A 1053998-nucleotide genomic window follows, 5' to 3' on the forward strand; every position below is an offset into this window, starting at 1 on the left:
CACCACTGCAGTCTCCGAAGAAGCTGTTAAGATCGGATTACCATAACATACCTATAGCTGACATACCAACTTACCGATCAAAATCAAGTAATTTAAGGAATCTTGTATTTGTGAAGGGTATTATAGCTTCTTTGCAAACGAAGTAAACTTTTTTTTTTGAGTAGTTTTCTTCCTTCCGCTCTCATAACGGAACATGCTTCACATACTTATCGTACGCTTGCAAACTCGTTAGCAGCGTCCGTATTGTTGTTGTGACATTTGCATGCCCGGCAATGACAATAATTGTAGAACAACAGAACACAACAATAATAATAGCAACAAAAGGCGATAAAAACAGTTTCACGCTAAACACATTTGAATACATAAATAATATTTTTTTGGAATATGTGGCAAGCAAGGCGTGCTAGTTGCAAACGGCAGCAAATATTTAAGGGTTGGAGGCAGTGCTAAAAAGGCACAAAGCAATATATGAACAGAGACATATATATATCCGCTACTATATACACACATATACACTTACTGCCTTCGAAAATTTTCGAAAGCCAAGCAAGCGAGGCGGCAATCTCCCCACATCAACGCCAGCGCGCACTTTTTAGCAGTTTTCTACACTAATTTATTTGCTTACGTACAAAAATATATTACCCGCGCACACATGCACACATTGTGTTGTATGTTGCCGCACGGCGGCATGTTCCGTAACGCCGCCCCTTTTATGATGCGTGCAAGAATGAATTTATTTTATTATTGCCACGAATAAAATTTAAATTAAAATTTACGTTTACTCGCGAACTTGGCCGCCGACAACACCTTGCAACACTGCCGTCGCCACCACACCCTGCCACACTGCTACTCACGGCTTCTTCCTTGCTGCCACTAAGTAACACCACAAACGCCCGACAGCCTGCCTTGCAACCCACTTTGCCGCGCCGCTTAGTTGGCGCAGAGCAAATGAAAAGAAATAAATTATCCATGTGTGTGCGCACCGCAATGCATTTAATTTTTGTCGAGTGTGAGGCCGCGGTGGCAACGCTTATTCGACAGCCGGCAGTCGGCAGTTGGTAGTCGGCTCAGTCCTCCAGGTGGGTAAATTTAAATGCGATTTGTTACGGTTAGCAGGCTCGCAACGACGCTTTGCCATCAATGGCGCAATGAATGAGCGCCAACAACAATTGCAACTGCTTTAAAATACACAACAACAAAGAAGTTGTATAAAGCGAAAATTAGTTTTTCACCGCTTACAATGACGCCGTGTCTGTTATTATGTTGGCTGTGCGCTTTTCTTTCCTTAATTGTCTATAAATTCGTGTTGTTATTTGGTTTTCATTAGCGCGGAAGACGCTTGCTTGCGTAGACACCTCTGACACAGGCAGCAGCAGCAGTTGAATGGTTGAAATTTGCCATTTTCGTCTAATTTATATGATTGTTAGTGAGTTGTTTTATTGTTGTGCGCTGGCAGGCAGTGGCTGGTTAGAGTTTCATAGAAGAAGAGAGATGTTTCTAAGCTCATATTTGTTTAGCGTAGAGCTTAGTCAGCTTTAGCAGGTATTTTAGGTTAAATGTTAGGTTAAAATAGTTTGATTTTTCAAGACAGCGAAGGTGAGAAAGGCACTCACAGGATTATGAACTGATTCTAGCTTTAACAAAAATGCTTTAAATCCTACAATACACCTTCTGAGCTCTGAAAAAAGAGCATATTTTTCGACTACGCTGCCTCAAATTAATTTGTTTGCAATCGGTATGTTTTCCTCACAGCTTAACCTTGAAAGTCTCTGAACTTCGTACAGTCGCTAGTCACTAGCGGTTTCCTTTGGACAACATTTTTCAACCACTATTGCATACTTTCGAAAACTATATCTTTCTGTTTACTTATTTTCTTTCTTCGTTCTTATTGAAACAGGCTAGAAAGCGAATTGCTAATGCAATCTAAGCTTTTCAGAGGGCTTTGAAAAAGGAAGCCAATTAATAGTCTCCATATTTTCCCTCTGTTTCTATTTTTTCCCATAAAATTCTTCTAAATGAAGTATGTCAAAGCTAAACTTATAGTTAATAGTTGTATGTTAGGTTAGGTTAGCCTGGTAGGCTAATGAGCCCAGCATCGACTAGCTTTGGTCCTTTGAGATACCAGATGGAGCGCCCTTACAAAATCCATGAGAGGCAGTCATTCATAGCATTTGTACAGATTCTATGGTCTCACTAGCAATACCTCTTGTACTATATCATATCGTAGAGCCTCCAAAACCTTGATGCGTTAGCTTGCCAATTCGAGACAAGTGCACAGGAGTTGCTCTTTTGCTTCACTGGCTCCTTGATCTTGACATTTCCTGCAATCTTCTCGATCTGTCAGCCCCATTCGGCCATCCAAATTTACGACTTGTCCATTAATTTAAATCTCTTATAAGTCTGGCCGTCCCTCTGTCACGACTCACGTTCTCCCATCTTCGTTGTCATGCGAGTACCGTGTCTTTCGCTGCCTTTCTTGCGGAGTGCTCGATATGTACCTAGAAGATTAATCTGGGGTCCAGTCTTACGCCTAGGTAATTCACAGTTTTTCGAGCCCTTAGAATATCCTTAGTCTTTTACATGCTTATTACAAGAAGTATGTGCTTGTTTCAGCTTTCTTCGCCCTTCCTCTGTATTTCGGGCTGTGATTACTGCTGCCATGTCTAATAATAACCTTGACAGCCGAAGTGCATACTGCCTTTTTAAGCACGGAAATAAAAAAGTCCGGGGGTCCACATCTGGGCTGAAGGGTGGGTGCTGAAGCGTTGAGATGCCGGCATTGGTTAGGTGGCTGTTCAAGGCGGTGTGAGCCGGTGCGTTGACCCTTCGTTTGAGCCTCTTGAGGACTTTCACGTAAAACTTGGCGTTAGCGGTTTGTCCAGAAGGAACAAATTCATGGTGGATGATGCCTTTGATGTCAAGAACGACAAGTGCTATTACTTTCTGGACAAACCCTATATAGTCCTGGCTGTATTTTCTATATTTTCGAGCTTTTCTTGACATTCCTGTATGAGAACCTGTAATAACCTGTTACTCAACATCAATTTGCCATAATTAGCTTACACTCTGATAGTTTTTTAAGAAGAACGAAACGTGAAGGTGCCGCTCAATAACCGATAATCTTTAACTGAAATATACTCCACAATCCTCCATGAAACCAATTAAGTTTTTATGACTTGCAGTCACACCTAAAGATTTCGCCTTTGCAATTTGTAGAAAATTAAACCTTTCAAGTAATTGACAATTTTACCCTAGATGCTTATCAGTCGGAAATACTTGAAGTGCAACTAGCAGCAGCAGCAAAGCCAAACTGCAATAACCAGCAATGTCTGTCCGTCCATGCACTGCACTACACAACACTAGATGAGGCAAGCTTTTTCAGCCAAGCGCAGCCAAGCCAAACGCCGGCCACACGCTGCTGCTGCCTTGCCAGCCATGTAGGGCTGCCAAAAATTTCATGACGCATAATATCCCCCAGAAAATCCCACTGACAATTTTAAATTAAAATGACCAAAAATTGACCAAAAATTGCCAAAAACAAGTGACGTGGCTTATGGCCAAAGTGAAGCAGCAAAAAACCAGCAAAATTGAGGCACTCTTCACTGACAGCACAGCACAGCACAGCATGGCATGGCAGCAAAGTGCCCGAGGGGCACAGCAATGGCCGTTGCAACGGGGGAATGCGTATGAAAAGCTTGTACGGCATGTAGCTGTCAACGGACAAATGCATGTTAATATAGCCGCATATGTATGTGTGCACCGGTGTGTGTGTGTGGCATGCGTGCAATTTGCCACTGCCACGACGTCTGTGTGTGTGTACTTGCAACTGCACTGGACACCGACAAGCAAAATACAAATCTGCCAATACATTTGCTGCAATTGCTGCCTTTACTGCCACTTGTCATTGCTGCAACGTCAGCAATTGGCAACAAAATCTAAATAAACATTGTCAAAAACGCCCACACACACACACACGCACACACGCAGCTAAACATTGCATACGCTTAGGCGCATAGTGACTGCCACACACATGCATAGACTGGGAGAGCACGAACAAGTGGCAATTTGGTGGCAGCAACTTATGCATGTGTGCTGTGCTTGCATTGCTGCCGTCGCAGACGCCCATTTTGCACGACGCATCGGGAATTGAATGTCAATGCAACTGCAGTTATGCAAGAAAAACAGCACAACGACAATACAAAGTACAGTAAGGAAACAATAACAACAACACTGCTCGTTTGATATACACGTAGTATGGCATCAGCGGCAGCGGCAATGGTGGGGCAGCCATGAAACTTGACAACTTTGCAGCTAACAGTAAAATTTGCGTTGAGGTGAAGGGTAAATTAAGTCAGCGGTGAAATGGGTACGCATATGTGTATGTATGTGTGTGTGCAGTACAGTTAAGTGGTTTAGTTGCACGGAGAAAAACGATGCTTGAATAATATCAAGAAAAATTTCGAGTATCCACAATCAAAACTCCGGCAAAGCGTTGCGAGAGCACTCAGGTCCGTATACAGAACCGAACTAATGCTCCAAGTCTAGAGAATCTTTACTGTTCTTACGCGCTTGTTCTTAGACTTAGATCTTTTTGTTTTTATTGTGATGACAAACCCTTGTTACCTTGATAAACCATCAAAGGGTTAAGAAGAAAAAATTGTGTGACTTCCATCTTCGGCCGGAAGATGTGAGACCCCGAAAGTTGCTATCAGCCTCAGGGAATCTGGTTTCTAAATGAAACCAAACTCCAGCGGGTTCCTCTCTGCACTCATACTTGTGAGAGATCTGAAAATCTGAGTTTCTAAATAAATATGCGTTTGAACATATGTAAATCCACGCACTTAGACTTCATACCGCATCTTGTGAGATGCGGGAGAAGTGAGAGTATGGGCATATTGTCAATGACTCGCTACCAACTTCAGTTTCAGTCTTTTCAACTATTCTAGTGTTTTTCAAGCCGTGGTTGCTGTCATAAAAGTAGCGGTAAATTTACTACTCCGGAGTGCAACCTCCTTCAGAGAAGTGAGAATCCACACTGCTACCACTAACTGCCCGTTGAAGGACGGTTGAGGAATACCTAACGTCGTTATCGACGACATCGAGTCCCTTGTATGTGACTGTATATGCTCTACAACGGTGTGAATACATTCGCATGAAAAGTAATGCTTCTGCAGAAAGTTCCTTCGATTCGAGATCAATGTGTGGAAAACCGATGAAAGGATGTTAACGCATCCAACGGAAGGAACAAGCGTATAGCGATCTGTCTGCACTTGATATGTATATGTCCAACTGGCGTGACCTCGCAATGCATCGAGACAGCTGGTGAAGTTTTGTTTTCACGGTTCAAACGGAATCACAGTTGATGCTCGGTTTGCACTGAGTTAATATTGGTTCATGTCTGACGTTGTTGCTAAAACCCTATGGCCCAAGATCGATCGTAAGGGATCCAATGAGCTCTTTTCCTTCAGTAATGCAGTCGCTCTCTTTTGGTGAGGGTTCCAACAGGTTATTGCAATATCGGCGTCCACGCTGTAAGGTTGAGAATCTTATCGGATGTAAGCTGTAGAAGCTGTATGGAAAAGACGAAGTGAAGACATCCCAACACTTCCTTCTTGATTGCCTTACATTTGCGAGATAAAGGCCTAACACTTGTGAGCCCACACTTTCACATATTCCACCGAGTTTGTGGGAATAGAAATGCCTAAGCACGAGAAAATTTGCACTTACCATAACCGCTTTGCTAACTTATAAAACCGGCTGCACCAAGAACTGCATATCGTAATCCAAGTGCGCCCCTTGGATCAGCCATCGAAGCTAACCTAACCTAACCTTCGTTATATAGGGAATGGCGATAATAGAGCGCTGTTCGACCTGACCTATCCTTACCTTGTGTAAGTATTGAAAGGACAAGAAATTTCATTTCGGCTCAAAGCTCAGAAAGCTCATAGTTAGGAACGGATAAATATAAAGTCGACCGATATACTAGTATGACCTTCTTCTGTCAACCTTTAAACCAACAATTTCTCAGTGTATTATCATGAAATACCAATCTACCTTATTCCAGTCATTCCCTTAGGCAAATCACACTTGCCTTATACACCTCAGCTACAGCCACAACTCGGCATACAGCTTCACAGCTCCACAGCTTCACAGCTCCACAGCTCCACAGCTCCTTCATCCAACATCGATTCGTTGTCATCGTCGACAACGACGCTGGGGACTTTTGTCATTTACTTCATGAATATATGCATGCACTTACAAATCATGCCACTATATATACATATGTATATGCATGTTTATCCATGTGTGTGTGTGTTGAAAAGCATAACAAGCCAAGCGTTGTTCACCTTTACTGATTTTAGTTCAAGAGCGCCTAGGAGCCATTTGTGGCTGGTGTTTTGCGGGCGCGCAACTATGCCAGCTTAGTTTTATGAAAAATACAAAAATACATACGCACACGCATGCATATATGCAACAACAATAACAACAATATGTAATGCTGGCAGTAAAAAGTGGCAGTTCGGTTGGACAATTTAGTATGACATTTTGTTATGAAAATAAAGGACGAAGGATCAGCGCTGCCACACACACGTAGAGCCACATATGTACTTGTATACTGGCATTTGCGTGTGTGTAAGCTCACTGGCTTAATGGAAGCTTCATCCTTTGCGAGCTTCACTTTATACTTTTTTTTTTGTTTTCTACACTCTTGCAATGCTGAGGATGTGCTTGAAAATGTCTGCAGGACATAATTTTAATACACTTACATGATGTCGGTTTGTCGTTTGCCGTTTCATCTCTCAAGCCAAGTCACTGCATATACAGACATGCTCACTAGTTGGCAACACACTCGGCTTCGGCTAAGGCTACGGTTTTATTGCAAATTAGTATGAAAGCAAAATAGTTTATTAAATGCTGCAATTTTCCTCTGTTAAAACTGTGCTTAGCTTGGTTTTGTTGACAGTTTTTGTTGTTTTCTTTTTGCGCAGGATATTTAAAAACTTGAAATTATACCGCTTGAAATTAGTATGCTGTAGTTAAGAGTGAATGTTTTGAACTTAAAATTGAAGGTTTTCATTAAAATGGGTTGATTGAGTTTGTTAGATGCTTCTTAAAGCTTTTTAAGTTGCAATGATCGTTTAAGCAGTACATGGAGCAAGCATTATAGGTCAATTGAAAAGTCACCGGTCTAAAGTATTAAAACATTTTTTAGCACAACTTGGGGTTCTTTTTTTGTTCACCTTGTTCCCTTTAAGGGTGATACACTAATTACAGCAACCTTCCCACTTTTCGATATCATTTTTGGTGTACGATTTGTCCCTTCTTTCCAGATGGAACTCAGTTTCGGTGACCACGTCTTCATATGACTAAAATTTCTTTTCAGTGAGCTTTATTTTGAAATTTAAGAACAGCAAATAGTCAGTGCGGCCAGATCGTGGGAAAATGTTGGATGCGGAAGCAATTCAAAGCCCAATACATCGGTTTTGGCCATCGTATTCACTGACTTGTTACACCTTATCATGGTGCTTGGTGGAAAAGCACTTACTTTTTTCTTCAAATGCGTCCATTTTTCGGCGATTTCGTTCGTCGAACGGTCCACTAGCGCTATGTAATAGTCTCCATTGCTGGCCTGTCCTTTTTTATGGTATTCAACAAAACTTTTTCGATATGCATTCCAAAATCCAGATGTTATAACTTTGCCAGCGGACTGTTGCGCTTTTTCATACCTTGGAATGGGTTCATCATGTGCAGTCCATTCGGATGACTGTCGATAATACTTCGAAATGAAGTGAAATGTTCCATGCTTTGTCACATATCGACGCAAAAGCTCGGGTTTATTACGCTGGAACATCTCCAAACCCCGCGGAAGAAATTCGAAATGCACCACAACTTACTAATCGAAGAAAACTGTCAACTGATTTTTGACTTACTTTGAGGTAGTTTTTCGGCTTCGGCTCATCTTTGCCACGATATTCGACCGATTGATCGTCTGTTTCCGGATCGTAAGCATAGATCCAAGACTCACCGCAAGTAATAATACATTTCGTGATATCCTGCTAGTCGGAGAGCATTATTTACTAGTTATTTGTAACCAATCGTGATTTCACTTTTCTTTGGTCCAAGTGATCTTTCAAAATCGTTTTCAATGATCCTTCCTATATTCCAACGATGACAGTAAGATCTCTGATTGATTTTAATCGTTCAGTTTGTTAGGCAGCTATATGCTATATCGGCATCGGTCGTTCCGACATTTGAGCAGCTTTTTAGGTAGAAAAGAACGGTTACAAAATTTCAAATCGATATCATGAAAATTGAGTTACATCTTCTTCTTTATTGACGTAGATACCACTTATGTGGTTATAGTCGAGTTTTCAACTGCGCGCCAGTCGTTCCTCTTTTTCGCTTCTTTGCGCCAATTGGAGATTCCAAAACTAGCCAGGTATTCTCCACCTGGTCTTTCCAACAGAGTGAAGGTCTTCTGCTACCTCTACTTCCCCAGATGGGTACTGTGACGAATACTCTCAGAGCCGCAGTGTTTTCATACATTTTGACGGCATGACCTAGCCAGCGTAGCCGATATCTTTTAATTCGCTGAACTATGTCAATGTTGTCGTATATCTGGTAGAGCTCATCGTTCCACCGAATGCGATATTCGCAAAAGATCAAAAATCTTACGCAGAACCGTTCTCTCCTAAACTCGAAAACTCGATATGGAGATATTTCGTTTTGTCCTCGTCCATTCTGAAGAAAACAGATCTAACAACGCTGGTGTTTAAGCCAATGATATAATATAATACCATCGGCGTACGCCAACAGCTGTACACTCTTATAGAAGATGGTACCTTCTTTATTTAGCTCTGCAGCTCGAATTATTTTCCCCAGCAGTAGATTGAAGAAGTCGCACGAAAACGAGTCGCCTTGTCTGAAACCTCGTTTGGTATCGAACAGCTCGGAGAGGTTCTTTCTGATCCTGACAGAGCTTTTGGTATTGCTCAAGGTCAGTTTACGTAGTCGACAGACACTAGTTACGATGATAACTTTTAAAAGCCTTCCACCTTTGTAAAAAAGTGCAAAGATATTGTTCTCTTTCCTTACAAAGCTCTATATATATCTAAAAATCGCACGAATTTTTCGACCAAGCGTGCTTCCTTACATCTCGCGGCGAAAAGTAAAAGCGTGACAATAAAAAAAAAAAAAACAAAAAAACAAATTAAAATAATTTTTAGTAATCTAAAAAGAACAAAGCGCTTAAAGACAAACTGTTAAAGGTTTTCGCGCATTGAGAATGACGCTGACAACAGCTGGCTGCTGCCAAGCGTTGCTCACCTTCCGGCCTGCTGCTGCTTCTCTTCCTTCCTTTCTTCTTTATATCCACCACGCTGCTCTTCTGTCAGTGCATTTAGCACCGCGTGAGTGTGTGTGCGCTCGTATTTAAATGCAAAATTGGATTTTTATTATTTGTTTGCTGAAAATATTTACTTTCCTCTCTGGCGTTGCACTCGACGACGAGGCCTGCAAACTCGTTGCTTGAAAACAAAAGCATTTATTTTCGAGAGAAGGGTGCAACTGCTTTCGCTTTGCTTTTAAATTAATGTTTTTTGCCTATTCGTCAACAGTTTTTTTCGCAATATGGCACTTCACCTTTTTAATTCCAATCTTGGCTGCGTCAGCTGCATGCACTTCATCAAGGTTCCCATACTTTTGTCATATTCAAAGTCTACACTTAAATTGTAACAGAGGTTGCAACATGTGGCATTTTGGGTTGCACTATACCCACTCGCAGACCCAACTGTGCTGAAAACTCATCAGCTTCTGTAATAAAAAAATAATTTTTTTTTAGGGGTTGCAAAAGTGCACTCTTCTGGGTGAGATAATTTTTTAGTGCAAGCTGTTACCTTGAGTTGTTCACGTCGGAGATTATTTTTTGTTTTGTTGATGGTCAGGAACTCAATTGCGCTGGGGTCCGGGAATCCGATGCTGCAACGGAAGATCGTGGCTTCGAACGAGTTTTTTATACTGTAGGGGAAATCTTCAAAAAGATAGCCTAACCGAACTCGTATGATGCGCCTACCGACTAAAACCTTTCCGCACCGGTTACCAACAATATGGCAATAGAGGGGAATAACCACCAAGGGATGCTGAAAAGTAAAAAGCTGATATTTTGAGATGGAGTGAAGGGTTTGTTAGAATACATCTGATTTAAGAATATTCAAGCCACCTTGAAGAGGGCGGACAGTATCCGAAAAACTACTGAATCTGTGGAGCGATGCTCGGGTGTACCGAATTGGTCTACGGTTTTCGTTCCTACAACAATCCGGTCAACGTAACCGAAACGGACGTAGATTTTTCATACGTACAAGGACCGTCAAATCACCAGATTTCTGCCGCTACAATGACAACACTTACTGTTTTTTTCCGGCAAACTCGGCGTGAATACGAGGCATACTTTTGGAACGTCCTTGGCTTGGTAGGAGTTGTAGAGATCCGGGGGGTCGAACAATATTGGAGGGTCTGTGCTATGTTTTTGACGGATTTAGGGCAGTCGCGGTAGGTGGCGTGATCAGGATCCTTGAAATGGGAACGCGCATCTTTTTGGCGGTTTTGGGGATGGACTCCAGAGGGACAGTACTTTGCCGTATATAGGTAGCGGAGAAATTGTGGTGTAAGAGAGGCTTTTCTTTTAGCCTCCACCTTGATGTTGAGTCCCGCAAGCGTCTTCAAGGCGAAAATGCATTTTGCTGAAGAGTTTGAACTGTCGAGGTACCCAGAGATCAGAGGTCAGATTTATATACCCTCTTCATCGCAGGAATTTTGAGCTGAAGCTCGTATAGAAGGATCTTGTCAGCAAGGCGCTCTAGGGCGCTCCTGATTACGATGTACAGGTCCTTGTCTTGGTGGAGTTGTAGAAAATGTTGAGCTCGACAAGTGCAGAGGTGATTGAGTGGAACGCGTTGGCGGTTTTGGGGATGGACTAGAACGGTATATAGGTATAAAGTATTCTAATAGGCGATCGCCTTCGGTTCTTCGGGGCGAGATCCTATCTTTCCTCGAGGTTGACAAGAGGAAGTCGTCAGCATTGTGGGAAACTTAGGGCTTGAAGTAGGGCGGCATTGACTTTTTCCCCGTTACGAAGTTGCGAAAACAGAAGATCAACGTGGTGGTCAATGAACATCTGAGCTTTGTCTGGAGGGCGGTCACTGAGGAGAGTTTGGTGACGGGTTCTAAAGTTTCTTCCAAGGCTCGAAGGTAGCCACGGAGAGGCTAGTTGGGAGTGATACGATCGGATTTGTTGGGGCAATTCGCGTCCGAGGGTGATTGATTTGCATATAGCGTGTATAACTTTGTTGTGGTGTCGGCGTGGTGGCGTCACAATTCGCCTTGTGCCTATAACTTCCTGAGAATCTTTTAACATTGTACAACAGATTTGTAGTTTAAATCTAATAAATCGGTTAAAAATTACAAAGAAATTATATTGCTGAGTGAAAAGTCATTCAAGACACTATTTTCTATTTAAACATTTAAGCTTTGAAAGCGGTACTCTTACATCTTTACTGAGCAATGCTGTTTGCTGGGTTGGGGCACCTCGTAAGTTTAATGGGATGTTACAACAGATGATTCTGGACATCAGAAATACACTCAAGGTACGCTTAGGTCAGATTATCGGACATTTTTCTGCCGATTGCATAGCTTCAACGATCAATATACATGATTTCTTTTTCAAGGATCTCTATCTTCTTTTCGAAGTCCCGGTTAGATGAGTAGCATACTATAATGACTTGCTTTCACCTCTATTTTATGGATCTCTACATATAAGTAAAATTAGCGGAGTGAAATTTCAAAAATTCAGGATAAAACTCGACAAAGCCCAGCTAATTTCCAAACCGCAGCTCTCTAACTCATACACTTCATGGCTGTGGCAACATGCAGCAGCCACTTCACTGTCTATATGTGCCCCAAATGGCTAAATGACGGCGTATGCCATTTCAAAACTCATAATGAATAGAAAATTTAATTTTGTTGCATGAATGTGGGCTGTGTGGCAGCACATATATATCGCCTGCAACAGCAAGGACTTCATGTATACTTTATGCAACACAACCTGCTTGTGCAGGTTGCAACCAAAAAAAAAAAAGCGCAGAAAAAAACAAAAGTTGCAGCAATGGCTGCATAGAGGCCGCAGCAAATATAATGGCTAGAAAATGGCGAAAGGTCGTACGGCAACAGCCGCATGCAACATTTGTATTTGCTGCCTTTATTTTAGTTTTTTTCTACTTTCCAGCGATAGCGTTTGTTTTTGTAGCGCTGTTGCTGTGCTGATTGCATTTATAGTATATTGCATGCGGCAAGTGTGGCAAAGCGTATTTATTTGTGCAACAAACCGACACAACACAAATACAAAGCGCAGTTAGTGCAACACCTGGCGCCAGCGTAAGCAACCAGACCAAACCTTTCGTTTGCAGGCTCATCTGTTGTTGCGAAATATACAAACACACACACACACACAGAGTTTAACCCTTTGCTTTTTTGCTTTCTTTCTCACTTTCATGCTTGCGCCAAATGTTGCAAGTTTCTGGCGCTTGCTTTTTATTGCCAACACCTCGTAAAAATGCAGTCAGCTGCAGCAGTGGCGCGGACAGCAACTATCTCTTAAATATGATACACACACACAACACTTGTATGTGCATACTGTTTCATCCTTGCTGCTTTCTAAGTATGGCTTTCGGGTTTCTGCTGTTTGCTCACACACACACGAACATAACGTTATTATTCTCTTATTTTCCTTAATCATACATATTCTTTTATTGTTTTTGTTGTTGTTGCTTAGCCGTATCTTCAGCTGTTGCTACTGCATTTTTTATTTGTGTTAATAACTGTGAGCGTTTTCGAACGAGAGCGCTTGGCCCGTCCACACACAAATCTTGGAAGTTATTGCCGATTTCCAGGCAGCTGTGTGGCTTTGGGCGGCGGGCCGATGTTTATAATTTCATGTTTCCACATTAAAGGGAAATAGTTAGTTACTGTGTCGAAGTTAGAGAGTTAAAAACTGCTGCTTCCAAATTATACTTGGAGGTTAGAACCTCCTTGGTGGACTACAGAGTTACTAGACTGAAGACTGTTCAATAAGGCCCGTAAAAGGGAACTGCAGATTGGACATTATACAAACCTGTCTTGAAATATATAAGACCGAGATTAAGAAGTCCACAAATACCTCCAACCTACTGCGAAGACATGGAAGACTGTTAAGCATCCACTAGGCTTAGGCGTATTCTCGCAAAGAATCCTACCGCACTAGGTGATCTGAGAGATGGTTCTGGAAACTGGTCTGTGAGAAGTGAGGAGCCACTGCAGCTACTCCTGGACACCAACTTTCCGCTAAACAGTAGTCCTTCGAGAGCTTCAAGTAGGCTATACAGCCTTCTCAGACCTTCTAGATGAGCATCATCTCATGTGGGCTATGAACTCTTTTAAACGGTCTACGGACCGCGGTGGCAATATATTTGCGCAGCTTGAGCGTGTAAGAACTGGTATCATGCAGATGGTTGACCCCTGTTCACACACCTCAACAGAGCAGGTCACATGCCGGCGGCTTTAAGGCATGTAAGTGTGGCGTTCGTTCTGTAGGCCGGTAGAGGCTCTCATGTCACTGCCAAGCACTTTTGGTCTATCAGTCTTTCCTCGTTTCTATTGAAAACTCTAGAAAGGCTTATGGACCTACACATCAGGGGTCGAATTCAAAGGAACGGACTATTAAGTGCTACAGCGAAAGCAGCTTTGGCAACATTGTCTTGCATTCGGCTGTATCATGACTCGAGGAAGCCGTTTTATATAAAGACTGTATGATCTTCAACGAGGTACAGCCGGAGGCGATTATTGGAGCTCTTGATAAGTTTGAAGCTTAGTTCGGGCTAATTGTCTACTCGTATAGTCTCCTTTGCGGCAGAACTTTTCTAGCGGAGTGAAGTGTGGAAGTGCACGGCACATTAAAGTACGTAGGGAAACCCCGAAAGGGAATTTAAAGAGTGTAACTGCCAGTTTGCCTATGCAGACGATGTAGCTCTTTTGATAAAAGTAGAATTCTTGAACACCATTTACGATCTAATATAACTAGATGTGGTTACCAAGTGGGTACAGAGTAATAGAGCCATGAGCCATAAAAGCAAATAAAACTTAATTTTATTTACAAGGACATACAAAATGCCCGATGTTTTTCCCCCCTCGTTGGAAACTCTATCCTTCAACCAGTAGACCGGGTGAAGTCCTTGTCCTTCGTTATACTGTTTTAGAGGAGTTATTGTAAAGAGGAGGAACCGATCAGCAATCGTGATCCTTTGGCTTGATGAAACCACAGTTAGGCCAATAATGTTTTATCTGATCGTTGACCGGTGGAGAGCCCTTGAAAAAACCAAAATAAACTGCTGAAGTATGTTCATAGACCGGCCTCTGTAGTGTCCTAAGCACTTCCCCAAAAAAGCTCCTAATGTCATTCTACACGTTGCCTCTGTATACAGAACTGACAGGGGCTTGGCGGCGAAGGCTGCTATTAGACTTGGCAAAGAGTGATATGTGAGAGGTCCCGGACAGGAACAAACAGAAATTTTCGACTGCGTCGATTGCATTCCTTTCAACATTCGGTTCATTCTCGGCTCACACACCTGGTAGGGTTTGTAGTATATAGATCGAGGTTAATAGTGAGTTTAGATTGTGGAATCTTTTGAAGGAAGCTCTCTATCAAATCCAAATATAAACTCAAAGACACATCCAAATGTCTAACGAACGTTATGAGATGATTTTCACAACAGAGGTGGCATCTGGAACTATTGCTCGGGCAGCAAAACCGTACTTCTCGACTTCTATCGATCTTTAAATGTTTAGGAAGTACCGTAAATTATTACTAAAATTTCCTAAAAAGGCTCACGAGGATCATAGTTTTTATTTCTTCGAAAACTCACGTCGCACCGCAATTGCATTTTGAGTTAACAATAAGCAATTATAGGGCACTCATTAAACACCAAAAGAACTTAGCTCGCCGCTAACAACAAATTAGCTTCGATAACTAAGGCTTCTCCAAGCACCGCTTGCTACATCCGCTTTCGTTGACTTCCTTTGACATTCCAATACTTTCTTCTGTGTGTGCCTCTTCTCTACCGTTGTCCAGTTGTAGAGCGTTTAATTAATTTCCATCTTTACATCCGTTTTGGGCCAAGCAACGTGTAATGAAATTGAAATTTTCTGCTGGAATTCGCTGTCTCTGCTGAGCTATGCAGTTCCCACACTACACAAAAACACGCTCATTGCATATCCTCGTGAACTCCAACTACTAGCGCGCAATTTTTTTACGCTTTCCAACTATTACGCTTTGATTATTTACAACCGTTCTGCAAATGAGAAGCAACCAAATCGAGAAGGTTGAAAAAAAATTAGAATATTTTTAAAAAGTTTAAGCAAAATGGTAAGGTATAGGGCGTAGGTGTGGCGGAATTTTTTTATCCTTTCGCAGCCTGTCGTCACGTTTCCGCGCCGCCCTACAACATAGTTGCATGCCACGGCAGTTTGAAATGATTTTTTCGCCCCGTTTTTTCTTGGCATTGCTGTGCCGCAGGCCATGCATTTCTTAAAGGATAGCTCAGTCAGCCTTAATGGCGGCGCTGCTTGACAGGCGTTAGCGCAGGGGCGGCGTAGTGAAAATCTGCTTTACTTTCCTTTCAATTACTACGTGAGAATTTTCTCATTAGCGAAATTTAATGAAATGTTTGTTTGTCGCCAGCGACGCTTCGCCTCTTTCAAATGACATGTCCTGCTTGCTTACGACAGCGCTTGCTCGAGTCTTTCTTGCGAAATTTTTCGTTGTTTCTTTACCTTCCTTACCAATGAATTAGCGTGAAATAATGGAAAGTGAAAGAATAGCAATTGGAAAAAAGGAAATCACGAGGTTGTCTGCATAATGAGCAGTAGGATTGCAATGCTGTCGTGTAAGGATATGCAGAAGAGCACTTGAGAATAATGCAGACACAAATTTGAAAGTCTGTTTTTTGCATTAAGTTTTTGAAAGCGTGTGCTGATTGCTAGCTATTATTATTATATTAATACGTGATCATTTTCTGCCGATCATGAGAATCTGGTAGAAGATATTCTAGGCGTTACAACTTCGGGGCAAACTTAAGATTAAGATTACTGATTAAGGTATAAATAATCAAAATGTTTTAGCAATCATCCCTAGTCGTCCAGTTATCTCTTTCTCTTTCTAAAGTTTAGGGTTATATAACAACCGAAAACATATTTTTAAAACTCTGTTTTTCTCTTCCTTCAACTGCATCCCTTCTTCTCTCTCCCGGAGATTTGAGGTTAAAAAACATCCGAGAAATTATCTTAAAACCTTTCTTTTTGATAAATTTCCAAACCGCTTTTGACTCTCTTATTTCAATTAAATCTCTCTCTCCTTCTCTCGGAAATATAAAGTTAAATAATAAGAGAGAAAATTTTTTCCAAAGTTATATTGTCTCTATTCCTTCATCTATAGTTTTTCTCTCTCTCTCTCTCACGGAAATTTGAAGTTAATTAACAACCGATCAAATACTTAGTTTCCCAAAAATATTATTTTGGCTATTCCAAAACTCATTTTATCTCTCTTTCTTCAGCTACATCTCTATCTCTTTCTCTGTTATAAATAGATAATTTACAAAATTATTTTTGCCTGTCTTCATTAATTTACATCTTTCTCTTTCCCTCTCTCTCTCTCTCTCTCGGAGATTAAGGCTGGAAAACATCCGAGAAAATATTTCACAAAACTTTTTTGGTAATTTTCTAAAACTCTCAGGAATTAAGCTTAAATAACAACCCAGAAAATATTTTTCAAAACTCCTTAATTCTCCTGGAATCTCTTTCTTCACTTGCATCTCCCGCTTTCTCTTTCTCTTTTTCTCTTTTTTCTCTCTTTCTCTCTCTCGAAGTTTTGAAGTTAAGTTGCAACCATGAAATTATTTCACAAAAACTACAAAACCATTTTTTGACTTTTTTCCTAAACATATTTTCGCTCTTTTCCTTCAACTAAGTCACTCTCTCTCTCGGAAATTTAAGATAAACTTACGACCGGGAAAATATTTTATAAAACTATTTTTTGGCAAATTTCCAAAGCTATTTTCGTGACTCTTCCATCAACAGGATCTATCTATCTCTCTTTCTTTCTCTCTCTCTCTCTCTCTCTCTCTCTCTCTCTCTGAAATTTATGGGAACGTTAAAATCGAAAAAATATTTTACAAAACTATTTTTAACTATATTTCAAAATCATTTTTGAACTCTCTTTCTTGAACCACATTTGTGCCTCTCTCTCTGTCTCTTTATCTCCCACCATTTAAAGTTAAATAACAACCTAGCAAATAACTATTTTTGTCTCTTTCTTTTTTTCTCGTTATAAAATTAAAGTTAAGTTACAACCGAGCGAAAATTTTACAAAAAAAATATTTTCACTTCCGGTCAATATGAAGAACAACGCAATGCAACCCTGTGTGCTCTCATCTTTCGCACGAACCGCCGCACACAATTTCTTTGATTTTGTCATGTCGCACTGCTTCTGCCCCACTTACCCCCACTCATACAATCCACCAGCTGCTTGCAGCATACACTTGAGTGAGCACTAAACTAACGGTACGGCGGCCGGAAGGACATTATTGAAATTCATGCACGTTTTGCAAATGAAATTAAAATCAGTACCGAGCAAAAGTGCGGTGCAATCGACAATGCGCGACAACTAGCGCCAGCATATAAATGCTAAATAGGCAGACAATGAGTGCGAATGCCAACCAGGAGGTGTGAGCAACATGCGACGGAGACTCTAAGTTTCTACAATATGCGATTGGTTTTGGATGGAATTTACTGCCTTTTTTGGGTGTAAAATTCGACTTAAGGCCACAGCGAGCCACAGCGCCGCAGCTTGTGCCGCCCGGCCAACTGTCCTCAACCATAATAAATACGCATGAACAGTCATTTGCGTGCGCTCTGCTTGCCAAGCGATATGCACAAATACTGTCAAATATACCCTAAAAGTATAAATCATTTGCAGATGGCGTTGTATTATGATTTCTAAGCGGGTAACCTTTAACCTGAAACACACGCACATACACTACTTTGCGCTTACCAAATCTCTTGCTCTCTCTCTCACACAACCTTGGCAAGTGTCAACGCTGCTACTGCGGCGCTTAAGTGAGAGTGTCTTGCGCTTGAATATACGCCAAAAAAAGAAGGGAAAAACGTCGAGTGTTTGTAATAAATATTTAGCAACTCACACTATTCAAATATGCTATGCCATTCGCGCTCACACCAATTTTCATATTAATATTTATATGCATATGCGCTTAGTTGTTGTTATTTTTATTGCATATGTCACCAGGCTGGTTACTACTTCTATTGTCGCCCCTTTGCTGTACTGCCGCAACATTGTTGTTGTATTTTTTTTTCTGTTGCCAACATGTGATCCCCTCAGCTACACACTACAACTGGGTACACGAGGGCGTATACGTAACACAGCGATTTTTTCCTGTTTTTTTTTTTGCCTCTTCAGCTGTTACACAGTTGACAGCTCACAATTCGCTTGACGTGCCACATACGCTTGTGGCATGCCCCCAAATTCTAACTATGCGCCTTTGTTGCACGATTTGTTGTCGCCGGTTCGCCCAACCCGCTTGCTTTGCTTACATTGCAGAAATGCTAGACTTCTTGTAAAGTGGATCGCCAGCCTGTCAACATTGGCGTTTGCTTGTCAGCGCACCGTAGCTGACGTGGTTGGTCGCGCTAACAGCAGCACAAGCAACAACAACAACAGCAAGTAGCGTGATCCACCCATCAGCGCTCGGTGTAAGGCATCGCCTAGACTTTCCGCTTGCTGCACACTTTCTACTACAGAATTGTATGTATGTATGGCTATGTTGACGTGAGTATCCAGTATCCTCACTGTGTTTACCTTTTATGTGTCCTCTCTCACATATGGAATATGTAGGTAGCGCATTGTACCCATATCTCGCCGCCCACGCGTTTTTACGCTTCAAACATTTCAAACTAAATCTCCTGTATGCTCCGAAATGCATTGTTGCGCAATGTTCAGCGTGTGGAAATTTAAAAAAGCACTTTGGATTAGCGTGTATATTTCTTTTTACTATTAGGTACAAATTATGGTGATTTACAAGCTTCTTCTTTATTCGCTAGTATGTTATGTAAGCGTTTCTTTTCCCAGCTAATGTGAGTGCCCCATCTTTTTTCAACAAAATCTGTTTATCTGGTGGCTCGTAAGAGCAGAGTCTAGAAAAAATCATATTTTTATAACTTTGTCGCGATATTTGTTTATCTGAATTTGAATCTCTGCTGGGTTCTAGGAGCTGAGTCTCAAAAGAATTAGATTTTCAGAATTTTGCCTGTATATTTTTTCATCGAAATGTGAATCTCTGGTGGGCTTTAGGAGCTAAGTCTCGAAAAAACCAGACCTTTCTAACTTGTCTCAAAAATTCGTGATTATTTTGAAGAAACTATAGATTTCGAGGAACCAGAGCGTAGGCCCTCATGATACAAGGTATAATTAAGAAAAAATTTTAAACTTAGTATACGAGTAGCTCATAATTTCAAAAATCAACGAAAAATAAAAATACAGTAGTTTTTTGGGTAACCTGGGTATTCTCGAAATTTTCGAAAATTTATATAATCACACATATTGTACTTCTATCTGAGCGGTCATTAGGGAGCGTTGTGATCTTTTCTATTTATACATATATCTATGGTACACTGTAGTCTCAAATTCAGTTAGGTAGGTTGCATTTTATATTTCAAGTTTTGACAACCCAATCTTTGCAATCTGGCAACTCACAACTTCAATGTAAAATTTGACGTTTTTGATGTTGTACCTACTCAGAACATTTTGACATACGAGCGCTATCTAAGTTCCTTACAGTAACTTAAAATATTCACCTCATCCAAAAAATTAAACTAAAGTAACTTAAAATATTCATCTCGGCATAAAACTAGAATTAAAGTAACTTAAATATTCATTTCGGCCTAAAAATGAAATTAAAGTAACTTAAAATATTCAGCTCTCCCAAAAATTGGAATTAAGGTAACTTTAAATATTCATCTCGACCTTAAAATGAAATTAAAGTAACTTAAAATATTCAGCTCTGCCAAAAATTGGAATTAAAGTAACTTTAAATATTCATTTCGAGCTTAAAATGAAATTAAAGTAACTTAAAATATTCATCTCGGCCTAAAAACGGATTTAAAGTAACATAGAATAATCATCCCGGCAAAAAATGGAATTAAAGTAACGTAAAATATGCATCTCGAACAAGAAATGTAATTACAGTAACTTAGAATATTCATCTTGGCCTAAAAATGAAATTAAAGTAATTTAAAATATTCATCTCGACCAAAAATTGGAATTAAAGTAACTTAAATATTCATCTCGTCCAAAAAATGCAATTAAAGTAACTTAAAATATTCATCTCGTCCAAAAAATGGAATTAAATCTAGTAAATTTTCGAAGGCAATATACTTAAAGAATTATGAAATCGCATTTAATACAATAAAAAATACACCTAATGTTTCTTTTATAAATTTTGTAAAAAAATATTTTGAAAAATAATGTTTTGCCATCGCTTTTTAATACTTTAACTAAAGCCACACCCTGCCTTAGTAGATACAAGACCTAAATTAAACAAAACGTTCACCTTGCAGCGCATATGCGATTTGTACGCATACAAATGGCACGCAGTGTGAGTGATGGCATGAAATATTGAATGTAAAGGACAAATTTACAAGCTTAACAAGAAATATATTTATAGCTCATATAGAAATCACAAAGAAAAAACAACACAATATGTTGCAAACACATAAGCAAATGCGGGGAGCATAGAAGCAGAAATAAAAATCATCACGTCAAACAAAAAAAAAATAAATAACGGTACATCACAAAAAAATATGCCAAATTGACAAATGTGTAAAGATATTTAGCCGCAGCTTCGCTTTGCATGCCGCGCGCCTTACAGCAGTGTTCCCCACGGTGATGGCACATATCTATTGCACCCCTGCCACAATTACAACAAACACAAACACATACACGCATTTGCATGCATCCCTGCGCGCCCACTTAGTGGCTTTTACTGAATTCAAATGTATTTTGTATGCTGCTTTTTTCGTCTTTTTTTGTGTCAATTGTCATAGCGATTTTGTTGTTGTTGGCATTGCGCTTATGTGGCAACGTTGTTCATAAATAATTCATTTGTTAATCTCTGATAAAGTGCCAAGGCATGTACGTGACGCTAAAATGCGCTCAAACAGACACACAAACCTACATACATATATTTGTGTGTGTTAGTGTGTGTATTAGTGGCGGTTTAAAGGTGTGTGTGTGTGCGGCTAATATGCAAAAACAGCGAATAAGCAGGAAGTCCCTGAAGCGAGCAGTCGAATTGTATACATCTAACATATTTTTTTTTGATGTTTTCACACATACATAGTATATTTATCATTAGTGTGAGGAGAAAGCAGTTCAAGGTAGCTAAGTATTCCTTTCTTAGCTGACATTGCTTGTATGTGGCGGTATATATTTCAGGAAAATTTAGAGGATTGTTCTGGCATCTTTTCCGATAGTCAAACTTATGCATGTATAAAATATTCTTAACAAAAACAGAGGTTTCCACACAATCGCTTAACGTTGAATGGTTCGATTTGTATGACAGCTATATGCTATAGTGCCGCGATCTGAAAAATTTCTTAGGAGATTATAGAGCTGCCTTAGATAATAATCTTTGCCAAATTATGTGAAGAAACCTTTGCAAATAAAAAAGTTTTCCATACAAGTACTTAATTTTGATCGTTCAGTTTGTATGACAGCTATATGATATAGTGGTCGGATCTGAAAAAAAATCTTCAGATATTATAGCGTTGCCTTAGACAATACATATTTCATTTCAAATTTTGTGAAGATATCTCATCAAATGAAAAAGTTTTCTATACAAGCATTTGATACCGATCATTCAGTTTGTATGGCAGCTGTATGCTATAATCATCCGATCTTAAAGATTTCTTCAGATACTATAGCTTTGTCTTGAACAATAATCTGTGCCAAATTTGGTGAAGATATCTTATCAAATTAAAAGGCTTTCTGTATAACTATTTGATTCCGGTCGGTCAGTTTGTCTGGCAGCCCTATGATGTAGTAGTCCGATTTCAAAAATTTCTTTAGATATTATAGCAAAGTTTTGGAAAATAACCCCTGCCAAATTTAGTGAAGATATCTTATCAAAGGAAAAAGCTTTCCATATAAGCACTTGATATTGATCGTTCAGTTTGTATGGCAGCTATATGCTACAGTGGTCCGATATCAGCAGTTCCAACAAATAAGTAGCTTCTTGTGGAGAAAAGGAAGTATACCAAATTTCAGATGGATACCTCGAAATATGAGAGACAAGTTCGGGTATATATAGACAGATAGAAGAGACCAAATCAACTCAGCTCCTCAAGTGATCATATATAATTATATACAAATATAATTAATCATATCCGTTCATCTGGTTGTTACAAACTTCGTATTGAACTTAACATACCCCGTTCAGCCTATAAAAATAGTTTTTTATCCAACCTTCGCTCAACCAACAATAATAAGCGGTCTGAAGACTTTTCTGTACCGACTTAAAGCACAAATCCTGCTTGACCTCCATCTTTCAAGCAAAAAAAATTTATACTAAACTTTGCTTTACATACTTCATTAGTGAAGCTCTTCGTCTTTGCTTTTATTTTAATCCGCTTTTTTGTTGTATGCTAAAGCCTTATCCCGGCGGGGACAATTTGCAGACTTTATCATAGGGCTTAAGTGGACATCAACGCTGTCATCAAAACGAAAGGACACTTGACAAATCATAACGACAACAAAAACAGCGGCTGCAAACTCAGCGAACTGCGGCAGCTGATCGAAGCTGCAACTGGCAATCATATCATCAACATTTATGACGGACCTAGAAAAAACAGAAATATCTATATAGCGCCTGAGATAAAAGGCACAGCGCTGCAGTAACGCGTTATTATCGAAAGTAAGAACAAATTTTGCTGCCGCGTTTGGGTGCGTGTGTTGAAAAAAGGCTGACGGAAATCTGTCGCGTAATTTTATTTAAGCATTCGTCGTATTAAAACCCTTTCAACAACACTAATCCATTTGGGGGTGACCCAGCCAACGGCAATGGTTTGTTGCATGCACCGCATATTTTGCACAAATCCAATTTAGCAGCTAAGCCTTCATTTTAGGTTTATTGATTTCACTCTTACGCCTAAATAGGCAAAAGCCGGTCTGGGTATCTGTGGCGTGCTGAAGTAAGCTGGCTTGGTCTGTGGCGCGCTGAAGTACGCGCAGTTCGTCGGTTGGGCGTCTAAGCTGCGGGGCATGCCTTTGGGAATTCCAAGCGGTCGCCGACGTTGAGCAACAATATACTCTGCTGAGTATATGTGCCGTTCAAACCTTTGACAATTTCTTTGTGTACTTTTTTGGTCTCTGCATGCTTAGCTGCTGTCGCAGGGCTGCCCCGTAATGGCAACAAATGCTGAAATTCGTTTGTGGCAAGTCGTTTACTGGCTCGGCTAGTTCGTGCGCCATGCAATGCTATGGATTCATAATATGAAAATTTAATAATCATTTTTGCAAAGCCTTACTTACGCTTATGCACAGCAACAACACATGCGAGTGTAAGCAGAAAACGGCGAGTGGTGCAGAGTGAAAGTGAAACGAGTGACATTGTGGAACTTCCTTTACACACACATATATTTTTCCGAGTCTCTGCAGGGACTAGCTGCCGTGTTGCTTCACTTTCTGTGCGAGCTTTACATGTGTATGTGTTTGTAAATGTATGCGTGCTCATGTCATCATTGCTGTCGGATTTATTTTGAATATTTAGTAAAAAGAATTTAAGCGGCTTCATAGTCATGGGAATGACTGACTCGCTGCGCTTGCAATAAATATAAATTGGCAATAAGGTGGGCGCTTGTAGCTTCTAAAAAGACCACACACACGCAAATCTATACAGAAGAGAATTAAAATCCACCCCGTCCACTTGTCGTAGGCAATACGATTTGTGGTTGTGCGTGAACGCCTTTTGTACATTCCAAGTCATCGTTAATACTATCATTTATATGATCATAAAATAGTAACTACACACACGCACAGTGGTAGAAATATATGCTCTCCACTTCATCTATAACTTACCTTTTTTTGCTTTAAGTCGCTTTATGTCTGCTTTCAGCCTCTCGCTTGCCTCCCTCACCTCCGAAACGCACACATACACCGGCGCTAAGCGCCCTTGCAAGTTTTTTGCATTAAGAAAGGCCCTTAATCGCCTCTTAGTGCAATATTATTACTGCGAATTTTTTGCTTTCATTCTTCTAGGTTGCTTTGCATGCATTGGCAGCAAAAGTTGTATGCCGGAAATATTTTAGGGATTAAAACTTAATTAAAATCGAGCGCTTGTTGGCTGTGGAGCGGCAAGAAAATTGCCAACAGTGACATTTAAGAATTCTGCTGGCCTCTACGGCTTTTCTATGCTATTTGCTAAGTCTGTGTATAGTCAACTCTTGCATCTCTAGGAATTTGGATAAAGTATAAAACTTTTTTTCAAGCAAATTTAAAAGCGATATTTTTTTAACTTAAGTATCTAAAATTGGTGAAAAGGAACGAAGGAAGAAGAAAAAGTTTGACAATGAAAGTTGCAGGAGATTGTGTGGGCATTTTTTGACGTCGGATGCATCTCCTCCATAACTATTAAAATATTGGATCATTTGTATAGCATAGCTTAAGGAGCTTAAGCTAGCGCCAAGCAAGCACTAAAATGACAGAAATTGATTTTATTATCAGTAGAAAGCTTGCAAAAGATCTCCCGACTTATAATTGACTCATGCTTAATTAAAAAAAAAGTGTTAGCATACTTTCGGGGAAAGAAAGCTTCGTTACGCTTACTTTAAGCGAGCATTACACTATCAGAATTTGATTTGATCATCGAGATAAAGCTTTCCGATTCCGAATTTATTTATATTTGATGAAAAAACTATGTTAGCATACTTTCGGGCGCAGGAAAACTTTGATTTCAGAATTTGATTTGATCACTGAGAGATTTTGATTTACCTTAAGTTAGTTATAAACGAGTACTACAATTTCAGAATTTCGCTTGATCATCTAGATAAAGCTTCCCGATTCTGTATTTTTTCATTCTTTATAAAAATATAGTGCTAGCATACTTTCGGGCGAACGCAAACTTTGATTAAGCTAAATCTAAGCGAGCATCACAATTTCAGAATTTCGCCTGATCATAGCGATAAAGCTTCCCGATTCTACATTAATTACGTTTGAGGAAAAAAATAGTGTGAGCATACTTTTAGGCGAAATATAGAAAAATTTGATTAAGCTAGTTCAATTAACACAATTTCAGAATTTGATTTGCTAATCGAGATAAAGCGGGTAAGCTTCTGAAGTTGATTTTCCTTTGACAAAAAGTAATGTTAGCATACTTTCAGGCGCATATTTCCGTTTTCTTTTTGCATTCGTGTGCTTATCTTAGCGATATTTTTATACATGTTAGCTATAGCATCAACTTGTGTCATCACACTCTTTATCTAATAGAACCAATTCAAATGCGTTTCCTTTTTAAAATTTATGATACTTTTCCTTGGAGAAATATTTACAGCACAACATCTTTTGGTCTTTGAATTTGATAAGATCAGTTTTTCGGCTCTATTCAAGGTATATGCCATCTGATCAAATGTGAGTCGGACTAGTCTATATAAGCTGTCCATCACCCGCCCATCTCTGTTAATGGCGATAATATCGAAAGGAATATAGCATCAGCTCTTGCAAATTGTTGTGTTAGCATCAGAGAGATACCAAGGTATCTCAACATGCAGCGCTAGTGTGACTCTCATTACGCATTATAATTTGATTTTAAAGTCACAAGGTGACTTCACGGTAAGCTGACTGCCAGCTGACGCTATAAAAAAACCCAGCAACCGTGCCTGGCCATTGCTTAAGTCACAATCAAGTCGTGATTGATGTGATGTGAATTAAAAGTCATGACATGACCTCATGGAAGGCGGCGACCAACTGGCTCTATAAAAGAAATGAAGACACCGCACTTGGCCAGTGCTTAGGTGAGCTTTGTGCCGCGATGCGATTTGACTTAAAAGTCATGAGGTGACTTCAGAGGAAGCTGGCTGTATAAAAGAAAAACAGGCACCTTGCCTGGCTTAGTGCTTAAGTGATTCTCAATTGAAGATGTAATATATGTAATTTAAAAGTCATGACGTGCAACAAGGAAAGCTCTCAGTCATGTGCGTAATCAAAAGAGTCAGTAACCCCGAATGTAAACAAAGGTTGTGGTTAAATGGAAATAAATAGTTCATTGACCTAAAATGTAAACAAAAGGGTCATTGACTCCATAAACCCTAAACAAAATCAGTGACCCCAAATCTTAACCCTAATCTTGTCTTGACTAAATGTAAACAAAGGTTTTAGACTTGGCTAAATGTAAACAAAAAGTTTATTGATCTCAAATGCAAACGAAGGTTGTTGACTTGGCTGTAAACACATTTTTCAATGACCTAACAAAATGTAAACAAATGAATATATGTAATTTAGTGTGATACTGGTGTAAAAAATTAGAACCCATAAGAAACCGTCGTAGACCTTTTCAAGTATATATATAATCAGCATGATGAGCTGAACCCATCTAGACATATCCATTTGTCTGCCAATCTTTCTATTTAAGCGAACTAATTCCAAAGTTTTTGTGATATCTATCGGATATGTAGACCAAGTTATCTACTCACCAAGAAACTGCTCTTTTGAATAATTATAGCTTCCATACAAGCTGAATGATCACATTCAAGTTAAAGATCTTTGTATGCTATAAAAAATGCATCTGTGAAAGGTACTATAGCTTCGTTATAGCCGAAGTTAACATTTTTCTTGTTCGGTTTTTTTTTTGTTGGCTTGCAACTACAACTTCATTTCCACTCGCTTTGCGTTCACTCGCCCATTTTAATTGGACAGCTACTTGCCTCAATTTAAAATTATTCGAGGATCTCTGCATGTCACTATATGCATGTGTACTATATGTTTGCATGTATATATGTATGACATGTTTCAGCGTGGTATTGGTTTTTTCCGCCTCGGCTGACTTTTACATTCACTTTGCGGTGGCGAGTTTATTTTTGTGCGCAATTTGCATTGAAAAGTTCGCGTACATTTATTTAATTTACTTTGCTTTAAACTTTACGAAAGCCGGAAAAACAAGCAAAAACAATAAATAAATAAATGCTTGCAAAATAATGCCACACACAAACAACAATGCCGCACACACAACGTGCTCAAGCGCTGGCTCGGCGGCCATACGCCTGAAGGGGCTGTCAAGTGCGGCGCGTTGTGTGTCCATTCATGCGCCATTCAGTAGTACAGCTAGCTTTTATGCCGGCCGCCATTTTTACGCCACATTCACCGCAAAATTCACAATATCAACAGCAACGCGCCTAAAAGCAGCCATTGGCGCTATGCTCCCGTTGTGCACTGTACGATGCTCACATATGTATGTGTGCGTGTGTGCATGCGTTAATTTGATTCTCCGTGGAGTGGCCAGCGCTTTGTGCTTGCTTGGGCCGCACAGTGGCGGCATTTTCGAGCGCATACGCCACATACTCAACTCGTAGCGGCTTTTTGAACACGTCTCAGTATGCGCAGCTCAGCGCGGCTAAGAGTAACGCAATAATAAATGTTTGCATCCGCAAAATGCATGCATCCACCAGTTTAATTGGCCATCAATGTGACGCGCTTTAGCGCATTTTACTACAAAAAAGGGAAATATTTTTGCGGAATTTTATTTTCTTGGCCGTTAAACTTTGCATTTTGCATTGCTTTGAGTATGCCAAACTTTTCTTTTGTTGTTGTAGTGGCATATTTGTATATATGTTAATATATGTGTGCTCTCTTAGCCGCCAATTTATTCAATTATTTGTCATAATGGATCAATCAGCTCGCAGAGTGGACTTTATTAAAATACACCTGCTTCTGGCTGAGTCCGATGCAGAAAGCATACTTATACAAGAGCAGCTACAAAGATTATAGTTAATTTGAAAATATATTGAATAATTCAATTTGCAGCCCGTATCAGAAGTTTTTAGTCGCTAAGTGTGGTGTTGGGTTAAAAGAAAGACAAAATTATTATTTACTGTGTACATGAAGTGATTGAATTGTATGGGAGCTGTATGCTACAGTTAACCGATCTGAATAATTTTTTCGTATATTGTACCGTTGCTTTAGGAAATAGCACATGCCAAATTTTGTAAAGATACCTCATCTAATAAAAAAGTTTTCCTAACAAAAACTTGATTTTAGTCGATCAGTTTGTATGGCAGCTATATGCTATAGTAATCCGATATCAATAATTTCTTGGCAGATTATACCGTTGCTTTAGGAAATAAGACACGCCAAATTTCGTAAAGATACCTCATCCATTAAAAAAGTTTTCCTAACAAAAACTTGATTTTAGTCGATCAGTTTGTATGGCAGCTGTATGCAATAGTAATCCGATCACAATAATTTCTTTGCAGATTGTACCGTTGTTTTTGAAATTAAGGCACACCAAATTTCGTGAAGATAACTCTGCAAATAAAAAAGTTTTCCTAACAAAAACTTGATTTTAATGGTTCAGTTTCTATGACAGCTATATGCTATAGTAATCCGATTTGAATAAACTCTTCGTAAATTATACCGTTGCTTCAGATAATAATACGTGCCAAATTTCGTGAAGATAGTTCGTCAAATAAGAAAGTTTTTCTAACAAAAACTTGTTTTTAATCGATCAGTCTTTATATACTATGCAATCAGGAGCTATATGCTATAGTGGTCCGATTTTAAATATTTTTTCGGAGATCGTACTGCTGTTTAGAGTAATAACCCATACCAAGTTGTGTTAAAAAATCTCGTCGAGGAGACAGTTAATGGCCTTAGTCCACCTTTATCAATTAAAATTTTCACTCATTAGAAGTATTTCCTATTTACCCAGTTCTAATTAATCCAATTGGGATTAGTCAACCTGAATGTTGCCAACGAATAGTCACTGGAAAGGACTCCTCTAGTTGCATACACGAACAGGTTTTTTAACGAAAATACCTTAAGATCAAGATTCGCCGTGTCTCTGTAACCTCTTTTCATTTAAGTGTATTCAGATTCCATGTTTCGAATACCAAATAGTTTTGGATATGAGAATACGGCTCTGAAAGCTGTGTAACTTACGTTCAATATTGTTTTCGACTCGAGTCGAGCAGGGATGATAGGAGTAGATATTCAGTTCAACCTGTACCAGCTCTATTTTCTACTATTCTTCTCAATAATAATAAGGTAATAAAAGGGGTAATTGGTATAACCTTCCACTACAGTTTTTCAAAATTTCGTTCAATCTTATACTGATCTCATGTTGCCGAGGATACGGTTCTCTCTCGAAGAGTTTGAATCATTCATTCAACGTTATGCTGCATTTAAACCACTAAAGACACTTTCTGCAACAGTTTTCGAAAATTTCGTTAAATGGGTTTCAACTTTTCTCGCTCAGAAATTGAGGACCATACGAATAAGGTACGTTTTTGTTCTAAAGCTGCAGAGTATACGGCCCCCTCTAGAAGCTGCGTAACTTTCTTTCAAAGATGTTTTGGAATCGAGTCCCATAGTGAATACTTTTCACTACAGTTTCGAAAGTTTCGCCCAAACTTTTTCTGCTCTGAAGCTGCAAGGAATACGGGTCTCTTCCGTTCAACATAGTTCTGCTTTTAAGTCTCCGAAGATTTTATTTACTACATTTTTCGAAAATTTCTCTCAACCGTTTTGACTTTGTCTGCTCTAAAGTTGACGAGAATATGACTACTATAAGGTAAAATTTCATCGCTCAACATTTTTGTTCAACCTTTTTCGGAGCTAAAACTCCAGAGCATACGACTCTCTTTGGAAGCTGATAACTTTCACTCAACATTGTTTTGGACTCGAGTTCTAAAGTACATGCCTTTCACTAGAGTTTTCGAAAAATTTACTCAAACTTTGCCTGCTCTGAAGAGAGTTCGAAACATCCATGTAATCTTATTCTGTTATTAGGGTAGGGTAGTTGCAGTTTAAGGTTCCAGTTAAGATATAAATATTTCGTTATTTTTATAATTTTTTTTTAACATCATGGGAAGAGTAAAGAGAGTTGAAAATTTAATGTGTTGGGCTTTAGAAAGCAATTATTTATTTTCTCTAGTGATTTTTCCGCTCTTCAAACACTATAAATTTTAAACAATATTAACTACATAATCCACTATTTAGACATCTAAAACCAGATACTCCCTTGTGCAGTACGAAATTTCTTCCACGCATCTTCCTAACTGTCATCTTAAACAATTTAGCGCACTCAGCAAAATTGTCAACTGTCCTGTTGCATACGCATCTCTTTCATTCTGTATTTTTTCGCCTGATTTGCTGTCGACTTGACCCGTCTGGCTTGTGCCCTTTTGACTTTCGGCCGCCTAATGAGCTGCTGACGTGTGCAAAGCGCCGCATACGCGTCGCTGACTGCCGCAGACCCGACTGGCTTATTTCGTTTAAATTTATTTCGCTCGTTTTTTGGCTTTATGTGCATGAAGTCGTTTAATTTTTGAGCTTCAAAATTTTCCCATGAATGCCTAAAGTCTTACTTTGCTGCATATCCTTAATTATTTTACCCTTTTCAGCGCTCATCTTCTTTTTTTGCGTATTCGGTTCGGCTTTCAGCTACTCTTTATTGCCTCGTACTTGATTTTATTTGAAATTTGACATTCGCATGCGCGCACTTAATTAATTAACCTAATGGACCGATATGCAACTTGTTGTAGGACTTTAAAGCGAAATTATTTTGTAGTACATTTGGGTAATACATTTGGTTAGTGCGACCTTAAAAATATAACTTTTGCTGCTAGGGTTTTGTTTAAACGTCATTTTTCAGTAGCTTCAAGTTTGAGTTTTCGTAAAGTTTTTGTTGCATGAAGTTCAAAAAATCTAAGTACTAGTTTATAATTTAGACATATGAAAGATCTGATTGCAAAAGATCGAGAAAAAAAGAGAGAAAGTGTGGAAAAGAGTGATGAAATAAAAATAGAGCAGAATATAGTCAATGTTCTGGAATAATTTCAAGGAAGACAGTTAGAAATTGTAAATTAAATGGTATAGTTTGAGAAATGGAGACGGAGTTGAGAGAGAGGGTAGATGAATAGAGAGGGATATAGCTAGATAAAAATAAATAGAGAATAGAGTAGAGAAATAGGTAGGGACAGAAGTTCAGATGAAGATTGCAGTAGAAATGGAGATAGAAGCAGATTTGAAGAGAAAGATAGAAGTAGAAGTTCAAGTATAGAAAAGGTGGAGCTACAGTAGATATTAAAACATAGGATAGATAGAGATAGAGATAGATATAGAGACAGAGATTGAGACTGAAACAAGAATAGAGGTAAAGATTGAGATAGAGATAGAGACAAAGATAGAGACGGACGTTGATGTAGAGGAAGAGGTAGAGATAGAGATAGTATTTGAAATAGTGATAAAGATAGACATAAAGATAGGTATAGAGATTAAGATTGAGATTGAGATTAAGAGTCAGCTTGAGATTGAAATCGAGATATAGCGATAGACAGCGATAGCTATCGATATAGATGTATATCTAGAAACAGAAATGAAATAAATACAGAGCTGGAGGAAGTACATAAACAGTGCTAGAAATAGAGATAGGATGAGACATAGAGATAGAGATAGAGAGAGAATTGAGCGACAGAAATAATTATGTAAAAGTGGATTGGGGGAGATATGAAGACAGGTATTAAGGGCGAGTTGTAAATAGCGAGATAGATGAGGGAGAAGTAGAAATAGAAATCAAAGTAGGGATAGAGGGAGAGATAGATTGCAATATAAATCCAGATGGGGTAAAAGATAAGACTCCGATCCCACGGCAGTCTTGTTCAAGCAACGGAATGGACCTGAACGTTTAACCGACCATGGACTGAAAACTTGGCACCATTCTTCGAAACAATTTCGGAATGTACTCGAGATAGACGTGGAGTAAGAAATAATATACCGTTCCCACGACAGTCAGGTCCAACCAACAAGACGGATCCGGCTGTTTACCCGTCTAGAACTGTCAAATCCGCACTATTCCTCGGAAATACTGTTTTCGGACGCAACACAACAACAAATAAAATACCAACCTAGTGCTAGAAATAAGAGAGAGAGAGAAAAAAGATAGAATTGCGATACGATTAATGTTTAGGAAGTAGAGGCATGGAGGGCTGTCAGAAGAAAAGACTCGTTTTCGCCTAAATCTACTCAAAAATTAAATGAATACCAAAGCAAGACACTTAATCAACGAAGATCGTCCATGACATAAGAAAAAATCGCTTGAATTGTCGAAAAAATGTCAAAAAGCACGCCGCCTATGGGAGAAGGTAGGGAAAAAAATATATGTAGCCCAACAGTGAAAGTCAAATTCGCCGACTGGCGAAAGACATAACGCATAATCATCATTTTTAACGATGTTGTCCTTCAGGACATGCACGTTTCGCACAGCCGAACGAGCCGTGAAAAGGACGTTAACGAACAATGCGAAACGATAAAAATGCAACAACAAATACAAATACCAAGAGCAATGAAAGCAGCGACCAAAACAACAGCGCGTCGTGTAATCAACAAACACTTGTTGTTTTAGTTGTTGTACGGCATATTATTTTGTTGTTAAGCGAATGTGAGCGGAGAAGGTGGCTCATCTCTATTTAGCTACGGAGCAACAAACGGCAGTCAAGTGTGGCAAATGTGTGTGCGTGGAGGCTGTTGATGCTGTCGTATGCTGCTGTGCGGCTGTATGTGTTGCAGTTGTTGTAGTTTTTGCTGTCATTTTGGCTTTGGCGTTGGCTTTATCGTCATTGTCATTTGTGCGAATGAATGAATGACTGAATGACAGCAATTATCGTAGCCAACGGAGCTGAAAACGTTGCAACCAGCAGACGGAGCAGTGGCCAACTGCTACCACCAACAACAACAGCAGCAAGCAAAGCGACAGCAAACAAAAATAGATGGAGCGGAAGATGCGTCGAAGGCAAAGCGCAAGCATTTGAAGGGCCAGGGAGGGCATAAGTCGCACAGCGCAGCGCCATTAACGCACAGAAATTTACACCGATAACTGCCATTACACACACACATACTGATGCCCGCGCACACACGCACACGCCACACATTCCCATATGCACTGCTGCACACTAAAACACACCGGCGCGCCAGTAAAGCCCATGAACAATGGCCGGCCCCATTCATGACTGGCAACGACTGGCCGCTTGGCGCACTGATAACTCGTCATTTTTCGACGTTCGCCATAGCCAGCAAGGGCTGTCGTAACGGTCTGTTGGGAGGCAGGATATTAAACGCAGATGCGTATGCGGATTTGCATGCCGAAAAAGTGGGAAAGAACATATCGAGCATTTAAGCGAAAAGGACTCAAAAATGGCGACAACAAAAACAATGAGTGGCGTTTAAACCGGCTGAGGGCAGCACTGACCGCCATGCGCGGTCACAGCGCCGCTAAGCACACATTGTCTGGCCACTCGTGCAGTTCCGATAGTTCGAAAAGTGCTCGGAAAAAAAATGTGGAATTAGTAAAGTGGCATCACTGAACCCTTGTATGCCTTAAATCGGTGCATGATTGTGCGTCTAAGCCCGCAATTGGCGGGGTCATAATGATTAGAGCTACCACACATAGTTATAGAAGTTTCAAAAGTTTGGAATTCGGAGGCAGTGGTGACTTCCGGAGTAAGCAATAGTCTGTGAAAAAAGTTTGGGGTTCCGTGGACCGAATTTTAATTTTTTTAATTAAAGTACTAAAGAGAGTGGAACTAACCAAATAAGACCATCGCAGCTCATAATCTTAGTTTAAGAATCTAAATACCAGTGCTATAAACCTTTGTTACCGAATGGATTAGAGCTTAGAGAACTTAGACTTCGAGGTTCTTATCCAGTAAGACATAACTCTCGTTAATGTTTTTGGAGGTCATAGTCCCTCACTTTGGTGTTCCTTTTATAAGAATTCCATTCTTGGCGGCTCCCAAACCCAGTGGCACATACCTTTCATTGACGACGTTTATGTATCGAGCTGCTTGCTTTAATAGAGACGCCCGCTTCAAGCATCACCTCTTGGTAGACAGCCACTGCCCATGAGGCCATAAAGCGATTACTTGGTTACCACTCTCTTAGCTGTAAACCTGAGTTCCACACGGGTTGATTACCACGTCTCACGCAAAGTCGCTCCACTTGCTAGTTAGGACACATCGTTGGCAGTAATGGTGTTGCTGCAGCGAAAAGCTCTTTAGATTCGAGTGGACTATGAAAGCGAGAGTTCTCAAGCATTCAACAGAAAAACCACGTGCTTACCGACCAGCCTATATTTGGAAAAACTTCGCAATCTCCTCCGATGCGAGACCCATGGGTGGACCATGAAAGCAAGGGTGCCCCAGTATTCATTGGAAGAACGAAGTCTACATTTGAATAGACCCAGCACCTTCGATTCGATGGACCATAAATTTGGAAAAACTTCGCAATCTCCTCCGATGCGAGACCCATGGGTGGACCATGAAAGCAAGGGTGCGCCAGTATTCAATGGAAGGACGAAGTGCTTACCGACCAGTCAACATTTGGATAGACCTCGCAAAGGATAGCGACAACAGGCGAAGTTTTGTGTTCTCGGTTCAGACCGACCTACAGTTGTAGTGCCAAAACCGAAAGAGCCATAACTTGAACCCTCCCACGAACTGTCAATGACATGTCTGTGGCATGGAAATCCAGCGAAATGCTGCTTCGATGCGAAACTCATGGTTGGACCATGGAAGCAGGGGTTCCCACGCACTCAACGGAAGAACCAAGTGCTTATCGACCAGTTTACGTTTGGATAGACCTCGCAACGGATAGCGCCAACTAGCGAAGTTTTGTGTTCTCGGTTCAGACCGACCTACAGTTGTAGTGCCAAAACCGAAAGAGCCATAACTTGAACCCTCCCACCAACCATCAACGGCGCTTACTCACCACTAAATAAATTTCCTTGCTTTTATTGCTGCTTGCTATTTCACTTTTATTTGGCTATCTGCTCGGTTGATAGCCACTCCATATCAATCAAAATGCTATCACAGCCACATAACGATGGCGATTCCGCACAGCAACGGCGGCAATATATTCCTACCAATTTCCAATGAGATTTCCCCACACGGCAAAGCAATAATTCAGCAGCTAAAAAGTGCTATGAAAATCTAGAACTCGGCGCCAAACATATTGCGTTGAGTGGGCAAAGTGCACAAATGCGCAAAAGAGAGGAAGCAGCAGCATATTGGCAAGTGCTAAAAGCTGAAAAATCGCCCGCTGTACAAGCAACGAACTTAAGTGAAAATGCAAAAAAAAAAAAGAAATAAAACATTATTTGCAAAATCCAAACGAAGGTTCACAGTCATCATCTAACCGCAATTAACAATCAAAAGCAAACAGGCAAACATTTAGCGCAAATCCCCAAATGTATGCTACAGTTTTATGCGTTTTTGATACGAGTGTATATAGCCGGCATCAGTTGGATTGGTTGGCGCTAAAACACACAAGCTAACCTTAGGCACAGTAGCGTGTGCGGAGTGAGTGAGCGGAAAGCAAATGGAAAGTTGAAGTGGCGCTGCGCTAAAATGGAAGAAAGTGCAGTCTCTGTGGGCAACTCCCAAGTGTATGCTGAACTCTGTTATGAATGATTGAATGGCAGCCATCGAATATTTGGTTAAGCGATCTGTGCGTGGTTGTGGCATTCGAAACAGAAAGTCATTCGCATGCAGTACGAGTTTGAGTATTATATAATTTCTCTTGATGGGCGTAACTCGATGAAGCTACGAGTAAAAGTTTAGTTGTATTAAATTATATGAAATGGAAATCAGTTAAGTGATAGATTTTTATTTAAAAGGAACTGGATAGAATAGGAATAGTGCAAAATTATGTTTAGAATACTGATGCTGTGGTTTTTATTTTCTTCTTCGCTTGCATGGAAGCTAGAATTACAGTCACAAAAGAATTATTTTATATACAAAAACTTGATGTTGGTCATTCAGTTCGCAGGGCAGCTCAATGACATAGCGGTCCGATCTGCACTATTCTTTCAAATATAGTAGAGTTGCTATGGACAATAACGCTTGCCACTTTTCATGAAGAAACCGTGTCACAATAAAAATTTTTCCGTACAAGTACGTGATTTTACCTATCAGTTTGTACGGCAGCTATATGCTATAGTAGCTCGATCTGAATGGTTTCTTTGGAGATTGTAACCCTGTCTTAGGTTATAATACATGCACAATTTCGTGACGATATTTTGTCAAATAAGAAAGTTTCCCATACAAGAACGTGATTTTGGTCGTTCCTTTTGTATGGCAGCTACACGTTATAGTGGTCCGATCTGTACATTTCGTTCGTGGATTGCACAATTTCCTTGCATAATAATTCATACTAAATTTCATGTCGATATCTCGTCAACTATAAAAGTTTCTTATAGAAGAACTTGATTTTCATCTGTCGCTTTGTATGGCAGCTACACGTTACAGTTATCCGATCTGTACATTTCGTTTTCAGATTGCACAATTTCCTTGGACAATAATCCAGACCAAATTTCATGACGATGTCTCGTCAACTTAAAAAGTTTGCCATACAGGAACGTGATTCTGACCATTCATTTTGTATGGCAGCTATATGCTATATTGGCCTGATATCAGCGAATTCGACAAATGAACAGCTTCTGAGATAGAAAATGACGTGTGAAAAATTTCAGAGCGATATCTCAAAAAGGAAGAGACGTTGCGCTGTTTTTCTTACAGATATTGTAATATCTCAGCGCGGCCAATCTGCGGTCCGCCAGCTTTCGGCTCTCAAGTATTTAATATTGTCATTTTCATAGTCTCTACTAACTCTTTTTCCAGTTCATTTCGATAAGTTGTGACTCTAGTAAAGAATAAGGTTTGGTCAAACATAAAAATTCTTGTTGGTGATGCCACATGGATGATATTACCGACTCTCCTCTTATATGCGTTTGGCACTCAGTTTGATTATTTACAATGTCATGTTTGCGCTAATGTTTGGCGTTTGTTACTTAAAGTCGACACTATATATTTTAGCTTTGTAAGACCTTGCGCTGCGTTCTGAGGGAAAAGAAGAGTAAATATGGAAAAATAAGAAAATACATCATTAGATATTTAAATAAATACCACATAGGCCAACATATACATAAGTACCCGAGGCACACATACACAAAAAAGTCAGATAAAAGCAACGTAAACACACATACTATTTACCCCATTTAATATAAAATAAAGGCTAAACGCGCCGCGTATACAATTTTTATACGTAAATACAGTCCATTCGACAAAAACATACAAATTTCGAGGAAATATATGCTTGAATGTGTGTTTTTTGATTATGCGTGTTTGTGTGTATGTCATTGAATTGGGGGGACACGCAGCCATGCTGAAATTCAAAATGACATTTCAAAGGCAAACCAAAAATATTTCGTTCATGTATTTTAATGAGCGCAGTCAGCCGACCATATTACAGCGGTGGGCAGCGCCAGCAACAACCACAAGCGAAAAACAACAACAAAAATACAGCTGTAGCGCCCAGAAAAAAACACATATTAACGCGTGCAACGTGGGGTCAGTAGCGCGGTCTGGTAACCGCAAAATAGCGCAGCCAACGGCACATTTGCATGTGTGAACGGTGCATATTTTCAGGCGCTGCAATGCGCGCGACATCTCATTAACAATTAGCGCGACGATCCCCGCGCGGCAGCGAGTGTGGCGCGGGTGCATTGCCATATGTAAGCGGCGGCAGCGGTGGCGGTGGCGACGGCCATTCGAAGTGAAAAAAAACGAAATGCTGACCGACAAATACGCTGGCGCGCACACTCACACACAAATATATAGGCGCTAGCGCGCGTTTAGTGGTGCAGCTTCCGCAGCTGTAGCCGTGATGTCAAAGGACATGAAGTCAAATCGCCGGGTCATTTTGAATGAAGTTGATGACCGACTGCTGCACGTTATTACCACATGTTGCACACAAGCGCACACACCCACACAAAGGCGCACATGCACGCTCGCTCGTTTGTGCAGTGGCGGCGGCGGCTGCAGTCGATGCAGCGACGCGTTAACAACGCAATAATGATGAAGTGTGGCCACTTTAATAGGCAACCAACGAAGCGTTGCATGTTGCGCGACTGCACACAAACGGTTGCACATGCGAACGTATACAATTGGAAGTACAAGTATATATGTATATATTTTAGTATATTTTTAGGCGCTTGGACACTGTGTGCCAGTTGAATTTAAACTAGCTGTGAATTTGGAAAGCGACTGCAACAATTTAATGCAGCATATTTTCCACTTTAATAGTTGAAACGGAAAACTAAAGTCAGCGGCAGTACTTTTGTGATTTCAGTCAACTCGAAAATTTGTCTGCAATTCTCAGTTGGTTTATAAAAAAAGTTTAATATATGCCACTGATAAAAAGAGCTCTTTTTGGTATTATCGATTAAGGTGCTAAAGGAAGCGTTTCTGTGTAGATGGATACAATCGATTCTTACATATGAACAGAAATCGTATAGCTTTCATGGCTCAGCGACGCAAACAAGTTATGAGCAGCAAATAACGGACTAGGGGTTTACCCTGATACGACGTAACAAATGCAATTCACGAATAAAACCAAACTAACACATAATAAAATTTCTTCACTCTTTGGTACTGCAGTTTCTGTTTCCCTTAGAGCAAAATTGTGGGCCTGTGGCCTTCAAGATCAAGGGTTTACCACCGCTGTTCTATTTTTTGCGCGGTTATGTGAAGTCGCTTATCTACATAGATGATCCCGAGACGATTGAAGAGTTGAAAGAGAATATAAGATCCCAATTGCTGTAAAAACTGGTCAAAAATTGTGATTCTCAGCTTGAATTTATTAGAGCCAGCCGTGACGATCATGTCAGAATGTATGTATTTATATTCAAATTTCCACAACAATTCTCTATGCCATGAAAGACACTTTAGCACTGAAGACAGAAGAAGTATCTCCACATGTTAATATACTTAAAATATATACCACTAATAACTACGTGACTTACACATACATACATCTATTAATATCTCAAAAGGCACTCACTCAAACAAGCAAAACACAGAAAGTAGTTTTCCAGTCCATAGGGAACCAAGTTGCCAAGTTTCTATAACTCGGCATACACTATTCACACAGCAGTCGTTTATTCACTTTACAATCAACTCACAAATCTTACCCCCTATGGCACTGCACCTCAGCTCCTGCATGCAAATCAGCACAATAAGAGCACGGCTAGTTCCCTAATCGTTAACTAACCACCAGCCGCCTTTTATTTGACTTAATGGCTTGAAGGAGAGAAATCAACTAGGAAAAAGCAAGAATCAAGAGGCGTGTAGGAAATAACGACTTGCAACCACAACAACGATGGTAATAAAGCAAAATAACGGTTCAACCGACCATCAACATGCAGTGCCACAAATAAAATCGAAACGGAATGTGTGTGGCATTTTGCATGAAAGCAGATCTATCTCTTAACAAATTGAGCGAAAGCTTAGCTGTGAAAGTAGTGAATTGGCTGAGAGTTCAATTGGCGAAGCATAGAGGTGTGCGGACAAGTGAAGTCTAGGCTAGCGACTGGTCAAGCGCACTTTTTGTTTTCGTCATACATAGGGCATATATCGCACCAAAAATTTTAGGATGTATGTATGTGGGCATCAAAATATATCAAAAATAAAGTAGGATTGAGGAAATAGCGTAGAGAATGAAGATAGCTTTAAATCCCGATCAGTTTTAATGTAATTAGTCTGTAATAGGGATGTATAGTAATACATCAATGTTTGCTCCAGTTTTGGTAATATCAGTGAAGCTTTTTTTACTTTTAGTAAGGTCGACAACCCTGGTGTCAATGAGTTTTTTCTGGTCAATAACCCTTTTAATTATATTTAGCGAGAAAAAAACCCTATAGCGAAGACAAACCCCCTAACTGAGGTTAACGACCTTCTTGTTTAGCTTTAGCAAGAACTCAATGACTTTTGGTGAGGTCGATGACCCTTTCATTTATCTGTAGCCAGGACAAAAAACCAATAGTTACTGACCTTCTTCTTTACTTATACAGGGACAACAATCCTGGCCTCAATGACTTTTGGTAAGGTCAGTGACTCTTTTGTTTATCAGTAGGAGGACAAATACCCATTGATCTTTTTGTTTACCTTTAGCAGAGACAGCAAACTTGATCACAAAATCTTTTGCTAAAGTCTGTGACCCTTTTGTTTACTCTTAGCGTGGACAATACCCTAACTGAGATCAATGAACTTTTTGCTTACTTTCAGCAGGGACAGTAAGCCTGAAATCAATGACCTTTGATGTGGTCAATGTTCACTTTCTTTAGTTTTCGCAGGAACAGCAATTACGAGATCAATGATCTTTGGTGAGGTCAATGAGGTGAAGTTATTTGAGATAAAATCTTTGACAAAAAGCGTGAGTAGTAGTAGTAGTCCAATCAACCATAGGGTTCTGAACTTTACTAAGAATGGAAATATTTTAGATTTGAAACTTCCGACAAAATATTAAAGTCTAACTGTAGCCTTACTATTCGAGAGAAGACCTAAGGAGACACATGAGGATCTTTTAAAAAAATTGCATTTACTGTATGGCTCGATGAAAGAAAATCTACCGGAATAATCCTGTGTTTCCGTGCACATTCTCGATCATTTTCGCTCGAATTCAGTAACTAAAATTAAAAAATTATTTTTTAATAAATTTTTAATTTTTTGTTTACTAAGCCATGTAGAACTTAATCCAAACTGAAACAACAAATAGCATATCCGTTCTCGAGCATTTTCGTTCGCTTTCAGTAAATAGTTATGTAATTCTCAACTGGTTTTTCACTTCTTGCTTACTAAGCCATTCAGAACTCAATTCAAGTTGAAACAAAAAAATAGGCTTAAGTGAGTTAGAATTATTCAAGCTCTAAATGCTATTACAGTTATATGCATTTTCTAGCATTTGCAATTTTCATTTGCCTGTGAATCAAGTAATTTTTCGTACATTTGCCACGAAATAACTTCATTAGCGCATTTTGGTATGCTTCAAAGGACACAACCATAAATCCATAATCTCCATACGTGTATGTATATCATAACAAATCCCATTAGTACATTTCTATGCATGAATGTGTACATGTATGTGGGCGCAACACACTCAACCACTCAATGCCAATGTTAATGCTACTCGCCACTTATGAATTTTTAAGTATGTAAATGGCGCTGCGCTCGGCATACAAGCCAATCTACGAATGTATATAATAGACGCTGCTGGAAAAAGCGCCGAAGCGCATGGAGCGAATGAAGTGAGTGGAAAAAGTGAAATGCCATAAATTTGAAGTGAATGCAAAATTTACGTTTTGCCAATTTCCAGCTGTCTGTGTGGGCGGCTACGGCCAATGGCGGCCTGTAGTGGCTGTTGGGACTTCCGTCTGCCATAATAGAGGCTAATAACTCACACAAGTGCACGCCAAACGAGCGACTGTAAAACATATGCTCTAAATACACAGACACGAAGTTGCAGCTCGCAAAAAATACAACAACAATAGCACACAAGTAGCAGCGCCAAATGCAATTTCCTAATTTCTCGCTCGGGATGTAGCGCCTGCAACAATACTGCACGCTGATCCGCCACCACCCAGCGCCTGTTAAACACCAACAACTAGCGCCTACTAAACACCACACGCTCCGACCGTTGCGCCGCCAGTGCGCTCGACCATAGACAGCTGCGAGCAGCGCTGCTGTGTGGCCGCGAGTGTTGCAATTTGCCACATTGCCGCATTGCTGCTAGGCACCTTCCAGTACGCCCCCCGCTCCCCACCTCATTGCTTGTTGCGATAAAAACGGCCAGCAAGTTGACCAAAAATCATTGCCAACAGCGAGTCGTTTGTTTAGGCGCCCCCAAACACACAGCCGCTTGCCATGCTTGCACTCCAACTGATTGCGCAGACGATTTGCAACAACAACAACACTTGCAACACCAAACGATACAGATTGCAACAAAATGTGCCAAAAGTGGCCGCACCGGAACCGCAGCAACATGCTGCTATATGTTGGCCGGCAGCGACTAACGAGTAGCGCGAGTAGCAGCAACAACGAAAAGCAACAACAAATGGTATGATAGCAAGAAGCCGCCGACTTTTCAATATTAATGACCAGCATTTGGCAACAACGCTAGCAACAACAGTCAGCGTAACGGCGCTCGCGCCAGCAATACGAAAGTGTATTAGAATCCGAAATGGAACGGAGTCATGGTCAAAACGTTAACGGCCACTAGTCGCTAGTACTGTAGCAATTACATATATTTGCACCATATATCTGTAGCTATATTCTGCAGTGCAGCTAACGGTACAGCAGCGCGGGTGTGCAATGCGGCAATTGCTGAATTTATGTGCGGTAATAGCGTCTACTTCCTGGGCCTGCAGCGCCATTGCACTGCCAGCGCGTTGCCCGTTTCCACTCGTTGCCATTCACGCCAACTGGAGCTTCCTCAAGAGCTCACTTCCGCGCTACTATGCCGGCAGCTAACAAATTTGCAGAGCCGCCTACTATTCCGTGCGCCGAAGAGTGGAAATTTTTAAGCGTACAGTGTTTGGATTTTGGCAATCACTCTTTGTAAATACATGCCTCGCAAAGGTTAAGGAATCGAAAGTCTTTCAGGAAAGTTTGTTTCGAAGGCAAGTGAAGATTTGTGACCTGGCTTGGGAACCTTGAATGAAGTCGTGCTTGCATGAAAACTGCTGAAACAGGACTCATCTTAGGAACCTTTAAGTCATGCAGAAAATCTCTTACAAAACCAAACATTTAGTCCTGAATTTATGAACTCAAAGGGCGTTCTATATTCAGGAATCGAAAGCCTTCAAAATAAAATTAGTTCAAAGACAAGTCAAGAGCTCTAACCTAAACAAGGAACCTTGAGTAAAGTCATGCCTGCATTGAAAATGCTAAAGAAGAACTCACCAGAGAACCTATTATCAACCGTAGCATTTAGTATACGACTCATGAGCTTAAAGGCCGATCTGCATGCAGGAATCGGAAAGTCTTCGAAATAAATATATTTAGTTCGGAACCTCGAGTACAGTCATGTCTCCATTAAACCTGCTAAAAAAGGCTCTGCAGAAAATCTATTACCCAGCAAAACATTTACTTCTGAATTTATAAACTTAAAGCGCGAATACTATAGTGAGTCGCCTTGTCTGAAATCTCGCTTGGTATTGAACGGCTGGAAGAGGTTCTTCCCGATCCTGACGAAGTTTACACAGCCGTATTAGTCTTGCGGGAATACCACAATCAAACATAGCGGCATAAAGGAAGCTCCTTTTCGTGAAATCGATTTTTGCAGATTGTGGGGTCTCTCTTTTTGCATATTGGGTGGAGCACACTTAAATTCCAATCATCGGGCATGCTTTCGTCCGACCATATTCTACAAAGAAGCTGATGCATGCTCTTTATCAGTTCTTCGCCGCCGCATTTGAATAGCTAGGTTCGCAATCCATCCGCCCCGCCGCTTTGTTGTTCCTCAGACGTGTAATTACTATACGAACTTCGTCATCGTCGAGCAATGGAATGTTCGCTCTATCGTGATCTATCGGAGAGGAGGATGCAGTTTCACGACTTTCGGTGTTAGACCAAGTATCCTCTGGGTAGCCAAAAACCACCCATTTAAAGGCGAGCTCTCCAGGGTTGTGCTCTGGGTTTGAAACCCGCCCCACAAAAAAGAGAAATCAGAAATGTATCACGCCAGCATCCAAAATCAAAATTATCACGTATCACCTAAAAGTATACTTTACCTTAAACCGGTTGAGAATTAAAAACACAAGCGAAAAGAAACAAAGAAATATCAAACGAGCTTATTTCTACTAACTCACTGAAGCTTTCTCGTCTTCTTTTCAATTTAACCCAAAATTATTGCAACGCAACACACTGTCTCACGGACAACGAGTTTCGGCGCAACTCTCAAATTTTCATTGCGCTTCACACCGTAGACAATGGGGCGTGGTAGGATAGAAAACCGCGCATGGCGCAGTCGGCCGGTGCAGGAAGAACCTACTGGCACTTATTGGTCATGGTCATATTTAAAGTGTTTCGCCGAAAATATTGCAGCTAACGTGCCAGCGCCTAAAACTAGACAACCAATTGGCGTAGTTTGTTGAAGTGTGGCAGTGGCCGGTTCCTACAGCACAACTGACGTGCAACGCAAGCAAAGCAAAGACGTGCAATGTATTTGTATGCGTTGCGCGCGGCATTTTTGTTAGATACCGCACGTCGAATCGGCACACGGGCGCTATGCTTGCATGTGTGTGTGTGTTGCTGTTGCACTTCCGTTTCGCGCGCTCAGTCATGCCAGCTGTCTGCGCCAGCGCTGCGCCGAATTGCAAAATCTATGATTGCGTGCAATTCACTGCTGGAAGTTAGTCATATTTTTGACCATTCGACCAGCGTGGCCTCAAAGTCATTTCAAGGATTTATTTTTTTTTGTTTTCATGTGGTTTTTCGCTTGTTTTTCGTTGCAGTAGTTTGAATGGAGTTGCGCTGGTTTGCTGTGACTGTGCTGTTGATTTCGCCCTGCAACCAGGAAGCGCATTTTTCACGCGTCACACCACCTTCGCCTGTCATACCCCGCTAGCCAAAGCAGTAGGCTGTTGTTGCAACTCAAATTTGTAGTCTCATTTTGAAGTTGTTGCTGAAGTAGCAATTGAAGTTGAAATTGAACTCTGACTGCATTGGCGGAATTGTGGGCTTTCTCGCTATGCTAGCGTACGCGCATTGAAGTTTTGCGTTCAGTCCGGCAAGTGTTTCGTGATGCTGCTAAGTACGGCGCTTTTGTGGTTTGGGCTATTTCCAGCAGTTGGCGTTAGTATGCTGACGCCAAGTGTGTGTGGTTAGGTAATCAGCTGATCGGTGGTGTGTTCTAAATATAGGCGCATTTCCGCACGCTGTCCAAAATTTATATTTTATGCAATCTATTTATAAGCAAATACGATTTTAGGAGTTTCCCATTGAAGCTTAACAATGAAGTAATACCAGCTATAAGGCTGAAGGGGCCGATGACGCATTACTTTTGGTATAATGAAGCCGTAGACGTCAACTTATTTCGAGGAACCAAAAGAAAGCGTTTACACCGATGAAGTCACGTCGGCATATGTCTACAGACTTCAGTAGTCTGCAGTGGCGGTCACCTGCGGAGTGATGCGGAAATGACTAAGGAGCTATCATGGATCTGACTTTGGACTGAGTAGGCATTTGAGAAGTCCTCTTCTGGCGAACAAAGATCAAACTCTACAAGTCACTGATCATACCCGTTCTCCTATGTGGTACATAGACATGGATGATGACAACTTCGTCGATGATGACTCTGATGAGTCGGCCTTCCGAGTTTTCGAGAGGATGGTTTTACGGGAGATTTATGGTTTTTTGCGCTTTGGCAACGATGAGTACCGCAGATGATGGAACGATGAGCTATTTAAGAGATGCTACGACATTGACATAGTTCAGCGTATTAAGAGATCGCGGTTACGTTGGCTAGGTCATGTCGTCCGAATGGATAAAAACAGTCCAGCTCTGATAGTGTTCGACGCAGTACCGACGGGGGAAGAATAGGAAGAGGAAGACCGCTGTTCCGTCGAAAAGACCAGTTGGGGAAGAACCTGATTATACTTGGAATCTCCAATTGGCGCCGCCTTGCGAAAAGATAGAACGACTTGCGCAGTATTGCAAACTCGGTTATAATCGCGTAAGCGGTTTCTACGCCAGTTAAAGAGAAGACGAAGGAGTGTACGAGATATGCGATGACATTGACATAGTTCAGCGAAATAAGAGGCCGCTGTACGCTGACTAGGACATGTCATCCGAATGAATGAAAACACTGCAGCTCTGGGAGTACTTGATGCCGTACCAGCAGGAGGAAGCAGGGACAGAGGAAGACCTCTCTGCTCCTTTGGAAAGTGGTTTGAGAAAGAACTGGCTACACTTGGAATCTCCAATTGTCGCCAACCAGCGAAAAGGAAGAACGTCTGGCGTGCTGTTGTAAACTCGATTTTAACGACGTAAGCGGTGTCTACGCCAACGAAGAAGAAGAAGAATAGACCCCCCAGTTGGTTTTTCTAGAGCGGAATAGAACATTCTAGTCGGCATGAATGGTTAAAAATGGTTCACTGCTGCTCGCTCCATTTGTGGTTCACATATTTGATCTCAATATGTCGAATAATCTACATGAAAAATACTTTACTGAGGTTTTAAATGGGTCTCTGTGGATTTCTTTTCAGTAAAAAGCTCTTCTTACATTTTTATCCTTAGATTTATTACAATTATTATTTAATGTAGACGACTTTAATTCAATGAAAACACTGGTTTCTAGAGGGATTCAATATGTCGAATAATCTATGAAAAATACTTTACTGAGGCGGTCTCTGTGGATTTCTTTTCAGTAGCTCTTCTTACATTTTTATCCTTATTTATTAAATTATTATTCGCGACTTTAATTCAATCACGTCAGCTTGGAAACTCTTTACGCGCTTCAGTCCTTTAATAATTTCCTTTTCTGCCCATCACACAACCTCTTAAAAGGCTGCTAAAGCTTAGCTCGAAATCAATTTCAGAAGTTGTCATCTGCAAGTTTTTTCCAAATGATTTAATAAATAAATCGGTTACTCGCTTAAGGCATACCTAAAACGGTGTCAGCAAATTTCCACAACTTTACCGTTAATGGTCGAACAGGCCGTCTTCAATTAAGGCGCACTTCAACACGCTCAGCACGCAGCTGCCACTCAGCGTCAAGGTGAAAGAGCGCTTAAATTAGACCAAATGGTTAAGCGCCACACTTTCACCTGCCACAACACATACACACACCCCTACAAATTTGCTCATTTTCTCGTTACACTTTTTTATTGTTACACATTTTCACTTTATTTTTTGCATCCTCGTTGCCGTTGTTGCCAATTAATTAACGCGTCTTAGACGCAGCTGACATTTACTACCATCATTTAGTATATTGTGCACTAATTTATCACACATCTGACCCAAAGCGCCGCAGCGCCACTGGAAGCACAACACTTCAGCACAATACGCGCCACCAATAAGGCGCGCGCACTGCGTGTTTGTCTGTGCGTGTGCCGAAGACCATGGCCGACCGCAATTTGACTGCCACAGCCAACGCCACAGAAGCAAAAGCAGAAGGTGTAAAGGCAAATTAATCATAATAACTGGAAAACCGAAAAAAGGAAGTACCGCAAGCAAAGGCGCCCCAAAGTCAAAGCGAGAGTGCGCCTCAAGTGGTAGGAACGACGTCGACAGACATGCGAAGCAGCAGGTGTAAAGGCGGACGCGGACGAGCGCTCATGTTGGATTTATATAGCGACAATGAAACGAATGCAGCGTGCGGCTGTGTGGTCCTGCGGGGGTGCGAGTAAGACCTTACACAGCGAAGAAAATGATCCAATTAAGGTAAAGCAAATAAACACAAAGCTGACGCTGCAGCAGAGCATAGAGCACTCAGAGGATGCAGCGCATAGCAGCAGCGCGCGACAAGTAGCTCCTTGAAGACTTTCAGCCAGCCAGTCAGCGCCAGCGAGATGTTGATAAGGGTGTCACCGGTGCGTTGCTGCCAAACAAGGTAAACAAAAATATGTGTAAAGTAAAGCAAATCGAAAGCTACGTACAACGTACACAGTGTGGCGTAGGTAGGCGCAGAAACTGACAGCATCAGGTGTGCCAGGTTAACGAACAGTAAATTGTTGTCAGTCGCCAGTGGGACAGGTAGGGGTCGCTCTGTGACGCATTTGTTGCGAAATTAGGCCAAAATTAAATGCGAAAGTGTGAAAATAAGTTGATGTTGGCCGCAAGTGGGTGCCGAAAAGTGGTGTGAATTGATTAGTCAAGGTGGCGGTGTGAGAAAGAATGTAGGGTTAATGAGTTTAGAAATTAATCGAAATGTTTTTCGTTTGAAGAAAATATAACTTTTGCTTTGGCAGAGTACTAAAGCTGGATTTTTTCTTTGTTAACTTAAAGACTAAGCGATTCTCCGGAAAATAATTTAAAGGACTTTTGAAAGAAGTGCAAGCAAAAGCAGACCCCACTTTCGTATACCTTCTGCTTAAGACCGAAAAGTGGAGAATACTAATACCTCTCTACTAATGTAGAAATGTTTGAACCACGCAAACTAGCACTCATTCCTACACTAAATGACCCAACACCTACCTCGGCCACCAGCTGCGTCATAAATGCAGAATAAAAGCAGCAGAAACACAATCAAAAGACTGGCTTGCAACACGAACTTCCGACATGCTTACCGCTATCCACGCAGCAAACGTGGCAGGAGCACGCGTCGTCGTAATCGTTTCTTTATATAGGAAGGTCTTAGTACATTGTTGCCGGTCTTCAGTCGCCATACATATGCACATCTTGTCTTGTCATGGTACTGCGCAATTATTTTTGACACTGTCCGGCGCCATGTAACTTCGTGTGGCAGCATCTGAAACAGTTTCTTCATCACTCGTGGACTGTGACAGCTTTTTGACTTACAAGCATGGCTTCGGTGTAGTTGTCGTTGGTGGTGGTGTTGCGTGCAACAGTGCAATTTATGGCTTTTTGCCAAGCCAGGTTGTTGGTCGTTGCTACACTGTCGGAGCTATAAAAATGCAATCAACAATCATTTAGCAACATCATTTGTCAGAATTTAACGCTTGTAAGTGGTGAGTACTGCTGACAGGGTATGGAGGTGTGCGGCTGACGTTGCATTTCAAATCATATGTATATATAACGGTAATTGATGCTCACACCTTTGTAAGTTAGCCGTTCGTTGGTTTTCTCTTTTCTTTAATGAATATTGGCCTTCTGATTTGGTTCGGCAAATTGAAGTACTATAAGTCTCCAGCTGTCCAGATGTGCCAGTGCTGCAAGCAATAGAATTTAGAGGTTATACCTCTAGAATCAAAACAGCTTGCAGCACTAACTTTCCTAGGCAGCTGGAGATTTATAATGCTTTCGAAGAACTTTTCTGAATTCATTACTTTTGTTTGGGCTTTAAGGTTATTTATTAGCTCTTCACTTTTATTCAGTCTTTAAAAAAACTCTCAATGAAAATTTTAAGAAAAATGTTGACAAATTTTATGGTTTAACAAAAAAATGAGAATTCGACTTGCCAAAGTGATCAAATCTCCTTGGAAATAATCACTCGATCGGCAGTTTTCAAAGCGCCAATTGAGTGCAGTAAGCCGTCCAAAAAAATGTTTATCTGTCAACTTTTCGCCTCTGCGCCAAGGCTCTATCATAGCTTATAGGTAGGCCTATATTTAGGCGCTAGCGTTTTCATTCATTTGGGTGCGCAACTGCAATTCTCAGACGGTTTTTAAGTCGCATTATGGAAAATTTAAATGAGTTTCCGCCTTTGAAAGCATCCAAAAATAAATAAAAGGAGATTATGTAAAGTTTTGGGTGTCTCAAAATAATTCCTAGTTATTTAGTATACCGAAAACACTACTTACTGACTTCTCTCTTTAAAATTTCGCACAAAAGTATGCTTCAAATAAGCGAGTTCTCATATTTTTTATACTCTGCTGCTAGCTTCTACTAGTATTTAACTCCGTCAACACCTTGACAGTCTACAGCATGCATTTATTGCTGCAACAATTTGTTGCATCATTATTCAAAGCATTTATTTATTGCTGAAAAATTTCAAAGCATTTATTTATTGCTAAACAAATTTCGGCGCAATTTTTCTCAGCTTCTTGACAATTTTGCGCATTAAATGAATCTCACCTTAAGCGAATGCTTTACAGCGCGAGAGACAGAGAAAGGGAGGCCGCGTAAAAGGAAGCTGCCACATTTCATTTTATCCAGCGCTGCAAACTAGTGCTTAATCCTATTGCTGTTTATGTTGAAGTGATGAAATAAGAATGGCTCATTGCCTTAAATTGCATTTCCGCGCATTTTGTCGTCTCATTTTCTGCGCCAACAAGCCACACGCTATCGGTCCAACGTCACTCACACATACACGCCAGCCACTTGCTGGCCACTCCGGCGCGTCATATATTTGCTATTTTTATACCCTGCACATGGTATAGTAAGTTGGACACGCAGTTATACAGTAGAAAACGTAGGGGACCCTTTAAAATATATAGCAGTTATGGAATAATGGAGCTCAACTTTTGAGATATCGAGCTGAAATTTTGCAACAGTCCATTTCTTTACAAGAAACTGCTCATATGTTGGAATTGATGAAATCATACTAATATATCATATAGCTGCCATACAAACTGAATGGTCAAAATCAGGTTCTTGTGAGGAAAACTTTTTTATTGTACGAGATGTCGTCACAAATATTGGTTAGGATTGTTCGCTGAAGAAGCGCTACAATCCCTGAAAGAAATGTTAAGATGAAATTACTATAGCGTTTAGCTGTCATACAAACTGAACGATCAAAATCAGGTCCTTGTAAGGAAAACTTTCTTATTTGGCGTGATATCTTCACGAAATTTGACATGGATTACTGGATACGGCCATGTTAAAATCTTCTTCGAAATTGTTCAGATCGGACCTCTGTATCATATAGCTCCCATACAAACTGAACGATCGAAATCAGGTCCTTGTAAGGAAAACTTTTTTAATTGACGAGTTATCGTCACAAAATTTTTCATGCATAATTTTCTGAAGAAACGGCACATCCTCTGCAGAAATTATTGAGATCGGATCACTATAGCATATAGCTGCCATGCAAATTGACCCATCAGATTGAAGTTTTTTTGTAAGGAGGCTTTTATATTTGTGAAGGGTATTATAGTTTCGGTGCAACCGTAGTTATCCTTTTTTGCTTTTTTTTTACTTTTCGTTATTTCGTACACCTTAACTAATATCTGTTTCATGTCTTGCGACGTGATTTCGCTTACTTTTTTCGTTCTCAGCCATTTCTCCTCAGCCACTTCAATCCACTGTCAATTCAACGGCAATGCATTTTGTACATTTTCTGCTGGCAATCTGCGTGCCGCGCTCCCGTCGTCGAGCTATTATGGTCCTGTACATAAATCAATTTGTCTTTGGAAATTGGCAGTTGCAGCGTGCAACTTGCAACTTGCAACTTTTCATCGACACGACGCTGCTGCTCATTTTTGCGCTTTTCATCTTTCATTTATTTCAATCCTGAATGCCAATTTTTTTTTCGTTGCTGCCTTTTTATTGATTTGGTGTCGTAGCCTTCCTGGCAGTTGGGTCTCTTCACCTTATTTTTGTTGTTGCTGCTACTTTATGCCGTCGCACGTTGCAGTCGAAACATCGCATTCTACTTAGCGCTTCAACAAATGTAAATGATGTTGCAAATGATGTTGCAACAGAAGAATTGTCGCCACTATGCCGTGTTGCATGTTGTGTTTGTTGCAATGAATGCGACAACAACATTATCTGCGCCAGCTAATTGAATTGATGATGTGCAAAATTTGTTTGAAAAGAATAAGGAAAATATATATTTTATCGCTGCGTGAGGTGAATTTAAATTAGCCGTTATTGTTAGATAAAGCGGCAGCTAAATAATGGAAATAAATGACGTGAAGCAGCGGCTTATTCAACTTGCAAATATTAAGTAGAGAGGACGTCGGTGCCGGACAGCTAGTTAAAGTAGATGCTTATATAAAATTTTGTAAAGAAATGTTTATATTGTGAGTAGCTTGGAAAATGTTTTAGAGACCGTCTAAGTGTTCTAAGCCCTAAACTGTCGCTAAGGATTTTTGAAGCGTTCGAAAGAGCCGGGAGTGGCGACGCATGAAAACCTGTGACCAAAAAAGAGACCAGAATTCTTAGTTTGGCAAAGTGAAAATCTCAGATTTGTTGTTCTCTTGAGACGATTTGATATTCGTCAAGCTATATTATTGAACGCTATGAATTGAATGGAAATCCTCCAAAAGCCCATCTCGAGGAACTGCTAAATAGTTTCCGTTTCTTTTTCTCTCGCTCTCATCTCTAATAGCTTATACTCTTCAAAGTGAAGGTTATCTAGCTGGTGATACCAGCCAACCAAAGTTAGCATTAGCAATATTCAGCAAGATTACGCTGAATCTTTCGGTAACAGCAGAGCTTCTGTAAATTTGTAAATAAAATCTATAACATACCTACAATCCATATGAAACACACAACATAACTTTTCACACTAAAAGAGAATGGCTGCGCAAGAGCTTGCGACTCGCCAGTAGAACTTACAACATCTATACAGACCGATCAAAAATGGCTAGAGGAGTGGAGCTATTGCTCGAAGCTGGATCTCAGGCGACCCTTCAAGCTTCCAGAATATTGTAGTTTCTTTCAGACGAATGTCTTTGCGGTCGGGAAAGCTGCTTAGATAGCTACTTAGATAGCTGCTAACGTAGGAAGCAACATAAAGATGATTACTATACAATATAGTATATGTCGACAGCCAGGCGGTAATTACGGCAATAATCTCACTATGCATTACCTGATGTGAGAACTTCCTTAAAGTAAAGAGACAGTAGATGTAGCGACAGCATATAAACTTGTTTCCAGTTCACAAAGAAGTTCTGGGAAACACAATAGCTGCTGAGATTGCCAAAAGTGTTATCCGTCTGGTTACTCAACCAATACAGAAATTACCGAAATCAGTAACAACTATGTATATACAATGAAATTTCCAAAAGGCTGAAAGACAGATCAGAGCAGGATAAAACGCCTTGAAGGCATGCTTATCCGCCATGATCAAGTGTAAGAACCATGAAGTAAAAGAGGCATACTTTTCATTCACACGGTCTCGAAAGGACTGCAAGATGGCTGTTGGCTTAATGACTAGTCCCAACTTACAAGTATTCCTTGGGAGCTACAAGTAGATGGGCATTAGTAACGACAGTACATGCAGAAAGTAGGGAAGTAGGCATGAGAGAGAAGACCGAACATCTGCTATGCTTATTTAAAATATCATCTACAACTAGTCTGATATGTAGGAGCTTCGCGGTTTAGCTGAATAGACAAAGCATCCAATTTAGATAATAAATCGTTCTTAAAGTTCACAAAAAACGTTGACATCCGGTATGATGAATACTTCACCTCAACTTAAACGGAACCTACAACTGGCATTATTAAGGACAAGTAGGTCTATAAAAGCCGTAACAGCTAACTAGTGTAATCCAATCTTACACTATACCTTTCGTTTAAGTTTCCTAGAAGAAAAAACAGGAACTCGTTTAATATCTTTATATATAAGGAATCATTGTGCTGAGCTCGGGACGTTTTAGCAATGTATGTATGTCTGCCTGGCCGCTATATAAGCCAACTGATCTCACAATTTTTGGAGATATCGATCTGAAATTTTTCACACGCTCTTTTCTTTCCAAGAAGCTGCTGAGTTATCGAAATCGCTGATATCGAACCACTATAGCATATAGCTGCCCTATAAACTGATTGATCCAAATCCGGTCCTTGTATGGAAAACTATTTATTTTACAAGATATCTTTACGAAATTTGGCATGGATTATTCCACAAGCCAATGGTTTAATCTCCGAGTTAGTTGTTCAGATCGAATCCCTATAGCATATAGCTGTCACACAAACTAACCGTTCCATATAAGATCCTTGTGTGGAAAACTTGTTTATTTGACAAGGTATCTTTACGAATTTCGACATTGATTATTTTTGAAGGCAACGCTACAATATCTGAAAAAATTGTACAGATCGAACTACTATAACATATAGCTGCCATAGAAACTGACCGTTCAAAGTCAAATTCTTGCATGCGAATTTTTCTATTTGTGGACGCTATTGCTTCGATACATAAGAAGTTAAAGATTTTGCTTTTATTTATTATCTAATGCAAACTATTTAAAAAAAAAAAATATGTTTAAATTTTTTAAAAAAATATTTTTATTTTTTATGTTTGAAAATGTCTTTATTATATTTTTTCTTTTTGTCTATTTACAGGTACTTGCAATACGTATATACAAAATAAATTGGTAAGCGATTTCTTGTCTATATGAATTGATGTAATTGTACAAACCTTTCCTCGCTCAGGCTGAATCAGCGTTTCTAACCGAAATTTGTATGTATGTATGCCAACATACATTAACTTCCTGTGTGAGGTTACTGTTTCAATACTATACTTAGATTTATGGTTAATGCTCAGTCATGCTACGTCTTTATTTTTAATAAGAAATATATGCGATATAATAATAATAATAATAATAAGATTAGTAAGAAATACTTATTTAGAAATAGAAATAAAAAAAATTAGCTCATAAAAAATATTTTTTTGGAAGCAGAAATTAATATTAATATTAATTTTAAAATAATTTTTTTTTAAATTAATATTTTTTATCTAAACTTCGCATATTTTAGAACCACTAATCTTTAATTCGAATTTCGTGACTCATAATCTGATATCGATCATATCAAAATTCGTGCTTTGGGAGTTACTTGCAAAGATTTCCCCTTGGAATTAAATACCCACACATACTCGTACAGCCATATTATTGGAGCTAAGAACATATCTGATATATACGTATATGTATATGTGGATATATTATATATGTGAATATATAGGCGCATGTGTATATATGTACATATACATATGTATATGTGAATATGTGCTTAGCTTAAAGCTATCTTCTGCGTCATAAATGCACAATAATCAAAAAGCAGATTAGTCTACCTAAATTCGACAAGCCCAGGTGTGCGCTCATAATTTATGAATGCTAATGTCTGGGTTGAGCTTAGTTGCGAAACATATTTAAATACATTTATAATTTGTGCAAAATTTTAAATAACATTTAAATGGAAACGCCCATTTTTTTAATTGCGTACTTAAATATTTATTTATATTAGGGTGGTATAAAAATTACGAAATATTTTTCCATTGTTTATAAGAAGGGTTTATTAACATGAAATGCTAAACACATGACAGCTCCAACGAATATTTTTAATATTCATGTATATTAGGGTGGTTTAAAAATAACGAAATATTTTTCCACTGTTTATAAGAAGGGTTTATGAACATGCAAAGCTAAAACCATAACAACTCGATCGAATATTTTTAATATTTATGTATATTAGGGTGGTTTAAAAATATCGAAATATTTTTCCATTGTTTATAAGAAGGGTTTATGAACATGCAAAGCAAAAACATAACAACTCGAACGAATATTTTTAATATTCGTGTATATTAGGGTGGTTGAAAAATAACGAAATATGTTTCCATTGTTTATAAGAAGGGTTTATTAACATGCAAAGCTGCAAACATAACAACTCCAACACATACATACATATGTACATATATAAAATACATATATGTAAAATATGTATGGGTAAAAAAAAATATTTTTTTTTCGCTTGGTACTCTGAAAAACATGTTCTACTACATCTCTAAGAAAGTCTCCCCAAATGTGAGTAATAAATTTACTACGAAACTGTAAGTTTTGCAGTCTAAAATGATTTTTTTGTTGATCGGGTTATAGTAAATATTCTTAAGAAAAAAATGTGCCTTAATATAATCAATTTTCAACCATTAATATCTTTAAAGGTATTAGATTTACGTAAAAATTGTACGAGACTTTTATGTAAAGCATTAAATTTCCTACAAAATCTATGGAAGGCAGCGAGATATGAATTTTTTTTAACCGATAATAAGGAAAATTTAGAAAGCTGTGAAGCGGTGGACCTTCCGAATAATTTTCGTAGAGGTATCTAAGCACCCATTTTGCAGACTATCAATTTTTTCTTTTTTTGTTTTGAAACCACCCTAATATACAATATTTAGTTGTATATGTATAACTTTGGTTAGAGTTGTTATGTTTTTAGTTTTATGTTTGATTTAAATACTGCCTCCTCATAAACAATGAAGAAATATTAATTTTTTTAGAACCACCCTAATATATTTGCATATGTATATATGTAAAACAATTTTTGGAGGACCTTCCGGGCGATTTTCGTAAAGGTGTTTAAGCACCTATTTTTCAGACTATCAAGGAAAAAAAATTTGGACCCACCCTAACATATGGAGTTGTATTTTTATGACATTTGTTGAATGTGTTATGTTTTTATCATTTCATGCTACTAATTCGCTCTTATGAACAATGGAAAAAGATTTAATATTTTTAGAACCACCCTAATATATGGAATTTTTTGGAAGCGTTATGTTTTTAGCGTTTCATGTTAGTAACCTCCTCATATAAACAACGCCAAAGAATTGCCAAAAGTTCGCATTATTTCTTAGGTATCATTAATTAGCAACAACAACTCGCAAATAAATCAGAATGGCCCGCAAAAACATACCTGCCATGACACGAAAAATTGTAAAACTGCTTTTTAAAATATTTGCGATTGTGCCTTGGCTATAAAGTTTTACAAACCAACCAAACAATTCATTTATTTACAGAGTTCCACATTTTTATCACTTTTTTAAACAGCAAACATATAAATTTTTATTATTCGTATGTTTATATTTTCGGCTATAATCGCGTAAGAGGTGTCTACGCCAATGAAGAAAAAGAATATGTTTGTATTTTTGCAAAATCGTGGAGATTAACTCAGACAAACAAGCTTTTCTACAAACATACACAACTTGGCTAAGATTTATGGCTTTATAAATGGGCTTACTAAAGTCGCAGGCCAACATATGAGCCGATAAAGAGGCGCTGTAGACGCTATGACTCATGCGCGAGAAATATGCCACGCTGTGATAAAAAGCGCTTTGCAAGGAATTCTAGCGTCTCTGAAACGCTCTTCAAAATATTTACTCTACGAAGCGCTTAAATTAATTTATAACACTGCGCCATATTTGTGAAAAAAGTAAACTCTTTTAAATACAAATTTTTTTATGGCGACTTCTTTACTAAATTATGGTAATACGAGTAATTTGTAGTCAAAAATTCCATGCCGTTTCTCAGAACTAAATTCATATTTGTTTGATAACGTATATACCAAGAAAATTTTAACTATAGGAGAATAAATATATTGGAGAATGTGTTGGAGTTTAGAGGCAGAAATTGCGGTTAACAGCTAAACACAAGTTTAGATAAAGTAGCTTAGGATATAAAAATATCGCAGCGTGTATATGGTATGACTCAATACTTACCTGTGGCAAGGTTTCCTTTTCGTTAAAGTGATCTCAGCACTTCGCATCCCCTAAAGAATGAGCTGCCTGCGCCGGCCGGTGGTCTTAAGTGATCTCAGCTCTTCGCATCCACCTAAAATGTGCTTCCTGCGCCAGCCGGTATTCGAAAGTCATCTCTCATTCTCTAAAGACGTGCGAGCAGACCGCTCTCATTCTCTTAAAAATCTGCTGCCTATGCTGGCTAATGCTCTAAAGTGACCTCAATAGCTCTCATCCCCTAAAAATGTGCTACCTTAGCCGGCTGGTGGTCTAAAGTGATCTCAGTAGCGCTCATCCCCTAAAGATATGCCGGCAGACCGCTCTCTCAACTCATGAATCTGGTTGTGAGTGCTAAATTTACCTGCTCTTTCATACTTTTTGCAATCCTGACACGAGAAATCTTTTAACTATAATCTTTGTGTGATCCCTTTTTTCAAATATTTAATTACAGTTCAAGAATTCTCAACCACTTCATATCTTTCTTTATACAAATGCTTTGCATTGCAAATTTACCTTGTCTTCTTTTTTAATTGACGAATTAATCTTTCGCCTTTTACCAAAGATTTCCGTTGTCAGTTGTGTTTAAGGGTTTTATCTGGTTTTGTCCAAATTTTTGTAAAAGGCTCGACTTTTCTTCGTGGTTATGTTAGCCCACTTATGAATACATTGCAAAATAGAAACTAGTATAGAAGTTGTTTTCTTTGAGTTGGTTATTTAGATTCGCTTACTCTGCTCATAATGGGTCCCTCACTAAGATTATCACTGTCGACAAATGCAGATAATTTTTGTGTAAACGATTTCGTTCCGACAATTTCGATCTTGAGGATGCCTCAAGTGCTGGAAGGAACGTGAAACTTGAAGCCGATAGATAAAATAAATTTCCTCGAATAACAACTCGAGAGATTGCTGAAAGTTTAAATTTCTTTTAAGCTGTTTTTCTGAATCACATGAGACGTCTACGATTAATTTCGAAGGGTCACAAATGGATTTCTCATGTTCTCAGAAAAAAATTTGCTTACGCGCAATAACGACTATGTTTTGTATATCAAACTTCTAAGTAATAATACATTTTTGAAGCGCATTCCGGCTGGCGTCGAAAGGATTTCGATATTAACGATCGGTCGCTTAAAGGAAAGCAAAAAACGTGCAAAGACGGTGAATTGGAGACGTTGCTCGATGAGGATTCTTGGCAAACGCGGGAAGTGTTCACCCGTCAAGACCGTCAGGCCATTTCAAAGCGACTACATCTTCTGGGAATGGTGCAAAAGCAAGGAACTTGCGGTTACCTATGAACTCAATACCTGGTACGGCACGATAATGTGATTCTGTTGCCTGACAACATGTGCCTCATGTTTACAAACCCTACATCTTCTAGAAATGGTTCAAAAACAATGAACTTGGGGTTCCTCATGTCCATAAACTCGTTTAAACCTGCCCGGAAACGCTTTATTCCCAGATATTGCAGCGTCTTTTATTATTTGTTAAACTCGATGGCCTATTCGCTGGCTCAGAAGCAGTTCCACTCACAAGACGACAACGAAAAATTGCTAGATTCTGGAATAGCATTACAAGATTAATGGTTTTACCATAAAAGCATTGGAGTGCTACTAGAAAGATGGGAAAAAGGTTCCAACTAGCGACGAGCAATACTTTGTGACCATTTCCTTACAAAAAAATTAATTTTCATTAAAAAAAAAGCGAAAACTTTGTTGCGCCTTGTGAACGACTCAATACTTGTAAAATTAGCTGATTACTTGTCAAGATGCAGTTCGCCTCTTGTAGAATTGTAATTAATTATGCTATGAATGCATTTTCGACAGCCACAACATATGTATGTATTTCTCTTTTACTAACCGAAAACTAACAATTAATTAGCCACCAACCACTTTTGTGGCGCTTTAAAATGAAATTTACTACAAATGTGGCAACAATAAATTTTACACATTTTTCTTATCAAATTAGTCAGTAGTCAGTATCTTGACCACCCGCTGAATGCAATAGGGATTATCTGCTGCACTACATCTCTACTGCCGAACGCTTTGCTCAGTGAATGCATGCGCATGCGCAAAGTCATATCTCTACAGGTTGGCGCTTCATTGCTGCTATTTACCTGCTAACCATACTAATGTCTTACTTGAGACAATCAAATGCAAGGGTTTTTGTTTTTGTGCACAAACCAGCCACCAACCCGGCTGGTGGTTGTCCGCAATAATAAATCAATTTGGAATTGAATTGAATACGAAATTCAATTGAAATACCGACGCTCGACAGACAAGACCAACTGCAATGATACTGATGGGAGTCAAGCATACAACATGTACATATTTGTGCCGCTCTACATATAGTCGTGGTATGAAATGTGTGTTGGTGAGTGTGGTTTACACCGCAGGGGTCTATTGATGTACTCCAACTGACTTTATTATGCCAGCTTGGCAGTGGAGTGACAATGAGCGGAGACAACTGAAGATGAATAATTGCATGCGGAGCTGTCAAATGTTTTGTGTGGAAGGGTGGTTATGAACAAGAGGGCTGGGAGCGACGTTGCGATATGCATACACGGACAAATATATAATTGTGATAGCTTAGAATTGAGCCATAAAGTCAGAGATATTATCAAAAAACAAAAATAAAATGTTAGAGAAATAATTGAGTTACAAATAATAAATTTTAATTAAACTAGAAAATGTAATTTACTCAAAAAAGACAGTCTTGCAGTTTATTGCTTAAAATTAAACACGATTCGCTCTTCTACAATACATTTTTGAAAATTTCGGTGCCTTAACTCAGTTTAAAAACCTCATATTTTTCCTTCGCTGTTTTATAAGTTGTATGCATTCATTAACGGCCCAACAATGCCTCGCAAGAAAAGTTGAGCCTTTGACAAAAATTGTTACAGACCTATTAGTTACTCCTCTCCACGGAAATCTTTAGTAAAAGGCGAAAGATTTATTCGACAACTGAAGAGAAGTGAAGGTAATTTTGCAACAGAAACAGCAAAGCATATGAGTGTAGAAATATATAAAATGGTTGAGAATTTTTAAACTGCAAAGAAAAAATTAAACATACCCTTACGCAGGCTACAAACGAAATGTGGTACTTGAGTGATCTTTATGCCATAACTCAAGGATCATACATTCAAGACAACCTTACACAAACAACATACGAAATGTGATCTCAGAGTGATCCTTATGGAGTAACTGAAGTACTACATTTAGAATGTTCAGTTAATCTGTAAAGATCACTCAGGGATGAAGTATCACATTTAAAATGTTAAGCTACTCCATAAGGTTCACTCAGGTATCACATTCGTGCGTTGTTTCTGTAAGGCTGGCAAAATATATAAGAATCCAGGTAAAGAAGCGCACACAACGAGCAACTTGAGCTGACACTCAGTTCTCTGCCAATTATTTAGGGGATGATAGCTGTTGAGTTCACTTTAAAGCACCAACAAGGTGCGTAGGTAAAAATAAAAATTTTGAAGAGTATATTCCACAAAGGCACCACTTCCGTGTTGATAATTGAATCGTAATGTGATTTTGTTTGCAGAAGGACGCATAATATGATTTATTTAGATAAGTTCGTGCCGTGTTTTTCCCTTTACCATAAATCCACTTTCTTGGTCCTTTCACTGTTATGCTCTAGGCTGCAGTGAAGCGTTAATACCCTTTACAGTTGTATTTCTTATAACATAAAAGGGTATAAAAGGATCTCTATTTTGATTTTGATCAATCAGCTTATGAATCAGTGTGGTAGCTATATGCTATAGTGGTCCGATTTGAACAATTTCTACTGTGGTTATACATTTGACTTAGTAAATAATATGTGCGCAATTTCGATAAGATATCTGGACAGATAACGAATTTGTTCATACAAGAACTTGAGTTCGATCGATCAGTTTGTATGGCAGCTATAAGCAATAATCAACCGATCTGAACAATTTCCTCGGAGATTACATCGTGGAGTTGGAAACTAATTCGTTCCAAATTTCATAAGGATATACCGTTAAATAAAAAAGTTTTCCATACAAGGACTTGAGTTTAATCGATCAGTTTGTATGGCAGCTATATGCTATATGCAACCGATCTGAACAATTTCTTCAGAAATTATACCATTGACTTGGAAAATAATTCACGCCAAATTTTAAGAAGGTATCTCTACAAATAAAAAAGTTTTCCATACAAAGACTGGATTTTGATCGCTCAGTTTGTATGGCAGCTATAAGCTACAGTGGTCCAATGTCGACAAATGAGCTGTTACTTTGGAAGAAAAGAAGGTATACGAAATTTCAGATCGATATCTCAAAAATTGAATGACTAATCCCCCTGTATGCCGATAGAATAGAAGACAGACGAACCCGACTAAATCGACTCAGCTCATCATGCTGCTCATTTGTACATAGTTTTATAGGGTTTCCAACGCTTCCTGCTGTATGTTCCAGATGTGGTGGGATACTAAATAATAGACTTTTTCAGTTTATATAAATGCTGGCTGAAAAGTTTCTGAAATATCCGAATTAGTTTCGCTAGCTTTACGAGCGTCACAGATTTTGTTCAGCCAACCTTTTTCACCAGTCGAGAAAATTATATATTTACGTAGATAAATAATACAGTTCTCAAGGCTGTTACCTTTTCGCATTAAACAAATAATATAATATGTATATATAATACAGCGAAAACTCATTAATGTTCAAATGGGAACAAAACAGGAAGTTAAAAGCGCAATAAAAGCATATTGTTTTTGTACGCCAGTGGACATATGTTTATACTTAATTGTGTGATATATATGTAACTTACACACACAGTGCACTATAAATGTATGTATTGGTATAAACATATATATTCGTATGTTGAAACTTCTTTGTTGAAGTTGACAGGTAGACGAGCTGTGAGAATCACCCTGGAATGTATAGGTAAGCATGTACTGCCATATATACTTGTGACATGCTCACATACAAATCTCCTTGTAGACACGCTGAGCAGCTTCAAATATGCAGAAACAAACTACGTCACCACATGTCATCGACTATGAACTAGTTCCGAACGAACTAGTTGTCAACTAGGCGGCATGAAACCAATTTTTAGACAAAATTTTTTTTTGTTAAAAATGCAGCATACGTCTGCTGATAGCTTTTTCAATTGAACTCACCTAAAACAAACTAGTTAGTAGCTAGTTGTTTTCTGTACAGTGTTAGTAGTAAGCTACTAAAGCGAGAACATTTGCCTGTTGATTATTTTTTTCCACTAGTGCTAACACACGCCTGCTGATAGCATTTTTAAACTGAACTCACCTCAATGAAACTAGTTTGTAACTAGTTGTTTTCTATATAGTGTTGGTACTAATGCACTAAAGCGAGAACTTTTGCCTGCTGATAATGTTTTTCAACTTAACTCACCTCGATCAAACTAGTAAGTAACTAGTTGTTTTTTAAACAGTCATGGTACTAGTTCACTAAATCGAAAAAATTTATTTTAACATCCATACAGAAGAGATACCTGCTAAACGGCGCTAGGTGCGTCGCGCATTGGAATGTAACATTTTTTAATCAGTGTGATTCACCTCATTGCCATCTGAAGTACGAGTATGAGGCATCGTAATGTGGTTGCTAAGCACAGCCAAACAATGCTGGAATGTTAATTGTTGTTGATTTGTTAATTTTTTTTTGTATTTGTAAATCATTATTTACACGCTTTGAGTAATACCGGTGGAGTTTCTAGTGTATGGTTTATTTTTAAAATTTCGCTTTCATGAATGGAATTTATATGTGGAATTTTGATTCGTTATAGGCAAACCGCAAACCAAAAATTTTTCACTGCTGACTGGTTTAAGTGTTTAATAGGTTACAGGGAATACTCTATGCAACTTCTGCGGAATTATTTCTCACTTTAGTCGGGTCCAAAATACCCAACATACCCTGTTCCTAATCGAACTTTTCATAGTAATCGTTGTTCTCTATTCAAAAACTTCAAGAACGAGTTCAAAAATATTCTTTAAATATACATACTAAGATGAGAAAACTTCCATTTGACTAAAAAAACAAGTTTCAACATCAATTGTTTTTGCTTTATTATTAAATAATTACTTAAACGTAATTTTATAAATAACGACAAAACTGCTGATTTAAACTGAACTGCAATTTACTTTAATAAGTTATCAAATTAAAGCTATGGCTCATATAAACGTGCGCACATATACACGCAAATTTATGTGGAACTTATACTGAGACGGCGGAAATTAGGTATACGTTTTTAAATACATTGTAACTTAATAATAAAACTGAGAAATCGATGGTTTTGTGTATAAGTATAATAAATGACAATAAAATCTGCTTTGTTTTGCGTTTTGCAATAAACATTTATTTTGGTACTATACTTTTTCTTAAGCGCTGTGATAGAATTTAGTAAAGTTTTGTAAAAACAATTACTTTTGCAGTAATATTTAAGTTTTTTTCTTAAAAGTTAAAAGATCTTTGGTTTTAGTATCTATTATTTTGTATTTTTTACTTAGCTTATGGTTGGTTATCAAATTTTAACTGTTCTCAGTGCTAATGAAACTGTGCTCAGTTTACTTAATTCAGCTTTCTTTCATGTTATTGTATATTAACTCGAAGAGTTTTTAATTTGACTGATTTTCAGTTACTTTAAACTGTTCCCAGTTTGGTTAGTACGGATATTGTAAAAATTATACTAATTAGTGCTTCGATTAATGGTGCTTTTGAAATTTTAACTGTCTTCAGCAAAAAATTTAACTGTTCCCAGTTTTCTTATTTCCTTCTAATTAAAAAAATTTTCATACTAACCCGACAAAACTCAATTTGAGTGCTAAACATTTATTTTAAACTGTTCCCAGTTTGCTTAATGCAACTTTTTTGGAAATTATTCTTAATTAATGCACCGTACTTTTAATTTGGCTGATTTAGATTGATTTTAAATAGTTACCACTTTTATTTGCCTTTGTTACAATCATGTTCTCTGGCGCTTTCTTACAATATGACATTTAAATACTCTTAACTTTATTAAAATACTGAAAGAAGTCAATAAATCCACTTAATACGTAGTATAGTTACGTTTCACAATAGCTAACATTTAAAGCTTTCCAGCTACAATTGTTTGCTGGCAAGTGTGGGTTGCATAACATGTTCAAAACTGTTCTCACTTTTACATACTTTTAATCAACTTGCATATGCTATAATCTAAGCATGACTTGCAACACATTAAACGCTTATATTACAACTTAATTTTAAAAACTGTTCCCACTCACACTTCATTCGGTTTCAGTTTTTCAAGTAGTTGTTATTCATTGTTTGCTGATTAAATCGCACTTTACGTTATCAGCACTTAACAATATTTCAACCACTTAGTTAATAACTATCACAAGTATAAAATTACTCCGCTTCCCCAACTGCCTCCACCAAAAATCACACTTTCGAGCAATACTGCTCATTACTGAAGCTCTGCGTGTTGCTGCCATTGCTCGCCCGTTGCAGCGACGGCATGCTGCCATCGACGTCATGTCCCAACGTATACGGTGGCGGCGTCGGCACGATCTCGTTCAATGTCGTGCACGTATCCTGTCGCGGCAGCTCCACGCGCAAGCACGCTTGCGGTGTCTTAAATTCCTTTGTTATATAACGCGCGGTAATCAAGGCCATTGCAAGACCCAAGAGACCGCCGCACAGCACATCCGACCAGTGATGCCAATTGTCCATAATGCGCGACAGCGCCGTGAACCAAGCCAACATTACGAGTGTGAACTGCAGAAAATGCCGCGTCAATTTCGAACCGCGCCAGGTGATCTTGTATTGCAGATATATGGCGACATAAGTGAGCGCAAAGAAGCACAAGCTCGAGTGACCGCTGGGGAAGGAGAGACGCGCCTGCCACACGTCTTCCGACGTATAGCCGCTGCCCACACAAATATAATTCTCAATGTAGCGATGCAGATTCTGTGGCGACTCGCAATTGCTGCCGTCGCTCAACTGTGGCTGACACACGCTAATGAAATGTGGACGCAGCCGTCCAATTGTGAACTTGCCGATCTCCGTCGCCTCCAACGTGAGTAAGCCACCAAAGGTAAAGTAAAGCGCATGCTGCGCGAATTCCGCCAGCCACGCGGGCACTTTGTAGCCGAGCAGCAGCACCGTTTCACGTATGCGATCGCAACGATAGAAGAGTGTTAATTCGACTAGAAGCATTATCAACGCCGGCACAGCCAAAACAATTACACCGAGCATGACAGTGGTTATCGTATTTGGACGAAAAGGATAACGTATCGACTCGTCGTCGCAGAAGAAGCCGCGACGAAACGGTTCAAGCACAAACTCGCATATAAGGATCGGTATGCCGAGCACTATGAAGATGATTAGATCGGTCAGCAAGCTGCGCAGGAACCGGCGATCGGCGGTGGTGAGTCTATTGTCTTTCATGGCGGTCATGTATTGTAGCTCCGCTAGTTTGATTTTTAAGCTTTTTTTCCGCGACTTTTAGTGAACACTGTAGCGCGTAGCTTTTTGGCAAGCTTTAATTGTTATTGTATTTTATTCTGCGAATTGCTGCAATTTGTTGCCAAAATATATTTTTTATATTCTTTTTCTTTTGTATTTCGTTTCGTTCGTGCACTGCGCGCAAGCTTTCCGCGTTCAGCGATGCGCGTCGTAGGATCGTTTGTGACTGAGCGCGCTTGCCTTCTTTTCAACTAATTTATTTCAGAAACATAACCACTATATCGCGACGCTCCCAGTAGTAATAAAACACAACAACAAATGCGTTAATAACTGAGCAAACTTTGACTGTTGACAGTTAATGCTTAGCTGTATGCATACGCTACGCTCTTTGGCTCTCCACGCGGCGCTAGTGTGTGTAGAACTTTTTCCAATAATATGCGCGCGCTTCGCGCTGATCGTTAAGTTAATTTAACTGTTGCTTGATTAACCCGGATTCGTTGCTTACAACCACCCGCTAAAGTTTCATTGTCTACATAAAAATTTCTGATTGTTCTCTTTATGAGCGCGCACAAGCGAGCGCTGCGACCTTAATGTACAAGTGTACTACTGATACATATATTGTGAATTTGCGCGTTCGTCACGCTAATCCTCAACCGTAAACGAGTGGGTGACTTTAATTTTTGACTTTAGGAACCGTGATCTTTCGCTTTCGCGTCAAGCGCCTTCGTCTACAAATGTAGTTTGCTTGATAAGATAATTGAGAGACAACGCCAGTGGCGAAAATATACCAACGTAATGCAAATATCGTAAAATATGATTACCCGTCGTTGTAAACAAAAGCGAAGCGCTAAACAAGTGCTGCATACGCTAGTATAAAAATGTGTTAGTAGTAACAAAAATTGATAAAGCGAAAAACGATAAAGTCAAAACAAAAGTCATGCAATGTACTTACGTGTCTAAAATAATAAAATGATAGACACAGATAACTTATTTGTATAAGCGTAATGAGTAATCATAACGCAGTTAATAGAACTAAACTGGCAAACATGACTAATAACCGGCTATAAATATCCACTATTGTAGGAAAGCCTTAACCGAAGCGAAAAGCAAAACAGCAATGAAACTGAAAGCAAATGCCAAAGTCACGGCTTAACAGTAGCCGTCCAATTTTCGCACCAGCAAGCGCCAAATAGACGCGCCACCAGCCTATAGCGCTAATAACAGACACCTGCCGCCAGCCGCACTTGACAAACGCACCACTTTCTGTCACCCGCCCCCCTCCCGCGCTGCACACCCACACCTTGTCACCCGTTTGATCATTGCAAGTAATGCGTTCTCATGCCCTTGTTGGCCTCACATACTCGCATTTACTTGCGCTACCGCTCTCTCCTCCCGTAAATGGCGCTCTTTCACCGTTCGTTTGTTCACGTGTGCTTTGTTTTTGACGCATGTTTGTTTTGATACGAAAATTTATGACAACTGATCGCCCTGATCTTCAAGGGTAGCTTAAAATAATAAGTAATTTACACCTACTTGTCTTTTATGGTAATTATAATAAGTAGTTCACACCTACTTGTCGTTTATGGTCATTGTTTTATCATTGCGTGATTATTTTTAAGCGCCCTCCACGGTTTTATTGATCGCTAGCGTGATCTTCGCTAACGCTGTTAATGAAAAGGTATTTTTGAAATAACACTTAGTTTTTTTTTTTTAAGTTAAAATATATTGGTTTTAGTATCTATTCTTCTCTATTTTGTGTTAAGCTTGTGGTTGCTTTTGAAATTTAATGAAACGTTAGTTTTGAAATAGCATTATCTTTATTCTCTTAAAAGTTGAAAACACTCTGATTTTATACGTAGCACCTATTATTCTATATTTGGCCTTTAGCTTATGGTTGTTTTTGATATTTTTAATAATCCCATTACTTGTTTTGTGGTTGTTTTTGTAATTTTAACTGTTCTCAGTACTAAAATAACTGTTCCCAGTTTTATGGATTACAGGCTTCTTGCAAATTATTGCACACTAACGCAACTAGTTTTTCAATTTACTGATTTTCATTGATTTTAAACTGTTCCCACTCTTAAAGTGACTTTAAAACCAAGTTCGCACACCTACATATTTGTTTCTTATGGTCATATTTTTATGGTCTCGTAATAGTATTTAAGCCTCGTATTCGGGTTTACTGAGCTTTGAAGTGATCTTCGCGGACGTTAAAGAAATTTTTATATGAAATATTATAGTAGTTTTTTTCTTATCTATGTTAAAAGTGTTTTGGTTTTAGTATCTAGTCTTTTGTATTTTGTGCTTAGGTTATGTCTGCATCAGAAATTTCAACTGTTCACAGCTCTTTAATAACTGTTCCCAGTTTCCTATGTTAACTTTTCAAAGAATTTGTTAAATTAATTTGACGCGTTTTTAATCCAAGTCATTTCTATACATTTTAAACTGTTCCCAGTTTTATTTGTATACCTTTCTAGCAAACATTTGCAAATTAATTCGCTGAGTGTTTAAGCCAACTGATTTATAGTGATTTTAAACTGTTCCCACTTTGCAAATTACCTACTTCTAACCAAGTTTTCTACCTACAGGTTTTTTTATACTCTACAAACAAATTCTCTCACCTTCTTGTTGTTTTTAGTCACTGTTTTTTGATGGCGAAATAAAGTTCTTGCGTTTTCCTTCGTTTTATTGGTCTGTAGAGTGACCTTAGCGAACGCTGACGAGCTTTTAAATAATACCAGTTAATTGATTATCTATCGATCTGACATGATCGGCATCAATTAAAAAAATTTCGGAGATTTTCGAACGTTCCGCAGATTGTAGATCATCTATCGAGCAGGCACGATCGGCATCAATTACAATAAGATTTAGATTTATAATTAGATTATAAATCTGCAGTTTATAGTGTCATACGAGTATTATATCGTATATTCTCAACAAAGATCGTGTTTCAATCAGACACAACCGCCACTAAATACATTAAAATCGCAGTTAGTCGGCCGCTCCGCAGAGTATAGTGCTATAATATTGTACATATCACTATAAAGATCGTCTGTCGATCAGACCTGTTAGGTTTCAATTACAAAAATTTCACTTATTCTCGTTTGAACGTCAGACTATAAGTACCGTTGTATACTATAGATATATCTGTATCTTAATGTCTAAAAGGAATATATTAAGCTTTGAAAGAATATACAGCCCAGAGTGATTTGTCTTCTACTCTCTTATTCCCTCTGCAATAACGAGAAGGAGACAGAATTCCATTCAGTTTTCCACAATGACTTTCAAAAGCTTTTTGATTTTTATATTTTAAAATATTTTTGAATTTGAGCTGATCATAGAACGTATTTTGTGAAATTTTACGGGCTTCCGAACCTCCGAAGTCATTTGAAGCGCATAAGTTCTCAAAGCTGATTTCCGACACACAACTTTAAGTGCCGCTCTCAGTGCCAAACTAGTAAACAAATAACTGCGTGAAGATCTAACTGTAATGTGAGTAAATGAGCGTACATATGTATCCGCCAATGTCAATGGGTGACTAGGCTAGAGCGCACAAACGAACATAACATATACGCCGATATACATACATATGTATATACATATAAATGTACACATGTTGGTGTGTAAAAATATACGTTTATCATTGGCAATCTAACTTTGTTTCGCTTCTGTCTTCTTGGCTAGCGCTGGCAGACTGAGTGTGTCTTCTACAGAAAAAATGGGCGTTTGGGTGCGAACAGCAGTATTGTTTAACTACGAGTGCAAGCTGTGTTCATTCATAGCTAAAGGCAAATGGGGAGCGTGAGCCGTTTGGTTAATTAGATTAAAAAACTGAACTCGACCTCAAATTGAATGAATAAGTGTAGCTTTATTGAATTAATATATGCTGTTACAATTGTACATAAGTATATATGTATGTTAGCTATGACGATGGCTTTGCTGGTAGCTGCTTTTGTGGTTGTTGCTGCGAAGATGACGTCGTAAAAAATAAATTATTTAATAGAAGTATTTCAAAATTAAAAATAGCATCTGTGACACTCGGATATTACTTAAAAAACTCCACTGTAATTCTAATGATGTCGTATTGAGAAGTGCGAAAGGCGTGACAAATGCGATGCGTTGCAGATTGACGTTAATTTTTGAAAGAAATTATCATGCACTTATAAATTGCTTAAACTATAATAATATCAGTGCTGATAACGGGGATTTTTGTTGTACTGTATACTTAACCTACGGGGGTTTACTTTGGTGGAAGAAAAATACTAGTATAGAGATCAAGTTAGAGATATGTTTCACTATTATTTGTGGGAAAAGAGAGGCGATTCAAGCTCATAGAACAGCAATGAATCACAAATATTTTGCTGCTAAATCAAAGTGTAGAGTAATAAGGTTGCTAAAACTCCATATTTACAGAAATGTGGCTCTCAAGCTATTTGTCAATGTGTAAGAAGAGTGTGGAACCAATTTTAAGGTTTGATTTTATATAGACTTATATTCAAGTTTTAACAAAAGAAGTAGCTACAACGATCACCGTTTTTGCTACAGTACATTAAAACTTAAATAAATACATTATATCAGTTCTCAAGGATTTTTTTTTTGCCAAAATTCGTTTTTTTTTAATTTAATAATTAAGTGAGACACTGACCATGGCGTCCCTCCAACTTTTCGATACCATTTTTGGAGTACAATTTGTACTTTGAGTCAAAATAGCTTTCAGTTACGGCGATCACCTCTTCATTTGACGAACATTTTTTTCCATCAAGTATTCTTTTGAGATCTGAGAACAAAAAATAGTTGCTGCGGGTTAGATCTGGAGCATACGGTGGAAGCCGAAGCAATTCGAAGCCCAATTCATGGATTTTCGCCATTATTTTCACTGATTAGTGACCCGGTACATTGGCTTGATGAAACAGCACTTTCTTTTTCTTCAAATGCGGCCATTTTTAGGCTATTTCGTCCTTCAAACGGTACACTAATGCTATGTTATAGTCGCTGTTGGTGATTCTTCCTTTCTCAAGGTAGTCACTAAAAAAATATTCCATGCGCTTCCCAAAATACTGACGCCATAACCTTGCTAGCTGACTGTTGCCTTTTTTTGCGCTTCGAGCGGCTTCATAATGTGGAGTCTACTCGGATGACTGTCGATTGGACTTCGGAGAGAAATGATTGAGCCATGTTCCATCCATTGTCACATATTGAATTTTTGGCATTTTTTCCCATTAAAAAGTAATATTTTACGAACACAGAAATTACTTGTATCCATTTTTGTTAATAATAAAAGATGCTTCACTCAAAATGATATAATTCCTAAACCAATGATTCGACAGCTACCAAATTATACAGGTGCCTGTTACAGGTTAGGACTACCATAACTAAAAATCACATGGTTGTTATTCTAGTAGCGCTATCTACATGTCAGTCCGGAGACTTTTCAATTGGCCTGTAATATTTGATTAGCTAATTTTTATATTTGGTCACCCTTTTCTCAAACTTGTCTATTACAATATGGAACATACATATTTACGTTTTACGTTCAAAAAAATATACAAAAAAATTAAAATTTCCGAATATAATGTTGTAAATATTCATATAAAATCGAGCATTATCCTTTATTTCAAAACGAAAAAGAAAGCCGAATTGCTTAGCTCCGAACTCTTACGTAGGAGAATTCACCGAGCGCAAGCATCAAGGTCCCTTCGTCTTTTCACATCTTGGCTCGCCTACAAAGAAACAGTAAGGGTGACAAACGAGTCCTACTGTATACATAGTTCAAGCATATTTTCACATGTGTCTTATATCTTTACAATTCTCACCCTTTTTAAGTTATTCCTAGCTTATAAACTTCAGTATTCGCTTTGTACAGTTACCTTGACTTCTCTTCAGTTGTCGAATAAATCTTTCACCTTTTACTAAAGATTTCCGTGGAGAGGAGTAATTAATGGGTCTATAAAAATTTTTGTCAAAGGCTCAACTTTCCTTGCGAGGTATTGTTGGGCCGTTAATAAATGCATACAAATATTAGAAATTTTAATTTTAAATAAAATTTAATTAATTAAAGTAATACGTTTTTGCAAATAATAGTTTTAAACTATATAAAATCAATAAACTTTAGTTTAGATAGATTTGTGTAAACTTAACCTATGAAGCGTATTTTTATTTGCTAAAACTTGAATAGGGTATATTAAGTTTGTCTATAACATATACGCGAACTAGTCCCTCAGTTATTGAGATGTCGGTCCGAAATTTTGTTTTTTTTTTTAAATACAATTTCAAAAGAAAATTTAAATTTTTTCGACAATCAAATTTTTTTATCCGAAAAAGTTGTTTTTTATTTTTCAGTCATATTTTCGGCGAAATTTTACCATTTTGTTCACAATTTTCATCGAGTTTCTCAGAAATTTATTTTTACCTTTATTTTGAAATACAAATTTTTGCTTTGAAGAATTTTTTTTTTTCAAGTTTTGTTAGATTTTTGAAAATCTTTTATTCGAGTATTTTTTTAATTTTAATTTTCATTGTGTTTTTCTGTAATTTTTTTATTATTTTTGTTTTAAATACATTTTTTTTTAAATACTTTTTCTCCAAATTTTCAAAGAGTTTTCCGTCAAAATTTTTTTCCAAATATTTTTCGAATAAATTTTTTTAGAATTCTCAATAATTAATTAATAATAATAATTTTTAGTCAAATTTTTTTTCCAACTATTTTTCGAATAAAATTTTTTCAGAATTCTCAATGTTTTTTCGCGGAAAATTCTTTTATTTCAAGTTCTTTTTCAAAAATTTTCCAAATATTTTTCGAATAAGATTTTTTCAAATTTCAATGTTTTTTCCGAGTTTTTTCAAAAAATTCTTTCCGAATTTTTTTGGAATAAAATATTTTCAAAACTATCCTAGATTGTTTCAAAGAATTTTTTTTATTTATTTGTTATGTTCAAAATATTTTTTTTTTTCGTATAAATTTTTAAATATTTTCCGAATAATTTTTTTTCCAATTTTCATAGGATTTTTTCAAGAATTTTTTTTTAATTATTATTATTTTTGATTTTGTTTTTCGAATTTGTTTCGAATGCAAAATTTTTTATAATATTAAAATTTTTTTAATTTTTTCGATAAAACATTTTTTTTATTCGAATAAGTTTTCTTTTTTATTTTCAGTCATTTTTTCACCGAAATTTTAAATTTTTTGTTACAATTTTCATCGTGCTTTTTTGATTTTTTTTTTCAAAAATACGATTTTCCTTGTTTTTTTATAATAAACTATTTTTATTTTTAATTTTCATAGACTTTTGCTCAAATATTTTTCGAATAACGTTTTATTACAATTTTCAATGATTTTTTAATTTAACATTTTTTAATTCTAGTTAAATAATTCTTTGCGTAATTTTTTTTCGAATAAATTTTTAAATCTTTTTTCGAATTTTCATAGAATTTTTCAATATTTTTTTTGCTCTTATTTTCAAATTTTTTTCGAATGCAATATTTTTTGCAATTTTCAAAGATTTGTTCAACAAAATATGTTTTTATTTCTTTTTTTCAAAATTCGATTTTTGTTTTATTTTTAATATTTTCTTTAAATCTGTTTTAAGCATATTTACCTTAATTTTTTTTAATTATATTTTTCTTTTTTTGATTTTCTTAGTTTTATACATAGTAATTACACGCACTTTTCACTTTCTCACATTTCGATTAAATTAAACATGCACGAGCGCTTGAAGCGAAGGCGCTTACTCACACATACATACACAGAAAATAATTAACAGCGTAGAAATAATAAAAAAGTTATAATAAAAAAATAAACAGAATTTACTTAAGCTGTAGGAAATTGATACAAATATGAAAAATGAATGAAGTTGCACTTGCACACACACGCCAGGTACCTGCCTGCTTGCGCGCGCTCATTGCAAGCTGAGCTCCGGCGCTTTTGCTGATCTTATTTTTCGCGCTCGACTGCCTCGTATCGGTTTACGACTCTCGCCAATGCTATTTTATTTATATTGTATATGTATATATATATTTTTGGTAGTCTGCTTTTATTGGCGTTGTTGTTGTTGTTATTTGTACCTCGGCTCTTATTGCCACGCTCAAGTGCACAAAGCGGTTGGCGGCTGTAAGTACACAGCAGCTCGCCAATAAGCATTTTATTGGCCAATAATTTGCTGGAAAATCGCAAAAATTTTATTGCTTTCATTGTACACGTTGTTGTTGTTACGCTTAACTGTTTTTTTCTGCTTCGTGCTTTCCTTGACTGGCAATTGATGCCACCCGGCGTTTTTCCTTAGTCTTGCGGTGTGTCTGTTGTTCAATTAGTACTGTGGTGGCTAGTTTGCAGTTTTATTTTATTTAATCGTCAGGCTATTATTTAGCGCTGAATTGTGATTATGGTTAATTATTTTATTTTTAGGTTTTAAGTGTCCATATTTTTAGGTTTGCTTGGCTTTGTATATAAATTAGGCAGGAAAGCGCGAAGCATGATTTCCGCAATTAAAGCACGAAAAAATATTGCTGAAAATTTTATAATTGAATGGCTGTAAAAAATTTTCCTTTTCCTGTTGCAAATCATTACATTCAAGAGGGAAGTGCTGAGATGATTTTTTCTCATCTTCCTCCAAATAGCTGAAGCAGCCGGTATGCGGAAAGATGTTCATTCTTACTGCACGAATCCCGATCGGAGTGTATCCAGTTAGAATTCCGATGAGGATTAAGAGATGGTCCTTGATGAGATCGAAAAGTTAACTAGGCCATTTACTATTTACCTTCTGCCAGGAGGACCTTGCGACGGTACAGCTGGTGTTAGTTGTCCAGCGTCTGCTGAGCAGGTCTGAGGCTCAACAGTCCAGTGGTGAACCATAAGAATCCAACGCAGCTCGCTATTGAAACAGCGGTGTAATCCACTCTAAAACTTGCATCGCACTTTTCTCGAAACTTATTTTAATAGTCGGTAATTTATGCGAAAGCTGAACCGTTCGATCTTCTCAAATATATTTGTCAGGTACTGACTGAAAAAAAAAATGAATAATAATAATAATTTCGACTTTTTACACTACTCTGAACTATAAATTTATAAATACGATTTTTTTCGAAAAGCTGCAAGTTTGTCAAAAATAACAATTTTGAAAGTTTTCGAAATTTTAATTTGGATCTTTACTTGTACGGAGCTGTTTTAGTAATAAATTAATTTTTTTTCGGAAAATCTCCAGAAGATCACCTATGTCTTCAAGCGAATCTAAAACTTTTTCGAAAATTTTAATTTCGATTTTTCGAAGATAATACTTTTGTTACAATTTCCGTAAATTTTTGCACCGAAAAAAGTTGATTTTTAATTGTTCGATTTTCTCGATTTCTTTTTTCGAATAACATATTGTTTTGCAATTTTCGTAGATTTTGGAGAAAATTGTTTCATTTTTTTAGATACGATTTTCTCTATTTTTCGAATAAAATATTATTTTGTACAATTTTAAAATGGTTTTGTGGTATAGAGCCTTTTTATTTTCAAAAACTGGATTTTCGGTTTTCTTTCAAATAAAATATTTTTTACAATTTGATTTTTTTCGAAAGTTCGATATTAAAATTTTTTCGAAAGTACGATTTTCAATTTTTTTTCGGTACAATGTTATTTTAACAATTTTCGTCCATTTTTTCGCCAAAAATTTCTTATATTTTTCGAACTTTCGATTAATATTTTATTACAATTGTAATCGATTTTTTTGTCAAAACACTTTTTATTTTTATTTTCAAAAATTCAGTTTTGCTATTGTTTCCAATTAAATATTTTTTTTGCAATTTGCAACGATTTTTTACTGAAAAATATATATATATGTGCGAAAACTAGTTTTCTGGGAAACAGCAGTTAAAATCTCATCTTCCATATATATAATTTTTTGACACCTAAATTTTTTCGTTGAAGGTTGTTTTAATTTTATTTTATTTTGCCAAAAATTCGGTTATCGATTTTTTTTTCGAATAAAATATTTTTTAAAATTTTCAATATTTTTCACCGATATATTTTTTTATTTGGTTTTCGAACTTTTTTTCGAATTCAATGTTCTTTAAAACTTACAATATTTTTCTTTATTTTTTCAAAAATTCGGTTTTCGAATGTTTTTCGAAATTTCACTGGAATTTTTTTTAAATTGTTTCTTTTCAAAATCCAATTTTTTTTAAGTTGCAAGATTTTTTCATCGCAATGTTTTAATATTTTTTTAAATCGCTTTTCGAATTTTATTTCGAAAATTCCATTTTCGATTTTTTTGTAATAAAATATTGTTTTTTACTTACTTTTTTTCACCGAAAATTGTGTTATTTAAAAGAATCGACTTTCGTTTTTCTTTCGAATTAATATTTACTTTTTTTAAAAATAAATAATTTAAATAATTTGTATTTTAACTTCTCGGTAAAATAGCAGAGAATATACTTTACGCTTATATACTATATGCACTTAACTACCCATTTACGTTTGATATCCAACTTGCATATTTTTTATTGTACCCAATCAGACGCCTAAACTGTCGAGATTTCAATTGACTTCGAGATCTATTCATTAAGACCATGCTACAAACCGCTTGTGCCCAGCGAAAGAGACATTCAGACTATTACTATGCCAAAGCAAAAACACACGCAACGACTAAACCGGTAAACCGCGTCACTGGTTGCATGTAACGCAATGATCAGTGAGTCGCTCGCCGGTGCAAGGCAATTACATGCGCTTTGCTGAAGCGCGCCAAAATGAGTTGTGCGCAACGCTTGTAAGTGAGCTGTCTTCACTGCCATAAAGTCGGAATAAAATAATGCATTGAGAATATTAATTTTGCAATGGCGCCAAATCGCTTGCAATGAAGTGTACATACAAGTATATGTGTATGCATGCAAGTGGAATTGCTTACCGACTTCCGCAGCGCAACTTGAATAATAATAAAAATGAGAAATAATAAAAAGTTAAGTTACACCCTCATAACTCCGCAATTTCGCAGTTGCTGACATTGTACTTCCTTTTATCTGGCGTTGATTGGCGCTGTCGCTGCGATGAGTGATGCGCCGGCGCTGTACACAAGTGCGCTTGTGTGTTTATTATGTGTGGCCGACGGCGGGTCATTCAAAAGATCAGCAACAAGTGCTTACAAGCCTCCACTTATGCATACAAGCAATTTACAGAAGCTGCCCAGCCGCAGTTGTGCATGCCTCGACCCCGAAAGGCGTGCGAACGCTTGTCAACACCCAGCCAGTGAGGGTCCATTAACAACCTACGCGTCGACTAACAATTTTTTGTGTTTTTTGTTGTTGTTGTTGCAAATAGTTGTGACTTCTTGTTGCAAAGCTGCTGGTTAACTGCTTTTTTAATGCATTCGTAGTTCCTGCTGCTTAACCGGTTTTACTCACGACACACTCGGACATAAGCAGTCATACTTACCGATATTGTTCGGAGGGAAGAGCGGTGGACACATATGAAATACATATGTATATGTGCTTAATTGCTTACGTAACGCTCATTTGCTTTGGTACTGCTTAATTTAATTCTTTTGAATTTCTTGAGTACTTCAACTGATCGTCCGGAAGCTTGTGGAACGTAAGCTTAAGGTTCTTATTCTATAGAAGCAATTGCTCTTACTAACAGACGTTGCTAACTACAAAGTGGAAAGCTTTTACGTCAGACACTTGTTGATTAAGCTTTCAACTATTTGTTTGCGGTTTTCTTTGCTTACAAACACACATATCTATTTATAAGCAGCTCTGAGACGAAACGGTGGGCTTGTAGAATATATGACTGTGCATAAAATATATTAAATCTAGCCACTGCAAGTCTCTAAACAAAAATTACCCCAAAATAGAGGTAAAAAAGTCACAAAATATTTTATGTAAATAAAAGTTTAAGACATATAATTTTTTTCAGTTAGGGAAATTTTTAAAATTGAGCAAAAAAAAATATTTTGTCCCACTGTGCTTTTATTTATTATCTCACAATATTTTTAATTATTATTTTTTGAATAAATAACTTCACCATATTTTCAAAAAGAATTTTTAAAAATCATAAAGTATTTTATATTTGGTCCCATTCTTAATTTAATTATTATTGTTGTAATTTTTTAATTCAATTTATATTTAAATTTTTATTTATTATATATTTTATAAAAAACAAATTTAAATTTAATAAAAAATTTGATATTTTGTCCCACTGTGCTTTTATTTATTATCTCACAATATTTTTAATTATTACTTTTTCATTAATAACTTCAACATATTTTCAAAAATAATTTTTAAAAATCATAAATTATTTTCTATTTTGTCCCATTCTTTATTTAATTATTATTGTTGTAATTTTTTAATTATTATTTTCTGAATAAATAACTTCACCATATTTTCAAAAAGAATTTAAAAAAATCATAAAATATTTTATATTTTGTCCCACTGTGCTTTTATTTATTATCTCTCAATATTTTCAATTATTTTTTTTTCATTAATATCTTCAACATATTTTCAAAAATAATTTTTAAATTTCATTAAAAATATATTTACATATAATACAGTGGGCTCTTTTATTTATTACCTCGCTATAATTTCAATTATTATTTTTTCATTAATATGGTTAACATTTTCATACAGAAATTTTAGATTAATAAAAAATTGTTTATTTTGTCCCATTGTGCATTTATTTATGTACTTCTAATAATTCTATTTTGTTTCAGTGTGCAAAAATTTTTTATCTTTCTATATTTGTAATCATTACTTCCTCAAGAATAATTTTACCATGTATTGAACAAACTTTTTAATTTCACAAAAACTGTTGTACTGTGTCCCACTGTGGAATTATTTATCATTTATCCTCTTAAAATATTTTTAGCTACATATTAAAAAAAAAACTTTACCATGTCTTCAAAACAATTTTACATATCACAAATAATTTCATATTTTGTCCCACTGTATTTTTATTTATTATTGCGCAATTTTTGAATTGTTTTAATCTTGGAAATAATTATATCATGTGTTTAAACTTTTTTTAATTAAAAAAAAATTATATACTTATGTATATTCCCACTGTGCATTCATTCATTATATTTCCATATTTGCAGTACTTATTATGTCTTAAAATAATCTTTACATATCTTCAAAAAAAAAATTTAAATTTCACAAAAATATTTATATTTTGTTCCACTGTATATTCCTTTATTATTTTCAATATTTCCAACTTCCAATCATAGAATATATATTAGTCATGCCTCCAAAAAAGAAATTCCAAGGTTTTTTGCTTATAAAATGTAATAATTTGTCCCACTGTGCATTTTGTATCTCCCCAAATTATTAATTATCGGGTTTCTAAAAATAATGAAACTTAATTTTTTTGTTAAAAATTCACGCATTATTAAAAATGGAACTTTAAAAATTGTTTACAAAAAATTTATATTTTTTCCACTCTTCGTTTATTTTTTTTATCTTTCAACATTTTCATTAATTTAAAAGCTTGTCCCACTGTGCGTGTATAAATTTCAACATTATTCAGTACCTATTTTTTCTTTCCTCTATCTTAAAAACACAAAATATTTTTGGTCATAAAAATTAACAACTTGTCCCACTGTGCATGTATGTATCAATTTCAATAATTTTCTCGTCCTTTGTCTTTTCATCATATTTTTAAAAAAATACTTGAAATTTGTTTGGTAAAAAATATTTCGTCCCACTGTGCATTCAGCATTTTTCACTATATTCCATTATCGGTTGTGTGAAATAGTTTTAGCCTATCTTAAAATAAAGAAACTTAATTTTTTTTTGTACAAAAATTTTACATTTCGTCCCACTACAATTTTATTATTTCTCACGAGTTTTCATTCTTGATGTTATAAAAAATTTAAATTTTGTTAAATGGAAAAATAAATAAAAATAATTTTTTTTTTCGTCATACGTCATTTTTGCCTAGTTTCCGAAATAGTTCTACGGTAGTAAAGAAACTGAAGAGCCCAATTGTTCGTAGTTTTCATATTTTGTCCTACTGTGCGTTTGTAGCCATAATGTTTTGTTTGTATTTCAATTGATATTTTTGAAAATTAAATTTCTCAATACATTTTTTTGGAGCTTAATTTAAAGCCATATAATTTTCCTTAATACTACAAAATAAATAAATAAAAGTGTTTACATTTTTCAATATTTTTATTGACTGCAAAAATATAAACTTCTTATAACATAAGTTAAATATTTTACAATAATTTTCATAGCCAACTTAAATTAACAAAGCATTAATAAACCTAAATTCATCAATAATATTTCGCAATGCGATTAACACCATAGTATCCATAAATGCGCGTAGCATCGTCGCGTGGCTTGCGTTTTTTCACAGGCAAACTCTTGAAGACATCTGCCACGGCCACTGTGTTAAAGGCTGCCACAAAAAAGCCCAAGCCCGCACCCGCCAATAAGTCGGTCGCATGATTCTGGTGCGTATAGAAACGCTCAATTGCGACCAGCGCGGCCAAAATCAGCAAACCGAATTGCAACAAAGTTCTCAACACCAGTAGCGCGCGCGCAGCCAAACGCGCTTGCAGATAAAACACAATAAAGCACATGGCATAAAAGACCGTAGCTGTGTAGCTGCTGGGGAAGGATTGCCGCGCCATAGCCAACAACTCCGCCGAGGCGGCCAACTCATAACACTCATAGTCCTCAATATAACCCCTGGTGACGTTTTGCGCATACGGCGCTTCAAGCCGCTCACAAGCCAAACCACCGCCCAGCGTCTCCAGCAACTGCGGCTGGCAGACGTCAAAGAAATAAGGGCGCAAGCGACCGACAAAGTTTTTCGTAGCGCGCGCAGCTATCAGCACGAGCGCCAAACCAAAGAAATAGATGCCAACAATCTTGTAGCACTCGCTCACGAAGGTCGGTATGTTGACGCCAACGAATACAAATTGCTGCACGCCAGCGCGCTTCGTGCGCGCGCTCGTCTCGGATTTGCCTGAAGCGCGCACGGCCGCCCACAACATCTCCACCACCAACATAATGGCAGCGGGTAAGGCGATCACCGCAATGGTAATGTGTACGCGACTAAGCAGCGAAGCGGTGTAAGGGTAGCGCAGCGTTGCGTCGCTGCAGAAGAAGCCGCGGCGTGTGGTGGGCAATAGTTTGGGCAGCGCAATGAGCGCGACGCAGCAGAGCGCAATTAAAATCACAACATCGGTTATGAGCCGCAACAGCAGACGTGAACTGGGCGTTTTGCACATTTTTTTATTGAGAATATTAGCGCGCGTGGCGCAGCGGTTAACGCGGAGTGGTAGAGAATTTAATGCGTTGTAAGACGCGGCGCGGTGAGGCGACGCGTTCGTTCTTGTTTAGTTTAATGCGCAATGTCTGCTTTGCTGATTGGATTATTTGACTTAATTAGTTGTCGCTTTTGTTGTATGTTCGCTGCTACGCTGTTGTTTGTCTACTCTTTGAAGAATAGCTGCTGTTAGTACACTTAATGTCGTTCCCGTATTTTCTTTTTTTTTTTTTGTTTTGCGTTGCGGCGTTCTAAGCTGTTTATTTCCGGTCGCTTACTTGCTTTCAATTATAATTGAACTATTTGCTTGTCAAAATGTGTTTCTACGCTTTTAAGTTAATTCAGCAAATGAGCGTCATTAAACGCCTGCCAGACGCGTCGAAGCGGCACCGAAGACTGAAGCAACGAACTTGTCGAAATTTGTGAGAACGCGCCGCGCGGCGATGCTGCTGGCGGTCGGAGCATTTTCGAAAACCAAATTTACATATGAATATTGCATTTGAATTTGAACACTGTTCGGCTCATCCTCTTTACTTTTAGTTTTGTAAGCGTTGTTGACAACCATTGGCAATCAAATGTATAAAAATTTCGTAAAAAGCGCCTAACAATAAAAACAAACAATACAATATTTAATAAATTCACTAAACACTACAAAAACAAAATCAATAGCAGCAAGCTAATATACTGCTCAAGCGTAAATATATATCAGCTACAACAACACGCAAATAATAACAACAAACGCGCGTTAAACAGCTATTACAAATACAAAGTAGTGAACCGGCTCACAACAACACATTGTAGGTGCAATAATAAATAAGTTCAAACAAACAAATGACAACAACAACAATGCACATAATAACGCTACAACAAGCGTCATTTGAAATAATCACCTACCTACAATAACAACAGCAACAACATGTAAGCTTGCGACAACACCGACTGTATCGAACACCCAAATTCAGTCATACGCTGCCAACAATAACAACACATAAGTTTCACAACAATTGTATTGCCTCCAATACAAACAACAATAGCAAAGCATTAGATTTAAATGTCACAAGCACAATAGCAAAAACAACACTGATGTAGCAAGAAAAAACGCTCCCATGAAAGTAATATTCCCAGGCATAAACAAACTTGTTCTGCTAATCGGCGATCGCCGCGATCGATGCTCAAGAAATTGAATCAAAGCAGCTTACCTGCAAGTGAGCCGGTAGGAAAAGCAAGATGTGTGAGTTGGGAGGCAGCTGCCGACACTTGGTGTTGTTAGGGAGGCGCTAGCTTCATTATAAAAACCCAAAGCACGCATTGATGTATCAAAATGCGCTCGAAAACAACGCGACAAGAAAATTTTTGAAAATATGAACCCATTAGCAGTTTTTTTATAGTAGGAGGAAGCATCGAAACCGTAGTGCGGGACTTTAATCCGCTAAACCTAACCTACTCCCATCTCATGTCTCTCCCAAGGGACTACTGGATTAAGCATTACTTCATTAGCACCTTATAGCTTCGGGTTTGCAAGCAGAGCGACAGATCTTCAAAAATGTTGTATACACAGTAATCATTATGCAGCCTTTTCACAATTGGATCGAAGTTAAGAAGGTGTGTAAAAGTTAGAGTCTTCTATCGGGAGGTCTTCATCAGCTCTGGTTTTAAGCTACCAGTTCACTGTGACGACTCTCAAGCGGTGGTGGCTGAAATCGGCGTATTCTGTCGGGAGCTCTTCAGCAACCTAGTTTTAAACTAAAACACCACTGTAACGACTCCCAAGCGGAGGTGGCTGCCATCAAGGTAGTTTTAGATATATACTGCTCCAAAGTGTAGTCTAATTCATAGAAGTGTTCATTCATTCCGCTAGTCGTGCGTCTATTGGATTTCTGCTCGCTGACTGTCCACATGATTAGTCAAGGAGTGCATGACCTCATTCGCAACATCCTCAAGTTTTTCCATATTACACTTGTCCGTAAACACAGTCAGCGCAGAATCGCCGGAAACTGCAAAGTGGTTGAGTTTGTTAGGGAACGCATCCTTACCCCAATCTCATCCGATTGCAAGAGAGTCGGTTTTCAGATGTGCTCTTGCTGGATCTATGGACCTATAATGAACTTGCCAAGCGATGGATAAAACCAGAATTTATGCGACTGCGAGTTCCAGCTAGCCAAAAGTGAACCGTAAGCGGTTCTCCGAACTACTTGGACTTGACAAAGTCAAACTCGCCGCTATTTTAAGGTATTCTAATTGCACACTCTTCGATAAATATAAAATCATCACTGGTCATATATGTAAGAGTAGAATTCATAGTTTAGTTTTGGGATCCATCTGAGTTAAAAAAGGGTGATCCGTTTCGAGGTTCCCTACTTAAAAAACACAGAAACATCAAATTCAATGGAGAATGTTTATTATCAATCGAAAGAATATTCTTTAACATATATTTTTTGAAGATTATCTTTACCAACTGTTGGCGGCGGCTACGTCTTCGGATGGTCCATCCGTTGAGTCCAATTTTCGCTGACTGATTAGGATGTGTCGATTAGTAACTGGCAATTGGCACGGTTGATGTTTTGCTCGAAGGCCTGAATCGAAGCGGGATTATACGCATAGGCTTAAGACTCTACATACTTTCACAAGAAAAATTCAAAATATGTGATAACATATATTTTGGTGGACAATCCACCGGCTCAAAACATGAAATTACCTGCTCACGGAAGTGTTCTCTCAATAAATCCATTGATTGATGCGATATGTGAGAAATGGCGCCGACTTATTGAAAACAAATGTCGCCGAGATCACGAGCTTCAATTCCAAGCATAAAATAGTCGGTTATCATGGCGCGATAACGGTCGCCATTGACGATTTCGTTTTCACCAGCATCATTTCTGAAGAAATATGGACCGATGATTCCACCAGGCCACAAACCACATCAAACCGTAGTTTTTCTGGATGAAATAACAGCTCTTGAATTTCTTAGGATTGTTCTTCGTCCCGAATGCGGCATTGTGCTTGTTTACATACCCATTGATCCAAAAATAGACCTCATCGCTGAACAAAATTTGGCTAGAAAACTTCGTTGAAATTTTCAAGAGCCCATAGAGCGAAGCGATGTCGCTATGGAAGGTCGAATGGTTTCAGTTCTTGCTGTATTTTGTACGCTTACAATTTAAGATCTCTATGTAAAATACCCCAAGTCGCCCATACGTCAGTCCGAGTTGTTGGGAACAGCTGTAAATTGACTCGTGTACGCTATCAGCTACGGCGGCTACATTTTCTTTACAGCGTTCTGGACCTGATAATATTCGGTCGAATATTATTTAGTAATTAATGATGGGTCTCAAGATGGCTGATGGTGTTGCGAATAGTACGCGCAGTAGGCCGATTATATTGACCTTAAGTTGAGCGAAGTGCGTGAAATATGTTCTTTACAGAAAGTGAATTTTCGTAATAAAGTTGAACTATTAAGCGTGGTCTTGATCTTCCATGGATCACCACTTCCAGCTTCTCTAAAGGCATATAATGGCTCCTATAGGGTCTGCAACTAGTTACCATACGACTTTCAAGCGCGACATATGCAGATCAGCGTATAAATATATATGCTAATTAATAACTTATTTAAAATGCGCACAAAAAATTCTTCGGCGACAACAATACAGAAAGGTTCAAGCGAAACACAAGAAACTAAATTTCAAATTCAATGCATAGTCCAACTAACCAACGAAGGTAAATACAAGCGCGTCTATAAATACACACGCCCATAAATAAGCTGGGCGAAGAATGTGGTTTGGAAAGCGCGCCGTCCAGCGAGCGGTTGCACCACGTGCTGGCCAAACAACAAACCAGCGCCAAAGACGCCAAGCAAACGCGCCGAGATCAATGCTTATATGGGAGGCGGCCGGCAGGCAAGCGTGTGGCTGTGCGCAGCTGAGTGCAGGCGCTCAAAATGTTGAAGCTGATTGAGTAAACAGCGCATGGAAAACGGCGTGCGGCGTGTGTGTTGACTGTAGCTGTAAATAATTTACTTTTGCAATTCTACAATAACGCTGACGTTACTTTTTTGGAATTTTCGCAGCTTGTATAAAAAAGCGCCAATTTCGGCAGCTGTTCTTCGTAGAATTTTTCAGTTATTTTAATTTAATGGCTCATAATTCTCAGCTTTGTTATGCTAACTAACTGTATGCGTCTCATTAAATCAGCTATAGCGGTACAGCAATTTTCTGAAGCTTTGCACAGCGCGCAATGACCTTTACATTGTTTGTCGTATTCAAATAAATTAAACAATGCATAAAGAAGAAGTGTAAAATAATTCTTTAAAATTGTTTAAAATTTGTTTTTTTTTTTAATATTTTTTGCCAACAAAAATTCTTTTCTGTCATAATTTATGCGTTCGGCTTTCGTAAGCGCTATTAGCCTGCGCGCTGCGCAGTCGCCTCTGGCCAATAATTAACAGTGATTTGACACTCAGTTTTGGCTACTGATGTGCGCTTCGGTAGACTTTGCTTGCGCAAATAAGAATATGCCGCAACTCATTGTTAATATTTTCCCTAAAAGCTTTCGTCATCATCTTCACGCTGATGATGAGCAAAATTTTGTAATTTTTAATTTCCCAAACCACAGCATCAGCGCCAATTCAGCTGAAAATATTGCTGATGCACAGACACCTAAGCCGGTAGTGTGGTGAAAGTCAAGCGGCTGTGATGGCTGTGATCGGTTTCCGAAAACATGAGTCAGCATTAAGCGCCACACATACATGCAGATATATATGTATGCATATATGCATATGCACATATATGTATATATTTTAAAAAGCAAATTTCGATATAAGTACTCACATACATATATTAAGCGTCTGTAGATAGAGAGTCTCCTGTATTATATGGTAATAGCTGCGGTGAGATTTGTTGAATTTTAAGCAGAGAAAACAGAAGAGTTAACGGTAACGAAACATATGTAGCTAATGCCATCAATTTTACAAAAATTCGATTGACAAGAAGAACTGAAGAATTTTAAAGACCCGTTAGCGTCAAGCAGAAATCGCGAATATCATCAGAAATCGATTGTGTTGACCTCGCTAATGTCACCACAATTCTATTGTATTGACTTTTAAAAATCAATAAAAAAATTTTCTATTATGTTTCTGCAAAAATTACGTACAAAAAGATAAAAAACAAAAATCCAAAAACCATTCTCTGCAGGTTTACCATAGGAAAGCAAGAGCGCTAAAGAAAACTTTTCAAAATGGGTTACTATAGGTTCTTCGCATATATACAAAATAATATTTGAAAAACAAAATTTTTTGGCGTTGCCACATGTTTAAAGTTTAATACAAAAAAAAAATGTTTCAATTCATTTGAAATGAAAATGAAGCTATTCAAAATACAATATATCATGCCATCAAAAAAATTGTAGTTGCCACGTGTTTAAAATTTAATAATATACTAAACATATATTTTTTTTATTTATTTAATCTTTCAAAGTCGGTTACTACAGGTTTCCCGCACATATACAAAATAATGTTTAGGAACAAAAGTTTCTGGAGTTGCCACATGTTTAAAATTTAATTAAAAAAATTTACTTAATTTTTAATGAAAATGAAGCAATTCAAAATATTTCTTGTTTAAAAAAATAGAGTTGCCACGATTTTCAAAATAAAAAAAATTTAATTTTTTTTAAATTATATACATATGTACATACTATGTATATCATAAGATTTACAAACAAATTTTTTAGAGTTGCCACATGTTTCAAACTTACTATAATCTATTTTCTTTCACTTTAAAAATGAAAATAAAGCAGTTCATTATACAAATTATTATGTGAATTAAAAAATCAAAAAAAAAAACTTGTGTTGCCACATGTTTCAAATTTAACAAAAATAATAATTTTTTCGCTTCATTGAAATAAAAATTAACCAATTCATTATACAATTTAAAAGTTTTAGAAGTTTCGTATATTTATGTACTTATATAAAATAATAAATACCAAAACATATTTGGAGTGGCCACATGTTTCAAATTTAAAATAATATATTTGCTTTCCTTTTAAAAATGAAATTAAAGTAATTTAATATACAAAATATTATGTCATAAAAAAATATTGAGTTGCCACCTGTTCCAAATTTGACAAATTAATACTTTTTCGCCTCATTCAAATGGTAATTAAGCCATTAAATTGTACGATATAGGAGTCTTCAAAGTGTCCATTATTTGTATAAAAGAGTAAATGAAAATTAAACAGTGAAAAATACAAAATAATACGTAATTTAAGAAAAAATTGGCGTTGCCACATGTTTCAAATTTAACAAAATAAAATTTTTTTAATTTAATTAAAATTTAAAAACGAAAATAGAGGAATTCAATATAGAGCATATTATGCCATTAAAAAAAAAAACAAAAGTTGCCACATATTCTAAATTTAACAAAATAATAGCTTTTTCGCTTCATTCAAATGAAAATTCAACAATCCAATTATGCAATTTAGAATTTTTCGTAGTTTCGTTTATTTGTAGAAAAAAACCCAAAAATATTTGGAGTTGCCACATGTTACAAATTTAACAAAATAATAATTATTTTGCTTTATTCAAATGAAAATTCAGCAATCCAATTATACAATTTAGAAGCTTTCGTAGTTTTGTTTATTTGTAGAAAAGAAAAAATGCGAAAAAATATTTGGAGTTGCCACATCTTTCAAGATTTACAAAATAATAATTCAACTCTACAATTTAGTAGTCTTCGCAGTTTCATTTATAAAATAAATTTAAATAAACAGAAATTTCTGAGTTGCCACATGTTTCAAATTTAACAAAAAAACAAAAAATTCAAAACGTTTGAATTTTTTTATTGACATCACAGAGTTGCCATATCTCCATAACTAAAATAAAAAAACAATGTTTTATTTGCATATTTCACAGTATAGATTCCTTTTTTTATACCATAAATAATTATATAAACATTTAGTATTATTCATAAGGTTGCCATGTATTTAAAATATACTTTTATTATACGGTAACCAATATTTATTACGAAATATGGTTAGTTCGACACACTTTTTTAGTCGGCCACAGACCTCCATTTCCCTGCCGATATTGTCAATTCAAGCGCCTGCATTTATAGAACGCTTTCGAAAATGCTTAATCTTAAACCCTGGTAGTTAAATTTACCGTTAGGATAAGCTCAATGCCTTATACATAGGAAAGCTCAATACCTTTTAGGATAAGCTTAATGCCATTAAGTATAAGTTAAAGTGCCAATGAAATGCAGTTTGAGATTTCTAAACTGAGAATTATTTCCGGCAAAGTAATATTTGCAGACATTTATGGACTGATATTCTTATAATCAACAATTTTTATCGAAGAAATATACATACATGCTCTCATATAAATACATACATATTTATAAATGAGAAATATATGTTATATTCACAGTTATTTTTTACTAAAATTACAATCACACAGTGGAAATTCCCACACGCATGGTCATAACTGATTAAAATGCTGAGGCAGCAAATTTAGGAAGCCATGAGTTCCCATGAGTATGAATTTTAGTGCTCGAATATCAGCTGTTGAAACTGACCTGTCCCAATAAGAAGGCTTTAAAATGTACGGCGATAACTTTTCTTATTCTCAAATGCATATATATACATATATGTATATTAAGAGGACCATATAAAATCTTCTCGCCTTTACCGCGCTGAGCCACTTGAGTGCTTTTGATATCGCCTACATAAAATTCACATCACTGCGTACTGGTGACGCGTTGGATAAATGGTTTCTTATAAACCAAAACAATGAATCATAATTATGATGGTCTCAAATGTAAGCTGCGAGACACTTTATATCTATGCGGCTTACTCTTTAGCTACATATTTATATATATTAACTTCATGCTATTACTTTAGAAGTTTATATTTTTCATTTTCCTCACCTATGTGCCTTTGCCCAAGCCTCTGACTGCTGCTCATCATCTTTTTACTGCACTGTCTGCTTTGTTAATTTATTCTAGGAATAAGCCCACTCACTGTCTACTAATGCTTATAGTCTTACATATATAGATATGAATACAGATCTTATGTATATATAATATATATTTCTCTTCCTTGTCTCGTCACAAAAAAACTAATTTTAATTGAAAATAATTAAAGAATTCGTACTAAAAAATGTGTTTGAAAATTTTCATATGAAATCAGTATATACGCTCCTTGATTAACTTTGATTAAGCGCAATCAGCTTGTTTAGGTTATTATGTTGAAAAATTAAAAAGCGTAAATCAGGCACTCTCAGATTTTTCACGAATTACATATTTCGAAAATATTATCTCTGAACGTCTGCAAACCTGGTTCGGGTAAGCTGCGAACCTAATACATGTATCACTAATATTACATTAGGCTTAAGTATACTCGTTCGTACTTACTTTATTTCATAATAGTTATCTTACATCCACCTATATAAATATTTGGTATAAAAGCAACGCTAGTGGACCCTTATCTGGAAGATATTGTATCCTGCACAGGGTATATATGGTACTTGCGTACTAGTCCCGCAGTTTTTGAGAATTCGATCTGAAATTTGGCACACGCAATTTTAACATCAAAAGACTGCTTATATGTCCGAACTGTCGTTATCGGAACACTATAAAATATATCCGACATATAAACTGAACTATCGGAAACATGTTCTTGTATGGAAAACTTTTACATTTGACGAGATATCTACACGAAATTCGGTACGGATTATTTCTTGAGGTAGTTGCGCAATCTCCGTAGAAATTACTTAGATTGGGTAACTATAGCATATAGCTGCCATACAAACTGAACGATTGAAATCAAGTCCTTCTGTGGAAAACTTTTACATTTGACGAGATATCTACACGAAATTCGGTACGGATTATTTCTTGAGGCAGTTGAGCAATCTCCGTAGAAATTACTTAGATCGGGTAACTATAGCACATAGCTGCCATACAAACTGGACGATTGGAATCAAGTCCTGCTGTGGAAAATTTTCCATTTGACGAGATATCGGCACGAAATTTGGCAACATTTGTTGTTTAAGCCAGCGGCGTAATTTCCTAAGAAATTCTCCAGATCGGACCACTATAGCGTATAGCTGCCATACAAACCAATCAGTCGTATTCAAGCCCTTGTATGGAAAACTTTTCAATTTGACGAGTTATCTTCATCAAGTGTGGCATGGATTATTGTTCAAAGCAGGACTTTGATCTGCAAAGAAATTTCTTAGTTCAGATCTTTACAGCACAAAGCTGCCATACAAACTGATCGTTCAAAGTTCATGTGAGAACCTTTTGTATTTGTGAAGTGTCATTTAGCTTCGGTGCGACGGAAGTTAACGTTCTACCTTTTATTATACCACGCCCACATTTTATTATTATCTTAATTAACTGAAGTCGTTACATTTCTTTTCTAAATAATTTTTTTTCAATTTTCGAAAACTTATTGCTCGTAAACTCATTTGCTAATTAACTTTTCTTTTAAGAAATGTATGCCCTTCATCGTTATATCAGTTACAAAACCCTAACTTTGCTTATACCATACGTTTAGTTAATACTGCCATTGTGAAACTAATTAGAAAATTTCATTTGCAAATATTTAAATTTTCCTTTTTCAAAAAAAATCCACTTACAATTATTTTTTTCATATTCCGCGCTACTTTCATGGCACCTTTCAGTTTCGTAATATTTATTTCGCCCGCTCACATCATGCGCCGCGTGACACGTGCCTTTTGCAAGCGGTTTTTCGTTACTTACTTATTTATAGTCGTTCCAATGAATATGACAAAGTCAACTAAATACATATGTGTGATAATATACATGTATGTGTGTGTTTGTAGATATTGAAATGTAAAACTGCGCGCCGTTCTTAGTCAAGCGTGAGGCAATAAAAAACGCAAATAATCAAAGCAATCATGTTTAGTTAAGCTGTGTGTGCCCACGGCGGGTACAGCAGCGTTTAAACGGCAATGAGGCTTACTTAACCATACCTGTTACATACCCTAAACTTTCATATGTATATATGCACGCGCAGATGTATTGCTTTTTCCTGCTGCTTTTGTGAGTTAATTCAATATTAATCAAGCTCCGTAGTTGGCACTTTTTTCTCTTTCATTTCTATTTATTCAATTGGTTTGCACGGGCAAAATAAAATAATTAAGTAATACAATTTAACGGTGTTCTTTTTTTTTGCTCTCTCCCAGTATAATTTCCATTTATGAATGCAAAGTGCTGAATGCGCAAATTGATTGAGTAATAACTCAAAAACACTTGTGCTGTGGGAATAGTTGCAGCAAAAAGCAGACAAATGTGAAAATACATATTTGCGCAGTGCTTCAAAATAGAGCGAAGTGCCGATATCACATGGTTCATTTTTGTCAAGAATTTTTATTTTTTTATGCAAAACAGAGTTCTTTTCCGTTAAATAAACAAGAGACTACGCCATGTGCCATGAAAAGCATACATACGTTTTTGTAATTTTAGAGAAGTTGGAGTCAAAGTATCAAGTACTTGCGAAGTACCGAAATTACATACCCAAAATTTCATTTTCATTTGTTTACTTGACCCGCAGCTATATATTATTGTAGTCCGATTCGAAAACTTTAAAGGGAGATTGTAGACTTATCTTGGGAAAATATTCTTGCTAAATTTTATGAAAATTTCTCGTGAAATAAAAAAATTTCATACAAGGACATGTTTTTCATCGATCAGTTTGTATGGCAGCTATATGCTATAGTAGTCCGATCTGACCAATTTCTTTTGAGATTGTACCGTTGTTTAGGAGAATAATTCGTGTCACATTTCGTCAAGATATCTCGTCAAATAACAAAATTTTCCTCACAAGGAAAGTTTTCCGATCGTTTAGATTGTATGGCATCTATTTGTTATAGTGGTCCGATCTCAACAATTTCTTCAGGGGTTATACAGTTGTTTAAAGCAATTATTGTAACCAAATTCTGTGACGATATCTTGTCAAATGAAAATGTTTCCCATACAAGATCTTGAGCGTGATCGGTCAGTTTGTATGGCAGCTATCTGCTATATTGGTCCGACATCGGCAGTTCCCATAAATGAGCATGTCCTTAGGGAGGAAAAAACGTATGAGGAATTTCAGATCAATAACTCAAAAGTTTAGAGACTAGTTCGTGTATATACATACAGACAAACGCTTAGCGGACATGGCTAATCGACTCTGATAGTCACGTTAATTTAGAAATATGCTTTATAGATTCCTCCACATTTCTTTCTAGCTGTTTCCGATTAGTTCCGATTTCCGATAGTTCGAACTATCCCATCGAGCTTTGTTTACTCTTTAATCACTTTCTGATTTAGCAGCTCTTCTCTCATTGCTCAAAAATAAATGAGCATTTTTAATCAACAATACTCAACCAGAACTTTCTCAAATCCACATAAGTTCAAATAATTCTTCGGGTGCGAACTAATGAGGTACTATACCTCCTCTTCATCAAATGATGGATCTGCCAGCTGGCATCAGCCTTGCCATAGTTCATTTGTACCTCAAAAATGTACCATAATTTTAGCATACGTTTTGTATAGGAAGAGTCACGCCACAAAAAAAAAAAAATCAACTAATGCTAATCAGAAAATAATCTATGATAGAATCCATAATGTAGGTCAGGTTCGATGGTTGATTCAGTGATCAGCCTTAAAATTTATACAGACCGCAAATTTGTTTTATGGCCTCACAAAGTTACAGTTCACAAAGCAGTCCAAGTGTGATGTCTGAATATGCCACCAAACCTAACCTAACCAGAAAATTTAGTCCAGCTGAAACCTCTGAAGGTTACCTTAGTTTCATACTTGCAAAAGAGTTTATAACTTTTTTAATTATATAACATAAAGTTTATACTCTACGCCAATGAAGAAGAAGAAGCTTACACCTATTAGACAATCGCAGAAATGCGTTGCACCTCCCCAGTTTTCAAGGTATGTTACGTTTGATTTGATACATAAATCAAAAGTACCTTCTAAAAGGTTTCAGTGGAAATTTGGAAGTATACTTGAATTTGTTGCACATTTCTTAGTCGATTTCTTGAGACTTTCATGTCTTAATGCCAGGTTCTCATGAGCTATGAATGCTTTAAGTCGCTATTGATTGCCATCAAATTCAATTGAACGTTTGTTCAAGGTTCTCATATGAGAATCCTTAGTGATGATATATTATATTTCTCATTTCGGATCTACAGCTTGTGATTTCTCTTTTATGGAATAAAAATGGTTAGTAGTTATTTCTTGTCATCTGATTAAATTGAAGGTTGTTCTAGGTACTCATATGAGAATCCTTAGCCACTATCAGGTTCAATTGGACGTTTGTTCAAGATTCTCATATGGGAATCCTTAGCGTTGATATACTATCTTTCTCATTTCGAATCCATAGCTCATGATTTGTCTTCTTGTAGATTGTAAATGGTCAGTAGTACTCAAAGTTATGATGGTGCTGTATACCTGCTGAAGATATTTGGAAAACAGGCTACTGTTCTTCTGGCGTTCGTTTTTTAGTTACCTTTTTTTACACTATGAGGTTAGCTGCAGGGATTTCCCCAAATAGATAGTATATTTTCCCAGTTACTTGCACGCCATGCTAAAGTATGAAGTCTACAGTGAATTTGAAATACAACTACAGTATAAAGTGATGAATAAACATAGCCCTAACGAATACCAAACAATAGTTGAAGCTGCACGTCCAGAACGAATCGTGTTTGTATCGGCTAGAATCGGCCAAGGACCTTCACATCATGCAGTGTTTCATGCTATGTCAAGATAAACAAAAACCTGTCGAAAAACGCTGTTCACTATCAACAGTGACCAATTAGGTATTGTACTTTCTCATAGTAGCAATTTGATACACTGTAAATTGAGATTATGTGACTTGAAAAGAAATTGTAAACGTTTTGGTATGAGAACCCAAAAAATTTGTGGAAATTTTTCCAACAAAACTCTCCATTCTTATGCAGTTTCTAACTATGTAACACATTATTTTTGAAAGGGAAAAAAACTACTATTATTTAAATTTAATAATTTTCAATAATTGAATAAATTTTTGCTGAATATAATATATGTATATATTTTTTCTAATTAAAAAAATTGTCTAAAATTGCCAACAATTTCACTTGTTCCAATTAAAATTATGTCAAATTGGTTTTCTACAAATTAAATAGCAATTTGATAGACTAAAATTTTGAAAAAAAGTGCCCAACTAGTCACAAGTGTAGACATTGTGTTGGAATAAATAAAAAACAGCATATTTTGTGATGATATAACAATAATTGTACTTTTTATTAAAAACAAATAAAATTCTTGAAGTTCTTCAAGCTGCGTTTGACGAATTTCGCCACAAACCAGTTTGTAAATATATACTATACTTATAGATACGAATACATAGATTCATAGATATAGTTACATAAATAATAATAAACAACAGTTTTTGTTTAAAAATATAAATACGTGTAGAATGAATAGTTGTTAATGGAAAGATAAATTAAAACAAGAAAAATAAACTTTGATATAATTTTAAAAATTTATAGCTGTAAATTTGTGAAAATAACTAATACACCATAGCTCAATAGATATTTGTATATATTATTTTTTTATAGTATATAAAGTTTACATACATAAGTATAACAATTGCAATTTAACTACTTTTTTCGTATGTATGTATGTACATACATATACTTATGTACTATAACACTGTTATGTCTATAATTGCAATTTAATTAGTTTTTTTTTTGTTAATATTCAAGTTTTCAAAAATATTCATATTAAATATTTAATAACAAGTATATTAGCTGCGCACTTTTGCACTACTTTCGTTTTTGGAGACTTACTATTTTACTGTTTTCTGTGCTTTTTATGACTTGCTACATTATGCTTGAATTAAATTGCAATGATTGGAGGTGTTGTAGACTTTGGAGAGTTTTTTGGAGACCTTGAAAATGCTATTTCTAAACTCAATGTATAAGCAATAAAACACGTAATATAACTTATTTATCAAGAATTAAATTTTGGAGACTTTTTCGGATACCTTAAAAATGCTATTTGTGAACTTCTATACAGCGCATATGCAATAAAACACGCGATATAACTTATTTATAAAGAAGTAAGTTTTGGAGACTTTGTGTAGAGTTTTTAAAATTTCTATAATTAAGCTACTAAACTTATTGTACAACAAATTTCACTTGAAATCAAAATCAAGTGTTTAGTAGTGTTGTAACAATTGTAGACTTGTAACAAAAGGCCTTTTGAGATTTTAATTAAACTTTAATTAGAACGTAAATACATACAATTAAGTAGCGGCGAATTTAGACAAATTTACAGTTATTTTTTAAAACTATTTTGTAGAGCGTACATTCGCATATGCTCCACTTAAGACAAGTATGTAAGTGATTAGTGCCAATGTTGGCAATTAGCAACAATTAGCGTTTGACTAAGCAGTTGCAGACCTCAACAAAATCATTCAACTGTGAAATACTGCAATGCATGCAGACATGTATGCAGATACACATATATACAAATACTTGCTTGCAAAATTTCACTTTGCTACACGAATTCCAATGCCACATGCGTGCATTGCAAACTTAAAATTAAACAAAAAACTAAAAGCAAACAAAAAAAAAACAATAAATATAATAACAAAATTGCAATGGCTTTCACTGCAGCTCAACTGCATTTCCAGACATCGCTTCAGTTTGTTGTTTTTTGAAGCACTGCCACTGCTGCTGCCACTTATGTATGTGTATGCGCGTGCGTTTCATTACATGTTGCCATTTCTCCGCCTGCTCCCGCAATGCCCACTTTACGGCACGTAACCATAGTTGTGGTATGTCTGACCGTAGGCGGCATGATTCGGTCCGTGGTGCTGCAGATACGGCACACTGCCAAATGTGTACGCGGGCAAGACCGGCGTCGCCGATTGCGCCGACGCAGCTGCCAAACCGGAGTGCACCAAGATTTTCGATGCCGCCGCCGAAGACGTTGAGCAACGGCCCTCGAAAAACTTGGCCACATAACGTGCCACCAGCCAAGCAAATAAAGCGCCCATCAATATACCCACCAGCACATCGGACCAGTGGTGCCAGTGATCGTTGATGCGTGTCAGCGCCACATACCAAGCCAACATTATGGCGCTGAATTGCAGTAAATGCTTCAGTAACTTGGAGCCGCGTGTGCTCAGCGCCACTTGTAAGTAGAGCGCTATATAGACCATGGCATAGAAGACAGTCGACGAGTGTCCGCTGGGGAAGGACATTGCCATTTCGGCCATCATCCTGTGACTAACATCGCTTTCGCACTTGTAGTCGGTAAAGTAGTGACCTTGATTCTGTTCGAATTCGCAGTTGGTGCCGTCACTCAAACGCGGCTTGCAGATGCTGAAGAAGTACGGACGCAAACGGCCGATCGAACGCTTCCCTATCTCGGTAGCGACTAGTGTCATCAGTAAGCCGAGCAAATAATAGCCTATTTGTGCGTAAATGTTCTTCCAACGACGCCCACAGTAGCACGACTCGTTTGCGGCATCTTGTGTTGTATGTTGTTTCTTGCCGCGACTATGTGATAATTGGCGAAAAAGTTCGACAACAAATATGACGATGAATGGTATGCCGAAGACTATAATGCATAGCACCGCAAACCCTATAGTTTGTGTGCCGGTGTAGGGATATTGTAGCGATTCGTCGCCGCAAAAGAAACCGCGCTTTTGTGGCGGCATCCATTGGCGCAAGGCCACTTCGACGGCAACCAGTAAGACAAAGAGTAGTAGATCGATGAAGCGTCGCAAAGCTACCATTGCAGACATGTTGTACTGATTTTCTGTTTATAATATGTTGTACACGAGTAATAAACTTAAATTTTTAGGCTTATGTGACTGTTTTATAAGATATTGGTGTTCAAAAGTTTGAACTACGTTGCTGGTTAAGTTTTCTTTTTGTGGCAATCAGTTTTTTTTTATTTCAAAGGCTACTTTCTTGTCTTTGCTTAACGTTTTTGTAATTTTCTTTGAAAATTCACTTGTTAGGTGCGTTATCTTATTTTAAAATTTGTTATATGTCGTTTTAGTGACTTTGTAGACTTTTGTGTAGAGTTCTCAAGTTACTGTTTTCGCTTTGTTTAACTTGCTAAAGCAGCTTTTACAATACTTGGCTCGATTTTTTAGACTTTCCTGTGTTTTGTAGACTTTGTAGACTTTTTTATTTTCTATATTTTGCTTATTTTAAACTACTTTTGCGCAGCACAAAGCATAAAAAATACGAAAATTTCTAATATACACTTTTCTAAGCGCTTTCAAAATTCTAACCACCGTTTACTATATGCACAACCTTGCGCCTGACACCTTTTTGTCGCTACTTTTTATCGTTTTCTTATTGCTTGCTGTTATTGCTGTTGTGTACATCACCGCATCAAGTTACTTTATACACAAATTGCCACTGTACATATTTGTTTCAATTATTCTATTTACTGGTTTTTTCTATAAATCACACAAATAATTTGTTAATTAACCGGAATTTAAAACTAACACCGAGAAACTTATTGTTCAGCAGCTACTTATTTCGTTCGTAAATTAGTTTTTTCGCAATGCAACTATTCAAATTATATGCATTTGTCGCTATAACGGTTGTTTTAAGTGCGCGCAAAAAATTAATATGCCACAATCGCCAACAGTTGCATTCAACTGTCGTTCGCCAACTGCACAAAGCGTTCAGCTTATTGGCACTGTTATTGCTTTTGCTACTGCTGCTGTTATTCGCTCACGAATTTTGCCGCGCCGCACAACACGCTCAGACCGCACTTGAAAACTGACTAACCTATCGGCATGAATGTAAATACAAATTGAATCTGGTGCCGCGAAACACCGGTTGGTGCGCAAAGCCAGCCAGCCAGCCAGCCAAGCAGCAGGTTTCAACCTACGATGCTTCATTGTTATGTTACATTATGGTTTTTGTTAACGTACGTGTGTTATTGGTGTTGTTATTGTAGTTGTTGTTATTGTCTTTGTTGGCAGCGCCTTTACTGCTGCAGTTGGCATGCCAGCAAAGCATTAGTGTGCAACAATACAAACAAAAACTCACGGCAAAAACAAAAAATCTCCACAAAAACAAACAACAAGACACAAAAACAACAAAAAATTAAAATTAATTTTTGTTGTTGTTACATTTCTGTGTTCACACTTGTCAGCTTCGGCATGCTGCGCTCCGTGGTCTCAGCAACACCAAACGCGACTCAACTCAGCTGTTCTTGCGCAGCTCTAGAGGCACCTTCGCGCAGCTTCTTCACCTGCCGCCGCGCGCTGTCAATTTGCGTACACAAGCTGTTAACCAAAAATCAAGCAACTCACACACATGCACACATCCATTTACATACGTGCTCTCAACAATTGCCAGCCAACGCGTTTGTAAAACTCATTGGGTGCCACATTTTTATGCAAAAAAGCTTGAAATGACAATAAGCAGTAAGATGTTTTGTTGTTTTCGACTGCTTGATCGCTCGTACGTTTGGCTCGATCAGCCAGCGAGTTAACAGCTCGCTCGCTACTCCAGTCGTCGCTGTTTACCTGTTGCCAACTGTTTACACAATTTCTCTGTCAATCACCTGCCAAGTGTTGTTGTTGGTATATGTGTTTGTGTTGGACCTTCACGGCACATCGACTTTCGCACAGACAGAGCGGCTTCGCAAACAAATGCAAGAATTTTCAGAATTTCTACGATATATGTATGTCAATGGTGCGCAAACATTTGGCAGGTACTTTAATTTTTGTACACTGAGAGAAATTTTTTGCACGCTGCACAGTGAATGTTTGTTGTGCCAGGAATTCGTGAATTGTTGTCAGTAATGGTTAGTGTCAGTTATCAAGGAAAAATTCTCAACTTAATACTAAGAGCTCGACTTGTCCTAAGCGAAGCTCCGTTTTGTAGGTTAGTTGCGACCTGAGGTCAGATCGGAAGAATACGCTGTCTTTGATCCGTCCGTGAATATGTAGAGCGTTGGTACTGTCAATTCAATCAGTCCACGTTCTCCAATTACGATGTGTTTAATTGTTTTTGGTCGAGTTCATAACAAGATTTTAACATGCCCTGTAACTTGTGACATGATGCACTGTCTTGCTGAAACAGTATTTTCTTCAAACGGCTCCCTCCGTTTTCAAGATAGCCGATTAAAATTATTTCATGCATCCCAAAATACAGAAGGTCAAGGCTTTGCCATCCGAATGTTGCGCCTTTCCACGCTATGGAGCGGGTTCATCGTGTGTTGTCCCCTTGGATGACTGTGGATTGGACTTTGGTATGAAATGATGGAGCCATGTTTCATCTGTCTCATATCGACACAAAAACTGGTGTTTATTACACTTGAACATCTACGAATCCTGCTCCGCATCATCAACACTTTGGCTCATACCCAAATATTCGTGAATGATATGATTAACTCGTTCAGTTGATATCTTTAGATCGTCTGCAGTCTCGAACAACTTCACTTTAAGGTCTTCCAAGATATTTTGTGGACTTTTTTGATGGTTTGTTGCTAACAATTTCTTATGGACGTCCACTGTGTTTGCTGACTTCGGTGCTCATTTCACCACGTCTTATTTTATCTTAGCATACCAGTCCTTGTTTGTTTTTTTCCAGGGCAATGTACGGAAACTCGTTATCAAGCTAAATATATGCTTCAACTGTAAGGATTTATTTCTGGTAGCGCCATCTATGTGTGAGACGGGGACTTTTCAATTGACCTGTTATACTTTCACAAATTCGTTAGAAAGTTTATTCGTTAAGATAACCAAATGAGAAAAATTAACTGAGTAACCTGGAACTTTTGTCCAAAGTTTAGAACTCTCCTCTCTAACGAATAGAATGAGTTATTACTTGTAAGAGAAGGTCCGCTAGTTTAAGAAAAGTGGGTTTTCATAAAAAATTTAGTTTGCACAAGCCTCTAATAATAATTTTCCAATCTTCGAACTCTTTAGTTGTAAGCCAACATTAAAATACAGCTCATTAACTCAAAACTGAACAAGCGGAACACCTCTACAAAACACTGATGGGCTGGCATATTAAAAAAAAATTCAAAATTGAGTACTCCTCTGCATATCCCATGCCATATTTATACATTTGAAAGATCGGAAGAAAAATTACCATATAAATATCCGCAGATAATACAAATATTAAATTCGCTATAAAAAAAAACCAAATACACTCATAAAAAAAAATTTGCATTTTCAGCTTAAAAATCAATTAATTTGGTTCCAAGTACCCCACCTTACAAATAATTCTGTTTTTATTATTTACCTCTTTGTTGCACGTTTTACGTTTTGCAATGCCGCTTTTATCAGCTAATTTATAAATAAAGCGAACTTTACGAATTCTGGCATGTCGTCTGGTCTGAGCATTTGCACACACGCACAGGCGCAGCTATAATATTCGTGCAACAATTGAAAAGCTTCCCCAAAGTGGGGGATATCCCGTAGATCGCCAAGTTTTGCCTGCACAATGATAACTTTCATTGCTATGTGAGTCAAACAAATTCGTTGGCGCATAATTTACCAAAACCCAGTGGAGAATTATTTGCGAGCAGTGGGGAGGAAATTGGCTGCACTGTCAATGTGTGGTGGTACCGTAGAGCATAGCTGGATTTAAAAGGAAAGTAAAGGTAAAAATTAGGGTTTGGAGTGCGCTAAAAATTTGTCAACATCAAATATTTATGCGTTGTGTTGAAAATAAATTAAATTTTAGTTACAATTTGATTTACTTCATCTTAAAATTTATTATTTGCCGTTTTTGTGAGTTTGTAGACTTTTGTGTAGAGTTTTTAAAGTTACTGTTTTCACCCTCTAAAGCATTTTTTACATTGTTTGCACAATTTGTTATCCTTTTGCGGGTTTTTAAGACTTTGGAGACTTTGTAGACTTTTTAATTTTTTCCTTTTGTGGTTATTTACAGCATATTTTGCGTAAGAAAACAAGGTTTTTATATATAAATTTATGATACATATTTATTTATAATATATATTATACATATTTTGGTATTTGCCAACATTAATTATTCAATAGTTGTGTCAAAAATAAACATATTAATTAACTTTAAATAGTTATTGCTCGTATGATTAAAATATGCTACAATATTTCAAATAAAAATCATGTAAGAAAAGTACATGTTACAAAGAGTTCAATGTATGTATTTATCGCCCAGTAGTCGTAGTACTGAATAAATGCCGAGGGTGCTGATTAATTAATGCTTAAGAGTATGAGCCAACCCACATGTGTTCACACTTTGCGATGTGGAATTTCCATATTCTCAATCAAACGCGGATATTTTTAGATAAGTTTCCTAGTTAGAAATTAAGAATTATGTGATTTTATTTATAAAAAGTGTAGAAAGTTTCCAATTAAGAATTATGCAATTTTATTCATAATAAGAGTAATCTCTACAATATTAATTTCACCACTGTTTTTTTTTTTTGTGAAATATGAGTTGATACACCTCTTTGTCATACTAAAGAATTTAATTGTGTAATTTTTTATAACTGCGAATCGAAGCTTTATTAAAGAGCTAGTTGTCAGTGGCAATATATTACTTAGCGTTACTTGAGCTTTCATAAGAAAATACTAAAGCTTTTATTTAATATAATAAACTAGCAAGCTTTAATTTGAATATTTTTATTTAAAAGCTTTTCGTGATGTACACACAGCTCAGCTTTCTAACGGTTTTTGTTGTATGAACTATCAGTGGATTATTTACATTTGTAAAGAATTGTAATTAGAATAGAATGCTGCTAAATTTAATTTAAAACAAATGACTTAAAGATAGTATACCATATGTATGTACGAGTATATGTTATGAAAAGCTTGAGTACTGTTGTATTCTTATAAAAAAATTTGAGTCACTGACTTCGAAAATTATAATTTTGCTGTATTCTGTGGAGACTTGAGATTTCATATAAACTATCAAATAACTTTGTAACTTCAACAAAATTTAGATAAAATAATATACAAATGATTAAATTATATACAAAAGTATTAACAATTAAAAAAAAATAATTTTTTACCAAAGTATGGAAAAAAATGTTACAAAGTCTCCAACAACTTCAAAATTCTAACAAATTTTGTAAATATTATCGGAAATGCTTAAGCGCGTTAACCAAAATAGCAACTTGCAAGACTCTACACAAATGTCTACAAACTCACAAAAACGGCAAATAATAAATTTAAAAATTAAATAACTATCTATTAACATATACATACATAAGTGAATATTGCAAGTTTACGTATAAAACCTTTGCTTTGCTGGCAAGATTACAGAAAATAAAAAGTCTACAAAGAATCCAAACAACTTAAAAAGTCCAACAAATTGTGTTAATATTGTCAGATATGCTTAAGAGTGTTAACCAAAGTAAAAACAGTAAGTTACAAAACTCTTCACAAAAGTATACAAACTTACAAAAACGGCAAATAACAAATTTTAAAATTAAATTACTCAAATTACTACAAAAAATTAATTTATTTTCGACACAACGTGTGAATATTTGATATTGGCAATTATTTAAGGCAGTCCAAACGAAATATTTTTAGTTGTTTACTTTCTTGCAAAATCAATCTAAGCTCTTCTTTGCACTATTTAAGCAAATATTGAGATAATTAGAATTCGCAAATTTGTTGTTAAAAAAACTTGATTTGCGGTGCAAAATATGCTGAAAATAACCAAATGACAGAAAATCAAAAAGTCTACAAAGTCTCCAATAATCTCAAAGGTCTAAAAATTTGTGTAAAAAAGTCAGAAATGCTTTAACGTGTTTACCAAAGTAGAAGCAGAAACTTGAAAAACTCTACACAAAAGTCTACAAACTCAAAAAAGGCAAATAATAAATTTTAAAATTACAGAACTCAAATTACTACTAAAGTTTAATTTATTTTTGACACAATGAGTGAATATGTGATGTTCCCAAATCTTTATCGTTCTCAAAAAAAAAGTTATTTAGTTTTTATATCTTGTCTAAATCAACAAATTCTCTATCTCACCTTATTAAAAACATGTGTAAAACCTGTGCCTTGTACCATGGTAAAAGAACAAATATTTTTTTGCCTGAAATATCAAAAAATTTGAAAATCTTGCCTTACAACTTCAAATCTTTTTTGTAGTAGCGCTTTCCCAAACAGAATTTTTGCATTTAGAAACTAATTATGAAACGTTGATAAATTTGAAACTGATAAATTTTCGGTTATTTATTTTTGTTTTATATATTTTAATGGTCACAAAGAAAATTACTAAAAATAGAATGTAAACAAATAGTGACTAATATTAATTGGATAATAATTATATGAGCAATTATATTGTTGCCGCCGGGCGGACAAACTAAAAATAAAAAAGAGTTTTTATATTAAAGTTACATATACCACAAGCATATATAAACGAATGTGTTTAATTAAAAACTAAAAATTAAAAAAAAAAATTGTGTTTTCCATTTTTTTACTCTTGAGTTTTGTAAAATAGTTAATAATACTCTCGCAACATGTTACACAAAGAAACATTTTTTTTTTTATATTTTTTGTAAGTCTGAAATTTTTTGTCAACAAATAAGTAATATTAATTACATGTGTCTATATAAGACAATCAATAAAAATATTTGAAAAAATTACAAAAAAAAATATTTAAAAAAATTATTAAAAAAACAAAATTATAAAACAAAATATTAAAAAAACTTATGAAAACAAAGTTATAAAAAAAATATAAAAATCAATTATAAAAAAATTACAAAAATAATAATAATAAAAAATTATTCCAAAAAATTACTAAAAAATGTAGCAATAAAAATTAAAACAAAAAATTATAAAAAAATTATAAAAAAATTAAAAAAAAATATGATATTTAGAAGTCGCTTTAATTTCTTTAAATATTACCATAAACTTTTCTTAAACAAACTTTGAAAAATATAAATCAATTATAGCAATAACTTAAAAGATCTCTCTTACTGCCTGACCTTTAAATATTTAGACATTACTTACTTGACTGCTTCGTTTTACCAGTTGACGCAATTTTACTTCCATATTCAAGTTACAAAAACTCCAATCTGTAATTAAATATTAACAAAAATGTGTTCAAGTGTTTGCAGATCACTCGTAAACCACTTGAAAATTAACGAAATATTTAATTGAAATTTTTCGTAAATGGTCTCGCAGTTACACAAGCATATTATGGGGAAAATAGGTCAATGGGCAGCACTAACATGTTATACTTATGCATGATTTCATGATATTGATATTTGTATATTTCACATATATACATATGTATGTGCTTGCTAAAAAATGCATGAAAACGAGCAGATCGTTAAAAAGATAAAGCTATTTTATGCAATAACATTTTCTCCCGAAGATTGGCTATGAAAATATATGGGCAAAAAATAGTAAAACTTTAATTTAGAAATTATAATTTTCAAATCAAAATCTATGATTAATTTGATGTTTTATTTGGCACAGCTGACATCAACAGTCATACTAAGCTAGAAAAAAAAATATAAAAGAAATATTTCGACGAATGGATTTTCGCGCGAAATTTAAATTAAAAAGTCTTACTATTATACTCATAGTCTTACTATTTTTTGCCCAAAAAAAATAAAATATTTTTATAGCGAATTCGCGGGAGAAAATGTTAGTGCATAAAATTCATACCTTGTATAGTATACTGCTCGTTTTTATGCATTTTTCTATCTTGTTATGAGCACATACATACTTATGTATGTACATATATATAATATATGCCTGCTTGCTCCATTAAATCAAGTAAATGATACAAAATGCATAGATTTCATTACAACAACCACAGTTGTATCACATGCATAGTCACATACCCATTTACATTTGTTGCAAATGCATTTGTATGCGTGTATGTATGTGTAAGTATGTATGTGTTATTATAAGCATTTTCACACAAGTAGCTCATCAGCAAAACAAAAAATAAAATAAAATTACGAGTATCATGTTTATCTCATAACATTGACATTAAGAGTAAGAAAAATTAAATTAGGCCACCCTAATGGAAATTTTCGACTTAAATTTAGTTTCAAAATTATATTAAATTGTATGAAAATATTATTTATTTCGCAAGAAAACTTCACAAAATTTTGTAGCGATAATTATCTAAGGCAACACTAAGATGACTGAAGAAATTTTCGAAATTAGATCACTATAGCATATAGCTGTCATATAAACTGAACAAGCGGAGTCAAGTCCTTATATATAGAACTACTTTATTTGACGAGATATCTTCATTAAATTTGGCAGGGATTATTACACAAGGCAAGGCCATAATATTCCAACAAATTTTTGATATCGGACTACTATATCATATAGCTGTCATACAAACTGGTCGATCAAAATTTAGTTCTTGTATGAAAAACTTTTTTACTTGACAATATATCTTCACAAAATTTAGTATAAATAACTGGTCAAAACAAAGCTATATTATCTGAAAATTTTTTTCAGATCGGTTAACTATAGCATATAGCTGCCATACAAACTGGTCGATCGAAATTAAGTTCTTATATGAGAAACTTTCGTTTGACAAGCTAGCTTCACGAAATTTGGTAGAAATGATTTTCTGAGGCAATGCCATATTATCTGAAGAAAATTTTCTAGATCGGACTACTATATCATATAGCTGCCATACAAGTTGGTCGATCAAAATACAGTCCTTGTATGAACAACTTTTTTCATTTGCCTTTATGAGAGATTCACTGCTCTCAGAAATATCTTTCTAAAGTTGAGTTGTTCTAAAAAATATTTATCTCTACGGAAAAACTACTCAAAGTGTACTCTCCTTTGCTTTTCTTTCTCTTATGATGATTGCCTATACTTCAGTGTACCTCAAACTATTTAAACCTTCACCCATCTAGCAAATGTTGAACTACCACTGCTAGTTTTCGTAATTAATTGATTATAATATAAACTAAATACCCCTTATAAAAATATATTTTTACTGCAACTGCACCCAAAGCACGCAAATTTCCTACTGGGTCACTTGAGCGCAAATAAAATACCACAATGTCGTGTCGCTTGTGAGAAAAAAGCTCTTCACATTCGATATCAGAAGTTTCGCAAAGCGATTGACAGTTGCAATAGCCACTCAAGCGTCACGAATGAATCGAAAAAAAATAATGCCGAAGAAAAGAAAACAAGCAGACAAGCGGGGCACAAGCAGTCACCCGCTTGTTTATTGCCACTTTTGTTTATGCTTTTCATACAAACAGTTATCTGACAATGGCGGCGAGATCGCTTTTATGCTACAAGCGCAACAAAGTGTTGAGCGCTGAGTGGTCAGTGGCCGCGCGCCGGTGCTGCGCATGTATATATGTATGTATGTGTGCGTGAGCATGCTAAGCAGAATTTATTTGCGGCTATCTGCATACATATCTGCATGGAACTTAAAGTAATTTGCCGCAAATTGAGTGGCCTACTTTTTGTTCCACTTTTGTATGCCAACCACATACAAGTGTGAGTGTGTGTGTGTGTGCCTGCCTATTGACTCAAGCTCATTAGCCGCCGGCGTAGAATTATCGACAGCGTCTTACGAAATATTGTGCACTTGAATGCTCACTTATTATCATCTGCGCACTTATCTTCACCAACACACGCAAGCATGCACACATACTACATATGTGGTTCCCACTGCGCGTTCATTCGTTCCTTCGATTTTTCGATTTCTCGATTTTTCACCCGCTCGTATCAAATGTCAGCGATTGCCAATGGCACTGTCAGCGCTTAATGAATTGGCCGCTCGGCATTATCTACGCTGGCAAACAATATAAATTAGTAGCTGCAACTTAAAGTGCCGGCTACCTTGAGAAATTCGTAAATGCAGCAACAAGTAAACACTTCGACCTAAATTGGGCGCTGACTTAGATAGCCAAAACTGCATTTGAGGGGTTGTACTCACTTGCAAGTCAGAAAACAGGAAATTTTCTTGTTAATTTCTTTGAAAAAGAGGAATTTTATTTAATTAAAAGTAAATATAAAAAAATATATATTCACGGAATTTAATATATATCTATGTATATATTTACAATCGTTAATGGAATTTCCAAAATTTTTGCGTTCCTTTGGTAACGCAGCTGATTCCTGGTAGAACCGCCGAAAAAAGTTGTCTGGCGCTGAGTTAAATGTTTCTGCTTAAAAAAATATTATTACTCCTTAAAAAAGTAATCATAGAAGGTCTCGTCAAAATTTTGATTTTTGGCTAAAATTTTTGATTTTTGTAATTTTCCAACAAAAAAACCTTTTTTTCTGAATTCCGGTTTTCAAAATTCTTATCAATTTTTCGAATTCCCAAAAAAAAGTATTTTTTTCTGAAAAAATTTTCATTTCAGAGAAGCTTTCGTTTTTCAAAATTATATAAATTTTTCGATTTCCAAAAAAATTTTAATATCAGAGAGACTTTCGATTTTCAAAATTCTTATCCAATTTTATGACTCCCAAAAAATTATTTTTTTTCTTATTTTCGATTTTTAAAATTCTTATAAATTTTTCGAATTCCAAAAAAAAAATTTCTTCCGAAAATTAATTTCAGAAAGACTTTCGATTTTCAAAATTCTTATCCATTTTTATGAATTCCCAAAAAATATATTTTTTCTGATTTTCGATTTTTAAAATTCTTATAAATTTTTCGAATTTCCAAAAAAAAAATTTTTTTCTTGAAAATTTATTCTCAAAAGAGAAATTTTTCGATATTCCCAAAAAAAAATTTCTCCTGAAAATTAATTTCAGAAAAACTTTCGATATTCAAAATTCTTATCCATTTTTATGAATTCCCAAAAAATTATTTTTTTTTTTTTGATTTTATAAATTTTTATCCATTTTTTGACTTCCCAAAAAAATATCGTTTTTCTTGAATTTCCATTTTCAAAATTTTATCAATTTTTCGAATTCCAAAAAAAAAAATAATTTTTCCCAAAAAAATTTAATTTCAGTGAGACTTTCGATTTTCAAAACTCCTATCCATTAAAATATCTTTTAGCTGAATTTAGTTATCAAAATTCTTAGGAATTTTTCGAATTCCAAAAAAAAAAATAATTTTTTCTGAAAAAAAAAAATTCATTTCAGAGAGGTTTTAGATTTTCAAAACTCTTATCAAAAATCTTATTCGTTCGTTCACTTCCTGAAAAATCCAGGAAAGTCATCTGAAAATTTCAAGCCAAAATTTCATTTCAGAGAGGTTTTCGATTTTAAAAATTCTTATCAAAAATCTTATTCATTCGTTCACTTCCTGAAAAATCCGGGAAAGTCATCGGTGTAGCCCTTTCGAAGAAATTTCTTTCAACGTCTCTTAAAACACCGTTTCGAGCAAAAATGTTTGGAAATTTTGGCAGCCGATTACACTAAGTTGAAAAAATCTTGAAGGACGCACATATCTTCGAAACTATTTGCCGGTACAATTTAAAATTTTAGAAGAATATTCTTCAATGTTGCAAAAATTAAAAGGCGATAACGGTCGCCATTGACGTTTACGTTCTCTCAGGCATCATTTTTGAAGAAATGAGAACCGTTGATTCCTCCGGACTACAAACTGCACCAAACCGTTATTTTTCTGGACGAAATGGCAGCTCTTGAATCACTTCAGGTTGCTCTTCGTCCCAAATGTGGCAATTTTGCATGTTTGTGTACCCATTGAACCATAAATGAGCCTCTTCGCTGAACAAAATTTGGCTCTTCGGATTTTCTTGGAACTTTTGAAGAGCCCAGTTCCTCAGTTTTTGAGATATTAATCTGAAATTTTGCGGACTCTCTTTTTTCGCCCAAGAAGATGCCCATTCATCGGAACCGCCGATATCGGATCACTATAGCATTTGGCTGCCCTATAGACTGAACTATTGAAATCAAGTGCTTGTATGGAAACTTTTTCATCTGTGAAGGGTATTGACGAAGTTAACGTTCTTTTATTAGTTTTATTTACTCTAGTAACTGCTCGATTATTTATTTATGTCGCCACCATCGCAGGTGCAGTATTTCCACTAATCCCTTTGGCACGACGCTTACAAAAGAACTAGCACTTTGAAGTTCATAAACACACACAAACACACACACACATACATAAGCATACTCTTCTAGCACAATTGAGCGGCTTATCACAAAAACAACAACTAGAAAGTGCTTTGCTAGACATTAAGCAACAACACTTGTCACACTGCTAATACCAAAGCGTAGGCAGCAGAAGTGAACAAGAAGAGCAGCCGCTCATCTAAGCAGCCGGCAGCTACGTTAACGTCAGCATCTGAGTTGTGAAAATTATTTAATTACATTTGATAATTGAATAGAATTTTAACACAATGAACTTTCATGCTGATGACTGGATGTGGATGAGCGTTTGGGTATGCGCCGACAGAGGATGAGATTGCCAGCGAGCATTTTAGCGCAATTGATGGGCATACGAACAGACAGACAGACAGACAGACCCACATATACATCGACACAATTACTGCAAAAACGCAATTACAATTGCCACCGACAGACATTCCTCACTTAAGCTAAAATGATAGTCACTGCAACAACAACAATGACAAAACAATGTGCTTATATTGCAGCAACAACAAATATACATTTCGCTAAATTTCGTCGACGCTGACACAATGACAAAGACAACTCAATTGTGCGAAATGGCGAATGATTTTGAGCATAAATTATATCGCAAAAATGCCAGCAATTCCTGTGCCTCAGTGCCTCGTTGCCTGGTGGCCGGTGAGTAGGTACACACTCTTTGCTTTATGTGTAAATTGCAGGAAACAAGTGTTAAATCAAAAAAATTAACTCATACTTTGTTTGAGTTTTCTTTGTGCATAATTGCTGTGAACTCATAATTCTCAACAGGTTCATGAACTCTCCATGTCGATAATGACTAATTTTCAGTCTCTCATGGCATCAATGCCAAGCGCTAGCAGTAAGCGAAGTAGCAAGCTGTATGGGAGATAATAAAAAGATCTATTTATTATTACGCTGATCCAACAATGTTTACTCTTAACAAAAAGGGAACATCAAAATCGCCCAAAAATGTTGAAACCCATTTCTATTGTAAGTCTAACTCTGAGCACCGACAAATTTTCTAAAAGTTCCGGTTTGGATTTTAACTTAAACAATATACATATGTATCTGTATTTTGGGAAGATCATGCTAAGTACTCTTATATATACTTATTTATTGATTGTATGTGTAGCTGCTCGAAGCATGTGTATCTCTATTTGCTACTAACACTTTTTCTCGATGCCCGAACTTTCCATATTCTCCTATTTATGACAGTCTATTGTTTTTCTCCCTCAAACTGACGGTCTGACCAATACAATGCTGTAATGGAATTGAGAAAAGTTTATTTTATTTTTGACACAATGATGTGATGTTGGAAAATATTTAGCACTCTCCAAACGAATTATTTCCTTTATACTTTCTTTCTAATTCAATTTATATTTTTGGTTACCTCATTTATGTACAAAAACTGTGCTTTGTAACCAACGTATGGAAAATAAAAAAGTCTACAAAGTCTCCAACAACTCCAAAAGACTAAAAATTTGTGTAAATATTGTCGAAAGTGCTTTAAAAGGTTCCCCAAAGTACAAACAGTAATTTGGAGAACTCTACACAAAAGTCTCCAAACTCACAAAAACGGTAAATAATAAATTTTAAAATTAAATAACTCAAATTGCTACTAAAGTTGAATTTATTTTTGACACAAAGAGTGAATATGAGATGTTGGAAAATATTTAGCGCTCCGTAAACAGAAGTTCTTTCGTCTTTACTTTCTGTCTAAACCAATATATTCTTTACCTTACCTTATTTAACATATGTGTAAAAACCGTGCTTTGTAGGCTGATCTTTTTTTATTGGCACAGAGATAATTACAGTCATAAATCTAGTGTTGCCTGTCGAGACTCGAACACTATTACAAATAACTTTTATTGAAGAGTAGCTGAGTAGCATAACACAGGAAGCTCAGAACCTTAACATTTACTTTGAGTAGACTTTACGAAACTTTTTTACATATTTTTTTTTGCCCACGATACTGTCATATTCATCCTGATACTCTTTAGTTGGTCCAAACACCGATATTATATTTAATGCTTTTCTTACTGTTTTATGATATTGATAATGAAAAATATGTCAGAGATATGAGGTTGGCTTGAATATTGGATCATTAGTTTTTAGCAACTTTTCTATTTTTACTTTTGTAAACCGTTAGCATGACTATACTACGTAGGCTGTCTTTTATATTTCGATATTTGGCAACCCTAGTGTTGCAATACGGCAACTCGTAAGGTTTGTCATTTTTGATGTTATACTTACCCAGAACGTTTTGACATACGATCGCTCTTTGTGTTATTTACAGTAACTTCAAATGTTCAACTCGGCCTAAAAATGGTATAAAATCGCGAATATTTTCGGGCGATCATTTTTACAACTTTCGACGTGGATCTCCTCAGCAACAGTGCATCGATGATATATGTATATACATGACCAGCGCGGGTTACCACCACCATGCCTGTCTCTCTGCCCTTCTAAGTATATGCGAACTAGTTCCTCAGTTATTGAGATATCAGTCTGAAATTGAGCACACGTCGTTTCCCCAACAAGAAGCTGCTCACTTGTCAGAACCGCTGATATTTTATATCTAAAGCGTATAGCTGTCATACAAGTTGACCGACCCAACCCAAGTCCTTGTAAGGAAAACTTTTTTGGTTGACAAGATATCGCCACAAAATTTGGCACAGATAATTACTTAAGGCAATATTATAATTTCCGATCATATAGTTCAGATAGGGATACTATAGCATATAGCTGCCATACAAACTGATTGAGCAACTTCAAGTCCTTGTATGGAAAACTTTTTTATTTGATGAGATACTCTCGCGAAATTTGGCACGGATAGTTTTTGAAGACATTTTTATAATCTCTGAAGAAACCGTTTTGATCGAACGACTATAGCATATAGCGGCCATACAAACTGATTGAGCAACCGCAAGTCCTTGTATGGAAAACTTTTTTATTTGATGAGATACTTTCGAGAAAATTTGGCATGGATAAGTTTTGAAGATATTTTTATAATCTCCGAAGAAATCGTTTTGATCGAACGACTATAGCATATAGCGGCCATACAAACTGACCATTGAAACTCCACTATGTGCTCAGCCTGAGGAGTTTCCCTCAATGCTTGCTGAAAGTTGGTTTGTGTGGGTGATTTTAATGCCGCAAAGCGATAATATTTATAATTTTATGATGTGACAAATCAATCAATCAACGCTTAGCTACCGAAAGTAGTAAACAGTTAGATAACTTTGTATAATAACAAATATTTTACATCCAACTAAGCACAATAGCCTAGACCCTGAAAAGTGGAAATGCCAATAAAAAGGCAATGATTTAGTAATATTTGTGTTTGTGTATTTCTGCTGCTCATTTACTCATTTGATTGATTGTAAATTGACAATTGCCAAGACACAAACACACACACCTACACGTGCAACCACACACACTTAGATGTGTGTCTCCAAGCGATAAGTCAATATAGTGGACTATGCCTATACTTTCTAATAGCTAGCTAAGTACTTAAGCACACACACTTTGTACGGTATGCCATGCAACAACAACAACAATAATTCTACAAATACAATATTTGTGCAGCATACGGTAAGTGCATTAGCAAATTTCTCGCGTATCTGCAACGAGAGATGGCGAAGTCAAAGTGTCACTGCACTAACGGATATGGAAGTAAGCTAACTGTACACACGAAAAATGTGAAAAAGTTGTAATAAAGTATCTGCTTATGCGCGCACTTGCCACTCTTCCCACGTTTGTGTGTGTGCGTGTGTGCGCTTACATGTGTCGCTGAGTGTTAACATAATAGTCAGGCGTTGCTGCGGCTGTTGTCAGTGACTGCGCTGCTAACGTAGGCGCTCACAGCGGCTGCGCGCTGTCAGCTTAATGCACAAAGCGTGATTGGTTTGGTGTGTGCGGCGACGCCGCTGAGTGGTTTTGAAGTGAAAAGGTCAATATTGACAGACCGACTCACACTTGGCGATGCAAGCAAGCGTACAAATGGACATGCAACGGCGTATTTGCATAAGTGTGCGTACAAAATTTATGTAAATACATTTATGGAAATGTTGCTTTTCCTCACTTCGTGCATACATGTCGGTGTATGGGTGTCTGCGCAAACGCGGAACGCCAAATGCCAAACGCAATAGTTCACAAAACAACAACAACCATAAATAATGAGCCAAAAACCACTAGCTACAACAACAACAACCACAACTGATGCGTTATGTGTGTAAGTGGCAATAACATTTTATTTATGTGCTGGCTTTCTCATGTTGTTGTTGGCTTTTATTGCACGCGCACTTTACATCGTTGTTGTTCTTGTGTCAATTTTTTATGCTGCAAGATTATACTGTGACACCCAATAATTGATGTACGCGAGAATGACGCTTAAATTGAATTAGAGCTTGGAATTGCTTATATATTTCTTACACAAAACTTTAAATTACGATGTAAATTCAAAATGTGGTAACTCTAGATGAAAGTATTACAAAAACAAAACAACAACATCGGTTGTACAGCAGTTATATAAAGTATGCTTCACAGTTGCATTTCTTATAGCATAAAAGTGTGTATAAAAGATCTTTATCTGCAATTTTGAACGATAGGTTTGTATGGCAGCCATATGCTATAGTAGTCCGATCTGAACCATTTCCACGTGGTTTGTAGAGTTGTCTTTGAAAATAATTTGTGCCAAATTTTGTTAAAATAACTTAAAAAACTAAAAAGTTTTTCATACAAGGACTTGATTTTGAACGTTTCTATCAGCTATATGCTATGTAATTCGACACCAATATATTTTTTATGACGGACAGACAATAAGCTGATGCCAAAGTTTGTGTAGATATCTCTTCAAATAAAAAAATTTGATTTCACATTTGATATTATAGCGCAGGCTTTAGGATGATATCTACGCCAAATTTCGTACAGGTATCTCTGCAAATAATAAAGTTTTTCATACAAGGACTTGATTTTGATCGATCAGTTTCTATGACAGCTATATGCTATATTGGTCCGATCGGAAAAGTTTATTGAGATGTTATAGCGTAGACTTCCATAAAAAAATTGTGAGAAGTTTCATGAAAATATTTTGAAAAATCAAAAAGTTTTTCATACAATTATTTGATTTTGACCGATCACTTTGTATGGCAGCTATATGCTATAATCCACCGATACCACCGATTCCAACAAATGACAAGCATTTTGTAGAGGAAAATGTGTGTGTAAAATGTCAGATCGATAGCTCGTAAACTGAGCGGTTATTTCTCTGATATAAGGACAGAAATGACTAAATTGATTCAGCTGATCATTTGTCTATATCGTCACCTAAAATGCAAAACAACCTATCAGCAAAAAAATCGGAATTGAGTTTTTTATTGCTTACGATGCAATACATCATATTACATATATGTAGCATTAAATTTTAAGCTTCCGCTCTCAAATATAACCAATATGTAACAAATATATAACCATTATATGTGTAATATATAACCAATATATAACCATTTTATAACCAAACTCAAATTTTGTTTTAATGTGAGTGGTTTCTATTATTTTATTATTGTTTCGCCTGTCAATTTATGAAAAGTGATGTTCCGCTAGTCTGCATTTTAGGTGATGATATGTATGTAAATTATGGGGTCTTCTGCTTTTGGTGGCTATAAACTTCGTTGTTTAGTTGTACAGTGCATAAAAAATCTACATGGCAACCCTGTGCATATGAAATCACCCATATTTTATATAAAACTTAAGTTTCTCAAACTGAGTTTGGGTCGCTGCCGCATATTGCGGTTGACACTTGCTACTTGACTAGTCATTGACACTCATTATTTATTTCAATGAAGCGTGCGTACAGCTACGCACATACATGCACACACACATGATATATAAACATATATATATATAATATTTCGTATATAAAACTGATCTTTGCGGCCGCCATGTCAGCGCTTGTGTGGCTATGTTTCACTTGCAACGCCGCCCTTTCGTCTAATATAAACTGATTATAAAAGCGTAGAACAGCATCAAGCTTAACAACAAACACAATTAAATGTGAATAACAACAAAAAACAAACTACCAGCTGTCAAAAAATGCCATAAAGTGCTTGACAAAATAATTTTCTTGCACGTAACCTCAAATAAAACTAACTTATATATGGAGAGCATGGCTGTTGGTTGCTGTTGTTGCTTTACTAAATGTATGTTTGTGTGTGTGTGCGTAGTTTTAAACATACAGGCATGATTTGCTGGATGCCCGATTGACATCAAGCACGCTGTTTTTTGTAATATTAGCTTGTACTTGAAAATTAAGTGATCCCTAGCGATCGCGTACCACAAGAGACCTAGTCAGCCCCTCAGCCGCTTGGCAAGCAAATACAATTTAGAACTTTGTTTATATGTTTACATGTGTTTTTGTATTATGTTACCCATTAGGCGCACATATTTTGTATCGCAAAACCAGAAACCTTAGCAATGATGCCTTCGAACCACACGCCACCGCCCGTTTTGCATTTAATGGCGCGTGCTGCGGTTTGCTGCTCAAGCAACGGTAATGTTAGAGCTAAATATTTAATGCTTTGTTAGAATTTGTGAATAAAAGCACATGCTACACTTTGCGATAAACGTATTCGTCAGTCGTTTTCATAAAATGTTTTATTGTGTTCTTTTGTCAGCAAAGAATTTCCTTAGTAATTGCATGTGCCACTGCAGCGCGTCTTGAACTTGAAATAGTTCAGTGCTTCTTCGCGTTCATTGACGTATTACTCCACACGAAATGTCGACGAATGCGCGCTATCGGCACGTACCGTTGTTGTAGAACACATGTAAATTTATTGTCAGCTGCTTCGCTGTCGATAAAACGGCTGATTGACTTGGGTAGCTATGTAACTTATAGCTACCCAAAAGTAACTGCAGTTAAGGCAAATAAGTAAAAAAATGTTAATATTTGTGCACTGTGCAACACAAAATAGCAGCTGCGATCGCGAAGCGTCTTGTGTCTACAGCTGGACATGCTGATAATCATGCTACCTGGGCACAGTCGTTAATATATATCCTCTATATAGCATATATCCTTATACTGTCTATGATATATATCCTTGAAACATGTGTGCGGAAGTCCAAGGCTCTTCATAGCAATAGTGTGTTCAAATAATATCGCACACTGTAGTTATATCAATATTTGCTCAGATAACTAGGCGCCAATCAGCCTTCGCTGTCAGTTAAAGTCTAAAGGGGCTAGAAATTGGATGTCTGTGTTACTTTTGCGTGATATTTGTTGAGATATATTTGGTTTACCAGCAAGTACAGGATACTGATACGTAAAAAGTTCTGATATGGTATATTTTAAACTCAACTCACTTTACAAATGTTGTTTGGTTGGACTTTCCGATATTACATAGTAGTATACTTTTAGACAAATATGGATTGAGGGTACTCATGCAGCTTATATAAAACCAATTCTATTATAGTTCTATCAATAACTTTTAATTTTTTCCCGAATGAAGCAAACCGTAGTACTCAAGAGAACCAATTATTTGGAGTCTTATTTTGAATAGAAGGGTTAGTCTTTAGCAAGATTTCATGATCAAATCACTAGAAAGGTTGGATTAGGTTAAGAGGTTGATTCGAATGAGGATCTCACTTGGACATCTTATAGAACGAAAGTCGGTTGTGGCACCTTAAACTCTTGTATGAAAACTCAATAGACCCTACAAAATTGACAAAGCGCTTTGAGTCTCTTACAAATTTCTTCACACGTCTATGTCTTCTGCCTTGCCTTAGTTGAGACTGCCGAGTTGTTTTAACCTCAGTCTTGCAAAAGCTGAATAATGGAGGTGAAGTGTGCGGCTGGATCGCTAGCAAACTCGTCTTAAACTTTCCGTGTTTCTGTCCTTTTTTCAGGTTTTGATTAAAGACCTTTGATGAAAACTAAATGGAAAATATCATAAATGTATCTTGTATCAGTGTGTGTAGTTTCGAAAAAAACTGTTTTTGTACTTCCTTACTTACGGAAGATCTTTTAGTATTTTTCGAAACGGTAGGAAGAGATCTAGAGCCTATAAACTATATATTTTTTATATATATATACCATAATTGATCAGCGTAACGAGCTACATGCGAACTAGTCTAACAGTTTTTGGGATATCGATCTTAAATATGTCCTTTCCTTATCACCGAACCTGCTCAAGTTCTTGTATCGAGAACTTTTTTATTTGTCAAAGTATCTTCACGAAATGTGGCATAATATGTCCATTATCCTAGAAGGAAGGAGCTCTCCGAGTCGTTCAATACCAGACGAGATCTTAAACAGCGTGATTGTCTCTCGTCCGTCTTTTTCAAAACAATCTTGGTAAAAGTGTTAAGAGCCGCTAAACTGAACCGCAGTACTACTCTGAAAGTACAAAGCTACTGGACTGCGCAGATGTTTCTGAGATCGTAGGTCTTAACAACAGAGCCGCTAGTGCAGCCTTTTCCACCCTAGAAAAAGAAGCGAAAGAGGTTGGTCTTGTGATCCTGTGAACAAAGAAGCTGTAACCCACACACAAGCTTACTAACGGCTTGGGAATTACGACTCTGTAGGCAGATATATATTTAAGGAAGTTAAGAACTTTGTCCATTTCGGAATCAGCATACATACCAATACCAAAGTATAACAAGAGAAAGAATATTACCCAAACTCCAAACAAATTGCTCAGCTCGCACAAATACGATCAAAATCAATATTAAGGGTTTTTATACTTTTCGTTCCTATAAAAATTGCAACCGTGAAGGGTTTCGTTGCAGCCAAAGTTCACCTTTTTTTGCCTATATCTAAGAAAACCTTATCCATAATACAATTAATCGCGATCGGTAGTAAAGTTGCACTTTTTCCGAGTCACAAAGTCGACTAGTATACAAAGAGTCACAGAGTTCGGTGGGTTTACGTAAGCTTATCGGCGCAATAAATCTGTTTTACAAACGTTCTAATTAAATATTTAGTCACAAAGTATTATTTACTTAAGTCTTTACGCTTTTTAGTTTATGGAATTCAAGATTTAATAACTGGAAATGTAGAAATTGAATATTCAGAGTAATAAATGCGAAATTAAATCAGCATATTTGTTAACTTTAATGAAATGGTAAAAAGCGGCAATTGTTTATTTATTATTTAATGTAACTTAATTACACTTTATATATCCATTACATCATTAGTGATGATTAAAGTACGAATTTTACTACGAACTCGGACTGTTTTTTGTAAAAAGTAATGTACATCAATGGATTTACAGCTTTGTTATTGCATATACAGGGTTTTCCAATAGAGATGATGTGATTTCAAAGTGGCGTTTCGGCCAGTTTTAATATGTCATGATCTGCAATTTTTTTCTTTGTATGCAAAAATCTTTATAATGTCCTCGTGGAAAGATATACCCAAGAACAAGGTCGTAATAAACATCCACCTGTGCTCGCTATTCGTCGAATTGTTGAACATTTTGAGCTTAGATTTTCTTCACATAATGTTCGTGAACCAACAAGACAAAGAGCCGCTCGAAGTAATAAAAATATTGCTGCCGTTCAGGCAAGTGTTGCTGAAGACCGCAAATTGTCGATTCCAATACATTTTCAAGAATTGGGACTGTCTCAAACCACAACTTGGCGGATTTTGAGAATGAATTTGAGCTTACATCCCTATGAAATTTTTCTCACTTAAGAACTGAAGTCATTGAGCCACCGTAAGCATGATGAGTTTGCTGATTTTGTCTTAGAAACTTGAAAGCCATAGCGATTTTTCTAAGAATATCACCTTCTCCGATGAGGCTCCGTTTTATCTGAGTGGTGCGACAAATAAACAGAACTGTCGATGCTGTTGCGAAGGGAATCCACAAATTATTCTTTAAGAATCATTATATTCATTTAAATTGACCGTGTGGTGTGGTTTTTGGTCTGGTGGAAACATCATTCCTTACTGCTTTTGAAATGAAGCTGAAGACATCGTTGCTGGCAAGGGAGAGCGGTATAGATAGATAACCAACTTTTATGGCCGCAATTGAAAGAAGTTAATCGTGACGACATTTGGATACCACAAGACTGGACTACGGGCCACACAGCACGTACAACAACCAAATTATTTCGAGAAAGGTGTGGAGATTCGATAATTTCAAGAAATTGTGGCTTTCACTACAAGAAGTTGTGATTTAACATCAGTAGGGTTTATTTTAAGTTAATGGTCTTTAGCAATAAATCAGACTCTAGTCAAACATTAGAAGTCAATACTGAATGTGATACCCATACGCATACGACTTGATTTAGTGGAAAAGGTACTCGAAAATTGGAATCATCGATCAAAGAAGTTGCGGAGACCATTTGAATGTTGTCATATTCAGAACTTAATAGTATCGATTGTACTCAAAATTAAGTAAAAAGCATTAGAATTTCTTTAACATTAATGTTTTAAGGAAACTATATCATCCCTATTGGAAACCCCTTATATAGATATATTAAATATTTAACTCTGTGTGTTATTACTTTTATTTGCCAAAACATAATTACTTCTCGTTTATCACACAGTCATTTATTCTATTAACATTACAACTGTAAATAATAACCGAGCGCATCACGCATGCAACACACTCAATTATAGTATATAGCTTGCCACAAAGCCAACACAACTGATAGTTTGCATTATCATATTATTATATTAGCATATATATGCCGATTGAAATTAAAACAATCAAATTGTGCGGTAATCCATTAATTGCCATGCAAAGTCATGTGGGTCAGATTGGAGTATGACACACACACACTTACACGAGCTTACACTTGCACTGTGGCATTGTGCTACTATGTATGTATGTTTGTCTGTCCATTATGGCACGAGCGCTAGTGAGCCGCTATAAATTTTATAGATTCGTAAAAATTCGTATTGTTTCCGCACCTGTTCACATATCCACCCATACACACACATGCAAACACGCATACAGGAATTTATGATTTTTGACGCGTAAATGTGTTAATCGTAAAAATCACACATAAAAGTCGCATTGAAATGCATGTGAATTGATAAAACGTTTATTAAAAATGACAATAATTAAAAAAAAACTAAAAAAGCTTTTTTTATCGTATGAAATATGTCAAGGCAAGCGTTACATGCCACGAATTTATTAAAACGTGCTGTCTTGGTAATTCTAATTATTATTTTTAAGAAATCACGCCAACAGCAACGCTTAAATCGTCATGGAAATCTCTTTGAAATTTTCAATAATTTTTTTAACGTCAATTAAGACAATAAATTCACATCGCATTATGTCAGAGCCAATTTAAGCCATATCTTATTCTTTTCTATCCTACCTAACCAACGTTTCTTAAGTTGAGGTATTGGGAGGCATGGAAATGTTCCTTCTTGACCGGCTGAAGGCTGGCCATTCGTATAATAATGTTCGAGCGTCTGCATTCCGCGTAACCACTTTTCACATTTTCTGAAGGTGGGATCTTAAGGATAGCTGCCCTGTGATGATCTCTACAATGTTTCTAAGCACCCTGTTGCCTAGAATTAAGAGCCTTTTGGTCTGTCCACCATTAACACTATCCCAAAGTAACTTTTTGGTACTTCTCTAGTGTCCATTGCTTCAAACAACTCTTAAAGTGCTGAATGGTCTTGAACAGCTTAAGGGGAACTATGCCTCCATCTGCCACCAAGCGGGCCAGCTCGTCTGTCTTTTCATTTCCTTTTATTCCTAAATGCCCGGGTACCCAAATGATAATAAATGAGTTGTCTGGTGAAGGTTTAGTAATAATCTTAATATTGGCGCCAAGGAGAGCCTTAATTACCGTTAAAATGTCTATGGACTTGGTGGTTAAAGCACAATCCCACTTAGATCTTTCTGTTATGCCCTGTTGTAGGGATTTAATATGGCTCTTCTTCGATAATGCCATCCACCACACCACTTCACCATACGTTAATGAGGGGCGGATGACTTTTATAGGCCAATACACGATTTAGGATCGTAAACCCCACTTTGAGGCAATGGCTCTTCTGGAGGAATTCCATTTGCATTCTCTCCAGCTTAATTTTTATATAGAATAACTTTGAGATATTTGGCAGAGCTCGAAAGTGCAATAGTTCTACCCCTTGAGGCGATTGAATTGCGAAGCCCAGTAGGCGGAGATCCCAAGTGCGCTTTTTATGCGCCGGGATAGGTGATTGCTATTCAATCCTGAACAGGGTGCGGTAGGTTCGTACGCGTAGCATCTAAAATTATTTCATCTGTTAAGTCTCTTCTCAAAAAGCACCTGTTTGCAACCGATTTAGGTTTTTAGGGGCGGAGACTCACTATCCAAAGATCAAAATTTATGTATGACTTGACTTTCCCTTCTATGTATTTCATATATAAACCATCTGTCTAATATAAACTGGTCAAATATTCACAAAGCCTTCACAGTATATATAATTTTAATATAGAGAGTATATTTTTCAATAGTCATACCTTGGAATATGATTCCAACACCGTTTAAACTTTACAAATACTTCCACGAAACTTGCTTTGACTTTCTTAGTTTGTAGAAGGTTTGTGTCTGAGATAAATATAATTTTTGGAATATCAATCATTTGATTAATTGAAATAAATCTGTTAGATAAAATTATTTTCCAATAGTTCAGTCTTAGTAATTCGATTCCAATAACTTTTGAAGCATACAAACGATTCTACGAACCTTGCTATGGCTGTCTTAGGTTATAGAAGGTTTGTGTCTGAGATAAATTTATGGTTGGGCGATTTTTTCAACATCAATCGGCGGAATTATTGTCAGCGAATATTTTTTCGTTCAAAAAATTATAAATTAAGACCACTTCTTAGGTTTTGAGGTCTGAAACAGAATATATCTTTTTTGATACATACATTTATACAAATCCTGGATATCACAAGGATATGATCAAAGAATTATGAATACAGGCTTTGCATAACTCGTTTTGAAGTCGGAAACCGATCATAGTTTTTTATAGACACAAACCATAGACATTCCAAGATCACACATAAAAAACCTTGATTTAAATGCCATACATCTTTATAGTTATATCTTATTTTTACTATAAACTGGTTGAAAATTACAAATAAAGTATCGAAATGAAAGAAAAAATTTAAAAATATGCTAAGAAGTATTTTGAAAGGTCTCTGCTATAACCGCGTAAGTGGTGCTTACGCCAATAAAGATGAAGAAGTTTAAGAAATTTCACCTAAACTGAACTTGACTTTCTTTCCGGCTCTCAGTCAGACTGTCAACTATATATAAGCGCAGACATTTACAACTTCCTCGTACTGATTAAGCAGGAAAAAGGTGCGCTTGTGGCCCACCCACTTATTAACGCAACGCAGTTCTCACGACTTATCGAACGTGTGGTGCGCGTCACTAGCTGCGCGTGCGAGCGCAAACGCTTAAATATGAGCGCAATTTACGTTATCTAAGCGCAACAAACAAACGCACATGAATATCAATAAAAAACATACCCACAGTTACATATGTACATATGTACGAGCATATGTATGCACACATTCGAAACATTTATTTGAAAGTCGTGCAGAAGCGCCAGCCATCAGCAACATCTTCAAGCGCTTTAGTAAGCGTCGACATGGCGGCAGCGCAGCGCAATAGACGTCGCTTTTGCAGTCGTCGCCTGCGTCAGCTTCGATTGCAGCGCGCGCTGTGCTTGATAAGAATTATTCCATACATAGCAGTCAGCGATTGGAAACTTAATAACATTAATGTGAGTGCGCAAGCTGTGCGCCACGCAAAAAAAAATTATACAAACAAAGCAGAAGTGTCAAAGAAAAGTGAAGTGATTGTTTGAAAAAGAAGAAGAACAAACGACTACAGCGCCGTTAAGTGTTCGATACTTACAAAGTGTTTGATTTGTTGCTGCTTTTGTTTTTATAAAAACACAATTCTATTTTACACCAAACAGTGTGCGCTTTGTTACCGTGTCGCGATTGTGTTAGGTGTGTGCAACGACCGCAGCGTCAATGGCGGTGGCGGCGTCGTCTTACATGTGGTTAGTCGCGGCGCTGTCAGCTACTGTGACGTAGTAGCCGCGAGCGCGCGTCGTCACGGCGCTGATATGCCGCGGCGCGCGGCTGCCTGCTGTGTCAGTTACTAGTCCACGGCTAGATCGCTAGTAAAATGCTTTGACAATCAGCAGTCAGTTGCTGAGCGTGAGCACGCGAGTGCGATGATCATTTGGCGTGCGAAAAAACTTTGAAAATTGAAAATAAAAAGAACGTTGTAAGGCGTACGGACGTACAAACGAACTTTGCTTTTAGCGCGCGCCGGTGAAAAAAATCTACAATAAGCAGTATTATTGTTAAGGAAGTGCACTGTACGGATAATGGTGGGAAATGTGTGGTGGAATATCGTAGAAGGAATTGCAAACAAAATAATAATAAAAATAACAACAAAATGATATTAAAGAAAGGACAAAAATTAGCAATAAAACTGTCTTTAAAAGAAATATAATACAAGTTGGGCTTGGGTCTGATATTTAAAAGTGCAAAAGTTCAGAAATAAGACAATAACAGAAACAAAAAATAATATATTCACAATAAACTAAAAATATGTTCAGTCGTCGTATAAATTATAATTTTGTGATTTTGTTTTTGTTTTGGAAGAAAAATAATTTATAGCAAAATATTTTTTTTTTAATTTATATGTATAAAATATATAATCTTTTAAGAAAGTTTATTACAAAAATTTTAATAAATAATATTTATAAATTTAAAATGAATTAATAATACTAAAATGTTAGTACCTTTAAAATGTTTACACTATAAATTATAAAAATGCTTATAAGTTAAAAAAAATAATAATAAAAATTTATAAAAAAATTGATATAAGTTAAAAAAATCATAAAAAATTTATTGAAATTCAAAAAACAGATATTAAAACATATTTCTAAATATGAAATTTTGATTAAAAAAAGTTATAAATTAAAAAAGTCCTTAAACGATTTATATACATTCAAAAAAAATTAATAAAAATTTATTTTTGAATATGAAATTTGAATAAAAAATAATTAAATTAATTACTAAAAAATAACATTTACTACCAAAATAAATAAAAAATTTATTTAATTATTATAATTTATAAAATTAATTTAATTTAATTTAATTTAATTTTTTTGGAACTCTTCAATTAAATACATTTGATTATAAAACATTAAAAAAAAATTAGTTTAATTAGATAATTAATCACATCAGGAGCGATTTAGAAAATGACGTTAATTAAATAAGTTAAATTAAATGCTCTTAAGTAAGATGATTTAAACTAAATTAACTAACTCTTCTTTAAATTTTGCAAAAAAAATTTAGAAAACATTTTTATTTAATTAAAAATAAAAATTTTATTAAAATAATTAATTAAACGAACTAAATTTTAATTACTAACTAATTACTATTTGTAATCTTTTAAATACATACAAAAATTACATAAAGTAAAGATTATTTCGAATTAATTTAATTTTTTTTTTTCAATAATAATTTTAAAAGGTATTTCAATTCAATTAAAAAAATATAAATTTTTTAATGTAATTAATTAAATAATTTTAATTTAACAACAAAATTTTTAAAAATGTATCTTTATTGAATTAAAAGAAGTAAACTTTTTAGTAAAAACATTATATCAAAGTAAATTAATTAATTTTTTTAAGTATAACTTTTGAAAATATTTCTATTTAATTAAAAAAATATAAATTTTTAAATTTAATTATTTAAATACATAACTATCCCTTTTTTAACAATTTGTTTTTAAATATTTCATTTGTTTAATTAAAAGGGGTAAACTTTTCAGTAAAAAAATAGCAAAACTAACTATATTATTTTAAAATTTATTAAATTAATTTAATTTAAAAATTTTAATGTAAAAATTTTAAATTTTATGAAAACTTTGCTTTTAATTTTTTTTCATTAAATACGTATGAAAAACTTGAAGTCATTGAATTATTTTAAATTAAATTATTTAATTTTTTAACAAAAAAAATTGTAGAAAATATTTTTTTTTTAATTTTATTTAATTTTTTTTTAAACTAATTAATTAGTTTTTTTTAATTAAATTTAAAAATATATTTTTTTTTAAATTTATTTTTAAATAAAATATTTTTAGTTTCACTAAAAAAGTTTTTTAAAATGTTAATAAAAAAATCAAAAATTTAAATAATTATAAATTTTGTTTTTTAATTAAAATTAATAAAATATTTTTTTATTTGCAATGATTTTAGAAATTTATATTTATTGAATTTAAAAAAGTAAAAATTTAAATAAAGAATAGTTTAACTAACTTTATTTATTTGTATAAAGTAAATTATATTGCAGTCAAAAAAAAAAATTTCAGGAAATCAAATACTTTAATTTAAACCGACATTTTTTAAATTAAATAAATTTAAAAAATATTTTAAATTAATTAGAGACTGTAACTAACAATATTTTCTTAAAATTATGTCTTTTTATTAAATTAATTTTTTTCTTAATTTTTTTAATAAATTCTGAAAATATTTTTATTTATTAAAAAAATTAATATTTTCTTACAAATTCTTAATAAACTTTAATGCTTTTGCGAAAAAATTCTAAATAAAATAGAAATTTACATTAATGATAACCCAAAGACCCACGACCATGACAGTATAAAAATTAAAACACAAGCTTTACTAAAAAGTATTAATTCGTATAACTAGTAAATTGCATAATTTCTTATATATAAATTGTATATTTACATGTGCGATTGCAGAAATTGACAAAAAACGCAAATACAAAACAAAACATTCCAAATGAACTCTAACAAGACGTAACAAATATAATTAATAAGCGCTTACAATTTTCAAAGAAAAATATTATGAACTGTGTGACAAAGTTCAGAAAAAGTGAACAATCGAATGAGCTTAGGTTATATAATCATTAAGTGCCGAACTAAAATAAACAAAGTATATATACACGTGTGCACAGAAATACTTTTCAATTCTAAACAAGTCAGCAAAAAAAAGCAATACAACACAAGTCGCTAATCTGCAGCTAAGATCTGTCAAGCGAATGCAAAGTCGCTGAAAAAACTGCCAATTCAACGCAAACAAAAAAGGCAAAAGGTGATAGCAAAGTCGCACCACGCAGATAGACTTCAGAGCCGGAAGAAAAAACCAAACAAAAAAAAAACAAAACACAAAAAATAAAAAACATAAACACAAATAAAAATTGCAAATCGCTTCGTAAATCAACGCAGTCAGCTGTCTACGTAAGGCTATGTGCAGCAGCTGAATATAACTGTAAACAATTTCCGAAGTTACATATAACAAATCGAAATTGAAGCGCTTTCCTCAACGCTTCGTACATTCAGCTAACAAACCGAGTTCAACATGCGCGCCTTCCAACGCGGCTTCTTCTGCTCGGATCTCACGCTGCGCTATCCGTACCGCGAGTGCACGATCACCATACCGATGTTACTGATCTACACACTGCTGCTGCCGATGCTCTTCATCAGCGTTGTGGAGATAATGCGCATCTGCAAGTGCTTTCGACTGCGCAAATACGTAACGAATTTGGCGCGCAGCTTATCTATCTTTAGTTTCGGTTTCATCGCCACCTATCTGACCACGGAGCTGGCGAAGAATGTGGTGGGGCGCCTGCGTCCGCACTTCTACACCGCGTGTCAACCGCGCCTGCCGGATGGCAGCTCCTGCGAGAGCGCCTATCAGCAGCTGGTCGGCGGCGGCGTCTATGTGGAGCATTACTACTGCGCGAATCGCAATTTGAGCGCGCGACAGTTGCGCGAACTGCACGTATCCTTTCCGAGCGCGCACTCATCGCTCTCATTCTACGCCATGCTGCTGCTGTGCTTCTACTTGCATGCGGTGTGGCGCGGACGCGGCACTACACGCGTGTTACGTCATATACTACAGTTCCTGTTGTTGTTGGTCGCCTGTTACATAGCGCTGAGTCGCGTGCGTGACTATTGGCATCACTGGTCTGATGTGTTGGCCGGCGCGCTGCTCGGTGCTATGTACGCCATATTGACGGCGGTGTATGTGGGGCGCATGCTGCGGCAGGGCTTCGCAGATGCGGCATCAACACATAAGCATAAGAAGCATCAGTACAAGTTGGGTGGTAAACAGCAGGTGAAGCAGCTGGCGCATACACATCATCATCACCAACATCAGCTGACATCGTCGCAGCATAGACTGGCGCCGCATGACGCGCGCAGCGGACGCATGTTGCTGGTGGCAGCCAGCGGTAGTGTCAGCAATTTGCAGCAGCAGCAGCTGTTGTCAACAGCGCACGAGGATCTGGAGAAGCAGCAGTTGCACGAGCAAGTGGTTAAAGAGCATGTAATTGAGCGCGGCAGTATTGGTGGTGTTGGCGGCGGCGGTGGTGATTGTGAGTGGAAGCTGCAGGCGGTTGTGTTGCCAACGTAAATTGCAAGCAAAGCGTCATAGGATCGGGCGCGCAAGCACGCGCTGGAATGAGGAAGGCATGCTATGGTGCAGTTGACGGCGGAACAAATCTGTAAACACAACACATAACGGCACAGATGGTGATAAGACGCGAGAGGAATGTCAATGAAGAGAGTGCGCGGTGCGCTGTGGAAGGAGCGGGGCAGAAAAGCGAAGCGATGGTAAACTGATTCGACGCGCTGGAAATGCACAATGCGCATACAAGTGTGAACAAATTGGAGAGGGTTCGCGCTGGAGTTGCTTAATATAGTAGAAGTGGTGAAGGGGTTTTGTTACCCCCTCAACAAATGGCATTACTAATTCATCAACTTGCTTGATTCTAACGCGCGGATGCCCATTAAGCCCATTAGACTTAAACAACAACTTTTTCTTTATAAAATCATACCTGCGTCGCCTCATCTCCCTTTACGCGCCACCACTGCGCTTCGCAGCACAAAAGCGCGCATAACATGTGCCATACCAGCACCACAACAACAATCGACAGCAACAATAGCCTTGCACTGCCTGCACGTAATTATTGGCCATGCAACTAACTAACCGAACAACAACAAAAAAGTAAATAATTTTTCACCAAAAGGCAAAAATGCGCTATTGTGCAACAAAAAGTGGCAAAAGTCGCACAGCAACCAAATGGTAATGCAACAATTGGCTAAGTGAGCAAAGCTAAAATTTCGTCTGAGTATGGCAACATTGGTAAGCGTGACAGCGCTGGCGTGTTGGCAGCGGCCGCATGCCTTTCTGGTGGTATGCCGCAACCGCGCTTAGCTGCTAGTGAGTCACCAACGCTACAAGCGTATATGCACGACTCATATATAGTCATATCTCTACATGTATATGTGTGTGTGTGTATGTGTATGCACTTTCATATGCTTAGCGCTCGCTATTGGAGTTTGTTCCCCTTTGGCTGTGTGGCGGCAACAATACATTATGAAAAAAGTAGCAGCAAACGCTGGAGCAATAGCAACAGCAATAACAAGAGACACTGAAATAATAACAAAAACAATAACAGCAACAAAAACAAAAACAACAGCAACAAAAACGCAGGCAATAAGGAACAAAAGTAAGGCGCGCTTACAAGTGTGAATAACAACAACGATAACAGTTAAGGCAAGCAATCCGGCGGCGTCACAGCGTGCGGCGACGGCGCAAATAAGCAAAAGACAAGCGCAGTTTTGTAATAGTTAATATGTATGCGCGTGTATGTTTGTAGAAAATATTGCAATAATGAGGCAGCTGCCAAAGCGCAGCTTTTTAGTATAAATGTATATATATAAACACATATATACGCACATATACACACACTTATATATACATATACATATCTATACTCATATATACATATATGTATGTATATATATGCCTAGCTTAAGTAGCTGCATTCGCATGCACCTAGCTCTATCTTTAAGCAGCTCATTTTGCACCCACACACACCCACACATATCTTCATCAATATGTATATGTATGCATGCACACCCGCACAGCCATCAATCAATCGCTCAATCAACGCGAACATATAAATTTTAATGAATTATATCCTCATAACTTATTTGCTAAACTACTTAAGTACCTTTGACTTCCTTAAGCGCTGACTAACTATATGCACATACATATGCTTGTGTGTCTGTATGTATGTATTTTTAAGCGGCTAAGCATAAATTTAGCGTGTGAGCACATTGTGCAATAAATAAGCATGCAAGTCAGGAAAAAACCTTTCTTCGGCTGCATAAATTAAAAAGTGTAGTAAAAATTGTACTTATCTTGATTTGAAAAAAAAAAATAAGAAAATAAAAAATAATATAAAAATGAAAAGAAATGTGAAAATAATAAAATTTTATGTATTTTTTTTAATTTTTTCTTGGAGCAATAGACTTTATGGTTTGTATGCTGAAATATTGTGGTATGGAAACTTAACTAGGTGCGTCATGAGACATTCACCTAACCAACACAGCTAAAAATATATTTCTATACATGGTTTATTCTTCGATCACCGAAATTCTAAAATTATTATTTTTTTTTAATTTTTTTTTTTAACTTAAAACTTAAAACGTTTTTATGGCAAAAATGACATGAGTTCAGTTTTGTAAATTAGAAAAAAAAAATTAAATATTTATCAGTTATAGAAAATTATATTTCTTCAATTGTAAAATCATACTACAGTGGGCCAAAAATAGTAAGACTTTTTAATTAAAATTTCGCGAAAAAATCCATTCGTCGCAATCACTTGTTTCTAGGTTGTTACGACTGACAGTGAGACCTGTGCCAAATGTCACAACAAAATAATCATTAGTGTTTAGTAAACGTTTGTCTTTTTGAAGTACATGAGGTCCATTCGGCGATTTTTACCATAACTGAAATTATTCAACAAAGAAATTCCATTAAATTATGTGTGCGGAATCAATTTTCTTGTGCCAAATCGTTTAGAATGTTGGCAAAGGACTTCGGATATGATTATTTGTCGCAAGCAATTGCGTTTGTTTAGTACAAATTATTTAAAGAAGGTCGAGAACGCATTGACGACGAATCACGTCCAAACCGGCCATCAACATCAACTAATGATCAACAAGTCAATAAAATAAAGCAATTCTTGCTTGAGTATCAACGATTAACCGTCAGAGATCTTACTGGTATCGTTGGAATAACATAAAGATCATTGAAAATCATTTTGAAAGATCATTTGGGTCTAAGAAAATTTATTGAACGATTGCTTCCAAAATCACTAAATTTTTTCGAAAAACAGCATCGCGTTAACGTGTATTTTTTTACTTTCCAACTACCAGGATGTCACGAAACGTATTGTTACTGACGATGAGTATTGCATCTATGCTTACGATCCGGACACAGGCGATCAATTAACCGAATATCGTGGCAACACATCAAATGCATTCAACGTATTCCCTCCCCCCACCAACGTCTATTTCCAGTTCGCAGATGTCAAAAACATGATCGCTGGGAAGAAATGTTTTAATTTTATCGAAAAATTTGTTTTACCATGGTAGTACGGGTAGAGTAAGGAATCCAACAGTTGCCTTATATCGATGTAGAGGAGCTATAGAGAAAAGGTCGGGACTCTCATTAAAGATCATGTTTTGTCTCTACGTAACCGTAGACAAGCTAATAATGTTCTGGCATCTGCAAAGCCGACGAGCTAGCTAGAGCACAAACCATTGTCCAACTCACATTGGAATGGAATTGAGTTGGATCTGTAAAAGTTATACATTATTTCCCTCATAAGTGGCACTGCGCGAAGAAAAGGACTTTGAGTTCCAAGTACAAAATTATATAGTTACCCCCACAAATTCTACTCTGGATGCGCTCCTGGGTACAATGAACCTAGCACGCGGTGGTCGACGACTCATTCCTGTGCGACCACCAACTCTTTTTGGTCTAAAGTGGAATGCAGGAGATCTTCTAACTTTTGTACTACTTGTACTTTCAACTTGCCGCAATCGTAGGGGTTTTTATTGGACATTGTTCAGTAGGCATTTAGCGGTAAGGCTAAAAATTTTGTCAGGCGCTAGTTGTCAAAGGAGGAGAAGGATGGGGTGGAAACATCAAGGCGCTGTCTCCTCCTGAATCCCCTCCGACGGTGTGGACTGGTAATAGTACCTTCTCGGTGTAGTTGGGAGGTATCTAACCGAGGTCTGACTTTTTATTTGGGTGTTCGTTGCTCCTCAATAGCACAGAACTCAGATAGATCGGAAGTCTTACTATGGATAGGGGTACAAAAAATGCTGGACTTATATTCCAACAACTTAAATTTTTGACTGCTTTAAAGTTATTTAATGAAAAACTTAACCAAGGTTTCCTAACAGCATTTTTTATTTTTTTGTCAAAAAGTCTTGACGTCCGGTTAGAGACAATAATAATGGTCGAATTTTCGTAGTAAGCATTTTCCAATTTTTTAAAAATGTCGAGTCCATCGATTTTGCAGAAGTTTTATGAACTTTTGGAACGTCGGAGAAATCCTAAAAATTTAGCCAACTAGATTTTATGAACTTTTGGAACAATAACTTATTTTTATGAACTATTGGAACAGTGAATATCTTTTTATGAACTTTTGAAACAGTTTACAGAAATAAATTATAGAATAATGAGCTACATGAGCTGCATACGGTTTATGATGTTGAATGGGACACCAGAGGAAAAAAAAATGGTTGCTGACGATAGTAGCAACAAAAATATTAAGTTAAATATCAGGATTTTCTTATTATACGAGACCTTTTCATTACATGCAAGAAATAATAATAATGTCAGTCGAAATAGTCTTAAAATTTTCAAACGGGTGATTCAGCAGCAGTTTTCTGAACTTGTGGAACAGTGATTTCTGTAAATAACAATATGAGAAGCGTCATGAGCTTTATGTTGGTTTTCAGTGCATAAACTGAATTTTCTCATTATGAGGAACATTTTCATTATATATAAAAGATTTTGAACGAGCGAATCAGCTGCTTTTATGAACTTTTGAAACAGTTTATAGGAGTAAGAACAGAAAGAGTAGTTACAAGAGCTTTATGCTTTTCGTGAGGCTTTCCAGTGCAGAGACTGAACTTACTGACACTGGTAGAATTTTAAAATGTTATCTTCCGATAGTTGCATGGTGGAGATTAAATTAATAGGTTTACTTTCAAAAATTTTGCTTCAAAAATATAGCAAAAATTCATTTGACTGACCACTAATGGTTCATCGCTCCCAAAAGCTATATAATAAAATAATTTAAATAAATTAAGAGATGATCATAAAGAACTGTAAGCATAGCTCGTATTATACAGAACTCATTTTTGGAAATCTAGGCTTATCATATGTACATTTAATCCTGAAATTTCTGGATTGCTGAAACCAATAAAATAGTTTAACCCTTCATACCAACCGGAGTTAAAGGAAATATTTACTATTGTAGTTATTAATCTTGATGTGGATCTCCTTCTTTAAACAAACACTGTAATGAAGAATACCCGTGGTTACCGGGTAACCTAATTGCTTTTCTACAGCACCTATAAGTCCAAGTAGCTGCAGCTTCATCTAGTCTCACTCTACTCTCTCTACTCACTACCGTAACGAATAATTTCGTATTTTTTAAGGAAATGTTATATGTACATATGTGTATGTAGAGCTCTAAAAATGCATGTTTGCACTCGTGTGTATAGTAGTGGTGTAACCGCTTGATTTGTCATGGTCTCTATGCCAACAAGAAATCAGTGAATTGTCTATGTTGAAGGCGAAATCTCATATGTATAGATATCTATGAAGCATTGTAACGACATAAAGCTATTGTAAAAGCACACATACATGTCTGTGTGTATATCTAGGTATACTATGTGTAGATTTACCCATGCTCCTTATTTTGTGCAAAGAAAACCTTTTGGCCAAAAGGAGGCGTCCTACTTCGCTTAGACACGTATGGAGCAACGTCTGCCATTGTATTTGATTTGCCTAAATGCATTTGTATTTGTAGCTGTATGTGTCTACACTACACATACGCAAATATGTGTGTGTGCGTGTGTGTGGGTACGCGCTATTTTGAAGAATGTGAATTTAACGAATCATGAAATACGATAATTGAAGCATGCAGAGTGTACCATTGTTGAATGGAATAATAAAATCACCCGGCCAACAACAGCAATAATGCTGCATGCCACACACGAATAGCTGGAGAATAAATTCAAGTTAGTATTGTTGGGAAAGTTAGGACAACAACCAAGGGCACACTAACTGACTTAGCTTGCCGACAACTACAAAACTACACAAATATGAGCGAATTGCTGCTGTATGCGTGAGCACGTGCGTCAGCTTAAGGTGCGGTGAGGTGAGTGAGTGCCTAGGAATTGCTGAGAAGATTTTCGGTTATAGAATTTGTGTTCTTCACGCTGGCATCGGAAAAGTTTCGGCCCAACAAACGCATTGTTCGGCGGCGCTGTTTAGCTAGCAAAGATGCCGAAGTGAAAAAAGAAGGTGGCGGTGATGAAAAGAAGCGACTGTGTATGTGCGGCAGGTTGTCCGGAAGTGTCGACACAGCTAGTGTTGCGCTATTGAATTAGTTGTAGGTGGCAAATGTAAAATGAATGCGGAGCTTTTTTTGGCTAGTCACTCCTTGAATCGGTCGCAATGTTTAGCAATTTGTGCAGCACAAAGGGCACAAGTCGCGAGGGTAACGAGTTCGAAAAGTTGCGAAACTAGTTTGCAAAGTCACTTGCGAAAATTCACTTTTATGCCTAAGTTTGTTGCAAAGTGAGATTGCATAAATTAAAAAGGTGTGCAAATTGTTTGTCGGAATAGTGCGAGTATGGGGTATATGCTCGATTTTATGGATTGTTTTGAATATCCTTTGTTCTTGTGTATTTTTGTTGCTAACAGCTCTTTCGAAGTCGCAGTTTTGACTTTCAGTTTTGGTTATTACTCGCCGGTGATTTTGAAATGATTTGAGTGGCAAAACTTTTCTATGCGGAAGGTCTAATTTACAGTTGGCAACTCTTTTCGAGCATAGCTGTATATATTCGTGAAATTGCTTCACTTAGAAATATATAATTGTGTGCAGATAAAATTTCTCGAAAAATTTAATTCAAAAAGGACTAAAATATTAAAAAAAATATTCTGAGTTAATTTCTCTTTTTAATGTTTTTTTTAAGTTTTTTCGGCGTGCAAAAAATATTTCTTATGAGTTTTGTATATTTATATTTAATTATTTGGCGACAATGCGGTATTGTCATGTTATTAATGTGTCATTTAATGTATAAAAAAATATATAAAAAAAAATTCTAAAAAAGTCTTGTAAAAATACAAAATTTTTTTATATAAAATATTTTTTATAAATATATATAATTTATATGTTTAGCAAAACAAAAATATATTTCAAAAATTCTCAGAAATTTTATATTTTTGTATCGAAAAAAATTATTTCCAAAATTTTCTGAAATTTTAAATTTTTTTACCAAAAATAAAAACAAAATTATTACAAAAATTCTCTGAAATTTTAAATTTTTGTATCAAAAAAAAAAAACAAAATTATTACAAAAATTTAACATTTTTGTATAAAAAAAAACAAAATTATTACAAAAATTCTCCGAAATTTTACATTTTTGTATCAAAAAAAATATTAAAAAAATTCTCTGAAATTTTATATTTTTGCATCGAAAAAAAACAAAATTATTACAAAAATTCTCTGAAATTTTACAATTTGGTATGGAGAAAAAATTATTTTAAAAATTTCTGATATTTTACATTTTTGTATCAAAAAAAAAACAAAATTATTACAAAAATTCTCTAAAATTTTACATTTTTGTATCGAAAATTTTTTTTCAAAATTCTCTGAAATTTAACATTTTTTTTTAACAAAAAAAAAACAAAATTATTACAAAAATTCTCCGAAATTTTACATTTTTGTATCAAAAAAAAAAACCGAAGTTATTACAAAAATTCTCTGAAATTTTACATTTTTGTATCAAAAAAAAAAAACAAAATTATTAAAAAAATTCTCTGAAATATTACATTTTTGTATCGAAATAAGTTATTTCAAAAATTTTCCGAAATTTTTCATTTTTATATCGAAATTTTTTTTCAAAAACTCTCTGGAATTTTTAAATTTTTGTATCGAAAAAAAATCATTTCAAAAATTTTCCGAAATTTTTAAATTTTTGTGTCGAAAAAAAAATTTTTAAAAATTTGAAAAAAACAAATTTAATTATTTTTGGTGTTTTAATTATTTTGTCTTTAAAAATACCTCGAATAAGTTCTGTTAACAGCATATGTCAAATCATTTTATATTATAATTAAAGGTTATTATTTCAAAAGCTTTCCGAAATTTTTTATTTTTACATCGAAAAGTTTTTTTTCAAAAATTCTCTGAAATTTTATATTTTTGTATCGAAAAAAAATTTTCTTTAAAAATTTGAAATTTTGAAAAAACATATTTAATTGCTTTTGGTAGCATCGCTGTCTTTAAAAATACCTTGAATAAGTTGTGTTAACATCATATGTCAATTTTTTTTCATTTTGTATTATTAATTTCTTTAGAATTTAAATTTCCTGCAGCTATATGCCTTTCGGGAAACAATTATTTTAATACTAATTGTTTCCAAAGCTTCTCAAACTTTTCCAGCTTTATGAAAGCTTGTGCGTATTGCAGGCTTATAAATATATGGAACATAACTATTGCGTTTCATAATTATTAGTTGGACAGCCCTGGATTTATCTAATAATTAGCTGGAAAGCCCTGGATTTGTTTAATTCTTAGCCGGAAATCCCTGAATTTCACTAATAGTTGGTCATAAAGCCCTGGCTGCTAAATACGAAGAAATGGCAGTGAAATGCAAAGCAATGAGTTTATTTCGCAGAATGAAAGTCTGCGTCATAATTTTATGAGAGAGTATGTATGGTGAATGCAATTTGTAATTTTTAACTAAAATCGCGTTTGGTATACATACATATATGACAGGTGCTAAGGGTACTTTAAAGTGGTACTCATAAGTGTTCGGCGAAGAAAAAATTCTTAAATTTTTTTAAAATAATTTAATGGAATTTTAATCATAGATAAATATGGTATAATACGCTAAAATTCGCTTTAAAAATATTTTGTCGATTTATAAGCTGCTATATAGTATGTACATATGTATATACCATATTAAGGTGTTGGCATACCTTATACATATATATTCCTACCTTTACTCATATATCAAGCCAATAAAGCCTATTGCCAGATTGCGCGTGTAGAAGCTATCAAAACAAAGAAATTAACTTCGATTTGATAAGCGTTTCGTCGAAATGGAATTTCATTAGATAACGCAAATATTTAAAAACAAGCAAAAAACTAACGCCTTTGCATATTACGTTTCACTTTTTTTGCCATTATTTGTTGTTCTTTTTGCCTTAATTGCTATCTTTGTTCAATAAAAAACTAATTCGCACGCTAACCAATAAAATACGAGCAGTTAAAAGCGACGCCAACGAAATTTAATTTATTTCGCGCTTATCAGTCAAGTGCTAAGAAGCTAACGGTGCTAAGATTTTTAAATAGCAGTAAACACAATACAAACCTAGCATAGCAGAAATGACACTAAACAGTGTGAGTAAGCATGCTGAGCTTCAAGTTTCAGCTTTCAAGCGCTGAGAATAAACTGTAAAGCTACAGCGCGCCTGAAAGTATGCTACCAAAAAGGTATTCAGAGCTGGTATAGCAAGTTTGCACGCTTAGTACTATTTAAATTCGATGACTTTAAGTGGCTGCCAACCAAAACTTGATCTATGCTCAAATAATATGTATACCAGGGAATATATATATATATATATTATATATGCATATATATATATGAATTCCTAACGAAAATATATATACAAAGAATATGCATATATTTGATGGATGAATGGACATTTGGGGCGCTGAAGCCAAAAATCAACACAGAAGAGCGCTTACGCAAAGTCAAACAAGTTGGGTAGCTATGCTTTATGATATACATATGTATATGTATGTATAAATAAATACATATAAATCTGTATATATGTATGTATATGTGTATGTGCTTAATAATATGCGCACGTGAAAGACCCACATGTGTCGATGTGTGCAAGCTTTATTTTCAGCTTACGCTCTAACCTAAATTCTTAGCTATGAATTTTGAGGTGTTTCCGCTGGTCTGCCACAGTCCAGCTTGTGGCATTCAACCAAAAACGACGTGGGGCACAAATTAAGAAAACCATTTTGTCAACGTGTGTACGTGTACAAGTGATGAAGTTGAATTTTTGCCAACCTAACTGTGTGTAATCAGTAGTAGTAGCAGTAGAAATATATGTCAGGGCAAATTTGCAGACATACAACTGACATAGATATATACATATATATGTACGTACATATATAGAAAGTATGTGTGGTAGTATGTGTTTAGCAGTTCACACGCTCATTAGTGTGTGTGCGGGCTAATGAAGCTGTTAGCAAAAATGTATAAGTGTATGTTAAAACAGCGTTTAGATAGACTTTGTACACAGAATGGTTCATTTTTGAGCGCAATACAACTAGTTACAGTTTTGAACTGGAAATAACTACTTTCAGCTGAATGAAAAAAAAAACATTCCCCACCTTCCCCCTTAAATACTACTAAATGAAATATATATGCTAAAAAACAAACTGGTCCGTTTTTGGTCATATTATTACTAGTTACAGTTTTGTATCGAAAATTATAACTTTTGATTGAGTTTGAAAAACAAGAGGAATTAAAGTTAAATAAAATATGTGCATTAAAAATGTTAAGTTTAGTAAAAAAATGTGTAGGCCAAAAATTTTAACATTTAAGCCACATTTTTAACGGGATAGTTTGTTTAATGCTTTCCAGTTAAATTCTTTACTGCATGTGTAGATAAACTTTGAATTTAACTAAATTTAAATTTAGCTACATGTCTAGATAGACTTTGTACACTGACTGGACGGTTTTTAGTCCCAATATAACTAGTTACAATTTGGACCGAAAATAATAACTTTCAGGAGAGTTAGAGAAACGAAAAAATTGAAATTATAAAAGGTATGTGTGTGCTAAAAAAATTTTTGTGAAAAATTTTTAACATATAAAATTTTTACAGACTACTGCCGGGTTGTTACACCCTCTACTGTGTATGTGTTTATATTTACAATTTCAACACTGTTGTCTATACATATCCTCAGGAAACTACTCACACTTCGCACCGAAGCATGCAACGCGCACATCCAAACAAGCAGCAGCCACTCTTTAAATATATGTATATACATGGCTGGTTGTGTGTGTTCATAACGTGTCTAAGTGTGCGTGCCAGCGCTAGCATACTACAATCGGCACTCATACGCCATGCTGCCGCACGCATGCACTCTCCACATACTGCTCTTGACTGCTAATAATGAAGTGACCACATTTTGGCAAATGTGCCAAACAGTGCGGAAGCGAGCATAATTGCAGGCGACTCTCATTGCTTGTGTGTGTGTGTGACTTTTTATGTACGTGTGTTTGTGCTGGAGGCTATGTGACTTTTAATGTACGTGCATAAATGGCAGTATACAACTTTTATAAAGTCATATAAATACATATACACACACACATAAATACATATTCACATATACATATATAGGTTTCTATAGGTATACTCAATTATATAGACACATAAATTTTCCCATAGTTTGTCTACGTATGTATATAGACTATTTATATTATACTTATGTCAAATATGCTTTGCTTCAATGCATTTTATTCGTTTTGCAGCTAAATAGCAGGCACACACACACACACATGCCTGCCGGGTCTTTAAAGCCGTAAGCTGTCAAATTTCATTTGGTAAATTTCCAAGAATCGCATATAGCAGCATCGTTTTTTTGTTGTTGGTCAGCTGCTGGTTGTAATTTTATTTGGTCGTGACGCATTTTTGGCAAATGGAAATATATTATAATTATTAGAGAGTGAAAAATACCACAACTTAATAAGCGAAATGTGGAAGCTGTTGGCGTGTGTGCAAATAATTCCATGCACAAATGCATAATATTGAGCGCTTTTAACAACATTCTATTTTTACATAAATAATTAAATCTGGGGCGTGTTTTTTGTGGCTAATAAATTTTATTTGAAATCACAGAGAAAGCGATGAAATTCAAAGTTTTTGGCTTTATTAGTGTGAATTAAAGTCCGACAGCATTTCAGATATCTGTCCAAAATTATTCGACCAACTCAGAAACCTTCCTTGGCTCCAACACAACAACTTTTCTAAAGATCGTCACATGATCAAGCACATAGTTTACGTTTCCATATAGCACTTAGGTTAGGTTAGGTTAATCTGGTAGGTCAATGAGCCACGCATAGACCAGTTTTGAGCCTTTGCGATACCAGATGGAGTTCAGTTGCTAGGTCCAAAACGATTAGTTATACAAAAACAAACATTCATTTTTATATGCTTTGCCAAATATTATATATAAACATAATTATTTTATCAAATATATTAATCTATCCAAATCTCTTCTTTTATTTTCAGGTAAGTGACGCTACCCATAATTTTCTATTTAACTGATGAAGTGGTTCTTTCTAAGACAACTGCGGGTGAATTGTCTAATTAAAAGTTTTCTCAATGAGGCAGTTGGTAATATATGCGCTTTCAGGTAATTTATGACAGAATATCTTGCAATTAGTGAGATTCAATTTTTTAAGTTTTGGGCCTATTAAATGAATCAAGGGAAAAGATTTGTATAATTTCACGCCAAGTTAAGGGAGGGGTAGGGTTTTCAAAGTAAAAAAAATACTTTTTTTGTGAATTTATTTCTCAAATCTGGATTGAGTAATTTTATTCGGACCTTTGTACATTATTTAGCACACTTTTGACAATATATTGTAATTTTTTCATGCAGAAATATTGAAGCATAAGCCGGTAACAGATATTCTCCCAGAAACACTTGAGAAAAAAGGCCTTTGCGGTGTTCACCTAACTCGGCTGGAAATTATACGAAAATAAAAAAATAAAGAAAAATTAGTTTAATTATAATCAAATCATCCCCCCAACGTTCTCTGAAAATTTTTTTTTGCATTCAAAAATTGAAGTGCAAGCATTAGTCTAAAATAATACGCGAAGTACAGTGAAAGATTTAATAATTACATGAAAAAATTTAAATTTAAAACATAGCATACATTTGGGGTTGCCAAAATAATTAAAATCTTTGTATACTTTTAGGTGATTTAAAAATAAGTTTTTAACTAAGCATAGATAAATAGATCAGGACTACACCGCGAACTTAGGCCTATTCTCGTCTAAAAAAAAATAATTTTTGCCTACTTTTAGGCGAATTAACAAAGTTTTGAACTAAAAATAAAAGAACAACTGCATCGCAACCTTAGGTCTAATTTGGCCTCTAAGAATATAAAAATATTAATTTTTTTTATATTTGAAATTTATTACTTGGAAAGTGTAGCATACATTTAGGTGTGGCAAAATATGACTTTGCTTTGTTCTGCCCTCTAAAATAAAATAATATTAATTTTTTTGTACTTGAAATTTATTACTTGGAAAGTTTAGCATACATTTGGGCGTAGCAACAGTAGCAATATATTTTAAACTTTCATCATACATTTGTGCGTAGAATTATTTAAAGTTTTGCAGCCTTTTAGGCGTTTAAACTGATACATTTTTAATTAAGTATAAATAATTATTTAGCTTGGTTAAGTTTAATATATGATTTTATAGAAAGTATAGCATACATTTTTAAAAATTTTGCCTACTTCTAAGCGATTTAGCAAAGAAGTTTTTGAGTTAATTACTTTTGTTAAAGTCGAAAGCATTTATATGGAAAGTGTGGCATATATTTGAGCGTACAAACATGTTTTAAAATATAGCCTGCTTTTAGGCGTTTTCACAAATAAGTATCTTACTAAAAATATAAAATTTCTTATGTTTGTTTAATCTGAAAGTTATTATATTGGATATGTGGCATACATTTGGGCGTGACGACATATCTCAAACTTTAGCCTACTTTCAGGCGAATTAACGTATGGCTTTTTTGCCAATAATATTGCAATATTCATTCAGGAATATTGTCTCTTTCGAAATAATATAAAATTTTTGAATGAGACGTCGTTTCATATACATACAAGTAATATACACCATATTTACTCCAGCTAGTGCTTCTAGCACCTTGCTTTTTGCCTATACCCTTCTAGCTGCCCTTATAAGATTTTCAACCTAACATTTTATATCATAATTACTACAACGGATACCATCGCTGCATATAATCTTATGCATCTTAAAGACTTCAAGCCACTTGTTTGCAAATGAACATTGCGTACATTCAAAAGCAACTTAACCATTTTCCAAGCAGTTATGCCAACAAGCCGTAAATGGCTACACATTCAAAACAGTCCACACATGGCCACATCTAAGCATACATGCAGGCGCATTTATTTCAAAAATGATGCCATCAATTTCATATGGGATTGTTGGGACGCATATAATAATTCACTTTAAAACTAATGGTCAGCCGTAGATTTAAATTGCGCACAAGATTCAACCTTTTTATGATTAATCAGGCGTCGTGAACACACAAAACTTAAAGAAATAGGCCACAGCGTGTAGGCGAGCCATATAATGATTTAAATGCGAGAGCGCACAACAGCAACATAAAAGGATTTATATGGCCAGGGATTAAAGCAGCATACATGCGCTCTACTCGCACACACACACACATATATGCATAAATATTTATTAAGTAGAGAGACATAAAGACGCAAAATGTGGGCCACAAGATTTGATGTGTTCACAAGTGGTGGTAGAAGCCGAGAACAGCAGCTGGGGGGTTTGTTAAAAATTATTGGAAAAACAGGCTTGAATAATTTTATAAAATATATGCCTTTATTTATGTATATACATATAGTTAGGCATGTGAGCACGTCGCTTAGGTATGCGCGCGTGTGTGCCAAACCAATTGGAAAACAACATAATTCATTGGCAGATAAATTTAATTTGCAATAAACATAAATAACTCGATTGACCGCAAGCATAAGTGAACGTAAGACATATACGTGGAACGTAAAGTATAAGCGGCTGTTGGCATGCCTGTGTTTTCTGCAGGAGATGTCGAGCCATTTATTTTGGGGTTGATGTTTTTCTATGTCATACTTTGCATGCTAGGCTTGTTATCACAAATATTCGTACGCAAGTGGGCATATGTGGCAGCCGAAGTATGCCACAGAGACAGCTACTAAAAATTGGTTTACAATTTTTGTTGCCTACATTTAGGAGCGCAGTGAAATGGATTTGCATAAAAATGCAGAAAACAAAAGCTGGATATGTATGGAAGAACAGCATAATATGAGCATAATAATAATGATTGATAGCAAATCGATTTTTTTTAATAGAAATATATTTTCTCATAGAAATATTTTTACAGAAGTAAATTAAAAAAGGAAAGATGAAAGGTAATATGTCGAATAAGGGCGAATTCGTTAAAAAACAAAGAAGAATCTCAATTTCGATTGCACAAACATTATTGCGCTGGCTTCTAAAATATTCAATTTCAAGATATCTAGTCAAATGCGAAAGATTTTCATAGAAGCAATTTATTCCGAACGTTCAATTTGTATGACAGCTATATGCTTTAGTGAACCGATCTGAATAATTTCTTCGGAGATTAAATCCTTGTCATAGAAAATAATTCGCGCTAAATTCTATGGAGATGTCTCGTCAAATAAGAAAGTTGTTCATACAAGCACTTGATTCTGAACGTTCAGTTTGTATGGCAGCTATATGCTATAGTAAGCCGATCTGAACAATTTCTTCGGGGATTGCATTTTAATCTAAGGCAATAATCTTTACTAAATTTCATGAAGATATCTCGTCAAATAAGAAAGTTGTTCATACAAACACTTGAATCCGAATGTTCAGTTTGTATGACAGCCATATGCTAGAGTGATCCGATAACGGCAGTTTCAACAAATGAGCAGTTCCTTTGAGGATAAAAAGACGTGTGCCAATTTTCAGATCGATATCTCAAAAACTGTGCGACTTCCCCAAACGACTACAAAAATATTTTTTCGAAGATATATTTATCAAATCTTATCCACACTTGCGCAAATAACCACAAAAAAATTTACATATTTTTTCAAAAATATTAGAAATAAGCTGCAGTCTTCGTAGCAGACAGCAAGTAGTGTAAAAAACCGCCAAGCACACGCTGTATCAGCTTGAGTTGCTCATACGCCCTGTAAGCCATCAACGTTGCACTACAAGATGTACTAACGCGTTAAGCATATGCATATTTTTGATTACATAATTTACATACAGAAATAAAAAGATAGCTTCAAATATAATCTTCAGCCACATTCACGCATTACCATACGCTGACAGCTTCGTATTGCTGCTGTTTCTTCGCAAGCCTTTCGCCGCTGACTTGACAGCAGCGCTGCCAAGGAAATCCTGTCAGACGCGCTTAGAGCTTGTCAACATTTCTGGCGTTTCTGAGCACATAGTATAGAGCGCATGTACGGCAACGTCATACGCCGCTCCACATGCCATTATAGCCACGCAGCACGTATAAGTCATACATAGAATGGTACTTACGACGCATTGAGTTTAGTTTGGCGCGCTAAAACGGTCTGTATAGTTTTTGCTTACAATTCTGCTGCTTCACACATACCATATGCATATACAGTTATATGCGAGCGTACTACACACGACTTTGCCTTGCCGCGCTATTGGCATATGACAGTCGGTCCGTGTCGTTGCCGCTCCGCTTCTGCTGTGGAGCGTCGTTTTCGCGTTGTTTCCTGTCACTTCAGCCGAAAGCGCCTCCTGATTGCCTACCAACAGTTGTATACAAATACAGTTATGTGGATATTTCTCGTACTGTCTTTCAGCGTTCTTGAGTGTCTATGCTGCGTTTCTGCCTGACAGCTGTCATGGACACCCGATCGGTTAGTTACTTACACATACATATATGCGAGTTCGTTGCGCTGTGTACACACAATTGCCAATTCATTTCCGTTACTTTGCCATTTGGGAATGACTTTTGCGTTATGCACTTGACAGCATTTTGGTAAATCGCATAAGTCCGAATATGTTTGTTGTTGTGCTTAAGTATGGCTATGAAGTCGTTTGCTCACTTACTTGCTATTAAGCAACAATGAAGTGTAGAAAAGACTCGTTTTGGAAAGTAGATGCAAAACAAATAGTTTGATGAGTCTAGAAATAGACTTAGTTTTGAGCAAATAGCTTTAAAAATGTCGTTTTTTGAAAGAGATTTAATTTCACATATAATAATTTAGTAAGAATACAATTTCATGAGTCTAAAAAAGTTCAGTGTCGAAAAAAGTTTGCTTTTTTGGGCTAATTGTAGGCAATGTTTTAAGAAAAAAACATTGCCGACATTTAGGCGCATATTGATTCTGTTAATCTTACTAAAATGTATAGCCCTGAAGTTTGTAAGCAGTTTTAAAGAAAAAAGTTATAAACTCAATGCTTTTACTTACCAAAACATAAAAATTGAAAAGACACACCACTGAAAAATATGTAAATTGAATGTAAAAATTATTTTATTAGTGCCAAAAAATCAGCAATACTATTACTATAAGGATTAGAAGACACTGAAGTCGTTGCCTACATTTAGGCGTACATTAATTCTAGGTAACATAATTAAAATGGGTTTTCTTAAAATTTATGTACAATTTGAAAAAAAAAAAGTTACGAGTTCAATACTTCTACTTAAAAAGTTAAAGTTGAGACAACAAACCATTGAAAAAATATTTGGCTTCAAGTAAAAGTGAAACTCTTAGTGCCAAATAGTTGGCAATACTATTTCGATTTGAATTAGAAATCAGTGAAAAAAATATTGCCGACATTTAGGTATCTAGGTATCTAGGTAATACTACAAAAATAGATTTAGCTGAAACTAATAAACAATTTGAAGTAAAAAAATTATAAAATCAAGGCTTTTACTTACGAAAATCTCAAAGTTGAAAATATACCCTACTGAATAATAATATTACAGTTTAAAAAAAGTAAAATTCTCAATGCCAAATTGTATGCAATATATTTTCTATAAAATTTAGAAACTACATGACAAAACTTTACCGATATTTAGGCTAGTACTGTCTATAAAAAACAAACTAACAAGGTCTTTATGGCATTTAAGGAACCATTTAAGATATAAAGTAAAAAAAGCAAGTTTTTTTCTTTCTCAAAACGTTAAACGATAGATACAGCCTCACTTCTGATATCAAAATAAATAAAATCAAACCCAAACTGTTATCTTTGCGCCACCTATTGGACACAATTTCTTTTTATGTATAGAGCAATTGCGCGAAAACGAAAATATAAATAATGAAACTGATTAAAATATTTAAAAGTGGCTAAAAACTATTATTAAAATTATTTCTGATAAGACTTCAACTATTTAGTTACTTTATTGCTTTTTTTTATAATAAAAAGTTATTTTCGAAAAGTTAACAAAATATTTAAAAAAAAAAAGCTAAAAAAAATGTTAGAAAAACGATTTCTGATAAAATTTCAACTATCTAGTTATTCCATGTTTTTTTCTAATATCATAAGTTATTTTAGAAAATTTTCGAAAATTTTAAAAAATATTTAAAAAATGCTAAAAAAATATGAAAATGATTTCTTATAAGATTTCAACCATTTAGTTACTTTATTGTTTTTTTATAATATCATAAGTTATTTTCGAAAATTTTATAAATTATTTAAAAAATGCTAAAAAAATATTATAAAAATTATTTCTGATAAGATTTCAACTATTAGGTACTTTATTGTTTTTTTTTTTATAATAAAAAGTTATTTTCGAAAATTTGAAAAATGTTTAAAAAATGCTAAAAAAAATGTTAGAAAACGATTTCTGATAAAATTTCAACTATTTAGTTATTTTATGTTTTTTTTATATCATAAGTTATTTTCGAAAATTTTAAAAAATGCTAAAAAAATATAAATATGATTTCTTATAAGATTTCAACTATTTAGTTACTTTATTGTTTTTTATAATATCATAAGTTATTTTCGAAAATTCGAAAAAAAAATACTTAAAAAATATTATAAAAATGATTTCTGATAAAATTTAAACAATTTTGGCTCCTACATAATTTTTTTAAGATAATAAGTTATTTTCGAAAATTTTAAAAATATTTTAAAAATTGCCAAAAACTATTATAAACGCGATTTTTGATAAAATTTCTACTTTACTTTACTTTATTTTACTTAGTTACTTAGTTACTTTATTTTTTTTTATAATATCATAAGTTATTTTCGAAATCTTAAAAAATATTAAAAAAATGCTAAACAATATTATAAAAGTAATTTGTGATAAAATTTCAAGTAATTAGCTACTTTATAGTTTTTTTTCTAATATCAGTACTAACTGTCGTAAATAAATAAGCGTCTGCTTCTATTTCCAACACACTTATCGTTACCTACATGCAAGTGCTTCAACGCAAATGTAATTCAGCAGCATTCTTTATGCATTTACTCATTCAGAAAACAAAAGAAAAAATCCCCAATAAATTCCTACGTTTTGCAATTGATTTCCGTTAGCGCCTATCATTTTCATAATATAAAAAAAATTATTACAACATCCACTGCCGACTAGCACAATATCTATGTATGTATTGTGTATAAATACAATATATGTATGTATGTAAGCACCGCCACTTATTTTAAAATGCCAGCGATAAACAGTTAAAGATAAACAAGTTCAATGCTTCATGACTTCACAAACCTAAGTCAATTATACACACACTTGTATGTGTGTGTGAGTGCATGTAATCACTAATGTTCGATTTCCATCCAAAAGAAATATGCTCTTACCTGCAGTCATACATAGGTACGTTACCTACAAAAGCTCGCGCATTTTTGTACTTTTCTTTGCTTACGCACTGAGCAGCCTAAAAGTATGCAAATAAAGTAGCAAGGTCGAGTGAAGTTATAAATAACAGCTGCCAGCTGCTGTAGAATGATAGTTAGCGATCGCTACCTGCTTGCGATCGCACGCCGCAGTGATTGACCGAGTGCGGTTACTCGCTATTGTTGACGCGCTGTTAAGTTGTCTGTTAGTGGCGTGACGCTGTAAACGGCAGTGAATAAAATTAAAGTTTTTGAAATTGTAATGTTTTGAGTGACTTAGGATTAAAATAAAAATTAAAAAAAAAAAATATTATTTTCTAATATACATTTAGAAACAGAATTAGATTAGAATCATAACCCATCACTTCTCATCACATTATATGATATCATAAGGTGATGGAAAAGCAAATGTCATCATATCACGCTGAATTTCTTTATAATCACATCATTTTGTCTTATCTAATATTGCATATTGGATATGATAACTTGTCATAACATATGTCAGACTATATCACAGCATTTACAGATCATGTCACTACAAATCAGATTAGTTCACATTACATCTTTTCTAACTTAATCAGTTTTTACTCTTATAAATCACAAATTTATTCACATTATACAAATTTAAATGACATCACTTAAATTTTTAGCTCATCATACTTAATAACATCATATAACTTCCAATTTAATCACATCATAACCACATTACTACAAATCTAATCATATCACACCAATTTAGATCATATCTCATACCCATTTACATCACATCATAGAATTTAAAATCACTTCAATTTTATTCGCATCATACCTATTGACATCAATATGACATCATATCCATTATGAGTAAAATCACTTGTAGTTTAATCACATATCATTACATTTAATCATATTATACTAATTTACATCATAATACAATTCACCTTAATCACCTTAATTTACATCGTAGCCATAAACAACTTGACAAAAAATATTCATTTTACATCAATTACGTCATACAATTCACGTCCTTCAATTCAATATTCAATTTAATTACATCATACTTATTTACATCATATCACTTTAATTTAATGAAATCATATGCATTTATATTATTTAAAATTTTATCACATCAAGTCGGATCATATCATCACTTTCAATTTAATCACAACATACTCATCATATCAAATCATATCACTTTTAGTTTAATTACATCATTTGATCATATCACTTTTATCGTTTGTTATTAATTACATCATTTCACAAATTTAATCAAATATGTACATCACCCATCATTCCAAGTCGGATGATATGATATCACACAGCTTTTCACTATTTTACCCAACACTCTATCACATGTCGTAATTTTGACGTAGATCTTGTCATATATGTTTCATATTTTATCACTTCACATCATATGCATTAACATCACATGATTCGAAATTGTATCACATCATTACCTTCAGTTCAGCTCATATGTTATCATCGTATCCTACATCAATCAGGGAATTTGTGATATTTTATCTCTTCGACTCAATATTGATCACCTTTATAAAACTTATTGCCAACAATTTAATACACTTGCCAACAATTTTTCCATCGGCACTTTTTTCACTTTTTGGGATTTGGATTTTGTTTTAATCGATTGAAAAGGATCGGCACTTTCAGTTTGGAGAACAAGGAAAACTCACACGGAGCCAAATCTGGTGAATACGTTGGTTGATGGATGGTATTCATTGCGATTTTGGCTTTAAATTCGGTCACAATGGTGGCTCGATGCCATGCTGCATTAGCGTTGCGTAAAATCCATGAATTTTTCTTCCACAATTGAGGCCATTTTCGACGGATGTTCTCACTGGAACTCCTCAATACGGCTAAACAGAACTCCTTATTTACCGTCTGTCCCACCGCAACAAATTCTTGATGCACCAAACCACAGACATCGAAAAAACAATGAACATCACCTTGAGTTTTCAGCGGTTTGACATGGTTTTTTTGGTTTCGGCTAATTTTTTTCCACCAAAATCATTCGAACGGACTCGCGAGAGATGTGGAGCACTCTTGTCATCTATCTAACACTTGTCTAATGATTTTCAAGCACCATATTTATTCACTTTTTTAATGTTTTCATCTGTTGAAGAGATCCAAAGTCATTCAGAACAAGGCATGTCTTTGAAGACTTTGTACACACGTGTGCTTGTGTGCTTATGTGCCTTCACAGCAACTTCCCTGCTATTTTTTGCAAATTTTCGTTCTCCGTTCGCTTCCTCATACAATTTATCGCCAACTTCGGAAACGCTTCCTTTTATTGGACGTCGTTATATTTTCGCTAATTTGCAAAGCACACACGTAGCCAATATTTATAAATTAGACTGCCGCAACGGAAATACGCCGGTGGTCGTGTTGCGAATATGGTGGCCACCTTTATGTTGGCTTTTGGTTTATTTATAAACGACGTTGTGGCAAACGGTCGACTTTCTATGCACCTGAGGCGCTAATTTACACCAACATAACTTCCTTACTTATGGATATGTGTGCCATTTATCTACCATCTGTTCATACTACTATAAAGTAAGCTTATTGGAGGCGGCTAAAACGTCTTTTAAGGTACAAATAATGACTGAGACCTCAGTGGTATAATATGTGGTTTGAAGGAGTGAGGTTTAGGTTGACAAAGCTTAATTTTTTTTTTTGAAGAATTGCTTTTTTACTTAGCTGCTGTATTGTCTTCCCTACTTCTTTCGATTTTTGCCACATATTCCTTACCATTTCACACCGGCAGTCTTATCTGCGCCGGTATAAATTATCAGCTACTCCTTTCAGCACACTCGTAAGCTTAGCGACACATTGTCAGTTCGTTCTTAACAGTGGCGTTTCTTTGAAAAATTCGCAAATGCACATTACAACGCATGACTCATTTCGTAGATACCGTAAAGCAGCGCAAAGCTTATGATTGCAGAGCAATAACTCATGTGGAGGATCAAAACAAGTTATCAAGCAAGCAATAAATATTCGAAGGAGAGCGTGAAGGTGTGCATAATACAGTTAAGCAAGTTTTTTGTTTATGTTTTTCTCATTATACATATTTTCTCATTATGCATATAATGCGGCAACGCTAAAATTTGCGACGACGAAATATGTTTTAAATTTTTTTCTCAAATTTTTGTGTTTCTATACATAATGCAACTATTTTTTTAAAGTCTCCAAATTTGCTCTCACCAAAATTTCTTTAGTTTTTATTAACTACTGTGAGTGGTAACACAATGGGCCTGCTAAAGGCCTACTTACCTACCTGCCGTCTGCTAATCCTCTGCTAATTGCTTGCAACTGCAATTCTTTTTCTACCTTCGTGCCAAGAATGCATAAGAAATTAAGCAATGAGTGCCTGCAAACCTTTTCGTGCTCAGAAACAACAACAATGATAACATGATGTTTCAATCAATGGGCGTTGCTTGTCATTTGTAAATTGGCATATGACACATTATCGCTTGTAAGTTTTTACTGTGGAGCAAAACAGGTGCAACAATAAAAACAAAAACAACAAAAAAAATATAAGAATTAAATATTTCTTACAGCCAAATCATTTTCTAATATTATTATTTTTTTTGTTTGTTTTCAGTCGTCTGTTGACATTGTTTTGCAATTCTCAAAGGGTTTAAAAAATATAAATAATTTTATGATGGCATTTTTTTAATTAAAATTATAAAAAACATTACTTTGGCTACACGTAAGCTCTAATATTTGTGCATTTCATACTATATAAAAGGTATGAAAAGGCCTTGATGCTGATTCGGATAGTACAGTTTGTATGACAACTATAGCATATAGTGTACCGATCTCAATGATTTCCACGGACATTATAGTTTATGGCTTAGAGAATAATATCTGCGAAATTTCTTTAAGATAGCTCTTAAAATGAGAAAGTTTTCCTTACAAGGACTTGCTTCTGATCGCACAGTTTGTATGACAGCTATAGCATATAGTCAACCGATCTGAATAATTTCTTTGAAAATTATAGCGCTGTCTTGGATAATAATTTGTGCGAAATTTCGTGAATACACATCTTAAAATTAAAAAGTTTTCTATACAAGGACTTGATCTCGAACATTCAGTTTGTATGGTAGCTATATGCTAAAGTGGTCCGATCTGAAAAATTTCTTAGGAAATTATAGGAACGGCTTATATAATAATCCTTGCGAAATTTCTTGAAGATACCTCTTGAAATAAAAAAGTTTTCTTTACAAGGACTTGATACCAATCGTTCTCTTCGTATGGCAGGTCTGAAAAATTTTTTCAAAAATTATACGAATGCTCGTTGCAAAGTTTCTTGAAGATATCTCTTAAAATAAAAAAAAAAACTTAACAAGTTTTCCATACAAGTTTTAAATTTTTTTTCTCTTTGGTTCTCTTAAAAAAAAAAATCCAAATCCATCAATCTCAAACAGAAAAAAAATTTTTAAATACATTCGCCTAGTTAAAACTTAATTTAAAGTAATATTCTTTAATCAATTTTTCTGTATTTCTCAAAAATTTATTTTATCAAACTTCAACTATTTATTCAACAAAAATTCCAAGAACAAATATACGCTTTCATTGCAATTCACCAAAGAGATTTGCAAAATTTTAAAAACTCTCCGCTAATTGCTCTGATTTGTTTTTTTTTTTTGTTGTTTCAGTGCGACATTTTCAAATCGCAATTTTTTCCAATTAAACATTTATGGGCGCAAAGGCGCGTTCGCATTGGTTGCCATGGATAAAACATATTTCAGTCGAACTGCGCCATTTGTATGCGTGCAACGAAAGAAAAAAGCGTTGGAAAAGCAGTGAAAAATACTTATGTATGCAGAAAAGCCAGCAACAACAAATTTAGCTAAGCGCCAGCAAGCAAATCAGCTTAGTTGACCCATTAAACCACTCCAAACCAATTTGCATAGCCGGTAAACCAATTTGTTGTGACATCTCATTGGTCTGCGCGACGGTCGAATGCGAATTTTATTAGCGTTAATTTGCCGGCAGCGACTCCATGAAGAGTGCGAATCTAGATTTGTGAATATATATATTTATATAACATATAGAGAACGGTACCGTAAAATTACGTGTTCTTAGATTTTAAATTAAAAGCCTTATAGGAGAAAATAAAAATTCCTGAATAATCGTTTGCAAAAGAGATATGTCATATAGTTGTCCGATTTGGCCGACAAATCATCAATAGTATATCAAAATTCATTCGGATGTCTCAAAACTGACGAAGAAATTTTGATAATTTCTAAAAGATAAACTTCGCCTTAAAAATCGCTTGCTTCAAAATGGTCTTAGACCTGTTTCGACTCGTTCTAATGTCTCATAACAAAAACCAGCCGTTGGGAGCCGAAGAAAGCTCGATTAGCATCCCGAAAATATTAATTTGAAGGCGAGCGCAAATTTATTCTAATTTTTCTAAGTCAGAACTTTCGGCTAATTGCCGGCTAGTACATAAATGGAGAGTATCGGCCAGAAGACATCCAGTAAGCTGTTGGTACTCAGCAAAAGTAGCCTCTCTCTAGCTGTGAGGGGTTTAACAGGTCATTGGCATATTGACGTCTACGGTATAAAGTTGAGAATCTTACCGGATGCCCGCCGAAGTAGCTGTATGGGAGATAAAGAGGTGAAAGTTCTTGGTTGTCCAACGTTTGCGAAATCAAGGCACGTGGAAGCTCCAATTTTCAGATATACCACTGAATTTATGGGAATAGAAATTAAACGGACAAACAAATTTGACCGGGATGACGCGGGCTATCAAGTTCTAGTACCGCCTAGATAGTCCAATCGCCCAAAACACACATAACAGGGCAAACGTGTCAGCATTTGGCGGCCATTAGCGCCAAACCTGGTGACCGGAATGACGCGGGCTATCGTGTACCAGTAACCGTGAAAGTGCATGTTATTCGGAGACATAAAATGTCTATATAGTCCCATTAGCGGCATGGCATACGCCCACAAGCCGCTTTGCAAGGCAAAAGTGTCACCATTTGGGTTATACTTGTATGTATAAGCGCCTGACCAGATAACAAGGATTACGCGTTCTATCAAGCTCGGGTAGCCGCGGAAGTGCACGTTATTTGGAAATGTAAACCCCATGGGAGCATAGAAATCGCCTAATAACCGCTTTTAAGATACAATACAAAAGTTTTATTTTTATGGCTTTACAAAGGACTGCAAATAATAGTCCAAGTCCGCCATCGAACTTAACTTATGTATTTGAAAGTAGACGGATGAGCGATAGAATCAGTAATCCTGAAGCCGCCTATATCTATCAGACGTCATAGGTTCGGTAAATAGGCTGTTATTCAAGAGACCACGAATAATACCACTGGGACTGCTAGAGATGCTTTTCCATTTCCAAATCTTTAGATTCACCGCGTAAGTGCCAATGAAGCAGCGATTACTGAGTTCGTACGAGCCCCATAGGTTAGGCATCTAATGATATTAAACTGAAATAATTTATATATTCTACCATCTACTTAAAACACTCATCTCATTTAGAGCTCTTAGTCTATAATGAAATTTTTGTATCAAATTCTTCAAACCAAACCTTATTAGTTTTTAGCTCCACTGCAGCAGAAAATTTTAATATTACCAGTGCTATTTACCAGCCAACTTCTCATACTTTCGTTAAAACTCTACCGTTGTCAGTTAAAATTACTTATTTTAAAGCAATTAATTTTCGTAAATGCCCAAACCAAACTGTCACGAGGGTCAGTTAGTTTTGTGCTCACTCTGCGCTTGTCAAGCGTTTTTGGCAGTGTTGGAGAGAGAGCAGGGATACAGATACCCGCAAATCAACTGATGCCAAGTCACCGGCCAGGACATTTACATTGCGTTTCGGAGCATGAGTCTAAGGCTGTGGGTTAGAGGCATTTTTCGTGCGCCATAAAACATGGATACCAATAAACTAAACTGTAACGCACGACTGCGTAAGCCGATGAGGCGGAGAACGAGCATGAGACCGCCTAAACCGAAACCGAAACCGAGACAGGCTGACTGGCAGTGATATACGTTTTTCGCAGCTAACAAGACAAGCTTTAAAAGAGACAATGCAAGCATTTCACATGTAAGTAAATGTGCGTAGCTTTGTGTGTGGTTGCAAGTAACGGCATCTCGTAATTGCACGACCTTTCAAAATTTTCGGACAGCCAAAAGAGGGGTACAAAAATTAACCATACGCAACTATGCCACCACACCACTCATAGCAACGCACAAAAAGATTTTGTGAACCATTGAATGGCACCTAAATATCTACTACACATGCTTAGACACGACAACCCGCACTCCGTATCTTCGCCAGCAAGCCTAAAGTGGAGCGTAGTTGAACTGCCTTTTGCCGCCACCCCGCAGCCGGTTGCGTGTTGTTATTTTTGGCGTTGACCGCAATTTTTGGCCGCAGTCGCTCCGACACCAGCTGCTGCAAGCCTAATCGGATATCGTAGTGTCGCATGCTGCAAGGGTGTTGCAATAGCGCATCTCTGCGGTACTGAAACCATTCCACAGTCTCGAGATGGGTACGTTTAGTGGACACCAAGCGTATGCGGTTGAACAGAGTTCATGACCCTCTCGCTTTGGACCATCACTTAGCGTCGGGTGGCGGAGTGGAAGCGGTGGATAGTTTTGCGCTGCCAACAGTAGTGGCAGCAAGAGAGAATTGCTTTAACCAAAGTGATAGTCAGTTGATTGGTACGGACAAAGGAATGTATGAATTTGGAGGCTATCATTGAATTGCATGCGTGAAGCCTTTGTACTTTGTTTTTGTGTCCTACAGTTTGGCTATTTGAACTCGGCTTTAAAGTGCTCGTATTGCTACAGATACTTTGGTATTTCAGTTATCTTCTAGATATGACTTCGATAGGAACAAAGCTCCCAGATGATTCGGTATTCAAATACCTTCTAGATATGGCTTCGAGAGGAACAAATTTCCCGGATACTTTGGTTGTTCAGATGGCTTCTGGATATGGCTACGGTGGGAACAAAGTTCCATTGAGAGCTGGGCCGATCCTAAGCTCCTGTCCAGATACTTATTTTCGCTCCCGTATGATTTTTAATGACATATTTCTGCAAATTTGTTCCAAGCATTGCCTCTTTGATTTCATACCACACCATTTGAAACTAGTCCACAATGACATGGCAGCTATTTTCCATTCTGACTTCAGAAAGCCGGTTAATTTTGGGTCCTTTTTCTGTTTTTACCGTTGTAGTTTATGTAGGGCTGCTTTTTCAGCGTAGTTTTCTGCATTAGAGGGTCCTTCAAACTCCTTTGCGTTTCGGTTAAATCTAGCAGAATAACGAAAAGAGTAGTTTAGTAGTGATTTCCGGGAAGATACTTCTTTAAAATATCCCTTTACTTCATTTTAAACCCTGTTGTCATTATCCTTACGCTTATCCATTTAATAAGCAAAGCTCATGTCCTCATACGAGTGGGTTGCGCTCCTCCATAAGGCAAAGGGACTTTCGCTCTCCTGTCATTGCGACCTATCAAAGTAGCCATAATGTCACCCAGCGGCTCTCCAACCAATTGCCTGTGACGCGTCTATTTTATTGCTCCAGGTCAAAGTGGCACGCACATAGCTGCCACTGTCGGGCTCTGACGGAAGTTGCGGTTTTTGCCGGCCAGCCAGCCATCATTGTTGCGCGCATTTTGACGTGTGTGTTGGCCGAAATGTAATGGCGTGAAGAGCCACCAGGCAGACGGGCAGCTGAACCACCGAACCGACAACCAAGTAGACGTGCAGCCGAACAGTGAACCAAGCAGACAGACAGCCGAACAGTCAACCAACCGGGCGGACTGCTTGGCAGCTAGACAGGCTTGCAGCTTCAGGCCAAAAGTATCACTTGTCAGATTAATTTACGTGTTTGTTGAGGCGGCCGCAACAACAGTGTGGGTGTAGTGTAAAAGCAAAACAAACAATAACAACAACACGCGCGCTTAACAAAGAAATTTTGCGACCACAGTCCGCACCCACGCACAACAGCACTCAAACACACACAGAGAAAGAGTGTGTCATGTGTCATCCATGACCCAAAGGCGAAAGGCATCACTAGGACTCCAGTTGAGTTGACGGCGCTCGGCAAAGAGTTGCGTGTATGTTTGTGTGTGTGAGGTTGGTCTCAGTGCATGGCAGGCAGCGTAGCTGATTTGAGGTGCTTGGTCAGGCTGCATAATGACAGTTGCTGCGTATGTGAGCAGCAGGTCCTTGCACTTTTGCTTACTTGCCACGCTGTTGCATTGCTGTTTGCAAGTTGCAGCTGTACTGGTAGCTGCTGTTTATTTACTTTTAGTGCGGCGGCTTGTTGGTTTTCCTCTTCACTGCGGTTCTTGCTGTTGCTGTTGTCTCTGTTTGGTTCGCTTCTTTTGTGTATGCAAAGAGGAAGCCAAGAGCTGCGTTGGAAGCCTGTAAAAGGATGTGTTGCACGGCTTGTAAAAGTTTTGATTTTCCTGCGGAATACCTACATGTAGTACGAGTACTCAAATTCTTTACCTTTTGTAACCTGCATGCTAGTATGTGATAAATTATAGTATGAAGAGGCTATTTAATGTTATTATTTATAAATGAAGTTGAAACGTATAAATTATGTAGACATTCTGGAGCTTCAAAACAGAATATCTCGGGTATTTTGCTTTTATATCACTGGAAACTGTTCTCACAAAGATTTGAAATCTATTCTTTGGATGTAGCGATAATTGAATCTTTTTCAAGGCAACGCTGTCTTACAAACTGATCGACCCAACTCAGGACCTTGTATGGAAAACTATTTTATTTGACATGATATCTTCACGAAATTTGGCAAGTATAATTTTTCGAGGCTATGCTATAATATCTGAAGAAATTGTGTAGATCAGATAAAGCTAGCGTATAGCTGTCATACAAACTGACCGATCCAACTCAAGTCCTTGTATGGAAAACTCTGTAATTTGAGAAGTAATCTCTACGAAATTTGGCATGAATAATTTCTCAAGGCAAAGCTATAATATCTGAAGACACTGAGCAGATCGGATAACTATAGCATATATCTGTCATACAAGCTGACCGATCCAACTTAAGTCTTTGTATGGAAAACTCTTTTATTTGATAAAGTATCTTCACGAAATTTGGCACAGAGTATTTCCTTGTACATTGCTATAATCTCCGAAGAAATTGTGTAGATCGGATAACTATAACATATAGCTGTCATACAAACTAACCAATGAAAATCAAGATAAGAACTTTTTATACCCTTTTATGCTATAAAAAATGCCACGGTGCAGGGTATTAGTAGTTCAGTATAAGCACCGTTAAGACTTCAACTTTTTTCGCATTACTTTTGCATATTTTGTTTCAATATGTTCCCAGCCTTAGTGTGCCAGTATTAAAAAGTGCAAAGTATGAATCACTCTGTGGTTCTAAAGCTACACTAGGAAACCATACATTTACGTATGTATTTATATTATTTAAACATTAAATTCTGTGGTTTTCATTAAAAATGCAGATTCTTGTTGGCAACTGCAATAATGTTGCCGAAAAATCAGACTTCACCATTCTTCTTTATTGCCGTAGACACCGCTTACGCGGTTATAGCCGAGTTTACAGTGGCGTACCAGTCTTACTTCCTTTTCGGAAAGACCAACCGTAACCATTATCATGCAATATGCAATTATTTTTAAGTCACTCAAAATACTCGCCACATATGCATATGTATTTATGTAATGAGTATCGTTAATGCAATCTGTGTTCTTGGATATTTTAAAGTGCACTTTAAAAAGAAGAAAAATTCCAAAAAAAAATATGGAAGGAGAAAGGCCTTAAGGTTGCTTAAATAAGGATACGCATACTTGTGTGGTATATGAAAAAAAAAAAAATTTACATTTTATAAAGGGTATTTTTTAGAGGCGTATAACTTTTTTTTTTAATAGAAATCACTGAAAATTTACTATCGTTTGAAAACTTCAAATTTTATGACAATTATTGTCAGTTTTTTCGAGTTAATCGTCGCTAAAAAACACCCTTTATTTATTATGGAGCAAAATGTACAAACATGTGTTTACTTTGACGGTTAATATGACAGCTAATGTGACACCTGTCAGTTTTTTTTTGTTTAATGTCACTAAAAAAACACTCTATAGTTATGATACATGAACCATTTGTTTACTTTGACAGTTAATATGAACAACTAACAGTTTTTTCAAGTAAAAAGTCTCTAAAACAAACACCTTATATTTATTATAGAGCAAAATATCGAAAGTATATGTTTTTTGACAGTTAATATGACAGCTATAAGGTTGTTTTTCAACTTTAATATCACTAAAAATCACCCTATATTTATTATAAATCAAAATAACGAAACATGTGTTTACTTTGACAGTTAATATGACAGCTGTCAGTTTTTTTTTGAAGTTTAATAACACTACAAGAACACAACACGGATAGTTAATATGACAGCTAACAGTTTTTTTCAAGTTTAATATAACTAAAAAACACCCTATTTATTATAGAGCAAAATTTCGAAAAATTTATTTACTTTGACAGTAAATATGACAGCTATTATTTTTTTAATTTAATATCACTAAAAATCACCCTTAATTTGTTATTGAGCTTTATTATAGAGAAAAATGTGGAATCAAGTGTCAGCTTTGACAGTCAATATGACAGCTACCAGTTTTTTGAAGTTAAAATATTTCTAAAAAAATAACCTATATTTATGCTAGAGCAAAAAAAAAAATTACCTTGACAGTTAATATGTCAGCTATGAGTATTTTTTTTTTCAAGTTGAATATCACTAAAAAATGCACCCTATACTTATTATAAAGAAAAATGTCGACACATTTTACTTTGACAGTTATTATAATAGATTAAACTTTTTTCAAGTTCAATATCACTAAAAAACAGCCTTCAATTTTTTGAAGTTTAATGTTACTAAAAAACACCCTTTATTTATTATAGTTTCTTTTTAAGTTTAATGTCTCCAAAAAAACACCTTATATTTATTATACTTTTTTTAACTTTAATATCACTAAAAAAGCACCCTATATTTATAAAGAGCTCGTAAGCACAGCAACCGCTCCTCCGCTTGTGGTTGCATTTTTCTTTTGGCGCTCATTTACTGCGCTTAAATCCTTTTTGTATCCCTGCCAAGTCCTCTGGCACAACGCCACATATGTATGTATGTATGTACCTACACTTATGTCAAACACACATACATACATACATACATATGTGTGCATGTGTACAATTGCAAATATGTGTTTTTCTTCATGCGCCACTGTGTTTATTTTGTCAATTTGGCTGGCATGCGTATGTTTTACTCCGCTGTAGTTGTGTGCTTGTGTTTGTGTGTGTGTGTGTGTGCTTAAAAGATTTTTCAATTTGTAACCAGCTTCGCCGCCTCCGTCACCTTGCCAGCCAACCAACACCACCCTCGCTGTACATTAACCAACGCTGGCTGGCTGTACTTCAACATTTACTTTGTCCACTCGACACACTATCACTGCACTCTCGGCCGCGCTTATCTCGTGCGCTTATCTGCTGCCGCTGACCGCCGCCCCCTTCCCAGCCCAGCCAAGTCTGCATTTTCAACTCATCAACGAGTTTGCTTCCACGCGTCGCATTAAACTTTAAATATATGCAAATTTTTGTTGTTACCGTTATGCGCGTATGTGTGTGCGCGTGTGTGTGAGTAATTGCATGAGGCACTCTGCCTTGTATGTGCGCGCGTAGTTGCTGTGTAGTGGTTTTGCTGTCATCCACCTCCACTATTAATGTTTCCTGTTTGTTGTTGTTGTTTGGTTTTTTGTGTTAACTCTGTCTTTGTTGTTATTTACTTGCATGTGCTAATATTTATTTAAGTCCGCATTTACATATTTCTTCCGCCCACCGCAACTCCACTTGTTGTTGTTGTTGTTGCTGCTCTTTGCCTTCGTGTTTAATTTTTTTAATTGCGTCTGATTGCTGATTGCAAAGGTCTTCGCAGCGTCGTCGGTCTCTGGCTCTGGCTCCGGCTCCGGCTCTGACTCTGTGTAGCATAGGTTTCTCCCTGCTCCGCCTTGTGTCGGGGTAATAGCATTTACTCATAGCGCCACATGATGCTTCAGCTTCGATAAGGATAATGGAAAATTTATTAGTTTAATTGAATTATGCAGCTCGTGGAGTTATTTGACCGTTGCGGTGGTGCGAAAGGGTCGCTCCTTAATGTGCGTGCATTGAATTTGCTGCGGCTCACGTTTGAAGCTTTGAAACTGGGAATATTTGTTACAATTTTGATTTGATAAAAATTTAAATTACTGAAGTGGAAATGGGAGAGAAGAGTGACATGACTTCACGTGTCCATTTATAAATTTTCAAATTGTGGTGGTTATTTTTGTCTTTTAAAGCCTTTCATCTTTAGCAAAGCATCAAATTACTAGAAACCATATGAAACTTCCGAGACAACTTTACCACAGCGGTAAACTACTAGAAACCACATAAAATGTTCGAGATATCTCTACCACAGCAGAAACCTACAAGAAACCATATCAGATTTCCGAGTCAGTAGTCAGGAAACGCTGATCTTATGTTACCAAGCGCCATTGGAGTTGATATCTCGGCCACAAATGGCCTGTGAGAACTCTTACCACAGTTATAATTCCGTTGTTTCTAAGTTGAGTTGGGTATGTCCATCTTAGATAACACGCTTAAAGAATGTCTCTTAAGATTGTGATGTTTCAATCCAAAGTTTCCAAAGTGACTTGTAAGAGGTCCCACACACTACTTGCTCTTAGCAAAGTCAAGCTAGACCAATTGGTATTATTCTGACTGCACATTGTCTAATAGATTCATTAGAGATGCGGACGAATATTTTGGCAGGTGCTCTTTGCCAAAGCCATATAAAGGAGGGCGAGCTAAAATAATCTTGGCACTTTCTCCTCTATTACCCGGCTGAGATTGAAATATTTCTATGGCCACACCTTTGGCAAACCTAACGAAGTAGCCAGTGAAGGGATTGATATTAAACGCCTGAATAAATTTTTGGTAAATTCAAAGCGTTTTGTCGATATATGAGAATCTGGTGATACAGTTTTAGGAGTTTATGGGTAATAAACAACTAAGAAAGCGCGAATATCTGTCTAAGTTGGATCCATAGATTTGTATAAACCTAACAAGCGTAAGCGTGCTGCTACTTTGAAACAGGATTTCACCTAACCTGGTACTATTTCAGGTCTTTAGGTGTGTTTTTAATTTGTTGGAGGACCTAGCCTAACCTAACATAGTGCTGGTTCAGGTCTTTATGCATTCTTCTACTTTGCTAGAGAACCTACCTAACCGAACATAGTGGTGCTTCAAGACCTTAAGCCTGCTCCTACTTTGCAAGGGGACCTAATGAAATTGAAATCCTTTCTAAAATATGAGTAAGTACGAGCATCCAAGATATTTGCTATTTTCAAAAAAAAGGGGCTAAGGATAGCAGCGATGAATTATGAATTTTGAGTGACGCTGCAGAGTTGCCAATCCTTTCCGCATAAAATCTGCAACTGCAACCAACCATCGTATGGTCCTCATAGTCGGTTTGACTTTATACAAAATTTCTCACATATACCAAGGTTATGGATTTTCAAATAACCAATTGACCTTATATCGTACATAACGGTCAATCTATAAGGTATATATTTTCAAACGTCAGGCTGACTTTACACCATATTTATCTATCAATTTGTAGGTTATGTCAGTGAAGATAAATAAATGAGCATTGCACCACGACCTAAGGTCTCAGTAAAACTCAGAGACCACCGGGAAAAACCCGAATAACGACCAGTCAATACTTTCATAACTCCCTTATACCTAAAGTAAAGATTTTCAAATGTTCTATGTAGCTTATGATTTACGTATATCAGTCAATCGAATGAAAAACGACCATACTTTTCTGGTTCGCACTTCTAAAATGTGCAGATCCTGCAGTGAATGATATTAGCTTTATTGGGATTATAATTGTTGTAGAGATATTTAACCAAGTAATCTTGAAAGCCTAGTAATTTTTTTCGAATTTATACTTATAATTCAGCATATTGGAACCTTGAAGTAGCAGTATCGGTGCATATCTTCAGGAACCTGCTTGAAGTCATCTAAAAACTAACAGAGAGAGCTGATGAGCAGTTTTCTATAGATGTTGAGACTCTCTCGCTCTCAAAACTCTTTTCGAAAGGATTAGGTTAGTCTCATAGTCCAGTTTTGGTCCTTTGCCATACCCGATGTAGTTCAGTTACTAGGTCCATGAGGAGTAGCCATACTTTAGAATGTCTGCCCTTGATGCGAATTTCAGCAGAATCTTTGGCCTTACTATCGATACCTCTTCCAGTGTATCATATCCCAGACCCCAGATGCTCACAGCGTAGTCTTGCCAATACGAGATAACAGATGCTCCATTGTTTTCCTGATGCCTTGCTCTTGAAATATCCTGCAGTCTTCTCGATCTGTCAGCCCAATTCTGCGGGCGTGTGTAGTCAACAGACAGTGGCTTGGTTAACATTCCGATCAGTCTCTGATATTGAGTACCAATAGGAACTTTGTGTACTACCGATCTACCGTTTTACACATGACGCATGTTGGCAGAGAGACCTTGTAGCCAATTTCTCATAATTTTTCAGACTATCTCTTTCTCTCTCTCTGAACTAACTTAAAGATTTCTCTGAATCCATCCGCCAATCATTTTGAAACTTGATTTCACTATAAACATATTTTATAGGACGATAGCTTCCGATCGCTCAATGAAACAGACGGACACGGACCTCTCAAATAGAATTTTCAAGGCCTTGTTAAGTTTTCACCGTTGTGAACTTGTAGAGTGCTTGGTACGCGAGAATGAGATTTATTTCAAGCAAAGTAAATTAATTTTAAAACCTTTCGCTGGGGACTCATTTTAGTAGCGTCTGAGCAGAAAACAAATGATACACAGGCACACACTGCCTAAAAAGGGGTGCATAAACAACAGCACTGCCTAAAATACAACATGGAAATTTAATTTGCCTACCTCCTTGGCAAAAGCTAATTTTCCATACCACGCGCCATAAAAGTTCGAAGTCAATTTCAAGCTATCAAAGATACACTGGCCGGCCAGTTGAAGCGCCTGGGTGTTTATTGGGTGCAAAATGCAAGCCTGCGTGGCGGGGTGACCAGCAGGCAGGAGCTGCTTAGCAGCTAAAGCACATCAAATACAATTTATAACCTGTAAATACAAAATAAATTAACGCATTTGGCAGCGTTCGAACAGCTTGGGGTTTACCGGCGGTCAACGGCAGGCGCTCGTGGTTAGACGTTGACCAGCGCTAGCGCGAGGGTTGCACATTAGCATACGGTTGGGGTGCAAACGTGTGCTAAAATGGCGTGCCAAAATGCAGCCGGTCAGCGGCACTCAACTACTCATGTGAGGTGTGTCTGTGTGCAGCGTTGCTTTGCCTATTAACGGTTAGTGATAATTTATTTATATTTGCACGGCGCTTAGAAATGGACACTGCAATATACAATTCAATACTCTGCATGCGCTCAAATCATGCAATTGCAGTTCATAGCAGCAACTTTGCATATCGCATTGCATACAAACAGGCACTTCACGGTGGTGCAAGTATTTACTCATACAAATGCATTGATTAATTGCAGCACGAAATGTGTGTTTCAATTGGTGAATAACCGAGAGCGCTGCGGTAGTGAATTTAGAGCATGGAAGTTGAGTGGAAAGAGCAGAGAGTAGTGAAAGGAGGAGTGGAGTTGGAGGAGTAAGAGTAGACAGAGTGGTGAGTAAGGAGTAAGGATTCACATATGGCAAATAAAGCGAGTTATATGAGCGAAACACTTTATTAAATTTTGTGCTTAATGCATAAGCTGGCACACACGCATACGTATATTTATGCAGAAACACAACAATAAATATAGCTGGTTGAAAAGATGGAACCCCCAACCGAGCTCACACACCTTTGTTGCGAGTGCAAGGCATAGACACACTCACTTGCTCTGCTTACAACCCAGCGTTGCTACTCTTTCCACAACCTGTGCCACACACCGGCAGACCCACGCACAATCAACCGACCGAAGTGGTCAGCTGGCGCACCCGCTTTCTGCACCACTTGCCCCCTGCAGCAGACGGCCGGTTCGCCTTTGATGTTGCTTGAACGCAGCAATTTGGCTTTTGCCATTTTCCATTTGCGAGCGAACAGCAGACCCCTTTCATCGTCGTTCTCTTCAATTCACTTTTCGTCCTTCGAAGCTGAGGCAGCAATTGTTGGGCTTCGAAGTCCTCTCACGCCTCGTTTCCTGCATTATGCGCATTGAACACCGGAGCCCAACACCTGTAGCGCGTTTTGAGTGTATGTGTGTCCATGTCGGAAGTGGCAACGGCGGCACTGTTCATTTGGACGCACCACAGGTGACTTTTGATGATGCCACACAGCTGGTGTATATTCGTTTTATTCGCATGTATGTGTATGTGCGCAAAAGCTGGCAATAACAGCAGATAGCAGCAGCAATTGACATTTCCAGACAGAGAGTAAATGTCCAGCAAGATATATTTTTAAGCGCAAATTTACATTTTGAAGGGGTAGCATTAGGGTGCTTAACTCTACATGAGAATAATTTCAAATAAATATAAGATTCTAGGTTATGTTAGGTTCTGCATATTGGCCAACTGCCACACCATACAGGGAGCTACAGGTCCATGATAATATTAGATGAAGAATCAGTTTAGTTTGAGGTGAAGAAAGAAATTCCATATTACCTCTCAGCCCTTTCGAAAATTTTGTTGAAACTGTATCGTTTCTGTAGACTTACTTATTTCGTTTCCTGGAACTCTTTTGTGTTCTGGAACCCTATATACATATATGCAGACGTTTTCCGGTGTCCACTTTATCCGTCATTTTGATCCTCCTCTGTGGATATGACTTGAAACATTCTCTCCCAACCTGCTCCAATATGCGTGAAACATTGGTCTCCCAATTTATGCAGCAACCCTCTGCTTATTAAGCTATATCCGATGGTCGTTGTGGGAAATTCACCTAACACCGCCAATCTTCTAGCTGATTTTGCTGCAGAGCTTTCCACTGAAACATGAATTGCTGGTAGGTTTCGTAATCCACTGTACTAGCAGTTGTATCAGCTCCAATGGTTTTTGAATGAGATTTTGCTGTTAGCGGTCCATCACACCAAAACACTCTCAAGCAAGATTAATTTGACTACCGCTGTGTAACACTAATGCATGAGGCCCATAAAAAAAAAGCTCCGTAAAATGGAAAGAATGAGAGTGTTCTGGCCAGTTCCAGTCAATTGAGAAGAATCACTGCGGACTGCATACTTTTTTCGTTAGCAAAGCGAAATTTTTATTTGGAGTTGACGGTCTCAATACGTTCAGAAATATTAACAACCTGTATAGCTATAAAATACAATAAGATCTGTTTTTGCGCTGCACAAAGCTCACTATTTATCAGTAATCACGAAATGTAAACAAAGGTTGTGCACTTGTCTAAATGTAAAAAAAAAATTGTGGACTTGTATAAATTTAAACAAAAAGTTCATCGATCTCAAATGTAAACAAGGCGGTCATTGACCTCATAAAATGTAAAAAAATGGGTAAGTGACCCAAAATATAAACAAAGGTTGTTGATTTGGCTAAGTGTAAACGAAGGTTGTAAACTTGGCTAAATGTAAAGAAAAAACCTCAGATGTAAACAAAGCGGTCATTGATATCGGCCAAATATAACTAAAAAGTTCATTAGCCGCAAATGTAAACAAATAAAAGAAGCATTGACCTCATAAAATGTAAAGAAATGGGTCAGTGATCTCAATTGTAAACAACAGATGTTGATTTGGCTAAATTTAAACAAAGGTTGTTGCCTTAGCTAAATGTGAGCAGAAAGCTCATTAACTTCAAATGTAAACAAAGGGGTTGTTGAGCTCCGCCATATGTAAACAAATGTGTCATTGACCTCTGAAATGTAAACAAAAGTGCTATTGACCCCATAATTATAAACAAGGGTTGTTGACTTGGCTAAGGTTATTTAAACAAGCTTTCTTAAGAACCAGTTAATTAGCTTTCATAAGAACTAGTGCCTCATTTTTGATTTCTGAATTTTTGCATACGTCCTTTTCTTTCCAAGCAGTTCTCTATTGTTGGCACCTTCAATATGGGACCAATGGAGCATATAGCTGTAATGCAAACTGAACGATCAAAGGGATGTTCTTACATAGAAAACTTTTTTTATTTCACAAGATATCTTCACGAAATTTTGTGTGCGGTATTTTTTAAGTCTTACATCATTGGCTAATGAAGAAATTGTTTGTTAAAAATCAATTTCATGTATGGAGAGCCCTTTCATTTGACAAGTTATCTTAATGAAAATTTTAATGAATTATTGTTTGTAGTATAGCTATAATCTCAGAAGAAATGGTTTAGATCGGATCACTATAGCATATAGCTGTCATACAAACTGAACGATCGGAGTCAGGGGCTTTTATGGAAAACTTGTTTATTTGAAGCGATATCTTCACAAAATTTGGTACAAGTCATTGCCTAAGTCAATGCTACAATCTCCGAAGAAATTATTTAGTTCGGACTATTGTAGCATATAGGTGTCGTACATACTTGTACAAACTGATCGATCAAAATGAAATTCTCGTATGGAAAACTTTTTTATTTGAGAAGGTATCAACACGAAATTTCGCAGAGATTATCGCTCATGATTTCTGTGCATACTCAGTAGAAATTGTTCAGATCAAAGCGCTATAACATATAGCTGCCATACAAACCGACCAAACAAAATCAAGTTCTTATATGGAACCTTTTTTATTTAAAGGATGGTATATCGAACTTAAACTTTTCCTAATTTTTATTTCATATTTTTTGTCACTAATTCATATTGCTAGGCTCTTACACGAAATAAAATTTTTATGCTGTTAATTGAAGCAAATCGCCTTACAATGAATTCTGCTTAATAAATCAAAGCAAAATCATCAAATGTAAATAAACTGAAATTGGCTAAATCAATTGTTGGTAATAAACTCACGTAAAAGCGATTCCGCATAAAAATGACTCACACAAAGCCAACGCATCTTGCTATAAATCGCGCACAACAATTCAGCAAAAACAAAAAAAGTGCGCCAATGACCACGAATACCAATATTAATTGCCAATTTCACATAAATCGACTTTGTCGGGCATAAAACAAGTCACAAAACGCCCATAAAGTAGACAACAATGCCAAGCGGACATACGTGCACCATTTTAATTTACTGCCATATGGAAATTAGCGAAATAAAAATCGTCTGTGTGCAGTTTATATAAAAGAGAGATCGTATAAACGTTGAGCGCAACGCAATGAAATAAATTGAAAATAAAGAATTCATAAAATTTATTCATAAATTCGCAAGCAAAGTAAAATAAAATTCTATGCAGCGCGATTTCTTAGAAGACGCGCCAAAACGCCACAGACGCAACGCGGCATGAGCATGAAACATTTGGAGCCAACAGCTGTCAAACAGTGAGGAGGAGTGTACGAGAGTGTAAAGGGTCAGAGGCAATGAAACGCGCTCGAAAGGTATAACTGAGCGCTGGTTAAAGACAGCCATAACAATAAAAGCAGCTAACACAACAGTAAGCGAATTAATTGCTTTTTAAGCCCAACGCCGCCGTCGCCGACGATGATGCGTTGAACAGCGACGAACTGGTCTCTCTCTATGGCTTCACAAATACCTATCGGCTTTTGCTTTCCAGCCGCAAGTGGAATGCAGTACGACACGTAAAAATTTAGTGTCAAAATTGTTAAGCTTGACTTTGAGAATTTATTTGTTGAGGGGCAAGAATTAAATTTTTTTCGGCTGTACAAGTAAAGAAATTCCTCAAAAGCTACATTTTGAAACGAAAAAATGTTCAAAACAACTTGATGTGGGTACAAAAGTTTTATTTACATTTTTTTTTGCTTCAGAATTAATTCTTTTTTGCTGTTGTAGTTTTTCACCGCCAAATCCCGCATACACGGCGCATGCGTAGGCTCGTAGGCAGGAAATTAAAAATGTGATAATCGAAAATCCGCCGGCAACTTTAATAAACTGCAAAAGTGCAGAAATTGCAAATAACACACACAGAACAATAACAATAACCACACACGAAATGCATTAGCCGTCGTGCAGCCCATTTACGCATGCGCAGTAAATGCGCCCTTGTCTCCCTCGCATGCTGTGCTACCACCGCCAGTTAAGCTCACTTTTATTAACTGCAAATCTCACTCTACCATGTACTGTTTTTGTTTTTGCAATACTCTTATCCATTCGTTATTGCGTCGGTTTTATGCGCGAAATGAGTTATGATCGCTTGCCATGCTAAAAATCGTAAAAAGGTTCATTAATAATGCGAGACAACGGCTGGAATAATGCAACTCACCAACAAGTTGAACCGTTTTTTAATAATTACAAATACATATATGTACAACAACAAAAATCGAATACGTCAAAATTGTGTGTAGTCGTAAATTGTGACTTCATCAACAACAAAATTAACACTAAGCGGCTTTAGAGCCTGCGGCATTAAGTACCTTCACGCATTGTGATATATGGGTTACTGAGAACGCTGAGCACATATTCGTATATTTGCAGGGGCGCATCCTTCAATAGAAAAAGTTTACAAGAATATTAATAAAAATTAGTATTTTGTAATATCTTTTTATGTGCTTGAGGTGAACACTTAAGAAGAAACAAAAGCATGACTAAGGCTACGAAGAACATAAGGAACAAGACTGTGAAAAAAGTGATCATTAGTAAGATCATATTTAGGTACTAAAACCGAACTAAGCTTAAAATAGACTTTAAAATATCCTAGAATAAGCTACTGAGTGGCTGAGAAGAAACTAAGTACTTAGGTCATGGTCAAAACGAAACAAAGTGAGGTATGGAAAGCAGAAACACCGACCACGAAACTGAAATTAAATGAAAGAAAAGGTTCTGTCACGATCTAGAATGATTCCAGAACATTATATAAAAGATATCAAAGATCTCAACTATGCATCCCCTTGATGTATGTCCCCACAGTGTGATAAAGTCAAAACTAAAAGAAATAAGTCAAGGATAGTAAGATACAAATCGAGTGCTAGATAGGATTATCATATATAAGGCCAAACTAACTCTCAGTTCAAGAACAGGAATAAAAAAGGAAAATGCAAAGCAACAAAAACTTAAACTAAAATAAACTCAAATTCAATATAGGATTCAAAACTTAAACTCAAACCAAAACAAACTCAACATCTCGAGAAACCAAAACAAGCTGATGATCATGATTGGATCTGAAACTGAATCAAAACAAACTTATATCATGATACGTCAAAACTGAAACCAAATCAAATTAAGACAAGAAAGATACCAGAATCATAATATGGACCCAAACTAAACCGTAAACCAAAATAAACTCAAAATCAGGATTAGCACCAAACCAAAAATTTAAACCAAAATAAATTCAGGATCAAGATTAGACCAAACTAAAAAATGTAAACCAAAATAAACTCAAGATCAGGATTAGAACCAAACCAAAAATATAAACCAAAATAAATTCAGGATCAAAGATTGGGTCCTAAATTCAATTGTAGCTAAGACAAGCTCAAGATCATGATTAAGTCAATACTGAAGCCAAAATAATAACCAAGATTAAGATAGATACTGAACGAGATCAAGATCAAAGTAGGAACCCAAACTAAACCTTAACAAACCCAAGATCATGATGGTACACCAAATTAAACCGTAAACCAAAAAAACTTCAAGGTCAAGATTGGAATCAAACCAAAAATTTAAACCAAAATAAACACAAGATCAAGATTGAATACAAAACTAAAACTCAAACTCAAAGTAAACTGAAACCGAGAAATCATGATTGGATCCCAAACTGAAACGTAAACTAAAACAAATTCAAGATCATGATTAAGCGAAAACTGAAACCTAAATCTAAACCAAGATCAGGATAGATAACACTGGACGAGATCCAAACTAAACCGTAAAAAGAGGTTCAGAACCTTATAAAATTGGAATATTTTTCAAATACGTCTGGAACTAGACCAACTTTTCGGAAAAAAATTCAAAGCTATAGCAAAAATCAAAACCAAGATCAGGAAAGACCGAAATCAAGATAGGGACCCATATCGAAATCGAAACGATATAGAGATTCAAACCGGTAACAAGCACACACTTAAGACTTCAAGCTTAAGACCAAAGGAAAGCAACTAACTTAACTTAGGACTAACACCTTAAAAGCGTACTGATTCCAAAATATTACCTTGGAAAAAATGAGGTTCCGAATTTTATTAAAATAAAAGAATTTTTGATAAAAATCCAGAACTTGAAAAACCTTTCGGGAAAAATTCGAAACTGAAACCAAAATTAAAACTAAGATCAAGAAATGTACTGAACGAAACCAGAATCAAGGTGGCGACCCAAATCAAAATCGAATCAAAACCGATATCAAGCGTTCACTTTAGATTCCATTGAAGTTTAAGACCAACGAAGAGTAATTAACTCCAAAATATTAGCTTGGAAGAAATGAAGTTACGAATCTTATCAAAATGACACTATTTTTCATACAAAGTCCGGCAAAAAAGTTGCTGAACATAACATGGATCATTTTGATGTTCGCCGACGAATTACGCCTTGGTCTATATCAATGGCTAGCTATTGTTTTCTAATGTAGCTTATATAATGACTCAACAAAGATTTTTTGATATTACCTTATCGACTAAAGAAGCCGCGAGGCAGCAGTACAAAAACTCCAAAAAAAAATTATATTTTTCAATAAATTTTTATCCTCTAACACGTTACTCATCTCAAGCAACACACAACACGTAAAGGTCAGCAGATTAACAGACAGCTAACAAACAGCGCAGCGGCTAGACAGTCAATGGAATCAGCAGACCGAAGTGTTGACTTTTTGCTTAAAGAAAAACGGTGTGGGAAGTGCGCATTATCCAACGGTAAGAAAGTCGCGGCGGTTCAGCAAACGCAAATACGGCGTGTAAACACACATGTGGCATAAAGGTGTGTCCACACCACAAGCATATAGTATATATGATTGTATGTCCATAACAAACAGCCTCACATTCCCACCAGCTAAGCAATCAGCTAACCGTCCGAGCCGGCGTGTGCTATGTTCTGCGATTTGTTTCTCATAATTTATTGACACAAGTTGTCAGATTTCTGCTGTTCCTACAACTTCATACACACATATACATATGTACAAACTTTTTTTTTGGGAAGACGCCTGCAAAACTTTTTCTTAGCATTTTTTCAGCTTCTCTGCGACTTTTTTAAGTTTTTCTGCCCTTCATATACCCATGCCTTGTACGTATGCATTTTGGAAGTTTTACAAACTTTGTGCGTCTTCTGCAGCTTCATTTTATTATATAGTAAATATATTTGCCTGAGTTGCCTGTGCTGCCAGCGCCTTCGTGCGTTTGCTGTGGCTGTCGCTGCTGTCTGGCTCTCGCAAGGTGTTCCCTTAGTGGCAACAAACAAGTTGTTTTGTTGTTTTTCTTCGTGCATTGTTTTGAAGTTTTGCATCCCACTATTCATTTTTCTTTTTCCCTTATTATCCACTACATTTTCATTTCATTTATTTTATGTCCACAACTACTTTCCCGTATTTTTATGATTACTGTTTGCCTGTTTTTGTTTTACTCGTGCTTCTCGCTTGTTTTTTTTTTTGTTATTTCTTTGTTTTTACAGTTGTTTTATAAATTATTATGTTCCAGAAGTTTGTTGGCGTTTTACTTATCACAAGACATGTTTCGGTGCAAATCTATGGATTTTGTGTAAGAGTGTTGCCACCATCAACGGCGACAATGTAATTCGCTTGTACTTTTTGTGTTTCCTAGTTTCTTCTCGGTATTTTGTTTTTTGTTTGCTGTCCTCTTCTTAATAATATTGAATTTGATGTTTTATTGGATTTGTTTCTTTTTGTCCTTTTTATTTTGGTTTGACGTGAAAACTTTGGTTATTGAATTGAATACGCAATCACATTGTTTTATTATGGGATTGCGTTTCGAAGGTGGGGCTATAGAAGGTGCTTCTACATTGATTTCTAGTATTGGGAATGAGTTTTCTTATGCGTGGAAGCATTAAAACCATTAAAGAAGATTTTAGGAAAGTACTAGGTAGTAAGAAATACACTTAAGGCTCATAGGTTTGAGAATTGTCAAAGCTGATGAATCCAGAATTAACGAAACGTTATATCAAATCATTTGTGTTCTACAACCATTTCGACATCTCGAAATTAAGAAGACGCTTAGATTATCAGTTGAAATAATAAAATTGAATAATCGGTACAAGTTAAGACATTATAGACCTAAGTTAGCGATGCAATCCTCGTCTATCTATCTATTGGTATAAATACTGTTAAACTTTATATAAGCTTTGAGAGCTTTCATCTTGACTTATGTGTGACTTATATATATGACTATCAGTATCTGGTTAGAAATTCGGGTTTAAAATATTTCATTCTAGATTATTTGTACGAAAGGTTCAAGAAACTTGTCCATAGAAGAGGGTTAGACCAGTTTTGGGGATATAAATTTTTACCCAAAATAGCATCATAAATTGAAATCGTCAATGCTTTTGAGATTTCAGAAAGAATATGGTAAATGCCCCAGTACATATAAGTTATTTTATTCCTGCATCGAACTTAACCTCGAATTCTATATAAAGCTCAAGACAAGGGACTGATTATTGCGACTACGGTCACAAGAACCCCACTTAGACCGTTGAAACACTCCTTTGCGATGCCATTGCAGTATCCCAGATCCCAGTATGGATTAAGAGACCCTCATGTATTGAAGGAGGACTTTGAGTTCTTTACAGTATGGATCAAGTGACCTTCGTGTATCGAAGGTAGCCTTTGAGCTCTCTACAAAGTAGTTTACGTGGCCTTCAAAAAAAAAATATATAAATTGAGCTGCTTTATACTGGTCCAGAGGATGTTCAAATTTACCCGAAACATAACCAGAGGTTCATATTGTCAAGTGCGTTAGAGTCTTCGCTAAGAATAGACACCCTAGTTAACACAAGACCTCTTATTCTTGCTTCTACCTTAACTTTGGAAATAGCGACGACTTTTGTTCAGCACATATTCTATATATAGCTCTGGACATGGGGCTAAACTCGCGGTGGTCGTTGCGAGGACTTCACTTAGACCGTCAAAACAGTGGTTCGTCGCGGTGGCAAAAACCTCTAAGTATGAATCAAATGACGATCAGGTATCGAATAAGCCATCTAAGCATTTTACAAAGCAGTTGAGGCAGGCTTTCCAAAAATAAGCACTCAAGGAAATATCGAGTTATTTCTACTTCATTTGCTTCCAGACCACTTCGACAATTTGAGTCCTATTGGAACTTATACCATATAATAAATTTGAATTGGGTAGTACTACGTATGGCGACTTCTAGACGAGAGTTCCGCGTTTGCCATTGCTGAGCTCACTATTGGTCAAGGAGTGTCTTCCCTCTTTATAAAGAGCATCAATTAGACTAGTTTGGGGCGCCTGGTCATTGTGGAGTCTCTATCAACTGCAAAGCCAATGAGCAAGCTAGAGGAAGCACTCTTTCCAGGCATACATCGGAATGGAAAATAATTGGATTTTCATCGAAGTCTTGAGGTCTAGCACTGGATCAAAAGAACAATCGCATACTGGTCGCTTAGCACTCGCTGGGCGACGACCCGCTCTGGTGCGACTGCTTTTGGCTCACAGTAGAACGCAGGAGATCTTCTAAACTGCCCTTAGAAAAGCTCATCTGGCCGTATGTGTAGTAGATGCTCTTAATACATAACGTTCAATAGGCATTCATGCGTTAAGGCTAGAAATCTTCATGGACGCAAGACTTCAAAGTTGTTTGGGGGAGTGTGAGGTTGCAATATCCACTCAGTTCCTCTTCCATTATCCAGTTTTTGCAGTGCTGAGGACGCAACATCTCGTAATACTTAACTTCGGCGAACCAGGAGACATGGCCGAAATTGATATGAGCGGTCTCAACAAATTTTTGATAGACTCAAAGTAACCTTGTCAACTTCTTAGGGTCTTATATATTAAATGGGAGTTTTAGGTAACCAAGATTTCCAAGAGAGATCCTTGTTAAGATCGACAACTTAACACAACCTAATCTAGTATCAGTGCTCTAACTCAAACTTCATACTGTAGTCGAACAAAAAGGGTGTATTTTTCTGGCTACCACAGCTCGCTGTTATGATTTCCAACATTTTTCTTTTCCGTGGTTATACTAAGGCTGAGTACACATCGTACAATCTGTTTCTACTCGAATGTAGCCAAAGAGCGAGGTTCACAAATAACTCGTTTGGATGTTCACTAATTGCTGATTTGCTCTTCTTTCCATTTCACTATGTACTCAGTTTAAACAGTAATCTTAGCATCTTCGTAGTTTGCCACACTTGAGGCTTTAATTGATCACCGCTTGAATCATAAACTAATATTTTGTATATCCACGACGCCTAATAATCACGCCGCTCTTCCGCTAGCGCCATATTTGTTTACCAAGCACGAGTGGTTAGAAAATTTGGTAGACTATGGTATATTATATATCAATTTATATATGCATCACTTTATTTCGCGCCAGTAGACTGTCATGCTTGAGTACCTCAACCTTCTACGGCATGACCTTTGAGAACCGCGTGCCCCAAGCCTCAGCAATCTCCCTGCAATTTGGCTTAAATGCAGTTCAATAAAATCCGCTTTGTCTATCAATATACCGTGTCAATTATATCCTTCACTTGAACCTTGTCAGAGCGCCGCGCCGCTCACATGTCGTTGCTGTGCCGCCAGTTAAAAATACTTTCGCTCCTTTGTGCGCATCTTCATTTAATGATTGCATTTTCCATTGAAAATTTACACAGAATTTTCCATTGAATTTTCATCAGCGCGTGGCGTAGAGTATGGTAGAAGAGAGTACAACAACACACACTCACACATCTATGCTTATATGTGGCATATACATCAACAACATCAATTTACAAATAGATTATGTTGGGCAAGAAACGCAAAAAGCGGCAAAAACAACAGCAAGTGCAAAAGTCAATGCTGCCATGCAATGCCAATGTGCCGCGCGCACAGGTTCAAGTGCCTTTACATACATACATACATATATACATAGAGTCGTGTGGCGGCCTTCCTTATAAGCGCTTTGTCCCACTGGATTGGTACGCATGTACAGTTATGCGAGCGCTCATAATGCTTTGTGCCAGCGGAACAATGTGTGCGCGCGTAAGCACTTGTGGCGGCGTTTGCATGGCTGTGGCGCAATCGAGTGTCACACACGCACACACAAGCGCGCGCACGTATGTGTAGAATATATATATCATTTCACCGCTTTGCCATTGAAATCAAGAATTTTTAATATGAATAATTTCAGAACGACAGCGGAATTCACGTAAATCATTCGTAGGGCGCGTCGACAAATCCCCATCATGCGCGCCATGCACACATATATTACTCACATGTATATATGTATATGTATGTCGAGTGGGAGAAGCAGGCTTTCGATAGTCATGAGAGATTCCCTACGCGCCCTTTTCATATCTTTAGCAAGCGTTTCGCGTAGTTTAATATTTGCGTAAATGCACCTACTGGCCTACGCCGTACATACATACATAGCTCGCTGTGAGTCAGCGGCGACATGCTCCTGCCACCACCAGTAGGCGGCATTTCGTTGACATTATGCTACCGCGCCAGCACTGCTTTAAGCATTTGGCTTTATTGTTGTTGCTTTTTTCTGCTTTTGCGTTGGCATTCGCAGGTCGTAGGTTGTGGCCACGTGCACGAGGCCGCGCCGTAATACGCGTGAGTGTACCCCGTCTGAGCTTGCGCTGCCTCCTTCGGCAGTCTCCGCCGTACTTGCTGCATGCGTGCAACCGGCGGAATTCATGCGCTGCTTGACTGCGTTTTTTGCCGCCCCCTAACCGAAATATACATACATACTTATATGTATAGACGCGTTGCTGTGCTGCTAAATATTTTTTTAGGCGCAACCAAGCGCGCCGCTCAGCCAAGTCTTTATGCCATTTCTCATTGCTTGCGTCTTCGCTGTGTGTCTTTTGTGCCTGCCCCCAGCCGCCTTACACATGTGCTGCCTGCTGCTCTCACTGGGGTGGGGGTAACGCGTTTTATTGTGGCTCACGCGTCGAGACATTTCAAGTATATGAAAAATTAATTCATCTTTCTTGCGAATTGTTGTTGTTTTTGCTTTGCATACTTCATTTTGCTCCCCATTCAAAGGCGCGCTGTTTTTTTTTCGCGGTGCGTAAGGAGTACGCGCATTTGTATGTTCTGGCTCAGCGCTTTTGCGAAATTATTTCGCTTCCTGCTGCCAGTCTCCAGCGCTTCTGGCAGCTGTATTGCGCCTCTGCCGCTGCCAGTCTGTGATGGGTGAGTTCGGCGTTGGAGTTCTGGTAATCGATTTGTCTTTCTTCAGTCATAGCACAGCTTCAATGCTGGGGTCTGGGATTAGTACTAAAATATTTATATATTTAATTAATGAGCTTATATGCTAGATGCGAGGCAGCTTATGCTTTAAGTTTTCTGAAAATTTACAAAAAAAGAAGCGCATATTGTCTCCAGAAAACACAAATTGGTGCAAGTGTTTTTAAATTTGTTTATCGACCATAAAAATGCTGTCATACCTTTAGAGATTCTTTTTTCGCATCTTCGGATGTTTCTAGTTAAGAATGAATATTCAAAAATAGATATTTTGAGAGCTCAAGTGAACTTAATTTGTTTATGGACAGTTATAGAAGTTTTGAGCTGTCAATGCATAGCTGACCCAGCAATTTCTTCAGAGTTTTCAAGGTAGAAATATTTCAAAATCGTTAACTTTGCTTATTTAGGGCGCTAACTTTTAGAAAAATAAAAAAACGTATAAAAACTGAAATTTTCTGAACATGTCTTACTTTTGAAAACTATGAAGCCCTAAATCTTCATCAAAAATTTAACCAACCAAGCTTAAGCCCTGAGAGTTCATAAACCTACATGTACTAATTCTGCAAAAAAATCTGATTGCTTCATGATAACTATTAACTAATACCCTTGGTTCCATTTTAGGGCCTGTGAGTCAACTCAATTTATTAGAAAGATATAGATATGTGTAGATAGAATCACAGGTTACGATACAAATAATGTTTTATATCAAACAAAAAAGAAAAACACAAAGTAAAAGGCATCATTTTCATGTGGTTCTATGATCCATAGATAATGTCCTTAGAAGCAGGGAGGCAGTAGATATAGTGGCTTCCGAAAAGCGGCTGTATTTATACTAACTTCCAGACCATAAGGGCGTAGCTGATGAGATTGCCAAATGAGCCATCTGATTCAGTACAGAACCAGCTAAGGGAATACGCAAGCAATCCGTTTGGCTACCGAACCAGTTCAGCGAATACGAAAGTCGCAAAGAAAGGAAAATACGCAAGTTTTCTACTCACACGGTATCGAAAAGACTGCAGGAACGTTGTTAGCCCAGTCACAGGTCACAACTTGTTGGCATCGTAAGCGAATCGGGCATTAGTAAAGACGATGCATGTGAAAAGTGCAAGGAAGTAGGCATAAGAGCGGCGCTGGAACACCACTTATGCTTTTGTCCAGTATTATCTGGAACTTGACTTAGTTAACTCGGAGCTTTGCCGTTCAAGGGACTGAATGAAGTATCAAAATTAGATATTAAGTCGCTCTTAAAATTCGTAAAGAGTTTTGACATCACTGCATGACATAAACTTCAGCTCGCATTAATAATGAACCTCCATCTGGCGGCACAAAAACTCTGTAGGTCTCTTTATGGTGTGACTGCCAGCCAGTGTAACCTAACCTTCGATGCATAGTATAAAAACTTGTAGCTCTGAAGTCACGTTACTATAAATACAGAATCTCGAAAATGAAGTATAACTAGTCCTGTAACGTTTTATTTTAATTAATTTTCATAGATTGGATCAAATAAGAAGCATTGTTATTCAAATAGAGTATTGGAAATATTCGGGATACCGAGATCCACATTTTTGAAACCCGAAATTTAGAAATTGTTGTTGGAAAATTTGTTACTAAAAATAGCGTATTGAAATTTTTCGGGATCCAGAGCTGTAAATTTTTGCATCCCGAAAGCTGCAAATTTTTGCCGATATTTTCAAATTAAAATCAATTCATAATCAAATCCAACTTTGAATTCGAGCCCGAAATAGTAAGTTTTAAGTCCCGAAATTTCGGGATTATGTTAAGCATCTACAAGTTAATGTTAAAGTCGAATAAAACTCGGAGAAAACAGAAATCAACATTTACATGTGCATTCAATGAACCACAGCAAGAGAATAATTACACTTTGATGGCACGATATTAGAACTACAGAATCCCCAAATTGAAACAATAATACCCTTTTAATTTTACATATGTACTTATTGAACATGTTCATACATACATAGTATGTACATATATTGCTTCAAATTAGAAGCAAAGTTATTCGAGATAGTGTGTTGGAAATTTTCGGGATCCCGGGATGTAAATTTTTTAATCCCGAAAATTCGGACTTACAAATATGAAGCATTCAAAAGTTAATGGTAGAAACTAATATATCGCGGACTAGTGAGAAATCATAATTTGCTTGTTTGTTTGTTTTGTGAGAAAATATTTATGCTTTGAAGTGAAGATACTGGATTTAGAGAATCCCGAAATTGAAACTTTAATTTTCTTAAACTTTAAATTTTGATGATTTCAGTGTATAATTTCAAATTAGAGGCAATTTTATTTAAAATAATGTGTTGGAAATTTTCGGGATCCGGGGATGAAAATTTTTTAGTCCCGAAAAGTGGAAATTATTGTTGGAATTTTCAAATTAATATTAATTTGGCATTAAATAAAACCGAAGTCTGTCGGGATCCCGAAATTTTAAATACCGAAAATTCGGTATTGTAGCAAGTTAACATTAGATACTAATAAAACTTGTCTTATTATGCATTATTGCTAAATTTTTGCAATGAATTTGACTCTAATCAGGTTCCCTGACTCAATATAGTCATTAAGCACTCGAATACTCCTTAAAGAAACCCCCGTACTACATCGCAAGCCAAACTACTTGCGCTGCGGTTAATGACGCTAAAATCAGCGATGAATCAGCGCACGCTAATGGCAAAGAATATTAAAATTTTTATACTGCATATTATTATAACGCTCACAGTAATCAAATATTCAAATCCAGCGTAAGCATCGATCATTTAAGTTGGAGCAATGAGCGGAGAATAAAATCAACTCATTAAGCACTGGAGCAATGTAAAATCAGCAAATAATGATTTGTATTCGAGGAAAATTACATAAAAATATGAAAGCTTGTCACACTGGAAATTATTGACCACAAAACGTTTATGGCTTTTCATATTAAATGAACGTAAACGCTCATGGATACGAGCGCAGGCAATGAGCAGTACGAAAGAAGATACCAAAATGTTTTACAAAAAATATGAAAAAATAAATATTAATAACTTTATTGAAATGTGAGTGGCTGGGTGTGTGTGTGTGCAATAGAACGCTCACGAAAGACAAATCACCGAAAGCCAATCGCTTCATTAACCGAAATGTGCGGGAATAAGAATTGGTTGTAATAGAAGGTACAACAACAAAAATGTCATAAAACACGCGCACAGAAAATAAAGAAAAAAATGCGCGATCAGATTTATTTATATGCAAGAAGAGACCGTTTACAGCGCAAGCACCCGTGCGGCATATTAATGCTGATAAGAGCAAGAGCGTGCGTTTGTATGTGTGTGTACACAAAGAAAAGTACCGGATAAAATAAATTTGTGTGGAATATAAGCTATACAAAACTATTTGTGATGAAAAAAACGTTTTTGATGAAAAAAGCCTGGACTAAGCCTAAATGACACATAACTTTAATGGTGTGAACAAAGCGTGGCGGGGGAGTGCAAGGCGGACGCTGAAAAAAACCACAGGAAAGGCATAAAAGTTTAGAGCAAATAAAAACAACAACAACATGTGTAAAATACTGTTGATGACTCGTCGCGCCAGTGAAGGCGGCAGGCATTTCCGCTTGCAACCTTGACAGCGTAGAGAGCGCGTGCGACATGAGTGGCCAGTATGCGCTGGAGACAGAAGATTTGAGAGCAAACAAAATCTACGAAGTTTTTGAAATTTTTATAGTTTATATAAGCATGCTAATATGGCATAAACTTCAAGAGGCGCATATGACCATTCTTCCGTATCGCAAATGCAAAAAAATTTCTTGTAAGAACTTTGAGCGGTCAGTTCGTATAGCAGCTATATGCTATTGTGAACCGATCACAATATAAATTCATACAAAAATCAAAGCGCTGACTATTGCCGCCTAGGACGCCTTGTGGAACTCGCCTACCGAGAGTGGTTGCAACGCAGCGCGCAAGCAGACGCAAACAGACGCCAGCGCCAAATAGTGTTCCTGAGACTGCGCTATCGCCCATAAAAATGCATTGTGGTTAAGAATTTTTATTAACCCAACAAAGCGCATTTAATGTACGGCAAAGGCGCTTAAAACCAAGTACTTAGTAGTAATGAAAGAACGCTAGCCAAGCGCGGCGCTGACGTACCAACAAACTCCAAGCAACTGCTTGCCTTGCTTCGTGTCTGCCTAAGCGGAGGTGAGAAACTTTATGTTCGGATTAAAATTGGATTTAAATGCCATTGACAAGAGCTACAAAAATAATACTTAATCACAATAATCATCAAACCAAGCAAGCGCAACAACAAACACAGCAAGCATATAAAACGCAACAAAAGCGACGCCATAAAAGTGAATAAAGTGTTGGAAATCCTTGGCAATGAACATTAAACTCCACTCATAAGCCTTTGACGGCCGCTGGCTGTGTGGCAAATGCCAAAGGAAAGTGTTAAACGACAGCCGTGCAGCTGACTGGCTGTAGCGTGCATGCATGTGGGCCTTTGGCAGGCGGCGGTGCGCGAGGCGAGTGGATTACGTGTGAAGGCAAGCGGCTTAAGCGCCATTTTATTGCTTTTTGGAGACAATATTCAAGGCTTTGATGCGTCTTTTTTCGTATACGTCTCTACTACATATCAGCTGCTTCATTTTTTGTTGCTTTGGGTTTATTATGCTTTCAACGCCTTTGATTCGTTAGCTTTTTTAAGGTGCTAACGGCTTAAGCTCAAAAACAATAGGCAGATGTGCACATAAAGCACAAATATAGATGAAAAACAAACAAATTTAAGCTGCTCTAAGTCGCATGGGACAGACTGGGAGCAGGAGAGTAAAGCGCGGGAAAATAAATGCTCCCAAAAGTATTTATTCACTGAGCCGATTTGTTGGGCTCAAAGTTGCTTGGGAGTGACCTTTGCTTACTGGCGAGGAAAAGCTACTTAAATCTGTTTTCTTGCAGTCGGAGGAAGTAGAAGTAGAAAAGGTTGAGTCACTAGAATTTTGGACGCGCTATTCTTAAACCTGACATTTATTTGGTTATCTCTTCTTAGTGTCTTAATTACGTTTAATGTAGTTTTCTCTCCAACCGAAAGTATAGCATCTAGGTGTTATTTGTTATCGTTACTACGTATATCTTTATAGTAACCACAGAGTCGTTAATACGACTGGTACTAATTTCGTAAGCGTTCTTTATCCATCGAAATACTTTCTTAAAGGGACTTCCTTGCGTCTTGTTTGTTCGGGACCTCCCCATTTGAGGCTATTTATTCATGGAAGGATCCACCCTATGAGACTTCTAAGCTCGGCCCAAGACACCCAAAATTACGGAGTTCGTCATTTAAAATAAAAAAGATAAGACCAACCAATTTGAAAAGGCACCCATTGTGTTTTTCATGAAGCTATATCCTGATGTTTGAAAACTTCTAAGCTCGAGCCAAACTCCCAAAACGACAGAGTTCGTCATTTAATTAAAAAAGATAAGACGTTAAAACAATGAATTTACCCATCTAAGATTGTTTCAGTAGTCAAACCGACAGAATATATGAAACAAAAACAAAAAAAAACAATGAGCTGTCCTCATCTGAATCGGTCTTTTCAGGAAAAGATCCAACAAATGCAGGCTTTATCTACATACCCTGACTGATATATTTTTATAACAATCCCACACTTCTTAGCTCGGACCAAGATATCCAAAACGTTCATTATTCCAAGTAAAAACGATGAGCCGTCCTCATCTGAAGCTGTTTGTTCAGGGAAGGATCCAATGCTTGCGGACTTTATCTACTTTCCCTCACTAATATAACTTGCTCACGCTCGTAGACTTCTAAACTCGGTCCCAGATATCCAAAGCAATAGAGTTTATTACTCCAAGTTAAAACGATGAGACATCCTTATCTGATGTCTGCGGTCCGAGGCTGTTTTTTGACTATTATATCTCGCTCAAATTGCAATGCTTAGGGAATTACTGAACCAAAATTTCGCACTACTTTCGCTACAAATATTTCTTTTAGCAGACGACTAGTATTAGATCCAGTCTCGCTAAATAAGAACCTGTAATATTAAAAAATAAAATATTTGACAAGTTTTGCGGCCTAAGCATTTAAAACTTCTCCCAGACACGTAAATTTGTGGTAATTGAAACAAATAAATACGCAGAAATTAATGAGAATGCTGTGAGACTCCTAAGAAAATACCGCCAAATACTTTATGCTTCTACTTCAACGATCTTGCTTTCCTCCACGACGTCTGTCGTACAATAAATCTACTTGGCTTTCACAAAACTAATAACTTAAACACCAGCAGGCGGTTACTGCAAGTGTTCTAGACGCGCTGGCAGTCGAAGAAACGAGCTTCAAACTCGCTAAGAACCACGTGGATCTCTTGAGAACAGTGGCAACGTGCAGCATAAGATCGATCCACCGCATGTTCTCCTCCACACGATCAGCCGAACGATCTTACTACCGCGCCCTTCACTGAGACGCCAATAATGTTGCAAGAAATATGCGCAGTGCTGCTTTAATGCGTTCCTTCAAAGTTGCGTGTGTTGCGTGAGCGTAAAGTCTTGCATGATTTATTGCTTGCTGAGTTATGTGTGGGCATTGTAAATTAAAAAAATATTGACTTTGAAAATAGCAAGTTTTACTCTCAGCGAGTTGCGTTGGCGTCTTCTGTAGCAAGTTGTAGACTAACATAAACGCACCTAGAAGTATTTACTGTTGCTGTTATTAGAGTTAAGAGTTCGCGCTATGCTGCTGGTTATAAATTTTAAGTTTCCACTGGTCGTTATTAAAAAGGTTGCCACAAGACCTACAATGGTTTCCAAAAAGTTTTTAGAATCAAGAAAAAATCAATTACAATGTCAGAAATGGCTACCAATCCAAACGGAAACGTACGATATAGTGCTGTTGTTATCCGAAAGAGCAGCTGAAAGATCTTAGCGATCAGTTAGTCTCATTTAAGATTCACTAAGATATTTGAAGAAGTAGATGACAATATTATTCTGAAAAGAAGCTGAAAGTTCGTTGTGTTCAGTTGGTATTCTTGTGTCCCAAACCCAGCGCACAGCTCTTGGAGGTATGATGCGCCTCTCACTTTAGCTCGCCTTCAAACGGATGTTTTTTGGCTACCCAGTGGATATATGGTATAAGACCTTAAGACCTCAAAGCACTCTCCTCACTTGCATGAACTTCTTCACATGGCTTCATCCTCATCAGTTGTAGTATCATGATCCATATAGATCTGAAGCGTCTCTATTTATGTAAACAGCTTTATGTTTTTGTTTAGCTAACCATCTGCCAAAAGTATACTTGTATATTTCATATGATTTCGTTCGTTCAATTAAGTTCAACTGTAATTCTCAACCGGCTTATAAAGTTTTGTATTTATAGATGGCGATTTTTTTTTAAGAAATGCTGTTGAAATACGTCTCAATAGGCTAAGCTAAGGAAGTTTCTCTTCTAAAAGCCTATAATCGTAACCACTTGCATAATCTCTAACAGTTCCCAAAAGACTTTCAATGTACTTTATGCTTTTAAAGCGCTAAAGTATTCATATAGTTATATTTTCTTTTTTTCGGCCTTGTCTCTCATTTTTTGTATTTCTTGGCGCGTTTACTCTTCAGTCAGCAAATTTAAGTTGACGTTGAAATTTCCAAATTGCACGACAGACACAAATTGACAATCTGTACGTTGGATGCGAATGCTGTTTGTTGCAGCCGCTGTTTAAGATGCTGCAACTGTTATCAAAATGGGGTGCCGCATTTGCAAAAACAAAAGAAATCGACTGCCACAGCATGAAGACTGCAAAACTTGGCTGAAAATTTTACTTTAGCTTTTTTTCAATATTTCTTTCGCCTGCTTTACAGCTTTCTCACAGATTTGATTTAAATTGAGTTTGTAGTGGACCAAAGGCAGCAAGAAGCAGCACCATATAGTTATGTACTGAGAACTATTGAAGTATGTACAAAGTTGCAACAAGCAAAATGCAGCATGGGAGACGATTTGACAAAAAGAAAATCGTGTTTTGCTATTATTTCAATATTTGCTCTATACATACATAAGAGGTCAATTGAAAAGTTCCCGTCTCGGCAAATATGGGTTTTAGTAAGCTAGAACCTTTAACAGAAAAATTTGACAGTTGTCTGATCATTAGTTTGTGAGTTTTAACATTTTGTGTGAAGACACTTTTGTTGTTGTGGAAATTTTATAAAAAGGAATCTCGCTTTTTGAAGTGAAAAAAATACAGCTGTAGCCAAAACTAGGTTTGCCGCAGAGTTTCCGAACACTGTGCCAAGAGAGTCAACCATCAAGGATTGGTATGCTAAGATAAGATGTTCTAAAATGAGCACCGAAGACGGTGAAGGCAGTAGACGCCCAAGAGATTGTTTGTTTCAGAGTTTCTTGTAGAAGAAAACTTCAAAAAAGTCCACAAAATAATGTTTGGATGACCATAAAGTGAAGTAGTTCGAGATTGCTGGCACTCTAAATGAACGTGTACATCATATCACTCTTGAATATTTGGGTATGATAAATGTCTGTGCAAGGTAGGTACCACGCGAGCTCTTTTTTGACCATAAACAACGAAGAATTGATGATTTTGAGCTGTTTTTGGAGATGTTCGAGTGTAATAAATCCGAGTTTTTGCGTCGATATGAGACGATAGATGAAACAGACCTCCATCATTTCAACTCGAAGTCCAATCGGCAGTCATCCGAGTGCAAAATTGATAAAACGCTCTCGAAAGCGTGTAAAGAAAAAAACAGTCTTCTGGCAAGGTTATCGTGTCTCCATTTTGGGATGCTTATAGAATAATTTCTATTGACTACCATATAAAAGAAAGGGCAATCAACAACGACTATTACCCACCGTTTGAAGAACGAAATCGCAAAAAACCCGACGGATTTGAAGAAAAAGAAAGTGCTGTTTCTCCAAGCCAATGCATCTTGTCAAAAGCCGTTGAAGACGTTGGCAAAAAGCCATGAATTGGGTTTCGAGTTGCTGCATGATCCACCGTATCTTCCAGATCTGGCCCCTAGCGACAATTTCCTGTTCTCAAATCTCAAAGAATGCTCGCTGGGAAGAAATTTTCGTCGAATTATAATGTGATCACAGAAACTGAGGCCTACATATATTGAGGCAAAGCACAAATCGTGCTACAAAAACTGTATCGAAAAGTTGGAGGATTGTCGTCGTTGTTGTAATGGTTATCTAGGAACCGTTAGAATGGTAAGGATGAGATAAGTTGTCATCGAGGTCATTCAACCTGGCCTAGGAAACGTGCTCTTTCGACGGGTCGGACCATAGGGAGAGGGAAGTCAAATGTAAAGGGTTTACAGGGAATGCAAAGTGGTGGTTAGTGTTATGCGGGGGCTCGTTGCATGCTGGACATATATTTAACATGTCAGGGTCGATTCTGGAGTTTAGCTTGTTGTAGTATAAAGAACGAATTACGTATGGTCTCTCTCGAGCTCGTCGTCTGCAATGGGTTAAATGAGTTGGAGGCTCGCTATAGTCAGTGTATAACCCTTGAAACGAACTACGTAGAATAAAAACAAAACGAGTTTGTCAAAAAAAAAAAATATTTTACTATGGTAGCCCGGGGACTTTTAAATTGAATTCACTTCCACGCACATTTCTTCGTGAAAATTCACAAAAATTCTATAGACTTGCAATGAGCCAAAAGTGAATAGATAAATGCAACAACAACTAGGGCAGAACAATAACAATAACCAATCGGCATTTTCCGCTTATGCAATTCTGCTTTCTCAGCATTTTCCGCCAGCTGCCACTGCTACTGCGGACCGTTTCGGCTGACCGCAAAAACAACAGCAATAACCACACCAAAAGAGCTTAACATCAGTAGTTGTAACAAAAACACATAAGCAATTTGTAGAACATCCCAACAACAACTATAACATTAGCAAAATGCTCAATGCAAACCTTCAAGGCAGCAATTGTTGTACTCATTTTTATTGCTGCCACTCTTGCGGTCAACTGCAGTTGGCGCCTGTGCTTATGGCGCCAGCAGAGAGCAGCCGAAGACCATAAAGCAGCAGCAGAGCCACTCCAGTTGGCATATATTGCAACAATAATAGCAAGCGGCACTACATAAAATGCTTTGAGCCAACAACAATAAAAGCGCTGAAGCGTAATAAACACAGCAGCAGCAACAACAATAACATGCGTAATATGGATGCAGGCAACGACGGAAAATACAAATGTCCTTTGCGAAAATATCCGAATGACAATAATCAGCAGCAAAAACAACAAGATTGCGTAATTTGAGAAAAAGTGGCAGCAACAATTTGGCGCGTTCAAACTAAATGGCATTTTAAGCGGATTTCAATTCGAGATTTTTTTCGGAACTGCGAAATGGAAGGCAGCTTTTTTATGGTTATATACATATGTATATATATATTTTTTTACTATTGAAATCAAATTTCGGCAGTGAACAAAAAGAAAACATATTTTAAAGTTGCTCTTATGTCGGTAAAGATAAAGAAGAGTCTTTGGCTTCTTGATCTTAAGGCTTGACGGTTTTTATAGCTTACAAATCTGCATCATCTAAATACCATATCAAAGTCTGTTCTATCAAAGGTATTGCAGACCAAGCCAATGTCAATTTTCCGTAATCTTTTCCGTGTCTTTTCCACCCTTGCCTCCCAAATACCCAAATATCCAACGAACGAAGTCCGGGTCATAATCCGATGTTGTTGTGTACCTTTTCAGCGCTTTTTAAACACAGGAATGCAGATGAACTAGTCGAATAGAGTCGAAACCTCATTACCGTCTTCTGAAATAGTAGGGGAGTTAGTACTCAATCTATACCGACCCAAAATTATTTGCGGAGTAGGAACGAGAGGATCGAGGATCTTGATGTATCTCTCTCCTTCCGCCTATCAAACTCAGGTAGGAGCTTTCAAGTGGAAGCACAAGGCATAGAGAAGGCTTGTGGGGTTTATTGGATAACTACCGGAAGATACAGAGAGCTACCACATACGCAGATAGCAAGACGACATTGTTAACATTTTCGTCGCCAAAAATAAACATCAGCGTGCTCCACAAATGTAGGTGATAAGAATATTTTCGGCAACGAAAAAGCAGACGAGTCAGGAGCTTCTCTAGACGAATCTGAGGCTTGGAAACTTGGACCAGTATGCCGCTGAATAAACTCTTTGCGAAAATATCTGGGTAGGGCGGAATTGCTTGCGAGGAGACGCAGTGACCTTTTTCACGGATGGATCGAAGTTTAAGGGGAAGGTTGGAGGGGAGTCTTCTGTCGGAAGCTCTCAATCAACTTTTATTTCAGACTGCCAGATTATTGCAGGGCTTTTCAAGCAGAAGTGGCAGTATATGTACTTCCTCGAAGTCCGGTTTCGTTTAGGAAGGTATGCAACCACGCCGATAGCTGAGCTGCTTTAAAGACCCTCAGCTCGCTCTCTTCGTACACTCGGGAGCTGTGCTCAGTAGGCTACGTTTCAGCTCAGCAAGCGGCGATTGTGGAATTGCCTTCTGGCCTCCAGAGGAACGTAAACGGTTTATTGAATTTCCAGCTCCTAGTTTGTGGAACGTGAAGAGTTTATTGAAATGCTAGCTCTTAGTAAGGCTTACATCATCGCAATGATAAGAAACCTAACTGGACATTGTTCCATTGGCACTCACGCTGTGATGCTAGAGATTTTGGTGGACGCCACTTTGCAAAGTAGCAACGAGGAAGATGATTTGGACACATTCAAACACTATCTCTTCTAGCGTCCAGCTTTCGCCAGTCATTGATATTAGTCGCCTCAATAAATTTTTGGTAAGCTCTAGACCTTTTGTCGATGGTATTTTTGATCCTTACTTGGGAGTTTTGGCAGTACGGCGGACTAGTATCTCTAACAGTTCATGTGAGATGATTCAGGAGAAATCAGCCTATTTCCCTAACCAAAGGTTAACTTAACCCCCACAAATTTCTAAATAATGATTAACATCGGTCTCCAAGACCAAGATTGTTGTTTGAGACCGGTTTCACATCGTTTTCGAGCCACTTATTTGCCACTCATCGAAGAGACTATCTGCTTTCAAGCCTAATCTTTCTTGCAGACGCCTCTTTCGTTCCTAATTAAGCCTTTGCATCATTTGTTACCGCTTAAAGTCAAAGCTTTTCTGTTCAGCTTCTTCCCAACAATTTAACTACGCTTTCGCATGAGCCGGTAATAAAGATATACACAGATTGCAACTTGCCACAACCACTCTTTAAGTGGCACATATGCTTCGCGTACTCATATATTTACATAAATATTTACCAGTTGGCATAATAACCTTTGCCACAAATTCATATGCGCCTACAATGGCGCAACAGAGCTTGCAACATATGGGCACAACAACAAGTATAAGTTCCACACACACTCGTACACATGCATACACACACGTACGAACCGCTAACGAAAGTTTTTCAACATTCTCATCAGGTGCATGCAACAGAACGTAACTAAAACGCTATTTACCTACTTACCAGCAAGCATGCAACAGCAGACAACAACAAGCGAAATAACTAAGAAAAATAAATTCGTTTATATGCAACAAATGCCGCTCGCGCAACGGCGACCCAGCAGCTAGTTGCAACTAAGCAAGTTTACAATGCCACGGATAGTGCAACTTAAGCGTTATGCCGTTGCTGCTGCTGCTGCCGCTGTTGCACAGCATGTGGGTTGCGCCGTATTGACACGCCACGCCGCCACGACCGCAACGAAGAAGACAACATTGCAGATGCTCACGTTTTTAGCGAAAATTAAATTCAATAAAAATTTCTTAACTGCAACAGCCTGTTGGCGCAACCATTTAGCTGCCACATGCACCCACACGCCGTTGAAATATTAATATTAATGTTGTTTTTGTTGTTTGTTGTTGACAGCAACTTTCTAAAGCATGCTTTCAATGGGCTATCCCGACGGCAACAATTGTTGTTGTTGTTGTTGTTGTTATTATTATTATTTTATTGCATTAATGAAAGAGTGTTGCAGGCAGGTGCAATGCATTTGCCACATTTGACACCGACTTTGACACTCAAATGTGGCAGCATAAAGCAGCAACAAGAACAACAATGGGCAATTCAGAAGTTGCCAACAAGTAGCACAAACAATTGCAATTACAACAATAATAAATGTCTAGCAATAAGTCGTACGCGAATCTGGCATTCTACGCCTGCGCAATGTCATGCGCCTTCGCAGCGAGCTTTACAATCACCGCTTCAGCCACGTTTTTGCTTGACGATTACAATAATCATGGACATCAGCGCATCACCAGCAACACGATGCGATGCCACATTCACCATTTTAGCGATGGCTCAGCGGTTTATGGAGGTCACCGAGTTGCTTGCTTGTATGTGTGAGTGTGTGCACTTCACGGTTAACGTGGTTGAATGGAAAGAACAGTGTTAGAACAAACAAAAACAAAAAAAAAAAACGTTAACCTAACGGATTACCCTTCAAAAATACAAAAGATTTTATATAAGAACTTTATTTTGATCGTTCAGTTTGTATGGCAGCTATATGCTGTACTCATCCGATCTAAACAATTTCTTCAGAGATTATACAGTTGCTTTGAGTAATCATCCATGCTCAGTTTCGTGAAGGGATCTCATCAAATAAAAAAGTTTTCCGTACAAGGACTTAATTTTGATCGATCAGTTTGCATGAGAGCTATATGCTATAGTGGTCCGATCTGAACAATTTCCTCAGAGTTTGTACAATTGTCATAAACAAACGTCTATGCTTAATTTGGTGAAGATATCTAGTCAAATGAAAAAGCTTTCCATACAAGAACTTGCTTCCTATCAGTCAGTTTGTATGACAGCTATATGCTATAGGCGTTCGATTTGAAAAATTTTTTCGGAGATTATACCGTGACCTTAAACAATAGTTCGAGGCAAATTCGATTTCGGATCGATCAGTATTTTTACAATTTTTTCCTTTAAAAAAGATGTGTCACAGAGCTTTAAGCTATCATCCTTAAATTTCACATTTATGCTACTTCTAAAGCTTTATGTGGTTGTGCAGTAACACACAACACTTATATTAAAATATACGGTATTTCAAAGAGCTTTAAGCTTTTGTATGAAAATTTTATTTTTACGATTTTCGAAAATCAGATATGGTTGCGTAGGAACACAATTTCAAAAATTACAAATTCAAAATTTGTTTTTACTAAAAATAAAACTAAAATGTAGAGCTTTAAGCTCTCATCCGAAAACTTTATTTGCTATTTTCAGATATTATATATATATTTTGTGTAGAAAGACGGTTTCTAATTTTCAACACTTTTTTTTGTAAAGTTATACTTAGAGCTTTAAGCTTTCAATCGTCAATTTTTTATTTACGATTTTCAAAAATGTGATGTAGTTGTGTAGGAACACAGTTTCTAAATTTACAAACTCAAAAAATTTTTTATTAAAAGTAAAGATATGTACATATATCATAGAGCTTTAAGCTTTCATGCGAACATTTTGTAGTTGTAATTTTTGAAAATTAGATACTGATTGGTACGAAAGCAGTTTCAAAAATTATAAATTAAAATTTGCTTACCAAAAATAAGATTATAACATAGAGCTTTAAGCTTTCATGCGAAAACTTTTTATTTGCGATTTTCGAAAATTATATGTGTTTCGTAGAAAGACAGTTTCTAAATTTCAAGACTTTTTTATTAGAAATAAAGTTATAACTTAGAGCTTTAAGCTTTCATTCGTCAATTTTCTATTTACGACTTTCGAGAATAAGATATAGTTGTGTAGGAACACAGTTTCTTAAATAAGGAACTAATTTTTTTAATTAAAAATAGAAGTATGTATGTCATAGAGCTTAAAGCTTTCAGCTAAAAATTTTCTCATTATAATATGTATAGTTCTGTAGAAACACAGTTTCTAAATTAGAAAATTTGGTTATTTAAACTTAAAGTATAACATAGAGCTTTAAGCTGTCAACATAAAATATTTTAATAGATTCTTATGACTAGTTTCTTAGAATCAATGCGAAAGCTTTTTAGGTGACGAGTTTAAGCTTTAATTTAATAAAACAAAAACTTAAAAACTAAAAAAAAAAATAAAAAGTAATAAAGAAAAATAAATTTTTAGCTGAAATTTATAATTTTGAAATCAAACCATCTACCAAATAACTAAAGCTTTCATTTTTTATCTGTGTGCTCATTAATTTTCACATCAAAATTATGCAAATCACTTAGCTTATCTCCACAAAATAAAGCTTTAAATAACTTTTCATAGCTTACGCGACAAAAATTCTCTTTATCGCTCAGAGTGATCATGCAGCGCATGCGCCAACACTTTTTACGAGCCCAAGCATAATTAGGAACGGCAACAAACCATACTTGTAACTTTTCACTTAGCAACTTCTAAGCGCTTGTTGTGCCCTTTTTCACAAAATCATAAACAGTCATTTCCGTCATTCGCAACATCGTGTTGTCATTGACACATTTACATGCTAAGTAACTAAGAGCTTAGATTTTTATATAACTAAATGTCTGCTTCGGTTCTGTATAAATATGATTACTGATTACTCAGCTGTTGCATGTTGCTTGTCGCACGTTGCCACATTATGCATACCACTCATAAACATTAATATGCCCCGACGTTTGCAACAACGAATGAGCACTGCATATCAAATGACCATTGCCAACATGATTTGAAAAGAGATATCTATGCATAACCTATTAATAGCCATTCGTATATGTGTAAGTGTGTCGCGAAAAGCCAGTTGCAATGATTTCGCTAGTCATGACCTTTACATTGAGCCAAGAATACATTGCGCGCGATCGTCAGCCACTTCTTTCACCCAAATACAACTTGGCGCTGCAGTCTTCGAAGCCGTTGTCATTTCGCAGCCATCCTCGCCTGCCTTACCGTTGCCGTTGCTCATCTGCCGCGCGCATCTAATTTACTTAACCGAACCGTTGGTGGCAACGAAATATTATTGGCCTATAACCAAGGCTATCGCCTTCATGCCTCCAACTTAGTCACGGTCTTTGCCTCCAACTCCCGCAAGCCGCCGCTAGCACGCACAATCAACCAGCTTATTTCGGCGGCGAAGTCAACAAAAAAGCAGGTCAAATTGCCTCGTCGTGTTTTGGTGGCAACGTTCACTGCGTGAATATGAAAATATTTTGCGGAAATTTGAATAATGATCAGCGCTGATAATCGTCGCCCATCGTCAACATCAGCGTCCTCACCACTTTTCAGGTTGTTTGCTTTGCGATTTTGTCTGAGTTCTTTTGCGCTTTTTACACTTTTCTGGCAATGTGAATTTTGCGCTGGAAAAATCAGGTCATCAATGTCAGGTTCGTGGTGACTGAGAAAACGGATATTAATGTTGAATGAAAAAATTGTGAATTATTGGAAAACTGTTAGTTGCAAAGTAACCAAAATCCAGGCACGAAAAATAGTTTCAATTTGCTTTGGGAAAATTGAGACAGCTTGAAGTTATTGGAGCGACCAATAGCTTTCAATAACAGTATTTGTAAAAAATCAATGCGCTAAGAAATGCTTTTAAATTAATAATATTTTTTCTTTTACTTTCAGGTAAGACTCAAATAAAATGCAACAAACTGCAACAAACCTATTTTTGTAAGTACAAAAGTATTATATCTTATAATTTTTTAGTCAAATATTGAATAAATATAATGAAGTATTCAAGTATTTGGCGTTGTGGAAAATATTGTAAATAATATTCGGTGATATATCAAATAACAATACCATTACAATTAATATTGTGATTACTGCTTTCACTACAACTCTTTAAACTTCTTTAGTTACCATACTATGCCATTACTATAGTTTACAAACCAGTATATTACCACACCATTACCATTACTAATAAAACAATACATTACCACACCATTACCATAGTTAATAAACCATTACATTACCATATCATTACCATAGTTTACAAATCATTACATTACCATAACATTAACAAAGTCAATACACCATTACATTACCACAGTTTACAAAACCATTACCATTATATTACCACACCATTACCATAGTTAATAAACCATTACATTACCAAAGTTAATACACCATTACATTACCACAATTTAAAAACCAATACACTACCACACCATTACCATAGTTTACAAGCCATTACATTACCATATCATTACCATAGTTTACAAATCATTACATTACCATACCATTACCAAAGTCAATACACCATTACATTACCACAATTTACAAACCAATACACTACCACACCATTACCATAGTTTACAAGCCATTACATTACCACACCATTAACAAAATTAATAAACCATTACCACAGTTTATAAACATTACATCACCATACCATTACTAAATTTTATAAAATAACATTGTTAGTACACTCGTATTATGACTAACGTACTATTGCATAGCTGATTACCATTACCACTACCAATATCATAAAAGTTTCAATAGTACGCCTTTTAGGTTAAATTAAACTTAAGTTGTTAAATTACTATAATAATAATTACCGTAAACCGCACTATAATTACTTAGAATAACATACGCATAACATATGTGGTAACTATAAACATTACCATTACATTATAGGAAAGGTAATAATGTTAGAGGCAAGGGAACTGACCAAGTAATCATCAAAGTATTGGTATTAATAATTGTACTTCACTTGCAATGGTTATGGTAATTGTGATTATAATGGTATTAAAATATAATATATAGAATTGACAAATTTGTAAAGTGTTAGGGAAGTACAATAATCAATACCATTACCGTGATGATTACATTGTCAATACCATCACCCTTAACATCTAATTTATTTCTAGAGCCTGTGATTTCCTAATTTGTACAAAACTAATAACCTCGAAAATGTCTTTACTTATATAAATGCAGTGTAATTAGCATTAAAATCGTACTTATCATTACAATCATAATTACTATTACTAATACATTACCATTATAAATATAATTATCATTAGCATTACAACCGCAATTGTACTTACAAAAATTAATCAGCCCAACTATCATTAAAAATATAATTACGATTACAATCTTAATTACCAATACAAGTACATTACTAACACCAGCATGATTTTACCATTACAATCATAATTACCATTGTAATCACTATTTCCATTACCAATACATTACCCTTATAACCACAATTACCTTTAAAATTATTTTTTATTATTGCCATTACCATTGCAAGCATAATTACCATTACAATAGTAATTATTATTACCAGTTCATTATCATTCCAAGCATAGTATTACCACTAAATTAGTTATTTCCATTACGAGCCCTTTACTATTACAATTATAATTTACCAGTCCATTATCTTTGCTACCATAATTACCATTACCATTATCAGTCCATTACCATTACCAGTGCATAAGCATTACTAGAACTTTTGAGATTAGAAAATAATTTACAACTTTTAGTTCTACAGAACAAGTTCTTACAAAATTGCTTCCCTCCTTGTTCCTCTCTACACATTATTTTCATCTTCCCCAAAAAGTACTGCTGTCAATGTTTCCCATAAGTTTTCTTAAAATAGGAAATCCATTAAGTTATCAGTCAACAAAAGTGCCTCATAAAGCAATTAAAGGCAATAAAAATCTATAGAAAATATTTTGTTTTCAAGTCAAGTGGCAATGAGAAAGGTGAAGTGCTCACTTTCGTGAAGATAAAAGAGACAAGAATTTGGTAATGATTACCACGAAAGAAATGTTGGTATTTAGAATAGTGTAGAGTATTTACGAGTGCGAAAGAGCGCTGCCAATAAATTTTGTACAATGAAACATGTTGTGCAACAGTAAATCTCATGCGCTCACCTGGCAGTGAAGAAAGCAAAAAAGTACAGAAGAAACCACTCAATTAAATCATAAAAATGTACCGTAAAAAATACAAAGACTCTCACTCATAAAAATACCACATTTGAAGGTGAGCGTGCAACTAGTAATATTAATTTATGATTTCCATGCGAACATGTGTCTTATGTACGTGCCACAACAACTACAAAAACGTGCACAAAAAGCAGCCGAAGCATTAGCAGACACCAGGCAAGTGTCTGATGCACTTTGCATTGAGTGCGCTGGCAGCGGCAAATCTGTGGCACGTAGCGTTACCGCCAACCACAAGTGTTGTTGTCGTTATGTGTGTGTTTCCATGCATATGAGCGTTTGTATGCGAGCGTTTTTCTCCATTTATGTGAGCGTTTTTCTGTATCTGTGCGCGCTTTTTGCTGTATTTGTGCGTTGCATGGCAGCTGTCTGCTCTTTGCATTTAATTGCGTTAAGACAAATCATTGAGTAATGGCCGTGAAGCAAAAACTTCACATTCCAACAGCAATTTAGCTATTTCTATTTACATTTAGTAAAACAAATAACATCAATGCCACGCTCCAACCACATAATGATTTTCTTTTACATACCTGGTATATATTGTATATGGTATGGCTGGGTTGATTTAACCAAATGCGTCAGTCTGTCCGTTAGTATATACATACCCCCAACTGCAAATCCCTCAGTTTATGGTATATTGATCTGAAACTCTGTACACACCTGCTTCTCTCAAAGCAACAGCTCATTTGTCGGAACTGCCGATATCAAACAACTATAGCATAAAGCTGTCATACAAAGTGACCAATCGAGCTCAAGTGCTTGTATGGAAAACTTTTTTAGTTGACATGATATCTTCACGAAATTTGGCACAGTTTATTACTTCAAATATCGCTATAATATTCGAAGAAATTATTCAGATCGGACAACTATAGCATAAAGCTGTCATACAAACTGACCAATCGAACTCAAGGCCTTGTATGGAAAATTTATTTAGTTGACAAGTTATCCTCACTAAATTTGGCACAAATTACTATTACAAGCATTACTATAATTTTTGAAGGAATTGTTCAGATCAGACAGTTATAACATATTGCTGCCATACAAACTGACCAATCGAACTCTAGTCTTTGTTTGAAAACCCTTTTTATTTGACAAGATATCCTTACTAAATTCGGCACAGATTATTACCTTAAGCAAAGCTATAATTTTCCAAGAAATGATTTAGATTGAACAACTATAACATATAGCTGCTATACAAACTAACCAGTGAAAATCAATATAAATAATTTTTTATACCCTTTTATGCTATAAAAAATGCAGCTGTGAAGGGTATTTTAGTATTGTTTCTTCGTTTGCAGCTGAAATTAACATTTTTTCTGTCTTTTTATTATATTTTTATAAGTTCATTTGATCTACTCTGCTTTCTTTCACCCATTCTTAATATTTCCCGCCAACCGCAAGTGTTTCCTGCCCAACCAAGTGCTCCATACACTCCACTTTTAAGCTATCTGAAACATTTGAAATTGTCGCTGATTTTCCTACTCCTCCATATATGTACTTGCCACATCACTTTTTGGCTATTGCATTTATCAAAATTTTTATTGCACACTACAATTTTTATGGCTTCATGGCGGATGTGTAGTTTGGCAATTTTCACATAATATTCTATTGCTTTTTGAAGCGTTTTCATTGTTGTTGTGCTGTTAAAACCGCGTTGTTTATTTTGTTATTTTTATGTTATTTGCTGTTGAGGGCGTTTTATGTTTTGTCTGTTGGCAAAGGATGTGGTTGCGCCTAATTGATTCACTTCTTTCGTGATTTTCTTTTAGCAGGAAGCAGAAAGTCTTATCAAATTGAAAATGAACACACACATACGGGCATATATAATTTTTTAGATGTTTGAAATACCATAAGCAATAGTGTCGACATTTCGACTCCATTCACTGAACTCACTTCATTTTCATACCTTCAGATTGCCGTAATTGAACTCGGTTTGGTTAGGTTAGATGGCTGATCCCACAGCATTGCGGGCAAATCACACTTAGACAATTATGTACAGTCCTTTGTGAAGTCAAACGGAAAACTTCGGTCGTTAGATCCGATAACTGATCGACAAAAAAGTTGGGGGTTCCGAACAAACAAACCTTGCTGAGAGCGAAGAGCTTCCTACCTACCGCTTCTGATTTATACCGGGTTAGAAGAACATTACTACTGCACAGCTGCTGGTAGTTGACCAACGCTTGCTGAGCTGGTCTGAGATCCAACAGTCTAGTAGTAAATAACCACAAGAGGCAAACGGAGCTCTTACCCGTTTTTATTCCCCAGTTATTGAGACTGAACAACCTGACCTAGCAAGCTCATTAATTTTGCAGTTTCCTGCAATACCGCTGTGACCAGGCACCCAAAACAGCATAATCATAAAATAGCTCGTTGTGAGATATAAGAAGTCTACACATCCTTTCACTAGTTTTCAGCGCACAGTCAGCGAACTCATGGCTAAAACCGCGGCTCTACTATCGGAGTGGGCAGTCACCACCCTGAAAAGGGCCACGCTTTGGAGTAATGACTCTACAACTGCCTTTATGATAGTCACCTCTGCTTGGAAGACGCTGCAGTTGTTAGAAAGCCTAAAATTGGAGTTGATGAAAAGCTCACAGCGCTTTTTCAACGGGTCATTCTTCTTGAACCAACGACAGCCAGGGCTATTCCGACCTAATAATCTAAGTATTTTGGAATGAATTCAAAGTGCGCGAGGACTCCCAAAGTTCCTAGGCTCGCAGTCACCTAAGTACTCAGATTCTCTGACTCTTGCGTCAGCTTTTACGGCCATACACATCGCCACTATATCCGGCGCGCCGGTATCCGTAAGAGATTTAGTGCTAAAGTTGGTCACGAGTGTAGTCTTTCCAGCACCTTCCACCGAACAAAAATTCCGTAGAACATAATAGGCTTAACTATGGTCTCATAGAGCCAAAGAAATACCTTCGGTGAGAGTAAACACTTTTTGCCAATGACGTTCCCGCAATAGCACAAAGCAATCGATGTCTTCCTTGCTTTTTCCTCGATGCTACATTCAGATTCAGAGAGATTCCTCACTGGAATAAGCTCTTTAGTAGATACTGAAATCTGCCAGTTGGCCAAAGTCGTATTCCTTCCAATAATGATAGGTACGCCTCCGGTATTTTGACCTTCTTTGTGACTAAAACCAGTTCGGTGTTGCTAGGATTTATGGAGAGCACGTTTTCAGCAGCCCAGTTGCTTTCGATACCAATATACCCCTGAGTTAGCTTGTACACGGTATTTAGAAACTTTCCTTCAATCATGAGAGCTAAATCGTCTATGTAGGCAATCATCCAGAGGGATGAATGAAGTGAAACTGGTTTTAAATTTGAGAATTCTACTTCTAGAATTATATTTTCTACTCGTCGTAATCGTCCGGTATGGATTCTTGATAGTTTTATAGTGTTGTTAACGGTTTAGAGAAATGTTAGTATATAGGAAGGAATCCCTTACTTTGGAGAGCAAGAACGACCCTAATATTGTTTATGCATCATTATCTCTTCCACTCAGTGCCACAACTGCACTTTTCAGTGCTGCCACTTGAGAAATGATTAATGTTGATTTGCTTAGACCAGACAAATTCCCGTTCAAATTCGGCAGATCTCAAATAAAACAAAATACATACCTATCTTTAATCACATATACATATGAACATTTTTGTTACACATTTATAATATACAACAACACATAAAACGAAGTTTGGTAAAGCAATTATAAATAAAATTCTATTATTTCAATTACTCATTCCCCTAATTTCAAAATTCCCAGCTTGAAATTGTTACATGATATTACCATTACAATAAGAAGAGCAGAAACACCACAGACCCTCGTTCACACATCAAGTGCCGCGCTCTGCTTTTATTGGTTTGTTATATAAATGTCTTTAATGGTTTTTCACTTTTCCGAAATTTTCAAGACCATTGCATTTCCGTGTTTTCAATTGTTCTTTTTTCCTCATCTGCCACCAGCTGTTTGTTGTTCAATAGTTGCATTAACGATTTGTGTTGACTGATTGGCAGCTTGACACGACGCTGCTGCGTCAGCGCCCCTTGCAACGCGGACCGCAATTACCCTCTGACAGCGTTGCATTTTGTTTATAGTTTTTGTGGTGTCGATTGATGCACTTTGGTGACACTGTATTATTAGCCTGTTTTATTGTTTTCTTTTTCCATTTGATCACTGCTTACTTTCGTCATTCTGTTTTCGTTTAAGTCTTCTTTCGAGTGTTGTCTTTATTTGCAAATGTTTTTTTTTCCGCTGTCATTTTGATGATCAGCTACTTCTCTGGATCATGATTGTTAATGGTTTTGCTCGAAATGCTTGAGGGTGTCGAATGTCGGGTGATCGCCTACGACGTAGCCCTCATGATAACCAATACCATTTATGAGCTAACTCCGTGGTACCTTGGCATCGTAAGGAACTGGGCTGATATCAAAACGACCTGTCCATAAATCCTAGTAAGACCATATGCTCATCTACCACTAATGGAGAGAATGCATCTGCGGTCTAATGACAGAGTTAAGTACCTAGAGCTGGACCAAAACATGAAGCTCTCGTGGAAACCCAACATTGAGGAAAGCGTAAACAAGGCAATGGTTGTCCTGTACTGCTACAGGGGAGCCATTAGAAAAAGGTAGGAACTCTCAACGAAGGTATCTCTATGAAACCATACATATGTAAATCCATAATGTTCTACGGAATTCTTATATGGTGAAAGGCGATACACTTGCAAATAAATTGGTGAGTGTTTCACTGGCCACTCTCATCAGTATATGTACCAGGAACCAACTATGGCGCTCGCTGTATATAGCACCGGTAGACACAGTCGCAAGTTGGATGATTGATGTACTAAGACACTCAGAATGAAAACCTCGCACATTTTTCATTCAAAATAGTTAACAGCTCGCCAAGTCTAGCCTTGCCCCTCCTTTCTCTGCACACATGCCTACGAGGAAGGCATGTGAGGGGAGAACTCATTAGAGGAGAGGGACGATGACCTTTTTTACGGATATTAAAACTTGCGGGAAAGCAGCAAAAGTTTTGCAATGTCGAGGTTCTCTGGTCTGGGGTGAATCAAAAGAGATCTAGGGAGCACTTCGCTTTCAACAAGGTTCACCTTTCCATGGTTGTAGAAGTTCTAATTGGACAATGTCCGATCGGGAATTATGCAGATTGAAAGAAGATGAGATAGAATCATCTGAACTCCTCATCCTCGATTGTCCCATTTTTGTTACATAAAGACAAAATCATCTCAGATGACATACATCTAGGCATCCAGGTGCAATATCGAAAATAGAAATAACACATCTTAGCAGGTTTGTGATAAGTTCAGGGCGCTTCGCCGATAGCTAATATACAACTTCATGAGTTATTTCGTTTAACTTTCTTCACAAATAACTAAACATATCAGTCTAAGTGTATGCTCTCCGCTATTCTAAGGGATCAGCCATCCAACCTAATCTAACTCTACCAGCGTTTGAGAAGATAACGCGTTATGAAAGGGAGAATATTTTCTGAATTTCTACTCATATTAGCGTAGATTTCGAAACGTTGTCTCAATCTTAGGCAAATGCTCAGGTATAGAACGTATTCAGCAGAAATAAAGAAGGAGAGATAGACAAGGAGTTAGTGATCTGGGCTACTTCTCTAAGGATAAATTTTGTAAGTAAGATCGATGTTCGATATGGACGAACCACATACAAGTATTTAGAATATTTTTTTTCGATTTTTTGAAACCCGTAAACCCTTGTAATCCTTTAATATGTACGCAGTTATAGAAAATTTTTACTCTTAACTTTGCTAACGCTCAGAAGCCTCCTTATACAATTTATTTTCAATACATTCTTAATATAATTTTTGTTTATGTGTTCTCTCAGTATGTAAGTAAGTAAGTTTCATTATGTATACACTATGCTCTCCTACTTTATAAACAATTGAACAATTAAATTCATTTTCCTTTCATATAATTATATTTTACAACAAATAATATTAAAATAATTGAGCTCTAATTTCCAGTTCTTATGCATATGCTTATCATTCGTGTAAATTTGCCACATCACTCTTAACTTCGCTTCAATTTTGATCACTTAACACTTCTCACCAAAAGCTTCCAGCATTTTTGCATTTACATACATATGTAACTTCATTTTCGCTTTCAAAGAAGTGGTTATGAGTGACGATGTGTTTCTTTGCATTGTTGTTGCAAATTTAATGTTCGAAGCTGACCTTCAAAACATGCATATAATAATAGTTCATCATGAGTTGTTGTTCTACTGTAATAGAAAATTGACAATGAATACACTTTGTATACTCTTAACAACTCTGCAATTTTGATCTCTTAACACTTATTTCCAACAATCATTCCAAATCCGCCCTCTCACCAAGAACTTCCAGCATCCTTGCATTTACATATGATTATTTTCGCTTTCAGCTCACCTAACTTCATTTTCTCTTCATCAGCTATGCGCTCTTACTTCGAACAGTGATACACCTGCATACTCGTATCAATGTTGCGCAAGGCGCTCGCATGCACACACTCATGCGTTCATATATGCGTGACTAAGCTGTGTGCTCAGCAGAGGTATTAGATGCGTGCTCATCATTGAGAAATGTGTGATTGAGAAATGACAATGAGTGAGGCTATGATTGTTGGTATTGTTGTTGCAAATTTTTTAATGTTCGCGCTTGACCTTCAACATAATCTGCATATAATAATAAGTAATGAAGAGTTGTGACAGATTTTCGAAGAGTTTCGAATTTTCTAGAATCGTGGAATGCGATATTAAGGGGAATGCAGCTGAATTATTCCAATTGAGGAATGCAATGTAACAGTAAAAATATTAGTTACAGGTGGAAATGAAAGTGAACACACGTAATTTTTGGTGGATGTTGCGAATATTTGTTGAACTTAGTGAAAAGTATTTTTTAAAGTTATTAAATTGTGTTTTTATTTAATTCAAAGTTAAAATCGTTAATAAATGCAAAAACTAGTGTCGTAAAAGTCGCAATGGTTAAATTCCTCGTAAGTGCAAGTTCTTTAAGTGCGTGTTCTAGTTTGATCGTGGGTGTGTATATGCGTGTAGTTATGAATGTAGCAAGTGCGTGGTTATTTCATGCGGTTCTCGGTTTGCTTACGTCGCGTGTGTCGGAAATTATGTGCAATAGTGTTCTTATAAAAAATGGCGCTAGGTTTAATATAGCCAAGGCATGTTTAAAAAAGGTGAGTTTGTAATCAAATTATTTTAATATATATGTATGTATATATACATTTTATGTTTGTTTAGAGCGGGTCGACTATTTTACTAAAATTAGGGTATGTAGGAAATTTTCTGTATCGGAATGTACAGCGTTTTTTTACATTAGTTTAGCGGGTCGATTTTTAATGTTGGGTTTCGAACGATTTTTTTTTTTTATATATTTCTGTCTGTAACAAGAGCTGGTCGTATATATTTTTTTTTACTAAGAAAATCGCGTATGTAGGAAATTTGCACTAGAGGATCTTTCTGAACAACTTCGCCTAAGAGACTATGGATTCGAGCCAGCGTTTTTTAAGGTGAATTTTTTTTAAATTTATATATTTTATATTATAATAAAAACTCGATTTTTTTTCTAAGAAATCCAGATTGTAAGGATACATTTCTGTCTGTATGTACATTATACTCTTTTTTATGTAAGAAATTTTTTAATGATTTTTCTGAACAACTTCGCTTAAGAGACTAAGGATTCGAGCCGACGATTTTTAAGGTTATCGACAGTGTGAAAATGGATGAAATCGGAAGACAAGCCCGCTATTTTAAGCTCGGCCATTGCGACGCTTTGCCGGTGGCCCCTCGGAAAGAAAGATGCATTCGCTTGGGCAGGATAACTCCTTACAGGATCAACCAAAGTGAAAAAAAAAATGATTTTTTCAAACCCGTAAACCCATGTAACCGCTTAAGGGTAACCTCATAGTAAAAATAAGATGGGTGGGTGATATGGACGAGACTACCTTATAGATATTAAGAAGTTTGATCAGGCTTAAAGTCAATTCCGAATATGGGAAATTTATTATTGCTTGTTCTCACCACGCTGTACTCAGTTTTAGCTTTTCAGATCACAATTTATAAAAAAGAATGTCGCACATTTTTTGAGGTTAATTGTTGAGTTTTGGAATTATTTTCGGAGTATATTATTATAGTGTATAAAAAGACCGTGCTTAGTCCGATATCCTACTTTAAGCAGAAAATTTTTCAAAAATATTGGAAATTATGATGAATATGTATGTAAAAAGGCTTTCGATTACAATCAGTAGATGAAATATTTCAAATTGTTTGAGCTTAATTAAAGAGTTTTGGAATTAGGTTTGTAAAATAATACATAAAAATACCCTTATGTTTGCGAGATTCCATTTTAACTGCAATAATTCTAAAATAATATGGAAAATTATAAAAAAGTTGCATACTAGAATTTTTAACGGCATTTAATTTGTGAATCCTTCCCGCCATGTAGTCTAATAGAAAGATACAAGCCTCTGCTACGTACCAGCGCCATAAATTCCAGTTGAAATGCGACAATTTCGGAAACAAAATAAATAAGGCAAAGCAGCTTTGCTGGCGAGGCGCGCGTGCAACGCCGACAAGCATACCTGTTGTGCGGCACAAATGTGGCTGCAACACCCCATTAAATACCCGTAATCACGATAATTGCACGGAATTTGTGCGACGATGATGAAGAGGCAAGACGCCTGACGCCGCGCCATTGTTGTTGCATATGCGTGTGTGAGCAGCAGCGGCATTAAAAGCAACTTACGAGCGGCGCAGGCATTTGTGTGTGCGAGTGTGCGCTGCGCACGTACACAACGGTTCATTTGCTCATTTGTACGTTTGCTTGGCTGCTTTTGCCGGTTGCTGCGCCTTAATTTATGTGTCTTTTCGCTTTCATTGCATCCTTTTTGGCAACCAAAAAGTGTGGTATGAAGAGGAATGCGCCGCATGTGTGTGTCTAGTGCTATTGTGTATGTGCTGTTAAATTACACATGTTTGTTGCAATGAAATTAAGCACAAAAACGACAACAGCAAGCGTACAAAGCAAATTTTGATAAACGCGCGTACGTGCCACAGCAGGTGTAGACGCAGCCAATGAATGCGGAATTGCTAGGGAAGCATGAAAAATAAAGATGTGTGTGTATAAGTTACTAACATAGCTGTAGCGGATACTAACACACCCATATGCCTGTGTGTGCGTGCGCGCCTGAAAGGACACTGCATAATTGCGCATAATTCTGCACCCAGCGCATACATAAAAGCACCGAAACATATAAACTCCGTAAATTTATGACGCTTGGCGCTATTTACTTTTTATATTTTTAGCGCTTTTCAAGCTTTTTCTGCTGCTAACCGATACCCCTTGCCTAAAAGGTGCTTTGGCGCGCTCTTCAAATTGGCGCTTAATGGGTTAAATATGTGAGTTGTGCGCAATTATCAAAAATTTCGCATGCTTAATTTGAAATCAGCACGAGTGAGAGCAAATAAATGCATGAAAAGAAAGGAAAGGGTTGGGGCAGATATTTTGGTATGCGCCAGAATTCATTATTTGTGCTCCATACTGTAAATTTTGCACATAAAATTTTACGTACTACACTTTCATGTTTGAAAATTAAATTTTATGTTATGAGAGTTGTTTAAAAATTTGTTTTTTTTTTAATCTTTTAGAAGCACTTAAAAATATTGAGCTGCCTAAAAGGTCTTAATAACCAAATAAATACATATTTTTGCGCAGTACTGTGCATTTTATGCTTTAATTACAAAAACAGTATTTTGAGGACTAAAATCACCGCCAACGCATTTCATTAGCGCTATAAAGTGTTTAAGCGCCTAAAAGCATGCATATGCATACATATGTAACTTACTGCCATTTCAAGCACAACAAGCTACTTTAGTACTCCACTTTATCATTTTTATAAAATTTTTCATTATTCTTCATATTTCGTGATTGTTTTTCCTCAGCATAGAATATTTAGATATTTTCCCCATATATTTCCCATCTTACATTTTCATTGATTCCATTTGAAAAATCCGTGCAGTGTTACGCTTCATTTGCAACCCCAATTAAATGCACTCTCCCATATGCACACACACGCATATATACTTGTACCTACACAAACCGCTCTGTTCCCCACTTCAGTTGCTTTAAGCCGTCAAGCTGACTTCGCAGTCATTTTCACTTCTAATCATGCAGACAATGGAAATTTATATCGCGCAAAAAAGTGAGTGGGAAATCATGAGAAAATGTTTATGAAGCATATAAAAGCATAAATAGAAATATGCCTAATAGATTCTAGCATTACACGGACTCGATTGTCCGACGCATCGCTCCGCATGCCGCCTCACTGTTGCAAGCTATCTTGAGGTATACAGTTACAGCGCCTCGCTATAAAAATTGACAGCGCCAATGTCCAGACAAGGATGCAACAATGCGGAAAACTGTGTATAATACCTATTGACTAATTGTTGGTGCAAGCAAGCGGCAAAACTGCGTGAAAGTTATACCTAGTACTCGAGGGTTGTGGTCACTGAATACATAAACGGCTTGGTATCATATTTCACAAACATATTTTCTGAATGAGAGAATATTGTATTTTAATTTATTTATTGCTGTTATTGATTTCTTAATTTTATATAAAAATTTTCATGAGCGTCCCTTTACTGCAAAATATCATACCAGTGACGGTCCAAGAGGGTGTAGGATCTTTTTCTTCCAAGATATTTTTAATATTGCTGCTACTACTCCTTTTCAGTTTTTCGCTGCAATATTTGAATAGCTCGGCCGGCAATCCATCGGCCCCGCCGCTTTGTGGTTCGTTAGACAGATAATAGCTATTCGAACTTCCTTATGATCGGCCAATGGAACGTCCACTCCATAAGCTTTCACTGCCAATCAGCAGGTTGGAGAAGAGGAACCCATAATTTTTTTATGCTCTTGGCATCAGTCACTAGATCACTTCTGAGGGTTCCACAAGAGTATGCTCTGGACTTGAAATCTTCTGTTAGACGCCGCATTTTTTGGTAGAATGTTCCAGCATGACTCCTGTTGGTCAACTTGTTAAGCTCTTTATATTTACACATTTCTCTGTTTTGTCTGCAAATTCGTCTCGCTTCCCTCTTCAACTCTCGGTATCTATTCCATCCCGAACGTGTGGTGGTCGATTGCAACGTTGCGAGGTGGACAGTCTGCTTCTCTCAATTACGACACGGAATTCCTCATCGTACGTAAGTAGCTTGAAATGCCGTCCCACAGTTCCCTCATACCAAGTTGCTGATGAGTGTTCTCAAAGAGCAGATTTGCAAGTCGAGTAGAAAGTCTGTCTGTTGTGATTGCAGCTTTTCGACGTCGAACTTTCCTTGATCCCTTTCACTACCTACAACACATTGAACTCACTAAAATTCCCGTCATTATGGCTTGCGATGCTGTAACCAGTGAAATCTTGCAATCGTAGAGATATTCGTTGAAAACAAGCTCACTAAAAGATCCAATTTCTAAAAATACCTTGCAATCTTCTTCGACAACATACCCACACCTTCTGGAACCCACAAAAGTTCTTGTGAACGACACTTGTGAATCTGTGACCACTAAAATCAGCCGATCTTAAAGGTACTCGCTGTAGCCAAGCTCGTTAAAAGTTCACATATCTAAAGTTATCTCAAAACTTCCTTCGAATGTGTTCCTACAACTTCTTGAACTCACAAAAGTTCCCGTTAACGTTTCTTGCGAAGCTGTGACTTAGAGATATTCGCTGTGGAAAGCTCGTTAAAAGTCCAGATTTTTAAAGGTGCCTTGATAGCCCAGAGTGCTCGCTATCCTACTTCTAGACAACAATTTCGTACCTACACAGAATTAAATATACAAGAAAATGGCACTGGCTTCGATATTACCACAGTACAGTGCTGAGTTTTCGGAAAATCAAGCTTAAAGGTCTCTAAAAGCTTTCGGCCCCTCAAGGCATTTGAAATTTGTAAGGAACAGGTTTTTTATTTCAAAAAGCTTTCATAAGCCTTATCCGGTTATTGATGTCCACTATTAGGAATGACTTTGGTAGATATCTGATGGAGTAAGCCGTCAATTGGGTGCTGAAATTGGAATCCAGCGTTGATTAAGACTCACCTTAGCATTCGAAGAGAAGCATAATGATGAAAGTAAGATTAGAGAGAAATATAAATATAAAGATAAAGATGAAAATAAAAAAAATTTAAAGACACTAAAGCCAAACGCCCACATTGCCTTGTCCCACTAGTCCTTCTGACTATATATACGATAATATATTACCATATTTTGCAACTTTTAGTCAGCCCACGCACAAAATAAATCTTATTTATGCAAAGTTTTGCATATCGCGCTTTGAAACTTTTCCTTTTTCGGTAATACCAAACCACACGTTATCTGTGATCTATTATTCTAAGTGGCAACCAGGATATAAATTGTCCGCATGACTCACAAAAGAAGCACAGAACTATTAGCTGACGTATGCATACACATATAGAGGCATATATTGGAGCAACTCTTCACAGTATTGACAGCGCGGCGGTGTGTACTGCGCGGCAAATGTCAATTGTCACGTCAAATGTCAGTGGCAGCCCATAACTTGTTGCAATTGCAGTTGTTATTGCTATTATTGTTGTTGCTCCGTTTGTGTGTGCAACTATGCGCTACAACTACGTTTCGCAAAATAAATAAAACAATAAAAACAACCGCGCAGAAATTTGCATGCAACGCGGGCGTTCGACACGAGTGAAAACTCAAAGCAAAACAAAGGCAGGCAAATGAAAGCAAAACACAAACAAAACAAAGCAAAACAATTCGCCACTAAACAAGGCTGACGACACAGCAGCAGTGGCAGTGGCAGCCAAAAGCAATGCAATTCCCTGACAACAATAACAAAGGCAAAACATCCAAATGAGTGCGCGGCGGCTGCGTTAATGGTGAAAGCAACGACGCGGCAATGGCGACTGGAGCTGTATTGCCGATTGGTGACAAAACAATTGCACAGACGTATTTGCAACGCGAACGGAAAAAAAATTGCAGCAAAGCGGCCAAATAAGAGAAAAGCAACAACCGAAATCGTAACAACTGCGAATTGTCAGCCGCGCGCTAACAACAAAAGTAAAATTATGCAGCGCTTGCAGCTGCGCGTGTCCTGCGAAGCGCGCATCACACGCCCACGCCGCCTGCCGCCGCCATCTAACGCACGTACGCGCGCATAGACAAAGTTGTCGTTTAGTTGCGCGCGCGTTGGCGTCACATTGGCGCGTCCATTGTTGCATGAGTGATGTGAATAGGTAAAAGCGCGACCCGCCTCACGCTTCAACCGCAGCGCTGGTGTACCGCGCGGCTGACGCACATCTTGTCGCATCGATAAATCAGTCAAAACTGTCAAAATGTAAATTATATAGTGCAGCGACAATGGCAATGTCGGCGGCGGCAACGACGAGTTGCGCCTATGACCACTCGTGCGTATGCGCCATTGTGTAGCATGCGTAGGCAAAACGGCGCGCTTGCAAATAAATAAATAAGCGAATTTTTGTGCATAGTTGTGAATTCCTAACAATGGCAATGATTCAGCGGCGTTTAGGGTGTAAAATAATAATGTTTTAAGTTACGGAAAATTTACGCTAACTTCGCGTCCATATCGGGCTTGAAGTGCGTCGAAATCAAACGTGCCACGCGAGACATTAATTCTTGCCAGCGTTTGTGGTTGGCAAAAATACTTTTACAATATACAAGATGGTATACAGCTTTTCTCTGTTGCTATGGGTTTAGAGGTCTTACCAAATATAAGCTAAAAAGTTCAATCTTATGAGAAAAGTTCAACATGCAGTCAATAATAAATCCCGAAGATATTAGGTTTTCTACTTTCTAAGCTCTTGAAAGTCTTACTCTAGCGACTACTGCTATGCTTTTCTTTTTCGCACCAACACTTTTATGTCGAGCATAGTTTGTCATTTCAAGGTCCTAAAATAACCTCAGAGAGCACCCAAAACGATCTTTTGACTTGTCTTGCCATAATTCTGAAAATATTCAGACTGAAAAAGCTAAAATAAAATCTTGCGGGGAAAAATGGTGCTCTACAGAGATTTTTTCACCAAACCTCAGAGTCCACTAGGTCTTAAACATCTCTGATTTCGAAAAAAACGAAAACTCAAACGGTTTGCTTCGTAAATTTGATTTTCATTTCCCCAAAAATTTTACTTTTGTCGAATTTCGTTTAAAATTGATGTCAAATAATGACCTTCAGACTTAATTAGTAGCATGCTCACGGTCTCTCTCACTCTCTCACGTTCGCTTGCTGTCTTATGCCCTATATTTCTCTCTCTCATAGAACCTTCTTGCAATAGCGTGCTTGCTCTCTTGCTTCCTCTCTCTCTTACAACCTTCAGGCAATAGCTATACGATACCGAAAAACAAATCCCTAGTCGAAGCTAGGCCGTCCATCGTAGTTATACTCATCCATGAACAATTTTTCGAATGCTAGGCTAGTCATAAAATTATTTGTGATTGCGTTCATAATTTTATATTTGTATATCCAGAAGGAAGCGTCAAAGACCTCTTAAAAAATATACGTGTATACATATAAGTGATCAATAGTGATTCAGAAATCGAACTGAAATTTTAATCCAGAAATATGTTTCAAATAGGATTGCGTATTGAAGTCCTTGCATGGAAAACTTGTTTAGTTGATAAGCTATCTTTATGAATCTAGACACAGATGTTTGCCTAAAATAACTCCATGATCTCCAAAGATATTGTCCAGATCGGACCACCATAGCATATATATATAGCTACCATGAACGATCAAACAAGTTTTCGTATGGACTTGTTTATATGACTAGTTATCTTCAGAAATTTGGTCTAATTATAACAAAAAATAAAGTAATGTCAAAAGAAAAACTGTTATTTAGAACCGAGACCAGAATTAAGTCTTTCATCTGTTTTATTTGAAGAGAAATTTGACTGAGATCATTATTTACGGCAAACCTACAATCTTCGAGGAAATTTTCTAGATCGGAGCACTATAACATATAGCTGCCATACAAACTGACCAAACAAAATCCGAATAAAGAACTTTTTATACTCTGTTTTGACACTTTTTAACTTTTTTGTTATAAAAATGGACACGTGTAGAGTCGTTTAGCCTCGGCAGCCGCAGCTAACGCTTTTTCCTCCACTTTTTAGTATGATTTTTTTTCGACTCTTACATTTTTCTCAGTACTCCCTTACCATGTGTGGTATGCTGCCTTAACAATCCCCCTATTTGACATTCGTCACTTTGAACAAACGTTGGAAATCTAAATATTCTAATTGAAATGCGGCAGTAAAGCGCAAAGCATATTTTTTCTCGACTGCCACACACCAAGCAATATTTTCCTTATGCATTTGTAACAATCTTTCCACAAGAAAAATATGGAATGCCTACCAGAGTATGTAGAACGAAATTTATGCGTTTCATTGTTGTTGCTGCTGCACTTTTGACTGCTGTATACATCAGATTTGGTCACGATTCTTCCACTGACGCGCCTTACGAACACACAACCAACTACTGCGCAGGCGCAAACGCTGCACTGAAACATATTTTTATGCGCACTGTAAGCAAACGGCGCAGCATTTAAATTAGTTTGGCTGTATGTATGCGTGCTTCGCGTTGTGTGCGCTTTATAGTTTCAGGTACGACAGCGCGCGGCTATTCATGCTGCTACTATTCATATTCGTTTTGTGCGCTTGTAGCGTTTCCCAGTGGAGTTTGAATAAGCGTCTCGATTGATTTGTGCCCCCGAATTCTTCGAAATTGAAAGCACCGTTAAAGTAAACCACCACTGCTGACAAATAACTTAATGCAGTAGCCAAGCAGATGCATATCTGGTTGTGCAGTTAGAATTTTTTCGGAAAAAAATCATATATTTGTGTATGTAAATAATTGCTCAAATGGTGCATATATGAACATATGTATGTATATTAGGGCACATAAGTATGTGAAGCACTGCATGAGTGATCGTTTACCCACAGCAACAACCATGCCATCGATCACAGCCTATTTAAGATCGTTTTTCCAAGATGCGCTCCATTACAGTTGGGTCAAGTCAGCTGCGCAGCTGTTGAGTACACAATTTTTTGTGCGGTGTATGTACGTACATATATATATATTTACGAATATATGTATTTTCTTTGTAGCCTGCCAATAACGCCTTTCAACGCAGTTACCATGCATATAACCGAATATACTAACTGCTTGCCCACAGCGCTGGCTTCTTCAGCAATATTCAATCATATGTACTACTTTATTCAGAGTTTGTTTTGAGTTCTTTTTTTATATTTTTTTTCTCGTTTTTTTTCTCATCTTTATCAACTATTTGACATCTCAAGTGTTCAGTAATTTGCATTTTTCTGCTTGCTCGCTTGGCTTATTTGTTTGTTTTTTCACCTCATTCAACTTTCAGGTAGTCAATGCTGCCATTCAATTCCAATTCGCCGTATCCAGCTGCGTTTGTTGGTTTTGTTTTGTTTATTTTCTTATTGAAATGGGTTGTTAAATTATGTGTGATTTACTTGAAATTGCGTAACACAAATGTGAGAATTCGTATGTTTCTGGTAAACACGCTATCCGAATTTGTATCTCATTAACATAAATATTGGTAATTTTGGGCGTTTATGTAGATGATTCTGTTAAGATTATTAAATGACTGCCTAAATTGTCCATAACTTATTAATTGCTTTGTGGAAGTATAAGAAAAGAAATAATTGATATTTGATTTTATAATAGTCTTGAGAAATTGATAATTTATAGAGCTGTGGGAACGTGTAGGTAGGTCACAAAGTGTTTTGTAAACATTTCTTTTGTTATGAATAAATTTTTCAGCCCGACTTCTGTCAGATAACATCTTGAACTTGTATCTGCATTATTCCAATAACTCTTTCCGTCGATCGAAGCATACGCTTTTTCCAGTTTCCGATTTTATAACAAAAAAATCCAGGTTTACCTGTATATGAAACTTCAACGGGTCCTACAGTTTCCGTTTAAGGACCCGTCCTTCCTCCATAGAATTATCATACATTTTTAAATGATTAATATAAAAGTAATTTTATGGCCATAGTTTTCATTTCGTGGTCCCACTCTTTCACGAGGTTCTACAGGGCTTTTCGCGCGTCGTTTCGAGGTTATTGACGTCTGGGGTCGTGAAGCGTTTGCTTAGATGTTCACGTCTTTTCTCATTTTCAGTTTCTGCGGTTACTCTTGATTACGTCGAAAAGTTCATCAGCTGTCCATTCTTCTTTTGTTTTGCCACCGCCGTCTTCATAATTTGCACGATACCCTTGCATTTTTATAAGGATCCCCCTTCTGCCCGTTTCCTTCTGTGATGGCCACTGGGGTGCTTTTCCTTTCTCTTTGTTTTTCTTCTGGTGCTTTTGTGGCCGGAGTTACTTTTGAGGGTATCTTTTCTTCAGGTTTGTCGGGTTGTTGAGGAGTGATTGTGAATGAAGGGTACATAAGTATCCTACTACATCTACGGAAGACGGTATGCGTATTCCTCGTCGTGGCCATCTTTATTTTCTTGTTCTTTCTGTTGGCCCTTTGCCAAAGCAATGCATTCCGGGCTTCCAGTACTCCATAATCAGCATCTTAATTGCCTCGATTCTGATGGGCGCTTGCCCATTATTTTCGAAAACGTCTGCGTCTGCTTTAAAGCTGCTCGCTGTATTGTTCCCTCGTCTCTTTGTTGTTGTTTGTTAAGCTTAGTTGTGCCTTACCACCTTAGTCTTACCTATATATAATTTTAATAACAGAGCTTTATCAGTGGAGAGTAATTCGAAATAGACGTATTCCATTCATAAAACTTAGGAGGGTAGCGAATATAACATGCTGTACCAGCTGTTGGTATGAAAAGTTTTAAGTAATTCTTTGTTCATCTCACGATTTCAGAAGCAGGCTCCTTAAACTAGTTCAAAACTGTAAAAAAAGACCTCTTTAATGGAGTCCAACCCTCAAGATCATCGGAAATAGTATTAAAAAGCAAAGATTCGGAACCCGATATTCAACTGAGATCTCTTAATGTAAAGCTGAAGCTTAAGAAATAGTCTAAAACTGTAGAAAAGATTTCAAGGTTGGAATCCAACTGCCAAGATCATCGGAAGTAGTATTCAATTAGATCAGCATTCACTAAGATATCTTAATATAAAGCTGAGCTTTTAGCGAAAGGCTCCTTAAACTAGTTCAAAACTGTAAGAAAAGACCTGTAGAGAGGAATTCAACAAACAAGATTGAAGGAAGGATTCATCGATAGAGTAGTTTATGAACCCGAAATGATATACGATTAAGATCTCTAAAACCAAGATTGGATGATGATCTCTAAACATCAAGTTAACGCTGGCTTCTTAAAGTAGGGAGGACTTTGCCTTAAGAAATCAGTGTAAGCAGTATTCAATCGAAAGGGACATAAACTCGAAATAATATTCGATGAATATATGTACTTAATATCAATCAATGTTTTCAATCTTCTTCAGTATATTCAAAGCTTTTGAGCACGCTTTTGGTAAGTACTTGTAGAAGCAAGAAAGTACTCGCCGCAGTTTAGTGCATTTCAATGTCTGCTCAGCTTTTACTAACAACAAACTACACACCCCCGCACACACATTTTTTGTAGAAAGCGCATATGGAGATTTCACTTTGTGTGCCAATAATATTGATGGAAAATGTGGAAAGCCATGTTGCATGTCACTCAATGGAAACTGAGCATGACTTGAGACAAGGCAGAGAGAGCTATGTGCCGGCTGGACAAGTTCAAGTTGCATGGGAAGTTTACATATGTGGGTTCAAAGAGCGGAAAATCGGCACAACAACAAGCAAATAAATAAAATCGAAAACTATAAAACAACAAATACACAATTCTTTGTGACAGAACATAATGTTGATAACTCTAACAACAATGACAACAACATGCACACATAAGACGCGTAACAACAACAACAACAGCAGCAATAACAATAACTCTGAATGCATGTATATATATGTATGTATATTTTTCTATAAGCACATGCAACAAGGCGGCTAGTATGTAGAACATGCTACAACGCTTGACTTACGTTATGCGGTCGCAGCCGGCGTAGCAGGGCAGGCAAATTTGTTCTTGTAATAAAATTTTACTCCGGCCGATCTTTGAGGACGCGTAGCGCTCGATACCTATTGTCTGTAGGCTGTGTACGTGTTGTATCGCCAATGAATGTCAAAGTCAATGGCAATGATGACAGCGACACAAGCGATGCACAAAAGTACAATAAAAGCGGCAGTGACATACAAAAGCTGCTTAGCGTTGGGGCATACAAAGCAGCAGTTTATGTAACATGTAGCTCAGGCCAAAGCTAGGCTTATAAAAAAAATATTTATTAAAATGTTTTATATGTTTTAGTGGTAGCTATTTTGTTGTATTACATTTCATCTTATTTTTCTGTAATTGCTTTTTCTTGTTCTTGCAACTCCTACGCTTGGTCTCCTCTCTCGGATCGTTTAGTTTGTATGGCAGCTATATGCTATAGAAGTCCGATCTGAACAATATGTGCAGAGATTATAGTGATCCTTTGGTTAATAATCTGTACCAAATTTCGTGAGGATACCTTTAAAAATAAAAGAGCTTTCCATACAAGGACTTGATTTTAATCGCTCTGTTTGTATGGCAGCTATATGTTATAGTGATCCGATCTGAATATTATAATCGGTTATTGTAGTTATACCTTAGTTAAAAATCTATGCCGAATTTCGTGAGGATATCTTGTAAACTGATGCAGTTTTCCATAGAAGGACTTGAGTTTGATTGCACAATTTGTATGGCAGCTATATGCTATAGTAGTTCGATCTGAACTATTTCTTCAGATATTGTAGAGTTTCTTTGTTTAAGGATCTTTGATGAATTTCAAGAAGGTATCTCATCAAATAAAAAAGTTTTCCATACAAAGACTTAATTTTTATCGTCATTGTTGTATGGCAGCTATGTATGTACATATATGCTATAGTTGTCCGATATTAGCGATTCCCACATATAAGTAGCCTCTTAGCAAGAAAATGTTGTGTGCCAATTCCCAGATCGATATCTTAAAAACTAAACTAACTACTGTTCGAGTACATACCAACAGAAGGACAAGCGAATATAATTAGCTCGACTCAGCTGATCACTTATACTATATAATATTCATACGAAGTTCATCATCAGCACTGGCTTGTTGGCATAGACCATAGACTTGACGTAGCTCCACAAAAAATAGTCTTAACGGCGTCAAATCGCACGACCGAGGCGGACAATTGACGTGAGATAACATGTTCACCAAACTTGGTTTTCAATAAATCGATTGTGACATTCGTTGGGTGGCTTGCGGTGCCGGACTGTTGGAACCACATATTGTCCAAGTCCATATCACCCAATTCGGACCGCAAATATTCGGCTATCATTGAGCGTTAGCAATTCCCATTCACAATAACGTGCCGTTATTGATCATAACGGAAGAAGTACGCCCCAATGACGCCGTCAGCCCATAAACCTCAGCGTAATTTTGTCGGTATGCAATCGTGATTCTTCAAAAACGTGTGGATTGCTGCCTGACCTATAACGCACATTTGCCTTAATGACGAAGCCATTCAACCAGAAATGAGCCTTTACGCTGAAGATGATTTTTCGATGAAAATCCGGATCATTTTCAAGTTCTTGCTCTGCCCAATTCACATACGACGATTCTAGCTGTTAAGCGGCTTCAGTCCTTGCGGCAATTTGATATTGTAAAAATGTAGGCCAAGATCTTTTCGCAAAATTCGTCACAATGACGTCACAGGGATGCCCAACGCTTGAGAAAGACGTTTAAGGGACTGATTTGGGTCTTCCTCCATTGATGTGTTAACGGCAGCTTTAAACTCGACACTCCAGGCACTTTTTTGTCCGCTCACTCCGTCATGTTGCACATATCCAGCTTTAGAAATGGAGTTTTCGAGCACTGCAACGGCATATCTTGAGGTTACTCCGGGAGCTTTGACTTTTTTCTTTACTTTTCAGCTATTAAAAATGCAATGAGTCGTTAAGTGGCGGCGTGTGATGGCAACGCTTTTGGCCTTCAACCGCACTTCGCTTAAGTTCACGTGCATATTTCATATACATATAAGTATGTATATGTATGTATATACAAATGTATGTGTGTATATTTTATGCCCGCTTTAAATGCCAGCTTAGATTTACTTCAACTGCCTGCGTTTGCCTTGCAAGCGACAAGCGCTGGCTCAACATAAACTCCGGCTGACATATCAACGCACATACATACATACATTTATACAAACATTTAAAGCTACGCCACGCACATATTAACTATTTATGCTTGAAACGTGCGGCAGATGTACATATTAGTAGCTGTAAATGTCATTTCGGGACTTAAATGGATTTATGTGTTTTCATATGAAACAACAGCTCACTACTACACTGGTACATGTGCATACATACAAACACGCTTATATACATACATAGCTGCATAACTGAAATGCATTTCGCTATTAAATTTTAGTAATTAATACTTTATGAAGTCATAAATCATACTTATATGGCATAGTCAATACTAAAAGTGCGAACGAGGCAGCTTTAGGTGTGAAGTTTCAGGTATATGTACCTAGAAAAATCTGCAATAAAAACGCAGAAAAGAGCTTTGCACGAAACTTTATTATAAGCAGCTGGGAAAATCCTCAGGAAAGAAGCTTATAGTTGACCTTCTCGATATTGCGTAAAGTCTTGCTGCTGTTTGAAGGTATGCGTTCCCAAGTGTTTAAGTTTTGACCTCCAAAACGCGAGACAGTCAAGAAGAAAGTGTTGAGTTGGTTCCATCTCATCTTCTTTCAACCTTACAACATGGACCTCAATAAGGCAATGGCCTGTTAATAGCCGCACAATGAGGGAGAGGCTAGCCTTACTGATGGCAAAAAGATCACTTGATCTCTTGCGATCGATGTTGGACCAAAAGGCTTTTGCGACAGCGCATATAACGATGATAGCTCAACGCTGGCAAAGCTTCTGCGAAGCCCAGCTATCTAATTGTAGAACATAAGAGAATAGGGGAGTACCGACCCGTTCCCATTCTACCAATAGCAGTTCTAGGGTACTTGCCAGCTCATCAACTTTGCAATTTCCTGTCATTCCGCTATGGCCTGGCACCCACACCAATCTTATCACAAAGACACTCGAAGCTATTGATAGCGAGCCTAGGCACTCCTCGACCAACCCTGAACGCAGTGTTAATGAGTTCAACGCTAGTACCGCCGTTTTGCTATCTGAGTGCATGGTCAGTTCTCTGAAGAAGGCTGCAGTCCAGAGTAGTAGATCTCCTGCTACCTTAATGACTGCAACCTCGGCTTGGAAGACACTGCAATAGTCAGGAAGTCTGAAACTGGAGTTTTTAGAGAGCTTCTGACAATTAACTCCTCCACCAAAATTCCTCCCAAGCTTTGAACCATAGATAAAGAAGCTCACTGTCCTCTCCTTAGCCTTTCCCCAACCACAACTTCCTCGCCGGTATATGGGTAGAGCATGAGCCGCCAGTATTCGATTAGCCGACTTAATGATCCAAGTGATACGGTATGAAGTCAGAGTGTGTGACGATATCCGAGTGTTTAGATTCGTATTCTTTTAAGAAACCAATTTCTCTGAGTTTGATCGCAATTTCCACAGTCATACACCTTCCGACGATGTCTGCGGGCTCCGTTCGTTGAACCCTCTTGAATTGCATGTAAGGTCTTTTCTAGAGCGCTCCACTACATAAGAACCCCAAAAAACATAAATGGCTTGACTATGGTGTCATAGAGCCCATCGACCACTTTCGGTGAGAGACCTCACCTTTTGCTAATGGTTTCTCTAGCATGGCAATAAAATAATCTTTCAAGAACATTTTTCTGGCCTTCATCTTTTGAACCGAAAATTCCAATATGCTATGAGTTGCCATAGTCTAATGCATTTCAAAGCCATCTATACTTGCCAGAGAGATTATCAGTAAAATTTCCAAAATTCTATTCAGTCTGAAAGCATAACCACATTAAGATAAAGTAAAAAAGTCAATTACATTCGAATATCAACACGATTGGCGTGGCAAATTCTCAAAGACAAATTTTGACATTTAACATTAAAAATAAGAAACGAATAAATATGAAAATCACTCACGACTTCGTGGTCGTCAAAATAGACGTAATGGAAAAATCATAACGGAAACACAAATGACGACGAATAATGATGAGCACGAAAGAGCAAAAGCAAGAACCAAAGCAATGGAGAATGCATAAAAATGCTACACATGGACGTGCCATGACGTGCGTTTGACAGGCGACATGACGCATACAACATCAATGTCATTGGCGGATGCATCAGCTATGCAACCATGCGCTAGTTTCAGACACAAGCTAACATACATACATGTACATATGAACATATACGTGAGTTTGGGGGCAACTCAAGCACTTCTGCGCCGTCATCGACGTTAATGTCACCACAAACGTCCACAAGCATTGAAAGCAATGCAGCCAGCGCACTTCAAAACGCTTTTCGGTACAATTTGCTGTCACAAAGCAAGGGCTTGTTGTCTAAAGTGTATTTGTATGAACGCACAATTGCATTAGCTATACACACACATACATATGTCTGTGTATGTGGAGCGGCATAAGTATTTTCTTATCGCTTGTGCAGCCATGCCACTTACTGGCTGCCAGCGTTTTGCCGTCTCTGTGATTAGCTGTCAGCGCGACATGGAAATAGTCGAAAATCTCACTGTAAGAATTTCGAAAATTCTCAGCGCTTGTTCACAAGTTCAAGCAGTCAATATTCATATCGCACAGCAGAATTTCTTTTATCAGCTTTTGTTGCTGGGGAGCAGGAAAAAAGTCGTTCGGTGACAGCTAGAAAAATGGTGAACTTTGTGCTTCATTAGCATACAGAAATGCGGTAATGACAATGCTATTACAATTACAATGACTTACTTAGACATATGTACAAACATATAAATATGTATAAGTAAATGTATATATTTATAGTATAAACATGGTATATTGAGCTTGCCAAGATGTTTTTTATGCCCAGAAGAAAACATCGCTGTTAGCATAAAATATATATTTTCGAGATTCCCTTCTTTTTTTTAAGAAAAAACACAGAAACTTGAAATTTAATAGAGAATGTTTACTATCATTCGAAAGAACAGTTTTTGGCATTGATTTTTGAGGATTATTTCTTTCACGTGTTGGCCGTCACTACGTCTCAGATAGTCCATACGTTGACTGCAATTTTCGCTGACTCGTTCGAGCTTTTCGACTGGTAACTAGCGAATGACACACGTGCCATTTGACACCAAGACCTGAATCGAAGTGAAATTGTCCGCATAGACTTTAGACTTTACACATCCCCACAGGAAATAGTCTAACGGTGTGATATCACACGGTCTTGGTGTCCAAACGACCGACCCAAATGGTGAAATTATCTGCTCATCGAAGTGTGCTCTCAATAAATCCATTGATTGAAGTGATGTATGTGAAGTCTTGTTAAAACTAAATGTCGCCGAGATCATGAGCTTCAATTCCAGGTCTAAAATAGTCGGTTATCATGGCGCGTTAACGGTCGCCTTTGACGGTTACCTTCTCACTGACACAATTTTTGAAAAAATATGGACCGAAGGTGGCACTGGCCTACAAACCACACCAAATCGTTGATTTTTCTAGATGAAACAATAAAAAAAAAATTAAATTGCAGCTCTTGATTCTCTTAAGGTTGCTTTTTGTCCCAAATGCAATAATTTTGCTTGTTTACATATTCATTGAGCCAGAAAGGGACCTCATCGCTGAACAAAATATAACTCGAAAACGTCGGATCTTTTTGGAACTTTTCAAGAATCCAAAGAGCGAAGAAATGTCATTTGGGCAGGTCGAGCGGTTTCAGTTCTTGCACGAGCTGTATTTTGTATGCTTTCGGTTTAAGATTTCGACGTAAAATCGTTCCATACATCAGTCCGAGTTGCTGCAAACGGCGCCGAATCGATTCTCCACGGTCTTCGTGTACATTCTCAGCTACGGCTGCTATATTTTCTTCACTGCGTGCTGGACGTGATGTGTTCGGTCTAATAAAATCACATGGTGAATGCTGGGTCTCAAAATGGTTGCTGGTAGTTACGAATAGTACGCTCAGTAGGCCAATTATGTTGACCTTAAGTTGAGCGAAATGCACGAAACGCTTTCTTTATAGATTGTGGATTTTTGTAATGAAGTTGAGCGATTTGTAAACGTTGTTCAGACGGAAAAGACACACAGAAAAAATAATTCACGGGTGATTTGATATCGGGAAAAGCAAGAAGAGGAGCGTGTTTGAATTTTTAAGGGTTAAGAATGGTTTAACTCGTTTTACAGCAAGACTATAACACTTGTGGAAAAATGTTATATGACAATGTTTAAGTAATTAAACCTACTGTTTTGTACAGACTTTTTTCACATAACCTCAAAATTTATGTGAAAAATGTTTGTAACACCCAGAAGGAAGCGTTGGAGACCCTATAAAGTATGTACATATATAAATGATCAGTATGTTGAGCTGAGTCGATTTAACCATGTCCGTCTGTCTGTCTGTCCGTCCGTCCGTCCGTCCGTCCGTCTGTATATATACGAACTAGTCCCTCAGTTTTTAATATATCATTTTGAAATTTTGCAAACGTCATTTTCTCTTCAAGAAGCTGCTCATTTGTCGGAACTGCCGATATCGGACCACCATAACATATAGCTGCCATATAAACTGAACGATCGGAATCAAGTTCTTGTATGGAAAACTTTCACATTTGACAATGTATCTTCCCCAAATTTGGTATAGATTATTTCCTAAGGCAACAATGTAATCTCCGAAAAAATTGTTCAGATCGGATTACTATAGCATATAGCTTACATACAAACTGAACACATAGTTGCTAAAAGAAATGCACCTTTGAAGGGGATATTAGCTTCGGTGCAGCCGAAGTTAACGTTTTTTGTTTGTTTGTATCTTGTAAAAACTTGCCTTCTTAAGTCTGAAATTTTCTGTATTTTTCTTTTACTATATCGTCACCTAAAACGCAAAACAAAGTGTCATCAAAGAAAAATGTAAATCGTTGTCAGATATATAGTATGAGTGTATAATAACCTATTTATAACCAATATATAACCATTTTATAACCAAAACTCAAATTTTATTTCAATACTAATGGTTTCTGTTATATCGTTTTCCTTTCGCCTGTACACTAATCAAAACTGATGGTACGTTATTTTGCATTTTTGGTGACAAGTATATTTTCTTTTGTTAACGCAATATCGAAAAACATCTGATTTTGAAACAAAAAATATCAAGTCAGAATTTTCGAATTTTTAAAAAGGTAAGGAGGTTTTATATTTCTTAAAATCACTAGGTTCTGGTAGTACAAAAATACATACAAACGCAATTGTTAAGTTTGCTCAGAAAATGGAAAAAAGATTACCAAGTCACCCTCCTTGCTTCGCCTCAATGTGTCATCAATTTTATATGTCAATCGTCGTTCGTCAACGTTAGTCCAATTGATGACCAACAAAGCATAGTTTTGTACATCCACACACACACACTTACATACAAAGTTGATTTGTGCTATCAAAAACCGTTAACTTCGCTATATAACTACATATGTCTGTAAGTACGCCCTCTAAAATCGCCCCCGCAAGCACTCCTTTTATCTCCTTTTATTTGTTGATACATACTCGTACACCCATTAACTGCTGCTCTTGCCATGCGTATCTTCCCCGTTTATGTATTCGCCACGACAGCCTCTTAGCCGCTTATCTGATGTGTCCGTTAGCTCAGCTGCAATACGAAACCAATACTTTTGGGGGCGTCTTCCAGCCATTAATTAACCGCAATATTATCTTTATTCGATTTCTAATACGTTTGGATTTTATTACATTTTTTTCTCAATGATTTCGTTGAAAAATTATGCTGACCTCGTCAAAGTTCAATTGCTATTGTTTTAATTTTCAGCAGCGCGCTATCGGTTAGTGGCGAGTCTCTTATGCTGATAAGCAAATTTCACTCAATTCAATTGTGGTTTAATTCCTACAAATAAATGAATTGTATTTTTTTTTTTTCATTTATGCCGAGTTGGGATATATTGTGTTTAATTTATAAACACATAACCTCACACTCGTGCTGTATAGTATATAGTCCGTGCATTTGTATGCATGCCTCATATTTCGTATCGGAAATTGGGCGCTTTCAGCAGGCAATCTCGAAATGTGTTGCTGTGGAAAAATGCGATGCTTAATTAATTTTGATTTAATTAGGTCATTAATTTGATTTAGTGAAGCGTTCCTATCACTCGATTCGGGCTAACTCGATTGTATACGCGATGAGAGTTTGGTGGCTGTTGTAAATGTCGATAAGAATTTTTATTTTTGTTTGTATAAATTGGGATTCCTATTCATTTCAATGACTGTTTTCTCCACGGTTAAATTATCACAGAATTAATCAAAATTTGTATCGAATGCGTTAATAAAACTGTATTCTATAATAAAAGGTTTTTCAATAACGCCCTACAAAAGAAATCCGATAGGGACAGCAAACGACATTTTGATATTTCTCTACAACAAGGTTTTCATCATGGAAAGATATACGATCCAACAACGAGTCGAAATTATTACCGTTAGTTACATAAGTAGGTAGAGTGGATGTCTGACGACGTTCCTAGACCTGTAGGAAGCCCATTTCGAAACCACCGGTACTATGGTATAGGTATACTATGTTTCCGCTCTGCACCTCACCGTGCTTCCGCTGAAGTTAATCAGTACAAAATGTTTAAATGTGTTACCCCCGAAACTTCATCAAGAAACCCTCGATCGATTGTTGCGATTATTTTCCTATACAAAAGGTTTTTTCTTCTGCTACATGAATACTGCTTTATAGTCTCCTATACTTCTACCTTTTGACTGCTTTTACAGCAGTTATTATATGGTGTTCCTAGTCTGCCGGCATATTCTAATTACAGAGAAGATGACCTGCTAATTTGATAACACCCCTACCTGAGTTCTTGTGTCATTCCTAATGAATTTTAATAGTCGGCTATACTCCATTCATGCCACGTTTGCCTGCTTGTTGAGCAAGTTGGAGATTGATTCCACCGAAGTATTTTTGTCGATTAAATATCTACTAGTAGCCATATAAATATAAATTCCTCTTCCGTGGTCTAGTTGTATGTGGTGCTTGTTCTGACTAGTTCATCTGCTTCACAGTTACCGAGAATAGCACTGTGTCCTAAAACTCATGAATAAGAGATAACGTCATTTTTTCACTATCTTTAACGAAACCCACCAAAACTTTATTGATCTCAAAGTCACCTGGCATTGTGTAGATATATTCCTTGTTGTGTGCACTTTTTAAAAACAAGTTGGCTTCTTTTAATTTCGGTGAATCATTTTGCTGAAAACATAGGAACTTACACTAGATTATCTAGTTTGGATGCATCTGTATGGAAATTCTGAAGTAAATCAAAAGGGAGTAAAACAAGAGAAGAGTGTACAGGTTCCCATCTGTTACCTTGAGAAATCCAAAAAAACCGACTGCTCTCTTTTGGACAGATATTTGCCCTTTGTGTTACCAAAAACCATTTTTGAGTGTATGCTCTCATAGAACGACGAAACGTTTTGAGCTCACCACATATTTATCAATGCTGGCAATACAAAACCCAACCATTTCGATAGATTCACCAAAGGTTTATCCACCGAGATATTTCAATTGAGGTTTGACAAGAGCCTGGCAAGTAGAGTAGAAAGTGAGGAGATGATTTCATCCCGCTTTGCTTTATAAAACTTTTACAAAGATCATCCGTCAAAATATTTAGCCGCATTGCGTACGTGCATTTTGGACAGTGTCCAGTCAGAACCCTTACAATTTGGCGAGTTTGACTTTGATAAGTGCATGTACTTCGGTATTCCCCTTACGGTTCACTTTGTGCCAGAAGTAACTCGTAGTCGCACAGGTTCTGGTTGTTGAGCTGCGCTTACCAAGCTTACCAAGCTCACCGAAGAACCATGCGTCCAATGCTAGAACGGCAGAAGACATCGGTATCTCGATTCGATTCCCTTCGGATGAAATTGGAGTAAGGATGCTTTCCCTAGCAAGCTCAACGGCTTTGCAGTTTCCAGCGATTCCGCTGCGACTGCGCACCCATACAAGTCTGATATGTAAAAAGCTTGAAGCTCTTGCCAGTGAAGTCCTGCGCTACTTGACTAGTTTTTGCCGCTTCTATTGTGATATAATGGAACTTTCAATGCATTGCGACTACTCGTAGGTTCATGACTTGACTAAAACTTCGATTATTCATTGGGTCATGACTTGACTAAAACTTCGATAACTCGACCGCGATTACAATGTGGTAAAGGTTGATTAGATCAAGATAGAATCACTTCACAAGACTTCTGAGCTCAGCCAAAGGAAGGTGGGTAAGATCAAGCGCTGAAGTGGAAGAATTGATGAAGTTTTCCTCTACTTTATTGACGTGGACACCGCTTATGCGTTTATAGCCGCGTTTACAACAGCGCGCCAATGTTTCTTCCTTTTCGCTGTTTGGCGCTAATTGGAGATTCCAAGTGTAGCCAGGCCCTTCTACACCTGGTTTTTTCAACGGAGTGGAGGTCTTCCTCTTCGCCTGCTTTCCATGGCGGATACTGCGTGAAATACACTCAGAGCTGAACTTCAATGCGGTGACAATAATTATTAACAATTCACGACAAATAAGTCGATGACCTCATGCGCTGCAATAGAAAAAACGAAAAGTTTTTATTCGTTAGAGATAACATGCAAGATGAGATGACAAAAATCGGTACTAAATATTTCAAATTCGCTAATAAAAATAAATAGCAGCTTCTTAGCAAGCCTTTCGTATTCAACATCCTATAATTCCGCGACCATCAAACTTGAATGGCAGCATTTTAGCGGCAACATTTCTATTCAAATAACTCGGCGAATAGTTGCAGTCAAAAATCAATTTTCCAATTTATCGCGCAATAAAAGCATAACACTCACAATAAACCATAAGAAACGCGAAGAAGACTAAACTCCAGCTGATGGAGAAATGAAGGCAGTCATTTACGCTGCCAAAACTGTAAAATATTACCGCGTGAATAGCGGCAGATAATCCAATAGTGCGCGCCATTGCAATCGCAGTGATGAGCGCGCCGAAACGAAACGAATCAACTTTGCCATTTCACTGTATTTTGCGGATTTCGCAGTCATAAATCACTTTCGCTAAAACTTTTCGGCGCATAAATTTCTCAATGGTTTCGCCGACAGACTGCGACTATGCAGAGCGCTTGGCTGATTGAATGAGCCAAATGGCTGAATGAATGAGTGTATGAAGGAAGTATTTCTCTATGTGTAAGTGTGATTACACTTGAGAGCGCCCGCGTGTGTGCAACGCATCCCGATGTATTTATATGTATGAGCTCTCCAGTTTCCTTTTCCTTGGGAATGCATTTATAGCACTGCCATGGCGTTGAGGATCTTTCATGCCGCCACAGGGCGCGCAAAACTTCTTAAGAGCAATTCAACGCCGCATACGGGCATCCTCGCCTTGAGTGGCTGTTTGACGCACACACGCGCACTCGAAGCGACCACCTACAACGAAGAGGTGCCGAGGTGCTGCGGCAGCAAGGACATTATCATAAAGTGGTTGTGCTTTGTGTTGAGTTGTGCGGATGAGCGTTGGCATTACACCCACACACACACGCATGCATACGCGTTATGCACTTGTGTGAAATTTTGGTTTTGGAAGTGGTTTCCGTTGTTGTGTGTACAAAACCCAATAACGACTCTCTTGTCTTGTATTTCGGTCTCCGTTTTGGGAGCTATCATTGCTAATGCATTTGAGTAACGACTGTTGGCATAGAAACTATAGAAATTGATGATCTTGATGTGTGTAGATAATAATGAGTGCCATATTGTGCATGTTAATGACTTTAGTGGCGGCAGTTGAGTTGCTGCAATTATCCTTCAGCAGATTGAAGGCAGGTTTTTGAAAAAGTGCGTGAGAAGAGAGCTATAAAAATGGTTGTTCAAAACCCTATATTTCGAAGTAAGGAAACTTAGAACAGTTTATTACGAAACTCCTTTGGTCATGACTATCATTTGCGATGGCCAAAAGAATATACACTTCATCCACCTAACGTTCCAACTGCCCAAGTAATATCATAAGGACAAAGTGGTTTCCAAATGGTGTAAAAATTTAGAGCATCTGCCAAACTATCGGCAGAAGCCTTCAAAGATGGCCGAGAGTTCACACGCCTCATTCTGAACTACGCTCGACATCTCTCGCGAGTCCGTTCGAATGATTTTGGTGGGTATTAAGGGTATGAAACGTGTTCTTTCTGGGCTAGTCCCGATAAAGCTGAATCTTCTTCAAAAAGAGTCTCTTTGGACATGCCTTATCGTACTGATCCCACATTCTTGAATAGCATTATAACTGCCGACAAGACATGGGTTTATGAGTTTGACATACAAGAAGTCAACAATTTTCGGAATGGAGGAGGAAAAACGAGCAGAAACACAAAATTCTACACCAAAACCGCTCAAAAATCAAATCGATACTCAGTTTTTTTTCGATATTCGTGGTTTTGGTGCATAAATTTCCGTTTTCAGTCGATCAAAGAGATAAAAAAAAATTCGCTGAAGGAACTGAAGGTCATCCCAAAAAAATGCTTCTTCGAAGTTCATCTCTTTTACAGCTATTGCCAGCAGTGGCGTAGCTAGAGGGGCGAATGGGGCCGTCGCCCCGGGCGGAACGTCTTGGGGGCGGCAAACGATCTTCGCTGTTTTTTAAAACTCCAATTCGGGCAAAAATTCCTGCAAATTGTGTCAAAAGTGTACAAGATATAGGGCGAAAATGGGTTTTTCCTATAGCTTTTAATAAGATGTGTCGTAAATTTACTATCAATTTCCTCAAAAACCGTATTGTGAGAATTTTGGAACCACCTCATGAAAATTGTAGGTAGGTAGATAAAGGGGTGCGGCAGAACATCCCTGGCCCCGGGCGCCCAAAGTTGTAGCTACGCCACTGATTGCCAGGTTTAAACTCAGTTTGGTTTGCCATTTCAAAACGCATAGACTTACTTCGGCATAAGGTTTGCAAATCGTGCTAATTTCTTATCAAATTATTCGGTTCGCATGTTCGCGCGCTTTGTCCAACGCCTGATCGACATGATCGCACAGCAGAGTCGGTAATTCGAGCAACCATGCATCAGTTTCGCACCACGTCTACACTAGTGGACAATCCTTAGAGATGCCGTACAGTCCGCACTGAAGACGCATATTGCTGCTGCTGGTGCAGCCCGTATGAGTTCGGCCGCAATTGTGCGGAACAATTGGAGTTCCTGTTTATGGAAGATTTTGTGGCAGGATTTTGGTTAATGGACTTACAAAGTCGCAATCGTACGAGCCCGATTTTCACAAGGAAATCCTATTCAGTCTAAAGCACACTTTTGGTTGAATGGCATTAATAAACAAAATTGTCGCATTAGGTGTGAAGATGGCCACGAGCCATTATTGAAGCGCCGTTCTGTCGCTTGTCTGCGCAACTGCTGCAAAAAGTGGACCTCTCTCTGGAATTTATTCGGTCATCCAGTTTTGGGCTAGCGAATTCCAGACAAATCTTCTTTTTTTTATTGGCTAGACACGGTTTACGGGGTTATAGCCGAGTTTACAACAGCGTCCTAGTCCTTCTTCTTTTTCGTTGTTTGGCGCCAATTTGACATTCCAAGTGTAGCCATATCCTTCTCCACCTGGTCTTTTCAACGGAGTGGATGTCTTTCTCTTCCTCTGCTTCCTCTGTCGGGTACTGTTTCGAAAACTCTGAGAGCTGGAGTGTTTACATCCATTCGGATGCCATTTCCCAGCCAGCGTAACCGCTGTCTCTTAACTCGCTGAACTATGTCAATGTCGTGCGTCTAATCGATCTATCTAACACGATATTCGCTGTTGCCAATGCGCAAAGGACCATAAATCTACCCAGAACCTCTCGAAAACTCGTAACGCTGGCTCATCAGATGCTGCCATCGTCTATGCCTCTGCACCAGAATTGAATTGTAGAATTCTTTCTTTATTCGTCGAGAGAGAACTTTACTTCTTAGTTGCCTACAATGAAGACGTGTCATGCAGTGGTTGTAGATTTTGAGAATATTGCCAGAGCCTTAGTACTTGGACTTTTATAAAGTCGCTCTAGAAAGCTCATTCTTCCGATATTGCGTATATCCGCTTATGGCCGATTTGTCAAAGTGTTTATTGTGCGTCTGATTTTCTAAGATTTTTCAGATTCGTATTAACCCTCTATCACTTACTATTCCACACAAAATTACTAAATTGTTTTCAAATAAAACGAAATAAATATTGCCGAGATTCCAAACTATAAACAGCATATCTATAAAAAAGCAAAAAAAAATATCTTTACTGCCAATAAAACTTCACTGTCCCGTCTGCATTTTTTATCGTCCTGAGCCTTCGGCCGCAATGATGAATTATATTGCTTCTTGTGTCTCGTAAACACATTTGTCGAACGCTATAAATTAAAATACATAAGTAAGCCCACAACCACAGCAATTTCAAGTACTTTGCCAAACAATAAAACAACAGCAACGGAAGCCAGTGCAAAGTGCAGTAGGATGATAATAAATGAAGTGAGGCAAGCAAGCAACTGGAGCACATCCTCACTGATATGCAAACCAGCAAAGGATGAGAAGAAATGTAATACAATAGCAGCCGAAAAAATCCACTTGAACTTGAGCTGCTACGGAATGCTTACGCCGTCTCGTCGGCACTGCTTTCTCGCACCGTCTCCTCGCTGCCAAGGCCGAGACAGCGCTGCGTGGCGCGCAAAAAGTAAACAAAATAAACATTTCGGTTTGTGGCAAGGGAGCGTGCTGCGCTGGCAGGCTGGCAGGCCGACAGGCGGCAGTCGATAGTAAAATGTCGAGTGGATTTTCGCTTGTATTGTTGTTGCACCCGCAGTTCGGTGTAATATTACACCGATTGTCGCAAGCACTGCAAGTGCTAAACTGATACGACGACGGCGCTGCCACAGCATTGCTAGTGTTGGAAAGCGACGTTTTCATATGTATATGGGTTTATTTTTCGACTGCCCTTTTTTTGCGCATATTTAAAATAATTTCACTTGCATTCATCACTGTCAAATAAATTTGGTGATTTTGTGGCAGCAACAAAAGTGGCAACAACCGCAAAACTAAGTAGACAAGTGTTTCCATTAATATGAAATTAATTGCAGCCACAAATTTTGTGCATTTTAAATGACTGGCATATATATATACTAGGTACGAGTATATGTGTACATTTATATAATATATAGAGATACATATCAACAACAGCCTTCATGAAATCATTTAGTTTTCACTGTAATTTGCTGTGATTGCAGTTGCGAAATTGAAATCTCAAAATTTTCAAACAAAGTGTACAAAACGTATGCGAAAAATAAAGGGAAAAACATTAACATTGCTTGCAGCAAAGCTAGTATACCCTTCACATAAAAAGAAATTACCATGCAACAACTTGCTTTGAACGTTCAGTTTGTATGGCAGCTATATGCTATAGTGGTTCGATCTAAAAAATTTTTTGAGAGACTTTATAGTTGCTTCAAAGAATACTCCTTGTCGAATTTCGTGAAGATATCTGGCCAACTGAAAAAGTTTTCCACACAAAGATTTGATTTTGATCGTTCGGTTTGTATGGCAGCTATATGCTATAGTGGTTCGATCTAAACTATTTTCGGGGAGATTATACAGTTGATTTGGAGAATAATATACTCCAAATTTCTTGAAGATATTTCGCCAAATGAAAAAGGTTTTCATACAAGGACTAAATGTAGGTCATTCAGTTTGTATGACAACTATATGCTATAGTAGTCTGATCTGAGAAATTTCTTCAAATATTATTGCGATGCCTTAAGTTATATTCCATGCAAAATTTCGGGTTGATATCTCATCAACTGAAAAAAGAACTTAATTTTTATGGTTCAGTTTGTATGGCTGCTATATGTTTTAGCGGCGCGATCTTAACAATTTCTTCGGAGGTATAAATTTATTTTTACGTGACTTTGTGTGTATATATTTTTGTACTTATACACAAATGATTTTGCAGCTGCTTAGTGCTCACCAACTAATTTATTTAGTTGCGACAAGTCGCCAGAACCAGAAATTTTTGGCATTCTCAGTTAAAATGATATTTTGGATCTTAAATATGTGTAAAAAAAAACATTCCCTCAATAAAAACAATTGGTTATAGACTACTTTACTTTTAACTAATGACAAATCAACTAGTTATAGACTAATTTACTTTTAACTGGTCGGAAATCAACTAGTTACCGACTACTATTTTTCTTAACTAGCTGACAAACTGTGTTTTTGCAGACAACTGTCAATTTTTATGGTCTACTTTACATTTAACTAGTCGCAAATCAACTAGTTGTAGACTACTTTACTTTTAACTGGTCGCACTTCAACTAGTTATAGAATAATATACTGTTAATGAACCGAAAAACTGTCTTTTTGCAAGACTACTTTACTTATAACTAGTCGAAAATCAAGTAGTTATAGACTGTTTTACTTTAAACTAGTCGCAAATAAACTAGTTATAGACTACTTTACCTTTAACTAGCCGAAAGCTGTGTTTTTGCAGACAACTGTGATTTTTTACGAGTTGATATGGCTGGATATGTGTCTTCAGCTGTTAATTGTCAGATTTCAGTCGGAAGTGTACTTTTCGCATACCAGTTCCAAACATAACAAAAATGTTCAGTTCGATTTGGTTACTCACCACTATTTTTAGTTTGGATTTTGACTAGATGCTTCAACTTTTTATTGAAAGTGTGCTCACTTTTAAAACAAATTTCCAAAAATGTGCTATAATTTCGTAGTTCTTATGATTAGATCAGGTTCCACCGGCCTTCAAATGGATTTTTTTTGGCTACCCAGAGTATACTTGGCGTAAGACCGGAATTCGACAGTGAGTTGTTTGTTCCGTATGTAAAAGTATCGTTTCTGGCCACTTCCAAGTGAATGGCGTTCAGAGAACATTCCTCATTTGGGGGAACTTCTACACATGTCTCGATCCTCCGATTAGATCAGGTTATTCACGAAACTATAACTGCAAACCGTTATACGAGTATTTGCTTACCACTTTGTTGGCTTACTGTGAAGAATGTACACTATTCTTTCCTTTCAAATACTTCTATCGGTTTTTTACCAACTTGCCACGATAATTACTCTCCACGTTTTTGTTTTTGCTTTCTATTACTATTTTATATAAAATTTATTTATTTATTTTTTACTTTTCCCTTTCCTTGTTTTACTCAAAGCGCATATAAATGCAGGAATGCATGAAAAAGTTGCATGAATTATACACTTTTTGACTGTTGCATGCCGCAGCAATAAACTTTGTCCTTGTTGCTGCTTGTCAACGTTAAAATTGCAGTACAGTGCTTACATAATACAATAATTAAGCATGTTTTGTGTGTATGTGTGTGTGTGTGAGTGCAAATTGGAGTTGCGTTTTTTATTAATGAAAGAGAGCAGCGCGAAAATACTCTATATAAAATATAAACTGTTGAAGCTGCGGCAAAGTTGCTTAATTAATGCAAACATTTTATGGGGATTTTTGGTTTTTAGTACGCAGTAAAAAGTATAATAAATACTACCTTGTTTTCGTTTCAAAATTTCAAAACGTTTTTAATATAAATAAAATTTGCAACAAAAAATCTGTCAAAAATGTGTTGCTCCGGGTTTCAAAAAACTAAACCAAATCACCGAAAATCTCAAAAGCAAACTCCAAAAAGTTTTTAATATAAATCAATATCTAATAAAATATTTGTTGGAACTTTGGGCTTCCCGAACCTCAATTAGATCTCAGAAAATCTCAAAACCACTGCGTTTTCAACTTTAACTGACGACTCCTTCATATAAAAAGTACTTCTACTTGGATTAGCCGTAAGTTCATACAAGCACCCAACCGATTTTCACTTTTCGTTGAGTTTAGCCTCTGCTTTTCCAAATGCAATAGCAACTTAAGGTCCTGTATGCATTTGTATCCCAATTCTAGACACATCCTTGATATTTTAATACATTTTATCCGCTTAAAAATAGCTTGTACGGGCAACGATTCTAAATATCTCAATATCTTCAGTAACCGAATACTTTTCCAGAAGTGTAATAGGTCAGATATTATAACTATGAATCTAAATGTTATAAGAGAGTATTTTAGTGTTTTCTCGACTGTATTAGTTATTGGAAAAGCTCGAGTTTAAGATTTTTGCTTAAGAAGCTCCCAAAATACCAGATACACGAGTTTAAGATTTTTTCTTATTATAACTCATAACGATAAACCCTTTGCTTTATTCAATTCACTTAATACAACACAAACTCGAGTTTGCTATGCTTTCTTATAATAATCGATAAAGGAAATCCCATACTAGTTTTCAAGAAACTCTGTAAGCGTCACAAACTCGAGTTTGAGATATTTTCTTATATTAACTCGTAAAGGAAAAACCATTGTAGGGTTGAAAAAAACTCTGAAAGTACCAAACGAATTTAATATGCTTTCATATAATAACCCGTAGAAACTCCTAAAGTACCACAAACTCGAGTTAAATAAACCCCATTGTAGTATTCAAGAAACTTCTAAAGTAGTAGAAACTCGAGTTTAATAAACCCCATTGTAGTATTCAAGAAACTTCTAAAGTAGTAGAAACTCGAGTTTAATAAACCCCATTGTAGTATTCAAGAAACTTTTAAAGTAGCAAAAACTCGAGTTTAAGTTTTTATGATAATAACATGAAAAGCAAACCCCATAGTAGGGTTAAATAAACTCTTAAAGCAACACAAACTCGAGTTACAGAAACCCAATTGCAGTGTTTATAAACTATCAAAGCACCACAAACTCCAGTATAAGATTTTTTTGTTCAAGAAACTCTCAAAGCAGCACAAACTCGAGTTTAATAAACCCTATAGTTTAAGTTTTTATGATGATAACACGCAAAGGAAACCCCAAAGTAGTGTTCAAGAAACTCTTAATAGCTCTACAAACACGAGTTTTAGATTTCTTTGTATAATAAGCCGTTGAGGAGAACACAATGTGGTGTTTAAAGTTTTTTCTTATAATAACTCGAGTTTAAAATTATTTCTTATAATAACCCGTAAAGGTGACCCTATTGTGGTGTTAAAGATTACGCTATTGTGGTGTTAAAGGGACTCTACTGTGAAAGGTCTACAAACACGAGTTTACGATCTTTTTCTTATAATAACCCGTTGTGGTGTTCAAGAAACTCGAGTTTAAGATTTTTTGCTCAGAAACCACTTAAAACGGTATATTTTCTGACAAATCAGTCAACATTGTGCCCTAACTTCTCATACATGAGAGCAAATTTTGCACAAATGGGGTTATATCGCCGCAAGCACCTCAAAAACAGGTGTTTATGGCGAATGAAGAGAATTTGCCCTTAATTAACTTGGCAATCAACTAGTATTGCACAATTTGCCTTAAAAGCGGGTTTGTGCCGTAATATAGATCGTTTCTATTACTCGTGTTTTCAATCTAACTTAGTCGCATATATAGTAGAATTCATCAGGAATAAGTACTTTCAGCTGTCAGACCACAGCCCATATATTTGCTCACATATCTAGTATAACTCTAAGTATACCCGTGAGTCTAAAGTCAATGCGGATAATCCCGCTTCGATTCGAGCCTTGCAGAAAACATCACTCGTGTCATTCCAGTTAGCAGTCGAAATGCTCGAACGAGTCAACGAAAATTGGACTCAACGGAAGGACCAACTGGTACGTAGCCGCGGCCAACATTTGAATGAGATAATTTGCAAGGTTCTTTCGAATGATAACAAACATTCCATATTAAATTTGAATTTTCTGTGTTTTTTCTTCAAAAATTCCCTGCTTTTTTTTTACTTTTACTGGAAATGGATCACCCTTTATAATCGTCAGTATACCCTTTGCCTCCGCGTTGACAGCATTGTTAGCCGAAATATTTCACAACTTTTTGTCGCTTTAATTCTCTCGACAAACGCCAACACGACTGCTGTCAATTGTCGCATATGCTTAGTGCCGTTAGACGTGCTTTATTTGTGTAGCGCGCATATTTGGCAACTCTAATTCTGTGTGTTGTGTACTTTTTACGTGTAACATATTATTGTTGTTGTTGCTTTTATTTTGCTGCTCGGCTGTTGACAGTTTTGCAACAATTGTTGAGTCATTTAGGTTGAATTGTGTGACTCATAAATGTTTTTCCGTGATCCCCGAAAAGCTGCGACACCGCAGCGGGGTGCCCACCAGCTTGCGTACATATGTACATATATGTTGTAAGCACATAATCTGCGCACAAATGTGTGCGTTTCTGTTGTTTTTGTACATACATATTTTGACAGGAATGCGCTGGCGAACTTTTCGTGCGCGCTTTGGCGCCCTACGACCTGCCACCCTTCATTCCTTCATTCGCTGCCACTAAAGCAGTAGAGGAGCTTTTCAAAATATGCACACACTCACACATATATATGAGTATAGAAATATAAATATAAGTGTTTTTTTGTTGTTTTTGTATTTTTTGTTTTTGTTGTTGTTTTATGACGCAACTTTTTACCACTTTTTAACGGTCGCAATGCTAAAATGAGTTTGCAATCGCATTTTCCGGCAACCGGCAACATAGCTGTTTGTGTTGTTGCAACATCATGTGTGCCAGCAATGTTGTGCGGCTGCTTGTTTTGCTGTAGTGGCGGTTGTCAAATAATTATTTAGCTTTAATTTGCGGCACTTTTGATTATTTCGATTATTATTGCGCTGTTATTGCCATTTTATGGCGGACCTAACGGCCAATGGGCACTTCTTTATTTGTTTATGATGTGTGGCATAAACACAGGCATTCACACACACAGAAATCTCTAATAAACGTTTTTCAGATTCTCTAAATATGGCTTGCAGCTATTTATAGTTTTATTTTGTATTTTAATTTTTTATGTTTTATGTTTGAATTTACAATGATTTGTTGCTGGCAATTATTTGTACGCATATTTATGGTTATGACTGTGTTCACGTGCGCATATTTTGAATAATGAGTTTTTGGTTGCTAAAATATTTATTAATATGCGGTTGCCATTAAAAATAGTAATTTCCAAATTGCTCCACTCATTTGACTGAATATATTAAATTTTTTTCTGTAAAACAAACATAAATATGGCAGCTTTTGGTTTTCCAATTGTTCGGGGTTCATTTTAAACCTATTAGCGACGACTTATTTAAATGTTGGATGGTAGTGATTTGTGGCAATGTGTTGGACTGGCAAATTTGTTGCTTTCATTTAGTATTTTTAAATAACAACTTACGGAAATTGCTTAATAATACAGTTGAAAGAAAATCGGGAACATTTTTTCGCTTTGTATGGAAGCTATATGCTATAGTGATCCGATCTGAGCAATATCTTCAGAGATGATAGTGTTGCTTAAGGCAATAATAGGTGCCAAATTTCGTTGAGATATCGCAGCAACTAAAAAAGTTTTCCATACAAGGACTTGAGTTGGATCGGTCAGTTTGTATGGCAGCTATATGCGCTAGTGGGCCGATATGAACAATATCTACTCAGATGTAAGAGTTGCCTAAGGCAATAATCTGTAACAAATTTCGTAAAAATATCTTGACAACTAAAATGATTTGCGGAATAAAATATTTTACAGACAAGGACTTGAGCTTTATCAGCGGTTTGTATGTCCATGCATCTACACTTTATAGCAGTACGGGAATGATGAATTTGGTCTTTGTTCGTCGAGAGAGCATTTTACTTTTCAATTGACTACTCAGTCCACCTGTTGGCAAAAGTGGTTCTGCGTTGGATTTCGAGGCTCATATTGTTGTTGGTGTTAATGCTGGCTGCGAAGTTATGACAGTCACCATTGACGTACGAGTCAAGTCGCGAAAACGATGAGTGTTCGTTTGATGACAGGAGATATTTCGTGTCTGGAAAAACGGAGCTAGGAGTGTGGTTGTAGTGGCCAATGCCACGCCAGCAGCTGTACACTCTTATAGAAGTTTGTGCATTCTCTATTTCGTTCTCCAGTTTCTACCATTTTCTTCGGGAAAAGATTGAAGAAGTCAGACAAAACGGAGTCGCCTTGTCTGAAACCTTCTTTTGCATCGAACGGCTCAGAGAGGTCCTTCTCGATCTTGACTAAGCTAATACTTTTGGACAACTTGCATATATTTTTTTTTATTTAACAAAAATGTTCTCCAGAAAATAGTTTCACGATATATCCAGTATATGGTCATTTGAAGTAACGGAAATTATCAATTCGGTTAGGGGGAGTATCCGAAATATTTTTTAATTTTTAACAACGGGTTCCATTATTACTTTAATCAGGCTTATTTCACCTTTTAGTATAAGGTCAACTTCTCATATGTCGGTGTGCGGCTATGGTTCACACATCTCGAATATAAAATGTATAGTTGAAATCCCCTTGATTGAGAAGAGAGTTGCCCCAAACAAGTATTGACAGTGCATTTCTGCTGATTCCGATATATGTACATATTGCTTGTTTTTTCAATTAGGTTTTCGGATGTGGGCATGGCTTTACTCCGATTTCGCCAGGCTTCACCTCGCATGACCCTTTGCTTGACCAACTTTGACCGCTGGCATGAACTGGCGCAGTTCCTAGCTTTTTCTTGCTAGCTTCAACTAAGAGAACCATTATATAAGCTCTTTTATGAAGTGAGACCGGTTACTATAACCTATATGACAACTAACCTAACATTTTATGATATATTTTGCTAATTTCTACTACTTCTACTTTTTTCTAAGAAAAATCGCAAAATACGTAAAAAAAAATCTATTTCAAAAAAGCATCCGTAATAGATTTCTAGACTTTAACAAAAAATAATGAATAAACCGTAATAAAGAGCTGGATATAAAATAAACTATCTTGGTTTTTGCTTCCTTCCGTATCCATTTTTAGGATCAACTATTGCTAATGAACTCCGCTTTACCTTCATAAACGTCTTATTTTTCTCATAAATAACTATAGAAATAGTCTTCAACTTACACTCACGAGCCTTCTTTAAACAAACCCTCCACAACTGACGGCACCAAAAGCCATTAAACAAACACATTATAACATTTTTTGCACGCATCTGTATATGCATACACGTATGTGTGCGTGTACGTGTATTTGCACAACTTCAATAACATTTAAATTTACTGCCGAAATGCAGTCATACGCAACGCCAATGTTATTACGTCACCCACTCCATGCACCAACGGCTACAGTGGCTGACATATACGTGCCCAGCGCCTAACGTTATGCTTCATTTCGTTTACGTTGCCATTGTTGTTCTTGTTTTCTTAATTTTTGCGCAATTTACATTTTATATGTGTCCATGCGACATTTGGTCGTCGCACTATTTACCAAGCAATGCAACAACAACAAATGCAAAGCTGCACCTTTTGTCAAGTGCATGAGTGACCAAATGTGTGTGTGTGTTGGTAGTATGTGTTTGTATGCCACTGCGCGGCAATAAAGTCATCATACGACAAGCAGGCCGGGCGCTCAGCCATTGCCAACTGTCGGCCAAAAGTGTCTTTTAATAGTAACGACAGTTCGACTTTTTATTTTCCTGCACTTTTTATACCCTGAACAGAGTATAGTATAAGAGGAGCTTGCCACGAAGTTTGTATCACCCTAATAGTCCGTCAGTTTTTGATATAACGACTTGAGTTTCTGCATACATTTTTTTCTCTTCAAGAGCCTCTTTATTTGTCGGAATCGCTGATATCGGACCACTATAGCATATAGCTGCCATACAAACTGACCGATCAAAGTCAATACCTTGTATGGAAAAGTGTTTTATTTGTCGAGATATCATTACGAAATTTTGTATGGATTATTTTCAAAGATAACGGTACAAATGTCGAAATAATTGTTGCGATGGATCATTATCCAAAACTGAACGGTAGTCTTTGTATGAAAACTTTTTTATTTGTCGAGATATCTTCACGACATTCGGCATGGATCATTATCCAAAATAACGGTACAAATTTTGAAAAAAATTTTGCGATCGGACCACTATAGCATATAGCTGCCATACAAACTGAACAATGAAAATCAACTACTCGTACGGAAACTTTTAATTTGTTAAGGTTATCACAGCTTCGGCGCAACCGAAGTTGACATTTTTTCTTGTTTTTGGTTAAAGTTTACATGTTTGGGTATATGTGTGTGTGTGCACGCGCTTTTGTATCTTGTGCCGTCTGCTCGGCTGTCGCTTGGCTGTCGGATGTTGTAGGCGCTGCAGGCGACGTCCACACCAACACCAGCAAAATTTCTTTCTGTATGTTTGCATGTGTTAGCGCACGTCTGGTGTTGCAACTTCAAGCTTACTCTGCGCTTGTTACTGCAGCCATACTGTAACTTCCTGCTGGCTGCTGCTACCGCAACACCTCCTTTAAGCTCAAACATGCTGAGCTCACTCCTTCTGCCACTTCCTGTTGGTTGTTGCTGATTTTTCCACTTTTTTGTGCTGTGTGTTGCTGCAGCATCTGCCCTTCACTGTTGCACGTCATTTGCGTTGTCGCCGCCATTGGCATGCAGTCACTACTGTCTCGGCAGCCGTTTGTGGCTGCGCGCCTTTGGGCGTCCGTTTGTCAGCCAGCAGCCGCTAACCAGTGCTCCCTTTCTGTTTTTGTTGTTGCATTTCTCTTTCGCTGCGCCTACAGTGAGTTGTGTCCTTTCATTTCGTTTCCTTTGTTTGTTATTCGACTTCACTCGCATGCAAGGCAAACAGTTTCCACTTCATCGCTTTGTTTTTTCGTTCTCATTTTGTCATTTTCACTATGCACTCACACACTCAACTCACAGATATCAACTTATGTATAGTTTTCGGTCGCATCCTCGACTTTTTTCCAGACTCTTACTTCACTGCTGCATTTTTCTGGTTTATCTTGCTACTCTTTTTCTACCAACATTTTGTTGTTATTGTTGTTGTTGCTTTGCTCGATTTCCATTTCGCTTTCATTTCGTTCGCTATGCGATTTTATTTTCTTAAAAAAATGGCAAACAGCAGACAAAAGTGAAGTGTAATGGCGAAGAAAGCTTGGCCGGCAGCGCACTTTTGTCATGAGTGACTGGAGAACCCAAAAAAAAAAACAAAAAATCCTTCATGATGCATCAGTGAAGTGCCGCCGAAATTGCAGAAAAGACAATAAAGTGCCAAAAGTATGGACGAAAAAAATATCATAAAGTAAAATTGCATTTTTCATTTGTTGGTCAATTGAGTTTCGAGTGCAGCGAAATGGCAATAAAATAGAGTATCCGAAAGCCAATTGAACTTTGGGAGAAGGCGAGAGCGAAGCGGTGTCTGGGATTACTAATGCAATAAGCGAGAAGATTTACTCTCTAATGGATTTAACAGTCATGAAAAAGGTTTTAATTGACTCTCATGTTATCGATATTTCATAAATTAATCGATATTTCGGAAATCTCACAACTCATTTGGGCGAGCCCTTTATACAAATTATTTTATAAATTTATTGAGAATTTCAAATTAAAGTTACGAACGAGCGAAATGGAAGTTAATACATTGTTTGCAGGAAATGCTTTGTGCAATAGGTCAGAAAACAATATATATTTCGCTAATTTGACGAATTTTAATAAATGAATCGATATTTGTGAAATGTATCGAAATTAAATTTAATTAAAAATTTTAAGTTTGCAAAAACATTCACAAAAAATACATTTAAAAAAATTATCGATATATCGAAATAATTTAGAAAATGTATAGATATACATATATCGAAAAAAATTATTTACTTATTTCATTTAAATAGTTCAGATAAACTGTAAGCATGCAAAAAAACATTCCATTTTACTGAAAATGACACATGTTGAAAAGGTTTTAGAAAAAAAACTATCGATATATCGAAAGTAAATTTAGGAAAATAATCGATATTTAAGCAATTAATCGAAAAAAAACACTCAATAACTTCATTAAATTGTTAAAGCAAGCTAAAAGCTTGCAAGAGCATCCCTTTTTATGTACAAATAACATATTTGGACGAGCCCTTTATAAAAGTTAATTTATAAATTGATGGAGAATTTCAAGTTTGACTCACGAGCTAGCGAAATTAACGTTAATATAATTATACGCTGGATTTGGTTTGTACAAACGGTCAAAAAACGAAAGCATAATCTTCTTTCTGAATATAATAACGAAACTCTGATGTCTAAGTGAGAAAAAAGTCATGCTTAATTCGCATATCTTTCAGAATTAGTAAGTGTTCTGTTGAATAATACCAACAACTAACGTATTTCGTTTTATGTACAGTATGAATGTATTTTCCGATCTAGTGTGCTTAGAATCGCCAAAGCTTGGGCAGCTGGCTAATTTTGAAAGAAGAAAAAGGTGAAAAGGCTTCGAAAAATACCAGAGAGAGCAGAAAAAGCTCTTAGACTTAATTAACTTAGAAAAAAGCTTTTTTAGCACAATGGGAGGGAAACTTTCTCTACACTAGATTTGCAGCCCAGGCTGGTTAATATATTTGAGGATCCCTTACACTTAGTATCGAAGCTAAGATCAAGTTTTTGCTGATTTTGGGAGCTTTTATAAGCTTAATCAGTAAAGTGTTTGGATAGAAAAAGCGATTTACGAAGCGAAAAGTTTAAGCTAAGCTTTCACCTGTTCTTGAACGCTTAAAAAGCTTAATCGATAAACAGTTTGAACCAAAAAAGCTATTTCCGAAACAAAGTGTTTCGAAGCTAACATCTCAGACGATTTTGAGAGCTTAAAAAGCTTAAACAGTAAAAAAGTTTCAACAAAAAAACAGACTCAAATTAAAATTCCGCCATTTAATGCTAAAGCGCCCAAAAGTTGACAACAAAACGGAGCTAAGGTCGAGCTTTGGCTGATTTTGAGAGCTTTATAAGCTTAATCCGAAAAAACAATTTTCTAAACGAAAATTTCTGAAGCTAAAATCTCCGCCACTTTTGAGAGCTTAAAAAGCTCAATCGGTAGTAAACTTTTAAAAAAAAGCTCAATAAGCTTAATCGGTAAAAAAAATTCAACCATAAAACTTACTCAAATTAAAAATCCGCCATTAAGTGCTAAAGCGCCTAAAAGTTGACAACACAAATAATTATTTGTTCAAAGTAAATCGATATTGTAAAGGCTTAAGTCACTGAAAGTCGCTGAAATTGCAGCATAAATTACAAATTATCAGCGGACGAAAACGAAATGACCGCGAAAGCGTGGCAGAAAAACCGTGCACAAAAAAGCTTTAACTAAACGGAAACAGAAAAAGTTAAATAAAAGTAGCGTTGTTTAAAACAACATACTCAGCTCATAAAGAAAGTGAGACTTGAAAGCACACAAAAGTCGTTTATATAATTGAGAGGCTTATGCGCAGTCAGGCAGCTTTGGACAAATAAGTTCAAGCTGATTTATGCGCTCAAAAAAGAGTTGCGCTGCTGGAATTTCAAAGGCTAATAATGAATGGAGGCAGTCACGGGCAGTGAGGGACTTAAGGGCTCAAAAGCAGACCTGCGCTAGCAGCTTGCGGCAGTGCGGTGATGCTTTTGTCGACTATATATATTGTCACGTTAATTCTTTATCCTTGAACTCGCTTCAGCTACAGCTCAAAACGCAGAAAGCGAAATTTGATGCAAAGCACAGCAATGAAAAGAAAGCGAATTAAACGAATTAAACTATACACGAAAATATTGGCAAAAGAGGCAGACAAAAGCGGTATATAGAGAGTGAAAGAAGGAAAGTGCGAGCTTTCAATAAGCTGGTAATAGTAAGCCCAAAGAGTAAACTATGTGGAAGAATAAAGCAAATGAGAGGCAACGACTAAAATTTTATTTTTTATTTTTAATTTTTTAATAAATTTAAGCTGGAAATTAAATTCGCTTTCATTTTTCAAGCCATCTAATTAATGCCAAGCAAAACCAGCAATCCTTTCCTTCCACTCCAAGCCCCCCAAAAGTTGGAGCTTCCGAACTTTCATACGTACTTTGTGTACGAACTTTCACTTTTATTCAAATAACAACGATATTCGATTAACTCAACAAGCAAATATGTAAAAGGCAATGCTTGAGTAGCTGTTTTTCTAGAGCTCAACAGCACCTTTAACGCCACCTTTACCCATCCACAAACTATTGTGTGCGACTAACCGTGCTTAAAGGTTGTGGTACCATGCAAAATAAAAAACAAAATAAATAAAATAGAAAGTAAGAAATACAAAATATCAAAAAAATATAAAAAAAGTTGAAATAAATAAAAAAAATATATTAAGAAAATAAAAAGGAAGAAATATAAAACAAAAAAAAAATAAATAAATAAAATAAAAAGTAAAAAATAAAAAGAAATCAACTTGTATTTAAGACTCTTATCAACCTTTGATGAACTGCTTGCTCCTTGCCACTCAACCCTTTGCTCGGTTAAACCCGTAATACAGCGCAACCTTTTTGAATTTCTACACTTAAACTGGCAAAGTCGTGGTGGAAAAGGCCCGCGGTGTACGCTTTTTCCATTCGATTAAAATTCTTTTTTTAGTTTCGTCTTTATTGTGTACGGTATATTTTATTTCGTATCAAACAAATTTAGTTTCGAGCAGCGCAACTTCTTCATTATGCAGGATAAGCATCCCTTCCGCTTTCGCTTTGTAGCCATGGCGCTTATCACCCTTTCACTCTTCAATGCGCCTCCCCACACACACTCTCACCAGCTTCCGGCCGGCTTATTACTTATTTATTTGGCCTTTTGTTATTTGTTTTTAAATTTTTATTTTGACTTGATTCGATTTAGCTTTGTTTTTTTGGTTTACTCTTTTCTTTCTTCGGCTTGTTTTGAGATTTTCACTGCTGCTAATCCATTTAAGGCATACGCGATTGAATGCTTAAGGATTTTTGAAGGACCCAATTCGAAAGGATAAAAGTGACTGCGAAACTATGAGGGCAGTTCAGTGCTCTCATTGCCGTATGAAGTTCAGTGGAGAATAAAAAATGCGTGATTGAAGAATATGTAAGTTGAGGGGGCTGATAGAAAGCGTTGCTAATGCGTGATTGAAGTGGAAAGGTATAAGAGTTTGGAGGTTGGAGTAAAAAGTAAAACATGCGTGTAGAAATGGAAGAAAATATGTGAGACCTGGCTTTGAGTCATCTTAGCGATGAACGCTATCGAAACTGATAATAAAGGGTACTTAGTTACCTTTGTGTTTGGCATAAGAACTAGTTGTCAATTTGTTTTTTAAAGCTTAAAACAAACCCGCCTAAAACCATATTTTGCCATAAGTGGTGTGTGCCTTCGCTAATAGAGTAAAAGTGCGCCTAATTGTAGGCAACGGTTTACTAATTATCTTGCTAACTTCCAGCAAAATATAAATTGTTGCCTACACTTAGGCTGTATTATGAGTTAAAATTTGAGGCAGGCTGCCATAAACTTGGTTTTTCAGTCAACATACTCTTCTAAATTAATTTATGGTATTGCGCTTTTCTCCTATACAGTTGAGATTCTTTTCCTATACGGAGTTTCACATTTGCATATAATATATTTCATGGTCTCCTCCTCTTCCACTTCCTGACAGCTTCTTTAATATTTTTTATAAGGTAGGGACGCCCAGCATCTACTGGCTGCTTGCCAATTAGACAGTGACCTGTTAGTGCTCCTACTGGATTTCGTGTGTTATTTTTTTAGAGTTTTAATAGTCGGCATATGCGGCGCATATTCCATTCAAGCCAATAAGTTAGATATTAACTATACCGAGATTCAGCTATATCTATAACATGTTTGTCGATTAAATATTTGCAAGTAGTCAGAGGTCTTGAAAGCCTGGCAGCACGGGAACAATCCTCCAAACATTATTATTTTAACCCAGTGTATAGACTGAGGAGTTTCGAACTATTTACCTTTGAATAGCGGACTTTTTCGAAAGGAAGAGGGTTACACTCTCGAAAACTGATTTGGACTTTAACAAACATCTGTTAAAAATAACATAGCTGAACTTGGAAGTAACTCAATTTATATTTAGAGCCATCTTCTGGTATTATCAGCTAGGCTTCTCGATCCAAAGGCCGAATTAGAGGCTCTTGCACCAACTTTGTATGAAGTGTAGCATCTACTTGAACAGAAGTGCAAGCAGAGACTTTGGTTTTCTGATACTGGTCTGATCAGGTACAAAGAAGACGCCGAAAATGATGACAGAGCAAAGACTCTAAGTTTTTCAAATCAGATTTGGTTACGATTGCTGTTGGGCGGGCTTGATAGGTAGACTAAAAACTAGAGCTAAAGTCTTAATTTTTCGCTGCCAGCATATTCCAAAAGTTCAGTGAAAAGAGGACTGAAGTGTTAATACGGCATGAACATTTTTATTTGACTGCTTAGTGCACTAAAACCTTTCATGTCCAAGCCAAAAAAATTTCAATATAATAGAGCTGTCATGCAATTATCGCATCCTTTAATGTAATATGATTTAATAACACTCAAGTGTTAATCAAATGAATTTCGAAAATTTCCATAAAAAATTTACACCGAAACCACTTAAAAAAGGGTTAATTAAATAAGCGCTTAAAATTGCCGCAAAACTTTCTTGCGCCAGCTTTTAGGCGTGCTTTCGAAGCATGACATTTCAAATTCAATAAAAATTCTATGCAATTGAATTCATTACAAATTCATTGTCTGCGCCTCTAATCCTTTTCAACGACTACACAATTCAATTGTATGCGAGGACATGCGCTGATAACTGCCTGTGTAAGTGTGTGTATGGTTATGCAGGGGAAGCAAAAAAACCGAAATAAATAAATTGAATTGCGTAAAATGCCATTAATGAATATTTTCAATCAAAAATTTGTGGAATATTAAAATGAAAAATGGCATGGGGCAGAAAAGAAAAAAAGTTTCTTTGCGAATTGAAAAGAAAATTTGATGAAATTTTCGAATTTTGGGTGATGGAAATTAAATTAGAGTGCGCGCACAGTGATGAAATAAATTAAACCAGTGCAGAGCGAAACATAAATTTGGTTTCAATAAACAGTATTTAAGGCTTCGGCGCACCAAATCAGATTTATTATTTAATTTGTAGAGTAATGTTGACCGCAAAAGCTTTTTTATGGAAGCCTGTCTAGAATTTTAACTCGTAATTCAACTTAAATATTAAAAATTTGCTTAAAGTTAGAAATATTATTAATGAATTGTGATACACCCTAAATATGTATAAACAACATTTTATATTTTGTTTAAAGTTGGCAAGATAATTAATAAATCCTTGCCTACAATTAGGGGCATTTGTAAACATTTAAGCAAAGACACACACCACATATATAAATAGATGGGAATAATAGGTTTACTGGGTATGAAGCATAAAATTCAGGAAAAACTTTGATCTGTAGTTTTTATGCCAAACTCAGAGATGACTAGACACCAGTTATTATTAGTTTAACTAGCGTTTATTTGCATACCGCTTCACAGCTCCTTTGGTCGCATTACAATTTAATTTAAATAGGAATGTTGACTACAAAAGCATTATCTTTGAAGCCTGTCTAAAATTTTAACTTTTGTTTCAACGCCAAATGTATGCAACATTTTATATTTTGTTTAAAGCTGGCAAGATAATTAATAAATCGTTGCCTACAATTGGGCGGATTTTAACTCTTTAAGCAAAGACACAAACCAACAATAGTAGAAGATGACTAGAAGAGGGTTTTCTGGGTGTGTAGCATAAAATTAAAAAAAATACTTTCAAAGCTAACCAGCAGGTAACTAAAGCTCGGTTATTATTATTTACATAAAATTTTCTTTCGCCACTACACGCACGGCTTCACAGCACCACTGCATAACTTAATTTAGAAGAGCATGTTGACTGAAAAATCAAGTTTATGGCAGCCTACCTCAAATTTTTTGACGATATTTCGGAGATTGCGTAGATGAAACCTTTTGCACTGATCAAATTCATTTGGAGCTCGAGGTGTTTCAGAGAGGAGCCAATAGAATGAGGAGATCTGACTCCATGTGGTATCACAATGGGTCTTTTTGAGGTCTAGGTGAGTCGTCAGACAGCTACTCTACCTACCTACCAACTTAGTTAACGAAAAATATTTTCATTCTGGCACGCTCCTGGTGAACATACGCGAGACAATTATAATACATTTATAATGCTCTCTCAGCCAACTTACTATATAACTCCAAATTTTGGAGGTGTCTAAGCTTTCACTTCAAATTTGTCAATTTTTCTGCATTTTTGTATTAGAAATAATTTTTTTAAGAAAGAATTTCAATCTTTTCATTCTGTTAAGTTTAAGTTCCTCTCACACTTTGATTTGTAGACTGTTCCTCCAAGCGCCGTACCAATAACGGCACTGCCTAACTGTCAAATCAAAACACCTGCTGACCATTTAACCGTACAATCCGTCTATCGAACCGTCACTTAGTGAAGTTTATCTGCAATCTGAACAAGTTAAATCAATCGGAAAGTGTACATGGCAACATATCACTTCAGCATGAAACGAATTGTATTAAAACGAAATGAAACGTAGTCGAGAAAAAGCAAAAAAAATACAGAAAACAGTAAGCAGCGTGAGCGGGAGCATGAGTTCTCAAAGGCTAGCTAGCTGTGGCATGCAATGGCTAGTGGCGCCGACACATACATACATGCATACACACGGAGCGCTCGGAGTTTTTGCGCGCCGCTGAATGTCTCTGTTAGCCCACACCCCTTACAGCGAAGAAGAAGAAACTACTCGCCGCCTTTGCGCGCGACTTGCCGCTTGATTTCCTTCACTTGAACATTTTCGCTTTGCAGCGCTTTAAAGTGCAAATGTATGCTAGTATGTGTATGTTTCTCTTCAGAAAGATACATGTTTTCCGTGCCTGCAATGCGTTGACTGCTGCTCCACAGTCACTTCTTGGCGCTAGTAAAAGCGTTTGTGCGCTTGTTGGCGAAACTTTAGACACTTAGCAGCGCTTTTCTCAAGCAACTACAAATATATATAATATAAATATACTCGTGTGTATGTATATGTATGTATGTGTGCAAAAGATTTTCTTCGCGCTTTTTGCAACTCCGCAAGCACTTCATGCTGCAAGTCTAACGGTTTTTGCTAACAAATTCGGCTTTTCTCGCCGCTGCATTTGTCTGCCTGTCCATTCATGTCTATTTTGGCATCACTTTTTGTGCGCATTGTCTGCTCATTTCGCATTTGTTTGCTTGCCACTTGCCCAGCACGCCACAAACGCGCACTCACACGAAGTTCTTGAAAGATGTAGTATGTATGTATGTGCGCGTGTATGCAATTTTCTATTGAAAATATTGCAGCAAAGTGGCCACGATTCATCACATACTTCGTGGCGCACTGAAGCTCGTCAATGGCGCACATTTCTTAGTTTTTTTTTAATTTTTTGAATAATATATTTGTGTTTGTTTGTTTGCATGTGTGTGTGCTCTTTTGCATAAATGTTTTTTCAACACTTTCGGCTATATACTTATACATGCGTTGCGGTAAGCATTTTACAATACTTGCTGCTACTAAAGTGCAAACTGTTGTAAGTTAAATGAAACTAAGCGAGAGCTCAGTCGCGACATGCACCGACTAACCTATGAATGCTCACATACACACATCTAGCATGCTTCCAAAAAACTCGAACTGTGCCTAGTGCTTCTATTTTCCAAAATTTTTAATAATAGAAAGTGGAATCTTTGTAAAAGTGATCCACTTGGTTCGAAACTCTGCTAGGTAAGCGAGAGTAAACTCGAGGCGCATACCGACCAACTTATGAGTACACACATATATCTACCTAGCATACTACTAAAATACTCGGACTGTGGCAACAGTTTCCAAAAATTTTAAGAAGGGAAAGTGTAATCTGTATATTTAATGACTCACTTGGTTCGAAACTCCGCTAAATCATATAAAGTAACTAAAAGAACCTGCTAGCTATTTCTTCCAAATACTAAAATGTAACAGAAAAAAATAAAGGTTTTTACATGTGATTTTCTAGGAGGAGTAAAATGCATATTATATAATGTTACAGCCAAGAATTTGGTTTTGTGATAAAGATATGAGTTCAGCATTATGGTTCATAAATGATTTCTGGTAGCTGGCTTGAAATTTTTCAACCAAGATACGCAATTTTCGATTTGTTTGCAATATTGGGGCCTTATGTCATCAATAACGAAAATATTCTCCGAATAGCATAGAATGTTCTCTTTTAAGGCGTCGATCGTCTCGGGCTTATCTGTGTAGACAAGCCACTGCACATTACTTCACAAAAATAATCTAAAACGACGTTAAATCGCACGATTTGGCGGCCACGCCAGTGGCCCACGACGCGAGATAATACACTCACCAAAACCTCCCTTCAATAAACTGATTTTTCGTTAACTATATGGTCCTTCAAATCAACATTTTCCATTTGAGGAACAGGAAAATCCATTAATCATGCCTTAATAGTGTTCCACATTGTCAAGAAATGTTGTTCAACTATTCTCTCTGTCCACAAAGCATACAAACAGTGACCTTTTAAGAATGTAACGTCTCTGCAATGGCTTGTTGGTTATCATCCTCTTCATAATTCTGTTCAACAACATACACATACAACCAAAGTTGAGCTTCATCGTTCAACAAAAATTTCTTGGAAACATTGGGTTAAAGTCTCATTCATCTCATTTTGGGACTAATCGCCGAACATATTACTTATCGATTGAAACTGTGTGAGATTCTCGAAATAACAGCCCTTGGCCGGATAAAAACCGAGTTAATTATGGTATCGTAGAATTTGCTGTTGTGAGAAAGGATCCATTAACCGAACGTGCGACGCGTTTGATGGTCCTTCGACTTCATTTCGTGCAGGAATTGTATTTCGCAAGCCCGCAAACCAATATTCTTCCACAAAACCTTCAATTAAGTGAATGTGCACAGCTCCAATTGTTGTGCGCGATGGCGGATGGAGTCATGCTGGTCTTCTTGGATACTCTGCTCCACAGTAGCAATAGTGTCTTCTGTGCGAACTTTACGGCGTCTCTAAGGATGATGATAATATATATAACTAGAAACCGATTCTTAGCTGCTCGATTTACGGACTCTGCTGGGCCATTACGTCGACCGAATATTGGACGCAGTTTCAATTATTTTAGAAACCATATTACACATGTACCATAAGTTTGTTTTGAATACAAAGATGGGAAATTGAAAATAAATTGCTTTTGACTTACTCAAAAAGTGATGCGAAAAAGGTGCTTTCCAAAGGCTTGAGTTAATTCACCAGAATTGAAAATACCAGTTGGAAGTAGATGAAACCTGATGAAACATGAAAATAGTACATAAAAAGCCAAAGAGTACGCTACTTGGGCCATGTCGTTCGGATGGAAGATGATGCTCCAGCGAAAAGCTCAACCAATGGAACGATCAAGTGCATAGTGAACTGTCAGCACTTGGCACAAACAAATGGCGTCACATGGCAAAGTGTAGCTGCAACTGGCGAGGTTTTGTGTTCTCGGCCCAGACCGAACACACAGTTGTAGGGCCAAAGAAGAAAAAGAAGAATTTATTTGAGCCAGTTTTTAATGATTTCAATAATTGAATGTAATAGTTATGTTTGGAAAGCTTCAAGTGATATTTTCAGCGGACTCAACAATTATTCTGCTCCCTATATACTTATTGCTTTGAAAACTTTTTGGCTTTATGACTAAGCTTTCCACGCCCTTTCAATATCCCCTTTATAGTGCTCGACATATTATGTTTACTTTACGACTAAGCTTTCCACGCGCTTTGAGCATTTTATTCAGCGCTTCAAACAGTTATGGTTCTCTTCCGCTGAATAAGGGCTGAATGTGATTATCTTGAGCTGAATAAGCGCTCTAATATGCTTGTTGAGGGAAACACGATCACTACTTTTAATTAGTAAATAGCTGGCCCTCTTCTAGTCACTGCTAATTTTCCGCTCTATTTTGTTAAGTATTTTGTATATGTTGCTCTTAAAAAAAAGTTTTAATTACAGCAAGCACTATATTAAATCTAATTTCATTTTTTTTTCTCTCTTTTTAGGTAAGTCCCTTGGAATTTTGTACATGGAAATGCTATTTACGTGAGTAGAAAATATATTCTCGTCTAAAACCCTATATTTTAAAGCGAAATATTGAAATATATTTTTAAATACATGAAAACTATGGGAGTGTCCCACTCCGCGTAAGTCGCAAATCGCACCGTGTGCGAGTAAGACGACATAATTCCTGCTCTTAATTTCTCCTAAAGAAGTGTCTCCAATAATTTTCATTATTACGTGTAAACGATGCGCAGACACTTAACTTTCCATTGAGCTTAAATCCTCAAGTACTCCGAGTTCGCTACATATTCCTGCTTAGTGTAGTGAGGTCCGCCTGCAGCGTTGTGTGAACTCCAAACACCAGCGCCCTCAGCATTTGAGCGACACAAACTAGCTTAACACGGCTTCAGCAAACGGAGTTTGTCTCACATGGACGCAGCCTTTGCCGTTAACTAACTGAGCAGATATGTATGTGAAAAGGATATCTTGTATGCCAGTAAGTTGCAGAGCTTTGATATATCACTAGCGCCTAAGCCGCCCAACAAAAATCCCACTAATAATTTTGTAACCTTATCTGTGTGGCATATAACCGACGATAATGAAAATGTCACACGAGCCTCGCATTTTCTCATCAAAACCCAGCACACGCACACAAATACACAAACACTTGTTCTCTGTGGGTGTGTGTGTGTAACTAGTTGAGGACACACGGATAATTCTGGCGTTGCAGCTGTTGTAGCTGCTTCGGAAAAAGAATCTCATTCATATTGCTTGTGTGTGTGTGTGTCGCAAGGCAGTCTAAGACCTTGTTGGCCTGCTGGCTGAGCTGTTGAGCTCAAGGTGGCCATAGTGGAAAGCCCACAAGGACAACATAAAATTAAATCCTAAATGATGTGCTCGCCCAACCCAATCCAACGCAGCCAAACTAGGCGAAGTCAAGCCAAGCGAAGGCTCTTGTTATTGCTGTTAGATTTGATGGCTTGAGACCCATGCAGCGCCTTCATGGTGTTAGCGGTGAGGGCGTTGTTGAAATGGTAAATCTCGAGCAAAACTACTTTTGCAAAATTATTATATTGCAGCGGCGCGGCGCAGGCGGTCGCATGTTGGGAAAACTTTTCCGGTTAACGGAAAAGCGGCATAAGAATGAGACGTTGTACGTTGTCTTTCTCAAGTTAACAGAGACAAGTGTGTCACATTGGAATGTGTTGAGACCAAAACTGGTTATGATTGTTGCTGTAGGGGCATAACTTCCTATTATTTATGAACTTTAGGCGACGGATTGGTTCGGAAAGTTGAGATAAACAGAGTTATGGATCGGTCCATACACTTCCGGCCGAAATTTAAAGATTTATAATAGAATTTTTAAAACAATTTCTTGAAAATTCCTAGTCCATACTTTTCTCGTTGGTACTTGTTCATACTGACGTTTGGGTCAAGATAATTGGGTGCACCTAAATAACTTTTGCAGCTTGCTTCCCGAAGAATAATACACGAAGTATAACTGTGGTTAAATATTTTTTGATATGTCAATTAACTCCTGGTTCCTTATTTTCAAAGGCTTCAAGTTTCATTTAAGTCTAAAATGTATCGAAAACTTGAAAAAATCCCACTTTTTTAAGCGTTCCGTTGGAATTTTTTCAAAAACCAAGAGAAAACTCCGAACAAGATTGATTTTAATGAGTTTCGATATGGTTTCTTTAAGTTCCGGCGGAATCCTTCCCTGGTGCGTGAGAGTATATGTATTCAGGAGGAGCGACTTATTATCTGAGAACGAAAAGGAGTTTAAAAGGTTTTGTAATCCAGTGCTTTAAAGAAAAAGCTAACTATAACTTGAAGTTTTTAAGAGCTTTTGAGCTTTTTAAGATAAGGGCTGTATACATAAGATAAATGATATAAAATAAAAAAGTAGAAATTATTTGTGGCCACAAAAGGGAATAGAGTAACTTTTTGCGAGCTTTTGAGCTTTTTAAAGAAGCGTCAAAGTTCACTGAAAAAACTAAACTAATAACCAAAGTTTATGAAACTACTATATCCCAATGCCCCAAAAGAGGACAAATGGTTTAAAGAGAGATTTAGAGCTTTTCAAGGTAGCGCACGCAAGCTTCGGAGCTTTATCAAACATAAATAAATTAAAATTATCAGAGCTTTAAAAAATTATATCCCTGTGATTTAGAGGCGGATAGCGGCTTTGTGAGGACTTTTTAATGACGTTGAGCTTTAAAGCGCTTCGAAGCACTTTCAAGTATAAGCAAATTAAAATTGAAAAAATCATATCCTAGGGATAAAAAAGCAAAATAGCGGCCTTTCTACTGCCTTTTAATGAAATTGCTTCAGGCAAGCTTTAGAGCTTTTCTAGCATTACTTTCTTAAACTTAAAAAAACTATATCTAAGTAATTTAAAAGCAGAATAACGGCTTTATTTCAGCTTTTTAATGAAATTTCTTCAGGCAAGCTTTGAAGCTTTTTCAAACATAAGTAAATTACAATTGAAGAAACTTTAACCTTGAGCTCCCAAAGGAGACAAGCGGCTTTATGAGAGCCTTATGTATGATTCATAAAATTACTTCAGCTTTTTAATGAAGTTTCTTCAGGCAAGCTTTGGAGCTTTTTCAAACATAAGTAAATTACAATTGAAGAAACTTTAACCTTGAGCTTCCAAAGAAGACAAGCGGCTTTATGAGAGCCTTATGTATGATTCATAAAATTTCAGGCAAGCTTAAATCGTATTTACTACGGCTTTTTAATGAAGTTGCTTCAGGCAATCTTTGGAGCTTTTTCAAGCACAAGTAAATTTAATTTGAAAAACTATATCCTAGTGATTTAAAGGCGGAATGCAGCTTTAGTACAGCTTTTTAATGAAATTGCTTCAGGCAAGCTTTGAAGCTTTTTCAAGCATACTTGTCTTAAACTTAAAGAAACTATAGACTAGTGATTTCAAGTCGGTAAATCGGCTTTATGATAACTTTTGAATTAAGTTGTGTAAAGCAAGCTTTGGAGCTTTTTAAAATTTGCTTTATATTCAAAAATCTTTAAGTCATAATATAAATTTCCCGCGTTTCTTCATTTAAAGCACAAAATTTTATATTTCCAGCTTAATTCCACTCATATCTGCAAACAAACGCAAATATCTCATATTTATTTAATTTTTTTCTTCTGCTCTTCAAGTATGCCTTCTGAGAAGAAATAAAATTTCGCATTTCACTTCCACAATAATTCCAATTTAAGGCGTTTGTATGGCGTGGCAGAAATTCTTACGGTTACAGGTATTTTACCGGATATGTTTGTAATAGTAGTAGTGTGCCTTTGCAACATGCGGCAAATTGCGGTTGAGTGTTGTAAATATGAAAGTTCGCAGAGAAGCCACAATGAGATTTTCGAGCAAGTGCAAGTAGAAAAAAAATTATTCATGGAAGAAAAGCAATCTTACTGTATAGATATAGGAGTGAAATGCGTATGCATGAATACATACATATATGTATGTACATACGTTGTGAAGGGGGCAACAAGGCGTTGCAAGTCTGCATACGAGCAGCTAGTGCTGGTGGCAAGCAACTGAAGGCCAGGGAAGTATCAGCTTTATCATTTCTTGCGTGTGTGTGGGTGCATATTTTCATATGTGTGTGTATTTATATATGCGTTTGTTAGTGTATGTGTGTTTGCCTGACAAGTGCTTTGTCGCTTCATCGAGCGTGCAACACCTGGTTGAGCTTTCCTTGCCACAATTGCACTCAAACATTCATATTTGCGCATGTAGCCATTACAACATTACAAATACAAATAAAAAACATTATTTTCTTTTACATTTTTCCTCTCATTGCCATGCAGCGCTGCCACATTTGCCGTTTGCATATTTTCTCTTAATATTTTTGCATTTTTCGCACTTCTTTTGTGCGCACCTAGGAAAATATGCCCCATAAATACAATAAAAAATTGCATTATTTGCCACAACAACAGCAAAAACAACCGCAACAAGACCAGTTGTAATCTTAATATGCTGCCACAGGACGACGCAAACCAGCTGCTTGAGATGCTGCAAGTGGCCAGCGTGAGTACTGCGAAGATTTTACTCCTTTCTGCACACACAAGTGCATACTCACACATACATATACGCAATATATATGTGTTTGTGTAGAATCCACATATGCTCTGCATGCTCATTGTTGTCATAACGACCGCTGTTGCCCAGTGCTTTACTGACTTTTCATTGTGCATAATTCGCGTATGCTCATAGTCGCCTCGGCAGGTCAGCGCTTTCATCGGGGTTCTGGCTATTTTGCTACTTTACTCTTTCCATATCTTTCGTTCGTGGTAGCAGTTACAGTCATTGTCATGTGACTGCCACTTATTACTATTGTGTATGTGTGGCAATATACGCTGATATAACGGTTTGTATGTGGTGCAAGTATGAATCCATAGTTTATAAAGGAGTCGTGTAAAAAATAACGGTATTTTGAAATTTTTACTATTTTTCGACTCCAACAGTCAACTGCATTCGTTATACTCTAATAGATACCAAATACTTTAAAGTCAAGCAGTTATTCTAAGATCGCTGTATTATATTTGTGGCAGCTAAGGCAGGATATAGGTGAATTTCAGCAATTTTGGCAGACTTTTGCCACATATCAAGGAGTGTTGCCACCTAAATACGCCGAAATAGTTTTTTCCATATTCCTACTAGTTCTTTAGTGTTCTAAAGTCAAGCTGCTGCTATACTATAAGGCGTTATGTGGCAAGTGTTCGTGGTTCCAATACAAGTTATATGCAATTACGTCTTACCAACCCTATAGTAGACATGATCGCTCCCTTCTTTAAACTTTATTCACCACACAGTCACTTTTGACCTTCAATTAAACTGCTTATGTTTTCGTTAAATGCCTCAAACTTAGTTAAACTTCATTTTCTCTACATTTTCCACGAAATATTGCCACTGTGCGAATGCCAGAAATCGCTTCAAGCGCGCGCCATGCTGTTTGTTGGCTGCGCCACTGACTGACTTCCGTTGCCACCTTGACATCCGGCACTGAGCGTACAGCGTTCAGCATTTTTCCCAACAGCGCCTTTCTCGCCCCTACCGTTCGTGCCACATCATCATTGCTTTGTCATTCGCTTGAGGTTGCACTCACATCCCGAATGAACGTTTTTACACCGTGAACAGGGTATATGTATAAAGTTTGCCACGATGTTTGTAATGCACAGAAGTAGACCACTGTAGCATATAGCTGCCATACAAACTGAACGATCGGAAACAAGTGCTTGTAAGGAAATTTTTTTTATTTGTGGAGATATCTTCACGAAAATCGACAGAGATAATTACTTAAAGAGTTGTTATAAACTCTAAAGAAATTATTAATATCGGACAACTATAGCATATAGCTGCCATACAAACTGATCTAACAAAATACAGTCGTTGTGTGAAAAACTTTTTGGTTTGGCAAGATATCTTCTCAAAATTTTACAAGTGTTAGTGCCTAAAGCAAGGGTATAATCTTCCAAGAAATTATTCATATCGGACCACTATAGCATATAGCTGCCATACAAACTGATCTAACACAATACAGTCGTTGTGTGAAAAACTTTTTGGTTTGGCAAGATATCTTTTCAAAATTTTACAAGTGTTAGTGCCTAAAGCAAGGGTATAATCTCCCAAGAAATTATTCATATCGGACCACTATAGCATATAGCTGTCATACAAACTGATCTAACAAAATACAGTCGTTGTATGAAAAACTTTTTTGTTTGGCAAGATATCTTTTCTAAATTTCACACGAGTTATGGCCTAAGGCAACGGTATAGTCTCTAAAGAAATTATTGAGATCGGACTACTATAGCATATAGTTGCCATATAAACTTGACGTTCAAAATCAAGTTGTTATAAGTAAAATATTTTATTTGTGCAGGGTATTACAGCTTCGCTGTCACCGAAGTTAACGTTTTTTTCCTGTTTTTAATTTCCATTGTTGTTGCTGCTTCTGCTGCTACTGTTGGCTTTGTTAATCTGACTGCACCGCCGGCTTTTGTTGCGCGTCCTCACGGTACTTTTTTTATTCTGCCACTTCGTATTTTTTGCCAACGCTCTTGCTCTTTTGTGAATTTTTGTCCTTGAGGCGTCAGCTCTACAGCTCTTTGGCTGCCTACCGCCACACACATACATATACATATGTGGCACACCTGTTAACTGTCGCCTGCTTTCCCATGCGTTGCACTTACACTCCCACCATTCTTACTTTTACCATTCTTTACTTTATTTTTTGCTTTACTTTTGTATTGATGTGTGTGTGCGCACTTCCTTTGTGCACTTTTCATCCTCATTCTCACATGTATGTGCGTGTGTTTGTGCCTGTGCTCTCACGCATAAATTCTCGCCTTGAGCAAACGCTTTAACGCCTTCTCACCTTCTGTCCATATGCTTATATACTTTTTGCTGTTGTTGCGTTCTTTTCAACTCTTTCGCTGCTGCAAGCTTCATTTGCCGACTGCAATCCGTTTGCTTGCTTTAATATTTCGCTGTCATTTTCGCTTTGCAAATATTCGCACTTCGATTTTTTTCATCACCAGCTTTGTGAGGTTTGTGTTTGTTATTTCAGCTTATTGTATTTATTAAAATTTGTTTGATGTTTCTACTATTAGCGGTTTAGTAAGGTCAGTTAACTAGTACTGAGCTTTTGTTTTGATCTTGAGCACTTCAAATTTGGTTCTACTCTAACGTTTTTGGAGTATAATTGAACCTTCGAGACCACATGCTTGAGATTTAGACATGCGATCTCTAACTAAATATCTCTTCAGCGAAATAGTCAGAATTTCGCTTCTGAAAGTCGCTGAGAGTAAGTTTTGCTTCATTGCTGCTTCATATGGACCGTATTTGAGGCATGTAGGTTGTTTGAATCTAGACTCTCGAAAGTTTCAAAAGGAATTTCTATGAAAAATTAAATATTTTGTTGTTATGGTTTATACTATTTCTTCAAATCTGGTGATAATAAGTATCAAAAACCATGCTTGAAACTCTTTCCAAAACGTCAGATCCTTATATGGAGTGAACGAGATCTGTATAACAGCAACTAATATTCGAAGACCTTAGATTCTTAAATGGAGTGTATGAAATCTGTATAATTCTAGTTCGTACCACCAAAGAGCTGTGTTTAACGTGGGTAACTGCTGACGGCAAACTTACCCAGCGGCGCTCAAAAGCACAACGGATGAAATCAATGCGTTGATCAGCGTCCGGAAAATGTCAACAGGTGCCAATTGGCAGTGTGAAATGGACACACTAACCACCTTGGTAGGATTAGCCCCGTATTTTGGGTCCGGTACCCGGTTGCATTGCAACTCCACATTCCACTGACAAAGTGTCAGTACTTCCCGCATTCGGGTTTTAACCACAACCACCACGATACTTCCTGAGAAGTCAGTCCACATGAGCAGATTCGAGCGAACTCCAGGGGCTCCTACTTCCCGTGGTACCAAAATTAAGTCTCCGATCAGACCTCGTAGCCGTAACTACTAGCATTTGAGCTTCCACACTGCTCTGGGCTGGTGACCAGGGGTTGGACATTACACGTACGCCGCCTAATAACTCACGCGCAAACGACGCTAATTATTCGGCATTCCGATTAGCGGAGATCACATCTAATCCCCATACGACCCAGATCCCTGATGTCAGAAGAAAGCCCAGGCTCAGAAAAAATCTGAAGTCTAGGTTGCCCTCAACAAACCCAACGACCCTAATGTAGTCTTAAGGCAATCAACTGTTAGGGCTATGAACCCATCTATATCTGACCCTGTCAACTGGAACCCTCCTGCTCCCTAGATACCTTGGAGTAAAGTTCAACAATCAGTGAATACCACTCACGCTGTAGCTTAAAGTGCTCGTAAAGCAATTTTTATTATAATTTAGCCTTTTTATGTCTTTGTCTTCAGTGACAAATACAAGCATTTCCCTTAGCTGCAATACCGAATAATGAGAGACTTCATTCTGATCTGGCACATCCCCAAAAAGAATCTTGGAAGAAACCGAAACCAATTTATCACACTTAACCTCACAAACTTAAGCCTTTATTTGTCGTACCAGAGATCCTTCTACCAACTTCCTTGAGATCTCTGAAATCTCAAGTATAAACCGAATTCTAAATTTTTTTTGTGCTGTCAAACCTTTCACAGAAAAATCTCGCTTTTGCTGCTCTCATGTACCAAGCAAAGCAAGTTTATTTCTTTGCGCTTGCGATTTTGTAAGCCAATTGTTGTCGTTAAAGCCTCGTGCAACACATATATTTATACAACTCCACCTAACCACACGCACATATGATTTGCCACATGCTGCCCGTTTTGCTTATTTGCGCTTGTCTTGTGTGCGCGGAATTTCGATATTTCTCTCTCTGGCTTGAAATTGCGTTTTTACTTAAGCTACGAGTTTGTTCTTTTTCTTCTTCACCGCTCAGCGCCTGCCCTTATGCACTACTCAACAACAAAAGCTGTCTATTTTAGCACTTCCCCTTGCCGTATTTTTTTGTGGCTTGCTTTTCGCCGCACTTTACACTGTTGAGTCCTTATCTCTCATACTCTCTTTCTTTCCCTCTGTTTCTCTACAACTCAGCCTTTTGTAAGCCGTTCGCTGGCCTTCAACCTGCCTTGCGGCACCTTTTGCCACCTCAAGGCGCTCTTTTATATTCGTAAGTTTATTGAATCCTTCAGCGAACACATGCATTTGTATGGGTGTGTGTTATAGCCTGCGTACATGCGCAAATAAAAATCGATCGAGAAAAATGAGTTTTGTGGCTTTTCGTAATTTTCATTGCACGCGTAATTGAAATTTTCAAATTCCTTTTGAGTTGAATGCATTGCAAGTCGACAGCGGCTGCGGCAGCAAATAAAGGGAGCGCACAAGTTTAAAAATAAAATGTGAAAAAGCGAACATAACTCACCGCAGTTAAAGCGGCAGCAGAGAAATTGCAAGAAAATGCGCTGAGCACCTTGGTCTGCAATTTCACAATACCGTTGCACATACACACCCATCGCAGGCCGTGGGGCGCATCATTGAAACGATTGTAATAATATTAAGTCAGGTTAAGCATACTCACACATATACATATGTATATACATGTATGTATTGGTTTAGTTAGCTGCCTAGCATGTGAAGCATGTTTTAATATGCGCCTATTTGTAATTCCATTGCTCTTTTGACTGTTGCTCAATTTGGCCTTTGATATACATAACCTCAAAGTTATCGCCTGCTGATCCTTTAACAAAAGCTAAATTTTTCTTTATACATATTATTATTAAATTTTCATATGAATTGTAATTTTGATAGAGGCTTAAGTGCCTCAAAGTTCTTGGAATTGCCTTGCAAAAGCATGAGAATATTTTGACTAAAAAAATTTGTTCTCACATTTTATATGAGAAACTTGAATACTTGAACACTTGAGTGCAGTATTTTCTAAACAGAAGTTTTTAAGCTTAGGAAAGCTGCTGAGATAGGTAGCTACACAGGAAACAAAATAATAAAGATCAATATACTTATACATTGATAGCCACCAAACAAAGACAATAATCTCACATCGCATTAGAATGTCCTTGGAAACAGGAAGGCAGTAGATATAATAGCTGCCTGAAAATACTGGACTCCAGGTCACATTCCAGGATACTAAATAGCTGATGAGATTGCCAAAAGTACCATTCGTCCAGCTAACAAACCAGGACAGGAAATATTACAGTCGCTGAAAGGAAATATAATGAAATTTCTTAAAAGGCTGACAGACGCATCAGGGTGAAATGGACGTATTCTAGAACATGCAGGACCGTCAATTTAATGTCCAGGGCTGCGAGGGCAAACAGGCATGCCTTCTATTCGCACTGTTTCGAAAAGACTGCAAAATGGATGTTATCCAAGTGATAGATCACATACGAGCCGGTTTGGCACTAGTAACGGCGACACATGCAGGAAAAGCAGAGATGTGGGCATGAGAGAGGCGCTGGAACAACTCATTTGCTTCTGTCTGACCATGTCTAGAACTCGTGATAATTACCGAGGAGTTCGAGGGACTAAATGAAGCATCGAAATTAGATATCAAGTCTCTCTTAAGCTGCATAAAAAGCATTGACGTTGTGTGATCCAAAGAGCTCGAAGTAAACTGAACCTTTACATGACATTACGAAGGATCAGTAGGTCTAGAAGGCCAGTATAAACTAACTTCATCTATAAATCAAAAGAAGAGATAAAGATAAAGATGAGTCCATTTTTTAAAGATTAAGATAAAGACAAATATAAGGATAAAAATAAAGATAAATATAAAAATAAAGATAGAGATAAAGAAAAAGATAAGGATAAAGATAAAGATAAAGACAGAAATAAAGATAAAGTTAAGATAAAGAAAAAAATAAAGATAAAGTTAAGGTAAAGATAAAGACAAAGTTAAGATAGAGATAAAGATGAAGTTAAGATAAAGACAAAGACAAAAATAAAAATGAAAATAAAAATAAAAATAAAGATAAAGGTAAAGGTAAAGATGAAGATAAAGATAAAGATGATTCCATTTTTTAAAGATAAAGATAACGACAAAGATAAGGATAAAAATAAAGATATAGATACAAATAAAGATAAAAATAAAGATACAGATAAAGATATAAAATAAAGATAAATTTAAGATAAAGATAAAGATAAAGATAAAAATAAAGATAAAGATAAAGATAAAGATAAAGATAAAGATAAAGATAAAGATAAAGATAAAGATAAAGATAAAGATAAAGATTAAGATAAAGATAAAGATAAAGATAAAGATAAAGATAAGATAAAGATAAAGATAAAGATAGAGATAGAGATAGAGATAAAGATAAAGATAAAGATAAAGACAGAGATAGATAAAGATAAAGATAGAGATAGAGATAGAGATAGAGATAAAGATAAAGATAGAGACAGAGATAGAGATAGAGATAGAGATAGAGATAGAGATAGAGATAGAGATAGAGATAGAGATAGAGAAAAGAAAAAGATAAAGATAAAGGTATAACAACTGAGAAAAATATCGAAAATGAGAAGCATACAGATATTGGAAAAAATGAGAAAAGAGGAGATCAAATAACGCATTATTTCAGATTATATTCTGTCACAGGGTTAATGGTCAGTAAGTAATGCTGAGAAATATGTCAGTTTGTTGGTTTCATCACACTAGTTTACAATCATTTTGCGATTGTGATGTTAGAGGCTGTTTCTTGCTAATTTTCGCTTGCTTAAACCGCAAATGATACCAAAATTTCCTAACACGTAGGATTTTTGCACTCTAGTCAAGGGGTGTAGCGGTCAAATCAGCAGTATTTACTAGAGACCTCGATAAAAAACGTTTTTGAAACTGACTGATGAAAATAATATAGAGGAGGAGGTGATGCAAATACACACTACTTAAAGCAATAGCTCGTAAATGAGCGATAAGTGCATTGTTGATACCAAAGAACAATAGCACAAAACTATGTAAGAATAGATTAATCAATACCAGTGGGCTTAAAAGCCGCTTTTCCCACCTATTCCCGCATTGTACACTTAAGCATATGCAAATTTGCACAACTCAAGCCAATGGCTGCTCGTCGAACAAACAACAGATGTTTCAATTTAATTTGACAACAGCAGCGTTGCACTTAAGTATATGTTAAGTATACTTGAAATGAGCTTTGTCGGCTAACCATAACCAATAATTTGGCTAAATGAAGTAGCAGACAGCTCAGACAGCAGTGGATGCACAAGTGCAGATAATACAAAAGCATAACATGGACAGAGCTGCCTTGCCTATGCTTAACAAAACTTGCTGCATTTGTGACTTTAAATGTACTTGTGTTTACATGGACTTCTTGTTGGTGTATTTATTTTTATAGCCACTCAAGTAGCAAACACAGAGAGAGCAAACTCTGCAATGCTTTGCTTAAGCACAAGTGCTTGTTTATTTTCGAGTTGATTTTCTAGCTATTGTATGCTGCGCAAGCTTCAAAGGTTTACTTAATGCATTTGCATAATGCAAATCACTCATACGCACCGGCGGCTGTCGGACGCACACGCCACGCACGGAGTTGTGAGTGAGTGCGCAAAGCAAATCAGGCGCTGCTTCGGGTTGGCAAACAAATACAAGGCACTCATGCTAGTGATTTGCTATTTAAGCGTATTTAAGCAAATACATTAAAATGCAATAACAATAACAACAGCAGTAGCGAGTGTATTGCAAGCAAGAGTGGTAATGCTTAAAATTTATAGCTCTAAGGAGCTTTTATAACTGACCGCTGCTGAAAGCATACATACATCTATAGTACACTAGAGTATTGCACGCGCTAAGCAGTTCTGTGCACTCCAGCATGGTTTGGCGCCTAAATTCAATTGACAGCACTTCGAGCTTGAACTTAAATGCAGTTCCGATACTTAAACTTATACTATAAATACTTACATTAGTATATCGTCAGCTAAAATGCAAAATAACGTAACATCACTTTCATAAGTTTACAAGCGAAGGAAAATCTTTATAATAAAAACCACTCATATGAAACAAAATTTGGGTTTTGGTTATAAATTGGTTATATATTGGTTATGTATTGGTTATATCTGAAAGCAAAAGCTGAACATAACATCACTTTTCATAAGTTTACAGGCGAAGGAAAAACGTTATAAAAGTTTTGGTTATAAAATGGTTATATATTGGTTACGTATAGGTTATATATTGGTTATATCTGACAGCGGTAGCTGCAAATTTGATGCTACTCATATCTAATGTGATGTAGTAAAGCGTAAGCAATAAAAACTCAATTTCGATTGTTTGATTCGTTGTTTTGCATTTTAGGTGACAATATGTAGTATATACATATGTGTATTAGGGTGGATCAGCAAAAACGAATATTTTTTTTGGCTTGATAGTAGTAAAAATTGGTTGATAGCAGCTTTCAGAAAGCCTATTCAAGTATGAGATCCTAAGTGTGACGAAAAGGTGCTCCGCCTAATGGTTTCCTCTTATAAAATTCATAAGAAAAGAAAGTTTTTTTTTCGAAATCAGCAAATTTTAACTGTTATTAGCTTTTAAAGAAAAAGTTTTTGCAATTTTTTTGAAGTGCATTCAATTTCCTACAAAATCCACAAAACCAAATATTTTTCCATGTTGTTAGAAACGAGATATGAATTTTTCTCTCTGATGATAAGAAAACAATAGAAAACCGTTATGCGGAGAAATAATTAAGAACTCATAGTTGAAGAGGCTTTCTGAGAGGTGTCTACCAAACAATTTTTGCGAGTAGCAAAGCCCAAAAAATTATTCGAATTTTTTGACACACCCTAATATACATACATATATACTAAAAATACAAATCTATTTTTACTTAGTGGCGTCTAGCAACCAATTTTTCAGAGCACCAAACGAAAAAAAGCATTCGTTGTTTTCGACCCACCCTAATAGTGTATATATGTATATACACATATACATACATATGCATGTGTATGTTTGTTTATATACCACTGCCAGCACATATTTGTGTTAGTGTTTAAGTGCTGTGGCAGCAGTTACTCCTCCAACGCGCTGGCAGGAGCGCCACTTCAAATTGTCCACACACACACACGCACACGCTCATATTAACAAGTCTCAATGACCAATAGATATATAGTATAAGCATACCAGCAAACGCAAACTTTGTCACGTCACCTCCCCTCACCCACATGCACTTAGGCACTCATCATTATCACATGCACACACACACACGCTCACTCTGCTGCTCACTCACACACAACGGCGCTCACTCACATTGCACTTCGATTTTGACTTCGTACTTCGGCAACCAAATGCAATTAATTAATTTAAGCAAATTGTTTACTTCGAATTAATTGCATTTGCTTTTAATTTACGTAAATTCCCAGCTATCAGCGTCCACTGTGCAGCAAATAGCGCACGCACTTAAGCACGCTCAACGCTGGCGCACAAATACAACTGCGGTGAATTATTATTGCGTATGTGTGTGTATGTTGAATTTTCATAAGCATATGTATTTCTGTATATATATATATATATTTATATATATTTACATTTGTATATATGTATTTGTGCTCCTGTTTGTTCACTTTAATAAATTTCTATTTCCATAGGCGTCATGTTGCAACACTGCAGCGCTTTAATCAACACAATTCGTAAACAAATTTACATTACAACTCCACATAACTGTAATTCGTAGAAAACATTATATAATAAACACACACACACAGGCGAACATAATCATAACACATTTTCATTAAATAATTAAGCATAAATTAATTTTTGAAGTGTTTGCGTGCTGAGACGTGGTTTGGACTCATCCAATTTTAGGTTATGACAGAATTTATAATGACAGCAGCTTCTGCAATGATAGAAAATGTGTAAAAGCTGTTAATGCTTATAATAATTCCTACGACTATTGTGTAAAGTTTGTAATGTTTACTTAATTTCTGTGAGTTTAGTAGCAAGACTTAGGTACTTCATGGCGCTTTCGTCGATATAGTATTTACGAAGTACTCCACTTGGTAGCGCAATAAACAAGTAAAAGAATGTTTAAATCTTTTGCACCCGAGAGCCTTCATGTGAATACTCTTCACAGGTTATTTTTTTATAACAAAAAGGTGTACAAAAGATCTGTATATTGATTTTGCTCGGTCAGTTTGTATGGCAGCTATATGTTTCAGTGGTCCGATCTGAACCAATTTTACGCAGATCATAGCGATGATTGGTATAATAATCTGTGCGAAATTTCATGGGGATACCTTGTAAAATAGAAAACGTTTCCATACAAGCACTGGATTTTGATAAATCAGTTTGTATGGCAGCTATATGTTTCAGTGGTCCGACCTGAACCAATTCTACGCAGATCATAGCGATGATTAGTATAATAATCTGTGTGAAATTTCATGGAGATATCTTGTAAAATAGAAAACGTTTCCATACAAGCACTGGATTTTGATAAATCAGTTTGTATGGCAGCTATATGCTATAGTAGTTCGATCTGAACAATTTCTTGGAAAATTGTACCGTTGCCTCAGATAACATTCCATACCAAATTTCATGAAGATATCTCATCAAATAAAAAAGTTTTTCATACAAGGACTGAACGGGCCTGCTTTTGCTGGTGATTACGCTCACTATGACTCTGTAGTTTATCCCTGACATTCGGCCAATACATACACAAGTGAAGTATGAGGCGTGCTGGCTCGTGATTTTAGGACATTGGAGCCAGGCTCGGCTTTCTTAATGCTCTACCTTGTTAATGAGCTCGAGTAAAGCTGACACTGCGAACTAGTAAAAGAGATCCAGGAAAAAGTAAACACTTTTTTATTCATTCCTCAATAGAGAGGAATGGACCAGTGTTTCTGTGAACGACAGTTCCAACGCCGAAGTCCATATATTCACTGACGAATGATAGAGTGAAACAGGAACAGGGGCATTCTTCTTCTGTAGTATTTCATACACAAAAAGCAGCCTTAAACTAAATGACTGCAGTTCAGTCTTTCAGGCCGAGATTGTGGGCATAAATACAAGTTCCAAGTGGGTATCTGCTTTAACCAGCAAGTCCATAAAGATTTTTAGCGGCAATAAAGTTATTACTGGACCTTCAGCAAACAACTCAGTTATTATCATCTGGTACGCGGTCACATAGGAATAAAAGGAAATGGAAAGTTAGACGAGCCGCTCGGTGGCAGCTGGAGGCATAATTCCCCTAAGTTGCTCAAGGCCATTCAGCTCCTTCAAAAGCTCTTTGAAACAATGAACCTTAGAGGAACACCCAAGGTCTTGGTGCACAAGCTACAAGCATAGAATTACTTGGGGGTGGTGTTTGTGGTGGACAGTCCAAAAAGCCTTACCGCTAGCCAAAAGGAAACTTATTAACATTGTAGGGACCATCAAAGGACTCTTAAGGTTTTACTTCAGAGAATAGGAAAAGTAGAGCGGTGGAATGACCAAGCCGGCGAATGATCTTCTCGACATTATCTAAGTGAATGACCAAGCAGAAGAGACATCAACAAGAGGCATTGGACATTATCTCAGCGAATTCTCAGCCTTCAACCGGATGGGAAGGGACATATTCCACGCCTTACAATACTTCAAGTTAAGAGGCATTGGATAGTTGGGGTGGAAAAAGGTCAAAATTTGTTACCAAATACACTGAATTGCTGGATAACCCTTAAATTGGTTACCACAGGGAGCACAGTTGGCGCTCATGCGTCTCTCTTTTCAACCAACCAATCCGCTTAAAAAACATAAAAATATTAATTCAAATTATCATCCACTAACTTATTTTCTACAGTCCAGCAACTGCCTGCATATTGCACAATATTTGCCAAAATCAATTTATTATTCCACATTAAGTCAATTACCATTTTAAAGAATCTTTGCCTCGTGAAAAATCACGTTGAGTTCAATTCCATTTGAAATTGAGATCTCCAAAAACAAATGCAAAGTGCTGCGCTATTCATAACTCAACTGGCGTGGACCAGATCGTGCGCATATACATACGCGCAGCTGAACAATAAGGCACAAAGCGCGCTGCCGGCAACTGAGTCCTAAACACTTTGGAGTCAAACCCAGCGGAGCTGTTGAAACCGATGCCATAATGAACATAATAAATACCTGCCATGCTTAATAAAACCGTTTTGACCACAACAAAAACAATTTGCATTGCAAATGCCACAACTAGCTGCAATAGTTAGACGAAATGGTAAGGAAATATTTGCAGCCGAAAACTGTGACTAGACGCCTGCGCACAGCTGCACAAGAAAAACTATGCGCCGAAAACCAGAATTGGGTGTGCAAACGCAAAAACCGAATGACAAAATGGTTTCTACACACAAATAGCTGCGATATATAGTTGGTCAACAGACAATATTTTCCAATATACATACACATGAACACACATATATGTATACGCATTTGTATTTATGTGCCCATAAGCTTTTCGAGATAAACCAATTACCCATGTGGTGCGGCTGCGCATGCTACCTACCGAAGCAGCTAACTGCCAGCAACTACCCAACTGCCCACCTCAATGACTGACGCGCCGAAAGTTGAGTGGCGAGTGGCGAGCCGTGGGAGGCGTACGATCCGCACAGTTGTGGCAAGCGGCTTGAATTTCGCAGCATATGCGGCAAGAAAAGCGTGCGGCAAGCAACCAACCGGCTTAAGTGGTCGCCTAAATGAGGCTTTAAGTCAATAATAAAAACAACAGTGAGTAATAGCAGCAACAACAAGAACTGCTGCTGCAAGCAGACAGTCATTGCTGCGCGATCAAGCGATCATCGATGTCTAATCTCTGTGGCCAGTCCATTGACCATATTTGTGCGACAGCGATGGACTTGCGCGCCAAAGCGCCCAGCGGCATGCATTGCTGCCACACTGCAACGCGGCATTGGCGGCTGTAATGTATAGGCGCACATACATTTCGTGCGACGACTTCATATGTAGGCGTTTGAACGAATGATCGCCTGATTGCTCTGAATGGCGGATTAAACGCTTGGCTTGGCTGGCTGACGTTTGGCGTAGTGAAATGTGCTTGGCATGTACGGTGCGACCGAAGTCAAGAGACAAAGGATGTTGTAAATTGAGTGAGGGTACAGTGGGTATGGAAAAGCTGTGGACTGGTATTACAAGCACTTAGAGTAATTACTAAAAGATGGATAAAATAATCACTTATGGAATTCCTTTGAACTAGGCAAGTAATAAGAAGTTTCCGCATACTCACATGGATGATGATATATTTATTTTTCCGCTAGATCCGAACGTCAAAACACTCTAATGGAACATACTTCTCGATCTGCTATAAGAAATAATTAAGCGTAAGAAAAACACTAACGTCTTAAGGCGACTAAGGACAACATTTCCCCAGCTGATCAATACTTCTCTACAACTTTTTTGGTTTCCAAGTCACATTTTAAACTTTTAAGTAATTTATTTCGTACTTTTCAACCTTCTGTTGCCATCGTACAACTGCCACAACGCTACCAAGCACCAAGGGTCAAGTCAAACAGCATTGAAATACTAAACCAGCAGAAAGTATAGTGGCAAAGAGCGCGAAGCAAAGGCGACACAGGAGCAAAAAGCAGCGAAGATTGTTTGATCACGCATTTGAGCAAAAATTGGCGCGACTGCCAAGTTTCAGTTTACAAAAATAATATAAAAACAAAAGCAAGTAAAAACGTTAACTTCGTTTAAATCAAAACTATTATACCCTTCAAAATTTAGAGTTTTCTGACATGAACTTGATTTTGAACGTTCAGTTTGTATGACAGTTATATGCTATAGTGGTCTGATCAGAAATATTTCTTTAGATATTATAACGTTGCTTAAGATAATATTTCATGTTAAGTTTCGTAAAGATATCTGCTCAAATGAAAAAGTTTTCCATACAAGCACTTGGCTCCGACCGTTCAAATTTTACGGCAGCTATAAACTATAGTAGTCCGATCCAAAAGATTTTTTCGTAAATTTTATGGCAGCTCAATAAAACTGAAATTTAGTAGATATATCTTCTAAAAGATTTTTTACAAGAAATTGTATTATTGTTCAATTTGTATGGCAGCTATATGCTATAAAGTCCGATGTGAAATGGTATTTCGGGAAGATATCTCTTCAAATAAAAGTTTTCTATACAAGCACTTGGCTCCGCTTGTTCAGTTTGTATGGCAGCTATATGATATAGTGTTCCGATTTGAACAATTTCTTCGAGGCTTACATTATTGCTTGAGATAATAGGCTATACCAAATTTCGTGAAGATATCTCGTCAAATGAAAAAGTTTTACGTACAAGCACTTGACTCCGCTTGTTCAATTTGTATGGCAACTAAATGCTATAGTTGTCCGATATCGACCATTTCGACGTATAAGCAGGTTCTTGAGGAAAAAAGAGCGTGAACAAAATTTTAGATCGATATTTCGAAAACTAGTACGTAAACGGTCGGGCAGACGCACATTGCCATATCGATACAGCTCGTCCTGCTGATCATTTCTACTTGTATATGTATGTATATATTTTAAAGGCTCTCCGAATTTTCCTTATGGATATTACACACGTCATAGCAAACTTAATATCACCTGTTTAGGGTATAACAACAACAACAAAAATGAGTAAGAAGATAGTAGTAACCAAAGCGGTGGAGGTATGGCTCCTACGAAATGCGAATGCGTTGCAAAACGACGGGAGCCTAGACCAATGCAGTCTAAGTACTTATGGCTGAGCATATACAGGCAACTAGGGACTAGGTTCTAAGCTTCTTCTTTCTTCTTTACTTGGTCCTAAGCTAGAAAAGCAAAGCGGCCACGACGTGTGAGTGCTCCAGCCGCTAGCGCGCATCATATAGACATATTTATTTACGTACAGTTAGTACAGTGAGTACTTTCTCAGCAATTTCCGCGAAAAAGTTTCGCAGACACTTTACGTACAAAAATTGATAGTTTAAACAACAACAACAATAGCGTTTATCAGCCAAACGCATCACAGTTTGCTTCTAAGCTTATTTGCCTTACGCTCATTGCTGCTGCTGTAGTTGTTGTGTTTTTTATGAGCTTCTCCTTCGCCAGTCAGCTATTTGAGATTTTATTTGGCCGATAGTGTTGGCTTATAATGAGCAATTTAAGTTGCAATTATCTTGCAACTCAACTCAGCGCGCCGATTGCTGTTATTACTGGCCATTTTAGGCCATTTTGGCCATATTAGCGCAGCGCATAGCGGCTGGTGGATTGTTCCATATGAGTCTCTGAAATGTTTCTCGTAGCTTCGTGAATGGAATTTGTGTGATGCGTGAGAAAAGTGTGTGTTAAGAAGTTGCTCTGCAAAATATTTTACTTATGTTGTGAGCTTTGTATGGTTTCGGTTTTAACCTCACTAATGGAAATGAAGAAAATTATAGCAAAGCTTAGTTTGCCCTTGCTAAATGGGAATCAAGTCTACGAAAGTCCATTTTAATGACAATTCCCCCGCAAAGTGCCTGCAATATCCATAAAATAGTCAGTTATCAAGGTAATTTTTAGTTGTTAGTGTCCGAAAAATTAAATTGTGGGACTATTCGACCCACCCACCCATCAAATATAAATTAGGGTCCAGTGAGTCTTCCGAGAATAAATCGGTTCGGTGTTTGAAAAATATTTATATGAAAAAATTGTTTTATGGACATAGGCTCGAGTCTCTTGCTAGTGAATTTGAGATACGCCAAGGAGCATACGGAACAGTAGATTAGTTTAGGTTAGGAAAGTATTCGTAAGACCATGAATAATTCCTCTTGGACTGCTAGAAACGCTTGTCTATAGCTACCTACAACTCCTAAGTACGGATCAAAAAGACCATCGTATCTCTACAAAGTGAGCCATTCGTGAGCCATTGGTTCCGTATTCGAAAAATATAGTTACCTAGTTCCATGGACTGAGATACGCCAAAGGCTTTTAGAAACGCTTGTCGGTTGTAATGCCTTGAATGGATGGATAACTCCCTAAAAAAGCCGCATTTCGTTGAAACATCTGCTGATACCTTAATAGCTGCCACTTCTGCTTAAAAGACAGCAGAGATCCCGACAGAAAACTCACCTCCATTCGTAAAAAAGCTCACTCTGCCTCTTCTCTAGCGTCTGCGCTACACCCACATATCCCTCGGAAGAATTTGTGCGCAGAAAATGTCGCTAGGAGTGGGCTCTCTGATGCGAGAGGATATTGGAATATCCCACTGACCCTTAATGTGTTGGCTTCCCGGAGTCTGAAAACAACCTTCGCAGCAATGCATTTGCCGGCTATGTGGACAGGTGCTATGTGTAGATTGGCATTAAGTGCCATCGCTGGTATTGTACGTAGTTCCCCACTGATGCCGCTGATGAGAGACTCTCCTTGAACACGTTCCAGCTGTTTAGCAAGTGTGACTTTATCGAGCGTCCTTAACCAGACAAATACGCCACAAAAGAGAATTGGATTAACCACGGTATCGCAAAGTCGAAGCACAACTCTTGCTGAGAGTCCCTACCGCTTCCTCATAACTCACTTGCAATATATATAAGGCAACCAATGCTTTCTTTACCCCCTTACCTTGGACTTCCATGATAGCTTTCTATCAAGGATAACTACTTCACTTTTTCGACAGGTTGTAGCCGAGATGCCGCCAAGAAAGGAGGCATCCGGGATTTTACACCTCCTGAGTAAATAGATCAGTTTTATTTGAATTGAAAGCTACTTCGCTTCTTTCCGCCCAGCTAGGAACCAGATTGAGGTACCAGTGTGTTAGCTCGTTAACGGTATTTAGGCATTTTCCTCTAATCATGAAAGGAACATCATCTGCATAGACTATCACCAGACAGCCTCGTTCCTGGAGTTATTTTAATGGGTCATTCAATGTTAAGATCCAAAGTGAAAGAGATAGAACTCCACCTTGCGGGGTGCCTCTATTGACGTTTTGTAGTGCACGCTCACTGTCCGACTGCGTCACTACATTTCGGTCGCAGAGTAGAAAATATATTATGAGATGCTTGAGGTTCGATTCGACCTAAAAGCAGATCAGAGCTTGGGCACAATCCTTATGTATGAGGGCTTCCCTCTGTCATGACACAACGGAATGTTCATTTACCGAACTTTTTGAAGACTCTATGTACATATATCCAAATATGTGCTAATTTGTCGTAATTCACTCGTGTTTACGAAATCGAAATTCAATTGACCGTAAACCAGCTATAAATTAAGTCTAGATTCAAGCAGCTGAGTCGTTGACTTCCGTGCTTCGGCTGACCTGACTCTTTTCCATACTTTTACCGTTATTACGCGCATTATTTCAACAGCTGGTTGTTATTGTTGTAATGTAAATGTTGCCACATGCTTTTGGATATTTATGTTGCCGCTTGTTGAGTGTCACACACCTACAACATTTACAACAAACAACTTTGCTTGTCATTTTGATGTGTGTGTGTATGTTTAGGCGTTGTTTTCGTAGTTGTTGTTGTTTCTTGCTTTTGGTTTTATTGCTGTTGTATTGTTGTTTTGCTTACGAAATGTTTTCGAAAATTGTTGCATGCCACGGCAGCGTTGACAGCTAACGAAGGTAATAAAAATGCACAACAAACAAATGCAGGCGCGACACACATATAACTGTATTTCAGCGTTTGTGTGTGTGTTTGTATGTGTTTTTGTGACAAAAGTGTGGCTGGCAAGACGCCTGCGCGCCTTCAAGCAGCGCTTAGTCATACACAGAAGGAGTGTAGCCGCGCAGTAAAACTGGTTTGCGGGGGACAAATATATGTGCCATAGAACTAGACACACACATACACATATGCTTGGCTGTTTTTATTGAACTTTCGTGCTTACAATTCTCGATTAGTCGATTTTATTTTATAATTCTCGTTTTCGTTTACCGCCACTTCTGCTTTTGCTGTGTATTTCTTTAACTTGCGTCGTGCGTTGCCACCGAAAAGCGAGTTTACTGCTGCCGCTGCGCCAGCGAACGCATCTCAACCGCTAAACGCACTGACCCTCGGAGCCATAAAACCGATAACCTTCGTTTAGGCGCGCTTCTAGGCGGCGGCGGTGGCTTGCTGCAGGCGACCAAAGTGATCGGCGCGCATTTACGCGCGAGATAAGCGCGTCAAGCAGCACGAAAGTAAACAAAAAATGACAACAAAAACAACAATGACAACAACAAAAGAAGCTGTAATAAAACAGACAATCGAAAAGACCGGACGGCGCAACTAAAATTATATTTCGTATTGTCGCCGGCCGCCGCCAATGGCTTGAGGAAGCAATGAAGAAATGTTGCAACCACAGTTTATAAATAATAAAATAATAATAATAAAATACGAAACGTAAGCAAAGGCGTGCACAAAAACGCTATTGAATGAAAGCAGATAAAACATAAATGTTGCGATAAAAACAAAAAGCCAAAAAAAACAGAAATATTCGGTAAAGAACTTTCAGCGCTGACGACACTTCGATAACCTTCAATGGCTTATACGTGCGCATGTGTGTGTGTTGATTTTACGGCATTTAGTGCGCTTCAAGATGCAGCTCGTAAAAACCACATAACGAGACTTCATTGGCGTTCCACCCAACTCAAAATCCCGTTGCTGCCGCCAAACAACGCAGCGCAAGCGACCAAAACACAAGCGAGCTCAAGCGTCTAGTGGAGTAAGGGGATCAATGAAAATGCGTCAGTGCCATCAAAAGTCAGTATTGAATTTGAAAATGAGTATGGACGCATTTTATGGACTGATTAGGATGAACGGCATTCCTATGACGGCAAATGGTGCGCTCTGTGGTAACTCTAAGCACAGAGCACTCATCGATAACTGCTGTTAGTTGGCTATGAGTCAGTGTCAGCTTTTAAATTTGATATTTTTACAGACGCATTTAGCTTAATTGGGTGAAGTAGTGAGCTTAGATGGTCCACCGTCAAATGTGTGGTTCAAATCATAGATTTTTAATAAACATTATCGGTTTAGAAGCTTTGGAAACCCAGGAAGGAAGATTTAGTTGGAGTAATTAAATAGTTGAGGAAGAAAATCTATAAGGGTTGGATCTAAGGAAACAAATTCCCAACTGGTCAACTTAGTACAACGGTTATAGTATGGTCCGAGAGTGACTGCTTGATCAAGTGCTCCCATTCCAAAGCATAGTTTCTGTCAACGGTGACCTTAGACTATAATTGATGTCATCAACAGACCTTATGTGACATGATGTATATACGGCAATCTCACATCGCTTCTATAAGGAATCTTTTCTGTTTATCAAACTGATCTGAAAGGACCTTCTGATTACTAATGAGAACATTTTTGAACCCAGTAGCAGACATTTTGAGATGGTAAAAAACTGAAAACTAAAAAATCCGTTTGTAGATAGAAATAGTGGGTATTCCAAATCTATGATATACGAGTAAAAATTGCTAGATCTGTATATTATAGTGGGTTAATTTTGTTCTATGAAAACGCGTATGTGGAAAACGTTCTACTGATTATTACTAAGGGTCTAAGAGCCTAAAACCATTTTCGAACCTTAAAAATCGCTGGCTAATCATTCTGAATAATTTCGTCTAATAGACTATGAGTCCAAAACCAGCGAATTTTAAGAGAAAGTTGTTCAAAACGAGTAGAATATTTCGGGACTAACCCGCGGTTTTTTCGATTTTTGGCTCCCTGTAAATCAACCGACCCTTAATAAAATACCAATAAAAATTAAAGTAACAAATTTATTTTTCGATCAGCTGCAAATAAATCAGTAATCCCGACATTTGTATGATAAATCCCGAAATTTGTATCGCCAAATACCGCAATTATTATGATAAAATCCCACAAAAAATGCCACTTAATTTATATGCATTTCGAACAGCCGCAAATAAATCAATAAAATACCGAAAAATAACGCTTTGATTTTATTTTGAGGTGTATAAATAGAAATTACAGAGATCTTTAAGACGAATCCCGAAATTTGTGTGACCAAATCCCGAAAAATCGGTACTGAATTATATTTCGAGAAGTCGCGTATAATTCAAAATTACCGAGACTTTTATCACGAACCCCGAAATTTGTGGACCGAAATCCCGAAAAGTCGGGACTTTATATTTCGATCAGTCGAGTATAGTTCACAATTTCCGATCATTTAATGATAATCCCGAATTTTTTTTGAACAAATCCCGAAAAATCTTGATTTAAAAGTTGTTTGTTTATCCAACCTAAAAGCTATATTTTAGTTAATTATTGTTATGTTCCAGAAACCCTTTTAATGCCAACCAGGTATTAATCGGTCACCGCCGCCTTGCAAATTGCGTAGGTCATTTTACTCCTGTCCTTCTGCTTCCTTATGCGCCACTCGGTGTCAATCAAGTCATTAATAAATTGCAATTTTTATGTCATTGAAAATCATTTAGAGTGATAGACGTAAATCGTCGGCGCTGTAATTATATACAGCACTTAAAATGTCGTTTGTAACTGTGTGTATGCAACACACCAGCAAGCAGAACTGTGGCAGCCACACTCGATCATCATCTTCATTTTTATTGCTGAGAAGCAATTGTCAGCATTTCATTAGCAACAAAATGGTCAAAGTTATGCCAGCAATGTTGACAGTTGCCAACACCAATCAACGTTGACAACAACAGCAGCAGCAACAACAACACTGTGAAACAAACTAACAACAACCACAGACTATATTCAGTAACGGCGACAAGGTGTTACCGCTGGCTGATTGAGAATTCACTTGAATTCATGCTTGTTATTGCTGTTGTTGTAGTTTGTTGTCAGTGCTGGCGCAGTTGTTGCATGTTGCTCGTCAACTATTGTATCAGCAAGTTTAAATTGCCCACCCACTAACTGGTTGAACGCAACCAAAATGCCATATTACACTTGCAACAGTGTGTGTGTGTGCTGTGTTAGTGGCAATATTTCGCTCATGAGTGTGCGTGTATGTGTGCCTTCGTTAACGTGCGTCGCGTTTTGCATATGCACCTTTGGACGACTGGCAAGTTTACAACCAGAGGAAATCGCCAGCAGCCTTGCCACAACAATGCGCCACACTCCAAGTACAACTTTGGTGACAACAACAAGGCCTTGATGCCTTATTACTACATGCCAACTACCATAGCGGCGCGCTCATATACATAAATTCTCGAATGTATGTGTGTGTTGATTTGTACTTGCGCAGCCAGCCGCCGCCTGGTGGTCGCACTGTGCGGTCGCTCGATTGTCACTTTGCCACATTTCGCCTGTGTCGCGTCGCCTTGCCTGCCGCACATGCACATCGAGCGCAACAGCGCCTAACCGACCGATCAGCACGCTGCTTGACTACAGCTGCAGCCGTCGCTATGCGGCAATTGATGATGGTTGAATGCGTTGACATGCAAATGAAGCGTAAGCACTCGTTGAAGGTGTTGAAAATGGCAACCAAATGTGGCAAACGAGACAAAGCTTCAATGTGCCACAACGCAACGGAACAAACACACACGCGCGCCTGCAAAATAAAAGGCGCCTAAAGGCCACAACTGTGCTGTTGTGTATGTGTGTGTTGTTGTTGTTGTTGTCTTCGTTGTTGCATCTGCATAATTTTATTCCTATTTGGGTGGCAAAATTGACAGCGAGTGACAATGGTGACAACAGCAATGCGCACAACAACAACAACCACGGCTGCAGCAGCAGCAACAACGCCAGCAAAAGTAAGCAACAGCAACAACAACTGCAATAAAAATGCGCACATCACTATCACTTTGCTTCGCCGTTGACTTGTCACTTGCGTTGCACACACACACACATACACCTATGCTTGTATTTATGTATGTACGTGTGTGGCATGCCATTTCTGCTTGTTGTTTCCTTGCCACACAGTGTCAAAAATACATAAATGGCACTTTCGTCGTTACTTGCCACCGGCGTATGACACCTACATATTGCTGACACGCTTGTACTCGCTCGCCGAGAGTTTTATTGGACCTATTGCCCCCCAAAATGCGAGGGTGCGCGCGCATATTTAAGAGTTGTTGCATACATGGTTGTGTGTTTGCTTTCTCAGCGCTGTTCGCAGCTGCTAAAATCATCTAAATGGCTTCTGTAACCGTGGCAGCAAGCTTATGTATACACATGCAACTATGTAATTGTACCGTTGTCGAAAATTGCCTCCTAATTGCCCTATTGACAAGTCTCTGCCAATCTCACAAGATGTCCCTCTGCAATGTCTCTTCTAATTGCAATCGATTGCATATTTGAAAAGAGGAATTTTGATTGCACTCGAACTTCTAGTTTCTAGATTCGTCGGTATTGTAAGGAATTTAATGCTTATTTAGGGTTTAAAATTTTAAGTGATATCTGTTGTCCTCATTGTGTTAATCTATCGGTTATTATATCGGTTATTACATCGGCTATTCTATCGCTATGATTCCTTCAAGTAAATCCAGTGGCTTCCTTCAAGTAAGTCCAGTGGCATATTAAGCTAGTCTGTGATTAATTTGTGAAATAGTCGGTCTCTGCTTTCACCGTATCCGACCATTATTAAACTCTACGTGCCTTTGATGAATAGTTCGGATTAAGTCTATATTTTCTGCTCTGAAGCTGAATGTGGTTCAGGTTGGGAAATGTGCTATGGAAAGGGGCGGAATGTGGTTTCCGATTTTACTATCAATTTTTGTTCATTCGCTAAAATATAAACAATCTGAAGATATATAAACTTTTTCGTTAAACTCTTGATCTTTCTATAATTCACAACAGGTTTATGCTTACAATCTAATATCTAGCGATTGGCCCATTCATTAATACCCAGATTTTGCGCTTTTTTGTTAATGCTTTCACACTTTTTGTGGAGCTTTCATAATTCAAAACGAAAGTTCAATTTTTGTCCATTATAATTTCAAGTTCCTGTCTGTAAGTAAATGCACGTACCTCCAACGTTCGACTGAATGATGTTTACTTGATCACTTAGCTGTACGGCAATGATATGTTGAAGTGAAGCTTTCATATCTTTATTAATTAAAACCTTACTTCTTCTGTAAAGCATAACACTTTTAAGCTAATAAATCAATCTAGCGATTGTCTCATTCATGAATTCCAAATTATACCATTTTGTTCTTTTTTATTTTTGTTAAAGCTTTCATACTATCTGTGGAGCTTTCATAACTGAAATTTACGTTTAATCCATATTTTTTCTTTTCTCAGTCTAGTCTAGTCTAGTCTTTTCATTCAAGTCGGCTTTTCTTTGCTTTTTATGAAAGCTTTCATTTTTTTTACACAGCTTTCATAATTCAAACTAATCGTCAATTTTTGTCCAATACTTAATGCAAATCCAGGTTAGGTTAAATGGTCGATCCTAAAAAATTGAGATCTCGGTACAGTCCGTTGTGATAACTGGAACTTCTATAAAAAATTTTCAAAACACCCCTTAAAGTCCAATGTCAGATTCTGCCATGTCTTTTGGTTTATCTAAGGTATCACTGCCGAGAGGTTTCAGCTTCAGGCTTCTAAAAGCTGGACAATGGTCTGGATGTTTCCACCTCATCTTCTTCCGCACAACTTTAATATGTCCAGTAAGAACACATACGATTGCTGCCAGATGAAATTTGATAACGGTAAGGAGCTCAGTAGATCTCTTATGTTCTACTTTAGACAAAAAACCACTTACGTTCTACTCTAGGCTAAACCAAAGCGAGGTCCGCAGGTCCATTACTAGTAGAATGCAAGAGCACAACGGAGATCCCACTCGATCCTACTCCGATTAGAGCGCGGTACGGGTGATCCGCCTTGCCAGCTAATTGGCTTTGCAGTTTCCAGCAATTCCGCTATTACCAAGAACCCAAACAAGTCTGATGTTGAAGTGGCTTGCTGCTATTTCTAGTGAGGTCATATACTTATTAAGTAACTTTGAGCGCGGAGTTTTGTAGGTCCGCGAGCATAACAATAAAGACCAGCGACCCACTTTAAAACCCATAATCATGCTTAACGCTTGGACGAAATGTTAACTGGAGTCATAAGTACACACACACTTCAACTTACCAACAAATATCCTGCCAAACTGAATGCTCCAATTGTTGAGTGACAGTTACATAGTTGTTCAATGGAACCGAGTGCGCTGCTTGCGGCGATTTATTAGCATTTCCGGTGCAACCAGCAAATCACCGACACAACCAACTGACTGACACACAGCCAAAACAAACCGTGAACGGTTGCGCCGCTACCAAAGTGGATGTATGAAGTGGCGTTGCACTTCTAACGGTGTGTTTGTGTGTGTACGTGTGGCAGCGTAGCGTAGCTTTTGATAAGCCTCGCAGCAGCGACAAAGTTGCTCAGGCATACAACATTCAAGGACTTTATTTTGGCACATTTAACTTGTGAGCACTTGCGAGTGAGTAGTCGCAGTTCGCTCTCCGCTCCGCACCGCTTCGGTTTGGCCTAATTAACTAATGTAATTTATTGCGAAAAACTTTTGCTTAGTTCACCGCTTGATGAGCGCATTTAAGAGCGAGATAGAGCGTAAGTACTTACTAAAAGTGGCCAAAAACAAAGTTGACGATAATTTAGTAGTTACGTTGCACAAGCGGCAGATTACGGCACTCCTATCTAAAGGAAGTTTGGAAATTGGAAATGAAACCTAAATTAGAGCGAGAGATTTTATGGAGTTGCGTTTATTTATATAGTGACTTGGATTAAGTGCACAAAAGGATATATAAAGGGTGCTTATTTTTGGACATGTGGATTTCAAGTAGAAATAAAACACGGATAATATAATGTTAAATGTAGCCTTGTTATAAAGATAAGGGTTTGATATTAGTTTTTTACATGATTCCGGACAAGGACTGCCGCAGCTGGCTCGAAAAAATTCCAGCAGAGAGACTTTAGTTTCGATATTTTGTAGCAATTCGGGCCCTATGTCAGCAATAACGCGCGGCATATTATCCCCCAAGGCGCCAGTCATCTCGGGCTTATCTTTGTAGACAAGCGAATTCATATAACTTCACAAAATAGTCCAGCGGTGTTAAATCGCACGATCTTGAAAGTCCGTTTCTACGACAGCCGGGTCTAAGTAACCGGAACGAATCCGGATTTTTATCCGACCAAGGACTGTCAAGTCGAAATGAAATATATGGCATGTAGCGCCGTCTTGTTGAAACCGAAGGTTGTCCACAACAACATTCTCTAATTCAGGCAGTAAAAAGCTAGTAATTATGGCTCTAAAACGTTCCCTGTTGACTGTAATATTCCATTTTTGAAAAAGAATGGATCAGTGAATCGCTCTGCACATAGCATGGCATGTGTGTATCATCGGTCCAGAAGCGTCCATTTGGTGTCTTAATGTATCTATTCCACCAAAACTGAGCTTTAATAGTTAGAAAAAATGTACTTGTGAAAATTGAGATCGTTAAATATCACGTGTTGGCCAGATTCAACGAACGTGCGTCGCGCTTGATGGTCATTCGGCTTTAGTTCCTTCGCGGGTTGGATTTTGTTTGCCCGGCAAGCAAGATTCTTCCGCAAAATCTTCCATAAAGTGTACACGTACAGCTCCAAATGTTGCGCGCGCTGAAGCATAGACTCATTCGGATCTTCTTCGATACTTTGCTTCACAGCAGCAATAGCGTCTTTGTTGCGCATTATACAGCGTTTCTGAAGATGCGCATTATGCACCAGAGTAAACGTGTAGCGAAACCGACCCATGGTAGCTAGGCTTACCGAAACCGCTGGACGATTATACATATTGACCGAATATTGGACTTACCTAGTCGAAGACAATGCCGCCTTATTTCAGGGTAGGACTACAGTTGATGTGGAACTTACTTATATAGATTTTTGGCGGCCTTCTTGCGTAGTTCATAAAACGGGAGACGTACAGAAAAGCGACATCAACCGCGTATTGAGACTTTTTCGTCGACTGGGATGTCGTAACAATAAATGTTTACCAGTACTGAAAAGAGTTTGGAACACTGCCACTGTGATCGGTTGATCTACTCAAACGAGCAGTGTTTTTCGGATCAGACAGAAAGATTACACTAAGCCGTTTAGGTATTACGGGATGCTTAAGTTTATAAATTTATAAATGAGCGCATCATGTCCAAACACGATCAAATGCTTGCAGTCAAGCAGAAGCATAGAGATGTGCCGTCATTTGTTGAAGTTTTCAGAAATGAATACGGCGAACCTCAATAGTTGGTGCGCTGAACCGTGTTTTTTGTGGGATCATTTTGGGAAGTCGGTGAGAACTTTCTCTTCCGTCACGAACTTCTTCAACCGGAGCAGAATTAGGCTTTCAGCTACTTTGATAAGGGTGCAAAGTAGGCTGATGGAGCGCTGATTTGCCGGGACGCTTAGGGCTCTACTCGGTTTGGGAAAAAACTGGTTACGGTGGCTGTTCAGACGAAAGGAAAGTACTGGAAAAGTTGCATAGGGCGACTAGGTGTTTGCGATGGATGATTTTTAAGACGACGTTAGCTATGCCATCATGGCCCGGGACATAGCTTACGAATTTTGCTTAGTATTATCTATGTCATTTATTTTATTGACTAGCTGAGAATTAAAAAATGTTTTGCTAAACGAACGAAATGTGATAAATTCAAGATAATTTGAGGTTTGCATAGGGTGACTAGGTGTTTGCGTGAGATAATTTTTAGGACAACGTTAGCGATACATTATGGCCTGGGGTATAACTCACGAGTTAAGCTTGGTATTACTCATGTTAATTATTTTATTAACCAGTGGAGAACTACAAATTGTTTTGCCAAACCAACGAAATGCGTTAAATTCAAAGTATTTTAAGGTAATTTGAGGTAATTTGAGGTTTCCACTGAAGAAAGTACTGTATGTAACAAGAAAATACAAGGAAACTGCTCAGTTAAAGCTGATTTTTAACTAAAAATACAACGTTTTCCATAAATATAATTTTTTGTGTAAAATATAAATCAAAAATTTAACAGGCAACGTTTTGAGCTACAGTCACAATACTAGCAATGCTAAAATATCCTTTTTGAAATGCTTAAGCTTCACTAGGTGCTAAATTTTTGCTTGTGGCAAGCACACTTACTCATACTTACAACGAAGGCGTCCACGAAAATGCGCCATTTTATGCAATCCACCAATTCGCTTTGCCTATACGGCACTCGCATGTAATTCCCGCGCACAACCGCAACGCCCACAAAATTGGCAAAACGCTGACACTAACGAGTTTCAATTTACGCCTCATCACATGCATCGCATTTGACGATGTTTGTGCGGTAAGTGATGGTGGCTACCAACGCAGACATGCACACACATGCACTCATACAAAATGCGTCTAGTAAAGCATATGTATGTTGTTGGTGGGGCTGAAGAAATACATACACCAATGCAACATTGGCGCTGCAAGCAATGGGAAGCGAAGCAGCGGGAAGTGAAGGCTGCAAAAGGATATGCATAAATGATTGTCTACGCGCAGAATATGCATATGAATGTGCGCACTCACACTCAAATACTTATATATACGCATATTCCATGCATGATGGCTTCCTGCCACACTACACATATGTGCAACTCGCCTTTTGTGTAGCCTGCGGCGCGCTGCTCCTTACTTTTTCTACCCGCCACACGGTTTCAGAAATAGAAATTACGCACGGCGCGCATGTCTTTGTGCGGGAAATATGGAAATTTTCGACGTCGCTGACGAAAATTGCAGGCGCTTACAATGTGCCTCCTTGCCACAGCCTCTGCGCGGCAAAACTGGCTGCAGCAGTTCCTTGTTGTCGCTACTGTGCGCGCATCGGCCGCGTCACTTGTCAGTTCATTTTTATTTCCGCCTGCCGCTTGCCGCCAGCAGCTGCCTATTTGCCACTTGGCGTATCCGCGCACAGTGAGTGTGAAAATTGTGCATGTATGCACATAAAACTGCATGTGTGTGTTGCATATGTTTGTCTGCTGCACTCATGTCGGGTCATAATTCGATTAACACCTTGACGGGTCGCCCTAAAATGTTGCTGCAACTTCAATACCATTTAATTGGTTATCATTGTGGCTGCAACACTACGCACACTACGATCGCTGCGCTAACTGCCAGGCAGTGTAGCTTGTGTGGGAGTGTGGCGCATGTATAAAGGTAAAGTGTGCGGTAGCATACTCTCTAAAAGTCGCTAACTGCCAGTAAGTGCCAACTGAACGGCAGCGCTAAGCGTTTTTGTGTGCGCGCTGTGTGCATACACATGCTGCATGCTACAAAATCCTATCAAATTTGACGTGCACATAAGTAGACATATAAGCATATCGCCTCAGTAGTCCATACATTTGTCATTGCAAATGAAAATAGCAACGCTGATTGATGTTACATTTTGTCTACATAGACATTTGTTGCGCCACAATTAATGCGCACACACATTTACACATGTGTAGCTGTTATTTATGTACGTCACCAGCACTTTCCACAATTTATTGTCGAATCAATTCACTTTGATTTTTATTATGCCCTAACAACCGCCCGCTCAACACCGCGCCACAACCAATATTTCCTTCAATTAGTCACTCGGAAGTGTCACAGCAGCTGCAGTCGTTGCTTGCAACAACCAAAAACACCTTTCAACAAATGCGCACATTCAAACTCCATTTAATTTACACGCATTGATTGTTTATGCATTTTGTTGCATTGCTGTTGTTGTTGCCACATGCCATGTGCCGCATAGGTGGTAATTTTTATAGCATCATTTTAATGCTGTTCACCGTCATTAACATTTGCTTGCTGCACTTAAAAACCGCTGCTTTGCTCTTGTTGGTTTTGTTGTTGTTGTAGCGGTTCGAAATGTTGCCATGCATCGTTTAACCTGCGCGAGAAATTTTAATCGTTCCCATTATTGCCGGTTATAGGCGTTGTGTCGAGCTCTTTAATTGCTAGGTGATGACGCATTTCCATTGGAGTCGGAACGCATAAGCAAATTGATGCTTTGTTTAATGGGTTGGCTTAGGGAAGCCGTTAAATTTTTGGAGAGCGAATACTGCATAAAAATTCTCAGGTGGTGGCGCTTAGCAGTATTTCAAAGAAGTTTTAATTGAATACCCAAAACTTGAATATCTGAAAATGATAATAAGTCGAAATGAAACAGAGAAATTTCGGTACTTTCACCATATCATATCTCCTACTTCTTCTTAGTTCCTCTGCCTCCTTGAAGAGCCTAGAACTGCCGTTGTTGCGCTTTTCTTTGTAAGTGTCTTACCATCCTTTCCATTTGAACGTGAATCTTGCGTCTTCAAGACCATTGTGAATGTGGCCGTGGTAGCCGAGTTCCGTGAAGAGGTTCGCGAGCCACTAGAAGCGATATTTTCGTTCTTCTCCATTGTGTTTTTATTATTAAGAAAGAATACGAGTATACGGCATTGCCTCGGTCGACAGCGTTTCGTTCGCGCGATACACAGGGGCCACAAATTTTAGTCTAGTGAGGTTGACAGTTGAATAGGAGAGGCTGTATGTATCTCCCGCACACCGAATTTGCGCTCCTTTATAATGCCACAAGGACCTACTCGCCTCAGTCCTTGTCCCGTCCATCGCATTTCTTGGACCGCGGTGGTGTCAGCCCTTACTCTTACGAGTACAAAGACGTCACCACCACGACAATTAACCGACCCTTAAATCGTAATTCTTATTGCGTTTGCAGAGGTTGTCATCAAAAGCGGAGTCTCTCATCCGAAGCTGGTTTCTTCCTTTCATTGGGTGTGTTTTTTTACGTGGCGGATCCCAAACCCAGCGCATTGCCCGGGGGAGGAGTATTTCGCATTCTCATTTTAGCTCGCCTTCAAACGGCTACCCAGAGGATACTTTGCCTAAGACCAGAAGTTATGAACTGCTTGAGCCATTTGTAAAACAATAGTTTCTGGAAACTCCCAAGTGAATGGCATTCAGAGAACTTTCCTCACTTGCGTGAACTTCTACACATGATTCCATCCCCCACATCATCCATCAACATGAGTTATATTGTCGAGCCAAATCTATAAAAATGGAAACAGTGTTTTTAGGCATGAACTCTTAAAATGGAGTAAATAAATTTCAATAAACGCGAGTTATAACGCAACAAGAAAATAGCAGGGTGATAAGTGAAGGAAGATTTTCAAAAAGCTAAACGTAGTATTTTCATAAACTCAGTAAAGTGGTGTTAAAGGTAGAAGTGTTTAGTGATAAATCTCCATAAAATCAGTCGAGTTTTTCTCGCAACGTGAGTTGGTTCCTACTGATACGAATTACTATCCAAGGCAAACCTTAAAAAAGGAATCAAACTCGAGTTTATAAAAAAGTTAAACGTAGTTTTTCTTCATAAACTCCAATAATGGAGTTAAATAAACTCGAGTTTATAAAAAATTTAAATGTAGTTTTTCCTCATAAACTCGGAAAATGTAGTTAAATAAGCTCGAGTTTATAAAAAAGTTAAGCGTAGCTTTTCTTCATAAACTCGGAAAATGTAGTTAAATAAGATCGAGTTTATAAAAAAATTAACCGTAGCTTTTCTTCATAAACTTTCGAGTTAAAAAAATTAAACGTAGTTTTTCTGCATAAACTCGGAAAACGGCGTTAAATAAACTCGAGTTTATAAAAAGTTAAACGATTTTTTATCATAAGCTCCGAAAATGGTGTTAAATGAACTCGAGTTTATAAAAAGTTTAAAGTAGTTTTTTTCATAAACACGGAAAATGGAGTTACATAAACTCGAGTTTGTAAAAAAGTTAAAAGTAATTTTCTTCATAAACTTTCGAGTTAAAAATATTAAACGTATTTTTTTATCATAAACTCGGAAAATGGAGTTAAATAAACTCGAGTTTATTAATAAGTTAAAACTAGTTTTTTTCATAAACTCGGAAAATGAGGTTGAATAAACTCGAGTTTGTAAAAAAGTTAAAACTAGTTTTTTTCATAAACTCGGAAAATGAGGTTGAATAAACTCGAGTTTAGTAATAAGCTCGGAAAATGGAGTTAAGTAAACTCGAGTTTATAAAAAATTTAAACGTAGATATTTTTTGTGAGAAGGGATAAACTGCTGATTTCAGCTAAAAAAATTTTTCTTAAACTCAATACATGTTTGGAACTGTCTAACCTTTCGAAGTGTTAATCTCATTTAAATCTTACTCAAGATTCAACCATTCCACCAGTCGATTGTAAATAAGTCTGTTGGCGAGAGAAAATTACAATTCACAACAAACACACACACATGTGCAATGCATCAAGACAATCACTTAGAAATACGCCGAAGCCAAGCAGAATAGAACACGTACACAATCAAAGCGCATGTGTGCCTGCATGTGTTTGCAAATCTTCAACTCAAATCACTAAAATATTGAACAAAACAACTCAATTTCCCAACGAGTTCAATATCCGAGCAGCACGCAACACCCTCGCTGTTGCAAGTATACACACACATATGCACGTATATGGTTGAGGAGCTGCTCAGCGTATGCAAATATTTACTACGTGTCAGTTGAAAGCATAATATAGCAAGAAAAACGGTCAATCACGAGTTGTCATTCACGCTGACAACATTGCCGCCAACAACAACAACAACAGCAACACAAACACATTAACACGCTAGCAAGCCAGCAAGTTTGCATGCTGCAGCTAAACAAATACGAATTTGTCTTGTCATTCATTCCAATTTGCGCAGCAAACGCTTGTGTGTGTGTGTGTGTATTTTTTGCAAGTTATTTGTATCTACCTAAACTGGCATCATTCATACGAACCCATTTAATCAACACACACAGACTTCCTTATACACTTTGCCGGCTTCATTATCATTTCCAGCGCAGACAAATATTAGTATCTATGAGGCATATATATATGTACATATGCATGTGGCAAGCAGCCATCGTATGCATACAACATTGCTTTGTCAATGCATTTGTACTCGTCATCATCATCTTTATACGGATATGGCTTGTAGCCGGCGCTGTCGCCTGCTAAATCTACGCGCACAAGTCTTCAAAGCCCATTTCGATTATTGCCTTGGCTTCCTACACTTTTTCGTTCAACTGTTTGTCGCACTCAGCCTTGCGCGCTTCCGTCTGCTCCGGTTTTTTTGCCACGGCGCGCAGTCATCACTCAGCCAACGTTAGTAACATTTGCTGCGAGTGTGTGTGTGCATAAGTTGATTTCCTTTTCCTTATCCTGCGCTTCCTACACTGCGTACTCGCTCCTTATCCAGTTCCTACCACTCATTTTACCCCTTTTTCCTTCATCAACGACTATCACTTTACGTATTGCATATTTTTCTGCATTGCCGCGCTTCCGTTGCGCAGCTGACATATTTTTTTGCTTGTTGTTTTTTCGATGCTATATTATTTTTGCATGTTTTTCATGCGCTTTATTTCTCCAGCTCCACCGTCAACGCCCCACACCCGCAACACAATGTTGCAATGACTTTTATATTTGAATGCGACAGCTTCTCAGCTCTTTTCATGCAATTTTGCTACTGTCACACTTGTTGTTGTTTGTTATTGTTGTTGTCATGCATTAAATTCAAACTTTCACACCTGGCATGCTCGGCAACATGCTCATCCTCAAATCGTATCCTCATCCTCAGCACAGTCAACAACCCGCGAGCTCAGCCATGAACCCACGAGCTCAGCATTTCTTGGCATTTCTTGCATTTTACACGCTCGCCACTGTCAACGCTGTCGCCAGTCGCCTGTCTGTCTCTGTTTATCTGTCAGACTGTGAGTCCATTCCTTAGCAATGCAATCCTTTTCAATCCGTGCTCACTTTTCAGCACTCGAACCGCGTTCACCCTTCACCGTTCACTGCTTTGGCAACTCGAACACGTACAAATTCAGTTTTCTCGCACTGTATCGAAATGTAAAATGGATAAATTGCACAAGACAAACGAGCTGCTATGTTAAATGTACAACAAAAAAACATGCCACACGAAGCGGGTGGGCAGGCGGAGCAGGTGCAAGCAGAAGAGTGAGTTGGAAAAATCAAAGCTCATGCCATAGCAAATAGACGAAATGAGAAACGAGTGTCATGCTCGACGAAATGGACATTATTGGGTCAGTGAGATTAGAGATTAAAGATAACAGGTGAATTGTCGGGGCGTTACATTGCTATGATAAATGCACGACAGCGTGCAGCAGAAGCTGTGTACGCCAAAGTGCAGGTAAATTGATACCGGAAGAGAGAGGAAAAAGAAGCGTATCTTAGCATGTTGCGACGTGAAAGATAGTCACTGGGAGTAAGAAACGTCTTTGACAGTGTAAACACTGGGTTAGAAGAAGTATTACTTCGACTTATAGCTGCCAACTAAGCACGGATACTTCTAAGCGTTCTTAGATTTGTTTAGAAAAATGCTATTTTCGAAGCAGGATCGGCCTTATTGTATTTTGTGGAATGTTCGGTTATAATGGCCAACAAGACCTGCTGGTCGCTAGTAATGACAGTACAATTTTAGTTGAAGTTTATCTAGTCTCTTGAGCTGTGAAACTCCCAGAAATCTAAGACGATTTTTAGATTATTATGGGCAAAAGCATAGACGGTGTTCCATTGTCTCTCTCTTGCCTACTTCCAATACCCATGCAGTTACTAATACCCATCCGGCTCGCATGTCATGCCAGTAGGTTATATCTGGTTATACTAGCCTACTAGACCTAATGATCCCTAGTAATGTCAGAGGAAGGTACAGTTTAATTTGAGCTGAAGTTTTCTCATGCAGGACGTCAACGTTTAAAATTCTTACGAATTTTAAGAGCGATCTGATATCTTATTTCCTATATATTTAAGCCGTTTCTAAATAAGGCTGGACAGTAGCTTAGGAGGTATACTAGCATCTCTCTCATGCCAACTTCCCTGCAGTTTCTGCATATATCGTCGTTACTTACGTCCATCCGGCTCACATGTGATGGCAGTAAGTTGTGACCCGTCATTACACCAACTACCGTTCTGCAATCCTCTCGAGACCCTGTGTATAAAAATCATGGCTGTTTTACTTCGTTGCTCTGTTTTGAATCTGCTGCTCTTACACATGATTTTGGCGTTTGTCAGCTTTTTCGGAAATTCCATTGTATATTCGTTTAGTGACTTCTATATTTTCTGTTCGGGTTCCTTAGTCAGACGGATGACACTTTTGGTAACTTCATCCGCTGTTTCGTTTCTCCGAATTCCTTTGCGGCCTGGAACGAAATATATATGCAGCCACTTGTCGGCAGCCACCACATCTCGTTTCTCCCTGCATCCAAAATCATTCATATTTATCCTTTGAATGTTTTTTCCTGCGTTCTTAGTTATATTAGCCGCTTTTCTGATAGTAAAAACTTACACCTAGAAGATACGGCAATATTCAGGAAGGTTGAAAGCTCGCTCCGAGCAATATATCCCGGCCTCCATTTTTTGATCCGTCTGTGTAGATGTTGTAAGTTCCAATGGTTCGAGCGCCAACTACCCCCTGCCGTGACACCTTTTACTCCAAATAAAGCGTGAAGGTATATGGTCTAAATTATTCAACAGTATTGAACAGTGAGCGAAGGTCCTTGTCTAGAATTCACCTCCATCGGTTTTCGGGGTGTAATTTCTCCCCTAATAGTCTCTCATAAATTCCGTCCTACTATACGACGCTGATGACAAATCTTGGTGAGAAAGAACTTGGAGCATTCGAGAAATGTTCTCCGCAGGGTCTTGGGGGCCGTCTTAGAGAGCTGTATATCGAAGATGGTTGAACCACGCATAAAAATCCAACAAATACGCTGGTTAAGTCTTGGCTTACGATGGAAAGCCCCTTCCATTCGAGATGGAGAACGGAAGCAAGCGCGCTCAAGCATACAATGAAAGAACCAAATGGACAGCACTTGGTGTGCATAACTGGCCTAGCACTGGCCGTGACCTCGCAAAGGATAGTAGTCTTGTGTTTACCGACGGACAGTCCCCTGGTCAGAGTGGCAAAGAAACAGAAGATTTTAGCAGCATACTTCTAGACCGATAGCAATTTCCATTCATTCCCACAGTTAATTCATATAATTCTCAAACGATTTTCAACTTATGCATTGAGATTCGAACATCCATGGAACGCTGAGTCCACTTATTATTGTTATTGTCGTGACAATAAACATTTACAAAATAGTTTTGGTAAATATTTCTAATGTGTTCTTGGCTGATTTTGGTTAGATTTATCCGTATGATTCTCGAGTGTTCCATCACGAGGGCCTTGTAAAGTGATATTTCTTTCACCAGAGTGAACTCTACTTCTTAATTGCCTCTCCGTTTGGAAAGATATATTTTTTTGTCAAAGTGAATCTTCCTGCCTCATTGACTATCCGTATCGGTCTCGGATTCTTTAGATTTTTAGTCTCGATCTCGGTTCACTCGGTCCTTTGGTGCTTAAGCTGATTCCAAGCCAAATAAAATTGTGCAGCAATTCAAAATCGCAGCTGTGCCAAGTGAGGGTAGTAATCTTAACTTCATTCAGACAGTTGTAGCAAAAGGTAGCGCTTACTCAACAGGGTCGTATGCAAACCGGATTTCCTCTTCCTGGAAATCGCAAATGACATTATCAATACAAATCCAACAGTACGATTTCTGCCGCCTAAAAGCGCACTGCATTGTACGACATACTACTAAGAGGTCGAGCTCCTCCTTGCCGCCACGGAGCTTAATCCACTTTCGCTCACACTAAAACTACTTTCAACTAATTAATAGCGTGTAGACAAATTAATTGCAACTACTTAATAAGCGTCGATGGAAAATCTGTAGTTTCGTCGCCGAACTACGCCAAAGTGCGCACGGTAAGAAAGTAAAAGCAACAACAACTTGTTTTATATTTATTTCTAGCAAAAATTTCACACACAACAGCAGCCAAATCCATTTGCGCTATAGCTATGCGCCAGTTGGCGACTACACTGAAAGCTAGCTGAAAAAATCGCTGCAATTACGCCCACCCACCACTTGGAGAGACCGAGACTAGCGACTAACGTGCCTCATTGCTGCTTGCAAGTGGCATCAACAGCACGCTTCATTACATTTGAAGCGCGTAAATGAGATTTAGCCATTTTTGCTGTCACTTGCCACTTCCTGGCGCCACTGTGTGCTTCCGGCTCAAGTGGAACTACAAAACGAGGTGGCAGGCAACGCGGCAGTTGGCAACGCTGCAATGTGAGTCTGTGTGTGTGTTGCAGCTTTGTTTTTGGCAGCCGTAATAACAAGCGCAAAGCAATGAGCTTGCTAATGCAGTTGGCTGCGAAGGCCGGCAGCGTCGCGGTGCGCAGAGATACTTGGCGCAAAATATAAAAATAAATAAGCAAACATAATTGAATATTTATTAGCGCGCAGCGCGCTGTTGCCACTTACAGCAGCACAATTTTTATGCGCCGCTACGATTTGCTTCCTTTGCTTCCTTTTCTTCCATTTTTTCTTTTTTCTTTTTTCTGTCATTTTTAGCTGCCGCGCAAAAATCTCGCCAATTCGATTTATTTGTCACAGCAGTCGCGCGCTGCTTCATTAACGGCGCAACAGCAAAGCATTTGCAGCTTCCAGCATTTTTTATACGCTCAATCGCCTGAGCTTGTTGCATGCACCGTCGCATCATTTGTCGCGCTATAAATTTTTTACACGTCCTTGCTTGAAGGACCAACACCAGCAATTCGCCGCGGCACGAATCTGGTATTTTGTGTAGACATTGCTGCCACATCCTTCACAGCGGTGCTATATCGCTTTGTGCCTTCAACCGGCAGCGGCAGTGAAATTGAATTAAAATTTGCATTTTTCAAACGACGCGTCGTTGTGCGCTTCATTCTACTTGTCTACTACTAATTTTGTGCTTCTTATTTTCATTTCCTTCTTTTTTCTGCTCGCGCATAATTTTATCTTCACTCTTCATTTACATTTTGCGCTGCTTTGTCTGCTTGCTGTTCCGCCAAGTATTGCGGCTAGGTGTGCGCTGTGTGTGTGCGCGGCTCTAATTGTCTGGCCGCTGCCGCTGTCGGTCAAGCGCAGGCGCTGACGAGCACGTCAAGTGACAGCGCATGAGAAAGGACATTATTAAAATTATCCTGGTAATTCGTTTAATAAAATGTTCGCATTAAAGCTGTCCACTAATTGACTTCTATACCTATCACATGGCCAACGGCGTGGAAATTCACTTGATAGTCGTGCAAATTAAGTACATTTCATACGAATATAAAAATTATCAGCGCTTTCGTAGTAATTTGGTGACACTTCGCGTAGTATTTGTTATACTTAGCAAAATAGAAATCTCAAAGTAGCCAAAAATGTGGTAAGGGTAACAAGATAAGCTCATTTTGTCTCCGACAGAGTCGGCGGCTACATAGTGGTCAGCTTCGATTCTCATTGGAAGTGTAATGTGCTTTAATACTTTTCACTTCCGCAGTTTTTCGATTTTCATTGGCTGTGTGGCGGGTCCCAAACCCAGCGCAAAACCCTGTGGAGGGGATGATTCGCTTTCACACTTTAGCTCGCCTTGAAACGAATATTCTTCAGCTACCCAGAGAATACTTGGTTTAAGACCGAAAGTTGTGAGCTGCTTGAGCCATATGTAAAATAATCGAATTTAGCCACTTCCAAGTAAATGGTGTTCAGAAAACTTTCCTCACTTGCGTGCACTTCTACACATGACTCAATCCACCCCGGCTATAACCGCATAAGCGATGCCTACGCCAATAAAGAAGAAGTCCTACGATTTTGTAAAGGCGTTTGAAATATTCATGTGGAATGAGTTTTGAGATCACAGAACTTCTCTCTGCCACTTTCTATTTGATTCTCATGCTATGAAAAACTGCTGTGGGACGAGTCCGTTTGAATCGCCTAGTGTTTGCTGAGCTTTCTATTCTCAATAGCTTTAGATATCCTCTACATTCTAGAATAGGTTTAAAAGTCACTTAGGCTTCATAAACGGACGTCCTATGTTCCTACAAGTTTAAAATTTTTCACTTTGAAAATTACCATTTTCTTCACTTTTTCTTCTTGTTTTCAAACAAATCTACGGAATCTCGAAATTACACTATCATGGGATAACGATTGCGCCTGTGAAATAACGTGTTCCATTTCCTACCGTATGACAGGTTAACATAAATTCCTTATCAGTTAACCTACCCATTTTGTACTAGTAATTCATTTAAAAAATACCAGATTGCGGTAGTCGGTATAACAGATTGTCGGATAAACAAATTAAAACAGGCTTATGATCTTTTCGGTATTAGGCTAGGTAGACTGTACCACAGAACGTCCAATAGGTAAATTAAAATAGACTTATAATCTTTTTGATGTAATATATGTTAGATGGTACAACTTAAGCTCTTCGATGTTGGACTAGGTATACGGTACAACAGATCATCGGATTGGTAAACTAAAGCAGGCTCATAATCCCCTCTATGTTAGACTAGGTAGTTGGTACAACAGATCGTCGGACAGATAAATTAAAACAGGTTTATGATCATTTTGGTGTATGATGAGGTTGTCGGTACAACAGTCTTTGGTATTAGACTTGATAGTTAGTAAAACCGTCGCACTAAGCTTGGTCGAAAGTTCAGAACTACTTGTAATTGTTTATGTGGATTTGTTAAAGCTTGTAACCTTCACAGATGAACTAGAACTGGAGGTAGTATACCAACTCTGTCAACGAAGAGATCGCGGCAACCGCAAGAGCCAGGAGTGGACTGATACTCACACACATGTTGAACCCTAGATTGTACTTCGATTACGAAATGAGACTCGGTGACACTAAAAACAACCACACTTGTTAAAGGACTGGTTGTGCTTAGATCATTTAAAGGATATCGTTAACCGCAACAGCCAGGAATGGACTGATTTTCACACACTTGTTACAGCTCAGTTTTTACTGCGTATATAGTATATAAAAATCACGGTAACAAGAGCCACGTATGGATCGATTTTAACATTTGTTAAAGCGCAAGTTGTGCTTCGAATATACAAAAGATCTCGGAAACAGCATGGGATGGAGCCATTTATATGTACATTTTAAAGCTCGGATTATACTGGGAAACCGCAAGAGTTAGGAATGAACAGATTTTCATAAATTTGCTGAAGTCCAGGTCCATCAAAGGTTCGATTAAAGGATCAATGTAACGGCAGGAGTTAGGGATGGGCCGACTTTCACACACAGGCTGAAGACCAAGTTGTACCTCAATCATACAAAGGATCTCGGTAACTACAAGAGCTATGATTGGATCATTTTTCGGACACTTGTTCATGCCAAGGCTATACCTCGATCATGCGGACTAGCTCTGTCACCGAAAAACCTTCAAATGGACCGATTTTCACACACTTATTGAAGCCAAGGTTATACTTCGAAGAAGCAAAGGATCTCGATAACCAAAATATCACGGTAACAGCAAGCGCCAAGAATGGATCGACTTTCAAACGCTTCGAACATACAAAAGATCTTGGAAACAGCAAGGGATGGACCATTTAACCATGAAGCCCAGCATGTACTTCGTGCATAAAAAGAATATAAAAAAAGAATGAAGTCGTCGAGGTTGTACTTCGATCATGCGAAGGATCTCGGTAACCGCACTACTTATGGATGGACCGATTTTTAACGCTTTTTAATGTTAAGGTTGTCTTTGTATTATACAAAGGAACTCGCTAACCGGAGGAGCCAGGAAAGGAGTGAATTTTGCGCACTTTTCTGAAGTCCAGGTTGTCTTTCGATTTTCTGAAGAATTGATGGATGTGAGTGCACTATTTTATGCTAGTCTTCACCGGCTGAAATAATGAGCTCCACACTGTGCTTAGCCTTACAATTACTTCAACTTTTTTAACCAACAAAATTTCAAAAAACCTCTGTTCGGACTCAAAACGATGCTCGAGTAAGCAAACATTTTTAAAACTTTTTATAGAAATGCCAGTAAATTTAGTAAATTTTATGTCATCGCATTATCAGTTAGATTTTGATGCACCAACTTTGTTGTTTTTGTTACGTAGTGAATTTGCAACAGCCAAACTTTGCTTCAATGATATGTTGTTGTTATTGTTTTTGCAAATATTATGCCACTGTTGCCACTGTTTTCATTTGACAAACAACATTTGCGACATTTGCCATTTCACGTTCCACGCACACACACACAAGTATTTGCATATGATTTTAGGTATAGTCACACACATATACACAAATTCATGCAAATATATGTTTGTATGTGTGTACAAGTACTCTTATGACTATAAGCACTCGTAAACAATAACAAAACGCCGATAAATAACAATCAACCGGCCAATGGAGTTAGTGATAACAACAAACAATGCACCGTTATATTACGCTGTGCATAAATTATCGACGAAATGACATGACAAAGTAGCGCTCGGTTAGGAATGACGCGCACACATTTGCATATGCAACATGCATGTGTGTGTGGGTTGTTTTATATACCACTCATATGTAAATGTGTTAGTGTGCCTTTGCTGCCACGATTTATAGACTGAGCAGCGCCTGCGCTCGCGACTCGTGATTCAGCGGTTCAATCGCTCGATTATTATGCACGTCACAATAAAAAATAAAATAACAACAAAATATGTATACAAACAACAATATATAGTGAAAAAACAAAAACAACAAAATATATGCTAACTATATTTAAATGCAGGTTTGCCGCGCGACTACTATTATTATAGTGTTTTTCGTTTTTTGTAATTGTTGGTATATTTATACCCTAAACAAGGTATACTAAGATTGCCACGAAGTTTGTAATAGCCAGAAGGCAATATCAGAACCCTAAAAAGTATACATATATGAATATCAGTATCAGTATCTGAGAGTGTTATCCCCCTGTCCGTCAGTATACATACATATATGCGAATGAACCGCTTAGCTTTAGAGATATTCAGCTGAAATCTTGCACACATTATTTTCTCTTCAAGCAGCTACTTTTTTTTTTGTCGGAATCATCGATATCGTATTACTATAGCATATAGTTGTCATACAAACTGAACGATCGGAATCAAGTGCCTGTATGGAAAACTTTTTTATTTGATGAGTTATCTTCACGAAATCTGGGGAGAATTTTTACTAAAAACAACGCTTCCATAAAAGAAAAAATTGTTCTGATCGGACTGCTATAGCATATAGCTACCATACAAGCTGATCGATCAAAATTAACAGCTTGTATGAAAAATCTTCTATTCTGTAGAGCAATCTTCACGAAATCTGTCGAGGATTACTAGCTAAAACAGCGCCTTAATATCCGAAGAAATTGTTCAGATCGGATTACTGTAGCATATAGCTGCCATACAAACTGAACCATAGGAATCAAGTGCTTGCATGAAAAACTTTCTTATTTGAAAAGTTGTCTTCACGAAATCTGGCATGGCTTATTATTTTAAGTAACGGTATAATCTGCAAAGAAATTGTTCGGATCGGACTACTATAGCATATAGCTGCTATACAAGCTGATCGATCAAAATTGAGTGCTTGTATGAAAAACTTTCTTATCTGAACAGCAATCTTCACGAAATCTTGCAAGAATTATTATATAGAACAACGCTACAATATTCAAAGAAATTGTTCAGATCGGACCACTATAGCATATAGCTGCCATACAAACTGAACGATCGAACTCAAGTGCTTATATGGAAAACTTCTTTATTTGATGAGTTATCTTCATGAAATCTGGCATAACTTATTATTTTAAGTAACGGTATAATCTGCAAAGAAATTGTTCGGATCGGACTAATATAGCATATAGCTGCCATACAAGCTGATTGATGAAAACAAGTGCTTGTATAGAAAAATTTTATTTGTAAAGGGTATAAGAGCTACAATGCAACCAAAATTAACATTGTTTTTCTTTTTTCGTTTTTTTAGTTATTTTTGTTTTCGTTTTTATATAATTTTTTTTTCATTGTGGCATTTTATCGTGCATTTTCGGTATTTTGTGATTTTTATCGGCGATTTTGATAGCTTAAAGTTAACAATTTTTTATTGCCACTCGTCGTCGTGTTAATGACGTTTTTGTTGTTTTTGTTTTTTCTAAAATTTTATTTTTCTTTTTGATTTACGCCGAAATTGATTTTGCTTTGTATAAAGAGCAAAAAAAAACAAAAACTTTGCGCCGACAAATTATCACGTTGAACGCCAATTGCATATAAATCGGCAATATATGCGTGGCGTTGGCTCATAAATCGCCTAAGCGCATTTCAAATTGAATTTAGTTAATAAAATTTTTGTATAAATGCCCGCAGCGTTTTAGCTGAAGTAATAAAAATATTTAGTTTCAGCTTAAATGCAAAAATGCCAGCTCTGTTGGCTCTGCCAAAGCTTTGCAATGCATTTTAGGCTTTAAAAATATTAACTAAAGTTCAAAAAAAAAGAAAATTTAATATTAATAATTAAATTAGCAAATTTGCTGCCTAAACTACAACAATTCAATAACATTTATAAAACGAAATAATGAAGCAGCGGCACAACAAAGACAACATACTGCTGCGATATCCAGAGGCAACCCACAAACGGTCATACTACACACAAGTATATACAGATGTACATATATGTTTGTATATATGCATGTATATCAATATACACATATGTGTATATGTAGCATTATATTATTTTCCGCTGTCTAATAAAATATTTTTTCTTTTTCCGCCTAACGTTCACTTACCTTAATTTTCATTTGAAAATGTGGCTTGCTTCATATGTGCGCCCAATTACTGCTCCAAATTTGTTAATAATAACGCTTTGTTAGCTTTTGTTGGCATTTTTTTGCAAACAAAAGCGCTCTTTCATTGTTAAAAGTGACATTTTTTTATTTCAAAAATATTGCACTAATCGAGAAACTATTAGCGAGTGTGGGTCTTAAGGTGCACAGGCACACATGCGAGTATCTCTACAGTTATAAGGCTATTGTGTTTAAATGCGACTATTACCATTTATCATAGCTTGTCTTGGCTTTGTTCACCTATGTTGCTAAAGATCAAAGTAAATGGTACATATAGCTAGGTATTTTTCAAAAATTTTTATGTGACTCATATGCAACATACGAATCGCATTAAATTATATTTCGGTGATACTATACATACTTATGTACATATGTATGTGTTTCTAAACGCATATAAAATTTACATCATTGCAGGAATAAGGACCTAGTAGTAGTGAAACCTTTTTTTTTATTTTATTGATAAGTCCCGAAATATTTCGGGATCACGATTTTTAAATTTTCCGAGTACCGAAGATACGGAATTCCTGCAATTTAAAGCAAGAGTAAGAAATATTATTGATAAATCCCGAAATGTTACGGGATCCCGATTTTAAAAATAAAGCAACAGTAAGAAATATTATTGATAATCTCCAAAATGTTACCGGATCCCGATTTTAAAATTTTTTGATCTTAAAAGCATGCATTCGAAATATTTTGGGATCCCGATTTTAAAATTGTTTGATGTCGAAAGCATGGGATTCATGCTATTTAAAGCAGTCTAGTTATACAATTTTATTTTAAACATTATTTAGCGTTTTTTTCGGTTCTTTCAAAACATATGCACATACATACATGAGCTGTTCATACATACATACACTTTGCTGGTGTGTTTTGGATCGTTACATATGTACATACATAATATGTGATCCCAACGATCATATGTATTTTATAAGAACCTTTAGATGAATTCGGTACCAAAGTCCATACGACTAACAGTCTGTAATATAGGCCGTGTTAAATTTTTTTGTATATACTGATGCAGCTACACTAATATCTGTTAAATAATATAGCAAAAAAATATTCTTCATAAATCCCGAAATATTTCGGGATCCCGATTTAAAAAAGTTTAGGTATCGAAAGAAACGGATTCATGTTATTTAAAGCAGCCTATGCAATTAAAGAATTTTATGTTAAACATTTTTTTGTTTATCTTTAAACATATTTTATAGCAACTTTTTGATAAAAATCGGTACCACAGTCTGTGCAAGCCGGTAATAAGAGCCGGTAATAAAAACCATGCTTAACTTTTTTCTATATATATATGTACATATATGCAGATACACTTATGTACGTACATACATATATCTTTCAAATAATATAGCAAAAACAATATTATTGATAAATCCCAAACTATTTCGGGATCACGATTTTAAATTTTTTTTTTGGTCCCGAAAGCATGGGATTTACAAATTTCTTTCAGTTATCTTGTCATAATAAATAATATTATTAAATACCGAAATATTTCGGGATCCCGATTTAAAAATTTTTTTGGTCCAGAAAGCACGGCATTCATGCTATTTGAAGTGTTGTAATAAAACAATTTTATTTTAGGACATTGCGCAGGGTTTTCAACTTATTTCAAACAGTATTTTGTGGGAGCCTTTGGATGAAATTGCTACCACGGCCTGTATTGGCTTTAAAAATAAAAACAGAGTTAAACTTTTAATGAAGCATAAATTTCTTTCAGTTATCTTATCATAAAAAATAATAATACTAAATTCCGAAATATTTCGGGATCCCGATTTACATTTTCGGGATCCTGATTTACATTTTCGGAACTCACGCAGAACGTCGATATTAAAGATTTTTCACAACAAATAAAAATTTACCATTTTTTTACAAAATTTGTCCCGGTTACTACCCGTGATCATGATGGTCGCCTGCGTTCCCATGCCCATATGCCTCCCTTTTCAAAAAATCGATGTTATAATTTCTTACTGAACTATTTCTTGACTTTATATATTTTAGCTTTTCCATATTGTAGGAATCTATCAAATACTCGTATGACTCTTGAAGCTCAGAACATATTTTTAAGTCCATAAAACCTGAATTCAAATATGTACATACATATGTATGTACTTGTATGTATGTGTGTCCAAAAACGTGGTCATGCCACCAAAAATAATGCAGTTGTCATACCAGTCAGCTTCCATGTTGGTCACCACACCCTTGGATTAAAAAAGCAAGAACAACAAATAACGACCAGAAAGTGACACCAAATGGTATGACATTTTTATCGTGCAACATTTTGCCGTCACAGCTATTTCCTCTCGAACCCAAAAACAAAAGCAAAAACGCACACGAAACAACATTATCGCTTCGAGATTTGTCAATTTATCTAACAACGCGCCATTGTTTTAGCAGCTAAAAATAATGAATAGGAAGCCGAAAAATCGGCGCTGTATAAAATTTTAGTAGCGCGAGCATGTGGCAAGTATGTGTGTGTGTGTGTATAGTGCAGAACTGCAGCTCAACGAAATTGTAACGCTGACCGCTGTGAACCGAAACAAATTTTGTGGCGCTCAAAAGCACGCGCACACACACTCATCTGTATCTACAAACAATAGCGCAGTGGCATTTGCGGAGCGGGGGAGCTTGTGGCAAGCGCTTTGGCTTGGCTGCATATTTTGTTGTTGCGTGGACAAACGTTGTACAAGAAATGACAAATGATTTCAAATTTATTTGTTTACCATTTTTTCTATAGATTTTTGTTGCACGTTTGTTGTTGTTGTTAGTTTAATTTTTATTTTGTGATTTTTGGCGGCGAGTGCAACTGGAATTGCATGCAATGCGTTGTTGTGCTGTGGTGTGTAGTGGCTGGCAGTTAGCTTTTCCACCCGCTGCTGGCACACACACATGCATTTGCAACACTGCACACATACAGCGACACTTTTCTATGGAAATATTCTGAAATATGCACTTATGTTCGCGCGCATAAAATTCTTGAGCAATACTTGCCCCCTGCATTGTTGTGTTTTTTTAGTCACTTGCTTTGCTTTTTTTTAATTTTATTTACTTTTGTTTTTGTTGTCTTTTATATATTTTTGTATTTTTTTTAATTTTTTTAATTTTTTTTTAATTTTTTTTTTAATTTTTTTTTTTTTTTTAATTTTTTTTAATTTTTTTTTTTTTTTTTTTTTTTTTAATTTTTTTTATTTTTTAAAATATTTTTATATTTTTGTTATATTTTTTTAATAATTTTCTTTTTATTTTTTTCATATTTATCAAATATTTTTTTTTAAATATTTCTTATTTTTTTATATTTTTTTAAATATTTTTTTTTGTATTTTTTTCATATGTTTATTTTTGTTTTTGTTGTTTTTTTATATTTTTTTTCAATCCTGTTGTAATATTTTATTATTATAGTTTCTTCGTATATCTTTTTTTCCCTATATTCTCCAAATATTGTCTGCTTTACGCTATTCGTTGCCTGGCGACTGCATAAAATTGTCGCCGCACAGCTGTTTCGTGTTGCATAGCATTTGCCCTACTCACGCTTTGAAAACACGATATATTGTTGTTGTTTTCTCCAGTTATCTAACTAGCATTATTCTGTCATTGTTGTAGTTTGTTGTTGCTGCCACTACAACTTGGCTTAGCTCCACAAAAAAGCAAAACAACAAGCAATATCGCATTGTTTGGCATCGATTGTTGATAAACCCAAACCAGCTTCCACACAGCACACACATGCATACAGCGCTGCACCCGCCTAGCGTCAGCTGCATTCATTTTCCAAATACAGTTGTCATTTTGAGTGAAAGTATGCGCTTTGTAAGCGCTTTTTCGCTTTAATTTTCACTTGCTTCTTAACAAAAACTTTAATTTTCTCCGACTTATCGGTAACTGAGATTTATTTGTTAGTCAAATTGCTTTGTTATTTCAAGCGTTTTCGTAAGAAAAGTGATTCTTGTATTATACTTTGGCCTTTCAGCGACATTATGAGCGCTCAATTCGTTAGCAGCGCGCATTTCGTTTAAAATAATTGCATTCACAAGCAACGCAATCAATCATTTATGCATATTAATGCGAACCCCCTTCATTTGTAGACTCCAATAAATACCTATACCTATACATCGATATACATACATATGTGTAGATGCGTGTACTTATATGTGTAAGTGGCAGGTGTGGAAGTGTGAAAGAGATTAATTTGCTGTTATTCAGCAGCTTGTACACTGAAATAAATTGTCAACTTCATTTGAATATTACTTGAAATGAAAGTAAACAATTTAATTATTGCATTATTTTTTACATAAGAAAAAAAGCGTTCACTTCGACTACATAATAGCTTTAAAACCTTCCAAAGATTCATCTCTGTGCCATAGAAAAGTATAAAAATAACTTATCTATGATTTTGAACGATTGGTTTATATATCAGCTTTATGCTATAGTTGGCCGATCTAAACGATTTCTTCAGAGATTGTGGCTTCGTCTTATATAATAATCCATGCCAAATTTCGTGAAGATATCTTAACAAATAAAAAAGTTTTTCATAGAAAGACTTGAGCTTGATCGTTCAGTTTATATGGCAGCTATATGTTATAGTATGTAGTTCGATCTGCACAATTTCTTCGGAGATCATAGCGATAGCTTGGGAAATAGTCTGTGGCAAATTTGGTGAAGATACATTTTCAAATAAAGAAGTTCCCCGTACAAGGATTTGAGGTCGATCGACCAATTTGTATGGCAGCTGTATGCTATAGTAATCCGACATCGACGGTTCCAACAATGGAGCAGCTTCTTCGTGAGAAAAGAATGTGTCCAAAATTTCAGAACAGTATCTCAAAAACTGAATGAGAAACTGCGGTATCTTTCATTGAGTTGGTCGACTTGGAAGGAAATACCAGAAAGGTCTGCGAAAATGTAAGTACATACACAGCTTTTTTTCCATTGTGGCATAATTTAATGAATAGCAGAAGAGGTTTCTCAAATAGCCTTCGAAGCGGAAATGTAATATTTGAAATACTTGTGCTCCTTTTACAGTTGTGATATTATCATTCATGAAGCGAAACCGCAGAATAAGAGATGCAGAGAGTGAGTTTTCGGGAGCTCTCCATAAACGCTAGCTTCAGGCCGTTGGAGAAGAGCTACTGTGAATCCTTTTTTGAGAGTTCTCCATAAACGCTAGCTTCAGGCTACCAGACCAATGCAATGTCTTTCAAGCGAATGTGGAGGGTAAAGTAGATGTACTGCGCCTAAATGCAGCTTCCTTTAGAGAGATGTCCATTCAAACTGATAGCACAGCTTTATTGCTGATTTTGAGCTTGTTGGCAATGTACTACAATTTCATCAGCTTAGCAACGAGTCGGCACTTGGCTCTTCTATTGTATTCTAACGTTGGACCTAGGATCTTTTAGAAGCTCTCCTGAGCTTAGAAAGCTTTGTGAGATCCTTCTGACCCAAAGAAGAACACACGAGATCCTTTGAACTAGATACTTGCTCCTTGATCCTTCTGATCCAAAGAGCAACATAAAAGGTGCTTTGAGCTAGACGCTTGCTCATAGCAAAGCTCATCTGGTCTATAATGGTAGGCGCTCTCAACTAAGTACTTGCTCGTAACAAGATTCATATCGTCAAGAGCAATATTAGGGGTTCTAACTGTTCACTATCTAATAAATTCACAAGCTGTAAGGTTACATATCTTGTCGGATCCAAATTCCAAAATCAAAACTCAACTGTCCTGCTTTTGCCACACTGAGGTTGAAACTTCTCAGTAGATATATTTTCGGCGAATCTGTAGAAGTTTCTGAAATTGATATTAGCCGTCTTAACAAATTTGTGGCAGCCTCAAAGCGCTTCGTCGATCTTTAAGTGTCTAGGTGTTTTGGGAATCACAAAGGACCAGCGTTCGCAGCTATCCCAGTGAAATTCTAAATGATCAAAGTCAAGTTCTTGTATGAAAAACTTGTTCAACTGTCAAGATATCTTTCCGAAATTTAACACAGACTATTTTTTCAAGACAAAGCTAGAATTTTAGAAGAAATTATTCAGATCGGATTACTATAGCATATAGCTGTCATACAAACTGAACGATAAAACTCAAGTACCTATATGGAAAAATCTCTTATTTTTCCAGATATCGTCTCAAAATTTAGCACAGATTATTATCTAAGATTGTGGCCTTAATATCTGAATAAATTGTTTAGATCGGATAGCTATAGCATACAGCTGTCATACAAACTGATCAATCTAATTCAAATCCTTGTATGAAAAACTTCTTTATCTGACAAGGTATCTTCACGATATTTAGCATGAGTTATTACCAAAAGCAACGGTATAACCACCGAAGAATTTGTTCAGATCGGACTACTATAGCATATAGTTGCCATATAAACTTACCGATCAAAAGCAGAATAAACTTCTTTTTATACCCTCTCATGCCATAAAAAATGCTGCTGTGAAGGGTATTACAGCTTGACGAAGCAGCCGTAAACATTTTGTTTGCTTTTTGTTAATAAAAAAATACCACTTAAGCTTTTACCTTTAAAGAAAGTTAAAGACTAATTGCATAACCTACAAAGTTGAGTGCTTTCACATGCACGCATACATTCAAAATATATATACATATTTGTACTTATGTCCAAAATTTAATTCACTTTAACCGTACACATGTACAACAACATACTGCATGCAAAATACTTCCACAAACATAATGCAACAGCACAACAACAAAGATAAAGCGCAAAAATTGGTGAACATGGAAACCACAGGATAAGAACGAGAGCCAGAAGAGAGAACGTGTGATGGACAGAGAAACCGAAATTGAGCAGTGGGTGGTACGAAAAATTAATTACAAATTGTCAACAAAATTCACACATACAATGAGTGCATGCAATGCAACACCAACAACAATGGCAGCAACAAAGCATGACGTCAGTGCATAAAATAAACGAAGCGCACACGGAGGACAATGGGCGAGGCGAAAGCGAAATGACCGACGACGAGCACAAACCCTACAAATTAACTTCGATTTAAGTGACAAACAGGAGATGACAAACAAACCAATACAAAGTGCATATAGTGTGTGTGTGTGTGTGTGTGTGTGTGTGTGGCGCTGTGTGAATTCGTACATGCAACAGAACAGAAGCATAGCGCCACAACAAAAGGTAGCGCACGCTGTGTTGCCGCATATGAAGTGGCAGGCAACAGAGGACTCTAACACACACACACACTTGCGCTTGCTTACGCACACATACAAGCAAAGCGAGCCACTTGTGCATGCACTGCAGAAATAAATGTTAAGAAGGAAAAATTAAATTTCATATCGCTACCTTCAAGCCACAGGGACATTTGTACATAACCAAGAACAAACATACACACACACTTATACATACATATGTCTAGCTCTGTGTATGTACATATAGTGGTATGCAAGAAGATGTACGGCTACTTTGCTCGTGTAAAGATCACCGCTGGCGTCCTGCAATGCTCATGCAACTCGACTTGCTGCTGACTTTGTTGCTGCATTTGTTACTGGCATGCAATAATAAATCGTCATGGCAGTGCGACAACAACAACAAACCATTAGAGCGATAACTGTGCTAGGGGTACATGCATGTACATACTTGCAACATTGCGTCTCAGCTGCGGTCGAGCGGAAAGGCAATAAGGCAGACGGCCGGGCAGACAGCAGCTAGAAAACACTTCGCACAGCCGACCAACTATATGTGCCACAATGTGCAACTAGTACGCCAACATAGTACTTCACTTGTCTTTATTTTTTCTTGTTGTTGTTGTTGTAATTCTCACAACTAGCTTATTGCATGCAAAAATGTAAGCACTTTTTTAATTTTTCTTGCCTTAGTTTGCTGTTCATTTTTGTTATTCGCTTGCTGCAACATCCTTTGTCTTGTTGCGTGCCGTCACTGCCGCTGCACTCACTCTCACTTGCTTGCCAATATAAAACACAGTTTTAATTTCGTAATTATTCGGACACGAGCATTCTCTAACGGCATATGTAAGTGTGTGTTTGTGTGTGTGGAGTGGTGTAAAGGGCGTGGCAACCACAAGCGGCATGCAACAGCTACAAATTAAAGTTGTGGCAAATATAAGTGTTGCAAAAAGGCATACTTATTGAAATTACAAATACACAAATGATGTATGTAGGCAAGTTTTCGGTGCAACATTATACTAACAACAGGAAATAAACATATTTTTTGGTTTAAGGCTTATTTATTGCTGGAATTCGACATGTGTGGCACTTCAAGGCAAATAAAATACTTATATTTTGTTGCTTGAAGGGCATATTTTTGTCTGGGGTATGGAAAGAAATCACAAAGCAGTGAATCTGGCAATCAAGGTGTCAGCTATTGGCACAGAAGTCGGCTGCATATATTTTAGCTTACAGTTATCCAAGATGAGCAGACATCGGACCTTACTAAGATGGTCCGCTCTGTACTTTTCTTAGCTTTTTGAAGTTCATAACGATTGTTAACATACAGCAACAACAAAAACTTCAACTTCGGTTGCATCGAAGCTATAATACCCTTCACAAATACAAAAGTTTCCATAGTAGTACTTGATTTTCAGCGGTTAGTTTGTATGGCAGCTATATGGTATAGTTGTCCGATCCAAACAAATTCTTCGGAGATTATACTGTTTGCTTGGCTAATAAGCTGTGCCAAACTTTGTATCGACATCTCTTCCAATTAAAAAGTTTTCCATACAAGGACTTAATTTTAAGTTTTATGAACATATAGTGATCAATATGAACAATTTCTTCGGAGATTATAAGATTGGTTTGGAAATAATATCTCAGAATATCTATATACACACAAGGTCTCTCGTGTGGCTGATAGTGGCTATATGCCATAGTAGTCGATCTTAACAATTTCTGCGGAGATTATATTATTAAGCTAGGTTATCATGCATGCTAAATTTCGTGAAATTACGTCGTTAAATAAAAAAGTTGTCCATACAAGGACTTAATTTTGAACGCTCAGTTTGTATGGGAGCTATATGCTACAATATCGACAATTCCGACTAATGAGCAGCTTCTTTAAGAATAAAGTACGTGTGCAAAAAACGACTCAACTATGAATTGAGAAACTCTTTTTATTCCCAAACTTTCAGCACTCCAGACAATTTTAGCAGATAAACTGAAAATGTTGCTTCCAATAATATAAAAAAAATCACTGCTTGGTCTATCAGGCTTCCCACCTCACTTGTTTCAAACGGGCTTGCACTCACCAAAAACCCCACTGATGTCCATGCGCTTTTTCTCACACCACAAATATGTTTTTCAAACAAATTTTTCCGTCCATCCCTAATCTCATTCGTTTCACCATATTTTCCTGCGATACTTTCACCTGCCGCAACGCTTTCCCATCATATAAATGTCATGAATTGGCTTGCAACTTTTATAAAATCTGTCAACGCATATTTATAAAAAGCTGGCGCACAAGGCAGGGTTGCAATTGCATGACGGCATATGCAGATTTCCCGCACACTGCGACTGAATTTTGTTTTTGCAGCTGCTGTTCTCAAAGAAATAATGCAATAATATCGCGTATGATGTCAGCGACTGCATATAGCACCCTTTACATATTTTCGTTAATTCAAAAACTTTAAAGTTTTTGTATTTTTGACAGTGATTTTCCGCTTTTGCTGTACTGTACGGGACTGTACTGTTGCTATGTCTACCTTTTTGTTGCAGTGCGTTGAGTTACTGTCAGCTGCAGCTTACTTTGGTTACCTTCAAATTCAGCGTCGCGTGTCGTTAACTTTTGCTTGCAACTGTCTTGTGTTGCAAGGAAATTGAGTTGTCATAATTTTTCTGGTGAGCTTCTGGCACCTGCCGGGGTGTGTAGTTGACTTTGAAGCAAACTTACTTCTTTGTGATTTTCAAAGCTTTTTATTTATAATTATATTATAATTTGGAGATTATCATTTAAATGCTGATTAAATTATAAAAATCATGAAAATCTGTGGCGTTGACGATTTTCGAAAAGTTAACACATTAACTCTCAGTTATTATATTTTTTTATAGTAGGGGGAAGCATCGAAAGCCTGAATGCAGAACTTCAAGCGAAGCGAGAGCAATAAAGAGTACATACTTGCTAAAAGCCTTCAAAGCACTCTGAACATGTCGGACAATTATGACCAAAGTCGTGCTGGAATCTGTACAGGTAGCTTCTAAGGCACCCATGTCCACTTAGTATTTGAGTTAGGTGGTACTCTAGGTACCCATGTCGCCAGTCTATCCACCAATGAATGTCCGGCATCAGTCTGTGGGTCCACCTTACTTGAGGTTTGCCTCCGCTGCTTTTACTATCTCTTCACTTTTGACTCCTATAGATGGCTCTGATAACTTGAAACCAGCTCGAATTCATCACCCTGAATGTCAATGGGCATCATAGTGGCTATTACTTCAGCAGCCTCACTTGATATTGTTAGGAAAACAGTAATAACTCTTAATGCTGACAGCCTGTGCATAGTGCTTATTTATTTGGCATTTAGTATGCTTTAATGCCTAGCGCCTGGATCCATATTGGAGCCTCGTATAACACAACCAATCTCATTAACTTTGCGAGTTAAAATCACCGGCTCAAACGCCCGCAAACTTTTGTTTGTCATCATTCTTCATAAGGCGTTTAGGATTTTATTCGATCTACCTGCAGTGCATTCCAGGTAATACTTTAGTTCGAGTCTTCAGTCTATTTTTAATACTCCTAGGTCTTTAGTTGTGGCTGTAAATGAATCTCATACTCCCCTGTGGTGAAAGATATACTTTCCACCACTTTTATAGTACTTATGAGCAAGACTTCTGTCTTTTGCTCAGCCAATTCTAAGCTCCATTTGCTCATACCATTAATGCACTCATGGCATTTGCACCGCAGGTCATCTAGTTTTTTAGTCACTGCTCTATTTAGCATCCCATCATACATTAGGTTCCATAGAAGGGGGCCTAGAACGGAGCCTTGCGGCACGCCACTCGAAATAGAGTAGCTCTTTGGTGCCTTCATCGAATAATAGTCGCCTGTTTTCAAAATAACTCATTGCATTCAGCGTTCGTTGCATTACTCAAGCTTAATTACTCATATTTCATTTAATTGTCATCTGTCATGCTGACTGTCACAGCAAGCGTACTCATTTGACATTTTTAATGTCAAATATATCGGTCAAATGTATATGTCAAGTTATGAATGAGCTTAAAATTTCTTAATATATAAATATTAATATATCTTCCTCTCAGCTTCACTAACTGCTGTTGTCCAAAATTTCCTAGCTGTCATCTGTCACGAAAAAAAGTCTCACAAAAACTATTGTCTACTAAGAAAAATCCATAAACTGCTTATTACCTAAAGGGCATAACTAACTAAACATAACATTTTCACTGCTTCAAGCCTTGCATACAAGATACATAAAATGTTAAGAAAACCTAGGCAAGTCTATTCTTAATTTAGGTAGATAAATCTGCCTATGTTAACTTCTTTCCCCTAATTGCCGCACTAAAAAGTTTACTGCAAACTTCCTTTTCCGCTCCATGTTACCATCAACAGAGCAATGCAAAAACATATAAGTGCCGTTATGCACATTCAATTGCATACCAACTCAACGAAAAACTGTTAAACCTAGCATTTCTCCTGCTGTTAAAATTATTTCTATAACAGTCGCTACTTACATACAGAGCTGGTTGTGTCAACTACAGTGTCCGAAGGTATTTAACCTTTAAAAGTCAACAGGAAATGAGACGTTAACACACGTCAAGTTAAATGTTGCATAAATACATGAACATAACATAAGCAGTGCTGGCGCAACATATCCTTATGCATATATGCACAAAAAAATATAGATAAACTTAACGAAGATTTGCTGCGAGAGAGCGCGCCAATGCTCAGCAGCAAGCGCTCACAGCAAAGCAGCGTTAAACACAGAGCGCCCTGTGAGAGCACTGCACATGAGCGCCACTGTTTATATGCCGAGCGCGAGCATATGTTTTTTTACCGGCACATGCGCGCTGATGTTGACCACCCGCACAAGCTGCTGCGACATTAATATTTCCTAGCAGCAGCGCTAACTGCTGCGTTGACTACTCGCTATTGCCAACTAGTCGCTGTCGCTCCAATTGAGTAATTTGTGTTGCGACGCGCTGCTGAACGTTTGCTATGCAGTTTAGTATGCAGATTAGCTGCACAAGTTTACATTTTTTGAGCGCCAATGAGAGCGTGCGCATACGCACTATTTGCGCTGCAAGCGGCAAGCAATAGCAGAGCATTGAGTTGGAAAACAATGAGCGCGCGTACTACCAGTGCCGCCCTGGGGCCAAAACCGTATTAACGTTAGCTGCTTGTAAGCTTTGCTGCACAAAACATTGAGCGCGCATTTATTACGCGGAGCGCAAGTTTACTAACGAACGCTGCGCTGCGTTACTTTAACGAAGCGCGTATGCCTTGCAGTTGAGCGCTGCTAACAGCGTGCTGCAAAGTGTGGCATGCATACCTTTTAACACTTGCAGTCAACCAGCGCGCTCTCATTAGTGTGCTCGCAGCCGTAATGCGCGTATATATTCGTACATCCTAGTGTATCTTTGCAGCGCTTGCTGACTGCCACTTCCGCTTGGCGAAACTGTCAACCTTTCGTTAAATCTGCACAAATACGCATGCAAACACAGCAACTGCTATTGGCGCTAGTTGCGTGAGCGCGCTTTAATACTCTCGCATACAGCGCTCACTTGAAATCGTAGCGTTGAGAGCGCGCTCGCTCAATTGTGTATAACAGGCTCGTTAGCGCGCTCTGCCGCCGTCGTCGCCGTACGCTTTGACTCGCCTGCCTGCTGCTAGCTGGACTGGTTTGCCACTAGCGATACACACTCAAATTCAGTCTCTAAAGGTCGCTCGCTCTAATGAAATCGCTGGGAAATTACGTGCGGATACCGGACGGAATTAGCGCTTATTGTATATATTCGCCGTGCAATATCGTTAGCTCGTGTGCTGCTGCTGCACACACGACGCAGAAAAAATAGAAATTTTTCATGATTTTCGAGCAAAAGCAGTCGATATATACGCGCGTGTGCTGAAGTGGAAGAAAATAAGAAATTCCAGCTAGAAAATATTTTGTTGAAACGAAGCAACGAAAATTGTGCAAAGAAGCCGAAAATAAAGCAGCAAATTGGCAATAAAATATAGTGTGCGCGTTTAAGAGTTTGTGTGGCAAATCACTGAAATCGAATTTAGCTCTAAAAAAAATCAATGTGCAAACACTTGCAAACATAGTGAGTGCGCTGGTGGAAAATTGGAAAAATTCTGTGTTGTGATTTTGGGAAAAAATTTGTTAGCGAATTCGGTAGCACAAATCGTGGCTGTGAGGCTGTGCAAGCGGCAAGCAGCAGGCACGTCAGCGTTTACTGCCGGCAGCAGAACTCGCCAAAGGATTTAAGAAAATACTCACGCTCGCACCCACACGCACACAAACGAGCGTGTGTGTGTATGCAAACGAACGCGAAACTTTGTGATTTATCCCACCTACGCGCTGAGATTTGCAGATTTGTTTATTTGTTTATCAAATCGTCCAATGGGAGTGTTTAAGGCTCTCCGCTAAAAAGTGCGTTTTCTGCGCGCTGAATGGCAAATGGTTAGTTTTTATTAAATTTTTGGTTAATACAAATTTTTTTAAGTGATTTTGAGGAGGCGTAAATGTAATAAATAAAAAAAAGTATATAAAAAATCAATACTAAAGCATAGCGTAAGCGGATTGTAAATGAACGCCAATTGGCATATAATCGCTCGATTCAATTGCTGTTGAGCGGCTTTGCAAGAAAGTAGACTGAATTGGTTAGGCATAAATGCCTATTAATGCCTTTAAGAGTTGCCAAAAAATAAAAGGATTTATTTTCCGGACTGAAGAAAAACCAAAGTAAATGGAAAGCAAAGAAAAAGGTAGAGTAAATGAAAAGCAAAGAAAAAAAGTAAACCAAATGGCACACAAGAAAATATACATATATATAAATTGGGCAAACCCTGCAACGAAATCAATAACAGCGAAGACCGTAAAAATGAAAAGTCAAATACTTTAACTCAGCGCTTCAGTCGAAAGTAAACGCTTCGCCAGCGCAAAAGTTCTTCGAGCAAAAATTGCAATCGCTGAAGTAGAAATAAAACTTTGAGCCGCACGCAATTCAGACAAGCAAACGCCTAAAAAAAATTTGGCATTAAACGTGGCTAGGAAAAGCCTTTCGGCTGTGTGAAATTTATGAGCGAGGCGGTCAACGGGAAAAACGGATTTAATGCGTAAAGTAGCGAAAAAGACGCCAAAAGGCGGCAATTGCCGCAAAGCTGTTGTAAAAAATAGCTACAACAACATGCAAGCCCACAATATGTATGTGCGGCAACTTGGCTAAAGGCGCTTAAAATAAATTTTATTGCCAGCTTTCGGGTATTCAAGCATTAGACTTGTGGCAGCCAAAAAGCGGAAGACGCAGCTTATATGGAAAATAGAATGTTTAAAGCAGACTGATTTGCGAAATCTGGCCTAATTTGCTGTGAATAAAATAATGCAGGCCGGCAAATTGGAGAATAAAATTAAAATTTTATTAAAAAAAATGGAAAATTTTTATATTTTAACGAGATAAATGTACAATTTACCGTTATAATAAAAACAAGCAAAAGCCAAATACTGTGAAATATTGCAAAATAATTTGAAAATTAAAAAAAAAAAAAAAAAAAAAAAAAATAAAAAAAAAAAAAAAAAATAAAAAAAAAAATAAAAAAAATAATAAAAAAAAAAAATAATAAAAAATAATAAAAAAATAAAAAATAAATAAAAAAAAATATTAAAAAAATTAAAAATTAATGTCGAAAAAGGGCTAAGAGCTTTTTACAGAATAACTAAAAAATAAAATTTTAATGAAGAGGAAAAAAACTGGTCAATAACTTATGATTATATTTTTCTAAAAAAAAAAATAAATATCGTGAAAATTTCATGTAGCTTGGAAAAATTATAAAAAAACTGTGGTAACCTTTTGTTGTTGAAAGTTTGGAAAAATTGCAAATGAAAACGAAATTACACAAGTTTAAAATTTTTATTGGAAATTCTTATAAAAATTAATTTTTTAAAGTAAGAAGAAATCAAATATTTTCGGCTTCCGCTGACAGACATAACCAATATATAACCAAAACTCAAATTTTTTTTCAATATTACGTGTTTCTTTTATATGGTTTGTCTTTCGCCTGTTAACTTATGAAAATTGATGTTCCGTTTTTTTGCATTTTAGGTGACGATATGTATAAATATATATATACATATTAGAGCAGGTCGATTTTTTTTTATAAATTCGCTATACAGAGCATGTTCCTCGATTCATTTTGGACAACTTTGCCTAAGATACTGTGGTCTAAAACTGGTTTCAAGCCAATGATTTTTAAGACGAAATTCAAGAAATCTGAATAATCGGTTGTATGGGTTATACTTGTTCGATCGTGCCGATTCTGACAAATGATCAATATTATATCATAATACAAGTTCGTTTTAAATTTAATTAGGATAACTGAAAACCTGAAGCACAAATTTTAATGATCTCTAAAATAGCTTCTAGATTAATGTTTTCAGTAGCAAAAAGAAAATAAAGTCACTCAAGAAAAGTTATGGAATAAAATATTTAAATTTTTTCACATTGTATGAAACATTGCAAAAACGCTTCACAAGTTTTTATTTTTATTTTGCAACTAATAAATGGAATCTCAAATTTATTTTGAACAGTAAAAAAGATTTTTGAAGCAGAAATGCGTTTCACAAGTTCATTTTCGAAAATGAAAATTTTTTATTCAAAAACTGATATTGAATTGATGATTGAAAAAAAGATTTCCTAAAGCAGTTTTGCGTTTCACAAGTTCATTTTCGAAATTCGAAATTGTATGTTTACTAAAAAATTAACAACTTTTCGTAACTTCAAGCTTTTTTTTTTGACCGAAAACAAGATTTTTTAAAGCACAAATGCGTTTCACAAGTTCATTTTCGTAATTCGAAATTGTATATTTACTTACAAATTGATCACTTTTCGGAGCTTCAAACTTATTATGGGCAAGAAAAAGATTTCTTGAAGTGTCTATACGTTTCACAAGTTCATTTTCGAAAACCAAATTTTATATAGGTTTCACAAGTACATTTTCGAAAATCAAAACTGAATGTTATCTACAAATTAATCACTTTTCGAAACTTCGAAGTTAGTTTTTGACAGCAAACAAGATTGTTTGAAACAGTTCACAAGTTCATTTTCGAAAATCATATTTATATACATATTTACAAATTGATCACTTTTCGGAACTTAAAACTCGTTTTTGACAACAAACAACACTTCTTGAAGCAGCTATACGTTTCACAAGTTAATTTTCGAACATCAACATTTTATATTTAAAAAGTGAGCACTTTTCGGAACTTCAAACTTATTTTGAACAGAAAAGAACATTTTTGAAGCATATATTGGTTTCTCAAGTTCATTTTTGAAAATGAATTTTTTAAAGCAGCTATGCGTTTCACAAGTTCAACTTCGAAAATCTAAATTGTATATTTATTTACAAATCGACCATTTTTCAGAACTACAAACTTATTTTGGATAAGAAAATAGTTTTTTGAACCATATATACGTTTCACAAGTTCATTTTCGAATTAAAATTTTATATTTATTTCCAAAATGCATCACTTTTCGGAACTTCAGACTTATTTTTGATAGCACACAAGACTTCTTGAAGCAATTACAAACTTTTTTGATTTTAAGAAAATTTCAAAATCAACCTAAAGTGCAGCTACTTCATATTTTGAAGCCACATAAAATTTTCAAGCTTGAAAAATTTTGACGATATTCATTTTTTGAACGTGATTTTCGTTTACAGAATAATTATTCAGAGCAATGTATCGAATTTGAAACGAAGTTAAAAATAAAAAAAATTAAACTCGATATACCGTAATACCAGTGAGTGATTTCTAAACTACCACGCTATTGGTCAGCACACAATCAACGAAGAAAAGCAAAAATTTTTTTCAAATTTTCAAGTGCTAAAAATCTCTGAAATACAGTGTTCAAATCAAATGTTGTTATAACAAATAAAATTATAAGTTGAAGAAAAAACAGTGAAAAAGCAACAACGCAACAACGAAATTAAGAAAATAAAATTCCACAATGTGCAACCAAAAAAAATGTTAAAAGTCTGCGTTATTGCGCAAGCAAAAAATTTAACAACAAAACTTTACACCAAAAACTACAAATCAAATCAAACAAATTAAGCCATACCACACACCACATATACACTGACCACCCACCAACTTGCAGCGCGTACACCGTTGAACGGAAGCAACGGTTCCTTCTACTGTTTCTACTTCTTCGTCCCGCTGTTTATATAAAAAGCCATCAAAATTAAGTTCTCAAAGCAAAATCATCACGCATACCGTCACACCGAGAACATCTACGACGGTGGCACCGACACTGACGACGACGAATGCCCGTTGGAGTCCACCACGATGAATCCGTATGAATATGAAACGACACTGGACTGTCGCGATGTGGATACACGCGCCGGCGGTGGTGGCGGCGGCGGCCTCGGTGGCGGTGGTCTAAACGGTGGTACAGCTGTTGGTGGCATGATGAGTTTGCGTCACAATCCAACGTCGACACATTCACATCAAAATACGTTGCAACATCAGAATCAACAGAATTTACAATTGCAACAACAACAGCAACAACATCTGCAACAACAGCAATCACCATACGATTATGAGTATCAGCATTTGCCACATCGTGCTGGTGAATTGGCTGCAGCAGCGGCAGCGAACAACAGCGTTGCAGTGTCAACGGCACAGCGCAACACACACGGCAGACCAGGCAAGTTGATGACATTTTGCTATTTATATATTTTTTTTTTGGAAAGTCGTGTAAAATGTGCAAAGCTAACGGTTCAAGCCTGTAACTGCGCTGTTGGTCGCGGACTTTAGTGTCACTTGTCTACTGTTTTGGCTGTCTAGTTTTTGCTGAGTATATAAAAACTAAAACTTACCGCTCCAAATAGGGTTAGAACGCCGAAATACCAGTTATTGACCGGTTAAAATTCGGGTAAATTTTGGTTAGTAACCGGGTTAATTTCGGTTGACATCTGGGTTAATTCCGGTTAAAAGCTGGGTTAATTGTGGATAAAATCTGTGTGAACTCCGGTTAAAGCCTGGGTATATTTCATTTAAAATATCGGTTAATATCTGGGTTAATTCCGGTTAAAATCCAGGTCAATTCCGGCTGTCGTGAAAATTGTTAGTTTTTTCCTCGACAAAAATTAAGTTCATACTTGCAACACACGCATTAAATTCATACTTTTGCATAGTTTCTTGTTGCTACATATTATTAGTGAAGCATACTTTTAGGCGAAAATTGTATTGTACCCGAATTTCTCTAGTATTCTTAGAAATTTTGGAACTTTAGTGTTTAAATACCTTAAATAACGGCATATACTCTATATTATAGGTGTTTCTGCAAACCTAACTGTTCCAAGAAGACAACCAGTAAAAAACTTTATTTTAATAATATGCTCGTTTTAGCGCTTTAATAACTATTTTGCATCTAATTTTGCAATTATCTACAAAAATTTATTTTTTAAATTTGAAATTTATTTTTTCTCAAAATCTTCTCTTACTTTTCCACACTATATACTTTCCACATTTTTTGTTTTGATTTTTTTTAACACTCGTTGTATGTTCCCATAAAGTCTGCAACTAGCAAGCGTATGTAGCTAAAGTGTCTAATAAAATACGTACTGTCACGTAGACATACACACACACACCGGCAAGAACAGGTAAAAGATGCCTGTCTGCAGTAGATACGCGCTCTAACATGCACCATTCATAAGGCAGCAAGTGCTGCAGTAAGTATATATATATATACATACATACATATATACATAAGTCTTTGTATCTTTATATATACACTACCGTCTATGGTTTTAATCAGCGTTGATGTCGTTGATACCAACAACAACAATAACAATGTTTGGCTTTTACTATCGCCGCTGTTGTTACATAGTGTTGACCTCTTCACTTAATTGGCCTGTTGTGGCGGACACATGATTGCAACCACATAAATATGTACGCACACATACATACACTTAAAACATACGTAGCTACAACACTGTGCTGTTCACTGCACTGTGTCCTGCAATACTCCACTCTATTACCACTACATGCAGCAGCCCGTGTTGTACGTGTCCGCATGCCAACCTGTCTGCTTGTTCGTTCGGCACCTTTGTCGGACCCTCTCCATACTTGCATTGTTGTCCTTTTTTGCGCAGTCTTCAATTCTTCAAGTGGCCTTTGTTGACGCTTTTGTTTCATTTATATTTATTTATTTGCACCTTTTTCGGTGTTTGCTCGTTTGCGCTCGCTTTTGTTTGCCATTTAAGCAGGTATTTGGTTGTGTTGCAGCAACAAATCAAAATTAATAATAGTAATATGTGTTAATAAGGCACACTTGGCTTGGGTAGCGTGGCAGTGAACTTAGCAATGAGTGATGAAGCTTAAACACTTGCAAATTTATGACTCTTAAAGCGTTTAAAAATTGTTAAATTTTTCTTAAATTCGGCAAAGAAATATAAAAAAATTTGAAAAATATAAATGCCTTATATTTGCTTTAAAAAATTACATTTGAGTTCAAAATTTTATATTCTGCGTATTTTTCCATGCAATTTGTTGAATTTTCCTGCCACTTTTACTGTTATTTTAATATATTCAGCTGCCTTGAATTTAAATTTTTTGGCTTTCTGCTTTATTTTAAACTCAAAATAAGCATGCATTTTTAAACATTTGACGAAACATGAAAAATATTTTGAAAATTTATAATAGTTTTCACATATTGTTGTGCTATTTCAATGACATATTCATGCTACATATATTAGCTATGAATGTGAGTTCTTCTACATAAGTATAAATATATACAAATATGAATGTACATATGTATTTGCAAGTCATAAAAATTTTACTTTTAATTTTAATGTGTTTGTGCTAACGAATAACCGCTTTATTAAGGCGTTCAAAAATTTAAAGCCTCATTTTGAATTATAGTGAAACTTTAATTTTGGCTTTTTTGAAGTGATTACATAATTAAAATTAATAATTTTTAACAAGTAAGGAAGAGCTAAGATCGAATATAACCGAACATTTCATACTCTTGCAACTTGCAACTATTAAAGACGGGTTAATACATTCAGCTACATAAGGCTTGTTAGTTATATGGAGTTTAGGATAAGATTTCAACCAATTTTATTCATTCTAGGCACAAAAATGTAACCTTATTTGAAAAACACGCTCTCTCAATGTTATTGTCACTTATTGGCCGATATATGTGGTATAAAGTCACCAAGAAGTTGGAAAATCTTTATATTAGGTATATGGCGACTTAGGCAAGTATTGAGCCGATTCCAACCATTTTTGATACTCAGTGGTGCTATTATCTGGAAAGATTTCTCTCCAATTTTCAATTATATATCTCATACGCTGACCGTTATTTTCGGTCGAAAATCAGCTATTGATACTGGAGTCCCCATATTCGATACCCAGCGGCTTGGACAGTTTTGATTCCAATCATATAACTTCGCACCTTTTCAAACTTTTTTGCCAACAAATACTCTCTTTTAAAATAAAATAAATCTCTTTTGCCAAATTACAGTTATATATCTTTAGACAGAAAATCAAGGAAAAGAAATGAATTTCTGGAGCATTTTTAATATTTATTAAACTACTAGTGGATCCAGTCACGCGTTACTGTGGTATACATTTTAAACTATTATTCATATAATAAACTATTGAATAAAGTGAAAATTTTATTTCCTAATAAAGGCGAAAACGTTTTTGTCGGTATAAGAATCCAAAGGATTATACTTGAGGTTTAATTTTGAATTGGTTCATTCATGGTTCATTGGAAAAAATAACGAATTTAAGGCTGCTTTCTCTCTCTGGTTAGCAGCCTTTCTCTCCAGTTAGTAGAGTTGTTCGCTTAATATAGCGTCCTTATAATAGAGTTTTCAATGCATTTCTTTATTTATGAATTGTTTATACTATCCTATCTTCTAAGTTGGTTCGAACTGAACACGATGTGCTAAATTTTACTAAAATCGGTTCCGTAGTTTAGGAGTCCATCGCGGACAAACAGCGTGACACGTAATTTTTTATATATACAAATTAATATTTTTTGTAAATTTTTTCAAGAAAATAACAATATTTTCAAAATCAATAATATCAAAATAAATTCTTTGTGTATTTTAAACATTTATCACTCTAAACTTTCGAAGAAATTTAAATAATAAATAAGAAATTGAAAACAAAAAATATGTTTTTGTAAACATATGTTAAGGTCCTTCGTCTTTTTTGAAACTATTTTTATTTTTTAATTTATTAATTAAAAATTAAAATATTTCTCCGAAAAAAATTAAAATATTTATCCAAAAGAAATTTTAAATTTTTAAATTTATTTAAATTAAAAAAAAAATTATTTTCAAAAATTATTTTTTTAAATTTTCCGCCTTATAAAAGATCAATATTTCGCTTACTAATTTATACATTCGTGGAAGGAATTCCTGCTTGTTGTTATTATAAAGGCTACAAACATTCCTGAGTTAATTTCGAGGAAAGTTGCCGAGTTGACAGTTCTTGGCCGTATAAAACTCCGGTCCGTTCCGCTTACTTAGACCTGACTGTCCTGGGTACGATAATTTCGTTTGTTTAGGCCAAAAAAATATTCTTTCAAATAATTTTTTTGAACACTTATTTTTATTTTCAAAAAACAACATTAACAAAAATAAATTTAATAATATATATATTTTTTTAATATTTATTTTTATTTTCAAAAAATTTATTTCTTTTCTAATAATGAGTTTAATTTTCGAAAAATTAATTTTTTTTTATAATTATTTTTATTATCAAAAAATATTATTCAAATATTTAGCCTTATAACATTTAATAATTATTTTTTTTCAAAAATAATTTTTTTTAATAAATAATTTTTTCGATATCAAATTTTTTTAATAGTTTTTTTTATTTAAAAATATCTTTTTTTATGTTTATTTTTATTTTCAAATTTCTTTTAATATTTCGCCTTATAACATTTAATAATTAAATTTTTTCCAAACAAATTTTTTTTTGAAGTATTCTTTTATTTTAAAAAACAAATTTTTTTGAAATTTAAATTTTTTAGTTTTTTTGAAATTTTATTTTTATTATCAAAAATTTTTTTTAATATTTAACCTTTTAAAATTTAACAACTATTTTTTTCCAATTTCTTTTGAATAATTATTTTTATATTCAAAAATTATTTTTTATTATTATTTAAAAAATATGTTTTTTTATATTTACTTTTATTTTCAATTTTTTTCTAATATTTAGCCTTATAACATTTAATAATTAAATTTTTTCCAAAAATTTTTTTGTGGTTTTTTTTTATTTTAAAAAATTAATTTATTTTTCAAAAATTAAATTTTTAAATTTTTTTTGGAAATTATATTTTTATTATCAAATTTTTTTAATATTTAACCTTATAAAATTTAATAACTATTTTTTTCAAATTTTTTTTTAATAATTATTTTTATATTCAAACATTATTTTTTAAATATTTGACCTTTTTACAGTTAAGAATTTTTCCCTAAACTTTCAAGGAATTCGAAATCAATTTTTATGAGCCTAAAAAATTTTGTTTTATACAACTATTTTACTTCACTCAATATTGCTCACAAATTTTATCAAAACAATGTTTATTCATTTAATTTTTTTTTTTTTTTTTATCTCCGAAATCTAGCTTCATTCGCGCTCCCCTTCTATTTAATTTTTCCAACGCTTATCGCTATTAAATTTCATATTTCCACCTACAACAGCGCACACCACAACTCTGTGCCACAAACAACTGCCTGTATTTGCCTGCGTTGCATGTTGTCATTTGATACGCGTAGCGGCTGTATGCAATGTTGCATTACAAGCGAATGCATGAAAATATGAAAAAAGCAGCTGAAATAATATTTGCTAGCGCTGGCAGGCAGCGTGGCTCGTATTCAAGCGTAACTCCAAAACAATGTACATACATGAAATTTGAGAAAAATTAGTTGTAATTAGAAAGCCGAAATTTTTTAATGAATTATGGTTTGAAATTTTTTTTGTGAATAAGCAGAAAACTGGGCGTAAAAAAAATGTGTCATAAAGTGAGGAAATTTTATATTATTTAAAATTTTTATTATTAATATTTTTTCATTTTATTTTTTGAATTTTATCTCACAAATCACAATATTCTAGCATAAAAATCAATTGCGAAAAGTTTAGAAATATTTATTTGCATTTAAATTTCTTACAAAAAACCGCACGCTCATGCCTTAAGTACATTAAATTTAAGTGTATAACACACTAAATAATTTATTCATCAATAACTCGCACTACACATATTCAATATTTTATGCCGCAACACCCCACCGTTCGCTGCGCGCACGCAAACAACCCTACAGCCGCAAATCCCAACATTTCACACCCCTCGCACTAACTAATGCCAGCCCAGTACCCGCTTTGCGCTTAATTAAAAAGTCATCAGACCACTGACTCTTTCCTTCAAGAGTTTGACTGCGCTAAAAAGCTGGAAGTAGCGTGTGGAAGACGCGCTGAAAATTAGCCGAAAATCCGAGAATTTATGCTTATCTCACTTTTGTACAAATTTTGCGTTTTGCATAAATTAAAATACACAAAAGTCGATATACATATATAGTATATACAGGGACATAGAATTTAGCTTGCAGCAACCCTATGAATGCTAGAAAATGTATATGTTGCAAGCGCAAAACGCATGCCGCAACTCACCCCTGAGCGCGACTAGAAACAATGAAAGGCTCAAAGCATGATGAGTAGGAATGATGTACTACATGATGATGATGGTGAGGATGAATATGATGAGCTTGTGATGAATATGATGATGAGCTTGAGATGATGATGTTGCAGAGTGCTGCTCATAATGTTACCGAGTTTGATGAGCTTGCTAAGCTCGCAATCAAAAATCGCTTCCAATTCAGTAAATCTCAAATGCACAAAATGCTTTCGCTGCCCTTACGCAGTCAAGCGCCGGCTGGTGGGTGAAAAAATAGCAACTCCAAAAATAAATCCCAAAAAAAAAATTTTTTTTTTCATATTTTGCCTACACAATTAAGCCGCTCAAGGTCCAGCCGCGCTGTCAGGCGCTAAAGCTTGCTGTTTGTAGACTTATACGACCATTTGTGTATGTGTATGTGTGCATGAGTGTCTATTACTGAAAACTTTTGCTCGATTGAAAGAATTAGCCAGCTGAGCGCTTGATGATTGCCACCACGCTGAACTTTATGCACATAACGGTATATATACATACACAAACATAAAATTTTTTGCGCTTGCCTGCCGAAATTTTCGCTTACAGCCGCTTTTTGTGTTGTTGCTGTCATTGTTTTCGTACTTTAAATTGTGATTTTTCCAGTTGGTTGCACCGAGCGCGGCGCGGAATTTTTGAAAAGTAAAAAAAAAAAAAATATTAAATAACAAAAAGGTTCTAAAAAGTGGCAGCAGCCAGCAAACAATACTGGCTTTAGACTACACAACACAACACAGGCGCATTATATGGCAGACACACACATACACCGCGCGTCGCAGCCTGCATGAGCGCGCCACAGCACAATGTGCCTGATGTGAAAGTGTTGCAATGGCAAATGGGGAGAATGCGCCGAAAAGTCAAACATTGTCATTATCTGCTTTATTAATAATGCCGAATAAGAGCGCAGTTGCAGCTGCGGTGGTTGTGCGCAATGTGCAACATGCCGAAAGTAGGCTGTCGCTGTTAGCTGGCGCGGCGTGAATGGCGGTAGCAAGTTAATAGCTGAAAATTAACAGCATTTCTCAGGCGTTGAGCCGCGTAGATAGTGACAAGGTTCCAGACGACGCTGTAAAGTAGTGGTTTTTAATGAGCAATGTTGCATATATAGTTACTTGCCACAATTTACGTTGTCGCCTTACACGCGCAAATCTTTTATGTTTTCTTTTGCATTTTGCGTCTTGTACTTCTTTCATGCTTGCTTTCATACATATATTCATTCATATAGCCTACCTTGTATATACCTTTCAACTTTTCGTCTCACGCCGCCATATTTCAATGTCTGCTGCAGTCGCCGCTACTTCTTCTACAAACCATCGCGTAAGACGCAAAATCCTGTAAGATGTCTGCAATCGCCAGCGGCAAGTCGCTTACAACTCATTCCTTCGCGCGCATTGACAAATTTGTGCAAGCCGCCTCGCCGCGCAGTAGCTATGTGACAGCCACAGCCTCGCGCCACGCACAGCTCAGCTGTCTGACGACGCGCATTTCCATTTGCCATTTCGCCGAAAAATGAATATTCCATTCAACCTTCAGCGCGCTGCATTGAATCGATGTCGCTGATGGAGCTGCTTAACTAAAGACTCTTTCCCTTTATCCTGTGCGCTCGTTTGCTTAAGCCTTAAGGACAAATTTTTCAATTGTAGGAAAAGACACCCATTCATTATACCGGCGCTCTCTCTCTTTTCATACTTTTTATAGAATTTTCGCGCACAAAATGAAATATAAATTCGCTGCGCGGAAATCTGCACAAAAAAGATTGCAATTAACGAATCCACACAAGCTTCGTCTCTTGCACTGCACGCGCACGGCAGTCTTTTGTGATCTCGTTCGAATTGGCGTCTGAGAAAATGGAATTTAACCTGCTGTGCGCCTCAAGTAGTCACAGGACACAGGACGGTTGTGTGTATAAGTAGTGCATGGCTTGAATGATGGGATTTTCCTGCGCAATCAGCAACTCGTTTCCACTTTCCTTCACACATTTTCACTATGTTTTTGACCTTTTTCAATTTTGTTGTATTTGTTTTTTTGCATTTTTTGGATTCCTTATTTTGTGTTTCTTATTATAAACACACTGTTTACATATCAATGCACAGGCAGACACACACCAAGCGCACGTAATGCCTTGCAAGTGAAAGCAATCAGCTTTTTCTTTGACAGCCAAATTTGACAAGTCGGATTTTCGATATATATTGCCAACAAAAAGGACTTATGACAAGCCAACAGGCAACAAAAGCCTTTGGCAGTCTCAGCGTCAATCTGGCTACGAAGAAATGCTCATTGTTACGGCTAAACTGATTAGTTTGAAGTGTGTTCCTTTTCTTACCTTCTTTTGGATTTTCCAGTTTTTTTCTTTTTTTTGTTTGTTTTTTTGGTTTTCTGTGCGTACATCCCTTGCGCTCGGCTGTGCGGCTTCGCTACTGCCTACCTTTCATTTGCAGTTGTTGTTGTTACCCACTGATTGCATTGTTAAAGGAAATTAGGTTAGATTACATGGATTGTGTAGGTACTTTGAAGGTCCAATGCCGCTGTCGCTGCCACTGCTTACCTCTGCTTTTGCTTTTGAGGTTCAAGCACAAGCTGGTCAACACACGAAAAAAGAGTTATTACGCTGATCTCATTGATATGTCAGGGCATTTGAGTGAGTGAATCGACTTAAGAAGAACTTTTGAGCTCAGCTGTCAAAATATGCGCAAACAAATTGGAGTAAGCCGGCAATTCAGGTCAAAAACATTTTAAATTCCTTTAGTTAGCTGGTATTACGTAAACGTTTAGCTTGTATGTGGTTGTTGGGAGGAAATATTTTGAAGAATTGTATTGAGAAAGACATAAGAATTATAATTAAAGCTTTTGATTTTGATTTGATATCGGTCTTGAGCGATTGTTTGAAGAGTTAAAGGATTATCTTAGGAGGTTTATAAAAGTTATAGGATTAGAGGAATATTAACTTTTGTAGTTTTTTCAAATCCAAGCTTCATAATTTAGAGGAGATCTTTTCTCTATAAGTTTCCTAGAAACAAACCTAAAGTATTTGAAATGAGTTTTGACCGCCTTTTTTTTAAATATAGTCAGGCGCTAGAAGAGCACAGAACCAGTATTGCTTTGTGGGAGATTTTTACCTTTAACATGGGCACAATAGACCCGAGGTCGCGGTGCAATTCTCGCCTATTTAACTTATCTTCAACATAACTTTAGTATTGATGTTACTTCGTAAATTCTTCTGAATTTGAGTTAATATCTTTGATTTTGTAGGATTTTGATACACAGAACCAAACCTCCTTAAATCCCCTCACGGATCCGCCTCTGGCACAAACCTAGCCAAAGTGCTTTTATATAGTAAATAAATTTTTCTGTAGTTTTCAACGATTTAACCTCAAATATGGCACTCTGCTGCTTACAGGAGTAAATGCAACACTCATATAAGCTCAAATTTATATTTTGCTGTAGTTTTTCTTTTCTTTCAAAATATTTATTTTTTTTTCTGCTAGTAAAATAAATATTGAGTTAAAAATTATTAAACATGATATTTGATGAATTTTATTTGCAGTTTTCGAAACTAAAAAGTTTTCAAAACTTAAAAATTTTTGAAAATTTAAAAAAAATTTCAAAACTCAAAAAAATATCAAAACTTAATAAATATCAAAATATCAAAACTTTTTTTTTATTTCATTTTTTTAAAATTATTTTAAGTTAAATATTACAAAATATTAAAAATATTTCAAAAATATTTTTGATACTAATTATTAATAATGAGATTTGATTAAATTCATTTTTCGATACTTATAAATATGTTTTTTTATATTTATTGTATACCAAATATCGAAAATCGGTATGTAAAGCTGAAAACGTTTAATAAAAAAATACGCATTTATAATCTTACCTACATTTGCGAATACTAATTAATCTTATATGAATCATTTCTAAAGGAAAGTTTGCAAAATATTTTCAGAAAATTTTTGTTTTGAAATTTTTTTCTTTGAAATATTCTTTTGAAAATTTTATTGTAACTTTTTTTAAATTTCTGTTTTGAATTTTTTTTCGACATGTTTCTTTAAATTTTTTTTTAATTTTGTTTTTGAAAATACTTATTTTGAAATTTTTGTTTGAAAGTTTTATTAAATTTATTGTTTTCGAAACTTACAAAGTTGTTTATAAGTAATTGCAATTCAAATTTCGAAAACCGGAATCTATAGCTGAAATTGTTTATGAAAAAATACGCATTTCTAATCTTACCAACACTTTCGAACAATTTTTAATTAATCTTATATAGAGAATTTCTAAAAAAAAACTATTTTTTTGAAGAAATATTTCAGAAGTTTTTTCTGCTTTTTTGAAATATTTGTTTTAAATATTTTTTTGAAAAATTTTGTTTTAATTTTTTTAAATTTATGTTGAAAATATTTATTTTGAAATTTTTGTTTTAAAATTTTTAGTTTTTAATCTTTTTTTATTTTTTTTTTTTTGAAATTTTTTTCTGAAATTTTTATATTTTTAGTGTTTTGAGTTTTTTTTACATTCTTATTTTGAAAATTTGTAGCTTTAAAATTATTTTGTTTTTGTTTTAAATATTTTTTTGAAATTTTTTGCTTTAATTTGTTTTTAATATTAATTTTGAAATTTTTGTTTGAAAATTTTTATTTCGAATTTTTTTTCTGGAAATTTTTATTTTAAAATTTTACTTGGATTTTTTTCTCGAAATTTTTATTTTGAAATTTTTGGTTTGAAAATTTTTATTTTGAATTTTTTTTTGGAAAATTCGCATTTTAAAATTTTTGTTGCGCATTTTTTTGAACATTTTTATTTTGAAAATTTGTAGCTTGAAATTTGTGTTTGCATTTTTTTATAATTTTCTCTTTTTGTAATTTAATTTTTTTAATAAATTTTTTGAATGTCTTTAATTTCTCCCTCTTGTAAATTTAATTTCAAGTTTTTTTTTAATTTCTTTAAATTTTCTCTTTTATACCATATTTGGACTTGAAGTCAAAATCATGCAACTTAGCTTATATTCGAACCTCCAATACCACTATAAATAGTGAAACAGAACAAAAATTGCAACATTTAAATTTTTTTAAATTTTTTTTTATGATTTTTGAATATATTTTTCTTCTTCTAAATTTAAGTTTTTATTTTTGAAAACAATTTGTTTAATTTTCTTCTGCGCTATATTCGACATTCAAATCAAAAACGAGCAACCGAAAATCCTCAGCTAATAAATTAGCTTAAATTCAAGCCTCCAATACCGCTATAAGAAATGAAACAGATAAAAAAAGACGCTCACTCCCAAAACATGTACCAACTTAAAGCAATTGAAGCGTGAAAAACAACGAAAATAGGCAACTACAACTGGAAATTCGAATTGAAAGTAAGAAACGAAGCGACGCGGCGAACAAAATCGAGCAGCTGAACTTGAAATGCGCACCAAAGACAAAACATAGCTAGCTGACGCTGGAAAAAAGCAATAAATTCACAAACTCAATGCAATAAATTTGGCAAATACGCAACAACAACAAGGCGACGCGTACAGCAAACAGATAGCAATACGCCGAAATAAATGTATAAAGGAAGAGCACAAGTAACACTTAACAAAAGCACGGCACACGATAAAACGAAAGCCAGGGTCGCAATGTGTCAAACCAAAAACGCAAAAAACATTACACAAACAGCAACAAAGCGAAACTTCCTCAATAACCGCCGCTCAAAAGCGTACAAAAGTCGAAATAAAATAATAAAAACAGAAATTAAACACACACACACATATATACCAACAAATTATAAAAACAATAACAAGCTTGCCACTTTACAAAGGCGCAGCAATGAAAATTTGTTGCCAAAAAAGCAAAAACAAAAAATATAAAAATCTGGTTACGCTCGTAAATTTCAGCCAAAAACTCAAAGCATACGAGTGTACAATATAAAAGCACTTTGAAAATAAAATAAGCGCACAAATTTACAACATAAAAAGCGAGGCGCCCCCAACACCGCAGCGCCGCACCTGGAGCGCTGTACACGGCGCAACACTAAAGCCACAAGCCACACATTTGTTTGGCACTTTGGCGGCCAGCTAAATTAGACGGCAGCATGCGATTTTATTGTCGAGAAATGAGCGCAAAAAAACACAAAAACAAAGTAAAACAGGCAGCTTGAAAAAGAAGAAGCAGAGGTGGGGTATAAGCAGAAAAAGAAACAATTTATTGAAAGCAGCGCGCGTCATTATGTGGCGATATGCAAATACAATGCGCATACATACATATGTATATATAAATCTGTATATATGTATGTATGTGCACGCCTGGTTACCATACACTACACTCGCCATACAAAATATTGGCATGTGAGTCCATAAAAGTTTTGCGGTTGGCAGCCAAGCGAATATTACATCAATAAAAGTGAGAACGCAGCTATAAGAAAAAAGCAATTACAACAAAATGTGCGCGCAACATACATAAGTGGCAAGTACAGACATTTGAGTAAGTGCTGAGACTACCACAAAGCGGTGCGAAGAAATACAAGTGGCAAGTATGCGCTGAAGCTGCCACTTAACGGCGCGCACCTTTAAATATTCTGTAAATTTTGTAAAATCGCAAAGCATAATATTAAAAATCTACATGTGTACACTTGCAACACACAATATACACTTAACAACTGCCAACGTACACACCTCAGTCTTGTTGCAGCATGCGCGTTGCCCCAAATGGCTACCGTTTGGTGTGCAATTGGCAAAAATAACGGCAATAAGCACAGCTGCGTCTCGCATTTGGCTAACTTACGCACCAGCTGCCCTTGAGCAATGTGTTCGCGCCACTACAATGGCAGCAAGTAGGAGGTGGGCGCGCTGAAATTTCGTACACTCACAGTGTGTTGTGCGATTTTTAATACGCAACGCCACTTCACACCTCATAAAAGTCAGGCGGAGTGGCAATTGCTTGCGCGCAACGCTGAGCATCCGCTTTGCGCGCATGTTGCCACCTGCGTTGGCCCACCTAGTCGCTTCCTGTGTGCGTGCGTGTGTGTGTGGCAATATTTCGCCGCGCCATTTGCGTCACTTGTATTAGCTGCTTTGTTTAGTTTATATATTTCATTTCGTATTTGTTTATTTTCAGCGCTTTTATTTCAATTTGTATATCATTTTTGCATACCGCGCGTCGCTTGCGGCTGTCTGTACTCGCTTGCTGTAAAATTCATTTCACGGCGCGCATAATTCAGTACAATATAAATTTTACATTTTACTTGCTTGCGTACGAGCGCTTACTGCCAACACACACAATTACATGCAAGTAGACCCACACGCCAAGGTCACCTTCGCGCGCCCCTAAATTTCATGCGAACTCAGCGCCTTCAAACGCCGCCACAGCGCGTTTACCATTCGCAACGCCATTTCGTGGCTGCCACACGCCCCCCCGCAAGCAGTATCCACGCCCTCCATTTTTGGCATTTCGTTGTTTGCATATTGCGCGCGATTAGTTTACAACGCTAACGGCATTTGTTTTGTTATTTCAGCTTAATTTATGACCCATAATGCCAGCAATCGTTGCCACTTTTCGTTGCTGCCAGACCGCACTACTCAAAGCAATCATGCTGCACACACACCCTACACGCCCGCGCGTATAACTAACAACTTGCAACCAGCTGAAACATTCCGCCGCGTTACTGCTGCAATTAAATCATGAAAAGTTTTACAAAAAATTTTCCAATTTCCACGCTTACTTTGCAAATTCATGCGCTTGTTATTGCTTGCCGCGCGTCTTCGTCGGGCCGCCACTAAGTGCGCGCCCGCAAATTTTGTTGACTAACTTGGCTGCGAGCGTTGGCTGACTGACTGCATGATTTTCCGAACAACAACAACAATAATTTCGCTAACAATAACAGGAATTCTCTAAACTTTAATCGAAGCGAAGCGTTCATAAATAATTTCCGCTGCTATTTTTAGCGAATTCAATTGTGTGGGTTCTGTTTATTGCTTTTGCCTTGATTACCTTCTATGCATCAATGAAAGTGAGTCATTCATTACTTGCGCGCGGTGTCTTGTTTTCTTTTTCCAATTTTTATTAAACAATCTTCATTGAATTGCGGCAAGACGCTTCTTGGAAGTGCGCATTACAAGTGGGTGAGCTCATTGTTGTGGCATGCAATGGATTCGATTGATTGCATGATCAATAGTTGTGGCTGGCATTCATCACTTGGCTATTTTAGAGGAGCTTAATTTACGGTTTACTTATAGTATCTAATCTAATCAACTTACAAAAGCACTACTTGTTCCCTTTTTTGTAAGAGTAGCTGTTCAATATCACTTAGTACTTAATTTTTATTGATATTGAGTCCAAATTCTAAACCGAAGTCATGTACCAGTTTATTAATGCGCCAAATTATCTGTATTTCCTCGACAACTTATCTTCATAAATGGAAATATTAGATACTCTTAACTCGCTGTAATGTAGTTCTAACCTTTCGCCACCTATTCCACAAGTTCAGTTCACACACTCCAAAACTCCAAATTCTTAACCGAAGCTACGAACCAGTTCAGCTGGTGCGCCAAATCATATGTATTTCCTCGAAAACTCATCTCGAACACTCTTTATAAATGGTATTATTCGGCACTCTTAACTCGCTACATTATAGCGGTTCTAACCTTTCGCTACCTGTTTCACAAGTTCAGTTTACAGAATATTCGCCATTGAGCAAGTTTGAGCCTCCAAAACTCATTCCTTCGCAGAAGTTATCGCTTTGTGTTACAGAATATTCATCTCAGGGCAAGTTGAAGCCTCTCAAACTCAATACTTTATTTTAGCTAAAACTTTGAGTGAGTTTCCATGTCTAGTTTTACTAATTATGTAGTTATCTGTTTGCATTTTTTACTTTACTAGCGAGGGTTAGTTCTGGGTTTCGACCGGAATAGTTACCAAATGATGTTACTTACCTTATCTTTGATTATAAAATACTTAAAATTCTCCACCAATCGTTACAAATTGACTAAGCTTTGCTTTTCCTTCACATAACTGATATCTAACCTCTTGCTAACCGTTTCACAAGTTCAGTTTACAGAATATTCATCTCTGGACAAATTGGCACCTTCAAAACGGATGCCTTCGTAGAAGTTATAGCTTTGAGTATACTTTCGTGGATATTTTAATCAAATATTATACATTAATTCTAATTTTCCTCAGGAATAGTTGAAAAAGATGTTAGTTACCTTATCTATGATTATAAAATACTCAAACTTCTCCACCAAATATTGCAAATTGACTTAACTTTGCACTTCCCTCACAATAACATACTCAACAGACCTCAGGCTTGATTTTGACAATTGTGTCATTGCTGACAGATTTCAAATATACTCGTATATCAAAACGCTCTGTGGCAGATTGCTTGCAACTTAATTTACATAGTTGAGGCAGTGTGGAAGTATGAAGTATTCGAATATCTATATTAGCAGTTAAAAGGTATACGAATATAAGGCACACATGTGCCGTTGACATTTGTCAAATGCTTGCCATTTTTGGCCATGCCGCAGGTGTAAAAGAGAGAAAGTGTAAGAAGCCTTAAGCGCAAATAACTTAACTTAAAATTTTGCTAAACAATGATTTTTTTGCAAGATTGCGAGCGTCAGGCTTGCTTGTCAACCCATGTCAATTAGTTATGGTAACCACATGGATATATATAGAGTTATGTTTTGGGTATATATAGAGTGTACTACTCATTTGATTTTTTCTTGACAATAGCAAATTTGTTATGCAACAGCTAAAACGATACAACAAAAACATATTTACGCCGCCGGTCAACCGCTTAAGCCTTTGCGCACGTGATTTGCATACGAAACGCGCCATAAAACGAAATTAAAATGCGATAAAGCAAACTAGAAAATTTATGCTTTTGCATAAAATTATTTTTGCCATTGTTTATAGACTTTAAGTCACTTTTTTCGTTTGTTTTTGGCGACCAAGAACTCTTCATTAGATAATCGCTCTAATAAGTGTACACTACAAAAGCAATACGAAAGCAACTCCACGCTTAAATTTTTGTAAATATTTCAAAGCGGACCAAATCGCATCTACTTTGCACTAACGAAAATTCTGCATTTTCTTATTTTAATTGCTTTGAAAGAGCAATAAAATTACTATTTGGCGACAAGCGCCTGCGTCCACAAACTGCTTGAGTCCACACACTGCTTGGCGTTGGCGAGCGCACAATGTGACCATTGATATTTTTAGCTCCACAACGCTGACACTTTTATCGCAACGTTTTCGTTTAAATTTCTGTCATCGCTCTTCCTATCCCTTGGCCACAACTTTCATAGCTCTTTTATTATAACTCGCATGCTTGTCAAATAAAAATAAAGTTTCTTATCAAAAAATTGAAGTGCTCACTGAGGAATGACGGAAGTAGGATAATATATAATACGTAGCACTCGTAAGCGTGTATAAATCTACACATTTGAGTGGTTTTCTAAGAGGGTAAACTCGTAAAACAAAAATCTCTATGCGCGCCATAGAGATAACATCAGTCAGTAGAGTTTAGAGTGCATAGTAAAAATGGCGACTACGAAAGATCAGCAAGTTGTGGCACAAACAAGTGCGGCGTGATGACAAATTTGTGTTTTGATTTTTATTGTTGGTGTTAGTTTACGTAGAATGCACATAAAGCAGTGCAACAAATTGTGAAAGATGTGGTTGAGAGCGTGGTGTGAGCGCAAAGAAGACGTTGGTTTTTGGGTATACAAACCCCAAAGCTTTAGCGCTATTTTACGAGGCGCCCTATTAACTTTTTTTTAGAAATCAGAGAGCGTATGTGGTTTCAACTTTAAGCTCTTACAATTTGAGACAAATTTATTAATATTGCGCAGCAATTTCGATGGTGTAGCTCACAATTGGTTTAAGAAATTTAATTTATATTTCGCAGATTGAGTAGTATTGCCACTATTCGGTACTGAAGACCAAAAATGTTATTAAAATTAAGTTGTAAGTGCTGTTTTGAATATGCTAAGCTAAAAAATTAGGAAATTTTCAAAATTTCGTCTTGCGACTAAAAGAGAAGCTGTCACTTTAATTGCAAAAACATTTAACAAATATTTAAGGTACCAAAATTGTGCGCAATACCTTAAATTATAAGCGTTACAACTTTCCACCCAACTTATGTTCTCTCTACGTGAGCAGAAGTGGGAAAATTGCCAACAGAGCGCATGAAATTTGGTAACATTGTAATGTGCAAATAGTGCCAAAAATGTAAAGCGCTGAATACTTAATACAAATAACATTTAAATACTATTATGAGTATGCTAAACTAAAAAATCCACAAATTTGCAAATTTTTTTCTTACGACTAAAAGAGAGGCTCTCTCTATTTGTATGCAAAAATATTTAGAAATTATTTAAGCTACCAAAATTTTGTATTTTATTTTAAATTATAATCGTTACAACTTTCTTGAGCCACTTTATGCTCACTCTAAGTAAACTGACGCATTAAAATTGTCAACAGCGCGTCTAAAATTTGGCAACATTGCAATTCTCAAGCAGTACCAAATATATAAAACGTTGAAATGCGTCACCGTCTGCAGTTGTCATAAAATAGCTGCGATGCTCTGCAAAGCGACACAAAATCACATTCGCTACTTCACTTTCTATACAAAGAACACGAAATGCGACTTATTGCACAATGACAGCTGTCAAAAACGCACTACGCACACCAAGAAAAAGTGCAAGCTATGCGAAAACGAAAAAAGCAGACTAAATGAAAATCGACAGTAGTAAAAATTTACGCAAATCAAAGCTATGCTTGACATTTACTTTTATTTTCTTTCATTTTTGTGTCAGTTTAGTTCTAAAATTGTCGTAAATGAAAAAAAGGTCACTTGTAATGTACAAAAATTGACAGTTGCGACACCCCAGGGTAGACAAAGTAAAAGACACACACGCAAAAGGGGCGACTGTGCGCTCTTGCGAGACGTTTGCACAGCGGAAGTGCGGCATGTTGCACGTCAGCGCGCGGGAAAATGTCAAAAACACACGATAAACCAAAAATGGCACTCCACGTATGAACGCAACCCAAAGTGTATGTACTTGCAACATAGTTATAAAAATAAAATTTATTATCAACGCCAAGTCCAATCAACCAGCAAATGCCATTAGCATTTGTTGCATAACCTGCCTTTATGTCAGCTGGTGCCAGGAAAGGCAGTCAATGCTTTAGTTCTTCATAAGAAAACATGAAAAGAGCGCTAATCGACTATAAACTATGCGCCATTACAAATGCAATACAAAGTAAAAATTACAATAAATTGTTACTCTTCCCAGTAAAGCGCCTCAATACGCGTAGTAACCCCATAAAATACCTCAAATGCAGTGTATTGACCTGACCTGCTCTAATTCCCTGTTTTCGAACCGCTGCCAACTCACTGCGCGTTTCGAGCAAATATCCATGATTTTTTGTATGTGGTAGTGAAGGCAGAATTCTTGGGAACTGACAAAAACATATTATAAAGAGATTAGGTAATACAGCATTTATCTACACAGTCTCCCCGTGAGCATATTGTAAGCATCCGTAAATGCATCCTCAACCTTTATTGCTTCGCTACACATTTCTCATACTCACAGACAGTTGCGCCGCTTCATGGCATGCTTGTTGTTGTGACATTAAATATGCGTCAGCGCAGCTGATGGTGTCATTAATGTCATTTGTGTGCATTTATTGAGGTTATGTGTATGTGCATATGCCTGTTGTGGCAGTGTTGTTCATTGAGGCCGCTCACAGACGCATTTCCTTTTCACTAAACAGCCTCCACAGCTTGTTAGCTGTTGTTGTTGTTGCTATTCTTCTTCCTATATTATTTAGCGTATTTTGTATACCAAATTATCCATTAAGGCAGCATTACGTTTTGTGCCTTGCGCCTCATTGCCGTTGTCCGCAGCGCGCCTGTATTGTTTCCAGCAAATTATGAAAGGCGCACAAAAAATTGAGAAAAGGAGTTGCCAGCCCACGTACAAAATCACCGTAACCTTTATATTAAATATGTGTGATTTATGGCCACCGATTATGTGTGTGTGTGTGTGTGTTTCTGTAGTGGAATTGGTAATTTCTTTATTATTGCGCCCAAACATACGCTTTTGTGAGGTCCTTGTAGGGTATAATACGGTGTTGGACCCATTTACATTGACCGGCATATTTTAAATTATGTATTTGTGAACATATGTTGAACTTTTAATAAACGCGTTATGTGGCAATTTAGTTTTTAATAGCGTCATTTAATACAAAATGGCAGTCGCACACCTTTTGTGCGCAAGAATCAGTGATAATTTAGGTTAGAAGTTAGAATGGGCTGTATAAGCTCTTTGTTGGCGAAATGTTTTATTGTGAGGATTTTATGTAGAAATTGAAGTTTTTTTAGCTTTAGGAAGTAGTTTGTTTTATAGCTAACTTATGATAAAGTGGCCTAATTGTAGGCTAAAGGTTGAAACACAACTTAGTCTCTACGCCTGTCTGTCTATACGCCAACTAGTCTCTTAGTTCTAGAGAAATCATTCTGAAATTTTGCACACGCCTTTCTCCTTCCAAGAAGCTGCTCATTTGTTGGAATCTCCGATATCGGTCAACTATAGCATATAGCTGCCATACAAACTGAACGAACGGAATCAAGTGCTTGTATGAACAACTTTTTTATTTGTTGAGTTACAGAATCAAAACTTTGCATGGATTATTATCCAAGCCAACAACAAAATTTCCGAAGAAATTACTCAGATCGAACTACTAAAACATATAGTTGCCATACAAACTGAGCGCTCAAAATCCAGTCCTTGTATGAAAAACTTTTTTATTTGATGAGCTATCTTCACGAAATTCAGCACAAATCATTGTTTAAAATATTGACATAATCTCCGAAGAAATGGTTTAGATCGGACTACTATAGCATATAGCTGCCATACAAACTAACCGCTCAAAATCAAACTTTTGTATGGAAACCTTTTTATTTGTGACGACTTCAGTGCAACCGAAGTCAACATTTTTTCTAGTTTTTATATTAATTTTCATTGTTTTCACTTCCAACTGTGTTCTTGTATAAATTTTTCGTTTATTGCCCGCTTTGATCCTTTTCTTCTCGCACCTACTCGTTAATTACTTTACATACCATTTCTTGTTGAACTTGAACTTTGTGCATTTTTTCCCTCACTTGTGCCGTACACATCACATAATTAATGGCTTCTACTTCTGTTAAACAATATGCGCCTTCACTTACTACACCGTTATGCCTTCACAAGCAGTTCATTGCACTAAATGCTCATTAATAAATCAAAACCGAACCGCCACCGTTGAAAATTGCCAAACAAAAACGATTTACAAAAGGAGTATCATACAAAATAACTGTCGTAATTCAACAAGCTCATTAAAATTTTGTTGGAAAAAAATGCAGAGATGAAAAAAATTACAAATTGTACATAAATTGTTAATTAATTTTCAATCAAAAATAATTTTTTTTTTAATTTTACACGCGTGCGCTGCTAATCAACGAGGAAAATTCATTAATTATTGATGAGTCGGATTATAGTGTACACATATGAGTAATAATTTAGAGGAAAATTCCATTGGTGTTAAATGAAAAATTGGAAAATTGATGAATTTAAGTAAAGGAAATTAACGCGTCAGTGTCTTTTGGCTAAAGTAATTTGTAAAAATGTAGAAGAATTGAAGTTGGCACTGTGAGCATTAATTTGTAACTAGTTGCTATCAGAAAAAGTAACGCCGCGAAAATTAGTTTCAGTATGATTTCTAAAAAATTACTCAACTAGTTTTCAAACTAGCCCGAAATATACTAGTTTGTAACTAGTTGCTTTTAAAATTCTTAAAACTATATTTTACCTGTGCTTTAACTTTTAACTGTCTTTTCGCCGAAAACAACACTTTTGTAAATCCTCACTCAACCAGTTTTCAAACTAGCCCGAAATGTACTAGTTCGTAACTAGTTGTTTTGAATATTATTGAAATTATATTTTACCTGTGCTTCAACTTCCAACTAACTTTTCGCCGAAATCATGACTTTTTTATACCCAGTACTCACCTTGAAATTGAAAAATAAATAGAAAATTAGTTTCTTCTTAAGTTTCTCAGAAGCAGCTTAAAAAAGTTCAAAGCCACGCACGCCGCAGCAGCTAATCAAAAGCAATGAGATTAGTTGCACCACATCTCGGCTTATACAAATAGCCGCCCCTATTTTTCAGTTGCCTCGCAGCACTGACTGGTAAGGTAGGTCAAGCAACTGCAGAACATCAAAGCAAAGGTTTACACATGCATACACACTCTACGCATGCTGAACAGCGCTATAAACATAGCAGCAAAGATAATAAAGCAACTTGCTTTCCAAGCAGTCGAGTGAGCGTACGTTGAACCGCTGGTTAGCGGCAACGCCACCGACTACCTGCTGTTTTTTGAGACCAAGCGCTCAATGTGCATTGTGAGGGCGCAACAAGCATACATTTCAAGTGCTGCTTTTTCATTTAGCATGCCGCACACACACACACATATGCACAGATGCCAACTATCTTTAATCCCTGCCACGTCAGTTTCCGCAGTTACCACAAACAACAAGCACCTGCGACATTGCCTTTTGAGCAAAAGTAATAATAAATGAAAAATGCATAAAAAAATACAAGCTACACCAACAACAACAATGGCAACACAAACATTTCCTGCAGTGATTTGAAGTGATAATATAAAGTAAGCAAAAACACGGAAGTACGGTAGCCACTGTGCTGCCTACAAGCAGCACGACAAAGGACATGCCACACACTCACCGGAGGCACACGTTTGTGTGTTGCATGCATGCATTGGTGTTGTACCACGCCTGCGGCTGTGCATACGCTCAGCTCCACTAATACCACAGCAGCGAGTGACTGGCTGCTGCGTTAAAGACAGGCTGCTATTGGAGTTGTGTTTGTACCCTTTCATTAGCAGCAACAGCAGCCGGCGTGGGTGGGCTTTCACACACACACACATGCGAACATTGCGATATTTGTGCATGTTTCGCTCTAAACACACGATATACGATATGTGTTGCGTAAAAAGTATTCACTCAATTTTAAGCTTATGTGACAGTAGTGGTGGTAATATGATGCGCCGCCCAAAAGTGTAACAAAAAAGTGCAAAAGAACTATTAATATAAGCATGTAGGGCCGAAAGTTGGCAAATTTAAGCGATAGTGTAATTTTTTTGCAACTAAAGTGATGTTGAGAATAAAAAAATTAAAAAAAATATTAAAATCTAATTACATAAAAAAAATTTAAATTTAAAAAAAATAATAAAATCTATATAAAAAAATCTAAAATTAAAAAAAATAAAAAAAAATAAAAAAACAAAAATAATAAAAAAAATAATAAAAAAATATTAAAAAATTTATAAAAAAAATATTAAAAAATTTATAAAAAAAATATTAAAAAATTTATAAAAAAAATATTAAAAAATTTATAAGAAAAATTTGAAATTAAAACATTTAAAACAAGTTAAAAAAATCGTTCCACTAGGATACATACATATGTATATTTTTTTGACATTTTTTGAAAGCAAACTGTTACCGTACATTAAAAAAAAAATATGATAAAATATATGTGATAAAAAACGTAGTTCAAGTTAACGAAAAAAATATTTAAAGTAAAGAAATGTTTCTTATTAAAAATATACTCGCTGTAGAATTTTTTTAAAAGCAAACGCAATTAAAAACAAAATATTAAAAAATATTTGAAATAAAAAATTATAAAAAAATTAAAAACAATATGTCAAAGAAAAAAAATATTTTCTATTAAAATAAATTCGCAGTTGAAATTTCTTTGACAGCAAACTGATGTCAAAAATAAAATTAGAAAAATATATACAAAAATATTTGAAAAAAAAAAATTTAAGTAAAAAAAATAATACATACATGTATACTCGCTGTAAACATAAATAAAAAAAAAAACGAGTATATAGAAATATTTGAATTTAAAAAACATTGAAATATATAAAAATTTACCAAAAAAATTAAAATGAAAAAAAAAAATTTCTAATAAAATAGTAGAAATTTTTTTCGGAAGCAAATTAACAATACAATTCCAAAAAAAAATAAAAATAAAAAATATGTATTATAATACTTTAATTAAAAAAAATATATATTTCAAATTAACGAAAAAAATATTTCTCATTAAATTATATATACGCGCTGTTGAAATTTTTTTGAAAGCAAACTGAGTATTAAAAACAAAATTACAAAATTAAAAAGCAACATTTAAAATAAAAAAGTAATTATTTTTTTAAAGTTAAAAACAAAATAATTAAAATAAAAATTAAATATTTAAAATAAAACAAATATTTCGTACAAAAAAAATATTTCAGCTTAACAAAAATGTATAAAATGTTTTGCTTAAATCGCTTTACCGTCGTCTTTACGCTCTGGTTGCCTAATTTTAAATTGTAATTAAAATTATTTCTTATTAGAAACACTATTTCAAGTTAACAAAAAAAATATTAAAACAACAAAATTTAATAAAAAAAATATTTTAAATTAAAAAAAAATATTTCTTATCAGAAACACTATTTCAAGTTAACAAAAAAATATTAAAAAAACAAAATTTAATAAAAAAAAATATTTAAAATTAAAAAAAAAATATTTCGATTATTTCAACTCAACATAAATATATAAGATAGTATGCTGAAAACCCCTTACCGCCCGCTTTACGCTCATATCGCCTTATAAAAGGCCTTGTTTTCAGTTATTTATTATCCTTCGCTTTTTTGATGCCATCAACTGCTGCGCTCACCCCACCCCCGTCACCACCGTCAAGCCTTAGTAAAGCTGCGCACCAGCAAATGCATTAAAAAACACATACTTGCTTTAATGTGCAAAAATTTCATCAAATAATTCGTTTGCCTTCACTTTTTTTGTTGGCGCCTTTACTTACACTCAGCTCTTTACCACTTAGTGCCTTTTTTGTTTGTGTTTGTTCTGGTTATTTTGCGTAAGGCCATCAAAATGAAATGGAATTTATGCACATCGTCTATCATAAAAACTTCCATTAACGCATTTGGCTACATTTGCACTCACACTTAAAAGACTCGACGCATACGTATTTGTTTTTTATATACTATGATTATTCCGATTTTTTGGGTCAACCCACGCCGCCAACGTCCATACTCATACATATGTATGTGTTTATATGAATATCGTAAAATATTTTGTTTGGTTGCCTTGACACCTACACACACATATATGTACACAAAAACACAGAAATAGAAGCACCAAAAGGCGCTTGCAGGCACATCCTTGCCCCACACACATACCCAACTCAGTGTGGCGCTTCCCCTGCTGCCCGACTGCTTTGCTGTTGCTTGGTTTTTTTTTGTGTGTTGCCTGGCTTTTGCTGGCATTCCGTGTATAATACCAATTCTTATGTTATGATTGTTGAGTGTTGGCTCTTAGAAATTTATTCCGTATACCATATGTCCTTTTAACAGTTGGCATTTGATGCTGAAAGTGCCTTTTTAGTATGCACCCCTCAATTGACCAATAAGCTTTTACTTGCCACTACATAGCGGGCTAGGAGAGTTGCAATAGTATATAGATGCATATAGATATGTATGTATATACTATACATATATATACATATATTAGTAAACTGCTTGCTGCCAGTCAACTGTCAACGATTGCAGCTTCCATTTTTGCTTTGCGTTTTCGTATAATTCGGGGCTCACTCCACTTTTGGTGCATACCTTATACGCATACCACTGTTTATATTTGCAACACAAGTTTATTTCGTGCCCCATACCTCGTATACCTACATACCCCATATACATATCTTTTCCTATATTTGCAATTTAGTTTCATGCAACACCAAACTATATTTACGCCAAAAACCAAATTTCTAAAACATCGTATAGATTTCGCAAATCATTTTTCTTATCACATTTTTTCTGTTATTCCTTTTATCTGCCATTTTGTGTCGCCAAATTTACCTCTGCACCACATTTTGCTCCTACATCCTTTAACCGCGTATCCTTGCGCTGACGCTCTCACCCCGCTGCTCCTCTCGCCACATTTCTCTCACTACTCTGCATTGTCGTTTCCGTGCACCTCTCAAGCGCATCATTTTTTCCGCACCACGTTCACATTCTGTGTGCAATGCCGTTAGCTATTTACTGTTTTTGGCGTTGCCAACCAGCTCCACATACCTACATGCATGCATACACGCTGCGTTGCCAGCAGCTCTTGTTATTATCTCGCCGAAATGTTGTTGTGTGTTGTGACGCTTAATGTGGATTTGTTGCATAAACAGTTTTTATTTACTTTTTCAAGCTGTTAATCTGGCATTTGTGTTAATGCTTGTTAAGCGAAAATGTGCTGAAATGTTTGGCGATCAACTCTTGGCATGATGGTTGACGTTGCTGGTTCCGGGGCGCGCAGATTGCGGTGTGTGCGCCAAGTTTTGGGTTTTATAAATATTTTTTTCAGAGATTTTGAAATTATGAAATACACAAATTCTAATTATGGTAGTAAACTCGTAAGAACGTAGTGAGCTCTGAAAAATGAGAGATTTTGGACTCAAAAACTGCTACCTGGAGCGCTGTAAAGCTTTGCTTTCGCTGCTTACTCGATTTGGTCAGTTTTTAGCGACACCGCTTGACCGATTTCGCACGATCCCTGACATTAAAAAGCATAAAGTTTACTTCTATATAGAATTTTCTTCAGTTTCAATTTCAATTGAAGTCGCGTTACTTTTATTGTCGATTGCTTACTTTAAACAGTTTTCAATGACTTCTGAAGTCACTTTTTTCAAAAACTACACATCTGTAAAAGCTTTTAAAAAGCTTAAAGTTTACCTTCATATAAAATTTTCTTCACTTTCAAGCCGTAAAATGAACTCGAGTTATTTCACTGTCAGTTGCTTACTCCAAAAAGCTTTTAATGACTTCTGGCGCTACTTTATTTGAAATCTGCATGTCTTTAAAAGCTTTTAAAAAGCTTAAAGCTTACTTCTATATACAATTTTCTTCAGATTTTCGCAGTAAAATGAACTTGAGTTATTTTCACTGTCAGTTACTTACTCTAAAAATCTTTCAATGACTTCTGGCGCTACTTTATTTGAAATCTGCATGTCTTTAAAAGCTTTTACTTCTATATACAATTTTCTTCAGATTTTCGCAGTAAAATGAACTCGAGTTATTTTCACAGACAATTTCTTACTATAAACAAGTTTTAACGGCAGTATAAAAGTAATTTTCATATCCTTTACATTTTTAACAATTTTTGACATTATTTTATTCAATTGGCTGCAGCAGCTGTAATTCTCAACAAGTTTATGTAATAATTTTATAAAAGTATATATGCTATGTTTTTTTTATTTTGTTCATGTTGTTTCATGTAACAGTTGTTTGAGCATGATTTACATTTTTATTAATTTTTTAAGGCATTTTGTTCATTTCGGTGCAACAGCTGTAATTTTCAACAAATTTATATACTAATTTTATATAAACAATGTCATATGTATCTGATATTTTCTTTAATTTACGGTTGTATAACGGTAATTTGCATACTCTTTCCATTTTTATTAACTTTTAACAATATTTCATTCATTTTGTTGCAACAGCTGTAATTCTCAACAAGTTTATGTAAAAATTTTATATAAGTCTTTGTATAGTTTGAACAGGGAATGTAAAGCGTCATGGTTTTAACAACAAAATTGTATGTTGTTCTTGTAAATACCTGCATAAAAATTGTGTTTCACTATTACATTGCGTAATTTTTGCATTTTTTCGCCATGTTGTTTGGCAAGAATTTCCGTCCAACGCAACTTTTCACACACAACTTTAACTGCCTCTTCCGCCTGTCTGCCACAACGCTTGCAACTAACATTTTCACTACATTTTTACGACGTTCATTTTATCGTTCAATACGTGCTTGTTATATTTGCACATATTTTTTACTGTTGTTGACTAATTTTTACTGAACTTTGACACTGCAGACAATTAATCATTTGTTGCTGCAACATGCAAGCGACACTGACCGAAGTTCCGCTAAAATGAAAGCCAACACACACATACATATATATACATATTGCAGCATGTGCTGGGCATCTATATAAACGCTTTTTCACGCCACACATAATGCAAACGTGTGCGCGCTGCCAAAAACAAAGCCAAAACCGCCTGCGGAGGAACTCACTTTCGGAAAACAAACTATTGAACTGCTGACCTATATACGGCGAGCGGAAGTGAGCAAAAACCATAGCAGCAAATTCACAACAGTCGAAAATGCACACATGCTCGTGGCTGGCTGGCTTGTGTGTGGGTGTGTGTGCCACTAAAGTGGGTGGCAAGCTAGGCAAGACTCGTTGACCTCATAAATTTGTAAACGCGCGCGAAACAAAAGCGCTCATATGCGAGTGAATGGAAAACAAACACGAGCGTATTGTCGAAATATGCTGTACTTAACAATGTTTGCATGTGTGGGTGTGTGTATATGTGAGTGTTGCATACCGGCAGGCGCTGCGGGCTGAACAATAAATAAATATTTTGAAAAAAAAAACCAAACGGAGTGAAAATAAATAAAGGAAAAGCAATCTTGCAAAGTAAAATAACAAAGTGCTTGTTGTAAAATTGCTGTGTTTCACAAAATGTACCGTTGCACAGTTAAAGCGTCGCATAAATGGAGCACAAAAAGTAATATGCATTGTGAATTTATGCTTTTTAAATACATTTTGTGCCATTTTACAACACTTACGCCGCACAATGGCAACACTGCCATGTTGCATGAGCCATATAGCTATATAGCGACTTGCAACGCATTGTTCGCTGGCAGCAAAAGCGAGCGTACAACACTTTTGCTGCTAAAATGAAAGCCAAAACAGAACAAAAACAACACTTTTGCTGCCACAACAAATTGCTGGCGCTATGTTGCAAGCACAACAACAACATTTACATGTTTTTTGTATGTGTAGCATTAAATTTTGGCAAATGCCACATATTCTGTTCACTAAATAGCAATAGATTTGGCATGCCGTTTAATGCGAAAGCGCTTAAAATAACATGCCGCATGCGTCTATGAGTTATGGCCTACAATGCGGCTGCTTTATGTGCCACAAAAAAGCATGCGAACAGCCAATTTTTAGCTGTAGCTACAAAAAGCAGCCAACTTATAGCTGTAGCCACAAGCTGAGCGTCCACAACGCCAACCCATTCATAGCTGTAAATTATATGCATTCATTCGTTGGCGCATTTCCGTTACTGATAAAATTTTAATGCGACATTTTAAAATTCACCACCGCCAACACCACCACACCGCCAGCGTTGCACTGCAAGTCATTGCGCAAACAGTAAGCGCGCATTGTTGCTCGTCCGACATATATACACACGCACATATTTCTTTAAGATTTGCTAAGGCGAAAGCGGCCGCGTGCAATAAAACGTACATTACAGCTGATTACAGCTCAAATTGAAATTGATGTCGTGGCGCTGGTAGTGGTGTAGTTGCATATAAATCTCTTTGTTACATGCAGTTATGAGGTCTCGCGGCTAATGCAGCGCTGCAGTGTGGCACCTACACATAGTTATATGGCTACTGTGAAAGTGTTGGTTGGCGTTGCAAGGGTGTTGGGCGATAGCGCGCTATATTTTTAAACACACTCATTCATATATGTATATACATTTATAAATATACATACATAGGTACGTATACATATATACATTTATACATCATCCACATTTTATAAGCGCTGCCATTTACACAAGTGTATCTGTGTCTGTTTGCGGTTGAATGCGCTGCCTCTCTATCTAACTCTATTGGCGATAAACGGCACTGCGCTGCAACATTCTTTTGTTGCTTCCTTTGCTACTATAATAAATGAGGTCATTCAATTATTCTGTATATATACCGTTTGTCGGGTTATTCAATTCCGTTTAATTGAAGTTGTAGCTGTAGCTGTAGCTGAAGCTGAAGCTTAGCATGGCAATAGTTGATTATGGCACAATCTCTCATGTATAATTAGCTTTTCTATTGCTTGGCGATTAACGCTTCAGCAGTTGTTATGTAAAATTGTGTTATTCAGTGGTAATTTTATATTAATCAATTATTATTTTCTTCTCTTTTCAGGTACGTAAAATGACAACTGTCATTCTCGTATTAAGTACATAATATAAGCTGGTGAGTCTCTTATATTGGCTTGTCGAAAAAGTCTTTTCGTATTTATAATCAAATAGAAAAAATGCCTTGAAAGTAAAATTTTACCATGCTGGCGCTGCAATTTTAAGAAAGTGCAAAGCTAGCTGTTAAGAAACCAGAAATATGACATTCGAAAAGTTAACGTGCGTTTCTCATAGCATTGAAGTGTGTAAAAACATATAATCGTGATTTTAAGTGGTTAGTTTGTAGGGCAGCTATATGCTATAGTGGTTCGATCTAAACAATATTTTTTGAGATGTTAGCACTGCCTTCAATAATACTTCGTGTAAATTTTCGTCAAGATATCTCATAAACTAAAAAAGTTTTTCATATAAGCACTGAATTTTAATCGTTCATTTTTTATGGCAGCTATATGCTATAGTGATCCGATATGAGACAATTTTACGGAGATTGTAGCATAGTCCAGGAAAATAATGCATACCGAATTTCGTAAAGATATCTTGTTAACTAGAAAAGTTTTCCATACAGGGACTTGAGTTTAAACGTTCAGTTTGTGTGGCAGCTATATGCTATAGTGGTCCGATCTCAACAAAATTTTCAGTGGTTATAGCCATGTTTTCTATAATATTCCTCGCCAAATTTCTTGAAGATATTTTGTCAAATAAAAGAGTTTTACATATAAGGTCTCGAGTTTAATCGGTGAGTTTGTATGGCAGCTATATGTTATAGTGAACCAATTTGAACGATTTGTTCGAAAATTGTAGCACTACCATCAGCATTAGTCCATACAAAATTTCATGAAGTTACCTTATCAACTAAAAGAGTTGTCCATACAAGTACTCTATTTTGTTTGAACAGTTTGTACGGCAAGCTATGTATATGTTATAGTGATCCGATATGCAAAATTTGTATAGAGATTGCAGCATAGCCTGAGAAAGAAATCTGTGCCAAATTTTGTAAAGATATCTTGTCAGAGAAAGAAGTTTGTCATACAAGCACTTCACTGCCAACGTTCAGTTTGTATGACAGTTATATGCTATAGCGGTCCGATAAGAATGATTTCTTCGTAGATTGCATAAATATGTTGGAAAACCATCCACGTTAAATTTTGTGAAGATAGCTCGGCAAATGAAAGAGTTTTCCTACAAGCACTTATAGAACAGCTATAGGCTATAGTGTTGCCATATGAGCGGTTCCAACAAGTGAGCAGCTTCTGGGTCATTTATATACTTTACATATTAGTTTATATGTATTTATATTACACTCTTTACATTCTCATATAATATTAGTGTCTTCGATATATTCTTCCGACTGCTACTAACTTTATGGCCAATATAGTCTACCCTCTTCCGGGTATAACAATGAAAATCGCAACCAAATTTCAAAAGATTTTATTTTCATCTAATTCCTTTCTCTAACATTCTTTTTGCGCCACGATTTTGTGAGCAGGAAAAAAATTTGCTCTTGGAAACTATTAATTGTGGCTGGTTTATACCAACTGCCCGAAAACTTTAATTTTTATTGTCGCAAATTGATTGGCTTGGGTTAAAAATGCTAAATATATTTACTTTATTCGTTGCTAATTCGAACCGGTTTAACTCAAGCTTGGAACTTGGCATCCTTATAATAATTCTTAATTTCTTTCTGAAAATAGATCGGCTATAACCACGTAAGCGGTGTCTTCGCCAATAAAAAAGAAATTGAATGGAGTAAGTTGAAATTACTAGAGCTAATTGCTTTACGCGATCCAGCTTAGGTCAAGAATGAAACTAAAATTCTTAGCTGCAATAGTTTTAGCTATATTACTTAGCATTCAAAAATCTGGCAACAATACTTTGCGCTTCGCAGCTCATTTGATTTAAACTGCTGCTTTTCTGACGTCATATTAGTGACTGTTTCACAAGTTCACCAATTTTTTTCTGTTTTGAACTGTTTCACAAGTTCACTATTTTTTAGTTTCGAACTGTTTTACAAGTTCAGTATTTTTTTTTTGTTTCAAATAGGTTGTGCTGCTAACGTCACACTAGTCATTGTTTCACCAGTTCACTATTTTTTTCTTCGAATATTTTTTTCTTACATTTTTTACATTCTATTAACAAACGTAAGGTTAGGTTATATTAGGTCGTAGAGGAGATCTATAATCGTTGAAATTCACTTGGACATATATTCATGCTCTGTGTTACCCCCAAACACCTAAAACGCGGGTCCCTAGGTCCTCATCCATCGGCGCAGCGACACAAACGTTAAACTCTTCGAAATTACTTCACTTCCGCTTTGCTAAAATGACGTCATATTAACTTATTTTCTATATTTAAAGTACCACATACTTCACTCTTACAAATACCAGAAGCTGTAACTGATATATCGGTTACTCCTCTCTGCACTCAACTTGCCCGAAATACTGCAAATTTGTTGCTAAAACTTTTTAGTCCACCACAGTATATATATTTCGCATGTCCTTCCGCACTAAACTAAATCATGGCGGCTAAGCAACCGTAACCGAAAATTTAGTGAGCGAAATGAGCATATATAAGCATCTCGCTACGCCGAAGTGCCACACAACTAATACACTAGAAAAATGTGCGTACGTGTTTCACACTTTAAATATTAAGCCCACGTAGTGCCGCAGTGGCACTGGCTGCCATGAAGGCATAAGACACTTCGCACGCTTTACAAAAAGTAATCTCGCAGCTAACAGTATGCTGTGGCAGGCAAGTGCAGGACGTTGAAACGTAGGATATTCGAACCCAGTGACCAAGGTTTAATAGAAACTACCGCAACAACACAAAAAAAATCAAAAAAAAGTTATAACGGGATATAATAAAGTAGAGTAGTGGAAAAGCAAACGAAAAAAGGACTTGCTGCTGGCGCAAACTTTTCACATTCTTTAACAAAGTGTGTAAATTTGTGAAACCGAACTTTTGCCGTGCGCGCCACAGCAGCAGGCACATGCAACACTACTACATCGAGAGATGGGCGTAAAAGTTTGCGAAAAATCAATACGTTTTCTATAAATTTTTCATAAGAATTGTTATTTATGTTGTAGGCGTTGAAGAAACTTTGGTCTATTTTATGCTACGAGAATTGCTGCTGCAATGTGTGTGTGTGCTTGCAACACTGCTTGGCATTCCCAAATGGTCGGTTGGAGGTTTTTTTGATTAAAACAAGCACGAATAGTGGTAAAAACTTATGTTTTTTGTTGCAAGAAAACTGCAGTAAAACGTTGCTACTCATAATATTGAGTTAGAAATGGTCATACTTTCATTAGGACGTGCCACCAAGTCAGCAGCGCGCTGGCTGGTGTCCACGTCACGTGCTAAAGCCATTGCAAAAGCCATGCGGCAGTGCTCAGTGTCGCCCAAATGGCAGGTCTATAGCGTGTGGCAAGCAGTAGTGCAGCAGTTGTAGTGGCAATAATGTGCCAAGTTGCTGTAACGGCTACTGCTGCTGTCACTATTATGGCGCATATTTGTTATTTTCTTGTTTGCTGGCAATTTTTTGTTTTTGTGGCAAGTTAAGGCGCATATTTGTTGTAATTTTTTGTTAGTTTTTGGCGGTTTTTGTTGTTGTGGCAAGTTAAGGCGCATATTTGTTGATATTGCTCTGCTCTATTCTAGCTTTTTGGCTGTTTTTGTTATTGTGGCAAGTATCGGTATGTATGTGTGCGTGCATGTGTGCTATTAGCAATGTTGCAAGCACAAACACCAAGTAAAATTTCGTTTTTTTTTTTTGAGTTTTTGGCTGATTTTGGTTGTTGTGGCAAGTTTAAGCATGTTGCAAGCACTCAGCGCCAAGTTAATGTTGTGCCACACTGCAATCTTTGGCAACTAAAAGTGCCAAAAGCAAATATAATAAAAAGAAAAAGCAACAAAAACAATAAAAATAAGGAAACATAAAAAAGCAATAAAAATAAAGAAATAAAAAAATAATAAAAAAAGTGAAAATGCAAAAACACAAAAAAATATTTAAGCCAGCAAAACTAAACTAAAGCCAGCATAAAAACTAAATGCCTGCTCACAGTGACACTTTGACGCACGCAGCAAACAACGCCATTATACACGTTTGTGCCACACAGTCCAGCACGCATGTGCTTGCGTCTGGATCATGTTGCAACAATTGCGCGTGCAAATTGCCCAGTTGTGACGCTACTCTGAAAGGCCTGTCCTTTTGTCTGTATGTGAGTATATGTGTCTATGCGCGCTTACGGTAATAAATGGCCGCCGACTGCATTGCGTTGCCAGTGTTTTACTACACTTCTTAGTTTTTATTGCCGCTACACACTACTCGCTGGCAATTACGGTAGTTTGGCGCATACGGCGTGACACACGAGCGTAGATTTATCTCGCAATGCTCTTTTTCTGCCTTTGAAATTTGGCAAATGCGACTTATTGCTGCCAGCGCCTTGCGCTTTCTTCATAAACTTCTTGCCGCGCGCTTGCTTTGACTTTACATGGCGCGCTCCTTGGCATTTCTTTCTATAACAGCGCCAGTTTCTTTTATTACTTCTCGACACATTGCCATATTCATGCAACGTATACCACTTACCCCGCGCTCAGCGTGCGCTTGCAATTTTTGCCATTTGTAAGTTAAGTGTCGCGCTGCTTAGATTTCTCTAATACCTACAGCGCACAATGCCGCGACGTGACTTACATTTGGCAAGCAAACGCGCGCGCTTTTTCACATTTTGACAAATTGCTTAAAAGTGTGCCAGCGCGCCTTGCCACAGCACATTGTTTCGCCATTTGCCAGTCGCCAGTTGCCATTTGCCAGTTGTATGTTGTCGAATGATAAATCGCGCGCTGCTGCCACGTAGCTAACCGTGCTTGGCGTCGCAAATGCACCACTTTCAGCGCTTATTAGAAATGCTCCAAAAATATTAAGTTCAAAAACAGAGTTCGTAAGTAAATTCTACAAAGCGCGGCAGGCATTACTTGAAATCAGCTGCTAACTCACCTGCAACAATGCCAAAAATGCCCTAAAATGCCTACATACAACAGCCATCCATCTTGCTGTCACAAGCAAACTGTTTGCAACTGTTCTCGCATACTTTGCGCCAGACGCTTGGCAGCTCAATCATGCAACGCGTCGTAATGAAATAAACTTATAACATTGATTGCATATTTCCAGCGCGCACATACATCTAGTTGCCTTTAACGTATGCTTAACCCATTTTTGTATGTATTTTGTATGTCTGTCCGAGCGCGCGCCCTACAAGCATTGACCCTGACGTGGCCATGCATAATTTAATAATCCTTCAAATAGCATTAAGTCGTAAGAATATGATAAATCTTGTTGCAAAGTAGCAGCATACTTAACACATCCTTAAAGGGTTGCATGTCCGTCCAGGCTGTGCGCTTTTTCCCCAAGCGCGGGTGGCCATTTTTTCACTTGCTTATTTGTGTTGCAACACCTATCTGTGCGCTCGTTATTTATTATGCACAAGCGACCCGAAATAACTGAAAGTAATAAAATATTAATGAAATTCCAGCAACACCTTTTTCAAAAGAGCACCCAACAACGTGTGTGTGTGTGTGTGTGTGAGTTGCGCGCATTCCTAATGCAAACTTTCATAATTTCCGACAACTTTTCTTCAATTCACTTGTTTTATGGCAGAGCCAAAGTTAACGTGCTTACTTTTGTAGGCGCTCCAAAGACAACGCTACCCAGCACATACCTAAGTGGGTAGGTATGATTCTTTCTTGTTTGCCATTGCGCTTACTTTCCATTTGCCGTTTTCCGCAGCCAACACGTTCACTTTCCCGTCTACGAGCTAGGTGTGCGGCGCCCGTTCTAGGTGTGCTTCAACGACAGGCGTCGGTAGACGAAATTGTCTTCATTGCTTAGCACCTGCAATTGCTTGTTCAGTGGATTTCGTAATTTCAACGTGCCGCTTGCCGCTGACAGCGCGACGCCGCTCGTTTTTCACAAGCATCAAAGGCGCTTGGCTTTCTTGCACGCATTTATGTATATCTAAAATTTACAGCATGCCAATGAAACAAAGTCCTCGAGCGGCTGTCAGCTGGGCGCGCGTTCAAGTGGCATTTCTTACCAGGATTTCGCAGTAAATGCTCGCTTGACAGGCCTGCAGCCATCAGTGGCGTAGCATTCAGCCAACAGCAGCGCAGTTTCGGCTTGTTGGTGTGGCGCGCAGCTTCACCTTGCTTCTCTCTCTCTACCGCCTCTGTTAAATTCCTTATCTCACCTTTATATATTCAGTCATTCATTTGCCGCCTGCTCACCGCCTGCTAGCTTGTCGTCTGCATACTTCGTCATAATTTTGCCTGCAAGTCATCATGCGCCACAGCGTCTCACAGCACAGCGTCCTAACCTTGTGCTCTTACGCAAATACCAACTAATTTTGCGGCATTTTCGGCAGGTGCAAGCATTTAAAGAATTCTCACTTGTGCCTTTAGCTTGCGCGCTCGCTGCTGCTGCAGCTTCCCTGTGCAAATATTTCAAGCTAACACGTGTGAAACAAAATAATTCGCAAATACCGTATGCTTATAGCCCAAAAACTGTGGTTGTGGGTTTTTTTTATGTCCTTGTCTTCTCACTATTTCTTGCCGAAGATTCGTCTTTTTTTTATTCAACATAGTTCTCCTCAAGTGTCATACACTGCTTATGGCGACCCTCCAACTTTTCGTTACCATTTTTGTTGTACGATTTGTTCTTTACTTCCAAATAGGCCACAGTTTCGGCGATCACCTTTTCATTCAAAGAAAATTACTTCCCAAGAACCATTATTTTGAGATTTGAGAACAGAAAATAGTCGTTAGGGGTCTGATCGGAAGAAAACGCTGCATGCGGAAGCAATTCGAAGCTGAATCCATGGATTTTGTCCTTCGTTTTCACTGGCTTGTGAAACAGTGCGTTGACTTGATGAAACAGCACTTTTCTTTTTCTCCAAATGCGGCCGTTTTCTGGGGATTTCGTGATTCAAACGGTCCAATAACGCTATGCAATAGTCACTGTTGATGGCTTTTTCGGCTAGCCAATAAAAATTGTTTCATTCGCAACCCAATATACAGACGCCATAACCTTGCCAGTCGATCGTTGCGTCTTTCCACGCGTTGGAACGGGTTCATCGTGTGCAGTCCCTCGCATGACTTCGTACTGAAATTCTGGAGCCATATTTAATCCATTGTCACATATCGACGTAAAACTCGGGTTTATTACGCTTTAGCAGCTTCGAATCATCAACTCGACGTTGTTTTTGGTCAAACGTGTGCTCGCGCGCCACCCACTTTGCTTAGACCTTTTTCATACCCAAATATTCGTGAATGATCTCAAATAAACACTCAGTTGATATCTTTAAAGCGTCTGCTTTCACAAACAACTTCACTTTGCGGTCATCCAAAATTATTTAGTGGACTTTTTTGAGGTTTTCCTTGGTAACAACCACTTTTGGGCGTCCACTGCGTTCACCGTCTTTGATGGTCATTTCACAACGTCTGAACTTAGCATAGTAATCCTTAATGCTTGATTTTCCGTGAGCAGTGTCCGGCAATTCATTATCTAGCCATTTTTTTTTTGCTTCAGTTTTTTTTCTCTTCAAAACGCAATATTTTATTAAATTATTTTTTATCCATATTTCTCACAATAACAAAAGTTTCTTCACTCAAAATGTTATAATTCACAAACTAATTATACGACAGCTGTCAAGTTTATACACGCGCTTTTTGAAGTTTACGACTAACTAATGAGGTAACCCATATAATTGTAATTCTAGTAGCGCCATCTATATCTCAGTCTGAGTCTTTTCAATTGACCTATTACTTCCACTTTTCAGGATACCAACTCATCTCTGCTTTTGTTCACACTTCTCTTCTCTTGCTTCCAGTAATCCTCAATAACTTGTCAACAGAATTGTCGTCTAACCCCAGTGATCGATACTGATCTCAGCTGGCATTAATAATAGACCTTCCGCATGCCGTCTCAACTCAAGTTTTATTGCGCGCTGTGTCGCTATGCAGCTTCATTGGCTCTCGAAACTTTTCTACTTTACAACTTTTTCTACTTCATTTCGCAATGTACTCGTATATTTTTACAACCATTGCCGCCGGCATTATTTCTATATTTTCTTCTACTTTTTATACAAAAAATTGGCTCGCATACTTCTGCCATTTGTTTAGCTTTACCTTGAAAGCCACAAGTCTACGTCATAACTTCGCGCATAACTCACAGCCTTTTGCCGACTTTACAACTTGTCGAGTCATTTCGAGTGCGTACTTTGTGGTTATGCATATACTAGGTATGTATTTATATACTATATACATACATACCGTAGTGGGTGTCACGAGTTGTGGCGGGGTTAGAGTGTGTGTGTGGCAATGTTTATGTGCAAACTTCCAGACATCTTGACTGCCATAGAATTCATAATTTCTTGGCTGGCATAAAATATATGTTTGTGTGCATGTATATGTCTCCTCTGTGTGTATGTGTGTGCGTTTAGCTTTCTATTTTCTTTATTTTTCTGTCGGCAGACCCCGACGCTGCCGCCGCTGTACATCAATCTACCGGTGCTGTTCTACAATCTGCGTCGTCTATTGCCAGCTGTTAAGTTGGCGCTCATTAAATGTCGAGACAGCCTTGCCACCTAGCATCGATAGCGGCTCAATACTATTTTTTTTAATATTTGTTTTTGTTTTTGCTTTGCTTTGCACTTTCTTACATTGTTTTGTGAACGCCTTGCTTTGAACACCATATTTATGCTGCATTTCATGTACCGTTACCGCCGTTTTGTTGTAATTTAACAGTAGACTTGTCGTTTTGATTGCCTTACACTTTTAACGGCTTGCGCCGTATGAGCCGTGCTGCGACTACATGTTTGACGCGACGAGCTTGCCGCACATGCTTGCTACTATTGCTTGCCACTTTGCCTATCTCTCTATCTTTCTCACTCTCTCTTCCTCTCTCCATCTGTGTGTGTGTGTCTCGTTTATTTTAATACCGCTGCATTATGAAATCCTTGCCTTCAACGCCTCGTGCAAAATGGGTGTGTGAATTTACAGTTATGTTGCAGTCTTAGCTCTATTTTCCTCTTTCCCTTCAGTTCGCTTTTCCAACGCTTTTTTTGCACTCCACTTCTAACCATCATTGCGGTTGTTACTCTGGTAGACTTTTTATTACCTTTGGGGTTATAAAATGAAATGAAATTGAAAGTGTTGTCTTGAATTTTATGGGAAATTTTCTAGTACAGACAACTTCGTGGTTAAGCGTGGCGTTGCTAGCTTGCCGTGAGGCATATACACATACATACATATGTAATATATATGTGTGTGCGTGTTAGCTCCTTTAAATGCCTTCAAAGCTGTATGGAAATGTGGGTTATGTTATGAAATTCAATTTAATATTTAAAAATTATTGAAATTGCTTTGCCGCAGGTCACACTAATGCCTCGGCTTAGGGATGGGTTGATTTATGTTGATATGGAAATTGAAGGCATGTGTGGGTGAGCGCGTGTGGCAGCTGAGGCACTTTGTCAGCACAGTATTCCAGCAAAGAATGCAGCTTAGGTGTGGTTTGCAAAGCTATGGCACCTTAAATACAACTTTAATGCGAGTGTTAAGACGTTTTAGAGTTGATCTATGTCATTGAGCGGGCAAAAAGTGAGGTTAGTTGCATGTATATGGTGCGAAATTGCACAAAATGTTTTACAAAACTAGTTTGACTATAGCAAAAAAAAAAAAAAAATAGGAAAATATGTTATAGTTTAAGTTTGAACTGCATTGGCATTAAGAAAAACTCGAAAATATTATAAATAAAACGCCGAAACTCTACACACATTGAAATATTCTTATGCAAATAACTTTTTAACATTAAAAATCTTCAAATATTATCGCAAAAATACCGTTTTAACAAACAAGACTTGAGTCTCAATCATTCACTATATTTTAAAAAATTATATAAACCATTTGAGAATTACAGATGAGCGAACGAAAAGTGCATGCTTAATGGTTTGAGTGCAGGTACATTTGATAAATGTACTTTTATGTCAATTTCAACAAACAAACTTAATGCAAGGTGATAAAATGTCGTTCAATATATTTAAAAAAATGTATAAACCGTTTGAGAATTACAGCTGAGCGAACGAAAAGTCTTCCATTAATGATTTGATTGCAAGTTTATTGAATGAATAAATTATAATTTTAAACTCACCGAAAAACTTAATGCAAAATAATACAAATTTAGAAATTGCAGTAATTCAGCAAACAAATAACGGTAAAAGTTCGCACAAATACATATTTCGCATACCAAAGATGCATTTCGCAAAACCATAGAATGCCACTCACACAAAAACAAAAAACAACACGCGCTTGCACAATAAAATCCCCAACATGAAATAGAACCAAAACTAACAACAACAACAGAATCGATATTGGTCTCATGCAAGCGAAAAAAAGATTTCAGTTAAAAACGTATGAGCCAGAAAATCATCGCAGAACTTGCCTCACATACACACCTACACACACATATCGCCAGCAAACAGGCGTTTGTTTGTTTGACAAACTTGTGAAATTGGCAATTGGCAACACTCCATGCAGCGCTACGTGTGGCAACGTTTGCAAACGTGTAAACGACATATTTTTGCAATGACGCTATGCAGCATTTTTCACAATTCACAGCTTTTTTCGGCCAGTGACTAGCATTTTTTACTATCTGCCACACATACCAGTTCATATGCATGTGCATGTGTGTGCGTCTGTGTGACACACTCCCTTCTTTGCGGCATTTGACTTGAAGTTGGCACTGCGCTTTGCAATAACAATTGCCGGAGCCAAAAAATAAATTGAAACGGTAAAATAAACACAAAATAGAATTTTAGAATAACAATTGCCGTTGGTACTTGGCATCAAGTGCAAAAACAATAAAAACATAAATGTAATAACAATGCAAGGGCACGTAGACGATTGGAAAAAATCGAAAAAGTATGTATAAATAAAGTTAAAAAATAACAAAAATGTAGAAAAAATATTTAAAAATATATAAAAATAAGAAAAAGTTAGGAAATAACGAATAAAAAAATTAATACAAAACTAAAAAAATATAATAATTTAAATGAAACCCAAAATTTAAAATTTAACAAAAATTTTGTTTTTTCGAATTTTTATATTTGAAAAATTTAAATATATACAATATATAGCAAAAATAAAAATAAACAAAGAAAAATAAATAAATAAATAAATACTTAAAATTAGAAAAAAGTATTTTTTTTGGTTTTAAAAATCCGGATAATGAAAAAATAAATTATATAATAAAACATATACAGAATTACTACAATAAAATATTACACAATATGTAAAAAACAATATAATAAATAGAAAAAATTAAAAAAGTAAAAAAATTACAATTATAAAATATAAGAAAAAACTAAAAATAACAATTTAAAAAGGTTAAGAACATAAAAAAACCCAAAAGAAAGATAAAATAAATATTATTTTTTTAGAATTTATTTCTGGTTTTAGTAAATCGTAAAAAATAAAAAAATTATAATAATTAAAATAAAAAATTTTAAAAATGTTATGAATATAAAAATAAAAAAATGTATTAACAAATACAAAAATAGATATAAAAAATTAAAAAAATATTCATATCCAAAATTGTTAAAATGGAACTAAAATTTTAAAAATAATGAAAATAAAATTTAAAAAAAATTTTCTGGTTCTGGTTTAGGACAAATCTAAAAGAATGTACATATATTCATAAAATATAAAACACATCAAAAAATAGAAAAATAAATAAAAAAATTATTATATAAGTAAATTAATAACATAGTAAATACTTAAAAAGCCTAAATAAAAAAAAATACTTGAATATATAATAAAAAATTAAAATTAAACAAAAAAAATGTAATTTCTTAATTGAAGAAAACAGAAAAACATAAAATATAACAAAACATTTAAAAATATTAAAAAACACATAAAAAATAACAAAATGCAATGTATAAATAAAATAAAAAAAATTACATGTAAAAAATAAGAAGAATATAAAAATCATAAATTAAAGCAAAAATTAAAATATACAAGGAAAAAATAATAGTTTTGAAATAAAAAACTTAAGAAAAATTAAAAATATAAAAGAAAAATGTTTTCTTGCTTAAAAAACTAAAAAAAAATATTTAGAAATACGTAAATAAAATATAGAGCCTTAAAAAATACAAACAAAAATACAAAAAATATAAAAATAAAAAATCAATAAAAAAAGTAAAGAAAATTATAGCAAATATAAAAAATAAGAAAAACAAAAAAAAAATTAAAATAAAATATTTTTAATTAATTCAATATATACAAATGTAAAAACAAACAAATATAAAATATAAGAAAAAAGTAAAAATAAGAACATTAAATTGTTCTCTGGCTTAAAAAAAATATTTAAAAATATACAAATAAAATATAAAACATAAAAAGCAAAAAAAGCAAAAAAAAAAAAATAAATAAATAAAAAATATATAAAATACTATTTAAAAAATGTTAAAAAAAGTTATTTAAAAACGTTAGAAACAAATTTAAAAATATTAAAAAAAAAAATAATTTTTTTAAATAAAGGAAATAGAAATTTAAAATGAAAAAATTAAGAAAAAAATTAAAAATTTAAAATAACATCTTTTCCGGCTTAAAAACATAAAAAAAATAATTGCAACTGTAAAAATAAAATATATAATCTAAAACAACAAAAAAAAATACAAAAAATATAAAAATAAAAAAATAATTAAGAAAGTAAAAAAAAATATAACAAATAGAAAAAATAAGAAAAACAATGTGGCAGCCAAAAAAATAGTTTTAATTAATTCAATATATACAAATGTAAAAAAAAAACAAATATAAAATTTAAGAAAAAAGTAAAAATAAAAACATTAAATTGTTCTCTGGTTAAAAAAAAATATTTAAAAATATGCAAATAAAATATAAAACCTAAAAAAAACAAAATAATATAAAAAATATTTATAAAAAAATATTTTTAAATAAATTTAAAAAAGTTATTTAAAAATGTTAGAAACAAATTTTAAATATCAAAAACTATTAAAAAAATATTTTTTTTTTAAAAAAAGGAAATTAAAAACTTAAAATGTAACAACATATTCAAGTTTGCGTTCACATTACCTCCTGACAATTGTTTCAATTTCCACTCGTAGCTCAAATATTGCCAAATTTGCCAATTTTTATATATTTTTTTTTATTAATATCCTTTAAAATCCAAAAAAATCTTATTTCACTAGTTGCTGTTTGCTTCTTTTAGTCTTCACCTTCACTTCAGAGCCACTAAACCACATTTAGCAAACTCGCCACCTGCATTGCCTTTCGCAACGTTCAGCGTATTGTTAACTGGGTTCTCTCTTTTGGCCGCTCCACTCCGCATTCCACCATTTTTTTGCACTTACTCCCTTTTCGAAAACATCCAGTGCCAATAGTACGTGTGGATATGCACGCACGCCTGTCTAAATAAACACGTTGCGCAAATCAAATAGAAATTGAAAATTTTTCTTTTGCCAGCGGGCAAAAGTGGCCGAGCAAACATAAACAAACCAAGTTTTCGTGCACTTGTCTCGCTGAAGAAGCAAATAAAAGTAAATGAAAACTTTTTGTGCATCACCAGCGCGCCACTCATGTCCTACACACACATACAGCGTTTATGTGGCAGCAAAAAAATCGAGAAAAAATGAAATTCTCATTACGTTTTCGCTTATAACTGACAAATGAAATGAAAACAAACGCAATTGAGAACTGCACAAATGTCAGCAAATCATCTACTAGTTGGCAACCATTTATTTTTGTGTCAACAATTGGCTGCTTCTCCTAAGCTTTTTTCATAAATGCTGAAATACCCAAGTATTTGCCTGCTTTGTGGCAGCTTGCAGTGGCAAATAATAAAATGTCAAATAGTTTGCTCACTACTCAGTTGATTTGGCTTAAATGGACACACATACATATAAGTATTAGCCATGTTGCATGTAGCTATGGTGAAATGCAGCAAGTTTGCACGCGAGCTTGCCACTTTTTATACCCCGAACAGGGTGTATTAAGTTTGCAACAAAGTTTTTAAAACTCCAAAAGAAATATCGGTGCCCTAAAAAGTATATTTATATATGATAGCTGATAGCTGCCATACAAACTGAAAGAACGGAATCAAGTGCTTGTATGCAAAAATCTTTACGTTGTGGAGATACTTCATGAAATCTCCTACAGATTATTGCCTCAGGTATAGGTACAAACTTTGAAGACATTTTTCAGATCGGATCACTATAGCATATAGCTGCCATACAAATTAAACTATCAAAATCATATCTTTATATGGAAAAGTTTTTTATTTTACAAGATATCATTCTAAAATTTGGCATGGCTTATTTTGTAAAGCAACTGTACAATTTCCAAAGAAATTGCTTATATCGAATCACTATAACATATAGTTGCCATACAAACTGACCGCTCCAACGCAAGTCCTTGTATGGAAAACTTTTTTATTTGACTGGACATCTTCACGAAATGTAGCACAAACTATTGGGTCAAGTAACGGTACAATCTCAGAAGAAATTGCTTAGATCGGATCACTATAGCATATAGCTGCCATACAAACTGACCGACTAAAATCAAGACTTTGTGTAGAAAATATTTTATTTCTGAAGGTTATTATAGCTTCCCTGCAACCAAAGTTAACTGATTTTCTTGTATAAATATATATACAATATATAACGTTTTTCGTGCCTTTTCCTCAGCATTCTTTGTTTACGACATTGCTTGCAGCCCTGTGTGCAACGAAAATCAGAAAGAAAAAACACCAGAGTAGGAAAGTATATAATTTCTTGCACAAATAGCGCTGCAATACACTTGAGCAATGTCAACTAGCCACTGTTCCATTGCCACCACTGCATGCACCACGAGTGCCACAATAATTTTCTAATGAGTAGCTGTGGCGTTGCATGCAACTAATACTGCACATTAACTACTTTCTTTTTCAAGTGTAATATAAAACTTTTGTTTTCGTCCATAACTAAAAGTATTTCGCTTATTTGCGCCACAAACACGTTCGTGTTCATTTAGTCTTCAGTTGCAAAGTACACATGCTTACACACACACGCCTTAGCGCCACTACTTTTATGTGCTGCACTTAGTACTCGCACAGCTGCCGGCATTGTGCTTTCGGTTATTACTTGCGTCTTGCGTCGCGCTAAGTTTTATGCGCCGCTGCTTGCGGTACGCAATTTGCGCGCACGTCGCGCCTGCCTGCGCGCTCGTTCCGCCACTTCCGGCCCGCTATTCTAGCTTCGACATAATTTTTACTGAATCAACTTTTTGGTTGCGACCATAAGGCGCGCGTACGCGTATTGGCCGCACTGCAATGTACTGTTATTTTGTGTGTTTCTTTTGGCTTATTTCCACGCTTGTATTTTATTGACTTGCCATAACGCGAAACACGGTAGCAAGGATAAATTGCGCTGCGTCGCGCTAACAATAAAGCTTCCACAACGTTTTGGCCAGCGGCGACGCCAGCTGCTTGTGCGCCGCGCTGTAGTTGGCTGTCCAGCCCAGTTGCGTGTTGTCAGCATAGAAATTAAGTTTAGGTTATTACGTTTCTTGTATATATTTGCGCACGCTGCACCTCCTGCCACAAAACGTTATTTCTTCCTTCTTTTTACTACATTTTATTTCGACGTATATTAATAAATGTGAAAACGCTGTGGCAGCAGGAAACAAATTTGCTATTTGGTGCCGTTTACTGTTTCTTCTTGCTATAAGGCGCCTCGCGCGCCTGTCTCAAGTTTGCGGATTATTGATTTTGCTTAACAATTCAGCATTAATTGAAATTTTTGTGCGGAAAAATTGAGCTTTAAATGCTATTATGCTATATTGTTTCGATCTGAACAATTTCTTGAGAAAATACACCTTTGTCATAGATAATGATCCATGTCAATTTTCTTTAAGATAGCTCTTCAAATGCAAAAATTTTCCATAAAAGCCCTTGATTTCTACCGTTCAGTTTGTGTGGCAGCTATACGTTATAGTGATCCGATCTGAACAATTTCTTCAGAGAATACACCTTTGTTATAGAAATGACTCGTGCTAAATATTGTGAAGAAGTCTCTTTACATCCAAAACTTTTCCATACGAGTACTTGATTCCAATCGTTCAGTTTGTATGGCAGCTATACGCTATGGTGGTCCGATATCGGCGATTCCTACATAGGAACAGCTTCTTGGAGAGAGAAAGATGTTTGCAAAATGATAGCTCAAAAACGGTGGAACAAGTTCTTCGAGTATATACAGATATTCAACCACTCTTGAGGCCGATTGATGACTACTTGCAGCTTTGTTACGTAAAAAGTTGAGGATATTTCTTAAATGATGTTCGCAGAAGTTGCTTTAAATTATTTTTGTTTACTTTTTTTTCAACATACATTTTTGTGTGTCTGTTGTAGTTTTGTTTTGTTATCAATTATTCCTTACCTGCTAATAAAAAACGACTTTTTGGAACATTGAGTCGCGATTTTTTCTCTTTAATTCATTTATTTTTGTTCCTACATTCTTGATAGAGCTTAAGGCTGCTCTTGCTACTACAATCACTTGATGCCTTCATGTAGAACTGCACAAAAACGCTGCATGAATATTAAATAACCACTTAAATACCATAAAATATAACATAAATATTTTCTCGCACTTAGTTTTAATGAAGAAAAAAAAATAAAACCACACTAACCTGCAAAAATTGCACGTGGCTTCACTTTTAACCGCTATTTCTTTATTTTTTGCGTTTTTTGCGTATGTACACGCACTCCCGGCATAACCATAACCTTCAACCACACTCCATTTTATAGTGAGCTAAAATGCAAAATAATGTAACATCACTTTTCATAAGTTTAAAGGAACAGGAAAAACGTTATAATAAAAACCACTAAAATTGAGTATTGGTTATAAAATGGTTATATATTGGTTACGTATTGGTTATATATGCATTATATATATATTATAAATTGGTTATATTTTGTTTATCATTCAATCATATTGAATCACAATTTGAGTATTGGTTATAAAATGGGTATATATTGGTTATACATTGGTTATATCCGACAGCGGAAGCCGCTACATATACATATGTGCTATGATGTAATGAAGCGTAAGCAATAAAAAAGTCAATTTCGATTTTTTTATGACACATTGAATATAGGGTGACGATATTGGCAACTGCACCAGGCCAACCGCTTTGCGTGAGCACCAGTTGCTTGCTGCGCTGCCGGCGTCAGCTGACCATTGCGCTGTCGCATGTTACATAATGACTCAATATAATTACTCAAGAGCAATTTCAGTGCACTCAATCACTCATACCGTTGCTAATAGTACACAAAGAAATCCCATTAACTTCACCAAATACTATTATTTCTTATAACTGCTACTTATTTTTCTCCGCCAAAAACCATAAAAATTAATTTCCAATAAATAATCATAAGTACAGCGAAATGCCAAGCAAAGTTAGCGCCACAAGCGAGCCGCTTAATGGCAAATTGCTTTTTCGCTAGCCACTCCTTTGCTGCCGTACGCGCGCACACAAGCTGACACATGCGCGCTTTCGCTCTTACTCTCACGCTAAAGTTCCACAAAGTATACTATGTGCGACAATTGACAAGCAAATGACATTTATGTCAACGGAAGCGCAATCACAATGCGAATTACAACAATACATTTTTATGAAAATATCCTGAAAATAGCTATGGAGGGCTGCTGTTTGCGCATGTGATTACATGAAAATGCCATACAGTTGAAGCAGCGGCAGAAATGTACTGATGAGTAAGGCGGAAAAATGCGAGGAAACCAAATATACGCAAGAAAGAGTCTAATCCAATTTCAATGGCAAATAAAGACCGTCAGACTGCTTAACAAAATAATAAATGGTACTTTATGAAAATATTATGATTTTGACATGTTAAACAAAACGAATCACAGCAAGCGAACTCAGCAAATACTTACACAAGCGCGCAGTGGAGTGAGCGAAGCAGCTGGTAGGCGCGCAGAGTGATAGGCGACTTGAGGCAAGCAGGCGCCTACACACAAGCAAGCTGTGCAAATAAGCGCCGGTAATGCTGAGCATATAGGCACACGCACACACGTACAGCTAATCCGCAATACACTTAACACATGCGCTGGCGACGCGCTCGTGCGCCTTGACATAGGCAATGGCAAGTCAGTCGGTGAAATTACTTGCTCAAACATTATCCTTTGCTTTTAGCGACGACAGCGTGTAAACAAATATTTTCATTGTCAAGCGCGCGCGCTTTGAAACGTGCATAAGTGGGGCGGCGGCGCAGCCTACGCATGTGTGCGCGCAAGACACTGGAAAATATTTATTCGCAAATGAAAGAAATGTAAATTTATTTGCATTTAGTTACGAAAATGCTACTACTAACATATATATAAATATATGTACCATTTTTTTTATATAACGTAAGGGGGTGTGGCTGTGTATGTGTTGCGCTCAGGCGGCAAAGTTTCTCCAGCAAGTAGAGCGTGGATGTTGAATGTCAACGTGCGTGTAAATTTAGAAAAATATGTGCGACCAGCAAAACAAAGCGGCAAATGTTGTAAAAAATACCGAAACTGTAGCAAAACAATGACGGCAACAAGGCAACAACAAGCCATGGCATACATACAAACGCACGAAAAATTTCTTGCCACACACACGCACATACATATTTTCATACATATACAAACATAAGTGGCATAAAATTAGATTTTTGTACACATAGCGCTGAGGACCTCCCTGAGCGCCAGCGACAAACTCAAGCAAGTCGCAAACAAATACACACACATCTACATTTATATGTATATACAAGGTTATTAATAAACACTTACTTAGCTATATAGCCACATACTCACGCACACTTGAACTTTAAGTCACATAAATAAAATCAAAGTGCGGCCACAACGTTGTCAGCGCCAGTGAGAGCAACACCAACAGCAACAGCAACAATGGCAGCAAAAATTACGACAACATTGTTTTTGAAAGCGCTACGCCGCGCTGTCTGTGGCTGCCTGTGACTAGCGCTTGCTTCCTGTTGTTGCTCTGGCTTTACCTTCAACAATCAGCTGAGCAAAATATGACACCACTGGCCGTTCATGCAACAGCGTTTGGGCGTGTGTGTGCCATTAATTTTCTGTGCAAGCCTATACGAAAAATGCTTACGAAAACGCCTACTTCGGAAAGAAAACTTGTACGAGAGTGTTCTCCCCACCTTTGCTATGAGTTATGGGTCTTGGTTGTGTATGTGTGCGTGCATATGGTGAGCGCGCTACGCCCACGTTGCTGCAATATTGCGCTGTTGCGGCAGTTTACGCTGTGTGAACACAAAATTAGCAGCGTATGGGAATATATTTTGTGGATTTTTGAAAGAGTTGGGTTGTGATTTTTAATAAGAATATTAAATATATTCGGAAACGAAAGGTGGTGCATTTTTTTATTTTCTATAAATAACTCATCAAAGAAAAAAGTTGTCCATACAAGAATTTAATTTAGTCAGTCAGTTTGTATGGCAGCTATATGCTATAGTAGTCCGATCTGAACAATTTCTTTGGAAGTTATACTGTTGTCTAAGGTAATAATGTGTGGCAAATCGCAGAGAGATTTCTCTTAGAATAAACAAGTTTTTCATATAACAACTTGAATTCGATTGGTCGGTTTGTATGGCAGCTATATGCTATAGTAGCCCAATCTCAACAATTTCTTGGGATATTATACTGTTGCTTTCAGTAATAATTCGTGTAAAATTCCATAGAGATATTTCTTTCAACAAACAAGTTTTCCATACAACGACTTGTGTTCGATTGGTCAGTTTGTATGACAGATATATGTTAGAGTTGTCCAATCTAAAAAATTTCTTTAAAGATTATGGCAATGCTTATTACAATAATTCTTGCTAAATTTCGTAAGGATAGCTCGTAAAATAAAAAAGTTTTTTCCTACAAGAACCTTAGTTGGACCGGTCAGTTTGTATGGCAGCTATATGCTATAGGCGTGCGATATCGGCGATTCTGAGAAATAAGCAGCTTCTTTGGAAGTGAAGGACGTGTACAAAATTTCAACTCGACATCTCAAAAACTGTGGGAATTCGTCGTGTATACACCGACTTAGATGGCTCAATAGACTCATGTCGTCTAATTGCTCCATAAATCAATCTTTTCCATACAATAACAAACAATTAAACTCGAAAATGATATATTGTCAATATTGCTACAATATAATCTTAATTACCAAATCAGTGTTTAGTAGTTTAGCCTCCACCACAAAGAACACCTTAACCCCACAAAATGAACAAATATGAAAAAATATAAAAATTTCGTTAGCAAACGCCAACAAAGTGCCGCCATCCCACACAAAAAGCCGACACTAACCTATATTAACATGCGTGTAAACAAATAAATTCAACCGTGGCACGATAATTTGTCAGATAAACAACGCAAATACATACATACAAACATGTACTTGTAGCTACATAACGCTTAATTGAGGCATCAGCGTGGCATAGGCATTCATATAGTTGTGTGTGTGTTTCCCCCTTATTGTCAATTGACATAAAATTCATTAACAATATTGACAATTACAAGCTACAAGTAAACACGCGTGAGCACATATGCAAATAGCGGTCAGTAAATATGTAAATATGTGCGTTGGTAAATAAGTATGCGGCAAATAAGCGTGTGAAGGCGCCTTATCGCAGTTTGTGCTAATAAAGGGTGCCGATTGCTTGGTAAATATGTAAATAAGCAGGTGTTTTTTATATATGAGGGTGCTGCATTAAATATTTGGTGGCTAGATTACTAAATTGAAACTGAAAAATAATTTTTTTAGTATTTTAGCCAGCTTTTAGGCGCTTTATGCTACTAATATCTACGCAACATACACGAACGCACCAAAATAGCGTTAATTTGCGGTACTTTTGTAATGCGTAATAGCATACTATGTATGCATTTTGCGAGCGCTAAGACACCTTGAGCTAAACTGGCGCGCTAAATGAAGTTCTTGTGCCAAAATGGCGGCCTAAGTGAAAGTTCTGATTGACATACTTTCCCTCCAACAACCAGATATTAGCAAATAGTACGACATTAAGCAAAAAGAGTGCACTTAAATATGCTATATACAGACACATAAGTGTACAACTTTTTTTTCAATACCTTCACATACTTGCCACAACACGTTGCGTAGCGCGCACTTACTTGCAACACAGCACAAAAGTAAGCATTTTTTCTGCGGTCGCCACAAACACTGCCACACACATGCCAGCACTTTCCATTAGCCAACACACACTGACATTGCGATAATTTGCAACTTGTGGCAGTGAAGCAGAAAATTTCACTTTGTCACGAGACTGAGGCGCCCATAACGAAGGGACCGAGCAAAAATGGGCACGCAAAGCGACGCTCAAACAGCGACAACATTATTACGAAGCAAGTACAAAAAGTGTATATGTGTATGTGTGAGTGTGTGGAGACCAAGCAGCAGCGCTTGCCGCGCATGGTAGTTAGGCCGCATTCCAGGGTCGTGTGTTGGCGCATTAAATGCCAGCTGCAAGACGCCCATTTCGGCAGCAAACTGTTGCCATTTCCTTAGACGCCATATATTTGTTGTACAAGCTGTTTGTACAAGTGCCACGGTCTGTTTTTTTATAATATTTTTTTGTATTTTTTTGTATTTTTTTGTATTTTTTTTTTGTAATTTTTTTTTATTTACTTTTTGTCCATTTTTTCTTCACTTCTTGCTTGTAGGCTGCAACATACAAGTCTTTTGCGCTTAAGTGTTGCATGTTGCAGCAACAGCGCCCCAGTAAGTCAAGCAATTGGCGTGGCATTCACATGCCACATTCATGTATCTATGTATGTGTGTTGCAAGTACAGCGCGCAAATAACGCCTATTAATAGTGCCTCAGCAGTGAGTGTAATGGCAACACAGTAGCGGTGGCAAGTGCTATTCAAGCGCTAGCAATTTCACTAGCACAAATAGCGCTGTCATGCATTGCTGCAACACAGACACACATATATGTTGCAACACACACAAACAAACACGCCACCAACAACACCGCTGCTGCCGCTGTTGACCACCCACGAAAGGCAACATTTACCGCAATCTTCTACAAGCACTCCATCACACACATACACTTAAATGCTCGCACATACACACAAACCTGTACGTATGTATGTGTATCTATGTGGCAGCCACTCATCTTCACCCAGTTTTCATTTCGTTTACGGTATTTGCCAACTTCTTGACTTCCGTAAGTCTATTGCAATTCTGATTTCTATGCCACAAACTTGACAACAACAACTACAACTGCTAAGTGCCGCTCGTAGCTACTCGACTTATATACGATGTATGTAACTGTTTATATATGTGTGTATGTGTTTCGAATTTCGTATACAGCCGTTTATAGCTAGTTGTGGCAAGTCTAACGTTTCTCCGTAACTTGATGCCTACCATTACCCTGTACTTGTAACGGTACATAGCATGTCATTTCAGTCCGTCGAAAAGTGTCTGTTGGTAAGGCTTTTCTGATTTTTATGCCGTCAACAATTTGCAGACAATTTTCACGAAACAACTGCTTGTTGCAACATGCCACCGTCACCGCCATTACCGCCAACTACTTGTACTATAGGTAAATCGTGGCAAGCTAAGTCAATGTAGTAAGAGTAAGTCGTTGTGGCTGCTTGTTTTGCACTTTTGGCTGTCTTATCTTGTTGTGGCATGCCTCATTTTTTGTTACAAGGCTACTTTTTGGCATGTTGCATGCTGTCTTGTTACAGTTTGCAACGTTTCGACGACTTGTTTGTAGGTGGATTGCTGGGTTGTAAGTTTTTCAGGCTTTGGTGGGTATTTATAGTCAATATTTGCCCTTGAGTCTACTTATTTAATGGTTTCTAAAAATAAATCTATATTTTTTTGTTTATTACTTGTATCTTCGTTATTGACTTGCTTGACGCCCTTGAATTTTCCAAATTACTGCTAAAAAAGTATAGTCGAAAAATCTTTAAAATTCCTTCAAGAAATTCTTCTTCTCAATGCTGAAGCCAATACTGTACCGAAAAATGGTTTCCGTCAATATCGGGTATATTCCTTACCTTATTTTCTAACTTCTACATACACTTGCACAGTTTCCTTTCTTAATTATACTCGGTATATCAAAGGTGTAAACTCTCTTTTACTCTAATCTTTTCACAGGTTACTCCCTGCTACTCGCTACAACTTCTACCGCATACTTCTCCCATATTTTTTGCAGAATTTGAGCCTTCCTTGCTGCCATTACTTCGACTTGTTTCTAGCCACTGACTCTCAGTTTCAACTTTTCAAAATTTGTCGTTAAATAGTAATAATAACTTTCGACTCTAACGGCATTTTTAGTAATCAAACTATGTCACATAAACAAGCCATAAAAATAAGTATAGCGCACGACCTCATAAACTCATGTCTGCTTAAGCTTTCTCTTCGCTCTTCTGCTGTCAACCGTACTCTTTATGCCAGTTGAGTGTCCTAATTCACAATTGTCAAGGCGTTGACTTGCATGTCAATGCAGTGTAATTATTTTATGCCGATTTGTGCTCAATACCGTTTGCGTTTTTCTTGGAAGACCTCGTTGTAATATTTATTATTAAGTTGCAGCAAGAGTTCTTGGAAAGCAACCAGTTAAAGTTTAAGTTATTTTCACAGTAAAAATCATTTTTTTTTTTACTTTCACAAGTTCGGAGAAGCTTTTATGGGGCTGAAAAAAATTGCATTCTAGTTTTGCTGCAGAGAGCTTATTTTGAAACTAAAATTTTAGAAGTTAGTCAAAAATATCGCAAATCATTCAAAATTAAATTGACATGGAACTAGAGACTAAACATGTATGTCTTGTAAGGAACTGCGAGTAATATTAGATGGGAAATGATGTCCTTTCAGTGAAAGCTTACTTAGTTAAGAATGAAAGCTTGTCCACATAATAAAATTATAATGTTAACTAATGTGCTTTCAATGAAAGCTTAAATTAAAAAAATGGACAGTCAAAACTTACCCATATGAGCTAAAGTGAAAGCTTCCCAAATACTGAGTTAAAGTTAAACAAAATGTGATTTCAGTAAGAACTTACTTAAAGTTTAGTTTGGAAGCTCACTCACGCACTAAAATTAGAGTAGCTTTAAACAATGTGCTTACAGTAAAAGCTTAATGAAAAATGTTTGCAGTGAAAACTTACCCAAATACTGAACTAACTTTAAAAAAATGTGCTTTGGGTGAAAGCTAACATAAAGTTAATAGTGAAAGTTTAAATTTTACTTGGCTTAATTGAAATTGATAGTGAAAGCTTACTTAAAGCTTACAATGAAAGCTTAATTACCTGTGCTTTCAAGGAAAGCTTTCATGAAGGTAATTTTAAAGAAAGCTTACATAATGCAAATAGTGAAAGCTTGCCTACATACTGAAATTAGAGTATTTTTAAACTATGCACTTTCAGTAAAAGCTTAATTAAAAAAATTGTCAGTGAAAACTTACCCAAATACTGAAATAATTTAAACAAAAACGTGCTTTGTGTGAAAGCTTACTTATAGCTAAAAGTAAAAGTTTGATTAAAATTAACTGTGAAAGCTTACATAAAGTTTACAGCGAAAGCTTAATTAAAATTGATAGTGAAAGTAGAAAAAATGTGCTTCCATTGAAAGCTTAATGAAAATTGGCAGTGAAAGCTTATCAACATAATATTTAATTTATGTTAATATAACAACTTTTCACTTATTTTAATAAAGCTTCCAACGCCTAGCTCTAGATACCTACACACAAAAGTATTTTAAACTTTACTTGGACTTTTACTAACATATGTACTTTTATTTTATGCGAAGCGCTTTCACTTTTCTCCAACTTCGTTTACTTTGCGTTAAACAAATAAAGCTCTAAAAAAAAATTAAGAAAATATTGCAATGTCATAAATGACATAAGTCAAACACAAATTACACGTCTAATTATGCTCTCCTAAGTGCTAAGCTTGTGTAAACAAACTTTTTGATTGCTTATGTAAAAGCGTTGTCACACAAAAGAAAGGCCGCAGGTGAGCGAAGAATAAATAAAAATATTAAAAGTATAAAAAAAGAATCATTATATTGTCAAAATATTGACATTGCATGGCAGAGATAGAAAAAACAAGCTGCTGCGCGCAACAAAATGAGGAAACTTGTACAAATTCATTAAAGCAAACTGGCAGTGGCTTATGGCTTATGCTTTTAAGATGTTAAGCAAACTTTAGCGGAAACAGTAGCGCGTTGACTGCCTTTATCTCTTTTGCGCACCCACATTTTTCAGCTAACAGTTGCGCGCGCTCTCTCTTGCTCTATCTCTCTCTATTACACGTATTCTAATGCAAGCTGCAAAGTCAAACATTGAAGATTACTTCGATTTGAAAGCCATTGCTGCTGACTTTACATTTGTTAAGCAACGATTTAAGTAGTCAAGCAGCGTATACCTGGCAGGCAGCGTTTTTTACTTGCCGTTTCATTTCCATTTCTGCCGTGCAATGCCAAATTGTCAAAAGGAAATGTTTACACTGGGCGCTGGGTAATAACGCCGCAAGAGCGGTTGAAGCACAGCAGCGGCAGCAGTGGCGGCGACAAATAAATTGACACAATATGAATTGCCAAGCCATTTGATTTGGCTTAAATGCCGACTCCGCAGACTAGCAGACAGACAGCACGGTACCGCATGAAAGCAAGTGAAACCGTTGTTGAGGCGACACGTAGCAGTGTCACAGGCAGGAAGGTAGCCAGAAACAGGGCAGTAACAGGCAAGAAGGTAGCGAGAAGCAAGTCGGTGACAAGAACGCGCGCGCAAGGTGAGCCGAGGCGCTGCGCCTCGTCGTTGGTAAGCGCAAGAAAAACAAACGCAAAGCAAAGTAAAGTGAAGCTTAATAATGTAAATTTTGCTCTAAGCCATTTTCGAAGACTAATGGTGCGTTCTCGAACCGCGCGCTGTGGCGTGGTGGGTGTGGGGAAAGTAAACAATAGCGGCAGAGTATGCTATAAAAACAATCGAAACAAACAATTTTGTAAATATGAATATAACGGCGTGGAGATTGTGTAGACGCTGTACTGCTGACTGGCAATGCTGTGGCAATAAGAAAATGTCTTCACAAGCACACACAATACATACAAACACACAATTGTAAGGCGTTGTCTGTATGCGTACGCGTGAGTGGTATTATTAGTTGGCCGAGCTTAGGCAAAAAGGGCGGCATTAGCGCAAATTGATATTGCGCGAGGGGGTGTGAGAAAAGCGCCTGCAATAAAATACGAAGCACGGCTGCCACAAAAGGTAGCAGGAAGGCTACCAGAAAGATAGCGCGAGTGTGAGCCCCATATAGATATATAAAATAAAAATGTGTGCCTTGAAAAAGGCTGACGAAAAGCGTGTTGAAAGGAAAACAAACAATAGCCAATATGGCGGCATCCGCTCTACTTTTGCGATTTTCGCTTGCCCTGTATGCACACGCAGGCTCCACCAGAGACAAGCAGGCGCGACGCGTTGCTTGGTAAAGGAAGCGCAGGTAAATGTAAAGCGCCTGAGCGCCTCAATGAAAGAAACGGACGTCGCAGAATTGTGGAAGAGGCAGTGATAGCTAAAAATAAAATGCAAATGCAGCGCATGAAATAAGATTGAGGATTGGAAATGTTGCAAATACTAATGTTAAACGCCGACAACAGCTTTACGCAGGCCGCGTTGTGGGCATCCATTTTGCACTTGTGCAAACAACTTGAAATACGCAGAGCCAAGAACAAATATATATGTGGAGATATGCTGACGCGCTGCTCGGCGCTTGGCAGGCAAAGCGCGCCGTTTTATACATTTTTCGCTGGCGGTGGCAAGAACGCGGCAGATATAAGCGCATATACATTTATATATATTAATATCCAACGATATAGTTTTTGTATGCACGCTTTTTATCTCTGCGCTCTACTCATAACTCCAACACTCATTGTACATTTACTACAACAAAAACGTTGCCTGTCTGCCAGTTAACACTTCATTTCCTTCTGTGCCTCATATTATTATTGCTGTTGTTGTTGGCGACACCTCATTTCCCTGTTGAGCTATTTTTATTTGTTGCAATTTACGCTGAAAAATAATAATAATAGCGCTAGAAAAAAATAAAACAATAAAATAAAATAAACAGCCATGGCAGCATAATTTCAGGCGCGCACGCATGAGACCTTTGCCAGTCAGCTAGACGCTGACAATTGCTGCACGTACATAAATATGCGCGTAAAGTGCTCCTGTGGGGCTGACAGCCAGACAGCAGGGTTGCTGTGGACTGTGCGGCAAGGGAGTGGTTAATTTTGAAAACTCAAAAATATAAATATTTGAAAATGAGGTGCGGCTGTGGCAAGGATTGGTTGTTTAAAGGAAAAAAAACGTCCTTTTTATAACCTGAAGAGGGTATATTAGATTTGAGATGAAGTTTGTAATATGCAGAAGGAAACGTCTGAGAACCTATAAGGTAGCTGTATATATAAATGAGCAGCGTGCTGTGTCGATTTAGCGAGCTGAGTGTACTGAGCCGTGTTCGTCTCTTCATCTCCCTGTCAATTTATCCCTCAGTTTTTGAGTTGTCGCTCTGAAACTTCGTACACGTTCTTTTTTCTGCGAAAAGTTGCTCATCTGCTAGAATTACCATTATTGGACCACTATAGCTTATAGTTGCCATACAAACTGAACGATCAGATTCGAGTGCTTGTATGAAATTTTTTTTATTTGAAATAATATAGTTACAAAATTCGACACAGATTATTTTCTGAGGAATTGCTAAAATACCAGAAGAAATTATTCAAATTGGATCACTATAGCAAATAGCTGCCATACAAACTGACCCATCAAAATAAAGTTCTTGTTAGGAAAACTTTTTCATTTGATAAGGTATCACCACGAAATTTGGTACAGATTATTTTCTGAGGAATTGCTAAAATACCAGAAGAAATTATTCAAATTGGATCACTATAGCAAATAGCTGTCATACAAACTGACCCATCAAAATAAAGTTCTTGTTAGGAAAACTTTTTCATTTGATAAGGTATCACCACGAAATTTGGTACAGGTTATTAACTTAGAATTTTCTATAATTTTTGAAGAATTTGATCAGATCGAACAACTATAGCATATAGCTGCCATACAAACTGGCAGACCGAACTCAGATCCTACTATAGAAAACTTGTTTATTTGAAAGTGTATTTTCACGAAACTTGACACAGATAATTATTTAAAGACTCGCTTTAATCCCTGAGCAAATTGTTCAGATCGGATCACTATAGCAAATAGCTGCCATACAAACTGACCCATCAAAACAAAGTTCTTCTGAGGCAAACTTTTTATTTGATAAGGTATAGCCACGAAATTCTGTACATATAATTATAGATGACATGGCTACAATTTCCGAAGAAATTATTCATAACATATAGCTGCCATACAAACTTACCATTAAAAATTAATATAAAGATTTTTTTATATAATTTATGCTGTAATAAAAGCACTTGTGAAGGGTATTATAGCTTCGATGTGAACGAAGTTAACGTTCTTTCTTGTTTTAAGTTCAATTTTTGTATATTTGTGTTTACTTGTTTGACTCAAAAATCTATTGGACTTTATTTTTTGCATAACTTGCGGCGCGAATCCGGCTATGAGAGTCAGTTACTCTCGCAAAACACTTTATAAAGCCTTTTCTTGCAATGTCTTACCTTTTACTCCAGATTTTAATCAGAATATGCGCCAAATTTAAATTAAAAAAGCTATTTTTTAACCCAATTGACGCCAGCGCCATCTTGCGTTTTATTTTTTTTTTAATTTCGTTTAAAACTGTTACAGAAAATCATGCTTAAATATTTATTTTATGTTTTCTTTCCATTTTTATTCGTTTTTATTTATTTTTGACCTAACTTTTCGAAACACCCATTTCATCCCCATTTGGATCTTACTACCACTACCACGCGTTCTTGTTCTCCTCTCGTTCCTGCTCTCTTTCGCTTCACGAAACCGTCATTTACACGAGGTTTGCTGGCATTTGCCTTTGGATTTACATATTTAGGCTGCGTTAAAGTGCCAGCTTTGCATGGTTATGCTTTTATATTTATATATATTTTCTTTTTTGTTGCCACAGCAGAAGATTTCACACCTTGCGCGCCGTTGCAGACAAACAAATCAAGCAAAATCCTACACAATGAGTTTGTCAAGGCATTAACGTGTCTTTACATGAGCTGCCTGCCGTCGTGCCAACAATTGCGCGTTTGCGTGTAGCAACCAAAAGGGGTAGCAGCTACAACCCGCGCTATAATTTTTGCTTGCCTTACAAGCGTGTATATATGCATATGCATGGCTGTGCAGCCACTCCCCCGCTGCCACACGCGCCGATGGGGTTATTTCGTTTGTCAAACACGTTCAATAAAGATTTTCGCTTATAAATTGCTTTGCATTCAAGCGTTTTAAAGCCCCTTCCACACGCAAAAAAGCATATATATATACACAAAAACAATAAAAAACACAACAACAACTGCATGCCGTCTGAGACGTGTGCAAATTTTGTGTTGTGTGTCGTGGATTGCAGTGGTAGCACTTTAGCTGCGGCGCGGTGCGGCGGCAACCGCTCCAACGTCCGTTGACGTGGCAATCAAGAATTCACTGGCTTTTGGGGTTGTTGTGCGTGTAGCCTCTATGACTGCCGCTGCTTGATTCCCCTGATGCTATCGGCAAATAAGTTGTTACCGCTGATGAGACGTTGCCAAACGGAAAGTCGCTTGAAAATGTATGCAAACACGCGCGGGTGGGGGTTCTCGCCGGATAATGATGATGCCACAGAAAGCTGCTGATTTACTCACACCGCCACAACACTTGTGTGTGTGTGCATACATACATATACACGACATCTGTGTATGGCACAAGTGCTGTGCTGGCGTCCCGTCTGCTGTTGTTGGCGCCGCTAATGTGTTTGTTGTGCATATATCCTCACATTTATATATATATGTGTGTGTGTTTGTGAGAGTATCCTGCATGCTCAGCGCTTGTTTGGTAAGAATTTAAATTTTCGGCTCAACTCAAGCGCTCTTCTTGTTGTTGTTTACTTTGCTTTTGCTGCAGCTTCCATTTTTTTATTCATTTTCCTTGCTTTTTGCCAAGTACTTGTGTAAGTCTAAGTGTGGCGGTGTGTATGGGCGCTCTTGTGTGGCAAGCTCTTCAAGTATTGGCATTTTGATGAGCTGCTGCTGCCGCTGCTGCATTTGCCATTCATTTGACTTTTAAGTGTCTCCGTTATTAGACTTTATCTTTATTGCTAAGCTAAGCTGACATGCACGTCGTGTGGTTGTTGCTGTTGCCGCTCGTTTGCTTTTATCAAAACCTTCAAATCTGCGTAACGCAATTTTTACGTGCCCTCCCTCTCCGGGCATCCGGTGGTGTCACTTGCGCGCTTTTACTCCGAACTGAGTGAATTTTAATTTAGTTGCCAAAGTTTGGCATTAAAATACAATTTCCGCGCGGTCGAGGGGGTGACTGCCAATTATGTGAGTGTGTGTGTTTGCATGTGGTACTTACTCAGTGAGGCATATAAAGCCTGTCAAATTGTTGTTTGTCGCGTCAAAGAGTTATTTGATTAATGGCCAGAAATCTGTGTCTTACTTAAGTATGCAAAAGAGTTGGTGTGGCGGAGAGTGGGTAAATATTGGGTTAATAGTGGTGGCTGAGTGTGTTTGTGCTGCGGAAGTGTATCAAGCGGTTGCTGGCGTGGAGCGATAGTATATTTCATTATTGTCAGCAATTGCTTTCTTTTCACACGCAGCAAAAGATAAAAGATATTGTGATTTAGAAGTTTTGGCGCAACTTGATTAGTTCTATGAATCATTCTCGTTATCTCTTTATCTATGAATCTTCCTAGAAGTGCCAAAAAGAAACGAAGAATACTTCATTCCACATTAGTGGCGTAACGGTATAATGCGAAAATAACTGAAATTAAATAGCTTAAATAAGTACTTGCAAATTATTATCTTCTAGAAAGAAGAAATTAAAATAAAATAAATTGTAATTAACTAAAATATAATTAATTTGATTTCAGCTTTGCGACTAAATGACTTAACTAATATTTTGATGTATAGGCCACTGACTTGAAAATCTATATTTGATGTATAAAAAACACTTAATACTCTATTTCTGATACAAAATAATAATTTTCAATTAATCGATAACTCTTATTTAGTTAAGTCGAAGATTAGTCGGATTAAATTTTATACTAATTTCGATTTTATAATTAATGACTTAAAATATAAATAAACACTGTACCTCGATTAGAAAGGGGAAATTTAGCTGCCAAGCAACGCGACTGAATATTTTTTATTTAGTTAAGTCCAATATTAGTCGGAATAGGTTGTACTATGTTCAATTGATAATTAAAGACTTAAAAATTCCCAAAAATATTAGACTTTGATAAAAAGACGGAAATGCAGCTGAAAAACTACACGATTAATCGATAAACTTTATTTAGTTAAGTCAAATATTAGTTGGATTAGTTTATAGTATGTTCAAAACTTCCAAAAAGTACAAGAAATCGATGGAAGACAGTGAATTTCTAAAAATCTTTTCGATTAATCATTTATTTTGATTTAGTTAAGTCGTAGATTAGTCGCATAAGTTAATAATATGCTCAAGCATTCCAAAATAAAAGCTAAAAATCGATTAAAAATAATCATTTAACAGGAAATTTAAACTGTTAATCGATAGTTTTGCATTTAGTTGAAACGAAGATTAGTTAGATTAACTTCAATTTTATAATTAATGACTCAGAAATTCCAATAAACCATGTAATAAAAATGAGAAATTAAGCTAAAAAACTTTCAAATTAATAGAGAGTTTTTTATTTAGTTAAATCGAAGATTAGTCGGATTAGGATATTCTATATTACATTAATTTCGATTAATAGTTAATATTTCTTTATTATATTTAAGATTCGTTGACATAATTTGAGATTAATTTGTCAGTTTTGACCAACAGATTACAGTTTTTATATATCGAGGGAACTTTTTGAAAGATTAAAAAACTTCAAATAACAGAAAAAATTTTTAATTTTAAAAATTTCAAAAAATTAGTTAACACATTTAAAATATTATTATTATAATCAAAAAACGTATTAATTTCCATAATTATAATAAAAAATCGAAATGAAATTTAAAAAATATTGTTACGTATCAGACTAATTTATGTAATAATTTCTATTATTCCCTCATATTTCATTTAAAAATTTAAGATTAGTCACATTTAATTGAGATTAGTTACTCATATTTGATTAATCGATGGATTTTTTTGATATTATATTATTTGATATTATATATTATATTTTGAAAATATATTATTATAACCAAAAAAGCGTAGTCGGATTAAGTCATGGTCGGATTTAATTGATATTAATTACTCAGTTTTGATAATATTTGATAAAGTGATGAATCAATATTTTTTCTTGTGATTAGTTTTGAGATTAGTCGGACTTACGTGTGACTTATTACTAATTTTTTATTAATCCATAAATTTTCATGTGAGTAATTGTAAGATTAGTCGGATGTAAATGTGACTAATTACCAATTTTTGATTAATCGATAATTTTTCATCTGATTAATTTCAAGATTAGTCGGATTTTAATGTGACTAAAAACCAATTTTTGATTATTGATAATTTTTCACGTAGTTAGTTTCAAGATTAGTCGAAATTAAATGCGACGAATTACTAATTTTAAAATAATCGATAATTTTTCATGTGATTAGTTCTAAAATTAGTCGGATATAATTGTGACTAATTATTAAATTTTGATTAATCGCAGATTTTTTTTTTTTTAATTGGGAAACATTTTTTTAATGATTTAAATATTTTTACAATAAAATTGCCGTATGCATTTAAATATTTAAAATTTCGAAAGGTAAAAACATAGCTATTGTGTTTAGAAAATATGATTATAACTAAAAAAGCTTATACTTTTTAATTTAAATTATTTTAGTTTTACAAATTACTTAAACCAGCACTAAAGAAATACAAAATTAAAGAATTTCCCAATGGAATTTTTTTCAAAATTTTTTCAACTAATTTTCTTAACTTTTTCTCTTTGCAGGTATGTGAATTTCTAAATCTATAAACTAAAACATTTCAAGTTAAATTCGTCTTAATTAAATTTTTGAAATGGTAAGTGATTAAAATCGCAATTAGCAATGAAAATAAACCTCCAGCTGAGAATTAAGTAGGAATAAAATCAACTAATTCTCGACTTAAATAAACACTTAAGACAGACGATTAGACAGACCTGAATATATGTATACTCACATATATGGCATACATACATATATACACACACATATTTGGTATACATACATATGCACACAGCGAGCTTTAAGCCGACCAAGCTGACAGCAATGAAGACGCAACGCTTTGTGTCAATGCTGCGCCGGCGAGCATAGGTTTAAAAAATTTCTATGTTTGTCTAATTTAAGAATTAAACTGAGCTGTAACGCTTTAGCAAGCAATAAATCATGGCGTGCTTAAGCGCTGGAAGGAATAAATGCTGTGAATAAAGAGCAGCAGAGTTGGGAAAGAGCTTGAATTGCCAGTAATTGGGGAATATAGGCGGAAATTCCAAATTTATATTTTAGGAAAGACTTTATAACGGAAAAAATAATAAAAATCGTGCTAAAACCCTTAATTCTTTTGGTTATATATTTTTTATTTTCTTCTCATTTTTTTTTAATATTTTTGTTATACTTTTTTTAATAACTTAATTTTTTATCATTATTTTATACATATTTTTTTTTATAATAATTTTTTATTTCTTTTTTATATATTATAATGTTTTTTGTTATTTTTATTTTCTTTATAATTTTTTTATATTTTTTGGTTATTTCTTATTATTATTTTATATATTTTTTCTTTGAACCCTCTTCGTCTAATGCGCTCAATCGTTTATGTTACCTTTTCTTTATTCAAATATATCTACACACCCACTCGACTTAACGTATTCTTGTAGCAACAATCATAAGCTTACTTGCCATAACGTACACGTTTGCTTCCACATGTATATATGTATGTGACCAAAAAGCCTCTTTAGAATGAAGAACGCACAGCTGTTTCGCGCTGCCAAAGATTCCGTAAACGATTTCGCTAGAAAATCCAACATTGCAGCAATCAAAAGCTGCCTCACAGCAAGCATTAGCCGCCACAAATGAAGATGCCTGCTACAACAGCGCGCATCCACACACATCCATACATGTGCACACAACCATTCAAACACGCATACACGCACTCATGCAAAGTCACTTGCCGCCACGCCACATCATATTTGAAGCGTCTGACTGCCGCTGCGGCGGTTGCTGTCACCGCTGATGATGCCCATGATGTGCTGATGAGCGCCGAACCCAACAGCAATGGCTACAATAATAGCAACAACAATGACAGCTATCAACGGCCAGCAATTGTAGTAATCAGCGGCTAAAGTAAATCGCATAAATGCTTAGTATTAAGTGTAGCTGGCAGGGCTATATGTCTTTATTTGCCATATACGCGCGCCAACACACATTGAACGCCAACACACTTGTATGTGTGTTTGTTGCGCGTTGTTAAGTTGATTTCATACTTATAAGTAAGCTGTTTGTAGGCGCGCGCAAATGTCTGAAAATACATATGGACACACAAACAGGCACACATTAACGCACACACATGCGTGCGCTTGGCGCAAACACTCGCAATAATTAATCATTTGGCATCACGCATTTGGCCAGCCGCGCGCTTCGCTGGCGTTCGTTGATATTTGCACGCAATCATGCAGTTCTCTTTTTAATTTGTATAAGCAAATATGTGTAGTTCACATATACACGTATGAGGATGTATGTGTGCAGCATGCGCGCACTTTTTCTTGTATATTTACACGCCGCACTTATTGAAGTGTGAAAACGCCTGTTAAAGTGCCGCAGGCCAGCAACAAAACAAAACTACCAAACCGCAAAATTAACAAAACATCATTTTTGTTCGTCTAAAAAGCAACAACAAAAATGTGTGTATCTGAAAAAAATTAGTAGCGAAAAAGCTTTGTATAAATAAACAAATCTGTGTAAATTGCGGCGGCGAACATGTGTCTTACAATAACAATGCCATACTTGTACAGAAATAACAGGAAATTAAAACCGAAGGCATAAAAATGAGCTTTTTATTTTATTTTGAAATTTATACATATACATACATATACAAGGAGGGAGCCATACATGTGCTCTATTTTTGGAAAGAAAATATTTAAAAGATATTGAAACATTTTCTCAAGTCAAATTTTTTTTTTCATATTTTAATTTCTCAGAAAATTTATTTTTCAGAAAAAAATATTTTTGATTTTGAAATTTGAACTAATAAAACTTTAAAAATTTGGTTTTAGACCAAACCAGAATTTTTTTGAAAACATATAAAGGGCTTCTTTATATAAAAAAGATGTTTTTTACATTTAATAATTTTTCCAAAAAATTAAATTATTTTAGACTAGACTAAAATAGTTAAAAAAAAAAATATTTTTTGCATTAACAATTGTTTTTAAATAATTTATTAAAAAAAAATTTTTATTATAAAAAAAATTTTAATTTTTTATAACGAAAAATTCTGCAAAAAATAATTTAAAAAATTTTTGAAAAAAGAGTAAAAAAAACGCTTTTAAAAGTATAGCAAAAAGTTTTTTCAACCAAAAAGTATAAATAAACTTTTTTGAACAATTTTCATTTGCAAAATTTACTAAAAAGATATTTTTTTTTCTAAGCTTTTTTTTTAATTTATCTGTTAAAAAAAAAATAGTTTGAATTTAAATTTTTTTATAACTATTTTAAATACAGGTCTTAAAAAAACTTTAAAACTTCTGCAAAAAATCTTTATTTTTCAATTAAAAATTTGAAATAGAAATTTGAGATTTTTGAAAAATTTTTAGTAGTAAAATTTAAACATACATTTTTTTAGTGAAACCATAATCAAAAATTTATTAAAAATATGTATGTATATTTTCAATATAAGATTTGCCATAGAAATCGTATAAGAAGTAGCAGAAATTAGTTTAAAAATTATTTACTCAAAATACTATTTTTTTTAAATCGAATATAAAATAAACGCATAAAAATAAAAAAAGAAATTATTTATAAATAAAAAATATTAAAAAATTATTTTTTAAAACTAAAAATTTCGAAATTCGTTATAAGAATTTTTTGTGCGAGGAAACAAACAGTTTTTACAAAACTTCATTTTTTAATTTAATTAAATTTTAATTCTTTAATAAAAACGCACCAAAATATTAAGAAAAAAACATGCCTTCAATAAAAGGTTTAGAATAGAAGTGTAATATTTTTTTAAAATTATTAAAGTTGCAGAAATCAGAATAATAAATGATTGGCTTAAAAAGTAAAACTTTTTAGATGAAAACGCTTTAAAAAAAAACGCTACAAAAATAACAACTTTTTAATTAAAACTTTTTTAAATTGAAAATTTTGAAAATAATTTTTTAAATTGAAAAGTTTGAAAATAATTTTTTAAATTGAAAATTTTGAAAAGTTATTTTTTTAACTAGAAAATTGGAAAAGAAATTTTGCAACCAAAAATTTGTAAAAAATTATATTTTTCTAGAAAGAAGGCATTCTAAATTCTAATGGTTTTTCAAATAAAAATTTGAAAAAATAATATTTCGCTAACTTATATAAAAAGAAATAAAAAAAAACGATTTTAGCAAGAAATAATATTTTTAAATAATTGGTTAACCTGCAAAAATATTACCAGAAAAATTTTTATACACAAGTTTTCAGTCGAGCATGAGCAATAAAACAAACACAATTAACGCTAAAGTACACAAAAGACAAAGAAATCATCAATTTTGCACAATTAAATCATCTTTGCTGAAATGTTCATTGCAAAACCACTCTAAAGACAGCGCGCGGCATACACTGATGACCACCCACTTACGTAAGCGCGCTGACTGTCCGAACGCATCAGTAGCAAAAGTCAATAATTGCTGATCGCATAAATGGCTTTAATTGCTTTTACTGCAATGCTACTGTGAGCGCATACATACATATATGAAGCGATTATGAGCCGTGTTGCACGCGCAACGGCTGCTAATTGCACTCGTTGCCAAGCTTCATAAGCGCTTGTAAATTTTTTTATTGCATCGAAGCGTTTTTCGAAAGCGAAAATGTTCAATGAAAATAAGCAAGCAGCGCGCATATGTTGTTTCACAGGCAAAAATAGCCTCAGCGTTCAGTGTGTCTTCACACTTTACCAATTCGGACGCGCAACAGTTTATTTATTTGACGCCCGCGCGCAATCAACAATTGCCACGCGGTGCTGGGCGCACTTGTTTATGAAATTTTTATGATTTGTATTTCATATGCTTTTTTTAGTTTTATTTCTCTTGCGTTGCCCACCACTTAACCAGCTGTGATTTAATGTAATTTGCTTGCTTGTTTTATGAAATTATGAAAGCGGCTCCTCAAAGTAGCTGCACAATGTTCTCTATATGTACAGATGTACGTCTGTGTAGTTGTGCGTGTAGCATCCGCAATGAAAAGCATCTCAAGACATCTGAAATATATTTTTGTCACCCTCATCGCGGCCACTGTGACGCATAAATACTAAATTCTACGGCAGCTATTACTCCTCTCAATGCCTGCCTGCTCAACACTTTGATTTTTAGCCTTTGATATTTGCCGCTCATAATTCTTTGGATGCTTAAGCGCTTGAGACATTATTATTATTATCTCTTTCGAAATTCTAAGCTCGAAAATGTGTGCGCACATTCATCATTGTTGGGTCTTCATTTAGTTTTCATTTTTTTAATGTTTTTTCTTATAATTTTTTGCCACGATTTTTCAAGACTTTTTCTTATTTTTTTGTACTTTTTGTTTACGTTTTTGCCTCTTTATTATTTATTTCTCCAATTTTGTATCTTAATTTATTTTTTTTTTAATTTTCTGCCACGTTTTTTCAAACTTGTTACATTTGTATATATACATATATTTTTTTTTATAAATTTGTTTGTTTACTTTTTTTAAACCGTTTTATTATTTATTTCTTCATATTTGTATCTTCATTACTTATTTGTAATTTTTTTTTCAGTTCTTTATATTTTTTTTTAACAATTTTTCATTTTTGCTTTCATTTTGTTTATTTCTTATGTTTTTGCCATGATTCTTCCACACATTTTCACGCCTTGTGCGATTTAACACACTTCACGGCGCTTTGCTTAAATTTATTTAACTAATTCTCTGGCGCTTGCCTTCACGTCGTTTTTTATAGTTTTCTTGCTTATGTTTTGTTAATTGGATTTGATTGATCTTTCCATGCTTTCTACACTTCTGACTTGTTTTAATTTCAAATATTCTTTGTTTATATGTTGAAAGGAGTAGTTTTGGCAAATTTTCCGAAAATTGACGTCATGTTTGTTATGTGTCTTATTGTTTTTACTAAGGACTAGAGCTTTTTGTTTATAAAAATGTTAAGGGAAATTTTTAAAAATAAATTGAAATGCAAATTTTGCTTATAGTTAAGTTAGGTTAGGTTATGTTAGTCTGGTAGGCCAATAAGCCACGCATAGACCAGTTTTGGTCCTTTGCGATACCACATAGAGTTCAGTTTCTAAGTCCATATGAAGTAGTCATCCTTTAGCATTCCTTTAACAGACTCTGCGGCCTCACTATCGATACTTCCTACAGTCATACCGTGAGTCATACTTACAGCGTAGCATAGCTTGTCTCAATGCGGTACAAGTGCACAAGAGATGCTCCATTGAGCGATCCAGGAACTTTATGTAGCTCCGATCTACCGTTTTGCACTTGATAGTTACAGTTTTCATTCCATCACGTTTTGATTTTCTTTACCATGCTTCTGTTGAGATCGTCATATAGACAATGCATAGGTTTCCCACTGTTGCTCACGTTTACGGGTGTTCTTGGCAATCTCGTCCACTATTTCATTGTGCTCGATGCCTTTGTGGCCTGGCATCCAGCAGAAGTGTAGTTGCCTGCTTCTGACAACACTTTCTACTGCTGTCCTGCTTTTCAAGACACTTCTGGCCGATATGTGATATGAGATTACTTGATTGCTGCTTGGCTGTCTAAGTAGATGTTGACTCAGGAATTGCCTGCAGGCCTATTAGAAGCCAGCTCCTCGACTTCGTAATAGCAAAGACCTCAGTTTGAAATATACTTCAGTGGTCCGGCAAACTTAAAAGGCTGTCTTACACTTAACTCTGGACATTATATTCCCTCACCAACTTTATTGTCCATTTTCGAGCCATCCGTATAAATGTTTAGAGTGTTGCGCGTGGCTAACATACCTTTACGCCTGCCATCTTTAGTTAGTACATAAAATCCGTTTTCAATTACCGCTAGCTATATTTAAAATTTTTCAATGAACTGTTTGAGAATTAACAGCTGCGAGCGAATGAACTGCTAACATTGCTTGCTAACATACTTCTGATTGCAATGACACACACACATTGAATTTATGCTCACTCTCTGCTGCTCACACACAACTAAAGCGTTGAGTGTTGCAACGAATGTTGAATAGCAACTGTAAGTAGTTATCACAATGAGTGACGCTTATGACTAGAATGATTGAGCGGCTATTTTTTAATGCGCCTTCGCGTAGGAAAAAAAATTGTTAAACTGTTTGAGAAATAAAAAAATATATGTACATACGAAGAAACCTTAATGTTTTCTCACATCTATGTATGTACATATTATTTATGGGTTTCTTACCTTAAAAGAGCGTCAATTAGCACATCAATAAAACATCAATCAACTCCGCATAAGGCGTTTCGATCTTGAATGCCGCAGTTATATAGCGTTAAAAAGCTGATAGCTACTTTTTTACTCTTTGATCAGCGGCAAAATGAATGCAGCGGTCAACAAAGTTTCATTTGTGGCACGAAGTGCTAAAGCAAAGCCGGCAACAATTATTTTTTCTACCACAAAAGTACAATGAAAAGCAAAAGCGATTTTTCGCCAGGCAACTGCAAACAAAAACCAAAAGATTAACGCAAATTAAAAGCTAAAATTAAATTTAAAACAATGCGCAATGACAAAAAGTGGGCATAAATTTTATAAAATACCTACAAATTGCTGGCATAAGTAATTATTTACAGAAATCAATGAACGCCAAAGCGCAAGGCACGCAACCGCGGTGGTAAAGCAGTCAGTCGGCAGTGGCAAGCGACGACGCGTCAACATAATAAAGCATGCTGTTAATAAACCGCAACAGAAAATTAACAACAACACGAATGTTGATTACCAGCAGAAAAACGGAGTAAAAGAAAAACAATATAATTGAAAAGCAGTACAAAGAAGTAACAAAAGATTACTTCATAAGAATCTCCACTGTCAGGCGGCTAACTCGTCTTTGCTCAGCACAATTGCGCAGCGCGCTGCAAGAAAAACAAAAGGAATGCGCTAAAAAGCGCAGAGAATAAAATAGCTGACCAACAACAACGCCAACAACAATGGCGCGGCGCAATCGAAGCGCGATCGGTGTCGTTGGCCGGCGTTCGATCGATGGCTGGCCATTTGAATCGATCGCTCTGGTGATGCCTGCCAATAAGCTGGCAGCAGCAACCAGATACGGCGCTGTGCTTTGTTGCGCCACAACTACAGCCAAGTAGCATTTGCTGTGTGTATTGTTATTGCCATTTCGATTTGTTACCCTTTGCGCTATTGAGTAGCGATTGGCCGGTCCAACGGCTGAGCCGCATTCTCTGCACTTATTATTACTATTATTTTACTTGTTGTTTGCTATTAAATTGTAAAAAGCGGCGCGCTGATGGACAGACCTGTACTTGGTGGCACAGCGCGCAACAACAACAATAATAATAACAATAACAAAAACAAAAGCGCACAATAACAACAGCCGCAGCAAGCTGCTAATATTTCAAAGCGTTCTTTTGCTGTTATTGCCTTGCCCTGCGCTTGCCAATTGCACACAGCGATCGTGCAACAATTTCGCTAACAACGCTTGTGGAGACCTGCACAGCGGTAGGGGCAGAAACTGTGGCCTACGTAATTTTTAAAATTGGAAAAAAAAAATCATTTCATTGGGATTTTGCTGTTGGGCGCGGTGCTTTTTGTTATTATGCCTGCAACATTTTGCAACTGGCTATTTTTTTACACTCCTTTCATTAATTTTCCTTCATTTTATTGTCTTTTATATATAGTCTGCTTGCTTCATTGACCTCAGCGCGGCCGCAATTGTTGGAATCTCCGCTTGCTTCACCGTTTCGATCAGCACGCATTGGTTGTTTGTTGTTACTGTTCGCTTATTGATTTGATTTGTTGTTTTTGCGCGCGGCAATTATTTGTCGTTGCCTTTGTTTGGCTCATTCTTCGCATTGCACTTGCTGTCTGCGCGCTTGCGCGTGTGTGTGCATGCACTTGAACTCTCGCTTATGCTTTGCAATGACTTGTCGATCTCTGCTGGACACGCTTTGTTGCATGCAATCGCTTTCCCAAGCATTTGACAGCCGGTAATGTGTAGGTTTACAACCTTTGCGGTTGCTGCTAATCAATTTTTAATTTTTTTCCAAGTTTTTTTTAATTTTCATTTCCACTCCGGTTCGGTTGCTTATGAAAGATTTGTAAATCGACTTCTGATTTGTTTATGATTATTTTTTTGTTTAATTGAACATAAATGTGTATATAAAAATTTTACGTTTCATTTACAATTTCTGGGTGCTTTTTTGTCACAATGTACATATATTTATTTTTGTCTGCACAGAATGTCTTTGAAATAAACATTTTGTTTCAAATTTGTCCAAAAAATACTTCACGCCTTTTATATCGTCTTCCAAAACCCTGCAATACACTCTTCCGAGCGTGCGAAAGAGAGTCACTAAGAAAGAGTAAAATTTCCTCTCTCTCTTCTATCATCTTTCAAAGAACTATAATATCAAGATTCAAGAAATTGCAATTAATTTCTGCAAAGAAAAGATTCAATAGTTGAATTCAAGCAGTAGAGCGTATTTTTTGCATGTAATGCCAAAGTTCATATTCTTGTAATTTGTTTAAAGAAATATATTCATAATACTACTAATATGTAGCATAAATTTCATATTATCCATTCAAGAATCTCCTAAAAATATTCTCAGCTATCAGCTTGAAAATCATTAAGGTCTTTCTCGCCTAAAAAGATACATCTTTCCTTAAGGTCTCTCTCGCCTAAGAAGTGTCAACAGTAACTTCCTTTCTTTTGAGTAGTTGAGTGTGCTCTCTCGCCTAAAAAGTATTCTCAGCAACTTATTTCTTATGAGTACTTGACAAAACATTAATTTTATTGCGCTTCCTCGCCTCAAAAGTATAATCCGTAACCTCTTTTGTTTTGAGTAGCCTGTAAAGCATTAAGGTTTGTGGGCTCTCTCGCCTAAAAAGCCTCTTATCCTCGGTAAACTCTTTTCTTTAGAGTAGTTGATAAAGCATTAAGGTCTTTCTTGCCTAAAAAGTACCCTCAGTAACTTACTTTCTTATAAATAGCTGATAAAGTATTAAGGTTAACGTGTTCTCTCACCTCAAAAGTATCCTCCGCAAACTCTTTTCTCTTGACAAGTTGATAAATCATTAAATTTAGTATGCTTTCTCGCTTAAAAAGTATGTTCTGTAACCGCTTTTCTTTTGAGTGGTTTGAAAAGATTTAAAGCTAGGTGCTGTCTTTCCTAAAATGCTCTCATATACTCAGTCAACTCTTTTCTTTTGTTTGCTTTGTTGATAAAGCATTAAAATTAGTGTGCTCTCTCTTACACAAACACATTTAAATAGTCATTTTAGGTGACACATGCCATGTGCATGGTCTGAGCGCTGTTACAGCAATAGAAAGAGCGCAAAAGCCGCTGACCAATAGCAATGCAGATGCGCTCTTTTGCTGATAAAAAACGAATTTCTGCAGCTGTTTATAAAAAACATGTGGAATATCGTAGAAATAGCTACACTTTTTCATTTTTAATCAAAAAAAACTTAAGTATAACCAATTGTTATCATATTTTTTTCAAAGATTTCAAAATTTGCAAAAAAAAATTAAAAATATTTTTTTATCAAAAACAATAAGATTTTTAATAGATCCAGCTCATTTAAAGCTTCCAAAATTATTTAAAAACCATCAACATACACTCCAACGTGGGTCATTGCCCCAATTATACCATTATACCACAACGTTGGCCTCAGCGCTCACTCAAATCTAATTTGTTTTATTTGAAAATTTTATGCATCTCTCTTGGCAACCTCATAGCGGCAATATATTACACATCGTAAGCAATTGCTTTTGTTGTTATTGTTTTAGTTTTCTTATGCCCATATGCGGTCAATCTAATGTCAGAGCCGTCCACACGCACGCACACACACACCACCGCACAGTCGCTATTGCCCATTTCCTTTTGCCATTAAATGCAGCGTACAACAACAAAACAACAATAACAGCACAATCAATAGCAATAACAACAATTCGCAACAACTTTTAGCGCATCTCTCAATGCAACGGCTGCCACTTACTACACTCCTTTCTGCCCCTGACACCGCTTGCCACACTGCAGCTTCATTGGCGAAATAGTTGCAGCTGCATATGCGTGCCACGGCGCATTCATTGCTGGTGGAAAACATAACATAAAAGGCCATCAGTGCGATCGCTGTGCATAAATGGATAAGTAGACTCATTACAACAACAATAGCAGCAAAACTAGTCGGCAATGCAACAAACAATATTGGCTGCTTTGTTTATGTGATGACGATTTGTTGTAATTGTTTTGTGGCATTCGTTGCAATTGTTATTATAGCTGCTGTTGTTGCTGTTGCTGATGATGGTGTTGTTGCTGTTGCTGTAAGCCGCATTGCAATTGCCTTCTTGAGCGCCCAATATATTCTCATGTATTTATGTCGCCGCCGCCATATAAGGCGATTGCGCGCCGGATACGCATTCGTGCATTTGATTAGCCTTTGACCAAAAACAACGGCAAACGATGTCGTTACATGCCCAACTGCAGTGATAATAAAATTAAAAGGAAAAATAGACAAATGGACAAACAAAAAAAAAAAATGAAGCTCACAAAATATGCGCATACTCGCACAACAATAACAATGTAAATTGTCTAACGTAGTCATTTAAATCCGAACGTTGCGCACACATAAGCCGAATTCATAGAGAAAATCGTTTGCCATACATACAAGTATATTTGTAAGCCCAGTAACTTACGAAGTGCACCGCAACATTGCCTCATTTGTAGCAATACTCGCACAAAAACATTGGCTCTACGAGCAATCTCCTTTTCTTCCCGAGCTTCATGCTTTTTGTGCTTCTTTTTCCCAAGCTATAAGCCTTTCCTAATTTTTATAGCAAATGGAATTTGTCTCTGCCTTTCGTGTATGATAATGCCTTTGTTTGCTGGCTTTTGTCCAAATACTGCAAATTTTTCTTGCGACAAAAATTTTTTCAGCAACAAGCTAAAATATCTAGCCTAAATTAGCTGAAAGTCTATTCACTTAGTATTTGCTAAATGCAGTCCCGAGTTGCTATGCTTGTTTGGCACTCCTTTTTTGCCACACTGAATGCGGCTTACGAATCAGCTTACATAATTTCGAGTACTTATCAGCGACCTTTTTTGGTAGGTTGGCAAATTTTGTTAACCAAACTGCAATTTTAATGAGAATTCATGTTCAAGCTGTATTTAAAATTCGCTGGATAGAAAAACATTTCATTAACCACATGTTTTCATATGTTTTATATAGGAAGCATTCATATACTTTCAGTGAAAGCTTTCATACTTTTATAGTAAGCTTTCATATACTTTCAAAAAGTTTTCCGTCAGTGAAATTAATACAATAGTATATTACTAAACCCCTCTAAAAATGTAAAATTAAAGCAATGAAAATACGTCAATAAAAAATTAAATGCAAATCGAGCAAAACTGCTTTCAAAAGCTTTCATATTTCTTAAAAAGCTTTCATAGACACAAAAGCTCTGTTTGTGTTTGCATTATTTTATTTTAATTTTAATGAGAGAAACCGTTTTCAGAAGCTTTCATATCGCTTTAGTAGATACTAAAGCTTAGTAAGTGTGACTGTAACTTTTTCTTAATTGAATTTGTGAAACAAAATAATAGTAGTAGCCAATAGCTTGCAGAAAGGGGCAGAAATAGAGCGAAACTATTTTCAGAAGCTTTCATATTTCTTAAATAGCTTTCATAGGCATTAAGTGTTACTATTATTTTCTTATAATGGCGGATCGCAAATAAAAACGAATCGCAGCCATTTATAGTGAATCGAAAACTGACACAAAAAGCTTTTGCAGCAATGAATAATTGTTTTCAAAGAGCTTTCATTGTTAATGAAAGTTCCTTTTAAGCAGATTACAAGAATAACAGTTTATGAGAGTAAGCATTGCTGTATATTTTTTTTAATCTTTCTTAAAAAAAATTAAAGCTTATTAGGCGCCAGTAAATGTAAAAGCTAACTATAAGACAAACTTACGTATACGCAATATACATTTTTTTATTGAAATGTATATAATTATTTCAAATGCACTTTGAACTTAATAGTTTTCAAAAGCTTTCATGCTTCTTAAATAGCTTTCATGTACATATATGAATTTTTTATTGAAATATATATAATTATTTTAAACACACTTTGAGTTAAAAAGTTTTCAGAAGCTTTCATAATCCTTAAAAAATTTTCATAAACATGAATGCTCTGTTAATATCACTATGCTGTTAATATCATCAAGATGCCGACTAAAAACAAATACCGGGAATTCATAGCTAGTCGTAAGCTAGCACAAAGCACTTTCTCATCAATGAATTATTTGTTATCAAATAGCTTTCATCGATGTGACGCAAGCTTTCATACCACTGAGAGCGCCTTTTAAGCAGTACACCGCAGAAATTAAAAAAAAATTTAAATACCGGTACACTTTTCAATACTTAGTAATTACTGTTAAAAAAATGAAAGCTCATCAGCCGCCATTAAATATAAAAGCTAACTATAAATTTGCATATGCGCAATATGCAGTTTTTATACAAAAATATGTAATTATTTTAAAGATTAAAATCGCTGATACGTGAAGCCGACACGCTTCGCTGGCATTTAAAAGTTTGACTTAATAATCTGACATTTTTTCTTCAAAAGCAAAACACATAACTCCATATAAATACATACATATGTGCTCACATTTCTGTGATAAATTTTTGTCAAACTTGATTGCATTTTTTTCCGGGCCTTCGTTAGCGTTGACATATTTTTAATATAAAATTTTATTGATCGATTTATTGCTGTCTTAGTGACTTTAAAATTGATCAAAATAAAATATTGTAAAATAAAAATTATTTGTATTGAACAAATTTAAATAAAGCGCTGCTATTTTATTGGCCGCAAAAAGCAAAGTGCCAGCCGCAGAATTTTTTATTTAGACTTAAATATGAGCGTCAAAGCTTATTTTAATATTTAATTTAATTTAAAAAGTGTGCACACATTTTCCTTAAAAAAATCATAAGCTCAAATTTTAATATATTTCGATATACAAAGTTAATTTTTTCCGGCAGAGTTTGCTTTTACTATTTATTTGTTGATATTTTTTTAGAAATATTTGCGTTCTGTAAATTTTTTATGTGGTAAATTTCTGTTATTTGCTGAATTTCTTATTTGTTAAATTTTTTATTGCCACACGCTGAGCTTTTTATTGCATACAATCATTATGGCAGCCAGCTAGAACGCTACCGGCGCATTTTTTGTGCGTTTGTGTGTTTATAAAAGTGCATTTGCTGCCAGCTCGAGTTGGAAAAAATCGCAGTCGCATTTATATTTATTTATGCAGCTGCACTTTATTCGTATTTGCCTATTGAAAAATTTACATAGCGCTTGTTTTTATTGGAATAGATTCTTTTCACAGCGTGATTTGCAAGTGCATGTTATTATTGCTGTTGTTGTGCTGTTGTAGTGGCATTTTGTGACATTTTTCTATCATTCTATTAAGCATTGTTAATTGGAAAGCATAACTTTATTAAATATAAATTCATTACACTGTTATTTTAAGGTAATCGCATATGTGTATTTGTATGTGTGAGTGTGTAAGCGAATAAACTTGAAGCAGAAAGCAAAGTATTGATAGTTTAAAGAAATATATATTTTTTATATTTTTATTTTTAAAAGACAATTTCTTAAATTTTTTATTTTTATGTTAATAAATATATTTATTGCTTTTATCATTATTTTTTAAGCTAATAAATATTTTTTATGATTTTATTTTTAATGGTAAAATATATATCTTTATTTTTCATATTTATTAATACTAAAATATTTATAATTTTTTTTATATATTTTTTATGCTAAAAAATATTTTTAATTTTTTTTTAAGCCTAAAAATATTATAAATTTTAAGCCTAAAAATATTATAAATAATATTTTTATGTTAATAAATATATATTTACCTCTTTTTATTTTTTTAAGTAAAATGTATATACATATATATTTTTTATTTTTGTGCTAGAAATATATATTTTTAATACTGAAAAATATATTTTTATTTTTTACTGCTAAAAATATATTTTCTATTTTTTCTAAATTTTTTTTATTTTTAATGTAAATTATTTATATTTTTTATTAATTTTCTGTTAAAAAAAATTAATTAATTTATTTTTTATTTGTTAATGCTCAAAATAGTATATATTTTTATTATTTTTTTTTAGTTAAAATATGGATATCTTCTTTATTATTTTTATGTCAAAAACTATATTTTTTTTAATGTAAAATATAGATATATATTTTTTTTATTTTTATGTTAAGAAAAATTTTTTTTTTTATTTTTTTTTAATATAATAAGTATATTTCTCTTTATTATTGTAATGGTAAAAAAAAATTATATAAATATATTTTAATTTTTTATATGTTTTAATACTATTGAAATCTATTTTTTATAATTTTTTTTATACTAAAAAATATATTTTTCCTTTAGCATTTTTAATGCTAAAAAAATTATCTTCAACATTAAAAAATATTGATTGATAAATTGTTGTTTTAAATAATTCAGAAAATATCATTTGACACCCACAAACAACAAAAGTTTGTACCAAAAAGGGGGAAAAAGGTGGTCCAGACCGGGTCATATTTGATCATACAACTATCAACAAATCCCATATAAATATAAAGAACCAAGAAAGAGAGCGCAAATAACTAAGCAAATTTAGTTGCCACGGACTCAAGCTTAGCTTAAAACAAGAAACGAGTTAAGCTCCATATCTCTTCTCTAATACTGGATATAAACGTAAGTTTGTTTAGAAATACGAAAAGACTTTTTCGACTACCAAATATTAGATAAAACTGAAATCCACATTAGTGAAAGAATACAATCCATAAATACATATGTACCATTGTTGAAACCGCCAAAACTCATCACTGATACAATAAAGTGTGCTGAGAGGCAATCCTTAGGATCAAGATTTACATTTATCCCAATGGATCAACTCCCATCACAACATCGCTTTCAAACCAAGCAGATTTAAATTTGAAACCCTTCACATGTGCATTTTTGTCACCTAAAAGGGTATAAGAAGTTCATTACAATGATTTTGATATATCAGTTTCTATGGCAAAAATGCATGATAGAAGGGGGGAGTGTTTTAGTGGGTACACCACTTACGTAGGATGACGATCCTTATACGGTGCGAAGGCCTTTTAAACCCTCCTTACGGCCTTAAACAAAAAAAATGCTATAGCGCTTTGATCTCGACAATATGTTCGAATAAGATATCTTCTCAAATGAAAATGTTTTCTATAAAAGGATCTGATCTGAATAGATCAGTTTGTATGACAGCTATATGCTACAGTTAATCGATCTGAACAATTTCGTGGTGGATTATGCATTCCCCTTAGAAATAAACTCTAGCAAATTTCGTTAAGATATCTTGTCAAATAAAGAAATTTCAGTCATTGTTCATATATCCAGATGAACAGACATAACTAAATTGGCTCAGCTCGTCGCGCTGATCATTTATATATTGTCTGCTGGATATTAAAAACTTCATGGCAAACTAAATACACCCTTTGGAGGGTATAGAAATTCCTGCCTGGTACTCTAGTACACCTCATAACCGGAACCACCTACCACATTTCCAATTATCGCACGATCTTGTGGCGCAGCTCGACTGCGTTGTGTCTCATTAAGCGTAGCTGTGCCAATATTTGCTGTGCTGTCAATATGTAAGAGAGCACAGCAAGACACACACACACACACACAGCGCTGCGGCTCTAACGTCATGTGAAGAAGCCGCTGAGCCACTGACAATTGCTCAAACTGTCAAATGCAAACGCAACTGACAGCTAATCAGCAGTAAACGTCATTTAGCAAATGGTAAATGCACTTAAGCAAATAATATGCGCCAAGCGACCAAGCGACGACAAAGCTCAAAGCACCGAAGCAGCGTTAGCGGTGAGAACGAGCGCCCGGATGAGCGCACTTTTGCCGGAACAAGCAAGTCGGCCAGCAACCAGCAACCAGCAGCAGTGGAAGGAGCAGCACAATGAGCGCAGCAAATAGACGTCTGTCAATGTTTTGACCAAATAAACGAGCCAACAAAAGCAACACACACAAGTGCGCGGAATGCCACAGGAACCCGCACTGAAGTGGCAGTGACAGAAGCGCAAATAGACGGACAGTTTCGTAAGCAAAATACAGCGAGGGTAGAATTAAACAATAACAACAGCAACACAACAAATGTGTGTGAAAAAAGACAAGCAGCTGCAAGCGCACATCGGCGGCAGCGGCGACTAACCGGCATGGCTTACAATATTGATGTTCGCGTGTGTATGTGTTGCATGCGCTGCTGACGCGTGTCCATTGCCGGTCAATAAACATGAAAATGAATGATGGACATTACGAGCAACATCATTAGCCAAAAATAGCGAAGTCAAGCGGCCAGAAAAGTGGCAGGCGCGCAAGCGCTTCGGCCGCAACAATGGCTGTGCGAGTAAGTGGCAGCGCTCTCAAGATACTGGTACTGGCTCGCCGCGCTGAGGCACAGCAATAATGTGGCCTGCTACCATGCCGCATTATTGACGCATTGACAGTGAGTAAGTGGCGGTGTAGCGGTGGCAAGCAACAACCGCAGCGCAAGAAACGGCGAATGGAAGAGCATAAACAGACGTACTTAAATTGTGGATTTTGGGGCAAGTTGGGTGCACAACCACACTGCGCTTACTACTACTATGCTTTCTATACACCTCTATATACATATATAACTTTGCAGCCAAATTATATATGCGCATGATAAGGAGCAACTAGTCAGCAGCCGCTGGCTGGCAGATGAGTTGAAAGTCGAAGGCGAAACGCGCTTGCTTAGCTGCGGCTTATTGTGTGTACGTCGCTTGTTATGCTGGCTAATAGTAGGTTAAAGTCATGCCACAAGCATGTTGCAAGCCACATTTGTACTTTAAAATAGGTACACCGTCTTGCAACCAACCATATAACATGGAATTGGATCGGTTGTACAAGACTACGAAGGATTTATGCTTTCGCTAGCAGTAAATGTTGCATGTTGCAACTTATGCAGTCTGAAATTAATGTGCGCTTAGCCGCAGTGGCTGAAACTTTTGCGTTGCAAACTAATTTGTAGTAGCCTGGCTGTGGTGGCAGTAGTTTTTGCTGTATTTTGGTAAACTTAAGAAAGCGCCTAAGGAGCTTGGAAGTTAAGTTGTGCAGGGAAGTGTCTAGAAATAGCCTAAGGTGGTCTACAAAGTATTTTTTAGAGTAAGATATCGCAAGATGCAAAGAAAGTTGCAGCGCTCTGTCTTTATTAAAGTATGAAGTAGAGATTACGCCAAATTTTTTCTTCAGTTTTCAAGAAATTCAACTTTAGTAAGCTTTCAGTGTCTTTAATCACTATAGAACTATAAATCACTCAAAATATTATATTGTACTCATTCAATTTCTACTTCCAGTTATATCTACAAATATAAATATTTTATATATACAGCTTAGACTTTTCTAAAAGCTTTGACTTAAGCTTTTTAAAGCTTTTTTTAAGCATTCTTAATATTTTACTATAAAAGCTAATAGCTTTTACTCATTTAATTTCCAGTTCCAATTGAATCTTTATATACAGCTAAAATCTTTCTAAAATCTTTCTAAAAGCTTTGACTAAAGCTTTTCTGAACGCTTTGTAATTTTTTATAAGCTTACACTTCCTCAAGAAAGCTTAGTTATTATTAGTAGTTTTCATAAATCTTTGCAGCTTTAACGTGTTCTGTGGAGCTTTCATATATACACTTTTGGATAAAGCTTCAGAAAAAATCCCGTTAAGCTGTCATCGTGCTTTCAAAACGCTTGAAAGCTTTCGTCTTTATCTTTAAAAACCTGAATTCGTTAATAATTTTAAAAGCTTTAAACTTTTTCGTAAACTTGAGATTTTACAATTAACTGCATACTGCTTTATAGCTTTCGACTAAACACTTCCCAGCTTTGAAAGTTCATTTACAAATTTTAAAAGCTTTATACTTTTTTGAAAGCTTATAAGTTCTTTCACGTGTTCTTTGAAGCTTTCATCAATTCTCTTTTGTTTGATAAAGCATGAGTGCTACAAGTATTATTTTTCTACAGTAATGCCGCTAAGCTTTCATCAAAAATCCCTTAAAGCTTTCATCTTAACTTTTGCAAGCCTTGAAAATTCGTTTAAGAATACCACTTTGAACTTTTGCGTTGCATTGCCAGCTAACCATGAACAATTTTACGACCCCGAAATTCGCAAAGTTTCTTAATTAATTTTCAGCACTTAACGGTTATAGAATTTACTGCAAAACCATAACTTTTAAACAGCCAAAAAAGGATTGCAAGTATTTCGCTTATGTTTTTCTGCCATAAATCAGCACTAAAGCTTGAGCCAAAATATAAATATGTCCTTATTTACGAGCATAATAAATACCGTTGCTAACAAAACTGCTAAACATATGCTAACAACTACTTGGCGCATAGCGCAAACAACAACTATGCGCAAGTTTAGCCATAGCGAAAGCATAAGTGCTTGTACCTAAATGGAAAATCGTAAAAAAAAACTTTGCTTTAACTGCAGAAAAATGAAAAATTGCTTGTAGTAAATTTGCAGTGTTTGAGTTAATGGCAAGTGCAGCAGTGAGCGCTAAGCGCGCTGTTGACTAGTGGTGGCGATGGTGATGGTGGTGAGGCTGGCGCTGGTGCTGTTGGCTGGTCCTACCCACAAGCAAATAAAACTAATGTGACTTATGCCGCACGTTGCTGTTGTTTTTATAATTGTAAATGCTGTTGCTTATGCTGTTGATGATGATGATGCTTGACCCTTTGGCATGACCTCTCGTGGCATGTAAGCATACAACATGCTTAACAACAGCAAAAGAACATTAAAGCGTCAGAGGTACTGTGAAATTGTTGTGGCTTAAATATATGTGAACACTCATGAAGCAATATATTTTATTAGGCTTTGTTTACCGCTAGTTTTTATATTTTTTTACCAAAGTTTTTTTTATTATTTTTATTGCTTCCACCTAACAGTATATCAAAATGTTTTCGTGTGCCGCCTCTGCGTCGCTTTCTAAACTGCATGCACTACATATAGCTGCGGTCACAGACGCCAATGTCCAATGTCCAAACATGTGATTAAAGCGCCGCGTTGCGCTATGCGGCCAGCGTTGCATTGGCTCACGGTCAGCTAGCGCGCTGACGAGGCGGCGGCGTTATCGTTGCATATTTCACACACATTTTTAATTTTACCCCAACTGATCCACCAATTTTACGGTCAACTCATATGCATGGTTGTATTTCACAAACTCATTGTTTGGCGTCACTAATGCCCCAGCGCACAGCGCCTACATAGACGAGCGCATCAACAATATTTTCCATAGTAATTGCATTTTGCGTGGCCGCATCTCGATTAGCGGATGAACTTGCTTGCTTGCGTTGCATGCCGCAGCGTGGCGGGCGTGCGTGCAGGCTGAGCGCATCCATTTTTGCCTAACATACACCAAACACAGATACATACATACATATGTGCATATGTATGTAGCTGCGTGTTCGGCCGTGTTGCTGGTAGTAAAATAATAAATTAAACAACACTTGGCGCGGCGAGGCGCGTTGCGTCAAAACGCATTTTTCGTATTAATGAAAATGGCTGCGAGCAAAAGGCTTGCGGGCGTTGCAAGCCAGTCAAGCGTTGTGTGGGAAAATGTTGCGGACACATACGCGCGCGCATAATTTCATGTTGCAATGTTGTGTTTGCTCGTTGCCGGCAGGCTTCTAAGATTTGTGCGCCAAGTTTGTTTAGCGTGTGAAACATTTTTCCAATAATTTGTGCGAAAATAAGGAAAACCTAGCAAATGTTAGCGCATTGCAAATTTTGCACGAAACAAAGCGCAAAGTGTTGAAATTTATGCAGGATGAAAGCTTTTATTTGCTGACTCAAGCTTTTTTAAAGTGGAATTAAATTAATTGCGCGCTTCTTAAGTGTTTATCTTAAATTTGAGCTTTCACAAATTTTTCGAAGCTTTCATATATTTTATAGAGTTTTCATGGTTATGTTTTTTTTTGTTAGACTTTCGAAAGATTTCTGTTGGAAGAAGCACATAAATGGTGAAATGCATGCAAGTTGAAAGCATCAACTTTAATTTAGAGCTTTTATTATACGAATCAGGCTTTCATAACGCTTAAATAAACGCTTTTTTCAATTGTACATTTCTTAAGTACATAATTGTGTTACGAGCTTTCATAAAACCTTTGAAGCTTTCATAAATTTGATAGAGCTTCCATCGCTTTCCATTTCTATACGAACTCATGAATATATAGAGCTTTCACCGCTAGTGTTTTTAAAACTTTCAAATGATGTCTGTTAAAACAAGCACAGAAATAAAGAAATTATGGCAAATTGAAAGCACTCAGTCATGTGCATTCATTACACAACTCAAGCTTTCATAACGCTTAAAGTAAAAATTTGTGTTCAATTGCACGCTTCTTAAGCTTTCATAAAGCTTAAACAATGCTATTGTTTTCAGTTGCACGCTTATTGAGTATATAATTGTATTATGAGCTTTCATTCAACTTTTGTAGTTTTCATAAAATTTATAGAACTTTCATCGGTTTCTATTTCATGTAAACTTTTTCATGTTTTTTGACGGAATAGGCAAAACAGTGTGGGAATTCATGAAAATTCAGAATAATGTATATAATTTGAGCTTTTATCATGCATTCAGGCTTTCATAAAATGTGAAATTAACGATTTTTTCGCAATTGCACTAAAGCTTCTATGAGGTGCGAAATTAACGATTTTTTTCAATTGGACGCTTATCAAGTGGTTGGCTGAAATGTGAGCTTACACAAAGGCTTTAAAGCTTTCATAAATTTGATAGAACATTCATTTTTATTTCTTTTTCTTTGTAAAATTTTGAAGTTAATTTGGAAAATGCAAAGAAGTGATGAAGTTTATGTGAATTTAAGGCACTAAAGTTATTTGTGAGCTTTCACGATGAGAGCCAAGCTTTAATAAAGTTCAAAATTCATAATTTTTTTCAATTATATGTTTCTTAACAATTTTTTTTTAAATAAATTTTTTCTATACACTTCTTAAGTTTTTAATTGAATGATGAGCTTTCACAAAAGCTTTAAAGCTTTCAGAAATTTTACAGAGCTTTAATCATTGAATATAATTCTCATGAAATAGATAGTAGAAATTACATGTTTTTTATGCGAGCAAAAATTTGTTTCTCACATCTACTTTTTCCAAAAAAAACTCTCACTTTCCAGCACATAAGCTTACAAAAATTTGGTCCAGCACACATTTGTATCATTTAAGTGCAAGCCTTGCACATAAGTTATGCAGGAATTTCATATTTTCGCAATACAAAGTGTTCCGTATGCACCGCAACCAAATATGGTCAAGTGGAAAATGAAAGTAGTGCGCCAGAATGAGCTTACACACGCACAGCTCATGGTAAATGCGAGCGCACAACCCATATTTTGCGCTAATATGTGCGCGTATAAGGTAAGCCAGCTGACAGCTGTCAACGTCAAGCATGACAGTTGCATATGTCAACGCCAAAAAAGCCACTTGCCGCGTTACACTTGCAACATAAACGAAAGCAAAAATAAAAATTGCCGCTACGAAGTAACCGCGTGCGCGCGTAACTGTTGCACAAACTGCAAACGGTATTTATGTAAAATTATGCACAGTGCAAGCAATTTTAATGCAGCGGTGAAGCACAGGTGACAGCGCCAATTAGAGTTGTATTTTGGGGGAAATTAAATTGACAGCGCCGTTTTTTGCCATACAATTTATTAATGTTTTGTGGCAAGGTGTGCGCTTCTTTTTGCGAATTTTGCAATTTTCGCTTTGCACTTTTAACCCCAAATATTTGCTTTGCCGCTTGTAGCATTTAGTTTTGCTTTTATCGCGCCAACATATCTACTCAACTGCTACACAAAGGTTAACTACCGCTATGTGGCGCATTGTTTTCTCATTGTTATGCCAATATTTGGTATTTATTACATTTGAGCCATATTTTATTGGCAGCCATGTGAATATATTTGTTCGATTAGCTTTTTTCTCTTCATATTTCTTTCACAAAAGGTGTGTCCAAAGGCAAACACTCCCTCGCGTCAGTGTAGCCGAACGGCATATGAGCATTTATTTATGCGCTCGCTGGGTTAGCATCTGCCATCTGTCATTTTTGACAGTTGACATTTCACCGCGCAATGACAGCGTGTGGCAAATGTGTGGGACTGTTTTTTGTTTTATAAATTTTCGTTTAAACCTTTACGCCCACAATTTGTTAAGCAATTTTGTAGCTGAATTTTATTTTGCACATTTTTTACTAGCAACTATTGCTGGCCTCGCGAAATTCACTACTTTTCCATACTTGCGCGAGCGTTCACCAGCCTTGGCTATGCAAATTTTAAATTTAATTAAAAGCTTGAGTGTGCAAATTGCAGTAAAAAAATATATTTTTTCGCTGAAATTCGAAAGAAAAAAGATTCGTGGTGAAAATAATTAATATTTTTGACCGAAAATGGCAGCAAACAATAAAAAGTTTGCGGCCAACACTTGTGCCGTCGTTAAAAAGGATTGAAAATCGGTAAATCCATTTTCAGCACAAAACTTAAACGCTGCAAAACGAACATATATTCCCGGTTAAAAGTGTCAGAACTGACAGCGCAGCAGTGATTGATCACCGCTTAGCGCAGGCCATTGGCTGTTGGCAGGCAGCATTTGCTGCTAAAAGGAAGCGCACAGAAATGAGCAACAACGATGGATCATCAGCCAGCATGTTTACAAGAAACGAATATTTAAACAGTGGTGAATTATAAAAAAACAAAAAATATAAAAAAGAATTAAATTTTAACACACATACCCTCATGAAAGTATGGTATGTGTGGCAAAGTAATCAATACTTGAGTACAAAGGAAGCTATAGCTCATCACGCCATCGTAATACAACCCTGGTGTTCGATTAAAGCGTGAACAGCTCATCACTGCAGCAGCAATTGAAACACAGATTTACAACAAGAAAAAACGTTAAGTTCGGTTGCAACGTAGCTATAATACCCTACACAAATACTAAATATTTCTTACAAGATCGGTAGATTTGTATGGCAGCTATATGCTATAGTGATCCGATCTGCATAATTTCTTCAGAGATTATGCCGTTGCTTTAGAAAATAACTCACGCCAAATGTGGTGAAGATATCTCTTCAAATGAGAAAGTTTCACATACAAGCACTTAATTCCCGTCGTGCAACTTGTATGGCAGCTTTGTGCTATGGTGATCCCATCTGAACAATTTCTCCGGAGATTGCACCGTTTCTTTAAATAATAATATACGCCAAATTTCTTGAATATATCTCGTCAAGTGTAAAAGTTTTCCATACAAGTTCTTGATTCCGAAGGCTCAGTATGTATGACAGCTATATGCTATAGTGATCCGATATCGGCAATTCCGACAAATAAGCAACTTCTTGCTGAGAAAAGGGCGCGTACATTTCAGTTTGATATTTCCGAAAATAAGGCACTATTTCGCATATTTACTGACAGAAGGTCTCAGTTAGATCGGCTCAGGGTATAAAAACCAAAGCAATATTTGCTTGTGCCAATTCTTGTTTCTTCAATTACTTTAGAAAAGAACATCTACTACGCTTGAATGTAAATGTTGAAGAGATAAAAAGAAATAAACATAAAAAAATGCAGCGCTAAAAATTATTTTTGTATGCAAGTGGTTACCTACTTGAGTCTATATGTATATGCTATGAAAAACCGATGCTTGTTTGTGTGCCACAAATGAAGGGGTAACAAATTTCTCCCCGATACGCGATAGAAATTACACAATGATCGATGACCGTGACGCTGTGAATTAAAACGATAAAGCGAGAGAACAAAAAAACCAGATAAAGAAATTATAATGCCACAAGCTGTAAAGCTGTGAGGCAGCAACATGCATTTTGATGACTTGGCGACTAGCGAATGACGAATTATGCGATAGGTGCTATATACGTAAATGTACATATGTACGTTGGTAAACGGCGAAATTAAAGTTGATTAAAATTAAATGGTGGTAAATGAGCTGGCAATTGTGATAAACGAATGTGTTACGACCAAAGGACAGCAGGTTCAGAGCGAGAAGCGATAAAAGCTGGATATTCACGTCGGGTATGATGGGAGAGCTTACGAAAAAAGTAATTAGAAAAAACTCTAGCGCAAGTTTGGGTTATAATAAACGGAAATATTATCGATAAAGTTATCGATAACACACTTATAATAATCGTTATCGATAAAAATCGATTAAATATCTATAAAGTTATCGATAATACCCTTTAAGTAACTTCAAATAATTTTTATCGTTAAAAATATAATACAGGTCCACAAAATTATCGATAACACATTTAAAATAAATAGTAATAGTAGTATGATGCGAGAAGTTTGCAAGGAAATTGACAGGGAAACCTTTAACTCGGATTTGAGACATTAGAAACTGAAAGATTACACAATAAATTTATCGATAGCATACTTTGATCAATTTTTATCGTTAAAAGTCGATAACAAAACCTGAGCTTAAGGTCTCAAAAGTGGCAAGCGGTGATATTCACGTTTTAAAAACGTCTCAATTTGAAATGGAAAATGGATTAACGGTGTAAAAATGATCGATAATACATTTTAAATAAATAGTAATCGAATTTGATGCAAATGGTTTGGAAGAAAATCGAAAGAAAACCCTCTAACTCGGATTTGAGACATAAGAAACTGAAATATTATCGATTATATTTATCGATAACACACTTTGAATAATTTTTTCCGTTAAAAGTCGATAACAATACCTGAGCTAAAGGTCTCAAAAGTGGCAAGCGGTGATATTCACGTGTTCAAAAATGTCCGAAAACTTATTTATGAGATTTGAAACGGAATTTTATTGTATGATATTATTTTTTTTAAGACGAATGTCGTTAAGAGAAGCTCCAGATCTGATATGTGAAGAACCTGAGAGCTTAGTTTACCAAATTATGTATTAATACTTGTCCACACTTGATATAACACTTGAGATTATTTTCAAATATGAAAGTGGATGAGAGATAGAGCTCTAGTACTGATATGTGAGGAAGATCAGATTGAGGGCAATATTAAGGGATCAGTGTAACAAACTCGTTTCGTTTGTTATTCTAATAGAAAATGTTTCACAAATAAACTTTCGAACAGGAAAGAGAACTCAGATAAGAAAAAATCTCAACTCAGATGCTTCGAAATCGTAGAGAATATACCAGTCAACTTTAAAGAGCGTAGGCATTACTACTAAAGTGCCACAACACTTCTCGATATAAACGAATCAATTTTCAAAGAATTTAAAACTAATTATGTGCACTAAAATATCTTTAGAAATAGGCAAAGGCGGTAGGTGCTTTGTTGAACTTGTGGAACACATCTTAATGAAACTGAATTTTTATGACTGAAAGCAAGCAGAGACAAGTGCAACACTTTGTTGAATTTGTGGCACATGTTTTTAGAAAATCTCGATTCGTAATTGAAAGTAAAGCAATAATTATTGTTTTATATACTGCAAACAAACGGCTTTGAGATAATAATATAAGTAATAGATAACCCGTAATAACTTCAGATGCCAACCCGGTAATAATTTGTGGCAGGCAATATAAAGGAAACGTGCCTGCTGGCAATGACTAAGCAAACAAATCAATTTTATGAGCGACAGCATTCGATCAAGCCGCTGCACCGCTGAAAAACTGAAAAAGCAACCACTTACAACATGACGTTGCAATATGCCACAAAAGCCGAACTATTCATGTGCAACAGCGTGATTATTGAGAAAATACAAAAATGCATAACAGATGTAAATATAAATGACTACAGCTGACTAAGTGTATTGTGTGGGGTACAAATGCACGTTGGTGCCACAGGAGAGTAATAATGATAAAGGTTAATCAAAAACAAAAAAACAAATCGTTAGCATGCGCGAGCGTTCGTGATGAATCACATGCATTTTGTCACGCACCAAAATGCGCCAATGCACACCGTTGCACATATTAAGACAAGTTTCTGTCAGTAGTTTCTATAGTTTGGGGTAACTTGCAACATATGCAAATGTAACAGCAACGCGGCTGTCAGACACAAAAACACACCTTCAACTACGCAAGTTGGCAATATAATGTGTGCCATCTGCGCTTAGCCTTGAAATAAATATGACGCTTATGGGTTTGGTGTTAGCTGCGCTGCACCCTCACATACCGGCGCGCATTGTTGCAAGCACATTTTTTCGTTTAATGCGAATTGTTGATGATGCAGTGCGGCAAGGTGCCACAAAAAGCAAATGAAGAGACAATCAAAACGCGTTAGTTAATCTAAAGCATGCAAAACAACTGACAAACACAATGCTTGCAACATTTTGTTGCATGTCAAATGCAATTGTTTTTTTCGTAAAAAATAAGAAAGGGAAGCTGCTTTTGATTTATGCTACTTACCCGTCCATAGCATATTTGCTTAATCAAATGCAGCCAGACTGTTGTTGCAACACTGCGTTGTATGCTGAAGGCAAGCAGCAGAGCCAGCGTTTACTATGCGTTGGTGGTAGGGTGTTGGCTAATTAAGCGGAAGAGTCATGGCGGTGCCAACTAAAGGCAGAGCACAATCACTCCAGTGCTGTCATGTGTACATACAGACATACATACGTACATATATGTATATGTATATACGTGGTTGCATGCGTGTAAATGTCAAAAGAGACAGATCGTTTTTCAAGCAGCAAGCGCGCTCACCCTTTTAAGTGATCGCCAGCAAACAAATGATGCGCTGTGAATTATGATATTTTCGGAGTTGTTTTTGCAACACGCTCTGACTCATGTGGCACATAGTTTTTTTTAATGAAAACCATATTTAAATTCCATATAAATTGTTAAATATTGCTTGTTGTAAGCAAAAATTATGCGTCTTAACGGCAGTTTTCAAACGCAAAGCTCTCACTTGCCACATTTTTTTAATTTGGAATTTTTGTTTTTTTATTTTAAGGTTTTCTAAATTTTTTTAGCATTTTCAAACTTTTTTTGAACTTCTATTTTATTTTTTTTTAATTAAATTAAATTATTTATTAATTTATTTTAATTTTTGTTTTAAATATTATTTAGATTTTCTGAATTTTTTTGATCGTCTAAAATTTTTTTTTCGTATTTTTATTTTTTTAAATTAAATTAACTTTTTTATTTTTTTAATAATTTAATTTAATTTTTGTTTTAAATATTATTTAGGTTTTCTGAATTTTTTTTAACATTAAAATTTTTTTTAGTAATTTTATTTTTTTTTTAATTAAATTAATTTTAATTTATTTTTTTTAATAATTTAAGGTAATTTTTGTTTTAAGTATTTTTTGGTTTTATTTTTTTTTTGAAAATTTTAAATTATTTTTTTATTTTAATTTTTTTTTAGTTAAACTTATTTTAATTTTTTGTTTTGAAGTTAGTTTTTGATTTTTTTTAAATTTTTTTATAACTATTTATTTTAATTTTTGTTTTAAATATTTTTAAGGTTTTTTGATTTTTTTTTATGTTTTCCTTATTTTAATTATTTTTTAATTAAATTAATTTTAATTTAATTTTTTTAATAGTTTAATGTAATTTTTGTTTTAAATTTTTTTTATGTTTTCTAGCTTTTTTTTTAATTTTTAATTTTTTTATATACACATTTTTTTAAATTAAATTAATTTTTGTTTTTTATTTGGAAGTTAGTTTTTGATTTTTTAGGGGTTTTTTATGTTTTTAAACATTTTTTATAATTATTTAATTTAACTTTTGTTTTAAATATTATTTAACTTTTCTGAGCTTTTTTTAATTTTTATTTTTTTTTTTTTTTTTAATTGTTTTTTTTAAAGTAGATTAATGTAAATATAATATGTTTTATAATTTAATTTGATTTTTGTTTTAAATATTTTTAGATTTTCTGAATTTTTTTGGAAAATGTAAAGAATTTTTTTAATTAAATTAATTTTATTTTAATTGTTTTAATAATTTAATTTAATTTTAATTTAAATGTTTTTTTAGATTTTCTGATTTTTTTAATTTTTTTTTTTGATTTTCTTTTTTTTAGTAAATTATTTTATTAAATTTTTTTTGTATCATTTATTTTAAATATGGTTGTGAGTTCTTTTAAATTTAGTTATTAATTTTTTAAAATTTTTATTTTTTTTTTATTTTTTTTTTGTTTTAAATTTTCTTTTTCTTTTAATTTTTTTTACTTAATTTTTTTCTCTTTAATTTTTTGCTTACATATATTTTCTTATTTTTGCTGTCAAGCTCAGTGCGCAGCTTCAATTCATCACCATACACATGTTGCCACAGTCATCCATCTCACGCTCGATTTTTCATTAGACGCTGTCGGCGTGACACAACCTCAATAACGCTGCGATGGGAAAAACATGACTTGTCAGAATTAAATTTATTTTTTATTTTTTACAAAAAATTGTATGGTAAACTTGTTACATGCTGGCAACAACAAAGCGCGCCCTGCAAGTTACAAATTATTATGGATTACAATAACAAAAATTACAACAATAACTACAGTTATTTGAAGGCTACGCTGCTGCTACATGCGTCTGACAACAAAAGCGCTTTATTTTATGCTATAGAATATTTGTTTGTTGTTGTTGTTGCGTACGCTTTGTAACGCAGCAATGTTTTTAATTAAAAAATTCTTTTACTACGCATAAATTTCACATTTTTATATGACACTGGCGCACGCACACACATACGACGTATAAAATGTGATTGTTGTAGTTGTTGTTGGTGTTGGCTTGTCGCTCCAAATTTCAGCGGCGCTCATTCACTGCCCTTCAACATAACTGGACGATTTCAGGCGATGGAAACCATGCGTCTGTGTGAGTGTATATATGTATGTATGTGTGTGGAAGGCAAGCCAAGTCAAGGCAGCGCCGGAAAAATGCCAAAAAACAATCTTACACCAAATAACCACAACAGCAACAACAAAGCGGCGCAAATCAACTGCAGCAACAAAAGCTTTCTACTTCTACGACAGCAGTTCGTGTAATGAAATTTGACAACAACAAAAGCAAAATGCAAAAAAATTAAATAAAAATGCGAAAAAGTAATGAAAAATGTCGGCACATTTCTCTGCTACATTTTCGCGCTGGCAGAAAATTCATCCACTGCCAACTGCCAACAGCCGACTGGCATTTATGGCGCGCCACTGCTACTGCGCCCTTACTGCCAACTACTAATTTCCCCAGCTACAACACATTTGCTGCAACCGCTGCCTTCAAGATTGCTGTCGCCTGGCGCTGATTGTTGACTGGACATAATGTTCAAATGGAAATCTAATTTGTGCGCAGCAAAAAAAAAAAAAATGGAACTTAAAAGCAAGCCAGCAGAGAGTTCGCCGTTGAGTAAGGTGTAGCAAGGCTGTAGTTAAGTAGTATGGAAAATTGGCGCAAAGTGGAAGAAAAATGCAAAAATTATGGAAGTGGGCCAAATTTAATTGCTTTGCTAATTAAATGAGCACAGCAGGGACACACTTTGGCCGCACCGACCCATCAGCGTGTAAAGAATGTCAGCTACAAATTACAAAATGCTCACTCGTGCCACTTTCAATTTCGCCAAACGCCCCCAAACAGTCAATGGCAGCTCACTTTCCCGCTTGATTCTTCCACAAAATTTGCCTACGTTTATGTGTTCCACAAGTTCAATGACTTATTCTCGGTCACTGGCTACACATTTGAGCCCAGCGCAAAGTGTATGCTCCAACTAAAAGTGTTGGCTGTAAAACTAAGCACTGACCACAGTGATTTGGTAGCGTAAACAAAATGTTACAAACAAAAAACCGAATTATGTTTGTAGTTTGGCAAAAAGTTGGTTAGTCCTTTCGGGCGTACACTACACACTACTTTTGAGAGTGTGTGTGTGTTTGCTTTGACATTATAAAGTATGGCAGCAGTTTGACCAGGTCATGACCTAATTAAGGCGGCAAATATTAGGCAGCCGAACACATATGTTTTCGTGTGTATTTGTAGACAACGAAGCTGGCTTGTGTGCAAAGAAATTGGTTGATACAATATTTGCGTTAATTTCTGTGTTTCATGTCAAGGCAATCATCATATGAATTAGGTCATCACTTAGCAGTGTTGATTTTAAAGAAATAGAATGGTTTGGGGAGCAGACTGTTGAGAAAAAAATTATTGGAGTTTTTTCTGATTTTTTTTTAAATCTTCGCCTTATTTTACATTGGAAATCCAATTAGTGAAATTATTTGGAAAATATTTTTTATGCAATGAGTAGTCTGTATATACGCGCATAAGTTCCACAGTTTTAGAGAAATTGGACTGAAACTTTGCACACGTTCTTTTCTAACTAAGAAATCGATTATTTGTCGAAACCACCGATATCAGAAGACTATAGCATATAGCTGCCATACAAACTGAACGATCAAACTGAGGTCTTTGTATAGACAACTTTTAGAGTTTACGAGATATCGTCACGAAATTTAGCGCGGAATATGATATAAAGCAGCGCTACAATCTGCGAAGAATTTGTTCAGATCGAACAACTATAATATATAGCTGCCATACAAACTGACCAATTAAACTCAAGTCCTTGTATGGAAATTGTTTTTATTTGTCAAGATATCTTCATGAAAATTGGCACAAATTATTATAGAAAGCAACGCTACAATCTACAAAGAATTTGTTTGGATCGAGCAACTATATCATATAGCTGCCATACAAACTGATCGATAAAACTCAAGTCCTTGTATGGAAATTGTTTTTATTTGTCAAGATATCTTCATGAAATTTGGCACAGACTATTACACAAAGCAGTGCTACAATATACGAAGAATTTGTTCGGATCGAGCAACTATAACATATAGCTGCCATACAAAATGAGCGATCCAACTCAAGTACTTCTATGGATTTTAATTTTATTTTAGGAGATATCTGATACTGAAATTTGGCAGAGATTATTCTAGAAAGCATATTTACGAGCTACGAAGAATTCGTTCAGAACGGATCACTATAGCTTATAACTGATCGCTCAAAATCAGAATAAAGATCTTTTTATATAATTTCAAGCTGTAAAAAATACACCTGGGAAGGTTTTTATAACTTTCGGTATGTAAATCTTTATTTAATATAGTATCACGTTTTCATTTTATCATTATTATATAACTTATAAAAAATAAAATTTATTATTTTCGATGTTGAAGATTTAAAATATTTTTTCCCTTTCCCTTTTATGCCATTTTCTCTGCACTATCTTCCATGAAAAAAATAAATAAATTTCATTAAAATTTCTGTTAATATTTTTTTTATCATCACAAGCATTTCAAGCCTAGCTTTCAACAGCATTATTAATATAAATGATTATATCGTTACCATGGCAATGACAATTCGGACAAGTTGAGCTCTTAAAATATTTGCCAAATTCAACGGCGAAATCGTCTTTCCTACAAATGCGGTTTCATTTATTATACACGCACTCACACACATATTTCAGCATAATTTCGGCGTACCACACTAAAACATGCTACAAAGGCAGCCTGTCCGCTCGCCTACACGCCTATACGCCTGTCTGCCACACCGCTGTATGGATAATGAATGATTATGCAGAGCAAATGAATTTTTGAAGCGAGCATTTAGTTGGGTTTTCGGCGAACTTCATGGCTAAGCGAAGAATATCGGCAGTTTGAGCACACAAATGTGCCTGTGTGTATATGTGCGTGTTTGCGGCCTTAGCAAGTTGCTGTCAAATATGACAAACGCAAAATGATTTATGTGCATTGTCATTAACAATAAAGATCCCAAAAAGAGCAGCAGCAGAGAGTACGGGTGAAATATGGCAAGGAAAAAAATTATAATAATAATTCAAATCATAAGTCGCAGTTAGGCATAGATTTCCAATATAATACAATAAATATGGCAGCTCGTAACGATTGAGTGCGGCTTAGTTGGCTGAGGTTAGTTTTGGGCGCCGGCAGCTTGCTGTTGTTGCTGCATGTCATCGATTATGCCGTTGACACTTGGACGCAGTCATGGCTGTTGTGGTGGAGAAGCGATAATTTAGTCGGGTGCCAAATTCAGTGCCGAAACTTTTAATGACATTGCTTGTTAGGTTGTTAGGTTTCTGCGCAAAGTTTGGTGGCGAAGGCAGAGGTTGCATGGTCAGAGCATGTATTTCATATATAAATGTAAATAATGATTTTAGTCATCAGCTGAACAGTGTTTACTGTGGTTTTCACAAAAAAATAGAGCATTTAGTACAGTGTTAAAACATAAGGCTCATTTACCAATACCAAACGAAAAGGTTACCAATATTTCTAGCCAAAATCAAAGCCTTGTATGGGAAATAATTTTATTTGACAAGATATTTTCAAAAAATTTCTCTTAAGCTGTTACCTAAGGTAGCGCTATAATCCCTGAAAAAAATTTTGAGTTTGAACAACTATAGCATATAACTGCCATATAAACTGAACATTCAAAATCAAGTCCTTGTATGGAAAACTTTTTGATTTCACAAGATATATTTATGAAACTTGGCACAGATTTTTCTCTAAAGCAACGGTATAAATTCCGAAGAAATTGTTTACATCGGATCAATAAAGCATATAGCTGCCATATAAACTGACCTTCGAAATCAAGTTTTTGTATAGAAAACTTTTTTATTTGACCAAGTATCTGCATCAAATTTGGCAGAGACTGTTCTCTAAGGCAACAGTAGAATCTCCGTAGAAATTATTCAGATCGGATCACTATAACATATAGCTGTCATATAAAATGAACGTTCGAAATCAAGTTCTTATATGAAAAACTTTTTTATTTGAGAAGATATATACCCGAAATTTGGCTCGGATTATTACCAGAAGCATTGTTAAAATTTCTGAAAAGTATATTCAGATCGGAGTACTATAGCATATAGCTGTCATACAAACTGACCCATCAAATTCGAGTGCTTGTAAGGTAACTTGCTTCTAAAAAAAAATTATAGCTCCTGTTAACGTATTTTTTCATGTTTTTTGCATCTACCATTCCATTTACAGTTATTTTTTTCTGCTTTCTTACTTTCTTTACAACATTTTTTGTCATTTGCTCAAAACAGCTGACAGTTTGAAGCCACTATCGCGTTCCATTTTCTATTACTTTTACTTGATTTTCTCGATTTATCAGCACCGCCGTCCTTCAGCGCTTTGAAATCTCCATTTTATTTCCTTTTTTCTTTTTTTCACTTTTTTCACCCCACTAAATCTAGTCTACTATCTTTCTTCTTTATACTAACTTTTCCTTCCTCACCGCTTCTATACTCGTTTTCATTACAGTTCTTCTTTCCCAGAAATTTCATCAACGATTTTCTAGCAAATCTCCCATTATTATCCTCTTTTTTCTGCTTTTAGCCTTATTCCACTTCATTCCGGCATTTTTTTTTACACTTTTTCTTGCTACGCGTCCTTCTTCTTTACCTATTTCTGCTGCTTGCCAACACAATGCTGAAATATTCATCAGTCAAGTCTGCAGATAAAAGTGAAACTCCTGTTTGATGCGCAGACAACCGTGATTTCATCAACTCAATACCGTTATTGCGTTTTTTGCCACTGTTCGTGCGCCCACTTATCAAGCGCAAATCGCATACTAACAAACAAAATGCTGGCAAAAATGCAGCAGCACTATGGCATTACTTTTTTTGCGAGCCAATTTGTTGCGCCTGTTCTTTTTTTAGGCATAATCAAAGCGAATTATTTTTAATTAGCGGCGACTTTGATTTACCGCTGAGTGGGCAGATTGACTGACTGTCTGGCTGTTGTGGAATTTCAACGGAGGAAAACGAAGAAAAATATTTTTTCTATTAAAGCTGGAGTTTTGTATTATTTTGCTAGAATGTTTTGCTTTTAAAAAGAGTGTTTGGTATTTTTGGTGTTTTAGCATATATTTTATATATCGTCAGCTCAAATGCAAAATAACGTAACATCACTTGTCATAAGTTTACAGGCGAAGGAGACGATATAATAAAAACCATTTATTTTGAAACAAAATTTAAGTTATGGGAAACATTATATTTAAGTTTTTTGATTTTTCAAAGAAAAAGTGATATAATGGAAATCACTCATATTAAATAAAATTTAGTTTTGGTTATAAAATGGTTATATATTGGTTATCATACACTCTTAAAGAAGCAACTTTTTTTTTTTTGGTTATAAAATGGTTATATATAGGTTATTATATCTGACAGCGATTTCCGATTTTTTTAATGATACGTTGCTTTGCATTTTGGGTGACGATATATTTTTGAAAAAATGTTAATACCTTCAACAAAAAAATTTCTTAAAAAAAATTGTAAAAAATAAAAAAAAAATACATATATAAAAATACATAAAATTTCGTGAACACTTTTTCTGTATAATTTTAGCCTAATCTTTGCTTAACCACGCGGAATTTCAATATATATTATATTAAAATATTTTATAATAATTTTGTTTATTAAATGTATATTTTTTTCTCTTGCAGGTAAGCAATTTTCGGCAATATTTTTGTGAAAATGTGACTTAATTTTTTAAAAATTATTTTAGGTAAGTTTTTCTCGATACAAATATGCCTGAAAGTATTAAAAAATATTTGAAAAATGTGTGAATATTGAAGAATTCAATGAAAATATTGGAGAAGCGATTAAGAGCTTTAGTAAAAAATTGTTTTTTGTTCATACAAGTAAGCTTGTTCAAATATTGTAAAATATTAAAAATATTAAAAAAAAATTTAATATTGAAGAATTATATAAAACTATTTCAAAAGAGCTTTAACAGTTTTAGTAAAAGAAGATTTCACACAACAAATATGCTTTAACGTATAAAAAGTATATTTTTGGAGAGCTTGAAATTTTTTCAAATTTTGAAAAATAAACTCACCTCGAAAAAAATTGTTCTTTATACTCCATTTTTCTTTTTTTAATTTGTACCTTGCATTACACTCAAATCAACAGCCAACAGCTGCCATATTTATCAATAAAATTCTACCAACACAGCCTTAAAAAAATTAATTAGCTCACACAATATTAATTTTTTTTTGATATTCCCTTGACCAGAAATAATAAATGATACCATTAAAAAATAATTTTGGAAATTTGTGCAGCTATTACATGACCAATTCCAATTACCAACTAAACATTATATAATGACATGACATTAGAGACATGCAACGCGCTGATCGAACCCTTTTTCGGCCTTCTGCGCCGAAATCAATAACTCACAATATTTTCGGCGCTGCTCGCACACGCCTCATTGGCTGGCGTTGACCTGATGTCGCATTTTTATTAATGACAGGCAATCAATTGACAGTTTTAATGTACTACATATATACATACATAAGTACTCTTTATCCAATACATTAACACTTTCTGCGGCATCAGAACAGCTGGCGCAGTAACGCGCACATATAATGGTCAACTATCACTTTCTATTAAATCGAGCATTTCTCGCCTTATTAAATCACTAAACAATGTCTGGCGTGACAGGAAGCAACCCCACGGCGTTTGCGAACAAAATAACTGTAAAAAATGTACAAAAAATATGAAGCGCAAGCTATTGTCTGCCAGCGCACTTTATACGATTGTCATACTCAACACTACACGCCGCGGCTGTGTGAGCATAGAAAATTATGCGCACATCAAGACCGAACGCGCGCTTGCATTACAGTTCATTAGCCGCAGAAAATGGGCAAAGTAGTAAACAGATTACGGCAGCACAGCACTGATAATGCACAAAATGTGTGTGTATAACAGCGCGCAGCAACAGCGCCACACTACTCATCACCAACACGCTGCAACGAGTGTTTATTGTTAGGTGGCGGCGCTGTGCCGGTGATTGGTTGCGCGTCAATACAACATATATGTAAGCACGCGCAACGCGGGCGCGGTGGCAATAATAAAAATGTGGCATGATTTGTCAACGACACTTGCACAGATTGCCAAGTGCCCCCACTTGCAGCAAGTTAAGTGCTAAAAAGTGTAGAAAAAACGCCAGCTTGCGCTATTTTTCAACGCACTCGCACACATCTACATGCGCGCTTACATAGCGCTTGAGTTTGGCTATGTAGCAGCGCACATTTTCCAACTGTCAGCTGTCAGCTGTAATGTTGTAAGTGTAATTGTTGGCACTCTCGGTTGCGAAATTATGTCAAAAAATGCGCCAAGTGTCAAAAAGAAAAATTATGCTGCGAGTTAATTTTCGTATCGAATTGCCAGCGCGTAGCGTGGTGGCGAGCGCGCTGCACTTAGCTACACACGCGCGCACAAATCTCCTTTCGAAAAAAAATATGCACTTCCAACGCTTGAAAAATCGGCAGCACAGCATTGCATTTGTGCGTGCAACGTTGGGTGTATGCGCGCAATGCGAAAAGCGAAAGTGCAACACGAAAGGGAGAGCGCGGTGTCATTAAAAGCAATAAAAAAGATTGCAATAGCAATAAAAATAACTAGCATAGCTGACGTAGAAGTCGTGTGACAATTGCATTTGACACATTTCGCAATGCGATTACAGTGCGCACAGATTGCAACATATGTGTGATGACCTCACAGGCAGCACACACGCACAGCAACAGAGTTAGTGTTATGTATATATGCCAGCGTAGTACGGCAAGAATGTTGCAAAACAATTAATAAACGTTGCCATTGTACGAAAATTTAAAATGACAAGCGCGCGGTAGTCAATGGTTGAATAGAACGCTCTTGCAAAAATAAATTGACGAGGGCCACACATCCCACACACCTACAGAAGGTTGCCCAAAGGCACACTGAACGAGGGTAAAACTGCAGTTAATGCGTCCAGCTACTAAGGGGGTGACACTGCTGACACAAAGGCATATGTGTATAATACGCAATGACAGCGCGGATGCTGCACTGCAATGGGTGGGGTGAAATGTCATTGCGCTTGTTGCAAGTAGGGGTGAATATGTCTGAAAAGCGGGTGCAGTGATAAGTGAATTTGTAAAATACTTATTAAATTACTTACGTGCACTAATTATGAAGACATGTGGTCAGAAAAGTAATATAATGACAGCTGACAGTTGACAGCAGACAATGCGCGCTAGACGTTATTATAAACATTATTTGCTATTATACTTTTTATTATTATGACAATTTGAGCGGCTTAAAGCCACAAACAAAAATTCAAGGAAGATCAAAAAAATATTAATGTGGCCTGCAGAGGGTTGGTGTGGGTATAATAAAAATTGAGGCGCAGCTTAAGCGTTGACAAATTGAAAGTGCCGCGCCAACACACAATAGACAGCTAGATTTATTTCGGCGCAAAGTGACAGCGCAAGCGATTAGCAACAACTGTGGTTTTGAAATATATAATTTTAAAATACAGTTATGTTGCAGACTACTTTAGATGTGTACGTAGGTAGCGCGCGCTACTTTTGCGTTCATAAATTGTTGAAGTGAGTTTGTTAACGCGCGCCATGTGCGGTATCTGTGCTTAGTTGCAAGCGAGCACGATTTAAAGTGAGATTTTTGTACCATAATTTGGCTAAGTATGCGCTTAAGTGTAGTGGTGAAAAATATATTTGTTTAAAGGCAGCTATATGTATGCTGCTTGCATATCTGGTGGCGCGTTAAAGCGTCAATCAGTTGTCATAAAGTAAACAAAAATGTTACTTGAAGTGATGCGCGCTGCCATTCCTGTCTTTTGTTGCGCTCAACATTATAGAATATAAAGCGAAATAGAACTACAGCTTCCTTAGCACCTAAAGCAGAAAACTCCATGTGCTTAAAGTAGTTCCACAATGTGCGCTTCTCTCTGGCGCACTTTGTGGTCAGCCCTAGTGTTATATTTTTCAAACACACAACTTGCCACATTTACATAAATGCACACACTTTTGATTTGCTTTTACACATTTTTATGGCACGCACTTAAACACTTTAAAAATTATTTTATGCACTCCAGCAAGCAGCGCCACGCCGCATACTCTTAACATACGTTGCGCGGCATACACTCAAGTCGTAAATCCCCTTTCACGCGCGCACAACGCCGCGCCGCGCCTGCTTACTCACTACTTGCATATCGCACAGACTCAATGCAGTCGGTGAACGCGCGAAATTAGGTGGGGAATTTATTTACATTGCCGGCCAACAACAATAACGCGTTAACCAATAAGAAAGCAGAAAAATACTAAGTAGACGCTTAAGTAAGCGCACATTTCACTGCAACTTTTTTATGCGCGTTGTAATGCCACTTGGCGCTTGCAAGCACAACTCATTAGTATATGCCATTACTCAAATTTGTTTTTGTTTGCTACTTTTTTATTATTGCTGCTGTTTTAATATTTTGCTGCGCTTTAGTGGCGAAAAGGAAAAAGTGTACAGCGCGCGCCTCACGGTGGCGTCGGCGTTGCTAAAAATTGCTAAAAATAAGTTCAAGCCAATTACAGTAGCGGTAGTTTGGAAGCGCGGCACTAAACTGCAAACTTTTCTATAGCGCACAGTAAAGTTTCATATAAAAATTAAATCATAAATGAATTTAAAAACCACTCACTAGCTTTAAAGTGGCAAAAAGCGCTTACTTGCGCTCAGCAATGGCAGCGGTTCACAACAGTTCATGCTTACCATACTCTTGTCTCTGCAATTTTTCTCGTTTGCGCCAACGCTTACCCTCTAAGTAGTCTGGCGCGCCACAATTCCCAGCACAAAAAAGGATATGAGTTGTATATGTATGGAGGAAAAAGCAGAAAAGTGGCTGCCGACATGCGAGAAAATCGTTTTCAACTCAAGCGGCGGCGGGCGCTGCTACTGTCAGACGCGCAATTGGCGTACTTTGTAGAAAAACACCAAAAAACATATACTAAAACTATAGCAAAGCAATAATAATATCAGCATGTATATAAATACACACACACACACTTTAGAAAATGCAGCCTTGTATTTCCGTAGGCTGCCGCCTAGAAAATTCTAGTATACTTTAGCGCGCCGCAGTCGCGCTCATGTTAGCCGTCCTTACGTCTTTGCGCGCCGCTATCGCGCTCGTTTTAGCCGTCCTTACGTCTTTGCGCGTCGCACCCATTCTCTGCTGTTAGCCGTCTCCACTCATTGGTCTTCTATGGCCTTGTTGATAACGTTTCGACAGCTTCCAATACCACCAGCGCTCAAGCGTACATATTTTATATTATTATTAACTGGCTCTTACCTCACCACTTACCACAAAAACCTTGCGTCTCGTGCAAACAAAACTTCTGCTTTGTATGTGCTATGCATTTCCTGCTTGTGCTTGTTTTCTTTGCTTCATTCTTACTTTTCAATTGTTGGTTTGCTTGTTTTCTTTTCGCCGTAGTACGTTTTCTTTGCCTTGCGCCTGCGGCAGCGTCAATGTGAAGTTCAGTGCTGAACTCGTTGCGGTTCAGTGCCGGCGGACGACCTCTAATTTTAATCCTTTGCTATGCTTTCTCTGCCTCCACAGCCAGTAGCGTCGCGGCTTTTGCGTTTCTACATTTTTTCGATTTTCTTTTAGTTTCGTTCTTTTTGTGGCTGAAATTTTCGACTTGGGAGCGATATTTATTCAGCGCTTTATTATTTCTGCTTCACTACCGCATTTACTGCTATATATTTGTAAGCGTGTGTGTGTTTGTGTGGCACAGCTGCAGTCTATTCCACTACTGCTATGCCATTTTTCCACGTCTATGCAATGCTTTGTCGTAGACGACTTTGGGGAGCTGCAGCGCCAACACAAAAGAATTGTTAAAAAAAGTAAATGAGAAATATCCAGGAGTCAGGAACGTAGAAAAAATTGCTGAAAAGATTAAAAACCAACGCTGAAATAAAGCTATGAATTTTAAATGATTATTAATAACTCCACCGGATTAAAGCGGCTGTCGTTGTCGGCGCACAATGCTTGCCACATAATACGTATAATGCGTTGAGTATGAGTTAACGCGCCTGAAATGAAGCCTGAATTTAGTCCATAATTTCAAACTGCTGTGTGTGTGGTAGGAGCATCGTTTCTAAATAAAGCGGTGCAGGTTTAGAAAAATATATCTGTACATAGAATTTTGATCGTTTTTTTTTTATTTTTTAATAACACCATGCTGCCATATTTTGATTTAATTTCGGTTTTTATTTACTTAGAAAATTGCATAGTATAATTTTGATTTTTTCCGATTTTTTAAAAGTACCATGTTGCCATATTTTTTTTGAAATTATTATTACCATGATATTAAATTTTATTTTAAATTTCGGTTTTAATTTGGTTTTGTTTAATTTTTTGGGATTTTTAACTAGTACCGTGATGCCATATTTTTTAATTTCGATTTTAATTTATTTTTCGTTTTCTCTGCTACGAATTTGGTAATGCAAGCTTATCATATTTTTAAAACTCATATAAATGCTTTTTTCCAAATATCTGGCAACTCTAAAAATTATTATATTTTTTGATTTTTAGTTTCCTTATATATATTATTTTTTGAACTTCACCTTTGCCCATGCAAGATTGTAAGATTTTTAAAAATTGTATAATAATTTTTTTTCAACAATAACAACAACTAAGAACTGGCAACGCTATAATTTTTTTTAACTTATAGTTTTCATAGTTACTTTATTTTTCTACTTCATCTTTGGCTATGCAAAATTTGTAGTATTTTTGAAATACTAATAATTAATTGTTTCCCGCAAATCTGGCAACTCTAAAAATTATTTTTCACTCTCAGTTTCTATATTTGCTTTATTTTTTTACTTCACCGTTTGCTATGCAAACTATCAATAGTTTTAAAATTTTGTAATATATTTTTTTCAAATATCTGGCAACTTCAAAGACTGTTTTTTATTGTCAGTTTAATTTTTTTACATCACTTTTACATCACTTTTGGCTGTGCAAATTTTTAGAATGTTTAAAAAAAATGTTTCCAAATATCTGGCAACTCTGAGAATTATTTTTTATTTAAGTTTTACTATTTTATTTTTTTTTATTTCACTGTTGACTATGCAACCTTGTAATGTTTTTTTAAAATTTTTAATATTTTTTTTTCAAATATCTGGCAACGATAATTTTTTTATAATTACAGTTTTTTAGTTATTTTATTTTTCTACTTTACGTTTGGCAATGCAACCTGGTAATATGTTGAAAATATTAACAATACATTTTTTCAAACCATCTGGCAACTCTACAAATTACTTTTAACTCTCAGTTTTCATGGTAATTTTGTATTTCTGCTATACTTCTTTGCAACCTAGTAATATTTTTAATTTATTTTGATCTGGCAACTCTAAAAATTATTGTCTGTGCGTCTAGTTTTATCAAGTTTTCAATAAATTGAAAAACAGAGTATATATTTATAATATACATTTTTTGTTGAAAAAATAAAATCACATAGACCTATTGACGCAACATATTGGCTGCCGCTCCCACTCTTTGTTACTTCATAATTTTTTTCATGCATTTTTTCGTCATAAAATAACGCCAGTTGACAGCTGTCAGCCTTAATGCGCCTTTTTATATATTTTATATATTTAAAAATTGCAAATAACGCAGACTCATAAGCTTTAAGTGTGCGCACCCACACACAACTTGAAAAATTAGCACGCTTAATACGCCGCGTTGCCACTTAAGTAAAATTTACACCACCTAAAAGTATCGTAATATTTTTTAGAAGTTTCTTAAGCTACTGTCACTTGTCAGCACACACTTAAACAGCCCATTAAGAATATTTACAGCAACGTCAATCACACGAAAAATATTAGTAGTTTTAATTCTCGTTATGTTGCCACTTCACCGGTTGCGCGTCTTCTCGCTCACACGCCTAGCGCCGCTACTGCAAATATATTGTGGCGACTACAATTGTCAATAGCTGTCAGTTAACCAATTGACATGCACATTAATTGCCGCCGCAATCCGCACACAAAATGCCCGCATAGCGTTTAAATTGAAATACACAACAAAATAGAATAAGAGCGGTTAAACAGCAACCGAAACCGCAGCAACAAATCGCTTACACTTATTTAGGCATGCAAAACGTGTCGCCGCACATTGCAATTGCAAGAATCCGTGCAAAGGAATCACTGCTGTTGGCGGCGTCTAGCTGGGCTAAATTTCGCATTTTCTAATTTTTGTGCGCTTCACTTCATTCCATTATGCGCGCTGCTTCTACTTAATTCAATTTTTGTTTTGTTATATTTTTTTCTGCTTGCTGCTGCCCGCGCGCGCATTTGTGCGCCAGCGTCTGCCTTTTTATACGCGATTATGCATGTTTCTGCGCACTGCGCCTTCATTTGTTGCAACTTTGGCTTGGCATGACACTACTCATCATCATTACCGTTGTCATTAATATGCAGCGTACGCGCCGTATGTCTGCCAAGCGCGCTGCACCCCGCTCCATGTAGCGCGCGTTGTTACGCCGTTGGGCGCTGTGACTTTTTGTCGTCGCCTTGCGCACGGAATGCGCGGCCGGCATGCCGGCGCACATTGCCAATTGTCGACTAGCGGCGGCTAATTTTAAATGCAGCGCACGCATTGACAGTGTGGCGACTGTGTGCATATGTGCCAGCTTGCGCTGCAGCGCGTTTTGCTGGCGCGTCTCAGCATAATTTTTTCGTAGGCGCACACACACAAACAAAAAAATTCCACCAATAATATGTGTGTGTATACTCACTAAGTACACAAGTGAACTGCGCCTATTTTCGCTGTGCCCTTTTGCTGCAACATGTTTTTGACATCTCAGATCCGCAAGCGGCGTGCAGGTATGCCTCGACAGCACCTATGCATACTCAGCACATAAAAAGGCAGTGTGGCAGCACCTAGCAAGCTGCACACTCATGTATGCACATGTTTTCAATGAGCGCTTGCTTCGGGTGGGTGCGTCGCCAACGAGTTAACGCTTGGCTTGTTGCGCCTCCTTTGACTCGCACCAAAAAACAAATCGTCGACATTTGTTACCGGGCGCTTGAGAAATCGTTGCATTAATATAGAAATGGTAATGCATTTAATTTCCCAAAGCCGCAAGCAGTGGTGATTATGTGTTGCCGCTTATGAGTGCCATGCTTGGCGCTGAGAGAGATGCTGTTGTTTGCTGTGGCTTACTGTTTGGCTGCAGTTTAATTAAAAAGTGGGTGTATTGTGCTGTAAATTAACAACGAAAGGTTGAGAAGGTTCAAATAACTCATTTTCTAAAATTGTTGCAATTATTTTGATTTTTATAAGCATTTTATTTATTTTCAGCTAAAATAAAATTCTACTCAAAAATGCCTCTTAAATTCGCCTTTAGAAAAGCTGCTTCTAACAAACTGCCTCCGAAAAGTTGCCTCTAAGTAGAGACCCTTGCACTTTTATTAATTTGCAACTCCGCCAACCGCATTAAATTTACTTAATGACGCTTGTCTGTTGCTGGCCACACCTCACGCACGCGCATTGCCATCTCTGTGCCGCTTGCAACACAGACGATCTGCACGCCAGATCAGTGTACAAATTTTTTCATGCATTCGCATGCGCGTTGCACTAACCAATACGTACATTAGTGCCATGTTGTTTAGTTAATTTGGCTTGTCCTTCGTTTTCATGTTTATTTCGCCGTGGCATGCATTAAAAAATTGTTGCATGTTACAGCGCAACACCTACGCGTAGCTTAAGAGTTAACGACAACGCGCAGGTAAAGTAATGTTGCGTGTTAAGTTCGAAAAGCGAAATTTTTAAGTATGTTGAAAGAGAAATGAGGCGTTTTTAATTGTGAAAATTTATTTTTATGTTCAAAGCGGAGACATTTGGTGTAGAGTCTTTTAAAGCAAAGAACCAAAAGAAAAGAAAGACTTGCCAGTTTCATATTAGATAAGCTTGTTACTCATTATCCTGCTTTTATAGCATAAATTTTTTTTCTAGTTTACATCACACTACCCTCCAATAAGCCTTTCTCTACATTTAACGCTTGTAATTGTTTTTAACCCACGCGCGCGCCCTTTTCCTCAAAGCATTTCTTCACTTTTCAATTAGCAAGCATTTTAAAAATGTTTTTCTCATACGAAAAGGTGTTGCTTTGCATTTTCTTTTTATTTTTCGTTGACTACATGTCATGTCAAATTGCAACATACGACATTTGTGCATGCAACATACACAAAAATACAATACAAGCACGCCCACGCATGCGCGACCACAACGCAATGCCATTATGTGAAGAGCTGTACAGTGAACTTGTGAAACGGCAACGTTGTAGCGTTGCCAACTGCGGCTGTGTCGCTGAAAAGCAGTGCCTGTGAGTTGCTGTGGGAGGCAAACACACAGCAAAAAGATAAAACTATAAACACAGAAAAAAACAAAAAAAATGAAATAAAATTATAAACCAAAATAAATAACAGACATAAGGAAGAATACAAAAATCAGTTTTTCGAAGGATGCTTGCAGCAGTCGAAGCCTGTGTAAGGCCGCTTAAGCATACTAAACTGCTTGAAAACAACGCAGATAACAAGCGAAAACAATGGCAATCACAGCGGCCGCAGACAATCACAGTAAAGCTGGGCGAAAAAAGACTACGCGTGTTGAGCAATAAAATAACAAGTAAAAAGTAAACAACAAAACATATATGGTATAGCAAGCAATGAATGGACCACGAACATGGTCCAAGCAAAGCAGTTTACCAAGATAAACGGCAACATCGCGTGCAGGCCGAACGCGCGAGACCGGCCGTAGGCGCATGTTAATATGTGGCGAGCGAAGAAGACAAAACGAAAAGCACAGCAAAAGATGGGAAACCCTTTGGCATTGCCTTGCCGCGCCCACACGCCTAGCAGCTACATATTTGCTGTGTATATAGCTGTATTTATGTGGCACTCAGCTGCTAACTGCTGTGTGTAGCACTAATTGTCTAGGCGCTTTGTGGCTTGGCTGGCCTCAGCATTTGCAAGTCCGAAAGCATACAAGCACAGATATTCGCAATTTGCCTGCGCACGCGATTATTTTCCATGTTTTAGCTGAAATCTCAGCAACGCATTAAAAGAGCAACGGCATAATTAAATAAAATGGCGGTCAAGCAGGCAACTGCCGCACACTTTAGGCGCATAAAAATCTTGGTTACAGCCGTTCCTCTGTAGTGATGCGCATCTTGTGCGTATGTCAAGCGTTGCCAACAACTCACTTGCAACATGTAGCATTTGTATATATAATTACAAATTTGCTTTGTGACTCTTTGCGCCAAGCGCTTGCAAGCTCAGCGCGCCTCTGGACACCGTCTACCGTTCCACGCCATAAAGCACGCACGCCACAGCAGCCATTCGCATGCTGCTTTATGCCAAACAAAAAAAAACAATATATATGTGTGTGTATTGCCAAAAACACAAGAAAGACGGCAGGCTGTGATTTCGGCTTGCCAAACTACCGCAAGTAGTTGCTTAGCCACAAAAACTGTGCCTACCACTTCCATGCTACGCTTCGGCTGCCACTACTGTCACCGCCTTTCACCACGCTTCACCTGCCACAAAGTCTGTTTACATCTCCAATATAGTATTAATACCGTTTTTATGTCTCTCGACTGCCCTCTGGCATGTTGCACGTTCCCATCGTGCGTGCCACATAACGCTACTTGTGCAAAATTGTGTTGTTGCGCTGCGTAATTTAAATAAATAATTAATTTCCTTCAATTAACCGCAAGGGCAGCAACGATCTATGTGTGTCACACAGCGACTCACAGCAGCCCCAAATTGTGACGCGTCACGACGCAGCCTTCATCAACCGCCTAACAGGCAGGCGGTGCGCCAATATTTAGCGGTTCCTCATTGCCAGCGCTGGCTGCAAAATTCATGTTGCCTGCCACTAGTTGTTAATTTCGTCTTTGCCTCAAACATGTTTGGCTTGTCCGCATGGCTCTTTGCTTAAGTTTTCTTTTTGACAATGTGTCTCCGTGTGTTTTCGACGTCGCTTCGTTGCTTAAGGCAAATATTTTCATTACTCAGCGCGCCTGTCGTTACTGTGTGTTGTAGTTGTTGTTTTATTAAGTGCGCTTTTTGCCTTTACTTTCACGTATGCAAAGTCATGGCCGATTGCCGCAAATAAACTGCAACATATTTACTATTTTATGTCGTTCAAACTAAGCACCGCTTGCTGCGACAGCGAGTCTTTCATTACTCCACTTGCTTTCTTTCATTTAATTTCGATTTATTTGTTTTTTTTTTTTGCATTTCTAGTTGAGTTAACGTATGTGTGGTTATGTTTTTTGTTGTCTTATATTTGTTGTTATCTCATAATTGGCTTTTCAGGCCGGAAGTATAGTCGACTCATGCCATAAAAGTCACGATTTTAGACAGGTCTGTCAGTCTTTTCATCCAAATATAAGCGAGATAGTATCTCAGTTTTTGAGCTATCGCACGAAAATTTAGCATATGTCTTTTATTCTTTAAGGAGCTGCTTATTTGTCGAAACCGACGATATCGGACCAATAAAGCATATAGGTGTCATACAAACTGAACGATCAAAATCCAGTTCTTGTATGGAAAACTTTTTTATTTGAAAAGATATCTGAAAGAAATTTAGGATGGATTATTTTCTAAGAAAATAGTATAATCTCCGAAGGATTTGTTCAAATCGGAGTACTGTAACATATAAGTGTCATACAAACTGAACAGTCGAAATCAAGTTCTTGTATGGAAAACTTTTTTATTTGAAGAGATATCTTCACAAAATTTCACAAAGATCATTTTCTGAAGCAGTTCTATAAGAAACCAAAAAAGATAGATAGATCGGACTACTATAGCATATAGCTACCATACAAACTGACCTATAAAAATCAAGTTTTTGTATAGTAAACGCATTTAGTTGATGAGATATCTTCACGAAATTCGGCACAAATTACAACCTAAGACAACTATATTTTTTCCGAAAAAATTGGGCTACTATAGCATATACATACATATGTAGCTGCCTTATAAACTGACTTATAAAAATCCACTGCTCGCATGGAAACTGTGATTTCTGTATTGTGAAGGATATTTGCCTTTCGTTATAACAATATATTATTAGTTTTTTTCTTTTTATATCCTGAAGAGAGCTTAAAGGCAGAGACGAGCTACCAATAAATTCTACAGCTGAGTGTAACGTCAGTTTTCTCAGTGCACATTTTAAAGCTCGAATTTACTTCGCAAAAATATTAAAAATATGTTTTCCTCATATTTCTGAAATATTTCAAGTGAAATAGCGATAAAACGACACAAAAGCTAATTACAAATACTCACAAAGATGCTACCATAATTTTACTACCGCTCTCTTTTACTCGCAAATCGCTTTCAATTCGCGCCAGTATTGCGAATCTCAAGTATTAATAAAATAAAACAAAAACGAATATCAAATGTATTATTTATAGCAAATTTATTGCATATTACCGTTATAATATTTCTCAAGCAACACATACAACTTTCCTCGTTAATTCCACTTCACAACTTCACACTATAAAAAGTCTAAAAATATAGAAAATCACAACAAATATACTGGCTCACACACGCAGCTGGCAGCGTCTTCGTCTTCGCTCTCGTCAGCGCTATAAAAAGCATCAACTTAAATTGGCATAAAAATCACAAATTGATTTGCGTGTAGCAAAAATCAAAACAGCTATAAAACGTTAGCGGTGCATTGGTATGTGCACAATAAAAATAGCGGTACGAGTTACCAATAAAAATAGGAAACAAGCATTGCGCAAATGCAATGGCAATAAACACGACATTGCAAGTTGAAATGCAACAGTGCCGACAATAGCGCCGTTTGACGTCAACAACCAGCGAAACTCACAAAGACAAACTCAATAAAACGATAGAAGATAGCAGTGCAGTGCTGCCAACAAATAAAGTTTTTGGATTTAATGAAAACCTGAAAAAGTTTGAAGGGAGATTTTATAAAAAAATACTACTAAAGAAATCAAAAAAAGACAGTGCTTAGCTTAAATATGTTTCTACAAAAACTAAAAAATTTATGTATATCGGCCAACCTCCAAACCACACACTTTTTGACTCCAGTCATAGTCTCTATTGTTCCATAGACCCATTAGCGTGTTACTTTATGAAAACATTACAAAATTTCATAAAAATATCATTTTCTTCAGATTTTTTTAAATTCAAACATGTGGCAACTCTTTTCTGACTGGCCATAAAATATTATTAAAATATTTTTTATAGAATTCTTCAATTAACAATTTTTTCACAGCAAAATTTAATATTTTTTAATTCAAAAATCTGGCAACTCGGTTCTAACTCACTATAAAAAATTAAAAAAAAAGGATTTTAATAAAACTCTTTAATGATCAATTTTGAATACATTTAATTTTTTTAACTCGGCAATCTGGCAACTCTACTGCCACAGCAAACAATTTTTAAAACATTTTTTTGATAGAATTCTTCAACTATTAATTTCTTCAAGCTAAATTTTAAGATTTTTAATGCAGTAATCTGGCAACTCTGTTTTACCTTACCATAAAAATTGAAAATAATATATTTTTATAAAACTTTCATATATGTATGTATGTACATACATAATTAAATTTTTCATGCATTTAATTTTTTTAACTCAGCAATATGGCAACTCTACTGCCACAGCAAACAATTTTAAAAACATTTTTTTGAAAATTCTTCAATTATTGAAAATAATATATTTTTATCAGCAAAAACTTTTCATATATAATTAAATATTTTCATGCATTTAATTTTTTTTTTAATCTGGCAGATCTTTACTGACTCGACAAAAAATATTGCAAAAAATATTGCAATTTTTTTCTGCCTCCTCATAAGCTATTGTTAATTTTGTTTTTTTTTTAATTTTTCTGTTTTCAATTTTTTCCAACTAAATTTTTTGGTTTTTAATGCTGTGAGCTGGCAACTCTTTACTGCCTCGTCACAAAAAATTAAAAAGAAAAAGAATTTATAGAATTTTTCAAGTATCAATTTTTTGTGCATTTCATTTTTTTAACTTAGCAATCTGGCAACTCTGTTTCTCCTGACCAAAAAAGATAAAACAAAAAATATTATAGAATTCTTCAATTATAAACTTTTTGTCAAATAAATGTATTTTTTAATACAGCAATCTGGCAACTCTGTACCACCTCACCACAAAATATTGTAAAAATCATTTTTACAAAATTATTCAATTATCAATTTTTTTCCAACTAATTTTTTTATTCTCTAATTCAGCCAAGTGGCAACTCTGCCAACCTCAGCATGCCCATGACATTTCCGCGCACTCAAAATAGCACTAAACTGCCATTAAACTCTTATTGCGCGCCACAAAAGTTCGTAATGTTGCAACGCCGTGACGCGCGTAGGTGTCGCCATCATACACTGCACCAGTAATTCGCGCATTCGCCAGTTCGTTAGTTTGGCTATGGCTATTCGTGGGGCTAAATATAACAGCCATTTCATATGCGCTGACAACTGGCGAATTGATGGCATTCACCAGCCTTGCATTAGAGCTCGTTTCAGTGCTGATGCTAGCGCTGCACTAACGCCTACATGCGCCTCAATTTGTTGCAGTCAAACTTCATGCCGCACATTCATGCCATCGCCACATAAATTAAAGCCACACTCTGCCGCACAATGCCTAAAAGCAGGCTGTACTTAAATATTTCAGGCGTAAAAGGAATTATCGCCTTGCTTGACGGGTGGGCAGTTCAGTTAGTGCGTTGTTGTTGCTATTGCTATGACTGCTGTTGGCGCGGATTGTAGGTGGAGTTTTCGGAAATTTGCAAGCGACCCAAATGCAAATAGCGTCCATCAATAAAAGTGTTACTACAAGTGTGTTTCCGTGTATGTGTGTGTGTCGGCGTGAATGTGCATGTGTGTGTGTTAATTGTATGCATTGCGCGTAATATATTTGCAAATCGCATGCAGGCACTAAAATATGTCGCGACATACACACGCACGCGTATACGCCGTGGCATGTTTGCTGTATTTACGTTTGCATTTGCCTAAGTGGCAAGTTAGATATGGAAGTGCGTCATGTGCGACTGCATAAATTAATTCTAAATTTAACATTTAATTTGTAAACTCGCATACATATGTATTCACCACACCATCGCACGCATGCAGAGTTGCTTGTGAAATGCAAAATTAGTTGGAAATGTTATTTGCTGCACTTACTTGTACCTGCCTCGCCTTGTCGTCCGACATTCGCTGGCATTGTTTGTTGTTGGCATTCGTGGAACTTTGCTGACGTTGAGCTATTACTGCTTTCTAAGTTCTATTTATGGCATTGCACTAATTTTGCATGCATACGTGGATAAAGTCTTCATAGGTGAGAGGTATTGGCAAATAATGAACGCCACTGAGGGAGCAAAGGTCGAACTAAAAGGAAATGACTTTTGAAGGAGAAATCACATTCTCTGCTAAGCAATAAGTTCTGTTTGACTATAATAGTGTTTTATAAGTGGAAGGGTTTAGAAAATTTTAATTTAAAACGGTACCTACCGAGCTTTCATAAATATGATTTTCTTCTAAATGTAACAAACACCAGCAGTTTTTTTGAATTGTAAAAAAACATAGAAAACTTTACTATGCGCTTTACAAATTTATACTAGCTAGTAGTATGAAAGCTTAGTAGCTTAAGAATGTGAAAGCTTTTTCAAGTGAAAGCTCAAAAGCTCTGAACTTTTTATAAGATTTTCTTGATAAGACGCTACAAACTAGAAGTGTAAGAGCTCAGTAGCTTTAGAATGTTAACGATTTTTCAAGTGAAAGCTCTGCACTTTTTATAAGATTTTTTTTGCTAAAATGATGACAATTTTTAAAAATTTATTGTAATTGAAAGTGAAAGCTCGTTAGCTAACGAGGGCTTTTTTTTAAATAAAACATCAACAGATATGAGCTCTTAATACGATATTAGGCTGAAATAAAAATAATCAAAGCTTGAAAGCTTCAAATAATTAAACATTGCAGTTAGCTACCATTTATTAGCCATAACTTGAACAATTTCATAAAGGTAACACTTACAAACGAAAGCTCAGATATATCTTACTTAGCGTATAATAACAAACTCAAAAGTATCTAAATTAACAACAAGTTGATTGATAGCGTATAAGTTCGGGTTATTCTAAACGCAGTTAAGCTCTCCTAGGCTAAAGCGCTTTCAAGTAAAAGCTCAAAAGTCACTAATGCAGCATATAACACCAAATTGAATAATAGCCAATACGTTTTTAGGTTATTCCAAACTCAGTTGAGCTTTCATTGCCCAAAGCGCTATTTAGTGAAAGCTCAAAAGTCACTAACTCTGCATATAACAACATACTCAAGTGTCACTTACTTAGCGCATTGCAAGAAATTGTTCAAACGCCAATAAGTTTTTAAAGTTTTCGAAGCTTTCTGCGAAAGCTTTTTGAAGCTGCTTAAAGTGAAAGCTTGAAAGCCAATAACTCGGCAATAACAACAAATTGAAAGATTCAGATTATTTTAAAATCCGTTAAGCTTTCGTTGACTCAAGCTCTTTTAAGTGAAAGCTCAAAAGTCATTTACTCAACACATAAGAGCAATTTGAATAATAGCCAATAAGTTTTTAGGTTATTCCAAACTCAACTGAGCTTTCGTTGACTATACCGCTTTTTAGTGAAAGCTCAGATAGCCACTAACTCAGCATTTGACAGCGAATTTAATAATTGAAAATACGTTTTTAAGTTATTCTAGACGTCCTTCGTTCTTTTCATGGCTAAAGCTCCTCTACGTGAAAACTTTCATCATGCGGGTTTTGAGCTTTCATCCGATTTTTCACGTTATTTTTTCCTTAATAGTGTAAATAGTTTTTTTTTTGAAAAAAAAAAAGCTTTAACATTTTTCCTATTTTTATAAAACTATACACTATAACACAGTTAAGCGCATCGTTATCATCTAAATCTAAAGCGCGTCTATACATTTCGGTTTAAATTGCAAGACCATATATCTCATATTGCTATTACTATTTTTGTGCCTTAGAATTTAATACCGCTTTGAGCATTCCATAGACATATACATGCATGTATTTATGTATGTGTGCACTTGGGTATTATATATTCCCGCCAATTACCGACCATCAAGTCAATCTGCGTGGCAACTATATATATCTATTACATGTGCGCAACAACCCTCGAGTGGCACAACGAACGCCTGTGCCATTTCTGCCACCTTTCCACCTTTCCGCCTCATTTTCCTAAGCAACATTTAATGGCTACTCACCTGGGTCGCAGATAAATTTCAGCTCTTTAAGGTGATTTTTATCAGTTAACGGATTTGCTCATACCAAATATGCTTTGCGCTATGCGAGAGGGAGACACTTACACACACACACTCATATGCGAGCGCATACTTGAATGTGAAATACGAGTCACAACCGCAGCTCTAAGCAATGACCAAAACGCAAAATGGTTTGGAAAAAGAAGCCAACAAACCGAAAAAAGTGTAGAAAACATATACCGCATGTTGATGGCAATCTCATTTGCTGCGAACTCCGCAATAGCGGTTCGTTCATATGTATGTGGCAGCAGCAACAACATATTTAGTTGAACATACTAAATTGGCGTGGCAACATACTCGCGCGCACAGCCAAAGTTGGCTCTGCTATCTGCACGTATACACCTATTTGGCTTGCAACAAATGCCCGAAGTTGGTGCGCGGCGACTGCCACATTTGGTTGCCGCATATGCGTGCTTGTATGCACAAAGAAGCCGGCTATCGGAGAGTTCGCCAAATGCAGCAAAGCAGCAGATAGGAAGTGAAGGCGCTGCGGTGTTGGCGTTGCCGTGTTGATTGCGGCAAGGCTTGGTTCCCCTATTAGCGCTGCGCCGCGCTGCCGTGTGTTGGGAGTCATCATGTTGCTGGTTGCAAGTTTTAGAGTTTCTGGCTGTTGTTTTGCTGTTGAGTATTTACGTCAATTTGAGTTGTTATTTTTTCAGCCATTTTTTTCTCTTGTCAATCGCCAATGGCAACACGAAAATGTTTAGAATTGGCCGCCTATACACTGTGCACATACTATAGTGTAATTTGATGTGTGTGTGTATTAGTGAGGGCGTATGTGTGTGAGCTTTTTTGTGTCTACAAAGCCAAAACGAAATAAAATTTCGCCAACGCCATGTCCAATTTTTGTTTTCATATTTTTTACGAATTCTGCGCGCTTTATTCCTTCTCTACAATATAACGCTCAGCGCAACAGCGACATGCCTTCAATTCGCTTTAAGAATTGCGCTTTTTCGCATTTTTTATTTGACTACATACATTCATTTTGCTGTTCGTTTATTTTCGACATTTTTATGTTGCCTTGTTTTGCCACAATTGTGCCTCGCAGGTCAAATAGGCCGCAATTTGTAAGCATAATAATGTTGCAACATTAATGTTGTATGCGGCAGACAGCAATGTAGCAATATTTTTCGCATGCAACAAGTGTGCGAGTTATTGTGGGTTATGCCTACACTACTCTTGCAGAAATTTGAAATGCTTTAACTCAATATTGGGATACACATTTGTTGATAAGCCTTGAGTCATATACTTATAATTATACTTATACTTATATACTTATACTTATACTTATACTTATACTTATACTTATACTTATACTTATACTTATACTTATACTTATACTTATACTTATACTTATACTTATACTTATACTTATACTTATACTTATACTTATACTTATACTTATACTTATACTTATACTTATACTTATACTTATACTTATACTTATACTTATACTTATACTTATACTTATACTTATATGTACTTATACTTATACTTATACTTATACTTATACTTATACTTATACTTATACTTATACTTATACTTATACTTATACTTATACTTATACTTATACTTATACTTATACTTATACTTATACTTATAGACTTAGACTTTAACTTAGGATTAGACTTAGGCTTAGACTTAGATTTAGACTTAGACTTTGACTTTGACTTAGACTTAGACTTAGACTTTGTCTTTGACCTTGTCTTACACTTATACTTCCTATAGTTTTTTAAGCCGAAATCTTAACAGCTTCGTGAAAATAAGCTTTCAAAAAACATAAAGTGAAAGCTGCGAAACCGCTCGTATTATCTTAGGATTTAAAAAATGCAAGCTTGATAGCTTTTTTTATGAAAACTTGCTTGAAGAAAATATTAAAAATTTCTTTCACGGAGAAAGCATAATAACCATTGTCAGTGTAAGCTTTCAAAATAAAGTGACAAACTGAAAGCTTCAAAAGGTCTCAAAATATCTTGACATTTAAAAGAGTGAAAACTCGATACCTAACGAAAACTCAAAAGCCTTACTCGCTTAGAGAAAATATTAAAAATTTTATTCGTGAAAAGAAGGCAAAAAGTTTTTCTGCACACACTTTGAGTGAGCTTTGTAAGTTTCTTAAAGAAAATATTCAAACTTTCACTTACCGAAAAAGGGCAAAAAATTTATCAGCTGAAAGCTTAGTAGCTATCAATAAAGTAGGACCTAACGACAGATCAAAAGTTTTTCCATATGAAATTTAAAAATTTTGTTTTCTGTGATAGCTGAAAAAATTTTTTACGTGAAAGCTCAAAGGCTTTTTCATATGAAAGTTGGAAAGCTTTTATTCATGAACATATACAAGCTTTTTCTTTAACCAAACATCTTTTATATGAAAACACAAAAAATACAAATTTTTTAATTGTGAAATATTTTTGAATCTAAAATTTGAAAACATTAAAGCGTTGTTATGCCAAAGCTTTAAAACCACGAAAGCTCAAATGGTTTTGCAGCCAGTTTGATTTGAAAAACTCACTTTTTACAAATAAACTTCTACTATTTTCTTTATTTACTTCTCTTACTCAGCAGCCAGCTCTTAACAGGCATATCAGCGAAGCATTAGTATATTTCTAGGCGTCGTTACAAATCACATAAATTTCCATCTCAGTATGCGCTGCACAGTACTCAGTGCTACTTATCTTCATTTACCGACAGTAAGAATTGCAACAGACAATGTTTGCCATAATAACGGTGATAATGGCGGCTATTATGAAGAAAGCTGGGCGCAGGAGTGGAAAATAAATTAGAAGCTCGTTGAGGATGTTTTGTGTTTTCTGTGTGTGCGGAGGGCATGCCAAGGAGCTAGAAACGTAAAAAAAAACTAGTCAACTAGTCTGTATTTTTTAGTAGGAAAGAAATGTTTAGCAATGGAGGCGTCACACTATTTATTTATCTACAATTGTGGGTCTGATTTTCGAAGGAAATTTTAGCTTTACGCACGATTAATTTTTGTAGGACTGATTTTCGAAGGAAGCCTTGATTGATTTTTATTTCTCAAAAGTCTGTAATAAAATATGGATTTCAATAGAAATTTATAGCAGACATTCGACAATTTATTTCTACCTTGACTCGCACTAACGAAATGTACTCAACAGCCACACGTGGCACGCAGAGTCGTTCAATTAAAATGAATATTGACAAGCCATAAAAGAGAAATGGGGAAACAGCTAAATAAATCAAATAAAAAACACTAACAAATTGCTGTGTAAAATTCATACACAGTTACATTTTTACGCACACAAATACGGCGAGGAATATAAAAATGTATATACAAAGTATTTCACACACTCGTATATTACTTATGAACCGCTATATGCCAATTGGTGCCGCGAAGAAGCGCCAACATGCCATAAAATTGCAAACCAACTGCCATGGATGTCGCTGCCCGCCACATAATGCCCCCTCCTATGTCGAAAGCGCCAGGTGAATAGTCAAAAATCAAGCACCAAACAATGGCAACAACAATTATTGCTTTCGCCTTTGCTGTGCAAACAAATTTTTCGGTTATAAATTCCAAATTGCAATAAAAATACGCCAAACGGAATTTGTTGTGAAATTTGCTGCTCGTTCAATTTACTTTTATTTGTGCGCATCCAGCAACGCCAGCTCCAGCCAGCGCACCCACACAACGGCGCGCTATCACTGCGAATTTATGTGTGCAGCAAAATGGCGTTTGCAATAAGATCATGCGTGTGTGTATGTGTGTGTGTGCAAAGAGGTGAAACGGTAATATTTTCTGTTGAAAAAAAAGAAAACACCGAAAAATATAAAAGCGATTGGAGCCAAGTAAAAGAAAAATTGAAAATGAGAGAAAATTGGTAAAAATTGCCAAAGCGGAAGATCGCAGCGACAGCTGGCAAAAAATGGCGCTCTAGCGCAAAATCTATTACCGCAAGCTGCCAGCGTAAAATGTAGGTGAACACAAGCATATGCATGCAGGCCGGCGCACCACCCACACACACAAGCCAAGCTCTATAAGGCGCTATATAGCAAGTTGATTGTGTACGCGTTTCTGTTGTTGCTGCTGTTGTTGGTGGATTGGAGAAATGCATAAATAACATAAAATAGACAGGTTAAGACGCAACGCAAAAAACATGCAGAAATAAATAACAGCTTTGCCAAATAGCAGCTAGGTAAGCTCAACTTGCTGCGCGCAGTGCAGAGCAGCGGCAACTCAAGAGAGCTTGCGCCAGGCAGCAGCAGCAACAGAGGAAAGCAGCACAGAGATATAAAATTGGCAACAAACAATTGCCGCTGCTGTTGCACACAAAGCCATAAATAAGCTATAGAAAATACTATTTCACTTATATTTTTTATGGCTTTGCGTTCAAATTCATAAAAAGCTACGTACGTAGGTGCAAGAAAATCCCTATAAATAAAGAGCGCAAAATTGTAAAAATCGCTTCTTGTGCGCACACAGGACTGTAGTTACGACGGCGTTGGCAACATTTTGTCTAATAAAAATTATTGCAGCACAAATATGTGCGCTTTGGTGGATGAATTGAATTACATTTGTGCGAAATAACGTTTTTAAGCCAATAGCTGTGGAGGGCGCCTAACAGTAGACTAGGTTTGTGTATAAAAAGAATTAGGAGCTTTTGCAGATTCAGTTTAAAGACTCTTTTCTTACTTTTTATGTTTAGATCAATATTGTTGTAAGAAAAAATCATGCGCCTAAAGGTATGCTACAGTTTTTGTAAACTGTTGTTTTTTGTATTGCAATTTTAAATAAAGTATTTAGTACTTAGTATTTTCTTTTTTTAACTAAGTATTTTGTATATATGTATATCTTTTTTTATATATTGTCCAATATTTCATAATTCAGTAAGACACCTAAAGGTATGCTACATTTTTTGTGAATTATTTTTTATAATATTTCAATTTTATAAAAACTAAAGTATTTTTATTTGTTTTTCTTTATGCTTATTTTATAGCTCAATATATTTTAAAGCTCCATTAAGCCGCCTAACGGTATGCTACATTTTTTGTGAATTATTTTTTATAATATTTCGATTGTAAAAAAAAATTTAAGTACTTCATTGTTTTTACTATATGCTAATTTGTAATTTATAGTTCAATATTTTATAGAGATTCAGTAAGACACCTAAAGGTATACTACATTTTTTTGTAAACTACTTTTTTATAATATTTCGATTTTAAACAAAGAAATTTTTTTTTTGCTTTTACTATATACTTACTTCTGAGTTGGAGTTCAATATATTATAAAGATTTGATCATGCGCCTAAGGATATGCTACATTTTTTATAAATTCATTTTTTTACAATATTTAAATTTTTTGTTTTTTATCATATGCTTATGTTGTATATGTAGTTCAAAATTTTACAAAAAATTTAGTATAGCGCCTAAATGAATGCAAACTTTTTTCGTAAACTATTTTTCCTATCGTTTTCTATTTTGATAGGCGTTAACATGCCAAAGAAACTTGTTTAAAACCAATTTACGGTACAATACTTTTTAAAGATTGCATCACGCGCCTAACGGTATTTTTTTAATTTTTTTTATTTTTTTTATACCCGTTTTTGTTAATTATTTTTTTATAATTTTTCAATATTAAGTAAAGTAAAGTAGTTTTACTGTATTTTATTTAAAAAAACGCTGAACCTTAAAATCATGCCAAGAAGCTTTTTGTTTAATCGTCAAAAGATAAATTGTTTGAACTCTGGTAATAATGTTCTGTTCAATGCCTAAAACTCGTTTGAAATAAGTAATTCTCTGAGTTAAAATAATTTTTTCGAAATCTTTAAGTCCTTTATGCATTTAAAAGCAAGACGTCAAAAATTTTGCATACTTTTAAGAGCATAAAGATGTTATTTAACTTATTCTTTATATTTCAGTTTAAAAATTAAACAAAATAGTTTAATCTTAGTTTCTTATGCATTTAAAGGCAAGATCGTCTTACAAATTGTTGCATACTTTTAGGCGCGTTAAAACATTTATTTGTTTATTTTTATATAATATTTCAATTTGGAATGCACAAAACAATTTTTTTTATAAACAAAATTTTCATAAAAGATGTAAAAGTATGCCAATGGGCTCTTTCATTAGCCGCTACGGCTAATGATTATTAAATTTTGCTTAAGATACTTTAAATGAAGTTACTATTTGTGAAAAGGATAGTGTTTTTAAGCAAGTTATACGTCACTTATGCCACTAAAAGCAAGATTTAAAACTTATTGCATACTTTTAGGCACATTTAGCATATTCAATTGTTTACACTGCTTTAAAGCTTTAGAAACCAGTTGGTTTGTCAACTTTCATAGAAATCTTCTTATATATTTCTTGTTACCATAATGTAATATGATAAATATCTCATAAAATTATTACTTATAGGTCAGATTAGGATTTATATAAATCTACACATAATAAATGGCCTTGCACTTTTATGAATTCCAATGAGCTTAGATTTCAATTATATTTCTATTAAATTTTTGCAAAGAAAATCAATGATCTGCTATGTTATATATAAATGATTATGGACAACTAGGCAGATAATGCAACATTGAAGTTGCAATAAAAACAACAATACATGCACAATGAAGCCATTGAGGATGCACACTACTATTCTTGTTTTCTTTTTATTAGTATTGCAATTTTTTCATGACTTTTAGCATACACTGATTTGCTTGTGGTCGTGAACGCACAATTTCTCTTCGCAATGCACTTTTCCGCACTCTCTTATTGCATCTGTATATGTATATATGTATACGTACATTGTATGTGTGCAGAAAGAAGCAACAATAATAATAAAATATATGTGCTTGTGTGCAGTGGCATTGCAAAGTTGTTTATTTTATGCAATTTTCCATTACTTTTGCAACAATTGGAAGGCCCCACAAGTGAAGTTTTGCCATTGAACGCACACGGACACACAGCTATATGTGTATTTACCTGTATTTGCAGCTGCTGCTTATGCTTTTTATATATAAAAATATATATATATGAGTATTTCACATTTACATTGTCGCAACAAACAAGTCAAAGACGATAAAGCACGCAATTGTTCAGATGAAAAAATGTGCACACATATTTCACGCACTCACACAGCTGTGCGTCTGTGTTGCAACATGCAAATATGCGCTCAGACGAGCAAGTTGTAGGGCAAATGTGGAAAATAAACATATAGTTGAGCAAAAAGAAATTAAAATTGCATGCAAATGCATGAGTGGCAATAAAAGTGCAGAGCAACAGAGAGTTTACTCATATTTAAGTACGGGGGTGATACTCCTAAGTGCATTGGCAGGCTGCTGGCGTGCTCCGTGCAACTATTTTTCTTATTTTCTATGGCTCCTAAAAAATTAGCACCATGCAGGTACGGGGTCGCTTACCATCTTTTAACCAGATGTGCTTTTTGACGCTTATTATATTATTAATACAAATAGTGTACATTTAGGCGCATCAGCAAGCGCACAAATTTTCGATACCAAAATATTGCGTAAAATATTTCAATTGTAATTTTAGGTTACCCGTTTTATGTAACTAATAGAAATAATAGCATACATTTAGGCGCATTTAGCATTTTTTTAAATTTAAAACAGCACGCTATTAGAAACTTTACATAACATTTACTTATTTAAAATAAAGACCATGAAAGTAATTTTCAAATTCAAAAATAGTAGTATGCTTCTAGGCGCATAAGCAAGCTCAAGTATTGCTGTCTCAAATACTTCAAAATATATTTCATAAGTCATTTTAGGTTACCCGTTTTGTGAAACCAATGAAAATATTGGCATACATTTAGGCGCGCTTAACTTTTTATATTAGAACAGCACCCCATTGGAAACCATGATATCAATTATATTTATTTTAAGCGTAATTTGTCCAAAATACTGCGAAAAATAGTATAACTGCTACAGCAGGTTAGTCATTTAGCGTAACTAAATAAAAATAATTGCCTACATTTAGGCGCATTAATTTTTCAAGTGATTTTTACGCTAAAACAACACTCCGCTTTTTATAAAATTATTTTTTACATTAAACTGCTAACTCATTCCACAGCTAAACATCTGTGCGCCTAGCAGCATGCTTCACATTTTTTTTTTGCTTAAAAAAGCATTGCAGCAAGTGTTCGCTAAATTTTATACGCCTTCAACTGCAGTTGCTGGCTTTATACAACTACCAACTAACCTACATTCGAAAACTATACCGCCTTTTATGTGCAACACTGCTATTTATCAAAATCCCTGTACTTTTTGTAGCTTGCAACAAATTTGTTTTTCGCCCATATGCCTGAGCACATTTGCATATTGCCAAGTAGCGTATAAAGCACTGCAGCGGCACGCATGCTTGCACCCACAAACAACAACAACGCGTAAGCTGCACCCACGCACACCACTAACACACACACACATTCACATACACATATGTGTGAATAAATAGCAGTAAAAAAGCGCTTTGCTCCACTTTTCAAAATGTTGACGCACTCAAGTTGCTGCTGTCGCTCACGCTGCCCGCTCGTGCGCTGTGGCACGTTTACTTTTGCGCTAAACTTTTATTAGAACGCAGCAAATCAGTTGTTGTTGTTTTCGTATTCAGTTTGGAATCTGAGTGCGACGTGCGAGTTGGCACGAGCGCGCACTTTTGCTTATTACAATTTGCGTTGTTAGCTTTGGCTAACGCTGCTGGAATTGTTGTGCTTGCCATTGCATTTCATGCACTTCGTCGTTGTTTTTGTTGCAGTTGTAGATTTTAGCGTTCTAACAGCAGTTTGCTTAGTTTATTGCTGTTGCAATGGATGTGTTGTTGTTGTTGCAAGTAGTAGTTTTGTTGTTGTTACAAATAATTTTGTTGTTGGTTTTGCTGTTCTTGTTGCTTTCTTTTTTGCTTTTGCTTTTGTTATTGTTTTTGTTGTTGTTGCAAGTAGTTGTTTTGTTGTTGTTGCAAGTATTTGTTTTGTTGTTGTTTTATTTTTTGTTCTTGCCGCTGCAGCTTACTCCACCTACTTTCGTTTGTTATCCGTGACGCAAACAATCGCACACAAAGCATTACTCTCACACACATACACCAGCACATAGAGCGCAAGGCATGTCATGCCCTATTTCACCGCTATGTCACTTTCACTGCAAATCCCATTTTTCCACAATTTCGCTTTATGCAAATTTTTGTTTTCATTTTTTTTTTGTTTTTGTTTTTTGATTATTTTTTTTTTTTGTGCGAAACTTTTTTGATTATTTTTTTTTTGTGCGAAACTTTTTTATTCTTTAGTGCCACTGAGCTTTTTATATTTTCGCTTATTTTCATTTGTGTAGCCTGTCAAGCAGTCACTCAGCTTTTGACAGTTACAGGCAAAATTTTGAAATATTTCGTTTTGCAAAGTTAATTGGAAGTTATTGTCTTTTCTAGTTTTGTGTAAACTTTTTCTTTGTAATAAAGTTTAGTGCAATCTAACAAGCTTTCAGAAGCTTGAGTTTTGTATGACCTTGTATTACGCTAGCTAACGCAACACGAAGTCATTTGCCTAGAAATGATTATTGTTCTTTGAAATACCTGTTTGTTAAGGCAGATGTATGTAGGGATCCCGAATAATGAGAAAAATATTTCTTTTTAAAAAGTAAGTCGAGCTTTTATACACAAAATATCACTCGCGAGTAAAAATATCATTTGTGGGTTTAAAATATCACTGGCGAGTATAAAATATTGCTTACGAGTGCAAAATAGCAGGTCAATTGAAAAGTCACCTATCTGACACTTATGTTTTGTTAAGTTAGCTGGCTGATCGAAGATCGCACATGAACTGCTATATGTAGTCTTTTGGAAAGCCATAGGAAAGAAGAACCCCTGCGTTCGATAGTAAAAACGCTTAGTAGCCAATACAATGTTGCACAGGTGTCTGAAGGTATGCGCTCCCAAGTGCCCAAGTCTTGATCTACCAAACGCGGGACAGTCGAAAAGGAAGTATTGACTTGTTTCCACCTCATCTTCTTTCGTACGGCTTCTGCAAATGGCGTCTGGTAAGATTCCCAACCTTACAGCATGGACTATGGCCTGTTAAAAGACCCACAACTGGAGAGAGACTAGCCTAACTGAGAACAAAGAGATTATTAGATCTCCTGCGATAGATCTTGAGCCGAAAGGCTTTTGTGATGGTGGCCCAGCGCTGGCCTAGCTTCCGCGTAGCCCAGCTATCTAGTATTAAAGCACAAGAGGATACGAGAACACCGATACGTCGAGTTGATGATTGCGAGCAGTGTTTGGAGTTGTTCAAGCTTAAGAAACCGAAGTTTTTACGTCGATATGAGCCAATGAATGACACATGGCTCCTTCATTTCACTCTGAAGTCCAATCGACAGGCACTGCACACGATGAACCCGCACCAAAGCCTGGAAAAACGCAATAGTCAACAGTCGGCTGACAAGGTTATGGCGTCTGTATTTTGGTATGCGCACGGAATATTTTTTATTGACTGCCTTGAAAACAGAAGGATCACCAACAACAATTATTACATAGCATCAATTGTCCGTTTATGTGACAAAATCGCCGAAAAGCGACCGCAGTTTAAAACACACTCTAAACAATTTGTTTTGTGCAATTATTTTTGCTAAATTTCATGAAGACATCTTATCAAAGAAAAAACTTTTCCATATAAAAAATTAATTTTGCGCTAAAAGCGCTGTTCCATCAAGTCAACGGATCGTGCCACGAGTCAGTGAAAACAATGGCAAAAATCCATTTATTGAGCTACAAATTGCTGCCGTATCCAACGTATTTGACTCTCCAGCTCATATTTCGTGCTCTCAGATCTTAAAAGAATACCCGTTGGGAAGAAATTTTCGCTGAATAAAGAGGTGAACGCCGAAACTGAGACCTCTTTTGAAGCAAAAGACACACTGTACCTCATAAATGGTATCGAAAAGTATGAGGGTCGCTCTAATATCATAATTCAAGGGAACTCTGTTGAATAAAAGAAAATGAAATTTGACAAAAAAATATGATAGGCCGTTGACCCTTCAATTGAATAAGCAAAAACGAATTTTCCGAACAAAAAACTAAGATAGATCGGTGACTTTTCAAATGGCCTGTTGGCATGGACAAGTAAAAAGCATTGTTCTCGAACATTTTGTCGAAAATAGCTTGCAGTGTTCCCATACCTCCCTCCGAAACTCAAATTTCTCCATATGATATGGACAATATTCCTGCCTTCACAGTCATATAAAATCATGACCAATTGAAACCTGTAGAGTTAATTGAAATAAAATTTGACCAATAGCAACAATTTGATGATTTCAACTAACTTATCTTTGCTACCCACAAATTCATGAAATCTGCTCAAAACCAAACAAATTAAAAGTTGATTCAATGCCAATTTTAAACACCTCCAAAACAACGCGAATCACAACAACCCACTGCAACTCCCAACTTTCAAAAGATTCTGTAAAGAAAGCGCTCTCACCAGCAAATGCAAAAATCTAATTTCACAGCTTTTAATAATTCATTTTCGCTTAGCAGCACCGAGCGTTGTTAAACGTTTGGCCCCAACCCCAACCATGCCGATATTGGCCGCACTTGCAACACAGCTTGCGCCGCCTGCACTCCGCAACACTACCACCAGGCCTCAACAGTCAAAATACAGCCAATCAATTGTGCTTGCAACAGCGCATCTGTTTTTGCCAATCTCTTGCCATTTCTCTTGTGCCATTAAGCACTTCCTTGGTCAATCAATTTTCCACAATCCTTTAACTACTATGAGAATGTATTATGCTACGCTGTCGTCATTGTAGTTATTGTTGTTGCAGCAATTTTCATTGGCAGTTGTATGCATTTTGTTGTCAGCAGTTTTTAGCACAACTCGGCATAATCAGTTTCCGTTGATGACCTTTGTGTTGCATGCTAAGCGTTGGAGTCGCCGCAGCCCAACAGGCCGACTCAGCGGCAGAGCCATCAAACCAATCAAGCCAACAAAAACAGTACAGCATAAAAAATGTGCTGTGCAACATCTTCAGCTAGCAATCGGCAGTCAGCAATTGCTGCAATCGTCTTGCTGGCTTGCGACTTTGCTGACTGGCTTGACTGTGCTGCGCTGCGTTGTGCCATGGCGTGGGGGCATGCAAGTACAAAACGTTCAAATAACTTAAGAACCGTCCGATCAATGTCTAATACGTTTATATGGCAGCTTTTTTGTATGCCTGTCTGCCACACACACACACCAAAACTTACATGCGCGCCAATTCTACGGCATGCAACTCCCATTTGGCCTATGGCATGCATACATGCCGCATGTGGCATGTACATGTTATTATTGCCTGTTTTCATTTTTTCTTTGTGCGCTTTTTTCCCTTGCTATTTTATCTTGGCCTTTTCTGTACTTCTGCTCCATTCGTATGTGGCACAGTGTGTGCTTACTTGTGCTTGGGCCGCGCCTGCCTCAGCGCGCCTAGCTTCATCGTAACGCGCACAACTTTTGTGCTTGTGTCTCTATCTGTCCTGACTTCAATCTGCGGTGCTTCAGCTTCCATACGCGCCGCATTGTATATGTTGGCGCTGCGGCTGCACATCCATAAATGTCCAACTGATAATGGCCATGAGGAATGAGTACAGCCATTCTATGTGTGTACACGCATTCGTTGCATGTAGTTATGCGCCAAAAACTTGCAACCATATATGCCACAAAAATACTTTGTATATGCTTTTGCCTAACTGCCATTGTCGCTGTTGCCTTGTAGTTGTTGCTGCCTGCCATGCGGCAATCGTCAATGCCTCAATTGCCAGCAGCGGCTGTCTGTCCGCCTTCAAATTCGATTTTTTTTCTTGTTGTATTTCTTGTATATTACTTTTATTATGCTTGCCATTTAGAGAGTCCAGCAAATAAAAGGCTGCAAATAATAAAGAATACGAATCCATATGTTGCAAGCACTTGGCGCTGCCATATTTGTGTGTGCTTCACTGGCTTCATACGATAGTGCACCAGCGCTGCAGCTATGATTTTCCTCTTGCAACAACAACTTTGCAACTCTTGCCATTGGTCGCCTTTGTTGCACAAGCCAGCAAATAAATATTATTTTCCTTTTCAGCGTTCAAGATTTTTATCAGATGATTTTCTTAAGTGATTGCTCGTTGATCCCTTTGCCGTTTTTATAGTTGGCAACACACACATGCGGAAATACAACTCTGCGTACTCAGCACTGCCTCTTCCGTTGAGACGCAGTTCCTTAAGCGCTCTTTGTTCGTTAAAAGTCGCTATTGCTTTGCCTTTAATGCCGTCAATTATTTTTATTTTCGCTTGCCTCACTTATGCAACAACTTTGACAGCTGCTCACATAAATGATGCCTGACAGCAGTGAGTCTATAAGCGGCGTGGCAATGTCCACGGCATGTAGGGCCCCTACTCTTTGCGATTTATAATAGACTCGCGCGATTGGAGTTTCGCAAGTTGTTGCAAGTTATACAGCCATCTAATGCTGCCTCTTAATTTTATTGGTATTGCTTTTGTAAAAAGTTTGGGCGTATTTTAGATCGTTGGCAACTCTGTACACACCAAAAAGTGCCAAATATAATGCAAAATATATTGGAAATGCCATTTTTAGTAACCCGTCCTGTATAACTAATGCAAATAATGGCATGCTTTTCGGCGCATTTAACTTTTTACACCAAAAACGGCGCTTTTTTGGGAAAAATAATATAAAATTTATATTTTAATACAAAATTTTATACAAAAATCGATTTAAAAATAAAGTAGTATAATTTTAGGCGCATTAGCAAGCTGAACCTTTTTTATAAAATACCACGTATCGCAAATACTACGTCAAGTATTTCAATTGCCATTATAGGTTCTCTGTAACTAATGAAAAAAATGGTATACATATAGGCGCATTTAACTATTTATACTAAAACACCACTTTTAGGAAACGTAATTTAAAAAAAAAATTTTATCGAAAATATCGACTAGAATGCATTGCATTAGCCTAATTTAAAAATTCGTAGTATACATTTAGGCTGCCTGAGCTACATAAGCACAAAATCGCGAATCCAAAAAACAGTGATAAATATATCAATTCTCAATCAATCCAATATTAATAAAGAATATTAGGATTCATATATATATATATATCTTAAGCCATTTTGAGTAACTAAATAAAACTAATTGCTTACAACTAGGCGCAAAAAAAATTATACCTTTAGGCGCATGGGCAAAATCACGAGTTTTCGATTGTAAAATACTGCGAAAATATTTCTATAGCTATTCAAGGTAATCCATTTAATTAATATTGTTGCCTACATTTAGGCATATTTATATTTTAAGGAGAATTTTAAACTAAGTCAACCATTATTCCTCTTAAAAACCCAGTATTTTTGGCCTAGTATATTGATTAGAGAGTATGAATAAATCATGTTGCCTACATTTAGGCGTTTTAATTTAATAAGTGATTTTTGCACTAAAAAGTGCTGAAAAAAATAGTATGTATAGTATTGCTTATAGAATATAGAGTATAAAGACACCACCGCTGATATCCACACTCTCAGAGGTATATAAGTCTGGAAGACAGGGAAGCGTTTTTGAAGTATCTAGTCATTCTATAAGTCGCCACATGCCCAAACAGTGCGGTATGTTACTGCAAATATTTAGTTAGAGTATAAAAAAGCCTAAAAAATGGCTTTTAAGTGGAATCGGAGGCATTTTTTTCAAATTAAATGCCAATCCGGGGCTAATTTTTCAACTTCAAAGAATCCACCAAGCGATTGTATGGTGTTTCGAGTGCAAAACTTTATTAAAATAAAAAAACAAATCCTCCATAATGCAAATCCTCACCCGAAGCGTGATTATCTGCGTAATTGCCGTCTATAACAATTGAACTTACACTTAACTCAGAGTTTTTCAGACACCAAAAGCTTAAGACACTAAGTACCTTTAGTCTTGTAAATCTGCTTAGCGTTAACTTCATTAATAGTATTTCGCAGCTGCTCTCTACTGCTCGCACCTTTCATTACACTGACTTGCCACTTCAGCGCCTTAAAGCGTATATCCTTGTCTTCTAACACTTCGCTTTCTACGTCCACCACTTAAGCTTGAGATTGCAAGGCATACGTGCCACTGCCGCGTTTAACAGCCTATCTATCAGCCACTCAATTTATGACCATCGATTGTACGAACGTCATTATCGACAATCATAATCACAGCCGTCTGTCCGTGTTGCTGCTATATGTGCTGCACGCTGTTCAATGGCATGTACAACAATCAACTTTTGGTGCAACTTTTTTTCCTCGCAAATCTGCCAAGGCTGTCATCAACAATGGCGTGTGATAGAAAACTGACATTGAACATGGGAATTTGAAGTGTTCGACTTCTTTCTAGCTTGTTTTTGTTCTTCTTTCGCTCATCGCATTTTCACTTTTGCGAATTTCTCGTTGATTTCTGCCACTTCAACGTTGCACATACCTTCTTCGTTGGCAGGCGGTTAGCGGCGCTCCATTTTAAAGCAGCAGAATGCTGTTTGTGCTACATATAACAGGCATTGCGAAGGCAACTAGTGTAAAACTGGTGCTTTTCTTCGCATTTTGAACCATTTTTGGCATAAGTTAAGTTAAAAATATATGGAAACAAAAGGTTATAGTTTTAGGTAGGAATGTGCTCTTGTCGAATAATGTCGAGTATTATGAAGAAAAAATGTAGATTAAAGTTATCAGACATCTATATATATAGATCTTAACATGCTACATAGAGTATATGTCCAATATAATTTTGCAAAGATCTTGAAGTACCACCTACATCCCCCTTCATAGATAGATGGCTAGTAAAATTGAGGATTTTCACTGCGAACTCCGGTCTAATGTAACCTCCCCTATATCACATATGGTCACCACGGTCCAGCATCCTGAACAATCCCAGAAACCTGCTGGGTGCAACTGAGGTGAAGATGATCCACCTTCATGCTTCTGTATACTGAACTAGTTCACAATCGTGTATATAGAAGTTTATGGGAAAAAGAAAGGTTATTGTTTCAGTTAGGAACGTGCTTTCGTCGAACATTATCCAGAAATAATGGGCCAAGTAGCTCAGACATCTGTATATACATATTATGATATTACATTTATGTCCACTTTAAGGTTGTAAATAACTAGTAGTAGCGTTGTATCCCTTTTCACACCTATGTATACTGAACTAGTTCTCACTCGCATATATAGAAGTTAAGTTAGTGTCATAGCTTCAAGCTTATCATTCGTCTGCCTAGTTCAGATTTCCCTGTCGTTTCTTCAAATTCTTCACCATTCTCTACAGCTGTACATATTTACCATGCTCTTCTTCCAAACATTACCCTTCAAACTCCATTCCTTGCTCTCATGTCTTCTACATAGCTTTTCCCTTTTCAACTCATACACATGTGTTTCTATATATGGATGTACATACACATGTATGTAGGTACGTATGTATATACATATGAAAGTTCGTATGTCTATCTGTGCACAGCATACTTTAATTTCCATTGCTCAGCCTCACATATTGTCCACCTTAACTGCCACTATGACTTACGTGCTTACCGCTGGAGCTCTTTTATGCCACTTCTTTCACATCTTCAATTTCTACGTTCTTCTTCTTCTTCATCGTATATGTATTGTCTCTTTTTTGCGCTCAGCTCGTTTGCAATTACAATAGCTTTTTGTTTACTTTCATGTTCACAAGTGATATGACATGAGTATCTGTCCTATTACACCAAGCGCTTAGCACCGCCGCCAGCTTCGCCCCCGCTAGCTGCTTACTCTGCTGCTACTCTCTACATTTTACCGCCGTCTACGTTCAAATGCGCTTGCCGCATCCAGCTGTTTCACATGTGTTTTGCGCCACAACGCTTTTTCCCAACAGCGCTTCCTTAAACAGTTGTCCAGTTGTCTCCAGTTAAATGTCGCTGCGTTTTTTTCTCCACTCTGTATCATGCTCTATTTGCCGCGTCCGCGCAGCTGCTGCCAAAGCCAACATATAAAAATTTTTTTTATACAAAACTAAAGCGCTGTATTTTTGCTACAGAAATCAATTATTAGCCTGGTCATTTTGATTTTTATGGCATGTCAATGCTACGCGTTCGCAGCAGCCTTGGCCGCGGCACTTTATATGCGCGCTGTGGCAAACTGTGTCCTCTAGCTCTTTAGGTGTTCGCGCGTTACCCGACATTAATGTCAATAATTTATTTATTTTCTACAGCGCACGTACGCATTGTTGTCTCTATTGTTGTTGTTGCAGTGCGGCGTTGTCGTGAGTGATTATTGTGCATGTACGAGGACAGCAACAACCCTAGCCGCAGCAGCAGCAGTTAGTTATTTGTTGCTTGTGATTTGAGCGGCTCTATCTGTGCGCTGGTGTCCACTATTTGTGGCTTGAATCTCAAAGCGTGCGCGCATTGGTTTTCATGCGGATGCGGTTAGCAGCGCTCGCGATTTGTGGTCATGTCAACAGCACGTCCGTACAACTCAGCGCCTCCGCGCGCCGCCTCAGCTTAGCGGCCCACGGTGTGCGGCGTTCGGCGCGCATGTGACACATGTTCTCGACCAATCGTACATTTGTGGCGTACATAAATTCTCCTGTGTATACATGGTCGCGTAGCGGCGGCAAAACGTTCAATTCTCAGTTCGCATTGCCAACCTTGCCGTTCGTGGCGGTTTGGTTCAATGCACGCTCCGCGTTTGGCGATCGATTGTTGCAGCCGCTTACGAAAATGTTCTTGCTGCCAATTTGTTGTTTGTTTGTTGTTTTTTGTCGTTTATCTATTTCAACTAGCTGTAGTTTTTATAAGCGTTTTTTGCTTTTCTGCTTTGTGTCTGTAACTCTCTCTGTTTGTGGTTGCAACATGCAACATTGTATGCATTTATTTTACCGCTGCAATTCTTTTGTATAATAGAATTGTAAAATAATTGTATAGCATTTAATTCGGGTTTTTTCTGCTGCAACTTCGTTTTCCCATTTGCGAAAGCTTTTGTCTGGCATTGTTGTTGTCATGCATTTAAATTGTTAACCCTTTGGTCCCTGGCGTATTTGGCGTAGTCAGGTTGTTTCGCGGCAATTAATGGTTTGTTTTTGCTTTTCCGCTTTTCCATTTCGTATGCCAATAATTGACCGCGCCGTCAAACATGGCTGCAAGTTGTTAGACGTCAAAAGCTCAGCAAAGTTCATTGATACTTAGGTATGGCGTAGCAAAGACTAGAGCAAGAAAACTATAATTGATATTTACTTGGCATGCCGCATTTGCTTCTAATTGGAATTCTTGGAATCCTCCCAGCTAGCTGGGAATTTCGGAGAGCTTTTGATATTATTTCTATATCGAAGTTAGCGCCTTATCAAGCTGTTTAAGCAAGTCCAACAATTCCAATATCGAAATTACTATACTAACGTAACATCAAAAATACCTAAGAGTTGTTGTAGTAGCGCTGTTGTTGTAAGTTGAGCTTTCGAGCATGAAAGCTCTTTTATATTAGCCTGAACATATGTTTCTCGAACATGAAAGCTCTTTTTATTAGCTTAAAATTTTATATCTTGGAAATATTTATCATATACTTCTTACAGATATGTTTTCATTAACGTGAAATCTTCTGCAAAAGTTTCTCTTTCACTAAAAGTTCCGAAAAATTGTTGGCTTTAAGCAAGAGTATAATATTTTTTAGCTTTTCGTTTTAATTGTCCCAAAAATCACTAAAGCTGAAGCAATCAATGAAAGCGCTACGTCGATCAGTTAAAGCTCTAAACAAGCGTTTATTTCACAGTTTGTCAATAAAAAAATGAAAGCTTCATATTTTATCTCTTGCAAAATATTTCTCGTATATTGCTTATGGCTATATATTCATCAAGTTGAAAGCTTTTAAAAATTTATTTGCCTTAGAAGTAAAATAGCAAGCATGCGTCAAATATTATTATTGAAAAGCTTAATATATACATATGTATATGAAAGTTCCGTAACTCTTTTAATCTTGTACAGGCTTAAAATTGCATGTCTTGGAAATATTTCTTATAAACGAATAATATTTGACGTAATCTACAAAGCAAAAAGTGAAAGCTTCTGAAGAAGTTTCTGAAAAAGCTTCTAAAAATTGTTTTCTGGCTTACAAGTAAAGCATTTTTAACATAATATTGTTATGAATAGCTTTGCAGCAAAAATTTAAAGTTTAATATAAATATGAAAGCTCCGTATAGCTCTTGCTCCTGAAGATGTGATTAAAAGCTTCAAATTGTATTTCTTGGACATAATTCTTATAAACGAATAATATTTGAGGTAATGATCAAAGTGAAATTTGAAAGATACTGAAGCAACTTCTGTATCATCAAAAGCTTCTAAGTTTTTTGTTTATTACAAGTAAATCATGTTTAAACTATTATTGTTATATTTTGATTTTTTGCCAAAAATTAAGTCTTAATTTACATATGAAAGCTCCTGAAAACGTTTGTGTATCACCTAAAGCTTCCAAAATTTTTTACAAGTAAAGCATGTTTAAAATACTATTGTTATAATTACTTTTTTGGTAAAAAACTAAAGCTTCATGTACATGAGAAAGCTTCGGAAATATGTAAGCTATTGTGTATTTATAAAAGCTACATGGTGACAATTTCTGGCACATTTTACTGAAAACAAAAGATGATTTGTAAATATTTTTTGCATAATGGATATCAGAAGTCGAAAAAGTGAGCATTTTTAACAGCTTTCATTTTGTAGAGTGGTACAGTTAAAGCTATAAGGAGGCGCTTACTTCAGAGCTTGCCAATAAAAGCCTCAAATTTTAACAAAATTTATCGCTTGTTAATATTTCTTATTTATTAATATAAGTTATAATGAAAATATATTAAAAATAAGGTGAAAACTTATTCCCTACTTTATGAAAATATAGATGAAGCTTCTGAAAAAGTTTCTGTATCAGCAAAAGCCTCCAAAAATAAATTATTAAAATAAAGCTACAACTAAAATAATAAGCATGTTTAAGTTATTATTGTTATATTTAGTTTTGAGGAAAGAATGAAAGAGCTCCGTAGCTCTCTTGTATGTTGAAAAAAGCTGCTTTGTGACAACAATGCGAACATTTTGGTTAAGCCTATATTGATTTGTAAATATTCTTTTGCATAAAGTGTATCAAAAGTAACCAATTTGTGCGATTTCAAGAGCTTTCATTATGCTGAGATGATTTCTGTAACTGTAACCTTCCAAGTTACGCTACACACAGAAAAACTAGCACATATATAAACTTACACATTTGATCACAAAAACCTCAAAATAATCATGTAAGTACAGTTGCTTATGTAACAATTTAACGGAAAAAACGGTAAAACAATAAAAAATCAATTCATACAAAAATTCATAAAAAAATTAGTTGAAGAAAAGGTGAACAGAAACTGAAATAGAAATATATATTATGCATTGGAAAAAACTTCGACAATAGTTCTAACTGAAACTATAAAAATAGTAAACAACAACAGCAATAAACGATCAACAGCAACGCCCACAACCGCCGGCCGCAAGCGCTATAAACAATCGAAGGTCAAACCTAATTTTGTGGCAACGAAGATACGAGCCATAAATAATAGAACCGAAAGAAATAGAGTTAAGCGCTGGTGTGGGGTGGAGAGGGAGGCACAAATAATGAGAATAGACAAGCAAGTGTCCAAGCCTTGAAAAAATTGTTTAAAAAGCAAAAACAATTAACATAAATCTTTAATAAAGAAACAAACAAAGCGAGCAAAAGTGTACCATTAGTGAGTGAAAGCTTTATACGTGTGTATGTGTGTGTGTGTGTGTGTGTGTGAGTGATAGGGTTTGGATATTTCGGCTAGAAGCAGGCTGGTGTTATTTGTAGTGGAATTAAATTAAATGTCTGAATGGGAATATTCGGGCACAAGAGCAAAAAACTAACAATAACAACAACTACACTAGCTGCCACCAAAACAATAATAACTAAATCTTAAAAAACAAAAAAGAAGAAAAAATAAAATAAAAAAATATATATAAACATTAAAAGTGTGCTGGGTTCGAACGAATGTCGAGCAGCTGGACACGCACGCACACACTCACGCAGGCAGCGTGTAGCGCAAAGTGGATACAAACAAAAAGCTCAAACCAAATAAATTTAATTAAATTTTGGCGTGAGTGCTTTCACTTACTCATCCTCACTCCCACACACACACACACGTATATACATGCATGCATGCCTTCACGTCTGCGTTTGTGTGCGTAAACTCCGAGCGCTGGAAGTGCGGAGTGGACGGGCGTTGAATTGTATGTCAGCTGTTGACCTTTTTTGCAGACCGCAGGGCAGTTGCATGTAATTGTTGCTGCTTTACGCACAGTATTTGCTCACACACATACGCATGTGAGTGTGTGTGTATATGTGTATTTCATGCTTTTATCCCTAATGTGGCACGCTGTGAGTTGATTTAATTTCGTTTTATTTGTGTTGCTTGAAAATCACCTGCAACTTTTGTTTGAGCTTATTTTGTTCATTTTGTTAGTGTGATGTGGCTTTTTAAAAGCTGCTCTATTTACTCAACTTTATTTGTTTATTAACCTCTTTTAATGTTTTTATTTAATTTTTTTCGTTTTCACTCTTTGGCAACATTGCCTTTGTCTTTTTCCTTTCTTTTTTTTGCATTTTTTTTCTTCCAATGTGTATGTGTGTGCCAAACACAAATAAAATCATAAGAAAAAAAATTTTTTTTCTAAGCAAAGTATGTGCACTTAAATTAAATGAAATCCAAAACAATTTCTAATTTTTTTTTGTGAAAGCTTTCGGTATAGTATGAAAGCTTTCTGTTAAAGCTTTTCCGGGCAGTTGCGGTTTTTTATATTCTGTGAAGAAAAAAAATATTTTATGTTGCAAGAGTTATCATGTTTTAGTTTTTTGTGAAAGCTTTTAGTAAAGTACGAAATTTTTCTGTTAAAGCTATTTACTGCTATTTATTCTTTTAACCAAATTGGTATTTTAATATGCCAGAACTATAATTTCGACTTTCACTATAGTAAGAAAGCTTTCTGTTAAAGCTTTTCGCTGCTGTTAGTTTTTTCTCTTCTTTTAAAAAATAAACATTTTAATGTACAAGAACTGTAATTCTGAATATTTTTACGAAAGCTTTCACTATTGTATGTAAGCTCTTCCCAAAAACTTTTGTATGCTCATCAGATTTTTTTGTTGTTAATAAACTAGATATTTTAAAATGACATGTTCTATAGTTTTACTTGTTTTGTGAAAGCTTTCACTAAGGTATGAAAGCTTTTTGTTAAAGCGTTCATATTTCATTAGGTTTTTATATTTTGTTTTAAAATGGGTATATAAAAATTCCGATAACTTTAATTTTTAATTTTTTTTAAGCTTTCACTAAATTCTCAAATATTTCTTTTATGCATTTTCTATTATGTTAAAGCTTTTTATGCTGTTAAGAAAATAGATAGTTAACGACGCTAAAAAATATAAGCTGTTTACTTTACTGTGAAAGCTTTCACTAAAGTATGAAAGAACTTTAATTTTTAATTTTTTTTAAGCTTTCACTAAATTTTCAAATCTTTCTTTTATTAATTTTCTATTCTGTTAAAGCTTTTTAATGATGTTACTAAAACAGATGTTTGAAGACGCCAAGGAAACAAAATTTTTTTAGTTTGCTGTGGACGCTTTCACTTACATACATAAGTATGAAAAATTTCTGCGTTGGTGAAATTTGTTTTTACGTGTGAAATAGGGACATAGATATATGATTGCAAGAGACCTTCTTCACAGACAATATATTATTCCTTATTTATCAGCGTAAGCTCACACTAGAATATGAAAGCTTTTAAAAATATTATTAAAACCTTTTAAATTTGGGCCAACTTTGTGCTTTCCTGGAAACTTTTTTGCATATTGTTACATATAAAAATTCATATCCAACTAATACATAGAGAAAAGCTTTTTTAAAGCTTTCAATTATATTATTAGACTACATAATAATAAATTTGTGCCTTTTTGAGCTTTGTTGTAGCGTTTTAAACATTTTGGGACACATAAAAATTCTGCTTTGGAGTAAAAGCTTTCTTTTAAAGCTTTTAATTTTTTTAATGGATTCCATTATAATAATTTTGTTTCTTTTGCACTTTTCTGTAACGCTTTACACAATTTCTTTCAATTGTTTTTGTTCAATTTAGCGTAATTTGTTGTCCTTCCATAGATAGAAAATGTATTTCTACATTTCGATTAGCTACTAAGACTTTGTGTTTTACACATTTTGGGACATATGAAAGTTGTTCTTTGAAAAAAAAAGCTTTTTTAAAGCTTTAAAGCTTTTTATACCACCAGCCGCATTCTTTACGTGCCTGCCTTAGAAAGAAAATTTGTTTGTATATTTTGATTACCTACTAAGCCTTTGTGTAGTAATTTTAATGCACTTTCTTAGCATCAGCAAAAGCTCAAATTATCTGCAAAAAAGTTGTCAATCATAAGTAAAGCTCCCTTAAACTCATATCTGCATTAAATTAATGTTGAGCCCAACTTTTTAAAATCTATGAAAGTTCATGTGAAAGCTATATGCATGAATTTTAAATTATTATTTTCTTCTATGTAGAGCCCACTTTTTAAAATCTATGAAAGTTCATGTGAAAGCTCTATGCATTAATTTTAAATTATTATTTTCTTTTCAATCTCACTTTAAGCTCTCGACTCACCGTCTCAAATGCATTTGCAACATTCTCGTTATTCACATTCTGTTTATTATCTTCATTTAAGCTGCGCTTTAATTAAATTTCGTTGAAAAACTTCACACACATAAACGCATACGTATAACGGTAAAACTTAATGCGCCACCATGTGTGCTTAAGCTCTTGCACATGTTTGCTGTATTTAAACTAAAAAAAACGCTTGCTTTTTATTCTTGCGCATGTTTTCGCTGCAATTTCTTGTTAAGCAGAAAAATGAAAATAACGGTAAAGAGATGAATTAAGCGGAAAAAACGTTAAACTATAAAAATATATACATACATATATACATATTATATAACATACTTGTATGCACTTAAGCAAGCGCAGGCGAGGGGGCTATGAAAAAAATTATGAATATATATGTACTATATGTGTTGTTGTTTTTTCGTTGCGCTTTTGTGATCATTTACCTAGTTGCATGCAACAACTACATAAATACACGAGACCATATATACATATTTTCATATATTTATATATATACATACTATTTACCACATTCGTAAGCTCAAATGACATTTCTTCTCTTCTTCTCCTTCTACTTGCAGGTATGTAAAGCGCCAACTGTGACTACTTACACACTTGTACATAACGGTTTATACGCGTATGCATGTATTTGTAAGTACTTCAAGTGTAGTTGTGTTTGTGAAGCAACCGGAAAAGCAGCCACAGCCGGAAAAATGAGGTTGAGCTTGAGGTTGAGATTGCTGCTGCTCGGAAAAGTATGAATGGTTTGCGAGTTTCAAGTGTGTGTGGCAAGTAGATGTAAGCAGTATTGCACCAGTGCAGCGCTCATATAGTTATATGCAAAGAGCGCAGCCAGCAGATTACCGTTAGCTGAGTGGCAGGATGCGTCAAAACAGGACGTAGGATAGTTTGGAGTGTAGTGTAGCGCGCCTGACAGCATTTCAATCGAATTATGAGCGAGACAAGTAGGCACACATGCGCGCACATTCAGGCTGCTGCCTGCACACATATGCATACATATGTATGTATATGTGGCTGTAAGATGGTTGTGTTTTGTAAGGAGTAAATAATTTGTTGGTGCAACAAGCAGGTCCACTGAAGCTGGGCTCTAACGTCGTGACTATTACAGCAGTTAGTTGCTGCAAGTTGTTGCATTTGATAGCAAAGACCATTCATTTAAACACACACACTTACTTGTTTATATATAAGTATACAAATGTGCGCTCATACATATATATATATATGTATGTATATATATTATAAATGACGTGCTGCAGTCAAAGGCGCTCGGCAATAGCACCACTTGTGCAAACTTTTCATGCCAACCATGATGGAACTCAAGCTGACATGCAAGTGTACACATACACACACCACTATAAATACACACTTGCAACGTTGCGTTGCAGGCAAATATGTTGTAACCACAAGTACAGCACACTTTCGCATATATAGTATATGTATTTACACCCTAAACGGCGTACATTAAGCTTGTCACGACCTTTGTTCGATACAAAAAAATATGTCGGAGACCCTAAAATGTATAATAAACAGAGATATCGCGCCGAAATTTTGCTCACGCTCTTTTCTTTTCAAGAAGCTGCTTATTTGCCGAAACTGCCGCTTTCGGATCACTACTGCATATAGCGGTCATACAAACTGAACAATCGGAAACAAGTGCTTGCATAGAAAACTTTTTTATTTTACGAGATATCAACATGAAATTTGGTACAGATTGTTATCTAAGAAAATGATGTAATCTCCGGAAAAATATTTGAAATCGGTTAACTCTAGCTTATGGCTGTCATACAAATTTAACGGTCGGCATTAAGTGCTTGTATAGAAAACTTTGTTAGTTGCTGAGATATCAGCACGAAAGTTGGTATGAGTTGTTGCCTAAGAAAATGATGTAATCTCCGGAAAAATATTTGAAATCGGTTCACTCTAGCTTATAGCTGCCATACAAATTTAACGGTCGGCATTATGTGCTTGTATGGAAAACTGTTTTATTTTACGAGATATCATCGTGAAATTTGGCGTGATTTAAAATATAAAGCAACAGTGTAAGCTCCCAAAAACTTTTTCAGATCGAAACACTATAGCATACAGGTGCCATACAAATTGAACGATCAAATCAAGCTTTTATATGGAAACTTCTTTATTTGTGCAGGGTATTAAAGCTACGGTGCAACCGTAGTTAACATATTTTCTTTCTTTATATATTTTCCCCACTTGCATGCATGTATGTACACTCACACCGATACACTAGTTTTCATAATAGCAAACATGCAGCTATGCATATACATACATACATATATGTGCATGTGTGTTTGTGAAAATCCCTTCAGTTCACGTTGTTTGTAACAAAAACAAAGCAGATACGCACACCACACATACACAAACATAGCTGGTAATTACTTACACAGCTGCATTGGCACTTGTAAATATATATTTTTGCAGTTTTTTCTTTGCTTGGAGAGTTCATTCATTCATTTAACGTGAATTTCAGTTTTCAAGCAGCATCTAAAATTCTATAAATGCTTACAGCTGGCATGCGCTACGTAGCAGTGTGGCGCAATGAAAAGGGACGCCAGCTTACTTACAGATTTTTGAGTTTAAATAAAAGCATGCTGCACGACATTTGTGCCATTTCTGGGTGCACATGCACTTTGTGCCACTACTTGCCTGCACTTCAGACGTCCATATTTTGTATAGTGTGTGTCTCTATTTTAATTATTTCCTGTTTGTGCGCTTTTCGGAACACTTTAGCTTAATTATTTACGCCAGTGTTTTGTGCGAATATGGGACAGCAATGCAATTAAATATGTTTTGCAGCAACTTTTTTCACAAATTATTGTTAAAGTCTAACGTGTTTAGCCAAAAAATCATTTTTCGAATTGTATTTAGTCAGTATTTGGTGCTTTTTGCTTAAACAAACAATATTTGCAGCACTTTAATATGACTAACAGTGCGTATGAGTAACCCGAAATCCAATATACCAGAAGTTGTCAAATATTAATTAAAAGTTTTCAATGAAATATATACATATGTATACCAAACAAGCTGCCAATAAACAAATATTGCAAACGCAGCGCCTTCTAGCAATGGCTCTTTAATTTTCTCACCCAACTCAGCTCTACCAACGCCGGCTTTTTGCCTTTTCAACTAACGCCACAAACAACGCGCGCTTATTTATGTCAGCTTTTAGCGCACATAGACTAACTGAAAGTAAACCTCGCGTATACATAAACGCTCACAACATTGGCTTGGCTTGTGGCCGTTGCGCGTTTGTCGCTGCCACTCTGCCTCATTTGCATGCGTCGCGCGGCACATAAATTTCTGCAACACAACGCAGCAGCAGCGCGATAGCCTACTTAACACCTGCTGTGCCACACAACAGCACAAAGCAACGTGCGACTTGTAGTAGCGAAGGTGACGCGTTGTTGCGCCTGTTTGTATGCTTGTCTGTGGCGCTACCTTTGCAGGTCCTTAGCCGCGCGCGTCATTTGCATTGCTGTGCTCCTTTACTTTTTCTAGTTTTCCGCTTTTCCTCTTGTACTTTTTCTAGTTTTTCCTTTTTATTTATTTTTTTGGCGCGCTTGAAAAATGGTGTTGCAACATTAGCGCCAGCAACACCAGTAACTAACTGCCGATAGTGTTGAACTTTTATGGAAAAACAAAAAACAAGTTTGTTGTGTATTATGTAAGTGGAATTTAGACAAACATAGAAAAGGAAGGGTTCCATAATGTAAATTTCATAATTTAAAAAAATAAAAGAAAAAGCCCGGAAGTTTAAACGGTAAAATAGCGCGAGAAATCATCTATAAAAAATATTTGAATATATTGAATATTTCAAATTTAAAATGATTAGTTTGTTGAAAAGTTAAAAAAAAGTCATCAAAATTATTTTAAAAAAATATACAAATGTTACTTTAAAAATTATTTAATAAACAAAACAAAACTTTGAAAAACACTCTGAGTTGGAAACAAATAAAGCTCCGTTAGTTCAAAAAATTCACATATCTCTTTCAAGAAAAATTTTAGATATTTTAATATTTAATTAATTTAAAAACTTAATTAAAATAAAAAAATTTATTAAAAAAAATTTCAAGCAAAATACTCAACTTTTACTTTACAATTAAAATTATTATTTTTTAAATATAATTTTCTTAATTTTACATTTTGATTAATTCAATTTTGTAAACAAAAAATAATGATATTAATTTTAAATTAAAAGTTTAAATTTTTATTGGAATTTTTTTAAAATAATTTTATAAATTAAATTTAATTTTTTTTAATTTAATTTTTAATTTTTTAATTTTTAAATTTTTATATATTAGTATAAAAATATAATTTTCCTACACAAATACTAAAAATTAATAAAAATAACATTAAAAAGTGAAGAATTTTTTTTTTAAATATTATAATTTTTTAAATTAATTTTTAAACTTTTTTTAATTTTGTTTGTTTTTATATATTTTTTTAAATTTATTTCTTAATATTCTTTAATTAATTTTAAGCATATGTATATTAAAATTATTTTTTTTATCTAATATATAAAGTTTTAAAATTCATCAATTTTTTCATTTTTCATTTTCGTCTAATTATTTTTTTTTTAAATAACAGAAACAAGCATTTCTTGTTTTATGTGAAACTTAGTTTTATATATACCTAAAAAATTAACTATAGTAAAATAAACTATTTATTAAAGTTTTTAATTTTTTTGTGTTAGCATGGTATAACATAAATTTTAAAAATAATTTAAGTTTTTTAGAATTTTTTAAAACTTTTTTATTAAAATTAATTTTATGAAATTTTTATTTTTTTTTTTAATCTTAGTCTATAAATTTTTGAAAATTATGTTTTTGGAATTAATTTGTTTTTTTGTTTTTAATTTTTTTAAATTTAGTTATTAAATTATAAAAATTAGTTTTTTTTTAATGTTAGTCTATAATTTTTTGAAAATTAAAAAAAAATTATATTTAAAATTTATTATTTTTTGCTCTTTAGTTTTTATTTTTTTTTTTAATTTTGTAAAATTTTTTTTATTAAATTACTTTTATTAAAATATAAAAATGACGTTTTTTTAATCTTAGTCTATAAAGTTTTTAAATTATAAATTTATCATGTTTCGTTCTTTAATTTTTATTTTAAAATGTTTTAATTTTTTTTTGATGAAGTTATAAAATTTTTTTTTTTCTCCATAAAGGTTAAAAAATTAATTTTGCAGACTTAAGTACAAGAAAATTAAATTCTTTCAATTTTTTTTATTTTTATGAAGATTTTTTTAACAATTTTCAATTTTTGTTACCTCACTAATTTTTCATCAGTTCGTTTGAATTGACCTTACACTTTAATTGCAGGCCCTCCAGCATTCTCACTTTGCATTTCTTGCACCACTTAAACTTGCCAATCAGCCGTTGTTCACGCTCAATCCTTCAATTTTTATTTACACCGCTTTTGCCATTCGCATTGGCTGCGCCACTCATTTCCGCCTTCTGTCACTTGCCACCAGCCAACCGCCACCCGCAGACGTCGAGTACTTGAATAATTTTCAATAATCTAGATATCAACAGAGCTATTTATGCTAGCGCATATAAATTCTCAGCTGTTTTCTGCACTTCGCATCCAACGACGCGGCGCACTATGTTTAGCAGTTGCTTGACCTGCGCCAAGTGGGGGCGGTGGCAGCCATTGGGCCACGGCAGACGACAAAGTGCAGACACACGCTGCGATGGCGGAAGTGAATAGCGCCGGCTGACAGTGACTGAAAATATAAATTCCACGCTGATGTTCACTGCGATAAAATAAGCACACGCCGAAGTGGAGAATGCGAGGAAAAATGCAAATAAGGCAAAAGCAAAAGTTGAATAGTAGAAAAAGTAGAAAAAGTAGTGCAAAACAGCGCAATTTCGCAAACGGACTCTTAGCGTGGACTATATATATACTATGTATATATAAACAGTTAGAGTGCATAAATAAGTTGCCAGCGGTCAATCGCCCAAGAAGTTGATGGAGAAATGCCAGCAGTTGCTTTTTGTGTGGCGCAACACTTAGCGGACAGACTGGTGGACTGAGTGACATACTGGCGTAGTGGCAGCACTGCTAGTTAGGTTGGCTGTCGAGTAGCACTGGTGGCCAATAAAAATATAAACATCCGGCGCAGTGGCCAACATGGCCAAGCGCAAGCCAAAAAGCAACAATAAATATGGCGCGCGATTAAACGAAAGCAACAACAAGCTGCGACAACTAAAATTATGTATGCCACCAAGTGTTGGCGAAAGCGTCGACAACAGCAGCGCGTCGCACAATGAGAGTGGCGCGCAGCGCAACAGCGTCGTGCAAAGCCAATAGAGAAAAAAAGTAGTGTAAAAGTGCGCGGCGCGTAGCACCAAACAATTGCTAGCCGCCGCTGATACACTGCGCTCCCGCACGCATACACGCTGCACTGCCACCATTCATGCTTTGCATTTTTAGCGCAGCTGTTGTTGTTCTTATTGTTTTTTTTTTGTTATTATTTACATTTTCTTCTTTGCATTCTGTTATGCGCTTATTCTGGTCACCTCGTAGCTTTCTTCTGCCGCAGTCTGTTTATACTTGCTGGCGTGCAACTAGCGACAACACAGCAGTTGGCGGCTGCAACACATAAAGAGACGCTGCACTTTGCTCTTGTTATTGCTTGCATAACTTTTGTCTTGCTGTTGGCAACTTGCTGCCGCTGATGGCTTTCATTGAAATATTAATGCGCGCGCTGTTGCATCAAAAGCGCCTGCGCCACTTACAGTGCGCCTCGTCCGCGTTGCTTACGTTGCGCCCTACTGCCTTGTCTACATTGTTTGGCATAGCGCAGCGCGTTGCCCATTTGCTGGCTGTTGAGCGTTTTATTGTCGCTGGGTCAGGCACTTTCGGTGTTGCTGATGCATTTGGCACGCTGCTGTTGCCATTGCCGTTAGCAGTTTCGTTGCCACCGCTACCACGCGCGCACTTGAGGGTTAACTCATCGGGGGCATTTGGCGTAGAATAAAGCGCATAAGTAATAAAAAAGCAAGAAGCAGCAATAGCTATTGTGTTTTTGATATTACTTTGAGTTGTGACCGTAATGGCGCATTTTAAACTGGGTTTTCGGAGCGCCTTTTGAGGTTTTAAGTGGTTTTATGCAATTTTATATACTGAACCTTAATGCACACGCTTGCCTCGAAGTTTGTAACACTCTGAAAGAAACGTCGGAGACCTTATAAAATAGATTTATATAAGATCAGCATGATGAGCTGAGTTGATTTAGCCATCTCCAGCCCTCTAACCGTCTGCCTATCAGTATATAGGTAAACTTGTCCTTTAGTTTTTGAGATATCGATCTGAAATTTTGCATGCATCTTTTTCTTCCAAAGCAGCTGCTTATTTGCTGGAGTCATCGATATCGGTATACTATAGCATATAGCTGCCATACAAACTGCACGAACAAAATCAGGTCCTTGTATGAAAAACTAATTTAGTTGATAAGATATCTTCACGAAATTCAGCATATAATATTGTCTTATACAATGCTATAATATGTGAAGAAATGTTTGAGATCCGATCACTATAGCATATAGCTGCCATACAAACTGATCAATCAAAATAAAGTTATTATAAGAAAAACTTTTTTATTCCACAAGATATCTTTACGAAATTTGGTGTGGACAAACAACACCAAAGCAACACCACAATCTGCAAAGAAATTGTTCAGATCAAGCTACTATAGCATATAGCTGCCATACAAACTGCACGAACAAAATCAAGTCTTTGCATGGAAAACTGTCTTAATTGTCAATATATCTTCACCATATTTGCCATGCATAAATTTTCTAAGCAATGCTATATCATCTGAAGAAATCTTTAAAATCGGATGACTGTGACATATAGCTGCCGTACAAACTGAGTGCTCAAACTCAAGTTCTTGTAAGAAAAACTTGAAGCTATACTATATGGTATTATAGCCACGTTGCAACCAAAGTAATTTTTTTTATTGCCTCTTATAAAAAACACAGTTTTTTTAAAACCAATAATTCTACTTTTAAATTTTTCCTTTCGATTCTTTCTAAGAGATCTTAATTACTTTACGGTTATCCCTTCACCAGCTCTATTTTTTCACGCGCGTAAAGCACTTCCATCAATATAACGCAGCTGGAACTGCTGTGCACCTTTCACTAATGCTTAGTACTTTTATGCGAAAACGTTAATTATAGGTCAATGGTCCAAATTAGATTTTTTCTTATAAAGAAAAACTAATTTTCTTGCAAAATAGTTCAATGCGCTGCTTTCTAATTCTTGTGTTAGCAAAAAAATTAAATCGGTATTTCAAAATTAGTTTGAACCCTGTGAACTTCAACTTGGCGTATGTTTAGTTTGATCGATTACATACATACCTACTTATATGTATGCATACAGTCATTCACGTTGGTTGGGTTGGGCTAAGTTTTGGTTAAAAAACAGCACTGAAATGGCATTGAACTACATTGTCTGCGCATTTGGAAAGCAAAGGCGTGTAATCGAAAAAAAGAGATTGAAAAGTTGCGCAACAAATTTCATAATCAGTGTTTAAGTTACCAAAATTCGCACATTTACTTGGCCAAATGCAACAAAATATTTTCAAATGGCTTTACTACATATTTTTGCCATAAATAAATTATATTGTGGTGCTAATATGCAACTGAGTCACCAGTAATGCCCCCTGTGTGGTTTGCTGTTTTTTTTTATTTAATTGGTATCTTGTCTTTTAATATTTTTTTATTTTTTTAATGATTTTATATTTTTATAATTTTTTTAAGTATTTATTTATTGTTAACTTTTTTGTAATTTATTTATTTCTTTTAATTTTTTTTTTTATTTTTTGATATTGTTTTTAAATATTATTTTTTGTAATATTTTGTTTTAATTAATTTATATATTTTGATCATATTTTTATTTTTAATTTATTTTAAACATTTTTTTTTATTTATTTTAAACAATTTTTTATTTTTTTTAATAATATTTTTTTAATTATTTTATTTATTTTAAAATTTTTTTATTAATAATTTTTTTCTTATTTCTTAATTTTTTTTTGCTGCCAGCTTCAGCTCAAAATTAATATCCGCTTAATGCATATTTGTAGCATGCCACTGAATTTCTGACACCAAAAAACTTTGTAAACCGAATTTCTTCAACGAAAAAACGAGAAGTCAGCAAAAATTTAAATCCCAGCTCAATGGCAAAGCAGCTAACACACAAATAGAAATTCAAATGAACTTGTAAGCTGTACGCCAAATGCCGCACAAATTGTGTCAGAATTGCTTACAAACATATGTATGTACAGATAATATATATACATACACACACATTGAATATTTTTGTGATTTTTGTACGCCTTTTTACTAGTTTTTGGGCTTCAAACGCATAAAAAAAACAATTCGGTACAATTTTTTATTTCTTGTGCTTTTTGTTGCTATTTCTTATGCTTGCCCAATAGTCATTTACTTGTTAATGTTTTTTTCCGTTTTTAGAATGCTTTACATAGCTCATAAATTTTGTATTAAACGCTGAAAATTTGACAGTTGATTAACGCCCTTCATTAGTTCCACTGCCAGTGTGCTGCCGGGCAAGCCCATGCTGCATGTAGTCATATACATATATGCAGATATGTTAGGTTAGTGCAGAAAAACCAAATATTTCTTCTATATTTGGTGCTCTCAAAAATACTTTTTCTTAGAGCTGTCTAAGTATCCAAATGCAAGCTGAAGTGTCTAAGTATCTATTTTTCAGAGATACGAAAAAAAATATGAACCACCCTAATGTATATAAAAATCTTTTAAAGATTCTTTATTCTATACTCTCTATTCTTTCCAACAACTTACTAGGCGCTGTTGTACACACACACACACACACACACACATATTTTCTTCATTTGCCGCTGGTACGTTGCTTCACCATACCGTCAGCGGCCTGGGCGTTTACCCTTTGCTGCTTGCTGGAGCTAGCATAACTATACATATGTAATTTTTTATATGTACATATATCTGCAGCCTGTGTACAAATGTAAATGCATGTAATTAAATAAATGCGTGTTTTGCCCATTTATGGCATGGCTACTTTGCTCCATTTTTCAACGGTTCAGCTTGGTAGCTTAAAGTTTTGTCTTACATTTTTTCTTTATTTTCATAAATTATCTCGTTTTTTACATTCATGCCTCTAAGACATCGCTCATTAACCTTTTTTATGGAACTTAGGTCAATAAGCGGAGCTTTGCATGCAATCAACGGCTTTCGGATTTGTATTTTTCAAAGCTTTTTTGTGCTTTTATAGGCTAATTTTGCAAAACAAGTAATCTTAACAAATTTTTTCAAATGGACAAGTGTGTGGAAAGTATAGCAGATTAAATAAAAAATAAAAATTTTTTTTCTTGACTAAAAATTAAGATATATTTTATTAAAAAAATATTGCAAATTAAATAATGTTTTAATATTTTACTTTTTGTCATCTGAAAAAATAAAAAATTAATTTTTTTTATCTAACAAAATAAAAAAACTTTTTATCGTCTAAAAAAATATTTTATCTACAAAAAAGTGAGAAAATTATAAAATATTACAAATTAAATAATGTTTTAATATTTTTTGTGTAAATAAATAAAAAAATATTTTAATGTTTTAATAAAAAATAAAAAAAATATTACAAATTAAATAATGTTTTAATATTTTTTGTCTAAAAAAATAAAAAAAAATATTTTAATGTTTTTTATATAAAAACGTAAAAGTATTTTATCGTTTTTTATTTACAAAATAAAAAAACCTACAAATAAAATAATATTTTAATAATTTTTATCTAAAAAAATAAAAAAGTATTTTTATGTTTTTTTATATAAAAAAGGGAAAAAAATTATCGTTTTTATCTAGAAAAAAAAATTTTAATGTTTTTATCTAAAAAAATAAAAGAAATATTTTAATGTTTTTTACTCCACGTCCATGTAAATAAATCCCGAAGGGGTTTTTATTGTTACAAAAAAAAATTTTTTTATGAAGAAAAATAATAATTGAAATCAAAGCTGGCTGCTTCCGCTCGACTAGCTGTGACATCAATAAAACTAGTTATGCATACAAATTTGATATTTGATGCAGCTAATTTTTTCATTTTTTTTTTCAACTTTAATTTAATTTAATTTTTTTATGTTAAATATTTTATATTACTTTTTTTATTATTTTTTTCAGTATTATTTTTGTTTATTATTATTTTTATTTCAGTTTATTCGTTTTAATTTTTTTATAGTATTTTTTTAATTTTACACATTTACTAATTTCTGCATTATTGTCAGCACTATTTTTATTGCGTTTCACACGCTCATAAATCTCACTTAACTGTCATTATTTAGCTGTTACGCGAAGCCTTCATAATTATGATTTCTTCCAATACAACATTTTATTAATTAATGCAGCTTTAAAAATTTATTTTAAATTTTAGATTTTTTTCAAATTTTAAAACATTTTTTTCCAATCTTAAAACATTTTTTTTTAACTATTTTTTTTTTACTCTGCATTGCGCGACTCGTCGGTTTCATTTACATTTTTGCGTGGGATATTTTTGCCGTAGCAAAGCACACACCCAAATGCAAACAATCGTACCAACAAATAGACATCTATACTGACATACATATGTATTTATGCAAATGCGCTTGTTTTTTGTGTATTTTATTTGCTTAATTTGCTTTAAATATTAAAAATTGCTAATATATGCGCCTAAGTGCCGCTTTAAATTGACACTGATGGCTTCTTTAAAGGGTTTGCTATTAGCGCGATTTATTTATTTTTCATCGCTCTGCTTCACAAGCAGAGTTTGTTTATGTACATATGTAAGTATGTGTGTTGCATATTTTTGATTAAATTATTAATTTTTCTTTTTCATTTTGCGATTTGTGTTTTCAAGTCGCGTAGGCGCGGCTCAGTGGCATTTAACTGAAAAGCTATTATTTATATTTATTATATTCGCTAGTTTACGCTTGTGTGTATGTATGTGTATGCTGTTGAGTTATTGACAGTTGAAAATTTACGAGTTATAGAGCGGGCAATTTTGTATTTATAATTAAGTGTATTTATAAATAATAATACGGAAAATTATAGCAAATATTTTAAGAGGTTGAGGCAATGAGAGGGCGCTGATATGGCTGTGTGAAATTACGGGTACAATGTTTGATAAAATAATAAAAATCTAAAAATTAAAATAAAAGATATTACAAATTATTAAAAAAAAAAAATATAAATATAAAAATAATCATAAAATTATTTTATGCCGTGTCTAAAGCCGTGTTGTCTAAGGGAGAGTCCTCCATCTCGTTGATAGCCGCTTTGAGTCTGAGGTTAAGTAGCCTTTCATAAAGCTTTCGCGCTGAGTCAAGCCTGCAAAGTGGACGGTATGCTGATGGACAGTTGGGATCTCATTTTCCCTCAGTGATTAGCAGCAGCCGTTGCTTTTTTCAGAGTTCAGCGGCTTCGAGGCAGGCTTTGTACATATTTAGTAGTACTGCCGGTCGCTCTGCAACGTTTATTTTCAGGATTACTGTTGGTATTCCGTGCGGCCCAGGTATTGCAGTTCTTCGAGAGTAAAAAAAAAATATCCATATTTACAATACCATAATTTTCTTACATATTTTATGGCATACTTTCATTAATTTATTAAGAAACAATTTCAAAATCGAGTTTCAAGCAATTTCACTTAAGTTACAATCTTCAATATTTAAAAAATTATGCTAAAGAATTTTTCTGTATTATTAATTTTTCCATTTTTTTTTAATTTTCATATTATCAAACACACTCCCGCACTGCCGCACACACATACAAACATATGTACATACATACATTACCCCACACCATTTCAAAAATATCAAATTACCAGCAAGTGGAATTTAAACGCTTGACTGCAAGTAAAATTAACGAAAGCCAAACAAGCGTATCCCAAAAGGCCGTGGCGGTAATGTGCGCGTATATTTGGATATTTGGAAAAGCGGAACAAAATATAAATTTCGAAAAATTAATCACGCAGCCAGGCTGTAATGTAGACGCGAGCACACACATCTGCACACATATAAATATTTATTTCATTATTGTATATATGTACATAGATATGTATATAAGCATATATAGGCATATATATATACCTTAGATTGCCACTTGCAGCGCCGCATTTCACTAGCCCCTTATTTGCCATGCTTTCTTCCTGCTCAATGCGTTCTTCAATGTTTCTACAAATTTTTTAGAATTTTTTATTACTTATCCCCACATTTTCACTTCATAATTTTGTAATTTGGTTGCCTTTCAAGGCTTGTCACGTAATTTGATACCTCAATTTTTTTTTTTTTGGAATTTTTATTTGCTAGGGTCTTCATTAATTTCAGCTGCTAGACAAAGCAACTATTAATGAAAACATAAACGCACAAGCTTATAATTACTAAGTTTCATATTTTATTTATCGACTGTGTGTTAAGTAGGCATATTCTTGCTAGAAATAATTTAAAAGCACTCACTTAGGCACTCAACGTGTATTTTTATGCGTGACTCTGTATATGTATGTTTGTGTTTGTCACTGCTTTCATAGTAAAAGCTAGTATGTGTCCAATTTTAGATGCGCATTTGCGATAGTTCAGCTCAATTATAGATTTCGGTCGGCAATTATTATTTGAGAGAAAATTGAAGAATTAAGAGAAAATATGAAATTTCCACACTTGGCATGCGTTTATTTATTAGTTTTGGTCTATGTGCGTAAATAATATAAAAGCAAATAATCAAATAATTCATATGAAATTGATTTGACGCAGCGATTTGACTCAGAGAAAGCTGATATGAAGCGCGTATGGCTGGTGATGATGTCATAATTTTCAACACTTTCTAATTATGAGAAAAACTTTTTTCAAAAATTTTAAGATTTTATTTTTATTCAAAATTTTTACATTTTCAATTTTTGCAAAATTAAAATTTCTTTTTTTTTTTTAATTTTAAAAATAAAAATTTTAAAATTGAAATAAAAAATCCACATTTCTATTTTTAAAAACTAAAATGTACCAAAAATTAGTTCCAGAAATTTGTTCTTTTCTTTTGAAAAGGCTGCAAATATATTTTTTAAATTTTTTTGTAATCCAAAAAATTATGTAAAATTTTGTACAACAAAAATATACATATTTTTTCTTTACGAAACTTTTTTCAAACAGTATCAAAAATTTTAAATCATATGCGAAATTTGAAAACTTTTTTCAAAATTTTTAATTTTATCAAAATTTTAATTTTTCTTGTGTAAAAGAGTTAATTTGTTATTAAAAAGCAATTTTAAATGTGAGATAAAAAATCTACATTTCATTTTTCAAAAATTAAATTTTTTGTAATATTAATTTATTTATTAACATATGTATTTATTTATTAACTTACAGGAATTCATATATTGCAAAACACTTAAACTTACATATTTTTTCATTACAAAATTTATTTAAAATAGTTTTAAAATATTAAAAACACACATATTCCAAATTTGAAAACTTTTTTCAACATTTTTGAATTTTTCAAAATTTAAAATTTTTTTTGTGTAAAAAATTTTATTTGTTATTAAAAACTAATTTTAAATGTGAGATGAGAAATCGAGATTTCTATTTTCAAAAATATTTTATTTTAATATTTTTTAATTTATTAACTAACAGAAATTCGTAAAAATACGAAAACACACTTTATTTTCATTACAAAAGATATTTCAAAAATTCCAAAATAAATATTAAAATTTTCGAACATTTTTTAATCGCTGTTTTCGGTTTTTAAACTACTTTTGAGGTTTTACAAATATTTGTTTTACAAAATTTATTTCGAAATATTACTAAAAAAAATATTAAAATTTTTAAAAACTTTTTAGACGCTGTTTTCTGTATTTTAAGTACTTTAGAGGTTTTAAAACTAGTTCTTTAAAAAATCTTAATTTTTCGCACTTAAAAAAATATATTTCTTTTCTAAACCTCTACAAAATCTTTATTTTTAGCACTCAGAAAAATATTTTTTTTTTTTGCAAAACCTTCAACTTAAATATTTTGCCAAACTTCTTCAACTGGCCTAAGAAAGTTCAATAAAAACCATCCAATTTATTCAACAGCTCAACCTTAATCCCCTATCATTATACAGCCGGCGCGCATTGACTTTGTCACAGCAAGTTTATTTCAATTATTCATGAATTTAAGTCTGCCACTTACACAATACACGCATTTAAACATACACAGTTACATATCGACTACTTCTAATTATTCTGGAGGCACCCGCATAACTTGCGCCAACACAACGCGCCATCAGCAGCGCAAAGATGTCGCCTTCCTTTCGGCTACTTAGCAAAATAATCAAAATTGACAGCATAAAACTAAGTATAACAGTCCGTAATAGGCAATACATTATGGCAATAAAGCGCTGCTGCTGATTATTTTTCAACGGCTTTGACAGAAATCGGCTGAAACGCGGCCGTTTTTCCAAATTCGTGCATAAACCAAGCCATTTCAATACTAATTTGTATATGTATGTGTATAAGTCGTTTTATAATAAATGTGCGTATGTATGTGTATAGTGATGAGTAATTATTGTTGTTAGCGCACACAGCACACTAATACATCAACTACAACAAAAACAATAACTGTCAGCAATGCTTCACACAAACGTCAACGTCAGCGATTGATATCGCAAATGGCGTTATTAGTTGTCATATGGTTATGTTAACGGTAGCGCACAAAACAGCTGGCCCCACAAACACATGTGTGTGAGTATATGTGAGTGTGTGTTGTTACGAAATTGCGCTCAATAGTGTTTATATGTGTCAGCAGGAGCCGGCCAACTGGCCGACTGTCAGCGTAATGAATGCGGCTTGTTGCTTGCGGTTTTATTGCTGTTGTTTTTAGTGTAATCAAACCGGCTATGCACACACATGCAAACACATATTAAAGTCACTTTTAATTATCGCAATGAAAAAATTGTGCCGGCAAGTGAAAGTGTTGTGCCCTTCAAAATAGTAATGGCAGGTAGACAGTTCAAGCAAACAATGGCGATATAAATGAGTCTATATAGAATGTGTATATATGTATGTATGTGTTATATTAATAAATTTGTATTGTGCTAACAAATGAGGTGCCTGTGGGCAATTCGCGCTTGTCGCCCCGCTTTCAGCAATTTTTACACACACACATACATACATGTACTTATGCGAAAGACTTTGTTGCCTGGCAAACTGAGACATTACGTCGTCGTTAGCGCCAGCGCCGCCGGCAAGGCAGCCTTGCCATTGCCACCCTCATGAATATTTCATTACGAAATATACTGGTTATTGGTGTTAATCAAATTGAAATCGCGCGGCGCACAAAACAAAATAATAAAATGAGCGTTAATGACACTTTGTTAGTGCCAAAACGAGTAATAAGCAGCGAGAATCAATAGAAATAGAGACACAAAAGTTCTATACTTAGCGCAGTTTTGTATGAAAACTTTTGCTTGTAATCAGTGTTAAGGGTTAAGGCGTACAGACGACGTGAGTTTAGGGTCATCAATCAATTAATCAGCGCTGTGACGGCAAGTCGCACGAAAAGTAGACAATTTAGGCGGTGGAAAAAAATATGCACTTTTGTATTATGAAAGTAATAATAATGATGGAGTGGCTTGGTAGTAGACTAGAAAGCGAAAATGCGGTTACTTGAAGGGTTAGCAAATACATAAAGTGAGGTTATGCGCGCTTAGGGACTTTATAAAGAATTTTATTTTGCGCAAACTGAGGTTATGTGGGCCTTAGAAGATTTTTTTTTTACACAAAGTGAGGTTATGTTGCTTTTATGAAATTTTTTTTTGCCATTATGTGAGGTTATGTAAGCTTTATGAAAATGTTTTTGGCACAGAGTGAGGTTATGTGCGCTTTATGAACATTTTTTTGCCAATACAGCAAGCTGCACAGTGAAAATGAACAAAAAACAATTTTCTCAAAAATCCATACATACGCGCATGCCTAGAAAAATACATGTTATCCAGTCCGAAAAAAGTAGTTCATCATTTTGCTAGTGACACTTCCGCTACAAAAGCGCCCAGACGTGCTCGGAAAAAAATGATAATCTGCTATTTACAAAAATTTTCGACAAAGGAGCCAAACCAAATGGCGTTTAGGGCACAAAATATATGTGGCTGTATGTGAACAAAGGGCATTTTCACATGTGGCACATAGAAATGTAAGTGGCAGACAACGTTAGAAAAATAATATTGTATGCAACCCCGCTCAGAGGGCCTCCTAATGAACAAAGGAAAAAATGATGAATGACATTTTAGTTACATCAAATGGCTGTCATCTGTCTGCCTGTCTGAGACTGCCGTTGACGTTTTACTACAACTGTCACTTTGACATTGTACAGCGTGCATGTTCTCGAATGTGTGTATATATTTATATGTATATTTTTGTATATGTTTATAGTATATATATAGTGCTGCCTAATTTAAAACTCTTGTAGTTTGTTAATGAAATATATAAGTCGCAAAGCTGGTGAGCTGTCTGCCAAGAAAATAGTATCTATAAGTGTATTTTCTAAAATAGAAAAGTGATTTGAAAGGTCTCAAGCAGGCATACAATAACGTGAAGAGCAAGAGGCATGTCAATTTTAGAATTTTTAGCTCTTTTCATATAGAAAAAAGCTTGGATTGAGTTGATAAGGCAACTCAAATACGATTTTTAGTTCAAAAAAGTTTAGTTTTGCGCAAATAATGCCAAGTAAGCTAAGCTGCACCAAATTTAAATAAAAATGTTTACTTCTGCTGCACCGAAGCTGTAATACACTGCACAAATAAAAACCTTTTTTATACAAGCACTTCATTTTGATCGAAGGGTTTGTATGGCAGCTATATGCTATAATCGTCCGATCTAAGCAATTTCTTCGCAGATTATACCGCTACATTGGTTAATAGTTCGTGCAAAATTCCGTGTAGATAGCTCATCAAATAAATGAGTTTTCCATACAAGGATTTGATTTCAGTCGATGAGCTTGTACGGCAGCTATAGGCTACAGTAGTGCAATCTGAACAATTTCTGCGGAGGTTATAGCGATGCCTTTAGAAATAATCCATGGCAAATTTCATAAAGACATCTCATCAAATACAAAAGTTTTCCATACAAGTGCTTGAATTTGGTCGTTGAGCTTGTATGGCAACTATATGCTATAGTTGTCCAATTTTTTCGGAGATCGTACTGTTGGATTAAGGAATAATTCGTACCAAATTTCGTGCAGATACCTAATCGAATAAAAAAGTTTTTCATACAAGGACTTGATGTTGAACGATCAGTTTGATGGCAGCTATATGCTATAGTTAGCCGATGTCAAAAATTTCTTCGACTATCAATATTAAATATTAAAGCGTAGGACTCCCCACACTTAAATCACCAAAAAACTCAAAAACCCTCTATAAAAATCAAACTTCTGCTACTTGCAACGCCACAAGCGCGCACTATAAACACCACATGCCAGCGTTGTCAAGCTAAATGCTTAATGAATAAATAAACAATATAGGTACTTGTATTTATATGTATTTTTATGCAGTCAGTGTGAATTGAGGGGCGCTGTCGTAAAACATTTCGGCTGGGTGCTCTGCTACCCGCCGCGGAACAAGCTGTGGGGAGGCCACTTTTCGGCACCTACATGCGCTTTTGCCACTTGCAACGGGCGTAAAGCGCACATAAAGTATATAAACAGTTGCTTAGTTTTTTTAGTTTTTTTTATTTTTTTCTTTTTTTTAATATTTTTTTCTTTTTTTTAATATTTTTTTCTTTTTTCATATAGACTTGAAGCTAACTTTAAATTCCTCAGCAGCCAAATTGTCTATATATGAATTTTTTTATAATTTCTTGGCATTTGCAGCGTTTGTGCACCTGCTCGAAATTGTTTATGCCACAAGCTGCTGCTTCTACTTCACAAAACGCCAACCAACTCATCAATGTTGCAAGCAACCACTGTCGCCAGCGTCAAGTGCCTGATGGCTACGTACCGCTTGTTGTGTTGTAGCAGCAGCACGGTCAGAGAATTACAAAAAAAAATAAATAAATTTTTTTTTATTTTTATTGCCAGTAATTTAAATTTAAATTTTGTGTCCTTGCTTCAAAGTTTTTTAAACTATTTTGTTTCGCACGGACTTTCTACTGCTCGCTGCTTGCGCGAAGCAACTGCTTTATGTGACTTCTACTTTTTATTGCTTTCTCCACATTCAAAGCTTATTGTCATGCACTTCCTGCCATATTTTTTATTATTCTCCTTTCACATACATTTCACTTAAAAAAATTCTACATAAACAATGCCCGCTATAAAACAATAAAGTTCAAAGCTCTTAGCTGCCACTTCATGCATGCCTGAGACTAGGCCACTAAGTGCAGCATGGCTTTCTTATTTTCTATTGTTTTACATACTATTTTTTGCATTGTTGCAAGGCCTCCCCCCGCTTTTACGTCTCTTACACATACACATTGATCATGCATGTAACGGCACTTTTATTGCACCAACTGTCGTCCCCTAATAGGTGCATAGCGCGCGGGTTGAAGCATCAAATTGGCCAGTTACCCAGTTTCCTTGGTTACTTACTGCTCTAGTGTCTCTCGGCGCAAACACACACACACAGCGAAATGCTTGTGGCAATCAAGTCCAAGTCTTTGCTTGTTTACTTGCTATGCCTACACTGGAGAGAAGACTCTTGATTTTGTCATTTTTGTTGTTTGTTGGCATAAATATTGCATATGTATGTACATTTATATTTCATGTTTTGTTGATTTTGATAGTATGAACCGCTGTTATTGTTGTTGTTGAGGTCATTGCTTGAGTGATGCTGCACGCCCAGCTGTTGAACAGTGCAACAATACAATGAAGCCACAAAAAGGAGGCAGTAAATTGACTTTGGTGTTATATGTAAGAATATATGAGACCAAATAATTAGTTACAGATTATTGTAGGAGTGTGGAAGAAGCAGCAAGGATGCATTTACATCAACTTACTTTGTAAATATATACTACATACTTAAAAGCAAGCATATATACCGTTGCGCTGATCTCTCATTAAATATAGTAAATTATAGTAAGATCTTTTATTAGCTCTGAGTGAATTTTACAAAAAAATTCCATAAAAATAATTTTGAAAAATTAATTTCGAAATTTTCGAAAATACTGATCATTAATTTTCGAACAAAAAATTTTGAAATTAAATTTCGATTCATTTCAAATCTTGAAAGTTTATAGAAAAAATGTAAAAAAAGGTATATCGATTTTAATCAAAAATTACAGCACATTAATTTTCGAACAAAAAAATTTTGAAATTTAATTTCGATTCATTTCTACACTTGAAAAAAATTAATTTTAGAACGAAATATTTATGGAAATGTAATTTGGATTATTTCAAAACTTAAAAAAAAATTGAAAAATAAATTTCGAATCTCTTAAAAACATACAAACAAAATCTATTTAAAAAAAATTGAAAAATTAGTTTTCATCAAAAATTTCTTAAAATACTAATTTCGAATCAATTACTAACAGAAAAAAAAATTGATTTTGATCTATTGCATATATTTTCGAACAAAAATATTTAAAAAATAAATTTCAAATCAAAAAGTACGAAAAACTTATTATCGGACGAAGAAATATTTAAAAAATTAACTTAAATTTTGCAATATTTTTCATTCGATTTGTTTTGGAAATAAACACTTTAAAAAATAATTTCGATCCAATTCAGAAATTACCAAACAAGGGTTTTCAAATGAAAAATTATTTGTTTAGATTCCCTTTAATAAATACAACAAATCTTTTTTCGAAAGAAAAAATATTTGAAAAATTAATTTCGAGCTAAAAACTTGAATTTGAATCAATTCCAAAATAAAACAAGTCAATCGAACGAAAAAATATTTCAAAAATTAATTACGGTCCAATTGAAAATTTTAAAAATTAAATTCGATTCAATTGAAAAATTACATTTTCGAACAAAAAATATGTTTGGAAACTCAAATTCGATTCAGTACTAAAAACTAAAAGTTCAAAAAATCAAGTTTTGAACGAAAAATATATGAATAATAATTTCAATCCTGTTCAAAAATGACAAAAAATCAGTTTAGGAAAGAAAAAAGTGTGGAACATTAATCTCAAATCAAACGAAACAAAAAATTATTGGAAGGTTAATTTAAAAAGTTACAAAATATTAATTTTTGAAAGAAAAAGTTTTTGAAAATCTATTTCGATTGCAGTTAAAATTTCGAAAAATTCCATTTTCGAAAACTACATATAATTGAAAGGGGTAAATTTTTGAACTAAAATGTATTTGAAAAACTCGATTCTTTTAAAAAATTTAAAAAAATTAGTTTTCGTACACGAAAAAACCAGTGCAACTGTTATTTCGAATCTACTCAAGGCTAAAAAAAATAAATTTTCGAAAATAATATCCAAAATTAATTTTGATTAATTTAAAAAATTTCAAGCAAACGATGAAAATATTTTTTCGACCAAGCAAAAATTAATTTCGAATATATTCAAAAATTTACAAAAATTCAAACCAAAAAGTATTTAAAAACTAATTACAACTAAGTGCAAAAATTACAAAAAAGTTATTTTCGTAAGAAAATTAATTCAAGAAATAAATTTATACTAAAATCGTACGAAAAAATATTTAAAATTTAATTTCTATTTAATTCGAGAACTGCAAGCAAACAGTGAAAAACTTTGCAGCTCAAATACTCCAATATAACGAAACCAACTTAAGCCTCTTCGCTTTGTCATTTACCTTCAACAATACAAAAATAATATTTATACTTAATCAACGTAGCAGCGGACCCACTAATGAATTACACAGACCTACTAAATTGCTTTACTAAGAAATGCGAAATTAATTGGCCCAGAACATTGCTGGCCTACTCCACAGACAGTCTGCGGCCACTCCGACTTGTTTTATTGAGCATTTTAGCTGTGCCAGGCGTTTCCTAGACGAGTTCACCACGCACAAACAACTTTCAATCAATGAATTTGTCTGCGAAATAACAAGACAATATAATGCAAGACAATAAGAAGAGAAATAATGAAAAAATAACAAAAAGTTGCATAAAAATGTAATATTGCCTTATTAAATAGGCGGCTTGGCGGAAAATCAATAACATTTCTGAGCATACTGCTGGGTAAGCTACAACAACAAGTTAAACAAACAATAAAGCAATAAATAATAATTGAGCTTAATAAGTCAAAATGAGGCGACTATACGAATGAACTTAAGAAAAATAGATTGGATTGGGCAGACTTGCCCAAAGTAGAAAAGACTTAAAAAGTAAACACAAAAATGCCTAATGAATATGGAATATGAAAAAATAATAATAACATATTAATGTGGCACGTAATAGGACGTTAATGCGAAAATAATGAGGAGACCTTTAAAAGCAACAACATTGCGTTAATTTTTAATTTTACTTCACTAAAAATTTAAAGTCAATTAAATAAAAAAAAATTGGTTCGAAAAGTGATTTTTGCAATTAATGATGGAGCATATTTTATTAGTTTCGAAATGTATCGAAATTAGACTTTCAATATTTCTTCGTTCGAAATTAAATTATTTATAATTTTTAAATTGAATCGAAATTAATTTTTCAAATGTTCGTGGTTCGAAAATAAATTTTGGTTCGTAAATTAATTTTTTCACGTTTTGGATTAATGAAATTAAATTTAAAATTTTTTGTAAATCAAAATTAATTTTTTAAATCAAAATTAATTTTTTTTTATGTTTCGAAATTAACCGAATTTAATTTTTCAAATATCTTTTCGTTTGAAAATGCATTTTTAAAATATTTTTAAAATTTTGGAATATTTCGAAATTAATTTTTCAAATACTTTTTCGCTCAAAAATAAATTCTTTATAATTTTTGATTTAAATGGAAATCAATTTTTTAAAACTTTTTCGTTCAAAAATAATTTTTCAAGTTTTGAAATGAATTTCAAAAAATCGAAATCATTTTTTCAAAACTTTTTTCCGTCGAAATTTGATTTTTTGTAATTTTTAATTATGTAAATGTAAATTAATTTTCAAAAAATTCTCTTTCGAAAATTTTTTTTTTGAATTTTTGAATTGAATCAAAATTGGCAATCCGAATTGGTTGTCGATATCTTTATGCGTTCAAAAATATTTTCTTTAAGTTTTGAAATTAATGTACAAAATAATTTTCGTTTCCAAATAATTCTTTTAAAGTTTTGAATTGAATCGAATTTTTTTTAATATTATTTTAATCGAAAATTAGTTTCTTTAATTTTTAAAAAAAATTTAAAAAAAAGTATGAAAAACAAATTTTGCCTTAAAATTGATTTTTTCTAGTTTTTGGTTTGAATCGAAATTGTTTTTTCATATAGTTTTTTCAAAATTGATTTTCTGAAAATTCCAAAATCGAAAATATTTTTACATTTTTTTTTTATTTTCCTCTTCTACAAGATGTATCTTATATTATACTCCTTGTTGTTTGAAACTTCTTAAAACCACACCCTCACGAATTTCCACTTTACCTTCAAAGACCTGCGCCCTTTCCTTCCCTTCTCGTATTTATGGCTCAAAGTGCAAAAGTGTTGAGCTTGCGACCACAATTTGTACCGAAGTGGAATATTTTCCACGATCACAAGCCCCGATAAATACTCATATGCACATACATACATATATGTATATACATATATGTATGTGTGCACTTGTGGCAGCGCAAGTAACATATGTATGCACTTATGCGGGTGCGCTTGAGAAATTGCAACAAATTACATTGCGAGTTTATCAGACGCCACCGGAAGCAACTTGCTGCAAGCACAACAGCTACTGTGCCGCACATACAGCACTCACACGAGCAAGTATGCGTATGAGTGTGCGCCTCAAAAAGCTACAAGCTTACGTCTACTTGTTGTTGTTGCTGCATTTTATTTTATTTTCGTTTACTTCATTTATTTTAAAACAAAAGTTACCGATAACATGCCACATGTGTTTATTTGTTGCCTTGTGCTGCGCGATATGAAGAAAAAGCTGACGCTTGGCCACACACAACAACGCCACTGGCAGTCATAAGTTTTGCTGTACACTTTTGAAGAAATATTTCGTGCGATAAACGAAACAGCTGTAAAAATATGTAGTTTTAGAAAAGTCTGGCACCGTCAACAAAGTGTATCGCTTATCGCGGCGCAGCGCTGCTTCGTGTGGCCTGCAAATAAAGGAAACAACTTTTTTTATATCAATAGTGGAAAAAAATAATAAAAAATGCTTGCAAGTGTACTGAAAGCTGAGAAAAAATAATGAACTAAATGAAAGTAATGAACTCACCGCTCATTTCGGGAGAGTGCCACTTGTGCAACTGCTGCCAAATGCTGCTGCCTGTTTGGTGCAGGCTGTTTCCTGGAGGTTTTTCAAAATTCGAACACTCTCTGCTTGTTTCTACGTAGATTCTTTTATATATACATATATGACAGGTTTAGAAAAGGTTATATTTCTTAAGGAATAAAAGGATATAAAAAGAGCTTTGTCTTAATTTCGTTGGTTCAGTTTGTATGACAGCTATATGCTATAGTAGTGCGATCTGAACAATTTCTTCGAGATTATAGCGTTGCTTTGAGCAATGATTCGTGCCAAATTTCGTGCAGATATCTCGTCAAATAAACGAGTTTTCCGTACAAAAACTTATTTTTGAACCTTCAGTTTGTATGCAGCTATATGCTATTTGCTTTGAGCAATGATTCAAATTTCTGCAGATATCTCGTCAAACAATTTCTTCGGATATTATCGTTGCGGAAATTATAGCAATATTCGTGCCAAATTTCGTGCAGATATATCGTCAAATAAATGAGTTTTCCGTACAAAAACTTGTTTTTGAACGTTCAGTTCGTATGGCAGCTATTTGTTATAGTGATCCAATATCACCGATTCCGACAGAACAAGCAACTTCTTGATGAGAAGGGAACGTGTGCAAAGTTTCAGATCGATATCTCAAAAATTTATTCACTATTTTAAGTATTTAATGACGTTACTTTTGGGTATAACTAACTTGATATTCCCTGTTCAGACTACAAGAACCTATTAGCTCCAACAATTTTTTTTTTAAATATAAAAATTTATAATTTTATGATTTTGCGATGCATTATGACAAATTCTGAGTCCCCTATATATGTACATATATTGAAATAATATATCATACATATTTTCCAATAATTAAAAAAAAAAACACGAAAAAATTCCAAAATTTCATCTACGCCTCTCTAAAGTAAATCATTTACTAAATGAAGCGCATTAAAATTGAAATAAAATACCTTAATATATGCACAGCCATGGCAGCAGGTGACATTTACTATAATTTTAGAACATTTAAAAAGTCGTGCCATCCAATCAAGCGCGTTTAGCGACACGTTTATGAGCCACAACGTGTAGCCGGGGCAAATCTCTACAAGACACACATACATATATATGTACATATGTATGTATATACAACCAAGCTACTCGATTTCAAATAAATTCATTCAAATTCGATGCTTTACACACACATGCACTTGTATATAAACGCAGCATAGCCCCGAGCGGTGTCAATTTCGAAATAAAAGAAAATGTAGCGGCGCACGCGTAGGTTGCACAGACAGACAGACACAGGTCGCGACACTGTGTTATATGATATTGTCAAATTAGGCAAGAATGAGGCGCGTTTCTGTGCAGCATTAATGCTTTTTTTCTACACTCACAAAATTATGCTGGAAAAGCACAAATTAGGAAATTAATACATACATACGCATTGTATATTCATATATACATAGACATGTAAATACAAACGTATATAGGAAACATAATATTACTGTGTCTGCACCCTTAATATTAAGTGAAAACTGCGTTATTGCGCACCAAGGCAATCAAATGCAACTGAGGGTGCTCAATAAAAATCTATAAAAATCAAAAAAAAAAATTAAATAAAAAAATTCAAAAAAACCTAAAAAACTTTTAAAAATTATGGAAATTATAGAAATAAAAATTCGAAAAATAGCCAAATAAAATAAATCGAAAAAAATTAAGTAATAAAAATTAAAATAAGAGCAATATTCCTTAGCGACTACATAAATAAAAAAAAAAATAAAAAAAAAAATTCATAAAATTAAAAACTGGAAAAAAGTCCAAAAAAAATCAAAAAAAGAATTCGAAAAATTCAAAAAAATTTTCGAAAGTTAGGTATTAAAAACAAAAAAAAACAGCAATACTCCTTGTTGCTTATTAAAAAATCTATAAAAATTAAAAAAATTGTATAAAAAATTAAAAAAAAAATAAAAATAAAAATTCGAAAACTCAAAAAAAATTACACAATTGAAAAAAAGTAATAAAAATAAAAAAATAACATCAATACGCCTCAGCAACAACGCGGTTGTCGCCCATTAAGTTGTTAAGTGGCATGCGTGTGCAGCACAGCAATAAATGAATATGTTTGTATTTATATTAATTTGAATTTTATGCGCCTGTTAAACCCACATGCGTGTGACACACAACACCAAACGACAAAGAAAAGCGCTGATTTTCCACAGCATCTTTCATCACACGCATCTTTGGCGCACCGAGCGCTTGCTACACCGCTCCATTCACACGCTGACTTGCTAAAGAACGCAGCTAAAAATGTTAATTAAAATCTTTCACAAACACTTGCCGCATGCTACACTTTGTATTTGGAGAGATTTTTTATGTCAACGCAATTAACTAGACGAGGCGACGACCCTAGCGACGACTAGAGACGCACTCATTACCGCTGGAGTGTTGAAGGTGGCGGTGATCATGTCGCCAGCATGTTGTGCAATTCAAGTTAATATAATTTTTATTGTTGGCACAGAGTGATGTCGGGTTATTGGTGCTATTGTTGGGCTGATGTCGCATCTTTTTGATTTCGTCAGCACTTCTAGCCAAAAAGGTGAGATTTTGTTCAAAAATTTACAAAATGGCGGCGTTTAAAAAACACCGATCAATATTATCACAACTTTTGTACCTTTTTGAGCATGCCAAAATTCGATTTTATATCAAATCAGGTCAGATCAAAAACCCAATAGGTCTTTGTTATACAGAGCAGACACAGCCCTTAAAAGACTAACCGATTGGGCTAATTGAACTGAGCGGCTAACCTTGTAATGGCTGTAACTCAAAAACTATTGGAGATATCGCTTTAAAATTTTAGTATGTTATTTTTAAAGGTCTAACCTATCGAAATATGAAAATAACAAAAAATTTTTTTTCAAAATTTTACCAGGTGTTCCGCTCGAAATGGAATTTCATAAATTTATAGCAAAAATTTTTCTTAGTTACAGCAAAAAATTGCTTAGCTTTATTTCTAGAACTTTTAAATTTATTATATAAGCATTTTTGAAGTATTGCCAACATAGATATGAAATCTAATAATTTTTCTTTCTTTCATTGCAGGTATGTCTTCCATCTTTAAAACTCAAATTTATGATAAATTTTTATTAAAAATGGTGAAACGGTGAATTTTAATTATTTTATTAAAGGGTAAATAAAGTATTATTATTAGCGCAATTAAAACAAAAAATTTTCCAATAACATTGAGAAAAATATTTTTAAAAAAATTTTGACAATAATTAAAAAAAAAAAATTTGAAAATAATTTTGCACAAAATTTCGACAATAATTAAAAAAAAAAATTGAAAATAATTTTGCACAAAAATTTGAAAATAATTTTTACAAAAATCATTTGCTAAAATTTATAATAATCAAAAACCAAAAAAATAACTATGAAAAAATATTAAAAAATCAAATTATAGAAATTTATCTGATAATTACAACAGCTTATTCTATCTTCGATGCCATTTTCCCAGCAGCTACAAGTGAAGCTTAACTCTAGTCGCCAATCTAAGACTTTATATCAGCCTGCGCCATCAAAGAATTTTTTATTATTATGAAGAATTTGTTTTTAAATTATTTAGTGCTGACCTAGTTTCCTTCAACAGCTATCAGCTTGCGCTCTAAACCCAATTTAGTGAAGCAGAAGCGCGCGTTGTTCGAAAAGTGGCTTGCGAAAGCTTTCCAAATCAAACCTTATACAAATAAATTAAAGGCAGATAAGCAGCAAAGAGTGAAATACAAAGTGGCACAATCACATATACTCAAAACATTTACGAATCACCAATTATTTATAGCGCATGATTATTAATTAGAAAAAATAAGCGACAGTTCAATAAGGTGACCCTACAAGCGCATGTCGTCATGCAACGACTGAAAGCTTATGGAAAATATCTGAATTAAAATTCATAATAATTTTAATGAGCAAGCAAACTTGTGACTTCAAATGACGCTTCCATTGCAGCTTGGGCCGATTTTACTCTATATATCATATGGAAGAATACTATAAAAATAAAAGAATATATAAGAATATATATAAGAACACTCGGTCATACAACTAAAAGCGTGTTAAAGCACTTTTTGCCACTGTATTTCACCACGAACTGCTTTATCTCAAAAAGTTTGTTCTGAAAATCTTCTAATAAAACCACACTGTAGCTGGAAATCGAAGTAACTTTGGCGCTGATTATTTTTCTTCGTAATTATTTATTTATTACAGTCGTTTTTGGCTTGAAAACAAAGAACACAAAACATGCGCTCGTAAATCATTGATTCTTTTTTTCAACAACACTTAGAAATTTATGACAATTCACGCTTTTGACACTTGTTGTAAATTAGCTGTCATGTGTAGAAGGGCGCGTAGCAGCCAAGCTTAGACTTTAGAAAAAAGCTGCAAAAAAGCTGTGCGCATTAAGCGGAAATATGTTGCGTGAAGAGGCACATAACAAAACGGAACTAATTTATTGTTTTTTTTTTACTTTTGTCTACTATTTTTATTATATTTTTTTGTATTTTTTTCTAGTACTTTTTTATTTTTTTTTAATATTTTTTTTTATTTTAGATTTTTTATGTATTTTTTAAATTTTTTTTTTGTTATTTCATGCTTTATTTTTGTGTTTTTGCTCTTTTATTTTTATTTTTCCTTTTTTCTGTTTTAAGCTTTTTTCATTTTAATTGTAACAATTGTAACTTACAGCTTATACAATCTTGCGTAACGCTCGCAAGCAAGCGCAAACTCATTGAGCACAAAAAATTAGATCATCAGTTGATGCGCTGTTGATGGCTTGGCCACACGCTATGCTGTAGTATATAATTATAGCAAATATTTTTGAAGCTTAAGGTCACTGCACAGCGCTGTTGCGTGTGAGGCAAACAAAAAATTATAGTTTTTTGTCCAGCTAATATTAAAAACAATAGCTCCAAATTGAATTAGCTAATTTAGCATACTAAACAAACTATAATAACCACACTAATAGAGAGGATTACAGACAAGAACTTGATTTTGTGCGGTCAGTTTGTATGGCAGCTATATGCTATATTAGTCCGTTATTGATAATTTCTTCGGATATTGTAATGTTTGCTTGGTGAAGAATTCGTGCCAAATTTCGTGAAGATATCTCATCAAATAAATAAGTTTTTAATACAAGAACTTAATTTCGAACGTTCAATTTGTATGGCAGCTATATGCTATCGTAGTCCGATTTTGATAATTTCTTCGGAGATTATAACGTTGCTTTGAACAATAATCCGTGCCAAATTTCATGAAGATATCCCGCCAAACAAACAAGTTTTCCATACAAGAATTTAATTTCGAAAGTTCAGTTTGTATGGCAGCTATATGCTATGGTAATCCGATCTCAAAGTTTTCTTCATTTTTTACAGCTTTGCTAAGGATAATAATCCGTGCCAAATTTCATGAAGATATCTTGACAAATTAATAAGTTTTTAATATAAGAACTTAATTTCGAACATTCAGTTTGTATGGCAGCTATATGCTATAGTTATACGATTTCGAAGATTTCTTCAGATATTATAGCTTTGCTATGCAAAATAATCTGTACCAAATTTCATGAAGATATCTGATCAAATAAAAAAGTTTCCATAGAAGCACTTAATTTTGAACGTTCAAAATATATTGCAGATCGCTAGACTGCCACAAATTATACCGTAAAAAAGAAATTTTTTGCAAACTTGACTTAAACTTGCTTTCAAAGCGTTTATTTTCAAAATTTCTTTTGAAAAATTTAACTTGAAAGCATACCAAAGAACCACTTTCATTCTCAAAAAGTAAAATTCCCTCAACAACTTGCCACAAATAAGCACTATGCACATGTGGCAGCTGATGAAAATCATTTAAATGCAAGGCAAGCAATACATTTTTTCCACTTTCGCTTATTAAACGGCAATTTTTACGCAGCAACAACAGCACAAAAGTCCCTTCATGCCACCACACCACTGCACTTGAGTGCGACACCCGCAATTATTTGTCTGTTATATAAAAAGTTGCCACACACACAAACAGACGACGTGCAACAAACATGCCATGCAATCAGCAACACCATCGGTGCAATAGTGGCGCGCATCAAATAACCGCTTGTCACACTGCCACCGTCACCGCTGTCACCTGACACGGCGTGTCGTGCGCCTAAAAAGCCACTTGACATTTTTAAATTGCAACAAACGTTTGCCTGTAGGCGCACAAGCGTACAAAAACCGTAATGCCACAGCAAATGAGCGCTGGAAAAAAATCCGCTATTTGCATGCAAAATAAAGACAACACGAACTTGCCACATGAATGTGCATGGCATGCAACACACATGCATGCCACCAATAAGCGCTAATAGCAGAACAGGTAGTTGGCGGTTGGGCGTGGTGGCGGGACGATTGGTGCAACAAACTACACGGCGCGGCATATAGCCTACAGTTAGTCAAGCAGCCAGGCAGCCAAGCAGTCAGTGAGGCAGAAAAGCAAATGTAAATTGTGTGCAGCCTATATAAACAAATAATAAACGCTGCATGTGGCATGAAATATGTGTGTCAGTGGGGAATAGCATTTGCTGGGCTGACTGTGTAGCGCAAATGTAAACAATTTGCTGAACGTTGTGTGTGTGTGTGTGTGTGGCAGCATTGAAAATATGAAAATAAATAAATAAATGTGTGTGCGCATTGTTTATTTAAGCATGCACATAGCAATAACAAGTAGGTATATATGCTTTATGGCAACTCAAACTTATCTTGCAACGTCTAAAGTCAATACTGCGATAACTCATTTGCATTGCACTCTGCTTGCCCTGCTTGCGCCACATACTTAGATAACTGACTTGTTACCTTGCGTTTGCTGCGACTGAGCGTTGTTGCAACATACACATAGAGGAAGCAGGAAACTATATGTGCATGTTGCAACAACGCTCACTAAACACTTGCTGCCACTGCCGCGTGCATTTTTCGAGGCCAACCGTAGCAGCAAGCGCTACGAAGTTCACCGAAAATATTTTGATTACATTTTCCAAGCGCTCAGTATAGTTTTTTTGTGTGTGTTGTTGTATTCACTTTGTGATTACCAAATTTATGGCATGCAAATTCTATGAAAAATTTAGCTGTCGCCAAAAATACGCTGAAGGTTAATAGGTCAATGTATGCGCGCTCGATTTTACATGTGGCAGTGAAAGTGCAACTGACACAATTCATTAAAAAAACAATAAAAACATTAACTTCGATTGCAGCGGAGCGCTTATACCCCTCACAAGTAGAAGAACTATATTTTAAGCGCACAATTTGTATGGCAGCTATATGTATTTGTGCTCTGATCTGAATAATTTCTTTGACGATTATAGCTTTGTCTTCAGTAATAATATGTATTTAACTGAATTTTTAGAGGGGAGTTTGGCAGTGCTCTATATGTATTTTTCTGAATAATTTCTTTGACGATTATACTGTTGACTTAGATAATAATCTCTGCGAAAGTTGGTGAAGATATCTCGTAAACTTAAAAAGTTTTCCATATAAGCGATTAATTTCGAAAGTGCAGTTTGTATGGTATAGTTATCCGATCTCAATAAATTGTACGCAAATTACACCATTATCTTAGACAACAATTCGTGTGAAATTTCAGGAAGATATCTCCTCAACTAAAAAAGTTTTCCATACAAGCACTTTCTGCCGATAGTTCAGTTTGTATGGCAGCTATAGGATATAATGGTCTGATTTTAAAAAAAATTTTCGCAGATTATATGATTGCTTTGGTCAACGAAACACGCCAAATTTCGGGAAGATATCTTCTCAACTAAAAAAGTTTTCCATACAAGCACTTTCTGCCGATACGTTCAGTTTGTATGGCAGCTACATATATGCTATAGTGAATCAATATCGCTGATTTCAACAAATTAGCAGCTACTTGGAAAGTAAAGAACAGTTGCAAAATTCCAGATCGTCCTGCTGCTCATTTATACATATTTTTCTTACGACTACAACATTCCCTTCTGGCCATTAAAAACTTCGTGGCAAACTCAGTAAACCCCGTTAAGGGTGTAGAAATAGTTTTGGTAAACTGAAAATTCGTCTATGCAAAGTTTGACAGCGCGTTATGATTTGCCTAGCATTTATTTTTAGGCAACTAAATACGGAGGCATAAATATTTGAAAATGCACAAATGTTTGCAGGCATTGTTGTTTTAGGTTGCAAGTGATATGGAGCAGTCGCCGGTGTAAGCAGACAAGCGCGCATACGCCATATTTACATACGCGCACACATATTTGCGCTGTGTTTCGAACATATTTACCGATTCTAGAGAATTTTTCGCCACAATTTCACCACATTTTTTATTTAAAGGCATATTTGAAATGCGCCTGTGTCAACCAGGAAATTCGTATTTGTATAGGTTATCAAGTAAATTCACATGGAAATAATACTTTGTTGTTTGTTTGGTGCTTTTTCTGCGTTTTTAATCATTTTTATATATATATGTACACATGTGTATTCATACTATGTGTATATACATATGTATATATATGTACTTATATATAATTTATCAGCTTGTGTGTGTAGACAGGATGCATGCGCGTATGAAACAGGTCGCTGAGTAGCCTATGGTGCTCGCTCGCGCGCACATATTCGTTAAATGCTGTAATTTCAACGAAAATGTCGCTGTAAAATTTAATAAAAATATTTATTATAGCACAACGTACTTATGTATATATAGCTATACATATTTATTTATATTATTAACTTCCTCTTAGTGGCAAATAAGTCAACGGCACAGGCATACATTTGCTATTTCTGCTATTTCAACGGATGTGGCGCTCGCATGACAACGATTAGTCAGGGAAGCGGTGATTTTTAAAAGCATATCATATATAAATATCAACATTTCGCTTACATAATGCTGCTAATAAGCAAATAAATGTATAATGCTTATAAGCGCGACGCCATTTTGTAGTAATTACTTCACAGGTCTATTCTACAAGTGAAGAATGGGAACTTTAATTATGAAAAATTATCAATTCAGCAGCAAAAATAATAAACAATATCAACAGCACCATTTAAAAATTGCGTAAATATTCAATTTTTCACACTCACTCATTTTGCCCAACCAACTCACTCAGTTTTTCCAACACCGCTGGCTATACTGCTTACACAATGTTTAAGAATGTACGTTATATTATCATATTAGATTAAATATTTTAACTTTCTTGTAGCGAAAAGCCTTTAAAAATTGTTTACACTCACCTACACACTGGATGATTTGAGTTAAACTCGATAAAAATTCAATGTTAACGGTAAACTATTTTTGAGCATTTTTCTCAATTTTTTATAGATTTGGTATTATGAAATACATACTTTAAAAATTTTTTACACTCACTTATGCACTCAAAAATTTGAGTCAAGCTCAAAAAAATTCTATGTTAACGGTATATTTGCGAGAGGTTTCCTCAAAAGTTTATAGATTGAATATTATAAACAACATACTTTAATAAACCTTTTAAGATCACATACTCACTCAACGGTTTGAGTCAAACTAAAAAAAAATTCGAAGTTACATGCTACTTTCGAAATTTTTTTAAATTTTTTACAGATTTGATATTACGAACAACATACTTCAAAAAACTATTTACTCAACGATTTGATTTAGGCTAAAAAAATTCACTCAACGATTTGAGTTACAAATTCAATATTAGGGTATATTTTGAAAAAAAGGTTTATAGATTTAGTGTTATTTACTGTATATTTCAAAAATATACTATTTATTTAAGTTTGCACCAATAAACTTAAAAAATTCGAATTTAAAGGTATTTTTCCGAAACTTTTACTGAGACAATTTACTAGATGTCTTCACTCAATTTTTTTAAGATCGCTTTCAGTCACAAAATTTCGACATCTATCCGATACTTTACTCAAATATATAAATTGCATATGATCGCTTTCAGTTACAGCATCAACTGTGATATTTCTATGAGTGTTTTAAATACACTCACTTTTATATGAACGCTATAAGTAACCTAATCAGCGCTGCTGAACAAATTTATTTCAAATAAATTTTAATCCTAGCTCTAATAGTTCTAAATAAGGGAATGACAAAATCACTCAAAACTTTCACTCAGTAATTGAGAATTCACTCAAATTTACGTCATCAGCGCCGATGAACAAATTTATATAAAATTAACTATATTCCAGTTTTAGAAGTTCTGAAAAAGCAAATTATAAAAACACTCACACTATTACTCAATAATGGAGAATTCACTCAAACTAACGAAAATTAGCAATTTATGTAAAATTAACTATAGTCCGGTTTTAGAAGTTTTCAAAAAGCAAATTTCAAAATCACTCACAATTTACACTCAAAAATTGAGCTTACACTCATACTTACTAAACATTGATGTTTGACTTTCAAATAATGTTAAAATTTTTTTATGCAAAGCAACAAAAACTGTTAATAAGTATGTATACTTTGAACTTATACTGTTCCCAAAGTGCATATAGACTTCTTCTAAACAGATTTTAACTCAAGAAACATGTTAGTTGTGCAATTTTCTCTACTTCAATTTTGCTGTCACTGCTTTTGTTAACGCTGAGTTGCCGCTATTAATACATTTTTTCTTCATTATGTTTAGTGGCTGTTGTTATTTTTGTTGTTGTTGTTGTTATCGTTGTCAACGCCGCCAACCAAGCAGCGGTGACATGTCATATCAACATCAAATCACAACATAATGAGCTGCCTACCTACGGGCGCATACAGTCTGCTTGCTGTCGTGCTTGTGTTCTATACATTTTGTTGTTGTTGTTAAATATTAGCAGCAACAGACACAAAATAGTTGATGATGATAATCAGTGTGACCGATATCACTCGGTGCTGGGCTCGATTACAGACGTTGCCGTCGAGCTTTAGACGCAGCTGTTGCAAGGTTTTATTATAGCACATTGTTGTTGTTGTTATTATTGTTTCTTATGTATGCTACTACTGCTGGCTATTGTTTAGTTAAAAACACACTTTTCTCCCGTTCTTTTTTTATTATTTTGCCATTTGTTATTATTTTCATTAGCTTATGTTTTGAGTGTTGTTGTTGTCGTTATTGTTGTTGTGGCTTTGTTATCCAACTGACACAATTGCTTACACTTCAGACTCGGGGTAAAGTGATACTGACAGCATGACAGAGCAACGGACAATGGCACACAGTGCAATAACAACAACACGATGTCGCAACAACAACAACAACAATAATATTGTGAACGCAACAAAAAGTGTGATATGTCAGTTGCGATATGCAACAACACGCAGTCTAACATGCCATCCAGCGCATGTGTGTGTGTGTCTGTGCTGGTGTAAGTTGCCACATATGCCGCTGCGCACATAAGTCTGCGCTTTCAAGCACTTTACTTGATATTATTATTTTTTTAGGTTATATTTTTGCTTGCTTTTTCCAAACCCAAACGCTTTACCGCCTTTGTGATCCTTTCTGCTTGCTGTTTATACTTTAACCCACATTTTGAACAGCGCTGCCTTTGCTGTAAGCTGGTTGTTGTTGCCATTGTTGTTTTTGTCTGCACAAAACCCGCTTCGTGTGTGCGTTAATAAATGTGTAATATGATATAATCATATTGTCGCTATAGAAATTGCTTGTGTTCTTGAAGAAATGGCAGAAGAACAAGAAGAAGCACCGAACAAAAAATATGAAATTCATGCGAGGCCTGAAAGTGAAACCGATATGTGACCATTTTTGCCACCATGCACTCCTCGTCTCTTATACCGCCCAGTTGTAGCACTTTTTGTTGTTGTTATCCAGTATGAAATTTTGCGTGCGTGTCACACGTGGTGCTAAAGAGACTACCCGCAGTGTTGCTGTTTCATGCTCTCACTTTTTTTATTACTTAAATAATGCCGTCTACTCCATTTCATCAAATCAAATATGCCACAAGGGTTGCCGCAAATTAATCGTAGTTATGGTTATAAGCGCTAGTGAGCCCGAAAGTATTGTGGTTGCAGCCTTATACCCCTCCTGTATGCGCTGCCGCCAGCTCGTTAGCACACCAAGTCGTCTGTAATTCGATATAGTCCTTTTTTACCGCTAAGTGTCCATGGCAGCGGTTGCACACTTGATTGCGCCGCCAAACTGCCATACATGCTATACATACATACTAGCGTATAACACGATTATCCTTAAACACACACAGACACACATTATGGACAGCAAATGACCACCAGCATTTCTCTTCGCGCTAATTCTTCGTAGCAATCAAGTATTCTAGAATTCTATATGCTAAAGAAATACCAAAAATGCTTTCGCCTTTGTCAAAAGACTTGTCTGTAATCAATATTTTCTGGACAACTATTTTTTAATTGCTGTCTCGCTCCCGCTCTTCCTCTCAACCGCTTTGTCTTTCTTCCTTTCAACTTCTTTACCTTTCTGCTACTCTACTGTCGACTTATTGTGCTCGCATAATAGACGCCTTTTGTTCATTAAATTTTCATTAGCAGTTGTCGCTTGTTAGTTCTTGTTGTTGTCTGCTTTTTTTTTTGTAATTTCATACCACTGGTTGTGGAATGCTTAGCGATATTGATCGGAATAAAATTCCTTCAACACGGAGCATTGTATGTATGATATTTGGCGTGGAGTGGACATTGGGATACAGCTGCTTGCATACAACAAAAAAATTCATTAAAATAAAATTTATATTAAATCATGTAACGCTTTTTAGTGTTACAAACACAGGGTCCAGCTCTTCCTGCCACCTTTGCTAACATTTTTCTAGTATTCCTCTCCCTGAAAATGATGTAGCTTCATCTTATTTCTTTTTATGACATTTTACTACATATTATTCAGATTTATGATATTTTAAGTCTGCCACGTAGTTTGTAGCACCCAGCTGTAAACGTCTGACCCCTTTAAAATATATATACATACATATATTGTATATATGATCAAGGCGGCAAGCTGAGTCGCTTCAACTGTCCTTCTGTCTACATCTACGCTACTTAGTACGTCAGTTTTCGAGATATCGATCTGAAATTTTGCACACGTTTTTCTCTCGCCCCAAAGCTACTCATTTGTTGGAATCATATAGCTGATATCGGAATAAACTTGGAAAACTTTTTATTTGCATATAGAAATTTTGTCATACAAACTATGACTCATCAAAAACAGGACCTTGCATATAGCTGCCATGAAAACCTTTTTTATTTGACGATATATCTTCACAAAATTTTGGCATAAGTAATCGCCAATAGCAACTAAGCAATATTCGAACAAATTGTTCCTATTGAACTACTATTGCATATAGCTGTCATGCAAACTGACCCATCAAAACTAGGTCCTTGTATGAAAAAGTTGTTTATATGACGAGGTATCCTCACGAAATTTAACATGGGGAATTGTTAATAGCAACCCGGTAATAACCGAACGAATTGTCTATATCGGACTACGATAGCGTATGGCTGCCATACAAATTTACAAAAACCATGGCAAAAATATTTTTCTACTCTTTTATGCCATAAGAAATGCACCTGTGAAGTATTTTTTTCTTATTTTCATATTATTTTCATTTATTATTTTTATTCAGCATTAATAAAACCTTCAATCAGCAAACTCAAGCACGCATCCTTCATGCAACTAATTGCCTACTTTCACTACTCACGCCGCCAAACAACGAAACACAAACGTAATTGCATTGCATAAGCCAATAATTGCTTAGATAGACGCGTATCAGTCATGTTCACAAGTTAGTCAAGCCAAATAGACAATTATTAAACACAATAAAAGCAAGCGAAAAAAGTCAACAATTATGTTGCATTTAATGCGGTTGAGTGCCACAGCGCACTTAGCCAAGTCAACGCGCAACTAGACAAATGTATTTATACACACACACACACGCATATCACGTGACATGTTTGTGTGTATGTGTGCAGTGTGTTTACTAGTTATCATATGTGTCGTTGTAGACGCTCACAGCGGTTAACTGAGAATCACACGCCAGTTAGCGGCATATTCTTGTTATTGTCTATTATTTGCTTAATATTGCTGGCAATATATTTGTTAGCACACATACTAACAGTAAGTGTGAGTACTAATAGTAAGTGTGTGTGGCAAAGTTAATCGAATTTGTCTGCTTACGGTTATCTCGTGTCCAGTTTGCGTGCAACAAAGCAGTCGGCTGTTGCAACATTGATAAGTGTGCGATTGTGGCATGTGATATCGATGACGAAAATTGAATAAATAGGTGTGCACGCTTTTTTGTTTAATTTACACAATTTTTTTGTTTTTGTTTTTCCTTGTTTGCTTTCTGCCACATTCACAGTATCGCCGACTCATAAATTTTCCAGTGTTTTTCTAGTCTATTACACGCAAGCGCTTAACGCGTGGCTGCCTTTTATGCCACTTGCACGGCGTGTAGTACGAAATTTCACATGCTTATGTGTGCATAGAGGGTGCCTATTTATGCGTTGCCGCATACCCTAATTTGGCTTAAGTGAAATTAGTTGTAATAAAACGCTTGGAAATAAAACTTAGTTATGCAGATATTTGCTGGCGACAACCCCACGCTGCCGAGCGCACTCACACATGTGGCTGAGTGTTGTTGTATTTGTAGTTTGTTTTGTGTTTGTTTTTTTTTTTTTAGTACCGAGCCACTTATGCCAACCTATAATTAGTTTAGCAAGACAAAGTGACCGCTGATGCTACTGTCAAATTATTAGCTTGCTCACTGGCCAACACTTGATAGAAGTTTATAGAAGTGAGGGTTAGAGACCTGCCAGCATACATATAGAGGTCAAAAGACACAATTTTACCTGCAACATGCATACATGTCACCTATTATGGGGCGTTTGTTTTAGTTTTACTGCCAACTTCTATTTATTTATTTTCAAATTTATTTTTTTTATTTTTTTATTTTTTTTTTTTTATTTTTTTTATTTTTTTTTTTATTTTTTATTTTTTTTTTTAAATTTTTTTTTTTTTTTTTTTTAATTTTTTTTATATTTTTTTTTAATTTTTTTATATTTTATTTTTTTATTTTTTTGCCCGCCTTTGCATTTTTGCTCCTTAGCACTCGTATAACTGTATGATATGTGTATACTCCCGCGTTGAGCGCTCATTCACACGTTGACAGCGTTCAGTTGACCAGCGCATTGACAGTTTTGTCAACTGTCAGTTGCTTGTCAAATAGCTGCTTTGACGTACACGCACATAAACACACACTTGAGTGCCTTTTCTGGGTTACTTGGCGCTGTTTTGGCTTGGTGCGCTTCGTGAGTGTGTTTGTAGCTTCGGCTGGCAGTCATACTGCCTTACTTTTCTTGCTTTGGCAGGTAAATAAACATGCATATCACTGTGTGACACGTGAAGCGTGAAATTTCTTGCGTAAACGAAAACTGTGTGCGTTTGGTATTTTTTTAACAAATTTTAATTATTTTTCTTTTCTTGTTGAGCGGCTTCTTAGCCTAAAAGGCGACTAGCTCATACGTTTACCATAACCATTTTTTATACGCTGATTTCTATCGTATATTTATTACTTTTACTTCACTCGGCAATTGTTTATACTTATTTGGTATTCACTTCTTCCTTTCCTCATAAAACAAAAATAAAAACGAAAGCATAAACGCACAGCGGACATTAGCATTTTACCTTTATATATTTTTTAGATTTTTTATAGGCGTCTTCAGCTTTGACAGTCATCTAGACCGTCCGTCTTAGACTTCGTGCCATTCTAACTGTTTTTCGTGCGTCCGCAAGCGTTGATAATTAAAAAGTAAAATAGCAATAAAACGTAGGCAATTGTATTGTCTGGCAGCAATTTATGTTTGTCATAGCTTGCGGTCAGTCAAGGGCAGCGCATTGCTGTTAAAAGTCGCTGGTTAAGCCTGTGTTTGTTGCTGTGCGCTGTTGTTGCATTTTTTATGGCTTGCGGCAAGGTTGCTGCTTTGCACAGGATGACATTTTTATCGTGACTACTTCCGCATTTGTCGACAGGCATGCATAGTTTCTGTTTTAGGCATTATGCTGGGAATAATATATAATATTCTTAGCACAAACTTTATCTTAAATACTATTTCCTTCAATTTTACTTCTTCTAAACTTTTTTCAGTTAAATTTTTTGAAGATATTTCATCCAACAAAAAAGTTTTCCATACAAAGACTAGATTTTGATCGCTCAGTTTGTATGACAGCTATATGATATAGTGATCCGATCTAAATAATTTTTTCGGAGATTGTACCGTTACCTCCGGCTATTATCTCAGTCGAATTTCGTGAGCATATCTCGTCAAACGAAAAAGTTTTACATAGTATGTCTTGATTTGGAACAATCAGTTTGTATGGCAGCTATATGCTATAATGATCCGTTTTGAGCAATTTCCTCAAAAATTATGCTGTTGCTTTGGACAAAGAAACATGGCGAATTTCGTAAGGTTATCTTGTCAAATAAAAAAGTTTTGCATACAATGACTTTATTTTATATCATTCAGTTTGTATGGCAGCTATATGCTATAGTGACCCGATATAAACAATTCTTTCGGAGAATATACTTTTGTCTTAGACCATAATCTGTACCAAATTTCTTTAAGATATCTCAGCAAATAAAAAAGTTTTCCATACAAGAACTTGATTTCAATCATGCAACTTATATGGCAGCTATATGATATAGTAGACCAATATCGACAATACCGACAGAAGAGTAGCTTCTTGGAAAGAAAAAAGCGTGTGCAAAATTTTAGAGCGATATCTCAAAAACTAAGTACAATACGGGCATGGTTCAATCGATTCAGCTCGTCATGCTGTTCATATATGGATGTATATATGTATATATGTACATATGTATATATCTTACAACTAACTGCTTATAAAATTACCGCTTCAATAACTGTTATTTAGTGACCTATTTACAAAAGCAACAGCTTTAAGTTCCCATGAGAATCCTGCCTCAAATTCACTAAAACTGATATGTGGCATGGCAATTAAGGTGCAACAACTTACAAAAGCAGGCGTTATTTCATAATTACACACATATTTATGCCAGTACAAAAACAAATAAGCAGCAAATAATTATAATCCAACAATAGAATTTCAAATGATTTTGCTTTAAATGCGTTTTATAAAACAACAAATGCAACAAACAGCAAAGCAACTTTATGTTTTTAAAATCCCCAACATTGCTACAACAAAAAGCATGCTTTCTTTACAACATACTAGTATAGTATACAATAGTACTACATGTTTATACATGAAGGAGTACTTTAATGCCACCTCATACAGTTTGTCCGCCCACCATTTACATTTTTCAACTACAACAACAACATACACCACTTAGCAAGCTGCATACCACAGCAATTTGTGTAACATTTAATTTCTAATAATGACAACAATCTGCTATTGAATTTAAAATTTTAATGAACACCTTCGCGCGCTGACGTTTGGCTATGCTGTGGCATGACTGCTGTTGCCACACTTTACAATTACACCACTTTATATAAGTATTTGTGTATATAGACTGCTTTCTATGCTTATTTATGACTGTTGGTATTTTTCTGACAAGTCATTGTCGCTGCCGCAACAGACCAGTCACACACCACAGCAACAACAACAACTAATGGTGTTATTACAAGCCAAATGCGTTGTAGTATGACTGACTGACGTGTTGTAGCAAGCCAGCGCTGCAAAAGTTATACGCACAGTAGAAAATAATAATGAGCAACAAAAACAACAACAAGTTTCGTAACTCTATTTTCAACAAATCAACCGTCACACTCAACACTATGGCCATGCTGATGTTGCAACAATCGCAACACCCACAGGCGCTATGCCGCATAGCTTTGCTGGCTACTGCTTTTGTGACTTTTACAGCTTTCATGCTGTTCGCCTTTTGTTTTTTATGTATGTATTCTGTATAAATTTTCAATTTGGCTCTTTCTACTCACACACACACCCACATGCCGACGAAGTGGCCAGAAATTATTGCTGCATCACGCAATTTAAGCGTGTTGACGTTGAGTACAGCATAATTGAAGGAAAGTCCAAACAAAATTTATGTGCGTTGTTGTTGTAGTGTGGTACAAGGTTGCACTTTTGAGGAAAGCTTAAATAAATATGTCAGAAATCTTCTGTACAATAACAAAGTTTTGTATAAAGAAATAGTTTTATAAATGTTAAATTTATATTTTTTTTTAAATATTAAATATTAAAAAAAAATTTGAAAAAAGTTTTGATATGAAAACAAAAAATTTGTTTGAAAAAAGCTTTGAAATTGAAAAAAAGTTTTTTAAATAAAATTTTGAAATTAAAAAAAAATAATGTTTTAAAAAATATAAAATTTTAAAAAAAAAAATTTAAAAAAGGTTTTGATATGAAAACAAAAAATTTGTTTGGAAAAAGTTTTGAAATTGAAAAAAAGTTTTTTTTTAATAAAGTTTTGAAATTAAAAAAATAATGTTTAAAAAACATTTTAAAGTTTTAAAGTTTTAAAATTTTTTTGTTTTGGTTTTTAATTTTTTTTTGTTTAATTTTTTATATTTAATTTTGCTTTTCAGTTTTTTTGGAAAACTTCTATAATTCACCACATAGTTTTTTGCAAGAATCCGCATATTAAAATTAGTGCCAACCATCACTCATTAAACAATGAATACTGAATTTATACATACATACATATGTACACATATTTATTTAAAAAAGGTTTTTCTTATTTTTATTGGAAAAACTTTTTTCTGAAAAGTAAAAAAAAAAGTTTGAAAAATTACTTTTTCTACCAAAACCTTGAAATGATAAATTGGTACAAAAAATTAGAGCAAACCATCATTCATTAACTACATCTGTACATATTATTTGTTTTAAGTGTTTTGGAATTTTTTTCGAAAATAATTCTTTTGAAACATTTTTGAAATTTGTTTTAATTTTTTCCGTACTTCTCCAATTTTCTTTTACATTAAACTGCCAATTAAAAATTAGTGGCTTTTATTATTAATAAACACCAGATTTATATTTACAAATAATTTTTTATATTTTTTTTCGAAAAAAAATTTCAAAAATAAATCAATTTTATTTTTCGAATAACAAAAATTCCAAATTTTTTCAAACAAAGTGAAAACATATCAAACTTTTTTTTTTTCAAAAACAAAAATTCCAAACTTTTCGAAAAAAATTAAAATAGATCAAAATTTTGATTTATTTTCCAAAAAATTTTGAAGATTTATTTTACTGCTTAAACTTCATTTTATAAATTAGTGCCAACCATTATTCATTAAACTCCTCCAAAAATAGTAATTTTGACTTATTGTTGCCACATTTGTTGCATGTTTTTTCAAAAAAAATTTATGCCAGCAATTTTTCACTTTATTTCCCCACACTACTTTGTGCACTTTTTTGTGCACCACTAAAACGCTTTTAAGCGCCATTAAGGCAGGTGCGTTCATTAACTGTCATTATGAGTGATTTGTTTGCTAATGCCACATCCACCACGCCACGCCACTATACGTTTATTTACCACACAGACTGTTGCTAATGCTATTTTTGTTATTTTTAACCGTTACCATAGCATATAAAAACCTCCAACGCCACAAATGCCACTTTTGAACTCATCATGAAACACGCAAAATTCTAAGCAAATATTAGCGAGCATATGGCAACACGCGAAAAATGAGTTTACCGTTATACGTACTATGAATAGCCGGAAAGGTGTTGATGGCCGCACGCTTAGCGCCGCTCAAACCACCAAACTGCGACAGGAAGTTCGTAAATTTAGCGCCATAAATGCGCTGCCATCACTGCCGGACCCGGACCCGGACTCGGTCCGTAAGGTGTGATCGTGAAAGCAAACGTAACAGAAGTGCCAAAACAAAAGCGAAAAAGGAAAATAAAAATTCCAACTGTATTTTGTGTACTTTTATTTTGTTTCTAATTAAAATTGACAGTTGTATAATGGTAGGTGGAAATTGCAAAAGTCAAACTTAATTGCGGTCTGTTTTCTTTTTCTTTTTTTGGGGCTAAGTAAGCAGTTTCATGCTGAAAAGGTTCTGTGTATGCATAGACATTTCCATATTTAAAAGCTTAGCAGCAATAAATAAATTATATTATGTCTACTACATATGCGAAGCTTGCTAATTGACATTTTCATACATGTCACCTGGCATTTGCCGACCGTCACTCTGCGGCGCTGACAGCCAATGTGGTTGCTAGACGCACGTGTGGCATAAGCTACAGACTTCAAATAATAATTATAAAAGAATCTCCGCTAAACTTAGGTATACCGCGACAGTTTTGCTTGATAGTAGGTATTTTAATTTTTAATTGAATCTTGAGATGACTATGACAGCGCGACAAATGAAAAATTTTGAAGGAAATTGGTTTCCTTATCACAATGTTAAAGAAAATTTTCGTTTTAAGTAAAGTTCAGTGATGAAACTAATAGGAAATTATTTACTTTTGGACTTACCGCGTAAAGTTCCGAGTTCTGACATGAAACTAATTGACGAAGCCGCATCGAAACCCTTCATTCCAAATTTCAGTTATTTTTGGCTTCTGCTAAAATATCAATAAAAAGTATAAATTAATAAATGAGTGATTGAGGTAAAGCGAAAGTGTTAAAAAATATGGCAACCATGCAAGAGTATAAGCTCATTGTAAAGCTTGTAAGCTTTTTATAATGCTTTAGTGTTATAACTTCGTATCACTATGTGTTAAGCTTAAAATAAACTTACTTTCTAAGCCACCTAGAAAAACTAGCTCAGTTTTAGTATGAAATATACATATGTTTACTTGGAGCTGCATGTCAGTTTTGCCGGCTAAAAACTTATAAAACGCTTGCTTTAAGCTCTTAAATGCAGAATGAGCTTTTAGAGCTTTTAACTAAGCTAGAATTATTGAGCAATAAATGTGTAGATCTGTCCCTCAAAATATAAGCAGTCTCACGCTAAAATGGCTTAAAAAGCTTCAGAAGCTTACAGAGCTTAAAAGGCTAGGTATCTATAGATCACATGACTATAATATGAATTCCACTAAGCTGCATTTTAGTGTTGCCACCTAAACAAGCTTATACAACGCGAGATTAATGCTCTGGAAATTCAAAAGGAGCTTTTAATTGAGGCAAAGCTCTAGTTGGCTCGCCTCATCTAACAGAGTCAGAATTATTGAGCAATATATGTGTTGATCTTTCACTCAAAATATAAACAGTCTTACGCAAAAGTGACTTAAAAGCTTTAAAAGCTTAAAAAAGTTTTAAAAGCTTAAAAAGGCCTTAAAGGCTTAAAAAGCTGCTTATCCACAAATCAAACAACTAAAACGGAGATTCTGCTAAATCGAAAAGCTTTAGTAGTATCCCTGCTTTGCTTGCAGAACTTTGAGTTTATCTAATCTCACTGTAATTTAAAGCTTTAAAGGCTCAAAAAGCTACGTATCTACCGATCACGTGACTAAAATGGAGATTCCACTAAATCGAAGAGCTTTTGTAGTATCGCTGCTTTGCTTGAAGAGCTCACAGTTTAGCTAACTGTTATTTGTATATGTGGTAGTACTTGCCATATAACACTCTAAGTTTCTATTACTGACTATCTGCCGCCCAAGAACGACATGTCCCTACAACTAATGAATAATGCCAGTAAAAATTTCAGCAAATCTCCAAACTAATTTCGGTTTATGCAAATTAACTTGAAATCAAACTTCCACAAAATCCGCAACACAATCAAGCACGTCATTCACTCATTCACAACTCAAGGCAAAATCTTTAGAAACGCAAAACAAAAAAAAAAAATAAAAATCGAAAACAAATTTAAGCCACTGCCAGCAACTTGCAATAACAGCAAAAAACAACACATAACAGGACAACTAAAATGGCCGAAAAAGCAAATTCGAACTTTGGACAAGCACTCAAGGCAAACGGCTGAGCACAAAAAAGAGCCAGTGTGTCTCCACAAAGCCCGAAAGCCTGGCAAAGTACCGAGTCGGCTATGTGTTTGCTATATAAATATACGTGCATGTGTGTATGTGTATGTGTGGTAAAGTGATTAATGTTTTGGTTTGAACTGAACTTTTAATGCCGCACAGTTAAGTGAAATATGTGTTAAAGCTGCGAAAAGTAGAGGACACAAAAATTAAAACTAAAATCGGGAGAAAGGCGGAGACGCGCTGGAAAAACGTTTTGGGCAATCGAAGCATGCAACCCAACATGTCAATTGCGAAAGGAAAATGAATTGCGAAGAGCAAAGCTTTTGCCACGAAAAATTTAAATTTTTTGCCAAACATGAAAGGTGCTGCTAATGGGAAAAAGAATTACAAAAAAAAGTGGGACCTTATAAAAACGAGGAGTGATGCATTGGATATAAGTGCAGCAGTGTGGCTAGGGGAAAAAGAGTGAGAGTGCTGAAATGTGTTTTGATTGATGCGAAAATAGACTGAGAGCGCGTTAGCAAGAAATCGAACAGATTTAGAATTGTTAATAGAAAGATTCGAAATAAATGCACTGATAATAAAAACGAAGGTCATATCGCTCCCGAAATAGTATGGCATAAATAGCATAGCACTCAGCGCTTGAGAGCAAGGATTATACTAAAATAAGTCAAGCCAAAAACTACAAAAATATACACCACACCCACACGCTGCTACTTTCATATACTCACTCCGCATGCCGATATGGCAGATTTGCATGCCGCCCACACTGACCGAGAGCGTAAACTTTTTAATACCGTTAATTTGTTGCAGATTAAAGTATTGTTGTCACTTTGACATTGGCGAAAATTGTCATGCCAAAAATATAGTGCACGAAAATAACAAAGTTCGCCAGTTTTTCGTTTTATTTTATTTTTTTTTTTTTGGTCAAACCAAATGACAAACTTTAAAGCGTATCAGAAAGTCGAATGAGTTTTTGTCCACGCCGCGCTGAAATGTATGCCAAAAGCATTTTTCTATGAAGTCGAAAAAAAACTCGAAATTCCGCAGTGTTAGTGGAAAAAGTTATGTTGCGTTAGAACGAGATAGCCATATGAAAAGTTAAAGCGTTAAAGTTCATGCCAACTCTAGTGGCGCTGGCTTGACAAGCCTGACAGGCGACACAGTTTGACAGTTCGTACGATAAGCAATGAGCGGGGGCGGTGTGAGTGCGTAGTATGCGTATGTAAATGTAAAAAGGGCGACTGCAAGCTGCTGTGATAAATGTAAGAAATGGGAATTTAATTAATTTTAATTTGATTATTATTGATTCTAAAATTTAGTTCGTGTATACATTAGGGTGGGTACAAAAAAACTATTAATTTTTTCGCTTAGTACTCTGTAATTTTTCAATTCTTTAAGAAGTTTTTTCAGAGTGAAAAGTGAAACTAAAAATAATTTCATTTTTTACGCACCCTAATATAACTTTTAACTTGTCAGTTAAAATTACATAAGAGTTGATACTTATAGAGGTGTCTAAAAGCCTATTTTTTCAGAGTAAAAAGTAAAAAGAATTTTTTTTTTACCCACCCTAATATAAAGTTTTTATAAAATACAACTATTTTTTACTCTGCCTAAAAGTCTATTTTCGCAGAGTGAAAAGCAAAAAAAAATTTTTTTTAAACCACCCTAATATTAAGTTTTTAAAAAATACAACTATTTTTATCTGTCTAAGAACCTAAATTTTCTAAGTAAAAATTAAAAAAAAAAAAAAAACTGTTGAGCCAACCTAATATAAATTTCTTATAAAATACAACTATTTTTTCCAAATGTATGTACATACATATATAAAGGAAATAAACGATTTTTTTCAACTTTGAAATTTTCTCAAACTTTTTCACTCTTTTACATAAGGTCTCATATTTGGATAGGTGTCTAAGAGCCTATTTTTCAGAGCAAAAAGTGAAAAAAAAATTTTTAACCACCCTAATACAGATTTTATAAATTCCAACTATTTTTTCTCCGTATAAGACCCTATTTTTTCAAAGTAAAAAGTCAAAAAATATCAATATTTTTTTTACCCACCCTAATGTACAGTCTTTATATAATACAACTATTTTTCCAATTTTAACAAATTTATATAAAAAAATTAAATTTTTTCAACTTTCAACTTTTTCTTCCTCCATGCACATATTATACATATAGTACATATAAATTATGTAATCTGTCAGTTCCTAAAATATTAGGCCGCCGAAAAGTTATTGACTGTCGCAACGCCATCAAATGGCATATAATTGACTTAAACAGCTAATTAACAAATTCCTTTTAATTGTCAAATTGTATTAATGTGTCGCCATGAAAATGCTGAGTGCTGTTGCCCACAGTGCAGTGCTGCGTTGCAAGTATTATACATTTTATTTAAGCAGCCAAGTGAGGGGCGCGACGGCACGTAAAGTCAATAAAGTCATTTTATGTGTCAATTCGATGACTTCCATTTGGGCTGTTTGTTGTCTGTTGCTGTGTTGACAACTGTAAAAATAAAAGCTAAAATCTATTAGAGTGGATGTGAGGTGGATGGGTGTGTGCAGTTGGCAGCAGTAGTGTGACTGGAAGGGAGAAGACATTAGCAGGCTTTCAAAACAAAAAAAGCTGATGCGGGCATCAAAGGTGGGGATGTAGATTGTGGGGGTGCAGTAGATGGCACAAGGTAGCTATTTTTTATATTTACTTGTTTCGTTTTTATTCAAAAGCATATTTTTCTAGAAGAGAAACGTTCTTTAAAGTATATGAATATAAAAGATTATGTAGAATTAGACACTCAGTTAAGGAGATATCGAAGTGAAGTTTTGCGCACATACTTTTCTTACTAAAATGCTGCTTACATGTCGGAATCGTCAATATCGGACCACTATAGCATATAGCTGACATACAAATCGATCGATCGAAATCCAATTCTTGTATCGAAAACTCTTTCATTTGATGAGATATCTTTATGAAATTTGGCTTGACTTATTGTTTAGAACAACTATTCAATATCTGAAGAAATCGTTTAGATCGGATGTATATGCCATGAAACTAATCCACCAAAATCAAGTGCTTGTATGGAAAACTTTTTTATTTAACCAGATAAGTATCTTCACGAAATTTGGTTTATAATATTGTCCAAAAGCAACGTTACAATCTCTTTAATATATTTATCTACACATGTATTTATGTTTGTATATATGTATATATATATGTTGTCAGCTACTTTTTACTAAAATCTTACCCCAAAACACCCGAAATTCCACAATGCAAATGAAAAGCAATTGATCACATGCATTTGTATAAATATTTATACACATGTGTGTGTGTGCGTACAGCTTTAAATGCATTTTCGAAAAACAAAAGGAAAACACACACTCACAAACACTTGCAGCCTGGAGACATTTCAATATGTCACACAATAAAAACCTCAATTAATTTTCCACCAAATGTGGCAGCTACTACAATGCAGCGAGCAATGAGGAAGCGCTATAAGTTGACAGTTTCTTGTATATATATTATTCTTGTGATCTTTGTTTTCTATTTGCTTGTGCTGTTTAATGTCTCGGCGCGCTTGTTAATGCCACTGCAATGTTAATGGCTTTTCATGTGGCAGAGAGTGCAGCAATAATTCCCAAAAAAATTAGAATTGAAAGATATTCATACAAAACAAGTATTTTTATTCACAAAATATTTTCCTAAACAAAGTATTTTTCATAAAAAAATATTTAAATAGATATTCATACAAAACAAGTATTTTTATTAAAAAAAAACATTTTTCTAAAAAAATTATTTTTCATAAAAAAGTATTTAAATTAAAAAATATTTTATTAAAAATATTAATAAAAAATTTAAAAAATTAATAAACATTTTTAATAAACAAAGTTTAATAAAATCAAAAATTTAATACAAATAGTATTTTTTTATTAAAAAAATTAAATTAAACTTTAATTAAAAAAAAAATTTATTAAAAAAATTAAATTTCATTTAAAAAAATATTTTTTAAAACTAAAATTTATGACAAAATATTTTTGGTCGGCTGAAAAAATGTTTTTTTAGTTTTCATAAAAAAAATATGCTTATTAAAAAAATATTTTTCAATTCATTTTCTTTACAAAAAAAAAATTATTTTCCATAAAAAAATATTTTATTAAACATATTAATAAAAAATTTAAAAAATTAATAAACATTTAATTTGAACAAATTTTTTTTCTTAATTCAAAATTTAATAAAATCAAAAATTTAATACAAATAATATTTTTTTATTAAAAAAATTAAATTAAACTTTAATTAAAAAAAATTTTATTAAAAAAATTAAATTTCATTTAAAAAAATATTTTTTAAAACTAAAATTTCTGACAAAATATTTTTGGTCGGCTGAAAAAATGTTTTTTTAGTTTTCATAAAAAAAAATATGCTCATTAAAAAAATATTTTTGAATTCATTTTCATTACAAAAAAAAAAATATTTTCACAAAAAAATTATTTGCCGGAACAAAAATATGCTGAGAGCGAAAAGTGAAGATACGTTGGCAAATAAGAAAAGTTTTCCATACGCGGGCTTGATTTTGCTAGGTCAGTTTGTATACAGCTACATATGTATGTATGTATATGCTATACTCAAAATATTTCCTAACCTCAAAAAGCATTTTTACTTTTCAAACCAAATAAGCCGCATTAAGATTATTATCAATTATTACTTTTATTTTTTGAATTCATATGCAGCTTCCCCACTGGCACCTGTGCAAGTGATTGGCCTCAACGCTAACCACAACTTCACTACAAATGACTTTGATAGGTGTTTTTACCGGTTGGTTGTAGAGACTGCAATGCACACAACTGCAGTTATACACGGCAGACGTAACATAAACATATATGCATGTTCTTATGTGTGTGCATACATACATACATATATGCTGCATATGAACATCCGTTTCCGCTTGCGCATGTCCCCTGACATTGTCACTGTACTCTAACTCCAGACAAGCAGTCAACTATCCAGCAGTCACCAAAACCAACAGCGCCGCGCAGCATAACATTACACCCTCATTTTACAACAACACACGCATACACACACATGTATACTTTATAACGCTGGCTGGAAATGTTGGATTACGTTGACTGCAAAAATATATTAAGTTGATAGCGGTCGGAAATGCAAATGATACAAAAAGTAGCTGCATATATTTATATACATTTATGCCTGTGTGTGTGTGTTTGTGTACTGCACTAGCATTGGGTAAACTTTTCTGCACCGCAAAATTATTTCTGACTTATGTTTTAAGTGAGGTCAGCAGCAGCCAACAGCTGGTGTGCTGTGTAGCTGTTGTTGCTGCAGCTCGTAGGGTTACCCGGCAGTCTTGCCAGACCGCAAAGCAGCTATGTAGCTTTTTATTTAATATTTCATAACTTTTTTTTTGTTTTTGCTTTTGCATTTTTGTTTTAGCTTTAGTAATAGTTCGATACTCGAGTGCGGCAAAAACTTTGCATTTTTTGTGCTGCCAGACTGAGCGCAATATGCAAATATTTCAGCATATTTCGGCGCAGTCTGCTCGTGCTCAGCAAAATTATGCAGCGTTTTAATTAATTTTTGGCGGTCTGTTGGCGCTGGCGCTCAAGTTTAGTGAGAGTGAAAATGCAGCTTTGATTACGCTGTGGCGCCAAAATTTATGCAACAGCATGTTGATTATTTCACTTTTTTGTGACTTTTTGTTTAGTTTTACATTGCAGTTTTTAATTCGTTGCATTAATATTCTGTTTTTGTGTGGCGATTAATTGAAAACTGCGTTGCTGGGCAAAGTTTTTGCAGTCACTCGGGGTTGAAATTGAAATTATATATAAATTGTGTAAAAGCGAAATTTAATTGGCTTATGAAAAGTGAAATGAAGCAACAGATTTTAATTAATCGAAATGCGCGCATAAATTTGCTTTATCAACAAATTGTTGCGGTGATTAAAACGAGTTCTATTGTCCTAAAATACAATGGAAATGTGCGCAAGTTAAAAAATTCGCGATTTCCGGAAAAAAATGCTTGAATATGATTTCAACATTGCTGTAAACTACTTTTTGCGATGAGCTTAATTAATTATGAGTAGTTTCTTATGAAAAATATGGGAGCGAGGTAGATGTTTTGTGAAATGAAGAGTGGATATTTTGTAAGCTGCCTTTAATTATATTAAACAATGTAATTTGAAAAGCAAATATCTAAAATTTAAAAAACAAATTTATCAACAAAATTTTTTCCAAAAATGTTTTCAAAATATCAGAAAATTTTTTGTTTGCATAATTAATTGTTTCTCTTAAAATTTCTTGCACCACAACAGTGCTCAATCTCATATTGCTTCAACTTTCACGCTAAATATGTAATTGTTTACCCAGAATAAGATATATTGAGTTTGTTACGAAGCTTGCAATCATCAGAACGAAGTGTCGGAAATCATAAAAAAATATATTTTTACATATATGTACATATGTATATATAAAAGATCACCGTCACGAAGTGAGTCGATTTAGCCACATCAATTTGTCTACCTATATATACCCGAACTAGTCCCTCAATCTTTGATATATCGCTCAGACTTTTTGTAAACTTCCATTTCACTTCAAGACACTGCTCATCGGTCGAAACTGGCGATATCGAATTACTATAGCATTAGCTGCCGTACAAACTGACTGATCAAAATCCAGTCCTTGTATGCAAAACTTCTTTATTTGATGAGATATCCTCACGAAATTTGATGTGAGATATTTATCGATGCAACACTACATTATTCTCCCCAGAAATGGTTCAGTTAGGCCCACTATAGCGTATAGTTGCCATACAAACTGACCAGTTCTGTATCGACAATCTTTTTATTTGGCGAGATATCTTCATTAAGTTTGGTGTGAGTCATAGCCTAAAGCAGCAGTCCAATCAAACTAAAAAATGGTTCAAATCGGACCAATATATCATGTAGTTGTCATACAAACTTACCTGTCAAATAGTATTAAAGATTCAGAATGGAGTTTTAACCTATTTCGGGCTATAAAAAATGCAACTATAAAGGATATTATAGCACGATGCAGCAAAAGTTTATGTTTTTTCTTGCTTATGTTTTCGAAAGCTTTATTTAAAAATTCTAATACTTCTACTTAACAATGTGAATTTCAACACTCTTCAATTATATGAACTTGTGGAACGCTTGATTATATCATTTTATACACATTTCAATATATGAACTTGTGGAACGCTTGAAAAATAAGCATTTAAGACAGAAAATTACAAATCTCTCTTTCACTACGCTCAATTTAAGTCTCAACAGCGATAACTTAATCTCGTCGCGTTTGCTTGGAAACCCGTACGACATAATTGCCCACAATATTAAGCCGTCAAATGCTTTCCATACAATTATACAATCAGGCGTGCAAGCAAGCAAACACTGATATTTCACTTACTTACCACTCGCTATACTTTAATATCTATTTATATATAAAACACATTTTTTGTTGCGTCCGATATTGATCGGCCCAAAAGTGGTATTTTCTTTTCTTCTGTCGCACACCGAAAACCACAAGGAAATGACGCGTTTGTAGCCACAGGCCACAACACGGCAACAACGACAAACAATTACGGCACCAACAGACATTTTTCAAATATTATTTTACAATACAACAACAGCAATGGCCACAAAAAAGCATGTGCAGACTTATCAGCGCGGCAGCAATCTTCTCGTACACCACACCCTGAGCGCTGAGAGGCGAGCAAGTCAAGTAGGCAAGCCGCCGAGCAATTGTAAGGAAACAGAAATAAAAGTACGCACAGGAAATACAATGCCAGTTAAAAAGTATTTCAGTTGAACTGTCTTTCTGTGCAACACACGAAAACTTGGCCTTTTGGCGTTTGCTGCGCGTGTTGCGTTGTCTTCATTTCGTTTGGTGAGTGGTGTGGCACCAACCACTACAGTGGCGTATCAAATTCGCTGCACAATGACATAGAATGCGCAGGCAGCCAACACCGCTGCTATTACAACGTTGTTCTTCAACACTTTTTCTTACAAAGTTCTCGCATTTATTGCTACGCGCTTGCTCCTTTTGTGGTCAGCTTGTTGCAATGGACAGTCTTGAGCGGCCACAACGTGAACCCACGTCTACGGTATACAATATCAAGACGTCGTGTCTTTTCAACGCTGAAAGCGTGTGGGACGCGTGTACACATATGTTTGTATGTATGTATGCTTTTAGCTATTATTTATTTACATTTCATTGTGCATTATTCGTGTAAATTGCATTTGGCATTGCGTTTAAAAAGCGTGAGATAGTAATTTAGAAATCTCAAAATAGCCGCAAGCCAAGACAACGTGGTGCGCGGTGGATGTGTATCTGTGAATGTGTATGTGCGTGTCCAGCGCATTACAGCGGCTAAAATTACAATTGCTGGTATGAGTAGCGCTTAAATTTATTTTAAAATAGAATTTTGAGTACGTAAATTGCTGACTGCTGCGTGGTTAGTGCTGAGGCGAGAAGCAGTTAGCCCGAAATTAGCATTCGAATTTTGACAAAGTTCAATAACGGTACTTATATTTAATAAATATTCTGTATAAATCTAAAGCTTGCTATCCGCTTGATCTATAGATTTTGCTTGTGCTCTTTTATATTATTCGAAGCTGAGTATGTTAACGAATTTCATTCAAAAGCCTGCGGAGCTCATAATTCTTAACCGGTTTATGCAAAAAAGGTAACAATAAAGTTAAAATACCACGCACTAGAGCATTTCTTACAGCATAAAGGAGTATAAAAATAAATTTCTCTTGATTTTGTACGGTTTGTTTGTATGACAGCTATGTGCTATAGTGGTCCGATCTGAAAAATTTGTTCGGAGATTGTGGCGCTATTTTAAATAATAATCTGTGCAAAATTTTGAATAGATAAATAATTAAGAAAATAGTTTTTGCATATAAGGACTTGATTTTGATCGAACAGTTCGTATGACAGCTATGTATATGATATAGTAATTCGATCTTAACCATTTGTGGGGAGAATGTATGGCTGCTTAAAAAAATACCACACACCAAATTTCGTGAGGATATCCCGTAAAATAAAATAGTTTTCCATACAAGAACGGATTTTGATCGGTTATCTTATATGGGAGCTATATGATATAGCAGTCCGATCTGAACCGTTTCTGGGAGAATATATGATTGCATAAAGAAATATCACACACCAAATTTCATAAGAATATCTCGTCAAATGAAAAAGTTTTCAATACAAGGACTGGATTTTGAACGGTTTGTTTGTATGACAGCTGTATGCTATGGTGCTACGATCTGAACAATTTCTTTGGATATTATAGCGTTGCCTAGAACCATAATCTATGCTAAATTTCGTTTATTTAACTCAAGCACATACTTCTATAAGCGCGCTAGTTACTTCCGCTTGCTGAAAAATTTCTCCTCCAGATTTGCACAAAATCATGAAAAGAGCTAACTTAAGTTTTATTAAAGCTGTATAGAGATAATTTATAATTTTCAGCAAAAAATCGCAAAGAAATTAACTTAGAACTTTGCTTTATATTATTCCTTATCAAAGCGCATAAAACTGAAGTCTTTAAAATCGTTTATATAACAGCAAATACACACACGCAAAGCACTATATACACATTTTTTTTTGTAATTTTAAAGCACACCGTAATAAATTTTCCGCTTAACAACTGCTTAGCTAAATTAATTTCAAGTCGACGACCCCAAATCCCTACAGTAAATTACCAACCGAAACCGTAACACTTAACGGTATAGACTGCGCACGTCTTATGGCGCGCAAATAGCAACGACAAAAGTAGTAATAGCAGACTGCCAAGCGGGTGAGCGCAAAAATTTCGCCAAGTAATTAGATTCAGTTAAAAAACGGTAATGTCAACTTGATCGAGATTTACGAGTGCAATATCTACATGGCAGAGCATGCTGCTAGCATACACACATACATGCGCAACGGTAGCAGCTATGAAACAGCCCACACGTTTGCACCATTTAAGCATTTGAGCAGCGTTTTAGCGAGCCACCCAGTTTTTGAGGCTAAACTTGCAGACTATAATGGCCTATAAGCTACTATAGATAAGCGTACGCACGCACATACATATATACACATAGCAAGCACACACACGCATTGTTGCAACATAATAAATTGCCACTAAGTGTCATTTGCTGCTGCTTTCAGGCGCAAAAAACGTCGCCAAGTCCGCCAAATAAGTGACTCGTGCGCACGCTGTTGTTGCTGCGCGCACTTAACGGTTGAAATTAACACCACTTGTGCTTCCTGTCGCACCACCAATGTCAACACAATAAATATAATTTTCCTAACGCTGATTAAACGGCGTTCAAAGCGATTTAAAAACGCGCGCCTGTTCAGCGCATTTTCTTACTGCACGCGCTACAACAACAGCGCGTTGAGTTGTTGTAATACTCTTACTTAAACACAAATATATATTTTTAAGTAGCAGCTTGACGCTCACACAAAATTGCAAGCCCACATGTGATAGCGCCTAGCATTTGTTGCCATTTGTTGCGCGCTGCCGCTCATTTAAGCGTGACTTTGAACGCCGTTGCGGACAGAAGCCAGCAGCGTCGTGCGCGCGTGCAGTTAGGCAATACGATAGCCATTACATACGTCTCTATAATTGTGCACAAGTGTTGATTACTGACTGCTAAGTTGGCTTACACCCATGCGCCATTAAATGCTTACATGCCGCAGCGCTGCAGCCGCCACCTGTGTTGGCTGCATTGCGCGCCGTTTGACTGTGAACAGCCTAGACGCTGAGTGGCGTGTAAATATGGCATTATTTGTGTTATTTATGCTAGTAATTTCAAGGTGTAGCAAAGACACACAGGTTTCCACACATTTTTTTCCAGTAGCTGAGTGGATTCGCAGCTTGTCGCAGCTTCCGCGCTTGAATATTAAACAAAATTATAATGAATTTCGGTGAAAAATGTAAAATTTTTGTGAGCGCTGGCTTAGGCAATGCGCAGAGTGAAGCGTTGAGTCCCATTTCTGCTAGAAAATTGCATATTTGCAATGCGTTGCTGCCAAGCAAGCCTAACTTTCAACATTTGCTGAAACAGCCAATGGCGCTTAAGGCTCCTAGCTTTAGGCTAATCTAATGAGTCCACTAATATTAAATGTATTTATACTCTTGCAACATCATGCAAGTTTGGTTCACCTTACGGTTGTTTGTATTACCTAAAACTAAACAAGACTAAATACGAAAAGACTTTTTCGACTACCCAATATATGATGGTATATATATACATAAATGATTAGTATGAGAGGACAAATTGAATTCCGAGTAGTGACTGTCCGCCGATCCGTCTGTCCCGACATATGTCCGTTCGTGTTGTTGTTGTAGTGGCAGAATTGTGCCCAGTTGACAGTCCTTGGCCGGATAAAAATTCGGGCTCGTTCCGGTTACGTAGATCCGACTGTCATGGGAGCGGCATGTTCGTCCGTCCGTCTATCCGTCTGCCTGCACAAGCTGTAACTTGTGTAAAAATTAAGATAGTGGTACACGTTCTACCTGGCAATAAAATGGAACCTAGTTCGTATATGGGCGTCATCGGACCACTGTCACGCCCACAAAATGCCATTAATCGAAAACTTATAAATCGCCAGCAGGTCTAAAGATAGCCAAAATCGGACCATAACTATTGAAGCCCAGAGATACTGGGAAATGTGAACTACAGAACCTGTGTCTGACTGTATACCGAAAATATCGGTCAATGTATGAGCTATAATATTGAAATTTTGAGAGAATCATTAGTTCGAAGAACCTCTTACAATTCACTCTTCGCCAGCAGGGTATTGTAGTTAAGTTCTCGTTGTTGCCTAGCGCTTGCCGAGCTCAATAGATATCCATACGTTCAGCGCTGGAATGCAAGAGAACATCGAAAATTTACTCGTTCCAATCGGATGAGATTGTGATAAGGTTACACTCCCCAACAAGCTCACCGGCCTTGCAGTTTTTAACGACATGCAAGTGTCAATCTGTCGCTCTACATGTATGCACATGTAACTCAGTTATCAGTTGCATATTTCACCGCTACGGAATCAACGTACCCATTCTGACGCGGCCTTAAGGCGACGCTCGTACCATATAGCGTGCGCCCGCAAAAAGTCACTAAAAATCTCTAAGAATCTCAGTTTTACTACTCCTTTTGGCTGCAATTTTTATCAAGCATTCTCCTTAGATTTTTATGCCTTCATGCTCGTAGAACTTTATATGCATAAGTGACCTTATAAATCCACTCAGAACACACTCAAAACACACTCATATATCAAACTGCGTAAACAATATTCAAAAAACAGAATCAAATACATGCGATTTATACTTTGTTTTTTGCTCGCATAATATTTCTGAGATCCATCAAAATTTTATAACCATAAATCCTTGCAAACAATGACATATAAAATCTCAAGAACAACAACAATGCGCCATGAACATGCAATAACATCGATCAAATGTCAAAGTGACAATTGTGGCAACATCAAATCTGCTAAAAGTTTACACAAGAGAAAGCAAGTGGAGAATATACAGCAAAGCACAAGAAAGCAGCAAAGTTTCACACGTTGCCCTCAGCGTTTGAGGGGCGCACCAAAGCTGGCTGGACGTAGCAAAAAAATCAATAGCTAGCACAACAATGGCAACTGAAGAAGCTGCTGTCAGCTGAAGTTTTAAATTTGAAGTTAGTTGCCTTTGCCGTTGCCGTTGCCGTTGCCGTTGTCGTTGCGGCGAAGTGAAGAGCTGGCAACAACAGCAAGTGCTGTCAAATTTCGTAAATGACAATTAATTGCTGGCCATTATTATGATGGACGGGCATACAATGCGGGAATTTAAAAGAAAGTGTTACAAAGCAGAAATAGAAATGACGAAAAAAAAATATTCTAACAAAAATAATGAATTTATGGGTGGGTGGCGGTTGAGCTCGCTTTTGTTGTTGCTGGTGATTTTTTTCGACTTCTTTATTAAACTCGGTTTTCGTGGATGAGTGCGTGAGGTTTGTAGTAAATTTGTGAACAGCTTGTAGTGTTGTACTATACATGCATTTTGTTCGAGTCGATTGTGGAGTCAGCCGTAGACGCCTAGAACGTTGAACTCGAGCTTTGATAGAGTGTTGCCTTACATGAAGTAAGGTGGGGTTTACACGCTGAATACTGGCTGGCAAACGAATATTTAGAGAATATTTATTGAGTCGCTCAATACTAGCTGAAACCAGAAGCAAAACTTCTTGATGTTCGTTTTTCCCAAAAATGAAGCTTCGTCAACCTTAGCTACCTTTAGTGTGCACCCAGCCTTAGCCGAAACGCTGTTATGCTGTGCGTTAGCGCCATAATGTCATGTTTTATATTCAGCGTGGCAGCGCCAGTACTCAAGCAATGCAACGTTGCTTCGGTAATATAAAATAGCGGTACATGAAAAGGGCTGTTAATTCCAAAACAAAGCAAAAAAAAAACTGGAAAATAACTTCTAGCTGTTAAAGTAATGGCAGAAACTTGCTAGTACCGTTAACGCTTCATTAAATTTTATTGTGAAGCACGTTAGCCGAATTACGTTGAAAGAAAATGAAAATTGAAAAAATAACAAAGCAGCGCATAAAGGAAAATTAAATGAAATTGCGTGCTAAGACAATGGAACAAAAGCGCCAAGACTAGTGAAATGTTGCAGCTATCGAAATTAGTGTTGGATAAAATGGGAAAAATTAATAAAAGTCGTAATAGCGAATTTCATTGAATAAAATTTGATTGGAAATTGCATAAAAATCAACAAAAATCCAAAAAATTTCAGAAAACCTTTTTACTTATTAAATGTACTTGGAAATATTAATATTTTAAAGCGCTTGAGGTTAGTGGCATGTAACTTTTAATACACAAACGTTCGAATTTTCGCAGCACTTTGGTCGCTCTATTTGAGGTATCTCCAAAACATGCGTACTGAATGCATCAACCGCCACTTCAGTTGTCAAAAACTTTGACTTCTTAGTTTATTTTGTAACTACGGGGAAGAAAGCATTCGGCAACCAGGCCATTTTTTGGTCGAGAGGAATATTTTAAGTTACTGTAAGCAACGCGAATAGCTTTCCATTTCACAAGGTATCTAATAAATTTCATTAACGAAATTTGGTACAGATTATTACCCAGGGCAGGGCTACATTCTGCCATGAAACTGTTTAGATGGGACAACCATAATCGAGAGCTGTCCTACAAGCTGACAGATCAAAATTAGGTTTTTCTATAGAAAAGTTAGTTATTTTAAAAGATATCTGCACGAAATTTGGTATGGAATATTATACGCGGTAACGGTTCAGTCTCCATAAATTTTGTTGAGATCGGATTACTACAGCATATAGCTGCCATACAAACTGAACGTTCGGAATTAAGTGCTTGTATGGAAAACTTTTTTGTTTGATAAAATATCTTCACGAAAATTTTGCATGAATAGTTCTCTAAGGTAATGTTGTGAAAACTACAAACTTTCACGAAATTTTGCATGAATAGTTCCTAAGATAATGTTGTGAACTTCGAAGCACTCTAGCCTATAGCTGTCATATTTGTATGAAAATATCTTCACTTGTATGGAAAACTTTTTGTTTGCTAAAATATCTTCACGAAATTTTGCATGAATAGTTCCCTAAGGTAATGTTGTGAACTGCAAAGAAATTATTGAGATCTGATCACTACAGCATATAGCTGTCATACAACGAACCAACTCTTGTATGTAAAGCTTTTTCATATGTGAATTATAGCTTCAGCGCAACTGAAATTAACATCTCTTTTCTTGTTTTAAATTAAAATTAAATAAAAAAATTCAAACCATTTCATGTGTCCACTCGGACTTTTGCTCGCCCAACGCCGATAAATCACAACATTTGTACGCGCTAAATAAACTTTTATGCTCACCAATTGCACATGTATGATGTATTATGATATATGCATGTAAATATATGTATGTTATGACATTTTCAGGCTATTGGCTTTATGCGAACGAATAAACGGACAATAAGCAAGAGCTGCTTACACACACAAACCTCACACACACACTCAAACACGACTTGGCAAGCAATTTTTTCGTGCAATACTTTTGCACACTTACAAATACGAATTTATTTGCTGTACAATTGCCAATAATTTTGCTATCGAAAACAACAACAATCAAGCTATATTTAGCAAGCCAAATTGTTGTATGTGCGAGTGTGTGCGTTCGTGTGAGAGCAAGTGTGGGCGACAGCTGGTGGCATACAGAAATTTAAAGTAAATACATACATATGTATTTTATGCAACAACAAATGGCTTGCATGTATTTATTTAGCATAAATTTTGCATATTTGTGTGCGTGTGTGTGTGCGGAGCGTGTGTGTTTTTGTGGCAATACCGCCAGCTGTTTGCCGATTGTGCGCCATGTTGTTAAAATACAAAAATGCAAAAACACTGTGCGCAATGTGCATACGCCAATGCCAAGGGGAGTAAAACTAAAATAATAACAATAACAAAAACAGCAACAATAACAAAAACAAAAATAACAAAAATAACAACAAAAACAAAAAAAGCAACAACATCGAAAAAAAATAGTGTATAGTGTGCAAAAATGACTAAAAGGTTGAACGCGCTGCTAAAGTAGTGGATTATGTGCGCTATGCATGCATTTGTTAAGCGCTTGTATACATACATTAGAGCGGGTCGATTTACAGTGAGTCAAAAATGGAAAAATCGCGTATGCGGTACATGTTCTAGGGATAATTTTGAAATACTTTGCCTACAAAACTATGCTTCTAAAGCTGTTTTCGAGCCAGCGATTTTTAGGGCGAAATTATTTAAATTTATTTTATTAAAAAATTTAAAAAATCTGATTAATCGGTTGTATGGGAGGTATGTGATATAGTTGTCCGATCTGACCGATTCCGACTTATGATCAATAGAATATCAAAATGCACCTATGTACGTTTAAAATTTCATTAGAATATCTTTAAAACTGACGTAAAATTTTTTTTTAATTTTTAAAAAACTTCACTTCAAAAAGTACTGGCTCAAAACCGCTTTTAGACGCTTAGTCTCTTGGACTATGTTGCTTAGAATGTTGCGTAGATCGTTTTCTGCAAACATGACTTTTCCTGATTTTTTCCGTTTTTGGCTACCTGTAAATCGACCCGCTCTAATATACGCCTTACAAATTGCTGGCTTGAAACCGGTATTAAACTCATAGTCCCTTACGCAAAGTTGTTCGGAACTATGCAGACAGCATTTCCTATATAAGTGATTTTTTCCGCTTTTGGCTGCCTGTAAATCGACTCGCCCTGATATACGATTTCAAAATCGCTGACTTGAAACGGGCCTTAGGACCCACAGTCCCATAGTCAAAGTTGTTCAGAATGATCTATAGAACATTTCCTACATACTTGATATTTCCGTTTTTGACTTCCTGTAAATCGATCCGCTCTAATATACACTCTACGACACATGCACTTTTATACAACGACCAAAGCACTCTCTTCACAATATTTATATAATGCACTTGTATTGCTATTTTATTTGTTTTTCACTTTTTTTCGTTTTGATCTTTGTTGTTGTTTTTGTTTTGCGTTTTGCACAAAAATTTACTCTAAATTGTTCGCCGATATTGATACACTCTGGAGTATAATAAAAATTGATAGATGATGCAGCAAATATGGAGCGAAGCGGCGCACACACACAGGCACACACATGCAAATGCAAGCATTATTGCAAACGGCACTAACACTAACAAGCGCGCACAAGCTCAAAAGCGCACATACGCGCGCCAAAACTAACTGTACAGGGATTTAGGGAGATTTGGCGAGCGAGCGAGCGCACACGCGGCGCCGACAATAAGGGAAATGCAAATGCGCATTGTTGCAGTGAAATGCTCGCAAAAGCGACGCGGCGTGGCGGAGCGCAGCGCCGGATGATCCTACAAAAGCTGAGTGCACTCGCGCAATGCAGTGAAAAATTGTTCTATGAATTTTGTAGAAAATTTTATAAATTTTCAAACAGTTTGATGAGCGTAAAAATATGCACTGCAAATGCGAGCGGCAACAACAACAACAAGCGCAAAAGCACTGGCGCACGAAAGCGTATAAATAAGTTTGGCTGTGTGTTGGGTGTGTGCGTGTGTGTGTGTCTCTTTGCATGTATTTGTAATGAGTGGGGCGGCTGGCGAATCGAATGCGGATTATGCGCGCTAAAGTGGGTTACAGGGCACAAACACGCGCATGGATAAATAAAACAGACGTTCGTGTGGCATAAAGTAGTATACAGTTATATACACATATGTGTATGTGTGACCGTAAAGCTTACTGCAGCAGTACTTGTAGACACAGTGCACAATTACTGCTGAAATTTCAATGCATACATTTGTGTGTGTACCCAAGTGTTGTTGCATTTGCATTCAATACGTCTATAGAAGATATTTAGTGTAGCATACATTTATGCGCAGCAAAATATAAACTAAATCTGTGCGTTATTAATGTGCGTCGCATAATGTGATGCACGAAGTGCACTTCAATGGCTAAGAACGTTGCAGTCAAAGTGTATGAGCTACGAAAATGTAATTAGAAGAAATATGCGCACGAATTTGAAGCAGCTGAACGGCTATTGGAGAGCTTTCGAGCGCAAATAGTTAGTTAGAGTTTAGAGTGTGAGCCTTTTGATGCTGTGTAATGGACTATGTTGGTGATAGCTGCAGCGCTTATGCTTGTTAATGTTCTAACTAAAGGATTTGCCGGATTTTAGGATCTGGTAGTTGAGCGTAAGAGCTGACGGCTTGTGTACTGCAACACTACTCAACTGCTGTAAATAAAAATTTGTTAAATTTGGCGCTAATTATGTGTCACATAACTTTATTTTTTAAATAAAATACGTCTAAATGCAGCTTAAATGGTTATAAAAGTTAAATGTTGCCTAAATTCAGGCGCTGTGCAAAATTAGTAATAATTTTGTGAGTTATCGTGCCAAAATTTTGCACACGTGCTTTTCTCATCAATAAGCTGCTAATTTTTAAGAATTGCCAATATCGGACTACCATAGCATATAGCTGTCATACAACTTGAACGATCGAAAGGAACTGCTTGTATGGAGAACTTTTTCATTTAACAAGATATCTGCATGAAATTCTGTATGGTTTATTATTTGAGATATTGATGCAATCTCGAATGAAAATTTTTCTGTTCCCATCACTATTACATATAGCTGCCTAACAAGCTGATCGGTCAAAATCAAGCACTTGTATGGAACACATTTTAATTTGACAAATTAACTAAACGAAGTTTGGCCCAGTTTATTCCCTAAGGCAGCGTTACAAATTACGGGGAATTTGGTCAGATCGGAGCACTATAGCGTATAGCTGTCAAACAAACTGAACGATCAAAATTAAGTTTTGGAATGAAAAACTTTTTTATTTGACGATATATCTTCAGGAAATTTTATGCAGATTACTATCTGAAATATTGGTAAATGCTGCGAAGAAATTGTTCAGATCGGAGCACTATAGCATATTGCTGCCATACAACTAACCAGACAAACTCAAGTCTTTTTATGGAAAAATTATTTATTTAACAAGGTATCTGCACAAAATTTGGCACAGATTATTATCTAAGGTGGTGCTGAGCGCTCGGAGGAAATTATTTAGATCGGACAACTATAGCATATAGCTGCCATACAAACTGACCATTCAAAATTTTGATTTTTGTCACGACATCGCTACAATATCCGCCGCTACAATATCCGGTGATATTGTTCAAAGCATATAGCTAACATTGAAACTGACCAATCAGAATCAAAATATAGATCTTTTCATATACTTTTTGCTATAAAAATTGCCTCTGTTAGAGCTTTTATGCTATACAGTTTACAACTGTTAAAGCTATTCCACCTTTAGTGCAACCGTATTTAACATTTGTTCTTGTTTATAATTGCACTCAACTTAAAGCTGCGCTCAGCAATAATTATGGAATACCTACAAGTGACTTTGCATGCCATTTCTATTACTTCTTCTCTTCTCAGTTTAAAATAGATAACCCCTAACAACTTTTACATACACTTAACTTATCTATCTACCCACTTCACGCTACACTTTGGCAAGTTGAACTGGCTAACACTTCGCGTTTTGTCTCATTGTCACTGCGCCAAAGATTTGTGATTTGCGGAAATATGCCAAAAATAAAAAAATAACAGTAATAATAATAATAATAGGGGAAATATGTGGCACAAAACTTTGCAAGAGGGTTAAACGAGAGGCAAATGCGGCTCAACTTTGTGCTAAGGGGCAAGCAAAGTAGGAATAAATACACTCAGCATAACGGTAAAAGCGAGCATTTGCAAATGTTGCAGTAAAAATTTGCAAAACTAACACTTGCCACAAGTTTGGCAAAGAAATCAAAAAATAACCAACAAAAATAAGCAAAAAAATAACCAAAAACTACCCAAAGAATACCCAAAAAATAACCAAAAGCAAAAAACAAAGTTTTCGAACTGCTGCAAATTGCTGCCAAGTCTTCGCTGGCGCAGCGCTTAATGGTGCAGCAAGCAATCGATTGCCAAATGGCATAAAACAAATGATTGTCGTAGCCGCTGACGGCGTTATATTTTCAACAATTGTTTGCATAACTGTCACAACTATTGGCAGCGCCTTTAGATTTGTTGGAAGGAGCGCCGTGACAAGCAGTGAAGTGTGTGAAAATGAAAACTTGGGCCGGGGAGTACGATTTCCTTTTTTTCTTATTATTTTTTTTCACAATCTTAGCATTCGTAGTGAAATTTTCTCAAGCGCAAGCCTTTAGTGCCAGTTTGTCACCGGCGCGCCTTCGAAGCAACACTTTTGTGATATCTATTTTAGCACTTTGATTACATACTTTTTTATTATTATTATGCACTTTTTACTCACAGTTTCCTGCTGCCATTATCTCGCGTAATTTGGATTTTAAACGCATCCTTTTAACCACCCGCTAACACACCAGCGGCGCTAAAAGCGTTGCTCGTTGATTTTTGAAAGCGTGTGCGCTTGTCTTCAGCCGTCATCGATTGCCTTGCTTTATGACGGCACTAAAATTTAAATTATACATTTATATCTACGCTTTTGTGGCGCTCAAACGCATTTCGTACTGCAGTCGCCATGCTGTTTTATGACACTTTCTAGCAAATGGTGGCGCCACGCCGCGTTTACTTTCTTCAATGCAGCTAAATTTTGTAATTACCGATTTACTATTTTCTTTGAAATTAGTTTTTAAACTTCTTTATATTTTTACACAATTATTTGTGCCTTTCTTTATATTTATTATACATTCTAAATATATTTATTTGAATTTTTAAACATTCTCCTAACGAGCGCTTAACTATTTAACTACCGCATAAAGCTGTTGAGAATTGCTTGTCAAAAATTGCGCTGAATAAATTCTTTATGCGCCTGATAACTGTAAGCGCGAAAAGGCGGCGTCGGCATCGTTAAAATGCAGCTCGTATATTGTATAAAAGCGATTTTAATGATTTCAGCTAAACTGAAACATAGAAGAATGACAAGCAAGAATTTAAAAAAGGTGGTGTCAAAAGTTTAAATCCTCTCAATGAATAAAAATAGATTAGAAATAATATATATATGTGTACATATAGGTTATGGGAAAAATAGACTGATATTCTTGAGACCATAAATAATCCCACTTGAACTGCTGGCGACTATCGGCCGTTGTGATGGCCAGGCTTCCTCAGAATGGATCAAAAGGACCGATGTATATCTAAAAAGCGGCAGGAGTCAGCCACAAATTTATTGAGACGACTAAGACGGCACCCAGACAAATTTTTATATGGAAATAGCTTGATGCCATAGCTAGTAAAGTCATGCACTCCTTGACTAGCTTTGAGCTCACTGTCAGCGAGTGAATAGCAGCTCTTCTAACGGAGTGGATATATTTATCTTTCGTAGTATTAATGAACATTTTTGGTTTTGAGATTTTAGATAATTTTAAGCGAAAAAATCCTCTTTACCGCCATACGCCATTTTCCAATGGTCCTCCCGGAGATCGGCTACAGATTTAAGAGAATGCAAAATTTTCAAAATTAATCGCCGATTATTAAAGTTCTTTGAGTTCTCAAAATATAAATTTTTACTTCTGTTATAACTTATAACTTCTGTTGGCTCTCAAAGCCAGACACAACATATTTATGCTCGCTAGTATTACGCTCTGAGAGCGTAACTGTCTTTTCCCTGACTTCGATAAGTAATCGTTATCGATTTTGAATATTCAATATGATCAAAAATGATACTTCAACCATATCCATGATTTATTTAAGGTTAGCCGATTGATAAATAGTGAAGATGCCACAAAAGTTTTATAAATTATCAGCACCTTCGCTCTTGAATTGCGTTTTTTTTTTATGAATAAGCACTTTCTTGCTTCTGTTATAACTTCTGTGGGTTCTCAAAGCCAATCACTACATATTCATGCGCGCTTTTTGCACTCTCAGAGAATAGTTGATATATTGATCTTAAAAAGTAGTTCTTATTGGTGGTCGACGCTCCTAGAGCGTAACTCTCTCTCTCTATCCACTGTCCACGTTATTCAGCTCATTATCGATTTTGAACATTCAAAATTATCGTCGATTATTCTTTAAGCATCTCAACGTTCTGTTTAAGGTTAGGCGACCGATAGGTAATATTGATGGAACTCCGTTTTAATAAATTTGAGGCTCTTTTCTCATTTATATCTACTCACTATTGAGTGCATATATCCAATTTGAGCTGGAGAGCTTCATTTATGGTTTAATCTTGATTGACTGTTAGCAGTTATGACAATTTTATACTACGTTTGAATCTATCCGGGTCAAATTTGATCATAATGTACATTTCTCATTTATATCTATTCACTAATGAATGAATATATCCAATTTGACACAGATAGGTCTATATGAAGATTAATCCTGCCAGACCAGTAAGCAGTTATACTTCGTTTGGACCTGTCCGGGTCAAATTTGAGCTTATTCACTACTTCAGCTTAAAGTGTTACTTGACTTTATTTACGTAAGCAAGTACTTGCCACCTTTTAATATGCAAATAAATATTTATTGCACAAGCACTTAGCAATAAAAAACTATCTCAAGCAGCTTTTTGAAGTACTTACAGTTTTTTCGCTCAGCCATAAAAAGCTTTATGCCGCTTTAATTATACAAAAGCACGCTAAAATTGGCTTTAAGCGCATAGTTAGCGACGATTAAACGTCAAGTATAATTTTATGATGGTACACGCTGGTGCAGCTCCCAGCAAAAACATAAAATTTTCTTAATTTAAGGCTACGCTTGATTTTTTGGCACAGATAAAAGCGTTAAAGTGCAGCTAAATAGCTTTTCTTCAGCAACGCAGGGAGAAGAGGCGGTGAGCGCCAAAAAAATGCATAGAAATTTATTTTGGCACTAAAATCAGCGGCAAATTGACTATAAATTATTAAAATGGTTGATTTTGTTAATTTTGTTTGTATAATAATAAAAGCTCAGCGAGTTTTAGTTATATAAATTATTCATTTAAAATTTTTTTTCTACTCTACTTGCAGGTAAGCTGAATTATACCAAAAAGCTTAGTGATTTGAAAGCGGATTTATTGGGTAAGATAGAGCGGCTTTACTTTAAATTTATTTGGGAAGATAGAGTAGCCTAACTTTAGAATAGAAAATTCTATAAAATAACGGTACAAATTAAAGAAGTATATAAAAGAAAGTTGCCACGACGAATGAGCGCCTTAGTTCAAGCCAAAAAATATTTACACTCAACCAGCTTAGCGCGCAGCTAGGTGAGATGCCAAGAGGTTAACGAAACGACAAGCTAAGAAATAAGCTCATATTTATGTATATATATGTATATGGGTATATGAATATGTATGTATACATATGTATGTGCGTATATCTTGTTAAAATTGATGATAGTATAAGCTTAGCTGCTGAAAAACTAACAAAGCCAGCTGAGCCTGTTAATTCTCAAACATTACATGAGCAACCAAACACAAACATACCGACGCTGTCCGGCTAAATGGCAGCGCAACTACGAGTAGGCGGGCAGCGAAGTAGCCAGCAATGATAGCAAGCAAGAAAAATAACAAGAAATACTAAGACAAGCGTCTAAATAACAGCAAGGACTACAGCAAATGGCCACTACAATGGTGCTTTATTATTAAATGTGACTTAAACAATGCCCCTGAGGGCGCTAAAGAGACGCGTACGCGAAAAAGCAAAAAAAAAAAAAACTTTGCTTTATAAGGCTTAAAGATAAAAGCGACAGCTTATCAGCTTGTCGTAGGGGTATGTGACGCAAAGTAAACGGTAGCAAGCAGGCGTTGTATTAACACTTTGCGACAAATAAATAGCAGCGCAGACGTAGAGACAATAAGAAGAAAGACATAATGAGCGGAAAGAGTGAATGTGGGCGCAGATACTTGGCTGTGTATGTTGAGTGTTAGCGCTGGATACTTGACTGTGTATGTGGCAGCGCTCGTTGAAGCTTGTGCTGTGTGTCTCAATAACTAAGTGACACGTTCGTAAACAAAAGCGGTCAGCAGCTTGCGAAGCTGCAGCACGAAGACATGCCGGCACATGTACGAGTCATATTCACATGATTATTGCGCATAATGTGCGCGGGGCAAGCTGGTCAGCGAACGGGCAATTATGCGTACGTGACTTGGCGGGGAGGTGGACTAATGTGGGCGGTTCAATGCGAGCGATGAGTGGAATATACTATATATGTGATAACAGAATGAAGACGAGATAATAGAAAAAGAAAGTATAATACCCTTCATAAAAGCATTTTTATAGCAAGAAAGGGTATACAAATATCTTAACCTTGATTTTTATCCCTCAGTTTAAGTATATGGCAGCTATAAGCTAGAGCTGTTTGGTCTGAATAATTTCTTGATTCTTAACCATAACTTTGTATGGCAGCTATATGCTATAGTTACTCGATCTGAATTTCTTCACAGATGAATGTGATATCTTAGGTAAAATTACTTGCCAAATATTGGTTAGATAACTTTTCAAATACAAATGTTGTCCATATAAGGACTTGAGTTAAGTCAATCAGTTTGTATGGCAGCTGTATGCTATAGTTATTCGATCTGAATTATTTATTCAAATATTGTAGCAATGTCTCGAATAATTATTTGTGCCAAATTTGGAGATGATACCTTGTGAAATAAAATACTTTGCCATTCAAGGACTTTAGTTTGATCACTCAGTTTGTATGACAGCTATATGCTATAGTCTTCCAATCTTAACAATTTCTTTAGAGATTACAGCGGTGGCTTGGGTAATAATCTATGCCAAATTTTGTTTCAATATCTTGTCAAATACAAAAGTTTTTCATACAAGGACTTGAATGTGGTCGATGAGCTTGTATGACAGCTATATGCTATAGTCTTCCAATCTCAACAATTTCTTCAGAGATTGTAGCGCTGCTTTAGGTTATAATCTGTGCTGAATTTCGTGACGATACCTTCGCAATATTAAAAGTTGTTCATACAAAGACTTGAGTTTGATCCATCAGTTTGTATGGCAGCTATATGGTATAGTTGCTCGATCTGAACAATTCATTCCCATATTGTAGCGAGATGTTAAGGAAAGATTTGTGCCAAATTTCGGGAAAATACTTTATCAAACGAAAAAGTTTTTCCCACAAGGACTTGAGGAGGCTGAAATTGATCAGATCAAAGACAAAGGAAAACCGCAGAAAGTGAACTCAAATTAACAGAAATGGTATCAAGAATGATGCAAACTTGAAGCGAGTAGTAAAAGAAAATCTCTAAACTACGATACATCACTAAGAGCTTAGACTTAGTTAGTAAAGTTTTAGAATGCTAAAATGATTAGTTCAGCTAACTAAAGTTGCTAAAAGTAAATGAAGTGTACTTGAGAAGATACAAAAAAATTCCACGAATAATATCCAAAAACTGATACGATAACCTACGTTAGCTGTTTTTTAAGGCTTACAGGCGGAAAAAGTATAAACTTTATACAAAACCGCTGAAATTTGCGATTTCCTTCTAAGCATGAAAGCTAATACTCAGCGGGAGATGTACCTTCACAGAAAGCTAAGGAACTTCGGATGTCCTTCAAGCACGCACACATGCACACACGCACATTTCACAGTACTTCTTATGGCTATATTGTCAACAATCTACAACTATTGAGCGAAAGCGCCTAAAAGCTAGCAACAAAATTCACACAACCAACACAATACACACGCGTAGACGCTTTGGCACGGACAAATGGCAGCATTAAGAGCACATTCAACATACGAAAACCAGCTTAACCAGTGAGCCATGCAGCCATTGAAAGCAGCTGATAATGGACTGGGTGGCGCGCACATAAAAGGAAGGCTTTGACGACATTCTTTTCAATGAAAGACTGATTTTGATTGTATTTATTTACGCACACACACACATGCACGCATGTGAGCGCGTGAGTGCTATTTATTGAGAGTGTAGAGTTGTTGTTTTGCTCTTGTTATTGTCAAGGAAGCAGCTGAAGTGTGCAGCTGCTGCTGCTGCTGCTGTTATAACACTGATTATTATATACTTACATGGTCAATGCTATAAATTGGGTGTGCGGCGCGGGGTGTGGGCCGGTAATTGAATGTCTATTGTTGTGACAATGAAATGTAACCCACACAACAGCCATACGCACGCTGAGCGTACATACGTATATGCAACTTCTTACCGGTCAGTCGCTTGCTTACGGCAGCGTTATACACATATGTATGTATGTATATATGTGTTGACGCTTGGCTGCTTGATTTTCAATGAAATGAACAAATATCAGATTTTCGTTTGAAAGTAAAAAGTATGATGCAGCACCCTTTATGTGTATATGTATGTATGAGCGACAGGGTGACACACAATAAAAATGTTGAAGTGAGCGAATGTCCAGGCCACGAATACATGCGCGTTTGTATGTGTGTGTTTGTGTGCTCACCTGCTGCTTGTGTATTACAGTAAGTGACAGGGTTGTTATGTGCTATGCTATTGTATGCAGCATAAGCATGCCCTGTAGGAAAAATTTGCTGTATGCTTGATAATGCAAAAAAATGTGGAATTTAAAGAAGCAAGTGATAAGACCTAAAAATATACTCTTAAGCCGCTGCATACAAAAATTTTCCTACAGGGCTTGTATGCGCATTACATTAAAAAAATTGGAAATTCTTGCAAAATAAGGAAGCAAGCAACTGCATATGTGTGTCAGGATAAAAATATACACTAAAGCCGTTTCAAACAAAAAATTTCCTACAAGGCTTGTATGCGAATTACATAAAAAAATGCAAATTCTTAACAAAATAAGAAAACAAGCAACTAGCTATGTGGCAAGAATAAAAAGATACACTTCAGCCGTTGCATACAAAAAATTTCCTACAGAGCTTGTATGCGCATTACATTAAAAAAATTGCAAATTCTTGCAAAATAAGGAAGCCAGCAACTGCATATGTGTGTCAGGATAAAAATATACACTTTAGACGCTGCATACAAAAAATTTCCTACAGGGCTTGTATAAGAATTCCATAAAAAATTGCAAATTCTTGAAAAATAAGAAAACAGGCAACTGGATATTTGTGCAAGGCTGCAGTACAAGCTACGAAAGGTACACAAAAATAATGTCAATACTCAATTTTGTAAGACTAGAGCGCACACACTGAAGAGCGGGTTGAATGGTCAAGCATGTTGACGTTGATGGTGATGTGTTGTTTGATGAAAGTACAAATGAATAAGTTTTTTTCTGTGTTAAAAGCAAATGCAGGCTAGCAAAAAAAACCACAAAGCCCTTGCATGCATGTATTTGTGCCTGCTATCGAGACAAAATCGTATAATGCTTGAAAAAAGCTGTTAAAACGAAATTGGTTGGGATGAAAGGCATACACACACATACACATGCATAAACAAAGCGCACGTTTAAGCCAGCGCTTGCACAAAGATCCTTTTGTATTTGTATAAATAAATATATGCACACATGTGTATGCAGATAATGAAGTCAAATGCGGAGCAGTAAATCAAATTTCTTTTTGTAGATTTCATTTTACAAGCGCAAGTAATACTGCCATTGACAGGATATTATTGCAGCATATTATGTATTGATTGGCGTAGTGGTGGGTTGTAGGTATTGTGATTGAATGATTGAATGCATAAGTAATAAAGGTAATTTGCTGTAAATAAGAAACTCATTAGTGTGCTAGATTTGATTAAAGCACACACAGACGGCATTTTGGCATTGAGTGGGCGATGAGTTGATATGATGAAGAGATGAAAAGATTACTAGATGTATATAATAAAGGAGTGTGTTTTAGAATCTTTTTGATGCTTTATATTATGTATTTGAAGCATGGAAAGTTCATTTTTTTAAGTTTTTTTTTTAATAAAAAAAAACAATTTTTTTTTGGACCATAATGATCTAAAATAAAGGAATAAAAATCCTTTTTGTCATAAAAATTACATTTCCGCAAAATTAAAATATTTTGGAATCAAAATTTAATGGAAATTAAAAAAAATAATTTCAATGTGATAATTGTTTTTTTATTGAATATCTAAATTTTTTTAAAAACAACATCAAACAAAATTATTTTATATATATTTAAAATGCGTTTTTTATTGAAATTCTAAATATTTTTGAATCTAAATATGAAAGCAAATATGTTTTTTATATCTTTAATGGGTAAAAATAGTTTCCTTTTATTAAAATTCTGATTTTATTTTAACAAAAATACCACAAAAAATGTTTCTACCACAACGGTCTGATATAATCAAATATTTTTTAATCAATATTTTTTTCCCATATTTATCACTGAAGTTATATCTTTTTAAGTTCAATATGAAAAAAAATAGTTTTATATTTTTTTTAAAAAGGTTTCAAACCCAAAATTCATTCGAAAATATATAATTAATCTCACACAAAATTAAATTTTTTTTACATGTTTTTTTAAAGTAAAAAACAACTATTTTTTGGAAAGAACTATTATATTCCTTTTTGTTTCTTTTCTTTTACTTCATTTTTACTAAAAAAAAACATGGTTCCAGTAAAAACACTAAAACAATTTTCAATCAACTTTATAATTTTTTTAATAAAAATTACAAAAAAATAAAATAAAAATTTATTAAATAATGCAAATTTTAAATTTTGTGAAAATAAATTTTTTTTAATTTTTTTGTTGTTTTTATTTTAAAAAATGTAAAGTTTCACAAAATTTAACATTTTTATTATATTTATTTACACTTTCTTTAGATTTGACAGCTTTTAATTATTTTGAGGCCCTAAATATTATCAAGAAATTTAAATTTACTTTTTTTTTATTTTTTTGTTGTTTTTATTTCAAAAAAAAATGTAAAGTTTCACAAAATTTAACATTTTTATTATATTTATTTTTTTTATTTTATTTTGCTAACTGAAATTACACTTTCTTTAGATTTGACAGCTTTTAATTATTTTGAGTCCCTAAATATTTTCAAGAAATTTAAATTTATTTTTTTTTTCATGAGAGAAAAAAGTTTTTTTGTAACATTTCTTAACCAATAAAAAAGTATATTTACATATATTTATTTTTCAAAAGGCTTAGAAATCAAAAAAAATCTGCAAATATTATTAAAATTTTAAAACTTTTTTTTTCAAAATTTCATAAAATTAAACAAATAATAATATTTAACTGATACTTTTGCAAAGTACACAAAATTTAAACAAAACTTTGTTTTTTACTTTGTTTTAAATAATTTTTAATTTGAAGAAAAAATTAAATTAAATATAAAAAAATATTTAAACAGATTTTTACCAAAGTAATTGCTTATTATTTCATAAAATTAAAAAAAAATGTAATTCATTGAAATTTTTATTTTTTTTCAAGATAAAAAATTGAGATAAAAGTTAGTTTTTTACTTTTTTTAATACTTTTTAATTTGAAAAAAAAAATTTAATTGAATATTTAAAATATTTAAACAGAGTTTTCCAAAATATTTGCTTATAATTTCATAAAATTAAGAAAAAATTTCATTCATTGAAATTTTTATTATTTTTTTTTTTTCAAGATAAAAAATTGAGATAAAAGTTTGTTTTTTTACTTTGTTTTTAATACTTTTTAATTTGAAAAAAAAAATAAATTAATTAATTAAATATAAAAAATAACAATTAAACGGATTTTTTTACAAAATGTATGCTTATAATTTCATAAAACCTAAAAAAAATTAATTCATTGAAATTTTCTGCGAATAAAATAAGTCAAGATAATAACTTAATCAAACCAACGGCAGTTACTTCACTTAATATCTATTAAACGCAACTTTCATATCAATAAATATGTATTTTCTGCAACCTGCTTATGCGCACATATATTTCAATTTAGCATTAAAGTGCTGCAGCTAAGCTCTTCTCCTCACCCAACATAACTCACCAACTTGCCACCCATTTACACACAAACACATGCATGCGCAATAGTATACAACAATATATACCCGCTACAGCGGCATGATGAGAATTCCAGTTACATGCCTCAATTGCTTACTGCCAACCAACGACGGCGCTACAAATTGAAATACAATCATAAAAATCGATTTTCAACCTTGACGCCGCGGCGCGTAAGGAGCGTGTACGCAGCAGCACATCACGACTTAGCAGCAATACAGGCGCGCACACACACACATTTATTATTTACTATGAGCGAGTGTTGTATGTATGGCTTGGAAGATGTATAAATACAACAACAAAGGCGGGTAGCGAAAAAATCTATATAATAAAGGACCAGCAACAACAAAATACGCATAACCAATTTACTGGAAAAGTGAAGCGAAGCAGCTTATTTCTGTGCAAAACAACAACAACTGCAGCGAAAGCATGCTATTAGATAGTATATGCTGTGAGTGGTAACAAAAATTATTGCTATCAATGAATAGCAGTTATTTAGCTGGAATTTTTACTTATTTATTATATGCGAAGCGCTTTCTATATCCTCAACGAGAAGCAGCAACAACAAACAATATCCGCACGCCAATACAATCTACTTATGACTATAATTCTTGCCGGTTCATGGACTACTTGCTCATGCCTTGCGCCAAGTCAACGCTGTGTGGGTACTCATACGCGCTGCTCTCCAAACGCACACTAGTTCAATCTGTTTATGTGCATGTATATGTATATATACATATGTTTAATGGCATCTTCAACTATTCTGCTGTATTTCCGCCAGCTCTACTTGAGTTTCGACATCGTTTAATCTGCCTCAGCTTATATCTTCGCCATTCTATATGTAGTTGTGTATGTGCTTTTTACATATACATGGAAATATTTTCAAATATTTGATTACGCTTTGCGGAGAGCGTCTGTTAAAAGCGCTCATATGTTATCATATATATGTACATACCATACACAGACAGGTGCAGATATTTGTTTTGCTGTTTATGGCGTCGAAATTACTCATATACACCGTAAAAAAATATTTGTGTAAAAAAATTATTTATACTTAAATCAATTTTCACTTTGGAACTCGCATCACAAAGATTATTGCCTAATATGTGGCTTGAGAGAAAGATTTTGATTTTTTTGAAATATTCTAGGAAAATATTGAAAAATATTCTAAGCATATACCGCCACAAAACAACAAATCATCAAAAAATCGATATTGAGTTGTTTATTGCTTACGATTCACTACATCATATTACATATTTGTAGCATAAAATTTGCAACTTTCGCTGTCAGAACCAATACATAACCACTACATAAGCAATACATAACGAATTTATAACCAATAAATAACCATTTTATAACCAAAACTAAAATTTTCTTTCAATATCAGTGGTTTCTGTTATATCGTTTCTCCATCACCTTTAAACTTGTAAAAAGTGATATTACGTCGGTTTGCATTTTAGGTGAAAATATGTATTTATACATACTAAATATGCAAAATATCTTTGTACCATGTTTTTTCAACAAAAATTTTAACTCGCATATGAATTTATCGACTTTTTTTAACTTTTCTAAAACCAGCCTTTCATAAAATACATTTTTTTAATATTTTTTTTTCCAACAAGTAATTTCTCACAGTGCATATTTGCCCTCTAAATGGCATTTATCGTATATTAACCGTTTCGCGAATCGACAGTGGTACGAAGCTTACTCAGCAGGCAAAGATAAATGTGCTCACACGACCAAGCAAATGTACATACGCACCCCATAGGAATGCCTACAAACATATTTGTATAATATTAATAATATTTTGTAGGACACGTTTCAAGATGCCATAGTTTCTATTACTTCTGCTTAAAATCGCAAGAAAACTCCCAAAATGCGCTCAAAAGGCTTATTTATATTAGACAGCCGAAAACTTATCAGACCTCATAGCGCAAACTAAAACTTGATCACATTTCTGTACTACTTTTTAATCACATGAAGCTTCTACATTTACAAAGTACTAGAAATTATAATTCCTTAGCAAAAAATTTTAATTTAAAGCCATTCCAAATAATTCCAACCAAAAAATAGTGAATATATTTCAAAGTCGAACCCTTCCTCTATTTCACGGCTCCTGAATGTATACTTCTACATTTAAAAAGTTCGAGAAATTATAATTTCTAAGCGAAAAATTTGAATTTAGGACCTTTCCAAATAATTCGGACCAAAAAGTTGTCAATCTTTTTCCGAGTCAAGCTCTATCTTAGTTTCACGGCTCCTGTATGTATATTTAGCTTCTGAATGTGTACTAAGCTCTTTACTGAACCGCCAAAACTTCTAACTTAAATCCTCTCCATATAATTCAAACCACAAAACACATCTACTTACTGCTGAGTCGAACTTTTAAATCAGACTTTCATTTGCTAGCGCCACTCGATACTTTAAGATACCACGTATAGCCAACAAATTCGGCTTCCGAAGTGTCACTTCACTAATTCGTCAATTTTACGACGACGGCATGTATGCCTCGCTCCTAAAAGTATGCTACGCATGCCTGCTCAGCTCTCAGCCGCCAAAACTACGCAAGCAATGCCAGTTTCAACTGTCGCCAATGCTTCCGCTGCCAATCAGCATAACCACATCATGCCAGCTATGCTCTGTCCACCGCGCACACCGCCTTCAATTTTGCTACTTATCAACAATTTTGACTTATTCTCATTTTTGCGTACTTATAATAAATTGAATTGTGCGTCTTAGCGTTTTCAATTTGTGCGGCGCTTTAATAATTCAGCTTTCAATAAAGAATGTGAGCGCGTTTGAAAGAGACATGTACGATATATTTATTTATTATGTATTTTGACTACATATGCTGTAGGTGTGTGCGCCTAAATGTATGCTACACATGCGGTAGCTGTCTGCGCGTTTCTGTATGCCACTCGTACGCACGCAAATCTCGTGTCGCGTGTTGAAGATTTTCCGTGCGTGTCATGCGGAGCGCGACGCGTTTTCAGAACATGACCGTACTGCGATTTAATACAACAAAAGCAGCCACAAAAATTCGTAAACAGCAATCTTTGCCAGTCAACCGTTGTCAGCCACAAATATGGTCACGCAGCTGCCACAAAAATACAAACGCAGATATGGGTGGATGTGTGCAACGTGCGTATATCTTCCGTATCTAAGCTTTCAGCTGACAAAAACAATCTGCCTGAAATTAAGTTAAGCGACTTTCGTTGTCAATACACGCAATTATATGTGGCATATGAATTTCTAAATAATCGTTCATATATATTGCTTGCTAATTATGGCTGAAATTGACTCATTTATCAGGTTATGTCTTGAGAATTATCTCTTAATTCTATGCATTTTGCAATTTATTTACTCTTGTAGTTATTTCTTATGTTTTCTTGCAATATTGCTTCCGAGTTATATATCATTGATTTCTAATAAATTGAAGTATACATTCAGGAGCGCTCCATTAGGTAATCTTACCTCAACTACGCAGTATCTAACAATTGGATACTTATGCTCTACTTAGCAACAAATTTTCACGCACAAATGATGGTGAAGCTCTGCATTAGCGTTCATTACTAATTAAGCTTTTGAGTATCCCCAAATTCCATAAATTATACTAAGATCGCACGACATGTTTATAATAAATATTCCATAAATCGTGTTTTCCTATACATATTTTGTTGTTTTTTTTTTAACTCTCTACACTTAAGAGTAAACTTAACGCAGTTGCGATGCAAGCATTTACATTAACTCTTCTCAGTTTTCGAAGCGCTCCTGAATGTATACTTCGACCGAGAAGCAATTTTTGCTGTACTAAGAACATGCTGCAACTTAAGAGCGGCACTTTGTTGACATGCAATATTACAATGCGCTGAACAATAAAAAAAAAATACTTTTAAGTATTTCTATAAAAAAAATTGTTACAATAAAATTCTATAATTTGTATATAGCATACATCTAGGGTCCCATTAAAGATAATAAAGCAAGACCTTTTATAGATTATTTTTATGCTCAAGTTTCAACCACATTCATTACTTGAGCGAAAATGTATTCAGTTTCCGAAATTCATTTACGCGCTCCTTAATGTATGCTTCCATATGTAAGCAATTTTGGTCATACAAAAAGTATTCAGCAATATAAATGTGGAACTTTGTTGTAATGCAACATTAAAATGTTTTTTTGTAATCAAAAGAAAGTGCTCAAGCAGGTAAAGTAAGTAAGAAACAAATTCTAAAGTATTTATACAGCATACTTCTGGGGTTACTAATCGAAAGTAATGAAGTAACAGCATTTATTTATTACACTTCAAGCGAAAATTCTACGCTTCTTGATTATTTGATTTTATTAATATTCCGAGTTTACAAAATTAATTGATGTGCTCCTGAATGTACATACATACCATATTTCAATTATTATGCCGTAAATGTATAACGTGGGGTAACAATGTTTGCTAATTAAAAGTATATGTAAGTACAAGGTCCGGATTTTTTACCCACAAAAAAGAATTTCATATTTTTACAGCAAAATATTGAGCTTTAAAAGACTATCTTGGTAAATTTTAAGTTCAAGTGGACACCAAAAAATTCAAGCTCATTAAAGCAAGTGAAAAAATTATTTCTTAAGGGACTCTTTTGTTACATTTTAGGCTCGAATTAATATAAAAAAAATCAATCCAGTCAAAAATCGTTTCTTAAGAGACTCTTTTGATAAATTCTAAGCTCGAGTGAGTACCAAAAAACTCAATCCCAGTAAAGCAAGTGAAAAAATCAGTCCTTGAGGTACTTTTTCGTAAATTTTAGACTCGAATTAATATAAAAAAATTTAATTCAGTCAAGCCACTTAAAAAAATCGTTTCATAAGAGACTCTTTTGATAAATTCTAAAATCGAATAGGCAGAAGAAGCTCAATCCCAGCAAAGCAATGGAAAAAATCGTTTCTTAAGAAACTCTTTTGGTAAATTTTAAGCTCAATTTGGTACTTTCATTTGCAATCCTAAAATAAAATTAAATACAAAATTGTTCCTGAAGAGGCCCTTTTGATACATTCTAAGCTCGAGTGGGCACCAAACAAAATTAGCTAAAAAGAACGTTCTTTAAAACATTCTTTTGGTTAATTTTAGGCTCGAATGGGAATCCAAAACTCAATTCTATTAAAGCAAGTAAAAAACAACGTTCCATAAAAGACTCTTTTGGTAATTTTTAAGCTTCAATTTGTATAAAAAAATGAAATCCCATCAAAACAGCTGAAAAAATTGTTCCTCAAGAGACACTTTTGGTAAATTCTAGCCTCGAATTTGGATCGAAAAATTCATTCCCACCAAGAAGGTGAAAAGTCATTTCCCAAAGGTCTTCTTTACTAAGCTTTTTATGTTGATTCTGTAAGTATGATAGTCTGAAATACATTTTTCAAACAAGCAACTTTCCAAAACTTGCATATACCCAAAATGTCCAGACACTAACCATTTTGGCTACTTTATAATTATGCAACTTAGCTTTGAGGCATTTCTGAAATCAAAAGGAAATTTAATTTGCCAAATCAAGCAGGCCACCGGCAACAAATATGCAATTGCAATTAAAATTTTGCGCTAGAGTAAAATGCAAAGGCGAAAAATAAAAGTAATCCAGCAAAATGTAGCGTAGCTTTTAGGAAAATCAAATTTCTTGCAAGAAAAAAATGGAAAAAGCATTTAGCAATCATTGCACAATTCAATAACTGCAATAAAGTCTTCAAATGAAAGCAGCAATAACTGCAGGCAGCCACACACACACATGTACATATACATACATATAACCGAAAAATTCCGTTACAAAAGCGTTTTATAAGCAAAAATAAATTAAACACACACACACATGCACATGGAGTTACATAGTTTTGGCGAGTAATGAAGATGCTAACAACAGCTTGGACGCTTGCAGGCCACGAGTCAACGTAGAACATGTGTAGCCATTTATGTATACATTGGTATATGTTACTGTATGTGTGCGTCTGTGTGTTGCTGTGTGACCTTAATTGTTTGCCTGTTATTTCTTACAAAAATTTAACAATTTGCCAAATGCATAGCAAAATGTAAAATATAAAGTGAAAAGTGTACAAAACAACAGCAACCAGCAACCAACAACAGCCCTAAAGCATGCAACACAAGTACATACATATGTATGTAATACAGCTGCCGCAAATTGACTTGTCAGAGTTGCAATCAGACAGCAGTTTATCTCGGTTGCACACGCAAGCGCACACACACACACACATACATGCAATTTCGTCTATTTCAAGTGTGTTGTGTAGGTGGCTGTGTACGCGCATGTAGTTGTAGTGCTTCGCTTAGAAAAAAATATAGAAAAAATTGTAACAAAAGCTGAATTGAAAGCCAAAGCCAACGGGCTGCTTGAACAGTGTACAGACCACAGCTGTCAATTAAAATACCATTTTACGCTAATTGCCGCACAACAACAACGATAGCAATAATGCTTAACATGCCGGCAACAACAATAACAACTATGTTTAACATCAAGGCAACAACAACAAGCACAACAATGTATAAAATGCTTGCAGCGACAACAACAACAACAATGTTTAACATGCTTGCAACAACAACAACAACTATGTATAACAAACCGTCACAACATGCTAGCAACAACAACAATGCTTAACATGCCGGCAACAACAAAAGCAACAATGCTTAACATGGTTGTGACAACAACAGCAATACATTTAATGCAATTTGACGAAACTACAACAATTTGGTTGACCAAAAAAAAAAAAACAACAACAAAAATACGCCGCACCAAAGCTGTTATACCCTTCACGTGTGCAATTCTTATAGCATAAAATGTTATAAAAAGATCTTTAAATTTATTTTAAACGTACAGTTTGTATGGCAGCTATATGTTACTGTCATCCGATCTGAACAATTTCTTCGGAGATTACAGCGTTGGCACGAGCAACAACACATGCTAAATTTCGTGAAAATATTTTGTAAAGTAAAAAAGTTTTCTATACAAGAACTTAATTTTGATCGGGCGCTTTGTATGGCAGCTATATGCTATAGCGGTCTGATTTGAACAATTTCTTCGAAGATTGTAGCATTTTCTTTGATAATTATTCATACCAAATTTTGTTACGATCCCTTGTCAAATGAAAAATTTTTCTATACAACAACCTGAATTTGAAAGGCCAGTTTGTATGGCAGCTATATGCTAGAGTGATGCAATATCGATGATATTAACAAATGTGCAGTGTCTTAAGAAAAAAAGGTCACGTACAAAATTTCAGAGCAATATCTCAAAAACTTCGCGTATATACTGCAACCAGACGGTCAAGCGAAATCGACCTAGCTCGGCACGTTGATCATTTATAAATATACTTTCTAAGACTTTCGACGTCTCTATCTGAGCAAACTTAATATACTCGTGCAAGGTATAAAAAACACTTACGCCAACACAGCCAAAAAAGCAGCTGCAAAGCATATAGTATACGTGGCATGTATGTATGTGTGTACTTGAAGGTAAAATCTGTGGATAATGCCTTTTTAATATGGACCAGAGCTTAACACTTTAACACAACAACAACAAAATATGACGTTAATTACACTACACAAAAAAAGTGGCTATAAGAGCCAAAAAGCAAAAAACAACAACAAAAAGAATTGTAATTAAATTGAAGAAAGAATAACAAATATGAAATGGAGAGAAAAACGCGCACAAAAGCCACAGACAAAAGTGGGTGTAGAACTCAATGGCACTGCCAGCATATGAACAGCATCCAAACACGCATACAAACACATAAACACGTATATTGAACTCAAGTACCTTCTGTCCACAATAAGTAGTAGAAAAAGTAGCACACAAGTACGTACAACAACAGCAAAGCAAAGACAATAGCATTGTAATATTGCGCAGAAGCAAACAAGCAAATAAATAAATAATCATAAATGGCATCAGAGTAATCGAAAAATGTTATTAAAATTAATATTAATGACTTAAATTGCCGCTCAAATGAGTTGAAGTTGGCCGCAGCAGCTGAGCGCTGAAGTGGGTAAGGCGCTTAAGCGCGGCGCTGAGCGTTGCACAAACGCAGCGCTGGTGAGAGGGCAGTGGCAAGCCGCAGAAAACAATATAGATTGATAATACATCGGTTGTAGACTTAGAAGGTGAAAGGTGGTCAACGCAAGTACTGATGAGCAGCAAGCAGAACAAAAGGAGTCGCAAGCAAAAGCAGTAAGCGGATGCTGCAGCTTTTTCCAATTGCTGTTGTTGTATGTATCGTTAACTATGCATAGAATTTTTATGTGCCGCGTGGCTGACTGCTGCATATGTATGTATATATGTCTCATATATGACCTCGCGCTGACCACTACCGGCTACGTTAAGTAGTGAAAATACGATACAATAAAATTGGTTGCTTAAATTCGCCGCTTGCCGTGGAGCTTTGCGGGCGCAGACTGCCCCAAGTTGCTTATTAATAATAAATTAGCAATAAACTTCACTCGTACAAAACAGTGTTCAAAGAAATATATACATACATATATGATATATATGAATGCTGCTACGCAGACGCGCGATTTGCTGCGGTCCGCCTTAGCGGCCGTCAATAAGTGTGTTCGGCAACTGCGTGCGGCATAAGCGTTACAAATCGCATTAGCGCTGCTTAAGTGAGTCGTTCAAAAATATGTGTAATAAATAAATTAATAATAAGAAGCCTTTTTTCCGCCAAGAAATACTAGAGGCTTATGAAAGAATGATTTTGGAAATATGGGCGATCTCAGTCAAAATGGTTTGAAAGCAAGCGCTGAACAATAGTAGTTGAAATTTATTTATTAATTTGAAAGAGTAAGCCCAGAAGACTACTCGTGCCTAGGAAAAAATATTTAAATTTTTTTATAAAACTGTTCCTTCACTGGAATATTATCTCTCACAATAAAGTCACAAGGAGTTCTGAAGAAAGCATGATTCCTGTGAGAATTTTATGGAATATTATAGCCTTTTGCATTGCTTTCAAACCATTAAACTCTTATTCGTTATCTGCTTCACAAAACTCAAAGTTTTTTTTTGGAAAATATAGCAAAGAAAAGTTCGATTCGGTGCTACATCTAGGCGGATATTAAAAGTTTAGCCGAGTCACGCACCATAACTTAATTCAGAAAAACTAATTAATGTCTAAGAGCTAATAAGACATTCTTAACACATATTTTCTTGAAAAAATTCTTGAGAATTTCAAAAGAAAGCAGAATAAATGTTGAGAATTTTGTGTAAAATTAACTTCGTTTGTATTGCTGGTAAACACTTTAACTATTATTCGCTCTTATTCGCTTTCACATTTAGAATAGTCGACGTTTTTGGGAAAAACATAACAAAGAAAACTTCTAACTTTACCTACATCTAGGCGCATTTTAACATTTTAGCCAAGTCATCTACGAAAATATAATTATAAAAAAAATACCAAATGGCGGTATACTAATAAGGCATTCATAATGCACATTTGCTTGAAAAGTTTGCATAAAAGTCTCGAGACGTGCCAACGAAAGCATGACCTCGTTGAGAAATTGATGAATTTCGTTCGGAATTTTCGTTAGGAATTTGAAACTATTATACGTTATCACATTTACAAGAGTCAACGTTTTGTTGTAAATGCAATAAAGTAAAATTTGCATGTTGCCTACAATTAAGCGTATTTGAACATTTTAGCCGAGTCACAAACCATAACATAATTATGAGCTATCTCTTGAAATTATTTTTTGTCATAAAAATTCGTTCAATGCAAACATCGACAAAATTTATTTTAAACAAGTAAGGAAGGGCTAAGTTCGGGTGTCACCGAACGTTTTATACTCTCGCATGATAAAGTGATAATCGAGATTTCATTATCCGTCATTTACATATTTTTCAAATGCCGTATTTTTGTAAAGTTTTATTCCACTATCATCATTGGTTCCTAATGTACTATATATTATACAGAGAAGGCATCAGATGGAATTCAAAATAGCGTTATATTGGAAGAAGGCGTGGTTGTTAACCGATTTCACCTATATTTCGTACATGTCATCAGGGTGTTAAGAAAACATTATATACCGAATTTCATTGAAATCGGTCTAGTAGCTCCTGAGATATGGTTCTTGGTCCATAAGTGGGCGGCGCCACGCCCATTTTCAATTTGGGCCTGGGTGCAGCTTCCTTCTGCCACTTCTTCCGTAAAATTTAGTGTTTCTGAGGTTTTTTGTTAGTCGGTTAACGCACTTTTAGTGATTTTCAACATAACCTTTGTATGGGAGGTGGGCGTGGTTAATATCCGATTTCTTCCATTTTTGAACTGTATATGGAAATGCCTGAAGAAAACGACTCTGTAGAGTTTGGTTGGCATAGCTATAGTAGTTTCCGAGATACGTACAAAAAACTTAGTAGGGGGCGGGGCCACGCCCACTTTTCCAAAAAAATTACGTCCAAATATGCCCCTCCCTAATGCGATCCCTTGTGCTAAATTTCACTTTAATATCTTTATTTATGGCTTAGTTATGACACTTTATAGGTTTTCGGTTTCCGCCATTTTGTGGGCGTGGCAGTTGGCCGATTTTGCCCATCTTCGAACTTAACCTTCTTATGGAGCCAAGGAATACGTGTACCACGTTTCATCATGATCTCTCAATTTTTACTCAAGTTACAGCTTGCACGGACGGACGGACGGACAGACAGACATCCGGATTTCAACTCTACTCGTCACCCTGATCACTTTGGTATGTATAACCCTATATCTGACTCTTTTAGTTTTAAGACTTACAAACAACCGTTATGTGAACAAAACTATAATACTCTCCTTAGCAACTTTGTTGCGAGGGTATAAAAATTAGAGAAGGAGGAGATTCCACAGAGCTTTTATAAAACAAAAAAAATATTTTGTCCTACTTTTTTTTCCAAAAACAGTCCTCCAAATAAAATGTTTCTGTACATATATAAAAATATTAATAAAGGGCACTTTCAAGTGTTGCCTAAATTTAGGCGCATTTTAACCATTTTCACATTTTAACCATCGAAATTGTAAAAAATTATGTAATAAAATAAGAATCATGCAAATTAAATTGTTCTCTCTATATCAAATATGCAAATATATGACACAAAAACTTCAAACTTTGCCTACATTTGGGCGCGTTTTTATCATTTTAGCCAAGACACATACCAAAACGTAAAATTAAGTAACAAACTGTATATAAATAAGACTTGTATTTACTATTTTCGTGAAAATAAAACTTTCATAAAAGAGTATCTCTAAAAATATCAGAACTTTTTTCTCAAAAAAAAATTTGTTATAAAAAAATACTTTTATTTAAAGAATTTAGCAAAAGTAGGAAAAAGTGACAAAAATTATAATTTAGTAAAAGTAGGAAAAAGCGATAAAAATTATAAAAAATAAGTTAATGAAAGAAGTCTCATTCTCTCTACCTCTCTCTCAGAGCTTTATATATAGTGGATTGACACAAGCAGCATTTTGACAAACTCTTTCATCTAATTCCTTCAATTTCATTTTTCATTTTTATATTTTTCTGTATTTCACAAATTTCTAAATTGAAAAAGCGTATTTAACCCAAGCGCCATTTGCCTGCCACACCGCCACTAAACCTGCCGCAGCTACTAACAATTCAATTAGGTAACACTGCGACTCGGTACTAATTGCCGTCGCTTTTTATTGCTCTCTTACTCACAGTCATTTGTCGACTTTTGGCACACTTACTCGTTAATAGATAATGCTTGCTATTTATTTCTCATTATGCCACTGTCATTGCGAGTGCATCATTAAGCCGCTGACTGCGTCTGCGGCAGCCAAAACCTGCAAAGGGTAGACAAGCAGTAAAAATGCAATTAGAAAGAATATTGCAATTAAATGACAAATTACCAAATGAATGCGCCAACTCAAAAATAGTAATTACATTTAAATAAATACTTGCAAAAGATGTGGTTACTGACACAGCACACACCACACACCGTATACCGCTGCCAGCGCACTCAACAGCTTTCCACTCACCTACAGGCTACTGCAGCCAACTTCAACTATAATATCGAAGTAGAGAGAGTGAGATAATGCGCAAAAAATATAATATTAATGAGTTTAGCTTGTCTGCTGTTGCTATTTAGCGCTGCCTGGCGTGTCAATGGCAGCGACTGCCGAAAAAAGGCTGCCAACAACACGCGCACTCGAGGCAGCGCTGTGCTGGCGGGTAATAAACGTCGCAGAGCTAAGCAAAATAGCAAAATGGTAGCAGCGCGATAGCTGAATGTCTATCCAGCAGCGCATTTACCGTATCCTTGTTGATGGCAGGAGCTGTGTGGCTGCGGCTTGCTTAGGCAGTTAGATAAACTTTACTGCCACTTAGTGATGTTTCAATTTCGGCGCATACATTTAGATGCTGTGGTAATTAATCATCATTACTTTACGGAGGATTTTAAGTGGGATTTACTGGCACTACCAACACTGCGCCGGTTAGCCTGCTCAGCACAACAAGCTTGACTATGTGTGGCAAGCAACCCTACTAGCTGTCTTGAGCAGCATTTAAAGCAGCTGCAAGGTTTTGGATTTAAATATTACACTTTGCCACAAAAATATATGCTATATAAAAATATATATGGCACTGAGCGCCACTTTTCCACTAACTTCATGCTTAATGGCGGCTTAGCGCCACACACTTGCATTGCTGCCATTTTTGGTCAGCGCAAACCGGCAGGAAGTGCCTCCACCTATATCTATCCATACATTTATCATTTCATCAATCAACTGTGTAGAAAAAATATAAGCGATAACTGTTAATGGTCTAAATTTGGCAGTCTCATTAGAAGTTGCAAGCGCAAAAATATGAAAATGATTTTTTTAGGCTGCGAAACCAGCTATTTTGCTAGAAATAAGACAGAGCAAATAAAAAATATTGTTTTAAAAAGTTGTCAGAAAGTTGCTGTGTTGTCTGTCTTGTAACCTTATGCTTTCTTACTAACGCTACTTGCAGTCGAAAAAGTTCTCAAAGTCATTCAAAATACCATTAATCGTTTTGACCGCTTGCCGTAGAAGCCATTTATCTTTAAGTGCGGCAAAAATAGACTCAACAAATGCGCAAAACTTTATAAATCGCGGCAGCAACAACAATGCGGTATTATATAAAGCATATGAAGACGGTGCTTACTCTACATATTGCTGGCGCTGGCGCTGTCACTTTAACAGCAGCCAATATGCGCTCATTTACTGCCAATAGCAGTGCCAAGTGGCCAAGCAAAAGAGGATAGTATGAGAGAGAGCGAGAGATAGAAAAAGTGAGCAAGCGAGAGAGCTAGAAAAAGTGAGCGCGCGCCACTCCACATGTCAAATGCCATAAGCAACGCATTCATGAAATATTAGCAAAAGTTTAGTATAACTTGAACAAATCCACTTTTGGGTAATTTAAGGTTAAACAGTGAGGGGTAGAGTTCCTTTATACACAGCTAGCTGGTGCTGGTCCAAAACTAAGTTCTTATCAATTTTATGCGCTTGTCACTTTCTTTCCTTTTCCTTTCTTTTTTTTTTGTATCCTGCCTGCCAAACAGACAGCAAAGTATGAATGTCGAAAACAAACGCAGCTGAACTGCCACCAGCCTACACATAAATCTCATAAATGTCCGTCATATTTAATGTTGAATATTTTTTTCTGGCACTTATGTAAGCTTGTAAGTCAGACACAGCTTGTCTGATTTTCCTATTAGTTGGCGGCAGCGTTAATAGATTCTTTGCTAAGCGCCGGTATTTGCGCTCTCTTGCATTGCTTCCTGCCACAACTAATATATTTTTATTGGCCGCTTGGCATGTTTGATGTGTCAGAAGTAGGTATGTACTATATATTATATAAAAAGAAAAAAATATTTACTTATAAATAGCTTTGGCTGCCATGCGGTCAGCTGACTTGCTGCCGCACAACTTGAGTTATGACCAAAGCTGACATTTCATTAGAAGGTATTATGTGGCATTTGCCAGACGCAAAGCATTTATAGGCATTATACGCCAGCCGACATTTGTTTCACGCCAGCCTCTTCATGAACTTGGCTTTACTATTAGCTGCGCATATTTATTTAGTTTTTTTTTGGCTTGCCGCCCCAAACCTATTGTTAGCGCAAAATTTCATTCATTTGCTGCTGATTTTTTCGAACCACTTGCCACACACTCCATTTCGGTGGCACTCACTCACACTAGCGCTGTCAAAAACAATTTTTGCACACATCCAATACAAGCAGCTTAACTTTTCCCCCCATTATTACATATGTACACCATAAAACTACAACAATAGCAAGCTGCTTTGCTAAATTTACTTTTGCTGACTCAAGCTGCTGCGTCTAATAAGTTTTGCAAGTACTTTTAATAGGATAAGCAAATAATTTACTCGATATAGTAATAGAATAGAACTGTATTCAATTTATCGAAAAATGTAAGCTTTATGGAGTTATTAGAATTATGGCAAATTTTTGGCATACTTTCATAGTTTTGCGCTTCATTGAGCTCATTGGCTTAAAATAATAGATTTTTCTCTAAGGAAAGGTAAGGAAATATGTATCTCATAGCCGTTCAATTATCCAAAGCTCAAATTAAAGATAAAAAGCTTCTTAGACTCAATTTAAAACAAAGAAAAATAATAAAGCTTATTTAATAACGCCTCATAAATATCTGTAGCATCCATATATTATAGTTTAACTAACTCAATAATCCAAAAATATTCGATCATGTGGCCCTTCGAAGTGTTTCGATACCATTATAAGTCTATAATATTAGACCTTTGAGTATCTCAAACTATACTCAGATATTCTCCTATTATAAGAACGGAGAGCAACCAACTGTTATATATTGGCCAAAACGACTTGACTAACTCAATAATCTCATCTAAAGATTTTATAACATACAAGCCTTATCGAAATGGTCCCCCTAAATGCCTAGGTCCGTCGCTATACAGATCACACTACTCTAAACTTAACCCTTATGAATGTGTGGTATCGAAACAACATCAAAGATCTGTATTTTTAGACCTTTGAGTATCTCAAAACACTCTCAGATATACTACTAAGGCAATTAGTTGATCTGATACTGTTCTATATTAAGAAATTAATATACCTTTTTATCAGCTTATTAAAATTACTTATGATAAGGAGTCTCATATGCTCTATAATACCGATTTTTATCAGAATATTAGACGTCTTATGAATTGTCTTTTAAGCTTCTTTCGTATATGAACTATTCGGTCATAATTTGTGTGATTAGTTTACAAAAATTTAATCGCAAGCAAACGGCACATTTTTCTGCTACTAAAAGGAAGCATGAGTAAAGAAACTTGGCTACATAGCTTCTACATTAGCATATTGTGCACTTTTCTGTTACGAGTATAAAGGTATGAGCAGAGAAAACTGACAACAGAGCTTCCACAACAGCATTCACAAAACCTTAACTGTGGAACTAAGCAAATTCTTCTGCTATGAATATAAAATACAACGTTGCTTTTGTAATGGCTTTACTAAACTCTGAGCTGTTTAACACATTGTTTTGCTACGAATATAACAGTAAAATAGCAGAAAAATGGTAACATAGCTGGGATAGCATTGCACAAACTCTCAGCTGTGTAACCATAGCATCTGTTATGAACATTAAAATAAGAACGAAGAAAAATGGCATTAAAGCTTTTACGATAGCATTGCCAAACTCTTGACTATAAAATTAAGAAAGCAGAAAAATTACAACTAAACTTTCACAAAAGCATTGTCAAACTCTTAGCTGTCGAACCATAGCGCATACTTCTGTTATGAGTATAAAAGCAAGAGTGCTGAAAATTGGCAACAGTGATTCTACGACTCTATCTCTATGCAAATTTTTTTTAAGAGGAAAAATTATTATATTTTTATATACGCTAAAGAAAAAAACTTCATATGCAGCTTACTAAAATTAACAAAAATAATATAACAATAGCGCTAAATTATAATAACACCATGTTTACACTGTGATAAATATGACAAAATGTTGAAATATGATTTGTTTGCAGCAAACATGCCATTATATAAACTTTTGACTGACAAACCAGATATTGACAATAGTAAATGCTAGTTTTATAGCGCATTATAAATGCCTGAAATAGCTTTACTAGCATCATTTGCCAACTAATCACCAAATCATAAACGAATCACAAATGGTTTTCCTGTTATGCACTCGCTTCACTCTTCCCAAATATTTTCACTTATTAGCTATGCGTTTTATGCGACCAACAAACAATTCATTAACAACACTTTAAGCTAGTTTACGATGCCTATTACGCAAGCGCAACAACAATAACGAAAATATCGGGCATTAAAGCGCATAAATATGCATTTCTGTATATTTATTTAGCCATAATTGCATATCAAATCACAAGTTAATAATATGCAGCAAGCATGTACCGTTGTTACGTGCTTACAAATGAGCCGCTGCCACACAAAAACAGCCATAAACATATGCATTTTCACACCTCAAACTAATATGCGTTTTGGCACCTGCTAGCGCTGCATGGCGGAGTGAAAGCGTGAGCGTGCGGCGCATCCACAAGCCACATGCTGCCAGCCGCGCCCGTCACTCACACACGCGGCGCCTAAGCTGGCTATTGTTCAGCAAAGCGCTGGCATGCTGCATAAAGCCAAATTAATGACAACAAACCATAAACGTTGTTTTTGTATTTGCTTACATAAAAAAAAAACGACAATGGCGCAGGCGAACAAAGATTTCAAATTACGCCGGCAGTTAGTATGCAGCCGCTGCTGTCATATCAAATAGCAATATTAACTGATTTAAATATTTTGTTTAGCTGATTAGTGAATTTCGCTGACAGGCGCGTTACAAATTGGGGGAAAAAGTATGAAAGTAGTGAAGAGGAGCGGCGGAAATGCCAGCGCATGCAAATGAAATGAAGGGAAATGTGTATGATTGCATTGTTTAGAGTGATGTTTGTTGTTTGTTGTTGTTAGCGTTGAATGCAACAATATTAAAATTTGATCACCTCATTTAAAAGCGATTTGGACAAATATGCGGCAAACAATGCAGTCAGCCAAATTTATGACAATGAAAGTTTACGTGTATTTTTTTTTATGTATAAATGATGGTAATGATACAATATATATATGTATATATAAATCAAAATCTAAACTGTGCGCACAGAACGCCGCAGCCTTGAAGCGCCTGACCGCCGCACCATCAGCAAGCCTTCACCACCAACAACGCCGCAAGTGTTGTCAGCGCACATGACAGCTGACAGCTGACAGTTTACAGTCGTATATTGTTGTACGCCGCGTTATGTTGCATATGCAACGCGCTAATTAAGCTAGATACAATGCAGCGGTGAAAAGCGCAGACACGCGGTAACATGCACCAATCAAGCACACACATTAATAAAATATATATTTCTCTGCATTATAACAAACTAACTATGAAATGTGATCAGCTACGAATTGCTTGCAGCGTCGCTATCACATGTAAGCGTTGCATTTCATTTAAATCAGCTAAAAATCGGAATTATCAAATCTATAGAAATTTAGCTTGACAAGGGCGTATGGGCGCTGGGTCATTAGATAGCTGTGTAACTTTCTCAAACGTGTTGTTGATTTCAATGGCATAACTTAGACATTTATTGCTGAGTGCAACAGCGGTGGGAAAGTAGTTGACAGCATGCAACATATCAAAGCATAATTTATTATGTTTATTAGGCAACAATAGTCTATCTGTAGTTCGCTGACTGCAGTTTCAACTGTCCCTCTGCGATTTTTTCATAAATCTTGCATTGATTATGTTCGCTTTCGTTTTTGTTGCCATAACTTTTGGTGGGTATTGGTTACAAAAATAATTAATAACTTAGAGCAGTAAAGTAATGTTAGCGCTCAGTTATAAATAATAATTTTAAAAGTATGCGAAAATTGTAAATCAAATGCAAAATATTTAATTATTTAAAAATATTTATTTTGTCACCTTCAAAGTAATTCCCAACGGATATACGTATAATACACTTATGACAACGATTTTTTCAGTCCTCAAAACACTTTCCATTTGGACTGTATGGCCTTCAACACTTTCAGTGAATTTGGTTTTATCTCTTTCATCGACTGTAAACGGCTTCCTTGGAGCGGCAATTTCAGTTTGAGGAATAAGGAAAAATCACACGGAGCCACATCTGGTGAATATGGTGATTGAACGATGGTATTCAATGCGTTTTTGGCTTTAAATTCGGTCACAATCGTGGTTCAATGCATTGGTGCATTATCGTGAAGTAAAAACCATGAATTGTTCTTCTACAATTCCGGCTGTTTTCGACGGATGTTCTCACGCAAACACCTTAATACAATCAAATAGAACTTCTTGTTGACCGTCTAGCCCTCCGGAATAATTGCATGATGCACCAAACCACGAATATCGAAAAAAATAATGAGCATCAACTTGATTTTTGAGCGGCTTTGGCGTGGTGTTTTTGGTTTTGGCTCGTTTTTTTGCCACCAATCCGATGCTTGTATACTTGTTTGTCAAAATCATAAACCCATGTCTCATCGGCAGATATAGTGCTCTTCATGAATGTGGAATGGGAATGCGCACGATCAAGCATGTCCAAAACTATCTATTTACGGCATTTTTTTTGGAAGAAATTTAACTTTAACGAAACGAGCAAAAGAACGCGTTTCATACCAAAATTAACCATCAAAAATTTGAACAAACTCGCGAAAGATATCGAGCTCTGTTGCGATCACCCTAGCACTTGCCATAGAACTTTCAAGCATAATATCCTACACTTTTTTTTAATATTTTCGTCAGATGAGGAGGTCGTCCAGAACGCTTTACTGTTACAATTCTTATAGAATATAAGCTTATAAAAAGAATTCTATATAGATTTCTTACGATTAGTTTGTATGGCAGATAGATGTTTTAGCGGTCCGAGCTGAACATTTTCTTCACAGATTATAGCGTTGCTTTGAGAGATAAGCTATGCCAAATTTCGTGAAGATATCTCGTTAAAAAACAAGATTTCTATAGAAGCACCAGATTTTTTTCGTTCATTTGGTATGGCAGTTATATGCTGTAGTGCTGCGATCTGAACAGTTTCTTTTTAGATTGTAGCGTTGCTTCGAGAGATAAGCTATGCCAAATTTCGTGAAGAAATCTCGTCAAATAAAAAGGTTTTCCCTACAAGGATTTCAGTCTGATGGGTCAGTTTGTATGGATGCTATATGCTATAGTAGTGCGGGGGTTTTGACATATGGACAGCTTCTTAAGGAAAAAAATATATGAGCGAAATTTTAGATAGATTTCTCGCAAATTAAGTTGCTAATTAACGTATATACTGACAGATGGACAGGCAGATTTGGCTATATTAACTCAGCTCATTGTCATGTTGATCATTTATATACATATATGATATATATATTTAATAGGGTATTTGAGGTTCTTTGCTGTGTTACAAACTTCGCAGAAAACTTAATATACCCTATTCAAGGCATAAAAATTGTTAAATGCAAATATTTGCACTGAAGAGCCAAAATATTTGGAGCATAAATTAACAAAAAAAATTCAAAAAAATGTATGTTCTAATTTTTATTAAAAAATATGGAATATATCCTCATAAAAATTGTTATACACAACTATTAAACGAATTTGACTTATTAAATATACTAAAAATTGCCCATGTTGCCTTAACTACCTCCCACAAATATAAATATAAAACAAAATCTCATATAAATCATATTTCTCTTCTTTTCCTTTCCAGGTGAGTAATGCCACAGTGCAATTTAAGAAATCCAATTCCATTTGTACAGGTAATTGCAACATATGTAAATGTAAGTCCTTAACTGCCGCCGCACAAAAAGTGCGCGCGCACAATTTTCAACTCACACAAAATAAAGTAAATTGCCAACTTTGTTTAATGAAAGCCAACGCAGCGCACGGACAGGCAGTCAGCCAATTTACATGTCCACCTACGCGGTGACCAAATTAAGCGCGCCACGCCGGTAGCAATGGCAAATGCAAAACTGCAACATCAGTCAAGCAAGCAAACAACAGCAACAACAATATCAATAAGCATAACAGAGTTAAGCGCGCGCTTGTTGCATGCGCGGCTAATGCAACGGCAACTGCAGGCACGTGCGTTTTTTCTTTTTGCCACAGATGTATGCAAACAGATAAAGAATATAATGAGTTGCGGCGGCTTTTGAGGCAGGCGGACAGCACAATGAGCCGGACTTGAATGCGCGCCAGCAGAAATGAGAGTAAGCGAAAAGCAGTTAAATTTCAGCAACGAAAGAATGATTACAATAAAATAAACAAAATTGTTGCATGCAACATGCGTGTTGTTTGTAGGCTGGCTGTGTGCGCAACTTAATGCCGTAATAATAAACAAACTCGCATGGCGGTGTGGCAAGCGCATGTTGTGCTTTAATATTTATTATTTTTGCTTGCAACAACTCACATATATTTTGAGGCAATTTCGCTGCGCGCAAAGTCACGGCCATTCGCTGCTGTTGTGGCATACACTTTGTTGTTGCTGTACTGCCTCGCAATGAACGCGTAATATTTAAAATTCCTTTATATTTTCGTTGATAGTTTATTATTATAGTATTCATGTGTGTGCGTATGTGTGTGTGTATGTAAGCAATCACACGTTGTGTATGTGCAATCGCAGTTATTGTTGCTGCTGTCGCCGCAAGCCGAAGGTGAGCTCAACTTCTCAGCATAAATTGCGCCCACTGCGAACGACATGCCACAAGGACAGGCAAAAAGCGAGCGCGCGTCTCCAGCACATACATACATATGCGCGCCGAGTTAGGCACTTGCAAGTCAGAGCAGACCGCAGCACAAAAACACAGTGCTGCACGTGTGTTGGCGTTTGCTACTTGCGGCAGCGCGTCGGTGGTGGCACGTACCTCAGCAAACAATGTAATCAAAAAATCGGCGACATACGAAGTACGCGCCGCGCACGACTCAACCGCAGCAACTTTCTTTAATGCCGCTTGTTATTGCTTTTTTGTCTTCGCCTTGCAACAGTTTGTTACACTTGCAATCAGCAGCCAAGCAGCGCCAGCATACCCGGCTGCCCCGCGCACAACACACGCTGCCCCAAAAACTGACGTGCGATGTGGCAACACAAGTAAGTTTCAGTGTATGCATGCAAATCGTAGCGTCGCTTCCGCGTGGGGGGCAACTGTGTCTGCAATTTCCTGCCACTTGCCTTCACCTTCGACGGCGTCGTCTTTGCAACTGTGTAGCACTCAGCGCGTCTGCATCAGCGCATGCGGATTGTGCCGCAATCGCATGTTTTGCATGCGGTAAGCGTGTGCCACAATGCCGCGCGCACATTTCGTTGGCTTATCTCAGCGCAGTTATACGCGGCTACATTGCTACACTTTAATTTATTGTTTCTGTCTGCGCGCCGTACGCGCGGCACATTCGCGCCCACCACTCCACCGCTGGCGCGTCGTCGCCATGCTCTGCCTGTCTGCCACACTGTCGCGTCGCATTGAGTCGCGTTTTGTGCGACTTGATTGTCGCGCATTCCTTCTTCCACCACCTACACACACGTAGTGAACTGTCTTTCGCCAGCGCAACTTTGTTATCGTTTTGCTTTGCTGCAATCCTTCTGCGCTGTGGCATTGTGCTTTGCACTCGTTTAACATGCAAATTTTCTGATTTCGTATAATTCCGGGCGTTTTTCGTTCTTTAATGAATGCGCTTACACATTGCGCGGCGGCCAATTGTTGCGCGGCGACTTGCATTGTTGTTTTGCTGTTGCAGTGTCATGCATTATTGCCAGTGATTGTCAGTGTTGCCGCCGGTTATTATTGTTATTAACTTCACTCTACTGTTGCGCGTCGATTATGTGTATATATAGCGCTGTAATTTTTCTGTGTGCGTGTAGTTGTATGTATGTGTGTGTACCGCGCGCTCCAGCTAATTTAGCATACAATGCGCTTCAACTTCGGCGACGCTCACGCCATTTGTATACATATATTAAGATAAAGCATAACCGCCCGCAACTTTGCCAACTCACACTTCGTCTACTAGGCTGCAGTTGTGCTCAGCGCTTGCCTAGAAACTCACGCCACCATTTCTATATTCATATTCTTATAAACACATATACGCGCGCACAGGCTTAACATTGCCTTTGCTGCCTTCAACTTGCTTACGCGCGCATCGCATCCACTGTCGCATTTCAATGGATTAAATGAAGTTGCAGCGATTAAACTCGTTTACTCCGACGCGTATGCAACGTAGCTATGCCCAGCGGCAAGGCGGCAGCTCTGCCTATTACTTACTTATAAGCAATCAAGCACAGCCTTGATGTGGGAGTTGCGATAATGGCGCAGTGCTGCGTGTAAACTGCTTACTTGGCCGCCAGCTGCCATAAGCCGCTGTGTGTTGCACGTTAAACGTTAAGTGTACTAATAAAATAATCGCTTTCATTGCGATAAGTAACTGCACATGCGGCATATATGTGCAAGTGTGGCCAAGTAGATAGCAACGCCTTGTAGCAGCAGCAAATTTATGCTTTATTCATATGGCACACACAAGCGCTTGCCAGCAGCGTCAGTCTGCTGCTTGTAGGTGAAAGCTGTTTAATTTTTATTTTCATAGGATGTAGCGTTCTCTGACATGATTTACGTTTATTGGCAATCAAGGCGCATAACTCAAGTGAATTGTTGCACAAAGGCGGCTATGCGCTGGCAGTGCATGAACTTCAAGTGCCTCTAAATGCACACAATTTGATAGTCAGTCAGCGCGCGCTTTACTGCCTCGGCGGCGCGCACTCATTATGTTGAGATAAAGTTGGAAAATTTAATGGCTTCGTAAAAGCCAAAATCGCCAGCAATAATTTTTTATATTTCTTTTATTTTTTTTATATTTTTTTACTTTTTTTATATTTTTCTATTTTTTATTTTAGTTTTCATTGCACAGCGCTTCAAGCCAGCCCGCTTTCATGGCTGCCACCCACGCATAAACTAACTGTGCTTTGCATAAACTCACATGCCGCGCTGCCCACATATCCTGCGCGCTGCTATTTGCCCGCGCATTTCATGGCATGACTCATGCTTTTGCTGTGTGCAACACCTACAACTATTGCAACACACCAAAATAAAAAAAAATTAAAAAATTAAAAAAGTAAAAAAAAATGCAATGCAATTTTGCTGGCTATGAATTAGTTTGCAGTTTATGTGCCCACAACTGCTACAAATCACTTCAGTGTGGCGGCACTGCTGCAAACGTGCTTGCCAAATACCAAGCCAGCGCTGCTTTCTTGTTGCTGTCGACCAATGCCTTCGCCTTTGCACTATTTCTGATTGCCTGCGCCGCCACTAAATCCTCTAAATGCTTCCTCATTTTATGTGCCACAACTACACTTCAAGCGCATTTCAATAGTTGCTCCTTGCCCAAGCACATGTTTGGCATATGAAAATGGCTATCGTCTGCATTCATCACTCTACGCCATGCACTTAAGCGCTCAGCGCCGTCTGCGCTACGTGTATTTGCCTAGCAGTCTTCGCTGCGAGCTAAAACTCCTTGCCAGTCATTTAATCAATTCAAGCAGTCGTCCGCCCGTCCACCCGTCCGTTTGTCCGTCCGTCCATCCACTCAAGCATTCAGCCCTGCACTCAGCTGCTCCTCGCAATCTTAACTTGCCCACTTACGCCACTCGAGTGCCACTTTATTAAGGTAAAATTTTTAATTTGTCTTAGCTCCACTATGCACCACTTCCTTTACTTACACCACTTGCCGCAAGTCATGCACGCTTGCTGCCGCCATGTGTGTGTGGGCGTACACCGCCACTTCACTGCCATTTTACCTATGCAGCGTGCTGCTACGCTGCCTTATCGCTCGCAATTTGCCTGCTTGCTTTATTTCATCTTCGTTTTTTTTCGTTTCCTTCTTACTTGCCGCTTGCTTATTTACATCCTGCGTGCGCGCTTCGATTCTTTTTTGCATTTACTTTGTTGTTATTTCATTTGTTTGTATTTAACAAATGCGATTTCCTTTAATTGTTCTTAATTAATTGCTTAAGTTTGTATGCGATTAGCGGTTAAGTAGCCGGTTAGTTTGCGGTGCGCGCCCTCGTGCTGCTTGGACCGAGCAGCAGGCCACTCGCGCCACTTAAAAATGCAAATGAATTCCACTTTGTGATTTGCAAATCAGTTAAGCTTTGCTTGCTGCACGCTTATGCGGGTGTGGCAGCTGTGCGGAGCTGAGCTATACTATGTTAGACCATACTTTACTGTACTATACTATACTGAGTTATACTGTTTTGTATGTGTGCGTGTGCTTAAGCGCACTTTAAGTACCTAGTATTGGCCGCAAGCGGTGACCGCGCTCTTAACTACAAGTTTTTCTTTTAATTATTGCGCATTTATGCTTTTCACCTTTTCGCCGTGCGCGCTTGGCGACTGCGCGTCCGGCTACATAACACACACACTAAGGCAGCTTAACGCTCGACAAAGGTATACTATATATACTCAATTTTACATAAAAAGTATATATCTAGCTTGATTTCACATCAGCGCGCAGCTAGCTACATATATCTACTCAGTTATACAAAAAACAAAATATTGCCTAGCGCTTCTTCCCTCTTTGTTCCCGCGTTTAGCTCACGCGTGCGCTCTACTTTTTCCCTTAAATATATTTACTGTTTATTTGCAATTAATATGCGCTCATGCAATTTAATATTATTTCATTTTGACACAGACGCACTGCGCCTAGTCCATTGCATTTGCCGCTCTTGCAATAATTATGCTACATATCACTGTATGTATATTTAAGCAGCGCTGTCGCATATAATTTATATAATCATAACACATTTATGTTATTAATGCATGTAACTGTTTATCGAAATCCAATTATGTTGGCTTATAACACATTTAACGTGTTGATTTTGTTGTCAATATTGTCATTGCTTGCGCACATGAATAAATATTAATTGGAAAATCCATTGAACCCTTCAAAATATAGATGCTCCAATTTTGATAATGTGCACAATTTACTGCCGTACAAATACACATGTGTATTTTAAATTAATAAATTGTGAATTGATTAAAATTTACACATTGACTTATGAACATGTGAAAGCTTGCGTTTGTATGTGGATAAATGCGTTCGAGTTTTTCAGGTAATATTTTGGAATGTGTCAGAAAGAGACTGGCTGGCGAATTTTGAGCCAAAACTTGGCGTTCTAATAGTATATTTGCACAAATTTTACGTAAATAAAATTTTACCTAAAATAGTATAATGAATTTGTAAGGGTACTGCGTTCGTTTTCTCCGGTAAAATATTAATATTTTCAGAACAAAATTTCATTGTCATCACTTACTAATGATTCACTATCCAGAATTATGCCTAAATTTGGTAGATATACTTCAGCAAGGAACTATAAATGGCATGGGGATAATAATGCGTTCGTCTAATGTTGTAATAAAAATAAAGTTAGCTAATGTGTGGACATTTTTTTAAACTTTGCAGCTTACTACAGTTTCTAAGTATACTATTCAGCATTTTTAGTGCTGCGATGGCCATGAAAAAACAAAAGCGCTCAAATGAGGAGAAGCGCGTTCGAGTTTTCGTTGTAATATTCTGTAATGTGTCGTAAAGTAACTGACTGACTGAATCAACTCAAAACTTTGCATTCAAATAGAATATCTACAGTAATTAAAGCAGCAGTTATCATATAAAATGGTATAATGCATTTTTAGGTGTACAGCGCTCGCTTTCAAATGTAATATTTTAACATTTTCACGACAATTTTTAATTTTTAACATTTTGTTATAACTCACTCTCCAGAATAATGCTTAAATTTGAGCCCAGTACTCTAAATTGTACTGAAAATTGCTTTAGCGGCCACAATGCGTTCGTAAAATGATGTAATAAAATAAACGAGGTAACTTTTTTAAAACTGTGTAGCTTAATACAGTTTCTAACCGCAATACTAAGCACTTTTTGTTGGTTATTTCTAATTTATAGGTTACCTAACGCGTTAGTAATTGATTTAGTGACCATAATGCGTTTGAAAATTTTTATAATAAATAAAAAGTCAGGTTAGATTAGTCTGGTAGGCCAATAAGCCACGCATAGACCAGTTTTAGTCCTTTGCGATACCAGATGGAGTTCAGTTGCTAAGTCCGTGAGGAGTAATCATTTAGGATGCCTGCGCTTAATGCGAATTTCAACAGACTCTGCGGCCTCACAATTGATACCTCTCCAGTGTATCATACCGTGCGGACACCAGATGCTTAGAGCATAGTCTTGCCAATGCGGGACAAGTTAGTTAATATGCCCGACTTTTTCCTAACTGTGAAGCGCCATAAACTTTGTAACTGCCATTTCAAGATTTTGGGTGCTCGAAATTTATAGGTGAAATAATGTGATTGGAAAAGTTTTGAAAATTTTTATTAAAAATCTTTTTAGATTTTTTTGATTCCCAAACGCTTTATTTCGCTAAAAAATACTCAACATACGTCTATCATTGCATTTTGTAAAATATTTCACGGACTTTGCAATATTTCAGACAATTTTCAAAAAATAATATAATGATGATGCGTTCGTAAGTTTATGTAATGCAAAAAATACAGCAAAAAATTTGAAAAAAAAATCAATAATCACAACTTATATAATATTTGCAACTTTTGCACTACTAACACACAACTCCAGCTCCAACAATACACTCCGCATCCTGCCTACTCCGACTGCTGCTTTATGTACGTCCAATCCCCCAACTCCTATTCCAATTCTTGCCCCACACATACGCAGATTTTTTGCGCTTCAGCAGCCAGCCAGCAGCTGCTCCCAACAACACATGTATTTGCGCCAGCGACCACGACAGCTGCTGTAGCTTGGTCTCTAGAGCATTTGTCCAACCGCCGGACGATCAATATTTGCCACAAAAAAGTTGCCAAACTGAAAACAAAATTAATTGAACTAACCCAAAAAAAAAAAAAAAATAGTTCCAAAAATAAATCGCCACTACTTTCGGGCTATTGCCAGTCAGCGCCTTTACACAGCGCCCAGCAGCCGTTCGCCTCAGCTGGCTGTGCGCACAATGAGCGCATTCAATGATTTTTCCGGCTTGCGCTTTCGGGTAAATGTTGGCCGCAACAAGCCCTTGGGGACGTGACACAGTAAAGAATTCAATTTCCTGCAAAATAAATTGTGCACAACAAAATAAAAAGATGCGAAGTTTACATTTTGTGCAAAACTAAAAATTATGTTATGCACTGAAGTAAAAAATGAGAAATTTCTATTATTATTAACATTGCGGTCAGCTGCGGCGTTTAGGTTTCGGGGCACACGACAGCACAGTGTTGCTAAGAGATTTCTTGAGAAAAGCAAAGCGGGAGCATGATTGTTGACTTACATTAATTTGAGAAAACTGTGCGACGAAGCTTGTGAGCTTAAAGTCAGCAGGCGGTGAGAGGTGAAAATGCAGTGTTGGCAAAAATCAACTTTGTAGGTGTGCTGGAATACAGAGTGTTGTACGGAAAACACAAATGGCGTTGAAACATAAAGCTTTCAATAGTTAAAGTTACTGAAAATGATAGTGGTGAGTTGTGAAAACTGAAGTTCGCAAAATTGTCAGTATTGGTAAAAGCTATTTTAGACAATATAAGGAAAGGAACTTATTGCTGGAAGGTTTTTAGGCATTCCTTGTGGCATTTATTGAAAATGGAGTCTTTTTAGACATTCCTTGTGGCATGTACTGAGAAAATGATGAGAGATCTATAAAATTAAATCGTTTATCGATTAATTTAATTTTAATTAAATCGTTTATCGATTCTAAAATTTTTCGAATTTTTACTATATGCAGTTATTGAATTTTTACCTCTTTCGGTAAAGTTCAGCGATTTATAACAAATATCGATTAATGTGGCGATCGATTTCAAAAGTTATCGATTTTTTTAAATATTGTTTTTAAATTGTTAACGATTTTCGATAGACAAAATGAAAAAATATCAGTGATGTATAACATTTATCGATTAAAATGTCTAACGATTATAAAATTTATGGATTTAATATTGCCTTCAAATTGTAGTTAACGCGTCTCGGTATATATCGTATATACATATATATTTATATATGTATATTAAGAAATTTTTCAATGATTTAAAAAATATTCGACTAAAACTGATATCGAATAAAAAATTAACGATTTTTTCAATAGTTGTAATCGAGCTTCAGAGTTCTTCACAACAATTTCGCAAATGAAAGCGGAAATTGGTATTCATAAAATTTTCAGCGATCTATAACAATTATCGATTAATGAGGTTATCGCTTTCAAAGGTTATCGATTTTTTTAATATCGCCCATAAAATGCTAATTTATTTCGGTAAATATTGTATGTATGTATGTATGTATAATAATATAGTATAATGGAAAATATCACTGATGTATAACAATTACCGATAAATGTGGTTATCGATTATTTTTAATATTACACACCATTTGGTTACGCGTTTCGGTACATATAGTAAAAAAAATTTTAATAATCTATAAAATTGATCGATTAAAGTGGTTATCGATTATCAAATTTATCGATGTTTTACTATTGTTCTTAAATTTTTCACGGGTATCGGTACATGTAATACGAAAAATTTCTGTGATCTGTAACTGTTATCGATACAAGTGGTTATCGATCATAAAATGTATGGATCTTTTTAAGATCACTTCTGAATTTCAATGAGTTTCAGTATTCATGTACTTTTAGCAGTTATTCACTTGAAAGCTGAAAGCTTGAACTTTCTATGCCTTTCTATGAAATGCTCTCTGCCACAAAGATTTTCAAAAGTTCTCCTACAGTCTCTAAGCGCAAATTCTTTCTCAGTAATCAAGCATTGCAGCAAAGTAGGCGCAGCTACGTGGACTCTCCACAAGGGACATTGCTAACAATGAAATACGCCACTTCAACTAGTGAAACTTTCTTTCGCTACTTCACCTTCTTTCATCTTAGCCACCGGTCATTGCGGTCCGCTCAACAATTACTCTTAACATGTTCTTGTTGCTCATGCATATTTATTGCACTTCTTCAACACATAATGTGTCGGCAATACATATTAATTGCAATTTGCATTTAAAAATTGCGCAAAGTAAATTTTGCCTGCGCGTCAAATGAGCGCTGCTCTCTATGCCGTAACTTGCGCGGCGAAACAATGCTGTGCAAATGCAACCTTGTAACACTTGCCTAACTACAACACTACAACTTAATGGCGTTGCTATAAAAACGCGCATGCATGTTGCGTGCTCATTTTGTGGCAAAGTTGTGTGCGTGTGCGTGTATATGTGCGGCAGAAGTAATATGCGCATTTTATAGGCGTTTTTAGTTGTTTAATCGATGTTTGCGCTGCGCCTTGTATTGTTTTTCACATTTTCCGCTAAAGTGATTACTTTTATGGCGCACTGTACATGCTTTAATGACGTGACCTTGCCAAGTTTCAGCTGCAAATATCTTGCTTGAGGACGCCTTTGCTTGTGTTCGAATGCTCGGTTGTGGGTGCATCATGTAAACTATGTTTTTTTAGCTGCTTTTGTGGCATGCAACACTCAATAAAATAAAAGTTTTTAATTAAACGGCAGCGCTTACGCTTACCAAATGCAACTCGGCGCATATGTTGCTGGAAACAAAGCGCAATGAGCTCAAGGTTGCTGGTGGAAAAGTGAAAAGTTTTCGGGAGCTCAAAGAAAATGAAAATCCGGGCGCTAGTTTTATTACTTTTTTTTGTGTTTTTGAATGGAAAAAGCAGTCTCTTTGTAAATATGGGAAATTTTAATTTTAATAATGTTTTTCAATTAATATGGGGTCTGCTCAGTAAATTTCTTAAACATTCTTCTTACTATATTTCCGGCTTTTTAAATTTAATTTGCATAATTTATGTCCTTATATTTAAAGCAACCATCTTTTGCTGCTCTTGAAACTCAAAAAAAAAAAGTATTATATTTTCTTTATTCTTGAATATTTTTTTGCTCTTCAGTTTAAAAAAAAACTGCATTTCGTCACCTCAAATGCAAAATAATGTAACATCACTTTTCAAAAGTTTACAGGCGAAAGAAAAACGATACAATAGAAACCACTCATATTGAAACAAAATTTTAGTTTTGGTTAGCAAATGGTTATGCAATGGTTATATATTGGTTATATCTGAGAGAGGAAGCTTAAAATTTTAAACATACAAACATATATGTAACATGATGCAGTGAATCTACATAATAAAAGCCACTCATATTGATATAAAATTCCAGTTTTGGTTAAAATGGGTATATATTGGTTATATATTGGTTATATCTGAGAGAGAAAGCTCAAAATTTTAAACATACAAACATATACATACATATGTAATATGATGTAGTGAATCGACATAATAGAAACCACTCATATTGAAATAAAATGTGAGTTTTGGTTATAAAATGGTTATCTATTAGTTATATATTGGTTATATATTAGTTATATAGTGGTTATTTCTAATAGCGGAAGCTTAAATTTGCAGCATACATATACATACATATGTAATACGATGTAGTGATTCGTAAGCAATAAAAAAATCAATTTCGATTTTTTGGTGATTTGTTTTGCAGTTTAGGTGACGAGTTGTAGCACCTGTGCTGCAAAAAAAAATTTTTCTTTGATATTTTCTCATATTTTCTTTGATATTTTTTTTTAATTTTTGAAACTTTTTGCTTCAAAAAACTATTTCCTTTTATATCTTTTTATATTTTTTTTGTATTTTTTTTTAATTTTTTTTTTATATTTTTTATTTAGTTTTTTTATTTTTTTTTTAATTTAAGACAACCTACCTTTTCTTAAATATTTATGTAGCTCAAAGTGTGCAGCAAAAATATATATACTTTTATTTCATTTATTTCGCCCTCAAAATTTCGCTTCAATCGCATACTCACTTATCTTAACCTCAAAATTTTTTTTTAATTTTTTCTTTTATTATTTCAATTACTTTTTCTTTCCCTTTGCTTATGTCTCAAAAACAGTTTTTAGCAGTTGCAAGAAAACTTCTTTAATTTGGGTACATAATTAGCAAGCAAAGAAACCTACATTTCAACTCTACCCCCCTACCGCCCTCACTCTCTTTCTCTTTCACAAATGCAAATATTTTACTGCCAGCTGCCGGCTGGGGAGCGCACCGCCACTAAATAAAAGAAAGTTTCCAGCAAACTGTAAAATAATTCATATGTATGTATGTATATGTGTGTGTATTTGTGTGCATACAAGTAGTAGTGGTAGGTATTTGTTACCAAGGCACTTGTTACCCCAAGGAGTTGTAAGTAGCAACTACATTTCTTTTGCGCTCGAGTGTTGTTATTTGCCTGCGCAAATATAAAGAAATGTGTGGCAGCGCAGCTGTAATACAAAAACTTGTTGGCGCACTACTTGAAGCCACTGACAAGATATGAATGAGTATATACATACATATGTGCCACTGTAAATATGTGAGTGTTTGTTCTCGTATATATATGTGTTTGTGGCGCAACCTGCGTTTGCATTTATGCAAATAACTTTTACTCTCGAAAAAAGCTGCGTTGAAGTGACTCAAACGCACAAACGTATAACCTAACCAATAATAATGACTTGCCACAAGGCTGACAAGGCAGCGAGTGCGGCATGCAGCGGTGTAGGTAGCAAGCAGACAAGGCCTTTGAGGGCCACTGCTGGCAAATAAAAAGTGAAAAAATGAAAGTTTGTGTCGTAATGCGCGCTGTGCTCGAAATCAGCGGCACAATATAGTGGCAAGTGTGTGGCAAGCAACTGTATGCCGGCGCGTTTTAAATGCGTATTCCTATATGCAAACGGAGTTGTCGGCAGAAAAAAGTAAATTTTGCGCTGCTTTTAAGGTATTTTTCCTTTTTATTTTGTCTTTTGAAAACATTTGATTAAGTTTTAAATAAAGTTGCTGGTAGCTGCAGTTACGCACTTGAAAAACTTCTCATAACTTTGCAGCGACTTTTACGACACTCCGTTGGGTAGTAAAGAGGAATTAGGCAATAAGTGAAGAAAACAAAAGAAAAAAATTAAAAAAGGAACAAAAAAAAAAAAAAGATAAAAAAAAACAAAAAAAAAAATTAAAAAAATAACAGAAAATAAATTAAAGAAAAAATAAAACTTACAAAATAAAAAAACAACATGAAACTTATAACAAATAAAAAACTAAAATCAAAAAATAAAAAATACAGCAAAAACTAAAAACTTAATTAAAAAAATAAACAAAAACACAGCAATATATAAAGAATTAAGAAGAGAACCAAAAAAACAGCAATAATAAAAACAATTGTATTAAAAATAACAAAATTAAAATATATGATAAATAAAAAAACTGAAATATATAAGAAAAAAATTGAAGAAACTAATTAAAAACATTAAACAAACAACAAAAATAATATGAATAATGATAAAAAGTAAAAAAATAACATTATAAATGTTGAATAAAAAAATATAAAATTAGAAACATTCAAGCCAATTTCTACCAAAATACCATGATTGAACCCTCCAAAATGCATATTCCAATAGTGAAAAATTAAAAAATTAATTCAGTTAAATAAGAAAAATATGAAATAAAAAGATTCGAGCCATTTCCTTCAAAAAAATATGCCTTAAGACATTGAAATACCAATTTAAGTAGTCTAAAGAAAAAAGCTATTTCCATCAAAGGAAGGCATAGCCACTGAAATAAATATTGTAACAGTCTACAGTTGCAATTAAAAAATCAAAATTACCCATCTAAAAATATTTCCCATCATTATCTTCAACAAAGCCATGAAACAGTTGGTTTTAAAATACGAAATACTAAAAGCGCCTGAATGTATGCTTTAATATTCAAATTTTTACCATTTTTCTTCCATAAATGGCCTTAGCAACTTTGTAGGGTTTCTGCTTGAGGTAATAATTAGGTTTAGCTATTAGTTAGTTCAAAATAATATACAAATAGTCTAAAGTCGCATCTGAAAACATTTTTTTTTTTATCAAAAGACGACATAACCACTGAGATAAATATTCAAACAGCCTACAGTTGCCATGAAATAATCAAATTTATTCATCTAAAAACGTTTCCCATCATTTACTTTCAACAAACCATGCAGCAGTTGGTTTTAAAATATCAAAGAGCCTGAAAGTATGCTTCAATATTAGAAATTTTGCTATTTTTTTCTATAATTAGCATCACCAAACCTATAGAGTCTCGGCCTGAGGTAATAATTAGGTTTAACTATTAGTTAGTTGCAAATAATATAACTCTATATAATAACTTTAAAGTAAACAGACATTTATTTAAGTTAATAGTCCATATATACATCTGAAATGATTAAAACAATCCTGCTAGAAACGTATGCCAGCATCACTATCACCAAGCCATGAAACAGTTGGTTTCAAAATGTGAAACATAAAAAGCGCCTGGAGGTGTGCTACAATTTTAGAAACTATTATTGCTATTCATAAAAACGTATGCCAGCCTCGCTATCACTAACCATAAAACAGTTGTTTCGAAAATATCAAAAAAACTAAAATCGCCTGAAGGTATGCTATAATTTTGGAAGCTTAGCTATTCTGCCTCTATAGCATTACCAACTCTTCTGGTAACTCTCGTTCCGAAGTAAAAACTAAGTTTAGCTATTAGTTAGTTAAAGAAATATTAAGTCTAAACATCAGTGATGCTTTTTTACTTCTTTTATTAAAAAATTTTTACAACCAGCAGACATTTATGTAAGCTAATTGTCCATATATGTATTCGAAATAATTACAAATAGCTTTCTAAAAACATACATCTGCTTTACCTCCAACAATCTAAGAAAAATTTGTTTTTAAAATGAGAAATACTGAAAAAGCCTGGAAGTATGCCTCAATTTTTGAAGTTTGCCTATTCTCTATAGTCTCTATTGTGTCTCGACCGTAACAAACTTTTAACTTTGGCTATTAGTTAGCTAAAAAAATAAATATAAAGTCTAAACTTCAATGATGCATTTAGTCTCCTTTTATGCAACAATTTTTAGCACCAGCAGACATTTATGTAAAGTAAAAGGACATCAACTCTAAGCGCTCAACTGAGCAGCTGCAGACACCAAACATGTCAAACGAAAAAGAACTCCTTACTATTCCAGAAAATAAAACTTACTGCAACAGTGTTGCCAACTCGCTACTAAAAAAACATTCCGCCATATAGCTCAGAACCAGAACCAGAACAAAAACAAAAAAAATAAAAAAATAAAAAAAAAAAAAGTAAGAACAAAACGTTTCTTCCTAAATAAGAAATCCAATTACTACCGAAATGCCTCACTACATTTCTTTAATTTATTTATTTTTTTTTTTTGCTAGAAACTTTTTTAAGATTTTTCCCTACTTACTTGACTATACCTCAGTGCGGCCTTTTGTGCAGTCTCCCTTTTAGCGCTATTTCAAACAAAACTTTTTTGATCGCTGTTTTCATTTGTTTGTGCTTTTGATACAAGCATTTCACTATTATACCTTTGCCCCTGCAGCTGCAGCTGGCTTTAAATTCAGCTCGAGCGCTTGAGACGCGCGTCTTTGTTTTTGCTCTACGTCTTCTCTGTTCTAAGGGGGTAGTTAGTGCAGGCGAAGTTACTGCTTTGAGGTTGCAAGTACGCGGTATGTTTAAGTGCTTTCTTTGTGCAGAGTGCGCTAATGAAATTGAAATTACGGTAGTTTGTTGCAAATAAAAATCACAAAAAAAAAAAAAGTCATAAAATGTTACACTAATGCTTTATTTATGTAAAAAAATATGCTGGAATTTTTTTTACTTAAAGTTTTTTTACTGCCGCAATTTTTCAAATTTTTAAAATAATAACCTGTAAATAAGCTTAGCTCGAAATTGAGAAAATACAAAAATGTTGCCTACATCCATCTCAAATATTAATATTATTAAAATATCTAAAAGTTGGTAGAAATATTCTTAAGTATCGGCTAGATTTACTCTTTATAAATCTAACAAAATAAAAAAAAGTTGCCTGCATCCAGGCGAATAATCTTAAAAATTAACTAAAGGCATTGTTTTGTTAAGTGTATAAATAATTTAAATAAATATGAGTACATATAGCTTTCAAGCAGCTCCAATTTCAAAATTTTATGGAAAGAAATTAAAAATTTAGCATACCTCAAGGCACGTTTTAATATTGTAGCTATAAATATCAAATATTTGGTTGAAATCCTGTTTAATAACGCGAAGATTTACATTGGGACTCCTGTTTTTATTTTTAATAAATTTAAAAAAATAAAAAACGTTGCCTAACTCCAGGCGAACAATCTCAAAACTAATTTAAATCTAAAGTTTTTAAATAAATATTACGAAATTAAGCTTTTAAGCGGTTCAAGTTTCAAAATATTGCGGTAAAAAGCATATAATATAGCATACCTAAAGGCGCATTGTAATATTATAGTTTTAAATATCACAAAGGTGCTTGAAATATTGTTTAATAACGCCTAGATTTACATTGTCGCTCCTTTTTTTTATTTTTAATAGATTTTAGAAAATTAAAAATGTTGCTTACATCCAGCCGAAGCAACTCAAAAATTAGCTAAAGGCATTGTTTCTTAAAGCATTTAACTAATTTAAATAAATATGGCTAAGTTAAGCTTTTAAGCGGTTCACATTTCAAAATATTACAGAAAAAAGGCACAAAATATAGCATACCTAAAGGCGCATTTTAAAATTATAGTATCAATATCAGATAGTTGGTTGACATCTTGTTTAATAGTGCGAAAATTTACGTTGGCACTCTTCTTTTTATTTTTAATGAATTGAAAAAAAATATATGTAGCTTACCTCTAGGCGAAAAATTTTTAAAAATTAACTTAAGCAGGTTTTTCATTAAATATCAGTTAATTAACTAAAATATTTGTTAATTTAAGCTTTTAGGCAGCTCAAAATTTAAACTATTGTAAAAAAATCACAAAATATAGCATACCTAAAGGCGCAATTAAAATTATTTTTACAATTATCTAATATTTGTTTGAAATATCATACAATACCAGGACAAAGATTTATATTACAACACTTTTTCTAATTTTTAATAAGCTTGCGCTTATAAATACAAAAAAATTTACTAGAAAAACTTAGAATTTCGTAATCACAATCCTTAATCGCACAAAATCACTTCACTGAAACTTTTCCTATGCTTCAACTAGCTACCAGCTAGCACTTTTTGCTTTGTACTATTCACGCTGCAGTCTCTCAGACGCGCACTAGTGCACTCGAGCACAACTAAAGCGGCTCAAGTGGCATTTCAAATGCATACATACACAACAACAAAGCCACTTGTAAGCTCAAAGCGTTTAAAAATCATCGATTTGCCTCGTAGGTCGCAGCTTGCCGCAGCAGTCAAAGTGTAAAAATGCACGTAGTGAAAAATGGAATAAGTATTCATATAGTTTAGCTATTTAGTTGTGAGCTGAAAATGCAATCGAGTTTGAAGCAGGCGCACAAAGGGATAAGGCGGAAAATGTTTACAGCCAACGAACACTTTCAAGTGCAGCTGAACAACTTATTTGTAGGTTAGAGTGAATAATAGCCGTAAAGAAGCAAGACACAAAGGCTGAAGGAGAAAGCAAGTGAGAGGCAATGATTTGTTGCAAGCAGGCGGGCTTAAGCATGAATAGAAGCTGAAGCGCGATGTCAGCTTCACATACTAGCAAAGCGAATGTGGCTTAATGAAAAGAAGTAGCAGTAACAGCAACAGCAACAACAAATAATTGCGGCAAAAACAGGATTGCGGCACAATGGCATGATTTTTCTAATTTCCTCTGAAGGCCGCAGACTTAGCACTCTTTTTCATTTACCTAGAAATATAGCATATAGAAAAGTTTTATTTGTGTGTGTGCGCTGCTCTCGTGCAGAGTTCAGCAAAATAGTTGGGGAATGATAGTACTCGTAAGCTTGCACTTGGCCTACGGCTCATTAATAGGCAATGTGCAAACAAAGCGATAAGCAGTGTGTACACACATACATACAAATGCAGCTGGCTATAACTGTGTGTGTTTATGTGTAGTGGCGACGAGTGCTTGACTTTAGCGCGTTTGCACTTGCACTTGCCATTATGCTCATAAATATGGCCGGCAGACGCGTAGCATGGCGATAATGGCGGTGGAAAGAGCGCGCACTAAACTGCTTAACGCCTGGAAGCAGACTAAACATTTTTTCTATTATTGTTAAAGCAGAAAGTGCATAATAGTCGCACCTACAATGGGTGGCTAACGCGCGTTAGTAGTCAGTGAAAGCGTCAAAAGAGTAAAATAGTGAATTAAGCGCAAATAATGGAAATATTTTAGACTAAAACGGGTAGCAAGCCGCTGAATGCGCCGATTGAAGCGCACAAATCACTTTTGCACTTTTATTTATTTATTTTTGGTACTTCTACTGTCAGTTCACTGATATGCTGAAGCAAGAGCTTAGTGGGTATAACAACGGAACGTAAGAAAGGCTTTAAACAAGCATTAAGCTTGACAGCGCTTATGAGCATTGCGCCTTCGAATGTGGAAATATTTGCTTAAGCTGCTGCTGTTGCATGACACGCCACTGACTTTTCCCCGTTTAGAGCAAAAATGTCAAGCAGCTTTACCAACGTACACATATGTACTTACAATGCCAGCGTAGAAACTACAACTGTAAGCTTAATACACACTCACAACTACGCGCTTTGCCCTCTTCACCGGCAAAGAAGGTTAAGTACGCTTGACACTTTGCAGTGCGCGGCGACTGGCAACAGACGATTGCAAACGAGTGTGACTGGTTGAGATTAGTAGTGACGCTGCTCACGTCTCCGCTAGGTGGGTTGTCATAGTTTCAGTCTACGTTGTAACACTTCAAACATAGCCACTGCTTCGCAACACGCCCACCAAACGCTTGAGGCTGCCATATTTTTCGCACAACCACTTGCCATACACATAAATTATGGCTTGCCAAGTGGAGTCTCGTAGCAGCCTTTTAGGCGCGCAACATTTACATTTTCTAGCGCCTGCGTAAGGTGTGAAGGTGTGAAGACGTGAGCGTAGATAGTTACCGTGGCAGTGTGGGCGCGTCAAACACTTGCATAGCTAAGCGTGTGAATTTCAACACATATTTTTAGGCGCGCGCGCACGGTAAACAGTAGTATGCCAGCGCACAGCCTTAAGCCAGATGTGGAAAACAAAAGCAGACACTGGCAAAGGTAAGCAGCGGCATAATGACAGATGAGCAGTACTACAAAAAAGTAGACTAAAAGTCGGAGACGCGCACAATTCGTTGAACTCGCAGCTAACAGTGAGGCAGCCAGCGAAATTTCGCAAAATAATGAGCATAGCAGTTAGCGTGCGCGCACTAATGGAAATAATATCACCGAAAAGCTGCAAAGTTGCATTGCCTACTTTTGCGCGCGCTTATTACACGCGCAATAACAAAGCGCACAAAGCTACTGCTGTGCCTCAAGTGGCAGGCAGGTACTATGTCTGTTGGAAGTGGGACAAAGCGCACAGCGCGCTGAAATGCAATGCGCTCGCCGTATTCGGGAAACAGGCAGTCAAATGTATACGTGTGTGCTTTTTGCCCGTGCGCTCGCTTTTATGTAGTGGCATTAGGAGATGTGCTCAAAATTATACTGACATCATTTTGACACTCAACGTTAGGCAGCAACTTTCTACTTTGCGCAACGAAAGCAACATCAAGTTGGCTGTTTAATAAATTAACCTAATTTAAGTGAAAGCAGACACAGCAAACTTTTAGTTGGTTGGAAAATTTCTACTCAGTTGAGGGCGTAAAAGTTGTGGCGACTAGCAAATTGGCATGAAAATTTGACGAGAGTTGCAATAATGGCAAAAAGGCTTTACAGGTAGCCTATATTTTGAAGTAGTAGCGCTCAATTTAAGCTCAGCTATACTTCTTTATTATTTCTACGATTATTGCACTAAAAATAGTACTTAATGAGCATATAACATGTGAACCTTATAATCATACGTTATATGCTCTTTAAATGCTTTTTCAACTGTTCATTTTTTAAATACTGCTAAACACTTAAAATAACAATAAATTCCATTAAAAACGTCTCAAAAAATTTTGCTGAATATGTTACTGCTGGAAAAAAGTATGTGGGCAACATCAGCTGTTTATTTAATACTTATTTTTTTTAATATTTTGAGAAAAACAAATATCTTTTTAATGACAGAATTTGTGTTTTTATTCGTTATTACAAATTACGAAAACTTATGAAATGTGGCAACAGTGCATTTTTTATAAGAAAATATTGAACTCATGACGTTACCGTTTACATTTCATTCACCATACTAGCCGCAGAGTACGTCATTTCTTAACCAAGATGTTTCTGCTTGTTTTACTGCAGAAACAATATTTGCATAACGTTGCCACCTGACTTTTATAAAGTCTTTTTTGTATTTTGTTAAAGGTGTTACTATAAAACTTTCAAAGTTTAAGTGTTGTACTTTTATACATTATAATAAATTGTGCGAATTTGTGAAATGTAACAACAGCGCATTTTTATAAAGAATATTTAAACTCAAGACATTAATATTTATTTCTAAATATCTTCATACAATTTTCATTTTAGATTGTAATAAGTTATGAAATGCGACAACAGTGCATTTTTTTTATTAAAAAATTTCATTTTTAACCATTTTCATAAACTTTTTATCTACTAGAGTTGTCTCAGAGTAGTTGATTCCTTAAAATCGATGTTTTTATAGTTTTTCTGTAACAAAAGAAATAGTATAGTATAGTGGTCAGGTAGCAACGACTTTTTTTTGTATTTTAAATGCTTTGAAAAGATTACTATAAAACAATGTTTTAAGGTTGAAAGTATAAGCTATTGAATGATTGTAGAAAGTTATGAAATTTGGTAACAGTGCATTTTTTACGAAGAAAATTATTTCATACATATTTTATTATTCATAGTTGCGTTATAGCAGCTCGTTTCGTAAAAAGAATTCTTCTATTTTATAGTAGAAAAAATGCTTGTATGCTGTTGCTACTTAATATTTATTAAATTTTATTAAATTCTTCCAAAATATTGCCACAAAAAACTAAATTTTTAGCTTAAAAATTACATATTAACATTACATATAAAATTTGTTAGATATTGTGAAATGTGGCAACAGTGCATTTTACGTACAGAAATTGGAATTTTTTTTTTATTTATAAATTTTCATATATTTTTTTATTTATAATAGTTGCTTTATGGTGGTAACTCGTTCCTTAAAAAAAGCTCTCTTGGATATTTTACTATAGAAAAAATATTTGTATAGTTTTCCCACCTGAATTTTATTACATATTGTTAAAACAACTTGAAAGTATTACTATAAAAAAATTGTTTAAGATTAAAAGTTGTACTATTGTAAGAATTGTAAAAAGTTAAGGATTGTGAAAAAATATGAAATATGGCAGCAATGCATTTTTTCAAAAGGAAAATTAGAATTCAAGGCATTACCATTTATTTATAAAAGTTTCCATATTTTGTATTCACAATATTTGTTATCGAATGAACTCATTCTTCAAAAAAGGCTTTTCTATATGTTTTACAGTAGAAAAATTCTTTGCATAGTGTTGCTACCTGAGTTTTGATAATTTTACTTTAAAAATCCTTTAATGGTAACCATAATTTTTTTTAAGATTAAAAGTTTTAATATTATAAAAATTGTAAACAGTGAAATTTGGCAACAATGCATCTCTCAAAAAGAAAATTGGTACTCTCGACATTATCAGTTTCATTCATCATAGGTGCTTCATAGTAACACATATATTAAGTTTTGCTACCACAATTATTTCTAACAACATTTTAGCTGTAGTTTCACCTTAAATACCACTCTCCTCTTCTTATCATGTTCTCATCAAAATATAAAGGAAATCTGAAATTCCCACTTATAACCAAAAACCAAAGCTGTGTACCAACACAACCCATCGTTAAGCCTTTTAAGCACAAAATGCAATATTTATCAGCCTCTTATTTAAGAGTACAGTCACCTTTACACACACAGGCACATTCATAACGAACTCAATTCCCTCTTTTGAGCGCTTAATCACCTTCCTCTCACCTTGCTTGTTAGCTGCGGGCTAAACTTTAAATCAACGCGTGTTCAAAGAAACTTAACGCAAAACAAAAAAGCTGAGCACCTTAAGGTGATAATGCGCTGTTTACATGAACACATACAAGCAAGCAAATATACAACGCTTTATACACACACCAACACAGCCAACTATATTTAAACTGTCGTTGTAGCTATAAATAAGTTGTAGCTGTATATAGCGGTATACGCTTACATACATAAGTTAAACACGGAAGCGTCGAGCTTATATCACAAAATGCGCGTTCAACGACCGACTAACCTACACACACACACACACAAGCGCATAAATAAATAATTTAAAATATGTATTTATGTATCAACCGCAAAACTTCTTGTGATTACAAATATCCACAGCTCGCCATGACACTTCAGCGCAACACATGCATGAGCATACATATACTACAAATATGGGTGTGTGTGTGTTTGTATGTCTGCTTGTTTGCCAACGGTGATTAAATCTGTGGCTGTAACTTATGTAAACACACGCTGCGCCGTGTACGTGTCTGCACACCGGTCGCTGCTTGGCGTTTTCTTTCGCCGCTTATTTGCATAGCGCGCCAAAAGCAATAGCAACAATGCCAGGCAGCAAGAAATAAGTTTGTTGCCCTTACTACACCGCCACAGCCAGGCGACGCTTTAAGCGGGTAAAAAGTGGTTTGTGCGCCATCTCCAACCCACACCACCACCACCAGCGTTTTTAGCCTGCCGTTATTCGTCACACTTGAGCTCATTGTTTTGCTAGACGCTGTCTTTCATTAAGCGGTGATATTTTCCTTTGGCGCGATATCATATTGCGTTTCCGCTTAAGATATGCCATAACATAGATACCTATAAGTATAAAAGCAAGTGCGATAAGCATCTAGTGGTGCGAGTTAAGACAAGCATATTGCCACATTTGCTTGTTTATGCCACAAAAAGGGGTGAATAAGCTGCGTTCAACCGAAAAACCGCAAATATTACCAACGCCGGTAAGTAGGCAACCAACTGTGGAACTCTTATATATTATTAAAGCGTATAGCATTCTTGTTGTTGTATCAATGTTACAACAACATGTTGGCTTAAATTTATAGCAATGTTATACCTTAATGTGGCAGTTTATTTGTTCATTAAACTCGTTACTTAGTATTGCTAAGTAGAAATCTCTTTTAATAGGATTATATTTAGACGCCACAAAGTATGCTACGTTAAATTAAACGTAATATCACTAGCAAATAATCAACTGCTGCTTGTCGCATAACTAACAACAGTTAGTAAGCTACGTACTTTTTTTTAGTTTTTGAGCTTAAGTTATTATATAAAGATCGAATCAGTGTATTTTGCATTTTAAAGTATACAGAAAAGATTGCAGTTGCGCTTTTAAAGCGCTATAATACATTAACGTTGTCGATGAAGGTCTGGAATAAGTGTCAATTACTTCATTATGACACTTTTTAGATGTCAGATGCGTAACGTAAAAAAATTTAGTAGCCTACGTTTAGGCTGGAGCGCGGATATTGCAATATTTGCCAGACTTTCCGAAGTCTTTTAAGTCTGAAAGTGTTTAGTAAACAAATGCTTTCATACTTTTAATCGATTTAAATGCTTACCTTAAACTTTGTGAAATTTATAGCATGCTTTTAAGCGCATATACGTAAACTCACTATCGAATTTTAAAACGCTATACTACTTCAACTTTATCGTTGAAGGTCTGTAATAAATGTTAATGACTGCATGTTAAAACTTTCAAGCTGCCACATGCGTAGTTAAAAAAATATATTAGCCTACTTTCAGGCTGGAGTGCATACTGCAATATTTGCAAGAGTTTCAGAAGGATTTTATGTCAGAAAGTTTTAGTAAACAAATAATTTCATATTTTAAATAAACATTTTAATGAATATCTTAAACTAAGAAACTTTTATAGCATGCTTTAAAGCGCATATACATATGTAAACTGACTATCACAGGCGAAAATTTCCACACTGCAACATTCCTTTATGCATAATTTCATAGTTAAAATAAGAACTGAAATGCATATATAAAATCGAATAAAACCCAAACAAATGCATAAATGCAGTAGCATACTTTTAGGCGCATGCATATGAACCCACTGCACCAATTTTATGAACAATTTAAAATATGGGTTTATAACTTCATGTTTGGACTTTAAAGCTGCTGCATTGCTTTAATGTAAAAAAAGAGTAGCATACTTTTGGGGTGTAGCGCAAATTGCAATACTTTGCATCCTTTCGGAAAGATTTTGCTTACCAAAAGCACAATTTCATGCTAAGAAAACAAATTCAAATGCATACATATAAATTAGTAAAAAAAAGTTTAGCATACATTTAGGCGCATACAATAAACTCACTCTAAAATATTCACACCCCGATTTAATTTTATGCCCAGCGCATGATTTCATACTCCAAATAAAATTTCATATACTATGTATGTACAACTTAGTAAAATTAGTAGCATAATTCAAGGCGCATATACATAAACCCACTGCTATCGCAATGCCACAGTTTCCAAAACACTCCAACTTCATTTTATGCCCACTAATTTACTACCAGCATTCCTGTCATCTTTTGGCCCACTTCCGTGCAATCATATTTTAATACATTTCATTGCCACACTCCACTTCCACGGCCACTAATTTGCTGGCGCGCACCATTTGCGTCACATTCGAAAACTTTGGCATCAACTAAATTTGTACAGCTTTTCACACTCGCAAAACTTAACCAATACGAACGTATACGCATTGGCAGTCAAACTTTTACTTATTTGCATAGCAACACTACAAATTCGGTGAGAGTGTCTACATAAGCACCAAACTATTGCGGCGCTCAGAAGAATTTATGCTGCCGCTGCCGCTGCTGCTGCTAGAAACAAAACACATTATTTGCTCGCTTTTATTTGCATCCCCGCTGCCATTTCACAGCGCACTTATGTATATAATTTGCTGGCCACTGCAAGCAAACCGGCGAAATAACGAATGAAATTTCAAAACTCAAATTGTTTGCGCAATTCTCAAGATATTTTGATATGCTTGGAAAATGTGCGGCGCAAATGACATGGAAGGAAAGTTGGCATAAACAAGCGCATTTTGAATGCCGAAAACTGGGTCAATGGGAAAGTTGTGCTTAAGAAGAAATTTGCTGAAATTGTATTTTTTGCTTTTTGTTTTTTTAGTTTCCTTTTTTGGTTTCGCAAGAAAGCAAAGTGAGTGCGTCGCAAATAGTGCTTGAAGAAAGCTTTTTCGAAATTGAGAAATGTTAGTGATTGCATAACGAAATTTAAAATGGCGTTGCGGTGAATTGCATGTGGCGAATTTGATGTGTGTGGGTATCTGAAACGAATACGTTTTACAACTAGCGATAATTTCTTTGTTTGAGCAAAATGGCTGGCAATTCTCAGTGGGTTTACAAAGTAAAACAATATTCTTCAAATATCTATTTTAAAATCCTGGTGTTTTAATATAAAAAAATATGCGTTTATATGTAAATGAACTGTATATTTAGTTTATATGTAAATAAACTGTATATTTTAGTTTAACATACTGTATGAGACATATTCTTGTAATACGTCTTGATACTGAGACTATACTCATATACATAAGCCTGAATTTTCACAGTCCTTGTATGGAAAACTTTCTTATTTAACAAAATATCTTCACATAACTTGGCACGAATTACTATCCAGGTCACTGCTATAATATCTGAGAAAAGTGTCAAGGTATGACCACTAAAGCATGTAGCTGCCATACAAACTGATCGTTGAAAATCAAGTACTTGTATGAAAAAGTTTTTATTTGTCGAGTTATCTGTAGGAAATTTTGCACAATTTATTCACCTGGGCAAACCAAACAATATATATAGAAATTATGTAGATCGGACAAAGCAAGAAATTGTTGAGATCGGACCATTATAGCATATAGCTGCCATACAAACTGGCCAACAAAATCAATACTTTGTATGGAAAACTTTTTTTTTTGACGAGTTATCTTCACGAAATTTAGAACTGATTATTATTCTAGACACGCCTACAAACTCCCAAGAAATTGTTCCGATCGGACTACTATAGCGTATAGCTTCCATACAAACTGGTCAATCAAAATCGCACTCTTGTATGAAAAAGGTTTTTAGTTATTGAGATATCTGCACGAAATTTAGCATAGATAACTCCCCAAAGCAACGTTACCAGCTCAGAAGAAATTATGCAGATCGGATGACTATAACATATAGCTATCATACAAACCGACCGATCAAAATCAAATCCTGGTATAGAAACTTTTTTAGTTGTAGAGATATCTTCACGAAATTTTGCCCAGATTATTGCCCAAAACAATGGCACAATCTCCCAAAAAATTGTTCAGATCGGACTAATATAGCCTACAGCTGTCATACAAACTGAACAATTTTGTATGAAATCTTTTCCTCACAAAGGAATATTATAGCTTTGGGGCAAACGAAATTGTATTTTAAGACAAATATTTAAGCCACACACACATATTTCATTACTTTTAATGTCCTTCACCAACTACACAAAATGTCACACCCGCACGTAGCATATTTTTGTGCGCCAACAAATGCTAACCACAAAATCAATTAAGCGTCTTTCGAACAATCGCCTGTCAGCGCTTTATATCACACACACACACACATACACCTGCATACAAGCAGCTGTGGATTAATTTAAAACTGTTGACTGTTTTGATTTATTTGCTTTCTAATTTGCCCACACCAACACCGATTCGTAATTACTTAGCATACACTTGCGCGCCACACCAGCTGCTTACGCGTGCATTGCTGCCAAGCGCTGACGTAAGGCTTTAACGAGATTTGTCGCGGCGCGGTTGAGGTAAGCGCTTTCCACATATCCGAAATGTGTGCATAAAAGTTTAGTGTGTTTGTGTTTGTGTGTGTGTGAGTGTGTATGTGCTTTGAGCTTAAGCCAAGTTGTGTGAGTGCCATGTCGGATTGCGGTCGCATTAAATTTGATTAGCGCCTAAATGCAGGCCACATTAAAGCGCTGCAAAGCAAATAAACCAGCAAATAAAGCGATGTGTGAGCGTGTGGCATGTGACAAGTGCGATTATTTGCGAAACTTTTGCAGCGCACTAACAAACACACACGTATACAAGGCAAACAAAAGTTCCCTACTGCCTGACTGCTTTATTTAATTCTTTGCAAGTTTCGCTTATTTATGAACTGTTTGACATGCCGCACAGCGCTATTGTTGTACAAGACAGCGCAACATAATGGTGAGAATAACAAAAATAGCAACAAAGAGAAAAACAACAACAACAACAAAAACATGACTTTATATAAACTTATTGCAAGCAAATATGTGTTGTTTTGTGGCAGTTTGACATTTTTTCAATACATGCCACACACATACAAGCGCGCAGTTGCCACATGTCGCTGCACCGTGTAGTTAGCAATTTTTTTTCACTTGGCCAGCTATGCTGTGTACCAACTTTCCAGCGCTCATGTGGCATGTCTAATAGTGTCTGTGCCACAGAGCAGCAGCCGGCAGCGGCAACAAACGCAGAATGAGCTGAGAATCGCACGCGCTTCGTACTTAACAAGCAGCGCAGCAAATTTAACAAGCCATAAGCTAAAACAACAGAAGCATACAAAATCAGCAGCAACAACAATAACAAAAAACGTGGCAAGGTAAAAATAATAATAACTTAAACGTGACATAAATATTAAAGCGGCAGCATAGCTTTAAGCTTTGTTGTTATTTTCATGTTTCTGAGTTATTGCTTTTTTTATTGTTGTTGTTTTGCTTGCTTAAATTCAGCTTTCGCTGCAAGCAACACATAGTTTGACAATTTGCGCTGCTTTATTATGTTGCGGTTATGCGTCGTGTGTTGTTTGCTGTTATTGTTGTTGCTGTTCTTTTTGTTTTTGTTGTTATGGCTGGCAGCAAATTCTAATAAATAATCATAATACACAAACGCGCGCTGACTGCACAGCAAATGCGCGTAAATAATGTTGTTAGCGCTGGCATAACAACTGTCAAATACCGCCAACGCCACAAAGTATGTAATGAAAAAGTTAACTTCTCATGCAGCAACAATAAAGCGCTGCAAATACGCGCACACATGCATTCATATGCCAACATGCTAACAGTTAATGCAAGCTAAGCGCCAGCGGCTGGCGTTAAATAGCTATTGATTGTAAGCGCGTTTGGTGGCTGCTTGCAACATTCAATGTGTGTGTATGTGCGTCGCATTATACTTAGCGCTTTGCTAACTATGCATGCATAAGTTGTCGCAATTACATAGTTTGCGCTCGCTATATTCGTGTTTGTATGTGTGCGCGTGTGCGTAATACAAATGTGCTTCACCGCGCGCGCACGGCCGCAATCCACAACTGCTAACGCACAGTGGCTTTACGTTGCGGCAAATGACAAATGACATTTAGCCTGGCATTCGACACATAATAAATAATGCGGCCGGTATTTGCCGCCTGCTGCGCTGCCGACGCGCTACGCGCTGCTTGTAGTAGGCTTGATGGCGCACTGGTGGTGGCGTTGGTGTCAGCTGGCTGTCAACTGCGGCCATTGATTGTCATAAAATATACAACAAAATGCGATGTGTGTGTGTAGTAATAACAAATACATACAAGCGCTTACAACAAAAGCGCATATACATACTTAGCAATACACACACCTATACATATTTATGTTTGAATAACCATGCTGATATGTTTATGCGTGCGTTTGCCTTGCGAAATTTAATAAACTACACAATGGATGTCAGCGCTGCTTGTTTGCCCAACAAAGCTCTTAGCCCGCCACCGCCATAGCTGCCGAGTAGTTTCCCAAACAACTTGCGAGCCCGCAAAGCCGACAGCCTGTCAACCAACCAAACAACCAACCAACCAATCATACTAGAAACACACACATACACACCAGGTATGCGCTCTTGCAAATACATTTCATACGCACACACTTGGGCGCTTGTACATATGAGCTTGGCGCGCCTGTTGGTAGGCAATTCAATTCATTCCGCTTACGGTTGGCCAGCCAGGCAGCCAGTTGGCCGGACGTCTAAACCAGCAGCGATGCGGTGTTGACTGCATTAGTTGCGGTATTTCGATGTTTCGGTTATTGTGGTGTGAAATTCTGCTGTTAATAATACAAAATATTGTTTACTGCCATTATTGTTGGTACTGTGGGGCACTCACGCTGCCGCTCATACGCTTCCTATCTGCTAAGAGTCGCCTTAAAGTAGGCTTTAGTTTATGTTATGGTTGTTATAGTGTGTGCTGTGTTGGTGTCATATACAGTGTGGTGCGAAATATTTGCAACAATTTATTAAACACATACATACATATAAACAAAATGTGTGCGCTTACAAGTGGGTTGAGGAAATGCCTAAAGTAGAGAGCTGAAAGCTGTATATTAAGGTTGTTTATTTGTTCATGGGTGTTCATAGACGTAAGAACATTGAAGATGCAGCCTCAATTAAGTGGATAGAAACGTTAAAAGTTACTTAAATTTCTCTTTGGGTCAGGCAAAAAGTAAATACAATATCCTCGGCCGCACCGAAGCGGATTTTTACTGTTCAGTTTGTACGACAACTATATGTTATAGTGATACAATGTGAAATTTTTACGGAAATTGTAGCGCTGTGTGAGGCAATAATTTCTGCCAAAATTCGTGCAGATAGCTAGCAAAATAAAAAAGTTTTCCATACAAAGACTTAATTTTGATCGATCAGTTTGTATGGCAACTATATGCTATAGTAATCCGATGGTAAAAATTTTCTCGAATATTGTAATGTTGTATGAGACAATAAACCGTGCAAAATTTCGTGAATATATCTTGACAAATAAAAAAGTTTTTCATATAACAATTAACTTTTGATCAGAGAGTTTGTATGGCAGCTATATACTATAGTAGTTCGATTTTAAAATTTTTTTCGTAAATTAAACTATTGTTTTAGAAAATAATCCACGCCAAATTTTGTGTTGATATCTTTTCAATTAAAAAAGTTTTCTATATAAGAACTTAATTTTTATCGATCAGTTTGTATGACAGCTGTATGCTATAGTGGTGCGATCTGAACTATTTCTTCGGAAATTGTAACGCTCTATGAGGCAATAACCTGTACCGAATTTCGTGACGATTTCTTTTCAAATAAAAAAGGAGTTCATACAAGAACTTATTTCTGATTGTTGGGTTTGTATGGCAGTGATATGCTATAGTGGTCCGATTTTTAATTTTTTTTTTCGAAAATTAAAGCGCTGTTTTAGATAAGAAGCTATACCAGATTTTGATTTGATATCTTTACAAATAAAAAAGTTTTCCATATAAGAAATTATTTTTGATTGTCCAGTTTGTATGGCAGCTATGCGCTTTAATGATTCCATATCGGTGATTCCGACAAATGAGCAACTACTTGATTAGAAAATGATGGGTGCAAAATTTCAGAGCGGTTCTCAAAAACTATGAGACTGCTTCATATAGCTAAATCGTCTCAACTCGTCGGACTGAACATGTGTATACATACATATGCATTTTATAGGTTCTTCAACATTTTCTTCAGGGTCTACAAGTTACAAATATGGATTATCATGTAAATTAATATAAATCTTAAATTTTTTTTTAATTTTTTAAATACTTGCTTCCTTTTCCTAAACTTCTTAACTCTGCGCTGCTCAAGTCACACACAATGCAATGACAAGACGGCAGCAAGTACGCGCTTCAGGCTGTCGTTTTAACAACTTATTTACAATTAAAGCTATGCTCATAAATACATATGTGTATACAAGAATATATACAGTTATATATACCGTTATAAGCAATCACTCAACTGCTGACTAAATACTTCAAACGAGTGACAGCGTGTAAACACAGCAAAAGAAGAGCATATACAATTATTACTCCGAACAAAGTAAGAAGAAGCAGCAGCAGCGCTGGAATTTCATGCAGCATAGCGACACACACACATATATAATACATGGATACATAATTTCAAATCCAAAAAGCTGGCATTGCTGCCTCTACCAACAGCTGAATGAGCGCGTCACTCAATAATGGCCAGCCAGCGTCTTGCAACGCACACACATACAAGGATAAACACATATACAGAGGAAGACACGTTGTTTGCAACACTTTTGCGCTTATATGACTGCCGTTTGACGGGCGTGAGTGATTTTCATTTGCAAAATGCTGCGCACACATTTGGCGCTAAGTCAGGCAGTCACTCACTCTTCACATATACACTACGTAGTTATATGTAAGTGTATGCGTATGTGTATTTGTGTGCATACACTCATTCATGCGCTCATTGATTGCTTTGTCAAAAGGTTTTGTAAACATTTTTGACATATCAAACACACGCGCACCGGAATAAATAGCGAAAACGCGGCGCGCACACACACCACGACACGCCCTCACACTCGCTGGCGCGTGGGGGGCGCAATAAATTGCAATTCGTTGCGCTGAAAAGCGTTTTTTTCTTTTTCAAATGCCTTTCTTCACACATCTTCATACACGGCGCTGCTGCTTGCTTGCCTGCTTTGTACGCGCACTGTTTATTTGTTTGTTTGCTATTTAGCGTTGTTTTTGCTGTTGTTGTTGTTGCTCATACGCAATTATTATTGTTATTATTATTATTGTTGTCACACTTCAGTGTTGATATTGTATTGTTGTCATACACATGCATGCGTTGTTGCAAAATATCGCTGCGCGTGTGTGGCTGTAGTTGTAGGCGTGTGTGTGTGTGCGTCTGTGCCCTCCCGCGCTGTTGCTGTTGCTGTTTGCGTTTGGCTGACGTCACATATTGGCTTTTCATTACTGCAAATGAAATCGCAAATGTTAGCGCAACTCACAACAGCAACAACAACAACAACAACAACAACAGCAATTCTTATGCCTTTTGGTAATGTTGTTGCTATACTGTTGCTGCCACTGATGTATCGCACGCCAAATATTGACATACAACTTCAACTGACAGCCGCTAAAGTTGAGCGTTGCAGCAAGCAGTTTGTTGCAATGTCGGCTGTATGTTGTAATTTAAGTGATTGAAAAGGCGCTTTCAGAAGTCAGCGTGTGTGGAATTGAAGCTGCAGAGTGCGGGCGTTTTAGAGTAGTACAATAGAGACTAGAAACTAATGCATAGAAACACTATAGCAGAAGCTGAATTAAAAAAAAAAAACAAAAAAAACCGTTCACTTCGGCTGCATCGAAAATTAAAAAAATACCCTTCACAGCTGTATTTTTTATAGCATAGAAGGGTATAAAAACGTCTTTATCTCCATTTTGACCGTTGAGTTTGTATGGCAGCTATATGCTATAGTTGTCCGATCTGAACAATTTTTTCAGATATTGTACCGTTATTGCAAAAAATAATTCGAGCCAAATTTCGTGAAGATACGTTGTCAAACAAAAAAGTTTTTCGTACAAAGACTTGAGTTGGATCGGCCAATTTGTATGGCAGCTATATGCTATAGTTGCCCGATCTCAACAATTTCTTCAGAGATTATAGCGATTTCACAAATATAAATCCATATGAAATTTTATGATGCTACCTTCTCAAATAAAAAAGTTTTCCATATTAAGACTTTAATTGGCTCGGTCAGTTTGTATGACAACTATACGCTATAACAATTTCTTCAGCAACTACAGCACTGCCTTGCATAATAAGCTGCGCCAAATTTCGTGCAGATACCTCATCAAATAAAATAGTTTTCCATACAAAAACCAGTGAAGCCATCACACACACACATATGAACTTCCCGCCTATCACTTTCACTCACAAATCCTTGAAGTCTGCCTCAAATTCTCCGCAATTATCCTAAGCAAAACCTCAAGTTTCACAAATATTTCGGTGTTGTGACACACTTTCAGCGCGCCGCAAATAAATGTCAGTTATTTATGCTTGCAAAGATGCTCGAAATATTTCACATTTTGTCTGGTGTAAAATTTCAATTGCGGAATGTCGTTCCGACGACCCACCAAAATGAATTAAATTTCATAATTACACACAATTTAAATGCCGAAAAAGCCAGAAAATCGCGCACATACACATATACATTTATGAATATACATATACATATATATATTCGCAGACGGTTGAAGACATTGTGTGGTGGATTTAAAATAGAAAGAGTGTGGGAGAGCAAAGGATTGCGCAAATATTTTTCAAATCTTTGGCGGTGGTGCTGTCTTTGAGTCTTTGAATTTTTCAGTCTTCACTCAGACAATTCTAAGCGTTTGTACGCCAAGCAGTTTGTTGTTGCAAGTACAAAACAAATTCTGGAAATAAAATTGGTGAGAGTGAGTGAGATAGCTAGATATACCGTCTGTCATGCATGACTGCAGACAGGGAAAAGCAGAGTTTAATTTCAGAAAATTAAATTTAAACATTTGTTGGTGTCTGCAAAGCAATATCGGATAGCATGGAACAATGTGGTATAGAAGGCAAGAAATTGTTAAGCAAAAAGTAAAAAGATATAATGTATGGCATGAAATGATAAAGATAAAATATATTAGAGTTTCTTGAATAAAAAGAAATTATAATTTTTTAGCAGGAAATCGTTACAGAAACTATACTATATAGTTGTATGAAAAAATATAAGCTCATGTGATTAATTTTTATAGGAAAACTAAAAAAATTTTACTTGAAAATCCTTGCATTACAATTCAGCTCAATTCAGCGCACTTCGTTTGTATTCAGCGAGTGTTTACTTGCAGTTCACTACCAGAACATACACATGTAAGCAATTTCAGTACAATTCAGCGCAATCGATTATATTCAGCGCAAATTAAACACAATTTAAATTCAGCATTATTCAGTGTTTGCTTAGTAGAAAAACTCAAAATTGTGAAAAAAATCAGTACGTAACAATTCAGCTCAATTCAGCACACTTTGCTTGTATTCAGCGAGCGTTTACTTGAAAGTGATTAGCAGCACATACACAGAGAAGCAATTTCAGTACAATTCAGCGCGACTAAAACATATTCAGCGCTGGTTAAAAACAATTTAAAAGCAGTACAATGCCGCACACGACTATTTCTATACAAGTAAGCGCAATTTAGCTGCTCTCTTCATGAGTAAATGCATGTATGTGTTGTATAATATACACAATTCTAAAAAAATGGTTTTTCCTTGTAAATAAAGTATCTTTCAAAGAACAATATAGATATAAGGCAGAGAGTTTGCAATCTCCAAACGCTTATAGTATTTACAAGCCACAAATCTCTGTTACTGCTGTAGATTCCTCTGTTCACGGTACAATTTCCTAATTTATATTATATTAGTATACTACTTATTTATGTGTTTTTATTTTTGCCTCACTTTCGCGCCTCGCACTTGGAATTTACTCATTTGCTAAGCCAACCTCAAACCAACTGCGGCATGCCATTACACTACTTAATGCAACGTTGCCATTTCAACAATGGCAAACTTTAAATTGCCACCTTTTAAGCGCGCGACCGCGCTACTGACCGAAGACGCAGCGCATATGGCATACTGTAATCAACCGCAAGCAGCGCAACATTGACGGCTTATGTTCGACGGCAATGCGATTAAGCAGCTAGTGGATGAGTGAAAGAACGATGGCTGGCGCATAGATTGCGCACTAAGCCGCCACGGAAAATGTGTGGCTATGTAGCGGCATTGGAAATGTCGGCGCTTAGATATATACATATATATAAATATATGTGTGTGTGTTAATGTGGCGCACAACGTCATTATCATCAAAGGCAGCCTAATCATTTTGCTAGTCATGATGCGCGCGGGCGCCAGCGTCGTCCTTGTCATCAAAGTGAAATCTCATCTTTCATTATGCTTCCGCTGCAGTCAGTAATCTCACTTTCTCCTCATCAGCGCGCAGCGCGCTTTAATGGGCAGCTGATGTGTGCCGCGCCTTTGGCGTTTCAGGTCTAAAATTTTTTTTCTAATTTTTCCATTTCGATTGAAGGGAAAAAAGTTATTGCGCCAGCAGCGTAGGCAGGAAATTTTTAAGCTCATAAATGAGCTTACAATTTTCTATGTGAATGCTTGTCGATTTATTATCCGAAGTATCCTGCTCATTTTTGTGTTTCCTTGCTTTGTATTATTTTTCATTTTGGCTCGGCTTTTTTTTCTTTACTTTTTGGTATTATTTTGAATTCTTTCACACTGATTCCGATTTGCGCCAACGAATTTGCTTGCGCGACATTTTTCCTTCAGCTTTTGCCTTTTCTTAATTTCTGCCACCACTTTCCATATATCAGGAATATGATTTCTCATGCCCTTCTCATGCCACGCATTCGTCGCTCCCAAACTTCCATTTTTGGCTGCTTCAGCATCTGTCGACGCGCCATATCGCGGCGGCATTTGAATAACAAATAGTGTTGTTAAAATTTATATACGAACTTTATGGCCTCACACTTTCGTACGACAACAGCAAATATGAAATTTTTCAGTTTCAGTTTCATGAATTGATATTTTTTCTTCATCCCGCCTGCGCTTATACCTCACACCAAACTATGTTGCCTTGGCTGGCCATCTTTAATTTTGCGCCCAACTGCGCTAGGCCGATTTGCATGCCGTGCGCATTTGTCGCCTTACTGCTTACTCTCTTACTCTTACTCTTCTCCAGCCTTCACAGCTCACTTCACAATTTCATTTTAGCTCCAATTTTCCATTTCAGTTGTTGTTCGCGTTCAATTCTAATTTCGGTAATGATATTTTTCGTAAGAAATCTACATTTTTTCTCAGCTTAATTTATTTCATTGCATACGCTTAGGCGCACGTACCTAGCTAGCACTCAAAATTTCTTTTTTTTCCACTAACAAACTGTTTGTAGCGCTGCCAATTTCTTCGGCATGATCAAACACTTGGCATGCGCTTACTGCTGACTTGTACAGCAAACAGCAAATGGACGCAAATGAAATTTCGTCACATAATTTTTGGCATGCCACACCACAGCCAATAGTAGTATGCGCCAGAGCATCTCGCTTTCTTATGCCTTGTGCAATCAGTCGACAACTTGCCTTTGTGTAATAATAAATGCGCTGGCGTTGTTGAAATTCCCCACGGCATAGAAATTAAATTGATTCATTAAAAGTGTAGCGCGCTGGCATTTCGCGCACGATTGCCTGCAATTTGCAGTGCCTAAAAGTATGTGCGCTGTAAGCGAAAATTAGTGAAACCAAGGTCAGTGCTAACAAATTGCTTGGGAATAACTAATGAGTTTTGTAGCTTCTTGCATGAAAATGTATGGGCCGTATTTGTATTATTATATTATGCGCCTAAATGTAGGTCATGCTTTTGGTAAAGTAATAATAAAACAGGGAAACTGTTTCCCCTTTTGTTGGTGCGCATTAAATGGGATTTTCTAAGTATATTATGATGCATATGAAATACAATTTTAGCTGCCACTTTCAATAGAATTTTAGTTGAATGGCTAGAACCACGTTTAAGCACACTTCATAGTGCTGGGATTAGCTGGAAGTATGTATGTACTTGGCGCCCACATTAAACTGCGAAAGCTACTAACACATGAGTTTTGCTGGCATTTACATAAGTACCCTTTTATTCAAGCTATTATTGGTGGCGTTATTGGGGAACAATTTAATATATATTTGCATTATTGAAGCGTAAACGCTGAAATTGAATGAGGAGTAGCGCAAATACTTACAAATAATACTTTTTCTGAAAAAGTAAAGTTTATTTTCTATATTAAGTAAAAAGGTGTGTGTCTACGCTAAGCTAATCGGTTTGTGTCATCACTATTTGTTGGCGAAAAAATGCTTTAAATTCAGCAGAAAACAGAAAAAGTCTTAAATTGAAGGTAATATGCTAACAATCTAATTAAATTCAATTTATTTTACTAACTCGCAGCGTTGCTAAGCAGTGATAATTATTTTCTATATTTGGAAAAAAATCATGTGTCTTCGCTAAACCAATCGATATGTGTCATCACTAACACTTAGTGAAAAAATTCTTGCAACTTCAGCAGCAAACAGAAAAGTGATTTATTGCAAGTACAATGAGAAAAATTTAATTAAATTCAATTCGGTTTAGAAATTCATAGTGTCAGTAAGCAGTAAAAATTTGCAGCAACTTCTCGGTACTCAAGTGCTGCGCCGCAATGCCGCAAAAGTTGACTCAGCTGCTACAAAGTAGCTAAAATAGTCATAATAATAGCAAGCGCGGTAAAAGCACTGAGCGTTAAGTGGCGTTTGAGCTGCGAGCGCGACGTGAAAACCAAGTCAGCACACCGCGGCAAAGAAGAAATCATAAAAAGCGTAAAAAAAACAAACAGGCGAATAGCATAAAAAATTAAATAGTGAACTATACAAGCAAACAAATGTAGCAGTAGCAGACTGCATGCAAAGCCGCTGCTACAAAGCTGAAGCCAATACAAGCAAAACAAATACAAAAGCCACCTCAGCGGCAAGCGAGCAAATGCGCCACTTTTACGCTTTAATATCCTAGCGCGCCATGACTAACTACCTCACACAAACACTAATACATAAACAGCATGTCCCTGCAACATTAGCACAATACCCGCAGCTGACGTTGGGTCGCATGCGCAGCCAAATGCTGGCGCGATAAGCTGCTTATCTTCATTTCGGAAGCAAAGCCGCAGGACAGCAGGGCACCACAGCGTCCACACTGTAGCGCAGTAACAACGGCAAACGTCCGTGCGGCAACGGTAGTTTTAATAAGAATAGCTGCGACCGCATTGTAATAGTGTTGCGCGTAAACGAAATGACATTTTTGGTCACCCCAATGCAGCGCTAAGACCTGCCGCAGCGCTGGAATGGCATGCGGCAGCGTACCCATTAAGAAGCGCGCCAACAGCTGGGGCAAATAGCTGCAAGGGACGGTGTAACTAGCGTTGGCATGCCCCTTTTATTGCACAGGATTTCCGGAAATAGCGCAGAAATATGTGTTTGCGTATGGGTGAGGGTGAGGGTGGGCGTTTAAAGACCGTGCTGCAAGCATGCATATTTCAATTTTCTGCCACTACAGCTTCATTAAATATTATTTAGAAGAGGAGTAGTAATAATTGGAGTTCGGTAAATGCCAGAGAGAGAAAGTAAAGCATTGCAGATATGTATATTTGTTTTCTGCACAAAAATGCGTTCCTCATTATTAGAGTTACCCGCTCGTGCACCTAACTGCAATGAACGCTGAACAATTTAATATTCAACTCACTAATTAATTTTGCAATGTTTGCTTAGTAGAAAAATTAAAACAAACTTTACTTAAAAGTTATTACATAACAATTCAGCTAAATTCAATGTTCGCTTAATAGAAAAATTATAAAAATTTTACTTTATGTAAAATGATTCAGCTCAATTCAGCACATTTCGTTCATATTCAGCGGTAGTGTTTTCGGGGTGAAAGGATAGCCCATACACATATAAGAAAATTCAGCATAATCCAGCGAAATTAAATCACGTTCAGCGCAAGTAAAACGCAATTTAAAAATATTTGTTTATTTAAAAATTATTTCATAAAAATTCAGCTCAATTCAGCACATTTCGTTTATGTTCAGCGGTAATTTTTTGGAAGTTAAAAAGTAGCACGTACATGTATAAGAAAATTCAGCATAATTCAGTGCAATTAAATCGTATTCAGCGCATTTAGAACGCAACAACAACAGTTTACAAAGTTTGCTTAATATAATTTAACAAATGATTTTTTAATACATAAATAAGCAAAAAGAAAAAAAATTACTTAAAAATTATTGCGTAACAATTCAGCTCAATTCAGCACATTTCAATTATACTCAGCGGTATTTTTTCGGGATTCAAGGAGTAGCACATACGTATAAAAGCAAATTCAGCGCAATTCAGCACAATTAAAGCATATTCAGCGCGCGTTATATGCAATAGTAGTAGTAGTAAATTTTAGTTCACATTTATTAAGAGCTATTTTTATAAAACTAAGCGCAATTCAGCTGCTCTTTTCACTAGTAAATGCAAATCTGTTTTGAGAAATTGAAGCGTCAGGCCTTACTAGTGAAAATCAAATGCAAATACATGTACATATGTTAAGAAATTCAAATGCTATGCGAATGCAGCAAAACTGATCACATTCGCAAACTGATATTTTTGGTTTTCAGCGAAGTTACTGAAACGCCAATTTTAACTTCTTTCTAGTATATTGGTAGAGAAAAGTCTTGAACGGGCAACTTAGAAAATAATTTCACGCACATGTATTAAAGGTACCCTTCATAATTACTTATTTATTTCCAACACATCTATAATTAAGCCGTCTTCAGACTACTTAGTACCGCTGCATATTAAGGCACACAATCAAACCACGTGTGCAATCCGCACTTCACGTCAATCAATCTTTAAATAAAGGTCATTGGACGACATTTGGCTTTGTGCCATACTGACTTATTTATAAGTACATATTTTCTTTCGTTTTTCATTGCTGTTCTTACTACCTAAAGTGCTTTCCAGCTTGCTCAATTTGCAGCAATGTCATTTTATCGCAAGAGAGCGCTCACTCGTTCCCCTCGCCAGGCGGAAATTCATTTATAATTGCTAGCATTACGGCAAAATAACTGCAATCACGAAAGCTATTGCACATTGTTGGGCGCAAATGTGTCAAAGACGTACTTGTGCACATATATATTGCATACTTTATGGCGTGCTGGCGTACTAAGCTGATATGCAAGCAATAATAAGTGCCTAGTCGAGTGCATGTGCTGAGCAAATGTGTGAATTGTTTGCCGGAATAATTATTATTAACTGCTTTTGTTTGAGGTAAATGACTTAGCTACGGCCCAGCGGGGTGTGGAACTTAGCTATAACTACCTACATATAGTACTCGTATGCCATACAATGTCTTCTGCGCGCCGTTTTAAGCATTTTAGTGCTACGACTATCTAGCCATGCGACATCTTCACCGTCTTGCTCCACCCCTTGCATACGTTCGTGTGCACAAATAATTGTATACGACTATTTATAAATTTATATTGCGAAGCAAAAAGTTCTTTCTGGGTCATAACAATGTGTTATCGCGGCCATTAGCGGCGCAAAACTGCATAATTATTAAGTAATTAAGATGCCATTTACCTCCACTGCAAGTTGGCGCAGTCGCGCCGCCTCTATACCGCTATACACGTACAATATATGGCGCATATGCCCGCAACACACACACGCCAGCGCTAGCCTTTGTAGTTTGCTTACAACACTTGCAGTATTTTCTACTTGCGCCAGTGCCGCTGAACGCTGTCTTGTGCCGACTTGGCGCCACCTTGCCAACTATTTACAATTTTTAATTAAACTTTACCGCCTCAACGGCGTTTAACTTTGTGTTATTGTGTTTTGTTTTTTCGTTCGTGCAATTTTCGCTTTGTTTACGCCATTCCACCGCCTCTTTTCCACTTCTTTCCCCCCAGAAAACTTGCGCTCTTTTGTTGTTGACGCTCCACCACTTGCCTTTATACTTTGTGCTTGCTTTTATATTACCAGCTACAATTTCCGCTCCACGTCCTCTCCCCCGTCCGCAATACACATTGACAAGTTTCGCTTCTCACAGCGATCAGCTTTATTTGAGCCGCATTGGTATTCACATTTTAATTGCATTGCAATTTTTCTTTTAATTTCTCATGGCTTTCGTTCGTTTTGCGTTGCTTCTTTTCCGTTTAATTTTTGTCTTAATTCAGAAAGTTGTTAGTCGCCTTTGCTTTATATCCAACTTCATTTCATTTCATTTCAATTTTCTTACTTTGTCTTCTTTTTTCTTTTCATTGCATACTTACAGGCTATCTCCTTGAAGGAGTTACGCCATCGGCACCACCGGATGTCCCACCAAGGAATCCAACAATGAGTCGCATGAATAATGGCCGTTTAGTCCCTGGTAACCCAAATGATTTGGGCGTTGATTTCGAGCCATCGTGTTTGGTGCGAACACCATCGGGCAACGTCTACATTCCGAGTGGAAATTTAAGTAAGTACCCACATCTACAAGCGAATTTAGTTAGTTGTAGTAGTATATGCTGCCTTTGCGCTCGAAACTATGCAATACTTGTTGTTCTGACAATTATTCGATTACTTTATGAGTTTTCCTTTATACACGGCTTCTCAATATGGGTTTGGCTGTATCTGCTGTCTCTATGTGTATCTGTATGCTTACGACGGCATATAGCAATGAAGTAGGTGAAGCGAATGTTAATTAAAAGTGTTAATTGAAATATTTAATTGAATGCCCAGCTAAGGATATTGTGAGTGTAAAACCTTTAAAGGAAGCGCCAAGACAGAAGCAGAAGTTGAAGTAAATGCCAAAGGAAAGAAATAAATTCGGCAGCAGAAAAAGTTAGGTAGCTGTTGGAATGCGATTAGGCCATAGCTGGAGGAAATTGTAATTTGATAGTTCGAGTGAAAATTCTTTAAATTAAAATTTTAGTAGAAAGTTCTCGGGAAAAATGAAAGTTGTGTAAAAGCAAATTAATTGGAAATATAAGAAACTTAGGAAAATAGAAAGTGCAAAAGTAAAAATCATTAGAAAAGTTCGCAACAAGAAAAAGTCAGCAAAAATAAAAAGAAAGCTGAGCAAATTTATATGGGGTTTACAAGTAGTATAGTATATACTTATTTCCCTAATTTATGGGAAGTCTAGAAAAGCCAAGCATGGCTAATATAATTATAACACAAAATTATTTTCGATCAACCCAATCTTTTTTAAACATATTAAATATTACAAAAATTCCGGTTCAGCCCCTTTTAGGGTTATTCAGCAGTATTCAGCACACCTATAAAGCAATGTAAATGGTTTTCTGAGCAGGTTTCTTATATTCAACTAAAAATATTTGAGTTCAGCGCTTTGTAGCGCTATTCAGCACACCTATAAAGCAATGTAAATGATTTTTTAAGCAGGCTTTTTATATTCTACGCTCTAAAAATTTAAATTCAGCGCATTTTCTATAATCAATGGTTTTATATTCAGCTCAAATTATGCTTATATGTTTAAAGATTTTAAGTTCGGGTCATTTTCTGTAATCGAAAAAGTTATACTCCGCCCAAAATTTACTGCTATACTCAAAAAATTTTAATTCAGCTCATTTTCCATAATCAATAATTTTATATTTAATTCAAATGTGCAGATATGTGCAGAAATTTTAATTTTAGCTCATTTTGTACAATCGTTATTCTTATAGTTACTTTAAAATCATAACAAATCAATTCAGCTCAATTCAGCACATTTCACTTTAATTTGCCAAGCGCTTTCTGAAGTTAGCAGCCAGCAAAAACGCTTATAACGAAATTCAGCATAATTCAGCGCAATTAAATCATATTCAGCGCTAGTTAAACGCTACCAAAAAACGTTTTACCTTCCTAAGCGCAACTCTATACAGCGTAAGAAACAAAATGTTTCAACCCAGCACATTGTAGCTCGAAACAGCGTACACTGCCGCGCACATACATATATAGTAATGCAGATGATATTCTAAACATGATTTAAATATTCAGCGCTCAAAAATTTTAAATTCAGCTCATGCATATGCACATACATACATGTATTCCCATTTAGGTGAGTTTTTCATGCACTTAGCTCAATTTAAGCTTGCAAGTTTGTTTAGTAGAAAAACTTACATTGTTTTACTTAAAAATCATGGTAAATCAATTCAGCGCGATTCAGCATATATCAGGTAGAGTTTTAGGGGATTAAGGGCCAGTACATATGTATATGTACATATAAGCAAATTCAGCGCAATTATAACATATTCAGCGCAGTTGTATCTTATTCAGCAATGCAGTTAACGTTAATTTAAAGCTATTTTTACACATTCATCTTAAATTAAGCGCAATTCAGCTGTTATCTTCACTAGCAAGTGCACATCTAGTTCAAGTAATTGAAGCGCCAAGCGTATGAACTAATCATTTATGAAATCTGCTGATATTTATGATTTCGAACAAAATTGCAGTAACGTCTGTTTTAAGTTCACTTCAGGAAAATAATAGCGGAAAATATGAAAAAGCTCTTATTTCCGCAAAGCTCAACTATTTCAAAAATAAACTTTCGCACACAACGATATGCAGAGCAGTTGCAAATATTGATTTTCACCACGGAACAGCAAACCAGAAAATTGCGCTCCAGCCAAAGCTTACGTTTAGGTATTTATGCATTTCCAGCTGGTATATTGACCCACCACAACAGCCAAACGCATAGCCATGGTGATCGAATTTGATACTGAAACGTATGCACGAAATTTCAACGACATCGACACGCGCCGACAGAGTGTTTATGGGCGTTGCATAGTGTTAGGCGTCACTGCCTTTTGCATGTTGCTTTCTTCGATTGACTGATTTTACAATTGTATTTGTTTGTTGTTGTTTTTTTTCCGCGCGCTTGTGTGTTTATGCGTGAATGTTGTTGTGTGTATGTGGATTATTGCCATTTCGATCCACTTTTGTTGAACTTCTCTCCAATGAATTTCGAAAACACACGGACCCCGTTCACATGATATGTGCGCGCACATTACGTACATTAGAATGCACATCAAACTCATCACTATTGTAATGTGTATGCGAATATGCACGTATATGTGTGTGTATGTATTTGTGTTTGTGTTTGTATTGCATGCGTGCTATGAAAGTATGCAGGGCATTCTGCATTTCGCCTCGTTGCGAATTAATTAGTTCAGATATGTTTGGTGCTAATTAGCTAAATGCATGCAAACACTCCCAAACACTAGTCGGCATGTATGCGTATGCGTGAGGTAGTCTATTTTAAGGCGTATCGTGGCAGTTTGTGCACTACTATGATTTATTTGTTGTTTCAATGCTAGTAATTGCAGGAAAGTTGATAAAATTAATCTAAATTGCATTGACTTAGTTTTTCTATTAACAGTTGCACATACACAAGTATATATATAAGAAAATACATATATCTATATATGTGACTGTGGCTATTTTCTAATATAAATAATAAATTCTATTAAATTCGCTTGCAACACAACGTTGCAAATATTTATTTCAGGTAATACGTTTTAAGAAGTATGAGTTAAAGCGAGGAGAAAGAGGAGAAAGCGCTTTCAGTTCAAAGCTCACTTTGTATTTTAAATATTCATTAATTGCCAAGTGGAGCTGTTAATTAAATTTGCACGCCTTCATTTGTACGCTTTTGGCGTATTCTAGGTGTTGAAAAGCAATTAGCAAATATGCATTTAGTTATTACTGCAATTCGCTTGAAAATGTGTTTAAAAATGTATAGGCTCTAATATCTTGCTATATAAATTTTAAATGTGATGCATATGTTTAGGCGCTCACATAAAATTATTTATCTTATTACTTATCTTATATTATCACTTTCGACTCGTATTTCTAACTAAAGCTACTAGCGACTTTCAAATGTAGAACTTGTACTTCATATAAGCACTAAAGCTTACAAAAACGTGCAAAATTTCAAAAGCTCGAAACGCCAATATTTGATTTTAAACAAAAATCGAATATTAGATTTATGTCTAGTGCAGAAAAAATTAATATTTTTTCAAGTAAAACAAATTTAGTAGAATGCGTCAAAACTTACATAAAGCTCCGCATGGTATAAACCGCAAGAAGTCGCAAAACGCCCTATAATATTCTTAGGAAGCAGTATTGATAACGTCATAATGCTATTAGCAAACTCACTAAGTTAAAATCAGCTGCTCTACTCATTATTAAAAACAAAATTTCAAAAAGCTCTTTAAAATACGTTTTAAGAGCTTTTGAACTTAAAAACGCTTTATAAAACCTTTTAAATGCACCAAATAAAAATATGATATATTTTATTTAACACGAATTTAGTAAATGCCATCGAAACTTTCATAAAGCTCAGCAGGGTATTCTAGCTCAAAATAAGTCGCATATAGCCGAGTATTTATAATACTGACATTCTATTATAAATTTAACTAACAAAGTTCAATCAGCTGCTAGGCTTTATTAAAAACGAAATTTCAAATGGCTCTTTAAAAAGCTTTTGAAAAGCTTCCAAAAATTTGTCTAAACAACTTTTTAAAAGCTTTTAAATGCACCAAATAAAAATGATATATATTTTATTTAACGCACATTTAGTAATTCTATCAAAACTTTCGTAAAGCTCAACAGGGGATTCTCGTCAAACAAAATGGCACTGAAATTTCATTATAAATCTAACTAACTAAGTTAAGATCAGCTGCTGTACGCTTTATAAAATCGAAATTTCAAAAAGTTCTTTAAAACGCTTTTGAACTCAAATAGCTTTCTGAACAACTTTTTAAAAGCTTTAAAATGCACCAAGAAATAAATGGTATGTTTTATTCAACACAAATTTAATAAAATCTATCAAAACTTTCATAAAGCTCAGCAGGTATTCTCGCCCACAAAAATTCGCTTTAAACCTAGCAATTATAATACTGAAATCGCATTATAAATCTACCCCACTCAGTTAAAATCAGCTGCTGTACGCTTTATTAACGATACTTGAAAAAAGCTCTTTAAAACGCTTTATCAAAGCTTCCTATTACACTAAATAAAATCTTTTATTTTGAAAAATTCGTGGCTCAATTTAATCGCACATAAAATTAATCACTAAACACTCTTTCAATATAAATAAAGCGCACAAAGCTTTCTCACTAGTAATCACCTTATTGTGTTCTCTTACAATTGAAAAAAGCTTCAGTATTTATACGAATAATTTACCTGAACTAGAAATATTTCGCAATTTATTGGTAGGTAATTAATTTCATAGGGTTAGGCTTGAAATAATCTCATTAAAAATCCCAACAAAAAATAACCCTGCCTGATCAAGTACCGGTGTATCATAGCTTCTTTCGTTAGACTACACTTTATGGAGATAAATTTACGTATTTTGAGTTAGGGTATCTTGTGTTTGGGGCTTTTAATTTTGGAAATTCTTGTTTACCGAAAATTTTGTTTTTTAGGTTTAATCAGTCATTTCGCTTAACTCTTCTTGGTTAATTAGGGTATTTTCAGTTTTGATTTAAATTTTAAGGACTTTAAATATTGGGGTTACGAAATTAAGTATTTCAATAAAAATTCCCCAAACGAAAATAACGCTGGTCGATCCAAGACTGGAGTATCATCAGTTGTTTGACTATAGCTCCTTTTGGAGAATATAAATTTGGGTATTTTGAGGTTTGGGATTTCAGTTTTGGGGTATTTTGAGTTTTGGAGGATATAAATTTGGGTAATTTGAGTTTTGGGATTTCAATTTTGGGGTATTTTGAGTTTAGGAATTTAAATTTTGGAGTATTTTTTTATATTAGGGATTTTGTGTATGGTGATTAAATTTGTAGGAGTTTCGAGTCGCTTTGAATTTCATGCTGTTATATTATAGCTACATTAATAACCCAAAAACTTTCAGAAATCTTCGAAACTTTTGAAAAATGCGTCGTTTTAAATACCGGAATGGTTAAAGAAAAAATATTAAACAAATTCATTCTCAAACAAACACTTCACTTCAATTTTTATGCGCTCTTTCGCACAGCGTTGCATATTTAAAGGCGCGCCATGCCACTTAAATCGCAAATAAGTTGAATTGCACGCACAAGCACATGCTGAATCAATGTACGAACAAATATTTAAAAATATCAAACACAAATACCAACTGAGCCGCTTGCAAATACACACGCATATACATATAAAGGCAAGCGTTTAAATATTTTAATGTCTGTGAGAATATATATGTTTATGTTTATAGCAATAAATTGGCTATATTGACACCAAAGTGCGCACGAACAAACGGCAATTGCTTAACGGAAACAACGTAGCTGGATATTTTATATATGTATGTCGACATATGTATGTGTCGATGCGCAGATGTATGCATCGCATATATATTAATATCTGTCTGTTTACTAGTTATTGCTTGCCAAAGAGTTGGCAGACTGGCTGTCTATCAGGCCCATCAGCTAGCATATAGGCTTGTCTCTGCCGCAGCCACTTTGGATAGACATGTATATATAAATGTGTGTGTGCGCAACTGAAAGTCAATACTTGCAAACACTCAAACACAGCTGTTGCCATTGAAGCACGCATATAGACACGCATGTATATGTGTTTGTTGCCATAAATAAGGCTTATATGCACATGCATGTGTGTGTATTTATGTATAATCATGCATGTAATCATATTTATTTGCATTGGTATTTGTTGCGCATTACAGCTGCCAACAGACGGGCAACCGACTGACTGAGTAGCTGATGGCAGCCGAGTTTGGTGCTGCGGCTGCGCACACAAACAGCCATATTTGTTGTGCCAAATGCATGTCGGATCTCTTTGGAGCGCACAAATGTAGGCAACAGTTTTTTGCCATACATTTTTACTTGCGTATGCAGGGAAATTTGGCAGCTGCAAAGCTGTGTTGGCATATCTTTGCAGGCTTTATTATTTTTTCGTAATTTTTGTGTTTTTTATTTTTTCTCTTTTTTTGTATTTTTATTTTTTATATATTTTTTCCCTTCATTTCTTCCGTGCCTGCCACTACGCGTATATTTGCTGCGCTGCCTCGCTGTTTAATATGCGCAATTTATTTATATTTTTCTGACAACAAAATTTGCATTTCATTTTATGCCAATATTCGCTGCATTTCACTGCGTACTCGGCAGAAAGTTTGTTTGCGAAAGGCTTGACTTTTTCGCTCAAACAAGCAGAGCTCTGAGGTCAACAGCCAAGCATACAAGCATGCCACACAGGCGCAGAAGTTAAATCTGTATGTCATATGTGTATATTTACATGTAAATACATACTAATACTAGAGCAGCATGTATGCGTTGGCATGTGTGTTTTTAGCATAGCACCAGGCTCACGAGCATTGAAAATTTTATGAACAACAAAAAAAAAATACTTCAAAATGCATTTGAATTGTATGGCATGGTTGAGGCTTTGAGGCTTCAACAAAAGCCGACCAGCTGGAGCGCAATAGTTTATGCTGTCGAAACTCAAATACTTTTTATTTTATTTATTTATTTTCTTTTTGATGTGCGGAAACAGCATTGTATATGAGTATAGCAGTTAACATATACAATTGCATTTACTAAAAGCATTGCAACACTGCAATTTATGCACAGCTATTCTCCAGTTGAGGCTTAAACGCATTCCTACGTATTTGTATATACTATACATATATACATACATACATCCATATATTTGCAAAGTGCAGCATTTTTGTATACCCCTCATATATGTATAGGTATATTTTAAGCATTTTTTGCATTTAATAAGAAATGTGGTTCAGATAATATTTGCACTCTTACAAATATTGACATACTTATGTATGTCTCTAGCTCATATAAATCTTTTACACATTGCCAATAAAGACTAAAAGAGAGAAATAGTTATACAATAATACAAAAATTTATTATCTATAGTAAAAATAATAATAAAAGAGAGAAAAATCTGTCTAATATCAACTGTGAACTGTTTTAGAAGCTTGCAAAATTTTACTGACCTACATATTTTTGCATTTTAAAACTCAATTTAATATTTAAACAAAATCAAAAATTCCAGAGCTTTCATTAAAGCTCTTTCTCTTAGTCGGAAAAAGTTGAACTTGAAAGTTGACAACTATTTGATTTTTCACATTATTTCGACAAGGCTTAATATTTTAAATAATCATGCAATGTCTAACCTTTATTAAAGCTCCAACTCTTCAGAGCTTTCACCAAAACAATTGTGAAACCCTCCAAAACGACATAAAATTGTTTTTTGTTTTGGAAACTTTTCAGCCTTTTGTTTAAAAGTCGAATTGATTTTCTGAAGCCTTTAAGGTTTTTGCCAATATTCCAACTTTGAAAAGCTTTCACTTTTGTATAAAATCTTTCAAATGCCGATGCTTTTTGCTTTTGATAAATATTTAAAAATTTGAAAATAAATCATTGTTTACAAAAAAAAAGCTTTTCAAACTTTGGTTTGGTATTTTAAATATGAAAATCTTTCAAAATTTTGGAAAAAAGTTTCAAGTTTTTGTTTAATACTTCTATTTTGAAAACCTTTGTGAAAAAGTTTCCAAAAATTACTCGAATTCGCTTTTTTACAGGTTTTCAAGAGCTTTTGGAAGGAATTTCAAATATGAAAGGCTTTCATCATTGGGTAAAAACGTCAAAAAACATTAACATTGGCTCCCGGCATTTCCCAAAAAAACCTTTAATTTCTTTTACTGAAGCTTTTTAAGCTTTTGGTTGGTATTTTAAACATAAAAAGTTTTCATTATTGGGTAAAAAAAAATTAAGAAGCTTTCCACGCTTTTGCTTAATGCTTAAAATTTAAACACCGTAAGTGTGAGTTTTTTCAAGCTTTTGTTTAATATATAAAGTTGAAACATCTTTCATCATTCCAAAAAAAAAACGATTTACATAGACACAAGTCGGAGTTTCCCCTACTTTTAAAGGCTTTGATTAATGTTAAAATTTGTAAAGCTTTTATTACTGGCAAAAAGAAGATCCAAAAAGATTTAAACTTGCATTATTAGGAAAAACTTTAAAGAATTCTAAAGTTTGATTCTCTAAAGCATTTTAAGCTTCTAGCATTTATTTCAAATTTGAAAAGCTTTCATTATTTCAAAAAAAGTTTAAAAAAAAAGCTTTCATTATCGTGAAAAAGTTACAAACCGATCAAAATTTGATCTTCTGAAGGATTTCAAGCTATGTTTGATATTGCAAATTTGAAAAAACTTTCGCTAATCACCGTTATTAGTAAGAAAAATTCAAAAATACTTAAGTCTGATTTCCTGAAGCTTTTTAAGCTTTTATTTAAAATTTTAAATTCGAAAAGCTTTCATTTTAAAGATAAAAGGTTTCAAAAAGGCGTTCGTTTGATTTTTGAAAGCTTTTCAAGCTTTTGGTTAATTTTTCTATTTTAAAAAGATTTAATATAAAAAAGTTCAAAAAAGACTTACGTTTGATTTGCTGGAGCTTTTCACCTTTCATTTTTGGGAAGTGCTGAAAAAAATACAAAAGCTGCTTTAAAGTTAAATTCTATATTTATTTGATTTTAATAAACAATTTAAAATACGTTTTTCTTTCATTCAAATCTTAAAAAAATATTTTAAGTAATAATTTTGTGTGACTTTTTTAAAAATTTTAAAAATATCATTATGTATTGATCAAAATTAACTTTTTTCTTTCATTAAAATCATAAAAATTTTTTTTATTTTTTTTTAAATTTTTTTTAAACAAAAGCCTGCTTTAATTAATACAAACTCTACCTCTACCACCACGCACACATACACAACCATAAAGCTGCATTATTTCCTGTATTTAGCAGTCATTTCACTGTCTCGGCAAAAATGGTAAAAAGCGCATAAATACTTCGCAGACATACATGCATTACATATGTGAGTAATAAGGTAAAATAATGAAACCCATACAAAGCCAGAGCTTTCGAAAAAAGCATATAAAAACTCATATGTATGTATATTATTGTATATTATGTGTCCTCGTTTAAATAATTATGCAATCTACTACTTATTATTTGCATTATGCGCACACATACTGCTACATAGCATTATACCCATTATAGTATATGCTTGTGTATGCATTTTTCTATTTGCTTAGCCAACTTAGACTAACCGTGAATATAGCTTTCCGTTTTCCGCTCTCATCCGCCGGTTTTACTTATCCTGTTTCCTTGGCTTTGCTTCCTACTTTTGCTGCTTCCTGCTTCATTGCACAACGAGCGCCAAGCGACGGCTTTGTTTTATACGCGCATATGTCACTCACATGTGTAGGTGAGTGTGGCTGAGTAAATGTTGTGTGGATTATACTCATGCGCTTGATTTCAATGTTACTCATACGTCCCGGCGGACGTTGTGAATGAATGTAAGCGACAGTTTTCAAGTTCATAATTATGCAAACGGGCGCACAAATACTTAGACAGACGCGAGCATGTGTAGCATTTATTTACAGTTAACTATGTATATTGTATAAATATACATATATGTATATATATGTGTGGGTGTGTTTGAGTAAAGGTTTATACTTATTATAAGCATGTCCTCAGCTTCTGCGGCGGAAAATGCATTTTCATCATCTTTAATTTATTTTCTGCGCACAAATGAGTCGCCGCATAAGCATACCAATGAAGTGAGTGCGGCAGAGGGTGGGGACTTAATGAAAGTAACGATAATGCGGCAAGTGGTACGGGGGTATTTTCGCAAGGCATACACATACAAATACACCTACAACGGTATATATGTGCATGTTATTACATAAATTCATGCGCTCCACCTTCCACGTTGTTTAAGAAATTCATGCATGGCAGGTAGTCATTTCCCTTGACGGAAGTCATTCTACCGCAGACTGCTTGCCGCATGCACAACAAGACCAATACACACACAGAGACGCCGCTCAACGCGCCGCCACACAGCGAAAACGCAAAAAGCCGGTTGTGCAAATGAACGCGTTGTTCTTACTGCACGCACATGCAGCGCCATTGTTGTTGCTGCTTTCTGCTGTGACGTACAACAGAAAGTCACATAATCTTAAGCAGCATTAAGATTTCCAATGCATTTGCTCGTGTTGTGGCGTGTTTCAGCGCTGTTGCTGTAAACTCATGCCCTTACGTCTATTTACAGCGCTCACACACACACACACACACTGGCCGCTTTGTGGTGTGTATACTTAAACGCGCTGCGACGAAATTGTCGTCTCCAGTAAAGACATTTTTTTAATTAACATATTACAACAACGGCGCGAAAAGCACAAAGGCACAAGGTAAAATAACTGTGCATTATGCGTGGGTGGTTGCAAAGGCAATGTGAAGGCTTGCCACACTCTCTGGTGCATGCGTTGCAATTTTAATTATGACGTATGGTAATTTTTGGCGCGCAGTAGGGGTTAAAAGTGCGGGTGCGGTGCATACAGTGGGCGTCACCAAATGGTTTACGCTTTAAATAGTATGAAGCACTTTGGAAGTTTTGGAAGTAAAAATGGTGCAAGTTAAATGTAGCAGCTCTAAAAATTGCTATTCATTATTTTTTCTCTAGCCAAAATACCCAAATTTACATCCCCCAATTCTTGGTGGGAAAGACTCGAAACCCCCTAAAACTTAATACCCAAACAAAACATTCTCAAATTTTTGGTAGGAGAGGGTCCGAATCTCCTAAAATTAAATATTCAAACTCAAAATCCCTAATATAAAGAAATACTCTAATTTTTGGTGGAACAGACCCAAGACACAAAATCCTTAATTAATCCTTTCTTAATCCTTTTTCTTCAACAACTTTCTTAATTTAGTAATATTATTTTTTATCCATTTTAATGCAATATTTACAGCATATTTCTCCCACATAAACCTCAATTGCGTACATTTAGGCGTAACAACGCATTTCGTCTTAAACAGGGCACTATCACGTGGTTATTGTACCTGATAATCAACATTAATAAATAAACGATATTCATTTAATTATTTCGAGTTTGATTTATATGTACTTTCTAGTATACACATATGTACATACACAAAAATGTTAATATATTTATGAACTAAAAATGCTGGCGGTCTTTTTATGGTGCTGCTTTGTGTAGTTCATCATTAGCTACGCTTTTCAACCTCGGTTTCATATCAAACACTTTGCGCGCTATTGTATTAAATACAGAAAGCGCCTAGAAATATGCAACCCTTTTTATGTTTTGGCATGTAGCTGCTTGCTCATTGACAGTTCGCTCACAGCTGTTGTGGTATGTCGCTGTCTCAAGTGGTTTTGTTCATATATTTGTAAAATAAAACATATAAATATGGTATTTAGCTTTATAGAGTCATGGCTTTGAATTTTGCTAAAGATATTTTCGTTAAGTAAAATGATTTTGCCAGTGAGAGAAGAAAATATATAATGTATATAAAGTAAAAATTTAATTTAAATTTAAAATTTAAGTTAAAATTAAAAAAATAATAAATGAATATGTACATTTTTACACGAACATAAAAAAAAATTTCTTCTTCTAAAAGTGCTCAATTAATTAAATTAAATTTTTAAAATTACGCAATCAAACAAAAAAAATCATATAAAGAACACCAAATGACTAAAGAAAAATAAAACTTTTATCCTTTTGGGTTAAAAAATGTTTTTTTATAATGCTAAGGTGTTAGGTTAAATATAATATAAAATATATATAATTACATAATTTTTTTTGTTTTTTTTTTGTATATTTTTTGAATTGAGATAGGTACGCAATTTAAATTAAATATTTAGATTCTAGGCAAGAATTTTTCAATTTTTTTTTTTGGTTATACTTCAATTTATCTTTTTTTCGTTTGGCAACCCTATAAAAACGATTTCGATTTTTATTGCACAAAAACTTTGATTATTCGCACCCATAATAAGATAAACACGGATATATGCAAAGATTTCTCAAAGGGAACACCCCGAACGCCTAAAAGTGGACTATTTAAATCGTCAACAAAAGTAAATTACCATCATAAATGCGAATTTTTTTACGGTAATAAAGATTACGACGTAAGAACCAAAAATAAAACGCTAACAAAATTGTTTCGAAAGCGCCTATTTTTTCGAAGTGAATTTTATATATTCGTGTGGCAACCATATTAACGTGATATCGATTTATACTGCACAAAAAATGTATTCATTCACCCTCATATCAATGTAAATACGCAAACGTACAAAGATTTCGCAATAGTAAAACTCGAACGCCTAAAAGCGGACTATTGAAAATTTCAACAATAACGAAATAGCAATTATGATTGCAAAAAATTTTACAGTTATCACAATTAAAGTCGAAAAACCAATAACAAAATTTTTTTTCCGAAAAGCGCCTAAAAGCAGACTATCTAAATCGTCAACAAAAGAAAATTCGCATTTGTGATTGCAAAAAATTGTCCAGGAACACTGATTATGTGGTAAAAACCAATAATAAAAATATTTCTCAAAAGCGCCTTAAAGCAGACTATTTAAATTGTCAACTGAAGTAAAAGTAGTTATGAAACAAAAATATAATATATATACATTTAACAAAAAGAAAAATTATTTCACAACTTTTTTCGAAAACAATTTTTTGCAAGTTTTCGAAAACCAAACTGCAAACCGCAATATTTCTTCTTAATTTCGCATTGTCTATAGAAAGAACACTTCATCACATTTACAAACAACCAGCTTGTCTGCTTCTTAAACAATGCATGCCATTTCCGCCGAAATACGGCGTATAAGAACATTTTGCCGTAGCGAAAACACGAAACTTTTATTTTGAAAATTAAAAATTAAATTCGTGCAACTCCCAGCGCGGCATTTTAAACGCGTAGAAAATCCACAACGAATACACAAGCGCATGCAACAACACGCATGCCGCCACACACGGCATAACGCCGCAGCGTATCGTGTGCCACATGCCACATGCCATACGTTGTTTACGCTACACACGAATTTTGTTATCAGTTGGGGACAAATTTAGCAAAAGCAACAACAGCCACAACTCGCTAACAAAATAAACTTTTGCCGCGCTGAGGGAAGGCGCCGCCCCAGCGCTGAGGGGAGTGACAGCAAAATAAAGGTAGAAAAGTTTTACAGCAAAGGGCGTACCGTTAACTGAAAAGAAATCAGCATGTAGATAAAAAAAACAAGAACAACAAGCGCTTTTCTAAAACAAATGTTACTGTCGAAAAAGTTCTTAAATTCCCCGAGGCTCGCAATGCGGCACTCGCACGCCGGCGCGCATTGTTAGCGCAAATCTGCAACAACAATAATAACAACAACAGCTGCAAGTGAATAAAAATGTAAAAAACGCTGGAGTCGCTGTTCTTCGTAGGGAGTCAAAAGAGTTTCGCTGCGCCTCGGCTACACTTTTTTTTTCGTGCTTCAAGCGAAAAGTGGCGCAAATCCGCTTTTTCAACAAACGCTTTGGGTAATTTTGTTTTTAAATTATTATATTTTTTTACTTTGCAACTCACGCTGCTTACCACAACAGCCTGACGCGCACAAGAACACGCTTGTATGCGTGCATGTGTGTGTGTGCTTGTGTGCGAGCCAGCCAAGCTAAAGCCGAAAATGTAAATAAACAAAATGCCGCCGAAAGCAAAAACAAGCAAGACACACAAACACACATGCGCAGAGACAACGCTAAAGCGGCTAAATATACTGATGTATGTATGTATGGCTGCAAAAATGCTTTTGAAAATACAGGCTGCTTTCTACAACGTCTGTAAAAGTGTTCTTTTAAACCAAAAACCGCTTTAAATACATAATCGCCGGCAACAATTACAGATTTTTTTTCGAAAATTAACGGTTTTGTACACACATAAAGCAACATTTTGTGTGCAGATTTGTTGAATTATGCGAAGAGAAGTGAAAAAATTTTGAAATCTTTTTTAAAAAATATGAAATCTTAAAAAATCTTTTTTAAAAAATTATCTTAAAAATAAATCTTAAAAACTTTTCGACAAAACTTCGTTTGCAAATAATCAAACATGCTTTGTATATACTCTACAACAAAATTATAAAATCTGAAAAATAGTTTTTCAAAAAAAATTTCGAAAAATTTTTTTTCAAAAATCAAATATGGTCAGTAATTATTTTACAACTCGATTTTTGATTAAAAATTGTATGCAAATAATCAAACATGCTTTGTATATATTGAACAACAAAATTATAAAAAATGAAAAAAAAAAATTTTTCAAAAAAGTTTCGAAAATTTTATTTTTTTTCAAAAAATCAAATATATTCAGCAAGGATTTTTGAATCAAAAAAATATATTTTTCCAATACATATTGCTTGTGGCATAAATCTAGGCGCTTGTTAGACGTTCCATAACCACTACAGTATTTGACTATTTGCTATTTAAAAAACATCGCTGCTTTCAGTTTAGAAATATTTATAACATAAATTAGTTAAAAAACTTAAATATTTCAAAAAAAAAATTAAAATTACTAACATGACTTGTAGGTATTTTAGAAAATGGCTCTCGAAAAAATGTAAATTTCAAAAAACTTTTTGACAAATTTCGTTTTTTCTTCTTTTCAAACATAAAGTATACATATACATATGTACTATATATGTTTTACAACAATATTTTTAAATTTTCAAAATAAGTTTAAAAAAATTTTTTTTTTTTTAAACAGACCTGCTCACTACATTTTTCTCTACAAGATTCTTGAATCAAAAAAATATAAAACAAAAAAATTAAGTAAGCCACTAAACTTCACCTGTGGCATACATCTAGGCGCTTAGTGTACAATTCACAATGACAACAATCTTAAACTATTTCTACAACGCTTCAAATAAGCTCTGCTTTCAATTACTGCAACAATTTTTTGTTTCAATAAAATTTGCTGCAATTCAGTTGCTTAAAGTCTTGCATTTAATAATCACAGTGTCAGCAGCAACAGCAGCATGCTGTACAAAATGAAATTACACTAAACAACAATGCAGCTTCTGGCAAACACATGTCAAATTATGACAGCCACAAAAACAACAACTAAAACTACACACAACAAAGCCGACAACATGATGAAAAGTTTTTGTGAATTTTTTCATGCAAAATATGCGGATACAGGGTTGCAAAGGTAGTAGGGGCGGTTGCGGTTTTCACGCCGCCGTCTGCATCAGCGCTGTAATATAATTTATGCTTACTTTACTAAACATGCATATATGGGCATAAAAATGGCTGTAGAAGTTGGAGAGTTGCCATATAGTTGAATACATGTTGGGTTATATGCTTAAATATATACAAAAAAGTGAAAAATGTTTGGATAAAATATTCCTTCATTGATACTTAACAATTTTCCTTACTTTTTTTTACAATAAATACATATATTAGATAAAATCTGAAACAACAGCTCTTATAATTCCTTAAATAATATTCTTTAACAATGTTCGTCAACTACTTGAGTTCACATTCTCCCAATTTCATAAACTCCAACGTACATATAGCCCTTGTGCACCCATTAAGCATGCTTGCTATTCCCTTTATGTAATTTATATGGTATTTTCTTTCAACAGCCTTTGTTGTTGCAATAGTTTAAGCATCACTTTAGCATAGCTTTGACTTTGCCATTGCTATAGTACTAAGGATCACCATGGTTGCTTGTGCGTAAGCGACAACGCCTTTGTATGAAATAGTTTTGACATAAAAAATGCAGGAATAAATGTGCACAAAAGTGGTTTTATTGCCATACACACACATATGCGCGCATTCTTTGTGTCTTCGTTAACAATGATAAACTTCATTAGTGTGTATGCTTTGACTGAGGAAAAGTTGTCGCCGCAGCAAGCGCATACCACTAAATTGGAGGCATGTAACATTTCACATATATAACACAAAATATGTTGACAGATGCACAGGGGTTTATATATATATGTATATATATATTTGCTAGAGTCAGTGTCTTTGTTTCAAACTTTAAAGACTCAGAATATGGTATTAAAAACAGGGTATTCAGAATGCTGAAATTTTTCCCGATTTTAAATATTAAATTTTAAAAGAAAACTGATTATTTGTGAATAAATATCATGGTATTTTCATAATATCGCGCAGAAATGTTAATTTTGAGACAATTGTTATTTAAAAGTTACGTAGACGCAGTGGCGCCCATGTACGAGTTATGCTTGAGGGTAGCTTTAAAGGCTCAAGATAGAAAATTAGCTTGCAAAATATAAACTTTTTCTGTTCTTAAAGCTTTGAATTTTTAAAGAATATTAAATTTTAAAGAAACTTAAATATTTGTTGTTGAAAATCGTCACATTTTCGAGATATAGCGAGCAAATGGCGCTATAGAAGAAAAATTCGTATCTAAAAGTAACGTATACGCAGTGGTGTCAAGGTAGATATTAAGCCTTAGAGTTGTTTAAACATATAAAATGGCTAGGTATATACACTTGAAATAAAAAAATATTGTCAAGCATTGAAAACTAAGGTTAATTCATAAAGTAACGCATACGCAATGGAGGTTATGCCTTAGTGTTGCTTTACGCATATAAAATGGGCAGTTATACACATTCGAAGTAGAAAAAAATGTCAAATATCGAAAATATGGGCTAGTTCAATCAATTTTTTTTTAAATAAAATTATTTTATTAGAGAAAAAACAAGTCATTGGAGATTTTTGGTGCTATAACACGAGTGCAAGCAAAAATCCTTTTTTGACTATTTATAAAATTATTTATGGAATCGAGTTTTTGTCTAAATTTCTTAAAATAGATATTTTATATAACAAATGCAGCAAAATTTTATAGTGAATGTAAAAAAAATTCTAACTCATATTCCAAATTTTTTTTTTAATTTTCATGACAAGTATAAAACACATTTTTTTTTTTTGCAAAAATTCGAACTTATATTCAAAACTATGTTTTTTTTTGACTAAAAAATTAATTCTTACTTTTTTTAATTTTTGAATATTTTTTATTTAATGTAAAAAAATTCTAAATTAAATTCAAAATTTTTTTTTTAATTTTCATGGCAAGTATAAAAGAAGTTGTATACACATATTTTTTTTGCAAAAAATTCGAACTTATATTCAAAACTTTTTTTTTTGACTAAAAAATTAATTCTTATTTTTTTAATTTTAAATATTTTTATTTATTTAATGCAAAAAAATTTTTAATTGAATTCAAAATTTTTATTTAATGTAAAAAAATTTTTAATTGAACTGAAATTTTTTTTTAATTTTTTTTAGTAAAAAATTTTACAAAATTTGTTTTTACTGAAATATTAATTAATTTTTTTTGAAATTAGTTTTGTTAATTTTTTTTTTAATATTATTTATTTGTTTTTTATTTTTTTATACACTTCATAAAGTTAATCAACACCAAACCACAACTCAACATTTACAACTGAGTATCGCCATTAAAATATGTTACACATACGCCATGGCAACTGACTCTCTACTGCAAATGCACACAAAACCCATTATTTAAATAATTTAATTTTGTTAATAAACTTAAATTGCAATTCTAAACACAATTTTTAATGCGTAAAAGTAACACACACACGCTTATATGCATGCACACGCTTACATCTAATCCATTAAATAATTTATGCGCCAACCTATACGATTTATAGACACATTTTATTAATATGCGCTCGGTGCTTAGCTAATAAATGCGAGTTTTTGGTAAAAGTTGCGCTTGTAATCCCCAGACGTTGCATCAGTACTAATGGTGTGCGCATAAATGCATTTTTCCATTAGTACAGCTAGCTTAACTCCAAATATGTACAATTCCAATTTCACAAAACATAAAAAAGCAGCTAAACAACATGCAAGTGCCTGAATTAACATAAATAAATACGACGGTGTGTTTCTCAACAATTGCACGCATGTAATTTTTAACTAAATTTCGCTTTGTTTTGGAAATTTTCAAATACAAAATATTTATCTAATCCCATTCTGTGTAATAATGAGCTTTAAATGATCCCATTGCGGCGAATATTAGAGTATCGCGCCGCTTAGGGTGAACTAAACGCAACAAAAGTTGGATAATGTAAATATTTTCCATTTTTTTAGAAATTACTGCAGTTTTTCGTGCACTAGCATGTAGTACAGCAATAAAAACAAGCGTTTACATTTAATTGCAAATAAATGAAAATACATAGCATTTTGTAAATTTATAGAAAGTTTTTAACCTTAATTTGGCTAATTTAAATACAACAGCATACATGCTTACATGTTATATTTGTGGTTAGTGCATTTTTGCTGAACTGTAAGAGAAATTTTTTACGTATGATGAATAAAAATAACTAAATTGAATGGGATAAATTTTATATGAGAAAAAATGTTAACTTCGGTTGCACCAAAGCTGGGATTCTATACACAAATTAAGAAATTTCCATACAAAAACATAATTTTGATGGTTAAGTTTGTATGGCAGCTATATGTTATAGTGGTCCGATATGAAAAATTTCTACAGATATTGTAGCTTTGCGTAAGGTCAAAAAATCTCTGCTGAATTTAGTGAAGATATCTTTTAAAATAAAAAAGCTTTTCATACAATAACTTGTTTCTGACTGGTCAGTTTGCATGACAGCTATATCATATAATGGTTCGATCTGAAAAATTTCTACAAATCTTATAGCATTGTCTTGTACAATGATTCATGTAAAGTTTCGTGAAGATATATTGTCAAACAAAAAAGTTTTTCATACAAGAACTTGTTTCTGACTGGTCAGTTTGTATGACAGCTATATCATATAATGGTTCGATCTGAAAAATTTCTACAAATCTTATAGCATTGTCTTATACAATGATTCGTACCAAATTTTGTGAAGATATCTTGTCAAACAAAAAAGTTTTTCATACAAAAACTTGTTTTTGACTGGTCAGTTTATATGACAGCTATATGCTATAGTGATCCAATATCGACGATAGTAACAAATTAACAGTTTTTTGGGGAGAAAAAGGTGCATGCAAAATTTCAGAACGACTAGTTGCGTATATACTAAATCAACACAGCTCGTTACGTTGATGATTTATATACAAACATATGTATATTATAAATCTCCAATTTTCCTTTGGCTATAAAAATGCACATGCAATTTCAATACATAACTACTTTAAGCTCATTTCTTGTATATTGTATTAATGCGAGCACATATGTACATAATAGCGCAGTAAATATAGATATTTCAAAAAAGCGCCTGAAGGTATGCTAAACTAAATAAAATTTAAACCTGGAGGCGAAAATTAAGCAAAAATAGTTTGAATATAGATCACAGTACTGCAAATAATAAAAATATTTTCTTTTTTAACGAAGATAAGTTTATTTTAACCAAGTTAACTAAAATTTTAAAAAATTTTGAAATCTATAAAAATTAATATCGCTTCAAAATGCACTTTAAAATAACAACAAAACCCAATTTAATTTATATTTCTAATACAAATTTAATATTAAATTACCGAATCTAAAATTTCCTCTAACGAACTATTTAACTCCAGCTCGCAGCTCTCAGCTACCCCCACTGCAAGTGCAACGCCCTTAGTCAAGCCAAAGTTTCTCTTATCACTGTCTAACCATCTGTTCGAAACTCTTTGTGTCGCTCACCGTCTGGCGCCGCGTGTCGGTTGTCGCCTGCAGCTTGCCACTTGGCGGCTGCCCTTTGCCGTCTATGCTGTGTCTACCCACACGCCAACAATTTATGCTCATGTCATGTCGTCTGCTACCTTCAAGTTAATGCGCAAACTTCGTGCTGCTGTTTTTATTAGTCCAACTTGAAATTTTGCTCTGTTATTTTGTAAATGCTTGTAACCATTTTGTTGCTGATATGCGCATTGCTATGTAGAGTTTGTTGTATTACTTAGTGTTTTTGGTGTTGTTACGGTAGTAGTAATGGTATATGCGTAACAAATTAACCCGCATTAGATAAATTGTGTGTTAGCATACAGGCATATCCATATACTGCTGGCTTGTTATGCTTTGTTGCTCATACGCCACGGTGGCCAATTTAGTTGAGTTTGACGAGTTGCTGTTACAGCTACTCACATATGCCAACATAATGTGGCAAATTTTTGTTTACATTTGTGAGTGCTTTTGATTGTTGTTATTGTTGTTTTTCTTAGTCTGCTGCTGTTTGGCTTTACTCTGCTTGCGTTTGCCCATCTGATTGTCGGTTATTTTGTACGCCAGAGATTTTATCAATTTTTGTGCTTGCGAAGGTTTGCTTTTAAAGGCCATATATGTATATTTATAAAACACAAATGAGAATAGTAGTCGACTAGAAGTAGACAGCCTACTTTAATATTATGTTTATACATATACATAGCATTTTCTTTAACTCCGAAAGTAATTTATAGGCAAAAGGAAGAGCAAATTTACATACTGTCTGCTTGCCACAAGCTCAAACACTAGAGCTTACAGAAAATTTTTGAATAACAAAAGTGTGAAAAAATCACAGTTCTTCGAATTTTCTCTTACTATGCATGTAATATCATTCTCTTGAGCATACTTTTAGGCATATATAACACTCAATTTAACAACTCTCTATTTTGGCATAATTTTTTCTTATTTTTTCACACTTTGAAAGCCAAGTTCATAACAACTTTCAGACAACTCAAAATACATAAACATGCATCCCAGGGGTATATTTTATATATTTTATAGCTGTGATAGCTTATAGCGTGCACTAATTTTGCGAAACTAGAAGTTAGAAAACTAATTAGGTCAAAGTGTCAGCAGCATACAAGTATATAGGGGCCTTGAACACAAATTTATAGAAAAGGAACACACAGTACACAGCTGGCTAACACTGCAGTAGAGCATATTTAAAACCGAAGCTAATGCTAAGGCAATCAAACTCATGTTAATATACATAACTTCACATACATATGTACATATATAAATGTATTTTATAAACGTAAATTCAAATGCAAAACTCTTTACATCATAAATCGTTCTCGAAAGTCATATGTATATACATAGGTGACTTGAATGCTGCTCAGAGCGAACGCCTGCCGCCTCATACTCGTAGCTGCGAATAACATTTACAACTACGGCAATAATTAACTGAATGCCATAATTAATTTCATAAGAGAATTGGTAAATTAGGTGAAAAGTGTGAAGTCTCTCTAGGACTTGTGAGAAAGCAGGCATAAAATTTGTTGTGTACGCTTTAAATATGCCGAAAGGCTTCTAAAGTCAAATATTTCGAAATCAGCACTATTCATCAAAACGTTCTAGAATGCTACAAATATATCGCTGTACTCCAAAATTAAGCTATAAATTCAAATTGCGCCTAAAATTAGGCACAACTGAGAAAAATTGACGACATAGAAGAACTAAAAGCAATATTCGTCTAATGCTAAAAATGATAGTAACTTTATTAGTCGAAAACCGCTAAATGCGTACTCCAATAATAAGTTTTAGAACCAGTCTACGCCTAAAGATAGGCAAAAGTATAAGAAATTAAGTTATTTATATAAAGAGAAACCACGAAAGAAATAACTAGTCAGTCACACTTTCCAAAATGCCAAACAACGCTTGACGGCAGTAAAATATTCCAAAAATAATTCATAGATCCATTTTGCGCCTAAGGGTAGGCAAAAGTGGGAGAATTAGAGTTATTTTTACAGAAAAAACCACAAAATAAAAGTCAAGAGGAAAATCAAAAACGATATTAAGTGCAATAGTTCGAAGCCCTTACTAGTCAACACACGTTCCAAAATAAAAATAGCACTTGAAGGAATATTCTAAGGATAAGTCATTGAACCATTTTGCGCCTAAATGAAGTTATTTGCACAGAGAAAAATCACAAAAAGTCGTCAAGAAAATGAATATACCAAAAGGAATATTAAGGTTAAATAGTTTCGAAAATTGCTTTTTAAGAACGTTCCCCTGAATGTTAAATATAACGCTCTAAGAGAGTGGTGTACTCCAAAAAGAAATCACTTCCCAATATCTCTCTTCTGGACGTTTCAAATAACGCTTGACGAGTGTAGTGTACTCCAAAAGCAAGTTACATATTAATTTTGCGCCAAAAAGTAGGCAAAAATGTCGGAATTATTTATACAAAAGCGAACTGCACACAAAAAGTCGTCGAAGGTATATTTACGAAAACGAAAATGAACATGAAATCAAGTCAACTAACTGTTAATAGATAAAAAAGAGAAAAAAATAAATATTACACACTTTCTTTCTTTCCTACTTCACTACTAAACTTCAATAGCACAGCCGCCCACCACTGCCTAGCACATAATTTACCTTTATTATTTCGCACATTAATGCCAAGCAATAAACTTTTGACCTCAATTTCAATGAACTGCAAAATACTGAAATCGTAAAATATTGAGATATTTGAACATATTTTGTTGTTGGCACTATTGTTGTGTTCTTAGTTTTGTGCTTCACGCCAAAAATTCTCTAATGGCGCTCAAAAACGAAGCAAGTAGAAGCTGGCTGGATGCCTATATATACATATATATGTATATGTGTATGTGTATAAGAGAAAAGGAAGCGTGCACGCCAAGGGAACCTAAATATAATGTGATTGCGCCCAAAAGCAAGCAACACTATGCCACTAATGGCACTCGGAAATGGCGAAAAGAAACGATTCCGTTAGTGGGTGTTGCTGCACACTATGCGATATCGCACATGTTGTTGTAAGTCATAGCAACGCTTGTGTAAGTTTTGTTGTAGTGGTGACGTCAAGGCAATCGTCTGACTTGGCAAGCCATTGTGGCTGGCAATTTTGCAGTAGTATGCAATAAATTATAACATTTCGGGTTATTTATGAAGTGTCAATGCAGATGCTGTTGGCAACAACAACAATGCACGCTTAAGGCGTTGAATAATGAGCGGAATGCGGCGTGCAATTAGGAAAATGTACGGAAAATTTGTATACTAGGGGGTTGGAGGGGAAGAAAACATGCTTTCTTATTTGCTATTGAAAGCTGAAATGATTCGAGATATACATATTTTTTTAAATTACATTAAAAAAGTAAAAAGTTACTATGCGCCTAAGTGCCGGCAACATTTTTTCATACTGCCTTTAAACAATGTAGTTTATTTTTTTTAAGCTTATATGAAACGAGATTTATATTTCTTTATAAATTGCAGAATTAAAAAGTTACTAAGCGTCTAAAAGCTGGCAATATTTTCTCATATCTTCATAAAACATGTTTTTATGTTTATATTTTATTATCTTATTTTGAATCAAGATATAGATTTTTTTGTAAATTGCATTGCAAAGCTAAAAAGTCGCTATGCGCCTAAAAGCCGACAACATATTTTTCATACCTCCATAAAAGAATATATTTTATTATTTACTTTGAAAGCTTGAATTGATCGAAATCTTTTTAAATTGCATTGCAAAACTAAAAAGTCACTAAGCGCCTAAAAGCCGGCAACATTTTTTCACACCCACCAAATACTAAACAATCGATGTCGCACTTCAATAGCGACTTCCCTATCCCTTATTAGCAACTGCAAAATTCACCAACAAAACAACAACAACAAATAGTTGAAAAGCAACATAAAAATACACAAAAAAGGCATGTGTAAAGCCAAAAGAGAATCTATGTGACATTTGTGCGCCTAAAACGCTGCTAACTGCGTCAACTAGCGCACATATGCTAAAATCTCAAAAGATTTTACTAAATTGTCGCGGTTTACGGCACACACACCCAGAATCATATGCTTGGCGGCCACAAGTAAAAACTGTGCAATAACAAAAGAATCGCGTATGTGTGCATTTTAGGCGCTTAAATATGTGTACACTAAGCTGACTGCTTGGCTCCATACCGTAACATAACAAATCCAACGGGAATTCAGTAGCGCTCTCCACCACAGCCGCTGCACAAACACAACGACTGCTGAAAGCCCGCGCTGCGGCTGCCGAACCCCGCCAGCTGTAGCGCTACAAAAGCAGCTGAAGCCAAACTAAACATAGTGCATGGTGACTATAATATGCACATGTATGTATGCGTGTGTGGGAGCGAGCACAACGGGGACAAAATAAAGTGGCGCAGCATAAAAAGTCTGCGAAAAAGCGGGAAAAAGGCAAATGTCGAACATTTCGCCGTAAGCAAAGCCACGATTTTTCGCATATTGCGCCATTTTTTCAGCAGCAAGAAGACAACAACACAGCAGCCAGCGTACAAGCTATATGGCAATCCATTAAATGCAGCAGCGCGAAGAGCGGGTGAGTGTAGCTCTGTTTCGGGAATAGCAAACGGACGGAAAAACACACACTCACATACATACACATGAAGAGCAGTGCCTGAGAGCATGTATGTATAAGTCAAGTATGTATGACTGTACGCTTGTGTGTGTGTGTGTGTGTGGAAGTCAGGTGCGCATTTGTGCAAATCGCAAAATCGCAACGTTTTGCGCCAAAATTGCCAACCGCAATTGAAAACAACAACAAACGCTACGCCATAGCTGCCGAAATAGTCAAAATTCGCTGGAGGATAGCACAGGCAGCAACAATGTAAGAGTGGGCGCGTATGTGTTGAAGTATACATGTGAGTTTATGTGTGCCTGTAGTGGCAAGCAGTTAAGGGCAACAGTGCATGATGCTCGTAACTTAAACGAAACGTCGATTTTGGCAGCACTTGGGCTGATGAACATGCTACATTTAATGTTGGTTTATAGAAGTACATATATAGTATGTATCAACAAAACTATTTATATATAACTATAGACAAATATATACATAATGTATGTATATATTTTTGCAATATTTTCGTATTCTATATATATATATATATATATTCAGTTTCTTAGTATTCTCTATATACCTGTTATGTTTTCGCCTGTTTTGCCCCATATTCAGCTGCCAACTTGGCTGCTTCACTCTAATGCTAATCTTTACTCTACAACAGCCACGCAACTACTTAAGCAATTATGTAAACATTCAAGTATTTTCTAAAAAAATCGCCTACACTTTCTTTTTCGTTCAATTTCATGCGCTTAGTCGCTATAAACGCTTAGAATTGCTCAAAGTTATAAAAACTCATATATAAAAACAATTTGTCCCCGCAAAGAGAACTTTGAGTCTTTGTGTACCCTGCGTTAAGCCTTTGAAATTTAATTTTATTTCCCTTTTAAACGAGACCACAATATGCAACGCACACAGCTTGTTTTGCTCGCCTTATTAACTAACCGACGTTGGTCGCGCCGTACCTGTCATATAAGGCAAATAGGCTCAGAAATACTCTTAAGTATGCTCAATTTAGCTTTCCTGGCATCAAATTATACGCCGACATATCCTCCGTTGAGACTCTGATTCAATAAAATGCAACTTAATGTATGCTTCATGCACCTATTGTGAAGAAAAATGTTATCAGTACACCAAGAATCGAAACTAGTAGATCAAGAAGTTAAACAAGAGCACAAAAGATCAGCAATTTTATCAGAGGCTATTCTATACTACTAAAAGAATATGCTATATGATATACCAATTAAAAAATCTACAAAAATCTCTATGAGTTACTTGTGTATTTGTTTATACTTATGAAATATGATTTGATTTTCTAAAACTTAAAGCATACATTTAGTTGCTGAGCTAAAGCATACCTTCAGGATTCTTGAGTTTATAGGTTAACAAATAATTATCAATGACTTGGTTTCGACGAAAAATTCAGTAAATACAAAAAATTAATTTTTATAATATAACAAATAATATTATTAAAGCGAAAACGAAGCATTATATAAATTTTAAAACTTTCGGCCTAGAATATTTACATAAAAGAAAAAAATGTGTACTATGAACCAAAAAAAATTTCCAACGACGCTATGCAGAATCAAAAATCTTAAATTTCATTAAATGAAAAAAGAAATTTTTATTGCAACGACATTTTTGCACAACAACGAATGAACTTTTTGATTAAAAAGACACATCAAAGCGAACGCCTTTATACTTACGCGTACATAGAACTGTATTGAACGACAGCAACCGAAATCAAAGCCAAAAAAACAAGTCGTTAGAAATGTTGGCGAAAGAAAGTATCGTAAATTTCAACGGCAGGTAGCTTGCTTGAAGCACTGAATCAGGGTTGATTTATTGCACACACAGATGTACGAACCCAGTCAAGCGTGGTGAGAGGAACGAAAGTGAAGTTTACAGGTATGGCGAGTCCATAAAACTCGAGCTGCCTAAGGAAGGCTAGGAAAAAGCAGCAGCAAGGCTTTTATTGGCATGGCAACCGCACCAATACAAACAACAACAAACGCCAACACATGCATACATGTATAGGGGTATATATAGGCATGCCCATACAATCAACTTTCGAAAGGTTTGTACTACTGTCAAATGTATGTGTGTGTTTGTGGTGGTAAATAAATGCGAATAACGGCACATACGTCACGCAGAAACGTAATAAAAATCCTTAAAGTAACACGAAAGGCGGCAGCGACGAGCGACAGTGTAGGCACGCAGGAAGGCGGAGCAGAAGTACAAACCGCCTACACACATACACACACACACATCTAAGCAAGCAAATGCACATTTGGGATTGCCGATATTTATGCGAACGCACAGAAAACGACTTAAATCAGGCGAGTGAAGCAGCAACAGCAACAACACCAACACTTATACCACCACCAGCCGCACACATTGATATCGCTGAGTCGTGACGTGCGGCTCCTATGTTGTACGCGTATGCGAATTGTTGTTTTTGCACTTCAAATGCCAACATTGAAAGGGATCGTCACGTACGAGAAATCATGCCAAGTAAAATGCTCGAAAACGGGCACTGAAATGTTGCCATCACACAGCGCTAAAGCAAATCTAACGTGCCAGCAATCAATGTGAATGGCAATATGAATGAAGGGCGGCATGAATGAATGAATGACTGCTCGACGGACGGCGTGACTGAGTGCGCCTATACGTGTGCTTGTGTGTGTGTGAGTGAGTGTAGGGTTATATGTGTGCGGCTGTCAGGCTGTCAAATCACTTGGTCGCAGGGCAAACGGAGCGCGCAATAACTCCATATCTACTATGTATGTATGTATGTATATGTGTGTTGCCTAATGTTGGGCTCACCTTTGGCAGGACCTTGTGCTCCTGACTAATAGCTAATGTCGCGTGGTTAACTTTCCTGCAACTAAAGGTTTGCATATGCGTGCTTTTTTCTTTATTTTCGGCAAACCAAAGCTGCGTCTTCACCTACTTTTAGGCACTTTCGTGCAATACATACACGGAGCATATATGCTTAGTGATATAAGAAGCACGCAAAATAAAAAATAATAATATATGACTGCCAAACAACATTTGAAATATATTTATAGTAGTGCTAAGAACCCCTAAAAATATGCTACTACGCATGCAAAGCAATCTTTGTCAATAAAGCGTTGCTGTTGAAGTTACTGCCATGCGAAATCTCGTCTACATATGCATTCGATACTGAATTTATGTGTAAATATATTATATATACGACGTATGTATATACATATGTATCAACATATGTATATGGCATACATAGCAAAATATTTTTCATTTTTGCTGAAAACTAAGCATGTCATGCTTCTTGCTGACTTTGAAATATCGCAAACACACAAGCACAACCACACGCACACACATATTATTTACCTAGAAATGACAGCAAAAAATCTATAAGCAGGCTTGCCAATGAATCCAAAGGTATTTGTGCCACTGCACACACATATTTACATGTATGTGTGTCTGTGTGTTTACGTTGAGCTGTTATTAAATTTCAAATTTTGCTAAAGCTAACAAAACAAACAACAGCAACAACACGTGCAAACAACAATTTTCACAATCTCAGACAACATATTTGCATTTGTCACAGATAAAAATGTGGTCGACTTTTAGGGGCTTGCGAAAATGTATTTTTGGTTATTTGCGCAAATAGGTGAGCACGTGGAGTCAACGCACTTGTGTGCTTGAATTCTGTTAAATAAATAACATGAGCACTTCTGGTAGTCACTTTTAGGCGTTTGAGCACATTGATATGTAGTAAGCTTTTAGGCGTCAACAGAGAATGACTTTTAAAATATTTGGCAAAAAGGAAGCTGCATTGAGTTGAGTGGAGTACGGCAAATGCAATATTTCCGTAATATTTGCACAGAAGTAACGAGTACCAATTATTTCAACACATACCTTTAGGCTGCGGTGGAAAAGTGAAATGAAAATTGTTAATAAATAAGAGAATACGGCAAGTTGCAAGCTTATAACAAAGCAAATTTGAAGTAAGTTAATATTGTTGCATACTTTAAGGCACGTATACGTTTGTATTTTACCGCAATGCATATTTTCTAACGGTACAAAACTTACTTTCGCTTAAGGCAATGCAAAATTAATGCAAGTTTCGAAGCCGTACGCAAGTTCTTGCAAATATACATGACGGCGCCTAAAACTGTGCTACATAAATTACAATTTTATCAATGGCAGCAGTAAGCTTTATAAATCTCCGTCATAATCTGCATGAACTGCGTACTTTTTCAGACCTGCAAGCAATAAAACTCACATTAAAAAACCTCAATTTGTGCAGGAAAATTATACGCCATAAATCAACACTTACACACACACACAAACGCATATATGCGTAGACCACAAAAATGGCCTTAAATTTCAACAAACGAAATAAAATATTTTAATGGCCTACAATATAAAGCACTTGGCGGCATACAAACCGCTATTGTATACTCCAAAAGCTTAGCAAATAAGCAAACTATCGGCGCTTGAGCAAGCAGAGCACGCAGAGTCAGCAGATAAACGTAAGAAATAGTCACTTTTGAGAAAACGCCAGCCACTTTTGCGGTTTGTAAATCTAAACTAGCATACTTTTAGGCTGCACGGCGCCATAAAACACAAAGAGCGCATCAATTATACGCAAATTGTGTGCCATAAATCATGAGCGCATCAAACAACACGCTGGTAGTGGGAAAGTGAAGTTCAGAGTACTACCATTGCTATGTTGCCACATGCCGCACACCAGCCTGCTGCATGCCTACGCGCATTAACGGTTTGCTGCTTTGCTTTCAATGCCACAATCATTAGATATGATTTAAAATATGTTGAGGCTACCATGAGCCCATTTGCCGTTTGCTCAATTGCCAACACAAGCTACACATGCCGTATTATTTAGCATACATTTAGGTGTCAATAACATTTCACATTTTCTATATATATAAGTATAACCGCTAAATTGGAGTTTTCCCAATGCAACCAATTAACTTTGACGTACAGCCCAGCGTATGCCATGGCAACCCTTATTTACGTAGCATGCTAACAGGCGCACACTTGCTTGTTACCGATACATTGAAACAATCGTACGCTGTTGTATATATATATATATATATATATATATATGCATACAAATAAATGTAATTTACAATTACTGCACGCACAGACAATTTATTTCCTTGGCAGCTAAGGCGCACGGCTTTTCCCAAGGCTGCCTGACTGGCGGCCACTTCAATGCTGAGCGGTCGGTTGGTTCGCATATAGCTGTGTGTACTATTATGCTGCTTGCCACAAAGCTAATCCCAGGTGTATTGCAAATCAAAAAATCAGCCAAGCGATAATACTAAACACACGCACACATACGCAGGCATAGCAGCACATACAAATCTCTAGCTACGTAGGTACATACTTTCAGGCAAAATACAAATCAGCTCAGCAATCCTATAGAACGCATACAAATACACAATACAATCGTGTAATCAGTTAAATGTTTGTGCAGTTCCCTAAGGATACGCTGGCAGCTTTGTATGCGTATGTGTGGGTTGGGTACAAAACGGGTGGTGGCAAATATGCTGAAGCTCAGGTGTGTAAGTGTGTTGGAGCAGTGGCACAACGAAGCAGATTAGAGTGAAGTTGAATAGGACTTTGCAGCGCCGCAAGTCGAACGCTGGATTTTGGCTGCTCTGGTATATATATTTGTATGTGTGTAACCGCTGAGAAAGGTTACTAAGCCAGTGCTGCAACAAAAGAGAATGTACGAACAAAGCAGACGCATAATAAAGGAAAGAGGAGTAAAATTAAAAATTTGTGTTAAAAGCGAAAACTTTAAAAACTAACATTAAACGCCCAAAAGTATGCAGTTTTTAATTTTACAAATTAGCGTTTATAATATATGGAAATGCGTTTATAAGTCAGTAATGGTATAAGAAATAACAAAAATGCTCGTTTTTAAGGCAAAAACTAACATTAAACGCCTAAAAGTACGCAGCGGATTTTTTAATTTTACAAATAATAGTTGGTATTGGAAAGGAATGTGCAAATAAATCAGTAATAGCAAAAGAAATAACCAAAATGTTTGTTTTAAAGGCAAAAACTAAACTTAAACGCCTAAAAGTATGCAGCGGATTTTTTTTAAATTTACAAATAATCGTTGGTATTGTAAATAAATGAGAATATAAATCATCAATTCTTAGTCAAAAACTATTCTTAAACGCCTACAAGTATGCAGCGGATTTTTTAAATTCACAAATAATAATCAGTAATGGTTTAAGAAATAACAAAAATGCTTGTTTTTCAGTCAAAAGCTAATCATAAACGCTCAAAAACGTTTTTTTTTTTTAATTTTACAAATAATCGTTGATATTACAAAGGAGCGCAACTAATCACGCAGACACCACATTATAAACGCCTTCCAGAAAAATTGCTTTATCGATTTAAAATTTGTGCATAAAACAACTATAAAAATAAGGCGTGTCGGCAGCCAAAAGTGCAAAAAAAAAGGGTGAGCCGTGTGACTTTCACGCAAACGCTTTTTTATCGCTTGCGTTACTTAAAACCAAATCCCTGCTTGGCAATTGCAGGCCGACAACTGACGAGTGGCAATTTCAGCGCGAGAGCGGGTAAAGCTACAAGCGCTAAGTGACTCGATGGCAGTCTGGCAGACTTAAAATAAGGCGAGTGTGTGTATATGGTGTCGACGATTGCGACAGGAGGCGCCAGCAAACGGATTGTGGAAAGACAAAATCGAAATTTGTTAACAAGAATATAGTCAGTTTTATTTATAGGTATTTATATAAAGAAATGCTTTTATAAACAAACGTACGCATATAAGCATATAAAAGCTTGATACATACGCTATGCGCATATGTATATACATCCATACTCTACCGTTGTATTTGCCTCACCTTTGCCAAAATCTGCACTGTGTGAACCTATAGTATTGACAAGTATTGGCTGTGCACCCACGCACCGGTAGTGTCAACAGCAACAACACCTCCCTACTCATCCACCATGCCGCTCATACCACCATTTCATGCGTATTTGCTTTTTGGCCAAAAGGCTTTGCTGCGCCTGCTTTTATGCACTTTTTTTCAAACATTTCTGTTCTTTTATTTTACACTGCCAATTGACGCTTGTCTGTGTGTGTGTGTGTGTGTGTATGTTCGCACACAAAGTGCCAATGAAATCGTTAAATCCTTATGCCTCGCAATGGATTTAATGTAAAAATCTGCAGCGGCCGGCAGTGCAAACAAGCGCGTGCGAGGCGTTGCCTTCAGGCGGCATGCAGGCAGTCCAACTGCCCAATGTAACCTCAAAGAGCGTTGTGAATGCACAAGTGACTGTTGCATGTGCATTTAAGTGTATATGTGTGTGTGTGAATATGGGGTTATATGTAAAAATATAGAGGTGTATGCATTTGTATGAAAATTTTGTATTTTTCGAAGCGCTTACTCATAGGTGCGCATGTATGTATTTGCTAGCGCGCCATCACATTTGTGTGCATAACCTCAATTTGACAAGTGCCTTGAAGTGGGTTGGTATTAAAAGCATTCAATTTGCTGCATTAAAGTTGAAATTCTTCACAATTTTTTAATGCAATTTGTTGAAATTGGTGATAAACAGCATGATTGTGGCGCCAAAATCCGGGGTTAAAGTTAATTTGTGTTTATAATGCTTTTAAAATGCACTATTTGCATAAAAAAGTATTAAGTCATAGAACTCAAGTTGCATTTTTAGGATGCAAATATATTGGCAATTTGTAAAAATTAATGGGAAAATAACAAATTAGTTGTTATAATAAAAAAAATACGAAAGAAAAAAATATATTAAAAAGATTATAATAATATAAAAAAATCAAAATAAAAAATCAAAAATGTAAATGAAAATGAAAATAAAAATAAAAAAATTAAAATTAGAAATATTATTAAAATTATAATTATGATTAAAATTATAATAAAAAAAATTAAATTTTAAAATTAAAATTAAATTTAAATTTAAAATTAAAGTTAAATTTAAAATTAAAGTTAAAATTAAAATTAAAATTAAAATTAAAATTAAAATTAAAATTAAATAAAATTAAAATCAAAATTAACATTAAAATAAAATTAAAATTATAATAAAAAGAAATTAAAATTATAATAAAAGAAATTAAAATTAAAATTATAATAAAAAAATTAAATTTTGAAATTAAAATTAAATTTTAAAATTAAAATTAAAATTAAAATTAAAATTAAAATTAAAATTAAAACTAAAATTAAAATTATAATAGAAAAATTAAATTTTAAAATTAAAACTAATATTAAAATTAAAAATTAATAAAACCACAACCGCAGTTGCAACGAAGCTGTAATACCCGCATTTCTTACAGCATGAAAGAGTATAAAAAGTAGGTACTAAAATTCATTCTGAACATTCAGTTTGTATGGCAGCTACATGCTATAGTATTTCGATCTGTATAATATTTCCAGTGATTATAGCGATAACCTCGATAATAACTTGTGCCAAATTTCGTATAGATAACTTGACGAATAAACACGTTTTTCATATGAGGTCTTGAAATCAATCGTTCACTTTGTATGGCAGCTATATGCTATAGTGATCCGATCTTTACGATTTCTTAAGAGATTGTACCGTTATTTTCAACAACAAAGTATGCAAAGTTTCATAAAGATACCTTGACAAATAAGCAATAATTCATGCATAGTTGTAGGCAATAATTCATGTGCATTTTTGCGAAGATACCTTAACAAATAAATAAGTTTTCCATATAAGTACAAGATTTTGATCGGTCAGTTTGTGTGGCAGCTATATGCTATAGTAGTTCGATCTGAATAATTTATTTGCAGATTGTAGCGTAGTCTTTAGTAATAAACTATACCGAATTTCGTGAAGATTTCTTTTGAAATAAAGAAGATTTCCATACAAGCACTTGATTCAGATCGTTCAGTTTGCATGGCAGCTATAGGCTATAGCGACACAATAGCGGCATTTCTGGCAAATGAGCAACTTCTTGAAGAAAAAAACATTTATACAAAATTTCAACTCGATGTCTTGAAGACTGAGGCACAAAAGCGCGTATATACGGATAAACAGCCGGTCATGATTAAATCGACTCAGCTCTCAGAGTATAAAGAAAAAAATAATAAAATAAAAAAATAAAAAAATAAAAAATAAAACAAATAATGTTAATAAAAACTATGTGCTAGTATAAGTTAGCTTAGTAATTTTAATATATTTTTCCTTTCTGACAAAATTGCATACAATTATTTTAAATTCAAACAATTCACCAAGAAAATGTCAACCACAGCCTAGTGACTCCTATTAGTGCTAGATATTGACAGGCATTTTCAAGCTAAAAATTGCAATTTATTTAATAACAAGCTTTTTAAAATTTATTTATAAAATTTACAATTTAATAAAATAATTTGCGGCAACTGCAGCTAAAAGTTCAACACACAGTCTAACATCTAAACATAAAATGCATAATTGCTGCCATTTATGTGAAATAGACGACAGCAAAAATGCTGTATTTCACATATACAACATAACTGTAAACACATTTGACTTGCCTGCCAAATTACGGCTGTCAATTATGCGAGTTTGGCATATTTTGCGCCAAGAAATTGCTGAAATTTTGCGCAATTTTCGCACTTGTCTTTCATGAAAGCAACAACAGTGCGGCAGTCCAATTATGAAAGCTGCAAAAATGTATGAAAATGTGGTGAAGATGAAATGAAAAGTTTCAAGAACAATACTTTCAAAACATATGGCAACGGCAGTGCTAAGAAACGCATAAGCTTATATATAGCAACTAAGACAGAAGCTGCCTGCTTGCCACCGAGCAACTTTCTAAGCTGCGCAAGCAAATTGCCGAAACAGTAAAATTCAAATTTACTGTTAAAACATTTTCGGTTATACCAAAGAAAATTGCAAAGAAATTTTAATAAAAGTTGAGAAAATATTAGCACAGAAATCGAGCAGCCACAGCAAGAAGCGCGCTGTAGACGGCGACGAAGCATGAACGGGCGCATTGTGTGGCACGAAGCGTAGCGTAGGCGAATGCATCGTTAAGTTTTACTATTAGATGATAGCATTTAGATTAAGTTGATTATTTTGCAAGTGCGATAACAAGAATAGCAAAGGCTGCCACCAGCCACATAGAGAAAGGCTTAAAGCGCAGCAGCGGTATTTGCATAAGAATGAATGTATGTGCCACACATACATTAAAATATAAAATTCAGCGCATATAAACAGCAAGAAAAGGCAAAATTGCCAAGACACAGCAGCCACAACAAAAACAAAACCAACAACAACAAAATGGCATAATTTCTTTGTATATATGCACGGCGCGGCGCTTAAGCGAAAGTCAATCGCAATAAATAGGTCTTTAAATATATATAATACAACCGTGCAAAAATGTGTGTGTATGCGTGTATGTGCATATATGCTAGCACATGCCTTTATTTTTAGGATTTTTTCAGTCTCAACACAAACCCGCTATTGTTGCGCACAGCCGCACAATCAGAGCATAACGACCGCTATATAGCGATAAGCATCAGCCAAGGCGCTTGAAAGCGGCAAAGCTTAACGCACACACACTCATGCACACAATAAAGACACATTTTGTGTAGTAGCATGTTTTCGCGAAGCTGCGCGCTTGTCTAGGCGCTCAACTGTAACAGTTTGTGCATGCAGCAAATACTAAAGCAAACAACGAAACTGAAATTGCTGAAGCCTAACCACTGCTAGCCATTTTTGGGCAACTAAATTGCTGTGCGCGCCCAAAATTATGCCAGCAAATCTTTTGTATTGCAGCAGCGCTTTTGTGTACGCAGCTTAGAAATCTCAAAAATCAGCGGAGCCTTAAATGACTAGTATTTGCCTGGCGACTTTCAGATATCCATGCTAGCGCCAGCCCCACGCTGTAACTGCTGTCCATCTCTACAACTAACAATGTGTGGCATGCTTGCTTGAGCGGGTTTGTATATATGCATGTGTTAGTTGTTTTTAACCCTAAAATTTCGATTAGGTCGCCTTACGCCCCACAAAATCTTTTAATTTAAGAGAAATTTGATTTAGCGTAAAGCACAAAACTAAATTTAGGTTGGCACACAAAGTGCCAGGGATGAAAGGCTTACAGCATTCAGTTTGAGATTCTAAGCATTTTTAGACGTTAAGGAGTGTCTCTATTTAGTGGCCATATAAGTTCGGCATGCATGCAGCTTTAAATTGGCTGAAAATATAGTAGTTTTAAACTAGTTTGTTACTAGTTGCAAAGCGTAAAGTTGCCAAACATAATTTTTGAGCGTTTTACGCAAATTAATTCGTATTTTTAGCTAGTAGTTAAAAAGTAACTAGTTTCGATCCAAGCTAATTCAAACTAGTTAGTAACTAGCTACATTGCGTAAAGTTTGCCAAATATAATTTCTGCGCTTTTTACGTAAATTAATTTATATTTTTAACTACTAGTTACAAAGTAACTAGTTTCGGTCTAAACTAAATTAAACTAGTTATTAACTAGTTGCAGCGTTAAGAGCTCAACAAACAAAATTTCAGCGGTTTTCACGAAAATTAATGCATATGGTAAGTTACTAGTTAAAAATAAACTAGTTGCGGACCAGTTCATAAAACTTAGCTTATTACATTTTTAATGGCGCATTGGTTTTAAAGCAATTTTTGCACTAATGAAACATTTATAATTTAAAAAATTTTATTTTCACGGTTTTTGGTTACTCAATAGAACTACTTCAAGTACTTCACTTAGTAACTAGTTGCATTGTTAAAAGCCCATCAAATACATTCTCAGAGATTTTCACGTAAATTAATGTATATTGTTAGTTACTGGTTATAAATAAACTAATTGCGGACTAGTTCAAAAAAATAACAGTAAAAGCTTTTGTTATGGCGTATTGTTTTGAAAGCAGTTTTCGAACCAATAAAACGTTTCTAATTTAATTTTTTCTATTTAGACGGTTTTTGGTTACTCATTAGAACTACTTCAACGCACTTTCTATTCGAATTTCACTTTAAACTCTAGTTTTCTTGTTAAATAGTGTAAGTAGTAATATTTCTTGTGTAGCAAGTTTGTTGCGCATAATATTTGCAACAATTATGGCTTTTATTTACAAGGCATCTTACGCTTAACGCAACAGCGCCTTAAACTTAATGAACTTTTGCTAAATTAAAACAACAACAATAACAAAAACCAACTAAAATATCTACATAGTTAAATTTATTTGCAGAAACGCTATTATTATTATGTTTATGTGTTGACAAAGTTATTGGTGCAAGGATAACAGCAAAACAAAGTGCTAAGGCAGGCTGCAGAAAATTCTCTACTATCACAATAAATATAAATTTAATGTATTTTAAAGTGTGAAAATGTATCCAAGCAACACTAAAAACCATAAAGGCAGTTCGCTCCATACTAAATATAAATTTCACAAATTTTACTTTGCGGCAAGGACACGCCGAAATGAAAACTATCACTTATGCGCTGGCCAAAATGTCTTCAACCCTTGAAGATTTGCTTTCATAACGCCAGAGCAACATTAATAATGTATACACAGGCAACACATAAGCAGCACTTTCGTTTATCAGTAACTATTTACAAACGCTTATACAACATAGCCACAAAAACACGGCAGTCCTTGCAGCCACTTTGCGCTTAAGCGCACATTTCCGCTTTCTTGCAGTATTTGTCAATCAAAATATTGACACAGTTTTGCCAACATATGTATGCGCCTCAAAAGCCAAGCCAACAAAGCGGGCAATAAGCGAAAATGGATTTTGACACACACATTCAGGCAAGCGCGTATTGTGCTTTGTAAACGCCAGCAACATCTTGCAATTAATTTCCAGCGCCAGAAATTTAATTTTCGCCAACAAAAGGCTTTTAAGTATTGTGATACTCTTTGCTTGCCTTTCACTTTTCACAACACACACATACACCTAAACATTTAAGTATGTATATGTAGCTGTATATTGTGTGCTTGCTGCTACTTTTCCTCGACATTCTTTGTTTTCACAAGCTGACTGGCGAAACTTCATAGTTTTCGGCTCAGGCGCATGAAGGCCACCATTGTTTGGCTTGTTATTTTTATTGGCACAATGTTGTTGCATTGCATTGACGACGACGGCGACAACTACAACTACAACGACGACGACAACGACGCTGGCGACGACGCTATGTTGGCTACCGTTGCCGTCGTCAGCGTCAGCGTCATCGTTAGAACAATGAAACGAGGCCATTAAATTGAGGCCAAGCATTTCGAGATTATTTACCCGTTGATAAAGCGAAGGCGCTACAGTTGTTTTGCCTTACAAAAACGCATACACATACATGCATATGTACTCACACAGATATTTGTTGTTGTGTAGGACACAACTACACACATGCAAGCGCTTATATGCACCGTTATGAGCTTTATGAAATTACAGCATTTGCTACCGTTTGCATTGCATACCCCCAACTAAGCTGCGCTCAACTAGCTCTTGTTGTTATTGTTGTTTTACTAGCCCTTAGGGTGTGATTTTACAGTTTAGTCCTAACTCTTCTGCACTTTACAGCACTTACACACACTCATCCTTCCATTCACCCTTTACAAACGCGCCACAACGCTTCCCAGTGTGCTCGCCTCTGCACTCGTTCTCTTCCCTTGCTATTAGCCACATCCATTACCTTGCCTCGGCGGCGGCAATTTTTCTTTGCCATGCCACAGCGCCTCAAATTTGTGCTCCTTCAATTCCATGGCTTAATTCATTCTCTGTCCGAATTTGAAGTGCAAATCGATATTCATTCTCATTCGCATTCTCATGCGCCAGCCATTGCTCCACTTTGCTACGGTTTTGGCATTCAATTTCTGCTTTAGTCCAGCCTAAGTTGAAGGTTCATGTGCTCTAAAGGGTTTACCAAGCCTATTACTTGAACGTATCGGTGGCTGTTGTGGCGCCGAATGTGTTGGTATGTGTGCACGTGTGCCACGGCAATTTATTAGCAGCAATAGCTTCCAGCTTATTATGTGTCTCCGCTCGTTTGAACACTCGAATGCCAGCCATAGATTTACAATCGTGCTTTATTCCTTACTCAAGCGTGTGTGTTTGTGTGCGTGTGCCTATTACTGCTTCAGGAGTAGTAACTCTGTGCAAAAGTTGGATATTTGCTGGTCATTCGGACATCATTAAATACAGTTGAACCTTGCGAGTTATTTAATTAAGGCTGCTTCATCATTGAACTATTGTGTGCTGACTTTCTTAACGGTTTAATTACCTGCCGTTGGTGGTGGAATTTGACTTTTTATACGACATGATATATTTGGTTGTTTATTTATTAACTTGGGTTGCACCGAAATTATAATACGCTTCACAAATAAAAAGTTTCCAAACAAAAATTTTTCCATACTTGATTTTGAACGGTCTGTTTGTATGGCAGCTATATGTAATAGTGGTCCGAACTGAATAATATTTTCGGAGATTGTACTGTTGGCTTGGACAACACTTCGCACCAAATTTCGTGAATATATCTTGGGAAATTAAAATGTTTTCTATACAAGCACTTAATTCAGTACGCTCAGTTTGTATGGCAGCTATAAGCTATAGTAACCCAATCTGAACAATACATGCGGAGATTATACCGTTGTCTTCGACAATAATCCGTGCAAAATTTTGTGAAAAAATCTTATCAAATAAAAAACTTTTCCATACAAGGACTTGATTTTGATCGGTCAGTTTCTATGGCAGGTATATGTTATAGTGGTCCGATCTGAATAATATTTTCAGAGATTGTACCACGTCATCAGACATTATTCTATGCCTAATTTCGTGAAGATATCGTGATAAACATAACTGCTTTCAATACGAGGGCTTGGTTTCAAACAATCAGTTTGTATGGCAACTATATGCTATAGTTATCCGATCTGAACAAAATTTTAAAAAACTGTACTGTTGCTTTGGAAAATACTCCACACGAAATTTCATGAAGCTATTTCGCTAAATGAAAAAGTTTTCCATACAAAAACTTGATTTTGAACGGGCAGTTTGTATGGCAGCTATACGCCATAGTCATCCGATATCGCCAGTTCCGACAAATGAGCAGCTTCTTATGAAGAAAAAAATGTCTGCAAATTTTCAGCTCGATACATCGAAAACTGAGCTACTACTTGTTAACATTACTGGCCTCGAAGATATCGGAATTTTAAAAGTTTTCGCAGAAAATGAGACTCTTCGCATACTTATTTGACCTAAGCAATCACACAGCCTTGAACACATATAATATTTCTACACTAAAAACTAAGCAACTTTCATTAATTTTCCATATCATGTTATTACTGAAAAATATATCTCAAATTATTATCAATAATGTACAGTTAAACTATCTTCTGTGGCTGTGCGTGAACGCCAGTACCACATTTTGCCGATATCAATTTTCGTAACTGCCAGTGAAATGCATGGAATTTACTGCTATACGCCTCATTTCCAATAAACCAACCTGAACGCCTGTAAGTCTGCTACGCCCCATAAAAGTATAAACACAGACGTTAGCAAAGCAATATGCACTTACGCTAAGAATAACATGCATAATGGCTGCAATGCGCATATAAATACGGTAAAATATACTTGCAAGCAAAAGCAACAACAACAATAATCACTTGCTGCAACATAAGCTTAAGTAAGCGTATATAAAGCAGTAAAGCATAATTACAGGCAAACACTTGCACTCATATAAATGCTAGCTGTATGTGTCAGTGTATGTGTATGCCGCGCTGCAACGCTAGTGCAACGTGCAGTGTGTTGGAAAGCATTTAAATATGAATTTGCATATTGCATTTCACATTTTCCAAATATTATTATCGCCTATTGTGCGAAATGCCAATGAAAAAGCGCACACACAGCTGCACAAATACACACACAAACATTCAAATGTGCATATTTCCATATATATATATATGTGTGTGTGTGTGTGTCTGTCTTTGCCAGCAAGTCGTTGCAAAGCGCCTGTATGTATGCTTAAGCTGAACATTTGGTGGCAAATAGGGCATCAAGTTGCATGTTTTCATTAATGCCATGCCTGTGTGTGTGTATATGCTTGCTTATATGTGTCCTCCTTGACCGTTGCATGCAAATTATCTGTGTTGCAAGCGCAAATTGCCTTTCACCTCTGATTTGCTAACAATTCTCTGGCACCTTCGATTTACAAGAAAATACCGTACAATAACGTTCATTATTACAACAACATTTCTCTGCTTTTATTGCCACCAACCCTTCCAACGACCTACCACTAACGTCTGTAATTGCAACATGAATGCATATGCTGTTGCATTTAATGTTGGCCGTTGCAGCATTCTTTATTGCAATATATGCAACTATTTTCCTTTAACTCACCGCTCCGCCTGCGCTGCCATTCTTCGTGTCTGTCTATTTCCGGCGCTTCATAGCCTTGGCTTAAATTTTGCACTAAATTCTTGGTTATTGCCATATTTATTATTATTATCTGCTGTGGCACGGTGTTTATTGTTATTGTTGTTGCCTGCATGTATATCGTTTATTTGTTTACTGTTGCTTTTATTGCATTTTAATGCAAAGTAAATGTGTAGCAAGCACTTTAGCAACTTGCAACACTGCATATTTATAGCAAGTTGTTGTTGCTTCATTTGGATTTGGTTAAACTTGTTTGGCTGCAAGCCAAATTGATCCTTGACTTTCCTGCTTAACATCTGTACGTTAATGTTGCTTTAAAATGTTTCTCCACCACTTTAACACGTCTCCTCTTCATCCTTCGCATATTCCCACATGTCTTATGAATCTCTCCACGCAATTGCAGAAATCTTATGGCCAACTCATTGGCGTCAATTGGATTTCAAACACTGACCCTCATATTAATATTTTCTTACGTGATTTGCAAATATATAATATCAGCGTTCCCTGCAGGAAAGTCTTCAAATTTTAAAACGTTTTGGGTATCTAGGCGGTATTTTTGAGTGTTCTAAGTAATTTTCCGAAGATCAAAATTTTTAAAGAGTGCGTCTATAGGTGTGCTAAAAATTTTAATTATCAGTTTTTTGAATAAAATAAGGCCATACTTAGTACATTGTAAGTGCTTTGGTATTATATTTCAAATAAAATTAACATTCTTAAGCGTTGCGCCTAAAGGTATACTAAATATTTTAATCACACAAACTCTACTGAATAAAATATGGTTAAACTTAGTATGTTCTAGTCATTTGGAATTATTTTTAAAATAAAAATTTCTGGTTTTAAGTATTGCGCCTAAAGTTATGCCATATATTTTAATCAAATAAACTTTTCAGAATAAAATAAGGTCAAATTTAGTATTTGATATCTTTTCCGAAGAAAAATTTCTAGTTTTAAGTATTGCGCCATAAGATATGTTACAAATATTAATGCCATAAGAAATTCGTGAATAAAATAAAGTATTTCTAGCCATTTTTGGTATATAGGCGGTATTTTAGTGTGCTCTAAGCCATTTAATAGAATACTACTGAGAAAAATCTAGATTTGGAGTATTTCGCCCAAAGCTATGTCTCAATTATTGATACATAAGTTTTCGTAAATAAAATATGGTCATGTTTTGTGTGTTCTAAGACATCTAATATTCAATTTCAGTCTCCTTTTCTCAAGAAAAATCTCAATTTTAAGGTATCGCGCCTAAAGGTATGCTACAAATACTATTTTCATAAGAATTTATGAATAAAATGTGGCATTTATAAACAATTTTGTTAAAGAGATAGCATTTTAGTGTGCTCTTAATCATTCAGTATAATATTGCAAATAGAAATCAATTTTTTGAAGTATTTCGCCTAAAGCTGTGCTACAGTTAATGTCAAATAAGTTTTTGTGAATAAAATACGGTCATGTTTCTAAGCGTTGATCCTGCAGTTATGATAAAAATTTTAATCAAAATATGATTAAATTTGGAGTATAAGCCAACTCTCCTTTTCTCAATAAAAATCGCGAGTCTACGCCTAAAGGTATGCTACACATATTAATCACAGACGATTTTTTAATATGACAAAATTTGGTGTGCTTCAAACCATTTAGTGTCGTTTTCCCAACAAAAATCTCAAAAATGTAATTAATACGCCTAAAAGTATGCCACAGGTATAAATAACAAACGATTTTTTAATAAAATTTGGCATTTTTGAACTTTCACAAAACACTACAAGCTTGAAAAACCGAAAAAAGTATTTTATTGTCAGCTCAGCAAGGTATACTAAAGTATTAGTACCTAATTATACAGTTCTAAAATTTGCAAAGCAGCAAACAAAATATCAAAAGTTAAAGCTTTCCATAAACGTTTATTTTCTTAATGTACTATGAATTCAGTAATATATCTCAGCGTCCTTTTTAAAACAAATTTGGCTTAACAGCCTAAAATTATACAATAATCTTCAACAAATACATTTAGCTTCACACACAAGTGTCGCAGCAAATATTTTAATGTTGCTGACAACTGACGTGTCTACCAGTGTCAATTTATCGCCAATTGACAACTCATTTAAGAAGCTAAGCGAGCTAACAAAATATTCATACTAAGCATGCTGTGTTGGTAGACTGGTTAGACGATTACTATACAGCCCTATAGCAGTCGGGCAAAGCAGGTTATACGCAAATAAGCTTTTAATTAATTGCTTAAATGTCGAAAGTTATGCACCACTACATACACATCTCTCAGCTAGCAATTGGTGGATGCCATTGAAGCCTATATAACGCTTGTGTGTGCTGCTCTCTGCCATTGCATAATAAAATAATTGCAACCACTTACGACCGACAGTGTAGTGTAATCAGCTATTTGTGTGTGTGTGCATGCAACTCTAGCAGATATACAGCGCCAATATAAGCAAACATGCATATTTGCCTAACAAATGCGCCTCAAAGTATGCTAAAATCAGTATGAATATAAATACTCATTATTATAGCTGTTGCTGCACAAAAGTGTCAACAAGTCAAATTTTATGAGAATATAAATATAATATTTCATATATTTGTATACACACACACACACACACACATTTTGCAATGTTGAGTTCAATTAATTGACATGTTGCATATTTGCTTTTTAAATATTTTCAATACATATGCGTGCAAATATTTCGAATTTCAAAGAAATGCTGCTTTGATGTGTCTTCTCGGAGTTTCAGCTTAATTGGAAAATTGCTGGAAAAAAGTAATTAGAGTATATAGCATATGAATTAAGCAAAATTAAATTATTGCCAATTAGAAAATTTAGAAGATGGCACCTTTTAATATGCGTATTTATTGAGAAATTTTCACCAATAGCCAGCAATCGACAACAAAAAAATACTTAATTAAGTAATAAATATTTATTAGTGCGAATTTTCAGCAGCGCACAGTTTATTAATAAATATTCATTAAAATTTAAAGTTCAGCCACAATTTAAGTTGGTTTGTGGCAAAAACGTTACTTAAATTGCAATATTCTATTTTATATAATATATCAGACTTTTATGTATTGATATACACATATTTTTAACATATTTTCAAGCGCTTATTGCATTAATTACTAATTTAACACTTTTCTTCTCTTTTTAGGTAAGTCAACTTAATTTAAAAATACTACAACTCAACAAGGTAACCACTTCAAAGTGTCTTAAAAAACAGGCCAGTTTTAACATTTGCGAGAGTTCAAAACATTATTAAATATTTTCTGTTTAAAATTAAAATATTTCTTTCGACTAAAAATTTTACATCAAACTTAATTGATTTTTTTGTTTTAATTCATTTTCATTCAGATAATCTGTCTAATCAAAAAGGTATCTATCAATTTACGAATTTTTAAATTTGGGAGAGAAAGAGCATATCTAAACTATAACAGCTTCAAAATATTAAAAGTGAAAAATATTGTTGCCTACATTTGTGAGCAAAGATAATGGTAATAAGCTGTGTGTGTAATTAAGAAAGATAACTACCTTAAATCAATCTGAAAGACAGTTCAGCCTTAATGGAAAAAAATTAGCACTACTCAAACTATTATTAGACATTTTCTAGACTAAAAATGTTAGTTGAAACGTGATTGATTTTTCAAAATTGTTCAATACTTCGTGTATTTACTCTAGAATCTCATAAATCTTAAACTGCAGAGATCTCAATGAGTTCGAAATGCAAAAAGAAATAGACTGAAACTATGAAGGGTTAAATATACTAAACTTGGAATATAATGTTGCCTACATTTGTGCGCAAAGATAATGATAATAAGCTGTTAATTAATAAAGATAAGTAACTATACAGTTTAAAAGTTCATGAATCTTAAAATTTAAAAATTTAAATGACTTCAAAGTACGAAAAGAAGCAGACCGAGACTATGAAGGGTTAAAAATACAAAAATTGGAAAAATATGCTGCCTACATTTGTGAGCAAAGATAATGATGTGCAAGAGATAACACCCTACAGTTATTATCAAAGGCAGCTCAAGCTCTAATGGAGAGAAAAATTTAAACTATCTCCAACGATTATTAAATATTTTCCAAAAAAAAAACTCAAATATTTCTTTGGACCAAAAATTTTAAAACAAACGTGACTGATTTGTGAAAATTGGCAAATACAAAAGCAGTTATATAGAATAGAATTTCATAGATCCTCAAATTGGAAGGTTTAAATAAAAAATTGAAAATATAGCAAACTATTATAATATTTTTATTCAACTAAAATTCAAATATTTCTTCAGCCTAAAATATTTTACAGCAAATATGATTAATTTTAAAAAAATATTCAACATTTTCTTATCAATTTAAAAACCTACATGAGTCCGAATTTAGAAGAGAAATCGATGAAAAAAGTTCAAAACTCCAAAAATAAGAACAAATGTTGCCTACATTTGTGCGCAAAGCGTTGAACTTAAGCACTGTCGTTCTATATACATACATATTTGCGAACTAGTTCCGCAAGTTTTGATATATCGAACTGAAATCTTGTGCACGTACTTCCTTTACTAAAAAGCTGCTTATATGTTGGAACCACCGATATCGGTCAACTATAGTATATAGCTGTCATACAAAATGATTGATAAAACTCAAGTCCTTGTATGGAAAAGTTTTTTATTTGACAAGGTATCAACACAAAATTTTACATGAGTTACTATTTCCAGCATTACTATAAGCTGCGAAGAAATTGTTCCGATCGGACAGCTATAGCATATAGCTGTCATACAAAGTGATCGTCCAAGCTCAAGTCCTTATATGAAAAACCTTTTTGTTTGTCAAGATATCGCCACGAAATTTCGCATAAAAAATAACCTTAGGTTTTACTATAAACTGCCAAGAAATTGTACAGATCGAACATTTATAACATATAGCTGCCCTCTAAACAGATCCTTAATAATCAAATTAAAGATCTCTTTGAACCTTTTAATAAATAAAACATTGACTTGTGAAGAGTATTATAGCTGGAATGCAGCAAAAGTTAACTTTATTTTTTGTTTCACAGATTTTCTGTAACCCATCTCTCAAATTTCAGTTACGCACTAGGTGGCGCTGGCTTCTCTAAAATACATTTTTGTGACTTTAAAGAAATTTAAAATTTTTTAAACTTTTTCTTATCGAAAATCGCATTGATTTATTATATATTTTATAAAAAATATATATATACTATCAAACACAACTTTAAATATTCACTCAAATTTGCATCAGCTTAGTTTACATATGCCACGAAACCGCTCTCGCTTTTAACGCCAACCGCCAACAACAAAAATTTTTCAGGCGAAATGTGCTGCTTGAGTAATTAGCAAAACGCGCTGATAATTTTACGATGTCAATCAAATAAATCATGGTCACACAAGCGCTCATATATGTATACTCACATAAATATATACAAGTATATATACAAATATATGTATATACATAAGTTAGCGCATCTATAATTAGCAACAAAATATATGGACTAACCTAAAACCACAAACAGCGGCATGTAACGCGCAGCACACACAGCTGCTCTGCTTGTAGCAGACCATTGACCCGCTAAATGTTTGTGTATATAAAAACAAACACACATGCATTTCTATATATGTATGTGTATGCCTAAGCGCAAACTCAACAATTCGCAATGCAAATACATATGCACACACACATACAAAGACAAACAATTGCGTAGGCAAATATGAATATTGAATAAATTGGCTAACACACATACATACACATGCATATGTACATCAACACACTTATGTAAACTTGAATAATATTGTTGTTGTTGTTTTTTTTTTCATCATATTCCAACGCTGTTGCTGCATGTGCTGTGGCAACTCACGTGCGGCCTAGAGTGCTGACCATTTGACTGCGCGCCGGTTAGCCCTAAAGTGGCAAATGCAAATTGGCTATGTTGATCGAGCGCATACAAATATTTTTGCTAATTTATGTTAATAGATGAGCAATTATGCCAAATTTACTTGCCGAGCGGCAACAACAAAATGCAGGCAAACAGCGACAAATGCCAGTTAGGGCAGCGATAAGCAACAAATCGATAAACGAACAACAACAACACGGCGTTTGTGTAATTATTTGTGGATGTGGCAACAAATTATTAATTTTTGCTGGAAATTGTTGTTTTAATATGTGTATGTTGTTGTTGTTGTTGTGTTTTTTTTATTTTCGCACTGAACAAACTGCATAAATCAGGCGAATATAGGATGTAGACCAAGTCGTAAAGTATTAATTTTGATTGTGGCACTAGTGTCATACTTGCAACATGCTCTTAGACAGCTTGCTAGACACTTCTCTATAACTAAACTTGCAACAAACGTACTTTATGCGTGAAACATACAAATTAGAGACAATTTTTACAGCAAAAATCCAGCACAACAAAACCAACAACAAGAAAGCCTGCTTTAGAAAAATATAGCAACAAAAACAAAGTAAAAACGCCTCCTGCATGCGGCAGACGACAAGTTGTCCGAAACCCTTCTTGACTTCATGCGCATGCACTTTTGTGTCGCTTTGCATTTATGTGCGTGTGTCTGTATGTGCATATGCGCATTTGCAACAAGTTTACGCATTTACATTTTAATAAAAATAATCACGTCGTTCATCAACTACCATCATGGCTGCCAAGCTGCACGCTGTTGCACGTACGCAAGCCAAGTTTTATTGTGTGTATGTATGCATGCAGTTGTTGCAACAAGCATTGTTGCATATGCTGCGCTAGCTGATGAATGACAGGCGCCAGCGTTTCCGTCATTATCATTAACGGGCGCATTAAAATTCGTCTCGGTGCGGGCGTGGATGCAAATTCATGCGCAGTTATGTTTATATGTATGAGTGTATAATATAAACTGTAAGCGTATGTATGTATGTATGATAAAACACACTTTGCCTGCTTTGTCTATATATCTTGTTAACTGGCCGCGCATGTTTACTTCCGGCTTTGCACTAAATTGCAGTCAAGTGCCGAATTTATATATGTAGACTCAAGAGATCGTCTCTTTTTAATAAAAATTATGTATAAAATATCTTAAAACCTTGACAGATGCATTTCTTATAGCATAAAATAGTATAAAAATAACTTTGTCTTGCTTTTGTTCGGTCAGTTTGTATGGTAGCTATATGCTATATGCTTCCGATCTAAACGATTTCTTCGGAGACTGTACCGTTACTTTTGAAAATAAACCGTGCCACATTTTGCTAAGATATCTTGCCAAATAAAGAAGTTTTCCATACAAGCACCTAATTCCGATTACTCAGTTTGTATGACAGCTATATGCTATAATGGTTCGATATCGACGATTCCGATAAATAAGCAGCTTTTTGGAGAGTAAATAACGCCTACAAAATTTCAGACAGACAACTCTAACACAGAGCAACTAGTTGGGTATTACAAATATAATTTAACCTGTTCAGGGTATAAAAATTCTCGTCTAGTAGCAAACTTCTTAAATTTCGACAATTTCTAATTTAAAACACACATATTAATTTAGTGGCTTTCAAGTTTGCCAATATTATCGACAAAACGTAAATTTGACATGTGTAGCGCCTAAATGTATGCTAAGCTAAATGCTAAATATGCAAAATACACACACAACAACAGGAAATTTGCAAGCACTTAATGCAATTTGCATTTGATTTCATATGCATATGCAAATACAAGCATCGAACTCACACATACGCACTTATATTAAACTACATACAAAGATACTAAACTACAAACGCACATATTAAACAATATACATATACTTGTATTAAACTGCAGATATATGTACAAGCCATGTATCGAATGCTAGCAATAACTGTGGAGGCAAATGGAAACAGTTAACATGGCATACAGCGTTGGCCAAGCTCAGACCGTAAAGTAAGTAATAGTGGCAGTTTAATAGTACGGTTGAGTTAAATGCTAAGACAGACAGATCAACAGCGCACGCAAATTTATATATATGTACATATATAATGCATTAGATGTACTCAGATAAGCAAAGCAAAGCAGTCAGGCGGTGCAATAGAGCAACAAACCGACCAATAGTTCGACAATTTGACATTTGCAACAGCCAGCAATGCAACGTTAGTGCTAACTCCTATACATGTACACATATTTGTGTATGTGTATGTGTGGTACACCACGCCGTCATACCAATGACCGGCATATGCATTTACCCATACAAGCTGACTTCTATTTGCACATGCAAATACTTGCTTACTTATGATTGTCTGTTATTGCATATTTGATTTTGCGCTTATGTGCGTATATGCAAATTTTGCATGCAACTGTAGGTGTGTGTGTATGTGTACATGTATGCGTGTATTTGCACTTACATGCGTCTACACAATTGCCTGTTCCTCGAAAAACATGTACACTTCAAATTGGTTAAGCGTACAAATTTTACAAATATTACTTTTATGCGGAAATTTCCGTAACGGTTTACCTATATATGTTGTTTGTAAATACAGTTGTTTGCTTATGCGTAAACAACGCTTCCAATATCTATAGAAAATTACAATTTATTTATTGATACCACGTTTACCAAATAAGAAAAATATAAAATGTGTAGCATATATTGAGGCGATAGTATAAAAAGTGCTTATAACGTTCTTGAAACTGTAGCATTATTATTATTTTGTTGCTGATTAAAATTTCCAAATGACTTATTATTTCATTGCTCCTTCGAAATTTCAAATGACTTACTAGCTACAATTATATAATTCGTAGCATAACACAAGGCGCTAGTGTTCAAAAGTACTTATAATACTCTTTAAACATTTAGGATTTGTAACCTTCTATTGCCACTTCAAATTTCCAATTTACTTGCATGCTCCAAATAAAAAATTCGTAGCATAACTCAAGGCGCTAGTATTAAAAAGTGTGTATAACAACCTTGAAACTATAATATTTTTATTTTTCTGTTGCTAATGAAAGCTTAAACAAATTTTTCAAACTAGTGAACTCTCTAGTTAAGACTTTTTTTGCTACAACTTTTAGGTTAATAGTTACATATATCGCATATTTCTTTCTTGTCTATAAAAATATATTTATATTTTACCCAATTTTCAAATGTGTTATTGAATTTTGGCTATTTAAAAACCTAAATGTTCATATTAATCCAATTTAAGCCATCTGGGAAAAATTTGTAGCATACCTTGAGGTGCTAGTTTTATGAAAACTATTTTAAATTGTAATATTTTTCGTTTTCGGTTGCTAATTAGAGCTTGAACTAATTTTTCAAATTAGGGAAACTTAATCGCTACTTTCTACAGCTTTAATTTTGAGGCTAGTAGGTACATATTATTCATTTTTCGCCTGTGAAAATTTTTATTTTTAACTAAATTTTCAACTACGCTACTGATTAGCCTTCTTGTTAAATAAAAATATTCAATATTTTACACCTTCTACAAATTCGTTCAACTGTGTTATATATACACGCTTTTAAATTTTTGTAATATTTTTTGGTTTTGCTTGCTAATCGGAGCTTAAACCAATTTTCGAAGCTAGTAGAACTTAATCGCTACTTCCTAGGTCTCTAATTTTGAGGTTAAGTAGCTAGTATTGATATATTTTGATTTTTTATTTGTCCGTAAAAATTATTAAATTTTTCCAAATTTTCAGCATTTTATTGAAATTTAACTGTTTAAAAAACTAAATCTTGAAACTAATCCAATATAGGTCATCTGCATTTCCCTGCAGCATCTGTAACCTCAAGCTATCTGTTAACTATAGCGCTCAAAATGCACTGGGTATCAGCTGGTAAATCCTTTAAATACATACATATACATACGTATTAAAAATACATAAAAATGTATCAAAATAAATTAACATTTTTATGGCAGCTTATCTTTGTCATGCGTGCGATTGCGTTTCTTGCCTCGCTTGTGCTTTGTTTTTGTGCAACGAAAGCTGTTTTGACATACATATACACATTATAAATGGGAATGTTTGTGTGTTTACTATGCTGTTGCACAGAAAATTTGCCTCGTTTGCCACATTTATTTTACACTTTTTGAATTTAATTATAGCTTTATTTATAAGTGTATCTCTCTATATATATGCAAGTATAGATGTATATACATATGCATACACATACATGAATAGATATAAGCGTGTTCATCATTATTCACCAACATTTTGCTCATGAACGCTTCAAACAATTTTTATATTGAAACGCTGAAATTTATGCAAAACTGTGCAGATCCGGCAAATGTCCATTGAAAGGAACGAAATTGGTTGGCAAGTGCATATGTACCATATATGTATATAGAAGTATGTGTAAGGATAAATATTAAACAAAATAAATTGCATAGAAACACAGTTATATACAGGGTGAAATTTCGAAAAAAAATTATATATACAGACATGTATATTTCCTTATCTAAAATATATATTTCTTATGGAAGGCGAAAAGCTTTCGATATAATTCAGGTAGACTATATTTTGGTGCAGAAACAAAATATAAATGTATGTACATATATATATGTATACTCATATATATTTGTTTTATATACACTTATGTATATGCATTGCGCATCTGTTTTCTCATACATAGCTTTATAAATGTATATGCGCTTGCTTTTTCACCTTTCATATTTCGCTCATTGCATAAATTTGCATCAATTTATTGCCTGCCTCGCTTTTATAAATATTTTAAAGTAAATTTTCCTATTTCTATTTTTTGGCAAACATTTCGACTATATGCATTTTTGCTCAGTTAAATTGATGATTTATGTTAGTTTAGTCAAATAATTTGGAAATATAGGCTTCTAAAGCATATGAGCTGTAGGTGCTTATACATACATACAATCGTATATATCTATAACGGTACATTAAAGAATTTACATTTTTGAGTGCACATTTATGCCAAATTTTATTATCGCTTTTGTTGTTCAAGCTAATTTTTTATTTATGAGCAATTTTCAAAAATTAATTTAGATATGTTGGCAGCACTGCACTTAATTTTTTTTAAGAATTTCATTTAAATCAAATTAAGGGCTTATTAGGAGTAAGTTAAAAGCATTACAATTTAATAAAAATATTTAAAAAAAAATAACATAAAAAAATATTAAAAAGTATTTAAAACAAAAAAATTAAATTAAACAACCTTAAAATTTAAATTAAAAAAATTAAAACAAAATAAAAAATTAATGAAAATAAAAAACAAAAAAAATTAAAAATAAAATAAAATTGAAAATTAAAAATTAAAAGGAAAAATAAAAACTAAATTTAAAAAAATAAAATATATTAAAAATTAAAGAAAAAATAAAAAAAATTAAAAATAAAAAAAGAATTTAAAAATAAAAAAATTAAATTTTTAATCAAATAAGGTTTAAAAAACTAATTTATTAAAAGAGTGCCAACACAATGCCTTTATCATTATATTAAAAAAATGTACAAAAAATTTAAAAATAAATAAAATAAAACCAAATAAATTAAAAAATAAAAAAGTTAAAATGAAAAAAATAAAATATTAAAAAAATAAGGGCTTACTAAGAGAATTCCAAATGCATGGTAAAGCAATAGCATTAAATTAAAGTTATTAAAAAAATTAAAAATAGAAATAAAAATAAAAATACAAAATTTATGTATATGAAAAATAGAAATGTCTTTTACATTATATTAAAAAAAATTTTAATAATTAATAAATTAATAGTAAAATATAAATTAAATAGAAAAAATTAAAATATAAAAAAAATAAAAATCGAACAAAAAATAAATAAAATAAAAATTAAGGGCTTAAATTAAAATTAATGTATTTTTTATTTATGTTTTTTAATTTGAAAAATTTATAAATAAAAAGTTATAGAAATAACAAAAAACAAAAAACAAAATATTAAAATTAGAACATTAAAAAGTCTAAAAAAAAATACGAATTTAAAATAAAATAAGGTTTGAAAAACTAACTTATTAATATTAATATAATGCCAACACAATGTTTTTAGCACTATTAATGGCATTCAAATATTATATTAAAAATATTTAAAAAGAAAACAATTAAAAATAAAAATAAAATAAAAAAATTAAAAATATAAAAAATAAAAATTGAAAATAAAAAATAAAATCAAAAAAAAAAAATATAAATAATAAAATAAAAAAAATTTAAAAATATAAAAATATAAAAAAAAATAAAAATTGAAAATAAATCAAATAAAACTACAAAAAAAATAAAAAATCAAAAAAAATTTAAATTAAAAAAATATCTAAACTATAAAATTAAAAAAAATACATTAAAAATCAAATAAATTTTAAAAATCAAAGAGTTTAAGAAAAAAAATATTTTTAAATGTACCAAAATAACTTCAATGCGGTTTTATGAAAATGGTACAGCATCAAACTTTCACTTTCAGCATCGACAAACTGCAAAAAAACCCACAAGTAAAACGAAATCTGTAACACACAAATACACAATACCAACCCACACTAAAACCTGCAGAAGCCAAATCGCAAAGGCCGCACTCATTAAAAGTAACAAACGAACATTGGCCCCCAGCCTCCTACCTCTAAGAACACATTTTTAATTTGCGTCAATATATATACAGTTATGCATTTTTTTCTCCAACCAACAGCGCCTTGAATTTGCGGTCAAATGGCAATACTGGTCAAACGTTTTAGGGGCAAGTGGTGTGGCACAAAAACAAACAAAACAACAACAAAAACTTATAAAAAAAAAATAGAATAAACACACTGCCTGTCAATGCACATAAAAAATGCATAGAAACAAAGAAAGAAACAGTCGCTGCAACAAGTTATGGTACGAGTTAAATTGTTTGCGAAAATGACTGAAAGGATTGACAGAGATTAAGCGATTTGAGGGTTGGCTAAGCAAACACCCGCACACACACAAATATGCATAAACTTTAAAGTACAAAGAAAATTGTGAAAAAAAAAGAAAATGAAAAATCGAAATAATCAACTGGTTTGGGCAGCTTTTGTTACTTTGTAGCTGTGTAAACAAAAAGTGCTTTGAAAGCAACAAAATAATGGCAAAGGGGGTTGCATTAATAAAGCGCCGCCGCTATAAATGACGGCATGCAAAGCGCCTTGTCAACTGACAGCGCACGGTTAGCAACTGGGAAAGAGGAATCAGCAAAAAAGCTTTAAAAATTAAATGCAAATCAAGAAAAATCTATTTCTAAAACAGTGGCTCAAAGATTTTTAGAAAATGCTCCGAAAAGTATGCTAAGTATAAAGCAAATCGGATTTGGTTGACGTTGTGGCTGGAAATTCGATAAAGGGTGTATCAAAAGTGAATTTAAAAGCTGCTATTTATTTTGGGGATAGAGAAAAGGGTTGCTATTTTTGTAAAGTGAGATTAATTAGGTGTGACGAGTTGTATTGTGACTTTTTATTTTCCTGCCTCCACTTTTTCATGTATCATATCAATTTTATTTATATTTATAACTTTTCTGACGAACTTTTATAACTTTTTCATTATTTTTTTTCTATTTTCCAACTACCACATACTAAAATTGTCGTGGCAACCAAATTTATATACTCAAACATTATATTTCGTATAGAAATGCCAATGGAAGACTCTACTTTGAAATGTTTTTGAACAATAAACCTTATTTTCAGTGCATTGCTACAATACTACTACGCTTTCAGTGGCTTAACTAACTAGCTACTACACCCCAGCAAGCCACCTAACGCTTAAGCAACCAGTTAATTAACCAAAAGTGCCACCAGAAATTTCTAAGAATTTTTTAAACTCTAACTGACACCAGATCGACTCAGTCCGTCATGCTAATCATTTGTATATACATTTTTTTAGAGACTCCTAGATTTCTTCTGAGTATAACCAACTTCATGGGTATAGGGTATATATAGTAATAGTTTGAAAAAAAGCTGAAAATAAGCTTAAAAATGGTGAGGGATAAACTTTGCTAAATGTTTATTGTAGATATATTCTACAAAAGAGATATCTACTTAATAAAAGAACAAAAATCAAAAATAGGCACAAAACACAATCGGTAAATTCAGCAAAGCAGTTTTCAGTCGAGCACTTCTCCCCGCTGGAAATGAATAATTGCTGCACTTTCAATATGAAAAGCGACATTAACAAACAACTAAAGTGGAAAGCGAAAATCAAAAACAAAACAAATAAGCAAACATGTTCAAAAAAAAAAGATATGCTGAAAAGTTAGTGAATGAAATAGCGCCGAATGAAGCATTTACCAACAACACTAAGCCTATGCAACAAAACAACAGTGTGGCGCGCAGCAGGTAGGCAAGCTAGCTGAGCAAAGAAAATGCGGCAAAAAACAAACAAAAGCGGATAAGAAGTAGTAAGAACATGCCACACTTGATTTTCCACATACTCATGTTGATTTGAGTGAGTTGCATGTGAGTCAGCACCAACAACGGCACAACACACCACACCAACACTCACCACAGCCACTCAACGTCACTCTCGCTCTCTGCTCTCCGCTCTTGCCATTGATCATGCCGATATCCTTATTGCCTGCCTAGCGCTCCCACGTTTTTCATAGCCAACGCTAGTGTTAGTGTTGTTTCGTTCGTTCGACCAGTTGTTCGTTTGTGCTGGTATGGACTCGTATGCGCAGCGCAAGTGTGTATGTATATTTGTTGTTGGCGGCAGCGCTGAGGCGATATGCTGAATTCGATAAGCATGGATATGTGTGTATACATGCCATAGCTGCATAAAGCTGGCTGTGTGCAGGTACATGCGCTTATTGTTGTGTATGTGTGCGCGCGTTTGGGACAAAAGCGGTGATTTAGCATGCAAATAATGTTTGTAGAAGAGGCCTAACAAAGGCAAGAAGTTGTAGGCGGTGAAGACGATGTACTAAACTATGGCTATAGAAGTGAATGAAAAGAAAATTTTGTAAGAAAAAACATAATAAATGGAAGAAGATGAAATAGAGTTTGAAAGTGGCGAACTTTTAACAAGTGAAAAATGAAGACTGTTAGCAATTGATAAAAAATTAAAAAAAAAAATTTTTTTTTGACAAAAAAAAATTGGACAAAAAAATACGAAAAAAAAATTTTAAAAATAAAATTAAAAAACAATCAAAAAAATAGTGAAAAATATTTTTGATAATGAAGTGATATACAAACTACAAGTATTAGTAAAATTAGTTAAAAATTATATAATTCTCTTAATAAAACGAAAAATAACAGAAACAAAATTCTTCTTTATAAGCAAAACATAATTTTGATGGATAAAAAAATGTTGTAAAAAAAAATATTACAAATAGGCTGCAAACTAGAAAGTGGCGAGCTTTAGGTTTTACCAGAGAAAAATGGAGAAATTTTATTTTAAAAATCCCAAATAAAATTTCAAAAAAAATTGGTAAAAAATTCGAAATAAACATTTGGAAAACAAATCGAAAAAAATTAAATTAAAAAATATATTTGCTACTTTATATCATGCTATAAGCAAAATTGATTAACAAATAAAGAAATTCTGCTAATAAAACAAAAATAACAACATTAAATTCTTCGAAATTTCGAAAAAAAAAATTTTTAAGTTTCAAAAAAATTTAAAAAAAAATTTAAAAATATATATGATACTTTATATCATGCTATTAGCAAAATTTGTTTAAAAATCATGAAAAGCTTTTAATAAAACAAAATTAATAAAAATAAAATTTTTCAAAAATTAAAAGAAAAAAAGATTTTGAAAAAAAATTTTCAAAAACTAAAAAAAACAAAGAATTAAAAAAAATTATAACACTAATGCCTTCACAGTAACCCAGAAAGAAATATGCAGCAACAACAACATTTATTTTCTGTTTCTAATTGAATTTCTGGAAATATTGATCTCATTGTGTAGAAATTTAAAATATATTAAAAAAGATTGCAATTAGCCCTAGAAAATTAATATTACCTCTGTGTTAACCACTAATGATTTTAAAAATAAAATAAAAATTAGTAAGAGTTTCCAAATAAAAACATAAAATGTATCAAAATCACGCAGCGCGTCGTAATAATGAAACGCGTCGGCATTATGACCCCCACAGCAATTATGAAGCACGTCGGAGTTATCAAACTCAACAAGGCTATGAAGTACACGAGAATTACGATTTCATACAAAACTACGAGACGCCGGAATATTATGAACTTCGACGAAATTATGACACAAGTCGTAAAAGTAAGTGGCATAACATAGAAAAAATATATTTTTCAGCGAGCTGACTGATTATTTTATTACAACATAATATTTGCAAAACAAATTAACGCCAAAACCACTCCAACTGTTGCCGCTAAAAATAATTTTATTTTTTAAAAACATAAATTCTCAGCTTAGCATAGATATTATAGCAAAATCGCATAGCTCAGTGCATTATGCACCCTTTATTTACACAAATGTAAGCAAACTTTCATACCCCAAACGCATTAATTAGCCGCATTACTTTACTGTTTGGACCACTATTTACCCTGTCAAGTCGTTACCACGAATTTATTTCATATTTATTATAATTTCCCTATTAACACTATTTTTACGCCAACGTTGTGCGTGTCTACGTCGCTTAATTGCCACGCAAGGGCAATTCTATTGAGGTAGGTAAACAGAAATTCAAGCGTTGAGACGCGCACGCAGGCAAGTGACCCCACAACACGTTGCCGCTTCAACTCGCCGCTATATAGCTATGGGTGCGCTAGTTTCTTCACCATAACTCGTTTGTGAAGGTTCTACCTGTCAGCAGGCGTTCGTCTTGAGCATTAGAAACGCACTTTTACGAAATGAGCGCAGATTTTCATTCTTATGTATTGGGAGCCAGCGGTAAAAGAAAGAAAGATCTCTCAAGGACATACAAGAAAGGTGCCGTGGTATCATTTGTGTAAGGAAAAGCAATATGAGTAAATATATATAACTTAATATTTTCAAAGTGCTTAAAATGCTTACGATTCCTTAGAATCAAGTTAGAAGATCACTTAAATTTTTATGCTAGAAATTTGCTACCAATTTGTTCGAATATTTTTGGAACTGCTCATTTCTTGCTTTCTTCTTCATATTTAACACAATTCACCACACTACTTAGAAGTACATTTTAAAGAATTCTTCAAATATCACTTCAATTTTAGTGATATAGCTCATCTTGCTAGAGATTTATTAGTATTTTCTTCAAAATATTATTAGTTTCGGCTCATATCTTGCTCTCACACCTTCATATTGAACACAATTCACTACAATACTTAGAAGTTCACTCAACCTTCAACCGTTTTCACTCTCCAGCTCGCATTCTCTCACTACTTTTCGCACTCTCTTCTTGCATCTTAGAAGACTTCTTAGTAGTTCACTCAATTTTCTATTTTTTTTTTTTGTACTAACGCTCTCATTCTCTCGCTCCTTTTCACCACACTACTAAGCAGTTCACTCAATTTCCTATCTCTTTTCGTACCACCACTCTCATACTATCGCTACTTTTCACTCTCTCGGACTCTCTGCTTGCATCTTTGAAGACTTCTATCTACTCTAACACCACCTTATCGACATTTCTTTCCATTTACTTATATGCCAGTACGTTCCGTTACACTTTTGTGCATTCCGCTACTTCCTTATTCGCATTTCCTTCGTGCGCTTCAAAATAAATATCGTAAAAAATTACCATATTTATTACAATAACTATATTGCCACACGGGTACGTCGCTTTCATGCAACTTTGCGGCGCTAAAGTGTAATGTGTTGCGTGTTAGCGTGGATAAATAGAGTAAAAATTGCATTTGAATAAAAATATAAAAATTCTGTGTTAATAAAAGTAACCAATAAAGAATGCTATGACCTTAAAATAGTAACTGCCAGCAAACTACCTTCGCTCGTTTATAATTTTAGCCACTTGAGAAGCAAGCGTGACGCTCACCAACGCCGCTGCTGTCATTAGAAATTTTTTTATGCAACGAGTGTGTGTGTGAGCAATAAATGGACGAAGTAGGAAGTGGCAATGGAAATGGAATTAGTTTCGACAGCTAAGCGAACATGCAAAATATCTATTAGAATTGGAGAAAATCCATAATTTTCAGAAAAATATATATTAAGTATATGTGTAGTTGAATATTTTTGAAGAGTTGGGAATTGTTATGCCATCTATGATTTCTTGCCGTTCCCATGTATACCAAATTATATGAAATATGAAACAATTGCACATCAATATCACCGAAAAATTCACACAATACATTTCTGCTGCATAAATCAACATGATTACCAAATTTTCTAAATTTAGTTTCAACTCCTGCTGCCTTATGCACAGCCCTAATGTTATTTGACACCGCATATGGCGTCTACAAGTCAAACACAGCTCAGACATTACGTTTGAGAGCACGGTTTTCGTTCAATTTTTGGAGATAAAAATAGATAGATATGTATGTGTATTTGTGTATGTAAATATACAAATGATATAGTCTCCATGGACCACTTGAAATATGTTTTTGTATGCCAGTGAAAGTGGCAGCATAATTTTCAGTGCAAGGAAAGGTATTTCATTGAGTATATGTATTTTGAATAATATAAAAAAAAAATAAAAATTAAAATTAAAAATAAAAATATAATAAATTTGAAAAACAGATATTTTAAGAAATAAATAAAAAATAAAAAAAATCAAATATGTACATATGTATGTATGTATATTAAGAAAAGCTTAAAAAATGCTTTTTAAAAATAAATAAAAAAAAATAAAAAAATTAAAAAACACATGTTTTAAAAATAAAAACAAATAAAAAATTTACAAAAATTCATATATGCATATTTAAAAATAAATTTAAAAGATACATTTTAGATTATATAACACAAAACAAAGTTTATTAGAGTAATTTTTAAATGGTAAATAATATAAAAACATTCAAAAAATAATAATAAATTAAAAAAACGCATATTTCAAAAAATAATAAACAAATTAAAATTAAAAACATGTATACATATTAAAAAATACTTTTTGGATTATATAACACAAAAAATGTATTTTAAAATCATTTTTCAATAATAAAAAATTTTAGAAAAATTAAAAAATATGATAAATTAAAAAACACACATTTCAGACCAAAAATAATAAATTAAAAAAATCATAAATATTTAAAATAAACTTAAAAAAAATTTTAAATAAAAAAAAATAAAAGAATAAAAAATACAGAGTAATAAAATAAAAAGAAAATCCTATGGATTTCAAAATAAACTTAAAAAATATCTTTGGAATTATATGACACAAAAAAGTTTATTAAAACCAACATCTGGATTCAATAACACAAAAAACAGAAAGAAATCAAATTTTCAAAAAACAATCATATTTCAAAAAAAAAGTTTGTTTTTTTTCAAAAGAAAAAATCCGTATAGCTTTGCTTAAAGCAGCTTTTATTTTAGTAACCGAAATGAAAATTTACTTTCTATATTGAAATTCCCCAACACACACATATTTATAGAATTTTCTTCAAAGACGTCAAAGTCATTAAGATTTGGCTGCAGGCTTTTGGCACACAGTGGATGTGTAAATACAAAGCTACATTTCAATTCTTTAATTTGCTTTGCTGGCAAATTTTCTAAAACGGTAATTAAAAATAAATGGAGCGAAAAGGAATGCATACTATACATAACATAAAGATATACATGCATACATATCATATAATTAAAAAATACTTCCTGCGCAATGGCAACTTATTTTTAATTTCTTCGTACCTACTCTAAACGCCCAGCGAAACAAATAACCTTGCAGCTGTAATCCTTTTTGAAAAGTTCTACTCACACATTAGTGGAAAAAAACACAAGAAAAAACCTTAACTTTCATGCCGAAGTTAGAATACCCTTCATAAATAAAAAATTTCCATACCAGTACTTGATTTTCAACGTTCAGTTTGTATGGCAGCTATATGCTATAGTGGTCCGATCTGAAATTTTTTTTCAGAGGTTATAGTTTTAGTTTTGAAAATAGCCTGTGTACAATTTCGTGTAGATATCTTATCAAATAAGAAACTATTCCATACAAGCACTAGATTGTGAACGTTCAGTTTGCATGACAGCTATATGCTATAGTCGTCCGATCAAAACCATTTCTTGGAAGATTGTACCGTAGCCTTAAGCAATAATCCATGTCGAGTTTTATAAAGATATCTAGTCGGATAAAAAACTTTTCCATACAAGGCCTCGATTTTAATAAGCCAGTTTGTATGACAGCTGTATGATATAGTCGTCCGATATCGCCTGTTCTGACAAATGAACCCCTTCTTCGAAAGGAAAGTACGTATGTAAAGTTTCAGTTGATATCTCAAATCTGAGTGATTTATTACAACCATCATGGCAACCTTAACCTGCCCTGTTCTGGGTATAAAAAGGATTTGTGCGGCAAATATTAAATTTTTAATGAAATAAAAATAAAATTTCTTCCTTGCTGCTGCGCAATTTTCTTTCATTGATTTCTTTACAACACATCTTGCATACAAATGAGCTGCTTTTCCATTTGTTAAAAAGGGAAATTAGTTTTTTTATGCTGTCAAATTTGGCGGAAATATTGCGGTGGCGCACACATATATTATTGTTGCTTGAACCGGAAATTAAAACCTAATTAAAAATACGCAAACACAAATAAAAATAAGCAAAATTAATAACTGCCGAGAATAATAAACGGAAAGGAAATGAAAAAGTGTATTTACAAAGCATACATTTAGGCTTAGTAAGGCACTGTTGCACACACAGAGATATTTTATGAAAGAAAACGCATTTTTGCTAAGAAATAGTAACTAAAGTGATATTTTCAACAAAAGGAAAAATTAAAATTATGAAATTTTCACATTTGACCAAATATGGCAAGCGTAATTTTTGCTACTAGTGTTGTAGATTGAATAGAATTAAAGGAATGTGATGTTTCACTAAATAAACGGTGACAAAAACCCCATAAAATAGCTTCACAATTAAAAATAAACAAACTCAATAGCAACTAAGAATAATAAATCAAAGCGGCAGTGAAAAAGTGTATTTATGAAGCATACATTTAGGCTAAGTAAGGCGCAGTTGTATACATAGAGCTACTTTATGAAAGAAAAAGAACTTTCTATATTAAATAATATCTAAAGTGATATTTTTATTAAAAGTAAGCATTAAAATTATTCATTTTTTCACATTACTAGAGATGTAAAATGTGACGTTTTATTGCATAAACGGTGCAAAAAATAATAAATCACACACTCACTATTAAAAACAGTTTAATTTTCGAAATTATAACTTCACATTTAATTGAAATTTTAGAAAATGTTTTCAAAACTCACCCATAAAATGAAGTATTCACAACTTCTGAGTATTTTTGTTTGGTTATTTTCACTTAGAGTTGTCACGTAGAGAGTGAAGCATTGCTTCATCTGAAAAAAAATCCGAAAAGAAATTATGAAACTCACTTCAAATGATAGTAGACATACAAAAATATATCACATCAAAAATGTCAGAATAAGAAAAATTGTGCATATTTTGTAAGCAGCGTGCATTAAATATATGTATTTCCTTTTTCTTTCAAAAATACCTAGCCGCTTAGTAACTCAAAAAAGTGCTTAACAGTCTGTGTTAACTAATTTTTAAATAATATTGCCAACATTAGGTTGGCTTGCGGTCGTCTAAGCCGCGCTTAAGCGCTTAATTGCCAGCTAATTTTCAGCGCCACACACTCTTTCTTGCCTATTACTTGCTTGCTTTGATAGCAAGTGTCGGTAAAAGGAACAAATAGTAGTCTGTTCAGCTGCCGCCAACATAAGGCGTATTTGATTTGTTTTGGTGCAGAGCATTACGCAAAAATGTTCAAATTTAATTAAAGAAACCACACAAACAAGTAAGTGTTGCAGGCATTTCGTGCTCTCTTTATTCATTATTTTCTTTTACATTTTTTTATATTATTTACTTTTCGTCTGCTTTCATTTACGCGCCTAATGATTAATTTAAAAGCGATTTGTTGTAGGTTTTCGAGCCTTTTTAATGCACAACAATACACACATACACATATACATATGCATATAAATGACTGTGGTTTGATTATTACCCAGTTAACGCAGCCTGTCAGCATTTGTCAGCGGCATTGAATCGCTTTTACCAGACACGTTTCTTTGTCGCACATCAACGTCCCAAACACTGACAACGTAATACTTTTTGTGTGCTTACTTACATACATATATAGTATATACAGTATCAAAAGCCTCTTTATTTGCCTTAAACTGCGTGTGGTTGAGCGCGTCAGCCCAGAGAAGCAGTCATCAGTCCTTGCTTTAGTACTGGCATACCCGCAAATGAGCTGTTTTGCGACGGAAGTGGCGCGTTTCCACTGCAACCTCCTACCCGCATATTTTCAATTACATTTGCTTTTCATTTCGCTATAGCTACCTTGATCTCACACCAGATTTTGTTTTTTTTTTTTCATTAAAAAAATTGCATTTAAGCTTACGCTATTTTTTTTTCTCGTTTTGAACGCGCACCCCTCCAGCATTTTTCTTTGCACTCCAATGCGATTATTCACGTATGTATATGTGAAATGCTTGCGAATGTGCGGCTGTAGCTTACAAAAGTAAAATACCTCATCGTTTGCTGCAAATTAAAATACGCAAAAAGACGGAAAGTAACAAACAGTCACACGGACGCATATAGGTATAAGCAAATCCGAGGCGCTTGAATGGAAAAATCTCGCCGCGCGTCACCATAGCGCGCTTCTTAGTTCAGTGGAATCGGCTTAGTGGATATATGCCTAAGTAAGTGAACGCTAATTACATGCGTGTCACCGCCAAGCCGCGCTACCTCACCCAGTCATCACGCTTCGCACATTTTTCAACAGCCTTACCTTTTCCAACAGCCAGCTTTTTAGCTACAGCCTACAGCTGCTCGTTTTTCTTTATTAGCTACCACTTCAAGCACCATTCAACCACCTGCTGGCAGCCGTTAATACTCACTCGCTTTCAGCAGTCAAATAATTCTGTCTGCTTGTATTGTTGTCAAATTTGAATGTAATAATAAAATAAGTACGTCTTTCGGTCTTTTTTGGGTTTGGTTGCAAAAGATTCACTAATTTATTAGCATGAAATTCATTTTGCGTGCATATGTATGTAATTTTTTTGCAAATCAAATTCATCACTTTTTTTCAATTAGGAGGAACATATATATTGTCTTCAAAACGCATACATACATATGTACGTGAATATATACCATAGAATATATCCTTACATATAATATAATATTGCTATCATATCACTTGAATATGGGCGAAATCGGACTTCAACCACGCCTACTTCCCATATAGCACAGTTTTAAATTTCATCTGACTCTTCCGAACTTAGCACTTCCTTACTTGTAATTATATGCACTTGTTCACACAATTATAAAAACATGAATATGCATTTATGTATTTATATATATACATATGTATAACATACAAAGTATGACTATAAACAGTTTTAATATAAAATGGATGTACATGCAAATATAAGTACGTGCCCACCCTTACCTTTTATTGCCTGCACATAAGTATTTACTTTCTTTCACTTAAACACACGACGGGTTTTTTAGCGCTATGATCAAACACTAAAAACAATTTAATAACAACAATATTGATCAATTACTCACTAAACTAAATTTTATTTCTATATACTTATTTTCTGCGTTCATAACGCGCAGTTTAGAATCTTCGAGTAAAAGCAAATATTTCACACTAACATGTTGAAACATGTTTGCCAAACCACACATTGAGCACTACATATTTTGCTAAATTTCATTTGCACATTTTCACTGCAATTAACTTACACACACTTATCACTTTACATTCACAAAATCAAATAATATTTAAATAATACTCAACAAACTGCACTAGATGGTTAATTTATTACTTTTTGATTAATTTTTACTTTTTCACACACTTTGATCGCGATCACGTACCGACGCGCACTTGCCGACATACGACTATCAAACGGCAGAGAATGTTAACGAACATGAGTGACATTGTGTTAACATTCGGTCATTCCATTGCACTTATAATTTTCTGCAGTGCTGCTTCGTGCTGACGAGACAACAACTGCGTTGGCATGCGCAAATATGTAACATTCTTACACTATTGTGCATGCAGTAACGAAATAACAGAGGATCACTCGGCGGGTTTGCAGTAACATAAAACCAACATATTACATTGGTTTGTTGTATTAACATTCGGTCATTCCATTGCACTTATAATTTTCTGCAGTGCTGCTCACCTGCTTCGTGCTGACGAGACAACAACTGCGTTTGCATGCGCAATAATGTAACATTCTTACACTATTGTGCACGCTGTAATGAAATTACAGAGGATCACTCGGCATGTTTGCTGTAACATAAAACGAACAAATTACATTGATTTGTTGTTTGCCCAGGATTACAAAAGCAATTCCAAATAGTTTGTTAACATCAATGTTAATAAAAACTGACTAATTTGATTTTATGCTCTTGCAACATGTTGCTACAGAGTAAAATAGTTTTGTTCGCCTTGTATATAAATAAATGATCAGAATGACGAGACGAGTTGAAATTTGGTTGACTGTCTGTCTGTCTGTCCTTCCGTGCAAGTTGTAACTTGAGTAAACAAATAAAAACAAAATATTCGGGGATCACAGTTGCTAGTGGCATCTGAATTGTGGTTTTACTTTTATTAAACAAACTACGTTGTTACGTTGGAACACCAAAGTGTTTTGAAACCTTAAATGACTTCAAAGTACGCCACTCATGAATGCACATAAAGAAAAATTAACAAAATAAAATTAAAGCATATTTACTTTGCACTTACGACCGCTGCTTTCATGCTGGCGCAACATTATGAGGTTACGCATACACGCAAATACGGCTTCCATTCATAAAAATGCATTAAACAAGTAATTTATTTTAAAACAAATTTACCACATATGTATGTACATGGCATGAGGAGCTGAAGCGCTATGAGATAGCCATTGTAAAAAAATATGCACGCGCATAAAAAAGAAAATGAATCTCGTATACACATACATACATATAGTGTATACTATAAATACATGAAAAATGTTTGAAAAGCGCTAGCAGCGCCTACGCCCACCAAAAGCCAGCCACATATGTATATACATATGTATATTCCTGGTTTTTACACACTTCAGTTGCGACTCCAAAGTGCAATGACCGCCAAGTGGCCAAAAGACATGAAAAGTAAGCACAGTGCATTAAAAAGCGCAAAACTTAAATGCATATAGCTGCATGCGTGGTATACCAGCGCATATATTATATATAAAGCAAAGCGAAAAAACAACATATTTTGCACTTCAGCATTTCAACATCCAACAACGCCGCGCGTTTGCTGCAATCCAACTAACTTTGTTAGCCTTTGCCATGCCTTTGGCCGGTGAAATGACCTTTTCGTAGGCGCACATGCGTTAATACAAGCACAGCTACATACGTAAATGCAGATTTATGTATATGTGCAGGCATGCGTATATGTAAAAATGCACATATACATATGTAAAATTATACATATCTGCTTACAAATTACACACATTTAAGCGCGTTTGTAAGCGCAAATTTATAGTGTCGGCGGCTGGCAGTCTGCTGCAGCTTTGCCGGCTGTTTTTCACCCGTTTTTTTTCTGTTTTTGACGTCACCCACGCTTGCGTATGCTTATGTGCGTGGTAGCTGCTTTACTCGCGCCGGCAAATAGATAATTTACAGCACTAAATGTAAACAAAACGCACTGCGTAGCAACGGCACCCACTTCTCACCACAGCAGCCGGCGCGGCTGGCAATATTTTTGCCTTGTGCAACATGAATTTATAGTGGCACAATATGCATTTGTTGGCGCACTGCCTTTGAACTTGAAAATTTTGCTACACACACACACACACACACGCACTCAAAACCGACGCCAGCAAAACTCGTTAGCCCGCATGTAATTGCGCTGCGGCGGTTGTCAGGGCGTATACGTAATTTTTCATGCACCCACTAGTGCTTGTTGCTTTTTTTTTTTGCTTGGCTGCGAATTACGCAAAATTTACATCCTACTAATGGCAGACAGCGCAACAACAATAATAAGATAGCGCACCTGCAACAACAACAACAATAACAGCAAGCACTTTGTAGTCATTCCAACGCTGTGGTATGCAACTCATTTGGCGCTCATAGTTGCCTGCATGTATTTGCGCTGCTGTACACGTATTCGCGTTCACTGTTGCATGCGCGCTGCACATTCATCAATTACTTAATATAATTACTTTTGGCTTTTGGATTAAGCGCGCCACCGGCATACCACTCAACCGTGCCGCCGCTAGTCAACCAGCGAGTCAGTCAGTCACAGCGCAGCACAGGCATTCGCTGTAATTTTCATTTCGCCACACAAGCACACCGCTATAAGGCAAGCATTTGCTTACGGGATAAGTACTATAAAGTACCGGGCGTTATTTTGTGTTGCTGAGTGTGTGTGTGTGTGTGTGTGCGCGCAACGATAGCAGACAACATTAATTTGTAATGTAATAAATTGTAGCAACACTCTTTTATCGCTTTCAATCCCACTTTATCCCGCACTGTTGCCCCCACCACTCTGCTCCGCCAACACTTCACTACTTTTGGCCCGCAATTGGTTTGGTTTGGCTGAGTTGTTTGCAGCGCGCATTTGTTTGTTCATTTTGTTCAATTTTTGCAATCAGCGTGTGGCAACAGCAAATAATGTGCAAAAAAGCTCAAGTACATATTTCACATATTTGGTTTATTGCGCCAGACTTTGGCAGCTCGGCGCAGACGGTCAGTTGGTGTGTGGTGATACGGTCTCACTTATTCATTCATTGCAAAGTTGCGGAAGTTGTTAATGATGTCTGCCTGTTTGCTGCCGCTGCCGCTGCTGCTGCTGCTACTGTAAACACACAGTTGGTCTGAGGCTTATGAAAAAGCAAAGCACAAGCACATGCATGAATAGCAATGCATGCAGGCTGTTTTATGTATTTGTTGTGTGTGGATGTGTGTATAAGTGTGAGTTCGTATAACTGTAGTGTGGTGCCTATAGTTTGCCGTCGGCAATTATTAGTGTACTTTTTAAGTGCTTCGTAGACTTTGTGCCATTCAAACTTTTTACATTCACATACTTAATTGCGAGGATATGTAAAATATCGGTATAGGTAGTAAGAGTCTGATTATTTTTTGATTTTTTTTAAATAAAAATAAAATATTTTAATTGAATTAAATATTTTTTGGACAAATATAAAAAAAATTTAATTGTTGCAAAATTTTTTTTATAAAAACAAATTTGTTTCAAATTCAAAAATTCAATTAAAATATTTCTAAATTAAAAAAGATGTAGTAAAACTTATAATATTTTGATGCTAAAAATATAAACAATTATATTTGAAGAAAAAAAACCTATGTTAAAAAACCGTTATAATAAATTTCTTTTATAGTTTTTTATTTAACTAATTTTTGTTAAAAAAAAAAATTATTATTATTTTATTAGAATTTTTAAAAAATTTTTAAAATTTATATAGTATATTTTAAAAAAATGTCTTAAAATAAAAAAACGTTTTTTTTTATAAATTTCCTTAATACATATTCTGAAGAAAAAATTATTTGTTTATGCAAAAAAAAATTTTTAATTTTTTTCAATTTTTATATATGTATATTTTTTAATTTTTTATTTCAAAATGTTTTTTTTTAATAAATTTATTTTGCACTTGTTTAATACTAAAATTAATTCTGAAGAAAAAAATTATTTGTTTATTGCAAAAAATATTTTGTTAAATACGTTTCTTTCATGTTCTTTCTTTAATTAATTTTTGTTTAAGCAAAAATATTTTCGAGCAATGTTAAAATAAGAAAAGCAACTCTACCGTTTATAAATATTTTTTAAAGAAATTTTTTTATTTAATTTTATATACAAATGTATGTACATATGTATGTATATTTAAATTTTATTTTTAACTGTTTCTAGGCCCAATTTTAAAATAAAAAATATTTTTTTTAATAATTCTCCTTTTATAAATTATTATTTTCTTTAAAGTATTTGTTCAACAATTAAAAAAAAAAAATTATTTTAAGCAATTTTACTTTTCTTTACTTTTCATACATATTTTTTTGAAGAACTAGTTTCTAAATATTTTTTTTTATAAATTTTTAATTTTTATACATATTTATTTAAAAAAAATTTCATAAAAAGGAAATATTTTCTTATTTTTATTTATTAATGATTCAAACTAAATTAATATAAAAATAATTTTTTTTTTTTAATTTCTTTTATGAATTTCTTAAATTTAATTTTGTATAAAAACAATTTTTTTTTCACAATTAAAACAAAATTTATTTTAAATAATTACACTAATTACTTGTTTTCTTTTAATAATTTTTTCTCAAGGGAAAAGTAAGTTTTTTCTTATTTACAACGCATTCTTAATCATTCAAAATCTGTTTTTTATAAAAAGTAATTAAAAAAAAATTTTATGTTTTCTTATTTCTTACACTAACTAATGTGAATAAATTTCTTTTTATTTAAAACTAAATTTAAAACTTTTAAATTTTTTACACTTTAGTTTTGTTTTCTAAAAAAAATTTGTTTAAGCAAAATATTTTAGCTTTTTATGAAAAATATTTTTTTTTACTTTTTAGCGAATTATAAAAAAAAGGTTTATCTTAATTTAACAAAAATTAATTTTTTTAAATCAAAAGAATAATTGTTCAACAATTTAAAATAAAATTTTATAGATTTTATATTTCTTATACATATTTTGAAGAACAATTAATTTTTTTTATTGATTTTTATTTTTTTAAATTTAATAAACAATTTTTTTAATATTTTTCTATTCCCTTTTTACAACTAATATATTTTTGTAGTTATGAAATGATTATAAATTTCTATAACGATATTATATTTCCCAACATTCTAGATTTTTTTACAGTTACTGCGAAAAAATGTCACATCAACGAAAAATGAATGAATGAAATGAAAAAATATGACAATGGTATTAAATATCCCACAAATATGCCTTCATCAAAAAATTCGAAAAAATCAGCAATTTTCGCAGAAAAAACAAATTTATGCTTTAATTAAAATATAAAAATTGAACCAACTAAAAGTCAAATAAATTTTAATCCATTACCTTAGCTTTTAGTGCTTAATTGCAAACGTAAGCCTTTTGGACGCTGCGCCTATATTACGTGCTGGCCACATGTTAGCGCCATTAATTGCATTTCCTGCCTATTATTTGCTGACATTTTCAATTTTCACTTCCGGCCATGCGGCCTGCACATTGCGAAATATTAAATAAATACAAAATTAAATGCTAAGTTCGCATACACACCTGCAAACACATACACATATATGGAATAATAATAAAGACTATTTGTTGTTGCTGCGCTTATCAAATTCGATTAATCGCAAAATTTATGCCAGTGACAGTATTTAATGGCGCGTTTTTATGAAAAGCGCATTTGCCTGAGTTTTATTAGAAAATGCAGATAACTATGACAGCGCAAATGATATATGACAGCCAGTTAAAGTTGAAAAAAAAAATATTACATATTATATAAAATTATAAATGGCGTTAATGAGCAAAATGCACTTGTTGTTGTTGTAGTAGTGTTGTAAAATATATTCTTGCGAGCGTAAAACAAAAATAAAAAAGTCTGCCTTGCACAGCAAAATGTAAAACGTCAATTTCATGCGGCAACCGCATAATGTAATATCCGTTTCCGTGTGCCATGTGGTATGAGTGATTTTCTCCAGCTAACCGCTAGGCTGCCTACAGGAGCCTGTTTGCTGCACACAAATGCCGCTTTGGCATAAACATGAGTTGTTTAGTATGCGTTAATGTGTTTTTTGCATTAATATGCGTATGTATGTGTGTGTTTGTATGTCAGCGCGCTTATTATATGCACATATTTCATTTCCGCTGCGGGCGAACCAATCAAAAAAGCACAAATCTAATTTAAATAGTGTATTTTTAGGCGCATTTCAAAAGAAAACAAATTGACTCGTTCATATCCGTTGTGGCAATACAACAGCAACACCTACAGACACACACACACATACACAAAAGCGGGGAAAATCGACAAACGGCATGCGTTGGCTGTCGTAGGGTTGCTTAATGCTATTAAAATCGCTTTTAAATCGACTACCGAAATGAGAGATTTACATTTTTTGCATTTTGTGTCACACAAAGGCATTAGCAATAACTGAAAATGTACACGAACGTAAGCGTCAAAGAGATTTACTTTAATATATATAGACTGTATATACAGATTCACTCGTTCTAACAGTGCAGCTATACAAATCATTTCGCTTGCGCTGCGTTTACTAAATATGCGACACAATCATCTAACCGCCGTGCTTTGGCTCAGCAGTAGCACACCGTTAGACTTTTCATTAAGCCAAAATTTAATTAAAAGTATTGACACAGTCATCAATTCAAGCGCTGGGCAAAAATTAATTTACGTAATCGAAAATAATTTCCGCATGGCAAATTTTATAACACAAAAGCAACTAATGCCAAAGTGGGAGAAATATTAAAACAAATCAAAAATATATATACAAGAGTATTGAATTTGGCAGAGTTATAGGCGTAGTAATGGCTTTTCGAACTAAATGACACATTTTATGACCAGCCGCCCATGTGATTTGGTCTTTGACGCTCGTAAAACTACGCAATTTGTTAAATTAAGGAAAAAAAAATGCAGTGAAATGAAATGCAAAAGCTTAAACAAAGCGCGCTAGGTAGCGTGTTCGCTTGGCCGTAGTTTCAACATAAATATTGTGCTTCCCTAAAGAAGTCCTACGAGCTGCTTCCTCAAACAAACGCTTCAAACTGCCTCCCTAAACAAGCCCTACGAACCACGAACTTCAACCACCACCTTTTTTTGTATACTCTTAAGTTCATTGGTGACTCCGCCAACATTTCCACCTTCCCCACATTTCTTTTAGCATTCATTCTACGGTTTCGCTACGTTTTCTTTGTGCCATTTCATACTTTTGTTGCTAATGACAAAATAAAACGAAATCCAAACATAAATTACGCACTTATCAGTTTCATTTATCTTTGAGATTTTGATGGTTTTGTAATTGAGTAATAAACTAAAGAAAACCAAAGAATGAAAGTCTGAGTGTATGACGGAAGAATGGTAGGGCTTGGTGTGGCAGCACAGTTGAACGAACGAGCACACAAAACAGCATATAAATACTATAAAATTATACAAAAACAAAGTAGCAAAGCAAACGTGTACAAGTGTTTCACAAGTTCAGTTTGAACCTTGTATTTGTTTTGTTTCACAAATACGATTTACACAAAGACGCTTGCGTTTCATAAGTTCACAAATACGTGTCTCACAAATACGTTTGTGTTGCGTTTCATAAGTTCAGAAATACGAATTTTGCAAATACCTTCACATTCTGTTCCACAAGTTCAGAAATACGCATACTATCATGACTGCTCTTACTACCCTCACACACACTGCGCTGTTTCACAAGTTCAATTCTACAATTTACTTCCATCGTTTATGCATTTGGTCAACGCCTTGCTAAATTATCTGCATAAGAAGTTGAATAATAATAAAAACAAAGTAAATTTTATACAATTTGCGCCAAGAAATGCGAAAATCAAACAAAAATGCGTAAATACTTGCAGTAACGCGCAAAGCAAATAAATAAAGTAGCACCTATTGTGCGCGTTTTTATGGCACCATATAAAACAAAACGCTCAACACAAGCATGGCGCGCACAGCACTTAGCAAATATACTTGCTTTTTTCGACGACCATAACTTTCTTGGCCTTATCATTAGCACAGCCCATTTATGGCAACCCACACTCGCTTAATACACAACGCTAGGAAGCAACGCTGCACTGCGCTGCGCGTTACAACGCTCGCAAAAGGGTCATTCCGGTAATAAAGCGCAATTTCGTAGATAAGGCACAAAACGCGCCGCCGCTCCTTGCGCGCTCATAGCTAAGTGCTTATATATACTTGTACATTGTGTTGCCATTTGCGCTGAGTCGCACTCGACTCGACAAAGTTAAAATGAAGTACCGCAAACTTTTTTGTGCTACTTGCCGCTTGATATAGCTTTCGATAGTCGATTTTCATGCCAATGAAATTGCCAAGACGACAGCCACGATAATGTGTCAAGGCGCTCTTGCTGTTGTGTTGGCTTTTCTCGCTCTCTTTCCCTCTCCCTCACTTTTATTACAATACATACATATGCACATACTTCTTTTGGCACTTTTGATTATTGTGTAATGGCGTTTATTGTTTCTCGACTCGCCAATATTAAGTATTCGCCCATAAATTTTGCCATTATCGAAATTCGCCGAGCGCGCACACAATGCGATAGGCGTTGCTATAGGTAGTAATAAGCACGTTTTTTGCTGTGAGATAATGAGCTGTGACGTTGTAAAAAACGCAATCAAATGGCTAACGGCCATTTTCTATAGCGAAAGGATATACTCGGTATTGCAGGCTTAATGAGTGTGGCAATTGTTGCAGGCAGCCATGATAAATATGTATATTTTTGGAAATTTTAGAACTTATTCACACCTAATTTATAGAGGTAATTACGGTTTCGATTGCCTAAAGTTGCGAGACAACACTTTCGAATGGCAAATTTAACTTTGGCGGGGTCAAGTGTGTTTTGCAGAGCATAAAAAACGGTTCAGTGTACAGATTGGTGTTGTACTGCGTTTGATGTGAGCTGAAGAGAGAAGAACCCATTTATAGCGCTTGAAATGTAATATAATTACTTGTTATGATTTTTATTGAATAATTTTTGTACTAGTTTGAAGTATAAAATATGTTGAATATTCTCAGTGAAATCAGTTTCATTCCATAACTGTAAAAATCCGTAGAGAAAAATCTTATGTCATTGCTCTGTTTCATAAGTTCAAGTTTATTTTTACTTCTTCCTTTACTTGAAATCTGTTTCACAAGTTCAGTTTTCTTCCAAAATTGTAAATACGCAGCAGTTAATCAAAATTTTCCTGTTATTTCCCTGTTTCATAAGTTCAGTTGTTCTATTTCATTTCTTACTTTCCTTGAAAGCTGTTTCACAAGTTCAGTTTTCTTCCGAAACTGTAAAAACGCCGCAGTTAATCAAAATTTTTCTTTAATTTTCCTGTTTCATAAGTTCAGCTGTACTATATTTTCCTCTTCCTTTTCTTGAAAACTATTTCAATAGGTTTCTGTTCTTACTATGCTTCCTAAGTTCAGTTGTATTGATTTTTCTCCTTCCTTTCCTTGGAAACTGTTTCACAAGTTCAGTTTTCTTCCAAAATTGTAAAAACGCAGCAGTTAATCAAAATTTTCCTGTTATTTTCCTGTATCATAAGTTCATTTGTTCTGTTTCATTTCTTCCTTTCCTTGAAAGCTGTTTCACAAGCTCGGTTTTCTTCCATAACTGTAAAAATGCAAAATTGGTCAAAATTTGCCAATAATTTTCCGTTTTATAAGTTCAGCTGTACTATTTTTTCCTCTTCCTCTGAATAGGTACTGTTTCACAAGTTCAGTTTTCTTTCATAATTGTAAAAACACAGCTGTTGATCAAAATTTCCCTGTTATTTCCCTTTTTCATAAGTTCAGTTGTTCTGTTTCATTTCTTCCTTTCCTTGAACACTGTTTCACAAGTTCAGTTTTCTTCCGAAATTGTAAAAACGCCGCAGTTAATCAAAATTTTTCCTTAATTTTCCTGTTTCGTAAATTCAGCTGTACTGTTTTTCTTCTTCCTTTCCCTGAACACTGTTTCAGAAGTTCAGTTTTCTTCCGAAATTGTAAGAACGCCGCAGTTAATCAAAATTTTTCTTTAATTTTCCTGTTTCATAAATTCAGCTGGACTATTTTTTTCTCTTCCTTTCCTTGAAAACTATTTCAATAGGCTTCTGTTCTTATTCTGTTTCATAAGTTCAGTTGTATTGATTTTTCTCCTTCCTTTCCTTGGAAACTGTTTCACAAGTTCAGTTTTCTTCAAAAATTGTAAAAACACAGGAGTTAGTCAAAATTTTCCTGTTATTATCCTGTTTCATAAGTTCAGTTGTATTGATTTTTCTCCTTCCTTTCCTTGGAAACTGTTTCACAACTTCAGTTTTCTTCCATTATTGCAATAAAGCAGCATTTGATCAAAATTTTCCTGTTTCTACACTGTTTCATAAGTTCAGTTGTATTACGTCTTCTTCTTCCTTTACTTGGAGACTGTTTCACAAGTTCAGTTTCTTTTATAATTGTATGAGAGTATCGTTTGCTTAAAATTTAGAACAATTCGTGATTCTCGTAATAATATATTAAAAGATAAACATATTTTTGTGAGTTTTAAGCGAGTCCTTTAGAGCATTAAATAGCAATATAATATGCTCCGCATTAAAGACTTTCAACCCCCTGATACTCTATTCTTTTTGCGTACCTAACAAACTTTTATTATTATTTCATCTAAACTTGTCAATATTTAATATAATTAAAATATTAATTATTTGCTGATTATTGTCTAATCTACAATACATACAACCAACAACTGCAACAACTAATTTATTATGTTAATTACTGGCATTTAAGCATTATTACATTTATGACAATAGAAAAGCTTGAACACGCAACATTTGTTAAAATAAATAAAAGTTTTACAAATGTGGGCGTTTAGTCTGCAAGTGGCATGCGCGCATATAGATTAGCGAAACAATTTAGAAATTAACACTTGCTATTAAGTTGCAAGTGGAAAAACGAAAAATTTAATGAAAATATTATTTTAATTCAGCGTATTGAAAATATGACGCCAAGAGCAAAGGATAAACAGCCGATACATGACCAAGCTCAAACTTTGCTTGCAGAGTTGCATTTTTTCAATACTTTAACGAGCTTTGTATTATTAAACCATCATATGAAAGCGTTTATATACACTTCATACGTTTAAAAAGCATCAAGACCACCTTTACTACCACCCATATAGCAGTAGGAGGAGTCGCATAGCACTTTATTGCAATTTTATTTATTATTTATACAAAAGCTTACGAAAAAATAATAATTGATTATTGCTCAAAACATAATAAGCAGCTCTTTATTACAATAGGCAACAATGCGTTAATAAAAAATATAATAAATAACAAGCCTGTTTTAACTACGTGTGTAATTAAAATGTTAAATAAATATTTTCACTTCAACAACAGCCAACTTCAGCGCTAGCACGCGCCACGCGCCAGCAGCGCCGCCACATTACACTTGCTTAATTATAGACTTGCCAGCATTTTTAACAATTTATGCACTCCATTATACGCGCTCAGCTGAAAATTACTACACCTCCCACGCAGCGTGCGGCACGCTTATCTATAATTGCATTAAAATACAATATTTAACATGAATGCGCGACAAAAACTTTTATACGTAAAAACTTTCATACAAAACTATATGGCATTGCAAGTTTTTTGCACACCTATGTATTTGGCTTTGTGTCATAAAAATTAATTAAAAATGATAAAATTTGCTGCGTTAATTTAATTGAATTTAATGCATGCCTGATTTAGCAACACGCTGCAAATTGACAAGCTACTGGTTGTGTGGCAACGTATGCGACAAAAAATAACGGTTTAATGTGCGCTAAAAACACCTATGTGGCGTATTTCCGGTCTGCATATTGATCCTAGCGCTTTATTATTTGCAAAAAACGACTGACTGCGGTTAATTTCTGATACGCCTAGATGAGTTAATTATGCTTTGAAAAAGCGCTTGCTAGCCGGTAATCATTTTCAAATGAAAGCATTGAAAGCGGCGCGGCAAAGATAAGGTAACATGAGCGAGCCTTTTGTAATAAAAGGAAAATGGAAGCCATTATACTAAATCTAGTTACATGCCGCTTCAAGTGTTTCAGAAATTCAAAAAAACACGATTGTGAAAATATTAGCGTTTTAAAAATGTCCATAGTTGGCCGTTTCACAAGTTCAACTTAGCATAAAGTGGATCGATGTTTATAGTTTGCCGTTTCACAAGTTCAACTTTACATAACGCCAATTAATGTTTTTTATTTATAATTTGTGGTCATTGCATATGAATATTAAGTGTTAGGCTAGCGATATTTTTACAAGTATTATTTATGATAATGAGAATTAACGGCTTTAGCTATAAGCTACTTTTTCATTTACCATACATTTCATTTGCGCTCAATAAAATAATTATGAGTTGAAAACATGCTTCATATATCCACAAAATTGATTTCTGAAGCTCCAATACATATTTCATAAACCGTTTGGCTGCGTTTAGATGTCTCAAACACTGTTTCATAAGTTCAGTTTCTGTATTATACTGTTTCACAAGTTCAGTTTCTGACCTAAACTGTTTCATAAGTTCAGCTGTGTTCATATTTCTCAAAGTATGGATGAATGTTAGCGGCTATACAAGCAAATGAATCAATATGGTGTATTTATTTTTCTTTTTATACATTTTTATCATTCAGCTTAACTTTTATATTCTCTCTTTCGAAAGTTCAGTGTTTTATTAAACTGTTTCACGAGTTCAATTTCTGTATTAAACTGCTTCATACATTCAGCAGCCTTTTTCATATAGACTGTTCAGTTACGCACGACTTAATCAGTTTCGCAAATTCAGCTATGTTTATATTTCTCAAAGACTGTTTCACAAGTTCAGTATTTGTATTAATCTGTTCCACAAGTTCAGCTGTATTTCTATTTCTCAGAAACTGTTTTACAAGCTTAGTTTTTGTGTTAAACTGTTTCATAGGTTCAACTACATTTTTTTCCTTCAAGACTGTCTGTATTAGTCTGTTTCATAAGTTAAGCTATGTTAATGTTTCCTGAAGACTATTTCACAAGTTCAGTTTATGTAATAAACTGTTTCACAAGTTCATTTTTTCTATTAATCTGTTTCACAAGCTCAGCTGTACGTTTTTTTTAAACACTGTTTCACAAGTTCAGTTGTTAATCTCAATTTATTTTGTTTATTTCACAGCAAATAAGTGTTAATAGTATTTTATCTTTTCTTATGCTTAGCAATATCGTAAGCTGAGGCCTTATAAATTGTGCACATTTTTGTACAAAATATTCAAAACTGCATTAAAGGCAGCTATTGTCTTTACTGTTCCGATTTGAACTCTACTTTATAGCGTTGTTTTTCTATCCTCACTTTTCAACCAGTTGCTCGCATTATCATCAACAGCAAATAATTGCAGTTTTTGCCTTTGCAATTATGTTTTACCTGCTTGTGTATGACAGAAAGCTAACCAGCTGGTTGACAGCGTTGCCAACGTTGCCAGAAGGCATGACGAATTTTTATATTTTTTTTTGTATAAACTTTTTCTATAGCATTAAAATTGCACGCCATATACAAATGTGATTGCCTTTGAAAAAAATATAGCGCCTGACTTGACTGCGACAGCAATTGGTTGGGCGGAAAAAATTATTATTAACATAATGAAATTATAAGCTGTTTGATTTAAATATAAATTACTTTTAATAAGGCCGTAATTGCTGTCGCACGCATATATGTACTTTGGCATATACACAACAACAACGCATGCAGACAGCTGTCTCACACGAATTTGTCAGGCAAATTTTCATTTCATTAAAGCGCGTCCCTTATTGCCTGACATAAATGACAACTGTCAGTTGAGTGCACGCACCTCAAATGCATATTGCAGGCATGCACTTTTCCTTTTTTTGTGGCGCCTACTTTTCTGCTTATTTGAATTGCGTCAAAAGCGCAACACATTTTCATATTTTAAATGACACTGACAGTTGTTGCCGCAAACAAACACATGCGCGCGGTTTCCGTGCCTTTTATGCGCGGAAAAAAGTGACCATTCAGCTGTCACAAGTGTCGAAGTCGCCTGGCCTTGCTCAGCGCTTTATTGCAGCGACTTTTTGTTTATTGTATGTGTGTGCGTGCTTTCCGACAGCTTCGAATGCGTGCGACGAGGTGTAAAAATTACAAACACACACGCAACGTGTGAAAATTTACACTGCACTTTGCCCTCCGCAAGCGTTCCGTCTGTCCGCACATGACAACTTGACCGCACGCCTACAAGTAGACTTGCTCTGGTATTGGGCCTTAAATGAAACGCGTACGCGCATTTAATGTGCCTTTCCGGCGTAGCCACCCATCTACTTACGCGGCCACTTTATAACTGCACACATTGAGCGCTTCATTGTCCTGATTGCGTGCAACGCTGCACATTTTCTTACTTAAGTGTTTATGCGTTTTACATTTGTAATTACTTCGCAGCTGTCAATCGCAGGTTTCTCATTCGGTTTCATTTGTATCCTTGCAAGAATGCGCTGGTGTGCGATTTTTGTCTATAGTTGATAGCACTCACGTTATATTTTTACTCTATTTTCATGATAATCATAAGCCAGTTTACGCAAACATTCATAATTTGTGCTAAGCGTTCATAATTTGCAGCAAGCTTTCGTTAAAAAGATCAAGGTTTTACTTAGAAGCTTTCATAGTTTGCAACAAGCTTTCACCTGGAACCAGACGCTTTCATAGTTTCCGCCCAGCTTTCGCTTAGAATCAGAAGCTTTCATAGTTTGATTACAACCAGAAGCTTTCGTTTAGAACTGCTAGCTTTCATAATAATATTAAATATTTCGACCCACATTCGACCTGTCGCTTTAAAATATAACCACGCTTTCGCTTAGAATCACAAACTTTCTAGTTCACACCCAGCTTTTATTTAGAACTGAAAGCTTTCATAGTTTTCATGCAGATTTCGATTAGAACTGCGAGCTTTCTTAATAATGTTAAATATTTCGACCCACATTCGACCTGTCGCATTATTAAATATTTCGCTTAGAATCACAAGCTTTCTAGTTCACACCACAGCTTTCATTTAGAACTAAAAGCTTTCATAGTTTTCATGCAGATTTCGCTTAGAACTTCAAGCTTTCATAATATTACTAAATATTCGAACTATCACACCAAAATATAACCAAGCTTTCGCTCAAAACCACAAGCTTTCTCAATATTTACCAAGTTTCGCTTAAAACTACAAGCTTTCATAATTTGAACACAGCTTTAGCTTAGAACTACCACATTTCGCAATATTTTTAAATATTTCTTCTCACATTAGACCCATCATACTAAAATATAACCAAGCTTTCGCTTAAAACCACAAGCTTTCATATTATTTAAAATATTTCTGGCCTCATTCGCTTCTTCGCAGTGAAATAGAGCTTTTAGCTTTTACTTAACATCACAAGCTTTCATAGTTTACAACAAGTTTTCACTTGGAATCAGAAGCTTTCATAGTTTTGCACCCAGCTTTCACTTTAAAACATTTCTAGTCTCATTCGTCCTATCGGGCGAAAGTGAAAGCTTTTACTTTCATATCTTTCGTAATTTCACTATTTTCTAAAGCATTTTGAAACAACTCAGCATACTCTGAAGTCTAAAAAATTGTATAATATTCGTTTCTAAACAACTTTTAACATAAACCATATAAGTATCTTTCAAATACTTAACATATTTTTTTTCTTTCCCTCATGACTACAGCGACATTTATAAGGCTATAATGATTTTAGTGATTATAATAAGTAATTTATTATGCACACAAAGCTGTCAAAAAGTAAAAAATTAATTACTTTTTAGTTTTATTGCGTAATATAGAAATAATCAACGCAGATTTAGCAATTTTCTGCTTAAAAAAAATGCTTTTATAAAACAACTTTTGCGTTCATAATACTTTTTTTTTAACCAAAAGCTATGTAAATTGCTGTTACAAGCAGTTTTTTGCTTACTACCGCCCATCTAAGTTAATTACAAACGCTTATGTAATATTTTTACTAACAAAATTTCAACGCTATCAATGTTGCATAACGCTATTAATTCCAATATGCAATATGCGAAAATGCTAATAAAAACACATGCAATTCATGCTGTTGCATTAAAAAATGAATTTCCACTAAATCTGTTAAAACTAGCATTTTCAAAAGCGTTTATCTATAGAAAAAATAAAAAAAAACGATGCGCGCTAAAAAAATTGCTGTTTGCATAGTAACACATTAATTTAATTAATTAGTAGTCATTTATAAATGCATTTAGCTGGAATCAAACAGAAAACTAACTTCATGTGATTAGTTTCATTAGTTTCACAGTATATGCTGATAATTAATTAGTGCTATGTAACATTCTCAGTTACACAAGTTTCGCGGTGCTTTTATGCGTAAGCAAGTTTCACAAGTCCACATGCTGATCAGTGCAATAGAAGCTTTTCAAAAGTTCAGTGCTAGACTGAATCGACTGACTCATGCTGATGTTTCACAAGTTCAGTTGTGCGATTTGTATTCACTGATGTTTCACAAGTTCAGTTGTATGACTTCTATTGGCTGAAGCGCGTTGAAGTTTCAGAACTTCAGTTGTGCGATTTGTATTGGTTCATAAACGCTGATGTTTCACAAGTGCAGTTGTATGATTTCTATTAACCGAATAACGCTGATGTTTCACAAGTTCAGTTGCATGATTTGTACTGACTGAATCGCGCTGATGTTTCACAAGTGTAAGGTTGGTATTGTCTGTAGCGCACTGATATATCAGAACTTCAGTTTTGTGATTTTTATTAGTAGAAGCGTGTTAATGTTTCACAAGTTCAATTGTATGATTTCGTATCGGTTCAAACATCCCGGTGTTTCACAAGTTCAGTTGTACGCGCTTGGCTAATTTGCACTCGTTATCATTTGTACATTTTATTATCTTTTTACGGCACTAATTTTTATTTCAAAGCAAAGCAATTTTAATATTAAAGCGTGCTAAGCAAACAGTTAAACTAATTTCGAAATGTATTTGTTTAATTTTCTAATTAATATTTGATTAAACTGATTTTTTCTTTGATTTATTTGATTTTTTGTATAATTTAATTTTTTTCTCTTTTTACTTTTTTTTAAACTACATTTTCTATATAATATTTTTATTTGAATTTTTTATTTGCTTTTTTTCTACTTAACTACTTTTTTCTATATTTAAATTTTTGCGGCTTTAATTAACTAATTCGCACATTCAATTATGTGTGCTTATTCAACCAATCGACTTAATTGACATTTTAGCATTTCACATGTAAAATATGCGCAACAGAAAAACAGCGTTGCGTTCTTTTAGGCGCGACACTTGTACGCATTTTTCGCGTAGCTAACATTTTAATGTGCTATTAAATGTTGCCAGATAATTACATGCCTATAAGCCCATATGATTAATATGTCATAATGAGTACAACAATAAGAACAAACAAAAAACTGGCATTCGATAATTATTGCAGCGTTGCATTCATAACAATTTTGCGGTGAAATTTTGCAATTTTGTAAACCTAAAATTACGTAATGAATTCTATAGTAGCCACTCAACTGTAATGAGTTAATTAAAAATTTTATTTTTATTGTTTGGCGAAACTAATTTAAAATTTTTGTTGTTAAATGATTTGCAGCGAAGTCATACGAGTATTTGGTGTGTGTACAAAAAATGCGCTTAGCACGGTGTGTGTGTATGCAGAAAGTTGATGGAGTTTTACAGAATTTTGGAGAATTTCAGTAAGTCAGAATTTCATTAAAAGCAACCCTGAAAGTGCGCAACATTTTTTGAAGAGCAAAATTTTGTTGGTATTTTTGCGGAGTTGAGGTGCAATGGCGTCAGTATTAGAGAAAAAATGTGCGAATTAAATTTTGATATGCGCAAACAGGCAAATAAGCCCTTTCGAAGTCAGCAATGTATTTAGCGATTAATAATGCGATGGAAGAGAATTTAATTAGAAAACTTGTTACAGAAATTTTTATAATAAACTTAAAATAAAAAAAATCATAGTAAAATTTTATTAGATTAAAAAGTTTGCGACTTTTTTGAAGCACATTGTTAAGGCGCCTAAAGGCATACAAAATCACAGCTAAGCGGACACTTAATAATGTTATAAATTTTCTCTTATTTTTTAGGATTTATAAATTTTTTTTTTAAATTTTAATAAATTAACAAGTACGAAGTTTAAAAAAGCCGAAAAGCACACCATGCATTTTTTTAAATTTTAAAGGCCACAACAGCGCGATCACTTTACACTACCTTTACTTTTTTATATAAAATTTATAAGAAAAAATTACAAAATTACAAGTATGATGTCTTAAAGCGCCTAAAAGCATACAAAGTAACAAAATTGCGATCACTTCATAATACCACACATTTTTGCTTGAAAATTAGTAAAAGTTTAGTAAATTGGCAAGTATGGTGCTTCTTATAAAAATTGTTAAAGTGCCTAAAAGCATGTTATACATATATATTTTTTTTTAATTTTTAAAGAGTTGATTTTGGTTTAAAGTGCTTTTGAAGCAAATAACTATAAATCCCAAATAATTTCCTGATTTTTAAAGAATTAAAATAACAGAAATATAACTAACGAATAATAAAGCGTAGTAGGAAAAACTAATTAGAAAACGTTTGACAGTTTTATTTAAGAAACATACAGTATAAGAAAGAATTAATAAAAATTACAGTAAATTAACAAAGATTGAACCTTTCTACAAGCAAATTGTTAAAGCGCCTAAAAGCATGCAAAGTCACAACAGTGCACACACTTCATAATACCACACATTTTTTATCAGTTTTTAAGATTTATAAAACTTTAACTTTAATTTAATGCTTTTTTTCAAGCATATAGCTAAAGCGCCTAAAAGCATATAAAGTGTAAACACTGAGGACATTACGAATGCTATAAATCGAAAGCAAATAAAAAATATTTTAAAATTTTTACTGAGTCTTAGTTATGAGACTACGAAGGATAATTTAATCAGAAAACTTATAATAAAATTTTGTACAATAAATTTATTTTCGAATAAAAAATATATAAAATTTTATTAAACTGACTAATATGAAGCTTTTTATCAACAAATTATTATAACAATAGTCATAATATTGCAAACGCTTCATATTAGCATAATTTTTTTCTTAATTTTTAAAGTGGTTAATCTTTTAGTTAGTTTTTTCAAGCAAATTGTTAAAACGCCTGAAAGCACACAAACACTCAAAAGTGAAGGCATTACAAATTTTATGAAACAGAATAATTTCGAAATTTTTACAGCTTTCGCTAACTGAGACACAAGAAAATCAAACCCAAATTAAAAAGAAAAAAAAAAAAAAAACAAAAAGAAAATTTAAGATTAAAAAATTTAAATTAAAATTAATGGTATTTTTACTTCCCACCACTATACCGCGATAAACTTATAAATACACGTTTATTACCACGCACACGCACACAATAACAATCACAAACATTTTTTTCCCTCAAATAAAATCACAAATGTAACAAGAAAAATCGAAACTCAAAACTTCGGCTTTTAAATAAATTGTTACACACATAAAGCACAATATAATAAAAATAATATTAAATGAAAACGAAGTGAAAAAAGTGTTTGCGAAAGTTTTTCAATAAAATCAGCAGCAACAAATTCAAATACGCACATAAATATACGTATGCTATCGCAGCAAGATCGACCGCAAACGGCCAGACACACAGGCATAATGTAAGCAAAGCACACAAGCACACATGCATACCCTGAGCAGCTTAAATACAAGTTTATCATGAAGTTTTTAATACCAAAAAGGAAATGTTGGAAATACATATAAAATATATGTACATACATATACATGAGCCGAGGCAATTTAGTCATATCCATATAAAATATTGTATATACAAAACGAGCGATCAAAATCAAGGTCTTGTATAGAAAACTTTTTTATTTGGCCAGATATTTTCACAGAATTTGGTATGGATTATTACCTAAGGCATACCTACAGTCTCCAAAGAAATTGTTCAGATCGGACCACTATAGCGTATAGCTGCCATACAAACCAAACAATGACAATTAAGTCCTTGTATGAAGAACTTTTTTATTTGGAAAGATATCTTCACGAAATTTAGCACAGATTATTAACTAAGGCATCCCTACAAATCTCCGAAGAAATTGTTCCGATCAGTCGACTATAGCATATAGCTGCCATACAAACCGAACGATCAAAATCTAGCTCTTGTATGAAGAACTTTTTATGTGACGAGATATCTTCGCGAAATTTGGCACGGATAATTATTTAGGCCAAAAACATAATATCCAAAAAAATTATGCAGATCAGGCCACTATAGCATATAGCTGCCATACAAACCGACCGTGCAACATTAAGTAAGAACTATGGAAACTTTTGCTTTGTGAAGGGTATTAACGTTTTTTTTATGTTTTTACAACATATTTCACGTGTGTTGCTTTCGTTTGTGTGTGACAAGCGGAAACTTGCGCACGGAAATAGCAAAAAAAGCGTAAATGTGACCGAAATGTTGAGTAAACTTTTTAAATAAGAATTCACTCCTTCCTGTGTGTCATTTCAAAAAGGGCCACACAGTGGCCAGCGGCATGTTTGCACACACACATACACGCACACAGCTTGGCGTACCTACATTGTATTTTGTATTTGTATTTATGTGTATAAGTGTGACTGTTAGTAAAGCATGAACTGTTTAATTTGTGCTATGGGTCATGCTGTCAAGTCACTACGCTTGATATGTGCAATTTTCAGCAATTAAATGCACACCAACACAACTATGCACATATCCACATAAGTACGGTGGACTAATAAGTGCTGGCATTTATAAATAAATTAAAAGTAGAAACCACAGTTGTGTGATGCTAACTATAAGCTGCTTTATAGATATATATATATTTATGTATGTATGTGTGTATATGTGTTTGCAACACATTGAATGGCAGCATATTACTGTTTCACATACTAATTTCAATGACTGTAGACTTATTTATATGCAATTTCATTGGTGTGTGGCTGTTGTAACTGACAGTCGTATGTGAGAAGCGCCAACAGGCAAATGTGTAGGTGGGTGTGAGGATCATATTAGCACTTTCTTCTGAACCCAAATTGCTATTATGGCACATTTCAAGAGATAAATTTTATTGATACTTCTATAATTTCTGTAGTCACGAGTTCAAGAAACATAGTTTTCGAAAAAAATGTATTTAAAGTTGCAGCTGCTGCTTGCTCTCGAACGTTCCAGAGCGCCCGAAAACCCTTTGCTAATTATTGAATAACTCGAAAAGTGTTGTCGGATATGTTTCAAATTTTCAGAAATCTCTCTAAGAAACACTTTGAGAAAAAAATATATTTAAAATATATAAATATTACAAAAAAAAACCATGAAAATGTGATATTTTGAAAATTCTGACTAGCCCTTATCACTTAATTGATCGTCTCAATATGAAATTTTCGAGAAATCGATTTTTTTTGTTACATTATCGGATATCAGTGATTTTTCAGAGGGTCACACTGAGACGATCCTTAACTGAGCGAAACTTGAAAACATTTTAACAAAACACACCGAACTTTTTTACGACAAAATCATTTATGAACGTGCCCTTGGAAACTGTCCAACAATCTAAGCGAATGATGCTCTAAAACTGAGCCGAGACATAAAAAAAAGTCCGAAATTCTTGAAGGCACTGAAGAGCATCCCAGCCGAGGAAATGAACAATTTTTAAGCGTTGGCATGCTCGCATTTGTTAAGAAGCCTTTTTGAAGACGATTATAAAGATTCGTATTAAAATACATGAAAATGATTTTTTTGTGAGTCCCGATCAAATTTAATCAGACGGTATATATGTATATTCAAAGGATTTGTAGAAAAATAAGTGAAATTTGTACATAGTTAATTAAATAGATTGCAAATAAAACATATTCAAAAAAACAAAAAAAAAAATGGATCAAATTTGTTCAGACGGTATATATATTCTAATAATTTGTTGAAAAATACGTGAAAAGTGGTAAATTTTTTGTCAGTCCGGGTCAAATTTGATCAGCTGGTATACATGTTCCAAAAATTCATATTAAAATAGGTGATAATGTAAATCTTATTTTTATCAGTTCGGGTTAAACTTGAACAGATAGTATATATATTCTAATTATTTGTTTCAAAATACGTGGAATATGAAAATTTTTTGCCAGTCCGTGTCAAATTTGTTCAGGTGGCATAGATGTTCTAAAAATTCAGAAAATATATACATATACATACATACATATAAATGTTGCAATAATTCATATAAAAATATGGAAATATGTATTATTTTTGTCAATCCGGATCAAATTTGATCACATGGAAAATGCAAATGTCTTTGTCAGTCCGGATCAAATTTGATCAGCTGGTATACATGTTCCAAAAATTCATATTAAAATAGGTGAATCTGTAAATATTTTTTCGTCAGTACGGGTCAAATTTTATGGGACGGAAAAGCAAATTTTTTTTTGTCAATCCGGATCAAATCTGATCAGTTAGTATACGTGTTCTCCTTTGATCAGATGGTAAATGATTTTTTTTTTTCAGTCCTGATCAAATTTGATCAGCTGGTATACATATTCTGCTTATTACTATATTAACAATTAAACAGGGTACAGATATTTTTACACTGAGGAAACTGCAATATACTATAAATGTGCATAATTTTGGAAGCATATATAAAAATGTTTTAAAACGTATTTAATAAATAAATAGAATATTTTAATATTTTAACTGATTTTAACTAATTTTGTCATATTTTTCTCTTTGCAGGTAAGCAAACGGGTAGAAATATACTAAATAACTTGAATACGTTTAATTTTGCGGGAAACTCAGGTAACAAAGCATACTATTAGGCTTTAAATATTTAAATTCAGGAGAATAAGCATACTTTTAGGCATTATATAGTATATACAGTTATTAAATATATTTTTGTGGCCACTAAACCTTCTCTCCAGCTGTTCGTTAAATGAATCTTAAGACGATGAACCGAAATTTGAAAGCCCCAATAATTTATTAACGATTTTGTATTAACAATCAATTGATAGCAACCTCCAAACACCTTGCCCTGCTTAGTCACAGAACAATAACAAGCGCAACAACAGCAGACTTTTTCATCATTGTACACACTCACTCCCACCGTACTGCATCGAACACACCCCTTGCCACCTTTAATTTTCCAATAACCGACCTACTCATTAAGCCCGCTTGAATTATTGTGAATCTTAACGAACGACCAACACTTTCTTGCAGCTCATTAAATGTGCTTCATAATTACGTACGTTTGTGTGTGTTTGAGGTGTGTATATATCAGCGCTTGTTGCGTCTTAATGAGCCGAGTAACCCCAAAGCGGTAAGTAGCGCACCGAACATCAAACAAAAACAAAGAAGCACACTCTTGTAAAATCAAAGTCGCTGCAACAACAGCAACAACAAAACACAACTACAAAGCTTCTGCTTTTGTAGCTGCGTTGTTGCTTGGAAAATCTGCCGCAACTTAAATCTTGCTGCCACTACTTTTTCTATACTTCACTTCATTATGCTTGTAGCCCCTTACGCCCGGCTATTTTTACACTTGCCTGCACAAAACTGCGACTGGCGCTCGGTCGCTTAAATGTAATTGTCGCATAGAAACTTAGCGCCTCACCACTTGCTCAGACAAAGTCGATACTGACTCATACTTTAACACCCCTCCGCGGTTACTCAGTATTGCCTGCTTCCTGTTTGTTGTTTACTATCGTAATTTCGTAATTGTTGCTGTTGTTGTTGCAAAGGCCACCGATGACATAAAATTAATGTACGACCGACAATTTTAATCGTCGAAAAATGTTTGCCTTGAGTGTCTACACTACAGTTGACCGGCGAGACGCAAGTGAACTTGCAAAAGTTTGTTGCAAGGGGTGACCCAACAGGGTGACCCAACTAAATGCGCTTTGCTCTTAAGCATCTCTTAGGGGTTGTGCTTTCCCTTGGGCTGCTTGGCGTCTTCTTGCATTTACTGCTTTTCTATACTCCCTCGTGTGCGCGCGCAAAACTTGCGTGCGCCCTAAGCTGTGCTATGGAATTGTCAATTTGCTTGCACACGCACACTGTCATAGAAATCATTGACACTGCAAAATCTTGCAGAGTTGCACACAAAGTTTTTGCCATTCGTAAAATAAAAAGGTTAGCATTAAACTTCCTGGGTTCAGCATTTATTTCTCGCTTTGCACGCAATCTTCTGCTACTTTTTTCCGAGTTGTGTTGAGTTGCTGGCAACGCTTACTGCTTGCTTTTGTATGGTGCGGCAGTAATGCTCGGGAGCGGATGCGTGTATTTAGAACTTATTAAATTGCTATAATTTATACGACTTATCTCTCGTGCTTAATTTTATTTTTTTTTTCGTTTTTGCTTTTTGTTGGCGCAAGTCTCAAAATATCTCCTGCCAATGGTGGATGCCTCGCAATTCGGATGGTGTGCAAGCATTTGTTTGCCCTCCGGTGCGGCTTAGCGCGCTGCCAGTGTGCTACAATGCTCACCTCACCCGCAGTTGGCTGCTTTGCAACGCGGCGGCTCGTTGCTGGTGCGTTCGAGTGCTGCTTGGTGTTTGCTAAGACCAGAGGAAGTGCTAAGACAGCAGGCAATTAATTTGCATGCAAATCATTTCAAAGTTTTTGTGAAATCTAAAAAGCGCGCAAGGTGGAAAAGTTTTTGTGCAACGGCACACGCACATCCACACGCCACGCATACACATACGCGCACTGTTTACAGGTCTCTCTGTCGCTCTGTCATTTGCGCGCTGCTGCCGCGCGTTCAGCAGTCGTTCACCTCTTTTCCACTCCACTTCTCACTCTACATTCTGTTAGTAATTTAGTTTGTCGGTTATTTTATTGGGTATTTTTTAACGCTCCCAGGACTTTGGCGCAATCTCTCCTTCTTATTGCTATGTATTTTGCCTTTTCGTTATACTTTCCGGTATGCGACCTTAACGAAATCACTTGATTTATGTGCCTTTTAATGACTTTTCATCAATCTTGGGACTTTGATGTAAATTTTATTTCACCACAATTTTTTTTCTTTTGTGCCGGCTATCAGTGCTTTGTTAGCAGCCACGTGCTGCTCTGAGTTGGGGCTATCAATGACAGTTGCGGTAGCTCTGCAAGTGTTGGCGCTGCCATGTGATTTGTTATAAAACATAAAAAAAATCTTCAAATTGTCTTACAAAAGTGTTGTTATGTTAATGAGCGGCTTAGTTCTTGGCGCGGAAAAAGGTTATTTATAGCGAGAAAAATTGTAAAAAAAAGCTATGAAGACATAAATGTGCGTAGAATGAAAAAAATATGTTTGAGGTTATGTTCAAAATGCGCTTTAAAACGAAAAAATTAAGTACAAAGCATAAAACTGTGAGAGTTAATTAAAAATCAAAAAGCAAACGATTATAATTTACAAAAAAAAATATAGAATAGCATCTTTTTAGGCGTTTGTATGGTAGTTATATGCTATAGTGATTTGATCCGAAAAATTTCTGCACAGATTACACACTTGCCTCAGATAACAATTCATGCAAAATTTCATGAAGATCATCAAATGAAAAAGTTTTCAATACAAGCACTGAATTTAGAGCGTTCAGTTTGTATGGCAGCTATATGCTATAGTACATGAAAAAGTTTTACACATGCCGTTCAGTTTGTATGGCAGGCAACAATATAAGCACTGCAACAAATGAATTCAAGAAAAAGTTTATCCATCAAATTAAAAGCAACTTCAATCCGAACGTTCAGTTTGTATGGCTGATATATGCTATAGTATTTCGATCCCAACAATTTCTTCGCAGATTACACCATTGTCTTAGAAAACAATTCATGCAAAATTTCGTGAAGATATTTCATCAAATGAACGGTTATTAGCGCATAGTAAGACATAAGCAAAACATGTATAAAGACATTACAACCTCCACCACCCGCCAGTTATGAAGCAGTAAAAGTGCAATATTTTAAAATACTTACATAAGCGAAAAACGGTTAATTGAAAAATATAGCAGAGCACATACGCATTTTATGGCCACATAAAACGAGAGATATGAAGTGGTGTATATGGGAAGGTAGTAGGCGCAGGCAATAAGCAGCCAACGCACAGGGATAAAGAGCGCCCACCCAGCTGGCACGCCTTAAGGGTGCAAAAATATTATGTGCACAACACTTTAAATCAATTACATTTATTGCCAAGCTAAAGCGCAACGCAACCCAGCACAACTCGCATTCGGCCGCGACGGTAATTTTACGCGTCAGCAGAAAATAAAGGCGTGTGTGCTTATGCTAAGGTCGCGAATATGCATTTGTATACAAGTAGTGTGTGCAAATTTGTGCATGTAGCAAAGCTTACACATACACAAAACCACTTATACGTATAGTTATATATATATATATATATGTACATATATAGGTAGGTTCAAAGGCGCTTACATTTCACCAATACCATCAATTTTTAACAATTTTTGACTGACATGTTTTTATTGTTGTTGTTTTGTATTAAAACGTTAAACATTTATGCGCCTACCGGCATAAAAGCGGCACATAAAATCACGTGTTAACGCTGGCAAGTGAGAGTTGACGCATGTAAATTCATATCAATGCTTATGCGCGTTCAAAACGAGTCATAAAAGTTTAGTGGCTTACGGAAAAGGGGCAAAGCTTTGAAATTTTGTTATGAAAAGCTGAGATGCCTTGTTTACCGATATGTATATAAGAAGTTCTTTTGAAATTGTATGTCTTACTGCCACTTTGTTACGATTAGGTAATGAAAAAATACAATAAGTAAAACATTTCAAGCAAAAAAGTTAGAAAATTTAGCCTAACCACGGGCGTGCGCTTGTTTTGTTGGGCAAACTTAAAACTTTTCTAAGCGAATAAGCAAGATTTTCTAGTATTCCACAATTTTTGGAGCATAATATACAAATATTGTTTGAAAAAAGCATATATAACATGTGATCAAAATTGAACCGGACTGGCAAAAAAAAAAAAACATTTCCATGTGTTGTAGTAAGAAATCTTTATTATTGCCTTGTTTGAAACATTTTATGTCTTACGGCCATTTTGTTACGTTTAGATAATTCAAAATTATAATAAGTAGCATATTTTAAGTAAAAAAACTTTAAATGTAGCCTATCCACAGGCGCGCGCTTGTTTAGTTGAAGTTTTTATAAGCAAATAAGCAAGCTTTACTGTTATGCAACATTATTTACATGATAGTATACAAATATTGTTTGAAAAAATATAGATAACATTCGATCAAAATTGAACCGGACTGGTAAAAAAAACATTTCCATATTTTTATAAGCGAATGAGCAAGAGTTACTGATATCCAAAAACTTTTGCAACATAATATGTATACAAATACTGATTGAAAAAATATATATAAGGTAGGATCAAAAATGAACCGGACTGTCAAAAAAAGCATTTTCATATGTTTTAATAAAACTCTTGATTATTGACCTCAAAAAAAGCTGCTTTTGAGCCAAAACATATACTTCATTTATACTCTTCTTATAAGCTTCGGCTATCCCTAGCCTTCAGGAACTTCACCGAGTTTTGGTCTCTTCGGTTTTGGCCAGCGCCATTCGCAAGATTGTTGTATAGTTTCGATGTCATATACATAAACCCAAGTTATTTATCATCTATTTTAACTTGCGTGCGCTTTTCAAATGGACCAGTCCGAGTCAAATTTGATCAGTTGGTATGCATAAATTTTCATGGAGAAATATGCTTATTCTCGAAAGGCACAAAAATGTAGAGAACCCTTCTGACGAACGGGTATAGAACCACTTCTTTCGAGCTTACACTTTGCTAGCGTTTACTTACAACTTGAGCACTCCAAGAATTTCTAAGCAATTTATATCAAATTGCTAATTAAACATGAATATAATCTCTAAATACGCAAGACACACCTTTCCACAAACGCAGCAACAATACAACAACAATAAATTTCACACTTGCGCACAGCAACTGTCGCCTGTGGCATTTAATTTACAATTTCCCACACAACTCGCCACCTTAGCATAACTGCCATCTCACACACACACACATAAAACCATAATATATGGCTTTATACACATGCGTTTGGCAGCAAATACCCTCCAGCGCGCTACAAGTAATTCAATAACAATTTTCACGCATTTTCCGCTCAGCGCGCAAAATAAAAAAAATGTTGCAATTGAAACAACGCGTCACGAGCAAGCAACCAAGCAGTTAGCTTCATTGATTATACAAAGCAAATGTTTGCCGCCGCAAAACGTATCAGTCTGACGCCAAGTCGTCTATGCGCTTTGTCTTCACTTAACAACGCGCGCCGCGCCGCACACTTGCTTTGTCTTCATTAAGCACCACGCGCCGGCCGCTCACTTGCGATCCCGCCCCAAAAATGCTGCTTTAATTATGCTGCTTGGTGCGGCGCGCTTAATTTCTTCAACTCAGCTGCTTTAATTTAAACGAAATTCTGCTTTTTCGCTTTGCGCTTGCAGCAAGCTTTATGCTTTTATAAATTTTGTAGAAAACATTTTTTCATAAACGCTTAAAAAAGTGTGCATTCAATTGGAAATGAAATTAAAACTCAATTCTCGCAGCACACATGAGCGCGCACACGAGCGCGCTGCCATACGCTGCACACACATACACAGGCGCTTGCTGCTGTTATGTGTTTTTGCCGTCACAGCGCCTAAAAGTGCGTTTTTAATGCGCTATGTAATGTGCTTTATATATGACGGTGCACGCCCACAACAGCTGCGCGCTTACGCCTAACTACTTACGTTTACTACGCGTAAGCACCACAACTAAACGCACGCTCGCGTACTATTGACGCCACCACCACCACTAACACAAAATACTTACATCACACACCAGTTTACTGCGCCTCCTTCATCATCAGCGCTGGCACGCTTGACAGCGATTTTATTGTCGACATGTGCGCCTCGTCTGCCACTTGCCCAAGTACTTAAACCATTGCACCACGAAATAGTTTGCGCGCCACTATTGGCTGCCGCGCGCGCTCATTTCGGTTAGTCTTCGCCAATTTGTTTGCCGCAGTTGTGCGTTGAGCGATTTGTGTGCGTGCGTGTAGTGCGCTGTGCGTTGCTGTCGAAATTAATTGCGATTTGCTGTTCTGCGCGCGTCTTGTTAAATTTTCATTTTCCCTTGTTTTTTTTGCGTTTTCTCCAGCGCTACTTAGCCAAAAACGCAAACATGTAAGTTCGTGCTGTTGCGCTGGTTTGCAGCAGCAGCCCTACTTGGCAAATTGTTACGATTTTCCCGCTTGATTTTGCGCGCGGTAAATGCGCACAAGGATTTTAATTTAATTAGTCGTGCTACACTCGTTGCAATGTGCGGCGGCGGCGGCGTGGGGCGCGTTGCAGTGCATGGCTGCAGCTGCGCTGCGTCGAGTGCTTCGTTACTGCTTAACAGCTTCGAGCGCAATTTCATTTCATCATTTCGCACAACTATTACTAATTTCAGTTTTATTTTCTGGTTAGCGCATTTTCTTCGCTTTTTCATTAAGTTTTCATCTTTGCTGCGCTTGCGAATAGTTTGCAGCGCATTAAAGTTTGCATTTTTATTTCCTTGGCAAATACAAGCAGCAACAAGCGCATAAAAGTAGCGCGCGGAGTATTTACAAAGTTTTGCGCTTAAGTTGCGGTATTTAGTCGAAACTTCTTATGCGGCGAAAATTTGCTTATAGCACCACAAGTGCCGCAACTGCCGCGCAATATGATAAAAATTTGCCCAAGCACAAAATATATTAATTAATTATAATTAAAATTAATGCCATCAAAGACAGCGAAACTGATTAGCTAAATATGTTATAAAAGAGAAGACGCGACGAGAGGCTTTTGTGTTCTATGATAGGATTTTGCTGTTTTTGTAAAGTTTTCTAGCGAAAAACAATTCAAAAAATTTTCTTTCAGTTATTTTGGGAAAAATTAGAACTGCATCAGAACACAGAGAAGAAATAAACAAAAATTAGAAATGGTTATAAATTGGTTATCATACACTCATATTGACACAAAATTAAAGTTTTCGTTAAAAAAAACCTAACATAACTTTTTACAAGTTTACAGGCGAAGAAAAAACAATATAATAGAAACCAATAATACTGAAATAAAATTTGAGTTTTGGTTATGAAATGGTTATATATTGGTTATCATACACTCATATTTCCGTTATAAAATGGTTATATATTGGTTATTAATTGGTTACTAATCTGACAACGATTTTCAATTTTTTTTTTGATGTTACGTTGTTTTGCATTTTAGGTAACGATATGTTATCCTCCACAGCCCGCGTTTTTTATCCAAAAAAGTACGAAAAATCTTTTACTGACACCTTTTTCTGCATGGCAAATATATGCTATAGTTGTCCAATCTGAACAATAAAGAAAAATATGTACAGAGATTGTAGCGTTGCTTTAGATAAAAATATATGCCAGTTTTCGTGCCGATACCTTGACAAATAAAAATGTTTTCCCCACAAAACCTGATTTTGAGCGATGCCAAGCTCTTCGCGTCGATCATTTACATATTTCTGCATCCCCGACGTTTCCTTTGGATATTACAAACATCATGGCAAACTTAAGATACACTGTTCCACAACTGATGAGTCAAAAAATGTAAAGTAGCAAAAGAATACAATAGAAATTGACGGTGAAAAATTCGAAGATGATAAAAAAATATATAAATTTAAAATATATTTTATTTTTTTATATATTCACTTTAAAATTTGTTTGCAATAAATATTGCTTGGAATAAAAATTGCTTGCAATAAAAAATGACGGTAAAAAAATCGAATATGATAAAAAATATATAAATTTAAAATATATTTTATTTTTTTATATATTCACTTTAAAAATTGTTTGCAATAAATATTGCTTGGAATAAAAATTTGCTTGCAATAAAAATTGACGGTGAAAAATTCGAAGATGATAAAAAATATATAAATTTAAAATATATTTGCTTTTATTATTCAGACGCTTTAAAAATTGCTTGCAATAAAAATTGCTTGCTTGCTTCCAGCCATACTTTTTAAGAAGACTTATTGCTAAAAAAATCAAAAAAAAATTCCTTCGTTGCCATACTCGTAAAAACAATATTTCGTACCATTAAACACCATCCAACAACTTTCAGCACACTATAACTACACAACAACATTTATTACGCTGCATAATTGCCAACACGCCACCCAGCAACCCAAGCGCACACGCGCAAAACAAACCAACGCAGCGTGAGAATTATGTGCGTCGCTCAATTAGACGCCTTATTAGTGCCAAATCGTGGGAGTAAGAACGTCTAATGGTGTTATTGCACTGCTGCCACAAGCCGCCACAACATAGCAGCGCACTTCGAGTGTGCGGCCGCTTAGCGATTCTCTTTTGGCATGCAGTCGCAGCAGCTGGTGTTGCAAGCAAAAATCGAAACGCAGAAGCAATCGAATCGCAACGTATCGCCACGAAATTAACCACAAATCACATCAATTAGTGTTGGCATTAGAAGTGATAGCATTAGCGCTAGCAGCGAAGCTGGCAAGCAGCAGAAAAGTTGTGGCTGAGTGTTGCCACTAGCTGCCGGTAGAGTGAGTGTCAGCTGCGCCAATGCTCCGTTGCACACGGCAAACGTCTTTAGCTCAAAGCGAGATAATTTGGCGGTGTTGTTGTTGTTGTTGGTCTGGCTGTTCAATTGAGTTGGTTAAACGCCCTTAATTGCAATTAAATAACACTACGCTGAACTTTGGCCAAGCACGGCAAGTGCTGCTGGTTTCGGTGGCATATGAAGCATGATGTATTTTTAAAAGAGTTGCCAAGTGGTTTTTTATTAGGTTGATTAATCGTTAGTAAGAGCAGTTATAGAAATAATGAGAAAAAATGTTAACTTTGCTTGCATCGAAGTCATATTACCCTTCACAAATACAAGCACTTGAATTCGATCGCTCAGTTTGTATGGCAGCTATATGCTATAGTGGTTCGATCTGAACATTTTCTTGGGGGTTAGTAGCCTTGATTATAATAACAGAGTGTGCCAAATTGCATACAGATATCTCGTCAAATAAAAAAGCTTCCCATACAAGCACTTTCTTCAAACCGTTCAATTTGTATGGCAGCTATATGCTATAGTGGTCCGATCTGAACAATTTCTTCGGATATTGTAGCGTTGACTTAGGTAATAATCTGTGCCAAATTTCGTACAGAAATCTCGTCAAATAAAAAAGCTTCCCATACAAGCACTTTCTTCAAACCGTTCAATTTGTATGGCAGCTATATGCTATAGTGGTCCGATATCTGCGATTCCGATAAATGAGCAGCCTTTTGGGCAGAAACGAACGTGAGCAAAATTTATGATCAAAAACTCTCAAACACTGAAGGAAAAGGCTCCTGTACATAAAAAAGCTCCTGAATATTAGATCGCCAAATCAACCACAAATGCTAAATCACTCAAAGCTGAAGCTTCACTACCCAAAATCCACTAATTGCTGCAAATCTTGCAGTTCTGTGGCCAATCTAAGCACAACTGAGTACCGTTTTCGCAGTTATCGAGCAATTAATTTACTGGCGCAAGCAAAGTTTTCGCACAACTTTGCTACAACAATCTACCAACAGCAAAACATACACTACGATATTTTCGAAAATAAGCTCAAGTGTTTCTGCTTTTTTTCTTTTTTTTTGGAAATTGCACATTTAACGGTTAAGTTGAGTTACAACCGTGCCTTACAACCGCCACAAGCGCATTTTATTTTTGCTTTCGCCAAATTGCTCATTCACCCACGAAAACTGCTGCCTCAAATGCTGACTAAGTAGTAAATCAAATTTTGCTTGATTTTCGTGCCGTGCCGCCTTACGCCGCGTTACGCTACCAACACTTATGAGTAATTTAAGTTGTGTGCTGCCAAAGTTGAGTTGAAAAAAAGTTCCACCCATGCCGCACTTTATTTTTGCCACGCTACAAATAATTTCAACTGCGAAACATGGCCTTGTAAGCGCTGTACTGCCTTTGTATACATGTATGTGTATGCGCTGCTTAAATGTAAAATATTGCCACTTTTTGTCTTAACTGTAGTTTGAAAAGTTTATATTTTTAGCTCGGCTGCGTATTCGTAGTTTTTAATTACCTACACGCCACCACGCCATGCCAGCAACAACACTTTTAACGCTTTTTCATTGCTTTTAGTACTTTGGTACTTCCTGCGTTCATTTGCAGCCCACTTAATTGTATAAATTCTGACAGCTGTCAATTTTCCCGCATGTCATCTCTTTCACACCAACGCTGCTTGCCTGCCGCCTTGCTTCCAAAGAACTTGCCGGTTTCTCACATCTCGCACATTCACGTTCATGGCGGGAGGTAAGCAATGAGATATTGATATTTGAAAAAAAAAAAAACAAAAATTACAACAAATATTGTCATTTGAAGTCAGGTGCTGTCATTAGTTTTCAAAGTTTTTAATTGACTGCTGCAATGAAAAAATAATTGACCTCATTTGTGAAAAGTGACAGCAAAGTGCGTGGTGAAAGTTTTGATTATTACGATTTATCCTGCCACACGGCAGTGCTCATGCGACGTCTAATTGCGGCACTGTATTGGTGATCTGTACTTGCGAAGAAAAAGGAATAGTAAGGGAATAAATTATAAAAGTGTTAATTATGAAATAATTGACTTATGGAAAGTTTTAACTGTGAAAAAAAAAATTATTGATTGCTTGAGGGTAAGCATACGCCATGGCCAACACAGCGCGAGAGATGTATAAAGCAGGAAATTTGAAAGAAAAAATTCTAGTTTTTATGTGAAAATACAAAATAACGTTAACTTCGACTGCACCAAAGCTATAATACCCTTCGCAGGTGTATTTCTTGTATTATAAAATTGTATAAAGAGATCTTTATCTTGATTTTGAACCGTCAGTTTGTATGGCAGCTATATGCTATAGTGGTCCGATCTGAACAATTCCTTCGCAGATTATAGCAACTCTTTAGAAAATAATCTGCACCAAATTTCGTACTGATAGCTTGGCAGTTAAAAAAGTTTTCCATACAAAGACTAGATTTTAAACGATTAGTATGTATGGCAGCTATATGTTATAGTGTTCCGAACTAAAAATAATCCTTAGGATATCATTTCGTTGTCTTGGACTATATTCTGTGGCGAACATTGTGAGGATATTTAGTCAAATGCAAAAAATTTTCTATGCAAGGACAAGTATTTGATCCTTCAGTTTGTATGACAGCTATATGCTATACTGGTCCGATCTGAAAAATTTCTTCGTGGATTATAACATTGTTTTGGTATAAATTCCATGAACAATTTCCTATAGATATCTCGTCAAATAAAAAAAGTTTTCCATACAAACAACTGATTTTGAGAGCTCAGTTTGTATAGCAGCTATATGCTATAGTGGTCTGAAACTTACAATTCTGACATATGAGCAGCTTTATGAACAGAAAAGAATATGAGCAAAATTTCAGATCAATATCTCAAAAATTAAGGAAGTGGTTCGCTTATATACAGACAAGACTATCATCAGCTCGTTCAGCGTATAAAAGTCGGCTTCCTCGTATATACATATTTTTGCCAAACTTTCTCGAAAACATACATTTTTCTCAAGCTTTCTCACAATTATATATGTAGTACCATATGTATATTCTAAGCTAACTTTAAAAATTTAATTTAAAATCTGCCACAAAGTATATGCAGAAAAACAGTGCTGCCACACCAAATGTCTAATCCTTTTTTAAAGTGCGAAATTGTCGAGTGCGAATATGTAGCCTCAAGTAAAAAGTACTTACCGAACTATTTGCAAACACAAATAGTACATAAGTAAGCGTTAGAACTTTAAAGAGCGCCCAAAACTATGCAACATACCACTCAAGCGCTCACAAGCAGACACACGCACATAGAAACAGGCACATAGTGGACTAAAGTAATTGCGTAGCCAGCAATGCTAGTATATTTTACTTTATATATGCATATGAATGTATGTGTATGTGTGTGCTGCTGCTGCACACAAAGGCACTGCAGTGGCAATGCGCCAAAGCCGTAGGATTTTAATTATTCACGCATGCATAAGTAACTTGAACACGTTTCGGCAATAAAATTTCAACAGTTGAAAAGTTACAGCCACAAAAAAAGAACCAAAGCAAACTATTCTTAATGTGTGTGCAATGGAGATGAGACTCCAAAACACACTCACGGAGATTTTCCGAGAAAAAAACAAAAGCTTAAAATTACACAAACGGCAGACAGACATTCAAATGCGTTTGCACTTAAATGAAACTTAACTTGAATTTTATGGCTGCAAATATGCTCTTTTGCACTTATTTAAAATCTTGGCTGCAAATAAGACGCACAAATGCTACAACAGCAGCAACAAGCCGGATTTTTTATTTGCATTTTAGCTTACACAACATTTATATATAAGTACGTATGTACATATGGTAATACATATGCATATAATACAAGTATATGTGTCTGCAGCGTCGGCTTAAAGCATTTGTATAGCTGATAGTTGGTGGTTGGTTTGGCTGAAGTGCGATAAAACTTTGTCTCGGCACCCAAAAACTATTTGTATGCCAATGGTTTCACAAAAAATATGATACAGTATCCTATAAAATATATTACTTGTATAGAAAAAGTAGTTAAATGTCTAGCAATGCAGTTATGCATGCGTGCATATCTATGTGTGCATTGTGTGTGTGGGCTTAGCAGAACCGCAGACCATGACATTGGCAGCAAAAATGCCAATAATGGCGAGCAGACAGTAAAATCCCCAAAATATATAACGTGGCTTGGTAAATGTAAAAGTCATGTTATTGCGGTGATATTGCATGCGGCTGATAGAAAATTTGCTCGCTTTAAATGTAGCTATACAAATATATATGTATTAACATATATATTATATAGGTTTTTATATTGAATACACTTCGTCTGTGCTTGTGTAGGCAAATGATTCATATGAAAATGTAAAAAAAACGCCATTTTGCTTCTTTTATATAAGTGTGTATATGTGTACATGCATTGAATCGTTGTCTAGTTGCTTTTGCCTTTATATTATCTGCTATAACTATTACTAGCACTGTGCTTTTTTGGTAGCCGCGGCGTTAGTATGATATATGGACCACCAAAATACTATTGTCGGTAGATATTTTCGAAAGAGCAGATTTATTGCTGAAATATAATTGTAATTGTTTTTCTATTTAAGTTTTTAATTTTAAAGTTCACATTTAAAGTAAAAATGTTACTCATTCTTGCAAAGTTAGTACACTGTTGCACCATGGCGTATGAGTAACATTTTTATAGGCATTCAAGCAAAGTACTAATTAGTAAACATATTGTATGAAAAAAGAAAAAAAAACATTAACTTCGGCAGCACCGCACCGACGCTTCACAGCTGAATTTTATATAGCATAAAAGTGTATAAAAAGAGCTGTATCATGATTTTGACTGGTCAGTTTGCATGGCAGCTAAAAGCTATAGCAGCCCGATCTGAATATTTTCTTCAGAAATAGCAGCAATGTTTAAAATACTAGTGTATGCTAAATTTCGCGAAGATATCTTGACATATAAAAAAGTTTTCCATACAAGGATCTGAGTTACATTGTTCAATTGGTATGACAGCTATACGCTATAGTTGTCCGATCTAAACAATTTCTTCGGAAACTGTAGCAAAGCTTTAAAGAATAATCTATGCTAACTTTCGTGAATATATCTTGTCACATAAAAAACTTTTCCATATAAGGGCTTGAGTTTGAACTGTCCGCTTGTATGGCAGGTATATGCTATAGTAGTCCGATATAAACAATTTCTTTGGACATTGTAGCAATGCTTTTAATAATAATCTGTACCAAATTTCATGCAGATATCTCGTCAAATAAATGTTTTTCTATACAAGGACTTGAATTTCTTCGGTCAATTTGTATGACAGCTTATGCTGTAGTGATCCGATATTGACTGTTTTGACAAATGAGCAGCATTATGGTGAGAACAGAACGTGTAGAAACTGAGGTACTAGATACACACAGCTTTTTTAATTACTTTCAAGCTATTTTCGCCTACTTAAGGCATCTATTTAAGTTTTAACTGCTTTGCTAATAATATTATATAAGTATTTTCTCTTTTTCAAACCGACTTTGCTTACTCTTGCTCCTTCCAACTATTTTCAACTATATATATACACAGAAAATAAAATTTTCTCCATTTTCACTTTCTTACTTTAAGCAACTCATTCTGATTGCCATTTTCATTTCATTAACCACACTTAATTATGCTTATAGCAACACTCATTCACTTATACACATGCCCATACCAGCAACAACTTTTGCCATTACTGCGCGTGCAGTGACATACTCTTCTTGCCACAGCCCGTAGAATGCAAGTATAAAACTGCCTTTGTATGTGTATTTGTATTGTCCACTCATCCTCGCATTCATTCACATAACATTACATGTATTTAAACTATTATAAGTTGGCATGAAATGTTATCGATATTGAATTTCCACTTGATCGCTCGTACGCCTAGTAGACAGACGCAGACATGCTGAAGACAGACAGACAGATTTCCGTTGTTGCGTGTCTTTTGTCTGTGCATTGGCAGACAGCGCGCGTGCACATTCACAAAACCAAAAAGCACACAAGCGTCACTTATATATGCATATATACATATATATATAGTATATACTCATATAAAGCATGCTTGCTTGCTCAGTTGTAATGTCGGCATTACACGCGGGCAACCAACTCACTGCCATTCGCCGGCTTGAATCGCAGTCTCGCACTTTTTGCGTTTCCCTGCTGTGGTTTCTTCGTATTTTTTTATATTTTTTTCACTACTTCCTTTTTTGTTAGATACATCACATAATCGAATTATCATCATGGCGTCAACAAATGATTTGTTTCTGCTGCGCAGCATTATCCAGGGAATACTGAGGGTTTTTTGTAGTAGCTGTCGCCCGCCCGCTCGCTCAATGACACTCCTTAGTACTTTTTCTTTATATTTTTTCCATTTGACTTTGTCCAGTGTCACACCACCACTGCCGCTATTTTTGTTTGATTGCAAATTCGTTTGATTTGTAGTGAAATATGCATGTATTAGTATGTGATTGTATGTGTGTGTATATAAGGACATAAAAATAGAGCGCTCCATTTGGCAAATTTTTGCATACAATTTCGCCTTTTTACACACATTCGCTGACACACACGCTCACGTGAGCCCACTCCCCCACTTTGAGGTTATGTTCGTTGTCAGTTCGTTTATCCTTTTGCACAAATCCTTTTATACAAATGAAATTCGAGCCAAAAAGGCGATAAGCAGCAGTCGCCATGCCACACCGAAAATGCCAAAAGCTAACGCTGCGCGCTGTCGCCGGTTTGGGGTCCGTTGACGCAGTGTCGCTGTCAGCTAAACGCCGACGTAACAAATTTATGTATATTACAACGCAAAGACTTCTACCGCTGCCTTTTGTTCTATAAGCACAACTTCAATCAGCCGTCCATGGCAGGCAAATCAGTTGCAAATCCTAACGCTGACGCTGTCCTGTCCCTGACATTAACACGCAGCGTAAGGACTTTAGACTTTTTTCTTTTTTCTCACTGCTTTAATCGCTTACTTTCTTTATTCAAGCATTTGTATTGCTTTTTATAGTAGTTTATTTGCTTATTCGGCTATTCAGTTGCGGCTGTGGCTTGTTCGTTAAGGAAATCGGTTAGGGAGTATTAGGTGTGATTTTAATGGTCGCCACAGTTGTCGTTTAGTTTCCTTTTTGCAAATGGGCTCTTCGCTTTTCGCTGGCTTCTGATTACATTTGCTACATTTTCGTTTTCTGATTGTTATTTGTTGTTGTTGCGGACAACTTTTTATGGCTTAGCATTACTACGACAATTTGGCATTTTTACGCTGTGTTTCATGGTCAAATGATTTAATTGATTTTTGTTAATGCCCTTTTTTATTTCACTTCTTTTGCATTGGCTATAATCCTAGTATCAAAGTAAAACGATACTGCTTGCATTGCGAATGTGGTAAAAAAAACTGTTATATACGTCTAGCAGGAAGCAACGTAATGTATATTTAATAACGGTTTTAGGAAAGTTTGAGTTTGAAGAAAATTTTGAAATATATTCCGGAAAATAATATGCTGTATGAGGCTTTGTTTCTGTGGATTTAGTAGACCGATCAAAAATTACCTAAGCGTAAGATATATAGCTATCCAAAAGAGATCTATCGATTTTATATCAACCCTACAACCTTACCTAAAGTAACCTAACGTACACAGCTCACCAAACTGAAGGCAACACCTTTAAAGGTATCGTATCCGTGTCGTAGAAAATAAAATATTAGCAGGTCAATTGAAAAATTGAAAAAAGAGTATAAAATGTTCTGTTGTAATTACATGCATTTGTTCATATAATTATGTTATGTTCACATACATATATTTATATTCATATATTTATATATAGCTTGTATACATACATACATATAACTATAAACATTTTTAATATTAAAGGGATGTACGTGCCCACCCTTACCTTTTATTGCCTGCACATATTTAATTTCTTTTAATTAAACATACGACGGGTTTTTAACGCTATAGTCGAACAATAAAAACAATTTAATATCACCAAATGATAATTTCTCAAAAAACTTAGATTTACTACTATATATTTGCTGCGTTCATAACGCGCGGTTGGGAATCTCCGAGTAAAAGCAAATTTTTCACACGAGAAACATGCTGAAACATGTTTGCCAAACCGACACATTGACACTGTTTTGCTAAATTTCATTTGCACACTTTCATTTCTATTAATCAACACACACTTATCACTTTACATTCACAAAATCAAATAATATTTAAATAATACTTAACAAACTCCACTAAATGATTAATTTATTACTTTTTCACAAACTTTGATCGCGATCACGTACCGACGCGCACTTGCCGACACACGACTATCAAACAGAGAATGTTAACGAACATGAATGAAATTGTGTTAACATTCGGTCATTCCATTGCACTTATAATTATCTGCAGTGCTGCTTACCTGCTTCATGGTGACGAGACAACAACTGCATTTGCATGCACGAATATGTAACATTCCCACACAGTTGCGCATGCTGTAACGTAATTACACAGGATCACTCGGCCGGTTTGCAGTAACATAAAACGAACAAATTACATTGATTTGTTGTTTGCCCGGGATTATAACAGCAATTACAAATAGTTTATTAACATCAATGCTAATAAAGTGCGACTGCTTTGTTTTTATACTTTGGCAACATGTTGCTACAGAGTATAATAGTGTTGTTCACCTAAAGGTTGCTCGTATAACCTAAAACTAATCGAAATAGATATAGGGTTATATATAAAAAATTTAACAGCATAACGAGACGTGTTGAAAACTGTCTGTCTGTCCGTCCGCCCGTACAAGTCGTAACTTGAGTAAAAATAACATACATACATATGTTGATGAAATTTGGCGCGTTCCTTAGCAAAAAAAAGTACGAACTCGTTCTCATTCGGGGATGGCAGTAGTACGGAGTAACTGTGGGCAAAAAATTTTAAAAAGTAGACGAGGCTCTGCCGATTATATTAATATTATAAAAACAATGAAAGCTAATAGCGATAAACCCTGCAAAGATTCACCAAAAAAAATAATTTCAAACGTTTCAAGTTAGTTTACGAATTACAGGAACTTCACTTTTACCAACAACATGAAGATGCTCACTGAAAACAAAACACTTTTAACGCTAGTGCTATATGATTCTACGAATTTTTCTAATACCTTGCATTATCTTATTAAACATTTCATACAAATTTTCCTTGCAGATATCAACAAAGGTTCACCCATCGATTATAAAAGCGGCTCGGCCTGCTCAACACCTACAAAAGACACACTCAAAGGTTACGAGCGCAGCACGAATAATTGCATGGGACCCGTGCTTCCACCGCGCAGCGTTATGAGCGGCCTGCCTGCGCACCACTATTCGACACCGATGAATTTCCGCAAGGGTTTGGCGGCGCGCTGGCACCGCTGGCGGTGTGCGCTCAATATATGTTTGGCGGTATTTGCGTTACTCGGCTTGATTTCAATAGTTCTATATGGTAAGTTCTCTCCATAACACACACCATCTTACATGATCATGACATGCACTTTAATTGATTTTCATTGAGATTTTCTTTTCATTTTTTGCTTTTCATTAATTAAAATAATTTCAATTAATACTCATTTATTCACTGCAACATTTCTTCCCTCTCTCTCTACCGCTCTAACCTTACACCACACAGTATCCGGTGTATTACACTTATCCATGGACGAACCACGCACAATTCTAGTCGGCAATGAGGCATCCGAAGTGACGGCCGCCAAAAGTACTAACACAGATCTAACGAAATTCGGACAACCCACCACGGTCACAGCATCAACGGCAACCTCATCACTCTCCTCGATATCGGCATCACAAGCGGCAGCGGCGCAGGCGGCCAGCGGTAGCGCTGACTTGATGGCTGGCGGCGGTGGCACCTTGCCATCATCGACCGCCTACCAATCACCAGCATCTGCGTCGTCGGCGGTGGCTGCTATAGGTATGACCGGAGCCGTTGCCTCCTCACCCTCATCATCATCGCTGGCAAATGCCAATAATGGAGGTAATTATTTTGAAGTTTTAATTATTTTTAAATGAGTTTCACTTGCTGGCGCGAAGTGCGACTTTGAAACGCCGGCACAGACGTAAGCGCCGCGTATATTCGAAATCAACGTATAACAGTGTAATGAAAATCAGTAAAAGTGAATGCGCAGTAAAGACATAGACAGCAGGGGTGGGGCGGCTAGGCGTGTAGTCGTTGTCTGTTGTAAAAACAAGCACAGAAAAATACAGACAGCCAAAGTTTAAGCAAAATCAAATGAATAAAATTGTCACTTGAGCTGTGTCAGCCAGCAAGTGCGCCGCACCCCGGCGCTACATAGCGTCTGGCGCGCTCACGGGCGCTGTCTGCTATATGTAAGTGCGCACAAGCTGCTTGGTGTGGCTGATTTGCTTGACACCCACATTATTATTGCCAAAGGATCAGCTATTGTGCAGCCAACAAAAAATATGCTTATTTTCTATGCTAGTCCGCGCCGTTGAGTTTCGATTCATTTGTTTTCGCCTTTTAATTTTTATTTATTTATTCAACGCCGTCTGCTGTTGACACTTTCGACAAAGTTGTTTAACCATAAATAGACCACGACAATGGCGTCAAAAGCGGCAAATGCGGAGAGTGGCAAAAAACAATATTTTTTGTAGTTGTTGTTAGAAAAATCTACAGCAAATATGCGACAGGATGTAGCAGCGCTGCAATTACAGGTCAACTTTGTAAGCCGGAAATTGACGCCGGCAAGTTGAGACTGCAAGAAAACTGACTGTATAACTGTGCTTCCGAAAAGTGAGTTTAAAAGAAGTGAGTTTGCGCCTTACTCACGCATTTCTTAACGCCCTCTCTGACTCTCTTTCGTATTAAATTCTCCTCCGTTGAAAATAAATTATTTCTCTGCATTTGAAGGCGCCGAAATTTCGCAATTTAATGCTAATTGAAGCTGCTGCAAATTGCTATTGACATAATGGCCAAGTGAGTCATGCCAAAATCCATGCTTAAGGCGTGTTCACACTATTGGTAGAGTCATTAGCGCACAATGGAGGGCATATATTGGGTAGTCGAAAAAGTATTTTCGTATTTCTAATCAAACTTCAACTTGTTTTCTTATATTTATAATGAACTTTAATGCAACAAATATGTACCATTTTGGTCGTGATTGGTAGCTCTGGAGAGATACGACTGCAACGACCTCTTTTGACAAAATACGAAAAGACTTTTTCGACTCCCCTATTAAGTTGGGCAGCAAAAGTGCTTAGAAAAATAATTTCACTTCAATGAGGAGTAGCTATAATAGCTGCACCGTATAAGCAACACTCTCCGTATAATTTAGTAAATGAATATGAATATTCTCACGCACGCGCGCCCTATACCGTCACTACTAAGCAATTGCGCTTGCACTAATTTCATTTTTTGCTCCCCAAACGCGAGATTACGCAAATTAATGCCGAAAAATATACAAATTCGAAGGAAGAGACGAAACAAATTGAATCAAAACAAAAGTGAGTGCAATCAGCGCGTATTGAATATGCAAAGCGGCAGCAAATAATACTGTCAGTAAACGCCCTTGATTACAGATTATGAATATATCATTATTATTACTTCCCAGGCACAATGTAAGAACATCTAAGCATATTGTCACGAAAAATATCAGCGCATACAGCAAAAAAGTAAGCAATTGGCAACATTTAGCGTTATTAATGTTTAGTTACCACTGGCGCGTTTGGTTTACCCCTGGCGCGCATTTCATTCCCTTGACGCGCATTTCTATTCCCCTGACGCGCTCTTGATTTCTTTCACCTATCGTGCTTTCAGCCGCGCCATGTACCGCCCGGCAATGCGCTCATTAGCGAAATCGCATTAAAAACACATTTTACACTTCATCTACGCGCCTATTCAGCGCCAACGCGCCGCCGCCTACCAATGTCCAAAAGCATTTACCTTACTTATGTAATTTGAGGCGAGCGCAGCCAGCAAATTTACAAGAAATATTCATAAAAATCATAGGTTTGCTAAAAAGTTATAGAAAGGCGGTTTTATTTCATAAAAACGCTTCTTAAAGCATAATTACAATTAGAGAAAAAAATCTGAGAAACCAAATGCTAGGTTGATTGCTTTAAAAATTAAAAAAAAAAATTCATGCGCTGTTGTCTCTAGACATTAGAAACGTAGCGCTACCTCTGCCAGATACACGCGCCGTCTGGTCTTACTATCCGCGCGGCTACGCATACACGGCACAACAAAACCGGCAGCAACAAACAAAGGATAGTTCAGCAACAGAGACACGACGCCTGTCATACGGCACACAACGGTATGAGCAACGACAACAACAACAACAAAGCGGTAGTGATGGTGTGGCGGTAGTGGCGGTAGTGGCGTCGAGCGCTGATAAGTTGCAGCGGCAGCACTACTACCGACAAAATACATATCAACAGCCAAAACAAAGGCAACAACAGCCGCGCGTAAAAGTCCAAACGCCAGTCAATGCCATGCGGCAACAGCATGGCGCGCGGAAGAAACGTTATCGTCGAAGTTTAATGACAGACGAAACTTTTGAAAGCATCGACTTAATTACGCGAACGCATACGAGGGATGATGATGATGAAATGGAAGCGCACGAGCGCGATATAAACAACACGAATAATAGCAAGCATAAATTGAAGAATGGCAATAGCGACAGCGTTGATAAGGCAAAGGACAGCAGCGATAGCGACGCCGACGACAGTGAACTGTTAACTGTTGGCAACCGCGCGAACGTTGACAGCTTTGTAGTTACACAAAAGACAATAACAAAGGGTGTGGAGCTGCAGTTGACTAACAAAGAGGTGATTGAGTTGGTGGCGCAAACAGCAGGTGTGCCAAATATAGTAGATACAAATGTGGTGAGAAAATCGAGTGAGTTAACGGCAAGTAATACAGCAACGGTTGCTGAACGCGCGCGCAATAGCAAACGATTGCAAACCAAAACAAGCAATCAAGCAAAACAGTCAACGGCGGCTAAAACGCGCTGCCTCACGCCAGTAGCAGCAAGCGCGCCACATAAATGTCAAACGCTGACGCTAACTAACACACAAACTGCAAGTAATTACGCTGACGGCGCGCTAAGCAAAAAAGCGCACGAAGCGCCAAAGCAGTATATAAATATTTCAGCGGCGCAGACCGATTATGACAAGCATAATAGTAATAATACATCTAACAGTAAACGCACACCAAAGCGCGACAATATAACCAACGCGCAAACTTCTCAAATCAATAAGCTATTAAATCTCAATCAAAACTCTAATGATGACAAAGAAATTGCTGCCGCTGACAGGACTGGTGTTGAAGACGCGACCGCGCAAACGTCTGGCAGTGTAAGTGTTGTTGCCAAGACCGCCGTTGCTGATGGTGTGTCTGTTGAGCAAGAGCATGATGCGACATTGACGACAATTGCCAAAGTTTTGTCAAAGGCTTTTAGGGATAAAAATAATGAAGTAGCAAATTTGACAGGCGGTGACGCGCCAAACGCCGCGTGCGGAAATGATGCTGACAAAGCGCACGCGGCAAAAGCAACAAAATGTGCTGGTGAGACAACAAAGTTGCTTGAAGAATATACAATTGAAGACGAAGAGTACAGAATTGAAGACGCGCCCACTACACCAACAGCAACAGCCGCAGCGGCGCACACAGCTATTGACCTTACGGCCAGCGACATTCGTGATATATTTGATGGTGATATTGATTATGTTGAAGGTGACACGCAACATGAAGTAAGCGGCTCGCATGCAGAGTTTCTTAACAAAGTCAAAGGAAGAGCAGAATTTATTTTTAGAGCAGCGACTGAAATTAATGAGATATCGATTACAACAGACGCGACGTCAAGCGCTTATGTAATAAGTATGCGCGCTGAGCCCAACGAAGGAATGGCTGAAGAAGGCGCTGCCTATAAGCGTGTAAAAAGCAATTTGCGTGTACGTAAAGCGAACGAGCCGAGATATATGAAAACGCTTAGAAAGCACTTTGGACGCCCAATTCACGCACCTGTCCAACTAGCGCCGGCGGCAGTACAGTACCTCAATGTGGTTATTGATGATGATAGTCAAATTGACAGGCCACCAGTAGCAGAGCGTGAAATGCAGGAAAAAGTGCGCGGCAATAACGCCGACATAGGCGCTGTGCAAATTGACAAAAACAACGCCATAAGTAATGACAATAAAATAGACGTTAATGCGACTAAAAAATTGGCAGATAATGTGAGTCAGTATATACGCTATGCGAGCGCGTATGAAACTACTGCGCCACAACACGAATTTGATGAGGCAAATAATACTCAAATCAATCGTCATAATGGCGCAAGCGACAACGCGTTGAACGACGATAGTGAAAGCGATACCGACGTAGCTGCAACTGATGATAACAATAATGAGCGTGATTTGGTTGACAGCTATGATGATGTCGAGCATGATGCGCGGACGCAAGCCACACCACTGGCCGCAGACACGTCAAGTGTCATAAAAATTGATAAATCCGAATTGAATGAGCAAAAAGCGGGGCAGCGCGCAGCATATGATGATGTAGATGTAGATACACGCACGGGAGCAAGCGACGAAGCCGACGGACTGTGGGAGTTGGGGCGCGCGGCGACTGAAAGTGAACTGAAAATTAAGCTAAACGAAAGTCAAATGCAAAATGAACGGGCAGCAATGATTGAAAAACACATAGCGTTAGTTGGCGTGGCTGCTGAAACAGCAACAACAAAAACAAAAGTAATGATAACAGCTGATGAACGACAAACGATGGAGATAAATGAGCGCGCGTCAGTGGCAAGGCAAGAAACTGTTGCAAGCGAGCAGCAACGGACAGTAGACGCAAGGAGTACGGTAGTTTCGGATTATGAAAGTAAAAACCTTGGAGCAGTAGACGATTTGCTGCCATTAGAAACTGTGGAAAATGTTGAAGATGTTAGCTTGTCAGCGGCAGAAGCAGCAGACGTTGTAACGGTGAGGACAAAGTCAGTAACAGAGCGCACACAAATGAGCGTTCGACAAGCTGCTGAAGCAGACGCAGCACAAACAACCGAAAAACTGTACTACAATTACGTAACGGAGCGCGCAACTGACGAAGTTGAAGCTCAGGCGCATACAACAACAATGCAACCAACACATATAAGTGGTAAACGAAAAAGTGCGTCAACAGCTGCTGATGATGAAAGCAATGCGGAAGACGAACTGATGCTAAATGACGGTTTAATGTCGCATCACAACAACAAACACAACGAAAACCACAACGTGCCCGAGAACATAATGCAGCGCAAACGTAATTTCCATACAAACGCCAAAGCCTACGCCGAAACTAACGACTACCAGCATTTCATTGCCGAACCCAATGCGGACGACATTGATATTATCAAATTGGAGGACACACACTCGAGCGAGGATGAAATCTATAAAACCATAGCCGGTGCGCCTGCAAAGCCACAGCACACATATGGCAAGCGTAAGGAAATTGTCACCAGTCGGCCAGCTAAATACCCGGCGCATGCAGAAAACGAAGTACTCAAAGCAGGCGTAGCAAACAACGCGGTCAACAACTACGCTGACAAATTGCCACACTTTCCGCTCAAAGCGCCCATCGTGAGCGAAACATACGATGCGCCGAGTAAGCACATACTCGTCAATGTAACGATCGCCACCGAAGGTGATAGCAACTCTGTGTATACGCTACATGTGGCCGTGCCGATCGGCGGTCAAACGCACGATGTGCAAGAGGTGCTAACACATGAGCGCCTGAAGGCGCCAGCGCACGATGAAGATGCGCCGCCACCCGTGTATGCACACGACACCGAGCAAGCGCCAATCAGTCCTTATTGCATACCCGAACCACCGCCACCCATACCGGAATGCCCTTGCAAGTGCGCGGACTTCTTAACAGCAGCCGAAGTGGTTGAAGCCGTTGACGACGAGCCACACTTTGTGCCATTAGCGGATATTGTTGATAACGCCGGCGCTCCCAACGCTACCGCAACGACCACAGCGCCATATACTACCGACAATTTCATTCATTCACCATACACACCACCAATTGCTGCAAGCACAGCAACTATGTTGACTAATACCACTGCAGATTCTTTCATTTCAACAACTACCACTGCTACATTTACTAATTTGCTTGGTGTTGATGCAGCGCAAGCTGTCACTGTTGATGATCATGTTGTTGTTGGTGATGGCAGCAAAATTGCATGTCCTGATGTTATGCCTATTCTGATACTTGAAGGTGATTGTCTTTAATGGTTTAATGGTGACTAAAAAAAAGTACTAACAACTCACCACGTTCAGCTTGTAGACTAACAAACTGAAGTATTTGAATTATGTAAAAACTTTAAAAGAACGCTCAAACTCTTCATATATGTATAAATAACCTTTAGTAATACATAACTCTAAAGTCTAACATCAAAGGTGTTATCTTACTTCCTTAATCCGTGGATTATTGCTTGTACTTTGTACATATATAAAGTTGTATTTATGTTTAAGTGAGCTCTAACGGTACTAATTATATAATAATATTTGTAATTATGAAAGAAATATTTACTAATTTATAACAGTATATATAAATGTAAAAAAATATTTTAACTTTTTTGCATTTAGAAGCCGTAATGCTTAGGTTTACCTACTCTTACTACTGGAAAAAGTGTACTAACCACATACTTGACGTTAACCTTAAGATTTTAGTTATAACCTCATTATACTTTTTTGATATTTTCATTACTCATATTAACCTGTATACATAACCTCAACTTCACCTTAAGTACAGAAATTGGCAATGGGCAAAATTCAAACACATCGCATCACATCAAAAGCAAAATAAAATTCATTATCATAAGAAAATGTAAAATAGACTTACCTCGTATTATTAATGCTGCAAGAAAAACAGAAAAAAAATATTTTATAAATATCTCATTCATTAACTTAAGACTCATGCAAATACATCAACAAAACATATACATTATTTTAACTACAGCAAACAAAAGAATTTCTAAAGCAAGCTTTATAATAAAGCGATTGAGAATTATATGTGCGCAAATAGCAAGGAAAGAAAACAAGCACTGTGTAATACACACTCAGAAAAAACGAACAGCAACAATGCGCATGATAAGCGAGCGCTCTCAACGTGAGGAGCACAAACTCATATAATGCTGCGTAGCCAATAGGAAAGCGCAAAAACTCTTATAACACTGGGTAGCCAATAGGAAAGCAGCATTGCTCATTGGACAGCGAACGCGCTTAACGTGAAGAGCACAAACTCCTACAATGCTGCGTAGCCAATAGTAACGCCGCATTGCTCTTTTGACAACTACACCAAAGATTGAATAGGTTTTACAGTCACCAGCTGCTGCAGTGCACGATATCACCGAAGCTGCCGCTTAACAGCTAACGACAATGTCATTGGAAGCGCTAAAATTACTTAACAAAATTTCATCTTTCATAATTTTTTTTGTAACGAGTGACACCGAAAAATGTTAACCAACGACAGACTGTAAAAAATCAAATCGTTTCTTGTAAATTTACATACAAACTTTGTAAATTTTCTACAAATATAACAAAATTAAATAAAATTAGAAGAAAATTAAAAGAAAATTAAATAAAATTTACATTTAAGCAAAAACAAATATTTAATTTGCATTTCTAAAAATCGTACGCTTTTTTCCTTTTCTCTTCTCTCTCACCACGCGTTTGTATAACACGCTTTACGTACATTCAACACGCTCATCACACGCATTAATGGCGTTCGCAATACTCATCATTCATTGCATTTGCGCGCGCAATTTAACGCGCTTGTGAAACGTACGCGTGCCTTACTAATATACTTGCACCTATCGCGTACTATGCCGAGTAGGTGCGCGTACTTTCCCAGCACGCAGTTTCCCACCAGATGGCACGACCTTTGGACAAATCACCTTAGGACAGAAACTAACCAAGGAGATACAACCGTACAGCTATTGGAATATGCAATTCTATCAATCGGAACCGGCTTATGTGAAGTTCGATTACACCATACCGCGCGGCGCCTCGATAGGTGTCTATGGGCGTCGCAACGCGTTGCCAACACACACACAGTATCACTTTAAGGAGGTGTTGAGCGGCTTTAGCGCCAGCACCAGGACAGCGCGTGCAGCACACGTGAGTAGCTTACTATTTTGCTACGCAATAAGCGTGTATTTGTAGTTGTAGACATAAGTTTATTACGTAAGCGCTTATCATTATGTGGTTACATTTCGTATATGGTCTTAGTTTTTTAGTTTATGGCATAGTTATAAGGTATTAATTGTCGCCTCAAACTGTTTAACGTACAACTAATGCTTCATTAACCGAACTGTTTCTCTGTGTTTTTCTTGTTTCTCATCCCGCACACAACAAAATCAAACCGCTATACACACATCTCTGTACACACATATGCGTTCCATGTACCACATACCATATACACAACAACATCAAATCGACACATTTTCATGGCGCTACCACGTTCATCACTAAACGCTACACTACGTCTGGCTTCACGGATATAAACGCGCTTCCCGTACATGAATGCGCGCTCACTCTACTCCATCTACGCTCTTGCGCGCTCACTTGCCGCGCACAGTTATCGATAACGCGCGAGGTAACACGTTACATGGAGCCCGGTCACTGGTTCGTCTCGCTCTACAACGACGATGGTGACGCGCAAGAGGTCACCTTCTATGCCGCCATTGCCGAGGATATGACACAGAATTGCCCGAACGGTTGCTCCGGCAATGGCCAATGCCTGCTCGGGCATTGTCAATGCAATCCCGGCTTTGGTGGCGACGACTGCAGCGAGAGCGTCTGCCCAGTGCTGTGCTCGCAACATGGCGAATATATTAACGGCGAATGTATTTGTAATCCCGGTTGGAAGGGTAAAGAGTGCTCGTTGCGCCACGATGAGTGCGAAGTGGCCGATTGCAATGGACACGGTCACTGCGTAAGCGGCAAGTGCCAGTGCATGCGCGGCTATAAAGGCAAATTCTGTGAGGAAGGTAATGAAAGCGCACTTTAAACGCAATTTTTTTTGTTACACGCGTTGACTCGACAACAAATTACTTACGTTAACACATGCGTTAACAAATAATTTACTAATTTGCTGTTTTTTCCCAACCAGTTGACTGTCCGCATCCGAACTGCTCGGGTCATGGCTTCTGCGCTGACGGCACTTGCATCTGCAAGAAGGGCTGGAAGGGCACCGACTGCGCCACCGTCGACAAGGACGCCTTACAATGCCTGCCAGATTGCTCGAATCACGGCAATTTCGATGTGGACACGCAGACCTGCACGTGCGAGCCGAAGTGGAGCGGCGATGATTGCTCGAAGGAGCTGTGCGATTTGGATTGTGGACAGCATGGACGCTGTGTCGGCGATGCCTGCACTTGCGATGCGGAATGGGGTGGTGAATACTGCAACACCAAGCTCTGCGATACGCGCTGCAATGAGCATGGGCAGTGCAAGAATGGCACCTGCCTATGCGTGACCGGTTGGAATGGCAAGCACTGCACTATCGAAGGCTGTCCGAATGGCTGTTCGGCGCATGGACAGTGTCGCGTAAGCGGCGAGGGTCAGTGGGAATGTCGTTGCTACGAGGGCTGGGATGGTCCCGACTGCGGCATAGCGCTCGAATTGAATTGTGGCGACAGCAAGGACAACGACAAGGGTAAGTGTGTGCACTTGGCATATCATTTCATATAAATAATAATAATAAAAAATTGCGTTATGCGCCAGATGGTCTCGTTGACTGTGAGGATCCCGAGTGCTGTGCCAGTCATGTGTGCAAGACATCGCAGCTGTGCGTATCCGCGCCCAAGCCGATTGATGTCTTGTTGCGCAAGCAACCGCCGGCCATTACCGCATCCTTCTTCGAGCGCATGAAATTCTTGATTGACGAGAGCAGCCTGCAGAACTATGCGAAACTCGAAACGTTCAATGAAAGGTTTGTTCAAGGCGTTTGCCAATTTCCTTACACACTTTAGTATAATTGCGTATATTTTAAGTTTAACAAATTAGCTATATTGAAACAAAAAAAAAAATGATTGATAAGCATATAAGCAACATGCAATTGGTGACAAAGATATTTTTTCGTTTGATAAAAGCAACAAAATTTTTGCATTACATAAACGCTGATGTTTTAGTGTGTATAGTGGATGTAAATATCCAGTTAAAAAATACAAAAAAAAGCAACAACAAAAATAAAGCATAATGACAACTAGTTTGCCTTTTTTCAGTTTTTACGTTTTGATATTTTTAAGTTATCGTGCCCACGTCTAAAAAATCCCAACCCCAAAAAATATCCCTTACCAACTCATGAAACAAAACATATGTAAATAACTCCCACTATATGTCCTTTGTTTTTGCACCACAAATACCCCAAAAGTAGGCAAGAGTAGCCGTACAAAAATCAAGAAAAAAATTGTACGAAAAGCAAATTGATGCGGCAAGGCGCGCATTAATGCCGCGCTACATGCGACGTCTACGTTTAATACAATGAAATATTTTAGTTTTACGCAGGCTTGCATAAAACAACTTACTTTCGATATATGCTAAACACGCGTGGCTTAGTTTCAGTATCGTTTTTTTTTTGTTTTTTTCATTGGAGACATTTTACTTTGAAAAAAGTTGCAAATACAAAATGTTTACAGTTAATTAACAATAAAAATATACAACCACGTATGCAAACATTAAATCAACGCTAATGCAATTAATTTTCTCTACTCTTTTCTCTTCTCTTACACGCGCGCCCTAAAACTGCTACTAACCTACTACTACCAACATCACTACTACTACATACTACCACTGCGTATACGTAACCAATTTACTAATAATACGATTTGTACGATTTCAAATGTAAACGTTTGGCAAATATGCATAACTTTCGGCACTTGCAATACGCTAAAAACAAAAACAAAAAATTGCAAAATTTTATAAAAAAAAAAATAAAAAAATTTTGAAAAATTAACAAAAAAAATTTTATTAAAAAAATTTTTAAATTAAAAAATAAATTAAAATTAAAACAAAAAATTGTAAAATTAAAACAAAAACAAAAAAAATTTTAATTAAAAAATTTTATTATTAAAATAATTTAAATAAACATTTTTTAATATTAAAAAAATAAAAAAAAAATTTAATATTAAAAAAAATATTATACAAATAATTTAAATAAATTTTTTTAATTTTAAAATAATTTAAAAAAATTTTTAAATAATAAAAAAATCACAAAAATATAAAATAAATTAAATCAAATTTATTTAATTAAATAAAATTAAAACAAAATATTATAAAATTAAAAAAAAAATTAAATTAAAAAAATTTTAAATTAAAAAATTTTGTTATTAAAATAATTTAAATAAACATTTTTAAATATTTAAAAATAAAAAAATTTAAAATAAAAAAATAAAAAAATTTAAAAATTAAAAAAAATTTAAATTAAAAAATTTTAAAACTAAAAAATTAAAAAAAAATTGATTATTAAAATAATTTAAATAAACATTTTTTAATATTAAAAAACTAAAAAAAATTTAATATCAAAAAAAATATTATTAAAATAATTTAAATAAAAATTTTTTAATATTTAAAAATAAAAAAATTTAAAAAAAATTTTAATATTTAAAAATAAAAAAATTAAAATAAAAATTAATTTAAAAAAATTTAAAAATTAAAAAAACATTATTATTAAAATAATTTAAATAAAAATTTTTTAATATTAAAAAAATTTTAAATAATAAAAAAAAAATCACAAAAATATATTGCAAAAAAAAATTTTTTAAATCATTACAAACCAAATTATCAAAAATCATTACAAAAAATGTACCAAAAACTCTTACAAAAACAAACAAATCGTTTAAAAAATCACCACTAAATTCATTAAACACTAACAGCATTTTTTGGAATTATTTCAATGCAAGGTAAGCAAAGCAACAGCGCTCAAACTAAAATAACTAACTAAATACTCTTAAAAAAAAGTTCGTTGGTTGTTGGGTAACATGTTTTCTTAGCTATTAATTTTCATACTTTAACATATTCTAACGCTGTCATAGCAGTTCGCTCATTTTACTAATTTGTCGTAATTTTCATTATTTTTTCATTTAATTTTTCTAATTTCCTTTTTAATCGTCGAACACTTTATTTGCTTTTGGTTTTCATTACCAGTTTTTCATTCATGCGTTTTTCCTCTTCACTTAACCCCTCACGTCTAACATAAAGTCATGCAGCTGAAATGCCTATGCGCCTCGTTTGGGCCATGTAACGTCATTTTAAGCACTTAGTAGTGCGTTTTTCACATATTTTACACACCTTCATACTTTCTTTATTTCATTTTAAGTATTTGCGCGCCTAGACTACAAACAATAAGCGCCTATTACGTTTCCAAGCAACCCTACTGCAAAAAATTTAGGTTTTAATTTCAATAGTAAATGCAAAAAAAAAGTTCAAAACAAAATTTTAAACTACCGTTATGACATAAAAATACCTGGAAATGAACAGTATTTGAAAACTTACGAACACCTTGTAAACATGCGTTCGTTCGTGCATTTGTTCGTTCGTTGGCTGTTACGCTCGTTCAAACTTCGTTCAATTGTGTCTTATGTGTTAAGAGAAAGTCTATTTTATGTTTATATGTGCGTGTGTAATTTTACGTATTTGTTACACCTTATTTGCCGTTAATTTAGCAATTTACCGTTATTTATTTAAGTAGTTTATTTATAAATGTCAATACGTTTTTATTAGCGCAAGTTTTATGCATACAATTTTTACGTTTTTCTACTGCTTGTTAGTAAGTTATTTTTTCCTAACTATTTGCTAGCATATTTTACGCTCTCCAGCAAACATTTACTATTTTGTACCATACACACACTTTAATTTAACAAAGACGCCACTAACTCTCCGCTCTTTTTGATTCTTTCCCCTACAGCCGTTCGGCCGTTATACGCGGTCGCGTTGTCACCTCGCTCGGCATGGGTTTGGTGGGTGTACGCGTCTCCACTACGACACTGCTCGAAGGCTTTACGCTCACACGCGACGACGGTTGGTTCGATCTGATGGTGAATGGCGGCGGCGCTGTTACGCTGCAATTCGGCCGCTCACCATTCCGACCACAGTCACGCATCGTACAAATACCCTGGAACGAGGTGATCATCATCGATGTGGTGGTTATGTCCATGTCGGAGGAGAAGAATTTGATACCCATACCGCATACGTGTTTCTCGCACGACTACGATCTTATGAAGCCGGTTGTGTTGGCCTCGTGGAAGCATGGTTTCCAAGGCGCTTGTCCCGATCGTTCAGCCATTTTGGCCGAGTCGCAGGTTATACAGGAATCACTACAAATACCCGGCACTGGCTTGAATTTGGTATACCATTCTTCACGCGCCGCCGGCTATCTATCGACCATAAAGCTGCAGCTAACACCCGAAACTATACCAGATACACTGCACCTGATACATCTGCGCATAACCATCGAGGGTATACTGTTCGAGCGTGTTTTCGAAGCAGATCCGGGCATTAAATTCACCTACGCCTGGAACCGCTTGAATATCTACCGTCAACGCGTCTACGGTGTGACCACAGCGATTGTTAAGGTTGGTTATCAGTACAGCGATTGTAAAGACATCATTTGGGATATACAAACCACCAAGTTGTCTGGCCACGACATGTCCATTTCCGAGGTCGGTGGTTGGAATCTTGATATACACCACCGTTACAACTTCCATGAGGGCATACTGCAGAAGGGCGATGGCTCCAATATCTACTTGAAGAATAAGCCGCGTGTCATACTCACTACCATGGGTGATGGCCATCAACGTCCGCTTGAATGCAACGATTGTGAGGGCTTAGCATACAAGCAACGCTTGCTGGCGCCTGTTGCATTGGCCGCTTCACCTGATGGCAGTTTATATGTCGGCGACTTCAACTACATACGTCGCATTATGACCGATGGCACCATACGCACAGTGGTCAAGTTAAATGCCACACGCGTCTCCTACCGCTACCACATGGCACTGAGTCCACTGGACGGCACACTTTATATATCCGATCCGGAGTCTCATCAAATCATACGCGTACGCGACACTAATGATTACACACAACCGGAAAAGAACTGGGAACCCATTGTCGGCTCCGGTGAGCGTTGTCTGCCCGGCGACGAGGCGCATTGTGGTGACGGTGCTTTGGCGAAAGATGCGAAGCTGGCCTATCCCAAGGGCATCGCCATTTCCAGCGACAATATATTGTACTTTGCAGATGGCACAAATATCCGTATGGTTGACCGTGATGGCATTGTCACAACACTAATAGGCAATCACATGCATAAGTCACACTGGAAGCCCATACCATGCGAGGGCACACTAAAGTTGGAAGAGATGCATTTGCGTTGGCCCACCGAATTGGCTGTTAGCCCCTTGGACAATACACTACACATTATCGATGATCATATGATTTTGCGGATGACACCCGATGGACGTGTGCGCGTCATTTCCGGACGTCCACTTCATTGCGCCACCACTTCAACCGTTTATGATTCCGACTTGGCTACACATGCCACACTCGTGATGCCACAATCCATATCGTTCGGTCCCATGGGTGAGCTCTATGTGGCAGAGAGCGACTCGCAACGCATCAACCGTGTACGCGTCATTGGCACAGATGGTCGCATAGCACCTTTTGCCGGCGCAGAGTCGAAATGTAATTGCTTGGAACGCGGCTGCGACTGTTTCGAGGCAGAGCACTTCCTGGCAACCAGTGCCAAGTTTAACACTATAGCGGCGCTTTCCGTCACACCCGATGGTCATGTGCATATTGCTGACCAGGCCAATTATCGCATACGTTCGGTTATGTCCAGTATACCCGAAGCCAGTGCGTCACGCGAATATGAAATCTATGCGCCAGATATGCAAGAAATTTATATCTTTAACCGTTTCGGTCAGCACGTCTCTACAAAGAATATTCTCACTGGCGAAACAACATATGTCTTCACTTATAATGTCAATACTTCCAATGGCAAACTGAGTACCGTGACTGATGCGGCAGGCAATAAGGTCTTCCTACTCCGCGACTACACCTCTCAGGTGAACTCCATCGAAAATACGAAGGGTCAGAAATGTCGCCTACGCATGACACGCATGAAGATGTTGCACGAACTGAGCACACCGGACAACTACAATGTGACATTTGAATACCACGGCCCAACCGGCCTGCTAAAGACCAAACTAGATTCCACAGGCCGCTCTTATGTCTACAACTATGATGAGTTTGGACGACTCACTTCGGCTGTTACGCCCACTGGTCGTGTCATTGATTTGGTATTCGATTTGAGCGTTAAAGGTGCACAAGTTAAGATATCCGAGAATGCACAGAAGGAACAATCGATGCTAATACAGGGCTCAACAGTCATGGTGCGCAATGGTGCCGCCGAATCGAAGACATCTGTTGAAATGGACGGTTCAATGACAAGTCTAACGCCTTGGGGTCACACTGTACAAATGGAAGTGGTACCGTACGCCATTTTGGCTGAAATCAACCCTGTGATTGGTGAAAGCTATCCGGTGCCTGCCAAGCAGCGTACTGAAATCGCTGGTGATCTGGCTAATCGCTTCGAGTGGCGTTACTTCGTGCGTCGCATGCAGCAGGGTAAGCAAGGCAAAGGACCACGTCCAGTCTCACAAGTTGGACGCAAACTGCGTGTGAATGGCGATAATGTGCTGACACTCGAATATGACCGCGATGCGCAATCCGTTGTTGTGCTCGTCGATGACAAACAAGAATTATTGAATGTTACTTATGACCGTACAGCACGTCCCGTTAGTTTCCGCCCACAATCGGGCGACTATGCTGATGTCGACTTGGAATACGATCGCTTTGGTCGTTTAGTGAGCTGGAAGTGGGGTGTGTTGCAAGAAGCTTACACCTTTGATCGCAACGGACGCTTAAATGAAATCAAATACGGCGATGGCTCATCCATGGTTTATGCCTTCAAAGACATGTTCGGCTCGCTACCACTGAAAGTGACCACACCGCGTCGCTCTGACTACCTCTTGCAGTACGACGATGCTGGCGCACTACAAAGTTTGACAACGCCACGCGGCCATATACACTCATTCTCACTACAAACCTCGCTCGGTTTCTTCAAGTACCAATACTTCTCACCGATCAACCGCCATCCTTTCGAAATACTATACAACGATGAAGGGCAGATACTCGCCAAGATACATCCACACCAATCGGGTAAGGTGGCGTTTGTACATGATTCCGCTGGCCGTTTGGAGACAATTCTGGCTGGGCTATCAAGCACGCACTACACTTATCAGGATACGACGAGCCTCATCAAATCAGTTGAAGTGCAGGAACCTGGCTTTGAGTTACGCCGCGAGTTCAAGTATCACGCTGGCATTCTCAAAGACGAAAGGGTACGCTTCGGCTCTAAGAACTCATTAGCTTCCGCACACTATAAGTACTTCTATGATGGCAATGCACGTCTGAGCAGCATTGAGATGTCCATTGATGACAAGGAGGTGCCCACAGCACGTTACAAGTACAGTCAAAACTTGGGACAGTTGGAAGTTGTGCAGGATCTAAAGATTACCCGCAATGCTTTCAATCGTACCGTTATTCAAGACTCTGCTAAGCAATTCTTCACGATCATCGATTACGATCAGCATGGTCGCGTAAAGAGTGTGCTTATGAATATCAAGAGCTTCGACGTCTTCCGCCTCGAGTTGGACTATGATCTGCGAAATCGCATCAAATCACAGAAGACAACATTGGGACGTTCAACATCATTCGACAAGATCAATTACAATGCTGATGGACATGTGACAGAAGTGCTCGGCACAAACAATTGGAAATATTTGTACGATGAGAATGGCAACACTGTCGGCATTGTGGATCAAGGTGAGAAAATTAATCTCAGTTATGATATTGGTGATCGCGTCATACAAGTTGGTGAGATCGAGTTCAACAGTTATGATGCGCGTGGCTTTGTGGTGCGACGTGGTGAACAGAAGTACCGTTATAACAATCGCGGTCAGCTAATACATGCCTTCGAAAGAGATCGCTTCCAATCCTGGTACTACTATGATGACCGCAGCCGTTTAATAGCCTGGCACGATAGCAAAGGTAATGTAACGCAGTACTACTATGCCAACCCGAAGACACCGAAATTGCTGACACACGTACACTTCCCGAAAGTGGGCAAAACATTGCGTTTCTTCTACGACGATCGTGATATGCTAATGGCAGTAGAAAACGGCGATCAGCGTTACTATGTGGCCACCGATCAGAATGGTTCTCCGCTAGCCTTCTTCGACCCGAACGGCATCATAATCAAAGATGTAAGACGTACGCCATTCGGCCGCATCATCAAAGATACCAATCCAGACTTCTTCATACCGATCGACTTCCATGGTGGACTGCTAGATCCCAACACCAAGTTAATCTACACCGAAGGACGCCACTATGATCCTACAGTTGGTCAATGGATGACACCCAAATGGGAGACATTGGCCACCGAAATGTCCAATCCAACTGATGTCTTCATCTACCGCTACCACAACAACGATCCCGTCAATCCCAACAAACCGCAAAATTATATGATCGACTTGGAGTCTTGGCTGCAACTCTTCGGCTACGATTTGCGTAGCATGCAGAGCTCGAAGTACACCAAAGACGCGCAATATGTGCCACAAATTTCGATTAAATCAAACACACTTGCACCAGAATTCGGTGTGATTTCCGGCTTGGAATGTATCGTCGAAAAGACCAACGAGAAATTCAGCGATTTCGACTTCGTGCCGAAACCACTGCTGAAGATGGAACCAAAGATGCGCAATCTACTGCCACGCATTAGCTACCGACGTGGCGTCTTCGGCGAGGGTGTGCTGCTTTCACGCATTGGCGGTCGTGCTTTAGTCAGCGTCGTAGATGGCTCTAATAGCGTGGTGCAGGATGTGGTCTCATCGGTCTTCAACAATTCCTACTTCCTCGATCTGCATTTCAGCATACACGATCAAGATGTATTCTACTTTGTCAAAGACAATGTGCTTAAGCTGCGCGACGACAACGAAGAGCTGCGCCGACTCGGCGGCATGTTCAACATATCAACACATGAAGTGACCGATCACGGCGGCACCGCTGCAAAGGAATTGCGACTGCACGGACCCGATGCCGTGGTGATAATCAAATATGGTGTTGATCCCGAACAAGAGCGACATCGCATACTGAAACACGCGCACAAGCGTGCCGTCGAACGCGCTTGGGAGCTCGAGAAGCAGCTGGTGGCTGCCGGCTTCCAGGGACGTGGCGACTGGACTGAAGAGGAGAAAGAGGAGTTGGTGTCGCACGGCGATGTAGATGGCTGGATTGGCATCGACATACATAGCATACACAAATATCCACAGCTGGCCGACGATCCAGGCAATGTAGCATTCCAGCGTGACGCCAAACGCAAACGAAGAAAGATCGGCAGCGCACACCGCGCAGCGAAATCGCGCCGACAGCAATTAAGAGTCATGGATTTGAGTGCGTGAGTGGGCGAGACGAGCGAAGAAGTATACAAAAGTAGACGTGTAGCAGCAACTGTGACAAAAGTGAATGAGCAACGCGAAAATGATGGGCGTGAGAAGGATAGGCGAAGTTATGGTGTTGCCTATGCTAGGCACGAAAGCTGGCTAGCAGATGCAAACGCAAACGAACTGAACACCATTGAGACAACACTTTATTTAGACAACAATAACAGCAATAGCAGCGGTGATGATGGTGATGATGACGACGACGACGATGACGATGACGACGATGAGGATGACGATGCGCTGCCGCTGCCGCAAAATGTACGCAAACTCATTGTTGCCAACGAAGCTAACCACAGCGGCAATGAGGAGTACTACCAAGACGAATACTATTATAATAACAACTACTACGATCAGCACTACTATCGCAGCAAAGGCACAGATACAGACGACTTATATTAAACAACCAATACTACTACATACAAAACATATATAAAAAACAAAAACTGAAAAGCAAATTAAATTTAAAGAATTTAGTGGGTATTAAATTAAAATATGTGTGAGTACGTACGACTAACTACAATACTATGAGTAGGTATGTGTGAAGTAAAGAAATCATAAAAAACAAGAAATTTTCAAAATCAATATTTGCGTGTGAAAATGGCAAATTTGTAAAAAGTAAATGAAAAAAAAATAAAGAGTGAAGGTTTAGCAACTAAAAAGACGCCAAGCAAATTATTTAGTAAGAAAATAATAAAAATCTTTAGCACACACAGCGCTAAGTGGCGTAGGTAGTCGGATTTGGTGCGAAAAAGTAAAGCAAAAAATTTCAAAAACTAGCACAAAAATTAGAAAAGCATGTGAAAGCAAAATTACAAGCATGATTGTAAGCAAATTGGAAATCAGCAAGCAGCAGTGAAAAAGTAAGGTTAGGAAGCGTAGCGCTAAAATATTTAATTTTGAGGTTATATACGTGCTGGGGTGCAATTATTTTCGGAGAATTTCAGTTTTTGTATAAAGTAAAAAGCAGTTGAAAAGCCATACAACTTAAGCGTTTAAGTGGTGAATATACAGTAAACAGTCTAGCAAATTAAGTATTGTAATAGGCAGCAGTAAGAAAAATGAGTATTAAAATTGGTAAAAAACGAAAGAACTTAGTATAAACTGAATGTTTTTGTATAATTGCAGGTTAAGCAGGAAATTAACAGATATTTGGTGCAGAACAAATAAAAAAACATTATTTAAAGAAGAAAATTTAAAAAAAGGAATATTAAAGAAAAATTTATTTAAAAAAAAAAAAAACAGATTATAAAAAAAAAATATTTAAAAAAAAAGCATTATTAAAAACAAGATTATTGAAAAATAATTATTAAAAAATAATTATTTAAAAAAAATTATTTAAAAAAATGTTGATATACAGACATTGTGTAGTGAAATTTTGTTGTTTTTGCTAGCAATGTACATTTTTTGTAACTTTTTAGAAATTATTTGCTATGCTAAGACATAATTTTTCACAAAACTATTTTTTTTAATTAAAACTGTTAAAATAATTTTTGAATGCTTTCCCAAATAAAAAAAAAAATATAATAATAATTTTTTTGTAAACTTTCCAACATTTTTTTTGTAATTTTTTAGCAACTATTTACTATGCTGAAACTTATTTTTTCACAAAACTATTTTTTTAATTAATGCTATTAAAATAATTTTTGCTTGCTTTCCTAAATTAAAAAAAAAAATTTCAACTTTCCAACATTTTTTTTGTAATTTTTTAGCAATTATTTACTATGCTGAAACTTATTCTTTCACAAAACTACTTTTTTCCGAATTAAAACTGTTAAAATAATTTTCGAATGATTTCCCAAATTAAAAAAAAAATATTTTTTTGTAATCTTTCCAATTTTACACAAGTTATTACTATTTGCTTTGTTTAACGGACCTACGAACCGTGCTAAACTGTACGATAATATACTTTTACAAAATTTTATTCAATTTCAGAACGCTTCCACGCCAATAGTTTTTCTCGAAAATTTTTAAAATTCTTGCTATACATATATATTATAATTTTTTTTTTATTTCAGAGCGCTTCCACTACAGTAGTTATTTCAGAAAATTTTCAAAACTATTGCTGTGCATATTAAAAAAAAATGTTTTAATTTCAAAACCCTTCTACACTAGTTAGTTCTGAAAAACTTTGAAAAATTCTGAAAATTTTTAAAATTATTGCTGTATTTCTATTAAACCTTACGCCCAAATCAAAGTTAGCGCATTCTAAGAAATAATACTGAACATTACTCACATGACATGCACGCAGTGGCTTCAAAACTGTTAGACTCAATTTCCATTGCTGATTCGCCAAACTTTTGTACTCCTTGCCAAATACTCACAAAAAACTGCAAAACAAAAAGAGAATATAAAAAATTGTGATATACCGACATTTTAACAGCTAAAATATTTTTTTGTTTTTTAAACTTGCATACATACATAATGTATGTTTTCTGTATATCTGTTTGCAGTTGAAAAAACCCAGCAATTATTGGCACACATTAATTTGTTTACTGAAACACACTTTAAAATTTGTCTTAAACTGTTTTGCAGTAAACATGAAACGTTAATATAAATATATATATATATATATTTATATAAATATATATACATAATTAAAAGTTAATAGTTTAAACGCTGACAAATGCCATTTATATTTTAATTACATTTACTTGTAACATTTTGTAATTATAAAAATATTTTTATTTTTTTGTATGTTTGTTTGTATATGCGTTTTCAAGTGTATTGCTTAATTATGCATAATTTTTTAATTTTATATTATGCATTTAATTTTTTATAACGCATAAATTGTGTTTAAAATTGTAAATTATTTATTTAAATACACTTGAAAACTTGTAGTTTTAAATAGTGTATAAATGTTTGCTTTAAATTTTATATTATATTATACCATATTAATAAATATTTTAAAAATAAAATTACAGTAAATGCATGGTTTCCTCTTTTCTTTATATTGAGTTTTCTTATTTTAAATTTTTGGAATTTTTTTTATACCATAAAACAAATTTTTGACCATTAGAAATCAAATGTATGCAATATTTTTTATTAAATTCAAAGCGCCACCTTTTCTAAAAGCTTACCATACGACCAAAAAGCCGCTACTTTAATAAAACTCGCTATGGCGGTCGTGTGTCATCGCTTTAAGCAAGCTTTCAGTTTAACAAAGCATTTTTTACTTACTACAAAATCGTATTCAACTTATTTCAGTGATTTCTAGTGAAAGCGAAAGCTTAGACGCTTTTACATATATTAATATTGAAGGAAAACACAAAAACGCGTATAATACTTTTGAAACAAAATCATCAAATTACTACAGTATTTTAAAAAAGTGAAAGCTTCAAAACTTAAAAGCTTAGATTTTTTAAGTTGTATGAAAGCACAAAAGCTCTCATACCACTTTTGAAACACAATCATTTTCAACTTACTACAATGATTAAAAAAAGTGAAAGCTCAAAAGCTTCCAAGCTTAGATTTTTCGAGTTGTCCGGAAGGAAGCACAAAAGCTCGCTGAACTCTTTTCTAGTAAAATCCTTTTCCATTTAATTCAGTGATTTCCAGTGAATGTGAAAGCTCACAGGCTTACATTTTTGAATTTGAATAAAAGCACAAAAGCTTGCATATTACCTTTCAATTAAAATCATTTCAACTTACTGCAACGACTTTCAAAGAAAATGAAAACTCACAAGCATACAAGCTTAGATTTTTCATGTTGCATGAAAGCAGAAAAGCTTGCATAACTCTTTTCAAGCAAAATATTTTTCCACTTCAATGATTTCAAGTGAATGTGAAAGCTCAGGGGCTTACATTTTTTAAGTTTCAAAAAGCACGAAAATTCTATTAATACCTTTCAATCAAAAGCTCATAAGCTTACATTTTTGAAGTTGAAAGCACAAAAGCTCGCATATTACTTTTTACTCAAAACCATTTTCTACTTACTGCAGTGATTTTCAAAGAAAATGAAAGCTCACAAGCTTACACACATTTTTGAAGTTGTACGAAAGCACAAAAGCTTGCCTAATACTTTTCAAGCAAGTTTCTTTTTTTAATTTAAACCCTGTATACGCAATAAAAAAACTAACTACTCAACAAATTAAAAATTATTCTCACAACTAACGAACTACATACAATATTTACCGATATTCTCAACGATCTATGTATATTTACGTATATGATTAACGAATTTTAATTATTCTCAATTATATGTTTATGATGTGTATAATGATTGCGATATTTAAATTTGTATTAATGCTATTATTATTATTAGATGACATGATTATTGACTATTGATTAACCGCATCTCTAGTGTTATCCAATTAAGGAATTATTAGGTATAGATATAGAGGAGAATCAAATTGAAGGAAAAACACATACTTAGATACATACATATAACTATATGCATACACTTAGGGTATAAGTACACAGTGTAAATAGCACAAATATCCCACTAAATAACCTTAATTACCGTTAGGTGCTAAGTGTTTAGGTTAAATACAAAAATCACAACAATTTGCCAGTATAAACGAAAAAGATGTTAAGAAAAAAGAAATGTACGTACAGACATACATATAAATATATATAAACTTTGCAAAATTGCTGTGTAAAATACATAGTAAATGACTAATGTGTTAGTAATTTTAATAAAAAAAAAATGCAAGAAAAATCAGCAGCAAAATGAAATGCATATTTTTTAAGAAAAGACATGAACAAAAATAGTAAGCACACACAAGTGTGGCGGTGTTGAGAGAAGTAAAAAGAATTAAAAAAATAAAAATAATAATTTTTCCTTAACCCAATGTGGCGACGCAGTGCATTTTGGGTATGCGATATCCACTAACGCAACTCGATACGCTACATTTGAGTTTAGCAAAGCAAATGCCACAAGGTGTGTAATGTAAATTAAAAGCAAGAACTTGTAGAATAATTTATATTAAATATGAGAAAGTTAGTTATGTAAGCAAAAATTATACTGTAAAAATTGCAATAATTTGAAAATAAATTAGTTATACAAAATAAGCAAATATTAAATTAAGCAACTGCGCAAAAGCAAAAAATGCGAAAAAACATACCAAAATTATGACTGATACAAGGAAATTTGAAAAAAGCAAGAAACACAAAAACGAAGCGTAATATTAAACCAAATTGCAGCAAGGCATGCAATAAACAAGCATGCTTATAAAGAGAAATGCACTTAAAAGAGGAGTAATAAAATGAAAACTAAAACACTTAAAAGCATTGTGAGCAAAATCCGAAAAAAACGCAAAATTTTCTTTCACGCAGCCACAAATAGGACGAAAAGTTTCATGTGAAAAATAGTATTTGCCCCACAATTGCATTTGTTTTTGTATTAGTAGAACAGCAGATTTATATATATACTTTGTTTGTTTCAAATTTTTGTTTTTCATACGAAATAAACTTAGTCGCTAAGTGGTGAAATGCAGCATATAAATATGAAAATAAAATAAAAGGAATAAAAGAAAAACATTAGTTGAAGCAATTTGCCGCAAAAGCAGAATTAGCCAGAGATAAATGTGTACTTGTAACTGTATTAAATATGAAATAAAAAACTATTAATAAAATAAAAATGAAAATTTAAACCAACAAAGACATTTGTATACTTTTTTTAATGCTGGTAAGCGGCGCGGAAAGTTGGTATTTATGTGTGTGTCCTTGAACATGATTTGCATAGATCAATTTGTATGATAGCTATATGCTATAGTGGCCCGATCTGAACAATTTCAATAGAGGTTGTACAGTTGTTTTATATAATAATCACTACTAAATTTCGTTCAGATTTCTCGTCAACTAAAAAAGTTTCCCAAACAAGGACTTGGGTTTGATCGGTCAGTTTGTATGACAGCTTTATGCTATAGTGGTCCAATCTGAACAATTTTTACGGAGGTTATACTGTTCTTCTTCTTCTTAATTGGCGTAGAAACCGCTTAAGCGATTATAGCCGAGTTAACAACAGCGCGCCAGTCGTTTCTTCTTTTCGCTACGTGGCGCCAATTGGATATTCCAAGCGAAGCCAGGTCCTTCTCCACTTGGTCCTTCAACGGAGTGGAGGTCTTCCTCTTCCTCTGCTTCCCCCGGCGGGTACTGCGTCGAATATTTTCAGAACTGGAGTGTTTTCGTCCATCCGGACAACATGACCTAGCCAGCGTAGCCGCTGTCTTTTAATTCGCTGAACTATGTCGATGTCGTCGTATATCTCGTACAGCTCATCGTTCCATCGAATGCGGTATTCGCCGTGGCTAACGCGCAAAGGACCATAAATCTTTCGCAGAACTTTTCTCTCGAAAACTCGCAACGTCGACTCATCCGTTGTTGACATCGTCCAAGACTCTGCACCATATAGCAGGACGGGAATTATGAGTGACTTATAGAGTTTGGTTTTTGTTTGTCGAGAGAGGACTTTGCTTCTCAATTGCCTACTCAGTCCGAAGTAGCACCTGTTGGCAAGAGTTATCCTGCGTTGGATTTCTAGGCTGACATTGTTGGTGGTGTTTACGCTGGTTCCAAGATAGACGAAGTTATCTACGACTTCAAAGTTATGACTGTCAACAGTGACGTGAGAGCCAAGTCGCGAATGCGACGACTGTTTGTTTGATGACAGGAGATATTTCGTCTTGCCCTCGTTCACTGCCAGGCCCATTTTCTGTGCTTCCTTCTCCAGCCTGGAGAAAGCAGAACTAACGGCGCGGGTGTTGAGGCCGATGATATCAATATCATCGGCATACGCCAACAGCTGTACACTCTTATAAGAAGATGGTACCTTCTCTATTTAGTTCTGCGGCTCGAACTATTTTCTCCAAAAGCAGGTTGAAAAAGTCGCACGATAGGGAATCGCCTTGTCTGAAACCTCGTTTGGCATCGAACGGCTCGGAGAGGTCCTTCCCGATCCTGACGGAGCTTTTGGTGTTACTCAACGTCAGTTTACAAAGCCGTATTAGTTTTGCGGGGATACCAAATTCAGACATCGCGGCATAAAGGCATCGGAGGATGGAGTCATGTGTAGAAGTTCACGCAAGTGAGGAAAGTTCTCTGATCGCCATTCACTTGGGAGTGGCCAGAAACGATTCTTTTACACATGGCTCAAGCAGCTCACTACTTCCGGTCTTTGACCAAGTATCCTCTGGGTAGCCTAAGAACATCCGTTCGAAGGCGAGCTAAATGAGAAGGCGAAACATTCCCTACAAGGGTTGTGCGCTGGGTTTGGGACCCGCCACGTAAAAAACACCCCCAGTGAAGAGCTACAACCAGCCTCGGATGAGAGACCCCACTTTTGATGAGGTTATACTGTTGCTTTATATAAATATCTCTGCTAAGTTTCGTGAAGATACCTTGTCAAATAAGAAAGATATGTACATTAAACTTATGAGATGACGCCCACTTTTTCAAAATTTTTTCTCACAAGTGCTCCTTGCGCTAAATTACAGTTTCATATTTTAATTTAGTGTTTACTTATGACATTTTATAGGTGTCAGTTAATGGCGTTTTGTGGGCGCGGCAGTGGTTCGTTTAAGCCCATCTACGTATTCGTACTTTTTTTCACTAGGGAGCGCGCATACCAAGTTTCATCAAGATATCTCAATTTTTACTCATGTTACTGCTTGCACGAACATACGGACGAACGGACGGACAGACAAACAGTCACCCAGATTTCAACTTGTCATCTGACCATTTATATACATATACATACATAAGTATGTAACCCTATATCTATCGCGATTAGTTTCAGGGGATACATATGTACAACCGACAGGTGAACAAAACTAGTACTGTAGCAACTAGTTGCAAGAGTATAAAAACACCTAAGAATTAAATTTCTTTCGGATATCTCAAAACTGGCGACAAATTGTTGTAATACCTAAACCGAATCCGGTTTTAGATCCATAGACTCTTAGGCGAAGTTGTTCAGAATGACTTGTAGAAAATTTAATACATATGCGAAAATCGACCCGTTCTCATGTACAAACATGCAGACAGAAATGTATTATAAAATAATATAAATTATAATACAAATGTAGATTATATATACATATTACATATATAAATTTCAAATAAATTGGTTACAAACTCACCGTTTTTAAACATGCCTTGTCCATATTGCAACACGCGCTATTTTTTATAACAACACTACCGCACTTATATAATACCCGACAAACTCGACGTAAGCCAACCGAGAACCGCATGAAGCTCATTACATTCATTCATACACTCATATACGCACCCACGCACGAACCCGTACACGCACTTAAGAAATTTGCACAACATAGACATTCGTAATTTCGAGGAGTTTAGCGCACTACGACTTTCACGACATTATTTTTTGCAGTTTAATAAGGCTTTTAACATTAAATCAAATAAAAACACAATTTAACACTTTTAATAAATACTTTTCACTAATTTTTGCGAATATTCGCGACATCAGCCAAGAATTACGTGCACTCACTTTCATTACCACTTGTAACTAATATTTTTACTGTTACATTGCATTCCTCAATTGGAATAATCCAGCTGCATTCCCCTTAATATCGCTTTCCACGATTCTAGCAAATTCGAATCTCTTTTAAAATATGTCACAACTCTTCATTATCAATTTTTACATGCACAATATTTTGAAGGTCAGCTGCGAACATTAAAAAATTTGCAGCAACAATACTCGTACAAACAATCACAGCGTCACTCATTACCATCTATCCTATGCTGAGCACGCATATACAAACGAACGTATTAGTGTGTGTGTAGGCGAGCCCCTTGCGCAGCTTTGATATGCAGGTTTAATTGTTAGATGTAAGAGCGCATAACTGATGAAGAGAGCACTGAAAGAGAAAATGAACTTATGTAAATGCAAAGTTGCTGAAAGCTTTGGTGAGAGGGCTTGTCCTAGCGCTTTGGGAAGAAGTGTTAAAAGATCAAACTTATAGAGAAATAAGAGTGAGGTGGGAAGTAGACGTATGCATTAGGACTGGAAATTAGAGTTCTAATCATTTTAGTATTATTTGAAGTAAAATATTATTACATGAAAGAAAAGAGAATTTCTTTATTTTATGTAGTAAGAGAGAAGTATGTATACATAGTGAGATTTCCTTACTTAAATACTGGAAAAACATCTAAGAAGAAGAGTATGTACATATATGAGAATATATGGAAATTAAAATTCTATAAGGTGACCAGTGAGCGTTTGCAAAGGTAAAAGCAAAAATCTGTTTCTTCCTTCTGTACTCAGTTGTATACCAAGATGCATAACTGCAATGCATTAAAGGCATCTCCCAACCTGCATAAGCCGGGGTTTACAGGTACTAAACGGACGTTAAGCTTCCTTGATGGCCTCTCACCAGAGGAGCGAGCGCCGTTTGAGGAACATGCCAAGGAGTATGATGATAACATGCTCTCATGTAGCGGCGCTCTGCGGGCGAAGTCGACTGCGGCTACTGAAAAGGTAGCAAGCACCAACAAAGGCGCCCCCCAGCAAGCTCATCAAGGCTGGTAGGCTGGAAAGGCGCCGGCCTCTGCGCAGAAAGGAGTGACGACTGCCCGCTGTATCTTCCAAGGTGGGCAGGCAAGCCATACGAGTATGATCTCGCGCTGATTAAAAATCAGAACTTGAGCCTAAGCATCTCGGCCTGGCGAGTAGTCAGCAACAAAGTCAAGGACTCCGGATGGAGACTAAATCTATTTATCGACGACGAGTTGTACAAGTACGTTCGGATAACAAGCTTCGGCCTGAACTACAGATTCACCGGACACGAGGACATACGCTCAAGAAGGGGAGCTGGAACTTCTGGAGGGGCGAAAAAGTCGACCCGTTCTCTTGTCCATAGAGACAAAAATTTATTATAAACAAATATAAATTATAATACAAATATAAATTATATATATAAATTTCAAATAAATTGGTTTCAAACTCACACATGTCTTGACCATATTGCAACACGCGCTATTTTTTATAGAAACACTACCGCACTTAATACCCGACACACTCGACGCAAACCAACCGAGAACCGCACGAAATTACATAGCGCTTACTACATACGAGTACATACACGCATGTACACACCCCTCAACGAACCCGAACACGCACTTAAGGAATTTCCACAATATAGACATTCGAGGAATTTACCGCATTATGACTTTCACGACATTATTTTTTTGCACTTAATAACGATTTTAACATTAAATTAAATAAAAACACAATTTAACACTTTTAATAAATACTTTTCACTAATTTTTGCGAATATTCGCGACATCAGCCAAGAATTACGTGCACTCACTTTCATTACCACTTGTAACTAATAATTTTACTGTTACATTGCATTCCTCAATTGGAATAATTCAGCTGCATTCCCCTTAATATCGCTTTCCACGATTCTAGCAAATTCGAAAAATGTGTAACAACTCTTGATTATCAATTATTACCTGCATAATAATTTGAATGTCAACTTCGAACATTAAAAATTTGCAACAACAACACAAACAATCATAGCCTCACTCATTACTATTTCTCCTATGCTGAGCACGCAGCTTATGTCACTCATATAAGAACGTATTAGTGTGTGTGTAGGCGAGCCCTTTGCGCAGCTTTGATATGCAGGTGTAATTGTTAGATGTAAGAGCGCATAACTGATGAAGAGAGCACTGAGAGAGAAAATGAACTTATGTAAATGCAAAGATGCTGGAAGTTTTGGTGACGGGGCGAACTTATCCTAGCGTCCTGGAAAGAAGTGTTAAGAGATCAAAATTTTAGAGAAGTAAGGGTGAGGTGGGAAGTAGACGTATGCATTAGGACTGGAAATTAGAGTTCTAATCATTTTAGTACTATTTGAAGTAAATTATTATTACATGAAAGGAAAATTAATTTAATTATTTTATAAAGTAGGAGAGAAGAATGTATACATAAGGAGACTTACTTATTTAAGTACTTTTGCCAAAAAATATATGTTTACTCTTTTAGGCCGGGGACTTTTCAATTGATAAGATTTATTTAGATAGAATCCATTCAACATATTTTCCACAAGCAAAGCGTCAGCTTAGCATCAAAGGGATTTAACAATGACGTAAGAAAAATACAAAATTCTATATTGCAAAAAAATGCAATTTCTTGCTTGAATTTGAATGTGCTTAAAAATCTGTCTTTAAACTGATTTTTGCTTTTTATTTTAACAGTTATATCTTAAAAATTGTTAACCAAACAAGGAGTATACACACATATATTCTACACAAATGTACTTACTTGGCTAACAAAAACTGAACTACAGTTATCCAACATAGGGCACGTGACGTCATAAGGCGGTTTCGGTTGAACCGGTAAGAGTGAGTGCCGAACACAAGCGGATGATAATAAACAAGTGAGAGTGATTTAAAGCGCCGGTTCGAATACGGTTAGAGGGAATAGTTGTCATTGTTTTCTTTTCAGCTATAAATAATGATTTTAAAAATTAAAAAATTTGAACTGAAATTATAAAAATTAAATTAAAAATAATTATTATTGAACAGAAAATTTCATTAAATATTAAAAATATAATATCAAAAAGAAATCAAATGGAGTTTGCTATAACTTTAGTGACGTAAAATTGCGAGACTATTGAGCAAATGTCACTTTTTTGACAGCTAGTGGAATACGACCGTTGTTATCAATTTTGTTTTGTTAGAGAAAAACATGAGTGGTAAAACCGTTATTTATTTTATTTTTACAAAAACACTCACATTTCTCTGCATCACCAAAAAATGTGTTGTTTTAGCAACCAAACATATTTAATCGATAATAATGGCCATGCAACTTTGCTTATAAAGCTCAAATTCGTAAATGAAAAAATACGATAGCTCAGTTAAATAATTCAACTCTATGTGAGAACTAAACAAAACTCAAAAATACTGCTTGAAAGTGGAGAAGCAATTGGAAACTGACAATTTCAATATTTTCGAAAAAAAAATTACTAAGAAAAATTTTCTGTAAAAATGCTAAATTTATTGGACCAAAACGTGTAAAATTCGCCACAAAAATAATCAAAATTAAATAAATTAGTAAACAAATTGCAATAATTAACATTTAGCAAAATATTTCATTGCAAATTTTTTTTCGCAAAAAAAAATTCTCCGTTGTAAATTATAATTTTAAACATAAAACTACTAAATGGTGTGATAGCGAGGCGTAATGGCTAAGAAGGGTGGAGTGCAACAATTGCAGGCCGACCTACAAAACGATGAGGATTTTGAGAAGTTCCTCGAGCGACCTGGCTTATTAGGTACATATGCAACCTTTGGTGCATACTCAAAAAATTTTGTTTTTGAAAATTTTTAATTTTTTTTTTAATATTTTTTTTTTTAATAATTTTTTGAAATATGTTTTTTAATATTATTTTATATGTATATGTATAAATATTTTTTAATTTTTCTTAATATTTTTTTTATATTTCTTCTTAATTTTTTTTTTAATTTTAGATTTTTTTTAAATATTTTTTTTTGTATTTCATTTTTAAAATTTTTTAATTTTTCTTTAATATTTATTTTTGATATTTTTTGTATTTTCAATTTTTTTTTCATTTTCCTTTTTCGCTAACTTCACTGCTGTAGTGTTGGATATCTACTCAGAATGGTGTGGGCCGTGTTTGGGCATGGTTGGCAGTTTGCGTAAAATAAAATTGGAAATCGGTGGCGATAATTTACATCTCGCTATTGTAAGTAGGAAATCTACACTAAGTAATTTGCAATAAATTTTCAATTCGTTTCATTTTTGAAAGTGTAAATCGGATACGATCTCTTACCTGAAGCGTTTCTGTAAGAAGAGTGAACCAACATGGATGTTTGTGACTGTAAGTGAGAAAAATTAAATTTATGAAAAAAGACCTAGAAGCGTCCTCTCAATGTTTAGTTAGCAGCCATCTGTCAGTTAAGTTATGGTTAACTTACCCAAGACTCCTGCTTTCGGTAAAGCTAGCAATACCCTAACTGACACAGGGTTGCTAAGCCGACATTGAGAAAACCCTCCTTATCGGATAGCCGGGACAATCCGCTAATATTTAACAATAAATGTAGTTAGCCTTGGCTTTAATCGAATGATACAAATTTTCTTACTTCCAACACTCTTCATAAACTTTGCAGAAAGGCAAAGCCACAAATCTGTTATTCGGCTCCAACACACCGAAGCTTATGAAACTGATAGCCCAAGAACTCGAATTGCTCAACAAGCCGCGCACATTCTATGACATTACTGAGCTGCAACCGGAGGAGGAGCGGCGCCGCAAAGTGAAATTGGATACTCAAACGGAAGCGATAAATAAGGAAAAAGCGGCAAAGAAGAAAAAACGACATGATTATTTGAATATGATGACAGATACCATAATCGAGAACATACCTGATATGGGTGTGACCGTTTTTGGACCGCAAGTTAACCGCGATATGTACAAGAAGCTACTCGAACCGGCGGAAAACATGAAGCTACAGTGTAAAGATCGACGCGTTATCAATGTTAGTCGTGCCGATTTCGATGTTGTGAACTATGCTTGTCCCAATCCCTTGTCCGAGGATGTGCTCGAGCAGTTAGATCAAAAGGATTTGATGATGTGCTTTTGGAAAATGCCAGAAGATGATCGTCGGCCCATACCGGAGGTATTGAACAAATATGCGCACGAACTGACGAAGGAACGCCATGAAGTGGACGATCTTACTGAAGAGGAGATTGTGCATCCGCCAATTATAGTACCGATGGATTTGACAATTGAAATTGAATTACAGGGTTAATAATTAATTACAAAGTCACAAGTTACGCAATTTACTTATTATCATACGTTCTCCTTTCGCAGAGGGTGAAGAGTGGGAAGATGAACCAGAAGCGGAACCGGAGCCACCAGCTGCGCCCAAGAAAGCGCATTTGAAAAAAGAAGAGGTAGCAGCGCCTACCGCGGCAGCCGAGCCTGTAGAAGGTGAAGAAGATGAAGGCGAAGAGGGCAGCGAAGGTGATGAAGGTGGTGAGGGCGCAGAAGCTGGCGAGGGCCCCGAAATGCCAGATCTACAAATGGAGCCATTTGATCTCGACTTTGATTTAGATGATGGCGAAGAAGCAGAAGACGAAGCCGAACCCGAGCCAGAGGTTGAAATTGTTGTGAAGAAACGATATCGTAAGAAAATCATACGTATACCACCAATATGGGTAGCAGGCAATGCGCGCACGCATGCGGCACTCATTTACGTATTCTTCCGTCAACAAACATCCGGTTTCTTGCCGCCTGACCCGGCGCCAGAGCCACCACACATCATTATGGCCTTTGACGCGTATAAGAAACGTGATTTGATAAGCGTAATGGAGCGACTGAAGGACGATGTGCCGCGTTACGGCTTCTTTACAAGCGACGAAGCCGAGGATGCGAAATTAATAGCGAATTCAGCAACAAAATACGCTGGCTTACCACAAAATCCGTAAGTAATGCAAGCATAACAATATTTCATTTAGCCAAAGTGTACAAAATGCATCGTGTGCGTCTTTTGAGCGGAATTCCAAAGCTCTCCGTGCCTTAACTTTTATTTTTCTCCACACCACAGCACGGACAAAATCGTATTCAAGGTTAACAAGCAAACATCGCATACAATGCTGTCGCTGGCCACATATGGACCGAGCTATGTCAGTCCGGACGCTGTGATTGGACACGAGGAGGCGCTTAAATTCTTCCCCGAGAGTTACAAAACCGCCGAACAGGAAGCAGTCGAAATGGCCGAAAGGGAATCTGTAAAACCGAAGAAGAAGAAGGTAAGCTAGCAACAATTCTTTGCGTTGCATACCTTGAACTGTAATATATACGCCGTTGCAGAAGCGTTCATCACTACATAACATCAAGAGCGAAAACGCGGAGCAAGCGCCTGCAACTAGTACTGAGGAAAGCGGTGAAAGTCGACCAGCAACTGCACCTGAAGGCGAAGAAACCGTCTTAGCAGAAACACAATTGGGCGAAGCACCACCAACGGAGGGCGAACAACCACCAGTAGCAGGCGAGAGTGCTGAAGCGCCACGTGAAGGCAGCACATCGGCGCCAGCAGACGCCGAAGCAGGGCCAGCGCCAACAGGTGAAGAAGCTGCAGCAACTGCAGAGAACCCTGATACTGGCGGTGGCGTCGAAGTAGCGCAGTCTGAAGCGCCACCAGAAGCAGAGGGACACACGGAAGCACCAGCTGAGGCACTGCCAGAAGAAGCGCCGCCCGCAGAATGAAATGCACCTCCAACAACAATTTAAAAAATTTTAAAAATATATGTATAAAAGAAATAAAAAAATATATAAAAACTGGAATTTTTTTTAATATAATTCAAACAAAAGATAAAGAATTAAAAAAAATGTAAAAATATAAATAAATAAATAAATAAAAAAAATATAGAAAAAATATTGACAAATATAAAAAATTAAAAAAATTAAAAAAAAATAAACGAATAAAAAATTAAAAAAAATTAAAAAAATTAATAAAGAAAATAAAAAAATTAACAAAAAATAAAAAAATTAACAAAAAAAATAAAAAAAATATAAAAAATAAATAAAAAAATAAAAAAAATAAATAAAATAATAAAACAAATGTAAAAATATAAAGAAACAGAAAAAATATCAAACGAAATATGAAAAATATAAAAAAATTAGTAAAGAAAATATAAAAAAACATAAAAAATATATACATAAATATTAAAAAATTAAAAAAGGCAAAAAATATATACACAAATATTATAAAAATAAAAAAAAATATGTAAGCAACATAAAAAATTAAAAAACAAAACAATATAAAAAAATATATAAAATGTAAAAACTATAAAAAAAAATATCAAACAAAAAAAATAAATATGAAATATATATAAAAAAATATAAGAAATATAAAAATATAAAAGAATATGAAAAAATTTAAAACATATAAAACAATAATACATAAAAAAAAAATGTACAAAAAATATACATAAAAAATGTTAAAAATATGAAACAATTTGAAAGGTATAAATATATAATAATAAAAAATAAAATAATTTAAAAAAAATTTTAATATAAAAAAATATAAAAAATCTGGAAAAATTAAGTATAAAAAAAGATGTACAACATATACCTGTATACAAAAATATTAAAAAAAAATACAAAAGAAATCTAAAAAATGAAAAAATATATAAAAAAACAATAAAAAAAATAAAAAATTTAATAAAATGTAAAAAAATAAAAGATATAGAGAAAGAAATATAATAAAAATATGTAAAAAATAAATAAAAATATAAAAAAATATACAATATAAAAAAAAATAAAAAGAATAATAAAAATATAAAAATCCTGAAAAATGTAAAAAAATACTGAAAAATATAAAAAATAAAAAAAAAATTATTTTTTTATTAATAATTCGTGGAACTTAGATTTTTTTTTATTTTTTATTAATATTTTTTAGAATTTATTTCAAACAGTATTTATACATTCGTTAGTGTGTATGTAGTTTGTATAAAACATTTATATATATACATATATGTATATTCCTTATTTTCAGCAATAAATACACTTTAGTAATTCAAGCAAAAGCATATACCATACATACAAACTTAGCTTAACATTGTATTTAGAAATATTTAAAAATAAAAATAAATTATGATTAATGTGTAACCAAAATACAGAGAACTTTTCAATTCAATAATTCAAAGGGTCACGCTACCACAGGAAGTTTTTAAAAATAACTAAAAAATTAAAGTGTAACAGGATTATTGATATTAAATTCAACAGTTAATTATAATTTAATTTGTGTACAATATCTTACATATGCACACACATGCCTACATATACATACATACATATGCCGGTCGATTTTTTTCTATGTTTCTAAAACTGTTTCCGACCCAGCGATTTTTAAGGCGAAGTGTAAAAAATCGGAATAATCGGTTATATGGGAGATGCCCGATATGACCGATTTCGGCATATGATCAATAGAATATCAAAATGCACCCACGTATCAAATTTCATTCGGATAACTCAAAAACTGACGAACAAATTTTTAGAGTCCATAAGAAACTTTTCTTTAAAAATCGCTGGCTCGAAAACTTACTCAAAACCGGTTTTAGACCTATATTCTCTTAGGCAAAGTTGTTCAGAATGATCCTTAGAACATTTCCTGCATACGCGACTTTTCCGCTTTTTGACTCCCTGTAAATTATCCCGCTCTAATGTCTAGGGTTTATAGCTATTGCATAATATTCAAAATTCTATCTACAAACCACGTGATGTTGATAATCTTAAGATGTAAATTTAAATATAAGTTACTAAACACCATATTATTTCGATACATAACGGTATATGTATGTATGTCTAAGAGACGCTGACGACGCCTCCAAATGGGATATTTGATAGCAGCAAAACGTTCAACGATTGGGCAATGGCTGCCGAGGGGAGATCGCTATTGGGAAGGAAAATTTCGAGGTATGCATGGGTTGTTTTTGTTATTGTAGCATTCCCCAAATAATTTTGAAGACCAATGCTGACTTTTCGCCGGATGAAAATATGGATCTATTCCGTTTACTCAGTCCCCATTGTCCTGGTAGTAGTACAAATGATTGGCAGCACTTTTGCCACCATTTTGAATGAATTCGCCGCATGCCATTTGATAACAGAAAAACGCACGACGTTTTGACAAGATCTGCCGAGGGCAGGAGATTGCTATTAGAAAAAAATTTCTTTCGAGGCATGCATCATATCCAAGTTGTTTTGTTGTTGTAAAATCCGGAAACATGCCGCAAATAATTTTGAAGAATACTGCTGACGGATAAAAAGCTGTATCCACTTCGCTTACATAGACCCAGTTGTCGTGGAAACGTAACATGGTAGGAAAACGCATCGTAGCAAAGTTGTTTTTGTTGTTGTAGTGGCAGAAAACATTCCTGAAATAATTTCGAGGAATGCTGCTGATTTTACTGACCTTGGTTGGATAAAAATTCGGGTCCGCCTCGGTTCATAAACGCGACTGGCCGGTCATCAGCCATCAGTACCCAACGGTCATAGTAGCAAAATCTTCCTTAGCAGTACAACGCGACGCTAAACACGACAACACAGCGTTTGTCAGCATATTCTTTTATACTTTTTTCACTTTCCATATAAGTTGGGTATGACTTCGGGACTTATGAGAATATTTTTTCGTGCTTAGTAGAAAAAAGATTTGCCATCAATGCAGAAGACGCGTAGAAACCCGTTTTCATAACCAGCAGCCACCAAGTGTTTGCCGCGATTATTGAAATTGCAGTGTATGGTATTTATGCGCGTGCAAGGCGTCAAACTTACAGGCACACGACGTTGCTCGCTCAGATATTGCGCTTTGAGGCTTTTATCAATCTAAAGTAAACAAAAAACAAAAACAAAAAAATATTATAACATGCTATACTGTAACCCATGTATAACTAAAATACGCACCCTTGTTACAGGACCGAATACTAGGCCATATTTCTCATTGCAATTCTCCTCGTTGAAACTCCAATCCGCTGTTGCCGACTTGGCATCGAATTTCGGTATATCCGTGCCGTTCAAGCATTTCATATCCATTATACCCACTGCTTGAGAACTACGCAACGAATCGCGCAGTATTTCTTTCAAGTGCATCTCGCGCAAATTCAAGAACACCACATCACCGTTGTCGGTCGCATTGGCGAGCATATTCTGTAAGGGGTTGTAATGGGTTTTATTGACGCCAGCGCTCATTCTGTCGATTGTCTCATTTTTGAAGACAATATTCGACGGATTTACAGCAAATACGCAGCGACCATCTGTGTAAAAGATATTATATATAAAAAAAAAATATTTTTTTAATTTATAATTTTATAATCTAATACTGTAAATTTATTTCCATTAATATATACTCACTGTAGGGCAATGAATCGCCCATTGCAATGGCTAGCGATTGCCAGATCGGCGACCATTCCAAGTCGGTGGCCTCATTTTTGGTGATTTCCTCCTTCAAAATGAATGGACGAGTGAAGTGATAGAGATCATATAATACCAACAAACGTCGGCCAACAATAACGGCAATCACACGCACGCCTGAGCTGTCATAATGCAACGCCATGGCTGTAAGAGTTGTTGTTATGTTAAGTGCTTCGCAAATTATTTGATATGAGCATAAATTACCTCGCACATTCTTCTCGCGCGTGTAGAAGAAATTGAGTGGCACATAGTGCGGCAGGCCATCGATAATGAGACGATTTAGATTTCTATCACTGCTCACATCCCAATAGGCGACACAACCGTTTGCGTAGCCCGCAAATATATGCATATGCTCAGCAAACTAAAAAAAAGGGAGAAAAATGCATAAATAGACCAGGGCCGATAGTATTTGAAAACATATATAGTAGTAGTAGTATTAGTAGAGTGAAATCGATCGGAAACGAAAGATAAAATGACAAACCTTTTTCACATAACCTCAAAATTTATATAGAAAAATTCAAATAACCCAGTTTTTGGGCTTTTTTTAAAGTCAGGTGGCTTTATGTTCTCTGAAATTTCTACTTTCTGATGGTATAAAAAGTATATACATTGCTGTCTGCGGTTGGGGAATGGAATGGAAGGGGCGTGGTGGAATTTTCGAAGGTTAAAAACGGTTGAAATCGATTTCTGGCAAAACTAAGAGTACTAGAGAAAAAAGTTGTTGGGCAATGTTGCAAGTAATATAACTTTTGAACACAGACTTTTTTCACATAACCTCGAAATTTATGCAAAAAATTCAAACAAGCCAGTTTTTGGGCTTTTTACTTTTTTTTTAAGTCAGTTCGTTTATGTGCTCTGAAATTTCTACTTTCTGATGCTATAAAAAATATGTACATACATACATATATACATTGCTATCTTAGGCGGGGGAATGAAAGGGAAGGGGCGTGGTGGAACTTTTAAGAGTTAAAAACGGTTCAAATCGATTTCCGGCACAACTGAGTCCAGAGTATAGAAAAAAGTTGTAGGACAACGTAGTAGGCAATGAATATATAACCTTTGTATACAAACTTTTTTCACATAACCTCAAGATTTATGTGAAAAATTCAAATAACCCAGTTTTGGGATTTTTATTTCTTTTAAGTCAGTAGAAGAGAACATATTCTGAAATATCTACTTCCTGATGGTATAAAAAATGTGCCATGGTAAATTTTCTCGGAAAAATATAGAAAAATTAAATTAAAAAAAAAAAAACAAAAATAAAAATTAAAAATAAAAGATAAATATAAAAAATAAAAAATAAAACTTAAAAAAAAAATTAAACTAAAAAAAAATAAAAAAAAAAACAAGAAATAAAAAAGAATAAAAAGCCAGTTTTAGAACGCTTTTCAGCTAATTGTGCATTGCATTGGAATTTACTCACCTCGGACCAACACAGCGCCGTGCATTGTGTGTCCACAAACGGATGTTGGCTCAAGTCTTTTTTGGAGAGATCTAATGCCAGCAGCCAAACTGGCTCCAATTGCAGCGTGGTAAAATTTTCTGTATGCTGCTCAGTCGTTGCTTCACTCAACTCGACCACGTTTTCAACACACAAAGGCAATGCGTAAACCTTAATGGTATTTTTTGCTGTGCCAACCGCCACCACACCCAGACGATTGACATGCGCATCATAACCACCACTCGGTAAAAATGCCAAACAATGCACAGGCGCATCGGGTATACTGATGGCATATTGTAGTTGCATGTCACATGACTTCGACGTGTCAGCTGCTGTGACTTTGTACAGCCAAAGTAAGGTGTTGCCTATTTTCGGACCCTTGAAACGTGTATATGCGCGTCGTGTGCTAATGAGCAGATATTGCTCTTTAATGTCCTTGGGTAATGGCACCCAGGTCGCAGTTTTTATAGCTTCGCCCAGAAAAGTGAATTGTTCATCTGAAATGTGTCAAATGATTAAAGTAAATAAGAAAAGAAATGCTCTACTACTTACTCTTCACCGACATGATTTCTAGACGTTGTAATTGCGACCAGTTTATATCTTTCGCTGCCTTGCCAAAGCTTACTTGCTTTGACGATTTACAAAGCTTTAGATCGGTATTGTAATTGTACTTCATGGACGTTTCCATATCCGGCATATATTTCTCATAATCGCTGCGTGCGCAAATCGTGTACTTAACTTTTGCGTCGGTAAATAACGGCGCCGAACTATAATTTTGCGCAGTACTGGAAATAATATATAATGAATAATATATAGATTTATCCTGAGCGAATTTGGTTATTATAGCTTTAATGGTTTGGAAGACGGACGGACGAACAGACGACCAGATGGACAGACGGACAAACATCCGGATGGAGGGACCGACAGACGAACGGAAGGACGGGAGGATGGGTGGAAGGACGAACGGATGGACGGATGAACGGACGGATGGAAAGAAGGACCGACGGACGGAAGGACAGACGGATGGATGGACGAAAAGACGCACAGACCATCATACAAGTCACTTGAAGTCGTCAACCTGATCATTGATATATCATATACAGAGGCGAATCCCCGGAGGGATAAAAGTTATACATTATTTCCATCAAAAGTGACACTTTGCGGAGAAAAGGACTTTGTGTTGAAAGTACAAAATTATATAGTTCCCTCCCAAAATTCTACTCTGGATCCGCCCCTGATCGTATACCTATATAACCTTATATCTAACTGGATTAATTTAAGTTGCATGAATATAAAAACAAGTATATAAGCACTTACAATTCTTTCCACAAGAGACGAGCAGTGCCATTATAATCCGATTCCCGCGGTGGATGCACTAAATAGTTATAAAAAAAAGAATAGTATATACACTTTATTTCGAGCTCAAATGAAGCACACTTACGTCTGTCCGCACTTATAGAGTTTGACAATGCAGTTGCCGACTTCTTCTTGCCAGTCTGTTTCTTCCGCACGTTTTTTCGCCCAGCCGCCACATCGGCGGAACTATCACTCGCATTATCATTAGCATTATTCTCTTCATTCGAATCCACACCTGAGGAGACATCCTCATCATCGCCGCTTGATTCATCATCGGTTTTAATGCCGCAATCCGAAACATCACCTTCGAAGTCCTGATCGACTTCTGCACTCTTGTGCTGTTGTAAAATATGTTTTATCACAGATTTGACAGCACGATAGGACTTCGTCGTTTTCGAGCAAAGTTTGCAGTTATAAACACCTTTAGCAACGGTTTCCTTTAAGTCACAGCTGGCAAAATGTTCTTTTACGGCGTTTAAATCCTTAGCTGTGAATTTACAACCCTGTGCTGGACATGCAGCTGACCCCGTCGTTTCTATATCTTTCGCGCACTTTTCCAACATTTTCTCAGGTCCAACGAACTCAACGTGCTGTAAATCGAAAATTTTTGCAAAGTTTAGAAAATACCACATACGGAATATATGCTACGGGGACTACTCACGTTTTTGGCATCTTTGGTGCAAAGTATTCCAGTACTCTGCGAGTCTTTGAGAGCTTTCAGCATCTTTTCCGCCCTTTAAGGATTACACGACAAATGAGGTAATAAGAAAATGAATCGGATGACTAATTAAGATTATAAATCTTTAAATCAACAAAAAATAAAACTTACTTTTGCACTGAAGCTCGTTTCAAACGTCCCACATTGTTGAAGACGGCTTCCTTGTTCTCAGCTACCGCTTCTTTAGCCTCTGTTGCCGTCTCGTTAAGCTCTTCGTCCTCGGCACGTTTGCTACACGTACGCATATGGCTTACAACGCTAAATTTCGAGTATTCTTTTTTACAGTAATCACAAGGTGTGCGCGTGTCCGTCGCACCACAGGTTTCAATATGTAGCAGGGTGCCCAAAGCTGAGCGATAGGTGCGTTGACACATGCGACAGGTGAGCGGATATTTGCTAACGTTTACTTTCAGAAAAGCGATCATGACCTTCAGCACTTCATTGCGGAAGGTGACATTCTGCAAAATTTGTCTTATGTTAAAAAAATATAATACATTAAGGCTTTATTTTGTACTCACAATTGGCGTCGTTTCGCCCACTATCCAACCAACACCGTAATGTGTCGCTAAATGTTCCACCCAGTTATCGCGTGGCAGTTTTTGCAAGCATAGTCCACATTGTATCGAAGTTTTTTTCGAAGTTTTCGCTACAGGCTGTGCGGTGAGCACTTCGTCTGTATCGAGCTGCGCGCGATTCGTTATCAATAAGAGACGTTCATTGAAATTGCCGCGTGTTTGAAGATCTCCAGCTTTTACGCCTCTACCTTGCTGTTTTTCGTTTGAGTCCACTGGGGTGTCCGGTGTGGCCAAGAGCGCTTTCGGCTTCCTTCCACGCTTTTTTGGTATTTTTACAGGCGTCTCAAGGTCAGTTGTTGCTTGGCTCGCATTTGCAGTTTCCATTATATTTAAACTCGAATTTGGTAGCGTCTCGTTTAAGTCAAGTGTAATATCAAGTGTTTTCTGCGCTTCCGCCACACCATTACAAGGCACAGCTTCGCTTTCATTCGGAAGCGTTGACTTTGGTTTTCGGCCACGCGTTTTTCGCACCACTGGCGTACTTTCTTCCACGTTCACTGTTTCCTGCTTAGTTTCCTCAACAGTTTCCGCAGGCAACTTGCGCTTTCTGCCGCGTTTCGTGCTGCTGCCTTCCGTTGCTGTTGGTATAACTGGTGTTGACGTTGCAAACTCTGGTGTTGTCTTTTGTAGAGTTGCTGTTCTTTCGGAATCCAACGAAGCACGTGTAGTCGTGTTGACCTTATCGACTTCGTTTGAGTCCTCATTTGCTGTAGTGTCTTTCATGGTTGCTTCTGGTTCCGCGACCTGCACTTGTGGCTTTTTAGTAGGCTCCACAATACTAGTGTCGTTTTCGGTAGAATTCGTTGCTGTTTTATTTTCGAATTTTTCTGCTAAGCGCGCTTTTTTACTTGGTGCTTCTAAATCTTTAGAAGTAGTACTCTCAGCAGCGGTAACAACATCACTTGCTTGCTCTGGGATATCTATGCTATATACTGAACTTCTTTTACGTTTCTTGTTCTCTGAAGGCACTGCCTCTGTTATATCGTTATTTGTGACTACTACATCTTTTATCGCGCCTTCCAGCTCTTTTTCACCTTCCACGACTTTCCTATCATCGTTATTACTTTTACGAATTTTAATTTTGTTCATATTTTTGTGTGAGTCTTGGGATTTGTCTAATGTTTGAAAACTAGTTTCGTCGTTTTCGTCCTCCTCATCATCCGCCGGCGATATATCATCAGTTATATTTATATCTTCATCCGATTCCTGCAAAACTCCCCAACGCTTCTTTAAGGGCACACTTCGGCGATTCGTTGGCTTACGCCTCGTTACCAGATTTGACTTTTTCGTCGTAGTCTTGGCAGTAGTCGTTGAGCTCTTTACGGCGCTATCGCTTAGCGCAATGTGTGGGATTTTTACGGCGCTATCGCTTAGCGCAACGTGTGGGCTTTCACGCTCCGCAGTGCTGTGGTCTATTTCGCGTGTTTTTGTCTTTTCAGCACTAGTGGTTATTGTGAGTATATGTTGCAGATTACTCTCAATATTCTGAGTACTTGGCGAATTATGATTGAATCCGAGAAAATCACTTTTTATATAACCAGGTTTATGAATATCTTCAGTAGTTGGAGTGTCTGCTTTCGGCACCTTTTCATCGGCATTTTGTTCCAGTAGCTTTTCTTCGGTTATCACATGTAAAATATCACAGGTTTTTGCAGTTTCCTGAACCTCTGCTATCGCAGCTATTACAGAATTTGCTGAGACTTCAGAATTAGCTGTATTTGACTGCTGCTTATTTTCGTCCGTAAGCTCTAATTTGCCAACACGATCAGTCTTTTGAGCATTGCTATGCTGTAGCTCCGCTTGATTGGGATTTTCTTCTAAATTATCAGCTGCACGCACCACTTCAGAGTTTTCTGCGATTGTTTTAACTTCGCCAGCTTTTTCAGCCTCGCTCGTATTGGACTCTTTATTAAACATAGTCAAAAGATTATGTATTCCTTTTATAGGCTGTTGATCGGCACAGGCTTCTATTTTTGTCTTCTTAAACGGATTTTTCGCTGGAGTTGTTTTAGCTTTCTCTGTTGCTGACTTTACAACACTGAGTAGAAGGTTCTCAGTAGAAGAAGATTGCGCAATTGGCACATCGCATAATGAAGGGGATTTGTTATCAGAACTTGCGCATTTTCGCTTAGGTATTTTAGGTGGATGCAATAGTTCGGATATTAGAGCAGTTTTACGCTTTAATTCGCCTGATTTTAATGGCGATTCATTGGTAGTTGATATATCTGGTACAGAGAGGTCTGACACGGCAACTTCACTAGTTGCACGCTCACTTTCCGTTTTATATATATCAGGCACAGAGAGGTCTGACACGGCAATTTCACTAGTTAAAAACTCACTTCCCGTTGTAGATAACTCATTAGCACACTTGGCACCCAGTGTATGTTCAGCAACCAACGCATGTTCGGCACCTACACCTTCGTTTACATCAACCTCTGCAGCCGAATTTTGCGATAATGCCATTGATTCCTTGACTACAGAGTTCAATTCATTTGTTTGTGCAACCGTTGCATTTATCCGAACTTTTTCTTCTTTTTTCTCTCGGTTGAACTCAGATGTGTCTGCGATCTCTTCAAACGCAGTTTCTTTATCATTTTGTTCCGGATCTTCATTCATCTTTTCCACTTCTTCTGTAGATATAGCAGCGATATCTTCTACCGCAGTTTCTTTTATTTGTTGGTCCTTATTAAAGTTATCTAATCCTTCAATAGCTTCTCCGTCTAGCTGAGATTTGACAGCGATCTCTTCTAATGCAGGTTTTCCGTCCAGCTGAGATGTGTCTGCGATCTCTTCCAATGCAGTTTCTTTGTCATTTAGTTTTTGATCTTCATTCATATTCTCTACTTTTTCATCAATCTCCCTGTCTACCTTAGATGAGTCAGCCATCTCTTCCAATACAGTTTCTTTGTCATTTAGTTTTTGATCTTCATTCATCTTCCCTACTTGAACAGTCGGACTGTTTAACTTAGATGTCACAGGCATCTCCTCTACAGTAGTTATTTTCTCATTGAGGTCTTTATCTGAAGACGCTTCGTTGCTATTTTCAGATACAGACTTTGTTTCCTGTAGCTTTACGGGTGCACCTGCTGTTGTTTTCTTACGTTGAACCAAGTTGATCTTGCCTTTCTTGAAACGTGGTAATCGTTTTGGCACAGCTTTCGCCTTTTCTCCAGCAACTGACGTCACATTTTCATTGGGCTCAGCAAGCTTTTCATTCTGAAGGTGACTGGTAGGATCCGTAGGCAATGTGGAGCTTTCCGTTGGCTTGACTGACTTGGATTCGGCTTCCGTTTTAGTGTTTGCGGTTCCACTTCCAGCTTTAGCTGTTCGACTTAACTCTGGCTCAGTTGCAGTCAACGCTTTCGGTTTATGAGGACTAAGCACTTCATCTATGTTTCCTCTCCCAGCTGCTAGACTAACGCTTGCTTTAGCTTCGACCACTGACACGGTTTCGGTATTTTTATCACCTACGTTGATAACATGCGGTATTGTTGCTGTTTTTTGACTAGTCTCTTCTGCGTTAGCAGTAGACGGTTCCACCGATATTTCGCATTGATCAGATTTGTCTGCGTCAGGCAAAACTTTTTCCACGGTAGTGCGGCTTTGTGACAACGCTTCAACCTCTAAGGGTAACATTTGAATTTGTTTGGTAACCGGTACTTCATCCCCCACATTTTTATTGATTTTTCCAATAGTCTCCGGCATATCTTCCATAGTTTTCACAATCACCTCACCTGTGCGATTTTCTTCAAAGTTGTCTATGGCGCCAATTTCAAGATTCTTAACTATAATTGGACCTACTGTCGATTCAGTTAAACTATCAGTTGCTACAATGTCGAGGTTATTTATATTTTCCATATGATTGACTTGTGTTTCCACTTCAATAGAGTCAAGGTGTTCGGTGCTCTTCGTGAGTTTAAATACCTCTTGTGCACCATTATTTGTCTGTTCATTATTGGCGTCCAATTTGCTTGAGGCAGCAACAGCCTTCAGTATATTCTCCTCACTGATAGTTATGATTTTACCGATTTGCACGTCATCGGCAGCCATTTCGGGTTCAAATAACTCAGGCAATGTTTCGGCATTTGGCACATTGCAGGCGTCAAATATATCTTGCTCAATTATTTCACTCTTTACGCTCTCTGTTCGATCCCGGTATGGAATGCGGAGTGGTGAGAAATTCATTGCGAAGGAAGCATTCAAATTGAGCTCTTCTGGCGAGAGCTCCAGTTGCATATCCTCCGTTATAGGGTTTTCAGCCGCCAACGAAGCAATGAAGTCAACGGCAGATAACGACGCATCCGATTCATCATCGCCACTATCCACCACACAAACAGCAGATTTGTTGTGTGCATTTTGAGCCGAGTCGGTTAATTTCGGTGGATTAGGCGGCAAAGGGTTTTTGAATTGTGAGTCGACCACAGTTTTAGGTGCTTGGTAGATAATAGGTGCGGCAGTGGTTGTGAGATCTGTGGAAACCACTGCAGTTGTAGGTTGAAAATCGTTTTGGGTAGGAGTTTCAGGTATCTTATTAGTATGTGTTGCAGTGTTTGTGTAAATTTCTGTTAACTTGGACACTGGAATGTTTGGTGTTGCACTTATCGGCGTTTCGTTCGCTTTTTCTATTGAAGCTGTGTTTTTGTTAAGAGGTGAGAAGTCTACGCTTGCTGTATTCGCTGCTGGTTGTGTCAACGTCGGACTTGTTTGGGTAACACAGGTCTCATTTCGTCGCAATACGCCGGTGTTTTCGCTTGCCTTCGCCACATTTTCAGCTTTACGCACGACAAGAAAGTGTTTCGATGAATTTGCGTTTTTAAGCTGTATCGCCTTGACAAGCTCAGCTATCTTATCCGAAGACAACTTCAGTTTATCCATCGATACAATCGTACGATTATTGAATTTAGCGCCCGTCTGTGGTAACACATTCTTTACGGCTGACGACGTGATGGGCGCAATTTTCGTTTGCGAAATTTGTGCCGTTTCCGGCGCATGCGTATCCATTGTTACGCCTGGCGTTGACTCTAATTTCGGTGTACCAAAGCCTAATGCCGTCAGATCAATCTTTTCATCCTGTGATAAAACTTTGTTCTCCAACACAATCAGACTTTTGGGAGTTTGTGCTATGGGGATTGTAACAGCCGGTGTTACGAAATATGTATTTTTCAAGAAATTATCGCTGGTTTTTTCTGTATCATCACCCTGTGTCTGACCCATTTGACCGACTTTAATCAAAGTGGTAGGAAAGGGTGTTTTGAATGTGGAGATTGTGGGTAAAGGCAAATCTTGCGAGTGTGTAACTACCGGGAATGGTTGTTTCAGTGGCGAATATAGCGGAAAGTTGTTGAACTGTGATTGCGCATTGCTTTGGTTGTCAAGCGGGGTACCGGTAGAAGCCTTAACGTTCAACGCTTCTGTTGGCTGCTTTACTGGATCTTTATAGACTGCGCTTATCGGATGCTCAACGTTGGTTGCAACTATATTTTTGTCTGTTAATAACGGCGAAACAGTCGGTTCCATGTTTGGTTCCAGAAATGGTTTTGTGACATTATCTCTCTTGGCCACATTGTTATGTTTGTTTTGTACCGGCAGTTTCTTGCAATGTATGGTGGCTTTAGGTATTTCCATTATATTAGCTGGCTTGTCTGGGGACTGTACGGGGTGCTTGCGCATTGTTACATTACCAATGCGCGCCACCAAACGTGCAACATCGAATGCGCGTGTACCAGCAGCTTCCTCCTTTGCGGGCGACTCTTTGCGTGCATTGAGACTGTAGTTTCTTATGTGTACTGGACTATGGACTGTGCTGACCTTTTCTGCTTTAAGCTCATTGGCGTTTAGAGCCGATACAGTTGAGTTTCTTGCAGGAGCGGCTTCTGCACTAAAGTCGAGTACACGTGCTATATCTTGCGGAGTTTTAGCTGGTGATGGTTTTTTCGTTTGCTGGCCTTTGGGTATGTTCATGAACTCTTCCATTTCGGTTTTCGGCTCAATCCAGGGCATTTCAGTTGTTGGTGTGGTGTGTAGTGACGTCGATATACTTGCAACTTGTGGCGATTGCGGAGATTGCGGGACCTGTACAGCTGCCAATTGCTGTCGTTTCAAAATCTTACATTGCAATATGTATTTCACATTTTCTAAGCGGTGCTCGGGCACTATGCGTACCGTATGCGGTTCTTCGCCGGGTCGCGTTATGGTTATCTTCGGTGTAACAAAAACTTTGCCGCCAACGGAAGGCGATTTGGTAGCTGTAAAATATTTTTTAGACTTATTTAAAGTATATGCATAAATAAAAAAATAAATTCTAAGTTTTCACAGTTTCACTAAATTTAATTATTTTTTTATTATTATACGCTGAATAACACGCAGAAGGAAATGTCGGATACGCTATAAAATGAATATACATAATTTATCAGCCGGACGAGCTGAGTCGATTTAGTAGTTGTTGTTGTTGTTGTGGCGGCAGAATTCTGCCGGGTTGTCAATCTTTGGCCGCCTAAAATCTCAGGCCCGTTCCGGTTACGTAGACCCGGCTGTTGTGGGAACGGAGAGTCGATTTAGTAATGTCCGGCCGTTCGTATGTTTGCTTATACGCGAACTAGTCCCAAAGTTTTTGAGATATATGTAGGTGTGGAATTTTGTGCACAAATTTCTTTCCTGAAGAAGCTGCATTCGTCGGAAACGCCGATATCGGACCACTATAGCATATAGCTGTCATACAAACTGAACGATCAAAACCCAGTCTTTGTATTTGATATTAGGCATGGATTATTATCCAAGACAAGAGTACAATCCCCAAAGAAATTGGACGGACGTGTACAACATATAGCTGCCATACAATTTGACCAAAAAAAAGTTCTCGTATGAAACCTTTTTTTATTATGAAGGGTATTCCAGCTTCGGTAAACCCGAAGGTAATGGTTGTTATTGCTTCTTACTGATTTTAACGCCATTTTTTAAATATAATATAATTTGGAATATAAAAGGATTTGTGTAATATTAGGATATATGTATGTATTCACAAATTTTTGTCTCGCGCTAATCAATTTCGTATTTTCTGATATCTTAGCTAGTAAAAATATTATAGAAAATATAAACCTTATCTTCAAGATTTATCCCATAAACAGGATTCGAACTGTGACCCTTAATACAACCGCTGTTTTCACCCCCGCATTTGTTACCTAAGCCAGCAAAGCATGCCAGAGTTTCGGACCAAATGCTCCATATCTAGCAATTATTTTGAAAGTGAGTTAAGAAAAAAAAAATTACATCTTTATTTGCTCTTTTTAAACATAACTGATATCAAAATCATGCACCCACTATGGCAACATGATTCTACCAATAAAAACGTCTGTGCACCTATTTTTTTAAGTTTATTCAAAAATCATTAATTTTTAATGACTATTTATTACACAGGAATTGAAAAGTTGATGTTTTCATTGTTGTAACAACCCAAAAACTTGAATCAAGTCTTTTTCGGAGATACTGCTGTGTTGGCAGTAATTGCACGGTTGAAGACCAGACAGTTTTCGAAAGTTAAATTTAAGAGTTAGCAAGCCACTATACATGCATAAAGCATGCAACGTGTAATAAATAATATTTTCGAACAACATCTAACTAAGGCAACCAATAGAGTTTATAAATAAAACTTTTTTCTAAAAATATAACAATAACAATGAAGCGTCACCGGCACATCTGTTCAGACAGTAAGCAAACGCACTTTGCACTTTCTTGCACGACTTTTGGTTTTAAAATCTATATGATGACATACTAAAAAAAAACGAATTAAAAATTTGTGTGTAACTACGTTAAACGTTAAAGCTCAAGTGTAACCACGCCTCGAACTCGCGACCTACAATTTTACGAACAACAACACTAACTACTCAGCCACGCGTGCATGAAATAAATTAGGGCTAAATGTTTGTGACATTATAGATTTTAAATTAAAATCTTGCAGATATAATATTTAAGGACTCGAAAATTTCCTGTGAAACATAATTTAATAATATTATATCGTGAAGAAATCGCTTACCTGGGTGAGCCGAAATTGTTGTGTTAACCGGCGTCGCATTTATTTTTGAGGCAGCAGTTTTTTCCGTTGCAGCTGGCACCAAAAGACATTTTTTCAATGAATCCAGTGGTTTTATTGGAGAAGAGATTTGTTGTGTTGCATTAGTTGTATTTGGCGTAGAATTGCTTGTTGCAGTACACGTTGTGGTTACTGTTGCTGGAACAACAGCATGTGATGTTGCCTTAAATGACGAAATTGCAGTTTGCGTTGGTTTATTAGCTGCTTTAGACGCATCATTTACTAGTAACTTATGAGTATCCCAATCTTGAACACGTCTGCGTTGTTCCTTAGCCATTGCCTTTAGCTTATGCCTGCCGATTGCTTCGGCCAATTTGCGGTCTAAGCCAGCTTGTTGCAATTTCTTCGGATCAATTACCATAATTTTGCGTATGACACGTTTGTTACTGTCAGGTTTTTGGCTTTGGTTAGAGACTGTTGAATCTATTGCGGAAGTAGGATCATGAGTAAGATGTGTCTGTGTCAAATTCTTAACCGTAGTAGCATTTTGAGATTTGCTTTCGCACACGGGATTTACTGTGCACTCCTCATCAGTTGTTGTTGACAAGACGGATATTTGAGCTTTTTTGGTACTAACAGATTCAGCGGTACTATCAGTAGCAGCACTCTGCTTCGAATTTGTTGCTGTTCGGTTATTCATAGTAATCACATTGCTCACTGCAAGAGCTACATTGGTTGCTACATTATTATTTAGCGCTTCACTATCACTCATATTTAACTATTAAACTTTTTTCAAATTTTATTTTTTCATTATACATATATATTACATCAGCTTAATGCCTCTAACAATTACGCGTTTTTGAGCGTAGAATTTCTTCACTTGCAGCAATATTTCATGTAGGTTTCGAGGAAAACACGAGAATATGCACATTCATAGATTAATAAAATGCACGTGCTTCTAAATCGAGCGATTTTAACACATCAAGAATTTAGAACCGTTTTGCAATTTTGTATTATATTCAGCAGGCTCTAATACATTCCAAGATCATTAATTAAATTTTAAAGCCTTTATCGCGCACCTCGTTGTCTACTGTCGAAAGAAAAATTCTCGCAAATGTCACAAACTACGGCGAAATTATTTAGGCATGGGCAATAACACAGGGTGTACATAAAAAATTTATTTACGCAATGATTAAATTTTTATTTACACAAAAATTTATAAATAAATCTCAATAAATAAAGATTTAAAAAACTGCAATATAATGTATATTTTATCATCAATCTTTAGTTTGTATTATTTCATTGATTATAAATATTGAACTATTCAAATTTATACAATTCTACACAACTTAAATAAATCGATACGGCAATGCCGCTGAGCTGTCATAAGCAAAGGAACGAAACAATTAATGGCATTTTGAACACAAATTTTTGGTATATTGTCATCTGTCAAAGTACGCATAAACGAGACACATTGTATTAATGTTATTAATTTTTAATAAAATATTATAAAAGTTTGTTTTATTGGTGTACATCAGCTTAAAAAATGGATTTCCAAAATAGAGCCGGTGGAAAAACCGGCAGCGGTGGAGTTGCTTCTTGGTCAGAAACTAACCGTGACCGCAAAGAACGACGACGACAGCTTGGTAAGTTTTTCACATTGCTGTTGTTAACTACTCTCTACATCTTTATCTTTCTTATTTAGCTTTGGAAACAATTGATCTGAATAAGGATCCATATTTTATGAAAAATCATTTGGGATCATATGAATGTAAACTTTGTCTAACACTTCACAATAATGAGGGCAGTTATTTGGCTCATACGCAAGGAAAGAAACATCAAGAGAATTTGGCACGGCGTGCAGCAAAAGAAGCTAAGGAGGCGCCGTCCATGCTTGCACCGGAGAAACCACGAGTTGAACCAAAAAAATTTGTTAAGATTGGTCGTCCAGGTTACCGTGTGACCAAGCAACGTGATCCCACTAATGGTCAGCAATCGTTACTTTTCCAAATTGATTATCCTGAAATCACTGAAGGAATCATACCACGTCATCGATTCATGTCCGCCTATGAACAGAAAATAGAACCACCAGATCGTAAATGGCAATATTTGTTATTTGCTGCTGAGCCATATGAAACCATTGCTTTTAAGGTTCCATCGCGTGAAGTGGAAAAAACCGAGGGTAAATTTTGGACACATTGGAATCGCGATACAAAGCAATTTTTCCTCCAATTCTCCTTCAAATTCGAACCCAAAATTATACCACCTCCTCCACCGCAATTGCATCGTGGTCTTGGCCCTGCCGCTGGTTTCCCAATGCCGGGACCGCCGCGTCCTCATCATATGTTCAATGGGGTACCACCACCACCTCCAATGGGCGTATTACCTGTACCACCACCACCCATGTGAGACGAGGACACAACTCCCGTCAGTAGTGGAAACGGTTAACTGCTACGGAAGTTGTAAACCATTCATTTGAGTCACGCTACGTTAAATTAAAATGTATAAAAGAAACGCCAGCATTTTCAATAAAAAAGAACAAAATACAATTTCATAATTTTTTTTGTATTAATGTTTGCTGACCTGGTTAACGCAATAATGAATATATCGTAGATAGGGCTCGAGAAAATGTAAACAGAATATATGTATGTATGGATATGTACGTATACCATTCACAATCATTTGTTTAAGTACGCATGCGTTGTGAGGCTTTTGCAAATTAAGATCACAATTGTAAAATGTTAGCATAAACCTATCACAACATTAAGCTTTAAAATAAACGAAAATGATTTAACAAATAATATTTTTCTTTTCATTTAGAAATTAACGTTTTTCCAACAAATCCAAGGGAAATAAGTCAAGTTATTGTTATGCTCAACCAAGGTCCTATCTGGCAGCACAGTTTAGCAAATTTCACTTACTACTCGTTCTTCTTTGTATGTTTCGTTTCAGTATACGGCAGACATTTTCAAAGTACACACATAGAAAAGTGACCGTATGTAGACGAGGGAAAAGCTAAAAATTTTCCAATTAAGATTTCAGTAATCAGTGATAATTATAAAATTCAACAAATATAGTGTGAAATTAACATTTGCTGAAACGTTTAAATAAAAGCAAGGTTGGTAGAAGTTTTTAAGCCTCTGCGAGGTGGTTTTAAAGTGATACTATGAAAAATATATGTACATACTTTAACTTCTGCAAATTTAGATAAACGTAATGTGTGTGCGATTGATATTTTAAGTAAAATACATTTGTTTTAGCATTTTTATCAATAAATATACTGCGTTTTTAAATAAAATGAGTTCGGTGGATGCGAGTGGTGGAACTGGTGGTGGTGGCGCACCTGGACCAGGAGGGAGCAGTGTAGGGGGTGGTGGAGGTGTTGGAAGTGGTGGGGGACCTGGAGGTGGAAATACAAATGGAACCCTAAGCTCCAATTTGGCTGGTATGGGCTCAACACAGGCAACAACAGGCGGTGAGTGTTTACAAGAAGTTTAACCATTTTATATTGTAGTGTAAAATAATGTCATAAATATACATATTTGACACAAATCTACACATGTTTGGTTATAATTTGCGCTCGTCGCTATGTGTATATATATATATATATGTATAAAACGTACTGTGATTGCCTTTAGTGCAGCTTTTATAGCATAATTTGTGTGTGCGTTTGCTATTTTCTATTTGCTTATATACTTGCTTTCTGTACCAAAACTTTATCCCACTGTTCCTCTCCATTCCAATTTGTGTTATCGTTGCAGTGTGTCGTGGCGTCAAAAATTCCATATTGTTTGGGTTGTCATGTAAAAATTATGGAATTTCATAATGGAGCATAACAAAATAACATATATGTATGCACCTATAAAGGTGTTATTATTGTTGATATAAACTAAAAAAAAGTAAAATCCAATAATTCTTTTAAATAAATTTCCAGTACGAAATTTAATTTTAATCATAATATTTATTTAAAAATTAGCTCACATGTTCTGCTTCACGAATTGTATAATGAAATTGTATTCCCCGTGTACCCCCATACTATTTATCTCCTAATCTGGTGATATAAAATAATTATCGTAATTGAAATTTAATATATGGTATTTTGGAGGTATTCATTTTAATAATTTCATACATTGCGATATTTAAATTAAAATGTCTAAAACAGTGTTTCATGTCTGTAGTTTTGTTTTTTAAAAATACCACGCAAAATTCTACAACTTGTTATCTTTGTTTTGCTTGTATAATTCTTTCGCAGAAGCACAAAAAAACATAAAAACCCATTTCATACAACCTAACCTCATTCATCAAAATGAACAACATCAGCCACCAGTGCATTCAACAGTGTCCGCTATCCAATCACCAATGACATCAACTATTACGACTACAACAACTTCAATTGCTAGACACCAACAACAAACGCATAATATTTCTATACTACCCAATTCCTATATAACAACTTCAAGTTCAAATAATTTACAAAATCCGCCCATCCACTCGCCAGTACGCACTGCACACTTACCTACAAGTGATATTCATTCCCATTCACACAATCAAACCAATGCTTACAGTCAAAGCCATACTCATCAAAATCCCAGGCAGTTTATTAAAACAGCAAAAATCCATCCTTTTTCTTTTAATCCAGTTTCAGCAAAAATTTCACATAGCAATATGGTGAACACTGGCTCTCCCGGTGGTAGCAACTTACAAATTGGTAGTAACGTTGTGAGTGGCGTTAGCACTATAATGACCAGCAGTGTTTCAACAACAGGAGCTATTAAAATGACCACAGCTGGTGGTGCTATAGCGACATCCATTGGTGGTACGCCAATTGCCCTTAATGTAGCGCAATCATCTTCAGCTATTCGTACCATTGGCGCTGGTGGACAGTCGACACAGGTGCGTGTTGTTATGCCCACCAATATAATACCCATCAAACAATTCGAAGGTGCCACAGGTGTTGGTCGTACGCAGATAACAGCTATACCGGCGGGCGTTACGGGTGTTACTTCTCGCACAGTGTCTAATACATCTATAACTGTAACGAGGCCAGTCACACAAACAACATATCTGCCGCGTGCCGGTGTAACAGCCACACAAATGACAGCAGTGGGCTCGGCACAAAGGCTGGTTACACCAATACGTTCAGGACCGGGTTCCGGTTCAATGGGTGCTGGTGCAACAGTTACGGGGCTCACTGCAGCGGGTGGCTTTGTGCGTGGCACGGCCGCACCCGTCAATCGTAATACATCATCGCCAGCTACTTCAGTCATTTCACCGGCAACCAGCACAACTTGGATGCAAACTAATACCGGTGGACAAGTGCAACTCATTAGAACCATACCACAGCCGACACAAAAACGTATAATCACTGCACAGAGCATGAACACAACTAGTGGTGCATACAGCAACACTGGTATTAGCGGTGGACTCGGCACATCGGTTGGCGGCACAGTTCTTGCAACAACACCACCAACAGTTGTACAAACGACTGGAGGCGGCCAAACACAAACGCAGCAAGGTCAAGGTGGACAATGTAAGTCTAAAAATGCATTAATTATTTTTTTTTTTTTACAAAATTTTAAATATTTTCCTTTAGCTACAATACAATCAGTGTCATCATCGGGAGTGGCACATAGTCAGCCACAGTCACAGCAACAGCAAACTTACGTGGCCACATTAGCTACTGTTTTACCACCACGTCAACATCAAGCCACATTAGTTTATTCGTCGAATGTAGCAGCTACGTCACAACCGCTTACACAGCAAACGCAACAGTTTAATCCGACTCTAGTAGCTGGCCAGCGACTTGCCGTTGCTACACAGCTCTCTGGCGCTGGTACTTCGGTGGCAGGAACAACATCACGACAAATACGCCCAATACCGATACCAAAATCTTTCTCCGCCGCCAAGTTGAACACGACCAGCATAAGTATACGTGCACCAAATATAACCTCGACAATTCAACCGGTCGGTAGTGGTGGTGTGGTTGGCAGCGCTATTAATTCTGTGGTGGGGTCAGGTAATACAACTGCTAACAATTCGCCACGCAATACGACTATGAGTGGCGTAAATACAGGTGTTGGCAACAACGTCATACCGTCATCGAATTTACCCACCACACGTATCATACAGCTGCAACAACAGCCCGGCAGTACTACACAGCCTATTATTGGCTCAACGGGTCGCATTTCGGGTAATGTGATGTTCCAGCCCATCATTGTCAATACATCGGGCACTGGGAAACTCGGTAAGTGTTTTGTAAAATATACGCAAATTTGTTTGTAATTCGTTAATTCAATGAAGTTTAAGAAAACTGTTAACTGTCACAATTATTGATTTGTTTTATTGACATGTAACGCGAAGCCTTTTGTAAAGGAAATTTACGGAAATCTTATTTATATATCGTGTGACATGGCGGGTGTTAGAATATGATACTGGTATACATACATATAACGAATATTTCTTTTACAATCACATGAAAGTTAAAGTATAGACCTATGAAATTTAAAACAAGAAAAAGTTCGGGAGCACCGCAGCTATAATACCCTTTACAATTGAAACAGTTTATAGGCAGTTTGTATGGCAGTTATATGCCATAGTGGGCCGATCTGAATTTTGTATTTTTTTGAATTTTGTAAAGATATCTCCTCAGATAAAAAAGTTTTCTATACAAGGACTTGCTTTTTATGGGCGAGTTTGTATGACAGCTATAGGCTATAGTAGTCCGATATCGGCGATACCAACGGATGAGCAGTTTCTTGGTGAGAAAAGAGCGTACAGACAGAAGGCTATGGCTAAATGGACTCTGTTCGTCACAAACTTAAAATACGCTGTTCAGGGTATAATAAAATATTGACTTTTCATTATAGAATATACAAAAGTCTAACCGTAGCATTATGGCGATAAGACAGTTCTGTCAATATAATGAGGTGCGAACTACAAACGTTGACCGATGTGGGCACGATTTAGTATATGTTATACAGATAATTTCATTGAAGCAGCATTGAAAGTGTTATATTGTACGAGTATTTCCTATAAGTAGAGCTAATGTGATTTTTTCGCACTTTAGTCGCAACAAATTCCATTTATGTAAATATGTATGTATATCATTAATTACAAAAATAAACAAGTGTTTCTTTTTCTGTAAGTTGAGCATAAATAGTAACAGAGCACTTTTAACATGCCATTTGTTATTAATGTTTTTCTAAATAGTATCTGGTCTACGACAACCGGTTTCGATGACCGCTAAACCCTCACTGACTATAACACCATTCGGTTTGGGTAAGTTACCCACTGCCGGCGGAGGCAATGCTACGCAAATAGGCGTCAACTTACCGTCACAGCAGAACGTAACAACGAGCATACAATCAACGTTAGGCGGTAATAATAGCGGCGGCGGTAGTGGCGGCAACGGTTCACCGGCTTTATCGTCAACTACGCCCACATCAAGTGGCGGTAGTGTTACAAATCTGTCTACAGCACAACTCGTGAATGTTTCACAAGCAGCAGCAGCAGCTAGCCAACTGTTAACCACACAGAATATAGTTTCATCAGGCGGCGGTGGTGGCACCACAGTTCTACCATTGGCCATAACGACACGCGGTAGCAATATACTAACCGGTACTATAACGCCACTAAAAAATGCTGGTGCCATAACAGTAGGAAAAGTGATGAGCGCTTCCAATGCAAGCAATTTGGATAACAACAGCGGCCAGCCAAGTGGCGGTAGCATAATAACAAGTAGTGCCGGACCACCAAGCGTGTACATACATCAAGCAAACACAGCTCAGCGCACGCATGGAGCAAGCGTCAGCGTAAGTGCCACAAATTTACATGCGGCGTCGTCCGCGTCAAGCAACAATACTACGGTGCTCACCGCAACCGGTGGTGGTGGTGGTAGTGGCGGTGGTGTACCCACCTCAGCTGGTGCCTTTTTGCCACCAGGCGGCACGATTTACTATGAATCTGTGCCGGCTAGTTCCGTACAAGTGTCCACTGGTGTGCTATCGCTCACCACTACCACGGCAACAAGCAGTACTTTGCCCATCACGCAAAATCAATTGGTGAATGCGGTGTCCGCCTCCAATTTGGCAATTTCATCATTGCCCTTCGCTGCCACTGCAGCTTCGCATGCTGGTAACTCAACTGCCACATTTACTGTAGTGCCATCCAGTGGTGGACGTTCCATCGGCCAACTACAAATACCGGTTTCGAGCGCGGCAGGCTCACAAATTCAGGCTGTGCCGCTGCGTTTCAGCGCACAATTGCCTACAGCACCGCAGGGCGTGGTGACCAATGCCAGTTCCTCCAATACAATATCAGCTGATGCGATATCCGTTTCGCAAGCAACGCAACAATTGTTGCAGCACGGTACTATTACCGGTAGCCAACAGCTTATTATACCAGCTTCAGCAGCCTCATCCGGTCACCACGTTGGCAACAGCTCAACAACTGCTACTCTAACTGGCGCACAGGGTCAGCATGTAGTCATACCGCTGCAAACGTCGATCAAAGTGACTGGTGGCGGTCCCGGCTCAACGGTAGTTTCCAATTTTCTACGAAAGCGTGATGCAGATGGCTCGCCTATACGTGCTGCAAAAAATCTGCAACCCACATTACTCGCCATGGGAAATAATAGTAGCAATGTTGGCACTGCCACCGTTTTATCAAATGTAACGGGCTCGCCAGCCGCCTCTTCGGTGGGAAGCGCTTTCAGTATCACGTCTGTGGCATCATCATCCGCAACGTCAATGGCCTCGGCACAAACGACCACATCGTCTACACTCACAACGGAAGCATTGGCGAAGAAGGATCGTGCGCAGGTAACACTCTCCGGTAACGCCATTAGCGGTCAGCGTGTGGCGCGTGGCGAGTCGCCGGCTTCATCGGATGGCTCGACAACGGTGTCGGCGAATTCATCACCGGGCGTAGAACAACAAATGCAAGATAGTAATATGATGATGATTAATCATATGCCACAAGCGCCCAACGATTCCACACATTTTAACCCTATCAATGAGGTAAGTCTGCGAAGTTTCATGCAATTTGCTTAAATTTGCCATAATTTTACGAAATTATTGGAAAAAATTCTTGCAGATGTACGCAAATCACCATGGCAATGTCAACGTACAACATAACGTGCTGATGAGCGGCATATCGGTCACACCGAGCAGCTCACGCACTTCCTCGCTGGATCATCATCCGCAATTGCATGCACCGGTGGCAACAAGTACTGCACGCCTCAATGGTGGACCCGTTGAATGTTCCACACGCAAGCGAAACAGACGTTCAACGTAAGCATATGAAGCACATAACATAACAAATACAAGTAATAATTATTTTCTCTCTCATTCTCTCGTTCATCGCACAGCAATGACAGTCAACTTTCGAGTCATAGTCAAAGTTCACTTACTCTCCCACCACCAACAGCAACTGGGGTTGCCGCCAGCAATATGAGTAATAGTAATAATAGCGGCAACAATAGTCACTATGAGTTGTCTGCGGCAACTGGCAACAGCGGCATGCTATTAGCGCCAGTACACGGCTCAATGGCGCCCGGCGCTGCTGGCAGTACGGTCACACATCAATATGACGGCAATAGCGCTAATGCCAACGCCAGCAATGCCAATGTTGTGCATAATAGCAACAGCAACCATAAAAATAACAATGTGCCGCCCACCACAGGCAATAAGGAGAATGCCAAGCCAACAGAGTTTACATTACGACGACCGCGCAACTTCTCGCTGCTGCATGTAAGTTGTTGTAAAATTTAGTGATTATAACAAAATATTTTAATGTTTTTCGTGCTTGCTTTGCAGACTTATAAGCAAAACTGGAAGACGGCCAACAATCATTTTCAGCGCTACTCAGATGTTAAACCGCGCGAAGAACGCCGGCCCACCGTTATTGATTTGGCCAATCAGACGAATGTTATGGGCAAACTGAATGGCTGGAAAATACACCATTTGAGCTCGCAAATGGAAGACTTGGTACGTGATTGTTTATAAATGGTGTCCCCCAAAATTAAATGAAAAATATATGTATATTTTATACCACCGTTATGAAATTATATGTATGTGACCTGGTCTACGAAAAGGGAGCTAAGTCAGTTTTTCGTTATCTCATTAATTGATCTCCTTTTTTTTGACACCTAAGCCCCCTTTCCGTAGACCAGGTCACATATATTATTTTGTTTTTATAGTTTTTTTTTTACTTTTTTTTATTTTTAATTTTTATTATTTTTAATTTTTATTATTATTTTTTTAATTTTTTTTATGTTTTATTTATTATTTTAATTTTTTTATTATTATTATTTATTATTTTATTTTTTTTTTTTATTTTTTTTAAATTTTTTTATATATATTTTTTCTTATTACTATTATTATTTTTCTTATTATTATTATTATTTTTCTTATTATTATTATTATTTTTCTTATTATTATTATTATTTTATTTACATACTTCTCACCTCTTTCAGTGTGAGAACGAATCGAACGGCCTTGATCAACTAAATAATATGTTGAAACAAATGGAAACGCATGAGAAAAATCCCGAAACCGAGCGAATCAATGAACTGCTGAAGGTAAAATCTCACACTTATTTTAATTTCAAATAAAAAAGCGCTTAAATAAAATGTTTTTAATATATTTCATGAAACTTATTTCACTTCAACTCACTTTCCTTTACTTACAGGGCAACATACAGCGCAGTAAAATCATTGTAGATGGCATACATGAAGCACAAAGTCAGATGATGAAAATTTTCGAACACAAATCGCACATATCGGACATATTGCAACGTTGCGCCTCCAAGCGTAATTTTAAGAAGCGTGAAAAATTTTAAATATTTGAAGCGGCATTAGCATTTGTAAAAACAAAAAACTTAAGGTTTTTTAAACATAAGTTTTAGAAATCTTAGAAATCTTAGTTTATAATGCAATACAATAATCATTAAGTTATACATAAAGCAACTACTATACGATTTTTATTAATGTACATATACATACATACAAGTGCATTATTTAATTAATTTTTTAATGAAAGATTGCAAAGCAAGCGTTTGTACTAGGGAAGCGTATTGTACATAAATATGTATGTAAGATATTCTGTCTGTGTGTTTAAAATTTTGCAACCAACTTTCGTAAAAAAATATAAATTATGCTATTTTGCATTAATACCTAAAACTATATGTACTCAAAAACGTCATGTTCCGTTATACAATCTTAGAATTTGCACATAAAATCATTTAAGTTACTAGGTTTTTAATAAACAAACATTGTAAATTAGTCAATAAGCTTATCGCCTGTAATTAATTAATAATCCTTGTGGGCCTATGAAAGCAATCTGAAAATAAAAACTTGCAGCTAATTGTAAATAACAAATAATATTTATATACATATATACATATGTATATGTCATTTCAAAAACAAAAACGGGCCGCCATAAATTAAGTTGGAAAGTTTATAGAGTTAAATAAATGTTACCATTTTAAATAATTTAATTTTTGCTTTTACTTTGTAGAAATTTTCTATGTGAATTAGTAGTTTGTATCACAGCTATATGTTACAGTATGCCGATCTGAAAAATTTCTTTAAATATTATAGCGTTGCCTTAGAAAATAATTTGTGCTAAATTTCGTGAAGATATCTTGTCAAATTAAAAAGTTTTCCATACAAAAACTTGGTTTTGACAGATACATTTGTATGAGAGCTTAATGGTACAGTGGTTCGATCGAAAAATTCTTAGCATATAGCATGCCTCAGAAAATAATAAATTTCGTGAAGTCCGTCTAAAAATGTTTTCCATACAAAGAAAATAGGTTTGTATGGAATAATAAAGGTTGATCTAAAAAAAATCTTGAAATATTGTAGCGTTGCTTAAGAAAATAAGCTGCGTTAAATTTCGTGAAAATATCTCGTCAAATAAAAAAGTTTTCCATATAAGGACTTGGTTTTGAACAATCAGTTTGTATGGCAGCTTTATTGTGTAGCGGTCCCATCTGAAAAATTTCTTTAAATATTATAGCGTTGCCTTAGAAAATAATTTTTGCTAAATTTCGTGATGATATCTTGTCAAATTAAAAAGTTTTCCATACAAAAACTTGGTTTTGAAAAAACACTTTGCATGACAGCTATAGACTACAGTGGTCCGATCTAAAAAAATTCTTCAGATATTATAGCGTTAGCTTAGTAAATAAGCTGTGTAAAATTTCGTGAAGATATCTTGTCAAATAAAAAAGATCTTCCATACAAGGGCTTGGTTTTGAACTATCAGTTTGTATGGCAGCTACATATATCGTGTAGTGAGCCGATATCGGCGGTTTCAACAAATGAGCAACTTCTTGGGAAGAAAACGATGTATACAAAATTTCAGCTCGATATCTCAAACTCCGAGGGTAGCTTTCATATACATATACGGCCAGAATCGGCTCAACACGCTTATCATAACTATACGAGTATCATATATGTATATAAATAGGTACTTTAACATGTCTCCGACATTTCTTTTTGTATCTTGCAAATTTCGTTGCAAATTTATAACCAATTCAGGGTATAAAAATTCCCACCTAGTGGTAATTTGTTGCTCAAAATTAATTTTTTTCCCCCCAGCCAGTGTTGCATTTAGATTTAAAACCAACTAACCACACTACACCACGTGGTGAGTACTTTTTTCATTCACATTTTGCCTGCCTCTAGCTTGCTTTCCGGTTACTAAATCTTTTCACTAAGCAGCTATTGGACGGCACGCATTCAGTTTCACCGACAAAATGCGTGAATGGCGACTAAAATTTAATTAATCAGTAAAAACCGTACTGTAGAATGCATGGAATACTCTAAATTGTTAAAATCCAATATTTAGCGTGAATTTACTTAAATTGCCGCAGCTTTAAAGGTAAGCAAAAGTGAACAATTATCGGTTTCTTAAGAGACAGAATTAGTGGCTGATAAATTAATTAAGACTGAGTGACCGTTTGCTGCGTTTTATGGCAATTGGTACTAATTAAAGATATTGAGAAAAAATTAAAAATATTGCAAAGCGTCAATTAGCATGCAGTTAAGGCGTGTTACTAGCGTCTCATTAGTTTTGCACTAACCTCACATTTTCTACATTTTTAGAGGGTTGTTCGGCAGTCATTAGGTAGCAGGCAGACAACAAAGCGTGTCGAGCTGTTAATGTAGCAAATATTTAGTTCTAGTTTGGTAGAATTTTAGTAGTAAAGGCTTATAATTATTAAAGGGAAACACAATAATTATGATGACAATTTCATACCCAAAACTGAGCTAAAATGCTGAATTTTTATACACATGCACTACCATCTGAAATACTATTAATTACCACAAGTTGGATATTTGTGCATATTTTTTGTAGCATAAAGTAATAATTACTGATTTTATTTACAGATGCTGAACAATAAAGCATTTTAATACCTGCGCGGGCTGCTGAATGAAGGTAAACTTACTTTTGTAACTAAATATATCTCATTTTGTATAAATATTTTTAGTTTTCAAACAGTGTTTCGTGTAACAAAACTGTAGTGATGACATTTTCATACCCAAAACTGAGCTAAAATGCTGAATTTTCATACACATGCACTACCATCTGAACAGTTTTTCATATGAAACACTAGCGAAAATATTATTTGCTTGCTTCATTTAATTAAAAATATGCAATAAATATTAATTTAATTTTTTTTTTTGCATTTTCCAGGCAAAATTGAATGCTGCTTGTTGCGGAAAACCATACTTTAACTGTACAAATATTCTATTTGAATAGCACTGCAACTCATCTATGAAGTGAGCGAGCAATAACTCCACGCATCGAAGACGCCAACAAAATGCTGCTCTTATGTCTGAAATCCAAAGTATTGATATTTTGTTTGTATTTTATAAGCTAGTTTTAGAGAAAATGGTATTGTTCGTAAATGTTAAATGTTTAAATTTTAGGTAACTTTAATTTAAACGAAAAAACGGCAAAAAGCTGTTGACAAGTTGTGAAAAACTTGGAAATGATATGAGAAAGACTGAAAAATGTATGCGCATTTGCACTATTAAAATGTAAAAAAGGACTGAAATGTATAACTGATAAAGTGTTTATAACACGCAGACATAAAAAAATGGAAAAAATTAATAGAAAGCTATGAAAAATGCAATAAGAAAATGATAAATTGAGAGAACACTTAGAAACTGAGTTTTAATTTTGTGTGGCAGCTATAAGCTATTGTAGTCCGATCAAAACAATTTCTTCGGAGATTATACAGTTGCCTTGGATAACAATCCATCTCGAATTTGGTGAAGATATCTCCACAAATAAAAAAGTTTTTCATACACTTCATTTCGATTGCTCAAATTGTAAGACAGCTATATGCTATGGTCGACCGATCTGAACAATTTCTTCGGCGCTTACACCATTGTCTTGGATAATAGTCCATGCCAAATTTTGTGTACATATCTCGTCAAATACAAAAGTTTTTCATACAATAACTTAATTCCGATTGCTCAAATTGTATGACAGCTATATGCTATAAAAGTCCGATCTAAAAAATTTCTTCGGAGATTATACCATTGCTTTGGATAATAATTCCTGCTAAATTTCATGAACATATCTCGTAAAATACAAAATTTTTCCATACAAGAACTTTATTCCGATTGCTCAAATTGTATGACAGCTATATGCTATATAAGTCCGATTTGAACAATTTCTTCGGAGATTGTAGCGTTGCTTTGAGCAAGTGCTCATGCCGAATTTGGTGAAAATATCTCAATATATACAAAAGTTTTCCATTATCACATCACATCGCGGCGCTAAAGTCGCTTAAGCACTGGTCAGGCACGGTGCATGCTTTGCTTATATAGAGCCAGCTGGCAGCCAGCTTCCCGCGAAGTCACTTCGTGACATTCAAATCACATCACATCGCAGCGCGAGAGTTACCCAAGCACTGGCCAGGCGCGCTGCTTGCTTCACTTATATAGAGCTAGCTGGCGGCCAGTTTCCCGCGAAGTCACTTCGTAACATTCAAATCACAGCACTTCGTGGCGCGAAAGTCGCCTAAGCACTGGCCAGGCACGCTGCCTGTTTCACTTATATAGAGCTAGCTGGCGGCCAGTTTCCCGCGAATTCACCCCGTGACATTCAAACCACAGCACATCACGGCGCGAAAGTCGCGTGACATTAAGCGCGGCTGGTCAGCCACGGTGCAGCTTGCTTTGCATTATATAGATCGCGGCGCCAGCTTCAGTGCCTGCTTCACTTATATAGAGCCAGTTGCCCGCGCAGTCAACCCGTGACATTCAAATCACAGCACATCGCGGCGCGAGAGTCGCCTAAGCACTGGCCAGGCACGGTGCATGCTTTGCTTATATAGAGCCAGCTGGCAGGGGGCTTCTCCTGAAGTCATCTAATGACAACCGTTATTCGGAGGTCCCCCCTAATGGCTAAGAATTTCATTTAACACATTTATTATTGTTGTTTTCTTATTTAATTTACTATAACTATTGTAAGTTTAAATATATTTAATGATATATGCAAATATTAAAACCACTTCTAATAAATATTGCTAAGAATAAAAATGGGACAATAATTTCATAAAGTTTTTGCATGAGTATTAGGTACACAGATAAAGTAACAACTTTTCTTTACAATACTACTGCAATAGGCTTGCATAACTATAAACACTTTCCGATATAAGAAAATCGTTAAAAATAATGGAAAATAAATACCTTTCAGGAAAATAATACTAAAAAACTTAATAGAAGCATGAAGTTGCACGCACTGCCTTCATAACCCAAGTACGTCAATTTAATGCCGTCTGCGCCGGCGTTCGCCATGAAATCCGCGCTGCTGCGCAAGCTACTGCCAGCTGCTGTATCGGCACGTGGTTTCTTAAAGCTTTCGTAGTACCAATCCATGCCGTCCTTACGTTCCGTACGCTCTAACTGCTGATAAGCGGTGGCCGCAGTATCTACTGATTCCGCATCCAACGGTTCGGCACCATTAAAGTCGCCTTTATGTGCAGCTGTTAATAATTGCTGTTGCAGCAGGTCCTGCTGATCGCCAAATGCGCTTGGATCGAGGTAAGCGTTGCCGCTGTGCGCGTGTGGCGTTGTGCGATGGTACTCCTCCGCCGTGGGTAGGTATTGATTTAGTGTTTGTGGTGTTTGTACTTTGGTGATTATGGAACGACCACCAGTTGGACGTGGTTGACGCGGAGAAGCATTGGCGGCAGTTAGTGGCGTGGTGGGCGGCTCGGCGCTTACGAGGCTGCCACTACCGCTACCGGCTGCATCATTGTAACTGTTAGTTGGTGTGTCCTGCGTTGTTGTAGTTGTCGTTTTCATTACCCAAGAGTGACGTTTAATTTGCTCGACATGCTCCTCCGGCGGTGGTATTAACAATATGGTCTCCGCTGTCGTAGTTTGTAGAAGCGGGGGCGGCTTGAGCATGCTCACAGATTGTGCCTCCAAGTCGTCGTAGAACTCGCCGGTGTCGAAAGTGTCACTATCGCCCATATTGTATGTAGACGTGTGGCTGGCAGTGGTTGTATACGTTGTAGTAGAAGTAGTTGTTGTTGTTGTTATGCTCGTTGGTGCTGTTGTCGTGTGGAAAGGTGTCGGTGTTGTGGCTATGGTCGCGGTGGTGCGTGGCAAATAGCGTGTGGTGCTGGTTGTAGTTGTTGTTGGGTCCATTATAGTTATTTGGGTTGTTGGTGTAGTTGGTGTAGTTGTTGCCACGTAAGGTGGCGTTATGCGACGTGCTGGCGTCGTGTGCTCTGTTGGATTCTCGGTTACATAGTAAGTTTGCGACTCAAACTCTTCACTGGCGGGCTCGGCAGTTGTTAACGCCGTGGTGGGCAAGGGCGTAGTTGTGGGTCTTAAATTGTGCAACCGGTTGGCTTGTCTAGGGTTATTAGACGCGAGTACCGGTATCATTGGTATGTAATCACGTTCCGTGTACTTCGTTGCATATTTGGTAGGTGTCGGTATAGGTTCCACTACGCCACGCCGCTTTGACGGATCGTGCACGGGCATAAAACCGCCCACATGCTCCGGCATTATTGGACGAAAGCCACCACGCTCTACACTCGTTGGCTCACGAAAGGCAGTTTTAAACACGCTGATTGGGGTCTCACTGCTTGTCGTCTCATCGGAGCTGGAGTCCGCGCTGGCGGCTATCGTGGTAGTTTGCCGATTTCTAGCCGACACGTCGGGATACTGCGTATCCGGTGGATTGAGATACTTTTCAAATTCGGCGCTGTTCGGTTGATACATGCGCACTTTACCGTGCGGCGTATGCATGCGATGTGTGGCTGACAATGGCGCCAAACCGCTTTCCGTGGAGCTTGCCGTGTTTTGCATAGACGATGCAGTGCTCGCCTTCTCGCCACGATCTTTGCGTCCACGCTGTCCAGCGCCGAAGAAGCGTCCCAAACTCAGCGACGGTATAGGATATCCAAAGAATGTGAAGGGTGAACTGGTTTGCGTGCCCGCTGGCTGTGGCTGTCTTTTAAAGTAGTTCGTATGCAGTATGGTGTTGTTCAGATCAATGTTGGCGCTAATTGGCGGTTTCTTCTGTGTGCTTAACACTGAATTACTAGCTGTATGCGTGTGCGATATCGGCGCATCTGTGCTAACATATGAGTTCGTCTCGTTCGATGGTGTATAGTCGACGTACTGATCGTAAAAGTATTCACTTTCGCCAGCCAAAGGCCGCTCACCGGGCGATATGTCATACAGCTCACATTCATCGCTGAACTCCTCTTGCAAATCGCGTTGGAAAATATCACCGTGCTCATTGAGCAGCGGCAAATGATTGGCATTATCGCTGCTGAAGCTGCTATCGCTTGCCGAGCCACCGCGCTGATTGGTGTCATCGAAACCGGCACAGAGGCTGCGATCCATGCGTGAGGCGCGCAGCAGTCGTCCATCTTGACATTTCGGACCGGGATATGGGAAGTTCGTCTCCTGCAGCCACACAGAGAGCCACTGCATTTCACAGGAGCAATTTATGGGGTTGCCTGAAATATTGCAATAGAAATAAACTCTTTGTAAAATATCGATAAATCCAAGTACACATACCGTCCACATCCAGAATAGCAATATTGCCGCGTAAATTTCGGAAAGTGCGCTCTTTGATGGTGCGCAGTTGGTTGTTGCGCATTGAAAGCACGCGCAGGCGTGGCATGGTTTCGAATGGACCGCCCTTAATGAGAAAACAAGATTCAGATTTTGAAGTAAAATAGTTCTGCTCGATCCTTTTAGTACCGAGTCCTACTTACAGAAGTCGGCTCTTTTATACTCACTTGTATTTTGCAAATGCGATTGTTGTCCATCTTCAGTTCGACTAACCAGTTTAACGACTTCAGTGGCATCGTATTGACCATGCGCACACCGTTGGTAGACAGATCTAAGACCTCTAGGTTGCGCATTGCACGCAGTCCAATATTTTCCATGTTGTGAAAGTTATTGTTAGACAAATTCAAGAAGACCATGGAGGGCGAGTTAAAGAAACTGTCTGGTGATATGTACCGCAATGTATTGTATTGGAAATGTGAGGCCAGCAAGTTTGGTAGATCTTCGAAGACGTGATCCTTCAACTCCACCAATTTGTTGTCTGCCAAAACGAATTCTTGTAGATCTGGCAGGTGTTTCAAAGCACCCGGCTCAACCGAACTGATTTCATTGCTGGACAAATCCAAATACTGTAGTTTTGGCAAATTGCGAAAAGTGCCATGCTTCAGCTCGACAATCAGGTTATTGGCCAGACGTATTTCTACGACATTGCGCCATGAAGACACCACATCTGCATGCACGCGTGTAATCTGGTTGTAACTCAGGTCTATGTCATGCAAGTTAACGAGACTGGATAGGCTAACCGACATATCGGACAACGCATTGCTCGACAAATCGAGGTACTCTAGCGAGCGCTGAGCCTCAAATGCGGAGGGCGCTATAGTGCGTATTATGTTGCGAGACAAATCGAGTTGCTCCAAGCGTGAATTGTTTGAAAATAAATTGTCGGTAACGCTTTCCAGCTTATTGCCTTGTAAGTTAAGATTACGCAGCTCGGCAAGCGGCAAAAATGTACGCTCATCCAGGTGTGACAAGCCGTTGTCTTGTAAGTGTAAAAGTTCCAAGCGCGTAGCACCCATGAAAGCGGTGTCGTCCAATGAGCGCAACCGATTATTAGCCAAGCTGAGCACGCGCAGCTGTGGCATACCCTGGAAACTGTACTTCGGTAACTGTTCCAAGCGATTCACGCTTAGATCCAGCATACGTAAGTTAGGCAAGCTCAGTGATTTGCCGATGGAGAACGGTAGTGTGGCAATGGCATTACCGCGCATGGAGACGCGCTCGACTATCTTTGGCAGTCCAGGTATGATATCAGACAGCAGGTTATAGCTTGCATCCACCTCGAAGAGACGATTCAAATTACGAAGTGTTGAGGGATGTATGCTGGATAGTTCATTATAGGAAATATTTAAGGTTTCCAGCATGGGATTGTGTATGAAGGTTTTGGCATCCAACTTTACCAAACCATTTTCGCTTAGATCGAGTCGTCGCAACGATGGCAAGCCAGCTAATAGATGTGAATCGACCGTGCGAAAGTTGTTTGCCGCCAAATCCAGACCCTTGAGACCGGGTAAGTTCCAAAACGGCATTGGCAGTTCGTTGGTTAAGCTGTTGTTGCGCATGCGTAGCTCGCGCAAAGCCGGCATTGCCATTAGCGCATCATGTTCGAGTGTACGCAGCAGATTGTTGTTCAAATGGAGTTGTTCGAGTGTGCCGTGACCGCGTAAGGCGCCAAATGGTATATCAGTAAGATAGTTGTTGCTCATGTCGAGAAATTTGAGTGAAGGCAGCGCGTCGAGCAAGGAACGCAGCTCACCGACCTGCTCGATTTCGTTGTTATACGCATAAATCGTCTCTACACCGCTGCCGGAAGCTTGCAGAAATGATTCGGGATGTATGCGACGTATGTGATTATTATGCAGATAGATTGTCTTTAGCATTGGTGTGCGTAGGAAGGCGCCATATTCTATCTCGGTGATACGGTTGTCATTCAAATGCAGCTCTGTTAGGTGTGGTAGATCTACGAACGAACCGTCCTCCACAATATTGATAATATTATGATCCAAACGTAATTTCTTCAGATTTTCCAAATCCTTGACAATTCTGCCCATCATGCCCACGTCGCTAATTTCGTTGTAGGACATCTTTAGACTCACGAGGTTCGGCAAACGGCTGAGCGCGCGCAAATGCAACCAGTTGAGTGCGTTGCGACTAAGATCGATATTTTTTAGCGAGATCAAGCCATTGAATGTGCCGGTCTCGAGACGTATTAAATGCGGCCCACCATTTATATGCACATTTTGTAGCTTCGGCAAATGACGAAACCAATGCGACTGCAATTCGGTCAGCGATTTACTCTGCACGCTCAAATAGGTGAGACTAAGCAGACCCGAGAAGTCTGGCAAGTGTTTTAGTTCATCGGATTGTATGGTGATGGCGATCATATTGATCATGCCATTCAAGCTCTCTACCGGTATGCTGCGCAGTTGTGGCTCCACAATGTACACTTCCACCAAATGGTTTTCCATCTCATTCAGCCAACCGTTAGAGACGCGTTCAATGCTGTTATAGCGCAGCATTAGACGCACTATTTGTAAGGTGCCAAAAAAGCGACCGGGTAGTGCGGGCAGTTGGTTATTTTCCAGCACCAGCTCATCGATAGGACTCTTAATGTTGCGTTCCACCGCCTTAATGCCGTCCATTATTTGCGGCAAATTGCTGTGTGAGCACCTGTAGCATTTCAAGAAAGTTAGAATGTATATTGGCACGTATTTTTAATGAATTTCTCTTTGCGTTTTACCATATTTGTATTTCTTTGCCGCGCAGCGAACAACGGCATGGCAGTATGGCCTCGGAGGGCGGACAACCTTCGGCTTGCACGCTCTCCAGCATCACTGCGGCCATGATCAGCCATAATAACAGCATGTGTTGCAGCAAGGCGACTAGATTGAAGCTAAAATTTTGATATATTGTATAATTATAGTTAAGATATTTTGTATGCGGCGGTGCAACAACGACCCACGGTATTCGGATGCTACGTCTGCGCTTCATGGCGTTGGAGTTGCAGCTTAACAGTTCAATTCGTCACATGCTGCAGTTCAAAAAACAGAATACATGGTTATTGGAAGTAATTTTAAGTGTTAAATATTATGAAGTTTAGTCACTAAACTTAAGTTTTAGCTTGTTTTTTGCTGTACACTTCCTAATCAATAGCGGGGCTGTAAGCTTTGTACGCTAAAATCATAATTCATAGGTTATGATAACGGTGTTGCTATTACGACGTGGCCTGGTTAGGGGTGCTTATATAATATCTCCTTTCAAAGGACTTATTATGGAGCATGGTATTATAAAGAATTTTATTCGGAGACAGAGGAGTCGCGGACATCTGTGAAGTTGGCAACCACTACTGGATAGCTGCGCTTGGCGGAAATTTGGCCAGGTTATCTAGTGCCCGTTAGGAAGGTAAAATTCAGGTAAGTTATCGTCGAAATCATCCAACGGTAGGCCCAGGAAACGTACTGTTTCGACGGTGTCGGACCATATGGGGAGGGGTGTCAGAAGTATAGGATTAGCAGCGCATGCAAAGAGGTGGTTAGTGTCATGCGGGGACTCGTCGCACGCTGGACATATATTTGATATGTCAGGGTCGATTCTGGATAAGTAGGAGTTTAACCTGCCAGAGTTTGCGGCAACTCGAGCTCATCGTCTGCAATAGGTGAAGGTTTGACTATAAGTACGCCATTCTCTGAAAGGGAGACGAAGGAGTTCTTTGTCCTATTGGCGTCCATACACAAAGGTTGAGAATTTTACCGGACACCAGCTGCAAAAGCCTTATGGAAGAAGACGAGGTGGAATCATATCTCAGCACTTTCTTCTTGATTGTCTCGTGTTTGCGAGATCAAGGTTTAGACACTTGGGAGCTCAAGCTCCCAGTTATCCCACCGAACAGAAATTAAAATCCTGAGTAAATTTTTATCGGCCACAAGAGGCTTTGCTGACTGATTAGTTCGAATTACAGAAGTGCTATTTTTATGACCTCACAAAGGACTGCATATAGTAGTTCAAGTAAGATCTCTGGATTAGCCACCCAATCTATCTTAACCTAACAGGGTATATTAAGTTTGCCGGGAAGCTCGTAACACTCAGAAAGAAACATCAGAGATCCTGTAAAAATGTATGTATATATAAATCATCAGTATGACAAGCTGAGTTGAATTTGTCTTATCCGTCGGTCTGTATAGTTTTTGAGAAATCAATCGAATTTTTACACACGTCTTTTTCCCCCAAGAAGCTGCTCATTTGTCTGAAACTCAGATTTTGGAGCACTATACCATATACCATACAAACTGAACGAGCAGAGTCTTGTGTCTTTATTGGTATAGACCACGCTAACGCGGTTATAGCCGTGTTTAAAACAGCGCCCCAGTCGTTCTTCCTTTTTTACGCCAATCGGAGATCCCAATTGTAGTCAGATCCTTCTCCACCTGGTCTTTCCAATGGAGTGGAGGTCTTTCTCATCCTCTGCTTCTCCCAGCGGGTACTGCGTCGAATACTCTCAGGGCTGGAGTGTTTTCATCCATTGACCTAGTTAGCATAGTCGCTGTTTCTTAATTCGCTGAACTATGTCAATGTCGTTGTATATCTTGTACAGCTCATCATTCCATCGACTGCGGTACTTGCTGTTGCCAATGCGCAAAGGACCGCAAATCTCCCGAGAACCTTTCTCTCGAAAACTCGTAAAGCTGACTCATCGGATGTTGACATCGTCCCTGCCTCTGCAGCATATATCAGGACGGGAATGAAGAGTGACTTGTGGAGTTTTGTCTTTATTCGTCGAGAGAGGACTTTACTTCCCAAATTGTCTATTCAGTCCGAAATAGCATCTGTTGGCAAGAGTTATTCTGCGTTGGATTTCAAGACTGACGTTTTTGTTGGTTTTAATGCTGGTTTCAAGATAGACGAAATAACTACCACTTTAAAGTTATGACTGTCAACAGTGACGTGGGAGCCAAGTCGCGAATGCAACGACTGTTTGTTTGATGACAGTAGATATTTTGTTTTGCCCTCGTTCACTACCAGACCCATTTGTTTCGCTGTCTTATCCTGTTTGGAGAAAGCAGAACTGGTAGGATGGAGCCATTTGTACAAATTCATTCAAGCGAGGAAAGTTCTCTGAGCGCCATTCACTTGTGAGTAGCTAGAACGATTCTTTTACATATGACACAGCAACTCGCGATTGCCAGTCTTAGACAAAGTATTCTCTGGGTACCCAAAACAAGTCATTGTATGGAAAACTTTTTTATTTGTTGAGTTACCTTGACAAAATTCGGCAAGGAATATTCCCCAAAGCAACGTCATAATCTCCGAATGAATTGTTCTAATCGGAGATCGGAAAATTATTACGGTTTATTTGACCTAAAAGTTTCGTGAAACAGGTAAAAATAAAAGTTTTGCCAATTAACAAAAAGCCGAGCTTCCCTAACCTCTCATATAGGGCTCATGTTACGAGTAAAACTAAAAAGCAAGTATGGAAATGAATATTTGTTATATGTAAGTATGCATATGTATTTACATACATACATACATGCATACATATGCTACATATGTATACAAATTGCTCAGAGGGCATATGAAAACGGTTTTTTGAAACAATTAAAGCAATTAATTGGCATAATTTATTTGCTTTTTACATAAAAATTAAGTTTGTAGAAAATGTTAGAGAGTGGTGAAATGGCAAATGGCAGGTGCTGTTTGGTGAAAGACGAAGAAAGTAATGGCAGGCAAACTGATAAAAATCTTTATATGTGGAAGTTGAGTGTTCCGAATTTTTGCAGAAATTGTAGGCATACCAACAAATATAAACATACGGTTTTTATATACAAGTATTTCAGCTATCAGATACATTTTTATTACGGAACTGCTTGTTGCCCTGCTAAAGCGCATTGACGTTGCTGTGCTTAGACAACACATCAATAAGTTACATTTGTTGCGCTATACAAATAGACAACGGATAAGCATCTTTGTAGAAAAAAACTACAATTTCTGCTAGTAAATACAGGGTTTAACATTTGGCGAAAACGAAATTCTTTGAGGGTGAAAGTCGTCATGCGAAGGATTCTTTCCTTGTGCTATTTGAAGGCCGAACAAAAAGATCAAGGAACGGACTTAGACTTACCGATCTAAGCAACACTTGGCCGTATAAAATTCGGATCAATTCCGCTAAAGTAGAACCGTCTGTAGTTAATCCTCGACGAACAGTATCAGCAATACGAATGTATTTCGGCTTGAAATATATTTTCATACAAAAATGTATAGTACTTTTCATATTGGCAATTTTGAAATGATCTAACCTCAAAAAGCTAAAGTTAAACTTAAATTAAGTATGTATTTATTTGTGGAAATATTTATACATATGATGAATGGAGTCGGAATTATGGTATATTCACTTGTGAATTTCAACAAAAATCGAAATGGATTCGGAATCATGACGTAATATTCATGAAAATTGCCACTTCAGTACCAAAAACTGAGCGGTTCAGAAGGAATAAGTTATTTAACAAACGTAAGCTAATGACTTAGGGGGTTATATCCTCTTCTGAATTAAAAAAAAAAAACGTTATGGAATCGAAATCATGACGTAATATTCAAGAAAATTGCTACTTTAGTCCTGAAAACTGGGCAAAACAGGGGAATACGTTTTTTGATAAAGATAAGTTAATGACTTATAAGGGTATGCCAACTTGTAAAGTTCGAAAAATCGAAATGATCGATCGATTTTTTCGCAAAAAAATATTTTTTTGGGAATCTGTCATTTTGTCAAAAATCAAGTTTTTGACTAGTTCTTCGAAGGACTTGAAATTTTCACACGAACTTCTTAGAAATATTTTTTGGATAGTAATCGAAGGTTTTTTGAGAATGAGAATTTTGATTTGACAATGAGGTAACTTGCTCCGAAACGGCTGAACCGATGGACTTAAAATTAATAGACAAGCTTCTTGAAGACATTTGTTAGGTAATAAACGTAGGATAATATTTTGATCATAATTTCGATTTTTCCACAAAGAAAAAAAATTTTTGGCGTATCTGTCATTTTGTCAAAAATCAAGTTTTTGACTAGTCCTTCGTTGAATTTAAAATTTTTACACTAATTTCTTAGAAATATTTTTTGGTTTGTAATCGAAAGATTTTTGAGAATAATTTCTAATTTTTTACAAAAAACGCTTTTTTGGGGAATCTGTCATTTTGTCAAAAATCAAGTTCTCGACTCGTCCTTCTAACCCGAACGTTCTCAACCAACTTAAAACTAGCACTTCAACTCAAATCTATAACTCTGCTTAATATTTTAATCGCAAGGCAGCAATTGTGTAACCCTGTAAAGCTGCGGAGAAACTTGGTTGCAGAAGAAATTGCGCGCAAATGACAACAAAATAATTTCAAGGTTCGTTAGATGTAAACGTTGTCGTACATAGTGCAAGTCCTCCTATATATTAATGAATGCGCATGTGTGTGTATGCACCACACATATGTACATACATATATCTGTAGCGTTTTCCTCCAAACGCGCTCTTGCACTAAAGCAGGTGTTTGTCGGTGGCGAGAGTTGCGTTGCTTGAGCCGATCGCGCCATGAAGTACGCACATACACATACTCACATACATATGTATGTATGTGTATATTTCACCCACAAGCGTCACTAAAAGCATAACAATTATGCATGTTTAGGTACACACAGTCACACATACATATAGACATATGCTTAAACTCATATTACAAGCACATATGCCTTGGATGGAAGCGCTCAAAAAATTATTACAAAATCTTGGAAAACTAAAACGGTTAACAGTTTCGTTGCACGCCTTGTTGTTGTTTTTTTATAGTGTGTTGTTGTTATTTGTTTCTCTTTTTTTTTCTTTTATGCCGATTATTGCGCAGGCGTACCTTGTTGCCTTGTAGTTTTTACTGTTGTTGCAAACTGTTTTTTTTGTTTTGATATTTTTGTGTATTATTTTCCAGCTCTTTCACAATCAGTTAAGCTTCCTCTGTTGGCAATATGTTTGTACTAGATGAAAACGTTATAAGCGATTTGAACGCATTTTTTGCTTGCAGAATTTGAATATGTGTGTGTTTAGGTATGATGGTATGTGTTGGTACAATAATATACCATTGTTTCGCAAGTTTATAAATACAGGTATATGGTATTTGTTCGAAAGACAGTCGATGTAAGCACTTAGATAAGTTTCAGCAAATATATCCGGATACAAATCAATAATGATTGAAGAATGAGGTCAACACGTCGGTGGGTGTAAAAAATATTCACTCTTTTAAATACATTTGTATAATTATCATATTAAAAATTATAATAATTTGTAAAAACTTGAAAAAAACGTTATCTTTAGGTGCACCGCTGCTATAATATCCTTCACAGTTCATATCTTTTAATTTGGATCGCTGAGATTGTATGACAGCTATATGATATGGTGGGCCGATCGAAACAATATATTCGGAGATTGTAGTTTTGCTTTAGGCAGTATGCAATGCCGAATTTCGTGAAAATATCTCGTCAAATAAAAAAGTTTTCCATACAAGAACTTGATTTTAGTCGTTCAGTTTGTATGACAGCTATATGATATAGTGATCCGATCAGAACAATTTTTCCAGAGATTATACTATTACTGTAGGTTATAATCCCTATTGAATTTCGTGAAGATATCTTGTCAAATAAGCGAGTTTTTCGTACAAGAACTTGATTTTGATCGCACAGTTTGTATGGCAGCTATATGATATAATGGTTCGATCTTAACAATATTTTCGGAGATTGTGTACTTGCATTGGGCAATAATCCATACCAAATTTTATGAAGATATCTTTTGAAATAAACAAGTTTTCATACAAGAACCTGAATTTGGTCGTTCAGTTTGTATGGCAGCTATATGCTATAGTGGTCCGATCAGAACAATTTTTTCAGAGATTACACCGCTACTGTAGAAAATAATTCGTCTTGTCAAATAAGTGAGACTTTCGTACAAGAAATCGATTTTGATCGGTTAGTTTGTATGCCAGCTATATGATATAAGTATGTAGATGTCCGATAAAACAATATGTTCGTAAATTGTATTTTTGCCTTGGGTAATAGTCCATGCCAAAATTTCATGAAGATATCTTGTCAAATAAATGTGTTTTTCATTCCAAGAGCTTGTTTGGTCGTTATAAGGACTCCACTGCGTGACAGACTTTATATAACTTCTGCTGGATAGAAAAATACATTAAGTTGTTAAGATTGAATGTATACCAGCCGTTTAGAGTTTGGGTCTGATTTTAGCGCCCTCTAACTAGGATAGAGATATCAACGGTACTCTCCCACCCTCTTTTATCGTGCGAGGCGGAGTTCATTTTGAATGATTACCACTATTATTAATATTTTTGTTACTATTATTATTATTATTATTGTTGTTGTTATTTTTATTATTATTATAATTTTTGTATTTTTTAAGCCCGTAAAGAGGGTTTGAAATGTCTTCGTCGCTTTCGCATTACTTCAGGCCAGGTTTCCAAGATGGGCCCATTACAGATCAGTCTCTACTCTCCCTGCATCAAGCTTTTTGCCTCACCTTCTATTGAGTTATTATTGTTGCCATTTATTTTCAAAAATATATTAAAATTTTTTTATTTTTATTGAAATTTTATAAGTTTAGCACGTAGTATCCGTTTTGAGAAAATCAGTTAACCTCAAAATTTGCACCTACAGCATATTTTTCGTTTTTATTATACTTATATAATAAATTTATAAGTGCCAAAACTTACTTTTCTCCAACACTGGCAAATTACAAAAAATTACACAAAAACACACCTTTGCTGGTTATGATTTACAGTTAGTTTTTCAGCGGTTATAAAATGTTTATATTTTTTTTTAATTTAAAAACAAAAATTTTTTAATTTGTAAATTGTAAATTATTATTTTTTTTTATTTTAATAATGAGAAACTTTTTTTTTTCAAAAAACTATTTAAAAAAAATTTCAAAAAAGTATTTTAAAAAAAATTTTGGTTTTCAAAAAATGGTATTAGCTCAAATCTTATAAGTATTCACAAATCCAAAAACCTGTTTTTGAAATACTCTCTCGAGTCAACACTTTCCCGCTAACACATTTGCCATTACAGGCCCAGTTTTCCTTAGCGAAACTAACACGGAAAACTATTTAGGTCACAACGGCGTGAACAGCAAAAATTGTAATAAATATGTATGTTGTTGCATAAATTTTACAGCTCATAAATTTTTTCTTTCACTTTCAGTATTTTACTTTAGCTAACTGTAAGACACTTATTTTCAAATATATATTTGGCTTTATAAAACCGTTTCTTCACTTAATTTTAATTACTTTTCCATTGCATAATCCACATATCCTTTTTGCACTTGTGTATAACTGTTTTGTAGTATCCAAGTCACCAAATGCTTATTAGTTTTTAGTTTAGTTTTTGAGACTATTTAGAAAATTCCAACTGCAAGGTTTGAGCTGCGCGCACTGACTGTTCCATGGATTCGAAATTCTTCGCAGTTATTGCTTAAGAAAATGAGTGTTGATAGCTCTGCGTTAGTTTCCACTTTTTACGGTTCGTTTTGTTTCCATTATTACAAGAATACATGTGTCTTCATATGGTTTTTAGTGCAGCTCTGCTTCCCGCTTTTACGAAATCTGCCAACAAAATGAGCCACAAATGAGCCCGTCTGCAAGCGGTCTACAATGTTGTGTGCGATATGGACACACTTGAGTGCTTAACACTCAAAACGCCAGCAACTTGAGTGTAGGCGTAAGAGGGAGTTGTGTTGTTGTAGACACTGCAACCTCGAGCTTTTCCAAAATTGCGGCAATTTTCAAAAAATCGCTTTAAAAAATGTTGTTAAATGCCTTCCAAAATAAGTTGGCGCACCAGCAGCGGGCGGTCTCGTGCTTACAATATTATGTGCGATTAGTGTGTGCGCATGCGTGTGGTGGCTGTAATGGGCGCCACGGTTGTGGGCCATCTGCACGCGCTTTCAAGTATGACGACCTAAACTATGAATTTGACACTAGAAACTTTATGAATTGTGTATTGTGGTAGAGCAGTACTTGGAAATTAACCGATATCATGTATGTACATATGCATGTAGCACAACAACAATATAATTCCTCCAACTTTACGATATCATTTTTGGAGTACGAGTATCCTTTGCTTCAAAGTAGGTCTAAGTATCTGCTTTTACCTCTTCATTCTACGAAAATTTCTTTCCAGCGACAATTTTTTGGAGATCTGAGCACAGGAAATATTCGCCAGGAGGCCAGATCTGACGAATACGCTGGATACGGAAGCAATTGGATACACTATTCATGGATTTTTGCCATCTTTTTCACTGACTGATGATACGGTGTATTGTCTTGATGAAACAGCACTTTCTTTTTGCTCAAATGCGATAGCTTTTCGACGATTTCGTCCTTCAAACGGTCCAATAGCGCTTTGTAATGGCTGCTGTTGTTGATTATTTTAAGGTAGTCAGTAAAAATTATTCCATGCACATCCCAAAATACAGGCATCATAGCCTTACCAGTCGACCTGGTTACAGTTGGAATCTCCAATAGGCGCCAAACAGCGAAAAGGAACGATAAGCTGTACGAGATATACGACGGCATTGACATAGTTCAGGGAATAAAGAGATAACGGCAATGATGGCTAGGTCATGTCATCCGAAGGGATGAAAACATTGCAGCACTGGGAATATTCGACCGAGTACTCGCGGGGGAAGTAGAGGAAAAAGAAAACTTGCAATCCATTGGAAAGATCAAGTGGAGAAGGACCTTGGCTACACTTGAAATTAGTACGTATTCTTGCTGAGTATAAACCGGAAATTGTTTTAGATATTTAAGCTTAGCTTCATTTTGCTGCAATACCAAATGACAAAAATGTGTATTTCATTGTTGTACGCATTCATTCATAAATACAAATACATATGTATGTGCATGCAATTTCAGCTTATTGGCATTTTTGTCGTCATTTCCAAAAATTTCAGTTAAACACTTCCCTGTTTGCCTTGTTTAATTCACTTTTTAATTGCTCATGCGCTTTTTAGTTTTATTACCAGATTTAGCGAGTAATACAGTATTTAAGCGAGTAATGTATTTAATTTCCAAGCGGATGAGAGTGAAATTTTTTGCACAATCTGATCGACAACAACAAAAATCGGCACATAAACGTAACTACAATAAACATTGGGTTAAATACATACATACATACATTTAAATGCATATGTAACTGTATATATGTATGTGTGTGAACAACATACCAAGCTATCCATCTAGGCGTAATCACAACAAATACTCGCAAAACAGTGTTGGAAGTGTAAACTTTTCTTTTCTTTTGGAAATGCTTAGTTTTCATGGCTGAGAGCACAGGCGCTGACTTTGAAAGTCGTACGCATTAAAATTTAAGTAATTCGAAGGTACCGCCTTGGGACCAAAAAACTTTTATAGTGAGTGCGTGAAATAATGATTACAATAAATACTAACTGCAGCCTTGTTGTTGCTATTGGCAAATTGTAAGTAGCTAAATTGGCAAGCAAGTCGTAAGTAAGTAATGCGTCAATATATGGTATATACTATACTACATATACATACATATATAACTTACCCAAACGAGTTCTGTCGAATGATCTTACCGACTGAAGTTTTAATAAAGGATTGCAAAGCTTTCTGGATACCTTTTTTTGTAGGATGAGAACAAATTGCATGACAAATTTGGCAGTAAAATCATGTTATTGGATTTTCTTTCGTGAAATTATCTGCTCATCGAAGTGTTATCTCAATAAGTTCATTGATTGATGCGACGTGTGGGAAGTGGCGTCTTCTTATTGAAACACAATGTTGCCGAGATCACGAGCTTCAATTTCACGCATTCTCATAGGCATCTTTTTTGAAGAAATATGTACCGACGATTCCACTGGCCCACAAATCATACCAAACCGTTGTTTTTTCTGGATGAAGTGGTAGCTCTTGAATCTCTTCAGGTTGCTCTTCTTCCCAAATCAGGCAATTTTACTTGTTTACATAACCATTCAGGGCCCTCATAACTGGAGAAAATTGTCGGATCTTCTTGGAATCAGGGCTTTCCTCTTCCTCTGCTTCCCTCGACGGGTACTGCGTCGAATAATCTTAATGTCGTTGTATTTCTTGTATTGCTCATCGTTCCATCTACTGCGGTATTCGCCGTTGCCAATGCGCAAAGGACCATAAATCTTCCGCAGAAACTTTCTCTCGAAAACTCGTAACGCTGACTCATCAGATGTTGTCATCGTCCATGCCAATGGCAGCTCAAAATATTTTCTCCAGCAGTAGATTGAAGAAGTCGCATCATAGGAAGTCGCCTTGTCTGAAACCTCGCTTGGTATCAAACGGCTCGAAGAGGTCCTTCCCTATCCTGACGGAGCTTTTGATATTGCTCATCGTCAATTTACACAGCCGTATTAGATTTGCGGGGATACTAAACTCAGACAAAGCAGCAGAAAGGCAGCTTCTTTTCGTGCTGTCAAAAGCAGTTTTAAAATCGACGAAGAGGTGGTGTGTGTCGATCTTCCTTTCATGGGTTCATGGTGAATATCTGGTCACTTTTTGATTTTCAAGGCCTGAAGCCACACTGATAAGGTCCAAACAGTTTGTTGACGGTTATATGCAATGTTGAGTTGAGGAGGCTTATCCCACGGTGGCTGGAGCAGATTGGGCGGTCTTCGTTTTTGTGGATTGGGCAGAGCACACTTAAATTCCAATCGTCAGACTATATTCTAATAAAATTCCTTGTTGACAATTTGAGCGGTCGGAAGGAATTCAGAGTGCATCACACCTCGATAATCGCATAAAACTGTCAAGTTAACCTTAATTTTTGACCTGCTTTGACGTAGATTTTTCGGCTTTGGGTCTCTGATATCGATATTAGGCCTATTGATCGTATGTTTCCGGATCGTAAGTATAGATCCAAGACTTATCGCCAGTAATAATACGTTTCATGACATCCTTGTAGTCGGAAAGCATTGTTTCACAGACGTCAACGCAGTGCTGTTTTTCGAAAAACCAAAAATTGTGCTTTCACTTTTCTTAGGTAAAAATCGCCGAATGCACTAGGTACTTCAGAAAGATTAAACACTAATTATTATTTTGATGTGACATTTGGCACTGATGTCACTGACAGTCATACCAACTTAGAAAAGAGATATTTCGACGAGTGGATTTTTGCACGAAATTTAAATTAAAAAGTCTTACTATTATTTGCCCACAGTAATATGTTGGTCATATCTTTCTGTATAACTATGAGATGGCAAAATTTTCGGAGTTGGCAGGAAGCCAAAATATTTATATACATATGTACATATAATATATGTATATGTACATATATGTATGTATACATATGTATATAAATGTAAAAATATATATTTATGCCCATCTCTCTAGAATTACTGACAGCATACATTTCAAAATATGTATGAGGATATGAGGAATGAGCGATAATGTCACAGCACAATATATCGAACATTACGTCATTTTGCATAAAATATTTAAAACTTTTCTGGTAATAGCAGTGTAAATGCTTGATTAATTACATATTTAAAAACTGTAAAAAAAAACATCACATGAAAAAGAAAATGTTTATGTTTATGGAAAATTTATTTTATTTTTTGTAAAAACATCGCATTGTTTACCTAAAATTTATTTAAAAAAAATCACATTGTACAAAAAACATCGAGATATACAATCACAAGCGACAGTATTCTGGTACAAATTTGGTTTTCAAAATTATTGAAAAAAGTGCTCAAATTGTTGTGAAAAACAACAATGAATCAGCTGTTTTTATGACATAATTTTTTTCAATTTTCGAGTTATAATTAGAATCACAAAAACAAAATGTTGCAATAACATTTTGGGGGCTCGTCGCTGCGTCAATTCAAGTTGGCAAGGCATGAATATATATGTACATAAGCTTTCTAAGTAAATGGGAGTGTTATTGCTTTAAAATGTCTGTATCTAAGGTATTAAAAATAAAAATATGTATGTATATATATATATAATTTTTGCACTGCTGCTTCTACGTCTCATATTTAATGCCTTAGCAGAGCACATATCCAGCCCACTGCATAAATGCGAAGAGATATGCATTAATTAAGACACCACATCATTACATACATACATCCCTCATATTCCCCGCATTTCATAAGCAAGTATAGCACATCATGCCTGCATCTAATATTTCGCAAGGCTCAAACTTTCGTATCCAATAAAATTCATTGAAGATAATTGGCTTGATGACAATCAGCAAAGTTCGCTTTCTTTCATTGTATTTACAGCGATATTGAATGCAATTCTCAGACACATTGCACAAATGAGGGTCAGGAATATTTTTTTATATGTACATATGTATGTATGTTGGGGAGGGTCAAATATTTTCAAGTACTTGGAAAAGAGATACACAGTTTTCTTTCTGATAATAAGAAAAAGAGAAAACTGTTAGGTGAGGGACCTTCAGTTACGATTAAGAGTTCAAACATGGAGACCACTTTGGACTACACTATTATTGTTCTATTATTGTTCCTTAGGGCTGCCTATCAACCAATTTTGCAGAGTACCAAGCGGGAAAAAAAATTTTGTTCCCCCCCTAATGTATGTATATCACATGCAATGTGTTCGCGAATAACTTGGTGTTCTTCGAAAATGAAATATAGCATAAAAATAAAATTCTTTGCAAATATCTGATTATTTCATTCAAAAGGAAAGCAAAAACTTGCGAAACGTCAAGCATATGAGTTTTTAAAAATTAAATAAAAATAGTAATAGAGGATATATGCATAGCAATTGCGTGACACGTGCAAAACTTATGCAAAAATCAGGCTAAAAACATCGGTTATTGACACCAAAAAAAATTTTATCACGCAACACGTGGCACGTGGAAGGAGATTTTTGGCAAACCATTATACTTTAAATGAAATATACTATATATATATTGGAAGCATATTTCTCTATGGCAACTAATTTAGTTAGTAAAGCCCCAAAAAGTAAGCATAAGAACGCGCAAAATGCTAAGTGAATATGTGAGTGACTGTCGAACCCTGTAGGAAAATCTTCTAACTTGCTGTGATCCTAGGCAATAAATTATTATTTTTGTTCTTATACCCTGATCTGGAGTAAGTTTGTCATGCAGCTTGTAACACACAGAAGAAATTGTCGGAGACCCTCTAAAGTATATAAAATACTATATAATTTAAATGATCAGCATAACGAGTTTATTCAATTTAGCTATTCAAACGCGAATTAGTCCCTGTCTTTTTGAGATGTTGATCTGAAATTTCACAAAACACAATTTCTTCCCAAGAAACTGCTCATCTGTTGGAATCATTAATATTGGACTACTATACCATATAGCTGTCATACAAACTGACCAAACAAAATTAAGTTCTTGTAAAGAAAACTATTTTATTTTACAAGATATCTTCATGAAATTCGGTACAGATTGTTGTTCAAGCCAAGGCTACAAACTCCGAATATAATGTTCGAATCGGACTACTATAGCGTATGGCTACCATACAAACTGAACGATCGAAATCAAGTTTTTTTTATTTTACAAGATATCTTCATGAAATTTTACATAGATTGTTCTCCAAGACAATACTACAGTCTACGAATATAATGTTCGAATCGGAATACTGTAGCTTAGCGGATATAAATATTACAATAATATGATAGCAAAAGTCTAGTTTTTCTTGCATGGTCATAGTAACCACTCACACTTAGATGTCCCTTAAGAAATTCGTACATGATAATGTACTTACATATGTGTGGGCATGTGGGCATATAAAGGGTAGTCCAATTACAAAATTTCATAGTTTAAATTTGCAGACGCGCGAATTCATAGCCAAGGTCATGAAATACGTATGCGTAAATTTGGTCACACACACACGATATGCAAAACTATATAAAGGGTAGTCCAAATAATTTTGCTACGACCGAAGACTTGTCAAAGCTATGTACATATCGTCACCTAAAATTCAAAATAACGTATCATCACTTTTCATAAGTTTAGAGGCGAAGGAAAAACGATATATTGGAAAGCACTCATAGAAACAAAATTTGAGTTTTGGTTATAAAATGGTTATATATTGATTATATGTGACAGCAGATGCTGAAAATTTTATGCTACCTATACGTAATACGATGTAGTGAATCATAAGCAATAACTAGCTCAATTTCGATTTTTTTGATGATACGAAATTTTGCATTTTAGGTGACGATATGCAAGTATATTATAATACGAATAAAAATATGGGTCGCACAGTTATCAGGAATGCCTGAACTTTGGCAACAAACGCACTTCCATTCGCACGTGTGTCGTTTCTACGTCACAGGAACAGACTTACATAGATACATATACATATATCCCGCCAAATACTGGCACATAGCTTTGATTGCCCAAATCACCAAACACTCCACACACTCATTTTCCTTTGGATGAACACGCAAGAGATTATACTTAAAATTTAAAAGTATAAGAATCAACCTATACTTACATACATATTTATGTTTTCAATATATAAACAAATGAATGAAATCTTCTAAAAATCAAAAGTAACAACACAAAACTTACTTATTGCTGTGTGCCTTATGTGTTTTTCTTATTGTAATCGCGCATTTTCCAAGCTAAGCAGAGCCCAGGCAACCGCCACACCACATTAACGAAAAAAGTTGTCAGTTGATAGCCGCACATCGTGCCGCGTTGGCCGGTGAAATTTTAGAATATTGGATAATACGAAAAATATGCTGTGTTTTGAAAAAAAAAAAATATTAAATAATAAAAAAAATTTAATTAAAAAAGTTAATGAAAAAAGTTTAACTTAAAAAATTTAAATAAAAAAATTAACTAAAAAATTAATTTTTAGTTAAAAAAATTTAATTAAAAAAGTTAATTAAAAAATTTAAATAAAAAATAAAAAAATAAATTTTTAGTTAAAAAAATTTAATTAAAACAAATTTTAATTAAAGAAAATTTAATTAAATAAAAATTATTCGAAATAAAATTAATTAAAAAACTTTTAATTAAATAGATTTAATTTAAAAAAATTTAATAAAAAAAATATTAATATTAATTTAAAAAAATATTATATAAAACTTTAATATAAAAGTGTAAAGTTTAGAATAATTTAGATAAAAATTATGTTCAGAAAGTGCTTAACGACTTTTGCACAAGCTAAAAATGCAAACAATGCCGGCTGTCTAACGCCTATAGTATGTCGAACTACGCATAGACATGCTAGCCACAATAAAGCCGATAGTCGTCCACCAAAAGTTTTGATTACCGGTAAGTTTCAAGTGTAAGTGCAGTGCAGAAGCCTTTGAAAATTATAAAAACTGAAAGAGATCCATAGTAGATTGAAATCGACTGGAAAAGAAAGATAAAATATCGAAAATTTAATAAAAAAAATTACTGGCGATCTGAGCTTGGGTTTCCCCGGGTAAAAAATAGCCCTTTTCAACAATTTTTTCTCATATAAAAAATGAAATGAAGTTAAAATTGGATTTTTGGCTGAAATTTTTACAAAAAAAAATGGAAAAAAAATTCTTCATCCAAATCTTTAAGAATTGTATCTCAAAGGCTTGTGTAAAATTTCATGAATATCCGTTGAGTAGTTTTCGAGAAATCTCACCAACCGACTTCAAAAACACAGATTCGAGAAAAACGCGTTTAAAGGCGGGCGCACAAGTTCTCAAGGCTATATCTCCGAAACTATTACTCGGATCAACTTGAAATTTTAGGACAATATTCTAGAGGTGTTGTAGTAATTTAATAAGGCAATAAAAAAATTAGATTTTTTGAAATCCGTAAACCCATGTAACTCCTTAAGTCCAAATAAGGTTTCTTCCTTAATATTTTAAATAAAAAAACACAGTGTATGTGGGACATAAGAAGATAAGTATGCTGGAATTTCGCTGAAAAGTCTTTTTGTATAAAAAAAATTTTTTTAAATTTTAAAAAATTAAAAAAAACCAAAAAACAAGAATAATTCAACTTTTTACATAAATTTTGTGGTTAAGGGGCTATACCAGTGTGACGCATGAAAAATTAGGCGATTTTCGTGAATTTTTTTAAAAGAAAGTACTAGATTGAATGTTTGGACGTTCTATGGACGGTATAGCCCCTTAAGTGAAAAAGAAATAAATGCTAAAGTTGTTGTTCTTTTGATTATCTACAATTTTGTCCCACAATTTTTTTCTATAGAACTTGTAGTTTTGCTGGAAATTGAGTTCAATCGTTTTTAACCCTTAAAAATTCAACCTTGTCCTTTCTCTACCTCCTCCCGAACTCAGTTCGCTTTTAAATTATTTTTCATTTAATTTCTGATGTTTTATCTTTCGTTTCTAATGAGCTTCATCTTATTGTAATTGTTGTTGTTTCATTTTTGATTTTGCGAAAATAAGACCTTGTTACTAAAAATATGCACAATCATCAACAAGAGCTATCAAAGGAAACGAAATATGCCAAATGTGCTCGTTAAGCAAAAACAATATTCCGCCATTTATTTATAATATGACCTGATATTTGAAAAATTAGTACGCAGTGCGCAAATAGTTGTAAGCAAATTTTATATATTATAGTAAGAAAAATATTGTGTATTAATTTTGAGAAAAATATGCGCTGAAGAATAAACTAAATTTTAAATTTGAGGAAGAATGATATTTTTTCTTATAAATTATTATTAAGATTCTTTTTTTTTACAAAGTAAATCAGATTATCTAATTTATTATTAAAATTTAATATTTTTTCTGCCTGCTAATTGAAGAAGACTCAGCAAAATCTTATACTTATTAGCTTGCATTGCAAAATTTTCTCTTTCTCCCTTCGCCAGGTGGCCTAGGGCAACTCGGCATGGAGTGCGCCAAACTTTTGCGCTCTCAATATGGCGCTGAGAGTGTTGTACTCTCCGATATCATTAAACCCAGCAAGGAGGTTATAGAGAGTGGTCCCTACATATTCGCCGATATTTTAGACTTCAAGGGTCTGCAAAAGATTGTCGTCGATAATCGCATCGATTGGCTGATACATTTCTCCGCATTGTTGAGCGCGATCGGTGAGCAAAATGTGCCACTGGCGGTACGGTAAGTGTTGCGAATACGTACATACAAAGTATATGCATTTTATATCATTTTATATATTAACAAGTAAGGAAGGGCTATGTTCGGGTGTAACCAAAAAAAGAGAATGAAATTCTTGTAACTTGCAAGGATCAAAGCTTGCACGGACGGACAGACAGACAGTCACTCGGATTTCAACTCATCTCATCATTCTGATCATTTATGTATGTAATATCCATATCTAACTCGCTTACTTTAAGGTGATCCATACAACCGCTAGGTGAACAAAACTATTATACTTTGTAGCAACAGTTTTTGAGTTTTCATGATACCATGCGTCCATGTGCTTTTTGTTTTACTTTGTGTCATTAGTTTTTTCATTTTCATCGCCTGCACGTTGATTTTCTGTCATAACTTAGGAAGACTTTCACTTAAACACGCAAAGTGATTACAAAATAACTGTACAAAGTAATCGCGTGATATCAACAATAACATTTTTGCGCCTTGCTTCCCCATATGGTTTTAATTTATTTTTCTGAAATATTTCAGCGTCAACATCGAGGGTGTACATAATGTCATCGAACTGGCGAAACAGTACAATTTACGCATTTTTGTGCCAAGCACAATTGGCGCATTCGGCCCAGACAGTCCGCGCAATCCAACTCCAAATGTAACAGTGAGTATTTGTCACAATTATTATGTGTCATGTGTAGCATAGCTGAGCGCAGTGCAAATTACACACTTACTGCAATTGTCCTTGCATTATCGGTAAATATTTATGGTACTAAAAAATTATGAAAAAATCATTTTTTTTTGTCTTATTTAATTTTATAACATCTCTAGAATACTGAGCTAAATTCTGAAATTGATTTGAGTAAAGTTTTAGAGATCCAGTCTTGAAAAGTTGCGCCTTCGAGGTCACCTACAACATCTTGAATGAAGATTTTTTTGTTTGGCTATAATTAATTAAAAAAAAAAACGTCGAGAAATTTTCACGAAAATTTTGTATTTTTTTGTAAATACGGCTGCCAAAAATCTGATTATTCGTTCTTTTTTGTATTTCCTTCGCTCAATGCCTAGTTTTTGGCCTTAATACCGATTTCCGATTGCACCGATTTTTTTTTTTAATTTTGATGATAATGGTCCGATCTGAACATTTTTTTTGGAGATTTTACCTTGGAAAATAATTTGTGCTAAATTTCATGAAGATACTTATCTCCTGAAAAAATTTTTTCATACAAGAACTTGGTTTGGATTGTTCAGTTTGTATGGCAGCTATATGATATAGAGGTCCGATCTAGACAATTTCTTCCAAGATTATATCGTTGCTTTGGGCAATATTGCATGCCAAATATAGATATCTCTTTAAATAAAAAAGTTTTTCATACAAAGACATGATTTTGAATGATCAGTTTGTATGACAGCTACATGATATAGTAGTCCGATTTAAATAGATGTTTTCGAAGATTGTACCGTTGTCTTGGAAAATAGTTTGTGCCAAATTTTATAACGATAGCTTGTCAAATAAAAAGTTTTTCCTACAAGGACTTGATTCCGATTAAAGACTTCGTTGAAAACTAAATATACCTAACTTGCACAGTATGTAATTATGCGCGTTAGTTAATCACTTAACTTTTAATTTTCAATTCCTATACAACTAACTGCGTTTTATATAACAAATGTAGATTCAACGTCCCCGCACAATGTATGGCGTCTCGAAAGTGCATGCCGAACTCATGGGCGAATATTATTACCATAAATTTGGCTTGGATTTTAGATGTTTGCGTTTTCCCGGTGTTATTTCAAGCGATCCACCTGGCGGTGGTACTACTGGTGAGTACTTTTGCTATATTGCATACACATTTTTAAAATAAACGAGAATAATCGTGAATAAAATGAAAATTGGCTCGTCGCCACAATAAATTTCAATTATCAGTGAGTAATCTAAACAAAACCACAATTTTCAAAACAATAATGAAAATGTGATTATTGCAATAATAAAAATATGATTATTGCGATTATTGTTTTCACTTTATTAAATGTGCAATTTATGTGCGCAAAATCGTTGCTATTTTCAATAATTGAGTAGTGAGAAATGGGCAAAAACACTGGAGCGTACATAATGCTTTGCTACAGAAATGGTAAATCCAATAATTCAGAATGCGATTGAGGTTAACCCAATTTAATTGAGTAAATATCAAAATATTTTCGAACAGAAAGTTATGCAAAAGAAAATAAGAAAAAACGTTAACTTCAGTTACAACGCAACAATAAGACCCTTCAATAAATACAAAAGATTCCATATAAGAACTTGATTTCGATCGATCACTTTGTACGGCAGCTGTATGGTCGAGTGGTCTGATTTAAACAATTTCTTCGGAGATTGTATCGGTGCCTTAAGTAAAAATCTGTGCTAAATTTCGCGAAGATATCTTGTGAAATAAAAAAGTTTTCCATACAAGAACTTGTTTCGGATTGTTCAGCTTGTATGGCAGCTATATGATATAGTGATCTGATCTAAACAATTCCTTCGGAGATTATACCGTTGCTTTGAAAAATAGCTTTTACCAAATTTAATAGAGATAGCTTGTCAAACAAAAAAGTTTTCCTTATAAGGTTGAATTTAATCGTATAGTTTGTATGTCAGCTATAGGCTATAGTTGGCCAATATCGGTGGTTCCGACAAGTGAGTAGCTTCTTGGAGAGAAAAGGACATGTGCAAAATTTTAGATCGAGAACTCAAAAACTTAGGGACTAATTCGCGTATTTACAGGCAGGCAGACACTCATACGTGCATAAAAGGCTAATTGTATAAACCTGCATAACGGTAGGAATGAAATAATGTGTTTTAAACAATCTAATCAAGATGCCTATGTATATGGACATAAAAATCATTACTGATTTATTTTTACTTTTCTTATTTTTCGTAGATTACGCTGTCGCCATTTTCCATGAAGCACTGCGCAGCGGCAAGTACACCTGCTACTTGCGTCCAGACACACGTCTACCAATGATGTACATTGAAGACTGTCTACGGTGAGTTTAAAAACCTATACATAGCCACTATTTCTTTTAAAATATATTGTACTAATTGCTACCAACTTTGCAGTGCCTTGCTGGAATTTATGCGCGCACCGTCGGAAAATCTGAAACGGCGTGTCTATAATGTAACGGCCATGTCGTTTACACCGGAAGAACTGGTAGAAGAATTAAGTAGTTATGTGCCCAATTTGCACGTGACTTACAAGCCAGATAGCCGACAGGATATTGCCGATTCATGGCCACAAGTGTTTGACGATTCTGAGGCACGCCGCGACTGGGGTTGGCAGCATAAATACGATTTAAAGAACTTGGTTAGTTTTATGGTGAAGGATGTGCGAGAAAACTTTATAAAGCTGGAAGATGCCAAAGTGTGCGCATCTTCAACGTGAATGTTATAACGGTGTGCATTATGCTTTAACCAAACAGTTCTTAAAACTTGCTCAAAAATGTTAGAATACAAGATTACGAAAAGTATTTATCATTTTAGGCTATGAAAATCGTTACAAAACCAAATTGCACTATAGCTTTTATTTTCTCACTTTATTGACAATTTTGTTGTCAATAGATTTTTAATTAACATTTATTTAAAATTGACCAAAATATTTTCTCTCCAACACTATTCATTTCACTAAAACTTGTTCACTATAATTTAATAAATTAATTCAACTTCTCAAATTAACGGCAGTGCTTACGCTTTGTTTACAATTTCCAAGCCGTTCTATGCTTCTTCTTCTCATATCCAAAGAACTACGTCACAAGTTGGTGTTTGGCGTAATCTTGTATTCTATCATTCTTGAACTTGGCAAATCAAGCATTTATTTATATATACATAAATATTTTTTAAAATACCTAGTATTATGAAGTTAAATTTTAATATTACTAAAAGAAGTCTTTTAAAGCTGTACATAATTAATTTTCAACAATACATGGAGTGAGATTTTTCAATACAGAACACTGGAAAATTTTTAATTTCATGAAGAGCGTAATTACTTTAAAATTATAAATCATAGTCATGAAGCACATAATTATTTTAAAATTTTAATCACAGTCTTAACATTGCTAAAACGCTTAATCATTTTAACCATAGTCTTAAAATATAATTAGTGGTTTCTTAGCAAAAATTATTTGTTTAAACAACCGTACTAAATTGTGATGCATTAATTAGTGGTTCGCTACCAAATATGGTTGCAAACCTTACAAAAATTCTTATAGACTCATTAATGTGCTCCTCTCCACGGAAATCTTTAGTAAAAGGCGAAAGATTTATTCGACAACTGAAGAGAAGCCAGAGTAACTTAAAGAACGCTGCAATAAAGTATTTCTTTTCTCCTATTTATAAACCATATGCGAAGTATAACGCAAAATGCAAGTTAACGAAATCGCATCCTTTTCAAGCGCAGCAGACAAAGGGGCTGCATTAAGTGCCAGGTATTCACAGGTATGCACATTCGTTTGTATGTATGTAATATTACTAAAATGCATTATTTGTGCAAGCCAAGTACAAGCATATAATGCAAAGTAAAGTTTTAGTAAACAAGAAGCTATACATTATATTTCACTCATCAAGATTGAGAAACAACGAAATCATAAAAAATAGATTTTCAGTATCTGTATGGTAAAACACTGATACTTACATATGTACATACATTTGAACTTATGTATGTATGCATATTAAATCCTTTGCCTTTTAGTAACTCGCGATGCAATTCATTCTAATATTTTTAACAACATTGTTGTTGATTTTCGCCAAAGCGATTTTTCATAAAGCTCTTAGTACATTAATAATCAAATGACACTTACCCAGGTATTGAAAATTTTATAATTATTATGTGATCTTCGCAAGTGTTGAGGATATGAAACAATGGGAACGAGCAGCTATCAGTTGTTGTTGTTGTTGTAGCGACAGAATTCTGCCAACAGTCGCACAAGATAATACTGTCAGTCGGCGGCCGCACTTCCGAAGCAGCAAAGCAGCTTATTATATAATTTTGATTATATTTAAAGTATCGATGTTGAAAAAACTATAAAATTAATATAAACTTTAATTATTGAGTATGGTAAAATATCATTTACGTATATACATACTTCTTTATAGTTGTCGCAGCGGAACTTTAAGCAAGCCTTGACATTTTAGCTTATTTTGCCGGCTTATTTATAAATGAAATAGATTACTCCAATAAAGTTAAATAAATATAAACTTAAATTATTTAGTATGGTAAAGTATTATGTAAAATATACCTCTTTATAGTTGTGGCAGAAAAACTTGAAGCAAGCGTTGACCTTGGTATTTTTGCTGCTTTTGACTGCCTTTTTATAAAAGAAATACTCGTACATTTCTTCAATAAAGTTAAACTGTTCGCAAGTATTTGTTATATATACACACATATGCACGATTTCATAAACAATTGCCGCCAGAAATTCGATTATTCGATCACTTGTTAATTTAAAGAATTATTCGTAAAGAGCACAATTTTAATAAGCTTCGTCTTTTAAGGCGTAGGAAATAAATATTGGAAAGTAGAGTTAAAATGGCGACAAATATTTTCAGTAGACAGCGTTGCATTCATGTTGACAGTTTTAATAAAATTGAAAATTATATTATATGTATTATGAAATTCCAATTCACATTAAATTTAAATTTTTAAAAGCACATTCAATTTAACAAGAGGAACAGGAATTATTCAAACAAATTTATGCTCATAATTCCTTCCGCAGTAATTAATATTGATTTTTGCCGACAGATGCTGCTGCAAAACAGTGTTTTCTGGTAGTATTCACTATTCACAAAACATGCTTATTATTTGTAAAAGGAACTCGATATTTATTAAAAAGCTTTCTATTAAATAACACACTTTGGTTTTTAAATAATATTAATTTTTAAAGGTAAATATGTAAGCAATATATCTTCAATAATCAAAATTATTTTCACTAAGTTCTACTATTCCATCATTTTCCAGTCAATTTGTGAATTTAGTTTTTGCACTTGAAAGCAACTCTGTGCCTGGAAGCTGTCAATTTACAGTTCCGCGTAAATTTCCGCGTCCGTAGTGGCCCAATAAGACAAACTTATGAGAAATGTATTCAAAAGTGCAAATATTTAAGTAATTTATAATAAATGTTGTTATTAAAAGTGTTGTGTTTCGTTATTTAATGAAATATTGGTTTCGGTATTGTGTTTAGTGCACTTTCACAGCAAATGCAGAGCGACGTAAAAGTCGTCTCATGTATGGACATGCAGATGCATGTAAGTGTATATGGAAACTGTGTTAAATGTATGAATAAGATCAAATATCGGTTGGGCATTGCTGTCTAATTATTACAGAGGCGCTATAAATGTTATTATGAATTGTGGTAAGTAAAAAAAAGCATATATTATTCAGTAAATATTAATATGCAAAATTTTGGCAAGCTGACATCAGCATTTTGTTGCTTGTGTAGTTGTAGAAAAGTTACAATTGACGTAGCGCCATCTAACGGCGTAATTGCAAGTTTTGTATTTGCACATTGTACGTTTTTTTCACTTGCGGTGACAGGAAATTATGAGCACTTACAACACATTCACAATAAATTCAAGTCGATAGTGCTATGAAATATTTCCGTCGTAATTGATAGCGATTTTAAACGACATATGTATGTATGTCGCCTTAAAATATTGTAAATTGTATTGTATTATTCATATATATGTATTTAAATATAGTTTATCGTATTTTTAATATATAATGTCGAAATAAAAATAGAATAAATATCCATTGTTATTTTCTTCTTTTATTTCCATGACTACATGACTTTCCAGCCTATTGGGAATACCATTATTAATGTATTTTGTGCATAAAAGCAACTCTGCGCTTGGAATTTCCGCGGATTTTGTAACAGTTCCGCGTAAATGTCCGCGTCGGTAGCAGTAAAATAAGTTTAATTTAAGAAAATTGTGTTAAAAATGTATAGTTATAGTGATTCGTGATGAAACTAATCAGTGTATGTGTTGTGTTTCATAATTATATGAAGTGATAACTTGGACCTTGGTGTTTCGTGTATTTTTTACAGCAACCACAGTTTAGCGCAGGAGTTGTCCTTTACAAGAGTGCTTGCAGGTACATTATATATATAGATAAATTCAAACGCATTGGTTATAATAGATTTTTGCTCTTGAATTGCAGCGGCGGCACTCCAAATATTGTTGGGAATTAAGGTCAGTGAAAATATGTTAATATTTCTTATATACATATATAACAAAGTGTAATTCATAAAATATATAGAAATTCGACAGGCTGGCACCAGGGCTCCGTTGCATATGTAGTTGTAGAAGAAATATAACTAATACAAAGTGAACACATTAACATATAGAGGCTTTAGAATAAATAAAGCACGGTATGGAATTTATGTTCAGCGTTTATACGATCAGAAAACAAGAAAGAGTGGAATTCCTACCGTACTCGTAGTTCACAGGGCGACCCGGTGCTCTGCAACAAATTTTTCAGTTTTTATCTCCAACAATTACTGAATCCTATATAATCCTTTGGTCCCAATTTTCATTCTAAGGCGCCCTGCAACGTCCATGTTAAAGAAATATAAAATTTCAATGTGTTCTTTATTCTGTGCTGCAATTGTGTTCAATGTATTTCTTCAATTTATTTGATTTCAGTTCACTATACCATTTTTATTACAATTTAGACAAATTCTTCAATTCCATAGCTTGCTATTCCACAATCGGTTTAAATAAGTTCCTTTTTCATACAATTCCAATTAGCTTATAAAGTTAAGTAAACTTAAAATGCAACTATTAGTATTTTACAAAGCGTTCACTTGTTAATACTAACGACAAGTAGCATGCTTCAGTGTAAATAGGGTAAACGTAGTTATGTACATATATTATTTATTTATTTTTATTTTAATATAATAGTTTAAAAAGTTAGTGAATTAATCGGTTTTTATTTCGTGATATGGTTTCCTGCGAGTATACACGTACGCATATACATATTTAGGTGGTTAATATATTCAAATACAATTCGATTTACAAATATTTTGATTTAATACATCTATTATTTAAATATTTCTTTGCATGTGCTGCAAGCATTTTTTTCTTAAACATAAACCTTTAATTTGCATCCTCAGTGCGCTTTGCCAACAAAAACTCGCCTCTCTTAATTTTTATTTGTGCACAATTTTTTTCAAGGCGTCTCATTCACACGCTCTCAGATAATTTCAAGTTTAATTCTTACTATATACCTTTGTTATTTCACTTCCCTGTAGCCGTGGGCTAACTTTTGAATTCAAACTTAATGCATAATTTTAGAAACTGTTAAATTCGTGCTATAATATGTATTTCTCACTGATACACAAAAAATCGGTACTTTTGGTACTTATATTTAAACACATGCATAAGCAAACATTCGTTTTTAGTTTTTTTTTTTATTTGGCTATAAGGAGTTATTTGGGTTCGTTAACGCGTCGCTTCTCATACCATAACAATTCGCTCAAATATCCTCAACATACGGTTGTTTGTCGTTGTTGCTTACTGTAAAGTGGTAAAATGCGCCGCCATGTGTTTTGTTATACAACGCAGCTAAGATGGAATTATCCTCGTTGCTGCTTCTAGCTGCTGCCTCTGCTGCAGCACTCTTACCACCCATGCAATCAGCAGCAAATGCAGTAAACTTTGCTTGCTGCCTTAAATATGTATTGTTCGCTTTAACACCGACAACATGATCGTGTAGCATATCTTCAGTACTGCTGTTTTCACAACTTTTATCAACACTTCCTCTCTTCCCGCTACCCAAACGTTGTTGGTTATTGTAAAAGAGTTTGTTGTTATATTTGTTAATTACATTATTGTTATTATTGTTGTGATAAACGTTTAAATTAATGCCATCATTTATGGCTTGTTGGCATTTTTTTGCTGTAAGAAAGTAAGAAGATGGTGAGTGAATGACTTGAAGTAAGAAAATATTTAAATGCGTCCAAGTTTGAATATTTTTATATATTAGATTAGCCATTATATCCCCAAATTGATTTTTTTTTTTTGCATTTGCAGCTTGAAGTTTAAATTTTTCTAACGTAAACAAGCTCTTTACTTTCAATTTAAACTGTAATTTTGATTTTTCTATATATTTTATATGGCCTTTTTTGAACTTTTGCAATAAATTTTATTAACCTCCTCAATAAATAAATCTACAACATTGAGGAAGTGATATTCTTATTCAAAATTTTGTCCTCTACAAAAATAATAATTTTTTTTCATAAACGCATTACTTTAAAAGTTATACGCAGTTAACGTTATGCATCAATTGTACTGTGTTCATATGGTACACCATGTCGTATGTGGAACATGTATAAATCACATGCATGAAAGCTCATGTCCATCCGAGTTTAACTGTGTATTTATAATACAGGAATGTTTTTATAAAAAAAATAATTGACAATTTTTGTAGGACACAAAATTTTGTATTAGAATATAAAATATGCAAAGTTGTAGATTTACTTGCTTAATGCAAAATATCAAAACAAAAAATAAATAAAGAATTGTCTACTGAAAAAAATAGCTTGTTTACATTGAATAGGCAAAATTTAAATTTCAGTGCATGTTTGCAAAACAAAAGCAAACAAATTAGAAAATAACGGACACACTAACACACATGTATTTGTAAATGTGTAGAATTTGGACTGACTTTTAGTGGTTCATTTTATGCACATGTATGAACAGCATGACAACAAAACAACAACAGCATGAGTATGAGCAAAAATTTAGCCAATACGAAAATGAGGTTATATTTTTTGAGAAATACAAAATTATTAATTGGCATAACAAAATTAATTCCTACAAAGGATTTATATAAAAATTGTTGTATTGCTTGCATTATATAATTAATATTTGCGGTTCACTTGCCTAAATTGGCACACAAGCGCAAGGACATTGTGTTGTTTGTTTGAAGACTTGTATGTACTTATGTATGCTCTTTGTAACTTATCAACACAAGCAGTATCTAAGGGTGCCCGCTAAATGAACTTTTAAAGCAGAGCACAGCGTAAAAGCGCGTATTGTGTAAATTGAAAAATACGCTCGGCTCGGCTTTGAGCGTCCACTCTGCGTGCAACCTAAAGTTTTAACAAGTCATTGCTAAAATACGTGAACCAATCGTTATGTTAGTCATTTCTAGTCGCCAAACAGTTAGAATAACATTATCTCAATTATGTAATTTTTGGAGCGCTTGTTCAAAAACAAAAATTATACATATATTAATAGATTGTCTAAAATTAGCATATTTAAGTATACAAAATATAAATAATTTTCACTATTGTGCTTTATTTGCAATTTCATAAATGTCGTAATTAATACGTTTAAATTTACATGGTATCTTTGCTAAAATATTTATTTGGCTAAGATTTGGTAATTTTTAGTACTGTAAAAAATAGTAATATATATTTTTAATGCTCAAATCATGAGCTAACATATATTTTATATTTATATTTTATTTGAGTAAACGTTTATAAGCATTATTTCACATACTTTTATACTGTTCTGCATAATTTGTCACATTTTTCAAAAATTTTCAACATTTATCAACTTTTTTGCCACGGCCTGTCTGCAATGGCGTATATAGTACATACATACACTCGCGTTCAAAAACTTAAGCTTACGAATCAAATATGCTGTGTATAGAAATATGTGCCAAAAGTGTTCATAATGCATATTCTCCTGTTTTAGCACAAAGTGTAATCATGCATACATTTTTATTAAATAATTTGTATGCCTTGCATTTAATTTCACAAGCAATTTCACTTCAATTTCATTTAAGTACATTTGTGCATACAAAAAAGTTGCAGTTGCAGTTGTAAACTAATCAAATAATTTGCATAAATACATATTTTACAAAAACCATTTTTACACACATACATATGTATGTATGTATGTAAAAGTAGGTATATATTTATATATTGCGTTACCAGGTATTTGAGTAGTGTTTTTAGTATTGCATCTGAGGTGGTTTGGTTGCTTGTTGCTTAAAATATAATTACTAATTTCGTATACATAAAAGCAATTATACAAATTTTAATTTATAATAGAATTATGCTAAGCGTAGGTACTCAAAGTTGCTTTAATATTGCATAGAAGCTAACAATAATCATAAATTAATACACCAAAACCTAATTCGTTGTGAATTTGAAAGTTAAAAAAAAATAATACGTTATTAGTTATAAAAAAAATTAAATTATTAAGTGAAATTCATGAATTTTCATTGCAATTTCTTTAAATATATTCGTTATAATTTGCCTTACGTCTAATATTTCGCTAAATTGTATTTGCGCTGAGCGATATGTTTATGTTTGGTCTAATTTAGATCATGTGCGACAATAAGCAACGACTAACATCCCGATTGGCGCGATGCAAGTGACCTTGATAAGTATGTTGTTGTTGGTATACAACTACTGGAGGTGCTTGCGCTTCATTTTGTTGCTGATAATTGGAAGCATTAATTACTTGCTGTTGTTGTTGTTGTTGTTGCTGTTGCCACAGCTGATCGTGCTGTTGTGTTGTGTTATAGTGTGTATTACTTGTTGTATTGGTGGTTTGATTGGTGAGATTTGCTGCGCCGTTATTGACATCTACCTGTGGTTGTTGTTGCTGTTGTATGTCCTCAGTATCCATTAGACAAGACTGTGTGCCAATTTGTGTAGAGGGGAGCGAGAAGAAATCTGTAAAACATACACACACATGTTGATAAAACACACAATACCATATGTATGTATATAAAGAAGCATGCATTCATTGAAAGCGTGTAAGCAAAAATATAGATTAAAACAAAAATATTTACAATAGCGGTAAAAATCAGCAAAAACAATATGGAGCAGAGGTTAAGAAAAATTTTCCATATTTCAGACATAGGTAATTACAATATTACTAAAGGTATTCATAACACCTTATCTTGAACTGTGCGCTGTCGCCGCGCAGTCACAGTCAGCGCTGACTCACAGCAACACAGTGCTGCAGTCAACAACGCCGTAAGCTGCGTGACCCAAATGTATAAAAATAAATGTGCTGTAAACGCAAAACCAAAAAATACACATACATAGTTGCTGAACAGCTTTTTTTTCTTTGCCGATAAAAAATTATCAACTTTTTTGCACGCGAACGTCAGCAGCGTCGGCATCGCGCTGCTGCTCTGCACATACCGGTCGCATTAAGAATGTGCGGCGCATTTTTAATTAATTAGAGAGCAATTGTGTGTCGATATGTACATATACATTTATTATAATGGCACATTTCTATATATGTATGTATATAAAAGCAAAAAGTGCAGTGCAATTTAGATAAACTGCAGAATTAATCAAACGTCAATTTTTAGCAGAACATGACAGTTGGGGTGAAAACAGTTTTTTATTTGTATTTGTATTTGTATTTGCATTTGTCAAGCTATTTTGCATTGTGACTAACAATCAATAGCGCAAGTGGAGTGTGGGGGGTGGAAGTGGTACTTAGCATTATTATGACAAGGTGGCTTGGCACATGTACTTATTTGTATATACATATGTATGTATGTATGTATGAAAGCTTAATGCAAATGGTATTAATAATACAAAAAATATTTTAATTATTATAGAAAGTGAATAGGTTATAAATACACGTGTTTATATGTAAAATTTATATGTATTTATACCCTGAATAGTATATGTATATTTAGTTTACCATGAAAATTATTGCAACCAAAAAGAAACGTGGAAGACTTTATAAACTATATAAATGATCAGCATGACGAGCTGAGTTGATTTAAACATGTCCGTCCGCTTGTATAGACGCCAACTAGTCTCTCAGTTTTTGAGATATTGATCACTATTGACCACTATTATCATTTTATTTGGAGAGATATCTTTACAAAATTCAAAATTTTATAGGGTTTATTGCCGAATCCAACGGTACAATCACCGAAGAAATATTTCAGATCGGATCACTAAAGCATATATGCACATACATATGTACATATATATGTATGTATGTATGTAGCTGTCATACAAACAGATCGACTAAAATCCAGTCTTTGTATGAAAAATTTTTTTATTGGATGAGATATCTTATCGAATTTTAACATGGATTGTTGTCTAGGGCGAACGGTATAATCTACCGAAGAAATTTTTCAGATCGGACCACTATCAAAATTAAAATAAAGATCTTTTTACCCTCTTTTACTATAAGAAATGCATATGTGTAGGGTATTATATCTTAGGTGCAGTGTAGTTAACGGTTTTCTGGTTTTGTATACATACATTTGGATTTAAATACTATTGATATACTTCCTTTACTGTATATACATACGTATGAATGTATGTACATTCACCTTTGTGGTGTGATAAATAAATCAATATCGTGCAATAATCAATAAGTCTTACTAAAACCATTTTTTTTCCTTTTATGATATGAATATCTTTTGCAAAGAAAAAAAACGTATAATACTGAAGCATGGAAAGTTATTTACTTTAAATTAACTTATAAACAGACAATCCCCACTTCTACAAAAAAAAAAAATTATTTTAACAAGTGAAGCTATCTTATCGTTTTTTAATAAAATTATGTGTCGGGCCTCCGCTATCTACTTGAAATTGTTTTTGTATTATGAACTGTGTGCGCACGACAAGTAAATAAAAAAAAACACGCGGCAAAAATTTCTATTAAATACTATTTGAGGGGGGACTTATCAAAGCCATCAACTTAAGAGTTGTTCCTACATATGCACATATATTTGTAAATATGTATGAATGTATATATGTACATATGTATGTATGTATGTAAGGTGCTGACACAATACGAATTCCCAGCCATGCATAAACGCTTGAACGAGTAATTAAAATGTTTAATATAATATAATATATGTACATACATATACATATACATATGTATGTGTAAGGTGAGTGAAATATCACGTACATACATACATATATGTATGTATGTACATACATACATATGTTTGAATGGAAATATACATACATATGTACCATTTAAAGCTATTTTTAATTTTTAAGCGAAATTTCATGATTGAACTTAGAAACAAAACCGAAACCAGAAGAATGTGAGAAATCTTAGTGTAATATATTTATATATGTATTTTAAACTAAGTTTCGTTTGAACATACATACATAAATATGTATGTACATATAATTATGTGAAATATATATTTTTTTTTATTAGTCCGGGTCAATTTTGATCAGATGTTAAGATTTGCGTTTTACTTTTAAAATTTTTAAAAAGTTTGAAATCAATGTGAGAGTTTATGCGAATTTTTTATTTCATCAATAGTTTTTGTTGGTCCCAGTCAAATTTGATCAGATGTTGAGACTTGTGAACAGTGTGAAAATTTGATCAGATGTTAAGATTTGCGTTTTACTTTACAAAAAAATTTAAATCAGTGAGAGCTTACGCGAATTTTTAGTATTTTTCTCAGTCCGGGTCAAATTTGATCAGATGCCAAGACTTGTGTTTTAGCTTCAAAATGTTTAACAAAATTTAAATCAAAGTGCGCTAATACGATATTTTTTATTTAGCAAGAAATTTCTAGTTTTTTTTCAATCCGGGTCAAATTTGATCAGCTGTTAAGATTAGTATTTTGAACAAAATTGAAATCAGTTGTGCGTATGCGCCATTCTTATTGCTTGTTGGGTTATTTGTTGCCTATTCATTTAAGAAACGCTATTGGTGTATACTTTGTTTCGGCCTTGCTAGACTAGCGGCTAGCAAACCATTAGGCAATATGCCGTTGTAACATAAAGCACCTACAACGTGGATTATATTAAATGTAATGCTAGTAATTTTCCACAACACAAATATAGAAAATGTAAATAGATAAGGCAAACATTGAGCAACAAATTTTAGTTGAAGGAAAAGTAAAATGTATAAATTATGGCAGCGTGTTTAAATGAAAAAGGAGAAAACTTAATATAAAAAATAAAAATATTTCTTTTCAAAAAAAGTAGTATACGCGCACACTCAATTTTTTTTCAAACTAAATCACAAATCTTAACATTTGATCAAATTTGACCCGGACTGACAAAAAAAAAAAAAAAAACATTAACGATATTAATGTTTACTAAAATATTATGCATCTTTACACTCTTTATACCTTGAACAGGGTATATTATCTCCCAAGAAAAAAATCGGACAACTACAAAAATTCACAACCAATATACATATGTAATAATAACCTGTTTTTTTAATTGCATTTTATAATTTTTTTAATTTATATAATTTAAAATAAAAAAAATTGATTAATAAAATTGACATTCAAACGTGTGAAAATGTAATTTAATTAAGTTTAGCGCTACTCTTAATGGAATTCAAACACACTACTATTTTTATATACAAACATATGTACATATGGATGTACATACTACATACATATATATGTTTATAGTTCACACACTTGACCTCTAAATTAACGCAAAAAATAAACATTTCTTCAAGTTCTCCCACAATTACAAAAACAATAGGAATACAAAAACAACTAGCCGTTGCAAGAAACACGTACAACAAAATGAAATCAGATATAAACACAAGCCATGGAAAGCAAACAAAAAAATCCAATAAGAATAACAACAATACGTAGCAAGCAAAATACAAGATAAAAACAAAATCAAACAAAAGTCATAAATAAAGAAAAGAAAAAGAATAAGGTGAATGAAATTACCATTACAATACTGCGCGGCAGCATAGTCATCGTCGTAGCGGCAGCGCTTGGGCGCGCAACCATCCAAACCGGCAACTGCGACGTCGCGTATGCCAACGCCGCTGTCGCAACCGTTGAGCAATGCACAGTTGGCGTAATCATCGTCGCTCACAAAGTAGCGCTTCTTGCGGCGCTGTGTGGCAGCTAGATCGCTGCCAAATGCAGCAGCTGCGCCAGCAGTTGCAACGCTAACATCCATGCCCGTGTGCACCATCGGCAGCATGCCATTGACATCATTTGCATTTGGCACACATGTGTTGTTATTATTATTGTTGTTGTTATTAATATTCGTATTATTGGCGTCGTGTGTAATGCCGTTGTGCTGGTAGTTGTCACCCAGTTCATGGGCTGCATTCACATAGGAGAATCCATAATAACCGTTGGAGGAAATGTGTGACACAGGCGAAATGCCTGTGTCGGCGGGGTTCAAGCGCTGCTGCACCACACGTGGATTAAACATGTCCATGTGCCGAGAATTGACCGGCAATTCACCATTACCAATGACTGCGCCGCCACCATGTGCCCAGCACTCAAAGTTCGTCAGCACCATTTTCGATTTTCCCACAATAAGCACAAAGTATGTAGCAGAAATCTATGAACTGTACAAGTCCAAAAAGTGAAGTCAGCAATATAGCGTATATATGAATTGACGCAGCTGCGTTGTTGATGGAAAATTCCCAAAAAAATGTGCAAGGCTTCCTCTTCCCTCCAAATTTGTGTACTACTGTACCGCACGTTAATTCTATAAAAGACACAAGAGTGCATAAAAAACAATTATACGCTAATACTTATAAGTAGAAAATTAAAACAAAAATATTCAACAACGATTAATTGCTTTATTTTTGGCCGTTGACTTCGTTTATTATTATTTTTTCTCACACAATATTGTTGTTGTTCTGTCTCGGCTACTTTGGCAATTAATTGATGTCAACGACGCTGACGCGAGCTTCGTAATCAAAAACACACCGCGTATACCGCTACCAATATCGCCGGTTCCCCCACCATTTATTTACATATGTACATACACTTGCCAGCACTTACAAACATACACAAACACACTTGCACTCAACTCTTTGCTATTCACATCCAGCCGCTGGTCATGCGGCCCATTTGAAATTACATTATTAAATCATTTCAGAAGTAAAAACACGTTGATGCTGATGGCAGCAGTTAAAAATAAATATATATTAATAAGAAAGGCACGAATACGCTCAATACCAGTTGGAATTGGAAAAAATCCATTTATTTACTTTTTACCGTCTCCTTTCCTAAGCGTCTTCTCTACACAAAGTGCACACACTAGCAAACAAACAGATATCCGGCTGCGGGACGCGTTCGGGAGGTGTGTATATGTGTATGTAGTCGGTTCCCAATAGGTTTTTACACGTTTCTCTTACCTTTAGACGTTTTTTCCGTTTCAAAATACTTGTTGTAACACGTTTATTTGTTGAGGAAAACAACCACTCGCGACGACTTTTCAAATTTCACTGAATTGTTTGGTTTCCAATTTGACGGCGAATTGTATGAAAGCAAAGTGTGACCAACACAGGGTTGCATTTATGGATATAACTAAAATTTTTGTGTAGACAGAGTTTTTTCATTTATTAATACAAAATTTACAGCTGTGCATTAAATTTATAAATTGAAATTAATTTAATAATTGATATATTGAAAATCCAATAAAAATTCGGAGCGAAGTTATTTAAGTAAAAATTGTAAATTGTCGAATTTCATTTTATAATAATAATTTTAATAATAATTAATTTAATTTTTTTAGACTAAAAAATATAAATTGGAAAACCTTTAATAATTTCTTATTTGACGGAAGCATTGCCTGCACGTGGCAGAACATGTACTACTGCGCCATCTACTGGTGTAAATATGCAATAAATTGAAATATATGTAAGTGGTTATTGGCTTTGCTGTTTCCTTTGTGGTTGTGAATCGCGAAGATAGGGAGCTATTTTAAGAATTTCAAGTGTTACTAAATTGTTAGTAAAAATTTTGCATACTTTAAGGAAGTTCATCAAATTTGTGCGAATTTGTTGTGTGATTTAATAATACGGATAATATTTGTATCACATATTTTTTGCTTACTTTTATAGATCAGCCTTACGAATTTTATAGTTCAAAAACTTAGGATTCTTCTTCTTCTTTATTGGATTTGAAATTAAAAAATGAAAAAAAGTTCTAGCTTAAAACAGTAGAACACAAAGTACACAAACGCGGAAGAATTTCAATTTTAAAATAATTAATTTTTTTTTAATTCTTAATTATCTACATGATTAGGTTAAATTTTTTTAATATCCAGGATTGGAATTAATTTTTAAAATTTTTTAATTAATTTAATTTTTCAAATTACTTATTATATTGAATTGGGATTAAAAAATAAAAACAAAACTCATTTTTAATTAAAACTAAATTTAATTAAAGAATAATAATTAAAAAATTTCAATTAATTCATTTTTTCAATTTAAATGCCGTATATTTGATTAATTTTATTTCAATCCGCTATTTGAGATTACAATTTTTATCTAACCGATATTTGGATTATAAAAAATAAAAATTTATTAACTAAAATTTCTTTTTAGTCCAGTACTTGCGATTAAAAATTAAGAAAATAAGAAACAATTAAGTTTAATTAATTAATAATTAATTGGAATTATTTTTTAATAAATTATTTACAATTGAATTTAAAAAAATAAAGAAATATTTTTTAAATAAAACTACTATTAAATAATTTAAAATGTATTTTTTTTATTTTATTACCGTGCTTTTGATTAATTTTATTTTAGTCCGGTATTTGGTATTAATATTTTATTTCTAGCTGATGTTTGCAGTTCAAAAAATATAAAATTTAATTAATTAAAAAATGCAAAATTAAATTTAGTTACAATCAATTAATTAAAAAATTTAAATAAATTTAAAATTAATTAATTATAAGACTGAAATTAATTATGAAAAAATAATAATTTGGATTAAATTTTACTTCGGTGTTTGGGGAAAAATTTAAAAAATCAATTAATTTTAATTAATTAATAATTTATTGGAATTAGTTTTTTTAAATTAATCATTTTTAATTGAATTAGAATTTAAAATAATAAAGAAATGTTTTTAATTATATTATTTTTTAGTTAAAATTAAATAATAACAATTCAAAACTATTTTTTTTTTAATTTTGATACCGTATTTTTGAATGATTTTTATTATAGATACTTGGAGTAAAAAAAAATAAAAATTTATTAATTAAAAAATTTAAATTAATTATTAAAAAAAATAGATGGGATCAAATTTTTTAATCCGCTATTTGGGATTAAAATATAAAAAAATCTATTAATTTAAATTAATTAATTATTAATTGGAATTATTATTTATTTGTAAATTAATATATTTTTAATTGAATTGGAATTAAAACACTAAAATAATTTTTTGGTTAAAATTACTTAATAAAAAACTTTAAATTATTTAAAATTAATGAATTCAAAAATTATTTTTTATATTTTTAATTAAAAAATTTTAATTAAATATTTTCTATCCGGTATTTTTTTCATTAATTGAAATAATTTTTTTAAATTATTTAATTTTTAATTGAATTGGAATTTAAAAAAAAGTAAATATTGTTTAATTAAAATTAAAAAATTAAAAAAACAATTAATTATACATAATTAGTTAATTAAAATTAATACATTAAAAAAATAATTTTTAATTAAAATTAAAAAATTTAAAAATATAATTTTTAATTAAACATAATTAATAAATTAAAAATTTTTTTTCTTATATTTAAACCCCGTATTTGGTATTAAATTTTTTTTAATCTTGTATTTTGCATAAAATTTCTTTCTATCCGGTTTTGGATTAAGAAATAAAAAAATAAATCAATAATGTTAATTCAGTTATTTTTATTGCATTATTTGCAACCTTGATATATATACATATGTATGTACATATACATATATGTAGATGCATAAGTATGCGATTCGTGGTTTTCCTGCTTTCGAATATGATGTCTCTAAATTTAGAATTCTCCAAAATCCTAATTATATACATAGATACATATACTTCTATATCGAAAAGTAGCCACAATATTTCCCATCTGTGCTAATTGAAGCATTTTATACCTTCCGATAACAAGTAGCAATAACAACAACTATGTACTCAGCAGGAGCACTTTTAGTGGCCTAGTCCATACATTTCCGGTATCATTTGTTTATATGGCAAACAAAATATCGTCGGCTCGTTACAGTGGCGGCAGCATTGCTAATGCAACAATAAAGCACACACAAACAAGGAAAGGAAGGAGCATTTACAATATCATTTGTGTTATCTTGCAGCGTCAATTGCCTTTTATCAGTATTATATAATGTTGGAAACAAGAAAAAAATGTGTGTGCCCCTTATTAATCGCATTACAAAATTAATGACAAAACAATGTGGCAAACATACAAATAAATATATATCTAGATCTATACATAGTACTTATGTATATGTGAAGATACTCACTGGGTCAGCGCAGCCTAAATTCTTTGTACATTTGAAATAATTGTATCATAAAGGAATCTCGCACAATTATAGCAGAAAGGTATTGGATGTCATTGCTTTACTTATTATTAGAGAATTCCTTTGTGCATGATTCACCTTTGAAGTATGCTGCATGTCCTTCTTGAATGGGTAACGCAAAGCGGGATGTCCTTCCGCCTTTCGTTAGAAACAAATGCAATTTTCGGAAGTGCAAATTTTTACGCCAAATTAAGTCTAACAACCGGCATACGTAGAACCCAGTGGGGGTGTTGTTAAAAGGTGGCATTAGGTTTTTAGAAATATTTCAAGGTTTTTGGCGAGTCGATAAGTGTGGGAATGTTGAGATACCAAAGCAGTTTTTGGTTTATACTGATTCTTATGAAAATACTTATATGAAAATATATGCTTTTAATCTTCAAATTAGTAAAAAAAAACTTTAAATTCCTTGAAATTTTCTGTTTTTGTAGATTACATAAAAATAACAATTAATTAATTAAAAAAATTTAATTAATTTTAAATTAAAATCAATTAACTACAGAATTGAAATTAACTACTTAAAAAAATAATTTACACTAAAAAAATCAATTAGATTTAATTAATTAATTTTATTTAATTTGAATTATTATATTTTAATTAAATCGGAATTTAAAAAAATGTAATTAGAAACTAAAATTATTTTTAGTTAAAATTAATTAATCAAAATTATTATTTTACAAAATTTTAATTACAAAAATTATTATTTTTTAATTTTAACCCCGTATTTCGGATTATTAATTTTTTTAATTCGGTATTTTAAATAAAATTTTCTTTGAATTTAATTAATTAAAAAATAATTGAGATTAATTTTTTAATCCAATTTAATTTTAATTTGAATTATTATTTTTTAATTAATTAATTTTTAATTGAATCGGAATTTAAAAAAAATGTAATTAGAAACTAAAATTATTTTTAGTTAAAATTATTTAATCAAAATTATTATTTTACAAAATTTTAATTACAAAAATTATTTTTTTTTTAATTTAACCCCGTATTTCGGATTATTAATTTTGTAATTCGGTATTTTAAATAAAATTTTCTTTGAATTTAATTAATTAAAAAATAATTGAGATTAATTTTTTAATCCAATTTAATTTTAATTTGAATTATTATTTTCAATTAATTAATTTTTAATTGAATCGGAATTTAAAAAATGTAATTAGAAACTAAAATTATTTTTAGTTAAAATTAATAAAAAATTATTATTTTACAAAATTTTAATTACAAAAATTATTATTTTTTAATTTTAACCCCGTATTTCGGATTATTAATTTTTTAATTCGGTATTTTAAATTCAATTTTTTTGAATTTAATTAATTTAAAAAATAATTGAGATTAATTTTTTTAGTCCAGTATTTGGGTAATTCTATCAGATCATGGTATAATTTTTATTTAAGCAAAACAACCTGAATATAATATAACTCATAGATTCGGCGTCGCTTCTATATCGCTATGTTTGCTCTACATTTGAGTCTTATTATATTATTATAAGTATTGGAAAACCCGTTGACGCAAGTGTAATGGGTCAACGGAGATTAATTTGAGGGGTACAACATAGATTTTGAAGAATAAATTAAGAATTTTAAAATTATGAACAAATTCTTACTATTTTTTGCTCATAGCAGAATTATTGTGTATATTTTGTAGGATCTCTGACATTTCTTTCTTTCTACCTGTTCGAACATCTCAGGTTCTAGAGATAATGTTTGCCTTGAATTGTTTAGAAATAGAAAATTTATCGCCCTTCCAAGAAAAGAAAGTGCGAGGAACTAGCCATTAAGCTTAAGTAACTTATACACATACAACAATAAAAATATATAAATATAAAACACTTTTTTTCTAAGAATTTAGTATAATTTTCTCATATATGTACATATGTATGTATAATATCTTCTCTCAAGTACGTGCTCATTTAAGGTAGCCCCTGGCTTTCCACGACTGATGCATCAATAAAGTTGCGACGAATGTCAACAGGATGTCAGTAAGCGTGACGGTATCAGCATTGGTGCCAACTATCAATTACAACTCACAGACATAATAAAGGTATGAACCATAAAAATAAACATATTGTATACTATATATACTCATATACTTGTATGTGTAGCGTTGTTTGGGTAAAATAACCATAGCTAATGCATTTGTTGGGATGTTAATGAAAATGTTTCGAGATCAGCAATTAACATAAGTTGACGGACGTTAGTTCAAGGACGACTAGTAGCCAAAATATGGCCTTGACATATTTGTGTTTGTGCTTTAAGATGAACGGCACAATTTTACTTAACGACTTTGACTAAAAGAAGTAGAAAATTGGCAACGCTGTACAGCTCATTGTTAATGCCTTCATCTCAAAGCGTTGCCATAAACGCTGTGCACAGATTTAACACTTATGCGGGTTAAGCTAAAGGACATTATTTATTTATGGTTTACAGCAAAGCGACAACTAAATCTTTCACCATGAAAGGTTACATTTCTATCTAGTCTTTATTTTCGTACATTTTCCACGCTGTGGGACTGTTTACTTAGTAAAATTTCCTTAGTACAAGCGTACAAAATAGCGAAAACAAAGAAAATGCATGCTTAAATTGTTATTTTCTTTCACTCTACTTTTACCTCGACAAAGCGGTCTATTGGCGTAACAATTTAATCAATGCGGTAGGTCGAATGTCCTCTGGCTTAGAAAGTACTAAATACAGATAGCAGATACTCATTCAAACATGCTTAGATACAGAGGTCCTTACTCATATATGTATGTACGTGCTTTGCCGCAGCGAAAAATGCGTGTATCGTATTTAAAATACTAAATTTTCGCTACTTGGGTAAATAGTAATGCTAGTGATTGTTATTTACCTGTTGAACAGCGTTCCCTTGCCACACAACTAATTAAGCATGCGTATAGCGAATTTTCCCAGGCTCGAAAATGCCTAAACATACAAACGAACACATGCGTGCCTTCACACATATGGCGGTGCTAAAAGCAATCCTCGCTGTCTAACGCATATTTTAGCTAATCGCCGATTTGATTTAGTCACCGACCTTTTTTCCTTACCTAAACGACTCTATCTGCACTAGGTTTAGTCTCGGCACTTCGTAAATCCTAGCAAAATACACAATACAGGAGTATTTACCCAAATATTTGCCAGAGCCTTGTCGTAATTACTTTAGTCCAAGCTTTGCCTGCAACTATGCTAGCTTATCCGTTTGCTTGCAAGATCTAGTCACGTTTGCCTTGCAGAAAATCCGCTTTGCCGTACAGTGCCAAGACGCCTGCCTAATCTCTTAAGATGAATCCTTGTAAGAGATTTTTTCGCTGGCATAATGCAACTAATATTAAGCAGCTTCTACTTAAAAGATAAATTTGTTGTCACAGCGCTTAGTGCGCTGATTTTGTAGATAAAAACAATGAGCAACGGACAGTGTAAACTATATTCATGTCTATAGCTTCAATCTACTTAGGCTTGTCAATTAAGTAGGTGTAGCTTAGTACCTTATCTAGCTGAATCTGCTTTGCTGGTGAGGTGAAGCAATTACAAAGGTATTATGGGTGCTAACTAAGGTGTGAGTTCCTTTATAAATTTACTAAGCTATAGTATATTGATCGACATATCAGTTTGCATGTTTTAAGAATCGAATTCCAAAGTAAACATTCTATAACAAAAAAATGATTCTTCAGATTATTGTCATTTAAAAACCATCATTGTTTGACAAAATAAGCTGTAGAAAATGACACTGGGTCTCATTAAGTCGAAAGTTTTTTATATTTTATTGAGTCATTCACTAATTTCGTTTTAATAGCTTTGCAATTTAAACATGATTTTTTGTGGTGTAAAACGTTCTATGAAATTAAATGTTATCCACTTTGATTCAATACCTTTTGGCATCTTTTGGGTAAGTGATTGATTCCACGCTCATAAAATGTTTTATGCTGAAGCTGGTGGTTTTTGCCGTCCTGGTTTGAGATGAAGCTTCTCCTATCCAAACAATCCAGAGACCGAAACAAATACTAATCCGAAGGTTCCAAGTCTGAATAATATGGTGGGTGTGGTCATCCTATTCTATTCAAGTTGTAAAAGCTTTTGGTGTGTCATCAAACTTGTATGAGGTTTCGCATTAACCTGGTGGAACACTACACCTCTTCTATTGATCAATTCTGGCCTCTTCTGTTTGAGTGCATCACTCAATTTGTTCAGCTGATCACAATACACTTCAGAATTAATTGTGGTATTGTTTCGAAAAACAAATCAAAATAAGCGATACATTCCATCAAACAGATAAAATGAACTTGTTTTGGTGCCTATCAATCTTCAATGAGGTTTGAGCTGGTTCGTTCTCCTTAGAACATGATTTTTTGATAAGTAAATCACAGCAATTAAAGCGAAGAAGCAAATTTCGTTCTGTAAGAACATGCGAAACGCATATGGCAGGCTTTGAAAATAATCCTAGACGTTTGTGAATGTACGAGTTAGACAAATTTAAGCTTTCATCAAATTTTTGAGTTTTTACTCAGCGATTTGCATTGACCAACGTCTTTATTTTATCCACATCGACTTCAAGACTCCTTCCAGGACGTGGTGTATCGTCGAGATGGAAATTGCCGGAGGGAATTTTTGTCAATTTTGGCATAGAGATTCGGTCGACATATGCTCTCCGAACGCATCATCACAAACCATAGCGCACCAAACGAAAGCTATTCCAAAAAGTTTATGTAAAGTTTTTACAAACAAGTCCTACTATATCAGCTGTTTAAATACATAACGATAAAACGTTTAAGCGTGAAGTTGGCTGCGGGAAAATGCAATAAGACAGCTGTTGTCATCAAATGAAATTACTTAGTGATAAGCATAACAAATCTGTATATACGCTCAGTTTTTGAGATTTCGATTGAGATTTGCACACATCCTTTTCATTTAAAAAAAGCTGCTCATTTGTCAAAACCGCGCTATCAGGCCATACAAACCGAAGAATCGGAATCAAATAACTTTATGGACAGCTTTTTCATTTTATGAGTTGACGTGAGGAAATTTGGCATATGGTATATTAGTTATATATTATATAGTATATTATATCAGTATCCGAAGCAACTGTACAATCTCCGCAAAAATTGTTCATATCGGACCACTATAGTGTATAGCTACCAGACAAACTGATCGAGTCCTTGTAAGGACAACTTTTTTTCTTTAACAATATATCTTCACAAAATTTGGCAACGACTATTATCCAAGGCATTGCTACGATCTCCGAAGAAATTGTTCAATTCGGACTACTATATCGTGTAGCTGACATACAAACTGAACGATCGAATACATGGTCTTGTATAGAAAACTATTTTATTTGTCCAAATATCTCGAAGTTTTATAATAAGGAGGATATGAGTTAATGTACTTACTAAATACTTGAATATAGAATCAGAAATTTTAAGCCACGAAGAGTGCATTTCAGTCAAGTTTGTCTCATTCTGTGTACTGGGTGTATTTGGTAGACTTATTGTTCTGTTGTTAGGATTACTTTTTCAAAACATTGTCAAATTACCTTAGGCACACTTTTTGCAACAAGTCTTCCAACTAAAATTTTGTTCAAACCATTGTTGAATTCTCATACCAACATATCATAGAGATTCAATTGAAACAAATAAGCGCCATTTCTAGTTGACATAAACAAACAAAATATTTATACAACTCTATTTTAGCTAGCATTGTTAACTATTGATTTATATGTGAAACACAAAAGGCAAGACGTTATTGTGAAAGAATTAAACAACTGATCCCATGAGGCTTTGGAATTCGAGTTCCACAGAATTTATAATAAGAACAAAAAAAAAATCCATAAAACAGTTGCTGAAACCTAGGTGGTCCCTAAAAAACAAATTTGACATAAGACAAGTTCTTTTTTACTGCAGCTCATTTGCCGGTGGCCACTTTTAGTTAATTTTTTTTTCTTTTTGCGAAATAACTTTTGTGGTTCCTGGACAAGATTGAGTTGTGTATGATGCTCATTTGACTTTAGTAAAGAATAGTATGCTTGTCAAGAGCGTGATTTGCAAAATATATAAACAATACCGGCGTGAGGTCCTGTATTTTGAAGAAATCTGCAGCCATGCCACCATTCATGAAATTCAATTGCCAAAATCCTAAAACAAAGCCTAGTCTTTCTTACATTCTATAATTTATGGGTTTTTATATTTTCCATCCATTGTATGCGCACTTTTTAAATAGAGTTGTTCACTAAAAAGGCCACACGCAAAAAGTCAACGTAAATATTTTCTGCGTTCGCCGTTTGTTTTTGCTCTCACAATGCGCCGCACTGCACGCTTTTAGCCAGCTCCTTCTTGTTATGGCACCCATCTGTTGATCCTTGCTGCCAAGCGTGATTGTATATGTTGACAGGATGCCATGTAGCGGTACAGTTGTGCTTGTTACTTGCCGTGGATGCCACCAAACAAACGCATGCAACCTGCAACGCAGCAAGACACCTCTGATTTTATATGCCTTTTTGTGTTTTTTTTTTTATATTGACTTGCCAGCTGTTGCTTGCCATTCACTTTTCACTGCTCTTCCTTTCGCACCTTTCCGCTTAATCGCTTTTTCCGCTTTACCAAAATTACGCTTCAGCTGTTGTCTGTTGCACCACTTATAAATCCAAAATCTGAAATTGAAAAAATAAAAAAAAAATGATAAAGGTCAAGTGCCGCATTTGTATCCCGATACTCGGCAACATGCCGCAACACCTTGCGTAGGATTAGGAACGGCTAGAGTTGAGTTTAAAGGATTTGCGGGCGTTGCAATGGCAATTAAGCCACATGAATTTTGTTCAATACATCCGCTCGTTGTTGGTGAGGTATTCGCTGCCATTTTTTGCAAAATTGCTGTAATTATGAATTCGTCAAGCTGAAAAAACTACAAAAAATTAAATGATTTTACATGTGACTACTTTCTATAATAAATATTTCATGCCTACACAGATTATGTAGTTGAAAAGTGTTCTATAATTTCTGTGATTACGTGTAGATTATGACGGTTTTACGAAGATTTCGTACTCTATTTACTAGCTGTGTGCTAATCTTTCAAACCAATGTATTTCCATAAAAAATGATTATTTTCTTTATATGGCTTTAGCATTCAAAATTTATTTTTTGGACTTGAAAATTTTTAAGCTTGTCCGTACAAATTCCTGAAATTATTTAAGTGGTTGACATGTACCATATCTCAATCGTAAATTAAAATAGTTAAGAAATTTCGTATAATATTTTTCTTTAAATAAAAACTCACTTTTCCAAACTCTAACTCAATTGTAATATGTAAAAATTATCTAGAATTCCTAATTTAATTATTCGACTTTGTGGCTTTTTCTTAGTGGGTGTTCCAGAGCTTTCACAATTACGAGCTTTACAGTGAAAGTTTTTTTCCTCCTATTCCCATTATCGTCATATGTTTTCCAGAGCTTTCGGAATTGCGAATTCTTTTCAGAGAATTTCTTTTGTCTGTTCATTTTCATAGTCGGTTTTTCAAACCTTCACAATGGCGAGATTTTCAGTGAAATTTTTCTTTTCTTATCATTTTCATAGTCAGTTTGCTAGAGTATTCACAGTTGTGAACTCTTCAGTGAATTTTAATTTTCATAGTCAGTATGTCAGAGCTTTTTATAGAAAGTTTTGTTTATCTTCTACTCCTATTATCATCGTAGGTGTTCCAGAGCTTTCACGATTGCGAGCTTTTCAGTGAACGTTTTGTTTTCCTTTTTGTTTTCATAGTCGGTGTTATAGAGCTTTCACAATTGCAAGCTTTTCAGTGAACGTTTTGTCTTCCTTTACATCTTCATAGTTGGCATGCTAGAGCTTCCATAAGTGAAAGTTAGAAAGATTGTTTTCCTTCCATTCCTATTTTCATCGTAGATGTTCCAGAGCTTTCACAATTGCAAGCTTTTCAGTGAAAGTTTGTTTTCAATTTTTGGCAAACAACTTAAGGCATTTAACAACTTTCAACTTATACTCATAGAGTTGCTTACTTAGAACAAACTTAGAGCAAACTGACCAATTAAAATCCATCTCTTGTTTGAAAAAACATTTTATTTTTCAAGGTATCTTCAAGAAATTTAGGATGGATTATTTTCTCAGTGTGTTAATATCGGAAGAAATTTTTTAGATCGGACCACTATAGGCACACTTCAATAGAAACTGACCGATCAAAGTCAAGTTCTTGTATGGCAAAGATTTTTATTTGTTGGGATATCTTTATGAAATTTCACACGAATTATTATCCAAAGCAACGTTATAAGCTGTGAAGAAATTGTTTAGATGAGACCACTTTAACGTATAGCTGTCATACATGTAATTGACCCATCAAGAATGGCATCTTTGGTATTTGTGAAGGGTATTATAGCTTAGGTGCAACCGAAGTTAGCGTTTTTTCTTGTTTTCACAAATTTCTAACCAAATTTTCGTCTCTTTTTTGATATTATCGAAGTTCACGAAGCTCAATGGACGACTCGCGTGAGTTTAGTTTTGATCTCACAGCCCACCTTGAGTGATTTACTGCGCTCTCGTTAATGTCGACTTTGAAAATCATATATTATAGCTTTCTTAAACCATATGTGTGCTAAAAACGCTCCCAAGATTCACATGTAACCGAGGCCTTTCAAGGCACCGTCCACTATCACGCTTGTATGGCACTATTTATTAAGAAAATTCACCTTTCAACACTGCTGCCTGTGCGTCTTAAATTCTTTCCTATAAACTCAAGCATTAAAAATTTTGCCTAATTAAGCAAAAATCAATATTTATAATGAGTTCTGGCACTTAGAATGCGGAAATCGTACAGCCAATAAACAAAAGGCATTCTTACAATCGCAATATTTCCACTGCAACAATAAATACCGTACCGTTAAGCACGAAAACTTGTGCATGCGAATTGAATTGCATAGAATTTTCAGATTTTTGCAAAGTTTGCCGCACCAACCTGCCGCCTCCCACCTTGAGTTGCAGTGTAGTATTTATTTTAATGCCACCTGTTCTAAATACCGCAAACTGACGTTGTGATTTAAAAAAAAAAAAACAATTAGATTACGAAATATTTCGCTCACTTGAGTGGGCTAAGAATACATTGTTGAAAGTGGCTGTGTTAGAAAGCGGAGAGCAGAAAAAATGCAATGAGGAAAGCGTGCAGAATGGAGCTGCTTCCTCAGCAGACACAGCGCTTCATCTAAAAATATTTGTGTGTGTGAAGTTGCTGCATTCTTACTTTGCAGGCACCGCACTTCCGCACAGCCGCATGTGTCGACAACAATTTGGCACAATTAACTTGTTGCGGTGGCATGCAACAGCGAAAATTAAAAGCGCGAAAGGCACACACAACCAGATGCATTGTAGATAAAGCCAACTGAGAAGTGCGCTAAATAATTCGCAACATTGTTTAGAAATAAATATACTTATGCACACATGTGTTTGGGTGGGGTGGGGGTGTGAGTGCTTGTGAATGCAGCCACTGCACTAGTGGAAACTTATATAGCCGAGTATGTTTATAATTTCGCTGGATAGGTGGCTGGACTCTGCTGTGTTGTGGTCTTTGGCTTTGCTGCCGAAATTGGCAATATATTACATCAACAAACATACATACACGCACACATATCTACATACATACTAGTGTGCATTTGCATTTGTGTATGCTGAAATGTGCCTTTGATTTAGTACATAAGTGTATAACTATTGCAAAATAGGACATTTCTCGCATTTTTCGCATTGTTGTGGGCGAAATGTTTATTTGCTCGCCTTCGACATACATATGCAGTTATTTATATATTACCGTCGACAAAGTAATTTCCTGTATTTAAATTTATGCGAAATTGTTTCACTAAATTACAGTAGGGAGCAGTTCAGTTTACAGTGAAGAAAAGTTATTAAAATTTGTTGATTGCTGAGGTTGGTAAAATTAATATCTGAATTAATATGTATTATTATTAAAAATAATATTTTTTAGTCAAGTAAAATTATTTTATAATATAAATAATTATTTGTATAAATAATTAAAATTTAAGGTTAAACAAGGAAAAACGTTAAATTCGGTATCAGCGATGCCAAAATACCCTTAATTAATACAAAAGGTTCTATAAAGAGTTAGATTTTGATTATTAATTTTGTACACATTATATACAAAATATTTTGTTTTTCAAAATTTTGTAATGGCAACTATGACATGTCAACTAAAAAAGTTTTTCATACCAAAACTACATTTTGATCGTTCAGTTTGTATGGCTGCCGTATGCTATAGGGAACCGATCTGAAAAATTTTCTCGGAGAATATACCACTGTCTAAAAAAATAATTCATGCCAAATTTAGTAAAAATATCTTGTCAAATAAAAAAGTTTTTCATACCAAGACTACATTTTGATCGTTCAGTTTGTATGGCAGCTATATGCTATAGTAATCCGTTATAAAGAATTTCTTCGGAAATTGTAACTTTGCTTTGGATAATAATCCATGTCAATTCTCGTGAAGATATCTCGTCAAATACAAAAGTTTTCTATACAAGCATTTGATTCCGATCGTGCAATTTGTATGGCAGCAATATGCTATAGTGAACCGATCTGAAAATTTTTCTCGGAGAATATACCACTGGCTAAAAAAATAATTCATGCCAAATTTAGTAAAAATATCTTGTCAAATAAAAAAGTTTTTCATACCAAGACTACATTTTGACCGTTCAGTTTGTATGGCAGCTATATGCTATAGTAATCCAATCAAAAAAATTTTATCAGATATTATAGCGTTGACTTGGATAATAGTTCAGATGAAATTTCGTAAAGATATCTTGTGAAATAAAAAAAAAAATTCTACAAGAACATGTATTTCATCGGGAATTTTGTATATCCGATATACATACATATATGGCAGTTCCGACACATGAGCAGCTTCTTAAGATGAAAAGAAGCGAGACCTTTTGGCTTATCCAACGTTTCCTTGGAGTCTTACAAAATCGTGGCAAACTTAATATATCCTGTTAATTAAATAATTAATATTTCAGCAAAAATTAGGAAATGACCTTAGTCATCCCCGGACAAACGTTATTTTTAGTGTTTCCGTTAACAAAATGGATATTTGTCCATATATGAAAACAAGTTAATAGAAGAGCGGGAAATATCTAACTCAGCGACCAAGGAAATGTTAGGCATATAATTCTAACCTTAAAGCTCGTAAAGTTCTTTGATCTTAATCGTTACTTTTTTCCCGGTCAACGGTTATTTTTATTGTTTCCATTAGCAAACATTTGTCAATATCTGAAAATAGTTTGATAGAAAAACATGAAATAGCCAACTCAGCGACCAAGAGCATGTATGTAGGAGATAAAATTTTAACCTTAAAACCTTTTTAAGTTCTTTGTTTTTGATTTCTAAATACAAAAAAAAAAAACAGCTTGATAAAAAAACGAATGATTTCGAACACAGCGACTAACTTTATATTGGTTTACAATTTTAACCTCAAAAACTTAATTAATTTTTTTTTTAATTTTTTAATGAATTTTGCCTTTCAGAATTGAATAATAGATTTTTTTACAATGTAAATCTCTACACAATCTAACAACAACAGCTTGGTAAAAAAAACCAAGGTTTTCGAACACAGCGATCAATTTTACTTTGTTTTCCGATTCTAACCTCAAAAGCTTTGTAAATTGTATTGCCATTTTTGTTTACATTTTATTCTTAAGAATTAAAACATACATGCTTATTGTTTCTTTTTTATTTAAAGAATTGTCATCAATTTCTAATTATACTTACTTTTTTACAGTGTAAGTTTCAGCACAATTTCGAACTCAGCGGGCAATGGCCATCTCATTATAACCTTAATATGTACCTTTATAAGTTTTTTTTTTAATATTTTGAAATACAGTAACAACATCATGGTAGAAACATCTTTGGTGAATTTTGAACTTAGCGACTTATTTCACATGTTCATTCTAACCTTAAAATTTTTCGAATTATTTTTTAAATTTTTTAAATAAATTTTACGCTTGACAATTGACGTCACTGGTTAATTATGTATACTTTCTTCACAGTGTAAATCTCTGCACAGTACAACAACAACAACTTGATAGAAAAAAGGAGAATTCCGAACTCAGGTACCAACTTCACTTGATCACTCTAACCTTAAAAGCTTGGTAAGTGTAAGTTTTATCTAAATTTTCAAATTCAACAACGACAAGTTGATAAAAGAGAAGAATTTCGAACTCAGCGTCTAATTTCACATGTTCATTCTAACCTAAAAGTTTTTAATTTTTATTTTTTTAATTTTTACAAATTTTATTTAATTGTTTTTAACCACTTTTACCCTTAACAATTGACGTCACTGGTTTATTCACAGTGTAAATCTCTGCACAGTACAACAACAACAAATTGATAAAAAAAGAAGAATTTCGAACTCAGCGTCTAATTTAACATATTCATTCTAACCTCAAAATATTTGCAATTTTTTTTTAATTAACAAAAAAAAATGTTAACTTTCTAAGCCAATTTTGTCTAATTATGCATACTTTTTTCACAGTGTAAATCACAGCACATATCATGGCTGCCAGTTTTTATTGCCACTTAAACACCAATTCGGCGTTACATACTTTTGCGGTACATTAAATACGGTTATTCATAAATTTTCTAAATTTGTCAGAAACGCTAAATTCAAAATATATTTATGACTGTGTAAGAGAAATGCTGCTAAAATATAAAATGCAAGTGGAGTGTAGCGCTCATTATACAACATTTGCATGTAAGAGAGTACATCGATGTATGATCATATATTTACATATACATTTATGTATATATGTACATACTTATGTGTAATGCAATGTTTGCTTGTCACAGAGCTGTGTAAGCTGTCTGATCTGTCATGAATGTCATTCTCAATTTGTCAACGCTTTTGATTATCAAGCAGCCAGTGTCTCAATGCAAATATAAGTAATAATTGACTCATGCCTTTGAAAAGGCGTATCGTATACCCTTGATGACATTTGACTTTTATAAATGTTTTTTTTTTTTTTTTTTGAATTTCTCATTATTTTTCCTACTAATATTTGTTGTCATCAATTTGTCATCTCCTTTACTTCCATAGCATTGTAATTAGCTCACTTATCTCTTTCCTATCATTGTTTATATTTTACTACCCTTCATACAGTTAAGTACTCGATGGCCTCACAGTGTGACGGCATACACAAAAATTTCCGCTATAGTCGTAGTTTACGCTCTTCACTGCGCTCTGAAGTACTGTTAGCGGCATAAACAGTTAACCGTTTAATTGACATTGCGATTAATGCAATTTTCGAGGTCAGAGACGTGACTATCAAGGCGAAATGTAAATCACTAGCAATTCTTCCACTCGTTAGAGATCTTACGCGTATATGAACTCAGCTGAGTTATTCTCTTACTTAAGTAATATTAGTTTTTGCCTTTTACAAAAATAAAACACTTAAAAAAATTATTAAAATCGTGGCTTAAATTTAAACTTAAAATTTTTTTTAAATAACCTTTTAACGAAATAACCTATTAAATAACCTATTGAAAAAGTCATAAGTTCCAGTACCCGACTAAATTCAAATTAACCTTTATCCGCCCATTTTCTCATTTCATAAACACATACCATTTTCTAATTTTTCCATAAATTTTTTCTCTCAAACATAACAATTAAATTAATCATCGAAATTCTCGTTTTTATTTCATTTATTGTCCACTTTCTTAATTAACAAATGTCAACCAAAAGTTATTAAAAGAAATTTAGGAATTTTTGAAAATTTTACGACTTGGAATTTTGAAAAAATCTCAAATTAGCTGCTAAAATTAGACAAATCGTAAAGTCATATTCACAAAAATATCTTACCAAGCACAAACCAACAAATTAGGATGACACAGTCATAGAAATATCTTTGATATATTAACTAAACAAAATTTTCGTAGAACAAATAATACAAATAAAAAGTTAAAAAAAAGTTCAATACCAAAGAGTAGGCATATTTTCAAAGTAAATTTTGCTGAATTTATTCTCTCTCTTCATTGTGGAAATACATTCATGTAGCATGTGCTTAAATAGTAAAATAAACGAAAATAAGAATTTTGTTTTGTATTCTTATACAATTTCGAAATGCAAGACGAAGCAGCCGTAAATGAGAAAAGTGTTTACGAAATTTCGTAAAATTTGGCAAACCTAAACGATTTTATGTGGATTTCTCAATCGACGCTGTGAGTAATATCTACAATATGCAATGTCGGATTTTAATAGCTCAAAGAAAATTTAGTATACTGACATGCCCAGTAGGAAAAAATCGAAGTTTTGAATATTTAAAGAAAAACTTAGTATAATAACATGCTCACTAGAAAAAAACGGATTTTGAATATTTCAAAGAAAATTTAGGCCATTAGGAAAAAATCGAAGTTTTGAAGAGCTCAAAGAGAGTTTAGTATACTCACATACCCAGTAAGTCAGTCTACGAAATATATTTTTAAATTTGCCGAGAATATTTTTGTGATAACAGCATGCTTTTGTGATTAAAGTAGCTAAAATCCCTAGCCCCCTTATCTAACACAAATATTTTTGAGCTTCCGGTTGACTTTATACCGCATCTATTGGTCAATATGTAAGAAATCTCAATGAAAAATTCTCTCTCTATTAACATTGTATTTTCTTGCATAAAATAATTGAAATCAGAGTAATGCTTCACATAGTCCCCATACATCTAATATTTGAATTTTTTGACTTCTGCTTGACTCTTTCTTAATTTGCAAATAGCGAAAGTGTAAATTGTTCAGTTTCACTCGAACTTAGCCTTTCCTTACTTGTTTAAATTATTTTTTATCTTAAGCCACTTTAAATTCCTACAGGGTGTCTACGTTATACATGTAAATATACACACTTTTATTTCAAAATCGCATTTTTGCTATAGCATAAGTTTCAGAAGGTCTACGAACTTAACGAAATAATTTAATATGTGTTTATGTGATGATATTGCATGCGTGTAGGTTTTTATGTCAAAAGCTTATGCCTCCCACAAACAGACAGATGCTATGTAGATAGAGAGAACCCGTCTAGAAGTGTGTTCGTGCATTTATTAATTTAAATGAACTTGAAATTTTATTTTAGCTTATTTTTCCCCAAGGATTTTTTTGTACACTTTGTGTAAACAGCACGCCTGAGTAAAAATCTGTTGTGTTTCGCTTGTTGTAAATTTGTATTTACAAGTATGTTGATTATTGTCTCGTTATCACTTGGTATTACGACATATGGTAACACTTATTTTCCAATGACACAAACTTTAATACAAATATTTTTTCTATATTCGACTACATATAAACGAATGTGCGTACCTCTGCATACCTGCCAATTAATGCAGCCCCTTTTGCTGCTGCGCTTGAAAAGGATGCGATTTCGTTAACTTGCATTTTGTGTTATACTTCGCAAATGGTTTATAAATAGTAGAAAAGAAATACTTTATTGCTGCAATCTTCTAATTACTCTGGCTTCTCTTCAGTTGTCGAATAAATCTTTCGCCTTTTACTAAAGATTTCCGTGGAGAGGAGCACATTAATGAGTCTATAAGAATTTTTGTAAGGTTTGCAACCATATTTGGTAGCGAGCCGCTAATTAATGCATTGCAATTTAGTACAGTTGACCGAGGTAAATAATTTCTACGAAGAAACCAATAATGATTTTAAGACTATGATTGATGATTATATGGTAAAATAATTATGCTCTTCATGAAATTAAAATTTTTTCAGTGTTTACCCACCATCTATTGTTGTAAATATGTACAGCTTTAAAAGACTTTTTGGTAATATGGAGTATAGTGTTACTACTATGAGCAAAAAATAGTCGACTTTGTTCATAATTTTAAAATTCTTAAAATATTCTTCCCAATCTATGTCATCCCCCTCAAAGTGTAATCCCTTTGGCCCCAATACACTTGAGCCAATGTTTTTTCCAATTCTCCAAACAGTTGTTAAGGTCAATTTCCGTAGTGGTTGCGGCCTCTTTTTACGAGTAGCTTCGCAAAGACGACGCATAACTCAAAAATAGTATTCCTTGTTGATGACACCACACCTCGATAATCAATAAAAAGTTAGTTTTTGATCTGCTTGGTGGTTTTTTAGGCTTCGGCTCACCTTTGCCACGATATTCGGCGATTGATCGTCTGTTTCCGGGTCGTCAGCATAGATACAATAATATACATGACATCCTGATAGTCGGAAAGCATTGTTTCACAGACGTTAACGCGACGTTGTTTTTCGAAAAAATTTAGTGATTTTGAAACCAATCGTGCTTTCACTTTTCTTAGCCCCAAATGGTCTTTCAAATTGGTTTTCACTGATTCTTTCGATATTCCAATGATGTCAGTAAGGACTCTGATTGTTAATCGTTGATTCTCAAGCATCAATTCCTTTATTTCATTGACGTATTGATTCATAATGTTGATGTTTAAGGCCGTCCTGGATCCTCCTGGTTTGTGGTCAATGCGTTCACGACCCTCTGTCCGTCTGTATATATTCCCTCAGTTTTTGAGTTATCGAGCTGAAATTTTGCAAATGCCATATTCGTGTGAAGAAGCTGCTCATTTATCGAAATCGTCGTTATCGGACCACTATAGCATACAGCTACCATATATACTGGCCGATCCAACTCAAATCCTTGTATATAAGAAAACATTTTTAGATTGTTTCTTTAAACATTCCTATAATTCAAGAAATTTTCTAGATCCGACTACTATATCATATAGCTGTCATACAAGCTGCACGTTCAAAATCAAGTTATTGTATGGAAAAGTTTTTAATTATCATCACGAAATTTGATAGAGATTGTTTCTTTAAACATTTCTACAATCTCTCAAAAAAATGTCTAGATCCGACTACTATATCATATAGCTGTCATACAAATTGAACGTTCAAAATGAAGTTATTGTATGGAAAACTTTTTTAATTGACAAGCTATCATCACGAAATTTGATAGAGATTGTTTCTTTAAACATTCCTATAATATCTAAAAAAAATTTCTTGATCCGACTACTATATCATATATAGCTGTCATACAAACTGAACGTTCAAATTCAGTTTTTCGCAGGGAAAACTTTTTTAATTGACAAGCTATCATCACGAAATTTGATAGAGATTGTTTCTTTAAACATTTCTATAATATCTCAAAAAAATTTCTAGATCCGACTACTATATCATATATGTAACTGTCATACATACTAAACGTTCAAATTTAATTTTTTGCAGGGAAAACTTTTTTATTTCATGAGATATTTTCACGAAATTTAGCTTTGATTGTTTTCCAAGCCAAGAGTGCATTCTACGAAAAAATCGTTCGTATCGGACTACTATATCATATAGCTGCCATACAAACTGATTTACCCCGATCAAGTTATTGTAGGGAAAACTTTTTTGTTTTATGAGATATTTTAATGCTATACAAACTAATTTATAAAATTCAAGATAAATATCTTTCTATCCCTTTTTGTGCTATAAAAAATGCATTTGTCAAGCTTTTATCAACACGTTTTTCACACTAAACTTTTTAATGAAAATAAATTCTATTATATCGAATTCTGCGTAATAAATATACATATATACATATTTATCTAACCACAAAAGTTATTTACACATGCATAAGTATTTTATCGAATGCAGTAAACAATATCGCCACTTCAGCAGTGTCAACAACATTAAGCCGGCATATTTATAATGAAAACAAAATCAAAAGCTTGCTGTTGATCCAATTTACGTTTTTCCTTACTCTGCTTCTCGATATTCGCTAGTGCTGAGCGTGCTACGCAAAGCATTTCATCACTTTTTTGCAATACTATTTTTAACCGCAGCTACATATATTTATTTTTAAACAATATTTATATTTATATACATACATATATACAATATTTATATATTTACTATACAAAAATGATACGCTTTGGAGCAATGTTCGCATTCGCCAAATAAATAAGCATGTTTATCCACAAAAATTTTGCATTTATTTACGAATAAGAGAATTGAGAATTATATAAAAAATAGCGATAAATAAATTTTTTTCGCGAAAATTCTTACATACTTACGTATATGTAGTGTCGATAGAGCACAGCTTCGTTATCAGCAGGCTATGTTAGCAACGCCATCAAAGTCTATTATCATTAGGAACACGCCGCTGTCTGCCGGTCGGCAGGTAGCACTCGTATTGCAGTGGCGTTCCTAAAGGCACGTAGTACGAATTCACGCCGAACTCGTGGCTGGAGCGCGTGTATTTACGCGAGAGGCGCTTAGAACCGTACAAGTCTTTATTACGTCAGCCAAATGTTTACGGTAAAAATACGGGCATAAGTATATGTATGTACATATATAGGTACATATGTACGTACATATGTTTTCATTGAAATTTTTATGTGCCTATATGTAAGTATGTATGTTTATATGATATTTTCGAATTTTTATTTTTTTTCTAGACTTCGCATACTTGTAGTTCTATTCGTATGAATGAAACTTAGCATGCTAATGAAATTAAATTTTTTCTTTAATTTTTTGCAAATCAGCACACACACACATTTTTACGCATGCTTAAACAATATTACTTTTTTGCACATTTTTTTATGAGCTTGCCTATTTCTTGCCTCATTACCGACGTGCGTAAAGCGCTCTTTTAAGTGCATTTGTCACCGATGAAAATTAGTTGGCAGCAGTCATCACACACCTCAACAATGTAAGTATATAAGTATGTAATATATCGTCAACTAAAATGCAAAACAAGGTATCATCAAAAAAAAAAAAAAAAATGGAAATCGCTTTCAGATATAATAACCAATAATATAACCAATATATAACCACTTAATAACCAAAACTCAAAATTCGTTTCAATATGAGTATATGATAACCAAAACTCAAATTTGCTTTAATAGGAGTGGTTTCTATTATAACGTTCTTCCTTCACCTGTAAAATTGCTAAAAGTGATGTTACGTTACTTTACATTTTAGTTGACAACATACACATATGTATGTATGTGCGTAAGTATGTTTGCATGTGTTGACGTGTTGCTTGCTGGATGCGCTTGTTGCATGCATCTGTCTGCCTGCCACCAAAATTTTCGCTGTCGCTGATTTGCTGCCAAAACGCATAAACGCTTGTGATCTTGCCTCAATCTTTCAAATTTGCAAATTTTTCACTTTTATGTGTTCTTGCCGCCTTTGCTCTAATTTTTTTATTAGCCAAATTTGTTTTTTTTTTTTTAACAAAATTTATTTGAAGTGAAGTGTGTTTGATTTATGCGCGGCGTTGAAAACTTTGGTCACCGTTGAGGTAAGAAGTAAACCAGGGCGAATGTGGAATTTTGCGTGATGTTGATTAAAATCGTAAATATATAATATAAAGGGTGTTTTCGTTAGAGAAGTGGTTTTCAATAACAAATTATAATGTATAATTTTAATTTATGGCTAAGAGTTTATCTTTTTTATGAAGCTAAGAGTTTGCCATTAGATTTGAAAATAATTTCGAATCAACTCCAGTCGAAAGTCCCACTTTTCTACCACTTTTTGCAGCAATTGCCGTATATTCTCTTCCAAGGCGTCAATCGTTTGTGATTTTTATGCGTAGACAAGCGACTTCACATTTTTCTTTTTTGACGTAGTCACCGCTTACGCGGTTATAGCCGAGCTTACAACAGCGCGCCAGTCGTTCTTCTTTTTCGCTGTTTGGCGTCAATTGGAGATTCCAAGTGTAGCCAGGTCCTTCTCCACCTGGTTTTTCCAACGGAGTGAAGGTCTTCATCTGCTTCCCCCATCGGGTACTGCGTCGAACAATCTCAGGCTAGAGTATTTTCATCCATTCGGACGATATGACTTAGCAAGCGTAGCCGCTGTCTCTTCATTCGCTGAACTATGTCAATATTGTCGTATAACTCGTACAACTCATGGAGAGGTCCTTCCCTTTACTGACGGAACTTTTCGTATTGCTCTACGTCAATTTACACAGCCGTATTGGTTTTGCGGGGTTACCAAATTCAGACATAGCGGCATAAAGGCAGCTACTTTTTGTCTTGCCAAAGAAACCTTTTACACCGACAAGGAGCTGGTGTATGTCGAACACCTTTTCACAGGTCTTTTCCAAGATTTGGCGCATTTTGAATATCTGGCCAGTGATTGACCACACTGATTGGACCATATCAGTTTGTTGACGGTGAACTTTAATCTTTCATACAATACGCTCGATAGAACATTATATGCGATATTGAGGAGGCTTAACCCACGGTAGTTGGCGCCGATTGTGGGGTCTCCCTTTTTGTGAATTGAGCAGATTATACTTAAATTCCAATTGTCGGACATGCTTTCGTCCGATCATATTCTATAAAGAAGCTGATGCATGCTCCTTAGCAGTTCTTCACCACCATATTTAAATAGCTCGGCCGGCAATCCATTGTCCCCGCCGTTTTGTTGTTCTTCATAAGGGAAATTGCTATTCGAACTTCAATGGTTGGGCAATGGAACGTCTGCTCTATGGTCATCAATTGGGGAATGAGGTGTACAATCTCTTCGTGTTATGCTTTCACTGCCATTCAGCAGGCTGGAGGAGTGTTCCCTCCATAATTTTAGTATGCTTTGGTCATCAGCCACTAGATCACCTCTGGGGGTTCTATAAGATTAGGCTACGATCTTGAAACCTTCTGTTAATCGCCGCATATTTTCTTAGAAGCATTACACCTGTCGGCCAGCTTGTCAAGCTTTTCGTACTCAGGCATTTCGGCCTCTCTCTTTTTTTGCCCCCAAATGCGTGTCGCTTCCCTCTTCAACTCTCGGTATCTATCCCATCCCGCACGTGTCGTATTATAGATACGAGTATATAAATTTAGAAAACTCGTGTAGTGTATACTTAATGATAATCATATGTGGTCTAATATGCCACAAGCACACGAAGGCCTGCTATACTGCATATACTCATACTCGACGTATAGCTACCGTACATATGATTACCGCCTGCAGAAACTTAAGCATTTTCACTTTTTCCCAAGTAATTATTAAAGCATAATATATTTCTTAAGCACAGCTAATTTCATATTTTCTCTGCTTAATCTACTTTAAATTTATGTACTTTCATATGCTGTTCATAATATTTTTAACTTTCGCCCACTTACTGTCGGTCATAATTCACCGTTCCACATTTACAAACGCAAAAGTAGTTCCTCAGCACAATTTTACTTACATTTACTTATATACATATTCTTACCGTTATTTACTGCATTACTTAAATGTCAGCAGCAAACATTTTCTTTTCATTTGGAATCCGTGTCAGTCAACTGGTTCTTGGACTCTGTCATGCTCTTGCGCCACTTCGCGCTTTCGTTCTACTTTAAATTGAAATTAATTTGCCCCTCAACTTAATTACGACTTTCCGCTTGCAGCTAAGCCGCGCTTCATAATTACTGGCTTGAGCTTTGAGCTGAACGCTTAGAAAGATTGGCATATTCTAGCATTGGGTCATTCTAGAATTCCAACATTTTTCGTGAGTTGTTTTGGTTCAAGTACGTTGCTGCCTTGCCCAGCTGTGTCACTGCATAGAACCTCTTATTCTAGTTTCTGTCGTAATTATATTTGTTCAATTATTAAAAGTTTTCGAAAGTGGTTTTGATAAAAAATTAAGTATATATGTATATAAGATATGGAAAAAATCATTTGTTATAAAAAATCACTTAGTTTACAGTCTACTCATTTTTTACGCTTCTAAGCGTTCTATAATTCACAAATATATGATTATGTAGGTATATTCAAACATTTTCTTATTTTTATAGAGTCGCTTACCTGATTATAACCATTTCGCTTTAAAAGCCACAGAGAAATTCAAATCGGTGCTTAGCAGAACACGTTCACCTATTGCATCAACCAGCTTAACTAATTATATATGATCACAATATGTTCATTATTTATAAGTATATATACAAAATATTTTTAAATAATCTTTCAGATTATAAGGGGTGATCCATTTCGAGGTACCCTTAATTTATTAAAGAAAAAAATTTCAAATTTAATGATGAATGTTGATGAGTATCTATATGAGTATATGTTGGCCGCGGCTACGTCCATAGTCCAACCGTTGAGTCCAATTTTCGATGATTCGTTCGAACATTTTGACTGTTAACTGGCGAATGTCAAGCGTGATGTTTTGCTCCAAGGCCTGAAATAAAACGGGATTATCTGCATTGACTTTAGACTTTATATATTCTCACAGGAAAAGGTCTATTGGTGGAATATCGCACGTTCTTGGTGGCTAATCGGCCGGCCCAAAACGTGAAATTAACTGCTCATCGCAGTGTTCTTTAAATAAGTCCATTGATTGATGCGTTGTGTGGGAAGTGGCGCCGTCTTGTAGAAACCAAACGTCGCCGAGATCATGAGCTTCAATTTCAGGCATCAAATAGTCGGTTATCGGGCCGCGATAACGGTCGCTATTGACGATTACGTTCCTTTTTCAGTTTTGAAGAAATAGGAACCAATGATTCCATCGGCTTACAAACCACACCAAACTGTTGTTTTTTCTGGATGAAATGGCAGCTCATGAATCTCTTCAGGTTGCTGTTAGTACCAAATGCGACAATTTCACACCAATTGAACCAAAAATGGCGCCGTCGCTCAACCAAATTGGACTCGAAAACGTTCGATCTTCTTGGAACTTTTCAAGAGCTCATAAAGCGAAGCGTTGACGCTTGGGCAGCTCGAGCGGCTTCAGTTCTTGCACAAACTGTATTTTGTACGTTTTCAATTTAAGATCTCAACATAAAATGCACCAAATCGTTCCATACGTCAATCCGCGTTGCTGCGAACGGCACCAAATCGACTCTACACGGTCTTCGTGTACACTCTCAGCTACGGTTGCTATATTTCCTTCACTGCGTGCTGGACGTGGCCTATTCAGTAGAATATTATCCAATAATGAATGTTGGGTCTCTAGATGGGTGATGGTGTTGGTGAATAGTACGCTGAGTAGACCGATTATGTTGACTATAAGTTGAGCGAAGCGCAGGAAACACATTCTTGACAGAACGTGAATTTTTGTAATAAAGTTGTACGATTTGTAAACATTGTTTAAGTGTTATATTGTTATATTGGTCCGATCTGAGCAATTTTTCCGAAGATTACTTACTTTTGGTTTAATATGTGCAAATTTTCGTGACAATATCTTGTCGAAAAAAAGATTTCCATAGAAGTACTTGAGTTGGATCGGTCCGTTTATATGGCAGCTTTATGATATAGTTATTCGATATCGATATTCGATAAGAAAAGCAGGTGTGAAAATTTTCAGGTCGATATCTCAAAAATGGAGTAGTTCGGATAGGCAGGCTGACATGGACAAATCGACTCAGCTCGTCACCATTATAATTTATACATACATACTATATATACTTTACAGGGTCTCCGACGTTTCATTTTTGTTGTTACAAACTCCGTGGAAAACTTGATATACCCTACCCAGGATGTAAGAAATCTTTCCAGCGATAATTTGTTGGTAATAAATTGCTAACTTGATTCTCATTCAATCGAATATCAAATTTTGGTTTAGATACCATAATCTCGATCAATATTTTGTATAATTTTATTTGTGAATATCAGTCAACTTGACACTTATTTGACAGCTCTCGATAGTTACGAGTATATTTTTCATGAGAGGACAAATTTCTATTTTCATATACATATATACATATATGCATATATACGTATGTATATATGTACAAATATGTATATATCTTTGTAGTTAAACTCAGATGTAGTATAAGCTTATTTAGGGATTTACGCTTGGACGCTTAATTACCAAGAAGAAAAGCGCACAGATAATTATTAGATATCTATTCATATGTGTTTATTTCATTAGAAGGAAAGAGTTAATCAGTCCGCTACCTCCATGCTATAGAATGTTAGTCAAAATCCCGCACAATACAAAGCTTAAAATTATGAAAAAAGTGTTTCAACGTCGTTTAGAATGTTTCTGGTAGAAAAACTTTTACCATAAAGCTCCATCGGCTGTATCGTTGCGACATTAACCCTAGAAAGATAATGTTATTTTATACCACTAGAGAGTAAATGATAATTCTAATTGGCAAGTTCTCTTTCAAAATGTTTTAGGGATATCAAAGGTTTTCAAAGTATTCGGTTTCTGACTGAGATCATTTATTTCAATCATTTTCAGTCTACTAAGGTACACATAAAGACATAAAGGTCAACTAAGCAAACTGCACGTTTGAAGTTACTCCGAAAATAAATGAATGTCTGAGAGAGCGTAAACAAAAATGAGTACGTTATTTCGCGGTATATTCACCTTACTAGGGTTAAACAAGTAGGTGGCTAATTTCTTGTGGTCACAGATACAAATTACTTTTAATTGTTTAACAACTGTTTTTAATTATTTACTACACGTGAAGACACTAAAAACAACAATAATTAAAATCAAATAAATTGCACTGACTTGCAATTTCCCTACAGGGTGTCAAACGCCCATTACACGTGTCGCTAATTTTTTATGAGCTTTGTAACATGCGCTCGTCGTGTGTTTGCACTTAGATAGTTCTATATATGTATGTATGTATATGTGACTCCCTTCTAAAAATGCGCTCATTCTGATGTAATATTGACAAAGGTGTCAGAACAATGTACCCGCTCAATTTGTTGTAGTTTGGCTAATCGATAGTGAGAACTTTAGCAAATGTGAATGATGCAATCAGTGCAAGCGCACACTCACTTGAAAGACTCAACAAATTGGGCATTATGTCAGCCAAAATATGCAATGACAGCAATACAATAAGGAACGTACACGCATATGTATACATATACAGTTATTTGCGTTTTATGTGCATATATTTATATTGTTTGTTAAGGTGAGCCAGTTTTTAAGTAATAAAATATTAAGACAACTTTCTTTTCAAATGCGACGGGCAATGCAATTGGAGTCCAGCGTGGAGTCAGTCTGCCTAACAAAAGTTAAAAGGCAATAGTTAATATATTAGAAAAAAAATTTGTTTGATAAAACGATAGTTTTCTATAACTGTGAATCTGTTTAACAAAATTAGTTGTTTTTCGAAGCAAAAGTCTTCTACATACTGCATACGTTCTTAAAATCTATATTAAATTAAAAAAAAAAAAACGTTCGATAATATTTTTTTTAAGCATATTTTTTCTGATAGATTTAGTAGCATTACACATAAATGTGGTCACTGAACACACGTTAAAATATTGGTTTATATTTATTTACTCTTTCTGTCATATTGAAAATAGTATAAATCACGTTATTTACTTACGTTGTTTTCAAAGACATGTGTTTACAATTATTTCGGATGGCTCACAATGAAAATTGATTGCCAAGGCTGACAGTAATGCCAGTAAAGTCGATAGATTTCGATAACGATAAGCTCATTTAAGATATTTACAGCTTTTAAGAACATTAAGGCAGGTGTCCATTGTGGCAGTGAATTCTCTGCTAATTATACGCTGTACTGGTCATACTAAGTTTGCCACGAATTCTTAACGCTCAGTAGGAAACGTCATACGATCAGTATGACGAGCTGAGTCCATTTAGTTATAAGTTCAACTGAAATTTTTCACACGTTACGTCGGCGTAATTGCCGATAACAGAGACCTATAGTATATAGATGCCATACAATCTGATCAATCAAAATCAAGTGCTTGTATGGAAAACTTTTTTATTTGGCGAGATATCTTCACGAAATTTGGTATAGAATATTCTCCAAGCCTAAGGTGCAATCCTCCAAGAAATTATTCATACCGGTTTACTATAGAATATAGCTGTCATACAAACTGACCGATTCAAACCCAAACCCTGTAAGGAAAACTTATGTATTTGACGAGATATCTGCACGAAATTTGGCATAGAATATTTCCCAAGGCTAAAGTGTAAGCTTCGAAGAAAATTGCTAGATCGGATCACTATAGCATATAGCTGTCATACAAACTGACTGATCAATATTCAATACTTGTATGGAAAACTTTTTTATTTGGCGAGATATCTTCACGAAATTTGGTATAGAATATTTTCCAAGCCTAAGGTGCAATCCTCCAAGAAATTATTCATATCGATTTGCTATAGAATATAGCTGTCATACAAACTGACTGATCAATATTCAATACTTGTAAGGAAAACTTATGTATTTGACGAGATATCTGCACGAAATTTGGCATAGAATATTTCCCAAGCCTAAAGTGTAAGCTTCGAAGAAAATTGCTAGATCGGATCACTATAGCATATAGCTGTCATACAAACTGACCGATCAAAATCCAATTCTTCTAAGAAAAATATATGTATTTCACGAGATATCAACACGAAATTTAACGAGAATTATTATTCAAGCCAACACTATAATATATGAAGAAATTGTTTTGATAGAGCTACTATAGCATATAGCTGCCATACAAACTGAACGATCAAAATTAAGTCCTTGTATGGAAGATTTTTTTATTTGACGAGATATCAACACGAAATTTGGCTTAAATTATTATTTAAAGCAACAGTATAATATCCGAAGAAATTGTTAAGATTGGGGTACTATAGCGTATAGCTGTCATATAAACTGACCGATCAAAATCGAATCCTTCTAAGGCAAACTTAAGTATTTGACGAGATATCCGCTTGAAATTTGGCTCGAATTATTATTTAAAGCAACGTTACAATCTCCAAAGAAATTATTAAGATCGTACCACTATAGCATATAGCTGCCATACAAACTGATCATTCAAAATCAAGTTCTTATATGGAGATTTCTTTATTTGTGAAAGGTATTATAGTTTCAGCGCAACCAAAGTTAACTTTTTGTTATTGTTTTTTGTTTTATAATACCAAAGTTAATGTCCCCTTAACAACAACACACATCAATTATATTTAAATAAATTGATTAAGTAAGCAATGAACAATACATACATACATACATAACATACAATACAAAAACAATGCAGTAAATAACAAAATTAGTGCACAATTCAATAGACAATTAGACAATAAAAAATGCCACGAAAAGTAGCACGTATCCACAGTCGCCAGCCGCCAGGCCCAACAAACAGTCACCAGGCTCTTTAATAAATGCATACTGCAACGCAAACAAGTACATAAATGCCATTATCCATATTTACTTGTGCATATAGCAAATAAATTTGCATGCGAACCAATGCGCACACGTGCCACTTACACCGTTAGACGTCGGCGCAGAGGGCCGCCAGGGCGTATGCCGTACAGCTGTCAATTGCATTGCTGCCGGCTGCAATCGATTTCCTACCTGCGCCCAACAAAGTAGTGCCCAATTACGCCAATATACAACCACCCACCTTCGGGCCTCATTACAATTGCAATTACCTATTCAGAAATCGCTTGTTGTTGTTGTTGTTGTAGCGCGTGTGCGCACTGCATCGGGCGAAGTATGCAAATTCAGCGCTATTTACGTGTGTCTAAGCGCAAGCAACCGCTTTTCTCGACGACAGCTCGTTTGGTCGCGCGCGCGCTGCCTCCAGCCTCCAACCGCCGCCCACTTGCTTGTCCTTCATGACAGCACGCCAGGCAGCCAGCCAGTTAGTCAATCTAGATTGCGCATTCAAAAATATCTGAAATTCAATTTTCACTGCGTTTTATAAATAAAATTTGATTCGTTGCGCATGCATTGCATACGGCGAGCCACATGTTGCACGCAGCCTGCCAATACAACTGTTGCTTGCAATTGCAGTTGGTGGTGCTGTGTGACTATTGCTGTTGTTGGTGTTGTTTGCTGTTGTTGTCGCTGCAGTTGTGATTGTTGTAATTGTTGTTGTTACTGTTGTTGTTACTATTGCTGCAGCAGTTGTGTTTGTTGTTATTGTTGTAGTTGTTGCTGTTGTTGTAGTTGGTGCTGTTGTTGTTGCTACAGTTGTTTCTACTGTTGTTGCTTTTGTTGTTGTTGCTATGGTTGTTTTATTGTTTTTGCTATTGTTGTTGCCATTGCTGTCTCTGTTGTTGTTGTTGTTGCCGTTGCAGTTGCAGTTTTGCACCACAACGATAAATTGCGCCATTAAAATTGCGAAACGTTGCCACATACTCGTGCATATGCTTGTTCTTGTTGTTTTTGCAATTGCATTGGATTCAGTGTTTTGAGAAATTCTTGCGATGTATTTTCTGTTCTACTTTGCCGTTGCACATGCATATCTCCACACTATTTACATATGCATATCTTTATGCACATGTGTACCGAGTACTTACCATAAGCTCTGGGGTTCTGGTGAATTGGCGCCAGCCGCGCGGCAAATTTATGTTCTTGCTCCATTCAAATTTTGATCGCTTTTCTTTGGCAATTTGTAGGTGTTGAAATTTCGAATATTTGATATTTAGGTCATTCAAATGTGGGTGATTTCTTATTAACATCGCACAATTGGTGACTCCATAAATATACCGAGAATCATTTGCATTGTAGGCCAGTGTTTATGGGTTTCCCAATGATAATAGGTATTAGCATAGAGCAAAAGTTTTTAAGATGTAAATGTGGGATATATAGTATAAGTGTATTCTCATAAAAAATCTAATAAAAAACTCAAAAAATTGTACTTTTTTCTGGTCCTTATACAGCGAGCCCGATCAATCGTCGGCACACTTAATCAGTTTTTGTATACTATGGTTTGTATACCTAGGAGGTGGCCCGTAGTTTCTCTTGATCATCTTCATAAAAACTGCGGATACAGCCGCGGAGACCCGATTCCACTCCTCACAGGAGCAGGCGCTTTCTCCCCTACTGCGATCACACACCCCCAAGTGTATAGAGTCAGCCCGTTTTGCGATTTCGTTGGTGCTACTCTCGTGCGAGGCTTCTTACCGAAAGTGGATTCCTCTCTTGCCATCTCTACCACTAAATTATAGGTTGAGACCCACTCGAGCCAGCTGATCCGCTATTCTTTCCGCCGCTAATCACTTTTACCAACTCACTCAAGCGTGCTGGCATGTCGCTCAGACTCCTGAACAGTCTGCCTACCACCGCAGCGAGCTACTTATCTTTGCTGACATGTGCAGTCCGATTTCAACTTCCTTGCTGTCGGCGTCTGTTTACTACTGGTGCTTTTAACTTTGCCTGTGAACCCCGAATCCATCATGAATCTAGTAGAGGTTCCTCTGCTGGTGTTGGAGACTTCACCTCACATCTCAGTTCTACCTAGGCATCCATTCGACAGGCTTCTGCTGACTGGCTTACCGTCCTTAGCCGGTAATCGCGCTTTCAAAAACTCTTTCGTTGCCTTTGAAGGAGGACGATTCCCTCGACCCTGGCGGACACTGTCCGATATCAAGGTCGGTTTCGATTTACTTCCACCCACATCCATTTAATTTTTTTTGGTTTTTACTATTCATGCTTATTGGGTCTCTATTTAGAGCAGTATCCAACTCCCGGCGACTACCTTGCCATTAATGGTTACAATATTATCTATGTTAAGGAGCCAAGGCGAGGGTTGACGTATGCTCTTATAGAGGAATGCTTTCACAGCCGAACAGCGCAATGATGACGGGAGAGAGACGTACTTGGAGGCCGTTACTTTGGACAATAATTGATGCCAAATTTCCTGAAGATATCTTGGCAAATGAGAAAGTTTTCCATACAAGGTTATATATTTCATCGTTCAATTTGTAAGCTGTTATATGCTATAATGGCCCGATATCTCCGTTTCAGACACGCGAATCGGCAGACAGACAGATATAGCTAAATCGGCTCAGCTCATCATGCTACATCCCTAACGTATGCTTTTAGATGTCGATTCTAAAAGGATCTCACTTGGTCAGCTTAGAAGGCCGCTGTGTCTGTTGTGATAGCTAGTTTTCCTATATAATAGATTATAAGACCCTAATAATTCTACAAAGCACTTTGAGCCTATCACAAATTTGTTGAGGCGGCTAATGTTATGTAGTTTCGGCTATGTCTGCTGGTTTGCCGAAAGTCAGTCTGCCGAGATGTTTTATGTGGTTTGTGGACCGATAGAATCATCGGTTTATATTTCTTCAAAAATGATGCCGGTGAGAACGTAACCGTCATTGGCGACCGCTATCGCGCTACAATAACCGACTATTTGATGCCAGAAAATGAAGCTCGCGATCTCGGCGACATTCGATTTCATCAATCCATGAATTTATTGAGAGAATACTTCGGAGAGTAGATAATTTCACGTTTTGGGTCAGTCGATTGGCCACCAAGATCGTGACATATCACAATTTTAGACTTTTTGCTGTGGGGATATGTAATGACTAAAGTCCATGCAGACAATCCCGCATCGACCCAGATCTTGGAGCAAAATATCACGCTTGACATTCGTCAGTTGCCAGTCGAAATGCTCGCACGAGTCATCCAAAACTGAACTCAACGGATGGACCATCTGAGACGTAGCCGCAGCCAACATTTGAAAGAGATAATCTTCAAAAAATAAATGCCAAAGAATGTTCTTTCGAACAATAATAAACATTCCCTATTAAATGTGAAGTTTCTGTGTTCTTTCATTAAAAAAGTAGGAAACCTCGAAATGGATCACCCTTTGCATACATATATGTATCTAACTAGATATGCTTTCGAGCAGCATACGTGACTAAATACGGTTCTCAAAACACTTGTGTTTACTTTGAACATTTTAATTAACTTAAAGAAAAAGTCTAGCTAATGAGCTCCGTAAATAAGCTGGTTAATATACCTAAGTAATATTTATTGCAAAACGTAAAATTATGAAAATTATTAGAATGTCGAATATGATAATATATGTATTGTACAAATGTACATAAATACGTCATAATGAATAATGATTTCCGGAACATGGCTTTGTGCTTTTATAGTTAAATTTTTTTTTCATTCCAGCTAATTAGTTTGTGGAAAAGTACAGTGAAGGTTTGCTTGTAACAACCAGGAAATTGCAGTCGCGTTTCGCTTTTCCTGCTAAAGTTTAATTTTCGAACTGCTAGATTTGCGTCTAGCGAGTTCCATAATATTTTTTCAAATTAGCTTATCAGTCCAGTTAAAAAAAAGTTGCATATTCACAGCTTGTCTAAAAGCACTCAGCTTAACTGGGACCTATAACAGTCGTCTTTATATAAAAGTGATTTTGGCCATGATAGTTGTTGCAATTGCGAAATTGTTGCTCTAATCGCGTCAGCACTGTACTAACGCAATTTTTTATGCACCTGTTCCAATGTTTAGACGCTGATTTGTATCACATGATGCAAATTTTTATCAAGATTTGACGCATGTGGCGCTCTCAAATTGTTAGCTGACCGAAAGCGAACCTGTTTAAACAAATTAAAGAATTTTTCAAAAATAAATAATTTTAAGTTTCGAAAATAATTGCACTGTACTTTTAGATTATTAGTACTCAAGCTTAAGTACTTTTTCGTAAATTATTACTAAAACCGGTTTTATAATCTTCAACGCAGTAATCAAAGCGCCGTACGGCTGAGTGTATGAAATCACAGTGATAATTTTGACATCAATGAGCGTATGCCACTAAAACGCAGACACTAATTTCTAAAAAGATAGATAAGACAGTAAAAAAATTCGCAATTTATGTGCTAAATAACTATGTATGTAAATAAAATATAAACGAAAATTTTTATTTGTCTTGTTAGTTGGAATAACAAAATTAACAAAATTGCGGAAATTGCAAAATATTCACGGTAATCTTATCTGCGACAGAAAAAAATATTCACGCAGAATTTTTTCTCACAATGAAAGCAGATTAGATGTTGATAACAATTATATACATAACTATGTACTATATACATTAGAGTGATTCAAAAAAAAAATTTTTTTTTTCGTTTGGTACTCAGAAAAATGAGTTTTTAATTGTAACGGGAAGGTCCTCCTACATACAGTTTTCTATTTTTTCATATTATCAGATAGAAAAATTTTTATCTCGCTTCCAACTACTTAAAAAAATATATTGTTCCTTAGATAGGTTGAATGCTCTACAAAAAAGGTCCGTATGATTTCTTCGTAAACCCAAACGTTTAAAAGATATTAACAATTAAAGTTTGATTATTTTTGGGAAAATTTTTTATTTCTTATGAATTTTATTATTAAATGAAAAAAAAAAATTATTAAATTATCTTAGAGGTGTCTAGGAACCTATTTCTCCGAGTACCAAACAAAAAAAAATTTTTTTTTTTAATCACTCTAATATATGTACATACATATGTATTATATATAAAATACGGGCTGAAAATAATGATGTGGTTCAACAATTTGTCTAACGCTTTGCAATCTCTCAGCTTTTTGTATTCTGTATGTCATTTCTGAAGTTCAACAGCAACAGCTATAAATATTTAAGATTTTTCGTATAGTGACTGGGTGCACATTGAGCCTAATTATGGCTTAAGTGCGGCCGCTTGCGGTTATTAATACTTTTGACCCGCCCCTTCCACCAAGTAACCAACGATTCCATAGTGGTCGTAAATCGATGAAATTAATTTTAAATATAATTTCACATTTTTCCTAATAGATAAGTCGAGGAAAAATTATCGAAATTATATACACATAAACTAATTGGTATATACCCGTTAATGTATTGTGTAATTTGTATTCTAAGAATACTTATGGTTATATTATAAGTATATTTATAAGAACTGCTTCCCAATTGCGGTTTGTTCTGAGTAATAATAAGTTTAATTTTAAGTCCAATTTATGACTCTGTCATTATATTGCATGTACTTCAATTTAAAAATATTGTTATTTTATTTTCGTGATATTGTATACTGATAATATACATACATATGTGCATATGTATGTATAACACCGCACTATGATTTAAGGCGCTATACCTATGTAAACCATGACAAATTAGGCGAATTTCGTGATTTTTTTTTAAAGAAAGTACTCTATCGAATGTTTCGAAGTTCTTTGGACATAATTAGGTATATTTTTAGCTATATTTTGAGTTTTTTTTTTACAAAAATATTGAAAAATAACGGAGTTATGTGTTGTCTTCGGAGGTGCTAAAAAAAAACACAGTTCCCCAACTGCTGACATGATTCCGGCCGCATGAGTAGCTGTAACAAAAAAATTTAAAATGATTATTAAAGTTGAAGATATTTTCTATACAATGACCTATGATTTTTGAAAAATATTAATAATTAACAAAATGGCGTAGTTCTGAAAACAGTGTCGTTTTTTAAGTAAAAAATGGTCGCTTTTTTAATGCCAAATTTACAATTTTCAACCAATCACTAAGATCGTAGGTCATTATATAGTAAATATATTCAAGAATATTCAGTTTCAATTTCTCGTTTCGTTATGATGTCAGCAATTTTGAAAAATAGCGTTTCGAGAAAAACGCGTTTAAGATTTCAACTATCCGATTTCTAGCTGTGAGTGGTCGCTCTTTAAAACGCTTCCATTCAAAACCTAACCAAGCTACGACCTTGCCGATTTCACAGAATATTTTTGAAAATATAAACTATCGAAAAAGCAAAAAAAAATGTCGACTTTTTTAATGTGTCACACTGGTATAGTCCCTTAATGACATCTCATCAGTTGCTAGTTGTTTAGCCGAGTTTCTTCTCCTTTTTATACTACAGCTTTTGTCTGCTCTTCATATGTTTTGAAATCAAACTCTAATTAATTTTTAAGTACAAATTTTCTATTGTAAAAATGCAACTCTATATTCCGATATTGCTTACTTATTTTTATATACTTTTCTGCGCTGTGATTGGAACCCACAAACCACTGAGTAGCGGTCACTGAAGGTTCAGTGTCTGTGCGGTCGTTGACGCTCTCTTCTAATAAAGATAATAGGCATACTATTCTATAGTACGAGACTCGCTGCACGAATATAAAATTTCAAGTACACTCTCCCGGCATATTCTCAACACCCCACTTTCTTTGTGTACATTGCAATTTGCTTAAAACAAATATATAAACATTTGATAAGTGATAATGAGGGCTAAGTAATAAAGTGATAAAACAATTTTACTCGCTAAAATGACAACGTGAGCTCGAGCACTTGCCATGAAAACGAAATTTGCGATTGTAATGCGAGCAGCTGATATAATTTCGACGTTAAACCATGGGGGGTGATCAAAATTTAGAATAAAAAATTTTTGGAGATTAGTTGACAAATATCAAAACACTTAGTGCCGATAACAAAGAATGTTTTTTTTAGACTTGTGGTTTTTAGGGAGAACCAAAATGCATTTAATTATAAAGATAAGAGTTTGCCATTATGTTTTGAAAATAATTTCGGTCAAGTGAGCGCCGTGACCGGCTCGAATAAATTCCTGCCGGAAAAACCAAATTTGTTTTTGCAATAATTGGGCCTAATATTTTTCTATTAGCGCTGATAATTCTCTTCCAAGCTGTCAATCGTCTTGAGCTTTTCTACTTAGACAAACTATTTCACATAACCTCACAAAAAATAGCCCAGCGATGTTAATCGCACGATCTTAGAGGCCACAAACCGACAACTGAAGTTAACGAGCTCACCAAATCGATAGTCTTTTCGTTGGTTGCATGACAAGAAGGGCTTTGTTGTTAAAACCAAAAGTTGTCCACATCCATATCCTCCAATTCAGTCACGAAAAAGTTATTAATCATGGCTCTATAACTTTCCCCATTAACTGTAACCTTAAGAGCGGCTTCATTTTCAAGAAATATGGAAGGAATATATACAGATTCCCTCTGTGGACCAATGATTCCTTCAGTGACATTTTAAGGAGTGAAGGCGTCTGTCTCAACAAGGGCTTGTGGGCTATCTTCACTTCAAATGTGTAATTTCAACAGATCTCTATGTGATCGAATTCTGTTGACCCTTGAAAGGTTTCAGTTATATAAATCCATAGCAGTGGCTTTCAAAAACGTTGTACTAGTTATTTTCAGACAGTTGTCGGTACGTTTTTTATAGCCTGAGCAGAGTCTATCAAGTTTGTAACAACCAGAAGGAAACGGCTGAGACCTTAAACTATAGATATACATATATAGTAGTGGCTCCGTCCGCACGCGTTGCTGTGGTATACATTTTATACCATTATTCATATAATAAACTATTCAATACAGTGAAAATTAAGTACAATATCCGAAGAAATTTTTCAGATCGGACCACAATATCACATAGGTGTCATACAAACTGAATGATCAAAATCTTTTTATGGAAATTTTTTTATTTGTGAAGAGTATTTTGGCTAGGATACATTTCTCTTCAAAAGTCCAACACATCTTTTAAACATTTTCTTCTATAATCTTGAAATTTGTTGGCTGTGGGATACGAACATGAATCGAGTGAATGTCAGACCTCAACCTATCACATGTACGGTTACTGCAATAACTTCAGATATATGTACATACAGTTTTATACTCACGACTGTGCCTAGCACTCCCTATTATAAATATCACCCCATATTTATATATATACATGTATGCATAGTAGGGCGGGACGATTTTTTTTCTTTATAATCACGTACGTGGTAAATATTCTATGGGTCTTACTGAACAACTTTTACGTATTAAATTTCGTTCGAATATATCAAAAACGGACGAACAAATTTTTATGATTCCTAAAAAACCTAACCTAAAAAATCGCTGACTTGTAAGCGTTTTTACAACCATAGTCACTTAGGCAAAGTTGTTCAGCATGATGTCTAGAACATTTCCCGCATACGCGAGCCTTCAATTTTTTTTTTGGCTGCCTGTAAATCGATCCGCTCTAATGTATAGGGCTTTACTACACGCCTCTTCGATAGAGCATTTTTGATAATTTCCTCGTGAATTTCAGCATTATTACGTGCTTCAATTGTCTAACGGTTGCGTTGTTCGGCTGACATTGAAATTTCAAAAATTTCTCACAGCACTCATTTATACACACATATGTACATATGTATGTATGTACATGTGAATTTATATCTGTATCTACCTTTAAAAGTACCTGTAGTATCATGCCAACAACTTTTACACATTCGAGTGGTGGCGTTGTGAGAATTGTGGGGCCGCGATTGCAAAATATTGCGTTCCCATTAATGAAACACACAAATTTCGGGGTAAATAATTGTAACAACAATGAGTAGGTGAAAATTGCGTCAAATGCGCTTTGTCATACCCAATTAGGCGAATCAGCGTGACGAGTAAACACGAAATTCATATGCACTTATCTCAGATAGTGGGTTACTATTACCTTATATAGTATGTACATATATGTATATACAGACAAACAAATATGTGTCAGATAAGTGCAGTGAAATACCTTAACCCATTGCTCCACATGTCGCCAGCACTCAAACTATAATTTCGTACAAATTTCTATGCAATCCCTGCAATTGCCCAATTGTACTGACTCAGCTGCACGCGCACATACAAACACTTGAAATTTTTAATTAAAAATCGCTTTTCAGGTCAGCTGTTAACCTTTCCGTTCGCAGCCATTTGGTAATTAACACCCACTGTGCGTGTGTTGTAATAAGCACACGAAACACACTGTGGCCACTTATGTTGTATGCATGTATGTATGTTACTTGTAGGCATTTCGAGGACATTTCAATTTTTTCTTCTGCATTGTTCAATGAACTTGAAAAGGCAATGTTGCGGTGTGTTGCGTATACTTACTTAGCATTTACTTACGTCATTTTCGAAACCAGCAATTTTCGTTATCAGAAATAATTGAAAAGCAGGTGAATTTCTTCAAATTAGACGAGTGAACTGATAATGTAAATCAAGGTTAATTTATGAGGTGAAAAAAAGTTGCGAAATTGTAAAGCAGTTTTTTTATTGAAGGCAACTTTCGACGAATTTTACTTAGAAGACCGCAGAATATATGTACATACATATTTAGACATGCATATAAAGTTTTCTTTGTTAATCTTTTTTATTCTCAATTATTTTTAAATTATTTTTTAATTTTTTAATTTTTTTTTATTTTGATCTTTTTAATTTTTATTTAAAAAATTTTTTTTTAATTTTTATTCATGATTAAATTTTTTAACTTTTATAATTTTTAATTATTTTGACTTAATTTCTTTAGTTTTTAATTTTTTTTTTAATTTTTATTTATGATAAAATTTTTCATTTTCATTTCTTTAAGCTTCATTAATTTTAATTTTTTTACTTATTAAAATTTTTCATTAATCTTTAATTTAACTTTTTTCCTTTTTAATGTTATTTTTTAATTTTCTTTCTTAATTTCATTTTTCTTTTACTTTTGATTGAATTAATTTTGTATAATTTTTAAAATTAAAAAATAATTAAATATTTTAATAAATAAAAAAATTTAAAAAAAATTTTAATTAAAATAAAATTAATTATAATTAAAAACATAAAATTAAAAAAATGTTATTGTAATTAAAAAAAATTAAAAAAATAATAAAATATTTCAATAATTAAAAAATAATTTAAAAAAAATGAAAATAATTAAAAAATTTATAAATTAAAAAAACTTAATTTCGATCAAAAGTTACAAAAAAATTGAAATTAAAATTAAAAAATAATAAAAAATTTTAATAACAAAATTAATGTTTTTTGAAAATGAAATTAAAAAATAATAAAAAATTTTAATAACAAACTTAATGTTTTTTGTTATTAAAATTTTTTCTTATTTTTTAATTTTAATTTTTTTATTATTTTTTAGTTTTAATAATTAAATAAACTTAATTTCGGTCAAAAGTTACAAAAAAATGGAAATTAAGATTAAAAAATAATAAAAAATTTTGGAAATTAAAATTAAAAAATAATAAAAAATTTTTAACAATATTTTTTTTTTAATTTTAAAATTTTTTATTATTTTTTAATTTTAATTTCATTTTTTTTTGTAACTTTTGACTAAAATTAAGTTTTTTTAATTTTAAAATTTTTTAATTATTTTTATTTTTTTTAATTATTAAAATATTTCATTATTTTTTAAAATTTTATTTTAATTACAATTAAATTTTTTTAATTTTATGTTTTTAATTATAAATAATTTTTTTTTAATTTTTAAAATTTTTTAGTTATTAAAATCTTTAATTAATTTTTAATTTTCATTTCACTGTTTTTAACTTTTGATTGTAATTAAAATTTTTAATTTTTAAAATTCGTAATTATTTTTATTTTTTAATAAAATATTTCGTTATCTTTTAATATTAAATTTTATATTAATTTTTCTCCTTTTCTCTTCTAATTTTTAATCTTATTTTTTTAATTATAATTTTTTTTTTAAATTTGTGATTATTTTAAATTTTTTTTTGTGATTTGCAATCATGAACTGATAAATGATGCTATATTAATTATTATTCAATTTAAATATTTTGTGATTAACATTTTTGTTTGTTTAGTTTTATACCTTATTAATTTAATGTTTTGTGAATTTTCTACTTTAGTAGTAGTACTGCTTGCCCTTTAAATATTTTACTATGCCTATAAATGTTTATTTAAAATTTTTAAAATTGGTCATTATTTTTAATTTAATTTTTTTTTTAATTTTATTTTTTTTTTAATTTAATTTTTTTTTTTAATTTAATTTTTTTTTTAAATTAATTTTTTTTTTAATTTTATTTTTTTTTTTTTTTTATTTTAATGACTTTTTTTTAATTATTAAAATTTTTTAATGTTATTTTATAATTAAAATTTTTAATTATTTTTGTGATTTTCAATCATGAACTGCTATATTAATTATTATTCATTTCAAATAATTTTTGATTAACATTGTTTTATTTTTATTTTTTTACTTTAATAATTTATTGCTTTGTGAATTTCCTACAAGTACCGCTTGCCCTTTAAATATTTTACTATGCCTAAAACATACATATGTATGTACATACATATTACACACTTGGGCCCTTGTACAGTCATTCGCTTTGTTGTAAATTATATTTTCAAAGTCAAGTTGCGAAATGTTTTCCACACTTAAACACAAACAAACACAAATGAGCTTATTTATATAGAGTTGGAATTCGAGTACGTAAATATGTATTTATGTATCAGTGTATGTATGCATGCGTGATTGTATATATGGATGTATGTGTGAGTTTGACTTTATCATTTTACTGCAGTACTAAATGAATAAAATCAACAAAAAAAGCACAACTTGTGATACGCTCACGCGCTCATTTGCGCACAAGCTCATGCGCACATTATGCGAAGAGCTCATTCGGCTTAACCCCCTTTACCGCTGCCACGCTGCTCATAAACACAGTGGCAACAAAGCTTTTAACAACTCGCAAAAATCGTTGCGAACGTGACTACTTTAACTAGCAGAAATCGCTAGACTGACTGCCGGTTGCCCCCTTGACCAAAGTCGTGCTGGTAGGCTGTATTAAGACTACTTGCTGTGCTCGTAGAACAATTTATGGCGAACTTTGATTAGGCGTTTGTAATGTAAGGAAATTGCCACTCTCAAGCCGGCGAGATTATTCTTTTTATTTATATATATGTACATACGTACATATGTATATGAGTTGCTTGATTTATTTATTAACGATTTTATGATTTAATGATAACATGCAGTTTTGAGAAAACCCCGTTAGAAGATAAACCGATAAAGTGGACTAAACTGAGCTGCTACACTTTAGAAGACTGTAACTCAAGAACTATTTGAGATAACGATATAAAATTTTAATATTATATTTTCAAAGGTCCAACTCATCGAAATATGAAAAAAGGTTCTTATTTTATTTTTTTTTTACATTTTTCATTATAGTAGTTGTGCTTCTTATCTAGTTCCCTCTGCCGAATAGCATTAAATCATCAAAAAGCGCTTATGGAATTATACTTTACGCTTACTCGGCTTCAACGTAGCCAACAGCTTGCGCCCTTCACAGCCACTCTGCCAAGACATTTGCTATTAGTGAGCGAGTGTTAGCGCGCACGAACACCGTCCGTTACGGCAGCTTATTGCTTCGCGCTAGCGAATTGTGAAATTACTGTGCGAAATTCAATATACAATTGCAAGGTTTTCAAATTAAACACACATTTTTCCTAATAATGTGACTATTCTGAAATGCTCTCAATGTGAATTGTATTTTTTTACACTCCGATATATGTACATATGTATGTATGTATTTAAATTCAATTGATTTTAATTTTTTGTCATGTCCTTCAAGAGAAACTCTATTTAATTAATCATTATTACTATATCGCATATGAATTCCCATATTTATATTGATTTTTTTTGAAGAGCCCGGATGGTTACCACACTCATCGTTCAATTTGAATAAATATTTGGTACCAAGCGTTTTCTATATACATATACTTCCTATATTATATTTTTATACACACTTTATAACTCACAGCCAGAATTCTGAAGTTTTGTCGATTACTGTACTGTGTTGATTTCCACTTACCAGCTAGATTTTCGAATTAATACGATTCCCTTATTATATGGCGCTTTTTGTAGCCTCAGAACCTGACCCATTTAAGATAATTACTGTCAAGAATGCGAGAAATGTACTTTGTGACAAAAAGTGCCCGGAAATTGTAAATAAAACGCAAAATATTTAATTATTCATCAATATTTATAGATGTAACACACTTATGTCAACGATTTTTATATTCCTTGGGATGGTCTTCAGCTCCTTCAGCGAATTTTGTATATCTCTTCGATCGACTGAAAACGAGTTTCACGGAGCGGCAATTTCATTTTGTGGAACAAGAAAATATCACGCGGAGCCAAACGTAGTGAATACAGTAGTTGATCGATGGTATACATTGCATTTTGACTTTAAATTCGGTCACAATCGAGGCTCGATGCAATGATGCATTATCATCCTGTAAATTCTATGAATTGTTCTTCCTCAATTCTGGGCGTTTTCGACGGATGTTCGCACGCAAATGCCTCAATATTGCGAAAGAACTTCTTGCACGATTAACATGTCCAAAAATACCTGACACTCTTTCTGAAAAAATTCACTTTTATCGGGACAAATCGAGCAAGAACACATTTCATATCCAAATTATATACAAAAAACATGCGAACGGACTCCCGAGAGATGTCGAGCTCTTTTGCCAACTCTCTAACACTTGCCTCACGATTTTCAAGCACCATATCCCTCGCTTTTCCAATATTTTCATCAGTTACAGATGGCGAAGGTCGTCCAGAACGAGGCATGTCTTCAACGATCTCTGAAGCGTCTTCTGAAGGCATTCCACGACTCGTAGACACTCGAAATTTGGTTAGAAATACATAATTTGAGACGATATTTTTACCCGTTGTAAAAATCGGAACACACTACTGAGGTGTACCGACTTAAGCAGCTGCTGTAAACAAATCGATCTCAAGACAGATCGCGCTCATATTTAGCATAGTAATTAAGGACAGTCGTAGAACTTAGCAAAAAACATTTTTTTAAATATCATTTAACCGGGGAATTTAATTACAATTCCCGGTTGCTTTTTTTGCCACAATGTACAGTTTCTGACAAAAGCTGTGGAAAGTGCTATCAGCAAACGATCTTCTGTGTGAATCAACTAACCAAGTTTAATATCAAACCATTCTTATATATATATTAATACTAGTTCATACGATAACACTAGTTATCTAATTGAAAATAAAAATGCATATATTTAAAATCCGCCTGAGATCAAATTCAAACCTTTTATTTCTTAATTTTTGAATTTCAATTTATGGCTTTTGTTGCTGCTTTGTCGGTAAATTTTTCAATTTCTTTTCTTTTTTTTTGAATTTTTTGTGTTTTTGTTTCAATATTTTCTTTATAAAACAACGCATACAAATCAAAACAAATGCTTAAACAACATAATTAAAAAATTCAGTGGCTATTTTACGTTTTAGCGCAGAAAGTATAAGGCTACAAATTAACCAATATAGCACAGTGTTGCATTTTTGCAAAATAATTTTTCTCACACTTACATAATATGCTAGAATAATTGTACATTTCGGTTTAGGAGCAAAGTAAAAACTCAACAACAATCAAGAATTCGAGTGCTTCAGTAAATTCACTGCAACTACAATACATTATAAAGGCAGTTTAGAGTTACTTTTTGTTTAAATATTTACATAAATCACTTTCAATGAAAAAATACTAAGTATTTAATTTATAAAAAAAAAATGGAAGGCGGGTGGTGACGTGAGGAACAATAATAAACATTATCAACGTTGTCTACAGTAAGCACTGCCAAAGTAGAAGCTTGAACGCCTGCTACCAGAAGAGGCCCAGCCAGCGCCATGGTGTGTCTGCCAAACTTCGTTAAGTCCATGTTGGCCGCGCGCGTGCGTGTATGTTGCCAACGCTGATGCGGCGGCCCGTTGAGTTGTTTGCCGGCGACAGTTGAGTTGTTTGCCTTAGCGCCGGCAAATAACTGGCTGCTTGCTGCTTGCAGTGCACCAAACAACAACGTTGACAAATAAGCATTGTGTGATGACAAACGACGACAACAACAAACAGCATGATGTGAAAGTATGTTTATGCCTGCATGTGTGTGTGTGTGTGTAATTGTTGCTGTGATGGAGGAGGAGTTGTAGGATGGCGTAATCATACAGCGCCTGCGCTTAGATAACCAGCTACCGCACCGACCACCACAATGTCCACGTAGTAGATGACTTTCCGACCACCAACGCTGCAATTGCCGCTGTTGCTATATCGTCAACGTCATATATATATAATACACACGCATGTGTAATCAGCTCATTTCGACGTCATCATCCACAACAATTGCATGCTGCTGGCTATTGCCGGTGGCAGTTGTGTGCGTACGCGAATAGTTAAGCGGCTCCGTATTGCTAATATCACAGTCGTCAGCGTCTTCGTCTTCGTCTTCTTCACAGTCTTCTTCAGTAACAAAGTGGTGTGCGGCAGCAATATTATGACTATTGTTGTCCACTTGGCAGTCTTTAGTGTAATGCATTTGCTGTGCTCCCCCCTCCACACGTGAAGGTGTTTGTTCCAACACATCGGTGTCATCATCATCACTTTCCATTTTCAAATCATCCAAATTCGTATGAACCGAGAGGTAAACGTAATCGTGTGGCCGCTGTTGCTTCAGCCACGGCGTTAAGAATACCTCATCGGCATGCAGACGTTCCTTGTAGTCCTTACAAAGCAGCAACAAAAGCAGCCAACGCACCGGACGCGGTAAACAGGAGGGTATTTGCACCTGACCATGCCGTATGATCGTAATCAGATTGCAGTTGGGTCGCTCATAGAACGGATATTGGCCAACAAGCATTGTATACAGTATAACGCCCAGCGACCACATATCGGCAGGCTTGCCTTGATACGTGGGGTTCGGGCAGAGCAGTTCGGGTGCAGTGTAGAGCGGGCAGCCAATCTTGTCGCTCAATGTGTCATCCGCGGGATCGTTGAGTATCATAGAGCCCTCCAACGATTCATACTGGATTTTCGTTCTAAAATGAGAGCAAGAAAAGCAGAAATTAATGTTGTGTTCACAAGTAATTGGTTGACTAATGATGACTAAAATTAATGTTGTTCAACTAAAACCGGCCGTATTGGTTAGTCGAAAAAGTCTTTTCGTATTTTGTCAATAGTTGTCATTGTGTCATACCATATAGTGTTTTATTTATTAGTATAAATATAAAAAAAATTAGTTGAAGTTTGTTTAAAAATACGAAAAGACTTTTTCGACTACCCCATATGTCTGTATGTATGACTTTCGACACGAAATTTCCCACTATAATGCAACAGCAAAATTGCTGACCCAACAATAAATAATCGAAATGTGCTTTGTGCAATTGTACACTTTTGAAAGCGTTGAATACATAATTCAATGTCGGCCGGCAGCGCACGCGGCGTTCAAATGTAATTGAGTAAGCCGCAACAACAACAACAACAACGACAAGCGTCAAGTAAACGAATTAAAAATGAAAACAAATTAAAATCAATTATTCAATACAAAGTTGAGAGCGCAATGTGGAGCCAACAACCAGCAGCAAAAGAGCCTGCAAGCTGTAGGCCTCTGCGGCTGGCAGCAAACGAGTGCGCTCAGCAGCAGCTATGGAGCAACAGCGCGCCATTATTGCGTGCGCTGATCTTTCAACAGATCAACTGATCGTCAAAAGTCAAATAATCAATGAAGCAAGCAAACATTTCGAATAGCCGTACGATGTGTGAAGGGTTTGGCTTCATGCGCGCAGCAAATAGAAGTGGGTGACGTCGGTGGCTGAACGCTTAATGCCACGATCGCTCTTTGTCCCGTCCGCAAAACATAGTATGCATGTGATTGAGACTGTGAAATAATTGCAACAAAAATGACGACGATTGATTGAGTCAAAACAACGCAGTAATGAGTGAGCTCACGATGTTGTGCAAACGCGCGTCATCCGGTACGCAAGCGCTTCAAAAATTTAAGTGTATGTATGTGGTTGATCAATATGTACATATGTATGTACATGTAGTTGTCCAGCGCGTCAATATGTTTGTATGTAGCCGCAGCTGACATTGAGCAAAAGCAAATCAATCTTGATTGAAATGAGCCAATCCACAGCGCTAAGTGTTAATATGACGTAAATTAATGAGCCGCGGCAGCAGCACACGTAACTGTAGCACAGCGCTGCTAACAAAAAAATCAAATCGGAATTAATTTGTATACACAAATGATATGAAGTAGGCGTTGGCCCAAACTGACTTTGGCTAAACTAGCGCGCGTGGGAAAAAAGTAAAACGAAACTGCAGTGACCCATTGACCTGAAAGCGCGTACAGCTTGCTTGGTGAGCCACAAGCGGGCGCGGCGGCAGAGACTTACAGACAGTAAACTTCAACTAAATGTCATTAATAGCATAATAGAGCACTAGCACAGTTAAGAAATAAATGGCAGGTGAGCGCACAAGAGGCGAGCGCGAGAATGGGCTTGGTATGGCACAGGCAAAAGCAAGAAACCAGCGCCAAAAGGAAGCACGCCAAATTGTATGTATTGTAATATAAATAAATTTACAAATATACATACATACATACATATGTATATGTGTGTGGCATATGTGTACGAGCACATGAAAGAAGCACTGAGAAATCGAATAACGAAAAACCTCGCGCTGACCCTGATATTACCACTATAACTAGCAACTGTAATAGTCACAGCACTACAACAAGTGGGGGTAATGCAATAAATTTTACAACAAATACACATACGCGCATATGAGCAGCTAAAAGACAACAGAAAAACATAAGCGAACGCGAGAGCGCGGCCTGCCAGCGCGCTTAGTGATCTTCACCAACTGACCTCGCGGCAATGCGTTGAAGAGAGGCAGTGGTTACAGAAGAAAAAAAAAAAAAAATGAGCGAGCGCGCGCATATTACACATTATTTTGTTAATGTTTGCAATGCAATAACTTTTTTGGTTTTTTCAAATAAGATATGAGTAATCATGTGGAGGCACGACTACACACTTTGTTGTCTGGCGGTGTTGTAAGAGACACGTGTAGAGCGCGCCAAAAAGCAATATGTATTTTTTTAATTTTTTTTTTTTTATTTTTTTTTTAATTTTTTTTTTTTTAATTTTTTTTTTAATTTTATTTTTTTTTTTTAATTTTTTTTTTTTTTATTTTTTTTTTTTTTTTTAATTTTTTTTTTTAATTTTTTTTTTTTTTTTTTCCTTTGATTATACTGTAGCGTTTTTATAGCGCTTGGCCCGCGTAAAGCGCCAATGTAAAATAATATACAATAAATAAATACAAATTTGAAGGACTTCTTCAACGCACTTGCCCAAAGTTGCGTTAAATTGTTGCTGCCATTGCATGTTTAAGCAATTTTTGTGGGATTTAAATTCAAGAAAAGCACACAGATGTAGCGATGAGACTACAATTTGTAGATCAGAGTCAGGGTCAATTGCATATTGTAGTTGTTGGGCTACGAACATTTTCAATACAAAGCGCGCAAGTGAGAGAAATCATAATTTGTATACGAATTTAATGTGGAAACGGCATGAGAAAATGTAGAAATTTACAGTTGTGCCACCTTACACAGCTAATTTGCGGTACACGGAAAGAAATAATTAAAGAATATTGTGAAAATAACTTAGTAAAGCGCATAAATTTAGAAAATGAACCTTGCAGGTAATGAAAATTGTCATAGACACGCAATTATGTATATGTACACATGTATGTATGTACATATATGTGTATGTTTTTATGTATGGTTGTTTGTGTGTGCCTATGAGAGCTAAAAATTGAATGTCGACAATGAGACAAAGGCGATGACGAATGTGCTAATAAAAATGAACTTGAAATTAGAAACGCTAAAATTTTATGCACATATGTATGTATGTACGTACATACATACATGTATATATGGACGTAGATATGAATGTAAGAATGTGAACTTATTATGATTCAAGTTTACTGAAAAAAATCTAAAATGGAATAATTTAAAAAAATAATATAAATAAACTTAAAAATTATATAAAAAAAATAACATAAATAAAAATAAATAGAATAAAAAATAAAAATATTTAAAAATACTAAAAAAAAATATTAATAAATATTGAAACGCAAAAAAAAATAAAAAAAATAAAATGTAAAAAAAATATACATATTAAAAAATAAAAAATTAATAAATAATATAAAAAAAATGAATTAAAATTAAGTTAAAAATTAAAAAGAAATAACGTAAATTAAAGTTAAAAAAAAAAAATAAATAAAATAACATAAAAATTTTATAAAATAAAATGAAAAAATAAATAAAAATAAAAAATTTAAAAACAAAATAAAATTAGAAGCAAAACTACCTATAATTTATTTATTTATTTAAAAGAGAACTAATTATACAAAACTATAATAAATTATAATATAAATAAGAAGATATTGTGCAGTGATTTTTGGAATAACAACCTGCCTGTTTCTAGCGTATATTATTTAAACCCATTGGCATAAAAAATATTAAAAATAATAAAATTAAAAACCAAAATAAAATATTGAAAAAAGTAAAATAAATATTTTGTAATAATTTTTTAAATAAAATGAAAAATTAGATATAAAAAAATTAAAAAAAAACCTTAATAATATAAAAAATATATTTATATTATTTATTATATATATATTATATTTTATTATATAATTTTATATAATATAAAATAATAATATATATCTTTTTATATTAAAAAAATTAAATTTAAGAAATTTTAAAAAATAATATAAAATATTAAAAGTTAAAAACAAATAATAAATAAATAAAATTAAGTTAGAAGCAAAACTATAATAAACTATTCTATAAATAAAAAATAAATAAGAATATATTGTATATGGATTTCTAGAAGAGCCTAAGGAATATAAAAAATAATAATATATAAATAATATAAATAATATAGCAATACGAATGAAAAAGTATAAATATTAAAAAGTATAAATATTAAAAACTAAAATTTAAAAAAAATCTCAAAAAAATAGTTTAGAAAATATCAAAAAATAATATAAAAAAAACTAAAATGAAATAAAAATAAAAGAACAAAGAAAAATAAATTAAAAATAGATAAAATAAAATATTAAAAAAAAAATAAAAAAAATAAAAATAACTAAAATGAAATAAAAATAAAAGAATAAATAAAAATAAATTAAAAATAGATAAAATAAAATATTAAAAAAATAAAAAATAAATAAAAATAACTAAAATGGAATGAAAACAAAAGAATAAATAGAAATAAATTAAAAAATGATAACATAAAATATTAAAAAAATTTTGAAAAATCTTTAAAAAAAAATTTAAAAATATATAAAATATTAAAAAATAAAAAAATTACATTTAGAAAATATTAAAAAATAAAAAACAAAAATTACATTTAGAAAATACTAAAAAATGTGCAATATAATTAATTTAGAAGCAAAATTAAATAAATTGATTAAAATAATAAAAATTAATATTGAAAAATTCTTTGAACAAATTAATTAGAAATATAAAAAATAAAAAAAAAAAACAAAATAAAAAATAATATTTGAAAAAATAATTTAGAAGCAAAACTATAAAAATTGATTAAACGATATTGTGAAACAAATTCGCGAATAGCTGTCGACTTCCTTCATATATTATGCAAAACCCTAGGCATATATTACTAATCACTTGCGACGATCGTCAAAAACCAGATATAATCACTTTCGCAAGCCTCAAACACGCCGCTTGAGGCCGACAACAAGTTCGATAAGGCAAACACGCAATAGCCGGTTTCATTGTTGTGCGCAAAAGGTGGCACTAAAGAAAGGCGATTTTAAAGAAAATGCTTGATTTGCATAATAAAAGCAATGGGAAAATGAAAGTGGTAAATGAAAAGCCAACAAGCAGTGCGCAACACAAAAGCGAAAGCAGCCAAGAACAGCTGATAAAGGATACTTTATGGAAGACAAAAGCGGAAAAACTAAGCTAAACACAAAGGTATGTGCATTAGCAGCAAATAAAAGCAATATAAAGGTAAAAAAAAATTATAACTGTAAAGAAAACTGTAACGTTGTGTTGCAAAAAACACGACGCAGATATGTAAATTCTTGCGTGTGTTTGTCTAAGCATAACAATTGGTTGGCAACAAGGCATGGAAATGAGAGAAAAATTCAACCCTTCGTTTGAGTTGTTGACTACTTTTTGGCTTGCGTGACTGCGTTGTAACTGTTGAACAAAGGTGGCAGGACAAAAGTTGCCAAATGCATGCTGGCGTATATAACTTTTGTCTTTGTAATATTACCCTTGCGGATTAAAGCAAACGCGTACAACGGCGCACTATTACTTGCCATGTACTTGTATATATGTATGTATGCACCTATGTATGGAGACAATTGCAGTGTGGTGAGTTGGCAACAAAGCGCTAAACGGATTGTGGTGCAAAATATTCGCAAATTGCATGTCATGCCGCAATTGTCTGACAAGTGACAATGACAGAGTGCATTTTTATTGTGCTGCAGCTAAGAATAAGTGTGGCTTTGTGTTGCTTTACAGCTTAGGCATATCTTCGAGTGGTGGCACTGGATTAGGCAGCGCTAATGAAGCATGAAAATGCAGTGCAGCAGCAGCTATAATTTGCATTTAAATATTGTGCAGTAACTAATTATAATAGGAAGGGAGTAAAAGTAGTAAAAAAATATGTACTTAGTGAAGGAAAATGTTGCATGTGGGCTGACAGTTTGTAGGACAGGCTTGTCAAATGTTGCAAATTATGCTGATTATCAAGAGGATGGCATGCTTTTAAATCGCAATGTGCTAACCAAGAATAAATTTGTGCAATAACAAGCTTTATCAATAATAAATGAAGTAGTTGTATGACAGCTGCTGGTTATTGAAGCGTGCTTGAAATATTAAAGAAAACAAGAAAAAAAATGTAAACTAAGCTATAACTTTGTCTTTATAAATAATCTGTACCAAATGTCGTGAAGATATCTCTTCAAATTAAATTTTTTCCATACAAGGATATAATTTTGAACGTTCAGTTTGTATGGCAGCTATATGCTATAGTAGTCCGATTTGAACAATTTCTTTGGAGATTATAACATTGCTTTTAAAAATAATCTGTACCAAATGTCGTGAAGATATCTCTTCAAATTAAAATTTTTCCATACAAGTACATAATTTTGACCGTTCAGTTTGTATGGCAGCTATATGCTATAGTAGTCCGAACTGAACAATTTCTTCAGAGATTATAGCTTTGCCTTGGAAAATAATCCGTACCCAATTTCGTGTAGCTACCGTGCCAAATAAAAAAGCTTTCCATACAAGGATATAATTTTGAACGTTCAGTTTGTATGGCAGCTATATGCTATAGAAGTCCGAACTGAACAATTTCTTCAGAGATTATAGCTTTGCCTTGGAAAATAAATCATGCCGAATTTCGTGAAGATATCTCAACAAATAAAAAAGTTTTCCATACGAGTACATAATATTGATTGTTCAGTTTGTATGACAGCTATATGCTATAGTGGTGCGATATTGGCGTTTTCGACAAATGAGCAGCTTCTTAAGGAGACAATAATGTGTGCAAAGTTTCAGATCGATATTTCAAACACGGAGAGACTTAAGATGAAAGTCTGCACGCCTTGAGGTATGCAACGCAATTAATTTTTTCCTTTAATACGGGATTATAATTCTTTACATTTGAAAGCATGTTGCAATTATTACTGCTGAGTCACCAACAACCTTATTTTAAACTACTGTTATACAATAACACTGCAAATTGACTGCTGCAAGAACAAGAGCACTGGCGATTGCAAAATGAATTAGCAATTTATGCCACTTAAATGGAAAAAGAAACGCTAATTTTAGACTCATTTCAATGAGGAGGGCGAACATTGAGACAATAATTTATTCATTCGCCGCAGTTTTTGTCAAACGGCTCTAACAACGTTGTTCTGCTCGCTACTGTTGCCACAGCTCTAATGACCTCAATAACGCCTACGTCACCGCCAAACAAAACTCGGATGAAGAAAAAAGCAAAAAACAACAAAAAATATAACAAAAAAACGAGAAAACAACAAAAACTTAAACAAGAAAAACAACAAAAAAATAAAACAACAAAAACTAAAACACGAAAAAACAACAAAAATAAAAGAAGAAGAAATAAAACAACAACAATTAAAACAAAAACAAACAAAGCCAGCGCATGAGCTAAGAATAAAGCTAAGGCAACAACATAAACAACAAATAGTAGCAACTGTTGCGTTTGCGCTTATTGCCACATGACGGCAACCGCAACAACAACAACAATAGCAATAGCAACAAAAAGCGCAAATGCGCAATGGCAACGATGATGGTCATCACTGCTAGCGCTTGTTTTGCTGCCAGCACTGACAGTGGCAGCCACACAAAACGCCAATAGCGGCAGCAACACACACACATACACATTTAAGCACATACATACATACATATATACGCTTAGTTGAGTGTGTGTAGCAACAGCGTGCAGAAGAGCGGAAAACGCTGGCAATTTACAAATTGCAATGGCAATGGCACCAAAAGTACGAAACCAGCAAGAGAAAAAAGAAGGAAAAACAAAATAAAAAAATGAGAAAAAATAAAAAAGCAAAAATAAAAACAAAAACAATATTAAAACATACAAAATAAAAAAATAATTGCAACAGCAAAATAACAAAAATATTACCACTACACACATACATACATACAAGCTCATGTACGAGCGCAAAACGTTAAAAATAGTAAAGCAAAAATATGAAATCGTTGGCAACAAGACAAACTGATTGCGTTATTGGTGTTAGACAGCAGCAATAAAAAGCAAACAACTACTTGTGTACAACAACGTTAATAACTAGAACAAGAATTGCGGCACTCGGGCAAGCGCAAAAATTCTTGTCGCAATAGCACAGGCAGCGGCAACGTCAGCATGTTGCTTAAACATGACATGGCGGCATGGCAACAATGATTTGTGGCCAAACAAGTAGCGTGGCATGCCAAGGCACATTGTTGCTGTAATGTTGGCAACATTTTTTGTTACGTTTTTGCGGCGTTTTTTCCGAAAAGCTTTGGCATATTTGATTTGAGGGCAGTTTTTGTGTAGATGTGGCAACATTTATTGTAAAAAAAAAAATTTTGTAGAAAAAAATATTTGTTGTAAAAAAAATATTTGTTGTAAAAAAAATATTTGTTGTAAAAAAAATTTGTTGTAAAAAAATATATTTGTTGTAAAAAAACATGTATTTGTTGAAAAAAAAATTTTGTTGCAAAAACAAATTTGTTGTAAAAAAAATTTTGTTGCAAAAACAAATTTGTTGTAAAAAAAATTTTGTTGTAAAAAAAATTATTTGTTGTAAAAAAAATGTATTGCAATATATTGTTGTTGTAAATTCGAAATTGTAAAATTGTAGCGATTAAATTGATTTTCCCGAGACATTGCAATATTAAATCAACGAAAACAACAACAATTAAATATGAACGTTAAACTTGTAATGTATTTGGTTTAACCAATTCATGAAATTACAGAGAGCGTCAACAGAGCGCTGAGCAGTCAAAAGTGGCTGCAAAAGAGGCAAAGAGTTGCTTTGTATGTTGTCTCAACCCCTCCAAATGAGCATTGCAATGTCTGGCCAAAAGCTGTCGGTGAAGTCTTGTCTACTTTTGACCGGTTTGATGGCTCTTTGCCCAATGGCTAGGCTAGGTAGGCAATGCTTGTACTCGCCGTTGTGTAAATTGGCGGGTGGCTCTTTCAATTACCGGATAAGCTGTGGCAACATTTATGGCATAACAGTGAATGCGCTCGCTCTACACGAAGTTTTTGTGGAAGTCGTTGGATTGTGATTTCAAAGAATGAGTTTTGAAATTTTTGCGAGTAAAGTACGATGCGATTTCAAAGAATGTGCTTTTGCGCGTAAAGTACGATGTGATTTCAAAGAATGAGTTTTGAAATTTTTTCCAAAATCTACAATATAACATATAATTAAGCAGGAAACGTTGCGATATTCATTTTTAGAGCTAATAAATATATAATTGATAATATTATATTATTATTTAAGCACTAGTGATACACTTTTACACAAGGGCGTCATGTGAGCACTTCGGAAAGTGACGAATTTCGACAAACTTGTTAATTGTTTATCTTCGTATTTCGCAATTTGATGAAATTACGCATTAATAGTGAAAATAATATAGGTATAGGTATAGATAATATTATCTACTTATTGCATATTTGATGAAATTCTATTGCTACAAAATATTTTTTTTCATCTCTTAATAAATTTTTTTCAAAAATTTTTATTTCAAAAAATTTTCAAATATTATTTTTATAAAAAAAGGCATCTTTAAAAATGTTTTTCTAAAAGAAAATGTATTCTAAATCCATTTTTAGAAAATTTTGTATTTCAAAAATTTTCAATGTAACCAAAAAACAATTCAAACATGTTTTTCTACAAAAAAATTTATTCTAATTACATTTTTACAACATTTTATTTTCAAAAAAAAATCCATATAATCAAAAAAGGTTTCAATAAATGTTTTTCTACAAGAAAAAGTATTTTGATTCCATTTCTTTCAACATTTTGTATTTCAAAAATTTTGCATATCCAAAAAAAGAAATCAAATATTTCTATATATAAAATGGATCTTTAAAAAAAAGTTATTAAAAAATATTGTAATTTTTCAACAATTAAAAAATTTTCCATATAACCAAAAAACATTTTTCAAATAAAATTTCTAATATTTCTATATGTAATAAATTTTATTTATAAAAACTCTTATTTAATTTTTTCAACATTTTCTATCTAAAAAATTTTTTCCTTAAGCCAAATAATTTTTTCAAATAAAATTTCAAATATTTTCTATATCTATATAGAGCATTTGAAACACGTTTTTCTATTAAAAAAATTATTAAAATCACTTATTTAATTTTTTTTAATTTTGTATTTCAAAAATTTTCCATATTACCAAAAAAAATTTCAAATATTCAATAAAATATTTTTCGCTTCAAAAATTTTAATTACAACAACTTTAAATCCATATTTTTCAAAATCTTGTACTTAAAAAATTTTCCATTTGGTCAAAAAAATTGAAATAAAATTTCAAATATTACCTATGTAGCTTATCTTCACAAAAGAAAAAAAATATTTTCAAAACACTGCTTTTCCACATTTTGTATTTTAAAAATTTCCCAAAAATCCTTATAAATTTCAAATACGCAAAATTTCGAAATACTCTCAAGGCACTTTACTCACTTCATGCTCATTTCAGCGCTCTATCGAAATGGCGCTCTCGCTTAAGTGTTTGGCCCGCTTTTGATTATTTCAACAACTACTATTTCTCATCATAATTGCGGCATTTTAAAAGAGTGTGTGGCGCCCAAGTATGACAAAATACAGAAATATCAACATACAGTCGGCAATAAAACTACGTGTACAAGTAAAAAAAAAACAATATACGAATGAATTTTTTAAGATGAATTTACCTTGTACACTGTATGTGCTCACTTTTGTCGCCGCGTATATGAGTGTGTGTGTAACACAGCAATTGCGTAGCCGCGCTCCCAGCGCTGTTGTGGGCACACCTTACGATATATGTACATATGTATGTATGTATGTGTACATGTAAATGTATAAATGCGGCAATTATGAGCAGACAGATGGGTTTGGAAACATTTTCGATTGTCGGCCATGACTAGCAAAGCAAACTGGCTTTCAATATAAAAGCGAGCACATACAAGCATACATTTTTTGTGCTATATTCTTGTGCAATTTCGGCGCTTTCCGCAAGTTTTAGATTTTTAGTTTTTTTTTTCCTTTTTGTAGCATACGCATATCACACGTGCGCGCCAAAGCAACACGAACATTGATTAACCGTAGACACTCGCAACAGCCTGGTAAATGGCCTCCACACTCAACGCTAGGCATTGCAGCGCCCCAAGCTGCTGTTGCTGCAATACCGACAGACAACGCATTGCACCACATGTTGAGTGTGCGCCCCACGCTCTCTCTCCGCTTAATGAGGCTTTTAAACGCAAGCGCTGCGCCCACCACCTCCGCCACCACACTTCACCCAACAACGTAACATATTCAATGTTATTGCGTACGCGTGTGAGTCGTTCGGTCTGGCAATTGCAATCACGTTTGGAGCAACAAGTGAGCGTTCGGCAAAGTTTAGCGCGGCCAACGCGAGTCAAGTTTGCTCGCATTAATGGCAATAACGAGTTTTTACGCTGCTAACTTGTGTCGATTTCAACTTTTCGTTACGTTGGTGCATAAATGCGGCTTACAAATTATTAACTACTATTTTTTCTGAAACTGAAGGTTTTTAACTCGTTAACGAAAAAATACGATTAAATGTACTGCTTTGCGGTGAGAGCGTTTCGTCGCTATAGCGATGTTGCTGAGCGCTCTCACATGTTGACTCGAGAGTCAATGTTTTACAATACCTTCGCAAGAATTTGTGTAGAGTAAACAGCGTAAACGAGCGGTGTAATTGGATGGTGGGAGGGTGTCTTGTTAGGAGCAGAGGTGTTAAGTAGAAGAACAGAAACGCAAATCAAGGTTTGGCAACAATTTGGTAACCACCATTCTTTTGCAAGACTGCTTAATACTACGCAGACTTTGAAAGTATTTTTTGCTGATAATAGGCTTTTCTTTTTCCTAAGATAACAATTCAGTTGAAATCATTAAATAATTTGTGGGAACTATTTTTATTTAAACAAAACTATATCTCCCCCTCAACAATAACTTGAAACGCGAGTTTTATGATAGGACACACAAACACCTTAGGTTAGCTGTTGTTGTTGCAGATAATATTTCTAAAGTAATTTCGTAGTATGTTGCCGAGCTGACAGTGCTTGGTTGGTCCGTTAATAAAACGGGTTCGTTCCGTATCACATAGAACCGACTGTCATGGAAACGGACCTCTAATTCCCACAACAGCCGGCTCTACTTACTGGAATCGACCCGGAATATATCCGGCCAAGAGCTGTTATTTCGGAGATCTAACACCGTTTAGATCGGAACGGACCTTAGGTTAGTCTGTTAGGCTCCTGACTCTTAACCACCTTAACTTGTTAAGAAAATAGAGCATTCTATTGTATGTCCCTTAACTTGTTACCAAAAACAAAAAATAGTGCATTAAATTTAGCTTACCTCGCTTCGTCAATGAAGAAGAAACGTTTAAGTTTCAGATCACGCAGTATAACGCCCTTCTGATGGCATAAACTCACAGTCTCGGCGATTTGATGAAACAGCGCCTTAGCCTCATTTTCATGCAAACGCCGCTTATTCCTTACGTACGTATGCAGATCCTCATAAACCCCTTCGGCACCTTCGTGCGCTTTTGGTGGCGGTATTATCAGATACGAACGATTGGCATCCAATGGCACAATTTCGTGTATATCCCGTATCAATGTATGGCCATACAAAGAGCTGCGCGCTATATCACCTGCCGTTTTGATGTCATAGTAGGCGCGTTGCACCTTATCATGTGGCTCGTTGATAATCTTGCAGATGTATTCGGTTTCCGTGAAGACATCGGTACAACGGAGGCTAGACGCCTTGAGATCGATTAGATGACGATAGGAGGCGGGTGTGCGTGCAGCAACAGCTGGTGATAGATAGCACAATTGTGTGCTTATTAGGAACCGATTTTTAACCACTTTTACCGTCTCCTCCTCGCGACTTTGTTCCGGGCGCAGCGCATGCATCTCACAGAGTGAGCTGGGTGTGCCAAGCTTTTCACGTATACGCTCGAGTACACGCGAATCCGCCAGCGATTTCTTTGGCGTACAGAAGTGTTCATAGCTGCTGCTGCTGCTGCTGCTGTCAGGGCCGCCTCTATGCAAGCGCGGTGTGGTTGCAGGCGAACAAGGACTGTTTGGCGCTATGACAACATCCATGGATTCGGAACTGAGCGAGGAGGCAGGTGAGGGTGGCGCGTAATTTATAACATTTAAGTGGTTTTCGTTAATTTGCGCACGAACACTATTGCTGGTATCCATTTTGATATGTATTCTTGGTTTTTATGTTTCTATTTAGAAAATGTCACAGTTCAATTTTGGGCGCACTTATCACAGTGGAGTTTATAAGCTCTTGTTTGTTTCTTCAGTTGTGTACAGATTCACGCTTATCACTTGCTTCTGCTTTATTTACGTACTTTTTTTTCTTTTCTTCTTCACTTATCGCCTGCTTTGCGTATCTCTTATATACACGACATTTTTGTTTTTATGCTTCTACTTGGGCGATTAACTTCACTTTTTCTTTGAGTTATTGCATGAGTTACCAACTCACTACAAAATATTTTAGTTTTTTAAATTAATATAGCAGTTTCAGCAAATTTTAATATTACACACGTTTATATGCAGGCAGAAACATATAAATTTATTGCTTTTAATGCAAATATAATCTCAACATCGAGATTGTTGAATTTTCTTTTAATATAAAAAATAACTCTGTTGTGTCGTTGCTCGTTTGCCAGCACGGCTTTCACACAAGTAAATATTTATTTACAACTAACGCGCTCACTCGCTGAAATACAACTGAATCATTTCACCGCCAGCAACGTATATTTGAAAATTTTTTCGTCGTGAACGAAGTCGTTCGAAAACGACGGACTTCCATATATTTTTCTTTTCCTTGCATTTGTTTTGCTGTGCTCTTCAGCTCTTTTGCTTTGGCTGCGCTGTTCGTATGCATACACTCGCTCTCTCACAGCTCATACTTCTCACGTTACATTATGGTGGTACAAACAGTGATGCAAATATACGCGCTCACTCGCACTCTCTGTGTATAATACGATAGTATTGTTGTTGTTTCTCAACGCTATATTTTTATATAGGCCTCTCCTATATAATTTTTTTTTTCAAGTACACAATTGCAAACAATATTTTTATTCTTGCTGTTTTGTGAGAGGATTTTCTTATGCACTTCTCGGCGTACGCGCTCTGAGTATTGCTTCAGGTATTGCCCTTTTGAAGCAATTGTACCAAGTTCGAATTTTATAGTGTTCTAGGTTAAGGTATAATATTTTTTAACTTTTATATTGCAAAAAAAAAAAGAAAAATTTCATTCTGCAGCAGGAGCAATAAACTGTTATTGGTAAGTAAGTAAGACAAAGAATGATTTCAAAATTATTTGAAAATAGTCACATATGTACTTATCTAATTGTATGCAAGAGTTTATAACGGTTTAGTATATCGTCACATAAAATGCAAAATAACGCAACAACACCTTTCATAAGTTTACAGACGAAGGAAAAACGATATATGTATGTACATATGTATGTATGTAATAGAAACCACTAATATTGAAACAAAATTTAAGTTTTGGTTATAAAATGGTTATATGTACATACATACATACATATGTATGTATGTATATTGCTTATCATATACTCATAGTGAAACAATTTTAGAGTTTCCGTTATAAAATGGTTATATGTATGTACTTATATTGGTTATTATATCTGACAAAGATGCGTTGTACCTACAGAACATTTCATAATTTCAATTTTAAAATTCAAAAATGCTTATAAATTTTATTTACACAAAAAATTGCAATACCTACCTAGACTACCTAGTCGCCACATCGGCACCTATTCATATGGGCATATTGTACTCCCGTATCATCATTAGACCTTCATTACCCCACGCGTCAGTTAACCTTCAAGTTTATTTTCAAGGTAAATTACAAAAACAATTCAAAAGCACCTTTCACTATTATAAAAACAAAAAAATTGTCGTATCTCTTGCATATCAATACCCTAACAAAGCATCCCCATACCGACACACCGTCGGACCAACAGCGTACCATAAATGCTGATTTTATAAACTTCTCTTATTGCAGTCAGTATGCACATTTCCATAGCGTTTTCATAGTCTCTGCATACTCTCTCCAAGCTACAAATTTCGTCACATTTCAACCCTCAAAACAAGCAATCATACGCTCGCATTGCCTTCGAATGTGAAATGTTTGTTTGAGTACAGTTGACGCCGTACTTATTTAGTATATTTATTTGTATGAAAGAGCACGCTCTCAGGACATGTCATGGTGCTGCAAATATTGCTGCTTGCTGGTCATCATCACATTTCAATACTATGCCGTTTTGTTGTGCTCAGGTATGACTGACTTTGGGCAAAATTCCTTTGTCAACATGTGGCTGTCTGTAGCTGAGCGGTAGCAACACAAAGTCGATGGCTTCATGTTTTCACGAGATAGTGATGGAAGTCTAGGATTTTAGTCAAATCAAATCGTACCGGATTTGTTGGTATTGTACCTAATTATGTATGTGCATACATTTAGTATGTCTCACTTGTATCATTTGGGTTATATTACACATATGAAGTCTTACATACTATACATAAAAGTATGTACGAGTAGAAGATATTTTCTATAGAGAAAATGATCTATCTTGAGTATAATCAGAGAAAGTACAGAAATATCATTTATAATGCCTAGTAATACTTCGACTAGCCTAAAACTTTTATAGAAAAAAACCGTGTTTTTAAAGGGTATTTTAAAATTTAATTAACGGTATTTTAATTAAGGAAATGTGCTATACAATATTTATAAAAAAGCGCGATTTTGAAGGGCATTTTAATAATTAATTATTTATTTAAGGGTATTTTAATAAAGGAAATGTTCTACAAAAGATTAATAGTAATACCAAAAAATTTATTAAAAAAATACATTGATTTTAAAGGTTATTTTAAAAATTAATTATTTATTTAAGGGTATTTTAATAAAGGAAATGCTCTATATAAAATTTATAGGAATACCAAATAATTTTATAAAAAAATTCCGTGATTTTAAAGAATATTTTTAACAATTAATTATTTACTTAAGGGTATTTTAATAAAGGAAATGTCCTATATAAAATACAAAGAAATACCCTTTATAATACCTAGTAATACCACGTTTAACGTAAAATTTTTATAAAAAATACCATAATTTTAAAAACCTCATTGAATTCCATATGAAAAAAATTATTTCAAAATAATTTTTAACACACTTATTAAATGCATTAGATATTTTTAAAACTTTTATTAAACAAAAATTAGTTGAAGCTATAATTGCAGTTACCTACGCCTGCACATCAATTCTTTAGCATCACTATTGCTTTTTCCTCTCACACACTATCATGCGCTTGCTGTAACCACTCGAAAATCTTGTACAGTTGCGCGTGCGTAGTGCGTACGTTTCAACAATTTCAGCTATAGCTGTGTTTCGGCTGCTGTTCGTAGCATTTCTGTAAACAAAATGAAATGTTGAGATGCATATGAACACGTATACGAAGCATTGAGCGTTAGCAACATTGTAGCTATGACGATTTCGTTGAGGAAATGCGCTAGTATGGCCAGCCAACGCTCATTTTAATATAATTGAGGATCAGCAGAACGTTTGTGTGTATGCGCAGGAATTTTGTTAGGGTGGTTTTGTGGTTAGAGAGCTATGTTGGAACTGAATTAAAGGATCTTTATTTATTATTATATTTTTATATAGTTAAAATAATTGTATTGTAAAATTGTATGGGGCTTAAAGTAAAAATTGTTTAATTAGTTTTCAGAGGATTTTATTGGCGTTAAATATATTTCGTGTATAACTATTGTAAGGTTCTGTGAAAATCAGCAGTAAGACACACACATACATATGTACATATTTTCCAATTTTATTTTTTTATTGCCATAATTTAGCTACGAATTTCGATATTCTTCATTGAAATAAAGAAAAAATCATATCAATAAGAGTTTCAGCACATTTATTGGCAAGAAGTCTGTGAGTTACAAAAAATTCCTTAGAAATCGGCTTAAAAAATATTTGGATTTGAAAAACACTCAAAAAAATTTTGGAATTAAATTAAAACTGGCGATAAAAAATACACACTTAAACAATTGAAAATGTCTTAAAAATGTGTTTAAAAAATATTTGGTTTTCAAAAACATAATTTTTGAAAAAAATTTAAAAACTTTTAGAATTAATTTAAAACTGGCGATAATAAATAAACACTCAAAAAATAGTAGAATGAACTGAAAATTGCTGATTAAAAATTAAAACTCCAAATTTTTTTTCAAAATTTAAAAAACTCAAATTCAAAAATTAAAAAACAGTATAAAAAATAATAAAACTTCGAATTTCAAAATAAACATTATAGTTCCAACTATAAGCATACATACATTAGTATGTTCGTTCTATATAATAAATATTTTTTTTGTTCAAAATGCCAAAAAATTAAGCGCTGTTATTGATTCTTTATTTGCTAAATGCTGTCGCCGCCCTCCATTCAGCCAGAAGACCCAATAACAAGTGGCAGAAATTAACACCAGTTTGCCATACTATTGTACTGGGTGTATGGAATACTTTCGAAATATGATGAAATAGAAAAATTGCAAATTCATACATATGTATAAATACTTACGTACATACTTAAGCACTCGAGTACTTCATATGAAAGGGTGTGAGAGTAAGCAACAATTGGTTAAAAAAAAATATATTATTGTATGATATTCACCATTTCACAGCTGCTGTCAAAGATAGGCTTCAATAACAATTAAACACAACAAAAAAACGCTGCAACAAACAATAAAAAAATACTTAAGTGCAATTTTTACTTTATAGGCCACAAGCAGCACAAACTATGTGAACTTGTATACGGTACTTTTCTACAATTGAATAATAAAATCATTTATTAAATTATAGTATAAGGTGCAGTATATCTGTCACTTGCTTTTCAGTGCAGGCAACAAAGTGTTAATTCAAAATCCCACAGCTGCAAATGATTCCATGGCTGAATGCGGTCGGCTCGCGTTATTTCACAATCTTGCTTTAGGTTAGGTGTGAGGTTGGTTAGAGGTGGGTACTATAGTGGGGTGGGGTTCCCGTTTCAGTACAGAATTGTTCATGCACAATTTCACCATATTTGATTTTTGTTATGAGCAGACCTTGTTTTGGTTCTAGAACAGCTTTAAGGCGTGATCTCAAGCACGTACTCAATGCCGATTGGCTAAAAAAAAAAATTAAAAAATTCTAAGAACCAAATATGAATAGAAGAATTTGGCCAAAATAAAATAAAATAAAAAATAATACGAAACAAACATGAATACAAAAATTGTAAACACCACTATTATCAAAATGATGGCAAAAATTGTAAACACCATTGCTATCAAAATTTTTGTAAACAAAAAATAATAATTTGAAATTCCAAAAAACAAGCTGATTCATAACTTTTGATAATAGTCATGCCTCTAACACTATTTTATCAGTTAGCAAAAATTCCAAAATACCGACATCCCTAGCGTGATTCGCGAAGTTCTGAGAACATTCGCTCTTAATACAATTGAGTAGAATAGCCGATAAGCGGACGCTCGGAAATTCCACATATGTATGTATGTATGTACTTATGTGTGTATGCACTAGAAGTTGAGTAGCAGCATGTCAACAATAACAAAAACGATGATAAACAAAACTCGCATTGTCTTTTAAATTAACATAACATAAGCTGATGAAATCAGTGCAATTAACCACATTTGTTTATATGTATGTATGCCTGTGGGTTGTTGTTTTGATCGTAGTGTTCTTTTGAAATTATCTTAAAAAACACTTTCAAGTATTTGAGAGAGAGAGAGCGCTTATAAGCGTTAGATACACGTCAGTCTTATTAGACACAATGTGGCTGTGTGCAAAGTGTTTCAGCAACAAATACGGAATTTCATAATTTTAGTTCCCTTTCCGCTCATGTAAACCGCAAAGTTTGCGCTAACACATGCTATTACGGTTGCGGAAACATTTCTATGCACAATTGTGGAATTTTTGATATTCATAATAATATTACAAATGCCACTACAGTTGTGGGGTACAACATGCGGCTAACCAATGAGCATATGCATCATGCAGATCAGGCTTATAAAATCGAATTTAAGGGTTGCAAGCTGCACGTTGATATCTCACAGGTAGTTGTGAAACCACCTAACACATGTCCTGTGCTATCGCTTTGTCTATTGCGCTGCTGAAAGCGCCAACCCTCTAATCAAGCCAGCTGTTATGTTGCCGCTGTATAAAGTGATTTTTATAGCTTGGTGATCGGCAATGCATCGGTGTGCATGCTGCTGACTGGAAGAGTCTTTTTCGATCATTGTTGGTTAGTTGTGGTTGTTTACTTTATAACGTATAATTCGAATTGACAATAATGTTTGCTCTTTTTGAATGGTGTTTTATATCATGGTTTGCCATGAAGCTTGTAATACCCAAAAATCAGAACATTTGTATAAGTATATTTACAAGAACGAGATATCGAACTGAAATCTTGCACATTTTCTTTCTTCCCTAGGAGCCGTCGATATCCGGCCCAGGAAAACCTAGTTCTTGTACGGAAAACTTTTTTATTTGACAAGTTACATTCATGAAGTTCGGCATAAGTTATTGTTCAAAGTAACGGTACAATCTCTGGACAAATTGTTCAGGTCGGATCACTATAGCATACAGCTACTATACGAAATGTACGATCAAAATCCAGTGCTTGTAGGGAATACTTTAAGTATATGACGAGATGACCAAGACAACGGTATCGTCTGTGTAGAAATTGTTCCGGTGGGACCACTGCAGCATATATGTATGTACATATGTAGATACTTATATAGGAAGGTTCCACGTCGGGAAGCTGCAATCACAATAGACAGCCGAATGATTTTCTTCTCGATTTGCACTCCTGGTCTCTGAGAGCACTCGTCAGCAACTCGGTTTAAGCGAACTGTGACATGATATTTCAAGCTCCTTACGAGAAAACAGACTGCCTCTCAACATGTGACCAACAGAAGGTTTCAAGACCAGAGCATATTCTTGTAGAAACCCCAGAGCTGATATTTCAAGCTCCTTACGAGAAAACAGACTGCCTCGCAACTTGTGACCAACAGAAGGTTTCAAGACCGGAGCATATTCTTGTAGAACCCCCAGAGCTGATCTAGTGGGAAAAAAAGGGAAACCCCACAATCTGCGCCAACTACCGTAGAATAAGCCTCCTCAATATCGCATACAGGGTTCTAACGAGCAAACTGTGAAAGATAACCTTTTTTAGCTTACTAAAAATTTAGTGAGGTGTATTTTTGTTGTCGTTGTCGTTCACTCACTTACGAACTTCGGGAGGGTCGTTCAAAATCTGCTTTTCTTCCATGAATTATATGAGATATTCTCGAAATTACAGCTTAATATAATATCATATACCTAAAGATTGATAATAATGAAGTCTCCAGAGTCTGAATAGAAAATACATAAATTTTTCACATTTTGATTTTCAATGATCTTAAAAGGTGATCCATGTTCCAGGATCTCAGCTTTTGTTCCAGGAAACATTATAAATTATGCCCAAAATTACAGCTTTACAACGGGAGATTGATAATAAATATTGACAAAAAGATTGAATAGAAACAACATTAATCGAACGGTCGCGGTATTTCAAATGATCTTGTCAGGTGATCCATCGAGGATTTATGTATACGATACCGAAATAAAAGCAAGATCGACTGCGTGAATATGCCAAGTCGAGCGTATGTTTCTTTTTCACTTAATTACTGTTTGTCTGAAACGGAATTAAATTTAAGGGGTTACTTGGGCTTACGGATTTCGAAATTTTTAATTGTTTTATTAAATTCTACAACACCTCCAGGGTATTGTCCTAAATTTTCAAGTTGATCCGAGTAATAGAAGTAGTTTTGGAGCTACAACCTTAAGAACTTGTGCGCTCAAGGCTAGCTAGGCTAAGTGCGCCCTCTTTAAACACATTTTTATCGAAACTGTGTTTTTGAAGTCGGTTGGCAAGATTTCTCGAGTACTACTCAACCGATCTTAGTGAAATTTTACACAGGTCTTTCAGATACAATTTTGAAAAACTTGCACGAAGGATTGTGTTTCGATTACAACTGTTTGAAAAAAAAGTGTCTCAAAATTTTCACTGAAATTTTATTTTTTTTTTTTTGTAAAAATGTCTGCCAAAAATCCAATTTTCAGTTTTTTTTTCTTCCTTCGTCCAAGTTGTAAGTTAAGGTGTTAACTAAAACACGTATTTTTCACTTTAAATGATCCTGCAAGTAGTTATTCCGCCATCGCGGGCGCATCTTTTTTCCGAGGGGTCACCGAAAATGGCGAGTTAAAATATTTTTTTTTCTAAAAATTTCAGAATTTCTTTGTTAATAGTGTATGTTTGTAAGAATAAAAAATTCTAACAAAATAAAATAAATTATAATAATAAAATTTGCATGTGAAAATAAAAAAATTTTTTGAAAAAAGGCTGTTTTTAAGTGAGAAAACTCATTTGACTTTTTAATTAAGAATACATTTATTAAAAGTGAATTTATTTATCAATTTACAATCGATAGTGTCAAATCAGTTCGAAATTGAAAACGGTCAATGAAATTTAATTAAGCTACTTTCTTAGCTAGAAAGTTCCTGAAAATATTAATTTAGATAAATTCGAATTGTAAAATTGTATTAAAAAGCAGTCAATTAAATCAAAAAAAAATATTTTCTAAATATATACATATTTACATATGCATGTGTGTAACGATGTGCATATGTAATTTCAAGAAACTTTAATTTTTTTCATTCATCAAACATTTCATTAAATTGCAAAAATATTGCTAACTTTTGTATATACATACATACATATATCCAAACATACCTACATATACATACATACATATACATGTACATACATACTTATGTACAAATATACGCTCTCAAAAGTATTTCACCGCAACGCCATAGCGCGCAGACGTGAGTCAATTCGAAAAATAACCGCCACTTGTTGGCTGCGCGCAAAAATTCAATTCGAAATCCAACGTACACAGCCCCAGCAACACCAGCAACAAAAAGCGCGCACTACTCACAAACTTAACAGTCCCCACAACTAAACAACAACACAACAACCAGTCACACACAAACACAGCTAACGAAGCGCCAACAAAAGGCAAAATTATATTTCGCAGCCGGTTGTGTGCTGCCAGCGGAGAGCCTACAAATTTTGTAGTTGTAACGAAAATTTTCAAAATTTTGAATTCGCGCAAACGACGTTACATTTAACCGACACTGTCGAGGCGCATTCGAAAAAAGAGCGCGCACACCATTGCTACGCGGCATTGCGGAGAAATCACAGTAATACAAGTCTGCCAACAGCAGCAACATTTGGCGCTCGGCTGAGTGAGCGTAAAGCTAAATATTGCAAAGATAGAGCTGTGAGCGCCCAGCAGACGAAACTGTTGGCGTGTATAGCGCTCTCCCCAAGCGATCAAACGATCGCCGGCTCTCCAACCACCCCGCCTGGGAGTATGAAAGCACGTTCGCCACAGTTCTGTTTATAGTGGCATGAGATTCATAAAAAATTATTGAAAAAAATGCGCACTAGGAAGTGAATAAAATATACTATACAAACATAAGTAAGTTTTTTGTGTTTTTCCACACAAATGTTCATACATACACACATACATATGTATGTATGTAAATATGTTTGCATGCTGCTTTATAGTATGTAGCTTTGTGCAGCTTGCCGTTTTCGCTAATGGTTTTTTCCTCCCGACGCGGCTGTGTTTATCGCCTTGTCATAGTATAATTGTTGGAGCGTGTTGGGAGCAGTTCAGGTAGCGTCCATTGACTGTTGCTCAATTAGCGCACAACTAGCCGCTTAGTTGTTGCTAAGTTCTTGAGCCGTGCACTTATGGTTTGCGTCGTCGCCTTAAAATGCTTTATTTATTTGCTGATTTCAGTAGTCTCATTCCGCTTGTACTGGTCAGTTGATTCTGGAAATTGAATGAGTGTGGCTGCCTGTACAAACAGACGCACCAAACGGCTGGCTGGTTAGCGTATCGTCATTGGTTTCGTATGCGTCATACTTGCGACGTCGTAAAGTGTTGGAGACTGCGTCATCGAGCGGCTGGGAGGTGTGTGCGCGACATTCATGCATACATACATACATATACTTACATACATACTTATGTACTTACGTAGTGATGAAATAAAAAGCTACTCAAGCGTGCTGACTCCAACATAGCCATATTTCGCGCATTTGCTTGCATTACTGTACCCGCCCGTATCGATAGTCAGAGGCAGCACGTATGCGCCTGAGGCACATGCTCGAATTTCTAGAATTCCATTCGTTGGAGTTAGTCATGCAGCCAAATGGAGTAGCAGGGAATTCGCAGTTTTTTTGCATTTTTTACTTCACTTTACTGCCAGTGTATGCGCTGAGGAACGCGCGTATGCTTTATAAATAAATCAGCTTGTGCCCATCATGTGTCGTTTGGCTGCAGCTTTTGGTTTATCTGTACTACGCGTGCATCTTCGTTTGCGCTTGTGCATTGTCTTTGATATTGTGGTTGTTGTTGTTGTTAGCATTTCCATTAAGTTTATTTTTAAGCAATTAATTTATATGCCTTTGTCTCGCACTTTGTTACTCGACTGCCAATTTTTATTCAAGCACAGCAATGCCAACATTTTTCCATATACATACATATGTACATACATACATATGTATAAATCTCAGTCGGCGCCAACTCCTCTTTTCAGGCCACATTTTAAGAAATTTTGCACACCACTAATGTCTTATTTGTAATGATATACTAATTGAGTGCATGTATGATAAAATTTTAACCTTCCGCTGTCAGATATGACGGATATATAACCAATATATCACCATTATATAACAATTTTATAACCAAAAATCAAATTTTGTTTCAATATGAGTGCTTTCTATTATACATAAGTATGTTTATCGTTATGCATCATAAAATTTTAACCTTCGGCTGTCAAATATAACCGATATATAACCAATATATAACCTAAATATAACCAATTTATAACTAATATATAACCACTTAACCAAAACTCAAATATTGTTTCAATATGCTTGCTTCTTATTATACGGTTTTTCCTTCACTTGAAAACTTATAAAAAGTGTTGTTGCGTTATTTTGCATTTTAGGTGACGTTATACTGTATATTTTTCCTAACTTCCCCATCCTTCCTTTGAACCCCTTATTCATTGCTCACCAGTTTTGGCACGTGTGCACACGTCACGATCCATTCGCCACTGTTAGTTCTTAAGGTAGTCGCACTTTTAGCATTTTTTCTATACAAAAAAACGTTTCGCTGCCTCTTCTACCCTATTTGTGGTTATGTTTATGGACGCGTCGCATTGTTGTTTGCCATTGAACTGTCCGGTAAGTGAAGGTTCAATTCATAAATGTACAGATCATTCACTTGTGCGTTCGTAGTGAATGGGGAACAACAACAAAATAAAGTGTGTTCACATTAATTTACACTCCCGCCAGACCAGTCAGTCAGTCCGTGTTCGTTTGTCGTACATATTTCAGGTTTTGAAATGTTGAGGTCATTTTAATTAATACATATGAGAACACAAGTGATGCCATCACTTTGATATTTGCACTCGGGAATTTTTTTTTTGTATTTTTGTGGTTATTGTGGCGGTTGTAGTTGGGTGAGTACTGCAAAAATGTGTCGACGGATCTCAACTTTTGTTTTCTAATAGCTCCTCTAGAGGCAATTTTACAACTGTTTTTGAAGACACCAAAAGGCTTCTCTTATCCGTTGTTTCGTATTCATTGGAGGCGTTTTTTTTACGTCGCGGGTCTTAAACCCTGCGCACAACCCTGGAGAGGAATGTTTCGCCTTTTCACTTTAACTAGTCTTCAAACGGATGTTCTTTGGCTACCCAGAGGATGTTTGGTCTAAGACCGGAAGTCGTGAGCTGCTTGAGCCATATGTAAAGGAATCATTTCTGGTTACTCCCAAGTAAATGGCGCTCATAGAACTTTCCTCACTTGCGTGGACTGCTACACAGGACTTTATCCCGCAATATACGACGACATGTATTCAGCGAATTTAGAGTCAGCTGCTACGCTGGCTAGGTCATGTCGTCAGTATGAATGAAAACGCTCCAGTTTCCAAACGACAAACTTAGCTGTTCAATCTGTATTGACTAGTGCATTGGATCGGATAATCTAAGTTAGTACCTTGCTACTCAAATGTCGTCCGAATTCCTTCAGAAATCTTCCACTTACTGAAATAAGTGGAGAAGATGCTGCAATCTCGATATCGGCACATCTGACGTATGGTAATTTATCATGTCTGTCTTTAAAATCCTCCATCCGTCCAGTAGTGTAATGGATCATCTGCCAATCCAATCTGTCGATCCTACTGGACTTTAGCCATTCGTCAAATTTTTAAAGAGATTCGCTTGAAATTTTAATTGTCGACTTTTCGTTATAGTTATTCGACAATGGACTACACTTACAGCATCAGGACGCACCTCTCCAAGTGGCGAAAATTATAAATAGAGGCCTTGAGATTCTCTTCTATATTTCTTTCTTCTCTACAAGTATTTCTCCCTCGGTTAAAAAATATTAGTCACTCATTGCGCTAGTTTATGCTTACTCACGTTAGGCAGCGTCTTAACCCGTTTCCTGATTAGTCGGTGACTTGAATATTTATAAACTTTGTCAACTCATCCCAGATTTTCTTTAAAGTGTCTGAGATTACAATATTTCATGTTTATCTGGAATGCTAATTTTTTAGGAACAAAAAGAAAGATTAATTCAATTATACTCTGTTCTCAAAGATAGGGGCTTATCGCTTTTTTTGCTTTCGTAAATAAATGAAATGTTGTTATACCCTTAACAGGGAGTTTGCTATGCATTTTGTAACACCCAGAAGGAAACATTGGAGACCCTATAGAACGTATACGTATAAGTACATATATAAATGATCAATATGACGTGCTGAGTCGATTCAGCAATGTTCGTCTGTCTCTCTCTTTGTCTGTATATACCCAAAGTAGACCCTTAGTTTTAGCGATTTCCATCCGAAATTGTACACTCATTCTTTTCTCTCCAAAAAGCTGCTCATTTGTTGGAATCGCCGCTATCGGCCCACTATAGCATATAGCTGCTATACAAACTGAACAATCGGAAATAAATGCTTGTATGGAAAACTTTTTCGTTTTACGAGATATTTTCACGAAATTTTGCATGGGTTGTTTTCCAAGGGAAATATGTCATCTTCGAAGAAATTATTCAGATCGGGCTAATATAAAATATAGCTGCCATACAAACTGAATGTTCAAAATCTGTGAATGCGTAATTCTTGTCTGGAAAACTTTTGTATTTGGCGAGACATCTAGATGAAATTTGACATAAAGTATTATCTAAAGCAGTGCTACAATCTGTGAAGAAATTGTACCGATCGGATCTCTATAGCATATAGCTGCCATACAAACTGAACGATCCAAATCAAGAAAAAGTTATTTCTATACCCTTTAAAGCTATAAGAAATCTAAGAAAGTGAAGGGTATTGTAGGCGGTGCACCAAAGTTAACGTTTGTTCTTGTTTTTATTTGTTTTTGTAAATGCTAATTTTTACTGGTTTTCAAGCATTACAGAGGTACAAATATATTATAAGACAATTGTGTTAGTATTTTTAACAATTCTACGTACATAAGTATGTACATATCTACATCTACATATGTATGCATAATACCTAAACAAATTTAAATTATGATTCATACTTTCATAAACACCATTATTCCCAAAAATCACCAGCTCCTGCTGGAATTCAGCGAATGCAATAATAAATGATTCACCAATATAAAAGTAACCAACATTATCTAATAAATCTGTCAGAAGACGTTTAACACACACATACATACATACATATGTACATTAGTGCACACATACTGTCATGTCTTTCGAAATTTATGAAAGCCTTTGTGTGCCACAACAATAACGCAATTAATTCACTTCAGCCGCATTGCTACGGCAACTTGCGGAGCAGTTGCATATGCTGAAGTGACACGATTTTTACATAAAAATCCAACGAATTGCGGTAACTTCACGAACAATCGACGCTTCAAGTGACAGCGAGTGCGGCGTTGGAGAAAGTCTTTCCAAAGCGAAAGACCGGCGTAAACATTTCCATATTTTACGAGCAGCAATCACGCGACGACGCAACAGTAGCAACAAAGAGTATACAAGTGTGTCTGTGTGTCTGTCCATTTAATAGGAGCAGCACGGCAGCAGGTGCATTGACCCAATGCCGGTGATCGCCACGCGGCGGCTCACGCAATTTTTACACATCAACCAACGGCGTTTCGCTTCTGGCTGTGGAAAGTGCCAACGAAGACGCCAACACAAATGCGCGACTGTTCGCTCGTCCGTCTGTCCGCTTGGTGGCCCCAAAAAGCATAGCGCGCAACTGTAAACTGTAAACAGCAAACAGCTGTGCTGACAACAAACAAACAAACAGCGGTGGCTGCTGTTGCTGTTACTGCTCTTGCTATTGTTGTTGTGTTGTTGGCCAAAAGTAGAAATTTACGCTTACACACGAGCATTACGCCTCAATTTACCTAAATGTCTGTGTGTTTGTGTGACTGCGTGCGTTTTCTTTGCGTGCACAATTCCGCTGAAGAAAGAAACTTTCTTTTGTGAGATCATTGAACTTCACTAATTCGAAACCTTTTGTTAAATTGGTAAACACTCCAGCGGAGTTGGCCGAAATTACTTATGTAAATACTCGTATATACTCATGAATACATGAAAATTCATATATAATTTTTAAGTAAAAATATTGTCTAGTTTCTATATTTGTTGTAATACGATTATTTCGAAGAGTGATCTATTAGTATTCGATCATTTCATAAGACAACTTTTCTGTAGCACTAACTACAACTAAACCCTCAAAAAATAGTTTAGCTGTGTTAAATCGATCTTGGAGTCCATATTACAGGTCGACGACGCGAGAGATTGCGTTTACCAAAAGTTTCCTTCAATAAATTGTTTGTTTCCTTGGCAAAGGTCTTTAACATCGTCCAATACAGGCCGGCTTCATTTTTAAGAAATATGGATCGATGACTCCCTATGCTCATAGAGCATGCAGCGTCTCAACAATGGCTTGTGGATTTTCATCACTTCAAATGCGACAATCTTGTCTGTGGTTGCTCGTATTACCAACTCTGCTAGGCGATTATATTGACGGAATATTGGAAGCCACCAGCATGGCTGCCGAAAAGTGCACAGCACCACCACAGCACTTAGCGTCATAAACGCCCAGATAGTTCATGGCCTCAACCAAAAACCACCCTGTTTTGAGGTAAAAACTCTAAATTGAGAAAAATTAAATAGGGGATTCCGCAGAGTGGTGTCCTTTGACGGTTGCTGTTTAGCTTCTACATCTCGAAACTCCCTCAACTACAAGAGGGAATTTCTATCACCTCATACGCTGATGATTGCACGATATTGACATCGGGCAATGGAATCGATGGCTTGTACTCAAACGTAAACGGCCATCTCTCCAACCTTTCTCGCTTCCTCGCTGCACGGAATCTAACACTCTCCCCCACTAAATCCACAGCGACCATATTCACAAACTGGACGAAGAAGTACAGACTTGACCTTAATATTGCAATCGATGGCGTTAAAATTCCGACTGTCAATAACCCTAAGATTTTAGGTGTGACATTCGACAGCCTGTGCCCCTTCATTCCTCACACGACCGCGATTATTGCCAAAGTACAGAGCCGCAACAAAATTCTAAAGTCGCTAGCCGGCAGCACATGGGAAAAGACAATGAAACGTTGTTGGCAACATACAAGACAATCGACCGGCCGGTTATCAACTACGCGGCAACAATATGGTCGCCTGGATGCAGTGAAACGCAGACGAGGAAGCTACAGACATGTCAGAACACTGCACTGCGGACTACAACAGGATGCCTCTTGATGTCTCCCATCGAACACCTGCACAGGAAGGCTCATATGCTCCCAGTTAAGGAGCATAATTAAATCTTCTCCAAGCAGTTTCTGATGGGCTGCTCTCGCAGAAATCATCCCTGCAGCCACTTGCTTGGCGCGGAACCGCCTTCTAAGAGTATTGAGACGTCCTTCCTCAACTACGTTGACGACGTAAAACAATACGCCGACCAGTTTTCGGACGCAACAAACTTCAGACCACTAACCAGCTCTTTGCGTGCCCTGCTAACCCTACTCATCCGACACCCCTCGAACATTATTCTGTAGTACTTTATTTAAATTGAATGCTTTGATGGCTATAAATATTAGAATGTTCGAGATCTAGGTGCAAAGGTATTGAAGCGATGAGTAATTAAATCATGTATTCTTATATCCTAAGCACTCACAGTCGATGATCAATATAATATATAGTACATAAGTATGTACTTATATGATTGACAGGATTCTCAAATCACAAATTATTACATTAAACTCACTAATAATGTAATATTTATTATTTTTTCATTTCAGGTAAATATAAAGAATAACGGCAACACAGTTTTTCAACCGATAAAAACTAACAGTTATGATATCTGCGCTGTGAATCTCCAAGGCCTGAATCGAAGCGAGATTGTCCGCATAGACTTCAGACTTTACATATTCCCGATGATTTCATTGGCCCATAAACCACACCAAACCATTGTTTTTTCTGGATGAAATGGCAGCGCTTGCTTTTCGTCCCAAATGCGGCAATTTTGCTTGTTTATCTTCTTGTAACTTTTCAAGAGCCCATAGAGCGAAGAGATGTCGCTTGGGAAGGTTGTCCTTGCATATATAAAATGCACCAAGTTGTTCCATACCTCAGTCCGTCATACCTCTACTTCCACCCGTTATTTTCCCAGTTCTTCGAACAATTTTTCTCACTCCATGTGAGAAGCAACCAATCTCATAATATGCACAACCCTTTTTGGATATCCGTGTTTTTTTTTTTTTTTTGTTTTTTGAAGAGATGTGGGGGGAAATCTTCTAAAGACACCCTGGCGGGTAGTGTCGGATTCGCTTGATGCGCCTACCGACTAAAACCCCCCCACACTGGTTGCCAACCATATGGTTATGAACCTAGAAGATAAATTGCGGGAGAAGGAGGAAGATTCAGTTGCGAGCGGTGGTGGCCTTCAAAAGAATCTGACGCTAATAAGCGAAGCTCGAGGTTTTGGTTAGGTGGGAGCGGAAGGATTTGTCAGGAGATATCCGTGCTTCAACGACTGATATTTATAAAGCTCTTTCTATAGCAGATGTGTTTTTTTCGGCTTTGTCCACCTTTTCTTCAAAAAAGTTTGCGGTATTCTACGGACTGCATGTAAAAAAAACGTTATTGTTGTTGTTTTTCAAATTTGCAACAATACTGCTGAATGTTCCTTCATACAAATACTATACGTCGATGTTTTTTTAACTTCTTCCGCTGCATAATTTGAATCAATGTTGTGTCAGCCACTGTAAGAGTTCCTGTTATTGGTGATTTGTGGGACGTCAGCAAACAATAATCACGATCAGCAAGCGAAATGGTAAACAACAAATTTTGTGAATGAATATTATACTAACATACTTATATAAATACATTTATGTTTGCAGTTGCAGGTGTATGTGTGCAAATGTGCGTCTTGCTGGAGTAAACAAACAGGCGTTAAAGTGGAGAAATTTTTGTACACGCCACTGAGTACGAAGTATTCACAGCGCAATAATCAAGACAACAACAATAATGTGCTTATTAATCGGTAAGTGTGAAAAAAATAATAAACTTTGACTTGCAATTAGAAAAAAGATAAACAAATTTCGCTTATTTTGTAAACAATAAAATTTTTCGCTAATCTTTTTCGCTTTTTTATCTGTGAATTGCGTGCCAGTTGTCGTCGTGTATGATATAGACGTATTTTTTCCAATTGCAAGCATGAATATGGGCACGTCATATAGTATTGTTGTGCCAACTGATATTTAGCACGTATTCATGAGAACGGAAAAGAGTTTGTCTTATGCAATTGCTGCTTTTATTTACTTTTCTATTAAAACTTTTATTATTTATTTTTATTATTTACGTAAGCAAAGCTCGTGGCGCTGCTTATCGCTTTATATTAGGCCTGCGGAATTTTGGAATTTTTCTTTTAATTAATAAATACGTATTTTCCGCTTTCAAATACGCTGAGCAGTGATAAGAGTGATAAGCCTAACTTTCCTGCTTATGCATAGTAAATTCTTGATTTGAAACTAAATCCGCTATTGATAAGGAAAAGTACAAAAATTACAGCAATGCATAAATATAAATTTTAACTACATATTACATTCATAATTAACAAGTTACTGCTAAGGCTGAGCACATAGTGAAGCGTTGGGTAAAGCAACAAGTAGTCAATGTAGTTAGTAAAAAGAAAAAATGTTAACTTCGTCTACACTAAAGGTATAGTAAGCGTCACAGCTGCATTTCTTTTAGCATAGAAGGATATGAAATAAACTTTAACCCGATTTTTGAATAGGCAGCTATATGCTATAGTAGTTCAATCTGCACAATTTCTTTGTAGATTGTAGCTTTGCCTTAAAAAATAATTTGAGTAAAATTTTGTGAATACAACTTTACAAATAAAAAAGTTTTTCATACAAGAGCTTGATTTTGATTGTTCAGTTTGTATGACAGCCATATGCTAAAGTAGTTCGATCTAAAAAATTTCTTGGCATATTATAGCTTTTTTCTAAACACAAATTTGAACCAAATTTGGTGAAAATATCTTGTCAAATACAAACGGTTTCCATACAAGAACTTGTTTTTGAACGATCAGTTTGTATGACAACTATACGCTATATTGCTTCGATCTGAACAATTTCTTCCAAGATTATAGCTTTGCTTTAAAGAATACTTTGAACCAAATTTGGTTTAAATATCTTGTCAAATACAAACGGTTTCCATACAAGAACTTGTTTTTGAACGATCAGTTTGTATGACAACTATACGCTATATTGCTTCGATCTGAACAATTTCTTCCAAGATTATAGCTTTGCTTTAAAGAATACTTTGAACCAAATTTGGTTAAAATATCTTGTCAAATACAAACGGTTTCCATACAAGAACTTGTTTTTGAACGATCAGTTTGTATGACAACTATACGCTATATTGCTTCGATCTGAACAATTTCTTCCAAGATTATAGCTTTGCTTTAAAGAATACTTTGAACCAAATTTGGTTTAAATATCTTGTCAAATACAAACGGTTTCCATACAAGAACTTGTTTTTGAACGATCAGTTTGTATGACAGCTATATGCTATAGTGATCCGATATTGTCGATTCCGACAAATGAGCAGCTCCTTGGTTAAAAACGGATGTGTGCAAAATTTCATATTCATATCTCAAAAACTGAGGGACTAGTTGGCATATACCATATACAGACATACGAACATGACTACATACATACATACTTACATATGTATATCGATTCAGCTGTTCAGAGTATAAATACTGCACTTAATTATGAAATTAATAAAAAATTATTAATTAAAATATATTTTGCTTTTTATATGCGAATCCACTTCGCTAATGTGTCCTAAACCCCACATTTTACTGCATAGCAATAACTACAATTGCTTTTAGTTTCATTTGATTTCGTAATGACAACATACTGGTTGTACGCGCATGACGTTTATGCAAAAACAAAACCAAAAAAAAAACCATAAAAATACGAAATTAAAAAGTGAAAAACACAAAACTTTCACATTTCTCTCGATTACAACATTTCCGCAACGAAAGAGTCAACATAACATACACACATACATATGTATGTACATACATTTGCACTTATAGAGTATAGTCGTAGTAGCGTTGACGTTTTGCGGCTGCCGCGCATGCGTACAGCAGCAACGTAGTAGCAACGTCACATAATCAACATAGTTCAAAGACCTCCGTGCGCAAACGGTAGAGAGCCAACTAACCAACCAACCAACTAGCCAAGTAATCGAGCAAACAACATTAATTGTAATCCCAAAGTTAACACACACACATACTTATGTACATGCATACACTTGTAATAAAAAATTTCTACAGAGCTGCAGCGATTTGCGGAAGAGTTTTTCACGTTCACTGCAGCTGGCTCCACTAAGTCGAATTATGTAGTTGGTTTTTATTGCGGCTGCGCAATGGCGAAAGTGAAAATTTATGCTTTCAACGGCAAGCGTTTTTAATAAGTAGATATGTATGTATTGCTAGTCGTTGTAGCAGTTCATCGAACGCTTGGTAGCTTCAACAGCAGGGCTACAAATATTAGTTGCTTAGTTAGGAGGAAAGCCCAGCAATTTAAGTACCATAATTTATGTTTGAGGTGAATCACCTGAGTGGCCGGCTGCTAAAGCGGCTACGAGAGTCGATGTTAGTTATGCTTTAGTCTGGTTAATACGTAGGTTGCCTTTTATATTTCAGGATTAGGCCACCCTAGTGTTTCAAGCTGGCAACTCACAACTTTAACGTAAAATTTGACATTTTTGTTGTTATACAGAGCTTTTTCACATACGATCGCTATTTGTTTTCCTTACAGTGACTTGAAATATGCATATCGACCAAAAAAATAAAATCAAACCGTGAACATTTTCGAGCGATGCACTGTGGATTAACTCAGGAACAGTGCAACGATGAAGTCAATTCAGTTTTTGGGGAAGAAGCTCCATGAAGAGTCAGTGTTTATCGTTGGTATGAGGCGCATCCTTATAAGAGAAGGGTATCAATTTCAGATTTATTATAAGAATATGTTAATCAAGCATTAATTAAAATTATTTAGCGCGTCATTAAAGCAATTTGCTGGCTCTCCATTCATAACAAAAACTTAAAATAATCAGCTTTATTAGCTGTTTATAAATATGTATGTTTATTTGTGTATTCGCCGCATGAAAGTGAATAATTGCTTGACGACCCGACTCGCCTTGATTACCAAGTCGCTACCGGGTTTGTGCAATACTCGCTGTATGCAACTATTACCCACATTGCTTGGCCAATTATTTATTGCAAAGCAACGAGTTTTGCGGTAGCTTTTCCTTGTTCAAACAATACACATACAAACCCGTACATATACTATACAATGTATACACACTTACATACATAAATATTGCTGTTGCTTAGTTGCATCAAACGCTGTGCAACTTTCTTCGCCAACTTTCTTTATACGCTTGGGAGCAATAGCTAATGATGAAAACCACAAACAGCGGTGTGTGTTAATGTTTGTAAATATTTATTGGCATCTTGAAGAGGAATAAAGTTTCATGAAGTTTTACTAAAGAAATCCATCTGAATTCTCACAATATTTGACAGAAGTGAGAGTCGACTGACATATCCACAAGATCCATAAACTCTCAACCATTCCTCCAACATACTTGGAAGCTGAGGCTCAATCCCGCTGTAATTTGCGGAAAGAACCTCAATAACCATCCTTTTGACGCCAAAGCTTAACGTTGTTTGTTAGCGCTCAGAGGATCAAGACAGACTGCTTTCTGAGGTATCCGTGTTTGCCTTTATGGCTGTGTAAGAAACCAGATGCGATCACGATGTTGCAAAGAAAGATCAGAGATGTTCGCAACTACCTGCCATTTCCCATTTTACTCGAAACTGAGGGTCATTTGCTGAAAGAATTTGCTGAAAGAACCCCAAGAAAGCACCTTTTGGAAATAAAAGCTTATGGTTATTATCGCTGTTTGGTTCGAGATAGACTACATTCTGAGGTAACCACGCTAGCCGTTATGACTATGAAAATCACATACATATGTGCACAACTACCTCCCATTTCGCTTTTTACTCGCAGCTGAGGGTCAATTATCCTGGCATTTGCTGAAACAACCTCAATAAACATCTTTTTGAAGCCAAAGTTTATGGTTTCTTGTTACCGCTGTGCGGATCGACTCAGACTGCATTCTAAGATAACCACACTTGCTGTTGCAACTGGGCAGAAAGACAGATGCGATCCCAATGATCCAAAAAAGATGTGAGATGTTCACGACTACCTCCAATTTCGCTTTTACTTGAAGATGGGGGTCACTTGAAAACTCTTGAGAGAATCCATAGAATCACTTTTTTGAAGTTTCATGAAATTTCGTCCAATAAGTCCATCAAAATGATCACAGTGTTTGAGAAGACTGAGACTCCCCCGTCATATCCACAAGATGCACAATCTATTATCTTTTCTTCCTACGTATCTTGAAGCGGCGAGTCAGAACCCCCCTGAGATTTGGTGTAAGAAACTCAGGAACCAACGTTTTGAAGAAAAAGCTTATGGTTTCTTTTTATTGCTTAGATGATCAAATCACACTACATTCTGAAGTATTCGCGTTTGTTGTCCTCCAATTTCGCTTTATCCCCAAATCTCTCCAAACTTTTCATAAAGATAGGTCGATCGTTCGTTATAATATGGTGCCAGCCGGTACTCAGGCAACTTGGAAGTAATCGAGGACTACCTCTGTACACAGCTATAACTAATATACTTTTGATATTAGTTTACCATAAAATTCATCTGCCACATGACGGTGGTTTATAACGGAAAGAACCTTGCATATGCTGGATAACTTTGAAAACCACACCTCCAGAAGGAGTAGAAAATCAAGCAAAAGTCTAGAAGAGATGATAAACATCAATCCTTATAGCAATCGTACCCAGTCGCAATACAGCTTTTATGCGGACCGCAGCGGGCTCTAGATCTTCATTGATACCATTTCAGCAATCAACATTGTTATTGTTTTCGTTGCAACAACAACCCGTATGCAATGTCTATTGCTGTAAGTGAGAGTATTGCGTTTTATTGCGGAAGTCAACAGCAACCGCTCCTACAGCTATTATGGCAATTGAATGTCGGTATGTAACATACATGCATGTCGTTATTTTGAGTTATTCTTTTTTGTGGCATACGTTGTACGGAGTTTTCCACACGGCTTTCATAATAGGTCAGTAAACTTGGCGCTAAAGTGGCCAACCAACATCCACAAAACTTTAGTGAAATTTCAGCGAAATTTTGGTTAGCTAATTTTTCTGCGTTCCGCTCACAGACGCACGTATTATTTGACTACCGGCAAAGCATTGAAGTTTTGTAAGGGGAGCAATGAACAACTACGAGTAACACGCGGCTTGACAATGTGACTTCAATGGTTGCTTTTCCTTTAGACATACGGCTAAGTTTGAAAAACTTATGTAAGTAAGTCAATGGACATCTTATTCTCGGAAGTACGCGCATCTATTTACATATGTAGATGTCTTTCTTACATTGTAAGAAAGTAAATAGTGCAGAAAACATACAGAATTACGAGTTTCCAGGAAATTGTAGTTCGAAAAATCACTTAAAATAATAAAATTGAAGTCACACTGGTGTTTCTGTGGTTAAATTGTAATATTCTTGTAAACTGGAAATTGAAATTTTCTGTCTGTCTGCCTGGAGTGGTATTATGAACACCACTCTCAATACCGTACAGATTTGGGCAACGCAAGCCCAAAGTCTGGGGTTAAATTCTGATAAAATGAATCAGCTTGCTTTCACTATGAAGTACAGAATCCATCCATGGAGGTTTCCTTCAATAAATGGCACACAACTCTCTTTCAAAGACCGCACCAAGTAGCTTGTGGTAGCCTTGGACAGCAAACTGCGGTGGAAGCACGATGTGGATGAAAGAATAAGAAATGTCAGCAATGCCTCATATTCGTGTAGGCAACCTGGCGAGTGTCTCCCTCTCTGTTTCGATGTGATGCAGTTTCAAAGTCATGAGGTAACCTCACGGGAAGCTCGCTGCCGGCTGGTTCTATAAAAGAAATGCACGCACCGTGCCTGGCCAGTGCTTAAGTAACTCTTATGTCGAGGTACGATATGATTTAAAAGTCATGAGGTGACTGCCAGGGAAGCTGTCTATCAACTGGCTCTATAAAAGAAAAGCAGGCACCGCTCCTGGCCTGTGCTTAAATGACTCTTATGTCGAGGTGCGATGTGATTTAAAAGTCATGAGGTGACTGGTCAACTGGCTCTATAAAAGAAATGCAGGCACCGCTCCTGGCCTGTGCTCTCGGTCCTCAAAGTGATTTGATTTAAAAGTCATGAGGAAGTCAGCAGGTTCTATAAAAGAAACACAGGCGCCGTGCCCGGCCAATTCTGAAGTGACTCTCATGTCAAGATGTAATGTTTTTTAATATTCATAAAGAGATCTCACGGTAGATTAGAAATATACAAAGATCTTACTGGCACTCCATCGAAGGGACTTTAGAAACATGATTGGAAAATTTACTGGTCACAGTGCTGTGGGGCTGACAGATTGACAAGACTGCAGAAAATGTCGAGAGCAAGGGAGCCAGGGAAAGATTGGAGTATCTTTTGTACATTTGTCCCGCATCGACAAGACAGGCTGGTGGGCTGACAGATTGACAAGACTGCAGGAAACGTCAAGAGCAATGCACCAGAGAAACAATGGCGCATCTTTTGTGCATTTGTCTCACCTTGGCTCCACTTTAAGCATATACGAGCCCCACGCTATGAGTGGAATGAGTCTATAACGGGAAGTGGTATCCCTGGTGCGGCCACAGAGTTTGTTGAAATACGCAAGCATCCTAAAGAAACCACATAGGCTTCGTAATGAAAGTCTATCTAGTATTCAGGCGAAGAACCAAACCTGGTCTATGCGCGGCTCATCAGTCTGCGAGACTAACCTTACCTTTAGGCTATAAGAAATGCACCTGTGAAGGGTATTATAGCTTCGTTGTAGTCGAAGTTATCGTTTTTTCTAATTTTTTTTTGCGAAATTTCGACTTTCAAAATAAATCATCGCCTAATCTACAAACATATGTTTTTCGCCTACAAAAAGGTTAATTAAACTTTATTACAAAGTATGTGCAATTACTTCTCGTTTACTGCCGATGTGTTATCTCATAAGCCGACTTCACATTTTTATGTTGCCTGCAATTTATGCACTTTGATTCTCATGTCGATAAAATTCGGTCTTTGTAAAAATCGTATTTCAAGAATTGGCATAATTGCTGCCGCTTGTCATGGTCAACGACTACGAGTCGAGCACGACTGCCAAAAGTAGCAACAACAAGCGCTAAGCTGCTTTTGGCCAACAGCAACAACCTCAGCAATGAATTCCATAAACAACAGCAGCGATAAAACAATTTGTAAAAGATTAAATACGGCCTCTGCCGAAGTGATCGACTGGCTCTGCCTGCGAACTAACACTCGTACTCGCACCACGCACAACTGAAACGCTTGGCAAAGTCTTTGAAAGACTTGCACGGAATTGTACCAAAGCCACAGCCAAGACCGCAGACCAAAGACCAACAGCCACCGCTTTGGGTGCAACATTGCGCTAGAAACCTCAAAACTAATGCAATGCAATGCGATGAAATTACAATGTAGCCGTCGTTGGCGCAGCCGCAGTTCAATGTTAAACTGCAACAACAACGGCAATAACAGCTAACAGCTGACAGCGAAGAGCAATCACACAACGCTAGAAACGAGATGAAAAGCAATAATTATCAAAAAAACAAGCGAATGCTAGAAAAAATTGAGATTACGTCGACGAGTTTAGACGAGAAGTGATTTGAGATCAAAAGCTGAAAAGCTGAAAAACTAAGCTCAACCGAATATTGAAACGAAGGCAAACGCAGACAGCGTGAGTGAAGCCAAACAAAAAGCGGCGCTTCAGCTAGGTGGAGCGGGTGCTGAAGCAGCAAATTACCAGTGAACACATATGTATGTACTTATGTGCTTTACGAAGTTGGCACAGCTGTGGCGATGTTGCAATTCTGTCATTAGCAGCGGCCCAAACGTCTTCAAGAGCGCGTTAGCAGCAAGCAAACAAAAAACGCCACAAAAAAGAAGCAAAAAACAAGTTTCTACAATCCGATACAAAGCGACATGTAAACCAAGCCAAGCACCAATGCAAAATTGACAATTTTTCGGCGCGTTGGCACAGCATACAGTTAAACTTGTAGCTAAATGGACGGACGACGCTCGCGAGCTTCACTTGACTTGACCTTAAGTCATATGTATAATGTGTTTGCGCCACTTTTAGCTAACGAGTGTCTTTATTTGAGCGACCGCAGCCTCACTTCGGTAGTGTGGTGGAAGTAGTTTAGCGGCTGAGGAAGTTGGTGGTGTGGAGCGGAAGAAAATTGGAGCTATTGTTTCGGACGTCGCATTTTGGATGCTATCTGCATACGTTTACATTGTAGCTCGTACAGCTGTGGATAATTACTTTGAATTGATATGCAGGTGCTGCTGAAGTCTTTTTTTGAAAAAATCTGTTTTGTCGGAATTGCACGTTCCACTATTAAAGTAGTGCAAAATATTATTTCTCTGTACATACATACATATGTACAGGTGGAGTTTGAAAATTTCTTCGTAAATTAAATATAATATTTTCCGATTGTGTCTAATGAGCTTTTTCGCTGAATTCTCACTGAGCCGTCAAGCACATCGGTGTTTGAAATAATATTTTATTTTCGGACCATATTTTGTATTCAACTTACCGAATGAAATTAACTGTAACCTTTGAATTCAGCAACCAATAGCTATAAAATCCTAACTTCCTTTCTATTGAACTACTTTTAGTGAAAGTTAGACTTTTGAGAAGTCTATAAAAGCTCGGCATTGATAGCATTAACGATAATCATTAAGAAGACCGTTCCCAGGACAGTCGGGTCTACGTAACCGGATTTTTATCCGACCAAGAACTGTCAATTTGGCAGAGTACTGCCGCTACAACAACAACAAGAAGTTGCTGTTCCTCAAAGAACATCTCCTCAAAAAAAAATTTGTGACTTCAATATGAGAGAGAACAGGACTAATTTGAAGTAATCCACTAAATAATTAGACAAAATGATTATCATTTCTGACATAAGGAATACCGCTTAGTAATGGACAAGAGCTTTAGGAAACGAATGTGAGCTTTTGGTATGTCCCTGGGGTGCACGTTGCTAGACTTCGAGCTGCAATTAGGAAAGACTAAGTACTTGGTTGCCATTTGGATATAGACAAATTTATTGAGAACACCACTTAACTGAGCTTTAGAAAAGAAAAGTGAGCTTTTGGGAAGCTTTTTTAAGTACTTAGACAACATGGTTGCCATTTCGGAGATTTCGAAGATGTTTGATAACAGCGTTTAATAGTGATCATGAGCTTTAGGAAGATGTAGGATTTATGATTGGTTGGTGGCTTGGCTTAGTACCTTGGCAAAGCCACATACAAAGATTCCTCGCGCCTTTTGAACTGCGACACTGTTGGCAGCTATATACAATTGAAAAAGTTAAGAACTTTGTATACTCGTATAACTCTCAACCGGTGTTACTTTAGGATCGGTCGGCAATTGAGCAGCAGATCTCTCTCTAGACGAACGAGAATTACGTTCTATAAAACTCTCATTATTCCCATCCTATTATACGGCGCAGAAAAATGGATGATGACGCGAGACGAGAGAGTATTCGAGAGAACTGTTCTTCGCAAGATCCTTGGAACCGGCAGCGTGGATGATAAATATCGATGGAAAGACGGAACCACGAGCTCTACAGGCCATGTCGTTCGCATGGAAGGTGCTGCAGCGAAATGCTCCATCAAATCGAGATCTCTATAGCAACCTCTCTACACGTGGGATGTTCAACACGCGTAGCCTTGCCGAGAATAGAGCTAACTGGCAAAGTTTTGTATTTTTTTTGGAACCACGAACTGTATGAAATGCGAAATACTGCTTCTTAATAGAGACCTCCATAGCAATCTCTGCACGTGGGATGTATAACCCGCGTGATCTCGCAAAGGCTAGAGGTAACTGGCGTAGTTTTGTATTTTTTTGGTACCACAAGGTAACTGGTTTTGAATTCTCGGCCCAGACCGACCCACGGTTGTACTTTAGTACTAAAGCATAATAATATGAGCTTTGGGAAATGAATGAGAGCTTTTGCAATGCTTTTCGGGTTCCTAGAGCTCAGTGTTAGACTTCGGACAGTAGACAAACCAACAATTCAATATAATCTAAGTTTAAGCAAATTTTTCCTGGTTTCATAACTCGAACTCATGAAAGTTCTATAACCGATTGAACTATTCATTTTTTGTGTTTTCTTTATCCGGTAGCATATCCTCAAAGCGTGTTGTAACCACTGTCAGATATTTCCAATTCAATTCGGCGTACATAACAACGTCGCATTGGCTCATCCTTTTCACAAGAAAGTCAATTTATTTCTACGTTGCTTAAATTAAAGATGTGCCAATTGAAATTGCAAATATGCTAAGGGAAACACAAACACAATAATAAGAAAAAAACCTCAAACATTCATATGAAACAAAATGAATTAAAATATCGACTTAAAACGACACATTGATCCGGCGCATTTGCGACATTTCGAGCAACGTGAGAAAAACGCATAAAACAAGAGTATCGTCCGGAATGTTGGATAACGACGTGTTTTTGGACTTATTTTGCATAAATGCTGAAGTTAACTTCAGTAAAATGCTAATTTTCAGAAGACGCTGTTGTGAAAAGATTTTTTTCCTGAAACGTCTGCTTTTTTTCTGACAAAACATTTATTTCTGATTGTATAAGAACAATTTGTTTGAGGTGCTAATGAACTTTTGCAGCATGCGAGGCAATATACTTACGTAAAAATGGATAACAGCAAAGCTTTGTAGGAAGTTTACGGACTTATGAGGGGATAAGATTGATGATAAATCTCAATGACTTCATGCTTAAATATATGTGTGTATGTATGTATATGTTCAGGATAAATAGCAATGATGCAAAATAAGCGTCATCTAACAAAAATACTTTCGCTGTATTTGCTTTTGTTACAGAAACTTAAAAACTTAGGATGTCAATATTAAAGCGCTGAATCTTTCAGTTATGTGGTGTAGACTCAGAGGTCGGTGATGTTACAAGCGCTTTTCGGAACTGAGGAAAGTATGTAGTTGAAGTAGTGTTTTTTTAGTGAAGCCGCCCCAATAATGATGGGTTCCAAGCCACAAAGAAATTCTTGGAAACGAAATAGCTGATGAGAATGCCAAAAGTGCCATCCACCTGGCTACTGAAACAGTAGAGAAAGTACGGAAGTCTCTAAAAACGGTATACAATGAAATTTCCAGAATGGCTGCCAAAGCGATCGGCGCGAGATGAAATGCCTTAGGACGTGCAGGATCGTCAAGATCATGTGCAACTACATCGAAGGAAAACACGCTTGCTTTTTACTCACACGGTTTCGAAAGGACTAAAGGAATGTTGTTGGCCTGTAACCATTAGACAAAAAATACTGGCAAAACATGCGAGCTGGATGGGTATAAGTGACGATGATACATGCAGAAAATGCATGGAATTCGGCATGAGGCAGAGGTTAGAATATTTCCTATGCTTCTGTGCAGCATTATCTAGAACTCGAATAGAGCTTCGTAGTTCAAGAGACTAGATGAAGTGCTAAAATAGATATCAAGTTCGCAAGAAGAATACTTCAGCTCCAATTAAATTACCTCTATTTATAACGACAGGTCCGCAATAGACTGTGAGTTAGGGGCGCGGGTGGACTCCAATGATCTTGGCATCTCTCTTTGCAAGCTCACAGCAGGTCTACATCACTTGTTCATAACTTGAGTTTTCGGTCACAGAAACATTTCCGGCAACGAAAAGGACGACGAGTTGGCGAGGCTAGGAACCTCTTTAGACGAATCCATGGCGGAGTCAATACCATACCCGCTGGGTACGATCTAAAGCGAGTTTTAGACATACATATACATACATTTTGAACAAATAGTTTAGAGCAGATGGAACTCAATAACAAGCTGGAAGTTAGAAAAGCAGTTATGAGCCAAATATGGCGGGTATAGAACAAGTACTTACTAATTAGGTTTGGTAAAAGTATTCTACTACGTATAACGGGGGCACGAAAACGGTTTTCCATTTTCTCTGTGAATGTCCGGATCTATCATAAACCCAACAAAAACTACTGATGGGCTCAGTCACCAAACCTTGAATGATTGTCCACTAATATCATAAGGGCTATAAGTAGTTTCATTGAGAGTCCCAAATGGTTTGAGCGAGACTATGAAATGTGGTAACAAGATAATATGAAGGTCCAGCTTTATCACAAACCCGATACAAACTACTTGGAGCCCATCAGGCACCAAACCTTGAATGGTTGTCCACAAAACACATAAGGTTCATTGAGAGCAAAAATGGTTTGGCAACGTTGAAACCGGGTAGCAAGATTATAAAGTCCTCTAATAGTCCAAATTTAGCCAATGGTGGCAGCATTTTACTTAGCCATCCTCCTAACACACTTTTCATTGCTTGCCAAGCAGTTTGTGATTGTTGACTTCAACTTACCGACACTGATTACCAATTTGTTACAAGCATAAACCAGAGCTTAATTTTCAATTATGTAAATAACTATTAAATTAGTTTATTTGCCAGAACTACCCTTTCACTGAGGCACACACACCTTTTTTTGTATTTTTGCTCATTAAAAAGCCGACTTTTTAGTTGATTTGGTAAATAGTAGCAGACTAAACAAACAGCTGAGGCATAAACCTAGAATACCTATTAGTATAATAAACAAATATTTGCCTGCGAGCAATTTGCACTTTTATGACTTGTTTACATTCCAGTTTCGGACCCCTACTTACGAACCCCAGACGAGTACAAAGCGTCTAATTGAAGGGTTTCCCAAAGCATATTTAAAATTGCCGCACCAGGACATTTGTGACAGCGGTGAATTTTACGCATTTCTACGGTTAAGTGAAGTGATTGTTTTGCTGCAAATAAAAGATAAACTCATCACAAACAAAAATATGGGAAAAATTAAAAAAAAAAAATTTTTAATTAAGGGAAAATCAGAAAATGCGTAGTTAAATTGCGCAGCGTCGTAAGCGACAATTTTCCACTAAAACTATTTAGCGTTGGTTTCCAACTTAAAATACAATACAATTTCCGCTTTTAAATAGGTTTAACCAACAAAAAAAAGTCTACCTTTTCCTGACGAAAAGCGCTTGAATTACAATGGCAAAAAGTATTTGATTGTCAGCAGTTGAAATGCGCACACAAAAAGGTGGCAAACAATTGACATGTGTGTCGCGTCGCGTCCTTGCAGCGGCATTGCTAACCCAACCTCAACTCGGGTGCTGGCTTGAACTCATAACATTACGTCACCACCAACGGCAGTCGCCTTGCTGTCAGCGGCGCCTCAATTGCCCTTGTGAAAACAATCATTAGGGTGAATGCGCCTCCCCGTTGCCGGCAACTGGCAACTTGTTTGCTTTCTTTACATTTCTTTTATTTTCCACTTTTTCTATTTCGTCGAAATTATCATTATTTTGCGTCAATACAATTTTTCATTTCTTTCGCTATCTAATAAAGCACACTAAATAGGGAAAACACTTTGAACTCGTTTGTGTCTCACAATGGAGGTTCAACTCTTTTGTACGACGCTTAGCTATACACCGCTTGCTTGCTTGAACTTTGCACTTTCCTAGCATATTTTGTTTTGATTTTGAATGAAAATCATAAAATTTATTGTGAAAATGCACTTCTAGCGTAATTTCCTTTCCGCGGGCTCATCGCATTGTTCAGCGGAAGTTGCGCGGTGCCATTGTTATTGCCTTTCCTTTGCATTGTTTGATAACCCGTTGAAGGTAATCTCGAGTCAGAAAAGTGCCTGTGACACAGTGGGTATGACGTATGACGAAGTAACCCTTTCAAGTGGCCTTTCTCCTGGCTTGAGAACGTAGCATGAGCGCATGATTGGTGAGCAAGGCTCAACGGAAGGAGGGAGCTCCTTGATTAGCTTGTGCGTTCTAACGTTTCCATTTATTGTAAATTTCTTAAAAAATGCGTTTCAATACAGTTTTGAGCAACACATGCGAAATCAAAAGCATCGTTTCTGCGTAGCGCCAGTTTTCTAGTATTGCGCTACAAAAATGACAATAAAGGAAAACATTAATAATGCACGAAATTGACGAAATGTCTTCAGCGTCTGTGTGAAAATATGATTTTCAAGTGCACAACGCTTATCACCGCATGATCTTTCAACTCTCTGGCGGTGTACAATTGAACTTGACACACTCCGAATACGCGTAAAACACAAATTGTTTTGAACTCTGCGTCGCACTTGAATTCCTACATTTAATATAATATTTCGAGTGGAATTTAAATAAAATAGATAAAATAATAAGTTGTTGCTCAAAAATATAATTTAGTCTTTTATGTTAGACCTTGAACATATAGGAAGTAATAGTGATCTTGTAGTTTTAGTTGTCTTGGAGTGTATGGCATTACTACAGGGTTGAACTAAAAGTAAGTTGATTGGATTTAGATAGATATGTCAAGAGCCTCCATTAATGCCTTGAAATACATTTACTATTTTCGATACGTAGCGAATTCAGCAACGTTAGCTTCAAGCATTAAATTTAGTTTGATGCTAAACAATGCTTCGAATTTTTTAACGTTGTGTTGGAGGACTCGTATAATTATCCGAGTATACCATAATCATTTATAACACCGCCATTTCGTTTGCTCTAAAAACTGCAAATACAGAATTAACTTTCTTATTTCATTAATCTAAGTTATAGGCAATTCGCAAGTAAAGCAATATATAGGTCTTCAAGTCTTAGCCCCAAAAATAACTCCAAAAGCTTTCAAAAACTTCACCGTCTCATAATCGTACCCTGCTCGAAAAAATGTACATCCGTTCTGTGTAATTTGGGATCCAAAGATAGTGGTAAAATACAGCCTTTTACCATTCCGGTGAACCCTCGGAAAAAAGATGCGCCGGCGTTGGCAGGATAACCTCTTACAGTATCATCTAAAATGAAAAATCCCTGTTTTAGTTAAAACCTTAACTTAGAACTTGAACGAAGGTAAAAAACTGCAAATTTTTGGAATTTTTGGCAGATATTAAAAAAAAAAATAAAAATTTCAGCGAAAATTTCCCGAAATTTTTTTTCAAACAGTTGTAATCGAAAAACAATCCTTCGTGCAAGTTCTTCAAAATTGTATCTCAAAGACCTGCGTAAAATTTCATGAAGATCGATTGAGTAGTTTTCGAGAAATCTTGCCAACCGACTTCAAAAACACAGTTTCGAGAAAAACGCCTTTAAAGACGGCGGCATACTTAGCCTAGCTAGCCTCGAGCGCACAAGTTCTTAAGGTTGTATCTCCGAAACTATTACTCGGATCAACTTGAAAATTTAGCACAATATTCTAGAGGTTTTTTAGAATTTTATAAGACAATAAAAAAAATCGATTTTTTTAAACCCGTAAAACCATGTTACCCCATAAAACCAATCAATCTATTGAGAGTGTTATCTTTCGTCTTCATAAAGATGAAACAGGAATTTATTTCTCAACAATACCTTTAAGTTTTCTAAGCCTCAGAACAGTCAATAAGGTAATACTAACAGCTATAAAGGTGACTTACTATCCTAGGAAGTTCAAATATTAATCATAACCTCAAAATTGTAGAATTCAATCATCTCATCCTGAACACCGAGAACAAAGCGTGCTATAAAACCTTATAAAATATTTTATAAATATGTATATCGATCTGAAAGTATGCACACTTTCTTTTCATCCAAAGAAACTGCTCATTTATGGACACAGCTGACATTGATCAAATCTTGCATATGGCTGTCAAACAAATGACTGATCAAAAACAAGTTCTTGTATAGAAAACTGCTATATTTGAAAAGCTATATTCATGAAACTCTGTAAGTCTTATTAACTAAGTCTATGCTATAATTTCCAAGCAAATTGTTCAGATCGAATCTCTATAGCATATAGCTGCCATACAAACTGACCAATAAAAGTCAGGTCCTTGTATGGAAAACTTTTTAATTTGATGAGATATCTTCACGAAATCTGGTATATACTATTACTCAAAGTATCGTTACAATCTCCAAAGAAAATGTTTAGATCGGGCCACTATATCATATAGTTGCCATACAAACGGATATCTTAAAATCAGGTTCCTATATGGAAAACTTCTTAATTCGACGAGATATCTCAAAGAAATGTGGCATATACTATTACTCAAAGCATAGTTATAATCTTCAAAGAAAGTGTTTAGATCGGACCACGATAACATATAGATGCCTCACAAACTGATCTATCAATTTCAGGTTCTTACATGGAAAATTTTTTAATTCGACGAGATATCTTAACGAAATTCGACTTAGACTATTACCTGCATCATAGCTATAATCTCTTAATATATTGTTCAGATCGGATCATTATAGCTTATGCATAGCTGCCATACAAACTGACCGTTCAAAATCATAATAACACTTTTGTTATACCCCTTTATGGTATAAAAATGCAGCTGTGAGGATATTTCTCATCGCAACCGAAGTTAAATTTTTTCTTGTTTCTAAAAATTATTTAATTAACCAGTATAGTAATTTAAAATTTATTTGAAAGTTATACGCCTGTATCCAAATCATGATAGTAATTACCGTATGAGTATATTCAATGACTACCCGCCTGTATCAATAATTTGTGCCAATTAATTAAAGTTTTAAATATGCATAAACATACATACATACATATGTACATACATAAAGTTGCATATATTTTTTTTATAATTAAATTATTTGTTTGCCGGCCAGCCTACTACACAAGCCTCCCTATGAAAAAATTAGCTCACACAAAGCACTTTTCTGCTGCTTAACATTCATCAGAGGTTTTAAGGCGAAGGTCTCGCTCAAGGTTGCATTTATTTATTTTTGTTTCTTTTTTTCTATTATCTACTGCCTTATTTGTACAAAATATTAAAATTGTTAAATAAACTTTTTTTTGGGGCTTAGAGCAACCAGCCCAAAAATACGAAACAAGCAAATAGTAGGTGAGCTAAGCTGCAAAGTTGAGGCGCAGTCGCGTACAAGTATAAACATTAGTTCATACATATATGTAAGCATATCTATGTATGTATATGTGTTATACTATGTATAAATGTTTGTTGCTATGCACTCATTTCGTATGCATGTGTGAATTGAAGAATTCATAGGCCCATTGCCGGTGTTGCGCAGGCGCTTCGCAACGCGTCCAAACACCGCAAAAATTTTTCGTTTTTCGTCGCCGCTTTTTTGAATTTTTTTACGCTTTATAGCTAGTGTTAAAGCAGCGACAAAATATGTATTTACGTGTTAGACATTAACCAGCAATTTTCCAGTTTTTTCATTTTATTTCAGCAAGCAATTTGAATTTCAAGCTCATTGTTTAAGTTATTGTTGGGGCTGCTGTTGCTACTACTGCCTTTTGTTGAGCGCATAAAGAAAATGCAAAGTGCTTTGTTAATTCTCGTAGGCCAACCGCGTTCACACACATTTTTCATGGCTTATAAACTTATTGGCCGGTTATAAGCTTGTTGGCGCGTCGCCGCGTTGGTCTACTCTTTGACCGTCGACCGTCGACGCGCTACCAATGTGGGTGCTTACAAGTTTTCGTCAGTTGTTAATTCGACGTGTTTATATTTTATGTATTCATTTTTTCACTCTTTTAATTTTTATTTAATGTGAAGGTTAATTGGGGGTTACGTTTATGGTCATCTTGCATTGGCCATTTGGGGTCTACTAGTGTTTGCTGATTTATTGTGCAGTTAGTATTTGTTTAAAAAGATCTTTTCAGACATCTTGTTGGCATGCTCAGACAATTTGTTGTGCAACATATTGCCACATTGTCGGCAATTTACTTGAAACAATAACCAATAGCATTTCGAAACTGTGTAAATAGTTATGTTCTTTTAAGTATTTTAATTGATTTTTGAAATGTGGGCGTCCTTGATATATCAAAGATGATCTGTATGCTAATATAAGCAAATGTTTTACAAAAGCAGTTTGAGATTGACGCATAGTTTTCTTGATTGGGTTTTTGAAAAGGGAGGATCATGAGCGCCGGACCGCAGGTAGGCGCATTTAAGCCATCATTAGGCCCAATGAACTCCCGGATTGTAACCAAATTAAGCCTTATCCAGAAACTTGAAAAATGGATTTAGCAAAAAAACAGATTCTTCTCCACCTCAGCTGCCCAATGTCTCTAATGTTTCGTAAGTAATCAAATTTTTCTTTTAAGTTGGAGCATTGGTAGCCGTGGAAAATATACCTTCTCATCCAACTGAAGGCTGGGTATTCGCATAGCTAATATTTCCGCGTCTCATCATCCTCTGCACTTTGCCGAATCCACTTTTCGGCATCTTAAGGATAGGTGCGCTATAATGACCCATACGGTGCTACTAAGCTCCGTCTTGTCTAGAAGTTGGGGCTTTGTGTACTGTCCACCATCAACACTACCACAAACTAACTTTTTAATAAGAGAACATATGCTTGTTGCTTGTATTCCAAGACCTCTTAAGGTTAGATCCCCTGTGAAGACCCCTACAATGCACCTAAGCTCCTTTTTGCTTAGCAGTTAGAGCTTTTTGATCTCTCCACCATCAACACTACCGCAAATTAACTTTGTGGTATGCTCTGTGTTGTTTATATTCCAAGACCTGCTGGGTTTCTCTAGGGTACATTGCTTCAAACAATCCTTGAAGGAGCTGAATGGCCTGCGGCAGCTTAGGGGAATTATATCTTCATCTACCTCCCAGCATGTGAGCTCGCCTGGCTTTCCATTTCTTTCTTATAACCCGGTATCCAGATGATATGAACCGCGCTTCCCACTAAAAGTCTGGTTATTGCCCGCTTGTATAACCTTTCGCATAAGACCTAGTAATGGCGCAACGAATAGTTTTAATTATCGCTTGGTAATATATTTATGGACTTGCTGGTTAGAGCAGCAGATCACTTGGCACCACAATTTCAGGGGAAAAGACTGAAATGAAGTAATTTAGTTTGAAACTGCCTTCTGTGTATGGATTACTATAGAAGAAGCCCGCTCCTGTTCTAGTTTCACCCTTTGATCCGTCAGTAAATATGTAGATTTCGCTGTTGGAACTGTCAATCACAGTACCATTGGTCCAACCTTCTCTAATGGGAAATGAATACGATGTATTTAATTCCTCGTGAGCTTCCTTTTCTCACCCAAATTGCCAGCTTAGCCCGAGTTCATTAACCAGGTTGAGTATGGTACCATATTGACTTATTATGGCTGCCATACAAACTAACCGATACTAACCGATATGATATACTAACCGACATACTAACAGATACACTAACCGATCAAAATCAAATTTTTATATGGAAAACTTTTTTGTTTGTGAATGATATTTTATAAGTCTTTTCTTCTTTTTCCCTAGAAATTAAAATTTGATTTCTGCCGCTTTAAACTCTACATTTATTTACTTTGATTTATTTTATTTCATTCAAAATAAGTACTTGTTTGGCTTCATACCTCATATCGCCATACAGCCTGACATAAGTATTCACATTCATCATATTTCACATATGTATGTACATACATATGTATGTATGTATATAGCTCCACGCAAATCCTATTATCTCTGTGCAAAAAGTACAAAGCAGAAAATTGCACCACCGCATGTGCAACAGAATCGCACCCGCATTACGCAAAAATCCTTTCAGATCCTTACAAATCTCAACGCGTTTCAGAGCGTGAGAAAAAATCGTGCCAGCTAAAATTGTAGCAATTTTCGAAATATAAATACATACATACTTACATACATACTTATGTATGCATTATTTCAATAACCAAATTCAAAATATACATACACATGATTACATGTGAAAAGCATACAAACAAACAAGCCAAGCATTCAATCAACGTCAGCAATAACAAGCGAATACTTATGCATATGTGCCATTTCAAAACTATCTCTATTCAAGATTATGCATTTCCCATGGACTCTAAAGTAACATATGTAAAAATTTCTGTAGGAAAATCGAATAAAAAGTTAGGCTGTGCAACAACAGATTGCATATCAAATTTTATATGATGAACGACGGCTTTGGTTGCGGCATCTGCTGCATCAACACCAACACGCACACAAAATATCAGCATCCACCAACACAAATGCAGTGCCTCATACCTCGAAGTGCACCTTAACATCCTGCCAACAATGCCTAATACCTTGCTTTCGTGCAGCCCACGTACAACCATGCTCAGCCACACATGTGTACGTTGCAGTGTTTCTAATGCATTGCTTTGTTATTGCTGTTGTTGCTTGGGGTACTTGGCGTAGCAAATGTGCATATGGTGTAACCGAATCATGTGTATAAACACCTTTGGCGAGGATCAGGATGTAAAGTAGTGCGCTTTGTGCATTTCGGCGCATGTGTGTGTGTGTGTATGTGTATATATGTATGATGTTTATTGACATCTGCATTTTAATAAGAGTACGCTTGTAGAAAATATTTGGGAGATACGCGTTTTATTGTCGATTTGAATGATGCACAACTATTCAGCTTCTAACTATGCAAACGCTCGCAAACATTTGCAGCGGAGATTAGAAAGAATTGGATTTCCTTTGAAATCATATACATATGTATGTATGCATTGTATGCACGTACATACACACTTACATGCTTAAGTGGAGTGGGAAAGTAGGAAAAAACATCATTAAAATATTAAAGGAAACAATAAGTAATGAGCGAAAGGAAATTGTTTTTGTGTCAGACACGTCCTGCAGATGATTTGATAAAGTAGATCTCCTACATACATATACTTATGTAAGTATATATTTATGAGTATTGTTGTTTTTTATACCCTGAACAGTGTAAATTAAGTTGGTCATGATGCTTGAACACCCAAAAGAAAACGTTAGAGACCCTCTAAAGTGCTTATACTATACATATGTACATAAGTATATACGAGTAAATCCTTAAATGATCAGCGTGGTGAGCTGAATCGATTTACCCATGTCTGTCTGTATACCATATACACGCACTAGTCCCTCAGTTAGTTCCCACTACAGTCGGGCCTACGTAACCGGACAAGACCCGGATTTTTTACCGGCCAAGGACTGTCAACTCGGCAGAACAACAACAACAACTAATCCCGCAGTTTTTAAGATAGCATCCTAAAAATTTTCACACATCCTTTTCTCACCAAGAAGCTGCTTTTTTCTCAAAGCCGCCGACATCGAACGTCTATAGCGCATAGCTGCCATACAAACTGAACGATAAAAATTAAATTTTTGTATTAAAAGTTTTTTATTTGACAAACTTCACAAAGTTTATATATAGTACATACATATTTTGTAAGGCCACGTTACAATATCTGGCATAATTTTCAGATTGGATTACTATAGGATAGAGTTTCCATGCAAACTGACTGCTCAAACTCACGTTCTTGTATGGACAACTTTTTTATTTCAAGAGATATCTAAAGTGGGAAACTGAACAGATTAAGAGTCCCAGAGACGAACATTCGTATTACTTTCTTACTTCGAACTTATTCCTAGCGAAATCTTCTCCGCGCAACTCCTCCGAAAGATGTGTGGGTGAAACGAAGTCGCTGGAGAAGAGGCGCAGTAGGCTTTTCACGGTTGGATTGGAAGCTCAAGTGGAAGCTTGGGGATATCCTCGCCGAGAAACTGAACATATTAAGGATTTCAGAGACGGACATTCCGAATTTCTTTCTTACTTCGAATTTATTCCTACCGAAATCTTCTCCGCGCAATTCCTCCGAAAGATGTGTGGGGGTGAAACGAAATCCTTTGAAAAGAGGCGCAGCGAACTTTTCACGGATGGATAGAAGCTCAAGTGGATGCTTGGAGCAAGAGTCTTCTGTCGGACCACTGTCAGGGTCTTTCAAGCAGAATTGGCAGCCAACAAGGTAGCAGCAAATGTACTTCACCGAAGTGCGTCATTCTTTTAGGAAGGTAACCATGCACCACGATACCAGAGCCGCTATACATTCCTTGAGCTCACTGTCAGTGAGAAATCAAGAAATGCATAACCTCACTAACAGTAGCATCTTCCATATTAAACTCGTCTCGGTGCTTGGCCACAGCGGAATCGTTGGAAATTGTCAAGCCGATGAGCTTGCCAGAAAAGGCACCTATACACAATTTCTATAAGGATCGGAACGAGCTAGGGCTCCCCTATCAACGTGTATTCGCACCAGTTCAGCAAGCGTTGGTCAGCAACCAGCACTTGTGGAGTTGTGGAAGCCTTCTGGGTTAAAGTGGAACGTAAAAGGTTCATTGAACCTCACTCGGCTCACATCGCCGCAATGGTAGGCGTTCTAACTGTCTCATTCGCAATCACGTGTTGAGGCTAAAGATTTTGGAGGATGGAACTTGTCAAAGTGCCAATGTAGAAGATGAGGTGTAAACATTTAGACACTGCCTAGCTTTCGCCAGACTGAGGTTGAAACATATCCGTCGCCTTTTGGCCCAAAATGGATCGCAAAAGGTTCATTGAACCTCACTCGGCTCACGTCGCCGTAATGCTAGGCGTCTTAGCTAGACACTGTCTAATTCGTATTCACGCTTTGAGACTAAAGATTTTGTAGAACGCATCTTATCAAAGTTACAATGAAGAATGTGAGTCCAGCTTTCGCCAGATTAAGGTTGAAGCATATAGGTTACCATACTTTTTACGAATCTAGCGATGTGTCTGGAACGGAACGGATATTATCCGCCTCAATAAATTTGTTACATGCTCTAGGCGTTTGTCGATATCCGACGGTCTTTTTGATCCATACCTAGGAATTCTAGGCATCACAACGGACAGGCGTCTCTAGCTGTCCAAGTGGCTTCTCGAAATGTCTGGAACGGAACAGATATTATTCGCCTCAATAAATTTGCTACATCTTCTAGGCGTTTCGTCGATATCCGACGGTATTTTTGATCCATACCTACGAATTCTAGCCATCACAACGGACAAGCATCTCTAGCTGTCCAAGTGGACTCTCGAAAATCAGCTTATTTACCTAAACTAACCTAAGCTCGGCCAAAGATTGATCACTAGTAAGAAATACTACAAAAAATATGTACATACATACTTATGTATGTATGTATGTACTACATAATATTCCTAGTAGTACGAGCATGCGTTCCCAATCTCCGTTATAAAATATGATAAATAATTTCTGAAATTTATTTGCTTTTTTAACGGCTTAAATATGACATCTTTGAACTCTTGAGCTCATATATATGTATGTATGTATGTATATACAAAAAAGACATACATATGTATGTATGTATATATGAACTGTATTAAATAGTCCAATAAATTCACAACTTGTTGCAACTGTACCCACGCTCATTGCCTGTAGCAAGCATCCTTTCGCCGGATCTCAAAGCAATATCTAAACAAATCTTCTACTTCAATTTTCACACAAACAATTGACATACTTATGTACATATACACATACATATGTACACAGGGAATTCCCTTTGGAATACAACAGAAATAATCAGTAAACCACAGCCTAGCCAAATAAGACAGTTTTCAATTCGATAAAATTGTCACAGTAACGGCGGCTTGTAGACTTTTATCTCATTACTTGGCGAAAATTAAAGCAATCGAGCAAACAACCAATTGAAAGTAGCCGAGCAACCAGAAAATAAATAAACAATACAAGCAAAGCAAGCGGCAATGACAAGGAAATGCCTATGGGAAAGCGAAAATGTGCGCCTGCGCGTATGTGTATGAACGTATGTTTGCGTATGTGAGTGCCTAGCGTGCTTCACGCATCACAGCCTACAGCCTGATGCTGCTTGCTGTGCTGTCATCGGCGATTCTAAGCAATATTGCTGACGATCACAATGATTGTGTACACCACTTACATGCCTTGCTGCTGAGTGCTGATTTGGTTGCTAGCTGCTTTCGTCTGCAATAGCTAGCCTTGCGCCTGTGTGTGTGTAGTGCGCATAGTGGTGGAATTTTGATTTATGTGGAATATACTCATGCTTGCAAATAGACGCGATAGCCAAAGAGCCATAGCACAGCAATGCGGCAGTAGCATGGCCATGACCATGAGGACGCGCTGCGTGGCGCTCCAACTTCATAGGAGAGCGCATGAGTGAGGGTGCGAGAGCGGTTTCACAACAAGAAGCAAAGAGAGCCATTGAAAATGAGGAAAAAAACCATTGCTGGTTGACCGATAATTTCAAACTGAAAGATACAAATTTAAGCGCATAGCAACACGCTTGGCAACAAGGCAACATGCATGCGCCGACTGAGTGAATGAAGAAATGTTGCCGGCGACATGTTGAATTGAGGAATTCCCTTGCTGAGTAACATAGTACCACAGCGCGCCGTGGAACGCCTTGCCGGGCGGAAAGGGGTAGCCTGTGTGCAAAGTACGAAATGTGATCGCTTGTGTGTTCCGCTTTTGGGCTGTTTATTTGCGCATTTCTAAAGATACAGGCGCATATCTCCACATACACACATCCGTGTATGTATGTATTTATAGAAAAGCGTCCGTCCACATGGCAGATTCATTTAATGGACAGTGAACTTCAGCCATTTCTGCAAACAAAGCGCCTAGCGTATGCGTACGCTGCATTGGTATTTCCTTTATAGCACCAGCGCTAATGATCACTATAATAATGATCATCGGCACGTTGATGGTGATGTTGCTGAGGTTTTGCTTTTGTTGTTTTTGCCAAATGGGTTGTGCGTCGGTTTTGCATTCACATGCCAACGCATCTAGCTTACGAGCAACGAAATTAAAAATACGCATACACAAACATACATACATACATATGTACATATGTACATATGTATGTTTGTAAGGTGATTTCAAAGGATGCAGGCTGCCACTGAAGACCTATACTTACATACATACATACATATGTGCATACTTTATTTGTACTTCATTTAAGCGAAATGTGAAATAAAGTGGTTGTTTTTATGTTCTTTTAGTAGAAAATTTCCTAAAGTTGTTTTGCATGTTTTTTTACTTTTTTTTTTTTTTTAATTTTTATGCCAATTCGTTTTGCTTTTATTGTTATTGCTCATAGTTGTTATTGAATTGAAGCTGTGAAATTTCGTACAGTTACGTCCGATAAGAGAATAGCCATGACGCAGTGACGCATTTTTGAACCGAATGCGTTGAAGTTTTCTTATTTTGATTTTAAAGAAGCACATCTCAACATATACACATACATACATACATATGTATGTATGTATATCTAGAATAATACGCAAAATATTTAATTATTAATCCCCACTAGATATAATACAAGTGGTTTCCAACGATTTTTCCACTCGTCGAAACACTTTTCACAAGCAATTTTTCGGATTCGGACTCTTCGATCGACTGAAAACGGGTTCCACGGAGCGGCAATTTCAGTTTGGGGAACATGGAAAAATCACGCGGAGCCAAACGTAGTGAATACAGTGGTTGATAGTTGATATTCATTGCGTTTTTAGCTTTAAATTCGCTCACAGTCGTACACTTTTTGAAAAAAAAGTTCAGCTTTATCGGAACGAGTCCAGCAAGAATGCGTTTCATGCCTAAAATATCCACCAAAATCAATCGAACGGGCTCGTGAGAGATGTCAAGCTCTCTTACCACCTCTCTTACACTTGCCTTAGGATTTTCAAGTAACACATCCTTCCATTTTTTAATATTTCCATTCACACATAGATACCATATGCAGTCTTTGTGAAGCCATAACATAAGAAAAAAACGTTAAATTCGGTTGCATTGCAGCGTAATACTTCAAAAATACAAAATATTCCTTGCAAAAACTTTGATCGGTCAGTATGCTATAGTAATTCCATCTGAACTATTCCTTTGGAGATTGCAACATTATCTTAGGCAAATTTGGCCAAATTTCGTGAAGAGATCTCGTCAAATAAAAAAGTTTTCCATACAACGAATGGATTCCGTTCGTCCAGTTTGTATAGCAGTAATATGCTATAGTGGTCCAATATCGGCCGATCCGACAAATGAGCAGCTTCCTGGTGAAGAAAGGATGCGTGCAAAATTTCAGTTAATATCTCAAAAACTGACGGACTAGTTCGGGTATACATACTTATGTAAATATACAGACAGACGTTTCCTTTTGGGTGTTACAAACATCTTAGCAAACTTAATATAACCTCTTCAAGATTTAAAAATATAACTCTTAAGTCAGCAAAGCGCCTTGTGCCCAAAACCAATTTAATTTTCGATTTCCACCAGCTCAGTGGGATACCTGAAACTGTTTAAGCTTTGATCTTGTAAATGTGAGACAATCAAGAAGAATCAGATGTATCCACTCCTCCTCTTCCATACAGCTTTTGCAGGTGGTATCCGGTACTATCACTAACTTGACAGCGTGCATGCCGAGGCTTGTAAGAAATCCCATAACTTAGGAGCTGCTAGCTTTACTGAAGGCAAAGAGCTCACAACTTCTCTTACGATCAAGCTTGTGCCAAAGGAATCTTGCAATCAGATGCATCCACCTCCTTCTCTTCCATACAGCTTCTGCAGTTGGCATCCAGTAAGATTCCCAATCTGACAGCGTGGATGCCGAGGCCTGTTAGAACCCCCATAACCTAGAAGCGGCTAACCTTACTGAAAACAAAGAGCTCACTAAATTTCTAACGATCAATTTTGTGACAAAAGTGTCTTGCGTTAGCACATGAACCGATATTAGCCCAACACTCATCAAGCACCTGCGAAACTCAGCTATTCAGTAGTAGAACTCATGAGGAGAGTGGAATACCAACCCGTTCGCATTCTACTGACATCGGGACTATGATGCATTTCTATGTCAGCTCGTCAGCTTTACAGTTTCCTGGGATCCTTTTGTGGCCTGGCACCTAAGGTAATCTTATCACAAAGTTCCCATTCTACTGATAGCGGGGTTAGGGTGCCACTGGCACTGGCAGCAAGCAACAGGAATACAAAACGCCAATCTTCAATTGGGAGGTTACAACCTAGCAAAGCCTCTTCCGCGCTCTATACTAATCACTGCAAGCACAAGAAACACTTATTCTACAATGTGGGCATAGAACCGGAAACTTCAGAACTTCAGAATTGCCTACCAATTTGTAGAAGCAGACTCAAGGCCCTTGGATCTATCTAAAAATTCTTGGTATTGTTCAGAGTGCGGGATCTTTGTCTCAATGAACTCAAGGCACTTTCCCCGTTCCGTAGTTTTAAGTTTCGAAAACGGAAAGAAGTCACATGGGCCCAAATCTGTCGAATACTTTGGCTGAACGATGATTCTGGTTTCATAGCAATGTTAAGATAAGTTTCTTTCTCTAACATATACATATCTTTTTTTGGGGTCGTACTGGTTCCGAGTTTGAACTGATATCTTTTCTATAGTAATACCGAGTTTGAATGTTAAATGACCTAGGAGAATGGTTAGTGGCTAGTGCAGACTCATTCTCGATTAAGCGCATTTTCTTAAATATTTTGTTGTATATAACTAATATCGAAAAAGGTAACAGACTGTGTTGTTACATATCCTTCTGTCATCTGTATAATGTCCCTTTGAGAACTGCTTTGAACTGCTTTTTTTGCTCTTGAGTTGATTTAGCGAATTTCAAACGAAATTGGTGAACGCAGTCTCACCATCTCTATGGTCAAGACATGTTTTTTTTTTTAGTTTTAAGATGATTTATTTATTTCAAGTTATTCCTGAGGGTTCCAACAAGTCTATTGCTACTAAGTAGTTACTTAATTCTATGAACGACTCGACTGCGTGCACCAATTTGTTTTCAGGCATATTACTGTGCACAATAGCACCCTATACACTGGTCTAGTGTAGTTTCAATCTAATTTATAAAAAAAAACAAAAAACAAAAAAAAAAAAAATGCGAGATTTAAAAATTGTTCTTGTTGTTTTATCGGACATAACTGAAAAATAGCTTAACTTTCTAACGGCCACACTTACCGGAAGCTTGATATTGTTTCAGGAAATATGCTTTGATAAACATGTCACCCACATGCAAACATACATACGTACATACATATGTATCTATGTATATAAGTATGTTTGCCTACTTCCAGCTTCAGAGTGACCAAAACTACAACAACAAGTATCAAATTTTAATTATGAGAGTATATTTAACCATCGAGAATCGATTGTACGCATAATGAACATAAAACACGCTCAGAAAATTTGAATACTAGGGGAATATGTTTATGAATGTAGACATACAACTATATACATACAATGTATGTATGTATATCACGCATTGTTCAACTACTGATATAAATCAGCAAAACAGCTTCCGCTGTTATTAGTGAAAGAAGTTGCAATCCGCTAACAGTATCGATAAGTGATGAATACAAACATACATACATATGTACATACAAACAAGTATAACTATGCACTCGTATTTATGTGACCACCAATTCTACTAAGCACAGTCAGCTTACCGCATGCCATTGCACTTAAAAGTCCATGAAACGGAACGCGTGGCAGTTTGTTGGCTGCCAACGAAACCAACAACACGGCCATGGTCATTGGCTAGCACCGCCTCAGCGGTCACCCATGGGAAGGTAATGACTGTATGAGAACTCAGTTGGCTGCGATTTTCAGTTTCATTTCATGGATGAGTGCCCAGCAACAACACAAGACGGCAGGCGCATGGGTAGAAGCAATAGCAAAAACAATAATAATGCATTAGTGCGCCTAATTACTTTAGACGGCGCGCTGTCACGCGTGTGAAAAATCAAAAAATCAAAAATGAAGAAACTAAATCAAAAACGACCACAAAAAAGTCGCGACTTCCAAACAAATGGCACTTTATAAACATATGTACATATGTATATCGTCACCTAAACAGCAAAAGAACGTATGTATCTTCAAAAAAAAAAAAATCGAAAAGTGCTGTCAGGTATAATAACCAATATGTATAACCATTTTATAACTGTTTTATAACCGAAACTATAACCATTTTATAACCAAAACTCAAATTTGTTTTCAATTTGTGTCGTTTTTATTATAAAGTTTTTCTTTCGCCTGTAAACTTACGAAAATTGAATTACGTTATTTTGCATTTTAGGTGCCGATATGCACATTGGCACCGCTGGCATCCTTAAGTACTTTCGCTAAAGTTTAATTATATTTATATTATATACATATGAATGTATGTATGTATGTATATACTTATATATTTATAAAGCTAATCATATTTGAAATCGCAACAGTTTCCACAAATGAAACGTTGAAATTTTATAGATTTTGCTTCCGTTGACAATTAATGGGAAATCATACAATATAGCGCGTTGTGCCGTTAATGCTCTACTTCCTGCAGTTCGACTGCCAATTGACTTTTGCTTTTCATTTTCGGTTTACTCTCATTTTCCTTAATTATTGAAACCAAAAAAATTTTCCAATTTTCCACATTATCGTGTAAATGTTTGTGTGAAATTTATGTGTCCTGCTGTCAAATGTGCCGTAAACTTCAACCCCCCACTTGTGAGCGCAGTCTTCACTACATAATTTCTTATCAGTTGCAATTAGTTCAAAGAATGTATGTATGTACATATGTAGTTATTTTAGAATATTTTTTAAATATTTCTTTTCTTTATTTTTATTTTTTGTGTATTCTAACAAATTATCAGCACTCGATTGGAGTTTGGTGGCAGATGAAGACATTTGAACATTTGTTATGTATACATACATACATATAGTATATTTATGAGTAAGCACTCTCAAGGGAAGCCTGAGTTCAACTAGAGTTCAAGCAGACCATTATTTGTCACTTGTTGCTAAAATTTTAGTAGTTCTTGTTGACTTTTTCTAAGCCTTCAGTAAGCACAAGTCCATAAATTATAATAATTGTAATAGTGTCTCGATGCCTAGTATGGCATACAAATTTGGGGCAGCTCAGCTGATTCAAATTTTAAAGTTGTTCAAGCCTTTCAAAATAAAGTTCTTCGCACTATTGTAGGCGCACCTTCAAATATTCGAAATCACGTCCTCCATGACCAAAAAGTCATCAAGACCTCCAGAAGAAACTACTGAAGTTATAAGTCAAAGTAATCTGTCTCGATTGGAGAACCACGTCCTCCATCAAGACCTAAAAATCTCTAAAAGAAACAATGGAAGTTATAAGATATACAAGCAGAAAGACGTGAATAATGAGGGACTTGTTTGGCCTTTCTTTGTCGAAAGAGGTCTTTACTTATTAGTTTTCTACTCAGTCCAAAGTAGCTCCCTTCAGCATCGTACAGGATAATAACACAAATTTATATTAGACCCAGAAACTATCAAGCAGAGAGACGTTTACTTAGAGAAAGCTTGTGTCACTATTTTTGCTTGGGAGAACCTGCTCCTTCAGAGAAGTGACTATCCACAGTGATACTACTCACTAACAGTGCATTCAAGGCTGGTTAAGGCATGGCTCACCTCTTTATGGCAGCGAGTCACTTAATGATAAGACTGTTTTGAATGTCAAGCCACAGCGGAATCGCAGGAAACAGTACAGCTGATAAATTGACAAGAAAGAGCAGCCTAGCCCCTCTATCAGTATAATTGAAACGGGTAGGTGCACCCCTCTCGTGTGTTCTACTGCTGGATAGCTGGGCTTCGTGAATTTTTTAATGAGATTGTCATTTAGCGAACCGACCAGTCGCGATCCGCTAAAATAATTTTGTTATAAATTTTTCATGCACTGTCGCAAGACTAGTTTATACTCAAGACCGATTCATACACTGAGCGATTTGAACTCTTTGTATATCATGTATATTTTGTTTACTGTTTCGAGTTAAATTCAAAAATTCTATTTTCAAATCTGTCCAAACCGGAAATTAAGAGTCTTCGATCATCAGCTGCATTAGTCCACAAAGAAATTTTAAACAATGAAATCATTTCAGCACTTTCTTCTTGATTGTCGCGCCTTTGAGAGTTCAGTGTTTAAACACTTGGGAGCTCACACTTTCAGATGTCCCACCGGACTGCTTGGAATATAAGTAAATTAAAGTCTGGACAACTTTTTTTTTTTATTTGCAAAATCACAAGGTTCTTTGCTTTGAAAGTTAGATTTTTGGATCATGACATTTACTTTCCGAACCTAACCTATGTTGACCGTGTGATCCATTGTGGTCCATTCGGAAAGTTGTTTGCAGCTTATTAAATTTCTTGAGCAACAATATTTTATAATTTTTTAGCGATGAGGCTCATTTCTGTTTAACTATCGAGAATAATTTGCTTAATATTCTTTTAAATCTTTTAGAACAAGTGTTCTTGAAGTCTTGATGAAAATTGAAAGTATTGAGTGAAGTTCTGAAAGTTTCTCATACAGAACAGTGAATTTTTTAATGAGATTGTCATTTAGTGAACCGACCAGACGCGATCCGCTAAAATAATTTTGTTATAAATTTTTCGTTTCAACTGGGATCCACACAACTAGCCATTTTAATAGTCAGTCATCACTGGAGCTGTTGGCCTTTAGTATATATTTAACGCCTTTGTATATTTTGTTTACTCAAGTTAAATTCTAAAAATTCTTTTCGAAATCTTCAAAAAATTAACATTATCGATCATAAGCGATTATTAGTCCACAGTAGAAATTTGAAACAATTTCAATCACTTATAGATGCAGCCTTCCAGATATACATAAGCACAACATTTGTCCAAGGTATCGTATTAAAGAAACTCGACGATATATTGTCACTGAAGAAACGATTATTCCTGTTATCAGCGCACACGCTGCTTTCTATATTATCAATTGTTGTCTGCCACAGTGCCAAGTCAAATAATCAATCTTTAGCAAGCTGTCCACAAGCGTGTTAATGCCACAACAAATAAAGCCATTTGTGTATTTATATTGCAAAAGAAAATATGGCACAGCAAATACAGTAGCAAAATCCATAACTTAGATAAAAATAAACAAATAGAAGATTATGCAGAAGTAAGCAGAAGTAAGCAGCAAAAGATTGGTCAATAGTGATAGCCACAAAGCCAGCTGCCCGGCTTGTTTATTTGTGTATAATCATATGGAAGTTTATTGTTTGATTTACATACATATTTACATTTATCAAACGCTTGGAGTACTGGCAGTTGCTTTTGTGTGTCCAAAGGTGCCACTGATCATTGTGTGCGAGCTATTATACAAAAGTGTCACATTTGCAGTGGCGTCTGGCGGACACAATCCTTTTTAGCGCATACTGAACACCGTAGGTTTTAGATGCATACCCACATGTAATATACAGACGTGTCTATGCATAAAACTCTTATATACACATAAGTATGTATGTATATTTATATTTGTACTCCTTTATAAAATCGCACCAGTGCCGCCTCTGTATCTATTGGCTCACAGTGACGAGTCCTAAAATGATTAGTAGCAATTTCACTTTCACGCTGGCTCCGAAAAATATTCAATGAAACTATTATGAAATCCCAAATACTCATGCATAAAGAAAGTCAGCTGGTCCGCCTTTATTCAGCATGACAAACAAAAAGCCACTTATCGCACGCTAATACACAGCATTTCCCTTTTTCTCACCAAATTACATGCATCCAGTTGCATTTCCTTTATTTCACTGCTTGATTCAATGAATATTCATGCTGCTGCCTTCAGTGCCGGCTACAATGAAATGTGGTTAAATCCACGAAAAATTACGCCGCCTGCCTGACAGCGGAAGGTGAAACCTACCCTTTTACTTTACTATATTTTACTAACCTTATTGTTCCTGATGACCAGTGTAAGGCTGATTCCTGTGAACAGGAAACTTAGAAACTTCTATTGATTATAAATGTGATTGATTAAATTTAACACCATCATCGGGTTTTGTGAGGCAATTGATATTGTGGACACTGTTTTCCTATTTACAGTATGCATATACAAACATATACCTACCTATTTGTGGACACATTGGAGCATCCTGTATTACGCGCGCGGCTTGTCTCTGTAATCTGTACAGTATAAATATTTGTTTACCATATAAAAAAGTAGAAAGAAAACAACTTAGGTCGCCATTTGAGCTGATGTCAAGCAGGAAGCATATTCCCAGCGTACTTTTCATTCATTTCACTTTTTATTTGTTACACTTTTCTCAGGAGGATGCCATGACGCAGCATTTTATGCGCTTATTTCTGCCCTTTTCAGCATTTTTTTCTCGATTGGTGCTTGTCATCAAGTGTTAGCTAAGATTTAATATTTATTAAATGTTGCGCTACGTGACTTTGAATACTTAGGGATTTAATGCGCTTATAATATATTTGAAAATCTATTAGTTACTTAAGGTCTTATGTACTTGAACAATGTGTTATGTGCAACGTGGGTTTGAAATAATGGTTAAAGAGCCATGACTGAGTACTACCATATTTGAGCAAGTCACATATCGGTTAAACTACCGGTTACCAATAGCGCTACCAGATATGCTGTTATATAGAGTTTCAGATATGCTGTTATATAGAGTTTCTATGAGTTTCTTAAGTCGGAATTGACAATTCTAACCGAAACTCTTATATATGTACGATATCGGTTAAATTACCGGTGTATTACCCAACAGCGCTACCAGAGATGTTGTTTGTTGGTAAAGAGCGTCCGACAGAATATTTAACCGAAGTGGGAACCTATTGGACAGTGTTCAATCAGAACACTTGTAATTGCGGCGAGATTAACTTTGTTAAGAGTCCGTAGTTTGAAGCAGCTCATATAATTCAGCCTGGCTAGAAGAAACTCGCAGTTGGGCAAGTTCTAGTTATTGAGCAGTGCTTGTTGAGTTTACTGGAGGTTCAGTTTCCGTTGATTCCGCTGTGACCGGGCACCCATACAGGTTTAATATGGAAGAAGCCTGAAGCTAATGTTAATGTGGTCATACATTTCTTGACTAGTTTTGAGCGTACAGTCAGTGAGCTCAAAACCAGTAAAGCTGCTCGGCTATCGGAATGAATGCAACAACACCTCTCTGAAGGAAGCTGCTCTTCGGATTAGATCATCTACTGCTACATTGATGACAGTCATCTCCGCATGAAAGACGTTACTGCGGTCTGTTAGTATGAAATTAGAGTTAATGGAGAGCCCAACGGAAGACATCACCATCTACTTCCCTCCTAACTTTGTTTCGTGTTAAAGTTCATTGCATCAGCTTCGCAGGTGTGCGAGCTGAGTAGAAACTGCCAAGAGAAGGTTCTGCGCCGCCCCACGACAGTCGGGTCTAAGTAACCGGAACGGACCGGAACGAAATTTCTTTAGGAATGTTTTCTGCCGCTACAATAGCAGCAACAGAAGGTTCTGCGATGCAGTAATCTAGATTGTAAGGAATACAATCGAAGCAGTGTAGAATTCCGTATGTTCTTGCTCGAAACTAATAATATCCCTTGCTTCCTTAATCTAAGCGCAGCCATGCCCGCATCTGCCTTTTTTTCAGAGCAGGCGCTTTGATCTTTCAAAAATTTTCGACATATCGAAATCGCAATTAAAATTTGTTTTACGGATGGCACCGTTTCGGCGGAATGGAGCAATATCCGTTCGGCACTCCATTATACCTATCCGTGCCTTTAATAGAAAGGATTGCAAACGCGTTTTTAAGAGGTCTCCCTTATCAGGTAACACAAACAACGGTCCTTTTCTTGGAAACTAAACACCTTCGCCCACCTAGATAGCTGAACCTGTGAAAATTCTGCGTCACCAGCGTCCAAGTTCCTTAAAAAATGGCAAACAATAGAAATCAACTATTGTTTTGCACTCTTAATCGGCATATCGAGGTGAGCACAGAAAATGAAATAATAAAACTTTCTACAGTTCGTTAACACGAGTAATTTATGGCAATTTCGGACCAAAGCATAAGGACAATGAAGTAAAAAAACTCGCTTCGAATTGGCAGTTGACAAAACGAATTTAGTCATTGTGCGATTTGTGACGCTCCAAATCGAATACGGTAAACACAATAGTACAACAAATGCAACAATCAAGTGCAGATTGCAACAACACTACCTACGTATAGGACAATGCCAGCGGTGGTAATGGAAAAGGGCAGAAGATCGAGCTGTGGCGTAACCACCCACCAAATAAGCAGGACAAAACAAACAATGCCACTGAGTCGAAGAGGACGAGCAGCGTTGTAGACAAAAGGCATTGGAAGAAAGCAGTGAGTTGGATGAGATGGTCACAGGATTTTGAAGGGTGAGCAATTTCTTCGATATACTCTGCTTTGTTTGCTGAAAGATGGTTTCGATCTAGTAGCAATTTCCTACTTACATAACCTTGCATGAGTTGCGCGGCTGCCGTGACAATTGCGAGCATGTCAAATGTAAATATTGCCGCCAAGCGTAGGACAATAGCACGAGCATTGTCTACCTAGGCTGGCGGCGCAGCCACTTAAATGTGACAAAGTGCAGGCTGGCGAATTCTAAGCGTTATTGGAGCAGTTTTTTACCAAGACAAACTACGTTCCGCTGATCTTTTTCTAATTTTTAACAAAAAAAATGTGCGCAGAATTCCATCAATAGAGCAACAGAGTTGATGCATGCTTTTCAAAGCCTTATTGCTCACGTATAGGTATGCGTGTGTGTGGGTATGATGCTTGCCGGCTGCTGCTGTCGAAGGAATTTGATGTGCGTGCACATCTGTCGCAGGATGTGCAAAGAAAAAAATAGAAAACAATACAAGAAATACAACAACTACAAGAAATACAACAACCAGGAGCATCACTACACCATGCAATAGGCAAAAAATACGTTTGTGAAGCTATGGTGGAGAGCGAAGCAGTGCAACCACCACTAACAGCGCCGATGTGTGGTGCATGCAACGCAATGTGCATCCTTGATCCTGCTAGAGCGCAACAAATACACACACAAAACCAGCAACAGCACACCAACCACGCTCAATGCTACCTTGAAGCGGCGCAGGCGCAACGCCAACGCCGAAAACCTGTTTGAAAAAAAAGTAAATAAAAAGCAACGCAAGGAAGATGAAGCAAAACAAAAATGCGCATAAGAACGGCAAATGACAAATAAAACTGTAGAAATACATAAGCATGTCAGCGCAGATACAACAGCAACAGCGTGTTGCACGCATGCGCGTTGCCAGCAACTGCAATTAGGCGTTTATACGAGTTGCATTGCAGCGCATGTGACTCGTGTGACTGTACCTCGACGTTGCGGGGAGCACAAACTCAACGCTGTTGCTTGTATCCTTTGCATTTGTTGCGCATGTGCGCTTGTTGTACGCGTAGTTGTGCGCATGCGTACAGTCGTTAGGCCCCCCTTTCGTGCTACAGCGGCTTATCCTTTCGTTTCAACTATTTTTTATTTATACGCGTACATATACATACAAGCACATATGCATGTGTGTGTGTCTTCGTGTACTCAAATGTATGATTTTTATTTTATTTTATTCAATAGCATTCGGCAAAGATCTTGCTTTACCTCCGTCCGTATTTAATCGAGTGAACATCTGCTCCAACCGTTTTTATGTGTCTTCTGCTTTGCGCTTGCTTTCTTTACAACAATATTTTTGTGTTTTCGTATTTATACAGGCGCACATGTTAGTTTTTTGTTGTTGTTTTTCGCTTATTGCTGCTCGTCTGTTAATGTAGGATATATTATTCATTTTTATTAACGTTGACCGTTTCCCTTTCGTTGGCGTTCAATCGATTTCCTTAGTTTGCTCTTAAGTTCTTCGTTTACTTGTGGCAATAACGTCTTGTAAGGATCTTTGAGTTCCTGCTGATTTAATGACTTTAACACTGTTGCATGGTTTTATGTTAGTTTCGCGGGTAATTAGTTCTGTGGATGTGCATCACTAGGGAATATGAGTTTACATGGAAATATGTTCCTTCTAGATAGTATAATTAATTTTTTTTTGTTTTATATAAGTTGCAGCTGATCCATATTTATTAGAACCATCCTACTTTTTCTTTATTGGCTTACGCGGTTATTGCCGAGTTCTGTTGCTAAAGTCGCCAAGCACGATTTTGACATCGTGGCGGAGGCAGCTCTCATAGGTGCGCTCCAAGCGCTCATCGAAGGCATCTTTGGGCACAAATCACCGATATGTTGTAGAACTTCGCTTTGATGCGGATTTTGGCTAAACGTTCATCCAACGAAGTGCATACTAGGGCTCGGCGATAAAGTCTCTCTGCCACCACGAAACCCACACCGCATTTGCGCTCCTTAATATGGTACAGTGCCCATAAATACCACAAAGATCTACTCGTCTCAGTCCTTGTCCCGTCCAGCGCACTTCTTGGACGGCGGTGATGTCAGCATTTATTTTTACGAGGACCTCAACTAGCTTGGCAGCGGCAGCTTCCCAATTAAGGGACCGGACATGCCAAGTGCATGCCCTTAAATCCTTAATGCATTTGCCATGGTCATCATCAAAAGGGGGGGTCTCTCGTCCGAGGCTTTTGTTTCCTTTTCATCGGAGGAGTTTTTACTTGGCGGGTCCCAAAACCAGCGCATATCCTTTGGAAGAGATGGTTCGCCTTCTAATTTTAGCTCGCCTTCTAACGGATGTTCTTTGGCTACCCAGAAGATACTTAGTCTAAGACCGGAAGTCGTGAGCTACTTGAGCCATATGTAAAAGAATCGTTTCTGGCCACTCCCAAGTGAATGGCACACAGAGAACTTTCCTCAATTGAGTGAACTTCTAAATATGACTCCAACCATACTCATCCTGCAAAAACCTAGACTATATTTAAACCAAATCCGACTCGACAGAAAACTAGCTATAAAAATGAATGACCTAGTCACATTGAAAGGTTGGACCTTGCTCTTCTCAAATAGATGAGAAATAGAAGTGGTTATTTATGACCTGCGGTTTTGGACTGAAAATTTAGCTATTTGGCTTGTATGGTATTCACAAGTTTTTAGGTATGCACCCGATTCACCAGTCCTTCAGCACTAGTTATCCAGAAATAACGTAGACTGTATTTAATTGAAGTCCGACCCGACGGAAAGATTTTAGCTACTTGGCATGTATCCAAATATTTTGTGGAATGCTCTCAATTCGGCAGTTCTTGTAAAATCGTTATCCAGAAAAAACCCAGACTGTATTTAAACCGATTTCGACTCGACGGAAAACTGAGTAAAAGAGTTCCAGTCCTATAAGTTAGGTCTTGTTCTTCCCAAAGAGATGAAAAATAGAAGTGGTTATTTAGAACCTACGGTTTTAAACTGAAAATTTAGTTCTAGTTATGTAAACCTCGAAGTCTTATCGAAAGATGAAATTAGTCAAGCCTTACTCCAGTATATAGTACATTTCGCTGATTTCCAGAATACTATGGCATCGAAGGAAGTGAGAACTAAACACTTGGTCTTTAAGGCGAAAAATATTTAAACCAATTTCTACTCGACGGAATGCCTTACCCTTCTCAAATAGATAACAAAGAAGTAGTGTTTATGAGCTATGGTTTTAGACTAGAATTTATGCTATTGGGCATAAGATTTTAGGAATGCTGCCGTTAGGACAGTCCTTGACCGGATAAAAATCCGGGTACATTTCGGTTATGTAAACCTCGAGTCTTAGCCAAAAGTCATACTTGTTAAGTCTTACGGCAAAATATACATCTTACTGAGTTCCAGAAGTCTATAGTACCAAAGAAAGTGGGAACCAAAATACCTTGGTCTTTAGGACAAAAAATCACATTTCTGTTGAAGATGCAGAGCAGAGTCCAAAAAAATAAACGTTATAAATCGACAATAGCAGCTCCAGGTATAGTAAATTGCAGCCAATAACTTGCACCTGGCGATTTTTCGAATGTTAGCTGGTTGCACGTCTGCTCCAAAGTGTTTTTTTCACTTCTAATGGCAGTTGCAACATGACTGCTCCTTCAAAATCAACATTGCCTTGCTGCGGCAATCCTTGCAGTCATAAACAAAACAGCCCAAAAAAAACCAAAAATATCTGAAATTTCGAAACAGTGCGCCATACAAACACCGTAGCATTGCATTATCGCGTTGCGCATGCGCGCTACCCAACACTGAAATAAGCAAAAACACAAAAACAAAATATCAACGTGCATGCAACGAACAATAAAATCATATCAAGGTGCAATCCACCTTGATTGTGACGCGACAAGGTACCGGCAACACCGACACCGTCCTCGTAACCATTCACCACCACCACCAACACAACAACCACCAGCAACCTCTGCCGCCACTGCCGCGCTCGAAACTCATTCAAAAATTGCATCTGCTGCAACAACACGCAATAGTTGTGCATTGTTGTTGTATTACTACCTTTTTGATTTTGTCTTCTATAGTGTTGTTGTTCTTTTTTAGTATTGCTGCATGGAAGGTTGCTTGTCATTTACTTTTTTTTGCTTTTGCTCTTGCTCTTGTTTTGTTTGATGTTTCGGGGTACATTGAATCTTATTTGGCTTTTTCCGTCTTTCGGAAATCATCTTCTGCGATTTTTGTTGTTGCTGTGTTAGTTGTTTTAATTTATATTTTGGTGCTTCTGTGGACAGTGACAAGCAAGCAGCAGCCTCGGTTGGCTGTCTGTCTGTTGAGATGGCAGACGAACTGTAGGGCTTGCAAGCTGCAAATTTACGTTAAGGGAATACTACCTTTGGTACAGTGCGGGCAAAACTGTTGGGAAGAGGTGTTTAAAAATACATATTTGGTAGTAGTTGAAATAAATTTTAAGATATTGTGTATTTATACGCTGAATAGGATATATTAAGTTTACCACGAAGGTTGTAACGTCTTGAAGGAAAGGACGGAGAATCTATAAAATAACATGTCCTTATGCGAAAGTCAGTGTAACGAGCCTATGTTCCTCTGTGTGTCTGTTCGTCTTTTTATATTCGAACGAGTCCTCAGTTTTAAAGATATCGTTTTGAAATTATGCACAGGTACTTTTTAGCCCAAGAAGCTGCTCATTTGTCGGAATCGCCGATTTCGGGCCACTATGCCATATAGCTGCCATACAAACACAACGATTCAAATAAAGTTCTTGTATGGAAAACTTTTTTATTCGACAAGATATCTTCCGGAAATTCGGCATAAGTTATTGTGCAAAGTAACGGTACAATCTCAGAAGAAATTGTTCCGATCGATCTACTATACCATATAGCTGCCATACAAACTCAACGTTTCAAATAAAGTTCTTGTATGGAAAACTGTTTTATTTGATAAGATATCTTCCTGAAATTCGGCATGAGTTATTTTTCTAAGTAACGGCATAATCATTGAAGAAATTGTTTACATTGGACTTTTATAGCGTATAGCTGCCATACAAACTGCCCGATCAAAGCCAAGTTCTTGTATGGAAAACTTTTGTATTTGTCAAGATATCTTCTTGAAATTTGGCATGAGTTATTGTGCAAAGTAACGGTACAATCTCCAAAGAAAATGTTCAGATTGTACCACTTTGACATATACCTGTCATACAAACTGACTGTTGAAAACCAAGTTTTTGCAAGAAAAACTTTGTTATTTGACAAGGTATCTTCACAAAATTTGACACAGATCATTTTTTAAAGCAATGGTACATTATCCGTAGTAATTTTTCATATCGGTCTACCATAGCATATAGCTGCCATACAAACTATTCGTTAAATTTGCATCAACGCTCATTATTTTTGCCAAAATTTTTCTCAAAATTGATTGCAGCAAAATTTCATTATTGAATCGTTGCAAAAATCAAGTTTTGTTGAAATTTTTATATACTTAAATTTTTTTCAATTATTAAAAATATCTTCATTTTCATCAACCGTACTAATTTCGTGACCCACGACTGTACTGCAACGTCATGCTGTGCTGCACAGTAGCCGAAACAAGAGCAACAACAACAACAAACACGTTACACCTCGTACACCAACAACAACTTACCTGCCAAAAAGGGACGCACCTTAAATATACAGCAAACACACACATACATACATATGTACATAAGCCAACAGTTGAGTGAAGGATGCATTACTGCTGCCCAGTAATCTGCTCAATTACGTACATTGCAACAGCCGAAAACGTAAACTTTATAAAAAAAGAAATTGCCAGCGGGCGCATCATTTATGAATGTCTTGCCACAGCAGCTACAGAAGGACGTTGCACGTTTGCTTGGCGTACCTTTCGGCAGCTCTTGGCTGCATCTTTGCGCAGTTAAGTTCTTACATGTGTCTGCGTGTGTTTGTTGTATCGCGGCTGTTGTGCAAAGTTGCATCTGCTCTTTTTTTGCAATTTTGCTGCTTCCTTCTTTCGTATAATTTGGGTTTTCATTATTTTTTACCTTTAATTTATATGCGTTTTTAGCAGTTATTGTGTAAATAGCAATTTGTTGTTGTTATTTTTTGGTAGATTTAAATGCTTTTTTTTGCTCGGCTGTTCTCTTTTGCATTCGCTACATTTTGAACGCTGCAACCGAAGTTTTCAATTTGGCTGTCGGTAAATCTGATATCAGGCTCATATGTTGTTGGTTTGCTGCCACGCGTCCATTGTTGCCGTACGTCACAGTTTTTGCTTTTTTGCAGTGTAATCAAAAAACTTTGGAACCTGATCGGTAACACATTTGTTGTTGTGACTTTTGAGAAGCACGCGTGTCCGCAGCATTTACAAGCCATTGGGTAATTCTAAACCGGCCTGCCGACTGCCTGCTGCCCTGCTTTGCAGTAACTCATAATTTGGGTATATTTTTTTTGACATTTTTCTCAACATGTATGTATGTATATAAAAACTCTGCCTGAACACACGCGCCGTCCATTGTCACCTCTTTAAATAGTATGCCTACAAACACACAAGCATTAAATAAGCAAATATATATTTTACTTACTACTCATTTTAAGCGGATTTCGTTCGGGTTAGTCTGCGCTGAGTAAACTAATACCCGCCTCCTGATCACACGTGCTTAGCCAGCGCTTAGCAACACCTAAATACATAGTGCACAAACACAAGCGACTATTTTTATGAGAACTTCTGCCTGCTGTCGCCACAATCCGGCGCACTTGAGCCGCTCAAGTGCACTCCACTTGCGCTTGTGGCCTTTTGTGTCCTTAAGTCCATTTTGGCAATTGTTGCAAACTGCAGCCAGCCGTGCTCGCTGTCGTCAGCGTCGTCAATCAGCACTTTTCCCACCATTCCGCCGCTCGGTTAGCGCTTCAAGTGCCACTTCTCATGTTCAGGCAAGGTACTCGAGCACTCGCTTAAGCAGCAGCCAGATGTCAACAACAATTACTCCTACACTCACTCCCCAAGCGCACAATATGCAGATTTTTACCACTTGGAGTGTTCTCAAATTCCCTGCCAGTTTCGAGTGCTCTTCACCCTGACTCGAATTGCTTCCTCATATTTCTCGTTGAAGTGTTGTTAGCTGGTTTTTAGTGATCCTGTTTAACATATTATCCCTCCTACGACGTAGTTCTCTCAAAAAAGTATAACTAAAAATATGCTCGTCATGCAAAATATTGTTTTTTGAACACAGCACTTTTCAAGTATTAACCTTTTGTCACATTTAGCCGCAATGTAAAAATATTTACTCGTGTATTTGGCTAACTGTAGTGCCACTTAAGGTCTATTATTTTAATTTATTGTATTTATTTTCTTTTATTCTATAAACTTCCGCAAGATTTAAGCAAATATTTTAACTTTTTTTGAAGGAAAATATTTTTTGAGTGGAGTAATGCTCTCATGCCCTCAATTTTCGTATATTGAATGCCATTCACTTAGTGCGAATTAAAGAATATATCCTTTTCTTTTCTATATACGACTACTTCAGATCTTTATATCGAACACTTCACATCTTTGTAACGTCACCTAAAATGCAAAATAACGTAACATCAATTTTCATAAGTTTACAGTCGAAGGAAAAACGATATAACAGAAACCACTTATTTTAAAACAAAATTTAAGTTTAGGTTATAAATTGGTTATTTATTGGTTACAAAATGGTTATTTATTGGTTACAAAGTGGTTATTTATTGGTTATAAAATGGTTATTTATTCGTTATATCTGACAGCGGAAGCTAAAAATTGTATGCTACATAAATATAATATGATGTGGTGAATCGTAAGCACTAAAAACTCAATTTCGATTTTTTTGATGATACGTTGTATTGTATTTTAGGTGATGATTTATAAAATCTAACACGGCCAAAGCGTTCGAGTCACCGCCTCTTTGCGCGCTAAGCACAACGTTAAATTCAATACCAAAGAGTATACAAATAACTCATTAAAGTGGCACAACCTCCTTTCTTTCTATTTCTATATGACATAGTAAAATTTTTCATAAGCCAAGATTTCTTCGATTTGCCTTGAATTTGAAAAACTAAAAATTCAAAGTATATGCTCTAAATGTAATTTTTCGCAACATAGCCTAAAAATCTTTCGAAAATATTTAGAAAACAAGAAAAAATGTTTGTTTCGATTGCACCGAAGCTATAATACCCTTCACAGACGCATTTTTATAGCATGAAAAGGTATAAAAAGATCTGTATCTTGTTTTTAAACGGTCAGTTTGTATGGCAGCTATATGCTATTATAGGCCGATCTGAACAATTTCTTCAGAGATTGTTTCATTGCATCAAGCAATAACTCTAGCCAAATTTTGTGCAGATATCTCGTCAAATAAAAAAGTTTTCAATATAAGGACTTGATTTTGAAAGTTCAGTTTGTATGGTAGCTATATGCTATGGAAGTCCGATCTAAACAGTTTCTTCGGAGATTATACCGTTGCTTTCGAAAATAATTTATGCCAAATTTTGTGTAGATATCTCGTCAACTAAAAAAGTTTTGCTTACAAGGACTTAGTTTTGAACGTTAAGTTTGTAAGGCAGCTATATGATATAGTAATCCGATACCGACGGTTCCGACAAAGAAAGAGCTGCCTTGGGGTGAAAATTATTTCAGATCGATATCTCAAAAATTAGGAGACTAGTTCGTATATGTATACCCAGACAGACTTGCGGATAGATAGACGCACATAGCTTAATCGACTCAGTTTGTCATGCTTCTCATTTATATATTCTGGACTGAATTTCGTGGAAAGCTCTGTATCACCCGTCCAGGGTACAAAACTACAACAGAAACTGTACAGATATATTCCAAATACCTTACTTGATGTAAAAAGCGTTTAGGTGGGTAGAATTAAAAATTTCTATCAAGTATTAGACAGCCCTCGATCATGGCCTTGGCATTATATGTGACCTGGTCTAGGAAAGGGGGCTTAGGTGTCAAAAAATCAATTTTCACTTTTTAGTTGATTCGGATGGAAGATGAGATGCTTGATGATTTTTAACAGCTGTTTCCCAGAAAACTAGTTTTCGCACGTTAGCTCCCTTTTCGTAGACCAGGTCACATATACTAAACCAACTAAGCCTAAACTATACTTGGTTATAGTCTTCATGCTGTTTCATTAGTACCTACTGATCCAATGTTCTTAGCTCTTTCAACTACATAACCTCAAATAACGTTCCGAGCACAAGTTTTAGTTCGAAGATTAGTACGCCAATTTCTTTGCTTTTGATTTTGCCGCTGAGCACACTGCAGCGCTGTTGCTCCATTTTCAACCATAAATTGTTTGAAGGTCTATAAAACTGTCCGCTGTTGATAAGTGCAAAACCAAGATATTATGTGTATATACAAAGCATGCGACCAAAATCAGCAGTAAACGCCTCTAAACGCCCATAACGTGATTGCTATTTAATCCTCAAGTCAATAAACAAATCATTAAACACCTTTCCATGTCCACGTCATTCAAAAGCAAATGTTGATTCCAAGTATTTTCCGCTTTTATTTTCACTTCACCCATACACTGGCCGCACAGCAATATCCTTTATTTACTTGCCATATTCTAAACGATTACGGACATTTTGCTGCTTTAGTTGTTGTAGTTTCATTCCACGAATCTAGCGAGCAGCTGCCACTGTCCTTTCGGTCCTTTGACTCAACAGCGGTGAGCGCCGTGGCGCGCTGTGTCAAGCAGTCAAGCAGGGCGGCAGCGGCGACCCGTCTTACAAGTAGAAGACAACACCGGTTGCTGCTATAAAATTAGATTTCAATTTGATTTTCATTTTGCCTGCCATGGAGAGCATCTGCGAAGGTGTATGTGTGTGTGTGTATAGCTTTGCTTTAGTCTTGTTTTTTTATTAGGCAGTTATTTTTGCCTTTGTTCATCTTGATTTTTGTATAGAGCATCTTTGATTATGGCTGTGCGCCAAGCAACAGGAACCACCTGCTTCCTGGCGCGGTCCCTGGCGTAGGTTGCGGTGCACAGACGGCAAGAGGACATGATTGAAGTGCGTGTTGCTGACACTTATGAGCAAATACATATATTTACTTACATACATATATATACTTACATACATATATATATATATATATATATATACTTACACACATATATAGTCCTAGTTACTTAGCGCTAAGCGTGTTGTAACCAACCGAGCAGCAAACAATCGACTAACTACAACAACTAACCAACCGTCTAAATAATTTGTGCGCGTCAACTTGGCAGCGCGGCAAAGTGTCAGTGTTGCTGCCAGCAGGATATCGGGTGACCATGGCCTTGTCACGCCAGGCGTACTCCTTAAACATACATACACATTTTCGTTGCTAAGTCTTTGTTATTGCAATTTTTCTAAGAAAATTCTTACATCTGTTCAATAAGAACGCAACTGTTTTGCTGTCATTAGTCGGAGTTTCGCTGAAAGCAGCAAAAATGCTAGAGCATCCCACTACACTTACTTATATAACGACACAGTTTTTGCAGTCACTGTAACCGTGCGCCATGCAAATCTTAGCCTACCCTTCACTGTGTACAAGTTTTTGCTGAGTTTTTGCATAAACTGTGCGCATTTCAGCAGAGATCTCTGGGAATAACCTGGTACTGTAGATCCCGCTGTGTTATTCGAGCAAAACGAAATGCCCTTTCACCGCAACTATATAACAGTGTGCGTGGATCGCAAACATCTGGATGAATTTTCTTTATTGCTGCACACTTGTAGGATTCCAGCTAGCTTTGTCTAGTTTGCGAAAACTCGCAGTGTCATTGTGAAAATTTGCAAAATAAAAGTTGGTGATGACCATGAGCAGACAATGCTTAAGTGTAGCGTAGAAATTTTCATTCAACGCATGAAGAAATGGTATGTAAATAATAAATAAAGCAATTTGTAGAATTGGAGTGTTATTCACTTATATGTCTGGCTATAAATCATGTTTTTTCTAAGGGCTAAAGGTACATTCATTAAAATTGTTTGTTAAGCACTGTTTATCAAGAAAGCAATTTCACGTGAAATTTAAATCTTTTTAAAAATAGCTATAGGTATTTTTCCCATGAAGTGATTCCTGTTGAGTTTTTGTTAAACATTTAATTTTACACACAAAATTTATCTATGCAACTTTTCTTATTGAATTTAGAAAGTCTCATTAAGCCGACCTCGACCGATTCGCTTTATGAATCATACACCTTCGAGAGCAGTCAATAAACTTATTCAGAAAATATATATTACTATGAGCAAAAAATAGTAGGGCTTTGTTCATAATTTTAAAATCCTTAATTTATTCTTCAAAATCTATGTCGTCCCCTCAAAGTAATCCAACCCACCCAATATACTTGTGCCAACATTTTTTCCAATCCTCGAAACAGTTGTTAAAGTCAATTTTCGGCATAGGCTTATCGAATCACGTTTAATGTCTTCAATTGACTCCAAACGGTCTACTCGGAGCGTTCGTTTGAGTTTGCTAAACAGTCACCAACCAATAGGCAATAATATAGGTCAAAAATTTGGCGAAAAGCTCACGAAGAATCAATACAGTATGTGACGGCGCATTATCGTGGTACAAAAACCAAAAGTTGTCGGCCCATAATTACGAGCTCTTTTTACAAAAAGCTCCGAGCAAACAACGCATAACACGCAAATAGTATTCCTTGTTGACAGTTCGGCCGCTTGGAAGAAATTTGGAGTGCATCACACCTCGATAAGCGAGAAAATTGTCAACATAGCTTTGATTTTTAACCTGCTTTGACGTGTTTTTTAAACTTCGTCTCACTCTTGCCACGATATTCGGCTGACTAATCGTATGTTTCCGGGTCGTTAGCATAGATCCAAGACTTATCGCCAGAAATAATATGTTTCATGACGTGCTGGTAGTCAGAAAACATTATTTCACAGACGTCAACGCAACGCTTTTTTTTTATATCGTGCTTTCACTTTTCTTACGCCGAAATGATCTTTCAAAATAGTTTTCACTGATCCTTCTGATATTCCAACGATGCCAGTAAGACCTAGCTCATCCTTCCATCCACTGCCGTATTCGCTGACTCTTCAGCTGTTGCCATCGTTCATCTCTACACCATATAGCAGGTCAAGAATTATGAGGGATTTATAGAGTTTGATCTTTGTTTTTCGGGAGAGAACTTTACTTCTCAATTATCTACTCATTCCGAAATGCCCCCTTTTGTAAGAGTTATTATGCGTTGAATATTATTTCGAGATTGAAATTGTTGTTGCTATTAATACTGGTTCCAAGATAGACGAAATTATCTACGACTTCGAAGTTATGACTATCAACAGTGACCTGAGAGCCAACTCGCGAGTACGGCGACTGTTTGTTTGATGACAGAATATATTTTGTCTTGTCCTCGTTGACAACCAGACCCATATGGTTCGCTTACTTAACCACTCCGGAGAAAGCAGAAAAAATGGCGGGACATAGCGGCATAGAGGCAGTTCCTTTTCGTGCTGTCAAAAGCTGCTTTAAAATCGACGAAGAGGTGGTGTGTGTCGATCTTCCATTCACGGATCTTTGCCAAGATTCGGCGCATGCTGAAAATCTGGTCGATTGTAGATTTTCCAGGTTTAACCATACTGATAAAGTCCAATCAGTTTATTGACGGTGTGCTTCAGTCTTTGAAACAGTACCAGCTTATGCCACGGTAGTTGGCGCAGATTGTGAGGGTCTCCCTTTTTGTGGAGATGTGCTTCAGTCCTTCACACAGTATGCTCGATAGAATCTTATATGCAAAATTGGGGAAGCACGGTAGTTGCCGCAGATTGTGGGGTCTCCCTTCTTGTGGATTGGGCAGAACACACTTAAATTCCAATTGTCGGACATGCTTTCATCTGAAAATGTTCTGCAAAGAAGCAGATGCATGCCCCATCAGTTCTTCGTCGCTGTATTCGAATAGCATGGCCGGCAATCCATCGATCTCGGCCGCTTTTTCTATTCTTCAGAGGGTAATTACTATTCGAACTTCTTCGTGGTCGGGCAATAAAATGTCTGCCTCATCGTTATCGATTGGGGAATCGGGTTCACCATCGCCTGATGTTTCACTGCTATTCAGCAAGCTTGGACAAGTGTTTTCAGTATGCTCTCGGCATCAGTTCCTAGTTCACCTCTGGAGGTTCTACAAGAGTACCCTGTTACTTATTCACTTGAATAAAGCATAAACACTTCTTTTTTTTTTGCATATTTATTTCAACATATCATACATCTATAAATGTATGTGCGTTTGTATTGTTATATTATATTATAATTTAGTAATTGCTGCTGGTTACATTTGTTCTTCCAATTTCACAAAAACAAACAAAGAAACCAATTAATACTGTCTAACAATTATACATTTAGCTAAATATTTGATGCATTTATCCATATAATATGTATGTATGTATATATTTGCAGGTAATTTGGTACGTTTAAATATTAACATTTCAATTAAGTGTGCATTAACATATATATATATAAATGTATATATACATACTTGTATATATGTATAAGTACTATATGTACATATGTATATATAGATATTTGTGTTAATTGATTATTTAATTGTTTTATTACGCACTACTCTCTTATGCGTGACTAGAAAGAGACAAAAATGTTGTTGATTTGCTTGAAGACGGAGGAGAGCTGAGTGTTGTATGCGCCAACGCCTTAAAGTATGCCTTTTATTTTATTAATTTTCTATTTTGTTGGAAAATTTCATTTTCTCTTCTGTCTTTTTGTTATTATCGTGCTGTTGTGCTTGTCTCTCAGCTAATCACGCAAGTTTTTCGCCTCAACACGCAGTGTATTTTTTATTATCAATCAATATTTGTCTTATGCACAATAATATCGATTAAATATGTATATATAGAAAATATATTTGTATGCATGTATTACACAAATTCTATAGACATGAAATTCTAAATGAAGTTCGGTTTAAAATCTTAATTTTTAGTTAGTTCTTTTGGCTGCATAAAATATGTTTTCTTTTCATGATTTTTTTTTTAATTTTTTGGTTGAAAAAATATTAGAAAATGTTAATAAATATTAAAAAATATGTTTGTAACAACATACATTTATAGTATTTAATAATTTGACTATAAAGAAGAGCTGCTAATGCTGCAAAACGAAATATTTTTTTTACTTTTAATTACATGCTATTTTGAGTTAAGTGATTTTAAATGCAAGAAGTCAAAAATTAACATTTTCAAATATATTTTTTTCAATTGATTTTGAATTCTGATTATTAGGGTGAGCCTAAAAATATTTTTTTTGTTTGAAAAATATGTTCCCAGACCCCCCTAAGAAAGTCTCTGCGCTTAAAAAATCGTAAAAGGCCTTTTCATAGAGCATTCAACTGCCTACAAAAACTATGAAACGAAATATTTTTGAGTTAAATTATTTTAAATGCAATAAGTCAAAAATTAACATTTTGAAATATATTTTTTTCAATAGTTTTTGAATACTACTCCAACGCAATAAATAGCAAATGTATGCGTTTATGTATATATATTCGTATGTATGTATGTAATTGTGTATTAGGGTGAGCCAAAAAAAATTTTTTTTTTTAAATAAGTCCTTAGACTCCTCTTCGGGTAATTTTACGAAAAAGTCGTAAAAGACCTTTTTGTAGAGCATTCAACTGCCTACAAAAACTATGAAACGAAATATTTTTTCAAGTAGTTCGAGCGAGATTTGAATTGAACTGATGCACCGTTATAAATAAACTCATAATATGAAAAAATAAACAAGAAAAAAGCTAACTTCGGTTGCACCGAAGCTATAATACCCCTCACAAATGCAAATATCAAAAAATCCTTGATTTTGATCGCTCAGTTTGTACGGCAGCCATATGCTATAGCTATCCGATCTGTACAATTTCTTCGTAGCTAACATATTTTCCTTGGAAAATAAGTCATAAAATTTTTTTCTAGATATCACGTCAAATGAAAAAGTTCGCCATACAATCACTTGATTTCTATTGCGCAGTTTGTATGGCAGCTATATGTTATAGTCATCTGATCTGAACAATTTCTTCAGCGATTATATTATTAGTTCGAACCGTAATCTATGCAAAATTTCGTGAAGATACCTCGAAAACTGAAAAATTTTTCCATACAAACACTTGATTCCGATCGTTCAGTTTGTATGGCAGCTATATGCTATAGTTATACTATATGAACAATTTCTTCAGAGATTTAATAATAGCCTTGAACAGTGACCCACGTAAAATTTTTAGCAGACATCTCTTCAAATGAAAAAGTTTCCTATACAAATACTTGAATCCGATCGCTCAATTTGTATGGCAGCTATATGTTATAGTAGACCGACATCGGCCGCTCCAACAAATGAGTAGCTTCTTGAGAAGAAAAGAATTTGTGCAAAATTTCAGAGCGATATCTCAAAAACTGAGGGACTTAGAAACTGAAGGATTAGTTCGCGGACAGATAGTCGAACATGGTTAAATCGGCTCAGCTCGTCACTCTAATCAGTTAGATATATATTTTTTAGGGTCTCTGACGTTTCCTTCTGGGTTTCATAACTTCATGGCAAACTTAATAAACCCTATATAGGGTATAAAAAATAGAAAACTACAAGGCGGTGGTACTTGGCGAGACTTTTTTAGAGGCATCTAGGAAGCATTTTTCAAAGCACAAACTGAAAAAGATATTCGTTTTTTAACGACCCTAGTGTATATGTATGTATGTATAATGCATAAAGCTCTAACTGGCTGGTCGCTAGAGTTTTATGCTTAAACATTTCAATATTTTTATCAAATATTATGTCACAGAACCGCGCTACGCCGACTGCAAGCTTACCAAATAATGACGAATTGCGCGAATTGACAAATTTTATCGAGACTTTCGTATGAAAAACGAAATACTAATTAAACACGTCTGTGCTTGCATGGAGCTGGACGCATGACTCATGCCACTGGGCAATTGAGCGCTGCCTGGCGCTTGAGTAAGCAACAAAGAAAGTCATACTTAACGCTTTTGATTTGGCGCTCCCTCAATCGAAAAAAACAAAAACAAAACAGAAAAAGTTGCTGACACATTTAAAAAATTCTAAACACGTCTTTACTAAAAAAAAATACAAAATAATAATAAAATACTTGTGCGCCACATTAAATGCTTTAAAGTAAATCTCGAAACCCAAATTTCATCGTAAAAGTAAAATGAAAAATCATACAAGTTACTTGTTGCTTGGCACTTCTTCTACCGCCTGTTGCTTACGTATGACCCTCGTCGTCCACTTCATCCACATCCTCCTCCTCCACAATCGGCTTCTTGTCGTCCATTTTTCTGCCAATGAAACGCTGCAGCACCGTACGCTTAATTACGCCGGCGCCGCCACTGCCGCTCAAGCTGATGGTGAAACCGCCGCCCGTGGAGCCCCAATGCGACTTGCCCGCCTCCGTTGAGGTCATTAACATGGAATAGGAAGAGCACACCTCACCCTCCTTGCTGTGATGTATGCCATAAAGGAAGTAGATCAGCATGCCGACCGCGACCCAGATGAAGAAACGCAGCCAGGTGAGCGCGCTCAAATGCACCATCAGCACAATGTTGCAGAAGATGCTTAGCGCCGGCACGAAGGGCACCAGCGGCACTTTGAAGTTCAGACCGCGCGTGTTCTGATGATGTACCGCAATGACGGCAACGCAAGCGCCTGCTATGAATATCATAAAACCGTATAGGAGGAGCGCCCACCAAGTACCGGTGTACAGTTCCGACCAGGATACCTCGAGCTGGAAGCAAATCGCAAAGCTAAGCACGGCAAAGAGTAGCACGGCAGCGGATACTGCTGCGCCGGGTTCGAAGCGGCCGAGCAGTGGCTCGAGCCAACGGAATTGTGGTTTGAGGCGTCCGGCGAGCGCGCACTCGATCAGGTCACTCGTAGGTGAGGCGGTATCGATGCTGGACTGTGAGGTGTTGTCCTCATCATCCTCGTCGGGTGTGTCGGGCGCGTAGATGGCATGCTCCTGGCTGGCCAGCGGACGATAACGCAGTATAATAACGCTGGCGGAGACGATGGTGTAGGCAAGTAGCGTGCCAATCGACATGAACTCCACGAGCTTCTCCAAATCGAAAAGCAGCGCTAGTATGGCGCTTAGAAAGCCGGAAACCACCAGATTGAGCACGGGCACTTGCGTGGTGGTATTGATGCGTCCAAAGCAGCTGAAGAGCAAGCCATCCGTGGCCATAGCGTACATGCAACGTGGCAAAGCGAATAACGAACCCAACAGTGTGGTCGTCATGCCGCAGAGCGCGCCAATCGAGATCACATACTTGGCCCAATAGAGATTCATTTGTCCAAAAGCTTCGGGCAGCGAAGCAGCCGGGTTGATTTCACGTATCGGTATCATAAGCGTAAGCGCCGCGGACACCAATATGTAACCGACTGTCACAGCGCTGAGCGACAGTAATGTGGCTATAGGTATGGATACAGACGGGTTCTTGGCCTCCTCCGACGACGTGGCTATCGAGTCGAAACCCACAAAGGCATAGAAACAAGTGGCCGCACCAGCAATAACACCACCAACGCCGTATGGCAGAAAACCACCCTCCGCCTCCGACCAGTTCTTGGTATCTGCATATCAGAAACCCACACCGATCACCAAAATCATAACGGCAATATTCACAGTAGTCAACAAGCTATTGAAAACGGCCGTGGCCTTAACGCCGATACCCAAGGCAGCAGCATAAACCAGACACACCAGAAATGCCAGCACATCCGGATAACGTGCAAACAATTGCTCGTGCAGCTCACCGGTTATGGCCAGCGTCGTATTACCAATCCAACCGTCCAACATGGAGTCCACATAGCCGCTCCAGGCACGCGCCACCGAAGCTGCGCCCAACATATGCTCCAATAGTATATTCCAGCCGATGACAAAGGCCCAAAACTCACCAATCGAGATGTAGGTGTAGACATAGGCGGAGCCCGCTTTGGGTACGCGCGTGCCGAACTCCGCATAACACAGCGCAGCCAACAGTGAAACGAAACTGGCCAAGATGAAGGACAGTATTATGCCGGGACCGGCCATATCCTTCGCCACGGTGCCGGTGAGCACATAAATGCCGGCGCCAACCATGTGACCGATGCCTGAAAACCGTAAAAGAGTGAATATATGAGTGCGACGCAGATCAGCGGGCATATTTTTTAACAAAATCGTATGAAGACACTTTTTCCCCTTGACTCCCTACGTAGTGCTTTCGATACTCACCCAACAGCGTGATGTCGAAGGTGTTCAGACAGCGCTTCAGTGGCGTCTCCATGACATCCGCAGGCACTGGCTTGGTGCGGTTCATCTTGGAGCATAAACCGGACATAACGTGCCCGAGTATAATGCGACGTGTGCTGGGCATATTGACGCGGTACGCGAGGCCAGCAGCTGGCAACGCACTAACCAGTGGCAAGTGTTGAAAGTTGAGTGCGTGTGCACCGGTGGACAGCTATCCCTTTGGGTTATGCAAAACTGCGCTGTTACTACTTAACATATGTCGCAGTCGCAGCAACGTTGCATACTTTTAGGCTGGAATTGCGCTGCAGCCTGCTTGCCGACGTTTTACCCAATCCCAAGCACTTTTAACGCGGAAAATAATATTTTCACAAATTATTTATAATATTTTGAACAATTTCTTCAGCTTTTTTTTTGAAAATATAGAGCAAATATCACACTTTATACTGCGGAGCGGCAGCTGCTGCAGCAATTTTCACAACTGACAATTGACTCACAAATGTCAGTGGGATTGTGAGAAAATTTCGCACGAAGGAAAATGCGATTAAATGCCTTTGGCTGCGGCGCATGCGCGAAAAATCCATTAACAGCTGCAGCGGCAGTTGAATGCGGGGCGGCCAGCGGCATGTAATGGCCATGTAAAATGAAACTTTGTTTACTTCTGCTGACGTGAGCGCAGCACTGAAAGTTGCTGCTTGTTGTTGTTGTTGTTGTTGTTGTAAAAACGGACACTTGTTGAGGTGCCATAGCCAACAAGCAACAATGCCGCCAACTTTACATGCCTACGCACACAGACGGACGGACGGAAGCGTGGAAATGAGACTGCGAAGCAATCGCTTTTGTGCTAATTCTATTGCATTTGTTGCTGTTGTTGCATGAACTTGAACTTCATAAGTGCACTTACCAATACAGCAGCATTTTCGCGCTGCTAGGTGACCGTAGAAATTAATGCAAGTAGATGGAGCTTTGTGTGGCAAGCTCATAGATTTTACACGCTTTGACTTTAATGCGATTATGTGTTGTGGTATATTTATACGCCGAAGAGGGTATATTAAGTTTGCTACTTTCTGGTTGTCCATCTGTATATAAGCGAAATAACGGGCAGTTTTTGTGTTATCGTTTTGAATTTTTGCACACGTGCTTTTCTCTTCAAGAAGCTACTCATTTGTCGCAATCGTCGATATCGGCTCACTATAGCATATAGCTGCCATACAAACTGAGCGATTAAAACCAAGACCTTGTATGGAAAACTTTTTTATTTAACGAGATATCGACACGAAATTTGGCATAGATTTTTGTGAAAAAGATCACTACAATCTCACTCGATTTTGTTCAATTCGGACCACTATATGATATAGCTGCCATACAAACTGAACGATCAAATTGTAGTCTTTGTATGGAAAATTTTTATATTTGAGGAGATATCGACACGAAATTTGGCATAAAATTTTGTGAAAGGGATCGCTACAATCTCACACGATTTTGTTCAATTCGGACCACTATATGATATAGCTGCCATACACACTGACCGGTTAAAATCAAGACCTTGTATGGAAAACTTTTTTATTTGACGAGATATCTGCACGAAATTTGGCATAAATTTTTGTGGAAAGGATCACTACAATCTCACAAAATTTTGTTCAATTCGGACCACTATATGATATAGCTGCCATACAAACTGGCCAATTAAAATCAAGACCTTGTATGCAAAACTTTTATATTTGACAAGTTAATGTCACGAAATTGGGCATACAGTTTTTTCAAAGCCAACGCTAAAATCTCCGAACATATTGCTCAGATCGGACAACTATAACATATAGCTGTCTTACAAACTGAACGCACTAAATCAGGGTATTATAACTTCCACGTAGCAGAAGTTAAAGTTTTTACTTGTTTTACACATACATACATATAAAGAATCGGAAATAGCAAAGAAAATTACATATTTTTTCTTTAAAAAGCGTGTATATATTTTACTACAAACTAATTGAGTACGCACATATGTATATCACTTTAACAAGATATTATCAAGCAGCAAAACGATAATAGTTTAAAATAATATATTTACACAAAGAATTTGAATCATAATTCAAAAAAGCATATTCATTAACCACTTCCAATTATAAACAACTTCTGCAAAATCAGCACTTGCATATGTCAATTGCATATATTTCACTTATGGCCAATGTTATAACTATTTTCCACTACAACAAAGATAACCAATTACTGCTCCTGTGTGTTTTGCGCTGCATCTGCTTGCTTTGTTTGCGCTCCATCTGCTTGCGCTTGACGACTCTTTAGTATGCTTGTTATGAAAAATTCGCCAGCTTTGTATGAGCTGCGTACCAACGGTCCACTGGCAGTATACAAGAAGCCCAATTCATTGCCGCGTTGCTCCCAGTGTTTGAATTTTTCAGGCGTTACATATTCGATAACTTTTAAATGCCTATTTGTGGGTTGCATGTATTGGCCGAGCGTGAGACATTCCACACCTGCTTCACGCAGATCCAGCATAGTTTGCTCGATTTCAGCATCTGTTTCGCCCAGACCGAGCATAATAGAGCTCTTTGTCACGAGCTTCGGGTTGAACTGCTTTGCTTGCTGCAGCACAGCCAATGTTTGGCGATAATGTGCGCGGCGATCACGCACAAATGGCGTTAACTTCTCGACAGTTTCAATATTGTGCGCATACACATCCAGACCGCTGTTGGCTATAGTCTCGACACATGTCAAATCGCCACGAAAGTCAGGCACCAAGCATTCGACGAAAATGTTTGGATTGCTAAAAGTTAAAAATTATGAATATTATACAAAAATAAAACAAATTTGGGTATGACTTACCGCGCTTTGATTTCGCGCACAGTTTCGGCGATATGATTTGAGCCGCCATCGGGTAAATCTGGACGCAAATATTTTCATTGTTTTCATAAAATAATCAAAACATATATATAAAAAAAGACATCTTCAACATACCATCTCGATCAACCGACGTGAGCACAATGTAATCTAAGCCCCAGGAGGCAATAGCTTTAGCGGTATTTACCGGCTCAGCGGGGTCCAATGGTGGTGGTTTGCGGGCAGTTTTGACAGAGCAGAAGCGACAACCACGCGTGCATGTGTCACCCATCAGCTGTGACAATAAGATAAGCATATTTCAATATAAATATGTAAGCATGTATGTATGTGTGCAAATAGTGTAAACATACAACTACAAAAAATGCTTGACAGCTTATCAGTAAAGGTCAACAAAGCTCATGCTCTCATGATATAAAAAATTTAAAAGAAATCAAATCCATATCTAACTACTTATACTATATACAACACATGTATATGCTCTGACTTACCATAATAGTTGCTGTCTGTGTGCCATGTTCTCCACCACCCCAACATTCGCCGATATTTGGACACCGCGCTTCCTCACACACTGTAGCTAGCTTCAATTCACGCAACTGTGTCTTGATCTTGGCAAAATTTTTACCCATGGGTATAGTGGTCTTCAACCAAGGTGGTAGCCGTAAGCGTTCGTTTTCACCTTTCTCTCGCCGCAATTTTCCCTCGTAGGCAGTCCATTCTTCGCGTGTATACTCGGGATTTTGCACAAAATCTTGAAAGTTTGGCCCCTTCTCCAAACGTCCACGTATTTCTTCGAGTTTTTCCTTTGCTGCTGTGGCTGGTGCATTTGTTGCAGCACCCCTTAGTATACCGCGAGCGCTAGTGTGCTGTGTATGATGAAATTAATATTATAAAATTTGTCAACTGATTGGAATATTTTAGTTTACTTACCACCCTTACTGGTGATTTAGGCACGCATTGTCGTAGCATTTTGCCATGTACTATATATTCGTTTAAGTGCGTGATACTGCGTGTAAAATTTTCCAAAATCTATGCGTATGAATTAAATAACAATCTGCGGAACGACAATATTTAACAGCTGATTTTGACAACAATGAGATTTAGCAGAGAACGTACGCTCTATATTGTTTTGACAATTGACAAAGTTCTCAAACTGTTAAAATAAATTATCATTTGCTAGGCGCCGCTAGATGGCACTAACAACACAATGTTTACAAAATATTTTACTAAAAAAATTTAGTATGGGTACATTAAATTTAATTAAATTTGTTTACTTTGTACTTTTGACAGGAAGTTTCGTTTATATGCTCTACACCAATTCATAATAAGAAACAAGTTTTTCTTTGCACAACATTAATATTTCAATTAGTCTCAGGTCCGAATTCGCATACATTACTGTTTTTTATTCAGTTTAAATTATTATTATTATTTTAATAAAACATTTTTCATTATGGTTAACTCTTTTAAACAAAGTAGCGTGAAATGTGTGACAATTACTGCGATCTTGCAGCATATCAAAAAAATTTATTGCGAATTGTGAGGTATGATAAGATATAAAAATAATAAACACGGAAATAATTTATAATACCTTCATTTTTAACTTTTGACTTTTAAATAAGAGTATTATGTGTTAAAACTACATATATGTAGACCTATATGCGCCATTATTAGTAAAGAGACTCCGTGGCGCAACGGTAGCGCGTCTGACTCCAGATCAGAAGGTTGCGTGTTCAAATCACGTCGGGGTCATCTGGGAATTTTTTGTTTTTTTTTTTTCTAAGTTTGTCTGAAATATTTAACAATTTTTTTATATAACTGCAAGTTTAAACATTACAATTAATTTTAATAACAGGCAGCTTTTAATAATTTCAAAGTTAATATCATTCAACTTTTTTCATGGTAGCTTGACAGCTATTGCTTCAATTTATTGCACATGTTCTTCTAAATATTTAATAAAGCATAAAATAATATAGTGTATATTGCCTTTCAAAATAAAATTGAAATTTTCTTAAGAAATAAAGAAATTTGTTGAAATATGTTAAAAAAACTTCGCTTATCACAAGACTTTAAATATTTTTAAATTCGCTTTACCACATGCAACCCTGTGCTCTTTGAGCACGTATGACACATTCACGCTCTTTGGTATGTCAGAATAGTCTAATTGGAAGTTTTTGTGTGGACAACGGTAGATAACATCGCTTTTCCTCACGGTAGGTTTTTTGTGTAAATAATAACGAAATAAATGCAAAAATTTGCATAAATATGTAAACAATTTGAATAAATATACGCGGAGTAATAAATACAACTCAAATACGTGGTGAATTAAAAAAGGAGGTGTAAATTTGTGCGTTCGATGAATCAAAAAAAAAGAAGAAACGAAAATGCCAATACAGCGCCCACCAGCAGGCGTAGCGCCGAGTGTTCTCACACGAGTATCGAGTGTGTGTTGTTTTGTTGTTAGAGTGAAAGAAATAAGTTCTGTACAAAGGAATAACTACACAAATGACCATTTAGCGGCGTAACAATTTCGCATTCAACACAAATGTGCTTTTCCAATTTTGTGCATATTCATACATGTTAAAAAAGAAAATGTTATACAAAGAAATACACATATTCGCGCATTATATACCGAATGATATTCGCCTAAAATTCTAATAGGAGAGCGCAATTGGTCTTGCTGTTCGTCAGGGTGTGACCGCAAATTGGCTTCCATATGAGGTGTTCACTGGTGTGTAAAATGCACCTGCAGTGCGCTATGCCGTTGAAAATTCCTACCCACCTGTTCTTTCAAACGTACAATGATATTTTGCTATTTAAAGTGCTTATAAACTAAGAAACAGCGGATGTTAAAACGGTTCATTATGTGTAATCAAAGTTGAAAGTAGTAAATGCAGTGACAATTTGCCTCTGCAATCCATTCATTCCATTCATTAGTTGGCACAAGCACAATGTACCATATGTAATTGACAATTTGGTAATTAGCTGTAGATGACGGCAAATTGCTTGGACCTGTACACTCAGATTGGAATTTATGTTTCACAGAGAACTGAGTGCGTGCGAGCAAATATAATATATGATACTCAAATTGGTGCTGGAGAATTCTACGGTATTCGTTAACGGTTGCGACTACTTTTGGTTGAAATTCGAGTTTGAATGTTAAAAATTGATAAAATTATTGAAAATAGTTAAGCAGCCAATAATGCAGCTGTACTTTCACAAGATAGTAACTGAATGAACATTTACAAATACAACATGTCTTCAAATTTTCGAGAACCGTTGTTTTTACAAATTACTCGCCAGTAAACTATCAACTGATTCGGTTACTCTACCTTTACTCTTTACATCGCAATTGCGCTCTCTTTGTTTCATTTACTCAGTGTCATAATGGCACTCACTTGGCCAAAACAATTCAAGCGGCTATGACCACTAGTTTGTAGGTAGTATATACCAATTGGATTCAGTGTTTTTGCTAATAGAGACGATTGGACATCATAAAAGTCTAGAGTGCGGACAGTTGTATTTTGCCGTAAACTATTAACTTAATTCTAAAATTCGGCAAAAGAAATGAGAAACTAAAAATGCAAATATCACAGCATTAAGAAACAATAGAGATCACAAAGCGGTTAGAATAGAGTTCATTAGCGTGATAAATTGAATGAAATTCAAATAACAGGCAGAAAGCGAAGATGCAAAAAATCAAATAAAAAGCAAAAAAGGTGAAAATAAAAAGTGGCTATAATCTAAGCAAAACACAGTCTAATGTAGAAGTTTCGATAATTTCTGCTGTTGCTATCTGTTTGTGTGTTGCTGTCTTTTTGTGTAACACAAATAGACCGAGGCAGTGAATTGACGCCCTTGGTCGTTGAACGTTTCTACATGTGCACGAACAAAGTGGACGCGCTTTTGACACAGCTGATATTAGTGTTTTAGTGTTATGCTGTAAGGGACTACTTTTTTTCTGTAATGTCTCCTATTTAGTTCTTCAATGCCATTGACGCACTCTTGTCTGCTTGGTAATACAAAACAAAACAAATAAAAAAGTGGAAAAGGTACTTGAATAAAATCGAAAGCACGAAATTTTCTTACAAGTGCTCAGTGGAGGAAACCTTGAAAATTTTCAATTCAATTTCGATTTTCTATTTTCATCGAACGCAAATAAAGTTGTGAGAAGTGTTTTTTGTAAAATGTATGGCTAAAATTGGAAACTACAGTATGTTTCTATAAACATACATATGTACGCACAAGCAACCATACAAGTGTATGTAGACAATTTGGCACACACGAAACTCGTATAATAAATAAGAACACACATACGCCCGCTGCTTTGTAACCGTTGTTGTTGTTGTTATTATTTGTATATTAATGTTTTGGCGCATATATTAATTTCGCTTTATTTCCTTTACAGTTGCCGATACGTGGTTAATCAACCAACCGACCAACTAACCAAACCGGATAGCACCAAACAAACGCCCAACCACCACCTTAGAATACTCCACGTCAATCATTGTGTGTTTCTTATGTGTAGAGTTCTTCAGGCTGTTACACCAATCAATCTTTCAAACTTACTGAGAGAATTTGCCAATAATGTTGCAGACAGTAAGTTGAAAACGGCCGATGTCAGACGTGTCGCTTTGGAATTTTAAAATCAAATTCATTGCAAACAAACACGTCTGATGACAAATATTTTCGCCGACGCAGCGTCAAAAGCTAACGAACTTTGCGAAAACGCCGACAACAACGGCAACAACAGGAACAGGAATTTGGCATATAGCAGAGTAAAAAATATAAAACACAGAGAGGTAACACCCACGGCACCTGCACATACAATCGCACCTAAAAATCCATAAGCGAGCGTACAACTACGAAATCGCCAACACTAAACACACGGTTCACATCCACCTATCTTCCCCTCTTATCGACACACACGCACGTTTGCATCCTAAAGCCAAACAAATTTCTATTTTGTTGCTATTGTAACTACTAGTGATAAGAACGAACGCACAAAGTGGAAGCGAGCGAAAACGAAAGAAATAAAATAGTCAAAGCAGTAGGAAGATTCAGGAGAGCGCACGTATTAATATAAATAAGCATAACACAGGGAAGCGTAGTTAAGCGGACACAGCGTCACACTCCTAGTTGATTAATTAATTTATTGTACGACCTTTTTAGTAAGCGTGAACACATTTTAATACTTTGCCACAAGTAGAAAGAACCGGAGATAGGTACCTGTGCATTTTCTCTCAACTTGCCAAAAAGCATAACAAAATATCAAAAAAATAAAACAACAAGACAACCTGCGTGTTCTGGTTGCCTGTCAGTAGATATTTAAGCAAATATCATGACATCATACGCAACCGCAAATGATTCTAATAACACAGTGACAGCAACAACAACGGGCACAATGGATAACACAAATGTGGCTAACGCTACAGCAGCGCTAGCGTCAAACGCGCTAACTACAGACACAATGGCAGGTGCGGAGAATGTCGACGGCACGCGCAACTTTCACGCAACTATCGATCGTTCGCCTTATGAAAGCCCAACAACACCGTCAACGTATGACAGCGATGTGCCACGGAAATTAGGCGAAACAATGCTGCAGCAACAACAACGGCAGTTGCAAGATCAACAATTGTTAGATACGCCGACCAGCAATTGTTGCACTGACTATGAATGTGATTCGTTTTCGGACGGGCATGAGAAGACCGATACCACACCGGAAAATTTGAAGAAGATCGATGATGTCATTGAGCAGCAAGCGCAGCTGCAACAGTTAAAAAACCGCTCATCCTCGCATTATCTTGGCAATACACAAGCATTGGCAACTAATGCTGACGCTTACGATAGAGATATTATTGGTGCTGGTTATGGAGTTGGACTCGCTGTGGCGGTTGATGACTCAAATGCAAAATTTTGCTTTGGCAAACCGCTTTGCAATGAAAAAGGTGAGTGGAAAAAATAGCACAAAAAAAGAAACTTGAACAATAGCCTTAGCGTTCGGCAATAGCAAGCGCTTAGTGACAGTGGGTCAAAAGGCGCGCCGGCATGTGAACATACATACGATTGAATATGTTATTGTCTAGATTTGATCGATTTACCTTACTAAAATCTCTTTGCTAACTTTTTTTTTGTATGTGTGTCCAAAATTTGAAGGCGAAAGCAGTAAAAAAAGCTCGCTGGTATTTTCCGGTCGTGAATCATGTGTATTCAAACTGCTTTCGTGTATACGTAGCCAGAACAGAACCGGATTTGTAGCCGGTCATACGCTCTCAACACAACTCGTTGTGCTACGCTGCTCGAACAACCGTAACACGAGCAATACCGACCATTACAAAGCGTTCATTCATAGTTCTCAAAATGAATATCCAACGCATGTAATCAACAGCTTGCAAATGTGGTTAAAATGAGAAAAAAACGTTAACTTCGGTTATACCGAAGCTAGTATATGAAAAATTTTCCATAGAGATTGTACCGTTAGCCTTGGACAATAATCTATGCTGAAGATATCTTAACAAATACAAAAGATTTCCATACAAGTTCTGGATTTTGATTGTTTAGTTTGTATGACAGCTCTATGCTATATTGATCTGATTTGAATAATTTGTTCGGAAAATGTACTGTTGCCTCGGACAATAATCCGTGTCAATTTTGGTGAATATAGTCAAATTCAAAACTTTTCCATACAAAGACTGGATTTTGATTGTGTAGTTTGTATGACAGCTATACGCTATAGTGGTCTGGTCTGAATAATTTTTTGCGGAGATTATACCGTTACTTTGGATAACAATATCTGCCAAAATTCGGGAAGATATCTTCTCAAATAAAACAGTTTTCCATAGAAAGACTGGATTTTGATGGTGTAGTTTGTATGACAGCTATACGCTATAGTAATCCGATGTGAACAATTTCTTCGGAGATTATACCGTTACTTTGGACAGTAATCCGTGCAAAATTTTGAGAAGATATCTCGTTATATACAAAAGTTTTCTATACATGGGCTGGATTTTGATTGATCAGTTTGTATGGCAGATGTATGCTATAATGGTCCGATATCGGCAGTTCCGACAAATGAGTAGCTTCTTGGAGCGAAAAAAACGTGTGTAAATTTTCAGACATATATCTCAAAAACTGAGGGATCAGTTGGTGTATATACAACTCGAAATAAAGATTCAGCTTGGAAATTGGGATCTAAAAATCTTCTATTCTAAGCTATTGCCGTTGATCACTGTGCATTTTATATGTACATATGTATGCATATGTATACGTGCGTATTTGCAAAATATTTCGAGTATCAGTAGTTTCGATCCGAGCTGCCGCAGTTTCACATCATTCACGCGAAGCAGTTTTATCTTATGGAACTGCTTTTTATTAGCGTTTTATGGTCATACATGCAAACACACACACAGATGCATATATCTGTGATTGTGCATATGTCTATTTTGCTTTTATTTCCATGCATTTTTTCAACATTTTAAGCTTACGCTCATTGTTAACTTCATTGTTGTTGTATTTTGTTGGTGGCTTATGCCTTTGCGTGGCTTGTTGTTCCCGCTGTTGATTGCATTGGCTATGCTGAAAATGTTAATTGTCATTCAAATTGCGCTCACGTCGCACTTGTCGCTTTGGACGGCACATACACACACATACATACATACAAATTCGCGTATTACCTAATACGGTTTGTTGACTTTTTTCATTCATTCATTGTTATTTTAATAAAACCAATTTCGTTTTACATTTTAAAGCTAATGTCATTATACTTACATTAAAGTAAGTTAAGTACGTTCATAAGTATGTACATTGTATGTATGCATGTGTGTATGTCGGTTGCGTTTTGAAATATGTTTCTCGTATTTTGTAAGCGCTTGATTAGCCCACTTTTCGCTTGAATTTTGTGCAAAAATTTTATTCCCTCAGCTGTGCACAGCTGACCGATAGACCTCAATTGGCTAAAAATTCTAGCGCTGAAACGTTATGTGCTCCATACCTCCAGTCACATCAAAATGTGTTTATGATAAACGTAAAACTGCCATATTTTGCATATGCGCGCAGCAAACCTGTGAAGAAGCGGCCTTACTGCCTGTAATTTTTCCATACAAACGGTGTTTGTTTACTTTTATAACTTCTGTTTACTTACCTCCACTCCAATGTGCGAGTATGAGTATTTATCCATGCGAGCGCATATCCACACACCCTTACAGACATACATACACCTGCATGTACGTATGTACATACATATATACATATGTATGTATGTAAGTACTCCATTGCGTCGTGCTAGCTGACAGTGCGCTAAGTGCTTACTACATGAATCACCCATACCGCAGCTCTAGCTTTTTTTCACTCACATTTGTAATTCAGCTGAGCTAATCCGTATATCTGTCGGTGTTTATCTACCACAACCAAACTTGACGCAATTTTTCGTAAACCATTTCTGTTTGCGGTCTGTCGCACCCTAACACATGACTCATGTTGTCACGGCGTTAAAATTAAAAAATATATTATAAGAACAAAAAATTCATTTAAAGCATATAAAGAACATTTTTCTCTATATTTGGTTATCGACAGTCGGTGTGTGCTCATCTGCATATGAATTTCATATTTTCAACAATTCGTATTCCTGCCCACGTACGACTTTTTAAAATAATACGTATTTTTTTATGAATTTAAGCATTTGCTTGCACAAAATTATCTGCCTTTTCGAGCCCTTTAATATTGCGATTATTTATAATAAATCGGAAGCGAAGGTCGTACTAATTTGGTTACTTACTTACGTCCTAATTAATAAAATAATATTATTTATTAAAAAATCATTCAATAAAAAATATTAAATTTATTTAAAAAAAATTAAATTAAAAAAAATCACAATTAATAAATTATAATTAACAAAAAATACAATTCAAAAAACTTACAATAAACAAAAAATATAAAATTGGTTAAAAAATTACTAGTAATAGAAAAATACAAATATAAAAACTTGCAATTTATAAAAAAATTAGCAAAAGAATACAATTAATAAAAAATTGCAATTTATTCAAAAAGTTTTTAATTAATTAAAATATTTATGATTAATGAAAAACAATTTATTAAAAAAATTACAATAAATAAAAAAAAAATTACATTTATTATAGAGAAATTATAATTAATTTTAAAAAATATTTAATTAATAAAAAATTGCAAGTAGAAAGAGAAATTGGAATTAATAAAAAAAAAAACAATTAATTAAAAATTACAGCTAAGTAAATTAATTATAATTATAATAAAAAATTACAATTACTTAAAGAATACAGTTAAATAAACTTTAATTACTAAAAAATTATAATTAATTAAAATAATTAAAAAAGAAATTACAATTAAAAAAACAGTTAATGAACGCAACTATAAAAAATAACATAGTTACAATTTTTTAAAATATTATAATTTATAATAAACAAAATTTATTAAAAAAATTACAATAAAAACATTACATTTATTATAGAGAATTTATAATTAATTTTAAAAAAATATTTAATTAATAAAAAATTGCAAGGAGAAAAAGAAATTGGAATTAATAAAAAAAAAAACAATTAACTAAAAATTACAGTTAAGTAACTAAATTATAATGTCTAAAAAATTACAATAAATAAAGATATGTATGAAATACCGTTGATTTAACAGATATTAAATTCAGTTTTCGTAGTAAAAACTAAAAATTAATTAGTTGAAGAACACTTAAAAATAAATTAAAATTTTAAAATAATAAAAATTAAATTTGAAAAATAAAAGTTATAAATATTTTTTTTTTTTATTTTTTTTTATATTTTTTTTATATTTTTTTATATTTTTCATTTTTTTTAATATGTTTTTATATTTTTTTAAATATTTTTTTATATTTTTTGAAATATTTTTTTATATTTTTTAAAATATTTTTTTATATTTGTTTTTATTTTTTTTTGGAGTTTTTTCATATTTTATTTTAATTACTTTTTTATGTTTTTATATTTTTCTTTTGTATTTTTTCTGTATATTTTTCATTATTATAAATATTGGTTTTTATATTTTTTCATACATATATTTTTAAATATTTTTTTTTAATTTTGTTTGGAGTTTTTTTGTATATTATTTTTTATTTTAAATACTTTTTATGTTTTTAAATATTTCTTTTATAGTTTTTATAGTTTTTCTAATTTTTCTGTATATTTTTCATTATTATAAATAATTTTTTTTTTAATTTTTTGTCATATATTTTGAAATATTTTTTATATTTGTTTTTAATTTTTTTGGAGGTTTTTCAAATTTTATTTTATATTTTAATTATTTTTTAGGTCTTTATATTTTTTCTAATTTCTTTTAAATTTTTTCTAATTTTCTATATATTTTTCATTATTAGAAATATTGGTTTTTATATTTTTTCATACATATGTATGTATATTTTTAAATATTTTTTTTAAATTTTGTCTGGAGTTTTTTTGTATATTATTTTTTATTTTAATTACTTTTTTATGTTTTTAAATATTTCTTTTATAGTTTTTCTAATTTTTCTGTATATTTTTCATTATTATAATTTTTTTTTTAATTTTTTGTCATATATTTTAAAATATTTTTTATATTTGTTTTTCATTTTTTTAGAGGTTTTTCATATTTTATTTTATATTTTAATTATTTTTTATGTTTTTATATTTTTTCTAATTTCTTTTAAATTTTTTCTAATTTTATGTATATTTTTCGTTATTAGAAATATGTTTTTATATTTCTCATATTATTTTGCATATGTTTTTATATTTATCAAATTTTTTTATATATTTTTTTTTAATTTTTGAGTTTTTTATAGTTTTTTCATATTTTATTTTCTTAAATTCTTTAATTTTTTTACATTTTTTTACATATTTAGTTTATATTTTTTCTGTATATTTTTCATTATTATAAATGTGTTTTTATATTTTTCATATTTTTTAAATTTTTTTTATATTTATTTTTCTTTTTATTTTTGTATATATATTTTTTTTGAAATATTTTTTAAATTTTTACATTTTGCAATTTTTTTGTTTTTGATATTTTTATTTTAAATTTTTCTTTATATTTTTTTAATATTTTTTTAAATATTTTTTTATATATTTTAAATTTTCAAATATTTTTTTCTTCTTATATACTTAAATGCTTATCTATTATCTATTTATTTACATTTATGTATGTATATAAATTTCCACACCAGCTGCTACATGCAAAAACTTGTGTTCTAATATTTTCCAAATCAGATAAAAAATTTACATTTTTACAAGCAACAAGCCATTTAAGTACAAATCTAAATATAACTAATTTAATAATCAATAAATAAATTCAATATTCTTGGCAGCCATCAACAACCAACAACACAAAACACTGAATTATGCATGTAAATATTCGCAAACATATCGCCAGCTTTGGTATTTTCTTATTATTGTAATTTACTTAGTAACGGTACTTGCTTCAACCACGCTGCTTAATTAAAATGTATAAATAATTACCGCTATTTGGCATCTCAATTAATTGTTTATATTCTAAACGAAAAGAAAAATACTGACCGATGAAACGGCAAGATTGTGGCTTACCCACAGAGAGATATGGAACTGCACACAGAACTACACACCTAATTACTTTACTTACATAAGTATGTATATGCATACACTTGTATCAATTCTTTGTCCGATCTTTCGCTGTTGATATTTATATGAATGTGTCTGTATGTTTGGAGATAAACAATAGTGCGTGGGCCCCGCTGAATTGCTTAGCATGACTACTTATACCATATACATACATACATATATTCGTATAGACATACACACATACACGTATGTGCATAAATACGCAGTAATGTTGTTTATGGAAAAGTTGTTATCTGCTCGTTTTTGCTATTATTAGCAAAATGAGGAAAAAATAGTGTAATAGCAAAAAAGGTAAAATCAGAGAAATTTCAAAGTGAAACGCAGAATTTCTGCGCAAAACGTTACCATAAATTCACGTTCGACGCTTACCGCTCTGTTGCGCTGCGTTACGTTGCCAGTCGAGTGCTGCGCTTGCGTAGCGTAGTTCAATAGAAAAGTCAGGTAAAATGTGAGTTTCATACGAACTTTGGCCTTCACTTGCCATACCGTCATGGTGCTGCAACGAATGGCAAGAAAATTGTGTAAAAAAGTGTGAAATTTCAGTGGAGCGAATAGGTGTTTAGTATGTTTAAAAATTTATTAACAACGCCACACCGTTTTCTGTCTGCACCACTGTCTTCTGCTAACCATAATGGCATTATATTGGGTAATCGAAAAAGTCTTTTCGTATTTTGTCAATAGATAGTGTTGGAAAGGTGAGATTTTAAACTTCCTTTAACCAAAATATTAAATTCGGGGAAGTTGAAAAAAGTTACAGCTGTTCAAAAATGAGTGAAAATAATGAAGAAATTCGCTATATTTTGAAATTTTTTGTATAAAAAAGGGAAGAATGCCACACAAGTTGAGTTCTTGTAGCACAGCAATGGTTTGCTCGCTTCCGTTCTGAAAATTTCGATGTGAAAGATGAACCTCGCTCTGGTCGACCTATAGTTGAAAAAGTCTATGAAATTATTTAAAAGATTGACCAGAACCGTCACATAAGCAGCCATGACAACGCTAAGGAACTTAACATTCATCATCAAACGGTTTTGAATCACTTAAAAAAGGCTGGCTACAAAAAGAAGCTCGATGGTTGGGTACCACATGAATTGTCTGTGAAAAATTTAATGGACCGAATTCACAGCTTCGATTTTTTGCTGAAACGAAATGAAATCGAAACATTTCTGAAGCGAATGGTAACAGGCGATGAAAAGTGGATCAAATACGGCCATAATGTGCATGGTCCAAGCGCGGTGAAGCTTCACCAAAGGGTCGCAAAGCCAGGATTGACGACTCGAAAGGTTATGTTGAGTGTTTGATGGGATTGGCAAGGAATCATCCACTATGAGCTGCTCCAGCCTGGTCGAATGATTGATTCTACATTTTACTGTCGACAACTGTTGAGATTGAAGCAAGCAATCGAAAAAAACTGTCTGAACCGATCAACAGAAAGGGCTCGTCTTCCATCAGTACAACGCTAGACCACACACATCCTTGATGACTCGGCAACAACTGGAAGAGCTTGGCTGGAAAGTTTTATGCATCCACCATATATGTAGTCCTAAACTTGCACCATCGGACTATCATTTGTTTCGGCAATGCAGAACTCCCTTAATGAAGTAAAGTTGGCTTCAAGCGAGGCCTGTGAAAATTACTTGTCGCAGTTTTTCGCCGTGAAACCAGAAAAGTTTTACACTGATGGAATAATGTCTCTAGCGGAAAAATGGCAAAAAGAGGTCGACCAAAATGTTCATTATAAATATAAAAATAAGTTGAAGTTTGATTAGAAATACGAAAAGACTTTTTCGACTATCTTATAAATGTGTAAGTTTGCGTTTTGCTCCACTGTGCCACAACAGCCATCATAAATGTACAATATGCAATAGCAAAAGCAACAATAAGCGTACGCATTTGTTGCTGGCAAGCAATCTCTAAAGCGCACGGAACAAATTTGTACGTTTGCTACACTTTGCTTCACTTTGCCACTACCGCCAACCCACCAGCGTCTCTCCTAAGCACTACAACTGCACAAATCTCAATAATTTTCCATTTTTTTCGTTTGTATTTTCGTTTTCACTTAATAATTGTAATATGCGCGCTTAATTGTATATTTCTCTCTCAATTCCGACATTTTCGCAGATATGTTGAGCAAAAGCGAACGCATAGAAAGCCACGGCCACAGCATCGACGGTTCGACAGTCGATTTGGGCAAAAGTAAGCGCGGTGCCGATGGTCACGGCAGTGACAGCGGTTGCGTTACACCGTCCACTATGTCGGACAGCAATGCGGCGGCGCTAATCGCCGGCGGTGCAGACAATAGCGAGTCGTTGCCGCACGACGATGATTCATCCGCATCCAATACAACTAATACAACTACCACAACAGCAACAGCAAATAAACAGTCGTACGCTTTTACAATTGATAGCTTCAATGATAGCGGTTGTGATCCTGAAGCGGCTAAAGCGCGTTACAAAAGCATGATGGAGCGTTTTCAGAGTCGTCACCGACGCGGCGCGTCCATGTCGAAACTGGAAGCTGGCGACGCGGCCGCCAATAAGGAAACCACAATGACCAGTTCAGTATCGGCCACACCGCTAAGTGGCAGCGCGCATGCACGGCAGGCGCGCAACAGTACGGGCGCCGCTGATAACTCATACGATAACGGTGGCGGCGACGCGTCGAAAGTGAAGCTGCGTGTGCGCGATCGCAGCACATCACGTGTACGCGACGCCAGCAAGCGACACAGTTGGTCACCGCGTTCCAGCACACAGGAGTCACAGTTGCACGCGCACGGTCAGCATGCCATCGCGCAAACGCCAACAGCGGCACGTACTAGTCAGCATAGCGCAAATGAACGCGCGCATACTGCTGCGCCAAAGCCCTTACCGCCAACGCGAAAAAACGTCAGCAAGCAGAAACCACCGCCGCTGCAGCTGCCCAAAGGCGCTGCCAACCTAGTAGCGAATCGCACACAATTCACGCCGCGCTCGACCGCTATGCAATTGGCCTTGCAGAAAGTGGACTTTCTGTGCGCACAGCCGCCGCTCGCCGAACTGAAGAACTACAACTTGGAGGCGGATAATATCAGTGAAACCGGCACGTATACGCTGGATGGCGACAACTATACGGAGGAGCAAAAGGATCTGATGAACATCGACAAGAGCGCGCAACAGGCATTGAAAGCACAACAACAGCGCCCGAAGAATTTGCAATTGAGCAACAGTGGCGTTGATGTCGAAACGCAGCTGAGTAACACGAAAATCCCAGTGCATGTGAACAATCGCTCGAATGTGCTCGAGGTGAATTACTACCATGACGCAGAAGCCGAACAGGGTCCGCAATCACCGCGCGCATACAACGAGCGCGATCTTATTTTGGGTGCGCATGACTCGGCAGGCGCATATTTGGAGAAGATAAAGTCGCGCGTGCTGCGCAATGCCTCGGCGACAAAGTCGGCACCAACGCAGACTGAAGTCGGGCAGAAAACACCAACCGAGGACGATGGCGATTTGGGTTGCTTCACCAGCGTCACAACCAGTGGCGTGCTGGCCAAAAAGAGCGCGCTCGATCCACGTCCGCGTTTGACGCGTAAATCTGGCTTGTCCACGTCACAAATAGACTCCTCCGAGTATGTGAGTAATGAGATGAAGCTGAAGGCGAATACAGCCAGCGCGTACGCGGGCGGTGGTTTCACTGATCATCAGAAAGCTGAGTATCGTTTGAATCTATTCACCAATCAAAAGGATAACACGCAAGCGAAATTTGCGGCGACACGCAGTTATATAGAATCACCACCGGACACACCAACACACCAAAAGCTATCCGATGCAGCGGTGCTGAAGACGGCACAAACAAAAAACGATTGGATACAGGAGTGGGCACGCAATGCGCGAGCACGCAGCCTCGCCTCAGACACGTCGAAAACTCGCATACACACAGACGCGTCGCAGACAGCGTTAATGACGCGCAGCTACACGTGCGCTTCCGATACAGCTGCCGGTGCTGATTCGCTAACCGACGATAGCATTTACAATAGCAAACAGTGCATCAGCGCTGCCAAGCTGAATCGCAGTCTTGCCGAGCGTTATCGCTTGTCGGGCGAATGTGACTATTCGAGCGATCCAACGTTGTCGAGCGGCGCGTACAGCAGCGGTGGACAGCCGGTCGAGGGCATTTGCAAGCCACCAAAGAGTCCTTCGAAAATACCCTCACCGCTGCATTCAATTGGTCGTGCGCGCAGTGCAAGTCGTACGCGTGCGCCGCTACAGAATGTGATGTTACAGGGTGGCGTTGGCGACGAAGAGGCGGATATTTATTTGCAGAAGACAGCGGCTGCTATTAGCAATTTACAGCAGTCGCTTTCGCGCAAGAATTCACTAAAATCGCCGCCAACTACACATTCTTCAGCGTCGCCACGTGCGCACTCGGCACGCTCGCATGCTCATTCCTCGGCGTTGTACTCGCCGCCAGACGACTGCGGCAGTCCACAGCACGGTTTGGGCTCGCCCACATCTGCGGCCAGCGGCAGCGCTTACCATCACTCACCGTTGCATCGGCGCGTCGCTGCGAATGATCCCTACAGTCGCAATGCACAGCATTTGCAGCTGATGACGAGCAGCTTCAATGAGCAGCAATTGAAGTTGCTCACCAGCGGTGAATACTTGGCGCGGCAAATGCGTGCGCGCAAGAACTCCTTCGATGGCAACATCAGCAATTCGCCAGCACGCCGCGCGGCGGTAGCGGCGGCCAATGCACAAGCGCAAGCGCAGGCTGGGCAAAGCGGTCAAGAGTCGCCATTACGTCGGTCCAGTTCATTCTCGGCGAAAATAGCGACAACTCAACGTGCGGCGCGTCCACAATTCTCCAACATCTACACACCACCGGCTGCGCGACATAATTATTCGCTGGTTGGCGGCGGTGATGGGCAGTCCGCGGCGGCGGCAGCGCACAAAAATGCTAGCATTATCAAAAAATCGGCGAGCAGCAATAATTTCCGGCATGCCATCGGTGATTACGATGAAAATTTCCAATATTACATAAACGATGAGGATGACATGGGCGAAGAGTATTATTCAAGTGGTGCTGAGGAAGTCGAGGAAGAGGAGGAAGACGACAATGACCACTACTACCACCAACACGACGATGATGATGTACCAGCGGAAGTGGAGAACACGACTGCAGTGCCGCTCTCCAATACGCGTTTGAATAAAGCACTACTGATGCGCATCGAACGTAGCAAGCAACGTGTAAGCGGCGGTTCCGCCACAGGCAAGCCAACTTCTGCGCCTGTAACGCGTTTGCAACAACAGCAAGCTGCCGGCTCATGCGGCGTTATGGCATGCCCGAACACGCCCGAGCTACCGCGGCGTGGCATACGCAGTGCGCCACGTTCCGGTGGCGCCGCAACGACGCGACAGTCAGTGCCGCGTGACACCAGTCTCAGTCGTTTGGCATCACAGGTACCCAACTCGTTGGCCTCGGCCAAGAAGCAATTGCTACAAACCGCCGCCGCCGTGCCATCCACAACGAAGCTGTCGAATCAGCGTGTGCAACCGAAGTATTTGGACATATCGAAGTACAAGCCGGCGCAGGGCAATAATTTTCTACGCAAGAATGATTCCAAAAGCACACTGAAAACGTCAGCATTGAGCGGCGACATGATGAAACGCAGTCCGAGCAGCTCATCGATGGGGCTGAGTCGTGCGGATCCGACACGCACCAGCAATCGCAGTGTACGCTCGGTGGCCTCGTGCATGACCACAAGCGGCACTACGCTTGGCGGTGGTGGTGGCGGTGGTATGAACGGCGGTCGTGCCTCATCAGCGGTGCGTAGAGACCAGTCGGGTGAGTGCCACTGCGCCGCTCATTGCAATTTGCATACAAAACGCGTTTCCCTCGAAACGTGTGCGGCATGTAATTGTTTTCACAGTTAATTACAATTCTCAATGCATGCATTTTTTGTTTTACCAGTGACCAAACAAAAGGAGGCAGAAATGGCCATGTGGAAGCGTCGCTCCACGTACGATCCCATGAAGGCGGCAGCCGAAGATCGCCGCAAGAAAGAGGAAGCCAAGCGCTTGGCGCTCGCCAAGAATATGGGCGAAATGCCGTGCGAGAGGTAAGCCAGTTGCATGATTTTTATTGCTTTTATTTTAATTGCCCAAATAAACACTATGTCCGAGTAAGGTATTATTGATACTAAAATGTCTATGTATGTGTATTGTATATGTTGACACACAAGGTTTAGAATACTTAAGGCGAGGTTGTTAAGGTAATTTTAAATATTTGAATTTACTGTATTTGCTGTAAACTACATTTTATGATAATACTTAGCAGTTATTGTAGGTAGCAGCCACATACATACGTACACACATACATGCATATGCGTTCGGAATGTGACGCGTGTCAGTTAGCCAGGTATAGCGTGCCTTACCGTTAACTTTAAACGCACCAATGCAAGGTTAAAGCCAAATTATCACAATGAGGAATTAGGAAAAGTAGTGTAAAAGCGCAATAAAAGCACACACACACAAGCAATACACGAGCATTCACTTTAGAAATCAAAATGAGAGCGTTAGACTTTTCCATAGCAGCCAGGGTTGCAAATTATGCGTTAAAAATTAAATAATTATTTGAATCCAATTATTTTATTTTGTAAATCCAAATATCGGCGTGAAAAATAAAAAAAAAGTTCCGAATGCGGGATTAAAAAACACAAAAAATTAAACCCACAAAGCGGATTAAAAAATAAGAAAATGTATCACAAAAACCGGTTTAAAAAAAAAAAACTAATCCCACAAACCGAATTGATTTAAATTTTAATCCCAATCTTGGATTAAAAATTAAAATTTATTTGTTTAATTAATTAAATAAATTAAAAAAAAATAAATAAAAAATTTCAAAAAAGTTTTTCAAAAGACAAAAATGTCAAAAATTAAAACAAAAATGAAAATGTTTTTCGAAAATTTAAAAATGTGTTTAAAATATAAATTAAATTTTAATTAATTAAAAATTTATTAAGAAATTATAATTTAAATAATAAATTTAATTAATTTTAATTAAAAATGAATTAAAAAATTATAATTTAATTAATTAATTATTATTTTAAACACATTTTGAAAATTTTTCTAAGTTTTTATTTAATTAATTAATTAAATTTTAATTTTTTTAATTCCGATTTTGTAACTAATTATGTATATTTTTAATTTTTTAAACAAAATGTTTGGTATTAAAAATCAGATTTTAATTTTTTTATTCCAATATTGGATTTAAAATTTGAAAATCCATTTTTTAATCCTAAATTTTTTGATTAAAAAATTCGCAACCCTGCTGGCAGCTGCACTACATTAAAATTAGTGAAACTGGTTAAAAAAAAAATAATAATAAAAAATATATGCATTGTAGTGCGCACTTAATTAGCATTGGAAATAATAAAAAATAGCTTAGATTTGAAAAGATAATTAATTAAAAATTAATATAAATTTAAAAGATAATTTTTTGTTAATTTAAAATTTAGAAAAATCCCACAAACCAAATTGAAAGATAAAAAAAGTTAATTCCAAAAATTAATTCGAACATAATTATATTAGTATTAATTATTATTAATATAATTTTTGTTAGCCCAAGTAAACCCTTACAAGCACTTTAATATATGTATGTACATACATATATATTTTAAATTATATTTACAAATAAAAAACATAAATTGGTGCAGAAAAACTAAAATTTTTAATTAAAAACCTAAATTTACTCTTATACTATGTACACAATATTAATAATATCTCATAATTTTTATTGTAAACATATTTTTTATATTGAAAAGTATTAATTTAGCTTAGACCAGGTGAATGGTAATATACAGCAAATCATATAAGTTCATATTGGGTTGCAGTTTTTAAAATCATAATTGGCTAAAATAGTTTAAGGCAGGCGCTTGCGGTGTCTAACAGCTGAATTGGTGTTGAAAATGCAATTTTTTGATTGGTATGCGCATTAGAGGCATGTATTTCATAAAAATTAATTTTTTCAATTTTCAAAAAATTGCTCAAAATTAATTTTTTAAAATTTTCAAAAAATTCTTTTCAAAATTGTTTATAATAAATATCAAAATTGTTTTTCAAAAATTTCGAAATTGTTTTTCAAAAACTTAAATATTTTTGTAATTGGTATCTAAGTTTTATTAAAAATGCAATATTTTCGAAAAAAATTTAAAATTTTTTAAGAAGTTGTTTCAAAAATTTTTAAAATGTGTTTAAAAAATTTCAAAATGTTTTGTTCTTAATTAAATAAAGTTGTTCTACGAAAAATTTACTTTTTTTATTTAATTTTTTATTTCAAAATTGAATTGGTGTTGAAAGTGCAATTATGCATGTAGTATTACATATAATTTAATAATAATTTTTACAAAATAGTCCGAAGAACTGTCCAAACTTTTCAAAATTTCAAAAATATTTTTCAACAATGTTTTTAAAAAAATATAAATTTTTTTCAAAACTTGCATTTAGTTTTACCAAAAATAATTTTTTTTCAAAAATTGCAGAAGCTTCAAAATTTAATTTTTTTCATAAAATTTAAAAAATTAATCAGTTTCAAAAATGTTTTTAAAAATTAAGTTTTTTTTTCAAAACTGGCATATGTATGTATTTTACTAAAATTAATTTTTTTTGAAACTGCATAAACTTCTAAATTAATTAAAAAAAAAATTAATTGCTTTACTTTCAAAAATGTTATTAAAAAATTTAAACTATATCTATACTTTGCTAAAAATAATTTTTTTCGAAAATTACAATAACTTCAAAATTTAATTTTTTTTACTTATACTTCATTAAAAATATTTTTTTTCGAAAATTGCATAAACTTCATAATAGTTTTTCAAATAAGTTTTTCAAAAATTTCAAAATAATTTTCAAATATTTCGAAAACGTTTTTCAAAGGTTTTAAAAATTTGAAATTTAAATTTTTTTCAAAAATTTCAAATATATTTTCGAAATATTTCGAAAAAGTTTTTCAAAAATTTCAAAAATATTTTCGAAATAATTCGAAAAAGTTTTTCAAATTTTGAAAAAAAAATTGAAAATTTTTAAAAATGTTTTTCTATAATTTTAATTTTTTTTTCTACTTCTTAATCAAAGAAAATTGTTCTATGAGCGCCTTCTTTAAACTAAAATTTGTTTTCCAAATTCAATCTTCCACGCACCACATAATAACCATACATATGAACTATGTCTAATGCCATATATGTACATACTTTTTTGTACGCTTACTGCAATATAATTCGATTTGCTTTTATTTACTTAATTACTTATTTACTTACTCTATGATTTCTTCTAATTTATTCACCATACCACTCCGAAAAATGAACACAAATAAATTTATTTAATAAAATACACATTCCCCAACCAACAATCAACCACACTGCGAACACGCAACACCACCACATAACACTTAAACCACTAGGCCATCTAGATCTCCCTACCGTCGTGGACAATTATGACCGGAAGGGTTGCTCATAACCGATCTCTAAGCGTAACCACTGCAAATCTAAGCAAGAAAGCAAAACCAAAATTATTCCTATTTGCCATTGTTACCACCACAAATTCCATCCAAGTCAAACAGCATTAAAACAACAATGAAGAATGTAAATTACATGTAAAGCTTTAGTCACCGGCTCCTTGCAAATTGCTGGCGTCGCGCGCTGTACAAAGATCACTGCAAGTGATTAACGCTGGTTATACCAATTGAATTGGCAATTAGCGGCGGTAATGCAACCAGTTAGCAATTGATGTGCGAGGTGCTAAATGCAAGGAGTTTAGTGTGTCTGAAGTGCATGCAACGAAAAAAAAAAAGAAAATAAACGAAAGTACCCAAGCCATGCGGCATGCGGCGTGAAGCGTTGGGGAAAACTACGCCTAACAAATTGTAACATTTAACTGCAAAATAAAAAAAAATTAACGCGACAATACGAAAATCAAAGCTACCAACAAAAACAAAAAAAAACCGATTAAGCGAAGCGAGCAAGCGAACGAGCGAAGAAGCGAATTCGAAAACTAAGAACGTCAATACAGAGCGCGTGATATGCATATATAGAAGAGAGAGAGAGAGCGAGAGAGTGGAGATGTGCAAGCAGTGTCAACGGCAGCATACTTTTAGGCGTTACACAGACGACATACTTGCCAAACAAATTGTTGTGAACGTCAACGTACGAGTAATTCAAATCCATTCAAATACGCATCTTTAAGGCAACGGCATGCGTTGTTAGTTAGCTATACTTATTGCATTGCATTAATTGTGTTGTTGTTTTGTCACTTTGTGCAAGTTTTGTATGTCGCGTACGCATTTCGCCTCATTTGCAGCATTTACGATTTGCTGTTGTTCTTGTTGTTGCTGCATTTTATTGTCGTCCATTGTTGCCATCAATTAATATAACGCTCGCAATTTCGTATTTCGTCAGAATTTTACAGTAAGCATATGCATTGCATAGGCGCACACATACAAACATACATACATACATGCATAGATCGGTGCGCGTGCGCAGCACATGAAAATCGCTCACTTCGTACTTATTTGCTGTAGTTAGTACCCTATTAACTTATTATCCTTGTACTTTCACTAATAACTTTGTTAAGAATCTCTTTTCATCATACGTTTTTGTTTTATGAAAAATTTTTGAATTTGAAAAATTTCTAAAAACAAAATTTATAAAATATTTTGTTAAAAAAATTTATTATCACACAAATCATGTACGAAATTGTTAGCTAATAAGTAATTGACAAGTTGCAAACGCACCTTCATACAAAGTCTGTGTTCATAGAATTCACAAATGACTTACAAACACTTTTGTTTAATCTGTTTTTAATTTATTTCCATTAAATTTCATTAATTTGCTTGCTTTGTTTGCCTCATTTATGTAATCATTATAAACTCATCAAAATATAAAAATGTAATTTAAGAGGTTATATACACTTGCAAGTCTGAAAAATGCGGTTTTTCGTGCTTTTCAAAAATTTTAAAAATGTTTTTCAAAAATTTAAATTTTTTCTTAAAGAAATGTAATTTTTCGATTTCAAAATTTATTTTTAATTTTTTTTCAAAAGTCAAAAATGTTTTTCAAAAGTTTCAATTTTTTTTCAAAATTTATTTTTATTTTCAAAATATATTTTTTTCAAAAGTTTCAGATTTTTTTTTTTTTTAATTACTATGTCTGTGTGATAGTTCAAAAATTTAAAAAATGTTTTTCATTTAGAAAAAAAAGATTTCAATTTTTTTTTCCAAAAATGATGTTTTACTAAAAATAAAATTTTTCGAATATTGCAAAAATATCAAAATATATTATTTTTCAAAAAGTTTAAAAATTTTCAGATTTTTTTTGTTTAATTTCATAAAGGTATTTCAAAAATTTAAAAAATGTGTTCAAAAAATGCATTTAGAAAAAAAAACGCGTTTGGAATTTTTTTCGATTTGAATCAAGCTCTTTTTGTTTCGAACAGAAATCGGGCAATAAATTTTAAGTGTTTGCAAAAAAAAATTTCTCGTGATTGGAATTTGTGAGGATGCCAAATCTCCAAATGGCAAAGTATTTCCGTCAAAGATTGAAGAACTTAAAATTTTTCGCAAGTATTCTCGATATACATACATACATATGTGAAAAAAACGATTTTTTGTAACCCGCAAGTGTATATATCGTCTTAATTCAAATATAGAAACTTTTTTTATACCCATTGCATACATATAGGCGCTTGGTGCTCACTTGGTTTATGGATTTCTTACTTGGTTTTATGGTTTTATGTAATTAGTGCTAAAAATAATTAAGAATGTTTATTTTAATAACAAATTAATTTACGAAAAATTATGAATTTTGAATTTTATGTTTATTCAATTTAATCTAATTTGGTTTTATGCTAGATCTTAGAGTTTCAAACTTTACGCGTTAACATTAACCAAATTTTAGCGAGCCTTTAAAGCACTGGGTATAAGAAAAAACTAAAATTTACATAACATAAAATTTAAAAAAATAACATAAAAACTTTTGTAAAAAAATATTTTTATATAAAACTAACCGATACATAGGTTAGGTGAGCCTAACCGCTACATTCATATAAAAAAACATTACCGAATTCATTAACTAAAACATTATTTCTTCTGTATTAAATTGCATTTATTTAACTGCATTTGATTTGCATTTTTTCGAGCGCATTTGTTTGGCCAAAATACTATATCAATCAAGCTATAAAACTCATATTGGCAACTGATTCTATTCAACAGTGCAGCACGTACGCCACCGCCATTCAAGCAACAACTATCGCTGGACGAACAATGGACCGAGTATGGTGAAGACGAGTGCGTCTAAGGCGCGGGGTAGTGGAGGGACATGATTTAGTGAACCAGCAGCGTCCAGTGAAGAGCAGCTAATTTTATGAGCGACGAACAAATGCGTTTAAAAAAGCTTTTGAAAAGTGATACATAGGATCTACTATTAAAAAAACAAAAACAAAAACAAATATAATTAAATTAAAACCTATTATTAAATATTGTTAAACAAAACGTGAACAACTATTGCTGATAGTATATACTATATATGTAATTACGCGAATTGAGTTAGGTAACTAGTTGTTGCAAGTTTGTCTCTGGCATAAATACACTTGTGCGCCGTCGTCTTGGCATACTGCTGGATGAAGGCATTATGCGTTTGATAGTTGAAAACTGTATTGACGGCATAAAAGATATAATTTAATTGAATATATTTAATAATAACTTGTATACATACATATATAATATTATATGCAACTATTTTGTGAATGGCATACACCTATTATGCGTGTGTCTGTGTGATAGTAACATAAACACACAAGCAAATTTGAAACTAACTAAAAATAAATTATATATTTATATATAAATATATATATTTCGTTGCAGTGTGCAAACTGTAATTTTTTATTCTGAAAAGTAGCAAACTATATATTTATGAAAATATATGAAAATGTATGAAACAGCATACTATGAAAATACTCGTTAACAATTTTGATTTTGCCTTAAGTTATGCTGCTTTTAACTGTATACTAACACTATGCATACCATAAACTATGTATGTGCATACAGTTGTAGCGATTTTGTTTACTATATAAACGTATAAATATACACTGTCTTGATGTAATGCATGCGCATGCGCATAGGCGTGCGTTTAAAGCAATTAATAAACCTACTATGTATTTTTTACATTACTGTATAGGCGCTGTAATAATTTTGATAAGTCGTTGCTTTAGTATTTAAAACAAATACATATGAATGAATGAATAAATAAATAAATAAATGTGAACACGTAGCGCAAACAAATGGAATGTAGTCACTTTTCCAAAGCAAGTGTGCAGCGTGTTTGCGGGGGGCACGTGAGAAACATTGGATTCTCATAAATCATTTTTTTATTTTTTATTTGGTGCTAGAAGTATATAGCTTTAAAAGCTAAAAATAATACTTTTTCGTGAAAAATAATTTAATATCGTAAAAAACAATTTTCTTTGGCTTGAAAATTTGTATGAATATTATTTTTTTGGTTAAACAAGAATTATTGTTAAAATTTCAGAAATTTTCTGAATTGCTAATTGCCCAAAATAGTAAAAATAATGCTTGTTCTTGAAAAATATTTGAATATCGTAAAAACGATTTTTTTAGTTTTGAATTTTTTTTGTGAAGTTGAAAAAAAAAAACAGTTTTAAAATTAATACAATTTTTGAAATGCTAAATGCCAAAATAGCAAACATAATACTTGTCCTTGCAAAATATTTTAATATATAAAACTTTTTTTTTTGGTTTGAAAATTTTTATAAAATATCAAAAACAAAATATTTTTAACAAGCATTATTCATAAAATTTCAAAAACTGAAAAAACCTATACCTAACCTAAAAATTTCTGAAAAAAATTTCTTTACGTAAAAGCATGAATTCGAAATTTTCGTTTAGTATAAAGGCAAAGTGTGAACTGGAAATTTTTAAATTATAATTAATTTTTTTCATCTTTATTAAACTATTATCAAAAAATCTTATTCCTACGTTCATTACTTGAAAATTGCCAAAAATAGTGAAAAATAGCAATTATTTTCGAAAAATATTTTAATATCGTTAAAAACGATTTTTTTGTTTAAAAATTATTATGAAGAATAAAAAAAATAGTTAAACAAGAATGAGCAATAAAATTTCCAAAATTTTCTGAATTCAAAAATAGTTAAAAATAACAATTTGAAAAATATTAAACGATTTTTGTTGGCTTCAAAATTTTTATGAAATATTAAAAAAAAAATAGGTAAACAAGAATTATTGATAAAATTTCAGAAACTTAAAAATTTTAGAACCTAACGTAAAAATTTCTAAAAGAAAATTTTCTTAGTAGAAGGATATGGTGAATTCGAAATTTTTCGATTAGTTACAAGGCAAAGCATGAACTGAAAGTTTTTTTTAAATTTAATTAAAATTATTTTAATTAATTTTAGTTAATTATTTTTTAATTATTTTTTTTTTTTTTTAAAATTTTTTTTTTTTTTTTTTTTTTTTTTTTTTTTTTTTTTTTTTTTTTTTTTTTTTTTTTTTTTTTTTTTTTTTTTTTTTTTTTAAAAAAAAAAAAAATATTTTTTTTTTTTTTTTTTTTTTTTTTTTTTTTTTTTTTTTATTTTTTTTTTTTTTTTTTTTTAATTTTTTTTTTAATTATTATGCAAACATCGTAATCCTACGTTTTTTACCTGACAAATAAATATAAGAAGGTCGTATGCAAAGTTCAAGTCGATCGATTCAGCCGTTTCAGAGAAATTTTTCTCACTAACTGTGCTTAAAACAAAATATTGTTAAACAAGTATTATTTATAACATTTTAAAAACTGGGAAAATCTCGAAACCTAACCTAAATATTTTAAGGAGAAATTTGCTTACGTTGAAGCATACATAAATTCGAAATTTTTCGATTAGTTACAAAGCTAAGTGTAAACTGAAAGTTTAAAACTTTTTTATTTTAATTTTTATATTTTTTTTTTAATTTTTTTTTAAATTTTTGTAAAATTTTTGTAAAATTTTTTGTATTTTTTTTTAAATTTTTTGTTTATTTTTTTTTTAATTTTTATCAATTTTTATATTTTATTATTTTTCTGAATAAATTTTTTTATTTGATTTTGAAATCAAACTTTTTTTGACCTTTTGGAATTTTTTTATTTTTCTGAATGTTTTTTATTTGATTTTAGTTTGTTTTCGTAATTTAGTAGTTATTTTTTGTTTTATTTTTTCTTAACCTACATTATTTTATTTTTATATCTTTATTTCAGTATATTTTTACATTATTTTATATTTGATTTCTTTATTTAAACTTTTTTAATTTAGTTTTTTACTGTTGTTACTTGAATGTTTTTGTTTTTATTTGCATTTTTTTATTGTTTATTAATCTTTTTAATTATTTATTTTTATTATTTTTTAATTATTTATTTTTATTATTTTTTAATTTTTTTTTTTAATTTTTGCATTTTTAAGTTTGTTTCTTCCATATTTTATTTTTATTTTATTTTATATATACCTTCGTTCCTTCCGCAAATATTCTGCACATTATTAGGATTTTATACAAAACAGTCATTTTAAAGTTGAATTTATTAAAAAATAAATACATATGTATACACATACATTTATGTATACAACAACAGTATATATACTTTAAGTCCATGTAAGCAGCTTTAAATTGAAATCTACAAAACAAAAACTATAACAACTTTGGAATTTACGGTGTTGGTAAGGCGTTGTTTTGCGGCACGCAGCAACTCATATCTACCACAAGCAATATACGCGTCCTTTTGTGGCACGCAGCGCTACAATTTTGCCGAAACTGTCGTTGATCTCCTGCTGCAGACTGCATTTGCTCGTACCGCCCTAATGCCGCCACAAACTCAACGCGCTGTTATTCATCCATTTTGTCGTTTTCTATAGCGAAATAGCTGTAAATTGTATGTAGTTAGTTGAAGTGACTGTTTAAATGATTGCTTGACTGCCGTTTACATAAGAATTTCGAAACAGCAAACAGTCTTTGAACAATACACACACATATACACATAACTTTATAAGCTGTGCAGATAAAAGTACCAACAACAAAAACATAACGACATCCAAAAAATTGCCGTGCAAGTCACAGTTGAAGTCGTAAAGGTCTAGTTTTACAATTTTTTAAGCGAACACTTTTTGAATTGCATATTTTTTAAGTTCTTTACACAACGACTAAATAACCAGCTACACTAATGAACACGAACAACAGTATATAAACAAATAATTAATTAAAAATAAAAGAACTACGCATGTAATACGCAAGTCTTATATTTTGCTTGGCATGCTAAATGCGCAACGCCAATAATGTTTTGAAAATAATGTAAAACGTTTGGCGAAAAACGCTGTTTTAAAGTATCACATGAACTTAGCCGTTATACATAGAATACCTTGAAATCAAATGTACATGAATTGTAAAATGCCAAATGAACTACAAAAATATTTGTGAAAATTAATTGCAAAAGTGAAATAAATAAAAAGCTGAATCAAGTTTTGTTGTTAGCATTTTATAATCACATAATATACATACTAATATGCATAGGTAAAGTAAAAATATCATTTTACGTTTACAGTAATTGAACTGAAAATTAAGCTAATGATTTCGCAGTAAAAAATTTTTTCTTTGATTCGCTTTGGAAATTATGAAAAAGAAATTATTAATTAATCTTAAGTTGTATGCAATTTTTTTGACTAAAATTCTATTGACAGTGGTGAATGAAATTATTGATTTTTACTTTGAGAATACTTCCAATACAATTATCAATCATTAAATTTTATATTGTTAGATGCTGATTATTTATTTTTAATTTAAAAAAATTAAACTTTTTATTTTAAATTTTTTTTTCATTTAATAATAAATTGTAATAATAACTCGTTTTTGGATTTTTAAATATATAATATTTTCATTTATTAAATTAATAAAATAATTTTCTATTTAGTTTTTGTTATATTATTTATATTATAAATTTGTTGTTAATTTAATATTTTTTATATAACATATTTTAATAATAAATTTTTCATTTATTAAATTAAAAATTTTATTTTTATTATATATTTTTTTATAAATTAAAACAATGTAATAATTTTTAATAAATTTTTTTGACAATAGATTTTTCTTTTATAAAATTTAACAAAAAATTTTTCTATTTTATTTTTGTTAAATTATTTTTGTTATCTATATTTTTTTTTGTTTTATGAAATTTTTTAATAAAAAAAAGCTTTCTGAACATATTTTGGCTATAAAATTTAATTCTTTATTACATCAATTCCTTATAATTAAAAATAAAATTTTTATTAAATTTTTAATATAAAAAATTCATTTATTTTGTATTCTTTTTTTTTAATTAATTAACAATCATATTAATTAATAATAACACAATTTTATATTATTAATAACAAAATTTTATATTAATATTTTTCATTACTGTTTTTATTTATTAATTAAAAAAATTAAAAAATTAGTTAATTTTAATAATACATTTTTTGTTTTTAAAACTTGAAAATATTTTTTTTATTTAAAAACAAAATTTATTTATTTTTAATATAATATTATTTTTATTATTAAATTTTATCATAAATACAATTTTTATTGAGAAGTTTTTAATTTACAAAATAATTTTTTTTTTTTCAAAATTAAAAAAAAAAATTATTAATGTCGTTGACTGACTGTTTGAAAAACATATTTTTGGCTAAACAACAAAATTGATTTATTTTTTATAATCAAAAAGTTGTAGTACATATAACTTTTTTTATAAAAAAATACAAATTTTGAAAATTGTAAAAATTTTTATATTTATTCAACATATTTTAAAGCGAATCAATAAAAAGAATTTTTTCTGTCCAAAATCAGTAAAAAAAGATACATTCAATATCACATACAAGTTTTTGTCAAAAATTAGTAATAAAAAACTGCATTCAACATTACATATTCGGTAGAGAACTAGTTAAAACAAAAATTTTAAATACTTACGTAAACATATTGCATTAACTAATCAAAACATATGACTTGAATTCGGCCAAAACAAACAAATTTGTGCATGAACATACAAAAAAGTTTTAAATCTGAGAATTTGCAAAGTCAAGTAACTGATCATAATATCATTTTGAGGGAAAAAAATAAACAACAAACAACGATATCGATATCAAGCAAACTTTATTGTGAAAAATAAATTATTGAAAAGAACGGCATTTGTTTTTATTGTGAACTAAAAATATGTATGTACATATGTATGTATGTGTGCTTAATATTTTTATTATTTGATTTTTTTGTTGAAAAATTTAAAACAAATTACCATTTTTTAATATTATTTTTAAATTTTTTTAAGAATTTTATTTTTAATAAAAAAATACAAAGCATACCACATTTTTTTTATTAAAAATAATTTTTATTGAAAATAATACATAAATTTGGTTGATAAATTTAAAAAAAAAATTAAAACAAAAATATTTAAAAAAAATTAATAATTAAAAAAATTAAGACAAAATATTAAAAAATTTGTAAAACAAATATATTAAAAAATTAAAAAAAAATATGAAAAAATTTGTAATTTCAAATTATTAATTTATTTTTTTTATTAAAAAATGTTAAAAAATATATTATAATTTTGAAATTTATAATAATTGTTTTTACAAATGTTTTAGTATTTTTTTTTTAATTTTTCAACATTTTTTTTTTAATTTTTCAATATTTTTGTTTTTAATTTTTTAATATTTTTTTTAATGTTTTTTTTTTATTTATTAATTTGTAATTTCAAATTATTAAAAACATTTTATTTTTTTAATAAAAAAAAAATATTTAAAAATTTATTATAATTGCGAAATTTATAACTTTTTTGTTAATTTTTTTTTAATTTTATTAAAAAATTTATAATTTTCTATGTGCCTCTAATTTTAAACAATTATTCATACCGTGTCGAAATGTTTTATTTATATGTATGCACATATGTATGTATGTCTATATGTATTTATTTATGATTTATGTACGTATGTATGTATGTGTGTTAGCGTACGGAATTGCTACCTCTGATTAGCGGAGTGTGAAATAGCTTCACCCCAAGCCCATTGGGCTCACAATTGCATGCAATTCGTCATTAGGCGACTAAATGTTCGCTGAAATTATGAAATATATCATCAGCCACACCGACACAATGACAACTTACCAACAAGTTTGGGCACAAAAAAACGTTAAACAGCAAGCTGCGACTTGGTAACACATATTTACGAAGCGTGAACAGCAGAAAACGAAAAGCGCAAGAACAACTGAAATACAAGTGAATTATAGTTGCACCCAGATTGCTGGCTTATGTACGGCACGCCCCTTTGCAGTTGCACAAAAATAGCAATTCGGAAAAGGAGGCGCTCCACACTCACACACAGCGACTTGCAACGCCACAGCAGTGTGGCGGGCGAAATATTACGAATGATGACGTAAAATCAAGGAAACAAATCTCATTTCGAAATGGCAATTTATTCATGACCTTTGTTGCACGCATCTCACAGCAATTACAGAGCAATCGTATCCATGCATGTGTGTGTGTGTGTGTGTTGTAGGTGGCGTACAAAAATCACCTACTCAAGTAAATTGTATGTGTGTGTTTGTTGGCAGCTACATATGTATGTCTTCATGTGTGGCATAAAAATTGTACAACATGCCATAATCGTAAAGCCCGACACTTGTAAACACATCTGTAACCATTTATAAGTAGTAGTGTAGTGTGTATCATTTGTATGTATGCATGTAAGTTTGCAGTTTTGTTTAATATTTCTCATTATTTTCTGTCGTTTCATTTGTTCGTGTGTGTGAATGCCAAAACTTTACGAAATCCTCACGGTGCACTTGAATTGATAAATCGCCTGCAATCACCTTATCGCACAGCTACATCACACAAGCAACATAACAGCAACGAAAAGCACAAAACTACAGGCAGTGGGAGTGTAAATAATTTTCAAGCATAACCAAAAACATACCACACAGGGATCTCGCGGAAAAAATTAAATTTGGCAGCACATATTGCCAAAACAGCCATCATTAATTGTCATAACCTCAAATTCAAGTTCAAAAGTCAAATTTACACCGTTATTGATTTATTGCGTTCGAAATCACTTTTCGCCTCTCAAGTCGTACACCTCAACATGCGTCTAATCTTTCGGCAACGGGCTAATATATTTATCGTGTGAGCTGCAACTAACACTAATTGGAATAACGGTACTAAAACAAATCTTGCAATATCAGCAACTTCAAAACAGTTATTAAGGTAAAGGTAAGTACCTACAATATTCCTTATACTGAATCGACAACCAAGAAACAAAATGTGGTTGTAAAAGCTTATCATAAAACAAGAAAAAAAATTTACTTCAGTTGCATCGAATCCTTCACAAGGTCTTTATAGCGTAAAATGATATAAGAAAGATCTTATGTTGATTTTGATTTGTCAGATACATGACCTGCTGCCTTAGATAATAATCCATGTCAAATTTCGTGAAGATATCTTATCGTATAAAAAAAGTTTTCCATACAAAGACATGAGTTGGCTCGGTCAGTTTGTATGGCAGCTATATGATATAGTGATCCGATCTGCACAATTTCTATGCAGCTTATATCGATGCCTTGTGCAATAATTCATGCCAAATTTCATGAGGATATCTCCTCAAATAAAAAAGTTTTCCATACAAGAACATGATTTCGAATGTTCAGTTTGTATGGCAGCTATATGATATAGTCATCCGATCTGCACAATTTCTACTGAGCTTATAAAGTTGCCTTGTACAATAATTCTTACTAAATTTCATGAACATATCTCCTCAAATAAAAAAGTTTTCCATAGAAGGACAAGGACATGAGTTTGATCGGTCAGTTTGTATAACAAAGCATACATATATAGTCATCCGATATGGATATAAAAAAGTTTCTCACGGACGTTATTATAAAAGTTTTTCATACAAGCAAAATGGTGAATGCTATAGCATTCAAAAGCCATAATTTAATTTTATACAAAAGTTTTGTTTTCACATTTTAAAATAATGACAAGGATAGAATCCGTGTATTTACAAATCGTCATTCCGATTCGACGTTTCTGATATTTTCTTCTGGGTTTTACAAACTTCGTGACGTACTTAATATAACCTATGCAGGATATAAATATCGATATAAAAATAGTCTTAATATGCATACATAACCCATATAGCATTAACTCGAAGTTATATCGAGTAGTGGCATCGTTACTCGTATATGCGATATTGAGCAGTATAAGGTTGCGTGTACCGCATGGCATCACTCGTTCGATGAATAAGCAGTAGTATAAAGCATCGTGTACTCGTTCGGCATCTCACACGATGCCTCAATATTGCATGATTTATTCGGTGGATATTGAGTAGTATAAGACATCCTCCATATGGTATATGTGAGGAACACGATGCAGCGTGAGGTGCACGAGTAACCTTATACTACTCGATATCGTATTCTGTACACGAAGAACTGAAGCCGCTCGACATTCCCAGGCTCTTGAAAAGTTTCAAAAAGATCCGACGTCTTTGAGCCAAAATTTGTTTTGCGATGAGGCCCATTGCTGGCTCAATTGGTATGTAAACAAGCAAAATTGCCGCAACCTAAAAGAGATTCAAGAGCTACCATTTCATCCAGACAAAAACAACGATTTGGTGTATTTTGTGAGCCGGTGGAATCATCGGTCCATATTTCTTCAAAAATTGTGCCGGCGAGAACGTAACCGTCAATGGCATTTAGACACATTAGACAATACGCCAACCAGACTTCGGACGCAAAAAACTTCCGACAAGCATTAACCGCCATTCACAGTGGAGCCATCAACACCTTCATCGACTCTCTTCCAGTGAATAGCGGAATTTGTAGCAGGTTAAACTCCTACTTATCCAGAATAGATCCCGACATATTCTATATATACATATGTTCTGCGTGCAATGAGTCTCCGCATGACACTCTTTGCATGACACTCTTTGCATGCCCCACAAACTCCACTCATCCGACTCCCCTCTCCTTTTGGTCCAACCTAGTAGAAACAGCCTGTTTCTTGTGACTTCCGTTCGGTGACATCGACGACAACTTAGCTAATCCTTACCATCCTAACGGGGACTAGTTACACGCTAAAACAACAACCGATGGTATTTCTGTGTTTATTCTTTAAAAAAGTAAGGAACCTCGAAATGGTTAAAACTTTGTAAACTTAATGACAAGCCCTTAATCCTATAATCAAGCTAAATTCTTGACTATTAAATTAAATCATAGCATTTCATTTCTTTTCGAAAATCAAATCTCTAAAAAACTTTACAAATTGAACACTAAAATTGGTCGCTTTTATGCACACAGTATTTTTTACTTATACCATGTTCAGACCGAAAATTAAAAGATTAGATTATATTTAAGCATTTCATCGTTCTCACTGCCGTTAGAATCGCAATCATTTTCGTCTTCTTTTAAACTAAACCCAGTATTTTTTCACTTGGAGAGAATGGCTTAGTGTTGTCGTTCGCTTGCAGCTTTCCGCAAGAAAAAATTAAGTTTATGCGCACACAAGGGTTAAAGATTGCTTCATTAGCAAAGGAGAGCACAGTCAGCTGGAGAGTTACGAAATTGGTAAACATATTATATTTATATAAGTCTATAAGTGTATGTATGCATGCCCTTGAATTTATATACATAAGTGTATATACCAAAGCATCTGAATAAGGAAACAAGCAAATTATTCATACCCAAGTATAAATATATAAGTATGTATATAGGCGTTCTAAATGATTACTTACAAAATTTTAAAGTCATTGAATTTATAAAAAAAAACGTTCATGCTGTCATTCGTATGAATTTCATTTTCTTTACAACATGAAGAAGAGCGCATTTACTGAGCGAATGACACACATAGAGAGAGAGCGCGCGCGTTTCTTTGCATACGTTTCAAGCAATTGAGCGCGTTTCAATGCGGCACTGCCAGCCCGTTTATTGTGCCTACGTGCGCGCTATTTTGTCTGCTCTCCGTTTAAGTTCAACGAAAACGTGTGCACATTCGTATATGAAACGCATGAAAACGGAAAAAATCTAGTTCTTGTTGAAGCGTTGCTAAGTCAAAACCTAACTTTGTTTCTTAATTGTGACGGTGTAAAGCCTTTTTCGAAAATGGTAAGTGGAGTGCATTGCTTAAAGAAAATCATGTATGTCTATATGGTATATTTATATTTTCAGGTTATAGACGATTTGAAGTTAATTCGTGAGGTAAAAATACGGCCATATTTCTACGTGAAGGGTTTAACTGGTTATCGAAATTCGACGCTACGCAAAAGAGGTTGGGAACAGATTGGCGGCATTTTCGAAACAACGGGTGAGCAGTAAATTTCCTAAACTATACGCATATGGGGTGTCGAAAAAGTCTTTTCGTATTTCTAAACAAACTTCAACTTATTTTTTTTGTATTTATAACGAACTTTAATGAACCAAATATGTACGATTTTGGTCGACCACTTTTTGCCATTTTTCTGGTAGAGACATTATTCCAACAGTGTTAAAATTTTCTTGTTTCTCGGCGAAAAACTGCGACAAGTAATTTCACAGTACGAAAAGACTTTTTCGACTACCCAATATTGGTATATGTATGTATGTATGTGAGTTAACGGTATTATTTTTAAAACAGGCGAAGAATGTTGCACACGTTGGCGTGTTATAAGAGACCGTTACGTAAAATTGATTGCCAAAAAAGGTGCTAACAAACCCTTAACGGGTTACGATAAAAACTGGACACTTTACAAGCACTTGGGCTTTCTAAAAGCGCACATAAAACCTAGAACGTATGCTATTGAAAATATTTGGTACACAATTTTTAATATTCATGCAACTTTTTTTTTAGTTATAAGTTCAAGCAGAGCGCTCCAAACGCCGAAACGGAACAAGACGTTGACGAGCACGAGTTTATACAAAACATTTCCAACGAAGACACTTTCGATGAAGAGCTAACTAAATATGAGTCCAGCGTGGAGGCTGAGGAATCGCTTATGTCCATACCCGATATGGATTGTAATGATGATTTACCAATTGAAATCACCACAGCTGAACCGTACGTGCAATCCACCGTACCTGACGTAATGCCGCAATGTAGCGATTTTCAAGAGAAATTTTCAGCTTTTACAAAGAGAGTGGAATTCTTGCTGAAGCAGCGGCAGACAAATGCGTCGGATGATAAAAATGAAGCTTTCTATCGCATGATCGGCGTTAAGCTGGCCGAATTGCCGGAAGATGAGCAGGAAGATGCCAAATTGCACATCATCTCACACGTTTTCGAAAGGGTGAAAACGTATAAACAAAAAACACGCTCGCTTAGTAGTACGCATAATTAGCCGCTAAAATGTAATGTAGGAATTTCAAGTTTTTTTGTTTCGTTTTAAAACTTTTTATGTTAAAATAAAGACTGTTTGTAAAAGTGAAACTGCATATAGAGCGTTGTTGCAAGTTTAATACCTGTGTATTTATGTATTTGCATATATGCACTTGTATACCTGCTTTGCTAGTCTTCCGTTTGTGCGCTATATTCTCTTCACATTGAATTTGCAGAAAAGGGGCCTGTTACCATATGCGCTCAGCGCGCAAACAGCTGTTCGTGCCGCACTCACAGGCCGGTTCTGAGCAGTGTCTGTTTCGTTATATACTTTTGCAGACATAAATCTATGTACATAAGCGTAAATACATTATATGCAAAGACTGCAAACTCGTTCCATAACAACTTTGCCCTTTGAGCGTACATATCTCTGGTTGAGTGAGAAAAAGCTTGCTGAGCATAGAGCAAAAGTAGAAGAGTAAAATTGTTTACATACTCTATTGTAGGTACTTTTTCTCTTTGCTCACTGCTGGCAGCTCGCTGCTAAGAACACAGCAACACAGATTTAGCAAATAACTACTTGCACTAAAATTTAGTGACTAAATACTATACACATACATATATACACACATCTTCGCCAACTGCCACAATTATTATGAGTATTTTCTATATTGAGTGAGCTCAGTTGTGAGCATGAGTGAGTTCGTTTCTGAAGCAAATAAAATATATAAATATGTGGATATATTTAGAAGTATGCTTGAAGTGAAGTGTGCGCGAATAGGAACCTCCACTATAAAAATACAATATTTATGAGTAGCTGTGGAAATTTTGTACACTTTTGGGTTTAGTCGATATAAAGCACCGTAACAGTGTACAACGAAAATAGGGAAAAGTGAATAGCCACTGGGTTGTTCAGCCATGAACAATTCAGTTGGAGGAAATTTACGTAAAATTTTAATAGAACAGCTAAAAGCAAATTGCGTAAATTCTATTTTAGAGTTCTACAGCGAACGAAAACGAATTAAACAGTCGAAAATATGTCATAAACACGACATAAATTAAGTCGATCGAAATTTTCGAAATAGCTGTGATATTTTTTATTTTTGAATTTCCAACTTATACGGTTGGTTGAGATTTTCCTAAAATTTTCAATGATTTATGATTTATGTCGCTAAGCACAAGTTGTGTTCGTGGCTAGTGCTGTAGGCGGAAGAGCTGAGCTGCATATGGAAAAAATTCAAAGCTGCACAGTAACGGAGCTGGCAATGTGGACAGTTAAGCAACGGCCAAGTTACAATGACGGTAAGCAACACAATTAAATATTGTTTATTATTTTAAAAGTGTAATGTGAATGCAAAATAATTGAAAATTAAAAAAAAAATACAAATTTACTATGAAGTAATTAGCGTAAATAAAATCAAAAAATGTACACGAAAAAATTACTAAATGAAATTAAAAATGAGAAAAAAATAATTTTAAATAAAATAAAATAAATAATTACAATACTAATAAAAAATTATTTTATGTAAATGACATACAATTTTTTTTATAAAATATATAAAAAATAAATAAAAATTAAAGTACTAAAAATAATTTTGAAAACTACAAAAATGAATTGAATGTAAATATTTTTTATAAATATAAGAAAAATAAATAAAAATTAAAATATGAAAAATAATTTTCACTAATATAAAGTAAAAAAATTTTTTACAATATGAAAAAAATAAAAACAAAAAATATATTAAGACAAAATAATTTTGAAAACTACAAAAATTAATTGAAAGTAAATATTTTTATGAAATATAATATTATTGCAGAGAATAAAACGAACTAAAATTATTATTTTTATAAAATATAAGAAAAGTAAATAAAAATTAAAGTACGAAAAATAATTTGAAAACTACAAATATGAAATTAAAGTAAATATTTTTTCATAAAATATAATATTCAAGCATAGTAAATAAATAAAAAAAATCATGAAATTAAATTTATTTAAAAATTAATTTTAATTAATTTAAACTTTTAAAAAAATTAAAATTAATTTAAATTAATTTAGATTTTTTTAATTAATTAATATAAATTAAAAATTAATTTAAATTTTTTTATTTTTAACTTAAAAAAATGGGATAAATACAAAAATTATGTGCCTGCAATATTAAAACACGCGTTAGGCCCAAAACACCATGACCAAGTATAATTCAAATTTTTTTTTATTTTTTTTGTTACTTTTAGAAAATTTTGGTATTTTTGATAAATGTAAATAACCAAAATATAAAAAAAAAAATATTTTGTGTTTTTAAATAATTTTAGCATTTTTGAAAAACTCAAAGTGGCAATTGTTTTTTGGAATTTTTCGAAAAATCTTGGTATTTTTGAAAGTTTTTGTGATTTTCGGAATTTTTTGTTTTTTTGGAATTTTTCGAAAAATCTTGGTATTTTTAAAAGTTTTTGTGATTTTTATTAATATGACATTTTTAAAAATTTTAAATTACAGAAACTAAAATAATTTTGGTATTTTAGAAAATTTTATATATTTTTTTTTAATTTTAGAAAAGGTTGGATTTTGTGAAAAATTGTTAGTAAAATTAGAATTTTTAGAAAGATCTCGGCATTTGTGAAAAGATTTTGTGAGTATAAAATGCCTTGGCTTTTTTGAAAAAATATTGAATAACAACAAATGAGAAAAAATGTTTTGTGAATTTTAGATCATTTTGGCATTTTTGAAAAATTGTAAGCATCAAAAAGCTTGGTATTTGTGAAAAGTTTTAATAACAGAAAAAAAATATTTTGTGAATTTTAGGAAGCCTTGATATTTTTGCAAAAATGTAAATAGCAAAAATTTTTTTTTTAATTTTTATACAAAGCTGGGTAGTTTTGAAAAGTTGTTGCAAATTTTGAAAAATGTAAATAACAAAAAAATATAAAAAGGAAAAATTTTGTGATTTTTAGAAAAACTTGAAATTTTTGAAAAATTGTAAATAGCAAAATTTTATTATTTTATTTTGGAATTTTCAGATAGGTCTTGGTAGTTTTGAAAAGTTGTTGCGAGTTTTGAAAAATGTAAATAACAAAAAAAAAATATAAAAAGGAAAAATTTTGTGATTTTTAGAAAAACTTGAAATTTTTGAAAAATTGTAAATAGCAAAATTTTATTATTTTATTTTGGAATTTTCAGATAGGTCTTAGTATCTTTGAAAAGTTAATGTGATTTTAAAAATGTTAAACAAAAAAAGCAAAAAAATCCTTGGTATTTTTGAAAAATATTAAATAAAAAAAGAGCAAAAATATTTTGTGCTTCTTAGAAAATCTTGACATTTTTGAAAAGTTCTAAATAATAATTTTTTTGGGAATTTTTAAAACGGTCTTTTTTTAAATGTTTTGAAATTTTTGAAAAATGTTCAAAATAACAAAAAAAAAAGATAAAATGCGGGTATTTATTTTTAATGATTTTAACAAAATTTTTTGTTTGATTTTTAAAAAATCTTGGTATTTTTGAAAAATTATAAATAACGAAAAAATTTTGTAATTTTTAGAAAATCATAATATTTTTGAAACATTTTTTTGTTTTTTGAATAACGAGTTTGTTTCCTGGCAGTTTCAAGTAAATTGTAACATTTGAAAGCTGAATTTTATTACAGCAACAAAACTAAATCACATAAAGAGAATCGTTTCGACTTAAAAGGTTCTAAAGAAATATGTACAAAAAATATATTTACATACATAAAATAAATAATGCAAATATAAATAATAATATAAAATATATACATATATAAAAAAAAATATAATAATAAAAATCTATTACCAACTATTTACTAAGCAAATAATTATAAATTATAACATTTCTCTTCGCACATTAGCATTATATTAACTTACTTGCAATGAATTTAGCATAACTCAGCTTCTATATAATTATTTTCACAATTTCTCCTTCGCAGGTCGCCCGCAATAACTGACACACCCGGCTCCACTTCACTCCGCGGGCAGCAACACGAGCATAACAGTGATATTTTAATCAAGTGTTTGCTTGCAACCTTTGACCACTCAAATACACAAATAGCATGCAACTGCTTTAATTGCTGTTCAGGCGATTTTCAAATGCTAGTTTGTAAGCAACTGGCTGACTGTGATATTTTACGCGTGTTTATCGTGAATCTAAAAGCAAGGAAAAAACTAAAAATTGCTGCATGTAATATATACTATGGCATATTACTCGGCTAATTTTTGCTTGGCTCTGCACATTTGGATTCTTGATAAATTGTGATAAGTAGCTGTGATATATTTTGTGTTCATTTTTTGTATAAAACTGAAAAAAAAAACACAAAAAAATCGAAAAACAAAATAAAAGTAGAAAAAAACTTAAAAACTTAAAACTGAAAAATTTGCGTATTTTATTTTGATGGCGGTGTGGGTACTGTGTTACGTGTATGATTGCTACTTTTGCTGACTTGAGCGCAATATCTCGAAAATTCAAGAATAATATTTCTAAAACTTAAATGTGTTAGTGTTTTAAGAGTTTTAAGAGTTACGAAAAGTGCTTCACATCTTTCGTTTCCGAAATTATTAGTTGTTCTTGTTTTCATTGAATTTGATGGTGTTGCCACAGCTAGTTGTTCTCCAAAAAAAATAACGCCTGTCTCTTTGACACCACTTCTCTTATTTATTTAGGTTCTCGGAGCTATTTATAACTTTTCTAAGTGTTTCTAAATAATTTAACGCAATTTTCTCAATGTTTTGTTAGAAGCCAACTGTCGGTTAGGTTCTGGTTAGTTAACCAAGACAACTTTTTTCAGTAAAGTATATTTTTTGTTAACTAGAACTTAGTGGCTGCTAACCAGACATTGAGAAATTGGTCCTTAATTGTTTTGCTAATAATATATTGGAAATTAAATTTATTTATACATAAAAATTTAACGACTCATGAACATAACCTCAACTACAACAGTATTCAGATGATTTTTAAGGTGTTTAGTATCTTTATTGATAACTCTTTGTCGGACTACATATGAAAATATTCTTATAATTTGCGTATATCGTGTACAATTTGATGTGCAGAAAGTTCTTCAAGAATTACTTTAAAAATTTGCAAAAATTGTACATCATGTTCAATTAAGAATTATTTGTAAAATGTTTGACCTTAACAGCTGTTGAAAATATTATTTTCAGTTATATATCCTAACCGTTTTTCTTAGAGCCACCAAGCACCATAATGATGAAATATGTTGTATTACAGATTGTCTATTTACTGCTAGGGGTCGTTTCCTCAATGTCTATTTAGCTGCGATCTGTTGGTTAAGTTCTGGTTAACTTACCACGACTTCTTCTCTCGGTAAAGAAACTATTTTTACACAGAATTTAACCGACAGATCGCTGTTAACCAGACATTGTTAGTAATAATCTGACTAATACTAAATATTTCTTCATTATAGACCTTGGAGGGACATTAAGAAAACGCCCCTAAAAAAGTGTTAGTGAGAGCACGTATACACATTTCTAAAATAAAATTACGTCACACTTGAAAAATCTATTCCAAACAAATTACTAAACAGAACTTTTAATACCTTGCGGAAGGCTTGGTTGCATCAGTCAGCTGTAGACACGGCATGAGTGCATGGAGGAGTGGGGCAAAAATATGCGTTGTGTGGATTTCATTTACATATGTATACATACATTATATACATACATTATTGTTGTTGTAATTTATACTTTAGCAAACAATCTAAGAGGGAATGGAATGCAACAACTGCTTAAATATTTGCTCTTTTTTATTAAATAGGAAGAGCGCTTGGGGATTTTCACTTAATGAAAATATTTGATATTAGATTTCGAGATATGAAGATATGCAGACATATGTATATACATATGTAGATATAAGCGCTTGTATTGTGCTTTTAAAGTGTGAATGCAGTTGAAGAACCTTGTAGAGAATTTTGAGTTGAAAGAAAATTAAAAACAAATTAATTAAATTATTAAGTGGGTATTTTAGTCTTGAGGCATGCATTTCAGGTAAAGTGAATGTCGTAAAAAAGGCAATATACATATATTTTTAACATACATGTTTTTATCGTTTTTTTTTTTGTTAATATTTGTTAGTCGAAAAAGTCTTTTCGTATTTCTAATCAAACTTTAACTTATGTTTTTTTTTTATTTATAAAGATCCTTAATGAACCAAATAGGTGCCATTTTGGTCGACCACTTTTTGCCAATTTTCCGCTAGAGACATTATAGATAGTATAAAACTTTTCTGGTTTCACGGCGAAAAACTGCGACAAGTAATTTTCACAGGCTTTTGAAGCCAACTTTACTCCATTAAGGGAGTTCTGTATTCATCGAAACAAATGGCAGTTCGATGGTGCAAGGTCAGGGCTATATAGTAAATGCAGCACAACTTCCCAGCCAAGCTCTCCCAGTTTTCGCCAAGTCATAAAGGCGTGTGTGGTCTATCGTTGTCCTGATGGAAGACGAAGCCCTTTCTGCTGATCAGTTCAGACAGTTTTTTTCGATTGCTTGCTTCAATCTCAACAGTTGTTGACAGTAAAATGTAGAATAAATCGTTCGACAAGGTTGGAAGTGCTCATAGTGGGTGATTCCTTTCCAATCCCACCAAACACTCAGCATAACCTTTCGAGGCGTCAATACTGGCTTTGCGATCATTTATTGAGCTTCACCGCGTTTGGACCTTGATTTTTTTCACTCATTATTGTCATATTTGATCCACTTTTCGTCTGCTGTTACCATTCGCTTCAGAAATGGTTTGATTTCCTTTCGTTTCAGCAAAGAATCGCAGTCGTTAATTCGGTCCATTAAATTTTTCACAGACAATTCATGTGGTACCCAAACATCGAGCTTCTTTTTGTAGCCAGCCTTTTTTAAAAATGGATGATGATGAAGCTCTTTAGCGTTGTCATGGCTGCTTATGTGACGGTCCTGGTCAATCTATTTCATAATTTCATCGACTTTTTCAACGATAGGTCGACCAGTGCGAGGTGCATCTGTCACATCTAAGCGCTTTAAACACCGTAACACTCGCCTATAACCGCGTTGGAGGTGTCTACGCCAATAAAGAAGAAGAAACACTGCTATAAATATTTTTTTTCCTACGGGGTACTCAAAATGCAACAATGCTCAAACACTTGTTTCCAACTTGCATACGTGCAAAATTGATAATGATTTTTTGCTTTGTTTTGCAAAAAGGGTGGCTGTTTAATTGAAAATTTTGCTTGCTTGCAGCAGTTTTGTAAAATTGCGGCATGGCATGTTTTAATTTCAGAAACATCGAGAAGCAGAGCATATTTTTCAACTAAATTTATTTATTTAAAAGTTTAACGAACCTATCAGCGTGGCATTTGTTTTGGCAGCGAACGTCATGCTGGAATCCCTGAGCGATTTTCCTAATTACTGCCAATTTTAGATTTTAAAACCGCAATGCTTTCTCACTTAACTATTCACATTTTAGACAGCTGCTATTGTTAAGATCACTCTTATGCTATATATAAATCGAAGTTCAAGGTCGCTAGCCGAATGTGTGGGCTTTTACCGGCATATGTGGCTGTGAAATCGAAAAAAAAAATTTTGTGCAAATATTTGCTTTAGTGAAAATTTGAAGTGTGCAAATAATTTTGCTGATTGTTATCGCGTCTATTGTTTTATAAACAAATGTAAGGAATTGCTTGTGAGAGACCATAATTTAATTTGCAGTGCCAAGCGCTGCCAGGGGTGGGGGATTAAAAGTGCGATTGAATTGTTATTGGAATTGGAATTGGTGTTGTGTTAATTAAAAATTTAAATTTAATTTCTTTTTATTTATCTGTGTTTAGATTGCCATATTTTCTGTAAGCTGATTGTGGAGTGCTTTTATGAAGTGTTGATGTAGGGATGTTTTGATTTATGGCACTTATTTTTAAAACAAAAGAAATGTAATGAAATGATTTAATGCAAGTTAAAACAAGAAAAAATGACAACGACGGTTGCACCGAAACTGTAATATCTCGTCAAATGAAAAAACTTTCCACAAACTTTAGTTTGATCGTTTAGTTTGTATAGCTATATGTTAAGCTTTCTTAGGAGATTGCAACAAGACAATAATCCATGTATTTTGAGGATATCTCGTCAAATGAAAAAACTTTCCATACAAGCACTTCATTTTGATCGTTTAGTTTGTATGGCAGCTATATGTTATAGTACTCCGATCTGAACAATTTCTTAGGAGATTCTGTCATTACTTTAAACAATAACATATGCCAAATTTCTTGAAGATATCTCTTCAAATGAAAGAACTTTCCATACATGCGCTTTATTTCGATCGTACAGTTTGTATGGCAGCTATAAGCTATATTGAACCAATCTGAACAATTTCTTAGGATATTGTGTTATTGCTTGCGACAATAACCTAAACCAAATTTCTTGTAGATATCTCTACAAATGAAAGAACTTTCCCTATAAGCACATTATTTCGATTGTTCAGTTTGTGTGGCAGCTATATGTTATAGTGTTCCAATTCAAACAATATCTTTGGAGATTGTGTCATAGCCTTGAAGGAATAATTTGAGCCAAATTTCGTGAGGATATCTCGTCAAATAAAAAGGCTTTTCATACAAGCACTTTATTCCAACTGTTCAGTTTGTATGACAGCTATATGCTATAGTGGTCCAATAACGACCGTTCCGCTAAATGAGCAGCTTCTTGTGCAGAAAAGCACGTGTGCAAAATTTCAGCGCGATATCTCAAAAATCAAGCCACTAGTTCGTATGACTTTATGAAAGCTTTAACGCAGCTTTTAATCTACATGCGTGCCTGTGTTATTGCGTGGGTGACCCATTTGTAGGTTATGCATATGTATATGTTGCTAAATATTAGAGCTGCACATACATATATACATTTTTAAAAAAGTATGCAATTTAAGCAAAAGGCTCGCATTACTTCCCCATTCTCGTGCTGTGGCAGTTCCCAAAGTTACTATAATACCTACATAGTCATATGTTTCGTAGAAAGCAGCTTCACGCTGCATGCACTTACTTACACATATTTATATTCTATACGCATTTACATACACTTGAGTCACCAATCAGCTTGTGCAGCACAACCGCAACCGCGTCGCAACACGCATCAACTAGTTTGACGGGTTTTTTGTTTGTTTTTCTTTTGGCTTTTATGACTTGCCAGATTTTTTTTCACCTTTTCTGTACATATGTATAGTGCTTTTCTACACAGCTTTGTACTTTGGCAACAGCTTTATGATTAACGTTTTTTCTCTTGCATTGTCGTGCCTAAAGCTTACCAACACATACATACACACATGTGGAAACGCTGAAGTGGCTTGCCCCAGAGCGCTGATTTCTAGACTCGTGCATTGTTGTTGTTAATCTGTTTCGCGTGCAACAGATTTACTCAGCCTGCTGGTTTGCTGCCGATTTGCTGTTGTCTCTAAATGCTAATTCCTTGCCTTTGACCATTTATCAATAGCTCTGGAGCTTTTGTTTTGTGTTGTATTTCTTCTGGACATTTTCGTCTATTTATATTTTATACAAAGTGTGCTGGTGTGTGTTTGTTTTGTTGGTGTCCACCTGCTTATTTGTTGATTTTTTGTTTCCGCGGCGTTTGTTGCGTTTTTTTTCTTTAAATCGCCTTTGAGACAGGTTTTTCAGACGCTTTTTTCCGTTAGTGGCACATAATTTTGTTTAATTATACTGAAGTCTGGTTTTATTTGGCGAGACATTAGTGCTTGCAGCTCGTTTATTTTGAATGATACAAAAAAAAACTTTAAATACTAATACAGGGTGGATCAATGTGTGGTTTATTTAGACAAACCTTACCCACCTTCGACACCATGATTTCATGTTAATATGTATCTTAAAAAAAAAACAACAACAAAAAACATTAACTTCGGCTGCTCCGAAGCTATAATACCCTACACAGGTGCATTTTTTATAGCATAAATGTTATAAAAAGAGCTTTATCTTGATTTTTATCTGTCAATTTATATGGTAGCTATATGCTATAGTGGTCTGATCCAAGAATTTCTTCGGATATTGTAGAATTGAGTTGTCTAATAAACGTTGTCAAGTTTCGTGCCGTTATCTTGTCAAACAGAATAGTTTTCCTTACAAAGACTTGAGCTTGATCGCTTAGTTGGTATGGCAGCTATATGCTATAGTTGTCCGATCTGAACAGTATGCTCGGAGATTGTAGCGATATCTTGGTTAATGATATGTACCAAATTTCAAGAAGCTACCTTGTAATATAAAAAAGTTCTCTATACAAGGACTTGAGTTCGATCGGTCAGTTTGTATGACAGCTACATGCTATAGTGTCCCGATATCGACGCTTCTGGCAAATAAGCAGATTCTTGGTGAGAAAAGCACATGTGCTTAATTTCGAAGCGATATCTCAAAAACTGGGGGGTATAGTTCGCGTATATACGGACTGACGGACTCGTCTCAGCCGGTCGCGCTGATAACTACATATATGCATATGTACTTTATAGGGTATCCGACGTTTCTTTCTGGGTATTGCAAATTTCATGGCAAACCTAATAGGCCCTGTTTCTTCTTCTTCTTCTTTACTGGCGTAGACACCGCTTACGCGGTTACAGACGAGTTAACAACAGCGCGCCGGTTGTTTCTTCTTATCGCTATTGGCGCCGATTCGAGATACCAAGTGCAGCCAGGTCCTTTTCCACCTGAACTCTCCAACAGAGTTGAGGTCTTTCTCTTACTCTGCTTCCACCGGCGGATGCTGAATCGAAAACCTTCAGAACTGTAGTGTTCTCTTCCGCACAACATGACCTAGCCAGCGCAGCCTCTGTCTCTTGATTCCTTAAAATATAATATATCAATGTCGCCGTATATGGTATCTCGTACAGCTCATCGTTTCATCGACTGCGGTACTCGCCGTTGTCAATGCGCAAAGGACCATAAATCTTCCGCAAACTTTTCTCTCGAACACTTCTAAGGCCGACTCATCAGATGAGGTCATTGTACATGCTTCCGCACCATATAGTAAGACGGGAATGATGATGGACTTGTTGTAGATTTGTCTTGGTTCGTCGGGAGAAGTCTTTACTTTTCAATTGATTACTCAGTCCAAAGTGGCACCTGTTGGCAAGTGTGTTCCTGCGTTGGATTTTAAGGCTGATGTTATTGGTGTTGATGCTGGTTCCAATATAGACGATATTATCTATGACTTCAAAGGTATGACTGCCAACAGTGATGTGCGAGCCAAATCGCGAATGCGATCAGTGTTTGTTTGATGAAAAAAGATATTTCGCTTTGTGCTCGTTCAGAACCAGACCAGTATGCTTCGCTTTCTTATCCAGTCTGGAGAAAGCAGAACTAACGGCGCGGATGTTATCGTCAATGATATCGATGTCATCAGCGTACGCCTGATCTCATCTTATAGAAGATAGTACCTGCTCGATTAATTAACTCGAATTATTTTCTCCAGCAGCAGATTGAAGAAGTCGCATGATCGGGAGTCGCCTTGTCTGCAACCTCGTTTGGTATCGAACGGCTCGGAGAGGTCTTTCCCGATCCTGACGGAGCTTTTCGTATTGCTCAACGTTCAGTGATACGATTCGCTATGGAACTTGCTAACTTGTAGAGATAACATGCTGACTTCTGCTTCTGTAGGTGGGAACCAAAAGGTCGTCAGAAGTCCCTCAGAAGCGCTGATCAGTACAATTGTATTATGTGTGGACAAATGCATACATGCAAAGAGCCCAAATCAGTTTTTCTACTCAACTATTAGCACTTATAATAACCATTTTTTGTAGTCTTTGCTGCTCACGTGCATGACTAGTCAGTACTAATAGTTTTTTAAATGATTTTCAATTATGTATGTCGCTTTTAACGATAATTACTGCTTTTTATGTGCACGCTAGTAGTTTTATTGCAAAAAAATTGTTATGGAAACACACACACATGCATATATATACATACATATGTATATATACTCGCAATTTGTCGCAGACATTTGCTATGGTCGCGACTTCCAGCGCATTATTATGCCTCCTGAGTGATTTCATGTGCACTCCATAAATTGACGATCGACTGCTCCATAGAATGTGGTCCAGACGTTGGGGTGTCTTGAGTGATTTGAAATATTTATATAAATTGAAATTGCAATCGCGTAATTGCCGTAACACGCGGCGCTGTCCAGTTGGATTTCCGCTATCAAGCCAGCAATAATTGTTAATAAAAATACAAATAAAATTAATAGCAACAACATTAAACATGAAATCGGTAATTACCGTTTAAAGCGTTCTGGTGCATAGTTACAGTGTTAGCATTGCAACAACAATAAAATTGATATTTAATTCGTTGTTACCGCCGCGGGTGGCTGCATTGGCTTTTTGTCTTTATAACAATGTTCTCAAATACCCGTTACGAACACCCCCGACTGCAGCAATTTAGTTAAACATTTAATGATAAGTATCTGCAGGCACTTAATACGCAAGTTTTTTCGCTTATCCATTAGAAGTTCGTGTCAGTAGGTTTTTAAACCACTGGCATCTCATTTTACTTTATATTTCAGTGCTGTTGTTATTGAAATGTCCCATTTCTTGTCGCAAAAGGCGCCTTTTTGTCACATCTTACCTGCAAATGAATCCTCGTTTGGCATCGAACGGCACAGAGAGGTCCTTTCCGGTCCTGAAGGAGCTTTTGATTTTGCTCCATGTCAGTTTACACAACCGTATTAGTTTTGCAGGGATACTAAACTCAGACAGCGACAGCGTCTGTCTTTAGACAGCTCCTTTTCATGTTGTCCCAATACATAAAAATATATTCCCAAAATGAACTGTAGTCCGTGACGGTTTCCACGACAGTCGGGTCTAAGTAAACGGAATGGAGTCGAATTTTTATCAGAGACTGTGAACTCGGCAACCACCTCAAAATTATTAGGGGAATGTTTTCTTTCCCTACAACAATAAGAACAAGTGAACAGGGTCGTAGTCTACAAAAGAAACCATGCATTTTTACATTTTTAAGGCAATAATGCCTTAAATTTTTATACCCCGAACAGTGTGTAATATGTATGCCAATATTTTCATAACACTCAAAAGGAAACGTTGGAGACTCTGTAAAGTGCTTTATAATAGTTACAAATGATAAGCAAGACGAGGAACCGGCGAGCCAGTATCATTGTTCATTTGGCTGGCCCTTTGTATATGTATACTCGAATTAGCCGCTTAGTTTTTGGGCAATCGACGAGTAATTTTGCATACGTTCTTTTCTCAGCAAGAAGCTGCTCGTTTGTCGAAATCGCCGAAATTGGATCACTATAGCTTATAGCTGCCATACAAAGTAAACCTTCGAAATCAAGTCTTTGTATGAAAACTTTTTTTATTTAAAGAGATATCTCCACGAAATTTGGCATAGATTAGAATCTCAGACATCGCTATAATTTCCGAAATTTCCGAATATTTTTGTATGAAAACTTTTTTTATTTAAAGAGATATCTCCACGAAATTTGGCAACGACTAGAATTTCAGACATCGCTACAATTTCCCAATATATTGTTCAGATCGGACCACTATAGCGTATAGCTGCCATACAAACTGACCTACTACAGCTCAAGACTCAAGCGCTTGTGTGAAAAAAGTTTTTAAATGGCTCGGTATCGTCCTGAAATTTGACAAAGCTTATTATCTTAGATATCTCCAAAAATTTGTTCCAAAAAAATGCAACTGTGAAGGATATTATACTCGTAGCTTTCATGCACCCGATTTTATGATTTTTCGCGTTCTTGTTTTTTGAACATTTGGATTTAGTTGTATGAGTTGAATTATAGTCTGATTTAGGTCCGAAAAAGAAAAAATTATGCCAGAAAAAAGACATGATTATCGAAACTTTTTACCCAAATCCATTTCTTAATTAGTTTTTCAGTTCTAAAATTACCTCAGTAATCATAAATAAATTACTTTTGTCAGTTTGAAAGCGATTAGTTCTAACAGAACGATTTTGCATAATAAAATTTGTAAAATGTGAAAATTTGAGCGCAAAAACTTTAATATTTAAGCTAGCATATGCACACTTGCCGATATACATACATATACACATACACATGCATGTATGTGTGTGATAGGAAATGTTGTATGAGTATGTCAAAAGCAGCGAAGCGAAAAACGCTAAAATATGAAGCCCACAAATTTGACCGATTATGCATATGTGTGTGTTGTGTGCATATATATAAACTGTATATGTATGTATTTACAAATAAATGCATGTATTACATTTGTAGTAGATATATATGCATATGTGTGTGTGTGAAGGCAGCGTCACCATGCAAATCAGCTACTTGGCTTGCTGGCTGTTTGTGAATACTGCTTTTGGCACAACGAAAAAAAAAAATTGCCAACAACAACAACGAAATACTGGCAAGCTGGCAAGCCGGCAGGCAGGCAGTCAGACAAATGGGCGGACGGACAGTTGGGGCCAGAGATATACGGGTAGTAAGAAAGCATGAAATCTGCCAGAAATTGGTAAACTTTATAGGCAACCGCAGTGTAGGTGTGTGTGTATCTATATTTGTATATATGTGTAAATATGTAAAAATTTCGACGCTGTTGTATGCCTAAAATTATATCTGTTAGCATATATACGTATATATAGCAGAATAAAAATATACACCTATGTATTGGCAAAAATCATCCATATTACATATGTATGTGCGCTTGTATGTATGTGTGTGTAAATAAAATATATTGTTGCCTCGTAAATTTGTGAACCGAAAATGCATAACCCAAACCGCAAACACTAAAGTTTTGTATTACTTGAAGGCTTTCGGCTACCTACAACTGTAAATACTATACACCATATGTGTTGTTGGTGGCATACAATTTGCAACAGGGCGCTTTAAATACCGCTAGGTGTGGCAAACAGCAATAATAGTTAGTGTGTGCTTCTATTGTGCGGCGCGTACAAAATTGATTTTCTCATTTTTGGTTGGCAATAAAAATTTATGATAACGCAGACTCCATAGACTACATACATATTTTCCATTTAGGATAGAAAGCTTACAACTTTTTAAGGGGACTAGTTGGATACTATGCTTTTAAAGAGCAGTTTTTGTTGGCTTTAGTTAGAAAATAAAGCTTACAAGTTTTTAAGGGGACTAGTTGGGGACTACGTTTTTGAGGACCAGTTACTGGTAACTAGTTTCGATCGATTTATTACACCAGCAATTTGCTGCAATAAAGTAATATATAACGGGGTTTTCAATAAAAGCGCTACTAAAGCTTTTTAAATAAAACAAAAGCGGTTGGGATATCAATGAAATTCTTTGGAACTCGACTTCCTTTGCATGGCCCCCACGGACACGCTTGCAGAAGTCCTGAAGCCAATTTTCGTAGGTTTTCAAGCATAAATCGGCCGATACTGCTGCAATATCCCGTCCGATATTCCTACGAAGTCCAACAATCGTCGCTGGTTTATTGGCATAGACCATAGATTAAACGTGGCCGCACGGGAAATAGTCTAACGGCGTCAAATCGCACAACCAAGGCGGCCAATTTACTGAGCCATTTCGTGAGATAACTTGTTCACCAAACTTGGTTTTCAATAAATCGATTGTGACATTCGCTGTGTAGCTTGTGGCGCCGTCCTGTTGGAACCACATATTTTACAAGTCCATATCATCTAATTTCGGCAAAAAAATATTCGGTTATCATTGGGCGGCAACGATTCCCATTCACAGTAACGTGCCGGTCTTGATCATCACGGATGAAGTACGGTCCAATGACCCCGTCGGCCTATAAACTGCACCAAATCGTAATTTTTTCGGGATGCAATGGTGACTTATGGAGTACGTGTGGATTGCTGTCTGACCAATAAAGCATATTTTGCTTATTGACGAAGCCATTCAGTCAGAAATGAACCTCATCGCTGAAGATGATTTTTCGATTAAAATCCAGATCATTTTCAAGTACGAATATACGACGATTCTGGTGGTCAAGCGGCTTCAGTTTTGCGTCAATTTGTCCTTGTAAGGATGTAGGCCAAAATCTCTTCGCAAAATTCGCCATAACGACATCTCAGAGATGCCCAACGCTTGAGAACGACGTGTGCGAGACTGACTTGGGTCTTCCTCAATTGATGCGCTAGCGTCAGCAACATTGTCGACACTACGGGCACTTCTTTATCTCACTGGCAGGGGAACATTCCGTACTGTGCCTGTGGATTCAAATTTTTCCAGTAGACGCTCAATTGCTGATCTGACAGCACGATTATGACGACCATAAATTGGACGTAGCGCTCTTAAAGTTGAGGCAACTGACTCCGAATTTCGGTAGTGAATTTTAATAAGCTTGACTCGTTGTTGGATCGTAGATCTTGCCATGATGAAATGGCAAACATTATTGAAGAGAAATGTCAAAAGAGCGGGCAAAAATATGGCGTCGTTTGCTGTCCCTTTCGGTCTACTTTTGTTGCGTTCCTATTGGAAAACTAGTTAAATATCGTATTCTGAAATGATACGTAGCACCTACCTACATCGCATTTCATATACATATGTATCATTAAATTTTAACCTTCCGCTGTCAGATATAACCAATATATAACCAATATATAACCAATACATAACCAATATTTAACCAATATATAACCAATATATAACCAATATATGTACAATATATAACCATTTTATAACCAAAACTCGAATTTTGTTTTCAATAGGAGCGGTTTTTTTTATATCGTTCTTCCTTGGACTGTGAAGTGATGTTATGTTTTTTTTTTAATTTTAGTATATTTATGATATTCTCTTAAATATTCTTAAACCAATGACCAATCTAATATAACTAAATATTAATATTTGTATATTTTAGATTTTGCCTAGTCTGCTGCGCTGCTGCATACCTTGGTACCAGATGCCTTAAGTCACAGGGCATTTTACTACCTTATTTTATAAGCGTTGAGTTGCTTCATAGTGCGCAGCTATTGTATGCTGCTCTTGACTGTGCTCCCGAAAAAAGGAAGGAAAAAAGGGTGGTGTTATAAGATGTTCAAGGATAAAAAGGTGCGTACAAAATATATGGCTTTCTATAATATATATTTATGTGCAGATGTAAAAGTTTATAGCGCTATACTTTGTGAGCAAGCAATATATACTTCGTTATATATGCATATACTATATTACATGCTTTACATATGCTTGCTTAGTTGTGTATTGTAAGTTCATATTTGTATGTGAAATTTGGCAGCAGCTGCGGGTGTTGTTTGCAAAGCTGCTTGCAACATAATAAGCAAACGAATAATCGACAGAAAATATGTACTTCTTCTACTTCATATTTATATTTTACTTCATGTTTATATGTGCACTTTGAAAATATAAATTTTGCTCCATTGAACTTACGGAAGCCATTCATAACCTCAAATAGATTTAAAAGCCTTAAAATTCCGTAAACCTTTGTTAAAGTTTAATGCAGCATGCACGTGGTTGAGGAAAGTTGTTTAATTTGGTTAATGAATTTCGTAACTTTGCTTATCAATGAAGCTTAGTAATTTTCATATTTTTTGCTTTGCTAAATTAGTCGAAATTATATTCCTCGAATTGACAAATATAAGTTATTGCCTCCAGTATAGTATTATGGCTTCGGTACAATTACAATTACGAACGATTAACGTGTCATCGTGTTCTTTTTATCGTGACTTTAGTGTTGTCCTGCTTAGTCGCCGAGGCCGAATCGTCGTCTTCCTCGTACCTGACTACTCCTTTTTGGCTTCTTCCTTCTTTTCGGCAGCAGCTGGACCAGAGGCAACAACAGTGTTCTTTTTATTGATGATCTAACAAGTGAAATGAAAAATCTCTGGCCTACCATACTAAAACACACTTTTTTCGCAAAATTCGTTCTTTTTTATTCAACATAATTCCCTTGAAGGTTGACACACTGATTATATCGACCCTCCTTCGACTTTTGATACTATTTTGTAGTACGATATGTGCTTTGCTTCAAACTAGGCCTCAATTTTGGTGGTTACCTCTTAATTCAACGAAAAATTTCTTTTCAGTGCGTCTTCTTTTGCGGTGTCTGGCAAGATTTAAGCATAAATAGCTTGCTTTGATACATTGTTTTGTTCTAATCTCTTGCGACTTCATCTTCCAGAACTTCGATCCATATTATTTAATATGCATAATTTTGGTAGACAAAATTGTATCATAGATTGTTCTAGACGCAATCCTCACGATTGCAGCCTCAAGCGATTCCATGGGTTTTACTGCTTCAAAAAATCGATATTTTTATTGCCTTTTTTTATTCAAAAACATTTCTGGAATATTGTTCTAAAGAATATGTTCTAAGTCTCAAGTTGATGTGAGTAATAGTTTTGTAGATACAGCCTTGAAAAGTCGCTCGCTCGTCAGCTATATACGTATAGTCACCTTAAATTTTAAACGAGTTTTTCTTGAAAATGTGTGTTTCAAAGTCGCCCTCCCGCGAAACACTCAACTGATCATAAAGAAATTTTACACAGTTCCTTGTACCAAATTTGGTTGAAATCGGTCGAGCGAGTCTTGAGATATGTGATTTCACTTAAGGGGTTATATACAGTTAGGAGGTCGAAAAAAAGGCATTTTTCAAGAATTTGTTCTAAGAAAACTATTTCGTTTATTGATTTGAAACTTGGCAGGTATATTATGACAACCTTAAACTATATTCACATATTTTTTATTGCCAAAAATAATGATCGGGAACGTTGATATTGCCAATTTTGCATAGGTCCGCAAAAAAAAGGCCTCTTGCGGTGAGCACGATATCTCTGGACTGGATCATCTAAAATGCAAAAACCAAATAAATTTCATTAATATAATAAATAATCTAGTGATTGATCGAAGGAATTAGCAAAAAAAAAATTTTTGACAAAATGGCGGCTACTCAAAGCAAAAGGTTCGATTTTCGACGAAAATTCGGGTCTATAATTGTTTATAAAAATAAGAAATTTTCATCGGATGTGTGAAATGTCGATTAATTACTAAAAAATATAGCTAAGAAGCTTGTGTCTTTTTCAGACCGATCGGTTGAGCCGTTTCTGTTTGACAATTTTTTTTCCATTTTTTTTTTAGTTTTGTTTCTGAACCATCAACATCTCAAGAATATTGTGTTAAAGTTTTAGGTCATTCGGAGAAAAACTAACGAAGTTACAGCAAGTTGATTAACGGTACCTCTAACTACCTGCGCTGAGTGTACAAAACTTTGAATCGATTTTCCCAAATATGTCATTTTCAAGTCGGTGGCCGGCCTACAGAAAAAACTACTGCATCGATCGTTTTGAAATTTTGTACAAATATTCTACATATGTATATATAGCTCTCGAATGACGTCGAGTTTTTCCAAAAATTTTAATTTCTAAGAATTTTACAATAACAAATAGGACGATTTTTTCGTCCAAAATCGTCATTTTGGCTTGAAAATGGTACCAAAAATTGAAAAATTAAAAAAAAAAACTCGACGTCAATTGAAAGATAAACTAATAAACTAAAGAAAGCATTTTAATTTTTTGGCCTCAGATGATCCAGGCTGGTCACCGCACAATACCTTTTTTTCGAGGTGCCTGCAGAGATCGACGATAAATCTGTTATTTCTCGCTATTTTACCGTTAGGGGGGGAGTGAGCGGGGTTGTCATCCAATTTCATCCGTTTTTACATTGTCGGTAGCTTAAGTGGTTTAGAAGATATGTGCATTAAACTTATTAGAGGGCGGGGTCACGCCTAATTTTAAAAATTTTTTCAACAAGCGGCTTTTGCTTCTACTCTCCTCTGTGCCAAATTGCAGTTATATATCATAATTTAGTGCTTAGTTATGGCATTTTATAAGTTTTCGGTTAATGGCGTTTTGTGGGCGTGGTTGTGGTTCGATTACTTCCATCTAAAAACTTTTAATTTTTTTTGTCAAGAAACGCGAGAAATAAGTTTCATCAAGATTTTTTAGCTTTTACACAAGTTACAACTTGCACGGACCAAGGGATGGACGGATAGACAGACAGTCGCCCGGATTTCAACTCGTTTCGTCATCCTGATCATTTATATATGCATATTTAACCCTATATCTATCTCGAATAGTTTTAGGTGATACATACAACTGTTAGGGGATCAAAACTTTTATACACTGTAGCCTTTTTTGCTCGAGGAAACCCTTGTAACCCTTTAAGGGAACCTCTTTAAAAAGATATTTCTACCAGTTAGAGTTGTAAAAATATCGATGACGATGGTTAGTTTTTCAAAAATATTTTCTGCAATCGATAGTTCTTCAACATTACTTCTAAATACTCTCGAACACTTCGTAATATGCATACATCTGGCAATCATAGAGTTATCAACCAATATATCTCTCCCGTATTTCTTACCTTTTTACACTTGCGTCCAAAGTTGAAATTATATGCCATATTTCATGTTTGTGATATACACATGTACTGTACATATGTACATACATACGCACGTGCAAATATTCAAATTCCTATACAAATGCTTAGTAGCAGCAATTGCCATTGTCTAAACTAATGTTTGATGACTCAAGTTGCTCATAAAATATCATTCTTAACAGCAACAGCACATATTTGCATAAGCTTACAAACTTTTGTACATGCTGTGTATATATTTCAAGGCAAACAGTTACGGACACAAATGTTGTGTATTAAAATTTTATGTCTTTCTTTTGTAATGTTTGATCCTCCACTTTCTTAGCAATATATTACCTTTAATTGTGCGCAATTAATCCTTTTTATGTGTGTTCTTGCACAAGTCTTCCTTCGATTATTTACACACTCTTACGTACGCTCAAGATGAAAATGGACTTACCTGTTCTTGTCCATGTGTATGTGTACGAGTATGTAGCAGGATGTACCAGGTTTTCCGAGACGGTGAAGCTGAAAGCAAATGTTGTTCAAAAATTGTTTCTCAACTTTATTGTCGAGGCAGTTGTATGGAAAATTTTTACACTTCGCTGGTTGGGGTAAAATGACTTTTGTTGCACGATTGCTCATAAACGCACCACACACATGACTACCAGTGTAGATATATGTATATACATGTTTGTATGTATAGTGTGCCCGTATAAAGTTTTTGATGTAGTAACCATGCGGTGAACTAACCAGTTATAAACTACTTTAGGCGTAGTCTTAAAGTCACCAAAAACCTAACTGAAATTCTTTTTTCTATACAAATAAATATTATTTCTTTCACGCTAATGTCCTATGCGATATCATCTTGTAATCACCACATTCATTATGGTTATATTTCTTCAAACATGGGGTATACTTACTTTGCTCTACGGGCTCTTTAAAAGTTCCAACAAAATCCGACGTTTTCGAGCAAAATTTTATGCAGCGATGATGCCTATTTCTAGTTCAATGGGTATGTGAACAAGAAAAATGGCCGCATTTGGAACGAAGAGCAAACTGAACAAATTCAAAAGCTGCCATTTAATCCAGAAAAAACAACGCATTAATTTGGTTTGTTGTACGGTGGAATCATCGGTCCATATTTTTTTTAAATGATGCCGGTTAGAACGTAACCCTTAATGGTGATCGTTATCGCGCCATGATAACCGACTATTTGATGCCAGAAATTGAAGCTCGTGATTTCGGCGACATTTGATTTCAATAAGATGGCGCTACTTCCCACATATCGTAACAATCAGAGGACCTACTGATAGAACGTACATATGATATAGATTTCACATTTGGGTCGGTCGATTGGCCACCAAAGTCGTGTATTATCACACCATTAGACTTTTTGCTGTGGGAATATATAAAGCTTAAAGTCTATGCGGACAATCCCGCTTCGATTCAGGCCTTGGCCATGTTATTCCTCAGTTACCAGTCGAAATGCTCGAACGAGTTATCAAAATTGTACTCCACGGTTGGACCATCTGAGACGTGGCCACGGCCAACATTTGAAAAAGATAATCTTCAAAAAATAAATGTCAAAGAATCCTCTTTCGAATGATAATAAACATTCACCATTAAATTTGATGTTTCTGTGTATGGACCAAGTCGGTCTAATTCACTTCTTTTCGGTACTAGTTTATTTTCGATTCGAAATTTTGAACTTCAAACTAGTATTTTCGGATCTCAATCTGCAAATGCATACTTATGTTTGACAACTAGTATTTTCGTTGATTAGACTAGTCAGAGAGAGAGTCACTAGATGAATATTTCACTATAGGGTTTTCCCAAGCATCTCTATATGTAGCTCAAAACATTTACGTATATTTGTATAAAAGTGTTTGAAAAAGTAATGGTTAGTGGGGTTTGAGTTAATTGTCGAAGTTTTAGGAGAATTTATGCCTAAATGCACTCCATTTATGATAGCCGCAGATCTTTTTTCGTAGGTATTTATTTGTAATGAACAAAAATATACCATTATCCGAATATGGTACTTAGGGAATATTGCGAGTGTTTTAGGTAATGACAATACGACCCATAAGCTTCGCTTCCTTATCCAGTCTGGAGACATCAGAACTAATGATGGTGCTGCTGCAATATATTGCAGAAGTCATACGATATGGAGTTTCCTTGTCTGAAACCTCGCTTGGTATCGAACGATTCGGAAAGATCCTTTCCGATTCTGATCCCGATGCAATCATCATCCGATCATATCTTGCAGAGAAGCTGATGCAAAAACCTTGTCAGTTCTTCGGCGCTGTGTTTGAATAGCTCGACCGGTTATCCATCGGCCCCTGCCGCTTTGTTGTTCTTCAGGCGGGTAATTGCTATTCAAATCTCATCTTAGACGGACAATGGAACATCTATTCCATCTTCATCGATTAAGGAATCGGGTTCGCCATCTCCAGTATGATCTGAACATCAGCCACTAGATCACCACGTTGGGACCTACAAGTGTATGCCACGGTCTTGAAACCTTTCGTTAGTCGCCGCAACCTTTCGTAGAATTTTCGAGCATTACACCTCTCGACCAGCTGCTCAAGCTATTCATACTCACGCATTTCGGCCTCTATATTTTTTCGTCTGCATATGCGTCTCGCTTCCCTCCTCAACTCTCGGTATCTATCCCACCCCCCTCGTGCTGTGGTCGATCGCAGCATTGCGAGATAGGCTGTCCCCTTCTTAGTCTATCAGTCTCAACTCATTTGGAGAGGTTTCGCCATGGAGGCTGAATTTTCCAACTGTTGTGCCAAAGTTGTCTACTTTCCCCACCCTGGTAAGCACAATTTTTACATCGTAGCGGGGCCAGTTGTTATAAGGGCGCTCCGGTCATACCGCTGTTCTCTTTCGTCAGGGCGTGGGCGCAAATCAACTTTGAAAAATTTCCAACGGAGTGAATGCTAGGACTGTCTTTTGCACAAATCCCACCGAATTTATGTAAAAGAATCGTCTCCGTCTGTCCCGTCCATCTAATTCATGTCCAAATGAATGGTCATCGCTGAGAGAACCTTTTTCATTGTGAGTGGTTTTTATTGGCGGGTCCCGAACTCAGCGACCAGCTTTGGTGAAGGATATTTCGTCTTTCCACACACGAAACTCCATCTCCGGAAGTCCTGATGACATACATATATACATATATCTACTTATAAAGAAATATACATATGTTGTTTTTTAAGAAATATTCGGTCAAGATTTCGAAATTTTCATTACAAGCACTAATATCTACTTTCATACAAAATTAATTGAGAATTTTATGCGCAAAAGTATCATCTACTCAGAGCATCGATTTTCCAGTTACTAACTTCAGTAACATGAAAATACATGAATTTAAATATGTATGTATGTGTTAGCACAAACATTTCACGAGCATTTCTGACCCGACAATGGCACTCACGCAGTTATTTGCCGACATTGGCATCTAAAATGACAATTTATACGGATTTTGTGCTGTTTTTATGATGGAAAAGTTAATTGGCAGCTGTGAAACGTATTAAAATGCCAAGGTTTATTGTTGTTGTTTAAAATTAAATAAATATCTAACATAGCGCTTGAAACTTAATGAACTTTTGAAACATGTTAACAAATTTACGCATATAAATATGTTGTATATTTACTCGACAAAACCTTACAGGATATATTTTGCCATAGAAATGGATGAATTGTAGTCCTGTTCATTAAAAGGGGTTTTTAGGCGTGTAAACTCATACATATGTATGTGCACAATATTGGGTGAGCTTACAAACAATTCTACATTCAACCGCATTGTTGGCATTCCTTCAATTTTATTGACAAATTTTCATGCATTTTTATTTTATACGGTGCTTTTATTTTTATCACCTCGCACATGAGACCCACACATGCCTGTATGTATGTATAATTTAAGCCTACCAGGCGTTGATGATACGCTTGTTTCATACTTATGTACTTACAAACACACACTCAGTTATATTTGTGTATGTGTGTCAAGCTTCCTGCAATGTGTTTATTTATATTCACGACAGCGCAAGTCTGAGTTTTACCTTATTTTAATGACCGGAACCGGATGTACACGGGAAATGGCAGCAGAAAGGCATCTCCACACACAGGGCGCTGGCTGTGCGCCGCACATACACGCAGAATAGTAAATTTTTATACCCTAAACGAGATATATAAAGGAGATCCTATAAAATGTATACATAAATGATCAATATGCGTATTGGACCACTATATAATTTAGCAACCATACAAACTGAACGATTAAACTAAATTTCTTGTATGAAAAACTTTTTTATTCGACGAGGTATCTAAACGAAATTTGGTATGAATTATTGTCCGAAGCAATGCTAAAATATTTCATGAAATTTTCAAGATCGGACTACTATAACATATAGCTGCGATACAAACTGAGCAATGAAACTAAACTTCTTGTATGGAAAACTTTTTTATTCGACGAGGTATCTAAACGAAATTTGGAATGAATTATTGTCCAAGGTAGCGGAATAATCTCCGAATAAATCTTGCACATCCAACCGATATATGATATAGCTGCCATACAAACTGAACGATCAAAATCAAGTTTTTGTATGAAAACTTTTTTATTTGACGAGATATCTATATGAAATTTGTTAAGGATTATTGTCCAAGGTAAGGGAATAATCTCCGAAGAAATCTGTCATGTCCGACCGCTATACCATATAGCTGCCATACAAACTGAACGATCAAAATCAAGTTTTTATATGAAAGCTTTTTTATTTGATGAGATATCTACACGAAATTTGGCATGCGTTATTGTCCAAAGCAACCCTAAAATATTTTATGAAATTTTCATGATCGGACTACTATAACATATAGCTGTGATACAAACTGAGCGATGAAACTAAACTTCTTGTATGAAAAACTTTTTTATTCGACGAGGTATCTAAACGAAATTTGGTATGAATTATTGTCCAAGGTAGCGGAATAATCTCCGAATAAATCTTGCACATCCAACCGCTATATGATATAGCTGCCATACAAACTGAACGATCAAAGTCAAGTTTTTGTATGGAATGCTTTTTTTATTTGACGAGATATCTACATGAAATTTGGCAGAGATTATTAGTCAAGATAACGGTATAATCTCTGAAGAAATCTTGCACATCCGACCGCTATAGCATATACAAACTGAACGATCAAAATCAAGTTTTTGTATTAAAAACTTTTTTATTCGACGAGATATCTACACGATATTTGGCATGCATTATTGTCCAAAGCAACCCTAAAATATTTTATGAAATTTTCATGATCGGACTACTATATCATATAGCTGCCATACAAATCGAACGATCAAAATCAAGTTCTTGTATGAAAACTTTTTCATTTGTAAAGGGTATTATGGCTTGGGTGCAAGCAAAGATCACATTTTTATTTGTTACATAATATGTTAGCAAACACGCATAAAAATTAATATTCTTTATATGCCTGTGCAACTCCATCAACATCATGCTGCTGCCACTTTGCACTCAACACCTTTTTTATTTACTTTTTCATATTCGCCATGTCAGCTTGAGGTTTTCATATCGACACATACTATATATGTATATACATTTAATACAACGATATGCATATATATACATGTATACATTTATATAAGTATGTATGTGCATGTATCTTGCATGCTGAAGGGTTGCAATTATTACGTTCATTATGTGCTAGTATTGCTGTCGTTTCTTGTACTCATTTCCACATCCTTCATAGGAATTTCCTGTTTTGTAATTAATTTTCTTTACATACCTATATATATATAAAGGAAAATGTTGGTACTGCAGCTTTTTTTATATATTTACATACATATATATACAAATATACTAGCAGTTATATGTTATTTGCTTTTATAAATATATAGCCAACTGCGTAATTATTTAAATTGCAGCGCCTTCAATCAGTGGCCATTTTATTGTCGACTGAGCTATGCAATAACATTTTACTTTTCTTCGAGATATGTAATATTACTCGCATAATTACTGGTAGCGCTCAATTAAAAGCGAAATTCTCTTGAAAGCTTCAGTATTATTTTAATTCATTAAAACTTCGCTAGTCAAAGTTTAAAAATGAAAATTTATACTTGCCAAGTGGGCGGCGCATGCCAACACGAAACTTGTGGCATGCAATATTTAGCGGTGGCTGAAAATATTGAAGTTGCAAATCTGTTTTAAGTAAACGCTTAAAAATTAAGCGAGCTTTCTTTCTTCTGAGTAACTTAGTTATACTTAGTAACTTGAAAATACAAATGAAATCGGACTTTATAATAGATACTAGACGAACAAAATCGCCGATGTTGTCGAAATTATTGATAACATATTTGTTGTTGCCATACAAACTGACCATTCAAAATTTTAGTTCATGTATGAAAAACTATTTGACACTTATTGTGTCAAAAGAGTACCCGGAAAATGTAAATAAAAGGAAAAATATTTAATTATTCATGAGTATTTATTTTGTCGCCTTCAAAGTAATCCCCACCAGGTGTAATAGACTTATGCTAACGATTTTTCCAGTCCTCGAAACACTTTTGATAAGCACCTTTTGGGATGGTCCTCAGCTCGTTCAGCGAATTTAGTTTTATCTCTTCAACCGGTTAAAAACGACGTCCATGGAGCGGCAATTTCAGTTTAGGAAAGAATCACACGAATCCAAATCTGGTGAATACGCTGGTTGATCGATGTTATTCATTGCGATTTTGGCTTTAAATTCAGTCACAATCGTGGCTTGGTGCATGGGTTTTTTGGTTTCGGCTCGTTTTTTCCTCTCCATTCTGATTATTACTGACTTGTTTACATTTTAAACTCATAAACCCATGTCTCATCGGCAGTTATAATGCTCTCCAGGAATGTGGAATCAGAATTCACACGGTCAGACATGACCAAACAGTATTGTTTACGGTACGCGTTTTGAAAAAAAAAAAACAGCTTTATCGGGACCAGTCGATCAAGAAGGCGTCTTATACCGAAAATATCCACTAAAATAATTCGAAGGGACTCGTGAGCGATATCGCGCTCTCTTGCCATCTTTCAAACACTTACCTGACGATTTTCAAGCACCATATCCTTCACTTTTTTTTAAATATTTTTATCAGTTAAAGCGATCGAAGGTCGTCCAGAACGAGGCATGTCTTCAACGATCCCTTCTAAAGGGTGATCCATTTCGAAGTTCTCTACACAGAAACTTTAAATTTAATGAGTAATGTTTATTATCATTCGAAAGAACATTCTTTGGCTTTTATGTTTTTAAGATTATCTCTTTAAAATGTTGGCCGCTGCTACCACTTAGATGGTCCATCCATTGAGTTTAATTTTTGATGACTCGTTCGAGCATTTCGACTGCTAACTGGCGAATGATACGGGTGATGTTTTGCTTCAAGGCCCGAATCGAAGCGGGATTGTTCGCATAGACTTTAGACTTTACATATACTCACAGAAAAAGTCTAACGGTATGATATCACATGATCTTGGTGGCCAATCGACCGGTCAAAAACGTGAAATTATCTGCTCAATAAACCCATTGATTGATGCAATGTGTGGGAAGTGATCGTCCTTGAATCTAAATGTTGCCGAGATCACGAGCTTCAATTTCAGGCAACGAATAGTCGGTTATCATGGCACGATATCGATCGCATCACGTTCTCACCGGCATCATTTTTGAAGAAATATGGACCAATGATACCACCGGCTCACAAACCACACCAAACCGTAGTTTTTTCTGAATGAAATGGCAGCTATTGAATCTCTTCAGATGGCTCTTCGTTCCAAATCCGGTAATTTTGCGTGTTTACATACCAATTGAGCCAGAAATGGGCCACTTCGCGGAACAAATTTTGGCTCAAAGACGTCGTATCTTCTTGGAACTTTTCAAGCGTCCACAGAGCGAAGCGTTGTCGCTTCAAAAGATCGAGCGGCTTCACTCCTTGCTCAAGCTGTAGTTTGTACGCTTTCAATTTAAAATCTCGACGTAAAATATGCCAAGTCGTTCGAAACGTCAGTCCGAGTTGCTGCGAACGGCGCCGAATCGACTCCCCACGAACTTCGTATACACTCAGCTTTGTTTGCTATATTGCCTTCACTGCGTGCTGAACGTGATCTATTCGGTCGAATATTATTCAACAACGAATGCTGAGTCTCCAGATGGGAGATGGTGTTGCGAATAGTCGCTCAGTCAGGGGAATTATGTTGAGCGAAGCGCACGAAACAGATTCTATACAGAACTTGAATTTTTGTAATGAAGTTGCACGATTGGTAAATTTTGTTCAGACGTTAGGCTTACCATGATGTAATGCCAAACAACACTTGTCAAAAATAGCATGGCAGCTTGACACGACTCACGCGTGATCTGTCAAAAAAAGCTATTAAAAAGTGTACCTCTACTTGTATCACCCCTTATATCTACAGAAAATGTGGCATGGATTTTTATCTAAGGCAACTACAAATAGCTCTGGAAACTTTTTTCTTTTTTGAAGTTTTAAAATTTTTTAGTTAAAAATTTTTCTTCTGTTTAAATGGCAAAAAAACTTGCACGCATTTCAACTTCATGTTACTTTATTTAGCAATTTTCAACATTTCAATTTAAAAGGTACATTCTGTACAAATAATGTAAGTAAAGTAAAATAAAATATAAAGTTAAAATTAAGTAGTTTTTCACTTTATCAATTCATTTAGTAAATAAATTTATAAATTTTCATTATTGCAATTTGTTTGCTTGCAAAGTTTCTGCTTGTTTTCTTTTTAATTCATATATATATGAATATTTTTGCTATACACATTAGGGTATATACATATATATATATATATTATATTATATAAAGATAAATACAATAAAGTATATATTTAATAACAACTTATTTGACTATCAAAAAGGCACCTGAGTTTAATGTATATAAAGTAGTAAAATTGTATGGTATGTTGGTGTGTGTCTGTGTCTGTGTGTGTGTGTTTAACTTGCTTTACCGTTGCAGCCAATGCTGTACGACGCCATTACCTAACGCTTCACTTATGCATTCCCCATTTTGCTAAAAGCTTTAACTATTATTCACTTATATGCTTTGTTCTACAAATATATTTGTTTAGGTTTAAGTTCATATTATATATACATAAGATTTTTGACATGTATATATATTTTCTTATATATATACATGCGGTTTTTTATATACACATATATATATTTACTTATTTTTTGTTTGAAATTCACATTATTTTCTTTTAATTCCCTGATTTGAACGCATTTCACTGCTACTTTTGCTATCATTCTCCTTAACATTGCCTTAACATTGTCTTAACATTGCTAATTCATTATAACTTGCACTTCATTTCACATCACTTTGCTTTGCTTTCTTCTACTGCTTTTGTTTCTTTAACTTTTTTGCTTCTTCATCTTTTTTTCTACACTTCCCGGTACTTCACTGCACTTTTCACTTTACTTGGCGCTGGTTTACGTTGCGCTAGTTTGCTTTACTTCAACTATGACTAGTGTCCAGGTGTTTGCCGCCCGGAACCGTGACCCCCGCAACCGTACGCAGTGCGGCCGCACATACCACTACAAGTTACATGGTCATGGTCTGTTTTAATGTGCGGCAACGCTTCCAGCTTGATGACAGCGTCGTGGCAGCTGGTTGTGCGGCAGCAAGGCGACACAGCTGTTGTGGGGGACGCGTGTGGCGCGTACAACCTGGCGTCCTTACATCACATCTTGTACAATTGCGGTGGTTCTTTGGACGATGGCATGCCGTGATCGTACTTGCCCATTTCGGCCTCGTACAATAGATTGTTGATGAGATGCTTGATGACAATCTTGGACTTCGGCGTCTTCAGTTTGCGTATGGTTATCGCGACATACTCGCCAAATACGCCATACTCATCGTTCAGCGTTTGCATATTCGTGTTGTTGTTGTTGCTTTGACTGCCACTACTGCTGCTGGCGTTGTTGCCGCCGTTGTTGCTGTTGGCCTTTGGATTTTGATTGGCACTTAGATTATGCAAGCTGCTGCTGTTGCCATTGCTGTTTGTATTATTGCCGCTATTGTTGTTGTTGTTGCTGCTATTTTGTTGACTTTGACTATTCATATTTGCGACGGCGGCGAAAGTGACGGCGCCGCCAGCGCCGGCGGCTAGTAACTCACGTTCGCGCTGCTTGGAACTCGCTTGTGCGTTGGAATGTTGCGTCTGTGTTTGTTGTTGTTGTTGCTGTTGTTGGTGTTGCAATTGTATTTGCTGCTGTAGGTGTTGTTGCAGCGCCAGTGCGGACTTTTTGGATGGCGAGGCCACATCGGCGTGTAAGCTCAGCAGCTTGCGTTTACGCCCACCAACGCTGGAAGACATTGGCAACTCGGCCATCGGTGGCAAATTATAATAATTGACCGCCGTCGCTGTCAGTGGGGTGACGCTGCACGCACGTGGGTGTTGCGTTTGTTGTTGCTGTTGATGCTGCTGCTGTTGTTGTTGTTGCTGTTGTTCGAGCATGACTAGTTCATTCGTGTCGCCTTCGATCTGTAAGCAAAGTGCGCCGAAGCAAAGGGAAAAATGAGTGAAATTCATGCATTAGTCATTAGTTAGGTAGGCCGCTAAGCGGTGAAATCGCTGCCTGTAGGTGAACTTACAATTTCGGTTTTCACATCGTCCGCGCTGATGTTGCAACAAAAGCTTTGTATGTCGGCGTCGTAATCTGTGGTCGTCGTAGCCGTCGCATTGGCAGCGCCAGCGCCAGCTCCAGCACCGATCAGGCCAGCTGCCGCACCCGCTGCGCCCGTGGACCGCGCCTGCAAGTGAAAACCAGTCGAACATGTCAACAAGCTCTGTGCTCTCTAACAGCAAAGCAAAAAGCGAAATGTAAAAGCTTTTGTTGTGCGCCGTACGCTAAAGCATTAGCTGTTGCAACAACAACAAAACGCTCGGAGACTGGCACAGGCTCGGGCAAAGCACCAGCCACAATGTCATGCATATTAATACAGAAATTTTGTACGAAATTAAAATAACAAAAACACTGATTGTGGCTACAAGTTCAACAGCGCAGTGCCCGCATGCCAAAGCGGTTTGTTGTTGCTGCTGCTATTTATTGGTTTTGTTGTTGTTGCAGTCATTATTGTGAGCTGTTGTTGCATCAGCTTTACCGAGAATTATTTGCACGCATACTGTTAATAATTTGAACACACACACACGCACGCATGCATTGACATACACACACACACACATTCGTTTAAAGAGTAAAGCACATTTGTTGCCGTGAGCTTATCAGCAACTGCAGCCAGCGCGCTGCCAACGCCAACGTTGTTATTTTTGTTGGCAGCGCATGCACGCAGCGCGCGCTCGTTTATAACTCACTTTTCAAATACCCTGTAGGAATTTGTTAGCGTGGGGACATATTTTGGGCGAGTCAACATTGAAAGAGAGAGTATAAAAAAAGAATAAAAACGGTGAAATATTTGTTTTTCATATTTCTGACAGTTTTTTGTACTTGTAGCGAGTAATTTAAATATTTTTTGACTGAAATGCACAAATTGCGTTTGTATCGAATAATAATATTGACCAATATTGTGCATAAATTCGTTCACAAGTGTCTCGGTAGATTCTTAAAAATGTAAAAAAAATGTAATTTCTAATAGAAGATATCACAAGGCGAACAATATAATAAGATTCTAACCAAATTTTTAGACCACTTAATGACCCTCGAGCTTTTTACTGGTGCTACTGGTGTTAACGATATTCAAGTTTATATGTATTGTTTCTAAGTTGAAAATGTAAAATTTCATGTAAAAAGTTGTTTTCTTATAGGAGCGGTCTTTAGGCGAACAATTTAAGTTGAATTTTTGATCTGCCTAGGCTGCTAATAAAACTCTAATAAACTTTTCCCGACCACTCAAGGATTCTCGGGGCTTCATTGATGCTTTGTAGCTTCAACAGTAAAAAACCCAGTAAAATATCTAAGAACCCTTAACGAACAGTTAAATTTATCATTTAATAACGAAGTATCCAACATTTTAAAACCACTTAAGGATTCTCGAACTTTCACAGGAACAGCGTTTGCAGCGTGGTCGAAAAACTCCAACAGAAAACTAAAAACTAAGTCTAGGAACCATTAGCGACCACATAAGTTTATTATCTAATAAGAAATTATCCAACTTTTTAGGCGACTTAAGGATTCTCGAACTTTTATTAGAACATGGTTTGTGGTGTGATCGAAGAATACCAACAGAAAAAAACTCAGTAAAATATCTAAGAACCCTTAACGAACAGACATATTTACTTTATAAATTAATTTCTCCGTAAAGAATCTATTAATTTTCGGATATAAAATGAAAAGTGCATATTATTAAAAAAATTTCTAGAATTTTTTAGTACTTTTTTGTATAATATTTTGTTTTATTTAGCCTTGTCTGATTATTAAAATGAAAAAAACTAATTTTTTCTTACAAAAAATGATCTTGAAGTACAAAGAAAAATAGTTTACATAAATGAGGTTGCGATCAATTGGATCGATCTAATATGCTTATGATATCTTTTTAGTTTCCTATATTGTTGATTATTATCTAGCAGTTCTCCAATCGAAAGGCGTTACTATATCTTACAACTTCTATTTGTTCTCCAATCGAAAAAGATAACTATATTTTATAACTTCTATTTGCTTCTTTTAGTGGTCTTTTAGAGATTTTTTGGACCGATGGAGGACGTGGTTCTCGAATCGAGAGAGATAACTATATCTTATAATTTCAATAAATTTTTGCATTATATGGGAAGACACTTTCTACGTAAGAAATTATGTCCTCCATCGAGACCTAAAAGTCTTTAAAAGATCTCTAAAAGTACATAGAAAGTTTCTTCCCATATAATGAAGAAAACTTTATTTTGAATGGCTTGAACAACTTTAAAATTTGAATCAGCTGAGCGTGGTTCTCCAATCGATAGCGGTTACTATAACTTATATCTTCAATAGTTGCCTTTAGAGGTGTTTTAGCGATTTTTAGGTCTCGATGAAAGACTTATTACATAAAAAGGTGCATCCACTATAGTGCGAAGAACTTTATTTTGAATGGCTTGAACAACTTTAAAATTTGAATCAGCTGAGCTGCCCCAAATTTGTATGCCATACGTCCAAATCGGCCTGAGTATTGCCTTATAAGTATATTACTAGTTTCTTTTTTATACTGAGGCGGGATTTTGACCTTAGGAACCATTTGTCGCTCGGGTATTAAGTACTTGAAAATGAAAGCGAGATCGCTATAAAAAGTAAACATTTGCTAAGAGACTCCCTACATTTTTAACCCTGTACGGGATTTGTTATTTTGCCCCCGTTTGCAAAACACGATTATTGTTAGTCCAGTCGACGTGCAGGGTTAAAAGGATTCTCCATTAAATCTATATTTTTTTTATCTAATAAGCATGTATCCAGCTTTTTAAGGCGACTTAAGAGTTCTCGAACATTGGAACTAACTTTTTTGAAGCAATTCTCCCTTAGATACATTTTTTTTCAAAGAAAACAGCTGAGCGCATGTTCCGTTTCTTCAACGAGGCAAATCCGCGCTTGATGCCTCACTGGGTTGCTTAAAATGTTTCGCTGAATGACGCGTCGCTGTCGTCCATGCATTCTACGACGACAGTTAACACTACAACAAACATGCAAAATGAATAACGAATAACTTTTTTTTTTAATAACGAATCATATGGCACCGAAAAGCAGGAGCTGTGGTGACAAAGCTTCATGCTCCAACATTGCAGCGCAATACGGTAAGCCGTGCTCGCTGCGCTCAACGCACGATGGCGACGAAGCACAAGGCACGAAATACACACACCTTATCGCTTAAATATGTGCATACATACAAACATACGTACATACGCTCAAATATCTACACGCACGGCGGACGTTAACTGACGTCTCACACCTTCGGCGCACAACTCATCAGCATAAAGCGAACAAGTCAAACCACTAATATAAAAAAAGAGGCAACAACAAAAGCATATATGGCACTACTTATGTATGTACGCAGCATGTGTATATGCATGTATGTATGTATGTATGTATGTATATGGGAGTATGCACAACAATGTGTACACAGTTAGACATGCTGACGAAAGTCGGCGCGCAGAGAACGCAAAACGCAAAAATAATGGAATAAAAATGTAGACAAATAAAAGGAAAATGAAATAAACAAACAGAATGGAATATCGATAGACTGAATAAGCCCCCACAAAATAACAGTACGAGTTTCGGCAGCAGCGCGACACCAGCTAATGGCAGCAGTAGTCACAATTTACCGACGCTGCGCTGCTACCGCCGCCACCCGCGCGCTTTATCAGCGCATGCATGCTTTTATAAAGAAAAAATTATATATATATATAGCACATTACTGTATGTATGTATATGCTGGTAAATATATATAATATATATGTATATGAATGTGTGTGACGACTTACCGCAGCTAGTTGTTGTTCGTCCATAGCGATAGCGACATTCCGATTTGCATTGGCTGCGGCGGCGGCATTAGCGGCTGCTGCTGCCGCCACAGCTGCAGCCACACGCGCCACCAAACTGTTGCTCGCGACTGTCGTATCGTCGCCATCCGCGTTGGCGGCGGCATGATGCAGCGGTGTTGTAGCGCCGAACGCGTGCGACATTGTTGTGCCACCAACTGTTGCGCTACCACCACCACCGAGCACACCATTCAGACTACCTGCGCCGCCTGCTGTCGTCATTGTCGCCAGGCTGCCAAGGCCCATGGCCAGGCCAGCGCTGCCGATAATTGTCAACGCCGGCGTCGTCATTGTCATCATGGCCATTGCGTTGCTAACGTTTATATTATTGCTGTTTTTATTATTGTTGTTGTTGCCACTGCCAGTGGCGTGTAGCTTATTATTACTATTGTGTGGCAATAACGCTGCTGTAGTTGTTGTTGTTGCTGAAGACGCGACCGTACTATTTGTGGACGACGCGGCAGTTGCGGCGGTGCTGAGCGTTTCACCCGCTACTGTAGTGGCATTTGTTGTTGTTGTTGTCGTAGAAGTTGCGCATGTTGCATTAAACAGCTGGCTATTGACTAAAGTAGCCGTAGCGGCTGGTTTTATGCCATATACCACGGTGGCTGGTATATTTGTTGCTGTTGTTTTTGCGGCATTCACTGCCGCCGCCGCTGCTGTTACATTTGTGGCTTGTGGTTCGACTTTCAGCTCGTCGACAGTGGTGCCCGCCACTGCCGCTGCATTCGCTCTGGACGTCACGGCGCCGCCGCCGCCACTCTCACGCGCACCAGCCAGCGCCGCTGCTTGTATGGCGCGTACTGCCGCCTCCATCGTTGTCGCGTATTTATCATCCATTTCGCCACTCTCCGTGCGAGCGCCGTCCGCACCGTCATCACCGCCGCCACCGTCTACGCTATCGTCGCGTAACAATGCGAGTTTCTCTTCCACTTCGTCAGCCTCGCCCTCTGCACCGATCGCCGAAGTTTGCGCGTGTTGGCCGCGCACTGCTGCGCCACCATTGCTACCGCCGCCGCCGCCGCCATTGCCGCCCTCACCGTCAAGTATGAAACGTATGGCGTCGTATGCAAACCACATGGGCTGGTAGTGGACACCTTTTTGCCTGCCGATCATCACCTTGCCATGTTCGCGATGAAATGACGAGCGTAAACTTTTAATTTTACTGCGTATCGAGCGTATCTCAGTGCCATATTTGTTGCCCAGCAATTTTAGTGCCTCATACTTGGTTTGCTTGATGTGATAACCTTTGGTGTTGGGATCCCACAGCACACGATGCATGCGGTAATCCTCGATGAAATCGAGTATGGTGGAACGTGACCATTCGACGCGATCGCTAGTTGGGCTGGGCAGTGATTCGCCGCCCACGCCAAAAGTGGGTGAAAGTGCGGCTGTGCCGCCGCTACTGTTGCCATTAGTTGCCGCCCCCGCACCTGTCGTTAAGGCAACTGCATGCAGTGCAGGCAGCGCCACCGACAGGGACATGGAAGACGGCGATGGTGTCGGTGGCGCGCGTTTGTAAGTCAGGCGCGCTTTGCGACGACGTCGTAGCTGTGGTGGGGGAATGTTGTTAGCTTTATCGGTATTGGGCGGGCACAGAGCCGAATCGGTCGTCGTCGTCGTCGTCGCCTCCTCCTCAGCGTCAGAATCAAGCCTAGGCTCCCTGGCGCTCCGCTCCAATACCTGCGACTCCGTTGCGGGCGACGTCTTCAATGATTTTTCAAGCACTTCTGTTGGAGTTGTATTTGTAACGTTTGTTAAGTTGTTGTTTGGCGTTTCCGTATTGTTGCTTTTCCACACGCGTTGTCTATTGCCGCTAACACTATTACGATTAGTTGTACAGTTGTTCGTTTTTCCTAAAGCGCTGCCCGTTTTTCTTTTGCCAAAATTGTAAGCGATTACAGTACGCGTAGCCGCTACGTGCCGCCTTCGACCGCGTTGCCTTTTCGTTCTCGCCAGCGCTGACACTACACTACTGACTGTCAAAGCCGCCAGGGGACACTTATTGTCACCTTCACGTGGTGTACGGTTATTCGCACAACCGTTAACTTTGGTGTTGGTTTTGCTGTTGGCGCTGGCACTGGTGTTGGTGTTGGTGTTGGAGTTCTTGGTGCTGTCGTCTCGTCGCTTATCTGTTTTCGCTGATACCTGCAATTTTTTCGGTATCGCGTTCACTTGCTGCTGTCGCGTTAGACGTCGCCGCAAAGCGCGACTAGTTGGTGCGGTTAAGTGTGAGGGTTGGTACCGCAATTGCGGGTCTACAGGGTTGGGATTAGGAATGGGGGAAGTTGACAATGAGTCCTGTGCTGCCGTGTTGCTGTTGCTGTTGCGTTGATTTGCTGCTAGTCGTGCAATCGTAGTATTAGTAGCTTCGTGACCATGGAGTTGCCTTCGCCTTGCGCGCTGCAACTGCCTTCGCGTCTTTCCCCTTCGCCTAATAATTCAACTCGCCTCGCATTAGCCTCGTTCGATTCGATTAGCCTGTACGCTCGTGTGTGATGTGTGCCGTAAATATGTATGTGCGCGCGCGATGTTTAGCTCGTACGTCGTGTCGTGCAGCCGTCAGCTGTATTTTCACTCTTGTTTTTATTGTGTTCGCTGGCAAACTGGCTGAGCTGATTGTCCGAATATCTGCTTGCCTGGCATGCACTGGTGCTTTTGGAGGTGTTTGCAGTTTTTTTTTCGTTTCTGTTTCTGTTTCTGTGGCGCGGCGCAATGCTTGTTGTTGTTGGCGTCGCTGTTATTGTTGCTCTTGTTGTTGTTGTTATTATTTTAGCTCCTCTTGCTACTGCTGTGCTTTCGTGTTGGCTGCAGCACTACTGGCGTGCTTGTTATTGTTGTTTTTTGTTGCTATACTCGCTTGCGTTGCTCTCGCTCCTCCACCGCGCTTGTGGTTGCTGGGGCTCGTTCGCTCGCTCGATTGCTTACTTTGGCTTGGCTGGCTTGCTTTGTGCTTGTTTGTTTGCTTACTCGCCTGATAGCTTGCTAGCTTGTTCGCTTACTTTTTGTGGTTTGTGTAGTAGTACTTGTTGTTGTTGTTGTTTTTCCGTTGTGTGTTGCCTGCGCGTCCGTTCCGCAACAACGTGTTGTGTTGTGTGCAGCCCGCCGTACGTTCGTCGTTCACCGTTGAAATCACGATTTGTACTAATTTCACATATTTAAACTGTGTGTGGCATGCTCCGTCGTCTCCGTCGCTGTCATCGCAGCTGCGGACGCGTTGTTGGCCGCTGCTCGTTGTACTTGCTCCACTCGGCTGTATGCTGGTGTGGTGTGGTGCCGCCGTCTTTGCTATCGGCGCTGTTGCTTGTTATTGTTGTTGTTTCTTCGGCTATGTGTTAAAGCTTGTCGAGCGCGCACCAAATGCTGCTTTTTGTTGCTGCTGCTGCCGCGCGACTACCACTGACGCGCGTTTACTTGCGCGCACACTGCCACTGACTAACCGCCTTACTAACTGAGTGGCGTTCTAACTTATTTTTATTTCGTTTTTTATTATACAACAAATGCATACATATATATTTATATTGTATATAAAATATTTATACATAAGCATGTGCGCGCACTATTTCCTTACACTTTACACTAATGTCGCGATATTTGTGCTTTAATGTATAACTTTTCGCTAATTAATATGCAAATACACTTGTAGTAGCACTGTTATGCGTTTTTTGGCTGATGACACGGCGCGTACCGTACAATTGCCTCACTGTGTCACAACGAATTGTCAACACCACTGCCACTGCCATAACCGTACTCGTAGCCACCGCGTTCGTCTCTAACGCACCTTACACTCTCCCACTGAGCGCTGAGTAACTCTTACTACTGTTACCTTAATGTGCGCGCCTTCGCGCTCCCCGCGCGCGCTACACAACATTTCGTTAGGCAGTTGTTGTTGTTGGTGCTGCTTTACACTATTCCCCACCGTTCGCCACTTTCCATTCACCACTGCGCACCGCTAGGCGCCGCGTCGCCCCCTCGTCGCGCATAAGCTTCAAATTGGCTCTCTTTAGCGCGCCTGCTTTGCGCTCACGCTGTACTCACACGCTTCTTGCCCTTTGCTCGCTAGGCTGTGCTTAACATGTGCATGTGTGTACGTGTGTGTGTGTGTATGTGCGCGCTTGTTTCAGTTTGTGTTTTTCCGTTTTATGCTGGAGCTTTGGAATAACAACGCCACTGGCATTAACAACTCGAAAAGCAGCAACAGTCACAAAGCTGACTGGCAGCCAAGTCAACAACAACAACAACAACAACAGCGAGCACATACAATTGGAATTTTGTGTTAGCGCGCGGCGGCTGGCAGTCACACAATTGCATTGCGGCGCAGCGGAGACAGCAATAACAACAACTGAGAAATTTAAATAAGTCGACCAACAGCAACTACAACAATAACGGCGAAATCAGTGAGCGCAGCCAACAACAACAACAGGCAGGCAGGCAGGCAGGCAATCACAAAACAGCAGCGCCAACAAAAACGCATACGAAAATTATAATAACAACAACAAAAAACTGCGAAAATAATAACAACAACAAGAACAATAATAACAAGAGCTACTACAAACATAATAACAACAAGAAGTAGAATAACAACAACAACTACTACAAAAATAACAATAACAACAAAAAATACAATAATAATAATAACAACAAGAAGAAGAATAAAGTTTTTGTTATAATACCAACAACAACAACTTATACTACAAACATAAAAATAACAACAACAATAATAATACAAAATTATAACAACAACAATAATTACAACGGCAAAAACAACAACAACATCTACACGACTGGCAACCACAAGCGCTGCTCAGCTGTGCTTTTCTCTTTCCGCCTCGCATTTACTTTGCCCTGCCGCGCCGCGTGTCGCCTTGTCGTTGTTGGCGTGCTTTTTGTGTGGTGTGGCAACTGTTACCAGCAGCACCGCTGCCTCGCATCGCATGAGCACGTAATTATGCATGTAAATATGTACGTTTGTATGTATGCGGCAGCGCGTGTGTTGGTGTGCATGTATGCAGTCGGTGTCTCCACATGCAAGCCACTGCCTGCCTGCCTGCATCCATGCACGTGTTGTTGTTGCTGAGCGGGTATTTTATTATACAAAAAAAAAAAAAAATTTAAAAAAGTATTTGACTGTGTGTGCGCGTGTGCGATTGTGTCAGCTTTTTCGGGGTCTCCACCGCCATTAAGATTGTTGTAGTTGCAGTTGCGGGTTGCTTGAATCGTTAAAAATCGGAAAATACGACAAAATACCAAAGTTGTTGTTTTTTTCTCGACGTGCGCTGCCGTTCCGTTAATGTTTGCGTTACTCATTTGTACAGCGCACTTGTTGCTGTTGTTGTTTGTGTTGCTGTTAAGGTTGCTTGCCGCAGCTTTTATTGCTGTTGTTATCTTTGTGGTTATGACACACACACACACACACAGATATGATTTACATGTACTTATATTTACTATATATGCATATGTATGTGTGCTCGTGCATGTTGTTGTTTGTTTTTGTTGCGCGTTCGCTTTGTGTTACTCTTGTTGTTTTCCATTTGCTGGCATGTGTGGCGGCGTTGGCGAGTTGAGTTTTGTTGCTGCGCATTTTTTCGTATTTCACTGCCCGCCTGCCTGCCCACCCGCCGCCCCCACAATCAGCTGCTGCTGCGCTCGCCACATTTGTCCGTCCGAAATAGTGTGTGTTTTCGTGCGAGTGCTTTTGCTGCCATTTATTTATTGCTTCTCAAGTGTGTGCGGTGTGTTTACTCGCGAGCGCGATCACTTGCAGCAATAACAATAACAATAACAACAGCAAAATACGAAGCAGGGAATTTTTCGAAAACACACAACAACATTAGCAACGCCAGTCAACGGCAATAAAATTCAACAGCAAAAACGCGCACAATTTATGTGTTTGTAGCAGCTTTGGAGCGCACACATTCATACACACTTATAAACATTCATACTTATATGTATATATGTATGTATGTATGCATGCGGCGAGCGCAAAGTAACTCGCCCATAGCACTTGCTTTTTGAATCGCTGTTTCTATTTGTGTTTTTCTACATCTCTCGTCACATTCTCACCTCGCCATAATCAGTGACCAGCACACAAGCTCTAGCAATGCCGCCACCAGTTGCGGCTTCAGCCAAAGCAAATACAGCGCAACACATAACCTCCCGACTCCCGACGCCTGTGTATCACCTTTCCGCGCACACCTTCGCATATATTTTAAGTACGGTATTTACGACTTGGCACAGTGGAATCGAACCGTAGCTCTGGAGCTTAAAATAAATAGAGGAGGACCGCGAACTTAGGTCTATTGACTCCTGGAAGATCCTCAGATATTTTTTTTGGTGTGAAAAATACGTTCTAATCCTCTGATCGCTTTATGGAAGATCTTCAGATATTTATATTTATCAAAGAACCAAATTTTTGTGTTGATAAAAATTCGATTTTTTTGATCCTCGTAGAACATTTCCCTCATATGCGATTTTATCAAAAAAATATCGACCCCGTCTATTGGTTTATGGAAAATCTTCAGATATTTATGAAATTTTTTGTGTAAAAATTTGTTTTAATCCTCTGATCGCTTTATGGAAGATCTTCAGATATTTATGTAAAATATTCAATCCGATCCTCTGATCGATTTATGGCAGTTTTTTATGTCTAAAATTCGATCTGTTTCTCTGTTTGATTTATAATATTTTTTCTGTAAAGTGTTCGATCTCAAGTTTTATTAGATTTTCGACCTAATTTTCTCTCTTAAAACTGATCCTTTTACATTTCAAGCTACCATAACTCAGTCGGTATTTAAACTGATCAATTAATTGCCAATATCTTACTCCTCAAAACTATCAGTTACTTTTACTTCTAACCATTTCTGAACCATACTACGGATTTATGAACTTCGAATTACAGATGCCAAAGTTGACCTAGTAGACCGGGGTAGATAATTTTGAAAACAAAAAAAAAATCATAGTCGGTTGAAGAACATCGGACGCGAAAGATAAAATAGCAAACGAAAAATAAACTGTAATAAATAAATTTTAAAGGAAAAGCGCGATGCGCAGTTGGCAAAAGGAATGGTAGGGTGTTAAATTTTTGAGTGTTAAAACTGTTTATCTCTTTTTCCGGCAAAACTACGAGTCCTATAGCGAAAAGTTATAAAGCAATGTTGTTTGTAATGAAACGATCTATTACTTTGGTAAATACCCTTTTTTCACTTAACCTCAAAATAACCAAGTTTTTGGGTTTTGTATTTTTATCTTGTAGAAAAATTTTTTTCCTAGGTTATAAATGCTTCATCTCGCTTACCGGCAAAACTACGAGTCCTAGAAAAAAATGTTCAAAGCCAATGTTGTAGGTAATAAAACGATCTATTACTTTTGTATATAAACTTTTCTCACCTAACCCAAAAATTTATGTGAAAAATTCAAAAAAAATGTTTGGGTTTTCTATATTTATCTTTTACGAAACAATTTATTCTTAAACGTGGTTTGGTGTAAACTTACCTTCTTATGTCCCAAACGCACTGTATTTGATTTATTTAAAATATTTATTCTTTTTCTTTAATCTCTCGATCAAAAAATCTCACGCCAAATTTCAGATTTTTTTTTAAAGGCCAATAAGCTTTTCTTTCTTGAAATCCCTGCTTGCTGTGGTAAGCTTTCTCAGAAAATGCAAAAAAGTTCCCACTAAATGTTCCAAAACTGATCATAAGCTCGAATTAACTTGATAGTACTCCGTCCAAAGCGGTACACTGTAGCTCTGAATGCATCATACATCATCATCCATGTAATACAGGGTGATTAAAATTGTTGTGCTGAATAATTTATAAAACAAATTATACTGAATAACATATATAATATATTCTCAGAAAATGAAAAAAAAATCCTACTAAACAATAGTTTGTGTGCACTCCGTCGAAAGCGGTACACTGTAGCGCTGAATGCATCATCATATGTAATACAGGGTGATTCAAAATTCAAAAATCAGAACAAATTATACTGAATACAATTTTCAAGCGTTTTGAATACTAAATTAATAAGCTTGCTATAACAGCTTCTCAGAAGAGTTATGAATTTTAAAGTTTACAATTAACGATTTTGAGGTTATATTACATTTTCTTAATTCATGATAACTAAATTATTTTTAGTTTCTTCTTTATTTTTTGAAACTAACAATTAGAAATAATCCAATTAAAATAAGTTTTCGTAGTTAAAATATCAAAAAAAAATTATAAAAACAAGATTAAAAAAAAAATTTAAAAAAAAATTTAAAATTTAAAAAATTTATTAAAAAAAAAAAAAAAAAAATAAAAAATTAAAAAAAAAATTAAAAAAAAAAAAAAAAAATTAAAATTAAAAAAAAATATTTAAAAAAATAAAAGCAAAAAAGTTCAAAAAATGACTTATATTAAAAAGTATTAAAAAAACTAAACCTGCAAATTAAAAAAAATCCTATCTTAATAAAATGGTGGTGCCACAGCACCCGCGTAACAAAAACGCACACCCTGTAAGCCGCATGCGAAACTAACACTTTAACACACTGCTCTCAGGGCCTTCCAATCGCAGCGCTAGCATTTGTTGCTGTCACTCCAACTTTGCTCGCCGCTCAGCGCAGCTATAGCGGAAGAGTACTTGAAGCATTGGTAGTAATGTAGCTACATATGCATGTATGGGTGTGTGTGTTATGATTTCCATGCTCACAATGTGGCTATTTGCCACCGTGCTGTCACTCACTGCCAACGACGTCGCAGTCACTGCCGCTGTCGCTGTCGTTGCTGCTGCTGTCATGTGTCAAGCGCAACGGTTATCAAAAATACTCGCCTGTGCCACCTTACGCCACGTCCGTCCCCTGCGTTTGTTTGCACACCGCCGTCATCAACACCTCGTCACCACACATTGACAAGCGTGTAGAGTGAGTGTCTGGCACTTGGTGGCTCGCTTTGCCAGGCAATCAGCCAGCCAGCCAGCTGGCCCACTAGCCAGTTAGTCAAATTGACTTGCCACTGGATCTGGTCTGGTCTGTACGACAGTGTGGAGCCAACAACGCATAAAGCGTGAGCGCACACGCACACACATGCATATGCGATATGCATACATATGTATGTGCCTTGTGTGGGCGCTAACGTTGGAGACGCGCGGGAGGGACTTCGGTATATTTGTCGCCGCCGCCGTCATTCGCTGTGTTGACAAAACTCAATATTTGTTGTGCGAAACAGTTGTTGTTGCTACAATTTTTTTCATAAATTTCTTTTCGCTGCGTAACGCTTCGCTTTGCTGCGCTTGTTGTTGTTGCATTTGCTGCCCTTCAACGCTACCACTGGCAGTAAGTGTGGTAGCGCGTTGCCGCTGTGACTTTCATTGCCGTCGCCGTCGCTGCGGTTGCTTCGCTGCCTTGCGGTTGTGCTTTTACTGTTTCTGCGGTCGGCTACCGCCGCTGCTGCTCCTCCAATAAATTAGTTTCGGCTTGCTTGGCTTGCTGTTGTTGTTGTTATTGGCGTTTGGCGTTTATGAGCGTCCAAATTGCATTGTGAAGTGCTCTGACGCATTAGAGAGACATTCGATCCGATATTTTTAGGTGCTGTGTGTCGCACTCGTTCGTGTGCGATCGGCTCCAAAAAAATTAACGCAAACACAAAAACAACAGCAACAGCAAATAACTTTGCCTAATGCTGGCGCATTAGTTTGTCACATTCATGGTGATTGCGATTGCGTCGTTGACAGCGACGTTAAGGTTGACGAGTAATAGGCAAGTCGCACCTCAACTGACCGCCCGCTCTCTCGGCACGGCCGCTCTTGCCTACACTACGCTGAATATATAAATTTTTTATTATTTTGTCTACTACATTGTTATTTGACTATTTTGTTGCGTGTTGTTTTTGTTTTTGTAGTCAGTGCTGCTATTTTGTTATTATCATTGCTGTTGTTATTTATTGTTGTTTCGCTACTCGTCCATCTTGCTTGCTCCAACATTGTCGTCGTTGGTTTTTCGTTTGCTGGCGCTTATCTATTGAGCAATTCTACAGCTTTTTTGGGCGCTCAGACGTTTTTTCTGCACAGCGCACGCTTTGTTGGCCCTGTCAGCGAGTCGGTTTGGTGGCTGTGAGTTCGGAGAATTCATGCACACTTTCATTTTTATCTGAGTTTTGCGAATAAGCAAATAAAGACCTGTGTTGATAAGAATTTCGTTGAAACATAGCCAAATCTGTTGATTAGTCTTCGCCTAGTAATCATAAATTTGGGTGTCGGGCTGGACTGAAGTTTGTTTTGCTGTGTAAAGATAATAATTAAAGGTAGAAGTTGAAAAAAATTGTTAGAAGAGACAATAGGCGGCTAGTTTGTGAATTCAGAAAATTATAAGTAGCGAAGCACTACCCGAAGTCAGCATAACTACAAAGAAAGTTAATCATAAGTCTCCAAAAGACCGGATGCAATGAAAGCTACAACAACAAAAAGCTCTGAACCCAAATTTGAGTGAAATATGATAAATAGAGATCTGTGTTGATAAGTATGCTTACGACCAGCCGTCTCTCGAATTTAGGTCTTTGTATTCAAACTCAGCGTCATCGCGGACATGGTATTATACTTGACCTTGTTAATGAATTCAGACTAAATTAGCAATGTGATCGAGAAAATATGATCTATGAGGATTTAAACACAACATTTTTATTTCTCAGTAATGAAAAATTTACCAATGAACAATAGTAATTGACGAATCAAAGCGTAAAATAGGAACAAAAGCGGGCTTCGTCTGCAGTAACCCATACGAAGAAGCTAACTTCAAACTAAATGACCACAATTCAGTCTTTCAGTGCAAAATTGTTGGCATAACAACAACTGTTATGTGGTTTCTGCTCAAATCCGCAAATCCATAAACCTTCTAAGCGGCAACTAAGGCTATCAGAGGAGCCAATATTAAGCCCAACTTCAGAACATTGAAAAAGTGGTTTCCGCGGAATGAAGGGCATGCGCGGAGGATAATGAGACGCTGAAGCATTGTCTCGGCGAATGTCAGCCTTCAGCTGGCTGAGGTGGAATATCTTCCATGGTTCTCCAACTTATAAATATTAGGCAGCTTGGCTGGAAAAAAATCTGTTTTTGTTTTTACTAAATCCACTGAGTTGCTGCATAATGCTGAATTTAGTTTTATCCGGGAGTACAACGGGTCTAATGATAACTTCTTTCGGTCTTGCATCTCCGCCTCGTTTTTCAATCAACCAAGCCTTCAAAAAACTTACGGCATTAGTACTTTTTTGAGTTCATAGTGCAAATAAATCACTGCTATCAAAAAGTTTTGAAGGTGACCACTGCTGCAACTCTTAGGCATATACTTCCAGCGGTAGTTTCAGGGGTTGTTCCGATATTTTCGCTACCAGGTGTTTTGTGAAATTCGTTCTGCTCCGATACACCGAATGTAAATAGAACCACCGAAGTGTTCTGTCAATAAATCGATTGATTGATGCGATGTGTGGGAAGTGGTCCTGTCTTGTTGAAACCCAATGTCGCCGAGATCTTCTTCTTCTTAATTGGCGTAGACACCGCTTACGCGATTATAGCCGAGTTAACAACAGCGCGCCAGTCGTTTCTTCTTTTCGCTACGTGGCGCCAATTGGATATTCCAAGCGAAGCCAGGTCCTTCTCCACTTGGTCCTTCCAACGTAGTGGAGGTCTTCCTCTTCCTCTGCTTCCCCCGGCGGGTACTGCGTCGAATACTTTCAGAGCTGGAGTGTTTTCGTCCATCCGGACAACATGACCTAGCCAGCGGAGCCGCTGTCTTTTAATTCGCTGAACTATGTCAATGTCGTCATATATCTCGTACAGCTCATCGTTCCATCGAATGCGATATTCGCCGTGGCCAATGCGTAAAGGACCATAAATCTTTTGCAGAATTTTTCTCTCGAAAACTCGTAACGTCGACTCATCGGTTGTTGTCATCGCCCAAGCCTCTGCACCATATAGCAGGACGGGAATTATGAGCGACTTATAGAGTTTAGCTTTTGTTCGTCGAGAGAGGACTTTACTTTTCAATTGCCTACTCAGTCCGAAGTAGCACCTGTTGGCAAGAGCAATCCTGTGTTGGATTTCCAGGCTGACATTGTTGGTGGTGTTAATGCTGGTTCCAAGATAGACGAAATTATCTACAACTTCAAAGTTATGACTGTCAACAGTGACGTGAGAGCCAAGTCGCGAGTGCGACGACTGTTTGTTTGATGACAGGAGATATTTCGTCTTGCCTTCGTTCACTGCCAGATCCATTTTCTGTGCTTCCTTGTCCAGCCTGGAGAAAGCAGAACTAACGGCGCGGGTGTTGAGGCCGATGATATCAATATCGTCGGCATACGCCAGCAGTTGTACACTCTTATAGAAGATGGTACCTTCTCTATTTAGTTCTGCAGCTCGAACTATTTTCTCCAGAAGCAGGTTGTCGCCGAGATCACGATGTTCAAAATCAGGCATCAAATAGTCGGTTATCATGGCGCTATAACGGACGCCATTAACGGTTACGTTTTCACCGGCATCATTTTTGAAGAAGTATGTACAGATGAAGGCCCACAAACCACACCAATCCGTTGTTCTCTTCTGGATGAAATGACTGCTCTTTAATCTCAACAAGTTGGTTTTCTTCCCAAATGCGTCAATTTTGTTTGTTTACGTACATTGAGCCAGAAATGGTGCTCATTGCTGAACGATATTTGGTTGGAAAACGTCGGATCTTCTTGGAACTTTGCCCATACTACTACTACTTGGAACAAGAGCCCATAGAGCGAAGCGATGTCGCTTGGGAAGGGCGAGCGGCTTCAGTTCTTGCACAATCCTTATGTTCTATGCTGTCAATTTAATATCTCGACGTAAAATGCTCCAAGTCGTTCCATACGTCAGTGCGAGTTGTTGCGAACGGCGCCGAATCGACTCTCCACGGACTTCGTGTACACTCTCAGCTACGGCGGCTATATTTTCTTCGCTGACGTTATTGTTACCTTTCATACAATAGACCGATCTCTTAAGCGCACTGCTGAATCAACTATTTTCCAAGTAATCTCCACTTAAAAAGCCGTTAGTTTATGCAGCGTTGCTTTAATAATTGAGAATAATAAATCTATTTCAAAAATGCATTTAAAATCCACCACCTTATTTATAGAATGCGCTCATTGAAAAGAAAGCGTGGAAAATTGTATATTTCTTAGAAAACTAAAAATAAAGGATTGCATAACTACAAGCGTTTGACTGCTTGAATGCGCCACGTGCAACAGGAACCTCGCTAAGGTGATTAAAATTTCTTTGCCGCGCGCACTCCCTTGCACTTTGTTAGTCCTTTATGGGCTTTCTTTCACCCATTATTTATTTGCAATTCCATACAAAAGCGACCGCTGCACAATATACACCACAGCTTTCACTCGAATTTTAATCCAATTAATTTACGCTTCACTTTGGTGTGGATGCGCGCTGATTTTTTCTCTAATTACGAGCACTGCCCGGAAAAACACTCTGGCACAGTCGTTTTGCCTGTCGGCATTGCGAAGTGATGATGATTGTGCCGCGTGCTTTCGGATGCTGATTATGCTGCTGTTGTTGGTGTCAGGGGGTTTCCTTTGTTGCGGCGTCGACTTAATCCTAATTTACAGGCTGACCTGCCCAGCGCCTAGCTTTGTGCTTTCTTATTGCGCACTTGCGCGCCTTTTTACGAAGGGAGGGGGGGAGAAAGGGGATTGTTTTAGGAGTGTGGCAGGTTAGGCAATAAGCATAAATATTCAAATCTATTTCAAGCACTAATTGACGGTGGGGTTGCGGCTGGCTCGCTCTGTTGCTATTTTCGTCTATTCGTTCGGAACTTTCGGCGTACACTTCCGCTTTTTTGGACTTTTTTGTGCTTTTTCGGCTGTTTGAGTGGCGTTGCGTCCTTGTTGCTTGCTTTAATTGCTGTTTGTAAGCGTTAAGTTTTTTTAATTTTTTTTTTTAATTTTTTTTTTTTTTAATTTCTTTTTTTTTTATTTCTTTTACGCTTTATTTCATTAGCATTTCTTGCTGGCTTGCTAGCTTTGTTTGTTCGGCTATTTGTGTTTGCTGATTGAAGTCTCTCGAGGATTTTAATTTCAGCTTGTATTGTTTGTCGGCTTTTTAATGTATTTGAGGGCTTGCTGAACTTTCGCGAGCTTCACCGCGCTCGTATTGGATTCTTAGGTGCATATAAACATACATACATACACTGAAATGGAAGGAGTACGGGTTTGGTGGTCCTCTTGAAGCGCATTATTTGTAATTATTGTTGCTTAGTAAACTCCAAAGCTTAATGAAATCCATTATTAAGGCATTTGCGAAAATAGCAAAGTGTAAGAAACCTAGCATAGCAACAGCTTCACTTGGCATTAAGCCAAAATGGCAACTAGCATTAAGGCTAGTACCTCACTAAGTATATATACAGCCGATACAGTAGCTTAGCCACAATTACCACGGCGCGCCACCACCTCACGTCTGCCAGCGCGGCTTGCGCCAATATAATCCTGACCATTTGCGCTTTGCACTGCCAAACTAATGTGGTTACCTTAAAATGCCATTTACCGTTATATAACCAATGGCTAAGCCCATATGCACCGTTGTATTATACAACTTAAATGATATTTAGTGCGCGTCCAGGCACATATGCACCTTTTTCAGCCAGTCTTCAGCCAGTTTTTGGCCATATTTTTAGCTTATATTGGCGCGCAAATGTGTATAGTGCTTTTATTTGGCCACTTTGGAAATCTTTTAGTCCTTGAAACTGACAAGCCGACATGGCGCGCGCGTGTTTATGGCGTTGAGTAGGCAATAAATGCTCACTTAGTTAATGAGTTTTCCGCTGGGGCATGTAAGTAATTGTGCTACACATGGCATTACATGCATACGCTTTGAAAAAGAAAAATATCAGCGCAGCACACACATATACACGCATGGCTTGTAATTGTGTGTATGTATGTGTACGCCTATTTTTGGTCCTTTGTTCGGGATTAGCGTATTTGTGTTTGCTTTTTGTTTCCGTTTTATTTCGTTTGTTGTTGTTGCTGTAATTTTTCTTTTTTGTTTTTTCGCTTTTCTCATTCGCTGATGGCATTTTGGTGTTAATGGAAAATTATGAAGTTACAATTTTTTTTCGCCCAAGTGGCGCTTGTTCTACCTCTTGTGGCAATGTTACAGGAATTTTACTACAAAAATGAATATTAAAGCTTTCGGATATTATATTTGGCTGGCTTTAAGAGTAGTTAGTTTCGCAAATGTGGGGACTTCTTCGAAATTTAAGAAAACTTAAGAATATTTTGTGCGAGCTCAGGGAGCTATATATGTTTTTATTGTTGTTCCTGTTTTTTTAGGGTGTTATGTTGAAATATAGTTTGGTGATTGCATAGATCTCATCCAAAGTTCCTTAGGTCTATTGTGCTCTCTCCTAAATCACAAAGACTTACATAGCCCCAGCGCCAAGGGCCTTAAGCCTGCGTCTACAGACTGCTATGCAGTCGATTATCAGGTGTTCTGGTGTTTCCGGCTCCCTGTCACAGCACCGGCAATTTTTGCAAGAAGCTAAGCCCATGCTGTGTAAATGTCTTTTCAGCTTGCAGTGGCCAGTGTAAAATGCGACCAGTTCCAGTCCCTAAGGATCTTTGATCTCGGAGGAGACTGCTTTTAGTGCCGCTTGACTATCGCTAAGTATGGTTATACGCTCATTGAGATAGTTGTGTTGGTTTTCCCATAGGTATGGAGAGCTTAGTACGTGGTCCTGCCAACCCTGTACCGATTCCTTTCGACGTTTTGGAGCCGTCAGGGTACCACTTGCTCATACTATTCCTCAGCAGCAGCTCGAGACTGGAGCCGTTCCATTCAGCCTTGCTGCCAAGGGTAACCTAGAACTTCTTCGTGAAGTTAACCCTTTAGGTAATGCTGTCACTTGGGAGAAGGGCCAATGGTATAGTACCACTTAATTCTTTCATCTGCTTGGACGAGATTACCTTACCTTTGCCACACCCTTTTGCCGTCATTTGTAGAAATGTGTGTGTCAAGTGTGACTTCACGTACTGCCGTCGGACAAGTGCGCTTTGCACCTGACATGCAGATACATGCTAGTCGTTGCAGCTTCGACAGTTGGAGCCTTACCGAAGTCTGCGAAGCTTTTGAGGCCCAAGCCACCGCCTCAAACGTGATTATCGGTCGCACGTTCATGGTGTACAACCACCTAACAATCCTTGGCTTGCAGCCCCAGAAGTGTCGTTAGAAAAATTTGTTTCACGTGATGACTTATTACAGCCTTTTAGACATGCTAGGATCCACTCTAGATAAATGGAAACTTAACGTGTTTTTTTTGGGAGTGGTAAGACCGGACCGACGGACGCCTACTCTGCTCTATATGTCTCAGTTTTATCATGATTGAAACTGGCGCTTCACTGACAGCTTTCCAGTACTCAAAAGACTGACACATGAGTCCATGGTAAACTACCACCGAGTGTAGTTCTAAGTTTTTCCCTTGTACTTAAAAAGCGAGGGCAATAAAAGAACACGCCGGACAGTTCGGCCCAATGTCGTACTGGGATCTGTACAGGTAGACTCTAAAGCACACATCTCCACTTAGTATTTGCGTTAGGTGGAAATCCAGGTAACCATGCCGTCTGTCGATCGGTATCAGTCTGTGGGTCCACAGTCCTTTGAGTGAAGTTTGCCATCGCTGTTGCTACCGCTGTTGCATATAGTTATACTTTGGACTCTTTCTTCTCGTTTGGCTTCTAAAGACGGTTCTGACGACTTGTATACCCGCTCGTATTCGTCACCCTTAATCTGCATCATACTGGCTTCAGTTGCGTCACTTGATATTGTTCGGTAAGCACTGACAAGATCTTGCGTCATTACTTGTTGCCACATCAAATTAAAAATTCGAAGGTTTTTTAATGCCCAAAGTCATCATACAAGCCTTCGTACAAATACCTCTTTTTGGTTTTATTATATTAATCAGAAATATTATCGGTCCATCATTTTGCGTGGTGCTTTTCATTCCGTTTGGAGTAGGGTGCCTGACCCCTAACAAGGTATATTAGACTCAACGAAGTTTCTAACACTCAGGAAAAGTCGGAGACTTTTGAGTCGATTTGGCCATTCCTTCTATCTGTCCGTCGATCTATACAGACGCAGTCAGGAAAAGTCGTAGGCCCTTGAGTCGATTTAGCCATTCCCGTCCTTCTGTTCGTTTGTCTATACAGACGCAGTCAGGAAAAGTCGGAGACTGTTGAGTCGAGCCGTTCCCTTCTATCTGTGGGTCTGTCTATACAGATCAAGCCCTTGTATGGAAAACTTTTTTTTTCACAAAATATCTTTACAAAATTTTTCACAAATTACCGTCTAAAGTACCGCTATAATATCCATCGAAATCATTCAAATCGGTTCACTATAGCATATAGCTGCCATACAAACTGGCCAATATAAATCAGGTCTCAGTATGGAAAGCTTATATATTTGAGATTTTATCTTTACGAAATTCGGCATAGATAACTGTCTAAGGCAGCGCTACAACCTCCGAAGAAATTGTTCAGATCGGACCACTATATCATATAGCTGTCATACAAACTGACTCATCAAACTCAAGTACTTGTATGGAAAACTTTTTTATTTGAAAACATATCTTCAAAAAATTCTGCACAAATTATTGTCTAAAGTAACGTTACAATATTCGAAAACAATTTTTCAGATCGGACCACTATAGCATATAGCTGTCATACAAACTGAACGATCAAAACGAAGTTAATGACCTCAAAAAGGGTATAATGATAAAAGAAAGCACCTGTGCAGGGTATTATAGCATCGTTTCTGCCGAAGCTAATCATTTTTCGTGTTGTTGTAGTAATAATTTCCTCTTTCTTCGTAAAATCCTTGGAAGTGAGAGAGTACTGAACATCTGTATTATAGAGAAAATCAGCTTTCAAAGAAAAAAGTTAATGTTTAATCAGCCGCTGGTCATGAAAATGGTTAGTGTTTCAGCTAGTTAAACCCTACACTCCTCAGCGGTTTTGTTTTGCCATTTTGATTGCGTTCAATAAATATGCAGCGCCGATTTCTCGCTGCTCGCAGCCAATTTTAGCCACACACGCGCTGCATATCGACTGCTCGCCTGTGAGTTATGCTTGCTGGCACTTTGCTCTTGCCTCACAATCGACGTCATTGCCGGAATGTCGAAACGTATTATTGCTTCATTCGCATAACGCGGCGTCAGTGACATCGTCGTCGTCGTCGCTGTTTGTGGCACGCCTGCTATTTCAACATACATACATATACGAAGCCACATCGATTTTTACATTTCGTTTTTAATTTTTATTGCTTTTTATACGTTTCTTATTCATTTCGCGCATTTTCTCTTTTTTACCGAAATTTTATACATTTACATTTTTTATAATACAGTGCCCCGCTGCAACGGCGCTTGAAATTAGTTAACCTTTTTGCTTTGAGCATTTCTACCTCTGCTGCTTGGTGTGCCTTGTTGTTGTTGTTTTCACTTCTTTTGGCTACTAAAATTTTTGGACAAATGTGTCCGTTCGCTAGTTTGCATGAATTTCATGGTTTTGCCGTTACGCATAATTCGTTGCTTCGTTGCTGCCACACAAAAATACAACAGCAACAGCAACAGCAGCAACAACAACAACACATAGCTACCCACTTATAACAAAGTAGCGTCAGCGCTCAACACTTTCCACTCGGCGCACAGGTGACGCTTTGTCTTTGTTGCTGTTTTTATTGGTATTGTATTTTTAGCTGTCGCGGAACGTACAACGTTTTTATTGTTGTTTTAGGGCGCGGGGAAAGTGCCTTCACACATTTATTGATGTTAATGAATGCAGCAAATAAATTTCGTCAATTTGCCGCGTCGGCCATTTTTGCTTGGAGCGCAGTTGGAAAAAATATGTAAAAAGCTAATGAATGCGCGTGCATGTGTGTGTGTGTGTAGAAAACAGGTCCATTATGAAAACGCAGCAAGGCAGAACTGTGCCACACCACGCTGCATGTTGCATAGACACGGGCAGCGAATTAACATATCAAAAATTAGGAAACACGAACGCAAACATTTGTATGTTTGCCTGTGTGTGTGTGTGTGTGCAGCGTGTGTGACCTAATATTCGGGCGCTATGTGCCAAGCAGGTTTTCTATATTTTTTTAAGCTTTTATCTGCTCATAGTATTTTTCCAAAATATTATTTTCGATTTGTTTGCGTCATTTAAATGCCGCAAGTTGTTGGTAAGTGTGGTTTTGGCTTGCACCTAATTAGGGATAGGCGTTATAACTACTAAAGTTGTATAAATAACAGTGGTTTAGGCACAGCGAGCTCGTTTATACGCATATAGTTAATGCTTTGACGATTTATGTATATTTTTGTAATATTTATGTATTTTATAATATTTATGCATTTTTTTATAATAATTGCTTTTCTTGAGGGCACATCTAGGTTGAAAACCTGACAAAAATTCTCGACTAGAAAGGCATTCTGCGGTCGAAAAAATTATGAGAAAAATAAAAAACGTTAACTTGGCTGCATATGAAGTTATAATACCTTTCACAATTGAGTTTTCATAGCATAAAAGGGATATTTATCTGGATTTTGATCGGTTAGCTTGTATGGCAGCTATATGCTATAGTAGTCCGATCTGAATAATATGTGCGGAGTTAGTAGCAATGCTTAAAATAATAGTCAGTACCAAATTTAGCATATATACCTTTTCAAATAAAAAAGTTTTTCATAGAAGGACTTGAGTTTGACCGGCCAGTTTGTATGGCAGCTATATGCTAAAGTGATCCGATCTGAACAATATGTTCAGAAATTGTAGCGATGCCTAACATAATAGCAAGTGCCAAATTTAGCAAAGATATCTTTTCAGATAAAAAAGTTTTTCATACAAGGACTTGAGTTTGATCGGCCAGTTTGTATGGCAGCTATATGCCATAGTTGTTCGATTTGAGCAATTTCTTCGGAGATTATAGCGATACCTAAGCCAATTATCTGTACCAAATTTTGTGAGATTATCTTCTCAAATTAAAAAGTTGTCCATACAAGGACTTGAGCTTGATCGACCAATTTGTATGACTGATATGTGGTATACTAGTTAGTCGTTCTGAACAAAATGTTTGCAGTTTGTAGCGAGACCTAAGATAATTATCTTTACCATATTTTGTGAAGCTACCTTCTTATATAAAAAAGTTTTCCATATAAGGGCTTGATCTTGTTGGGTCGGTTTGTATGGCAGCGATATGCTATAATCCAATAACGCCGGTTCAACGAATGAGCAGCCGCTTGGTGAGAAAAAGAATTGCGCAAAATTACAAATCTGAAGGATTTGTTCATTTATATACAGTTTCTGACGTTTATAGGGTTTCTGACATTTCCGTTTGGGTGTTCCAAAAATCGTGACGAACTTAATGTACCTTGTTCAGTGTATAAAAATGACAAAATGACGGCATTTTTAAATCTGTTGTATTTAACAAATTTTCTAACTATCAAATTTCGATTTCATCAAAATACGTGTACGTACGTCTTTGTATGGAGCACTTATTCAGAACTTTCAGAAAAAAAAAATTGTTAGTATTTGGATCATTTATCTCTCTTCTTTTCTAGAAAAACTAGTTTTCAAATATATTTTTCTTTATATTTTTTTATATTTTTTTTATATATTTTTTATATTTTTTTATATATTTTTTATAGTTTTTTTATATTTTTTTTAATAAATTTTCTTATAATTCAATTTTTTTTTATTTTTTTTTATAATTAAAATTGTTTTTAAATTGAAGTTTTATTTTTTTTTTTGCTTTTTTATGGTAATTTTTTTTAATTATTTTGTATTCTTTTTAATTTTTTTTATTGTAATTTTTTTGTTTTAATTAAATTTTTTTTTATTTATAATTCAAATTTTTTATTTTAATTTTTTAATTGAAATTTTATTTCTTTGCTTTTTATTTCTTTTTTAATTGTAATTTATTTTTAAATTTTTTTAAATTGAAATTTTATTTATTTTTTTTCTTTTTTTATTGTAATTTTTTTTTAATTGTATTGTATGCAATATTGTATTTTTTAAATTTTTTTATTGCAATTTTTGTTTTTTTAATTTTTTTTTTATTTATAATTCAAATTTAATTTTTTAATTGAAATTTTATTTATTTGTTTTTTATTTCTTTTTTAATTCTAATTTTTTCGTACTTTTTTATTTCTTTTTTAACTTTATTTTGTTTTTAATTTTTCGTCTTTAAGTTTTTTTTTAATATTGTTTAATTTCAATTTTTTTCAAATACTATAATATCTTTTGAATATTTTCCCAAATTTCCAAGACAATCGCAATATAATTGTAGTAGATGGAACCTTTGGGAGACAGGTCGGCTACTTCAAACTCATGATCTTACTTCTCTCGAAACATCGATTTCAAAGTGGTCACGATTTCTCAGAAACTAGTGAAACGATCCTTTTGAAATTTTTCGCAGCCCTTCTAAATGCTGCCATCGGGATTGATTAAAAAGACTATTTTTCGATTATAACTAATTTTTTCAAAGCAATTTGTGGTACAAATTAGACTAAAAATCATGTCTTGCTTGCTACTTTCCTAAAAATACATTTTTTTTTTCAAATCCTTCGATTAATCACAACCGATACTTGTCTACTAACAGATGGAGTTTGAATTTTTGGTTTTAGTTGAATCCTTCGTCTGTTATGCTGATCACCGCGAGAAGACTTTTTCGAGCGGTGCTTCCGGAAACCAGCTGCCAATGGCTGAATTTAATTTTATATAAATGGTTGATAGGTAAGAGAGCTGCCCTCCAGGCTCAATTACCGCTATTGATGTAATTTTGATTTACTATCGTAATACCTTAACTTGATATCACGTTCAATTGTGTTCAAATCATTGTTGCCCTCAATGAAATTACTTATTTCCGTTTTGCTTTTTGTAGATATACATACATACGTTCAAGCATTGGTATCTAATGAATTCCAAAAATTTGATGTCTGATTAGTGATGAAGCTGAGTACTCATAGATGAAGTGGGGGACCGTTTCTTTACTCCTTTCGAATCTGCTGCTACGGTACGTGCTAATGTAGGTAAGTCTTTAGTTTAACATAATTTGGCTATATCTGTTACATTATCCCGCATTTGATTGTACATTTCCAACTATTTTGTGCTATTTGTTCAAATTAAGTATTGAGCTCCCTCTTGATCGTTCCTAGTGAACACGTTTTTGTTTCTGCATCGGATTTGCGTAGAGAGAGACTTCTGACTAAGTCTGCTTTTCGTTGCCAAAAATGTTTTTATGACCGGGGACCCAATTTATGCATAAGTGAAGTTGACCTGCCAGTGAGCTTAAACCCGTCCTTGCATTGTTAACTATTTGCTTGGTTTGGCAATGACAAGTCGAGTAGTGCCGCCTGGTTGTCTGTGTAAATGGTTGTCTTCTGTATCCTCCCGCAGTTGTTCAACAGCACTTCACAGGTCTTCTCTAAGCCTAGTACTGCCGCTTGGAAGATGTTAGCTGAGTTTGGTAGAAGGAAAGATAGAGAGATAACAAGCTTCTTGGATTATACCGCTGTCCCTACATCGCAGTCCATTTTGAACCACTCGGTATAGATTGAGAGACGCAGTATTTTGCCCCTTACTAAACGTGTTCTCCATTCACGTCTAGAGAGTTCTCACCTGGAAGCCACTATTGAAGTCCAACCTTGGTTGGATGTAGTCTGATTTATTAAGACTAGTTTTCTGCTGGCTCTGAATTTCGCTATGCCCATAACTCTTCCTGTTCCAGCCACTAATCTCTTTATAGCAGAAAGTGTTGCCACTTTCCGTATAAACATTTCTAAGTGCGGTTGGTGCATGACGTGATAATGCGGTCATTCGTATATGACTTAAACGCCGCGCTAATCCCTGTACATGCTGGCCGTATACATGCACATGTCTATATTCGATTTTAAGCCCCCGTTTCTTTGGAGTATCCTTTTGCATGTGTAAAACGCCACATAAGCTTTTCTATTACGTTTCTTATTATTCATTTTCCAATTCAGTTTAGTATCTGTCTCGAAAACCTCGACACCCAAAATATTTTGCTGTGGGGCATAGAGACATTGTACTGCCACTGAGTGTGGGAAGTTCTGGTTTAGTTTTATTCGTGAAGAGCATCAGTTTTGTCTTATAAGTCCATTTTTCAATGCCCATAGGTGTAACCTCCGCAAGATTCCTTCCGTAATCTCACTGATTGTGGGGAAAAACAACTCTGATACCTTGAACACCACCTTGACTATTTTCCAGCCTCTTGGGATAGCTGTATACTGGCTTTATAGATTCTTTCAAGCCTTAGAACCATAGATTTCTTTAGCTTCTGCAGCTTTATGAGAGTAATCCCATCTGTAGCCGAAACTTTAAATTGTAAGAAGCTGTTAATTTGGTATTCTAATTTCTTCATGTTGACTATGAGATCGGACGAGTCTACTTTACTCATATATAAATAGAATACGAGCCACCACCCCATCAATACCATTCCAGCTAAACTAACAAGAGGGAGCACAATGCCATTTTAATAAACACCTCATACAATACAATATTTTTGTTGCAAATAGTTTCGTTTAAAGGAAAATTAGTTGCTTTCCCCCAGTTTGTTCCCGCCAAACGTTTAATCAATCAACTCCGTTCGCTGTCACATATGTATGTATGCATGTTCCAATACTAAATCGTCATTTGCTTATCTTTTAACGATATTTTACCCTCAACAAGGCAGGAAACAGGCAATCATTTCATAAAATCGATAGAACTGCCACAGCGATAATGCTTTGATAACCTTGTGGCCTACTAAATTGTCATTAATAACAGTAATGGTTGTATTTTTGATTTTATGTATACTTGTGTTTGTAGCTTAACTATTTTTACCCCGGAATTAACGGTTGCCGTTTATATATGGCGTCTACAGCAGCAATTTTATAACCACACAATCTCCTTTGAAATCATATGTTTTTGTGCCTTGGCTCTTAAACACATTCAATTTAACGCTTAAAACAACAAATTTTATTACATTTACCGCTATTTCCTTTTTTTGTCTTTTCTTTTTTGTACTTTATAACACACCCTCCCTTCACAGCACTGTTTTTCTTGCAGCTAGCTTGCCGCTTATAAACTTTTTTCGCTCGCTTGGCTCTTGCTTTGTCCAGCAATTGCCGCCGCAACGTTTAAGCATTTAATGTACATAGTTGATATACGCTCATTCTCTGCAAAGCGACAACTGTCAAGATTTTCCCCATTTTTTTCATGATTTCTGTGTGTGTATTTCGGCTTCATTTCCTTTGCGGCACCTTTTGGCTCGATGATGAGTTACTGTTGCTATGATTTATTTATGTTGCTTTTATGTTACTACTTTTGCTGCTGCCGTTGTTGTTGTTGTTGTTGTTGCTGTGCGTCCTAAACCGATCAGCCGTCGCGCGTGCACATTATCGTTATGATTAATGGGCGTAGGTGTCGCTCATTGGCCAAGATGAACGAGCCGCCGGTCAGAGGGCAAACGGTTTTTTGTCACAGCGCCTAAATGTATGCAATGCTATTTTGGTAGTATTTGTTGGTTGTATTTTTTTTTAGTTAGCTACAGCTGTCAACCGCTTGTATGTGTCGCAGTTAGTGTTGTAACTTCTCTTTTTGGTTGCTCATTCGCTGCCTACGATTGTTGCCAACTGTTGGTTGTATGAATGTAAGGCGGTTTGTCCGTTTGTGTGTGTGCGACAGAGTTGGCCGTTGCTGGTTTAACGTTGTCGCTGTTGTTGTCGCTGATTTCATTATGCTTATGTTGTTGTAGCTGTGTTTGTTGCACTTGTTTGGCGAAAGTTAAAACGCTGCGTTAGTTAATTCCCATTGTTGTTATGACCAATGCTGCCTTATTGATGACTGTATTTATGTAGTAGTTGTTGTTGTTGTTGCTATTGCTTGTTGGCGCCTTTGTATTTTGGCACTTTTTACGCTATTATTCGCTAACAATTTATTCAGCGTTTTTGTTGTTATTATTTTTATATTGACATAAGCGCATAAATTGACACCGCGCCAAAGTTGTCGATGAGGAGGTTGTTGTTGTAATTTTAATTAAATCAGTATCAGCGTTGGAAAGTGAAAATGCGTGGAGTTGGTTGGAGTGGGCTATTATAATGCTTATTAGTTTAGAAAAGCATGTCAAGAGTAAGGGACCCAAGAAGTTCAAGTTCAGGTTAGTAAGAAGTTTTAGAATACTTTAAGATATCGCGACTAAACGATAACTTAAGGGAACATAGTAGTCTTCTGCACATAATTAAGTTTGTCACGAAGTTTACAACAGCCAGAAGCAAACATCTTAGATCCTTTAAAGGGTATAAAGAAATGATTAACTAGTCTAACTAACGCAAACTTTAGCCGTATCCATTTGTATATACGCGTTTAGTCCTTCAGTTTTTGAGATAGCTTCCTGAAATTTTGCATACTTTCTTTTCTCCGCAAGAAGCTAACTATTTGTCGGAATCGCCTATATCGGACCACTATAGCATACAGCTGCCATACAAACTGAACAATCGAAATCAAGTACTTGTATAGAAAAGTTTTTTATTTGACGTGTTATCTTCATGAAATTCGGGTTGAATTATTAACCAAGGTAACGGTATAATCTCTGAAGAAATTGTTCACATCGGGCCACTATAGCATATAGCTGCCATGTAAACTGAACGATGAAAAGTAAGTTCTTATATGAAAAATTTTTCTATTTGACGAGATATCTTCACGAAAATTGCCAAGAATAATTGTATAAGACATTGCTACAATTTTTGAAGAAATGGTTCAGATCGGATCACTATATTATATAGCTGTCATACAAACTGATCGTTGAAAATTAAGTGCTGGTAAGGAAAACTTTTTTATTTGATGAGATATCGTCTCGAAATGTCGCATGACTTAATTTCTAAGAAAACGGTATATTCTCCGAAGAATTTGCTTGGATTGGACCACTATAGGTTATAGTTGCCATGCAAACTGAACAATCAAAATCCATTTCTTGTATGAAAAACTTTTCTATTTGACGAGATATCATCATCAAATTTGATATGCATTATTGTCCGAAGTAGCGGTACAATCATCGAAGAAATTATTCAGATCGAACCACTGTAGCATATAGCTGTCATACAAACTGAACGTTTAAAATCAAGATAAAATCTCTTTATACCCTTTAAAAGTATATAAAATAAATTAATATTTAACCAAAATGCCAGCAAAGAATCGTCAGCTGACATTACACAATTATTTAGCTTTTAACTGGGCCATACCTAATTGCACAAGCATTTATACAGACAGCAGTTGCAGCACTTAGAGCACATGCAGCCAACGCAGACATGTTGTGTAATCGTAACAGCTAGCCAACAACAACAACATAGGCAGGCAATCATAACGGGATATCACACATACACATATATAAATATGCGAGTATGCATTTTGTAACATACATATGTACATATGTGTATGGGTAAATGGCAACATAATAAGCTTACCACAAGCCCACGTGATGCCAATACAAAAAACAAAAAAAAAATATCTTATATAACTTTTTTTACCACGAGTATGCATATTTTGTGCCAAGGATATTAAGTCCGTTAGTGAATAAATAGCAGTGTGTGTGTGTGTGCTGACGTGTCACGTGCCTACGTTAGGTAGCTGCACGTGTTGATACCACAGCATATTACATTTTCAAAATCACTACGGTGCGTTTGCTATAAGACCGTGTATGATACTGGGAGCACAAACACATACACACACATAAACTCTCATATATATACCTGCAATGCCTGCCTTTCGTTTTGCCAAATTATTCACATTTCGCCTTTGTCACAAGCGTACTTTGTGCGCGGCAACATAGAGACGCTAATGAATAAATCAAATACAAGCGAAGCCACACAGCTTCCTTGAAATTCAACCCGTCCGCTCTCCCACCAGCTCTCTTACGCCAACTTAAGCGCTTGTTCAATCAAAGTTCGGCTGCTGCTCAGCCACTGTTACCAACTGCTGCCTGTGTATGTGTGTTTGCGTGCACCTATCCTTCGCCGCTCACTTCATCGTTTTGGCATGCCGAATCCTTTGAAGGTGGCGAAATTAATTTTCCGCGCGTGTCGAAGCATAAATAAGCAGTCTTACACGCCTAGTTGACTATTTTTAGCTGCTTAGCTACACTCTAACCTTATGCTCTACACCTTTCGTTCTTTGACTTGCCCGGCCAACTACAATGTGCGCTTGTACACAGCTGCGTTTACTTTTATAAAGTTACGCCGAACTAACGTTGGCTGGGGTTTGCAGCTTCCTTTTTGTTGTCTTCACTTCTAATTTTATCTCGTTCTCATCTTATTCCATTCAACTCGCATTCGACTCACTACTCACTTGTGGGCTCATTGAGGTTTTTGGTTATAGGGGCCGTTAAGGTAGCTTTGCTGCTCTCTGTGTGTATGTGTGTGTGTGTTGGCAACTCGGCGCATCCTTTTCACATTTGCTAGTTGTGCTTTCGGCTTGAATGCTTTTACGGTATTTTGAACTTTATCTCTGCTGGTGCGGTGAAACTTTGAACTTCGTTTGGTTAGCTGTGCGCCTGAATCGACGGATCTTTTTGCACAGCGTTAAATGTGTGTGCACAAACTTCAAATAGAGTCCAAACCATCTAAAAAAAAACTATAAAATTGACAGAGTTCGCAACTCAAAGCTTTTTATGTCGAAGTGAAAAGGGTTCGGTATAGCTGAGGTAATAACATATTGCCTACCGCCTCTAACTGTCAGATGCTTTGTGAACTATAAGCTATAGATATACTGTCCTTTTAAGGTTTTGCATGGGTTACCTCGAGCAAAAAATGGCCTGTTTTTAATAATTTGTTCCATATATGAGAATAAATGAAAGCATGGTTTCGAGAAAAACACTTTTATAACTAGATAATAGAATTTACAAAGAATAACATTAAAAATATTTTTTGTGAAGCCGTGAAACCCATGTAGCCCCTTAAAAATTCAGTACATTTGTGAACGCGCTTCCATTCGCTTATAACTTGTAGCGGAAAATCGAAAGACCAAAGCTTTATGGTATATGGAATTACTCTCTTCCAATGTGATCTTAAAGCTGTTTGGTTCCATTTTTTGCTTTTGTATCTAAGGTTATCGCAAGGGTCTTTTTATGTTCAAATTGAAAAATTTGAGGTTTATAGTAATCTCCGATGTTTTATATTACCATAAGGGACTCAAAAAGAAAAGGACTTCTCCTCAAAAAGCATTATTTTGGAATATCACAATAATATACGACTCACAATACATCAGGTTAAAGAACAAATCACTAACAAGCAAAGACAATAACCACAATGTCAATGAACTTTAGCAAAGACAGCAATCTTTCTATATATGAGACTAAAGAACAAATCACTAACTAGCACAGACAACAACCCCAATGTCAATGAACTATAGCAAAGACATCAACCTTTATTGAGCTCAATGATCCTTTTGTTTACATTTGGTAAAGGCAAAAATCCTTTGGTGAGATCTATCAACTTTGTTGAGGTCCATGAGTGTCTCGTTTACCTTTACCGAAGGCAACAACCTTCGCCTACTTTTATCAAAGAGAACAATCTGTGGTCAATGGCGTTCGAGGAGGTCAATGACCCTTTTTTTACCTTTAGCGAGAACAAAAACCTTAGTTTAGTTTTAATTTGTAATTAAGTTTAAATAGGAAAATTATTATACGATTTACAGTTTCTGCTACAAATAACAACACTTACAATTCACAGCCTCCCATCAGTTTTATCTAAGTGTTCTTGGCGCGAAACTCACGAAGAATTAATGCGCTATTCGACGGTGAATTATCGTGTTACAAAAACCAAGAGTTTTCAGCCCATAAATCCAGGAAACTATACGTATAGCTTAGCGCAAACGACGCATAACACTCAAATACTATTCCTTTGCTGACAGTTTGGCCGGTCGGAAGGCATTCGGAGTGCATAACCTAGATTTTTGACTTGGTTTGACGTCGCTTTTTCTGCTTCACCTCACCTTTGCCACGAAATTCCGCCAATTGATCGTCTGTTCCTGCGTCCTAAGCATAGATATGGTAGTCAGAAAGCATTATTTCACAGACGTTAACGCGACGCTGTTTTTCGAAAAAGTTGAGTGATTTTGGAACCAATCCTGCTTTCAATTTCTTCGGCTCAAATGATCTTTTCACTGATCCTTCCGATATTCCAACTATGCTAGTAAGATCTCTGAAAGTTAATCGTCGATTCTGAAGCACCAAATCTTTTATTTTATTAAAGTGTTGATCACCAGACCCATTTGCTTGGCTTCACAGATAAAGTCCAATCAGTTTGTTGATGGCGGGGTTTAATCTGTCTGTTTAACCTTATATGAATGTTGAGTAGGCTTATCCGCTGTAGTTGGCTCAAATTGTGGGGTCTCGGTTTTTACGGACTGGGCAGAGCACATTTAATTCCCAATCGTCGGGCTTGCTTTCGTTCGACCATATTCTACAAAGAAGCTGATGCATGCTACTTAGCAGTCCTTGCCGCCGTATTTGTATAGATCGGCAGGCAGTATGCATTGGCCCCCCGCCCATTCTTCATGGTCGGGCAATGGAACGTCCACTCCATCGTCATCGATTGGGGAATATGGTTCACCTTCTCTTGATGTTATGCTTTCACTGCCATTTAGCAGGCTGGTGAAGTTTTCCCTGCATAATTTTAGTATGCTCTGGGCATCAGTCACTAGATTCCCTTTTGGTCTACAAGAGTATAAACCGGTTTTGAAACCTTCTGTTAATCACTTCCATTATTGCAAACAATTCCACCATATTTTCAACTATATTGTGCTCCACTTATTTCACAAATCTAACTTATTCGAGCACAACGCTGAGAAATATTAATATACGGCGCATAATTCAATCACCAATACAGTTACAAATTCCAATTTGTGGCGCTTACTCTAATTTCTCATTAAATAAAGTATCGCCGCTAAGCAGCTGAACGAAATGTATACCGCCGCTAATTTATTGTGTACTAGCAAAACCTCAGAGTCATTATGGCAGATTGTGCCATCACTAAGCATTTAAACACACGCACACGCACACACACACATACACGGCTATAAATAGGCAGAAGAAGTTTCAATATGCATAAACCATAAAATTTCTAATGCCGCAGAGCTTAGCGAGTAAATTAGATTTTGGCGCACATTGAAAAGGATTTTCAACTCGTAAAACACAATCGCGTCAAATTAATCAAAGTAGAGCAACCACGTTGGTAATCGAGCTGCAACAACCACAAGTGTTACGGTATGTCAAGGCTGAAAGCTCATTTCGCTTTTCAATTTCATGCTATTTTTTCGCTTTTTTGTCTATTAAATTTACGAGCGCGCTTCAACAATTCAGCTTAGAGTTGGTGTACTCATGCTTCGGTATATTCGAAGCGGTTGGGTCTTAAAGCCATGTTACTAACCTCGCAAAAGCTTTGTAGAACTGTGGTGCATAGCTCGAAGTTCTAAGCTTAATGCTGAGTCGCAAAAAATTTCCTTTGCGGCTTAAATACTTTTGTTGCTGGTTGTGTTCTGTTATATTCGTTGTTGTTGTGTTTTTGTTGGTTGCTGGCTTGCTGTTTACCGTTTGATGTCTCATAAGTGAAATGATATCTAAAGTACTAGATACCGCACCGTGCCAGGTTGAAGTGTGTTACTAGACTTCATCAATGAAATTCTCTTAAATCCCACACTCTCTTAATTTCTTTTTATCTTCTCTCCCTCTTAATTACTCCGCACCTAAAGCCTCTGTAGAAGTCTTGTAACATTACTTTTTGCTGAGCTGAAGTTGTGGTTCGTTTGTGAGATATGTTTGCTGGTCTTAACTTCTTTCCTTTAAAAAAGAAAAATCATCTTAGCTATATCCTTCATTCAGCTGTTGACTGGGCAAAGCACCTTGCTGCCATCACCGTCTAGGCTTGTCAACTGGACTAGCTCCTAGAGCAGGTCTAGGCGTTGCGGGCAGGCCGCTTCTAACTATGGCAGCGGTAAATATCCATCCTTCGCTTCCTTGTAACTTTGCTTCGCATATGATACAAAGGGAGTGCTAACGAGGTACTTGGCGATAGGTACATATAAGTAAAACGCTAGAGGTAGAGGTTTCCTGAAAATAGAACTCAACATGGAGGAAAACGATGAAAAAAGCGAGCTGGAATATCAGTTCAAACGTTGATGGGTGAAGTTGCTGCTTCCACCGGCCGGCACTGTGAGCCTACTATCTGTGTTGCCAGTGGCCATAATTCCAGTTTACAGCGCAGAAGCACTACGGTACATGCAGAGTCGGAGCTTGAAAGTGTTGAATAAGTTAACTTGATCGAAGAAGGAGCTTTGCTAGACTCTCCGGGGGATGTCGAGGGTGCTGATTTGACATTAAAGACTAGGTCCAGGGCAAAAACCCAGCGACGAGAGGTTCAGTGTGAAAGCTATATACTTACAAAATGGAGGTCAAGGTCCATGAAAGACTTAGCTGCACGTTCCACCGGACGATGGTTGAAGGTTGACGGGAAAAATTAAGAAAGGCCGAGCATACTACGCTTCACGACCGCAATTGGATGAAGGAAGCAGAGAAAAATGAAAGATCGAGCATACTATGCATTAGGATCGCAATTCAGGCACAAGAATCCAATGTTTGCGAACCGGATTGAGTATAGCATTGCGGCCCAAAGGCTGCTGTCCACTGACAATGAAATGGCAGAACCGCCCAAATGGCGAAAGGATAACGCTGTAAAGCTAAATGGACGGCGAACCCCACAAACTTTACCACGTGGTGAAGCTTAAGAGCATATCGGAGGATGCCATCCCTGTGATAGTAGACCAGAGCTGAATTCCGAAAGTTTAGTTTGCTTATTTATATTTCACACGGTGAAATCGGGGAATGTCATCCCGAATTAGTCTCTCTATTTTTGAAATGTCGATGCCAGTTTTAGATTTGCGGGGATACCAAATTTAGACATAGCAGCATAAAGGCAGCTCCTTTTCGTTCTTTCAAAAGCAGCTTTGAAATCGACGAAGAGTTTTTCACCGGTATTTTCAAAGAATTTGCGCATGGTGAATATCTGCACCTTTTTTCGTAGAATTTTCGAGCACTACACCTGTCGGCCAGCTTGACAAGCTCTTTGTATTCACGCATTTTGGCCTACCGAATTTGCGCTCCTTTATATGGCCACTGCCGTAAAAGCCACAAGGACCTACTCGTCTCAGTTATTTTCCCGTCCATCACGTTTCTTGGACAACGGTGATGTTAGCCTTTACTCTAACGAGGACATCAACCAGGTGGGCAGCGGCAGCGCAGCTTTAAATCGTAATCCTTAACGCGTTTGTCGTAATCGTCATCAAGGGGAGGGTCTATCACACGAGGCTGTTGTTTCCTTTTCATTGGGGCGTTTTTTACGAGAAACCCAGCCCTGGTGAAGTATGTTTTGTCCTCTCAATTTAGCTCGCCTTCAAACGAATTTTTTTTTGGCTACCCAGAGGGTACTTGGTTTAAAAAGACCGAAAGTCGTGAGCTACTTGTAAAATACTCGTTTCTCCCAAGTGAATGGCGATCAGAGAACTTTCGTCACTTGCGTGAACTTCTAAACATGACTCCATCCTTCATTATGTAGCATTCCAGACTGTAAAATCTTATCAAAATCAAAAGATCTTACCTACAAAAGTTAGGAATTATTAAAATTTAATATTAAAACATATTTTTTAACTTACACCAGCTACGCAACGCCTTTAAAACCGTTACAGTCGCTACACACTGCGTGTCCGCACCAGCCGTTCCACTTGTCCAATTGTACGTAATAATTTTACACCTTTAAAACGCACAGGCGTTCGACCGATTAAACTATGTGGTGAGTTAACTGAAACCCAGTGCCGCAAGTGGAGGGGGAGTGTGGCGCGCATTAAAAAGTGCGCGCGGTAAAAACAAATAAAGTAACGGTATATGTAAGCAAAAAAATAAAAGCGAACGAAAATTAAAGCGAAATGAAATGAAATGCAGCTATGACAAACCGCACTTGGCAGCGCATTTAACCCGCGCGTCCACTGCTTGTCGCCTCTCACCACGCGGCCACTACTTTAGTAATGTGTGCAGCGATTAAAAGTAACAACTGTGACTCAGCACTTAACGGTGGGTGTTGGGTGGTGGCTGCTTGGCGTTTGTTGCTCAGTGTTTGGCCAGCAAAAGGAAATGTGAACTAAAGAATTTTGCTGCAGCGGCAGCTGAAAAGGCAAAATTACACACACACACACACACAAAAGTGAAAAAGTTAAAATGCTTCCGTTTGTACTCGTAACAACCAAAAAATGAATGAAACGAGAAATCACACAATAAGAGCGTGTGGCAAGTTGCAAGTGCAGGTACACGAGCACTTGTGCAGGTACTTGCCACTAATGCACTGCCGTTTGTGTTTATGCCAACGATGAGTGCTGCCGAAAAGCTGAAAAAGCAACGCACACACACACATACATTCAGCAGCCCTTAGAAATACGCAAACAAAGCGCACAAATCTAGCCAAGATTTGCTGTTGCCAACCAAACACACACCTACACACACTTGCAACGCCACACAAAGGTGCTCGCACACACACACCTGCAGCATTTTTCGCAAGTTTTTCCATGGCGCTTAAGTGCTGCGCTTTTAGAGTGCCTTTGTTTGTGTGCGGGTTGGGCGCTGGGTGTTGCGGAAACGGCAGTAGTCGTCGTCGTCGTCGTCGTCGTCGTAGTAAGCACTTGTGGCCTGTCGCTTGAAAGCAAAAATATGAAAATGCTGTTTGTAATACATCGCACGCATATTTAATTTTTAATTTCTTTCCGCAGCAAAGGGGAAATGGGAACACGCGCACAAGTGATGCTTGATTTTGAAAGGATTTCTCTGACATGTCAAATGAAACGTAAGGAATGTGAAAAGTAATTGTTGGGGCTTAGCGCGCAAGCACTTACCGTTTGAATTTATACATTTTAGTGGGTGACATGATTTTCGGACTCATTATGCTTGGCTGCAGCTGAGTTTGTTTAAGGTTTGGAAATATTTTTTTATATTTTCAATTTATTTTATTCTTAAAAAATCTCTTTGCTTATGAAATGCTGCAATCATAAAAATATTTTTTTTTTGTTACTGAGTATAGTGAGACTTCGCTTTTAATTACTTTCTTTGTCACGACTTAACAATCTCCCATTTCTAGCCAATATCACGGATTTTCGAAATCTCTTAGGTTAGGTTAGGTTAGGTTAGGTTAATCTGGTAGGCCAACAAGCCACGTGTATATTAGTTCGGTCCTTTGCGATATCAGATGGAGTTCACTTCCTAAGTCCAAAAGGAGTAGTCATCGTTTAGGATGCTTTTGTAGAAGCTATAAAGAGGTAGATGAGGCTATAAAACATCTCCTAAGTGATTGCAAGGCTTTATATATAATAGTTCGTTGAACTACTAAGCTCTTAGATATCTAAGACGAATTCTAGATAAGGCTGGGCAAAAGCATAGGTGGTATTTCAGCGTAAAGGCTTTGTATAGGAAAAAAATTGCAACTATCGGTCGGAGGTTTCTTGACGATGTCTCGGAAGTTGCACTTTGTTGAAATTCAGCAGCAGCATAGCGAGGACAGTCACCGTGGTTTCACAATGGGCCTCCTAAACTTCTAGGTGCGTTGTCAGACATCTATGTTACCTATCAACAAGGTAGTCTCGACTCAAGTAAAAAATCGTGAGGACAGAATTATTCTCTCGAACATCTTTGGAACCATTAGAATGGATCTTGTCGTCATCTATGTTTTTTTATCTGCTTATGTTCTCACTATAAACTAGCCCTTTTTAGCAAGTTTGTTTCTACGCTGGATTCCAAGATATGTAGATAGAATAGTCTACATCGCTGACAGATGGAATGACTGTTTTTTAATGCCTTTCCTTTCCGATTTTTATTCATAAGTATATCAATCGATAATAAATCGGATACTAAATATCTATTATTCTATATTCGTTTTGCTACTTCATAAACGCCACTTGGGTCGTTGTCGCTCTCTCTCTTTCTCTCTCTCTGTTTTCTTGTCGATAATAGCATTTTGTATTCTTTGGCCTAATTAAATTTCAATCTCGGTTCAAGTATTGCTCAGTTGTGTGTTACTTTATAAAAACCGCATTTGCCTTCATCGTTTCAAAGATGCTGTACTCAGCTAGTCACCACGATATGGTTGTATACCAAATTGTTGAACAGTTTCTGAGTCAGAGTGAGACCGAGGAGAGTATACGTTCTATTTCAGATCCGATAGTAGCTTCCGCTGGTGAGCTCTTCTTACTACGTAGAAGCATAAACACAACTTGGCTGCGGAAAAATACTGTTGAAATTTTATATTGGAACCTGGGTTTTTACCCGGGTCCATATATCTCAATCTAAACGCACTGGTTCTGAATGTTTCGATCTGGCTCGGAATGACTCGGAAATTTCTCCATAAGCTAAAACTTCTTCAAAATGTATATTTATGTTTCCTTGTGATTTATTTCTGATATAAAAAATATTCACTCTAAATTTTCGCCTTAAGTTTTACGATCAATTTCTCTCCACATCCTTCCTCTAATGCTTAAATTATTAAAATGCCTATGTTCTGTCGCGTATTATGCGAAATAGTTTCTTAGTTTTCGAGATATCTATTTGAAATTTTGCACACATCATTTTCTCGATTAGAAGCTGCTCATTTGTCCGAACCTTCGATATCGGGTCACTATATCATATATAGCTGCCATTCAAATTGACCGACAAAAATTCAAGCCCTTGTTTAAAAAACCTTTTAATTAGATCGAGAAAATTGGCATGGATTATTGTCCAAGGCAATAGTACATTATTTGAAGAATTTGTTAAGATCTAGTCACTATAGCATATACCTGTCTTACACACTGACCGTTGAAAACCAAGTTCTTGTAAGGAATCTTTTTCTTGTTTTTTGTTTTTTTAAGAAATCCATTATAATTTTTAATTTAATCAAAGCGTGCCGCCAATAACGCCTACACCCATTAATAACAGAATTGAATTATTCAGCAAAAAGTCTTATGAATTCGCCCGCCTAGCTTTGTGTTTGTAAGCATTTCCAGGCATTAACGCGAATCAGCGTCGACAAGTGAAATGACTAATGAATTGAAAACATCACAGGCAAACGAACACAGATATATGCATATAGTACATGCCTATACAAGAACATATTATATATATGTATATATGTGTGTGTTCTATGAAACATACAGGAAACTTGTTACTTAATATGCAATTAAATTGAACAAGACAAACGCCTACAATAGTAACAGCAACAATACAGACGCCATCAATGTGGGTAATGAGCGTGTAAAACAGTGAAGGGAGTGGCGACTTTTGAGTGGAGGGTGTTGTTAGTTGTTATAATAATAAATAGAATTTTTAAAAAAAAAAAAAATAAAATAAAATAAAATAAAATAAAATAAAATAAAATAAAATAAAATAAAATAAAATAAAATAAAATAAAATAAAATAAAATAAAATAAAATAAAATGAAATGAAATAAAAAAAAAATAAATTGGAATAAAATAAAATAAAATAAAAACAAAAAAAAAAATAAATTAAAATAAAATAAAATAAAAAAATAATAATAAAATATTTTTTTTTAATATAAATTTGTTGTGATTGTTGATCAAAAATTCTCAAATATGACTTCTTACATACATGGGTTTCCGCGGGTAAAAAACAGTCTTTTTCAACAATTTTTTCCTCATCTAAAAAATTAAATATTTTATTAGAATTTTTTATTGTTACTATATACAATATTAACAAAGAAATTCTAAATTTTTGGAAAAAAATATTTTAAACTCGACCATTGCGACGCCATTTCCGGTGACCCCTCGAAAAAAAGTTGCCCCGCGTTGGCAGGATAAGTCCTTACAAGATCATCTAAAGTGAAAAAATACGTGTTTTAGTTAAAACCTTAACTTAGAACTTGGACGAAGGAGAAAAAACTGAAAAATAGATTTTTAACAGACATTTTTACAAAAAAATTTAAATTTCGCGACATTTTTCTTTTCAAATGGTTGTAATCGAATAAAAAAATTCTTAATTCAAGTCTTTAAGAATTGTATCTCAAAGACCTGTGTAAAATTGAAGCAAATCGCTTAAGTAGATTTCGAGAATCTGGCCAACCGACTTTAAAACACACAGTTTCAAGAAAAACGCGGCTAAAGGCGACGCACCTAGCCTAGGACAAGATCTCAAGGCTGTAGCCCCGAAACTATTACTCAGATCAACTTGAAAATTAAGGACAATATTCTAGAGGTGTTGTAGATGTTAAGACAAAAAAAAATCGATTTTTTTGAAACCCGTAAACCCATGTAACCCCTTAAATACTAACATACGCCACTCCGCTGCGCCACTGCCTTCCAGCGCATTTGCTTTGGAAGCATGAGTATATACATATAAGCGCATATAACTTGCGGCACAGCTTGGTTGCAATAAATTTAGCATACCACATGTGAAATATTTGCATTTGCCATTGTGGTTATCATTAGACTGCGTCAGGCGATGTTTCATTTCGAAGGAGACTAGGGCCCGCAATGCATTGGGGCTGCGTTGAAATATTATTGCGAAATGCAAATGCTATTCATAAACACCAGACGATCTACCACATACTCAACTACTTGCATATCTAGAAATACTTGTATAACTTGTTGATAAATTCTATATTCATTATTTTGCGCTCGCTACTGTTGCTTATGCTTACGCTTATGAAATTATACCAAACTAAATGCATAAATGAGTGTGCGCAGATATGGGGCGGATAAGAAAAAGTGGGCAGGGCGGTGATTTATTAATATGCATGCTCACAATAATCAATGCAAATGTGTCTGTGCATAAATCTCTATGGACGCCGTTAGTGTTTTGCTGATTTGACTTACCATAAACTTAGAGATGAATATATATTTGTATGTAAAGCGCGCTTTTTCAGTAATTTGGATTTCAGGAAGGAATAAAATACATATAATTTAATGTTATAGTCAAAAATTTAGCTTTATATTAAAGTTAAGGGTTTGCTATTCTGTTTCAAAAATGATTTCGGCCAAGTGAGAAATAAATTCAAGCCGAGAAGTCCAACTTGCGACCACATTTTGTAGCAATTGAGACCGTATGTCAGCAATAACCTGCCGAATATTCTCTTCCTAGCTGTCAATCATCTCGGGGTTATCTGCATAGACAAGCGACTTCGTTTAACTGCACAAAAAATAGTCCAGTAGTCGAACGATATTATTTCACACGAACTTGGAGGCCACGCCACTAGGTCAAGAGCTCAAATTTTGCGCTTACCTTTCCTTCAATAAATTGATTGTTTCGTTAGCTGTATGGCATGTAGCGCCGTCTTGTTGGAACCAAAGGTCGTCGTCAACGTTAAACTCTATAGCCTTCCCCTTTCACTATAAAACTGCACCATGTGTCCAGCTTCATTATTAGAGAAATATGCACTAATGTTTCCCTTTGCCCATAAAGTACAGCAAACAGTGACCTTTTGAGGATGTAAAAGCGTCTCAAGACTGGTTGGTGGATTATTCTCACTCCAAATGCAACAGTTTTGCTTTTAACGTACGCATTCAAGCGAGAGAGAGACATTCATCGCTGAACAAAATTTTCTTGTGAAAATCGAGATCTGGGTCTATTCACCGAACTAGCGTTGCTCTCGGTGGTCTTATAGCTACAATTCTTACCCTAGCCTCTGTTGACTAGTTTTGTTAGTCTTCTGACTAATCCGTTTCTATATGTATGTATTTCTCTAAGCCTAGTGCCGAATATCCATATTTCATATAAACGTTACTACTATGAACATGCTTGCTGGTAAAGTAATCAGACTACTGAGAGACCGTGTACGATTTTAGGTTCCATAAAGATTTCGGTTCGCTTAGAGATGTTTAGATAAATTGCCTACAGCTGACTTGTACCATTCAGAATAGGACGTTAGGTTATACTGTCCGGCTGTTAGGCTATACATAGGCCTATAAGTGGTTGTTGTAACGGCAGAATATCATCGTTTTGAACCAGTATGTTCTTAAGCCATTCCATCCGTTCTGTCAGCCCTTTCGGAAATATTATTTCATCTTGGCGATCCAGCATTTACTTAAGCCATTCCATTCGTTCTGATCCGTCTGTCAGCCCATTCGGAAATTTCATTGTGTATAGTTTTTAGTGACTTCCGTATTTCCTGTACTGGTTCGGTAGGCAGACGGATGTCTTTTTTGGCGTTGTCATCAGCTATTTCGTTTCCGGGAATTTCTTTGTGGGCTGGCAGCCACTCCATCTACTGCCTCACTACTTCTAAAAACATTCTCTGACGTAATGCGATGTTATATTATAGCCTTAATTCCCGCCTGGCTATCGACGTTCACTTGTTTATTGATCTTCTTTATGCAGTTTCTCATATTCTCAGCCGCTTTCTTGAACTCAAAGATTTCAGCTTCCGCATGGAAGATACAGCGGTATTGTGAAAGCTTGAAGGGTCTCCTAAGATTCTGCTTGGAGCAATAGTTTATTTTGCCCACTCCATGAGCGATTGTTGGTTCGACTGGGTAGATGTTTTAAGTTCCGCTGCCAGATCACACGCTCCTGCACTAACCACCATCTGAATGAAGCGAAGGGTAGGTGGTCTACATATTTTAGCCACTAATCCCTGCCTATTGAGCTCCCTCCGATGATTCTTGTGGAGAATTCATCTAATGGTGTCAGTCTTGAAGCTGATTTTGCTGCAGAGCTTTGCACTGCAATGACGATTGGTGGTGGGTTGAGTAACGCTTCTTAGTAGTACAGCTGTTGAAGTAGTTCTCAGCGCTCCTTTTATGCAGAGAACAGAAAAGAACGTACGGCGGAAGCTTTTTAAATCGGAGTTTGCTAAACTTAACATTTTGGACCTCAGGCCTGAAGATCTGTGTGCGAAATTCCAAGCTGATTTTGCCAATTTGGTCGCTCACTACAGTATCAGGCACCACACATTATTGTTTCCATTTTGGAGTCCTCATTGCTGTTGCCACCTGAAGATCTGTGTGCGAAATTCCAAGACCCTGATTTTGCCAATTTGGTCGTTACAGATAGGTTATCCAACTATTGTTTCGGTACCACACATTATTTTTCTGAGGTTTTTGAAGTCCATATAGCCATTGGCTGTTGCCACCGAAAGGAAATCAAGAAAGCTGCTACCATAAATGGGGTTTTTTTTTTATACCCTGAATAGAGACCCTACAAAGTATATACATTTATAAATGACTAGGGTAACGAACGGAGTCAATTTTTACCAAACCATTTTTTCATATCAAAAACATATGTTATTTTTACCCGTCCGTCTGTATATATGTGAACTTGATAAACAGCTGTAGCTTTTGAGATATCAATGTTGGAATTTTGCACTACAATTTTGAGAGTTGTTTTTTCATCAAGATGCTGTTCGTTTGTCGGAACCGCCCATAATCCCGGAAAATGCAATTAATCTGGTTTAACGCTGCCGTCTGTCAATGCTATTAGGCGCGGTTCGCGCACCCTCTTGACCATGCAAATAAAGGCGCACACCAAACCACCTGTGCAACTCCTGTCAATATGTTAATTTTGCAAGTTTCATATAAGCAATTGAACACCAAGCTCGGCACCATTCATTTTAAACCAAAGCACAAGCGTCAACAATTGCGCGGCAAGTGACAAGCGTTTGTGGGGTGTCGCACATGGCGCGCGGCGCTTGATAGGCAACAAACGACAAGTGGCCGGTGTTGAAAATTAAAATTCTCATTTTATTTTTTTTTGACACCACAGACTTCTATATAAATCGTGCATTTTTCGTCTGTACTTTTTTATTTGCTTGCCACTCACTGCTGCTTGTTTTAATGCATCGCTAGTTAAAGCGCATTGTTGTTGCTGTTGCTGTTGCTTTGATTCGTTGCGCTGATTTGAAATTCCGCACCACTTTTCGTTGTCGCTCAATTTCAATAACTTCCGATTTCGCGTCGCGCATTGCCATGCAAGTCACGTATGCCCACCTGAGCGCCCCAACACCGCCTAGACGCTGCCGCAGTCAACGTACATACATACATATGTAGTATTGCTTTTTGCGCTCACGTTGAGGTGCAACATTACGCGCATTGGAAAACTGAAAACCGTAAGCTTTTGCTATGAAAACCTGTGCAAATAGCAAAGCGTCGAAAAATTGCAAAAAGCATTCAACGGCAGTTTTGGAAATACAGCGAAACGCTCGTGTGAATAGACAATTGATCTGTCGGCGGTGAGTGAATGAGTGCAGGGGAAGTTTCTGATCTGAGTAGTTGTTGGAACCATGTCGAGATTTTTATTTATAGTAATATATAGATATATAGTAATATATAGATATATACATATTTGTGGTGCAAAGAAGTGTGCGTAATTTTTCATTACAGGCACATATGAAGATATCACACAACAGCTGCTCTTTTACACAGCTTCATTTATAATATAATAGAAGCTGCTTGTTCCAAATCACACCTACAACTTTACATACCCATTTTCACATATGTATATGCATATCGATTTGCAAACTGCTTTACGCTTACAAAACTGCTTCTTAGACTCACCGCGGCTTTTTGAGTGTGTGCGCACAAGTAAAAACCTTATAACATATTTTTAGGCGCTGCAAAAGCTGTCGCTTCACTTGCTAAAGAAAACAACATTTGTTTGTGCTTAGAAGAGTGCGCATATGAGGACATGTTTGTCTATAAAAACAAGAAAATCCAATAATTTCAGTTTAGCCTTCATAAATCGAAAATATTCCTTACAAGAACTTGATTCCGATCGGTCAATTTGCATGGCAGCTATATGCTATAGTGATCCGATCTCAAACATTTTTCTAGAAGATTATAGCGTTGCCTTGTGGAAAAATCCACGTCAAATTTCGTGAGGAAAAGTTTTCCATACAATAACTTTATTTCGACAAGTCAATTTGTATGGCAGCTACATATATGCTATAGTCTTTGGATCTAGACAATTTCTTCAGAGATTGTATCTTTGTTTTGGATAATACTTCTTCCAAAATTTCATGAAGATAGCTCATCAAAGAAAAAAGTTTTCCATACAAAAACTTGATTCCGATCGTTCAGTTTGTATGGTAGCTACATATATGTATGCTATAATGCTGTCAGATGGTGGCTCCGACAAATAAGCAGCTGCTTTGAGAAAAAAATTACTTGTGCACATTTTCGCCTGGATATCTGAAAAGCTGAGGGACTAGTTCGCGTATATCCATGCAGACGGCCAATCGACACGAGTTGCCACTTATGTGAAAAAATTACAATGGGCAAAATATTACAAATTATTTAATAAAAATACGGGTTTAAGAAAGCATTCTGGAGATTAAGCTTTCTGGACATCGTTATTTTTTTTATATAAGTGGCAACTCCATTTTAAAATTTTTCTGGAGTAAAAGTCTACCTTTTTGCTGTAATTCTTTCTTAAATGGGTCATGTTTTGGTATATTTTGTTGTACTTGTTTAACAGGTGGCAACTCTGTACCAAAAATTTTTTAAAGTTGAGTTTTTCTAAGTACCTTTCTGTACAGTTTTCTTAACTCCTTTCAGATTTTGTAAGAATTTGTCAAATTTTTATTGATTTGTGGCAACTCTAGCAATTAAAATAAGCCGTGAAATGCCTTAGTATGGTTTCTAACTATAAGAAAAAAATTAATATAGCACAGAAATGGTTGATAAATTTAAAACAAAAATTTAGAATTTTTTAATATTTTGCACACTGTTATATTTTCAGTTAAGTGGCAACTCCATTTTAAAATTTTTCTGCAGTAAAAATCTAATTTTTGCTGTAATTATCTCTATAATGTCTCACGTTTTGATATATTTTGTTGTACTTGTTTAACAGGTGGCAACTCTGTTCCAAAAATTTTTCAAGTAAACTTTTCTAAATACCTATCTGAGGATTTTTCTTAATTCCTTACAGATTTTGTAATAGTTTGCCAAATTTTTATCGTTTTGTGTCAACTCTAGCAACTAAAATATGCCTTGAAATGCCTTAATTTGGTGATTAACTATAAGAAAAAAATTAATATGGCACAGAAATAGTTGAAAAATTGAAAACAGCAGGTTTTTGTTTTTCTAATATTTTGTAATATAATATTTTACACCTGTAATTTTTTTATATAAGTGGCAACACCATTCTAAAATTTTTTCTGCGCTAAAAATCTAACTTTTTATTGTAATTTTCCCCTAAATGTCTCACGTTTTGATAAATTTTGTTGTACTTGTTTAACAGGTGGCAAACATCTTTCCAAAAAATTTTTCTTGTAAAACTTTTCTAAATACCAAGATATCGATTTGAGGATTTTTTTTCTTAATTCCTACAGAAATACAGATTTTGTAATAGTTTCCAAATTTTTATCGTTTTGTGTCAACTCATTTAGCAATTATCTTAAAATAAATGTCATGAACCAATCTAACGTTTCAAATGCCTTGCAAAGCGTTTTTTTTGATCAAGCTCTTAAAAAATAGCTATAAAAAAATTAAAACCTTAAAATGTTTGAAAAAGTGAAAAAAATTGAAAAAAATGCAGCAAATACACCAGCAATCGAGGCCTTTGATTTATAGCGTGGCTTACGGGCAACAAATCCTCAATCTTCAAAGGAATTTAATTAAAGGCTTGTGTCTTCCACGCCGCAAAAGTCTTTTGTAAACGTGAAATTGTGGTAGCAGAAATGTTCACTTTACTTAACCACAACTGCAAGTAGATAAGCCGCACTACTTTTTAGAATAAATGGCTGCGAGGCACAACTCATATATTTGTAATAGTGTTACTATTAATCCTTGTGACCTAAACGCCAAGACTCAAGGCAACATTTTGTGTAAGTAATTTGTAAGCCCATATTCTTCGTTTGTCAAATGCACACACACATGCATACTTAAAAACTATTTAGACAACCCAATATGCATACGGCTTTGAGAACTACCCGAATATGTGCATATATTCACCGTTAACCTCATGCCTCTGCTTGTAGTCGGTTTGCGGCAAATTAGATGGCCTTTGCCAGTTTGTTGACATTCCATCAATAACATTGGAGCCATCAACCACCAACCACCAACAACAGCACTGCTGCTTTCTAGCCTTCCTTTGAGCACCTTTCCACCCTACAGCTTCACATATGTATGTAACTCGTAACTACCGCCGTTTATCACCATTTGCCATTCAAACTTCGTTTGAATTCATTTTTGTTGGCACATTTTCTTACAAATTGGGTTTATATATGGCATACAGCGTTTTATTTCTTTGTAGCGCTCATTTATTTCGTTTTTGTGCCGAATTTGGTTGCTTGCCTCGCCTACGGCGCTGCGTTAAAAACTCCTCGGAATTTAATCTGTTTCATTTTTATTAAACGCAAACACGAAGCCTTCATATGAGTAGCGACAACATGGGTTTTTAATTGCCGTCGGCTCGGACTTTTACCAGGGTTGAATTTTTTCGAGTAAAGTGACGGATAATAGTAGTTAAATTAAAATGTTTGGCGTGCATTACACAAAAAATGTGACTTAATAAGTAGTATGAAGAGAGAGAAGGGGAGTAAAAGATTTTACTAGAAGAATGTATGAGAAAAATTTAGGCTTATGTGAGTATTCCAAGAGTAGGAGCCTCCTCGCCACGCATCTTGGAAACAATCCTTGTGTAAGAAGGAGGAAGCTTCAGCGGAGCCGTTCCGATTTATTCGGTTGAAGAGATCGCTGAAGTCTAATTGCAGCGTCTGTTCACCAGAAGTCGGGCTCCGACCGGGCGTCGGTCTTGTATCAAGCGGTCGCTGCATAAATATATACAAAACTCTTAACTATTCGCCTATCGAGGTTGTGTGTTGGGTTTGGAATTCGCCACATAGAAACTATTCCCAAACGAAAAACAGATAACAGACTCGGATGAAATACCTCACTTTTGATGACGACCACAGCAAACGTTAGAAAGATATGATTTAAGAGCATGCACCTGCAGCCGTCCGGCGATATGGTGCGGAAGCATGGTCAATGACATCATCTGATTATGATGATTCCGGCTATATGGTGCGGAAGCATGGTGAATGTCTTCACCTAATGGGTCGGCCTTAGAGTGTTCGAGACCAAGGTTCTGCGGAAGATTTAATGGTAATTGCGCATTGGCAACGACGAGTATCGCAGTCGATGGAACGATGAGCTATACGAGATATGTATACAGCGACATTGACATAGTTCCGCGAATCAAGAGACAGCTGCTGCGCTTGCAGGGTTATGTTGTTCGGATAGATGAGAACACTCCAACTCTGAAGGTTTTCGATTCAGTATCCGACGGGGTGGAAGCAGAGGAAGAGAAAGACCTCCACTCCGTTGGAGAGATCAGGTGGCGAAGGACCTCACTGCACTTGGTATCTCGAATTGGTGCCGAATCGCGAAAACGAAGAAACGATTGGGGCGCTCTTGCTAAGTCGGCTCTAACCGCGTAGAAGGTGTTTACGCAAGTAAAGAATAGTGAAAGTTTCATCTTTTTATTCCCTGAACAGGCTGTTTGCAACAACTAAAAGGAAACATTTAAGATCATTTAAAATATATTGTATAGAAATTATCAGCTTGAGGAGCTGAGTCCCTTTAGCCAGGTCCGTCAATATTTACGCAACCTAGTCCCTCAGTTTTTGAGATATCGATCTGAAATGTTGCACACCTTCCTTTCTTACTTAGAAGCTGCTTATTTGACGGAATTGTCGATATCGGACAACTATATTATATAGTTGTCATACAAACTGACCGATCAAACTTAAGTTCTTGTATGGAAAAGTGTTTTATTTGTCAAGCTATCTGCACAAAATTTGACACACATTACTATCCCAAGCATGGCTATAAGCTCCGAAGAATTTGTTCAGATCAGATAACTATAGCATATAGCTGTCATACAAACTGACCGATCAAACTTAAGTTCTTGTATGGAAAAGTTTTTTATTTGTCAAGCTATCTGCACAAAATTTGGCACACATTATTACCCCAAGCATGGCTATAATTTCCGAAGAAATTTTTGTGATCAGACAACTATAGCATATAGCTGTCATACAAATTGACCGATCAAACTCAAGTTCTTGTATGGAAAAGTCTTTTATTTGTCAAGGTATTTTCACAAAATTCTTATGCCATAAAGGAGTAGATGTATGCAGTTCAAAAGTCTTTGAAAAACGCTGTCTTTGTACGGTTATCAAACTTATAATTAATATTATTAGTTAATAATATCTCGAAGTACAAGTTGCGAGTTAAATTAGTAAATATTAAAAAGTTCCCAACAATAATACATCAGTATTAGTTAGTTCCTCGAATATGCTGCGCATTCCTTATTGTCATTTCTAAAAGTTACTGCCAAGAAAATAAGACTGTTGCCTACTTTTGTGATTGATGAACTTCGATCAACTTGACGAGCTGTCAAATTCCGCTAAACTTTTTAAGGAGTGAGTCAAAGTTGAAAACATTTTTTTTTTTTTGCACTCAACATTTAATCAACACTCAACTTAATCTAATTTCATTTAATACCCATTTTATACAAACTACCGCAAGTTTATTGCTTATCAGCGTAGAAATCTGTGAGTTAAGTGCCTGAAACTATACTTCAAATTACAGGCGTCTAAAAAGCCAGCGCTGCATATGACGTACGGGCAAAGGAAAAGGCGAATATTTTTTATTGCATGCACGTAATGAGCTGACAAGAAAAGGGTGTAGCCAATAAATAGCGACATGCATATAATATATTTAACGGAAATTACCCAATAGCACTTACACGTATGCTGGCGCTGCGCACAAATGAGAACCTTTTAGAACGCACTGCCAAGCAAATAGCGCAAATGGTGTGGCATTAAGGCAGCTGTATTCATTTCTACGGGTTTTATGAGTTTTCTGTGCACACATAAGCGTAACATACGCTTTGCCACATGCAACGATACATGTGTACAGCTAGATTTATTGTTGTGTGTGGTGCGTTGAGGGCTTTGGCGTTTTTATTTTGTTTTTTTTTTTTCTATATTTTTTTTAGTTTTTTCTAGATTTCGTGCTATAAATTGTTGAAAAAGTTTTTCTTTATAACGCATAAACATTTCAATTGCCCCGTTGTATTGTTGCGTAAAGCCCATTCTTGTTGCTTTGCGAGCATTTTCTAATTTTTATTGTTGCTGATTTCGTTGATGTGATTATTTGTGATTTTCGACACGCAACCGCATTAAACTGGCTAGAAGCGTGCGATTTTACTACGTGACCAGCAGGCACGCACCTTAACCACCTTTATTTTCGTTTGTCCTTTCTTTGGTTTTTTTGTTGCTGTGCTCCAATTTTCGCTCGAGTATTTTCTTTTATGATTTGTGATTGCTTTAATGCTTGCTGAGGTGTGGCCGAGGCACCCAATCAATGTTGCGATTTCTGCGCATTTTCATTCTCAAATAATATTATTTATTTTTGCTTTACTGCCAGTGAAGCAGAACCTTCTACCTTTTGACGTTTGTAAAGCGTTCGCATGCTCGAGTGGTCCTTCAGCGTTGCATTGTGTTTGCTTTAAATGGTAGCAAGCGAGCAAGCACTCAGCTGATGTTATGACCTTTTGTCAAATGCTTTTACGCAAATTCAAAATCATGCTATGGATTTATATTTTTCATATATTTTTTGTGTTTGCCATAAAAATTGCAAAATATAAGTGTTATTAGTATATTTTCACACATTTGCACACAAAAGTTACTCATACGCCATGACGTGCTTTGTTGATATGTTATATTTGAGATCATTGCTTGCTTGTAGTTTGTGCAAGCGGCGTTCAAAATAAAATTATACTTGCACAGAGTGTTTGAACTTACTTCTAACTGTGGTAGGTAAACGAAAGATGGCGCTGTTGTCGAGTTGCTTGCATTATGGTGCTGCAACAAGCGGAGTCGTAAGTAATCGGCACAAATACCGATTTTTATACCGCCAGAGACTGTAACATTTACAGCGTTCTTCAAACATATTTCCGCAATCTTTTTTGTCATTACAACAACAACATTTCCCTGATGCTATTTTCATATACCAGTTTGGTAGGTCTTGATTTTCTTGCATATTTTGTGTTAAACTGATTAATGTCGACTTTTTTTGCGGAACAAAGTATATGCAACCCTTACTAGAATATCTAGATCTAACATTTCAATCAAGTGCAATAACCTTTGTGAAATTTTGTAAAGATATGTTTTCGAATAAACGAGTTTTCATACAAGTACTGTATTTTAATCGTTCAGTTTGTATGGCAGTTATATGCTATAGTGCTCCGATCTGAACAATTTCTTTGGAGATTATACCGTTAGCTTCAACAATAGTTTTAGCCAAATTTCGTGAATATCTCTCCTAAAATAAAAAAGTGTTCCATACAAGAACTGCATTTTGAACGTTGAGTTTGTATAGCAGCTATAAGCTGTAGTGCTCCGATCTGAACAATTTCTTTGGAGGATATACCGTTACCTTAAACAATTGTTTTAGAAAAATTTCGTGAAGATCTCTTGCCTAATAAAAAAGTTTTCTATACCAGAACATGAATTTCATCGTTCAGTGTGTATGGCAGATATATGCTATAGTTGTCCGATCTAAATAATTTTTTCGAAAGTTGTACCGTTGCCTTCAACAATAGTGCACGTTAAATTTCGTGAAGATAACTTTCGAAATAAAAAAGTTTTCCATACAAAGACATGATTTTGATCGTTCAGTTTGTATGGCAGCTATATGCAATAGTGGACCGATTTAATAAAAATCTTGTGTGATTAAACCATTGTCTTGGAAAATAATACATATCGAATTTCGTGAATATATCTCCTCAATTAAAAAAGTTTTTCTTACAAAAACTAGATTTTGTTGAATCAGTCATATGGCAGCTATATGCTACAGTGATCCAATCTGATTAATTTATCCTGAGATTGTACCATTTCTTTGGTTAATAACTCGTGCCAAATTTTGTAAAGATATTTCGTCAAACAGCAAAGTTTTCTATACAAGATTATGCTTTTGATTGTTTAGTTTGTATGACAACTATATGCTAAAGTGGTCCGATATCAGCGATTTTGACAAACAGGCAGCTTTTTGAGATCAAAGAGACATAGGCAAAATTTCAGACCGATATCTCAAAAGCTGAGAGACTAGTTCGCTTATATACACAGCCAGCGACAGTCGGATTGAATGGCATGGCTAAAGCGGCATATATAGCTTGTCCCGCTGATCATTTATACATATTTTTTAAAGGGTCTCCGACGTTTCCTTCCTTGCATTACAAACTTCATGCCAAACTTAATACACCCTGTTCTGGCTATAACAAGCTTTTAAGCCATGCATAACATCCTCTTTGATAAGATCTGCAAAAATTTGTGCCAC

General features: G+C 35.7%; 18 protein-coding genes, 4 long non-coding RNA genes and 8 other non-coding genes across 55 annotated transcripts; 16 read left to right on the top strand and 14 right to left on the bottom strand.

The window, feature by feature from the left end:
• The first annotated feature begins 57771 nt into the window (after positions 1 to 57771).
• Positions 57772 to 57894, top strand: LOC126763832 (U5 spliceosomal RNA). The gene has a single exon (XR_007667689.1). It is a non-coding gene; the product is annotated as a U5 spliceosomal RNA (small nuclear RNA).
• A 2224-nt stretch (positions 57895 to 60118) lies between these two features.
• Positions 60119 to 60239, bottom strand: LOC126763829 (U5 spliceosomal RNA). The gene has a single exon (XR_007667686.1). It is a non-coding gene; the product is annotated as a U5 spliceosomal RNA (small nuclear RNA).
• Positions 60240 to 63300: 3061 nt separating this feature from the next.
• On the bottom strand, positions 63301 to 65788 carry LOC126761857 (putative phosphatidate phosphatase). Its single transcript, XM_050478282.1, has one exon. The coding sequence runs from the start codon at positions 65691 to 65693 to the stop codon at positions 64677 to 64679; it is 1017 nt and encodes a 338-aa protein (XP_050334239.1). The 5' UTR covers positions 65694 to 65788; the 3' UTR covers positions 63301 to 64676.
• A 5777-nt stretch (positions 65789 to 71565) lies between these two features.
• LOC126763831 (U5 spliceosomal RNA) lies at positions 71566 to 71682 on the top strand. The gene has a single exon (XR_007667688.1). It is a non-coding gene; the product is annotated as a U5 spliceosomal RNA (small nuclear RNA).
• Positions 71683 to 79905: 8223 nt separating this feature from the next.
• Positions 79906 to 81637, bottom strand: LOC126762438 (putative phosphatidate phosphatase). The gene has a single exon (XM_050479171.1). The coding sequence runs from the start codon at positions 80900 to 80902 to the stop codon at positions 79940 to 79942; it is 963 nt and encodes a 320-aa protein (XP_050335128.1). The 5' UTR covers positions 80903 to 81637; the 3' UTR covers positions 79906 to 79939.
• A 12560-nt stretch (positions 81638 to 94197) lies between these two features.
• LOC126761878 (putative phosphatidate phosphatase) lies at positions 94198 to 97763 on the bottom strand. The gene has a single exon (XM_050478310.1). It carries the CDS (start codon positions 96742 to 96744, stop codon positions 95746 to 95748), a length of 999 nt encoding a protein of 332 aa, XP_050334267.1. The 5' UTR covers positions 96745 to 97763; the 3' UTR covers positions 94198 to 95745.
• A 25378-nt stretch (positions 97764 to 123141) lies between these two features.
• LOC126761775 (putative phosphatidate phosphatase) lies at positions 123142 to 128493 on the top strand. 4 transcript variants are annotated; one of them, XM_050478158.1, is made up of 2 exons: positions 123142 to 123366; positions 125740 to 128493. In XM_050478158.1, exon 2 carries the CDS (start codon positions 126359 to 126361, stop codon positions 127412 to 127414), a length of 1056 nt encoding a protein of 351 aa, XP_050334115.1. In that variant the 5' UTR covers positions 123142 to 123366; positions 125740 to 126358; the 3' UTR covers positions 127415 to 128493. The 4 variants fall into 4 exon arrangements, with proteins under 4 accessions (XP_050334115.1, XP_050334114.1, XP_050334112.1 ...); XM_050478157.1 differs by having other exon boundaries at positions 123142 to 123361; XM_050478155.1 differs by having other exon boundaries at positions 123142 to 123352.
• Positions 128494 to 201869: 73376 nt separating this feature from the next.
• Positions 201870 to 719769, top strand: LOC126762930 (teneurin-m). 7 transcript variants are annotated; one of them, XM_050479981.1, is made up of 12 exons: positions 310131 to 310866; positions 314121 to 315106; positions 589021 to 589206; positions 694772 to 695047; positions 695231 to 695590; positions 697733 to 701827; positions 703448 to 703731; positions 704192 to 704603; positions 704726 to 705271; positions 705340 to 705547; positions 707490 to 707516; positions 708521 to 719769. In XM_050479981.1, exons 2-12 carry the CDS (start codon positions 314746 to 314748, stop codon positions 714126 to 714128), a joined length of 12363 nt encoding a protein of 4120 aa, XP_050335938.1. In that variant the 5' UTR covers positions 310131 to 310866; positions 314121 to 314745; the 3' UTR covers positions 714129 to 719769. The 7 variants fall into 7 exon arrangements, with proteins under 7 accessions (XP_050335941.1, XP_050335938.1, XP_050335939.1 ...); XM_050479982.1 differs by having other exon boundaries at positions 697748 to 701827; XM_050479984.1 differs by lacking the exons at positions 310131 to 310866; positions 314121 to 315106 and adding an exon at positions 201870 to 202301.
• LOC126762931 (uncharacterized) lies at positions 477723 to 651541 on the bottom strand. Of its 2 annotated transcripts, none has more exons than XR_007667536.1 (4): positions 651456 to 651541; positions 598132 to 598174; positions 498365 to 498450; positions 477723 to 477795 (listed from the first exon to the last, which is right to left on the bottom strand). It is a non-coding gene; the product is annotated as an uncharacterized LOC126762931 (long non-coding RNA). The 2 variants fall into 2 exon arrangements; XR_007667535.1 differs by having other exon boundaries at positions 498365 to 498453.
• Positions 719770 to 725932: 6163 nt separating the features above from the next.
• On the top strand, positions 725933 to 729559 carry LOC126762417 (neurofilament medium polypeptide). Its single transcript, XM_050479137.1, has 7 exons — positions 725933 to 726412; positions 726741 to 726844; positions 726908 to 726979; positions 727269 to 727902; positions 727970 to 728582; positions 728706 to 728910; positions 728972 to 729559. The coding sequence occupies exons 1-7, from the start codon at positions 726322 to 726324 to the stop codon at positions 729365 to 729367; spliced, it is 2115 nt and encodes a 704-aa protein (XP_050335094.1). The 5' UTR covers positions 725933 to 726321; the 3' UTR covers positions 729368 to 729559.
• Positions 729560 to 730574: 1015 nt separating this feature from the next.
• LOC126761155 (uncharacterized) lies at positions 730575 to 746265 on the bottom strand. The gene is made up of 12 exons (XM_050477110.1): positions 745189 to 746265; positions 737103 to 743404; positions 736696 to 737042; positions 736528 to 736600; positions 735952 to 736456; positions 735828 to 735885; positions 735063 to 735295; positions 734493 to 735007; positions 733274 to 733430; positions 733010 to 733213; positions 732563 to 732912; positions 730575 to 732484 (listed from the first exon to the last, which is right to left on the bottom strand). The coding sequence occupies exons 1-12, from the start codon at positions 745955 to 745957 to the stop codon at positions 732296 to 732298; spliced, it is 9702 nt and encodes a 3233-aa protein (XP_050333067.1). The 5' UTR covers positions 745958 to 746265; the 3' UTR covers positions 730575 to 732295.
• A 352-nt stretch (positions 746266 to 746617) lies between these two features.
• On the top strand, positions 746618 to 747734 carry LOC126762231 (splicing factor 3A subunit 2). Its single transcript, XM_050478825.1, has 2 exons — positions 746618 to 746831; positions 746891 to 747734. The coding sequence occupies exons 1-2, from the start codon at positions 746732 to 746734 to the stop codon at positions 747592 to 747594; spliced, it is 804 nt and encodes a 267-aa protein (XP_050334782.1). The 5' UTR covers positions 746618 to 746731; the 3' UTR covers positions 747595 to 747734.
• A 418-nt stretch (positions 747735 to 748152) lies between these two features.
• LOC126761192 (mucin-19) lies at positions 748153 to 756681 on the top strand. Of its 2 annotated transcripts, none has more exons than XM_050477159.1 (10): positions 748153 to 748303; positions 748446 to 748660; positions 749438 to 750715; positions 750779 to 751429; positions 752395 to 754202; positions 754279 to 754475; positions 754553 to 754934; positions 755001 to 755171; positions 755660 to 755764; positions 755875 to 756681. In XM_050477159.1, exons 2-10 carry the CDS (start codon positions 748483 to 748485, stop codon positions 756022 to 756024), a joined length of 4920 nt encoding a protein of 1639 aa, XP_050333116.1. In that variant the 5' UTR covers positions 748153 to 748303; positions 748446 to 748482; the 3' UTR covers positions 756025 to 756681. The 2 variants fall into 2 exon arrangements, with proteins under 2 accessions (XP_050333116.1, XP_050333117.1); XM_050477160.1 differs by having other exon boundaries at positions 749825 to 750715.
• A 1207-nt stretch (positions 756682 to 757888) lies between these two features.
• Positions 757889 to 759364, top strand: LOC126762165 (uncharacterized). The gene is made up of 3 exons (XR_007667427.1): positions 757889 to 758072; positions 758582 to 758630; positions 758889 to 759364. It is a non-coding gene; the product is annotated as an uncharacterized LOC126762165 (long non-coding RNA).
• On the top strand, positions 758424 to 758510 carry LOC126763835 (small nucleolar RNA Me18S-Um1356). Its single transcript, XR_007667692.1, has one exon. It is a non-coding gene; the product is annotated as a small nucleolar RNA Me18S-Um1356 (small nucleolar RNA).
• Positions 758707 to 758792, top strand: LOC126763834 (small nucleolar RNA Me18S-Um1356). Its single transcript, XR_007667691.1, has one exon. It is a non-coding gene; the product is annotated as a small nucleolar RNA Me18S-Um1356 (small nucleolar RNA).
• Positions 759365 to 760758: 1394 nt separating the features above from the next.
• On the bottom strand, positions 760759 to 788934 carry LOC126761283 (protein artichoke). 5 transcript variants are annotated; one of them, XM_050477323.1, is made up of 9 exons: positions 788657 to 788934; positions 788504 to 788565; positions 788219 to 788439; positions 780894 to 781066; positions 766269 to 766337; positions 766047 to 766199; positions 763477 to 765976; positions 763253 to 763376; positions 760759 to 763191 (listed from the first exon to the last, which is right to left on the bottom strand). In XM_050477323.1, exons 5-9 carry the CDS (start codon positions 766295 to 766297, stop codon positions 760901 to 760903), a joined length of 5097 nt encoding a protein of 1698 aa, XP_050333280.1. In that variant the 5' UTR covers positions 766298 to 766337; positions 780894 to 781066; positions 788219 to 788439; positions 788504 to 788565; positions 788657 to 788934; the 3' UTR covers positions 760759 to 760900. The 5 variants fall into 5 exon arrangements, with proteins under 5 accessions (XP_050333280.1, XP_050333275.1, XP_050333276.1 ...); XM_050477318.1 differs by having other exon boundaries at positions 766047 to 766337; XM_050477319.1 differs by having other exon boundaries at positions 766047 to 766337; positions 788504 to 788589.
• Positions 781362 to 787370, top strand: LOC126761284 (L-threonine 3-dehydrogenase, mitochondrial). The gene is made up of 6 exons (XM_050477324.1): positions 781362 to 781604; positions 783151 to 783400; positions 783926 to 784052; positions 785062 to 785209; positions 786307 to 786412; positions 786486 to 787370. Exons 1-6 carry the CDS (start codon positions 781460 to 781462, stop codon positions 786805 to 786807), a joined length of 1098 nt encoding a protein of 365 aa, XP_050333281.1. The 5' UTR covers positions 781362 to 781459; the 3' UTR covers positions 786808 to 787370.
• LOC126763826 (U5 spliceosomal RNA) lies at positions 787596 to 787712 on the bottom strand. The gene has a single exon (XR_007667683.1). It is a non-coding gene; the product is annotated as a U5 spliceosomal RNA (small nuclear RNA).
• A 2066-nt stretch (positions 788935 to 791000) lies between the features above and the next one.
• LOC126761144 (putative uncharacterized protein DDB_G0277255) lies at positions 791001 to 800625 on the bottom strand. The gene is made up of 4 exons (XM_050477096.1): positions 800523 to 800625; positions 799087 to 799867; positions 794969 to 795109; positions 791001 to 792314 (listed from the first exon to the last, which is right to left on the bottom strand). Exons 2-4 carry the CDS (start codon positions 799673 to 799675, stop codon positions 791893 to 791895), a joined length of 1152 nt encoding a protein of 383 aa, XP_050333053.1. The 5' UTR covers positions 799676 to 799867; positions 800523 to 800625; the 3' UTR covers positions 791001 to 791892.
• A 9195-nt stretch (positions 800626 to 809820) lies between these two features.
• On the bottom strand, positions 809821 to 810562 carry LOC126761862 (uncharacterized). Its single transcript, XR_007667398.1, has 2 exons — positions 810400 to 810562; positions 809821 to 810317 (listed from the first exon to the last, which is right to left on the bottom strand). It is a non-coding gene; the product is annotated as an uncharacterized LOC126761862 (long non-coding RNA).
• An 8588-nt stretch (positions 810563 to 819150) lies between these two features.
• Positions 819151 to 819267, top strand: LOC126763827 (U5 spliceosomal RNA). The gene has a single exon (XR_007667684.1). It is a non-coding gene; the product is annotated as a U5 spliceosomal RNA (small nuclear RNA).
• A 25885-nt stretch (positions 819268 to 845152) lies between these two features.
• Positions 845153 to 860483, bottom strand: LOC126761363 (tribbles). Its single transcript, XM_050477461.1, has 2 exons — positions 859088 to 860483; positions 845153 to 846951 (listed from the first exon to the last, which is right to left on the bottom strand). The coding sequence occupies exons 1-2, from the start codon at positions 859936 to 859938 to the stop codon at positions 846228 to 846230; spliced, it is 1575 nt and encodes a 524-aa protein (XP_050333418.1). The 5' UTR covers positions 859939 to 860483; the 3' UTR covers positions 845153 to 846227.
• A 16599-nt stretch (positions 860484 to 877082) lies between these two features.
• Positions 877083 to 958716, top strand: LOC126761164 (uncharacterized). Of its 11 annotated transcripts, none has more exons than XM_050477121.1 (7): positions 877083 to 877278; positions 877352 to 877488; positions 938193 to 939732; positions 947527 to 951231; positions 951358 to 951505; positions 951629 to 951658; positions 957649 to 958716. In XM_050477121.1, exons 3-7 carry the CDS (start codon positions 939126 to 939128, stop codon positions 957731 to 957733), a joined length of 4575 nt encoding a protein of 1524 aa, XP_050333078.1. In that variant the 5' UTR covers positions 877083 to 877278; positions 877352 to 877488; positions 938193 to 939125; the 3' UTR covers positions 957734 to 958716. The 11 variants fall into 11 exon arrangements, 9 of the variants coding, with proteins under 9 accessions (XP_050333078.1, XP_050333076.1, XP_050333085.1 ...); XR_007667319.1 differs by lacking the exons at positions 877083 to 877278; positions 877352 to 877488 and adding exons at positions 935921 to 935997; positions 951724 to 951804 and having other exon boundaries at positions 957649 to 957739; XR_007667320.1 differs by lacking the exons at positions 877083 to 877278; positions 877352 to 877488 and adding exons at positions 935921 to 935997; positions 951733 to 951804 and having other exon boundaries at positions 957649 to 957739.
• LOC126761166 (cationic amino acid transporter 4) lies at positions 926246 to 931421 on the bottom strand. The gene is given in 2 exon segments (XM_050477130.1): positions 926246 to 930798; positions 930920 to 931421. Coding segments are annotated over 2 exon segments (2019 nt in total). The 5' UTR covers positions 931062 to 931421; the 3' UTR covers positions 926246 to 928921.
• Positions 932980 to 934876, bottom strand: LOC126761168 (lipoyl synthase, mitochondrial). The gene is made up of 5 exons (XM_050477132.1): positions 934718 to 934876; positions 934279 to 934653; positions 933908 to 934064; positions 933776 to 933833; positions 932980 to 933716 (listed from the first exon to the last, which is right to left on the bottom strand). The coding sequence occupies exons 1-5, from the start codon at positions 934754 to 934756 to the stop codon at positions 933158 to 933160; spliced, it is 1188 nt and encodes a 395-aa protein (XP_050333089.1). The 5' UTR covers positions 934757 to 934876; the 3' UTR covers positions 932980 to 933157.
• Positions 935465 to 935536, top strand: Trnaw-cca (transfer RNA tryptophan (anticodon CCA)). The gene has a single exon. It is a non-coding gene; the product is annotated as a tRNA-Trp (tRNA).
• Positions 958717 to 968315: 9599 nt separating the features above from the next.
• Positions 968316 to 969891, top strand: LOC126761172 (transcription factor Adf-1-like). Its single transcript, XM_050477137.1, has 4 exons — positions 968316 to 968589; positions 968653 to 968788; positions 969098 to 969251; positions 969311 to 969891. Exons 1-4 carry the CDS (start codon positions 968587 to 968589, stop codon positions 969795 to 969797), a joined length of 780 nt encoding a protein of 259 aa, XP_050333094.1. The 5' UTR covers positions 968316 to 968586; the 3' UTR covers positions 969798 to 969891.
• A 274-nt stretch (positions 969892 to 970165) lies between these two features.
• On the top strand, positions 970166 to 974153 carry LOC126761173 (uncharacterized). The gene is made up of 2 exons (XR_007667321.1): positions 970166 to 971077; positions 973711 to 974153. It is a non-coding gene; the product is annotated as an uncharacterized LOC126761173 (long non-coding RNA).
• A 25280-nt stretch (positions 974154 to 999433) lies between these two features.
• Positions 999434 to 1008371, bottom strand: LOC126761165 (putative uncharacterized protein DDB_G0277255). Its single transcript, XM_050477129.1, has 3 exons — positions 1004557 to 1008371; positions 1000749 to 1000907; positions 999434 to 1000638 (listed from the first exon to the last, which is right to left on the bottom strand). Exons 1-3 carry the CDS (start codon positions 1006096 to 1006098, stop codon positions 999835 to 999837), a joined length of 2505 nt encoding a protein of 834 aa, XP_050333086.1. The 5' UTR covers positions 1006099 to 1008371; the 3' UTR covers positions 999434 to 999834.
• Between the last annotated feature and the right edge of the window lie 45627 nt (positions 1008372 to 1053998).

This window comes from Bactrocera neohumeralis, chromosome 6 (assembly GCF_024586455.1).
Source record: "Bactrocera neohumeralis isolate Rockhampton chromosome 6, APGP_CSIRO_Bneo_wtdbg2-racon-allhic-juicebox.fasta_v2, whole genome shotgun sequence".
Lineage (NCBI taxonomy): Eukaryota > Metazoa > Arthropoda > Insecta > Diptera > Tephritidae > Bactrocera > Bactrocera neohumeralis.

Bases quoted from the DNA above. Each gene is read 5' to 3' on its own strand.
- LOC126761284 (XM_050477324.1), top strand. From the start codon at position 781,460: ATGTTCAGAAAGTGCTTAACGACTTTTGCACAAGCTAAAAATGCAAAC. The intron at 783,401-783,925 runs GTAAGTGTTGCG...GAAATATTTCAG, and splicing joins AATGTGCCACTGGCGGTACG to CGTCAACATCGAGGGTGTAC. The intron at 784,053-785,061 runs GTGAGTATTTGT...TAACAAATGTAG, and splicing joins ATCCAACTCCAAATGTAACA to ATTCAACGTCCCCGCACAAT.
- LOC126761192 (XM_050477159.1), top strand. From the start codon at position 748,483: ATGAGTTCGGTGGATGCGAGTGGTGGAACTGGTGGTGGTGGCGCACCT. The intron at 751,430-752,394 runs GTAAGTGTTTTG...TTTTCTAAATAG, and splicing joins ATCGGGCACTGGGAAACTCG to TATCTGGTCTACGACAACCG. The intron at 755,765-755,874 runs GTAAAATCTCAC...CTTTACTTACAG, and splicing joins GAATCAATGAACTGCTGAAG to GGCAACATACAGCGCAGTAA.
- LOC126761857 (XM_050478282.1), bottom strand. From the start codon at position 65,693: ATGACCGCCATGAAAGACAATAGACTCACCACCGCCGATCGCCGGTTC.
- LOC126761363 (XM_050477461.1), bottom strand. From the start codon at position 859,938: ATGGATACCAGCAATAGTGTTCGTGCGCAAATTAACGAAAACCACTTA. The intron at 846,952-859,087 runs GTAAGCTAAATT...CTCTCATTTTAG, and splicing joins TTCTTCATTGACGAAGCGAG to AACGAAAATCCAGTATGAAT.
- LOC126761144 (XM_050477096.1), bottom strand. From the start codon at position 799,675: ATGGTGCTGACGAACTTTGAGTGCTGGGCACATGGTGGCGGCGCAGTC. The intron at 795,110-799,086 runs GTAATTTCATTC...TATGTTTTACAG, and splicing joins TGCCGCGCAGTATTGTAATG to ATTTCTTCTCGCTCCCCTCT. The intron at 792,315-794,968 runs GTAATACACACT...ACTTTCTTACAG, and splicing joins TCAAACCACCAATACAACAA to CAAAAAAATGCCAACAAGCC.
- LOC126762438 (XM_050479171.1), bottom strand. From the start codon at position 80,902: ATGTGCAAAACGCCCAGTTCACGTCTGCTGTTGCGGCTCATAACCGAT.
- LOC126762231 (XM_050478825.1), top strand. From the start codon at position 746,732: ATGGATTTCCAAAATAGAGCCGGTGGAAAAACCGGCAGCGGTGGAGTT. The intron at 746,832-746,890 runs GTAAGTTTTTCA...TTTCTTATTTAG, and splicing joins AGAACGACGACGACAGCTTG to CTTTGGAAACAATTGATCTG.
- LOC126761878 (XM_050478310.1), bottom strand. From the start codon at position 96,744: ATGTCTGCAATGGTAGCTTTGCGACGCTTCATCGATCTACTACTCTTT.
- LOC126761165 (XM_050477129.1), bottom strand. From the start codon at position 1,006,098: ATGTCCCTGTCGGTGGCGCTGCCTGCACTGCATGCAGTTGCCTTAACG. The intron at 1,000,908-1,004,556 runs GTAAGTCGTCAC...TTTCACTTGCAG, and splicing joins ACGAACAACAACTAGCTGCG to GCGCGGTCCACGGGCGCAGC. The intron at 1,000,639-1,000,748 runs GTAAGTTCACCT...CTTTGCTTACAG, and splicing joins ACGATGTGAAAACCGAAATT to ATCGAAGGCGACACGAATGA.
- LOC126762417 (XM_050479137.1), top strand. From the start codon at position 726,322: ATGGCTAAGAAGGGTGGAGTGCAACAATTGCAGGCCGACCTACAAAAC. The intron at 728,583-728,705 runs GTAAGTAATGCA...TCCACACCACAG, and splicing joins GCTGGCTTACCACAAAATCC to CACGGACAAAATCGTATTCA. The intron at 728,911-728,971 runs GTAAGCTAGCAA...ACGCCGTTGCAG, and splicing joins TAAAACCGAAGAAGAAGAAG to AAGCGTTCATCACTACATAA.
- LOC126761155 (XM_050477110.1), bottom strand. From the start codon at position 745,957: ATGAGTGATAGTGAAGCGCTAAATAATAATGTAGCAACCAATGTAGCT. The intron at 736,457-736,527 runs GTGAGTAGTCCC...TTCGATTTACAG, and splicing joins GCACCAAAGATGCCAAAAAC to CACGTTGAGTTCGTTGGACC. The intron at 735,008-735,062 runs GTAAGTAGTAGA...GACACATTTCAG, and splicing joins AGAAATCATGTCGGTGAAGA to ATGAACAATTCACTTTTCTG.
- LOC126761775 (XM_050478158.1), top strand. From the start codon at position 126,359: ATGCGCGCCTTCCAACGCGGCTTCTTCTGCTCGGATCTCACGCTGCGC.
- LOC126761283 (XM_050477320.1), bottom strand. From the start codon at position 766,297: ATGAAGCGCAGACGTAGCATCCGAATACCGTGGGTCGTTGTTGCACCG. The intron at 765,977-766,046 runs GTAAAACGCAAA...GAAATGCTACAG, and splicing joins GGCAAAGAAATACAAATATG to GTGCTCACACAGCAATTTGC. The intron at 763,377-763,476 runs GTGAGTATAAAA...TTTCTCATTAAG, and splicing joins ATCGCATTTGCAAAATACAA to GGCGGTCCATTCGAAACCAT.
- LOC126761168 (XM_050477132.1), bottom strand. From the start codon at position 934,756: ATGCTACGACAATGCGTGCCTAAATCACCAGTAAGGGTG. The intron at 934,654-934,717 runs GTAAGTAAACTA...CATCATACACAG, and splicing joins CTAAATCACCAGTAAGGGTG to CACACTAGCGCTCGCGGTAT. The intron at 934,065-934,278 runs GTAAGTCAGAGC...TTATTGTCACAG, and splicing joins CACAGACAGCAACTATTATG to CTGATGGGTGACACATGCAC.
- LOC126761164 (XM_050477121.1), top strand. From the start codon at position 939,126: ATGACATCATACGCAACCGCAAATGATTCTAATAACACAGTGACAGCA. The intron at 951,232-951,357 runs GTGAGTGCCACT...TTGTTTTACCAG, and splicing joins GGTGCGTAGAGACCAGTCGG to TGACCAAACAAAAGGAGGCA. The intron at 951,506-951,628 runs GTAAGCCAGTTG...TTGACACACAAG, and splicing joins GGCGAAATGCCGTGCGAGAG to GTTTAGAATACTTAAGGCGA.
- LOC126762930 (XM_050479981.1), top strand. From the start codon at position 314,746: ATGAATCCGTATGAATATGAAACGACACTGGACTGTCGCGATGTGGAT. The intron at 589,207-694,771 runs GTAAGTACCCAC...TTTTCCTTGCAG, and splicing joins CATTCCGAGTGGAAATTTAA to ATATCAACAAAGGTTCACCC. The intron at 695,591-697,732 runs GTAATTATTTTG...TGTTGTCTCTAG, and splicing joins GGCAAATGCCAATAATGGAG to ACATTAGAAACGTAGCGCTA.
- LOC126761172 (XM_050477137.1), top strand. The intron at 968,789-969,097 runs GTGAGCAGTAAA...TTTTTAAAACAG, and splicing joins CGGCATTTTCGAAACAACGG to GCGAAGAATGTTGCACACGT. The intron at 969,252-969,310 runs GTATGCTATTGA...CTTTTTTTTTAG, and splicing joins GCGCACATAAAACCTAGAAC to TTATAAGTTCAAGCAGAGCG.